This window comes from Muntiacus reevesi, chromosome 6 (genome assembly GCF_963930625.1).
Source record: "Muntiacus reevesi chromosome 6, mMunRee1.1, whole genome shotgun sequence".
In the NCBI taxonomy this organism is placed as follows: domain Eukaryota; kingdom Metazoa; phylum Chordata; class Mammalia; order Artiodactyla; family Cervidae; genus Muntiacus; species Muntiacus reevesi.
Window position 1 is genome coordinate 80,060,986 of NC_089254.1, and position 845,436 is coordinate 80,906,421.

General features: G+C 37.3%; 2 protein-coding genes and 1 pseudogene across 3 annotated transcripts; 2 read left to right on the forward strand and 1 right to left on the reverse strand.

Annotated features, from left to right (window-relative positions):
- Positions 1-127,626: 127,626 nt before the first annotated feature.
- Positions 127,627-672,170, forward strand: KCND2 (potassium voltage-gated channel subfamily D member 2). Its single transcript, XM_065939083.1, has 6 exons — positions 127,627-129,233; positions 650,777-650,939; positions 662,538-662,633; positions 664,028-664,120; positions 667,573-667,820; positions 669,716-672,170. The coding sequence occupies exons 1-6, from the start codon at positions 128,119-128,121 to the stop codon at positions 669,891-669,893; spliced, it is 1,893 nt and encodes a 630-aa protein (XP_065795155.1). The 5' UTR covers positions 127,627-128,118; the 3' UTR covers positions 669,894-672,170.
- Positions 672,171-711,398: 39,228 nt separating this feature from the next.
- TSPAN12 (tetraspanin 12) lies at positions 711,399-777,636 on the reverse strand. 2 transcript variants are annotated; one of them, XM_065938731.1, is made up of 9 exons: positions 777,502-777,636; positions 777,086-777,259; positions 776,010-776,145; positions 761,039-761,121; positions 759,800-759,935; positions 738,347-738,421; positions 734,055-734,162; positions 729,592-729,735; positions 711,399-712,999 (listed from the first exon to the last, which is right to left on the reverse strand). In XM_065938731.1, exons 3-9 carry the CDS (start codon positions 776,073-776,075, stop codon positions 712,694-712,696), a joined length of 918 nt encoding a protein of 305 aa, XP_065794803.1. In that variant the 5' UTR covers positions 776,076-776,145; positions 777,086-777,259; positions 777,502-777,636; the 3' UTR covers positions 711,399-712,693. The 2 variants fall into 2 exon arrangements, with proteins under 2 accessions (XP_065794803.1, XP_065794804.1); XM_065938732.1 differs by lacking the exons at positions 777,086-777,259; positions 777,502-777,636 and adding an exon at positions 776,618-776,707.
- A 49,368-nt stretch (positions 777,637-827,004) lies between these two features.
- Positions 827,005-827,091, forward strand: LOC136171279 (small nucleolar RNA SNORD116; annotated as a pseudogene).
- The last annotated feature ends 18,345 nt before the right edge of the window (positions 827,092-845,436 follow it).

Below are 845,436 nucleotides of genomic sequence, written 5' to 3' on the forward strand. Positions count from 1 at the left end.
GTGTCTGGAATCAGTTTTGAAAACTTCTCACCCATTACTACTTCAAATATTCTTCTGATCTTTTCTCTCCCCTTTGAAATTGTCCCAGAGTTCTTAGATATCCTTTTCTATCTTTCCTCGTCCTGTGTGTTTCACTTTGTTGTGTGATAAATTGTGAGGAGTAAGCATTCTCTAATATTCCAAATAAATCTTTTATTTTGTAGTGGCTCTGGTAGGGAACTATGTTCTGCTAAAGTCCTTTCCCCTGGAAAGTATGCCTTGATTATGGTGAAGGTCTGGACATGTGACATACTGTTACTCCTTCCTATCTTCTCCCTACCAGAGCCAAGAAGCATCTTTCTTGGATCCTCAGTGTGAGAAACTGGTACACTTTCTAGACATATTGGAGTCTCCCAAAACTGATACTAAGGACTCCCTCATTCCCACACTAGTCACATTCAACAATCCATCAAAATTATCTGGTGTTTCTACCACTTTGGGGTTCCAGTGCCATATGCTCCAAGTAAGCAGACGCCAGTCATTAAAGCACTCTGGATACACCTGTTTCTACAGATTACAGGTATTACCACCTCAGTTCTGTGATGTCTTAGAAATCATTGATTTTCTCTTTTCCCTCCTATTTTTTATTTTTTGATATAAGCATGGTGTAATGATTTCCAAGTTCTTTACATGTAATAAATGAGATGTAAAGTATAACTAAGTGCTTTTAGCATAAAATTCTTAACTAGGGGTTCCCAGATGACTGGTCTGTTTTTCTTTTATTGGTATGACTCTATAAGCCCCATTCAGGAAAATTCTTAGAAAAACAGATCTCTATAGAGATTTTGTCAAGTTTGGGATCCAGACACCATTATATTAAAAACAACCCTTGGTGATTAGTTTCTACAACCTGGTTGTACAAAAGAATGTTCTCAAAAATATTATTTTTGGCTAGAACTATCAATATTATTCTCTATTTTCTAACTTTTAAGTGTCTAATATATTTTAAAGCAGTTATTATTATCTTAAATAGTCTATTTTCCATTTTCCTTCAAGAATCTGATCCCACAAATTTCTATAATCAAACTGTTGGTTGTCATCAGTGTCTCAAACTTGACTGAGGTATGGTATCAAGGTATCCATTAAAATTCTAGAAACCCCTTAAAAAATGATACATGGAAGTATTAATCAGTTTTCCTCAAATGATAGAGCAGTCCATTCAAATCATTAGCAGGAAGGAAATACCCAGTGACATATTTTAAATTCTGTAATAGAAAGTGATTAGTTAGGAAGATATAATTGGGGGTCTAGAAAATTTGATATGTAAAATGAAGTTGGAGACCATGTTTATTATTAATACAGGAATTCAGATCCCAGAACACCTTTGACTTGTCTCTCTATAGTGCAAAACTGAACAAATAGAACCTTGGAGTGTTTGATAAATTTGTCTCAAAATTGAGGCTCATAATTTTGATGCAAATTTTATTTATAGATATAAGCAGTATATTTATATGTTGATAAATATATTCTCCCACAAGATTAAAGTTATAGAGGATTAGGGGAGACTGAGTGAACTAGAAAGAAGTCTAGATCTTTATTTTCTTCCAAATAAAGTTTCCTGGAAGACATAAACCTGGAAGATGCTATTCCTTTGAGCTCTGAAGCTTTCATTCCTGCAGAGCATGTTATCTTTCCCAAAAATTTGATATGAATAAGGGAAAATTTTTAAATCAAAGTTCTGTGCTACTAAAATATTAATATCCCAAGATTCAGAAACCTGAGCAAGAGATGATGTCACTGGGCCACAATGTATATATTAAAAAAAAAAAAATCTTAGCCAATGACATATTATTCCAAATAAGAATATAATAGTAGTATCCTTACCTAAAACACTTAGAAACTCATGCCCTACACAGAGTGCCTAAAATGTAAGCAAAGTATACTGATGCTAATACATTGAACCATTTCCTAGGAAATATTCCTCAAATTAGGGAGTTAGGATGAAACATGGTCAAGTGTTAAAAATAGCTAGATAACAGTATTTTTTCCCTTTTCCAAATTTCAGTTCATATTTTTCTGTCCTCATTGATCTTTGATCCCCTCCACCCAAATTAAATGTATTTTGCCACTGCAGGAGAAATGATACAGTAGGCTTTGTGTGGTTTGCTGCCTACCACTTACAGTATTAACCATGAAAGTATAAAATAAACTGTGAATTCAGTGCATGCTTATGTGTAAACTAACTGCATTGAGAAGATGCTTCACTTGGTCCCATAGGGTTAGTACAAGCTCATTTAAAGTCAGCTTAGCTAGCAAGTTGTCTTCTTCAGGTATATAATAAGATTTCTGGTACCCTGGATAAGAATAAGGAGATAAAACTTAAATCATAGTACATGACACTTCAAAAGGTTTTTTATCTCACCTAATTTAAGATTCATAACTAAAGCCAGGCTATGATTTTATTCTGACATTTCATCTGCTTAGCATAAGGAAGAGTCATCATGACCTCAGAATCTGAGCCAGCCACAGCCATCCAGCAATTTAATTTTATACTCAGTAGGCTAGAATACTTTTCATCATTCTGGAAATGTTCTGGTTCATCTAGGAAACACTGGTTCTTATATTTTATCTTCTTAAATAGATAATGGAGTAGTAGTGATCCTCCAGATTAAGTTTATTTAATGGTTTTAAAATGTACATTTTTAAAATCTTGTCAATGAGAATAATCCTCTTTAGGTATTTTGCCAGATGCTTGGTAACAACTGTTCTGTAGTGCAATTTACCCTGAGATACTTGCTTCTTGAAGTTTTCCTGATTAAGTGAATCAAAAGTAAACAGAATGCAGTTTATGCTCCTCTAAGTTTCAGATTGATGTGCAACACAAATTAAATTACTGTTAACTGCTAAAAATGTTCATTCTCATGCTTTATTTTTCAAATTCTTGTGTACTTTCCCATTGTAATTCAGCTTTAATCTGATGCAATTCTATTTAACATATAAAAAACTGGTGACATAAAAATCTATAACTATTTTAAAGAATTATATTTCAAGATTCTGCCTTTTCTGCAGGTAGATGAGTAATACATTTTTGAGTGGTACTATTAATACTACTAAATTCTAAATAAAAATTGAGGCCCATGTATGGTTAATGAAAGCATTAGGATACTTTGAGGGCTTTAGGCAGAAGGTGAAAATCAGCAAATTGTGTGTTTGTGGGTAAGCTTTCTAAGGAAAAGAGAATTGAGAAAATATTTGATTAAATGAGCATGCCTCTAAGAAATACATAGATCTGAAATCCTATCGTCCTTTTTAAAAATATTTTTAAATTCCCCACCACAAATCTCCAAAAAGTAGAATGCTACGACTGAAGTAGAAAATCAAGGGAGGAATACCTTCCTAGCATTATCTGCTCATTTCCCCTTTAAGAAGCCCCAGAAATATCTCCAGATAACCCTAGATTCTGAAAAACTACATTTTTTTTCACATTCCTATAAGCTTATCTGCAGTTTTCCCAAATTATTTTTTTTAGTATTATGTCTCTCAGCAATGCTTTTAGACGTGTCTCTTAAAGATGATGAGGTCAAAGAAAGTTAAGACATTTATTAATAATGTTTAAAAGGTCAAAACCATTGAGCACGTGAAGCATGAAATAAAAGAGCATTCTAGGGGTATATCTATTAATACCTTACAGTTAAGAGCTGAGTTGGCTTGAAGCATGACATCACTGAAAGTACAGGTATAAAAAGACATAGAAGCCAGCTAACAGACATGCCCTGAACAAGATTAATGGTTCTCCAGATGTGATTTACAGGAAACTGACTGTCCTCAAGGACATTGCTGGTTGTCTGCCAGCCCAGGTCTGCTGAATTAATGTTTAAATTATTGAGTTGGCAAAAAAATTGAACATCTTATGGAAAACTCTGAATGAACTTTTTTGGCCAACAGTATTTACCTACATCCTGCCTAATTCTAAAGGTGACTTGGATTTGAAATACATACTAGAAGAAAATTGAGTAAATGAGTAAATTAGCTAAGATTTAAAGTATGACACATCCATGGAGATATCACTCCTTAATACAGGAGGTCCAACATCATTGTCAGAATTGATGTAAAAACTGAAATGAGTTGACAGATGTCTAACATAAGGAAAAATAATTGTTAATTGCAGTGTCTGTGGCATAGTACCTCTCTTCTCAGTACTTACAGTCCAATCTGTGAAACAAATATGCAGTTTCAACCCATTGCCTTATGGAGGCCTATTAGGTCAAAACACAGGGCCCAGTTTAGTACAACAAACGAGGGCGTGACATAGAACAGGAGTTGATGTTCTAGCATCCAGGCAACTAAGAGACGTAGTGGGAATAGAGATATAGAAGAAATAGATATCTGCAATATTCCATGACTGCTCTTATATGGAACATGGAAAAGAGGAGAAACCAAGAAAGAATAGCGCCATATCTTTGGTTGATAGCACCATTGTCTAAGATTAAGAAACAAGAGGAGGAGTGTGTTCTGAGGAAGGAGAGAGGAGTTTCAGTTTGGACATTTGGGGTCTGAGGCTGCTTAGGAGAAATAGATCTCTGAAACTAAGGACAGTGAATTTTTCCCTCTGGGTCTTCAAGAGAAGAACTATAACAGAGGAAGCAACTTCCTCAAAACAACATTTTTATAATAAATAACATACAAATTTCTTAGGCCATTTCTTATGTATTCCTCTCAGTTCAGTTCAGTTGCTCAGTCGTGTCCGACTCTTTGTGACCCCATGTATTCCTCTACAATAGTCCAAAAGTAATATTTAAATATAGTTAACTGAGAGCAAATTTAAAGGTTTTTAAAAGTATATATCATCCAATGGATACATGTATATGTATGGCTGAGTCCCTTCACCGTTCTCCTGAAACTATCAGAACACTGGTAATCAGCTATACCCCAGTATAAAGTAAAAAGTTAAAAGTATTTATCATCCAGGTAGAGACTTTAAAAGGTTAGGCTGTGGATAATTTTCTCCTCAAATTCTTTTAGTTATTATAATGGGAACTTCATCTCTTTGGGGACTGTTGGGAAAACTACTTTTGCCTCTGCCTTCATCCTTGTAACTATTTCTTCCAGGAGGAGTGATTTCTGATTGGTGGAATGACAAGAATCTCACAGCTATTGGTATTCCTTCCTCTTAGTAAGGGTTCAAGTGTTAAAGATGACTGTTTCTATGTTATTTTCACTTTTAGACTAGCTTATAGCAACAAATCATTCCTCATGGAATTCAGGCTTCGTAAAATAAGCATGTCTGGGTACAAGTCTGGGTCTGCCTTTTAGATGCAGGTTTGAATGGGAGCCTAATTTATCCCCAGTCTCAGGACAAGGTGAGTATGAAACTGTTACTTTTTCTTAGGTTGCCTGAGTAACTGTCCAATTGCAGATCAAATCTCCTTTTGCATGGGTCTCAGATCTGGATTTGGAAAAAGTGGCAAATCTTTATTTTTGCAGCTTTTTATCTAATCTACTTTTCCCAGAAAGAAAAAAATATATTTTGATGCCAATTTAATGTTTATGTGTTTCAAGTCTTCAAGAATCTGTAGCAGTTATGGTACAATTATACCCTCAAAAGAATGCACACAGTCTCTCACTGGGATGATTTTTGGAGTATTCAAATACTGAAGAATGGATGGTATACATTGCACTTAAAGTATAGAACAGCATTTTGTTGAGTGTTTCTAAGTGTTTTGATACTTAAGATTTACTGGAGAAATAATTAAAATGCATATTTTCCAACACAAACCAGATTCCAGATAAAATAGATTTGGAGTAGAATCCAGCATGTATTCTGGATGGATCCAGTAGAATCCATTCTTTAACAAGAATATTCTGATTCAAATATTCATGAACCTTACTTGTAAGAGATAGTTATCAGTTTAGGAGCAAAACAGCAAATCTCTCAAGTTTTTGTTGAATGTTATCCATCTTGGAATCTAAAACTTTACAAAAGCTACCTAAAAAATAACTTTACTCATTGTGAGTTGGAACAGTGTTGCTTATCTGACTCAAATTGATGGTGATCCATATTGTAGACTGAATAAAAAATAAATGAAACCATCCTTCCCTTAATAATGAGAACTGTAAAACACAAAACGAGTAAGTATGGTGCAATAGGATCAAAAGCCACAGAGTCATAAATTATCATCTTTCGACTGAGTTTTGAGGAATCAAAAATCAGAAAACATGCATATACTGTTATGAAACTGAGAGAAGGTATTAGACTAGAAAACAAGCCAGTTGGTAATAGGATAGAAAGATCTCATGGAGCAATGGAATCATGCTTATATTCAGTAATATTCAAAGCCGTAGCCAATTTTCACCCTGCAGTTCCTGCTGTAAATCTTTGAGTTTTGTGTGTGTGGTTTGATGCCTATTAATCATTACATTAAATTCCAAGTTGTTGTTGTTGTTTTTCAGCTGATAAATCATGTCTAACTCTTTGTAACCCCATGCACTACAGCACGCCAGGCTCCTCTGTCCTCCTCTATTTTGGGTAAATTGTGTTATGTTTACTTTTTATAAAAAGTGTGAAAATAGATACCTCTCCTGGGCATTGTTTTATATGGTATCTAATCCAGAGGCCATGCACATTATTTTACTCACTCTCCGTTTACCTGCAGTGTGTATGATATATTAACAAGAATACCTTAAAAGCACTCAGAATAACTACCACCTAGTCATTTGTTCTTGTGCATCTGCCTCTGGTGTCTGTCACCGTCTTACCACAACTTTCACCTCAAACTGTGGCTTGTTTCTTTAATTTACCCTATCTGTGGGGTAATTCTGAACCTTTCTAGGGATGTTTTTAGATTACTCTTGGTTTTCTTCCTTTAATAGAAATTGGAAACCACTGTGGTAGCTCAGGTGGTTAAGAATCTGCCTGCAAAGTGGGAGACCCAGGTTCCATCCCTATATGTCAGGAAGATCCCCTGGAGAAGGGAATGGTAACCCACTCCCGTATTCTTGCCTGGAAAATCCCATGGGCAGAGGAGTCTGGTGGGCTACCGTCCATGGGTTGCAAAGAGTCTAGCATGACTGAGCAACTGACAATTTCTCCACTTTCTTCACTTTCTTAGTCATTTCTAACAGGAACTTGGTTACATGGTGGCTGGAAGAGCAAAAATAGGACTTTCTCAGAGAAAATGAAGAATTAATAATTACAGAAGCAGCTACCACTTTTAAGTCTAAGGGAAAAGAGGAACAGATGGAGTTGGTCAGAGTGGGTGCTCAGATCTCTGTAAAGTGAATGTGTCTCGGTGCTTCTGCTACCTGGGGATATACAGTCAGGAGGGCCCTGAAGATGAAAAAAAAAAAAAAATGGAGATTAAGGTTTGTCACTGCTTCTACAGCGACACTAGGGGAAGAGAAGTAGTAAATATGTTCTTTACAACTCCCATACTCCAAGCTTTCTCTGGTTTCTACTGCCTGACCTAAATTCAAGTCAACTCACAGTGAAAAGAATCCCAGTAACAGAATCAGAGCAGAGTACAGAAGGTTTAATTTAGTGCTGAGAAACAATAACTTTCACTGAAATAATTAATCTTTTATATGTGCTTTTTAATGTAACTTATTTTTGTACTTCTCATTATAGTAATTAACTTCCCTGTGTGTAGTAAACATGTTTTCATTTTAAGACTGTGACAACAAATGTATATAAATTATAAATAGAACTAAGATTCTTGCTCAGAGAATTACCATCCTATACACTGAATGAGACTCTCAAACACAGTATTTTATGACTGTTCAACTTGTAGTTTCTTGAAATGTTTCATTCTTTTTTGTCCTGCATATGCATTTAAAGCTGTAAATGTCTCTCAATATAGCTTTGCTTCCACTGCATCTCCTAAGTTTTATAAGCCATGTTATTTTTCAACACAAGTATTTTATAATTGTTATTCCAATTTTTTGACCCATTGGTTTTGACGTTTAAGTCTAATTTCCAAACATTTGAGGATTTTCTAATTATTCTGTTGTTGCTAATTTAATTCCTCTCGGATAAGAAAATATCCTCTGTATTATTTCAACACTTTGAAATTTGTTTATACTTAAGTGCATAGCATATAGATTCATTTTGGAAAAGTGCCGCATTGTTACTAAAAATGATTTACATTTTGCTTCTTTTGAGTGTAGAACTCTGTAAATATCAAACAGGACAGATTGGTTATATATATTCCTTACAGTTTTGTGTCAGCCTTTTCTAACAGTGACTAAGATTTGTGTTCATAAAACCAAGTGTGATTGGTAATTTTCTGTTTATCTTATTTAAAGTTTGGTTTTTTTTGCGTTTTTAAGTAAATTAGGATTGTTGTATCTCCATTTTCATAAAGACCATTTATCCACATAAAATATCTTTCCTTTGCCTCTAATATTTCCTATATCAAAGTTTCTTATATTAGTATAGTTACATCAAATTAATTTGGTTAGTATTTAAATATTTTTACAGTATACTTTTTAAAAGTCACTTTCTATATTCTCATCTAAAATGTGACTTTCATACAGACAGGATGGCAGAGCAGAAAGACATGAGCTCACCTCTTCTTACAGTAACATGAAAAACAATAACTGCCAAACAATCATTGACAAAAAGATACCTTACATACAAAGACAAAGCAAAAGCCACAGTGAGAAGGTAGGAGGAACGCAATCAAGGTAAGATCAAATGCCATACACGCTGGCTGGGCAACTCGCAAACTAGAAAATAATTATGCCTCAAAAGTGCACCCACAGGGGTGAGAGTTCTGCGCCCCATGTCAGGCTGCCCGGCCTCAGGGTCTGGCCACAAGAGGAAGAGCCCCCAGAGAATCTGGCTTTGAAGGCCGGTAAGATTTGATCACTGGACTGAGGGAAACAGACCCTGCTCTTGGACAGCAGCCACAGGGTCTCCTGAGAACCAGGACCCAGGGCAAAAGGCAGTGACCTCGTAAGAGACTGGGCCAGAATTAGCTCCTGTGAAGGAAGGGGCTGCCTGTGGCTCACCGCGGGGGCAGTGGAGCTGGTAGCGGTGGTGCTGGCGAGTACTCCGCGGCGTCAGCTCCTGGAGGCTGCCATTTTCTAACCTAGACCAGGCCCCGCCCGGCAGCCTGTGGGCTCCGGCGTGGGAATGCCTCAGGCCAAACCACCAACAGGGCCGGAAGAGAGCCCCACCACTCGGCAGGCAGGCTGCTTAACGTCTCACTGAGCACATGGCTACCGGATAGACATACCCCCTGACACAGATTCACTAGCAGAATAAATGAGGCAGACTAACAGATAAGTGAGCTCAAAGAGAGAATGGTGGAGATCACTACTATGGAACATAATAAAGAGAAGAAATGAGTACAGCCTAAGAGATATCTGGGACAACTTTAAATGTACCAAAATTCACATTATAGGGGTCCCAGAAGGACGAGAGAGAAACAGCCTGAGAAAATATTTGAAAAGAAAATAGCTGAAAAATTCCCTACCATGGGAAAGAAAAAACTCACCCAAGTCCAGGAAATAGTCCCACACAGGGTGAACTCAAGGATAAACATGGCAAGATAAGACTAACCAAACTGACAAAAACTAAAGATAAAGAAAATAGTAAAAGCAGACCCAGAGATTATTATACTAAGTGAAGTAAGTTAGAGAAAGACGACTATCATATGATGTCACATTTGCAGAATCTAAAAATGATACATATGAACTTATTTACAAAACAGAAATAGACTCATAGAGAACAAAGTTCTAAAGGAAAGGCTGGAGAGAGGGACTGATTGGGAGTATGGATTGACAAATACACTCTATATTTAAATGGTGTGTGGTTTAGTCGCTAAGTCTATATTTAAAATAGACAGCCAACAGGGACCTACTGTACAGCAAAGGGGACTCTGATCCATACTCTGCAATAACCTAAATGGGAATGTATGACTAAATCACTTTGCTATATATCCCTGTAACTAACACAACATTATTAATCATCTATACTACAATATAAAGTTAACATTTTTAGATAAAAATAAAATGTGACTTTCATAAACAGAAAATGGCTCTTTAATGTTTTTAGTCCTTTGACAATTTTTGTCATTTAAATAGATTTCTTTTATGTTTATTCTGATACAGGTAGACTTAGATCACCATCTTGCTATTTATTATCTAATTGTTCCATGTATTTTATTCTTTTCTAACATCCCTTTGAATAATGAATTATCCTTTACTATTTTATTTCTTTCATGCATATGTTATTTATATTGTTATATATTATTCTTTCCGTGGTTAACTGCTAGAGATAATTATTTTACCACATCTCAGGCAACATGAGAACTTTACAACAGTTCAGCTCCATTTATTGCATTCTGAACTTTGTGCTATTATCATAGGTTATTTACTTTAAAAATCAAACAGTTTCTTTTTCTTTTAAATATAAAAATACTTTTCCAGTTTGGCTACATATTTTTCACACATACTGCCACTGTTCGTTCATTTCTGATCATGAAGTTTCCATCAGAATCTTTTCCTTTCCACACTTTCCCTCACAGGTAACTCCCCAAAAGACTGTCTCAAGTGAATTTCTAGAGGAATAGGAAGACCCTGCCCAGAAGTTACCTGCAGATCTTGCCTCTCTGTGTATCCCTGCCCACTCCCCTCCTCATGAAAGATAGGTAGAGTAAAAAAGCATTAACTTGTAGCACCCTCCTAACAAAAAAACTGTGATACAGACCAAAAGAATATTTAATTTAAAAAATCCCAAATGCAAAGAAGGAAGTACAGTCAATACTCAACAAATATATGAGGAAAGACCAAAACATAAACATTTACAGCTGAAAGTGAGCAAGACCCTGCCAAGTCTTCCTAGCACAAGCCCCTCCAGTCTCCCAGCCTCTTGTTTGTGGGACAAGCTTTATCTCCCAGGCATCCCTGAGTTCCAAAAATAGGCTCAAGCAGTTAACCATTTAAGTAGGGACAGGAGTGGGAACAAAGAAGCAACTGAGCAAGGAAGGAGATAATATAGTATAAGCAGTAACTTAAACTGGGAGATGGGTTCAAAGGACCTTAACTCTCCTTTAGCAAAATAGATAAGAATGTGCATCAGAAAGCCTTGTGAAGACTAGTCCCCCCACCAAGTGCAAACTGCTGACCTTAAAATTGTAGACTCTGGACTGGTTGAAGTCAGAAGGTTAATAGTCAAGATTTCTAAAACACCACCCTACTACTTCACCACCAACCAATCAGAAAATTATCCATGAGCTGACGACACATTCTAAGACCCTTTTCCCATAACATTGCTATTAAATACCCTTGCCTGAAAACCACTGGTAGTTTGGGTCTTTTGAGCACTGACTGCTCATTCTCCTTGCCTGGCACCCTGTAGTAAATGTTGTATTGATACTTTCCTTCACCACAGCCTGGTGTGAGTGGATTGGCATTGGCATTGCCACGTGTTGAATCAGCAGACTTAAGTCCCGTTCCATTTGGCACCATAGTAACAGACAGAAGTATTTACAAGTTCATAAACTATTCTATTATGGGCAAACAGTTAAATCAATCCCTACATATTATAATCTCAAAGTTTCGGTTTGGACCTTTTCTGCTGACTCTACCTTAGAACTTTCCAACACTGGCTTTTATTATTTTTCCAAATTATACCTACTTCTGTCTTCCAGAACAGAGGTAGAGAATTAGATAAGTTTTGATTTTTTGTAAGTGTTCATAACTTTAAAATCTGAAATAAAATTGATTTGTGATGTTATAAAATGAATACAGTTTTAAATGAAGTATGACAATAAGAAGAAATAGCTTATCAAAGAAAATATAAACAATGGAAAGTTTTAAATAGTTGTTGAAGTATTTTTTAAATATTAAAAGAGTAGCTGTGCTGTTCTTACAGAGTTAAATAGCATATTACTTTTCTAAAAGATCTGTCCATGGAAATTTATCCTGAGTGTAGCACAGAGGAATTGACAATGAAAAGTATGGGGAGGAGAGACAAGGTAGATAAAAAACAGACATTCTAAATCCTTATAAAGGTGAACAAAGGAGAAAAGAGAAATGGAAGAAAGATTCTCCTTAAAGAAATAGAATACTCCAAATCTGAGGGAGAGTGAGTAGAACAGATTGAAAAGACCAGGAATTGCTGGGAAGAAACATACATGCATACAACAAATATGTGCAGTAGAGTTACTATTAACATAAAAAAAAAAGTCTGAACCATGGCCCTCGTTACAAATTCTACAAATGACAAATGATGGGGATGGTGTAGAGAAAAGGGAATCCTCCGACAATGTTGGTATGAATGTAAGTTGATGCAGCCATTATGGAAAACAGTAAGGGAGTTTCCTCAAAAACCTAAGAATAGAGTTGCCATATGATCCAGCATTATGACTCATGGGCATATATTTGGAGAAAACTATAATTTTAACAAATATATATGCACCCTTATGTTCAGAGCAGCACTTTTCACAATAACCAAGACATGGAAACAACCTGAAAATGTGCATTGATGCATGAATGGATAAAGATGATGTTGTACATACATACAATGGAGTGCCCCTTAGCCATTAAAAAGAAATAATGCCATTTGCAGCGGGATAAATGGACCTAGAGATTAGCATACTAAGTGAAGTAAGTCATAAAGACAAATACCATATGATATCATTTATGTGTGGAATCTAAACTGACACAAACTTAACTATGAAATGGAAATAGAATCATGTAGAGAACAAATTTGTGGTTGCCAGTGGGAAGGGAGTTGGGGAGGGTTGGATTGAGTTTGGAATTAGCCAATGCAAATTATCATATTTATAATGAATAAACAGCAACTTTATGGCTCAGATGCTAAAGAACCTGCCTAGAGTGCAAGAGACCTGGGTTCAATACTGGGTGGCAAACCACTCCAGTATTGTTGCTTGGAGAATTTCATGGACAGTGGAGCCAGGCAGGCTGCAGACCATGGGGTAACAAAGACTTGGACACGACTGAGAGACAAACACTTTTAATACAAACGGCAAGACCCTACTGTATAGAACAGGGACCTATATTCAATACCATCTGATAAACTGCAATGGAAAACAATAGAAGAAAGAAAATATACATAGGTGTAACTGAATCACTTTGCTGAACAGCAGAAATTAACATTGGAAATCAAGTATACTTCAATAAAAAAAAATTCCTAATGTTTTCAGATAAAAGAACATTAAACTTCTAATAAAGCAGAATCAGGGCTAATTGGAAGATGGCCGACTAGAAAGATATGACCTTCTTCCTCTAACGAAAACACCAAAATCACAACTATAGAACAAAACACTGGAATATACAAAAAAAGATATTCTACAACTAAAGACAAAGAAACAGCCACAACGAGATGGTAGGTAAGAAGGGGTGCATGCTAAGTCACTTCAATCATCTTCAACTCTATGTGACTCTATGGACTGTAGCCTGCCAGGCTCCTCTGTCCATGGGATTCTCCAGGCAAGGATACTGGAATGGGTTGCCATTTCCTCCAGAGTATCTTCCCAACCCAGTGACTGAACCCTTGTCTCTTTCCTCTCCTGAACTGGTAGGTGGGTTCTTTACCACTAGCACTACCTGGGAAGCCCAAGTAGTGGGTACAATTGTGTTAAAATCCCATACCAGTGGGCAGTGAATAACCTACAAACTGGAAAATAATTATATCACAGACATTCTCCCACAAGAGTGAGAGTTCTGAACCCCATGTCAGGCTCCCCAGCCTGGGGGTCTGGCATCAGGAGGAAGAGCCCCTACAGCATTTGAATTTGAAGGCCAGTGGGGTGTGATTACAGGAACTCCACAGGACTTGAGGGGGAAGATACTCCACTCTTAGAAGGCATACACAACATCTCATGTGCACCACAACCCAGAGGAAAAGAAGTGACTCAATAAGAGCCTAAGACAGGCCTCCCTGCTGGTCTTGGGGAGGTTGGGTGGTGGAGTGGGGGGACAGCTGTGGCTCCCTGTGGGGACAAATACACTGGTGGTGGTAGTTCTAGGGAGTATTCATTGCTGTGAACCCTCCTGAGGGCCACCATTTGAGACCTGGCCCCACACAATAGTCTGTAGGCTCCAGCGCTGGGACACCTCAGACCAAACAGTTGATAGGATGAGAACACTGTCCCTACCCTCAGCAGACAGGCTGTCTAAATTCTTCCTGAGCCCACAACCACTTGCTAAACACACCCATTTACATAGCCATGCCTACCTGGGAGACAAGATCCAGCTTCACCCACCAGTGGGCAGGTGCCAATTCCTTCCAATAGAAAGCCTATAGAAGCCTTTTAGACCAGCCTCACCCACCAGGGGCAGACTGCAGAAGCAAGAGGAACTACAGTTCTGCATCCTGCTAAATGGAGATTACAAATAGAGAGTTAGACAAAATGAGATAGAAAATGTTCCAGATTAAGGAATAAGATAAAACCTCAAAGAACAACTAAGTAAAGTGGAGATAGGCAACCTTCCCAAAAAAGAATTCAGAGTAATAACAGTAAAGATGATGCAAGATATCAGAAAAAGAATGGAGGAAAAAACCAAAAAAGTCAAAAGCAATGTTTAACAAAGAGCTAGAAGCTCTAAAGAACAAACAGATGAAAAATACACTGGGAAGTATCAATAGAAGAATAAATGACTTAGAAGAAAAGATAACTGAGCTGAAAGAACAGTGGAATCACTGCTGTGGAGCAGAAGAAAAGAAAATGAAAAGGAATGAGGGCAGTCTAAGAGATCTCTAGGAAAACTTTAAAGGCATTAACATTTGCATTATAAGGGTCCCAGAAAGAGGAGGGAGAGAAATAGGGCCTGAGAAACTCCTTAAAGAGACACTAGCTAAAAAAATCTTCCTTAACATGGGAAAGGAAGCAGTCACCCAAGTCCAGGAAACACCAAGAGGCAGGAGATATAGATATAGATATAGATATAGATATAGATATAGATAAAGTGAAAAAGTGAAGTCACTCAGTCGTGTCTGACTGTTTGTGACACCATGGACTGTAGTCTAACAGGCTCCTCTGTCCATGAGATTTTCCAGGCAAGAATACTGGAGTGGGTTGCCATTTCTTTCTCCAGGGGATCTTCCTGACCCAGGGATCAACCCCAAGTTTCCTGCATTACAGGCAGAGAGACTTTACCCTCTAAGCAACGTGTGTGTGTGTGTGTGTGTGTGTGTGTGTGTGTGTGTGTGTGTGTGTGTGTGTGTGTGTGTGTGTGTGTGTGTGTGTGTGTGTGTGTGTGTGTGTGTGTGTGTGTGTGTGTGTGTGTGTGTGTGTGTGTGTGTGTTGCAATAAATAACATACAAGGGAATCCCCATAGGATTATCAGCTGATTTTTCAGCAGAAACTTTGCAAGCCAGAAGGGAATAGCATGATATGTTTGAATTGATAAAAGGGAAGAATGTACAACCAAGAATACTCAGTCCACAAAGGCTCTATTTCAGATTTGATGGAAAAATCAAAATCTTAACAGACAAGAAAAATATAGGAGAATTCACCACCAAACCAGCTTTACAACAAATGTTAACAGAACTTATCTAGGCAGAAAAGGAAAGGCCACAACTAGAAATAAGAAAACTATGAATAGAAAAGTTCACCAGTAACTGCACATATACAATAAGGTAGGAAATCATTCACACATAAATATGATATCAAAACCATCAATTGTGAAATGAGGAGAGGAAAAATGCAGGATATTGGAAATGCATTTGAAATTAAAAGACCAGCAACTTAAAAGTCTTGTTTATATGTAGATGGCTATATTAAAGCCTCACAGTAACTGCAAACAGAAAATCTACAATCAATAAACACAAAAAAAGAAAAAGAAATCCAAACACAACACTAAAGTTATCAAAAGAGAACAAAAAAAGAAAAACACCTACAAAACAAATACAAAAAGATTAACAAAATGACAGTCAGAACATACATATCAATAATTAACTTAAATGCAAGAATTTTAATGCTACAACCAAAAGACATAGACTGACTGAATGGATACAAAAATAAGACTGATATACAGGTTGTCTACAAGAGACTAACTTCAGATCTAGAGATATTTAGAGGCTGAAAGTAAGGGAGTGGAAAAGGATATTTGATACAAATGGAAATCAAAAGAAAACTGGAGTAGCAATACTCATATCAGATAAAATAGACTTTAAAATAAGGACTACAAGAGACAAGCAAGGACACTACATAACGATCAAAGGCTCAGTCCAAGAAGAAGATATAATAATTACAAATATTTATGCATCCAACATTGGAGCACATCATTACATATACAAAGCAAATAATAACAGAGGAAACTGACAGTGACAATAGTCGGGGACTTTAACACCCCACATAATCCAATGGGCAGATCATGCAAACAAAATTGACAAGGAAACACAACTTTTAAATGACACATTGGACTAGATAAACTTGATATTTATAAAGCATTCCATTCAAAAGCATGAGAACACACTTTCTTCTAAAGTGCACATGGAACATTTTCTGTGTGATAGACCACATCTTGGGGCACAAATCAGACCTCAGAAAATTTAAGAAAATTGAAATTATGTTAAGTATCATTTCTAACCACAGTGCTATGAGATTAGAAATCAATTATAGGAATAAAAGCTGTAAACATAAACAAATGCATGGAGGCTCAACAATATACCACTAAATAACAGATCACTGAAGAAATCAAATCATAAGTCAAAATATACATTGGAAAAAATGACAACAAAAATATGACAATCCAAAACCTGTGAAATGCAGCAAAATCAGTTCTAAGAGGGAAGTTTATAGCAATACAATCCTACCTCAAGAAAGCAAAAAAATCCCAAATAAACAACCTAATCCTACACCTAAAGTAACCAGAGAAAGAGCAACAAACAAACCCCGAAGTTAGTGGAAGGAAAGAAATCACAAAAATTAGAGCAGAAATAAAAGAAATAGAAACAAAGGAAACAATAGCAGAGATCAATGAAATGAAAAGCTTGTCCTTTGAGAAGGTTAACAAAATTATTGATAAAGACTTCTCAACAAAAAAAAGGGAGAGGATACAATTAGAAATGAAAAAGGAGGAGATACAATAGACAAGACAGAAATACAAAGGATGATAAGACAATACTTCAAGCAACTATATGCCAATATATATACCAATCACAAGTACTGAAATTGAAACTGAGATTTCAAATCTTCCAATAAACAAAACTCCAGAATGAGATGGCTTCACAGGCAAATTCTGTCAAAGATTTAGAGAAGAGCTAACACACATACTTCTTAAAGCTTCCAAAAATTTGCAGAGGAAGGAACACTCCCAAGCTCATTCTATGAGACCACCATCACCCTGATACCAAAGCCGGACAAAAGTAGCACACAAAAAGAGAAAATTACAGACTAATATCACTGATGAACACAGATGCAAAAATACTCAACAAAATACTAGCAAACAGAATAGAGCAACACATTAAAAGGATCATGCACCTTGATCAAGTGGGATTTATCCCAGGGATGCAAGGATTCCTCAATAAATGCAAATCAGTAAATCTAATATGCCATATTTAAAAACTGAAGAATAAAAACCATATGATCATTTCAATAGAGGCAGAAAAAACTTATGACAACATTCAACACCCATTCATGATAAAAAACCTTTCAGGAAAGTAGGCATAGAGGGAACCTACCTCAACATAATAAAGGCATCATTCTCAATGATGAAAACAACAAAAAGCATTTCCTTTAAGATCGGGAACCAGACGAGGATGTCCACTCTCACTACCATTATTCAACATAGTTACGGAAGTCCTACTAAGTAAGTGTTAGTCAGTCACATCCGTCTCTTTGTGACCCCACGGACTCGAGCCTGCCTGGTTCCTCTGTCCATGGGATTTCCCAGGCAAGAATACTGGAGTGGGTCATAATACCCTTATCCAGGGGAATCTTCCCGACCCAGGGACCAAACCCAGATCTCCTGCGTCACAGGTGGATTCTTTCCTGTCTGAACCACCTAGCCACTACAATTAGAAGGGGAAAAAAGAAATAAAAGGATAAAGTAATCCATATTGGAAAAGAAGCAAAAGTGTCACTGTTTGCAGATGACATGATACTACACATAGAAAATCCTAAAGATGCAACTAGAAAACTACTAGCACTAATCAGTGAATTTGGTAAAGTTTCAGGGCACAAAATTACTATGAAGAAATATTGTGCATGCCTATATACTAGCAATGAGACATCAGAAAGAGAAATTAAGGAAACAGTCCCATTTACCACCAGCAAAAAAAAAGAATACAGTATCGAGAAATAAACCTACCTAGGGAAGCAAAAGACCTGTACACATAAAACTGTAAGATACTGATGAAAGAAATCAAAAAGGACACAAACCAATTGAGAGATCTACCATGTTCTTGAGCTGAAAGAGTTAATATTGTGAAAATGATTATAGTACCCAAAGCAATCTACATTTTCAGTGCAATTCCTATCAAATTATCAATGGCATTTTTCACAGAACTAGAACAAAAATATTTACAATTTGTGTGGAAACACAAAAGACTCGAATAGTCAAAGCAATCTTGAGAAAGTCAAATGGAGCTAAAGGAATGAGGTGCCCTGAGCTGAAACTATACTACAAAGCTATAGTAATCAAGACAGTATGATACTGGCACAAAAACAGAAATATAGATCAATGGAACAGAATAGAAAGACCAGAGAAAAACTCATATACCTGTGGTCACCTACTCTATGACAAAAGAGGCAAGAATACACAATGGAAAAAAGTCCCATTCTTCAGGATGTAATGCTGGGGAAACTGGACAGCTCTGTGTAAAAGAATGAACATTCTTTTTATACATCTGTGTAAAAAATTAGAACATTCCCTACCATCATACTCAAAATTGACTAAAGACCTAAATAATATAAGACCAGACACTATAAAACTCAGAGGAAAACATAGGCAGAACACTCTTACATAAATCACAGCACAATCTTTTTTTACCCAACTCCCAGAGTAATGAAAATAAAAACAAAAATAAATCAGTGTACCTAATTCAAAAGCTTTTGCAAAGGAATTTTGTAAAGGTTTTTTACAAAGGTTTGTAAAAGTTTTTGTAAATTTTGTAAAGGAAAGTTAAGTGAAATCCCTGTTGTATTCAACTCTGTGCAACCCCATGGACTGCAGCTCACCAGGCTCCTCTGTCCATGGGATTCTCCAGGCAAGAATACTGGAGTGGGTTGCCACAGCCTTCTCCAAAAGTAAAGGAAACCATTAAAAAATGAAAAGACAACCCTTAGAATGGAACAAAATATTTGCAATCAAAGCAACTGACAAGGGATTAATCTCCAAATATACAAATAGCACATGCAACTCAATGTAAAAGAAAATAAGTCAATCAAAAACTGGGAAGAAGAACTAAATACACATTTCTCCAAAGAATACATACAGATGGCCAACAGGCACACGAAAAATACTCAACATCACTAATTATTAGAAAAATGCAAACTGAAACCACAGTGAGAATGGCCAGTATCAAAAAATCTACCAACAATAAATGCTGGAGAGGGTGTGGAGAAAAACCAACCTTCTTACACTGTTGGTGTGAATGTAAATTGTTACAGTGATTATGGACAAGAGTATGGAGATGCCTTAAAAACTAAAAATGGAACTACTATATGACCCAACAATCTCACTCCTGGGCATATATCCAAAGAAAAGCATTATTCCAAAAGATACAGGCACCCCAGTATTCATTGCAGCACTATTTACAATAGCCAGGACATGGACACAATGTAAATATCTATCAACAGAGTAATGGATAAAGAAAATATGGTACAAATGTACAATGGGATACAGTCATATACAGGAACAAAACTGTGCCAACTGCAAAGAGATGGATGGACCTAGAGACAGTCATACAGGGTTAGTAATTCAGAAAGAGAAAAATATAGTATAATAATGCATATATGTGGAATTTAGAAAAATGGTACAGATGAATCTATCTGCAGAGCAAAACCGAGACACAGATATACAGAACCAACATATGGACACCAAGGTGGGAAAGGAGGGTGGGATAAATTGAGAGGATGTGATTGACATGTATACACTACTATGTATAAAATAGATAACAAATGAGAATCTATTGTATAGCACAGGGAAGTCTACTCAATGCTCTATGATGACCTAAATGGGAAGGAAATCCAAAATATGGGAATATGTATATACATACAGCTGATTCACTTTGCTGTAAAGCAGAAACTAACACAACATTTTAAAGCAACTATACTCTTACAAAGAATTTTAAAAAGAAAAAAAAAATATTGAAATCACACCAGGCATCTTTTCTGACCAGAACCTTTTGAGACTAGAAATCAACTACAAGAGAAAAACTATAAAAAATCACAGTGCATGGAGGCTAAATAATATGCTACTAAACAACCAATGAATCATTGAAGAAATCAAAGAGTAAATTAAAAAATACCTAAAGACAAATGAAAACAAAAACAGTGACCCCAAACTTATGGGATGCAGCAAAAGCAGTTCTAAGAAGGCGGTTTATAGCAGTACAATCTTACCTCAAGAAACAAGAAAAACCTAAAACAAACAACCTTAGTCTTAACACCTAAAGCAACTAGAAAAAGAAGAACAAACAAAACCCAAAGTTAGTAGAAGGAAAGAAATCAGAAAGATCAGTGCAGAAATAAAAGAAATAAGAGAGAAAACAACAGAAAAGCTCAATAAAACTAAAAGATGGTTCTCTGAAAGATAACCAAGATTGAAAAAACTTTAGCCAGACTCATCAAGAAAAAAATTGAGTGTTCAAAGTAATAAAATTAGAAATGACAAAGGAGAAGTTACAATGGACACCAGAGAAATGCAAGAAATCATGGGGCTACTACATGCCAATAAAATGGACACCCTAGAAGAAATTGGACAAATTCTTAGAAAGGTCCAACTTTCCAAGACTGAACCAGGAAGAAACAGAAAATATGAACAGACCAATCACAAGTAATGAAATTGAAACTGTTATTTAAAAACTCCCAACTGCAACTTAAAAAATCCCCACAAACAGATGGCTTCAGCAGAAAATTCTATCAAACACTTACAGAAGAGTTAACACCTATCCTTCTGAAATTATTCCAAAAATTGCAGAGGAAGGAACCCTCCCAAAATCATTCAAATGAAGCCACCATCATCCTTATACCAAAACCAGACCAGGGTACCATACAAAAAGAAAATTGCAGCCCAATATCACTGTTGAACATTGGAGAATAAAAACCATATGATCATCTCAATAGATGCAGAAAGAGCTTTTTATAAACTTCAGCATTCATTTATGATAAAATCTCTGCAGAAAGTGGGCATAGAGGGAACATACCTCAGTATAATAAAGGCCATATATGACAAACACACAGCTTACATCATACTCAATGGTGAAAAGCTCAAAGCATTTCCTCTAAGATAAAAAATAAAACAAGGATGCCCACCTGTTGCCACTTTTATTGAACACAGTATGGGAAGTCCTACCCATCACAATCAGAGAAGAGAAAAAAATAAAAATATATTCATACCAGAAAGGAAGAAGTAAAACTATCACTGTTTTAAGATGACATAATACTACACATAGAAAATCCTAAAGATGCCACCAGAAAACTACTAGAGCTCATCAATGAATTCAGTAAAGTTGGAGTTGTACCAAATGAATGCATGGAAATCTATTGCCTTCTATACACTAACAACAAAAGAGCAGAAAGAGAAATTAAGGAAACAGTCCCATTTACCATCATGTCAGAAAGAATAAATTACCTAGAAATAAAGAAGGCTACCTAACTTCCACAGTGGTTCAGTAGTAAAGAATCCACCTGCAATACAGGAGACGTGGGAGACACAGATTCTGTCTCTGAGTCAGGAAGATCCCTTGGAGAAGGAAATGGCAACCCACTCCAATATTCTTGCTTGGAAAACCCCATAGACATAGAAGCCTGGCAGGCTACTCTCCATAGGTGCAAACAATCTGACCCAACTGGGCATGCATGCAAACCTAACTAAGGAGGCTTGAGAACTGTACTCTGAAAACTGTACCACACTGATGAAAGCAATCAAAGATGATGTCATAAAAAGGAAGGACATACCATGTTCTTAAATTGGAAAAAATCAACACTGCCAATTGACCACACTACCCATGGCAATCTACACATTCAATGCAATCCCTATCAAATTACCAATGGCATTTTTCACAGAACTAGAACAAAAAATTTTTTTAAATTTGTATGGAGACACAAAAGACTCTGACTAGCCAAAGCAATCTTGAGAAAGAAAAACAGAGGTGGACGTAGCAGGCTCCCTGTCTTCAGACTATACGACAAAGCTATGGTCATCAAAACAATATGGTATTGCACAAAGACAGAAATAAAGATCAGTGGAAGAGGATACAGACCAGAAATAAACCCACGCATCTATGAACTCTGAACTGAACTGATCTATGGTCAATTAATCTACAACAAACGAGGTAAGAATACACAATGTAGAAAAAAATTTCTTCAATATCTGCGGCTGGGAAAACTTGACACTTACATGCATATAAAAGGATGAAATTAGAATATTCTTTAACACCATACACAAAAATAAGCTCAAAATGGATTAGAGACCTAAATGTAAACCTGGGTATTATAAAACTCTTAGAGGAAAGAATAGGCAGAACACTGTTTGACATATATCACAGAAATAACTTTTTGGATCTACCTCCTAGAGCAATGAAAATTTAAAAAAAAAATTGGACCTAATTAAACTCAAAAGCTTTTGCACACAAAGGAAACCATAGACAACCCACAGGATGGGATAAAAAAATTGCAAACAATGCAACCAACAAAGGATACAAAGCATCAAATCAGATCATGCAGCTCAATATTACAAAAAAACAAATGGCAAACAACCCAACCAGAAAATGAGCAAAAGAAAAAAAAGACACTTCTCCAGAGAAGACATCAGGGTCAGATCAGTTCAGTTGCTCTGTATGTGTCCAGCTCTTTGCGACCCCATGGACTATAGCACTCCAGCCTTCCCTGTCCATCACCAACTCCCAAAGCTTGATCAAACTCATGTTATTTGAGTCAGTGATGCCATCCAACCATCTTATCCTCTGTAATCCCCTTCTCCTCCTACCTTCAATCTTTTCCAGCATCAGGGTTTTTCCCAATGAGTCAGTTCTTCCCATCAGGTGTCCAAAGGATTGGAGTTTCAGCTTCAACATCAGTCCTTCCAGTGAACATTCAGGACTGATTTCCTTTAGGATGGGCTGATTGGATCTCCTTGCAGTCCAAGGGACTCTCAAGAGTCTTTTCCAACACCATAGTTCAAAAGCATCAATTCTTCAGTGTTCAGTTGTTTTTATGGTCCAACTCTCACATCCATACATGAATACTGGAAAAACCATAGCTTTGACAAGATGGAATTTGTCAGCAAAGTAATATCTCTGCTTTTTAATAAGCTATCTAGGTTGGTCATAGCTTTTTTTTCAAGGAGCAAGCATCTTTTAATTTCACGGTTGCAGTCACCATCTGCAGTGATTTTGGAGCCCAAGAAAATAAACTCTCTGTTTCCATTGTTTCCCCATCTATTTGCCATGAAGTGATGGGACTGGATGCCATGATCTTCATTTTTTGAATGTTGAGTTTTAAGCCAGCTTTTTCACTCTCCTCTTTCACTTTCATCAAGAGGCTCTTAGGTTTTTCTTCACTTTCTGCCATAAGGGTAGTGTCATCTACATATCTGAGGTTATTGATGTTTGTCCTGGTAATCTTGATTCCAGCTTGTGCTTCTTCCAGCCTGGCATTTCACATGATGTACTCTGCATATAAGTTAAATAAGCAGGGTGACAATACATAGATTTGATGTACTCCTTTTCCTATTTGGAACCAGTCTGTTGTTCCATGTTCGGTTCTAACCATTGCTTCTTGACCTGCATACAGATTTCTCAGGAGGCAGGTAAGATGGTCTGGTATTCCTATCTCTTGAATTTCCCACAGTTTGTTGTGATCTACACAGTGAAAGGCTTTGGCATAATCAATAAAGCAGAAGTAGATGTTTTTCTGGAACTCTCTTGCTTTTTCAGTGATCCAGTGGATGTTGGCAGTTTGATCTCTGGTTTCTCTGCCTTTTCTAAAACCAGCTTGACCATCTGGATGTTCTTGGTTCATGTACTGGTGAAGTCTGGCTTGGAAAATTTTGAGCATTACTTTGCTAGTGTGTGTGATGAGTGCAATTGTGCTCATCACACACACACATGGTTTGAGCATTCTTTTGCATTGCCTTTCTTTGGGACCTTTTCCAGTACTGTGGCCACTGCTGAGTTTTCCAAATTTGCTGGCATATTGAGTACAGCACTTTAACAGCATCATCTTTTAGGATTTCAACTAGCTCAACTGCTATTCCATCATCTCCATTAGCTTTGTTCATTGCAATGCTTCCTAAGGCCCACTTGACTTCATACTCCAAGATGTCTGGCTTTCGGTGAGTGATGACACCATTATGGTTATCTGGATCATGAAGATCTTTTTTGTATAGTTCTTCTGTGTATTCTTGCCACCTTTTCTTAATATCCTCTGCTTCTGTTAGGTTCATACAATTTCTGTCATTTATTGTACCTATCTTTGCATGAAATGCTCCCTTGGTCTCTCTAATTTTCTTGAAGAGATCTCTAGTCTTTCCCATTCTATTGTTTTCTTCTATTTCCTTGCATTGATCACTGAAGAAGACTTTCTTATCTCTCCTTGCTATTCTTTGGAACTCTGCATTCAGATTGGTATATCCTTCCTTTTCTCTTTTGCCTTTAGTTTCTGTTTTGTGAACAAGTTCAAGAGAAGCTAAAAGCAAAGAAGATATACAGATGGCCAGCATGCATGTGAAGAGATACTGAACATTGCTATTTATTAGAAGAATGAAAATCAAAACCACAATGAGATACCAGCTCACATGTGTCTGAATGGCCATCATTAAAAAGTCTACAAACAATAAATACTGGAGAGAGTTTGGAGAAAAGATAACTCTCCTATACTGTTGGTGGGAATATAAATTGGTTTAGCCACTATGAAGAACAGTATGGAAGTTTTCCTAAAGACACTAAAAATAGAGCTACCATGTGATCCAGCAATCCCACTGTTGGGCATATATCTGGAGAAAACTCTAATTCAAAAAGATACATGCACTCCATTGTTCATAGTAGAACTATTAACAATAGCCAAGATATAGTAGCAACTGATGAATGGATCAAGATTTCATACATATATATAATGGAATACTACTGAGTCATAAAAAAGTGAAATTATGCCATTTGCAGCAACATGATTAGACCTAGAGATTATCATACTAAGTGAAGTAAGTTAGACAAATATGATTATTGTTTATATGCAGAATAAAAAAGTGATACAAATGAACTTGTTTACAAAATGGAAACAGATTCATGAATTTAGATAACAAACTTATGGTTAACAAAGGAGAAAGGTGTGGGGGAAGGATAAATTAAGAGCTTGGGATTAATATATACACTATTATATTCAAATAGATAACCAGTGAGGACCCGTTGTAGAGCACAAGGAACTGTACTCAATATTCTCTAATAAATTATATGGGAAAAGAATTTGCAAAGTGATATATGCATATGTATAACTAAATCACTTTGCTTTATACATGGAACTGACACAACATTGTAAATCAACTACTCTAATATAAAATTAAAAATTAAAAAATAAAACTGACAGCATTCTCATCAAAATAAAATCTTTGAGACAATGAATAGCATTTTACAAGAGGAAAAGCAGGTTCTATTTCTAAGTAAATACGAGGTTTGAGTGAAACAAAATTTAAACATGAAAATTCTCAGAAAGTATATATAACACCTATAAATTCCCAATGGAAGAAATTCTAGAGGACATACTTCTTTAATTCAAGAGAAAGAGGATTAGGTTGCAGGAAGCAAATGTGAGCAGTGTGGTTAGGAAAGCTAAATTTTATGTTGGACTTCCCAGGTGGTGCTAGTGGTAAAGAACCTGCCTGCCAACGCAAGAGACATAAGAGATGCGAGTTTGATCCCTGGGTTAGGAAGATGCCCTGGAGAAGGGTAAGGCAACCCACTCCAGTATTCTTGACTGGAGAATCCCATGGACAGAGAAGTCTGGTGGGCTATGGTCCATAGGGTTGCAAAGAATCAGGCATGACTGAAGCAACTTTGCACACAGATTTTATGTATTAATATGCATAATGGGACAAACTATAAATCTAGAAACAAATTTATGTAATCAATAAGGGAAGTGAAGACTGCTGGTAAAGACTGATAAAGACAGACCAAATTTGACAGAAGATAGCTAAGAGAATGAAGAGAATGATTAGTCATTTGTTTTTTGAGACATAGAATATAGATGCTGATTAATTCTACTTGTACTTGGGAAACATAAGTTTAAATATGTGTGCTAAATACTGAATGCAAAGAGACTTCTGATTCCTGGCCATAATGTATATAGAAAGATTCTCCTACTAAAATATAAATAGTCTTGAATTGAAACATACTTTGTAAACCATTTGTGGGCTCATAGGAAAATAAAAATAAAAATTACCAGAAAGAACAAAATAAAAAATAAGCTAAATTCAGACTGGGATAATCACTGCAAGCAATTATTTTACCTTGGTTTAAATGTCAAAAATCAAGCTAAGCTATGAAATTAAAGCCTCGAGTCTGTACCAAGGTGTGAGAATATTAGGGTAGAACTATCAATGATAATAAAGTTGGTCCAGATAAGTAGAATCCTCGTTTCCTGGCAAAAGTAAAAGCAATTTTCATCTAAGTTGAAACTAAACATGTGTCCAACTCAACTCCCCTGGATCCCCAAAAGCCCCAGCAGGCGCTACAATGCCGTTTGACAAGAGGGACAGTCTAAAGAAGTAGAAACTAGACTGCAAAGAGGTAGTTATTAAGGATCATATATCTTTTACTTGAAATATTGACAGAAAGAGCTGATCAGGAAAACACGGCTAAAATTCCCGTTACTAGACAAAACATTTTTTCTGCAGAGCTCCAGTCAGGCTAGGGGTCCTAAAATGTAAGCCTATCTAGCTTCATGGTTGATCTGTTACCCTGCCTTCATTCCTGCTCCTCACATACGCTTTCCATCCATGTACACTTCACGTGAGCCTGGTTAGCCTATCGTTGCAGTGATACTGGAAGGAGACTAAGTGTATTAATCATCAGCTTGTCAGAATATGTACAGAGATATTCCAATTCAGATGATGTTTATTTTATTGTCCATGGCTTGTAATTGCTTTGCCCTCTGAAACAGAATAGCAAGATCAAGCTCTGACAAGAACATAAAATGGTAGCATAAAACCCACACTAGGAAAAAAGGAGGCTTAGGTTCCAATGTCATTCTACATACTAGCTTTCTAAAACAAGTAACTTACCTGACTTTTACTGATTTTTTTTTTTAACAAAGAAAAGATGCAACATTAAGAAACCAAGTATATTTAAAGGGAAAAAAACTCCTATAATGCCAATTCTCTCGGACATGTTACAAAGAGAGTAAAGGAAGCATGTTATAAAGTCAAATGATAAAGTAGCTGATCTAATAAAAAAAAATTAGAAACAGCAAGGAAGAACAGTTATTGCTGAAATCTATATTTTTACTTTAAACACTGAGGAGAAGGACAAAAAGATTAGTGTGATAAGAATGAGATAGTAAGTACAAAGAGACTGATGATCCAACAGAAATGTCTTAAAATGGAGACTACATCAACGGAAATCTTAAAAATGAATTCAGAGAAATGACACAGCAGAATTTCCCTGAAATGAAAAATTGCATAAGTAGATTAAAGATGCCAATTATACCAAAATGAATTAAAAGATAAAAATCAACATTGAGTTCTCTACTGGATGTTAAAAAGGTCATATATTGTAAAAGTATATTTTGTCTAGGTAGAAAAAAGAAAGCCAACCACAAAGGCAAAACCAGACTAGACTCAGAATTATTCATAAAACCAGAAACAGTACAGCAAAATTTTGAAAGCACTGAGGAAATATTGTTACCAAGAAAAATATATTCATACTAATTTTCATTCAAGAATAAAAGCCAAAGGAATATGTTCTCAAATATGAGGAAACTCAAAGACAGCATTCATAAGCCCTTTGGGGAAAATTACTTATTGAAATTTAGCTAACCAAGAGACCATCAAAACATACAATTCAGAAATGAAGAAGCCATTTAGAAGAACTGGTGGTGTTTATTCAAATCATATAAACTAAAATTTGGAAACATAGAGAACTGAAGAGAGACCAGAAGTGTAAGCGCTACAAACTTGGACCAGGTCCAAATGTATTAAAAAAAAAAAAAGTTGTAGAGTGAAAGTATGGTGATAATGACTTCATCTCTGATAGCAGGGAGTTAATAATAAAAAAAATTATTATTAAATAGAAATATATAATAGAATTATTATAAAGAAATAACAATGCATTATTAGAAAATAGAGTTTATAAAGAAATGATTTCAACACCTCCCAAATCCCCTAGAGCACAACTTTAAAAGTGTTTTTTTTTCTCCTGAACCTGATACAATCAGTCCTTCTTTCCTTCTATCACATAGAAACTGCTTTTGCTAACGTCATCAATGACCATGTTGTCATATCCCATGACCACTTCTCAGCCTGCATCTTATCTGCCCAATGTGCAGCATTTGACACTTGAATTACACCCTCCTTCTGACAAGACTTACTTTCTTCAGATAGGATAGCAAAGTATGTCCTGATTTTTCTTTGACCTCATGGCCTACAGCTTTTTAACATTTCAATTAATAATGGCAACCGACTCCAGTACTCTTGTCTGGAAAATCCCATGGACAGAGGAGCCTGGTAGGCTGCAGTCCATGGGGTCGCTAAGAGTCGGGCACGACTGGGCGACTTCCCTTTGACTTTTCACTTTCACGCGTTGGAGAAGGACATGGCAACCAACTCTAGTGTTCTCGCCTGGAGAATCCCAGGGACGGGGGAGCCTGGTGGGCTGTCGTCCATGGGGTCGCACAGAGTCAGACACGACTGAAGCAACTTAGCAGCAGCAGCAGCAGCATCCCAGAAGCTGTAAAAGCTATAGCGTTCCTAGGTTAAGTCCTTAAACAACTTCTCTGTGCATACTGACTTCTTTGGAGACCATGTGGAATTTCCTCAAAACACAATGAATTGACAGCATTTATATACTGTCAACTTTCAATTTTTGTATCTAGCCTAAACCTGTCCCTGAGTTCTAGACTCAAGTATTCAACCACTTTCTTGACATCTAAATGTGGATATCTAATAGATATCTCAAAGTTAACATGTCAACAGTGAAACTCCTGATACCACACCCTACCCCCCACTCCCCTTTGCTTCTCCTATTGCTCATCCAGTCTCCCCCATATTAGTAACTGGTAACATTACCTTTTCCATTGGCTCCTTGTTCTCATATCTCATCTCATATCTCATCAAGCTCTGCATGTTTTATCTTTAAAAGACATCCATCGTCACTGTAGCTAGTACAAGCCCCTACTATCTGCCAGCAGTATCATTCCAATGCCTCCTTACTGGCCTCCCTGCTTTTATCTTTGTTTCTAAAATGTACTCCCAGCGGAGCAGTGTGTGATAGTGGCTCAGTCCTGTCCAACTCTTTGTGACTCCACGGACTGTAGCCCACCAGGCTCCTCTGCCCATGGAATTCTTCAGGCAAGAATCCTGGAGTGGGATGCCATTTCCTTCTGCAGGGGATCTTCCCAACCCAAGGACTGAACCCGAGTCTCCTGCTTGGCAGGCAAACTCTTTACCATCTGAGCCACCAGGGAAGCCCCCAGCAGAGCAGTGAGAAGGAGCCTATTAATATTCAATCATCGTATTTCCTTTTGGGCTCAGAACCAACTGATATATTCTTACCTGTCTCAGAGTAAAATACAACACTTTCTTTGGTTTTTTACCAATGTGAATCTGACCTCCATTACATCTCAGCATCATAGGTAATAACTTTTGGTCAACTGGAAAGAAGGACTTTTGGAAGGAAAGGCTTTAAAAGACCAGTAAAGCCACTATCAGAGAAAAATATGTAATGGGTAATAAGTAAGCTAAGAAAGTGTTAGTTTGCTGGTTGTTTCTAAACATACGAAATTCTTTTAAGAAAATGAATTATAAATTTGAAGTCCAAAATTCTTGGCTCAAAATCTAACTAGATGAGAGATTTCTCTGCTTCTGTGTAAGAATTCAGTGCAGTCATTGCATTTAATCTATATATATATATAGAGAGAGAGATAGTTTTTTTTTTTTAACCAAACTACATGGACTACAAGGAGATCCAACCAGTCCATCCTAAAGGAGATCAGTCCTGGGTGTTCACTGGAAGGACTGATGCTGAAGCTGAAACTCCAGTACTTTGGCCATCTCATGCGAAGATTTGACTCATTGGAAAAGACCCTGATACTGGGAGGGATTGGAGGCAGGAGAAGAAGGGAACGACAGAGGATGAGATGCTGGATGGCATCACTGACTCGATGGACATGTGTTTGAGTAAGCACTGGGAGTTTGTGATGGACAGGGAGGCCTGGTGTGCCGCGATTCATTGGGTCCCAAAGAGTCGGACACGACTGAGTGACTGAACTGGACTGAACAATATCAGCTGAATTCACAGCTTTGAGCAGACACATGTGAAAAGAAAGAGCCTGTAAAGAAAAATAAGAGGGGAATCAGAGTCTCCCTTAGAAATGGAAAAAACTGCTTTATGAGGGTCTTGATACCTTCCCTGAAGACATTGTGATGATGTCTCTAAGGCACTTTACTGGCAAAGGAAAGCACATTTCTTTCTTTATCTACTGCCAAACAACCTCCAGGCTCCTACAGTTAGAGTCCAGCATTCCTCAAAGGACCAATATAAGTTTAAGCTCCCAAAAAAGTATAAACTCAAATCTCAAGATATCTATAACCTTACATAATTACTACTTTTAGTGGTGAGAAACTTTCAAGTATATATTACTTTTGACTATAGTCATCATGATGTACATTAGATCCCCAGATAAGATTCATTTTATAACTTGAAGTTTATACCATTGACTATTGTCGCCCCACTGTGCCTATCCCCCAACCCTTAACAACCACAATTCTTCTCTTGTTTCTATAAGCTGGGCTTTTTTAGATTCCACATATAACAGAGATCATATAATACTTGTCTTTCTCCGACTTATTTCACTTATTATAAAGGTCTCAAGGTCCCTATGTGTCTCAAGGTCCATACATGTCACAAATGATTTCCTTCTTTTTTATGGCTGAATAACAAACATCTGTGTGTATTATATATAGACCACATTTTCGTTATCCATTCATCTGTCAATGGTCACTTAGGCCATTTCCAAGTCTTGGCTATTGTGAATTAATACTATTAATACATTGAACAAGGGTGTATAGATGCCTTTTCAAGATAGTGATTTCATTTTCTTCATATATATATACCCAGATGTGGGACTGTTGGAGTATATGGTATAAATGGTTGTATTTGTTATTTTTTGAGAACTCTCCAAATTGTTTTCCATAGTAGCTGAACCAATTTACATTGCACCAACAGAGTACAAAGATTCCATTTTTTCTACATCCTTGCCAGCATTTGTTATCTCTTTTAATAACACCCATTTTAATAAAAGGTGTGAAATGATGTCATCGTGGTTTTGATTTGCATTTTCTTGATGATTAGTGATGTTGAACATCTTCTCATATGCCTGTAGGTCATTTGAAATATCTTTGGGAAAATGTCTATTCAGTTCCACTGCCAATTTTTCAGATTTTATTTTCTGCTATTGAGTTGTGGTTTGTTTACATGTTTGACAACTCTTATCAGATAAATAATTTGCAAATATTTTTTCTCACTCTGTAGGCTGCCTTTTTATTTTGTTGATTTTTTTTTCCACTATGTAGAAGCTTTTTATTTGATGTAGTCCCACTTACTTATTTTTGCTTTTGTTGCTTGTGCTTTTAGTCTCATATCCAAAAAATTGTTCCTAGGACTGATGTCAAGGAGCTCCTTCTCTATGTTCAAATGGCTGTTTCTGGGAAGGGATGAGTGTTAGAAACTCCTGTATTACCATTTTTCTGATGTCACCCTTACAGTAGTCTTTTTGTTATAAATTGTTAAGCAGTTTCTATAATTAACATGAAAATTCACAGGACATAGGATAGGCAAAATAATCTTGAAAAAGAAGAACAAGTTTTAAGGATTTGCAATATCTGATCTCAGTACTTCCTATAAAACCAAGATAGGGTGGAAACAGTGTAGATATAGACAAATAAATCAATGCCAAGAACAGAATCACTAGAAATAGAGCCACATGTAAACAGTCACTTGCTTTTTGTCTCAAAGCAATTTCATGGGGGGGGGGGGGGAAAGGTCTTTTCAGGATGGTGTTGAAATAGATAAGTGTATAGGAAATAAATGAAACCTTATTCCATAATAAAAATTAATATGAGCAGTACCATAGACCCAAATGTAAAAGTTAAAATAATGCTGAGGAAGAAAGCAAAGGTTATCTGCACCCTGAGTTATGTAAAGAATTCTTAGAGATAGCACAAAGGCACTGACCACATAAGAAGTAACTAATAAATATGACCTTATCAAAATTTAAAATTTCTATCAAAATAAACTTTAAGAAATGAAAAAGCCACAGATTAAGAGAAAATACCACTCATGTGTCTGACGACCAACCTGTATGCAGAGTATATTTAAGTAACCCTAAAACTTAAGGAAAAAAAAGCTAGGTTCTTTTTTCTTCTGTGATGACTTATGATTAATTGTAAGCTGAATCATGATCATTATAGACGTCATAAACATTTCATTACCCTTGGCAATATGACTTTAGAACTCCTCCCGTTAAGGGGGGGCTGGCACTGTGACTCCCATGGACCAATAAAATCCAGGGTAATCATCATGTGCTGTTTCCAAGTTCAGGCACCAGAAAACCTGCCTGGTTCTTCTCTCTTATGTAATTTTGCCTACTTTCCATACGAACAAGCCCAAGCATACAATTGGGGGATTAAGAGACCACAAGAGGAGATGCCCTTTCACACTTAAGGCTCTCCTAGACCAGCCCAACTTCACTTACTCAGCAGCTGACTACAAATGCATGTGTGAGCTCAAGCAAAACCAAAAAGGCAGCTCGAGAGCCCAGCACAAATTGTTTACTCAAAGAATTATAAGCTAAATAAATAATTGTTTTTAACCATCTTTTAAAAATACTGTCTACTTGTAAGATGTCTACTCATATTTTCTGTTCTTCTTCTTAGAATATTTGCTAGAATTCACCAGTGAGGTTATCTGGGCCTAGACTTTTCTTTGTAGGAGCAATCATCCTTATTGACTTGGATCCCCCTACCCCCACCCCCACACCATGGGGCTATATTCACAAGAAATTAAAGTAGAAATAAGCTATTAAAGCAGAGAAAAGCATCACCATTTCCAAGGCAAACTGTTAAATCTCATATTAATCCAAGTCTGCTCTAACCACTAAAGCCAAAGGAGATGAAGCAGAATGGTTCTATGAAGACCTACAAGACTTTCTAGAACTAACAGCAACAAAAGATGTCCTTTTCATCATGAGGGAATGGAATGCTAAAGTGGGAAGAGACACCTAGAGTAACAGGCAAGTTTGGCCTCGGAATACAAAATGAAGCAGGGCAAAGGCTAACAGAATTTTGTCAAGAGAAGACATTGGTCATAGCCATCACCCTCTTCCAACAAGAGGTGACTCCACTCATGGACATCAGCAGATGGTCAACAACGAAATCAGATTAATTATATTCTTTGCAGCTGTACATAAAGAAGCTTTACAGTCAGCAAAAGCAAGACTTGGAGCTGACTGTGGCTCATATCATGAGCTCCTTATTGCAAAATTCAGACTTTTGAAATATCATAACCTCAGATATGCAGATGACACCACCTCGCTGCTGCTGCTGCTGTCGCTTCAGTCATGTCCGACTCTGTGCGACCCCATAGATGGCAGCCCACCAGGCTCCCCCGTCCCTGGGATTCTCCAGGCAAGAACACTGGAGTGGGTTGCCATTTCCTTCTCCAATGTGGGAAAGTGAAAAGTGAAAGTGAAGTCGCTCAGTCGTGTCCGACTCTTAGCGACCCCATGGACTGCAGCCTACCAGGTTCCTCCGTCCATGGGATTTTCCAGGCAAGAGCACTGGAGTGGGGTGCCATTGCCTTCTTCAGACACCACCTTAGGGCAGAAAGCAAAGAGGACCTAAAGAACCTCTTGATGAAGGTGAAAGAAAAGAGCAAAAAACCGGCTTAAAACTCAGTGTGCAAAACCTAAGATCATGCATCTGGTCCCATTGTTGTCACTTCAGTTGTGTCCAACTCATTGCAAACCTATTGACTGTGGAGCCCACCAGGCTCCTCTGTCCATGGGGCTTTCCAGGCAAGAATGCTGGAGTGAGTTGCCATGCCCTTCGCCAGGGGATCTTCCTGACCCAGGGATCGAACCTGTGTCTCCTGTAGCTCCTGCATTGCAGGCAGATTCTTTACCGCTGAGCCACCTGGGAGGCCTTGGTCCCATTACTTCATGGCAAATAGATATCAAAAAAATGGACACTAGGACAAACTTTATTTTCTTGCGTTCCAAAATCATTGTGGACTTTGACTGCAGCCATGAAATTAAAAGGTGCTTGTTCCTTGGAAGAAAAGCTATAAGAAACCTAGACAGCATATTCAAAAACAGAGACATTACTTTGCTAACAAAGGTCCATATAATCAAAGCTATCACTTTTTCCAGTAGTCATGTATGGATGTGAGAGTTGGACCATAAAGAATGCTAACCGCTGAAGAACTGATGCTTTCTAACTGTGATGCTGGAGAACTCTTGAGAGTCCCCTGTAATGCAAGGAGATCAAACCAGTCAATCCTAAAGGAAATCCACCCTGAATATTCATCGGAGGGACTCATGCTGAAGTTAAAGCTCTAATGCTCTGGCCACCTGATGCAAAGAGCCAACTCACTGGAAAAGACCCTGATGCTGGGAAAGATTGAGGACAGGAGAAGAAGGGGATGACAGAGGATGAGATGGTTGGATGGTATCACCGATTCAACAGATATGAGTTTGATCAAACTTTGAGAGATAGTGAAGGACAGAGAAGCCTGGTGTGCTGTAGTCCATGGGGTTTCAAAGAGTCAGACACTACTTAGGGAATGAACAATAAGAAACAATTAAAATACTCTTGGATCAGTTTCTCAGCAGGAATCAGGTGGCACACTCAATTTAGGGTAATTCAAGGACTGTTAAATGAAGGACAAACTTAATATATGTGATCAGGAGAGAGAGATCATAAGGGATATTTGAGTTCCCTGGCTTTAGCAGTACTAATACTCCAACACCAATACCCAAAGGATCAGGGAATAGTGATTATTGAAAACTGGGATAAGAGAGGTGTGCTCTCCTTTTAAGGGATGCCCTCAGCCTAAAGAAACCAGAAAGGGAGCCTCAGTTTTACATCACTCCCTGCCTTAGATCTTTTGTCACATCTCTAAGGTTGAACTCGATTGAAACCAAAGAGTGAGAAGCCCATTCATGTGGTGATCCTCCTGGAGCAAAGAACAAGACACAAAAAAAGGTTATATAATGATCTGGGACAGCAAAATGGTGTTACAGCATGAAGAGCACTCAAGAAAATACACATTTTTAATTTATAGATATATATTTTAATGAATTGATGTATGTATGTATGTTGCTGTGTCAAATTGTGGCAGTCACCCTGAAGGCAATTTGGAGGTATTCACTGGCATTTAAAATACTCAATTTTGTATTTCTGCAGTACTAAAAATGTACAGATGCACCAAGGGTTGAACTCTGGAACAGTAACTAAGAGAAAACTTTGGTTACCATCTGGGATTAGTGTAAGCTTTAAGAGAATCTTTACACCTATCTATTGTTTTCTAAAAATTAAAAGGCTATTTTGTATATGTACTGCTTTGATAACAAAAAAATTTAAATTTTAGAAAAACAAATACACTAATTATACAAGAGTCAAGATAAAATAATTCTTGCCATTAATCATTCCATGTACGTGGCTTTTAGGTTCCTGGTTGCCAAAGGAAAATGAACAAGATTATATAAGATTGTCTAATGAAACATTCCAGTTGAGATGTTTTATTTCTACAAAGCTCCTCCCAGTATTAAACACTGTACCTCTATAAATTCTTCACATAAATTATCATAAATGACAGAAATAACATTCAGGGTACTATCTTATAAGAAGTTTTAATCAAATTGCATAAGTATTTTTCACAAAACCTTTTCTTTTACCAAGTAGTTAAAAATATAAACAGTACTATTTGAAGGCTCAGTGAAAAAATTAATGATGTAATCCAAATACATTATATTCAAGTAGTATAATCTGAATGAAGATAAAGATATCATATTTTCCATTATTTTTATATAATGTATTATTTAAAGTGTTTTCATAATGACAAATATATGAACTTCACCTTTTTAATACAATAATCTCGCCAAAACTATTGGTCGTCCAACAATAAACTCACTAGAAAAGACCCTGATGGGGAAAATATTGAAGGCAGGAGGAGAAGGAGATGACAGAGGACAAGATGGTTGGATGGCAGCACCAACTCAACAGATATGAGTCTGAGCAAGCTCTGAGAGATGGTGAAGGACGGTGCTGCAGCCCCTGGGGTCACAAAAAGTCAGGCACAACAGAGTGACTAAACCAACAAAAATATAGATGATCCGTTGCTGTTTTGCAATTATTCATCTTTCAGGTATGGTTGGAAAAATTAATAAAGTAACACATGGATCACAAAAACATGATTTATAAGAAAATGAGATTATATGATTTTTTAAATATATGCACCTCTTCTCACCTTGATCAGTTCACATTTAAGCACTCTTTAATATAATGCATTTCTCAAATTTATAGAAGAAATATTTTATACTCATTATACATATTTGGTAACCTCACCATGGCCAAACTAGTTTTGGCATAATATACAAAAGCAATTATATTTTGATGCCTTTCAAGGGTTTTATTACTGAAAGCACCAGATGGAATTGTTGTTGTACTTATAATATTACTGAGGCATGACTTTTTAAACAGGGTTGTATTTGATCTGCTTACAGATACCAGAAACACAAGTCAAGTCTAAAAAAACACAAATAGGAAAATCTAAAAGAAAATCTGAATAAAACAGATTAAGATTTAAATATTTAACCCACAACTCGGACTTCCTATAAGAATGAAGAGGATTGATTACATTGACAGCCATTTTGGTCAGAATGATATTTAAAAAAAATACACACACACACATATAGATTAAGGAAAAGAATGACTGGATTAACAAGTTTCCCAAGAAACAATGCAAGTTTTAGTCCAGTAGGTTGTTACTCCAAGGAGACCTACAAGCAATGGTGAGTCATCCATTAGCAATAACTTGCAGTTTCTTTAAAAATCCCTCTCCAGATCACACCATGTCTTTATTCCAGGTAAATAAAAAATGAATACTAACAGCATTATTGATGCTTGATTCACCTCTGGATGATGAGGTCAATCTCAGCAGTGGGGAGTTTTAACAGAGTCTTGACAACCTCAAGTCTTAGGCCAGTGCTTAGGAGAACAAGACTTTTCTGCATGACACTTGTATTCCCACTCTAAAGGCAGAAAATTTTCCTTAAAAATTATTTTACTCATGTAAAATGTGTTATTTGCATTTTCTGCATATGTGAACCCAGTCCAAATAACTTTACAATGCTGCATTATCTTCTCCAACTTGACACAAAAATCACTTCTTAGTCGCTGGGTAGGTTTGTTAGTCTCTCTTCCTTTGGAGATACAGAGAGGACAGAGATGGTACCTATTTGCCACTGCTTGGTTTTAAATGAATCAATGTATCTGACATCACTTCAGTTCTGTTGCTCAGTTGTGTCCGACTCTGCAACCCCATGGACTGCATGCCAGGCTTCCCTGTCCATCACCAACTCCCAGAGCTTATTCAAACTCACATCTGTGGAGTCAGTGATGGCATACAACCATCTCATCCTCTGTTGTCCCCTTCTCCTCCTTGAGATAGTTTTTATCCAGATATTACAAAGGACAGTGGATCACTAACTGGCCCAAGGTCAAAGAGAAGGATGGAGTTTTAACCCAGGTTAAAACTGGTTAAAACTCTGATTCCAAAGTTCTTCCACTAATAAGTTATAATTCCTCCTACAATAAAGCATTGAGTTTAGTACTCCAAGCTATAAATACTGTTTTACTGGATTGAATATGTTCCTATAAAAACCAACATCCACCCAGAATCTCAGAATGTGACCTTCTTTGGAATTAGAGCCTTTGTAATTAGCTATAATTACATCAGATGAGAACACTATGGATCAGTGTTGTTCAGTCACTAACGCATGTCCGATTCTTGTATGTCCCATGAACTGCAGCACACCTGGCTTCCCTGTCCTCACTATCCCCCCGAGTTTATTCAAACTCATGTCCATTGAGCCAGTGTTGCTTGCTCTCCATCTCATCCTCTATCTTCCCCTTCTCCTTTTGCCCCCAGTCTTTCACAGCATCAGGGTGTCTTCTCATGAGTCAGCTCCTTGTATCAGGTGGCCAAAGTATTGGAGCTTCAGCTTCAGTCCATCTAATGAATATTCAGAGTTCTCCTTTAGGATTGACTTGTTTGATCTCCTTGCAGTCCAAGCAACCCTCAAGAGTCTTCTACATCACCACAGTTCTAAAGAATCAGTTCTTCAGTGCTCACCCTTTGTGTTCCAACTCTCACATCTGCACATGACTACTAGAAAAACCACAGCTTTGACTATAGGGACCTTTGTCTGCAAAGTGATGGATCTGTTTTTAAATATGCTGTCTAGATTTGTCACCACTCTCCTTCCAAGGAAATCCTTTAATTTCTTGGCTGCAGTCAGAGTTAGCCCTAAATGCAAATACTGATATCCTTATCAGAAGGTCTTGTGAAGACACAGAGACATAGTCACTTGCCACAGGGGGAAGAAGGTCATATGAAAACAGAGGCAGAAACTGGAGTGACGCAGCTACAATTCAGGTATGCCAGAGTTTCCCAACAGGCCCCAGAAAGTAGGAAGGAGCAAGGAAGGATTCTTCCCTCGAACTTTCAAAGGAAGCATGGCCTGGCCAGTACCTTGGTCATAAGTGAATAAATTCATTATTTTAAGCCACCAAGTTTGGTGTATTTTGTAAGCAACCCTAGGAAACTAAAACAAAGTCCAGTTAACAAAGAAGGTATGACATTCTTGTCACAGTGCTACCATAAATAAATGTTCTTCAATAACTTAGAAGGGGCTTAGAACCTAATATTTCCTCAAAATCATAATTAAAAACAGTAGCCACCAATCACAATTTTCTATTTTTTTGTTTCTTAACTATTGTCTTGTTTGACTACCATGTTCCCCCTGTAGAGCCAAACCCAAGCATTCAATATTCTTAGTGCTCAAGATTTGTTGGAGAAATGGTTTAATGAAAGGTTAGCAGAATTCATCATTGAAATGCTCAGAGTAGATGTATGGAAAAGCTGACTAGTTGAAGGCCTTGATCAAATTTTTGAAAACAGTCACAGCAAATACGGGACTTATGTCATGGACTTTTCCTCTTACATATACAAAAAACGTATAAAGATGATGAAATGGCTAAAGAACTAAACTCCATTTTTGCTCACTGCCACTTGAAAGAATACTTGCCAAAATGGAAGACAACATGAGAATGGAATATATGGTTTGTGAAAAATAATTCAGATTGCCCCATCTTGGTAAAAGAGAAATTACTAGAAATATCTGCACACGGGAGTCATGTCGCCAAAATCCTCAGTAACAATAAAAACTAGAAAACTAAAGTTATTCAATACAAGTTGATAAACTTTCTGCACATTAATATCTAAATTTTAAAGAACTGCAAAAAAAAAAAAATCATTTGCAATGATGAAAATATCCAAGAATCTACCTGGAAAGATATGAACTGATTTCAGCTGGCTTCTTAGTAAAGAAACCAATTTCAAGAAAAAAGGAAAAGGAGCTCTAGACAGGTCCAAGACAGAAGAGGTATCCATTGTCCTAAGTTTGGTAATTAATTTTAACAACCACAACTTTTAGATCTGTATATATGCTGTAATTTTTTTTAACTTTTACATTTATGTTTCAGTCATATGTTTAAACATTGTGTCTTTCACACCATGTCTTTTCTGTGGTCAGTAAAACATTTTTCTCACCAGGCAAGAGGAAATAAAACCTACAACCTTTGAAACAGGGAGAAGAGATCAGCTAAATCTACTTCTTATACTTTTTATTTTCTTGGTTCTGCTGTTTTGTGAAAGAAAGAAAACTCGTCTCCTCCATCCATATGTTGAATTTATGCAGTAGCCATCAGCCCTGCACCATGCAACTGAACACTTTTAATCAAGATTGAACAAAAAGATTGCGACATAACTGGACATATGATCTAAGAGTCTAAATTGTCTTTTGTTTAGCCCTCTTGTTTCCATAGCTTCTCAGAATCCTGGAAGCTGAGTTTGAGAAGTTGCTAAGCATGGCTGACATTTCGCGGGTGTTCAGAGCATCCTTGATATTAACAACACAGGACAAGAGAGATCCACCCTTGTGCACAATGCTGAATTCCACAGAGACAGCTCATTTCCTTTTGTTTTCTAACTTGCCATAAAACACATTTTTTCTACAACTTGCTGTTTAAAAAAAAGATTAAGTTGTCTGCAGTTGAAAATTAACACAAACACTGCTTATAAATTTATTGAACTTGATTAGATCCTCTCAAGAGTCTCAATGTTTTTGACAATTTAAATAAGAATTATTAAGTGGGTGAATTTTCTCATCTGTTTTGGCATACAAGTACTTCCATAATGGAAACAAAGCATTGTATATAGACATTTCCAATAAAATATATCTTTGTATAGAAACCATATTAAACTAGCAACCAAAATCTTAATAGCAATGTATTTAAATAGAATACAAACTCAAAAGATATTATACTTGCAACACTTATGAACATGTAACCTGAGGCAAGTTATTTAACCTCTTTGAGCCTCAAATTCTTATCTGAAAACTCTGAGTAGGAAGATATGCCCTACCAAACTTCATGGGCTAATAACCATGTTCATGGGCTAATAACCATGTTATTAGAATTAAACAGAATTTTTTAAAGCAATATAAAATAAATGTATACTTAAAATGTATAGACTGATACTTTACTTTTAAATTGTTTTATTTTTTTAATAATCAAGCAATCACATAGTTTAAAAAATTCATCAGTGTTAAAAAAAATGTTAAAATAATCTCCTTCTCCACATTTCTTTATCTTACTCTCACTTCCCACATCACCAACCTGCAATACTCTTGAGTATTTTGACTGTTAATTTCTGTATTTCTAATTATGCTTATATAATTTATTTCCACATTTATAGTCATAGAATATTGATATTCTGTTATGAATCACTTAGCTTTTGGGGATTTTCTGCTCCCTAGTTGCTCAGCAGTAAAGAATGCACCTGCAATGCAACAGACACAGGTTCAATCTTTGGGTCAGGAAGATCCCCTGGAGGAGGGCATGGCAACCCACTCCAGTATTCCTGCCTGGAGAATCCCATAGACAGAGGACCTGGCGGGCTACAGTCCATGGGGTGGCAAAGAGTCAGACATGACTGAAGCAAATTAGCACACACACACATGACATAATACACTAGGAGTAAGTTTCCATACTTTTAACATTTTGTCTAGAGTTATTATTCATTTTGTTTATACCCCTGTCAGTCAGTTGAGTTCAATCGCTCAGTCATGTCTGACTCTTTGTGACCCCGTGAATCGCAGCACGCCAGGCCTCCCTGTCCATCACCAACTCCCAGAGTTTACTCAAACCCATGCCCATCGAGTCGGTGATGCCATCCAGCCATCTCATCCTTTGTCCTCCCCTTCTCCTGCCCCCAATCCCTCCCAACATCTGGGTCTTTTCCAATGAGTCAACTCTTCACATGAGGTGGCCAAAGTACAGGAGTTTCAACTTCAGCATCAGTCCTTCCAATGAACACTCAGGACTGATCTCCTTCAGGATGGACTGGTTGGATCTCCTTGCAGTCTAAGGGACTCTCAAGAGTCTTCTCCAACACCACAGTTCAAAAGCATCAATTTTTCGGCACTCAGCTTTCTTCACAGTCCAACTTTCACATCCATACATGACCACTGGAAAAACCATAGCCTTGATCAGACGGACTTTTGTTGGCAAAGTAATGTCTCTGCTTTTTAAAATGCTATCTAGGTTGGTCATAACTTTCCTTCCAAGGAGTAAGCGTCTTTTAATTTCATGGCTGCAATCACCATTTGCAGTGATTTTGGAGCCCCCCAAAATAAAGTCTGACACTGTTTCCACTGTCTCCCCATCTATTTCCTATGACGTGATGGGACCAGATGCCATGATCTTAGTTTTCTGAATGTTGAGCTTTAAGCCAAGTTTTTCACTCTCCTCTTTCACTTTCATCAAGAGGCTTTTTAGTTCCTCTTCACTTTATACCCCTGTAGCTAATATTTAATATGCTCTAATAGATCTGTAAAAGCACAATAATTGTTCCAAATGTCCATGTACCTCAGATTCCTTCCATAGCTGTCTTCCAACTCTAAATTCACCTGGACAGTTGTCAATATTGGAAACTGCTTCCATGATTCACCTTTGGGAATCTCTTGTTTCCTGAATGCCATCTTTTTTATGTTTCTTTTTTAGCATATTTTCCTGTCTCTTCTGAAAGAGGAAATTATAAGAAACATACTGTGTTCTGATTACTTGCATATTTTACAATGTTATAATGCATCCTGTCACTTGAGTGAAGTTGGCTGACTTTAGATCTCTCCTGCTCTCCAACCTCACTGTGTGACCTCTCCTAAGAGGCTATCAGTAACATTAGGCTGTTGAGTGCTACAGTCCTGATTCATCTGATAAGAACACCCAAAGGCATGGATTCTAGTGCCTTCCAGCATAAACCCTGTCCTTGCAGTGATACAGATAATGTAGCAGACAATATGAAATCTGGTAACACTGAAAAACATCATGCTCACCAGACTCCACGCCAGTGAGAAAAAAGAGGTTTACAGTACCCAGAAGTTCCCAAATGCACAGGCTGGAATTTATCTATATAAATCATTCTGTACCAGATTTTGACCTTATCTAACTTTCTATCTAATGTCTCTTTCAGGATAGGACCACAGATACTGCTTACTTCTCTCCCCAAGTCAGCCTGCTCACCTATAATGTCAAAATATACTGAGTGAGCTGGGTTTTTAAGCTATATTTTTCACATCTCATCACTTCTTATTATATTATGTATCTCTTTAAAATCTTAGCAGAGAAAGAGCACATCCTTTTCTTAATATCTTATAGACAACAGTTGGTATTAAATGGAATCCATCTGGTTTTTTTTTTCCTCTATTCTCAATACTTTGGGTTCCATTTTTAAATACAAACCATTTTACCCTCTTCAGATTGTTAGCATACTTCTAAAAGGCTGTTAAGCTGGATTTGCTTAGTAAATTTTATTGTCATATTTACTTCTCTACAATTTCCTCTCCAAGGTAATGAAATATCTTTAAGGATTTGAAGTCATTATTCCACTGATTTCTAGGACCCAATATTGCTATTCCACTCAGATTCTTAATTTGGATGTCTACTTGTTGTATCAGAGTGGACTTCACTGAAGTGCAGACAGTAAGCAGACCTTTTTTTGAGGGTGTTCAGAAGCTTCAAGGTAAAAGGGTGAAATAAACCATTTAGAAGTAGAAATATCTTTGCAAGAAGACCTGGGGTTTCAATTACTTCCCTATTTTTGCAGTTTTACACTTTAATATTTTATAAGTGTACTAGGAAATAAAATTTATAAACCAAACACATTGATACAGAGATGCTTATGAGAAAAAAATCTCTTTGGTAGCTAAAGGATTCTGAACTATAACTTAAATACAGAAATGTGATCCTTAACATAAAACTTACTGTTTATCATTAAAACACAAAATGCCAATCATTTCAGCTAAATTACAACAAATATGATAACAAGGTTTGCATATTGGCATGCTTTCCTTTTCTGCTTCATGGTAATTACCTCTGCTTATCCATTTCCTTTTCTCATGAATCCAACTCAAAGATACAAAGGTATCTTTGAGCCTAAGACTATTTTAAAGAAATGAAGAAAATGTGTAATTGTCAAATTGAGCTAAGTATAAATATGTAATCAAGAAAACTGCCAAATTAAAAAAATACATAAAAGCACATATCCAAAATCATATATTGACCATCTGCCCAGTTTTACCACATCAGACAACAGGTCAGATTTTAACCTCATTTTCCAACATATTTTCATTGAGTAACAGTGAAGATAAAAGAAATTTCCAAGTTCCTGTCCTTACTGACCCATTGAGCTGTTCTATGACCTTCTGTCTTGACACTATCAGACCCCAATTTCACAATCTATAAAACCATTCCTGTTAGATTTACTATTGGACCAATCACTCTAATCTTCAAATACTTTAGAAGAAGAAAAGATGACATATCCATCCTCCCACTTTATAGTATGTCATTCAAAAGAACACATGCTTCTCTATTACTTATGTCACTCTGTAATCTAACTTTCACAGATTATATTTTTAATTATTTTGATATATTTTATAAAATTTCAAAATATTGTGTTAATGGTGATTGAAAAAAGAATCTTCAATCTATAAATTTAATTAAAGCATAATTGGAAAGTTACAGAAAACATGAAATATATAATGGCCAAAATTATATTTTTTTTCAAAATTATATTTCTACAATAAATTTTTCTTCTTTGAAAAAAATTTTTCTTCTAATGGAACTGAAGAAAAAGATAACATCTGGAATTCTCAGTACAAAATACAACATTCATGGACCACTTACATAGACTGGATTCTCTTTGCAGATATGAGCATTTTTAGTTCTCTAATAAAATGTATTATAAATTAGAGAAATTAAAAAGCTTAGTGATAATTAAGATTGGGATTTTACATAAATTTGACATAAAATATATCCCAGTTGAGATGTGCTATCATCTCAAGAATTTTAGTCTTCACGACGCGAGATGGCCTTTGCAAATACTGTTTTGGAGACTGTTAGCATCTTCTCCAAGCCTTCTTTGCTCACCCTTCTTCAAAAAACATTGTTACATGAATATAGCAATATTGTGAGGGGACTTAAAGATTATTTCATGCATATTTCAGGAGTGTTAGTCATTAGATCAGTGTAATTGAATGTTCCAATATTAGCCACTTGATATCGTGATAATGAAAAAGATGCCTTCAATTTTGTTTAAAAAGTGAAAAATTCACCTTTACATTTATTGTACTTATCAAATTTTTTTCTTTGAATATGAGTCAATATAACTGGATGGCAGGATTGTTAAATTAAGAAGGTCAAAAGGAAGCACATACACCCACAATATAACAACCACTCTAAGGGTACTTTTGAGAAAGACTTCCTCACTAACCAGAGAAATAGGATTAAGGCAGGCTGAATTCAAATTTCCTTACCCCACACCTAAGAATCTGAAATCCTTATCGTAAGTGGGAAGGGAGCAACTAATAATATCTCACATGTCTTCTTCAAATAATTATAGGCCATTTATTAAAAACCAGAAAAAAGACTTAAAGTCAAGACAGTTTACTAATGTTAAATATCTTATGTATAACTTAGCAAAAACTGGATTTTATAAAACAGCTGTTGGTTGGGACATTAACTGTACATTAATTTTATAGTTAATGTACAATTAATAAAATATATTTGTATAGAGTATGTTTGTACTAATACAAATACAACATAATCAGTACAACTGAATCAAACAATTGAAATATAGTACAATAAAATATATAACTAATACAATATGTTTAGTAAAAGAAATTTGGGGAGCAAAACTTCACATTGAGGAGAATATCTCAGGGTTTAAAGACCTAGAATTATCTCCTAAAGGGTTCATCTCAAAATATCTAGTTGCAATTTTCTAAGCCTAAGAAATAAAATATGTGTGTAAAAATCAATTTTAATTATGACCTAAATTTGTTTTAAGGGCTTCCCTGGTGGCTAGGTGGTAAAGAATTTGCCTGCTAATGCAAAAACAGGTTCAATCTCTGGGTCAGGAAGATCTCAAAGAAGGAAATGACAACCCATTCCAGTATCCTTGCATGGGAAATCCTATGGGCAGAGGAGGCTGGTGGGCCAAAGTCTACAGGGGTCAAAAAAGAGTCAGACATGACTTAGAGACTAAATAACAACAAACTTTGTTTGACTCTTAAATACTCAGGTGCAGCACCCCAGAATCTATATAAAAAAGCTGTTCAAATGTTTACCAAGAGGAGTGACTATTTCTCTAAAACAGGCATTTTAAGTTGTTTGATATTTGTTTAAAATGTTACTCCTTCAATTCTAATGAGGTGGATGAAACTGGAGCCTATTATACAGAGTGAAGTAAATCAGAAAGAAAAGCACCAATACAGTATATTAATGCATATTTATGGAATTTAGAAAGATGGTAACGATGACCCTATATGTGAGACAGCAAGAGAGACACAGATGTAAAGAACAGACTTTTGGACTCTGTGGGAGAAGGTAAGGGTGGGATGATTTGAGAGAATGGCATTGAAACATATATGTGAATCATATGTGAAACAGATCACCAGCCCAGGTTGGATGCATAAGACAGGGTGCTCAGGGCTGGTGCACTGGGATGACCCTGAGGGATGGGATGGGGAGGGAGGTGGGAGGGGGGATCGGGATGGGGAACACATATAAATTCATGGCTGATTCATGTCAATGTATGGCACAAACCACTACAATATTATAAAGTAATTAGCCTCCAATTAAAATAAATCAATTAATTTAAAAAATAAATTTTATTCTTTATTTTATCAATATTCTACAAATCTCATTTTTTAGATTGACTGGGGATTAAAAGCATTTAGATACAACCATTACACTACCCCACACACACACACACACTCAAAATATATATATGTAAACAACATAAGATTTCATCACAATTCATTGAGCTAAGATTCACAGCCTTTGATTAAATGGTCAAGAATGTCTATCAGTTTAGCAAAATGACTTCTACATCAGGTTATTGATTCCTTTATGTTCAACTCATCCAGGCCAAGAATAGGAGTGAAGAAAAGAAAGTTGTGGATAAATGAAATTCCAATTCCAAATTGTATAGTTTAAGGCTGAAGTATCACTTTGCCTTATTTGACCTTGGTGTCTCAGATGGTAGAGAATCTGCTTGCAATGTGGGAGAGCTGGGCTTAATCCCTGAGTCTGGAAGATCCCCTGGAGAAGGAAATGGCAACCCACTCCAGTATTCTTGCCTAGAGAATCCCATGGACAGACGTGACTGGCAGGCTACAGTCCATGGGGTCGCAAAGAGTCAGATACGACTGAGCAACTAACACTTTCACTTTATTTGACCAAGCAATTAATACATTAAGATACAATACTTTTAATGTGTTGGATGCTTGCCCTCTTGCCATTACATAAAGAATGTCATCAATGCTGCCTATATGGCTTTATCATTTTAATTGTTAACAGCCTCAGAAAAGAGCCTAGCCATCATCTGTCACTGCTATATTGTATTTCTATCCTGACCCTTTGTGCACCCCCAACACGTTTGGGACACTTCTGATGGAGGGAACCGCGCTGTGGCTTTCTTTTCTAGGCATCTCTCTATAAGCAACTTGACTTGCTATTTAGGCTCTAGTATCCTTGTATAGTATATTTAACAAGTACATGAGAGAATGAATTGTCCAGGATTTCTGTGTATTCCTGCTACATAACAGGGCAACAGAAGGCTAAGCAGATTCCAGTTTTATATGATGTACTGCTAAAAATCAAGATTTTTGGAATTGACATGAATCTACATTAGCTCCAGATTGCAAGTCTCATGTCAATTGCATAAGATGGCAATTTTGTTGAAAATTTGGCAATATTTTGTAATTTAATCTTTAATTTTAAGTGTTTTGATTTTGATGAATCTTCATAGATACTTTACAGAGAAAATAAAAACCACAGAAGCAAAAACCTATCATGGTCAACTAGCTTGCCTGGAAAATCCCATGGACGGAGGAGCCTGGTAGGCTGCAGTCCATGGGGTCGCTCAGAGTCAGACACGACTGAGTGACTTCACTTTCATTTTTCACTTTCATGCATTGGAGAAGGAAATGGCAACCCACTCCAGTATTCTTGCCTGGAGAATCCCAGGGACGGCGGAGCCTGGTGGGTTGCAGTCTATGGGGTCGCACAGAGTCAGACACGACTGAAGCGACTTAGCAGCAGCAGCAATCAAAAAGGAGTATGATTAAATCCCTCATCCTTACTGACTGCTGCTGACATCAAGATTAAAGCACTATATTAACATATTCAGTACTATATTAACATAAAATGGGGTTATAATCTTTAACCTGGAAAAATATTGGGATAGAAAGCTATGTGTTGTCTAGAGTATATTTCTTTGAAAACGTTCACATACATACACTCACAACCACACAAAACGTCCTACTTAATACACATTACATCTGAAATCTTCATTGACAATAGTAAATAACAAAAGTTTTACTTGAATCAGCAGCTGTCATGAGGAACAAATTTGTGGATTTCTTCAACATGAAAAGGAAGATGAAAAATAAATGCAAGTATGCCAAAGAAGATCGATCAAACAAAAAGGTTCCAAATAATTATAGATATATCTCAGGAAGAATCATAATAAATCCCTAGAAATATACAACTTATCCAAACTAAATCATGAAGAAATAGAAAATCTGAAAAAGACTAAGGAGACTGGAATAGTAATCAAACACCTCCCAACAAAGAGAAGCCCAGGATCAAAAGACCTCACTGAGGAATTCTAACAATTATTTAAAGAACTGATGTCAATCCTTTTCAAACTCTTCCAAAAACTGAAGGGAGGAAACACACCCAAACTCATTTTAGTAGGCCAGCATTATCCTAATACCAAACACAAAGACACTACCAAAAAAAAAAAAAAAAAAAAAAAAATACAGACCAATATTCCTGTTGAACTTAAATGCAAAAACCTCAAGAAAATATTAGCAGACTGAATTTTCCTTCACATTAAGAGGACCATACACCATGATCAAGTGAGATTTATTCCTGGAATCAAAAATGGTTCAACATTTGCAAATGGACTGACCTAATACAAGATAGCATGGTAAAGTAAGATCCCTAGTTCACCTCATCTCATAGGTACACAAAATTACAATTATTTACAGAAAAACTATTGATAAGGAAAACAGTCTACCAGAAAAGAACTTCTAAAAACTAGAGATATGAAGAAGGAACCGCAAGGAGACAGGTAGGAGGAGCAGATTCACCGTATAATCAAAACCTATACTCTCTATTGGATGACTTGCAAATGGAAGAGTAATTACAATTCCAATAGGTTCTTCTCAAGGAGTAGGGAGACTGAACCCCACATCAGACTCCCCAGTCAGGGTGTCCTGAACCAGTTAGATGAGCTCTGACAATGTTTGGCTTTGAAGGCAGCAGGGCTTGCTCAGGGAAGATTTAGAGGGCTATGGGAAGTAGAGACCCCATTCTTAAAGGACGCATACAAAATCTCAGACACTCCAGCCCCTAGGATAGAAGTAATCTGAAAGGAGTGTGGGTCAAATGAACCTGCTAATATTGCAGAGTCTCCCACAGAGGCAGGAGGCAACTGGAACTCATCTGGGGGCAAATACACTAGTTACTGCCATTTTGGAGAGCTCACTCTACAGTGTGGACACTGGACTAGAAAGCGCCATTTTGGAATCCTCCTTGGAGCTTATTAATCACAGGACACAGGAGTGCATGCTAAGTCACTCAGCTGTGTCCCACTCTTTGTGAAACTATGGACCATAGCCCACCAGGCTCTCCGGTCCATGGAATTCTCCAGGCAAGAATACTGGAGTGGATTGCCATTTCCTCCTCCAGGGGATGTTCCTGACCCAAGGACTGAACACATGCCTCTCATGTCTCCTGCATTGGGAGGAAGATTCTTTACCACTAAAGTCACTTGGGAAGCCAAAGTAAAATAATTAGTCACTCAATTGTTGTCTGACTCTCTGCAACCTCATGGACTATAGCCTACCAGGCTCCTCTGTCCATAGAATTCTCCAGGCAAGAATACAGTAGTGGAGAGCCGTTCTCTTCCCCAGGGAATTTTCCCAACTCAGGAATTGGACCTGGTCTCCTGCACTGCAGGCAGATTCCTTAACATCTGAGCCACCAGGGAAACCCACCCCCTACCAACTAACCTGTAGGTTTGCTACTGGGAGGCATCAGGTGAAGCAACGACTGGGCAGGGACACAGCCCCACTCACCAGCAGGAAGGCTGCCTTAGGACCCCATGAGTCCACAGCCACCCACCAACATGTCCCTATCTACCAGTGACAGCAAAAACAAGACCAGAAGCTGACTGTGCCTCAGATCATGAGCTACTTATTGCAAAATTCAAACTTAAATTGAGAAAAGTAGGGAAAAACACTAAATCATTCAGGTATGACCTAAATCAAATCTTTACAATTATACAGTAGAAATTACAAATAGATTCAAGGGATCTTATCTGATAGACAAAATGCCTGAAGAACAATGGACCAAAGTTTGTAACATTGTACAGAAGATGGTGACAAAAACCATCCCCCCAAAACAGAAAGGCAACAAGACAAATGGCTGTCTGAGGAGGCCTTACAAATAGCTGAGGAAAGGAGAGAAGTGGCAGGCAAAGAGGAAAGGAAAGATATATATCCAACTGCATGCAGAGTTCCAAAGAATAGCAAGAAGAGAGAAGAAAGCTTTCTAAAGTAAATAATGCAAAGAAATAGAGGAAAACAATACAACAGGAAGCACTAGAGATCTCTTCAAGAAAATTAGAGATACCAAGGGAACATTTCGTGCAAAGAGGGGCACAATAAAGGACAAAAACAATATGGACCTAACAGAAGCAAAAAGTATTAAGAAGAGTTGGCAAGAATACACAGAAGAACTATACAAAAAAGATCTTAATAATCCAGATAACCATGATGGTGTGATCACCACCTAGAGCCAGACATCCTGGAGTCAAGTGGGCCTTAGGAAGCATCACTACAAACAAAGCTAGTGGAAGTAATGGAATTCCAGTTGAGCTACTTCAAATCCTAAAAGATGATGCTGTGAAAGTGCTACACTCAATATGCCAGCAAATTTGGAAAACTCAGCAGTGGCCACAAGACTGGAAAAGGTCAGTTTTCATTCCAATCCCAAAGGACAATGCCAAAGAACATTCAAACTACTGCACAACTGCACTCATTTGATATGCTAGCAAAGTAATGCTCAAAATTCTCCAAGCTAGGCTTCAGCAGTACGTGAACTGAGAACTTCCAGATGTTCAAGCTGGATTTAGAAAAGTGACAGAACCAGAGATCAAATTGCCAACATCCACTGGATCACGGAAAACCAAAGGAACTCCAAAAAAGCATCTACTTCTGCTTCATTGACTATGATAAAGCTTTTTACTGCATGGTTCAGAATATACTATAGAAAATTCTGAAAGAGAAGGAGGCACCTTACCTGCCTCCTGAGAAACCTGTATGTAAATCAAGAAGCAATAGTTAGAATGGGACATGGAAAAATGGACAGATTCCAAATTGGGAAAGGAGTACATCAAGCTGTATACTGTCACCCTGCTTGTTTTACTGTTGTAAATATATACACACACACACACACACACACACACACATATATATGTGTGTGTAAGCACTGCATATTGTATTTATATGCAGAGTACATCTTGTGAAATGCCAGGCTGAATAAAGCACAAACTGGAATCAAGATTGCCAAGAGAAATATCAATAACCTCAAATATGCAGATGACACCACCCTCATGACAGAAAGTGAAGAGGAACTAGAGAGCCTCTTGATGAAGGTGAAAGAGGAGAGTGAAAAAGTTGACTTAAAACTCAACATTCAAAAACTAAGATCATGGCATCCAGTCCCATCACTTCATGCAAATAGATGGGGAAACAATGGAAAAAGTGACAGACTTTACTTTCTAGGACTCTGAAATCACTGCTGTTAGTGACTGCAACCACAAAATTAAAAGACACTTGATCCTTGGAAGAAAAGCTATGACAAAGCTAGAGAGCATATTAAAAAGCAGAGATATCAATTTGCTGACAAAGATCCATCTAGTCAAGGCTGTGGTTTTTCCAGTAGTCGTTTATGGATGTGAGAATTGGACCATAAAGAAGGCTCAGCACTGAAGAATTGATGCTTTCAAACTGTAGTGTTGGAGAAGGAGGCTCTTGAGAGTCCCTGGGACTGCAAGGAGATCCAACCAGTCACTCCTAAAGGAAATCAGTCCTGAATATTCACTGGAAGGACTGATGCTGAAGCTCCAATACTCTGGCCATCTGATGTGAAGAGCTGACTCATGAGAAAAGACCATGATGCTGGGAAAGACTGAAGGCAGGAGGAGAGGGAATGACAGAGGATGAGATGGTTGGATGGCATCATCAACTCAATGGATATGAGTTTGAGCAAACTCCAGGATATAGTGAAGAACAGGGAAGCCTTGTGTGCTGCGATCCATGGATGACTTTTTGCCATTCGCAAAAAGTCAGATACAACTGTGTGAACAACAACCACCACCACAACCTACCAGAGGGCCCAGGAGCAGTCCCCCTAAGCAGCATGCAGTTTCCAGACCCAGGGTCCATAGGGTCCTAAAGCCAGAGCCTCTGGGACTCTGTGGCATCCACCAGTGAATAGGCACCAACCACGATACCCCATGGGCCCTGGCTCCGTTCAGCAACAAGTACTCACCAGCTGCAGGACCGCAGCAGCCCTCTAGCCTGCCTTCTCAAGACCCAGTCCACACACCAGCAGGCCAACCAGAGCCCTAGGACTCCCAGACTCCAGCCTGCCCACAAGCATGCCACTTCAGGTCTGAAATACCTCTGATTCACCAGCAGCCAGCCAGCCATCCTGGGATCCAGCCCCACTCGCCAGTGGGCCAGCACAAGCTTTGGGATGCCCCGGAATCCAAAGCCAGCCATGTCAGAAGCCAGCCGCACACAAGAGCACGCCAACAACAGATGTGGGAACACTGCCCCCCTCCCCAATCGCCCACCCCAGAACCCAGCTTTCCCTGCTGGTGAGCCAGTCCTATCCCTAGGAACCCTCAGTTTCCATTCACCTCGTGGTTCAGTCCTACCAAACACTGGTCATCAGCCTCTACACAAAGAAGGGCCTGGCAAGTAACTGGCCAGGAGCCAGTCAAGCCCACCAGAGAACCCATAGTAGCCAGACCACAATGACAGACAGGCTCACTCAGCTCACATAGGGGCGCCACTAGAGAAGAGAGAGTGCTGACTGGACATATAGGGCTTCTTCTATTGAAGGTCATTCCTCCAAGGTCAGGAAATACAACCAACCTACATGGTACATAGAAATAAAAGCAGCAAATTAGAAAAAATGAGGGGACAGAGGAATATGCTCCAATGAATGAATAGGATAAGATACTAGAAGAAAAATTAAGTGAAGTAAAGCTAGGTGATCTACCCAAGAAAGATTTCAAAATAAGAATCATATACGTGATCAAAGTACTTGAGAGAGGAATGGATGCATAAGACTTTAGAAGTTTTCAAGTTAGAAGTTTTCAACAAACAGAAAATATAAACAACCAGAGGGGAATAAAATAACTTAAATGAAGACTACACTAGAAGAAATTTACAGTAGGTTAAGTGGTTAAATGATACAGAGGAATAGAATTAGCTGGAATACAGAGAGTAGTGGGAATCAAAGAAGCTGAACAGAAAAAAAAAAGAATAAAGAATAAAAAGATATGAGGACATTTTAAGAGACCTGTGGGATAATACCAAGCATAATAACATTCTCATTATAGGGTAACCAGCAGTAGAAGAAAGAGAAAGGGACAGAAAACATGCTTGAACATAAAATAGCTGAAAACTTCCCTATCCTGGGAAAGGAAACAAACATCCAGATCCGGGATGTGTCTCAAACAGAATCAACCCAAAGAAGACTATTGTTTGCCCTCTGATGGATGAGGATAAGAGGCTTATGCAAGCTTCCTCATGGGAGGGACAGGCTGTAGGGGAAACTGAGTCTTGTTTTGATGGGCAGGGCCTGCTCAGTAAATCTTTAATCCAATGTTCTGCTAATGGGTGGGGCTGTGTTCCCTCCTTGTTAGTTGTTGGGCCTCAGGCTGCCCAGTCAAAGCCTCTGCAGCCCAAGTACTTATGCCAACACCCCGCACCTCCCAGGACTACTGCAGCCAGTGCCCCTGTTCCAGCAGCAAGCCGCTGCTGACCCAGACCTCTGCAAAAGACCCTGCAACCCTCACAGGCAAGTCTGGCTCAGTCTTTGTGGGGAACACTGCTTCTTTCCCCTGGGTCCTGGTTGCACACAAGATTTTCTTTGTGACATCCAAGGGTCTCTGGCGCCTTTCCTATAGTTTCTCCTTTGTCCTTGGATGTGGGGTATGTTTGTTTTTTTTTTTTTTTTTGGTTGGCTCCAACCTCCTCCTATCAATGGTTGTTCAGCACCTAGCTGTGATTTTGGCGTTCTTACAGAAGATGAGTGCATGGCCCTCTACGCTAGCACCTTTTACAAGTCTCTTATCCTCATCCATCAGGGGGCAGAGAAAAGAAGCAAGAACTACAATCCCATGGCCTCTAAAACAAAAATCACAGTCACAGAAAACTAACAAAAATTATCACATGGATCAAAGCCTTAAGAAAATCAATGAAGCTATAAGCCATGCCGAGCAGGGCCACCCAAGACAGATATGTCATGGTGGAGAGTTCTGACAAAATGCGGTCCCCTGGAGAAGGGAAGTGGCGGTATTCTTGCCATGAAAATCCCATGAACAATATGAAAAGGCAAAAAGATATGAAACTTGAAGATAAGCCCCCCAGGTCAGGAGGTATCCAATATGCTACTGCAGAAGAGCAGAAAAAAATGAAGAGGCCGAGCCAAAGCAGAAATGTCACCCATTGTGGAGAGTCTGGTGGTGAAAGTAAAGTCTGATGCTGTAAAGAACAATATCGCATAAGAACCTGGAATCAAGGCAAACTGGATGTGATTAAGCAGGAAATGGCAACAGTGAACATTAACATTTTAGGAATTAGTGAATGAAAATGGGTGGGAATGGGTGAATTTAATTCATGACCATTGTATCTACTACTACTGTGGACAAAAATCCCTTATAAGGAATGGACTAGCTCTCATAGCCAACAAAAGAGTCCTAAATGCAGTACTTGGGTACAATCTCAAAAATGACATCATGATTTCAGTTTGTACCCAAGGCAAACCATTCAACATCATGTTAATCCAAATCTACACCCCAGTCATGTATGCTGAAGTAGAACAGTTCTATGAAGACCTATAAGACTTCCTAGAACTAACACCAAAAAAAGGTGTCTTTTTCATCATAGGCAACTGGAATGGTAGAGTAGGAAGTCAAGACATACCTGGAGTAACAGGCAAGTTTGGCCTTGCAGTACAAAATGAAGCAGGGCAAAGGATAACAAGAGTTTTGCCAAGACAGTACACTGGCAATAGCAAGCACCCACTTCCAACAACACAAGAGAAGACTCCACACAGACATCACCAGATTGTCAATACCGAAACCAGACTGATTGCATTCTTTGCGGTCCAAGATGGAGAAGCTCTATATAGTCAGCATAAACAAGACCTGGAGCTGACTGTGGCTCAGATCCTGAGTTCCTATTGCAAAATTCAGGCTTAAATTGAAGAAAATTGGGAAAACCACTAGGCCATTCAGGTAATGACCAAAACCAAATCCCTTATGATTATACAGTGGAAGTGACAAATAGATTCAAGGGATTAGATCTGGTAGACAGAGTGCCTGAAGAACTGTGGATGGAGGTTCATAACATTGTACAGGAGGCAGTAACCAAAAAATCCTCAAGAAAAAGAAAAGCAAAAAGGCAAAATGGTTGTCTGAGGAGGCTTTACAAATAACTGAGAAAGGAGAGAAGTGAAAGGCAAAGGAGAAAGGTAATGATATGCCCATTTGAATGCAAGATCCCAGAAACAGCAAGGAGAGATTTAACAAAAGAAAATCAAAACCAAAAAGCCTTCTTAAGTAAACAGTGTAAAGAAATAGAGGAAAACAATAGAACGGGAAGACTAGAGATCTCTCCAAGAAAATTGAAGATATCAAGGGAACATTCAGGCAAAGATAAAGATGAGAACAATAAAGGACAGAAATAGCAAGGACCTTACAGGAGCACAAGTGATTAAGAAGAGATTGCAAGAATACACAGAAAAACTATGTAAAAAAAATCTTAATGACCTGGATAATCACGATGGTGTGGTCACTCACCTAGAGCCAGTCATCCTGGAGTATTAAGTCAAGTGGGCCTTAGGAAGCATTACTATGAACAAAGCTGATGTAGGTGATGGAATTCCAGCTGAGCTATTTCAAATCCTAAAAGATGATGCTTTTAAAGTGCTGCACTCAATATGCCAGCAAATTTGAAAAACTCAGCAATGGCCACAGGCCAGGAAAAGGTCAGTTTTCATTCAAATCCCAAAGAGCCATGCCAAAGAATTTTCAAACTACCATGCAAATGTGGTGATTTCACTTGCTAGCAAAGTAATGCTCAAAATCCTACAAGCTAGGCTTCAACAGTACATGAACTGAGAACTTCCAGATGTACAAGCTAGATTTAGAAAAGGCAGAGGAACCAGAGATCAAATTGCCAACATCTGTTGGATCACAGAAAAATAAGGGAATTCCAAAAAAATCTGTTCTGCTTCATTGACTACACTAAAGCCTTTGACTGTGTGGATCACAACAAACTGTGGAAAATTCTTAAAGAGGGAATACCAAACCACCTTACCAGCCTCCTGAGAAACCTGTATACAAGTCAACAAGCAATAGACAGAACCAGATATGGAACAATGGACTGGTTCAAAATTGAGAAAGGAGTAGTACGTCAGTGCTGTATATTGTTACCCAGTTGTTTTTTTTTTTTTTTTTTAACTTATTTGCAGAATAAATCATGAGAAACCCTGGGCTAAATGAAGCACAAGCTGGACTCAAGATTGCTAGGAGAAGTATCAACAATGTCAGATATGTAGATGATACCACCCTAATGGCAGAAAGCAAAGAGGAGCTAAACAACCTCTTGATAAAGGTGAAAGCTGAGTGACAAAGCTGGTTTAAAACTCATCATTCAAAAAACTAAGATCATGGCATCCAGGCTTATCACTTCGTGGCAAGTCGGTAGGGAAACAATGGAAACAGTTGCAGATTTTATTTTCTTAAGCACCAAAACCGCTATGGATGGTGACTGGAGCCATGAAATTAAAAGACGCTTGCTCCTTGGGGAAAAAAACTGTGACAAACGTAGACATTGTATTAACAAGTAGAGACATCACTTTGCTGACAAAAGTCCATCTAGTCAAATCTCTGGTCCTTCCAGTAGTCATGTATGGATGTGAGAGTTGGACCATAAAGAAGGCTGACTACTAAAGAATTGATGCTTTCAAACTGTGGTGCTAGAGAAGATTCTTGAGAGTCCCTTGAACTACAAGGAGATGAAACCGGTCAATCCGAAAAGAAACCAACCCTGAAAATTCATTGGAAGGACTGATGTTAAAACTGAAGCTCCAATACTTTTGCCACCTGATGCAAAGGGCTGACCCCCTGGAAAAGGCCCTAATGCTGGGAAAGACTGAAGCCAGGAGAAGTGGTGAGAGAGGATGAGATGTTTGGATGCCATCACCGACTTAGTGGATATGAGTTTGAGCAAGCTCTTGCAGATAACAAAGGACAGGGAAGCCTGGTGTGCTGCAGTCCATGATGTCACAACGAGTCACACATGACATAAAGATTGAACAACAACAAAGTGGACTACACCAAGAAACACACACTTTTATTGTAATGGCAAAAATTAGCAATAAAATAATATTAAAAACAGCAAGTAAAATCCATAAGTTACATATATAAGAAAATTCACATAAGGCAATCAGCTGACTTTTCAGCAGAAACTTGCAGTACAGAAGACAGCAGCATGATAATGTTTAAAGTGATGAAAGGGAAAAACCTACAACCAATAATACTCTTCCCAGCAAGTCTTTCATTCAAATTTAATGGAGAGATCAAAGTTTTACTGAGAAGCAAAAGCGAAAATGACTCAGCACCACCAAATCAGCTTTAAATCAGCTTTACAAGAAATACTAAGAGGACTACTCTAAGTGAAAAAGAAAAAGGCACACTAGAAACATGAAAATTAGGAAAGGAAAAACCTCATTCATAAAAGCAAATATACATTCAGTTCAGTTTAGTTCAGTTGCTCAGTCGTATCCAACTCTTTGTGACCCCATGAACTGCAGCATACCAGGCTTCACGGTCCATCACCAACTCCCAGAGCTTACTCAAACTCATGTCCATTGAGTTGGTGATGCCATCCAACCATCTCATCCTCTGTCATCCCTTTTTCCTCCCTCCTTCTATCATTCCCAGCATTGGGGTCTTTTCAAATGAGTCAGTTCTTGGCAGCAGGTGGCCAAAATAAAGACTGATTTCCTTTAGATAGGACTGGTTGGATCTCCTTGTAGTCCAGGGGACTCTCAAGAGTCTTCTCCAACACTACAATTCAAAAGCATCAATTCTTCAGCACTCAGCTTTCTTTATAGTCCAACTCCCACATCCATACATGACTACTGGAAAAACCATAGCCTTGACTAGACAGATCTTGATAGACAAAGTAATGTCTCTGCTTTTTAATATGCTGTCTAGGTTGGTCATAACTTTTCTTCCAAGGAGTAAGCGTCTTTTTATTTCATGGCTGCAGTCACCATCTGCAGTGATTTTGGAGCCCAAAAAATAAAGTCTGCCACTGTTTCCCCATCTATTTGCCATGAAGTGATGGGACCGGATGCCATGATCTTTGTTTTCTGAATGTTGAGTATTCAGCCAACTTCTTCACTCTCCTCGTTCACTTTCATCAAGAGGCTCTTTAGTTCTTCTTCACTTTCAGCCATAAGGGTGATGTCATCTGCATATCTGAGGTTACTGACATTTCTCCCAGCAATCTTGATTCTAGCTTGTGCCTCCTCCAGCCCAGCATTTCTCATGATGTACTCTGCATATAAGTTAAATAAGCAGGGTGACAATATACAGACTTGACGTACTCCTTTTCCTATATGGAACCAGTCTGTTGTTCCATGTCTGGATCTAATTGTTGCTTCCTGACCTGCAAACAGATTTCTCAAGAGGCAGGTCAGGTGGTCTGGTATTCCCATCTCTTTCAGAATTTTCCACAGTTTATTGTGACCCACACAGCTGAAGGCTTTGGCATAGTCAATAAACCAGAAATAGATATTTTTCTGGAACTCTCTTGCTTTTTCAATGATCCATCGGATGTTGGCAATTTGATCTCTGGTTCCTCTGACTTTTCTAAAACCAGCTTGAACATCTGGAAGTTCTCGGTTCACGTATTGCAGAATCCTGGCTTGGAGAATTTTGAGCATTACTTTGCTAGTGTGTGAGATGAGTGCAATTGTGCAGTAGATTGAGCATTCTTTTGCATTGCCTTTCTTTGGGATTGGAATGAAAACTGACCTTTTCCAGTCCTGTGGCCACTGCTGAGTTTTCCGAATTTGCTGGCATATTGAGTGCAGCACTATCACAGCATCGTCTTTTAGGATTTGAAATAGCTCAACTGGAATCCCATCACCTTCACTAGATTTGTTCATAGTGATGCTCCCTAATTCTTGCCACCTCTTCTTAATATCTTCTGCTTCTGTTAGGTCCATACCATTTCTGTCCTTTACTGAGCCCATCTTTGCATGAAAAGTTCCCTTGGTATCTCTAATTTTCTTGAAGAGATGTCTAGTCTTTCCCATTCTATTGTTTTCCTCTATTTCTTTGCTCTGATCATTGAGGAAGGCTTTCTTATCTCTCTTAGCTATTCTTTGGAACTCTGCATTCAAATGGGTATATCTTTCCTTTTCTCCTTTGCTTTTCACTTCTCTTCTTTTCACAGCTATTTGTAAGGCCTCCTCAGGCAGTCATTTTGCTTTTTTACATTTCTTTTTCTTGGGGATGGTCTTGCTCCCTGTCTCCTGTACAGTGTCCTGAACTTCTGTCCATAGTTCATCAGGCACTCTGTCTATCAGATCTAGTACCTTAAATCTATTTCTCACTTCCACTGTATAATCGTTAGGGATTTGATTTAGGTCATACCTGAATGGTCTAGTGGTTTTCCCTACTTTCTTCAATTTAAGTCTGAATTTGGCAATAAGGAGTTCATGATCTGAGCCACAGTAGTGGTAGTAAATAAACTACATACAATGCTAGCTGAAATGTTACAAGACTAAAGTAGGAAATATCTGAAATATATAGTAAGGGATACATGAAGCAAAAATATGCAAAATATGATAACAAAAGCATACATAGGGGTTGGGGGGTAAAAATACAATGTTTTAAAAATGCATTTGAAGTTAAGAGAGGAACAACTTAAAGCAATCACACACACTGCTATATACAAACATCATGGTAACCACAGGCCAAAAGTCTATAAAAGATAAACATATAAAGGAAAAATGAATCCAACATAACACTAAAAGATAGTCAATTAATAACAAGAGAACAGAAGAACTACAAAAACAACTGCAAAATTATAAACAAAATGACGATAAATACATATATATTAATTACATTAATTGTAAACTGACTAAATGCTCCAATCAAAAGACAGAGTGACTGAATAGATAAAAAAGCAAAATCCATATACATGGCGCATACAAGAGATTAACTTCAGATCTAAAGAAAGACCAAGACTGAAAGTGAGGATGGAAAATGGTATTTCATGCAAATAAAAATGAAAGTAAAGCCAAGGAAGAAATTTGTATATAAGACAATTGACTTTAAAACACAGACTGTAACAAGAAACAAAGAAGGACATTACATAATGATTAAGGGATCAATTCAAGAAGATAAACAATTGTAAATATAAATATACCAAAAATAGGAGTACCTAAATACAAAAAGCCTGTCCTAACATCTGGCTCAGTGGTAAAGAATCTGCCTGCCAATGCAGAAGACACAGGCTTAATCCCTGGGTTGGGAGGATGCCCTGGAAGAGGAAATGGCAATCCACTCCAGTCCTCTTGCCTAGACAATCCCATGGACAGAGGAGCCTAGCAAGCTGCAGTCCATGGGGTCACAGAGAGTTGGACATGACTGAGCACGCACGCACACACAATACACGAAGCAAATATTAGCAGACATAAATGGAGATAACAGTAACACAATAAGAAGAAGGAATTTTAAAACCCCTGTTACATCAATGGACAGATCATTCTGACAGAAATAAATATTGGTCTTAAATGATACATTAGATGAAATGAATTTAAGGAGATATATATATAACATTTCAGCTAAAAGCAGTAGAATACACATACTTTTCAAGTGGATATGTAACGTTCTCCAGTACTGTTATATGCTAAGTCACAAAACAAGCACCAATAAAATTTAAGAAAACTGAAATCATATCAAGCGTCTTTGCTGACCACAATGCAATGAGCATCAAAATCAAGTACAAGGAAAAATATGCCACAAACACATACAGCCTTAAAACTATGCTACTATATCAGTATATTACTGAACAGATCAAAAAAAAAAAAAATAAAGTACCTAGAGACAAATTAAAATGAAAACACAAATGAAAATATACGGGATACAGCAAAAGCAGTTCTATGAAGGAAGCTTAGAGCAATCTATGTCTACCTCAGGAAATAAGAAAAAATCTCAGATAAACCTAACCTTACATCAGAAGAACTAGGAAAACAACAGGAAAAACCCAAAATTTGAAGGAAAGAAATCATAAAGATTAGAGCAGAAACAAATGAAATGGGGACAAAAAAAAAAAAACTTAGAAAAGATGAATGAAACGAACAGCTGGTTCTTTGAAAAGATCAAACAAAAACTGATAAGCCTTGAGTCAGACTTACCAAAAGCGGGTTGTGGGCGGGGGGGGGTGTAGATCAATAAAATCAAGAATGAAAAAGAAGTAAAAGAAGTTGCAACTGACAGAGAAATATAGAGTATCATAAGAGATTACTATGAACCAGATGCCAATAAAATGGACAACCTTGAAGAAATGGACAAATTCAGAGAAATGTTCAGTCACCCAAGACTGAACCAAGAAGAGAAAATAAGAACAGACCAATCCTGAGGATGAAAGTGAATCGATAATTTTAAAACTCCTAACAAACAAAAGTCCAGGACAAGATGGTTTCACAGGTGAATTCTACTAAACATGTAGAGAAAGGTAACAACCTATCCTTTTCAAACTATTCCAACACTTTGTAGAGAAAAAAATGCTTCCAAATTCATACTATAAGGCCAACAGTTATACCAAAACCAGACAAGGTATCGCAAAAACAAAGGTATCGCAAAAACAAAAATTACAGGCTAATATCTCTGATGAATGCAGATGCAAAAATCCTCAACAAAACACTAGCAAAATAAATCCACAAGATGTTTAAAGGGTCATACACCATGATCAAGTGGGATTTATCCTAGTTATGCAAGGATGATTCATTATCTGAAAATCAATGTAATATATCACATTAACAAAATGAATAAAAATCATATAATCATCTCAATATGTACAGAAAAGGCTTTTGATAAAATTCAACATTCTGTTATAGTAAGAACTCTCTAAAAAGCTGGTATAGAGGGAACATACCTAAACATAGTAAAGGCCATATATGATAAACCGACAGCTACCATCATATTCAAAGGTGAAAGGCTAAAAGCATTTCTTCTAAGATCAGGAACAAGACAAAAATGCCCACTTTTCATCACTTTTATTCAACACACCCCCAATCACAGCAATCAGATAAGTAAAAGAAAAGGAATGCAAATTGGAAAAGAAAAAATAAAACTGTCACTGTTTGCAGATTACATGATATTATACAAAAAAATCCTAAAGACACCACCAAAAAACTACTACTAGAACTTAAAAATGAATTTGGTAAAATTGCTGGATACAAACTAATACACAAAAATCTGCTGTATTTCTATACATTAACAATGAGATATTAGAAAGTGAACTTAGGGAAACAACCCTATTTGTATAATCTCATCAAAAAGAATAAACTACCTCCTAAGTGTAAATCTAAAGAGATAAAAGACCTGTACTCAGAAAACTCTAAGATGCTGATGAAACTGAAGATAACATAAACAGATAGAAAGACATACCAAGTTTATGGATTAGAAATTATTAAAATAATCACACCGCCCAAGGCAATCTATAGGGTCAATGAAATCCCTATCAAAATAATCAACAGCATTTTTTTAAGAGACATTGAACAGTGATTTTAAAATTTCTGTGGAGCCACAAAAGATTCTGAATAGCAAAAGCAGTCTTGAAAAAGGAAAACAGAGGTGGAAATATTGTGCTCCTTGAGTTTAGGCTATACTAGAAAGCCTCAATAATCAAAACAGTATGGTACTGGAATAAAAGCAGGCATGTAGATGAATGGAACAGTATAGAAAACTCAGAAATAAATCCATGCACTTATGTCTAATTATGACAAAGGAGGAAAGAGAAAGCATAAGGAGAGGTGTTTTTTTTTTTTTTCCCTCCCAATAAGTGGTGCTGGGTAAACTGGGCAGCTATATGTAAAAGAAAGAAAATAGAACATTTTCTCACACCATAAACAAACAAAAAACTCAAAATGGATTAATACCTAAATATAAAACTGGAAACCATAAGACCCTTAGAATAAAATATAGGCAGAACATACTTTGACATAATCATAGAGATTTTTTTATTTTGGATCTGTTTCCTTATGCAAAGGAAACCAGAACAAAAATAAACAAATAGACCTCATTAAACTTAGAAGATTTTGTATCACAAATGAAACCACCAACAAAACAAAACAACAACAAATAGTAGCCAACAGCTATAAACAGTTCCTAAAACTCAACATCAAAAACCAAAAAACCTGATTAAAAACGGGTGGAAGATTTAAATGGACATTTTGCTAAAGACATACAGATGACCAACAGGTATGTGAAAAGATGCTCAACACCACTAATAAGAAAAATGGAAATCAAAAACACAATAAGATACCACCTCATGCATGTCAGAATAACTTCATCAAAAAGACCACAAGTATTTCTGAGGATCGGGAGAAAAGGGAGCCCTTGAATATTGTTGGTAGCAATGCAAATTGGTGCAGCCACTGTGGAAAACAGTATGGCATTTCCTCAAAAAACTGAAAATAGAACTACCATACAATCCAACAATTTCACTTCTGGGCATATATATCTGAAGAAAATTAAAACACAAATTTGAAAAGATATCTGCATCCCAATGTTCATAGAAGCATTATTTACAATATCCAAAATATGGAAGCAATCTTAGTGTCCATCAACAGATGAAAGGATAAAAGTCATGAGATATATATATATATATAATGGAATACTGTTTAACCATAAAAAAGGAATGCAATTTTGCCACTTGCAACAACATGGATGAACCTGAGGGATATTATGCTTAGTGAAATAAATCAAAAACAAAACTCATGTTATCACCTATTTATGGAATCTAAAAAATAAACAAATGAATATAACAAAACAAAAATAGACTCAGATATAGAGAACAAACTCACTGTTACCAGTGGTGAGAGGGAACAGAGGGAGGGAAGGCAAGATAGCAGTAGAGGATTAAAAAGCATAAACTATTGCTTATAAAATAAACCATAAGAACATATTATTCAGCATATGGGATATAACTGATATTTTATAATCACTTCCAAAGGACTATATATGGTAAAAATTATGAATCACTGTTACAAACTTGAAACTAATAATACTGTAAATCAACTATACCTCAATGAAACATAAAAAATTTATTCAATTTATATAAAAAGCATTTGCCAATAAGTATAATCATCACATTAACAAAAGAATAAAAATTACATAATCATCTCAATGTATGCAGAAAAAATTATTTGACAAAACACCACTCCTTTCATGATAAAAATCCTCAACCACTTAGGTATAAATGCAATATATTTCAACATAGTAAAGGTCATATATGACAAAACCATAACTATCATCAATCTAAACAGTGAAAAAAGATCAGGAACAAGATAAGTATGCCACTCTGCCACTCTTTTCAATATACTAGAAGTTCTAGCCTGAGCAAGAAAAAAAACATCCAAATTGAAAAGGGAAAATTAAGATTGCCCATTTTCAGATGAGATGAAATTTCTTATATTTCTTTTTCTCTTATATTTCTTTCTAAATATTTCTTATATTTAGAAAACCATAAAGATTTCACCAAAAACTGTTAAAAGTAATAAATTCAGTAAAGTTGCAGTATACAACTCAATGCAAATCAAAACACAAAAATTTATTACATTTCTACACTTAGGGGATGAAAATGTATCAACCATCAATTAATTTTAATAGCTTTAAATGGGGTGTCATGTTGGAAATTTTAAATGGAAATGACTGAAGTCTATGAAAATTGAAAGATTTAAAACCTATGGGATATTCCAAAGGTGTCATATAGGAAGGGGAAAAAAAAATAAGGAAATTCAACAACACGATAAAAGGCAATTACTGCAGACAAAGAAAACCATTTATTTTTTTTGCAGTCCACTGATTAAATAGTCTAATAATTGTCTAAAGTAATAGTTTGACAAGATGAATAATGAAAAAATAGCCTAACATTAGCACTCATTCCAAAACTCCACATAATTTCTGCTGCAGTCCAAGAAAGGACTATGCTAAGTAATTTCATTCACATAGGCTAACCTAGGTATGGGGTGAAGCGATCTCTAGTCTTTCCCATTCTATTGTTTTCTTCTATTTCATTTTATTGTCCACTTAAGAATGCTTTCTCTTCTCTCCATGCTATTTTTTGAACTCTGAATTCAGATCGGTATATCTTTCCTTTTCTCCTTTGCCTTTCACTTCTCTTTTCTCAGGTAGTTGTAAAGCCTCCTCAGACAACCATTTTGCCTTTTTGCATTTCCTTTTCTTAGGATAGTTTTGGTCACTGCCTTCTGTACAGTGTTATGATCCACTGTCCACAGTTCTTCAAGGCACTCTATCAGATTTAAGACCTTGAATCTATTTGTCACTTCCACTATATAAACATAAGGGATTTGGCTTAGGTCAACCTGATGGCCTAGTGGCTTTCCCTACTTTCTTCAATTTAAATCTGAATTTTGCAATAAGGAGTTCATGAACTGAGCCTAAGTCAGCTCCTAGAAAGACTACAGATCTCTTCAAGAAAATTAGAGATATCAAGGGAACATGTAATGCAAAGAGGGGCACAATAAAGGACAGAAACAATATGGACCTAACATAAGTAAAAGGTATTAAGAAGAGATAGCAAGAATACACAGAAGATCTATACTAAAAAGATCTTCATGACCCAGATAACCACAATTGTGTTGTTAGAGCCAGATATTGGACTTTGCACTTTGGAGTGCAAAGTCAAGTGGACCTTAGAAAGCATCACTAAGAACCAAGGTACTGGAGGTGATGGAATTCCAGCTGAACTATTCTGAATCCTAAAAGATGATGCTGTGAAAGTGCTGCACTCAATATGCCGGCGAATAGGGAAAACTCAGCAGTGGCTATAGGATTGGAAATGATCAGTTTTCATTCCAATCCCAAAGAAGGGCAATGCCAAGGAATGTTCAATCTACTGCACAACTGCACTCATTTCACAGGCTAGCAAGGTAATGCTCAAAATCCATCAAGCTAGGCTTCAACAGTACATGAACTGACAACTTCCAGATGTTCAACCTGAATTTAGAAAAGGCAGAACTAGAGATCAAATTGCCAACATCCATTGGATCATAGAAAAAACTAAAGAGTTCCAGAAAAACATCCACTTCTGTTTAATTGACTATGGCTTTGACTGTATGGATCAGAACAAACTTGAAAATTCTTAGAGACAGGGGAATATTTGACTACCTTACTTGTCTCCTGAGAAACCTATATGCAGGTCAAGAAGCAACAGTTAGACCCAACATGGAATAATGAACTGATTTAAAAATTGGGAAAGGAGTACATCAAGACTGTATATTGTCACCCTGCTTATTTAACTCACATGCAGAGTACATCATGTGAAATGCCAGGCTGAATGAAGCACAAACTGGAATCAAGATTGCCAGGAGAGATATCAATAACCTCTGATATGCAGATGACACCACCCTCATGGCCCAAAGTGAAGAGGAACTAAGGAGCCTTTGATAAAAGTGAAGGAGGAGAGTGATAAAGCTGGCTTAAAACTCCACATTCCAAACACTAAAATCATGGCATCCAGTCCCATCACTTGACAGCAAATAGATGAGGAAAAAATGGAAACAGTGGCAGATTTTATTGTCTTAAGCTCCAGAATCGATGCAGATGGTGACTTCAGTTATGAAATTAAAAGATGCTTGCTCCTTGGAAGAAAACCATGACCAACCTAGAAATTGTATTAAAAAACAGAGACATCACTTTGCCAAGAAAGGTCTGTATAGTTAAAGATATGGTCTTTCCAGTAGTCATGTATGGATGTGAGAGTTGGACCATAAAGAAGGTTGAGTGCTGAAGAATTGATGCTTTCGAACTATGGTGCTGGAGAAGACTCTTGAGAGTCCCTTGGGAGCAAGGAGATCCAACCAGTCAGTCCTAAAGGAAATCAACACTGAATATTCATTGGAAAGACTTACGCTGAAGCTCGAATATTTTGGCCACCTGATGTGAACAGCCAACTCATTAGAAAAGACCCAGATACTGGGAAAGATTAAGGACAGAAGGAGAAGAGGGTGACAGATAATGAGATGGTTGGATGGCATCATCAAGTCAATGGATATGAGTTTGAGCAAACTCCAGGAAGAACAGGGAAGTCTAGCATGCTGCAGTCCATAGGGTTGCAAAGAGTCAGACATGACTGAGTGACTGAATATTAACAATGTGGGTGAAACTTTTTACATCTTATATTTCATGATAGGCCCTAGGTTTAATGCTTAATTGATTTCCATTTCAACTGAGGTTGCTAATATCTAATACTTAGCTTCAGAATTTTAAATATTAAATTATCTATTCAAACTATGACATGAAAATTGATGTTTTTCAATTATCTGAATATATATACAGATACTTCTTAGAATAGTTGTTGACCTAATCTAGAGACCCTCTTGATATCTTTTTTAGGTTTAGATAATTCTTGGAAGTAAATGCAGGGTCATGATTTTATGTCTTAATTTTCTTCATTAAAGTACAGGTATCATCCATTGGTTAGTAACCAGAATATGCATTTACCAATATCCTAATGATCCATGACAGCAGAAAGCACAGAAATCTGAGGCAATGGCCCCAGAGGAAAACCATCCAAGACCAAACTTCAGTTTTGCCTCTTCCTGTTTATGTTACTTTGGGTAAGTTACTTAACAAACCTGTCCCTCAATTTCTTTTTTTTTTTTTTTTTAACATAACTGGCTAATAGCTGTTTTATTTCATAAGATTATTGTAAAAGGGAAAAATCAAATAATGTACAAAAGTCATCAGAACATTAACTAACATACTAATTTTGAGTTTGCTATAAGTGGCTAATGTTAATTCAAATAAGCATTCTTTGGGAATTCCCTTGAGGTCCAGTGGCTAAGACTCCACACTCCCAGTGCAGGGGGCCTGGGTTCAATCCCTGTTCAGGTAACTAAATTCCACATGCCGCAACTAAGAACTGGCACATCCAAATAAACAAATAATTTTAAAATAGCCATCATTTGAGAAAAATAAGGGGAAAAAGGTAGGTAGACATTGTCCTTCATTCCCCTAAATTTTATTGTTCTCATCTTCCTGCCTCAAGCACGTTATGTTAACACCTTGACATTTTTTCTGGATTATATTTTAATATCCACCTTAGAATAAGAAATGGGTAATAAAGATTGCCTAGCCATGCCCTTTTATAAAAAATATACATAAAACGTCTGTAACTAAATAGCAGCAAAATTATTTTCCATATCCAAATTAAAGGGTATATACTGCCTTTTAACAAGCAATATAATTATATCCTTTTTTCAGTTTGATAAGTGGGAAACAAGATGTTTTGATCAGTTCAGGTCAGTCATTCAGTCATGTCTGACTCTTTGCGACCCCATGAATCGCAGCACACCAGGAGTCCCTGTCCATCACCAACTCCCAGAGCTCACTCAAACTCATGTCCATTGAATCGGGGATGCCATCCAACCATCTCATCCTCTGTCATCCCCTTCTCCTCCTGCCGTCAATCTTTCCCAGCATCAGGGTCTTTTCCAATGAGTCAGTTCTTCACATCAGGTGGCCAAGGTACTGGAGTTTCAGCTTCAATATCAGTCCTTCCAACGAACATTCAGGACTGATTTCCTTTAGGATGGACTGGCTGGATCTCCTTGCAGTCCAAGGGACTCTCAAGAGTCTTCTCCAACACCGCAGTTCAAAAGCATCGATTCTTTGGCGCTCCGCTTTCTTTATAGTCCAACTCTCACATCCATATATGACTACTGGAAAAACCATAGCTTTGACTAGACAGACGTTTGTTGGCAAAATAATGTCTCTGCTTTTTAATATGCTGTCTAGGTTGGTCATAGCTTTTCCTCCAAGGAGCAAGCTTCTCTTAATTTCATGGCTGCAGTTGCCATCTGCAGTGTTTTTGGAGCCCCCAAAAGTAAAATCTCTCACTGTTTCCACTGTTTCCCGGTTTATTCACCATGAAGTGATGGGACCAGATGCCATGATCTTAGTTTTCTGAATGTTGAGCTTTAAGCCAACTTTTTCACTCTCCACTTTCACTTTCATCAAGAGGCCCTTTAATTCTTCTTCACTTTCTGCCATAAGGGTGGTATTATCTGCTTATCTGAAGTTATTGATATTTCTCCTGGAAATCTTCATTCCAGCTTGTGCTTCATCCAGCCTGACAACTCACATGATGTACTCTGCATATAAGTTAAATAAGCAGGGTGACAATATGCAGCCTTCACGTACTCCTTTTCTTATTTGGAACCAGTCTCTTGTTCCATGTCCACTTCTACCTGTTGCTTCCTGACCTGCATACAGATTTCTCTGAAGGCCAGTCTGATATTCCCATCTCTTTAATAATTTCCCACAGTTTCTTGTGATCTACACAATCAAAGGCTTTGGCGTAGTCAATAAAGCAAAAGTAGATGTTTTCCTGGAACTCTCTTGCTTTTTTGATGATCCACCAGATGTTGGCAATTTGATCTCTGGTTCCTCTGCTTTTCTAAAACCAATTTAAACATCTGGAAGTTCACGGTTCACGTATTGCTGAAGCCTGGCTTGGAGAATTTTGAGCATTCCTTTGCTAGCATGTGAGATGAGTGCAATTGTGCAGTAGTTTAAACATTCTTTGGCATTACCTTTCTTTGGGATTGGAATGAAAACTGACATTTTCCAGTCCTGTGGCCACTGCTGAGTTTTCCAAATTTGCTGGCATATTGAGTGCAGCCCTTTCACAACATCATCTTTTAGGATTTGGAATAGCTCAACTGGAATTCCATCACCTCCACTAGCTTGGTTCGTAGTGATGCTTTCTGAGGCCCACTTGACTTTGCATTCCTGGATGTCTGGCTCTAGGTGAGTGATTACACCATCATAGTTATCTGGGTCATGAAGATCTTTTTTGTATAGTTCTTCAGTGTATTCTAGACTCCTCTGCTTCTGTTAGGTCCAGGTGAGAAAAGAACAGAAGTTAAAGGCAAAGAAGAAAAGGAAAGATACATCCATCTGAATGCAGAATTCCAAAGAATAGCAAGCAGAGATAAGAAAGCCTTCCTCAATGATCAGTGCAAATAAATAGAGGAAAACAACAGAATGGGAAAGACTAGAGATCTCTTCAAGAAAAGTAGAGATTTCAAGGGAAATTGTTATGCAAAGATGGGCAAAATAAAGGATGTATTCATCAATTGAAATGATATTAAGATTAGAAGTTTTGTAATCTCGCCCTTTCTTCAAATACTTGACATTATTGCAATTATAGAACTTCAGGTTAACTGCCAATGCAGGAGGAATTTAAATTATAAAATTTAGAGAACTATTATTGAGGTAGACTTTTCCATCCTATAGAATTATCATGTCTCCATACAGTGAAATGTAATCAATTAGCATTTACTAGTAATCTATATAAAAGTGTGAGTCAATATCTAATACAATTTGATTATGAAAAGAAGTCCACCTAACTCCTTTTTTGGTGGCCTGAAAGTCAAAAAAAATGAAAGTCCCTCAGTCTCTTTGTGACTCTTTGCAATCCTATGGACTATACAGCCCATGGAATTCTCCAGGCCAGAATACTGGAGTGGGTAGCCTTTCTCTTCTTCAGGGGATCTTCCCAACCCAGGAATCGAACCGAGGTCTCCCACAGTGCAGGCGGATTCTTTACCAGCTGAGCCACAAAGAAGCCCAAGAATACTGGAGAGGGTAGCCTTAACCCTTCTCCAGCGGATCTTCCCAATCCAGGAATCAAACCAGGGTCTCCTGCAATGCAGGCGGACTCTTTTCCACCTGAGCTATCAGGGAAGCCCCACCAGTGACAAAAAAGACAGACTGAGGGAGAGCAGAGAGGGAAAGGGAGCATAGTGAGAAAGGGGACAGGAGTGGGGGTTTAATGATTCTGTGCAAATACCACAGATCACAGCTTTCACAGTCAGTCATGAGCAAGGGGTTAGTGGGAATAGACTATCTTTGTATCTCATTGCAAACTTCCTCAAGAACACAGCCCTTGTGATTGTTTTTAATTGGGAAAATAGCACATGATTAGACATGATTTGCTTTCCATAAGAAAAATGTATTTTTTAAAAGTTAAATACATTAAATATAAGCCCTGAGTGTTATACAACTACTGACTCAATTTCTATTTGTCCTTAGTTGGGAATCAGAAGAATCACAGGATTCAAAATGTACCTAGTTCACATAAATTCAAAGCACACAAATAAAGTAGTATAGCATTCAGCCAGACAGCAACTGCATCCAGAGTTCTTGAAATGTCTCAGGAGTAAATGTTAGGCCCTCTGCCTCAGGAGGATTATTCCATTACAAGAGATGAAGTTGAAGTGCATGGGGACCACTTCAGTTTAGGATGGAGCCTCCATCATCCCTCACTAAACTTTTATACTATTCCAAATAACCCTTGGAGCATGTGCCAATTCATTACAGCTGAAACCTACCAATCAGAGGTTTAACAATGAACACTTTTGATTCCTGAGTACAGTTGGCTGGATACAGCATAAACAAATCAATATATTTATCTTAACACATCATTGACTAGAGACATATTAATATATCTTTTGTTATCTGAATGTGATTGACCAGAGATGTATCAATATGTTTTTACAGAGTGATACAATTAACATCACAATGCAAAGTTATTAAGAGCTTAATGTTCATTATACAACTTACAACTGTCACCAGGTCACGTTTTGCTCTGTAAGTTTTCTGTTCCAACTTTGTGTGTATTATTAATGCAAGTTTATTATCATAATATTTTAAATGATGCACTGTGAAATTTCTATTTTCCACAAGCAAATATGAAAGTGAAAGTCACTCAGTTATGTCTGACTCTATGCAACCCCTTGGACTATACAGTCCATGGAATTCTCCAGGCCAGAATACTGGATTGGGTATCCTTCCCTTCTCCAGGGTATCTTTCCAACCCAAGGATCAAACACAAGTCTCCCGCAAAGCAGGTGGATTCTTTACCACTGAGCCATAAGGGAAGCCAAGCCAATAAAATGGACACCCTGGAAGAAATGGACAAATTCTTAGAAAAATACAACCTTCTGGGACTGAACTAGGAAGAAATAGAAAATATGAACAGATAAATCACAAGTAATGAAATTGAAACTGTGACTAAAAATCTTCCAACAAGCAAAAGTCCAGCACCAGATGGCTTCAAAGGAAAATTCCATCAAACATTTAGAGAAGAGCTAACACCTATCCTTCCAAAAAACTGCAGAGGGAGGAACACTCCCAAACTCACTCTTTGCGGCCACCATCACCCTGATAGCAAAATCAGACAAAGATATCACACAAAAAAGAAAATTACAGGCCAGTACCACTGATGAAAGTGAAAGTGAAGTTGCTCAGTCGTGTCCGACTCTTTGCAACCCCATGAACTGTAGCCTACCATGCTCCTCTGTCTGTGGGATTTTCCAGGCAGAGTGCTGAAGTACGTTGCCATTTCCTTCTCCAGAGCATCTTCCTGACACAAGTATCAAACCTGGGTCTCCCGCATTGTAGGCAGACACTTTAACATCTGAGCTACCAGGGAACATAGATGCAAACATCCTCAACAAAATACTAGCAAACCAAATCCAACTATACATTAAAAGGATCACACACCATGATCAAGGGGGATTTATCCCAGGGATACAAGGATTCTTCAGTATACACAAATCAGTCAGATACACCATATTAACAAACTAAAGAATAAAAACTATGATTATCTTAGTAAATACAGAAAAAGCTTTCAACAGAATTCAACACCAATATATGATTTAAAAAACTCTCCAGAAGGTGGGCATAGAGGGACCCTATCTCAACATAATAAAGGGCATATATGACAAACCCACAGCAAACATTATTTTCAATGAAGAAAAACTAAAAGCATTTCCTCTAAGTTTAGGAATAAGACGAGGGTGTCTACTCTTGCCACTATTATTCAATATAGTTTTGGAAGTCCTACCATGGAAATCAAAGAAAAAAAGAAATAAAAGGAATCCAAATTGGAAAAGAAGTAAAACTGTCAGCTGTTTGCAGGTGACATGATACTATACATAGAAAATCATAAAGATGCCACCAGAAAACTACTGGTGCTAATCAATGAATCTGGTATAGTTCCAAGATACAAAATTAATACACAGAAGTCTCTTGAATTCCTATACACTAACAGCAAAAGATCAGAGAGAGATGTCAAGTTAACAATCCCATTTACCATTGCAACAAAAAAAAAATACCTAGGAATAATCTTACTTAAGAAGGCAAAAGACCTGTACACAGAAAACCATAAGACACAAGTGAAAGAAATCAAACATACAAACAGATGGAAAGATATACCATATTCTTGGATTGGAAGGATCAGTATTGTGAAAATGACTATACTACCCAAAGCAATCTATAGATTGAATACAATCCCTAGAAAATTACCAGTGCTATTTTTCACAGTATTAGAAGAAAAGTTTTTACAATTTGTACAGAAACATAACTGACTCCGAATAGCCAATGCAATCTTGAGAAAGAAAAAGGGAGCTGGAGGAATCTTGAGAAAGAAAAAGGGAGCTGGAGGAATCAGGCTCCCTGACTTAAGACTATACTACAAAGTTACAATAGTTAAGACTATATCAGTGGTCAAGACTATATAATATCAAGACTATAAGATACTCGCACAGAACAGAAATATAGATCAACAGAACAGGATAGAAAGCCCAGAGATAAACCCACACACCTATGGCACTAATTTATGACAAAGGAGGCAAAACATAAATAGACGAAAGACAGTCCCTTCAATAAGTGACACTGGGAAAACTACACAATTTCATATAAGAATGAAATTAGAAACCCCTAATACCGTACACAAAAAATAAACTCAAAATGGATTAAAGACCTAAATGTAAGACCAGACACTATAAAACTCTTGGAGGAAAACATAGGCAGAACATAAATTGCATCTTTGATATAAATTGTATCAAGATCTTTTTGACCCACCTACTAGAATAATGAAAATAAAAATAAACAGGACCTAATTAAACTCAAAAGCTTTTGCACAGCAAAGAAAACCATAAATAAAATGAAATGACAGCTCACAGAATGGGATAAAATATTTGCAAATGAAGCAACTGAGAAAGTATTAATCTCCAATATTTATGAACAGCTTATGCAGTTCAAGATTTAAAAACAAAAATAAAAAAAAAATAAAAAAACAAAAAAACAAAAATAAAAAACTGGGCAGAAGACCTAGATAGACTTTTCTCCAAATAAGACATACAGATGGCCAATAAACACATGAAATGATGCCCAACATCACTAACTATTAGAGAAATGCAAATCAAAACTACATTAAGGTATCACCCACCTCACGCTGGTCAAAATGGTCATCATCAAAGTCTACAGACAATAAATGCTGGAGAGGGTATGGAGGAAAGGGAGCCTTCTTACACTGCTTCTGAGAAGGTAAATTGATACAGTCACTATGGAGAGTAGTATGGAGGTTCCTTAAAAAGCTAAAAATAGAATTATCACATGACCCACCAATGCCACTACTGGCATATACCCAGAGAAAAACATAATTCAAAAATACACATGCACCCCAATGTTTACTGCAGTGCCATTTACAATAGCCAAGCATGGAAGCAACCTAAATGTCCATTAACAGAGGAATGGATAAAGAAGATATGGTACATACACACAGTGGAATATTACTCAGCCATAAAAAGGAACGGCATTGGGTCATTTGAAAAGACATGAGTGGACCTAGAGAGTGGCATATAGAGTGAAGGGAGTCAGAAAGAAGAAAACAAATATCATATATTGATGCATATATGTGGAATATAGGAAAATGGTACAGATGATCTCACATGCAAAGCAGAAAGAGGCATAGAGATGGAGGACACATGGATACAAAAGGGGGCTGGGACAAACTGCGAGATTAGGAATGAGGTATACACACTATTGACACTATGTATAAAATAGAAAACTAATGAGAACCTATTCTGTATCACCAGGGAACTCTACTCAGGGGTCTATAGTGACTAAGGGCTTCCCTACTGGCTCGGAAGGTAAAGAATCTGCCTGCAATGTAGGAGACCCGGGTTTAAGCCCAGGGTTGGGAAGACCCCCTGGAGAAGGGAATGGCAATCCCCTCCAGTATTCTTGCCTGGAGAATCCCATGGACAGAGAAGCCTGGTGGGCTGCAGTCCATGGGCTCCCAAAGAGTTGGACACAACTGAGCAACTAACAGTTTCACTCTCCATGGTGACTAAATGGGAAGGAAATCCAAAAAAGAGGAGATAATGTGTATATGTATAGCTGATTCATAAGCAAAAATTAACACACTATTGTAAAGCAACTATACTCCAATAAAAATTAGTTTAAAATATGAAAGTGCCCCCCTCCTACAAAGGTCCAACTTGTTGACTATCAGGTAAAAGAAAAGAACATATTTTAGAGGAAATAATACCCATAGGACTAAAAAAAGAAAAAAAAAAAAAAAAAAAAAAACGGCCAGTACCTGCAGTCTGCTCTTCCAAGAGAGAGCACAGTGAAATGCAGTGTATTTGTAATAGACCTTCTGTTCCCCTGAACAGAGGTGCCTGCTATACGCCTATCACACTCTAATATTAGAATGCTTCAGCAAAACATGTACAAAGTTTCAAATAAATGCCTTAAGTACAAAAAATAGTTGTTGATATTTACTCAAGCATGGGTGTTTCAATAGTCACTTACATAACAAATCACCAACCACAGGTGTTAATTTCTGCAAAAATCCCCCAGTTAATAATGTGTTAACTCAGTACTTTGCAGAAGACAGTTACAAGAAAGCAGACCCAGTCATATTGCCAGGTCCTCCTGGAGTTCAGACCAAAGGAATGAAACACTGAAAACTAAATTCTTAAGTATTTAAGCACTATCTACAGATTTTTATTAATTTAAAATCCCTAGACAAGTTTAAATTGAATACAAACTTTTTATTCTGAACACTTTTTAACATTTCAAACATCCTAAACAGCAAATAAAACATATTGAATTAACAATACAAAAAAGATTTTAAATATATACTTTACATATAACCATAATGTAAGTATATGTCTTCATTCTATACAAGTAAAGTGAAGTGAAAGTCGCATCCGACTCTTTGTGACCACAAGGACTATACATTCCATGGAATTCTCCAGGCCAGAATACTAGAGTGGGTAGCTGTCCCCTTCTCCAGGGGATCTTCCCAACCAAGGGATCAAACCCAGGTCTCCTGCATTGCAGGCAGATTCTTGACTATCTTAGACACAAGGGAAGCCCAAGAATAGTGGAGTGGGTAACCTATCCCTTCTCCAGTGGATCTTCCTGACCTAGGAATCGAAATGGGGTGTCCAGCATTATAGGCAGATTCTTTACCAACTGAGCTATCAGGGAAGCATATATAATAGTTTATAATTTTGCTTATAGCTTTATTTTAGTATCTTTTATGGTTCTAATAGGGCTTCCCTGGTGGCTTAATGGTAAAGAATCCACCTACCAATGCAGGAGTTGTAGGTTCGATCCCTGGATTATGAAGATCCCCTGGAGAAGGAAATAGTAACCCACTCCAATATTCTCACCTTGGAAATCCCATGGACAGAGGAGCCTAATGGGCTATAATCCATGGGGTCACAAAAAAGTTGGACATGATTTAGCAGCAGTATAGTTCTAGCAAAATGAGTTACATACTTTATAAGATGCTTGCAGTATTCTTACTAGAAGTTAAAAGAATACCAAATCCAATTAGCCAAGGATCTAAATTGTCCATCTACTGATTTTTTGTCGAAATACAGGATTAAGATCCTTTTCCTTTGGAGATTCAAACTGAAGACATCAGGCTGACATTTATTTTAATGTTTAAACCGATTAAAATGTAGGGTGCAGGCACCCATATCCCAAACACAGAGAAGAAAGTCTAAAGATAGTGACTTTTCAATAGCAAGTATTCGCTAAATTGCTATTAAAAATTAGTTTTGTTCAACAAGTTTTGCTTTTTGAAACCTAGTTTGAATCTCAAGATATATCTATCATCCATTCTCAATTTTGTTTTACCTTTATTTCAAAATCATTGCCCTAATATCATGATATGTTGACCTGATCCGCTAGCACTATTAAAATTTTAAGCATACCTTATTAGCATTCTATGATAATTAATAGTATTGAGGCAGGATATAGAAGGCCCCGAAGCTAAGCAGCCAGAATTAGTCCCCCGTGGACAGATACCCCAAAATAGCAGGAGCAAGAGAGGAGCTTAGTCCTGCCCAGATAAGAGATAAAAGACCACATATTCCCTCAAAGTCAAGGAGACCTTCCTGACTACACATGTATAGAAAGGCTCCTGGGAAGTCAAGAGAGGGGGCATCACTTCATAGTAAGTGATGTCAACCTACCATAAGCCTCTTTGCTAGAATCCATCTGGCTAAGAAACGCACATGCACACATAGGAGGACTCAGAGTAATGCCAAATATGAACTCAGAACCAGGCAAAGCAAGATGATTGGCCAAAGGAAACCTGGAAGAAATGCCCCATAAGAGTGATTCAGAGTACCATGAGGGTATGACTCTCTGAGCCCATCCGGGTGTCCATCCACACATATCCTTTTTCCTCCTAATATGTACTTTTCTTGTTTCTCTACTTTCTGTCTCAATGTGGAAATTTATTTCTACACAGCAAATAGGTTCAAGCCTTGTCAATGACTACCGGTCCATCTTGGCTTAGTGGCTAGGACTGAGTGATCTCACTGGCGTGGCTTGACTTCAGTCTCTGGCTAGGAACCGAAATCCTGCTTCAAGCTCTTGCAGGTCAAGGTCACCGCATATCAGTATCATTTAAAAAACTTGTCTCCTAGGAGATGAGGACTTTGTATCTTATCAGTTTTCCTTTTTTTGAAATATTTGACCAAGGAAACACTTTGATCTCAATATTTAAACTTTTTTGTATTTGCTCACTGTGAAAACCAAAGCAATTAACTGTGACTTCAGTATAATTTGCCTTAATTGATATTATCACTACTTAACTGAAACAGTTGTTATTGCTTCTGAAATACTGATACTGTTATACTCAGTTCCCAGTCATTCGTGGCTCCTGCCTACATCCTATGTTTTTTGTATCACAATTGCCTTCTGTAATCACAAGTACTATTACCTCTTTCTAGCTGAGTATTATTAGTCAGGTAAGTAATGTTAGCTGTGTAATCAACAACCCTAAAATCTTGGATGATTGACAATACAAATGTTAATTAGTGGCTGTTGGCTTATGCCAAAGTATAAACTGGTCCCCCAAGTGTGGAAAGAAACGGTTCTAATAAACCTTTTCTTTATAAAGTGTGCAGAATTTCAGAGAACCTATACAACTGACACTTGGCTATTTCTAATCTATAGCTTCAAATTCACATCCAGTCAACAGAACAAGGAAAGAATGAGATTATGGAGCAATTCTTAACTGCCTTTTGCCAGAAGTGACACATCATACCTGCTCACATTTCATTGGTGGCAACCAGCCTTATGACTCCACTTAAAATCCAAAGAGCTAGAAAACAATTTATACTCAAGAAAAAGGAAAAGCCAAATAAACATCCAGCCAATCTCTGACACCAATTTCACATAAACTCACGAATCTTATAGACTCAAATTGTTCCAAATAATTATTTTTTTAATCATGATCATCTTAACACAAAAACTGTCATGACATTTCCAGCGTAAGCTTTCACTTCTTCCTAAAAAGATGTTAAGTCTGAAAAAAATCCTTTTATTGTAGGCAATACAAATACATAAAAGAACCCTACTGATCTTTTCTATACTCAAGACAGGAAGTCAGCTAAGGTACCAATTCCTTTCAAATGGAAAAGAGTAGTAAAATCCAATATAAAGGCACTAGGGCTGGACTGGGGCCAGTTGCTGGCTGAGTTCTAGCAGCAACATAATGGAAAATGTATATGTAAGATTATAAATTGAAATTTATTTTTTAAATATATTATTATATTATTAACATACTATGTCACTGTGCTTTTTTCAATACAACAATGGGATTTTATTGACAAAACTAGGAATTTCTACAACTTTGACTGTAGTTACTTTGTACTTCAGGTAAAACCTCTCCAGGCTCAGTTGGGAGCCGAATCAAAGTATTTCTAGGTGAATGATGCTTTGGGTCCAGTTATTTTTGAAATACACCTTTCTACTTATGACTATAATTGGAAAATTAGTCTGACTTCAATAGCTAATAGACAAACTGTGTCAGAATTTCCTTATAAGATAAATGGTAAGTTGTACTAAAGACATACTACATTCTCTTATAAGAGGAACTCAGCTTACCACGCTATCACAAATTGTTATAAAAATCTTAAAACTTTATGTAACTAAATTTCAGGTTTCCAATTCCCTTCACACTTTGAGCGGAAAAGCATCATCATTTATTTTTATTACTGACTCCTGAAATTCTAAAAGTTATTTTGCGTATTTCATTTGCTGGGCCTTTTCTGTTGCAAAATTCATTCATATGCAGAATTACCCATGATATTCTGAAGAAAACAGGATGTCATTCTCTAAATGAAACACTTGGAAGGAGGGTTATTTCTATTTCAAGCCTCCAGTTTATTTTAATTTATTTGCTGATGGAGCCAAGATCTGCAAGAACAGTCCCACATTCTCATGCTGATTCTAAGTGCAAAAGTCTACATCATGACCTTTGTATCAACAGACACAATATAACTTTAAAAATAGAGTATTCCAGCTGTATGTGCCAGGGCCCTAGTGGCTTCAAACCTAAACAGACAACATCACTACAGAAAAGCTTCAGTCTTGAGAAGAGCGGCTTTTGTACAGTTGAATGAGAGTTTTTGTTTTTTTGTTTTTTTTTTTTTAAAGCAAATGCTGAGCTTAAAATACATTGCCAGAGTACCAGCATCCAAAATAGAGTGAAAATGTATGCCTCAACTTAGCAGTTTTTGTCTGTCACTCACTTCATGGTTTATAATCATTCTCAAGTGAATATTATCAAGAAGGTGCTTTTGTCTCCATCTCCCTTGGGTACCCTTCTGTACCTCCATGAACAACCCTCAGAGGAGTCTTAGAGGGAGACTGAGTTTGCTATTCACATTTGATTGTGCAAGTTCTGGGATGAGGTCAAATCAGTGATTTAGGAGCCTTCCTCTCTGCTCATGCTTTCTCCCTCTTGTAGGACCACAGAAGAAGATAAACAGCCACTAGCACATTTAGATTAAGCTGTATGATGTCAAAATAATCAAATAGCTAATATTTTTTCAGGATATATATTGTCACTGACTCATATGTCCTTGGAGGCCAACATAATTATTGTAAAGGAGAAGGAAATTTTAAAATTGAGAATGTGGTCAATGGGGTCCAGTATGCCCTTAAAGTACCTAGCAGTTTGGATGTTTTACTCAGAAGGTGGGTAAATAGATATCAAATGCAATATCAATTAACACTGTATATAACATTGTAGCATTTTCTATGGCCGATATCGCATTTAATAAATGAACCTTAAAAAAAAAATAAATGAACCTTCTAAGTTTGATGGTATAGGTATTATGTATACTTCTCAGGGGAAGAAAGACTTGGAGAATGTATTAATAAGTGATTTATTCCATCTCCAAGTTAGTATGTGCTAGAGTCAACATTTTATAAAACTGATCCTTTGATTCCAAATCTTATGCATGCTCATTGTACTACATTAGTGATTTTGTTTCAGATTATATTCTGCAGTGATATGGATCTCTAGAAAGGAATTTTGAGGATCACTCACCATAAGGGAAAAGCAGAGAATCGAAGCCAGTGGAAGTGCCAGTAGCATCTTTTCTTACTTCAATCAAAGCAACCCCAATTCTATTGCCTAAACTGGTATTTGATGTTAAGATTAGATTACATTTGAATTTTTTTTAAAAAAACATCCTAATTCCAATAAGTAAACAACACAAACAAGTTTCCAATATGAAACATTGTATATGTCATGTACAAGAACTGCTCAAAGTGATTCCTGAGGTTAAAAGTTCATATATCAAGCTTACCTCCAACTCAAAGACTTCTGACTTCAGATTATGAGATGGATGCAGTGCTGGCTACAACAAGATGGCAGCTCAAGCTTTACCTAGAGAAATAGAAACTATAAGGTTAGAATATTTTTTTAAGGCTACCAAATTTATGTATTTATTATCTCTGCTCATCTTCTGTAAAGATCAAGTTGTATGTGGTTTAAATTATTAGATTTAGCAAGTGTCCTTGGCACCTAGGACACAGGTTTTCTATGAGAAAGGTGACTTATCCTTCTATGACAGGATCCTGAATCCAGGCCACAGCTGACTGAATTAAGGTTGACCTCTAAGCCAAGTTGGGCCAATTTCATTATCGTCTACCAAAACAAACAAAAAATACATAACTACAGGTAGGTATCTCAAGCTAAAGCTGAGTCATATTAATCGTGTAGCTACAAAAACTACAAAATTTTCCACATGCCTTCTCAAACTTTTCTTTAATATTTCCTCTAATTCCTCGACAATTTTTTGTATTGGGGTATAGCCAATTAACAAACAATGTTGTGATACTTTCAGGTGATCAGGGAAGGGACTCAGCAATACATACACATGTATCCACTCTCCCCTACACCTCTGTCCCATTCAGGCCACCATATAACATTGAGCAGATTTCCATTTGCTATTCAGTAGTACCCTGCTGATTATCCATTTTAAATATAGCAGAGTATTCATGCCCATCTCAAACTCCCTAACTATCCCATCCTTGACATTTATTTTTATTGTTTAAGGTAGTTCAAGCCTTTGTATACTTCATGCAAAGATGGGCTCAAAAAGAAATGGTATGGACTAACAGAAGCAGAAGATATTAAGAAGAGGTTCCAAGAATACTCAGGAGAACTATACAAAAAAGATCTTCACGACCCAGATAATCACGATGGTGAGATAACTCACCTAGAACCAGCCATCCTGGAATATGAAATCAAGTGGGTCTTAGGAAGCATCACTATGAACAAAGCTAGTGGAGGTGATAGAATTCAAGTTGAGCTATTCCAAAGCCTAAATGATGATGCTGTGAAAGTGCTGCACTCAATATATCAGCAAATTTGGAAAACTCAGCAGTGGCCCCAGGACTGGAAAAGGTCAGTTTTCATTCCAATTCCGAAGAAAGGCAATGCCAAAGAATGCTCAAACTACCTCACAATTGCACTCAGCTCACACACTAGTAAAGTAAGGCTCAAAATTACCCAAGCCAGACTTTACCAATACAAGAGCCGTGAACTTCCAGATGTTCAAGCTGGATTTAGAAAAGGCAGAGGAACCAGAGATCAAATTGCAAACATCTGTTGGATCATCAAAAAAAGCAAGAGAGTTCCAGAAAAACATTTATTTCTGCTTATGTTGACTATGCCAAAGCCTTTGACTGTGTGGATCACAATAAATTGTGTAAAATTCTAAAAGAGATGGGAATACCAGACCACCTGACCTGCCTCTTGAGAAATCTGCATGTAGGTCAGGAAGCAACAGTTAGAACTTGACATGGAAAAACAAACTGGTTCCAAACCGGGAAAGGAGTACGTCAAGGCTGTATATTGTCACCCTGCTTATTTAACTTATATGCAGAGTACATCATGAGAAACGCTGGGCTGGGTGAAGGGTGGTGTCATCTGCATATCTGAGGTTATTGATATTTCTCCCAGCAATCTTGATTCCAGCATGTGCTTCATCCAGCCCAGCATTTCTCATGATGTACTCCACATATAAGTTAAATAAGCAGGGTGACAATATACAGCCTTGACGTACTTCTTTTCCAAAATTATATCTCTGTAAAGCTTACTAAATAAAATCACAATTAAGTGACAAAGATTTTAGGATATTTCAATTCAGTTTCTCTTTTCTTAATTTCTACCTCTAATCCATAAATCCATTCCTGTATTTTAAGACCCTTCAGTTTTTATGGTTATTACTTTAAAACGTTTGAAAACAGACTAATTTTATAATCTTGCCTCAGATATGATCATGACTGCATATGGGTTTTTATCTAAGTACATACTCTAAGACTTCTTAAATGATCAAATGAAGCAAAACCCCTATTTTACACCACACTCTATTAGCAGAAACGTACTCTACAAAATTAGTAGCCATATATAAAGGAAGATTTCACTGAAGATTAAACTTCTGAAATTGTATTTTGCAGTGCATTATTTTATTAACCTGGGGAAAGAGGACACCTTGCACATCTTTTAGCACCCATCATTATTGATTTAAACAGACTATTTGAAAAATAAAATTCTCATTGTAAACTGCTGAATTGGACCATTCTGAAAGTCTTCTAATCATTTTTATGGTTTGTTCTTAATAGTTGTACATTACTGCCTTATGTTCCCTTGGTTCATGTACCTATCAATTCATAATTCATTACAATAACCTCTCGACTGTCCTCCATATCTCTGGCTCTTTTCTTTACTGTCACCCCAAACCCAATTCGACCTATACTCAACTCATAAATTAATCCTCATAAACACTGCATTCATCTCCCAGCTTGTTAAAATGAGACCAAAGTACTTTTTTTTTTAACTTAACACTTTTTGGGAGACATGCAAAGATCTCCAAGTTGATACTAGCTTGCCAAATAGAAACTACTTTTATGGAGCCAAGCATTCATAATATATTTTCTCTAGTCTTTATAATACACTTGGTTATTCCAGTTTTACAGCTGAAGAAACTTAGGCCTAGAGAATTTAACTGATTTTCCAAAGTGATATAGCTAGTAAGTAGAGTCATCTGTTCTTAGACCCAAGTGTGTCTGAATTTCATAAAATATTTCATTAAAAGTAACTTCCAAGTTTACATAAATTTGGAAAATAATATATAAGATATCCATCTTCCAAAATCAAAGTATTTATTAGTACATTCACATGCCTCTTTTCATGGCTTCACTAGGAATTTTTTCCTTTGAGGGCCACAGCTGTGCTTCAATATCTCCTCTTTCCACTGCAATGTGTATATGCACCACTCACATATGCACCACTCAGGTTTTTCAAATAGGGTATCACATACTGTGGTTACTTCAACACTAGCAAATGACCTAGGCATGGCCAATTCAAATCTTCCCTAAGCATTAGAAAAGTTATGTTTACAGAGACATTTTTAAATGTGTATGCGTGTTAAGGTCACTTCAGTCGTGTCCAACTCCATGTGACTGCCAGGCTCCTCTGTCCATGGGATTCTCCAGGCAAAAATACTGAAGTGGGTTGCCATGCACTCCTCTAGGGGATCTTCTTGACCCAGAGATCGAACCCTCATCTCTTACATCTCCTTCATTGGCAGGTGGGTAATTTACCACTTGCATCACCTGGGAAGCCCCTTAAATGTGTATAGAATAAAGCAAATAAAGCCAAAGGATATAGAAAGTAAGTAACTGAAACCTCTAGGTCCAAATATGTGTAAAGTAAATTTGACCTTTGAATTTCACAGACACAAATGACAATGAATTTTCTTTTGGACTAAGAAAATTTGAATTGAGGTTCTATACTTGCAAATCAAAAGTAGTCCTGACATAAACTGTAAGATTTATATACCATCCAATGTACTTTGGCAAAAACTGCAGTCTATACTAAAAAAATAACACTTTTAGTTTTCTTCATAACACTGTAGACTTCAATAAGCATTTTTTTTCTGGACTGTGTGGTTTCATTTCTCTGATGTGATACATGTTTAACTACATGTCAAGAAGCTGCTAGGATTTTTCTTTGTATCATTATATTTGCCTATAAGCTTAATTCATATTAATATTCAGCTAGTTACTACAACCTTATCTTAGATTCTCAAGAAGCTTAGTCCCTGGATGGGGGTTCCTGAGCCAGTAACGAAGATATTATTCTCAGATGAAACATTTAAGGAGATGAGAAAGACAGAAGAGGGCAAGAAGCCTACAATATGTACATACAGATGAAATCCACCCTCAGCTTAATCTGATGAGGAGTTCTAAACAGAGGAATATGCACAGTGCCATCCTATCCTGAAGCAAGCTGTCTCCTACACTTTAAGGGGAATTCTAGGGACAGTTTACCTTCAACTGTTAGTAGCCAACACTCACAGGACCTGGGAGATGGGTGATCTCAGATTAGGAAAGTGGATTTTAGCAAGGCAACTACAGTCTACCACAACCACCAATTGCCTCCTAAACTGCACAGTATAGTCTAGAAAGAACTCAAGTGTTACAACCAGACTGAATTTTTTTAAGTTGAATTCCAGTTCTGGAATTTCTGGGTTAACTTGAACAAGTTAGCACTCATCTACTGGCCTAGGAAACTCCCTTTGTCATGACTTCACTGTTTTTATTCAGTCCCTAAATCTTGTCCAAATCTTTGCAACCCCATTGACTGCAACATGCCAGGCTTCTCTGCCCTTCACTATCTCCAGGAGTTTGCTCAAACTCATGTCCTTTGAGTCAATGATGCCATCCAACCATCTCATCCTGTTGTCCCCTTCTCCTGTCCTGAATCTTTCTCAGCATCAAGGTCTTTTCCAATGAGTCAGCTCTTCGCATCAGGTGGCCAAAATATTGGAGCTCCAGCATCAATCCTTCCAATGAATATTCAGGACTGATTTCCTTTAGGATTGACTGGTTTGATCTCCTTGCAGTCCAAAGGACTCTCAAGTCTTCTCCAGCACCACAATTAGAAAGCATTCATTCTTCAGTGATCAGCATTTTTTATGGTCCAACTCTTACATCCATACATGACTACTGGAAAAACCATAGCTTTGACTATATGAACCTTTGTCAACAAAGTGATGTCTCTGTCTTTTAATATGCTGTCTAGGTTTGTCATAGCTTTCCTTCCAAAGAGCAAGCATCTTTTAATTTCAAGCGGCAGTTATAATCTGCAGTGATTTTGGAGACCAAGAAAATAAAATCTGTCACTGCTTCCACTTTTTCTCCTTCTATTTGTCATGAAATGATGGGACCAGACGTCATGATCTTAGTTTTTTGAATGCTGAGATTTAAGCCAGCTTTTTCAACTCTGCTCTTTCAAGGCTCTTTAGTTTCTCTTCCCTTCCTGCCATTAGCATGGTATCAAAGTTGTCATGATTAGAAATAATGTATTTGAAATTTTTTCATATGGTAGGTGCTCAATAGCTAGTAACTGTTAATATGTACATTTGAAATCAAGTACTTGGTGCCTTTTTCTAATCTCTACCAGTTCAGAGAACATTTGATGTATAATAATAAAATAATTTAAAATTTTTGCTACAACTTCTCACCCCCAAAAAGGTTAATTGCGGTCATATACATAATAAATGTCAAACTACCTTACAATCTTCATTCTTACACTCTGTCCTAATTCAAACCACAAACAGCTTCCCCTAAGGTTTCAGTCATTCTTCCTTCTATAATACTCCAAGCTACCTCCCAGAAAGCAATCTTTACTTGGCCATTTTGAATTTTTCCTTTTGTATTAGTTTGCAAGGGCTACCATAACAGATTTCCACAAGTTGTGTGGCTTAAAATGTATTCTCTCACAATTCTGGAGTCTGGAAATCTGATATAAGATGACTGTCTTCTATGTTTCTTCTCATGGTCTTCCCTGTGAGATGTCTGTATCCTCATCTCTTATTAGGACACCATTCATGTCACCCTTATTATCTCGTTTTAACTTAATTACCTTCCTAAGTCCCTATCTCCAAATAGGGTCACATTCTGAGGTACCAGCGTTAGGACTTCAACATCTGAATAGGGGGAGGGTACACAAGGGGCCTTAACACATTCACTTGCCTTGTAGCTAACATCTACCAGACACACCGTTCTTTCCAGTGTAAATCCTACTGGCCTTTCTGGCTTCCTGACATTGCTTGTTGCTCTTAATGGTAATGTGTCCAGTAACTATTCTGGCAAAGTACTCTACTGGGTACTTTTCAGGCAGGTGAGAGTAATATGAATGGTCATGAATTAACCTTTATTTCTATCGCATTTATTTAAAAAATTAGAAACAAATTTTACAGTCAAACATCTCATTGATTCATTATTGATAGTAATGTTACAGCGGGCAGTGGTCATCTTACCAGAGATGTGAGGGAAAGTTGAAAGAAAACTTACTTTGTGAACCTAAGAGTATTAGTTGAAGATATTATGATGACTTCACTTTCTCCTCAGTCAAGGTTTTGGTTTTATTTCATTTCAAATTCAGAATAGAAAATAGACTGAACTCTTAGAGAGATGGTATTTACTTTATAAATGTAGAGCTCTTGCAAACAGATATGGTTACTAGAAAGAAAATTACTAGATCAAGATTCTGTTTGCCTATACATCATACATATCACATTAAAGTTCTAGAGAGCTTAGTGCTGTGTTTGCCTGTAACTGCTGCCTGAAGGCAGCGCCAGGGCTGGACAAACACAGGTCAAAGAGAGGATGGCTGACATTTTTGTAGTAGGAAAATCAGCTGGTGGGCTGCCTACCAGGCAAAAGGAGTTACTTGTCTACTGAGAATCACATATCCCCCAACTCAAAGGACTGGAAATCACAGTTGAAATAGCCTTAGGTTCAAATTCAAGAGCCAGATAAAGAGACACTCCCTCTTCCTCATACCAGAGACCAGATGGAAGTTATTTAAAACAGAAAGAGAGAAACTTAAGACCAGTTGAGATTTTTATTTAACTCTCAGTTCTATAAATTCATCATATTTTCTTATTATTTAATAGGTACTTTTCCAAGATCTGCCTGATTATTGATAAATAACCCAAAGCTTCCCATTCCTTTCTTTTGTTCCAGTATGAATTTTTAAAAATGAGCTCAACAGCTCAGAACCTTCAGAGTCATCATTAACTTACCAGTCTTTATTTATTAATGTTCCTTCCTGACATCTTGTGCTCCCTTCTCTCTCAAGTATTTGTAAAATTCTATTCTCTTCAAACCCTTTGGCTACCATGAATTATTTCTGCCTTTTCCTTGTACTGAAGACTACAAATAATGTAACATATCTTTAAGTTTCTCTTTTTTCCTTTCTCCCATTTTGAATATTAGCTTTTATTAAAACAGAACCATATTCAGATTTTTAAAAGATACTAATGCCTAGTAGTAAAATTTGTGATAATATACTTTCAGACAACCTAGAAATACGTAGACATAAGACCTATGTAATTTATGATGGACATATCTGTATATATTTATACATAACGGTACATTCACATGTTGATGACATTATATACTAATACTAGCAATATGCTAATAATATTTGACAAAGTATTTAAGACAGATCCTATTTCAATTTTAAAGTATATTTTCTGTAGGAATTAATCACAGAATATAGGAACTAATCATTATATTTAGTTGGCAATTAAATGTAGCATGGCATTCTGAAAGAATATAGAAAAAGGACATTAGAGAAAAACTAGTGACATCTGATTAAGTACAGCATCTAGTTAATAGAAATGTACAGTGTTGATTCCTTAGTAGTGACAAACATACCATAGTAACGTAAGTTGTAAACAATAAGAACAGGGCAAGGATAAATGGGAACTTCTGCATTACATTTGCTACTTTTCTGTAAGTCTAAAGTTATTTTAAAATACAAATTTTTATTAAAAAAGAAAAATATACATATATTTTCTGCAGTGGTGGTGTGTGCCACCTAGATTCCCCTTCTAGCCTAAATCACACCTTCCTCCAGCTGCTGGAAGGGTTGGCTACTGACAGCTCTTAGCTGATTCCATCTCAGGTAATTGTTCTCAGCTGAGAAGGATATACTTGTCCAAGGTCACATCTCCTCCTGAAGGTCAGCGTGCAGCCAACACCTGGTGGATCCTGGGATATTAATAGCTGGTGCCCTTGCTTCAAGTTCTTTCCCTAGAGCTCCCCGAGGATAGACTGAGACCTATGGGTTTACATCACAGTTCAGTTCTTCTCTATTTAATCTTGTTTTTCTTTACTTTCCCACAGATGTTGACCCTGGGGGTAGTCCCTTATAAATTTTTAGCATAAAAATTTTTGCCTCATAATCTATTTTGCAGGCAAACCACCATAAAACTGTTGTTACCAGGAGTGATCCAAGGAAGCAGGCTCTAAAACAGAATGTTAGAATTGGATCACCGAACAACCAGGTGCACAATACTACCCCCATTGGTTGCAGGCAGTTGAAATGCAACTGTTAAGCTTTGTCAATAGCTAATGTCTTTTTTGTGTGAGATAAGACATATAAACTGGCAGTTATAATATTTAAGTTCCTTGGAAGAGCAAGTTATAAGAACAATCCTACCTTGACAACTCTTACTACGTGCCATTTTATACTGGAGGAAAGCATTAAAAAGTAGGTGACTAATCACTGAATAAAAGTGGGTGTGCAAGGCAGAAGTCCTCTTTGGTAGCATAAAAAGACTCTCATTTCCTATAACCAGAGGCCAGTAAAGGTAAGGAAGAAACTCACGGCTTAATTATGAAAGGTAGTAGAGTTCTAGGGAAGAGAGGAAAAAGAAATCTAACAAATTAGACCAGCAATTCAATGTAATTCAATGTAAGTAGCAAAGTTCAGGAACAGTTAACTCTTAGCCCCAACTACACACCCCATGTTTGCTATACGGAGCATGCCTGGGACAGATGGAGTAAGACGTGGCTTGAGGAGAGTCCACTGAACTCTGTCTGGACCTGCCAAAGTGGCCCGCTCCTTCCCGTTAGAGGGTAGAGCTACTAAAGCTACAGCAGAAGCTCTGGTTTTCAAGACAACATGTGTACCCTTCCACACTTCCCCTCATGGCCAACCACTATTACCAAAGCTACGTCACAACATGCTTGGGAATTGGGGAAGTACCGGGCATCCTCCTAAGATACAAGGTATTATGTTTTGGCAGGAATCTCAGGAAACAATATTAAACATACTGCTCTTCAAGCATGGAGAAAGTAATGGTCCACCCTAAGGTAAACAAATACCTGTGGTAGACACTGAAAAGATCAAAACACTTGGAAATAGGCATGTTAGAGTACATACGCTGTGTAAGGCTGGAAAATCCACTAGTGATGCAAGAACCTGAAGAACCAGAATGGTACAGAATGCACTAGTGAGAGGAACACAAGCATTGCTATAAACCACAAAGGGTGTTGACCCTCATAACAGGCACAATGGTAATACTGTCATAGAATTAAGCTCACTGATAGTAACATGGATTGTTCACTCCCTCTTCCTCATAAATACTTCCAGTGAAGTATTTATGTATTTAACCAGTGAAGCAAACAGAATTACCATTATCTTAATAAGAGATAAAGTTGGCGTAAAAGCCAAGAAAGCTGATTGCAAAGAGGTATGGATATAGTTAATATTCAGTGTCCCTAGGATCAAAGGTGGACAGGCAATGAGGTCACTGTTCAGTTTATATAATAGATGGGAAGAGGGGGGAGAGTGGAGAAGGAGCTGGTGGTTGAGGAGATAGAGGGGAAGAGAGGATCCAGATACCCGTGGCATTTAGCACTGTTGCACTCATGTCTCTACCTTTCACCTTTGGCACATGGGGGTGGAGTGCAGTCTCTATCACCAGGTGACAAAGGAGGCAAAGTAGCAAGCTTTGTTCAAAAGCCATGGTTAAATCATAATTAAAGCTATGGCTTTTCCAATAGTCATGTATGGTTGTGCAAGTTGGACCATAAAGAAAGCTGAGCACTGAAGAATTGATGCGTTTGAACTTCAGTGTTGGAGAAGACTCCTGAAGAGTCCCTTGGACTGCAAGAAGATCAAACCAGTCATTCCTCAAGGAAATCGGTCTTGAATATTCATTGGAAGGACTGAAGTTCCAATACTTTGGCCACCTGATACAAAGAAATGACTCAATGGAAAAGACCTGGTACTGGGAAAGACTGAAGGCAAGGAGGAGAAGGAGATGACAGAGGATGAGATGGTAGAATGGCATCACCGACTCGGTGGATATGAGTTTGAGCAAGCTCCGGGAGTTGGTGATGGACAGGGACGCCTGGCGTGCTGCAGTCCGTGGGGTCACAAATAGTTGGACACGACTGAGCTACTGAGCTGAGGTTGGTTCCACATGTGGAAAGTGCTCATGTGCTCAGTTGTGTCCAACTCTGTGTGACCCCGTGGACTGTAGCCCATCAGCCTCCTCTGTCCATGGAATTTTCCAAGCAAGCATACTGGAGTGGTTGCCATTTCCTTCTCCATGGGATCTTTCCAACTCAGGGACAGAACCAGTATCTCTTGTATCTCCCATACTGGCAGGCAGATTCTTCTACCACTAGCACCACCTGGGAAGCCCCCAAAGACAGAAGGGTTGGTTTGGTTTTGGTGTGTTGCTACACCACAGGGCATGTGGGATCTTAGTTTTCTGACCAGGACTAGAAACTGAGCCCCTGAACTGGAAGGCAGAGTTTTAATCACTGGCCCACCTGGGAAGCCCCCCCACGGGGAGGCAGGCTAAAATGATCTGCCGGTGTACTTCTGCCCCAACCAAGACAGCAGTAAGGGGAGCTCTTCTACAGAACAAAGATTCAGGCAGTATGCTTAGTTGTCATCTTGTGAGGGGACCCAAGGTTAAAATACTTAAAACACACACAGTGACAAAAGACTTGGGTTTTTGGACCATGCCTAGAAAGAGAAAAACCTGAAGACCAGGGATAAGGAGGTGCAAGGAAGAAGCATGTGGAAGGCGCCATTGAAGCGGGCAGGAAGAGTGAGGTTCTTTACATTTCTTATTAACCCCTCCCAGAGAGTATCCACTACAGAAGCGGCACTAACCAACCAAGGGGACAGAATTACTTGATCCGTTATTCTGACCTGATCACCGAGCCCTGGCCTTGTCTGCCCCACAGCAGGCATGTTAGGTCCACAAAGACTCACGGTGGTAAAAATGTGCATGGATCCAACCGCCTAAATTCCTGCTCAACAAAGCTGATTTAGCCACTACAGCTGCGAAACGTCCAACTTTTAGCAAAACATCCACCCTATGTCCTGACGTGGCATCCTACCTAAAGGAGAAAAATCCGCCGCTTGATATTATCAAACCAGGTTCCTCTGGCTTCATTCAGCACGGCAAGCCAGCCGAAATGCCTGGACATCGAGGTTTGCTGCAAAGCGCAAGTTTACTCGCAAGGCAGTCAAGTCAGAAGACTGGAAAACAAACCTTAGTTGGAGAAAGGCGCCACGTGATTATCTTTCTGGGCAGGCGTAACTAGGCTTTTGAAAGGTCAACAAACACCGACACTTGCGCATGCCCAGTTGAAGGGTCGGTGGTCCTATCCTGTCTTACGCAGTTCAGCTGCAACTAAATGCAACTGATTTGAAGTTTCGAGAAAACGACTCAGGCACACATCTTATTATTTAGGCTACCAGCTGTTTGAAAGACGTAAGTCTTCAAAGATGTTTGATTAGTGAAGGCAGGTGAAGTGGATTTAACCCACGGTTTCAGTACACTTTGATTACACTCAACTCCTTCCATCCTGAAAAAGCCAACTGTTACTTTTGAACAGAAAGAATACGGATCTAGGGTATACATTTGCCTTTTTCATACCACTATTTTAAAAGTAAAAAACCGCTTAATCCGCTAATAGACCCAACATGACACTGCCTCGGACTTGGTCTAAGGAACAATTTCATGGCAAACGGGTGCCATAGCACACACATGACCACTGAATTTCCTGGTCTTATCAGGTGTCACGGCCTCCCAGCAGTTCGTGACCTGCTGTGTCCTCAGAGGGTGGAATATATGTATCTAGCAGCCATGCATGGGAGAGACAAAAACAAAAACAAACTATAATCTCAAGCACTTACATTATTATTTTAAGAAAGATTAAGTAAATTCTCAATGTTGAAAACCTATAAAGAAGAGGGGCTTCCCAAGTGCCACTAGTGGTAGAGAACCTGGCTGCCAATGCAGGAGACGTGACAGGTGGGTTTGATCCCTAGGTCTGGAAGATCCCCTGAGTAGGGCATGGCAGTCCACTCCAGTATTCTTGCCCAGAGAATCCCATGGACAGACGAGCCTGCCTGGCTACACTTCCTAAGGTTGCAACGAGTGGGAATCAACTGAAGCACCCTAGCAGCAGCAGAGTGATGTTTTTCAACCTTGAACTCTAACTTAACCATTTGTCTGTCCACCTTCCATCACTAGCCTTCCATATTTGCATCAAAATAAAAGGACTGAACTAAGAGAAGACAGCACAGAAACAGCACATACGTACCGCATAATACGCTGACCATCTTAAACTGGTTTTTCTTCCTTAAAACACGTCATTGCTTAATCAAACCTGGACTGGTTTTAGAGAGACAGCATTGCGCATCTGTGAAATGGGAACCCGTGACTCTAGGTTGACCCAGGAACCAAGAATCTTAAGAATATGAAAGTCAAAGAATACAAATGTTGCCCCATGAGCTCTTCACAAAGCAAGAAGTCCTTCAATAAGGAAAATCTAGCTTCCAGCAACCTGAGTAGCTTGTTTACCACATATGGGTTGATTAGAGACTAGCCAATCAACTTCGGCCAAGTCTGAACTTCCTCTGACTCCTTAAATTTTATCCCAGCCTTGGATGGAGGAGACAGGGTTGATGATCCCTGCCTCCTGTCTCTTTTGTCTATCAACCTCACAATAAAGCTATTTCTTTTCTCAAAAGCAAGCCCCGTAGTATTGGCTTCTAAGGGCTTTAGGCAGCAAGGCCTTACTAGGAATCTGCAGCAGGAAATAGTCTCTTAGGAATAGGTGACTAAGGTTGCACGTTAGAGCCTCATTTATACACAACAATGTTCATATTTGTTTCAGTATTGACAAACTGGAGTCAGCCTAAACATCCATCAATAAGGAATTAGTTATATAGAATATGGTATATATACATGGTGGATGTATTATAAATGTAAATGCAGTCATTTAAAATCTTTTTTTTTCTATTGATTGATTTCCCCAGATTATAGTTACTCGTAGCACCTAGCCTAGAACACAGGATGTTTACTGTCTAATACAACAAGTTATTGTCCATACAGTTTTTGTCTTGATCTCCTTATATAGAACACGCTAGCACCATCACTCTCCCATCACAATCCATTACCTGTCCTTTCAAATTATGTACTTTAGGTTGAAAGATGTAATCAAGTCCTGATTAGCAATCACTGTATGTGCCTATAATTCACAAATATTTAATATACGCCATTGTTAAAAATAAATACATTTTATCTTGTTTTTTTAAATATATAATGGCATAAGATAATTATCACTGCACAACATTTTGTAGAAAATCAGAATAAACATAAAATGTAGCAATAACATTGGGTATTAACCATAATGGGCTTCCCATTATGGCTCAGTGGTAGAGAATCTGCCTGTGATGCAAGAGACCCGGGTTTGATCCCTGGGTCGGGAAGATCCCCTGGAGAAGGAAATGGCTACCCACTCCAGTATTCTTGCCTGGAGAATTCCATGGACACAGTAGCCTTGCAGGCTACAGTCTGTGGGGTTGCAAAGAGTCAGACACGACTGAGCAACTAACACTTTCACTTTCATTAACCATAATATGATAAAATTTGGTGTGTATATTTGTTGGGTACACCCCACAGGCTTTGTAGGGCCCAGCATCAAAACAAGCATCAAGACTGATGAAAGAGTCTGGATTCAGCAAGAGACATCAGTGATTTAATGAATATGGGACCTTACATATCTGAAGCAGGGTCCTGGAACGACACTCCACTGTATGCAGCAGATGACAGGCAGGATATGGTGTCAGTCTTTGCTTGAGGTGGGTGGAGATTACCTGTTATAGGGGAATTGATGTTAAGTGGGTGCATCAGTGGGTTTCCCAGGAGGCACTAGTGGTAAAGAATCTGCCAGCCAATGCAGGAGACACAAGAGACGCAGGTTCCATCTCTGGGTTGGGAAGATCGCCGGGGGATGGCGTGGCAACCTGCTCCAGTATTCTTGCCTGGGGAACCCCATGAAGAGAAGCCTGGCTAGTTACAGTTCACAAGGTCACAAAGAGTCAGATGTGACTGAAGGGACTTAGCACTGAGGCACTCACACAGGGCTCATGAGTTACCAGGGAAACCAGTAGAGGGAGATGCCCGCCCATTACCTCCCCTTGATAAGAACAATCACCAGCTGCGGCCTGGGGCAACCATGAAGGATGGTCAGTCCTTGCTCAGGGTTTAGGTGAAGCAGGTACTCCTCTGCCAGGGGATGTACTGAGGACAGGAGAACAGTCATCCTGAGTAGCCTGACCATACAATATTATTTCCTTCTTATACTTTTCCATATTTTTCAAATAATTTTATAACTTTGTAATCTGAAAATAAGAGCTACATTAAGACAAAAATAAGGAAAAGTAAGCAAGAAAGAATGCAAAAAATAAAAAAGTTAAATGATATAAAGCCCTACCCAAAATCTCTTGTGTACCTGATTTGAAACACTTTAAAGAGGTTTTTGGAAATAGTTTTTCTTTGTTGAGCATATTTCAAAATCTCCAAGTGAATTGAAGTAAATAACATTTAGCCTAAATGAATGCTAGCAACGTTGTTCTCCAGGGAACAAAATTTTCTTGAGGAAAGGCAGGGTCCATTAGGATTTAGAAAGAACACACAAGTTAGTACACTAGGTCAAACGGAGGCAGAAATTGTTTCTAAGGCCTGCTATTGCCTCCTTCGATCTCACTCCTCCTGGTTCTTTGATGTTAATTTACCCATGAAGTGGATATGAATATTTGTCTTTCTCAACACTCTTTCTCAATTAACAAGAATCAAAAGTCTACCTTGATATACATATATATATATATATATATATACATATATATATATATATATGAAAGAAAGGACTTACACTGGGCAATTTATTACTTAGAAAGCCACTTTAGTTAACACTTTTCTGTGTTCTACCCAAGTGATATAGCTACATTAAAGACAAAGCCATTCCCTCCAAATTTGAACAGTTGGCATAAATAAATAATAAATCTATAATTCATTGGACATGATGCATGATAATTATGTGCCTTCTCTTTTTGCTCAGTGATACTTCATAGCAGCCATATCAAAGAGCCCAGGTATTCTGTTTTACCTCACCACTTACATGCAGTAAATTGCTTCAATTTCTTTGCTCATTTATATAGTTAACAAATCTTGATACACTAATAAATACTGTTACCTGAATAGCCACAATAAAGCTCAGAATGGCTTTGAAATTACTACCTATATTAAAATAAGCCAGACAATAAGAAGGCAAGGGAGTGGTTGTTTAGTGTTAGTCACTCGGTCGTGTCCAGCTCTTTGCGATCCCATGGACTGTAGCCCACCAGGCTCCTCTGTCCATGGGATTCTCCAGGCAAGAATACTGGAGGGGACTGCCTTTCCCTTCTCCAGAGGATCTTCCTGACCCAGGGATTGAACCTGGGTTTCCTGCATTGCAGGCAGATTCTTTGCCGTTTGAGCTGCAGGGAAGACCTTGTGGTTGTTTAATGTCTAATATATTTCATTATATTTTAAATGATTATATGCCGAACAGAAAGCCATTAGCACATTCAAAACAGGCTATACTTTAAGGATTATTTATAGAAGGATTATTTACGAAGCGTGGGAGTTAGGGAAGCAAGGATAGTTCAGTAAACCAGTTAGTAGTGAGCTTGGAGATCAAAGGGAGGAGATGACTAGTAACTAGAATCTGGGAGGAAAGTGTCTTACAGAATCAATAGCCTTGGGAGGAATCGTCATCTTCCACTGAGAGGCGCGGCCAACTCAAGACATCCTGGCAGGAGCAAAGCTACGTCAAACTCCCTGATCTCACTCTCCTCCTTCTCTCTGACTTTCTTCTTTGCTTGCCCATGATCAACATCCAATCTGATACAGAAGGTAAGAAAGCTTATAGATACAATCTATAAAGTTCAGCTTGCCAAGACAGAGAGATGGGGAAGAGCATGTAATGTGTACCTGGAGGTCAAAAAGAAAACATTCCACATGATCAGCGAACATTTTCTCCTTCAAATTGAATGTAAAATATAATGATATTAAAAATAACAGCTTATATTTGGGTAGATCTTTAGTTAGTCTAAACATATGTTATCTAAACAGAGAGTTCAGACTTGCTTTTTATGATCTCTTCATGCACTACAATGTGAAATGATATTCAGGATAGAATTTCATTTTCTAGAGGCTCACCAATTCAAAACCTCCTAGATTCCCAAGAATAAAGACAGAAGATAACTTGTTTTATATGTTCAATCATTTAACCAGTGAAGAAAAGTCTACATGTTTTAAGGCTCAGTTTTAATTGCTGTCAAAATTATCCACGTTAATAACTCAGTTTTATAAAGTTTGCTGTGAAAAATAGTGGTTCCCACCTCCACACTCATATTTACAAAAAGTGGGAGTTTTTGTAATTCCCACTCTTTTAGAATTTATTTATCTTCTTTGCTCTACATAACATTCTTGTAATGTGACTTTTTGATCATTTAATTTCAGGTATTCACTCATTAGTTTGCTGGGGTAGCTGTAACAAAATGTCATAGAGCTGGTAGTTTAAACAACAGAAATTTATTTTCTTGTCATCCAAAGGACAGAGCCTGACTGTTGGGATTCTAGGAGACAAGTCAGGGAAATGAGGGGATGATGACTGCAATTTTTTATGCTTTTATTTCCTTAAGTCTCTTGCTTTCTGTACAAAACAATGACCCTCGCTTACCCTCGTTGGCACCTTCCAAAAGTTCTGCTGTTGTACCTGCTCTTCTCAGGGTCTGGGAAGTCACTCCAGCTATGAAGAGTAGAGGAGGGGTCTATGAATCTGACTGCTTGTGAAACAGACTTAAAGGAATTCTCCGTCTTTCAAACTCCTCCCACTTTCAGAGATACCTGGTCATAACAATTTCTGAGATTTTGGGGGGATTATGTGATACAAGTGTGATTATTTCCTGGTATTTCCCATTGCTGGATTAATTCTCACTTTTGACAATATGCTGGGTAATTTACCACTTGACTTTGCATTTCAGCTTTGAAAATTATGCTGCTCAAGGTTTGTTTTTGTTTTTTTTTCCTTTTCTCTTGACTTTGTGAATTTGTGTTAGCCATTACTAAGTATGTTAGCCATTACATACTTTCAACGTTTTAGTGGGTTTTCTGGAGAAAGCAAAATTATATGCCATCAGTCTGCCAACTTTAACTGAATGTCCAATATTTTTTCTTGCTGTTTTCTTAAGAACTAAATAAATTCATAGTTAGCAAAACGCTAAAACAATATTGCACTCCACTCAGCAACCATTATCAGTGTTATATTTTGTTATTAATGTAACTAAGATTTTTTTAAGAGGGTTAAATTGCTCACAAACTCATCCTGCTTCTTTTCCTTACTTCATTTCTAAAATGGAGCAACTCATATTTTCTGATAACATAACCAAATCATTCAGAATTACTGACCTGAAGTTTAGAAAATATAAACTGTGACTCAGTTCTCTTTTCTAATACTTTTTCATTTTCTTTCCTTAAAAATATACTTCTGTTCTGACATTGCTTTCTTGGATCTGTTTTTTTGGCTTTTTTATAGCTCTTTCTTTGAAAACTTGCCACTTCTTTGTGTTTGATTTTCACTTACGTATGGATGATGTCATCATATGTATATCCCTTTTTCTCATTGGTCATTCAACTTTATATTCACAAGGCTTATGTGATGTTGCCGTATTAAAAATAAGCTATTGAATACATAAGCATGTCCATACATTAACTCTTCTTCTCTCCCAGGATATGTATCTTTCCCTATTTCTCAATTTTCCTTTAAGAAACTATCATTCTTCTGATTATTGAGGTTAGACAGTAGGCGTCTTCCTGTCTCCTTCATTGTTTTGTTGCATCTAATATGCCAATCAATCCTACCATATTGTTCTTTAAATAACCTCAAGATTTCTACTTCCTCTGCTTTCTTGGTATTGCTATTCTAGCTCATCTGCATGTCACAGAAATCTCCATTCAGTAAACATGAGGCCATTTAATAAATTTGTATTGTATTGTCCAAATGATTTTGCACATACAATAATCCAAAATGAATGCTGGAAATGTTTCAACCCAAATTAAGGTAAAACCTGCTTCTATTAATTTAATCTACATAAGTATCACAATGTATTGACATCTGAAAGTGAAAGGAGAAAAATAAAAAACCAGGTGAGTAAATAGTGTTTTATTATTATTACTACATCATCGATTTAATTCTTAAGGACTTTGGAAAACACTTTCCCCAATATCTATTAAGGTAAAAGCATATTAATATTTATTCAACATTGATTAGTTTATTTAGTATATACCATGTGTTAGTTACTGGCTGGGTTTTGGTTTTGCTTGGTTAATGATACAAATTTAAATAATGAAATTAGAATGTGACTTCTCAATATTCAAGGCAAGCAGGTTGACAAGGTTTTATACAACAGAATATGATAAGTGCTAAAATAGAGGTAGGGACAAGGCAGATGTGGATTGAAGGGGTGCACTTTTAAACTACATCCAACTAGGTCTTGGACCTCCCACATGACGCTGTGATAAAGAATCTACCTGCCAAGCAGGAGATGCAGGCTCAATCCCTGGGTGGGGAAGACCCCCTGGAGGAGGAAATGGCAACCCACTCTACTATTACTTGCCTGGGAAATCCCGTGGACAGAGGAGCCTGGTGGGCTACAGTCCATGGGATCACAGAGTCAGACACGACTGAGCGACTGAGCACGCACGCAGCTAGGTCCTGCTCTTAAGGAAGTCTTCTCAGAGAAGAAGCACTTTAAATGAGCATGGTTTATTATGAGAGGACATTCCACAAGAAGACATCAAAGAGACAGGATGACATGTTTAGGCAGCTATGTATTAATTATCGTTTTTCCACAATTCATCTTTGTATTAGGATAGATCACAGCTCACACTATGTACTGACTAAAATGATTTTGAAAATTCATTGCTTTTTATTAATTTAAATGGATGTACCAAACATGTTCATTTTAAAAAAACATATACTACGGGGTAACACCCTTGGTTTTTTGATAGGTATAATTTACCATTGCTCTTGGAACTATGCTTTATGTACTGTAGTTCCCTCCTTCTGAATGATAAATATCCCTGTTGAAAATGACTGAGAGTCATGCAAATGGCACATAATAGAACAATCTGTACAGTATGTATGCAAAGTAGGCGGCTTTGTAGAAAGAGCTCTGAACCAGAAACCAAGAAAACTAAGTTCTGTTTCCAGACTTCTCTCTAATTAGCTGTGTGACCTTTTTAGAATCAATTATCATTTCTGTGTCCTATGTTCTTAATTTAAAGAGTGACTTGCACCAGATAATGACTACGATTCTTTTCAGCTAAGTTATATATGTCAGTAAAATGACAAATGGACAATTTCCCTTGCCTCTATTCCTTCATAATTGTGTCTGGCAAGGTTTGACCTTTGTTTCTAAGGTCAGCACAGAAGCCAATTTGTCTCTCTTCTCTACTCCCATAGAATTGTATTTCTAGCTTTCTTAAGATTTAGTGTAGAATACAATTTAGCATATAACTTCAGGGGCCAGACAGCTTGTTTTTTTTAACTCAGTTTTGCCACTTACTAGCTATATGATCTTGGAAGAGTTTTCTTAATCTCTCTGAGAGATTGTTTTTATATCATCTGTGTATTTGTTAATTTGTTTCTTCAACTATTTATGGGGATTCCAATACTACCTACTTCATAAAGTTGTGAGGTTGAAATGGGTTAAGGCTTTAAAAGTGCTTAGAATAGGACTTGGCATAGAGTAACTGCTCAATAGATGATAAATTATTATTACTTAAGATATTGACAGTCTCAATAACACTCAGCCTATGCCCTACAAAAAGAGTTGGTAAGATACAGGACAAATAAAGAGCTGTTCTTTTGCGGGATGAAATAAAATTTTGTCTTCTTTTGCTCTGTAGCCCAGGCTTCCCATATGGTGCTACTGGTAAAAAACCTCACCTGCCAATGCAAGAGGCATAAGAGAGGTGAGTTTGATCCTTGGGTCTGGAAAATTCCCTGGAGAAGCGCATGCAACCCACTCCAGTGTTCTTGCCTGAGAAGCCCATGGACAGAGGAGCCTGGCAGGCTACAGTACACAGGGTCTCAAAGAGTCAGACATGACTGAAGAAGCTTAGTATGCATGCATGCTCTGTAGCACATGTGTTTATTCTATTAGGTGTTTGGTGAAGGAGTGTAGAATCCTTTGCCTCTACCACACGAACACACACACACATACACATGTACATACACAAAGCTGTGAATGGGGCACTAATTTCTTTGTGTCCCTTATAGCATCTAATAAATTGTCTTCATCTCATTCTTCATCCCTGTAAGTGAGGCAAAGCTGGGAAATATGATTAAGTGAACAGAATCAGTGATATAATCTGTGGGCCCTAGTACAAAATGCAAATACAGGACCTTTGTTCAAACACATGAAAAGTTACTAAGCAATAAAACTCTTTCTTCTGCCTACTTCCTCTGTTCATGCATATGCACCACATTGCATCAGATTTCAGTTGAAAAATAAAATGAAGAATTTCAAAACAGTTACCGGGACAGAATTAAAGCAGAGAATCACAATCTGCAAATCCATACAGGTGAGATTCCCAGAAGGATGAGTTTATAGCTGAGAAAGAGGAAGTGAGAGAGACAGAGACAGAGAAAGAGAGAGACCAAGAGATGGAAAGAAAGACAGAGATGAGATGGAATGAAGAGGGAGGGAGCTGATTAAGGTATTCTCTACTCCATAATGTAAAACCACACCTATCAATCTAGTGCTTTAATATTGCCAGAGTTTTGTGTTATCAATGATAATTTACAGGGGAGAAAGATATAAAACTGAACCTAACCTCTAGCATATTAAGTTCGTCATGTAGCTCCTCATTGTTAATGGTTCGCCCAAACACATTTGGGTAAAAATTTAAGTTTCTGAAATGGTTACAGCACCCTGTTGATCTGAACCTGTTCTACTGCTCTCTCCTGCATCCTACCATTTCTTCCTATTTCACTATATCCCAAGCACACTGGCTTCCTTGCTGTTGCTCTAAAATGTCAATCATCCTCTTGTCTCCCTGTTTAACATTTTATCTTATATTGGCCTGGAATATTTTTCCCAAATGTCCATATGATCCATTCTCTTACTTTTCTTTTATTTCTTAATGTACTCTGATTAACTGGCACATATTAGAGTGGTCCTTTTTGATATTCGTAGCCAAAACATCTTTCTCTTTCCCTCTCTGCCTCTTTCTCTGTCACTGTCTGTCTCTCCCCACTCCTTGGTTCATCTCCTTCGTAGCATTTATCACTACCTTTCATGTCTATACTTATTAATTTATCTATTGCATTATCACAGTAGACTATAAGTTCCATGAACCGAGAGACTTTTCATTGTTCATTGCTGTAGCCCTATTACATAGAACCCTGTCCACCATGTAATAGATGGTCAATAAATATTTGGGGGTATGAAAAAAGGTGTGAAGTAATATAGTCTATAGTCACTAGAGCTGTAAAACAAAGAGACAAAGAGGTAAAAAATATTTAGTTAATATTAAGTATCAGGTCCTATGAGTGATATTTATGCCATCTACCTTAATAAAACTTAAAAAAAAAAACAGTATAAGAAAAGAAAACTGAAGATCAATAGCTTTAATGGTCAACGGTACATAAATCTTTATTAAAACATTAGCAAATCTTATCCAGAATAATGTAGCAAGGAAAATAAACCATGAAAAAGTATTTTGGTATGGCATGTTGGTTTAATATTCAAAAATTAAATAGTATATTTTACCATATTATTAGCATGAAGGAGAAAAATATTATTTCAAAAGATACAGAATTTCATTTCAAAAATTGAATATCCATTCATGATAAAAAAAAATTTCCAACCTGTTAAGAATAAAAAGAAATTTCTTCAACCTGGTAATGGTAGTCTAGGAAACATACACTGCTAACTTCATATATAGGGGTAAAAGAGTGAATGGTTTTTCTCTAAGGCCAGTAACATGGCAAGATTATCCGTTTTTACCACGTCAGTTGAACACTGTGTTAGAGACTTAAACCACTGCTGTAAGGTAAGAAAAACAAATAAAAATTTTACAAGTTGGAAAAGAATTACAGTCATTTTTATATGCAGACCACAGCAATATTGAAAACCTAAATCAGTCAGTCAGTCAAATAGCAAGTGATAAAAAGCTAGTATACTGTTAGCTTAGCAAGGTTGCATGACACAGGTCAATGCAAACTAGGTTGTGTTTCTATATACTCGCGAGGAACAACCGGAAATGAAAAAGAATTTTAATAACACTTTACACTAGCATTCCAAGACATAATTAGGCATGAATTCAAAATACTCTGCAACTTACACTGCTGTGAGAAATTAAAGAAAACCTAAGCAACGGAGGGCTGTATCAGGTTCGTTCATCATAAATTGTCAATTTTTGTCAACTAGCTGTATCAGGTTCATTCATCATAAATTGTCAATTTTTGTCAACTGATCTATAAATTCATGGCAGGTTCAACAAAATTTCTATAGTCTTTTAAGTAGAAATTAACAGTTTGATTCTAAAATTTAAATGGATATACAACAGATCTGCTCTAGACAAAAATGTTTTGAAATTATGAACATGGTAGGAGGACTATGACTACCTGCTTTTGAGACTTACAAGATTTCTATTATAAAGCTACTACTGTAGTCAAAGAAGTATAGTATTGATGCAAAGATACAGGTATAGATGAGTGGAATGGGACAGAGAATCCAGAGATGGACTCACATATATGACTAATTAATTTTCAAAAGTTACCAAGGTGCTTCAATGGGAAAAAAGAAGTCTTCAATAAAAGGTCCATGAACTAGCTACATATTCATATAGAAAAGAATAAACTTTGACCCTCATCTCATGTAATACATATAAATTGACTCCAAACGAGCCACAGACCTAAATAAAAAAGCTAAAACTAAAATAAAACTTAGAACAAATATAGGAGAAAAACTGTAAGGTTTGGGAATAGGCCAAAATCTCTTACGACAGGAAAAGCACTAACATGAAAAATAATTGATAAATTGAACTTCAACAAATGACAAACTCTTTGAAAGAGTCTATAAAGAAAATGAAAAGGCAATGAATAGAGTAGCATAAGGTATGTGCAATACATGTATCAAACTGAATATGCATAATGAAAACTTTTTAAAATGTTACGAGTGAAAAATAAGTAGCTAGCCCAAGTAAAATAGGCAAGAGATTTAAATAGAGGTCTTGCAAAAAATTTTATCTAAGTGGACAAAAGGTATATAAAGATAATATATATAATTTGTTATTAGAGAAATGCAAATAAAATCTATAATTAGATACCAATACATACTCATTAAAATGGCTAAACTGTAAAGATTTACCATGCCAACTGATGGTGAGGTTGCAGAGCAACTAGAACTGGATGAAGGAAATATATATTCCACAATCACTTTGTAAAATATTTTTGACAATTTATTAAATAACTAAGCACATATATCATAAGTAAGTGTTAGTCGCTCAGTTGTGTCCAACTCTGTGGATCCATGGACTGTAGCCTACCAGGAGCCTCTGTCCATGGAATTCTCCATGTAAGAATACTGGAGTGAGTAGCCATCCTGGATCAAACCCGGGTTTCCTGCCTTGCAGGCAGAATTTTTACTGTCTGAGCCACAAGGGAAGCCCCCCAAATTATATATATCAGTACATGTGTATGTTTAGATACTCAGTTGTGTCTGACTTTTTGTAACCTTATGGACTGTTGTTCACCGGGTTCCTCTGTCCATGGGATTCTCCAGGCAAGAATACTGGAGTGGGTAGTCACTAAACCTAGCAATTCCAACATTCTAGGTATTTATGCAAGAGAAATGAAGAGGAAATGAAGCTATATGTCCCCAAAATACTTGGAAACGAATCTTCCTAGGACATTTATTCAGACATCAAGTACATGACTTATGACTGCTTTTATACGAAAACTTGAAAATAGAAATATAATTTATAATGAAACGCAGATCAGTGTTTTTCTGGGGTTGATTTTAGGGGTTTGAATTGACTGGGAAAGTACATGGGAAACATTTTGGGTGCTGCAAGTATTCCATAGTTTGATCGTGGTTAATCATTAAAATAAATATTTGTATGGAGAAATTTTATTGTATGTACATCAAACAATTTTATTTCAGAAAAGTTTCAGGACGTGTTTTTTGCATATGATCTTTTAAAAATATTTATTTTTATTTATTTGGTTGCAACCAGTCTGCAACAGGCATGTGGGGTCTAGTTCCCTGACTAGGGATTGAACCCTGGGCCCCCTGCATTGGGAACAGAGAGGTTAGCCACTGAACCTCCAGGGAAGTCCTACTATGGTCTTAAGCAAAGCCAATTAATCATCTCTGAATTTATCACATTCTTTCATATCCTGTCGTGTGAAATCTACCTAGACAAATCCTGAAGCTGAGCTAGTCTTCTGAGCCCTATTCTCAAGCATCCTTCTCTTTACTAAAATTTCAAGATGCTTCATAATGGAAGCCTCCAACTTGTGGAGGAAGAAAATCCTTGTCCTCACATATAGGAGCTTTTCTGCTGTCATTTTCCTCTGGAAATAAATTTGCTGATATCAAAGTTTGTATTTAGAAGATATACTCTGTTTAAGCTATTCATACACGCCACTTTCAATGAGAATTATCTGACTGAATATTTTAAAAATGGAAATGCTTAGAACTCTCAAAATGACCTATGATTATTTTCTATATAACCTGAAAAATATTTCAAGGGGATTTGGAGAGATTTATATGGAAATTCTATCAAAAATATAAATGTAAACTAGAATTATTTTCAAATGTTTGCTCTTTCTTTCTACTCCCAGAAATTATCTCCTTTGCTGGGTCCATAAACATGGTATTAATAATAGGGCAATATAGTCTAAACTAGACAAGCCATATAATTACTAATCAATTTCTTATATAAAACATTAACTTTCACTTTATTTCCATCAAGTTAAAGATATCATAGTATTTTTTTAAATGATCACATTTGCCCTTATTAGAATTGCTTGCACTATAAAAGTCAAAACTTACTTAAGTTTTACTGATACTCCACAAGAAAATGATGTATGGATTAAAGTAGAATATATCCAGTTTTATACCCCATAAAAGTGAGAACCACATGATATGTGATGCTGGCTGACTCTACTCTATAGCATGTTATCTAGACAATTTATTGTGATGTCTAGCTGTATGATACGCATGTTAAAGTGACCTTGTTGGACTCGGTGCCTTACAATCTGCTGTATTTGTTTACACATCCAGTTAAAAATCTTTGGTAAATTAAACATTAATATGATTTTCTTGTCACATATTTTAAAAATTTACATTTATGACTTAGTATAACATCTGTTTGTTCAATTATTCAAACTCCAACATTGCCATTTTGAGTGTTATAAATTGCAGAATTTTAATTTTATTCAAATAAGTATAAAATTGCATGTAGCTAGAGATATCCCCATTGGCTGTACATATGAACAGGCTCAACAGCTTAATATAATCCCACTAAAGACTATAAGACTTTGCCTAGATATAAAAATTCAATAATGAGCATGTTTTATAAACTGAAATTGATGAGATAATAGATCTATGTAGAGTCTAGATACTTTGTAGCTTGTTACTTGAAAGTTAAATCCTTTTCCTTCCATAAAATATATTTCTTGATTACAAGTGTCAATCCACTAACAATATTCATGTATATAAGAATAATGCCACTGGAGTAGTGAGGAAAGAGAAGTACATAACAATCTGATGAATTTGGAAAAGTATAGCATCACCATCCCTAATTCCAATTCCAAGTAATATAGCTAATTATACAGAAGAAATTAATATACAAGGAATGTTTAAAAATTAAGCTGGTAAACTATTTTTATAGTGCCATTTAGTTTCCTCAATCAATTCTGAAATCTTTCATTAATATCTATGCCTATAAACATGTCTTTAAAATGATTGATAAAGTCAAAGTTCTTTTAAGACAGCATTTTATTACCTTTTCCTAACTTAGCTTGTGTTAAATTATGTTTAGTCACTTAATAAATGATTCTCATGTTTTTCTTTTCTCAAGGAGTGATAAGAGGTGGAGAGCAGTAAAAAAAAAGCTCTCTTTATGTGCAGAAGACAGTACCTACTGTGGGTCTATCAAATGAGAGGCAAAAATATTAAATAAATTGAATCCTATTCCATCCTTGAAGAATTTAAAACAGGGTAAATATTATCATAGAGTTAAAAGGTTCTATTGGAATAAAGAGGAGGAAGTTTGCAACTTATGGTTTTGATGACATACCTGAGTAAGAAATTACCAGATAGAAAAGTAGAGGAATGGCACTTAAGGCAGAGGATCCAGAAACAACAAAGAAATACAAAGAAAATCTGGAAATGGCAAACATTCCGACAACATGTGTCTGTGCTGGTGGTCTTCAGGGTTATGGGAAGGGACATGCACAGATGCCAGGAAATGAAATGTAACCATGGCCTAGACTATGGTGACTTTGTGACCTGGATAATGATCTCTTCAAAGTTCAGCAGACAAGTGAAGTCAATGTTTTGTTTCATTTTCTAATTTCCAGTAGACCACTATGCACTGCAGATGTTGTGTGTGCATGTTCAGTCATGTCCGACTCTTTGTGGCCCCATGGACTACAGCACTCCAGGCTCCTCTGTCCGTGGAATTTTCCAGGCGAGAATACTGGAGTAGGTTGTCATTTCCTACTCCAGGGATATTCCCAACTCAGGAATCAAACCTGCGTCTCTTGCATCCTCTGTGTTGGCAGGAAGATTCTTTACCACTGCGCCACCGAGGAAGCCACTGTAGACTTTGGGTGGAGAGAAAATTTGTTGGGATCTCCCTGGCGGTTCAGTGGTTAAAACTCCATGCCTCCATTATAGGGGGCAAGTGTTCTTTAGGCCAGTTAGGAGACCATGGCCTTGGGCCACATGGGAGAGAAGAGTTTATAGAAAGAATAGGAATGAAATGGAATGCATGCAAGGATTTGAGAGTAATTTTATACCTTGTTATAAGCACTCTACATTTACTCACAAAAGTAGCCAGTAAACTTTTTATTGACTTGATACAAAGACACTATAAGTACTTCAGCTCAGATTCTTATTTTCCCTATTCAATTAAATTTTCTCATACAGCCAAGGGCGACATTCTTACTTCAGGAAGAAATGCTTTTTTTTTTTCCCCCCTCATCAAAGTTTTCCACCTCATTATCTAAAAATGACTAATCTTGTTAGGGTTACTCACATGCTAATACATCATTATGCTTGTCTTCATTTTCCCACCTAGAACAGAATTTATTTCTCTTTCTTTGCTCTTTCTTGTATTACTTATACCTTCTGTTCTAGCTTTTATTCTTTTTGCTATGTTTACTATCATATAGAATCCTCCAGGGTCGGGATCATGCTGTGTTTGACCATCTGTGAAACAGATTTCTTTGATCATAAACATGGGATAAATGTATACCGAAAATAACTGACTCAAACTCAACCTTAATTTTTATAGTGTTATCTTTGAGTGATAAACTGCCATGTGATATGTTATAACACAGAATCCCTAGCCTATGATTCGTATGGGCATATTCACCTTTATTCAAGATTATACACAAAAGAGCATACCTTTGAATTCCATCTATATATGTGAGAGTTAATTTTTGTTCTCAAATATTTGCACGCACAAGTTTTCACATTTATTATAATATTATAATGAAGAGTTTTACCATAGCATCTAATTTTAGGTTGATTTATTCAAGTTATCATTACTACTAACAGCAAACTCTTGGTCTCATAGAGTTTTACTATAGTTAAATAACATTATTTCAATGACTAAAATAGAACACTAGAATGAAGTTTACTCTTGATTGGACCATAGTTTATTGATAAGACTTTGAGTTATGAGTCCTCACAAGTTATTCTAACCGTACCTCCATTATGTAGGCTATTTTGACATAAGACCTTGATTTTTTTAAATTGTCTTTAACATGAAGTCATCCATTATTTCATAAACACAATACTTTGTACCTCAAAAATAGGATAATATTTTCCCTTACATTGAAATTACGATAGATTAGACTTTTCAAAAGTGGCTGCAATATTTCTAGCCCCACACAATCTTCTAGAATCTTGCCCTTCTTCCATCAAAGGTTGGAGTCTAGGTCCCATTCCCTTGACCTTGGAAGAGCCTGTTGAGGAAATAATCAAGTAGACAGGCACCGTGTCACAGCCAAGGTTAGACATGACAGCAATAAAGCTTCTGTCTGGCTGTTGTGTTGGATGCCTGCCCTGGGAATCCAGCCATCATGCTAGGAGGAAGACCTGACCACATGGGGAAGTCTGCATGTCTGAGCCCCCACCCAGCAACTAGCACCAACTGTCAGCTAAACGAGTGTATGTCACGTGGCTTAGAGATGAGCCTTCCTTGCCAAGCCCTAGCCACGTTGCAGATTTAGGAGCAAACTAAAATTTTTGTTGTGATTTGAGACTATGCAGGATTGTCAAAAAGGAATAGTCACATGAACAAAGGTAAGCTGAGTGTTTGTAAGCGGTACATTTTGCATTACAGAGCATTTCCTTGGAATGTGAATGTGACCTCCAGAACAGCAATGCTCCCTTGTTTGGTTGGCTTCTGCATTCTTGGTGCTTAGAACAGGACTTGGCTCAGAGTGTTTAGCACATAAAGTAATAATAAATTTTTGATGAGATCTACATAAATCAAAATAATAAAGGCTTTTGGAAAACATATGCAATTTAAAACTTTTGCAAAGTGAAATTTGTCAGAGTGTTTTCCAAATTTATGAAAATGTTACTACACTTAAGAATTAGCAAAAAAACTTTTTTTGGTACATTTAGAGCCATAACAATCTCAAAATATAGCACATACCCCGTTTTCCACATTCAATTCTTATTTTGTTTCAAATATGCACTTATATTGACCCTCAAAGTACAGCTACTTTGGTATACCAATTTTTGATTTAGTTGTGTGTGTTTGTTCATTTAACATTTTACTAATACCAGAGATACAGGAATTTATTTCATATATCAATATGTATTTCATATGTTCTTGCAAATATCAGGTAATACCTGTACTTTTGACTCAAAATGTGCTATTATTTACTCCAACACAACTATGCTTCTGAATTCTTGGTTTGTAATATACATTGGAAGGTAGGTGTGTCTTTCTTAAGGTTTTCTCCTGCAGGAAAAGGTTTCTGCAGACATTATCCAGCCAAAGATCCAGATTCAGCTGTGTATTTTTCACTTTATTGACTTGATGCAAAGCATATCTTCTCTAAGCAACACCAGGCTTCAGGGAAAATTTCCCTAATGTGAAAAAATGTTTTTTATTATTTACTCTACATTGTGATGCAGAACTCATTCCAAGTGTGATCGACAAGGAGGAACATTAACTAAATAGGAAGAAGCACATAAAAATCAGTGTGAGAAAATTACTGAGTAAAAAGTCACTGAGTATAATATTATTAGGCATTTTATATTTCTGTACTGTAAATTTACCTATGATGAATCTTACAAACCTCCCACAAAGATATTCCAGTATGTTCTAAAAAATAGAAAAATTATTCATTGATTCTCATCATTTATAATCATTGGGCTCAGTAAATTCAGGGGAAATTCTGTAATTTAAATATTTTTAAACTGAAATTTATTAAAATATCATAAACCATTATTCTATTTATAGAAATTTTATATTGGACAGAAAGAAATTTTTATGAAATAATGTAAAATCTTATTAAATAGCTTTGGTTTTTACTTTATTCAAATAATTATCTAGATACAGTCAATACCTTAAAATTTGTCAAATGATGAGATTTGTGTTTTAAAAGAACTAGAAATACTCTACAGTAAATGTCAAATTGCAGATTTCATAATGTTTCACTTTGAAACTATGTCCTTTGGGAAGTCTTTGGAATTAAAAATATAAAATAACAACATCAAAAGCCTAACACAAATGGATTTAGTTCTAACCCACTGCTCTTTTATATATTTTCCAAAGGTGGTCCAGCAAAGAATTAAAATGAAGAGCCCTATTTTTCAAAGACAAATATTTAAGAACCTTACTCTACAGACACTGTATTTCATAGATACTATATTTTAAGTTGTTAATAAGAATTTCATATTGCATATAATGCATTAGTGATAAATTTCATTTCATAGATCTATTACAGTTTGAAACACATAGGGTGGGTCTTAAGCTAACAAATACCCCAAAGGATATAAAACAAAATGCTAATATCACTGAGTAAAGAATGACAAATTTATTGCCTCTTCTAATATTTATCTGAATTTATGAAAAAGATAAAAGTAGAAGTCTACCACAGTCTATTGTAAGGGACGATTAAATTGAAGAGAATTTCAATGATTCTCTTTTTGAAAATGTAGAATACCAAATAGCTAATGGGTTAGTAGTTTTCCAGACCAATAATTTATAAATAATAAGTAATATTTTACTCAGAAGTGTGAATAAGAAGGATAAAAACATATCTTATTCTTTCACTTTCCCAAAAGGATTCAACAATTGATTGAATCCTTCAAATTTATTTATTCTCATCTTGAATACTCCCTAAAATATTAATACTAAATAGAAAGGCGTCTGAGATTCACCTTCTGCTTATATTTTCTGACCCTGCTTTCCTTAAACCTTCTGCTTAGGAAACAATGCATGAGTTGTAGATCCCATTTGATTCCCATTTCAATACTTTTCCTTTTTTCCGTTGTATTTTCTGTCCAAAAATCCTCTCAATGCCATCTTCACTTGAACAAATTTGACTCAGAGACCTTAAAACTCAGTTCAAGGGTGTGCTGGGTGTCCCCGGGCCACTGCTGCTATTACAGATTGGCTGGAAAGACTCAGAGGAGACGGCAGATAGAGGTACTCACCGCTAAGATTTATTCGAGCAATGCAGTTAGACTACATGGCTGCACCATATGGGAAAAGGCACAGTGCCTGGAGGAGTCCAGTTTTTTTCTGTCTCTCCGTCCCACGAGGTGACACAGAGTGTGCTCTTCTTCAAATAACAAAATGCCTGAACATTTGTGTGTTGTTTCTACCCGGAGACGCCCATCAGAGATCTAGTTGGGGGGCTGGTCATGCAGGCACACTCTGCCTAGCATGTATTAATATTTAAGACTCTCAGATGGGAACAAATGTGTTCAGCATAAAGCATATGGTTTGCATAGACTAGGCAGAGTGAACTTTCATTTGTTAACTCCCGACTGGGGGCCAAGTTTCCACATGCCACTCAAGGGCCAGTCCTTCCAATCAGGCCTTTCTAAAGATGACCATCTCAGATCTGCTATGATTAGTCTTGTCTGCACATGCAGTAATCCCCTAAAGATTTAATTCTGATTCCTGGAGAGGTAGATGCTGACCTTCAGTGCTCTCACTGGATATCTCAGTATTTCCTACTTTGGAGTACCAGTACATCTAGCCTTCTCACCCACGTTACTCCCGATACCTTTTTACATGAAGCCTAGAAAATGTAAATAATTCCTGTTGGCTCAGATGGTAAAGAATCTGCCTGCAATATAGGAGACCCGGCTTCGATCCCTGGGTCAGAAAGATCCCCAGGAGAAGGGAATGGCTGCCCACTCCAGGATTCTTGCCTGGAGAATCCCATAGACAGAGGAGCCCGTCAGGCTGAAATCCATAGGGTCACAGAGTTGGGCGCGACTGAGCACCTAACCTCACTACTAAGTCCCTTTACTTTAAAGTTAATGTCTGTATAGTTCATCCCCTTTCTCTTCTGAACAATTTATCCCTAATATTAAGTAAGGCTGGATAAATATATGTCCATGCGTCAGGTGGAAAGGAGGCTGGCCGAGCTCTGGTGCCCTCAAGCGGGGAGTTGGAAGTAAGGAAGGATTCCACAGGCTAGGAGAACTTGCACAAGATGTTGGAGCCCAACTATGATGAGTTATTCCTACGGAGAGGTAACCTGACATGTGGCGTCCCAGCCTAGAGGGGTGACTAGGGCAGCCAGGCCGGGGGGGAGCGGTGGGGGTGTGTGTGGGCAGGGTCCACTTGGGGCAGGGGGACCACATTGGGGGGTGGGTAGACAGTGGGAGCAGTGTCTGCTAGAAACTATTGGAAGATAAATGCGGAAGAGTGGTAGAAAAGCATGATCAGCTCCATGAAGGACGATCAATAAAACAAATGAACATACCTAGGATAATGAGAGATAGGACTCATTGTCAGAGAGAGGCACTCCAGCCATGGAAAGGAAGATAACAAGAAAGCTGGGTTAAGAGTTCAGAATGAACTCGTGTTTTTTAAGCTGGAGAGAGACAGAGGGAGAAAGATTTACATGTATATATTTACATGAGAATCTTAAATACTTTTAAATGTTCTTTAACCAAATAGTCCACTGATTATTTTGATAAAAACGCACTCCTCTGTTAGGGAGAGAGAAGTTATTAAGGAAATAGAATATGAGTGTCAGTGAAATGTATTAGGGCTCTTGATCACTAATAGGTTCTTAAAGTGTTTTATTTTCCCTCTTTCAAGAGTAAATCGCTGCATCTAAGAGAACTAGAAGTGAAATTAGAGACTTGGAAGAGATATTAGTGTCCAAATGTTTAATATCAAAAAATAAACTTGTAGAACCAGAACCATAAACTTGGGTGTTCCATTAAGTCACATTATCTTCTGCATATAAAGCTTACTAGGTCATCTCTCTGAACACACCTGTGGGGAGGGTAACTTCTTTCCCTGAATAAGTTTTCCTTCTCTGTTTTTCATATTTATTCTCCCAATCACTGGTCTCAGTTGGCGGCACATATCTTTTTCTCCTTAGTTTTCCATGTTCAACATTCAAATAATCATATATGTACTACAATTTTTTCTCATAATTTGTCTTATGTCCACCCTTCACTTACTTTTTATTTTGTACTTTATTTGGAATAGCTAGGGTATTTTTTTTTCTGTTGGTCTTTTCTAACTTTCTCCTGCATGTAGCTATAATGAAATAAACATGTTATTTTCTCCTTAAAAGAGTCATAGAACTAGACACAGTCAGTAAGTATTGAAAAATCTTTTCAAACTCTTTTCTCCTCTAACTTTGCAATTTCTTTTCCATGCAAGCAATATCTGCGTCCCCCACAGTAACTTCACCTCTCATCATGCATTATCCAAACATTTTCATATTTCATGTTTTAAATGTTTATATGTCATAAAATATGTTTTAAATATTTATGTAATTCTTCATGCCTCCTTCTTACCATGAAATCTTTTGCTAGAGTAGAAAGCTAAGCTTTCCAAAATGCACTATCTGGAGTAGAATTCATATTTCCAAAAAAAAAAAAAATACTGAAAATTAGACACCTATAGACGAAAACATAAAAGGCTATTACTTTATAAAGCATTCCAAGCTTGCCACCCTCCCCAAATCTATATGCACAGAACTCTTTAAAGTCAATAGGAGTTGTGCCCCAAAAAAGGCTTCATGCAAGGGGAAAAAAAAAAAGAATTTAAACATAAATAAGTAGAACAAACTTTAATAAGCTCTCTCAATAAGTGTTTACCTGAGGGACTGGAACAGCTGCAATGTAGAAACCTGTTTAATAACCCTCTGTTAAATAGTCTTCTTTATTTAAATTAAAATCCAATGCAGGCTAGGTTGTAAACAAACAATATTTACATAATATCAATTTCTAAAAGTAGGGTAATATAGGGACCTTCTATTAACCAAATTTTTAAAAATATTGTATTGTTCTGCTTTTCTTTTCATTCTAATATTTTGAATGATTTATTAAAGCCAACTCCATAATTGTATATAGAAATAATGAAGCAAACATACTTTGTGTAGCAAAGTGGCTTGCTGGAGCATATCAAGTAGTTTTAAAGAAAGTAAACAAATTAATTGCCAATTTTCTCACAGAATGTGGTTTCTTAAATGATGAAAACCTTATAAGACTTCTTTAAGATTTTCAACAGCCATGAAATACTGAAGACTAATTTATCTTCTTTGCCAATGTTAGTAACATATGCAAGAATTTACTTTTCTCCAGTTTCAGAAAAATGAGGCTTTTGTTTTTCCAGAAACTTCACTGCTTCTTTCTCATTTGTAGTCACAATTCTCAGTTTATGGCACTGGAATTATTCCATAGCAATTAATCCAAAGATATAAATATGATAATGAGTCCAAGAAGTAAATTTATAGGTTCCTTCTTATATTCCCTCTTTTCCCATCTTTAACAAACAGTTTCTTAGAATAAAATACTTAGGGAAAATATTCTGAAGTGAAACTAACAAGTAAGGTTATGTTTGAATCAAAAGAGATTTCCATGCTCTTCTTTTTCATCCCAGATATCAAACTCCACCTGAAGGCAGGCTGATCTTGAACAGCTTGGGTCATGCTAATGTCCAAGTTGGTGTCTTGCATATCTTAAGTGACCTGTAATAACACCATGTTAAAACTGATTTTCCCCCTCTAATTGTTCTCTGTTTCTTCAATCTTAGGAACAACGTGTGCATCACCATGCATGAGATCATGAATATTTTAACAACAAAAGTATATTCGGTATATTAAAACAACACTGTGTTCCTTCTTAATGATGGGCATCCCATGAGGCAGAATTGAAGCTGTAATATGAGGGTTAGATTTTGTATATCTATGTTCAAAATTTGCTACCTTTTTGGAGTTCCAATCACATGGAATGTGACGGAGTCTCAGGGCAGCACTGCAGGAACTTGGAAAGTCTAGTCCATTTTTATCAGATAAAATATATTTAAGATTTTCCGTATATGAGGAATAAAGCTTCTGACATGGGTTATTTTTAATGGGAGATGTTCAAAGTCTAAAACCTAAAAAGGGGACAATCCTTTGAAAAGGACTTTGAAAAGGACTTTGATGGTACTAAGGGGAATAGAAGTTAAGCTCAGGTTGCCAACTTATCTTTTTAATAGTGTTCCAAAAACAGGCACAGGGTCATTGCCCTTTCCTTGATGACCATATTCTGGGGACACTGTGAGGTATTTGAAATCTCAAGCATGTTTTAGACATTTAACTAGCTTCACCTGTGCTGTGACTTTCTCATGTCCCCTGTATCTTAGCAGTGTGTCAGGTTTTATTTCTCTGAGGAATAAAGGCCAGAGAGAGAGAGAGTTAAAGAGAGACAGTGCTTTTGTATATCTTCCACTGAATCAAGAATTCGAACAAAATCATCACTGGAAAAGTACCTGTGCTAAACACAAAATAATATGGATCCCAGAAAATTAATACAAATCAACTATGTATTTTATATGAAATCATAATTTTTGTGAAATGTTTGTAATTTCTGATCAAATGTTTGCAGGTAAAACATTGATTTTTTTTCTTAATATTTAACACTAAAACAAATGTGTTGCTTTAAGAAAAATAATTGATATGTGAAATTTGACGTTGCTAGACTTTAAGATCTAACTCACAAAATTTCAATTATGGGCTAAAGGTTTTGCTTATTTTTCCTGTTTATTTAATTTCTTTCTTAATTCAGGACTTTTTTCTTTCTAACAGGAGGATACTATATTAAAATAATCTAATACAGGGTTATTTGGAAATGGGTAAAGGTGGTCAGAAGGTACAGACTTCCAGTTATAAGATAAATAAGTCCTGGGATGTAATGTACAGCATGATGACCACAGTTATAATACTGTAACATATATTTAAAAGTTGCAACAACACAAATATTGTATATTTGAGAGTTACCAGAACAAGAAAAAAAAAAAAAACAAAAAACACTAACAACATGTGGTGATGGACACAAACTAAATTTTAAATTTTATTGTGGAGATAATTTTACAATATATACATACAGCATATTATATATATCAATCATGGTGTACATCTAAAACTAATACAATATGTATGTCAATTTTATGTCAACAAAAACACTGCATGCTCAGTCATTTCAGTCACGTCCGACTCTTTGTGACCCTATGGACTGTGGCCCACCAGGCTCCTCTGTCCATGGAATTCTCCAGGCAAAAATACTGGAGTGGGTTGCCATTACCTTCTCCAGAGGATCTTCCTGATGCAGGGATCGAACCCGGGTCTCCTGCATTGCAGACAGATTCTTTACCATTGAACTACCTGGAAACAAAACATTAAAACATACAAACTCTTACAACGGGTTGTCAGAGCAGAGGTTATAAGAATGTAGTTAGATATACTAATCTAGATATTAAAATTTGTGGAACATCTGTGGAAGGTTAGCATAACTGGTTAAAATATGGGATGAACAGATGCAATGCTCCCCTTTTCCATGGTCACAGACAGATTTCCTGCCCTGGCCAGAGACCTCCCAGAGATGTGCCATGGGGGATGAGTAAGGTAGTATGTATCTGTCTGTGCAAATTCATCGTCAGTATGAAAACAACAAACCGGCAAAGAGAATTAATTATTGCAGATATTGTTGTGTTTATAGGCTTAAAGGAATATGTGATTTAGGCTTAGAAGACCTGGAAAGGAAAACTGTGATTCAGATGTAGAATATAATCTTTGAAAATCTTGAGTTTTCTTTCTGGCTAAAATAAATATAAGAATAACAAGCACTTTTAAGAGTCAAATACAGTATGTACATTGAGAAAGCATTTTTTTTTTAAATAGCCATACACATTTGTCTCATTGTTAATTTGTTTTCCATTGTACATCTTGGTATTAGGTCAGCTTGATTCTCTAACACTTTTAGAGAGTTTTAATAATCTATGGGCTTCCCTGATAGCTCAGTTGGTAAAGAATCTGCCTGCAATGCAGGAGACCCCTGTTTGATTCCTGGGTGGGGAAGATCCACTGGAGAAGGGATAGGCTACCCACTCCAGTATTCTTGGGCTTCCCTTGTGGCTTAGCTGGTAAAGAATCCGCCTGCAATGCAGGAGACCTGAGTTCGATCCCTGGGTTGGGAAGATCCCCTGGAGAATGGAAAGGCTACCCACTCCAGTATTCTGACCTGGAGAATTCCATCGGACACAACTGAGCGACTTTCACTTCACTTCATAATAATATATAATGGAAAAAAGTATATATTAACTCTCTACTACTCATTCATTCACTCAATGAACATTCAGTGTATTTCTACTGTATGCCAAGTTCAATGGAAGATACAGAGGATACAGAGATAAAAGACCACTGCCTTCCCTTAAAGAAGTTACAGTCTAATGGCTAAGGACAAAAAGGAAAGATGCAGACCTTAGCTAAGCTATTACTGCCTTTGACGAGCACTTGAGGTGGACCTCATTTTGAAGAGATTAGGAAACAGTTGCTGGAGGATGTGACTCTCAAGGTGAGTACTTGAGACATGGGAAAGAGATTCATGAGTCAAGACGCAAAATCAAGATAAAATACACCCGAGTGTGAAAACTAAAAACAGCTGAGCAAGACCGTGACTAAGCTAATATTAAGATAGCATGAGATGAGGCTTAGCAGTAGAAGAAGTTGAGACCTTGAAGGGTTATATTCTCTGCTAAGATCTGATTACTGAAAAAGATGGAAGACTATTGAAAGGGGTAGTGATATGATTATAAGTGCATTAAAAAAGACACTAAATAGAAGACACGCAGACTGCAAAGGAAGAAATAATATTGACCCCATCTTCAGGTAACATGATTGTCCACATAGAAAACCCATGAACTAATAAGGAAGTGAAACAAAATTGCAGCTATAGATCAATTCACACTAACCAATTGCATTTCTATATACTAACAATGAACATATAGAAACTGAAATTTAAAAAATATACAATGCTATTTACAATTGCTCCAAAGAAAACTAAATATTTAGTTATAAACATAATAAAACATCTACAGGATCTGAAAATGCTGATGAAAGAAACTGAAAATAAGAGACCTAAATAAACAGAGAGCCATAATGTATTCAAAGATTGAAAGACTCAACATGGTAAACATGTCCATTCTATTAAATTGATTTATAGTTATAATGCAACACCTATTAAAATCCCAGAAAAGTGTTCTGTAAACTTAGACAAGTTAATTCTGAAATTTACATAGAAAGACAAGGACCTGGAATAACTAAATCAATTTTGCAAAGGTAGAATTAAGTGGAAGGAATAACCTTACTTGACATTAAGGGTTATGATACAGCTATGGTAATCAGGAAAGGGCGGTGTTAGTGAGGGGATAACACACTTCCAGTGGAACAAAATAGAGAACCTGAAAATGAACCACAAAAATAAACCCAACTGATTTCTGACAAAATAGCAAGAGCAATTTGATGCAGGAAGGATACGTTTTCAGGAAATGGTGTTGAATATGGACCTCTGCTCAATATTATGTGGCAGCCTGGAAGGGAGGGGAGTTTGGGGGAGAATGAACACATGTACATGTGTGGTTGGGTCACTTTGTTGTTCACCTGAAACTGTCACAACATTGTTAATCTGCTATACCCTGAGACAAAATAAAAGGTTAAGAAATTAAAAAAGAAATGTTGAAGCAATCAACTACTCATAGGCAAAAAAAAAAAAAAGAATCTTGCCTTTACACAAAAAATTGACTCAAAAATAGGTGGACTTATATTTAAAGTGTAAGACTATAAAACACTTAGAAATATATGAGAACATCTTTAGAAACCAGGTGTCAGGTTTAACAATAATAATAATTTAAAAACCCATAAAAATAGAAAAAATCATTTATACTGTTCACTCTGTTTTTATGTATATTCACAATTTTCCATAATCAGATTTTGCTTGCTTTATAAAAAGGAAAATTTGATAAATTGGACTTCAATAGAATTAAAAAAAATTTTGCTTTGGAAAACATCTTTGAGGAGGATGAGAAGACAAGCTATGGACTAGGAGAAAATATTTGCTGACAACATATCTGACAAAGAACAATTATTAGAATAGATAAAGAGCTCTCCTAAGTCAATAGAAAAAAAAAAGACACCAAGACAAACAAGCAATCCAATTAAAAAATGGACCAAAAAAAGGAACATACATCTTACTGAAGAATATACAGATGGAAAATATGCACATAAAAATATGTTCAACAAAATTACCCATTAGGGAAATGCAAATTAAAACCACAGTCAGATATCATTACACAATGTCAGAATAGCTAAAAGAAAAACTAGTGATGATGCCAAATAACAGTGAGGATGCTAAGAAACCTTACTGGTGGTGTATAAAATGACACAGTCACTCTGGAAACGATTATGGAAGCTTCTCAGAAAACTAAACACATGCCTATCACAGAACCCAGCAATCGCACTCTTGGTTTCCCAGCGAAATGAAAACTTATGTTCACACAATGACTTGTACATCAATGTTCATAACAGCTTTATTCATAAGAACCAAAACCTAGATGGTGCTAATGGTAAAGAACCTGCCTGCCAATGCAGGAGACTTAAGAGACACGGGTTTGATCCCTGGGTCTGGAAGATCCCCTGGAGAACAGCACGGCAACCCACTCCAGTATTCATGCCTGGAGAATCCTATGGACAGAGGAGCCTGGTTGGCTATAGTTCATGGGGTGGCAAAGACTCAGATGTGACTGAAACAACTCAGCACGCATGTCATTGACCCAAATGTCCTCCAGTAGGTGAATGTTTAATCAAAGTGTGACACTAGTCAGCAATAAAAAGGAATGAGCTATTGATACATGAAGCAACCTGGACGGATCTCAACATAACTGGACTGGGTCAAAAAAGACAATCTCATAAGTTTACATATTGCATGATTTCCTTCATAGAGGATAAAACTGTATGGACTTAACAGAAGCAAAAGATATTTAGAAGAGGTGGCAAGAATACAGAGAACTATTCAGAAAAGATCTTAATGGCCCAGATAACCATGATGGCATGATCACTCACCTAGAGCCAGACATCTTGGAGTGTGAAGTCAAGTTGGCGTTAGGAAGCATCACTATGAACAAAGCTAGTGGAGGTGATGGAATTCCAGTTGAGCTATTTCAAACCCTGAAAGATGATGTTGTGAAAGTGCTGCACTCAATATGCCAGCAAATTTGGAAAACTCAGCTGTGGCCACAGGACTAGAAAAGATGTTTTCATTCTAATTCCAAAGAAAGGCAATGCCAAAGAATGCTCAAACTACTGCACAATTGCACTCATCTCACATGCTAGTAAAGTAATGCTCAAAATTCTCCAAGCTAGGCTTCAACAGTATGTAAACTTTGAACTTCCAGATCTACCAGCTGAATTTAGAAAAGAGATCATATTGCCAACATCCGTTGGATCATAGAAAAAACAAGAGAATTCCAGAAAAACATCTACTTCTGCTTCATTGATTACGCTAAAGCCTTCAACTGTGTGGCTCAAAACAAACTGTGGAAAATTCTTAAAGAGATGGGAATACCAGACCACCTTACCTGCCTCCTGCAAAATCTGCATGCAGGTCAAGAAGCAACTTATAGAACTGGACATGGAACAACGGACTAGTTCCAAATTTGAAAAGGAGTACGTTAAGGCTGTATAATGTCACCCTGCTTCTTTAACTTACATGCAGAGTACATCATGTGAAATGCCAGGCTTAATGACGCACAATATTATTGGGAGAAATGTCAATAACCTCAGATATGCAGATGACACCACCCTTATGGCAGAAAGTGAAGACGAACTACAGACCCTCTTGATATAGGTGAAAGACGAGAGTGAAAAAGCTGGTTTAATTGCTGGATTTCCCCTTGAGGTCTTACCTTGAAAGCTGTGTAGAATCAAAATGCTTCACTCAAACTTTTGATTCAGTATACTTTTTTTCTTAAAAAAGGAAAAAAAGAATTCCTTATACTAGTAATTTTATCAGAGTGAAATGAATTGACCATTTCATTTGGGTTTATTTAAATTACTTTAATCATAATCACCATTTTAAGAAATTGTTTAGATGCTTGGTTTTGTATAATTCATACTGATTCAAAAAATAAAATTTATAGTACTAAAAAAAAAAAAAAAAAAAAAAAAAAAAAAAGCTGGTTTAAAACTCAACATTCTAAAAACTAAGATCATGGCATCTGGTCCCATCACTTCATGGCAAATAGATGGGGATACAATGGAATGAGTGAAAGACTTTATTTTCTTGGGCTCCAAAATCACTGCAGATGGTGACTGCAGCCATAAAATTAAAAGACACATGCTCCTTGGAAGAAAAGCTAAGATAAACCCAGATAGCACATTATAAAGCAGAGACGTTACATTGCTGACAAATGCCATCTAGTCAAAGATACACTTTTTCGAGTAGTCATGAATGAATGTGAGAGTTGGACCATAAAGAAAGCTGAGTACCGAAGAATTGATATTTTTGAACTGTGGTGCTGGAGAAGACTCTTGAGAGTCACTTGGATTGCAAGATCAAACCAGTCAATCCTAAATGTAATCAACCCTGAATATTCATTGGAAGGACTGTTGCTGAAGCTGAAGCTCCAATACTTTGGCCACCTGATGTGAAGTGCTGACTCACTGGAAAAGAGCCTTGATTCTGGGAAAGGTTGAAGGCAGGAGGAGAAGGGGACGACAGAGGGTGAGATGGTTGGATGGTCTCACAGACTCAATGGCCATGAGTTTGAGCAAATTCTGGGAGATGGTGAAGGACAGTGAAGCCTGGCATGCTGCAGTCCATGGGGTTGCAGAGTGGGGCACGACTGAGCGACTAAACAACAACAGAGGATGATAGATTAGTGATTGACAAGAGATACGAATGGGGGGTGAAGGAGATGGTTATGGCTGTGGTTTTGCAGATCCTTGTAGTGAAAATCTTCCATATGTTTATTGTGATGGTGGTCACATAAACTTACACCTGTGGTAAAATTAGACAGAACTAAGTATAAACACATAAAAATGAGTGTATGTAAAGCTGATGAAATCTAATACAGTCCATGAATCCTATCAATGTCAACTTCCTGGTTGTGAAATTGTACTATAATATGCAAGGGGTCAGTTTGGGGAGAAGCTATGTAATAGATATAAGGGAAACCTATCATTTCCTACAGCTGCTTAAAAATCTATGATTATCTCAAAATAGTTTTACAAAATCAGTCAAGGTGAAATATAGGGATAGAATGGTAATGAGGGTGGAATACACAAGGGTCATTGGATGAGCGTGTGTGATTTTAGGAGGGAAGTGCTGAAAAACGACATGAACTATGATGCCTGTCAGGTTTCTTTCTTGGACTTTACTCACCCAAGGAGAGAAAACAGGAGTAGCTGACTCAAGAAGAAAAGTGATGAATTCAATTTTGATTTCGCTGAGTTTATTTTCTGTCAGCCAAGCACAGTATGTAAAATGTAATACAAAAAGGAAAAACAGGAATTTCTGGAGAAGAGAAAAATATACAGTCTTTTGCTGGAATTTTTTATGTATACTCTTCACATAGCATTTCAACACATGAATGAATATTAAAGTATCAGTAACCTGTATATCACAACAGGGGAACTTTTGAACTCAGATGCAAGAGTAAATATATAAAAGTATCTGTGGGGATCTCAAAAGATAGCTGAATAAAATGAACTGCATATCCATTTTGCAATAAAATAAAAAGGAACTGAGTTACCCACTATATGTGCCAAGTTCTCCATCGATGTTCAGAAGTATTATTCTGCTTAATCCTCATGATAGCCCTCAGAAGTTGTTTTGTTATCTATATTTTCTAAGCAGAGAAGTTAAGTCATTTGCCAAATGAAACAAAGACAATGAGTTACTTCTCAGGCTAGAACTTGAATCTAGATGTGTTTGACTTCTAAGCCCATAACTCTCCACTATCTTAAGAAGCTTGTAGACACTGAGTGAGAGTAGACCATAAAACCTTAAAAATTGCAGTTGTGTTTAGTTGCTCAATTGTATACTTCTCTTCACAACCCCATGACTGTAGCCCACCAGGCTCATCTGTCCATGGGATTCTCCAGGCAAGAAAACTGGAGCGGGTTGCCATGCCCTCCTTCTGGGAATCTTCCCAACCCAGGGATTGAACCCAGGTCTCCTGCATTGCAGGAGAAAATTGCAGACTCCATATAATGGCTCATTTAGGGGTTTCGTTGGGTTAAACATATACATTTAGATGTGTAAGTTCAGTTTCCTACAGGGAAATTTTAAAGGTTCTATTTAGGTCACTTGCCTCATCTCTACAGGATGGCATGCTAGTTTGGCATCAATTGGTTATTCATGATTACCCATTCTCTGGATGCACTTGGCATGTCTGTCTTGGAAAGGGGTTAATTTTTGTACTAATCACTAAGTAGTCCTAACAACAACAGCCCCTTCTTTTGATTATTTTCCAGTTAACAGGTCAGATGATTGTTGTTTTTAGGTGTGCAGGCTATATAAAATCCTTAACAATCATCTTTCAGCTCAACTAAGGCAAGCAGAATAACAGCAGAGGTCTTTAGTTCTGTATTCGCAAGTTTACATGCTATGTTAGTTCCGACTTCATTAACTACTAACTAGGGATACCCTAAGCCTCTACAGCCGTAAACAAGAAAACAAAACAAAACAATCTTTGCATCTCTACAGAAAACCCTGTGCACTGTAAGAGTTGTTTTTCGTCTTCTCTGGAGATTTTCTATATACTCTGTTGCTTAGTTCACAACTTTTCTTTGAGGTATTCTATTTCAAAATTTCAAGAATTGACACATCATGCCTAAGATCTCCAGGGCTTGAAAGTTGATTCAATTTAAGACTATACATCACAGTCCAATTTACTTATATCACAAATCAAGAACAGTCAAACCAAATATTGAAAAGGTAATTTTCAGGCAGAGATTGGGCGTCTCTCTTTAATCAACATGTATGAAGCTTCATTGTTTCCAAACACTTTTATTATTGTTATTACTCAGTAATCTAGCTTTAATTTTGAAAGGCATTTCAACGGAATGCCTCCACATTCCATCCCATATCCATCAAAATGCAGGCGCAGACGTGAGTAGTATACCTCCTAGAAATACTAAAAAGGTGGGTGGTGGGTGGATTTGAGGATATTAACGAGATCTGATGCTGTTGGGTCAGTTCATTTTGATTCTTCACCTTTCTAAAGCGTCCAAACCTGAGGTGTGGGTTTAACTTCTCTCTATTCACGCCACCTAGTGGTTCTAAATGTTATACGTTTGGTTTTAAGGAAGATGCCTAAATGACTGGGGGGCGGGGTACACGAAAAACACAACGCTTGGCCGCGACAATTTCCTAGTCTCTCACATCACCTACCCCTCACAGGGACAGCTTTAACTGCTTTAACCATTTCAGATGTGTGCGCAGAGAGGCGCAGAGAGAATGAAGGGGACGCAGACTCACGGAGACGCACGTCCTTTGACGCTGACATTTAGAAAAGGGTTCTAAATCCTTCCTGTCATTTGCAAAGGACGGGAAAAGGAGTTGTAGCGAGACCTGGACCGAGGTGACTGTCTGACTTTTCAGTAAGTTGGACAGATGACATATTAACTCCTGCAACGTTAACGTCTGGAGTGAACAAATAAAGAGGGGAAAAGCACTTAAAAATTCCGCCGCGGGGCTTTGCAGGTCTTGCTACCCAGTAGCCCTCAGAAGACAGCCAATTCCGGCGCGTTCCGCTCTGCTCACTCTCCTTCCCAGCTTCTCTCTCTCTCTCTCTCTTTTTTTTTTCCCACGCTCGCTCGCCTTGAACCAGGACCCAGGCAGGCAGAAGCAAGGCGTCGGTCCCCTTGCTCCTCTCCTCCACCAAACCACCGCAGCCGAGCGCGTGAAGCTTCCCTTTGTTCAACGAGGCTCCGCTCTCCTCCCCAGCAGATCCACCTGGACGCTCTCCCTCGGTGACATTTTGGCGCCGGGGCCGGTGGGTGGCTGGGGTGGAGCGAGAGGAGCCCGAGGGGGCGGGGGCGGAGAAAGGTCAAGCCGAGGGGAAGGCAGGAGACGCCTTTCCTAACCTGCGTGGCGGGGCGGGCGCGCGGTTATTTATGTATTTTCTCCTTATTTATTGATCGCACGAGCAGAGCGGCGCGGGGAGCCCGGGGGAGATGCCGGACCACCCACTGGCGGGGAAGCAGCCAGCCGCCCTCCCGCGCCCCCGCGCTGCCGAGCGCCCCTTGCCTCCGCGCTCCGGCGTTTGCCCGCGCCGGCCCCGGCCCCGCCGCGCCGCCGCCGCCCGCCCGGCCGCCCCGCAGCCCCGCCGCCCCGCCGGCCCGCGCCGCGCCGCTCCGGCCCCGGCCACCGCCGCGGCGCAGTAAGTTGGCAGCACCCAGTCCCCTGCGTTCTTGCCTCCCCCGCACCTTTTGAACTTGTTGCTGCTGCTCGGCTCGCCTGCGCCTGGCTTTTGGAAGGTGAAAAGCAGGAGGGAGGCACGGAGGGATGGGGGAAGGGGAAGAAGAGCTCGCTTGAGCTTTATTTATGCTCCCATCGGCGCGTCGGCTTAGGCTGCTCGCGAGCTGCTTTCTCGGGAGCCCTTTCCGGGTGCACGACGAGGAGAAAGTCTCTATGCAACTCAGCCCCGGCGCGCACTTTGCCAGGTATGTACCGCGGGCGAGGCGCGTTCCGCGCGGAAGCAGACGCTGCTGCCGCGGCAGCGGCGGCGCCTGCCAGCTCCCGGGCGCTGTAACTGTCACACTGTACCTGAGCTGAACTTGAAAAGAGAGTGAAGGGGCGACTGGGCGAGCGCTTTCGGCACAACCCGGGGGGTGCTCGTAGACGCGGGGAAGGAGGATCTATACTAACGCCCCCCCAGCCCGGCCCACCGCCCAGCACCTCCGTCTCTGCAAATACACGGCCCGAGGAGTCGAGGCGGCGACCGGACTCCCCAGGAGACGTGGGGCAGCGGCTGTGACCGCATCTTGGAGGCTACTACAACAGGTCGCCTTCTTGAGTCTCCTTTGGCGGGAAGGGCCACTTGGAAAAGGGAAGGTTTGAAAGAGCTGCAAGGGGGGGTTCCCTGATTCTTCAACGGAATACCACTCAGTGACTGTCCTTGTCTCTATCCTACACAACACATACTGACCCCACGTTATCCAGACTGTGTCGGGGAAGAAATCAGAGACACCTGTTTGAAATCAACGGCAGCATCTAAAGTCACCTGTGTACTTATTTGTGCCAGGGCTGGCCCGGTCCAGCTGCTGGCAAGAGGTTTGGTTAGGTTCTGTTGGGGGTGATTGTTAGGACATTGTATTTTCCCCCTCCTGCTACTCCAAAAATATTACCTGTCTTTGAGGGAACTTGCCCTTCTGCGAACTGTGACTTCATCAGGAGACCTCGGTTGAATAAGGCCAGTAGTGGACCACGTGTCTCGGTAGTGTTTCCTTTGACGGCGGAAGTGGGTGATTGTGGCTACACTGAGGGACCCACAGTAGAGACTTGATTGCCCTTCCGGCCTCTGCTTGAAGGAGCCATGGCGGCGGGGGTGGCAGCCTGGCTGCCCTTTGCAAGGGCAGCGGCCATCGGGTGGATGCCTGTGGCCTCGGGGCCCATGCCAGCTCCCCCGAGGCAGGAGAGGAAAAGGACTCAAGATGCTCTCATTGTGCTGAACGTGAGTGGCACTCGTTTCCAGACGTGGCAGGACACCCTGGAACGTTACCCAGATACTCTGCTGGGCAGTTCAGAGAGGGACTTCTTCTACCATCCGGAGACTCAGCAGTATTTCTTTGACCGTGACCCAGACATCTTTCGCCACATCCTGAATTTCTACCGCACTGGGAAGCTCCACTACCCTCGCCATGAGTGCATCTCCGCTTATGATGAAGAATTGGCCTTCTTTGGCCTCATCCCAGAGATTATTGGCGACTGCTGTTACGAGGAGTACAAGGACCGCCGGCGAGAGAACGCCGAGCGTCTCCAGGACGATGCTGACACGGACAACGCCGGAGAGAGTGCGCTGCCCACCATGACCGCTCGGCAGCGGGTCTGGCGGGCCTTTGAGAACCCCCACACCAGCACCATGGCCCTGGTGTTCTACTATGTTACCGGCTTCTTCATTGCCGTCTCGGTCATCGCCAACGTGGTGGAAACCGTGCCGTGTGGGTCCAGCCCGGGTCACGTTAAAGAGCTGCCCTGTGGGGAGCGGTACGCCGTGGCCTTCTTTTGCCTGGATACGGCCTGTGTCATGATCTTCACAGTGGAGTACTTGCTTCGCCTGGCGGCAGCTCCGAGCCGCTACCGCTTTGTGCGCAGCGTCATGAGCATCATCGACGTGGTGGCCATCCTACCGTATTACATTGGGCTGGTGATGACAGACAATGAGGATGTCAGTGGAGCCTTTGTCACACTGCGCGTCTTCCGGGTCTTCCGGATCTTTAAGTTTTCCCGCCACTCGCAAGGCCTGCGCATCCTGGGATACACGCTGAAGAGCTGTGCCTCCGAGCTGGGCTTCTTGCTCTTCTCGCTCACCATGGCTATCATCATCTTCGCCACAGTTATGTTCTACGCCGAGAAGGGGTCTTCGGCCAGCAAGTTCACCAGCATCCCTGCTGCTTTCTGGTACACCATCGTCACCATGACAACGCTAGGGTAGGTGCCATCAAGGGAAATGGGATGGAGGTTAAATATGTGATTGTTGTGCAGATATTAAGTTTATATACTTATTCAGAGCAAATAATATTTCTCTTTCTTAAATGGTTTTAGGAAAATATTCTTTAAATGGTTTTGAAGAACTCTTTTTGATCTATGAAATGAATATGGTACTGTGATTGAAGTATTGAGGGAGTTGCTGGTCAGTGTTGAATATTAATGCCTGAAAGTGATAAATACATAAAGTTTAGAATTCCTGAGCATAAAGATCATTAATATTATAAGTATGAACACATAAAAATACAATGACAGTGAAAAACACAAAATTCGTGTCCAAGTAAAGGTATGAAAATACAAACTATGTATTGAAATGCCTAGAAAGTGCTTCAGTCATTAAAAAAAAAAAAAAGTGCTTCAGTGTATTGAAATGAAAAGTTTCCATGTATATTTGAAGTATTATTTTCATATGAATACTCTGGCATACACTTTCCCACTAAGAAATATAATTTTCATTTTACAACATTTTAAAACAGATTATAGATATTATCAAAGGATTTTGTGATACATATGCACATATTCATCTATATGCATTTTCATCATGGCTGATAAGTTATGCAGTGCTTTAGAATATCAGAACTGAAACTGATCAACTCAACAAAATGCAGTGGAATGATATTTGCAGCATATTTAAGATTTTAAGTTCATAGTTTCAAATAAAGAAGCAAATGACTTACCCACACATTTTTTAAGAAACTGCAGATCCCATCAGGCAATGGGCCCATGTCCACATAGAGGGCAAAGCAGTAGCTGATGAGATTGATGGTCACCAAGGGCTGGTTGTATTAGGGAATTTGGCGTCTTGATTTCCTTCTTGAATTATTTTCTTCATTATTTTATTTGGCATTAATGGTGCTTTGCAACCAAAGGGACATATTCTGAATTAATATTGTTCTTTAAAATAAAATTTAAGCTAGAATTAAGATTTTTAGATGATTGAAGAAAGATATTACATTATTACTCATGTTAATTAAACTGCAGAAAAGTAGCAGCATTTATATGTTAGAGACTACGGTAAAATAAAATAAGATCCTTTAACTTTTATGAGTTCTTAGATAAGCCAGGTAGTGATGTTAGTGCCATTCTTTCTTCAGCTCTATGCTGCTTTTCTTGCATAATTAATCAGTTCAATAAGGATTTGGTAATGGCTGTAAGAAAAAAAGTTATTCCCAAGGCTGCTTTTTAAATTTTGTGTTTCATCCTAATTTAATTGCCTTCTTTAAATGACAGTGTGGTTAAAGTCAACTTGATTTTATTAGACATAGTGTATTGAACAGAATTTCTCATGTTGTTCTATGGCTAACTAATGGAATATTTTAGATGTGAAGAATTTTTGGCTAAGTTAAGAAATTGTGGTAAAGTAAAATATAGTGACTTATGGTTTTGATTTAGTCTCACATATTTTTGAAGACCTACTGGTGGATTTGTAAAAATGAATCAGTGAAAATTCTATATCCGGTTGTTTGTATTTTCCTTTTATCATGTTGGTAATTTTGGAACACATTTTGAAGAAGATGCAGAATACCTTAGCACTGTAGGTGCTTAGTTCTAACCAAGAGATTTGTTGTGTTTATGTCATTTGAAGTCTTTATTAAGGGCAATTGGATAGTGTAAATTACTAGAAGAACTTCAGATGAGAAGTACACATGAATAAAAAGAAGACTCTATGTTAAGAGGAAATGAAAGAAGAAGTATTAAAAGGAAATATATTTTAAAAAATTAGGTGTCTCTGGAAGTGTTTTTCATGAAGTATCAGTAAGTCATTTTAATATTATATGCCCTCTACCTGATTGAATATAGGCATTATTATAATGAATGTTGATGAGGTGCTAATTTCATCTGGCTGTAAAGTTCTAGTTCAGATATGAGAAGTTAGTGTTATTTTAAAGTTTCTTTCCTGAAATGACTTTCAAATTTTTATTTTATTTTGAAATTTATTTTTGTTTTCAGGAAATGATGAAGAAATGTTAACCATTAATGACAATTTTTGTTATATAAATAAAGTGCTCAGAAACCTCTACTTTTTTGAATGATTTGAGAAACTAAATCATAACACCTGAGTAAAATCTATGTGATTGTTTCAGTTTACAGGTTCTTTATGTTACTACATAAGAAAAGTTAAATAAACACACTTTCTCAGAACTTGGAAGCAAAAAGGGAGTCACTTTTTAGACTTAAGTTCCACTATAGTTGAAATATAGCAGTCTAATTTTTAAGATGTAGAAATGTTGATGCATTCAGATACAATCCATTTATTGGAGAACATATATGAACATTTAACAAAGCATATGGTTTATAATATAGCAGTTTCCTCAAAAAAAGTCTTCTGTTTCTCATCAAAATATATTTATAATGTATTATACTTTCCTGAAAAAATAGATTAAAAAAACCCTGCCTTTTTGGTGTCTTAACTTTGGTTGCATTGTGACTCAACAACTTTACTTAAGAGTAGAAAATATTCAACAAAGCCATTACTCGAATTTAATTTTTATGCTGTAGTCTTGTGTAATGAAGTGTAAGATTCAAACTTTTTGGAAAATATGCAGTAGTTGAAGGTAAAATCAATCTCTGCCTGATAGATGACCAGAAATTTCCCATTACAGTGAATGAGCTCTATTACGTGGCTATTATTTTTAATGGAGCTAATGTTCATCAATTAATGGTAATAGAAGTGAAAGTGGAATCTTAGACAGTGGTTTTCGAATGTTCAGTTCATACAAACATTATCTACAAGAATTTTGTACTTCGGGACTGGCAGAATTATCTGTTACCCTCTCAGGTCATTTTAGGCACTATTTAGGTGGTTTTTTGGTCTGAAGAAATGAGTGGGGTTTACTATTGTGTATTCAGCTAATCATTTTTGTACTCCCTGAAATAACAAATATCTGATTTTTCTATATTTTACCCATACTCATTATATAAGTAGTTAATTAATTTGCCAGTAAAATGGAAACTTTAAAATATAATTTTAAGCCTACCCACTTGCTATTAATTAAAGTTGGAAATATCAAAAACACAGTTTTCAAAGTGAATAAAAGAATGTCAGAAAGTTTTTTTTTGTTTTTTTTTTAAAACAATGTTTAAGTCGAATGGCCCTGTATGTCTCTTCCTCCATTCCATGGAGGAATTCCATTCTCTTTCTGAGCATACTTGGTGACCTCCATGGGGCCTTCATGACCTCTTTACTCTCCTCCCTCCCTCTTTTTCTGTAATGTAATCTTTAGTTACTACCCTAAGCTGCTTTGGGCAAGTAAGAACCTGGAACTCCTCTCTTGTCTTAATGACCTCTGGACAGTAACATACCATTGTTATTTTTCAGCGGGAACCAGGGATGGAACATCTCCTGCTTTGGTAGGTAGATTCTTTACCACTGCACCACCTGAAAAACCACATGCATGAATATTGCTAAGTGAAGGTTACTCAGTCATGTCTGACTATTTGCAACCCCGTGGACTGCAGCATGCCCGGCTCCTTTGTCCATGGGATTCTGCAGGCAAGAATACTGGAGTGGGTAGCCATTTCCTTCTCCAGGGGATTTTCCCAATCCAGGGCTTGAACCCAGGTCTCCTGCTTGCAGGCAGATTCTTTTCCATCTGAGCCACCAGGCGAGCTCCTAATGTGTTAATCAAATATGTCTTTACAAAGTGCAGGGGAGGGTGCCAAAATTTATATCTTTTGGTGAAGAGCCGTGCTGTGAGTAACATCCATTTTTACTTTGGCATACTACAACACAGTTTTACAAAGTTCTTTATAGATCATGCTACTTGAGAATTGAAAATGAATTTATAAAGAAATGTAGAAAATGTAATATATATTCCTCTTTTAGCATTATGGGCAACCAACTCTTAAGTGTGTACATTTTGTTCTAGTCACCATTTGAATTAGAGATAATATTTGACATGAGATATATTTTTAATAAGTGTGTATTTCCCCATCTTTCTGCATTATTTTCTATGAGCATTTTCTTGATTGTTAGACACAGGTATGTCAGGAAGAGATGATATATATATTTTGGGTGCAGCTTCCTAGAAAAGGGATAATTTTCTAATTTTCAGTAGGTCTGATATGATATTCTTTTTTCTTTTCAGGATTTCTTTTTAAAGTACAGATAGACTTGATCTTATATATATTTTATTTGTGTAGTCACTTCATTTAATTTTGATGTCATGCACTTTGTATTTGTGTAAACTTTCCTCCCAATTTTACTCATCTTTGAAAATGAATTAATGAAGTTCAAATTTCTTATTCCCTAATTTCTGAATTATTGGTGGAAGGAAACTTAGATGTTATCTATTTAAAATCCATCATTTCACACATACAAGATTTTTTTTTGCCTGCTCATAATTACAAGTATTAGTGGTACTTTCTGAAATTTCATTTTTAACTCTTTTTATTCTCTTAAGACCTTAAAACATTATCTAGGAATGTGCAATAATAATTATCTGGGGGTTACTGCTGATGCTCAGAGATAAGAAAGGAATAAATTTGTTCTTTACTGCATTATTTTAATGCATTTCTCTCCTAGTGCTACTCTCTATGACTCACGTTTTCCGCATCTCCTCAGTATCACTGCTAACTCTGCATTCATTCATACCATACTGGAATTCATCATGAGGTGCCTAGTTGACACAACACAAGCATGTATTCTTATCTGGTGACCTGTTAGACCATTTGGGGGAAACCTACTTAATGGTGAAATTGTACTTGGCCTGATGGATAAGAAAGTGAATCAGTTATTTTCTCTGAGTTATCTAAAAGAGAGTTGGCCTATGGATTGTTACACACTGTACAATTTAACTTCTGTTTCACTGAAAGAAGGGGAATGGTGAAAAGACCTTCCCTGAAAAGGAGGTATTGTCCTTCTGAGCTGTAAGAATAATTCTGCTCTTTTTTCCCCCTTCTCTCCATATGTCTTATATTGTTTTCTGAGTATGTATGTGTGTATATATATATAAATAGGCATTATTTTCCCACTAACTTCAGCAGCTACATTTGATGGTGTGGGATATGGTCTGGTATTAAAGAGAAACTCAGGGTGAGATGCCATCTTTACACATCTGTGTACATCTGCCTTTCTCCTTGTGTTAATAGATTCCATTGGAATTCTTTGTCCTTTAGTTTTCTCCTTTGAGAGCCAGCTTTTACACTGATCTCCTTGAAGCCTTCTCAGCCTCTCACACTTACCTCATCTGTAGTTGAAATTACACTTGACAGTAGTAAGAGCTATTTTTTTTTTTTTGGATATAATTTATGGTTTTACGTCTTGCCCACCTAACTACGTTGAAAGGCTTTTGAGATTTGGGTCTGTACCTTTTGGAGACTTGTTACCTGTGCACCGTGCTGATGATCATGCTGTAAGAGGATGTGTTGACACCATGGAGAGCTCCTTAGCCATAACTTGCACCTTTGCAGCATTAGCAAGAGTCCACTAATCTGATCTTATGCTTTGTTCTGTGTTAAAAAAAAAAAAAAAACACACCTTGAAATTTGTTATTTGAACACTTTGTCTTTGGATGTCCTACAATCCATCCTTTTTATTTTTCTCTTTTAACTAAGGAGGCTGGAAGTCATTCTTCTCTGCAAAGTTAGAGTTAAAGGCCTTAAATGGCTATTTCCTTAATCAGTTTGCTTTCTGGTGAAAGCTGGGTAAATTGCAGGTGGTCTGGGAAGCATATGGAGATATGTTATAATGTAAGTGAATCTGTGCAGAGATGTACTGTCTTCTCTTTCAGGCTCAATCTCTTTCTAAAGATGAGTAACTCAAGGGACACATGGGTCAAAAAGATACCTGGATGACAGATATTTAGTCACTAGAAAGGTATTCTCTGTCTTAGCCAGTAAACACAAATTGAACTTTTTTCCTTTATTTAGGTTCACTCGTAACATGGAATTGTTTAAAAACAGAGAGCTATTGTCTGTAAATGACATATGAGATAAATATATTCTCTATTCAGGAAGAAGTTCTCATTCTATGTGATTACGAGGTGGGTTTACAGAATGTAAATATACGTGTAGTTACTTATTCTGGCACGGTACAGTCAGTTTTGTGCTGAAAAGTTTGACAAATCTGTTATGTAAAGAAGATCCGAATCATAAAAAGTGTGGGGAGAGTAGAGAGTGAGTTATCAGAAGTTAGTAATGAGAAAAACATATCAGAAAAGAGTAGGATGACAGTTGAAATAATGTCAAATAGAATGGGAAAGTTTTGTTCTAAAAGTAAAAGGTCTTGTCCCTTTTGTTCTTACGTGGGCCTCATTCTTCCATCTTTCTTACTTTCTTCACTTTTTAGAACACCAGGAACAGTGCTTTTGGAAACCCAAAGTCTTACCAGTTATTTATATTCTCAGGAGATAAAAATGTGACTCATAGGGTTGAATTACATTTAATAGACTTCTGTTGATCACTTGCTGCCTGTCTGTGACCACAGCAGTAAGCATAATAGCCAACTTTCAGACCTTAGAATCTGTGTATTCTAGTAGGAGAAGCAGAAAGTGAATACAAATATATAATATAGTTCCAGGCAGTGGTGGGTGCTATAAAGAAAATAAGGGTAGAAAGTGTGCTATTGTGGATAAGGTAGAGTAAAAGCCTTTCCAAGGGTGATGATGACTCTTTGAAGGGATGAAGAGGGTCCTCTGAATATCTAGATGAAGAGTTTAGAAGAGAGAAAAGAAGTACCAAGATGCATGAGACAAGTGCTCGGGGCTGGTGCACTGAGATGACCCAGAGGGATGGGATGGGGAGGGAGGTGGGAGCGGGGTTCAGGATGGGGAACACATGTAAATCCATGGCTGATTCATGTCAATGTATGGCAAAAACTGCTACAATATTGTAATGTAATTAGCCTCCAACTAATAAAAATAAATGGAAAAAAAAAAAAAAAGAAGTGCCAAGACTGCAAGGCAGGAGGAATCTTGGTGTGTTCCCCCTAAGGCTGTAATTGAAGCACAGTGAGGGAGGGTCTTAGTAGCAGATACTATCTGAAATGTAGTTTCGATGATATGACATTGGACATCGTGGACCATAGTAAAGACTTTTTGGGTTTCATTTGAGATATAATCAGGAGACACTGGGCTTCCCAGGTGGCGCTAGAGGTAAAGAACCCACCTGCCCATTCAGGAGACAAGAGATGCAAGTTCTATCCCTCAGTTAGAAAGATTCCCCTAGAGAAGGACATGGCAACCCACTCCAGTACTCTTGTCTGGAGAATCCCCATGGACAGAGGATCCTGGTGGGCTATAGTCCATAGAGTTGCGATGAGTTGGACACAGCTGAAATGACTTAGCACCTACGCATGAGGAGACATAAGAGAGTTGTGAGCAGGGTAGGAATGGGATATGGTTTCTGTAATAAAATGAGCCCAAGCCCTGAAACATTTAAAATCTTAAAATACTCATTTTAACATTAATTTCTTTCCCATGTATAAATTCTCATTCTTTGCTAGATTCATTATACTTACCTTAACTTAAAATTTATATCCAATTATTCATGAGATTTTCCAGAAAAATGGAGTATTTTATGAGTGCATGATTAAATTCTTCCTAGCTGACAAAAATAAATCTAGTTCAAATGAAAAAACTGAAATTCCACATTTTAGCTGAAAAGACAAAACTGGTTCTCAATAGAAATGGAACAATCTGGGAAATGACTGAGGATAATTCTTTATTTTGAATATAGATTTGCAGACTTAGAGTTGTCAATGCTAATGTTAGTGTTTAAGAATATCACCTACACTTTGGATTCTATTTAAAGATTTTTCTTTTTTTTTCCATTCTTGTATAGGTACCAACTTGAAATACATATATCATCTTCAGGTGTTTTTTTTTATTTTTGTGAGTTTGAAAGCAAAAGTGGTTTACGTGTCTTGAAATCTGTGAAAATTGCCAGAGGATATGTATTTTTAACTCAAGTTAAATTGGGACCAGCTTGTAGCAAATGTATAATGAGAACTAACAGAGGCATTGCTTTGTTAAGAAACACTGTGTTAGAGAGTAAAACATAATCATGAATGGATAATTGGAGAGAACTTGAGTTTGGAAGAATAAGAATTGGATTAATGGCATAAAGGTATCTATCTATCCATCTATTTGTCTATCTCCCCAATAAGCAACTTGTGAAAATACTTCCTGTATCTAAGGGAATTCAGTGTGTTATCTCACTTGGACATGTTCTTTTCATTAAAACATCTGCCCTCCAAATAGTTCTGCATCCTACCCAGAAGTTCTATCCAAGAGGTTTGATTCCTGGTGGAACAAACCAGGACTTGTAGGGGTGTCACAAAGGAAAAAGTCCTGGCATATACTTTCCTTTGACTGTGGGGAAGGTGAAATTGACAATCACACTCTCATTTTTACTATCTTTTGTATGTTTTAAATGGAGAACTGGTTTCCTTTCACTGTGCTGCAGAAATTAAGCTTTTTAAACCTATATCAATATTAATGCATTTTGGAGAAAAATCCTTATGCATATTATTTTGGATAACACTTTGGGACTTATGAAAATGTTTCCAGTTCTTACCAAATGTAGTGTTTTGGAAATGAAAAATAGGCATATGTATTTGTATTCTTAAATTAGATGGACCTAGTCATTCACATTAGACATTTTGTTGGTCAGAAAAGAATGTGCTTATGGATTCTCCCTAATGTCTGATTTTTGCTTTAGTAAAAAGGTATTAAAATCATGGAATTTCGAGGTACAGGGCTCTTTAGAAATCATCTTGTAGATAATTCCTAATTTCCTTGAAGAAAACAGGAAAAATTGAACTAATTAGTGGAAGAACATAAGCTAGATTTCTGGGGGAACTTTTGAGGTCTAGTGCTCTTTAGAGTGCAATACACTGGAAGTCTTCTTTCCTTCGTATTTCTTTCTCTTTAAACCAAATATTGCAAACAAAATCAGGTAGTGTGTATGAAGACTTACAAAGACCTTAGATGTTTATGGCATTTCATTGTAATATAAATAAAACTTAAATTACTTTCAATGACTTCATATTATATATATGTATGTATATGTTATATGTATATTTCATAGTCCTCCATTAGATTATAAATTGTTTATGTAATAATACATATGAAATGTATGTTTGTGTCTATATATGAATGGAGGGACTACGAACTGGTAACACAGATAAACAAATTCATGTAATAAGTTTCATTTTATTCTTCTCGTTTATTTGCTAAATTAACAATTTGCTAATCTGTTAAATCTTATTGAAACTAGAAAGAATTCATTATTGAAGTTTCAACTTTGAATTTAGACAGTTATCTAAAGAGTTGATTTTGTTGTTTTTAACATCAACAGATTTGAAAGCAGGCTATGAAATCAGTGTTAAATAATTTGTTTGACTTGTTTTGGTCTAAAGAGCAGAAATTCAAAATTTGAAATATCAGATTTGTTTACATTTTGCTCCAAAAATATTAAGGTATGTTTTATTCATTAAATTAAAATACATATTAAGATTCAAATTAAATAATACTTTAAAATGTTTTTTAGTTCAACATTATATATTTTGAGGTGATGTTCTCAAGCTTATTTAAATAGTACACTTCAATTCTGAAAATCATAATAAAAAATTCTGGTTTTTTCCCTAGAATTATTAAGGGGACAGCAACTCCTTTAATTGCATCAAATTTTTGACAATTCATATTCCAGAAATTTAGTTAATAAGCAGATACTTGTAACACTTTACAGAAAATCTTCAAGATGATGCTAAATTGATAAATTATAACCAAGGATCTTACATTTCAATAGGATATAATGAAGAAAGTTAAATGTTTGATACAAATAGCTTAACGAGCTAGACCAAGATGCAATGCTTTTATTCTACTTTAGGTGCACAGAATTTAACTAATTATTACCCTTTTGCATGACACACTTCTGTCACTCATTCATCATGGTCCTCCTTATCATTTTACTTAATAACTTTTAATAGTGTAATATGCACAGGTGAACATACCACCAAACAAAAGCTATTTCATTGATATTTACCTAAATGTAATCATAATCACCTCTTCTCTCCATTTTGTCCCATTGTCCTTCTGTACTATAGGTAGTCATCATTTGAAATTATTCTGAAAGCTATATTTTTAGTGAAGATTTTATTGACTTTATAAAAGAATATCTTGCTGTGTGCATTCTTTTTGGTTCTTTAATGCAATATTGTGTTACTTAGGTTCATCCATGTTGTTGCCATGCATTATAATTCACTTTTGACTGCTATATAATATTTTATTCCATTGTGTGAATATACTACAATTTATTCAACCACTCTGTTGATGACATTCAGTTTGATTCTTGAGTTTTTCCTAAGAGTGCTCATTTGCAAATTGTTGACATGTACAGTTATCTCTCCTGTGTATATAACTTGGAGTAAAATTGGTAGGTTATAGATATGAATGTACAACTTTGAGGGATAAAGCCAAATTTTCCAAAGTTGCTGCCTTGATTGCTACTTCCACTAGCAAAGAGTAAACAAACAATGTAAATAAGTAAAATTTCCAAAAAGATGATTTCTATGAGGTAGTGTGACCCAGTGAGGAAAGGAAGATATTGGCTAAAATGAAGACAGTAAGAATTTTTTTTCAATTGATAACTGCTTTTACCTTGATCTTTTTAAGATGAGCAATGATTATAGTTGTAGCAATCATAGCTTGCATTTTATTCAGCTCCATGACTTGTGTTTGAATTCTTATTTTTTCAGCATAAGATTTACTCTAATAAACACTACATTCATATTTTCATAATGTAAAATATTAATTTCTATGTGTTTGAACTCAAGACCAACCATATCCAAGTCAATAATATTAAAAACATCAAACCTGAAAATATCTGACTAGGATTTGGTTTACTCATCCTTGTGAAATTAAAAATAAGGACTGAAGTTGATATTCAATTGATTCTTCTGATGTTTCATAGTATTTTATAAAATGTTACATATAACTTTTTACAAATATGTACTGCTAAGAAAGTAGTCAAATCCTCTCTTCACATTGTCCAATTTATCAGAACTTTGCTGTAGTTAGAAAAAATATGCTAATTTCAAGGCTTCTCAGACATTCAGAAGGGGATACATCATTGTGAAATAGGATATAAGAATAAATGTCAAGAGGAAATTACTTCCATTTCAGGAAATTCTTAATTATGGAAATTAAGTGAATATTATTTCCAACCCTTCATAGACAACTTTGCAACTTCTTTCATGTTTTAAATGAAAGACAGTTGTTTTGAAAAGCTTAAAGAATTTACAGTGTATACATGTTGAATTTTTTTTTTAAATATAACATTTGTGTTTTAGGTTTTAAAAATTACATGAATTTGATATCAAATACCAGAAGACATCACTGTAAATATGCTAATAAAAAGAATGTAATTTAAAAAATTACTATAAACTTTTCTTTATGAAAACAGGGTATTTTATTAAGGATTGACATAGTCCTAGAGTAAAGTGCCTATTGATTACTCAAAGAATTTTATTATTTTTGTGTAAAGAGTTCAAATACCTTCAAAATCACCTAAATGAAAAGTAAGATTATTTTATTTCAAAACAGTTAAAAGGAGGTGATTTTTTAAGTCAGGTAGCAAATTTTGGCACTGTATATTGAACTATTTTAAGCCAAACTTTGCATAAATTAAGAAATCACTTTATAGACTATTCTTTTTTTAATTGTCTCCTTGTTATTTCCCACATTATTCAGTGCCCAGTTTCAGGATCTATATCCATTGTTTTAAATATTACTAAAAATATGTGTGAATGCAAAATGCTTATATACATTTAAGAAACACAAACATACGTCAATACAAAATATACAGTTATGTATGTATTATACACATTTGTATATGTTGATGTACACATACCTTCTCCTTTTATTTTTCTGGAAGGACATAAAATGAACTATTGAAAAAAAATGAACTATTGATAATAAAACTTTTAAGAAGTCGACATGTGGGATATAAAAAGAGCCATTTTATATTTCATGGTGTACCATTTTGTATTAAAAACACATTTTTTCATTAGCCTATAGAATTTCTCTTAGAAAAGGGCTTTCTAATAATATTTGGGATCTTTTATTTTCATATGTTTCTATATAAAAACTTTACAAATGTTATTTAAAATTAAATCCCTTCTCTTAAAATAATCATTTGATAATTAACTCAAAAATGGTCTTTCGTATATAGGATAATAGATTCAAGCCAACATGGATTTAAACACAAGCTCAGTGATGTTGATCAAGTTAACTTAAACTCTACCTGAGATTCCCCATCTACAAAAATAGGCTAGTAATACCTACTTGATAGGACTTTTATAAAAATTCAATGTAGATATGTAAAGTTCTTAAAACATTACCTTCTATATAGATACTATATGAGGAATTAGTATTCTATTATTATTAAATATATGATATTAAATTTAATATTAAATATATATATTTTGCAAAAGAAGAAATAGTAAAGGAGCAGGAGGAAATTTGGGGAAGGTATGGTATGTCTCTGGCTTTGATGATAGTAATGGTTTCATTGGTGTATATTTATCCTCCAAATTCATTAATTTGTGTGTATTGAGTATATATAGCTTTAAAGAGAGAGAGAAGGACAGGCCGGAAGAAAAGCAAAGGGAAAAAAAAAACTCTTAATGAAATTAAAGAATAAGTCTCTAGTTGGTTACCCAATAAACAATTAGGCAAGAAATGACTACTGAAGATGAGGAGTTATTAATTGAAGGCACATTCTCAATTAATAGGAGACATTTCCTATTTATAAGCTGGAATTTCACCATATTCATCCATAAGCTGAATTCACCATATAAAACTTTTTGTCATTGAAAACTCAATAATTAATACATTCGATTTACCAGATTATAAAAATACTGTGTCTCTGGTAAACTTGTTTTGAAATTATGTACTTAATTGATCATGCCTTTATTATTTTTTATTCTGCCAATTTTTAAAGAGGATTTGAAACAGTTTGCTCTCAAATGAACCAAAAAGATTAAATAAACAAGTGCCAAGTATTAAAGATGAGGGAGAAATGATGGAGAACAAAAAGTTCTGTTAAATAAAGCTTTACCAAGCATAAATTCAGCTCGGACTCCCTGACAGCCAAAGAAAGGAGGGAAAGTGTATCATATTTCACAGCTCTATTTAGCCAAGAAAGGAAAGTATCTAACTTCATGATCAGTTGTTTTAGAAGAGTAGAGCCCAAGAAAAATTTATCATGTGATCTTTATAAGCAACATAATGAACAGTATCTGCACCAATAACTTAACAAAGTATTTAGAACTATGTTTGAACTGACCATTTATTATACACATCTTTATAAGAAAAGTATATAATAGTATCTTAAGAATATGAAAGTATTTTCAGAGGAAATATAAACTATTAAGTATATTACTTCTAGATAATTACAAGATTCATTTGTAAAGTTTAGAAAATTCTGAGTGATGGAAGACCATAAGAATTAGGACCACCTGGGACACTTTCAGGAGGATCCCCTGAAGAAGGAAATGGCACGCGGCTCCAGTCTTCTTGTCTAGAGAATCCCCATAGACAAGAGGAGGCTCGTGGGCTACAGTCCCTAGGGTCGCAAGGAGTTGGACATGACTGAAGCGACTTAGCGCACATGCATGCGCGGGACGCTTAGAAAAATGTAGCTCCTTAGCAGTCACCTAAAGCAAGTAATGTCTGGGGGTGGGAACTGTGACAACTGCATTTTCACTTCTCTCATGAAATATTAACAATGAGTGATCTGGAAGAATGTATATTGAGGATACTTCTAATAGTCTCATCCACCAATATTATTGACCTTGAGCTGATATTTCGAAAGGGGGTAAAACACACTGTTTAAAACAATGAATCCATGGGTAAATTCAAGTGTATTTCAAATATGCAAGTGGATTTAATCTTTAAATAGTTTTGTAATTTCTCTGTAAATGAGGGAACACTGAAAAATGACACTTTGCTCCTTGTTTGTTCATTGTACTGGCTTGTCAAGCATCAAGTACTTCACATCCTTTATGCATTGTATGCAGACTCTTTCTTTCTTAAGAGAAAACTAGCTTTTCATTGGCCTGAAGAACTTTATTGCATTTCCTTGCTGACAAGTAGGGGACATATTTGTAAGTATGCAAAGTTCATCATATTCAGTTCAGCTTAGTCATGTCCAACTGTTTGTGACCCCATGAACCGCAGCACGCCAGGCCTCCCAGTCCATCACCACCTCCCGGAGTTTACCTAGACTCATGTCCATTGAGTTGATGATGCCATCCAACCATCTCATCCTCTGTCATCCCTTCTCCTCCTGCCCTCAATCTTTCCCAGCATCAGGATCGTTTCAAATGAGTCAGCTCTTCGCATCAGGTGGCCAACGTATTGGAGTTTCAGCTTCAACATCAGTCCTTCCAATGAACACCCGGGACTGATCTTCTTTAGGATGGACTGGTTGGATCTCCTTGCAGTCCAAGGGACTCTCAAGAGTCTTCTCCAACACCACAGTTCAAAACCATCAATTCTTTGGCACTCAGCTTTCTTTATAGTCTCATGTGAACTCTTATTTTCATCTTTTGTCCTTTGTCATTCCTTCTGGTTGGGTATTGGGTTATGGAATTTGCATTAAGAGTAACTTGTAAAAGGACAATAAAAACTAGAGTTGGAGGTGAAAAAATCAAAACAAAACCAAAAAATAGTGATCCAGATAAAGAAGCAAAAACAATAGTTTTCAACATTAACTAAGCTAGTAAAACTCAACATTTAGAAAACTAAGATCATGGCATCCGGTCCCATCACTTCATAGCAAATAGATGGGGAATCAATGGAAACAGTGACAGACTTTATTTTTTTTGGACTCCAAAATCACTGCAGATGGTGACTGCAGCCATGAAATTAAAAGACACTTGCTCCTTGGAAGAAAAGTTATGATCAACCTAGATAGCATATTAAAAAGCAGAGACATTACTTTGCCAACAAAGGTCCATCTAGTCAAAGCTTTGATTTTTCCAGTAGTCATGTATGGATGTGAGAGTTGGACTACAAAGAAATTATATATATATATATTATACATATATATACAATTTTACATATTATATATATTTACATATTATACATATGTATATAATTATACATATATATAATACATAGAAATTCAGTAACCTTCAATGTGGGTGATGAATGGATTTTTTGCCAAAGGTCAAGGCGTTGTGGATGACGGCCTTTAGTCCTAGCGTTCTTCAGAGCAGCCAGAATGAAGACACAACTGCATCTTTTCGGGAGTTTGGGATTGTGAGCTTTTAAAGTTAATGATTTCCTAAACTCTCAGGAGTGGCTGGCCTGATCTTTCCTCAGTGGGGACACAAGTTAACCAACCCGTTGATGGTAATGAACATAAGGAACGTGGAGTCTTAGATCTGGGTCTCTGAAGAAGGGAAGAGCTTATGAGAAGCCAAGATAGCACCCAGTATAAAGTCATTCTAAATCTCATGAGACCAGAATTTTCTTTAGGTACTTTTTTCTCCTTTTTATTCTTTCCTTTTTCTTCTATATAAGCAGAAAATTGGTTCAGAGGATTTACTTTCCAAAGAGGATAATTTTTAATCACATGTTAGGGATTTCAACTGTGGAGGACCTAAAGATAGAAAACAAATTACTAGTGCATTCTTAGATTATAATTGAGCATAAGGAAAGCTTTATGTAAAAATTCAGAGAATGACTGATTTGATGTTGAGCTTTTTAATTAACTTTTCATGGCTGCTGGCCTGTCCAAAATAACTTTATGTTCTTTTCTGGTAAATACAGGAAAGTATGTAATAAACCTTTTCCCATGAGGTGTGGATGCAAAGAGAACATACTTGTGAAAGATTAATTGAAAAATCCTATGACTAAGAACTGAAATTTTCTTTCTGTCTTGGAGGGTACTGTCTGACTGTGGCTACAGGATTTCTGGTTATTAACTTTGGTTAAAAGAGGAAACTTTTGTTCAAACCTTATGATTCAGTGATAAAAGTCTTGATAATTATAATCTCATAGAAACTTGAAAGTCCCTTAGAGTCAAGATTAAGAGACTGGCATGACATTTCAAAATCTTAGTTGGAAGTGAGATTAGTTAGATGGTGCAGGTTTATTACAAGTCAGGTAAATAGGAAAGACAGTCTTATAAGCCCTCCATAATGACATTTTTCCTATACAAAATATTTGTGGAAAGAGAGAGAAAGAGAAGGAGAAGGAGGGAGAATATGAATGAATGAATGAATGAGTGAGTGTGTAAGGAGATAATTTGACTCCTGTAATGGGGCAAGGGAAAGTCTAGATTTATTGACATGAATGATAAATGAAAATAAGTAATTATTTAATAAAATGTGAGAGAGGAAACCAAAATAAGTCCTCTCCTTTAAAAACATGTTTAATTCAAATGGCTAGAACTAGTATCTAAAAAAAATTAAGCAAATTCTTTTAGTTAAAATAGGAAACTGGAACCAAAAACAATAGAACATATTTGAGAAACAAGTCTGAATTTTGATATGAAGTTCTAGGAGAATATCAGAAAATATTCAACAGAAATTCATGTTCCTAATCAGGTATCCCAGTAAAAGAATCTTAGGCTTCTATGAAAGATTTGAGCCAGACATAAATATCAACCAAATATCACACACATCATCCTTCAAAGTTCTGACCTGCTATTGAAATCTGAAATATTTAAAAAAATGGATTCTAAACTTTTAACCCAGAATATATTTTAATCGGGTCTACAATATTTTCACCCTTGTTTTAGTTGATTTAGAAGAATCTGTTTAATTGAAGAGCTACACATGCAATTTATTCTTAATAATTTGTTTCTAACCTCACATTGTATTTCTGTTTATTTGTGGTGTCCCTAGGAACCAATTAAGAAAATACCCAGGGATCTATAATGCTCTACTTGTAGCCTTGTTGTGTTTAAGGTGCTTCAATATGCCTGCTGGCAAAAGTTCTGTCTTCAAAGAGCCTCAGACTTTAGTTGAAATCTCCCCTGCAGCTTTTATAACAATGCCTGGAACATTGCTTTGCGAATTGCAGATGCTGAATAAAGATTTTTATTCCTTTTTACTGTAGAGTTAAGTTTCCAACCCACTTTAAGTACTTGTATCACTCACAATATTTTCTAGCTTCTTCTCTCTCAGCTACGTATTCTCTGACACACAGATATCTGTATACAGAAATAAAAATCCCACAGATGCAAAAGTTCAACATACATTAAAAAATTACACTTGAAATAAATGTCTAGAGTTTTGACACTTGTTAATATTATGATTTATTCCTTTGTAAAACTATTTTCCAAATCCATATTCACTTTCCTTAACCTTCTAAAGTAATCCTTTACATTTCTGTTGTATTTTCTCATCTCTATGCTGTTGACTCCTAGCTATACTTATCTATCCTGGGCCAGTCTTTTGAGCTTCAGACAACAATTTCCAGATTTATGCTATCAGGAGATATTATGGCCTTGGTTTTTATAGACAGCATAAGAACTGGCCATTTAGAGAATATTTCCAACCTAATGGAAAACCATTAGATATAGTATATTGTCTAGCTAGCATATTACTCAACATCCCATATACTAACAGCTATAGAAGTGTGTATATATATATATATACATATTTTTTTTTCTTGTATGCTAACTTGATTAGTGTATAGATGTTTCCTGTGTGACTGATGAGAAGAATTTTCAGGCACATGCAGAATCACCAGTAATGGATGCCATGGCCAATTAGTGACATCAGCCATAGTGGGGAATAGAGGAGCATTTCTTACCTGGCATAAGCAGCCTCAGTGGCAGAAAAATGCAGAGTATATTCTGGGCACAGTGCATAGATTCCTTTGGCACTCAAATATCTGTTGAATGTTGACTGAACAAAAATCTGGAATCACTTGTCACATTTTAAAGCTTAATAAATTCTGCTGTGAATGAATTTGAAAGTAATTATTGTAACACAAATAACAGTCCCTTCACGTATAAGTTTTATTTGTTCTAATATTTGTATTTTTACTTTTCTCATGTGTTTTGACCCTCATAGGTGATAAATAAATATCCTTGGAATAAATGGGAATGAATAAAAAAATGTCTTTATGAATGCATAAAATTCTATTCATATTTGCAAAATTGGAGAAGCAATTCTAGCAGGAGAATGGAATAGAGATTGAATTAGATGGCATCTGAATCTTGTTTTATGGTCGTAACACTTGAGCATCCCAAGTAATCTGTGATACATGACATACAACTTTATCTCTCTGTAACGTTATTCTCTGTAACTATCTCTCACCATCACCTTAGCATTGGTATTTATTAATAATCTATGAAATTGATGTATATCAGATATTGCATACAGTTGAATATGCTGGAAGATTTTTGTGTAACAGAAACAAGTATGGTGCCTAGAAAAACAAATCTGTAGTCATATACAAAGCATAGCAAGTAAGCACAGAATATAGATGTCAGTTCACTCAATTTATTAAGTATCCCTAGGTGCCAGAGAATATACTTGGCACTATGAAGAAAAGATAAGTATGAGAGACTAATTTCTGTGCAGAGCTGGGATTTTAAATCCTGGCTCTTCTCACTGGCTGACTCTACAGAGCCTGGATGCAGTTTAAAGATACATTTGTATTCGCATGGTATAAAATGTATGAAGAACTTTTTGATGCTCTGAAATGAGCGATTGTTTGCCTGGGTTGGAAAGAACAAGAGTCAACCCTCAATTCTTATAGTCAAGTTAGAAACTGTGGAGCATATGAAATTGCAAGGATATTTGAACACAGTTATTCTATCATGGTCTCCTTTCATCCTTTGAGGCCTGTCCTAGTCAATAGGAAATAATGGCTAGGATATATTAACGTAACTTTTGAGTTGGTTTCTATAGCTGTTGTTTTCTTCTTAATGTTTTTGTTGGTAAAACATAATTGGTATTTGCGATCTTAAATCCAAATGGACATAGGATTGCCTATGTCCCTTTTAGTTTTAAATGATGCAAAACATAAATTGATAAATAATTCAGTGTGTGCTTGCTAAGTTGCTTCAGTCATGTCAGACTCTGCAGCCCTATGGACCGCAGCCTGCCAGGCTCCTCTTTCTGTGGGATTCTCCAGTCAAGAATACTAGAGTGGATTGTTGTGCCCTCCTCCAGGAGATCTTCCCAACCCAGGGATCGAACCTGAGTCTGTTCGGTCTCCTGCATTGGCAGGCAGGTTCTTTACTGCTAGTGCCAACTGGGAAGCCACTTAATTCAGTATCACAATGCAAAACACAAATTGATAAATAATTCAGTATCACCATTGAGAATGTTATAATATTTGCTCTCTCTTAAGTATGTTGCTTAAGAGATAAGTACGCTGAAGTATATTAAATGTCTTTAAATGTTCTAGTTATATTTTGAAAGACCCATTTCTATGATAAAGCAATTCATTTAAATATTACTTTTAGATTTTCTTAGTGCTTTTACTCCCTTTGTTCAAGTTAAGTGAGAGGTTTCAAACAGTACTTATTTATGTTCTTATAGAATCTTGAATCTAAAAACTTATTATAGGTCATCTGGCTCTAACTTCTACCAACTGAAAGCCCCTCTTTATAATATATTCTATTTATATGGACTTCTATGAACTTTTTGGAATATTCTGTATATTTGGAAGTTTAAGACAGCCTGATTCTTTGCAGCACAGCTCATATTTTATCAAGTTTTAAAAACTGAGCTGACATGGGACTTCTTTCTTTATCATCCATTTAGTCAAGTTAGGTTTTAGAGATTGAACAGAGTATGTTTTCCTTTTTTCCCCTAATAATTTATATATTTGTGGCTGCCCTTGGTCTTCCTTGCTGCATGTGGTTTTCTCTCGTTGCAGAGAGTGGGGGCTCCCCTCTAGTTGTGCACGAGGCACTCACTGCAGTCAGTGGCTTCTCTTGTGGACACAGACTCTAGGGGCGGGCTCAGTAGTTATGGCATAGATGCTTAGTTGCTCTGCAGCACTTGGAATCTTTCTGGACCAGAGTTACGAACCTGCGCCTCCTGCATTGGCAGTCAGATTCTTATCCACTGCACCATCAGGGAAGTCCCCAGGATATGTTTCTTTTTCACATTCTTTCAGGGACTGTGCTTGATATCACTGAAGAGTGATATCAGTACTTCCATAGGCTTTTCTCTGCTGGGATGAACTTGCTTAAGTCATTCAAACTTTGTCATGTTATGTGATTTCTGGACCCTTTCATTGCCTTGATCTCAAACCCTCTAAAGCTGATCTGACTGGAAGAAAGTACATTGAGTTCATGACCTGCAGTGACACTGATACTGTGTATCTCTGAAGAGGGCCTTAATGCAATGACTTGTATCGATCTTGTGGTAAAGTAACAGTTCTTTTATTTTTACTTGAAATGCTATAAAACCTTTCTTTCTTCTCTTTCCTTATACTATTTACTACTTGAGCATAAATTCTACCAGATTTTTAGAATCCTTGCTAAATTTCATTCTGTGAGCTAATAAAAATGCATTGTTTGAGTGTTACCTAGCTACATGGCTCAAACTTCTCCATGTGTCTGTTTAATTATATTATAAAAATGAAACAGAACACACAATAGACAGTGTTCTTCTGGAAAAGCTATAAAGGAGTCCTCATCCCTGGAAGTGTTTATCCATATCATTGTACCTGAAGGCATTCATCTAGTGCAGATGGATACTTAGAATCCGGTAGGGCCAGGAGAAGAGAAGCAGAGAGTATATTAAAAATCCTAATTGAATTGTTCCAGCACCCACGGGCTATTCTGGTTCTGTTTGACCAGCAGCTAAGGCTCATTCAGGTTTCTGGTGATTTTTCCCTTTACTTCCTGGAGGATCATCAATAATGAACCTATTAAGTCAACTGAGATAGAAAGAAAAGGGTCAGACACATGCAGCTTTCCTTATTTGATCAGATTCATTCCAAGGGATAAAAAATGGAGATCATCATCATTATCATCATGACAGAAGCTCTCATTTAATGAGTCATTACCCCAGGTCAGGCGCTACAATCAGTTCTGTTTTACATACATTGTTTCTCATTACATGTGATTCTACAACATAGGCCTTACTTTTATTTCAGAGGTATACAAAATGTGACTTAGAAAAAATTGATATTAATTCTGCCTCCAGAACATGTACACTAAACACATAGGTCTGGAAATTATTGATATTTTTCAAATAACTAGTAGTAGGAGGTAAACTGCTTTCCTAGAGGTGGAGGTGCTGTAGAAAGGCTTGGTTTAAATTGTGTCAGGACCAGCAATGACAAAACCGCATTTCCTGTTGGAGAAGTGTATTTATGAAGACCGTTAGAGTGTTCCAGGCATGTGGTGTTTGTCATTTGCAGTGTTCCTTATTGGAGTCACTTAGGATGAAACAATCCTTAGACCACAGCCATTCTAAAATAGTTTACTGAAAAGATGGGTAGGTTGTGGAATCTTGTGTATCTTTTAGCCTAAGGAAAAAGCTTCTAAGATGTTTTCTGACATCTTCTGTTTGAAGTTATCATCCAAGCATCTTTGAAATAATACATTCCTGGCTAAAATGTACATTCAGTGCAGCAAAGAGGATTAACTGTGTCACTACTTTAGAAACAGACTTTATGTTGTCTGTAAGAAGTTAGTTGTAGACTCTCATCTGACTTATTGATAGTGTGTCTCTTTACCACTAATGAACATATATTAAGTCAAAAAATGATGTCAGCTGACACTCGATAAATGGACAAACAATATTTTCAATGATCTTCATCTCTTTTTTCCTTCCTGGAATTAATTATTACGTTCTCTCTCATTTATAAAGTCACTAGATTGTTAGTGCCTTATAAAACAAAAAGGTATGATTATAAAGTATATATTTATGAAGACATTTTCATGTGACTTAAAATTTAGAGCAACATACATTTAGGTTATAATGAGATCTTAGCATGGTTTCCTAGTTTACTAAAAATTAATCAGGACTTGATTAAATGCCATTCCTATGATGAAAAATTTATAAAAGTCATAAATGTGGTAAAGAATATTTGCAAGGAAAATATACTTGTTAGGTAAACACTGTGTCCTGTGTTGTGCATTTAACTTCTTTATATTTCTATTTTGTATATTGTATCTATGTACATAGATGTGTACACATGCAGACATATATACAAAACATATTTGAAAGGCATCTATGTTTATTTATCTTATACTTTCTCTTCTGTATTAATCACTTTTAGAGGTCAGAACTTGTATCTAACTCAATTTGATCTAATATGTTCTTTTGCTGATTTTTATGTTGGTTTTGATTAAAATATGCAGTATATTATTTATAGAAGGAAATTATCTCAGTTTGGAGATAATGATTTTCAATATGTAGCACTAAGAATTCATATTGATGCCAAGGAAGTCAACTCAATAAAACATCAGTTTAGTTCAGCGTTGGCTGCAAGAATATTAAAATGTTCTGTTTCAGTAACTATTAGAAAATATCAAGATTCTATTCATTCCTTTATTCAGCAAGTATTTGGATGCCTGCTCTGGGCATGCTCTGACTAAGTGTTAAGGGTACAAAGATGAATGAGGCATAGGTTCTGCTTTGAAGACATATGCTATAGTGTAGTTTGTTTCTCTCACAATACACACACACACACACACACACATGCTTACATTACAGTGTGAAGGGAATAAAGGGAATAACTCTAAAGTTATGCCAAGGAATTATAGGAGACTTGGAGAGGGACACCTAATTTAGCTGGGAGTCTCAGAGAAGGTCACTTATAGTGAGTTTTGAATAAAATGTATAAGAATGAATATGAATTCTTAAATGAGGATGGAGAATGGAAAGATCGTTATAGATGATGGGGATAACAAAAGCAAAAGTCTAAGTAGGGCATTTTAGCAATAATACGAATGTTAGACATCATGTGTTCAGTATTTACAGCGTACTAGTTACTGTGCTAATGGTTTTACATAGATTGTCTAGTTTTTGTCTTACCATAATTCTATAGAAATTTGCAATTGTTATTGCTATTTTGCAGATGAAACGGCACAAACTCAAGAGTTCAAATGTAGGAAAGTTAGGATTCAAGTGCAGGCATCCTGACTTCAAAATTCTTGCTGGCAAGCACCTTTATACAATCTTGACTTTTGGGTTGGAACACTCTCAGTGCTATAGAGTGGCTATAAACTTTTCCTCAAAAAGGATTCACAAGTGAGCTGGACCCTGTACAGTGAGGGTTTATGGAAATTTTTGAGGTAAGCACTGAATACTCAAGTATAAACTAAAACAATTGGACTTTTTCTAATGTGCAATACTTAAGATTTAATTCTGTTTTCCACACATTGAAAAAGTTGGCATAACTCTTCTAGTGCTGGAGAATTTATCTATAGTCATTTAGTCTCCTCTTCGCAGGTCAGGATTATATTCATGTACAGTGTTAAAAAGTGTGTTGCATTTGAAGTTGACTTTTCTTCTAGTTTTGAAAAGCTGTGTTTTACAAGCCATGTTCTTCCAACTTAAGTGTTTAAGGTTTTAGTTCTAATTGTGACTTTTGTCCCATGAAATTTTCAAAAAGATTCAACAAGCTGGATCTCATTAAGGTGAATTTCTAAGACCATGGAGAAAGGAAATCTCTATCTCTATTTAATCTCTTAAAAATGAATTTCTGATTTCAGATAATTCTCCTGAGAAACACTTTGTCCTAATAATTGGATCCATATTATCTTTCACTTTTACAAAAGCAGAACTCAGTATGTGTCTATAGTGTGATCATGTGGGAATATTATTTTTTTTTAATAAGTTTCAAGAAGTCTATAATGAAGTAGTCTAAGAATGAATTCTTTATAAGCATCCTAATTATCTGAGTAGTGCTCATCACATAAATTTGGAAGAATACTTTAAGTGCAATACAGTGCTATACATAGTTACTGAGAGATGCAGTTTTCCAGTAGTTAGAGAAATGAAGACTCACACATTTGAAGTAGTCTTTGGATCTGTTGGCTAAGGTAGAAAAACCCAGAGCTAGGCCTGGAAAAGAGACATTCTTACCAGGAGTCAAGAAAGAGCAATTAGAATTCCCAAACACTAAACCTTTCATCCAGTTAGTAATTATTTTCTAAGAATTTTTTAAGCTGTTAATTTTTTAGAAGTATAATTTTGATATGGTAAGAAGACCTGATTTCATTGTTCTTTTTATTAGTGAAAGCTCTTACTTGACATTTATATTTCCATGATGCCTCTTTTTAAATCAGATTAATTTTAAATAACTTCCCTGCATCAGTGTTATTTTTCAGAGGCTGTTTTTTAAAGTATTTCTATTCATGGCTGTTTTATGAATAGCTATCATTTCCCATGAATTTCAAGCCTCCAGGCCTCTAACTGAAGTGTTTTGGACGTTTTGGGGGATATTTTCTGTTTGTTCTGTTGAGTAAATATTTTACAATTAATACTCTTTTCAAGTGTGTTGATATACAAAATTTTAGTTGAGTATTGTCCAGTAGAATTTTCTGTGATGATGGAAACATTCTATATCGTTTTTGTTTAAAAGAGTAGCCATTCTTTTGAGCACATGCGCTATGGCTAACGTGACCAGCAGTTGCATTTTAGTTGTTGTTGTTCAGTCGCTAAGTTGTGTTAGACTCTTTGCGACCCCATGGACTGCAACACACCAGGCTCCCCCGTCCTTCACTGTCTATATTTAATTATTTAAAATTTTAAAAGTCACATGTGGCTAATAGCTACCCTATGTAGAGCACTTCTAGTTACTATATATTAACTGTATATTTAACTGCGACTAGTACATTTTTGTATTTCTAAATACAAAATATTTGAGATATTAATTTATGTTATTTGAGATATTAATTTAGACAAGCAAATGCATCATAAAAAGATCTATACAAAGGTGTCACAAGCTTCTACAAGGACTATCCTATCCCTGGATAACTTTTCTGTAAAATTAGAATAATAGCCTAAAAGGGAAACTCATTGAAATAGAGTACTCCAGCCATGCCACTGTGCTACAATGTTGTTGAAAACAAAAATAAGTTTTCACACTGAGAACAACCAGAAATATGAACTGTAGCAACCCACTGACTAAATTTTCTGGCCGCTGATACTTTTCAGTCTAGCTATTTAGTGATTGATGAGTTCGTGATGTTAAATTGAATATTCAGTGTGATTCAGATGATAAATGATTGAGAGTACTTCCTCATCCAGCCATACATTTCTGGTTCCTGCTAATAAACTCTAAAAATAAATGTTGAGAGCCAGTACAGAAAAGGACATTGATTTAAGCGTTTCTTTTAATTTCTGCTTTAATGAATTCAAAACAATATATGTTAGAGCAGAGTAGGGGATGTTTCTCTCAAAGCCTAATCTTGGAGAAACCACACAGAGGATTAAGATCCATTTTTATTCTGCTCATGCACGTTAATAATAATTGAGCACTGCTATTAGGAAGTGTAACTCTTAAGCTGTGTTCAATATGGCTACTGGCTCTTGATCCAAGTGAAAGGTTGAGGACAGATTCATGTGTTAATGCAAAATACATCGTCAGCCTTACTTGTATTACTGTTTGGTTCTCTTTCATCTTGTTTCCTTAATAATTCTTTGTGCCATCAGTAAAAGAAACAGGTAAATGCCTTCACAAACATAAATAAATTAGTCAAAATATGTGAGTTAAGAGCTTGATAAAGAGTGAGACTGTCATAACTCTTACACTTTCATCCTTCTCTGTGTGTGTGAGGGAGAGAAACTTGCATATGAATATTCTCCTGGATATGTGAGGCTTTCACTATCTTGTTATGTTATCATTATTCACTCAATTTTAAACACCACACTTAAGTTTAGCTATGAGTAATAGAAAATGAAATGGCTTAAACAAGAGAGACATTTGTTTATTTCTCAAATAAATAAAGTCAGTATTCCATAGCTGTTTTGGCTATTTCTTTATCAGAGACACAGGCTTCTTTTATCAAGTTCTCTATCAAGTTCAATACATGGCTTCTACCTTATGATCAGGTGGCTAGCTGAACTCTAGATATCACATCTGCATTCCAGAGAGTAAGAAGAAAAGGAAAAAAAAAAAAGTCTTTACATTAGATGCCTTTTAAGAAATGTCTTCCTAGTTTCAATAGGCAATTTTTCTTTACAGGCCTGGTATGACCATGCCTTCCTGTGAGGAAGCAGCTTGCTAATCCAGGGGGTTTTGACAGAGGAGATGAAACATTTAGGTTCCAATAATAAGATTTCCTTTTGAAAATTAATGTTGAAGTAGAATGACCCTCCTGCCTAATTGTAGAAATAGACTTATTTTGGCACATACTAGGACTATTTATGATATATACTAACCTCTGCAAATGAAAATCCAGAACTGGCTCTCTGTTGTAGCAAAGTTGGCATTAAGAAAAAGCGACGGTAAAAAGTGGCTCAGATGGTAAGGACTATGCTGGCAATGCAGGAGATCTGGGGATTTGATCCCTGGGTTGGGAAGATCCCCTGAGGAAGGGAATGGTAACCCACTCCAGTATTCTTGTCTGGAGAATTCCATGGACAGAGAAGCATGGTGAGCTACAGTACATGGGGTCACAAAGAGCTGGACTTGACTGAGCAACTAAACATTTTCGGTTTCTTTTTCACACAGTAAAAAGAGTTGATCCCATTGAGGGAAACAAGTCCAGGTCCTAAGCAATACAATTCTTTTAGACAATTTGGGAAAGGTTCACTTCACTAGATTGAATCAACTTAGAATGTACTAAATGGACTAATTCATGTTGGTAGGACATTTATAGGTTTGTAATTCCATTGTATTTTGTCCAGAAAATAAGAGGCAGATGATAAAACTTAAAACTCATGATGAACTCCTCAGAGCCAACACATAAAAGAACTAAATGGTGTTTCCACAAGAAGGAATCATAAATTCATATAATATCCTTGAGTACTGGATTTGCATTCTGATGCTGACTTGGCAGAAAGAGAATAAACTAAGAGCATTTGTATTGCTATTTAATAATACTGGTATAGGTCATTTTCATTTAGAAATTATCTGAAGCATAGTGTTTATCTTTAAAGTATACAATAAACATGAGTATTACTCAAGAAAAAAAATACTAAGTAGTGAACATATACTAAAGATGTATTTTCCTTTTGATCAAATTATTTGTATAGTGACAGATGCACTGTGAATATTCTCATAAATTTAACGAAACAGATTATTATGTTAAATGAAAATCTTAGTTATCATCCAGGAACTTTAACAGCTAAAATCTATTCTCCCCTATATACTTCAAGTTCACTAACCTTATGATACCAAAAGATCAACTTCACATTAAGCACAATAGATGGCCCACATTACTTTCTGAAGGTTCATGGAATGAGTTCACTTACTTTTAAAAGGATAGGGAAAAATGAATTTTAGGTCAAAAATTTTTAATAATTTATATCAATGTATTTATATTTATGCCAGCACAGTTATAAAATACCATTTTTTAATTTTTTAAGGGATAGTGGGGTTATAATGTCCCCTTGGATAGCCAAATAAGAATCTGAAGGAATACCTCCACTTGACATGAAAAATTGCATTTAACAATCATACAACACATAACAAACAATAACCAAAGCTTCTATAATATTAACTATGGAACCAATGCAATTATGTTTTATTAAATTAACTCACTGAATCCTTACAGCAAGCTTCTGAGTCAAGTATTGTTGTTATAGTCATTCTTATTTTATGTGGTTGATGTTACTCTTTCACAAGATTTGGAAATACTGTTTCTGAGCATGTAAACATAAAAACACACAACCACTATGTTATTATCTGCTCAGTAAAGAAATGAAGCAGAAGTAGTCATCAGGTGAATGTTGAATTTCTCCTGCCACATTTACCAAAGATCTCATTTTTTGGGTGTATTACCATCCAAAAGCTTAAAAGAGGCTTTAAAGGTTTTTTTCTGCTGCTGCCGTTGCTTCTGAGCTTAATGAAATGTTAGATTGATTTTTGCCAATTTATTGAATCCTGGAATGATTTTCTTTATAAATAAGTGCTACCAAACTACCACCATGTTGGCTCCAGTTCTGTGGCAGCTCAGTTTCTTCAGAGGAATGCAGTATGGCAGCCTCTGAAATTGGATGATTCCACTGAAATCTTTGCTGGCAACAGAATCTGAGTTTTGTCAACTTAGAGATTTTGCTTGAATTATGCACATAAAGCTAGCATGTGTATAAGCTAAGATTCAAATAGAGATTATATAAATTAAAAATATATTTTTAATTATTTATTTTAATTGAAGGCTAGTTACTTTACAATATTGTAGTGATTTTTGCCATACATTGACACGAATCAGCCATGGGTGCACAGTGTTCCCCATCCTGAACCCCACTCCCACCCCTCTCCCCATCCCATCCCCCAGGGTTGTCCCAGTGCACCAGCTTTGAGTGCCCTGTTTCATGCATCAAACTTGGACTGGTGATCTGTTTCACATATGGTAATATCCGTATTTCAATGCTAGTCTCTCAAATCATCCCACCCTTGCCTTCTCCCACAGAGTCCAAAAGTCTGTTCTTCGTATCTGTGTCTCTTTTGCTGCCTCACGTATAGGGTCACCATTACCATCTTTCGAAATTCCATATATATATGCGTTAATATACTGTGTTGGTATTTTTCTTTCTGATTTACTTCATCCTGTATAATAGGCTCCAGTTTCATCCACCTCATTAGAACTGATTCAAATGTGTTCTTTTTAATAGCTGAGTAATATTCCATTGTGTACATGTACCACAGCTTTCTTATCCATTCATCTGTTGATGGCAATCTAGATTGCTTCCATGTCCTAGCTGCAGTGAACACTGAGGTACATGTGTCTCTTTCAATTCTGGTTTCCTCGGTGTATATGCCCAACAATGGGATTGCTGGGTCATATGGCAGTTCTATTTCCAGTTTTTAAAGGAAACTCCACACTGTTCTCCATAGTGTCTGTACTAGTTTGCATTCCCACTAACAGTGTAAGAAGGTGCCCTTTTCTCCACACCCTCTCCAGCATCTATTGTTTGTAGACTTTTTGATAGCAGCCATTCTGACTGGTGTGAGATGGTACCTCATTGTGGTTTTGATTTGCATTTCTCTGATAATGAGTGATGTTGAGCATCTTTTCATGTGTTTGTTAGCCATCTGTGTGTCTTCTTTGGAGAAATGTCTGTTTAGCTCTTTGGCCCATTTTTTTATTGGTATTGAACTGCATGAGCTGCTTGTATATTTTTGAGATTAATTCTTTGTCAGTTGCTTCATTTGCTATAATTTTCTCCCACTCTGAAGGTTGACTTTTCACCTTGCTTATAGTTTACTTAATTGTGCAAAAGCTTTTAAGTTTAATTAGATCCCATTTGTTTATTTTTCATTTTATTTCCATTACTCTGGGAGGTGGGTCATAGAGGATCCTGCTGTGATTTATGTCAGAGTGTTTTGCTTATGTTTTCCTCTAAGAGTTTTATAGTTTCTGGTCTTACATTTAGATCTTTAACCCATTTTGAGTTTATTTTTATGTATGGTGTCAGAAAGTGTTGTAGTTTCATTCTTTTACAAGTGATTGAACAGTTTTCCCAGCACCACTTGTTAAAGAGATTGTCTTTTCTCCATTGTGTATTCTTGCCTCCTTTGTCAAAGATAAGGTGTCCATAGATACACAGATTTATCTCTGGGCTTTCGATTTTTTCCATTGATCTATATTTCTGTCTTTGTCCCAGTACCATATTGTGTTGATGACTGTAACTTTGTAGCATAGTCTGAAGTCAGGCAGGTTGATTCCTCCAGTTCCATTCTTCTTTCTCAAGGTTGCTTTGGCTATTCGAGGTTTTTTCTATTTCCATTCAAATTGTGAAATTATTTGTTGTAGTTCTGTGAAAATTACCATTGGTAGCTTGATAGGGATTGCATTGAATCTATCGATTGCTTTGGGTAGTATATTCATTTTCACTACATTGATTCTTCTGATCCATAAACATGGTATATTTCTCCATCTTCATCTTTGACTTCTTTCATCAGTGTTTTATAGTGTTTTATAGTTTTCTGCCTGCATATTTACTATATTTGTTGATTAACTCTAGTAATTTTCTGGTGGTGTCTTTAGGGTATTCTATGTAGAGGATCATGTATCTGCAAATAGTGAGAGTTTTACTTCTTCTTTTCCATTTTGTATTCCTTTTATTTCTTTTTCTTCTCTGATTGCTGTGACTAAACCTTCCAAAACTATGTCGAACAGTATTGGTGAGAGTGGGCACCCTTATCTTGTTCCTGACTTGAGGGGAAATGCTTTCAGTTTCTCACCATTGAGGACAATGTTTGCTGTGGGTTTATCATATATGGCTTTTATTATGTTGAGGTATGTTCCTTCTGTATCTGTTTTCTGGAGGGTTTTTGTCGTAAATGGATGTTGAATTTTGTCAAAGGCTTTTTCTGCATCTATTGAGATAATCATATGGTTTTTATCTTTCAATTTGTTAAGGTTGTGTATCACATTTATTTGCAAATATTGAAGAATCCCTGGGATAAAGCCCACTTGGTCATGATGTATGATCTTTTTAATATGTTTTTGGATTCTGTTTGCTAAAATTTCATTGAGGATTTTTACATCTATGTTCTTCAGTGATATTGGCCTATAGTTTTCTTTTTTTGTGGCATATTTGTCTGGTTTTGGTATTAGGGTGATGATGGCCTCATAGAATGAGTTTGGCAGTTTACCTTCCTCTACAATTTTCTGGAAGAGTTTGAGTAGGACAGGTATTAACTCCTCTCTAAATTTTTGGTAAAATTCACCTGGGAAGCCATCTGGTCCTGGGCTTTTGCTTGTTGGAAGACTTTTGATTACAGTTTCAATTTCTGTGCTTGTGATGAGTCTGTTAAGATTTTCTGTTTCTTCCTGGCTCAGTTTTGGAAGGTAATACTTTTCTAGGAATTCGTCCGTTTCTTCCAAGTTGTCCGTTTTATTGTCATATGGTTGCTGATAGTAGTCTCTTACGATCCTTTGTATTTCTGTGCTCTCTGTTGTGATTTCTCCATTTTCATTTCTAATTTTGTTGATTTGATTCTTCTCCCTTTTTTTCTTGATGAATCTGGCTATTTGTTTGTCTATTTTATGTATCTTCTCAAAGAACCAGCTTTTAGTTTTGTTGATTTTTGCTATAGTCTCTTGTTTCTTTTTCATTTATTTCTGCCCTAATTTTTATGATTTATTTCCTTCTACTAACTTTGGGGTTCTTCATTTCTTCTTTTTCTAGTTGCTTTATGTGTAAAGCTAGGTTATTTATTTGATTTTTCTCTTGTTTCTTGAGGTAAGTTTGTATTGCTATGAACCTTCCCCATAGCACTGCTTTTACTGAATCCCATAGGTTTTCGGTTGTCGTGTTTTCATTTCCGTTTATTTCTATGCATATTTTGATTTATTTTTTGATTTCTTCTGTGATTTGTTGGCTTCATTCAGAAGTTGGTTTCATTCACACATTCAGAAGTGTGTTGTTCAGCCTCCATATGTTTTTATTTTTAATAGTTTTTTTCCTGTAGTTGACATCTAATCTTATGGCATTGTAATCAGAAAAGATGCTTGAAATGATTTCAAAGTTTTTGAATTTATCAAGACTAGATTTATGGCCCAGGATGTGATCTATCCTGGAGAATGTTACATTTGCACTAGAGAAAATAGGTGAAATTCATTGTTTTGGGGTGAAATGTCCTATAGATATCAATTGGGTCTAACTGATTCATTGTATCATTTAAAGTTTGTGTTTCCTTGCTCATTTTCTGTTCGGTTGATCTATCCATAGGTGTGAGAGGGGTATTAGAGTCTCCCACTATTATTATTACTGTTAATTACCTCTCTCATACTTGTTAACATTTGCCTTATATATTGTAGTGCTCCTATGTTGGGTGCATATATATTTATAATTGTTATATCTTCTTTTTGGATTGATCCTTTGATCATTATGTAGTGTCCTTCTTTTAATTAATCAACAAAAATAACAGAAATTGTGCTGCCATCATATTCTGCATAACCCCCTGATGCTTCCTTGAATAAGAGAACAGGGCAAATTGAAATAGGTAACTCAGTGATTATTTCTTACTAAAATGCATGTTTGCTAGAATCATGTCTAATTTCTGTATTACTGTATTACTTTTTTCATCTCTAAATACAGCTTTAACTTACTTATTGGAAGTTAGAACAAATTCTGCACGGGTAGTATTTCAACACATTGCTATAAGATTCTTTCTGTATTATACATTTATATACATATTATAAATATATAACACAAAGAACTATTTACCTAGTTAATTTATCTGCAATAACTAGTGTCATTAGTGAAGGCTCCCTGAAAGTTCTAAGCTATTCTCTTACAACTTATCTAGCTGTATTATTACTGTAATAAAATGAATTACTGCATATTCTATGCACTTTAAATAATTTTAATTAATACACTAAACATACTATTAAAAAGGGTCTTAAAATGTTTTATGTATGGCTGAAATGTTTGGATCTAAGAGAGTGATATAAAAACAGCTTATTAATTTTATTCTACCAGAAAATATAATGTCTTCTTGATAGAACTCTTGCCCAAACTGTACTTAAAAGTGTCTTTCTGATATAATCTTTTAACCAGAAACCATCCCAAGACCATAAACCATTTATCAGAATAAATCATACATTTGAAGAGCTTGAGTAGATTTTAGAGGTCATCTCATCTAATGCTCTCATTTTACATATGAGAAAAATGAGATGCATAAAGGTGAAGTGATCTTTACAAGGTCACTCAGTTGTTTAGAGGCAGAGATAGATTAGAAATAAAAACTAACTGTTAGAACCTCAATCTCCTCATTCCCATCCTACCTTTTGTTACCTGTGCTACATGTTGTACAATTCAAAGTTCTTTTTTTAATATACTTTACATTGTTTGACAAATATATGTTATAAGGAAGAGATGAAAGATGGTTATTATGAGTCAAAATGATTTGAAATTTGTTTTTTGGAAATAAAATTTTCATAGACTGAAACAGGGAGAGATGAGGAAATTACTTCATAAAAGAGATATTATAGTTTCAAAAAAGAGTAGATAATGAGGTTTATTCCCAGAGATCAATTGTCAAACCCACCTATAGTTGTAAAAAACACGGCTAGTCTTAACCTCTGTGGATTATGAAACAACAAAATTAGTGATCTTTTCCCACAGAAGTTGAAAATTCATTTTCCAAATAGAGCTACTGTTTACTTATTTGGAACAAGAGGTTTTAGAGGTTAAAGATAAAATCATTAAATACTTGTCCTTGAAAACTCGGAAAAGGCATTTCAATCAAGCTTTCACATCCATGGGTTCCACCACTGACTGTACTACATTATTTTAATATATATAAGGGACTTGAGCATCCTTGGATTTTGGTATCCTCTGGGTTCTGGAACCAAGTCCCCAAAGGTACTGAGTATAAGTTTGCTTATTGCTTCTGGATATTCGGCCAAGAACAAAATTTTGATTTTGGCAGAATTAGGGGAAATGCCTATTATGACTTCAACTTCTTTTTGGAAGTATCAAGATTTAGAATTATTTTGTGGATATTCATCACAGAATATTCATCTGTGGATATTCGTCTGTCTTCCTAAGCATCCTAAGGTGGGTGAAATAGAAAATGTACCTTTCTACTCTCATTCTGAACACACACACACACACACACACACACACACACACACACACACACATGCACACTCATAACTTTCTTCTCTGTGTCAGTGTCTCTTTTAAAATAACGCCTGCACAAATGAATAACTAAAAAATTGATATGTCCAAGAAAGAGCACAGTGGGATCCTTTATTCTCTTAGGGATGTTGGGAGGATTAACTATTGTAATACTTGTAAAATAAAGCACTTAGTCAAATGCCTGGAGCAGAGTAAGTGCTCAATTACTATTATTAATTGTGGTTGTGGTAGTACCTTTAGCTGTTGAGTTAATAAGGCTTTTTTTTGTATAGCACTAAAACGTATTCTGAAACAACTGGGCCAAATTATACTTTCACCAGCCATGAATGAGAATGCTCATTTTATCTGTGTTTACCCTATGAGCATAAATGTGTACTGCTCTCTTTTATTTTTTTTTTTTTTGCACCTCTGATACATAGTTAAATATAAAATAAATCCATTTAATCAAAGCAGAAATATAAGTAATAACGATTCTATCCTAGGAATAGGTAGAAGTTCAGTGTCTTGAAACGAAATAACATGGTACATAGAAAGAATAATGCCTTTTAGAAAGATGGTTATTGAGACAGTTTTTTTTTTTTTTTTTAATAATGTAAGGAGCAAACTGAATGATACCTGTTTTTTCTTGGTAAGATTCCACATAGATGGAGGCCTGTAACAGTATTCTCAAAGTGTAGTACTCAGACTGACAACACTGATGCCATCATCTGGGAACCTTTTAGAAATGCAAACTCAGCAGGGCATAGCCTTTAAAAGAATGAGATAGCCATAGGATATAACAAAAACTAGGACCAACCAGGTCCAAGATGATGGAATATTTGACTTCCAGTTCACCTTGAGCCTCATCAAGTGCTCGATGTAATACATCACCGTAAGCTCTGTGACCCACCACCATGACGTGACAGTTCCAGGGCTGACCATCAGAGACCAAAGACCTGGAAATCTCTGCCTCTTCCCCAAAATAGTTGGAATAATCCTCCCACTCACTGGTGGTGGTGGGGGTGGTTTTTTAGTCTCTAAATTGTGTCCGACTCTTGTGACGCCCACCAGGCTTCAGTGTCCATGGAATTCTCCGCGCAAGAGTACTGGAGTGGGTTGCCATTCCCTTCTCCAGGGACTCTTTCTGACCCAGGGATTGAACCTGGGTCTCCTGCATTGCAGGTGGATTCTTTACCAACTGAGACACTAGGGAAGTCCCACTCATTAGCCTATGAAATTACCTAGCTCATAAAAACTAACTGTGCCATATTTTAGAGCCACTCTCACCTTCTGAGATGGCTCACACTCTGTCTGTGGAGTGTGTTTCTCTCTAAATAAATCCACTTCTTACCTTAAAAAAAAAAGAGAGAGAGAAAAAAGAAAAGAAATGCAAACTCACATGCTGCGCCCCCTCCCTCACCCCCAAGATGATCTACATTAAGAGCTCTGGGGGCAGAACCCATCAATCTATGTTTTAAAAAGCCCTGCATCTTATTCTGATGCTCATTAAAGTGAAGGACCACTACTATATAAAAAAGGCCTCTCTCAACCTTTTTCCTTCCACGTCTCGCTTTCAGTCTCCTTGCTTTTACCGCATCTCTTCTTCTCTCTCTCCACCCATCTCCCTTTTTCTCCCTCCATTCTGACCTTTCTGTTCCTCTGTCCTCCCTCTCCTGTGAATAGGTGGTTGAAAGTAGACAGTGAATTATTCTGAAACTAGAGGAGTAGGCTAATTTGACCTAAATACTCAGCTGATAATTAAACGAGCCTGGATAGAAGTGCCTGTCTCCTTGCATTCAGCCCCACATTCTTTTCAGCGTGCCACAGTCTGCTAATAGGTTGAAATGCTCTTGAAGAAACCTCCTTCTATTGTCAATATTATTGTCCTTGGAGACATCGTCTCCCTGAATATAATAGAATTTCAAAGCTTACTGATTTAATCTTTCATGCTTCAGATCCAGACACTGTGCTATATTCTAGGTGAAAGATTGCTATTTCTTTATTATTAAAGGAGGAATTGTGTCTTCCTAGCTATAATTAGTTACATCAGCCTTCACATCAAAAGGGTAGTAATTTTCTGAACCAGAGCTTTGAAAAGTAGCAAGAAAATAATTTTACAAGTGTCTTTTTCAAGAGCATGAAAATTATGAGGCTGTAGGTTCAAACTGTTCAGTTGAAAATGTGTCCAAGTTAAGTCAGACATAAATTTAAATTCTTTTTTTTCCTAGTGGCCCTATGTTCCTATGACATTTTGTCTTGCCCCAAAGGCTTCATAAGGAGATGACTAGATAAGTAAAAAAGTAGACAACCTGTAATAAAGGAAATTAAGTAGGTGACATCTTCAACCCAGAGACAATAAGGAATTTTTTCTTAAATCTTAATGAAGCAATGATAAAGATGTACTTGATTTACTGCTTCCCACTTTAGTCTCCTTTATTCTCAACCATAAGCTCATTGTTCTCCAAACTGTTCCACTTGCATTTTCCTGCTTGGAATCCTTAGTGGCTTTGCAGAGTCTATGGGTTCATAGCTGTCCTCAACCCTCCAAGTAGTTCTTCCTTTGATTTCTATCTTCAAGTTCACTTGCCCTAAATGAGGCCAGTCTTGTCTGTACCACATTTAGCCAGGTTTTCCTGAAGGCATCCTGTAAAATTAAAGTCATTGTAAGTCCTTAGTAATAAACTTTCTTACTGCCAGCTTAATTTTGATTTTATGAGCAGGATCTTAAATTCTGAATTTGAATGCGTTTTCAGGGCCTAACAACTGATAGCAGATCAGTTTCTGAGACTACTCAAATTCATCTTTAGTAAGGTTCTCAACATATATAAGAATGGTTCAATTCAGTTCCATTCAGTCACTCAGCCATGTCCGACTCTTTGCGATCCCATGAACTGCAGCACACCAGGCCTCCCTGTCCATTACCAACTCCCGGAGTTTACCCAAACTCATGTCCATTGAGTCGGTGATGCCATCTAACCATCTCATCCTCTATCATCCCCTTCTCCTCCTGCCTTCAATCTTTCCCAACATCAGGGTCTTTTCAAATGAGTCAGCGCTTCGCATCAGGTGGCTAAAGGATTGGAGCAGCAGCTTCAACATCAGTCCTTCCAATGAACACCCAGGACTGATCTCCTTTACGATGAATTGGGTATATAAGAATGGTACTAATCTTTAAAAAAAAATAAAAACCTTTTTATTTTGTATTGGAGTATAGCTGATTAACAATGTTGTGATAATTTCAGGTGAACAACAGAGCAATTCAGCCAAACATATACATGTATCCCATTCTCCCCCAATCTCGCCCTCCATCGAGGCTGGTACATAACATTGATCAGAGTTCCATGTGCTATACAATAAGTCTTTTTTGGTTACCTGTTTTAAATATAGCAGTATGTACATATCCATCCCATACTCTCTAACTGTCCCTTCACCCTTTGCTTCTCAGTAACCATAAGTTTATTCTCTGTGAGTCTGTTTCTGTTTTGTTAGTAAGTTCATATGTATTATTTCTTTTTAGATCCCACATATGAGGGATGTTATGTGATATTTCCCCTTCTGTTTCCAACTTACTTCACTCAGTATGACAATCTCTATGTGCATCCAAGAATGGTATTAATATTAATATGTGGATGGAAATGACTTTAGGGTAGAGAACTTGGAGGATTTGATGAAAAGACATATAAAATGACTAGTGTATAATGAACCCAGACTTGTTCCTTCACCAAGAATTTTGTGGCCTTGCCCTTAGTGTCAGAAATCCTCAGTTGCTTTATGGTCTATCTCCAGCACTTCCTCCCTAAAACATCTCTTAGACATTGCCTCACAAAATTTGCAGATATTTTCTGGCTATATTTCTCTCTATTTGTTAATAGTCAACTGTCTTCTTTTCCCAAACCCAAATGTAATTTTGGTTAAAATTAGTATTTTTGAACAGTTGTTTAGTCATTGTTTGAAGCTCTTTATGATGCCCTGTTTATGGAAAATATTCAGTAGTATTTGATGGATTCAGTTTTAAATTTTAAAAAATAAAAATTAAATAGCAAAGTTTAGAAGATAGTGAAACAAAGCAAATCAAAATATAAAATAAACCTCTATAAAGCAACAGGTTTCTGTGTGTGAGAGGGAGTGGTATGTATAGAACTTTTTCAAATATCAACTTATACATCTGTATTTTTCCTCTCTTCTTGCACCCAAATATTTTATATTTTTAGTAAATTAAAGATATGGAGGCATGAAAAATCATCAGGGAGAGTTAGCAACAAGACAAAGAAGAGAAGAAATACATCTAGGAGTAGGATAAAGCAGAAAAATGGAATATTTACACCACTTTTTATATTGGTATCTTAACACTTTACCTTCCAGGACATTGTACTATCATAGAGTAATCTTCAGCTTAATAAAAGTGACTAAAAGTGAAAATGTCCAAGACTGATAAAAATAGTAAGTCACAAATCGTATTTGATTAGCAACTATTAAAATCAGTTGAGTTTAAATCAACTATTTAAAAATCACACATTTCAAATTTTGTGAACTTAGATCTTTATGTCAAATTGTCACTCCAGTAAATGGGGAAGACCAAACTCTCATAATAATAAAACAAAATGTTCATCCTATTTAAGTGCACATGGGAATAGTTTCAGTTGATTTTGGTACTTGGAATACGTCTCAGGTGATTCTACCTTAAACTAAGACCTTATGGCTCTTGATATTTCTATATATCTGAGATAGGGTACACAGAAGAGAATTTTGTAAAACACCAATTTCAAACATATACTTTAAAATGAATTAATGGAATTTATACATGGTTAACTGTCAATTATTTAAATTTACATGGGGACTCTGAAGGACATAATATAATATGTTGTGATATATAAACCATTCTGTATTAAATTGTTAGAGAATCAATTGACTTTTGAAATGAGTTAGGTAAAATGTCACTACAATTCTATGGTAGAAACTATACAGAAATATTAATTACCAGCCTGATGAATGTCTTAGTCAAAGCAGTCTTCATGTTAATGGCTATTAATATATCCAGTGATAAGAAATACATATCTTTACAATTACCTATCCATTTGCGACCCCATGCACTGTAACCTGCCAGGCTCCTCTGTCCATGGGATTGTCCAGGCAAGAATACTGGCGTGGGTTGCCATTTCTTTCTCCAGAGGATTTTCCTGACCCAGGGATCAAACCCAGGTCTCCTGCATTACAGGCAGATTCTTTACCATCTGAGACACCAGAGGAGCTCAAATATATGCTTATTACTATCAAAATAAAATAAAGGTGGTAAATTGCACCATTTAGTTTCTTATATAATCAACTAAAAATATTTCATGGGCTTGAACATTTCCTAATTACATGTTAATACAATTGAATATTTAAGAAAAGTCAAAGTGACTATTATTAGTTCACAAATTTTATTCAGCATCAAAATTACCAAAATGTATATGTACTGAATATCCCCCAGAGTTTTGGACCCTAGTCTTTCATAAAAATTGTGAATCTGAACCAATACTCTACTCCAGCCCTGGCACAAAAAAAAATAGATATTTTTTCTTAGAGGAAATTAAATTTCTCTTTAAAGAGTAAACAGTATTTCAGACCTAAGCATCATTTGGTCACTGTAAGATTTTGATCACAGTCAAAATATGTTCATAGGTTCACTTTTAAAACACCTGCTATGTTTAAGACTAGGAGTAAGTTTTCATATCTTATATGTTTCTTTCTTCCAATAGATTTTTTTTTTCAAAATCTTATGTCATTAGATAAAGAGGCATAGATCCTTTGGAGAGCTTCACTTTTACATGAAAAATAAAATTTCTTAGCAAATAAAGGGAGCATAGATTATTGTAACTACTCTTTTCCTTGTACTTATTCCTTTTAACAGTGGAAATTGTCAGCAAAAGGTGAATGTTCTTCAACAACAGCACACGAGAATTTCTGTGATTCTTCTTTTACAGGGTGGCAAAACTGTGCAAATACGGGGATAGTGATGTACCTACCTACCCTGGTGCATCTCTTACAAGTTTTCTATAACTTATACTGATGCAGTCTTCTCTCTTGAGCATAGTACATTCATGGTGTCCTGGCATCGGGGTTAAAACTACAGCATCATATCTTTCTCTTCTTCATCTTGAAAGTAGTTTTGAGAACTGCCATTCAACATCTACCTTGTTTCTGAAGTGAGACAGTCTTCCCAGTAGTAGAAGAAGGTTGAACAAGTAGAGAGAAGTATTTAAACTTGCCTGTGTGGTCCAGTATCTGTTGTATCACAGCTGCATTAGTCATGTTGCATAATCTATCCTGGAAGCGTGCCTCCGCCATCTGAGTGCAGCATATCAGTGTGTAAAATATTGGAGTCACTCTGGAGAAGAGAAGCAAGCTTTAATAGATGCTGCCCAAGTTTCTAAGACCAGACACCGTGAAGATTCTCTGGGCTATTTCATTAACAAATTGTATCTCTGCAGCCTGCATTTCTCTACTTATTTATTGGACAGATAATAGGAAGTAACTACTTTCTTTGTGAAGTCATAAATAATATGGCAGAAGGATATTAAATGCACTGAGATGTGACAGAAGAGCTAAAACTTGTGGGTTTTAGAATTTTATGATGCGACCCCCCCTTTTTTCCCACGAGAACATGTAAAGTAAACAGATAGATTTGAGTTGTTTACGTGGTCAATTACCAATATAACATTATAGCTGTTGAAATTCAGCTGTCTTAAACCCAGAGCTGCTTATACTTTTTCCTAGAATACCACTTGCCAAAGGACTTTACTAAAGAGAAAAAGAAAGTTATCCTTTAGCATCATCCATAGTCCAGCTTCAAATGGTGTAAAACCTTTTATGATTATAAAGGTGGTTTTATGTCCATGCTTCTCATAATCACTGTATGGCTCCTATAAAGGTGATGGGAGGGCACCGGCTCTTCTGGTCTAACATAGCTTTATCCTGTTTACTGAAATAGTTCCAAGCAGTACCATGCCGGGATGATACATTACCATCCTTACTGCTGTCAGCACGAGAGCTCTTTTGGTTTGTCTTTTGAGGGCTCAGGAGGAATTTACAATTATTTTTTAGCAGTAAGTGAGCCAAAACTCAAAGATAAAATTAGAGAATTAAGAGTTCAGGGAACATAGGCATTATGTTTTTTATTATCAAAATTATCTCAAGTTCTGTTGGTCCATATGATTTGTTGATTCAAGCATTGTTTTCAGTTGTTACTGATTACTGAAACATGTCTCAGTTTCCTTATCAAGAAGTCTTAATTGTTTTGTCTAAAGAATTACAGGGCAAGAGAAAAAAGGCCTCGGAGACAGATACATCTCGAATTAATTTTGTGTTTGACTAGTTATCAGCTGTGTCAATGGCAAATTACTAACTTCTCTGAGACTGTTTCCCTACCTGAATATGACAGATAAAGATTTCTAGTTTACAAATAAACTTGAAAATAATTATCTCTTTTCCTTTCTAAGACCTTACTAAACTGAATACAGACTGGGTGACAACAAATGAATGTTTATCATATGTTTTTAAGGACTGGGAAATGTGTTGTTATTCAGTTGCTAAGTTGTGTCTGACTCTTTGTGGACACTGGTAGATGACCCAGTAGATCAGATATGCTGAAAGCTAAATGTTTTCTACAAAGAACACCAACAGAAAACAAGGAAGTGTGGTGTGCTTCAGGAAGCCATGCAAATTAGGAAGTTGAAAGACTCTGTATTTTTGAAGAAATGAGTGGAGAATGAGTTAAAGGTCTTTCTTGAGAATGATTCTTGAGAATCCTAAAAGATAATGCTGTTAAAGTGCTGCACTCAACATGCCAGCAAATTTGGAAAACTCAGCAGTAGCCACATGACTGGAAAAGGTCAGTTTTCATTGCAATTCCAAAGCAAGACAATGCCAAAGAATGTTCAAACTACTGCACAATTGCACTCATCTCACACTCTAGTAAAATAATGCTCAAAATTCTCCAAGCAAGGCTTCAACAGTACGTGAACCATGAACACCCAGATGTTCGAACTGGATTTAGAAAGGGCAGAGGAACCAGAGATCAAATTGCCAACATCCACTGGATCATCAAAAAAAAAACAAGAGAGTTCCAGAAAAATGTCTGAAGTGAAGTAAAGTGAAGTCGCCCAGTCGTGTCCGACTCTTTGCGACCCCGTGGACCCACCAGCCTCCTCCGTCCATGGGATTCTCCAGGCAAGAATACTGGAGTGGGTTGTCATCTGCTTTATTGACTACACCAAAGCCTTTGACTGTGGGGATCACTACAAACTGTGGGAAATTCTTAAAGAGATGGGAATACCAGACCACCTGACCTGCCTTCTGAGAAATGCAGGTCAAGAAGCAACAGTTAGAACTGGACATGGAACAACAGACTGGTTCCAAATTGGGAAAGGAGGATGTCAAGGATGTATTTTGTCACCGTGCTTATTTAACTCATATGCAGAGTACGTCATGAGAAATGCTGGCCTGAATGAAGCACAAGCTGGAATCAAGATTGCTGGGAGAAATATCAGTAACTTCAGATATGCAGATGGCGCCACCCTTATGGCAGAAAGTGAAGAAGAACTAAAGAGCCTCTTGATGAAAGTGAAAGTGGAGAGTGAAAAAGTTGGCTTAAACCTCAGCATTCAGAAAACTAAGATCATGGCATCCGGTCCCATCATTTCATGGCAAATAGGTGGGGAAACAATGGAAACAGTGACAGACTATATTTTTGGGCTCCAGAATCACTGCAGATGGTGACTGCAGCCATGAAGTTAAAAGATGCTCACTCCTTGGAAGAAAAGCTATGACCCAGCTAAACAGCATATTAAAAAGCAGAGACATTACTTTGCCAACAAAGGTCCATCTAGCCAAAGCTTTGGTTTTTCCAGTGGTCATGTATGAATGTGAGAGTTGGATTATAAAGAAAACTGAGCACTGAAGAATTGATGCTTTTGAACTGTGGTGTTGGAGAAGATTCTTGAGAGTGCGTTGGACTGCTAGGAGATCCAACGAGCCCATCCTAAAGGAAATCAGTCCTGAATATTCATTTAAAGGACTGATGTTGAAGCTGAAACTCCAATACTTTGGCCACCTCATGTGAAGAGCTGACTCGTTGGAAAAGACCCTGATGCTGAGAAAGATTGAAGGCAGAAGGAGAAGGGGACGACAGAGGATGAGATGGTTGGATGGCATCCCTGACTCGATGGACATGAGTTTGAGTAAGCTCCAGGAGTTGATGATGGGCAGTGAGGCCTGGCATGCTGCACTCCGTGGGATCGCAAAGAGTCGGACATGACTGAGCGACTGAACTGAACTGATGTTGGTAATGAAGTATTTAGTACAGAACTACAGACATAATGATCTAGATACTTAGTTTATATTTTAACTATTTACTAGAGAAACTCCTATTCTTATGCATGTTGATTTCTTTTTTCTTTAAGGATCTATCTAGTCTTATATAAAATAATGTGTTGACCTTCCGTAAATGCTCTTATTAATACAGTGTACTGTGTATTAGTTGTTCTGTCATGTCCAGCTCTTTGTGACCCTATAGACTTTAGCCTGCCAGGCTTCTCTGTCCTTGGAATTGTCCAGGTACAAATACTGGACATTCTTGTTGACTTGTTGACTTGGCTGTTCTGACCCAAGGATTGAACCCATGTCTCCTGCATTGCAGACATATTCTTTACCGTCTGAAACACCAGGGAAGTCCTATTAATAAAATGCCTCACCTCTATTCCCTGTTGCACCAAGCTTGTATCTCTATGAAAGATTTCTGGTTGAAATTCCATGAAGAATAATTAAATTCCCTACTGTCAGAGTGAGGGAAGAGCCGGTGTTTGTATGCACAGAAGGAAACACTGGGATCGAGGTCTAACTGTTTGTGTAACCCCCAATTCAGCCATATGAGTTGGTGGTACTGATTGATCTCCTACCCTCAAAGTAACCTAGTCCCTCTATCCAATCTCTGGTCTTGTTATCCTCTAACTTAAACTTTCAGTAACAACTCTCTGTGTACAAATATCCAAACTCTTTATTTTGACCTTCAAGAAAGACTCTTCATTGTCTACACACCAGTCATGGAGAATTCTTTACTATAAGCAGACTTCTCTCGTACATTTTTACCTTTACACTTTTTATCCTTTCTGCTTTTCAGTCTTTAAATTTGTGTGTATTTGAAGGATTTTCTACAATTTCTTCAAATCTTATTTCAGTTGTTACTTGTGTGAGTCCTTTTCTGCTTGCAGAGCATATGAAACATTCAGGGAAAGGGAGAGAGACAAAATGGGGAAGAGAATAACATGAACAACACACAGTGTTAATTTTAGGATTAAAAAGAGCTTTAAAATGTGTACATAAAGGATAAATGATTTATCTGATGCTAAATCACTTGAATTAAGCTAAAATTTTAAAAATTATTTATAATAGCAAATATTTAATAGAACTTATAGTTATCTTTTAGTTAGTAGCACAACATATATTATTTACAATTTCTAAGGACAATGAACAGTTTAACTTGATTTATCCTACATTAATGTTTTCTTTAAAATAAATTTTTCTTATTCATAGATAATTGATGCCTGTCAGTATTATTTGCAAAAAGCTCATTGATATCTGGCTTAAAACATACAGAATGATACAAGCAGAGGATTGAGTTTGTTTCTGTGTCTTTATTTCCCCCTATAGAGTTTACTGCTATTAAATGTAATTGTCTTTAAATAATGTGGTTAAAGAAAAGGTAATGTATATTATAGAAAGTTAAAGTATATTTTGCAGTTTATATTTTGCTTAGTTGATGGGTGCCTTAGACTCATTGTATTCTTACTTTCATAGCATATATGCTTTTTTCTTTTTCCTTTTCTTTATTTAAGTTTCTGGTAAATAGAGCATAGAGGCATACCACATCCTCTTGTTAGCAGAACTGAGCTCTTCGGGAATTTTTGTCAACATATCCATAGTTCTTAGTTGAAGTTTCAAGAAGTTGAATAAGAATGCATATTTTAAAGATATTTTAAGTGTTTTATAGATAATTATTCAAGTGGCCTTTGTTATAAGGCAAAATCACAGAGAGCAATATAAATATTTAAAATATGTCAGAGCTTCCCATTACAATGATAGTGTAATTTTATTAATTATAGAATAAATGGGATAGAATGGGATCTTTTAATTTGAAGAAGACTTGGAAATAAGCCCAAAGTTCTAAACTGCCTTCTTTTAGTAAGAGCAGTGACTGATTTTGGTTGAGCACTACAATATTACAGTAACTATCCTGAATGGATTATCTCCTTATATGCTTAGAGCTCTTTTTTTTTTAAACTGGAGTACAATTGCTGTGCAATGTTGCGATAGTTTCTGCTGAACAACAGGGTGAATCGGCTGTGCTGTGCCGCGCTCAGTCGCTCAGTCGTGTCCAACTCTTTGCGACCCCATGGGCTGTAGCCCACCAGGCTCCTCTGTCCATGGGATTCTCCAGGCAAGAATACTGGAGTCCGTTGCCATGCCCCCCCTCCAGGGGATCTTCCCAAACCAGGATCGAACCCAGGCCTCCCACATTGCAGGCAGATTTGTTACTGTCTGAGCGACCAGGGAAGGATATATGGACACATATATCTTCTCCCTCTTGAGCCTCCCTCCCACCACTGTGCATTGTTATAATATTAAATATGGAAAGCGTAGCAATAATTAATTAAACCTCAACCACATTTTCTATCCCTTCTGTTTTTCCTTTCAATTACAAGACATGGATGGCAAAGATAGGAAAACTTCCTAAGGCTGTAGCAGCTGGGTCTTTGTTGAATGCCTGTTGGCTTCTAAATTGCTTCTAGGTCTGTCCCTGCTGGTGGAGTGCCTAAGTTTAGTTGTTCTTCAGAAAACTCCGCTCAAGATGTCTACAGGGAAGTTTTTGTAAATTTAAAGAACAGTGTCCTTCTTTGGAAACATGCAATATTTTTAGAATCTTGTGATATTATACTGTAAGACATAAGCCAACAGTTTACACATCCCTGTCCAGGAAGCTGAATAATAAGTAATCCTGGGAATTTTAACTTCTATTTTAAGCCTCTGTAAAGATACTCTCATTTCTTTTGTATAAATTCAAAAAAAGGAGAGTCTGATCTTTGACTCATTTCAAAAATATCCCTATACTAGGATAGAAAAATGAACAAGTGCAAGTGGAAAGAGCACTATTCAGATTGAGTGAACTTATTTTCAGTTTTTTGTAATTATTTTTGTGGAAGGTAATGGATAACATGGGACATATATTTATTTATTTTCCAAATACATTTTTTTGTGTGTGCTACTTGTCAAGCAAATAAGAGTGAAGACCATATGGACCTTTTCTTTTTTTCCAACTCTTGGCTTAAAAGGCTAATTAGTAAGATGAATGATTTATAGACAGTATGAAGGAATAAATGCATAATCAAATTATTACTTAGTAATTCTTTGGCATTTCATATATTTTATTCTGATTATTCCACAGCACCATAAAGAAGAAATTATAAATCCCATTTATGCATAGGGAACCAGACTTTAGAGGCTTGACTGGTCATTCATTCAGCTAATGTGTATCAGAGCTGGGATAAGCAATGGATGTATAAACAACATAAAGAATGCCAGAATAGCTACAAATTTGTTTCCTGTATATGTTATAATGCAAACCAGTATATATTATAGCCAATCACCAAGATACATGATTTGTGGCTTGAAATTCATAATAATATCTACATAAAATACAAATAATCTATATTAAATATGAAAAAATAATGAAATGTTATTATAAAAAGTTGAGTGTGTTAAATTAAAACTGCATCTGTCTATTAGCTACATTGGAAGCTTATGTCACAGAGGTCTTTCTTTGCTGAAATTCCTACATTATCATCACCGATAATCACAAGTTTAAGAGAAATACACACACGATCTGATCTGCAGAGAATATGAAAAGTACAATGATTGAAAGATACATAAAAGTAAATTTTCAATTTATTAATCAATCAAAGCTTAGTCCAGTTAATTGCTTTGAAAAGGGGGACAAAAGCTTCAGTAAGATTATTTCAGGCCCATGCAAGCCTTAGAGAACTGAACCTTGCTCAGCATTTCATTAGAGCTTCTGCTGTTTCCTCTTCCTTCCACCACCACAGATATATGCTTAACTCCCACTCACAAAAGCAGAGTTTGAGCATACCCAGCATTTTCTGTGGAAATGGATGAATTCACAGCAAACAGTGTTTGAATTAATAATTATTACACTTTAGTCTGAAAACTCCTGATGATGTGTAGTGTGGGAGGCTTCTCAGGGTCTCTAGAAATTTGGACCTTTACAGGTTACTTTTGGGTGACCCAGCAGAATTAGAAACAGTGGAAACCTGTGGTACTTGAATTTTCTAAAGCAACATGGAATACTCAGAAGCAGAATGGTATCTGAAACTGTCCACTACTACTCCTGCAGTGAAACTCAATGTCCCTTACTTAGCAAGACATAGAAAAGAGCACATTTATCGACTATGAAATATTTGGCACATTTTGGTATCACTCTTCTGTTCTGGAATAGTCCCTGAAGCCCCAGTATGTGGCAGTCACTCTGACTCTGATAGTGACCCCTTGATCACCATGTTGTAAACCACTATTGCAAATGTAGGGAAAGTCAGACAGTGAAATATTGAGGGTCTTGTTTTGTGCTTTTTCCTTGAAAGTATTTGGCCTTTTTAAAAAATACTTAGTATTTTTGAATTAGTGATTAGCTTCAGTTTGGAAGTAAGATCCCAAGTTGGTCATTGTCTTACTAAGATCCAATGGTAGTATACACTTTAGAATAGACAGATTTTTAAGTCAAAGGAAAATACATGTAATAAACTATGGGTCTTTGGTATCTCTTAACTGTTTGGTTTATATGTACATTTGTTATATAAATGTTTATATATATTGTGTTTAATCCTTGAGAGTATTTCTAGACAAGAACATCCAGTTGTAAGATAATTTTGATGATATTTTAAATGGCAATGACTGTATTTAACATAATATTTATAATTCTCTTTTACCTTTATATATTCACATAAATCACCCAGTTAGGTAAATCTTTAGGTAAAATTTAAAATTATATTCACCTTAAACATTAGCTAAATTATTATCTTACTAGGTATAAGTGAATAAACAAATTTAAGCTACAATCTTTGAGTGAATTTCAAAGACTAAATGATCTCATCAATGATTGCTTAGAAATTATGTTTCAATAGTGATTACATAATGAATGAATAGAACCTCAATTTTACTCCAAAGTAATAGTTAAGTTTTATTCTCATAAGTGACATGTGGGTATGACACTGAACAGTTTGGGAAGTATAGCAGTAAGTTCAAAATACTGAATTATGTAACATAGTACTCAACTGGAAAACAAATGTATTAGTCTATTGAAATGAATTTTTAAAAATTTTGTGGACTCTGAGAGTTCACATATCTTATCTTCTTTAAGTTTTTCACCACTGTCAAGTGGCATTTATGACCAACAGTAACCTATTCTAATTTGTGGCTGACTGAGAAACAGCAAATGTTGGTAAAGAGCTACAAAGAAATTCTTACAGCATTCCCCATGACCAATGAATTTCATGGTGCTGTCTCCTGAAACGTTGGGAGAAAAAGTCTTAGAATCGTTTATTGTTATCTGGACTTTCATATCCAAGAAGAATGAACATGGAAATAGGTAATGCTGATACATATTTTCAGATAGGGCTTCACTGGTGGCTCAGATGGTAAAGAATCCACCTACAATGCAGGAGACCTGGGTTCGATCCCTGGGTTGGGAAGATCCTCTGGAGGAGGGCATGGCGACCCACTCCAGTATTCTTGCCTGGAGAATCCCCATGGAGAAAGGAGCCTGGCAGATTACAGTCCATGGGGTCGCAAAGAGTTGGACACAACTGAACTACTAAGCACGCACTTGCTTAGACTTCTTTCCCTAAAAGTACAAATCAAATCACTAGGAGAAAGAAAAGTTATTAGGACAAATACGGTGTTAAAAGTAAAATGCAGATAAGTTGGTTTCTCTAGATGTTACATCATTGTGTTTCTTTATAATGGCGACAATTCTGATCTATTTTTGCCTTTTGATGTTATAAGAACTTTCAATGGGATTACAAAAAGTGTGTCAGACCTCAAGACATTTTAGCTTTAGTATTTAGTTAGAACTACCTAGGTTGAAGAGTAGCAATTCATTACAGAGAAGTGACCATAGCATAGATGAATTTTTGAACTCTCATAGTTGGAGAAAATGAACTTTGTGAATTAGTGCCATGCTTAATAATTTTATATAGCACTTTTCCTCTTAGGGAAACTTTAGCAGTGGTGTTTTCTCAGCTCTGTTTATTAGTAGAGAGTTCTGAGGGATAGTAAATGAGCATATGTTGGGATTTTATTATATTTGGCATGGATTTCTGAAGCTTTCCTCAACATGTTAGAAATTAGATGGTTCAACAAGATCTGTAAAGTTAGTAAGAATTAGGATTACCAAATCATTGGTAGGTGAGGTGAAGAAAGTCAACTAGAGAAGTCAACAGACTACTTGATAGTCAGAGTATGAGAGCACATTAAACATTAAGACTTCCTGACAAGCCGTTAATCAGAAGAGAATGTGTGCACTCACCCAGTTCTGGGCAGGTTCATCGTAGGAAGTGGGACAGACTAAGTACATAGCACACAATCTGCTAAAATCGTTTCCTAGAATAGTTTGGAAGAAATAATAGCAGCACAGTTTTTTTTTCCTAGAACTGTCCAGATTCCTTTCTCCTACTTAAATCTTCTAAGACTCAGTCTTTCAGTTCATCGTGCATGATGCATACGTTCTTGATGGCACAAACCCATCCAATATTTCTAACCAACTACTCTCTGTGTCTATTTTTCTTTTGCACTTTTCACCTAAGCTCCTATGTATGTCAATTTGCATGTCTGTGAACTCAGTTGTGTCCGACTTTTTGCAACCTTGTGGACGGTAGCCGGCCAGAGTTTTCTGTCCATGGGATTCTCCGGGCAATTATGCTGGAGAGGGTTGCCATTTCCTCCCTAGGGGATCTCCCTTGACCCAGGAGGTGAACCCTGCATCCCCGACTTTGACAGGCGGATTCTTAAATACTAAGCCACCAGGGAAGCCCATCTATGACAATACTCGATGCTTATCATTAGCTCTCTTCAACTCAAAGAAACCTACCAGCTGTCACATAGCCTCACTGATGTTTTTGTGCCCCTTTTTCTCCAGTGCTGTCACAGTTATTATAGTTCGTGGAACTTGAGTTCCTATCAGCTGTGCAGCACCAGACCAAGAAATCTAGCCCCTGCAAACTGATGAAAAATGATTAAATAATTTCTAACATTGTCAAAGCAGAGTTTGTACAAATGCATCAAAATTCCAAACATCTGAAAGGAGTTGCTTCTGCTGCTGCTAAGTCGCTTCAGTTGTGTCTGACTCTGTGCAACCCCATGGATGGCAGCCTACCAGGCTCCTCTCTCCATGAGATTCTCCAGGCAAGAACACTGGAGTGGGTTGCCATTTCCTTCTCCAATGCATGAAAATGAAAAGTGAAAGTGAAGTCGCTCAGTTGTGTCCGACTCTTCATGACCCCATGGACTGCAGCCTACCAGGCTCCTCTGTCCATGGAATTTTCCAGGCAGAAATACTGGAGTGGAATATTGCCTTCTCCAGGTAGGCATACCTTGAAACAAAACAAAGTATAAGAAGATAAATGCATAAATACATCAATAATTGGTGTATGTCTTTCTGAGGGGCGAAAAGGTGGAAATGTTATTTGTTTATTCCCAAAGTTGAAATATATCCATGGTTGATAAAGTAATAGTATATTATAAAAGAAAACTAAAAGTGTCTTCAGTTTTAGAAATTTAAAGGTTAAAACCATATCCTTTTTCATCTGCCTTAATGTGTCTTGCAAGATATAGAAATCCATGTGCTCTGGTTTCCATACCATTTTCCTTATACCTATTAAAATTCCAATTTTGCTTTGAGAGAAAGAAAAATGATTCCACTTTTAGGATTATTTAGCTAGCTATGTGATGCAAAGGCAATTTTCAGATTTACATTCTTATCACTGCTTCTGTAAGCTCAATTATTTTAACAAGGTCTTTCCAATTTCCCCTAATGTTTTTCATAACTACCTCAAGCTTATGTTTAAATCAAAATTCATTTTTGAAATAACTTATTTCTCCTATACTTCTGAAGTTTTCAGCATTGTACTTGTATGAAGTTCCTGTTACTACATATGAAGTATGGTATACAGATTTTCTTTTCTCCCAGTTGGTTTATTTGAGCTACAGCCAAAGTCACTAATGTAAATTTTAGGTTTACATTTAACAGAATATTTTCAAATCAAGATGATGTATTGGCTTCTTGTTCTGGTTACTATGAAGAAGAACTAATGAAATTTTAAAACAATAAAATTTCCATTATATGTGATAATATAGCATGTACGGATGTGAGAGTTGGACCATAAAGAAGGCTGAGTGTTGACGAATTAATACTTTCGAACTGTGTTGCTGGAGAAGACTCTTAAGATTTTCTTGGAGAGCAAGGGAATCAAACCAGTCAACCCTAAAGGAAATCAATCCTGAATATTCATTGGAAGGACTGATGCTGATGCTGAAGTTCCAATACTTTGGCCACCTGATGCGAAGAGCCAACTCATTGGAAAAGACTCTGATGCTGGGAGGGATTGAAGGCCAAAGGAGAAGGGACAGCAGAGAATGAGGTGGTTAGATAGCCTCACTGACTCAGTGGACATGAATTTGAGCAAACTCCAGGAATTAGTGAAGGACACTGAAGCCTGGCATGCTGCAGGCTGTAGGGTCGCAGAGTCAGACTCAACTGACTCTTTAGTGACTGAACAACAACAACAGCATGATAAGCAGATTCTAGGGATCTACTTTACAATATAGTATTTACAGTTAATTAACAATACTGTATTGCACACTTCAAAATTTGTCAACAGAGTAAATCTCATGTTAATTGTTCCTAAAAGGAAAAAAAAATAGTCTATGGGTAAAGCTTTATATTTGGCACAGTAATGGTGTAGTTTTTTATTGTACTAAATTATTGTGCCTCATGTCCAAGATTTTAAAAAATAAAATTGTGACTTGCTACTTGCAAATCATTTTTGTAAGTCATTTATATATTCAGTGCTTCATTGAGAAGAAATATTCAGTTCAGTCGCTCAGTCGTGTCTGACTCTTTGCAGCCCCATGGACTGCAGCTCGCCAGGCCTCCCTGTCCATCGCCAGCTCCCAGTTTAGTCAAACTCATGTCCACTGAGTCGGTGATGCCATCCAACCATCTCATCCTCTGTCATCCCCTTCTCCTCCTGCCTTCAATCTTTCCCATCATCAGGGTCTTTTCAAATGAGTCAGCTCTTCGCATCAGGTGGCCAAAGTAGTAGTATATATCTCAAATTTTTGAAAGAAACAGTTAGCACTACTTTTATATCAATCTGTTTAATAATGAATGGCAGCTGTTCTGAGAAAAATAAAGCCATCAATAATGACAACACAACCTCTAAAAATGCATTAATTATAAATTAGATTATTTTTACATTATTATTTCATTAACCTTTAAAATATTTCAACACCGTGTATACATGTGGTACCTGCCTAACACATAGCAAGTTTGTGTCCTTACTTGTAATTACATCCTTCTCCAAAAAAAGGAATGAGTATGTTATGCTTTCAGCATTCAGCTGTGCACAGCCCGGATTATATATTTTCACTGAGAACATTTCACTAATTTAAAAAATACTCTTTTACAGTATTTGGTCCTAATATGACTTATATGTTACAGGTTACCAAAGATTTAAAGTTAGGTTTAGGGTTGTGCAAAGTGAGACAGATTGGTTTTTATCCTTCAACTTCATCTCAATTTGATTTGTGCAAATCTGTCATTTGGCTGAGATTATAGTACATGGCTTAGAAATTAAATTGCCTTTGGAGATTATTGCTACTGTGCATATGTAATTAAGTGTTCTCATTATTGTCTGTAAAGCTGTACAGACCTGCGGTTTTATGGGAAGAGTGTAAAGCCAATGATTTCAAATCAATCAGTTGGAGAATTCTGAGATGTTCCAACCATTAGTTTTGTGAGAAACTGTAAGAAGCACAATCATCCTGCAGTCAGCCTGGAATGGCATAAAGCAGTAAAAACGGTGCCGTATTAATTAAGCCAGTATTCATTAAGCACCTACTCTGTTTTTTTGCCACTGTGTACTCTGAGGTGTGAGGGCTGTCATGAAAGATGTAGGAGAGTTAGGGAATGTTAGATTTGAGAAGCACTTTGGAGAAAGTCTTGGTCCAGTTTTATTACTTTATTGTTGAGCCCTAGAAAATGTGAGTGACTTAAGCTCTCGCATCTAAAATTAGTGTCAGTACTGGAATTAGAACACACAAGAGAAAACAGAATTAAAACAAGTGAACCTAAGAACTCAGAGTAGGTGTTGGGTTGATATAAGGATGTGGTGGTGGTGGTGGTGTGGTAGTGCGTGTTTGACTCTTTCTGATCCCCTGGACTATAGCCAGTCAGGCTCCTCTGTCCATGGAATTCTCCAGGCAGGAATATTGGAGAGGGTTGCCGTTTCCTTCTCCAAGGGATCTTCCAGACCCAGGGATTGAACCTGCGTCTCCTGCATTGGCAAGTGAATTCTTTACCACAGTGCCACTGGGGAAGCACTGACTAAAGATAGTAAAGTGTAACTGTTCAGATTACAGAGTGATCCCATGGAAGGAGTGTCAAGGGGTGATTAAATATAGTATTTTGTTTTATTGTTATATCTAGATCACAGTCCCTATCTTTTTCAGATGCAATCACTATCACTGATTTTGTATGAAAGATGAATTATCTGTTGATTATTTCATAATGATCAAAACATATGCTGAATTAACACTTTGCAGTACTTTACATCTAGTTGTAACAGCAACACAACATTTTCCTGTTTCTGCAGCATACCTGTATGCTCCAATGGCGATGCTTGCTGCTCGTTTGACTTGAAAATACCTTAAAATGACTTCCTGGTGGTCTAAATTCAGAGGTTGTGGACTGAATAAAAGCTGATGAGAAAGTTCTTTCAGTGGTGTATGTAATGTTTTTAGGGCTTCAGGCTCTCTTTCAGGTGTCATTTTTAAGAAAATGGAAACACTATTTGTCAATCTACCAAGTAAAATTCATAGTCAATACTAGCATGCCAGGTTCAAAAGATGACTTTCAAATATTTGTATTGCTCTTTGTGGAAAATGCTTTAAATGCTTATAAACAGATCATCCTTACTGTATCTCTTAGCAACCTGGAAATTAAATGAAATAGCCTTATGTCCACATATGGTAGACTTTAAATTTTGTAACGATTGGTGCTCGCTTCGGCAGCACATATACTAAATTTTGTAATGATCATTGGTATTTTAAATTATTCACCTATAATTTAGAGACATGATGCTGTTGTTCTCATCCCTGTTAGACAGTTTTCCTTTCACCCACTATTTTTTACCCTTCTTGTTCCTTGTAATGTTACTACATGGAAGCGTCAGAGCATTTAGTTTTTTATTTTCTGAGCTATGGTTCCCTTCCATTAACCTAGTTAACAGTGATGATTCTAATACCTTTCTTTCTGAATGAACCTTAAGTTTCTATTTGTTCTTTTTCTTATTTCTTATAGGGCTCTAAATATAATCTCTGGCATTCCTCCAAAATCACCATGGAAAAACGTGGAACAAGCTATAGAGCTGTTTATTTTTAAAGAATAAATTATAGAACATTAATACAGTGTACCAAATTTCACTTTTCTTAAAAATCTAAGCCAAAAATAGGACACAGACCTTAAAACTCACTATGCTATTCCATAAACTTCATACATGATAGTAGACTTTCTTATTAACATCAAAAATAATTGGCATGGGTGTTTACATTTCTTCATAAGATACAAAAGCTTTTCAGAATCTTGGTTATAAAACTGAAGGCAAATGGAATATCGAAGCAAGTTCTTACTCTGCTTCTGAAGGTTTGCTTGCTTGCTAAGTTGCTTCAGTCAGGTTGATCCTTTGCGATCTCGGGGACTGTAGCCCCCCACCAGCCCCTCTGTCCTTGGGATTCTCTAGGCAAGAATAATGGAGTGAGTTGCCATTTCCAATAAATAACACTATAGTTAGTTCATCTAAATTTGTCATGTTTTTATACTTTTTCTTCCTTTAAGCCATTGAAAGAACAAAATCATGTCAAAATCACTTGGGAATTATTTTTAAAATATATTTCAGATAATTGTATTGCTAAATATATACTTTTAATGTTTCAGGAAACTGGAGATAAGATTTAATATAATTATATTCTTTATTCCACGAAGTCTTACAGTATAAATATTTTTGCCCTTCATTTTATATAGAAGTCATATAATCAATATTATAGTTGACATTTCTTGCTATATATTCTAATTAGCATTATATTATCTTTTAAGATATGAAGTATTTTCTTAACATTCAGATTATAGTTGGTCAGAATTAAAATGTCCTGACATCAATTCCAATGTGTGGAGAAGGGTGTTTCCCCCTACTCCGCCCCAGGTACATCAAGCAATGCTCCAGACATCATCAGGGTGGCCTACACACAGATTCCACAGGTTAGGGAGAAATAGTAGAAGACTCTTTCCCCCACTTCTTTTGATGCCAGGTTCATGCTTGGCATCGTCTGTATGAGCAATTGGCTGTAAATCAGAGGTTCCTAAGACCCCCTCTTTAGGTATGATTAATTTGCTGAGCAGCTTGCAGAACTTAGACATTTTTCTTACTCGTTCACCAGTTTATTATCAAAGATTTCAGGAAAAACCATAGAGAATAAAGAGATGCTTAGGACAGGTATGGGGATAGCTACCTGGTTTCCATGCCCTCTCCAGGTACACCCCTCTCTCTACATCTCCACGTGCTAACCAACCCAAAAACTCTTCAAACCTAGTCCTTTTGGAGGTTTTATGGAGGTTTAATTACAAAGACATGATTGTTCAAATCACTGGCCTTTAGTGATTGAAGTCACTTAATCTTCAGCCACTCTCCCCTCCCCAGAATTCAGAGGGTGATACTGTAAGTTTCAACTGTCTGATCACAAGATCACTTTCCAAAAGTCACTTCATTAATATAGCAAATAAAAGACACCTTTATCACTCTCAACACTTAGGAGATTCCAAGGATTTGGGGAGCTGTGAGCTTGGAACCATAGAAGGCCAAATATATATGTATAAGAAATATATTTGGGTCATCTGAATGAACAAATATATATTTTTCTTGTAAGTCACAATATCACAGCATTAAATATTAAAGCACATATGTTGCTTTAGTCTATGAAAATACAAATGTAAGAAAATACTTTTTAAAAATGTTAACAGGAAATACGCTGAAATTCAAGTTTGTTGAGTCAGTCAGTCTGCCTGAGTAATTCTGTCCCACCTAGAGTTCCTTTGTCAGTTGGTACTATCTGCATAATAACAAGCATTGAATAGTTTTAGAACTGTATGTGCCAGTCACTGAATGTACACAGAAGCTGAGTAGCAGACAGACCCATAACATAGTAAGATAGGTGTAATAGTGGCTGACCGCATGGACTGTAACCTACGAGGCTCCTCTATCCATGGGATTTCCCAAGCAAGAACTCTGGAGTGGGTTGCCATTTCCTCCTCCAGGGGATTTTCCTGACCCAAGGATCAAACCCGCATTTTCTATGTCTCCTGCATTGAGGGCAGATTATTTACCCACTTAGCCATTGGATGAAGCCCCTTATATAGAGATACAGGGGTATTGAAAAGAAAAGAGTAATCATATCTGTAGAGAGGACTTAAGGAAAGATTCACATAGGAAATTTCACCTTAGTCTGACCAGGTAGAATGCATATGACCCTGCCAGGTGTTCGAGATTGGAAAGAATATCCAGGGACTAACAGATGCAAAACCCAGAACTGTGAGAATTTGGTATGTCTGTGTGGTTCAGTGTGTGCATGTGAAGCTTATAATGCAGTCAGAGTGAAATCATGTAGCTGCAAATTAGGGAGATGCCTTTCCACTCTACGCAAGGACTTCAAGTCACTCGAGAATTTCAAGTCAAGAAGTGCAGTGTAGCTGCATGTTGGAAAATTGAAGTGGGTTGAAATTGAAAGCAGAAAAGTCAATTAAGAGTTTATTGTAATGGCTGAAAAGGAAGGAAATGAGTGAAGATTGTAGTAAAAGAGAGAGGCACGATTAGAAAGTAGAAGCAAAGGGATGTAGTGACAACCTGAAATTGGGAGTTGGAGGGAGGAAGGTAATTGATCTGCCTCTGACCTGTGGGGGAGAGCAAGACAAAGAATAGCAAGAACAACAGGTTTGCTGAAGATGAGAAGTTCGGTTTTGGGTATGTTAAATGGTTTGTGGAAATGTTTGGTACCTATAACACAATACTTTATGAATGAATGAAGGATTGTTCAGTAAGCCTATGTTGCTATGCTCAGAATCTGTATCTGAAGTGTAGTGTTTGAATGGGGCCAATCCATAGTACCTTCTGTTGATAAGTGCTATCATTTCCATTCACATATGCATACATTAATTAGTTACTTTGTTCAAGAGATAGTCATAGATTTTGCTGGATAGCCATGCTTCTGCTTTATCAAAAGCCACAGTCTAGCCCTCTACTATTTTAACTTAGCAGAAAATACTAACAGGCAAACTAATAATTACAGTGCTGTGTGACTTACTACATTGGGAAATGGTAATTTGTTGTTTAATTTGCATGTATGTGATTATTAGGACAAGTATTGAAATAATTATTACCTAGTGCTGTTTCTGTCTATGGTTTTTCTGTGTGTATCTTTTGACCATCTGTTTGTTGAAAAGCAATGAGCTTAAATATTATTTGACTATGTCCTTAATTTTTTAATATTAATAAGCTTTGTTTATTGAAAATGTTATTGTCCATATTATATATTTGATTATTATTTGTTGATTTTTTCTTTTATTAAGACTACAAGAATGTTTTTGCACTTTGTTTTTATTAATAATTTATTGTTGGTAAGAAAGACTGGTTAATGGTAGATTTCAGTAAAAACCTTTGCAAGACCTTACATCACAAATATACAGACACTATAAAAATTGTGTTGTGGTGGTTTTGGTTCTAAACGATTCTGCAGAAGGTCCTCGTTACACTTTCCAATAATGAAAAATGTTTATAATCAAATATCTCAGAGATGGTGACTACACATGTAACCAGCCTTGCATTGTGCCTCGAGAGAATACGCATGTCCTTTTTCTCTTCCATTCTTTAACTTTTCTTTCTAGTCCATTTCTTTTCATATACCATCTACTGTTATGTCCAACACACTCTGTTTTCCATACTTCTGTAATATGTCATGGAAAGAGGAAACCAAATTTTGGATATCTTTCTGTGCTCCCTATCACAATTAATCACTCACACAGTAAGCATTTATTTGGTATAGCATTCTGGAGATGTTACGATATATAAAATACACTTAAAGTTCATTACGGAAGCTCAGAAGTTCTGTTCAGTTCAGTCGCTCGGTTGTATCCAACTCTGCAACCCCGTGGACTGCAGCATGCCAGCCTTCCCTAACTATCACCAACTCACAGAGTTTACTCAAACTCATGTCCATTGAGTCGGTGGTGCCATCCAACCATCTCATCCTCTGTCATACCCTTCTCCTCCCGCCTTCTTTCCTAGCATCAGGGTCTTTTCCAGTGAGTCAGTTCTTAGCATCAGGTGGCCAAAGTATTGGAGTTTCAGCTTCAGCATCAGTCCTCCCAGTGAGTGCTGAGTTCCAGAGAACAGCAAGGAGAGATAAGAAAGCCTTCCTTAGTGATCAATGCGAAGAAATGGAGAAAAACAATAGGATGGGAAAGACTAGAGATCTCTTCAAGAAATTAGAGATACCAAGGGAACATTTCATGCAAAGATAGGCACAATAAAGGACAGAAATGGTATGAACCTAACAGAAGCGGAAGATAATAAGAGATGGCAAGAATACAGAGAAGAACTATACAAAAAGATCTTCTCAACCCAGATAATCATGATGGTGTGATCACTCACCTAGAGCTAGACATCCAGGAATGTGAAATCAAGTGTGCCTTAGGAAGCATCACTACGAACAAAGCTAGTGGAGGGGATGGAATTCCAGTTGGGCTATTTCAAATCCTGAAAGATGATACTGTGATAGTGCTGCACTCAATATGCCAGCAAATTTGGAAGACTCACCAATGGCCACAGGACTGGAACTGGTCAGTTTTCATTCCAATCCCAAAGAAAGGCAATGCCAAAGAATACTCAAGCTACTGCACAATTGCACTCATCTCACATGCTAGAATGTAATGCTCAAAATTCTCCAAGCCAGATTTCAACAGTATATGGACCATGAACTTTCAGATGTTCAAGCTGATTTTCGAAAAGGCAGAGGAACCAGAGATCAAATCGCCAATATCTGTTGGATCATCAAAAAAGCAAGAGAGTTCCAGAAAAACATCTACTTCTGCTTTATTGACTATGCCAAAGCCTTTGACTGTGTGGATCACAACAAACTGTGGAAAATTCTTAAAGAGATGGGAATACCAGACTACCTTACCTGCCTCCTGAGAAATCTGTATTCAGGTCAGGAAGCAACAGTTAGAACTGGACAAGGAATAGCAGACTTGTTCCAAATTGAAAAAGGAGTACGTCAAGGTTATATTTTGTCACCCTGCTTATTTAATGTATATGCATAGTACATCATGAGAAATGCTGGACTGGATGAAGCACAAGCTAGAATCAAGATTGCTGGGAGAAATATCAATAACCTCAGATATGCAGACAACACTACACTTATGGCAGAAAGTGAAGAAGAACTAAAGAGCCTCTTGGTGAAAGTAAAAGAGGAGAGTGAAAGAGTTGGCTTAAAACTCAACATTCAGAAAACTAAGATCATGGCATCCGGTCCCATCTCTTTATGGCAAATAGATGGGGAAACAGTGGAAACAGTGGCATACTTTACTTTTTGGGGCTCCAAAATCCCTCCAGGTGGTGACTGCAGCCATGAAATTTAAAGACACTTGCTCCTTGGAAGAAATGTTATGACCAACCTAGACAACATATTAAACAGCAAAGACATTACTTTGACAACAAAGGTCCATCTAGTCAAAGTTTTGGTTTTTCCAGTAGTCATGTTTGGATGTGAAAGTTGGACTATAAAGAAAGCTGAGCACTGAAGAATTGATACTTTTGAACTGTGGTGTTGAAGAAGACTCTGGTGGGTCCCTTGGACTTCAAGAGATCCAACCAGTCCATCCTAAAGGAAATCAGTCCTGAAACTCAGAAAAAATGACATTTATAGTAATGAGAAAAGATGAGTAGGAAATTGCCACTAAAGTACCCAGAAAAAACATAAATAAGGATATTACAGGTAGAAAGAATAAGTTCATAGATTCCTGGGCATTTAATGCTAAGTATTGATATATTGCCTGGAGAAGAGAATGGCAACCCAGTCCAGGATTCTTGCCTGAAGAATCCCATGGACAGAGGAGTCCATGGGGTCGCAAAGAGTTGGATTCACCCAAGCAACTAACACTTCACTTCACTGATATTTTGGAGGCAATAGATGATTCTGTTTGGCTGGAGAACTGTACACATAGAAGAATTCATGCAGGGAAAGGAAGGTAACCTAGGTCAGATTGTGAAAGCTTTTTTGTACCTTACTAAGAAACTTTAACGATCTTTTGGATTTCTGTTTATTAGACATTGAGAAATGCCAAGCATTTAAATCAGGAGAATGATATGAATGCATATTAAATGTTGAAAGGTGCCTCCTTTCATGTGAGAGGGGATGACTGAAGAAGAGAGTTGCTGAACATATTAATACATAGTGATTTTACATCTATAAGGAGTTTTTAAACTATCTTATTCATGTTGTATGTTTCTATGTGCTTGTTGTGATCTCTGAAAAATGCATGTTGAGTATGTGTGTTTTGTAGGGAGGGTTAGAGGGTGTATCCTAAAGATGCAGAACTTTTGTAGGAAGTACATCAAACTTAGACAGTTTTAGTACCTGTCTGTGTTGATGAAACATGATTGTTGAGTATTGAGATAGGGCATCTGATGAAGAGGAATAGAAAGATTAGAGTCATTTTTCAGCTTTAGAGTTCTGTTCTTGAGTCCAACAACCATGTTTTATTTATTTGTTTTTTTTTTATTATTATCAGTACTGTCAAAAGATAATTACTAGTAACAGAGAGAAGTTTGTGTAAAAGGAGTTAATGTAGATGCAGTTGCTGAAATGTAGGTTTTACAATGGAAAAAATACTGGAATTAATAAAATGTATGCTAGCTATTGATCTGAAAATTAACAATGACTAAGATTAAAATTGAGCCCATCTTTGCATGAAATGTTCCCTTGGTATCTCTAATTTTCTTGAAGAAATGTCTAGTCTTTCCCATTCTATTGTTTTCCTCTATTTCTTTGCTCTGATCATTGAGGAAGGCTTTCTTATCTCTCCTTGCTATTCTTTGGAACCCTGCATTCAAATGGGTGTATCTTTCCTTTTCTCCTTTGCTTTTCACTTCCCGTCTTTTCACAGATATTTGTAAGGCCTTCTGAGACAGCCGTTTTGCTTTTTTGCATTTCTTTTTCTTGGGGATGGTCTTGATCCCTGTCTCCTGTACAGTGTCACGAACCTCCATGGTTCATGGTTCATCAGACACTCTGTCTATCAGATCTTGCCCCTTAAATCTATTTCTCACTTCCACTGAATAATCATAAGGGATTTGATTTAGGTCATACCTGAATGGTCTAGTGCTTTTCTCCACTTTATTCAATTTCAGTCTGAATTTGGCAATAAGGAGTTCATGATCTGAGCCACAGTCAGCTCCTAGTCTTGCTTTTGTTGACTGTATAGAGCTTCTCCATATTTGGCTGCAAAGAATATAATCAATCTGATTTTGGTGTTGACCATCTGGTGATGTCCATGTGTAGAGTCTTCTCTTGTGTTGTTGGAAGAGGGTGTTTGCTGTGACCAGTGCATTCTCTTGGCAAAATTCTGTTATGCTTTGCCCTGCTTCATTCTGTGCTCCAAGGCCAAATCTGCCTGTTACTCCAGGCGTTTCTTGACTTCCTACTTTTGCATTCCAGTCCCCTATAATGAAAAGGACATCTTTTTGGGGTGTTAGTTCTAGAAGGTCTTGTAGGTCTTCATAGAACTGTTCAACTTAAGCTTCTTTTGTGTTACTGGTCGGGGCATAGACTTGAATTACTGTGATATTGAATGGTTTGCCTTGGAAACAACAAGAGATCATTCTGTCATTTTTGAGATTGCATCCAAGTACTGCATTTTGGACTCTTGTTGACTATGATGGCTACTCCATTTCTTCTAAGGTATTCCTGCCCACAGTAGTAGATATAATGGTCATCTGAGTTAAATTCACCCATTTCAGTCCATCTTAGTTCACTGATTCCTAGACTGTCAATGTTCACTCGTCAAATCCTGTTTGACCACTTCTTATTTGCCTTGATTCATGGACCTAACATTCCAGTTTCCTATGCAATATTGCTCTTTACAACATCAAATCTTGCTGCTTATTTAACTTATGTGCAGAGTACATCATGAGAAATGCTGGGCTGGAGGAAGCATAAGCTGGAATCACGATTGCTGGGAGAAATATCAATAACCTCAGATATGCAGACAACACCACCCTTATGGCAGAAAATGAAGAACTAAAGAGCCTCTTGATGAAAGTGAAAGAGGAGAGTGAAAAAGTTGGCTTAAAACCCAACATTCAGAAAACCAAGATCGTGGCATCCAGTCCCATCACTTCATGGCAGATAGATGGGGAAACAGTGAAACAGTGGCTGACTTTATTTTTCTGGGTCCCAAAATCACTGCAGATGGTGATTGCAGCTATGAAATTAAAAGATGCTTACACCTTGGAAGGAAAGCTATGACCCACCTAAACAGCATATTAAAAAGCAGAGACATCACTTTGCCAAGAAAGGTCCGTCTAGTCAAGGCTATGGTTTTTCCAGTGGTCATGTATCATTGTGAGAGTTGGACTGTGAAGAAAGCTGAGCACTGAAGAATTGATGCTTTTGAACTGTGGTGTTGGAGAAGACTCTTGAGAGTCCCTTGGACTGCAAGGAGATCCAATTAGTCCATCCTGAAGGAGATAAGTCCTGGGTGTTCATTGGAAGGACTGATGTTGAAGCTGAAACTCCAATACTTTGGCCACCTGATGCGAAGAGCTGACTCATTTGAAAAGGCCCTGATACTGGGAAAGATTGAGGGCAGGAGGAGAAGGGGACGACAGAGGATGATGAGATGGTTGGATGGCATCATGAACTCGATGGACATGGGTTTGAGTGGACTCTGGGAGTTGGTGATGGATAGGGAGGCATGTCGTCCTGTGGTTCATGGGGTCACAAAGAGTTGGACACGACTGAGTGACTGAACTGAACTGAACTGAAAGATTAAAATAAGACAACATGGAAAGCAAGTGTTTGTCAAGCAGCACAGTGGTAGGGTTTTGTGTTTTCATTTTGGGCATGCCAACTATGCTTTTTTTGTGAGATTTTATATTTTCAGAAATATAAATGATACATTGAATTTGAACAAATGAATATAAGAACCATTTTAAGAATATCTTTTGAGCTGAGGAAGATAAAGAGATTAAGAAATAGAAAAAGGTGATTTGGACAATAAAATAAGAGAAAAATAAGGCTGATGGATTAGTTTAATCCACACTCTAGAGATTTTGAGATCTAATCTATTATATGGCATTTCTAAAAGGTCTTAATGAGAAACTATCGGACAACATCTTGAATATCTGTGAACTAATCAGTTACAGGAAAAAGGAACTAGAAATGGTAGGAGGCAGTTCATGGTTAAGGTTAATGACTTAAATTAATTGTTCCTGTTTTGTTTATTTGGTCATTCTTAAATTTTTCAACTTAATAATTTGGCAAAGAATATTTACTTTTCTTATAACCAACTCCCAACTTTTATTGTAAGCCTGGATGAGAAGCAATCTAAATTCTCCATTTTTATCATTAATAAGTTTTTGTTGCTAAGTAAAGAAAACTTAATTTTAGGTGAAATGAATCAGTATTGCAGGGAAAATAGTCTTTTAAAAAAGGGTAATTGAAATCAATAAAATATATAAATTAGTCTAGTTTGTAACACTTTTTATGTCAAATATAATCTACCTTATAGGCTTATGAGTTTTAGAACTGTAAGAAAATTCAACACTGAGTCATTCTAGATTATATACTTTGAAGTGGGGAAATTAAGACCAAGGGCTACTAAATACCTCACATAAGGTAGCATTACCAGTCAGTGACAGAATTAGGAGAAAATCCAACTTTCACTGTTTGTGGTTCTTTCTGCCCAACAGCAAGGACATGTATGTTATATGTTAAAGTTTATAGTTTTTAAAGGAAACAGTTCATAAAGCAAACAAAAGTATTTCTGGTTATTATAATGTAACTTTTATCTTGAGATTGTTATGCTAGTTTTGCATAGCTTAAATAAGATGCTATTTATACTTCACATAACTTATCCATTTAAGGAAGAAAATTATTTTTAATTTTGTCACTGACATCATCTAACATTTAGACAATTTCTGTATCTTGTTCTCTGGGTGTTAGGTCACTGTAGAAATGAGAGGTGGGCTCTGTGATGATTTAGACAGGTGGAATGGGGGTGAGTGGGAGGGAGTCTCAAGAGGGAGGGGTTATATGTATACATACAGCTGATTCACACTGTTATATAGCAGAAACTAACACAACATTGTAAAGCAATTGTACTCTAGTTTTAAAAAAGTAAAAATAAAGTTGATCAAACATACTTTAAAAAAAGCAATAAAAGATGGCACTGTTCTCTTGGTTAGCTAGTTAATTGTTGTCTATGATATGACTAGAACTCAATAGTATTATTGGCCCGATATATAATAACTTTCTCTTTTAGTAAGAGGTATTGTGTTCCAGTAAATGACTTTCAGCTGTTGGATCAATGAATACTTGGCTTTTTATCTTGGACTATTAAACTAAAAGTTTTAAACTAAATCCTGGATGTTACAAAAGTAAATTTTTTTTTTTTTTATAAAATTTTTTTTTTTTTATAAAATTTTTTTTTTTATAAAAATAACTTTCCGACTTATAATGCAAAAATAAAACGGTTCTGAAACAAAGTCATTGACCAGCACAATGGCTTTGATTAGTAGGTTCAAATAATGACCTGGAAGAAAAACTGTTAGTATTTAAAAATAGAATCGGCCATTTGAGAATAGCAATGTCAGTGGGTATGAAATCATTGGTGATTAATATTGATATGGCGGCGTTGACATGTGCTACCATGAGGTGTTGACCTTTGGTCATAATGGAGGCCAGTACTCACAGCAGGAAAAGAAAGCTGACATCAAAGGGGAAGTGGGAGAATAATAGTTCAGTTACCAGTGAAATTAGGAACTCTAGGTTCAAACTTTTTCTTAATTGCACAAATTGATTTCTTTGAAGATAGGAGTTCGATAAATGACATGGGATTGGACCCACATAAAAACTTATAAATGAAACCCTCTCTGGTCACATTCTATATTCTTATGTTAATATATTATTAAAATATTATCTGTATAAACATTTAAATATTTATGTTGAATAAATATATGACTGTTTATTCATATGTTGAATATGCACTTCCTTGACTGGGAAAGACGAATACAGACTACATTCATGCACAGCTGCTGCCTTCTATTCTTTTGAACTGCCTGAGAAGAGCACTCTGATAAATTGAATGTAGCCTTTTTAGTACAGTTCATTAATAAATGTTTCATTGCTTTATGACAGAGTGGAATAGAAAAATGACTCTTGTTTTATACTTTGATCATGGACATCTGGTCAAAAAAAAAAAAAGAATGGAAATGTCTGACTTATACCCAAATCACAAGGAAAGTAATTACATAGAATATTTACATTAATCTATTTCTTTAAGTGATTTGTTTAGTCACAACAATATGCATAAATGCACATAAACGTCCATGCATATTTATCAATATGGAAGTAAAATCAAGAATAATTGGTAGCCTACTGTTGTGGGGAAAATGGATTTTTTTTTTTTTTTTGGAAAATGGATTTTATTTTGTCTTTAAAATGGAGAATTGGAAGAACTCTTCAAGAATGTTTTACAGATAATTAAAATCAGATTCTGCCAGACTCAGAATGTAAAATAATGAGTCAGAATAAATATTTATTCATTTTGTTCTTCCACATGTTCTACAAATATGTATTCAGAGCCTATTTGTGTATCTTCTCTCTTGCCTGCAAGAATGTAAACCACAGGAAAACAGTGACATGGTCTGCCTTGATTACTGCGTTATACCCTGCATCCTTAACTGTGCCTCAACAGCAATAGACATTCAGTAAACGTAGACGAATGAATGAGCTCCTGGTACTGAACTCATGATAGGTATATGGTGGTGGTGGTGCTTTAGTCACTAAATTATGTCTGACTTTTGCAATCCCATGGACTGTAGTCTGCCAGTCTCCGTCCATGGGATTTCCCAGGCAAGAATACTGGAGTGGGTTGCCATTTCCTTCTCCAGGGGATTTTCCCAACCTAGGGATTGAACCCGCGTCTCCTACATTGTAGGGGGGTTACTGCTGAGCCACCAGGGAAGCCCTATTATAGGCCTATGCTGATGGTCAAAACAGGTCTATTCGACTGCCTTAATGTCCAGCTGAGGGACTGAGGTGGATGAAAACATCAAATACTTATATCAATAAATATTTAGTGGCAATTGTGTTGAACACTATGAAGGGGAAAAAATTACATTTTTTGTTTCAGTTTTGTAAATGTTTGTTCAGTTGCTAAGTTGTGTCTAAATCTTAGCAACCCCATGGGCTGCAATACACCAGTCTTCCCTGTCCTTCACTAACTCTCCTGGATTTTGTTTAAATTCATGTCCATTTAGTTGGTGATGCTATCTAAACATTTCATCCTTGTCTCCCATTTCTCCTTCTGCCCTACGTCTTTCCCAGCACCAGGATCTTTTTTGATGAGTCGGCTCTTCACATCAGGTGGCAAAGTATTGGAGCTTCAGCTTCATATATCTTCCAATGAATACTCAGGTTTGATTTTCTTTTGGATTGACTGGTTTGTTATCCTTTCTGTCCAAGGGAGTCTCAAGAGTCTTCTCCAGCACCACCAAAAGCATCGTTTCTTCCATGCTCAGCCTTCTTTATGGTCTAACTCTCACATTCATTCATTACTACTGGAAAAGCCATAGCTTTGATTATATAGACCATTGTCAGCAAAGTGATGTCTCTGCTTTTTAATACATTGTCGAAGTTTGTCATAGCTTTCCTCCCAAGGAGCAAGTGTCTTTTAATTTCATGGCTGCAGTCACCTTTACTCAATGGCTTTGGAGCCCAAGAAAATAAAATCTGTCACTGCTTCCACTTTTTCCCTTTCTATTTGCCATGAAGTTATGGGACTGGATGACATGATCTTAGTTTTTGAATGTTGAATTTTAAGCCAGCTTTTTCACTTTCCTCTTTCACCCTGATCAAGAGGCTGTTTTGTTCCTCTTCACTTTCTACCATTAGAATTGCATCATCTGCATGTATGAGGCTGTTGACATTTCTCCTGGCAATCCTGATTCCAGCTTGTGATTCATTCAGCCTGGCATTTTGCATGATGCACTCTGCATATAAGTTAAATAAGGAGGGTGACAATATATAGCCTTCTCATACTCCTTTCCCAATTTTGAGCCAGTCTGTTCTCCCCCATAAGGTTCTAATTGTTGCCTCTTGACCCACCTACTGGTTTTTCAGGAGACAGGTATGGTGGTCTGGTACTCGCATCTCTTTTAAGAATTTTCCAGTTTGTTTTGATCCACACAGTGAAAGGCTTTAGTGTAATCAATTAAGCAGAAATAGATGGTTTTCTGGAATTCCCTTGCTTTCTCTATGATCCAATGAATGCTTGCAATTTGATCTCTGGTTCCTCTACCTTTTCTAAACCCAGCTTGTACATCTCTAAGTTCTTGGTTCATGAACTGCTGAAGCCTAGCTTGAAATATGTCACTTTGTTGATAATTAATTTTTCTTCCACATTCCATAAAATATGCATTCTAAGTTTCTTACATTTAAGCTCAAAAGGAGAGAGATAAAGAATATGAAATCTATGACATTTCTGACAGTTTATACTCTAGAACTAAGGGTGTGAATTGGAATATTGTCACCTGTGGTGACCTATTGGCATAGAAGGTCTTTCTATTTTTTTAATTTATTTTTTAAATTAATTAATTTCTTTATTTTACTTTACAATATTGTATTAGTTTTGCCATACATTGACTTGAATCCATCATGGGTGTACATGTGTTCCCCATCCTGAACCCCCCTTCCCCCTCCCTCCCATCCCATTGCTCTGGGTCATCCCAGTGCACCAGCCCCGAGCACCCTGTCTCATGCATCGAACCTGGACTGGCGATTCGTTTCACATATGATAATATACATGTTTCAGTGCCATTCTCCCAAATCATCCCGCCCTCGCCCTCTTTTGAGATTGCAAGTGGTGTTACATAGGAGCTGCATCAATCCTTTAAGATACAGATGGCCCAACATGAGTTTTCGCACACCTTAAGAGGAAAGGCTAATGATCACTAAATTCAGAATGTGTTTGTAACTGTTTTGATCTCCACATTTATCTAAAATATTTCCTGTATAGACTAGTTAACATTTAGAATTCCATCTACCTCTCTTCTTGTATCAAGAATTACTCTCCCCAAACTGTAAATTGGAAGATTTACTATTTTAAGACTAAACTTTGCTAGAGTAAATCCCAAATTATAGCACCTAAATGAATTTATGAACTAATAAAATTATAGGGAATGATCAGTTTTAATGTGAGGCACAAAATACACTGTTTGACAGCTTTATAGCTTTCCTTGTTATTGACTGAGAAAAAATGCACAACTAAAATTTGAAAATTCTCTTTCATTTGGTAGACTTGGTCAATACTTAAACTGAGGAGATGGCTTTTAGGTAGCTCTAAGGGACTGTTCCAAAAAGGAGAGGGAGGAGCCAGAATATATAGAAATTTCAATAGGAAAAAAAAAAAAAATCCAGATAGTCAGAAGATCAAAAGATTAATTAAAGAAAAGTAAGATATCTCAAGTTAATAAATGTAGCACTTTTCTGCGTATGGGCTCATTGAAATCATTCCTTTGATTTGCATTTTAACTGTCTAGGACGTGTATCCTGTTTTTCTCCATCCTGAATCTCCTCAGGATTCACAGATGGGTGTGGCTGCAATGGCAGATGGCTTGACTGTTGCAACATCCTTTGTTTACTGATATGACAACATTCTTCATCTACATTGCATTTGTTGAACTCTGTTTTATCATTAAAGAATAGAAAATATGCAAACTGAGATTTTTGAAAAGTACTTTATAGAGATGATCACTCTTCCTGTAGAAGTCTGCTTTTGAAAAGTTTTAAACAAAACCTTTAGTTTTTTTTTTTAATTGAAACTTCCTATCCAATAATGTAGTAAAACTCTTATTCAAGTCTTTATTACTCTGAATAAATTTAACAGATTTCATGGAAAAAAAAAAAGCCAAGAGCTAGGCATGTGTTGTTTTTTCCTAGTTATTTATATTTGTTATTATAACCTGTGATTTCTAATTGTCTTGTAACTGGAGATATAACCTTTTAAAAAGCAAACTGTTCCATCACATTTAAGAATTTGGGGGATTTATTTTTTAATTGAATTTATATGAAATTTGTGAAAATATCAGTTATATAACATTGTCAAATTCCCACTGAGTCCTTTCTTCCTTAGGTGAGTTTGAGAGCATGCCTCAACAACTGGGTTCCTAAGTCTTTGGATTCAGTGTTATCTCAGATCTCATGGAGCATTTACTAAGATCTGTAACTAATAATCACTCACTAACAATGGCAACCCACTCCAGTGTTCTTGCCTGAAGAATCCCAGGGATGGGGGAGCCTGGTGGGCTGCCGTCTATGGGGTCGCACAGAGTCGGACACGACTGAAGTGACTTAGCAGCAGCAGCAACACATATATCTTAATTTTTCTCAATTACATCCTCTAATTTTTCTTTCCGCTACAGTTCTTATACTTTATTTGTATTTCAGAGTTTAATCTCATGGCATTCCCAGCTGGACCTCATGGTAACATCTTGCAATAGCTCAGTCTTTATTGATAGAGTCTTCATTGTTTATTTCCATAGAATACTACACAGCTCTTATGAGGTTTTATAAAAATATTTCTTAAGTGCTTCAGTAGTCATAGTCATTATTCATTTTTTAGTCAACATTTGATGATATTTTTCAGTATTAACTTTGTGCTAAGTTCTATACATTATCTCCTTTAATTTTTAGAGCCACTATATTGAGTAGACACTATTATTGTTCTCCCTTTATATGTGAGGAAGCTGGTGCTTAGAGCAATTAATTTGCCAACAGCCACACAGTATGGCACAGTGGAAAGAAGAACAAGGACTGAGGGCCAGCTGCCTGGGTTCAAATCCCAGCTCTGCCTCCTTTCTGTTATTTGAGCTTCCCTGGTAGCTCAGGAGGTAAAGAATCACCTGCAGTGAAAGTGGCCTGGATTCAGTTCCTAGATCAGGAAGATTCCGTAGAGAAGGAAATGGTAACCCACTCCAGTATTCTTGGAGAACCCCATGGACAGAGGAGCCTGGTGGGCTGTAGTCCATGGGATCTCAAAGAGTTGGACATGACTGAGCGACTGACACTTTCACTTTCACACAAGTGGTAAATCGCAAGTTGGGAATCTAGGATTATCTGTTTCCTAAGTAAGTGTGCTTCAGAACTGGGCTGTGAATAGATGGATCTGTTTGATTATAGCATCAATAACAGACATTTTATCTTAAATAATTAATGAATCAATGAATTTACTGATGAATCAATTGATGAATGAATCAGTGAGTGAGAGAATTAGAACATAAAATGCATACTTACTGAAAAGTGTCTCAACAATAAGGAAAGACAGGGAATGTTATCAATAAATGTGGTGAAATTCCAATCTATAGTTTGCTTATCTGTCATTTTCAGATTTTGCTTCTAAACTTCAAAATTAGACAGTAATTTTCTGGGCTTTTGTATAAGATGCATAGGTAAACTATAGTCTTAATTTTCCCTTAAGCATTGAGTCTACATATACATTCAAATTTGTTTTAGTTATATATAAATTTGTTCTTTACATGTAAATTATGTGAATTAACAGATGATATTTCAGTAAGTATACTTTTAATATTTGTGAAACTCAGCTTTCAGTACTTTTTAACACATCATACTTTTATCTCACTAAAGTCATCTGGGAAATACCATAAAAATATCTCACTATAAATTGTTCAATTGGTTACTTATTTGCCCTGTAATAATTCAGTTATGAACCCCCTTAACCTAGCTAATGGGCAGCTACTGCAATCTATTGTCATGGAAATAAAATAATATCATGTGGTAAGACGAAACTACAAGATAATGAAAAAATAACTAACTTAGTATTTATACCCATACATACCTTCTGATTCAGAACCTTAATGTGAATGTTCCTTGACATTTCAAAATTAAACTTTATCTCCCAAGAATTCATTCTGATGCTATTTTCATGAAAATTTCAAAATTTAATGAATTTTAAGGAAAGAATTCTTGCTTTTTCTGATAGAAAATGATGTTTTTTTGTCCAATAAAATGAGAACATATATGTTTTAATCATCATGTTGTCTTTTCTGAACTCATCTCCTGCTTGCTCAGATCCTTCTTGACAATTAGTGAACTATTCTGAGCTCCAGAATTAGCAATGATTTGACAAAAAAAAGTCTTTCAAATTATTCTGGTCACTTTGGGTGCAAAGTAACTGATTCTGTATAGGGAGTGAAGGAAGTTTTCTCTGCTGTTATCCACACAACCAAGAGGTGTTTTGTTTTGTTTGAGTACGGTGAATTTCAGAATTTCCAAAACTGTAAAAATTGCTTGCTGATTGTGCTGCAGATTTGTCCAGGACTCATGTTTCACTATTCATGACTTTCAAATTAGCATAGATTGCAATTTACTTTGCATCCTAAATGATTAAATAGAACTCTCTGTTAATATTCACTACTGAGTACTGGAAAATTTGTTAGTTTCTTTTGTTTTACTATAAATAAATCAAGATCTATTGAAAGAGAATATTGAATATTGATCCAGTATCTAGAACTATATGACCTGGGTTAAAACCCCAGCTCCTAATTCACTAGATAGGTAAACCTTGGGCAGGTTACTTAAACTTTTTATGTGTTAAGTTTCTTCTTTGACATGAGAATCGCAAAATATGTAGAGAGTTGTTGAAAAAAACAGGAGTCCATCTATTTTAAATATGCAAAAGAGTGCCTGGCATATTAAAAAATTCAGTAGGTATTTGCCAATATTACTATTCTTCATATAGACTTCTTTATCAAACGCAAACACGAAAGCTGCTGAAATAAGAAAAAGGCACAAGAAACTGGTCGTTTACTCATATCAAAAATGATAGATGAGTTCCATTTTACAGTGTGAAAAATGATAGAACAATTACACAGGTGCAGATAAATTAATTTATGTAGATATTTGGCTATTTCATTATTTTTATGCTACTCTTTCTAAGTAAAGCATGATACTTTCAACACCTCCAAAAGGATTTTAAAAATAGATTATAAAGCATCAATGTTGTGAACTATGTAAAATCCACATACAAACCTAATTGAAATTAAAATGAGGAATAAAACAGGCTTCAAACTGATCTGAAAATAAAAAAACAAGAATATTAAATTGAAAATAATCTTTTAATGATAATTGCATTGTGTGACTTTGTAATCAGTTTAATCAATTTTCTTTCTTAACCATTTTTTTTAAGATTTCAAAGCAATATAGCTTCCTGTATTTTAGCTTTTCACACTATTAGAGTTAACAGGCATATAGCATGAAACATCTAAGGAAATAACATTTTTCCAGATTTGAATGTTAATCATATGTCTTATTGAACTTCTTTTTAGTATTAGAGGTAGCTAGTAATATCCAAGTAAATTAATGTTCTAATTATAATTTAGTTATTTTTTATGATTCAGATTTGAAGTGAAAAAGGATCAAGGTAAAGAATATTTGCTTTTCTTCTTTTTACCTTATCCTTTTTTAAAAAAATTCTGTTTTTAATAGTTGAATACTTTTATCTTGATAATTTTCAAAATTGTTTTGTCCTTGGCCAGGGATCTGAAGAGTACTTTTTCATTATGAAAAATTTAAAAATATATATAGACAGAAGTATAAAAATATGTGTGTAGTTGAGGGACAGATTAGATAGGCCAGGTAGATTTTACTGGTATTTTCTCTATTAGAGAAATAACAGAAAACTGTTTTTGCTTTGCTTTAGCGTCTATATACCACAAGTTAATTGAATAAATTAACAAAGATTTTAAAGTAGTAGCTACGCTTATATTTATAAAAAACATATAAGAATTTGTCATGTTAAAAGGAAAATGTCACCATAATAAATTATTTTGTGGTTCTTCAGAAGTAAGTGAAAGAACCCACAGAACTCAAGAGCCATGCTAATATTTGCCTGCATTGAAGTACCACATTCAGAGATTTTAGAATACCTTGATTTTATCCCATTCTTTCTAGCCACAGGCATTTCTTTTGCTTTTTGTTTCTCCTTTTAAAATGTCTTTTGTGTCCCATTCTCCTGGTTTATTCAGAGACTTTATTCTAAGCAATACTTGCTGCAGTGTTATTAGGAAAGTATAAAATAGTAAGCAAGTTAATACCAGAGGCAATTATCTTCCACCAAAATAAAACAAGAATAAAATAATGATAAAATAGTAAAACGATAATAAAAAATAATGAAATAATAATTTAAAGTACCAGAGAAAGGCAAATGTGCACTTGTGGAATCATTTAAAAATGTTCCTAACTTTAAGCCAATTATTACAGCTTATCAAAACTGATTTTTCAGCACTTCCTAATGTGAGACATAAGGCAGTTTGCCAAATATATTTTATTCATGCCTAAAAATCAATGATACATTTATGAAGCGAGTTTGAGGGGACTGATTATGTCGAATAAGAAAAAGTAGGTAGATGTGGCTGACATTTCTTGGAAGGTTCTTTATTAAATGTAAGAAACCCAAATGCAGTTAGCTTTTCATTTAATCAAGTAGTGTTTCCAGTATAAATGAATAGCTATTGAAGCCTTTATATCCCGTACTTTTTCTTAAATGCTTCACTGAATGTTTAATACCCTGGCATCCCAGTTTGGAGCTTATTTAAAGGGGTCTTTCATAAAACTTGGGACAGAAACCTGCCTTAGACGACCACATGGAGAGTTGTACAAAAGAGAAACAAGTTATAAAAGCTCAGTGTTACTAGGTGGCTTAAAATTTTTCTCTTCCCTCTTTCTCCCTCTTTCATTTTACAAAAAAAAAAAAATATTGGTATTAATCACTGATCTACTTTAGCTTATGGAGCCTAAATTTGACAATTTTATATAAAGTTTCAAATAAAGTCATTTTATAATAAGTGAAAAGAGAACTTGACAAATCTGAAATTAAGCCATCAGAAATTTGACCAACATAATAAAGATAACTTATTTAGCAGATTCAAAGTCGTTTCACTTCACATGCTATTATAAATTATGTAAATCAATACACACATCCAGATTTGTTGTGAACGGTCTTTGGTGTTTTTGGTATCTTCTAGACTTTATCTTCCCAACAATCATTCCTTATAGTGTTGTCTGATAATTGGAAGAGCATGGGATTGGGGAACAAATACCTGATTCTGATTCTGTTTCAGTCACTTACCATGTTATTCTGATATGTTATGAAAACTGAGGTTCTGTGGGATTATCTTAAATTCTTCATAGGTTTATTGCAGAGTTAATGAAAATAGCGTTTGTTTTCAAATTATGAAGAGGTTATAGTAATCAGAGATTATTATAACTACAGATTAATTGATGTAATTATGTTCAAATGTATTTTCACTACTTTGCTGGGTCTTATGAAGGCTGAGTTTCTTTTTCAAAGAGATCAGCCATCCTGCAGATGGTTGCTGTCACTCATCAGAAGAAAAAGATGATAAAAGATGGACAGATTCTTAGAAATTCAACCCCATTTTTGAAAAGCAACCCAAACTTTAGTCAGACCAACAAACACAGTTTCTATGGAAACACTTTAGAACCTTTGCCTTAATGGCACAGTTGGCAGGGTAAGAATAAGAAAATTTTAAAGTTGTGGAAAGAATTTAAATATACATATTTTTCCAGAATGTAATCCACTCATTGCCTAATTTTGACTGAAATTGAACCAACTACAATTATTCTTTCATTTTGATCAATACAGATATTTTAACTAGCTAATTCCATTCATAATAACACTTTGGTACTGGATTCAGTAGAATAGCTATTAGCGTGAGTAAAAATAAATTATTATTGCCAAAATTATACTTTATTTAATGTATTTGTAGACAGTCTTCAGGGACCATTTTCTAAAGTACTTTTCAAAACATCTCTTGGTACCTTAGATCTTTACAATTTGTTAGTAAGTTTAAAAATTTTTATTTTTAAATTTCATATAAACAATCATTTTTATCTCATGTAAATTAACTACAGCATTAATTAATGTTATATTAATTTTGTCTACAGACAAAATTCCATGCTACGTATAAGAGTAGAAAGAAACTAGATAATAGATCTAGATGACATTTTAAGCTGTTAATACTTTTATTTTGGGATAATAGATCTAGTTGACATTTTAAGCTGATAATAGATCTAGTTGACATTTAAGCTCTTAATACTTTTATTTTGGTCTTCTTTTGCAATGGATAGTTCTTTAGGAGGAACAGAGGAAAACCTAGGTGTAGAAGAAGAAAGAGGAGATCTTGATTCTATATCACAGGAACATCAAAACAGGTAAAACAACCATGGCAGATTAGACTAAATAATAGAATATTTAAGCAACAAAATAGAAAATTTGAAATAGTTGAATGGATGCCATCTTGAAGACTGATGGTAGTTATTCTACCTAGTTGTAAAGGCTAGAACTCATGGCAGTCAGTGGTGGTTATAGGATCATTCATTTCATTTTGTCTCTTTGGAAGAACTTAGAATTTTCTAATCAATTTAGTCACATATCTATAGAATTAGTTGCTTTCTTCTTCTGATCATTCTCATTTGTTTGGGCTAGGTCCACTATGTTTCTGCAATAATGTATGTGTTCTCACTAGTGGGATGATAATTGTTTCTGACTTGAAGAACATACATTTCAATCAAGGCTAGAATAAAAGTTAACCTTCTGAGAACCTGCAAACAAACCAATTGATGATACTCAGTAAAACCTTACTTTCCATAATTTAGTGTTTGTCCTAAGAGTCTGGGCAACTTGGTTCATGTGTAAAAAGGTGTGCAAAGGTTCCACTTTGAGAATTTGCCTCTAATAGGGAAAAAGGATTATGCACCTCACTTCTTCAAATTCTATGTCCTGGAGCTAGCAGTAGAAACACTTTATTCATGTCACTTTGAGGACCTACCATGCTAAAATATTGTGACTTCTTCCTATTATGTAGGTTTTTTAGGCATACAGTTTTAATCTGTGCTTCTGTAAATTAAAATTAGCTTTTCCCTTTTTTCCCAATTCTTTTTGCCAGAGTAAGGATACTGTCACAGTTTAAGAACCTATTCTCCAAGGTGAATGTGCCAAGCACTAGATTGGCAGTGTCTCCTTGAAGACTATAGCCTGACTATGCTAAAGTGAAATGTCAAAGTCGCTCAGTAGTGTTCGACTCTTTGTGACCCCATGAACTTCCCCATCAAGTCACACCCCTCCTCCCCTTGAAGAAGTGAGGGATGGGAGAGTAAGATTCAGTTTCAAGAAGCAATACAGATAGGAGTATTTACAATGACCTTGATAACAAGGCATGGTGTATCTGTGTCTTTTGTATGTTAGTCGCTCAGTTGTGTCTGACTCTTTGCAACCCCATGGATTGTAGCCCACGGGCTCCTCTGTCCATGGGATTCTCCAGGCAAGGATGCTGGAGTGGGTAGCCATTCCCTTCTCCAGGGGATCTTCCCCACCCAGGGATCAAACCTGGATCCCCTGCCCAAATCATTGCAGGCAGATTCTTTACTGTCTGAGCCCCTGCTGCTGCTGCTAAGTTGCTTCAGTCGTGTCTGACTCTGTGTGACCCCATAGACGGCAGCCCACCAGACTCTCCCATCCCTGGGATTCTCCAGACAAGAACACTGGAGTGGGGTGCCATTTCCTTCTCCACTGCGTGAAAGTGAAAAGTGAAAGTAAAGTCACTCAGTCGTGTCCAACTCTTAGTGACCCCATGGACTGCAGCCTACCAGGCTCCTCCATCCATGGGATTTTCCAGGCAAGAGTACTGGAGTGGGTTGCCATTGCCTTCTTCGGTCTGATCCCCTAGGGCAGCGCAAAACATTTGACCTCACCCCAAAGCATGAGGGATCTTATTTCCTCAACCAGGGATTGAAACCACAGCCTCTACTTTGGAAGCTTAAGTCAACCACTGGACTATGAGGTGAGTCCCATGTCTTTATTTTTCTTTAATTTATTTTCCCTTCCCTTCCTTGGCAGCAATAGTGTGAAGATTGCCTTTTAAAGTAAAACTCCCCCAGAGTTACTGCATTAGAAGCACAATTTAATTGCTACATTCATTTTAATCATGGGATTTTTCCTATTTGGCTCAAATACTTAATCAAACTTAGGGAAGCACAAAGAAGCAATATTTCAACCAATATTGCTAAGAGGTAAAAACTTATCCTAATATAAAAACTCAAAGCCATCTATTCTAATTATTTTTTTCCAGCCCTGTTGTTTAAGATGGGGCTTTCCTGCCAATGCAGGAGACATGGGTTCAATCCCTGGGTCAGGAAGATCCCCTAGAGAAGGAAATGGAAACCCATTCCAGCATTCTTGCCAGGGAAATCCAATAGACAGAGGAGCCTTGAAGGCTGTAGATCACGGGGTCACAAAAGAGTGGGACACAGCTTAGCAACTAAACAGCAAATTGTTTAAGACAGGATAAACATAGTTATCCAGTATTTTTGTCTGGGAAATTTCATGGGCAGAGGAGCCTGGCAGGTAGTCCATGGGGTTGCAGAGGGTTGGGCAAGACTGAAGGACTAACACATACACACAGACCACACATAGTTACATTTTTTCTTAAAAAGTTCCCATCTCATTCATTTGTCACAGGAAGTATTTAATCAGAAACCATCAAGGCTTTGTCAAGAATATTATGTAATTTCTTTAAGGACAACAACAAGGGAAACTATATTGAATAATGGCTGTAGCAATTTCCAAATCTGAGAGTGTACAATTGTGTTAATAATAACCCTGCTATCCCATTCCAGATTCCTAACCTAAAACTTCACGTAAATTGTGCATATTGACATCCAAAGTAGTTTCACCTCTTGTGTGTGTGTGTGTGTGTGTGTGTGTGTGTGTGTGTGTGTGTGTGTGTGTGTGTGGTTTATATGTTAGTTTGAGTTCTTTCCAGGTCCCTTAGTATAGTCTGCTACACATGTAAAGACATGTGTAACTTCTTCCCTAAGAAGATGTTCTTTGAAATCAGGTTCTCTGAATGGTAAATATGTTTATATCTATCTCCTACAGTTTAGTAGCATAGGGATATACTTAATGGCAATAATATTATTGTTAAAATGTGCAAGTAATTATACAGATCATTCATATTCTGAGTTTTGATCAAACCAATATATGCCTCTCTATATATAGAGACAGAGTTATTGCAGTTCTCAAATTAAGTGCTTTTGTGAAACAATCAGTTTACTAAAGGTAGAGGGCAGACAGGTGAGGAACTGTTTCCCTTAAATGCACAGTTCACCCAGTGCACTATTATCAGGTATGATGCTTATTAAAATCTCCAAGTAGTGGAGGTTGGAATTGGAATGACAGGAGCTTAGATCTATATTTTTTAAAGGATTACAGGACAATTCTCATGAACACTAAACAGAAAAAATAAGCTCTGATCTAAGAAATTGTTTTCTCTCCAGCAAGGATTTGTTTACAATCCTAAACTCCGTGTTCCCACATGAACAGGCACGATTAACTATGCCTCACAAGTAATTTTGTTAGCACTGTTTGCTCTGCTTTATTGTTATTCTGCTCTTTGTGGAACTTACCTAATAAGGAAGAAAGAAAACTAATAGGTGTCCTCAAGAGTGTACATATTTACCATACTGCAGAGTGTGGCCGTATCTTTAAACTAGTGTCTTATTTAGCTTTGAAATAAGAACAAACATATAATACTATTTTTATTCACCTGACAAATCAATGGTGGTTCTTTTATTTATTTAACCTTTGCAGGCAAATCATATATTTAACCTTTGCAGATAGGTCATTTAAAACATGAAGGATATTGTGAATGAATTTCCATGCAGGTAGTAATTTTTGCTGGATTGGGAAGATCCCCTGGAGAAGGAAATGGCAACCCACTCCAGTATTCTTGTCTGGAGAATCCCCATGGACAGAGGAGCCTGGTAGGCTAGTCCATTGGGTTGCAAAGAGTTGGATATGACTGAGCAACTAAGCACAGAATAGTAATTTTTGCAATTGGAGTTGAAGTTATCTTTTAATCCGTTCAAGCCAAGATCTTCAAGCCTAATATGTATATGAGATAAAACATTAAAATCTATCAAAGATGTGCTTTAATGCTGCTCTCTGCACTTTGTGTACGTAGTGAAACAGTGCAGAGTACTGGGAAGAACACTGCAGGGAAACTCAGGAGATCTGGGTTCTGTTGATGAGTTGGTTTTTGAATGTTCTTCACACTGTTCCTCCATCAGTAAAATCAGGAGATTGAAATACATTCCAAGTAAATTCCCTTTCTGTTCTAAAGTCATATTTCCATTTAACCTTCCAGACCCAAGAAACTAATATGCATTTGTGTATAAATTATATATAAATAAATGCATGTGTATTATATGTACATACACACACACGTATAAAATGACAAAACAAGAACACATGTAGGTATAGAGTTTGGTAGAAAAATATTCCTGAGAATCAGTTTATAAAAATTTTAATGAGGTGTGTTTTTTGTTTTGAAAACAAAATTTTTCAGTTTTCTAACATGGTAACAAGAAGTTGCTCCTTCTGAGAAATGATTTTTAGACACTATGTTCTTTTGAAGTTCCTAGAAGTTTTTATTGAGCTGCGCAGAATAAGGTCTATTTGAACATGATATGCTGTAACATGATGCATCAAAAATGTCAAGCTGTTTTACATTTCAGAGTCTCACAGTAATAAAAAGTGTCCTTTTATGCATTAAATATAACATCTTTACAGAAGAACGCTGATAGGAAGAGCTTTAGAAATTTGAACAGCTTAATGATACCACTGAGCACATTGAGTTTGTTATTCAAGATGACTGTGTTGTCTTTAGGCATCCTAATTGTGACTATTTCATTACCTCTTATACTTTTATTACTGTGTTATTCATTTGTATCATAGTGTATAACAGTGAGCAGAAGTCCAAAACATAATTAAAATATGAAACGCTTGCACAGTTCAGACATAATGTGTGGGTTTTGTTTCTTTTAATACCTCTTTCTACTCACCTTGTAGTAGAATGTATAGTGAAAAGTGATATAGTCAGTCTTTGCTTGAATTATTTTGGGAGGGAAACTTTAAAGGGCTTTGTTTTATCTGCCTTATTTATGTTCTTGCTTTCATTTTTGTCTTCATCTTTCTAATGTAAAGTTGGATTTCTTAGAGTGGCATACAGTGGTGTTTTCAAGTTACCAGTAGAATTATCTACCTCAGATACTTTGTGAATTCTCTTGCCCTAGGCTTAGTATTGCTTGATGGTACTGTTTTATCAACTTCTTTGCCTGATAATGAGAAAACTGACAAAATAAGTTCAATTTTAAAATGTGTGTTTTTCAAGTTTTGTTGTTTTTTTTTTGAGGTGAGGATTGTCTACATATACAAATTCTTCATAGTATTTTTAAATTGACTTCAGTTATATAAATATTTTTAAACTGCCCATTATAAAGAAGCATCTGGTTTATTCAGTAAACATATGTTTAAATGCACTAAAGGCTTTCTATACAGAGTTGAGTGTGATGAAAGGCTCTAGCGTAGTAGGTGAATGACCTGGTTTCAGATTCTGTCATTCCTACCTTCTTTAATTGCTGTAAAATATTAGGCAACATTAACCTTGAATTTCAGTTTTCTCATTGCAAACTATGCAAAAGGTCCGCCATTACTGCAGTATTCAGGAATAGACTAGAAAATTATTATGGGAAGATATGTAGAAGAGACATAAACATCACATGCATGATTGGATTATACCTTTAAGGTTGTTCACAATTTTGAGAGTCTGTTATTCTGTATACAGAATTATTAGTTATCATTTAGATGTATATTAGCATCATATTTCGATTATCAAGGATACATTTCCAATTCTCCTTAGAACTCCATGTGATGTGTGTATGTCTGTGTGTATTTGTGTGTAGAATGTCAGTTTGACTAAGCTTATAGTTCATTATTGGTTCCTTTATAATTTTATATATTTATTGTACACATGCAATGTGTCTACACTATTCTAGGCACTAGGATTTCTTTAGGGGAGCACGTGTACATACAGAAACTCACAAAATATTTAAGTAATTGCAAAGTAGTAAAGCTATGTAAAGCAAAGCAGAGCTAAGGAGAAGGAAGTTGGGATGCATTTTTCACTTAAATGGCCGAAGTTGATGTCATTGAAGAAGTGTTATCTGAAGTGGTTCAGGGGAATAGGCAAGCAAATATCCGGAGAACAACATCTCAAGAGAGAGGAGTACTAGTGCTAACATTTAGAGCATAAGTATACGTCCGGTGTGTTCAGTGAGGAGGTCAGGCGGCTGGAGGTGAGTGAGTGAGGGAGCAATTAGCTCAGAAAGGAAGTGAAGCTGTTTTTGTAGTCACTGTAGTACCTTCTTGATGCTTGTACTGACTTGAGTTTCACTCTAAGAAGAGGAACTATTAGATGGAGCAGAGGAAAGATTTGATCTGATTTAAATTTTACAAGGATCACTGGATGTTGTGTTGAAATCACTAGCACAAAGGTGGAAATGGGAAAACCAGTTGAGAGATGATTTCAGAATCATTGGAATAATAATCATGGCTTGGCATCAGGGTGGTACCACTGAAAATTTTCAGAAGGGTTCTGGATATATTTTAAGATGCTACAACAAGATTTCCTTCAAATTGAATATGAATGTGAGAAGGGAAGAATCTGGAAAGAGGCCAAGATTTTTTTTAGCAATTTAAAGAATGGGTCATCCATTTAAATGAGAGGAAAAAAAAAAAAGCCTGAGTGTAATAGGTTTACAGGGCAAAAGATTGAGAAGTTTAGTTTTGGGCATGTCAGTTGGCCATATCTATTGACAACTCAATTCATCTGACAGGTAGGTAGTTGTATATATGAGTTTGAGGTTCAGAAGACATGTCTGAACAAGAAGTATAAATTTGGGTGCCAAGGACTTATTGCTCTTATTAAAATTTATATGCTGATTGAGGTCATAGTGTAGTGGATGCAGACAGAGAAGAGGAGAGAATAGAAGAATGAAATCTAAGGAACTCTAACATTAAGAGATCTGGAAGAGGAAGAAAAACCAACAAAGATTGAGATGTAAAAATCATATCATTAGACAAGAACCATGGTGGTGTTATCATGGAAACCAAGTGAAAAAAACATGTCAGGGACAATGTACTTGCTGTTGATTAGTATGATAAGAACTGATTAGTGTGATCCTATCTCAAGGTATTTTGCTGCAAAAATGAGATGATAATCAGTTATAGCTGTTAGGTGAAATGGGGTTTAAAGGATGATTCTTTTAAAATGGTACAAATAACCTTTTTGCTGGTGGTGATTTTCTATACTACATAAGAAAAAAGTAATAATGCAGGGAAAATGGAATCAATTCCATTGTGCAGTTATTGGATAGATGATGGAAATTGTATTTAGTGCAGGAGAGAAGCTTTCAGAGAGGAGTAAATACCATTTATTTTTGGAAACTTAAGAGAAATCAAAGTATATGGGTTCAATTGTGGGTGGATCAACCTAGACAGCATATTAAAAAGCAGAGATATTACTTTGCCAACAAAGGTTCATCTAGTCAAGGCTATGATTTTTCCAGTAGTCATGTATGGATGTGAGTTGGACTATAAGGAAAGCTGAGCACCGAAGAATTGATGCTTTTGTTGTTTTTTTAATTAACTTATTTTATTTTTATTAGTTGGAGGCTAATTACTTTACAATATTGTAGTGGTTTTTGCCATACATTGGCATGAATCAGCCACGGATTTACATGTATTCCACGTCCCGATCCCCCCTCCCACCTCCCTCTCTACCCGATCCCTCTGAGCCTTCCCAGTGCACCAGCCCCGAGCACTTGTCTCATGCATACAACCTGGGCTGGTGATCTGTTTCACCCTTGATAATGTACATGTTTCAATGCTATTCTCTCTAAACATCCCACCCTCGCCTTCTCCCACAGAGTCCAAAAGTCTCTTCTGTACATCTGTGTCTCTTTTTCTGTTTTGCATATAGGGTTATCGTTACCATCTTTCTAAATTCCATATGTATGTGTTAGTATACTGTATTGGTCTTTATCTTTCTGGCTTACTTCACTCTGTATAATGGGCTACTGTGGTGTTGGAGAAGACTATTGAGAGTCCCTTGGACTGCAAGGAGATCCAACCAGTCCATTCTAAATGAGATCAGTCCTGGGTGTTTATTGGAGGAACTGATGTTGAAACTGAAACTCCAATATTTTGGTCACCTGATGTGAAGAGTTGACTCATTGGAAAAGACCCTGATGCTGGGAAATATTGAGGGCAGGAGGAGAAGGGGACAACAGAGGATGAGATGGTTGGATGGCATCACTGACTCAATAGACATGAGTTTGGGTAAACTTCGGGAGTTGGTGATGGACAGAGAGGCCTGGAGTGCTGCAGTCCATGGTGTCACAAAGAGTCAGACACGACTGATCAACTGAACTGAACTGAACATGTGACTGTGAGGTTTTCTGGAGCTTCTTTCTGGTCATTTCAGTTTTCTCAGTAGAGGCAAAGCAGAGCTATTAACTAGGAGTATTACGACAGAGGTGCTGGAAATTTAAGAATAAAGAAGAAAGTATGAATTCCTTCATGGGTGGAAAGTACATGTACTAGTGAAATATGGTGTGATTTTGGGCAGCCTTCAGTGTCCTCAAGCACTTTTTCAAACTGAATTTAAAGTGAGATCGTTCAGAATTGCTGTGTGTTTCTGCAGGCATATTTAGCTGCACAAGTGCAGGTGTTGAAGGGGCAGAGAGTTAAATCCAAGTAGGACTGTAATTTTGCCTAGTGAAGGGAGTTGAGGGACATTGAAATGTGTGTCATTCAATTGATTGAAGATCCCAGTGGGCAGATGACTTGAGATACTGGAGCAAATGAGCTGGAAAGAGGAGATGATGGTCAGAGAACTGGATGCATAAAATAGTTTGTGAAAGTATGGGTATTACTTGTAATGAATAGATCTAGAAATGACTGTGGAGTTAATTGGCTGAGATAACAGGGAGGACAAGATATTTAAAAGAAAGAAGATTAAGCAAGCAAGAGGTCACATGTCAGGAAGGATCATATAAGTATATACTGAAGTTGTCAATAATTAAATCAAGAGTCATGTTGGAAAGAGTGACCATTAGGCAGGAGCTAAAATAGTTGGGAGACTTGGAGGAGTTAATTGGAAAGTCATTAAGTGACTGCAACAGTGAAGAAAATGGGCCATATAATCTGATGACAGGAGACTAGAAGCCAGGATTTATAGAGAGGAGATGAGAAAAATGGTATAGAAAGGATCATCATGATGCAAGTGGCCATCTTTCAGTGTGACCTTTCATAAAAGGCAATTTCTTACATGAGTTTTAAACTTTTTTTCTGTCCAGCTTGCGTTGAAGCTCACTGAAATAGTTATAACTGTTTGAACTTTGCTATTTATATTTAGAATAGCGAAGAATAGTATTTCGGACACAAAGTGTCATGAAAAAGTACATAGGTGAGAGAGGGTAGAGAGAATTCTGTGTTGGAAAAGCATGAAAGAAAAAAGCAGGTGTGGGTTCCAGTCAGGCTCTGCCATTTGTGAGCGGCGTGTTCATTAGGTGTTTCACCTCTGCAGTGGGGATAAAAATAACTACCTCACAGAGCCCTTGTGAGGGGTAAGTACAATGATTTATGTAAAGCACCTGGCACAGAATAAACCTTCAATTAATGTGTGTTCCCGTCTTTAAAGTAGAGATTCAAATATTGAACATATTTACAAGGCACTGGAACAAAGATAGGCTTCTGAGGGAAATAATTTCTATTTCTATCACCACTGATAAATGATTCATGAACTCATTCATACACCAACTGTGTGTTATTTCAGTGACTTGAGAATGTGCTCATGGACTCTTAAGAGATTTCCTTTTCAGATTTTCTAGCTTTATATGACTTATTATAACACCTATAGAGAATAACAATCAGAAGCAAATCTGGCCATGATTCTCTTTTCTAGTGAATACTAAAGCAAGTGTCCTTTTTTTGTTTTACTTTATAAAATTATGTGGATATATATACTATATATTATGTGATCATTGAACAGTATGTAAATATATACAGGAAACGTTTGGGGTGTTTTATAATTAAACATTTAGAATATTTTATGAATAATGGAGTGCGTATGACTGATAATTTGTTGTTCAGTTGCTAAGTGACTTTTGTGACCTCATGGACTGTAACATGCCAGGATCCTTTGTCCTCTACTGTCTCCTGAAGTTTGTTCAAATTCATGTCCACTGAGCTGGTGATGCTATCTAACCATCTCATCCTTTGCCACCCCCTTTTCCTTTGGCCTTCAGTGTTTCCCAGTATCGAGATCTTTTCCAATTAGTTGGTTCTTCACAGCAGCTGAATGAGAATAGTATAACTTTAAAGATAATATGAATTTGTGATTAAAAATATGGTTATGTTGAATAAATGCTATTAAATTATTGCAATTGCTTATATACAGAATTTTAAAAAGCTTTGGGATACATTCTCAGTCATTTAAGATCTACAAGGGAAGTAAAATATCACCCACAAAAAACACAGATTCCATAAAAAGTTGTATATTGTGTCAAGAGGGAGGAGCTTCATTCCATGTCTTCATTCATGGAGGTATTTAGAACCTTTGACATCATTCAGGATAGTTTCTTTTTATTGAAATCACTGTATAAGCTGATGAGTATTTATGTTTATTTCCAGGAAAGTCTTTAGCACCTCAACTATCATTTTAGACACTACTAGATCCATAATTTTAGACTTGGAAAGAACTTGTGAAGTAATCTAGTCTTAAAAAGTCAAATGACCTTTCTAAAACATCACAGTTTATCCTAAATCTACATCTGGATATAAGTCTCCTAAAATTCTGCAGTTTAAGATTATTATGAAGGAAATCATATTTTCTGTTGTCTTAATTATAGCAACTGAAGTGTGCATATCTTATGTTGAAAGGGTCTTGACTAGATTGTCCTATTACTTTGAAAAATAGCTTAATTTAGCTGCAGTTTAAGGAAAAATAGAATAACTAATATGGCACACAAGTGGATATACATTAGAAAACAAATTATGGAGAACAGACTATACCGCCTACTCAGAACTGAACCAGACAAGATAAAGCATGCAAGAGCAGATATTGCAGTAATGAGAGCACAGCTGTTTAGGTCGACAGAAATGTGGGAGACATTATTCATGGAACAAAGAAAAGAAACTCAAGAGAACAGCTTTGAAGCAGCACCTTCATATTTAGCCTCATATTGCATATTTTACATATTTAATCATATCTCACTTCCTTCCAAAATAGATTTGAGATAGTTTATAGGAAGATAATGTTACAATAGCTTGACTGCAAGGATAAAAGCAGAGTTTGGGGTATTGCAATAATAATACCAGATTGCTTATACTAGGTTACTAATGCCACGGGTAAACTTTTATTTAGGACAAAATTTTGGCATTTAGCTTCTTGGCATTCAAATCATAAAGGAAAAGCAATTTTTGGTAAAATAAGATATGATTTAGTAAAAAGACGGAGCAGCTGGGCTTTTATCCTCCAATAATTCTGATCTCTAAGAGGAACTTATTTTGTAATTATTTAATAAGGCAGTTTTACAAGAGTTAGCTTCACCATCATCCTGTGAAAGAATACTAAACTTTTATTTTTTGCCTGACTGTTGAATTCTTGGGACACAGATGAACAGGAAGCATCCTTACCCTTAAGGAGCTTACAGATAGTAAATAGGTAGTAAACTCGATCCATGAGTTATTTGTAAGCTATAATGGGAGCCCACAGGAAGGAGTGGTCAGCTCAGCCAAAGGAAGAAGACCCCATGTGGGAAGAAATATTGAGTTGATCTTAAAGTATGAATAGATCAAAGGTTAAAAGAGAAATGAGCAGAACTTTCTCTTATCTGAAAAAATGAATAATTTTGTGCAGCTATTTTTGAGAGAATCTTTGGAGAACCAAAACAGTAATGTTCAGATGCTTAAAATTTAGGAGAACTGGTTGGACAAAATGTACTAAAATTTGAGGAATGGGTGTTTGATTGATACCTTCAACCGTATTTAAACATAACTGGTCATATATTTTTCACCCAGTAGTATTATTTTCTGTTACATAAGTTGTAAGATTGAGACATTTCCTGTTTTTAAAATGAAAGTCTGGATTATTTTTAATTGTGGTAAAATATATATAACGTTGAATTTGCAATTTTAATCACTTTGTGTTATTGTATTATTCAATATAAATTTATATTACTGTGTACCAAATCTCCAGAATTTTTACATCTTGCAAAACAAACTATATCCACCAAAACACAACTCCCGATTTTTAACCTCACCATTCTCTGACAACCACCATGATGCTTTCTATGAATCTGACTACTCTAGATCTCTTGCATAAGTAGAATCATAAAATAGTTTTTGATTGGCTTATTTCACTTAGCATAATGTCCCCAAAGTTCAGCCCTGTGGTCAGAATCTCCTTCCTTTTAAAGGCTGAACAGTATTCTAAGGTATATATATTTGTTGTTGTTGTTGTTGTTGTTGTTGTTTAGTCACCAAGTCATGTCTGACTGTTTGCTGACTCCGTGGATCATAGCCTGGCAGTCTCCCCTGCCCATGGGCTTTCCCAGGCAAGGCTATTGGAGTGGGTTGGGTTTCCATTTCCTTCTCCAGAGGATCTTCCTGACTCATGGCTAGAACCTGCGTGTCCTGCGCTGGCAGGTAGATTCTCTACCACACTGGGAAGCCCATTGTATATACATACCACATTTTATTTTATCACTTATTTATCCATGGATATATCTACCTTTTAACTGTTAGGAATAGTGCTACTGTGAATATGGGCATACAAATATCTCATAGAAACCCTATTTTCAGTTCATTTGGATATATACCTAGAAGTGAAATTATTGAATATATGGTAATTTTAGTTTTAATTTTTTGAAGAATAACTATACTATTTTCCATAGCAACTGCACCACTAATAGTGCAAAGGAATCCCACTTTCTCCACATTCTAACATTGATTATTTCATTTTTTCTGATATTAGCCATCCTGATGAATATAAATGATTTTGTAAGTGGCTTTGATTTGCCTTTTCCCAATAATTAGTGATGTTGAGCATGTTTTCTTATGTGTCTTGGCCATTTGTAATCGTCTATTAAAAAAAAATCTATTCAAGGTCTTTGTCCGTTTTTAATTGAGTTATTTGGTTTTGTTTTATTGAGTTTTGGTTCTCTATATATTCTAAATATTAATAGCTTTTATATATATGATTTACAAATATTTCCCGCATTCTTTATGTTGCCTTCTCATGCTATTGATTGTGTCACTCAGAAATGTTCTTTAAAGCAACTCAAAGGAAATCCAGTAGTTGAGAATATTCATGCATAGGAAGGGAGAACCTTTGCCCTGGCAGGCAAATGAGAATTTAAGATACTAATTAATTCTGTTTTAAAATATGGGTTGTTAATGCTCATCTTGACAAGGATGAGGTTATTGTATTTAAGTCCTTAAATGCAGTACAGATTATGCTGCCCCATGGCATATTTAATAAAAAAAAAAGACAGTTTAAACTGTAAAATTTTAACCTTTCCAAGTATGAGAAAAATGTATACTTACTATGGAAGGAAGTAGTTTCTTCAAAATTTGCTGCTTTTATCTTTCATTTCTCTCTCTTAGTCTCTCTCTTCTTTGTTTCTGTATCTCTCTCTCTGTAAATTTCTTTTTACTGTTCCTGCCTTACTGGTGCCTTGGTCTCTCTCTTATGGAATCTAGAATATGGTCTTAATGAAAATGTAAGAGAAGCTTCCTTTTAAATATGTCACTGACTGCTATGAGCATTATTAGTGATACAAGCTGTCATTTCTGTAGTACATACTCAGAGTGGTCTTATGCTCTGCTCTGAAAAGAAGGAGGATAGAACAGGTTATTACCCAAATAGTTCTTTCTCTCCAAATATTTAGTTCAATGAGGAAATTTGAGGCAATACAACTGGATGAAATATGTTTATGGCCTTCAGTGTTCCCTGAAACTATAAGATGAGTGATGTTATCCAAATAGGTAAGTCCAAATCTTTACATTGTTTTGAATTTTCCCAACCCAGGAATTAAACTGGGGTCTCCTGAAGTTGTTTCTAAGAGGGTTTAAGCTCAAAAATGTTACTAGCATCTTTATGATTTGTTGCTTTGATGATTTCCAAGGTCTCTTTTTTTTTTAACCTTCCAATATATGGTTGTTAAGCTCATAATTTGGGTCTCTAACCCTTAAATACTCAAGTAATCCTAACAGGTTTGGGGCTTTGTATATACAGTTATGAAAACAGAGACCTCATTCTTACCCAGCTTTTTAACATCTATCTCTGGGGCCTTCACTTATATGGATTTGCAGACTCAGTGGCAACTTCATTAAGGAACTGAATAACCTCAAGAAGGAAGCCCTTATGTTTGACACTAGAAGGTGCATTTTCTAGATGGAGATAAATTGGGAATTATTGAACACTATGGTGCTGCCTCTTTGATTTCAAATATGGTGATTTCTCTTATGTATCCCACAAACCACCATTCTACAGGGTGAAGTGATTGTTATAGATGAGTCTGGCCACAGTTTTCCTCCTGTTATGGACTGACTGTTTGTGTCCCCCCAAAGTTTTTTTTATTGAAATCCTAACTCTCACGGGGATTGGTCTTAGGAGACGAGGGCATTTGGGAGGTAATTAGTCCATGATGGCAGAGCCCTTATACAAGGTACACCAAAGAACTAGCTTGCCCCTTCCACCACATGAGGTTATATCTAGAAGGTGCTATTTGTGAACCAGAAAGCAGGCTGTCTCCAGACCACAACTGAACTGTGAGAAATAAATTTTCATTATAATAAGCCACCAGTCCATGGTATTTTATTATAGCAGCCTGAACAGACTGACACCTCCCTAAGAGGGCTAACAGGAAATGGCAGCCTACTTCAGTATTCTTGCTGAGAAGTCCCATGGACAGAGGAGCCTGGCAGGCTACAGTCCATGGGGTTTCAAGAGTCAGACATGACTTAGCAATTAAGCCAGAACCAGAAAAAGGCTAACAGAGGCCTGGCTTCTGGAGATGCTGGTATCATTTGGAAGTCTTTCTGGATTGAACTTTATGAAGCCATTGCTGATCCTGTTACAAAAACCTCTCATGATTATTTTGTTGTTCAAATGATGTTAAAAGATTTAAAAGGCTCTCAGTTTAGAACCAAACAAACTGGGCTCATGTGCCTAAACAAAGATAATATATATCTTGCTAGATATAAGTCCAGTCTTCTTATCTGAGTCAGGAGCTTAGCACTAACCATTTTTGTGCATGTAAAGTAGCTGAGAAATAGTTCCTGTGTTTTGAACAGAGATCAGAAGAGCTAGCCTGCTTGATCCTCCATAAAACTGACCAAAACATACTTGACAACCTTATTGCAAGTAAAAGCAGCCTCCTAGATTCAGCATACTTTCTAACAAAGAATATGAAAGACCAAAGAGAAAGGGTCCTATCCTGCTGCACCTTAATAGATGCTGCTTTACCCATTATTAAATATATGTTTAGACACTTCCTTGTGGTTAACACTCCATGCTTTCAATGCAGGGGAGGCAGCTTTGAACACATGCCATGTGGTATGGACACAATTTTTTAAAAAGGTATGTTTAGGGATTAACCATATCTTTATTTTTTAGATAGAAGATTGTATATTTCTGAGTTTTTGTGTATTTATTTAACTGTTGTTTCTTAGTTCCTATAGCTTACTGGAGTGTCCTTGAGGAGACAAATGTCATGCATTACTCATCAGTACATCACTGGTGGTAGAGTGGGACTTGAACATAAATAACCTACCTAGAGAGTCCATAATAATATACCGAACACTCAATAAATATTTGTTGAAAATGTGAGTGAACATGTTGGCATATAGATTTGTGTTATAGGTTCCAAAGAATAATTTTAATTGACCCACTCTGAAATTGGCATCATTCCACTCTGTTAACATCTCACCATGTGTCCCATTTATGGCAAGTATGCCATAACCTATTTCTCAATTTTCTTAAAAAATTCTGTTTTGTTCTTCTACATCCACCTGAAGATGACTCATCATGCTTTTCTGAAATCTCTCATGGATTAATTAGATGAATATCTCAAAAGGCGTGTGAAATACAAGACCTTCATCATCATCACCACCACCACTACCATTACTACCAGCATCAGTACCACGTAACCATCACCAACACCACCGAACCATCATGTATGATCTACACCCTACACACACACACACACACACACACACACACACACACACACACACACACACACACACACACACACACACGATGCTTTCCTAGGGAATGTGGACATTTTAATGGTGTCTTTCTAAATTTAATCCACCTACCTTCAATGTTTAGGCCAGAGAAGTAAATATGAATAAAATAGCCTTAAGTATAGCCACTCGTCTCAGGTAATATCTTTGGATGGATTTTCATGGTGGAAATACTTGATTTTTTTTATCTTCTTTTTTTTCCGGAGTGCATAGTTGCTATCCTGGCTATGCAAATTTGCCCTGTCACTAAATCTTTTTCATGGAACTTCACTGTCTATAAAGGGGAGCTTTTAAATTTCTATATTATTGAAGATACCATGCAAATTAATTTATTCAACAAATGTTTTTTGAGCGACAATTATAGCCCAGATACTGTTCTATATGCTTTATCACTGAGCAAACCCTGCAAAGACTCTGACCCTTTTGGGGATTTAATTTTAAATTTTATCAGTTATGTTATTGTTTCTCTATCTTTTACTCTTTTTAGTCTGTAGCTCATTATAGACATCATAAAAACAATGATATCCTAATGTTGTATATTATTCCTTCCATCAAGTGCTTTTTTAGTGCCTTAAAAAATGCAATAGACAGTAATTGAATTAATTATATATATGACAGGTAGATACACTATATTGTATATAAATGTCTCTCTGTCATTTAATGGATAAAAAGTTTTGATAACCTGATATAACATTATATAGATAAGATTTTTACAGATTTTGCAGGTATATAAAATAATATTTATGATGTAATTTTATCAGTGTTTATAAAAACTACTAAATTATTAAAGTTTTCATCTGTTACCATTAAGTGAGGTTCTGTAAGTGTTCCATGCAAGAAAACAGGCATCATTTTTATTGTTAGCATAGTTCATTTTCTCAGCCAGTTTATTTTATTAAATTGCAGAATCTCATGCTAATACAGTGTTAAGATTACAGATTTCAACCTTCATAACTCAATAAAATGAAAAGTTAGAGTTTTAATAACAACATTAATTTCCTTACATTTCTTAAGCCTTATAATAAAGTGTACATTTAGAACACTAACCAGCAGTACCGGAATTATATATAATCAATGTTGGACAAGTTAATTTTACTAGGAGGATCTTAACTTTCACATTCTCCAATTTGTTTTTAAATTTACAGCTTTATCAGTGCACTAATGGAAAGATTTTGCATTTAATTTTCTAATTTTTATGAAGCAGACAAGAACAGATAATAAAGGTAGAAAAGTTGATCGTGATCATTTCAGCCTGATGACTATTTTATTAGATAATTTAGAGACAACCCTGTGAATTTTTAATCAGTGTGTTTGATTTCAGAATGCTTATGCTTATAACATGTCCGTGATAGTTCTACCTTGGTTTCTTAGAAAATTTCAACTTAGAGACAGATTTCAATTCACATGATAGCCTGTAGCTGAATACCTGTTATATATTGCAAGTAAAACTGTCAGGTCCTAAATTGTCATTCCATTCATGCTTTCAATTTGACAGGTACTGATTTAAGCAACATACACTCAGTTCCACTATGTGTATTTAATTGCTAAATCACTTATAAACTTCAACAACGTAAAATTGAATCCAAATAAATAGCTACCTGAAGCTGGTACATTCCTACAAAATGTTGTCATAAAGTTATTTGAATGAAGTTATTAAAATAAAAATGGCTTTTAGTTATTGAAGGGGAGTAATGGCTTCAATCAAATGATATTTTTTATAAAAATCTTGTGAATTATCTCCATTAAGTATGCAAATTATTCTATTATGACAGAAAAGCCATAGTTTTTTAGAAAGCATTTCTATGCATTATGATTACATATTGTATAAGCTTTATTTTGTATTGCATATTAGTTTGTATTTTATGTTACATATGTTGTTGTATAGTGTATATTCATGGCATATTGTGTCATATGTTACATATATTATGTATCATAGTTATATATTTTTTTAATTTACTCATTGGTTTAAGTGGGACCACCTAAAAAAGTCTGAGAGAATGCACACACACACACAAAATCCAAGATTACAATCATCAAGGACTCTTTCTAAGCGCCCAGCAGTGTTGGCAGCAGGCAAACACAAAGTACGCTGTAAAGAAAAATTGACAGCGCGATTTAATGTTTTTATTTATTGACTCTTATTCAGAGTTCAGGTGCTTGGCTTCAGGTTTGTGGATTTCATTTTTATTTTCAAAGTTCAGATAAATATAGATCTGGTAGGCAGTTGTCTTTATTGTTTGATTTGACATATTCCAAAAAATTGTATGCTGAAAAATATATCTCCACCTGTCTGCCATGAACACAGCTAACTTCTGGTTCCATATTCTCTTGTCATCTTCTGTAACAATGGTTATTAACCTTATCTGGATCACAGACCTCTTTTGAGGATATGAAGAAAGCAATAGACATTCTTCCCTCCAACATGCATACTTGCTATCCAGTGAAAATGACATATTTATAACTTAATGAGTTTTATACATCCACTTTACCCTTCCTCAAGCCAATCAGTGGACGTGTGATGACTTACTTTTACAAGTTTTTAGAAGGAATATGTTTTTTAAATGGTTTAGGATTTTGCCAGTTGGGGCAATCTGTCAGTAGGTTAATCCTAGTATGTAATTTAGCTTGTATATGTTTATCTATTACAGTATATTTATATCTAGTAATTAGGTAGAATCTTCAAGAATTGAGACATATGACAAAAAATTCAAACTCAAAGTCTACATTTGAAGATAATTCAGAAAACACATTGCAATCATTAACTGGTAATTATTAAGCAGAGTACCTTGGACAACAAGGAGATCCAACCAGTCCATCCTAAACAAAATCAGTCCTGAATATTCACTGAAAGGACTGATGTTGAAGCTGAAACTCCAATACTTTGGCCACCTGATAAGAAGAACTGACTCATTTGAAAAGACTCTGATGCTGGGAAAGAGTGAAGGCGGGAGCAGAAGGGGACAACAGAGGATGAGATGGTTGGATGGCATCACCAATTCAATGGACATGAGTTTGAGTAAACTACGGGCATTGGTGATGGACAGGGAGGCCCATGCTGCAGTCCATGGGGTTGCAGAGTTGGTCATGACTGAGTGATTGAACTGAACTGAACTGAACTGATGTTTCAAGGGCTTCCCAGGTGGTGCAGTGGTAAAGAATCTGCCTTCCAATGCAGGAGATTCAGGTTCAATCCCTGGCTCAGGAAGATTCCCTGGAGAAGGAAATGGTAACCACTCCAGTGTTCTCGCTTGGAAAATTCCACGGATGAAGGAGTCTGGCAGGTTACAGTTCATGGGTTTGCAGAGTCAGACAGGACTGAGCATGGATGCACACATTCTCCCTGTTTCAAATGCAGTTCTACACCTTGGGATAAAGTGACGATTAAGTTTCTGACTTCAAGGAGATCATAATCTAGGAGTGAGAAAGACATGTCAGATAATGTTTACAGTAAAGGAAGGATTTTAAGGAGGAAATTGACAAAATAATCATCCTTATCATTTATTAACAGCTCACTAGATGTCAGGCTGTGTGATAACACTCTCTGTGAACTTACTTAGATAACACCCTATGGGAATTATCTCATTCTGTCTTTGCAACCATATGTGATAAATACTTTTACTAATTTTGTCTTTCATAAAGGTAAAAGTATAACAAAAAGAACCTGAGTAATTTGCCAAGGTCACTCAGCTAGGAGGTGGCAGAGGAAGGAATTGAGCTTGATTTGTTGACACAGAGCCTCTGTGTCTCCATATTGCATCATCAAAATTTGTAACTTCAGTAGGAGAGTAGGGATTGAATAGGAGATTAGGGGAAGAAAACTAGTTTTAGGGCAGGGTTTTTTTTTTTGTTTGTTTTTGTTTTTTGAGATGGTAAAGGCTTGAACTAATTCAATCTTGATAGTGTTAGACAGAAATGATTATATGTAAGACTTTGGACTTGGTGACTGATTATATATAAACAGTGAAAGTGTTAGTCACTCAGTTGTGTCTAACTCATTGTGACGTCATGGACTGTAGCCCACCACGCTCCTCTGTCCTTGGGATTTTCCAGGCAAGAATACTGGAGTGGGTTTCCGTTTCCTTCTCCAATACATGATCAGTTAAGGAGAAAAAAATCAAGAGTTTCTACCAGGTTTTTAGCTTGAGTGACTTGTGTAATGATGGTGTCAGAGATAGGAAATGAAAGATGAATAGCATGAGGAAAAAAGAAGAAATATGACCAATAATCAATTAAGATTCTTGAAATAGCAGTACCAATAAGTCATCTAGTGGACCTTTAAACTTAGGGGTCAGGAGCTCAAGAAAGGGTTTTGAATTTGTGCAGGGTTCTCAAATTATGCTCAACAGCCACCTAAGGGATCTCTAAGATCACTCAGGGAGTCCATGGGGTCAAACATTCTAAATAATGTCTTAAGTCTTTGTCTGTTTTCACCATCTTGATATTTGCATCGATACTGCGATAATAATAATGAGTAGAGGTGCCTTAGCACAAATGAAGGCAGGGACATCAAATTTTCACATTCTTCGTGCCATATTTTCACTGCTTAAAAATAAAGAGCCAGTTTCACTTATGAATGTGGAAGCAGTAATTAGCAATATTAATCTTAGTAAATTTAAACCTTTGAAATTTTTAATATTTAAATATTTTGTGTGATGAAATGGTAAATATTCACAGAGCACTTCTGCTTCAAACAAAATACTCTGCTTGTCTCAAGAAGAAATACTTATGCATGTGCTCAAGTGGCAGATTGAAGTAGCCACTTTTTTCATGTGATACCATTGGGTTTTTTTTGAAAGAACAATTGATATGCCTCCTATGATTACTGAGATGTGTGTATTTGGCAGACATTTCTTCAAATATGAGTGAAGTGAGCCTGTCATAATCACTACCATTAATTTTCCAGCTTTCTAATACTTACGAGACTTTTATGATAGTGTTGGTGGTGATGTTGACTTATTTTTTTTTATATTTGGCATATAATGAAATGTGACAACACTTGAAAAATGAACATAACTCAGGGAACTGTGTTTTACAAATGACAAATGTCCAGTGCAGGATCTTACAAAATTATGCATGGGCAAAAGATGAATTTAAAGCACAAAATACATGAATGGATTTTAATGTAAAAGAATATCAAACGTTCATTGATGGGTTTTCTGATTCCACCTTGGAACTACTTTAAGAAACTGCACTTGTCAAGATTTGGTATGGTATCAAAAAAGAATATCCACACTTATCTGAGAATGCTATTAAAATGCACCACCTTTTCCCAAATAAATATCTTTTTTAGGCAGAATTGTCTTCATATATTTCAACCAAGAGAACATATTAACAGATTGAATACAAAATCAGACAGGAGAATCCAGCTCTCTTCTATTAACCTAGTCAGTAAAGGAATTTGCCGGAATGAAAAACAAAGAACCACTCTTTTAGTTTATTTGAGAAAGTATAGTTATTTTTAATGATAAAGATGTTATTTATGTGAGCAGATAATGAGTTTATTATTGCTTTTTTAAAGTAATAAAAAGTTTAAATTAAAAAGTTAGAGTGTATTGGTTGATTTAGAGGCGGTTTCACTCTCAGTTCTAACAGAAAAGATATAGCTCAGCCACTCGCCATTCCCTGAGGTTTCTTTTAGATAATCTTGTGGCCCTTTGCATATGATTTCCATTTGCAGAAATGTGTCCACACACATACACATAAAAGATCACGTGACTAAGGAAATGCTTATTTGAAATAGGCACATATGCTTTAAGGGAATTTTTATTTTGCTTTAGTAATTTTAATTAGATATATACTAGACAGAACTCATAACATTTTATATATTAGATATAAATTTTGTAAACTGCAATACTCTTTAACTTATATCTGTATCCAAAATATATTCAAATGAATAATATTGAGACATATTTTTGGAAGAAATAAAGAAATCATCAAGTCAGTATCCTGGTAAATTTAATCATTCTTCTTAAACCTTATCCATCTAAACAAGCTCTTCATTGCTTCATTGTGTATTGAAGCTCACATGTGTATTCTAATAAGAAATTTATACAGCAGAAGCCATAGCTTTATCAATTTATATAGTTATTTATAACTTTGAGAAGCATACTTGATAGTATTTCTAAATCCTTCATGAAAATTTCCTTATAATAAATGAAAATATTTCTTATCACTTGAGAAAATCTGCATAATTAATTTGTACTTAGGTACTCGGAGAACTTGTTTTTGTTCTTCCTAAATTATAGTAAGGAGCTTTAAAAATGTTACATTTTAGAGGTAAGAGCAGCTACATATCAAATAACTCACTTAGATGAGGAAAAGTTATGAGAAAGGACAAACTCGTCTCAATGGAAGTATGAATTCTGTGATTCCTGTGTGTTAACCTTGAACTGAGGGAGGGTGCCTAATTCTATATGCCAACTCCAAATCAGTGATACTCTAATGGAAAACTACTGAGATGTTATATGCTCCCTGAGCAGATAGAACGCCATCCCTGGTGATTATATAATTATAACATTTTTTTCCAAAGCCATGAAATAATGTGTGCTCCCAGAGGTATGCCATTAACATCATACAAACTATAATTATACTGCTGAGAGTAGCTGCTTTAAGGATAAGAGCAAATAGTAAGCTCTTTCTTTATAAATATAAAATCTTAATACATTGTAATGGGAATTCTATATCATAGATAAGTAGTTTGAATGACCACAGGTCCTACAGTAGTGAATCATGACAGTAGGTAAGAAATGAGATGATTGTAAAATTGAAATTCTGTTGTCATGATTTAGTTGAAAATAGTTGATCAAAATAGAGGACCCCAGTTTGCCTCACTGTTTGGGTATAACCAAGTGTGGAATGTTGGTAAAATCAAGAAATAACTAAAGTGGAAGGAGGGAAAAAATTCACGATTTTCATTTCTTCCTCCTCCCTTGCTATCAGCTCCTTTTTGGCTTGTCATATTTTATTCTCCAGCGTAGACTAAGAATCTAATATTTCACAGTACTCTCACTGTCTCTGTATCTTCTTTTATTTTGGCCACATTCTCCAGACTGCTCTCAAGCTCCATGTGAATCCAGTCATTCTCTTTTATGTTACTTCCAGGCTAGTTAGCATTGCTGGAAAGAATTACATGCCCCTGTGGATAGATATCTATAAAAAGTTAGGGTAACAGACCACACTGTACTTTTCAGTACTGCTTTGCCCCTAGTAAGCTCTTTATTTATTCATTTATTTTTTGTTATTGTCTCTCAACTTCACCAGCATCTATCAGACTTCTCATAATACATTTATTGCCTTTTGTCATGTTTATTCTTTGCCTAATTTATTCTTTTTCTAATTGTACTATGTAAAATTGTCAAAATAGCCAACATGTATTAAGCAAGTGTCATCAGAAATTAGAGTCAGTGCTTAACAATTTCTTTTAATTCTAACAATAGTGAAAGTTAAGTGTTATTATTATCACCCAATTCTTAAATGATTAAATTGAAGACCACCTACACAGTTGTTAACTAGAGGAGCCAGGATTCAAAGTCAGGGTTTTATGACTCCCAAATCAGAATCATTTCCATTACAGTGCACTCTCCCTGTTTTATACTGGGATTCTTAAGTGATTTTAACACTCCTGGACTAGGAGTAGTTTAAATCTTCCTTAAAGAGTACTTTCCTCTATATGAATCTGAAATTCACTCATTTGTGCATATAAACATTTAATCATCTAACATTATTGCAGTGAATCAAATACCCTGAGCAGTATAAGAGATTTTTTTAAAAATTGGATAATTTTATTTCCTGCCCTGGAGAGCATCCAAGTCAAATAAGGGAGATATGAGAAGTATTCAGGAAGTACAAGTATATGTTAGTTTTCCAGGGCTGCCATAACAAAGTATCCCAACCTGGATATCTTAAAAGAAAGTCCCTCTCGCAGCTCTGTAAACTGTCATCCAAGATCAAGGTGTTTGCAGGTTGGTTTCTCTTGAGGCCTCTCTCCTCAGCTTGCAGACAACTGCCTCCCTGCCCTACCCTCATCTGACCTTTCCTCTGTGTGTGTACTCCTGGTGTCTCTTACTCTTAAAAGAACACCAGTTCTAGGGTTAGAGACCTACGCTTTGACTTCATTTAACTTTAATTACCCCTTTAAATATCCTATCTCTAAATATATTGTTGAGGAGAGAGAAGTTGGACTTCAGCATGTGGATTTGGGGAGGACATAACTCAGTATATAACAGGTGGCAAATATGATAATTGTCACCGATGAGGTTTTATTTATTTATTTTTTTAAATACATACCATGGGTGTTTAGAAAATTGAGAGTTGAGTGTAGTATGGATGGAGATGATTCTGACACATATGCTGGAGTAAAGGAGATCAAAACTAGAACTTAATGGTTGATTATAACCTGAAGAAATTTTGACACAGGAGAAACACTACTTCTTATGATGGAAATTGACTGTAAGAGGAAAGGTTCTATAGGAATTAATGAGGTGTGTATAACTGTTGAGGACCACCAGCTTTGGAAGTTGTGGCAATACAGATGGTGATGGCTTTGAAAAATCCTCGCAAAGTTGGCACTAGGCTAGTCCTTCTTCATCCATAGCAGAATTTAGCAGAGACTTAGGGTGTTTTGTTTTAAATTTCAATATATAATTCAAATTGGATTGATTTAAAGTTAACATGATCTGTTGGTGTTAGATGATGTAAATAATGACCATCGTCAGACTGAGTTCAAACTTTTCATTTTAGAGCTGTAATGCCTCCAATTTAAGGTTTCATTTTGTCTTGGCTATACTCTGTGTTTCTGCTAGCTCAATATAAGCAGTATCCTTGATGCATAGACCTTGTATCTAAATCTATCCTTGTGCATTTGCTCATCAAATTATCTTACCTGAAGCTCTTGACCCAACACCTCTTCATTATTTTAATTGCTTTGTAAAGGCTATCTTTAAGATCAGTTTCCACAGAGGTAAATCTTGCTTGAGGTTTATAATCAGTGAACTCTTAAACTGTATTTAGGGAAGTATCTGATAATATGCTGCCTTGCGTATAACATTGGATTTTCCATGGAGTAAATTTTGTCTCACAAAAGCAAGGATCTCATTTGCTGCCTCTGCATTGCATGTGCCTACAATACATACATTGTAACCCTTTTTGCTACAACAGCAGGGGCTATTCTCTGGCATAGGTAATTAAAAAGAGAGAGAAAAAGTGACCCTCACTAGCCATAGGTGGCATTCATTCATTGTTCCTTAGTGTTTCATCTTTCCCACTGTGTGTCATAAGGGATGGTAGTGGTATTTTACAAACTGGAATAAATCAGGTTATGATACTCAGCGCTTTCTATAATGGAACAGATTGAGCTCTGTCCAAAGCCTACCTTATAAATAGCAACTTTGGAAAAGATTTTATATGCTGTGCTTAAATAATTTCATGAATTTTCTGCCAATAAAGGTGCCTTTCCTCTCTTTGTAACAACACATTCTGTACAAGTAGTTATCTGACAGTATATGGGAGGACGGGAAATTGTTTTATATTCGCCTCTCTGGTGACCTTTTAAACATAGCAGGGCTTGTACCATAATCAGCGTAGGCCACAAAATGTTGGATGTCTCTAAGCATTTCAGATATTGTAAGACTTCATGATATTTTAAGATTTTATGTATCTTCACAATGTTGAGTACCTGTGCAATTAAAAACTATATAATATTAAGTCTATTTTGTACAAATGGCAAGGTAAATTTTCATTCTCATTGTTTCCCCTATCTTTTCCATAAAACTAATGGCCAATATAAATAAGGAACCAACCTAGACAGCATATTAAAAAGCAGAGACATTACTTTGTCAACAAATCTGTCTAGTCAAAGCTGTGGTTTTTCCAGTAGTCATGTGTGGATATGAGAGTTGGACTTATAAAGAAAGTTGAGTGCCAAAGAATTAATGCTTTTGAACTGTGGTACTGGAGAAGACTCTCAAGAGTCCATTGGACTTCAGAGAGATCAAACCAGCTAGTCCTAAAGGAAGTCAGTCCTGAATATTCATTTGAAGGACTGATGCTGAAGCTGAAACTCCAATACTTTGGCCACCTGTTGCAAAGAATGGACTCATTGGAAGAGACTCTGATGCTGGGAAAGATTGAAGGCAGGAGAAGGGAATGACAGAGGATGAGATGTTTGGATGACATCACCGACTTGATGGACATGAGGCTGAGCAAGCTCTGGGAGTTAGTAATGGACAGGGAAGCGTGGCGTGCTGCAGTCCATGGGGTCGCAAAAGAGTCGGACACGACTGAGCTACTTAACTGAACTGATAAATAAGGGAAGTAGACTTTAAGAACCTCTCCTTTGGTAATGAAAATTGCTTAATTTGGGAACAAGTTCTTCTCAGAAAAGTTTTTTAACCTGAGAATGTAAGTGTGGAAATTATGTTAATATGGCCTTTTCCTTGGGGGGCAGTATAACTCCCCATGCAGAATTCTGGTTTAGGCTACTGAGGAAGATGATAATGATTTCTCACACCAGCTAGCTCATTTCCCTGTGTCAATTCAATATAATATATTTTACTGACCTTTATTTTGTATCAGATCTCTGATAGGTCTTGCAGGCAGAGGATAGAGGGGTATTTATCTTGATTTCAAGGAACTATATAAGGTTTTTAGTCTAATAATTTTTCTGACCAAAGATTTCCAAAGACATTCTAGTAGAGATAAAGTTTATCAAAGTCTTCTCCACCCACCCTTTATTTTACTATATCTGCTACACTCTTGTCACATCATATCATACTTTAATCTCTGATATGGAAGCTTTGGAAGGCTATCAATTTAAATGTTACAGAAATTTAACAGAGTATACCCAAGCTCTTTTAAAAGATGATGCCTTTGTGCTAATATTATTTAGCTTTATTTGACATTCACTTTGAAAGTAGACTGAGTGGCTCTAAATAAATTTTTAATTAAGAATCTGATTTAGATAATTTGGGACAGCCTGAAGCTTAATTTCTTCTCCCTGTCTCATTAACCCTTTTTTCTTCATATCCTTTCTTCATTAAAGGAAATGTGGTTTGGTGCTTACCGCTAAATAATGCTATCATTGCATATATTTCAATTTAAACAAGACTTAAATTTTGGATACAAGGAAACAATGAATGGGGCATTTAAGTAAATTCACAATTTTCAAAAAATGAAAATGGGTTTTTATCCATTTTACTTCATGGAAGACTTAAAACAACGTGTTCATTTTGCTTTTCTTTTTCCACTTTGTGTTATTTATGAGCCTAATCTCTGTAAGCAACAGGTAAGATCTATTTAAAACATTTGTGCAGACAATATCATATATCTTTGTTTAAATGAATTAAGTTCAGCTCAAATACCCACTCTTTTTCTAGTGACACACATTTATTGGTGGGCCTTTCACTATTGGACATTCGTTGTGGCAGGAAAATCCATGCTTGTCTGTGTGTCTACGTACAGGTTTCATGGTGCTTACATAATCCCCAGAGTGGTCCCTCTGTTTTGACTGGCACAGTAGCCTTTATCCCTACAGGTTGAAAGTTCCCATGTATCCTAAGTGTACAGTGAACACCTAAATTAAACCTTGAAACTAAGGGCTGCTTAATGAGTTGCCTTTAGCCCACCCTATCCTAAAAATTTTCCTATCTCACTTTGGAAAATGGAATAAAAAAATCTCTTTCTCACCCCTTGACATAGGCAGAGCTCAAGCCCTAGAATTAATTTCTTATTGCATTCTAAAGATGAGACTGCTTCTCTTCTTTTTTTTTCCTTAATGAATATAGCTTAGAAATAAAACATAAGTTAATTTCTCAGTAGATTATCTGCCTACATTAAGTTTTCAATAAATCACCTTCCTGTGCTTAAAAGGACAATTTGTAAAAGCCATTGATTCGGGGCTGGAGACTTGGGATTTGAGGCGTTCAGGACAGATAAGAATGAGAGAGACCAGTGCACAGTGAGTGGGTTGCATGTTAAGTATGTGTGTGAAAAGCAGAGAGCCATGATCGAAGACCAGAAAGCAGAAAAGCAGAATCAGAAGTGCTGGAAAACACAGCTTCGACAGTTGTACATACTGATTTGCTATAATCTCATTAATCCTTATTTGGCTCATTAATGTAACGAGAGAATCTGGTTGAAAGGAAGTGTCAAAGTAAGTTCTAATTCTATTTTAAAGATTTTGTGTGGCTGTTTAATTACCTTGAAGAAGGCTAGTTTATTTCTATACCGTCAGAACTATGTAGAAGGATGTATAGTTCCTGAAAAATCTAGTACCTTCTTTGTGAATCCCATAAACATTATGGCTGTATGAAGATTTCCTAAAAGTGCTATGGGAAGTACAGCAGCAAAATGATAACCTAACCAGTAGACTTCCATTTTATGTAACTGTGTGTGTACATGCAAAATCGCTTCAGTTGTGTCTGACTCTTTGCAACTCTATGGACTGTAACCACCCAGGCTCCTCTGTCCATGGGATTCTCCAGGCAAAAATACTGGAGTGGGTTGCCATGCCCTCCTCCAAGGAATCTTCCCAACCCAGAGATTGAACCCGCCTCTCTTACCTCTCCTGCACTGGCAAACATGTTCTTTACCAGTAGCACCACCTGGGAAGCCCTTCTATAACTATAGGAAAAACTAAAGCTACACAGCGCTGTCTCTCTGGGTGGTATTTAAGATATCATTTATTTTCAATTGATCCTAAATTCTTCCCAATGAAATTATAACTAAACCTGTAGTAGAAGAAAGTTGCTGCTTTAAATTCTTAAGAAATTTTTTTCCTAAATTATGATAGTCCAGCACTTGCTCCATAAATAATTTTTTGGAACTATTGTAATGTCATGGTCTTTATATAGCCCGACTTTACTCATTTAAATGTCTTTAAAAGTTAAAAGTTACTTGTTTTTTTCTGGTTTCAATCTGAGACCATCCTACTAGTACAAATCATTTATTTGCTTGATGGTTTACAATCCATAGCCCTGTTCATCTTGAGGTTAACTCAAGGTCTCAAAAGGCATTTAATTAGAAAAGGAAGGAAAAGAAAAAGTTTTGGTTTCAAGGCCAGCAAAGTGGTGACCCTATGCTAATGGTCTGGTATTTAATTATATTTCCAAATAAAAATATGTAAATAGACTGTGAATGTTGCAGCATATGAGTAATGGCAAAAGCAGGAAAACAACTGAGAGGCCGTGTACTCTAATAGCTTACAGGATCTCTGGGTTCTAGCTCTAACTCTGTAATAACTAGATGGCTGACCTTTTGAAAGTCATTTATCCTCCCTGGGCTTCAGCTTCCTCAAGTATAAAATAAGAGGTTGCTGTAGATTCTGCGTAAGTTTCCTAAAGGTCTTTAATTCTCTAACATAGGCTGTATATATTATGGCTTCCTGTCAGAATCAGTTCAACAAGAAAATACATCTTATCTTTGAAAATTACACACTATATTTTCTGCCTTTTGATTGAATATTTCCATAAGTTGGACCAATGGTGAACAGAATCAGGAAACGTCCCAGTGGAATATTTTCCCAATAAATTATTAATTGGGACATAGAGGGGGGGAGGAGTGAAAGGAGGGAAGAAAGTTGTCTTTTAGGGTGACTCTGGTATAAATCCTTGAGTGCCTAGTAAATTTCTTTAACTTCTTATGCCCAAACTGAAACTTCTGATATTCTGCACAAAATCTCCTTTAGTTGCATCTTAGCTATCTTAGGTGATGGATATCATATCCTTCCAATTTCCAGGTGAAACATCTTGGAGGCATCCTTATTTCCAAGCTTTCTCACATCCCACCGGTTATCTATGACTTTTTGTTCTCAATGTGTCCAGAAAACAACCACTTCACATTGCTACCACACTGGCCAGAGGCATTGTCATCATTTATCTCCATCGTCACACCAGCCACTTAACCAGAATCTCTGCTCAACCCTTGCCCCATTTCAGTGGCCAGAGTTCTCTTGTCAAAACCTGAGTTTGGTTTCAGAGATGTACAGTAGCTTCCCATTTGTAAGAGAGTAAAACCCAAAGTCTGTGTAAGAGTTACCACAGCCCTACATGATCTTCTCCAATTCTGACAGTCTTTCCTGACATCTCTTTGCTTTTCTGCCCTTCTGGTATGTCTCTGCAAGCTGTTCCTTTTGATCACTCTGCGCCAGCCTCATTGGCCTTCTTACTGCCTTTCTTATTCCTGGAGTACATGAGGGACCTTTGTATTAACACTCACTACTCCTTTGCCTGGAACACTTTTTCCCAAATACTAACTGTATCACCTCCTTTAAGATTCTGCATTGTTGTGTTATTGAATCCTGCACCTCAGTCTGGTTTGTTCACTGATGCATCGTGAGCCATCTATTTCTAAAACAGATCCTGGTATAGAATAAGGTACTCGGGAAATGTGTGTTGAATGTACTAATCTTTTTTTTTTTTGAATGTACTAATCTTAACTGCTATATCTCTACCACTGGAATTTGTCTGACTGTCTTAGTTGTTAATCTCATCCACATCCATGGTGTGCCTACTTTGTAAATCAAACCCTGACATCAGGTTTGTACTTTGTTTTGCCTAATTCTCTTGGTGGGGGGTGGGGCACTTCACCATTGCCCAAAGTGCCATCTACAGCTGTGTACTAAGTGTTCTACGGAAGGAAAAAGCTTAGTTTAGTAAATGGAGGCATTTTTGATACTCAGGTTTCTCTGGAGAAACACAGAGAGGAAAAGAGTAGATCAATTTTCAAAATAAAACCATCCTCAGACTAGGAGACACACCTTAAGGCTAGGAAAAGCTGAGATGATGACAGGAGGATAGCAGAGATTGTAAGAAGCAAAATAGAAAAGGTAAAAAGTACACAAAGAACATATTGGAAAACACAGTTGATATTGTCAACAAAGGTAAAAAAAAAAGAGAGAGAGATTTAAAGATGTAACAAGATGGTGATATTATGACAAAGCTAAGGTAAAATTCACAGCTGTTAGTCATCTCTTTGTATTTAGCTTTGAGAGAGCAAGCCAGGAAGGAGGGAAGGAAGGAAAGGAGGTTCTAATTCAGAGTACTAACTGACATAGCCCGCTTTTGAGATGTGTCCTGAACCAAGGAATCACTTTTCAACTTGCGGAGCAAGAAGAGTTCAAGGCTAGGTAGACAAGTGAGGACCAGGTATTGTATCAGACCGGAGTGATCCAGCAGGTTTCAGGACTCAAAGGACAAAGAAAACTGAAAGGCCGTGTACCGCATAGGCCGAAAGTCAGTGTATCCGTTAGAGATCTTGTTCCTTTCTTCTGTCTCTACTCAGAGAGTGCAGAAAATGCAGGTAGGTGTCTGTTGTTATTGTTGCCGTGGGTTTGGTCGATACCCTGGACAATCCTGTCTTCACCTGAGGAAGGAAAGGGCCGCGGTGCTGGGCCTGTAGGGGATGAATGCAGTGATGAGAAAAATACTGACATGTCAGTTGTTCAGTTACTACTTTTTATGCCCTTGGTTAAGGCTGTAGTAAAAGAAGGAAATGGAAAATGCCACCTGCAAGAAAAGAAAAAATGAGTTTTTTTCAAACTGGGTGCACATGTCCTAAACAGAAGCTCTGTGTACATTATAAATACACATTTCCGTATGTAGGGAAAACAGGTGTTTAGGTGAAGAATCATTTGTGTTAAAGACAATTATGAATAAGGCAGCCATGGGGATCCTCACAGTGCTAGGTAACATCCCCTTCTCAAGGACCTCTGGGACAGCCCGGCCCGGCAGGCTTTGCAGACAGAGCATGACTCGACGGCGTGGTGACTGACAAGTCGGGAATCTGTTACTGAGCCTTGGACGTGGCGAACTGCGAAAAGCCGCTTTTGTCTCTATAATCAGTGTGTGTGCATGCGCGCTCAGTTGTGTCCAGCTGTGTGCGGGGACTGTAGCCCACCAGGCTCACCTGTCCAAGGGATTCTCCAGGCAAGAATACTGGAGTGGGCTGCCACGCCCACTGGAGGAGGGATAGAACCTGCATTTCCTCCATCTCCTAAATTGCAGGCATATTCTTTACCCACTGAGCCACCTGGGGAGCCCTTCTGTACCCAGAGCTGAAAAGAAATCAAGCAGCAGATCTGAGAGAGTTCAGCAGTGCGCCTGTTGTTACAAGAGTTACCGCCTGGGCTTCTCCCCTCAGTCTGGTTTGGTCGATTTTCCTGGTGGATAACTGAGTGAAGAGGATGAGTCGCTGAGGGTGGCTCCACCTGCTTCCACTCCACAGACCCACAGCACCTTCTGCAGGATTCTGAACACCATCCCCAGACTAGTGGAACACAGTCCATAAAAACATGTGGACTCTAGAAACTTCCCAGAGTAAACGCTTGTGTACCCAGGCAGGGCCCCTGTGATGGGTTCAATTCGACATTGTGTCTCCATGAAAGAGGAAGAATCGGAGAGTCCAAAATCACCTCCTGGTCTCTCACATCTTTCAGATGCTAAACTGAGTGAGGACCAGCAGGTGGAGGGAGTAACCCTTAGACATATCGGTAGGTTTAGGGCACATATTAGTGCCTGGGCAGAGCTTCATGGGTTTAATTTCCATGCAAACTGGCTGTCAGACACTTTCTATTGAGATGGACAGAAGGAACCCTCATGCAACCTTCCTCCTAGGGCTCCGTGCCTTGACCCATCAACGGCATTCTACCTTGAAGCCCCACTTATTAATAGCTCTTTCTCTCTCTCTCTCTCTCTCTCTCTCTCTCTCTCTCTCTCTCTCTCTCTATATATATATATATATATATATATATATATTCACTATATATAGTGAATCTCATATATATATAGTGGGAGTCTGTCCCACTACCTTGCCAAGAGTCACATATGCTTTCAAAACAAGTATTAAGGCCTTTGATTTTCCTCCCAGTATAACACACTGCACATAGTAGGTGCTCATTAAACATCTGTTGACTGTTGACCTCTTTTGTTTATGTTTTGGGGAGTATTTTGGGATTTGGCATTAACATTCAAAAATGTCACATTGATTTAGTCCCTCATGTGTCAGAAAATTCAGATGTGGTTTGTGGGATGAAGTGATTGCTATTCAGTACAAATTAGAGCTTTTTATTCTAACTCCAGTAAATAGGACTTATGTGTTTAAAAAAATATATGTTTAGTTTGCAATGTGTGATTGCATAATGGAGGCCTAGTAATTTTTTTTCATTAATATTCATTTCACTTAGCAGTTCCTTTTTGTGTCTTTGTTTCTGACTCAAGCTGTGTTTCAGTGTGTTAAAACGACATTCCTTAAAAGGAAGTTCTATAGCAGATTTTTAAATAGGCGATCCCCACCCCTGTACCTCTGACCCGCCTGTGCCTGGGGCTGCTTACTTGTATGGGGTCAATAAATTCATCTCCTGTTTTACAGGTGTGTTAACAAAGCTCTGTTATCAAGCAGAACTCCCCACTACCCCCAGGGGTCAGCCCTTTGTAGAGAGCCAATCCGGTGAAGAGGAATCAACAGCATGGTGAGGTGTCTGTGATGTAGGTGTCCACACCAGAACTCGAGGTGTGAACTCAGATCATTTAACCTCCCTGAGCCTCAGTTTCTTCATCTGTGAAGTGGGGATGCTAAGTCCCAGATTAGAAACTGAGTCTGGCACATGGCAGACCCTCAGTAAATTCTCTTATTCTTCATGGAGCCCATGTGAACGTCATTGGGTGCCAGGCTGCTTCTTCAGCTGACTTCATTCTGAGAGTTATGTCTACCAAAGCCAGGACACTTGAGTTCTGAGCAAAGACAACCCCCTGAAATCTGAGTACAGGGCGACACAGCAGGAGCCAGGGCAGTCGACAGAGAGGGAAATGAAAAGCAGCAAGAAACGCACAAGAGAGACACAGCGCAAAAGATAAAAATGCTAGAAAGAATGCCTGCTGGAGAAATGGTTAATACATTCAGCCGCCATATGTGGCCAGGACAATCACACCCTAGGAATACATTACCTTGTCCTTAGTAAATGTAGAGCCAAGTATAGCAAGGCACCAGGAGGGCAGGGAAAAGCTTAACCAATAATGATCAAGAGCACGAAACGATAGGGTGGCCAGTTTCCTCCTGGCTAGGGAAGGTTTGCCATCTCTCTTCCTGGAGCCATGGCCAAAGCTAAGCTCACACTTTTCTAGTAGATGTGTAATTAGATGAAAAGCTTAATTTAGCAGTTTGATAAATTCCATTAGCAGTTTATCTAGGGCATGCAATTAAGCCGTTTTCAAGAAAATTCTTTTTGGCTAAAAGTCTCCAGTTGAGAATTCTAGTGGAAGATGGTTCATAGAATACATTCCCAAATCCATGAAGATTCTAGAAACCTTCTGGAGCAGACACTGAAGATTCTAGAAACCTTCTAGAGCAGACACTAATGTAAGAGTCTGGGCTGGCTGTACAATATTTTGTATGACATTCTGAACTAGATGAAGTAGGTAAGATCAGAGAGTCCAAAATCAAATCCTGGCTCTGAAATTACTATGACCTTGGGTGTGTTATGTTTCTGATGCTGCTCCCTCATCTTGAAAGAGTGGGTGATAATAACTGCTTTATAGAACCTTTGGGAGAAATGTATGTGGTGCTGTATAAATGCCTTAGCAGAGCACAACCCAGGAGAATGTAGTCTCACAGAAACTCATTGGTCAAAGTAGAGAATTAAACCAGAAAATAACAAGAAAGAGCAGCAGAGAAAACGCCCAAGTGGAGAGGGCATCTGATAGCAAAACCACTGTGCAGAAGAAGGAAATGGAGACACGGGAAGACCATGGGACTCTCTGGAGCCGGGGTTAGTACCAAACCCTGACAGCTGGAAGGATGAAAAAAGTTCTGGTGATGGTGGTGGTGGTTGCACAACACTGTGGATGTTCTTAAAGTGCCATTGAACTGTACATTTAAACACAGTTCAGTTCAGTTGCTCAGTCGTGTCCAACTCTTTGCAACCCCATGGACTATGGCACACCAGGCTTTCCTGTCTATCACCAACTCCCGGAGCTTGCTCAAACTTGTAAATTTTATGCTATGTATATTGTGCTCCAATAAAAAAAAAAAGACCAAGTTAAAGAAACCTTGTAAATATAGTTGAAAAAATAAAATATATCACTTTGTACTAATTTAAATAGGAGTTTAAATGAGTGTCTAATAGAAGTTTAAAATTATTATTCTGGAATTCATTTAAAATGTTCAAATGGAGAAAGAAGGTGATATCTAGGAAAGTTTGTAGGGGTTCACAACCGTGGCCTTACTTGTAAGTGATTTTAGAGAACTGTTAAAGTGGAGATGAGTCCACTTAGCAAACAGCATCACTATGAATCACATAGGTCCATGGAAAAGTAAGCTGTATCTTTGCAGATGAGAAAACCTCGAGTTATATAATGAAACACAAGCAGGGCAATACATTTAAGGAACAACAGGGTAGGAGGGAAGGAGATTTGAGTCCACTACAATTTTTGAGGGAAGAAGGCCAAGGGATGATGATCTAGTAAATGTTATCTCTAGCTAACTGACTTTTACATTTCTTTCCCTTGGAATTTTCTGCATTGAACTCAAACTTCCAAAGCCAAGAAGTCACTTGGTGTCCTGAAGTAAAACTTTGCTACTGAGAATTTACAATGTAAAAACTACAGTGAGACACAGTATTTCAATGCACAGTAGATAACTCCATGCCTTTACGATTTTATCTTTTGAAATCCACTTTCAATGAGGCAGCAAGTCCATCGATCTGGATGTGGTCCTGGGATTGGAAAGGTGGGGAGTCTTAATAGAATCATTGGCAGAAAGTGTGAATGGAACAAATAGTGGGACGAAAGAAAGAAAAGGTATAAGAGAAGGAACTCAACCCTGGCCCCCCACAGTATAGTCAGTGTTCAGGCCGTGAAGATAAATGTGTGGGCTCTGCTGGGTCGCCCAGTTGGCCAACTGCATATGTGATTTGGGCTCCAGTAAAGTTTGAGAAACCTGTATGTAGGTCAGGAAGCAACAGTTAGAACTGGACATGGAACAACAGACTGGTTCCAGATAAGAAAAGGAGTACATCAAGGCTGTATATTGTCACCCTGCATATTTAACTTATATGCAGAGTACATCATGAGAAATGCTGGGCTGGAAGAAGCACAAGCTGGAATCAAGATTGCCGGGAGAAATATCAATAACCTCAGAGATGCAGATGATACCACCCTTATGGCAAAGAGTGAAGAGGAACTAAAAAGCCTCTTGATGAAAGTGAAAGAGGAGAGTGAAAAAGTTGGCTTAAAGTTTAACATTCAGAAAACTAAGATCATGGCATCTGGTCCCATCACTTCATGGGAAATAGATGGGGAGACAGTGGAAACAGTGTCAGACTTCATTTTTTGGGGATCCAAAATCACTGCAGATGGTGACTGCAGCCATGAAATTAAAAGATGCTTACTCCTTGGAAGGAAAGTTATGACCAACCTAGATAGCATATTAAAAAGCAGAGACATTACTTTGCCAACAAAGGTCCGTCTGGTCAAGGCTATGGTTTTTCCAGTGGTCATGTATGGATGTGAGAGTTGGACTGTGAAGAAAGCTGAGCGCCGAAAAATTGATGCTTTTGAACTGTGGTGTTGGAGAAGACTCTTGAGAGTCCCTTGGACTGCAAGGGGATCCAACCAGTCCATCCTAAAGAAGATCAGTCCTGGGTGTTCATTGGAAGGACTGATGCTGAAGCTGAAACTCCAGTACTTTGGCCACCTCATGCGAAGAGTTGACTCATTGGAAAAGACCCTGATGCTGGGAGGGATTGGGGGCAGGAGGAGAAGGGGGCGACAGAGGATGAGATGGCTGGATAGCATCCCTGACTCGATGGACACGAGTTTGAGTAAACTCCCGGAGTTCGTGATGGACAGGGAGGCCTGGCGTGCTCTGATTCATGGTGCCACAAAGAGTCAGACACAACTGAGCGACGACTGAACTGAACTGAACTGAACTGACTGAAAGCTGAGATTACTATTTTAAAAATTAGGTTAACTTCGTATTTAAAATTTCCTGATAAGCATTAAAGCAGTCACCCTGGGTAGAGTTCTAACTGTGTTGGACTTCTTGGCCTAATTTTAGGGCTTAGTACTGTTCTATTATGTTGAATTATATACATTATTACACGTGTGAGTGGTTATTCAATAATCACTTTTTCAATTCTTAGGGCTCCAAATACATTCTTAGGGCTGCTTCTTTCCATGTGGACATGAAATGTAAACAGGGCTTGGGATTTGGGGAGAATCTCGTCACTGTTCCAGAATAATGTTCAGAGCTGTTTTCCCAAGCTCTGGGTGCAGTAGATCCACTCTGCCTCTGCCTCTGTCCCTCCTCTTTGGCTGGAACCCAGCACGTGAGGACACCGTGGGTGTCGTTAGAAGACAGCTCTCCTAGAAAATACTATACCAGTTTGGTTCTAACTTTGTCACTTGAAGTTCTCTGAACTCTTATCTATTCATTTGTTAAAAGGACAGATTGAGCCAAGTTTTATTTCCAGAATCAGAATTCAAAATGTGGAGGACTTCCCTGGTGGTCCAGTGGTTAAGATTTAGTGCTTCCAATGCAGGGTGCGTGGGTTCAATCCCTGATCAGGGAACTAAGGTTCTGCATGCTAAGTGGTGCAGCCAGTTTAAAGAAAAAAAATTTAAAAAATAATTCAAACTGGTATATAACCTCAAGGCATTATTTCGGTTTCTAAGGGAGGATGGGTTGACAGCTATTGAATGCATGTTATGTGGCAAGCATATATTTGTGTTTATAATGCATCTGTTTATAATAGTTGATATTATGATATATAATTTATAAATACTGTTTCATGCATGGTGGTTATTGATTGTATTTTTCTACCTGGGATCCGTGGAAGTAAGGTGATATATTTAAGGCCAAAGCATAAATAGCAGAATTTAGGATTCATACCCTGGTGTGCCTGATGTCATTCTGCCAAACTTGTTTCCTGTGGTTTTTAGAGAAGCAGATTCATGAGGTGAACCAAAGGGCTCAAGGCAGCTGGGGCTTTCCTGTTCTATTCTGACAGAATATAATGGCTACTCTTCTGTTTTCTTTGAAAAAAAAAAGATAAAGGGGGTCTGAATAGCTTCTTCTCTGGGGTAGAGCTGGGAGGTAATTTTGGAAATGGTGTTTCTTTTTCCTGATGATATTAGCATCACTGCAGTATCTCATCACTAGGATCCTGAAGTTTTAATAATTGTTCTAAAGTCAGTGTTAAGGAAGTGCCTCGATGGGGAATTTCAGGACATGAATAATTTTGAAAAGCCCCACAGATGATTCAAACAGACTTTCGTTACAATGAGATTGTCTGTTCAGTGGTTTAAAGCATTTTTTAAAAAGCAGAGGGTGGGGAGAGGACTTGCAAAATTTTAGAAGTGTCATTCTGATTACTAAATAGCTATGGGTTTGCTTTTCAATAGAAAGCCCAGAGACTCAGCTTGTAAGGGTCGATTCATTTCAGAAAACAGTGATCAATTATTTTCATAATAATTTTCAAAGGAACACGTAGCAATGAGGACACAGCTGTTAATAGCTAAATCTTTCTTTCATTGTCCAGTCAAGGTGACCAGGGAAGGGTTCCATCAATCCTGCCAAATACCCACTTTAAAGGTTGAAGTTCCTTTGGGATCTTTGTTGCCAGAGTGTAAAAAGACCTGGGATAGTTGTTTTATTTGATACTAATTCAGCTGGGCAAGCCATAACCAAGAGTGTCACATCTAAATATCTGAACACACTGCTCATCTTCCACCGTGATTGGCCTCAGATTATAGTACTATGTCAAGGTTCATTTAATTCAAAGCATTTCAGCTTTAGCTTTTGCCTTTCACTGGCTCCAATGAAAGAAATCTCTAGAATGTAAAGGTTCAAGATTTCTTAACCTTTAATAATTTGATTATTTTACTCTTTTCTTCTTGCAGATCCAGAGATAATTTTTCATTGTTAGTAGTGAAACTGCTAATTGTTAGTTGAGAATAGGGTAGAGAATTTTTATTTTTAATGTAACTTTATTGGGTATCAAGGTATTGCTTGACAGTTTAAGTATTTTTTTGTGTGAAAGCCTAGTTAACTACACTGAAAGAAACCCAATCATGTATCCTTGATGTAAATTTTAAAAGTCTACTTAAAGTGCTACTTAGTAAATGTGAAAATGACCAATTATAAAGGTTAATTTTGTCTACTAGAGGAATTCTGATTGTAACTTAGGAATATTTGACAGCATTTTTATTTCTAATAAAATTTACAAATTTTTCCCAAAGTGTGTAAGCTCTCTATATGCAATAATCTGAGATGTGCAGATGATACCACCCTTATGGCAGAAGGTGAAGAGGAACTAAAAAGCCTCTTGATGAAAGTTAAAGAGAAGAGTGAAAAAGTTGGCTTAAAGCTTAACATTCAGAAAACTAAGATCATGGCATCTGGTCCCATCATTTCATGGGAAATAGATGGGGAAACAGTGGAAGCAGTGTCAGACTTTATTTTTTTGGGCTCCAAAATCACTGCAGATGGTGATTACAGTCATGAAATTAAAAGACACTTACTCCTTGGAAGGAAAGTTATGACCAACCTAGATAGCATATTAAAAATTAGAGACATTACTTTGCCAACAAAGGTCCGTCTGGTCAAGGCTATGGTTTTTCCAGTGGTCATGTATGGATGTGAGAGTTGGACTGTGAGGAAAGCTGAGCACCGAAAAATTGATGCTTTTGAACTGTGGTGTTGGAGAAGACTCTTGAGAGTCCCTTGGGCTGCAAGGAGATCCAACCAGTCCATCCTAAAGAAGATCAGTCCTGGGTGTTCATTGGAGGGACTGATGCTGAAGTTGAAACTCCAATACTTTGGCCACCTCATGCGAAGAGTTGACTCATTGGAAAAGACCCTGATGCTGGGAGGGATTGGGGGCAGGAGGAGAAGGGGGCGACAGAGGATGAGATGGCTGGATGGCATCACCACTCGATCGATGGACATGAGTTTGAGTAAACTCCGGGAGTTTGTGATGGACAGGGAGGCCTGTCATGCTGCAGTTCATGGGGTTCCAAAGAGTCGGACACGACTGAGCGACTTAGCTGAACTGATAAGCTCTTTATACACTCCATTTAAATTTTCAAGAGCAATCATTTTTGCTAATTCTCATTTATCACTTTTTGTTTGGTAGCTATATGAAGGTGTTTATAGGAAATTTGACTGTAAGTCAGATCTCTTGGATGTAATTATTAATTTCCATTGAAAACTGAAAGGGGAGAAGACTATAATGGAGACAGAGAATACTTTCCTAGAAGATGAAGGACAGAACTAAATTAAAGAAGGCACTGCAGAGAAATTGAACCACTAAGTTTCTCCTCAAATATTTTTGTTGTTGTTGTTTAGTCGCTAAGTTGTGTCACCCTTTTACAACTCCCTGGACTCCAGCCTGCCAGGTTCCTCTGTCCATGGGATTCTCTAGGCAAGAATACAGAGTGGTTTGTCATTTCCTTCTCCAGGGGATCTTCTCAAACCAGGGATCAAACCCAAGTCTCCTGCATTAACAGGCATGTCCTTTACCACTGAGCCACCAGGGAACCCTCAAATATTTTTACTTCATCAGATTTCAGTTATTCATTGTCTTTAAAAAATTACACTGAGGACAACCAACAGCTGCTCATTTCCCAAATAAAACTGGAGTTTCTGACTGGACACACTTAAGTATGTTGACGGGTACTGCAGTGGGGGTCGTGTTTGGTGCTGGCTTTACTATTTTTGCTCCTTCTTTGATCTATGTACATGAGCTAGAGCTTGAGAGTCAACACATTTTGAATGTTGAGGTAAATTGGCTAAAACAGGAAGGAATTTTGAAAAATATAACTTCAAGTTAATATTTCATTAGAATCAGTTCAAACTGTCCAAATGTGCACCAACCCGCTTTGTTGTTGCTTCAAAAACAGAAAAAAATCCACCACAATCAACTTGCAAAGCATGTGGCTAATTAGTTATCTCATATTTTGCTTCAGTTTATTTTCAGCTCTGTGAAGTTAGAAAGATGTCACACCAGTGACTTGTTTTATAAGAAAAAAGGCACTATTTTAATCTTCAAAACACAACAGCTTGCGGGGGTCAATCTTTTAAAGTATATGCTTCACTGGTTGCAATTATTAATCAGTTTCCTTCAGGAAATGTATGAAATTAAATATTAAAGTAGAGATCTAAACAGTGTCCCAGTCTCAAGGCTTCTGAGAGCATGATTTTCTTATTAGCCTGAAATAACTGACCTTTCTCAATCTAAATGTAAAATCTGCATGTATATGAAATTCCTTAATTCTGTGTCTACCTCATCATTTGGCCTTTATTTACCTTGTTATAAGCAAAGTTTCTTAAAAAATTTACTTTCCATGATGGCATAGTTAACTGCTAAATAAAGATTTTGTTTATAAAAAGGAAGGTTTCACGTTATGCTCATTTTGATGTTGGTTCACGCAGCTAACAATATTTATTTACTGCCTGTTCTGGATTTCCCTGGTGGCTCAGATGGTAAAGAACCCGCCTGCAATGCAGGAGACCCAGGTATGATCGGGGTCGGGAAGATCCCCTGGAGAAGGAAACGGCAACCCACTCCAGTATTCTTGCCTGGAGAATCCCATGAGCAGAGAACCCTGGTGCGCTCCAGTCCATAGGGTCACAAAGAGTCTGACAACACTGAATGAGTAACAGACATAACAAACATTTACCGTGCCAGTCGCTACTGGAATTGCTTGGAATCAGTGAACAAAACAAAGGACCCTACCCTCATGAAACTTACATTTTTATGGAAAATAAAATACATTAATATTAATCGTGCATCATAAGCAAATTACATGGTGTGTTAGAAGGTGATAAGTGCTGTGACAATAATAAAAAGAAGATGCAGGCGAGTAAGGGGAGTCACGAGTGCCAAGTGCATGTGGGGATGGAACAGAAAGTTGCAGTTTTAAAAACGGATGATCTGTTTGCCTTATTAGGCAGGTGGCCTTTGGACAAAGACTTGAAGGAAGTGAGGACCTTAGCAGCGAAGATACCTTGAGGAAGAACATTCCAGGCAGAGAGAGAAGCTGGAACAAAGACTTGAGAGCAAAAGCATTTCCTGGAGTGTTTAAGTAGCAGCAGAAGACAGTCTGGCTATAGTAGAGTAAACATGGGAGTGGTCTCAGAAGGTGAAATTAGACAGGGGCCAGAGGGCTGTGGACCTGTGCAGATCCTGGGCATAACTGGTCATGAGAGGAACGCTGAGAAAAATGGGAAGCCACTGCCATGTTTTGAGCACAGAGTGATATCATCTGATTTATTTGCGTTGTGCATACTGTCCGGAAATTGAGTTAACAGGAGTTTCTACTGGATTAGAATTGAGTTCAGAAAGATGCACACTTATATGTTTTAACTGTGAAAACCACAGATATCTTGGTAAATAATATTCATAGCAAATAATAATAGAAATAGCTATAGTCATAGTAAATATTAATATACAAAGCATTGTTCTAGGTCAGATACTTCCTCTGTTTTACATGTGCAAATGCCATAAATTCTCACAACCGTCTCTTGGGTGTAAACTATTATTCCCATTTTATAGAAGAAGAATGTGAGGCATAGAAAATTAAGTTCCTTACCCAAGATCACAGAGCCAAAAAGGGATGGAGTTGAATTTAAATCCAGCTTTACAGAGTGCCTTGCTCATAACCTGAGCTTCTTATATGTTGATGCAAGATTACTTTATAGGAGAAGCCTCAAATAGGAAAAGGTAAATTAATGCTTTCAAATTGTGGTGCTGGCGAAGACTCTTGAGACTCCCTTGGACAGCAAAGATATCAAGTTAGCTGATCCAAAAGGAAGGCAACTCTGAATATATTCATTGGAAAGACTGTTGCTGAAGCTAAAGCTCCAATACTTAGGCCACCCGATGCAAAGAGGTGACTCATCAGGGAAAAGACCCTACTGCTGGAAAGATTGAAGCAAAGGGAGAAGGGGATGACAGAGGACGAGATGGTTAGATGACCTCATCAACTCAATGGACATGAATTTAAGCAAACTCTAGGAGACAGTGGCGGAGAAGGCAATGGCAACCCACTCCAGTACTCTTGCCTGGGAAAATCCCACGGACAGAGGAGCCTGGTGGGCTGCCGTCTGTGGGGTTGCACAGAGTCGGACACGACTGAAGGGACTTAGCAGCAGCAGCAGCAGCAGGAGACAGTGGAGGACAGAGGAGATTGAAGTGATGCAGTCCATGGGCTTGCAAAGAGTTGGACACAACTAAGGGACTGAACAACAACAGTGAATATCTCTTAGTTTAGAATGAATCTTATTTTGCTTCTTTACAAGGAAAAGATTACAAAGCTGAGAAGTATTGACAGGGCTGAAGAGAAGTAATTATATTACTAAAGATAGTAGTATCTTATGTCTGTGTTGTGGGGACAAGTCTGGTGTTGTAAGTCTCAAGAGCCTGCGGCAGTTTTACTCCTTACTGTTATCATCCTAAGGAACGATAGGAATGGCCCTCATTTGGGACATGTCTGTGTTATAAATAATGGCAAAGAGATTGTGCCAGGCCATAGGCTGGCTCTTAAGTCTGTCTGGTAACAGACACGCATGGCCTCTGCCCACCTTTCATTGGCCATTGCAAGCCACGTGGCCACTCCTGGGCTCAACAGAGCTGTGCTGTATGCACGTCCCGCAGGGACAGGTCCCATAGGATGTGACAAGAAATAGTGAGCAGATGGTGATCTACCACAGCGGCACTGACTTGTTTGAATCATGCTTACATACTTTGTAGCTGCTAGCCTGCTGGCATTTTCTAAGGCTGGACCAACCTATATATTAAGTAGTACATAGTACAACTAATGGACTCCTTGGGTTAGGAGATCACTTAGACTATTTAAATCAGTGCCTAGGCAGAAAACCATCGTGAAGAAGAGCGGAAGTTTTCCTGATCAGGGCTTAGTGGGGGAAAGGATGGGAGGCGTGTTCTTCTTGATTTTTCTCAGCAAGTGGATTGTATGATTCCATGAAATCGGTTTCTTCTAAGGAAAATAAAAATAGCATACTCTTAAAAGGTTGAGAGACAGGTAATCTGAATTGCATCCAGCTGTATATATCTCATGAAGGGAGTGAATTTGTTGGACCTAAAATAAACTTTTATTCACTGTCTTATCTCCTGCTTTTATTAGAAGACACATGTAGTATCATAATGTATCAATTTGCACATTTCTCCCATGAAATGTGAGCCCCTTGAAAACAAGGCCTTGGTAGTCATCAGAACTCATGGAATGAAGAAGTGAATGAATGAATGAAATGACTAACTCGAAGTCAGGTGACTTTATTTGATCAAGGTTGTCCTAAAAGCAAGTGATATGCCAGTGGTTCTAATAATTTAATTTTTGCTCTTGATGCTTCACTTCAGAAAATCTTTCTAAGATTTTTTTTTAATAGAATGCAAGATTCTTTAACTTCTGTAGTAGTTTACAATTTTCAAAAATTTCACACATAGGATTTCATATAATTTTATAATAAACCTTTTCATCCTACCCTTGTGTTGCCCCTCCTGCCTTCCTTCTCTTCACTTGTAACCACTAGTTTGCTCTCTGTATCTGTGTCTGCTTCTTTTTTTGTTTTATTCACTAGTTTGTAGTATTTTTTTAGATTCCACATGTAAGTGATTATAGTATTTGTCTTTCTCTGTCTCTACACTTACTATAATGCCTTCCAAGTCTATCCATGTTGCTGCAAATGGCAAAATTCATATATATATATATATACATATATATATATATATATATATGCTACATCTTCTTTATTCATTCATGTGTTGATGGACACTTAGGTTGTCCCCATGTGTTGGCAATTGCAGTTAGTGCTGTTACATACATCGGGCTGCATGTATCTTTTAGAATTTGTGTTTTTGGTATTTTGGGATGTATACCAAGGAGTAGAATTGCTGGGTCATATGGTAGTTCTGGTTTTAGTTTTTTTGAGAAACTTCTATACCGTTTACCACAGGGGTTACACCAGTTTACATGCTCACCAACAGTGTTAGAGGGTTCCATTTTCTCTACTTCCTCATCAACATTTGTCATCTGTGTTCTTTTTGATGATAGCCATTCTGACAGGTGTGAGGTGGTATCTCATTGTGGTTCTGATTTGCATTTCCCTGATAGTTAGTGATATTGAGCATACAACTCAACATCAAACAAACAATACAATTAAAAAATGAGCAGAAGAACTGAATAGACATTTTTTCCAAAGAGGACATGCAGATGGCCTCTCCAGGAAATCGTGAATGGATCGATAGGATTGATTTTTCTCTGCAAAGTTGGACAGTCTACTAGAAGCTCTTTCTTAGGAATGGAACTTCTCAAGGGGAAGTAGCCACTCTGGAATGTCATAAAAAATATGTTCTATGTATCAGAGAACATGTGATTTTTGTTGGTTAGTTTTGTTTTGTCCTCTCTGAGTCTCTGGTATTATTTTAGATATCAGTTATAAGCTGTGTGGTAGAAATTTTCTTGAGAGTTAGGATAATTTTAAGATATTTTTAAGACAGTAATTTACCCTATTTATTTCTTGAATTAATTGTTTTGCTAAAGATTCTCCAGTGTTTAAATATTCTACTAATTTTTCTTCAAACGTCATGCTCCCTATCCCCTCATTTCTTCTAAATCTAGAATTGCTATAAATCAAATTGATCTGAATAGGGAAAAATCTGAAATTTTCTCATGAACAGTTACTTTGAAAATTTAATATCACTATTACTAGTTTACAATGCAATGAATAAAGGGTAATATTTAAACTTCTGAATTCCTTTGTAAAATAACTTACTTCTATATACCTATGTATATGTGTATATATATATATGTATATGAACTACATTGTTTTTTTTTTTTTCTTTCTTTCTTTTTTTTTAAGATGAAAATATCCTCCTAGTTTGTAGATCCAGGAAAAAAAGACACATCATTTGGAATGATCTTCAACTTTTTACAAAGAAAAAACTCACTTATTGAATTGTAAACCCATTTTATAACACCTCTCATTTCTTTTCCTTTTTTAAAATTTTAATTCTAGAACTTTTGCCCACATAGTCCAAACTTTGAGTGGGAATTTATCTTTTTGTTTTACTGATAAACCTCTTTTGTGGTAGGTGTCCTTTTCCATAGAAGAACAGGACTGCTAAGTTTGGCACTGTCAAATACTCTGGAATCAAAGCCCTTTGCTCAGTCTCCAAAATGGAATAGCTGCCACCAGCCTTTCAACTTTAAGCCTTTATGAACTTGGACTTTTGGGACACAAGTTAGAAGTCTGTCAATTGAATTCCCTTTATAAAGTTTTACTCTAGTTAGGTGCCCTTAGCTTCATTTCCCCTCAGGGATCCTGTGACTTCACTAGAATATTCTCTGAAAAAATTGATACCTTTCAGTGACTTCTGCTTGAGTCCTGTTGGAATTTTTAAATTAGTTGCCCGTGCTCTGGCACTTCTTTCCTTCCCCTAGTTAATTATTAAATTCAGGCAGTAATTTACTTGATTTTTATAGAGATTGTTTCTACCCTGGCAGTTTTTCATCTTATTTTTGCCTTCCTCTGATCTCATACTAGGTTTTTTAAAATATAACATTGATTTACTTTACTTCCTTTTTCTCCTATAAAGAAGGTAGAAAAATACAATGATCTGATCCTTTTGCTAGGTAGAGAACAGAACTCACACCTAGGCCCTGCTCTCATTTCTGACTGGTGTTAATTGGCACATTTCAATCCAGAATAACCAGTGTACATGTATCATCTCAAATTAGAAAGCAGGAGATTCTTCTACAAGAAGTGATTCATAATGAAATGTAAAAAGCTCTTTACCTCAGCTTATAATTGACTTAGCTTTCACTTGCTTCTTCATTTTTGAAAGTCATAATGCACTTAATTGTTCTTTAGGCCTATTGGTGCTACTGTAAGGAGGGACCTTTCACAGTTTTTGGGTTTCATCAAGTGCTATCTCCACACTAGGAAGAAGTGTTCATGAGTATAAACACTTCAAGCTTTAAATATCTAAGTGAAAGTAAAGTCGCTCAGTCGTGTCCAACTGTTTGCAACCCCATGGTCTGTAGCCTACCAGGCTCCTCCATCCATGGGAATTTCCAGGCACAAATACTGGAATGGGTTGCCATTTCCTTCTCCAAGGGATCTTCCCGACCCAGGGATTGAACAAGGGTCTCCCACATTGTAGGCAGACGCTTTACCGTCTGAGCCCCCAGTACCTTCTTAACTTTAACCTTTACATCTATGGATAGATTCAGTAATACACAACATTTAAAATCCTATATGTTAACAAAACTTATTTTACTGACTTTTTCTTTAAACATTTCTTTATTTGTGTGGGTATTGTAGGCAAGGATAAACCTCTCTACTCTTATAGGTTCTTGGCTGAGACCACACACTCAGCTCTAAAATACCTTCTCCAACAAAAGACAAGAGAGGATGTTTTGGGACATAGAGAGCCAGTTATAGGAGGTTTTCAGGCAGTAGCACAGTAAACAAAGGTATGATTGTTATTTAGATTTAAGTCTATACCTTCTCCATTGATAAGAGTTTCTGGAGGTTTAGCCTTCTTCTGGTCTAGAAGGGAAGATACCCTACACATGGAAATTTCCCTTATGAATGTAAATGTCTTTTGCAAAAGGGTAACTTTTACTTGGTGTCCTGTGTCTTCTCTCTTAAAAAATAAATGACCAGATCAAGATGATCCCTATCCAAAGAGATATATTTTGAGGTGACAAATTCTGCTCCCCTTCAGTGTCAAGTTTCAGCTCAACAAAATACTGTGGTAAATTTGATGACAAGTTTTCCTGTTCACTATTGAAGAATTTGCTGGTGGCTCAGATGGTAAAGAATCTTATCTGCAGTGTGGGAGACCCAGGTTCAATCCTTGGGGCAGGAGGATCCCCTGGAGAAGGAAATGGCAACCCACTCCAGTATTCTTGCCTGGAGAATCCCATGGACAGAGGAGCCTGGCCAACTACAGTCCATCAGGTCATAAAGAGTTGGACACAACTGAATGACTTAACACTTTTCACAGCATTGAAGAATTAAGGCAGTGTCATTCAAATTAAACAATTCTGTAGTTTCTCTGCCTCAATTATGAAATTTTCAGAGAGATTTGAAATCTCATGGAAATGAAATATAGACAGTGATTTTATATTCTATAGTTCTAAATTTTCTGACTAGTGTAATAGGCCAGAAATATAAACAGTTGAAATAGTTCATTCTACTACTAGCTTATTTGTGGTTAAAAAAGTTGTTTTCATAATTAGCATAGTTTTGTTGAAAGAGCAGATTGAAAGTATTTTTAAAAGTTGTCTACAATTGCCTTTTTGAGTAGGTTTTTTTCCTTTTTCCATCTATCTTGGTGGAGAAGCCTGTCTGTTTTAGCCTGGGATTACATTTTTTTTTTTTTTATTAAATGTAATTTTTGGCAATTCTTCATCATTATCATATAGTTGTTTGACCTGTATATTTGTTTATTATTACTTTAGTGGGTAGTCCTTAGTTTATTCAGGTAACAAATATTTAAACAAAATTTTAGAGGGAACTAAAAGGTAAGTATTTGTGACCAAAGATGTTGTACTGTAAATGAACATTTTATGATTCTGGTTTGGTTATGACCTGGTTTACTTCCTTATACAATACAGTTTAGTGTGTGGGGTGAGAAAGAAGGCAGATTTAGACTAAAGGTTAAGATAATTAATTATATTCCCTATTGCTATTTTAAGATATTCCTTAACTGAATTACTGAAAGTTCCTCCATATAGTTCTCTCTCTGCCTTGCCCTGTGTCAATTTCATCTTCCAAATTGCCAAGAAGTTAAGCTTCTTAATATATACTTTGATCTTAATTAAGAGACTTTCTTTAAAGATCACACATTGCTTTTCAGATAGAATTTAGACTGTGTAATGGGCAACCTGCGTTCTTTCCTATATAGCCTCTCTTTTTCTTTCATCCTCAAAGCCTGTAGGGCATCTTCTAAATTACTAAAGCACTCCTCCCAAAAGCACTTTGCCCTTTGGTATTTCCATACCTTTACACTCTGTGTTTCTTTTGTCCAGATGAACATCTCCCCCTTCAACTACACTACTGTATTCGAACAGTCCTTTAAGATATAAGTCTGCTAGTTGAGTCTGTCTTCCATATCCCCAAATGTGAAACCCACGTATAACTAGGGCCAACTGTACTGTGCCATTTTATATCAGGGAGTGGAGCTTCCATGAATTTTGGTATCTCTGGGGTCCTAGAATACAACATGGAGATCCAGGAGCCAATCCTCTCCCCCAATGTATTTGATGATCTTCACCAATCCTCATCTGTTCAGGCCAAAGTCCTAGCTCTTTGCAGGATTTGCAGACCTTGCACCTTTCTGGGAAAGAAGCATACCCCTGCCTTTTAATCATTTCTCCCATCTGAACCTAAGCTCATTCAGATGAGCAGTCACTTGCCTCATGTCTGACGTTGGCAGAGGGCTGGGAACCTATTAGGTGCACAGTACATGGTTTTGTGTTTTTTTCATTTTTTATTTAGTTGTTTAATGAGTATTCCACAAACTCTGAATTAAAATCTTGAAAGTCTCTTAGACTATAGTATTTATGATTTGTGTAAATACTCTTTGTTTACAGTGAAACATACATTTTTGAAGGAATAAGTAAAACAGCTATATTTTCTTCACCAAACACTATAACAGCTAAGTAAGAATTATTAACTGAGGACTTCGGTCCATACCACTTCTAATCAGAATATCCTTGGTAATTCAGATTCCTTCTGTCTCCTTTATGTAGAAGCTGTGTGGCACATTGCCTATCACACCCCATGCAAAGTCTTTTTAGAAGAATCATTGTTCAGTTCTATTCCTTGTCAGTTTAAATGTACCATAACAATGGAAATATGCCTTTTCAATATGCTACATGAATTTATATCAAGGCTTGATAACTGAACTGTCAGAAATCCTGAATTCATCAGAGACTGCATTATTTTTATGTAGATAAAAAGATAAAGTTCTCCACTCTATTACATAAATTGTCATCATAATATTACAGTTAAAATTAATGAACCATTCTCTAGCATTTGAAAAGCCAGTTATCATAGAGTTTTCCTGATGAAGCTCAAGTTTATAAATGAATTAAGTCTGTGTGGTTGTTGCAACAATCATGAACTTATTTCTCAACATTACAAAGTAACCCCTTTCTGCCCCCAACAAAGGCTGGCATGACCTACAAAAAGTAAGCAAGTTATATTTAATCAAACTAACTTACGTAGGGCTTTAAGGGGAAAATAATCGTATGAGGAATATTAATTGTCATAGCAAATATTTCTTACTTAAATGTGAATATTTGCCTTAAAACAGATTTTGTTTTTTCCTACCCTTAATCAGTCTAAACCAAGCATACACACTACCACATCCTTGGTATATATGACTATATGTCGAATTACATTTGATATACCTTTCATGTCTCTCAAATAAGAAGCTATCTTTTAAAGTATCAAACAATATTCTCAGTGACTTTTATATATATTCTGTTGCCTCCTTTTGAAATTCCATTAATTTTAGATGAACTTCAAGTATCAAAACAAGGCTGTTGACTGGGGTGAAGGTCACACAGCGTATGAGCTAAGAACCCAGTTACAAATAAATAATCTTTGCAAAAATCTTTTATCAGATTTTGAGGAAATACCAGATTTTCTTTGCCTTATTAAGAGAGTATGTTATTGAAAAACCTCATTTATGTTCTCTGAATGATAATTGGCATCTCCCTATTGTTATTTTTAAATATTTCTCTTATTTTTATATAAAAATAAATATATTTAAATACAAAATAATTTATAACAGGAATATAAATATAAAAGAAGATGTTATAATTTGTATATATATTGCTTTATGCACTCTATTAGAATCAATAGATCAGAAATATCAGGAACTCTGAAATATTGAGTTTGAGTCTATTGACATCATTTATTTCAGTTCTTTAGCTAAGTCTGTCTGCCTTTCAAGAATCATGACAAACTTTGGGCTCTATCAGTTTTAGCTTAACTGGATGCTAAAATGACAGCATTAAAAAATTCACCAAAGGTCCTCAGTCTCATAAAAAATTCACCAATACTGTTTTTAAGAAATATCTACATGTTTATTGTTCCTTTTAAATGATTTTGACGACTTACTAAATTTTTTATTTTTGTCCAGCTCTTCTTGTAGTAGGGCAGAAACTAAAGATCAGATATTCTCTCTCACACAGGAGATGGGCTTTTTAGTGTATGTCTTCTGTTCACAGCGTCTCTTAATATTTTGACTTAAGTTGAAGTGACGATGTTTTCAAATTAGAGTTTGATTTTTTGACTAACATCAGATGTGGTATTGAGGAAACTGAACTCTGAAAACTTGGGTTCAAATTCTAGCTGAGTTCATACATCAGCCGCGTGATTTTAGACAGATCACTTACCTTCTGTAAAAGTTAACTTTGTCCTCCTAAAAACCTGAAAGTAATCATCTTAACTTAATTCCCCCTGAGAGGTTTTAGAAGGATCAGAGAAATATGGGGTATAGGTTTAATTTTTGAAGCAAATTATATGTAGAGGAAGCATTTGTCATAGAATATTATAGTTCATTCCTTAATTTGGTGCATGGAAAATATATCCAGAAAAGGCAAACAACTGGAGCCATGATGGACTCAAGATTCTAAAGCCAGGAGGAGTTTATGTTAGGATTGCTAATGTTTGATTTTCCCCATCCCTTGTCTAGCTCTTTATCCTCTTTAATTTCCAAAATCAGTGAGCAATATGTTACTCAGTTTCCTCGACATGATAGTTTTTAAAAATACCAATTTTGTATACCTGGCATTCCCTACTCTCTGACCTTAATAAAGGAAAGAATGTATAGTGTAGGGTCAAGGCAGTGTATCAAGGGGTCAAATGTAAGTTTATATTCAGGCTTGCCACTAAGATTCTTAAACTCCCTGTCTTATTTGTGTTTATGAGTGAGGGCCAGTATATTTGTTTTTTATTATTCTTTAAATGGCACATATTTTAGGACTTTATAGTATTCTATTATATTTTCATGGCTTTGCCTAAGCTATCCTGTCTGAAATGATCTTACCCGATCTGTCCACCTAGAAAACCTGTGTATATCCTTTTCATTTTATCTCAGAAGGTGTGGTGTCCTCAATTTGCCTTCTGTAATGCAGTCAGACAGCTTAGGTGTCCCTCTCCATATGCTACCCTACATATGAAATGTCACCCCTACTAGAGCTGTTGTATTATTGGTTCATTTTTCTTTTTTTTCTTTTTGCTTACCTTTCTCCCAACTAGACTGTATACTTTTAGAGGAAAGAGAATGATGCATAGAAAGTACTAGACAATTACTTAGTAAATGAATGAATATAGGAAACATCTAATATATTCTGTGTCTGTGTGTATATATGTGTGTGTGTGTGTGTATAAAATTTGAATTTTAAAATGACTTTAAAATAGTTTATATATGCAATAGTTAAAAATGTATCTTATTATTACTACATGCAATGATTTCCATTTTTAGGAATAAAAAGAAGACTAGTTAAAAGTGCAGAAATACACCAAAAACCACGTATTACATTGCTTTTTTCAATAAGTATGAATTTTGACAAAGACATTTGGAATAGAAACTTTAGACCAGCAATCACAAGTTTGTGTATCTCTTTTGATTAAACTCATACGGGGGAAAGTTTTTCCCCCGTGGAATATTTTGTGGGAATTAGAAATAAACTGCCTAATTAAGGTATCTCAATAAATGGTATATCTATATTAGAAATTTCTTTAATGGCCTTCTATTATCACAAATATAGATCTTAAGTAAGTGTGTGTATGTGTGTGTGTGTGAGAGAGAGAGAGAGAGTGTTAGTCACTCAGTCATGTCTATTTGTGACCCTGTGAATGCCAGGGTACTTTGCTCATGGGATTTTCCCAGGAAGAACACTGGAATGGGTATCCATTCCCTTCTCTAGGATATCCTCCTGACCCAGGGATTGAACCTGGGTCTCCTATATTGCAGATGGATTATTTACCATCTGAGCCACCAGGGAAGCCCTTTTAAGTAAATATAGTAACTTAACTGAGTACAATATGATGCAGTATAATAATTATATAAGTCTTGCATTAACTGTAAAAGTTGCTTGACATAATAGGTATTTTTATTAGAACAAAACTACATGCAAAGCAGGTTTATAGAAATTTGATTTTTTTACTGCATTCCCTACCCTATAAATCTTTTGGTATAATCTGCTTTCAGCATAATTTTAAGAGCTCACTATTAAGTAATAGCTCAAAAATGCTAACATCTCAAAAATGTGGCAAGAAATAGAGAAAGTTTCCTTGAATGTTTTGCTTTTTTTGTTTGACTCTTATTTCTTAAAGAATATGTAATATCATATACTAGAACTATTCTAAGGATTACAAGAATGATAAAATCTTAGTTGTAATATTGCTTTTCTCAGTAGCAAATGGCTCATATCTTCTGTAATCTAGGCAGGAAATTTATATCCATGTTTAAGAGGAGAACTCATTTGTTACTGAAAATATAATAAAACGGAAATAAGTGGCCAGGAAATTTTAATAGTTATTTAAAAGGAGATAGATTTCTACCCAGGCATATTTTTGATATAAGAAAGGTTTAGTGTGCTTTTTCTTCAAGGTTAACTCTTTCCTAAGAGTGGAAGAAGAAAGATGATTCTGACATATAGCATAGTCAAGGAAAGCAAGACAGTGTATTTTCTATGAACCATTGAATTTCCAATGTCAGTAATGTAACTGAGTTTGAAAATGCCACTGATAATATTTTGGTTCTTGGCATGCAGCCATGGAAGAAGTCCTTCACCCATATATAATAACCTATGTCAGGGAAGTAAAAATGATTACTGAATTATTATTATTACTTTTATTTTGTTGATGAAATACTGGCACAGAAAAATTAGATAAGGTGTCATACTATACGGTCACCATTGATCAATTTTAGCTTAAATTTCATGACCCTAGCTTCCTTGCCAATTGACTATACAGCTTTCAAAAATGATATGTTAAATATTGTTTATTTCAATGAAATAAAATGTATTCAGAAGTCTTTGGGTGACTTCCAAAGAAATTTCAAATTGGCCTTTCTTGAAATCATCCTTAAAATACCTGCACACACAATCCATGACTGTAGTCTGTGGCCTTGAAGTCTTTCTAAAAGATTTGTTTCTTATTCCTCCTTGTTGAGCACACATGAAAGTGGACTTTCCAAATGTCTTGAGTTAGTCAGATTATATAATATTCTGCCCAGTAAAATGTAATTGGGGGAAGTATGTGTGATGTCTGGGCAGGGGCAGAAAACACTACTAGCCAAGCCTCGTGTCCAAATGGGGGATGCACAAAGTCAAGCTGACCTCATGTGTCACAGGTACAGTGGTCCTAGAGTGCTGCAGACATCAGCTCTGTATCAGTGAAGTGTAAATTTTTCATTGACACTAATTATGATGTTATGATACTGAGCTTTCGGATGGTGTTTGTTTGTTCCCAAAACATAATCTACACTATCTTGACATATATCTTTATTTGTGAAGGAAATATGATATATGATAACTGCAATAAATGTGTTTACTATGTGAAAATATGAATTTATGAGAAAAGAAAAATATGGCAAACATCATTGTAGATAGCTTTTAGAAATAATTATTGCACATAGAAAAGGACATCAGTGGTCATAACTATTTTATATAGGAATATTCTAAAATCCTTAGAAGAATTGCTTTACCAACATCATCATATACAGTACTATAAACAGGACCGATAAGTCACATGTAATCATGTGACTAATCTGTGTATTGTGGGACAGTGCTGTCTGTTATTCGTGTATGCCTTTCCTCTACCCATTTATAAAGTACGGTATTTGTTCTAAGGTGAGTAGGACCTTTAGGTCAGGGGAATGTGTGGATGATAAATTGGTGCCTGACAGCTTAAGACCTGTGGTGGCTTCTGGTGCAGCACAGATTCCTTAGTCGTATGACTCTGGGAAACAATAAAAAAAAGCTAAGTGTATAACACTGGATTTTAGAGCTACAGACTTACTACTGATATTACACTAAATATTTTTGTAAAGAATATGCCCAGTTTTATATTGGCATTGACTACTTTAGAGACGAATCGTGGCCACAATGTATATAAAAAGCTGATAAAGAAAAATGGTATAAGTTCTTTCCCCAAACCTAAACTGAGACAGCATTGTGGCCTACAACATATAACCAGATTTGCAGATTTAAGTATGTGTATATATATTATTAAAATTGTTTTAGATTCAGTTATCTCAAAAGCACCGATTTACCAACAATAGTGGTTTAATTAAATGGATTAAATTTGCAAAATGATTTCTTGAGGAATTCTCAAAAGCACCAAAGAGTTAAAGGTGTTAAAGAAAGTTTGAAGATATGAAAAATTCCCAGAATATATTGCTAAAGAAATTAGGTAACAAAATATTACACATAATACAATTCTTATTTCTTGAAGGTAATTATATACTGTAATTGGTTTTTGCTGGTGGGAAATGATTTCAAGTTTCATTGTTAATAATATGATACACAATGAAAATAAGACGTGTCAGATTTATTTGTGGTTACATTCTACCAAATTCTTTATTATCATTTTAATTTGATATAATGGAAGGGATTAAAGAAAGCCTTTTTTAAGTGTTTGATGGAAAAGTAAGTAGTAAATTAATGATGATGGAATAATACTTAGAAATGTTTATAATTTCAGATATAACTGAGAAAGATTCAATTGTGCTCAGAAATAAGATCCTCCCAAATATTAGCCCAAAATATAGGCAAGAATTGGGCCTCCCAGGTGGCGCTAGTGGTAAAGAACAATCCTGCCAATGCAGGAGACCTAAGAGACATGGGTTCAATCCCTGGGTTGGGAAGATCCCCTGAAGGGGATCACGGCAAATTATGAGTAAATGGTTTCTGTGATGTGTAATTATAAGGTTTGATTAGACTGAGATTTTCTTTCTGGTAGAAAGTATTCTTAGGTATGTTAAAAAAATTATATTTAAATATGACTGTGCCATGAAATTTTAAGGAAGAAAAAGGAAAGAATTGGTACTTTCTTGTTTGGTTTACCTGAAAACTAAACAATGATAAAAGTCTAATGCATAATTTTTATATTTATAGAAATAAGACTTTAGTCAGTGGTTTAATGTGATTTATTTACTTGACTTTATAGTTTGCCTAGAATCCAATCAACTTTGTCATGCTGAACACATTTTTATTTTTCCTTAAGTAGTTTGAAGAATGTGTATAGCTAATTATGAAGCATATTCCAACTAGGAGAAAGGTTTATTTTTTTTTTCCTTTCTATTTTAATTCAAGAAAATAGGGAAATATTTTAAGATCTAAAAATATCCAATTTTACTCTCCCGAGATAATCTTCTTATTATCTGAATATGAGTCCAAGACCCTAATTGGTTAAATATTGATTAGGTCATTTAAGAGCACAAATGAAAATTTTATTTAGCTAAATTTCCATGCTGAGTACAAAAACATGGTAAATTTGTTAAGCTACTGGAAGACTGCAAGCATAGAAAAGCATTCTATCCATTTTAGAATATTTATAATGCATTTTTTTGTCCCAAATAAAATAATAATGTTTACCACTAATAAAATTCAAATACAAATATAATAACTTGGTAATTTTTTAAAGTCTAACTGCCACATGTTGTTGAAATTTCACTGTAGAACAGAAATATCTGCTCTGTTATTCCTGTAAACTTCTTACCTTTTGCTACTCTGAGTTAATGACTAAAATTAATATGCAAAGATATACATGAGTATCTTTCCATGAATATATTATTCTCATCCTTTCTTTTTTTCTTCTTCTACTTTTATTGAGATATAATGAACATATAGCATTACATATGAGATATAATGGACATATAGTATAAGTTTAAAGGGGGCGTCCCTCATAGCTCAGTTGGTAAAGAATCCTCCTGCAATGCAGGAGACCCTGGTTTGACTCCTGGGTCGGGACGATCTGCTGGAGAAGGGATAGACTACCCACTCCAATATTCTTGGGCTTCCCCTATGGCTCAGCTGGTAGAGAATCTACCTGCAATGCAGGAGACCTGGGTTTGATTCCTGGGTTGGGAAGACCCCCTGGAGAAGGGAAGGCTACCCACTCCAGTATTCCGACCTGGAGAATTCCATGGACTATGGCAAAGAGTTGGCCATGACTGAGCAACTTTCACTTCACTTCATTTCATAAGTTTAAAGTGTATATGATTTAACTTACAAATATCACAAAGTGATTATAAGATTTGTGAACTTTCACCATCTCACATAGATATAAAATCAAAGAAATAAAAACCTTTCTCCTTGTGATGAGAACTTTTAGGATTTACTCTCAATTTTCATATAGTATAACTTACAGCAGTGTTCATTGTATTACTATTTATCATTGTTGTGTATTACATCCCTGGTACTCATTTATCTTATAACTGGGAGTTTGTACCTTTCAACTACCTTCATCCACTCTCCCCACTCCTGTTCCCCACACACTGACCTCTGATAACTACAAACTTGATCTCTTTTTTATGAGATTGTGTGTTCATTTGTTTTTGAAGTATAATTGACCTATAGCACTATGTTAGTTCTTTGTACACAACATGGTGATTTGAAATTTCTATTCATTTCAAAATGATCACCATGGTAAGTCTAGTTAGCATTCATCTTTACTTTCATGTAATCAAAAAGTAGTGGCTAAGTAATAGTCAAATTGAAGTATATTGTAGTATTGAGACTTTGGGGATATTACTAAAAAAACCCTATGGAAGAATTCCAAGGATTACTCTTTAGTTATGTTTTAGATCATCTGTCTGTGTTCCTCAAGAATACTTGGTTTTGATAAACAGTGTATATTTTCTTTCATTTTTCCCGCATACTCAGAGTTTCAATATTAGCAGGGTCTCTCAACGCACATGTTTGCCAGCCACATCATAGCCATCGTCTCAGATGACATCACCCATCTGACCACTAGTCACATCTAGGTTTTGCATTTTTTTTAATTTTTTGAACTTCGGAGTATAGCCTATTAACAGTGTTGTGATAGTTTAAGGTAAACAGTGAAGGGAGTTAGCCATCCATATACATATATCTATTCTCTCCCAAACTCCCCTCCCATCCAGGCTCCCACATAGCTTTGAGCAGAGTTACATGAAGTCATACCTCAGTTTAAACTCTGGCCTGCATGATTCTAAGGCATACATGTGGCTTTGTTTCTCTTGAAGGAAATATTTTAAGGGTGTAAAGGTTTAGATGTCACAGAATTGTCCTGAAATTTGTTTTGAATAATATCCTACCACTCTTTTTTTCAGTAAAATCATTTTCCCTTGAATTCTTAATGCATTATTCAAGCTTATATTTCATTTTCTTTTCCTTTTCCCTTGTTTTTTTAGCAAGATTTTCTTTTTATCTTGTTACTCTGTGTCAGCCAACAGATCTAGTATGCCAAGTTTGCTTTTATACTCGCATTTATTCCTTATTGAATAAATAAAGAACTTTTCAGCGCATTATGGTTATTTTTTGGAACAGTTTACTTGATAAATGTGAAAATATTAAAGTTGTTTTTTTTTTCTTTTTTGATTATCAAATAGTGATTACTTAAACTGTTAGAGGCTATTTAGTATATATATGAAATCAAATAGTTCTTCATGTATTAAGCATTAATATGCTCTAAAGTTTAGTCAGAAAACATGTATTTGTTAACGTATGATGGCTAAATAAGTGACAGGACTTGACTTTAGCAAAACATTATTGAATATATAAAAACAGACAAGCAACCTTTGGTCCCACATTTGATGTGTCTGTATAGAAAATGTATAAATATATGTATATGTACATACACACACATACACACGGATGTGTGTACCATATTACCCCCGTAAGTCTCATCTCAGAAGAAAAACTAACAATGAAAAGCTTAATTAAAGAGACATTCTCTGGCAGTATTAAATAACCTTTAATTATTAAGAAGACAGTATTTTACCTTTCATCTTATACTCCAAATTGTTGTATATGCTGGCTTATATGTAAATTAAAACATATTAGTAAAACTAGATCTATCTACATTACCAATATGATTAAATTGCATGAGGCAAAATGTAACAAAGTTTGTATATACAGATCTTCTTCGACTTATGTTGGAATTATGCTAATGTTAAGTTGTTTCAGTTGTGTCTGGCTCTTTGCAACCCCGTGGACTGTAGCTGCCAGGCTTCTCTGTCCACGGGAATTCTCCAGGCAGAATACTGGAGTGGGTTGCCACGCCCTTCTCTAGGGGATCCTCTCCACCCAGGGATTGAACCCTCATGCATCCCGTATGTCTCCTACATTGGCAGGTGGGTACTTTACCAGCAGAGACACCTGGGAATCTACTTGTATGTTGTACAAGTATGTTGGAGTTACTACTCAATAAACTCACTGTAAGTTGAAAAATATAAGTAGAAAATGCATTTTAATACACCTAACCTGAACATCATAGCTTAGCCTAGCCTGCCTTGAAAGTACTCAGAATATTTATATAGCCTACAATTGGGCAAAATCATTTAACACAAAGGATGATTCATAATAGAGTGTTGAATAGCTCATGTAATTTATTGGATACTGTTCTGAATGTGAAAAACAGAATGGTTTTTCTGGTTATAGAATGGTTGTGAGTGTATCCGTTGTTTATCCTTACGATTGCCTAGCTGACTTGGAGCTGCAGCTCACTGTTGCTGCCTCGCCTCACAAGAGTATCATACCACATATTGCTAGCCTGGGAAAAGATCAAAATTCAAAATTCGAAGTATGGTTTCTACCTAATTGCTTTCACACCATCATAAAGTTGAAAACTCCCAAGTTAAACCGTCATAAGTCAGGGACCATCTGTATTGCATTCTGCTTCTCAGTTATATATCTATTGATAACTTTTGTAAATCTTATATAAACAGGGAGCAAAAGACCATCAACAAGTTAATATTTAGATAGTGGTACAGTAGTAGGTGCTACTAGGTCTCAGTACAAATTGCTCCCCTTCCCTCCATCCATATGCATAATTTCAGTATGCATCTGATACCCCTGTGGCTGCATAGCATGCTCTGTAGTTTTACAGTGAATTTTAGTGGTACTGTTTTTTGAAACTGGACATGTGTGTCAACTATGTATTGCTGCATAATGAACCACCCCCAAAACTTCATCACTGAAAACAACAAGTCATTCATTTTGCTCATGGGTCTGCTCTTCGGGCAGGATTCAGCAGTTAACATCTGGCCTATGCCATGGTGCTCACCTAGGACATCTGCACTGAAGGAGGGGGCTGAAGGAGCCATGTCCAAGGTGATGCATTCATGTGATTGGTGGGCTGGTTCAAGTATATAGAATACTGCATACCACTGCAAACTATCCACTAGTTGCTGCTGCTGCTAAGTCGCTTCAGTCGTGTCCAACTCTGTGACCCCATAGACGGCAGCCCACCAGGCTCCTCTGTCCCTGGGATTCTCCAGGCAAGAATACTGGAGTGGGTTGCCATTTCCTTTTCCAATGCATGAAAGTGAAAAGGGAAAGTGAAGTCGCTCAGTTGGTTCAACTCCAATAGTTGACTTGACCTAAATCTCTTTTACACAGACATACAAAATCTTTTAAGAACTTTGATTTTCCTGCCTGGAAGATATTAGGCACAATATAGGTAACAGGCTAAGTGAATCTTTGCTTAAAAATAACACTCCTAGCCATTCTGAGAGCAAAATTCAGAACTGGTTCATATCACTGCTATTCATATTCAGGCAGTCAAAACTTAATAACATGGCCTTATCTAGCTTATTAACATGGCCATCTCTACCAGAAAGGCTGGTAGTGTAAGTAGTCTTGAGCAGGGGGTCCTTATCCCTAGCCAGAACTCTATTTTTGTACAAGAAAGAATGAGTATTTAGTGAAAACTAGCAGTCTTTCATAACTTCCCAGACTGATTACTTTTTCTTTTGTTTATATAAAGTAAACAAAGATATTTGTACATAATTTCACTTAAAGCATGGATCCTACCATTTTGTAAGGGTGAGTTTTCTGTGTAAGGATGAGTTTTTTGAGTGCAGAAATTCTGTATTTCTGAATATCTAGATCTGTGCCTTGGAAAAGAAAAAGTGTATGCTTAATAAACATTAGTTAAATGGCTGAATTTTCCAGCTTTCAAAACATCCACATTATCACCAGTTATATTTGTTTACTCCCAACAACAGGAGACTTAGTAAATAGGTGAATACTGAAAAGGGGCAAATTTAACTTCTAATTTGGAATAGAAGACTACTCAATTTTTCCAAATTCTTAGTCAGTAAAAAACAGTTATCAAAGCCAGTAACTCTGGCAGAAAAAAAATGCCCAGTTCCAAGGGATTTGATGTTTTCATATGTAGACTCATTACTGTTCTAGAAATAGCTGAACTGTGAGCAATGCCTAGCCAAAGACAACATTAAAGGTTTTGAGGAGAGAAAAGTTTTCTTGATAGCACGGTTTCATCAGTCCTGTACCAGTATTTTCATATGTTGATCCTTTCCTTTACAATTATAGCTCAGATGACTGATGCACTGGTTTCCAGTCGTTCTGCATTGAGCTATTTTCATTCTAGCACATAGTTATTTTCAGCCTCACCTGGAAATGAGTGCAGTGACCACCTGATGATACTGATTTCATCTAACCTTCTTTGTAATCCAAGAAGGAGCACACGTTATTTTTGGTTTGACACTGCTTTGTATTGATTCTAAGAATTCAGTGCAAGACTTTCCTTTTTTTTTTTTTGTCTAGCCTCAGGAGTCTGTCAGAATGACATAGCCATTAAAATGTAGGTTTGACAGTAGCACAAAGTCAAAAGCGTTTGTACATTGTTTATGCCAGGAGTTGTTGCACTCAGACTTTCAACTTGGAAGATGGCTAGGATAGTTCAGGATATAGAAGTATTTCTCAAGAGTGAAACAGATTTATTTTTATGTTTGTTCCACGTCCATTTGTGAGATGTTTTATATGGTCACATGTAATTAACATATCACAGGTTAATTGTTTCTCTTGCCAACACTTTTCTCCTCTGGCCCTGGCTGCCTTCTTGCCTCTCCTTCCTCAGTGGCTCTTCAGAGCACAGAATGATCTAGGGTTCTTCCAGTATTTCAGGGTTGATTCAAAACCACAGGAGGTGACCCACGCAGTTCCATGAGAAGGGCTCAAGTCGAAAAAGTAAATACAGATCCAAATATTTCTTGGTACTTAGTTAGGAATTCTTCTTAAAAAGGCAAAAGAGTTAAAATTAAGGCACCCCTTTCTTTTATATTTAGGAATTCAGAAATCTTTGTGGGATTTAGAATGTTTTTAAGTCTAAGAAATGCAAACCATTTACATTTATAGTCTACTGACAAATGCTGACATTTCCAGAAATTTCACTGTTGAATGGAGCGGCTGATTATCCTTACCTCCCCATAAAGAAGTGCCTTAACGTTGTTAACATTGTCTTAACATTGCCGTGTTAAGCTGCTTGCTTTCCAGAGATTTCCTTGAAGGAAATGGAGAGGAAGATTTTGAGAAATTATATTCTACTTAACATTTCCATAATCCTCAACCAAAGTATGACAGTAATTAAAGTGTATTTCTGTCCTTACCAACTTCAGTTCTTTATTCAATGTAATTTTTCCAGGGAGGCCATCCTAACTAAGCTAAATTACTATGCCCATTACTATGTGCTTTATTTTTCTTCAGAGCACGGGTCACTGTCTAACATACTATATACTTTATTTGTTGTCCTGTTTGACATCTCCCTTCCCCCACTAGAACACAAGCTCCTTGAAAGTAGTGACTTTTAGTCTGTCTTGACTATTGGCTAGGTTCCCAACAGCTAAAGCAGTGTCCGCCACATAGCAGACTCTCAATGAATAGTTGTTATATGAATAATTGAATGACATGTTGAATAAATATGCATATTTACTTAAAATTCCATGTTATTTATAAGATTTTCCAATTTATTGTCAAAGAATTTTGGTATTGACATTTATGTTACTTTAGTTTGACTCTTGAAGTAAAGATGATGACATGGGAAAATTGGCAAAAATGATAGAAATTATAATTGCTTTATTTTCTAATGGACAATTTAATGAAGAGTTTTAATTTTTTTAATTATCTTTACATTTGAGTAACTTATTTTTTTGCCTGTAGGTCATTGCATAAGCCAAACGGGAACTTTTGCACTAAACTTCTAAGCACGTGGTTCTCCTTATAGCTATACCCCCCTCCCCTGAGTCTTTTCATTATGCAGTCTATTAAGATAGCAGCATGAAATCCAAGTTTTAGTTTATAAATTGATTAGGAAAATAATTCTTCAGAATGTCCTTTTGTGAATGACAAAGATAGGGAGACCTTGATCACAAGAAGCTTGGAGAAAATGAATATTCTCTTTTAACTTGTATCCTTTAACAGTTGAAGATTTACCTTTTCAGTAAGCAGTGAAACTTCTCTTTGTTTTAATATTATAAACCTCTCCCTGAATTAGTGTCTGTCTTTTCTTAATAGGATGCTAGTGATAATAGATTATTATTTTTGCAATTATTATTATTACTAGCACTAATGATAATTTTGTGATGTTTTTGATCATCATTAAAGATAAATACAATCATCAGCATACATTTATATAATAAAAGAAAATATATAGGATTCTTAGGCTAAAACTGGGCTTCTCTTGTGGCTCAGCTGGTAAAGAATCCACCTATAATGTGGGAAACCTGGGTTTAATCCCTGGGTTGGGAAGATCCCCTGGAGAAGAGAAAGGCTACCTACTCCAATATTCTATTCTTGCCTGGAGAATTCCATGGATGGTATTGTCCATGGAGTCACAAAAAGTCAGACACGACTGAGTGACTATCACTTTCACTTTAAGCTAAAGTTCTCAGCTAAAATTCTCAACTAAATTAGTGTTAGTTGGTCATTACCTGTTTTCCATAAAACTGGATTATTGTAAATATGTTTATATTTTTAAAGTTTTGATATATTTAACTTTGATATTTTAATATATAATATATATATATATATATTTGAATTGAACAGGTTATTGTTTACGTGTTTACTAATTATTTCTAGGATAAATGGAAGTTTAAAGCAACCAGTATCTATTTCAAATTATTGATAAAGTAGAAAATTTTATGGTGATATAGAAATTAACCCTTGCCCCTGGGAAAAGCATCTTTATATAATTGAATAAAAGCCAACTTTTAAATTCAGCTATGTAGAGTTTTCTAGGATCAGTGAAATATACCTGCTGATGCAAATGAGATTTTTGTAGCAAGAAATATTTTGGCCTGACGTCATCAGCATAATCCGTCGCCTATGCCTCAGTGCTGACAGGAGGCATTTGTATGCAAAGTAGGTGCCCAATAAGTATATGCTGAATGAATGAATGAGTGTGCGCATGAGTCTCCTTTCCTCAGCAAGATAGAAGCCTGGGTCTGTGACTCAGATTGCGGTAAGAAAGGACTGTGGTAAAGGTGGAAGGTAAAACCTGTTTGTAGTTTTAGGGAGGGGACACAAGGGAACCAAAATTAAAGCCCAAGCCAGGAAATCTGGGAATAAAAGGACAACTGGAAAACTTTAAATCCATGGGAGCTGATTGAGAACAAAAGCCACCCCAGTGAAGGTTCTGCTGTAGACATCAGTCCAGGTGGACTAGAGCAAAGCTGTTTATATGGGCTTCCTTGGGCGTGTTCTCAGAGATGTGAGTTTGCTCTACAGTAATTCTGTTATTGAATGAGTGATAGTTCTTTCTGATTATCTAAAATAAATTAATATAAGCCTCTTTCTTGATGAATATATATATATATATATATTCTAGAGTTTACTAGACTTTACTCCTTGCTTTATAATTTTTATGTACAAAATTTTGCTTCCATGTTGTTTCTATTTAATTATCTGGGGCTACTGAGAAAAGAATATAAGTAGACAACACATAAATAATGCATTTGCAGTAAAGAGAGGCCAAAGACCTTAACCCGCACAGTAGAAAGAAGAATTTACAGTGTCCAGTAAGGAAAGTAAGAAGACAATGTTCTTCACATAACATGTTCAATAGGGTGGGCTTAGTGGACTCAAAGGTTTAGTGGATTCAAAGGGCTTCCCTGGCAGCTCAGTAATAAAGAATCTGCCTGCAGTGCAGGGGACACAGGAGGCGCAGGTTAGATTCCTGGGTCAGGAAGATCCCCTGGAGAAGGAGTGGCAACCCACTCCAGTATTCTTGCCCGGAGAGTTCCATGGACAGCAAGCCTGGCGGGCTTCAGTCCATAGGGTCTCAAAAAGTTGGACACAGTGGAAGTGACTTAGCATACAATACACAGTCGATTCAAAAGGTCTATAAGATAGCAGTTACTTAATTTGCCATGTGCTAAAAATTATTCAGTTCAAAAATCATCCTTTAACCTAACCTGTTAATTTCATTTAGAATTAACTTGTATTTGTATTGGTTTCACAGTTTTGTTGTATTTAAATTGTAGCATTTTAGTTATTTTAGACTTATGACAATTATAAGCAGAAGGATTGTTTAACATAGATTTATATTTATATAGTTGTGCAGTATAGAAACAAACTTCTCCTGGGTTGTTGAAGCATTAAACCAAAGGTATTTCTCAAGTTTCATTTTGAGAAGTGGAGTCATGAGAAATTTCTTCAGTCAGCTATGAAGGAGAGAGAGCTGGTTTGGACTTTCAATCTCATTGTAAAATTCACAACATACATTAATATTATCTCATTATATATTATTGAATCAATGGGTCAAATGATTATTTCCTATTATAATATTTAAGATGGCATTAACCAATAAGGTAAAAAGGAGCACATTAGCAATTTCTCAAACCAAATATATTTTTTTTTATTGGTGTGTAGTTGATCTACAATGTTGTGTTAGTTTCAGGTATATAGCAAAGCAATTCAGTTATATACATACATGTATCCCCTCTCTTTTAGATTCTATTCCCATATAGGTCATTGCAGGGAATGAAGTAGAGTTCCCTGTTCTTCACAGTAGGTCCTTGGTAGTTATCTATTTTGTGTATAGTAGTGTGCATCTGTGTCAATCCCAATTTCCTAGTTTATCCCTCCTCCCAACCAAATACTTTCTGCATTACTTTTCCTTGATTTAATTTCATAAATATGAGGTGTTGTACTATCTACTAATGCAAATATAAAAATGCATGATACAGAGTTTCTAAAAATGGCATATTCCTTGTTCCTAGGGATACATTCCTTGTGATGATCACTCTGATCACAATGATGATGACTGCTATAACTTAAGGGGAATTTACCACCTACTAGTAGTGTGGTTTATGTTATATAATCAGTGCTTACATATTTTACCTAATTTAATCCCCACGGTAGCCTCATGAGAAAGACATAGTTATCATTCCTGTCTTATAGATAAGAAAAACTGAGTTTTTTAGAGCTTAGATAATTGAACTAAGGACACACAGTTGTTGCAAAGTGGAACTGGATGGGATACAATTTATAATCTCTAAGCTACATAATTCCCCTCAAAAGTTATATTAAAGCATCTTTATGTTTAAGATCCAGTATTAAATAATATAATAATGTAATAACTTAAGTAATTAGAAGATAATTATGACTTTTAATTTTCTTCATTTTGTGTATCGATGAATATGCCTTTGTTCATAATTTTTTACTTGTTCAGAAATAGATACAAACGAAGCCTTTTGTCATTCATTATACCCTGGATAATTCACATTTAAAATTTACATAGATTAGAAGTGGATGATATTGCTCTTTCTTTTCCATTCATCTAAATATCAAAAATCCAAAATATCAAATATAAAAAACTTGGTTTTTAGAATGTTTTAAAAGAGGATATCTCTTAAAAGTTAGACCTATTAATATTTTCCAGATTTACTATGTGGATATTATGAGTAATTTTTTCCTTATATTTAATTTGTTCTCCAGGCTTTTTTATGTAAAAAGGTATTTATCACAACAAAGCCAGTGTTAATGACTCTGAGAGTGATTTTCTTTCTGGGATGATCACTTTTGAGATTCTAGAATTGCTCCTCCAGAACTGTCAAAAGTACCCTTATTTCTCTTGTAATGTAATGTTAATATTAGTTTATAGGTCAGAGGTGATGTTGTCATCTCACATAACTACGGTATTTGTTGTTCAGTTGCTAAGTTGTGTCTGACTCTTTTGCAGCCCCATGGACTATAGCCCACCAGGCTCCTCTCCGTTCATGAGATTTCCCACCAAGAATGCTGGAGTGGGCTGTTATTTCCTTCTCCTGGGTGTCTTCCCCACCCAGGGATTGAGCTTGTATCTCCTTCATTGGCAAGTGGATGCTTTACCAGTGAGGCACCAGTGAAGCCCTTTAACTACTGTATAGAGAATACTAAATTGATGTATACAAATATCATAGAATTTAGAGATATTTTATTAATCCTAAACTATTTGCCAGTCTGTCTTATGTGGATTCCAGTGGTGAGAATACATATTTAAAGCAAATATAATTTTTATATTAAATTTATATTCATTACCATACTGTGTTTCATTCACTTTTTTCTTCCAAACACTGTAATGGAGATGTTTGATAGTCATATGAAAAATGAGTTAATAGGGTGAAATTTGATAGTTTTAATTTCTCTTATTTTGTTTTCTGAACTGTCCACAGTACCCAGACTTTTTGAATTAATGGACTTTGAATTAATTTCCCATCTAATGGAACTATGTGACCCTGAAAAATATTTAATTTCTTTGTGCCCTAGGATACATATATATAAAAATTGGAAGATAAGAGAGAATTAAATCAGATACTAGTATGTTAATTGCCTGCCATAATACTAGGCTCATAGAGACTGTGAATATTAGTTACTTTTACCTAATAAGTACTGAAAAAATCATTTAAAATTCTTTACTTTTAATCTTAGATACTGTCACAAGGAGAGATTTCTTAGTATCATCTAGAAATTGACTTTCACATCTCTTTAAGCAGGTAAAATGCACACATGTACTGTTCAAAGTTTTACATAATGTTTGCAGTGTTTAATGTACTTTCTTTCCTCTTTATTTTGTATCAGTATAACCCTGCTAGCCTGTAGTTTGTTTAAACATCACATATCCTATGAGATTTGATTATGGAAATTTGTGAGAATATAAGATTTTGATATTTCAGGCCAATTACTTTGTTTTGGTACTTAGGTTACTTAAATTTTTTTTCATGTGATGATTTTGTCAGCACCTCATTTAAATATTTCCAGATAAAGTCGTTAAATCACAGGGTGATTAAGGTGTATTCTTTTCTATTTTTAATGCTTGCAATTTATTCTTAGAAATTTCTTGCAATTCTATTGTGTTTAGTAATCCACAGATTACTCCAATAATCTCCAAAATTCTCCAATCACCATAAACTTCAAATGATGAAATTTCTCGAAGGGAAGCAACTTTTCCCACTAGTTTTAAAAATGTATGATTTCATAAGGGAGAGAAATGTGATAAATTAATATATGCAGATAATATATTCTGTTTTAGCACATAAATAATCATTCTAAGTATATGCTATAGTGAATTTACAGGAGGAAAAATAACCAAGAATGAAAGAGACTTCTAGTGACTATCTGTTAGATCTTCATGCTGTCAAATCACCACTTAAACCATCTAAATCAAATGAAATGTTCATATACATCTTAAGATTAATGTTGCTTTGACCTGCCTTTGACTGAATGAGAAGAAAAGTAGTTTCTTTTAGCTTTATTGGAAGCAGATAGATTCTTCTTTGGCTACTTGATTGTCAGAAATATGTTGTCTTATGCCATTCAAATTAATGATGCTGTTTAGATTCCCCATTAATGAAACTCTCTTACTTCTAAGTGCTCAAACTTTGGTGCTTAGCTATGTGGGAGTTTATTCCTAAAGATTTCTAGTTTCACATATTACTGCAAGGTCACATTATTTCTGCAAGAATTTGGCTTTGTTTGTATTTTTTAAAAAATCTTCAATATGTTGTGAACTCAAAAAAATTATTCCACATTCCTTAGTTACAGTTTTACATTGTACATAGTAAACATATTTGAGACAGTTTTTAGTAACTGTTCTAATATTTAATTTCACTCTTAAGGTTACTCAATATAAGTAAATGTTGACTAGTAAAATGGCTCCAGTTCTTTGACTTCTTATTTAATATTTAAGGTAGCAACCTTAACATTGGCTTGGATTACTAAATAATTAGATTTTCCAGTGACATAGAAATTGTATTTTTTTCCCCCCTAACCACAGTTGTACAAAATTTTGTACTCTATGTATGTAAGTTGCCTGTTTTACTTGGGTCTACTTTTTATGTTCACTTACAACTTCCAACAGAGCAAATTCCAGAAGTTCAGCCATACATCGTGGTAAATAGATTACCCAAATTTAATAGCTGAACTTCCAAATATAGTCAGATTAATAGGTTCAAATCCATAGTCTGATCTGGCCACATGCAAGCAACTACTTGTTTAATTTGATTCATGTAGATAGCTAAGTTGGTCAGTGTCAAACCCAATATTTACTCTTTGACCTAAATGTACATTCTGTTTTGGTCAAATTAATTTTAAGATCAATTGGTTTTCCTCCTTATTGTTGAGGACATTATGTGAAGCTCTGTTTAGGGCTTCACAGAGTCAATTGGTATGCCTCAGCTAATAGTTTCCTGATTTATATCCTCAGGGTCAAGAAGTGTTTTTTGTGTTAAATGTCCGTGACACTCTGCTGACTTAGCCTGGAACAACTCCAAATGATTTAGTCTTTGGGATGGCTATACCAGTTATATTTTAGCATCAATAATAAGACTTTATTATATGATTTATTTTTCAATAGAAAATTAGTCATCTAACTTGAATTTATATTTTTCACTGAGTTTATATTTTTAACTAACTAGATTATTATTTGTGAGTTTTTATTAACATCAGGAAATGGTGTAACTTCCAGCCAACTCAGTTAATTAGATGGTAAGTATTCAGTATTCCTGAGTTAAATTTAGGTTTTGTGTGTGTGTGTCTTAATAGAATACTCTAAATAATTTTTGTGTGTTTAGCAAGTGTGAGCCATAGGGTGATTCAGTGGTAAGAGCAAGAAACTTTCAGATTCATCTCTGACACCCTATGGAATGCCATGACTATGTTGTAAAACAGACCAGACATTAATGGGATTTTGTTATTATCATTATTTTACTGAATGACCTGTCTTGCTAAATGATTTCACTCTTCTATTTTATTAGTAGCTAGCATGTCCCTCTGAGCTCTGAAAGTCAAGCTATCCACATTTAATTATTTTTCATTTTCTTTTAGTTAATCTTTCTGAGTTGTTCCTATGTTACTTATCTGATTTTCTTCCTTAGTTTATCTGTGGGTTGCTAAGAATGAAGACCCTGTACACATTTTATTCTCCATAAAATAAGTAATGAAGTATTACTTTGACTTTATATTGTTGAGAGGTGATGTAGCAGTCAATATAAAAGTGCTATTTTAACAGCTAAAATTAGCTAAATTCAAGTTCAATTTGAAGTCTTCTTATTAAAGTCATTCACCAAAGTAGAAAAAATCATTTTCATAAGATTCAGAACATACCCAAGAATATTGCTAAAGACCCTGGTATGTATGACAGATTCCCCACTTATTCAGTAAGTAGTTGGTACTTCTTTCCCTTATTACACTGTTATATGTAAGGTTTTTTGACTACAACTACAATATAGAATACAAAGTTAGAAAATTCTAACATACGTGTTTCTTTCTCTTGTATCATGGTCCTGTCAAGTGATGGACTTTAAAGCTTTCAGTTGTAATGCTATAAAAAGTCTCTACGTTTGCTGAGTTTAATGGTGGTCCTCATTTTCTTTAAAATGTGCTAGTTAACAACTAAATCGTGACTTTGGTTAATCTGTTTACTTAGTGACTGAGGTCAAACCTCTAATGAAAGGCAATGGAATGAACATAGTCAAGTTGTAGTTTTAGCATTTCTGTTGGATGGGTTTACTTAAATAATCCTAATATCCTGGTAATTTGTATCTGTGAGAGTTTGAAATGAGTATAAAGTGCTCTGTAGCTATAGCTTCTTTTTTTGTTTATTTTAACTCTATATGAGCAAACTAAGGTCGTTTATAGAAAAATAGAAACAGAAAAAGACATAGACTCAGTCATTTAAAACTGCTTTGAAGGCAGAGAGGTCATTAAGGATAAAATAATAACCAATTTCAATATTAGAGGCAACTCTATTATTAAAACTGAGTGTGAAAACTTTCCACAAAGGGAAAATTTATTTGCAGAAAAAGACATGCATAGCAAATATCATAATAGTGTGTTCGAATAATCATGGCAAGTGACCCAAAGTCTTCAGTATCTTCCAGACAGGCAAAGAAAAAAATAAACATTATTATCTATATATTTGATTGATGTTCATAGTGATTTTCATGGTACTTTTGACCTCTTTGGCTTCATTGCTGTGGTTCATCCTTCTAAATTTCTGATTGTTTTACTTCCCTAGTAGAACTACCAACCAACTAGACAATCACCCAGGAAACCAGCCTACGTACTTTCCTATCTACTGCCTGTTGTATAAAGCAGACAACAAATAAGAACGTTCTGTGGGAAACAGACTAACAAGTGAAAACAGTTTCTAGCTCTTTATTTTACAGGATGAAATGAAAATTTTTTAGTGTGTTTTGTTCACTTTTGCTCATTTTTCTTTTCCAGAGTTATCTCATATAGTTCTTAGGGTCAGTGCAAAACCAAATGCAAAGGACTCTTCACTCCTTCCTCCCAAGGCCTCCATTGTACCTCCGATGCCTCTACCTTTCCAGTTTCTTTTGGTTTTCTTCTCCATCAGCTCAGCTTAATTCATTTTAAAGTCCAGTTCATCTCAGTTCTCTCACCCTTTCCCCTCCTGTGCTGTGTTTAGTCATGTCCAGCTCTTTGCCAACCCCATGGACTGCAGCCTGACAGGCTCCTCTGTCCGTGGGGATTCTCAAGGCAAGAATACTGGAGTGGTTTGCCATGCCCTCCTCCAGGAGACCTTCCCGACCCAGGGATCAAAACTGTGTCTCATTATCTCTTCTGCTTTAGAAGGCAGGTTCTTTATCACTTGCGCCACCTGGAGTGAAGTGAAATGAAAGTTGCTCAGTCATGTCCAACTCTGTGCGACCCCATGGACTATGCAGTCCATGGAATTCTCCAGGCCAGAATACTGGAGTGGGTAGCCGTTCCCTTCTCCAGGAGATCTTCCCAACCCAGGGATTGAACCCAGGTCTCCCGCATTGCAAACAGATTCTTGACCATCTGAGCCACTGGGGAAGCCCAAGAACACAGGAGTGAGTAGCCTATCCCAGGAGATCTTCCAGACTCAGGAATTGAACCAAGATCTCTTATGTTGCACACAGATTCTTCACCAACTGAGCTACCAGGGAAGTCCTTTCCCCTCCTTCTTCCCTACATTTCCACACTACCTTGTAAATACATATGTTTGTTCTTAGGCACTGCTTAGTAGCTAGAATTTGGGATTCATGAGAGCCGTAAAACATCTTGGTCATTGTGAAATTAGCACAGTATTAACACCTATTGGACTCTTAACCATAGGTTATTTAATGAATAAATGTAAAGAATGAAGGAAGGAATAGTATGGTGTGTGACAGTCACTCAATCATATCCAGCTGTGTGACCCCATGGCCTATATAGTCCATGAAATTCTCCAGGCTGGAATACTGAAGTGGGTAGCCTTTCCCTTCTCCAGGGGATCTTCCCAACCCAGGGATTGAACCCAGCTCTTCCACAGTGCAGGCAGATTCTTTACCAACTGAGCCACAAGGGAAGCCCAAGGATGCTGGAGTGGGTAGCCTATCCCTTCTCCAGTAGATCTTCCCAACCCAGGAATCAAAAACCAGGGTCTCCTGCATTCATTGTATTTTTATTAATAATTTAAAGTTACCTGCGAACTCTTTGTTAAAGTTAGCATTTATCATGCATCTATAATTATTTTATGTCATGTGGGGCATATTTTTATTAAAGTTATATACACATACACATTCTATAGTGCTTAGGAAAATAATAACCAATTTTAACTCTCTTACATTAAAAGATATGATTTGCTTTGCAATATATGAAGAAACATATTTTGGCAAAAAGCATGGGGCCCAATTTAACACCTTCTCAGTATGAATTCTGTTTATAGTGTTTCCTAACTGTTTCCCATAGTGCCTCCATTTACAAAGAGCTAAGTATATTTTGACCTTAAAATAGGATGCATCGGAAGGGATAAAATCATTCTTTTACCCTTTATGTTTTTTTTCTTCTACTAAATTATTCATTTGAGATCAGGGGAAAAGTGAAGTGTGACCTGATTTCTAAGAGCATTTTATTTAGTAGAAATTATGTAGTAGATCTTACACTTCTGTAGGTCCTTGCAACATAACATCTACTTTGATGGAAAACTGATTTTATTATTAAGCATGAATGACATTTAACACTTACCATTTTAATTATTTGATATAATGTAACTTTAAAAATTTAATTTTTTCTTTTTAAATTTGTTCTCCAGCGTTTTCTCTTAAATGTCTTCCTGTACAGACTCCACAGTGTATATTTTACGCAAATGTCTTTCAAGCTAGTATCTAGTATCTATTACTGTTTTGTAATTCATTGTCCACCTAAATATATAATAAACACTTTCCCATATGATTAAATATTCTTCTATCTTATGCTGGTTAGAAATTTCAGATATCTCAGTTCAGTTCAGTTCAGTTCAATCACTCAGTCGTGTCCGACTCTTTGTGACCGCATGGACTGCAGCACTCCAGGCTTCCCTGTCTGTCATCTACTCAAACTCATGTCCATTGAGTCAGTGATGCCAGCCAAACATTTCATCCTCTGTCATCCCCTTCTCCTCCCGCCTTCAATCTTTTCTAGCATCAGGGTCTTTTCCAATGAATCAGTTCTTTGTATCAGGTGGCCAAAGTATTGAAGCTTCAGCTTCAACATCAGTCCTTCCAATGAATATTTAGGACAGATTTCTTTTAGGATTGACTGGTTGGATCTCCTTGCCATCCAAGAGACTTTCAGGAGTTTTCTCCAACACCACAGTTCAAAAGCATCAATTGTTCGGTGCTCAGCTTTCTTTATAGTCCAACTCTCACATCCATACGTGACCACTGGAAAAACCAGAGTCTTGACTAGACGGACCTTTGTTGGCAAAGTAATGTCTCTGCTTTTTAATATGCTGTCTGGGTTTGTCATAGCTTTTCTTCCAAGGAGCAAACATCTCTTAGTTTCATGGCTACAGCTACCATCTGCAGTGATTTTTTGGAGCCCAAAAATAAAGCATAGGATTTATTATATATATCTCAAGGTTTTATTTATTTAAAAATATTGTGACCCTAAACAAGATTAGAATTAAATAATTATATATAACTATTTATGGTGAACGGCTTTCTAAAAGCTGAATAACTGCTTTCAAGACCATGAACAACAGTTTTGAAATATAATGCATATACATATATATGTGTATATATTGCTCTTTTGCCTGTCAGATATATTTTAAGTAATTATATATCAACCAGTTCATTGTAAAGTGTCCATTTTCTGAATGTATAGCAGTACTGGGATAAATGCATGTGTGTGTAAAATTTCCTTTAATAATAAAATAATGACAATGTCCTGCTGGAAGTGATAATGGAAAGTAACACTAATAAATTTTGTAAAAGCAAACTAGAAAAAAAAAAACACATTGAGAGCTATCGTGGTAGTAATATGAAACTTTTGTTCAATGATGTTTCATTCATTCATCATTCATTCACTTTTGTAAAAAATTATTTACTTGACACAACGTAGTCACCGTTTTGGATGAATGAGATAGAAAGATAAATGGGCTATAACCTTAGCCTTGGGCTTTCCTGGTGACTCAGTGGTAAAGAATCTGCCTACCAATATAAGAGATGTGGGTTTGATCCCTGGGTCAGGAAGATCCCTTGGAGTAGGAATTGGCGATCCACTTCAGTATTCTTGTCTGGGAAATCCCATATACAGAGGAACCTGGCAGCCTACAGTCCATGAGGTCCTAAAAAGTTGGACATGACTTAGCGACTAAACAACAGCCATCGAAGTCTTACACCTTTGCAGAGTATGCTTGTGTAAAACAAAAATTCATTTCTGTAAAACACAGCTGCAGGAGACACCTGAGCAAAGCGTTCTGTGAGTGAGTGAGTGGGTAGGGAAGTTGGTGGAGGCTTCACTGAGAAGTTATTTGAGCTAGCTCTGGTAGTCTGAGTAGGAGCTTATCGAAAAGTAAAGGAAAAAATAAGAAAAGTAAGCACTTTTTATATAGTTCAAATAATGAATAGATATTTTTTAACTATTTATTTGTTTATTTACTTACTTTTTGGCTTCACTGTGTGGCATGTGGGTTCTTAGTCCCCTGACCAGGGATTAAAGTGGAACCTCCTGCATTGGAAGCATGGAATCTTAACCAGAGGCCACCAGGGAGTTTAAAAAGCAAGCAGAATACTTTTGTTTTATTTTGGTCAGTTCAGTCACTCAGTTGTGTCCAACTCTTTGCAACCCCATGGACTGCAGCACACCAGGCCTCACGGTCCTTCACCAGTTCCCGGAGCTTGCTCAAATTCATGTCCATAGAGTCAGTGATGCCATCCAACCATCTCATCCTCTGTCATCCCCTTCTCCTCCTGCCTTCAGTTTTTCCCAGCATCAGGGGCTTTTCAAGTCGTCAATTCTTTGCATCAGGTGGCCAAAGTATTGGAGCTTCAGCTTCAACATCAGTCCTTCCAATGAATATTTAGGACTGGTTTCTTTTAGGATTGACTGACTGGATCTCCTTGCCATCCAAGAGACTCTCAAGAGTCTTCTCCAATACCAAAATTCAAAAGCATCAATTCTTCGGTGCTCAGTTTTCGTTATGGTCCAACTGTCTCATCCATACGTGCCCACTGGAAAAACCATAGTTTTGACTAAACAGACCTTTGTTGGCAAAATAATGTCTCTGCTTTTTAATATGCTGTCTAGGTTTGTCACAACTTTTCTTCCAAGGAGCAAGTGTCTTTTAATTTCATGGCTACAGTCACCATCTGCAGTAATTTTGGGCCCAAGAAAATAGTCTCTCATTGTTTCCATTGTTTCTCCATCTATTTGCCATGAAGTGATGGGACCGGATGCCATGATCTTAGTTTTCTGAATGTTGAGATTTAAGCCAGATTTTTAACTCTCCTCTTTCACTTTCATCAAGAAGCTCTTTAGTTGTTTTTCGCTTTCTGCCATAAGGGTAGTGTCATCTGCATACCTGAGGTTATTGATATTTCCCCTGGCAATCTTTTTCCAGCTTGTGCTTCATCCAGTCCACCATTTTGCATGATGTACTCTGCATGTAAGTTAAATAAGCAAGGTGACAATATACAGCCTTGACATACTCTTTTCCTGATTTGGAGGCATTCAGTAAGTGATAGCAATAATTAACACTTGTTATTATCATTGCATTTAATCAACAACAGTACTAAAACTCATCTCAGTTCTTTCCCCTCCATAAAGTCTTCATTTATCAGTTCCTCTAAAGCCAACCTCACCTTTCTGAGCTCTTTGCTTATATTTTTCTTGATATCTACTATTCTTTTTACTGAGATTATATATATATATCTTTGTCTCATCCAGTGTGTTGGATATTAGAGCTTTATTCATCTTGTATCCTCTTTAGTGTTGGCTATCATACAGAGTAGAGACACAAAATTTAAATATTTTATATATAACACAACATTTAATATTTTAACAGTATATTTGGTTCAGTGGAAACTATCAGAGCACTTGTCACACTATATAGTCTCTCTGATCACACAGTGGATTCTATGGGCAGAGTCTGTTATATATTCATCATGCTTACAGTGTGTTAGAGGGAAAAAGATTAGATCATGGACTTCTTGCACTTGAAAAAAAATTCAGTCTTAATTTCAATATTTAAAAAATAAATATTAGATGTCCTTTCACTTATGTGATATGATAGAAAACCTTAAATCTTTATATAGCCTTGTAAGTGTTATACTAAAATATCCCATATTTTCTAAAACCTCATGTAACTCAAACATCTGGAAAAACCTATTAACAAATAATGTATAGATAGGTCAAAGGTTTTGTTTTTATACTGTCATTCTTCACATAACAATTTTCGCATATATTTTTCTAATAGGTTATTTGATCCTAAACTGATTATGTAAATTAAAATTTCAGGAAGGCTGTGTCTATGAAACACTAACAACTCAATTATTTTATCTCAGAGCATTATTAAGCACCTCACTGAGTAGGAGCAAAAATAGAGGTCAAGGCATTTTGGTTGTCTTAATGTGGTTCTTCTGTTTTGATTTTTTTTTAAGTTACATCTGAATACAACTGTTTTTTATATTAACAGTGATGCCTTTGAAAAATATCTAAATGCAGAACGGCTATACAAAAGGAAAAACACAGTGATCTCATTGGAAAAGAATTAAAGAAACATTTTATGATTTTTTTAAGTGTATAAAGTAGAAAGAAGACAGCTGGCACCCCAACAAAGGAAACTCATGTTATCAAAACATGCAGCTGTCAAACAGCAACATTCCAGAACATCTAAACCTTCCACATACTTAGAGGGCTCTGTGCTTATTTATCACAGAACCTGTAATGCTCTGTTTCTAGCTTTTATTGACTTCCCCACTGAAAGACATTTCATCCTTCAAACCATCTTTACACTCCCAGAGCCTGTCTAGTACCTGGCACATGGAAGGTAATAAATTGTTGTTTATCGATTCAATTAATGAAGTAAATAATTATTTAATTAATTAAAGGATGTCTGTACTTTCCAAGGATTTTCAGACTTTCAATGTGCAGAAAAATTATCTGCAAATTTAGTTTTAAAATGTAATTTGGTAACTTCTGCACCCGTGGATTCTAATTCTGTATGTTATACAGCCTGAGAGAGCGCATTTTCACAAGGCCACCAGTGTTTCTGACTCAGGAGCAAGGATCGGTCTTTGAAAACATTGATAGAATATCATTCACCTGATTAAGAAGTCTTCTTGATTCAGGTAAGTTTTAGCAAAATCATTGGGCCTTGTTCACTGGTTGAGAGGGCTAGAGTGAGTGATATTGAATATAGTATAAGAAAATGCCTGAGGGCCTCATGGGACACAATGGTGAAAGCCTTTGCTCATACTTTCCCCAATTCCACGTCTGTTAGATTTGTGAGATTTGGATGAATAGTAGGCAAAGCCAGAGACAAACTTGACAGTGTGGGCAGACTGCAGGACATCTCAAGTATCCAGATAAAGTCTAGTATTGCATTTGGGCTGCATTGGGGTCACTATCCAATGGTTCAAACCAAGAAATAAGCAGGGCACAAAATCTAGGCCAGATAACAGACAAGCATCTCATCTCAAGATGCAGATCATACAAGGATATGAGACCAGGAAACTCTGAGTATGACTTCTGATTCCTAGACAGACCCTTTCTTCCTCAGTTGCTATTTTAAGTTCACTTTCTCAATGTTAGCTGATGGGAGCTAGCAAAGTATCTGCTGCTCCCAGCGCTGAGTTTACTTCTTAGGTATTGGCCATTGTGGAAGGATCGATTGTCTAAGTGTTTATACTATCAATTCATCAGAATCTTTGAAAAATATTGGTCAAATTCTTGGACAGTGAATCACAGCTGATACCTCAGTATCTCTGGGGAACACACAGTGGGAGTTGGCTTCTGAGTGTTCTTTAGGTGGTTCAGATGGTTGGCCTGGTGTGGGAGCCATGACTTTGAAAAGCCTTCATAGGCATTTCAGTAGTGAAGAAAATTTATTGTATCTATTACGAGTCATATCTCTCTGCCCCCATCTTTAACCACATATTTCTGCCTCTTGCACACAACTCCTCTCCTCATCTGGCTCTTAGCAGTCTTCTGTTCAAAATTACTTTGTCATGAATCATTCTTTTAGGTATTCTAAACTTCTAACCATAATAACAATTTCCTCTATTCCTTTTCTGGCAATTTTCAGTCTAAAAATTTATTTTTATTTCCTTTTATTTCCTCTGCACAATTTATATCCTAAAGCACTTTCAAATTACATGTCATAATGTCATATACTCTCCCCCCATTCATTTTTTCATGCATACCCACATAGGTAGCACATTAGCTGACTTACATTTCTAAAAATAATCAGGGGCCAGTGACATTGTGTGAACAAATGAGCAAGGTCATTATTAATCTTGAAATGTAAGAATAAAGTTAAAAAATAGGAAAAGTTGCTTAGAAAATGGAAAATGAGTTCAGAATTGAAGCAGGACATCTAATATATTTTACACTCCAACTTGTTTTAACAAGATTCTACTGCTTTGTAATTCATTTATAGGATGGTTATGGCCTCCCATTGGCTCTGTGCTCCCATTTATTCAGCAACTGTAAATAATAGCCATCAGCAAAGCTTTTGAAATCTTCAGATGAAAGGAACTAAATTAAGGAAGCTTCCCGTGTACATCCCTTTCTCACAAAATGGATGCTGACTGGAACACAGAAAGCAAGGAACAGCAAGCACAGAATATGATTTTAGCAACCTAGTGTAGTCCAGCTTTTGAGAGCCATAGATGCTTCTTTCCTATGTATTAACAATTGTCTTTTTTAATAAATACTGTTTTTCTCAACTGGAATGTGGTATAGTGGGTTTTATCTAAAGATGTGAGAGAGATCAGAAAAGGCAATATCAAATCAATTATATTGCGTGGATTAATGTCACAGTAGTTTCTTCAGTTATTGCAAACTGGTTTCTATTTTAAGGTTATTAGTCATGTACTATAGTACCTGAGAGTGAAAGCCTTCATTACCATCCAATGATGCTTCATTTTGTTGTTTAACATGGGAAAATTTGATAAATAAATTCCAGCATAATTTTTTTCTACATTCCTGGGAACTTAAAATGAACCTGTAATTTAAAAAATTGTATACAGATTATCTTTTTTGCATAGTTTACTTTTACAATCTACATATTTTAAATTGTTAGACCATTGAGCTGGTAGTAGATGATGTTATAATGTTAATGAAGTGCTTTGTAAAACCTTCCCTTGGTATTATAGTTGAGTTATGAAACTAGTACTTACTACTCAGGGCAAAGGGTGTCTAATTAGGTCAGTGTGATACATACAGTTGGAAAAGATTGCTTGAAATATCATTTCAGCTCAGTTGTTCAGTTGTGTCCAACTCTGCGACCCCATGGACTGCAACACACCAGGTTTCCCTGTCCATCACCAACTCCTGGAGCTTACTCAAACTCACGTCCATTGAGTCGGTGATGCCATCCAACCATCTCATCTTCTGTTATCCCCTTCTCCTCCTGACTTCAGTCTTGAAGTATAGAATATATTTAATTTAGATAACAATGGATTTGCAGTTAAAAATTGATATTCAAGCTCTTTGTCATTTAATCACTTTATTATATCTGATTATGTCAATATTCAGTACTGCAGAATGCATAGCAAAAAACAATGTTCCCTACTAAGATCAAGTTATTGCTGAACATCATATGGGTTATAAGAAAAGTAGACATGTTCTCAACCTTCCAGGACCTCAAAATGCATTTGAGGGATAGATAGATAAAAGGATAGGTAAGGTATATGCATTTGGTTTCAAAAACACACATCTCACACTCCTTGTTTTTCATACAACTCAGCTGACAATTATTTATATCTTTTAGGCTCTCCTATTCTGTAGCTTTAAATAGTTACTTAAATTCATGAACTTTTGCACCTCAGAGAAGATGCATTTGCTTGGTTTTTTTGTGTTTGTTTTCTAGAACAACTTAGGTATTGTGGATAAAGGAAAACTCTATTAAATGCTAAAGTGTTCATTTTATTCCTCATTATCATTTTGTTATTATAGGATGTAAGCATTTTTAAATGCACTGTTTATTTCCTTGATGTCTTAAAAAAGAATAAATCGAGGTTGTTGGTTTTTTTTTTTCTGTTTAGAGGCATCATTATGCGCATCTGGGTTTGTGATCATTTCAAAGTAAAATTGTCACTGTTGAGTGGATATGATGGAAATCTCTTGATTTCCTGGAAAAATGCATTATTGATCTACCTTTATGTCATTTTTATTTTTTCAACTAAAAATGTGTGAGGCAGTTAGGTGATTTCCTGTGCCTTTTCTACTAAATTACTACTAAATTAATAAGTGAATCAAAGGCTAAAGCATACTCCTTCCAAGGGGTAATTTCATTCTGTAGAAAGCTATCAACTTTATTATTGGTACCAATGATTCTGAGTTTGTCAGTATCTTTGAAATGTCATCTCATAGTTCCTCATCACCAATGTGTAGGATCACCTACAACACTGCAGTATTCACCCTGTCTTCTATAGTGCTTGCTTTGATTTTATTTCTAGTGTAAAAAGGAGCAGTATTTTTAACTTCTGTAGTTTTTGATAGAAAATTATATTTTTAAGAGTGGAGAGCTGGAGTGTGGGCAGAGTTTTTGTGACATATTGAAAGGTTAATAAAATTAGAAATTCTATACTTAATATTATGGGAATAAGAAAATTAATAACTATTTGATAATGTCATGTTATCCTGAAGCTCTTTCATTCCTAAATTACATTTGTTTTTTGAACATTCCAGGAGTTAGATTGTATTAAAAAATGAATTTTCTACAAGATTCGTGAAATTCTTTTAAAGCCTCAAGGTTTTGCTTGCTATCTTTGTTTAAATATCTGATGTAATTATTTCATTTCAAAGGCAAAAGCTTGATTCTGTGACTAATACAACTTAGTAAGCTATATCTACTTGTTTGCAAAATGAGGTTTTAGTGACTGTAGTAGCAATAGCTATGGTCCCCCCAAAGATGCCTACATTCTGATCCTCAGAATCTATGTGTATGTTGTGTTACATGATAAAGGGCTGACCTTAGGATAAGTAGATTATCTGTATTACCCTGTGGGGCCAAGGGTCCTTACAAAAGGAAGAGAGAATCAGTAGAGTCAGAACTAGAGGGGGTGTCCTCAGAAAGGCTCAAATTATTGCTGGTTTTGATGCTAGAAGGGAGTCATGGCCCAAAGAATAGTGGGAGTCTCTAGCACCTGAAAGTGAAAGAAAACGGTTTCTTTCCTAGAGCCCCACGAAGCAATGTTGCCCAGTGAGACCCATTTCAGGTTTCTGACCTCCAAAACTGTAAGATGATAAATTTGTGTTGTTTTAAGCCATTTGTGTGTGTGTGCTTAGCCGTGTCCCACTCTTTGCAACCGCATGGACTGTAGCCTCCCAGGCTCCTCTGCCCAGGAAATTTTCCAAATAGCAATCCAAGGGTAAGTTGCCATTTCCTCTTCCAGGGGATCTTCCCAACCCAGGAACTGAACCTGCATCTCCTGCATCGGCAGGCAGATTCTTTGCTACTGAGCCATCTAGTAAGCCCTCAAGCCGACAGGCTTAGGTAATTTGTTACAGCGGCAATAGGAAGCTAAAACAGAGAGTACTGGAGTCAAAGATAGGAGCATTCTCATGATGTTTCATGGAGAGACAGTCAACTAAAATTGCTGAATTCCCATATTTTGGTGATTGTGTATAAGGGTGGCTTTCTGAAATATTGCCTTATTCAGAATCTTTGTACGGCACAAATAGCTACACATGTTGAGGCCTAATGCAGAAACAGGGTAGATGAACTACCTCTGCACTGATACATCAACATTCTCCTGTATTTCTTTTTAAAAGTAAAATTGTAGAAATTCATCTTATTTCCACTCATATCGACTTTTCAAGTTACTAGACATCAAGTTAGAAGTTTTGTAAACACTCTCTTTCTGTAATATTCCTGTTATGAAATAGTATAGTCACCTTACTTAGTGTTTCTGTTTTGACGTATAATAACACAGGCCACAGTGCCAATTCTGTGTTGTGGCTTACTGTGTCAGGATGGAAATGCTTTAAGCCTTCAAGAACTACAGTACAGACATGGCTTTGAAACAACCAAGGTACAATTAAGTTGGATCTACAAATGCAGGCTAGCCATAGGTTGAGAAAAAATAATATCTAAAAATAACTGCAGTGACTAAAAATGCCAGTTGGGAAGTGGACCTTGACTCAGTTAAGGATAAGCTCCTCTCCCCATAACCCTTCTTTAATATCCAAAACTAATTTATCTCCACAGATGAGAACCAGGAGAACTCTGAACCTGGAGTTTGGAGATTCACCCTGAAGTATCTAAAGATTCCACTTTGAGTCTATATATTGGTGAAGCAAGGTTTTTCAACCTCAGTCCTACTGAAATCCAAGTCAGATAATTATTGTGGGGGGCTGTCCTGGAAGTCAAAGACGTTTAGAATAGCCATGGCTTCTGCCCACTAGATGTCACTAATGAACCCCTGTGTTAGTCGCTCAGTCATGTCCAGCTCTTCGCTATCTCATGGACTGTAGTCAACTGGGCTCCTCCATCCCTGGAATTCTGCAGGCAAGAATACTGGAGTGGGTTGCCATTTCCTTCTCCAGGGGATCTTCCTGATCCAGGGATCAAACCCAAGTCTCTTGGATCTCCTGTATTGGCAGGTGGATTCTTTACCACTCCACCACAAATAAACCCTTATGCTGGTTCTAACAGCCAACATGGTTTCCAGATGTTGCTAGATATCCCCCAGGGGCAGCATCACCTCTGACTGAGAACCATGGGGTTGCAGTGCTTGAGTCGTTAACCTTGTTTTCTGCAGCCAGACTCCATTTCAGTAGCTGGGCTCTGTCTTAACAGCACCTTTCGAGGTACTTGTATTTATAGCCAGAAATGGACAGACCCAAATTTAATATTGTATTCTCCCTGTGTTGTGGAATCCAGAGTCGCAAAACACACCTCGGAGGACACTCAAGACAGTCGAGTGCAGTTTATTACACCAGCAGGTCCATAGAGAATCAGTTCCCAACAAGGACTCTGATGTTCCTGAGAGGCTCAGTTTTACCACCTCCCCTCCACTATGTGACTGATTAATGTTAGCAACCTCTTTGTTGTACATGATTGACTTTTACAACAAGCAGCTGCTAGGAGAACAAATAATTAAGGTTAAAGGAGGGGAACAATGATTATACATCAAGGCGGGGGGGATGTCTCAATGGTAAATCTAACATGGGCAGCCTGACCTCAACTACAGTCTCCATTTGCCATCTGTAGGGAGGGAAGTCTCCAGGAGACCGGGTTTTCACTAGCAATGGTTTCCTCACTCTGGAGCAGGGTTCAGGCCCAGTTCACATCCTGCCTTTAAGATGGATGACAGGCTTCAAGATGGAGTCTCTCCTGCTTTCCTCACCCTGGCCCCAAGACCTGAATCTCAGTCATCATGAAAATCATATTTCCAACTACAGTATCCTCCATTCCTCCTCTCTGCAGATGAACCATGTTTGTGTAAAACCTCTCTGGTAAAATATTCTACCTTACTAGATTTTACACATTGACTTCTGGAGGCATCTTCCCCAACTGAGCCAGCCTGATGGATACCTATAATTTTTTCATCCTGTTGATCTGTAGTTTGTCCCATTCTACCAGAACTATGTGTCTTGCAGTTCAATTTATTTAAAAAAAATTAATCTATCCTCATTTCATTTTCACACAGAGACCACGACCAATAGTTGAGACCAGGGTAACAAATAAGACTATTTACAAGTGAGAGAAACCAAATAGAGAGAGCTTAAGTAGAAAAGCAATACAAAGCCAAACAAGACAAAAATGGGTAACTGATAAAATATCAATTATCTCAGAAAATCAAAGCAGGAAGAATGACCTGAGGATTGCATGCAAGAATTGGAAAGTGGTCAGGCATCCTTCTTCTGTCTCTATCTCCTCCACATCCCCTTGCCTCTCTTTTTCCCAGTAGACTGGGTTTCTCTCATGCACTGTCCTCATGACAGGATGGTGAGCCAAAGCTCCCAAGAGTTTATAAGTCCTCCTTTTTGGAGATTAATCCAAACCATACTCTACATTTGTGACCACAGGTGTGTGACAAACACTTCTCACTGCCTGGTAAGAAGATGGCCCAGAGATGACAGCCACAGGTCGGTTCAGAAATTTACCCAAATTACCTGGTCACCAATGCAGAATAAATTCTCTGTTTTTAAATATAAGGTTTATGATTGAAAACAATTCCTCATGCAGAATTTTAATTGTATGAAAGCAATTAAAAAATGAACATGACATCTTTGGGGAAAAACACACATTAGAATAATTTATGTATCAGCACTCATTTCACAGTTTATTTAATCAAAGAGACATTTTAAAGGCAGTTTTGCCTAGATACAAAAAAATGTTTTCTGTTAGGGAAATAGAAATTTAATTTTCTTCTGCATACAAAGAAATAAAAACATTAAGATATTTGAAAAGAATTTCTAAGGGTTTTTGCTCAGTGTTCAAATTCATGTAAAAACAGAAATCTATTTCTAAGCTAAAAAAGGATAATATAACCTTTGTGTGAAGCTACGATGTTGACTTTTTTTTTTTCTATACAGCTTGTTTGGTCAGACCATGCTTGAAAATTAATGTTTCAGCAGAGAGCATACAGAAAATTTCAATATATTAAGACAAAAACCTGGGAAGTTGGGACATTTATGTTTTCTTAGTAAGGAGGCTCTGCTTTCTTTTCTGACAAGTTCACTGACAGAGTTTTAGAGGTAACATAACAGTATCTGCACTTAACTGTCAGCCAGGAATGAATCATTCTTGAATTTACTAAAAATGACATGATCTACGTGGCATAGTAACGAACGCTGGGGAGGATTTTAAGATGCCATGTGCCACCAGAGCCTCTCATTAGTGCCATGGGTCTTATTACTTATTAGTACATGTCATTTTTCTAACCTCTACAGCATTGCTGGTAGGATACAGCAAATACTGAATCTCTCTACATTTGTGACATGTCTTAATGTCACATCTCTTAATAAAAAAATACCATTTATAGCTTGTTAAATTTTCTAAACATGTTTTAAAGATGATGAAATGGTGTAAAGCAAGGAAAATGAGAAAAATCGATAGATTTTGTGAAAAACAAGTATACTAATACACTGAGTGGAAAGAAGTGCTTATTTCCTGTCAGTCCTTCTAGCCTGGGGAAGCAGCATCCCATAGGGGCAAGAACAGGTGATTCAGGCTAGGATTCTAGACCCAGCTCTGCCGAAAATAACATTTCTCTTAACTTCTCTTAGATACTTTTTTGATGTGTGTGATATAGGAAAAGAGTTATATGATTCTTTTATTATTACACCTGATTTTTTTTAGGGCTTTTTCTGAATGTTTTTTCTTGTATCCCTCTCTCTTCGTTGATAAATCAAATAACGTGTCAGGCGTGGTGATAGGTACCACAGGTAAAATCAGGGACTTCTTTGTATAGATGTAAATATAATATTGTGATACGCCAGTGGATTCATTCAACTCCAAATTCATATTTGACTGTATAAAAACGCTTTGGGGGATGAATTTAACCAAGTTTAAATGCTGTTTATTTGTGGTTAAAAAGATGATGGAGAGAAAGTAATGGATTTGTGATTTAAATGCCTTCACCTGAATTTCATAAGTTAACAGAAGCAAGTGAAGGATCCATGTTTTTTCGTAAGGACCAGAACTAAAAATATCCAGTATAGCTTTAGTATTTTAAAGAGCAAAGCATGTAATAAAAATTGTGCAAAAGTAAGTCCCGTACATTATTTGTTACTTGTACTTCTAAAGTTAACATTTACTATGTACTACTTTGAAAGCCTATCACTGCTGATACCTCATGTGACAAATCCCAGGGGATCCTGGCTGTCTTCTGATATTTCCTCAAGGGTGACTGGTAGTTGGGCAGGTCCAGTAGGCTGAGTGGAGCAGATTAATATGAATATAAGCAAGGATTAGAAACAAGAAAGAGTTATGTAAAATATATTGTACTCAAAAGATGGCATCTTATTCTGATGACTTGCCAAAAATGCAGAATAATTTTTAATTTGCAGTTAAAGAAAAAACACATTCTATGTATATTTACATAAATGTTTCAAGTAAAAGGAGTAAACAAGCACTAAAATAATATCAGTTACATGCATACCACCATTAGGTTATATCTGCCATATTTATAACAATAAATGTCACCTTCAAATCAAAATTAAGAGAACAACAGGCTTTGTTAAAAGTCTGATTTGTCAGGTAGTTACTGAACTACCTGTCTTCATATGACTAATTTGTCTTTCTAAAGGCAGAATCATGACAGATATTAAATGTAGAATGAAGGTAGGAGTATGCAGTACTTTTCGAGGTAGTGGCTTAGACATCAGAAAAGCTCCTGGGGAAATACCATATGCTAGTGTGACTATAAATTGCATTGAGAGTTTATTGGCTTCTGTCATGGTATGGTAGGTATTGGTTAGTGATAAAAGTGAAGGGAAATTCATTTGTTTGTGGCTTTCATTTTTCAGTTGTGTGCTCTCTGGTAGATGTATTTGTCTTGCAGAGTCAGAAAGGTGCTACTTTAGAATTCAGTTCTAATCACATAAAAATATTTTAATGTAATTTATTTGTTCTCCAGTGGAACAGGAGAGATATAAAATATCTGATGAAGTAACTATGACACATCAATAGTTAGTCATAGTTGTAATGGATGAAATTTACCTTTACTTCTTGAATACAGTTATTTTTCCCTGTCAAAGAATAATTATTTCAAATAAAATTCAAAGCTCTAGCTTTAAGATATGCATTATTTCTTCTAGGAATCTTAAAGTCAGCCTAGTTTGCACAACATAAAATATGTAAATTCCCCATCATTTGAAATTCTCTTTCACTGCATTAATATAAAAGCTTGTGATTTTAGTAAATCCCTTCTGCTGGTTTAGAAGCAGCAACAAAAGATGAGTCATTTATTGTGTGCCTGCTATATGCACTTGCTCTGAGTGAATAGGAAGAGAATCCAGGTATAGGTCAGTGTTTAAAGAAATTTCTTGAAAAGCAAAACATATGCATGGTAAACATTTAAATAACTTCTAGTCAACAGCAGAAATATGTGACAAAGTAGTGCATGTTAATTGCAAAAGTAGTGACTTAGGCATTAATTGCTAAGTAGTTCATAGGAAAAGATCACTTCATTGAGAGGTGAGCTGCACATTAAACCAAAGGTAGGAACTGAGCTGAGTAATGAAGGATGGGTCAGGGCCAGAGAGGCCTTCTTGTCTGAAAAAATGTCCAAAGCTCAGGCAGAGAGATGAGAAAGTAACATGATTTTTTAGATAAGAGTGAACATGGATATACGAAGAATTTCTGTATGGAATGGAAAGGCTAGAAAATTAGCTTAGAGTCAGAGAATAATATCTTTTGAATGTCTGGTTAAGTGATTTTGATTTTATCCTTTAAATAAGTATTTTCCTGATCATAGTCATCAAACAGTTTTATGACATGTGATTGTTACTCCTGGGGAGGGAGTAAAGATAGGAATGAAGCTTAGAAGTTCAATGTGTTTGGGAACTTCTCAATTAAAAATAAAATAAGCAACTTTCCATACAACAGATATTCATATAGCCCATAGTATATTAATGTGCATTGTGAAACTGTGATGATACACCCTCAGATATGCTAGAAATTTAAAACAATTTGATATTATTGAACAGTACTATATGAAGACATAAAGGTGAAGGGTGAGGCAAGAAAGTTATACTGAAGAATTTTCACTTGATCATGCAAGTTCTTGATTATGTAGGTGATGGGGAGTCAAGGGAAGGTTATAGGAAGATTATCGTATTCAGATTTATACTTCTGAATGGTCATCCTGGTAACAAGCCAAGAGACTCCTATAATTGCTTATTTAAGTAAGGGAGGCCTGAACCAAGGAAGTAGAAGTAGAAATGGACAAAAAAGGTCAGTTCAAAAATATTTAAGGAATATAATCTTAAACTCCTGATGACTGAAGGAATATGAAGGTTAGAAAGGAGTTAAGAATGAATGTTGAACTTGTAACTCTGGAGATTGAGTGAAAAGCAGTATCAGTAATCAATTCAGGGAACAAAAGAAGAGCTGAGTGGGATGAAAGATAGAAATAATGCAAGGAGACAAACAGTGAGATGTATCTGTGGTGGATGTTGGGTTTGAGGTCCCGGTAGTACAGCCACAGAGTCGGACACGACTGAAGCGACTTAGCAGCAGCAGCAGTCCAGCCAGAGGAATCTATCATTGAGGTAATCAAACTGACATATCTGAAACCCAAATATGGATTCTAATAGGAAGGAAATCTGATTTAGAGATAAAGATTTGCAAATCACTGCATGCTGTGACACATGTGAAGACATGAGAGGTGATGAGAACACTTACGCAGAACAATAGTGAAGACTGAAGGATCACCAAGGATATCATCTGAGAACAAAAGAGATTAAGACTAGAATTACCCCAACACGGCATTGGAAATTGTTTTATATTCTACTGCTGTTCGGTTCAAAATGGGACTTCTTGATAATTTCATCAGTTAGTTGTGATCATTGCCCCCTCTACCTACACACACATGCACACACACACACACAGAGTTTGATGTTCTTATTCACTGAGGAGCATACTCAGATACAGGGCTTCCCTGCTGTCTCAGAGGTTAAAGCGTCTGCCTGCAATGCGGGAGACCTAGGTTCGATCCCTGGGTTGGGAAGATCCCCTGGAGAAGGAAATGGCAACCCACTCCAGTACTCTTGCCTGGAAAATTCCATGGACAGAGGAGCCTGGTAGGCTACAATCCAAGGGGTCGCAAAGAGTCAGACATGACTGAGCGACTTCACTTTATACTCAGATGCAGAATGCTTTTTTTCCCCCTTCTTTCTTTATTTGAATGATACTGTTAACAGTGCTGTTTGTTGAGACAACTATCCTTCCTCATTGAATTACCTTGCTTGTTGCTGAAAATCATCAGACCACATGTGTAAGAGTCAATTTTTAGACACCATATTCTAATCATTTCATTAATGAATATGCCTTCATGCTAATATTATGTTTGTTTCTATAGCACCACACAATAGCATTATACTGAGTCTTTAAATGAAATAGTGTAATTCCTCCAAATATGTTCATTAGAATGCTTTTGGCTATGAAAGGTCCTTTGTAATTCCATGTAAGTTTAGATTAATATTGTCACTTTTTACAAAAATTCCTTCTGAAATTTTGATTGATGTTTCATTAAATGTGTAAATTAATTTGGCAAATATAAATCTTAATAATATTGTGTCATCTATTTTATGAACATGGTATATCCCAACACTTACTTATGTCTCCTTTACTTTCTCTCAGCAGTGTTCTGTAGTTTTCAATGTAAATATCCTGAGCATATTTTTTTATGTGTTTGTTCCTATGTATTTCTTGCTTTTAGATGTGACTATAAATGGCATTTTTAAATTTAAGTTTTTGCTTATCTATTATCCTTGAAGAATGTTGAGACAGTACATGTGGGGAAAAGCACACATCTTTTTACTCTTACTCTACTTTATACCTGGTTATATGTTAACTCATTAAAAAAAAAAAACTATGTTTTTTACTTCTGTATTTTCATAGTGCATGATTAAGCATTATATAATGTACAGGTTATATTACTTATTATTTACAAAAGAAGAAATTGAGGATTGGAAATATGTATCATTCTCAGAACTGTAGAGAAAGTAGTAGCAAATGATGCAGCAGCACTTGGGCCTTGTGAATCCTGTCTCTCTTGATTGTACTATTTTCCTCTCGGGTTACCTAGTTAGAATGTTTGCAACTTGTGTAACTAATTGCATCTTTCAAGAGTTATATATAGACTTAATTATCTCCGCCTGAGTACTATCTAGCAGCCAGTGATCAGTGGGTAAAACTGGATTAATGTATTTTACTTCTAACACTATCTTACTACATTTTATTTTTTATTTATGTTTTTCCTGGTCCAAAAGAATATTAAAAAGAAGCCTTCATTATGATTGCTTAGTCAGGAGTCAGGTAAAAATGGATTGATTTATAATTATTTAATTCCATTATTAGTAGACTTTATAACTGAGTCACTGAGAAGTTACACATTTAAATCAAGCAAATAAATAAAAATTAAATTCAGAATTATTGAATTGGCATGAACATAGTTTTAATATCCTGTCTCTGTCTAGGTAATCAATGATGGTGGTCTTTTGATTGGGTTATTCTCAGTTCTTCTCGTGTGTGTTCAAAGTCTTGATGTGTCACTTCCTTATATGTGTTGTAGGGAGAGCTTAAGAATCTTACTATTCTTTACTAGATTTGTGACTAACCTGTTACCAAGACTTTTTATTTGGATTCACTTTTCTTATTCCTTTTGAAAAATGTATGTTTAGTACCTACACTAAACCACTACTTGTGGTCTCCTACATACTTTCCTTTTCTGTAATTTCTATTTTTCTTTTCTGAGCCTGAAAATAACTGTGGCTGATGTCACTCTATTCTGAGCTCACCACTCTGTGTCATAACCAAAGATCTTTTTATGCTAAGACATATGATTTTCTATGACAATGCATTTCTAAGACAATGCATTCATTTTGGAAATACTTCTTTACACCAGATCGTGTGTTTTTCATTCACATGTTCAATATAAATTCCCTGCTTTCAGTTAGTTCTGTTGAAATCCTAACCTATGAAAAATCTTGGAAATTTCTTGATATTCTATAGATAGAGTAGTAATTGTGACTAGCACCATCCTCCCAATACAGTAATGAAGAAGAATGTTTATTTAAGAAGTAAGATATTTAAAGGAACACTTAACATTCACATCAATATTGACCATGTTGATAGTGGCCAGTATAGAGATCTGCTGAATAATCCAGTGAAATGGTAATATACTCTTTGAGTAAAATAAAAGTTTGAAGAGTTATTGAAGACTGGAATGTTATATACAGCATCATTTAGATAAAATATTTTTTCACCTAGGAAATAACTAGCAGTAGAAGAATTTTCAGGTGCTAAACAAACCATAATTTCTTATAGGTTTGTCCAGATATGTCTGCATTTGCATTTTATTAAAAAAATGTGTGGTTAATTTTTGACATTTCTTTGATATATAATATCAATAATTGTTCATGTGTATTTGTATACACATGTATACATATACATTCATATATCTAGAGAAAGAATAGTCTCAAACTATTCAGTACAACATATTGAAATTATATTTTAGTAGCAATTTGATCCTTTTCATGTAAGTTATCCTTGAAATTCTGAAGAAGCATTGTACTACAGTTTATAATAAAACACCAAGAAAAAGTTCTTAAACTTAATAGGAAAAGAGAAATTCATATTATTGCCTGTTAGTTGGCATTTTCTCTCTGAATATTTTAAATAAATGCTTCATGTTAGGTGATTAACATTAGATAGCTAGGGGTTTTTCTCTGTGGAGGACTTAGATAAATCAATGCTTCCAGGATGATTTTTTGGCATTATAATATATGGTACTGTTTTATTCCTTAAACTGATTTATTATGTTTCAGATATTTCCTAAGGCAATTTCCTTTTTTTCTGAACATGTACAGTAAGTTAATCTATTAGACTGAAGTTCAATTTTTTCCTCTTGTACTAAATCTGATGATGTTATAATTCTCTCCTGCTAGGGGGGAAAAAAAATCTCCTGCTTAAAAAAAAAGGCAATATAGGATGAAGTCCTCTGTTTGGAAAACTTTATCCTTTATCATTCTTGATAATTTTTTAAATTTTGTGTTGGGAACCATCTAATCATGCCAAGCTTTAAAAATAACAATAACAAAGGTTCATTCTAATAGTTCGTTTATATCAAAAATGTGGTTCCAGAGGCAGAAACTTAAGACATTGTATTTTAAAATAGTTTAAACAGATTTTTCTACTTTCACCTAGATCACAAGCCACTTAGGGTTTTTCCAAAAAATTTACTTCCAATAATTACCAGTTTTCTAGTTACCATTACCTCCATTTGAGTGTTTCATCACTGTGGATCTTTTAATTAAATTTATTGAGTCCATTTACTTCAGTTTTCTTCGGCAACCCAGTTAATGCAGTAATGGTGCAGATTGATGTGAATTACCCTCACGATACCCTATTTGGTAGAGTCTAGCGTTGCCTGGAGAATCCCAGGGATGGCAGAGCGTGGTGAGCTGCCGTCTGTGGGGTTGCACAGAGTCAGACACGACTGAAGTGACTTAGCAGCAGTGCCTCATTTTGACCTCTACATCTCCCACAAACTTTTCTGCTATGATTCAGGCAATCAGTCTCACAGCTGTGTTCTATATTTATCCCTCAGAACTGTATCACCTCCATTAATTTAAGCATCTTACTTTGGGAGTATACCTTTAATTATTGAAATAACCTCCATAAAACCTCCATATGTGGAGAAGGAAATGGCAACCCACTCGAGTGTTCTTGCCTGGAGAATCCCAGGGACAGAGGAGCCTGGTGGGCTGCCGTCTGTGGGGTCACACAGAGTCGGACACGACTGAAGTGATTAGCCGCAGCGGCAGCAACCTCCATATGATGATTTTCCACTTCATCATCACTTCAGTTTCCTTAGTGCTACTGTAATTGTCCTTTATTCATTCATCAGCTTGGTTGTTGAAGCACCCTCACTTCATCATTCTTCCACCTTATCAGGACATCCAGTACCTTCTTATCACTATCAAATATCTCTCCTTATTCGTTACCTGCTCCCACTCTTTCCTTCTATTTTCATTTTTCTTCTTAACCAGCTTGAATCACCTGGATCATCATGTGACTATCCCAAATTCCATTGTCCCACTGGCTTTAACATTCTGATCATAAAAATCACAAACCCCGGATGAAGGCAACCATTCGTTTTATGTGGCCTATGTCTGTACGGCTGGGCTCAGCCAGATACAATAACAATGCATGTCAAATCAGTGCATACATTACTTGCACACACGATACGTAGTGTATATGAATTAACCTCAACTGGACTATTATTGGCATAAAATCCTACTACATTTTTTGCTCCCACCTTCTGGAAAGATTACTTCAAGCCTGCTCTATTCCCTACAAATTAAATCTAAATTTATAGGCTCAGTCTAAGGCCTGCCTTTCCTTTCCATTCTATGTTTCATTGTAGGCCAGTTAACCCAGTGAATGGCTTCGGCTCTAAACCAGTTGTTCATGCCAGTGACTCTGATTATATTTCCAACCCATTCCTCTCCTGACCTCCAGAGGAGTGTATCAGCTCTCTTCTAGATATCACCTGTTAGATGTTCAAAAGCACATCAAATTCAGCATGTTTCAGATTACACAGTATTTCATCCCTTTGCTCCTCCTGTGTTCCATCCCTTAATGAAATGGACAGTCCTCTTCCTATTTAGAAAACTAGAAAATTAGAAATGAGAGAGTCATTCTAAACATCTTTCTTTCAGTCATTATTCAAATCATTAGCAAGTCTTGTCAAATGTGTTTGAGTCTCTCACTTTCTGAACATCACCAACATTATCACACTCAGGTACATCTTCTCTTGCCTGGATTGCTTCAGTAGTATCCTGTCTGGCCCACCCGTGTCTTTTCTTAAGTGTCTATCATTTTTTCTGTAACAGCCAGAAATAGTTTAAATTATTAATCTTTCTTAAAACTGTTCTACCCCATTTTGTGCTACATCTACATTAGCTTTTATCAGTTTATTTCATGTGTCAACCCTCTGTCTACCTCAGGGCCTTTGCAAATGTTCTTGTCTCTATTTCAAAGGTACCCTCTCCTTGACCCACTTTTCTACCCCATCCCACCCCTAACTTTGCCTACTTGTTTTTATGCTCTTGGCTCAAATATCACTTCATAGAAATCTCCTTGACACACTAGATAATATTAACTTCTTGCAGTTGACTTTCACAATAACATATAATCATTTTCCATAAAATCTGGTTTAATAAGTCTAAGTGTGTATTAAAATAACAGTCAATTTCATGACAATCAGTTCAATTCAGCAAAAGATTTCTTAGTGTCTACTTTAACACCAGACCAAGTCTGTGCTCTTAAAAATCTCATAATCAGAGAAATCACCCACATTTTAAAAAATAAGCAAAACAACACTTTCAAAGAATAATACAGCCCTTCTTTTGATTGAATGAATGTTTCCTTTGTACCTTACGCCAGGCACAAGGAAAAACACAAACCTGGCACTAAAGGGACTTAGACTATGAGGGAAAACATTTTTTAAAATTATAATATAGTAAACTATATATCATGCAGATATTAAGAAAGCTTTCTGATGAGGGAAAGGTTGAACATGCTGATAAGTATTGTAAAGTAAATACCCTCCTAATAGGATGTCTAGTACCTAAATCCATGTGAATCATAGGAATTCACATAGGAATCACAATCATAGGAATCACAATCATTTTGTGGTCCCCCTCCTCACGCCCCACTCCCCCAGGCAAGAAAAAGTTTAGTCTGTGAGAATCAAATTTCAGAGGGACTTATACAAAGTCATGCATTTGCTTTCCTTGGTCGTTGGAATAAATCTGAGCTAATCATAGCCCATCCCCCTCATCCTTCCGAGTTTTTCATTTTTTCAGATGACTGAAAAGATTTATTGAGACCTTCCGGCTGTTCACTCCCTAATAAAGTTCTCCCTCAGTCATCCTGCTAATTTGGTTGACTGGTCTATTTTTAAAAATTAGCAGTTTTCAGAAACAGCCTCCAGTATTGTGGCTATGAAAAATCTGTTGAGAAGAAATAAAAGGCTAAAACAAAATCTAATATGTAAGCAAGTATAAATTTTTTGGAATGATATACGATGCAGTGTTGTGCCGCTTTAGTCCCTGAGGCAGGAAAAAAAGCAATCTGGTTTCCTGAAACATTCAAATTTCTCACCTAAGCTCAGCTAAGAATACATCATTACGGGAAGCAGAGTGGAAAGTCACATTTTATCCTTTAATTTACAGTGTCTCAGTGGGAACAGCACAACACAGAATCCAAAGTTTAAAGACAGAAGAAGATCTGGCTTATGGTGGATATAAACTTAATTTCTTTGAATCAGGTATCCAGGCCCTGCTGTGTAGATTTAACACTGGGCATTCTAAGACTTCTTTTAATGGCCTTTTATAAATTTCAGAAACATATGTAATAAAATGTTCAGTTAAAAGAAACCAATAAATAGCCACTTGGTAAAAGCTGATCCAAGAAAAGATTTCAGTTGGATTATGAAGTGTTTTTCTTGTTTTAAGATAGAACAACTTTTTTTTAGCTTGTCTTTCCTCTAATACAAAAGGTCAATTCTACTTTCTACCTCAGTTGTGATATTAATCTCTCCTTTTCTTTCTAAATCCTATTAAGAGATCGTAGAAGCTTGACTTTATCATCTTAATGCCAAGATCTTGGCAAGCATTTATCTAGATATAAACAAGGATGCCTTTCAGAAGGTTATATTCACATTGTGATAACGAAGAAAGGGGCTCATACATAAATTACAATGATTTCACAAAATGTAGTGTTTGGTTAAGATTTATAAAGTACCTTTTATTATTTTCCCAACCCAATAAGCAAGAAAAGTTAAGGAGAATTTATTTGTGATAAAAAGATACACCTCAAGAACAGACTACTTTCAGCAACCAAAGTCTACCTTGAACTGGATTTAATTTGTATCCAAAACACCAACTGATCTCTCAACCCATACAGCTTATCAGAATCACCCTGTACAGGAAAGGGGTGGCTTTTAGAAATACCCATTCTCCAGATGCCTGACATGCAGAGATTCTAATGAAATTGGTTTCTAATGAGACTCTGGGAAAAATTGAAGGCAGGAGGAGAATGGGACGACAGAGGATAAGATGGTTGGATGACATCATCAACTCAATGAACATGAGTTTGAGCAAGGTGCAGGAGTTGGTGATGGACAGGGAAGCCTGGTGTGCTGCAGTCTATGGGGTCACAAAGAGTCAGATACAACTGAGTGACTGAACTGATACTGAATGGGACCCTGACATGGGTAATTTTTTATTAGTTTACCACGTGATGCTTCTGTTCATCTAGGCTTGAGAATCGCTGGCTTTGCTTGACCTCAACTCACTACTCTCAACTGAGCAGCAGCATTCAGGTTGAAGAAACAACTTTGAGTAACTGAAACTCAACTCTGAGAATGCTATCTAGCCTCCCACCCATAAGGAGTTATACTCTTTTTTTCACTTAATTGTTCCACCAAACAGATCCATTGCTTTACTATCCTAACCATTGCTAAAATAGGCATTAAATTATTCAGGCAGGCAGGTCATTCAGTGAAAAAAGAAATCATGAGTTAAATCACTTGCTTAGCTAATTGACACTTTCCCTCTGCTGAAAATTTGGTCGGTTGGCCTTCCCTAAATCCTCTGTTGATGAAATAATTTATCATTGTATCACTGAATCCCTCTGCCTTTTAAAAATATAATTGAATATGAGTGACTCCCTGCATTATATTTTCCTCTAAAAAAGTCTTGTTCCTGTTGTCAAATTGGAACATATTGTACTTCCTATATATATCACCCACAAGTCATTTTTAAACCTGGATCACTGTCTATCCTGAAATAAAAGGGCTACTACCAGGGAGGGGCAACTTTTTCCTCCTGCAGCTCTTAAAGCTTCAAGTTCCCATCTGCTGTGCATTGCCGAAGGGGCTGCTAATGAATTTCTCATAGTTTCTGCATTTTTAGGAAGCAAAATTAAAATGACTGGTCAAAGAAAAGAAAGCCCTTTACTTGTAAGTGATGTCTGTTAAATTTTAGCATATTTAGAATGCAGATGAATCCCATTTGTCCTGGCAACGTGTTACAGGCGTTTGTATGTACAAAGGAATCTCCTTTTAATGCAATTGACTAAGCAATAGGATATAATATGAAGCCTCCCTTGGAGCTGAGCCAAAATATGTTCTTGGCTATTGGAGTACCTCAATTGACAAGGCAGGAAATGGCAGTGGTAGGAGGTTTTATACATGCAGTTGACCCTGGAACAACATGGGTTTGAACTGCATGAGTCCATTTATAGGAGGGTTTTTCTTTAAACAGTAAACTCAACAGTACTACATGTCTGCCACTAGTTGAATCTCAGTGCTGAACCTCAGTTACAGAGGAAGCACAGTACATGGATCTTCCTCTGTGCAGGGGATGGCTCCCCTAAACCCTTCATTTCTCAAAGGTCAACGGTAAATGTATGTGTGTGTATGTGTGTGTGTGTGTGTGTGTGTGTGTGTGTGTGTGAGGTTGTGTGTTCCTTTCCTTCAGTGTGGTCTCCTCACAGCAAAGATCTGAAATAATGGACCAGTGTTACAGTTCAGTTACATCTCAAGGTTTTATTAGCAGACCGCAAACATTACACCACAAAGAGGTGAGGACTGGCTGACCCAAAGAAGTGCCCTCAACCCTGCTGGGCTTCCCTTTTTGATACTTTCTGTCTCCTCCCACTGGAGCCTGATTGGTTCTGTGTTATGAAGATAGGGCTTATACTTGCCATCCATCAGGGATATGTTTTTTTCCCACCAGAAGTTACCACTCTAGTCCTGGAGTTTTTCCTGTGTTTTCTTTCTCCAGGGCTTTCTTAACCATCATTTTGGACTCCCCTTTTTTCTACTGACTACCTAAGATACACACACACACACACGTGATACACATGTGTGTGTACACACACGCGCCTGCATTTAAGGGTATAGAAAAAGTTAAAAATACTGTAAAAAACTAATGGCTACAGCTTAGAGTTGGGATCTAAGAGTGAATTCTATTAATCAGTGTTTTGGAACTGATTTAGAAAAAATAAACATGGCTGGCCTAAGTAAATTTCACTGCCAAAAAGAAAATTTTTAGAAAGATACTTTTTTTTCCCCCTTCCCTAACCCTTACTAACTAGACCCTGAGCAAAGAATCAGGAAGTTAAGGTCATTAGTTTTGCATAACGGTAAAAGTACAGTTCTCTGAATTTGAGTTCTGGCTTTGTCAGTTTCTTGCAGTTTGGCCTTAAGGAATTTTCTACGTTAAGTTTCTTTTTTAAAATTTACGTTAGGGTTGTTATGAACACTATATACAATTAATGCATTCAAAGCCTATAGTTAGTGCCTTGCATAGAATAATTTCTGTGTGATTAGTAATGATTAATATTGACCTGCAAGAAAGATATTTTCATAAGTAGACATCATAAGATATTTCATAAGTAGACATAATTTTACTTTTATAATATTCAGAGATTTAAACTTACAGAAAAGAGAAACAAAGAATTTATTGGAACATAGTACCTCTTTGCAGTCAGAAGGTCAGTAGAGGAGCTTCAGTATAAGATTGCGTGGTTGGTTGAACAGGCTCAAGAATTATTTGTAGAATTAATGAAAGTAGGTCTTGTTAGGATGGGAAGGGGAAAGGAAGAGTTTGGCAATGGTGTGTCTCAAAAGAGCAGTTTCCCAGGAACTTAATAAGATGAACTTCACCTAGCTAGTTGCAAGCCAATCATACCTACACTGCGTGCTCAGTAGTCAAGGACAACTTCAGTAGAAGGGATGCATATCCATCTGGAATGGAGACAGAAGTGTCTCAAAAGACGTTTGATCAGCCTGCAAGTAGACAGTGAAACAAACTCCATAATCTTGTCATCTGTCTTTTGATGACTAAGGAAGTGAGATACATATTCATTTTCTCAGTATAGGTAAGAAGGAAAAAATAAGTTCAAATTAAAAAAAACTATTATGAAGACAAAAGGAAGAGAGCACTATCATCAAAATGACTTCTGACATGTGTGTGCCGTTGAAAACTATTAACGTAGGAATCAAGCATTCATTGTATAATTTGCATGTATAAAGTCATGAGCTTTGTGAGACAGAAACATAGAAGAAAACAAATTCAAGTGCTAAGTGATTTTGTTACAGCAATACAATATATTATAATTTTGTTGTAATTATGGTTAATATTGTGACAGGTATTTGATTCTATAAAAAATAAAATATATCAATAAAATACATAGCAGTACAGAATGAGAGATGACTGACGTATGGAAGAATGAGAAATGACTGACGTACATATTATTAAGAGATGATACCTGACACTATTAGATTTCCTAATCGTAGGGTGTGCAATTCAAGGATTTGCCACTTTAGTTAGTGACAGGTATGGCTAACGAAGGGGTGATGCTCAGCCAATGACAATAATGTCAGTGTCCTTTATGTGTGAATTGAGCACTGTTATCATATTGTCATAATTATTGTAAATATAGATAATTATCTCTGTGTTAGAGATGATGAAACTTTGGGTCAGAAAGCTTAGACAATTTATTTTGCATAAAAGTCCAGGACAAAGACCTTGTCTCTTGTCTGTGGCCAGGACACTTCAGCCTTTCCTGTCAAATGACTGCCCACCTGACATCCCGGCTGAAAATCAGGTTTCTATTTTGAATATTGGAAAACTGGACATGTTCATCACAGCACTGATTTGTAAGGAAAGCAATGTGAATGTGTTTAATACATTTACCGTATATTATTGGGTCTGACTGTGATGACACTAGGAGTCTTTTTCCAAAACTCCGCGAATGATTGTTCATTTTTAGCCAGGTTTAGAGCTCACTGTAAATGCTATTTGATGAGAACCTGACATGAGCCACCTTGAACTTAGTTTACAAAGAATTCCTGTTTTTAGTTAGGACCATATGAATACCAGTCATCATTTCAGGCTGCTCCCTCATTATGGAGGTACCACACTTTGAATTGCTAGGCTGGTCTACTTATAGCCTTGATAGCAAGATAGAACTCCTCCATGCACAATCTTGGAACCAGCCAGCCCAGCACAATGCTCCCCAGAAAAGGGGTGGGAGCTCTGGACTTGCCCTCACTTTTTAAGGAGTTGTGTACCGCGAGGGCACCAGCTGTCAGAAGCGGTTTCTGGGAGATTCAGTGTAGGGAAGCAGCAGGATGACTGTGTGGTAGAAGGCTGTTCAGTACATCCGCCTTGCACAATCTTTAGGAAAATTACTAAGTTCAAAGCGCTAAATGTGGAAAAGGAGTGAAGGGGTGGATCCTCTCATCTGGGCCTGGCATATGTACCATGGTTGGAGTTTTGCATACTCTAATGCAGATATGCCAAAATCTGTTCCCTCTTTATGTTCTCAAAGTGATCTAAATATCCTCATGAGCCTTGCCATTCTGGCTGGTTGAAAATAAATACAAGGTTCTCAAGCTTTCCTTATTTAAAACCTTTTGTTGTTGTTCTTCAAAACATTTCGAAACAGTCTCAAGAAAATATGGGATCAATTCAAATCCCAAAAATCCCACTCAATGCTGTTTTCCCCTTTTCTCCCTCCTTCATCAGCGCAGTTATCTGTATGAGATTGGAAAAGGATCTATTTTCCTAGGACTAACTTCTGAGTTTGGACTGGGTCCTTCCTCATGTGTTATGGTGAGTTATGTTGTTGGGGTGCCCTTTTCTGTGGGTCTCTGGCCTTGGTGACTGCTGAGGCTTTTCTTTTCCTCTTTATTACCTGTTAGTAGCCTCTATCGCTAAAACTATCCAGTGGGGATAACCATGATGTTCTCATTCTTCCAAGTTGGTTCTCTGGACTCTGCTTCTTTAACTAATGCTATAAACCTGAGGCTAAGATCCTTCCTCCATCCAGACTCCTGCTTTGGGCTCCCCAGTCTGTAGCATTAGCTTCTTGGTTACTCTGCTTGCTGTGAATGTAGCTACTTGGCAGCCCTCTAGTCTCCAACTCGATTTCTCCCTCCCTGTACCCATTGGGACCCTGTGAGATTTGGGAAATTTTTTCTACTCCAGGAGTCGACATGGAATGCTCAGTTGCTCAGTCATGTCTGACTCTTCTCAGCATCATGGACTGTAGCCCACCAGGCTCCTCTGTCCATGGAATTTTCTAGGCCCGAATACTGGAGTGGGTTGCCATTTCCTCTTCCAGGGGATCTTCCTGACCCAGAATCGAACCTGCATCTCTTTCATAGGCAGGCACGTTCTTTACCACTGTGCCACCTGGGAAGCCCCAAGATAGAATATCAGAGTCAACTCACCTCACTGCTCAGGGATGTCATTTTCCCCAGTACCTGCCACCCAGTCTTAATCAGAGGTGGAAGAACAGGCTCAGAACAGTTTGTCTCAATTGGCTATTGAATTCTAATAGGAAAGGACTGGTTAATGATAACAATGCATCATGAAATCTTCAGAAGGAAAATTTGTGAACCATTTGTTTTGTTGTGTGGCAGTTCTAAATTATTGGCTTTTAAAATCAGTACTTTTCAGTGGAAACAACTTGACCAAAAATTTGTCATAGACTTCAAGACCCACTGAAAGATGTTTAATGGGAAAAACTGCTCAGGGATGTTTGAAAGAGCACCCTGAAGGCATTCTGTCCTAGGACTCATTCTTTGTTTGATGCTTCCCACAGATATTTCTGAATTGTTGCTATGTATGTAGCTTGTGGTCTACTGTATATAGGACTTCTCTCAGAAGCATGCAATCATTGTGGGTTACACCTTTAGAAAAAGATGCAAATCTTTTGCCACGGGATTTTCCCAAACTCATCTGGTTAGTTTTCACCACCTTATAACTTTTAAATGGCGACCTTAGTGTCAGACCTCTGACTTGACTACTCTGCCTCCAACTACCTCCCCTAGACCAGAGGGCACTCGGTTCCTTGACTTCCTATTTTACAGAAGTCTTCCTGTTAGTCTTATTGCCTTGTCTAAAAGTGGTGTGTGCCCTTCTTTCTAACCTGAGATCATACAGTTGGAAGGGTATATGGCGAATATGATTTATTCATTAGCTCAATGCTGTTTAAAAGATTTCCCTAGACTCTGAAGCAGGCAGTTCTTCGGCGATATCAGAAGTCCATTGTCAGACTACACCTTAAACGTAACCCCTAATGTAAGAGCATCCTGCCAACTTAAATACCAGTCTTACAGATCACACCTAAACTGATATTTGAGTTTGTTGTCTTTCTCCCAGAAAGCTGCTTACAGAGTCCCCATGTGTTCTAAGCACAAGAACCCCCATCTAGGATGGAAGACAGTTGAAACTGAACTAACTTGTCTTCCTTTACCCTCCTTGACAGACAGGAAATGTTTCTCACTCTCAAAGAACATATTACCATGTTGGCTGGCTCTTATAACAAAATGATACATTTTATCACCTTGTTTACTAACCCTTCCTGTTCCGGTACTTACTGCTGGCATTTTAAATTTTGGCTTTCTATCAAAAGCAAACTGCTTCTTATGGTGATTTTGCTCTTTATTTTCTATCAGAGCATTTGAGCTCAACTTGAACACAATAAGATATACTAATTTTGGATATATTAATTCCCATATTCTTTTAAGATAAACTTGCTTGTTTCACACTAAGCTTAACTATAAGGCACTTTTCTTAATTCTTCTCATGGATAAGCATATTTAAATGGTGTGTGTGTGCTCAGTCACGTCCGAGTCTTTGTGACCCCCTGAACTATAGCCCACCAGGCTCCTCTGTGGGTAGCCATTCTTTTCTCCAGGGATCTTCCCGACCTAGGAATCGAACCCTGGTCTCCTGCATTGCAGGCAGACTCTTTACCATCTGTGCTACTAGGGAAGCCACCTGGGAAGCCCATTAAAGTGGTAGGTTATCCTATAGGCTTCTGAGAAAATGGTTAATTACTCTGTGTTTCTGAAGTTCTGGCGATATCTATGCCATTGACAAACTGTAATGTCTTCTGTTGATATTGATGCCAAAGGTAATGTTATTTCAATGAAAACTTGACTCTCAAGTCAGTGGAGTGTCATAACTACAAAGCTTCGGGATCAGAACCTTGGGAATTCAAGCCCTAGCACAGCTGCCGTTGGGTTTGTGACTCTGTGCATGTTAATAATGTCTCTAAAGTTGTCATCTCCAAATTGTAGGTGGTGTTAACCTCTTGATGGAACTGAATGAAACCCACATGAAATAAGACATGTGAAGAGTCTGGTTCAACATAAGACCTATATGAAAAGAGTGAATATGTTATCCAGTGGTTTGTCAGATACAATTCAGAGCAACAATTAAGATGATGCTATCAGCATTGTCTTGCAAATCAATCACAAATAATTAAAGTGGTGGGATATTTTGGTCACAATCTCTTCTGTGTGGTTCTGTGGTGGTGAACCTAACTCTGGAAGCTAAGCACAAATGCCATAGGAAGAAAGATGCATTTGATTTGGAGTTGGTTTTTTTTTTTTTTTTTTTTTTTGTAATGTCTCCAGAAATAGATCCTCTCTTTAATAAACAGTCCATCCCTACAGATGGATTTGACTTCATCTTTCATTTCATAAGCAGAGACCAGGAATCAGCCACATATAGGAAATCTGAAACCCAGCTACTAAAGAAAATAATCAGAGGTATCAAAGTAAATGGATTTAAAAATAAATTGTCAGCTTACTTGACAATATTTGTGAAGTCAGGTTTAATCTACCACTTAATCTAAAGGCAAATAAGTGAAGGACATTGTTTTTCTCCACAGCTTTAAGACAGAGCTAACTATTTTGTGCTTTAGTGTGGCATGCATCTTGCTAGTTTACTTCCACAGTTAATATCTGCTGCTATCACAGATTTGTCTTGAAAAAAAGAAAACATTGAAGACAAAGTTTACTCAAAGTGGGGACAATTTGATTCAATTTTTCAAGTAAAACTTCAGAATTGTTTCTCACTCCCTATTGTTTTTCGAAGGTGTATATAATTAGTTTTCTTTGTATTGCATATTTGTATATTGTTTCCTCTTCTTTATGCTCTTCTCTGCTATGTTTATATTTATGTAACAGGTGCAAACTGAGCATATAATGGAGTGAAAAATGCAGTAATAAACAATAATATCTTGGCTCATCCCCTCCATCTAGGTTGCTAGAAATTTATCTTGCCCTATTCACTCTCATTATAAAGAACATTTTGCAATTTTGCAAAGGGATATTGGAGTGAAAACACACACATACACACACACACACAGACAGCATTCCCAAGGTCACAGATTTGTAATACTTGCAGGAGGCAATGTTTCTCAGCATCTATTCAATAAACAACTATCTGTGGGGTAGTTAATATCCAGAGGAATATGGCATACAGTGATGAAAGAGTTGAAGCAAACACTTGAATTCTACCTTCATGTTGACCCCAGTGCCAGCATCGCCTATTTAATGTGCACCTACCACTGCTATATGTTCTAGCTACTTTTATCCTGAAGATATTTTCTATTTTCTGTCACAGTATTGTCTCTGTAACTCAACTCTCCTAAGATTCTTGGTTATTTAGCACAGCAAAATCTCACTGTGAGCGTGCTGCAGAGCCTCATCCTGTGATTCTATACTGCACCATTCACTCAAGTCACATCGTCGTTTTCAGAGATACTGGAAGCACATTAACCCTGATCCTATTGCCTTGCTGTATCGTGTATCCCCCCTGGATTGTGAGGAGCAGGCAAATCAACCTTCTCAATCACTTCATCTGCTACACCATCCTTTTTTATTCTTTTTTAAAATTCCCTACTAAATTTCAGTAAATTTCTTTTACATTCTTCTGTCTTTCCCTTATAGTCTTCCTCCCTTCCTGTTTCATGTCATTTTTTATAACTTGCCACTTTTATTTTGGAAGTAAGAGAATGACCTGAAAATAGTACTGACTTCTCCTGTTCAGTCACTCAGTCGTGTCTGACTCTTTGCAACTCCATGGACTGCAACATGCCAGGCTTCCCTGTCCTTCACTATCTCCCAGAGGTTGCTCAAAGTCATGTCCATTTAGTCAGTAATGCCATCCAACCGTCTCATTCTCTATCAGCCCCTTCTCCTTCTGCCCTCAGTCAGCCTTTTCCCGTGAGTGAGCTCTTCGCATCAGGTGGCCAAAGTATTGGAGCTTCAGCTTCAGCATCAGTCTTTCCAATGAATAATCAAGATTGATTTCCTTTAGAATTAACTGGTTTGATCTCCTTGCTGTCCAAAGGACTCTCAAGAGTTTTCTCCAGCACCACAGTTTGAAAGCATCAATTCTTCGATGTTCAGCCTTTATGGTTCATGTCTCACATCCGTTCATGACTACTAGAAAAACTGACTTATCTATTTATATGTAAATTATCTTAGGTGTATCAATAATGGATTGTATTTTTTTAATTAATAAGAAAGTATCTCCTAGGTCTAAAATGAAAAGAGCACATAATTAGGGTTGTATTCAATCATAATGCTTCAATGAATGAAGGGAAGAAATAAAATAAAAATTAACCTCTATTTCTTAAGCATATAGTATTTACTTAAACTGAAATATGTTCTCTACATGTCAACCTACCCAAAATATAAAATCCTATCCAAATTTCATTTTCATAACACTTGTATGTCATAAAGACAAGGGTATTCATTTAGTAAAAATCAAATGGAAGAAAGAATTTAGAAATTCTTCATGTTCTATGAAACTTCTATAACATTGAAAAGTGATTTACATGTTAGCATTTTCAAGATGCTGATGATTGATTTAATTTTGGGCTTGACTCTTAAAACTGAAATTACCAAGCTAAATTTAAATGTTGTAATCATTTTTCCTGCAGCCGTAGACTACACTACTCTCTTTGGGAAATATTGTAAGGAGCAATGTACTGTTTATTTACATGTCTCCCTTGCATTTATAATATTACTTCTTTTAAGTGGAAATAGCTCCATGGGAGATACCTTCATTGTCAAGTGTACATGATGAATACAGAAAAACCCCAGTTTGGCAATTTAAGCTAGTCGTGTTCCTTCAAGTTTGCTTTGGTGTAGAGAGTGGTCTCTGAGCAAATCCCCCAGTGTCTCCCAGTACTTTTGTCAGAGTTTGTTTCATGTTTATTTTCCCCAAGTCAGTGTCATTGGATGGTTTTGATCATAAACCAGCACCTGCTAATGTTTCACACATATTTAAATTGCATGAGGACCCCAAGTCCCTAGGGGATAGCACATAATTCTTTCTCTCAGTCCTTTTCCCCCACACTCTGCCACAGTTCAGGACTGTCCTGTCGTAAGCAGAGTCTTGTCCCTCTGCCCCCGTGGGCTGCACTGCACACTCAAGCATCATTCAGAGGGCCAGATGTCTTGATGAATTTCAGTCTGAACCTTGGACTGACCGCTTTTTGTCTCCAGATGAGAAAACTCTTCAGACTGTTAACATCCATCCAGAAGCGAGAAGGACTGAGCTGGGCAAATCAACATTTCACCCACTACTCTAGCAAGGCCATGGCTCCAGTATGAAGGCTAGTAAATTGTGAATAATTACTAAAAGCTGGCAATGAATGTGTATTTTTCACATGGGAAAAAAATATGAGAGTCTAAGAATAGGAAAATGTGTGAGAAAATCTTTATCCATTTTTGTAAGGACCTTTGTATGGAGGAATTCTTTGAGTCTGTTAAAAAGAAATACTAATACATTTTAATTTTAAAAATTCAGATTCTCTTTTTGTTTGCTGCTAGAGTAATTTTTACTTCATTGCTGTTGTGGCTCTTTTCTCACATATTTATAGAGAAATATATATATATATATGTATATATTTTATCATATTTCTAGAAATACCAGTTATCTAATAATTGAAAAAGACACCCATATCTCTCTCTCCCCTCTTTTTAGTCTTTGACATGTCTGAAAATCTTTCAAAACTGTACACTTTTGTAGCATGTATCCTTCTGTATGATCATACAATCACCCCTGTTTCTATTTTGTATAACAGTGAGCTGCATTATAAGGTAAATCTGACAAGCTCTAGGTACTTCAGTTGGTTTGCATCTTATTTGAAAATGTTGGAAATGGAAACAGTAAAAATATAAAGCAATACCTATGAAATTCTCAGAGCTATATTTTTCAATTTGAATAATGTACATACTGGAACATAGGGCATTTAAACAAAACACATTTATCATATTCTAATATGGATATCAACCCATTCTTTAAACATCTCTACAATTAAAATTCTATAAAACCAAGTCAACAGGTAACTGTCTTAGTTGATTGTGTAATGACTACTAACAGTACTCAGTCTCATATTGCTTAATAGCTAACAGGGGCTACATTCTGTGGAGTAATCAATACCAATATACTGTAATAAATGCTATGATAAAAGAGGTACAGATGCTACTGAAGCAGAATTGAACAATGATGAAGTGTTGAAACAATAGCTTTAAATGGCAGGAATAGAAAGTGAATATCATGAAGAAAGAAAGAATTTCATTCAAAGAGGATAACATATTTGATGACTAGGAGTCTGGAGAGAAAGAATATGATATTTAAGAAACTGAAGATACGCTTAACTTTATCATAAAGTTTGATGTAGCTGTGGTAAATGACAAAAGAGGAAAAGGTTAAGAGGGTCCAATTAGGAAGAATCAAACTATGAGAAAGCATTTGGAACTTTATATTGAGGGCAATGGAGAACTTCTAAAGAACTATAAGTGAATTAACTCTAGGAGGAATAAATTGGAAGGAGACTGGTTCAGTGCATAACATTCAGGCACATATTGAAATAATTTGATTGAGAGATGTTTTCTGAACTAAAGAAGAGCATTGGTGATGGATTTTCAATCAAAAGAAAAAAATTGAAATTAATTTATAACTTACTTGATTTCTTACCTTTAAATGTAGACTATGAAAAGAGCACAGACACCCCCAAACATTTCTTAAAAGTCCTCTGTTTGCTTCTAAATTTATAACCTCTATTCCTTCTGATTCTCCAACACAACCAAACTCAAAGTGAGGTTCATTGACCTCTAGGGTTCCCCCAGGACATTTCTGGAAATTCACAAGATCAAATCTAATTTCATATTATTAAGATGTTATTTTTTCCCTATTGTGTTGGTCTTTTTACTAATGGTGCAAAAGCAATGTTCGGTAAAACCCTTGATGGTTTTGCTATAGTCACCTGTGGTCATTATATTCCTCACTTGCAAAAGAAACCTTTAAAAGCCAGTAAATTACTAATTTTAATAATTAGTAATTTAATTAGTAATTTCAACCCTTGGGTTCTCATCTTTTTAATAATCTTGTGACCAAATGGGAGGAGTGCAAAAAGAACTTGCACTCCATATAAACTGTCTTAGGGAGGGGAGGTAGAAGGGAAAAAAAACTTGTGTGGCTGTCTTCAGTTGTGAGCTGAACTAGACAATTTTTTCTTAGAGCTTCATCTTTACCTGAAAGAGCAAGATAGACAAACTTGTGATTGTTCGGATTTGGTTGTCTGGCTGGCATATCAAAATATGAATAAAATGAACCCTTCATGTGAAGAAAAACTACTGACAATATTTGTTATCAATAATAAAATTCACATTTTCTGGTGAAAACCGGAAAGTTGGATAACTCGTGTCTGTCACTGTAAGATTGACATCTAATAAAGACATTCTTGATAGGACTGGAATATTTTTTTAAGTATGACTTTTTTATTTAGTATAATGAAATATGTCAACATTTGGAAAATCTGTCTCAGTGAATTAATGTTTTCTAAATGACCTACATATGATTTTACAAACTTTATATGTAGATAACAGATCCATTCAAAGTGAAAGCTGAGCCAGTGGATTTTAATGTTATAGAGTCCCTTTCACTGATGGGTGTGTTCATTTGCTAGGGCTACCATAACGTAAGATCACAGACAGGATGGCTTAAGCCACAGGAATTTGTTTTCTCAAAGTTCTGACCATTGTTTGTCCAACCAAGATCAAGGTGCCAGCAGATTTGATTTCTCCTGAGCCTTCTTTCCTTGACTGGCAGATGGCCATCCTCTTGGTGGGTCCTCACAGAGACTTTTTCATCCCTGTTATCTCTCTCCTTTTTATAAGGCTACCAGTCACTTTATAGCAGAGCTTCACACTTAAAACCCCATTTAATCTTAGTTGCTTCTTTGAAAGCTCTATGTCCAAAAACAATTACACTGGGGTTAGTGCTTCAAACATAAATTTGGAGGGACATGATTCAGTTTATAACAATCTGTTTTCAGATTCCATATTGAAATCAACTTTCAAGCATCTACCACTTCCCAAGTTTTGGTCTAGTATTGAAGCATATCCATAATTATCTGATAAAGCTGTTGAATTACTAATATTCCCTTTCTCAAATATATATATATATATATACACACACACAAATATATATATATATATATATATTTGTGTGTGTGTATGTGAAGCCAGACTTTCTTCACATACTTCAAACAGAACAGAGTATCATAAGAGATTGAATGCATATATCCAGCTGCCTATATTAAGCCACACATTTGCAAAATGTACAACAATGCCTCTCTCCCACTGATTGTTTACTCTCAAAGATATTCATCATAAAAACATGCCTTATAAATATCCAGTGGAATTTTTGCTATTATTTTTAATGAATCAATAATTTTTATCTTAATATCTAGCATGATTAATATCTATAACCACAATGCACATAAACAAAAGTTGTTTTGGGTCCTCATTACTTTTTAAGTGTCTGAAGGGTTATTTGGACCAAAAGTTTAACATCTACAGCTTTAGAATATCAGCATAGATGTTAGCTATGAGACTTTAGAACTTGTGGTTACCCTGAAAATGATTCATCAAAGTCAAAGAACAAGTAAGAAGAAATCAGCAACTGATTTAAAAAAAAAAAATTTGCCTGAGAAATACCTGTATTTAAAGGTCAGGTAGAGAAGAATGAGCTGGTAATGAAAGGAAGACCTACATTTTGTGAGGTGCTATACTGAGATCTAGGTACACTGAAATAAGCTTACAGTTCAGTGGAAAAAGGGGGAAACAATTTTGGGGGGAGAAGGACCAGGAAAACTAGTTTTAATGAGGGAGAGGTGAGTATCAATTACTTCAGAGAATGCATTTAGCTAAGGACAAAAATTCCCATGGAGTCGAGGGCGTTGGTCATGGTGAGCTTGTTGAAAACAGAGTTAGTGGGTGTGGAATGGTTGCACAACCCTGAGGATTCTGCCTTTTTAGCATTCAAAAAATGGGTCATCATCCAGTTCTCTCTCAGATGAGAAAGGAGGATTGTCCAGTCTTTGAGGGAAGGAAAGTTTCTGGGTTAATCCGCCTCATCATCAGTGTTTGGTGCCTATCACCCTACATTTCTCTCACTTTAATCACCACTCCCTCTCTTTTTCATAAACACACACACACACACACACACACACGCACACACAGAGTCCTCCATTCACAACTGTTCCTGAGACCTTAGATTAGGATGCAGTGGTAGGAGGGTTATTACTTCATTCAACAGCATAAGTTGATCAGTTCTAATTCCTAAAGCCCATGGCCTCAGGATGAATCTACATTTAATGCCACTAAATGTATGTTCATTCATCCTAGATGAATCCTGGAAGACATCTCCTGAATCAATCAAAACATTAATATTTTCACTATGACAGATCTTCAAATATTTAAAGACAGTCATTTCTTATCCTTTTAGTATTTTGTTCTCCAATGTAAATAGCACCATTTCTTTCAAGCAGTTCTCAGACAACAAGATTTTTATTATTCCATTCATCCTGATAGCTCCCCTCAAGACATATCTTGGTATGTTAATGCCTCTATAAAGATTGCCCAGATTGCATACTGTGTTTCTTCAGGTGTGTTTACAATTATATATGTACATTGGAACTATTACACCTCTTGACGTATAAACTACAGTTTTTTTTAATAACTTCAAGAAACATCATAAATGTACCTTTACTTGTCTAGCGTGGCAAGGATGATGCTCAGTTTTGTAGAGACATTTAAAATGGAATACTGTTCATACCTTATATATATATATGTGTGTGTGTGTGTGTGTGTGTGTGTGAATATAATATACTTGTATGTGTGTACACTTACCATTTTTAGAGAACAATTTGGAAATAGCTTTTAAGAGAAATGAAAATAGTTGTGACATTTTGCCAAGTAACACCATTCCTGATAATTGATTTTATAGGGATAATTTTAAAAAGAATAACCCTTCTGCCATTGCCTGAGCTTGAACAATTTTGTCTCTGTCCTGGGGAATTGTTCGTTTCATCTAGTCTCTTCCTTGTTAGTCTGTTCACTGCTTCATTCCCAGACATGTTATTCTAAGTCCCAATTTAGTCATTTCACCTTTCTACTTCAAAACCCTCCGTGGTTCCCCATCAATTGCAAAGTCAAATTTCCTAACTCGATTTCCATGGCCTTTCACAGTCTGGATCCTGCCTGTTTCCATATCCATCTCTTAACTACTGCCCAACTACCCCTCCAGGCTTCAGTCATAGGGTGGTGGGTGGGTCTTATACCTCCAGCTCTGACTTTTTAGAGGATGCAGAAAGAGGACTTGTGAAGAGTGAGAGGAGGATCATAATCAGTATTATCTGGAAGTTTTTCAAACTGTACAGGTCCCTCTCCCATTTCTCAGAAATACTTATATCCCCCAACCAGAGGTGGTGACCTCTTGCTGAGCGTCGTGACAGTGATAAGCCATTGTTCACAGAGAGTGTCATGTCCTTTGGTTGAATTAAAATAGATAAAAGATGGAGCAGCACCGCTCTCCCTGTCTGTGTGCCGTGTAAAATCCAAATCTCTTCAGAATTCTGTTCAAATATTACCTTTTCTCTGAAACTGTCTGTCTTTTATCACCAGGGGTTCCATACACATTGTATTCAGTTGAGCTATATCAGACAGCTATTATTTGGTCATTTTTAGCCCTCAGGACACTCAGTGTAATATGGTTCAATCTACTAGCAGATCTCTGAGCACATCTCTCACTGCATTTAATTCCTTGTTTATAAATAAGTCTGTCTCCCACTTTGTTACCTCTGAAGCATAGAAAACACATTGTATTCCTGACAGCCCACACTATTACCTGGTATGTAGTAAATGCCCAGTAAATGAGTATTGGATGAAATGATGATTAATTAAAAAAATATAGCCGAATACTCAATGGTAGAAGTAATATGACATTTTATAATCATCAAAATTAGTTCAGTATTGAGACCATGAGCAAACATGCAGTAATACTTGGATAACAACAAGATTAAAACATAAGAAGATGGTTTATGCAAGTAGACAAAGTTTGAAAAAAGCATGAAATGTTAAGATAAGTGATGAGATTATGATCGATTTTATAATTGAGAAATTATGTTCTTTTAATTTAATATTTTTTTAAAATGCATTTTAAGTTTCAGTTAAATACAGTTGGGGTTTCCCTGGTGCCTCAGATGGTAAAGAATCTGCCTGCAATGTGGGAGACCTGGGTTTGATACCTTGGTTGGGAAGATCTCCTGGAGAAGGGAATGACAGCCCACTTCAGTATTCTTGCCTGGAGAATTCCGTGGACAGAGGAGCCTGTCGGGCTACAGTCCATGGGCAAAGAGTCGGACATGACTGAGCTACTAACACTTTCACTTTTAAATACAGGGTAGGCATGTGTCATGCCATTGCTTACTGTTGAGGGCCTAGAATGTTATGTCTTTACATCTCCTTACATTTTCGTCATGCAGGTGTGGTATAGATGATCAACAACTGTTTGTTAAACAAATGGAAAATTTAAGTGCCCAGAAGTTTAGGTAAGGGAAGAATAGCTAGAAAGTATTTGTTAAGGAATTCCAATGAATCAAAGCTAGACTTGCTTCAGTTGCATTTAGAAGAAGCACTGGTGAAACAATTAAAAATGGTTCCACTGCTGTTGGAGGTCCACTCCCTCAGATCCCCCACCTGTGTCCTAAAGGTGGTGATGAGGTCAAGCTTCCTGGGAGAGTTTAACTAAACCACAGGAGGGATCTACCAGAAAAAAGATAGCACTTTCTTAATAATTTTACTTTTTTCCTTTTCTCCTTTTGTGCAGTGGGTATAACTATCAAAGGAATAAAAGCAGGTGTGTCCATGCCTGGAATGTTCATCTCTTTCACTGCAGTCAGCGTGGAGTTTTCACTGAAGCCCGGGGAGGCTGACAAATCACACTCCTGAGCCGCGGTTATGAGCCCTGTTTCTCATAGCACTTGGGTCTGAGCACAGGCTATGGTTCTAGGAAAAAACATTTCTTCTTCTTTTTCTTTCCTTTCTTGCATTTTACTTATTTTTCTATCCCAGTTTTCTCCTCTGTGAATCATGCAGAAATTCATATGCACTGAACTGGAGGAGAAACTATTCTAAAAGGAGAAATGATTAAGCCAAGAGCTCCTATTCTGGTTTGGAGTTTATTGCTTGTTTGCCTTTGGACAGTGGTCTCTTGTAGGGACACAAACTAGAGAGATTGTTGAAGCTCATGGGTCCCAATGTGATGCTTTGACCTAATTAGTTTATTTTCACTGCTGTGTAAAAAGATCTTAGAGAAAAAAATAGACCTTTCCAGGTGTGAGCTATTACCCTGAAATAGCATTTCCCACCTGCGTTCATCTGCGATCATTGTCCATTAGTAGATGTCAGAGGACACATTGTCTCCTACTTAAAACTCACAGGAGTGGCAGACTTTAAGAAAAAAGAAATGAGATGTATTTGCATCATAGGAAACTATTGATATCAAATCTGTAGGAAGAAAACATGAATAATATAGTGAATGTTGAAATTCATATGTATAGACAATAAATTTTAGACTGTCTACCTTTCCATTCCTTATAGTTTGCATTATGTTTTCCAAAGCTAGTGTTTCTTAAACTTTGTAAGTAACTGGATATACAAGAAGGACATCATCTCATTTTTACAGGAGACAGTATGAAGCACAAGGTAATGGTGGTTGTCACAAATGGAGAACCTTGATAAAAAATGAATTGTTCATTCATATAATTTAGAACCAATCTAACCTTAGACTGAACATTAGTAATGATAATAATATTAATAACAACAACAGAATTCAGGAGAAATCTAAATAATTAAATTGAACTATATAGTTCCTTCTGGAATATATAACCCTTGTGTATATATTATGGCTAGCCTCAATGGAATTCATCATCTCTACCCTTTCCCATTTTTCCCTTTCTCAATGAAGTATGTTGGTTCCACATTTGGGCTATGGAAGTGTTTTCTCAGCTTTCCTTAGCAGACTTTGCTGCCCCATGAAGGTGCTGTGTGCTATATTAAGGAAAATTAAGATCCAGAATTTAGATCCGCAGCCGTGTGATACTTGGTCTAACCAGATGGAAATGTTGGGAAATTGGACTTCGAGTATGAGGGCTTAAATGTTGATCATAATAATTTAAAATATGACTACAGACTTGAGAATTACAGAGCTTAAAAGGAAAAGAGACACACAAATGATAAAAGAAGGGAAGACCGTCAGACTTTATTATACTTCTGAGATGGATAAAGTATTGTTGTTATATATAAGAAGATTACATTATTTCCAGTCAAAATTGGCTGTCATCACCGTTGACAAGCTTAAGGGGAGTACAAAAAAACAAGTAGAGAGGAAACCCAGGGTAGAGTAGACAAATATTCTCATAGTAGATATTAACATGTACAGTGATTCAGGAACAAAGGGCAGTCTATAAATAAAATAATGATGATATGTAGTTTAGTTAGGAAATATAGAGTAGGAGATAATAAAATAATTAGGTAGATCATGTTAATACAATAATTAGAATGCAATATTTGATTAATAAGAGTTGTCCTATGAGTCATTTATTGTTTTGTAACAGAAAGAAATCTCAGTGTATAAGCTCAGGTGCTCAAGTATGCAATAAAGAGTTTTCTGTATTTTTCTCTAGCTGAACTTAATTTGTATTCTGGGCCCCAGTTCCATCAAGTGGCAGAAACTCAATCTCAATCAGCTTTCACCGACTCTCCTCCAGGACTGTGTCTACGAATTGCCAGGTGGGGGGCCATCTGGCCTCCGTGTCATCAGCTATCCCTGCCGGCAGCCGCTGAGATGTCCTTCTTCCAGTCTGCTCTGTGGTCACTGGTCCTTGCAGGTTGTCACTGCAGCCTCCTTGTCCTCATTCCAAGGACACATTCAGTCTGCTGGCTCTCTGTACATTTTTCACTGGAGAAATTTTGCTTCTCCTGTCCTGCCCTAGGCTAAGGACAACTCTGTGAGTTGCTCTTAGCCTACATGCCTACTCAAGTCTTGCTTTTAGAGAGCCCTGATTCATTTGAAGTTTTTGTCATTTTTCTCCCAACACTGGGTTTATTCCATAGACATCAATAAAGCAAACATCCTTTCTCAGCGATGTCTCGGTGATGTTTAGACTCTTCTTTTTTGCGTCTCACTTTCTTTTTCTTCCTAGCCTATGGAGTTTTGCCATGGAGAGGGAGCTAACGTGGGAAGAACAGCTTTTATCTACATATTCTGCATTCTTCCAAATTGTTTGGGTTTTGAAACTCAAAATCCTATAGCTATATTTTATCTCATTTTATTTCTAGCATGTTGGTCACTAATTGATACAATGAGAATGAAATATTCTAACTAACTGAGTTAGGGGAAGGAGCATAAGATTAAAAAAAAAAAGTACCAAAAAGAGAAGTCAAGTTGGTAATATGATAATATTCTAACCTTCTAGAGCTAATTTTCAAGTAATCAGATAAAATTAATTAAACCTGTATTATGTATTTACATATATTCTACTGAACAGTATAGTAATTCGTTTCACTTGTTTCTTATCAGATACTGAATAATACAGAGAATATGTTTCTAGATTTGAAACTGTTGGTTTTCTGTACTAACCATTGGAAACAAACTGAAGCCATCACATTAGACTGCAGGTCTGTGTTGTCAGATTCTGAATGGCTAACAAATGTGATCCAACTTTATCCAGTAATAAAGTTTGGAGTGCCTTTAGGGATACACGCCTCTTAGATAATATTTCCTAAAAATCACTTCTCTGACTTGATGAATTAGAATTTGAAGAGTAGGGATTATGGATTGTGCTATACAGTGAAAGTCTGGAAGATTTGACTTTGACCATAAAAGGTAGGGTATTTATTTTGGAAGTCCGATGAGCAGCTTGGCAAGTTATTATGAAGCTGAAGGGACTTTATAGAGGACAATCCACCTCCAATCAAAAGTGTCCACTAAGGCAGACTCATTTTCTCCAGGAACAATTTAGGATTTGTGGCAGCGGGGGTCAAGTGCTTAATTTAGTACCCACAATCTTATAGATATTAGCAATAAGTGAAAAATTCAATCTAAATGTTATCATGAGTTGGTCATAGTGGTGGAACAATTTCCTTATGCTCTCCTGGAACATCTTATGCTCATTGGTAGTATTCTTAGTATATGCACTTGATAACAATGTGTTCAATTTCAGTCAGTTCAGTTGCTCAGTCATGTACGAATATTTGCGATCCCATGGACTGCAGCACGCCAGGCTTCCCTGTCCATCACCAACTCCAGGAGCTTGCTCAGCCTCAGGTCCATCAAGTTGGTAATGCCATACAACCATCTCATCCTCTGTCGTCCTCTTCTCCTGTCTTCAGTCTTTCCTAGCATTAAGATCTTTTCCAGTGAGTCAGTTCTTCACATCAGGTGGCCAAAGTATTGGAGCTTCAGCTTCAGCATCAGTCCTTTCAATGAATATTCAGGACTGGTTTCTTTTAGGATTGACTGGTTTAATCATCTTGCTGTCTAAGGGACTCTCAAGAGTCTTCTCCAACACCACAGTTCAAAAACATTAATTCTTTGGCACTCAATTTTCCTTAAGGTCCAGCTCTCACATCCATATATGACTACTGGAAAAACCATACCTTTGACTCTATGGACCTTTGCCAGTAAAGTAATGTCTCTGCTTTTTAATATGTTGTCTAGGTTTGTCATAGCTTTTCTTCCAAAGAGCAAGTATCTTTTAATTTCATGGCTGCTGTCACCATCTGCAGTGATTTTGGAGCCCAAAAAAATAAAGTCTGTGACTATTTCCATTGTTTCCCCATCTATTTGCCATGAAGTGATGGGACCAGATGCCATGATCTTTGTTTTTTGAATGTTGAGTTCTAAGCTAGCTTTTTCACTCTCCTCTTTCACTTTCATCAAGAGGCTCCTTAGTTCTTTGTCGCTTTCTACCATAAGGGTAGTGTTATCTACATATCTGAGATTATTGATATTTCTCCCAGAAATCTTGATTTCAGCTTGTGCTTCATCCAGCCTGGCATTTTACATAATGTTCAGTTCAATTCAGTTCAGTCACTCAGTCATGTCTGACTCTTTGCAACCCCATGGACTGCAGCCTTTCCGGTCCATCACCAACTCCCGAAGCTTGCTCAAACACATGTCTATCAAGTCAGTGATGCCATCCAACCATCTCCTCTCTTGTCCCCTTCTCTTCCTGCCTTCAATCTTTCCCAGCACCAGTCTTTTCCAGTGAGTCAGTTCTTCACATCACGTGGCCAAAGTATTGGAGTTTCAGTTTTTGCATCAGTCCTTCTAATGATATACTCTGCATATAAGTTAAATAAGCAGGGTGACAATATGGTCTTGACGTACTCCTTTCCCAATTTGGAACCAGTTCATTGTCCCATGTCTGGTTCTAACTGTTGCTTCTTGACCTGCATACAGATTTCTCAGGAGGCAGGTAAGGTGGTCTGGTCTTCCCACCTCTTGCAGAATTTTCCAGTTTGTTGTGATCCACACTGTCAAAGCCTTTATCATGGTAAATGAAGAAGTAGATGTTTTTCTGGAATTCTCTTGTTTTTTCTATGATCCAACAGATGTTGGCAGTTTGATATCTGGTTTCTATGCCTTTTCTAAATCCACCTTGAACATCTGGAAGTTCACGGTTCATGTACTGTTGAAGCCTCAGCCTAGCTTGGAGAATTTTGAGCATTACTTTGCTAGCTTGTGAGATGAGTACAGCTGTGTGACAGTTTGAACATTCTTTGGCATTGCCTTTCTTTGGAATTGGAATGAAAGCTGACCTTTTTCAGTCCTGTGGCCACTGCTGAGTTTTCCAAATTTGCTGGCATATGAGTACAGCACTTTAACAGGATCATCTTTTAGAATTTGAAATAACTCAGCTGAAATTCCATTACCTCCAATAGCTTTTTTCTTAGTGATGCTTCCTAAGGTCCATTTGACTTCACACTCCAGGATGTCTGGCTCTAGATGAGTGATTACATCATCCTGGTTATCTGGGTCATGAAGCTCTTTTTTGTATAGTTTTTCTGTGTATTCCTGCCACCTCTTCTTAATGTCTTCTGCTTCTGTTAGGTTCATACCATTTCTGTCCTTTATTGTGCCCATCTTTGCATGAAATGTTCTCTTGATATCTCTAATTTTCTTGAAGAAATCTCTGGTCTTTTCCATTCTATTGTTTTCCTCTATTTCTTTGCACTGATCATTTAGGAAGGCTTTCTTAACTCTCTTTGCTAGTCTTTGGATTTCTGCATTCAGATGGGTATATCTTTCCTTTTCTCTTTTGCCTTTTGCTTCTCTTCTTTTCTCAGCTGTTTGTAAGGCCTCCTCAGACAACCATTTTACCTTTTTGCATTTCTTCTTCTTGGGGATAGTTTTGATCACGGCCTCCTGTACAGTGTTACGAACTTCTGTCAATAGTTCTTCAGGCATTCTATCAGGTCTCATTCCTTGAATGTATCTATCACTTCCTCTATAATCGGAAGAGATTTGATTCAGGTCATACCTGAATGGTTAGTGGTTTTCTCTTCTCTCTTCAATTTAATTCTGAATTTTGCAAGAAGGAGTTCATGATATGGGCCACAGACACCTCTGGTCTTATTTTTGCTGACTGTATAGAGCTTCTTCATCTTCTGCTGCAAAGAATATAATCAGTCTGATTTCAGTATTGACCATCGGGTGATGTCCATGTGTAACGCCGTCTATTGTGTTGTTGGAAGAGGACGTTTGCTTTGACCAATGTGTTCTCTTGGCAAACTCTGTCACCCTTTGCTCTGCTTCATTTTGTACTCCAAGGCCAAACTTGCCTGTTAGTCCAGGTATCTCTTGGCCTCCTACTTTTACATTCCAGTCGCCTATGATGAAAAGGATATCTTTTTTTGGTGTTAGTTCTAGAAGTTCTTTTAGGTTTTCATAGAACTGTTCAGCTTCTTCAGCTTTAATGATTGGGGCCTAGACTTGAATTACTGTGATATTGAATGGTTGGCCTTGGAAATGAACAGAGATCATTTTGTTGTATTTGAGACTGTACCCAAGTACTGCATTTCAGACTCTTTTGTTGACTATGACGGCTACTCAATTTCTTCTAAGGGATTTTTGCCCACAGTAGTAGATATAATGGTCATCTGAATTAAATTCACCCATTCTGGTCCATTTAGTTCACTGATTCCTAAAATGTGGATGTTTACTCTTGCCATCTCCTCTTTGACCACTTCCCATTTACCTTGATCCATGGACCTAACACTCCAAGTTCCTATGCAATATTGTTCTTTACAGCATCAGACTTTACTTTCATCACCAGTCACATCCACAACTGGGCATTATTTTTGGTTTATTTGTCTTTAAATAAAATCTTTCATATAGATCAATTCGAATAATGTTTGTCAAAGATAAAGACATTAACACAAGGTATCAGTTCAGTTCAGTTCAGTTCAGTCACTCAGTCTTGTCCGACTCTTTGCGACCCCATGAATCGCAACACACCAGGCCTCCCTGTCCATCACAAACTCCCGGAGTTTACTCAAACTCATGCCCATCGAGTCAGGGATGCCATCCAGCCATCTCATCCTCTGTCATCCCCTTCTCCTCCTGCCCCCAATCCCTCCCAACATCAGGGTCTTTTCCAATGAGTCAACTCTTCGCATGAGGTGGCCAAAGTATTGGAGTTTCAGTTTCAGCATCAGTCCTTCCAATGAACACCCAGGACTGATCTCCTTTAGGATGGACTGGTTGCGTCTCCTTTCAGTCCAAGGGACTCTCAAGAGTCTTCTCCAACACCACAGTTCAAAAGCATCAATTTTTCAGCACTCAGCTTTCTTCACAGTCCAACTCTCACATCCATATATGACCACTGGAAAAACCATAGCCTTGACCAGACAGACCTTTGCTGGCAAAGTAATGTTTCTGCTTTTTAATATGCTATCTAGGTTGGTCATAACTTTCCTTCCAAGGAGTAAGCATCTTTTAATTTCATAATAGATCAATTCAAATAATGTTTGTCAAAGATAAAGACATTAACACAAGGTATAATATTTACATAATACGTAAATAGATAAGGAAGGGAGGCAAGAAATAAAAGACAGGAGAAGGAAGAAAGGAAGTCATGGAGGAGGAAAGAAAGTAGGAAGGAAAAGAAAGAAGGGGTGTGGATGAATGTAGATGAATATTTAGGCCTTTAGGGAAGAATTTAGTAGGTACTAAGTAGGTACCTGTTAAGAATTTAGTAGATATTTTTATCATGGCCACTTCATGATCAAAATAGTAATAAAACCATGTAAGATGCATTTTAAGGATTACCCAAGTCCAATTAAATCTAAAATACCTTGAAATCATAAAGTCCTACATTAAAAAATATACTTTGAGACTAAGAAGTGATCTTGTAGGGTATCTCTCTGTCTGCCTTGATATGTGTATCATTAAAAGTCAGATTTTATTGTGTACATGTAACCTGACATAAATTGTTTTTATTCATTTTCAGTTTATTTATATACAGTTAATGAAATTATAAACCATATTATATTGTTTTAAGGAGATTTTCCCCCATAGTATTCATGCAGTGTTCAATTCACAGATGTTTATTAACCTTCTTATTCAGGTCAGAACCTTGATCTAGAAATTTAAATCTTTTTCATGGTGTCTGGGTCTTAGTTCAATAAGGTCAGTAGCAGAAGAGCCATGCCTGATGCTGCTTTGTTCCGTATATGAACTGTTTGGCTGAAAGAATCAAGTCTCCACTTAATTATGAAAGCAAACATAATGTTTTACAAAACACTGAACTTTGAATTGTCTGTTAAGGGAAATTAGGGTGTACTGCTCTTCAAATATATGTTGTAGGTGCCATATTTAAGGAAATAACTGAAATAGACTTTTCTCGGAATCTAGAGTCAACCAGTTACATAGGATTTAAATTGGTTTTGCGTCAGAGGATCTTCAGATAGTGTTTTACTTTGAAATATGTAATCAAAATAATAGTTTTCAGAAGAATAATTGAGTTCCAAACAGCTGCATCTTGGCTCTATAAAAGTAGATACATTAATGTGAATTCTGAGAAATTCTTGATTTTCCATTCTTCAGCATCAGTTCAATAATCATTTACACTTCATTACCAGGTAAATACTAAATATTAATTGAATCCCTGTTCTGGTTTGGTCAGCGTGCAAGACCTGGGTATAAAATTAATGACAAGGCCTCCTCTTCAGAATTTATAATCTTGGTTTATATATGCACCTATGTTCCCCACAAGCTCTCTCCTGAAGTTATACCATAAAAATTTACCTTCCTCATTGGCTCACCAGGTATTTCCTACATACCAATTTTTAGGGAAAACATAAACCTTCTAATGAGATTTGAATGTACTTAGTTCCTGCATAGCCTCCTCTGTGTTCGCTCTTGCTTGCTACCGTGCCAAGCAGGAATGTGTGTGTGAAGTCAGGGTGTTCTTGTTTCCTTCTTAGAATCTCTACTCAATCCAGAAGTTAGAATGGCACAAATAATATTCATAATTCAAACTCTTTTAAATATAATCCAATCTTCAAAGGTTCAGAAGGCATAGGGATTTTATAGTTACACCTTCATCATTATGAAACATTACTTTTAAATCTCCTGTAGATGTACTGAGTGTCAGATAGTGAGGAATTCCATTTGATATGTCATCAGATAAATCATACCAAATTGTAATTGAATTCTAGGATTCCTGAAATCCTGTTTACTTTCAATATAGAATTATATTCATTGAGTGTAGAAAAAGAAATTCTTAAGCTAGTTCTGTGATTTTGGTCATTCCTCCTTAAAAAATTGTTGAAAACAAAGGTTATACTTTGTACTCATGTTCCAGGGAAGGACGAATAACAGGAATACAATATAATTTAATCTTTGACTTTTAGATGAGGCTGTTTACAAAATTAAAACAGATGGCTAGTGATCTCAGATGAGAGATGATGAGCAGTTTTCAGAAATGCAAGAATTTATTTCATTTTATTCATCCAGGTAGAAAACAAGGTTTTCTCTAGTTACTTGTAGGTTTCTGAATTCACTTTGCTGTACAGAAATTGAGGGAATAAAAACAGGTAACAAAATATTAAGAAAATATTTTGAAAGGAGAGTAGTTAACCTAAAATGTGTACTTAGCATTTTCCCTCTCATTTATTTTCATTCATATTTTTCCCGGAGAGGGACACTTCCAGAGTTTCCTGTAAAACCAGATCCCTACCTGACTTCTGACACCATGAATTGTGCTCATATAAGCCTCATCCTAAAATGAGTGCAGAAATATTTGCTGAATCTCAGGGTTTCTGTGATCCCAGTGAGCTTTAATATATTTCTGGGTTACATCTTTTTAGGATTGTTCTTCTCTGAAGATATGTCTAATTATTCTGTCTTTGCAAGAAAAGAAATATCTTAATGAAGGACAGATTTTCAATTAGCAGGTAACCAAAAATGCTCAAAATTTGAGGGTATCCTTTTCCTATGACTATAGTAATCCTTCAGTTTAGTGAAAAGTAGGCAGAACATTTATGCTATTGATTCATCTTCCAGTACCCACAATGATTGCTACATGGAAATAAAATAATACAAGAGCACCTCACATTATACTACAACTAGTGATTTCATGGAAGACAAGGTACATCAAACCATTTGACTAGTTTTGGGAAGACAGAACTAGTTCGTGAGGAAAAGGATAATTTTATAGATATTTTGAAATTAAACAATGTTCCATAGTACCTGAGAGACCTGCATGTGAATCCTTGAGTCTTTTCTTTGAAATTATGTGAAATTGTGTCCAAGCTATGTAACTTTTCTGTTACACAGGTTACTCACCTATTTTAATAAAATATGCCTAAAACCTGTTAGATGAAATTAGTGTGAAATTTAATATTAGGATTAACATCAAAGGTATGTATGTGGCACACGGTAAAAAATACATATTTCTTTTATTTGTTGCACAACAAGTGGGCACATCCTATTCACTTTGTTCTTCAGGAAATAGCTCTGATTTTTGAGGCTTGTTTATCAAAGTAGTGGTTGACTTTTAATTCTGTGAACAAATGGCAGGATGAGCTTTGTTTACTTTTACTTTATGTAGAGTGAACATGAACTCTATAATAGTCTGTAAAACAATAAATTACTTGTAAAAATAAATGGGTATCTAACAGGAAACCCAGAGAAAATGGAACAGAAAAATTGTCTTTTATACAACATGTAATTATCCTGCCAGGGGTCTTCAACCTCCAGGCTGCAGACCAGTACCTCCAGTCCTAATAGCAATGGCATTAGAGTAGAAATAAAGTGCACAACAAATGTAATGCCCTTGAATCATCCTGAAACCTACCCCCTACCTCCAGTCCATGGAAAAATTGTCTTCCATGAAATCAGTCTCTGGTTCAAAAAAAGCTGGGGACCTAGATGATTTTCCTACACCTAGTTGGAAAATGAAGCTTCTCCATCTTTGACTGCAACCTGTAATCTTAGTTAGACAACAACTAATTGCTGAGTGAGTTTAGTGAGTTTAACAAATGACTAGTTACAGAACTAAAATCAACTAGGGAAATATCATGGTGCTTCAAGGAATAAGTTTATCAGAAAATAATATATGTGCTCAAAATTTATGGTTACCACACTCTGCCATGGCTGTAAATTTCTTTCCGGTTATTCATGTGAATTTGTGTAAACTACCAGCAAGTTGGGGCTTCCCTGGTGGCTCATGGTAAAGATCCACCTGCCCAGAGACTTGGGTTCGAACCCTGGGTCAGGAAGATACCCTGGAGAAGGAAATGGAAACCCACTCCAGTATTCTTGCTGGGAATTCCCATGGACAGAGGAGCCTGGTGGGGGTTCATGGTCACAAAGAGTCGTACATGACTTAGCAACTAAGCATGCACACACGCACACCAGCAGTTTGGCAGTCAGATGATATCCAAGCAAGTTCCTCCTATTTTTCACTTCTTATCTTTTCCCTTTGGTTAACTGAATGGGAAACCCATTTAGAATCAAGGACAAAGCCCAATTCTGGTAAAAAGTACCACCAACACTGGCATATACTTTCTTCTGACCGGAACAGAGGCTGCATACCACAGCTCTTCTGATTCCACAGAAGTTGAGAAGTTCCAGTGTCAAGGGACACTACCTATCAACAAAGAAACTCTTCCATGCACTGTACTATACGGAGCCCCCATTAGCACTAAAAGAATTGAAGGAAGGGAGATCTCAGGCTTGCTGTCCATGAGTTTGCTGCAGCCAGCATTTAAACTGTGTACCTCCAGCATGGTCATGGGTAATAACATTGAATGTGAATGCCTTTAGGCTGGTGTGTCCTCCTAGTCAACTACAGTCCCTTCTGAAACCTGTTATCTTAAATTTGTGGGTTTGTCTTTGCAACTCTTGACACAGAACCAAGTGTTACAAACTCAACTCCTTCTTTAATTGCCTTAAATAATTAAAACTGTCTTTAATTGAGAAGGAAAGTAATAAGTGGAGACATTACAGAATCTAAAATACCAAATGCTATGCAAAAAAAATACACAAGTGGGAACCTAAAAGTCAGCAGAGTGAAAGAAGAAAATAGCAAATCCATTTTGAAGCAACGTGTAATTAACCTATTGCACATCATGGTTTATATAGTTGGAAAGGAATTAATTGCTAGGTGTTTTTAACATGGCACACATCAAGTAATTTTTATAGACATTTGTCTAAGAAGTTGCAGAACATTTTCAAGAACACAAAATGGCTTTGTGACTGGTTCCAGCAGCAGACTGTACATAGCCAGCAGGTCCTCTGTACAGTGCTGGCTGGTGTGGTTGGCCATGCTTGTCCATCATTTCCATCTTTTGTGTTAAAGCAGTCAGGAACAAACCATCTCAAGCTATATGAATTTTTAAAGATTGAAAGTAAAAGAAGTAATTTAAAGTCTATAAATGTTTTCATCGTTATTAACTTGTCGCCATTATTTTGTTCTGGGAAAGAAGGAGTGTGTACAAGCGTCTGTATGCAGAGGTGTGCATGCTTGTGTGTTTATGTGACTCACTCTGTCACATCCAAGTTTTTCTGGGCTAGTAGCTCTTAGTCACGAAGCACCGGAACTGTGTTAGGTCTGACAGACAACCTCAGGTGTGTAGCCCCAGAGCAGCAGCTCCTGTGCTTGCTTTTAACTGCTAATCAGGGTAAGGTGTGCTGCTGAAATTGCATTTCTGACGCTTGCTTTCCCCCTATCTCCCTCAAGGCAATGTTATTGTGACAGGCCAAAGAGTAGGGGAGAAGAAATTCTGGCTTTGAAAGATTGATAGAACTTTCCTTCCCTTTCAGGTCCTAAGCCCTCGGAAAAACTTGAATGTCTCACTGGTTAACGACTTCCAAACGGGGGCGGGGGGAAGAGTTCTCCTACGGAGGAAAAGAATATGAGTAAGATTAGAGCCATAGCCTCTTTCCTTGGAGAAACTGACTTTGCATCATTTCTCTCCCCTACCTGACACTTCCCCATGGGCAATTTTTCCCCAACTCACCTCGCCAACAAGGGCCAAAGTCTTCTTGTTGAAATGTGATATTCCTTATTCTCAGTGGGCTTCCCCAGTGGCTCAGCTGGTAAAGAATCCACCTGCAATGAGGGAGACCTGGGTCAATCCCTGGGTTGGGAAGATCCTCTGGATAAGGGAACGGCTATCCACTCCAGTAATCCAATATTATTTTCAGTACTTCCAAAAGACTCACCATATCTTTTCTCCATTACAAGGCTTTTAAAAACATCCCATTGTCTACCAATTGAGGCACACGTATTTCCATGGCATCTGGTGTCCAGTGTGATGTTGAAGCCTATTTTCCAACTTTGTCTTTTGTTGCTTCTGTTCATAGACTGTATCCTTCAGCTTTTCTCAGATAGACTGCTTTGGTATTCTTATAGGAGTGTTTTGTTGTGGAGCACTAATTAAGGAGCCTTTAACCTCCTTGGGCTTTTAACCTCCTAGGGCTTCCCTGGTAGCTCAGCTGGTAAAGAATCTGCCTGCAATGCAGGAGACCCTGGTTCGATTCCTGGGTTTGGGAAGATGCCCTGGAGATGGGATAGGCTACCCATTCCAGTATTCATGGGCTTCACTGGTGCCTCAGAGGGTAAAGAATCCACCTGCAATGCAGGAGACCTGGGTTCAGTTGCTGGGTTGGGAAGATCCTTTGAAGGAGGGCATGGCAAGCCACACCAGTATTCTTGCCCAGAGAATCCCCATGAACAGAAGAGCCTGGTGGGCTAAAGTTCTTGTGACCACAAACAGTCGGACATGATTGAGCAACTATATATATATATGTATGTATGTGTATATATATATTTATATTTATGTAAACCTGCTTAGCTTTAGTGCTGTTAACACCAACAGCACCTCTCAAGTCATAGTGACAATCAAAAATGCCTCACTTATTTCTGAACCTTTACGATGAGATATGCTCTTGAACTTCACTTGCCTTCATTCCTTATTCATGCTATTTCCTTGACTTGAAATGTCTTCATAGCTAACTCATAATACCTTAATGAAATCACCTCAATTCCTAGTTCAAAGAGATTTCACCTTCCTTTTGAATTCCCAAGGCAATTCATATTCATTGAATGCCTACACATGCCAGGCAGTCTTGCTACTTGCTTTATATGCATTATTTCCCCTTAACTTTGTCCTTCCTGGTTCACAGTGAGTGATATTGAAACTTACTTCACAAAGGCCATCCCTCCTACCTCTTCCATCCTCTTCTCACCAGAGGGCAAGTTAGAACTTAAATCTAAGCTCTCTAATCTTATTAGACGTCTAACATTCAGCAGTTTCTATCCTAGGTATGAAACACCATTTACTAATTTTCATAAAGGCAATATATTGACTTAGTTCTTGCCTAGACTTGCCATTTTCATATCTTACCCTCTGTAAGGATTCCAGCAGAGTATACCAGGATCTCAAAATAGTCTCATAAAAATGCTTGCTATAAAAACCTGGACTCCAAAAAAATGACTAATGAATTCCAATTTCCAGTGCTTATTTTATAACCCAGAGAAGTTCAAAAGAGTCAAAATCCAGGATATCTGATCATTGGTCTAAGATGGGGAAGATTGGGTGAGAACAGCTGAAAAAATTAAAACTAAAGAAACATAATAAAGTTAGCTTTAACTTTTCAAACAAATAGATAATAACAATGTGATACTCTAAAACCAACATAAAATGCCAGGAAAAATTTGATATTTTGAGTATGTTAATGGGTAACAATTCAGAGCACATTAAAAGGGACAATTGCACAATTTCCGTTACCATCAATGAAACTAATATGGTAAAATTCACACATACTGCAGTGGAAGCATGACCTCAACTGTCATTGGACATGTTACTTTTTGTGGTGTGTGATTTTCTCCTCTAATTTGAGGCAATTTAATTTTCTGCCCACTTCACAGAGAAATATCAGGCTGAATGACTGGAGCATTGATGTTGAACATCTATCTTCACACATTGTATTTACAATAAAATTGATTCTGTTATCCTTGATAACACTAAATAAAAAGAAAAAACCACAGTATTCTTTACTATATACTCACCTTTGAAAATTAGAATTTGGACACACATTTTAGTCATACCTGGAAAATATCTTAATAGGAATTTGAAAATTTAAAAACAAAGCTTTTTGTGAACAAAGAAGAAAATTCGTTATTGAAGAACAACAATATATTAATTGTCTTACTGTAAAGTTTTAGGATGAATGATATATTGGAAAAGTTTCAATACTTTGATTCTGTGTTCATTTTAAATTTTTTCATAAATCAAATATAGAATAGCAGTTAAAGGACAGTCTCTGGAACCAAACTATTCACAGATTGATTCTACTGATAATCAACTCTGTAATCGTAGGTGAGTTATGTAACATTTCTGGGCCTCAGTTTCCTTACTGATTAACTGAAAGTGTTAGAATTCCTACTTCTTAAGATCATGAAGTTAAAATGAGTTAATACCTTCAAAGCAGTTAGCTCATGGGGATGTCCAGTAAATGTTCATTATTGATATTATTATCATAAATATGATACATATTATATTGGAAGAAACATAAGACAAATTCTCATATTTGTTTTATTTTTATGCTCTTTCAAAATGTATTTGATATGATTATTCTATTTTACTCTATATTAGGGAAAAGGATATCAATGTAAACATGCTATATAAATAATGATTTTAGCAATGTAAACATGCTACATGTAAGTGAATAACACAGAATGGGACTTATTAACTAATTCATATACTACTTTTTTATCTCCCTCTCCCTCTCTTAATCCAACATAGCCATTCAATCCAATTGCCTGAGTATAGGGACCATTTCTTACTGGATTCTTCATTTTTATCATGTAACTCTGGCTTAGCACATAGTAGGCATTCAGTAAATATTAATCCAGTCCTTTTCAAAATAAATATTCCACTTTATTTGTACATTTATCCAACTAGCCAGTACACCCAACCATCCTTTATCATGGCCTGGAGCCTTTCATCTTTAATCTGTTCCATCCGAGGAGCCATTTGAGCTCTATCACTTCCTGATTCCTATATACTGCTCTTAGTACACCCTAATCTCTGTCTCCTTAACACTCACAATCATATTGAGTGCAGCAGTATTTAGCCCTATTTATTTAGTTTCATGGTAAATTTGACTCTTCAACTAGATCATATGCAATTTAAGAGCAGAGATGAATTTGACACTTTTTTGTGACATCTTATAGTTTCATTAGAGTGTAATTCTTCCAGTCTTAAAGGAAGAATTGCAATATTGTGTATGTATATTATATATCATCATATGAAGTAGAGGAGTTAAGGAAAACGTCTAACTCAGGGATACTAAATGAATATGTATTTCCCTTTCACCCATGAGCCAACTATGAGTTGGTCCTGTGTTCAACTTCTGCTATTATGGGAAATGCAGGATAACCAATAAAATACTTTGAACTTTATTCTGAGTCTAATAAAACTATTAATCAGTTATAGACACCCTTAACATTGAATTAATATAATTTCACATGCCATTCTCATGTGTTCTATATCTCTCAAAATTTGATGTACCTAGCTCTAATTCAGTAAGGATTCAAAGAATTCAAAATTATACTGCAGTTAATCAAGTAATGCAGTGTTTCACTATATAAAGTGTAAGCAAATGTTTTATAAGAAATACCTCTTAGTTAATTAAGGTAGACACTATTTTATCCCCATAAACATGGATGAAGAAATTGAACTGCCCACCAGGCTCCTCTGTCCAGGGATTCTCTAGGCAAGAATACTGGAGTGGTTTGCCATGCCCTCCTCTAGAAGTTCTTTCCAACCCAGGGACTGGACCCGGGTCTACCATATTGCAGGCAGACTCTTTACTGTCTGAGTCACCAAGGAAGCCTGAAACTGCAAGAGGTTAAATAGTCAAAATCACAGTTTGGAAATGGATGAACCAGAATTCAAACCTAGGAATTTTGGCCCCAGAGGGCACATTGTAACTACCTTGCCATATTTCTGGCAAACCCCATGGGTTGCCTACACAAAGCCTCTGCCACCGTTTCTGAGAGCCCTTCTGTGTGATAGTCACTTTCCTGGTCTCCCTGAAGGCAAGGATGGATTATGTAACCTAGTTCTGGCCAACAGGATTAGAAGACATGCCTTCTGGGTCTTTAATTTTCTACACTGGCAAAAAAATAAAAAGATGTGTTAAAAGAGGCCCAGTTTCCTCCCTAATTTTAGATATTGATGTGTGAGGATATAATGCTTAGAGCTTCTGTAGCCATCTCGCAACTGAAAAGAAGGTCAAGAGAATTACAGAGTCACTCTGTGGCTATACATATTTAGGCTTGTGTACTAACCCTGGACCTCCTTTCTTGTGAATGTCTTATACTGTGAGAATAGTAATCCTTTTTTTTTTTTTTTTTTCGCTAAAGCTACTTTTTGTTGAATATTGTTAGCTGCAGTTCAAAACTTCCTAGTGATGAAACTATAAATCACTATGATTTCTTCCACTCTTAGATCTTGTCATAAAATATGACATTTTACTTCTAATCAGCAAGATTAGTATTCCCATATGAGTATTTATGAACATCTTATGTTCGTTCAAGTTTTCATATGGGTGTGATTGTATTTGTAAGACTTTTTTCCTTTATATACCAATTTTTTATTCTTGGCCAAATATGAAACAAATGCAATAATTTAATTTTTTCCAGTTTACTTTTTACTAATTCTAAGATTAGATCAGCACCTTGATTCATGAATTACTAGCTTGAAAACATGTTTTAAATTCCACTGGCAAATTTGACAAAGAAAACCTTAATTTTAAAACTGTGGATTCATTTGAATTATTTGACTTTTTCATATCATGTAATAGTCATAGTTAGCAAAATGAAAGTATAATTCAATTTCATTTCCTTCTTTATATTTAAGTTGAACTTACACTTGTGTTATGTTAGCATCTGTCATATGAACTTCCCCAGGCCCCTCTCACCTAAGCAATCAATCAGACATAAAGAAATATCTTTCCTTCAGATTTAAAAATTTGGTTTTCAAAGGATACCATACATGTCCACTTTGTCCCATTGCCTTTCCCTGATCAGACTGAAGGTAAGAATTAATTACCATAAGTTAGGGTATGAAGACTTAGATTTATTAGCATTAATAGAAGCAGATGCAAAATGTTGTAAACCATTATTAAGAAAAAAAAAAATCATTCCATAGGGAGTATTTCAACTGAAAGAAGCAAAAAAAAAAAAGAGTTTAGAGAAGCCTGCAGTTTACTCTGTAATTTACGTGTAGTGCCTGACAACTATGATGTCAGAGTATATAACACCACAGCTTTTTGGGCTCATTTCAAATCTGAATCTGTAATGACAAAGTGCCATTTTAAGCCGTTTGTGAATAAGACCATTGAGCAAGACTCAGGTTTAGATATATCGCTACAACCGCTCTCTATAATATGAAATTTAAAAAAAAAAAAATCAGAATTCCTACAGTAGGTTGTCATGATAGTGTCCTCTAAAGATTCCATTGCATGTATTACTCAAATACATGTGTTCAATTTAAGTGAAGACAATACCATCCTCCACCTAAGTACATAATTGGAGTTCAATAAAAGTTGGTTGATTCGAATGCATGATCTGATTTTGACATACCAGGAGAAGAGACAGAGGAAACAAAATTGGTCTGAGAGTGAGTATAAAATCACCTAAAGTCATAGGCTTGGGGTCATGTTTGGGCTAGCGCACATTTCCTTCATCTCATATTTTCATAAAGAGGTTAAGACTTCTTATCCACTGCCTAGGAGAGAAGATATTAAAGTGAGGGTTTCTGATACCTCTCGCTGGAGAGGAGATGGAGGGATTTACTTGTTGGCGAGACTGAGGAACCCATCATGCATTGGGCCATGCCCCAAGAATGGGTAAAATTTCCCTTAACTAAAAGTGGAAAGCAACCCTCTGTAAGTCTCACTGTCACTCTTACTCCTCTTCTTTCTCATTCCCTCTTTGTGTCTCTCTCTTGCCTGTTTCTCTAGCAGAACATTTTCCCTCCCCCTTTGCTTCCTATTTGCCTGTATCTCAGGCAGAACTTTTTCGGAGACTACTCGGTTTGAGTAGGAGGCTGTTTTCTATTGTTGTATGTAACGACAGCAAAGCCAGTGCTGTATCAACGTCTCACGTGGCTCTCAGGGTCTGCCCACAGTTGTTTGGAATCTATAGGAGGAAACAGGTCTACTACTTGGCTTACATTAATGTTCAATAAATCACTAAATCCTAGGGAGCATCAGCTGTCAAGAAAAAAATATATTTAGACAAACTCTGTGGTCAGAATCGGAAATTTAAGTGACAGGCACTTTTGTGTAAGATATCAATAAAAGTTTTTTTTTAGCTTATTTAGGTGTTTCTTACAAAAATTAAGCAATAAAAATAATAATAGGTATCATTGATGATTATATTATTATAGGCCAGGTGCTTGCCATGTGTTATACATTTTTGTATCAGTTATTCCCAATTACTTCAAACTATAGATTGACCAACTCCTAATAGTAGATAGTAATGATTAATACTAAATAATAATGACTGCATTATTACAATGTTTCTATAGATTGGTAAAGTCCAAATGACTAACTTAAGAACATTTATATGAAACAGCTAAGCTCATGGCTAAGGTAATATCATTTCCCCTTCCAATACCATTTCAGACTTTGCTGATCAATCACAACATAATCAATATACACTGATACAAAGAGATTGAATCCATTTGCCATCGTCATGCTGTCATAACCCCAAAAGGCTCTAAACTCTTGATTTCCTATGATTAGTTGCCACTTAGAATCCTAGAAATAACAGTGGCTTAGAAGAATTTCCCAAATAGTAAGTCATGGGCGAGGCCTGTGTGTACTGATGAATCAAGAGAATCATTTTCAGTACTCTCTCTGTTTTATGAACTGTTTAGGTAATATCTATATCTGAAATTATCTAAAACTACAACAGACAGACCATTGTGCTCAGTTGTCTGACTCTTTGCAACCCCATGGACTGTAGCCCACCAAGCTCCACTGTCCATGGGATTCTCCAGGCAGGAATAATGGAGTGGGTTGCCATGCCCTCCTCCAGGGGACCATCCCAACCCAAGGATGGATCCTGCATTGGCATGCGGATTTGTTACCATTAGCACCACATGGGAATCCCTGGCATATGGTAAACACTGACAGATATTTTTCAAATACATGATTGACTAAAGATCCCAGTTGAAGGATAGAAACACAGACAGATTTCCCTTTGTGCCATAACTTTTTCTCCTTGTGTCTTTTTATTTTCCTAGTAATTTAACTTTAGAATCTTCTATTTGAGTAAATTTCCATCTCCACCCTTGTGAACTCACAGTCCAAGAATCCTCCTTGTGTCTCAAATAAATACCATCATTTTTTGTCCTCCAAAGAACAGAGATAAAAGGACTAGGAAATGGCTCAATTAATAAACAGGCTGCATCTTCTACTTGCTTCTCTTTCAATGCCTCCTTCCTTTTGCCTCTCTCTGATAATAATTCTCATCCAAGAACTTAATCTAGGCAGAAGAGAATGTTTTCCTTGTTCAAATTTGGGTGAGGGAAATTCTTTTCCTAAGTGTGTCCTAGGCCACCAACTTCCTCTATAAGTAAGCATAACATTATTATCTCTGCGTGTACTTGAAGAAGAAAAGGTAAAATTTTGCATAACCTCCTGCCCCTTCTGCCTCTGTAACCCAGCTTGCTCGTTGCAAAGTCTAGATCATGTAGGTCTCAGAAAGTGAGAACTCACAATACTTGGAACTGGAGCTTAGCTCACTCACCCTTGTCCTGCTCTTTTCAATCGCCCTAGCCCCTGCAAACCCACAAACCTACTTAATCATGCTTGTCTGTGTATAAAAAACTGTGGAACCCCTTTGTTCAGACTCAGAGCTTGGAGTGTTAGCTCCTCTGGGCCCACCGGCATGATAAACCTGAGTTCTCCGGCTCTCCAAGTGTGGTGCTTGGTTTCTCGAGTACCGCCCACCCTGGCCAGGCACCATAGTAACCATTTGCATGAGTTGTTTTACGACAAGAGGTCCTGGTAAGGAACGTGGAACTAATAAGCCTCCACCAACCGGAAGAGTTCGGGAAAGATCAAAAGGAGACACTACCTGTCCAACCACCTCCCAGAATCCCTCTCTCTGTCATCCATCTTGGCTGAACAAGGCATGCATCACTAGGAAGGACTCTGAGTCTGAATAATTGGCTAAAGACAACCTGAAAACTAATCCCATCACCATAAAACCGGCACTGGCAGAGCAGTTCTCCTGGGTTCCCCTGCCCTACTACTCCACCCGGGTGCTCTTTCCCAATAAAATCTCTTGCTTTGTCAGTACATGCATCTCCTTGGACAATTTATTTCTGAGTGTTAGAGAGGAGCCCAGTTTCGGGACCTGGAAGGGGTCCACCTTCCTGCAACAGTTTCTGCAGCAGACTTAGTTGAGCTCTTCTTAGAAAATTTTATTAAATGACAACTATAGACCAGGCACCCTTTAGGAGCTTTCAAAGGTGTTATGTAATTTAATTCCAATAACAATATTAGGACTGTAAATTCTTATCACCATACTACAGTTTAGAAAGATGAAGTTGGACAAAAATAGGCAGCGTACCCACAGTCAGCTATCTAGTGATGGACCTTACATCCAAACTCACATCATCCTGACTCCAGCAATGATTCTTTCTCTACTTTCTTGCAAATATTTTTTTGTGCGTCCCGTAATTCCAGGCATCTCTTCTTTCATCATCAAGTGTCTCCTGTTTCATCATTCCAGTTTTAATTCTCAGTCCCCAAAGACATCTTTAAGTTACTAAACAGCTTAAGAGAATTTGTTTCATCACTAGAACTTGGTTTTGTCTTTTTTTCATTTTAACATTTGTAATTAGAATCTGGAATATAAACCACAGAAGCAATTATCCATTTTGAATACATGAAGGGAGGTAAGTTACCAAAAAAGCTAAAAACAGCCTGTGGAAGTATCAGAGGCATTTATATACTGATTCTGCTTGTATTTTGCATGCTAACAAGACACTAGAAACAATTACCGTAATTTGAGGGTTCAGCCTGCCTTTGACCACTTTCTTTGAATCTAAACAAAAAGCAGCACAAAGAATACAAAAAAAAAAAAAAAAAAAAAGATTTAAGACGCCCGACCATTCTTCTTTATAAATTCAACCAAGACAAGTAATTCTTTTTCTTACAGACTATTGGAAAAAATTAATACCTTCCTGGAGAGTTGAGACTTGTGTGTTTTACTGCTTTGATACATGACTTGGAAAAAAATAGTTCTACTCCTTGCTTTATTGTTAAGCCTGACATCTGACTTTTGTTCTGCAGACACCCAGCACCTTCCTTGTTCCTGGATGCCAGAATACTTAGGAGACAATGTACTGCCTCAAGCCTCCTTGCTGGAGGTTATGGTGTCATTAGCACCTTCTGCTCCAGGCACCCCTGCTTAAAGAATGCCTGCAGCTCCTACAAGGATCTGTACCACTGACAGAGTAGCAGCTAATTAGCTTTGGTGGTTTGTCAGATGCCACTGAGGTCACTCACTTCTGTCCTCTTTGTGGAAAATATTCACAAAAGCAGGTGCCTTTTTCACTATCGGTCCTAGTGTAAATTCTGTTTTTTCTCACATTAAAATAATAATATTTCTTTCATCACTGCTGTTACCTTCAAGCTGCTGGATATTTCAGATATATAGCTACTGTGCCTTCCCCTTTCCCACCCCTCCTGGTTCATTTTTAAGACACACAGACGCTTTCATCAATGCTCTCTTAAAACCTGCTTGACTCTCCTCATCCATGTTATTCTTTTCAACACATGTATGGTTTTAGGTGTTTCGGAAGGTTACTAAATATTTGAGCTGCTGTTTGAAGTTATATAATTGACAGAGACTTTACTGTCAGTTTTCTAAGAGATGTAGGATGCTTTTTCAAAGAAGACTATAAATATGTATGTAGATTAATGGAAACTGTGTTATTTTTGCAATATAGAATGCTATTTTTTGTTTTTTTTTTAAAAAAAAAACAGATTTCTGCCCTCATTTAATTCATCTTTTGTCACCTTTCTAAAATCATAATCTTCCCACTCCAGTACTTGTAGTTTTCCATTGCAAATCTAACAAATAGTGAGTATGCTTAGTAACTTCATGAAATTTTTAAATGTACTTAAGAAAGTTGGATCCTTAACGCTTTCCTTTTTAAAAATAATCAAAAAGACGATTATTTTCATCCATCTACATGGAAGTTAAGGCACTTAGGATATTAAAAATTTCAGAAATAAAATGGTAAGATTAAATTCTTCTTACACTGGAATGGGAGAAGGAACTGGCAACCCACTCCAGTATTCCTGCTGGAGAATCCCATGGACAGAGGAGGAGCCTGGCAGGCTACAGTCCATGGGGTCACAAAAGAATCGGACATGACTTAGCGACTAAACAGCAGTGGAATGGGATATGTAAGAAAGTTCTGATAAATTTTTAGTATTGATTCATCTCTCTAGAAATAATTTCACTAATGTTGTTTCCTTAGAAGACTTCAAAATGTATTGTACAAGAAAAAAATCCCAAGTAAAATGGATTTTTTCTTTTCTTTTTTTTTTTAGTTTGGTATGCAGTGGTCTACAGACTTAAAGCCTTTGGCAGATAACTTAAAATTGGTTATCTGAAGTGAAATCCTATAAACAAGGATTTTAAACCTGATAAAATTAACACAAATATGTATCAACTTTTGAAAAGAGGAAAGTCCAACATGAATACTCACCACTCAACTCTGGTATGAAGTCTAGATTCTGAGATTCATTCAGCTTTGCTTTGTTGAAAATAAATTTGCTGGTAACTGAGCATTTTAGAGCTTAGATAGTGAAAACTCTTAAGTGTAATGAGTCTCTAGCTGGGGAGAAATATCACCATTTCTAATAGTGCTCTTGTAATAGAATAATACTTATGATTATGTAAACTCCTAAAATGCTTTTGCAAATGTATCATTCTACTTAAATAAAAGAGTATACACTTTCTGTCCTGTCTTCTTTCTCTTATTGGCTTAAATAATCGTCTACCTTTTTACTTTATTCTATATTAAGTAATAGCAATCCCTGTTTTATCAGATAATGTGCAGCTCTTTTCCATGAAAAGAAATAACAAGGATATAACCAATAGAAAGGTATAAGAAAGGAAAAAAACCAAACTTTTCAAATGAGCACCACATAAAACCATACCACTGTAATTGATTTTCATGTTTCCAGTGGAGTATATAAATATTGAAAGTAAAAATAAATGAGTATACTAGTTGTTTCTTGCTCTGCTTTAATCCTGTTTTCTGTTTATGTATTCACCCATACTTATTTTCTTACCATCTGTATGACAAACTAAGGTCGTGCTCTAACTAGTTACGAATCACAAAATCTCAAAATTTAGCACAACACAATCTTATTTGTTGTCCTGTGAAGTCTTTTGAAATTCAGTGAAAGTAGCATACTAGTTTTTTCTGGTATCTACTTTTTAAGTAGAATCTTTCCCATACAGGCTCATATAATTAAATCATGATATAATTTTAAATTTTGACAATATATTGTACCCTTCGAGACAGAGGAATTCTGTCTTTTCAACTATAATGATATAATCTGAAAGATTGTATTAATTAAATCTCTCAGAGTAAATGCAGCTGATAATATTATTAAAGGCCTTTTTTAAAAAGTTATTTTAGGATTTTATTTTTTGCATTTGTAATCTCTATAAAGTCAGATCCATAGGTGTGTAAACGAGCAGTTAGGATTTCTTTTTATTCTTCAAATTACTTTGTATTGCAGAGTATTACCGAGAACACAGTGTTATAAGTAGAATTCCTCTGTGCTTTTGGGTCACTCTGTCTGATTCCTTCCTATTTTGATATGACCTAGTCTAAAATGAGAGACACATTCTTTAGAGTGGCTAATTGGTACAGTTTAAACAAAATCATTCAGCTGCCAGTCTTCTCTCTTTACTTCTGGGTTGTAAATTACAGGTTGAATTTACCAGGCGTCACAGTATTTGATTTACAGAAAGAAACAAAGGAGGCCTCTTTGATTGCAACCTCTTTTACCATTTATATCTTGGTTTATTAAAATTGAAGGTGACGTTGCTGATTATATTACTCCAAGAAAGGGGCCGCTGGTCATGAGTTGAACTTTTTTACAAAGCACGTGAAATCTTTGCACATAGAAAATAACGCCAGGCTATTCCTGAAAGGTAAGGATTGAGGCATGGATACTGTAGTGAAATATCCTGACCAAAGCCATTTGGATGTTGCAAAGGTTTTTCATTTCTTTCTCTTGCAGTTGAGCCTGTTTTTTCAAGAAGGGCATGTACAGAGCCACCCCCAAGCATATCACAGCGCTGCCTCGTTTTCCCTTAGCTGTCAATTAGACTACAGTGCTATAGCAAATTGAGTTGTCAGGGGTCCTGGCTCTGGCTGAGTCTGTTCCTCCAAGCTAGTTGGATAGTTTGATTTGCCTAGTTAAGGTTATAAAATGTCCATTTCCACAGAGCCAAACCAATAGTATGACTGTTTGTTACATGAAATTTTTTTATCTCATTTGCTTATTTTTTCTTTACATATTACATGAATAATACACAATGCCTACCTTTAGGAGACTTCAAAGCTACTGGTTGAGGGAGTAGATGCATGTAGTGGTGGGTTAGTAGCTAGATCATGTCCGACCCTTGCGACCCCTTGGACTGAATCTCACCAGGCTCCTCTGTCCATGGGGACTGGACAGAATACTGAGTGGGTTGCCATTTCCTTTTCCATGATACGTGTAAGAATCCTAATAGCTGTTTGAACTATAGCATAGAATAGGAGTGATTCATTCATTGAGACAAGCTGGAGCTTGCTTAGGGTATTAGTTTTGTTTATTGCTGTCTAGCATGTCACAGAAAATTAGCAGGTTAAAACAATAGCCGTTCATTGTTTCACAGTTCTCTGGGCTTGACATTGCAGTGGGTTTGCCTGGATTTCATGTTCTGGGTTTCACAAGACTGGCATCAAGATGTCAGCTAAGTTCAGCTCTTACCTGAAGGATCTGAGGAAGAATCTACTTCCATGCCAACTCAGGCTGTTGGCTGAACCCAGTTCTCTGTGGTCATAGGTCTGAGCTCCTAGTTTCCTGGCTGGCTGTCAGCCTGGGGGCCACTGATTGCTCCAGAGGCCATCTGCCTTCTTCATCATGGGGTCTCCTTCATCTTCAAATCTGGCAATGGCATTTAAAGCCCTTGTGCTTCTTACATCTCTGACTTTTCCCTTTTGCTACCAGCCAGAGGAACTCATTACTTTTTGAGAGCTCATATAATTAGATGAAACCTACCTGCATGCTCTCTTATTTTAAAATGAACTGATTAGTAATCTTAATTATAAGGGCAAAATCCCTTTGGCCAGTTAAAGTAACATAATCACTGGAATAACATCAGGAGGCAAAGGTCATGGGGGCCATTCTGGAATTCTGCACAACTAAGTTCGAGAAGTCTTTTTACAGATCTAAGGTAGAGCCCAGCATTTGAGAGAGGAAGGACAGAGACAACAGGACTTTAAAGCTTAGGTTATATTGTGAAGACAGCTGGGAGAGTCCAGTGTGTTTGTATCCAGAGAGTCAGGTGATACCCATCTTGGATTCTTATGGGGTAATATTGTGCAGTTTTGTAGACTTTGATTCCTGTGCAGGTAAGTGCAAATACCATATGTCACTGTGTAATAGATGTATCAAGAGAAGGACACAATGAGACATAGAGAATGAGCACAGAAAAGGGCATCTGATTCAACTCTCAGCACCTGGAGGTATCCAGAAAGATTTCCATAAAGAAACTTGAACTGAGTTTATAAAAATAGGCCTATCTGCCAGGTAAGTGGGTGGGGATAATGAATGGACCATGAAGAAAAAACCAAAATATCAAAGAGGGGAAGAAAGTGGTATGTGCATGAGAAAGAATATGTTTCAATGTTAAACTGATGAGGTCAGTTTGTATATGTTCAATTGGAGTTGTTTGAAATGAATAGAGAGGCCTAGCAGTCACTTAGACTTCTTTGTCTGAGTTTGGAAGTAGTACTGGCTAAATATAAAGATATGAGCGTCACTTGTATATTGGTAGTATTTAAAGTCAGGGATTTGAAAGAGTCATCCCAAAAGATAGCGTACAGGTAAAGGAGTCAAAATCAACGCACTGTAGTAAAGGATTAATGGGAAGTGATAGAGTAGAAAATATGAGTGTAGACTACTCTTTCAAGAAGCTTGACTTAGAGGAAAATAAGTGCTATAATATTAAAGAATGATGTATCTTCTCAAACAGGGCTTCTCAACAGCCAGTAGACATTTGGGGAGGTATAACTTTTGCTATGGGGGGCTGTTCTGTGCATTATAAGATATTTAACAGCCATTTCTGAGCTCTGCCCACTGGATGCCAGCAGCATATCCCCTGAAATTTGTGACAATCAGAATATCTCCACGCATTGCCAATTACCTGTGAGGGCAAATTTATCACCAGTTGATAACCATTGCTTTAGAAGGCATTCATTTAAAATAAGCAATCAATAAGTATAAATGCAATTAGAAGAGGATGAGACTGAATATTGAGAGATCCATCAGGGAAAGAGAAACAGTCTGTTGATCGTTGGGAATACAAACATTTAAAGATGGAGGAAAATTTGGACAGTAACACTGTTTATAGGATTTGAAGGAAAACTGAGAGAAGCTGCCGGCCAATGATATCATAGCCTGTGATATTCTTATTATCAGATATTTTTTAAATGAAACCAGTTGTCTCTGTTACTAGCTGAAGACAGTCCTCCCACTTGAGTCCTGGATTTCCATTGGTCTGACTTCCTTGAGATCCTTGCTTTAGCAATACTCTCTTACTCTTCCTCAGCAACAAATTGTCCCTTGCTATGGGTTATTTATGTAGTAAAAACAATTCAAGATTCTGTGAAAAGAGCTCTTGAACTCACAGACACAAAAGGTAATGTGCATTACTTTCTTATTGCTGCTGTAACAAATTATCCCAAATTTAGTGTTTAAAACAATGCAAATTTACTTTCTTACAGTTTTCAAGGCCTAAAGTCTGAAATGAGCAATATGCAGTTAAAATCAATGTGCTGTACTCTTCTGAAGGCTCTAGGGCACAATCTGTCTTTTCCAGCTTCCAGAGTAGGCCTACATCTCTTGGCTCATGATTCCTTATCTGTCTTTAAAGTGCATCACTTCACCCTCTGCTTCCATCATCCCATCTCTTTCTTATGACTTTGACTTTTGTGTCTCTGTCTTAGAAGGATCTTTGTGATTACACTGGGTCTAAGTGGATAATTCAGGATAATCTTCTCATCTCAAGGTCTTTAACTTTATCATATCTCCAAATTCCTTTTTGCCATGTAAGGTAACATACTAAGAGTTACCAAGGATTAAAATGTGGACACATTTGGGTGGTCCTACTATTTAGTGACCTTGGGCTTCCCTGGTGCCTCAGTGGTTAAAGCGTCTGCCCACAATGCAGGAGACCCGGGTTTGATCTCTGTGTCGGGAAGATCCCCTGGAGAAGGAAATGGCAACCCACTCCAGTATTCTTGCCTGGAGAATCCCTTGGAGGGATGAGCCTGGTAGGCTACAGTCCATGGGGTTGCAAAGAGTCAGACACGACTGAGCTACTTCACTGTTTAGTGAAAGACAGACTGTGAAGCTATGATAAGAATTATTGTAGGTTAGATACAGGGAATGGAGGAGGAAGAATTACATTTTCTCTGAAAGTAAATCAAACCTTGGTCGTGATATGTGGAGCAAAAGAGATCAGCCTATCTATCTGTTGCTTGAGATTGTTCTAGAATAGGACCCATGTCCTAAAGGAAAGGGTAATACATGGTGGTAGCTAATGTTCACTCCATTTCATTCTCATTCTTATCAATCTACTAGAAAATTTAGCAGTTTGGTTTCTGGTACATTTGGAGGCCATCAGGTATTTTTTAAATGCAGCCTCTCAAGAAAATGAAGTTTCATCAGAACCATCTGCAAGTCTACATTTCCAAGCAAGCTGGTGGCAGACCCAACCTGCTTAGGATACACATTCCATGCAAATGTGTTAGGGCCCAAATGCTACTGATCTGAGATGGTCATGGGGGTTGCATTATGACTGTGCCTTCTATTATTAGCAATATGAAATTTCCAATATGTTTACTTCTTTTTGTCACCTGAGATCATTTTCATAATAAGCTACACAGAACACCTTCTACTAAGCACTGACTCTGGAAAGAAAACAATTGTAACCAGAAGTGGGCGTTGATGCCTAATACATGTAAATATAGCAAAAAAACCATTACAATGAAACTTATCTCCCAGATGGTACTACCATCTGGAACATAAATCCATAAAGGTACTTCTGTAGTATTTTTGTAATGAAAAATCAGGCCTTACTGAGAATTTTTAATGGCCACTTACGAAGTTCACTATTAGCATTAGTGTTGATAAATGACAATTATGCATGTATGTATAAACTTGCATTCATCAAGGTGGGATCTAGAAGCACTGGGACTCTGTTAAAGAAAGAGTGTGTTCTAAACTAATTGGTCTCCGGGAGAATGCATGCAGCTGGTTTAGTAACTGGGGTGTGAAACATTTTAATTCCATCTAAGTGCAGAAAACAGCATTTGTCTATTAGGACTTTTCTCCTTGTTTTTCCATTTAAATCCCTCACAAATATTAACTAAGTACTTTACTTAATTCTCTCTCACATTCTCATTTCACAGCTAGATGAATAAGAGAAAGACAATTAGTGATTTATTTGCAACTTCAAAGTAAATAACAAATGGAGTCTCCTTGCTGTAATATGATTTTCTCTAAAGCAGATAGAAAAATGAAGATGACTTTGTCTGAACACTGTTTAAGAAGTGTCCTTCTTAATGTCATTACCTTATCTGTAATATACATCTGTAACATCCCGACTGTAATAATGGCTTTTTCCACTGATTATTTGCATGAAAACTCCCCAATTTATACTCATAACCTTCCTTTTTGGAAAAAAAAAATCAAGTGACTTCTACATAAAAACTTAACTTTTCTATAGATATTTATAGAAATTGTATTCTTTTATGGATATTTAAAAGGTCACAGCCACAACAAGCCTATCTATATGCTACACTTTATTTACATATTTATGTACTTTTTAACATTGAATTGGTTCCAGTGTTGCTGTTTTCTACAGGATGAAAGTTGAAGAACTTTAGGGCTGAATTTCAATGTGATCTGCCTGAGAAATGAGCAATAAACAGCAGACAGATTGATTTCCTAGAAACCTGTCATAATGAGATTGCACAGGATATAGGCCCAGCTTTAGGCTTATTCTTCATTGATCCCTGACTGAAAGTTAGGATACTGCTGACCATGAAATCCTACTTGTTTGCATATTAGAGCCTACTTAGGAAACATGGACCCTGGATGATAATGACAAATTCTGGAAAGATCTTTATGTTCATGGCATGTATAGATGCACACACACACACACACACACACACACACACACACACACACACACACACACACACAAAATGTGCCTCTTACCCTCAAAGTTTCCCTCCCCACCTTAGGTCCCTATATTTGACAACTAAATTGAAAACTTACTAACTTTTGATCCATTATGCATTTTATTGGTATAAATTCCTCAAATGCCAAGCCTGAGTAATTCACAAAACATAGATGAATTGGATTCTCTCATTTGTGAAGCTCAGCACTTCATCTTTGTCATACCTATAATGGAATAGGTTTAGTTATTAGCTGAATATAATCTTATAAAGATGTGTATTTGAAAGTAAAATGGAATTCCTGTTTTCATCTATGAGTGGCATATTTAAATTCTGTTCACAGTGAAGTGCTACATATAATTTTATTTTGGAATTTTAAATGTCTTTAGTGGATGCTTAGCTTTTTAGCATTAAATATGTCCTGCTTGTTCATTCTTAGCTCCCTGGTGCCAGAAAACTTCAACAAAGGGATATGGGAGAGTCTAACAACACTAATGTTGTTAGGGAAATCAACATTAGTCAGTGCCCTTTCAATAGAAGAGGATTGGGAACTCAAGTCCCATTTCCGTTTCTGTCTGTTTTTAACTGCCAGATGCATAGGATATTTCCCCAGAAAGGTTCAGTGGAATATGACAGAGTCAAAAACCAAATTAGCAGCCCTGGACTGTCTCCATGAACTGGGGTGAAATATAGATCAGCACAAATGTCTCCCCTCTTCTCTGTCAGACCCTCTTCCCTGTTTGTGTTTTTCTGATGAAAACAATTATAAATCTGATATGAGTCTGCTAAACTGAAAACTACCAAAATAACTGCATGCTGCCAGCATTGGTATTACTCAAATCAGAGGCTGAAAATATATATTCTGGTTCATAAAAACCAGAAAGTAAGAACACTGAATTTTTAGGTCCTATTACTAGTATAAAAATATCACACTTGGCATTTTGGTTCATTTTACAGATTAAGAATTTTGGTTGAGAATTGCTCTGAAATCTGAAATTATGACCAGTCACTTATCCTTGATGATAGAGGATATTGTAAAGTCTCACTTCCTATGCTGACTATTGAGCTTAGATTCCTAGAGTGACTTAATATCTGAAATGGTTTCCTTTTAATAATAACAAGATTATAAAATTAAAAAATAATAATAATAGCAAGATTGATACTCCTTCCATAATTGAGTATGATAATTGGTATACATAGTACTTCTCTTCCTAAGAAACACTCATGCAATCACAAAATAATAAAACTCAAACCTTGCTTTGTGCCATTTTACCATTACCACTGTCAGCTATATCTACTCAAAAGAAAGAGATTAAAAATTTATTTGCATTGTTAAGTGAGTTGAACTTTAGCCAACTAAGAATATCTAGAAGTCTGGGACATTTATCCCTGAAGTCTCCAACTTCCTTTTCTACTTAACACTCACGTTAATATAAGTGCATTCCATGTGCCCTGCCAATCTGTCTTTTCTCTAGGTAAGCTAATGCCAACTTTTTAAATACAGATTAAGAAGGTTTATATCCTAGCTCTAAAAACTTAATAATTTAACATAATTTTGTCAAATTTAACCATGCAAAGGCTATTCTTTCCTTCACAGGCTATTCCTTTCACATTTCTCATCAAATTTCCATAAACTTTTAAAATAGAGAATGTGGTTGTTCTTGGTGATGTTGGTTGTTTGCTTTTGCTTTCAGAGTAATGGTAAATAGAAATGAGAAGGAACTAGGTGACCTTTACTTCCCTTCCACAGCCTAGTGAGTTTAGAAGTTTATGATTCTGTAAGAATTAATAAATTTGTCTAGAAAAGGCACACAATGGAACTATCATAGTAGGCAAGATGGAATAGAGAAGGAGGAATGTCATGGTAATTGAATATATCTGTTATATCATAAATGTACTATTATATGACTATGTAATATACTATATAATTAACTGATGTAATGAATTACATACAATGTACTAATTACATACCATATATGTAATGTACAATGTAGTTAAAATGCATCCAACCTTCCTTTTGATTGAATTCATGTGTTGGTAATGCCTCGAAGTTGCTTAAACTTCAAGGCATTACTTCACAATGTGTAAGTTGGTCACAGAGTTTAATAATTCCCTGTATATGTTCCATTAACTTAAACATCAAAACCATTAGAAATTATAAGTGAACCATCAATTAATAGACATGGAAGGCACTGGATTTGGTTAATATGCTGATAAAATTTTCATGTAAATAACTGCCACAATGAAATACAGGCAAACTGTACTTAATGCTACATGTATATATACACATTATATATCAATCATGTAAATAAAGTAGTTTTTTATTGTGCTGCTATATTTTAATATGATAGGAAAGACTATGTTTCTTCATCTATTAGCGGTACTCCGTGAGAATCTACTAGTAAGTTATTATCTTCTTTGCCTACTTATCCTCAAATTAAAGATATAATTCTTTTTCTCATATTATAAATCCTCAAAATAAAGATAAATCACTGTGGCAGATGTACAAATAATAATAATTTATTGTTATCTTGACTGGAATTATACATTCCTCCAAATGTTTAATTGGAGGGAAAATTATTTTTAAAAATCTTCAAATTATGCCTAAATAGAATATACATGCTTGGAATATATTGACACCACAGAAAAGGAATCACATTTGATACTTCAAGGTATACCTTTTTTGACTTGGGTAGCATTCTAATAATGAGTGTCCAGAAATTTGAGCTCTTTGCTGTCACTCTCTGTCCATTTCATTCAGAGTCAAGCTATTTAATCTCTCTGAGACTTTAATTCACTATAACCTCACAATCACCATCCTCAGGGACTATGTCATGAGGAGACTAATGATGACAAGATAACATTATTCTTTCGAAAGTTAACCCTATTGGATAGGATACTGAATTCTGCTCTCAATTATAAAATATCAGAGCCCATGTCAAATATTCTTTGCAGTACTTCTTAAAATTGAGTAATTTAAAGTATTAGAGCGAGTTGTAGTAATATGGTAATATTCAGTAAAACAAAGTGTAGGGAAAGGAATCACATACCTTCACCAGGGTGGACAATCACAAATGGTAAATTCTTCAACAAAGCAACAATTAGACTAGAAGAATAAATATGTCTCATGTGCCGAGTATTACCTCAGTTAGCCCTCACTATATTACTATATTTATTACCCTATTTTAGAAATAAGGAAAACTAAATTCAGACCGGCGATATAGTTTACCTGAGATTTTAGTGCTGCCAAGTGGCAAGTGGGTGGAGGTCTTGCTAAAAGGAGTATGCCAGTCTAGTGTGACCTCAGGGATGAGTGGAAAGCAGCCCAGGGGAAAAGGCCAGAAGAGAGTACCTGGAGTAAAAGTCCATTGTGTCACAGTGGAAAGTACTTGGATTTTACAATAACACTGTGCTTGTAGCAAATCCCTGACATCAGCTTGTGATCATGGGCAGTTTATTCTATCAGGACTCAAGTTCTTGTAAAATAGCGATAATAATATATTTCTCATAGGATAATTGTGAAGCTTGAAATACATATGTGAAGAGACTCACACAGACACTGGTACAGACAGACACACACAGTTTGTTTTTCATTTGTTTATTTGATTTTTTTTCCCTTAACTTTATGGAAGAAGCTTGGAATCTATTGAAAAGTTCAAGCTTTAGAACAACCATAACTAGACTCTGCAAACTAGACTCCTAGAACTTAGGAATCATAAGGATACAGAGTGCTGTGAATAATGGGAAATCCAAAACTGGCTGTAATTTTGTAATTATATTTGTGAAGACAAATGGTGACGCAGGAAAGACACTCAGATAAAGCTACAGCTATGAACCTGGGAATCAACATAAGGCTGAAATCCACAAGGTTGAAATTACAAAATCCTTTGTAAGAGTTGACAAAAGATTTTTAATAAAACTAAGAATCAAAACCTAAGAGAAATCCATATGTGAAAATGTAGATGATGATGGTTAGGAGTTCCCTGATGGCAAGGATGGCTGGATCCTGACCCGGAAAGCCTTCCAATCACAATCAGCCTGGAGCGCAGCCCACATGAGGCCAGCATGCAGCCCCCAGGTTTGCATGGAAGCAGTGCTGAGGTTCAGATGACAGCACCCAGGGATGGAGGAAACTGGGCTCTGAGGTACATGTGAGAGCTGGGTATGGAGCCTGTGATGGAGCTGGCGGTTCATAGAATGTGATCCTAAGCAACAGTGAAGTGAAGTGAAAGTCGCTCAGTCGTGTCCAACTCTTTGGGGCCCCATGGATTATATATACACTCCATGGAATTCTCCAGGTCAGAATACTGGAGTCGGTAGCCTTTCCCTTCTCCAGGGGATCTTCCCAACCCAGGGATCAAACCCAGGTCTCCTGCATTGCAGGTGGATTCTTTACCAGCTGAGCCACAAGGGAAGCCCAAGCAACAATGGGTTGTGCTTAATTTAGAGGACTGAGCTTTCCATGGCTGCTCTTACGGGGAATAATATATCTGTTGACAGCAACGAAAGGCATCATTTTTGGAAGGCATCCATGTCAGTTTCATGACGCAGGGGAGCTGCAGTTTCTCTGGCTGAAAGAGACTCTCCACCATGATGCTTTGGCTGAGTGTTTCTAACCACTTGGCTTGCTGCCCCAGTGCCATTTCCTTTTAAGGGCCTCCTGTGACCACTGTACGTAATAGTTCTTCCTCCACGCTCAGTTATTTTTGCATCAGGATAACAAATGTCACTCAACACCAACTCGTGCTTAGAAGTAATGTAATTTCTGTTTATGTCATAATTACCCTAGCTTCCTTTATGCTTAACCTATGCAGTGGTTAATTAAAAAAAAAAAAAAAAAAACTTTTAATCTAACAAAAAATATTTTTTAAATTTAGTAATTTTAACAATGTGGAGGGATATTCGGCTTTTATGGATAGAAGTGCCTAGTCTTCAACCAACCTTCCCTGACTCTGCTTCCCTTCCCCAGTCCCTGGGTATATTGGGGAAAGGAGGAGGCTTAGTGACCATATCATGAGAAGAAAGATTCAGTATTCCCAGAAGGAGTCCTCAGGTCTTTGGGACCTCAAGGCATTATTCTTTATTTGAGAAGGTGATGCCCATCCTGTGTTTACACTTGACTGAAAGTTGTAGTCATGTAACTGGTGATGTGGCTTAATGATGCTCCTTTGCTGTGTCCCGCTAGTCTCAGTGGTCCCTTCACTATGGCACTCCATGGTTTTGTTGCATCTTATTGTTAACCCTAGCTTGGGTGATGCCCAGTTCCTTCTGTGAAGCCACTGTCCCAGTTATTTTCCGTGGTGTCCTCCACCCACAGATTCACTGGCCACTGCTTCTAGGTGGGTGCCATGAATGCCATATGGGAATGGAGGTCTCCCTGTGCCCAACTATTCTGCTCTGCCAAGTTCACATGAAGGCATCAGAGTGCATTGGGGGTCACTTGGGGGGTGGCTTCTTTTCACAGTCCTTAATGAGGAATAGAAACAAGAGAGTTCTCTGCCCTTGTTGCTTTCCCCAGCTGTCTGACACCCCCTAACCACCATCTCCCCGCCCCAACATTGGTGATCTTTATGTAGTTTCTACAGGGAAGAAGGGCGGGGGTGTCAAGATCATATGCTTCTCTATACATATTCTCATACTAGCCCTTGCCAATCAGGCCCCCTGTCATCTGCTCACCTCTGGACTTTCACTTCTGATCATAAAGGATTTGGCTTTAGCTACCCTAACTGAGCACTGTATATTTCACTCTTTGAGAACTAATGCTATAAGAAATGCCAGTTCCTTGTTGACCTTTTTGCTCAGAAAAATCTTAGGTTCAGAAAGGCAAAGGAGGGAATAAAAAGGATTAAGAATTTCTAAATATTATGCCCTTAAGAAGCAAGAGGTAATTGCATTTCTATTTTCTTCAATTTGGTTTTAAAGTTGTACATAAGTACATAGGATATATCCTAGTGTATCAGGGGAAAAGATAAACTAGCATTTGTCAAGGGACTGATACCCCCAGGGTGCTGCACTGTCGTTTCCTCTTCCCTTAAGTAGAGTCTGTATAAGGATCTCACATACTGCTTGCTACGGAATAGGCTACATGTTCTATTCCTTTCTTTAAAATTTTATCTGTAACTGAAAATTTGAATAACTTTTAAAAATGTCAAAGCCTTTTAATTTACATTTTCCCTATGAGAGCCTCACAGTAGCCCTGTTGGTGTGGGAGAAGCTTGTTGGTAGATCTGTTTTAGAAGTAGAAGCTGAGGTTCCCAGAATTTAAATGACTGGTTCCAATGTCAAATAACAGAGCATGGTGGATGAGAAAGGGAACGTCATCTTGCCCTTCTCTTCCAAGCTTCTTCATGTTCTCATAGCATTAGAGTAAGTGATGGAATATTTAATGTGCCATTAAAGAATCTGCCTGCAATGTGGGAGACCTGGGTTCAATCCCTGGGTTGAGAAAATCCCCTGGAGAAGGGAAAGGCTATCCACTCCAGTATTCTGGCCTGGAGAATTCCATGGACTGTGTAGTCCATGGGGTCGCAAAGAGTCGGACACGACTGAGCAACTTTCACTTTTCACTTTCATTTTCTATCTAAGTTGTATAGTATTGTGGCAATAATGTTGCCTAATGCTAATCTTAGTACATATCTGACCAATTTACTTAAATTTGGTTAAAATTAAGGACAGAAGAGATAAAATATTATAGACTTCCCATCAAATCAAATTCTATTACCTCAAACCATACACTGATAAAGGCCATAAAATGGTTTTAGGAAGATGCAAAATGCAATAAGTTTTCAAAGGTGAACATTTATCATCTTAAGAAGTGCTCCTTAATTCCACTAGAAAAGAATGTAGTTTTCCGAAAACAGTTGCTTTATGAATGTTAATCTTTATTTCTGTGAGGCCTCAGCTGTATAAGTCATTCAGCTAGGGAGAAATTATCTCATCTGTGTTAATAGTTCCTATCTGATGAGGTTGTCATGAGATAACACATAAGCCAACTTGAACAGTGCCTGGCACAGAACTAAACTGTATGCTCTTGAAAGCAGAAATTCTTGTCTGTTTTCTTTACTACTGTAATTCCAGTGTCTATAACAGTCCTTAACCTAGAAAGATACTTTAATATTTTTGTCAATTAATTGAACAATTTTATTTAATCAAATAGGCACTCTAGACAATGTGAAGCTAATCAGCCCATGCCATTGTTTCATACCATGAACGCTTTAAGTCTATTAGCACTTTAGATTTGACCTGCTCTTCCTTACATTAAATTGTTGTTTTTCTGGTGTATGGTGTGCACATGTGTGTCTGGGTGGGAAGGGTGAGGTGGGAAGTTTAAGTATAAAAGCACTAGGAAATAATGCTTTTATACATAACATTACTAATTGCATCGTTACTTCTTTCAAAATATCTATTATACTCTTTCTCTTTTCAAAAGAAATTTGTGCCGACTTACGTTAGAGAACAATACAATGTGATAAAACAGAAGGAGGAAAATTTCATTCAGTAAAAGGAAAGGAAAAAAATAGCTGAACCATACAAGCCATTGCTGTTTGAGCATCACAATGGACTCAACATTTGTTCAGCCCTTAAGCTTTACAAATGCCATCCAGCAGGGCTAGCCTCATTTCATGGCCAAAGAGATAAGTTAGGTAGCCATACACTGGACATTTTTGAGGAGTAGTTAGATTGTTCCATAACACCAACTTATTTCTCCCTCGGTCCTTACACCAGTGTATAAATGCTAAGATACCAATATGTGAGAGAGTAGCTACATGATAGCTTGACTTTGTTTAGAGAGAGAATTGCATGGAAATGTACTAAGGAGGTAGGTCTGAATAAGGTGCTGCCAGCAAGTGTACTGGACACATTGGAGTGGCATTTAGCTGACCGAATTAGACTAATACAGAGCCTACAGAATATTTTAGAAACATTGTTGGATACTCCTTATTTGGGTTCCATACTTGTAGGGTGAGATCCACATAAGTATCTTTAATTATTAGAAGACATATAGATTGAAGCCAGAACTAATAGTAAGAATTGCTTTTTAAAAAAATTCTGGTCACTGTCATCTCCATTTATCTATCATTGCTAGCTTTACTCTTCAAAATGTTCAGAGTGGAATCTATCCCTTTTATACGAATGCTAAGAATATAATGCTGTTTATTATTATAATTATTTTACATTTATTTGTCATGCATTAAACATGAATTCATCAACAATTATTACACATTAATTCATCAACAATTTGTAGCAAAAATAAACAAGAAATAAACTTTATAAAATCAGTTACATTTATAATTGCTGTGTTGTTAGGGTTGCCATTTCCTTCTGCAGGGAAGCCTCTTGACGCAGGGATCACACCCATGTCTCCTGCATTGCAGGTGGATTCTTTACCACTGAGCCACCAGTGAAGCTGTTAAAACATACTACTAGTATAAAAGATACTGTGGTATCATATTAAATATGATACTTTTAATTGTGCTTTTATCAATTATAAATTTTCACTATGTCATATATTGAAATTTACCTTACATCCCCTGTAAATTATCACTTAGTCATACTAGCGACACAATTGATATCAACAATCAGTCTGTTCAGTCACTCAGTCATGTCCAACTCTTTGCGACCCCATGGACTGCAGGACGCCAGGCTTCCTTGCCCATAACCAACTCCCTGAGCCTACTCAAACTCCTGTCCATTGCGTTGGTGATGCCATTCAACCATCTCATCCTCTGTCGTCCCCTTTTCCTCCTGCCTTCTATCATTCCCAGAATGAGGATCTTTGCCAATAAGTCGGTTCTTCACATCAGGTGGCCAAAGTATTGAAGTTTCAGCTTCAGCATCAGCCCTTGCAATGAATATTCAGGACTGATTTCCTTTAGGATGGACTGGTTGGATCTCCTTGCAGCCCAAGGGACTCTCAAGAGTCTTCTCCAACACCACGGTTCAAAAGCATCAATTCTTTGGTGCTCAGCTTTCTTTATAGTCCAACTCTCACATCCATACATGACTATAGGAAAAACCAAAACTTTGACTAGATGGACCTTTGCTGGTAAAGTAATGTCTCTGCTTTTTAATATGCGGTCTAGGTTGGTTATAGCTTTACTTCCAAGGAGAAAGTGACTTTTAATTTCATGACTGCAGCCACCATTTGCAGTGATTTTGGAGCCCCCAAAATAAAGTCTGTCACTGTTTCCACTGTTTCCCCCTCTATTTGCCATGAAGAGATGGGACCAGATGCCATGATCTTAGTTTTCTGAATGTTGAGTTTTAAGCCAACTTTTTCACTCTCCTCGTTCACTTTCATCAAGAGGCTCTTTAGTAGTTTTTCGTTTTCTGCATAAGGGTGGTGTCATCTGCCTATTTGAGCTTGTTGATATTTCTGCCGGCAAACTTGATTCCAGCTTTTGCTTTATCCAGCCCTGCATTTCACATCATATACTCTGCATATTAGTTAAATAAGCAGGGTGACAATATACAACCTTGATGTACTCCTTTCCTGATTTGGAACCAGTCTGTTTTTCCATACCCAGTTCTAACTGTTGCTTCTTGACCTGCATACAGATTTCTCAGGAGGCAGGTCAGGTGGCCTGGTATTCCCATCTTTTAAACAATTTGTTGTGATCCACAGAGTCAAAGGCTTTGAGTTAGTCAATAAAGCAAAAGTAGAAGTTTTTGTGGAACTCTCTTGCTTTTTTAGTGATCCAGTGGATGTTGGCAATTTGATCTCTGGTTCCTCTACCTTTTCTAAAACCAGCTTGAACATCTGGAAGTTCACAGTTCACGTATTGCTGAAGCCTGGCATGGAGAACTTTGAGCATTACTTTGCTAGAGTGTGAGATGAGTGCAATTGTGCGGTAGTTTGAGCATTCTTTGGCATTGCCTTTCTTTGGTTTGGAATGAAAACTTTTCATTCCTGTGGCTACTACTGAGTTTTCCAGATTTGCTGGCATATTGAGTGCAGCACTTTCACAGCATCATCTTTCAGGATTTGAAAAAGCTCAACTGGAATTCCATCACCTCCACTAGCTTTGTTCATAGTGATGCTTCCTAAGGCCCACTTGACTTCACATTCCAGGATGTCTGGTTCCAGGTGAGTGATCACACCATCGTGATTATCTGGGTCATGAAGATCTTTTTTGTACAGTTCTTCTGTGTGTTCTTGCCACCTCTTCTTAATATCTTCTGCTTCTGTTAGGCCCATACCATTTCTTTCCTTTATTGTGCTCATGTTTGCATGAAATGTTCCTTTGGTATCTCTAATCTTCTTGAACAGATCTCTAATCTTTCCCATTCCACTGTTTTCCTCTATTTCTTTGCACAGATCAATGAGGAAGACTTTCTTAGCTCTCTGTGCTATTCTTTGGAACTCTGCATTCAAATGGGTATATCTTTCCTTTTCTACTTTCCCTTTAGCTTCTCTTCTTTTCTTAGCTATTTGTAAGGCCTCGTCAGACAACTGTTTTGCCTTTTTGCATTTCTTTTTCTTGAGGATGGTATCAACAATAAGTTCTGCTCATTTTTATGCAAGGAAAAAAAAACTTTGCAGTGAAGTAACGTTTTCAGTTTACTATAGGAATGTTACTGGAACCAAGTTTTGTTACTGTTTTCATTTTTTCTTAATGCCAGAGACCCATGGAAAAGTGGAAATAATTTATCCTTACCTTGGGTAATGAATCATGAAAAAAGATGTCTCTTTCCTGATGTAATATGAAAAATAAAGAACCTAAAAAAGTTTAAATCTCTGGTGATCTGGATAAAGGTTCACTTAAATATTTTTGAATAGTCTAATTATAGCTCTAAGAAAAAATTGAATTGGAGAAAAAGCCCTACTAACAATTCATATTTCCAACTCTATAACAATTTCTTATACTGGCATCTGGCTATAATGTTTTCTATCAGACTCCAGAAACAGGATATTTTATCTCTTTTTTAGACAATCTAGGAAAATAACCATATGAGGATTTTATAATTATATCCAAATAAAAAAGAAACTTGATCCTCTCTTATTTAATAATGTATTAAATATTAAACCATTAATATTTTTCTCCCTCATTATGCATTTTTATAGGAGGATAGTACCTTAGAGGAGTCTTGATTTGAATGATAATACTCATTTGAATTTAATGCTAACCAGGGAAATAAGTATTTTCTGAATTTTTGCTGTAGGGAACAATTGAAACAAATGTATTGAAATTCATGACTCACACTTGACTACAGGCAATATCAACTTAAGATTCAAGGTTGTATTGTTCCAGATGTGTTGTGAGGCTTCATGCATACAATTTCATCAACAAGAGACAAAGGAAGAGCAAAACCTCATGAATTTTTTCCTAGGAAACTTAAAATACATTCTTTTTGTGTGCAGCTGTATTGGTGTTCGTTTATCAGAAAAATTTTAAATGTATGTTACACATTTCTGTTTGTTTTCATTTCACATGTAAAACAGAATTAAAGCAGTATTTCAATTTTAATTATAGATTTAGTAAAGCACTCTTTTCTATTCACATTTACCATTAAATGTATTTTAGTAGAATATCTATCATATATATCTGTATAACAATAGGTTAAGATAAAAATTATACTAGGTGCTCATAAAATTTCAGTTTTCTTGTGTAGTAAAATATCCTAATATTTTTAAAAGAGATATATTATCAATCTTTCAAATATATTTTTATCAACTCATGCATAAAATGGTATTCTTTTTAGACTAATTTTGAAATACTTTTAATTTAGTGAATTTGTGAATTTTAAAGACAAGAAAGAAGTATAAGTATATAGAGTTACAAAAGAACTAGGAAAAACATATTTAACTACAAATGAGTTTCTACTATGTAAAGCAAACCATAATGATCCTCAAAACATATATCATTATTTTTAAAAGAAGTTACTTTATATATGAGTTATTTCAAAAAAAAATTTTTTTAATTCTGATGTTTTTCATGGGTTTCTAAAATGTTTATTGTGATAATTCTCAGCTTGAATTTTCTATTTGATTTGCATAAACACCATTGTAAAAAGAGAAAGACTCAGAATACAGTACTCAAATACAGAAGGGATAGATAAACCATTATTACATGGTAGTGCTGGCATGTTGATGAAGGCTGATATCTGCCCAAAACATAAATTTCTGTGCCCAGTTGTCAAAAACTTTATTCATAAAAAGACTTTAAGATTCAAACTGATAATATTACCATGTCTTATTGTTGACTATTTTTTTATTAGATCAGTTTTCATGTAGTGATTAAAGGATTACATTTAATATTATAATTAGGTCTGTGCATATGTTAAATTTTCTCTCACCATTCAGAAGGAAGATGCTTTAACACTTAAGATCTGTAGATGACTGCAGTACAAAGTACAGAACAGACTTTTGAACTCTGTGGGAGAAGGTGAGGGTGGGATGTTTCGAAAGAACAGCATGTATATTATCTATGGTGAAACAGATCACCAGCCCAGGTGGGATGCATGAGTCAAGTGCTCGGGCCTGGTGGGCTGGGAGGACCCAGAGGAATCGGGTGGAGAGGGAGGTGGGATGGGGGACCGGGATGGGGAATACGTGTAACTCCATGGCTGATTCACATCAATGTATGACAAAACCCACTGAAAAATGAAAAAATAAAAAAATTTAAAAAAAAAGAAAAATACATAATAGAAATTACAAATCATTTGCAGAGTGTTTTTCCTTTTTGATAAATGTATCATTTGAAAACTTTACAAATATGTTGCCAAAACCCCTAGAAGACACATGGTAGAGACACATTGTCAATTAAGGATTGCCTACTATTTTTGAAAGTTATTGATATCATTTTGGTAATATGATATGCTATAGGAATTTATTTTAAAATACCTCAGGAAAATTATAGAGAGAGTAAAGTGAATGGGGCAAAATCATGAAAACTGTTGAATCTTTTTGATGATTTTGTGAGAATTTGACATTTTTATCTCCACATTTCTATGGTTAATATATTCATGAAGTTTATTAAAAATATCATTTTGACTATTAAAAGTCATAAATTTATATTATATAAGCATTTGTCATTTTTGAAATTAGATTTAATTCTCTTATCTCTGTGCTAATTTTAACACTTCTAACTTTAGAAATACATGGGGAAAATACGTCTTGAGTTCTTTTTGGTCATTAAAATAAACTCTTAGTGGCATTTTTTGGACATCTAAAAAAGCATGTCCAGAAAGCTCTTAAAAAATCCGTAAATTAAAATCCTTTCTTCTTCACTTTTTAAAATTGGAATATAATTGCTTTACAATATCATGTTGGTTTCTGCCATACAATAACATGAATCAGCCATAATTATATATCCCCTCCTTTGTGAGCCTCTGTCCCTGCTCTTTTTACATTTAAAGGCCAAATTGACGTTTTTTCACATTTTCATTCTTTTCCCATTTCAAATAGCATGTAAATTTGCAGTTCATACATTACTAACATTAGTTCTAAATGTGAGTCTAAAGAACACTGAAATAACACTCTCATCATATTTCTTGGGTGTAACCTATAAGAAAGTGTGAAAGTGAAAGTCAGTCAGTTGTGTCTGACTCTTTGCAACCCCATACAGTCCATGGAATTCTCTAGGTCAGAGTACTAGAGTGGGAAGCCTTTCCCTTCTCCAGGGGATCTTCCCAACCTGGGGATCAAACCCAGGTCTCCCACATTGCAGACAGACTCTTTAACCAGATGAGCCACAAGGAAAGCCCAGATATACTGGAGTGGGTAGCCTATCCCTTCTCCAGCAGATCTTCCCAACCCAGGAATCAAACCAGGGTCTCCTGCATTGCAGGCAGATTCTTTATCAACTCAGCTATCAGGGGAGCCTGTAACCTATAAACTTATCTATAAATGCTCTTGTCTTAGGAATAATCACTGGATAACTTAATTGCATTAACTAAGCTACACAGTTGATATAATCAAGTCTCTTTGGCTACTCTTTCTAAACTTGAAACTGCCATAGTCTTGGGGCAGTGATGTTTAGTTGCCTATCTGAAGATCTACTCTTTTTTTTCTCCTTACGGTATTCACAGTTGTCCTCCATTGAACTAAATAAGCTATTTCACAGGCTCTCTTGCAGCTATAGTTTCAGAAACAAAAGTTAGGCAACTTTCAGGAAAACTTTTGAAGAGAGAAAACATACCTTTTTCTGTATTATTTCAATGCTTCTCTAAAGATAGATGATGTTCTCTAACTCAAGCTGCCATTTGGGAGCATATGCTATACTCTAGGGACTGTGTTGTGTTTTTAATAATAATAATAATAATAATTACTGGCATTTATTTGTGTTCTGAGAACAGTGATAAATTGCTATGGTTAACAGTGATAACTGTTTATGATGAACATTACCTAAATTATTATTAATTTACAATGAATATATGATTAATATAACCAATTAGTTATATTAATAATAATTACAACTATTCTGTTATTATCTTCATTTAACATGTTAGAAAACCAAGGCTTAGGAAGGTTAAGTGGTTTAAGAAAGTTCACAGCATTACTATGAGGTATAGCTGAGATTTAAACCCAGGGATATCTAACTTGAAAGTTTAGGTTCTTCAACATTGTGCTGTAGGGATTTTTGAAGTAAAGGCTTTATATTTTATTTAAAAACTGACATTAAAAAAACTTCCAGTAGCCTATTTTACTTACATGATCAGAGACTTTAAGAAGACTGTAGTATTTGCATCAGATCTTGAAAAGTATGTGGCTTTCAGCAAGGGGAATATTGAGGAGAGAAAAAAATACAAGAAAAGGAAATGTGAGTATTTAGAATTTGTGCATTTTGAGTTTGAGATGCCAGAATGACAGAGGAGGACATAACCAGCAGGCAACTGGAATATGAATCTGGATCCCTCAGTTTTTTTAAAAAATCAATGTCAGACTTAAACAGGTCAGAGAGTTACTTGCTTGAAAGTGATAGTTTCAGTAGAAATATCTGGGATTATCTGAAAGGAATAGTAAACAGCTGAAAGAGATGAAAACTGGTGAAGAGTTCTTGAAAACTTCTACATTTAGAGAAAGGGAAATAAAGAAGTTAACAGTGGTAACTGAGAAGATTCAGAGATGTGAGAGGACTACAGTTATGAACTTGCAGTTTCAAATTAGCCAAGGAGGGAAATAGTGAAAGAAAGAAACAGTGGTAGAAAGTGTTATAGATACATTCAGTAGGGCCGGAATTCAAAAGTTGAAAATTAGAAAGATATCTGTAACCTTGAAGAAAGAAATTTCAGTCTAGCAAATGATTGTTACTGATAAGTAAATATTAATTATATAATCAGACACACCAGGTATAGAATATTGTTTCTAGAAGTTTGATAAAATGGAAGAATGGGTATGATCAGGTCTCCGAGTGGGAAGAAGAATCCAGCAAAGATGCTTTTGTTGTTATTGTTATATTTTCTTTTGATAATTTTTTAGCATGGAAAATTTTAATATGTGATAGCTGAAAAAAAATCTTTAAAATGTTGTAATGTACAAGAAAGCTCCCTTTTATCCACATCCTCCCCAGCATTTGTTGTTTGTAGATTTTTGATGATGGGCATTCTGACTGATGTGAGGTAATACCTCTTTGCAGTTTTGATTTGCATTGCTCTAATAATTAGTGATGTTGAGCATCTTTTCATGTATTCATTGGCCAACTGTATGTCTTCTCTGGAAAAGTGTCTGAATAACACAGGGAGCCCAACTTGGTGCTCTGTGATGAGAGAGGTGGGATGGAGAGAGAGGAGGAAGGCTCAAGAGGGAGGTCATATATGTATAATCATGGCTGATTTGCATTGTTGTATGGCAGAAACATTGTAAAGCAATTTTCCTCCAATTAAAAAAATAATACGAAACTGAAAAAAAGTTTTAATGTGAAGACAAAAAAAGACAAAGTAAGTATTTATGAGGTGCAAGGTAATTCTTGGATATGGAAGTGAGGGCAAGGCTAGTGTAGACAAAGGACACTCAGATGTGACTATTATAAATCTTGATTTCTTTTTGAGATTTTATTATCAGTTAATCCTTCATTTCTGCTTCTAGATTTGGAAAGGTCTTACACATATCCTAAGATTTCAGGGAGATGGTTAGCTGTCCCTTGTCCTCTTGAGACCACCAATTGTGGAGTTAATTCCCATAATTCTATAAAGGATTCACACCTGCTTTCTTTTATGCAGATACATAACGTAGTTTATTACATACGAGGAGCAGTTCAGTTCAGTTCAGTTGCTCAGTTGTGTCCGACTCTTTGTGACCCCATGAATCGCAGCATGCGAGGCCTCCCTGTCCATCACCAACTCCTAGAGCTTACTCAAACTCATGTCTATCGAGTCCATGATGCCACTCAGCCATCTCATCCTCTGTCATCCCCTTCTCCTCCTGCCCTCAGTCCCTCCCAGCATCAGGGTCTTTTCCAATGAGTCAGCTCTTTGCATGAGGTGGCCAAAGTACTGGAGTTTAAGCTTCAGCTTCAGTCCTTCCAATGAACACCCAGCACTGATCTCTTTTAGGATGGACTGGTTGGATCTTCTTGCAGTCCAAGGGACTCTCAAGAGTCTTCTCCAACAACATAGTTCAAAAGCATCAATTTTTTGGCTCTCAGCTTTCTTTATAGTCCAACTCTCACATCCATATATGACCACTGGAAAAACCATAGCCTTGACCAGATGGACCTTTGTTGGCAAAGTAATGTCTCTGCTTTTTAATATGCTATCTAGGTTGGTCATAACTTTCCTTCCAAGGAGTAAACGTCTTTTAACTTCGTGGCTGCAGTCACCATCTGCAGTGATTTTGGAGCCCCCAAAAATAAAGTCTGACACTGTTTCCACTGTTTCCCCATCTATTTCCCATGAGGTGATGGGACCAGATGCCATGATCTTAGTTTTCTGAATGTTGAGCTTTAAGCCAACTTTTCACTCTCCTCTTTCACTTTCATCAAGAGGCTTTTTAGTTCCTCTTCACTCTCTGCCATAAGGGTGGTGTCATCTGCATATCTGAGGTTATTGATATATACGTCTCTAAAAAGGAACAGATTTCTAATATGGAATGCATTTCTGTTGAAATACATTCCAACAAATACTTTATTCCCCTAAAATTAAAATGGTCGTTTTTAACATTACCAGTTGAACTTGCTTATTATACTTTTAATACTTTTTCTCATTTTAAGTGGTTTTTTAAAAATTTATTTTATATAACATATAATATGCATAATATAAAGTTCTTGAAGAATCTCCAATTAAAAGATGGAATCTAGCATTTATATGACCATTTTATTTTACAAACTTGTCAAGATTTTATAGTTTTTATAAGAGCTAGCAATATTAGAGTTTTATACCTCTGGGTATTTTTTTCTTTATAGTAAAATGAATTGTACACATACACCCTATTTCTAAGATCCAGGCCTGCCTATATTATATGTGTATATATAAACATTTTCATGTTCATATATGTCTGTTAGTCACTCAGTCACGTCTGACTTTTTGTGGTCCCATGGACACTAACCAGCCAGAGTCATCTGTCTATGGGGTTCTCCCCATAGAGAGTGGAGTGGGTTGCCATTCCCTTCTCCTGCAAATCTCCCAAACCCAGGGATTGAACCTGGGTTTCCTGCCCAGGTGGATTCTTTGCTGGCTGAGCCACCAGGGAAACTCTATACATATATGTATAAAGAAAAATTAAAACAAATTTAAAATGTTTTGGAGGCATTTTAGTAAACATTGTGAAAACTTCTAAAGTTTATGCTTTTAGGTTTTTTTGTTTTTGTTTTGGATGAAATAGAAAATAATCTTTCGTTTCATGTAATACTTGCACCCATTAACACTTGTTATAATAACTGGTCTGTTTAGTATTATATTAATAATGAAATTACTAAGGTTGTATTCTGGATGTTATTTCTCCACCTTATAAAACTTTCATCTAAATCTCAAATCCTAAAATGCCCAGGGGTAATTATCCTAGAGTAACAAAATCTCTGTTGTCCCTTCTAATAATGCCAAGGAGTTGACTCCATGGCAACATGGAATATCAAAGTGTAGAAATGGAAATTTGGCTCCTGAATAGGAATCTGGATAGTGACATGTGACCATAGCTTTTCATAAAGCGCAAAAGAGGAGGACAGTAGTGCTCCATTTGCTCAGACAGAAGAGTGGCCTTAAGGTGTTTCACAGCAGACTTGCCTTGACTGGATTTCCTATGGACAAAAGATGTACTCTATGTGCAGAAGACAGTAGACAGTTTTTTTTAATCAAGTAGAAAATATAGAAAATAAAATTGATAACAATTGCCATCTCATCAAAGATACTGTCTTTGGTACTTCCATTTTTTGTAAAATAGTCACTTAAAGATCCCTCACAGTGTTCTTCCTAGCATTTGGTATGACTACACACTGTTTCTTTATTTTTGTATTTTCCATCTCCCTTCTCTAGAAAATAAGCTACACAAGAGGAGGGGCCTTCTTTGTGTTGTCCGCTGCTTCTTGTGTGTATGAGTGCTCAGTCATTCAGTCGTGTCCAATTTTTTGTGACCCCATGGACTCTAGCCCACCAGGCTCTTCTGTCCATGGAATTTTCCAGTCAAGAATCCTGGAGTGGGTTGCCATTTCCTTCTTCGGGGGATCTTCCTGACCCAGGAATCGAATACACATCTCCCACACTGCAGGTGGATTCTTGACCACTGTACCACCTGGGAAGTCCTCACTGCTTATTTACAGCCCCTAACATACATGATGTGTTCAATAAATAATTTAAATTCATAAATGAATGAAATGAACAGATCTGAATGATTAGAATTCATTCACTCATGAGTTAATGTATTTTGATGTATATTTATATTAGCATAATAATTTGTGAAAACCTGAATAATTATAAGCTATATGATAATGAAAATGAAAACTATACCTAATATGTTTGAATGTTATCATCACAACCTTTGAAATGTATTTCTGGTGAAAAGCTTTTTTTGGAAATTAACACTTAGATATGTTTGTTATTAATGGAAGATTTGTGTTTCACTTTCCCCCCATCGAGGAGGCCTACCATGGTTTTAATAATATAAAATAAAAAGGCATGAAACTAGAGAAGTCAAAGAGAATGTGAAGAACAATGATGAATGAGAAATATCATAGAGATTTTGGAAATTCAAGAGTAGAAGAGAAAAATGGTAGTTAACTCACAAGACCATAATACATGAAACCTAAGGCTTCAGAAGGAAGCCAAGAGGGTAGAAGGTGATTAATGTTGCAGAACTCTAGAAAAAACACTCAAGAATTGCAGGTATCAAATTCTTCTGAAGGTGGAAAGGAAAGGTAAGACTGATTGATTACAAGTTAAACTGGGGAGGAGTTAGCCAGCCAACAAGGGTACCAGGATACAGAGGTTTCCATGCCACAAAGTGGAATCAGAATACCATTAGGTAGATTCATGGTCTCCAGATGGAGGTAGAGCTTTGAAATGAACACAGAGAGAATGAGTTAAAATGTCCATGCTGAGTGGTGAGAAATAGCAGGCTTCTTTCTGTGACTGGTCCACTTCTTTTTTCTAGTTTGGCTAACTCACAAATTATGTGAATCAGTTACAGTAATTGAAACAATTCTAAGGGAAACTGTAAAATGCTACTACCAATGCTGTCCTTTTAAACACACACACACACACACACACACATACATATATAATAAGCTTTAAATATATGGGGCTGGAACTTGAGGAATGCTAGACATTAAAAAGTAAAATCAATGTTAACTTTCAATCCCAATTTAAATGAATTAAACTATTAAAAAATCAGAGCTACAAAGGAAACACGCTACCACGGAACAATTTCAGTGCTCTTGACTGACATAAGCAAATTGGAACTATATGAAGAATCAGTGCTGCAAACGGCTTTGAAAGCCATAAATTGTAAAATCAATACACTAAGCTACTGGAAGCCAATGTGAAAAGCACAGTGCAGGAACACTCTGGTGATCAGCCTCACTCCCACCAATGCCTGGCATCCATTCTATAAATTACATTTCAACAGGTTTGACTTTCTTGCCAAAGAGGCCTTCAGCTCTTACTAGAAATAAGGAATGTTCTTTAAGTAAAGGAGAAAAAAGAAAGATACCCTTAATATTAGAGCAAGAAACAATTTAGCTCTTAATATCAGAAACTGAGCTAAATCACTCTTTTGTGTCAACCAAGTGCCAAAGTCCAAATGGGAGAAAAATGAACAACTTTTTGAAAAGTAGAGTATCAGAAAAAATTAAGGAACTGGAAGACGTGAGCTAGAATAAGAACAAGAGAGAGGGAAGAAAATTGAATGTCTTTATCTATCTCCAGTGTCACTAAATTCCACCAAATCTAAACAATATGTTCGATTGCATGGGTCATGCAGGGTCTCCCTAAGCTCTCTCCATCTATGGGTTCATGTAGAAACTCTCTGGACAGTATCACCATCACTAAACTTGATAGTCTTGAAAAGGCAAGGTAATGAAATACTGAAACCGTATCTCACCTCAACTGCCTAGACTTCACCTCAGTTAAGACCTTTTTCCAAATAATATGGAAAAGGTCTAAAGATTTTACATATCAAATACAAAAACAGAATCAGAATTTGTTATCCATTAAGTAGACAAAGAATGCACAGTTAAATAGGGGCCCAAGATAGTACTACCAATGGCTCTATAGTCATTGAAGGACTAGAAGTATATTGTTTAAAATATTTGTGAATATTTTATTTGAATATTTTATGTAACTATGTATTAATAGTTTAAAAATATTATTTGTAGATGATTATGTTATTTAAATATTAAAATAATATGTGTTAATATAAAATAAAGTTAGTTCCTTTATTTGGAAAAACAAATGTTACCTTCATGCTTTTTACTTCAGTTATTTCATGTTTATTTACTAATTCTGTATTCCTTTCATGAATTATCTTTTCAGTCCATTATTCTATATTTGCAAAAAAATGAACTTAAAAGCATTGTCCTTTAAATAGAGTAATATTAATTGGAAAGTCAAATTAATTACTTGTGACTTATTTTAGATATCTAACATACTAATTAAAGCCAAAGTATATTTTCCAGACTTTTTCAAAAATAAGTACATATTCAGTAAGTGACTGTAAATAATCTGTCCAATTTTCCCCAACCATTTGAAAGTATAGAATGTTAGATCATTAGGATAAATCAACAACTACAGCTAAATGTTAACAAGTATCCTGATTAAAATTACCACTCTGCTAGAAATAAATTTAGCCTTTCTGCATATATATTAATATTCTGTATATTAAACATAAGCCAAAATAATCCTGTATTCCCATCTATAATAGTTTTATATCTAATAAATCATATGTGAAACAGCATAAATAGAAAATTCATATATAATAAAAATTATCTATATATCTTTAGATTATTTTATTTTTGTTATATAAGTTGTGTGTGTGTGTTAGTTGCTCAGTTGTGTCTGACTCTGTGTGACCCCATGGACCACAGCCCACCAGGCTTCTCTGTCCATGGGGATTCTCTAGGCAAGAATACTGGAGTGAATTGCCATTCCCTCCTCCAGGGGATCTTCCCTACCCCCAGGTCTGCTGCATGGCAGGCGTACTCTTTACCATCTGAGCCACCAGTGAAGCCCATAATTATTATGTTAGTCTCTTTAATTAATATATGAATGACTCAGATATGGATATAAATTATATATGTTCATATGTGAATATTTGTATGTCAGATGTATACAGTAGTATACAAATTAAAGATTAATAACCTAAACAGAATAATCTATTATTTTATTAGTGGATTTATTTCTTGTTTTTCTTTTGAAAGATAGACATTTATACAATTAACACAAAGTCATCACATGCTGTAAATAAGTAACTTTCAGAGAAATTCCACATCCACTACAAAGACCTACTCCTTCTATCCCTGATGGATCATCTGACTTGCTGACAGAAGTATATTCCATACAGTTATTTTTTCATGTTGCATTAACAGCGATTTCAATAGAGATGAAAGTGCTTTCATTTTGTTTACTTTTATTCACTTAATCAGTTATTAGAATCAGTGTTAATATGAAAAATGATGGTACTTTATGTAGTTAAAGAAAGCAGTAGGCTTCTTGTCCCATGCTAAAGGGACATAGGAGATTTAAAGCAGTAAACATTATGGATCCTGTAACTTTAAGGAATTAGTAAAAATTACCTAACTATATGTGTGCTCTTTGATACTTTTGGCCTTTTATACAGTTCATGAGGTTCTCACGGCAAGTATACTGGGATGGTTTGCCATTCCCTTTTCCAGCGGATCACGTTTTGTCAGAACTCTGTGCTATGACCCATCCATCTTGGGTGGCCCTGCTCATTATGGCCCATAGCTTCATTGAGTTGTGCAAACCCCTTCACCATGACAAGGTAGTGATCCTTGAAGGTGACTGCAGCCATAATATCAGATGGTTACTACTTAGCAGGAAAGCGATGACAAACCTAGACAGTATATTGAAAAGCAGAGACATTACTCTGCCAACAAAGATCCCTATAGTCAAAGCTATGGTGTTACCATTGGTCATGTACGGTTGTGAGAGCTGGACCGTAAAGAAGGCAGAAGAATTGGTGCCTTCAAACTGTGGTACTGGAGAAGACTCCTGAAAGTACCTTCAACAGAGGGAGATCAAACCGGTCAATCTCATGGGAGATCAACCCTGAATATTCACTGGAAGGACTGATACTGAAGCTGAAGCTCCAGTATTTTGATCATCTGATACGAACAGATGACTCATTGGAAAAGTCCCTGATGCTGGGAAAGATTGAGGGCAGAAGGAGAAGAGGGCATTAGAGGATGAGATGGCTGGACGGTACCACCAATGCAATGAATGCAAACTTGGGCACGTGAATGTGAACATGAACTCCGTGAGATGGTGAGGGACAGGGAGGCCTGGTGTGCTGCAGTGCGTGGGGTCATAAAGAGTCAGACACAACTGGGCGGCTGAACAAAAGCAGTGATAATTTTGTCAGAATATATCTGAAAGCATTGTCAATGGCAACTCCGTTTAACATTCACTGTTGTTGATGGACCAGCCAGATGAGCAAAAACATGAGCAGCCCGGCAGGTCATCCTGTCATCCTATAAACAAAGAAGCACCTTTATTAAATTACACTTAAAACCTAGGCTTTTTCAAGGCACCTGGAAGCCTGAACCCTAGGAAAGCTACCAGAATGCTCTGTCTCCACAGCTTCCCCGGGCAGAGAACGATCGGGCGTAGAGCATATAACTCCCAGGAATCAGAGATTTCAGTAATACTCTAGTGTCTGGAAACTTGGCTGTAAACAAACTTACAATTTCATTTTCCCCCAAATCTCATTGATATTTTGCACTTCTGTCAAATGTAAATTTAAACAGTCTACACGGTAGTGTTGCTATCCTGCTATGTTATCATATTATGTTGCATTATGATAGTTGCACTCATATAGCATTTAAACCCATTTCTACTTTGTGATCTAGGTACTCATTAGAACCCAATCCTAAGATATTATCTTAGCTAATTTGTTGATAACAAAGCATATCATGATTTTAGTTTCTAATACACTTATAACTGAACTTTGGTATTAATGTTTTTGTTTTAATCCTATATATTTATTTTGTGCATTTTAGAACTCTATTCAGAAAAGGAACCCATGTGTTTTATAAAAATTCCAAAGGTGTGTATGGCACGTAAACAGTGAAGATGCTCAAAATGCAGACCACAAGTTAAGTAGCCGCACCAGATCATATCAAGTCTAAGGTGTTGAGTGATTTTATGCCATGCCTCTGTGGCTTTATTCTACATTAAGCACCCCTGGAAGATTGCAAAAGTGCTTAATAGCCACAAAGGGATTTGCAGTGATTGGATGAAAGAATTATTTACAAAAAACAAATATGGATAGCTCAGGAAATAATATTTCTCTCCATATTCAGCATTAGTCATCACCATCTGGCATAAAATTGCTAAAGCAAGTAAATCTGTCATCTTGTTGCTGAAGTTATACTGAGGTTTTGAGAATGATTGGGCAAAGTACATAGGCCACATGTACAAACCAGAATGAGGGACATAGTGAATGCTAAGTTGTTGCTCTTTCGCTAAATAGTGTCCAACTCTTTGTGACCCCATGGACTGCAACTGCAGCCCACCAGGCTCCTCTGTCCTCCACTATCACCTGGAATTTGCTCAAATTCATGTCCATTGAGTCAATGATGCTATCTAACCATTTGAGAGTCCCTTGGACTGCAAGGAGATCAAACCAGTCAGTCCTAAAGGAAATCAACCCTAAATATTATTGGAAGGACTGATGCCATGTTCATCAGAAAAGATTGTGAATCATGTTTAAGAAATACATATCACATGTCAAGTGTTGAGCTCAGTGAGTTGGTGATACCATGGGAAGCTTTGTTATTGGGTAGGGCTATGTTCCCTAGAATGGAAATGTTTCAGTTTATTATAGGATAAGTAGCATTTGGGTGCCCACAATGGAAAGGCAGTAATGTGTCATTCCTACTGCAATAGGACAGACATATGATTACAGACATTCTAGAAACATAAAGAAAGGTTTTCTAGTATTATAGAAAGGTTTTTCTTTCTTTTGAAGAGATAGAATATTGTGGTTGGTAGCATATAATTCACAATTGAAGGTAATTTCCTTTTATGTTTCATGAAACTATAATAAAAAGTCTTATCTAATGCATGTGGGAATAATAATCTAGATTCTTGGTACATAACAGATCAAGTTTTGTGCATATTCACAGTAAATAATGATTATCTTTAAGTGTTAAAGGCCTAGGGGTTATATCAAATCTTAGCAAAATATCTGTGTATTTATTTAAGTCCTATAAACCCTTTAACTGATTAAAAAAATGAATTATCAGAATTCTGTCATCTCTTCATTTTTAATTTTAGTTTTAGTTCTCATTGCATATATTTAAAAATTTAGAAGCAGTTAGGAAATGTTTGAAAACTATTTATGTGATTAGTTCAATTATGTAATTAATATAAATAATTACAACCAGCAAAATCACAGTTTGCTATGTTTTAATAAGTCTTCCCTGATAGCTCCGTTAGTAAAGAATCCACCAGCAATGAAGAAGACTCTGGTTCGATTCCTAGGTTGGGAAGATCCGCTGGAGAAGGGATAGGCTACACACTCCAGTAATCTCAGGCTTCCCTTGTGGCTCAATTGATAAAGAATCTGCCTGCAATGTGGGAGTCCTGGATTCGAACCTGAGTTGGGAAGATCCCCTGGAGAAGGGAAAGACTACCCCCTCCAGTATTCTGGCCTGGAGAATTCAATGGACTGTATAGCCTATGGGGTCACAAAGAGTCGGACACAACTGAGTGACTTTCACCTTATATTTTAATAAAATATCTATAATGCTGAGAAATTTTATGTAACAGTAGAAATTTTATTTTATATCTTTGGCCTTTTAAATCACATCTAATCAATTTTTTAAATCTATGGTTCTGTGCAAAATAGCTGTTGCAATTTCATGTTGTCAAGCAGGAAACTGTCTTCATTATGCCTTACAGAAGTTGCTTCCAGACATCGGTATTTTCTTGACCACATTATTTCATGGCCGTCAATCAAATAAGAAGAAATTCATTTCTCTAGACCTTGGAACATTTCAGTTCCCCACTCCACTTATGAGACTATACTAAAAAGTAAGATATACATGCAGATAGAAAATTATATATTATATATAGTAACTAAATTATAACATAATGTGTGATTTAGAAAGAAAGTCTTAAGGTAGGTGAATTTCTTGAGGTATGTTATAGATAAGCCACATCAAAATTTGATAGCATCTCTCTACATAATAATCTCTCTAAAATAATAAAACATTGTTATAAATACACACATATATATGCATATACACATGTGTATATAAATATACTTAGAAGGAAGCCTGTTTCCTTCCCACAGCTTTCCTATCCCATCATGCTATAAGCATTCTATAGAATGATTAGTATTTTTCTTAATGATTTAAGAAGAAATTTTAGCAAAAGAAACATGTTCCCTGCAAAAGAAATATATATTTGAACCACAATGATGATCATTGGGGATTTAACAATAAAGAAGGAGTAATCCTTCTTTTCAAGGAATTTAAAGTGTAATAGGCAGAGACAGACATCTAAAGAAACAATATGTGATTTCATAAAGAATTAATGCAATACAAGAGAAAGAAGCATATAGAAAAATTGACAAAAGACATAAACAGCCATTTTCTTTTCACAGAAGAACAAACACAGAAACACCATAAACCTATAAAAAGATTCTCAATACTATTAAAAATAGAATATGTATGTATGGAACAGTATAATTTTTTGAAAGTTTAAAAATCAGCGAACAATATACTGTTTAGGGAAACACATATGTGGGGTAAAAACTACATCTTAAAGCACTAAAGTCATAAGATAAAGCTTACCATAGCTCTTTCTTTTGGTGGGAAAGATGGAAGATGCCACTTAGAAGAGTCAAGGAGTGTCAATAAAGCAGTAATGTCGAGATGTTAAGTTAATTGATGAGTTTTCAGGTGTACCTTATCATTATAATGTCCTGTAGTATGCAGTACATATGCTGTTTTTTTTCCTATGTGTTATGACAACATGTTTAAAGGGGAGAATTTAAATAAGGTATTTATGTCACCTTCTGGGGTTGAAGGCAAAAGGAGAAGGGGACAACAGAGGACGAGATGGTTAAATAACATCACCGACTCAATGGACATGAATTTGAGAAAACTCTGGGAGATAGTGGAGAACAGAGGAGCCTGGTGTGCTGCAATCCATAGGGTCACAAAGAGTCCGACATGACTTAGCAACTGAACAATATATGTCACATGAAAATGTGTCTCTCAAAGAGCAATATTTAGAAAGCATGGCAGAAGAGTTGCCATTGTAGAGGAGAGAGAAATCACCTAGAAAAGCTATATTTAGGTCATATGCTATTATAAAAAAATAAAAATCAGATAAGACACAGCTCTTTATAAGAAACATCTCATGGCTTATGAACGGTTTTTGTTTACCTTAAAAGTACATTAATGCTCCAAGGAAATGCCGATTTAGACAATTCTAAAAATATCCAAATTCCCCACTAAATAGCCCTGCTGTGGAAGCCAAATGATATTTTAATCTTCTAAAATATGGTTGGGGATGTATTCTAATGCAATTGAAATTCTGCAGAAATTTGTGTGCCTGGCATGCTATTTTATTTTTCAGTGCTTTAGACTAATGCGTTCTTAAAGGAAATGATTATATCACTGCATGTTAAAGTGGATAACATGTCTGAAAATAGTCAAAATATATGTAAATCAGTATTTCAAGTGGGACCTAATGGAACCATTTATACAGGCTTGTTGGAGTTTGACCCATAATTGTGATTGTACCAGTGTGTTGTCGATTTGACTTCCCACTGCTAGTTGATCACTAGAGGACATAAATAGCCATGGAGTGTATAATTGGTGCTGTGTTGCCACAAGTAGTTATTTAAATTCAGCTTTTCTCTACTCCCCTGAAATCATGTGCCTTAGTAATAATAAGTAGATGCTTTGGAAATATAATCAAATCTTTAAAATACATTTGTTTCATTTTTTCTTCTCCCTAATATATTAACCTGGAAACCCTGCATACTTACATTTTATAAAAGCAGACATTCAAACCTATTCTACAAACAGTGGGAAAATGTGGGTTGTTTTTAAACACACTGTGTTTTGAAAATTAATGAAATCAAACATCCATTTCAAAAACAAAAATATTGGCGACGCACTCTTGGATATTTTAAGACAGGACAGAATGACAGCTGTTTTTTAACCAATTCAATATGACCCAACTCTTTAATGAGACCTGCTTTATTTTGGTGAGATAAGAAACAAGCCTGTCAAACCAATTTGCCCAGGTCACTGTGTCCCTTTCAATCAGGAAAGTTGGGGCTATAATGTTACTGACCCAGAACTAGGCAGATTGTTCATTAGCATAATGGCTGATCACCCTAATGCATTTTAATGCCATTAACTTTTCCCTGTTCCCAGGAAGGAAAAGCAAATGTAGATAGTTACAATTTTAGATTTGTCATGGGTAGATTTTTGGTTGAGATTCTCTTTTCCTTGTATTTTATAGACTTAAAGTCACTCATAAACCTACTTCACTTCTGGCTGAGGTCAAGATTGATAGGTGAATTACTAGAAGGAAAAGTGAAGACAACAGTCCAAAATACTCTGTGTCTGCTTAATTGCCATTAAGCATCGCCATCAGAGCCTACAGCATGGGCTCTGACGTCCTTGCTTCACCCACCTTAGGAGGGATGTCTACCTCAGTTGAGGGAAAAGCAAAGTCTCAAATCAGTAACTCTTTCTTTCAGGCAACAAAAAGAACAAGAGTTTCTTAGGCTTTGAGGAAGTAAAATGTTCTATCTTATTGTTAACAGGCTATGTACCAGGGATAGGCGGGAGAACTGTGACAGAGACAAAGAAATTCTGGAAGGGGATAAATTCACACAAGAGAGGCCAAAATCAAATTACTAAAAGTTCAGTATATACAGGTGGCTTCAGAACTAATTTCAAATAAGAGGAATCATTTCCAAAGGTTGTGGGAATCAAGAAGGCAAAACCCATGGCTTTTAGAAGCAATAATTTAATCAGATGAGGAAAAGGGATCTCGTCTGGTTAGAGAGCTCCTTGGGCAATAGCCATTCTATAAAGCACCTCAGTCTCCCTGAGATGTTTCCTTCGTAGATAGATGTTTGAGGACTCGGATCTCTCATCTCAGACTTAATTGATATTGCCACCGTTGGTCCCAGTTGAGGCTACAGTGGTATCAGATAAGAAGACCACATATTCTAAACTGAATTGCTGCTCTGCAATGTGTTGCTGCCCCCTGCTTCTTGAAGCTTTTCCTAATCCCTGCCCACTGGCTTTGACTTTTCTCGTCTCCAAATCTCTGTTGTACTTGGTAGCAGATTTCATTTCTGGTTTCTGTTTTCATTGTTTTTGTCTTATCTTACCTATAAGATGTTAACCTCTCTAACAGTGGTGGGGAAAAAAGTGAAAGTGTTAACCTCTTAGGCGTGTCCAACTCTTTGTGACCTCATGGACTGTAGTCTTCCAGGTCCTTGTGCATGGAATTCTCCAGGCAGGAATACTGAAGTGGATTGCCATTCTCTTCTCCAGGGGAACTTCCCGACCCAGGGACTGAACCAGGGTCTCTTGCATTACAGGCAGATTCTTTACCGTCTGAGCCACAAGGGAAGCCCTAACAGTGGAATTCTGGGTGTAGTACCTAATGCAATCACTTGTTAACTGGAAGAGAATGCATTACCCAACTTCATGAAAAACTATTAAGGTAGCGTAATGATGTTGATGATGGCATTTGAATTTGCCCTGGTTCTTTTTAAGATAAAGATAATTTACAAGAACTGTCATATATCCGAGACTATAATGATATCCTTTCTCTGTCAATTGTTATGAGTAGCATGTAAAAATACTGATTAATTATTCTCTTTGTTAACCAGACTGAAATGTGAAGTAAAAATAAAGGATGCCGCTAACTTTTAGAGATAAAAATAATAAGCAACAGAAGAGCATCCAGTTCTATCAAGATCTCTTTAATTGCATTATCATTAATTGCTAGCAAGCACCCACAGTTTCTTTCATGTGATGTATATTTTAAGAGATTATCTTGCCCTTAGGGTCCCTTTGAAGAGTCAATATGGCCAAATTGGAAAATGAAATTATTCACAAAGGCAACATACTGCTCAATCTTAGCACATTTTCTGAAAGAAGTGAACTTTCAGAAAGTTTAAAAGATAAGAGCTAACAACTTGTTTTCCATAAGATTAAGTTCATGTGTTTATTTAAGTTGCTGTTCTCTACTCACTGACATGTCTGACTCTTTTGCGACCCCATGGACTGTAAGCTGCAACACTCCTCTGTCCACAGGATTTCCCAGGCAAGTACACCAGAGTGGGTTGCCATTTCCTTCTCCAGAGGATCTTCCTGACCCAGGGACCAAACCCATGTCTCCTGTACTGCAGGCAAAGTCTTTACCACTGAGCCACCAGGTTGTGTTAATAGGTTTTTAAGAGACTGAGATTTTTATTTCCCTTATGTCAGGAGATAAATATGACTCTGCTCCACAAAGTCCTCAGGGATCCAGGCACCTTCTGTTCATCCCAGGTGTAACCATCCTTCTCACATTCCAAGACGGCAGGTGTAGCTGCATCCATTACCCTGTGTCCGTGGACAGTGGGAAGGGTGGCCAAGGTTGTAGCACTGCTGTGTTTTAAGTGAAGGTCCCAGAAGCACAGGACATTTTTCACAACTGCATTTTATTGACCTGAATTCATTGCATAGTCAAACTTAATGCAGAAGACCTGGAGAAAGTAGTTCTACTTCAAATATGTACTCAGGTAAAACTCACGGGTTTGACTTCGGTGGGAGAAGTGATATAGATGTCAGAAGACCCCTCACACCACTGCCACGAAACAGTACCCAGTAAAAAGAAGGTTTTAGAGAAATGAATGAATGAAACGAGTAGAAGTAACAAGGTCTTCATAAATTTTGCAATTTGCCATGAAGCTTCTTATTTAATAATCTCTTTGAGGAGATCTCCATTGACCAACATTTTGTAAGTCTCAGAGAGGTAGGCCTCTTATAAAGCTCAGTAGCTCCCAGGGGCTATTAAAAGAACATTTAATAAACCAAACAAGAACAATATGTTAAAAGGCACCCTGGAAACTCAAGCATGTTAATGTCTACCCACAGGAAATAGATTTTGTCCGAAAGACGTAGGCTGCTCAATGTGTAAATTTTTTGTGTGCTTTTGTTAATTGCTTGTAAAGAGGTCAAGTGGATTGCACTCAATACTGTTTCCTAGCATGGTCACTTGAAGATATGAGTAAAAGTATTAATATATTATACTATTCATTTCCTAGAAAAATTTTTCTTTGGAACTAGCACAAGAAATCTGTGATTTGACTTGAATTCAAAATTATAGGTAGGAAGCGGTTCATTCACATGAGCCATGTATCATAAATTATACTCTAATTGCCTAACCTGTCAAGTTTCTATACTGCTAAATATTCAGCTGAAGCAAAGGGAAGAAAACCTCATTATATGCTGAGCTGTATTTAAATGGATTCTCTGATAAGGGAAATTTTACAAAGCCATTTCCAACAGAGTTATGGAAATTAATGAATGTTCAAAATATATTCATGTATTTCATTATAAGTACATTGTAACTCAATTAAAAACAAATCATAAATAATCTATATTATCCTTTTATTTTTATTTTATATTTAAAGTTCCAAAATAAAGGAGAAAACCATATCCTTATTTTTATCATCAGTAGCAAAAAGATATTTTATTTCTGATTTTATATGCTAAAAAGTGTAGTCTTAATTTTAAGAACTAAAGCCAGTTTCAAGTAATAATTTTCATCACAGAATTTCTTATAAATAGTGTGGCACTTTTAATCATTCTGTTCTCTTTATCTAGAATGTCCTTCAATTTGCTCCACTCCTCTCTGCCAATGTCCCCTCCTTATCACACATCTTTCTGAGAGCAAATCATACTTTTAGGATCCAGTTTACATGCTATCATGAAAATCATGTATGTTGTTTCCACCTAAAAGCCATGCCAACCTCTTTTACCCTCCACAAGTACTTGTCTGGTCTGTCATACAGCACACACTTTTATGGTATAGAATCCTGACTTAATCTTATCCTTTCTATTAAATGACTCATTTTTGAGCACTAGATCCCTATCTGATTAATTCTGGTACCACCACTTATACCCAGATAGCACGGGATACCTGGCACATGTTTAATGCTCAAACAATGTAATAGTTGTGGATGTAAAATATAGCAACACTTACATAGATACTGGATTATACTGTCATTTTCATTACATGATGTTTTCTGCATGGACTTTTTTAGTTCCAGGGAGTTGATTCCTTCTATTTCGTTACCAGTGTTTTACTAGATACTGTTCTCAGAGATCAGAGAAGGTCTCTAACCTGCATTTCCAGAATTTTTTGATGTGAGTTACAAAGGTGGTACTAGTGGTAAAGAATCCGCCTGCCAATGCAGGAGACGCAAGAGACGCAGGTTCAATCCCTGGGTTGGGAAGATCCCCTGGAGGAGGAAATGGCAACCCACTCCAGTATTCTTGCTGGGAATAATCCCATCAACAGAGGAGCCTGACGAGCTACAGTCCATGGGATTGCAAAAAGCTGGACACAACTGAAGCAACTGGGCATGCATGCACAACAAAGTCCAGAGATGGGAAATTATGATTATTTTATAGTTCACCAAATGCTACCAAGGAAGGGCCCTGCTAGGGACAGCCTCTATTTAACCCATCATCTCCACCAACATCTTAAACAAGTCAGTGTTCTTATACTTAAATACTTTGCTTTTCCATAGCTGTATTATCAGCTATAAAACTGATATTATACTGGATTATCAGTTATTAAACAAGCTGTATTACTTGTTATTTCCCTCTCCCATCAAGGAATAAAGTACAGTATGTTTTCTGAAATCTCTGACTTGATGCTAAGTCCTCATTCTAGGATGCTACTCTTGCTGACTCACTCAGTTGTTTGTGACTCTGTGGACTGTAGCCCACGAGGCGCTTCTGTCCATTTAATTTTCCAGGCAAGAATATTGAAACATGCTTGAAAATTCCATGAAGAATATAACAATACCCAAGTGTTAGAAGTTCTCAGTGCTTGTACTTCTTTGAAAGGCTTCCAAAGAAACATTGTTCTAGATTGGAGGTTAAAAAACCTTTAAACATCCTAGGGTGATTCAATAAAAAAATAAACAAAACTGAATAAACCAAAGAGTCTAACAAGCAACAATAACAATAGCAAAATAAAACCAAAACTCAAGGTTCTGTAGCTTTCCAAAGAAGAACAAAATTTCATCATTACATAATTTAAGATTTTGCCTCATTTCATAGATAAAGTTTACTTTTTTTTAAAACATATGCATCTATGAGTTATGATGAATATTCATTTTATATTATTACTAAGAGGGCTTTCCTGGTGGCTCAGTGGTAAAGTATCTGCCTGCAAAACATGAGACATGAGTTCGATCCCTGGTTAAGGAAGATACCCTGGAGAAGGAAATGGCAACTGACTCCAATATTCTTGCCTGGGAAATCCCATGAACAGAGGAGCCTGGTGGGCTACAGTCCATGGGGTTGCAAAAGAGTCAGACACGACTTAGTAACTGCACAACATTATTACTAAGAACATTCCTCCTTTAATGCCAAAGCATGTAAATAATATGACTTGTTTCTCTTTTCGTTCTCTTGCACCAGAAATAATGGTTAAATTTGTATATGACTTCTGCCTAGAATTTGTTCTTTTTGCATCGAAAATGTAATGCTAAACTCACTTTGTTTGGTAAGAACTCATCAAATTTTAGCTTAAAACCTAAAGTCATGTTTTCAGTATATTTTTCAAGTAAGATTAGTTACTCCAGAATCTGTTTCTCCATGTTCTTTATTTCTTAGTTGCACTCATCTTTATGCTTTGACATATGTCATCTAGGGGAACAGACCCACCGCACAGTAATGACCTTGCCAAGGGCCAAGAGGTGTGTCTTAAAGAATTATAATCTCTTGTAAGTCGATTTATGTGATTACTGTGTAAAACTGAACTTGCTCAGCAATGATGGATGGCAATGCTGCAGGTGTTGACTGATCTTTAGAAATATTTATATGACAGGTCCCTTAAGGTTTTGTACATTGTGGGAGCAAATAAGTGCATACAGAGAAGGAATGAGTTGTGATTCAGGTTCTTAAGCAATGCACTTAATTATCATATTTCTTCCATGCCGTCTACAGAGTATTTGCCAGTGTAGTAGAAGCAAGTGGCATGTAAATAAATGCCCTCTGCCCTTTCAGAGCATCATCTTTGTAAAAGCAAATATGATTTTGCAAAAAAAAAACAACAGAATTATTTCTTCATGTATAGATGAAGAATTTATTTAAAGTAAAAATCTACTTGAATTATTTAGCTTCTAAACTCAGCATGCTCTCTGATACATTTCCAGGCTGGGAATTGCGGACAGAGACAGACACACACACCTAAGAAATTCAGTCTATGCTGACAATTCTACTTTGTTTAGGGAATCCAAACTCTAGTATATGAGATCATGTGTATCCTTCTGTCGCTTTTTGTATTTCCCTAGGTGATTCAGATTTTTAAATATCTTCATTTTTAACATTTAATTTTCCATTAAATATTCAGGTGACTAGAAGAAAAGTGTCTTGACAAAGTTTTTCAGAACATATACATTAAAAATATTTCATTGAATCAATTAAACAAAGGATAGTCACAGAAAAACAATCTGTAAAAATTATAAAATGTTTTTAAGCAGGGCTTTGAATGAGCTGGATGAATGTGTTATAATTAAAAAGCATCTTTATTTCTGTACCTACTATACTTTTAAAATTCACTCAGTGTGGGGAAGTCTCTAGCCAGTGGCTGAAATGTAAGATGCCCCTAACTACTATCTTGGTTAGTAGCAAACTCAGTCCCATGTAACAACAGTCAGTTCCATGTGACAGTTCCAACACTGATTTAAGGGTAAGTTGTTTCATCCCCCAAAGCTGAGGCCTGATGATGGTTGACTACTGGATCTGAGAAGGCAATGACAACCCACTCCAGTATTCTTGCCTGGGAAATGCCATGGGCAGAGGAGCCTGGCGGGTTACAGCCCATGGGGTCTCAAGAGTTGGACACAACTGAGCTACTAAACCTACCTACCTATTGGACTGGAGAATATAAGAGATTGCCTTTCCTACTTCCTTCCCCTCTCCCAATCTTTCACTCTTTTTTCCACCATATTGTCAACTAAAATTTCTGACCTCCGCAGAGTCACAGAAGGATGGAGAGAGGCAGGCAGACAGGAAAGGTAGAGCACCCGCTAATGTGACTGCCCCTCCCCTGAGCCTCACAGGTGTTCAGGCTCCCTCATGGGCCACTTAACCTGCAGTCTGCCATCTGAAGTTCCCTCAGTCTGGGTGAAGGTTTCTCTATTCTAGCTGGCTGCTTCCTGCTTCAGCAGCAAATAAGACTTCACCAAACCACTTCCAACTTTGGTTGGCTAGGGTGGTCCTGTCAAAACAGGACTCTATCTTCCATTTCTTGAACAAACCATAGGAACTCAAGGTAACTTGAACACACCAACCATTCTCCTTCAGTCTAGCACCAAAGCAGGGAGCAAGCTTCTTTCCTGTTCGTTCTCCTGGCTGGAAGTTGGACCCTGGTTCTTTGTAATCTCCTGGTAGCTCAGCTGGTAGAGTCTACCTGCAATGCAGGAGACCTGGGTTTGATCCCTGGCTTGGGAAGATCCCCTGGAGAAGGGAAAGGCTACCCACTCCAGTATTCTGGCCTGGAGAATTCCATGGATTCTATAGTCCATGGGGTCATGAAGAGTCGGAAGTGACTTTCATTTTCACTCTGCAGAGAAACATACAAAAGTTTTCCAAATGGTCCATTAAATTATTTCTCTCTTGACATGCACCATCTCTGTCCAGAAAACTCTGCTCTGTAAACATCCCATTTCATTGTCACTTTTCCTAACCATGTTACGTGCTTAAAGTAGGTAAGGCAAAATTGGATTTTCAGTTTTAATTTATCTATTTTGAATTTTTTGCAGGATACGTCCTCTTACTTATCTGCTACTGATTGCCTTAGGGTCTAGGCTGATATCCATTTTAAAATCTTGTAAATGTAATCTTGGGCTTCCCAGGTGTTTGAGTGGTAAATAATCCACCTGCAATTCAGGAGACGCAGGTTCAATCCCTGGGTTCAGAAGATCCCCTGGAGAAGGAAACAGCAATCCACTCCAGTATTTTTGCTTGGGAATTCCCATGGACAGAGGAGCCTGGTGGGCTACAGTCCCTAGGGTCACAAAAGACTTAGATGTGAATTAGTGACTAAACAACAGCAAATGCAATCTCTTGTACTATAGCCACTTAGTAGTTCCTTTGCACGCATCCTAAAATGAATCAAATTCAGATAAGAAAGAGAAAAAGAGGGGGTTGCCATATTCAATGCATATCTTGAGGTTTTTCTCCAATTCATACTTTATGAAGTGGAAATTAAACAGCATATCCATGATTGTTGTTGTTCAGTCGCTAAGTCATATCTGATTCTTTTGTAACCTCATGCTGGAGAGCAGGATCTGCAGCATGCCTAGTTCCTCTGTCTTCCAGTTTCTCCCAGAGTTTGCTCAAATTCATGTCCGCTGAGTCATTGATGTTATCTAACCATCTTATTCTCTGTCGCCCTCTTCTCCTTTTGCCTTCCATCTTTCCCAGCATCAGGGTCTTTTCTGATGAGTTAGCTCTTCACATCAGATGGCCAAAGTATTGGATTCAGCATCAGTACCTCCAATGAATATTCAGGTGGATTTCCGATAGGATTGACTGTGGCTCAGACCATAAACTCCTTATTGCCAAATTCAAAGTTAAATTGAAGAAAGTAGGGGAAAAAACTAGACCATTCAGAGCAGTCACTCAGTTGTGTCCAACTTTTTGTGACCCCTTGGACTGCAGCAAGCCAGGCTTCCCTGTCCATCACTAACTCCTGGAGTTTACTCAAACTCATGTCCACTGAGTTGGTGATAGCATCCAACCATCTCATGCTCTGTCATCCGCTTCTCCTTCCACCTTTAATCTTTCCCAGCATCAGTGTCTTTTCCATTGAGTCATTTCTTCACATCAGGTGGCCAAAGTATTGGAGTTTCAGCTTTAGTCCTTCCAGTGAATATTCAGGACTGATTCCCCTTAGGATGAACTGGTTTGATCTCTTGCAGTCCAAGGGACTCTCAAGAGTTTCCCAACACCACAGTTCAAAAGCATCAATTCTTTGACACTCAGCTTTCTTTATAGTCCAACTCTCACATCCATAGGTAGCTACTGGGAAAACCATAGCTTTGACTAGATGGACTTTTGTTGGCAAAGGAATGTCTCTGCTTTTTAATATGCTGTCAAGATTGGTCATAACTTTTCATCCAACGAGAAAACGTCTTTTAATTTCATGGCTGCAGTCACAATCTGCAGTGATTTTGCAGCCCAAGGAAATAAATTCTCTCACTATTTCCATTGTTACCCCATCTATTTGCCATGAAGTGATGGAACCTGATGCCATGATCTGAGGTTTCTGAATGTTGAGTTTTAAGCCAACGTTTTCACTCTCCTCTTTCACTTTCATCAAGAGGAGCTTTAGTTCTTCTTCACTTTCTGCCATAAGGGTGGTTCCATCTGCATATCTGAGGTTATTGATATTTCTCAAGGCAATCTTGATTCCAAGTTGTGCTTTATCCAGTCCAGCATTTCTCATGATATACTCTGCATATAAGTTAAATAAACAGGGAGACAATATACAGCCTTGACTTCCTCCTTTCCCGATTTGGAACCAGTCAGTTCTTCCAGGTCCAGTTCTAACTGTTGCTTCTTGACCTGCATACAGATATCTCAGGAGGCAGGTCAGGTGGTCTGGTATTCCCATCTCTTTAAGAATTTTTCACAGTTTCCACAGAAGTAGATGTTTTCTGCAACTCTTTTGCTTTTGCGATGATCCACCAGATGTTGGCAATTTGATGTCTGGTTCCTCTGCATTTTCTAAATCGAGTTTGAACATCTGGAAGTTCATGGTTCACATACTGTTGAAGCCTGGCTTGGAGAATTTTGAGCATTACTTTGCTAGCATGTGAGATGAGTGCAAGTTTGTGGTAGTTTGAGCATTCTTTGGCATTGCCTTTCTTTGGAATTGGAATGAAAACTGACATTTTCCAGTCCTGTGGCCACTGCTGAGTTTTCCAAATTTGCTGGCATATTGAATGCACCACTTTCACAGCATCATATTTTATGGATTTGAAATAGCTCAACTGGAATTCCATCATCTCCACTAGTTTTGTTCATAGTGATGCTTCCTAGACCCACTTGACTTCGCATTCCAGCATGTTTGGCTCTAAAAAGTGAGTGATCACACCATTGTGATTATCTGGGTCATGGAAATATTTTTGTATAATTCTTCTGTGTATTCTTGCCACCTCTTCTTAATATCTTCTGCTTCTGCTAGGTCCCTACCATTTCTGTCCTTTATTGTGCCCATTTTGCATGAAATGTTTCCTTGGTATCTCTAATTTTCTTGAAGTGATCTCTAGGCTTTTCCAGTCTACTGTTTTCCTCTGTTTCTTTGCATTGATCACTGAGGAAGGCTTTCTTATCTCTCTTTGCTATTCTTGGAACTCTACATTCAGATGGTAATATCTTTCCTTTTGTCCTTTGCATTTTGCTTCTCTTCTTTTCACAGCTATTTGTAAGACCTCCTCAGACAACCATTTTACCTTTTTGCATTTCTCTTTCTTGGGGATGGTCTTGATCACTGCCTCCTCTACAATGTCACAAACCTTCATCCATAGTTCTTCAGGGACACTGTTTATCTATCTAATCCCTTTTATCTATTTGTCACTTCCACTGTATAATTGTAAGGGATTTGATTCAGATCGTACCTGAATGGTCTAGTGGTTTTCCCTACTTTCTTGAATTTAAGTCTGAATTTGGCCATAAGGAGTTCATGATATGAGCCACAGTCATCTCCCAGTCTTGTTTTTGCTGACTGTATACGGCTTCTCCATCTTTGACTGTAAAGAATATAATCAATCTAACTTTGGTATTGACCATCTGGTGATGTCCAAGTGTAGAGTCTTCTCTTGTGTTGTTGGAAGAAGATGTTGGCTATGACCAGTGCGTTCTCTTGGCAAAACTTTTATTAGCCTTTGCCCTGCTTCATTCTGTACTCCAAGGCCAAATTTGGTTGTTACTCCAGGTATTTCTTAACTTCCTACTTTTGCTTTCAAGTCCCCTATAATGAAAAGCACATCATTTTGGGGTGTTATTTCTAGAAGGTTTTGTAGGCCTTCATAGAACCGTTCAATTTCAACTTCTTCAGCATTACTAGTCGGGGCATAGACTTGCATTACCATGATATTGAACAGTTTGCCTTGCAAACAAACAGAGATCATTCTGTCGTTTTTGAGATTGCACCCAAGTACTGCATTTTGAACTCTTTTGTTGACTATGATGGCTACTCCATTTCTTCTAAGGGATTTTTGCCCACAGTAGTAGGTATAATGGTCATCTGAGTTAAATTCACCCATTCCAGTCCAATTTAGTTTGCTGATTCCTAAAATGTCATTGTTCACTTTTGCCATCTCCTGTTTGACCACTTCCAATTTGCCTTGATTCATGCACCTAACATTCCAGGTTCCTATGCAGTTTTGCTCTTTACAGCATCAGACTTTACTTCCTTCACCAGTCACACCCAGAACTGGGTGTTGTTTTTGCTTTGGCTGTGTTTCGTCATTCTTTCTGGAGTTATTTCTCCACTGATCTCCAGTAGCATATTGGGCACCTACCGACCTAGGGAGTTCATCTTTCAGGTATCACCATTTAGGTATGGAAGTGAAAGTGAAAGTGAAGTCGCTCAGTCATGTTCGATTCTTTGAGACCTCATGGACTGTAGCCCACCAGGCTGCTCCATCCATGGAATTTTCTAGGCAAGAGTACTGTGGTGCGTTGCCATTTTCTTCTCCCGGGGATCTTCCCGACCCAGGGATTGAACCTGGGTCTCCTGCATTGCGGGCAGACGCTTTACCATCTGAGCCACCAAGGAATCCCAATTAGGTATAACCTAAATGAAATCCCTTATGATTATACAGTGGAAGTGACAAGTAGATTCAAGGGACTAAATCTGATAGACAGTCCCTAAAGAGCTATGGATGAAAGTTCGTGACATTGTACAGTAGGTGGTGATCAAGACCATCCAAGAAAAAGAAATGCAAAAAAGCAAAATGGCTGTCTGAGAAGGACTTACAAAGAGCTGTGAAAAGAAGAGAAGTGAAAGGCAAAGGAGAAATGGAAAGATATAACCCTTTGAATGCAGAGTTCCAAAGAATAGCAAAAAGAGATAAGAAAGCCTTCCTCAGTTATCAATGCAAAGAAATAGAGGAAAACAATAGAATGGGAAAGACTAGAGATCTCTTCAGGAAATTATAGACCAAGGGAACATTTAATGCAAAGATGGGCTCAATAAAGGACAGAACAATATGGACCTAACAGAAGCAGAAGATATTAAGAAGAGGTGGCAAGAATACACGGAAGAACTGTACAATAAAAGATCTTCATGACCCAGATAATCACAATGGTGTGATCACTCACCTAGAGCCAAACATACTGGGATGCAAAGTCAAGTGGGCCTTAGGAAGCATCACAATGAACATAGCTAGTGGAGATGATGGAATTCCAGTTGAGCTATTTCAAATCCATAAAATATGATGCTGTGAAAGTGGTGCATTCAATATGCCAGCAAATTTGGAAAACTCAGCAGTGGCCACAGGACTGGAAAATGTCAGTTTTCATTCCAATTCCAAAGAAAGGCAATGCCAAAGAATGCTCAAACTACCACAAACTTGCACTCATCTCACATGCTAGCAAAGTAATGCTCAAAATTCTCCAAGCCAGGCTTCAACAGTATGTGAACCATGAACTTCCAAATGTTCAAGCTGGATTTAGAAAATGCAGAGGAACCAGACATCAAATTGCCAACATCCACTGATTCATTGAAAAGACAAGAGTTCCAGAAAAACATGTACTTCTACTTTATTGACTAACTCAAAGCCTTAACTCTGTGGATCACAAGAAACTGTGAAAATTTCTTAAAGAGATGGGAATACCAGACCACCTGACCTGCCTCCTGAGATATCTGTATGCAGGTCAAGAAGCAACAGTTAGAACTGGACCTGGAAGAACTGACTGGCTCCAAATCGGGAAAGGAGGAAGTCAAGGCTGTATATTGTCTCCCTGCTTATTTAACTTATATGCAGAGTATATCATGAGAAATGCTGGACTGGATAAAGCACAACTTGGAATCAAGATTGCCTTGAGAAATATCAATAACCTCAGATATGCAGATGGCACCACCCTTATGGCAGACAGTGAAGAAGAAGTAAAAAGCCTCTTGATGAAAGTGAAAGAGGAGAGTGAAAATGTTGGCTTAAAGCTCAACATTCAGAAATCTCAGATCATGGCATCAGGTTCCATCACTTCATGGCAAATAGATGGGGTAACAATGGAAACAGTGAGAGATTTTATTTTCTTAGGCTCCAAATCACTGCAGATGGTGACTGCAGTGAAATTAAAAGATGCTTTCTCCTTGAAAGAAAAGCTGTGACCAACCTAGACAGCATATTAAAAAGCAGAGACATTCCTTTGCCAACAAAAGTCCATCTAGTCAAAGCTATGGTTTTTCCAGTAGTCATGTATGGATGTGAGAGTTGGACTATAAAGAAAACTGAGTGTCAAAGAATTGATGCTTTTGAACTGCGGTGTTTGAGAAGACTCTTGAGAGTCCCTTTGATGACAAGGAGATCCAACCAGTCCATCCTAAAGGAAATCAGTCCTGAATATTCATTAGAAGGACTGATGTTGAAGCTGAAACTCAATACTTTGGTCATCTGATGCAAAGAAATGACTCACTGGAAAAGACCCTGGTGCTGGGAAAGATTGAGAGCAGGAGTAGAAGGGGATAACAGAGGATAAAGTGGTTGGATGGCATCACTGATGTGATGGATATGAGTTTGAGTAGGCTCTGGGAGTTGGTGATGGACAGGGAAGGCTGGCATGCTGCAGTCCATGGGTTCACAACGAGTCCAACACGACTGAGTGACTGAAGTGAACTGACCTGAACTGAAGTGAGAATTGACTGATTTGACCTCCTTGCTGTTCAAGAAATTCTCAAGAGTCTTCTCCAGGACCACAGTTCAAAGCATCAGTTCTTCAGTGCTCAGCCTTCTTTATGGTCCAGTTCTTATATCTGTATATGATTCCTGGAAAAACCATAGTTTACACTGATCTTTGAGGTCAGACTGATGTCTCTGCAATATTTGTATGGCTTAGATCCAAGATGAAAGTAACAATAATCCAGACAAATACTACAGAGCTGATGTTTTAAAATTTGAGATTACAGATTCATTTCTGAAGTAGAGGGTGGAAAGCTGTACCAAGAATACACATGAGACTCATGTGTCCTCTTTCAGTCCCTAAGACTCAAGAGGTTTTCTACATATGTTTTTTAACCTTCGGCTCTTTCTTCTACATCCCTTTCTTTTCCTCTACCTTTCTTCCCCTGCTCTTCACCTTTCTGCATGCTGTCCTTTGCTTCTCTTCTTTATTTGCTTCTGAAGATGATGCAAACTTTTCTGCAGTTTGGCTCATAATCCTTCGGTTTCCTCTACATTTAGTCCCTTCTTGATCCTGAGGTCCCCAGCTATTTAAAACTGAAAAGACATTCAGATGTTCATACTTACACACAGGTATGTCCGTTTTGTATGCACGTTTATACAATTCGGGCTGGGGAGCAAACCACAGTAAGCAATAGAAATGAAATACAAAATAAAGAATATAAAATTAAGTTCAAGACCTTGGAAAGGACCCCTGCAAGAGAGGGGCTGTGAAGCTTCATTAGCTTTGCAGCAAGTCCGCCTCTGCATCCATATATAAAAAGCCTTGAAAAATCTTTTGCTCCTTCCTTCTGTCTTTCTAAAACAGTCATAATTAGTTAGCTGCTTCCCTATGTCTTTCCCCTAGGTTATATAAGAATAAATAATGAAGAAACTTGTTCGTTCAGATCGTCAAGATCTGATTCGTACGTGGGTGTTAAATATAAAAGCTACATCACAGTAATTAAGTAACTCTTTTTGGAATGTGCAAATATATTATAGTGTACAAAAACATAATTTTGGCTCATTCAACACCCTCACACTTATATAACTAGTAATGATGCCAAAGTAATATTACTATGTCTCTTAAAATAATTCTTTAGTTCAAAACATGCAATAAATAGAATATTTTTTTGAGTTCTTAGACAGTTCCTTATTATGCTAACAAAAGTATTTCAACATAGTAAAATATGGAAAATGTTAGCTTTCTCTTGTTTCATTATTATTTTGCATAAACCTTAAAATATAACCTCAAGAATATAAACCTATTTTTATCATTCATTGAAAAAAGCCTTTATGTTGCTTCTTATTGTAAATAACTAAATTTACAACGCTTGTCCCTTGTGTTATATTTGATGGCAGTTAATTGTTAGTTGGTTTTAATTATACATCATAGTCTTTGTTCTGGAGACAATCCAAAGAGTAGATCATCTTGGTGTGTAATTTACTGAAACAGTTTCTAGGCAGGCTGCCATACTAAAGACCATGTGGTACAATTGTCATTAAAATTAGAAAAATATTGGTATACATGTTTGAATTAAGGATTAGGGGGTGGTTCTATAAATTATGGAAAACTCAGCAAAGTATTATGAAGGTTTGAGTTCAGCCAAAGGCCTAATTTCTAAGTATCATTACAATACACAGATATACTTTTTGTACTTGTGGTAAGACTTTGATGATCACTGTTTCTGCTGGTAGAATTTTGCATCACTCATGAATATTGATATACTCTTTTTTAGCAGGTGAGTAGGTGGGTAAATATTGTTGGGATCTGGATATTGGGTAAGACACTAAGAAATACTATCCTGTTATAAAATATAGGACACTCTAGCTTTGCCCAAATTCTGGTTAATATTTGTTAAAGGTAACATTTTTCCCAATTTAAAAAATAGTAAAAATGCTCAGGCATTATTTAATGTCATAAATTTATTCTCGCAAAGTATAAAACAGCTACTCTGCTAGCTACCCTTGAATAACATTATTAGATGATATTTTATTGTTATTATTTTATTTTTGAAACTCAGTAAAAATATGTCAGGCAGAGACTAGCATAAGCTAGCTGAAGATAAAAACACTAGACGCTCTTTTGAAATAAAAGACATGTCTGCTCATTCCTTCTTCCTTTTGACATCTATCTTAGGAATCTTCAAAAGCAAATCTCAGAGCAGAAAGCAATAGAAACAAAATAAGACACAAACAGAACTTGGGTTTGCTGAAGTCAAGTACTGAGCTGCAAATACAAATACGAAAGAGTGAGCTACAAAACAGAAAAATATAGAGAAACTTCATGTTTGTAATCAAATAGCAAAAAATGCATTTTGGATTTTTTTTTCCTAAAGTGGAATTTTATCATATCAGTGAAAAATCTAAGTTTCAGTTAAGTCCCTTGCCCCTGACCCTGTGTCAGCTCACATACTCTCAAGCTTTGACAGTTCCTCCACCAGGTCAACCTAGACCTAGGGAGCTATTTGCATGATGTATGAACAGCTAGCAGAGTGGTAAGAATTCTAGACTGAGTCAGTGTAATAGATAAATGAGAAACGCATACTGATGAAGCAGGATCGTAAGGACCAAACTGCTTTCTCATATCTAATTTTACCCACCATTCAGCGTCTGGGTGCTACTCGTCCTTTTAACACATCTAATTACTTGTTTAACCTTGTATGGAAAAAACACATTTGTCATTAAAACCTATTTTCTCATCAAGAAAAGTAAATACCTTATTTCCTTTTGAAGTTTTTATTATTTGAATTTAATAAAAGAATTTTAAAAGTCACTTCCACATTATATTTGCTACCAATACTTTAAGCTGATTTTTTAGATTAATTTTAATTGGAGGATAATTGCTTCACAATATTGTGTTGGTTTTTACCATGCATCAGTATGAATTGGCCTTATGTATGTATGTGTCCCCTCCATCCAAAGAGGGAAAATGACTATCTTGCCTTCTCTTTCAAAATTCTATTTTTTAATTGTTTATTTTCCCCACAAAATTTGGAAGTAAGTAGAAATACATTTTTAAAAAGTATCTATATTTTAAGTGAAAAGTAGGAGCTGTTGTTTTATTCAATAAATATTGAGTGCCATTCATGTGCTGGAACACGTGCTGGATGCTGGGTACACAAAAATAAATACAATTCCTGCCCTTGAACAGCATATAGGCAAGGGCAATGACTGGTTAATTGGATTAGAACAGCATACTAAATAATGCCAAGATCATAGATTCCACTTATGGACCAATTAGCTTGTCTTTGTTCTATGGCCATAGATTGCATACAGATAAGATGCTTTCATAGGTTTGTGCATTTGTACTCCATCTCTTGCCAAAAAGAACTTAAAAGAGCATCCAGGAAAGATATATAGAGTACAGAAACTCAGTGAAAGATAATAGAAAAGATTTTTTGAGACTATTTCGTAAGGCTATTCAAACTTACAAAAAGATGTATTTCAATTTTAGCCTACAAAACACATTGAAACTGAAATGTATTGATTAATTCAGTGATCTGGAAAATAATTAAAAGTGTAAGGTGGTTTTAATAGAGTAAAGAAATTCAACAGTTCCCTTAAGGAGATCAAACCAGCCAGTCATAAAGGAAATAAATCCTGAATATTCACTGGAAGGACTGATGTTGAAGCTGATGCTCTAGTACTTTGGCCACCATTGATGCTAAAGCCACTCATTGGATAAGACCCTGATGCTGGGAAAGATTGAAGGCAAAAGAATAGGGCAGCAGAGGATGAGATGGTTAGATAGTATCACCAACTCAATGGACATGAGTTTGAGCAAACTCTGGGAGACAGTGAAGGACAGAGGAGCCTGGCCTGCTGCAGTCCTTCAGGTCACAGAGTTGGACGTGACTTAGCAACTGAACAACACCAAATTCATTTATTAGAAACCAGGCCTTAAATATAGACTCTAAATTTAGGATAACAGATACAAATATCCAAAGATAATAATTTGAAGAATGAGAGATTTCTTAGTTGTAGCTAGACTATCTATAAACAAGTTTTCCTCACTAGAGTAAAAGTCCTTTTTAATTGTCTTATTTAATTACTATCTTCATTATTTGCATGTCTTTAATTATTGTGAAAATCATAATAATCATAATTTTATGTATTCATTTGCTGAGGAATCCCACAAAGAAGAAACTAAGGATGGAATTTCTGATAAATAATCAGAGGCTGGTATCTCTGCATTTTTTTATATGTTACATATTACATAACTGTTGTTTTATAAAACTAAAATAACAAATTGACTAAATTGGTTCAGTTAAATCAATCTATTTCAAACTGGTTATTCAACAGTATTTAGTAAAACCATATGTGATCACAGACCTTATTTTTTCATCTTTTAATAAAATGCATTAAACATTTAGGAAACTCGTTTTTCTTAGTCTTGTTCTTCCAGAGCAGGAATGTGGAAAGGAGAGGAAGATTTAGATGTCAGATAAATAAGAGATCCTTTTTATGAATAGGATTTCTACATATTCAAATTTGTATTGTATGGTAACATCTGTTGATTTTTCTATACCCACATACATGGCAAAGACTTCTGATTATCCTGCACATCTGAAGTTCTGGCTAATGGGTTGTAATCAGAAGTCTTCAGTGTGCAGTTTTCCTCATGTCCGTTCCCCTTCCTCCTCTGTCTTGATTGAAATGCATTTCTGAAGACTACTTCTTCAAAAGTTATGTGAAATATGAGGTGGCCTTGAGAAGGGGAGCCTACACGTTATAGAATATCAAGGAAGAATGTATCTATATCCTTTTTATCAGGAGCTTCTGTCAGTCCTATATCTCTTAATTGTGGACTTTTAGGTGAAAAAGAAATACATTTTTTTACTAGCATTTCAAGTGGTGCTAGTGGTAAAGAACCTGCCTCCCAACACAGGAGAAGGAGACATGGGTTTGATCCCTGGGTTGGGAAGATCCCCTGGGGGAGAAAGTGGCAACCCACTCTAGTATTCTTGCCTAGAGAATCCCAGGGATAGAGGAGCCTGCAGTCCATGAAGTCATAAAGACACAACTGAAGTGACTTAGCACACAAGCAGGCATGCACTAGCATTTCAAACTAATTATATCTAGCATGTAATAAAAGCATTTTTGATATAACATTGCAGTATTATACGATATGTTTAAGTTGATTTTCATAAAAATAAGATCATTGGGAGTAAATGTCAAATATGTGAAAGTTTATCTTGAAGCTTTGATTTAACAATAAGCTTTTTTCTTTTTAGTTTTAAGAGGCTGAGTCTAGATTGGACTGTAATTATTTTAAAGAAATTCAGAGTTTTGCTTCCTTATTAACCACAATGCAAATCAAGGTACATTTCTAAGATTTTTAGTCTTTTATTTAAGAAAACAAAAATCATAAACAGAATTGTTTACTTTTTTCCTCTTTTTTTTAAAAAAAATCTTAATAGTTTATAGAACAAATAAAAATTGTTTCTCATAATTAAAAAGATCCCTTCTCTTATGATTATTATATCTTTTGCTCATATCCACAGTTTTACATTATATCAGAAAGCTAACTTTAAAAAATCGATTGTAATATATTTCTGTTCTCTGGGGATATGAGATTTCCAATCAGAAATGAGTATTTAACATTATTTGAAACTCTAAACAAGAACTCTAATTTTTTTTTAATAACATCCAAAATGAAGTGATAGATTTTAAAGAGTTCACACTCAAAGGACGTTGCCAGAAAGATAGTTTCAAGGAAGGTAGCAGTGGATATAACTCTTGCATTCATTCTGCCCTCTGACTGCCATATACTACGTATTCACAGTAAGGTAGAAAGAAAGAATGTAATGTTTAAAAGATTAAATTATATCTTTCAAAATGATTACTCTAGCAGTCTTTTCCTAGTGGTCTTTCAGTAATGGTCTAAAAGGAAGTCATGGTGGTGGATGTTATCTACACTCACTGTGGTGATCATTTTACAATGTATACAAATATTGACTCATTATGCTATACACCTGAAATATGTTACATGTTAATTAAACCTCAAAAAAATTAAAAAATAAAAAAAGGAAGCCAAAGTAAAAATCAATATGAAAACACAGATGCATCAAGTTCCATAACTTCCTATTCTATCTGTTTTGTCAATTGCTTTAAAAATTGTTCATGTCAATGTATGACAGAAACCACTACAATATTGTAAAGTAATTAGCCTCCAACTAATAAAAATAAATTTAAAAAAATTAAAAAAATAAAAATTGTTCCCAATGGTCTATAAAATCAGTGATCCAAACTATAGAAAGCGTCTGTGCCACAGGAATTGTATATGTGTTATGCCAACTTTGTGGCATCCAGCAATGCTAACACCAAGCCTAACTAGATGAATCCACTTTTATCATCTTCCAAATACATACTTTCAGGTTGCAAGTTACCATCTATGATTTATTTTTTTCTTCCAATAGTCTCTTCCAAGCTCAAAATGTTTTTCCCCTTCTGTTTCCGGAGAATGGCGCTAATTAACTATTAGATGAAATATAGGATACTGATAAAATACTAAGCATTGATAAAATATTAGAAATAAGACGTGTTTTTGATTTGCATGTGATGTAGTGGGAAAACATGAAAGAGATGTTTCTGTCAAGAAGTTTTCAAATCAGCCCAAGTATGTATCAATTAACTTTTCATTTTACTTGTAATTATATTTATAATGTAAAAATATTATAATCACTGTCACCACCAAAATGAATCCCAAGAAAAATAACTACTAAATGTAATGTGGTATCCTAAATGGGATCCTGGAACAGAAAAGAGCATTAGGTAAAAACTAAGGAAAACTGAATAAATTATGAGCTTTAGTTAATAGCAATGTATGAATAGCTATTTTATTAATTTTAGCAAATATGCCACACTAATGAAAGATACTAATAGGGAAAATTGAGTGTGTGGAATATATGTGGGAACTCTCTATACGCTGCTGTTCTTATGTTAATGTAAAGTGGTTCTAAAAAAGTACATTTTAAAAATACATTAAAATATTATGTTATCTAGAGATAGGCATTCAAAAAGAATCTCTTGTTTAGGGTTGGAATTCTCACTTCAGTTTATAAATCTCCCAAACATTGAACATTTTAGCTCTTTTGGCAACCTAGAGAGGTTATATAGCTTGTTGATGATCAAATGGCATCTTAATTTTATGTTGTTTACTGAAATTTATTATATCTGTGCATGGAATGGCAGGTTCACCCAACATATTACTAAGTTACCGCAATGCCACTTTTTATATTGTGTCAGTGTAATGCCAAACAATTTCCAGCTTCAAAATTACTTGCGAACTTATGTTCATTTACATAATGGATTTTGCCTCTTTCTCAGGAAATAACTCCTATCATTCTTTCAATAAGATATACAATACCTACCTGGGACTTAGTATGTGACACCATCTGGGATGACCTTTGGTTCTTTGTTCTGGCCAAACATTTGCCAAGACCAGGAGCAGTGGGGTAGGTGTGGTGGTGTGAATGCTCTCTCTCTCTTAATCCCTTACATCATTTATGGCCATCTAGTCATAAAGCCCTACAGCCAGCCAGTCACTTTCTCCTCTATCATTCTTTGTGCTTCAGTGTTTGAAGTTTAATGTTTATGTTTTCCTATGTGACAAAAAATTCCCTCCTATACATATCTCTAGCACTAACATTCAGGCTAAACAGCCTTGAGTCTCTCCTGGCTTCAAAGAACCCCCCAGTCAGCAAAATAAGTTGATATTAACATATAAAATACTGCATGTTCTAGCTGTCCCAGACAACCAGGCAGGTCTAAGCACCCCACATGTATTAAAATTCATGTTTAACAAACTCTTTGAGGTTGGCACTATTCTTAATTTTACAAGAAGAGGAAGATGAGGCCAGAAGTTTTTAATTCACTTGCCAAAGATCACGAACCATTAAGTACTGGAACCAGCTTTTCAATCCACAGTACCCTAGATCCTAGGACTGCCCTGGTGGCTCAGACGGTAAAGCATCTGTCTGCAATGAGGGAAACCCGGCTACCATCCCTGGGTCCGGAAGATTATCTGGAGAAGGAAATAGCAACCCACTCCAGTACTCTTACCTGTAAAATCCCAGGACGGAGGAGCCTGTTAGGCTAAAGTCCATGGGGCCGCAAAGAGTCAGACACAACTGAGTGACTTCACTTTCACTTTCACCCTAGATGCAAATTCTCCTCGTACACCACCTTCCAGAATCTTGTCAGTGCATGAAACTATCAAAGGAAGCCTTGTTGGGGAATTTAAAGACATAAATCCAAGCCAAACCTTAGCTGGAAGTTCTTAAAACACTTTATCTCAGTTTATTCATCAATAAATATATGTGATTTAAGTAAATGCCAATTTCTCAAAGGTTGGTTGGAGGAGGGGACTATTTGACATCCCATCTTTTAACAACACTCTCCATGACTTTGGAAAATTCTCTACTCAATAAGCACTAAATTCTTTCCCACATTCAAATTAGTTGACAACTAATTAAATATATTAATTTTTAGAAGATTTTAAGATGTTGGGGATACTGTTCACAAATTACAGATTTAGCCATCCTAAACAGTTTTTCCTATTTTATCCTCTGTCCCCCATAACAGTTATCCACACAACAGCTAGGAAGTCTTTGCAAACCTTAATCACACTCCTATCCACACTTTCCAAAAGCTTCCCAGTTTCAGGAAGAAAAAAAAAAAAACACACCAAAATCCTAAAATGCTCTATAATCCTAAAATGCCTCACAAAATGCATCACCTGCCCCCATCTCACACACATACACACACTCACTTCCCGGAGCTTCTTCTAACTACTGACTCTTTTGCACACTCTTTCCTTACCACTCTTGGTAGTGGTTTAGCAGCTAAGTCCTGTCTGACTCTTGTGACCCCATGGACTGTAGCCTGCCAGGCTCCCCTGTCCATGGGATTCTCCAGGCAAGAATCCTGGAGTGGGTTACCATTTACTTCTCCAGGGGATCTTCCCAGCCTAAGAATCGAACCTGGGTCTCCTGCATTATAGGCAGATTACTGACTGAGCTATGAGGGAAGCTATGAGATAAGCCCTTACCACTCTTATCCCCTCACTATTTTTTGACATGTCAAGAACATTCCAACTCAGGGCATCATATTTCTTCTCTTGGGAGTGTTTCTTCACCTGGAAAGCTCTATGGCTCATTCTCACTTTTTTCACATGTCTTCTCAAAAAATCACCTATATAAAAGAGACTTTCCCAAATCCTACTCACCCCATGCATGCAAATCATTGTTACCATGCTCTGCTCCCCCCCCCAAAGAAAAATTATCACCATCCAACATCCTTATACACAATATTTTATTTTTAATTTATCCTATCCCCCAAGTATGTAATCGTCTTGAGGGCAGAGATTACTTTTGTTTACTGAATATCTCCAGCACTTGGTCCATCATAGGTGTAAAATACATATTTGTTGTGTGAATAAATGAATGAATGAATCTAAAAAGTGTGATATGCCTTATGCAGTGTGTAGTGGGAGACACTTATCAATCTATTTGATTTTCTTCCTTGGCAATTTATGCATCCTAAGAATCACTTCTTCACTATTTGAATACAATAAGCTGTTACTATCTCAATTTCAGCACAAGAGAGACATATGACAAGTTTTTTGACCTTTTTGAGGTTGTGTCTTCAACTGTAATATGGGAATAATAACAGCTATCTTGCAGATTTCAGTGAGGAGATAATACCTAGAAGATACTAATTTAGAGTTTTATGGAAATGTCAGGCTAATATACAGCTGTTCATCATGGAGAACATTTGTGACCATGACAGAAGAGGCGCTCGGACCAACCTATTTGTATTATGATAACAGCCCCACCTCCCCACTGCTTTCCCAAACCTGACACCTACGGAATTTCTTCAATTATGCTTGCTTTTCATTCAGATGATGGGAGCCACCTGAGATAAATTGCCTTCGCCCTAACCTAGGTGTGTGAATTACCAACCACTATTATTTATTCATACCAATGCCTCCCTTCATTGACATTGAATAATTGAGTGTTGATTGTATTTAGGAAGATCAACAATCCCATAATACAGTTCACTTTTCAAAATAGAATTCACAACCTTCAAAAGAATAAAGAAGAATTAATGCATTTCAAAACAATGCAAGTACAAAATTTTTATCTATATTGAGAATTGGTAATATTGATAAAAATTATAGATTAAAGATAAATACTGATAGAAAACTAAGAAAGAGTTTTGATGTATGTAGTTGCTTATTTTGTTATAAATATTAGACACTAGAGATTAAAGTATTAAAATTTTAGTATGTATTATGGTTAGTTTTTAAATTTTTAAAATTTGTTAATAAACAAAAAGTTTGTTGTATCTGTTGGGCTACATTAGCATCATATTAACTTCTTCTAAATTTCAGAAATTAGGAAAAGGTAGCAATTATACTCTTATCAATTCACTTTAGAATCAACCAATTAATCATTCATTGCCCATGGCACTAATAAGTTGTTAGTCTTGTGGGGACTCATTATAAGGAGCAATATGTAGACAGGTTCATTTAGGTAATCTTTTCTGAATGTTGATGAGGTTATTTGTAGATGATACATGCATGTTAGGATCAATTATAACAAATTACTGAAGGTTTTCTTTCTCCTTTTTTAAAAAAGCAGAAAGGACAAAGACTTTCTAAATCAGCTAACAATTACAGTTTTGAGATATCTTTGAAGTTTCTTTAAAGTGAATGAATGGAGCAATTTTCTAGTGAAATCCAGTTTTTGTATCTTAATCTATTAACCTGAGCAACTCACAAAATTCTAATGATTGTGTACACACATTCTGAATCAGGTGTTGTGAGATGCGTATTTGGAAGGTTTTAACTGTAGAAGACTTTGAAGCCAACCAATACAGGTAATCAGTAGAGACACTGCTTTACTATTTTTCTACCCACACACACACTCACACACACATTTATTTTTATTATCTTAATTCATTTCACTTTTAAATTCTCTTTGCCACTTATGACTCAGATTTAGGCTGTATCCATGTGAGGTTAAATAATTTAACATTTTTATAGACTCAGGTACTCCATTCTTAAAAACAAGTTATTGGACTAATTTATTTCACTGAAGTGACCTTCCAGTTTCATTAAGTTAATGGAATTAACTAGTGGCTTTGGTTGATGAATACAAGGTAAGTAGTTCAATATAAAGAGATAGAGAAACCTTATTGTAGTTTAAATAGTTTTAGCACTTGGGAGTTATTTTTTACTAATTGCCAGCTCTTTGTCAATCTGTTTGCACATGTGAATATAGAAAAATGCATCCTTAAGGTAAAAATCACATTTAATGTAGACATTTTTATTTTAAGAAGTCTATAAAGGGATTTAAAATATCCATCCAAAGGTCTTACAAGTTAAACTTACTGTATACTTCAGGAATTGTTTTGAAGACAACTTGATTTAAACCATTACTCTAGCAAAACACCGAGAGTAACATTTAATGCATTGTTACTAACAATTTAAACTCACTAACAAGCATTTAAATGTGAATTCATTAGTAATAATGGCCTAGACTTGTCCTTGAATGCTCACATGTTGCTTCCTTTGAGGTCAGTGGGATATATGCTAGAAGGATTAAACAACTGATAAAAGGATTTATTTTTTCTGTATAGCATACTCATACTTATGGAATAGAACTTCTTAGAAAATACGTTGCAAATATAAACAATCTAAGCTAGATCTGATTTTCACAGCCAAACCTGGTATGATTGATGGTTTTGCTCATGACCGATGACCTGCTCATATTCTTACCTGTCCACACCAAAAACCCAAAAGGCAAAGAATACTTTGTAACTGTCAAAAATATGAAAAAACTGTCATAAGAACATGAAATCAGCTGTGAAGCAAAAGTCGTGGTTCAGTTTTCTCAAAGACAATATATAAATTGCAAATGTCCAAATTATAAGCACTTCACTAATGCATGTCACCCTGTGCCCAGGGAACTGATACCTCACTCATAAGATTTAAATCAAGCATTACTTAAGTCAAGTATATTTGATAGTCCCATCTAATATAACTATTTATTAAGTATGTTTAAATAGGATATTCTAGTATGCAATCATGTAAAAAAAAAATTAACTTACAGTTTACTTTTATTGCAACCAGTTAGATAGTGAATGTGTACGTCCACATAAGTTATTGAAGTCAGGAAGTTCACTTCTTTTTAAACTGTCTTCTTATTTTGCTCCATTTTTAAATCTGTTGTTCTCCTACATTATTTTATAAGCCCAAAAGGCCTCCAACCAGTACTTTGTGTTTTTTGCACATGGAAAGAGACAGGTAGTTGGAGCTGTTCTCCCTCTTTCTATTTGCTGATGCTCTCGCCGCCCCCTCCCTCAACCCGGGCCCAGCCAAAATGACCAGCTCCTTTTCCCCTGATTGGCTCCTCCTGCTGTTCTGTCTGCCACTTCCTCTTCTATCTTCCTGACCATCAATCCCAATTCATGTCAGACTTCTTATTCACAGTGCAGTGGAAATACATGTGTTTTGTGGAGCCTCCCCTGATCACTGCATCTGGAAGTATTTATCCCTTTCTCTAAGTTTTTATTGCTCTGTTAGTCAGGAAAACTATCCATTCCATTTATTTTGCCAGAGAGAATTTAATTAAGAATTTGTTTAGACAGGTATAGGAGGGCAAAAGTAGAAGGGAACCCTGACTTTACAAAGAGACAGTAATTGTAGGAAGAAGATACCACCCCTAGAGCTGGGAGAACCTAGCCCTAGAGGTTATGGTTATGAGAACCTAGAATTTTAGAGGAAGTCCCCCTGGGCCTGGGTCCCACATCTTCCGGAGGGGACATGTTCTGCCACAGCTGGTGCCTCGGAAACTCGGAGGAACTCCCCCCACAGAATGAGGACTGGATTCTGAGAATGAGGTGTCTCAGCTGGCTTCACAGATTGAGAAGAAAAATGGAAGATGGAACAAATGAATGCTCTGAGTCAACTGCTGAGATGATGTTGATGGGTGTCCTCAGCCGCTCAGCTGTGTCTGTCCGATTCTGTGACCCCATGGACGGCAGCCCACCAGGCTCTGCTGTCCATGCGATTCTCCAGGCAAGAATACTGGAGTGGTTTGCCATGCCCTCCTGCAGGGCATCTTCCCAACCCAGGGAACGAACCCAGGTATCCTGCATTGAAAGTGGATTCTTTACTATCTGAGCCACCAGAGAAGCCCATGTCGATGTTGATAGGAAAAGGAAGGAAAAGGGTAAAGTGGCATCTCTCTTCTCCCTTCTTCAATCGTCTACTCTTTTGATTAAAGAAAACTAACAGAGAGCCAGCTGGCAAAGGAGAAGCTAACTTTAGCATAACAAAATAGAGCAGAAGGGCAGATTTGAAACTGAGAGATAGTAACTGAGTAACCAGCACTTTAGCATTTTAATTATACCTCTTTCAAATACTTAGCATTAGCATTCCTTCTAATATAGTGTTCTATATTATCTTATCTCCTCTCAGTGTCTAAGGATCCTTGAGATGGTATGATTTATATCTTGATCTTTCAGATTTCAATTAATAGTGTTGGAAAAGTGAATTCTCCCAAATCAAAGCCTTTTCCTTTTCAATTCTAAGTATTGAATGTTTCTTTATAAAGGAAGATCATAGAAAATTAGTTTTTCTTTTCTTTGACACTTCAAATAATTTTTCTAGGATTTTATTGAGTATTCATATGATAATACATATATCCAAACAAAAGCAGACAAGAGTCTTCCTTTTATAATTAATCTTTTAGTAGTCTATATATAAATTATGCAAATATTGCTTCAATTTCACAAAAGATGTATTGTTTCTCAGTTCAACCTTGCCCCGTTCTCCTGTCTCTACTAAGAGAGAGAGCAGAACCCAAGAAAGAGATACTGATAATATTCCCAAAGCTGAGCCAGATGAAGAAGGAACTGTTAGGATAGGGCGTTAAAAAGTTGGAGAAGAAACTGGGGTTCAAGGTGAAGATCTTTATGCTACTCTCATCCAGAAATGATTTATTGGTGAAAGTGAAAGTCAGTCACACAGTGAGTGAGACTTTTTGTGATCCTATGGACTGTAGCCGACCTGGCTCCTCTGTTCATGGAATTCTGTAGGCAAGAGTACTGGAGTGGGTTGCCATTCCCTCCTCAAGTTTACATATGCATTGCCTGACTCTCCAAGTACTGTACAGCGAGCTCACAAGGGTGAATCAGCTGAACTCTGTTAATATACATGGTCTGTATTTAACTTGACAGAAAATGGGAACTCTGCTGCTGACCCACAAATGCATATCTACTTTTACAAAATACACATACACAGACTCAAACCTATGGATCGTTACATGTTATACTTCAGAGATTCAGAAAGGCTTCTTAATGCATAGAAAGATTTTTACAACGAGATCTTTCCTCATCAACTAAAGAAGTGTTGCATAAAATTCTTCATAAAACTCTAGAGATCCTGATGTTATTCTGAGAGGTATGTAATCAGCCTTATAACTTCTTGTCAAAATTTTATTCACTCAAAAGGAAACCATTTGTTCCAGTGTAACAGTTTTATGTATGGTATGTCAGGTTCTGACCTACAAAACAATGGCAAACTAGGAATTGATTGTTCATCTTGCAAATTATTGACTCTACAATTACTTTTATTAATGGAACCTCATCACATATACAAAAAGCAATTCCATTTATCACATTTGGATTTGCACACAATTTTTCAGATAATGATTTTTTTTGTGAGTTGATCTCTACAGCAGGAGGCACAGTCATACAGTTAAATCTGATGAGAGTTAGACCCTGTTAATGATATACTCAATATTCTTTTTTTGAAGAAAATAAGGAAAATATTATTCTCCATATAGTTGTTGAGTCAGAATTGCATCTTCTAGAACTGTTTCTGTAACTGTTGTTCACAAATACTATCCATAGCAGAAGATCAAGTTATAATTAATGTTAGTATGCTGTGAAGTGTCAGCAAAATCACTGTTTAGTATCTGATTGCTTAAAGAAGCAGTGTAATATAACAGTAAAAAAGTAGAGGATTTGTGTTAAAATACAGCTTCCTTCACTTACTAGCATGTGATCTTAGCAAATTATTTCATTTATTCAAACCTCTCAATGTTTCTTAGGTTTGTTATGCAGATTTAAAAAATTTAGGAGCTCAGGTATTTAGCACATAACTTCAATACAGGGTGGCTATAATGAATACACTGCTATTGTCAAATTTAACCATTTTTTATCCATCTTCATTATGTATTTATGCATGAACAACTTATACTCATTTCAGGAGTGCATTTAAATATAAATCCTCTTGTATTTCATAATCATTTTCAATGTTATTAAGCTCTCCTTACCTGAAACCTTAACGTCCTGGTCAAATAGCTCATTAAAATAAAAATTTGCACTAGTATTGGCTAGGGTTTCCCACATGGCTCAGTGGTAAAGAATCATCTGCCAATGCAGGAGTCGCTAAATTGTGTCTGACTCTTGGCCACCACATGAACTGCAGCAGGCCAGGCTTCCCTGTCCTCCACTCTCTCCCGGAATTTGCTCAAACTCATGTCCGTTGAGTTGGTGATGCCATCCAACCATCTCATCCTCTGTTGTCTCCTTTTCCTCTTCCTCTCAATCTTTGCCAGTATCATAGTCTTTTCCAGTGAGTCAGCTCTTTGCATCAGGTGGCCAAGGATTGGAGCTTCAGCTTCAACATCAGTTCTTCCAATGAACATTCAGTATTGATTTTATGTTGGGTTGACTGGTTGGATCTCCTTGCTGTCCAAGGGACTCTCAAGAGTCTTCTCCAGCACCACAGTTCGAAAGCATCAATTCTTCAGCGCTCAGCCTTCTTTATGGTCCAACTCTAATATCCATACATGACTACTGGAAAAACCATAGCTTTGACTATTAGGCTTCTTTCAAAGATAATATGTTAAATCAGCAATTTCTTATAGTTTTTCTCCTTGTATCATCTGGAGAATTTTTACAGTTCTTAACTTCATTTCAATTCAGTAGATTTCCCCTAAAAATCATCACTACACTAAACCATCTGCTAGAATGAAGTTACATATACAGACTATATTCATTCACTCTACAAACAGGTGGATATGATGTGGGAAAATATCATTATAGTGAGTCTAAATTTTCTGATATTTGTTATATGGGTAAGACATGTGGAATCTGAGGTAAATAAATAAAATCTGAAGAACCAAAATGACACTTTGTTTTCTGTGATAGCACTCTGCCATAGATAGATCATGACTTCCAAAGATTCCTACATCCTAATTTTGGACGTTGTGGATATGATACTTTATGTCACAAAAGAGACTGCAGATGTCATTAAAATTAAGGATATTATGAATTATCCAGGGAGTCCCAACATAATCACATGAGCTTTTAGAAGCAGAGTACTTTCTCTGGCTGGAAGAAGAAGCAATGCCACAAAAGAGGAAGACTGAGAGATTAGAAGCTTGAGACAGATTGGACAAGCTGTTGCTAATCTTTAAAGGGAGGGGCCAATATGGCAAGGAACACAAGTGGCCTTAAGAAGTTCAGAGTGACTCTTGGCTAACAGCTGTCAAGGCAAGAGGGACCTCAGCCCTTCTACAAGGAATTGATATCTGCTCATAACCTGGATGAGCTTGGGAATAGATTCTTCTCCAGAATTATACCTCACCTGGACTTCTAACCTTAGGGAACTGAGATAATAAATTTCTGTTGTTTTAAACCACTAACTTTATGGTAATTTGTTAAAGTAGCAATAGAAAATTAGTATGTTTATTTCCCCAGTTGTCTTTCATATGAAAAGTGTTATTTCTGTTAATAGAGCAATCAGATAAAATAAAGCTTTTTTAAATACTAAAATCTATTCTTATGTACTTGGAGTTTTACCCTCAAGTCTGATTCATTACTTCATATTTATTTAAAATAGTTTCTAAAATCCTTATGTGATTGAAGTTAATGTAATATTTATGCAATCAGAGTTAATGTTAAGACATGTAATGACTTTATCAGGTAAGCCATGAATATAAATTACAAATTATCATAATTATTTAAGATCATAATATTTTCTTGGTGAAAATATTTTTTCAAACGTAATGGTTGGTCTTATTAATTTTGCAAGTATACTTTCACAATGGATTTATTAACAATAGTTCTTTATAATAAATAAGTAATAATAGCCATTTAAGAATAAAAATAATTCCAACATAGGTAGAAAATCCTTGTTTAAATGGTTTAACCTGCCATTTATGCATAATACAAGTTAGCAGAGTATGTAGTATTTAACAAATATTGCCATTTCAGTAACCCCAATTCTAAGACTCTATTTTTTTTCTTTTTTTTTTTTATTAGTTGGAGGTTAATTACTTCACAACATTTCAGTGGGTTTTGTCATACATTGATATGAATCAGCCATAGAGTTACACGTATTCCCCATCCCGATCCCCCCTCCCACCTCCCTCTCCACCCGATTCCTCTGGGTCTTCCCAGTGCACCAGGCCCGAGCACAATGAAATACTTCTAAATATGAAAAAGCTATACATAAGGATATTCATTACAGTGTCATTTATGATAACAAAAATACTTAAGTGAACTAGGTGATAGGGAAATGGTTACCCAAATTCTGGGATATAAATGCAATGAAAAATGATGCACTTATATAAAAGATAGTTATGAGTATATAGAAACTCATAAGATTATGGTTTTAAGTGAAAATATAAAAAACTCATGTTATTAAGATTATAATTAAAACTTTTAATATTTGCAAAGGAAGAGAATATGTACACATATTAATAGTTTTATGAATAATGGAATTATGGTAACTCTTTCATTTGTATTTTCAAACAATTTATGGTTCCATAATTTGTGCAATTTTATTTACATGTGTTAAAAATAAACATCATACTTATTTCTTGAACCCTATGAGTCTGATTGAAGCCTTCTCATATAATTCCATAGCTTGATGGAGTCTGAGCTTGAACAGGAATGAGTATTGCATATCCTTGTAATAAAGTATCACAAAAAATTCTTGAAAATGAAGGAGAGAAAAACTGACCCTTGACACTTTGCTCATAGGAATCAGTAGGAGAGCCATTCTCTCCAGTTCAGCTTCACCAGTCCAGATCCAGGCTACAGCACCAGACACCTTGTCTTCCTTCAGTCCATTTCTCACATCCCAGTGCAGTCAGAATGATGGATTTCAGTAGGAAATCTGCCCACAGTACCTTGCTTAAATTTTCTAATAGCTCTTCTTAGCTCTGAGGTTAAAGGATAAAATTCTTTACTCTGCTAACAAAGTTGAGCGTGGCCTGCCCCCACCAGACTTCCTAGCTGCTTCCCAAGCCCTCACATTCTCACACTCTTCTCTTTGGCTGCATCATCCTTCAGACATTGTCCCATACACCGCAGTGTATGATGTATTGTCCTATACACCATACACTTTACTCAGGCTCTTCCTTCTGCACCACTTTGTAATCTGTTTGTGACATTAATACCAAGTTATCCTTCAGATATCAGCTCTAACATGTGCATTACAGCTCAGAATCTATTGCTGTTGTATATGCCCTTATCTAAGGCTCATTTCTATGGAGTGCTTATTTAATCAGTTTATAATTATACTTTCATTTTTTAAATGATTTGATTACCTATCTCCATTAACATATTGGAATCACTAGGAAGATTAGGTCTGTTCTTGTTACTTTGCTACTTTGGTGCTAAGAACAGCGACATATAATAGGTGCTCAATAAATATTTTTCAGTGAATAAATGAGTGAGTTAGTGAGTGAGTAACGGAAAGTGATATTATAAATTAGTTCACAAATAAAATAAAGGGCACCTTTAAATAAAAATCAAATTACTAGTACAGTATGGCAAATGAAGGTGCCAATGGACTTCAAGAATTATAGTTTCATTGGCAAAGAGCATTAATGCATAAATGAGTCCATCAATCTGGCTTAGTCTAATTCATTAAACATTTGAATCAACAGGTTAAGTCTTCATGTTCTTTTTCAAATAAATCAAAGTAAACCTTTTGATTCCAAGTTGGCTTTTGAAGTGATTAGGTTTACAGGAAAAAATGTGATGGCAATAAAACATGAATTTGCTGGCTCAGTTGTCAGTTGTGCTCATGTAAATCAGTAAGTTAATATTCTGATCTTATATACAATTTTTCATATGTGACCCTGGCCCAAGGAAGTAGGGCTCTTTCAATGTGAGGACACTATTAAGTTTTGGGATTGCTGGATTTCACTCTAATTCTGAACTGGGAAAAGTCTACCTAACAAAGTTACCATATAATTTTTTATTGGATATGGTCAACCAGCCTTTCCCAAACCATGTTTGGTCACTTACAATATATTTTAATTTAATATGCCAATATCCATTGACTTCTGCACAAGATGAGGAAAAAAACATGTATATCTATGTATGTGAAAATAGAAATATTCATTTAACAAACAATTCCTAAAGGTGATAGAGAGATGAAGAGAGTTCTTGCCTTGAGAAAGTTAGAAGCAATGAACATGAATCACTGAAATAAAAGAAAATGCAGTAAAAATCAACGACGACAGTGTATGTGCTCAAGGAAGCACATTCTGAAAAAATAATAGAGAATATATAATTTCTAAATGAAGAAGCGTGGTAGTAACTAGATTATGTGACAAAGATGAAGCTAAAGTTATTTTATTTTACTGGACAAATGATGAACTAAACCAACTACGCATTTAATTTTTTATTGGTGATAAAATGCTAGCAAATGAAGGAAAGATGAAAATGTAGAATTTAGAGCATTCTTTTTTAAAAAGAAGAAGGATGAGAGAGAGAAACAGTTTGGATTTGTATACTAGATAAGATAACTGTAAGTGCTATTACAAATAATCTCCAGTTTTTAATGGATGAACATTATAGAAGTTTATTTGGCCCTCACATGTCAAGGTGGGTGGCTTTCCTCCACGTGGTGATTGAGGAACTCATGTTCCATCCATCATTTAATTTTACCATCCTCTTCTGCATTTAGGTTGCTGAAGAGAAAAGAGAATGGAGAAGGTATGCCCACGTCATGAATACTCTGTCCATATTCCGTTAGTAGAATCTAGTCATTGAATCAAGCTTGGATGCAAGGTAGAATGAGTGGGAGACGTAATCTGCAGATGACACTGTGGAAAGAGGGTGATTAAATGACAGCAGTTTTCTGCCAGTTGAGCTCTGTGAAATTTACACTGATGCACATGAAAGCAAAACTTATAACTCAACACCCTCACTTACAGAATACTATAGAATATATAGAACACATATAGCATATTATAGTCAGTGAAAGGAAAATAAACACATTCTAATGTAAAAAACTGCACCCCAAAATGTGCAATTTTCAGCTTCTAGAAATCATGAAACCTAACAGCTTTACTCTTAGGGTACAATATAAGGTGGTCAATTTCAGGAAATCATTTCTAGGGTTATATTCCAAATGTTGCCTTTAATTTGCCCCTGTAATTATGAATTAGAGAATGACAGAATGATTACTAAAGCAATTGAGCATGCCTCTTTTACCATATCATATTTATTTTATAAGCATGATTAGATAATCTTAAACTTGTAGAATATTTTTATTCTCCTTGGACTTTCAAAAATTTTAATGCATTGTTTTTTATTAAATAGTGTAAGTATTTAGACACTGAATCACATGCAGCAAAGGAATAGGTAAAACTGAATTTTTAAATGTATTTAATTAGTGTTTTGCAACACTGATTTCCCAGTATCTAAATTGAGCATAATAACATATACCTCAGGTACCTCATAGGACTGTTACAAGATTCAAATGAAAAGAACATTAAAAGTACTTTATAAATACAGTATCTAGCTCTACCTGTTTATGTGTGTGTAGGTATGTAGATTGTTTATGTATGCACATATACACATATAGGCACAGCTAAAATGTAATGGGAGATTAGAACAGCAGAATAACCAATTACTTCCAATTAAGTAAATTAGAAGAAAGGCCTATTTTCTTAGATGCATCTTGATATCCCTCTGCCCTGTATCATCAGCCAATTAGCTGCCTGAAGGCAAATATCGCACCCAACAGACTCTTGGGGTGCCACCCACCTCTATTATTTTATGAAAAAGTAAAATCATAAGGATATGGAATTACATTTCACACACAGAGTTACAATTCACCCTTTCCAATCTCAGCTTCCACTTTGGTTTTTCTTTTTTTTTTTTTCCAGCTTTCCTTCTGGGACTCCACCTGTCACTCTTCCTAATCTCTCTCTTCTGTAGCTCTATTTGCCCTTCTTGTTCTCAGCCTGTTGTTAGGAAGTGAAATTATTTTCTGCTGTAGTCCTTTGTGTTGGCTTGCACTTGGACTTTTCTGAAAAGGTCTTGTGTAAGCGCTATTCAAAAATCCAAGTTAATCTACCCGGTTGAACACAGGGTTCAGAATTAGGACAGAATGCACAGACTGACTCCTCCGCCCAGGATTTATGGCATGACCATGAGTGAATCACTTAATCTCATCAGGCTTAGGCTAAAGGAATTACCTTAGTTACTCGCTCCAGGATGGAGAAATTGAAAGATCAATGGGATAAAATATGTAAAGTGGTTTTTGGAAAGAAGCAGAGGGGTAAACAAGAATTCTTTGCATCCTCTCCTGCAATGAATTGCTCTGATGTATTTTGTTATGATTGCCTTGTAGGTGGTTCACTTTCACATACTGCTGCAAATCGTAGGAAAAGTGGTTGTTCAGTGTAAGTTAGAATAACAGTACTAAAAATCACCCCTGCTGGACCAGAGAGGGTAAACAAAAGTCATGAATATTCAGGTTCTCTATGTTCAAAATCCCAATTTGATAGAACTGCTTTGCAAGGTTAGAAAAATCATGTTGTGATAGGTCTCAGGTTCTGTGTCTCTAAAATCTGATAAATTTAGTGCTGGTTTCATAAATAATAAAACAAATCTCTACAAAGTGCTCTTTTATGGAAATACTAATTAATAAAGGGACTCCTTGTATTCTGCTATTTTCAGTAATGCTTCTTGGCTTCAATACTTAGATATACATGTCTTTTTTTATTTTTATTCTGAATTCATACTGTTTTTCAATAGGCTGTGCCTAAATTGGAGCAACTAGAGATAGAAAAACCCCAGATCCTATGTAGGTGAATCATTCAGATGAGGAGGAAAAAAGAGTCTCCAATCCGTTAGATTCTGGAGTACCAGGAAATGCCTTGTAAATGCAGGCTTTTGTATATCAGTTCAGTTCAGTTGCTCAGTCGTGTCTGACTCTTTGCAACCCCATGGACCACAGCACCTAGGCCTCCCTGTCCATCAGCAACTCCCAGAGTTTACCCGAACTCCTGTCCATCGAGTAGGTGATGCCATCCAGCCATCTCATCCTCTATTGTCCCCTTCTCCTGCCTTCAGTCTTTCCCAGCATAGGGGTCTTTTCCCATGAGTCATCTCTTCACATCAGAAGGCCAAAGTATTGGAGTTTCAGCTTTAACATCAGTCCTTCCAATAAATACTCAGGACTGATCTCCTTTAGGATGGACTGGATGGGTCTCCTTGCAGTTCAAGTGACTCTCAAGTGTCTTCTCCAACACCACAGTTCAAAAGCATCAATTTTTCGGCGCTCAACTTTCTTCACAGTCCAACTCTCACATCCATACATGACCACTGGAAAAACCATAGCTTTGACTAGACAGACTTTTGTTAGCAAAGTAATGTCTCTGCTTTTTAATATGCTGTTGAGATTGGTCATAACATTTCATCCAATGAGAAAGCGTCTTTTAATCTCATGGCTGCAGTCACAATCTGCAATGATTTTGCAGCCCAAGGAAATAAATTCTCTCACTATTTCCATTGTTACCCCATCTATTTGCCATGAAGTGATAGGACCTGATGCCATGATCTTAGATTTCTGAATGTTGAGTTTTAAGCCAACGTTTTCACTCTCCTCTTCCACATTCATCAAGAGACTGTTTAGTTGTTCTTCATTTTCTGCATAAGGGTGGTGTCATCTGCATATCTGAGGTTATTGATATTTCTCCCAGCAATCTTGATTCCAGCCTGTGCTTCATCCAGCCCAGCATTTTTCATGATGTACTCTGCATATAAGTTAAATAAGCAGGGTGACAATATACAGCTGTGACGTACTCCTTTCCTGATTTGGAACCATTCTCTTGTTCCATGTCCAGTTCTAACTTTTGCTTCCTGACCTGCACACAGATTTCTCAAGAGGCAGGTCAGGTGGTCTGGTATTCCCATCTCTTTCAGAATTTTACACAGATTTTTGTGATCCATGCCATCAAAGGCTTTGGCATAGTCAATAAAGGAGAAATAGATGTTTCTCTGGAACTCTCTTGTTTTTTGTATCCAGCAGATGTTGGCAATTTGATCTCTGGTTCCTCTGCTTTTCCTAAATCCAGCCTGACATCTGGAAGTTCATGGTTTACGTGTTGCTGAAGCCTGGCTTGGAGAATTTTGAGCATTACTTTACTAGCATGTGAGACGAGTGCAATTGTGCAGTAGTTTAAACATTCTTTGGCATTGCCTTTCTTTGGGATTGGAATGAAAACTGACCCTTTCCAGTCTTGTAGCCACTGCTGAGTTTTCCAAATTTGCTGGCATATCGAATGCAGCTTTCACAGCATCATCTTTTATGGATTTAAAATAGCTCAACTGGAATTCCATCACCTCCACTAGCTTTGTTCATAGTGATGCTTCCTAAGGCCCGCTTGACTTCACATTCCAGGATGTCTGACTCTAGATGAGTGATCACACCATCGTGATTATCTGGGTTGTGAAGATCTTTTTTGTATAGTTCTTCTGTGTGTTCTTGCCACCTCTTCTTAATATCTTCTGCTTCTGTTAGGTCCCTACCATTTCTGTCCTTTACTGAGCCCATCTTTGCATGAAATGTTCCCTTGGTATCTCTAATTTTCTTGAAGAGGTCTCTAGTCTTTCCCATTCTATTATTTTCCTCTATTTCTTTGCACTGATCACTGAGGAAGTCTTTCTTATCTCTCCTTGCTGTTCTTCGGAACTCTGGATCCAAATGGTTATATCTTTCCTTTTCTCCTTTGCTTTTTGCTTCCCTTCTTTTCACAGCTATTTGTAAGGCCTCCTCAAACAGCATTTTGCTTTTTTGCATTTCTTTTTCTTGGGGATAGTCTTGATCCCTGTCCTCTGTACAATGTCATGAATCTCCTCCTGTAGTTCATCAGGCACTCTGTCTATCAGATCTAGTCCCTTAAATCTATTTCTCACTTCCACTGTATAGTCATAAGGGATTTGATTTAGGTCTTACCTGAATGGTCTAGTGGTTTTCCCCACTTTATTCAATTTAAGTCTGAATTTGGCAATAAGGTGCTCATTTTCTGAGCCACAGTCAGCTCCCGGTCTTGTTTTTGCTGACTGTATAAATGGATTTAAAACACAAAGTCAACATAAAAATAAATGAAAAAAAAAAAACAACAAAAAAACCACAAAGCCACATGTAAAGCTGAGGGAAACCAAATAGTCCCTACCCTAAACCAGCAAGGCTTAGAGTCATGGTGTTTCAAACCACCAGCTAGAGCTGACACATTTTCACAAATTACTGTATTAGACTGGACCATAAAAAATAATATATTGTCAGGGACAATTCAATGGGTGTAGAACAACCCTGATTCCCAGGAACACTTGTAAATGTTTCAACAGATACACAGTTCCGGTTTACTGCTGTCTGTTCCCCCTTCTTCATCAGCTAGGTTGGTAGGATCATAAACCTAATCACTGATGTTAATTCACTTTGCCTGCCTGCACAGCTGCATTTTTCTAAGACTTGACACAGGAAGTGATTTGAGTATGTATGAATTTCACCAATCTGCCTGTCTAATCAGGAATCCTATGGCGTAAACTCTAACTTTAAAGTTTCCTTGAATCATCATTTTCAGCACTTACATCTTTAAAGGAACCAATTTATTGTGTGCTTCCTCATATAATACTGGTTTTTAAGTTCTTACAATAGGCTTCCCAGGTGGCACTAGTGATAAAGAACTTGCTGCCAATGCAAAAGATGTTAAGAGACGTGGGTTCAATCCCTAGGTCGGGAAGAGGGAGGAGGGGGCATGGAAGAGGACATGGCAACCCATTCCAGTATTCTTACCTGGAGACTCCCATGGACAGAGGACCTGGCAGGTTCCAGTCCATGGGGTCGCAAACAGTCAGATGTGACCAAAACAACTTAGCACAATAGTTAAGTGTAACTCTTATCGTAGTTAACCAGATTGGTGAATTATTCCTATATGTAAATTTGAGCTGCCTAGACCACTAGATATATTTAAAAAAATGTAGGTCCAGTCCCTAGCTTTCATTCAGGGTCTCCTCAAATGCCACATCTTCCACAGAGTCTTCCTTGGGGGGTGAGAAATAGCTAGCCTGGAATTACCATAGTTCTCCTATGAAGCAAATGACTTCCCATCTCATTTTACAGGTATGGGTACATCTCTTCTACTAGTCTATAAAGTTCTAAAGGTTCAAGACTATGGTTTATTAATTCTTTAGAGAAAACAGAATGTTGCTTCCTACTGCCTATAGGATAACCACCAAACCTTTACTGTCGCTTATAAGTAGAGTGGCCATAGCATACATCTCATCTTTTTAAGTGAAAGGAGGCATTGCTACTAATTACTTCTGTGATAATAAGTATAAACTGCTATCGTCCTGAGAAAATTGGGGTGTATATCTGCTGTACTTCCATGAGTTCTTCATGATTTGGATGGACATTGCCTTGATTTCCAGACTGATCCTCCATCATGCTCTCACATCCACTCTGAAAGACAGCCATGCTAAATTATGTCCAGCACACCACAGGTGCAGTGTTCTCTCTCCTGCCTAAACCTCTGCAGAAGATTCAGCTGAAATGGCAGTTCTTCATATCTTTTCTCAAATCTCAGAAAGCTCATCAGCCTTGTAGGACTGTGTGCAAATTCTGATCATCTTTTTTTTTTAATACTCTAAAATAGTTTTGATTTATTTTAAGTACATCATTAATTATGTGTTTAGAGAATGATTTCTTTTTAAAAATTAATTATAATCCAAGTTGGGCCCAAATAATTACGTTCTGGTCTGAACATAAAACTAGAACATAAAATCACATGGCATCAAATCTGACTTTGAATTTTATATTTCTTAAGTGACAAATGCATGACCTTTATACCCTGACTCACCTATAATGTTTAATACATTGTTAAAAGAGAAGTAGTGAAATATTGGGTTAGCCAAAGTTTGTTTGGATTTTTCCCTACAATCATAAAGAAAAACCCAAATGAACTTTTTGGCCAACTGAATACTTGTAGATGGTCATCATTTGTCCTTTAAATTAAAACCCTAACATTTCAGTTGTGGTAAACTGTGCTTGTTATTGTGTTATTGTGTTACTATCTATATTAGATATTAACTTTGGTTAACAAAAGCTATGGTCTTTAACACTGAGTGCTCAGTCGCTCCGTCGTGTCTGACTCTTTGGGACTCCACGGCCTGTAACCTGCCAGCCCCCTTTGTCCGTGGTGTTTTCCAGGCAATACTGGGGTGGTTTGCCATTTCCTACTCCAGGCGATCTTATCAACCCAGGGGTAGAGCCCACATCTTTTGTGTCTCCTGCACTGATATGTGGATTCTTTACCAACTGCGACAACTGGGAAGCCTTTAATGTTAACTTCGATGTTCCTGCTCTATTATAACTGAGTTTGGTTTCTGCCATTAAAGAGTATTGTGCAGAAATCTAAGGAGACAAAATTTTATATGTGTTTTGAATATTGAAACAGATATCCAGATTTCCAGATATCTTAAAACAAATTAGTCTTACTTTGTTGAGAAAATAAATATTTAAAATGCTAATGACTTTTTCTGGTTAGGTAATAATCTGTATATGTATGTTTATGTATCTTTACATGGACAAACAATTTAAGATATATAGAGATTTTTTTAAGCTGACATGATTTTTACATAAAAATAATCATATGCCAGATTATACCAATTCAACATTCTGAGACATATCAACAGGAAGCAGGCACTGAAATTCTTGGTAAGCCAAAAAGAAAAAAGAAAAAGAGATTGCTGTATCAAGAGCTGTGAAATAGAAAAACTATAGAAATTTAATTAGAAAGTTGTTGAAAATCAATATTTTTGAAATTATAAAAATTTAAGTGTCAGCTAATGTCTAGAAGGGCAAAGTCCGAGGGAACTAACAAAATGTACTAAAACAATAAGACAGTTGGAGCTGAGAAACAGGAGTGCAGTTTGATAGTAAATAATAAAACATGTAAAAATTACGTTGCTTTTTCAGAGTTTTTGTTTCAGTACCATACTAGCTTTTAAAATATTTTCTAAAATGCTTTTACTTTGAAGCTTAGTCTTCAGGCTTTACTAAATATGAATATAACCTCCATTTATTTAGAAATGTAACTTCATTTTCCATAATTACCATCCTAACTGCTATTCCAGTAGGGCTTTGTTAATTCAAACTAATGACAGGGAGACAATTGCTGAATTTTTGCAAATTACTAAGTATATGAACAAATATAATAAAAGTCATGGGTACTTCATCTGAGGATGTACTTTATTCATTTAGCTTGACAAGTTTAGTATAGCTCTTAATTATTCTGATAATACTGTGCATATGCGTGTGTGCTCAGTCCTGTCCAACTCTGCAACCCCATGGACTATATATAGCCACCAGACTCCTCTGTCCGTGGTATTCTCCAGGCAAGAATATCGAAGTGGGTTGCCACTTCCTAATCCAGGGGATATTTTTGACCCAAGGATCAAACCCATGTCTCTTGTGTCTCCTGCACTGGCAGGTGGATCTTTACCACTGCGCCACCTGGAAAGCCCTCTAATAATGCTGGAACCAGCCAATATCCTGATGAGTATTCCTAAAATGTAAGAGATGCTTTCTTGCCAACAAACTGCTTCGGTTTAGCTAGGCTAGGATTTCAAATAATGCTGCTGCTGCTGCTAAGTTGCTTCAGTCGTGTCCGGCTCTGTGTGACCCCATAGATGGCAGCCCACCAGGCTCCGCCGTCCCTGGGATTCTCCAGGCAAGAACACTGGAGTGGGTTGCCATTTCCTTCTCCAAAAATGAAAGTGAAAAGGGAAAGTGAAGTCGCTCAGTCGTGTCCGACTTTTAGCGACCCCATGGACCGCAGCCTACCAGGCTCCTCGGTCCATGGGATGTTCCAGTCAAGAGTACTGGAGTGGGTTGCCATTGCCTTCTCTTCAAATTATGCTAAGAGATAAGTAATAGTATTTTCTTGGGAATGTATTCAACATTAGGATAGCAAAGCTGTTACTTACTAAAACCTGTCTTTGAGGATCTCACACTCTAGTATGACTTAGAACTTGCGTTTTTTAAAAACTACCTAGCACTTCATTTATTTCTGAACCCTTCTTTGATCATTCTAATTTAATGAGGTATTCTTATAATTTATCTTGAACTATGTTTTAGGCTAAAGGGCATTCATCTTTTGTTACTTACTGTTGGTATTACCATTAGTTTTATAGGATAAATTCCCAGAATTTGGGATACTGCCTAAATATTTCCCTAAATGTTTATCTGCTCTTCTGTACAAATTCAAGCTATCACTTGAAGAAAACCTTAAAATTATATCTATAAACTATGATTTGGGAAATAGGTTTTAAAGTTTAGACATCCAGAATGGGAACTGAGATTTTTAGATTCCAAACCTGAGTCATAAAATGTACCCAGGCATGAAACTTACCCCCTTTGAGTCTCCAGAATTTTAATTAGTTTCTGAATCCTTACCTTACTTTCTGGGAATGTTTTTTTCATTTTATTTTTAGGGCGCTAGCTTGTATTTGAATGCTATGACTGTTTAGTCTTAAATCAGCATAATAGAAGCTGGTGTAAGTGGAATAAATTCAAAATTCCTGCTTCCAATTCTGAGGGCACAATTAAGAGTCTGGCAGGAAACCCTAGTCTTTTTCCCAGGGGGGCACACACACACACACACACACACACACACACACACACACACACACTTGGAGAGTTTAAGATTTTGCAAGATTTAAATTGACTTACAAATCTCTCTACACCCTTCATATTAATTATGCAACATTAACATTATACAGTCTTTACTGACGAATACAAGTAAACACCATGGGCCTTGTGTAATGCCATTTATCCATTCAGTAATCATTTTCTAAATTAATGAGTGAAAAAATGAAAACCTATCGTAAGTGCCCTGTTGACCCGTGCTACCTCAGCAAAGCCAAACTGAGACTTCTTATATTCATTTCTGTGCACACGATCCTGTCTGATTTCTCCTTCAGACATGTTTTCAGCTTTCCCATGTTAATAACCTCATTATAACATAATTGTGTTTACTGTGTTATTCTAATACTCATAGTCTAGACAAGCATGTTTGCTTCCTCTTCTCTGTCCTTTCTACTCTCTTAACAAATGATAATCACCTCTAATAATCCTGGGATTTCCCAAGCTCTCTAAAGCCTTCCCTACAGGAAAATAAAAGTCCTTGCCTTTTTCTTGAGCCAGCACACTCTCACTAGATCATTCTTCTTATCATGCTGACATATGAGTGTAATCTATACATTGTTTTTTATGAATGTTTATGAACAATTCAACAAAGGTACTTTCTGATTCTGATCCATTTCAGAATTCAACTAATCAATATTGATTGCATGTTATAGAAACATGGTAGAGTGTAGAACAAGAAATGGATCCCAACTATGAAATTTATGTGGCTTTGAGGGAAAATAATTCCATTAAACTCTCCTGAAGTTGTCTTTCCATGTACAAAAGAAAGGTTATGCTCGAAGGTAAAAATGAAGGATGTAGATGTTACCTTACAATAAAATTTTTAAGGAAGTATCTTGTTCTTTGTTCTGATTGTACCTAACAAAGAACTCTACGTACAGTGCTCATTACCCCCATGCACCTCCAAAGAAAATAGATTTCAATCATTTTAGAAATTTGACAAAATCAGTATCATATTTTGATTTTTTTCAACTTTTGAAAATATCATGTGTCCAATAAACCAATAAAATAAATGACTTAGAAATGAAACATTGTAGGGGGGAAATATTTAATTAAATCCTTAAATATCAAGTTGTGATAATTATCTTTATAGAAAATGGATATTTACATTGATAATTGCCCTGCTTCTTGCCTTTTAAATGCCACCATATTCATACTGTACATGCTGGTGCTTCTTAATTTGTCTTTTTTGGAAAAAATTTTTCCAAATTGTTAAAAATTTTTTAATTTAAATTTTCTTAAATTTTTTTCGCTTCTTTTTTTTCAAAATAGGGATCTGATTTTTTTCAGTCTTCCTATTTCTATTGACATCTTATTGACTCTCAGAAGGACAATAAGCTGAACCCCCAGATAACCCTCCAGAAGCAATTTTGAGAAGGTGACATCTATTTCCTATACCTAAGAGCGCATAAATAGTTGACTTTTATTCAATAATAACAGCAACAGACCATTTTCACTTTCGTAACCAGTAGAGCCCGTGCTAATATAATGAAGTACATCAGATTCATTGAGTAATTATGATGGCACTTTATCAGCTCTGAACAAGGTGCTGGCAGAGGAGTCCCGTCGATATATTTACCCTGATATACATTGTTATGCCGTATGCAATAAATTCTCTATTTTATAGTCTTCTGGGAACTGAGGGAAATGATTCAATTAGCAAGAACACGTGAACTGGGGGAAATTAAATCAACTTTAATAAAAACATCTATAAAACATGTTGCAAGCAAAGTATAGTGGTCATTAGGGGCCTCATTCCTGGAAATCAATAAAACATTTCAAGGGTCATATTTTTATAACTTCTTCTTGCATGTTAGTTGGACTCAGCTCAAGGGCATCCTGAAAATTGCCAAAAACCTGAAGGCTCCTGACTTCAGGGACCCTGCATCTCTAAAGAGGTTGCTAGGTGTGCATTCTCCCTATGCATGGAGCTGAGTCTGAGAGAGCGTCACAGCAAGTGATCTGTGAATTTAACTTAACGTCAGCTGGAAACTCTTGCAAGGAAAGTGAAATTCTTGAGGATTTTTGTTTTTCCCTCAAAACTCAAGGATTCCTTGACCAGAAATGGTTTTCATCTATTTTTACCTATTCAGATCCTACTCCTCTTTCATGATTGTGAGAGTGTCTGTGCTTTCTATGGCCTCCTTATACATTTATATATTTTTGCAACTTTTCTAAAATACCTGTGTATTTGTAATTGCCATTACAAAATAAATAAAATAAAATATATTTGAAAGATAGCAAAAGTTCAAATATGTACATGTCTTCTTCACTGCTTCCTGCTTCCCCCATCTCCATTTTCAACTACTAGCCTCTCTGGTAATTGCTGTTTTCAGCCTAGTATGTATTCTTCTAGAAATAAGTTATACATATATGTATGTATACACACACACACACATACATATGTGTGCTAAGCTGCTTCAGTCGTGTCTGACTCTTTGCGACACCATGGACTGTAGCCCACCAGGTTCCTCCGTCCATGGGATTCTCCAAGCAAGAATAGTGGGGTGGGTTGCCATTTCCCACTGCAGGGGGATCTTTCCTACCCAGGATTGAACCGATGTCCCTTTTGTATCCTGGACTGGTACATGGATTCTTTACCACTAGTGTCATCTGGAAAGCCATGTGTGTGTGTGTGTGTGTGTGTGTGTATTCCATGCCATCACATATATATTCTCTATAACTGATGTAACATTTTATGTATTATTCTTATGTTTTTTCACTAATATATATATACCACATTCTTTTAACAACTCCATTTTATTATCTATAATGTATATACTATTATTTATTTAACCACTATTTTGGGTGAATGATTTGACTTTTTTCTGACCCCAAGACTGTACATATTTCTCTAAAATTCTCTAGTATATTTATATATTATTCTTTTCAGTTGATATTTTTAATAGTCAGACTTTTTTTGTATGTAATGAGATTGCCTTGATATGAGCCTAGTTTATTATTCCAAAACATTCTAATTAATAATTCAGTCAAAAGCCCATGATCCTTTTCCTTTTTGTCTTTCAACTGCCCCCACCTCCTTCCTCCAGGCTATAGACTTTGATCATCGAGATTTCTTCAAGGAAACTGAGTAATGTTGGGAGCCACATCCTGCTTCCATGTTGGGTTGCAGATTTTTAACTCTGGAGGACCTTGTAGTCAGTGTCTTCTGAGCTGAGTGATGTCTTCTAGAAACCCTTCATAGCCTGCTTTGTTGAAGGCACATCCTCCCCATTCTAAGAGAACTGGAAGAAATTGGCTAGCCCAGTGCATATAAACCCAAGCAGTCCTTTCGTAGACAAATTCTTGTATTTCTTCTGCTGCTTCAGATATTTTGAGAGGTAAAATAGTTAATCAACCATCTTAAGCCAGTAGCTTGTATTACCTTTATAATCAATGCCAGTTATAAAAAAATAAATTGAAAGCTCTATGCTTCTTTCAGGGCCAATTCAGGGGGCCACCTGCCCCTAAAGCATTTTTTTTATCCTACTCCTCTTCAGACTGACTTCTTTGTGTGTTTCTAAAGTTCTTTCTTAAACTTCTACTGCAGCATTAATTGTACTCTTTATTGTCTTATGTCTTTCATTTGGGACCCTTGGTTAATTAAAAATCAGGACAATGACTAAAATATCTTTATATTAGCAGCCACACTCATAGAAAATATCAGGATATATTTATTAAATGAATACATGGAGGACCATATGGCATATCTGTGAAATAGGATAAGTAATGGATGCTAAGGAGAAGATAGGTTTGTAGAACAGGGGTATTTATCCATCTTATTTGATCACAGAGAATTGCTGTGACCTAATTTTGGGAAATGATAAAATAAATACCTTTTAAAATGTAGCTGTGGTTTTTATTATTGTGCTACACAATAACATATTACAACAATTCAGATATACTTACTTTTCTCTGTGATTTTATTACTTTTCTGCTACAAAGACAAACATTGTTCCAATACTTTCAGAACCTCAGGGAAGGAAGAATGATTTTCACAGTAGTTTATACAAACATGACTCTTTAAACTGGATCAGGAAAGCTTCTTTATAAATGACAGCAGTCATAGAATTTAGACTCTTCGATTGCAATATAAAATTAAATTTTCAATTTTTCCTAGCTGTGAAGAATGATTTAGAGGTTAGATTGGAAAGGAGAACTTGTTATATATGTAGAAGATATTTTAAAAGTGATTCATTATTAAAAAAATTAATTGATGACATTTTATTGAATAGAAGGTCACTTAGCAATGAGCTCTTCCAGTTTGGGGTCCTTATATCAATCTAAATATACAATTTGGGCAAAACATTAACTCACTGTCATGTAAGGTATTGTATGTCGTTTAAAAAGAAATGAAATTGTGATAGGAGTAAATATCTTCTTTTATTATTCTTTGGACTCTCTCCATCTTAATATACTAAGACTAGCCAGCACCTTCCAGAACACGGAACAGAAATTGGCTCGCCTTAATAAGATAACCCACAACAAGAAAATGAAACAGAAAGATGATGCAAACTTCCCTGAAATGATAGTACTCTTCTATGCAACCATGGCTACAGTATTACAAAATTTTTCCACTCCATACTGTTGTCAGCTCTTTCATACTAATACATAATGATAACCCTTGCTCCAATTTGACTGCCGTTCACAATTTCACTGTTCCTAAGCATTGACCTATGTGGCAAATAAGAGGATAAAGTTGTGGAATTTGGGGAAACCTTCAAATTGACAAACATCTTTATATATTTTAAGATTTTTCTTTATGTGGGCCACTTTTTTAAAGTCTATTGAATTTGTTACAATATTGCTTCTGTTTTATGCTTTGGTCTTTTTAGCTGCAAAGCATGCAGGATCTTAGCTCCCTGACCAGGAATCAAACTCGTACTCCCTGCACTGGATGTTGAAATCTTAATCACTGGACTGCCAGGGAAGCCCAACTAACATCTTTATAAACTTCTGTAACTAATTATCTCATATATATATTTAAATATATATATATTTTATATAAATATAAATTAAATATAATATAATATTAAATATAATATAAAATTAAATATAAATATATATATATTTAAATATATATATATATAAATTTTTTTTTTTTCCTGGAGCAACTAATATCGAGCTCCTAGGTGGGGCAGTGGTAAAGAATCCCCCTGCTACTGGAGGAGACGCGAGAGACATGGGTTCTATCTCTGGGTTGGGAAGATCCCCTGGAGGAGGAAATGGCAACCACTCTAGTATTCTTGCCTGAGAAATCCCATGGACAGAGGAACCTGGCGGACTGTAGTCCCTGGAGTTGCAAAGAGTCGGACGAGGCTGAGCGACTGAGCACCCACAGCAGCTAACACAGAAGTCAGTGCAGTAAAGGTCGACACTTGAGTTGGTGTCTCCCAAAGACAATATTTAGATAGATTCTCTGCTGAGTATTTTTCCTGCTTGGCTGTTGGCAGCTGTCACAAGCAAGGTACTCCAGTGAAGGTGGTGTCCAGCAAATGCTTATCTGGGAGCCCGCGAACCCATTGGGAAACTAAGTCTGGGCCATGCTTTCAGGCTTTTTTCATATCTTCCCTTCTTACCTTCCCACAAGTGTCAGTTGTATTAAAATTTGAGACTAGACAGCGTCTACATGAGAGCTTAAGTGAGCAGGATGTTCTCGTAGTGGCTTATTCAGCAATGAAACTGAGTCTGTGAATTATTGGAATGTAAAAGATGAGGAGCTATTTCACCTTCACCCTGTTCTTCTCTTCTAGAAAGCTTTTCATGGCACCCCTCCAGCTGCTTTTCTTCTAGTGGAATTTGAAATGCTCTATTACCTTGGCTAAGTTTCAACTATGTCAGTAAAATCCCAAAGAGCAAATCAAGCTTAGCAGCTAAAGTGCCTTTCCTAAGTAAATATACCGCTGACCCCCAAATATGAGAGGAAGCACCTAGCGGTAGGATTATTCCACAGTCAGTTTTAATAAAGGCAGCCGTTTTCTTGTGCAGGGCATTCTGTTATTGAGCTCAGTTTCAAGGAGCCGCCAGTCTCCCTAAACTGAACACAGTTCACGGCAATACTTGAGGAGTGTGCTTCTTGAGCTGCCAGTATGACCACCACTTCACCAGTCACCAGTGTAAAATGCCAGAAGCTTGCCTGAAAAGGGAGGCCATCCGTGTTCCCCTAAGAAGCCGTCAGGACCAGTCGGTCCACCGTTTCATACGTCTTGGATAACCTCAGCCTCTGTAAACAGCCCATTCCTTTCTCTTCTGAGACAAACTACTCAAAGCATGTGGCTTCTGATGGTTGCATCCACCACTTTTCTTTGTAGTGCTAAGGAGCACTGTCTTCCCTCTCAAAGTCATCACTGAGATTGCCTGCTTTATATTTCATCACTTTTGGGGATTTCGTGAAGGTCTTCCATCCAACATTCACATCCTTGGTTATCTCTTCTAACAAGCTGTTTTTTAATCCCATCTTATGAGCCCACTTCCAGGGTCTCCCTAGAGCTGGTCAGTGCCAATCATTAGAGGCAACATCTCTAAAATCTCATTTTTAAATATTTCACAGTCTGACCACCACTTATCACCTCTCCACCTCACTTCTATTAGCCCAGCTTTAGCCATTATTCAATCCCATAGGAACCTGCAATTCATTGACACTACTCATGTTTTACTCCCTCACCCCCACTTAACCTTCCTCACTGCCCTTGTACATATCTTAGATTACATGACTCACCATTATAATTGTCATTCCTTTGCCTACCCTCTCTTGTTCTTTGTCTGTTTTTTTTTTTTTTTTTTTTTACCTTATCAAGCTCACCTGTCAGACTTGAGCTTTTGTTAAAGATCCATCTGCCAGCCTACACTGTGCAGTGAACATGGTTGAAGAAAACCGACAGTTGTACTGACAGATGTTAAATTTATGGCCACAGATTTATGACTCAGCATTGCCCAGAAATCCTCCTGCATTTCTCTAGTCAATCCATGCTCCCACACTCTGAAATAACTATTTGATGCCTTCTCTCCTCAAACCTCAAGTGCCTCCTCCCCCATCCGAACTCTTTCAGCTGATTACCTTGATTTTTATATCCTTTGAAGAGAAGCAATCAGATGATAATTTTCTAATTGGTCCACCACAAATCTACCAACCTTCTTTACTTTACCTATATATCAGTACTTCTGTTTACTCCTATTTTAGTGGATGAACTGTCCCTGACACTATTGAAATCCAACAATCTAAGCTGTATACTCCCCTTCTCATGCACTCAAAGTCTTGCTCATATAAATAATTTCACTTTTTTCCTGCACCAGTTAACTGTTTGCTCTCCTCAGCATACAAATGTTCTGAAATATTCCCACCTTAGGGAGAACACTCCTTTGATCAAATATCCCTCTCCAGTTGTCACCCTTTATAGAAAAACTCCTCAAAAGGTTTGTTTCTATTACTTTCTCTCTTGATATTTTTATAGATGTGCTTTTAAGCCCACTTTGCTTCTGAGTTCTCTTTCCTGGCTCACCAGGAGCATCAACCCTGCTTACTTCAGTGGTCAGTTCTCAGGTTTCATTTTATTTGATAGCTGCTTTGACACAGTTAATTGACCCCTCCTTTACAAAAGACTATACTTGTTTTTCATGCCACAACACTTTTCTGGTTTCTCTCCTATTTGACTAACTCCCCTTGTAATCTCATTTCTTGGCTCTTCATTCCCTTCCTAATAAATGGAGTTTTGTAGCTATCTGACCATGTGCCTCATCTCTCTTTAATCCATATTTACTCTCCAGATGATCTTATCCAGTCTTATGGCTTTAAATATTGCAAAACCTCTCAGGCCTCAAGCTTCATATTCTCCAGAGTTCTGCTTGCCTGTCCAACGGGCATATCAAACAGAATCCTTGATGTATGTGATGTGCGGATGAAGTCATATTTTTTTAAGTTTATTTCTAAAAACCAGAGGGAAGACAAAGAATAATGGTGATTCTTGCTAAATCTATGCAATGATTGTATCAATATCAATTATGTTTCTGAAATTTTCTCTGTGGTTTCAATGCATCATTTTTTATTAAAAATAAAAACTATTTTCACATTCTTTAAAAATATCAAATATCAATACCTGTCAACATGTGACATGGCTACAGAAAAAATATATCAAGCAAACAGGCTCACATCTAAGCAAGTTATAAAGTATAGGCAATAAACCTTCAAATCACTTAAACCTGAGCTAGATTGTTATTTTTAATATCCTAATACAATGGATGATATAACTTTAAAATTGTTACAATATTCTGGCTCTAAAATCTTGTATTCTTTTAATTAAAAAAGCAGATGCCACAAAGATAGCTGTGACCTATCAGTTTGAGTAAAGCAGGATTAAGTACTGACAACAAAACATCAAAGTGCCCCCTAGCTGAAATACAAAGATAATGTATTCCTTTCAGATTATTACAAAAACAAAAGATATGCAAGATTACTAAACTTTAGTGGGAGGATGATACAGAAACAAAGCATAAAATAATAGGAAAAGCATGATTAAAATTTGAAATGAAATATATTAATTATGAAAATTTACAAATAAACAAAAGACTCATTAAATGCAAACAAAACTCACACACACATACATGCCCCCTGGAAAGATGTGATGTGCGTGGTTGTAGTAGTTTACAGATGAAAAGTTGATTAATGATATTGCTCTCTTCTTTTTACTACCCTGAATTTTATATTTTTGTTGGTAAATATTCATTATTTTCATATCAGCAAAGGTTAATAACAGTACATTCTTTAAATAAAATACAGCCCATCTAAAGACCTTTAATCTCCACATATTTACAAAGTATTTCACCTCTAATTAAAGGACTTTCAAAGTCTACTGCACTTAGCAACTTTCCAGTCATTTTTATGATTTATAATGTGAAGAATGCTCCAACTAAAGAGGTCTGCCTTCTGATCTTCAGGCATTGTGCAGGTTTTACCTTTAACCAAACTTGTAATCCCTTCAAGGTCCAGCTCACATTTCATTTCCTCCATGAACCCTTTGAGACCATTGTAACCTTTAGAGATTATTCTCACTCTAGAGTCTAAGAGCATTTTCTGTATACTGTTCATCTTGTCAGAAGACAAAGGACTTCTGACAGTTTTTAAAATTTAAGTGATTGTGTTCCCTAAGTATTAGACATTACTAAAGAAGCAAAGTAAGTAACCTGCCTCAGGCTGAGAACTCTACCTACAAAGATCCTTAACAAATGTTGGCATTGTTCTAAAGATGATATGCAAGCTCACATAAATCTGTTACTAATGTTTCAAAATAATTTCTATTAAACCAAGACATGTATTTGTTTAACCGAAGATAAATTAAAATATGTTGGTTTTATGAAAAACTGGGTCATATAACTAGATAAGTGGATTTTCAACATCCCATTGTTACTGCTTCTTGTCCAGATCTATTCATGGTCCCTTCCATCTTGACATATAAATGTTTCCACAGCTCTCTTTGCAATCCTTTATCCACTGTAAGTATGGGGAGTTAATAGCTTGATATCAATTGCATAATATAACTCTTGTTAAATAATAACTGATGAAGAATAATTAATGGTCTTCTTTGAAACTGACTAGTTTGAAAAAGGATTGAAAAATTCCAGTCATAAAAATGGAATGGTAAGGCCAAGAAAAATTCTTCATCCCCTTGATGCATTCTAATTCCTAGCTCAAACATTTTGAAAAAAATTGTTTTGTTTGACAACATTCCACAGTAGTCCAGAAAACAAATATTAAAATGTCTCTTGTATGAATCTCTTATACAGAAGATGTCCAAATAATTTATGTACATACACCCCACTCAAGGAAGTGAAGTATAGTAATTCCTTCCCCTTGAAGGTGGCATTAGGACTTACTTCTTAATAGTAGAATATGGAAGGAGCACGCATAACTTATATTGGAGTAATATGTAAAGCAGTACCTCAGCTATGTGATCAAGGCTCACATCTTCAGTGTTAGACCTATTGATAGCATGTGCCATTATAGGATATATTAAGAAGGGCATTTTACTTTTGTGGTTTTCCTCTCCCAAACCCTAACTTCAGTCTAACCACAAGAAAAACAATAGACAAACCCAAATTGAGGGATCTTACAAAATACCAAATGATATTCCTCAAATTTGTCAAGGTCATCTAAACAAAGAAAATCTGAGAAATCACTCCTGTGTAGAGGAGTCTAAGGATACATTATGGCTAAATGTAAGGTAGTATCTTAGATTGCGTACTGGAACAGAAAAAAAGGGGAAAAAGCAATTAAATCTGAGCATAGTGTGGGCTTTAGTTAATAACAGATAACCAGTGTGGGTTTCTTAATTGTAGCAATGCACTATAGTAATGCAAGATGTTAGCAATAGTCAGAACTGGGATAGGTATAAATGGGGTTTCTATCTTTGCAACTTGTCTATAAATCTAAATCTATTCTAAAAAAATATTATTTAAAATTTAAAATGTCTTTAACTTTAATGTCTTTAAATTTTAAATGTCTTTAAAATGTCTTATAAAATAACATTTAATATTTACAGAAACATACCACATCAAGTAGAGTGATACAAGAAATAATTTTTGATCTTTGGTATATAATATTCTTTAAATGAAAATGGTGGTGGTTAAAGAAGAATAGTTCTAGAAAGTCATTCTATATCTTCAGCAAGATCGTGTTTTTATGTATAGTCTGGTTTTAAAGAGTTATAACTGCTACAAATACAGTTGAAATATATGTCTCAATAAATAAGAGGGAAAGTGGATGAATCCTAGTAAAACCTGACTATTATAGTAATCTTCTGGAGAATTATGGGCCATTCTATATCCTTTGGATGTCTCCATTCTTCTGTAGCTAAAGCATGACTTATTCCATCATTATTTCCCTTCACAAATAAAAATATATACATTCTGTGTGCTTGTCTAATCTGGCGTATGTTATTCAAGAATGAAGACTCATTCTGCTGATTTGTATACTTTGAGCCATAAGGGTTTAATAGTATTTTCTCTCTGCTGTTCCATTCCAGTTTCTGGTTTCTTTGAGAAAAGGTAATTATTGGTAGTCTCTCACAAAAACCTTTACTTAATAGGTGTTTTGTGCAACATTTAGATGAGGCAGTGTTGTTTATTCCTAGTAGTTTATTTTGGAGCTGGGAGGTAACATAGAGTTCACTTGCCATAGAACCTTTATTAAAGGAAGAAACTGTGGCAGAAAGGGGTAAATCATTTACCTAGGGGTACGTAATATATAACACACATACGCATAGTTCATTGCAAAGCATGTACTATACATCTTATTCCTACTATTGGTCTAACATACTTCCCACAAACTAATATTCACAGCAGTTTTTTCCCCAATGTTTTAGATTTTAGTAAAGTTATTTAAATGTGTAGTTATCACAGTTTCTGACAGAATATGTTGATACGTTTCTGACAGGTGAAGTAACCATTCTGAAACTGCACTGTATCATTCATGGATGATAATAGGATATACATTCATTTATATTATATATATTAATCCACAGCAGGATGAAGAATCCAACTGGAGACAGTCTATGATCCTCAGAAGATCTTAAACATGATCCATGATGCTGAATTACTTGGTTTTTTGTGTGTGTGAGTGTGTATGCATGTGTATGTAGCACAACTGAAAGGTAATTGAAAAATGTGCAGTCTAGTAATTTTGTATTTCATTCATTTTTGTGCTAGAGATCCCCAGGCAATGTGGCCACTAGTTAAGCTAGTCACCCTTTGAAATTATTTTGTAATATAGACAATTGTCATATGTAATATAAGTAATGTATATCAATAATATATTTTAAAGGTAAGAAATCCATACATATCTTATAGGTAATAACAAAAGTGAAGATTATTATAAAAGTCAAATATTTAGATTATCAGTTGTTAGCTAGTATTACAGAATGCATATACACATATCTTTAACTTCATTCTTTCTTATAAACAGTTCATTTACATATTTGCCTTAGGCATTCAGCAACATCTGTGGAAACTATCTGGATTTGGTTGCTGAAAGCCTCTAGCCACATGAAACCAAAGTCACCCCTGAAGAAAGCTTTATGGCTTATGACCAGTTTGCTGATTCCGTGTGCTGTACTAAGTAATTTCAGTTGCGTCCAGCTCCTGATGAACCCGTGGGCTGTAGCCCACCGGACTCCTCTCTCTCCATGGGATTCTCCAGGCAAGAATACTGGAGTGGGTTGCCATGCCCTCCTCCAGGGCATCTTCCCAACCCAGGGATTGAACCCACATCTCTTACATCTCCTGCATTAGCAGGCAGGTTCTTTACCACTAGTGCCATCTGGGAGGCCCTACAAAGGTTTGCTGATTCTTTACAAGGGTATTGATGTCTGGGTTCCATTTGGTAGGAATTCCTGCCAAGGAACGGTGACCACAGGGCAGTAGAACCAAGGACGGAAGATGGGGAGATGAGGCTCTTAGAGACACTGACTGGCATCCCCCATACAGTTCCCAAAGCTATGACTCAGGTATCATCCAAAATGCAGCCTGCTGATGGGACCCCAGAAACAAACTCTGGCCATGAAGCCTTGACTTGAGCTGGTGTATAGCATAGTCAGACATCCCTATTAACTCTGAACTTGTAATAGCACAACTCAAAGACATGTGGTACATCCAGAGGTGAAAATAATCAAATGTCTTCAACTAGAAGAACAAGGTTCCACCATAGTGAACCCAATAGAAAGGGACTTAGAAATCAAACTAGTGAAGGAATCAAATGAAATGACATTCTTGTAAAATGTTTCAGCAGTAGATGCTATATAACAAGTAAAATGCTATTTAAACTTACCTTATGATACAAAACTGTCAAAACCTCTTTAAAACTATTTTTATAAATTGTACTGTTTTGATAAGAGTGCATAAGCATTGATAGATCTATGCATTAATGATATAATTTTCATATAAGCTTTAAGCTTCATGCCCTAATATAGTTACTTAAATATTCTCCAGCTGGTGTGAGAAGACCCATTTATAGCAACTTTTTGTCATACCTTGTTGATATATTAGTTTTGTCTGTGTTTTTAAAACATGTCAAAATTTGGGAGTGACATTACATTTTTTTCTTAATTAGAGCCTCAGACATTTGGATGATGCCAAAATCTTAGATAAATATTCATATATGGAGTAATGCTCAAATTTCACACACTTTGTTAGCAGACCAACTACAAGAGAGGTTGTACTCAAGAAAGCTGCTTCCTGGGAGGATGTCTGTGTATACACAGGCAACTTTTGACCACTATTGTAAATAAGTTGATCAAAATATATTCAAATTCATCAAAATAATTTGTTGACTTTTTTGACTGACTTTCTTGAATGGGATTGACTCTGCTTCACTAAATATAGAAATGATAGCAGCTTTCATTGGTCAATGACTGAATTGGTTAGTATCTCTCTATATAGCTAATATATTTCATGAGCAAAATAGTTAACACACTGACTTGATAGTTTCAAAATCATTTGAAATTATTTTATTGTTTTTATAAAAAATCATTCAATATGGTAGAACTCAGAACAATATCGCTCATGTATCCTTTGTCCACCCAGTCTATGCTCTATTTTTACTTTTTCCCAATACTTTTTTCAAATGCAGTTAAAAAGATTAATAGAAAAATAAAGTGCCATAAAATTCTACCTATTATTAGATTCAAAAGTTATACAAGTACTCATCAAATTGCTGTTAAATTTCTAAATCTGTACTCTCAATTTCTGTCCTTATCTCAACTTAAAGTTGGAGGAAGTGGAGAGCCCTAGTTCCTTTGAGTACTTCTGCTTTAGAATAGATCTGTTGTTCCCCAATCTGGCTAATCATTAGAGCTACCACTGGGAAAGCTTTAGAGAGATATCCTCATTGAGTGCCTTTATTCAGATGATGGAGGAGGGGGAGAACTTCCCATTTAGATAGGAGTGTAAAGTGCATCATCTACGTACACAAAAACCAGCTACCACAGAACCTCATGAAATAGAGAAAAACTGGAGAGCTTCCAAGTTCAAATTCCAGAATTCTCAGTCTGGAGGAGGATTTTCTGAGCTCATGCATGAGGCTTGCATGCTGTAAGCACATAAGACCCATCAGTTGGTGGCCACCAGGATAGGCCATAGTCCTATCTCTGGCCTTTCCAGCTGCTCTGGGCCACAAGCCTGGAAGCACCAGATGACCTGAGAGTGGGAAGAGTGTCGTGGCCTCGGTGGTTTGCATAAACATGGTGTGATAATTCTTCTGGTCAGGAGGAAAGAGAAATGGGCCATATTATGTCATTAATCATCAAAATTGTATGTACATGTATATATTTGATGATAAATTCACAGGCATCTAGGGCAATTCATTTGAAAGTATTTTATAACCAATGTCATATTGGCTCTTCTCTTTAGCATTTTTCTTTATGAAGGAGGAATATATCATTATAACATTCTGAATGTTCACCTTAAACACATGTACCATTTTACAATCATTTATTGGTTTAAAGAGATATTTTTTGTGACTTAATCTTTGATTAAATATTTCCAATATTTTGATATCAGGAAAGTGAAAGTCACTCACTTTCGACTCTTTGTGACCCCATGGACTATATAGTCCATGGAATTCTCAAGGCCAGAATACTGGAGTGGGTAGCCTTTCTCTTCTCCATGGGATCTTCCCAAACCTGGGATTGAACCCAGGTCTCCTGCATTGCAGGAGGATTCTTGACCAGCTGAGTCACATAGGAACACGGGTCAGTTGTTTGTTTACTCATGCTGGTGCTGTCGTTTAGTCGTGTCCAACTCTTTGCAACCCTATGGATGTGACCCTAAGGACTATAGCCCACCGGACTCCTCTGCCCATGGATTCTCCAGGCAAAAATACTGGAGTGGGTTGCAGTGTCCTCCTCCAGGGGATCTTCCCCTCCCCGGGACTGAACCCAGGTCTCCTGCATCTCCTGCATTGGCAGGCAGATTATTTACACTAAGCCACCTGGGAAGCCCCTATTTGCTTACTGCTACTTGATAAATTAATGGAGTTAAAAATATAACCTGAAATTTCAGATTCTCAAGACTCAGCGCTCCAATTCAAAAGGCAGTAAATAAATCAAAGACAGTGTCAGCATCAGCCATCAAACAATAATATCAATATATTGGATTACATTCCAATTCATTACAGTAAGCACTTATCATACATTGGGTAATTTTATTTCATTTTCAAATGTCAGCACCTTTTAAGAAATTTTTAGTCAGTTTTATAACTGGTTTTGGGAGAAACAGTCACAACACTTGACACTGTTCACTTGGATAATTATTTTGTATTATGAGAGTGAAGCAGTTTTAAAAGAAGTTGACTCATTTTATTCCTCTCTAAATAGCACAGGATTTCTAATGTATTGATTCTCCATAACTGTGGGAAAAATAATAAAAGTACCCCGATAAGTGTCCTAATTTCTAGCACAGCAACAACATTTTGTTATTAAAACCTAATGTGACATTGTTCTAAGTAAAATGCCCTAACCATCCACCATCTTCTTTGCAGTTAACTTTGACATATTTCATGAAATTTGTCCTCTCAGTGGAATAATTTTATTCCTAAATATAGACAGACATTTACCTTTTCCAGTAATCTGTTGATAGCATCTGATACAATTTGGAGGCCAGAGCACATGGAAAACATGACTAAATGATGAAATGTTGTCTGTTGTAACAACTTTTTGCATTAGGATGCAGTGAATGGCTTCTATTTATTGCTCACTTGCTATGTGTAGGGCAATGTAATAAATAATTCTAGCTGTTATAGCAGTCCAGCAAGGCGAGAATTGTCCCAGTTAACCCAGGCATTTGACCCTACTTTTTCATGACCAAAGTCAATTTTGATAAATTTGCATCCAGAAAAAAATAATACACAGGGGCGCGCGCGCGCACACACACACACACACACACACACACACACACACACGCTGCACTCAAGAATTTAAAGTGGTTAGATTTTTTAAATTTATGGTTTTTTTCACTGCATAGCACTGTTTTTTGTAGAAATTATGTCCAAACGTATGAACTTTAAAAACCAAAGACAGTTGTCTAGTATATAGGATGCATCCTTTATATGCGCTTCCTACTGATTCTCAAAAATCTGCCAGTTCCTTTTATTTTTTCTCTCTTTCTAAGCCAAGGTTGCATAGTCCATTTAAGTGTCTAATTTGAAAAGAAGGCTGGGAATTTTTTCTCAGCCAGCCTGCCTTCTGAATGATAGACATCATCGAATGCAACTGACATTCATTTCTAAGAAGAACCTACATTTTAGACAATTATTATCTCCTAAAAAGGTGTCCCTTTGTATGAACTTTTTGGTGCCATGTGTAGTTGGGATAGACCATCATTCTAACTAACTAATCTGAAAAACTGAGTCAATAGAGAAGGAAGTGATGATCCCATGACATCAAGAAAGCAAATATTGGTGATCGCTGTCTACCTTTATTACCAATTTGAGTTGTGGATTTCTATAGCTAAAAACATTAGCATTCACATGGAAATGTTTACTCCTCTCTGAACTGGCTACCTCCAAAAATAGGTTTTGATTGAGACAGGAGCATATTGTGAAAAATAAATTTCTTAAGGAATAATATTCTATGTTAAGGCAAATTATAATAGGTTAGGATCAGTAGAAAATAGGAAAGCAACAAGAACAAAAAAACCCAAAAAACTGCAATTGAGAAGATTAACAGAAATTCTAAGGAATGGCTCATGCTTGGATGCTATCCCATAATAGACACAGCCTTATCTTTTACACAATTTTGAGCAAGGATGTCATTTAATTTAGATGTACTCTTTAATATTTTCCCAACAATGGAAATACAAAAACACAATATCATCATTAAAATATCTTTTTCATTTTATCCTAAGTTAAATTTTATTTAAGGAACTATTTTTAAATTAATAACCATTATAAATTAAGAATCCCTGTGCAACCACAAGATACTGAAAATATTTTCATAGAGAATAAATATCAATCTAAAATTAGCAGTGGCCTCTTGACCTTGGCTTTGTAATTGGTTAATCCTTAGGAAAAAAAATCTATGAATCATGGCTCCATCTACAACATCATTTTAACTATGTCAGGATCAAATTCTCAGCACAAATTTTGCTCTCCTGCATTTCTATCCTTGATAATAATTACATGTATTCCCACGAACTCATCCTCTATAGCTTTTGCTCATTTCTTAATTCCTCAGTGACTGAAAAAGTTGAAGTTCAAAAATCACCTGATTTTCTCAGGAAGTCAAATGATAAGAGATGATGAGTGCTGTTATGTGTAAGTCTGCTGAGAATTCCCTAAGTTACCTTGGAAATAGGAACAAGTCTGAATATCAAAAAATAGCGATAACTCCTACTTATAGAAAGCCTCTGAGGATATTCAATAGTCTTAGTTCCTTCATGGTTCTGAAAACTACTTTAGAGACCTTTTCATGTTTCTATAAACTTCCCTCTCTCCTATCCAAGCAGACATGGCCATGGATGTAAACTGAATATTTAGAATCCAAACCTAGACACGTCTTTGAAAGGAAAAATGTCTTGCAAAAGTAAGCTGATTCATGCTGTCATTCTGTGCAGAAATTACTTCTGCCGCCCCCCCATCAATCTCTGTATCTCTATGTGCCTACCCTGAAGTAGTCAGGCACCAAGAATGAGAGAGTAGAATTGAGCCACAGGGCAGATATCCACCTTCCTGGTCTGCCCTCATCGAAGTTCAGCCAGAACTGAGAGAAAAGACTGGAGAACTTTGACTTATGCAGAATTGTTTGAACATTTGAGTATTCAATTATGTTTTACAGGTGTTAAGAAATAACAAAATGGGGATTAAATACCCAAAGAAAGATGTTCATTGTGTAAATTACAGGCCAATTTCTTCCCTGATTCTGTAAAGTCTTATTCTTTAAGACAAATTATTTGCCAAGTCAAAGTTAAATAGAAAGAATCAGAATAATTCCTACATAAATTACCTTTAAACAGAAGTATGTATTTCAGTGTGTTGTTTTTTTTTTCCATTGACCTGGTTTAAATTTCAAGTATAATCTGTGTAGAGTCTCTTTGCACCTCCAGTTTGCAGATAGTAGGTCAGCCAGCATAGAACTAATACACTAATAAATGAAATGTAGGGTTTAGCAAGCATGACTTTGAAAACAAGATAAAAGTTATTGGTGTTGAAGCAGTTTAAAAAAGTGCTCAGAGTTATAGAGAAAAATGTCATTCAGAAAATAAATGAGTAGCATGTTCTAACCTCTCATTCTACAACTGCTGTTACCAAGAAAACAATCAAATTTGAAATAAATCGTCCTTTGACTAGCAAACCATTAGAGCTCAAAAATCATTGTTTTTAGAATTCAGCATTATTAGCTTCTTGACTCTCTGAACTGACCATATACTGAAAAATATACTTAAAGTATGGGAAAAAGCATAATATACAAGGAGAGATTGCACAAGAAATTTAAATAAAACATACAAAACTAAAATATACAATAACTTATTCACAATATATATGCATGTTTAATTTTCTTCCCCAAATTTTGGCAAGATAAACATCAAATAGCAGTCTTCTGACCTCTATCTCTGCCTCCCAGTAGAACCTGACAATTCAGGAAAGTGATGATCTCTCCTTTGAAAATCAAATTTGTTAGTAGGCCCCTATACTTGTTTATTGAGTACCATTTAACCCTGTTAATGCAACAGTGCAAATGGGTTGGAAAAAGGACATGAGTAAAATGGGGACATCAGCAGTAAATACTCTTTTTTCCTTGAATTTGGGAGACAGATCTATTGCAACTTAGCAATGTATGTGAGAGAAATCATTTTATATTAATTTTTCAAAGTACCACATCCATTATTTCACTTGATTCTCTTAATAACACTGTGAATTAGGGAAGGCTTACCTATTTCTGTATTTGAAATTGGAAATCCAGGATTCAAAACATTTATTTTCCCCAAATCTCATGACTGCTAAGTCATAGATGCAAAAGTAGAAGTCACCAGGTTCATCTGACTGTAAGTTCAGTCCCTTTCTTTTAAATCCTCTGACACCTGGAAAACATCTCCTTCCACAAGTTCACCCTAACAGTATCAAAATTGGAAGTTGGACAAATAAACTCTTGGGCAATAAATAGTTCATTGAGTACTCAAAAAGATTATTGCCTACATGGATAGGAATGCAATACAGGGTACAGACCTAAGTTACATTTAGCACAGTAAGAGAAGTTATCCACTTTACATCAGTGTGTAGTATAATATGTACTTCATGCTATCTACAATGTAATGTTTTTTTTTGTTTTTTTTGTTTTTTTTGTTTTTTAATTTTATTTTATTAGTTGGAGGCCAATTACTTCACAACATTTCAGTGGGTTTTGTCATACATTGACACGAATCAGCCATTGAGTTACACGTATTCCCCATCCCGATCCCCCCTCCCACCTCCCTCTCCACCCGACTCCTCCGGGTCCTCCCAGTGCACCAGGCCCGAGCACTCGTCTCATGCATCCCACCTGGGCTAGTGATCTGATTCACCATAGATAATATACATGCTGTTCTTTTGAAACATCCCACCCTCACCTTCTCCCACAGAGTTCAAAAGTCTGTTCTGTACTTCTGTGTTTCTTTTTCTGTTTTGCATATAGGGCCATCGTTACCATCTTTCTAAATTCCGTATATATGTGTTAGTATACTGTAATGTTCTTTATCTTTCTGGCTTACTTCACTCTGTATAATGGGCTCCAGTTTCGTCCATAACAATGTAATGTTAAAAACAAATCTTACGTCTTTGAACATTGTTTATGCTCTCATGTTGTGGCTTCTCAGTCAATATGAAATGATATTTGCATTTTTTCCATTTTCATATTCTATTTGACTCTTCCCATGAAATCTAGATCTGTTGTCAAAATCTGAAATGATAGCAGTCATACTATAAGCAATGTTCTTCAGTAATTATAAACTGTAAGCACTGGCACTAGAGTCAGAATTATTATTTGAAAATGAAGTCTGTAATATGCATGAAGTTACAAGAAATTCACTTGAGTGCTCAATAGTTATTTACAATTTAAGTCTTCATTCCATTCACATAAAATGAGAGCTAAAAGGCCCAAGACAGATAGGCAAATTGTGAATCAGTCGATTATAGCCAGCCTGGGAGTTGCCAAAATCCCTCGGGTTTTCACCATGAACTTCAACAAGAGCTCAGTGACTGAAATCATTGTCCATTCTGCTCTAATAGTATCTGAAGAACTTCTGTGTCTGATTTCACTTTCTAAGAAAATGGATTTTTGTGGGTCATGTTGTCCCCGAGCCTCCATTTTCTTTTCAGTTTTTACAGCAAAAGAATCTTCCCTTTCTCTTATTTCTCTGGCAAAATGACAAAGACAGACTCAGAGATATGCTTGTTGCAGTCCTGTAGAAGCTGTTAGAACTCTTCAGTTGCCTCTGCTTTTTCTTTCTGTTGTTGCTATTAAAGAGTCCAGTACATCTAGGGGTGATAGGGATTTCAAAGTCAGCCCGAGGATGTGGATAAATTATTCACTCATCTTAAAAAAGTACTTTACTTAAAATAACTCTAGGCAACTAAGAATTATGCTGTTCCTCTATGTTTAATTTTAAGTGCAAAAAAAGACTAACAGGTGCTTCCTGAATGTTCTTTGTATTGTCAATAGTATAGAATGTCATCACATGATTGATGAAATGTGAATACTGACTTGAGACTTGAGTAATATATTAAGAATGTGAGGCAGTCAGCTTTGTTCACCTTTATGTGTCCTACGGATTTTTAGATACAGCCTTTTCAAGGATGGAAGGAGGCCACAGTATTTCAAACAGAGTTCTGGCCTCAGATTCTGTCACAAACAAGGGTGAGAGTGACCAAAGCCTAAACTCTTGGGGACTCAGTTTCCACATTTCTGTATTGAAGCAGCTGTTCCAATGTTATGACCTTAAAAACGCTTTCCAGCTTCCTCGGGGCTTTAAAGAAAAGATGTCTCCTCTAGTCAGGAACTGGGTGCTTCTGAGAAACTGCTGAGAGAAATAACCGGTAGGATTTCCAATAGAGCTTGTGTTTACCTGGGTAATTGCCCCCCAGTTCAGGAACCAGAGGAGGAGTCTGGAGACTCATTCAGAATAATCAAGCTTTCTCTTCTGTGGAAGTCTACTTTACTTGTGACTTTTTCATAGTGTGAAATTTTGTGTCACAATGAAACTGTCCCAAATCACAGTGTTAGGAGGAGGGAAAGGTGTGGAAGGAGCAAGTAGAAACTTATTCCTGACTGGATGAACTAATTAGAAGCACTACTACTAGGGAGGTGAGCAGGAGCCTTCCTCAGTTTAAAATGGTGTCATCAGTTTCTGTGTGGGGTGAGTTAGGAGAATCTGAAAGCCCAGCGTCCTCCAGAATGGCCCCCCTTCCAACCTGCCTTTATATTCCTACCCAGCACATATTCCCCAGAGAGACTTATTTCTTTGAGATCAAACAAGGGAAGTCTTGCCTCCAGAAAGCTCTTAGTGGGAAAGCAAGGTTCCACATCAGTACCTTAGCAGTACATGCTCATTAAATATTTGTTGAATGAATGAATTAAAAAGAAATGAAGGAATGGGGCTCTTGTAGCTTTCCCTTGGGAAGTATACTGTCAGATTCAGTCATTTCAGCAGAGCCTGCTGAAGGGGAACTGATATAGAAGTTATATTTCAGTGAGAAAGAGGGGGGGTTGTTACTGGTGGTGGTCAAGATCCATGGCCACATGTTGCTAATGAAGACTGTCTAAACGGCTGGGCCAGAGAGGCTGCCAAGAGAGGTGGTGGGCATTGGACAGGAGGCAGTGAGGGACACACCTTGGAGGGCTGACCACAGGTGGACATCTAGCTCGTTGACAGTAGGGCAGATTTTGTTTCAATCACCATTTTTGTTTGGTTATGGCATTCAGATGTCATTTTTTTTTTTTTTAACTAGACTTTGAATTCAAATGAAGCACTCAGTTGCAGGAATTGCATTTTAATCGGGTTGGTATCTCAGGGAAAACTGACCCTATATCCATTAAGATGCCAAAAGCCACAGAGACAAGGCTGACCCTTTTGAAGTGAAAGCAGAAGGGGCATGTCAGCATTAGACATGCAGATCCTGAAGGGAAGGTACTTTCGTACTACATTGTATTCGAGCCATATTGGAAATAAAAGGCATGCCATTTTTAAGAGGACCTCTATCCCAATGATCTGATGTCATAAAACATCTCTCTCTGTTCTATAGATCAGTCATCATTTATAGAAATTAGCCATTTTCTAGTGAGGACACAGGGGGGAATATATTGGAAATTGAATGGGAAGAGGACGGAGAGAAAGCAGACAAATGAGAAGAGTCATTCTCTGAGAGCCTCACAGCACACGCCTGCCACCAAGGCTGTCTTTGCACACTTGGCATTTGTGAGTTGACTAACACTGCTATAGTGTATCTGTTATGACTTAACTGACTTGTTGGTGCCAATTACAGCTAGAGCCCTGTAGTGGGTTACAGATACAAATAACATTTAAAATAATTTCTTTCCTTTTTACCTGGAGGAATTGTGAACTCAACAGCAGGTTTCCCCTTTACTCTAAAAGCATTCATCCTGCTAACTGAGTAAAATAGCTGTTTTTCAGTTCATGCTGAGTTTTAAATGCAATGTGTTATAAGATGTTTATTCTCGCACCAATTAGCTCCCATTATCATTAATGGGAGTTGCCTGATCAAGTGCTCCACGAACAAGTGAAGATATTATCTTCCTAGGCTGCTTTTTAGGGAGATGGTTTCTTTTAGTGAATTCTCTGCTTCACCTCAGCTCTCCTAAGCGTGACATCCTTTGTTGGCCTGTCAGCTTTTGTTTTGTTTTTCTCTGTAGTACTGGCAGATAGCACAGAGAGACCAATAGCAAAAACGATTATAATAAAGGACAGAGAGATAATAAAGGAGAGATGGAAGAGGAGATGGAAGCATGGATAATTCAGCAATCTTCCCCGAGTGCACAGCCAGCCTCACTCGGAGCTGGAATTAGAAGCTGCCTCTGCAGGAGAATGTTTTAGGATTGCAAGATACCTGTCTGCTCATCCCCCACCCCATTACCAATTCTCACAGGTTCTGCCTGTTCTCTTGCCTTTGGGGGGAATGATACTAAAATTGGTGTTACTTTCCTTTTTTTTTTTTTTAAGTTTAAATACCCTAAAAAGCAAAGTATATTATCAGCTGATTTAGTAAGGTAGACACTGAGTAGGATTACTATTCTCATTTTACGAATGGAGAAAAATGAGGTAAACACAAGATTCAATGCTATTTCAGAAGTTGGTCGGAGATGATTATCTCTTAGCAGGATTATCAGAAACAAAATGGTTAAAATTATCCCCATCACTTCATTGCCTATTTTGCTTGAAGCAGAGAGACCCACAAGGTTTGGCCAAATGAAAGCAACAGATTGAATAATACTCAATTGGTCAGATCTCACTGCGGGCTGATGTATTTGCAGATTTGCCAAATGGTATTTGACTGTACTTGATTCCATTTCATGTTAGGAAACAGGAAATGGTTTGCAACCAAGCAGTTTGTAGTCAACCACAGGAAGCACCACTATTTGTATTCACACATGCTCATCAGGGTCTCCAGGGAGCTGTTTCAGGATAAAACATGCCTTGATAACTCTCTGCCTCTAGAGTAGGAACAATTTGCCTTTATGTTTGTGGAATCTCCCTATTAGTCTGAGAGAAAGCAAATTCTGAGGAAGGAGACAAAGTCATAAGTCACTTTCCTATGGACTTTCCCACGCATGAATGGAATTGGAAAGACAGCCTTGAAATAGCACTTCTAAAATGGAAATACTTCAATTTAGAAGATTAAATTGGGGTGTTATGATCAGCAGCAGACCAGCTCTAAGGATGGGTAGTGTTGTGTTAAAAGCCTACAAGGAGCAAAGAATAAAGATAATTTGCAACTATTTATTGTACAGAACTAAAGATTGATAAATGCCAATCAATATTCAAGTACAATAAAAGGTTTTCTATTCATTTAGAAATTTTAATAAACTGGCAGGACTCTAATAAAGTTATTCTTTATGCTATGCTCAAGTCAAAAACTCTAGGAAAGAAAGGAGATGAAATAGTTACTTGGAAATATTTGAATGATTTCCACTATCAGTGGGCATATAACAATTTCTCCTAAAATAAGTCTGTATAATTATGAGCCATTCCTATCTATCAAAAGTAGATCCCTAAGAACCCGTAGTAGTGAAAAGCTCAACACATAGCTTCCTATCTCATCAACTCCTTTTTTTGTTCATATATATTTACTCATTCATTGATCAGTTTTTCCAGGCCCTGAACTAGGTATTGGAGATACAAAATTGAATCACACAAGGTGTGTGGAGAAAATTTGAAATTGAATTCTATCTGGTGGTAAGATTGTACCTGTGAATCAGGGCTTTTTATGGGACAGAACTCATCAGATTTTCTCAGTGCACAGGAAGACACACCATCACATTTGTTTCATTGTAAGTTAGCTTTCACACTTAAAAAAATTGCCACAGAATACTACTGTAAAAGCTGCATGACTTCTCATTAGCTATACTAGTAGAGGTCTAGATTTTTTAAGGCACTCTTGCTTTTCCTCTGATCAAACTGTGTCTGTGGTGTAGAAGATAGGTAGCAGTGAATGATCACCGTGGCCTGTAATCTGTATATCCAGTCATTCATTCATCTAATATTCATTAGATGTTTATTATGTGCCAGGCACTCACTGTACTCAGGTACTGAAGAAATGAAGATGAATGAAGCAAAGTCCTTGCCCTCAAGTAGCCTCTGAGGTCAAAGCATCTCTAAGAGGAAGTTTGATAACCAGGAGACAGAAGTTAGTCCTGGGTACAGTGCATTTCTCTTTGACCTTTTTCAGGCATTGTAACAACTCAGGTTGACACAAGATACAAGAAACCCAATGAGAAAGAAATTCCAAGAAAAAGGAATACAATCACTCTCTACCCTCAAGGGAAATAAAAATCTTATATAAGTATATGCAAATCCTAGAATGCAACATTTCCTTATAATCCTATATATGTGAATTATGGTAAGCTCCAAATGTATTAAAATTTCAGTTTTACTATACTGAAAGAATTCACAGAAGTTACTTTCTGTTAGCTTAAGAGAATGGGCAGTGTTTTTGTTTATTGGATATAAAGGACTAATTGTGAAAGAATTTAAAAATCCACACTTTTTACACCTCATCTTACCTATTCCTGCCATTAGCCACCCCTCTCAACACCTTATCCTTTTGTCTGTCGTTTTTTAAATCTCTGCTTTGCCTTTACAACTGGGCATAGGTTCCTTGACTGTGGCTCTTGTACCTACCACAGTATACTCTATGCAGTGGGTACTCAATATGCTGTTTCTGCTACCGCAGCTGCTGATGAGGTTGATAAATTAACATCTCAATCCATCTCTAAATAGAGAAATGGCCTGCATCTGTTGGAGATGATTTTAGACCATCCTGTAGCACAGAGATTAGATCACTCAGCAAAGGAAAATGATTCTCATAGTACTTATTGACTGAGGGGAGATGTTTAAAGAGATGGGCTGAAATTAAGTACAGGAGAAAAGGAGATTCTAGCAGCTTTTTACACCCACATTATATGGCTCAGAGAATGGTGTGAATGTCAGGTGGGGAGTAGGGAGGGCATCCTCGATGTTGCAAATTTTCTTTCTCTCCCTTAATAAAAGTTTATTATGCAGATTGCTTAAGGGAAAGCTGGAGCTCTTCTGGGTCATCTCCTCTTGTGACTTACTGACCTTGATAAGCAGCTCATACCCTCATGGGCCTTTTCGTTTAATGTGCTTCGGGTGGGAATTACTGGTGTTTTGTTATTACTCCCTACAGAGTTAGCCTACTTTCCTGCTGAGCTGGAGAGGATTCAAAAATTAGTTTTGACCACAAGTACACACCAAAGAGTAAAGAGTGGCTAAGGACCCAAGAGGCAGTAACCGTAGTTCAGAGAATTAACTCAATTATATCTTTTAGAGTAAATACAATATGTCCTTCTGCTTCTGTTATTGAACCAAACTTGGATCCATTCACCCATGCACAGTAAAGCCAATTTGCTGATGCTGTGTTTTGGTAAAGGAAAGTATAGTGTTTGTTGTAGGTACTGAACAAGGAGCATGGGACAACTAATCTCAAAAAATCCAAACTCCTCAGTCGGTATTACAGAAGAGTTTTTAAGGGCAGAATGAGGGAGCGAAGTCTCAGAGTGTGTGATCAGCTTGTATACAAGTCTCTGATTGGTTGATGGTGGGGTAACAGGGCAGTGTGGCAGAGGTTATTATCAATTCTCTGGCTCCAGCTAATCTTGTGGCCATGTATTCATAGTCATTATGTAGTTAACGTCTTACATTTAGTGGGGGATTTAACATCCATAAGCCAACTTGAGAATGAACATTAGATATTATCATCTATGTACTTCAGGAACTAAATATTCTGTGACTGCCACATGACTGATTTACTGTTTAAATTGTTACCAGTTTTTCTGACTCGATTGCTACTTTTGTCACTACATGTTCATATCCTTTCAATCATTAATTCTTGAGCCAAGTTTTTGTGACTTGCGGGAGTCCTGGGAGACTACAGATTTTCTACAAACAATAGGCAGGCAGAGACCGTAGCAGGGGCGGGGTGGTGGGAAGGGTCTGTCTCCAGAAGGCTCCTTAGGTTCCTGCTCAATAACAGTAATCCTGGCCAGTTTCACATCATCTCCAATATCAGTCAGAGCCGTGGTTCTCAAACATTAACTGGCATTGATATCATCTGGAGGGTTTATAAAAGACTGCTGGCATTTATCTCCAGAGCTCCTGGTGTAGTAGTTCTGGAGTGAGGCCAAGAATTTACATTTCTAACGCTCCCAGGAGATGCTAAACCTTCGAGTCTTGAGACACATTGAGAAACCCCCTGCAATACAGAAAGAAGAAAAGACATTCTCATGGATCTTTGGAGTTAGACACAGAATGAAACCTAGCTAGCTGTGCTTACTTACATGACATGTTTTACCCTCTTTTCTTCATTGAAGAAGACTTTCTTCATTTCTCCTAATCTCTTTCCTCCATCCATTTACATGATTAAAAGCACCAGTGGACCTAAGACGGAAACACCAGGAATCGACAAAGTCCTGATTGATACCACACCTAAATATATGGTGCTTTTCTTTCATTATAATATGAATTTAAATGTAAATGTGTGCCAGGGGACCACAGTGTGGTACAGCTGCCCAGAGATCTGCAGGTCCCTGATCCTCCCATTCCCTCACAGGGACAATGATGCCACACGTCGCAGGTGTCTGCTGACCCCTGCTGGTTGCTGATGCCAGCCCCTCTTTCTACATTGACTTTCAGAAAATAAACTAGGGGAGGATTATGGTTCAAGGTCATGATACACCATAATAACATTGACCAGTCATTTTCAATTTGGGGAAGAAACATGGACAGGTTCATTCTTTTTTCCTGCTTTACATTTTCTTAGTAGAAAGTAACAATGATTGCCAAAATCTTCTACTCCATGAAAATCAAATCTGTCAGGTCAACATCTTACAAATGCAAGACAGTGAGTTTTCTACAAAATCCAACTGTTTGCTCAGGATTTAGCTTCTTAAACTGTAGAGATTAAAATCTGAGTGTAAAGGAGGCTTTGTGTGGTTTGAAAGAAATGTAATTTAAAGGCAAATTTAAACAGGTATATAGTGTAAATCAAATGTGAAGATAGTGACACTTGTTTCAGGGAACATTTAAGTTGGATTGTTTCCAACTGAGTTGCTCAATATTCCAAAATATGAGCATATCTGCTAGAAAATTCACCACATTTAGTACATAGTTGTTAAGTGAGTGTACCCATAAACAAAATAAAAAGATGTTCTTTTCTTTAGATAAAGAAAATAGCTTAAAGTACATATAAAATGCCATATTGTTAGCATTAAAGATAATGTTTTAAAGGGGGGAGTTTAAAACTGAAAAGGAGAGCATTTGAAATGACTGACACTTGAGCAATTCTTGAAGTCAAGGCAGACTTGAATGGACACATGAATTACATGAGTGCTTAATCATCCAGTCATGTCCGACTCTTTGGGACCCCATGAACTGGAGCCTGCCAGGCTCTTCTGTTGATAGGATTCTCCAGGCAACAACACCAGAGTGGGTAGCCATTCCTTTCTCCAGGGGATCTTCCCAATCCAGGGATCGAACCTGGATCTCCTGCGTTGCAGGTAGACTTTGCAATCTGAGCCTCCAGGGAAGCCCCATGTGAAGTACAAGAGAGGGCTGATTCCTTATACAAACGCTTTATACCATCATCTTGTATGTGACTTTAAAGAGATCAATATTAAGTAGAAAATATAGTAAGTCCTCTACATACAAACCTTTCATTGTAAGAGGGGGTTTGTAAGTCCAATTTGTTTTAAGTTCTACAAATTTAGCCCAAGGACCCAACTAACACAATTGACTATATAGTCAGTCAGTCAGTCAGTCAGTTCAGTCACTCAGTGTGTCCAATTCTTTGCGATGCCATGGACTGTAGCACGCCAGGCCTCCCTGTCCATCACCGACTCCCAGAGTTTACCTAAACTCATGTCCATTGAGTCAGTGATGCCATCCAACCATCTCATCTTCTGTTGTCCCCTTCTCCTCCCACCTTCAATCTTTCATAGTATCAGGGACTTTTCACATGAGTCAGCTCTTCGCATCAGGTGGCCAAAGTGTTGGAGTTTCAGCTTCAACATCAGTCCTTCCAGTGAATATTCAGGACTGATTTCCTTTAGGATGGACTGGTTTGATCTCCTTGCAGTCCAAGGGACTCTCAAGAGTCTTCTCCAACACCACAGTTCAAAACCATCAATTCTTCAGTGCTCAGCTTTCTTTATGGTCCAACTCTCACATCAATACATGACCACTAGAAAAACCATAGCCTTGGCTAGATGGACCTCTGTTAGCAAAGTAATGTCTCTGCTTTTTAATATGCTGTCTAGATTGGTCATAGCTTTCCTTCCAAGGAATAAGTGACTTAATTTCATGGCTGAGGTCACTATCTGCAGTGATTTTGGAGCCCAAAAATTAAAGTCTGCCACTGTTTCCACTATTTCCCCATCTATTTGCCATGAAGTGATGGGACCGGATGCCGTGATAGTTTTCTGAATGTTGAGCTTTAAGTCAACTTTTTCACTCACCTCTTTCAGTTTCATCAAGAGGCTCTTTAGTTCTTTTTCACTGCCTGCCATAAATGTGGTGTCATCTGCATATCCGAGGTTACTGATACTTCTCCCAGCAATCTTGGTTCCAGCTTGTGCTTCATCCAGCCCAGCATTTCTCATGCTATAGTCAGCATATAAGTTAATATGTAGTACTATACTGTAATAGGTTTATAATACTTTTCACACAAATAATACATAAAAAGCAAACACAAAAAGATTAATAAAACATTTTTAACCTTACAGTATAGTACCTTGAAAAATACAGTATTACAGTACCACCACTGGCACACAGGGGCACATTCGCATCTTTGAAAGTTCGCAACTTGAAGGTTCGTATGTAGGGAACTTACTGTAGTGACCCCCCAAAAAAAATCCTCCAACATATTTGTTGTCCTGCCATTCCTCCGCACCTTAAACGAGGAGGACATAATGAACACTAAAGTGAATTAATTTTCCTGATGAGCCACAGAGTAGGAATCTTCTTTACAATGAATAATCTTTAAATCAAGGACTGGCTTGATGCCCCAGAGCCCACCACACGCAGAGAGCCTCCTATTTCAAGCAGCTTAAGGTGACCCATTATTCTGCTGATAACATTAGGAAGGAGAAAAGAACATAAGCTGTGAGGGGACTTGCCTCAAGGAGCTTGGAGACATGTGCCGGGGGGAACAGAACGGCCTGACTATGTGGACACCATCACCACCTCGAAGGCTGTCCCTTCTTCAGAAAAGCTTAATCCCTAGCTAGGTATTTGATTCTGTTATCTCACTATTTCAAAGCCTTTCTCTGGGCAGGTTCTTTTAAGATCTCATCAGAAACATGGCTATTTTGCTCTATTCACTATGACATTTTACTTTATTGGGATGCAAAATAAAGACTTGCTACTAAAACACAGATTTGTAAGAGAGAAAATTTATTGCACACATGCACAGAGAAATAGTATTACCTGAAAAAATACGTGCTGGCAAATGACCTAGACTTACAATATTAATAAAACAGATTTACCTGTATAATAGACATGAAATATAAATCACTCTAAGGAGTTTGTGGCATATTAACATTGCATAAAACCAAGTTTCCTTGCTTCGAGGTCTATTATCTTCGTCCCAGTTGGAGATTTTGCATTTTTGTTCACTAACATTTTACAGAGGTTACTGTGCATATTGTTAAATTGATGAGTGTGTTGATCTATGTTGTTTCTGTTGTTGTTTAGTTGCTAAGTCCTGTTTGGCTCTTTTGAGACCCCATGCTGTAGAGGGGGCAGGCTCCCCTACAACTCTATAACCCACCAGGCTCCTCTGTCCATGGGATTGCTCAGGCAAGAATATTGGAGTGGGTTGCATTTCCTACTCTAGGGGATCTTCCCAACCCAGGAATCAAAGCCATGTCTCTGGCATTGCAGGTGGATTCTTTACCACAGAACCACCTGGGAAGCCCGTGTTAATCTATAAAAGTCCCCAGTTCTTGAAGTTTGCAACCTAGGATTTCATTTCTGAATCTTGCAAGTTGGTAGCTAGTGTTTCATTTTTCCTGTATATGAGATAGCACATCACTTGTCCCTATCAATGAGAAATACTTTCCAGAATATTTTGTGTCATTTTTAATTGTATATAGATATCTTTAAAGCCATGTGTAAAGTGATGATATAAAACAATTCATATAAGTAATAGCTAAGATTCTCTTCCATGTCTTTAATCATTCTGTTTGTATTGCTTGAAATGCTCCATCATTTCCCTCTTCCAACACAAAAGTCCATGTTCTCCAAAAAATACTCCTAAATCTTTCAGTGCCTACATTTTTCTTGTTTTTATTCCTAATAACCTTCTTATTGTACTAATAGCATACAACTTTCCTACCAAAGTATATCCATATTTTTCATTAATTTGCATGTCTCTCTACCAATAGCCTAGGTTCCTTGAGAGGTTCAGAACTGTGTTTTCTGTTATTCCTGAATTCCAACTCCAGAACATTAACACTTAATAAGTACCCAGTAAAAATCCTTTGCATAAAATTTCAAGTTAACACCCAGAGTAATCTTAGTTTCTATGACAGTTGTAGAGGCAACTGAGAAATAATGAGCAATTAAAAGAGACTAATTCTTATTCTGTGGTGTATAAGTACCACAATCCTGAAGAAATATAAGATTTGAATATCTGCAATTGTCCTAATTGGCTAACTTCCTGTGACCTGGCTTAGAAAATTAACAGTATAGGCCTCTTAAAATTGTTATTAATGTATCCCCCTGATGCTTTTACTACTAATATTTTTCCATAGTGCTAAAAAATATTCAGAGGCCTTTAGAAAATCATCACATAGATCTTCATGGGATGTTTCATTATGTTTTCATATAGTTGGGAACTCAACAAAAGGGTATACATATCCAAAAAATTATGATCTGATTATTATAAGCTAAGATTTTATTCCAGAATTAAATAATAAAATAACCACAAAACTGTGCAAAGGAGAAACTATAAATGGCCCTGATGAGTCACAAAAGGAAGGGTACTGCAATCATAGGTAGGGGGGTAAGACACTGGAAGGACAACTATCACACCCTTAAATTATAGCATGCTTGGTGACATTCACAGCTCTGAAAACCTTTTCCTCCTACACACAGGCACATCCTTAACTGTTCACCCCTAGAATGGAAGGGGACATTAACACCTTATTTTCAGCTCAGAATTAAATGAATTTTATCTATCTGTACGTCACTTGGAATTCTAGGAAAAACTAAACAGGAACTGTAGGATATATGTGAACAACTAATTAGCTGCTTTGTTTCTTATAATATCTTTACTTGAATGATTCTCTCATTGAAAATAATGGTCTATGTCCTATGGTGAAACAGATTGAGTCAGCTGTTCCCTGAGTTTTTCAAGGGATAAACCGATGAATTTGTTCTTTATTTGCAGGATACTTTGGACCTTAAATTTCTATTTTTCTATAGTTGTCTGTTCCCTCAAAAGCTCTACCCTGTTTGTCTATGTAGACTCAGCCTCGTCTGGTGAGAAGCAGAAGCAAATATTACAGAGATCATTATATCCAACAGGGCACAATAAAAGGTGGGAGGTAGCCCAAAATATCATGTCAAGACCTTTGGCTTATAAATTATCTGAATAGATAAATGATTGATAATCAAATTATCTGAATAGATAAATGATTGATAACCAGAGGTCACAGAGGAATTTTTGTTTCTTTGCATTACTAACATGTAGACCGAAATAAGGACTTCCCAGGTGGCACTAGGGGTAAAGAACCTGCCTGCCAAGGCAGAAGATGTAGAGATGTGGGTTTGATCCCTGGGTTGGGAAGATCCCCTGGAGGAGGGCATGGCAACCCTCTCCAGCGTTCTTGCCTGGAGAATGGGACGGAGAGGATCGGCGGACTGCAGTTCATGGGGTCACAGAGTCAGACACAACTGAAGTGACTTAGCAGAGCACAGACCTAAATGTTGGCTAAAAACATTGAAAATGTTGCCACGTTCCTCAGAAGCTGAGTCACAAGAATGCAGTTAGCCTTCAGTGCATAACTTTATTCCTTGATAAAGTGATATTCATTGTGCTATCGTAAACAAAATTATATAAAACAGTTTTTGAATTCCATTTTCTGTGATAACCATATTGGCGTTACAACCACTACTACTACTGATAATTGAATTAGCAGAGAGTGGTGTTGGAGAAGACTCTTGAGAGTCCCTTGGACTACAAGGAGATCCAACCAGTCCATCTTGAAAGAGATCAGTCCTGGGTGTTCACTGGAAGGACTGATGCTGAAGCTGAAACTCCAATACTTTGGCCACCTCATGCGAAGAGCTGACTCATTTGAAAAGCCCCTGATGCTGGGAAAGATTGAAGGCAGGAGGAGAAAGGGATGACAGGGGATGAGATGGCTGGATGGCATCACTGACTCAATGGACATGAGTTTGAGTGAATTCTGGGAGTTAGTGATGGACAGGGGGACCTGGTGTGCTGCGATTCATGGAGTCGCATAGAGTTTGACATGACTGAGCAACTGAACTGAACTGAATTTTCTATATACCAGGCATTGTGCACACACCATCTTACTTTCACTCTGACCATTTCAAGTGGTCAGCGCTACTAAGAGCACTCCACTCTTCCCCTTTTAGAGCTGAGAAACAAAAGGCTCAGACAAACCAGAAAATCTCCTCAAGATGGTACAGGCAAAAAGGAGATCTGACTCACTTGAAATGGTACTGAAGAATTTATTTACAGGGCAACAGTGGAGAAACAGACATAGAGCATAGACTTATGGACATGAGGAGAGCGGAGGAGGGGGTGAGATGTGTGGAAAGAGTGACATGGACACTTACATTTAGTTCAGTTCAATCACTCAGTCGTGTCCAATTCTTTGCAACCCCGTGGACTGCAGCACGCCAGGCCTCCTTTTCCATCACCAACTCCTGGAGTTTACTCAAACTCATGTCCATTATGTTGTTGATGCCATCCAACCATCTCATCCTCTGTCATCCTCTTATCCTCCTGCCTTCAATCTTTCCCAGCATCAGAGTCTTTTCAAATGGGTCAGTTCTTCGCATGAGGTGGCCAAAGTACTGGAGTTTCAGCTTCAGCATCAGTCTTTCCAATGATTATTCCAGACTGATTTCCTTTAGGATGGACTAGGTGTGTGTTCTTGTCATCCAAGGAACTCTCAGGAGTCTTCTCCAACACCACAGTTCAAAAGCACCAATTCTTCAGCGCTCAGCTTTCTTTATAGTCCAACTCTTACATCCATACGTGACTACTGGAAAAACCATAACCTTGACTAGACGGACCTTTGTTAGCAAAGTAATATCTCTGCTTTTTTAATATGCTGTCTAGGTTGTTCATAACTTTTCTCCTAAGGAGCATCCATCTTTTAATTTCATGGCTGCAGTCACCATCTGCAGTGATTTTGGAGCCCAAGCAAATAAAATCAGTCACTGTTTCCCCATCTATTTGCCATGAAGTGACGGGACTGGATGCCATGATCTTTGTTTTCTGAATGTTGAGCTTTAACCCAATGTTTTCATTCTCCTCTTTCACTTTCATCAAGAGGCTGTTCAGTTCTTTTTCACTTTCTGCCATAAGTGTGGTGTCATCTACATATCTGAATTTATTGATATTCCTCCCAGCAGTCCTAATTCCAGCTTGTGCTTCATCCAGCCCAGTGTTTCTCATGATGTACTCTGCATATAAATTAAATAAGCAGGGTAACAATATACAGCCTTGACTTACTTCTTTCCCGATTTGGAACCAGTCTGTTGTTCTATATCCAGTTCTAACTGTTGCTTCGTGACCTGCATACAGATTTCTCAAGAGGCAGGTCAGGTGGCCTGGTATTCCCATCTCTTTCAGAATTTTCCACAATTTATTGTGATCCACACTGTCAAAGGCGTTGGCATAGTCAATAAAGCAGAAGTAGATGTTTTTCTGGAACTCTCTTGCTTTCTTGATGATCCAACAGATATTGGCAATTTGATCTCTGGTTCCTCTGCCTTTTCTAAATCCAGCTTGAACATCTGGAAGTTCACAGGTCACATATTTTTGAAACCTGGCTTGGAGAATTTTGAGCATTACTTTACTAACGTGTGAGATGAGTGCAATTGTGCGGTAGTTTGAGCATTCTTTGGCATTGCCTTTCTTTGGGATTGGAATGAAAACTGACCTTTTCCAGTCCTGTGGCCACTGCTCAGTTTTCCAAGTTTGCTGGCATAACGAGTGTGCACTTTCACAGCATCATCTTACACCATAAGTAAAATAGATAGGCATCAGGAATTTGCTGTATTGCTCAGGAAACTCAAACAGGAACTCTGTATCAACCTAGAGGAGTGGGATGAGGAGGGAAATGGGAGGGAGGTTCAAAACGGAGGGGATATGTGTATACCTATGGCTGATTCATGTTGAGACTTGACAGAAAGCAGTAAAATTCTGTAGAGCAATTATCCTTCAATAAAAAATAAATTAATTTTTTAAAAAAAGGAGAAGACCTGGACTCAGGATTAAATATCAGCCACCATTCTTAAAAAAGATTTACCTTATGGATTACTGTTTTGTTATTTTATCTCTAGTTAATGACAATACTTTCTAAATGAAGAAATTTATGCAAATGGTCTGATAGGAAAGGAAAAGGATCCTTATGAGAAAGTGGGATAATTTGCTTGAAATTGAAACTATGTTGGAGAGTTATGGCTGTGAAATAAGTGTGTTGAGGAGCACAGGGTAGAATCCAACTGTGATATCATGAGTTGCTGTATGCTAGCATTTGATTAGTCGCTTCCCCGCTGGCTCAGATGGTGAAGAATCTGCCTGCAATGCAGGAGATCTGAGTTTGATCCCTGGGTTGGGAAGATCCCCTGGAGAGGGGAATGGCTACCCACTCCAGTCTTCTTGTCTAGAGAATCCAATGGACAGAGGAGCCTGGTGGGTTACAGTTCATGGGGTTGCAAAGAGTCGGACATGGCAAAAAGCATTTGATTTTAGTTAACTGTGGTCCTTGAAACTTGATTTGCTAATCTTCCACATCCAAATTTGAGTTTATGAATTAATTTTCTAATGACATCGATCAGAAGATTAATCAATGCCTTAATACATAGTAACTCTGATCACCTAAGGAGGTATTGCAAAATATCCACAGTCCTTTGGAATAAAAAGTTCTCAAATAAAGGGCGATACTAACATAAAATAAACAATTTAATACTGCATTCAAAAGACTTTTCCATGGACCATAATAGAGCTGGAATGACTTTCCTATTCATCTACTGAAATCATAAGGTGACTGTCTTTCATAAAGAATAATTTTAAGCAAACGGTGCATGTGGGCCAAAATTGTTGAGTCGTTCTCAGTTAAAATTTAGCATTAATATCTCTGACTCATAAATAATTCAACATTGATATAAACACTCCTGATTTTCACAGGAAAGTCTTTTTCCCAGGTTCCCAAAATCATTTTTGCAGTCCATTTTTATTACACAAAACCTTGCCATAGATTAATCAGCAGAAAGAAATTCTAGGTATTCAGTCGTTTTAAAAGGCTACATTTAAAAGACTTGCTACTTGAAGTAGAATGATGAATAAAATTTGATTTAAAATATTTGCTTTTTAAAAAACCTCCAATCAAATAACCAATGGGGAAAGTGACAAGAAAATATTGGAACTAGTCACTTTTTAAAAGCTACTATCATCTTAAATTATAAGAATTCAGTTTCTATAGATTATTTCCTAGGCTCAAGGTCAAAGCAGTGTGGTAAAGGGCTTAAGCTAAAATCTTTTGCCTTTTGGGGAGAGAAGGGTTTTGTGTTAGAAACAGATGCAAATGAATGCTAAGACAGGGGAAATCTTACAGAATTACATTTAAAAAGCTGTCTTTTAGAAAATTCTTTCTGCCGGCCTGTCTCAATGAACAACTAAGCAGCAGGCTGAGAAATCAAGATCATTAGTTTAATATCCCCCTGCCTGAAATTTTCTACATGATGTGTTTCTCTCAATGTCTCATATTTGAAATGTTGAATAATTGCTCAAATCTGTTAAAGCCATAAATGTTAAAAGGATCATTGGATAATTCTTGTCCAACTTACCAATTTTAGTGGAGAAGAAAGTGGATCAGAAAAGCTGTATATGACCTGCCCAAAGCTACAAAAATAATAGGACACATTGTGGTCAGTTATTACACTAAATGTTGATTAGCCTGTAAACCAGCCATGGTGATGGTGGTGGTTTGGTGGTTTAGTTGCTAAGTCATGTCTGACTCTTGCAACCCCATGGAGTGTAACCCGCCAGACTCCTCTGTCCGGTTCTCCAGGCAAGAACACTGGAGTGGGTTGCCATTTCATTCTGCAGGGGGTCTTCAAGACCCAGGAATCTAACAGGGTCTCCTGCACTGCAGGCAGATTCTTTGCCAGCTGAGCTACCAGGGAAGCCAGCCGTAAGTACTGTCAAATTGCAGCAGCTTTACAAAGAGTAAAACTGATTAACAAACACACCAAGACCTCCCTGGTGGTCTAGAGGTTAAGACTTCACCTTTCAGTGCAAGGGGTGTGAGGTTGATCCCTATGCGGAGAGCTAAGATCCCACATGCCTTGCGGCCAAAAAAAAACAAAACATAAATCAGAAGCAATATTGTAACAAACTCAGTAAAAGAGTTAAAAATGGTCCACATCAAAAAATCTTTAAATTAAATAAACAGAAATATACCAACATGCTTGTACACAAATGATCAATCTTTCAAAACAATTACTTTAAGAGGATACACAAACACTCCAATGATTGCACACACAAAAAAGAAGAGTTTTGGAGACCTCATTTAGAGCTAGATCTTCCAACATTTACACATTTGTTTAGCTATTTCTTAACAGTGATTGAGAGCCTACTACATATTGAGTATCTCAAATAAAGAGATAAAAGCCACTATATCCTTGTTCTTAAGGATAGCAGTAGAAGTAAAGAGGGACACAAGGAGAGGTGAGTAGGAAACACTGTCAATAAAATTGGAAGATTGATAGGATTCAAGGCTCACAAGAGGGGTGGAAAGAGTGAAGGTGAATAATAACTTGCATTTGTGGTATTCACTGATTCAAGGATTTATGACAATTAATCCTCAAGCCAACATATGAAGTGTAACTGTTTTCATCTTTATTTTACAGATGAGGAAACCAAAACTCAGATACAAAGAACTTGGAATTTCCTAAAGTCACAGAGCTGGAATATGAACCCAGGCAGTTCAGCTATAGAGCCCACATTCTTCATTACTAAGCTTTTACAGAATGGTTTTGATGGCTCAAGTAGCTAAGCAGATGGAAGTACTTCTAAAGTACACTAGATATGAAGAAGTCCGAACAGGATTATGAGGAGGGGAGAAAGATAATCTTTTTTTTTTTTTTAAACCAAGTTTGGACAGACTCAAAACTGTTAATGGAGTCGGGCATTTTTACACAGTGGTCAGGGCTGCGTTTTTCTCTAGGAGTTATCAGCGCAAAGGTAGCTGCCTGATGGCCAGCATTGTTCAGACAGGTTATACTGAGTGATAAATGAAGTTCTCTGGAGTTCCAACACCCACATTTAAGGAAACAGAGCAGAAAATAAACTAGCAAAATTGATTGAGATGGAAACGTCAGAAAGAAAAAGAATAAAACATGAGAATACTGTATTAAAAATTTAAAGATTAGAACGTGTTCCACAGTGCCAGCTTCAAAGGCAAGTCAAGGAGTTGAAGGATGAAAATATAGCCACTGAAATTGAGAACAGGAGGTATTGAGCAAAAGAGTAAGAAAAACGTTGTGTTGCATGTTGAACCATGAGTTTTCGGTGGTCAGGAATTAGTTGTGAGGTGGACTTCTTGTTGAAAAATATTTATTGTGAAGAGGAGAAAATAGTTGGGGTTGAGGGAAGCAAAAAAGGATTTTTCCCCCTGAATAATAATGTCCTGATTTTTATATAAAAAGATGTAAGTTGTTCTCTCACATAAAAAAGAGGCTTTTAATTATATTCAAAATAAAACAGGCTCTTAAAGAACAATTATTTGGTATCATCTGAGACTTAAAAAAAAATTGCAAACTTGAAGATTAATGGCATAAAATAAAACATAAATTTTACAAATGTACGTAGCAGAAACTGCACTAAAGATCTGTCATTAGCAAAAACAGTCAGAATCAGAAATGATATGAGGAACAAAAGTAAAGATGTCAAATTATTTCAAGATAATGAAAGATACTATATGCCAGTAATAGAGTCCATGAGATGAAGTTCCATTGTGAAAATGTATTTGGGAGCTATACTAATATTCAGGAAAAAACTTCAGCCTATCAGCAACATGAAAAAATCTGAAAAGTCAGTATGAAATGTGTATATTCTTAGTTTACCTGAGACCCCAATCTAGCTGTTTATTATTCACCACCATTAGAGGTTCTAATATTACAAGTGGTTCTCTAAAATAAAACCCTAGCATATCTGTTAGAGGAAAGCTCAATATATTTATTTTCCCTGGTAATCAAAGAATTACCCTTTATGAGAAAATGCTGTCTCTTAAAAGTTGAAAAATGGTACATGAGCCTATTTCTAGGGCAAGAAAAGAGACACAGACGTAAAGAATGGACGTGTGGACACGGGGTCGGAAGGAGAGGGTAGAACAAATTGGAAAGTTAGCATTGACATATATACACTACTGTAAGTAAAATATAGCTAGTGGGAACCTGCCCTATAGCCAAGGAGCTCAGCTTGCTGCCCTGTGATAAGCTAGATAGGGGAGATAGAGTGGCGGTGGGAGGGATGTCCAGGAGGGAGGGGACATATGTTTGCATACAACTGATTCACTTCATTGTACAGCGGAAACTAACAGCAAATGTTCTTGCCTTTCCACTATAAGGAAGGATTTGCACTTAATAAACTTAAAAATAATTTATAAGAAAAATCCTTAAGTAGTTACAGGCTTTTCTCTTAACGGAAAAGCCTTTCCTCCTGAATTTCCTACCTCAGATTACAACACTGTTCCCTCAATTGCCCAGCATGTGAGACATCCTTCTGTACTCTATTTCCCTGTCACCCACATCAATCACTAAATCCTTTCCATTCTATCCCCTTTTTATAGGCTACATCAATCTATCATCTGTTGCTCCAGTGTCCCCACCTAGACTTGAATTATCATTTTTTAAGCCTTCAAGCTGGTCACACTGCCTTCATTTCTGCTCCTTCCCAATCCATTCTCCACATAGGGAGGGATCATTTTAAATGTAAATGTAATTTCTTCAGTGTCTTGCCATCACCAAAAGATTGAAATCCGAATTTGTCAGCAGGATGTACAAAATCTTTAATGATCTGATTCATGTTTTCTTTTACCTCTACATTCAGGCCACACTTAACCACTTGCACACTTTCAAATAGTCCAGACATACTCCTAACTCCACACCTTTGTAGAAACTCTTCCCTCTGCCTGGAATTCCTTAACTATAGCTTTCCCACTTCTTTACCTGGCTAACCCTCTACCCTTTCATTTGTCCACGTAGGTGTGTTCCCTTTCAGGAATCCACCCGCTCCCCCTTATTTCCCAAAGGTGAATTAACTATCTCTTATATACTCTCCATGCAGTCCATACTTAGCCCCTTGGAGCATTTATAAAAATCACATTAAAATTGCCTGTTTATATATTTATGTTTCTACTTGTAGCTAACTTAAGGGTAGACAGCATGTCTTCTATACTTTTAGATGTATATTACCAGGAAAAAAGTGAATAATGAAAATTTTCTAAAACCCTCATTTCTATGTATACTATATGAAAATATGTGAACAAGTAACTTTCTCTCTGTAAGCCTATGTTTTGCTTATCCATAAAAGCACAGGATCACTGAAAAGATCAAAAGGGATACTTAAGCAAGAACTCATTAATAATAATAAGGCAGATATCTAATGTGTGCTATATTGTTGCATTTTTTTTTCTTCTTGTTAATGGTCCTTTGTGAAACTGATGCCTTGGATACAGCTGCTTTTATGATCATCTTGAGACAGCACTCTATATTCTTCTCCATGTTGCAGATCTGGGCTCTCCCATCCACATTTTGACAGCCCATCCATCAAAGGATTCCTCGGAGAAAACCACAACAGTAGCCCATGGATTAATAACTGGTTACTAGGAGTTTGCATCAATAAATTAGAGCTGTTTGATTAATAAAGATGTTATTCAACAAGGATATGAATGTGTATACTTCTGCCATACAGTTCTTAATATAGTATAATAGAATTAGATTTAACCTCAAACTCATGAGAATTAATTTAACTCTTTGGGGTTTTCTCTATAGAATTACTTGTGGTTGGAATTTTTAACTCAGGACGTTTTACATGCATTTAGGAAAACATATGTAAAAATCAAAGGAACAAATGTACTTTTTATAAAGCATGAGAAATGTCAAGCTTATCTCAAGTAGACCTTATGTAGTTGTATAAGGCCTAAAACATCTGATTCTCAATTTTCAGTGTCTAATTATTACCAAACCTAAGACTTATAATAAAATATATAATTAATACTTCTACTGCTAGAAATTCTCATTCAGTACTGTAGTTCAGGGCTGAGGAATTTGCATTTTAATGAGAACCTCAGATGATTTTGATACAGGTTTTAATCTGTTCATCCTTTAGAATCCTATCTACAAAATGTGCCCAACTTCATTCTTATTTTTAATCGTACTTAATATATTATTGAACATGCCTGTTCATGCAGAGTGATGTTTGTAGATGCTTGCGGTGGGAGTGAGTTCTCATTTTCAAGATTCATATTCACTCATACTCAGTTAAATTCCAAGACCAGGTGTCTCAGTGGTAAAGAATCTACCTGCAGGAGCCACAGGAGAAGCAAGTTGGAGCCCTGGTTCAGGAAGACCCCCTGGAGTAGGAAATGGCAAACCACTCCAGTATTCTTGCCAGGATAATCTCATGGACAGAGGAGTGTGGCAGGCTGTAGTCCATAGGGTCACAAAGAGTGGGATGAAATCAAGCTCTCATGCAGTTTAAATAATGCATTTTTCTTACATTTTAATGGGATGCTGTCTATTCTGATACAACTATTATCATGTGACTATTATCCTGTTCCTGGGGTTGTATTAAAAAAATACAGAATGGAAAGGCCTGAACTGAACACAAGAAGATCTGGCTTGTCACTGCTTCTGTGAGCTTGGACGAGGCACCTCATGGCTGTAGACTTCAAAGTCCATATCTGGGCAAAGAGTTTGTACTCAATGCTCCTGATTGCAGGCTATAACATTCTCATTTTAATTTACAAGTAAAAGATGTTTATATCTGACAATAGCTCTTATTCTGAGTTGAGTGAGGAATAAATATGGGATATTTTCAAAAGTGTCATGGAATTATGTATCTTATGTTTCACTTATAGTCTACCCATCACAGAAAAAAAGGAATAAGACTTAATAAAAATAGACATTCTAGGACTGTAACAGCCCCTCTGGTTGCCTCTTCAGTAAAGTGGTTGGTGGCAAGGCCATATTGAATATCCATCCAATGAATAAAATTATCAGCTCATAATATAGTTGTGTTGACAACTTTTCTGTGAAAAGCCTGTTTAGGATCCAGTAAGTTTTAACACAATTGGTTTAGGGACTTTTGTTTGTAAGAATCTTTCTGCCTAGGTATGAAGTCATGGATCATTTTCTAGACAAGAATGAGAGTTCCTGAGATTCCATAATTTTCAAGATGAAATGCATGCTTGTCTGTTAAATCAGGGGGAAAAAAGAGGCCTGGGATTCTCTTCTTATAGCGTTCCCTCTTTGAATAATAAAAATATGACTCTGTATTCTCGCAGAATACCTGAGAAGGAATTTGCAAGATTGCTTCTGTTCTATTTAGAAAATCAGAGTCTGCATTGTTGACAAATATTTTTAACTTTCGGAAGTTCTGTCAAGGTGAGCATGATTAGTCGATTTTCCAGTGATCCACAAGGATTACAGAATTATTCTCTAATTCCTGAGTACACAAGCCATCCTATTCATCAAAGGAAACTTAAGGGTCTTACTATTGAGGGCCCCTGGGAACTTTTAATACTAAAAAGGTTCCTTTTGCTCAGGAACATGTAACTTTTTTTTTCTCTTACTGACATTGTGTATGCTGAGGGTACCACTTTGGCATTTATATTCATCTACTCTGAAATAGCGGAACACTCTATGACTGAGGGGAAAGGAAAAGAATTAATTGGGAAAAAACACATTGTTTTCCTTATTGTCGCTTGTTACCTGGTGCACTGTAACCTAGAAATTTATATGTCTTTTAAAATATTTCTGTCACTTCTTTAGCAAGAATTTCTATTATTATTTTATAAGACCTCCTGAGGCTCAAGGATATTTAACAAATCAACAGAACAGAATATATACATACACACACACATATATAAACACATAAAATTGTGGCTTCCAAACTTCATTTCCATATATTTTTTTTGTTCTTAAGACATTGCTCCTTCTTAATGTTTAAGTTGTTCATTTTTTCCCCACATGATTTTCATAAAGAACTTTATACAAATAAATTTAAATACATTTACATTTATGTCTAAATCTCAAGCACTGGGCTAAGACGTTAGCTCATTTATGAAGCTTATGATTATGTTTTACTAATGAGTGCATTGAAAAACACTAGACAATTTGTTTGTGTATAAGCCTGTTTTGCATTTTTAGAAAAAGGAAATTCTTTTTCATCAGTGCATCTATTATCTGACATGTCTCTGAGGAAAAAATCCTATAAAATATTACCCATGTTCTTGCTTCTGTTGTGCTGCTTGTCTATGTTCAAAGACCATTGAAACCAACCCTTTTATTATCTCTTCAGCAGTCACAGTGATTGCTATCCGTTTACTTAGAATATAAAGGTTCTTCTTTATAAAAGCTCTGTAATAGATATAACCATACTCTGCTACTTGATCTGTGAACAGCCATATATAATTGCATATACTTAATGTAATTCCTTAGTAATCCAAAATTTCAATAGAAATGATATCCAGTTTATCCACTTGATACAAATGACTGCCTCAGATATATATGTTTTGAATTCCATGTATCTGTCATCTGAAAAAATAGCCAGAGATCTAAGAAGAAAATAAATCTGTCACAATTGTGAGCTCAGAAGTTGATTTTCTTTCAGGTATACTTACAAAGCTTGAGCTCCAGTTTTCTCCCTTAGATGGGAATATGGTAGAGCCCTCCCAGAACTTCAGCTACCATGGTGAGGACATCCCATAAACTTCTGCAATCCCTTGTCTTTATATGCAGATATTTTCAGAGAAACACCAATACCGAAAATGAGTAAATGCTTTTCTCCTCTCAGTATAAAGTATCACTTATAATTGCTTCTTGACATAATAATTATGCAGTATAACATTTTCATTAAGATTTATATTGCTGCCTGCAAAGCTGGTTGCAGATATTAAATCTTGCACACCGACATCATGTGCGCCATCATGCTGCTAAAGAAAACCAATGCTTAGGGATTCAAATTAGATATCTATAGGTCAGATCACAATCTGTAGGATCAAACCAGGTTAGCACTCATTTCTTTCATCTTTTCAGTGACACATAGGTTGCATCAATGATGCATGTAGTGCTCCTGGATTTAACAAATGCATGCATATAGGATTAATTTAGTGTTTCCCTATGTATGTTTTTGGTAATAAACCTACATAAAAAATGGTCGATACAGATCAGTTTCCAATGTAATGCATTGCAAAAATATCCAGGAACATTTACATAAGCCTTTTCAACATAAGTGGAGGAGCTAAGTTTAATGACTTTGAGGCAGGAAGCAAATAAACCCTTTTCTAACCCTGAAGATTAATACTGTAGAAAATTCAGTGGGGTTACATGAAGACTGCTCTGTATTAAACTAAAAATCCCAGACTTTAAGCTCCATAAGTATTTTGTGATGAATTAAAAATCATTTGACTCCAGAACTACTGAGTTTCTAAAAAGACTGACCAGATTCCAATCTATCCTTAGCAAAATGTAAATTCCCATTATTAGGATAAAGACTAATCAAGAAAAAAGTCTTATTAAACCTCAGATAATTCAAATGACTGTAAAGGAATTAGAAATTAAGTGATTACAATTTCTTTCAAAACACATTTGTATCTTACTTTGGGGCAAGTGAAAAAAGTGAAAGTTAAAGTCGCTTAGTCCTGTCCAGCCCTTTGTGACCCCCATGGACTATACAGTTCATGGAGTTCTCCAGCCCAGAATACTGGGGTGGCTAGCCTTTCCCTTCTCCAGGGGATCTTCCCAAATCAGGGATCGAACCTAGGTCTGCATTGCGGGCGGATTCTTTACCAACTGAGCTAGCCAAGAAGCCCACTTTTGGGTAAAGGTTTTCTTGAAACCAAACCCCAAGACTTCTGAAGAGTTACTTAAGAAATGTGACAGATGTCCAATCATGGAACTCTGGCTTCAAAGTACAATTAACAATCAAGATTAGAACACCTAGAATGAGTGTTGAGAGGTGAATTAGCACTTGAATTCTGGGCCAGGCTATCTGATCTCTAACATTCCTTTATTTTCTATCTTCAAGTTACTAAGCTTCTCTGTGTCCTCAAGCCCCTTACCAATAAAATGGCAACAATGAGAAGATCTACCTCTTGAAGTTGTTATGAAGATAGTAATATACTGTGTTAGTCGCTCAGTCATGTCCAACTCTTTGTGACCCCATGGACTGTAGTCTGCCAGGCTCCTCTGTCTGTGAAATTCTCCAGGCAAGAACACTGCAGTGGATAGTCATTCCCTTCTCCAGGGGACTGTCCCAACCCAGGGACCAAACCCAGGTATCCTGCATTGCAGGCAGATTCTTTACCATCTGAGCCATGAAACAAGTTAATTTAGTAAGTGCTGTGTAAGTATTTGCTATGGCAAAGATCATGAGGGTTGATGTGAAAGAGTTGATATTTTGGAATTGATTATTCATCCAATATGTTATAAAGGCAGGGCATATCTGGTTTTTCTTAATTTTTTGTGTCCCCTGGAACTTCCTGGATAAATGCTCCATAACTTTGGCTGAGTGAATGAGTGTATCTTTCACTTCTGGTCACTCTATTTCTCACTAGCAGCACCAAAAGATAAAAAGAGCAAGTGAATAGGAATAGAGTAAAAAATAAAATGTTAATTTGAGGGCATAGTTCTGACTTCAAGTTGATCCAGTAGGACATCTGTATTAATAAGTACACGTATTTCTCAATTTATTCATGCTGTGCTCATCTCTTTCATATAAAAATATTTTTAAGGTGACCACACTGTACGCTCTGGTTACCATCTTCTTTATCTATAATATTACTGAAGAGTCTTCACACATAAGAGGAAGCTCTAATTCCAAACTTGATTCCTTGATTAGTTTAGTTCCTGGATTAATGATAAGAGAAGCAGAATACCCTCCAGTGCTGTATTCTACAATTTCTAATTGTTAATTATTGCTTTTGAAAATTATTTATCTAATTATTTCCTGATTGCACCCCCCTTATTTATAAATAAAACTTAATAACCCAAATCACTTACTTCACTTTGGGCAATGTCATTATTAGTACAAATCAAAATTAAGAATCCAGACTAGAGTAATGAAGCCTTGAGTATTCTGCTTGTTTACCACCTTTGGCCAACACCCCCATACACACACACACACACACACACACACGTGCGCACAATGCTCCTGCATCACCATAAAGAAACACAATCCGTATTTTAAAAAGCCAAACTAACTTTGCTTTAGTAAGTACAAAATTCTCCTATAAGGGAAAATTTTCTTGTTTTCCAGTCATATACCTAGCAGTTGTTACTTAAACAAAATTTACTTTGGGGAAGAGAAAAATTTTTTTTTAGCTTAAGTAATCTTCCTGGTAAAACAGTATAATATCTCACTAAGGTGATTTTGTAAACTCTTGTTTATAAATTGAGATTCTGTGATAGAGGACAGTGGAGGTGGATGTGTAATTGGAGAGAGCCTGCACTGGGCCACAAGACTGACAGGTTGATTGAGCTGTAATGGAGACAAGGGGCCTTTCAGCCAGGGGATTGATTTTTATTTGACAAATGCTAATGATGGTTGAAAAAAGATCACTGAAACACTCCCAGCCCTGTCTCTGTCAGGTAATAAATTAAGGATGTTTAGAGACGTGCCAGTCTCCCTCTTTGTGTAAATACTTATTTTAATTGATGTTCTCCCTACCTCTTAACCTTTGTGTAAATAATTTGTAGAATATCTGCATGATATAAGGAAATAAAATTTTTAGAAATCGGCAGTTGAATTTGAGTGATATTTAAGTTTTTCATTTTCTTCAACTTTTCTTTATTTCAGATAATCTTTGTAGGATCTTTTTTCTTGTGTTCTCTCAAAACCATTTATTGCTAAATCCCATAATATCCTCTTCTATACCAGTGTATAAATAATATGTTATTTCTCTCACTGAAGATGCTTCTCAGTTAAAGATTTGACCATTCTCGGATTCATTATAGTTTTATCTCTGTTATAGTTTCCTCACATTGTTACCTTCATCTTCAGATTTCTTACAATTCCAATCACCAAGCAGCATTTCTTTCAAAAATATAACACCACCAGTCCTGTTCTTTTTTTAAAATTTTATTTATTTTAATTGGAGGCTAATTACTTTACAATATTGTAGTTGTTTTTGCCACACATTGACATGAATCAGCCATGGGTGTTCATGTGTTCCCCATCCTGATCCCCCCTCCCATCTCCCTCCCCGTCCCATCCCTCAGTTCTTAACCCCAAGTAACATTTCCTTTCCTGGCTAATATCCAAAGTGGCACAAATAGTTGGTATTTCTTAAATATGTCTTGTGTTAGTAATGTTAAAAAGGGTTTGAAAAATAAAAGTGCCACTGGGAGACAAATACTGCTGCAACTTTGCAGATTCTAAGGACTTACACTCCATTGCTCCTACACCCTGTTGCTCCTGTCTCGGCTTCTTACCATTTCTGGGACCACACTCACTCCCATTCCTCCACCACCCACATCTCACCACACCTCACAGCTTCACCAGAGCAGAGCCTATAGTTTCCTCTCCATTGATACTCACATTCAGATATTTATGATGTAGTTGATTATATGATGTGGTTGGACCGTGTGTCCTCAAGCATCTATGCTTCACTCATCCTTTCCTTTATTTAGCCTTTGTTTGTGACTAATACATCTATCTAGTTTTACAGCTTTGAATTGAAGAGAGAAGCTGAAATATGAATAAAATAGAGAAAAGTATTTAGAAGGACATTGTTAGATTTCATAAATGAATTAAAATTGGAATCAGATAAGTAATATGGAATCCTGCCTCCACTTGGGCACAGTTTTTAAAACTCTGTGCAAGGCATAGAGCAGTGATGCAGTATGGGCTTGAGGGAGGGAAGGAAGAAGATAAGGAAAAGGCAGAAGGTAAGGCAGCTTGGCTGTTCTTTGAATCACTTTCTGGACTGAGGGAAGACCAGCTTTTTATGCCCCTCTCACTCCACCCTAGAAAAATGGACAAGAAACAATTTCGGTTTAGGTTTTAATTTTATGTAAAATATCATAGCAAGAAATGACTCCTTAGGGTTCCTTTGCATGTTCAACATCTGTCTTCTCTTTAGAAGCTACATAACTCTTTCTCAATGAACCATCTTCCACAATATGTAGCACCTAAACATCTGGCTAAGTAAAACCAATTACACTATTAAAAATAAACCAGGATTTGCCAACAGCATGATCCATTAGCCTACCCTTCCTCAAAGGCAGACACTAATACTCCAAGGACAATCATATGAATTTGCTGGTTATGTTTTTCACCTAGAATATTTTTCCTCTTTCTTTTCTCTGATGCCTATGCACTCTTAATCTCTACTCTCAGAAACCTGTTTAGAGTGGTAAAACTAGGGAATAATGACTGAAAGGGAAATAGTAACAGAAATGCTTAGCTTCCTAACCAGGGTTTTCCAGCTATGTCTTCATGACCAGTTCCTTATTGGTGATGTTTTACTACTTTACCTTCATCCATTTGTCCCTTAAGTAAATGAAAATAATAATTTCCCTAGTTCTTAATATACAGGCTTACGCTGAGGATGGATCTGTTGCTTGATTTTTCCCATCAGTACTATGTCTGCTTTTTTTTTTTCAGGGAGATTAAAATACAGTTCATTGATCGCTTAAGAAAAGTACAAAGACCATTTGTTCAAATATATTTTTTAATATGAGAGTGGTTAATGCATAGGTGCATAGGCTGTGGAATTGGACTGGAGAATGGATTTTCAATGCAACCTATTCTACCCTGTCACTACTTGCAAAGACAATGCAGAGGTGTACAGATCCTCTTCAACTTATCATTGTGATTGCATGAGAGCATATGAGAGAAGATCTTATTGCATTTTACTAGCCTGGTCAAAGATCAAAATTCAAAATTCGAAGTTCAGTTACTGCTAAATTTGTATTACTTTTGTACCATTGCAGAGTTGAAAAAAGTCATAAGTGAAAACCTTGTAAGCCTAGGAACATCTTTTTTATTAATTTTTATTGGAGTATAGATGATTTACAATGTTGTGTTAGTTTCTGCTACACAGAAAAGTGAATCAGTTATACATATACATACATGTATCTACTCTTTTTTTATATTATTTTCCTATATAGGTCATTAAAGGATATTGAGTAGCGTTCCCCGTGCTACACAGTAGGTTCATATTAGTTACCTATTTTATATATAGTAGTGTGTATGTGTCAATCAAATCTCTCAATATATCATTCCCCCCTTTCACCTTGGTAACCATAAGCTTGTTTTCTACATCTGTGACTATTTATGTTCTATAAATAGGGTCATTGGTATTAATAGCATTTTTTAGTTTCCCACATAAGCAACATAATATGATATGTGTCTTCCTCTTACTTCACTCAGTATGCAATCCCTAGGTCCATCCATGTTGCTGCAAATGGCATTATTTCATTTTTAATGGCTGAGTAATATTCCATTGTATATGTCTACCACATTTTCCTTATTCATTCCTCTGTTGATGGACATTTAGGACACTTCCATGTCCTGGCTATTGTAAACAGTGCTGCCGTGAACACTGAGGTACCTGCACCTTTTGAAATTATGGTTTTCTCCAGATATATAAGTGGGATTGCTGGATCATACGGTTCCTCTATTTTTAGTTTTTTCTGGACTACCAGAGAAACGAAGCACCCCTGTCTAGGAGTGTGGTTTGCGTGTGTGTATTGGTGTATTTGTGTGTGTGTGGTGTGTATGTGTTTTTATGGTTTGTATGTGGTTTATTACTTGTACAGATGCTTATGTATGCATCAGAGAATGCATTGACTTATTCAGTGCGACAAACTGTGATGGTTTAAATTCTATTTAAAACCTCTGATAAAATAGTAAAACTTGATTACCTTAATCTCTCACAACAGGTAAATTTACATATACAAGAAAACTGTGTCACTCATGTTGCAATACTTAACTTTTCTCACTATTTTTTGTTTTATATTACTTATTTCTAATCAGACTTCAGATGCAATTGTGAAGTGGTCATTGGGAAAGGTAGCCTCAAGTATCCTTTTCAAAGTTAGACTGAAATGTTGGCAGTCTACCAGAAATGCAGAAAGAAACAAACTTCCAATCTTAGCTCATCTGAAGTCCCCATAGCACTGCAAATTTAAGTGAGGACTTTTCCTGAAATAGTTGTTCTGCCACTTGCAATTTTTCCCCCTTAAATTTATTTTACAATTACTGTTCTTACTCACCTAACATGGGCTGCTTCTCCTAGTAGTCCAGCGTACCTAAAGACTTTTTCATAACAAATGAAAGGAAAGGGTTTGGAAAATACATCTTCAGTTTGACATTTGGAGAGAGCTTTCATTCATTAAAAAAAAAAAAAAAAAAGCTTTGGATTCTATCAACTTGAGAGTAATGTAAATGCAAGCCTAGAAGAGTAAATAAATATCACTGTCAGAAAAAGAAAGAGACTTTTGCATAGCTGGTACAATCACAAGGCCAAAACTTTATATATAGTCAAGTGACGTAGCAAACAAACTGAGCAAGATACCAATTCTGTAAAAGTCCACTTTGATAAATTAGTTAGAAGTTGTTCTGAAATTAAATCAAGCAAACAAAATTTAGGATCCTGTGAGAAATCCTTTCTTCATTTTCCTGTATAATGTTATCATTTTAAATAACTTAAATTTGGACATTAAAAATATTTGTACCTTGCACCAATGCTTTGATGTCTGTGATTTTGCCTCTGTGTTAGTCATTTTAAGAGAGATGAAGTGAAAGATCCTCTTAGAATGAGGAAAAAATAAAATGTATTAAAGTAAATCCTAGGAAATACTGAGGTTTAAGATCCTTGACTTTTTCTTGTTCTTTCATGGGGTAGAGAACAATATTTATATTTTTCCATCACAGAATTTAGAAAGTGGACAAAAATAACACTGTTGATAGATGTTTATAATGATGTTAAATGTATTCGGTTTTAAAATCTGAAGGACTCTCTTTTAATTGCCTCCAAAAGAATTGATTTTAGGTGTACATCGACCAAGGTAGCAAGAACTCGATCAGTCAAGTGTGTTGTGACCGTGCAATTGAACACTTGAATACTTGACAGCAGCCAAGTTCTACATATCATAGGTGAAAATAAAAATGAAAGGTGGTTAAAAATAGTAATGGAAATACTTGAGAAGGAATAAATGAGAGCAAAAATGCCACTCAGTAAGGCCTTTGGTTAAAATATCTGATAAATGACCCAACCATTTAAAAGGAAGAGAGAACCTGAGAGTTAAGTAAACAGCTAATGCAGCAAAAGGACAAAGTATCAAGGAACTAAAATCAATTCTCAGAAACTTCTAGACGAATGGCTCTCAAACTTGGCTGCACATTTCAATCACCTGGGGAGTATTAAAAAATACCAACTACCAAAGCCTGGGTCCTTCTCTCAGAGAATTTTATTATGCTGGGATATGGCCTGTGCTTGGGGATTTTTATGGCTTCTAGGTGATTCAGATGTGGCGCCAGACTGCAGTCCACTGCTCTAGCCTGTCTCTCAACTGTGTTCAATCGCTCCCTCTCTCCCTCATTCTTGCTCTTTCTGTTCAAATCAACTTTTGCAATACAAATAATAATAGTTCCATCTTTGAAGGGGCTAGGAATGATGGTTTTCTGGAGCTGTTTTTCTTTGAAGTATCCAAATTTTCCTTATTTAGAGTCAGTCCTTACTATAAGATGGATCCCATTCTTCACTCTTACAAAGAGATATTAGTATCAATAAATAACTCCTTATCAAGAGTCTCCTTACAAAATGATTCTGATGGTTTAAAATCTGTACACCTGGCCATATGGTGCTCAGAGTTTGGGGAACCTTCAATCAGGAGAATATGCTTTTATTCATCCCTGAATCTCAAGCTGCATTTGAACAGAAGCAAGCTGATGACTTGGTATCAACACATTATGGATAAGTATACTCCTAATTCTCATACCCTTGGAAAAATCTTTTCCTATCTCTTACCCCAACTTTCTCATCTCTAAAATAAATGAGTTTGACAGGGTCATCTAAAGTTCTTAATAATTTTCATATTATAGACTTCATTTTTTTTCACATCTTGGTGAATTTCTTTTCCTTTGTATAGACACATGTGTATTGCTATACTACTCAACTAGGATCATGATATATATAAAGTTTTACATCCTAATTCTCTCACAACTTTGTATCATGGCTGGTTAGAATCTGTCATGCTTATTATGGCAAATAGCAAAAGTTTAGAATAAAAATATTTTCAAATATCATGCAGTTTTAAACAGTGTTATGTCTTACAAATGCTGCTGTTAAACATTTAGGTTGACTTCACTGTTTTTGTATTCATAAATAATGTTATGAGGAAAAACTGTGTGCCTTTGATTACCTCTAATTATTTCCTTGGGCTAGGTTCTATGAGATAGCAAGTTCAAAGAGTATGAATACTTTTGGAGTTCTTTATTCAAATTGGTAAACTGCATGTCAAAAAAAATTTGTCTGTAAATGTAAAATCTTCTAGCAGCATGAGAAAAAGCACCAGACACCATACTGTCACAGAAATGAATTATCTTTTTTTGTCAATTGTATAAGTAAAAAGATTTACCTCTAAACCTGTTTTCTTCATTCTCCAAAGAAATAGACCACTCTGTCTCTAGGCCAGTAGTAGAAAGTGAGAAGAATCCACAGAGGATGGCAGCCTGATAAAGACTGATGTGTTTGCTATATAATATCTTACTGTTCAAAAAAAGGGGGATCTTGGTGCCAATATCCAATATATGAAAATACAATGATGACTTTTTTTTAATGTTAACATTTGGAGATTTTAAATGATCTTTTTCATATTTTAAGAGAAGCTAAATGTTAAGTCTGAGAAGAGAGGAAAGAACAATAATAGTATACTTGAAAGGTCATTTTGATTTTTTTCCTTTTAATTTTTGTCCATAATTTATTATAATGTGCAATTGTAAGATATGTTTTTCCTGGGACATAAGTCATTCCTACAATTCTGCAAATTGGCTTTCTCTTGGCTGCAGAAATAAGAATAAAGACCTACTTGCCCTCCATTTCAGCCCATGCTGACCAGCACTTAGTTAACTATGCCTTCCTGGACTCTTAAAAAAACAGTATTTTTAAGAAAAACATCTTTCAAATAAGTTTTATTCATCCAGGAAAAATCCTCTTGTGAAGCAATGAAACACCATCTTAAAATTCAACTCACTTTATATTGCCATAAAAATTGCTAATCCAGCACGTTAAATCTTATCACTTATGGTTGCTTCACAAACCTACAGTTAGCCAATAATTGCTTTGTAATTATTTTCTATCCTCAGCAAGGTGAGATATACCATTCAAGAAATAAACTTTATGAAATCCAAATTTGTTCTTTTAAAATGAAAACTATCCCTAGAGATCCACTACAAAATAAAGATGTTTTTCCAAAGATGTACAGAGTCCATGTATTTCTAATTTTGTTTCGAGTTAAATAAAGAACATTTATTTTAACTATAATAAACCAGAAATAAACTATAGAAAGACTATAGTATAAAATTGGGCAATTTCCCTCTGTGCTAAATATGCTAGAGTGGAAGAAAAGTTAAGCATTGAGAGAATGGCAGAGGGGACCTAGGCTTGAGTTATGGTAACAAATCTGGGAATGCCCTAAGTGGTCCAAGACTGGATATCTTGACTTCATCTTTGAGAAGCATTTGGTTAAGAAAGAGTCTTAGAAGTCCTCAGTGTTCCCTTGATTATACCCATACCCATAGATAGCATTTCACATGACAACCCCACTGTCTCTATCCCATTTCTTACAGATATTAATCAGTCCTTCTGTTACTGTCCGGGTTTGCATATCAGTAGACCATAACCATGATCAGTAAGGCAGTGAAAACCTAAGGAAAAAGAATAAGAGAAGGCTAGGTGGTACAGAAAACAAAGAACTGTCCCTCCTCTTCTCAATTCTCTTCCCTCCTCCTCCTTTGTTTCCTTCCTCCTTCCCAGCTCCCTCCTTCTTCTCCTCCCCAGGCCGACAGATAGCAAAGCAGACCTGAAACTTGAGAACCAGCAGAACCCACTAATCAGAATTAGGACATGGCGTCTTCTAAGTGATCATTATTGAGACAGTCTCTCATTATTTACAAATGCCTGCCCCTGTTCCAAATGTCTAATGTTTTCTTTTGATTCTTGAACACATTTGCAATTCACCTTTTCTTAGAACTTGTATTCTATTAATAAGAAGGACATGGTTTTCTTTTAAATTATAAGAAGCCATATTTTATATTTGACAAGCTACTTTAATATCTTATGCTGTCTGTTTTGTAATTTGCAAACAGAATCTGAAAATAACTTCCATATAACTTCAGTGCATGGGCTTATTTTAATTCTGACACAATGATCAACTTGAAAAGCATGCAAAAGAAGATCAAATGATAAGGATAGCTATGCAAAGAATCCTAAATTCAATAGAAGACAGGCCTAAACAAATTTTATATTACATATCTACTGCAATAATTTATATATTATTTGAGATGACATATAGTAAAATATATACTGTAAGTCTGCTAAATTGGAATTTGAAACTAAAGCTTCCAAGAACTCAAGATAAATGATTCCTAATGTAATACCTTATTAGAAGGTATAATAACAAAGAGTCCTCACAAGGCAGTTTTCTAACCTTATTCATACTGTTCTGAACAAATTTGCTAAGTGTGACAGTGTCAGCAGATCATAGATTTTAGAGTCAGTTTAAGTAAAAGTAAGTTTATAGTTTGTTTCTCACTTGCTTGTAGAAGCCCTATGGAAAATATTTTCTGAGTGTGATAAAGTTTATATCACAGGGGGCCCTCAAAACAGACAGAGACTTGCGCCCAGGTGTACTGATATAAAGATGTTTGGATTGAACAGAAGAGCCTAGGACAGAAAGTTCTTATCCAGTTCTACCTTAAATCATCTTATCTCTCAAGAAAGAGAAATGTATATCCTAATGGGGATATAATTAGAGTATAAAAGAGGAATGAAATACAACAATAAGGAGCCAAAATAGCAACGCTTCAGTTTCTATCCATGGAGAGAGAAGCAATACTCCACCTACATTTTTTTTCCTCACAGAAGAAAAATGTGGCTTGTAACTTTAGTATTCTGTTCAAATAGAAGAGTAGGCATGATGAACAAGCAGGAGGCTATTTGCCTGGAATCCAAAATTGACAGATCTTAACAATTTATGAAAATGGAAAAGCAAAAGAAAAGAAAACTCTGGATTCCCTTAATGTTTAAGGGTAATACATATCACTCTTCATCAAGAAAAGCAGGATAATTGCTCCCTGCTTTTCTCTGTGGACTTTTCAGAATGTGGTCCATGGCCTCTCCCAGCCCCAATTCTGCAGCAAAGTTAATCACTCCCTTCACGCTGCCCCTCCAATATCCAGACGCTCCTGTGCAATTTTTAAACGTTATTTCTAGCAAATTTAACCTTTTCAATGAAGGGTTTTGTTTTGCCATCATATTTACCCTGATCGTTCTAATATTCTGCAGTGAAGATTCTGTCTTCATCCTGTGCTGAGATTGTTCTAAGGATACAGAAATGGTTATCTGCTCCTTAAATTAGTCTGTGTTTTCCTGCACCATTCCATTGCGTTTTCTGTTATTTGCCGCTCCCTGCTTCTGCCACGTGTTTGATTCTGTTACACTGCAAGGACTTGAGTCTGTTCCAGTCCCTCTGACCACTACTCCTCCACCTCTTTTGCTGGTCTTTCTCCACCCATCCTTTCTATAAAATGGGCTTTTCCCTCAAGATATGTACCCTTTTTCTCATTTTTTTTTCTTACATTTTCTTCCTTAGAGATCGTATCCACTCCTAAACTTCCAAGGATTAAGTCAATGTCTCTGAAAATTTTTAAAAGATAATAAAAATATTAACTTAATTAATTAATTAAACCTGAAAAAATCTCTTCATATTCTCATCAATTTGGGGCTTATCCTTGGCCTCAATCTCAGCCCATCGGGAATTTTATTTTTACATAGTTTATTTTCTTTCTTTCTCACCTCACGTTCAGCTCCTATATAACCCATGACTTCAAACAGTTTTCTTAGCTTTTAACCTACTCTCTTGTGTCTTGTTCTCTCTGGTTTTCATTCTGTCTCTCTCTTTGTATGTGAGTCTGTGTTCTGTGTGTGCCTACGTGTTCTTTCCCAACGTCCCTGTAAGCTCTGGAAGGGCAGAAATCATTTTATGTATTTGCAGTATAACCTATAGAACTAGCATATTATTCATGGCTCATATTGAATAGATACTTGTAACCATGATGATAATTGATAAGAATTTAGTCATTGGTGGGGCTTCCCTGACAGCTCAGTTGGTAAAGAATCCACCTGTAATGCAGGCCATGGTTCGATTCCTGAGTCGGGAAGATCCGCTGCAGAAGGGATAGGCTACTCACTCCAGTAATCTTGGACTTCCCTTGTGGTTCAACTGGTAATGAATCCGCCTGCAATGTGGGAGACCTGGGTTCGGTTCCTGGGTTGGGAAGATCCCCTGGAGAAAGGAAGGGCTACACACTCCAGTATTCTGGCCTGGAGAATTCCATGGTCTGTATAGTCCATGGGGTTGCACAGAGTTGGACACGACTGAGCAACTGTCACTTTCATTAGTCATTGTTTAGAGGGTGAATAAGGAATATCCTGTACCCTTTCCTTCCCTACTTCAGATTTCTATTCTGATCAATGTACTCCGCACCATTGGGCCATTCCAAGTTATCACCATTTTCTCTAATTCTTTTTTTTCTTTTTATTTTATTGAAGTATAGTTGATTGACAATGTTGTAATAATTTCAGCTGCACAGCACAATGATTCAGCTATGTGTGTGTGTGTGTGTGTGCATATATATATATATGATTCTTTTTCAGTTTTTTCCCTTATAGGTTGTTACAAAACATTGAGTATAGTTCCCTGTGCTATACAGTAGGACATTTTTGGTTATCTATTTTATATGTAGTAGTGTGTATATGTTAATCCTAACCTCCTAATTTATCCCTCACCCCCTTTCTCCTTTGGTAAACATAAGTTTATTTTCTGTGTCTGTGAATCTGTTTATGTTTTATAAGTAAGTTCAATTGTATTTTTTTTTAATTCCACATAAAGCAATATCATATGATATTTATCTTTCTCTGTCTGGCGTACTTCACTTAGTATGGTAATCTCTAGGTCCATCCATGTTGTTTCAAGTGACATTATTTTATTCTTTTTTATGGCTGAGTTACATTCTGTTGTATACATGCATATAATATATAAATACTTGTTATATATATACACACTGAACATTCATCTGTAAGTGGACATTTAGGTTGCTTCTGTATCTTGGCTATTGTAAATAGTGTCCAGTGAACATTGGGGTGTGTTCTTCTTGATGACTATTTTATTTCCCAAATTTATATTTAAAAATATGATTTTTTTCTAATGTGCTTTATATTATTGATATTGTGTTATTCAGTTTTTCTAAATTAAACTATGAACTGTTTAATTGGAGAAAATATGTGTGTATACACACAGTTATGTTTATACATGCACACACAAAGATATATGTATATGTGTAAATGTGTGTATATTATATTTTGTATCAATATTATTTTGCTAGCACTGCCATAATAAAGAACTATAGACTGAGTGGCTTAAATACCAGAAATTTATTTTCTCCCAGCTGTGGAGGCTAGGCGTCCAAGACCAAGGTGTCAGCAGTTTTGATGGCTTGTAGACGACAGTCTTCTCCGTGCTTTCCAGGGTCTTCCCTCCGTACCTCGTTGTGTTCAAGTTTCCTCTTCCCGTAAGGACAATAGTCATATTAGATTAGGGTCTACCAAAATGACTTCATTTTAACTTAGTTGCCTTTTTAAGGATTCCTATCTCCAAATAGTCACATTCTGAAATACTGGGGATTAGGACTTTAACATGTGAATTTGGGGATAACAAATTTCAGCCAGTATTACCATGTGCGTGTGTGTGGGTGTGTGTGGGTGTGTGTATATATTGACGTACACCCAAATTTTTAAAAAATTGAGACAAGGACGTATCGGAAGACATTAAGCTTTGAAGAAAAAAATTTCATGCAAGAATTTGATTAGCCAACCAGACTGATGTCTAAAGAATTCATCGGGGAAGGTGTCAACCACAGGGCATCAGGGAGGTCATCGGATCCAACAGTCTCATCTCACTGAGAAGGAAGTGACTAATAGATCCAGTGGAATTTCAGAGGGTGTTAATCATTTCAATTTTTATTCCCTTGAGAAATTCTCATGAAACTGAGGTAAATATCTGGAATGCTCAATTGACAGAGACATATGGAGTGCATGCTTTGCTCATATAAATAAGCTTTCTATCCTTTTCGGGGGCACACATTGCATTTTGAATTGCCTCACTGCACACATGCTGCCCTTTGTATCAGCAGCGGAGCCTCCCATGCAGATCCATTTCCTAAAACTGCCCCGGACATGGGTCATTTATTGATTGTGTTCAGTCGTGGCTTTTGCTGATCAGTTGTAGTTTCACATTCATGAGCCTCTCACAGCACATTTGAAAGTTTCCTTGCTGAAATCCCTGTTGTTATTTCTTAGGTGACTCATATGGCAATTTTCCAAACTGAATCTCTTAACAGAAGAAACGCTTTCACTCAGCTATAATGGATTTTATGTTCAATGTCATTCTAAACTATCAGTGAAAAGGTTGAACATGTTAGTATTTGAAATGAGTACGTTGGGAGCAATAGAAAGGGATCCTGTTTGGGAATTAGCTCCCTGAAGAACATCCTTGTGCAGCAAAGACTCCCCCCAATACCCCACAGACTCTCACAGAAACACTGTAGGACTCTCATCATTCCTGCTGGTTATCCTCAAGACCTGAACCCACTTTCTTCCATATCTCCATATAAAGCATTCTGCAGTGCGCAGGCACACTTGGGGTGAAAGGTGAAATATTCGCTAACACAAAATAAAGGCTGAAGCTGTGCCATTGTGTTAAGCTTGTTGAAAATACATTATTAGTTCTCATGGTCAGCACTGAAATAAAGAAAGCAATCGATGACAGAAAAAGAAGGGAACCACAGTTAGGATTTTCTCGGGTATTTGTGTGAGTTAAAGCTGACTTTTTTTCATCTGGCTCAGCATACCCTCTGCATTTAGGTTGGCAGGACTTTTTTCAAACTGTCTACCTCAGTGTCCCTGATACATACATAATGTCCCTGTTCTTCGGAATGAGCAAGTGTCATAGCAGCATTACTAATGATTTTTGTACACATGAAGAGCTGGAAAATTTTAGAGTTATGTAAATTCACCTCAGTGGAGACATGTCTAGCTCTTAGATAACTCACAAGGAAACATGGAGGGAAGAACATAGAGAAAAGGGGGAAAGATGGGGAAAGTAGGGAATGTACCATAGTTGACAAAGGCTTAATGTGGTCCAATTTGAAATTCTTAAAATACATGCGAAAGGGGAGGACTGTGAATGTACTCACTACGCAGGCACAATATGAGCAGACAGAATAAATAGAGGAAAGATGCCAGAGCTTTCTAGAGGAAGCCAGGGTCTGAAATTAAGGTAGAGTGGAAGAGGGTTGGATTGTAACATATATTTAAGGAGGTAAGAGATCATTCTCCAGGCAAGAAGGGGAGAAAGGAAGGTAGGAAAGTAGAAGGCAGGTGTCATTCATATAAGCAAGTAAAAGAATGAATTCCAGGGAGCAAGGCAAGGAATCAAGAAGCTGGGCCTGGCAACTAAAGACAAGACTTGATTAGTGATACTGTAACTGGGAGTGGGGTCTGGCTTGCCTGCCCCTCAAAAGCCAATAAAGATACAAGATTGTTGGAAAGGAAACTTTGCTTTATTTTGGATACCAGCAACTGAGCAAGGGATGGAGGAGGGGAAAGAACCCAAAGGCTGACTCCTGCCCCACTCCTCTGAAAATCATTATGCAAGAGATTTATAGGTGAAGGGAGGGGGGCTACATGTAGAAACAGCACAGTCAGCTCTGACAGTCATCTTTAAGTTGGTTACGTGGTGGTCTGACTAGTGTTTATCTTGATAGCTTTAAGTATAGTTAAGCTTCAGTTTCAGAGTTGGTTTGACTCCATCTCTTCAATACAAATTCTCAGAACTGTGGCAGCTTCTGTTATGGTTATGGCCTGGTCATTATGTAGTTAACTTCTTCCATCCTGTGGGGGTTTTCATATGTATAAGACAGCTCACAGGATATAGTTATCTATAGTTCATGAAGAGGAACCTACAGGTCCTTGACTGAACTATTATTATCCAGTCATGTTGGATTATTTTCTCTTGTTTCTGCATTTTCTCACTTCTCTGATTAAACTTATTCTTTGGCTCACGTTTTTCCACAGACAAAAGGCAGGTGGAGGTTATGGGGTGGGGAGAGAATCATAGGGTCCTGCTCCATTTCAATGCAGGTAAATGCTTAGCTGTTGGAACCAGGGACCTCTACCAAAAGTGATATTTGATAGCAGTGGTAATGAAACTTAATCTCTTACATGTTCATTTCTAGTAAATTAGATGATTTTCCCTGTCTTAGCCATCACTGCCTATTCATGGAGTCCGCATTAATGAGAAAATTCCCAGATTCCGCTGGGTTGAATTGGCAGCTTTTAAAGACTGATTTTTTAATAGTCATATTGCTCAGTCCAGGTCAATGTATAAATTCTGAGCTCATTTGTGTAATCTTTTCTCAAGAAAAATGCCACAGGCTACTCTGCTAGATATCTATATGGACTTTTTTTCCCCATTATAACTATTATATAGTCAGATTCCTAAATATATTAGCTAGCATACAGTGTAAAACACACAGTGATTATAAACTCTCAAATGTGTGCACATAGTAGCTTAGTCTTACGATAGAATGACATTATACCTTCTTCTTATGAAAATCACACTTACATATTCCGAAGTTAAACTAGTGATATTGGCTCTTATTTATATTTTTGCTGAAGACTTTTCCATTATTATTTTCTCTATTTAAATACTGAAATGCTCATCATTATTGTATTTTTTTCTTTGTTTCTGTCAAAGGAAAAAGCAGTTTTTGGTTACACTTAACGCTCACCAAAATCTTTATTCATAATTTTGCTGAAAAGATATGGTGTTGTTATCAAAATTGCTATAAATTGAACCTGTATCAGAAATTGTCAGGTACAAGTAAAAAATGTTCTGTCACTTTTAAGCAGTTGATTCTCTCTTTTCTGTGCTGTTATAAGTCTGTACAACTGTACATTTTGTAGACTGTCAAAGAGCTGAAGATGTATTATTAGCGATTTGCAGTATTTTATTGTTAAGATGTTCACTGCTTTCTCAATGGTTTCCTGACTTTCAGAGGAGTTTTTTCTCTTCTTCTTCTTCTCATTTCCTACCAGAGTAGCATTTAAAGTAGATGTTATAAATCTCTGCCAAAGGCACATTCATAGCCCTGCTTGAATGGTTTCATTTAGGCTAAGACTACCCTTACTTTTCAAGTCTCTTCAAGATCTTTATCATGATGAAATAACACTTTGTTTTCATTCAATAATCAAGCACAACTTCCTAAGCCCCCCAAATAAATATAAATGATTTCTTTGATTTTGGAATAGATCCAATACTATACCACATTATTAAATTAACTTCAAATTTCTACTTGAAATCCATCATGGCTTTTTAGGTTTTTTTTTTTTCTTAAGGCTAGAAGAGCACAATCTCTGAATATATATTTTTAATATGTCCACTATTTAACTCTATAAATCAAATAAACTTGATGCCCCAATGTTGTAAACATTTTTCTGTAAAGGCAAACAGTTCTGGTATCTTGTTTTGCAATTTAAGTCAAACATTTCTAAAAAGCTAGTGATGAGTGTGGCATGCTTTTTTTTTTAAAGCTCCCAACATCTCTAATTCACCCCACAATTATTTCTCTTATTTTATATTAAAGATTTGTATTTATTAGCATTGTGACACAGGGCAAAGAATTTTCAGGTGTTTGCTATTAATACTCAAGGTAGTACACCAAATCTAGCAGAGACGTGTGTTGAATCACAGATTCAAAATGGAAAGTGGGAAATAGAAAAATTTCCCAAATTCTATTTCTAACCTAGCCAGACAGACACCAAGAATACAATTTATTTGAAAGGTGTCATGACTTTTCAAAATTTTAGCCTCAAGACAGTTATATACTATTCTTCTTGATCTAGGTTTTACAATCAGTAAGAATGGTTTATTCATGTGGTCATAAGTGACAGGAAAATGCATATCATAATGAGTTACAGGATTTTTTTTCCAGGTGAATAGAACTTCTAACAGATATATCTATCTTTTGGGAAAGAAAAAAAAAATAAAGTGAATCATAGGTGATATAACCTGTCTCGTCAACGTTTCTTTTGTAACATCAGTCACTCTTTTCTCTCCATATAATGATGAAGAACAACCACTTTCAGGTTTATAAAATCTCCTATCTTCATGATATCTCAGTCTCAGGAAGTATTACTCTGCCTTTATAATAATGGATGATGTCCATATTACAGCTCCTCCTGTGTGCTGTCGCATTTCTTCTTGTAACTTTAACTTTTTAATGTTTCAAACAGATTAAAAAATAGTTTAGTAGTATCACAAATCCTAATCTATAGACAGCTCTGATAGATTTTGCAGTAGACTCAAAGGTTCCCTAAAGTCTGAGACCTGTGTCTAGAAGCCAAGGGTATTTCACATGAACTTCATTGTACTTTGTTTTTAATTAATTTTTATGGGAATATGCATGCTTAGTTGCTCAGTTGCGTCCAACTGTTTGCAACCCCATCAACTGTAGCCACCAGACTCCTCTGTCCATGGGGCTTCCCGGGCAAGAATACTGGAGTGGGTTGCCATTTCCTTCTCCAGGGGATCTTCCTGACCCAGGGATTGAACCCAGGTCTCCTGCTTGGCAAGTGAATTCTTTACCACTGGGCCACCTGGGAAGCCCCTGTTTTATTTATAGTAGTAGTGTTAATCGCTCAGTCATATCCATATGTATATGTCAATTTTATTCTCCCAGTTTACCCCTCCCTCCCTTTCCTCGCTGGTAACCATAAGATTGTTTTCTACATCTGTAATTCTGTTTCTGTTTTGTAAATAAGTTCATTTGTACCAGTTTTTTGGGTTTCAGATATAAGCAGTATTTAAATGGCAACCCACTCCTGTACTCTCGCCTGGAAAATTCCATGAATGGAGGCAGCTGGTAGGCTCCAGTCCATGGGGTCACAACGAGTCAGACACGACTGAGAGACTTCACTTTCTCTTTCTTTCACATGCACTTTAAAAATATGTTTGTATTCATATTCATTTCTGAGTGGTAAAGTATCAGTCAGAGAAAGGATATTCTCTTTGTTTAATATATAACAAATCTGCTTTTATTTTAACATGTGAGCTCCTCTCCTTAGCTGAATGTTTATAGTTATAATTTGTAGGACATGATTCTATGGTCCTTAAATGTAATAAAAACTCACATGAAATTTAATGAGATTTTACCAAAGTAAGGAATTAGTGACATCTCTGATTTTAAGTGCTTTTCTTATTATTTCATTATATATCAAAAGGTGTATGGAAGGTAATTTAGAAGTCCCTGTCTCACTATAACTTGCATTTTGTAATCCTGATTCCAGAATCAAAGTGATGGGAATGATAGTGTGTCCCTTTGAAGGTCATAGACAGTAATCATTGACAAAAATAATAGAGGAAAGTAAGTATGTAAAAATTTATATATATATAAAATGTATAAATATACATAAACCTTAATATATATAATTTATGTGTATATATATATGTATTCTTGGAAGCCCTCCCTAGTGGCTCAGAGGTTAAAGTGTTTGCCTGCAATGCAGGAGACCCGGGTTCAATCCCTGGGTCTGGAAGATCCCCTGGAGAAGGAAATGGCAACCCACTCCAGTACTCTTGCCTGGAGAATCCCATGGAGAGAGGAGCCTGGTGGGCTACAGTCCATGGGATAACAAAGAGTCGGACACGACTGGGTGACTTCACTCACTCACTCACATATGTATGTAATAAATACATACACACACACACACAACCACACGGAGAGCTCATTAACTCTATCAGGTATGTCAAAAGTGAAGTGGTCCAGATGAAGCCATTGGCGGGAGATGGAGTTCTGCCATCAGGAGCAAAGGCCCTCAGGAGCTGGTTTAGCTCTAGGCTATCTCAGGATTTGTATCCAAGGCTCTTGAGGAAACAGTAATGAGCATGTTGTTCCTGAATGGGTCCCTCAAAATAGAATCTGGGTCCCTTAGGCTAGAATCTAGGATCAGAACCTCAGAGACCAGTTAGTTTGGACCCATCATCTTAAAACTGAACCTAATAGGACGTTACCAATAGAAAGCAAAGCAGAACACTGCTCACCCCCCTGTTTACTGGAGAGGACGGTTCTCTTTCACAGCTGCAGTCACTCACCGCCCTCCTCTTGACATCTGTGGGCTTCAGAAACACAAGCTTGTGAAGAAAACTACATTCACTCACCAATTAAAAGGAAAACTTTAAAAGGGGGTGTAGGATGGCATCGCAAAATAGAAACAGGAAGAGGACTGAATTAGTTTTATACCATCATCTAATGTATATTTTTAAATTATCCTTATCTAATTTCTTTAGGTTTGGAACCTAATTATCCATGTGCCTATCTGGCAGTACTTTTTTCAATAATGTTTCACGTAGCAATATTGTGGGGTTTCACAGTATTATCTCTTGCAGCAAGTTTGAAAGACCCAAATTAAAATGTCATAAAACAAAATAAAGTGTGTGTGGTCATAAAGCAAGGCCACAACACATTAATCAAAAACACCTTCTCATCAACCAGCCCAGAAGCATTCTTCAGAGGACATAGGGTGAAACCAGCAAATATTTAACCCTACAATTAAGAGCTGCTGCTGCTGCTAAGTCGCTTCAGTCATGTCCGACTCTGTGCGACCCCATAGACGGCAGCCCACCAGGCTCCGCTGTCCCTGGGATTCTCCAGGCAAGAACACTGGAGTGGGTTGCCATTTCCTTCTCCAATGCATGAAAGTGACAAGTGAAAGTGAAGTTGCTCAGTCATGTCTGACTCTTAGAGACCCCATGGACTGCAGCCTACCAGGCTCCTCTGTCCATGGAATTTTCCAGGCAAGAGTACTGGAGTGGGGTGCCATTGCCTTCTCAGACAATTAAGAGCTAGGCCCTAATTTATTTGGGCCTTTTGTATAGCTTACATTCCTAGGCCCTATTTATTTGCACAATGCAATATTGTGCGCAAAATTGTGCACAATGCCCAATTCAGTCATGCAATAGCTCAAGAATCTTCTTTCCTTCTAAAATGAGAACTTAAGTTAACATAAATGATGGATAATAGATTTTCAGTGTACATTATACTCTGGATTAGGATATGGTAAATTCATGGTGTGAAATAAATATATGAGGTGAATGATGACTATACATAACACAGAATAAATAGAAATTTCGACTTTAAAACTTAACCGTTAATGCTCTTACCAAAACATATGTTTAATATATAATACACACAAACATGCTTTTGAACTGTGGTGTTGGAGAAGACTCTTGAGAGTCCCTTGGACTGCAAGGAGATCCAACCAGTCCATTCTAAAGGAGGTCAGTCCTGGGTATTCATTGGAAGGACTGATGTTGAAACTGAAACTCCAATATTTTGGCCACCTGTTGCAAAGTGCTGACTCATATGAAAAGACCCTGATGCTGGGAAAGATTGAAGGCAGGAGGAGAAGGGGATGACAGAGGATGAGATGGTTAGATGGCATCAAAAGCTCAATGGACATGAGTTTGGGTGGACTTCAGGAGTTGATGATGGACAGGGAGGCCTGGCGTGCTGCAGTTCATGGGGTCGCACAGAGTTGGACACGACTGAGCGACTGAACTGAACTGAACACAAAAACATATTGAAGAATTTAATGGACTATTTTGGGAGGTGACACTGTAGACTTTTTAAGCCATAGAACCAATAACATCTAACAACCATTTTCTACAAGTGAAAGCATTTGCAAGAGGAAAGTGACTATTGAAGTGCTTTCCAGCTCACTAAGCCTAAAATCCTCAAATGCTAGGACAAGGTAGCAGGCAATAAAATAAAGTTTATGATTGTTACTTTTGTATTTTAGCACCCATTTTAATACAAAAACTTTGCCTTTTATGAGTTCAATTTCTTTTAAAATAACTTATTCTCTTGGAAAAACAAAAGTCACCATTTCTACCCGCAGTGGAGAACTGGAAACTTTACAAGTGAATTCTATTAATTCAGCTGTCTTTTCTGGGGTCAGAACTTCGACAAAGTACTTGATCTCACTGTGCCTCAGTTTATTCCTGCGTAGAACGGAGATTGTAATCGTAGTAACTTCCTAGAGTCGACTGGAAGCTTGAGTGGGAGGATCTAAGTACTCAATATATAGTTTTATTATTATTACTATTATTATTATTGCCATTTTATATATTACTTTTAGTCAGTGAGGCCTCTGAAGTTTACCTGTTGGTTGTGTTCCTTAGTTTTCATAAAGGTTCTTAACTTCATCCTCTTCACAATGGATTGTTTCTCTCTTGGATCAGTCACCAAAAATATACAGATTCTTGTCAGAGATTTAAGCCTTCAAACACTTGTTGTTAATTCTTATCAAAAGCCTGATTGTAGTGAATATTAATGGGACATTAAAGCTTTCTGTTCCTTTATTGGAGGGATTCTGAATGTGAGGAATATAGGATGCCACTAGGTCTTTAATTTTACATAGATTTTCACATTACATATATTGCAAATGTGATTTTGTGTCTATATTTTTGGAGGGAGACATTCCAATCAAAGCTTTCATCTGATTCTCAAAAGGACAGGTGGCCTCAAAGACATAATTTTTGTGAGATTTTCTGAATATTCTATCTTTGTATCAATGCAGGTCCTTATAAAATTATATATATAGACTATATAATTAATGGTTTGGTCTTTCATAGAACTTTTTACTGAATTAGACTTTGGTGTTATGTCATTGTCATCTGGTTTCAATGACATTTATTCTGTAGATCTTCATTTTGTTTGACCTTTATAATAACCTTCATGATAATCTTGTTATGGGGACTTGATAAGAGAAATATCACTTATGTCTCAATGTCAGAAAAAAATCTGAAAATCTGTCTGTGTTTATCTTACAAGAAAAGTAAAAATTTTTTTTCTCGGACTGTTAGAAAATCTCCACTGCAATTTGTATACAGGTTTCCCATGTTAAATTAATCATGAATTGATTATTTACCTGCCATTATTCTGCTTCCTCTGACTTTCCTACTCATTTTCTTTGAAAAAGTAAAACATGAGTAGCCCTTTTCCCAGTATATATCACCAACCATGCTCGAGGCCTTTGAGTAAAGTTATGCCTCAGATTTCCACCCATACAGTTATGATTATAAATGAAACCTTTGTTTACAAGTCCAGTGACTGCTCAGAAGATATTTGGGGATTTTAGTTTAAAAACCTGTCAGAATATTAAAGTGTACTCTTTTGTAGCTTGCTTTATTCTGAGTTATTGCTAGATGAATGTCAAAGTAGCAAAAGAATGGATTGGCCTACAAAGGAAGACAGAATGGTTCAGTGGGCAGGGCCTCACTCCTGAAGTTGGAAAACTGATTCTAGTCTAGGCTCTAGGACTTCGGGCAGAAGTTTATCCTCTCCAGGAGTAGAAGACATTACCACTACATCTATACACCTCATGAGATTGTGTTAAGATAAACAAAATAATACAGCAGAACCTGTTGTGGAAAATACTATAAAAATACAAAGTACTGACACAAACTATAATTTGAGGAGGTAGATATATCCAACTTTCTTGCCTAATAAAGAATCACAATCACACCCCACCTTACCTCTTTTTTAAGATTTTTTTTTTTTTAATGTGGACCATTTTTAAAGTCTTTATTGAATTTGTTACAATATTGCTTCTGTTTTATGTTTTGGTTTTTTGGCCCTGAAGGTTGCAGGATCTTAGCTCCCCAATCAGGGATTGAACCTATACCGCCACTGGACCACAGACAAGTTCGTCAACCTTATCTTTGAACCTGTGGTTCAAGAACTCTCAAACAATATCAATTTAGTCAGTCTTTCATTTAGTCTGCCTTCATCATCTATTATTTATCAGATCTTGGGCAATTTTCTGAGCCCGTGTGTCCCTCAGTCTTCTAACAACTTTTTTAGAGGATTAAATGAGATAATGCCCTCTGGAGTAAATGCAACACCCTCTGTGTAGTCGTTTCCTTTGTGGTGAAGTTTGATAAATTTTAGCAATTGTTACTAATACGTAATTCCTTTGCCTTGTCCTTAGAGTTAATAGGCACTACAAAATGAAAGCCCATTTCATTAAGCAGAAATATAATATATACACTTAAGCTAAATGGTTGCCAGTACCAGCAACTGGTGGCAAGATTTTATAAACAATAATTAATGAGATCCTGCTACTGCTACTGCGAAGTCACTTCAGTTGTGTCCAACTCTGTGCGACCCCATCCCTGGGATTCTCCAGGCAAGAACACTGGAGTGGGTTGCCATTTCCTTCTCCAGTGCATAAAAGTAAAAAGTGAAGGTGAAGTCGCTCAGTCATGTCCGACTCTTCGTGACCCCATGGACTGCAGCCTACCAGGCTCCTCCGTCCATGGGATTTTCCAGGCAAGAGTACTGGAGTGGGGTGCCATTGCCTTCTCTGAATGAGATCCTAGGCACTGATTAAAATTTAATGGAAATCCCAGTGCACCAGCCCTGAGCACTTGTCTCATGCATCCAACCTGGACTGGCGATCTGTTTCACACTTGATAATATACATGTTTTGATGCTGTTCTCTCAGATCATTCTACCCTCACCTTCTCCCATAGAGTCCAAATGTCTGTTCTATACCCAGAGGGATGGGATGGGGAGGGAGGTGGGAGAAGGGTTCAGGATGGGGAACACATGTAAATCCATGGCTGATTCATGTCAATGTATGGCAAAAACCACTACAATATTGTAAAGTAATTAGCCTCCGGCTAATAAAAATAACTGGGGGAAAAAGATTTAATGGAAAAAAGTTTTAATTTAAAAATTGCTGTTCAAAGTGTCATAGTCATGCAATTTTATTTTAACAGCAATGGATGCAGCTGAGGGTCTCTAACGGGCAGCTGTTTATGATGTCAGGTGTGCTCACTCACCAGGCACACAGTCCAGGTCTACACACAACTCCAAGAAGGCACAGCCCTGTAACAACAGAGCCATGGTCCCCTTCCTCCATAACAAAGCCAGTGGAGTGGAAGGCTTTATTGTAGTTTTAACTACATACACAGTTTTAGAGAAAGTGATCCAAGTTTCTTGTAAAATCACAAATTATCATCTTCAGTATGCATGCCATAGCCTTTTTTTCACAATCTCTTCATTGCAGCTGTAATATAGTTGGAAACAATTATATAAATTGTAAAGACTAGAAAATATTAGTGTGTCTAGGTCTAATACAAGTAATTTCATTTTGATCTGAAGAAAATTAAGATGCATAGTCATTAAAGTGCTTCTAATGCAACTCAAAATTTCTTCATAGTATTCATTTCTTATAAATGTCTTTTATGAAGATATGGATTTTAAAAGGAGATGGAAAAGACTAGTGAAATTGCAATGTGATCTTGACAAACACTCTTGATACTAGTATTTTCTGGGAGGCCAATGAGTTACCTGTTGTCAATATGCATTGAGAAATATCAAATATTACAAGCAAACATTTTTTGTTAAAGTGTTCACAGGAAACGGCCATTTCAAATACCAGCAAAAACAGTTACTCTATATAGGAATAAATATAAAATGTTTTCAAAAACACTTTGTGCAAACCTTGTTTAGCTTAGCTAAGCAGCAAGATGAAATGAAAAGATCCTACCTATCAAATATTCCTTCCCAGAGCAGTATTGGAACCCAAATAAGATGCACTATGTGTCAGCTGATCCAATTACAAGCTAATTTATCTCTTCATTGTTGCTAAAGAATTCTTGATTTGGAATAGAATAGCCTCTTGATTGATTCTCCAAACAGAATTAACTTCAAAATGCACAAACAAGTAGCTAAGTAAGTTTCTCTACTGGATGAGGTCCATAGGCATTGTCCTTTTATATACTGGAGAAGAATGTCACAGAAGTCTTTCAAATATAGACTCCCAGTCACTTCCCACTGTTATTAAGACCAGGTCAAATGGTTAATTGTGATAGGAAAGCCACTTCCTAGCCACAAATATCCTCAACAATAGTAGCCAAGTGTGAAAAATTCATCCAATTTCATCAACTAGGAACTTACCTATCATAGGACCTATTACTGATATTCTATGACAAGAGATCTATTAAATCACAAAATGGAAGGACATTGTAATATATATATATATTTTTTTTTCTTTTAAACCAGGCATAAATAAGCAAAAGATGTAACCAGACCTTTACCTATACCCAAAGTACAAATGTGACACCACAGAGGCCAAATGTTTCTTCTCCAGTTCTTTCCCCACTTCATTAGAAGGGTAATCAAGACTTTTGCCTGCAGTCTTCCTCTCCACCCAATTATTCTATGAGGAGGCTAAAGGCAGGTTTTCTCGCATATCACAGAGCAGCATCTCTGCTTGAATGCCCACAGACCACTCTTGCTTGCTGCCTGTGGACAGCTGCCCACACTAGAACCTGCCTCCACCAAATGGCCAGCTTTGCCACTCATCTCTGTAACCCATGGGGGTCTGCCACTTTTCATATCCAAGTAATTCAAAGGGCAGAGATTTTGGAACAGTAATACATGTGAGTATTTTCTCAGGGGGTTCCAAACTTCATTGAACATCAGAATCATCTTATATATGCTTTTAAAAATAGATTTGGGAATCTCAACCCCAATCAACCTAACATGAAACTCTAGAAGTAGATCTCATGACAGTGGAATTTGGAACAAGTTCTCCACAATAAAGGCATCTAGTCAGGGTGCAAAAAGTAGTTGTTAATTAATAGGCCTCAGTATACAGATTGGCTTTTGGAAATTAGCAGTTTGTACCACAGCCTGTTTCTTTCTGCAGTGGAACACCTACTTCAAAGCCCCAAACATACAGGGAGAGTTAAAGAAGTCCTCAAACCTTAATAACCATCTGGAGGTTGATGCATCAGAAATCCACGCTCTTCCTCTGAAGAGAGATGTTGCCTAAGACTCCCGAACACCAAGCAGAATAGTCTCACTTCTATTTCCATGAAACCTATAGTAGAAATCAGTAATTTAAAAATCCCCTTTAAAGAAACTGTTATGTCATTGCTAATACCTCAAATATACATTGGGGCTTAGAGATTGCCAAGTCAAAACAATCTCCATGATATTGTTTAGTCCCCTTCTTTAGAGGCCATAGAGTAAAAACAATTGAACTTTAAAATGATCAAGTGAAGCTCCCTTGAAACTTCACTGTGAATTTCTCAAAAGGTAGAGTTTGTACCTGTGAAAGTGAAAGCCACTTAGTCTTGTCAGACTCTTTGCAACCCCATGGACTATACAGGCCAGAATACTGGATTGGGTAGCCTTTCCCTTCTCCAGGGGATCTTCCCAACCCAGGGATCAAACCCAGGTCTTCCACATTGCAGGCAGATTCTTTACCAGCTGAGCCACAAGCAAAGCCCTTGTACCTGTAGCACCCAGCAGATAAAAGACACTGAAATAATATGATCTGAAAGGAAAGAAGGGAGGGAGGAAGGGAGGAAGCAGATAAAAGAAAGGGGGCAAGAGAGAAAGGTAGAGAAACTAAGGGACAGAGTGAGGGGTCACTGAGCGAATGAATGAATGGCTTGTTAATACTGACCTTATGTCTGCCTTTTTGGTAATCTTTATGAAATCAGAAGATAAAGATTCTCACCCTCTTCATTATAATGACACTAAGTGAATTTTTCCAGATAGCCTTTGATAAGTGCGATCTTGTCTCTATTAATTTAGCATCATTGTATTTCTCAACAATGTAAGGCAGGCTGGGTCTAATTTTCCCTGAAGAATTCTTTTATAATTATGTGAACTTTGAGGCTTTTTAATGAATTAAATATTAGCCAAACTATTACCAAATTGTTATTCATGTATGAAAAGTATGGTATCAGTCAATATATGCTTAGAAAGTAACAAAGCAGAGATAAACTGGTTCCAAAAATATAAAGGATCAATATGCATGTTTTATATTAATGGAGAAACTAACACTTTATGTTAGCAAAAATTACACAAATGCTGTGTTTTAGATACTGTCATGCAAGTTTTTCAGGTAAAGAAAGGGTCAGAATCTCCATCAAGTCCAACCCACCAATCACATGTGTCAAAACCCTATTTTGAACTCAGCGTATTTGACTTCAAAGCTTATGTACTTTGGAGGTAAATATTATTAGGAATCTGGATGAGGATTGAAACTGCAAATAATGCTACCCAATAAATATTTATTGCATCACACTCTGTTTGCTATGTGTTAGTTCCTGTGAAATTGCTACCTAATCAAAAACTGGTTAGAGTCTATGTCTACCCTAAAGAATTCTACAGTCGCCACAGAAGGATAAAACGATGCTCATGTGACTAACCTACATTTTGTTCAGCCCTGAGAAGGCAGTAAATGATCAGAGTTAACATATATTTAGAAATTCTGTATGCCAGGACTGTGCTGATGACTCTATCTCATAGGAAACTCAGAAAACTGAGATTTAGAGACAGGAAGTAATTGATCCAAGACTTAGTTCAAACTTAGATAGTCTGTTTCTGGTCCTCTTGCCCTTAACTACTGTATTTCTTCCCAGGTTAGAAAGTAAAGAGACACTGAAATAAGGGAGATCAGTTAGGTTACTGCAATAATCCACATGAAAGATGATGAAGACCTGAACTAGAATGGCAGCCGTGGAACTGGAAAGGAATTAGGTGAGAGACACTTGAGAGAGAGGAATGATGGCACTCGATGCCTAATTGGATGTGAAAGAGGCAATGAGAGGTATTGATAAGAGATAGGGAGGAGTCACAGATCAAGGGCTTTAGACCAAATGGAGAGAAGAATGTTATGTCCTTAACAAAATAGAAAATAAAGAATCAAGAGAGCTTTGGAGGGAGTAGAAATGCGTTTAACTTTTAAAAACTTTTTTGGAATGATTCTTTAAGTTCTGTAGTGCTTCACAGTTTTAAAAAGTTTCACACACATAATTTCATCTAATCCCATAATAACCTTTTTTTTTCCCCCTAGTCCCTCACCCCTGTATTACCCTTCCTCCCTTCCTTCCCCCACAGGTAACCACTAGTTTGTTCTCTGCATCTGTTAATCTGCCTCTTTTTCATTTTATTCACTAGTTTGTTGTATGTATTAGATTCCACACACAAGTGATTCCACACACAGTATCTTTCTCTGGATTTAACTTTTGACATGTTTAGTTTAAATAAAAAACTTATAAAAAGTTTTTCCTAGATGCAATAAGATTTCTAATCTTTTAAGACACAGAAATAAAAATGATCACATATATAGATTGAGCAGGAAAGTCTGCTGCTAAAGATCTGCTATCTATCCTATTGGCAGCGAAGGAATGGAGATGCGGATATAGAGAAAAGACTTGTGGACACAGTGGGGGAGGGAAAGAGTGGGATGGACAGAGAAAGTAACATCTACATATATACACCACTGTGTATAAAATAGATAGCTGGTGAGAAGTTGCTATATAACACAGGGAGGACAGCTTGGCTCTCTGTGATGACCTAAAGGAGTGGGATGGGAGAAGGGGAGGGATACCCAAGAGGGAGGTGACATATGTATAATTATGACTGCTTTGCAATGTTGTATGGCAGAAACCAGCACAATGTTATAAAGTAATTTTCCTCCAATTAAAAAATTTTTAATAGATGCTATATCTATAACATATGAAAGGACACACATATTGTTTAGCTTCCTTTAGTGGAAACAGTGTCAGACTTTATTTTTGGTGGCCCCAAAATCACTGCAGATGGTGATTGCAGCCATGAAATTAAAAGATGCTTACTCCTTGGAGGAAAGTTATGACCAACCTAGATAGCATATTAAAAACCAGAGACACTACTTTGCAAACAAAGGTCCGTCTAGTCAAGGTTATGGTTTTTCCAGTGGTCATGTATGGATGTGAGAGTTGGGCTGTGAGGAAAGCTGAGCACTGAAAAATTGATGCTTTTGAAATGTGGTGTTGGAGAAGACTCTTGAGAGCCCCTTGGACTGCAAGGAGATCCAACCAGTCCATCCTAAAGGAGATCAGTCCTAGGTGTTCATTGGAAGGACTGATGCTGAAGCTGAAACTCCAGTACTTTGGCCACCTCATGGGAAGAGTTGACTCATTGGAAAAGACCCTGATGCTGGGAGGGATTGAGGGCAGGAGGAGAAGGGGACAACAGAGGATGAGATGGCTGGATGGCATCACCGACTCGATGGGCATGAGTTTGAGTAAACTCCGGGAGTTAGTGATGGACAGGGAGGCCTGGCGTGCTGCGATTCATGGGGTCGCAAAGTCGGACACGACTGAGTAACTGAACTGAACTGAATGAAACTCCATCACCAAATAAAGGGTATTCCTCTTTGGAGTCTTACATTTCTGGGAGGTACAGTACTTCCTAGACCTTAACAGTCTCTGCAAGTCTCAGTACATGATGACTGACAAGAACCTCAGTTCAGTTCAGTCACTCAGTTGTGTCCAACTCTTTGTGACCCCATGGACTGCAGCACAACAGGCTTCCCTGTCCATCACCAACTCCTGGAGCTTGCTCAAACTCATGTCTGTCGAGTTGGTGATGCCATTCAACCATCTCATCTTCTGTCATCCCCTTCTCCTCCTGCCTTCAATCTTTTCCAGCATCAGGGTCTTTTCCAGTGAGTCGGTTCTTTGCATCAGGTGGCCAAAGGATTGGAGTTTCAGCTACAGCATCAGTCTTTCCTGGGGACTATCTTTTGGGAAAGTGAGATAAACTGAAACATTTCCACCCTGAAAATCCTAGGAGAGTATCCCCACACTTAACCATTGTTTTTATTTTAAATTCTCATACTAAAGATTATTCGGGAACTATAAATACTTTTCAGTTTGATGAGAGTTGAACTGGTCAGTCTAGCTTCATGAGTTACTGTGCTCTTCTTAGAAGACAGCCTGTACTAAACTGCCAGAAGCTGTGATTTAGATATAGAACATCATCCTCTGTCCCTCAGGGACTCTTCTTTCAGTCAACAGGACCATCTGGGTTTGGTATTGGAGATTTGTTTGCAGATACTAGAAAATGCCTCCCCAAAAGCATGTGGCCTCCTGGGAACAACCTGTATTTTTCTCCAGAGAGAGTGCTTCAATCCCAAACCATTGTCACTTCTGGTTTTGCAGTAAAAGTTTTTATTTATATTTCTTTTTTCTTTATAACTATCTAAATGAAGTAGTTTAATTGAGGGCCAGGAGGAAAGGTTAGTCTTTCCTTTATGACTTAAATTTTAATATGATTGAAGTTTGTGTAAATACTCAGGAACATTGATGGAAATATTTATTAACTCTAACCCTAAAATATATCAGTTGTTTCTTTTATTACTGAATAGTTACCTTTGTACTCGATAAGTTTAATGCATTTGTGTGTTAGCTCCATATTTGTTGTTAAATTACCATTTCATACAGGGAAGATACATGGTTTATGTAGCTTTTTGTATGGGATTGCTAAGTTATTTGGAAGTTGTATGTTTAAGAATCTGACAAACTTTTCCAAAGTTTGTCATGCTGACAGACCACGGATGAGTGTTTCAGTTGATTCACTCCCTGTCAGTACTTTGTATTGTCAGGTTTCTTTCACATGGGTGGGGAGAAAGTGGGGGTTATTTTCATCTTAATTTTATTTTCACCTTCATCAAAAAGTTGTTCAGAACTTTTGCTCATTTTTTACAGTTGGGTTGGGTGTTTTCTAATTATTGAGAATTGAGAGTTCTCTATATGTTCTGGATAAAATTCCTCTATGGTATTATTTTCCTGCAAATATTTTCTCCAAGACTCTTGCTCACCTCTTTCTTTTCTTAAATGTCGTTTAAAGAGAAGAGCTTTTAATTTTTACGAACACCAATTTATGTGTTTTTAATCCATTTATGATCATGCTTTTAGTGTCAAAGTAATGAAATCTTTTATTTACCCAAGGTTATGAAGGTTTTTTTTTTCCTTTGTTTTGTTTTACATATTTTGTTGTTTTATGTTTTAAATTGTAGGTCTCTGACCCATTTGAGTTCATTTTTTACATGACATGAGGTATAGATCGAGGATAATTTTCTTTTAATCTGGTTGTCATTGTTCCAGAAGTTTGTTCAGAAGACTATTACTTTTCTATTAAATTGCCTTTGAATCTCCATAAAAGATAAATTGAAAATGTATGTGTGAGTCTATTTCTAAACTCACTATTTGGTTTTATTGATATATTTGTCTATCCTTTTGCAAATACCACACAGTCTTGATTACTCCTGTAATCAAAACTTCTGTAAATCAAATTACTCCTGTAAATCAAAACAATTGCTGTAGTAGCTTCATAGTAAGTCTTAAAATCAGATAGTGAATCCCCTAAAGTTGCTTTTCTACTTCAAAATTATTTTGACTATTCTGAATTCTTTGCATATCCACATAAATTTTGGAATACACTTATACCTTTCCATAAAAAATATTCTGCAGAAATATTACCAGGATTACACTGAATCTCCAGACAAATTCTGAGAAGAACTAACATTTTAACAATATTGTGTCTTCCTCAGTGTATTTCCCCACTTACTTAGGTCTTGATTTCTTTCATCAATATTTTTTGGTTATTAGCATACAAATCTTGCACATTATGTTAAATTTGCAATTATATACTTCATGCTTTTGAAATAAATGGTTCTTTATTTCAATTTCCAGTTGCTAGTATATAGAAATGAAATTAATTTTTGTATATTGACTTTGCATCTGGCCACACTGCCAAACTCACATATTAGTTCTAGTAGGTTTTATGAAGATCCATTGATATTATCTATATAGATAATCATAACCCTCTGAATAGAAATTTTATCTCTTTGTCTCTGATCTGTGTGCCATTTTTGCTTGCTTCATTCACAGGCCTTCTACAAAATGATGAATTTGAATGATAGGAGCAGACATTTTTACCCTGTTTTTGATTATAGTGGAAAAGCATATAGTCTTTCCCAATTAAGTATGATGTTTCACCTAGATTTTCAGTAGATGCCTTTTCCTAGGTTGAGAAAATTATCTTTTATTTATATGTAAGAATTTTTATTATGGAATGATGTGAATTGTGTCAGTTTTATTTCCTGCATCCATTGAGATTATCATATGGTTTTCATTTTTCTTCTTTAGTCTATTAATACTGTGCTTCTTTACTTAAAGAACTTTGTAAGAGTCCACAGTGGATAATCACAAGATGAATGCATTATGTCAGAGGATGGAATTTCTTTCCTGAAGTTTACACAGTGCATATTTATGAGGTTAAATCAGACTTCAAACATTCAATGCCACTTCACCCTTCTATGTACACTGAACAAATAGATACTGAAAAGCCTTCTTGGTCTCATTAAATCCTAAAGAAATTATCCAAATATTAATTTTTAATAATTCAGTTATCTTTTAAGTTAAAATTTAGAATATCTAAAATTATTATTCTAGCTAAACTTAATAGAATTAAATGTAATTCTGTTAGCTCAGAGTTTCATTGGATGTATAACATATTCAAATTTATCTCATTGAGTGAGTTCTATTGAAACCTTCTGTTAACAGAGTATAGATATTTAAGAATGTCAGCATTTCCAAATGGATCTCAAACTTCATTAGCTTTTAATTTCAGATAATCTACTAACTGTTCATTCAAAAGAAATCTAACAGACTGTGAAAGTAAATTGTAAATTGATTTTTCAAAATAGAAGGGACTAACAATGACGTGTCTAATTACCAGATGAGCATCATTGCTTATATTAAGACATCATCTGCCATTACTTACTAGAGATTTGGGAAAATTGATTGTAAGTTTTCTTTATTCCTAATTCTAGGTAACTTTATATACGATTTTCAAGTTTAGCATAATATGCAGAAATGGGAAATATCTTGATGTGGTTCACGAATTATTTCAATGAAAGTTTGTTAAATTGAACAGTTAGATAAATCAATGAATCATGTATCATTTTACTAAAAAAGGTAAATATTCCATTATGAATAATTCCATAATCTCTGTCCAATTTTAGTTTTAAATTTTTGTATTTGTATATTTTTATTGAGTCACCCTTTATCTGGTAAATCAGGTACATTATTTTAGTACTACATAGTCAGTCAGTAAGTACTTAAGTAGATTTTTTTCCCCATGCAAATTCTTCTTCTAGGTGCTACAAATGCAAAGATAAATGAAGCCGAGCATGTACCTTCTTGGAATGAATTTATGTGCTATTCTACTGGGTGAATCAGATTCATAAGTAATAGTTCCAGTATTGTGAATACTTTCAGAGTAGGGAATGCATTATATTTATACTATACATATTATACATATAATACAAACATATTATGCTATGTTTGTAGCTATTGTGCTAAAACAATGCGTGCTGCATTGCATGCACTCACATGCCTGAAGCTGCAATAGTAGAATGCGAAAAAAATATGGAGGAGACACAGAGGCTCTAATGACCAATTCTTCTCTAAACAAACAACAAAAAAAATCTGTTTAGAGGAGATGATATTTGAACCGAATCCCATGAGTGGGAGAAAGAAAGAAAGTCGAACAGGAGAATGGCATAAGCAAAGGTCTCTTCCTGCTAGTAAAGTAGTGTCCAAGACTCAGCTGACTCTACCGTGTAAGACAGTGGTTGCAGAAACTGGCTTTTAACAAGAGCTAACCTGTGGACAGGGAATGGAGATTTAGTCTTTTTGCTTAGGATCCACTTCTCTGCAGGAAATGCAAATGGAAGTTAAAGAAATCTAACTATATATTAAGTTGTATATTAGAGGACATATTAAGTTAGCAACATATGATTCAAGAGTTGTTTGTTACAACAGATTCTTAGCACTGCAAAGCCACCCTGGTCCATCCTTTCTGCCTCCTTCTCTCAAAAAGCCCCTATAATAGATCACTACTAAAAACATTAAAACTTCTCACCAACAGTGAACCACAGTATCCCTTGGAACACATAACCCCTTCTCACTTAGCTAATTTACAGGCTCACCTGTTCACATGTAAGGCCAGTATAGAAATCCATTTGGTGATTTTTGCAATTTGATCACCTTGAAGAAGTAAATAAGGAAATTTTCCAATATAAAACTGTCTAGTGAAGATAAGAGCATATAATTTAGGACACTCGGCAGCAGACAGTGTTAGTTATTGCTGTTCCCTGTGCATTGAACAAAAGATGCAGACCTCTGCTCCTACTGACAGAATTATGGCCTCCACTTCAAGCTTTTTGTGGTACAGATGTAAATAATGAAGTCATATAAACAGCAATAAGGGAAAATCTCAACATCCTCTACATTTTTTTTTCCAGTGGGTTTTGTCATACATTAACACGAATCAGCCATAGAGTTACACGTATTCCCCATCCCGATCACCCCTCCCACCCCCCCCTCCACCCGACTCCTCTGGGTCCTCCCAGTGCACCAGGCCCGAGCACTCGTCTCATGCATCTCACCCGGGCTAGTGATCTGTTTCACCATAGATAATATACATGCTGTTCTTTTGAAACATCCCACCCTCACCTTCTACCACAGAGTTCAAAAGTCTGTTCTATACTTCTGTGTCTCTTTTTCTGTTTTGCATATTGGGTTATCATTACCATCTTTCTAAATCCCATATATATGTGTTAGTATGCTGTAATGTTCTTTATCTTTCTGGCTTACTTCACTCTGTATAATGGGCTCCAGTTTCATCCATCTCATTAGAACTGATTCAAATGAATTCTTTTTAACAGCTGAGTAATATTCCATGGTGTATATGTACCACAGATTCCTTATCCATTCATCTGCGGATGGGCATCTAGGCTGCTTCCATGTCCTGGCTATTATAAACAGTGCTGCGATGAACATTGGGGTACACGTGTCTCTTTCAGATCTGGTTTCTTCGGTGTGTATGCCCAGAAGTGGTATTGCTGGGTCATATGGCAGTTCTATTTCCAGTTTTTTAAGAAATCTCCACACTGTTTTCCATAGTGGCTGTACTAGTTTGCATTCCCACCAACAGTGTAAGAGGGTTCCCTTTTCTCCACACCCTCTCCAGCATTTATTGCTTGTAGACTTTTGGATAGCAGCCATCCTGACTGGCGTGTAATGGTACCTCATTGTGGTTTTGATTTGCATTTCTCTAATAATGAGTGATGTTGAGCATCTTTTCATGTGTTTGTTAGCCATCTGTATGTCTTCTTTGGAGAAATGTCTGTTCAGTTCTTTGGCCCATTTTTTGATTGGGTCATTTATTTTTCTGGAATTGAGCTTCAGGAGTTGCTTGTATATTTGGGACCTAATGAAACTTAAAAGCTTCTGCACTACAAAGGAAACTATAAGTAAGGTGAAAAGACAGCCCTCAGATTGGGAGAAAATAACAGACAAAGGATTAATCTCAAAAATATACATCCTCTACATTTTTAAATTTTCCTCACTGTAGAGAATTCATGGATGTTAAATGGCTTATCATGGAAAAAGCTTCAACCTCAATGATTCTCTAAATGGGTCAAAATTCCTGGTGCTGGAATTCATCTGTCCATTCTTTTTTCCTTCAAATACACCACTAAGCTTTCATGCACATTTTTCCTATTTGTTTTCTTCTTGGTCCTCCCACTTCAGCTGCATGTCATCTATCCAGTATGCCCGGACCCCATGACCCAACCTCAACATTAGGAAGTTATGGAGATGCTGAGCAGAGAAAAGAATTGATGCACGTAACATAGAGGAGGGTGCCCCTCTTAAACTACAGTAATGGAACTTGAATTCTTTTGCAGTCTTTGAACTGTTTTATTACGTGATAGATTATGAATTTCTAACCTAAAACTCTCAGGGGACATGTGAGGAGAATCCCCTTTAGAAATTTGTTCTGCCCGAAAACAACAACCATCTCAAATCTTCTGAGGAATGAATGTCCAAAATTCAGAAAGACATCCATAAGAATGTTACATAGCTCATCACTTTCTTCTCCAGTGGTTTCTATGGAAACAGTTCAGAGGAATTCTTGAAATAAAGTAGAGCAGATCAAAATAAAGACTCAGATTCTTAAACAGTTTGTGTAAGTATTACTCTAGAAAGCTATTGAAATTCTCCCTTCTACCCCTGAGAGAAAGATGAGCAGAAACTCAACACAAATTATTTGAGGCATTCAATTATTATTAACCTCAAAGTAGTACTTAATAAAGTAAAACACTTCCTGGAAAAAAAATTATGTAGTCTACATATAAGTTTGATGTAATAGAGAGAACATTTCCTACACATGGAACTAGGAGACCTACACTTTCCCACTCACTGACATGTGACCTGCTTGATTTTGTGTAAATTCTTTGAATTACCATCTCTTCATTGTAAAATTAGAACATAATGGAGTATGGATTACTATTTAATAGGTTCATATGAAGTTCAAATATAATAGCAAATGTGGAAACACCATTTACAGCTCCTCAACTCAGAAGGAGCCTATGATAGGTGTTCCTTTTTTAAAGTTTTTTGGTCACACCCCTTGGCACATGGGACCTTAGTTCCCCAACCAGGGATCAAACCTGCACCCCCTTCATTGGAAAACAGAATCTTAACCACTGGACCACCTAGAAAGTCCTGGGTGTTCCTTCTAAGAACAACTTCTCAGATATCCAAGTGAACTGCTCATGTGTCAAACCCCAGACCAGATGATTTCCAGAAATCAGGTTGTCTTCTTTTCTGAGGGTGAATGTGATTCTGCATTCATTAACATACTCTGAGTACACAGTTAAGGTTTTGGGCTGGTGTCCAGTCCTGCATTTGATATATGTTATCTGTTTTGCAGGATTGTGGTAAGTGGCACAATGCTATAGAAAGAGCAGGTGGTCATTAGTGAGACAAGTGTAGGTCCACCCATGACCCCACACCTATTAACCCACTGTGGCGTTCACCTCCTATTCTGACTTTTTTGGTAGAGCCAGACATCATATCCTGACCCTCTCCAGACCCACCACAAATCCCAGTGTTCAAAGTTTCTCTGTTCCTTGTCCTGTGAAAACTTACTTGCAAAATGTTCATCATAGTGAATTTTATCTCTGGTGGCAAAGTTGGAGTTGCAGATTCACCTGCCTGTAATAAATACATGTAAATCCATGGCTGATTCATGTCAGTGTATGACAAAACCCACTACAATATTGTAATTAGCCTCCAACTAATAAAAATAAATGAAAAAAAAAAAGAAATACAATGAATCCTAACATTTAAGAACTTTTAAAAAATTTTAGTGGGAGGTGGTATATTATATGGGTTTTGTAATTAAGTAAGCCTGAATTCAGGACCCTATCCTATCATTTTTTACCCATTTGTCCTGAATCTTAATAAACCTCAGTTTCCATAGCTATAAAATCACTCAAGGGAGTGATCCCTTGAGCCATACCTAATAGGATCAGATAGTTAAATGCAGTTTTAAAATGGGCAGTGTAAGACCTGATGCATTTAATGAATTCTAAAATGTAAACAATTACTATTATTCTGTAAGTATTATGTACTATTATTCTGTTAGTGATTGCTGCTATTCTTATTAAGTGAGCCTTGAAAAGGATGGTTTACATTTTCTGTCTTTTTACTTTGGTATTTTTAAACTAAGGTGGTAATCTCTTCTTTCAGAGGATCCAATTTAGATTCAGTGTTCTCCCTGGCAATTAAAGTAGAAACAGGTGCTCCTTGCATTCTCTTGCCTGGAATATGCAAAAGTTTGATTTATTTTTATTTATATAATTATGCTTTAATCATTGTGGAAAACAGAGTGCATACTTTTCAGTACTGTATTAAATGCAGAATGTAACGGAAAGAATATCCTTTATGGTGCATCATTTTTCATCTAACAATTATAAAATGAATAACATTGATAAATGTGACCTCTTAATCATTCCAGCATACCTTTGACATAGGTAGAACATTGTTACTTATCATACATATAAGAAAATTATTTTGCAAATTTTTCCTACTCTATCCATTTGAAATTTACTCCTCTGCTGAATTGCAGGCAGTTTTTGAAATGGCATCAGCAAATTTTGTTTCTGTTTTTTATTCTTATAATCATTGATTTCTCCACATTGATACATATAGATGTACCTCAGTGGTCTTCAGCAAGGCAACTCTGACCTCAGAGTGACAGTTGTCAATGACTGAAACAGTTGCAAAACCATCATCTAATTCCAGAACATCTTTTTCATCCCAAAGGAAACTGTACCCATTAATCATCACTAAGTCCCTCTCTCAAATCCCTGGCAACCACTCCTCTCTTTTGTCTCTATGGATTTGCCTATTCTGGATATTTCATGTAAAAGGAGTCATACCATATGTGGCCTTTTGTATCTAGTATCTCTCACCTAATGTAATGTTTTCAAGATTTATCCATGTTGCAGCATATATTGGTACATCATTCAGTTTTATGGCTGAATAATATTTCATTATATGGTTATACCACATTTTGTTTATCCATTCATCAATTGAGAGACATTTGGCTTGTTTCCACTTTTTGGATTTTATGATTAATTCTAGTATTAACATTCATATACAGAATTTTCTGTGGGCGTATCTTTTCTGTTCTCCTGGGTATATAATTAAGAGTGGAAATGATGTGTCATATAGTAACTCAATGTCAAAATTTTGAGAGACTGCCAAATTATTTTTCAAACTCTCTGCCACATTTTACATTTCTACCAGTAAGTATAAGGGTTCCAATTCTACAAACTCCACCAACACATTATTTATCATTTTTTAGAGCCATCATACTAGCTCTGAAGTGATGCTGATTTTAATTTTCTTTATGGTTAATGATGTTAAGCATCTTTTCCTGTGCTTATTGGCCATTTGTATATATTCTTTGGAAAAATGACTTTTCAAATCCTTTGCCTATTTTTAATTGAGTTTTTTCTTTTGTCTTTACATTATTGCATTGTGAACATTATTTACATATTTTATATACAAGTTGCTTATCAGACATATGATTTGCAAATATTTTCTTCCAGTCCATAGACTCTCTTTTCACTTCCTTGATAGGGTCTTTTGAAGCGCAAAATTTTTAATTTTGATGAATCCAATTTATCTGTTTTTTTCTTTTGTTGTTTATGATTTTGGTGTTATATCTAAGAAACCATTGCTTGATCCAAGATTGTGAAGATTTTCTATATTTTCTTCAGTGAGTTGTACTGTTTTAATTCATCTATTTAGATATTTGATCCACATTAATTTTTTTATATAATGTGCATAGGAGTCCAGCTTCATTCTTCATCTGCATGTGGATATACAGCCGTCCTGCTACTCACTGAAAAGATCATAATTTCCCAGTTGAATTGACATGGCATTCTTGTGGAAAAATCAATTGACTATAAATGTGAGAGTTTATTTCTGGACTTTTAATTCTGTTCCATTGATCTGCATCTATCTATCTTTATGCCTGTAGCTCGCTGTCTTGATAACTGTAGATTTGTAGTAAGCTTTAAAATCAGAAAGTGTGAGTCTTACAATTTGTTCTTCATTTTCAAGATTGTTTTGATTATCTTAGGTCTCTTGCATTTCTGTATGAATCTTAGGACAGATTGTCAATTTCTACAAAGCAGCCTGCTGGGATTCTGATAGGGATTATGTTGAACCTGTAGATTAGTTTGGAGAATTTTGCCATTTTAGCCATGAAAACACAGGATGTCTTTCCATTCACTAGGTGTTTAATTTCTTTCTATAATGTTTTGGAATTTTCAGGGTATAAGTTGTATGCTTCTTTTGTTAGATCTCTTCCTAAATATTTTATTCTTTTTGAAGCCTCTTATAAATGAAATTGTTTCCCTAGTTTTGTTTTTGGCTTGTTTATTGCTAGTGTATAGAAATACAATTGACTTTCACATGTCAATTTTATTTCCTTCAGTCATCAGAACTCATTTTTGGCTCTTTGTTTATGTGTGTGTCTGTGTATGCATGCCTGTGAGTAATCCTTAGGGTTTTCTATATACAGGATCATGTCATCTGCAAACAGAGATAGGTTTACTTCTTCCTTTCCAATTTAGATATCATTTTTTTTTTCTTATCTAATTGTCCTGATTATAAACTCCAGTAGAATGTCTTTTTCTTGATCTTGGGGAGAAGCATTCAGTATTTCACCATTAAAGACAATGTTAGCTATAGATTTTTCATAGATCCCCATTATTATATTGAACAAGTTCCCTTCTATTCCTAGTTTGAGGCATATTTTTGTCATGAAAGAGTGTTGGATTTTGTCACATAGTTTTCCTCCTCTATTGAGCCAATCATGTGTTCTGCTCCCTTAGTTATTGATGTTTTGTATTACAGTTTTCAAATGTGAAACTAACCATGCATTCTTGTCAAACTGCTGGCTTTCACTGTAATTATAGGGCTAATGGTTTTAAAGACTCCTATGAAACTGGGAAGAACAGACTGGAAATATGTGAATTTAAAACATGTAAAGCCCACCTATGGAGATTCAGCCATTCTTTTCTTAGAATAAATGCTTTCTAGATTGTTACAAGCCTTTGGTTATTTTCCAGACTTTTGTAAAAGTCTATTTTGACAACTTTTGTCAGCATTGTCATTGTTTTTATGAAGGTGAGGTTTTCAGGGGTTCTACCTTATCATTTCCACTTCCATCACTCCAATAATGCAATCTTTTTCAGAAAAGTTTTTTCTTCCAGTTTTATCGAGATATTAATATAATCTTAAGGATAGCATTGAATATTTCTGAATATTCCATTTAAAATATCTGTAGGGTAAGACACCTACAGACTCTCAATTTTACTTTCTGGTCCTATCTACTCTCTCATAAACCATGTTATTACTCATCTCTGCTAGTCCCTTTAGCCCAGGTAAACATTCATCCATTATATTCATTCTTTCATTATTTATTCAGTAAATTCTATGCTTAAGGCACTGTGATAGCCTGTTAGTGTATACAAGATTATTCTCAATGTGATAAATAACACATGTGTAACTAAAATATAAGTCAGACATGATAAATTTTTTAAAGGGATACAGGTAGTGGGATTTAAAATAAGGGTGAAAAGATACTGCTCTCACCTTGGAGAATAAATAGGAGTGGTTCCGCAGAGGCTGTGCTGCTTGTTTTGGACAGTGTGTGAGTAGAGGTGAAATGTGCAAGATGGGGGAAGATGATTTCAGACAAAGGAAGCAGTGGAAACAATGGCGTGGACTTTAAGAAACAGTAGTCCCAACCAGGAAAAGGGAAGTAGGTCTGCTTGAGTGTTGCTTAGAGTCTGAAAGAAAGCAGTGACAATTAAGGTTAAAGAACGATTAAGCCTAGACTAAAGAGTGCATTTAATCAGTCTAAGGAATGTGGATTCTTTTTTCTATAGGAGGCATAGTGCTGTTAAAGATTACATGATTAAAACTGTACTCCAAAAAACTTATTATTTATACATCTGTAATAACTGAGAAATTTAATTGAAGGATACACTATGATCAAATATAATTTAGCATCAAGATAAAAGCAGTATAGAAATATGGAAAATTGTAAAAAAAACAATCTAAAATAGCATAGAATGCAAGATAAAGAGGGGATGGAGACACCAGCTTCCTGATTATTTTATAACTTATTTGTTTTAGATCTGTTTGCTTTACAGAGATTCTTCAAACCAGTAATCTTTCATTACATGTATAAGCACAACTAAAAGTCCCAGAAACAGGATACCACATACAAACAACATTATCCAGGCATTCCTTCCATTTGCAAGTATATGGAAAGGTTTTTAATGGTGTTACCACATTTTCTATTCACAGGGCACTTCTAGTTTTTCCAGCCTAATTTATGATACCTCTGATCCCGGCACAACAGATTATTTGCCGATCATCTTTTGTTTGCCAGAGTCCAAAACAGAGCTCCAGTATAGTCTTCAAAGTCGCTTTTTAAATGTTCTTCTGTCATTTCACTTCTGCTGGTTGGGCTTCCATCAATTTTCTATCCTTTACTCCCAGCCCTTCAGAGTTATGTGGTTTCCAGTAGTTTATTCAATCAGCTACATCATCAGGAAGACTAGTAGTCTTTTAACAGTTAATGTCAAGTATGGCCAGCAACTCCTCCAAATGCCTAGGTTGAAAAGTTTCTTCACTATTTGAGCTAGTAGCTGATACCATGAATATTCCAGACTTACAAAGGCCTGGTCAGCTTTCATGATTAAATTCCTTTGTAAAAACAACAAAAACAAGTAACTGGCTAATTATATAGTGTGCCCTCTGACAAGTTATCTGTACACAGTCTACTTGTCTATTACACAAAGAAAATTTTACTCTTTATTGAAAATTTCCCTACATAGGCTCAGGTATGACCTTGATTTTCAGCAGGTTTTAGTCATCTCAAAACACTATGCTGGTCTTGCAAAGCGATTCATAATATTCTGAATATTTTTCTTACTCAGTTAAGACCGCAGTAGTACAAAAGCTACTGAATCACTGTCTTAAAGATTTTGATAACGTCCATAGAATATTAAGTTGAGGGAAACAGGTTCTATTACAAAGCTTCCATTTCCCTCATGATGTTTTAGAGCATATTAGATTGACTGAAATTGCTAGCCAGCATTTTTCACTTTCATTGATGAGAAGGAGAGGGTTGAACAGCACTCGGTCAACCCTGACATAACTGTGCACACGATCTGGAGTAGCTTTGGGAACTTACTAAATATTTCTTGGCAGTCAGATTTACTGAGACTTTGCCAGAATCTGATGCACGGTCAAATCAATACTGGGAAAGACTAACGCCTACGTTGTATACTGGTAGTATGGATATCTTGATGTCACCCACTATTTTTCTATAATTGCTGTGCAAAAAGAAAAATTGAGTTTGAGTTTTGTGAGCAAAATTTTGAAGCTTAAAGTCACTGAGGATTTTGTAGCACAAGCCATTTCTGAAGAATCCTCCAATCTGTTGTGTTCACAATGGGAAAAGTTAAGGCCAGGACTTCTGATTAAAGTTTAAGGGATCTCCTTACCACTCAATCTCTTCCATACAGGTCCAGCTACATAATTTTCAAAATAAAAATGCCAAGCCTCTTGTACAGAAATTATTTTTGAATTTCAAGACGTTTACCTGAACTTTAAAACAAGTGTGGTGGGGGTGGTGATTTAGTTGCTAAGTCATGTCCGATTCTTACGACCCCATAGACTGTAGCCCACTAGGCTCCTCTGCCCATGCAATTTTCAGGCAAGAATACTGGAGTGGGTAGAGCTGTTCTAATTCCAGGACCCTGTTTGATGGCACAGGTCACATGCTTCTAGAACTGCCCTTCCTCCTTTTGACTATGAATGAAGAGCAATATAAAAACATTCCACCTTGGACTTAAGTTCACATTCTACTCATAGAAATGAGGAATGTTTAAATATACAGTGCTGTTTTGCAGCAATTTGGAAAGAGTATAGTAATTGTCCCACAAATCACACACAGCTATTTGAGTGCCTGGGTTTCAGGTGGCTCAGTGGTAAAGAGTCTGTCTGCCAATACAGGAGACACAGGAGATGTGAATTCGACTGCTGGGTCAGGAAGGTCCCCTGGAGGAGGAAATGGCAATCCACTCCAGTATTCTTGCCTGGATAATCCCATGGGCAGAGGAGCCTGGCAGTCTACAGTCTATGGGGTCACAAAGAGCCAAACATGACTGAGCAACTGAACACACACAGATATGCTATCATACTTACTTAATACATAACCCCAGATACTCAATGGAATGTGTGACTAAACTGCTGAAGATGTCCAACTGTATTACAGAAAAGATAATGAAAGTATGAATCAGGTTTCGATAGCACCTCTTAACTGAATCAGCTATACTTCTTGGTCTCCCTGAGAATTATGGAACCATCTTTGAAAGGTTTGAAGAATAAGAAGCCAGATCCCTCCTCAGAAACTGAAAATATCATACCACTAGAACCAGGTGTCTCATGCAGGGCAGCTGGGTTTAACAAAGTCCATCCCCAAAAGCAAGAGAAATGAATTTCCTGGACTAGTGGTTGTTCCATTCTTATATGCATGTGAATCACTGGGGATATTGATAAGATGCAGAGTCTGAGTTATGGTGAAGGGGGACCCAAGATTCTGAATTTCCTACTAGGTGTCCAGAGATGCCTGTCCTGCTGCTCTGAAGACTGCACTTGAAAGGCAGGGCCCTGGAGGAATCAAACAATCACCTCCCCAGAAATAAACCCAGGACAGCTGTACAACTATGCAGTCACTTTTTGGGAGGAAACTTATTACTTTCAGAGCTTTGTATAGTCATTCTGTGGTTATATCATTTTTAAGGAAGCTGTTTCTCTCTTTTTTAAAAAAATTTGTCTTCATACTAAAGGGGAACATAATAGGATGCTTTTCATCTGCTCATCTTGTTTCTATTGCTTTTTTATGTAGATACATGTGTATTTTCAGGATTGTGAACCAGCCTGCCCTTTTATCCTTTTCAACAACTCAGCTCTTGTTCTTAGAACTCTAAACTGCCATCTATCAAAAGCTTCTTCCAATATCAGTTTCTGAAAAACCCCCATCTTGCTACCCAAAGAAATGACACAAGATTTGTATGCTTAGTTTTAGTTCTATGGTTGTTTTTGTTTCATTGCTAAGTTGTGTTCTACTCTCTGTGACCCCAGGGATGGTAGCCCTCCAGACTCCTCTGTCCATGGGATCTTCCATGGCAAGAATAATGGAATGTGTTGCCATTTCTTTCTCCAGGGCATCTTCTCGACCCAGAGATTGAACCGCCTCTCCTGCATGGCAGGTGGATTCATTACCACTGAGCCACCAGGGAAGCTCATTTCTATCCTTAAGGGAGGATAAGGTCCTGCAGCCATCTGGAAGTAGGGAAAGATGCCATTAAATGAAAGCCAGTGGGAGACAAGATTGCTCTGATGATGAATATCTGGGCTCCACTATGCTTTGTTGGTTTCCCAGGTGATGCAGTTGGTAAAGAATCTGCCTGCCAATGCAGGAGATGCAAGAGATGTGGTTCACCCCCTGGGTCAGAAAGATCCCCTGGAGGAGGAAATGGCCACCCACTCCAGTATCCTTGCCTGGAGAATCCCATGGACAGAGGAGGCTACAGTCCATGGGGTTGCAAAGAGTCGAAAATGACTGACCAACTAAGCATACACACGTGCTTTGTTACTTAATGAAATTTCAAAGTTTTCAGAGGACGTTTCTATATACATAATTTGTCATTGTACCTTTCTGTGCATTTCTACAACATGAGGCTACAAAGAGTTTTTATCATTTCAGAACTTCATGTTAAGAAACAGAATCTTAAAGAAAACAGGGGTGGTCGACCATGACCTTTCAAGGCCATTTGCAATAGTTCATAGACCTCCTCTGGCCCAGTCATGGAAGATTTGTAACTTGGTGCTTCCCTGGAGGCTCAGAGGTTAAAGTGTCTGCCTGCAGTGCGGGAGACCCGGGTTCGGAAATGGCAACCCACTGCAGTATCCTTGCCTGGAGAATCCCATGGACGGAGGAGCCTGGTGGGCTACAGTCCACAGGATCGCAAGGAGTCGGCACGACTGAGCGACTTCACTTCACTTCATCCTATATTTTCAGGGGATGTCAGTTAGCATTGAAATGAGTTTTTACCGAGAGGATGTGAATGGGTTTGGGATATTTATTTGGTTAGAGCTGGGGTGAAAGGCAGTGAGGAGAATTGTTCTTAAAACTCCGTTCTGTGTCCAGAAGACCATCGTTGAATTGTTCAGATTAGAAAGGAACAGATGAATAAAGTTGCAGAGGTTAAAACCTGAGAGAGAGAATTAAAAAAAAAAAAATTAATTTTCTATTCTCCACAATAAAGTGAAAAGCAGACTTTGTTCCAAGATGAGTCACCTGATCAGATGACCTTGTAAGACTTCCTTTTAATGATATTTAAAACATCCCCACAGGTTACAAAACCCTGGACTCATCACAGGGCTCTTGCCTATGGTTGCTTGAGAAAACCACTAACATAAGTTAGAAGAGAAAAGGGCATTTCATAGGGAGAAATCTTTGGCCCATACTGTTTGTTTCTTTTCCTCTTTTAAAATATTTTTATGCAGACCATATTTAAACTCTTTGTTGAATTTGTTACGATACTGTTTCTGTTTTATGTTTTGGTTTTTTGGCCACAAGGCATGTGGGATCTTAGCTTCCCAAGCAGTAATCAAACGCACACCCCCTGCTTTGGAAGGTGAAGTCTTAACTACTGGACCACCAGGGAAATCCTGACCCATGACTTAGACCACACAGGTGGGGCTGTGGACTAACAGCTCTGTTGAATTTTCGCTTACCAAAAAGACAGCACACAACCAATCTGGGTTCTTCAAACACTGAAATGCGCCTGATCCAAAATGAATGCAGCAAGTTGGTTCTTAAAGGTTTCCCAATCCACCCTGTAGAACATTTAGCCGAGAGCTCTCTGTACACAAGATATGTCTTTTGTGAATTGCTGCCTACTAACGAGCAGATAGAGAGCTGTTGTGCCATTGCTAATTTGTCCCTAAATTAGGATATAAAGAATTGATAAACAACTCAGGCTGAATTTAAACAAGCAACTATATCAGAACAAAACACCACAATTCGTCTTTCAAATCCCCTCTGCCCAACACTTAAACTTATAGTTCATGAAATAAAGAGGTAATTTACACTTTAGTTCCATCACCCTGTCTCCTCGCGACACTCATTTTGTGTACACTAGTGTTTTCCATTAAATAAAGTAATTAAGAGTCATTCAGCAGTGAAGGAAATACATAAGATGTGCTGCTAAGGTACTGAATTATGAAGGAATATGTAGAAAAATAAAACAGCCCTGTCTGTTTTACTGCATTGTATGTGGCACACGCATATTTATTTTACAAAGTCTTTCGTACTATTCCTCAAATAATTAAATTTTACCCCTTTTTGAATGTTGCATTGAGTACTCAGTTATTGCATGCACACGTTAAGATCCCAGGTCTTCATGACTCACTGAGTAAAATGTAAGTCCTGAGAAACTTGCATTTCAATCATGGAGGTTAGTTCCAGAAAGAATAAGCCCCTTCTTATTGGATGTGTAATGAGTTTTGGTTACTAGCCTTTATAATTTTTTAATCTATCAGAAACTTGATAAACTCATGAACACTGTAATCACATGTGTCTCATTCAGTTACTTCTTTAGGCATTTGAAGATGGATGTTAAAATTGAATTTCCACTGATAAATTGGAAGAGGGTAGCATGTTATTCTCAGACCTTGTTTCACAAATCATTTCATAAATTCAAATTGTAAAATAAATGAAATTTCAAACAAACTGTTCTTTACAGAATAGTATGCATATGAGTCTAGGAAAAGCACAAAGACAGCCATAGAAATTGAGAGGAAATTCAGTTCTTTGTATAGTAGAAGACTGAATGTTTGCCTTAATTTTCAGTTCTTTTTGGGAGGCCATGATCTGGGTTTGGGGGACATATATGAGCTATTACACAATGATTCAAAGAAAAAAAATGGCACACCACAGTACCACCAAAGGTCTACTCCATGCCTGCAGGTACCCGGAAAATGAAAATCTCAAGAAAGGAAGCTTGCAACCATTTACACAATTAAAGACAGTCACGATTTAGCATTTGTTGCTTTTTATTTTGCCTCCATAATGAACAAATTTCTTTTCCCTGAATTGCTCCTTACATTATACCATGATGTAGGAGGGGAAATTCTGGCTGGGGAGGCAGGTACTTCATTTTTCTTATGAGATGTTTTGTCATTTTCAGGAGTAGAATTGCATCTACATCTTCTTGATTGTTAAAATTCCTAAAAGGCAGCTCCTACTTCACTACAAAGATACTAACCAAAGTTGAATTCCATATTTCATATCCCAATACATTTAAATTACATATACTCCTATTGTTGTTGGAGTCTAAAAGTTATTTGTATATCGCATACTTTTTAGTTAAACAAATCTCTAATAAAGCATTTTAACCTTTGTTGGAGTAATTTTTTAAAGATTGTACTCAAAGCTAAGTGCCTGAAACAGCTGGCACAAACTGTTCCAATAGAGACTCATTTTTAGATTTGCTTGATTTGAAGCTCAGGGCCCTTTAATCTATAATAAAGTCTATAGAAGTAAAAATCCACCTCATCTAGTTTTATTTGCAGTTGTAGACTCTGCTGTTTCACTCAATTCCTTTGCCAGAACTCTTCCAGATTTTACCTCCCAACATCCTTTCCCCATACACACATATTCTTTCCCACTTATATTTATATGTTCCCCAGCTAAACTCAATTAAAATGTGATGAACATTGGATTAAAACTTCATTTAGTAAGCTAATGTGTGCCAGGAGATAGTCAACATCACAGGATAAGTATGGTAAAAGTGTTTTTAGTGTATTGATTTTTTTCTAACATTAAGTAATTATATTCAGCACTTTGTACTAAAATGCACAAGAATACCTTATGGAGAAAATGTTTTAAAAAACATTGGCATAGTTTTTTAAAATAAAACAAGATACTTCAAAGAAACTTCCAGAGGGAGATATTTACCATTTTCTGCCTATGAGAAAATGTGGTGGAAAAGTTCAATAAGTACAATACTAGGCATACTATGTTATACCTTGACCTTTCCTTTTCAAACAATATACACGAACAATTTAACTGCATTTGTCATAGAGTTTATTATAGACTTTACAGTAAGAAGAGATAAGTAAAATCATTTTAATAAGCCTTCATGGACAGATGAAGAAATGAAGTCCCTGAAAACTTGAATGATCTTTTAAATCAAATTCATACAACTAGATATCTACAATAACCACGTGATGATTTATAACCCTGACCCTAGCTCACGTTTTCCCAACTACTCCATAATGCTTCATAGACATGTTTGCTATACTCTGCTATTGCTTCAGAAATCCAGAAAAGAAGGATGACTTGGCCAAGTCATCAGTGACAGAAAGTGGTTTTACCACTGAAGTCCTTCACTGAAATCTGACTCCAGGACAATTTATAAACAGAATTTGGATTGGCAGATAAGTTTGTAAACCCCATTGAGAGGGGCTTCATTTCTGAGGGCCAGTGGTCTAATTATTCTAATGGTGAAGATATTCTCTTGTAGAAAGTGTCTGCTAGGCTAGCCCGGGGAAATAATAATAGTGAAGAAGACCAGTGAATGTTTTATTGTCTAGAGGAGAAATACTCTCCCTGTCAAAGCAGTACGCCCATTGTCTTCCCGGGGGCTGACACTAGCCGCTTTCCTGAATGCGTCCTCATCTGGTAAGGGGCATCTGCATCTCAGCGTGACAGAATGCTCACGTGCTGCTGTTTCTTCCCAATAGCCAAAATCTTCTCAATGTTGTTTATCGTTGTAGCTTTAGCATTTCTCCTGTAAATCCCGCCTGTGGTTACCAGAATTTAGTTCTATCTAAATCACCTTTTTAACTGCTCTGCTATTGTAGTAGGAAATAGGAAAGAGTAAAATGTAGCAAATAATTGCTTCTCCAGGGCCTGGGTTTCCTAGAATCATAGCTTCATAGCATGATCTGAAGTTGTATCAGACTACCTGCGCTCCTTTTCCAAAGGACCATTTCCTTCTCTTGACTGAATCCTTTGCTTTGAAGCTACTTGATGTTCCAGGATGACATGTTACAATGACTGGAATAGACTTGCAAGTTCAGGGAATTCTTACTTTTGGGAATTTGGTTCCACATCAATCATGTAGGTTGAATTTTTCAGTCAGTTGAAGTATATAAATTTTCGGAGATAATGGTGAGAAATACCTGAGGTGTTATTACACTGGCTAGCAAGTCAGTTCAATAGATCACCTTGACTGAAACACAATAAGCTTTATTGTTGAAGAGTTCCGAGAGAACAGAGATATTCCTGTGTAATTTTGGAAGATTTTGAGTGTCATTCTCATCTGAGTCCTTCTGACTTTATTCAGTAGGTTAACGGAAACATAAATAGTTTGGAAGAAATAAAATGAAAATATTCTCTAGTCAGCTTTGGGAAGATAAACCTGGTAACAGAAAGGGATATGAAGGTAGCAATAACCCAGAGTAGGGGGCATTTGTGTTTGTGCTCGTTCTCTCATTTGTGTCTGACTCCTTGTGACCCCATGGATTGGAGCCCGCCAGGCTCCTCTGTCCATGAATTTCCCAGGCAAGAATATTGGAGTGGGTTGTGATTTCCTACTCCAGGAGATCTTCCTGACCCAGGGATCGAATCTGCTCCTCTTGTATCTTCTACATTGGCAGGTAAAGAATTCTTTACCACCTGAGAAAGCCCAGGGAGGCATTTACCCTTTGCAGTAATATAGGTAGGAAACAATGATACTCATTCAACAAATATGTGAGTATTTTCATGTTCCAGATTCTGTGTTTTGGTACTATGATGGTAAAGTAGACTAATATGACTATTGTCTTTATGGAGTTTACTTTCCAGTATCCAGAAATAGACACAAAGAAAATCTAATTAATGCTGGGAAAAATAAACAAATATGCAAAATATAAGGTGACCTAGGACAATATACTATAATATGCTGAAGAATGGGATTTCTAAGAAGTTGGTATGTCAGCTAATGTGATCAGTGGGAATCTCAACACAACCAATGCAAAGAAGATATTCAGAGGAATGAGGGAAAAGTTTCGCTTGTCCAAAGTACATAGAGGGAATCAGGGCAATTGAAACTTAAAAATGATTCTGGAGAGACAAAAAAGTACAGGAGGGAAGTAATCATTAAGAGCCACTGAGGACGTGGCAAAGACAGGATTTCATTCTAAGTGAAATAAGCTGCGATTGAAAGGATAACTGCAAGAGAACCTCATGCTTAGATTTAAGATTTACTTGGTAAAAAGGATCCCTTTGCTGCTGTGTTAATACTGGTTTGTGGGAAGGAGGTAGAAAAGAAGAGGTGAGGTGGTAACTGTTGCAGGGATGTGAAGGAGGCCTGATAAAAATAGACAGGAGAAGAAGTTGTTGGATTTGAGATTGTATTTTGTGGATAAATTGCTGATGATTCAGAGTTGTGTGTTTAGAAAAAGGGAGTAATACCAGATATCTGGCTTCAGCAACTGAATATATTTATTGAGAAAAATGGGAACAATGAGATGAAGGTTGTATTAAGCTTGAGATGTTTGGAAACATCCTCAGAGTGAGAGAAGTGTCATCACTCATGTGATGGCCAAGGGACAAGGAGATGCCATCCCAATTTCAGAGGTTATAGCTCCTCATCAAACCCTACACTCAAACAGTTCTCTCTGTCCCCCTGTTTGTAGGATAAAAACACTCACATGTAGACCCCTGAGATTTAGACACTCTTTTTAAAGTCATATCAACTATGCTGAAATGAACATTATCACAGCTTTAAGAATATATCCCAGTGGAGATGAAGGGCTTTTTTGTCTCATTTGCCTATTGTTAAATGCTTTACAATGCAATGTTGTCATAGAAGAAATTTTATCAACATTATCAGAACTTACATACCAAACAAGTTCTTTCCCTTCAAAGCAACCCCTTTAGGAGGGTGCATGACCTTATTTCTGGAAACTTCCTTTGAATTTGCCTTAAAAGGAAAGAATACTTTTAAATAACAACAGGTTTTCTCCTCTAAAGATTAACTAATTTTCAGAAACAACCAATGTTTCAATAAGCAAAGTATGGTATATAAATTGAGGATCAAAATTAGACAAAGGTTATAAAGAGACTATAAATTAAATAGACGTATTTTCCCACATGGCTAATAACTGACTGAAAAAGACAATTACAAAAGAAGAATTACAGAATAAGTGAAAGTCGTTGCAGCTTCCCATATTGACTCTTGGTTTCTACAAAATTGTTTGACATTTTCTTGAAACCTTAATACTTCAAAATCATACCAAACATTTCAACAGATAACACTAACTAGAGTCTATTCCTGTGAGATGCTTCACCTTCATTCCACATATTCCTAATAATTACAGCCAGCATTAGCCACCATCTATTACAAAGATGTTTTTATTTAAATTTATATGAAATGGAAAAAAGAACGTAAGTGAAATTCGCTCAGTCGTGTCAGACTCTTTGTGACCCCATGAACTATATAGCCCTTGGAATTCTCCAGGTCAGAATACTGGAGAGGGTGGCCATTCCTTCTCCAGGGGATCTGCCCAACCCAGGGATCGAATCCAGGTCTCCTGCATTGCAGGCAGATTCTTTACCAGCTGAGCCACAAGGGAAGCCCAAGAATACTGGAGTGGGTAGCCTATCCTTTCTCCAGGGAACCTTCCCAACCCAGGAATCAAACTGGGGTTTCCTGCATTGCAGGCAGATTCTTTATCAACTGAGTCATCAGGGAAGCCAAGGAATATAAACCCTTAGCTAATAGGTTGAGTTCTGTTAGCCATTGTGAAACAGCAATTTAGCCTTGAGTGACTCTTTGTAAAGAGTTCTCTGTTTGCTGTAATTCTGAATCTTTTGCATACATATTGTCAGGGAAGTTGACAGGCACATTGTGAATTTCATGAATTACACCCAGACCTGGAGAATTTGACCTTTACTAAAATTAGTTTTATGGTAAAGAATTGCTGCTCTGTACCACCTGAGCCTTTTCCCCACAATGAAGACACTGCTAATGACTGTGAAGATTTCTCAATGGGTTGCAGCAACCAGCATTTAATCTCAATACAGCAAACAGCACCCTAGAGTTAACATGTGAACATTCAAGGGAATACATCTTAGTTCAAATCAAGGATTCTCCAGGGTGACCGAGTGTGTAGTAAACCAGTCCACTACTAAGAATTCAAGATGTGAAAGCTGTGGCAGATTCCTAGGTTATAGGTTTTGAACGTGCCAAATCTAGGTTGTTTCCTGCTCAATGGTGAAATTTACAAAAGACTTACTGTCTAAAGATGTTGCCTTAGTTTCAAGGTCAATTTGTATCTATTTTTGTTTCTCTTGTTGTTGTTTTGAAATTTCCCTCAGCCTTGACTTCTGTTTATCCTTCACTGGATTACATAGAGTATCAGGGCAGTCTTTGTTACATGTATGTTCTCAGTGTATGGTAGAGGGCAGATTATAGACAAACATTTTTTGGGGGGGGGGGAGGGGGAGTTAAGTTTACTGGATTTCAGAAACTTGAAAAACATTGTGGCCTGGAACCAAAAGGCCTGTATTAAAAATCCTATTTGCCATTTAAAAACTAAGTAATCTAAGGGAAAAATTATTTTCTCTCATTACACACTAAATTCTGCAACTAAAATTTTTTAATACAGTTTGTACCGATCTGTTGTAAGGATTAAATGAGATAACACATATAAAGTTGTTAGTATAATGTGCTGTGTTTAGTTGATCAGTTGTGTCCAACTCTTTGTGACCCCATGGACTGAAGCCCCTCAGGCTCCTCTGTCCATGGGGATTCTCCAGGGAAGAATACTGGAGTGGGTTGCCATGCCCTCCTCCGGGGGATCTTCCCAACCCAGGGATTAAACCCAGGTCTCCCTCATTGCAGGTGGATTCTTTACCAACTAAGCCACCAGGGAAGCCCTGTTAGTGTAATAACTGTGTGCCATTATAATTGAAAATAGTTCTATATATTTTAGCTTTTATCTTGAGGGAATATTATGAATTCATTCCAGAATCTAATGGTTATGGACCATCTCCTCAAATAATTTTCTGGCTTTAACAAGCTCTTCAAAACTGTCCATGTGTAAGAAATGTTCATTAAAATTTAGTTACTTTTTTCAGCTCTATATCATGACTCTGTCAAGTAAAATCTACCTATTTTATAAGGACCAGTCACATTTTTAAGGAGGAGAATAGAATAAAATATAAAATAGAATGTATCTTACATCTTTTTAAATAGAAAAACAAAGGTAAAAGTTTCATGAAACTTTGTTTCAGGTATTTGTGTGTGTGTTAGTTTTTCTATAACTTGCATTTTTCAAGGTGGGTTACACTTGAGCATCCTTCAGACCCTAATGCCTAATTATATTCTTAGCCCTTCTTGTTCTTAGCTTCTCCCAGTGTCCTTGATTCTCAACCCTTTCCGTTTTTCATTCTACCTTGTCTCTTTGCAAACATTTGAGTGCAATGTGCACATGCAAGTGACCAGAGGGTTAATCATTTAAAAAATGAATTAACTAACTGCAATCATAATTGTATATTAACCCCATCAGCAGCATAAACGCCATGTTCAGAAGATAAGATGTATGATGTAAATTCCAGGGGTGCCACATAGATGATTTATTTTAGAGTTTCACTGTTATCCTGCACTTAGGCTTTGACCTGGGAGCATGTTATACATGAAATGGATATAACAAGATGCTTCTGGCAACCATGTTCTTCTATATAACATCCAAATCACCAATTATATTCCACAGCTTGACATGTTACCGTCAAATTTTGCTATGGCGTGATACCTTATAATGAAACTGTAATGAATGTGCTCTAGATGTTTGTAATGAAATTGCTTTAAGCTGATTTGTCCACTTTCCAATCTTGGAACCAAAATCAAACCATGAGTCAAGTGACTCTTCCGTAAAACATAATTCCATTTCTATAATTAAAATATTTTCTATTTAAATTTTAGACAATCATAGAAGCCTTAAAGTTTTGTAGATGATGTAGACATCATCTAAACTCTTTGTCTCAATGGTCATTAATCTAATTGTCTTCTTCCTAAAAAATTACCTCATAAAAGAAGATAGTTTCTCACTGAGTCTAAACTGAATTATAGCTACATTAACTTTATGGTCCTTAGTTATAAACATGTATTATTTGGTACAGAAGTTTATCAATTATTAACATATCATTTAGTATTTGTAAGAATGTCATTGTTTCATAAGGAAAGACATAAAAATATTTCAGAAGAAAATGCAAGCTTTTGTGTCTTCCTCCTTAGCCTATATTTTCTCTAATTATCACATTAGTCGTTGATTTATAGTGAAGTAGGATTGGCCTTTTTAGTTACAGTTTAATTTAGTCTAAATGAACTTTAGTCAGCAACATTTTGCTGTGTTTCAGGCTAGAGACATCAGTTAAAAAACACATAAAATATTTCTTTCTGATATCCTCTGTGCTCACATTGAAGATTTTAGGAAGATTTGCCAAAAGAATTCCAGAAGTTGAAGGTCATTATTTATTGACTGTCTCTTATCTTAGATGTTTTTCCTATGACTAAAGAATGAAATAGGTGTCATATGATGAAATGAAAACATGACTAAACTTTGTACTGTAACATCACCCACCCTTTGTACTAAGGATATGGATGTGTCTTGAGGGTCAACATCTTCAGTAAGCTTCAAAATGTTAATGTTCCAGATGTGTGGCTTCTTATATTAATACACTATATGAATAGTTGAAATAAAACAGCTGCCTGTTCATACATGAATTCAAGAAATCAGAAAACCAACCAGTGGTGTAATAAATATTATTTTTGCATGCAAACTTAGAAAATATAATTTACAGGCATGAAATAGAATTTGTAGCAATGGCAACAGAAACTAAACAACCAGAATATAGTCACATGAGATGGTTTCTTAAAGAGCATTAACTCAACAGTCAGGAAGCCTTAATTTTATTTTTCTTATTGTCATGACGATTCTTGGCTTGTTATAATCTTTTGAAAACTGAACATCAAATTATGAATTTGTGGAACAGAAATAAAAAAGCAGGATTCATATCGGTTCTATTCAAAATCGTATGTGGGAGCCAAGAGGCTGAAAAGGATTTGCTTTGCAGATAAATAATCTCAAGCTGTGGATTTATTCATAAAACTAGTATTTAGGCCACATAACTATCCTTCTTCTAATATCTTAAAATTGAACAATTTTAATTATATGAAGAAAATTATTAAGTCACCTCAAATGATGAGATTCTTGAAAATATTTTTTTGGGGGACAAAAATAGTAATATGATTTAGGAAAAAAAATGATAATTAAGTAGCCTTTAAAAATTGGTATCTTTAGTTTTTCACTTAAATACTATCATTCATCCTCTCATATGAAAAACTGGCAGAATTCTAACTGCAAAAAAAAAAAGGAAACTCTGTTACTGTTAAGAGGGATTCAGACATTTCCATTTCTTTGCAATCTATAAGACCTCATCCATGAAAGAATATAATCTGAAGATCAGACTCAACATTGAGAGGCGGGACCATGTTTATCTTGCTCACTGCTATGTCTCTAGCACAGTTCCTAGTAGTCAGTTTGGTTAATATATTTTATCCCTGTATTTTGAATAAATGAAAGGAAAATACTAACTCTAGGAAAACTGAACATGATTTTTAAAAAGTGTTTGTGGTTTTAATACAGAAGAAAAACATTTCTCCTTGGTATTTTTCCCCAAAACATTCTATTACAAAAGACAATTTCTTGGGAAAACTAAGTGAATTTGTATCAATTTTAGTCCAGGAATTTGTAAAAACTCATGATTTTAAGAATTAGTCTTCTTCTCTCCTCTGATAGGAAAAGGGATAATTGATATCCTAAATTATAAAGCCTTGATCAAAATAAATTAACCAATACTGAGCAAGAAAACACCATCTTTGCCAAGTTCTAGATCCTGGGCAAAACCAGGCTCATCTTGGGTAAAATTAAAAAAGGAATTTTAACATACCTGCATGGGTTTCCCAGATGCCTCAGTGGTAAAGAATCTGCCTGCAGCGCAGGAGACCTGGGTTCAATCCCTGGGTTGGGAAGATGTGCTGAAGAAGGAAATGGCAGCCCACTCCAGTATTATTGCCTGGGAAATCCCATGGACAGAGGAGCCTGGCAGGCTACAGTCCAGAAGGTTTCAAAAGAGTCGGACACAGCTTAGTGATTAAACAACAACTACAATGGTATCTTGTCACCTTGAGCCTCTCTGATTCTGCTTCATCATCCTTAATCTTTCACTTGTGCTTCTGTTAAACACATTGAAGGATGAAGTGCCAGTTTTTGCAGTGATTCTGGAGACAGTGTACCTGCCTCTTTGCTTAAGCCAGAGACTCTCAAAAACAGGTTAATACATTCTGAAATCTGTGATAAATATTTTTAGTTATCATAGTAGCAAAATTAAATAACATGGACAGTAAATAAACTTTTCATTAAAGTATTTTTTTCTATTTTAAGATCTACTCTTTATTACAAAATACAGTTTCTTTTATAAAATACCAAGAATACTGGAGTGGGTAGCCTATCCCTTCTCCAGGGGATCTTCCCGACACAGGAATCAAACCCGGGTCTCCTGCATTGCAGGCAGATTCTTTACCAACTGCGCTATCAGGGAAGCCATTTATAAAATAATGGTGTTATTAAATGTTAGGATGTTTTTTACTTAAAAAAATTAATAAAGTTGGAAAAATTTGTTGTCACCAAGCACAAATAATTCAAAACATGTAGGCAGCTGGTAATATTCAATAGAAAAACACATTCTGAGACTGAATAAAAAGAAAAAAAGAGAAAATGTTACATACTTTAATGCAAAAAGGAAATAAGATTAAAGGGGTGAATTTCAGTATCTCCAATTATAACTGTCATTTCCTGTTGAAGGCAGAAGGTCTAAAAGTGCTATGAATGCAGTTATTTCCTTTTTTGTTCATCTTTTCTGAAAGTCCTGCTGTCTCTGGTACTTCTGTTATGAATGGAATTCAACTATGTAAAACAATGAAGGAATTTATTTTGGAGAATGAAACTAGCCTTCTTTCTCAAATACTTTTTCTTTATTTGATTAATCCATTTACACCTGACCAAATTATAAAGAAAACTCTTACAGTATACTCTATATGCTGTACTATACTGTAAGAAAAAGAAAATGCCACTTATTCCAAAATAAATAATCCTTTATTTAAGTCAAGGGCTTATTGCCATCTTATATTGGATTTTAAGCAACTTAAAACTGATGTGCCTGAGTTTGTTTTAAGAGCACTCAACATATGTTAAGTCTCTCTAGAAGAATGGTTTAATTATTAAGACAGCAACTTAAAAGTTTAAAGTTCATGTAAACTAATCAATTTACAGTTGCAGGATTCTTTTTTAAGAGAGGGAGCCTGATGCTACTTCAAAATAGATATGACAATTTTTCTATGGGATAATCGAATGGGAGTTTTTACCCAAAGATTATTTACCAAGGATTATTAGGTAATTTAATTAACTAATTAATTAATTCATGTAAAGTCATTATGTATAGTTTATCATTTCCATTAATAAGTAAGCAAATGCATTAATTAAATATATTCTACTTTTCTACTGTATTCAGGAGATTATAGTGGAATCATGTAATACTCAGGCTAATTTAATTATTTTATTCTCTCAGGTTTTCAACTTATCTTAACTAACCTAACTCTTCTATTTCCATGCACACACACACACACACACATGCACACACACTTTAGGCTCCCTTTCTTTATATTGAGATATTTGTGGCTAAACCAAACCAGTGTATGCCTATGTTGTCAAAATTGAGAAAAATAATTTCCTTTGGACATTGTTAATTTTCAGATACTAATGTAATATTTATTTTGTACCTGCAATCAGTCCTAGAGCAGAAACAAAGAGAAATAAATGTAAAAACTTTAAAAGTCTTTGAAATCAAGTTTAAGAAAAATAGAATATTCAAAAGAAAAGTATTGAGTAATGATAGAAATGACAAGCTTAGGGAGGGGAATGTCAAAAGGAAAGAATAGAGAGAATAGACATGGATTTAAATCCTGACCTGGACAATAGCTAGTATTTAATCTTTTTAAATCCCTCCTTTTTTTTTCATGTAGGAAATGAGGATACTAATAACTACAGAGCATGATCATCCTGGTGATTGGAAACAAGGCACCTTAAATGTCTAGCACTGGACCAAGCATATGCACTAGAGTCAGCAAATAAGTGTTTATTATTAGTAATGATACTTCTAAGAATGTGGTTTCCTAGTGGCTCAGTCGTGTCTGACTCTTCTACAGCCCCATAGACCCACCAGGATGCTCTGTCTATGGGGATTCTCCAGGCAAGAGTACTGGAGTGGGTTGCCATGCCCTCCTTCAGGGCATCTTCCCAACACAGGGATGGAACTCAGGTCTCCCACATTGCAGGCAGATTACTCATGAGCCACCAGCGAAGCCAAGGATTCTGAAGTGGGTAGCCTATCCCTTCTCTAGGGTATCTTCCCATCCCAGGCATCAACAAATCGGAGTCTCTTGCATTGCAGGTAGATTCTTGACCAGCTGAGCTACCAGGGAAGCCCACTTTATAGCATAAAGAGTTACATTTGTCTTTAGTTGTGATCTTTCTCCCTTCAACCTACCCCTACTCTGGACACTTTGTTTAACTTCTCTTGTGACCCTTATGTTCACACAGCCTTGATTATTTAATGCTCCATAATTAGTCAGTGATCTGTATGAGGGCAGGTATGATTTGCTCATGTTTGCATCTTCCACTGTGGAGTTCCTCCAACTTTAATCTAGTGAGAGATCTAATTAATCTTGCCATGACGACTCAATCCTGGCTCAGTAGGTCGCGGTGGGATTCTGAGATTCTGCATTGTCAGCAATGCTTCTGGTTCCTGTGACCTCTCTTTGAGTATCATGACCCTACAGCACTTATAACACTACTTTGTATATGGAAGACATTCAATAATGTTTCTTGAAGTAAAGAGATACTTTGAAACACACAATTTAAACTATCAAATTAATTATAGAAACAATCATTTGGAAGATGTTCAGAGGAAGGAACTGCAGGAAATTTTATGAGTATTTGCCCAGGTTGTAAAGAATTACAGAAATGTGAATGGTCAGAGTGAAGAGCAAGCAATTCTAGGCTTGAAGAACATGAGCCAAATCGTGGAGAGGGCAAAGCACGAACAGTTTTCCTAGATTAGCACAGCCAATTTGCCCAAAGTGTAAGGTTTAGTTTAGAGCAAAAATAAGTTGGAGCATGTCAGTTGATGCAAATGTTTGACTAATAAGCAATGAACAAATGTTTTGAGCTGCCTGTAAAGTGATCATTGTGATTTTAGGAAAGTTATTCTTGGTGGTGGTGGTGTGTAAAATGGTTCAAGAGAAAATGGAAGATGGGAGGTTCAACAATTCTTAACTCTAGCTTCTAACTGTAAAATTAAATTAAACATCCACGATTTAAATTTGACATCAAATAAGACATCCTTACATATCATTCCTTTTGCTATGTTAAATCACATTTTAACAAAATTAGAAGAATCAGTATATTTCAGTCTCAAGATAAAATTGTTTCATGAATCCAATAGAACACAACCAAATAGAACACATTAATTATGATGCAACTTTCCTGAATTTGAGCACCTGCAGACTTCTGAGATCTTTAACAGCTTTACCACCAAGAAGAAAAACTACAAAAATAACTTACGGCATTTGATTGGTAGACTCATATTTTGGCACATATTGTTATTATTCTTGTATTTAATAATGTAATTAAACAGCTAATATATGGAATTACTAATAATCCATGGGAGAGTAAGCCAGTCAGATATTTTTCATAAAAATTAAAACATAAAAAGAGAACATGGAATTGTCTAATAAAATATTTAATGAAAGGATTAGTCATGTTCGGGTTAGCAGTTTTATTATATTGTAAAAGAATCAACTCAAATGTTGATCAAATTTATAAAGTTCACAGTTGAGAAAATCACTCATTAATATATATCTAAAAGCATCTAATTTCAATTTTGCCCATTATGTGATTCATTCCCCTGGGGGGGAACTAAAATGAAACTTGGCCTATATTGTATCATTTTAACATCTAACTATAGTATATAGCTGCCATAAAATTAACCAAAAAGTAGCCCTCATAAGTAATGTCTAAGATCAAGTGATTTAGTGTATTGCATCACTTAGAACCAATGAAGCAGAGTAAGTAATTGGCAGAAAAAAAATTTAAAAAACATAGTAAAATAGCGAAGCAAAACTGCTGCCATTAACAGAAAAATGTAATGATCTCATTAAAGACAATGCATGCAGTCTCCATTCCAATTTTCACATCTCTGAATTTTTCTTAAGCTTTGCAAAGATACTATCTACTATCACATAATTTTTAACTTAATGTAAATGTAAAATAAGAATATATTCTAGAACTTTATTATAGGTTTCTTATTTATGTTGCAGTGTTCCATATACAGTATCGATATTTCAATTGATTTCTTGCTCCCCTCTTTCCTAATCTGAGATAGAATCATTCATTTAATTCAGATAGAAAAGCTCTCAAGGTAAGAATCCATTAATTCATACACTATATGAGGGAGAAAAATTTATTTTACTTGTGGAGAGCTCAATAGAAGTCATGAAGAAATGTAAAGACTATTGGAATGAGACATATCCAGAAGCATATCTATGCTTTACAAACTGTGAAATCTGACTGAGAAATTCATGTTAATTACTTTCTTCTAAGAAAGTTGGGGGAACTGTGAATGTGTTAGACAAAAGCAAGAACAAATACAGAAAATGAAAATTTTGGATTCATTGCTGATTTCACTTTTGCATTTTATCACTTATTATGATAAATCCTCAATATTTTGTCCGAACTGCAAATTTAAAAAGAGATGTTTTAAACTACCTTTATAAAATTTCTCTGGGAGAATGTAATTTTAAACATGAAGGAAATGGCAACCTACTCCAATATTCTTGCCTAGAGAATTCCATGGACAGTGGAGCCTGGCAGGCTACAGTCCATGGGGTTGCAAAGAGTCAGACATGACTGAGTGACTAAAAATTTAAAAAAAAAATAAAAAAAGGATATGCTAAGGAACAAAGATACACTTCATATTTTGTGACTTTTTCATCTAAATCAGGAACTTACTTTCAATTTTTGTAACAATGCTTATACGTATAGCTTTGTTTTAAGTTTAATATCACTATTAAGAATGTGTGTTCTACACCAATATTTAATCTTTACTTTTCTTGCATTTTCTGTTTTATTGACTTATAAATAGTTTGTAAATTTGTCTGACCCACTTTTATTTCTACATAAAAAAACAAACTCTAAGAAGAATGTGTGCTAGATAAATAATGAAAAATTTATTGAAACATTCTTTGCCATTAAGCATGATAGTGGGGAATCCATAGAAAAAGGGCATGACCTCTTTTTTTCAACTATCATTTAATCCTTTTGAGATGTAACAAGGATTCATAAAAGTAAATGCCAATTATCATTCTGTGTATTTCTAATGAAATGTAGGTTAAAAGAATAATCATAGCTAGGTGGTACTAACCAAGGTGATCCTGCAGTTAATGAGTTTTGTGAAGAGTTCATGGGTGGATAGTTGTAGTATGAGTACCATTGTCAATCAACACTATTTATTTCCAATGATAGTATCAAAAACTGGCATATCTCTAAATCAGTCCATATTTAATGGCACCACACTTTTGTTTGACTACTGGAATTTATTTAAAAATAAATGTTACTGTAGCTTCCTCTGTACATTAATATATAACTGTCTTTAAGATTCGAAAGCTGATTAATTGTGTGATCTTGGGCAAATCATTGCCTTTCTGTTTGCAAGATTTTCTCCCCATTTTTCAAAAGGAAATTAGAGTTTTTGCCCTATGCAATCCATAATGTTCTTTGAAAGTGCAAATGAAGCTCACAGTAAATGTTTTTAAAAGTGAGGTACACAAAAGAAATATATCACTGTAAGAATCTCTTACAGAAAACCTCATGCTTGTTTGTTCATGATCCCCAAGTTCCCATCTGGTTCTGTGATACATGCTAAACAAAGCCTCTGTCTCTTTGAGTTTGTCTAATATTTTATCCAGAGCTGGTCAACATTGACTCCCATCTGTGCACAGAACAATTTTCATCATATATACCACAAAGCTATTATATTCCGATATAACTTTGAGTAAACATTTGGTACAGTAGGGACCTAAACAGAACTGGAAATTGAACCCACTGTTTCCACAAGTCCTTATTAAGTATCTGCAGTGTGTCCAGCTTCACACTTGTCATGGGGACACAGAAAAGACTATGCCTGTCTTTCTGGGTCTTCTCAACTAGTTGAAGAGAAAAGCAAATGAACATAGGCTAACGTCCTATTTTCAATATGATTATTTAAAAAATGACTAAAGGAGAAATATTTATATATTTTAGCAAAGAGTTATTTGATTTAAAAGGTTATAGTAGGACTCGTGAGGTTGATTTATGTCACTTTTTCAAACAATGTCTATTTTAGAAGTCTAATTCCTATTAAATATTACCCACTATAGTTTATTTCAGCTCTAAAAGAATTGTTCTTTAGTTTGATTCACTTGACTATGCCCTTCTATCAGTCACATTAATAAGCTTTCAGAGAGCTTAACTCTTCTATTGAATTAAGGTAATATGGTTGGTCTGTGCTGTAGTTTAAGGTGGGACATTTATGGCAATGTCCCAAATAGTTTAATCAAAGATTTTCATGCATATAGAATTATACCCAGTGTGCATGTTAGAACTGGACATGGAACAACAGACTGGTTCCAAATAGGAAAAGGAGTCCATCAAGGCTGTATATTGTCACTCTGCTTATTTAACTTATATGCACAGTACCTCATGAGAAACACTGGACTAGAAGAAGCACAAGCTAGAATCAAGATTGCCAGGAGAAATATCAATAACAGATATGCAGATGACACCACCCTTATGGCAGAAAGTGAAGATGAAATAAAAAGCTTCTTGATGAAAGTGAAAGAGGAGAGTGAAAAAGTTGGCTTAAAGCTCAACATTCAGAAAACTAAGATCATGGCATCTGGTCCCATCACTTCATGGGAAATATGGTCAAACAGTGGAAGCAGTGTCAGACTTTATTTTGGGGGGCTCCAAAATCACTGTAGATGGTGCAGTCATGAAATTAAAAGACGCTTACTCCTTGGAAGGAAAGTTATGACCAACCTAGATAGCATATTAAAAAGCAGAGACATTACTTTGCAAACAAAGGTCCATCTAGTCAAGGCTATGGTTTTTCCAGTGGTCATGTATGATTGTGAAGGTTGGACTATAAAGAAAGCTGAGCACCGAAAAACTGGTGCTTCTGAACTGTGGTGTTGGAGAAGACTCTTGAGAGTCCCTTGGACTGCAAGGTGATCCAACCAGTTCATCCTAAAGATCAGTCCTGAGAGTTCATTGGAAGGACTGATGCTGAAGCTGAAACTCCAGTACTTTGGCCACCTGATGTGAAGAGTTGACTCATTGGAAAAGACCCTGATGCTGAGAGGGATTGGGGGCAGGAGGAGAAGGGGAACACAGAGGATGATATGGCTGGATGGCATCACTGACTTGATGGACATAAGTTTGAGTGAACTGCAGGAGTTGGTGATGGACAGGGAGGCCTGGTGTGCTTCAATTCATGGGGTCACAAAGAGTTGGACACAATTGAGTGACTGAACTGAACTGAACTGAGTGTGCATGTACATTTATAACCAATTACATATGATATTAAAACCACCTATAAATGTATTATAAATAGGTGAGGAAACCATCCAGTTATTTGCATATGCCTAATAATTGCTGTTTCCTTTATGCCTTTGGTGAAGAAGTCTTAAGGAATCCAAAGTCAAAACTTGAATCTACAACATTTGGCAATTTGAGAAATTAAAGAAAAATATTTGTTAGTCCTGAAAGTTTGATATAAAAAATACACACTGGTTCCAGAAATCTTTGACCCTGTAGATATAATGGCATATATACATACATACATGTATAAATGTGCTTCCCTGATGGCTCTGCAGGTAAATAATATGCTTGCATTGCAGGAAATACAGGAGACACGTGTTCGATCCCTGGGTCAGGATGATCCCCTGGAGAAGGAAATGGCAGCCCAGTCCAACATTCTTGCCTGGGAAATCCCATGGACAGAGGAGCCTGGCGGGCTACAGTCCAGTGGGTGGCAGAGTCGGACATGACTAAGCTACAGTAACATAAAACTATTTTATCTATATGTCGATATAGATATTTTAATCTAAGAAGCACTGATGGCAATGAATGTTCAAATATATGGAAAGGAGAAAAACCAGATTATAAGACATCAATCCATTATGAAGCAGTAACTACCTTAAATTATTAAGACAGAGGTTTCAATCACTTCTTCTCATGAGTTGAGAACAAGGTGGGGAAGCTAAAGGTGTAAAACCAAACAAATGCGCAAGCCAAAAACCCATGCTACTTTCTGAACACAGAGTGGAGCCCAGGCACTCTTAGAGTTACTGCATCAAACACAAAGAGCGAAAATCAGTGCAGACCTTCCCCAAGCTCAAGCGAATGTGCACGTTGCCAGACACTGAGGCAGTGTTAGCTGTGGTGCTGCCAACCAACTGTGACTGTCCTCACAGGAAATCTCTTCTTAGATAATTTCAAGTTTTTAATGACTAGTTTTCCAGGTGAATAAGTCAGACTTTGAAGCAAGGTGCACCTACAAACTTGTAATTGAAAGGACTAAGAATGCCATTTCCCTTGGCACCTACCTGTCATAAATAGGACTACACTATTGAAATCAGAACTAACAATCTCCCTGTTGGGGAGAAATGTTTCAAACTCCAGTACTTTGGCCACCTGATGCGGAGAGCTGACTCATTTGAAAGGACCCTGATGCTGGGAAAGATTGAGGGCAGGAGGAGAAGGAGGCGACAGAGGATGAGATGGTTGGATGGAATCACCGACACAATGGACATGGGTCTGGGTGGACTCCGGGAGTTGGTGATGGACAGGGAGGCCTGAGGTGCTGCAGTTCAGGGGTCGTAAGGAGTCGGACACGACTGAGCGACTGAACTGAACTGAACTGAATATGCCTAGAAATTCTAGAGGCTGTATAAGAAGCATATTCCACAAGCTCAAGTACCCAGTTGCAGCCCACTACATAAATGGATATCACCCCAAGGAACTTCTATAATTAAATATGTATTTACCACAGTCGCTATACCATCACTCCATGCAACTTTTCTGAATCAAATCAATAAATTTTTGTTGCGCTCCTACTTTGTGCCAGGCATTGTTCTTTTGTGCTGGTAAAACTACAGTAATAAATCAAAGTCTCAGAATTCAGGGACTTATATTCTAGATAATGGGTGAGGATTATGTGTTGAATATGATGAAGCTAATTAAGAAAAATGAGTGGGGTAAGAGGAGAACAAGTGATACAGGAGCTCATGGAAGAGTGTCTGATAAAGTGTTATTTCAGGAATAATTTAAATTAACTAAAAGAAAGAGCCATGTGCATATCTGTGAGAAGAATTTTCAGAACAGTAGTTGTTCAAGGGCCCAGGAGCAAGAAACTGCTCAACCTATATGAATTTGAGAAAGAAGGCTCAGGTTCGTCTAGAGAAAGAAGAGAGGACAGGATGAACTGGGATTGGAGAAGACAATGCAAAGTAAATGATGTAGAACTTGTAAACACCATGCACAGAACTTTTGATTTTACTTTGAGCAAGATTGAAATTAATCAGGTGTATATTTTAAATGAATTACTCTGCTCATTGAATGATAAACAGTATATAAGGAGTCAAGATGGAAGTTGTGCATTCGTTGGAAGACTATTACCATAAACAGTACAGGTGGGAGCTGGATGACTTCCATTGGTATGGTAGCTGACGTGGTTAGACTAAGCAAGATTCTAGATATATTTGAAGACTGTTGGAGGAACTGTGGTATGTGTGTGACAGAGGGACTAAAGAATGATCCTAAAGTTTTTAGTCTGAACAACTGGGATAATGGAGCTATGTTGGAATAGATGGGTGGAAACTAAGTTTGGTTTTCGACATAGGAAGTTTGAGATGTCAGCTGAGCATCTAAATGGAAATGTTGATGAGGCTATTGGATATAGGAGTCTGGAGTTCAGAGAAGTTGGGGCTGAAGTTATAAATGTGGGAGTCATCAGTGTACATAAAATAATGAACAAAGAGGGAGTGCACCAAAGGAAAGAAGTGCCAGCACTGACATTTAAAGAAGGTAAGACAATGGGCCAATGAGCATCTGATCTTGATATTTCCCTCACTGAAGGAGAAGTTCTTAAAGAACAATAAAGCAGTTATTTTGCTGTGTTCAGCATTAGTAGATAAGCATGTAGATAGGCAATTAGCAAGTCACTCTCATAATGACGGGGCAGACCCACACATTATTGATCCCAATACACTGAGACAGTTACTCTTTGGCCAATACAAACTCATTAACATTTGGGAGATGATCAAGGCAGTGTAGTGTCTCATAAAAAGAAACATGATTCAAAATCTTGATGATATAGACAGTGATGTAAAGAGTCACAGTTGCTGTTGCATTTGTTTAATGTACAAAAAGTTTTCTTTTTCTCATGCTATCCAAAATTTTAGATGTCAGTTTCCATTGTTCTAGTTATAGAAATTGATATTTCTGTATTATTCAAACAAGTCTATTTATTCAGACATGAATGGCAGAGAAACTATTTTACCAAAATTTCAGGTCTTTTTATTTCCCAACAACTTGTTTTAAATATTTTTATAAAGGCACTGTTAAGAAGCATAGTAAATAAAAATATCCGTATACTACTAGTCAAATTATTTCTTACTGCTTATATCATTGCTTATATCTTATTGCAATATCATTAGGGAAATCTCAAACCACTTAAAAGAATGAGAATTACAATATCTCTCTTAAAGGCTATTGAATTATACGTACTTTGCACAATATGATCTTCTAGGATAAATGTCATGAGTTTTTAAATATTTAGGTTCAACTTTTGCATTTTCATTTGTTGTTCTGTTAATATGAAAATTATTCTTGCCAGAAGCAGACTACAATGATATTTTAAGGGAGAAATTGAAATGAGGTATGTGTGCCTGCTAATGCTATGAGAATAGTGCTAACTACATCTGCTAACTAAATCTGCAAATTAGAAAATCTTTGGTTTAGTGATCACAGCAGCCTTAAGGATCTGCAGTTTAAAAGAGATTAGATGTATTTCTAACAACTGCTTCCAAAGCTGTTGATAGAAAAGGAAATGAATGCCTATTATCTTGAAAAATGTCTGAAAATTTTTTCATGGTAATATTTTGATCCTTTTTTCATTTGGATGACATTGAATCAAACATAGGGTATCATAAAATATCACTTTTGTAAGCTTAAATAATATATTCTTACAATCTATCAACAGAATCATTATCTATCCAACTCTTTTTTTCCTGAGATGCTGACATACTTGTCTAGAACTAAAACCATGAATATACTAAAAAGTAGCCTGGCATTTAGATAGTTTTAACATTTCTATTTGAGGCCCAGTGATTTTTTAAATCAAAACTAGAGTCTAAAGTTATTGAAGCTCATTACTTTGTAAAGGCTTAAAATAATGTCAATGTGAAAGACCACATTAAAAATGTAAGCTTTTATATTTTTTTCACTTTTTAGGAAGATACACAGAGAAATCAACATTAGAGTTTTCCTCTGGCAGGAAATAAAATTGCATAGTCTACTAGATACAATGATTTCTAAAACACATATTTAACAATTTTTTGCAGTTGGAATTCTGGACAATATTTGAAAGGAATGACTATTGTTTGGACATAGATTACCTTTTATAGCTATAAGTAGAAAATAGAAAAAAGTAACTTTATGTGTGCATAATTCATTTTATCAGTTTCTAACAAAAGCATCAAGTACGAATAAATTAACCTAGAAATGGAGATTATGAATCCTTCATTATACAAATGTATAAATTCTCTTTTGAAAAATTCTTGCAAAGGAACAGAGAAAAATTAAAATGATAGGTACCCTTTGTGGTCAGTATTGTCCTCATTTTATTCATGTCTTAACTATATTGTGGATTCAGAAAATCAAGCCATTAAGGCATCATATCAATTCATGACGTCAGGGCTTCCAATTTGATTGCAGGTTCTTGTCTGTACTCTAAGACCTCCATTTTCTTGGAGGATAAATGGATTTCTATATACTTTTAAAATCTCTCTGGGACATAACGTGGTTTCTATATGATTAGAGAAAAGCAGTTCCAGTAAATTGTTTTCATGATGCAGCATCTAATATTAAAGTCTCCCGATTTTCTATTTCTTAAAAAAAAAAAGGTGCAGAATATCTCATAATTCTGCAATTTGCTATCATTAGGATATAATTTTAGCAATATATATGCACACATGCTGAACAGTGAGAAACAAGGGCATACTTCCAGAAAACAAATAATTCCGTCTTGCATTTGTATATACCTTGCATCTAAGAAACTGAAAGTAGTTAAAATAAATGCAAATTTAAAGCCAGAGATAGCAACCTGTAACTTACAGTTACTGCTTTCTTTAGAGAGGTGAAGTACCTCACATACAGAACAAGTAACTGGCTCTGTCTGGAATTATTTGAAGAGTGAGTTGAACATTATGAATATTTATGTATGGCTTCCCTGGTAGCTCAGTCAGTAAAGAATCTGCCTACAATGCAAGAGACGGGTCCAATTCCTGGGTCCAGAAGATCCCCTTGAGAAGGGAATGGCAGCCCACTCTAGTATTCTTGCCTGGAGAATCCCATGGACAGAGAAGTCTGGTGGGCTACAGTCCATGGGGTCGCAAAGAGTCAGACATGACTGAGCCACTAACACACACACACACACACACACACACACACACACACACATATTTACTACTGATATATGGAGGTGTTTCCCTTTCATTACAAAGTGAGAAAAAAATATTATTTGACCAAAATTTCCCATACCGCCCCTGTTTTATTTATTTGATTTTACTAAATAATGATAACATGAGTTACTTATTACCTTCTTTATATGTCTACATAAATTAACCCACTAAGTCATTACACCATCACTAAGTGTTGTTATATACCGTCTCACAGATAAGGAAATGGGTGTGGAAATTTAGGTTGACGGTGAGGATCTGGGGTTAATATTCTGCTCTGCTACCTTTAGAGGTAGCCTTTGAGCTAAGAAGGACTCTCTTTCTGGGAGTCTGCTGACTAGTTGCCATCTACTGATTGGCTGTCTATAGTCTGTTTGCAAAGAGACACCAGGATTACCTCATCACTGACCAGGACTCACTTTCTTTCACTACATTAATGTGAATCTCCAATCTTTGTATAAGGAGAGACTTTAAAACCTGCAGAGAATCTTAAACTGTTAGTCTAGCTACAAGAAAAATAATTCCATTTGTAACAGCACACTTACAGGCTTGATTATCCAATGTAAATCACACAGATGAAGTTTTTGATTTATTGTCATTTCAAGTATTGAGAGAAATGTCTTCTTTTCCTTCTCAGAGAAAAGAGAAATTGAGAGGCAGTAGGGTTAAGGATATCTCTCTTTCATTTTAAATTAATTGGCAGTTTGCTCTTAGAACCAGTTCTTTCACCTGAGCTGTGGAAAGAAGGGTTATACAATTTCTGTTTTTTGGCAAACTTGGCAGGTAGATCTGAAGAGACTAGTCTGTTAATCTGTTCGACTAGACTAGACTAGACTAGTCTGTTAGAGGAAGCTATTTATCGATGCAGAGAAAATATTTTTCAGGCACATTAAAGCCAAATCTGAATCTGCAATGTATTTATATAAAGAGAGACCAACTCTGATGCTGGAATTTAATGGGTGGTCAAGAAAGAGCAATAATCGTGCTGTTTCCTATGGCAATGCTGTAATATTAGAGTCATTTAACAGGTTTATTGGAATTATCTCATTTAATTCTCCCCTAGAACTCATGAGGGTTATTATTTCTCCTTTTACAGATGAAGAAACCGAAGTTAAGAAAATTTAAGTGCTTTATCAAAATTACCTGAAGACTGTGGGCCCAAGACTGAAACCCAGAGAATTTAATTCTGTAGCCCATTTTCTCAACCATTTTGCTACTCTGAATTTATCATATGGTATAAATGAGAAAACTAAGTAGTCTCTTCTGACAAAATGGCAACTTTCACATTATGGTCAAGAAAATCTGTAGCCTGAACTTATATCAACCTTATATTCTCTAGAGAATATGTTCAGTTTTATATTGAGTAACATAGCAAGGATTTAAAATCTGAGCATTGGGCATGCAATTTGAAGCTATTTAACATAAGGAAAATAAATTATCACAGTTGCATGAAAATATATAGTTATAAAGTCAACTTTCTAAATAGTACCTAATATTGCCATGATCCTTGAAATTTGTAGAATCTTTTTATTTTAGACAATGTAATATTGATCTAATAGATAGACTACAAAATTTAAAGCTACAAATTCTAGACTTGTAGTCCAGCCTTGGGTAAGAAACACTTTTCAACTCTTTGAGCCTCGGTTTCTTTGTTCATAAAAGGTGGGTATTTCACAAGCCATAACAAATATTGATTGAATAACAATACTTATCATAATGCCTTTTTACATCAAGATTTTGTTTGTAAGTTTAAGGGAGAAAACGTGCTGTGAACACACTAAAATTTGATCGAAGGATTGGATAGTATTACTTTTCAATTCTGTCCCTACTCATGTCTCAAACACATCTCTTACTTAGTAAGACCAACACTGAACTGCTCCACTCACCATGCTTCCTGACACAAGGATTGGTGCTATATACACTGGCTACTCAATCCAGAACCCTAGATGTTATGCTCATGAGAGACCTCAATTTATTTGCCACATCCTGTTCTTCACCAGTCTGTTAAATGAACCCCAGAGGGTTCCCAGAGCTATCCACCATAACTTACCATCATTCCTCATCTGACACATCTGGTAACTCCTAAGGGACTCCTCACATTTTTCTCTTGCTCACCTCCTGTCTATTCACTTTGCATCCAAAGTGAAACTTTAAAATTGCAAAAGTGACCATGTTACCACCCTACCTAAAACCCTGGAATAGCTGCCCACCAGCCGTAGGGTGAAGTCCGTCCTTGTTGAGATCTCATGGCTCTCAACGGCCCCCAGTCCATCCTTACCTCAGGCTGCTCCCCAGCCTCCAGATCTGGATGTCAGCAATTTTGGAATTTGCTGCAAAAGTACCTCATAGCACCTATTCCTCACATCTTGGCCACATGATGCTACTGTCTTATCCTGAAATAGACTTACCTCTTCTTTACTTGTATTATCCTTGTTGATCCTCAGAATCTATTTATTGACACCATCCCTTAACAGGGAATTTCCCAACCCCTCAAACCAGGTTAGGTCCTCCTGCTAGCTGGACTCTAATACCTTCTACTTCCCTGCTAAAAATACTCATGACATTCAAGTTTTTTGTTTTGTAAACTTGCCTGTCTTGTTCACATCTGAAGCCCTAGATTCTAGAGCAGATCATTCTTAAATATATTAATATTCAAAAATGTGTGATATAACAGAGAAATGAATGGATAAAATAACACTAAACATTCAGTTGGCTAGGATAAGAATCAGCATATCTCATCTTGAGACTCATTGGAAGGACTAAGTACTGGCTGTGGGTGTTACCTTGACTTGTCAAAATTATTAGTGTCTCATTATAAAGTTTGAGGGTAAAGACAGTATCTTATACTCTTTATCCTGAGAGCCAGAAAGATGTTATGAACATTATAAGAACTACAGAAACACTCATAGATGTAAGGGATGAGGCGAGCTTCTTTGTTAAAATGTGAAAGAATGAAAATGCAACAGAGATTACATAATTAGATGAGTGTTTGTAACTTCCCTCAGAATAGACACCTTGGAGCATATATGCTTATTCCAGGGATGCCTCCATTTTTATGATACTTGAGATTATTATTTTTTATTGTATTTGGGTTAATAAAAATTTTCTTCATAATATCTTCAACAATTTAAGTATTTGAGCTTCAATTATATCTTTGAATTTTTAAACCATGCAAATTTAAGAGCTGTGAATGGTGAGTATAATTGCAAGGGTAAAATATTGTTTTTGAGTTTAAAGAAAAAAGAAAAATAATGAAACTGAATTTCTTGGATGAGTCTTAAACTAGACTCTCCAAGAACAATTCTTAGAGTTTCAAAAACATTTAAAACAATGGAACAGGAAGGCTTCAAATGACAATATTTGTTTGCTTGCCCAGGGATGGGTATGTTTATTTAAAAATCAATTTCTGGACTAAAGGCATTTATTATTAAGCTTGAAAACACAGCTGTGGTCTTTCTATTTCAGAAGTTACTATCTTCTGTTTGAGTAAAGTGGTTTCTGGGCCTCACTTCTAATTTTACAGCTATTCTCTTGATTGATGGGTTTATTTATTTGCTGATATATTTAGCAAATACACAGTGATCAGAAATTTTCTGTTAGAGAAGCGATATGCAACAATGCCCTAAAAAATAATCTTATTTTGGGTAGTGGGAATTAAGACAAAATCCAAGATTATAACCACTGACAACAGAAGTCAAGGCACATAATATCATTATGGAGGTTTAGTGAAAAAGAACTCAAGCTAGCTGCAAAATCTTCATTACTGTTATATAATAAGCACTCTTCCTCGTTATGAAATATTTATGCTTGTGCTAAAGAGTCTAGACCATGTTTCTTTGTATTTTAATAATGCTTCATGGGCTATGTTTGCTGCGGATGCTATTATTTTTTGCATAATTAAGTAATGAAGCAATTAGCACAGCAGGCACATGTCAACTAGATAGTGGTTAAAATTTGTGATTAACTAGATTTTTTTGCTGTGTTTGCCAATATTCTCCTTCTTATCAAATGAAGCTGTAGTTTTCTCACTGTGAAGAGACTGAGTTCCCACACAGTTGAAGCTTTGCCTGGATAAAAATACAGCTAGATGAGATTTAGCAAAATGCCTTGATGACTTGAAAGAGAATATGAAAGAACTGTCTGAACATCTGTGAAGGAAAATACTAAGAACATCATTTAGGTTAAAAAAAAAAAAAAAACATAATAAGCATTTCGCAAGATAGTTCAGTTGGTGGCTGATTCCTCTGTAATCCACCTGGTAGTAACACAGTTCTTCATTTCTTTTACGTGATGCCTAAACACCCTCTGGCAAGTTGACAACCAAATACTCTACTGATAAGGACTTTAGAAAAGGTGGATGAACCAGAGATCAAATTGCCAACATCCACTGGATCATCGAAAAAGCCAGAGAGTTCCAGAAAAAAACATCTATTTCTCCTTTATTGACTATGCCAAAGCCTTTGACTCTATGGATCACAATAAACTGGAGAATTCTGAAAGAGATGGGAATATCAGACCACCTGCCTATTGAGAAATCTGTATGCAGGTCAGGAAGCAACAGTTAGAACTGGACATGGAACAACAGACTGGTTCCAAATGGGAAAAGGAGTATGTCAAGGCTGTGTATTGTCACCCTGCTTGTTTAACTTATATGCAGAGTACATCATGAGAAATGCTGGGCTGGATGAAGCACAAGCTGGAATCAAGATTGCAGGGAGAAATATCAATAACTTGAGATATGCAGATAACACCACCCTTATGGCAAAAAGTGAAGAACAGCTAAAGAGAACAGCTAAAGAGCCTCTTGATGAAAGTGAAAGAGTAGAATGAAAGAGTTGGCTTAAAGTTCAACATTCAGAAACTAAGATCATGGCATCCGGTCCCATCACTTCATGGCAAATAGATGGGAAAAGAGTGGAAACAGTGGCTGACTTTATTTTGGGGGGCTCCAAAATCCCTGCAGATGGTGACTGCAGCCGTGAAATTAAAAGATGTTTATTCCTTTGCAGGAAAGTTATGACCAACCTAGACAGCATGTTAAAAAGCAGAGACATTACTTTGCCAACAAAGGTCTGTCCAGTCAAGGCTATGGTTTATCCAGTGGTCATGTATGGATGTGAGAGTTGGACTATAAAGAAAGCTAACAACCAAAGAATTGATGCTTTTGTACTGTGATGTTGGAGAAGACTCTTGAGAGTCCCTTGGACTGCAAGGAGATCCAACAAGTCCATCCTAAAGGAGATCGGTCCTGAGTGTTCCTTGGAAGGACTGATGTTGAAGCTGAAACTCCAATACTTTGGCCACCTGATGCAAAGTGCTGACTTGTTTGAAAAGACCCTGATGCTGGTAAAGATTGAAGGCGGGAGAAAAAGGGGATGACAGAGGATGAGATGATTGGGTGGCATCACGGACTCAATGGACAAAAGTTTGAGTGGACTTTGGGAGTTGGTGATGGACAGGGAGGCCTGGCATGCTGCAGTCCATGGGGTTGTAGAGTCAGACACGACTGAGCAACTAAACTGAACTGAACTGAAGGACTTGCTGAACTATGAAAAGGAAACCTGATACTTACAAATTCTATTTTTGTGGCTCCTTTATGTAAACTAGCTGGAAAGAGAACACAGTTTATCCAGAATCAAGATCTGCCGTATAATTTCATTCAACAGTCATTCCTTATGAACCATTCCATGCGAGCACTTTACTCTCTGAGCCAAAGATTAGTAAGAAGTTGTATCTGCCCTTGAAGAACATACAGGCTAGGCAAAGGAAGCAATTAGATTTGCTTCAGAGTTAAGTCATGTTTCAAAACACATGTCATAACTGCCAAAACATGTTTGCTAAATTTTGATGAGTCCCAGCTCTCGAATTGGGATGAGATGGTTGGATGGCATCACTGACTCAACGAACATGAGTTTGAGCAAACTCCAGGAGATGGTGAAGGACAGGAAGTCTGGCATGCTGCAGTCCATGGGATTACAAAGAGTCGGACAAGACTGTGCAACTGAACAGCACCACCAAGAGTTTGAATTGAGTCTCCATAACTTGCCATCTGGCTTCTTTTTTCTTTCCAGAGACTTCAAGAGAAGAGTCGAATTAAAGAAGAAATTGGAAAGGATAGTATAAAGAGTTCAGACATGAAGGCTGAAAATCAAGCTCCTCCTCTGCTTCTTACTTGTTGGATTAATCCAAAATTTCAGAGTCCAAAATACATGGATGATAATACTAACTGTGCTGCCAAAGTACAGCGGGTTGTAACCAAACTCAAAATAGATAAAGAATTTAAAATGGATACTGTTTTTCTTCTAGTTTTATTGAGATATAATTGACATGACTGAGTGAGTGTAAGTTGCTTAGTTGTGTCTGACTCTTTGCAACTCCACGGACTATACAGTCCATGGAATTCTCCAGGCCAGAATACTGGTGGGTAGACTTGCCCTTCTCCAGGGGATCTTCCCAACCCAGGAATTGAACCCAGGTATCCCACATTGAGGGATTGTTTACCAGTTGAGTCACAAGGGAAGCCCAAGAATACTGGAGTGGGTAGCCTATCCCTTCCTCAGCGGATCTTCCCAACCCCAGAATCAAACTGGGGTCTCCTGCATAGCAGGCAGATTCTTTACCAACTGAGGCATCAGGGAAGCCCTATAATTGACATAGAGCACTATATAAGTTTAAGGTGTACAACATACTTATTCAACTCACATACATCATGAAATGATGACCACAAGAGGTGAATATCCATCTTCTCATATAGATACAATTTAAAAGAAATAAATTACTTTCCCTTGTGATGAGAACTCTTAGAATTTGCTCTCAATAACTTTCATGTGTAACATATAGCACTGGAAATTATCATGTTGAACATTCATGACTGGTACTTATTTATCTTAAAATTGCAAGTTTGTACTTTTCAATTATCTTCATCTAATCCCCTTTACCCCAAACCCAGCCTATGATAACCACATGTCTGATCTCTTTCTATGATTTTGTCTGTTTCGGAGAGCTTCCCTCAAAGCTCAATTGGTAAAGAATCTGCCTTCAATGCAGGAAACCGCTGTTCAATTCCTGGGTTGGGAAGATCTGCTCCAGAAGGGATAGACCACCAACTCCAGTATTCTTGGGCTTCCCTTGTGGCTCAGCTGGCAAAGAATCCACCTGCATTGCAGAAGACCTGGGTTTGATCCCCGAGTTGGGAAGAGCCCCTGGAGAAGGGAAAGGCTCCCCACTCCAGTATTCTTGCCTGGAGAATTCCATGGACTATATAGTCCATGGGGTCCCAAAGAATCAGATACAACTGAGAGACTTTCACTTGTCTGTTTTTGAAGTGTAATTGACCTACAATACTATGGTAGTTCCTGGTATACAACATAGTGAATTAATATTACTATACATTTCAGAATGATCATCATGATAAATCTAGTTTTCATCTGTCACCATAAAAAGGTTGTTGTTGTTGTTCAATCACTAAGTCATGTCCCAGTCTGCTACCCCATGGACTATAACACACCAGTCTCCTCTGTTCTCCACTATCTCCCAGAGTTTGCTCAAATTTATGTCCACTGAATCAGTGACGCCATCCAACCATCTCATCCTCTGTTGCCCCCTTCTCCTCCTCCCTCAATCTTCCCTAGCATCAGAGTTTTTTCCAGTGAATCATCTCTGCATCAGGTGGCCAAGTATTGGAGCTTCAACTTCAGCAACAATCCTTCCAGTGAATATTCAGAGTTGATTTCCTTTAGGATTGACTGGTTTGATCTCCATGCCATTGAAAGGACTCTTAAGGATCTTCTCCAACACCACAATTCTAAAGCATCCATGCTTCAGCACTCAGCCTTCTCTATGGTCCAACTCTCATATCTGTAATATGGCTACTGGAAAAACCATAGCTTTGACTATATGGACCTTTGTTGGCAAAATGATGTATTTGCCTTTTAATATGCTGTCTAGGTTTGTCATAGCTTTTCTTCCAAGGAGCAAGCATTTTTTTAATTTCATGACTGCAATTACTGTCCGCAGTGATTTCGGAGTCCAAGAAAATAAAATTTGTTGCTGCTTCCACTATTTCCTCTTCTATTTTCCATGAAGTAATGGGACTGGGGGCTTCCCTGGTAGCTCAGCTGTAAAGATTACACCTGCAATGCAGAAAACCCTGGTTCAAATCCTGGGTCACAAAGATCCCCTGGAGAAAGGATAGCCTACCTACTCCAGTATTCTTGGACTCCCCTGGTGGCTCAGATGGTTAAGAATCTGCCTAAAATGCAGGCGACTTGGGGTTCGATCCCTGGAGTGGGAAGATTCTCTGGAGCAGGGCATGCAACCCACTCTGTTATTCTTGCCTGGAGAATCCACATGGACAGAGGAGCTCGGCAGGCTACGGTCCATGGGGTCACAAAGAGTTAGACATGACTGAGCGACTAAGCAAACACACACATACACACACACAATGGGACCAGATGCCATAGTTTTAGTTTTTGAATGTTGAATTTTACGCCAGTTTTTTCACTCTCCTCTTTCACCCTCATCAAGAGGCTCTTTAGTTCTTATTTTCTTTCTGCCACTAGAGTGATATCATCTGCACACCTGAGGTTGCTTGATATTTCTGCCAGTAATCTGGATTCCAGTTTCTGAGTCATCCAGGCTGGCATTTTTCGTGCTGTGTTCTACATGTAAACTGGGTAACAATATGCAGCCTTGAAGTACTCCTTTCCCGTTTTTGAACCAGTCCACTGTTCCATGTCTGGTTCTAACTGTTGCTTCTTGATCCATGTACAGGTTTCTGAGGAGACAGGTAAGGAGGTCTGGTATTCCCATTTCTTTAAGAATTTTCCACAGTTTGTTATGATCCACACTCAAAGGCTTTAGCATAGTCAAGGAAGCAGAAGTAGATGTTCTTCTGGAACCTCTGGCTTTCTCTATAATCCAGTGAATGTTTGCAGTTTTGTATCTGGTTCTTCTGCCTCTTCAAAACCCACACTGTATATTTCACACCTGTGACTTATTTATTTTGTAACTGAAAGTCTTTACCTCTTAATCACCTTCACCTAGGTCTCTTTCTTTAAAAAGTATCAATGTTATTCAAAATTTTTCTTTAATATTTTTGCATTTCTCAACTATCTCTAGGCAACTGTCCACTAAAGGAATAAGAAGCAACTCTGGTCTGATTCTTTCGTTGGGCATCAACAATAGCATACAAACACAGAAAAGGTTTTGTTTTTGTCCATTTCTGACATAAGCATTAACCCAGAACCACAACTTATCTAGCTGTTTCAATGCCTATTTTATAATATGGATAAATAGATTAACTTGATGTAATCACTATTTAGGTGAAAAAGTCTTTACTTTTGGTAACTTGGGGCTTCCAAGATGGCACTAGTGGTAAAGAATCCAGCTGCCAATGCAGGAGACTTAAGAGACATGGGTTTGATCCCTGGATTGGCAAGATCCCTTGGAGGAGGGCATAGCAACCCACTCCGTATTCTTGCCTGGAGAATCCCATAGACAGAGGAGGCTGGCAGGCTACAGTCCATAGGGTCACAAAGAGTTATACTGAAGGACATTTGCAAAGGACACAGCTGAAGCGATTTAGCACACGTAGCACACACTCATGGTGACTTTTTAAAAGTCACAGTTAGAAAATATGTCTCCCAAATTTCTTAAGATAATTAAAATGCTTGAAATGTCTTTATACCTATCAATAGTCTGGAGAGTTTGATAGCCAACACAGAGTACTGGAATCTATTTAGAAGAGATTAGCTCCTGGGTGGCTTTTGCTGAGAGTTTGAAAATGAAAACCCAGTGGAATGCCTGCCTGCCTCAAAGCCAAAATAAGTATAAAGAGGCAGACATTGGAAGATAACCATTCTTTAAAAATATAAAGACAACTGATATAAGAAACAGTAAAACTGAGATATTAGGTCATATTGGCTTAAGTGACAGAGGAGAAATAAGTGGCTGCAGCGAAGTTAAGGTCAGAGCAAAATTTTGACAGGTTCATTTTGGATTAGGGCCTTCTCTCACAATTTCTTGGTTGTGTGCTGCTAAAGAGCCTACATGCTCTCAAGCTTTCTTATTTTGCTGATTAAGTCCAAAAGAAAGCAATGGGGAGCTGTGAAACATCTGCAGTGTGGACTCTCCATGACTGCCTCTCTATCTGAGCTTTCAGAGACTTGGAATCTCTAAGACACACTCAACCACAAGCCAAATGAGGGACAGACATGGTCAGGATAGTAGATTTAAGATGACTCTAGAGCCTCTTGATGAAAGTGAAAGAGGAGAGTGAAAAAGTTGGCTTAAAATTCAATATTCAGGAAACTAAGATCATGGCCTCCAGTCCCATCACTTCATGGCAAATAGATGGGGAAACAATGGAAACAGTGACAGACTGATTTGGGGGACTCCAAAACCACTGCAGATGGTAACTGCAGCCATGAAATTAAAAGACGCTTACTCCTTGGAAGGAAAGTTATGACCAACCTAGACAACATATTAAAAAGCAGGGACATTACTTTGCCAACAAAGGTCCATCTAATCAAAGCTCTGGTTTTTCCAGTAGTCATGTATGGGTGTGAGAGTTGGACTATAAAGAAAGTTGAGTGCCAAAGAATTGATGCTTTTAACTTTGATGTTGGAGAAGACTCTTGAGAGTCCCTTGGACTGCAAGGAGATTCAATCAGTCCATCCTAAAGGAAATCAGTCCTGAATATTCATTGGAGGGACTGATGCTGAAGTTGAAACTTCAATACTTTGGCCACCTGATGTGAAGAACTGACTCATTGGAAAAGACCCTGATGCTGGGAAAGATTGAAGGCGGGAGGAGAAGGGGATGACAGAGGATGAGATGGTTGGATGGCATCACCGACTCAATGGACATGAGTTTGAGTAAGCTCCGAGAGTTGGTGACGGACAAGGAAGCCTGGTGTGCTGCAGTTCATGAGGTCACAAAGAGTTGGACATGACTGAGCGACTGAACTGACTGAACTGAGGGGTATGCCAGTTCCACAATAGATGCAGTTAGGAAACTAATTTGCAGGGAGTTCCCTGGTAGTCCAGTGGATAGGAGTATGTCTTCCAATGAAGGGGAAGCATGTTCTGTCCCTGGTTGGGGCACTAAGGTCTCCCATGCCATGAGGCAACTAAATCCGCAGCTGGAGAGCCCACACACCACAAGTAAGATGATGCAGCCAAAAATAAATAAATATTTAAAAATACTAATTTGCAAAAAGGAGAACTTTCCCTGACATTTGGGGAGAGATGTGGATTCTCTGCATAATTAATAGCTAGACATTTACTTTGTAAACTGTGAAGTTTATTCTCTTGAGTGTTCTATGTCATGTAAATCCTAAAAGGGCCCTTTGGACAGAATATGATATTAGCCCTTAGGAGAGGGGTAGAGATGATGTATGTATAGTTCTCAGTGTGATGACGAATCATTTCCTCCCTGAGATTTTGAGAATAATAGGTCCTATTTGGAAACGGTGCTTTCACACTGAGGAGGCTCATGTACCTCCCTCTACTTCAAAATGAAAAGTGCTGTCTGGATAGCAAAAGAGTCCTTGCACCCAACAGGTGCTTCATACATCCTTTAGACTTGTATAGCAATGAAAGATACCATTAAAAGCGCCAAAGGGGTATAGATTATCTACAGTCATGCCCCACCCCCACCTTGAGAGAGAGGGCTTGTAGTATTCATGTGTGTGCCTGTGTTTGTGTGTGAGTGTCTGGAGTGAAGGGGGAGAGAGAAATGGATTTATGAATATGAAAAACAAAAATATATAGGTTATCACATTGCCAGATTCCTCTCTAGAGATATTCTGCTGCAAATGTTTTTTAAGCTCATTTTCCCAGAATGAATTTTATAGAACAGTTTTCCTTGGGTGCCTCATTTATACTTGAAAGAACTTCACATACTAGCATGCACACAGGATTACTGAATAAGGCCTAGAGAAAGAGATACGGCAGAAACTTTGATGGCATTGATTTGGGGAAGAGATCTTCTTGGCAGCAGAGGACAGAGAAAATTCTATCATTTTTTCTGTCTTTATTCAGAGAACAAATACAAGTGAAAAAGAGTAATTCTGGAACAGCACAGAATCAGGAGGCCTGCTTTTGTGGTGGGATCTTAGGAAACGTCTCCTTTCAGTATGATACATTTTTAAGTAAAAGAGAACAAAGCTTAAAAAACAGTAATGCTGGTCTTTTTATAGTGGATGAAATTATTCCTTCCAAGAAGAGGGAGGGCTATGGACCTCGGTCCCTTTGCATTAAAATACGCTACCATCAGCTCTAGGAAGGAACAGTGCTAGCTGTTAATTCTCGCTTTCTTCTCATGAGTGCTGGTCATTTACAACAGCATGGGCATAGTGGCTTTTTAAGGATACCTGTCTGTAATGCTGAAATACTAGACACATAAATCAGGATAGGAGAGTTATAAGCAAACTTCACTCCAATCTTCAGTAGCAGATACAAGTAAAGAATGTATCTAATTCAACTCACCCATCCTTAAAACTGAACAGTGTGTCTGCCTGCTTTGTTATGTGTTTGAGTTAACAACAGTGAGCATTGAAAACTAAAAAATACTTCACACAAAGAAATTTTTCTACCTCCTGGGTGGAGTTTGTTTCAATAGCTTAGCATCATTAATATCCCATTGTATATTTAAATATATTTTTGTTTACCTAATAATCTTAATTCTAAAAATATAGAAAGGTAAATGTTCCGTGGAATTCTCATGCCCATGTGTATGCATTGCACCACTTCTGCCACATTCATTTTTCAGACTTATGGATATTTTAAATGTAGCTTTTTTAATAACATTGAATGCTTTCAAAGATTGATTATTCAGCAGTATTTCTTCCTTCCCTCTGTGGTTTTAGCCTACCCTGTGGAGTGTGTTGATGAAAAGTCTTGTAATATATTGAGCCTTCACTGGAATTTATTGTCCTTTTTAGATGACACATATAAATATCCTAAATGAAATGTTGGCGCCGCCATCAAAGTACTAAAATATGTCATCATTCCTCTCCAGCAATTTCATATTTTACGTGTATTTGATGTTAATGTGAATGTTATATTCGGGCTTAATAAATATATGGTAAGAAGAAAAGTAAATGTCAATAGGATCCTTGAACCCTTTTCATTAAATGGTTGTGTTGCATAAAAATACATCATAAACATAAGAGGCATCATAAATCTTATTTATCAACAGTTTATAGTTCCATATATTTAAGTGATTTATATTTGTATAAATGTATATTTCCATAGAGAAAAGTCTAAAGTTATAATGCAAATGCATAAAAACATGTCTCACAAGAGAAAAAGTCTTATGTTCGTTGCTTTGTGAATTTGGTTGTTACTAATAGCTCACGGTATAAATCCTTCATTTGGCTTCTTGCTCTGAAAGATATAGCCCAGTCACTGGAGCCATCTAGCTGAGGCCTAGGTTGGTGATATGATTTGCATTTTTTCTGTGTGGGCTGTGTTTCTCATAGGAAGATTACAGAGTGAAGGCAAGGGAAAGAGAGTTGAGAAATGTCCCTTCTACAACCAATATAGAATATCTAATTACCCAGAGAATTCAAATGGAATCTGATTGAGGTCCTCAGGGCTTCGTCTAGGCCAACTGCTTAGTTAACCTGGAAGATCCAATTACCTTGACTCTGTAGATCTGGCATCAGCTCATTATGGGCTGTCATTTAGCAGCCCCCAGCGAATCCTATACTGTTGAACTCAAGTAGGACACATGAGGAAACTAAGATGGTCTTTCTGGGACAGCTGTTCCAAAAGGCCCTGTGCCCTCCCAATTCCCTAGAGCAAGCAGGAAAGATTTATAAGCAAGTTTTTCCCTTTTAGAGACCAAACTAATCTGTGACCTTGTGTAAATCACATTGATCATGGACATCTTTCTCCATGTTATCTGCCTCTCTTTTCCACTGGGTACCTGAGTTCCACTGACTTTAATAGGATTTGTGAGTGGGAGAAAGGACCCAGGAGAAAGGACCACCAGATACAATGGGTTGATAGAAATATCAGTGTCAATGCTTCATATCCATGCAATGACATGAAATGAAAGAAGACATTATTAATGTCATTATTATATCACTGAATTAGATATTCCTTGTAAAATAAATGTTCCACCCAGCCCAGTGACTCAGTAGGTAAAAAGAATCTGCCTGCAATGTAGGAGACCTGGATTTGATCCCTGGGTCAGGAAGGTCCCCTGGAGAAGGAAATGGCAACCCACTCCAGTATTCTTGCCTGGAGAATTCCATGGACAGAGGAGCCTAACTGACTACAGTCCATGGGCTCACAAGGAGTCGGACACAGCTGAACGACTGAGCAAATAATAATGTCATTATTATATTACTGCATTGGATATTCCTTGTAAAATAAAACTTTTATTAAAACTTTCCTGAGCATTTTTTATTAGTTTATCCATTTGATACTTAAAAATCCAATTGCAAATTTTCCTGGAAAGTATGACCAGTGTTCTGCATAATGAAGTGTAAAAATGAAAGATAATGGTGGAGGGGGGGAGAGAAAGTGTTCACCTACTAATATGTAGCCTGAAAAATCAGCCATTGTCATTCACTAAGAAGATTAGTGCTCATAGAACTTCCCTGTCCTAATCGTTGCTGGGATTTTGATGCCTAATTTAACTTCATATAACACAAATATTACTGAATCAGAATTAATTAAAGCACTTCTGAATGTTTGCTCTGGAAAGCATCTTTCTAAGGGACTTCACTTTTTTTTTTTCCCATATCTTTGTGACAATTGACTATTGCCAGGTGTTTTTGGTTTTTTTAGTCCTTTCCCTCTTTGTATCACAAAAAGATACCAGGATCAAAGATACTGATCTTGCCCTCAAAGAGAAATCTGCAACCAGATCTATCCATTCATCTAAAAAAAAATGCAATTTTTACTGTGTAAAATTTTAATATATGGATGTCTCAGTGTTAAACAACCTGCCTGCCAATGCAAGAGATGCAGATTCAATCCCTGGGTCAGGAAGATTCCCTGGAGAAGGAAATGGCAACCCACTTCAGTATTCTTGCCTGGGACATCCCATGGACAGAGAACCCTGGTGGCTACTTTCCATGGGATCACAGAAGAGTTGGGCATGACTTAATGACTCAACAACAGCAACAACATAAAATACACATAATTTGTATACATTATTTTGTACATTAAATGTTTGTATTTTATAAAATATCTTCTTATATAAATTTTATTGTATAAAATACTATGTGGCTTTCATTAAATACTTTCAAGAGAAATAAAGATATTTTGATGCATTTTAACAGCCTTTTTTCTTTTCTGTTAGATATTCCTCCTCTTTAAGTCAGGAACCATGTTTTATTATAATAATGAACATTTACAAACCACCTCAGAATTTACAAAGTATTTTCACATACATTATCTTTTTATATCTAACTATCTGTGTATGAAACAGTCATTGCAGATTAAAAAACTGGTTCTCAAAGAGGATGAGTGTTTTGCCAAGGTTATATACCTAGAAAATAAAATGCTAAGACTTCAAGCATGTTTTGTGATTCCAAAATTGCATGTTTTTTTTTTCCATAATATATGTCAGAAATTCTATAATAAAACCTTCACTCTATGAAAATGATAACTTCCATTGTACAGCATGCTGCAGGTTTCAGAGCACAATATTCCATAGTATCTGTCATAAAAGTCCTTCCAAACACAACTAGCTTAACCTTTGCACAGTAAGAGTGAAACAAAGTTTGATAATTAAAGGAATAATAGATTGAGTAGTATCTATCAGAATTTTTGCTGAATAAGGCATCATCCTCAAAAGCCTTTCTGTATTTCACTTATACCTTTTTGTGCCTAAGTAAGGAACTAAGAATATTAGACATAGGAAATACAGTTTTAATCTCATGAATTATATTAACATAAGAATAAAATGTAAAAGTAGGCTTCATTAGATAGGCTGTGATTTCTGAACATTAACATAGAATAAGAAATATAGTGATTTGTAAACTTAACTTCATCATATAGTATTAAAACTTCCATATATTTATCAAAGCTATTAACTTAAGAAAGCAAGCTCTGTTTCGGTGTGTATGACTTGATCAAAGTAGTATTTATATCTTTAACTGTACAATGTTTTATTTTTTATTTTTTAATTAATTAATTAATTTTTAAATATTGTAGTGGTTTTTGCCATACATTGACATGAATCAGTCATGGATTTACATGCGTTCCCCTTCCCGATCCCCCCTCCCACCTCCCTCTCCATCCCATCCCTCTGGGTCTTCCCAGTGCACCAGCCCTGAGCACTTGTCTCATGCATCCAACCTGGGTTGGTGATCTGTTTCACCCTTGATAGTATACTTGTTTCAGTGCTGTTCTCTCAGAACATCCCACCCTCGCCTTCTCCCACAGAGTCTAAAAGTCTGTTCTGTACATCTGTGTCTCTTTTTCTGTTTTGCATATAGGGTTATTGTTGCCATCTTTTTAAATCCCATATATATGCATTAGTATACTGTATAAGTCTTTATCTTTCTGGCTTACTTCACTCTGTATAATGGACTCCAGTTTCAACAATCTCATTAGAACTTATTCAAATGAATTCTTTTTAATGGCTGAGTAATATTCCATTGTGTGTATGTACCATAGCTTCCTTATCATTTGTCTGCTGATGGACATCTAGGTTGCTTCCATGTCCTGGCAATTATAAACAGTGCTGTGATGAACATTGGGGTACACATGTCTCTTTCAGATCTGGTTTCCTCAGTGTGTATGCCCAGTAGTGGGATTGCTGGGTCATATGGTAGTTCTATTTCCAGTTTTTAAAGAAATCTCCACACTGTTCTCCATAGTGGCTGTACTAGTTTGCATTCCCACCAGAGTGTAAGAGGGTTCCCTTTTCTCCACACCCTCTCCAGCACTTATTGCTTGTAGACTTTTGGAAAGCATCCATTCTGACTGGCGTGTAATGGTACCTCATTGTGGTTTTGATTTGCATTTCTCTGATAATGAGTGATGTTGAGCATCTTTTCATGTGTTTGATAGCCATCTGTATGTCTTCTTTGGAGAAATATCTGTTTAGTTCTTTGGCCCATTTTTGATTGGGTCATTTATTTTTCTGGAATTGAGCTGCAGGAGTTGCTTGTATATTTTTGAGATTAATCCTTTGTCTGTTGCTTCGTTTGCTATTATTTTCTCCCATTCTGAAGGCTGTCTTTTCACCTTGCTTATAGTTTCCTTTGTTGTGCAAAAGCTTTTAAGTTTCATTAGGTCCCATTTGTTTATTTTTGCTTTTATTTACAATATTCTGGGAGGTGGGTCATAGAAGACCCTGCTGTGATTTATGTCAGAGAGTGTTTTGCCTATGTTCTCCTCTAGGCATTTTATAGTTTCTGGTCTTACATTTAGATCTTTAATCCATTTTGAGTTTATTTTTGTATATGGTGTTGAAAGTGTTCTAGTTTCATTCTTTTACAAGTGGTTGACCAATTTTCCCAGCACCACTTGTTAAAGAGGTTGTCTTTTTTCCATTGTATATTCTTGTCTCCCTTGTAGAAGATAAGGTGTCTGTAGGTACGTGGATTTATCTCTGGGCTTTCTGTTCTGTTCCATTGATCTATATTTCTGTCTTTGTGCCAGTAGCATACTGTTTTGATGACTGTAGCTTTGTGGTATAGTCTGAAGTCAGGCAGGTTGATTCCTCCAGTTCCTTTCTTCTTTCTCAAGATTACTTTGGCTATTCGAAGTTTTTTTGTATTTCCATACAAATTGTGAAATTATTTGTTCTAGTTCTGTGAAGAATACTGTTGGTAGCTTGATAGGGATTGCATTGAATCTATACATTGCTTTGGGTAGTATGCTCATTTTCACAAATTGATTCTTCCAATCCATAAACACGGTATATTTCTCCATCTATTTGTGTCCTCTTTGATTTCTTTCATCAATGTTTTATAGTTGTCTATGTATAGGTCTTGTTTCTTTAGGTAGATACACTCCTAAGTATTTTATTCTTTTTGTTGCAATGGTGAATGATATTGTTTCCTTAATTTCTCTTTCTGTTTTCTCATTGTTAGTGGATAGGAATGCCATGGATTTCTGTGTGTTAATTTTATATCCTGCAACTTTACTATATTCATTGATTAGCTCTATTAATTTTCTGGTAGAGTATTTAGAGTTTTCTATGTAGAGGATCATGTCATCTGCAAACAGTGAGAGTTTCACTTCTTCTTTTCCTATCTGGATTCCTTTTATCTCTTTTTCTGCTCTGACTGCTGTGGCCAACACTTCCAAAGCTATGTTGAATAGTAGTGGTGAGAGTGGGCATCCTTGTCTTGTTCCTGACTTTAGGGGAAATGCTTTCAATTTTTCACCATTGAGGGTAATGTTTTCTATGGGTTTGTCATATATAGCTTTTATTATGTTGAGATATGTTCCTTCTATTCCTGCTTTCTAGAGGGTTTTTATCATAAATAGATGTTGAATTTTGTCAAAGGCTTTTTCTGCATCTATTGAGATAATCATATGGTTTTTATCTTTCAATTTGTTAATGTGGTGTATTACATTGATTGATTTGTATCAAAGAATCCTTGGATTCCTGGGATAAAGCCCACTTGGTCATGATGTATGATCTTTTTAATATGTTGTTGGATTCTGTTTGCTAGAATTCTGTTAAGGATTTTTGCATCTATGTTCATCAGTGATATTGGCCTGTAGTTTTCATTTATTGTGGCATCTTTGTCTGATTTTGGAATTAGGGTGATGGTGGCCTCATAGAATGAGTTTGGAAGTTTACCTTCTATTGCAATTTTCTGGAAGAGTTTGAGTAGATAGGTATTAGCTCTTCTGTAAATTTTTGGTAGAATTCTGCTGTGAAGCCATCTGGTCCTGGGCTTTTGTTTGCTGGAAGGTTTCTGATTACAGTTTCAATTTCTGTGCTTATGATGGGTCTGTTAAGATCTTCTATTTCTTCCTGGTTCAGTTTTGGAAAGTTACACTTTTCTAGGAATTTGTCCATTTCTTCCAAGTTGTCCATTTTATTGGCATAGAGTTGCTGTTAGTAATCTCTTATGATCCTTTGTATTTCAGTGTTGTCTGTTGTGATCTCTCCATTTTCATTTCTAATTTTGTTGATATGGTTCTTCTCCCTTTGTTTCTTAATGAGTCTTGCTATCGGTTTGTCAATTTTGTTTATCTTTTCAAATGAAAACACAACCCAAAACCTATGGGACACTGTAAAAGCAATGCTAAGGGGAAGGTTCATAGCATTACAGACTTACCTCAAAAAACATGAAAAAAGTCAAACAAATAACCTAGCTCTACACTTAAAGCAGCTAGAGAAGGAAGAAATGAAGAACCCCAGGGTTAGTAGAAGGAAAGAAATCTTAAAAATTAGGGCAGAAATAAATGCAAAAGAAACAAAAGAGACCATAGCAAAAATCAACAAAGCTACAATGTTTTATTTTAAATGTCTATGAGGGCTATTAGGGAAATAGAACACTACATCAGGGTTTGGGCTTCTCAACAAATGAGAAACCAAAGTCCTTTTTAACACCAAACATAATTGGAAGACTGACAATAAAAATCACAAATTTTTTTTAAAAAAAACTGATGCCAAATATACTTCCTATTTTATATTATGCACATGGGACACTACAAAATAATTGTACAAAATACTTTATAGAAAAATTTTAAATACTTTTAGGAATTTCCTGGTTGTCCAGTGGTTAGGTCTCTGTGCTTTCACTGCTGGATCCCAGATTCAATCCGTGGCCAGGAAATGAAGATCCTGCAAGCTGCACAACATGGCCAAAAAAAACTTAGCCATGAGTGAAACAGAAAAACATTTGCTACCTATTCTCAAAAATAGAGAAAGTTTACATAGCATATTCATTTTTTAGTGATATAAATTCAAGGAATCTTTAAAATAACAATTTTATAATACAATGCCAGTATAATACTGTTAGTTTTCTATGTTATTATGTTATTAGCTATTTTCAGGGCATATTACTGGGAAAAACATAAGTAATCTAGGCTATTTCCTCATATTATCTCACTCAAAATCATCTCAAAATTAACTGGTGAAAGTATATATGTTTCTAAAGTGAGACATATTTAAATGTTAACTAACTCATATCCTAGTTTTTAAGAAACTGAATGAAATCTCCTTAGGGACACAATTTATGATGTTTGAGAGTTTAGAGTAATATTTAAAGGCTAAGACAGGAATTTCAGAATATTATATATTGAGAAAGACAATATGGTAAGTGTTAGATGACTATTATATACGGGAAAACCATTCATTTCAGGGAGATTCCTGTTTTTAGCTCTCCTGGAAAATATATTAGTCACATACAGAACTTAGTTCCATTTCTGAGGCCCAGAGATTCCAGCCAGGCTCTATTAACAAATAAAATTTGAGGATTTGAGAATGGTAGATGCTGTAAATGATAAACCTGTTAGCTTTTCAAAGGAAACTGATAGGATAAATGATTTAAAAATCAATTTCCAAACCCCTAAAAAAGAACAAAGTGCCAGGAAATGCCCGTATTTCATTTCCATAGTACTAAATAATGTTAACGTAATATATGTCAAAGCAAAGAAATCATTAGCAAAGATTTTATTTCTTGTCAAAATGACAGCATCCAGTTTTGTCTCAACTAAATTAAATGTTCCTTGTAGGCAGAAAATGTTTGTCTTTCCCACAAAGATAGAGATATACACATCACAAATACCCACTTCATAATTTCATGATGGCTTTAGGTTTTGTTTACTGGTAAATGCTCATTACTATCTGCCTGGAGAAGCCCATGGACAGAGAAGCCTGGTGGGCTATAGTCCATAGGGTCGCAAAGAGTCAGACATACTGACATGACTTAGCATGCACATGCATGCCTTAGAAGCCAGGTCCTATCTTTGGAGTTAATTAATAGCAATTTTACTTATGAGTAAGAACAACAGAAATTATCTGTGTAGCTAATATATAGCCCCTCTCCTAATACACACAAAACTGCAAATAACTTTCGTTGAGAATTCTTATAAACCCCTTCAGTCAGTTCAGTAGCTCAGTCATGTCCGACTTGCGACCCCATGAAACACAGAACACCAGGCCTCCCTATCCATCCCAACTCCCAGAGTTTACCCAAACTCATGTCGAAAGAGTCGGTGATGCCATCCAACTATCTCATCTTCTGTCATCTCCTTCTCCTCCTGCCTTCAACCTTTCTCAGCATCAGGGTCCTTTCAAATGAGTCAGCTCTTCACATCAAGAGGCCAAAGTGTTGGAGTTTCAGCTTCAACATCAGTCCTTCAAATGAAAACTCAAGACTGATCTCCTTTGGATGGACTGGTTGGATCTTGCAGTTCAAGGGACTCTCAAGAGTCTTCTCCAACACCACAGTTCAAAACCATCAATTCTTTGGCACTCAGCTTTCTTTATAGTCCAACCCTCACATCCATACATGACCACTGGAAAAACCATAGCCTTGACTAGACAGACTTTGTTAGCAAAGTAATGTCTCTGCTTTTTAATATGCTGTCTAGGTTGGTCATAACTTTCCTTCCAAGGAGTAAGCATCTTTTAATTTCATGGCTGCAGTCACCATCTGCAGTGATTTTGGAGCCCAAGAAAATATAGTCTGTAACTATTTCCATTGTTTTCCCATCTTTTTGCCATGAGTGATGGGACCGGATGCCATGATCTTAGATTTCTCAGTGTTGAGCTCTAAGCCAACTTTTTTGCTCTCCTCCTTCATTTTCATCAAGAAGTTCTTTAGTTGTTCTTCACTTTCTGCCATAAGGTGGTGTCATCTGCATGCCTGAGGTTATTGATATTTCTCCCGGCAATCTTGATTCCAGCTTGTGCTTCCTCCAGCCCAGTATTTCTCATGATGTACTCTGAATATAAGTTAAATAAGCAGGGTGACAATATATAGCCTTGACGTACTCCTTTCCATATTTGGAACCAGTCTGTTGTTCCATGTCCAGTTCTAATGTTGCTTCCTGACCTGTATACAGGTTTCTCAGGAGGCAGGTCAGGTGGTCTGGTATTCCCATCTCTTGAAAAATTTTTCACAGTTTATTGTGATCCACACAGTCAAAGGCTTTGACATAGTCAATAAAGCAGAAATAGATGTTTTTTTCTGGAACTCTCTAGCTTTTTGATGATCCAGCCGATGTTGGCAATTTGATCTCTGGTTCCTCTGCCTTTTCTAAAACCAGCTTGACCATCTGGAAATTCACAGTTTATGTATTACTGAAGCCTGGCTTGGAGAATTTTGAGCATTACTTTTCTAGTGTGTGAGATGAGTGCAATTGTGTAGTAGTTTGAACATTCTTTGGGATTGCCATTCTTGGAATTGGAATGAAAACTGACCTTTCCAGTCCTGTGGCCACTGCTGAGTTTTCCAAATTTGCTGACATATTGAGTGCAGCACTTTCACAGCATCATCTTTCAGGATTTGAAATAGCTCAATTGGAATTCCATTACCTTCACTAGCTTTGTTCATAGTGATGCTTCCTAAGGCCCACTTGACTTCACATTCTAGGATGTCTGGCTCTGGTGAGAGATCACATCATCGTGATTAGCTGGGTTGTGAAGACCATTTTTGTACAGTTCTTATGTGTATTCTTTCCACCTCTTCTTAATATCTTCTGTTTCTGTTAGGTCCATACCATTTCTGTCCTATGTTGAGTCCATCTTTGCATGAAATGTTCCCTTGGTATCTCTAATTTCTTAAAGAGATCTCTAGTCTTTCCCATTCTGTTGTTTTCCTCTATTTCTTTGCACTGATCGCTGAGGAAGGCTTTCTTGTCTCTCCTTGCTGTTGTTTGGAACTCTGCATTAAAATGGGTATATCCTTCCTTTTCTCCTTTGCTGTTTGCTTCTCTTCTTTTCTCAGATATTTGTAAGGCCTCCTCAGACAGCCATTTTGCTTTTTTGCATTTCTTTTTCTTGGGGATGGTCTTGATCCCTGTCTCCTGTACAATGTCACGAACCTCCATCCTCAATTCACCAGGCACTCTGTCTATGAGATCTAGTCCCTTAAATCTATTTCTCACTTCCACTGTATAATCGTAAGGGATTTGATTTAGGTCATATCTGAATGGTCTAGTGGTTTTCCTCACTTTCTTCAATTTAAGTCTGAGTTTAGCAATAAGGAGTTCATGATCTGAGCCACAGTCAGCTAACAGTCTTGTTTTTTCTGACTGTATAGAGCTTCTCCATCTTTGGCTGCAAAGAATGTAATCAATCTGATTTTGGTGTTGGCCATCTGGTAATGTCCATGTGTAGAGTCTTCTCTTGTGTTGTTGGAAGAGGGTGTTTGCTATGACCAGTGCATTCTCTTGGAAAAACTCTATTAGCCTTTGCCCTGCTTCATTCTGCACTCCAAGGCCAAATTTGCCTGTTAGTGGTTGTGTTTACTACCTGGGATTTGATCCTAAGTATATAGAGTAGGATCAGAATCTATTTTGGTCACATTTGTTTTGACAGTTGACAGTATCTGGACCATGACAGACAATGAATATTTGTTGAATGGATTTACAGTTATTCTAGTTTATGTGTTTCTGTGTTTGTCTGTGTTAGTCACTCAGTCATGTCTGGCTCTGTGACCCCATGGATTTAGCCTGCCAGCCTTCTCTATCCATGGAATTCTCTAGGCAAGAATACTGGAGTGGATTGCCATTCCCTTCTCCAGATGTTGCTAGTTTGAATTTTTAGGCTTCTCTGGTGGCTCAGTAGTAAAGAACCCACCTGCCAGTGCAAGAGATGTGGTTTCAATCCCTGTGTGGGGAAGATCCCCTAGAGGAGGAAATGGCAACCCACTCCCATATTCTTGCCTGGGAAAATCCCATGGACAGAGCAACCTAGTGGGCTATAGTCTATGGGGTCTCGAAAGAGTCAAACATGACTTAGAGACTAAACAACAGCAACCACAGTTTGCTTTTTTCCTGTGAAGTTGTTCTAATTCTCTGTAAGCTATGTGTCCTATTATCTGCCTTGAATCTCTCTGTGTGCCTACTGCAATGATCTGCATTCAGGAGGGCACTTGTGATATGTTGTTAAATGACTCAGGAAATTGGTTTAGTAAAACAAATATAAGTTCAGAAGTAGTTCCAGTCCTCACAACTAAATGAAGAGATTGAACAGAACTCTAGCCCTGGGCCCCATTGCTGTAAAAGTCTGCCTGTCAGCTGGCCACGTGAAAAAGGTCATGCTGATATATGATTTTGTGTCCCATAGTTGGATACTTTCCATTCATTTGTATAAAGCCATAAACTCAAGGGACACTTAGCAAGGTCCATTTTCCTCCTCTTTTAGGAAGAACTGGAAATCCTCACATTTAGTGAGAAGAAAATAGATCCCATCATGTAAGCATCCACCATCAGGATGTGGCTTCATTATCTTTGTGCAGATCTGGACCATGAGATTACTTCTGTGACAATAAGATATTGAACTGAGATCTGCTGGAATTATTTTGCAATCCAGACATTTCCCTATGACAATCTGACCCAAGATTGTCTTCCTATAACCACATGTGACTTATTTAAAGGAGCCCAGTAAGTGACTTTTTTCAAATGATGAGAAGAAACTTAAAAATCATTCACTCCACAACAACCACCCTATGTCACTGGCATTCTTGATGGTCTGACTCCTGCCTGGTTCCTGCCTGCCACCATGATAGCTCCTGAGTGTGAGTGAGTGATAGTCGCTCAGTCACGTCCAACTCTTTGTGACCCCATGGACTGTAGCCCACCAGGCTGCATTTTCCAGGGAATTCTCCAGGCAAGAATACTGGAGTGGGTTTCCATTTCCTTCTCCAAGGAAGAAGCTCCTTCCTAGTTCCTACTTTTCCCATTTCCCAAGAGCTCAGACTTGTTTACTGTGACATGCAATCATGGCCAAAGACATCTTTTAAAAAATTAGTTCTCTATTAGTGACTTTGTTGATTGTGATTTGAAATTAGACATTTGACTCTTAGTTTTGATTATTGTGATTGCTTTTCTGTCTCTGCTCATCTTTAGATTTGTTTTGTATGAAGTCAGATCTTTCATCAACCGTTCTGACTTCTGTCCATACCAACATACAATAACAGACATTTTTCACCCCAGTACTCTGTGAATAGCTGCATAGCTTCCTTTTTGTGGAGTGGTGGAGGTCGGCGGGGGGTGAGGAAGGAAGAAACTCGAACTCAGTTTCTAAATAAAGAAGCTATTTAAAGCAAAATACAAGGGAAGATACAGATATTCTCCTGGTTGGGGAAAAGAGTTAAATAATTTTGTTTTCATCTCAGTAAAAAATTTAAAACTGAATTACTACAAACCTTTTTCCTTTAGACAACAGTAAAAAAGTGCATATTTTTGCAAATCAAAATATAAGTCTCACTGTGATTTTTGAACTTTCCCTCTTGATCTTATTTACTCGTGTGTGTTCAATCTTATGGAAAGACAGCTCACAGAACCATTTTTTTTATTAAACTTTCAGATTCATTTCTCAGATATACAGAGTTTCAAGAGACAGCCTAAATGATAAAGTATTCACTGAAAATATTAGACCAAGAGTATTGCTTTTATCTGAAACATTTGAAGTAATAATCTCTATACTACCAGGTCTTGAACTTGACTTCCCCTACAAGTTATATGTTTTCCATTTTTAGCTCTACCCTTATACAATGATGTGTCCATTTTATTGAACATATCTGAATTCAAAGGTTTGTGATCTTAATTTGCCTTCAGCTAAACATCATATCAAGCTTTAGGGCTTAGAGTTTGCTTTTGGTGTATCAGCCCTAGGCTGCCTGACTGCTGTGACTACCACTGAACTGAGCTCTCTGTGGCTAGCTACAAAGGTGAGGGTAGTACCTTTAGTTTTCAATACTTAAATCATAACTTCCATGGCTTTTAGGAAAGTAGGATATTATCACCATAGACAGTCCCTGCCTATACTACTATTCCTCAACAACCCATGGACCATGTGCATCATTTTTATTGTACTCCTGATAAAACTGTTTTTCTTCTGTGTGTCCTACACATCAAAATTTCTCTCACCTTTCCCACTCCCTTTACAAACACATTAATAATTTGTTAGGAAAGAAATCTAATTAAATGTTTGTTATTGAAAATAAAGCTCTTTTTATTTCTAGTTGAGTTAAGAAAGCAAGAGTTTGTGGAAACATTTGGGTTTGGGGGGAAAAACCATTAATTATTTTCATTTACATAAATTGTTTACCATTAAATCCTAATTGTTGTTCAGTATAATACTATTGATATACTTCATCAAATATTTGTCAGATTAACTTTGTTGTAAGTTTCCTTTAGTTTTAATATTCAGTTCTGACTATATGTGTGTGTTTGTGTATGTACCATCTGGTTTTATACTTTTATGTTCACCTAGCAAGGAAGACTAGTCCCAACTTTTAATTAATTTAGTGGAAACATTGACCAGAATATATAGCTTTTTATTCACATACGTATGCTACATATAGACTTAGGTATGATCATGAACATGGCTATGGTTCTTTTGTTGTATGTATAGAGATGAATATGGGATTCCTTGGTGGCTCAGACGGTAAAGTGTCTGCCCGCAATGTGGGAGACCCGGGTTTGATCGCTTGATGGGGAAGATCCCCTGGAGAAGGAAATGGCAACCCCCTCCAGCACTCTTAGAAAATTCCATAGATGGAGGAGCCTGGTGGGCTACAGTCCATGGCGTCACAAAGAGTCAGACACGACTGAGCGACTGCATAGAGATGCATACAGAAATATTGCCTTGCTTAAGCAGTCATGTATAAGTACAGGCATATTAGCAATGGCTTATAAACTAGCTAGCCATTAGTTACATTTTATTTTTTATTGAATGCCTAAGTGGGTGAATGATTTCATACTTCTAACAAAAAATATGATTAAAGTATCTTTTTCTTCTCACCTAAATTACTGTCTGTTTATCTAATGTTTTGTCACCAAGGAGAGAGAGAGAAATCCTGATGGCCCATAGTAGAGGCTCAATAGATATTTACAATTAAAATAATGAATAAGTAAAGATACTCCAAGGTAGCACAGTGGTAAAGAATCCACCAGCCAATACAGGAGACGCCAGAGATGCAGGTTTGATCCCTGAGTTGGAGATCTCCTGGAGAAGGGAATGGCAACCCTCTCCAGTATTCTTGCTTGGAGAAGTCCATGAACAGAGGAGCCACACAGGCTATATCCATGAGGTCGCAAGGAGTCAGATGCAACTGGGCATGTGTGTACACACACACACACACAATCACACAGTAATGATCACAGATTGGGAAGAGTTTGTGTAGTGCAGATCAAAAACAAAAAAAGCAGAAAGGGGAGTAAAAAGATAATAAAGAGAAATGGGTGCTAAACTATGGAGTACCATGGAAATGGAAGCAAAAACTAAATGCAGAGTCAAAGTAGAAGGAAGAAAGAGAAAAGTTAAGGAATATATTTTACTAGAAGGACATGGAAATAGAGGAGTGAGGAGACAGACAAGATGTGAAAAAGCAACAGCACAGTTACTGAAGGATGGAGGGAGAAAGAAGAAGGATCTGGAAAGGAGCAGAGAAGGCCCAGCAGCACACAAGAGCAGACACAGCAGAGAGGAATTCAGCCAGTGCAAAAATGCAAAGGATAGCTCGATATAAGACGAAAGGAACTAGGCTGCTGAGTTAACTCTTGTGCCTCCAGTATGTATTTATGACTTTGGGTTGCTTTTAAATTACAAATTTGGTATCTTCCTCATACTTCAAAAATAACAAAAATTGATGAGGATTAAGAAGCCTAAAAGCCCTGAAGAATTAGATTTCCATATGTGCTATGTATACAGTTCACTACAACAACCCTAAGACATAACTTGCCTATGTATTTCAACTGGAATAGCATTTTCTGTTTATGGCTACTGTGTTTTTTATCACTTGACTTTCATCTCTTAGTAATACTACAAAGTTATTGTAAATTGTATTTTAATTTCTTAAAAGCAAATTCTTCCTGGAGATGATATTCATGTAATTAAATATTAATAATCACATTAATGAAGTTTTGCTTAGAAAATTGAAATGCAACTCATAAAAACAAGAAGTCTCATAGATCTGTTGACACTGGAAGAAAAGGTCTTAAAGATAGACTTATCTGAACCCCTCATTTAAATGTTGAGGAAAGTGAGCTACAGTTGTTAAAGGGATACTCCCTGAAGACATGTAACTAATTAGACATAGAATAATTGAGTAGAACTCAAAATTAGACTTCTTTTCTTTGTTGTAATCAAGATACATAGTCTTGTGATTTTTTTATATAGTTCTATATAATGGTGCATAGTAATGCACCATTACTCACGCATTAGCACTGATAAGATTTTTTTAATCCTATTATTCTTTTTTTTGTAATATGGAGACAGTAAAAAATTGGAATTCATTACAGAGAAGAAAACAATCTTCTAAGATAAGTAAGGCATAATGTTCAATGGATTAAACAATAGGATATTCCAAGAATGTTTACTTCATGTAAATAGTTGGAGAAAAACAGAGAGGGCCAGGGAAGAAGAGAGAGACTGAATAAACTATCTTTTCTCAGAAAGGCAAAGGTATTTCATTGAGAAATAAAGGAAATTAATCAACATTGCACTTAGATTGAATTGTCTCATATTTGTGTTCATAAAAATAAAGAAAAATGGATCATCAAAATTCCACTTGACTTAAGGTTTCATATGTGGAGTGTGAACTTTTAAAAGAGTAATGAAAACCACCAGAATTTAGGGGAGGGGGTCATAAATATTTTTAAAACTTTCCTAGTCTATAGAGAGTATTCAGCACTTCTTCTGTGATAGTCTTGTCTAGTTTGCCTAACCGTGTCATACTCTTATGAGGCAAAGGGGAATACCAGTATACTTCATACTGGAGTTGGCCTTTTGGTTATATTGATGGTCACACAGCTGGAGACTGTGAACTAATTGTGTTATCATGGTTTATTAGTATAGATAAGAATTCAGAATTAACAGTTAATTCAAAAATCTCATTGAACTGTGACTTACAGACCTATAATGAATAATACAAAATGAATATCATTTTGTTATTTTAGTATAGCTTGATAGGCTTTATATAGTGCTTCTACATTCACAATTTTTATAACACTATTTAAGACAAGTAGGGAAAATCTCAGTTTGAAAATGAGGTTAGACATAGATGAATTGATTTGAAATGTGGTGTTAGAGAAGACTCTTGATCCCTTGGACTGCAAGGAGATCCAACCAGTTCATCTTAAAGGAAATCAGTCCTGAATATTCATTGGAAGGACTGATGTTGAAGCTGAAACTTCAATGTTTTGGCCACCTGATGCAAAGAACTGACTCATCTGAAAAGACCCTGATGCTGGGAAAGATTGAAGGCAGGTGGAGAAGGGGACGACAGAGGATGAGATGATTGGATGGCATCACCGACTCAATGGACATGAGTTTGAGTAAACCCTGGGAGTTAGTGATGGACAGCGAGGCCTGGTGTGCTGCAGTCCATAGGGTTGCAAAGAGTCAGACATGACTGAGTGACTGAACTGAACTGAACTGAAATTAATATAGGAAGTCTGTTTTGAAGTTAGGATTAGAATCCATTTCACTTAATTCCTAGCTTAGAGCCTCTTCCATCCAGCAGAAGATGAGCCCCAAGAAGGTAGGAATTCTTTTAAGATTTATTTAGTGCTGTATCTCCACCAAACTGCTGGGCACATTGTGGGAATTCAAAAGGTTCATGCTGAATTAATGATAAGTCTACATCATTCTCCTTCTCTTTGGTATCTTGGTTCCTTTTCCTAAATTTTAAGTTTGATGTCATAAATCATTTTAAGACAAATCAATTATTCAAGACACCTTTTCTTCCACCTTAACATTAATATCATTTTTTAGTCTTTACAAAAGGAAAACATTTGGTCCCCATGAACACCTTACACATCTCTGATTTTATCAGTCTTCTAATGAATCTGCTGATTTCTGGTGCAGCATATAGTTCAATTCAGTTTTCAAAGTTGTTGAAAATCTGTTAGTTTTACTGTAAGATACATTATTTCATTACCTCCCAAATTATCCAAAGCCCTCCTATCACAAATAATGTAATATATGAGAAATGGATCAGAGCAGGAAAAAGAAAGAACTAAAAGGGTAGAAAGAATGTTCAGTTCCAGATGCCCTCATGCCTCTTGACTTTAGCTGTCTATATTTCTCAGTGATTACAAAAACAGAACCAAAAATCTTTGGGGAGAAAACCCATTGTTAGCTTATAATTCAGAGACTGTGGTAGTAGAGATAACTAATCAGAAGTCCAGATTCCCTCATGTAGTCCAAGAGAATGGAACTTGAGAACTAAGAAGACCTTTTAGGAAATGATCTTAATTGAATCACATTTGGAATAAATGGAGATGTACTATCTCTATGTGGTTCCATGAAGTGAAGTGAAAGTCGCCCAGTCATGTCTAACTCTTTGTGACCCCATGGATCATACAGTCCATGGAATTCTCCAGATGAGAATACTGGAGTGGGTTGCTGTTTCCTTCTCCAGGGAATCTTCCCAACCCAGGGATCGAACCCAGGTCTCCCACATTGCAGGCAGATTCTTTACCAGCTGAGCCAAAGGGAAGCGCATGTGGTTCCATAAGCTAACTCTTAAGGTTGGTGTTTGGAAGGCTCACCACTTCAAAACCATTCCCATCTCAACACTGATTTCAGTTCTTTCCGCTAAAAGAGGAAACTAGGCATAACTTGAGTTGGAGAGAGGAAAAGACTAAGATACCATACCACAAAAGAAAAACAACTTTGCAGTTTGCCAGAATGTTTTAAATTTCCTCATCTTGTTATAATTTTTACCTCTTCTTCTTTCTCCTACTGATTAACAGGAAAACTTTAGTGTATAAAGATGTATTTTTGGTGACAGCAAGAACAGAGATGATTGGAGAAACTTACTCTCTATACAATCATTGTTCATGGAGAAGAACCACCAGGGACAGTGTAATAGTCAAAACTCAATAAGGGAAAGATTTGAGATCAAATCTCAGCAATTCTGCAGAACCTGGATAAAGGGCCACTTGGTGATCTCAATAGGGCCTGAGAGATGTCCTCCTTAGTTCATTTGTTCCCTTGAAGCAGTATCTTGTCTTTCATCCAAAGCTTGGATTTGGTGTCTGAACGTCTTAAGACATGAACTCTGCCTTTACAACTAACTAGCCATGTGACCTAGAATGAGTTTTCTCTTAAAGATGTCAATTAGTTTATCTAAAATGATAATATTATTTACATCATGTATTTATTGTGAGGATGAAAGGAGATGTTGCTCAGCATATATTAATTCATAATACTCGATTGGTCAAAAGGTTCATTTGGATTTTTCTGGGAGATCTTATGGAAGAACCCAAATGAACTTTTTGCCCAACCCAATACAAGCAATGGTTAACACATTACTATGTAGCAAGTGTTATGCTAACTACTGAGAATACACAAAGTCTTGAGTTCCTGACATGACGGTCTCATAGCTCAGCAAAGTTGCTGAGAGGTCAGTAGATAAACACAATGAGAAGGGCACTCAGTGAGAAGGGGCACAATATAAAGAGGGCACATGGGAATTGTCCGTGGGAAGAGAGAATCATTAACTTTCCTTGGGGAAAGTTAACAAGCGAGAGACTTGAAAAAGGAGTGTTTTTGTGTGTATTCTGTCTACCCAGCTTTAAACAATGCCTTAAAGGTATTCAGAGCTTTTCCAAGTTCTCTGTACTTTAGAGATATATACTTCATATATGGTTTGTGCTCAGAAATGTTTCTGATCAGCAATTACTTTAATGCCCTTTTCCATTAAGTTGTATTGTTTTGTTGCAGAAGAGGCAGGGGTGATTGAAATCTCTCACATGGTTCTATAGCCAGTTTTAATAGCGAGTTGTGCTTGATTCTTTCTTCAAATCCTAGGATGACTATAGAATGTAGTTATTTGCTACTTCCAATGAGAAAAAAAAATTTTAACAAAATGAAAAATATACTCATATTTAATTAAGAAGATGTTGACTAGAGATATAGTACTTTCAACATAGAATACCCTATGAATGTGAAGAATAATAGATACTGTATCCATTGCTGTTTGGCATGTTAGATGGTACAGTTTATATGCAGAGTGACTTGGAAATATCAATCATAATTTAAATTCACAGAATATTTGGTTCAACAATACTAACTCTAAAAGTGTATTATACAGACATATTTGCCATCAGTGAAGTAACATATGTATAAAGATATTTGTTACAGTGGTTTTAACAGCAAAAAATATGAAATCACATAAATGTTCAACTGGTAGTGAACTGAGTTTTTTAATTATTAGATAAATTTTAGTATTATATAAATGTACATTCGAACAGTTACATAGAATGTAATACTATGCAATGGTTAAAAAGAATCAGATGGCACAGTATGTACTGATACAGTGTCAAGCAAAATGCAAAGTGCACAATAGTGTATATAGTGTAAAATAATTAATGCAGAGAGATATAACTATGTTTATAGATATAGCTTTGAATATCACTCCAGATAAACACATTACATTTGTAGATTCTTGTATATTAATAACTATTCCTAAAATGATAGACAAAAAATAGTCACAATGGTTACAGGAGAAGGAGAGAAAACTGGAATATGCATGTATCATTATATATACTTTTGCTCTCTTTGGACATGACGTGTATATATTACCTATTCAAAAAACATTAAATAAGTTAACAAAAGAAATACATAAAACACAGAATGTCTTCCCAACCAAATTTATAAAAATTATCATGGAGGTAACTTTTTCTGTAAATTCATAAGAGTTAAACATGTTAATTCATTGCTATATTTATGTAGAAGAAAGCTTGAACTTTTTTCTAGTGGAAGAATATTTTTAAAATTCTCTGGCTTACTTTCTCCCCCAGGAAGTCAATAAACTTCAATTACTTTACTTCACAACCAGCAGCATCAGCTATAAAAAAAGGAATGAATCCTATATTTGATAGTATAAATGAGGCATAATAATCAAAGGGAAAATACTTCTGAAAAGAAGAATGTGTAAGCTAGTGGATCCTTGGGAAACCAGCAGTAATTTACACATCATTACTTATTCAGGGTTGCATTCCTAATTACTCCTTGGGAAAAAAAAGATAATTATTATACTGTGGTGATTACTGCTTTCATCACATAGGAGAAACAATGCTGATATAGGCACATCTTAAAGAACTATAACTCTACTCTGTTGATAAAATTATTTATGGACAACATTTGAAGGGGAATATGTTAATAGAAAAAAACACATTTCTTAAAGGAGCATTGAGTTTTCAGTAAACTCTTGTGCTCAAGTTTTTCGAGAAAAAGTACATAAAGTCAGTTAAACACTAGATTCTAATCGTTCATGACCTACTAGCTTGCTCACTGACATTTGTTAAAGAAACATTATTGAACCATGTACTTGAAGATTATTAAGATGATAAAACTTATGTTATTTTTTTACCACAATACTGAAAAACAAAATTAGTGTAAGATTGGAAGAATGGAAAAGGAGAGAAAAAATTTGCCTCTTTGTTGTGAATAGTTATCTGTATTCTAGTTAGAAAAAGTCTAAAACACAAAAATTAATATGTGCCTAAAATTATAATTGCAATTTTCTATCTCTATGTCTATATATCTAGTCTAATCAATCTAATTATATAAAACAAAGCTGAAAAAGGAAAGGCTGTTGCCTTGATGGCACACATTCAAATCACAAACTCTTCTCGGGTTTTAGCTGTTTAAAATTACATTTCATTCTTAATTTTACAGAAGTATTTTAATAAAATGGAAGGAATTTAATATTGCATCAACTCTACTTTATTCAGTTACAGATCATCTATAACATGTATTTAATACTAAATGTTCTATACTAGCATGTATTTCTTTTCATGACTGATCTGGCTTTTCTGGTCATCAGTTGGGATATATTTATACATACATTTTTTTTTAAATTGAAAGTTATGTTTTATTCTGCAGGCAAAGAAGTGGAGTATCAGTAAACAAAGTGTGATACTGCCATATCAGTAAACAAAGGATGTCACAGTCACCAAGGATTGCAGCCACCACCGACGGTGAGCTGGTGAGCCCTGAGCAAACTCAGGAAGTAAAGAATACCTGCCATCTAGCAACCATCAGACTGCAGTCACTCCCTACAGTGACTCCCTGAGAAGCTCAGGATGTGAACCAGTATAATGGCCCCAGATAGCCGAGGTACATATCAAAGGAATGATTTCAGTGAGCCCAGACTCTTGCATCTTCCCATACATAGAAAAGCACTAGATTCCTTAACTTGAGCTATCTGGTTTTCCTTTAACTCATAATAATCCTTCGACTTTCAGACTCCCTGCCCCTTATTGTAAAATTTATGTACAACCTGGCTGCCCCCCTTCATGTCCTTGGAACAGTTCTTTCAGGGTTACTTAAGATCCTGCCTCCTGGGCTCAAAGTCCTAAAAATTCCTGCCAAATTAAACATAACTCTCACTTTTTAGGCTATGAATATTTTCAAATTCCACAGACATACTGAGAACTTCAAGACTGGGAAACAGCATCTCGAATAATCCTGAGAAAATTGCTCCAAGGAGGCAAGGGGGGGTGGAACTAGGACATACAGGAGTTTTCTAACAAAGGAAAGGTAGTAAGAACAAAAGATTACTGTTAATAAAAGAAAAGTAGATATCTCAAGCTAAAGTATTTAGCATTTTTCACTGTATGGGAAGATTCAAGAGTCTGGGCTCACTGAAATCATTCCTTTGATATTCACCTTAGCTATCTGGGGCCAGTATCCTGTATTTTCACATCCTGAGTTCCCTCAGAGTTCACCAACTTACCTGATGGCCGGAGGCGGCTGTAGTTGGCTGATAACTGTGACATCCTTTGTTTACTGCTATTGCAAGAAATATTGCATTTCTCAGTTCCCCCTCTTGGTCTGAAATTTGACCAATGCTGGGAGACATTTCATGACCAGTTTTTGTCCCATGTTATAAATACAATTTTTATTAATATCCTAAGCCAAACAAAATTCAGAAGGTGAACATGAGGAAAATACTTACTGTTATATTCTAGAGGCCAAAGAGCATTCGTGCTTTTTAGATTATGCACATCACTGCATCTTTACATTACTGTGGACTAGACTTGACTCATAGATATTTAACCAAATGAACCATAGAAAACTATTTCCTTTCATCATTTGTCACTGTAAAGTGAATGTCTAAATCTGACATGGTAGAAATGGAGCTTTCCTTACATTTTTAAATACACAGGGCTGAGATTAAGTATTTAGAATTCATATCCAAGGGTATCTATGATGTATTTTAATAAGGTCATGAATAATGAAGTAATTTGATACAATGTGAGAAAAGCTGTGAAGTGTAGCATTCAAGTGATATTTATCTATAAGCTGTATCCATTTTATGATTCTCTTTTCATAAATTTTACTTCTACTTGTGGAGTTGTGTGGCACACTGGCTAATTAATATGACTTATCCTGTGGCTAAGCAAGAATGTTTTCCACTTTTCCTTTATCATTTACCTTGTGCAAAATTATTATTCCCCTCAGCACCTCATATATCTCTCCCATTCACCCTAGGGAGTCCCCCGTGCAGAACAACTAGGAGGTGTATACGGAGGAGTAACAATCTGGCAGCCTCATCATAAAATGTGATATGTTAGCTATTTCCCTTTCCAAGGGACCTATCCAGCTGAGACTGTACGAGGCCTCTGGGCCACACATGCAAATACAGCAAACTCACATCCCAAGAAAACTTTTTGACAAAAAGGCAGAGAAATGCCTCTTCAATGCTTTCACAGAGGGGAAAGCATTCTGTGTTCTGGAAGTTTGTCGTGTCAGAGAAATAAACAGCTATAGCCATGTGGCAAGAGGAGATATTTTTACTGGACCAGATATGCATAGAAATGGAATTCAGTTCCATGCATTCTTACTGCTGATTCTGGGAAGATTTTTCATCTCTAATACAGAAAGGCCATTTTGAAAAATTGAATAGGATACTGTCAAAAACAGTAAAAAATAATTTGAGCATATGTTATTAGACATAGATTGTTTTTGCCCATAACAGATGTGAAAACAAGCATTGATATACAACATATCAAATTTCCTCTTTCATGTTATGGTACTGGCCTTCATTTGGGGCCCACAGCTGGTTCTTGGTAGACAGGAGGATTTTACTGTTAGTTTATATTCATTATGCATGTGCTTTGCCTTGTGATTGATTTTTACTATCTGGTAGACTTACATAGGTTTATATAACCTGGTTTTACTCTTGGCCAGTAAAACACGTTCTGAAGGATCTTACTAATATTCATGCTTAAGCTTGTTATAGAACCAAGAGAAGCTAACTGGCCCGGACACTGGTTAACCTAATACCAAATCCATTTTCCACCAGAATTTGATCAGTACCCCTAATAAAGCTCATGTGATATTATAGACAAAAAGCTTTTTTTTTTCAAGGAGAAGAGCTATCAATAGTATTAGTTGTAAGTCCCAGACAAGCAAGAAATTGAATCTGCTCGGTTCCTACTCTATCCCCAATGTCATAAACAGTTCAAATATTTATATTCTTTCATGGTTCAGATGCCAGACCTCTATGCCAAATCATCCCCAAAATATGAAATCATATGAGTGATTTCACTGTTTTAATCAAACAAAATTATTCTGGCAAATATTTATGATATACATAATGTCTACTGGGTGACTTGTCATTTAGGCATAAATGACATCATGTAAGTGATCAGAGTTAGTATTATTTAAAGTAATCAAATCAGTTTTTTATTTTATTCTCCCTTCATTGATCAGTTTTCCCAGGTTTATTTTCAACCATGGCCTCTTCCCTGATATTATGTGAAATTAAGTCATTATCTACATCAGCAGCACCATCCAACTTTCAAACCTTAGGAGAAAAAGGTCCTGACTCTTGACCTTCAAACAACCAGGGATTACTTGACAGAGTTCTCGCCCCAGCACGGCAAGGTGTTTTCTCTGTTCCAGAATTCAGTCTGAATAATTATTATAATCCTCTCCCTGCCTCACATTAAGGGACTATATGAAAGTGAAAGTGTTAGTTGCTCAGTTGTGTTTGACTCATGGACTACAGACCGCCAGGTTCCTCTGTCCATGGATTCTCCAGGCAAGAATACGGCAGTGGGCCCTTCTCCAGGGAATCTTCCCAACCCAGGGATCGAACCTGGGTCTCCTTCATTGAAGGCAGATTCTTTACCACTAGTGCCACTTGGGAAGGTACTATATGACAGCATATTAAAATGCTCTAACTGGAGGTGTGCTCCTTCCACATGCATTCACTCAGCAGTTGTCCAGTGCAGTACATGATAAGCATTGTGGGATGGCTCTACAGCAGCAGAAATGTATTGAGTTGTGAAAAAATACAAAGATGAACAAAACTGAACCCTTGCTTCACACTTAAATACCAGTAAGAGAGGTGAAATATGTGCAGGGATTGGAACCTTCCTGACTTTGAATGAAATAATCCTCAATATATAACTAATGGAATGAGTAATGACTTCACCTGTTTTGACTGATATAATAAAAATACAATAAACTGGGTGGCCTATAAATAAGAAAAATGCATTTCTCATAGTTCTGGAGGCTAAGAAGTCCAAAATCAAGGCACTAACAGATGCGGTGTCTGATGAAGGCTCCTTCCTGGTCATAAATGACCATCATTTCCTTGTGTCCTCACATGGCAGAAGGGGCAAGGGAGCTTGCTGGGACCTCATATAAAGGTACTAATCCCATTCATGAGGGTTCTGTCCACACGACCTAAGCACCCCCTCCCCAAAGCCCCATTTCCAAATACTGTTACATTGGAGATTGTTTCAACATATGAATTTTTTTTAAGAGAGAGCCAACATAAACATTCAGTCAATAAAAGTTATTTTTGCTCAGATTAGGGATTTATAAAAATGGGATACCTAAAGGTAAATGGTGGAAAGGCAGAGGTATTCTACTATGTTTTTTGGAGAGAAGGGAGCAAAGAAGAGCATTAAAACTTGAGAGACTTCCCAGTACTCCTCTGGCCCTACCATGTCTTCATTTATGGAAAAGTATGCAGAAGGTTTGTGTATAGTTCTAGGATGAGGGGATCTGAGCCTCCACACATCCTACAACTGAGCTGATAGGAGACCACTCTCTCTTTCAAATGCTTTACTAACTCAGCTCTGAGTTATAACTACAGCTATAAGATGACACAATCACATGGACTCCCTGATCAGAGACCTTAATCCAACAAGCATGGCAATAAAGGCACCACCTGCAAAGCAGTATTTGTGTGAGGAATTATGTGACATATTTAAATTCTGTCTATGCGAGGGTGGAAAATGACTGCCAAATGCATGGTTGCCTCCTACATTTAAATTGCAATTGTGAAACTTTTCTTTGATTAAGATGTTGCAGTGTTGATTACATACCATGAAGAGAATATAGTAAGTAAATTTGCAACTGTCCTTGTACATCAATCCAATGAGTCATTTAAACAGAAAGCTAATTTCGACAAGGCAAATATAGCAAAAGAAAGATTACTGTTGGATTTTCTTGTTGCTTTGGAGATCTGTAGGAAAGATTATCACCCCCTAGAGATTCTGTAGGTTCCTTGTAGGTGAGATACTATGAGTGGCTGTGGTTGACACAGTATGTTCACAAGGTAAGTAACTTCTTGTTATAGACAATTCCCCCTACTACAACACATGGTCAAGGCATACCTAAAGTCATGTTATTCAGATTCTATTTTTTTTTTTTTTTGAGTTGGTAACTGGTATCCAAGAGGAAAGCACGTTTTGACTCTCACTGGCCCTGAAGTTTTTCTTCCAATTAAAAGCAGTGAGCATTGTACAGAAAGTCTTCTGATTAAAATGCATACATGCTTTTCTTTTAATTTTCAAAAGAGAAACAATGACTGATCATGTGAAGAAATCTTCTTAACCAAGAAGAATGTCTTTTCTCTAAATAAAACAAAATTAGATATGAAAAGGAATCTTCAATTAAGAATGGATCATTTCTTTCCTCTGTGTATCATGGTCTCCTATTTCTTTCCAGTTGGTTGGATTTCAATAGAAATAACTTTTATGTTAAGTTTGCTTAGCCTTAATTTACTATAGAAACTCAAACCATGCCATTATTATTGGTTAGGATAGGGCTGTCAGCATGGCCTTGAAAAACCATTATATGCAAATGTGCAAACACAGATCATTATAATATGAAATGAGGCTTGCTGGCATACAAAAGTATCAATGGTATTAGCATAGCCAAGGATACCTTGTAAAGGTTCTGTAGTTTCTATTAAGAATACAGAACTCTTGGATTCTATTGAATGATGAATTTTTTTTCCTTTATTTTTTATTGGTTGGAGGTTAATTACTTTACAATATTGTAGTGGTTTTTGACAAACATTGACAAGAATCAGTCATGGATTTACATGTGTTCCCCATTCTGAACCCCCATCCCACCTCCTTCCCCATCCATCCCTCTGGGTCATCCCAGTGCACCAGCCCTGACCACTTGTCTCATGCATCCAACCTGGACTGGTGAGCTGTTTCACACTTGATAACATACATGTTTCAATGCTATTCTCTCAGATCATCCCACCCTCACCTTCTCCCTTAGAGTCCAAAAGTCTGTTCTGTACTTCTGTGTCTCTTTTTCTGTTTTGCATATAGGGTTATTGTTACCATCTTTCTAAATTCCATATATATGCGTTAGCATACTGTATTGGTGTTTATCTTTCCGGCTTACTTCACTCTGTATAATGGGCTCCAGTTTCCATCCATCTCATTAGAACTGATTCAAATGTATTCTTTTTAATGGCTGAGTAATATTGCATTGTGTGTATGTACCACAGCTGTCTTATCCATTCATCTGCTGATGGGCATCTAGGTTTCTTCCATGTCCTGGCTATTATAAGCAGTGCTCCGATGAACATTGGGGTGCACATGTCTCTTTCAGATCTGGTTTCTTCAGTGTGTATGCCCAGGAGTGGGATTGCTGGGTCATATGGCAGTTCTACTTCCAGTTTTTAAAGAAATCTCCACACTGTTCTCCATAGTGGCTGTACTAGTTTGCATTCCCACCAACAGTGTAAGAGGGTTCCGTTTTCTCCACACCCTCTCCAGCACTTATTGCTTGTAGACTTTTGGAAAGCATCCATTCTGACTGGCGTGTAATGGTACCTCATTGTGGTTTTGATTTGCATTTCTCTGATAATGAGTGATGTTGAGCATCTTTTCATGTGTTTGATAGCCATCTGTATGTCTTCTTTGGAGAAATGTCTGTTTAGCTCTTTGGCCCATTTTTTGATTGGGTCATTTATTTTTCTGGAATTGAGCTTCAGGAGTTGCTTGTGTATTTTTGAGATTAATCCTTTGTCTATTGCTTCGTTTGCTATTATTTTCTCCCATTCTGAAGGCTGTCTTTTCACCTTGCTTATAGTTTCCTTTGTTGTGTAAAAGCTTTTAAGTTTCATTAGGTCCCATTTGTTTATTTTTGCTTTTATTTCCAATATTCTGGGAGGTGGGTCATAGAGGATCCTGCTGTGATTTATGTCAGAGAGTGTTTTGCCTATGTTCTCCTCTAGGCGTTTTATAGTTTCTGGTCTTACATTTAGATCTTGAATCCATTTTGAGCTTATTTTTGTGTATGGTGTTGAAAGTGTTCTAGTTTCATTCTTTTACAAGTAGTTGACCAGTTTTCCCAGCATCACTTGCTAAAGAGGTTGTCTTTTTTCCATTGTATATTCTTGCCTCCTTTGTCAAAGATAAGGTGTCCATAGGTATGTGGATTTATCTCTGGGCTTTCTATTCTGTTCCATTGATCTATATTTCTGTCTTTGTGCCAGTACCATACTGTCTTGATGACTGTGGCTTTGTAGTAGAGCCTGAAGTCAGGCAGGTTGATTCCTCTAGTTCCTTTCTTCTTTCTCAAGATTGCTTTGACTATTCAAGGTTTGTTGTATTTCCATACAAATTGTGAAATTATTTGTTCTAGTTCTAGCAAACAGAATCCAACAACATATTAAAAAGATCATACATCATGACCAAGTGGGCTTTATCCCAGGAATCCAAGGAATCTTTAATATCCGCAAATCAATGTAATACACCACATTAACAAATTGAAAGATAAAAACCATATGATTATCTCAATAGATGCATAAAAAGCCTTTGACAAAATTCAACATCCATTTATGATAAAAACTCTCCAGAAAGCAGAAATAGAAGGAACATGCCTCAACATAATAAAAGCTATATATGACAAACCCACAGCAAACATTATCCTCAATGGTGAAAAATTGAAAGCATTTCCCCTAAAGTCAGGAACAAGACAAGGATGCCCACTCTCACCACTACTATTCAACATAGTTTTTTAAGTTTTGGCCACAGCAGTCAGAGCAGAAAAAGAAATAAAAGGAATCCAGATAGGAAAAGAAGAATTAAAACTCTCACTGTTTGCAGATGACATGATCCTCTACATGAAAACCCTAAAGAATCTACCAGAAAATTAATAGAACTAATCAATGAATATAGTAAAGTTGCAGGATATAAAATTAACACACAGAAATCCCTTCCATTCCTATACACTAACAATGAGAAAACAGGAAGAGAAATTAAGGAAACAATACCTTTCACCATTGCAGCAACAAAAAAATAAAATACTTAGGAGTATATCTACCTAAAGAAACAAAAGACCTATATATAGAAAACTATAAAACATTGATGAAAGAAATCAAAGAGGACACAAATAGATGGAAAAATATACTGTGTTCATGGATTGGAAGAATCAATATTGTGAAAATGACTATACTACCCAAAGCAATCTCTAGATTCAATGCAATCCCTATCAAGCTACCAACAGTATTTTTCACAGAACTAGAACAAATAATTTCACAATTTGATGAATTTATTTTAAAAATGTGTTCATGCCATATAGCTTCTTTCTACCCACCATATAAAAATGAAACATCCGAGAGATGTTTTTTCTAGAAAATGAGAATGTAAGAGAAAGAGGGTTAAGTATTATTGTCTTTCAATCCTATTTTATATGGGAAACTTTCTCAAATATTTAGATGAGGCTTTTTAAAATCAATACAGTTTATAAAGCAAGTGGACTCAAAAGGTTTGAACCTAAATGATAATTTTGGAGGAGTGGAGAGCAAAGAGGACTGATCCTCCTAACTCTCAGAATGACTGATCTGTACCACTCCTAGAAGCAGAGACAAAAAGCTCTATTTATTTAAAAAATGATCATGAAGAAGCAGGGTGGTGGTGTTGTTTTTTTTAACACAGAACATGCAATGGTGCTTTTAGTCATGAAACTTATGGCCACAGGCTCCTGAGGCTTAAAGTGAGGGTGTGTGCATCCTCAGTCATTAAGTCATGTCCGACTCTGACCCTGTGGACTGTAGCCTGCTATACTCAGGGTACAATTTCTATAATAACTTATTGAAGGAAGGAGGGAAGAAAAATGGGAAGGAAGGAGGGAAGAAAAGACAAGAAGAAAGAGGAAGATGTACATCATAAAAAGTTTACCATCAGCATTTGTAAGTCATCTCTATAGGTTTTCAAGTGGTAGTACAATCATTGTGTGCCAAAGACATTATGTTGATGAGAAAGTGGAACTCATGAACCCCTGTTTCTAGCCCTAAAACTTTGATTCCATTTAATCTATGACTTTTCAGAAGCCTTAGTTATCACATTAGTGGTTCGGTGATTATTCTAAGTCAGGGAACTCTGTAGGAAAGACGATTGGAGGTAGATAAACTCCACAGTGAGATACTAGTGGCTCAGCAGTAAAGAATCTGCCTACAATGCAGGAGATTCAGGTTTGATCCCTGGGTCAGGAAGATTCCCTGAAGAAGGACATGGCAACCCACTCTAGTACTCTTGCCTAAAGAATTCCATGGACAGAGGAGCCTCACAGGCTACAGTCCATAGGTTCACATAGAGTCGGACACAAGTGACATGACTAAGCAGCAACAGCAGCAAACTCTGCAATAATTTTCCAATCAAATAGTAAGAGAATATTTAGCACTTTAAATACCTCATACTCTGGAAAAATATAAGGATATCTATCTTCAGAGATACTGAATATTATATTTAGTTATCATTTATCCCGGATTACTGCTTTCTCTTGAAAAGATCCTTGAAGCTGTTTTAATTAGTCAAAATTTAAAGCTCAGGGACCCCAAATGCTGATGTTTCCGGAAAAGTTGAGTTTTGTGTGGATGGCAGTGACACTCCAGTTCATAAACTTAAATCCTTTTTCCATTCAGATTTTAGAGCAAACAAGTGGATATTTAAGGGGATGATGGAGTGGAAGGAAATAAGCTTTGTGTGTCACCATAATAAAATAATTTATTGAGTAATTACTAAAATAATCTAATTTTTTTTAGTTGGTTAATGAGTTGATATATATTTGTCTTTCTGTAGTCCTACATTAAAAAAAAAAAAAAGAAAACACATTTAGGTTGAACATGACAATGTCTACCTCTCTCCTAGGCAATACCCACACTCAATTTGTTTTACACTTATAACTTTCCTTGATACGTCAATGCACTTTCCATTATCTTAAATTGAGTTAATTCCTCATTAACCATTTTATTGAGTTGCATGCCTGTATAGCACAAAAACAGATTCAAGACCCCTATTTTCTTCCAAATATTGCCAACAGCTTTTATTCCTTCAGGATATGGAGGAAAGGTGTTGTGTTTGTCTGTGGACTTGCTAGCAATAAAGCCAACATAAAATTAGTTAAGGAGGTAGAAGGAAGATTGGGAGGCTTTTCTGTGCTGCTTTTACTAATCTAAAAGGAATCACTGGAGTCATTTACTTTCCATTCTCTTTATGATAATTGACTCACACAGCCCATCTCTTTTTCTTCAAATAGTTCTGAGATGTTCAAACTAGATTAGATGTTTCTGTGGTTGTGTCTTATTTTATAAGCACCATTATTCAAATAACAAATGGGAAAACCATCCAGAAGCTTGCATACCCAATCAAGTATAAAGTTGCAATTGCTCTATTAGTAATTACAGATAGTATTTCAAATATGGTCCATATTTTTGCAAATAACTGAATATGCTAAATATTAGGTTCTTGATTAGACAAATAAAATTTCAAATCAACCAGAAAATAATACTGGAGAGGAGGACAGAATTATTAAGAAAACTATTACAGAGTACAAGAAATTTGAAAGGATTGTATTTTAAAAGATCAAACAGGTTTGACAGTTATTCACAAGTGACTGCATAATGCCAGTCTATCATTACATCACAAAATATTTTTAATAATGGATCAATGTGATAATTGTTAGTCATACATCTAAATATGCCATTTGGGGGAGATGTGGGAAAGGAACATTAAAGAACATTGTGACCTGTGACATTAAAAGGCAGAAATTGTTTAAAAGGACTACGATCAACAAGGGAAAAAATGTGAACTCCTACTATTTAGGATGGAGAACTATAGTTGGTCAATTTTGAATATGCACTATGTGCCAGTACCCAACTAGTGTCTAAAAAGTGCTAAGATTAAAGAGGCAGTTAATTTGCTTGAGGAATGAATGTGCAATCTAGTACTTACTAAAACAGTGCAATTCTGATAAACAGGGCCTCAAAATGTAAATGATACTTTAGGTCACCAGTGGGAATTTCAGATTGGAGTTTTACTTCCCTATTTACTCAAGGGTAAATTAGCATATGTGCAAGTGAGAATGTCCCCATTTTCCTGGTTGTGGTCCAGAGTGACATGTTTGTAAGCTCTTGTGGAATCATATCTAATGCCTCCCATCTGGTCCAACCAAGTCTTGCTAAGCTAGGTCAGCACAGTTAGTCTAATGCTTGACCACTAGGTCCCTCCACTTTGTATAAGAGCAAGCTCCAACAAAGGGTAATGCTTCAATATGTCTGTTTTTATTTACCACTTATATGTAGTTCTCTGGGTATTTAATAATTCAAGACAACAAAAAAGCAACAATACTTAGGAAATTAACAGTAAAGAAATTTTAGGGTCAAATTTACTCAATAGCTCTCTAATGTTCTTTTTAGCTACACAGAGGGAGAGACAAAGAAAAATTGGGGAACGAGTAGGAGGAAGAAAGAAATAGAGAAAAAAGACTGAGTAAATCCTGCAGAAGTCTTCATAAGAAGAAAATATATAACAAGCTGAATTCCCATCAACTATCTTTTACTTAGGCATAAGGTGGCAGGCTTATTTTAAGCTTAGCTTCTTTTTCCCCTAGTAGAATAAGACTTTTACTATAGCAAAGACCATAGGCTTTGATTTCTCATTTTTAATTTGATAAGGAAAACCTGTATGGTGGATAGTTATAGGAATGTGGTCTAGTAACAAAGATGCCTAACTTTGAAGGACTTCTAGATTCTACTAAAAGCCGTGGATCTCCCCAGAAAAGTGCAGATGCACCTCCTATATATCTTCAAAGTGGTCTCAGAATTCTTGCAACCATCAGTGAATATAGTTTATTTATTTTAAGTGCATTTCCAATCAATTAATTTACAGTAATGAGAAAGAAAATAATGAACTTTATTTTGGATAGAGGGGTAGATAGATAATAGATAAATAGATAATGAAATAACATAGTAAATCCTGGGTCAGATGAATGATGCATGTAATAAAAACCCTAAGAAACATCATACTGGATGAGATTAATTGGTCTTCAGCCCCATACTCAGTTTCTAAGAGTGATGTTAAGAAAAAATTGGAGATCATGAGAATTACCTCATGATTCCCAATTTATGTAAAATGTTAAAATCCTCTCTAATCTAAACATCTCTAACCTTTTCACAGTTATCCAATTTCTGTCTCTGGGCTTACCTGGTGACATTTGATAAAGAATCTGCCTGCAATGCGGGAGACCTGGGTTCAGTCCCTGGATTGGGAAGATAGCAACCCACTCCAGTATTCTTGCCTGGAGAATCCCCATGGACAGAGGAGCCTGGCAGGCTAGTCCGTGGGGTTGCAAAGAGTCGGACACGACTGAGCAATGAAGCACAATTTCTGTCTGTACAGGTGTTCATGCAGCAGACGTGAACATGTCTGAGCTTCTCTTTATTGAACTTCAGAAAAAGGAGAAAGACATAAAAAGGGAACAAAGAAACAGCTGGGCCAGACACATCACTCCACTTTGACCTCAGCTTCTTTCCCTGACAAAAAGCACAAATACTATTCTCAGATGTGAGATGATGACACAGAATACCCCAGATGATATGTGATGCCAAAGTAAACTCACTGTACACCGACAGCCCCAAATAGAAGCAGAAAGTGCCTTTAAATATGTCAGTAACTAGGAAGTTGTTTTTTTAACTATGCCCAAATGACTCAGAAGAAGAATATATATATTAAAATATGGGTCTCATATGTCACAAAATAAAATCAAAATTCACTGAAGCACTCTTAGATAATGGCTTACTAAGGGAAAAATGTGTTAAGAATAAATTTTTCATGGGACAAAGTTGCACATTTAACCAGTGTTCCTATATTATCAAAATGAATGGATTTTATTCCTTGAAAAATTTCACACATCAATAGTAACATAGAGTTCAGTAATTATCTTCTGTCTTTTCTCCTTCTAACATGGTGTGGTGCAGTAATTCTTCTTTGTCAAGATGTAAAGCTACTGGGACTAGAACCAAAATTAACATACATTTCACATAGGTCATGATCTGAGATTGTCTTTTTTTGCAAAAGTGAAAAGAACTAGGGGCAGGGGGTGGAGGAGGGAAGAGGAAAAATTTCCTGAGAAAGGAAAGTCATTATTTCAATAGGCCTTTAAAATAATTATCTCTGCATTAAAAAATGCCAAAAAAAATTCTAATGGATTCTGATAGTCCTTTTAGAAAGTGTTTCTGATTTTTAAAATGTTTCTTAACATAAAGCAATCAGGTGCCTGGTTGAATAGTAAAATTACATTGTATCGGTTTCAGGATATTAGTTCAAGTCTAATAAAATTTTAATAGAAATATGTTTGATGACTTTAACTTACTGCTGAATGAATAGCACTCTGCAGGATTTGATAGTATATGACTCGAGAAAAGATTATTAAGAAGATGTATAATGTACTTTTGTAAAAGATATTTGCAGGAAACCATTAGATGATACAGAAAATCAATAATGCCCTAGTGCCAATTTCAGCAACATTAAAATTACAGAGCTCGTTGATATTTATGATGATAGAGCTACCAAATCATTTCATTTTTATCTTTCACTACATTGGCATTTTTCTTTATTATCTAAGACCAGTTGCAAAATTTGATCAGTTCTTTTTAAAAGTGTTTTATAGATGATCCTGTTTCTAAACAGCTCTTCTCAAAGAACATGAGCAGTCCATTCTTTCTAGTTCAGCCTGTAAATAGATTAGTAAAGCTCTTTCCTTTTAGGGAAGCCATAATAATTATAAAATATTAAGACATTCAAAATGGATCTTAGCAGAACCAACTAAATAGAATTTAATAAACATAGTTACTCAGCTTTCTTTATTTCCTAGAGGAAAAAAATAATGAGAGTCTAACATCATTGTCTCCCATGTGTAAAACTGAGGTGATAGTAATAGTAATGAATTTTCCAAGAGGAGAATTCTATATAGGCTACAAATAAATCTTTTGAGTTTCAGCCATGTCCTTCTCTAAGGTCGCTCAAATTATCATACAGACAGGAATAGAGAGCTTCCATTTACTTGGCGTCTGAAGTAACTATGAGTTTCTCTAACCTGCTAGAACGTTATCACCAGTGGAATTTACATAAATTTATAGAACTAGGAGAGAAAATAATGGATATGGTGAAATATTATTTTGGTCATTTGTTAACTTGGTGCTCTGACGGTAGGAAAATAGAAACTATTTGACTTCATATCTCAGTTACTGAACGTCTCCTTAGGTAAGAAGGTTCAAAGAGATAACCCACTGGAAGCCTGTCTTGACTTCCTATCTCTAACTTAAAAAGGACAAGAAACACTTTAATGATTTTCCAAACTTTGAGCCTTTCTAGTTGTAGAATATAGAAATAGCAACTGCCAGAGGCAAAGTCTTCACACAGGTGGCTTTCATGAATTGTGAAGTCCGTGACACTTATAAGAAACTGGGAGAAACCTCTCAGATTTTACCTGTACTAAAATTCTCATGAATCATCCTTTTCCATAGTAACCTATCTGGTATAGTCAAACTAATACAACCTCTTTTTGTTCAACTCCAGATCCACAAACATACAGCATTCCAGTTATCTCAAACTGGTTTCTTATAATTTCTCCAATATCAACATGTTCAAAATTAAATTCACTTTATTTCCCACAAAATCTGCTTCTCTTGTTTTATTCCCATTCTGATGGTAAGTATCTCCATGTAACCAGTTGCCCAGCCAGAACTCTGAGAGTCGTCATGTACACTGAGTTTCTTCACCCACTATTCCTATTTGTGTTATGTCTACAGAGTTCAAAGTCATCCTCCACATCATTATTTCATAGTCAAGTGCTTCAGCAACCTCTGGACCAGTCCCCTGTCATGTCTCACCCTGCTCTAATCAACTCTTTGCTCTGCAGCTGGAAAGGGCTTCAGTTCCAGTTCAGTTGCTCTGTAATGTAGGACTCTTTGTGACCCCATGGACTGCAGCATGCCAAGCCTCCTTGTTCATCACCAACTTCCTGGAGCTTACTCAAATTCTTGTTCCTTGAGTCGGTGATGCCATCTAACCATCTCATCCTCTGTCATCCCCTTCTCCTCCCCACATCAATCTTTACTAGCACCAGGGTCTTTTCAAATGAGTTAGTTCTTCACATTAGGTGGCCAAAATATTGGAGCTACAGCTTTAGCATCAGTCCTTCCAATGAACACCCAGGACTGATCTCTTTTAGGATAGATTGGTTGGATCTCCTTGCTGTCCAAGGGACTCTCAAGAGTCTTCTCCAACACCACAGTTCAAAAGCATCAATTCTTCAGCACTCAGCTTTCTTTATAGTCCAACTCTCACATCCATACATGACTGGAAAAACCATAGCTTTAACTAGATGGACCTTTGTTGGCAAAGTAATGTCTCTGCTTTTTAATATGCTGTTTAGGTTGGAATGGGTTTACCAAAATGCAAATCTTATGATGTCATTCCCTTGCTATAAATCTCTCAATGTTCCTGATAGCCTACAGAATAAAATGCAAGTCTTCATAATGGCATAAAATGCCCTCCACAACCTAGACACGACATCCAACATCATCTGCATTTTCCAATCTATATTCCAGGCAAACTGAATTGCGTGTTTTTGAACATTTCTTTCTCCTTCCTCCTGCCCTTGTACAGTCTTTCCTTCTTTACCTGCCTAACTCTAATTTTTCTTTCAGAACCAACACAGATAGCACATACAAAATGCCTTACTTAAATGACCTGCCATTGGCCAGCCTAATCTAGGTGTCCCTCTGCTGACATCCAAAAGTATTTTATTTGTATTTGTCCTAGAACAGACTCTACCTGCGAATCTAAGGCACTTGATACACAGTCTGAAAAAACCTTGAATTTGTATCCTAGGGTTTCATACGAGTTCAATCAATATAATTTGATAGAATAATAAATCAAGGAATGAGTATATGAATGCAGGTTTAGGCATGTTAAAATTTATCTAGAATTTCCTGAGGGAAAACCATCAGTAGACCTGGTTATAGTTTATGTGTTTGAGAAATTTTTAGACAAATATTTTCAGATAAACAACCTAATCCTTCCAGTTATTAAATTTTCCTTTCTCCTATTAAAAAATACAGCCACATCCTAAAGGTAATTTGTTGGTGTATCTTCCTAGTTCTACAATTGCACAAACTTCTAGCTTCTTGGCCATCCACATGTGCCCACAAGGCTCAAGGCCCCCAAATGCAATGTTAGTGCAGTTTACTTATATTCTACCAGGGGTATGTGTATGGGAGGAGGGCTTTTCTTTTCTCGAAAGAGTAAAATAGTAAAGTGCATCTTTATAATAAATTAAATTCAAAATAAATGCATCTTCAATATACATCACTTTCAAAAGCAATTTCTTGATTTTTATACATGTTCTGATGCCTGTTTACTAACTTGATCTTATTCCAGCCTTGATTAGAATTTCTAAAAAAGAAAACTTTCCCAACCTGCCCCTTTTTTTGGAAATTTGAATTTCTTTCCTCCTTTTCTTACAAGCCTTTCATCAAATCACATTTCATCTATCTAGTTAATTAGAATCAATACAAAATTTTACCTCCGTTCACACTACTGAAGCCTGCTAACTCCTAGAGTTTTTAACCTGATGATTCTTTCTTGAGTTGCTACTATTTTTCTGTAGTGAATGCATGCTTTTGTGCAACATATGTTTGAGTCTCTGGAGTATCAGAATATATATAGGAATGAATCGTAGAGAGTTCCCATATGCCACAGACCTGTTTCCAGCTCAGACCTTTGTGCATGCAGCCAGAACTAGATGTCAGGAATGAGAACAGCCTCAAAGGTCATTGTGCTCTCATAACAATTTGCTTATTCCTTATTCCTGATAAATGATTTCATTTATCATGGTATTATAATGAGCTATATAGCTGCCGTCCTCTTGACTACTTTGTAGATTATCTGAGTGTAGCATCCATTTACTCATTTTTCTATTCTCAGCACCAAAACAACACAGCATTTAGGGATGCTCAATAAGTGGTTGTTGTATTGAATTCTTTTGGCCAGTTGCTTTTTTTTATTGCCAATGTTGAAACGATTTTCTTTTATTTTTTTGTGAAGTCTTGTGTTTAAAAGCTTCCCTCTCTTTTTACCATTAAATGGAATCTTATCAGCTGAAACATAGTTTGGATGTATTTCACTTTGTTTAATTGCAGTTTGGGTATCACTTAGTCTCACCGTGCTCAGCTCTGCATCATTGAATTTAACACATCGACTTAGTTTCTAGACATCTTTAAATTGTATGGATTGTTAGTCTTTCTCAGTAGTAGAGTTACCTGTAGCATTTTCTTCCTTGGCTTAACACTCGGTTCATTCATTTCCGATCATAGCAATTCTAAATACATTGACCACAAACTCATATTTCTTTAATACAAATTTAATATGTCTTGAATATTATAATCAGATTCATTTGAAGATAAATCTTTCAAGATATAACAATGAGTTAAGAAGTGAGCAAAATTCCTGATCAATTATTTACATTTCTCTTGGGAAATACAGTGTATATTCACCACAGTAACCAGACTTATTTTCTAGTTTTCTTCCAACATTTACTTCCCTGTGTCTCTTGCTATTTCAAAATGCAATACTAAAATGCTTATAAAACCAACTGTTTTGTGCTACAGGATAGAAAGCAGAAAAGATATATCTGGATGACCACAATCAACATGAGAATTAAAAATGGTACCTTCTTTTAGTGATGGACAGGGAATCCTGACGTGCTGCATTCCATGGGATCGCAAAGAATCAGACACGACTGAGTGACTGAAAGAAAGTGAACTGAACCTTCTTTTAGAGGACTTATCTGTAGTGATCAAATCTGTTCTATTTTTGAAGGACACACACCTGAAGTTATGAAGTCATAACTAATTGAGTCCTGATTAAATAAGCATTTTGTTAATGCAGTGGGTAATCACTATGGAAAAATCAAGCAATACATGATCAGAGTAAGTTGAAAACTGCTATTCTTATCTTACAGACCCTGACAGTGATCAGGCTGCCAGGATTTAGGAGCACAGCGTGACTACATAGTAGTGTTTGAAACTGAATAAAAGCAGAAATCACAGCTACTGGGCCTAATAAAAAATGTTTTTCAAGACTTGATATTTAGTGACAATAGAGACAGTGCTACCAAGACAACATCTGTGAGTAAATGGAAATATACTTCATTTATTAATACATGTCTGTTATCAGAGGGCAGCCAGTCACCTTGGAAAATATCACTCCCAGGGAAGGATAAGCCAATAAGCCAAGAACTGATAAGATCCAGGAAAGGATGATGAAACAGACCATCTATGAGTCCCAAAGACTCTCTATCCAGGTAGTTGTTGTGAAATAGTTAAGGACAGAGGTGGACCTGCTATTGAGTTTTTATGACCATATATAATCTGTGGTGAAAACTCAAGTACATATAAAGTATCCAATGGTGATCTGAATGTTACTTTAAATTATAAAAATTTGAATAGCCAGAAGATAGAATATAGGAACTCCCACTTCCAGAGACATCAAAACTATAAATGAGATGAGGTCTGTCCATCTTTAGGATATCATCTCCAGTTGTTATATGTGATTTCAGATTTTTCATTTTCATTTTCAAAATGCTAAGTTATTACAAAGACTAGCCTCTGAAGAAAAGATTGCAATATGAATTAAGTCTAAGTTGACTAATATAGACATATTTTAAAAGGAGATTCAAGCTTGTTTCTAGGTGAGTAAGAATATGTATAACAAATGTTATTTTAGCGTTCATGAAACTAATTGATAGTCCATATGGTTTAATCAATGTTCCATCTATATATTTTATCAGAAATATAATCATTAATTGGTAAACCATTTTGTTGAATTGTCAGTGAAATAGATGGCTTTAATGAATTGAGACCAACAATGATCCTTCTCTCCATTTATTGAAAATATGCCTTTTCTGTACATGTACTGAACACATGTACTGTGTTAGCATGGGTTACATTTAAACTTCATTGTGGTTCATGAATATTAAATCCAAGATGGCTAGGGGAATCTGACCTTAGTAAGAACATCACTTACATTTATACCAGCAGCTAAATAAGTATTGTGCATTTCCAATTCCCTGTTCATTCGATTGCATAGGACTTAGTTTTACAGTTTTTAATTCTCTAGAACTCTTCTACCATAGATACATATGATACATAATACAAATATATATGTAGATATATATATGCATTTTAAGATTTTATATTTATAGTCATTAATATGTATATATATTCCCTCTTAATAAGGGCATACTGTGACTATAAAAGTCCAATTGTGTGTGTGTGTGTGTGTGTGTGTGTGTGTGTGTGTGTGTGTTAGTTCAAAACACCTTTTGGGACTTGATCCAGTTGTCCTTGACTTTAGAACTAAACTTGTAAGGTAACAATACTTTCTAAAAGAATTTTAATGCTTTTAAACCTTAAGTCTTTCTAAAGTACTAAATCTTGTAGAGAATATATACAGACGACATGACTAGGCAGTTACAAAGCTTTTACAAACAGTGAAGTTTCCATCCTTGTATGTATTTCCATCCTGTATGTGTTATTCCATCTGGCGGTCTACCCTGAGGCTTTGTTTTATCACCCTACTTGTCCTGTAAAGTTTCTTGAGATTTTTATTGAAAGAAACAATGAAAATGCTAATTAGTTATATTTTTCATCATAATCTTTTTTTTTTTATACTAAAGGAGTCCTCTCCCTTTTCTGTGCCTGCTTCTATACTCTACTTCCAATGAGTTTCACAGCCCCAGAGCTATCATTTTTAGGCTTCTAATATTGTTTTCTGTTCACAGGGCTTAATAACTACTTTTTAATGGATTTTGTTTACCTTAGAGGCAGGCATTTTGGGAAATTCTGCTTACAGTAGGGCAGGATTAAGAACTTCTATGTGGCTTTGGGGGCTTCTTCCCTCAGAAAATTAAAATGGTTTACTCTTTTGACTGAAAGAGGAACAGAAAGAATTCCTTTTAAAATGAGACACTTGTAATTCACAAAAGAAGACAACCATGCATGCATTTAAATACAGAGACAGCATATTTTACGCACATAATTAATTTAGTTCCTTTATTATTATTATTGTTTTACCTGCTAAAAGAGAGAGGCTTCCTTCCTGGCTTGTGATTAAGATTCTGCCTACCTATGCAAGAAATGCAGTTGAATCCCTGGGTCAGGAAAATTCCCTGGAGAAGGAAATGGCAACCCACTCCAGTATTCTTGCCTGGGAAATCCCATGGATAGAGAGCCTGGTGGGCTACAGTCCATGGGGTCTCAAAGAGTTGAACATGATTAGTTCCTTTGTTTTTTTTTCACCTGCTTGAAGTAATTGCAGCCTAACCAAGCTCTAGAAGCAAAAGCTCCATTGTTCCACTGTGAATAACCATGGAGTCCAAGTTGTACATCCTTTTAAAATCTTTTCACTTTAAACTTAAAATTCTCATCATTTCTGTCCTTCATTTTATGGACAACAGTTACTAATCCATAAAAGAAAAACTATTCAGAGGATAATTATCATCTACAGCAAGATTTCATAGTAAAAACAAGGCGAAAACAGGAAAGGCACTGTTAAAGAAAGTTGAAATACAAAGAAAAAAATACATTTCCCCACCTCCTGAATATGTGTTTGGGAAGATAAGATTAATAGAAATGAGCATTGTCTTCATTTTCTTTCCATCCTCTGAACTCCTGGGCACATTACCAATATTTCTCTTCCACATTTACTATCTGCCTTATTTTAGTTACTACTCTGTATACATGTCTTATCTCTGATTCTAGACTGTGAGCCCATGAGGGCAATGGCTTGTGACTATTTCATCCAGGCATGATACCAGGCAGCATGCTTTACAACAAAAGGCACATAGCAAATACTCAATGAATGACTAAAGCAAATTACAAGGCAAAATAGCGCATACTCAGGGCCACACACATGGGATCTCTGACCAAATGTCATATTACAGAGGTCTTCTCTGGCCACCAATCTGTATGATCTCTCTCTCTCTCTAACTATTCAATTTGTAAAGTTATTACTGCTGCATTTCATTCTATTAAATATTAATTTATCTTCAGTTTAATCCAATACTGAGTAAGCTCCTTGGAAGAAAGGAATTTTCTAGCCACTGTTGTGAAAATCCTTTCCTTTTAGAGCATTCAGGAAATATTTGTTGAGTAAAGAAATGTAGAGATAAAGTTATAGGAGAAAATTGTAAGTTTAATTTTAGGTAAAATGGATTTAAGGCACTGACAAATAAACCAGATATTTTTAGAAAACTCTGAAACGTTAGATCAGAAAGAGCAAGTCTCCCCCATGGTCTTGAGGTCTCTGACCATGTCAGTGTTGTACTACTGTTATCAAGTCCAAGTTCACTGTACTCTCAGCACGACATGCAGATGAACCTGAAAGACAAGGTGTTGAGGCAAGGAATGCAACTTTATTGGGAAAGCCAGCTAACAGAGAAGATGGCAAACTAATGTCTCAAAGTAACCATCTTGTCGGGGTCTGGAAGCAAGTTTCTTTTATAGCGGAAAAGAGAGAAGAAAGGAGGAATTAAAGTCAAAAAGCAGAATGAAGAAGGAGAGGCAGTGAGGAAGTAAAGTAAAAACGATCTTCAGTCTTGCAAAACGTCTCCAGGGAGGACCAGTGTTTGGAAGGGATGTGTTAATCTCTTCTTTTTTGTAGCCGTTTATAGGTGAGCTTCCCTGGTGGCTCAGAGGTTAAAGCATCTGCCCGCAATGTGGGAGACCTGGGTTCAATCCCTGGATCGGGAAGATCCCCTGGAGAAGGAAATGGCAACCCACTCCAGTATTCTTGCCTGGGAAATCCCATGGACGGAGGAGTCAGGTGGGCTACAGTCCACGGGGTTGCAAATAGTCGGACATGACTGAGCGACTTTACTTTCACTTTCACAGGTGGGCAGGGTCAGATTATCTCTTTAAGAGCTGAACAGGCACTTTAGTTTAAACAGTCAGGTAAGGCTTCCCTAGTAGCTCAACTTATAAAGAATCCACCTGCAATGCAAGGACACCCCAATTTGTTTCCTGGGTGGGGAAGATCTGATACCCACTTCAGTTTTCTTGGGCTTCCCTGATGGCTCAGCTAGTGAAGAATCCACCTACAATGCAGGAGACTTAGGTTCGATCCCTGGGTTGGGAGGATCCCCTGGAGAAGAGAATGGATACCCACTCCAGAATTCTGGCCTGGAGAATTCTATGGACTGTATAGTCCATGGGATCACAAAGAGTTGGACACCACTGAGTGACTTTCACTTTCGTTGTCAGAGGGTAAAGGTCCTTTGACACAAGCAATCATATGTATAGGATTATAATAACAGCAACGAAAAGCAGGTCAAAGAAACAGTTTCCAACATGGAGTCAGAATTGGTTTTTCTCTGCTACACGATGTGTTGGCATAGCTGTTGGACATCAATAATGGTATACTATGCTGGTTAGTGCTTTAAGGTGAAACACCTAGGTCACATTCAAGGACTGAGATTAGTTTCGCAGTTTGAACGAAGCATCATGGCTAGTGTGTGTGGATCACAACAAACTGGAAAATTCTTCAAGAGGTGGGAACACCAGACCATCTGGCCTGCCTCCTGAGAAATCTGTATGCAGGTCAAGAAGCAACAGTTAGAACTGGACATGAACAACAGACTGGTTCCAAATTGGGAAAGGAATATGTCAAGCCTATATATTGTCACCTTGCTTATTTAACTTCTAGGCAGAGTACATCATGCAAAATGCCAGGCTGGATGAAGCACAAGCTGAAATCAAGATTGCCTGGAGAAGTATCAATAACCTCAGATATGCAGATGACACCACCTTATGGCAGAAAGCAAAAAGGACCTAAACAGCCTCTTGATGAAAATGAAAGAAGAGTGTGAAAAAGCTGGCTTAAAACTCAACTTTCAAAAAACAAATATCATGGCATCTTGTCCCATCACTTTATGGCAAATAGATGGGGAGACAATGGAAACAGTAACAGACTTAGTTTTTTGGGGGCTCCAAAATCACTGAAGATGGTGACTGCAGTCATGAAATTAAAAGACGCTTGCTCCTTGAAAGAAAAGCTATGACCAACCTAGACAGCATTTTAAAAAGCAGAGACATTACTTTGCAAACAAAGGTCTGCCTAGTCAAACTATGATTTTTCCAGTAGTCATGTATGGATGTAAGAGTTGGACCATAAAGAAAGCTGAACGCCAAAGAATTGAAGCTTTTGAACTGTAGTATTGGAGAAGACTCTTGAGAGTCCCTTGGACCCAAAGGAGATCAAGCCAGTCCATTCTAAAGAAAATCAATTCTGAATATTCATTGGAAGCACTGATGCTGAGGGTGAAGCTCCAATATTTTGGCCACCTGATGTGAAGAACTGACTCTGGAAAATACCCTGATGCTGGGAAAGATTGAAGGTGGGAGAAAAAAGGGCCAACAGAGGATAAGATAGTTAGATGGCATCACTGACTCAATGAACATGAATTTGAACAAGCTCCTGGAGTTGGTGATGGACAGGGAAGCCTGGCGTGCTGCAGTCCATGGGGTCGCAAAGAGTTGGACACAGCTGAGCAACTGAATTGAACTGATTTCATGGTTAGTGTATCTCAGGCTATGTAAACAAGCAGTTCCCCCAAAGAGACTTATTTCAAAGTGGCATTTGGATGGCAAGCATGGCCCCTAATGAGTTCACTGCCTAGGACTTATTTCAGAGCACTGGACTGAAATTAGGAGTTCCAGGACCTTCATTGCTACTAAATAATTGTGGAGTCTTAGATTTCTGTGTTTCAGTTCTCTCTTCTCTGGATGGAGGTATGGAGGGTGTAGAGATAGCATACTTGGATTTAAAATTCTTTCCTGTTGTACTGCTTCCAAATTCTTTTCTCATCAAGGAAGGTTTTGATAGAGAAATGGGGAAGATAAGGGGAAAAAGCAGACTGATCATGTTCTTACTAAGCACATTTATTCAGCAACCGCAAGTTTTCACCTGTGCCTATATCTGGTGACATTTCTGTTAGAATGATTTAAAATGCATCAGTAACAAATAATTTCTATATCTGACTCTATAAAATGAAGGCACAAGCATTATAGCTTGTGCCTTCTACTGAATTTTTTTATTAAGAAAGTTACTTCTATTCAATTTTTTAGCAAACTATCCTATGCACATAAATGAGTTTGGGGCTACATAATTCCTCTCTATCTTTTGGGTATCACTGTTTACATTTTTATTGTTGACTGTCAAGAAATGTATTTGTAAGCAGTATTGATTAAAAATAAACAGGTAGGGTATGTAGATGCTGGTTTTATATCAGAGATTGGGGATTATTCCCAATACCATATGTGTAAATACCCTTTACTGAATGTCCATATGAAAGACTTTTATTTATCACAATATCATAATTAGGCTAACTAAGCAACTAATATTAACTTAAAGATAATTAAATGAAACTCCCAAAAGGCACAGTGTAACTTTAGGTAGATAATTGTATAATGGACAAGATACTGTTTTTTAAAAAATGATAAAATCCTACATAATGTAATGAATATAAATTAGCTTTGATTGCAGTTTATGCTCTCATTTTCAAAGATATAGTCTGAAAACCTGCTAGAACATAAGCTATCATAACTGAAACAATTCATTTCATCCATGCATAGTTACCTTTCCCTACTCTCCTTTATCTAAATTATGAAACATAAACATAATTTTACAAGATTTCTAAATGTTTTCTCCAAGTGGAGTTTGTTTTCATTGCTTCAGTTATTTATCTCAGAGATATGTGGAGGAATAAAAGATAATATTAGTAAATATGAGATCCATAATACATATGTTGTTGCAGATAATAAATTAAATTATCAAGACACTTAAAAATTTTAAATTAGCAGTCTTTCAGATACATTTTTAGTAATGGTCACTTTTCCTAATTAATAGAATACAAAGTAAAATAAAATCTAGGACAGTGAATTGGAATAACATATAGGGACTTCCCTGGCTGTCCGGTGGTTAAGACTTTGCCTTCCAATATAGGGAGTGCTGACTCAGTCCCTGGTCAGGGAACTAAGATCCTACATACCTCATGGCCAAAAAACCAGAATGTAAACAACAGAAGCAATATTCAATAAAGACTTAAAGAAAAATGACGTGTAAAATGGGTTAAGATTCCTGTGAGGTGCATTTCCTTCTATAAAGCACGAATGAATATACACAAAAAGCACAAAGATTCCATGGAAGCAACCAAAAATCATCCCACCTATTCACTCATGGTAAAAAAAAAAACTGTTCCTACTGATTAGCCATTTTAATGATTATTGAAAAGATCCAGCACTCTCTTTTATAACAACACCATATACCTAAAGCTGAGAGCAGGCTTCAGGAATGAAGCTGTGGCTCAGAATTATGTGAATGGGAAACATGGTTGTAACTGTATCAGCTAAGATTATTTTTTAGCGATAAGCAACACAATGCCTAGATAAAGTACCTTAAGAAATAGTCAATTATTGTCTCTCTCTCAACAAGAACTCTGGGGTTAGGCTGTTCCATGTTTGACTTAGTAGCTTAATAATGTGTGTTCCACTTTTCTGCTCTGTCTTCATTTGGTGTGCTGGTGATTTCCCTACTTATGGTTTTAAGTTCCCTGATAACTCAGGTGGTAAAGAATCTGCCTGCAATGTGGGAGACCTGCGTTAGATCCCTGGGTTGAGAAGATCCCCTGGAGAAGGGAAAGGCTACCCACTCCAGCATTTTGGCCTAGAGAATTCCATGGAGTGTATAGTCTATGGGGTGGCAAAGAGTCGGACATGACTGAGCGAGTTTCCCTCACTCACTCATAGCAGCTGTAAGCACCATGTCTCCGTAGAACAACTTCCAAATGAATAGAAGGGCCAGTCTTCCCATGTTTTGGAACTTCCGGCAGACTCTCCAACTCTCCTTTTGGCCAAAATTGCTTCTCTTGCCTTGAAGCCAATTATTGGCAGAGACAAGTGGACTTGACATGGCTTAGTTAGACAACCTATTGGTTTATCTCATGAAACCTGGTTGGATGCTTCTTTTTCAAAGAAAAACATCCCAGATGTGAGCAAAATCGGACTTCTTTAAGAAAGAAGAAAGAGATATGGCTGCAGAAAAAGAAAACATCAATGTCTGCCACAAAAATTGAATATGAGTGCAATTTTTCAAATGAAAAATATAATTAAATTCTGACTTTCAGTCAGTCCTGAAAAATAGAGACACTGACGAGATTATTTCCTCCCCTAGCTATTGGAGTCAAGTTTTATATCAAACACCAAGCATGGTGTCTTTTGTTCAGCACACGTTTGATGAATAAATGAAAAAGTCCTATGGTTTGTTGAATTGCTTTCTCTGATGATGACACTGCAAATGGAGATGAACGAGGAACTTTAGTCTACTATCGACATACTAGTTGGCATTTCTTCAACAAGTCAGCAAGAGGACACACTAATAATGATGAGTGTCCTAGAAACTCTGTAGGGTATAGAGTTGAAAGATGTCCATGGAACTCAGAAGTGCTTTATCCTCTGTGCAAAGGGACAACATCAAGAGAACTAATTGGAAAGATACTGGTAGCATTTTTATAGTTGGTGAGAGAAGCAGATGCTCAGATGTGAAAAGTTCTGTTTTCTAAGATACTTCACAAAAGGAATGATGATTTAAATTATTTAAATAATATTATAACTGGCATGCAATATATGCACAATTTGAACATGTATAGCACAATCAGGACATTCTGTACTCAAAGAAAAAAGATGACTGAGGAGATTGAAAATTTGAGGATAGCAGTGCAATCAGTGACAAGATCTGATGAGCAGAGGTATGACAAAAGCAAGTTCTCATACAGAAACTGCAGTAAAATAGAGGACGAGAACTCTGAAAAAAAAGTTAAATCCCTCTGATTTTTGTTTAAGAAGAAAAAGAAATTAGAAGTGGAAATAGCACTTTAGGCATTCAGCTGACTTGAGAGTTGAGACCTTAAATGCAGATGGAGTAGGAATAGTGAAGTAAACACAGATGAGTCCATTGCAGCTCGTATAAAATTATCTTGTCCTTTTTTTTAACGTTTCTATGGCTTCTTACTTGGGCCATTGGGATAATAGGAGCCATTTCCAAATAGAACCTTTATTTAGTAAAACAGTTGTAATAAGAAAATGGAGTACTTTATCATCACCTAAAAGCAAAAGGGATATTGCTCATTAACTAGAAAGCTTCTGTCAAGACAAGGCCTAATTTCGTACAAAGGCTGAACTGTGTGTGCACGCTAGCATGGAGTCATCTTACACCTGGGGCCTTCAAATATAGCAAGTTCTTCTTTGCTAACATATGTCGCATGAAGTTCAAGATAGTACATTGCATTTCAGTGTCTCAGGCCTTGTGGCTTATATAACTCCATATAAGTAGAGGTCATTTTTAAGGGGCTATAGATTAATAGAAAAATTATAAGAAACACTCCTAGAATATCACAATAGAGCATCTGAATTTCCCTCTTAGATGATGAGATCTAATCTAGCAGATTGGTTAGTAGTTTTCGTTCTGTTCCCATTGAGAAATTAGAGGTTTTGCAATTCAAGTCAACTTTCAGCTACACAGGAACATACGTATTCTGTGTAGACTCTGATTAGTTTAATGGGCTTCCCTGGGGGCTCAGTATCAAAGACTCCGCCTGCAATGCAAGAGACGCAGGTTGGATCTGGTCTGGAATATCCCCTGAGAAGGAAACTGCAACCCATTATGGATTTCTTTTCTGGGAAATCCCATGCACAGAGGAGCCTGGCAGGCAACAGTTCCTGGGGTTGCAAAGAGTTGGACATGACTTAGCGACTGAACAACAGCAACAGTTACTTTGGTAAATCTTCTCGTAGATCTTAAGTCTCAGGAGCAATTTACAGTAAGGCCCAGAGGCAGCAACATAGGTGAGGGCTGGGAAGGCGGGAGTCCCTGTGTGTGTCTAAACCAAGATGAGGGCAAAGCTGAGAGTCTGACATTCCACTGTAGGGAATGTCACCTTTAACGATTTGGTTGTTAAAAATTGAGCAGCTGACTCAGCGCTGAGAATGTGTACACTCTGAGGGTTCTTCAGCATCATGAGACCTGTCATGGTCCATACAGACCCTGATGCAAGAGCTTGTCCAAGTTCTCACAAACATTGCTTAACATCAGATTACGCGTCTAGGGACAATTATCTGACAATATGTGTGGAGCACTAGGAAGTAGCTATGATGATATCACATGCCATGGTGTCAGTTGGCAGAATTTGGAGGTCTGAGATAAATGCACAATCATACAGCTGAACACAGAAATTTCCAAATTCAAGGGTTGCCAACTCCTGCTTTACAATCTATATGTCACTGCTGAATCTGGTCTTCATCAGCATTGCAGTGTCGACTCCATATCTGCTGTCACAAAAGCAGCTACAGTTCTACTCCACAGCTTTATTTGAATCCTGATAAAGTATGTTTTGTTCTACATAAGGAAGAGAGCTCTTAGAAAAAGCAGTTTCTGAGGAACATTCTGACAAACCAATTTTTTCTTTTTTTTTTTTTAGATTTCTCTCCTCCTAAGAAAAAGTAAAAAGGGCTGCCTATCTGATTGGAAGAGAACCTTTCTTCCCCACTCCCTTGGTAGTCAGATGTTGTCCTATTAGAACCTGTTTCTACATTTCCTCTGAGTCCTTTATAAGGAAAAGAAGCAGGAATTCCTGTGTCTCTGAGAACATATTCAAGAGACTGCAAAGATTAACCATTTGCCTTCTCATTACACATGCTCTGGTATTCAGCAGAAAGCAGAATTTAAAAACTTTCTCTCTAGCAAAGGTCAAGATATTAGTCTCTGAGGGATAGATCCTAGAGGGTCTTTACATCAAGCATTTTGCATTTCTGGAGCCGCACATAAGAATATCTGGATTTCAAATAAGATTCAATCATAAATCATAATAAACAATATTCTAATCAAGGCACACAAATACATAACCCTTACAGTCAGTGAAGCTGGAATTGAAGTTTAGCTTTTAAGATACTTCACCTTTTTGTAACAGTTTCAGTTCAGTTCAGTTCAATTCAATCACTCAGTCTTGTCCGATTCTTTACAACCCCATGGACTGCAACACACAAGAACAACCATCTCATCCTCTGTCGTCCCCTTCTCCTCCCACCTTCAATCTTTCCCAGCGTCAGGGTCTTTTCAAATGAGTCAGCTCTTCGCATCAGGTGACCAAAGTATTGTAGCTTCAGCTTCAACATCAGTCCTTCCCATGAATATTAAGGACTGATTTCCTTTAGGATGGACTGGTTGGATCTCCTTGCAGTGCAAGGGACTCTCAAGAGTCTTCTCCAACACCACAGTTCAAAAGCTTCAAGTCTTTGGCACTCAGGTGTCTTTATAGTCCAACTCTCACATCCATACATGACTACTGGAAAAACCAAAGCCAGTTGCAACAGTTTACTTCTTTCAAAAGTATCTCTTTTGTTATTGAGGTTCAGCTATTTAATTGTACTTTTAATAATAAAATAAGGGTAGACAAATCAATACTGCAGGTAATAGAAAGCATTTAGCATTTATTTCAGAGTGGGTAGGCTGAATACCTACTGAGACTTGGAAAAAGCATTCTTGAATCTCAGCTTCAGACAAGTACACTGATGAATGTGGCTTTCTCAAAACTTAGGGCTGCAAAAACTAAAGCTTTACCATGTAACAGATATAGTTATCCCTGATTTATATTTAACATAAGAAATTGCATTTGATTCATATGTCATTTTAGGTAAGAGTTGCTTAAAGTATACCAAGAGTTCACGTACTTTTTCTATAAGATCCCAGGGAATAAATACTTCCAATTTTAAAGACCTCACACACTCTGTGGAAACTACTCAACTCTGCTGTAGTAGCATGAAATAAATCACAGAAAACAGGCAAACAATTGAACATGCTTGAGTTCCGGTACACTTTATAGGCCCTGAAATTTGAGTTCCATGCCATTTTCTTGTGAGGTTTTTTTCTTCTTTTTAGCCGTTTAAAATTTTAAGAACCATTTCTAGCTTGCAGGTTGTACAAGAACATGAGGAAATGGAATTCACCCATGGGCTCTAATTTGCCAAACTGTGGCAAATGGAGATCTTCCCAGGCCCTGAAGTTTCGCCATAGAGCAATGAGAATTCATTGCCCTCATCTCTGGGCTTCTGAAAACTTTGTCTTTCTCAGTCTTTGTTTCATTTTGAGACTCCATCTTCATTACATAACATAATCTCTGAAGAAAAAAACTTAAAGAGTACTATTCAAGCCTGGTTATGACTTTTAAAATAGAACTACCTGCACCTCTGTGAACATACTTTGTCTACATCTGCTGATGTTAATACTCTCAAAAAAGAAAGATCTTTTATAAGACAGAGCATGAGGAAGGGAAGTCTTACCTCCTGTATGGCAATAGTCACATCTTGAATATGAAAAAAAAAAAAGCAGGGAAGTGGTTTGCAGATGGGATAGATAACTCAGTGATGTATCCAGAAGCTTCCCTGGATAGTCAATCTTCTCTTCCAACTGGTGCCCTCTCTGCTTTGCCATTCCTCCAGAAACTAGAGAGAGCCTTATTAGGGTTACTATCCATACACAGTGTCATTATATTACAGTCTTATTTTTATGAAAAATGGAACTGTGAATTGAAAAATGCATTGTGGTGAACCTAACTTAGATATTATCATTGCATTTTCCCTTCTGGACAAGAAAAATGCAAGACAGGACACAAAATAAAAAATTCAACAAGTACCATACAGAATACCATGAGACATTGGTATTTTTTTTCTTTGTCACCAATTTTGAGTCATAGTGATAATACTTCAAGAAGTTCAGTTCTTTTTTAAATATTTGCCCCTTAGACACATACATTGAAATAGGTGTTTTGTTTTGTCTCTGAACTAAAATATCCTCAGCTCAATAATCTCATTTTGCAGTTTGCTCTATTTTTGTTTATAAAGAGCGTGAGTCTAAAATCATCATCTGTATAATTTGGACCTAATACTTACCTGAAATATATATAATAAATATCCAGTCATCAAATTTTTGATGCAGGTTGCCCCTCGTTTCATTTTTAGATCAATATTCTGGTTTAGTAATTATGATCTATATGAAAATTTGATCATAAATCATCACTATCCTTCTCTCTAAAATTAACTGAATAATATACTTGAAGATTGCAGTAAGGTGCTTTTTGTAACATGAAATTTATGTAAGTTGACATCATTTTGCAGCCCCCTCCCCCTTTTATTCTCCTTAGAGAAATAAATGAGGGTAGGAGACTAATATCTTTTTTATCTTGGGATTATTCTCCATTAAGTAATTCCCCAGAGCAGCCTTCAGATAAGCAACAGAATTCCTGGTCTTCCACAGAATGGAAGAGTTTGAAGGTTATATACTAGTGGCCAGGTCTTCAACCCTTTTACCATTAGCCAAGGGATATGTAGTAGTTCTATTCAAATCAACAATGCTTCTAGATACTTCCTGATCTTTACCTTCAAAGTACAAATTTTTTATCTAATTCTGACTTTGGAAAATATTTCCTTTTTAATAGTAATTTTTTATCAAAAATGAAAATTATTTCTTTTTAGTGACAGACATCCAGTAGACAAGTATATTCCCTGGTACTTGTCCATGAAGAACTAGTATATTATGCAAGTATGAGACATGCAGAAAAATACCTTCTTTAGAAGGACTTTTAAGTTGCCCTTATTCTTTTTTAAATAAAAAACACTTACATATGAAGGTGATTATATTACCTTTTCATGTAATACTTCTTAAGAAGGAAAGAAATCCATAAATAACTCCCAGTAGGTCTTGATAACATTTAAGTAAAGACCTAAAAGCCTTGAAATCCCATGGACAGAGGAGCCTGATGGGCTATAGTCCTTGGAGTTGCAAAGAGTCGGACACAACTGAGTGACTAACACTTAACTTAAAGGCCTTGAAGAGAATTCCAGGAAAGTACAAAAGCTCAGAAGCAGTAGCGTGTCTGGGACTGGTGAAGAATAACACGGAGGCCAACAGGCAGCACGATACATGGAGTGGGAAGGGCAGAGAATTTAGTGGGTGTCAGATAATGTACGTCTTGTAGACCATCCCGGTGATGGTCTTCCCAGGGATGGTCTTCCCAGGGATGGTCTTCCTGGTGATGATCTTCCCAAGGATGGTCTTCCCAGGGATGGTCTTCCCAGGGATGGTCTTCCCGGGGATGGTCTTCCTGGTGATGGTCTTCCCAAGGATGGTCTTCCCGGGGATGGTCTTCCTGGTGATGGTCTTCCCAAGGATGGTCTTCCCAGGGATGGTCTTCCCAGGGATGGTCTTCCCGGGGATGGTCTTCCTGGTGATGGTCTTCCCAAGGATGGTCTTCCCAATGATGGTCTACCCAGTGATGGTTTGGTCTCAACCTCAGTGAAGCTGGAAGACAATGCAAACACTACTGATACTATGTGTAAAATAGATAACTAACGGGAGCCTACTATACAGCTCAGGGAATCCTACTCAGTCCTCTGCGGTGACCTAAGTGGGAAGGAAACCCCAGGAAGACGGGGTATATATACATGTATAACAACCACTTTGCTGTGCAACAGAAACTAACATAATCCTGTAAAGCAACTATACTCTGGTAAAAATTTGCTTTAAAAAAAGAGACAATGAAGGGTTTTAAGAGCATTAAAAGCCATCAGACATTTCTAATGTCTGCTTAGTCAGGGTATCTCTGGCTACTAGACTAAACTTGACGGTGAGGGGCAAGGTCCAAGCAGAGAGACTGATAAAGAGGCTGTAATGATAATCCTGGAGACAGAAGATGGTGACTTGAACCAGGGTGTTGTCAAAGGACATGTAAAGAAGAGAGTGGGCAGTAAGTATATTTCAGATATTGAGCTGACATGGTTTGCTGGTAGCTTGCACACTGAGTGTAAGAGAAAGAAGTCCAGGATTGCTCTGAGGTTTGGGGTCTGAGCAACTAGAGGAGTGATGCTGCCTTTATACTGAGAGAGACAAGGGGCCATAGAACCAGAGGAGAGAATTAGGAGTGGAGGTTGGGACATGTTCATGTTGAGATGCTTACTGGACATCAGATGGACATGAGGTATGGGAAGTTGGATATGTGAGTCTGGAATGCAAGGACAAGATCTAATTTGGGCATCACCTGAGTATAAATGTTAGAAAGCCACTCATGATCATCAATATAATATGAATATAAAAGATAAGTGCTGCTGGGGCTAAAGCTGGATGACTCCAGTACAAAGTGGTCCATGCAACATGGAGGCTAAGAAGCAGAGCTGTTAGGAGGGAAATCAGCAGAACTTAGGGTCCTGAGCCAAGTGAAGAAAGTGTTTCCAGGAGGAACATGTGTTCACTGTGGGAAATGCTGTGACTGCAACCAGGGAGACCAACACTGTGAATTGACCTTCAGATTTAGCAATTTAGAGGGCATTCAAAGGAGCAATTTGGGTGAAGTAGTGGGGAAGAAAGTCTAATAATGAAAGGAGATGCACGATGGGTGGCAATTCTTTCAAGGAATGTTGCTATAAATGGAAGGAGGCAGCCAGAGAAGGAAGTGGAGTCTAGAGAGGTTTTTCTTTTGTTTGATGATGCAGAATTGGAGGAGAAAGCATGTGTGTGTGTGGTGTATTATTACATGAAAGCCACCTCCTAGTGCAACAAAGATCACCACAGCTCAATAATCTACTCCAGGGACTTCCTTGGCGGTCCTGTGGTTAAGACTTTGTGCTTCCAAGGCAGGGGCATGGGTTTGAGCCCTGGTTGGGGAGCTAAGATCCCACATGCTGTGTGGCATGGCCAAAAAATAAAATTATAAACAACAGCAACAACAGAAAATACTTCCTTAAAAAAGTAATAATCTACTCCAAGGAAGACTTCTGAAATGATGACCCTTGTGATCATTGATGGCCCTATGATGCTTTGTGAATCATTTAACTCCAAATTTTCTATTAAAGATCCTTGGAAGCTAACTTTTCTTTCCTCTCCCAGTTTTGTCCATAAAAATAGTCCCTTACTATAATGAAAGTAAAAGTTATAGTAGATGATGTTTCTGTTAGTGACAGGACCCACATTCCCCAGCCTTGACAGACAATGACAAGTGAGGAAAAGAGATTTCCCAGGTACTGTCCTTTAATAAAAAGTTAATTTTATCCCAGACTGCAAGACCTCCTGCAAGGAACCCATCCCTTCTAGGATTAACTCAAAGAGAATTATTATCCAATAAAAGAGAGCCTTGCTGCTTGGGACTGCTGACTTTTGTCACTTCCTGGCAGGAGTTTTTATGTAGATGGGGACTTTGAGTTCTCTATTCTGTTCAAGCCACAGGGCTTGGGAGAGAATTCAGCCCCTACAGGCATTCCATACTGTGAAGCTGCCTCAGCTCTATTCATTACAATGGAACTCCTAGGAGCGAAGAAGCTTTATTTTCTATTGAGTGGTTGTAATGTGATTGAACACAGAGTTTCTGGGCAGCCAACTGTTTTGAACTCCGAAGTACATTTTCCCCCCAAATGAACAAAGGAATGTCTATTCATTTAATCAAAGGAAGAGTAAACCTATAAAAGTCTACTAAAACAACTACTATCCCAGAAAAATGAACCAAACAAGCTTAAGATACGAACATAGAATAGAAGTGTTTTTGGTTGTAATGTCTCATACATCTTCCTGATTCCACTTCAAAATACCAAAGTATCAACATTCATACATTTTTCAAGATCAGTTCACCAACACAGATGCATTTTACATTTTCTATCAGCTTTTTGGGTTCTATTCTAGCATAGTCTGTTTTTCTGTTTATACTTACAGAAAGGGGAAAAGGAAAAGATACTAGTAGCCCTGTTATTCACTCTCATAATGCCATCCGCCTCTTATACTTAATAGTCATAATTCTTTATGATCACCATGTCCTACTTTGATTTAAGTTTGTCTTTTTGGTTTATTGGGACTTCCCTCATAGCTCAGTTGGTAAAGAATCTGCCTGCAATGCAGGATACCCTGGTTCAATTCCTGTGTCGGGAAGATCCCCTGGAGAAGGGATAGGCTACCCACTCCAGTATTCTTGGACTTCCCCGGTGGCTCAGCTGGTAAAGAATCCGCCTGCAATGCGGAAGACTTGGATTTGATCACTGGGTTGGGAAGATCCCCTGGAGAAGGGAAAGGCTACCCACTCCAATAGTACTGGAGAATTCCATGGACTCTATGGTCCATGGGATTGCAAAGAGTCGGACATGACTGAGTGACCTTCACTTTTTTTCTTTTGGTTTATTAGATAGTAAATAGGTAAGGGCAGGGATCACATTGAGGCACCAACTTATCATCAGTGATAAACATCATGCTTAGCAAATAGGAAGTGGTTTAAAAATATTTTCAATAGATAATGAAAAAAGAATGAGAGAAAGGAGGGAGAGGAAGAAGGAGAGATAAAAAAGGGAAAAGAGAGAAAGGAAAGAAGGAGGAAGTAAAATGTTGGGTTGGCTAAAAAGTTCATTTGGGTTTTTCCATAGCATCTTTTGGAATAGCTTCCAAGAGCTTCCCATGTATGATTATTGCATGTCTAGCTCAGCATTAGCTATTTTATATACACCATCTCAAAAATCAACACTCACAAAAAAGAATTATCATTCCCATTTCACAGAAGAAAAAGCTGAGACTCAGAGCACACAACTGGCAAGTGGCAGCTAGAACAGTGTCCTGTCTACTTCTCCAATGCATCTATCCACCTCTTTCCATTCTACTCTCCTGGGACAATGGGGAAGCAATAAGACAGAGAAAGGTCAGAAAGGAGATGAAACATCAAAACATTTGAAAATGGACAAACATGATCTTCTCTGTCTACTTTCTAGGAATTACACTCAGAACCAACTCTGGGCAACCCACGTTGATGCCTCCTTTCCCAAACCCATTTGCACTGATGCCTCCAGCTTGATGCAATTATCGTCTACATTTCCCCAAACTTTAAAACTTGGTCTCTATGTCCTCTCCACATTTTGGTGGGGCAAGCTCATTCCAACTTGATATTTTAGAGACTGCCCTTCATGTTGGACACCTAGACCTGGGTATGGTCCTCACAGATGGGCTTTACAAAGTATTTTATGTTCATAAGAACAGTATGGTCTGGTGCCTGGAATTCATTAAGTCAGACACAATTTATAAATAAATGATTTCTAAATTGTTTCTATTGGGAATGGCCATATATACACTCAAGCTGGAGGACAACTATCTTTTCTTTTATGAGCCAGGCCAGCGATAATGTCAAGTCCAAATTCAGCTGCCCTCTATTTCAGTAGGCAATAGACAGATTTTCCATAATAATGTCCTCTGGCCTCCAATTACGAAAAAGACTAAGACCAAAATGAGTGAGAAGGACCACTGCAATTCTAGTTCTTGTTGATGTTACTACCCATCATGATGCCTAGGTTGCTCAGATGTTTGCCCTTGTCCTGTGCTGGTTAATATATGCTTAGGAAGTTAAAACCTCAGCATTGGGTAAGTTCAGAAGTCATGACTTATTGTTCCAAGGAAGAAAATCTCTGTAAAATCTCTGTTGTTGTTTGCTGTTGTGTTATATGAGTTCCTTATGCAGTATTGATATTAACCCCTTATCAGAGGTGTGGTTTGCAAATATTTTCTCCCATCCCATAGGTTGCCATTTCATTTTGTTGATTGTTTCTTTTGCTATGTAGAAGTATTTCAATTTGATGTAGTCTCATTTATTCTTTATTTAGGCATCATATCCAAGAAGTTACTGTCAAGACCCATGTCAAGGAGGCTTTTGCCTATGTTTTCTCCTAGAAGTTTTATGGTTTCAGGCCTTACATTTGAGTTCTGAATTCATTTTGTTAGTTTTTGTGAGTGGTAGAAGATAGAGGTCTCATTTCATTCTCTTGCATGAAATATCTGATTTTCCCTATACTGTTTATTGATGAAACTATCTGAATTAGCATTTTTTTAATAATCACCAAGTGTGTATGCCTTCAAGTGAAACTATAATGAAGAAAAACAGGAAGTACCATGTGCATGTGTGAACCTAACAAATGCATTTATTGATGATAATGATAAGAACAGTGAAAATGGAAATTTCATCTTCTTAGGCTTATTCATGGAGCACTGCATTTAAAACCCTTCATTTATTTATTTTTGATAACATTTGAGATCAAAATACATATAAAGTATTTCAAGGTAGAAGTTTACTAGTTTATAAATGGAAGTTGATTGACCACAAGGCCATAAGTTGATTTCAAAAAGAAGTGTAAAATGAAATGCCAAAGTAAATCAAAGAGTCAACTAATCCTCATACAAGAAGTACCACTGACTGGAGTCCCATATCATATCAATCCTTTTACTTAATAGTCTCAGTGGAAACCACTTCTGGGGGGCATCAAACAAGGCAACCAGCCAGAAATGTCATCATCCTAAGCAACGTTTCTATTTCATAAAGCTAGCTAACTCAAACTGTAATTTATGTTTAGAAAAACCTGGTTTTATCTTTCCTAGACAACCCAACATGATACTGTTTTCCATATGAATTGCATACATTCTTGGTTAGAACTGAATAACAGGAAATCATTTCACTACATATATTTTTTTTTCCCTCGGCAGAAAAAATTTTGGCTGGGCTGAAGGATAAATTGCAATTTTATTAAGGGTTCCAGGACCAAGTTTAATCACTCTCATTGCTAATTAGGAGCGGCCGACAAAGACCCCCCCCCCCCAACATGTAATACCTTAATGGAAGTATATGGTGACCTCCTGGGTCATTTTTCCATATTAAATTTGGTCATGTTACAAAACTGTGAACTGAACTGAAACTTTAAATTGTCTTGCTTGATCCATAAGTGAAGTACTCCTAGATTCTCAAGCAAATATAATTACTTAAATATTGGAAAAATACATTTATATTCATTTGCAAATATTGACATTATCCCTTTTTTAAATGTTGAGCATATTTTGTTTTGTAGAGCCTTGAACTGCTGATTCAGGGGAAGTGTTATCATTTTCACATAGGGCGAGAGAGTATTGAGGGGATCAATCTTCCCTAAGTGCTGATAAATGAGTGAGTTTGCATTCTAATTACAGATATAGTTTATGTGTTTCCTCCTTTCAAATCTTCTTTCAGATTACCATGAGGTAAAGTAATCAGAGGAAAACTTTTTATACTGCACCCAATAATTTTTGCATTACTTAACTAAGCATCTTTTCCGTGTTGATTTTGAGAATGCCAGCCTCTAAAAATTAATAATTTTTCCATCTAGATGAATAAAATAATCCCCCTTTAGATTTATCTCTGTGTGAGAGGAATTTTTATTATAATTATTTGTTTTAGAAGCTGCAAAGAGCTCCAGGATATTTTAAAAGAGCACAGAGATACCTCATAATGAAGAGTTCCTAGTCTTATATGCTAAACAGGTTTTAACAGCTTTTGCAGAGTATAAATTTTTCCTATAGACTCTAATATGTAAGTCATGCATGCGGTGATATACAGATTATCCTTTAGAGAGATTTCATAAAAACGTGAGAGCGTGTAAAATGCAAAAGAGTAAGGAAGCAACAGATTTATCCCCGTAGACCAACTCCAAGAGAATGAAAAGTAAAAGCTGAGAGGCTAATGACAGGCTAATGGTAAGAACAACGATCAACAAAGCTGTGAATATAGTTAAAGTGGAAGTAGCCTGCCACTAAACAGTAAAATATAGTCAGCAGGGCCCAAGACTGATGAAATATTTTCAGCATCATGTATCAACTGCTCTCAAATAAAATTACTGGACATTTTATAAAATAATAAAGAGCTTTTGTTTATAGTCCATCCAGTTTTGGTTGTGGGTTTTTAAATATCACTATATTTACAGTCTGAAAACACATTAAGGAGTAATTATTTAGGTTACCCACAACCCTCATATTTTAGGGAAGAATATCTGTCTATGTAAATTGATTTTTAAAATATATTTAGAATCAGTTTGTTTATCACAAAGCAACTATTGCAGGTTACTTGAGACCATGCAGGCTCCAGCTACACCATCCAGGACTTAAGTTTAAGGCCTACTGCCCTGCTAGTGGAAGCAGTGACAGATTTTTCTTGGGCTCCAAAATCACTGCAGATGGTGACTGCAGCCGTGAAATTAAAAGATACTTGCTCCTTGGAAAGAGAGCTGTGACAAACCTAGACAGCGTATTAAAAAGCAAAGACATCACATTGCTGACAAAGGTCTGTGTAGTCAAAGATGTAGTTTTTCCAGTAGTCATATATGGATGTGAGAGTTGGATCATAAAGCAGGCTGTGCACCAAAGAACTGATGCTTTTGAATTGTGGTGCTGGAGAAGATTTCTTGAGAGTTCCTTTGACTCCAGGGGGATCAAACCAATCAACCCTAAAGAAAACCAACCCTGAATATTCATTGGAGGGATCGATGCTGATATTGAAGCTCCATTATTTTGGCCACCTGCTGCAAAGATCTGACTCACTGAAAAAGATCCTGATGCTGGGAAAGACTGAAGACAGAAGAAAAAGGAGGCAGCAGAGAATGAGATGGTTAGATAGCATCACCGACTCAACGGACATAAATCTGAGCAATCTCTGAGAGGTAGTGGAGGACAGAGGAGTCTGGCATGCTGCAGTCCATGAAGTTACAAAGAGTCAGACACAACTCAAGGACTGAAGGACAACAAGTGATGATGTCCTAGACAATTTCCTAAACCTCTCTGTGACTCAGTTTCCCAATTTGTTAAATGATAATCATCATCATTATCTACCTTATAAGGTTGTTATGAGGGTTAAATAAGACTATACATATAAAACCGTAAGTAACAGTGCCTGGCATGCCCTCAGTAAATGTCAGCTATTCATGACCACCATGAGTTATGAACTAGTCCACATGCTATCTCAGCTTGAAATAATGGATGAAGTCATTCATGCAGAAAACCATTCAACAAATATTTAGTGAGTACCTACTGGTACCAGGCGGTAGATTAATTGGCTAACTTTAGAATAAACCCAAATGTCAGACCCAACAAGTGGGCTAGGTTTCTAATCACAGTTACTCTATTAAAGGAATTTGGTATTGGAATTTGGCATGTATTTCTCCCTCCTCATCAGGAAAACAGTTGTGTTTTGGGTTCAAAAGAGAGAGAAACAGGAAAATACTACTATCATTCTTCTGTAGTTCTTTCCTCTGTGTGTGTGTATGTTTAGTTGACGTGGTTGTGTCCAACTCTTTGTGACCCCATGGACTGTAGCCCACTGGGTTCCTCTGTCCATGGGATTTTTCAGGCAAGAATACTGGAGTGGGATGCCATTTCCTCTTCCAGTGAATCATCCCAACCCTATAGAGGCAAAGAACAGCAGCGCAGGAGAAGGAAAATCCCCCAGTAAGGTCAGAAATATTTCCAGGCAGAAATGAAACTTGAAATCAGTCTTAAAGGATGAATGAGTTTTTCAAGGTAAAGAGGGATAGACAAGGAAAACAAGAATGTCATCACCCAAAAGAGAAAACACTGGTGGAGGGAGAGATGGAGGCAACAGCTTGACATTTAGGCGGGTGAGCTGAGTCTTAGATTTGTAGATTTTTTTCGCGATTACAGAAATACAACTCTAAACTTCAGGAAATAGAATGTACAATTATGAGTCATCAGAAAATAGGTAGCATGTGCAGTGACAGAGAAAGAAACTCAAGATAGAATCCTAAGAAAAACAACATTTCAAGCATGGTGGGAGAGAAAAGACACAGCGAATGAAAATAAGGGGTGGCTACTAAATTGGGAGATTCAGGACCAGAACTCCCACAGAAGCTGAGAGTTAAAAGTGCTTCACGGGATGATGTTAAAAAGAGAGGCAAATGCCAAAGGTTGGTCCAGAAAATGTATGTTAGGAAAGTCTCATCAAAGTGAGGATAAAGAGTGAGTTTACACTAATGTTTCATGAAGTTTATCGCCAAAGGAAAAGACAGTAAGGTAGATGGATACTGAGTGGTGAGAAATGGTGTGTTTTGTTTTGTTTATCCATTATGTGTATTTACTGCAAATAAGAAGCCAGCAGAAAGGGAGAAGCTTCACAGGGCTAATTCATATCAGGCTAACTACACTTCAGAAAAGAACACTTTCCTTTAAAAAGAACGCTCAAAGTTATCTGTATCCACAGTAACTCTTTCCCACTGGGTAGCATCATGCCTTGTGGAAATAGTGGGAGACACGATCGCAGAGTGATAGCCTGTTCAATTGACAAAGTTGCATTTTTATTTATGGCCATATGAAATTATGACATGATAAATATGCTACACCTTAGGTTTTTTTTTGCTTGAAAACAATATTCCATTTCGATATGATCTTATAACCATGACATAGATTGTACCACATGATGGCCCCTGTCAACATGCAAACTTTTAAGCACTTAAAAAATTAAAAAAGTAATTTTCCAAAGTTGACAACAATTTTAATTAGATTGGCAAGGTCCTTAATGAATCAAACAAATCAATATTTTCAGTTCTGTAGATGTAGCACAAAACTATCTTAGGATGGTTAAGATTAATTTGCTTATTAAATGTTTACTGAATGCAAAAATACATGGTTCTGCAGAGTCATTAAGGAAAAGACAATACTTAATAAAAGTTAAAAAAATTCAGGTAACATCCATTATGTTATGTATCAAGACAACGTAAACAAGATAAGCATGCAACTTAAACAAGATAGAAGTATTTTTGACACTTACATAAAGGAATAAAAGAAGGATGTAGAAGGCTGATATAGACTCCACAAAGTCTAGAGACAGTCTCCGTCTAGGTCACTGCTCCCCCATCATTAGGATGTTCTCTTATCCTCACAGCCAAAGAAGGCTGCTAGAGTTCCATCTATTACATTTATATTCCAGGCAGTAGAAGGTAGAAAGGGGAAAAATAAAGATATTTCTTTTCCTCTTTAAAGAAAGTTCCCCTGAAGTTCTAACATACCTGCATTTATTTCACTGCTCAGAACTTAGTCACATGATAAAACCTAGCTGAATTATTACCTAGTTGAAAGACTGTAATGCATAGCAAAAAAATTAGAGTCCTGCCCTCCTACATTGTTGGTGGGAATGTAAATTGTTGCAACTAACTATGGAAAACAGTATAGAAATTTCTTAACAAACTAAAAATAGAGTTGGCTTGTAATCCAGCAATTCCACTTGTGGGCATATAGCCAAAGAAAAGTCTAGTTCAAAAAGATACATGCATCTCACTTTTCATAGCAACACTATTTACAATAACCAAGACATGGAAGCAACCTAAATATCCATGGGCAGATGAATGGATAAAAAAGATATATACAGTGAAATACTACTCAGCCATAAAAAAGAATGAAATAGTGTCATTTGTAGCAACATGGGTGGGCTTAGAGATTATCATACTACAGGAATTAAGTCAGAAAGAGAGACAAATATATGATATCATTTATAGGTGTAATCTAAAATATGATACAAATGAACTTATTTCAGAAATGGAAACAGGGTCACAGACATAGAGAACAAATTTACAATTACCAAAGGTAAAAACAACAGGTGGAGGGATAAATTAGGAGTTTGGAATTAGCAGATACAAACTACGGTATATGAAATAGATAAACAAGAAGCACAGGGAACTATATTCAGTATCAAGAAATAAAACATAAATCACTGAATCACTTTGCTGTACATAGAAACAAACACAACATTGTAAATGAACTCTGCATGCGTGCACACGTGCTGAGTTGATTCAGTCATTTCTGACTCTTTGCAACCCTATGGATTATAGCCTACCAGATTCCTCTGTTCATGGGGATTCTCCAGGCAAGAATACTGGAGTGGTTGCGATGGTCTCCTCCAGGGGATCTTCCTGACCTAGCGATAGAACTATCATCTCTTATGTCTCCTGCACTGGCAGACAAGTGCTTTACCACTAGCATCACCTGGGAAGCCCATAAACTATACTTCAATAAATAAAAATAGGGTACTAGTTCTATTAGTGAGTAGCTATATTGGCTCTATAGACATCTCTGCCATACTATTCTAGCCACAGTGAAGCTCCCAAAATCTCCCTCCTGACCCAGCAGGGAATGAGATAAGAAGTGAAGTAGACTCTAGAAGAGTTTAGGGTAGAAATCAGGATGGCTAACAGGCCATGTTCTAAAAGAGAGCTCATATTCCTAAGTCAATTGCCTGGAAAGTTTTGGTAGTCCACTTTGTGATTGTTCTCTGTCTTAGCTCAGTTAATTCTAATATATCCATGAAAAGAATGGAAAACTTGGCCTCAGACATGGAATGGCAAATTTTGATGTCCTAATTGGTCCAATGATTAGGGGGCTAAGTTGGGATTCTTGAGAAACTCTGGAATGGCTGCTATAAAAGAGAAAAAGCATCTGAACATGTAAAAAAACATCTGAAATTTTCACACATGCCACTTTTCACTGGAACGTGAGCTGGATACAACCATCACTGCCATCACCTGCCCATTCAGTGATAGCTGCCTCTGCTGTACATATGGAGAAGGAAATGGCAACCCACTCCAGTATTCTTGCCTGAGAATTCCATGGACAGAGGAGCCTGGCGGGCTACGGTTCATAGGGTCACAAAGAGTGGGACACAACTGAGCGACTAAGCATGCACTGCTCGTTAGCAACTTCCTTCAGGAATTATCCAAGGTCAGTGTTTTTCCATCCTTACTACTGCATGACAGGAGCCAGCATTTAGCCATCAGCATCCAGACGGTGATATTCAGGGCCTTGGCAAATTCCCCTTCAAAGGTTGCGATCCCTAGTGGAGAATAATTAGCTGAATATTGAACTCATTTTCCCCCCACTTTTTACAGTTAAAATTATTTGGAGCAATGTGGCTATGTTGATGGAATGTTTGGCTGCCAATTTTTTCTTTTGGATAACTACAACTGAAAAATGACGTGAGCCCGCTCATTGAATGTAACATTCAGAGGACAGTTATCACACAGCACTAGAACCTAAATGGGGCCCTAAGTTCAAGAAGGAGAAAAGAAAGTGCGTCCTCAGAGTGAGAAATTGGATATTGTTAGAGGTACATGAGACTTGCAGCTGGAAAAGCGCTGATACATTGCGGGTGGCTCTGGCCGCTCTGCGGTGTCAGCAGTGTCACGTCAGCAGGTCAGATCGAACTTGCACGGTAATCGACAAGGGCTCTGGCATGGATGGCAAAAAGCCAGGAGCAAACCACTTCCCAGAAATCCCACCTTGTAGCTACACAAAGTCACTTTATTTCACCACTAGCCTACTTGTCTTATGAAACTTTTGACAAAATACTATGTGCATTCTGGGGAGTCATCCACATCTTTGATGATTTCCCTGGCATCTTTCTGTAGCCAATAATAAAAATAGCAATAGCTAACACTTATTGAGTTTTTACTATATGCCAGGCACTGTGCTAAATTTATATTCATTTCATCTCACGTAATAATGGCTGTTGGCCAAATACTATCCAGTCCTGTCTACTTTCCTTCTAATAGAATCCTGAATGAAAAAGTCTAGGTAAGGAATATTACCTTTCATAACCTCTATTTGTTTATTTGAGAAGAACAAAAATCAATATCAAGTGTAATCAACTATAACATATCCAAGTAGCAATTTTTAGAAAAAGGCACTTCTAAAATATCAGAATTTCATAATAAATTCTGGTTTATTTCTGGATGATGCATTATTCAGGATGATAGAATTCCCAAGATGATCTTTTTCCTAAAGGTTTACATATATCTTATAAATCCTTGAACTTCAGCTTGAAATGCAGAAGTGATTCTTAAATCTTAAAGCCCTGGTATGTTATTTTTCTTATAATGTATCTCTTCTTCAAAGGCTATTCCTGCTCAGTGAGAAATTTCACAGTCTTGAGTATTTACCAAGGTTTCTGTTCAAGGAATATTTAAAAGTTGTTGACCTAGTCATTGATTTCAACGGCAAGCCATAATCATTTCACAGATAGTAAGAAAAGAAGCACATAATGATAAGGGCATAACACAAGCCATGTTTAAATGCCCACATTTTGAATCTTATATATATAAACTTCAACAAAATTCATAGAGAAATTTGCTATTTGTATTAATAGCAATAATAGATCTGTGTTAAGTACTATTTTGTCCCTTATCACTTGAGTGGCCACATGTAAGTTACCTAATTTATCTAAGTTTTATTGTCCCTATGTAATATCATACTACACTATGCATGGATTAGAAATAAAATATGTAAAACACAGCAGGTGCTATTGATAGCAAGTATTACTCTCATTTTCCAGTTTTTAAATAATCTAAATGACATAAAGAGTAAACCCTTTAAAATGAATAAACATGTGGAATAAAATTTAAGACACTTTTTAAAGTAATTTAAATATTCAAATTTCTTTAATACTGCCTGTTGATATTTTCTTTTGGAATAAAACTGTAAAATATTAGATGTGAATTTACCAGAGGTGGATAGTGCCTCTAGTGGTAAAGAGCCCGCCTACCATTGCAAGAGACATAAAAGACATGGGTTCGATCCCTGGAAAGATCTCCTGGAGGAGGAAATGGCAACCCAATTCAATATTTTTGCCTGGAGAGCCCAATGGGCAGAGGAGCTGGTGGGCTTCAGTCCATGAGATTGCAAAGAGTCAGACACAACTGCAGCAACTTAGCATACACAATAGTTTTTATTCAAGGAAAAACAGTACTGAGCTATGACTGGGATTCTTGTACACCATCAGAATAGGTACGGTTTAATAGAAGGAAACCAGGCTCTGCTTCAACACTTACTTAGGAACTTTGAGCTGTACCACTTGTAAGACATCGATGACCTTACTGCAAAAATGAGGGATGGAATTATACAATCTCCATGGCTTCTAACATCCAAACGTCATGTGTTAAAAGCACATAAAATTCCACCAGTAGAAATTAATTCCTTTGACTTTAGACACTGGTAGGTAGTGTGGTATAAGAGCTAGAGGTTAGTTTGAAGTCAGCAAAGCTGAGTTCCAGCCCAGCTTTGCTTTCCAGTTACATGATCTTAGCAAGTTATTATCTACTCTGAGGTTATTTTACTCCTTTTGAAATGTGAATGATAGCTACCTGCTGGGGATGTTGTGAACATTATAAATGATGTCGATATTCAATAATTTACAGTATTGTATAGCTCATGGAATTCTATACAGTCCATGGAATTCTCTAGGCCAGAATACTGGAGTGGGTAGACGTTTCCTTCTCCAGGGGATCTTCCCAACCCAGGGACTGAACCCAGATCTCCCACATTGCAGGCAGATTCTTTACCAGCTGAGCCACCAGGGAAGCCCATTCAATAATTGTAGTGGCAATTCAATTAATAACAGATATTATTTTCCAGAGTCCTCCAGTAAAATGTAAATTCTTTGAGAAGGATGATTTTTTTAGAACTTTTTTTTATCTGCTGGGAAACAAGAAGCCACTGAAGTCCCAATAAATGAGAGATGTGAAGCAGGGGTGTTAGGACGTTTCAGAGAGACCCATGGATCTCAGGGTGGAGTATCTTGGAATGGAAGACTGCAAAGGAATAAAGGCCTTACTCTCTGCCCTTCTTTATCTCTGCTCACATGATATCACCCCTTCTGCTCAATATCTCTCTTCTTTTTTTTGCCCTTTCCAGCCCTAGGATCCACAGCCCCTTGGAGCCCTCTTCTGCCTCTTTCATCCCCAAGTATGTATGTGAGTATTGTGTGCTCGGTCATGTCTGACTCTCTGTGACCCCGTGGACTGTAGCCCTCAGGGCTTCCCTGTCCCTGGGATTTTCCAGGCAAGAATACTAGAGTGGGTTGCCATTTTCTACTCCAGGGAATCTTCCCCACCCAAGGATTGAAACTGCATCTCTTGTGTCTTCTGTATTAGTAGGCAAATTCTTTACCACTGTACCACCTGGGAAGCCCTTTAGCCCCATAAAAGTTTCCTTATTGACTAACCTGTATATCACTTCCAGCTGTGGAACAGAATGTAAAACCAGTAGGGGGTGTTGTGCAGTTCACAGTTCATTCTATGGAGTGTAAGAAGACCCTTTGGAATGGGGATGTAATAGAGGCTAGTACTCCATTATAAAACTAAGAGTAACATTAAATGCTTGTCACTGTAACATTAATTTTCTAAGAAGATGTATAGAATTGAAGTGAGGATGGATATAGCTTGGGGGGTGCTGAAGGAGGTAATTTTGAGGACCCTTTTAAGGCAAACATGCAAAACGAATGAAAAATTTCATAGAAAAATATTTATTTAGAATTATGAAGGTATAGCAAATTATACACTTTAAGAAAGTTGAAAAATAACATAAATATTACAAAATCCAGAAAATATATCTATGAATTAATCTTTTAACACACATCTGTTAATATCTTCCCCCACATTTTTAGGCTGCATACTTACTGCACACTTCCTTGCTTAATAATAGTATTTGTAGTATTTTCTCTTTTTCTTGGCCATGTCTCAGGGCATGGTGTCTGGGATCTTAGTTCCTCAACCAGGATTTGAACCATGCCTGCCATATTGGAAATACTAAGACTTAACCACTGGACCACCAGAGAAGTCCCTGTAGTATTTTCTACAGAGAGAATATAAATAGGATTTAGTTTTTCCTACAGCATGGATAATCAACGGAGAAGGCAATGGCAACCCACTCCTGTACTCTTGCCTGGAAAATCCCAGGGACAGGGAAGCCTGGTGGGCTGCCTTCTATGGGTCGCACAGACTCGGACACGACTGAAGCGACTTGGCAGCAGAAGCAGCATGGATGATCAAAGTTAGGCTTTATTTCATTAATAGGTGGTATGCATAAAAGGCTTCCCTGGTGGCCCAGATGGTAAAGAATCTGTCGGCAATGCAGGAGACTTGGGTTTGATCCCTGGGTCAGGAAGATCCCCTGAAGAAGGGAATGGTTGCCCACTCTAGTATTCTTGCCTGGAGAATTCCATAAACAGAGGAGGCTGGTGGGCTACAGTACATGGGTTCTCAAAGAGTCGGACACGACTGAGTGACTAACACACACACATTTATGCATCAGTTCAGTTTAGCCACTCAGTCATGTCCGACTCTGTGACCCCACGGACTGCAGCACACAGCACAACAGGCCTCCCTGTCCATCACCAACTCCCAGAGCTTACTGAAACTCATGTCCAGCGAGCCAGTGATGCCGTCCAACCGTCTCATCCTCCGTCGGCCCGTTCTCCTCCCGCCTTCAATCTTCCTTAGCATCAGGGCCTTTTCAAATGAGTCAGTTCTTCACATCAGGTAGCCAAAGTACTGGAGTTTCAGCTTTAGCGTCAGTCCTTCCAATGAATATTCAGGACTGATTTCCTTTAGGATGGACTGCTTGGATCTCCTTGCTGTCCAAAGGACTCTCAAGAGTCTTCTCAAATAGCACAGTTCAAAAGCATCAATTCTTCTGCACTCAGCTTTCTTTATAGTCCAACTTTCACAACCATACATGACTATTGGAAAAAAGGTAGCTTTGACTAGACGGACCTTTGCTGGCAAAGTAATGTCTCAGCTTTTTAATATCCTATCTAGGTTAGTCATAGGTTTTCCTCCAAGGTGCAAGTATCTTTTAATTTCATGGCTGTAGTCACCATTTGCAGTGATTTTGGAGCCCCCCAAAATAAAGTCTCTCACTGTTTCCCCATCTGTTTGCCATGAAGTGATGGGACCATATGCCATGGTCTTAGTTTTCTGAATGTTGAGTTTTAAGCCAACTTTTCAATTCTTCTTTCACTTTCATCAAGAGGAGCTTTAGTTCCTCTTCACTTTCTGTTATAAGGGTGGTGTCATCTGCCTATCTGAGGTTAATGATATTTCTCCCAGCAATCTTGATTCCAGCTTGTGTTTCATCCAGCCTGGCATTTCGCATGATGTACCCTGCATATGAATTAAATAAGCAGAGTGACAATATACAGCCTTGGCATACTCCTTTCCCAATTTGGAACCAGTCTGTTGTTCCATGTCCAGTTCTAACTGTTGCTTCCTGACCTGCATAGAGATTTCTCAGGAGGCAGGTCAGGTGGTCTGGTATTCCCATCTCTTGAAGAATTTTCCACAGTATGTTGTGATTCACACAGTCCAAGGCTTTGGCATAGTCAGTAAAGCAGAAATAGATGTTTTTCTGGAACTCTCTTGCTGTTTGGATGATCCAACAGATTTTGGCAATTTTATCTCTGGTTCCTCTGCCTTTTCTAAATCCAGCTTGACATCTGGATATTCACGGTTTATGTACTGTTGAAGCATGACTTGGAGAATTTTGAGCATTACTTTTCTAGCTTGTGAGATGAGTGCAATTGTGTGGTAGTTTGAACATTCTTTGGCATTGCCTTTCTTTGGGATTGGAATGAAAACTGACCTTTTCCAGTCCTGTGGCCACTGCTGAGTTTTCCAAATTTGCTGGCATTTTGAGTGCAGCACTTTCACAGCATCATTATTTAGGATTTTTAGGACACTTATGCATAAAACATATTTATTTCTTATAGTACAGTATAGTTCAAGTAAGTACAGGCTTGCTTCCTAAAAAGGCAAGAATTCTGTCTTTCCAGAAGTGTAGCTGAGTACAATTCTACTTTAAGATTTCTATTAAAAGATTTCTATGATACAATGTACCCTGCATTATCAATTCTATCCCCAGCAGGAGAGAATTTGTCTTTCACTTTGCATTAATGGGAGCTGAATCTTTTTCTTCTTAGTTTACACATTTGATGATTGACAGAATTTTCCTTAGACTAGTTCTGGCTAGTCTAAGAGAAACACACCCATTTCTGTTCCCAGATGGTGCAGAACATATTTCTATATTGATAAAGATTCTAACCTTACACCTGTGGGTAAGGTACCAGGTGATTGATGCAGAGGGTGGCAGGTGTATTCCTGGAAATAATCCCTACACCAAGATGGCTATGACAATAGTAACTATTCATGGGAGTGGCTATGAATCCCATAAATGTAGCCTGCTAAACTCAAACTAAATGTATACCCAATTTGATCCTTTAGTCAGATCCTAAAATACTCCAACACTGTCTGACCATAGGGGAAATATGAAGGCAGGAAAGTAGAAGTGGAAAGAGACAGCAGCACTCGTCTATAGAAATACAATAATTGACTCTATAAAATTAAACAAATATATACTTGACACTATGGACACATTGGTAGTCCCCTTCCCAGAGCCCTGAAGTTCATTTGCCTTTGGTGGGGGTGAGCAAGGGGTTGTCAGGCACCAAGGATGCTACTGAGGGGCAAGGCAGGTTGCAATTGGATACTGGTCCATCAGCCTGAGGGCTCTGGATGATCAAGGGAGGAAACGGTAAGAGAGCTAGTGATGAGGGGCACAGTGACAGTAAAGACCACCTTCCCCATCACAGGATTTTGCCCGGGGACAGTTCTACACTTGCCAGCCTTTCCCAGATGTTTCTGCTTTGGCATGAAGCTAGCTAACTTGACCTCAGACCTGGGATTCCACCAGGGAAGATGACAGGGAAGAGCCTGTTTTCAAATAAAAGGGGCATATGGGAGATGCTAATTCCATGATTGGCAGAAAGGGAGAGACAAAAGTGACAACTCAAAGAGAAGAAAGATGCTTTTTTTTTTTTTCATTTTCTTAACAGTTGCTAAAATCAATGACAAGTAAAGGAAAACTAAAGACAGGAAGGAGACACCTTCACTAGCGTTCTTCAGTTGAAATGCTCACATGCCCAAAGGGAAGCGTACTATCACAATTATAAACAAACAAAACTGAGTCCGACAGCATATAGATTCAGACCATGAACCACAGCCTCCCAAGCAAATTCATAAGAAACTGATATGCATGTATAAGAAAGAGCTTGGACATGAAGACAGAATGAACAAAATGGAATCCTATTCCATACTTAAAGTTCAGCTAAATATCATTACATGAGTGACTATGTCAATAATGAACTTTCTAGAAAAATATTTACGCACATACTGCCTAATATGAATGGATAATGAGGATAAGGCAAAAAAAAATCAAATTTTAGACAAGCTAGTGTCAGCCTTCTAATAATGATAAAGCTCTCATGTGTTCACTTTGGACTATTATCAGGACTGTCCTCATGTTTTTATGTGTATCAGACAGTCTTCATAAATGCCTTATGAGAGAGGTATTCTCATTTCTTCCCTTGATCAATTCTTTTCCCAATTATCTCCTCCTCATGTCTCGACTTAAGTATTTACCACCCAAAATAAATTGGGTCTCAATACCCTCCCCAATTTTCTTTTTCAAAATCTCTTCATCTTTCTTCATAGCCCTTATCAGAATGTGTAATTATGCACTTATTTTTTACCAATTTAATTTCTGTCTTCCTCTCTACCATGTAAGTCCCATGAGGGTAAAGAAAGTCACTTGTGTGCCTCACAGAAGCACAGTATATTCAATAAATATAGGTTAATTAAATAAGCTCGATAAAGGTTAATTAAATAATTAAATGATGAGAAAACTGGAGCTTAGAAAAGTGAGGCCATATCCAAGTGGCAGAACATGATTTAAATCAAGCTCTGGGTGACTTCAACACCTTTGAAATTAACCACTGTGATACCCTGCTCATGCCAGCTAGGCTATATAATTTGCAGAACTGAGAGCAGAATAAAAATCTGAGCCTCTGTTCAAAAAGCAAGGGAAAATAAAAATAAATGGGAGGAAAAAAAGCAAGGGAAAAAGTCCCTTAAAAGCATTAAAATGCAAAGCTTTGTCCCTTCTTCCATAGTTTATCTTCACTTGTAATTCTTTGCTACTTATTGTAATTCTAAATAAAGAAAACTTACAACTTAAAGTTACTACCATGAATTTTATTGTTCATCTTTACACTGGGCAGCATCAGCGTGAAATGCAAATATGAATATTTCCCTTGTATGCAGAAACAGCAAAATTACACAGTTCATATTTCATAATTCAAATACATATACGTATTTTGGTTTTATAAGAATAGTGGAGATGCTAAACAAAATTAACTCAGTTGTTTTTATGTACCTTCATGATTATGTTCTCATTATACCCACATTATCTACCTAGCTTGCTGATGAGTGGGGAAGCCCTGAGGGAGAAGCCTTGGGTTGCTCCGGATTGCCCTGTCTTTCCCCTTTCCTTCTCGTTATTTTCAGCATAAGTGGTCAGCGAAGGAGGAAAAGAACAGGAGTAAAAAGGGATGTGGTGGAGGTCCTTTGCTTGTTCACGTTTCTTAGGATGCCATTTCTTCTTTCTATATTCGAACCACCTTCTGGTTCAAGAGGAAAGCGTGACTCTGCAGGGCTGTGAGCACCCCTGCTTCCTCAGGCGCGGATGTCGCACTCAGAGCAAGATGTACTTGCTCTGTCTGGCTGAACTCCCACATAGGGTGTGTGGGTCCCCCAGGAGCCGATGCCCATGGGATGTGTTCTATGCAAATAGAGCAGCAAGATCATCTGACTCCCAGGCTGTGTGCAGCTCCTCAGCTCTTGCGTGTGCTTCAGCATCCCACAGCATTGCACTTTCAAAACACAAGCTCAAAGATGGAATTAGTAAGAATTTCAAGATGGCGGCAACAAAGCATGAAGCCCAGCAGGGGGCCTTCGCGAGCACGTGACCTTGTGCACAGGCTAGGTCACACCCCTGTGAAGCCGGCCCTGGGCACTCTGCGTGTCGGCTCTGTTTTGCTGCTTAGTACCTGATGGCGCTTTAATCACACTCCAGATTCACAGTAATGAATCATTATAGTAAAGATCCCTAATTTCAATATACTATGAGGACAAGGGAAAATGACAAATATTTCCCAAGCCTCTTTTCAAACTTCTATTGTAACTGATAAGGAAAGCACATGCATATGTTTGCACACCAGGAATAAGGAATTATTTTTATTTGCAGACATTTATAATTGCTTTGCCATTGACTGAGCTATTAAATATTCAAATCTGAGCAGGGAGCAGGTAATTTAGTGCAGCGATATTTTCTCCTCTGTCTCATTATTAAAGCTGAATAAAAGTTAAATTATACAATAGTGCAATTGCAAATATTTTAGCCAGGAGGGCATTGTACACTTCAGTCCCTTTGAAAAGAGAGACAATGGTAAACAAAGTTAATTATCATCTCAGTCCTTTTAACCTGAGTTGATTTTGCATTTTGCCTCCAGTGTCTCCTGACATGAATCCCAGTTTTGAAGGCAAGTGCTCCAAACAACAAGTTTTCTTATTTACCATCATAACTTGTGACTGTCTTGGCTTAAGCAGCCATGCTAAGATTGGTACTCAGACCGTATCAAGAAAATTAACAAACTGAGGTTTTTAACTCTGTTTGACAGGTGAGAAAATTTAGTCTCGTTGAGGTTAATTCACACACGGGCTACATGGCAACAGTAGTATTTGCACTCAGGTCTGGCAAAACAGGCATTCGTACCTGATACATTCTCACTGCACTCACTAAAGCAAGAGATGTGGCAATGCTAATATCTGTATGCTTTTACAAAACTAGAGATATTGTGCACTTTCCCCCCTCAGTCTGAGTTTTTAATTTACATTAGTCAGTTAGCTATGTTCTTAGGGAAGTTTTTTGTCTGTCTACACTGTTTCTCACATACTTTCTGCTTTTCTGCCACTACTTTTCGGAGGATATAAATAAATGGTATATTTTCTTAAAATGAAACTGAAAGTTGCTTAGTCGTGTCAGACTCTTTGCAACCCCATGGCCTATACAGTCCATGGAATTCTCCAGGCCAGAATACTGGGGTGGGTGGCCTTTCCCTTCTCCAGGGGATCTTCCCAACCCAGGGATCCAACCCAGGTCCCCTGCATTACAGGTGGATTCTTTACCAGCTGAGCCACAAGGGAAGCCAAAGAATACTGGAGTGGGTAACCTATCCCTTCTCCAGTGCATCTTCCCAACCCAGGAATCAAACCAGGGTCTCCTGCATTGCGGGAGAATTCTTTACCAATTGAGGTATCAGGGAAGTCCAAATTTCCTTAAACTATACCACAATTAGAAAATTTTGTACTAAACATTTTCCCAGTTCATATATGTGACACAAAAATATAAAATGTAGATTAAATATTATATTTATATACATTTTATATATCGTATGTCTCATTCAATGCTTATGTAAAAATGATAAATTATCAGTTGTCTAAGAGATATCATAACTTCTCATCAAAGATACTGATTTTACCATTTGATAACAGATTCAAAATACTGATCTCATCAATATAGTGCATATGTACATTTAGATCTCTAAGTTTATATTCCACATGTTCTGTAACATTTATTATTTATTCAATAAAACTGAAGGTCAGTATATGTTAAGCAATGAATTTAACATTGGATTTAAATGACTTGCGTATACTTTTCCAGGAAGCCTAAAACAGTTCAATGTCTGTTAGCTATAAAGATATTCTTCTCCAAACTTAATTTAAGAAGCACCAAAGGCCCATACTGAAAGAAATTATATTTTCTTATGAAAACAACTAGAACCAGATAAGCCATGGAGAGGGTCATGCCACCAGCAGGGACCCAGTATGATTCCCTAAATTAAATTACATAAGAAAGTAGGCTTTCTTGTCACTGAGGATTTGACACAACTCCCCTGGATTTCCTTAGGAATAAGTAAAAAATTTTAAATGCTTTTCGTGTTTTATACAAGTTTTGTTCAGATTCAACTAAGGGAATATTCTGGTTCTCATCCTTAAGGATTTAGTTTCTGGGCAAAAGGAGTTCATAACAGATTTTTCAGAATGAGTTCATTTTTTATTTTGGTTCATTTTAATATGAAGGATCACCAAGATCTGTATTTAAAGTTAGGAGCACAATTAGTTTTATTTAGTCTCAGGCCGTACTCAGGCAACACGAGAGACAAAAAATAAAAATATAAAAGCTAAAGTGGACAGTAAAAAAGCTGATTGTGTAACAAAGACTCTAAATGAGGTTAGGGAAAATTAAGAAGACTGAGTGTGTATGCTCCAGAGTTGACAACTGATGTCTCAGGTGCTTCCTCCCAATTGAAATGATTAAAAGTTGATGCGATCAGGCAGAACCGAGGCTTTTTGCTCTACATTTTGTCAGCATGGACGCTAAATGGACTGAGATAAAAAGCACTTACTCTTTGGTTTGTTGTTGTTGTTCAGATGCTAAGTCGTGTCCGACTCTTTGCAACCAAGGGACTGCAGGCTCCTCTGTTCTTCACTATTTCCTGGAATTTGCTCAGACTCATGTCCACTGAGTTGGTGATGCTATCTAACCATCTCATCTTCTGCTGCCCCTTTCTCCTCTTGCCCTCAATCTTTCCCAGCATCATGGTCTTTTCCAATGAGTCAGCTCTTCCCATCAGGTGGCCAAAGTATTGGAGCTTCAGCTTCAGCATCAGTCCTTCCAGTGAATATTCAGGGTTGATTTCCCTTCCTTGCAGTCCAAGAGACTCTAAAGAGTCTTCTCCAACACCACAATTTTAAAGCATCAGTTCTTCTGTGCTCAACCTTCTTTGTGGTCCAGCTCTCACATCTGTACATAATTACTGGGTAAACCATAGGTTTGACTATATGGACCCTTGCCTTGTCAGCAAAGTGATATCTCTGCTTTTAAATACATTGTCTAGGTTTGTCATAGCTTTCCTTCCAAAGAACAAGTGTCTTTTAATTTCATGGCTGCAATCGCCATCCACAGTGATTTTGGAGACCAAGAAAAAAAAATCTGTCATTGTTTCCACTTTTTTCCAGTCTCTTAGTCATTAAGTGATGGGACCAGATGCCTTGATCTTCATTTCTTGAAAGTTGAGTTTTAAGTCAGCTTTTTCACTCTCTTCTTTCACCTTCAAGAGGCTCTTTAGTTGCTCTTCACTTTTTGCCATTACAGTGGTATTATCTGCATATCTGAGATTGTTGATATTTCTCCAGGCAATCTTCATTCCAGCTTGTGCTTCATCAACCCTGGCATTTCTCATGATGTTCTCTGCATATAAGTTAAATAAACAAGATGACAATATACAACCTTTCTGTACCCCCTTTCCAATTTTGAACCAGTCCGTTGTTCCATGTCTGATTCTAACTGTTGCTTCTTAACCCGCCTACTGGTTTCTCAGGAGACAGGTAAGGTGATCTGGCATTCCCATCTCTTTAAGAATTTTCCAGTTTCTTGTGACCCACACAGTCAGAGGCTTTAGCATAATCAATGAAGCAGAAGTCGATGTTTTTTCTGGTATTCCCTTTCTTTATGATCCAGTGAATATCTGAAATTTGATCTCTGGTTCCTCTGCTTTTTCTAAATTCAGCTTATACATCTGGAAATTCTCAGTTCACATGTTGCTAAAGCCTAGCTTGAAGGATTTTGAGCATAACCTTTCTATTGGGCTTCCCTTGTAGCTCGGTTGGTAAAGAATCTGCCTGCAGTGCAGGAAACCTGGGTTTGATCCCTGGGTTGGGAAGATTCCCTGGAGAAGGAAATGGCAACCCACTCCAGTATCCTTTCCTGGAAAATCTCATGGACAGAGGAGCCTGGTGGGCTGCAGTCCATGGGATCTGAGTCAGGCACGACTGAGCCACTAACACTTACTTACTTACTTTCTATTAATAGTATGTGAAATGAGCTCAATTTTGTGGTAGTTTGAACATTCTTTGGCATTGCCCTTCTTTGGGACTGAAATGAAAACTGACCTTTTCCTGTCCTGTGCCCACTGCTGAATTTTCCAAATTTGCTGACATATTGAATGCAGCTCTTTAACAGTATCATCTTTTAGGATTTGAGATAACTCAGCTAGAATTCCATTATCTCCACTAGCTTTGTTCATAGCAGTGCTTTCTAAGGCCCACTTGACTTCACAGACTAGATTGTCTGGCTCTAGGTGAGTGGCAACACCATTGTGGTTATCTGGGTCAATAAGACCTTTTTTGTATAGTTCTTCTATGTATGCTTGCCACCTCTTCTTAATCTGTTCTGCTTCTGATAGGCGCTTACTGCTTCTATCCTTTATCATGCTCATCCTTGCATGAAATGTTCCCTTGATATCTCCAGTTTTCTTGAGATCTCTAATCTTTCCCATTCTATTGTTTTCCTCTATTTCTTTACATTGTTCATTTAAGAAGGCCTTCTTATCTCCCCTTGCTGTTCTCTGGAACTCTGCATTTTCATTCAGTGGTGTATATCTTTTCCTTTCTCCCTTTCCTTTCAGTTCTCTTCTTTCCTCAGCTATTTGTAAAACCTCCTCAGACGACCACTTTGCCTTCTTGCAGTTTTTTTTCTTTGGGATGATTTTTCTTCACTGTCTCCTCTACAGTCTTAGACGGCTCTGTCCATAGTTCCTCAGGCTCTCCATCTACTAGATCAAATCCCTTGAATAAATTCATCACCTGCACTGTATAATCATAAAGGATTTGATTTAGGCCATATCTGAATGGCCTAGTGGTTTTCCCTTAAGCTGAATTTTGCAATAAGGAGCTCATTATCTGAGCCATAGCTTCAGGTCTTGTTTTTGCTAACTGTGTAGAGCTTCTCCATCTTCTGCTGCAAAGTATAATCAATCTGATTTCGGTATTGACCATCTGGTGATGTCCATGTATAGAGTCATCTTGTGTTTTTGGAAAAGATTGTTTGACATGTCCAGAGTGTTCTCTTAAAAAAAAACTCTGTTAGCCTTTGCCCTGCTTCATTTTATACTCCAAGGCCAAACTTTGCTGTTACTCCAGGTATCTCTTGACTTCCTTCTTCTGCATTCCAATCCCCTATGATGAACAGAACATCTGTTTTTTTGTTTGTTTGTTTTTTTGGTGCTAGTTCTAGAAGGTCTTGTAGGTCTTCATAGAACCATTCACTTTCAGCCTCTTTGGGGCTGAGACTTGGGGCATAGACTTGGATTACTGTGATGTTGAATGGTTTGCCTTGGAAATGAACAGAGATCATTCTGTCATTTTTGAAGTTGCACCCAAGTACTGCATTTTGGACTCTTGTTGACTATGAGGGCTACTTCACTGAATCTGATTCATACTTGTATCCATGGATTCTATTTAATTTTTTAAAATATTTGTTTTGTTTTCCTTTGAAGTTTGAATTTCTGAATTGTATTTTTTTTAACTTAGTTTTATAGTCTAGGAAAAATATAAATGAACAAAAGAATATTAGATAAGAATAGCAAACAGAAGACCATAATGAAAAGTGCAAAACATTTTCACCCAAGAAAATAAATTTTATTTGATTTTAAAATAGAAGGAAATCAAAAGAAATGGTTCTCTTAAACTAAAAGCTGAAAAACCAACTACAGGTCCCTGAAGTGATGGCTGAACCTAAATTTCCTGAACAGTACAGATTCAGGATATACCTCCATTTGCTTCTTGAAAGACATTTATTCCACCAGCAAGGTCCAGAGTGCTGGGTTCAGATTTCAGCTCTGCCATTGATAAGCATACATGGCATCTGAATGCAACTGGCATCATTTGTAAAAAGAGTCAAAAGACCACATGTGAGCCCCTTGAAGAGTGTGAGGTCAGGCCCACCTACACCTCGCTTCTCTTGTGATTGTCCCTGCAAATACTTAGCCCTTTTTAATCCTTCTTTCCTTTATCTGCAAAATAAGGGTAGTAATAATACCTCCTCAATGATGAGATTATGTACTTTTTAGAAATATGATTTGTAAAATCCACCAACTCTTCTCCAACAGCAGAGTCCAGCTGGATGAGATGATTTAGAATATAACCCCCATCACAAATTGGAAAGTAGAAAGAGTGAATATGCTTATCCCCACATTTTGCAGAGGAGCAGTCTAAGAGGGGTTAGATTATTCGCTCCATGTCCACAAATCTGGAAGGAGACAGGACTGAACTTGACTACAGGTGTTCTGAACTCCCTATCTTGTCAAGATTAAAATAAAACATCTCACAATCTTGTTGCTTTAAATAAAATGGTGTCAACTGGGAAACACTAATAAGGGACATATTATGCTAGTGTTTGATAATCAGCAACAGTAGATTCTTATTTTTAGCAAAATCTGTGCATATTTCAAACCTCGGCAAATGTATGCTCAGAGATGGCCATGACTCCTGACAAGAGTCACTAGAATAAACCCTTATTCAAATGTTCCTGTCATCTCTAACTAATCTGAAATTTAACTGCATCTATTTTTTTCCTGAAATGAACTAAAGTGCCAGCTGGGACTCAAAGACCTCATTGTCATTGGGAGATTCTGTTATAAGGTTATTAGTTCTGTGAACTGCACAGCTAAACTGTGAGGGAAAGGACTTTAAAAAGCCTGGATAGTGGTGATGTACTCTTCTTGTTTTGGTTAGGTTTAATTTTTCTGGAATGTGTATGTGCTCAGCCATGCGTATGTGCTCAGACATGGGGACTCTGTGACCCCGTGGACTGTAGCCTGCCAGGCTCCTCTGTCCATAAGATTTTCCAGGCAAGAATCCTGCAGTGAGTTTCCAGTTCCCCCTTCAGGGGTCTTCTTGACCCAGGGATCGAACCCATGTCTTCTGCGTCCCCTGCATTGCAACAGATGCTTTACCACTGAGCCACCAGGAAAGTTCTAGTCTGATAACAATATTAGCTTGATAGCAAGCATTTTTCTCTACAATAGCTTATTCCAGGAAAGCTCTAGAATTAAAATAGGTTTTTACTCATATCTGGAGAGTAGCAGATCTTTTACTGTGCTCTCTTGAACATTTTGATTATTATTTAATCTCTAATGCTAAGAGATAGTGAATACAGGAAAATCAAAAAGTTGATATGTAATTCTGAGTCCCATAGTCATAGGACTATAAGCTAAAGGACTTGTAAAGGACTACTAAGCAAGTTCACATGTTTTCTTCCTAAAAATAGTCCTTTCCTTCCTACATGGCTCCCTTGAGAGTGGTACTAATATGTTCAATCCTCGAGAATTTTAATTTACCACCTAAAGTTAATCAAATAAAGCTGCTTTTATATGATGAGGAAGTTCTGACAAAGAAAATAAATTACTATTTCTATCTGATTATGTAAGTAAAAACATGTGTTGTTACAAATACAATGCAATTAATATAAAAAAGATGTTCAGTTATAATTCATAGTTTCATTTGTATTATAACCCAGGATGAGCCAACATTGTGCCCGCAAACAGCTATCCATGGAAACAATTAATCACATTGATTTGGCTTGCCAGTTGCTATTTCTCATCTTTAAACTCTTTTTACCCCCAGAATTGTATACTAATTTATAATCATATATATTTAGCAATATTCAGATGCATTTTGTCTGCTCCTTCTGTATTATCAGTTTTCTCACATTTAATATTTATGGTACTTTCCTTCCCCTACAGAGGTATGTTCTAATATGAAATAGAAGATAAAAATGGAAAATCTCATCACAATAGCCATTTTTAACCTTTGGGAATTGAGATATCTTTCTGTTAAACTTTTGAGTTTATAACAAGCACCCATTTTCAATTAGAGAGCAGAATGCCATATATTAATTTTTCATGTGAATTAAATATAATTTAAATCACAGAAAAACTTTTTGGAAACACCAAATAGCTCTTGAGATAATCAAAAAGACTTACCGGGATACTAGGAATCAATGATTGTAAATGAAGAACTTAGACCATGAAGATGCTACAGACCAAATATACCAAATAAACCTCTCATTCAGCTCTCTGGCTTTCCTTGGCATTCACCTCTGGGGCATTAGAGACAGAGCACTGCCATAACTGAGCAAACGGCTAATTAAGGAGGATCTTGACTGAAAGAGGTGGTTACTGTGGACTCATGTCTCTCTGCTTACTAATAGCAGGGATTTGGCAGAGTGTTTAAAGTAAGATTCTCTCTGTTGTCCCAAAGTTAGTTCTACCTTGCTTTTTGGTTTGGTTTGTTTTGTTGTGTGTGTGTGTGTGTGTGTGTTTAAATATAATTGTTAAGGTTAGCTTAAAAAAAAAAAGAAAATTGGTAGTTGTGCAGCCAGGTAAAGTGAGAAGATTTTTAAGGTTTGTTGTACTGCTTGTTGGAGAAGGCAATGGCACCCCACTCCAGTACTCTTGCCTGGAAAATCCCATGGACGGAGGAGCCTGGTGGGCTGCAGTCCATGGGGTCACTAAGAGTTGGATGTGACTAAGCAACTTCACTTTCACTTTTCACTTTCATGCATCGGAGAAGGAAATGGCAACCCACTCCAGTGTTCTTGCCTGGAGAATCCCCAGGATGGGGGAGCCTGGTGGGCTGCCATCTATGGGGTTGCACAGAGTTGGACACGACCTGTCGTAGCAGCAGCAGCAGTACTGCTCTGTAATTACTTGTACTTTTCACATCCAATTATGAAAGAATAGAAAATATTGCTATACTTAACTCTCTGCTTCCAATTAATAAGTCATAACTGCTGGCTGCTGAACTATTTTTCAAAAGAGATGTAAATAATGTCATTTCGATCCCTGGGTTGGGAAGATCCTCTGGAGAAGGAAATGGCAACCCACTCCAGTATTCTCACCTGGAGAATCCCATGGACAGAGGATCCTAGCAGGCTACAGTCCATGGGGTCGCAAAGAGTTGGACACAACTGAAGCAACTTAGCACATACTTTTGTTTCTTAGTAGAAAAGTTGTTCAGTTCAGTTCAGTCACTCAGTCATGTCTGATTCTTGTGACCCCATGGATCACAGCATGCCAAACCTCCCTGTCCATCACCAACTCCCAGACACATGTCCATTGAGTCAGTGATGCCATCCAACCATCTCATCCTCTGTCATCCCCTTCTCCTCCTGCCTTCAATCTTTCCCAGCATCAGGGTCTTTTCAAATGAGTCAGTTCTTCGCGTTAGGTGGCCAAAGTATTGGAGTTTCAGCTTCAACATCAGTCCTTCCAATGAACACTCAGGACTGATTTCCTTTAGGATGGACTGGTTGGATCTCCTTACAGTCCACAGGACTCTTAAGAGTCTTCTCCAACACCACAGTTCAAAAGCCTCAATTCTTCAGCACTCAACTTTCTTTATAGTCCAACTCCACATCCATACGTGACCACTGGGAAAACCATAGGCTTGACTAGACAGACCTTTGTTGGCGAAGTAATGTCTTTGCTTTTTAATATGCTGTCAAGGTTGGTCATAATTTTCCTTCCAAGGAGCAAGCGTCCTTTAATTTCATGGCTGCAGTGATTTTGGAGCCTCCCAAAATGAAATCTCTCACTAGTTCCATCATTTCCCTATCTGTTTGCCATGAAGTGATGGGACTGGATGCCATGATCTTAGTTTTCTGAATGTTGAGCTCTAAGCCAACTTTTTCACTCTCCTCTTTCACTTTCATCAAGAGGCTTTTTAGTTCCTCTTCACACTCTGACACACTCTGGTGTCATCTGCATATCTGAGGTTATTGATATTTCTCCCGGCAATCTTGGTTCCAGCTTGTGCTTCCTCCAGCTCAGCATTTCTCATGATGTACTCTGCATATAAGTTAAATAAGCAAGGTGACAAAATACAGCCTAGATGTACTCCCTTTCCTATTTGGAACCAATCTGTTGTTCCATGTCCAGTTCTAATGTTGCTTCCTGACCTGCATACAGATTTCTCAAGAGGCAGGTCAAGTGGTCTGGTATTCCCACCTCTTTCAGAATTTTCCACAGTTTGTTGTGATCCACACAGTCAAAGGCTTTGGCATAGTCAATAAAGCAGAAACAGATGTTTTTCTGGAACTCTCTTGCTTTTTCGATGATCCAGTGGATGTTGGCAATTTGATCTCTGATTCCTCTACCTTTTCTAAAACCAGCTTGAACATCTGGCAGTTCATGGTTCACGTATTGCTGAACCGTGGCTTGGAGAATTTTGAGCATTACTTTTCTAGCTTGTGAGATGAGTGCAATTGTGTTGTAGTTTGAGCATTGTTTGGTATTGCCTTTCTTTGGGATTGGAATGAAAACTGACCTTTTCCAGAAAAGCTGAAAGGAGGTTAAAAGAGCACCTCACATGTATCATGAGAAAGATTGTAGAGGTTAACATTAATACATAGTTCCATAGCTCCACATCTTTAGTTAATGGTACGACGTTTTAATGGGGCTTCCCAGGTGTCACTAGTGGTAAAGAACCTGTCTGCCAATGCAAGAGACATAAGAAAACACGGGTTTGATCCCTGGGTCCAGAAGATCCCCTAGAGGAGGTCATGGCAACCCACTCCAATATTCTTACCTCAGGACCCAATGGACAGAGGAGCCTGGCAGACTACAGTCCATGGGGTTGCAAAGAGTCAGACTGGACTGAAGCTACTTAGTATGTACGCATACCATATTTCAGTAGGTATGTAGCGATGACTCTTCATAGGCACCAAAATATTCCCTGACTTTACATTAAAACCAACATGTAGCTTTCTGTAGGTGTTCTCAACTTGCTAGCTTTCCTGAAAGCCACCTATCTTGTGTGAGTTTTGTCATTAATTAATAATTAGGGAGTTAAACTTATATCTTACCTAATCAATTTGGTTTTTAAAAAAACTATTTTGTTTTAAATGTGAAATTTGTTTGATAAATAATTAGCTAAGAGAACTTTCCCACTTCCCTACTCACTTAGTAAGCATAGGCAAAATTCCACACAAAATTATATTTCCAGGCTAGCAGGAGCTCATAATTACCTAGATTAACCCTTATTTCAAATCTTCTGTAACGTCTGGGGTGTTTCAACAAGAAAACCTCATTCAGGTGATAAAAACTTGTTTCCACATCTTATTCCTTCTAAAATATAAAATAATTAGCATCAAACTGTGTATAAACAGTAAATTAAAAACCATGAATAGAGATAGAAAATTATATTAAAACTTGTTTTTTTCTGATTTCATTTAATCAAATTTCATTTAAGAAAAAAATGAAACATGTTGGCCACATTCCCTCTTTGGCTTTCCTACTTTAATTTGCTTATTGGGTTCTTCACTCTCTTCTTTGCACAGAGCAAGGTTTCATAAATGCATATTGACATGCCTACTGTAGGCCTATGCGGAAGGGCAAATTAATCCTCCATTGTGTAGCAGTCAAGTCCTATTTAGTGGTTTGTCTACAAAGATCAATACAGGGCCTCTAAGGCGTAATGGCTGGCTCCATTCACTCCTGCTAGACAAACAAATGCCCTTTTAAAAGTCAGTTCACGAAAAAATCTTTTTCTAGGCACAACCAGCCCTGGGTAAAACTTTCAAACAGTCCAAGTTTGGATTTCAGTGCTGCAGGCTTCATTGCTGGGCCTGATTTCCTTCTTTGAACCATTTTTTCCCCATTACAAATGCCTTTAAGGAGTGTTTGATACATAAATTTAATCCCAAAGAGATACAAATGAGTTCAAAAGCTTAATCTGTTAGCACTCTCAAGAATAGTTGTATTTTAACCAAGAGACGATTTCTTAGGCAGAAGAAGTCTCTATGGTGGAATTCAAGTAATTCAGAGAGCATGAGAGACAGGAAGTAACCAGGAAGGTATCTGAGCATGGTCATAGGCAGGGACTTACTCCACCTGCTCATAAGATCATTCCTGCTGCTAGCACTTGTCCGAAAGCCTCTTATTATTAACATTTTCTTTCTCTTTATTGTTTGGCTCACTCTTTTTCATCCTTCTAGACTCAATTCCAATCGGCCTCCTTTCCAAATACTTGTGGGAGTAGTTCTCAAGTACACTTAACCCCTGATCAGTCCCACAATTATTCCTGTTACAGTGGTAATCTTGTCATCATTATTTCCTATGTAGCCTCTCTCCCTACTAGAAGTCACTTAGAATAAGGTCTCTTGCTTTTAGTCTCCCTCTGCCTTTCCAGGCTTAGCAAAGTGCTTGGAACACAATACATTTTCCTCCTCCCCACTGTGCCCAAAATGATATAAAGAGTATGCTGCCACCAGACAATCAATCCATTTCCCCTTTGATCTGCTGCACACTCATTGACACCAGGCGTCCAGTCGTGGTAGAGTGGGCTATGATGGGAAGGACAGATGAGCTGGGAAAACAGGGGCTCCTCTACTCTTCCCTCCTAGAAGGTACATTTCCTAAAGTCAAGAATTACAAAATGTTTGAAGAAATATGTATGACAGTATTGAGGAAATATTTCCTTGAATGGTTTCAAGCTCTTCTACAGGAAAACAACACTCAATCTTTCCAAAGTGAGTTGATTACACCAGGAATGGCCCCTCTAAGTCAGAGGTTGATAAAATATCACCCACAAGCCCACACACAGCCTATCTCCCGTTTTTATACCACTTGTGATTTTAGAAGACTATTTACTTATTTAAATGGTTGGTGATGGCTTAGTCACTAAGTCGTGTCCGACTCTTTGTGACCCCATGGACTGTAGCCTACCAGGCTCCTCTGTCCATGGAACTTTCCAGGCAAGAATACTGGAGTGGGTTGCCATTTCCTACTACAGGGAATCTTCCCCACCCAGGGATTGAAATGACATTATTTACATCTCTTTTGAAAAATAGTTCAGACACAGTTGCCTATGAGGAAAAGAGATTCTTTAGGGTTGAACATTCCTTCTTAGTGTTAATAGTAGAGGTATAAACAAGATAATTAATGATGTTTCCAGTAGCATTTAGATAAAATAAAACAGTGCAAACAATAACCTCCGGCATCTTGGAGGTAAGAGAAAAAAATACCCAAGTATTTAAGAATTCTGAAATAACAAGGGTTTAATTGTTTGTTTATTACTCTAACTTTCTTCCTCAACTGTAAGATCTTTAGGGAAGAAAAAAGAACCAAGTATTGAATTTATTATCAGTACCTCACTCATTATAGGAACTTTATAAATTTTTCAGTAAGAAATGGAGAAGGAAAAGAAAGGAAGAGAATAGATTTAAGAGGAGTATTTGCTTTTAGCTTTTATCATTCACTTTATTTTTTTCTTTTTTGTATGTGGAAGTTCACTACCTTAAGTGCTTTTATCCAAGCAGACAATTTTATTTGTATGCATAAAACCACTAGCAAATGTATTAAAGAATATTTCAAGGAATGTTACTCATGCTGTTTCAAGTTTCAGCCTCATTTTCTAAAAGTGAAAAATCAAGCACCATCGATCACATAGTGACTGCTCTTAGAGGTTAAGGCCCTGTGTTGTAAGCCTTTAACTCTACAACTGTAAATAGAGTTATCTTAAACACTCATTAGTGGTAGAAACAGCAAGCTGTCAAACAAATTTTAAAAGACTATTCTAGCTATCCATGTTAATGACATCTATAATGGAACCACTATGTTCTTTCTTGTTTTTAATTTAAAGCACACATTGTATATTGTCGTTTTATTGCCAGAACCCTCATCCACAATCTTATATTCACTTTTAAACATAAGAATATTTTTTCTGTACTTAAATTTATAACTAACAGCCAGGCTCTGACATGTTTAGCTATAGACTTTCATTACTATAATAAACAACAACAACAAAAATAACAACAACCAAAGCGGATGCTTCTGCTACAAACAACCTCACAAACAACTAAATTATGGAACTCTCTTCATCTGGGAAGGCAATTTGGTTTTACATCTCTTCACCTACCTTTAAAATATGCTTTAATTCATTACTAATGACATTCCCAATGATCTGTTGAAGGATGCAACTCTGAAATGATTTATTCTAATGAAGAGCCTCTTGTCAGCACTTACTTATCATGAGGCTTGGAAGGCCCAAGAGACCAGCTTTTATTACATACCGTGCCCAGTTTCATACAAGCAGAACATTTTACAATCATCAAATCTAATTGGACATCTTTATAAGATTGCTTTATGTTTGGCAATTTTTTCCCCTCACTCTGTCCAAACGGATATTTTGGTTCTTTAGTTTACAGTGGATTGAAACACACATCTTTGATAGAAACTGAAAAGCCTCAAGCCTGCCCTAGAAGAAGGTCCAACTGCCCCTTACTCCTTAAGGTAGGAAGCCTGATGTGCCTATGACATTTCCAAAAGCAGGATGACATGACACATGGCACTGCTTTGCAGAGAGGTTCTATCAGTCTGACTACCGGGATTCTAATTCTGCTAAAATGCAATTTGCTGCTTTTAGGGGAGTGCTGGAGTCAGTCAACCAAATAACAGCTTTGTGTCTGGGTCATAATAACTTGAAATCAGGATGGACCTTAGCAGTGTGCTATGGTAAATGCACAGAGACCTGTTTGGAGGGGGAAAGCCCTAGCTTCCAGTTGGATTATGCCTTTTATTAGCTAGACCCTGTGTGTGCATGCTAAGTCTCTTCAGCTGTGTCCAACTCTTTGCGACCCTATGGACTGTAGCCCGCCAGGCTCTTCTGTCCATGGGATTCTCCATGCAAGAATACTGGAGTGGATTACCATGCCCTCCTCCAGGGGCTCTTCCTATCCCAGGGATCGAACCTGTATCTCTTCTGTCTCCTGCATTGACAGGAGGGTTCGTTACCACTAGTATCACCTGGGAAGCCCTAGCTAGACCCTGTTGTTCAGTCACCAAGTTGCGTCTGACTCTTCACAACCCCATGGACTGTAGGACACCAGGATCCTTTGTCCCTCACCATCTCCCGGGGTTTGCTCAAGTTCACGTCCAGGGCATTGGTGATGCCATCCAACCATCTCATCCTCTATTGCTCTCTTCTCCTTCTGCCTTCAATCTTTCCCAGAACCTAGTGGACTGCATTTCCCAGGCCGGCTTGTGATCTGATGTTCTGCAGGGTTGTCCAGTGGGAGATTGGAAGGGGATGGGAGAGGAGTCAGGTTTCCTTCTTTGCATCTTCTAAGGCAGCAGCTGACCCTCTTCAGTGACTCTTCTCAGAGGCCCAAACGACCCAGCTTCCATCAGGAATTTGCTCTTGAGGTCAGCAAGCTTTCTCTTCCTTTGCCCCTGGGTCAGGAAGATTCCCTGGAAAAGGAATGCCTTCCAGCTGCTACCACCCCCTGGGTTAACCTCTAGTCCTGTCTCTGCAAATCCACCACCCCACCCCAACCACCTCCATTGTCTGCATCCCCACCATGAAAATAATTCCGTTCATTAAGTCCATTCTCTTGTAAATACTTGAGGTGGTTTGTTTTCCTGCATAGACCTTGAATACAAACAACAGTATATTAAAAGTAAGATATTGTGCCTATAATCTAATCTCATTTCCGGAAAATTAACTAGATAGGAAAATGCAAAGAGATGTAAGAAAAGTATTAACATACTTGGAATGTGAGATATATTCTTTAATTTTTTAAACTTTAATTTCTAGTTTTAACTTATTTTTACATAATTTGTTTCCTCTTTTCCTTAAAATGAAACCTCAGGCCAATAATATTTTATAAAAGTTTCTTCTTAGTTGGTTTATGTTTTAACAGGTGCACCTTTTTGTTTCATTTTAAATTGTTTAAGCTTGATCCTATCAGAATGCAAACACAGGTGAATTTTCATACTGAAATCTGACCAGTTAGGACTACAGAGTTTATTTAAGGACATGTGTTTATTTAAGACCCTTCATTTGTGTTTATTCAGAACAGGCCTTAACTTATGTAAGTAGTCCAAAAAAATGATCATTTATACAAATGAGCTTACATACAAAACAGAAAGACTCACAGACTTAGAGATGAACTTATGATTCCTGAGGGGGAGGGAGGATGGGGTAAAGAAATACAGAGTTTGGGATGGACATGTACACCCTGCTATATTTGAAATGGATAACCAGCAAGGACCTACTGTATAACACATGGAACTCTGCTCAATATTATGCGGCAGCCTAGATGGGAGAGGTGTTCGGGGGGAGTGAACACGTATATGTGTATGGCTGAGTTCCTTCCCTGTTCTCCTGAAACTGTTACCACGTTGTTAATTGCCTATACTCCAATACAAAATTCAAAATTTTAAAAAAAGGTCTAAGTTATATTACTGGATACAAGTTTTTTTCCCCTCTGCCTATTATATAGATAAAACATAAAAAGTTTTAACATGTAGCAGTGTGCCAGTGGACTTGATTAGACTTGAAACATGTCCAATAATTCATTTATAGCAATTTTTCACCATCTGAGTTTTTTAAAAGGATGATTGTGTAGTGAGGGGTGGGTGTTTAGTATTTTTTGGAAACCCATAACTACTATTTCCTTATCAAGGTCATTAAATTACATAAAGTAGAACTTCCTTAAATTTGCTGTATGTACAACTTAGGCAATTAATTATAAATTTAAAAATTTACTGTTAAAAAAAAAAAGAAAAAAAGGATGATTTCATCAATGCTTTACTATCCTAAGAAGAGGTGAAAGAATCTAAACACAAAATGAATATAGTATCTTCATTCAATTGTAGGAAATAACTTTGCCTCACATTGAACAAAATAGAATTGTTCTCCAAAAAGCACCTCTAATGTAAATATAAGTCTTTGGAGTCTCATCAAAAACAAAGTTTGTTTAAGGATATAGAAACTTTCTAGGTTAAATTGAAGACCAGAAATGCCTGGCTGTCTTTCGGAGGTTAAATCACAACTCCTCCAGTCTCACTTCCTTTTGTATTTAAACAGCTGTGACTATTTACATGAGGCATAATTGTATTAAAGCATTTATGCTTAAAGAATATTGAAACTTTTAACAGGAAAGAAGTAGCTTTCCTGGTCAGTGACCAAGCTGAGTGATGCATAGATAGGGAAGTTTTAAAGCAGGCTCTGGACTGTAGGGCTTGGAGAAACTACTCTGTGTTGATGAGCTCCAAACTGAATTCTCACCTTCCCTACAAGACCGGAAAAGCCCAGCCTCTGCCCATGGTCAGCTGAGTGAGGGGTGCCAGGCCATTCCTGGAATTGCCTTTAGATCATAAAGACGGAATGCGCCCCCCCCCCCTCCCCAAATTCACATGTTAAATCCTAACACCCAGTGGGATAGTATTTGGAGGTGGGGCCTTTGAGAGGTGATTAGGTCATGAGGGTGGAGCCCTCATGAATGGGATTAGTGCCCCAAAGAGCTCCTTCCCTCCTGCTGCCTTGTCCTCACAAAAGGCAAAAGAACAGCCATCAGTGACCTAGGAGTTGGGTTCTCTCACCAGACACCAGAGGTGTCAGCATCTTGACCTTGGACTTCCCAGCCTCTAGGGGGCAGAAGTGACACAACTTGGGTTTGCAGCACCACCATTTCCTGAGAAGCTGCAGCTGCCAAAGCAGAACCTAACTCCCTAAACACGTCTTATCTCCAATATAATTAGAACTGTGTGCCTTCTTTTCTATGAAATTTAAGAACTGGATAATATGTGGCAAAATTATTAAGCCTTCCTGGGCAGAATTAGAAACAAGAGATGTGTTAGGTCATTACTGGATAATCCATAAGTAATTTTTAAATTACGGCTCAAAATAAAATAGTAAATACTTGAAGACATCTCAAAGGTACCTTGAGCTAACAGGTCTTAGACTGTAAAGTCAGGTGGAAAAAAATAAAAACTTTCACAATAAACATCTTCACTTAATGCTTTTATTTTACCCAGCTGAATTCTCCTCAAAGACTTATGCTTCAAGCAAACCCTGGAGACCAGCTCCTCCTTCTTCCCATGACAAAGGCACTTAGGAGTCTTTGAATGGATTGTAAATAGTGAATAATTTTGGTGATGTTTGAGATCAGTGGCTGGTTATTAGAAAACAGACTTAACGAGCGGAACTGTCAAAATGGCATTGGGATTTGTCCCCTTGGGTGGCAGCCTGCAGTGTAGCAGCAGTGACTTGGAAACAGGAACAGTGGGGCGCTTCCTCCAACAGATTTAACTTTCAGAGGACAGGAAGAGATGGAAGCAACAGCAGCAGGTAACAAGAAAGTTCCCAGTGTGAGAGTACCTCTGGCAGTGTTAAAGATGAAACCCCTTGGGATGCACAACCAGAACACGCAAAACTATGAAAACTGGTGACATCAGCCCACAGCCAAAATGATCAGATATAGCTGGGACCTTGACTTTGCTTGAAGTACTAACTGTCTTCTGATAGAAGACAAGCCTATCTGCTCCAATATACTCCCAGGGCATAAGTAGATAGACCTTGTTAAGAAAAATGGGCACCAAACAATGACATTTTCAGAGAACTGATAATGCTCACTATCTAAGATTAGCAGCACCCTCAAGTAGAATACAGAGATGTGGAAAGACTCAGCCATCTCCTAGGATGACATGTGAGATTCAGAGAAGCATGAGTCATATTTGTTCAAATTGTTGGGCACTTGAGGATTGCAGAATCTGTCAAATTTGAGGGGGATTGTATTTTGAAATTCTGGCCGGATATATGTTGGTTAAGCATGTGACAATGGAAAGTGGGTAGGAACTGAAAAGTGTCAGGTTTCTTGACTTCTCTGTTCATGTAAAATCATGTAGATTAAAAATAATTCCTCTGGGTATAAAAAGTAAGGTTAATTGACAGGGTAGTACTAGGTTATTCTAGGCATATCATATAAGTATCTGAAGAGGAATTTAGACAAATTGAGGAAATGAATTGGTGCTGGGTCTGGAGAAGAAAAGGAAATCTGGTTAAGTGAAAATAAGAGCAGGAGATGTATACTCGCCTTCACTCCCTCCCATTATTTATTGTTTACCATCAGACTCTCTCTGGAGGATTTATTTAAACCATAAACATTTATTGAGTTTCAACTACTTGCTCAGCTCTTGGACAAGGTCTGTGCTAAACTGGTTTTATAATGATGACATGATCTTTGACCTACTGGACCTCCTAGTTTAGTGGGAGAAAAAAGACCTGTATAAAACTAATTGTGCTTTATTAATTGCAAGCAGCTTGGCAGGCATCTGAGAGAGAGGGTATTACTTTTATTGGACAGAGAGAAACTTGTTCAAGAAATTCTTCAAATAAGAACTGATGCTAAGCTTTATCATTGAAAATTAGGAGTTCACCCAAAGGATTTATGCAAAGGGAGGTATTCTAGAAATAACAATATATACAAAGGATAGAAGAATGGAAGGATTCCTCTAGTACATTCCTAATACATTTCAGTAATACAAAGTTATTTGCTCTGATTACAATATAAGGTTTGTGGGGGTGAGCAGTGGAGGATGGGATGGGAGAGTCATGAAGAGCTGGGTGTATCATGCTAAGAAGCTGGAGCTTTTTCCTGCAGGTGATGGAGAGACAATGAAGGCTTTCATGCAGGAGAATGACATGATCAGACTCTAAGATATGTGAGAGTGAAAGGATAGCTCCAGGCAACAAAGACTAGGCTCCAAAAACAGGGGAAAGTGTTTCCGGTGGTCCCACAGCTGGGCAAGCCAGCTCCAGGTGTTTTTTGTTTTTTTTTCCTATATGCATGCTCACAATAATCAATGATACATATATTTTCATAGCTTTTTAAAAAAGAAAGAATAAAGTGTGAGAAAGTGGGCTCTGACAAGAATTCTTTGAAAGTTTAAAAAAGATGTTCTTTAAATATTTGTAAAGGCTTTTACTAATGATATTCACTTGGGTAACAAATGTTTTATCAGTATATTAGGTCATAATCATATGCTTTATTTGCAGCCTTTAAAGTTTCATTTGATCATGTAGTAGGCTAAAAACAAGAGAAAACAAAAGAAGTCAGAAAAAAAATTGTGTTTGAAAGAGGCACAAGCTGGAGAAAGGGTTAGCAAACCCTGCTGAAATCTCATGTTGAGAGCTTAGTGCATAAACAGGAATAAATCTGCTAAAAGAATCTCCCTCATTTCCTCAATTTTCCCCTTTAATTTCCAAACCTGATCGTTTAATTTCCCCTAATTTTTTCACTAAAAGTCTTGCTTAAAAGGTTTCTTATTGAAAATAATACTTTAGTGCTATCTCACATTACAGAAATTTACTTCTTTCTATAAGAAATAGAACATGTTGTCAGAATTCTGGTCCCTCTTTTGGAAGCACCTTAAAAATAGATAATCAATGAAACTGGTAAGGTTTTTGTCCTGTTCAACTATTTCCAGAGGAATAAAATGCCCAAGATATATCCTAAATATTGAATGTGTGTAGGCAAAGATAAGGAATCGGTACAGGCGATTTACTGGAAATACTTCTCTCTCTTTCCCTCAGTTTGTGAAAACCAAAAACAAAAAAATCCTGGTTTGTTTCCAAACTTTCATTTAGGTTTTTATGCCCCCTAGTGGATATGTGGTATTTCTGCAGCTGTAAAATAATCCTGTGGTTTTTACAGCATTTCTTTTGTGCAGTGTGTGTTCAAATTGCTTACACTGACAATTGATATGCCCTTAAATAATCAAATTATAAATTTTGAACATTATTTGGAACATTCCACTGGTGATAATTCAATAAAAGCTCCAAAAACTTTCAGTAAAATGCCTATGAAGACTGAGACTATCATGGAGTTCCCTGACCAATCTGGAATTTATCCATGAATTCCTTAAGAATCCATGGACTCCTGGCTAGAACCTCTAATAAAGGGATTGTGGGGTTCCTCTAGCTGACCCCTTCACTTAGTATGCTAAGATTATTAATGTTGTAAACAGTAGAAAAAGAAAAAAGAAAGATACAATTTTTAAAAATAGTTCAAAATTTGGCTTCAATTTAAAGAAACAAGAGAGTACACAGATGATTTGAAATAAGTATATATGTTAGATAAGCCAAAAAAATGTCAAACTTTCAACACAGCCAGGACAGTATAATGATTGATCCTACAGGAAGAGAGGTGGGAACAAAATCAAGGCAACTCTTTTTAGGCAAACATTGATTTTAACACGTCAAAGAGAAATCTTTCTATTGTCAAAGTAATACCAGGACCCCTCTGGCAAACAAGTTCTGTACCATAAGCAGGTGTTATATAGTAACACTTTTTTTTAAGCTGTTTGCTATTTGCAAACATTGCAGCTACCATAAAAATTATTCATCAAACAGTGATCCTTCTAGAATAATAAGTTGATGGCAGAAAAATTCATGAATAACATAGCTACTGAGACCCTAAGGGGTTGAATTATTAGTTGAGAAGTGATCCAGCTTCCAGATCAGAAGAAATTATTTCTCAGTCTACTCTGAAGAGCAGTCATATCTAGGACAAAAATTCGGACACAAAATCAGTAATTATAACACACACACACACACACACACACACACACGTATGTGCATACACACACATCAGCTAACTGCTTTCACCAGGATATTGTTATACATATTACTTATATTCCTCTAATTATTTTGTTACACATCTTAATCCATTTGGGCTGTTATAACAAAATATCACAGATTAGGTAGTTTATAAGCAACAAATATGTTTTTCTCAGAGTTCTGGAGGCTGAGAAATCCAAAATTATGGGTCAGCAGATTCTCTCTGATGGTCATTGAGCTCCATTTCCTGGTTCACAGACAGCCCTTCTTTCTGTATCGTCGAAAATCTGGAGCTAAGGAGCTTTGTGGGGTCTCTTTTTATAAAAGTATGAAGCCCATTCATGAGAGCCTCACCCTCATGACCTAATTATCTCTCAAACGCCCCCCTCCTAACATCATCACAGGGGGAATTAGGATGTCAACTTATGAATTGTGTGTGGGGATAAGGAGGCATTCAAATATATCGTAATGGTAGCAGGTATCTATTTTTCAAATGCTTCCCTGATGGCTCACTGGTAAAGAATCTGCCTGCCAGTGCAGGAAATTCAGTCAGGAAGATCCCCTGGAGAAGGAAATGGCAACCCACTCCAATATTCTTGCCAGAGAAATCCCATGGACAGAGGAGCCTGGCGGGCTACAGTGCATGGGGTTGCAAAAGAACTGGACATGACTTAGCAACTAAACAACAACAAAATTTTTCAGATACTTGTACCCCCAAATCCTGATTTATGTCTCATGTGAAATTGTTGGGGTTTTTTACTTTAACATAGTGAAATACAGTCTTTCATGAACTAGCACCTGCCCTATACAACATACAGGATGTCCTGGACTTCAATGCAACTGCACAGAGTCCATTCATCCTGTCTCTGATAACTAGCAATTTAAGACTTTTTCATTATAAAAAAGAAAAAAGGAGAGTGAGAATTTGAATTACAGTAAGCATCAAGGTTTATTTTCAAATCAGCATTTCCTTCCTCTTATACGAAGACCTGTTCTACCTTTATAATTATTCACAAAATTCCTGGGTTTTGTTTTCTTTCTTGATATCCATGGGAAAGAGTTTCACAGATGGAAAGTCATGCCTTTGCTGGGGAGGTTTGCCTTATATAACATTTCTTCTTTATCCAATGAGCCTACATTTATACTTTCCAAATGAAAAGAGAAGAAAAAAATAGAAGCTATATGAATAGGACTAGGAAGCTAGCTGTATTGTGTTCACACTGTGTAAAAAAAAATTCAAGGAAATTGTTCTCCATTTGAGATCTAAATGTATTTAATCATCTGATTTCTGGAGAAATGCCAAAAATGGAAAGTTTGAGTAGATATTAGTAAAATTTGGTTTGCAATGTATTATGCTTAAAAAGTATGCACTTTCCCATCTATTTCAGTATTACTTGATAAATTGGAAAGATAAATGGACAAAGGATAGATGATATATTCATTTGATTGTCTTAGTTAACAAGATTTACCACTATTTGATTGTGTTAACAAGATTTACCACTATTTTGGCATTGAGTGCATTCCAGAATTCAAGTACTTAGCATGAAAGTTTTGGATAATATTTGAGATTAAAATCTTCAAGAACCAATGACTGAAACTATTCTTGAGAAATTGGTCCTCCGCTCAATATGATCTTTCACATATGGCAAAATATTTAATTTTAACCAAGTAGTTTGGGGGGCAGTAAGTACATGTTTAGAATTAACATTTTATGTGAATGATACCCCTATATTGCACCTTTTAACTGATGTGAGGAGGAAGGGGAGCAATAAACATAAAATATGGTGGATGTTCAGTGTGAAAAAGGAGCAGAAAGAACCTACAGTGACTCTGTATGGTAAATGTAGGAGAAAGAAGGGACAGTTAGGAGAGAGGAAAGCAGATGTATGGGGACAGCTTCCCTTCCACTAACAAAGTTCGACTCTGCTCATTTTTCATTGTGTAAAACTTATTGATAGTTTTTCTTTTATATGATGCTATTCTCTCTACTGTTTTCTTCTTTCTTACTTTAGAGGCCTCTTATAGTCTTTGAATCAGTTTTATTTACATATAGAAAAAAATGTCTCTGTGGAAACAAAAACACATCTACATAATGTTCTAATGTAACTGTTTTAGGAAAATGGATTTTTGAAGACTTGAGACCTAATATTAAAATCCAAAGAAGACAAGAAAGAATAGAATATATAATTATGCTGGGCTTAGCATAAATGTAAGCATCAGGAGTTGGGCAAAGTGAGATGTGTTTTTATATGATAAAAAATAAAATACCAACCATTATACAAGTTGCCTAGGATAAGAATAATCATTAAAAGATGGGCAGTATTGTAGGCAATACATAAACTTTAAAATGATCATTTAGCCACAATAAGTGTCACCTCTCATGAGGAAGCTTTCTCTGCTAAGCCTTTCTTCCACTGGATTTCAAAGAGATGACTCCTGAGGTCTGTAATGCTGTTTCGCTCCTTAGTAAGAGTTGGAGTTTGAATACTCCAATACAAATAGGAATAGAACAAAGGAAAGCAGCTGGTTTTGCTAGTGAGCTGTTTCCCATCCCTAGCAGGTTCTATGCCCAGTTACAAGTTTGCAGATAAAAATTACCCGTTTCAATTCTCAAGGTCATTCCCAAGCGAGCGTGTGCACTAAGTCACTTCAGTCATGTCCAACTCTTTGCGACCCTATGGACTGTAGCCCACCTCTGACCATGGGGGTCTCCAGGCAAGAATACCAGAGTGGCTTACCATGCCCTCCTCCAGGGAATCGTCCCAACCCAGGGATTGAACCCAGGACTGTTAGGTCTCCTGAACTGGCAGGTGGGTTCTTTACCAATAACACCACCTGGGAACCCCTTGCCAAGTTAGAAGAGAAACCAAACGGACAATATAAGAACATATACAAATCATACTGTGCCTTTTCCATGATTCTCCAACATAGTCAAGCTAATGAAATGTGCTTTGAATATTAAAAATATCAACAGCAGTTTAATAGTAAAAAGGAGAGAGGGGCAGGGAGTAGAACAGACAAAAAGGTATATTTAGTGCCAAAGGGTGTGTGGAAGGAGGCAGCAGGTGCTCCTTTGGGATCAACCAAGCCTTGGGCTGCCCTTACACACATAATCACAAGGCTGCTTGGTCTTAATATCCTGCCCCTTCTGCTTCCTTGTGCTTTCTCCATCTTCCATGGCCTTGAGGATCATCCTCATTTTCTTTGTTTTTATTTATTTTTGGTTCCACTGCTCGTGGGCTTTCTCTGGTTGTGGTAACTGGGGGCTACTATTTGTTGTGGTGCATGCGCTTCTCATCGTGGTGGCTTTTCTTGGAGCACAGCCTGTTATGCCCTGTTGGGCTCAGTAGTTGAACACATGAGCTTAACTGTCCCTCAATATATGGAATCTTCCCATACCAGGGATTGAACCCATGTCCCCTGCATTGCCAAGCAGATTATTAACCACTGGACCACCAGGGGAGTTCCATCCCAATTTTCTATTATGTGAGAAAGATCTGTCTTTCCACCTAGGAGTAAAATGTTGAGAGGTGTTCCCACCAATGAGGATTTTGTTCTCCCTGCCTCTTCCCACATAATCATAGCACACTGGCCAGCCATCTCAAGCATTCACTTATGCTTTCTTGACTATAAAGTAAATTTGGATTTAAAGACAAATATGACAAAGGTAAATAATAAATATAACTGTATTTGATGCAGATTAGCAGAGCTTTGGAGAAGGCAATGGCAACCCACTCCAGTACTCTTGCCTGGAAAATCATACGGGCAGAGGAGCCTGGTGGGCTGCAGTCCATGGGGTCGTGAAATAAGTCGGACACGACTGAGCAACTTCACTTTCACTTTTCACTTTCATGCTTTGGAGAAGGAAATGGCAACCCACTCCAGTTTTCTCGCCTGGAGAATCCCAGGGACGGCGGAGCCTGGTGGGCTGCCGTCTAAGGGGTCGCACAGAGTCAGACACGACTGCAGCGACTTAGCAGCAGCAGCAGCAGCAGCAACAGAGCTTTTTGGCATTAAACCACCCCTTTTGTGTCTATTACCTCTTTTCCCTTATGCATCCTTCTAGATGGGAATTTGCTAACTTTCAGCAAGCTGGTTCATACTCTTACTTTTCCCCCTTTTGTTATAGTACAAACAAGATATTTCATTTTACCCGTCTTTTCCCTCTGAGTAGCAAGTTCACTTTCTGCTTTATTTTTTCAAATTATAATCTCTATTTATATTCAAAAAGGATTTGCAGTGATTATTTTTCTAGTTGAATCCTAGATACCTCATCAAAAATTTCTTTCCCGTGGAAACCTGCTTTATCAACTGGCCCAGCATCTCTTTGAATCCCAGAGAATCTATTTTCTCCCTTCTTTTAGGTGCAGCCTTTCTGATAGCATGATTACCCCCACCCCTATCACCACCATCAGCTGACAACTGAGTTTACTAATCCCCACTCTTCTTAACGTTTTACTGAGCTTTGGGTTCAGTCAGCCCTTAATTTTTTCTAATAATCGCAAGTATGCCGGCCTTGCCTACAGGATGATATAATGAGCCTAAAATTTTAAAAACTAGTTAAGAAATGGTAATTTAAAAAAATCTCAGAGAGGCAGGGAAAAAGTATATGATGGATTCATTTAGTTATTTTACTTATATTTTTAAAGGTTTACTTTAATTACATGGACTTAATCTGTACCTTCCTTGGCTATAACAAATAGTTGGGTTTTTATTTACTTCCTTTTCTGAGAGACTTTTGAGATCTTAATTGCTAAACATTAAAATCAAATCTCTGTTTTGAAAAGCTGCTTTTATGTATGCATGTACATATGAAGGGGATGTGTGTTAAAGACTTCTTCAGAGCCCACGCGTAGTCAGTGCAAAAGCAAAGAAGATATTTATAAACCATGGCTGGGTACTCAATGTGATCTGTGGCAGTTGTGGTATAAAAAGTTGATCTTCCACTGATATATCCTTATGGCAAGAAAGACCCCAAGCCTTTTATGCTCACCATCTAAATTCATTTAGTTTTGATTGTTTCCTCCCTAACATCATTTTCAGATTCTGATTTAGCTTCCCTGATGGACTATGGAAAGAGGTTCTGTTTCACATGGATGCAGCCTGTTTCAAGTTCTTGGGCTGGGTTTTGTGTTTTGTTTTTTTTTTAAATGTAAATCAATTCTGTCATTTTGATGCCAAAACTGCGTAGGAATTTCAGTTACAGTGAATTAGCTCAGCTACTGATCAAATATGAACAAGAGTGAATCACTGGGCCTCCAAAGCAGAAGACCAGAGCCTGGAATGGGGTCACCAAATGTGCTGCTGGTTAGTACAGCCTGTTGTCACTCTCAGCAGCCTGTCCTGAGCCAGCTCTGCAGTTTCCATCTCCGTGTGTTTATGTGTTAGTTGCTCAGTCATGTCCGACTCTTTGCAATTCATGAACTGTAGCTCCTCAAACTCCTCCATCCATGGAATTCTCCAGGCAAGAATAATGGAATGGGTTGCCATTCCCTTCTCCAGGGTATCTTCCTGGCCAAAGGAATGAACCCAGGTCTCCTGCATTGCAGGCAGATTCTTTACCATCTGAGCCACCGTATTGACATATAAATGTCCAAAAAACAGTGTTAATTAGAATGATGTGTCCTAGATCACTCTTCAAGTTAGAGAATCCCCAAGTACTCCCAAATTCCTTGACTCTGGATTCCAATATCTGTGCCTTGTTTCTAAGGACTAAACTCTCGGTGCACTGAGCACCCCAAAGCCCTGAAGCGAGCAGGGAGCAGTTGGCACATCAAAGGTGCAGCTGGGTAGCTTCTGCAATGCTATAACAGATCTCCTTCTTGAAACTAATAGAATGTTTTGTGTCACTTACATCTCAATAAAACTGCATATATCAAATCGATAGATTGTACATCTGAAACTAATATAGTGTTGCATATCACCTGAAAGTGAAGTCAAAATCACTCAGTCGTGTCTGACTCTTTGCAACCCCATGGACTGTAGCCTGCCAGGCTCCTCCGGCCATGAGCTTTTCCAGGCAAGCATACGGGAGTGGGTTGCCATTTCCTTCTCCAGGGGATCTTCCCAACCCAGGGATTGAACCCGTGTCTCCCTCATTACAGGCAGACTCTTTACCATCTGAGCCACCAGGGAACCTCTAATACCAAGCATATCACCTATATTTCAATAAAGAAAAAAAAACTCCTCATCCCCTTCCCCAGCAATGAACTCTTAGAAGAACTCTATATCAATAAGGTAGTGAAAACATATTCATTTAAGTAATATTTATGAAGAACTTGCTATGTGCCAGTGAGATACAAAATAGAATAACTTCAGTTCATCAAGGTTATATTCTCATGTCAGCAGAGTGTGTGAGGAGCCAAGGAAATTGTTTCACATTAACAAATTAGTTTCATGTGTCAATAAGTCCTTTAAAGGTAATCAAATGGGAAGATGTTTTAGAGAAAGACTTGGGGAAAAGAATAATACCATTCTGGGGAACATGGCCAGAAAACAACTTCTGGAAGGGAGATATTTAAGTCTCAACCTGCATAATGCTGATCTAGGGGCTGCCCATGTGATAGGACGTCAGACGGTCAATGTGACTGGAAGACGGGGAGCTGGATGGAAGACAGTGTGAAATATAGCCAAAAACTAACTGAAGGACGTAGGCCTTTGGAGACAAAAGTAGGAACCTGGGTTTATTCTAGTTTCAAGTTTATTAGAAGGTTTAAATAAAGTAGCAGCAGCCCAAACTCCATTTTTAAAGCCATAACCCTCGCTGCTATGTTGGTGTGAATTGTAACTTGTAACGGGGCAAATATAGAAAAGAGAGTTCAAGTGAGAAGTGGTATCCCTGGCTCTAGTTGAGGAAAGAGACTCAAAATGGAATATAATTTGGTTTGGTCAGAGTCAACAAGGCTAGCTGAGTGGAGATACATGGACTGAGGATAGGGTGGCTTTTTCAGTGTTGATATGAGCAACTGGGTGATTTGTAGTTCCATTTAACTAGAAATAGTGGACTGCAAGAGGAACAGATTTGAAGGGGCTAGAGAAAGCTAGGGAAATAAGAGTTCCTTTTTGGCTAATTTAAGCCTTAATAGACTCTTAAACATCTAGTGGTAGGAATAATCAGAGCAGAAACAACTGAAGAGATGAATCTGATATTCAAAACAAACATCAGGGATATCACTGTAAATTAGTGTCAGTAGCATATAGACAACAAATAAGATTCCAGGAAATCCTGGAATCTGCCTGCAATGCAGGAGACCCGAATTCAATTCCTGGATCAGGAAGATCCACTAGAGAAGGGGTAGGTTACCCACTCAAGTATTCTGGCCTGGAGAATTCCATGGACTGTATAGTCTATGGGGTCACAAAGAGTCGGACCTGACTGAGTGACTTTCACTTTCACTTTCAAAGTGTAGATAATTCAAGCTATGGAATTGGATAAAATCACATAGAAAGAGGGTTTATACTGAGATGATAAGAGCCTGAGATCGACATTACTCCAAGATTTAGAAATCAGACAAGAGAAAAGGAGGAGCCAGAAACGAAGATGGAAAAGTAGCAGCCAATGAGGTAGAAGGTCACTAAGGGAATTTGCTAACCCTAAAGATGACAGAAAGTATTTTAACTAAAGAGAAAACCAATCAAACATAAATAAGAGATTAAATAAGATAATCATGGAAAAATGGCCATCGGATTTCATAAATGAAGATTAATGGGACCTTTGGAGAGTTCAAATTTTTAAGACATTATATCTGATGAAAGGAATGTGATGTACCACTTTTTCTATTTAAATTTCATAACCAGTCCAATGTAGAAAAAAAAATTAAGTGGAAAAGAGTGTTATCTAGACTATAACATTAAGCATGGGAATAGTGACTATAAATAAATGTAAAGAACAATGCCATGTGATATAAAGGACAAATCGAATAGCTCTCATTACATCATCTGACTTAAAATATTTTAAGCAATTAAAATAAATTTCTAATAATTAGAAATTAAAACAATTTCTAAATGTTAGAATCCACTTCTGCAAGGTCAAAAGGTAATTTTTATATTCAGATATTCATAATGTCTGGGTTATTGAAGTCTTAAACCATGTATGTTTTAGCCATGAATTAGAGATGTGTGCATGCCTGCTAAGTCGCTTCATTCTTGTCCGATTCTTTGTGACCTGATGGACTATAATCTGCCAGGCTCCTCTGTCCATGGGATTTCCAGGCAAGCATACTGGAGTGGATTGCCATGTCCTCCTCCAGGGGATCTTCACAACCCAGAATCGAACCCATGTCTCTTATGTGTCCTGCATTGGCAGGCGGGTTCTTTACCACTATTACCACCTAGGAAGTGTGAAGTAGAGATAGATTGGTCCAAAAAATCACTTGAATGGAAGCTAAAAACTATTTGTAGAAGATGGAAATAACTTTCTGTGACTTACAACAATTTTCTTTTTCTATTCCAAGGTATGGTGACATGGTACCAAAAACCATAGCAGGGAAGATTTTTGGTTCCATCTGTTCACTGAGTGGAGTCTTGGTCATTGCTCTACCCGTCCCAGTGATCGTATCCAACTTCAGTCGGATCTACCACCAGAATCAACGGGCAGACAAACGAAGAGCACAAAAGGTGAGTATTCACTTCCGTGCAACCATGATTTAGCATCTCCCACTCCGTAAAGTGAGCTTTAAAATCCCTTACTGGCTATTCAGTGTTCTGGTTTGGGTCGATAGTTGCTTCAGTCAGCACAAGCTAAATTATACTACAGTAAAAAAGAACCTTAATATCTTAGTGACTTAAAAACAAGGAGTATTTCTTAATCATGCTACAGATTACTCTGGTGATAGAAACTCCATCTTAACAATGTACATCTGCAGTTGTGCAAGCAGAGATAAAAGTACATGATGAATCACGGCCTGACTCCTAAAACTTCCTCTTGGAAGTGGGCCAAGTCACTTCCATCTCTATTGCATTAACTCAAGTAAGTCACATAGTCACGTGTGACTTTAGAACTGGCAGAGCAAGATAATCCTACTATGCAACCACAGACAACAAGAAAGAAATATTTGGTGAATAGCACTAATGACAATAGTAAAATCAAAGATAGATTCTTGGCAAATTTTATTAGAATCAGATCTGTAGATCTGATTCATTTAGTCTCTGTCCATCAGAGATCAAGTTGGTTCCAGTAGACTGGGGCTATTAAAGGGCACCAAAATATGTCTCAGATGTCCAACATAGTTGACACAGGAAGTAGGAGAAATCTGATCATTAGTAGCTGAGTTTTATTTTTGGCCCAGCACTTTACTGTTTCTCTGAACTTCACATCAATGACCTCATCCCTCTCAGAGGAAACAGGTTACATATGCATCTGTGAAATGGAGAAAACAACACCTGCCTCACAATAAGATTAAGATTATATGCAAATGTATATAAATCTATATAAGCATAATATAATACTATTTATTAGTGGCTTCCTATGTGCAAGATATTGGCTGGATGTTTTAAAACTCATGTAGTCTTTATAACAAGTCTAGGAGTTACTTACTATCACTATTCGTACTCATAAATGAGAATTCTAAATTACCCAAAATTTGAGAAATTCTAAGATTACACACCTAACAAATAGAAAATCTCCCCTTCAATCCAAGGCACCTGGCTCCCAGGTTTGTACACTTAAACACTATGATAGATGTCTCCCAAAAAAGTTAATTAAAGGTTAGCACATGTCCTCTCCCTATTCTTTGTTAAAATAATCACCTTGAGAGTCAGAGCCCTTGTTGCTTAGAAATAATTATGGAAATCTTTTATAGTTTCCTTAAGGCTGTGGAGCCAGATTTCCAGGATTCTTCATGGATACTGTATCGTGTCCTTTAAGAATAGATTCACTTTTTTTAAATATCCAAAAACTGTGACTAAAGTGGATGCACAATCTAGATAGTGTGGTGTAACTATAAAATATCATGAGAGATTCTGATACAGTTCATAACTGGCTTTGTAGGTAATTCTAGGACAAGGTTTTAAACATGTTTTTAAACAATGTTGATGCCTTTAGTAAAATAAAAAATGATACTTTATACTTCATACATACAATATAAAGTGTTGTTGTTGTTGTTTAGTCACTAAGTCATGTCTGCCTCTTGCAACACCATGGACTGTAGCCTGCCAGGCTCCTCTGTCCATGGCATTTCTCTGAAAAGAATGCTGGAGTGGGTTGCCATTTCCTTCTCCAGGGAATCATCCTGACCCCACAGAATGGAACCTGTGTCTCCTTCATTGGCAGGTGGATTCTTTACTACTGAGTCACCAGGGAAGCCCCATATAAAGTATAAAAATCTCATATAAAGTGACTCTTTGGAAAGTTCAAGTTATCAATCAGTGTGGCCACACAGCAGGTTGTCCAGAGAATTTGTTTATATCCATTGTCAGAGATCTGCCTTCTTTAGCAAGAATTACTTTTTCTGCCTTGTACTTTCTTCCTTTATGCCCCATTTTTGGACAAGTATCTAGTCTTTAATTATTGTAGAGAATGATGATAAATAAAACTGGTAATCCAATAAACAAGGAGGAGTAGAAAAAGGTACCCTCTTGGGCAATTGTAGTCTTCTGCAGAGCACGCTGTTCACAAACAGAGATGGAGAAATTTTGTCCACAATCAGCCTCCATCATGCCTTGTCACATAGCACAGCTTTGTCTCTGCCCGCACACTACAATCCCTCTGCTGGACACACAAGTGCTTTGTTTAAAATAACAGAAGTCTGGGCTTCCCTGGTGGTTCAGTGGTGAAGAGTCCTCCTGCCAATGCAGGAAGGTCCCACATGCTGTGGAGCAGCTAAGCCCGTGCGCCGCAGCTACCGAGCCTGTTCCCTCGAGCCCGGGAGCCGCAGCTGTTGAAGCCCGGGTGTCCTAGAGCCCGTGCGCAGCAACAAGAGAAGCCACCGCAATGAGAGGTCCCAGCACTGCAACCAGACAGTGGCCCCTACTCTCCGCAACTATAGAAAAGCCCACCTGCAGCAACAAAGACCCAGAACAGCTCAAAATAAATGAATAAATAAAAATTAGTTAAAAACAATAACAGAAATCCTGCAAAAGCTTAGCTCTCCAGCATCCATCCATCTCCCTTCTAGAAATTTCTTCTTTAGTATGAGCGAGCTATCATTCATCTTCTGAACATCAAACACAGAGCTACCTGCATGAAAACTGTAGGAAATGCAAATCTGATTTTCAAATAAACCAACCTTCAAAATATATTTTTTTTTTTAACTTTGTTATCTGCAACAAGCAAATCGATAAAGAAAATCTTGGAATGTTTTGAGAAGCTTTTTTATCTAAATAAATTTAAAATACATAAATAAATACGGTGTTTAAAAAGAACACTAAATTGAAAAGTATGTTTTATGAATTTTTTTATCTTTAAAGTGTCTCCGTATTCCAAGTGTCTGCCATAATGAGTGAATTTTACGTACTCTGACTACTAGAATAATTGGCTTAATAAAGTCAAATATAATAACTTATTTTTTTCCATTTATTTTTATTAGTTGGAGACTAATTACTTTACAATATTGTAGTGGTTTTTGCCATACATTGATATGAATCAGCCATGGATTTACATGTGTTCCCCATCCCGATCCCCCCTCCCGCCTCCCTCTCCATCCAATCCCTCTGGGTCATCCCAGTGCACCAGCCCTGAGCACCTGTCTCATGCATCCAACCTGGGCTGGTGAGCTGTTTCACCCTTGATAGTATACTTGTTTCAGTGCTGTTCTCTCTGAACATCCCACCCTCACCTTCTCCCACAGACTCTAAAAGTCTGTTCTGTACATCTGTGTCTCTTTTTCTGTTTTGTATATAGGGCCATCGTTACCATCTTTCTAAATTCCATATATATGTGTTAGTATACTGTAATGTTCTTTATCTTTCTGGCTTACTTCACTCTGTATAATGGGCTCCAGTTTCATCCATCTCATTAGAACTGATTCAAATGAATTCTTTTTAATGGCTGAGTAATATTCCATGGTGTATATGTACCACAGCTTCCTTATCCATTCGTCTGCTGATGGGCATCTAGGTTGCTTCCATGTCCTGGCTATTATAAACAGTAATGCAAATCAAAACCTCAATGAGGTACTATTACACACCAGTCAGAATGGCTGCTATCCAAAAGTCTACAAGCAATGAATGCTGGAGAGGGTAAGGGAACCCTCTTACACTGTTGGTGGGAATGCAAACTAGTACAGCCACTATGGAGAACAGTGTGGAGATTCCTTAAAAAACTGGAAATAGAACTGCCATATGACCCAGCAGTCCCACTCCTGGGCATACACACCGAGGAAACCAGATCTGAAAGAGACACGTGCACCCCAATGTTCATCGCAGCACTGTTTATAAGATACAATAACTTAAAGTGACAAGTTCAGTAAATAGTCTGTGACCAATAAACTGAACATAGTTATCTAAGAAAGAATGAAGAATATGGAACTAAACAAGTCACCAAGGGATATTTTCTATTTTCCTTCCCAAGAAATGTTTTAAAAAATAATAAACATTTACTAGGCTAAAATAATTTAGATTTATCTGAAACTGGGTGATTTGACAAATATCAAAGTTATGCAGAAATAACCTGCTAAATTCAGTCAAGTAAGATGTCCATTCAGTAAAAAGTAACAGTCGAGCTGAATAATAAATAATATGACAAAATGCTTTTGAGGCCAAAATTTTTTGTATGCAATCCCACTGCCAGCACCAAGCTCAAGTGAAAACTTATGCAAAATAAAAATAGGTGTGCAAACAATACTGTAGTCAAAGTTTTAACCACTTTGTGGAGGGTTTAAGTAAAAAATGAGAATCTTGCATACCTGCATTTGCCCTTTTCAATTATAATAACAAATGTTCAGTATCTCAAGAGAAATCCTCTTCTAACACACACACACCAGGATAGAATAACAGAATATGAAGAGACAATCTCTTTTCTTACTCTGTTGAGATTTCTGAATCCTACTGTCCCAAGTCCTGCATTCTCAGTGAAACCTTCCCGTAGCAGTCATTTCTCTCTTTCTCCCAAATCTTATGTCACTTGCTATCTCTAGTCTCCATTTGACAATTCTGTTTGCCTCTATTTTTTTTTAATTTATTTATTTTTTATGGATGGATAATTGCTTTACAGAAGTTGGTTGTTTTCTGTCAAACCTCAACATGAATCAGCCATAGGTATACATATATCTCCTTCCTTTTGAATTTCCCTCCCATCTTGCTCCCCATCCCACCCCTCTAGGTTGATACAGAGGCCCTGTTTGAGTTTCCTTAGCCATACAGCAAATTCCCTTTTGCTGTCTATTTTACATATGTCATTATACGTTTCCATGTTACTCTTTCCATACATCTCACTTTATTTTTGACTTTTATCTTTTTATGAATAGTATCTTCCTAGCCAAAGTTTAATATGTCTTGAGAGCAGGTACCATGTCTTGCTTTGTGATGCTTATTTATACTTATTTCCATTTATCAATCTACTATTTCTGGTCTTCTGGTTGAAGGCTAGCATTCAACAGACATTTATCATGGTGCTCCACAAGACCGAGTCAACCAATTAACTCATAGTATTGTATGTAGTAAACCAAAAGAAAAGTCGTGAATGAAACTGGTTCTTTTCCTAACACAGTACCTGCCTTAGCAAAATGGCTATTCTGTCACTAAAACTCAACTGTTTCTTTTTCCCTCAACTTAGATCTACTTCTGCAGTAGTGGTTTCTGTAATATGTAGGTTTTTATTATGGAAAATATGTCATTTTCCTTTCTCGGAGGGTATCTTTGAGTAGTGTGCATGTCTCATTTATGAAAGAAAGTAATATTTCCTCATACTGAGGCTAAATGCTTGGAGAATGACATAGGTGAGACTAGTAACTGTGATATAATTACACAGTGGCTATATAATTACATTCAGTGGCTGCAAAAAAAGGGTGGGGGAGAGGAAGGTCAAGGGACAAAGGGAACCACAAAAGGCGTTGAACGTTCCAGTGAGACTTTAGGATTGATGTTTCAACCATAGCTCCTTTCTGGAAACCTAATGCATATTTTCTATTACTTATTTCTGAATTATTACATCAATTCTAAATCATTTCCAAACGTGCTTGTCACTTCCTGTTGTTTTATTGTCTGTCCTGAAATCCTGACTGCACACCACAGCTTTTCAAATTAAACATTTTCTACCTTCCAGTTTCATTCTCAAGCATTGTCTCAGTATTTTGACTCATCTAAACACTATCGTGCCAACAAACAGTGAAATTTGTCTAGTTTTCTCATCACTTATAAAATGATCTTTGTACAGAGTATTATTTTAACCTGGAATTGGCACACAGGAGGAAGAAATTCACAAAAGAAGAGGGAAGGGGTGAGGTTGAATCCAGATGCTATCTTAATGCTATTTTGAGAGCTTCGAACATCTCGGTGTTACTGTCAAATTCTGTGGGTGTTGGTAAAAAGGCACCTTGGTACCACTTTGGAGGGAAGTTTGGTAAAACCTAGCAAACAAAACACATGCACGTTTACCCTTTGATCCAGGAATAATTCTACTTCTAGAAATTGCAGATCAGCTCATCATGAGGTTCCAAGAAGGCAACATCGCTGGCAGTAGCAAAAAAAAATGCCTTGAAAATTCATTGTGATTGGTTTGCTACTTAAAGGATGCTTCATTCCTATACCGGTATATTATACAATCATAAATAAATGAGGTGGCTCTATATGTGGAGATATGGGAGGAATCCAACCCATACTAAATGAAAAAAGTTGCATGCAGAAGGCTGTGCAGCAAATCATCCCAAATGAATAAAAATGTATGGATGCATACTTATGAATATATATATATATATACTTTTATTTGTTTAGTATATTTCTGGTAAAAGCCTCTAGAAATTTTGCCAGTAGTTGACTCTGAAGGACAGGAGTAGGTAAACCAAGAGAGACTTGTTTTTCATGTACTTCTGTAGTGTCAAAATTTGTATCATGCGGACATATTCATTTTCCATTTTAAAAACCTAGATCATTAAAATTGTTTTGTTAAAAAGAAGATTCCAGGATTAGGGGCTGAGATAGTCTCCCTCTTGTTGTTTAGAAAAGGCAAAGGAGTCACTGTAGGGTAATTGTACAAGTTCTTACCCAAGTCTTCCCAGTCACTTTCTTAATATACTTGCTAGACATGTTTCATCTGAACAGAATGATCACAAAGTTAGTGCTCCTCAGGGAGCAAAAATCAGACCCTTACCATGAATGTCTGAGGCATGTATAAAACAACAGATTTAAAGTAGAATGGACTATCAAAGTCCAACCAGTAAACAAAGTGGATAAATTTGAGGATTTTTTTTAAGAGAGCCCTTGTTGTTTGGTATGGAGACTTCATTGGCCAATTGAATAAAAATAGTTGCAAAAACAAAATTTGAAATTCAAGGATGCAGATTCAACTGAATAATCTTTTTTTTTTTTTTTTTTTTTTTTTTTTTTTGAGAGAGACTGAAGGAAGGAAGGAGAGAGGGAGGGAGGAAGGTAAGAAACAGAGAGGAGAAGGGAGAGAAGGAGTGGGGAGGAGAGGAAGAAAGAGAATGGCAGTAGGTTCCTGGAACTTAATTACTAATTTTAAAAAGAACATTAGTTTAAATGAAAAGAAGTTGGTGGCTAGTCTGCGGGGTCTTCATTTCACTCATTTCATTTCAGTTCATTCGTTCAATCGTGTCCAACTCTTTGCGACCCCATGAATCACAGCACGCCAGGCCTCCCTGTCCATCACCAAGTCCTGGAGTTTACTCAAACTCATGCCCATCAAGTTGGTGATGCCATCTGGCCATCTCACCCTCTGTCGCCCCCTTCTCCTCCTGCCCCCAATCCCTCCCAGCATCAGGGTCTTTACCAATGTGTCAACTCTTCCCATGAGGTGGCCAAAGTACTGGAGTTTCAGCTTCAGCATCAGTCCTTCCAATGAACACCCAGGACTGATCTCCTTTAGGATGGACTGGTTGGATCTCCTTGCAGTCCAAGGGACTCTCAAGAGTCTTCTCCAACACCATGGTTCAAAAGCATCAATTTTTTGGCGCTCAGCTTTCCTCATAGTCCAACTCTCACATCCATACATGACCACTGGAAAAACCATAGCCTTAACCAGACGGACCTTTGTTGGCAAAGTAATGTCTTTGCGTTTTAATATGCTATCTAGGTTGGTCATAAGATAAGTGAAAATGTAAGTAAGACTGCTATTTTTCTTGGTGCAATTGACCAGAAACAACACTAAAATAACTTGAAATTGAAGTGCAAGTCCCTCAGTCATGTCTGACTCTGCAATCCCATGCACTGTCCATGGAATTCTCCAGGCCAGAATACTGGGATGGGTAGCCTTTCCCCTCTCCAGGAGATCTTCCCAACCCAGGGATTGAACCCAGGTCTCCCACATTGCAAGGAGATTCTTTACCAACTGAGCCACAAGGGAAGCCCAAGAATACTGGGATGGGTATCCTATCCCTTCTGCAGGGGATCTTCCCAACCCAGGGATTGAACCAGGATCTCCTGCATAGCAGGCGGATTCTTTACCAACTGAACTATCAGGGAAGCGCTGAAATAACTTGATCTTACTGTAAAACCTTAGTTACCATTCTTACCTCTAAACTCCAAAATAGGTCATCAATCTCAGTGATCAGTTCATTTCAGTCGCTCAGTTGTGTCCGACTCTTTGTGACCCCATGAATCACAACATGCCAGGCCTCACTGTCCGTCACCAACTCCCAGAGTTTACTCAAACCCATGTCCATCGAGTTGGTGATGCCATCCAACCATCTCATCCTCTGTCATCCCCTTCTCCTCCTGCCTCCAATCCCTCCCAGCATCAGGATCTTTTCCAATGAGTCAGCTCTTCACATGAGGTGGCCAAAGTACTGGAGTTTCAGCTTCAGCATCAGTCCTTCCAATGAACACCCAGGACTGATCTCCTTTAGGATGGACTGGTTGGATCTCCTTGCAGTCCAAGGGACTCTCAAGAGTCTTCTCCAACTCCATGGTTCAAAAGCATCAATTTTTCGGAGCTCAGCTTTCTTCACAGTCCAACTCTCACATCAATACACGACCACTGGAAAAACCATAGCCTTGACCAGACAGACCTTTGTTGGCAAAGTAATGTCTCTACTTTTTAATATGCTATCTAGGTTGGTCCTAACTTTTCTTCCAAGGAGTAAGCGTCTTTTAATTTCATGGTGGCAGTCACCATCTGCAGTGATTTTGGAGCCCAAAAAATATAAAGTCTGGCACTGTTTCCACTGTCTCCCCATCTATTTCCCATGAAGTGATGGGGCCAGATGCCATGATCTTAGTTTTCTGAATGTTGAGCTTTAAGCCAACTTTTTCACTCTCCTCTTTCACTTTCATCAAGAGGCTTTTTAGTTCCTCTTCACTTTCTGCCATAAGGGTGGTGTCATCTGCATATATGAAGTCATTGATATTTCTCCCAGCAATCTTGATTTCAGCTTGTGCTTCTTCCAGCCCAGTGTTTCTCATGATGTACTCTGCATATAAGTTAAATAAGCAGGGTGACAATATACAGCCTTGACATACTCCTTTCCATATTTGGAACCAGTCTGTTGTTCCATGTCCAGTTCTAACTGTTGCTTCCTGACCTGCATACAGGTTTCTCAAGAGGCAGGTCAGGTGGTCTGGTATTCCCATTTCTTTCAGAATTTTGCAGTTTATTGTGATCCACACAGTCAAAGGCTTTGGCGTAGTCAATAAAGCAGAAACAGATGTTTTTCTGAAACTCTCTTGCTTTTTCAATGATCCAGCCAAAGTTGGCAGTTTGATCTCTGGTTCCACTGCCTTTTCTAAAACCAGCTGAACATCTGGAAGATCATGGTTCACGTATTGCTGAAGACTGGCTTGGAGAATTTTGAGCATTAGTTTGCTAGTGTGTGAGATGAGTGTGATTGTGCAGTAGTTAGAGCATTCTTTGGGATTGCCTTTCTTTGTGATTGGAATGAAAACTGACATTTTCCAGTCCTGTGGCCACTGCTGAGTTTTCCAAATTTGCTGACATATTGAGTGCAGCACTTTCACAGCATCATTTTTCAGGATTTGAAATAACTCAACTGGAATTCCATCCCCTCCACTAGCTTTGTTCACAGTGATGCTTTCTAAGGCCCATTTGACTTCACATTCCAGGATGTCTGGCTCTAGGTGAGTGATCATGCCATCATGCTTATCTGGGTCGTGAAGATCTTTTTTGTACAGTTCTTCTGTGTATTCTTGCCACCTCTTCTTAATATCTTCTGCTTCTGCTAGGTTCATACCATTTCTGTCCTTTATCAAACCCATCTTTGCATGAAATATTCCCTTGGTATCTCTAATTTTCTTGAAGAGATCTCTAGTCTTTCCCATTCTGTTGTTTTCCTCTATTTCTTTGCATTGATCACTGAGGAAGGCTTTCTTATCTCTCCTGGTTATTCTTTGGAACTCTGCATTCAAATGGGAATATATTTCCTTTTCTCCTTTGCTTTTTCACTTCTCTTCTTTTCACAGCTATTTGTAAGGCCTCCTCAGACAACCGTTTTGCCTTTTTGCATTTCTTTTCTATGGGGATGGTCTTGATCCCTGTCTCCTGTACAATGTCACAAACCTCCGCCCATAGTTCATCAGACACTCTGTCTATCAGATCTAGTCCCTTAAATCTATTTCTCACTCCCACCGTATAGTCATAGGGGATTTGATTTAGGTCATACCTGAATTGTCTAGTGGTTTCCCGTACTTTCTTCAGTTTAAGTGTGAATTTGGCAATAAGGAGTTCATGATCTGAGCCACAGTCAGCTCCCGGTCTTGTTTTTGCTGACTGTATAGAGCTTCTCCATCTTTGCCTGCAAAGAATATAGTCAATCTGATTTCGGTGTTGACCATCTGGTGATGTCCATGTGTAGAGTCTTCTCTTGTGTTGTTGCAAGAGGGTGTTTGCTATGACCAGTGCATTCTCTTGGCAAAACTCTGACAGAATGTGGTCCACTGGAGAGGGGAACAGCAAACCATTTCAGTATTCTTGCCTTGAGAACCCCATGGACAGTATGAAAGGGCAAAATGATAGGATACTGAAAGAGGAACTCCCCAGGTCGATAGGTGCCCAATATGCTACTGGAGATCAGTGGAGAAATAACTCCAGAAAGAATGAAGAGATGGCACCAAAGCAAAAACAATACCCAGTTGTGGATGTGACTCGTGATAGAAGCAAAGTCCGATGCTGTAAAGAGCAATATTGCATAGAAACCTGGAATGTCAGGTCCATGAATCAAGGCAAATTGGAAGTGGTCAAACAGTGATGGCAAGAGTGAATGTCGACATTCTAGGAATCAGCAAACTAAAATGGACTGGAATGGGTGAATTTAACTCAGATGACCATTATATCTACTATTGTGGGCAGGAATCCCTTAGAAGAAATGGAGTAGCCATCATGGTCAACAAAAGAGTCTGAAATGCAGTACTTGAATGCAATCTCAAAAATGACAGAATGACCTCTGTTCGTTTCCAAGGTAAACCATTCAACATCACGGTAATCCAAGCCTATACCCCAACCAGTAACATTGAAGAAGCTGAAGTTGAATGGTTCTATGAAGACCCAAAAAAGATGTCCTTTTCATTATAGAGACTGGAATGCAAAGTAGGAAGTCAAGAAACACCTGGAGTAATAGGCAAATTTAGCCTTGGAGTCAGAATGAAGCAGGACAAAGGCTAATAGAGTTTTTTGCCAACAGAACACACTGGTCATAGCAAACACCCTCTTCCAAACAACACAAGAACCTCAGTGATAAATGTTAGCTAAAATCAAACACTCAAATGTTGAAAGTTTATTTTTCAATGGTTTAATGTGAAAAGCTGGTATGCTTTTCTTTTTTTTTTTTTTTTTTACATTTATTTTTATTAGTTGGAGACTAATTACTTTACAGTATTGTAGTGGTTTTTGTCATACATTAACATGAATCAGTCATGGATTTACGTGTATTCCCTATCCCGATCCCCCCTCCCACCTCCCTCTCTACCCGATCCCTCTGGGTCTTCCCAGTGCATCAGGCCCGAGCACTTGTCTCATGCATCCAACCTGGGCTGGTGATCTGTTTCTTTTTAAATATGTGTGCTGATAACAGGATTATATAAGCGTGCAATCAGTGTTTTAAGAAAACCAATCATAGATCTTAGGAAGACATTGTTTTTTTGCTCCTATAGAAAGCCAGACTGGCCAGGATCCGAGCAGCCAAAAGCGGAAGTGCAAATGCTTACATGCAGAGCAAACGGAATGGCTTACTCAGTAACCAACTGCAGGTACAGTCAAGAATTTCTCCTCTTTTAATGTTCAACTTACTGGTGCAATATTGATTTAGTTCTACTTAACCATGTAATTTTATTGTGAGTAATTATGAAAATGGCTCTGAAACAACAGAAGTGTCATTTGTTAATGTAACCTCACCCTGTACCATCTTATTGGCTGTAGGCTAGAAGCTGGGATATGTCATACTGCCAGTGAGTCATGATTCCCATTCATGATCAGGCAGTATTTGGCACTATCTCGTGTAAACATGGGGAAAATTCTCAACAGTCCAGATACCTAGGTTTTTTATTTCAAACTAAGTGTGTTCCTTAAAGTTCATTTGGGTGTCGATGCGAGGGGTGATGTGATATCTCGTTTTACAGTAAGTCCCCTACATACCAACAAGCTCTGTACTGAGAATGTGTTCATAAGTCCAATGTATTCATAAGTCCAACAGGGTTAGCCTGGATACCCCACTAACACAATCACCTATATAGTACTGCACTTTAATAGCTTTATAATCCTTTTCACACAAATAATAAAAAACAAACACAAAAAATAAAGAAAACATTTTTAATCTGACAGTATAGCTAGCACCTTGAAAAGTATACTGTACTATACTATATATATACTGCACTATAGTAGTACAGAACCACAGCCGGCACACAGGGACTGCATTGAGTGAATAGGCAAGAGTTATTGACTGGAGGGGGGAGAGGCATAGGAGATGGTAGAGCTAAAGAATCGTCAGTAATAGGAGTTGGAAGGCAAGCTGCAATTTCACTCACACCTGGATTTGATGGCACAAGTTCTGGTTCCTTGCTGGAACCAGATGTACATTTGCATCTTTGAAAGCTCACAACTTGAAGGTTTGTATGTAAGGGACTTACTGTACTTCTTATTGAGAAAGGAACATCATTCAGTGTCATAAAAGTCACATAGTATGAAATGTAATTTGAGAAACTTAATTTTCACCTTAAAACTTTCTTTTAATATTTAGGATCCCAATCATCTTTGCTTATTACATAATGGCTTTTGTGTAGGTGAGCATGATGTGGTTTCAGGATTATCTAAGTACTACGTTAAAAATTATTATCCAAAAATAATGGCTCTCAGACTTTCAAAGGTAGCTGGGAGATGAATGAATAAAAGAGAATTATATTTTTCAATTCAGGGAGGCAAGTCTAAAAGCTGAGACCACTAATTTGATGAAAATGTAAATGATGATTATCAAACTCAAAATGAACTCTACATTTGATCCTTTTCAGTTAAAAAAAACAAAGTAAAAATAAAATACTGCCATTTAATCTCAGAAAATAGGCCAGATCTCTCAGTGGAAATATGTAGCTGAGATTCTCATTGTTTGCAAATAAAATAGAAAGCCCTTCTGTCTTCTCTCTGTTAACAGTCCTCAGAGGATGAGCAGGCCTTTGTTAGCAAATCTGGCTCCAGCTTTGAAACCCAGCACCACCACCTGCTTCACTGCCTAGAAAAAACCACGGTAAGGAAAAGGCAGGACTGCCTGCCCCTGCAACTCAGACAGTAATCCCATTGGTTTCTGTGAATATTTAAGGTTTCCAAGTGTGATTTCACTGTCTGCATTACTGTGCTCCCCTCCCAAAAAAAATCCACAATAATTGAAATTATTTTGAAAGGCTCTAGTGACATTTCAACATAGAAAGTATTTTATAGACTTATTTAAAATGGTATTAACTTTAGGCTAAAATATCAGTTAAATGTAGATAGAAAGTTGTGTTCCAATAGCTAACTGCAAGTTCTATAAAATATCTTTTCCTGCTTCTTAAAATGCTGATTAAACAGAAAAAATAATGAATTTTAAGTGTTCCTGACATCTGGGAAAAGGGAATAGCAATAACAAAATAGAGAATAAATGAAAATAAGTGTTTCTTTCATTCGCAGGTATAATGAACAGAGATAGACAATAAAAACTATCTATTCTCTTAAGAAAAATGACACATTTAATTACTGGTATACCCCTAGGGCCTGAGGATTGAGTCTGCATTTCTTCCCTTATAATCTCCCAGTTGGACCTCCTCTTTAACAAAGGCATCTGTTCCTTAGATAGATTGTCAATAGGGATCACAGTCTGTGACCACAGAGCAGAATAAAATTTTCACTGTATTTGAATCAAATCTGCTTGTCCACTCACCAGAGACACATATTTATAGTCAGTTCTGACATATTGTTCATCCATTTATTCATTTGTCTATATAGTATTTCAACCAATATGTATTTCTTGCCTGTAATGTATCAGACAGTCAACCAGACCCAAGATACACCATGAAGTCAGGTATGACCTCTGGCCTACTTGAGCCTCCAGGTTTGGGACAAAATATGGATGTTACTGGAGAAGGATAATAAGCAGGGAAAAAACAATGAGGCCCCAGTGGACTAGGGGTGAAGAAGGTGCAGCCAGAGGGTACAGGATCAGGGAAGGCTTCCTGGAGAAAATTGAGTTGAGACCCACAGGACAATTATGAGCTAGTTAAGCAAAGAGATGAAGGGGCTAAAAGTAGGTGTAAGCACCTGGAGAAGACTGGAACTTGGCCTCAGAGGAAGGAAAGGAAATTGAGGGTTGTTAGAAAGAAAGAGGGTACTGTGGCGCAAATATTATCGAGTCCAAGCTCACTCTACTCACTACATGACAGGCCTATAAATTGGAGACGAGGTGTTGAGGCAAGAAATAACTTTATTCAGAAAGTCAGCAGACCAAGAAGATGGCAGACTAATGTCTCAAAATAACCATCTTATCAAAGTCTGAACGCCAGGTTCTCTTATAGGACAGAGAGGAGGGACATGAGGTAGTAAAATAAAAGGGCTATTAATCTTGCATATCTCTTGGAATGCTCGGCTTTGGGGAGGGGATATATTAATTTCTCCCTACCTGTACCAGATGGACAGGGTCAGGATGTCTCCCTCAACAAAAGCACATTGGTTTAATATTCAGGCAGAGGGGCAGGGTTCCCCAAGTCAGGCCACTATGTATAGACAGTATCCTTTCAGTAAACAAAAGCAACAGGGAGCAATAGGTTAAATAAGCAGATCCAACATAGAGTCAGCTTTGTCCTTTCCTGTAACACAAAGGAGGAACAGAGAAAGTCAGTGGGCAGATGACCTTGGGTTTTGGAGACACATAAAGAATTTTGATCTTTATCTCATAGTAAATGGAAAAATATTTGAAGGTTTTAAACAAGTGGTTACTGATTATATTAGTATCTTAAATAAGGTTCTATATTAGGATAACTTTGAAAGTTAAATGACTACACTAATCAAATGTATTTATCCCTACCATTTTTTTCCTTTTTATTTTCATTTTTTGACTATTTTACCTTTTGTGAAAGTGTTAGTTGCTCAGTCACGTCCAACACTTTGTGACCCGGTGAACTTGCATTGCAGGCAGATTCTTTACCATCACAGCCAACAGGGAAGCTTTTTAGGGTGATTTTAATAATTAATTATGAACACTAAATTATTATTAACACTAAACTGAGTTACTAATATAGTTTAAATGGAGCTACCTACTCCAGAATATGTGATAATCTGTCACAAAATGGCTTCTTCCCTTCCAATCACTGATTAGATAAATTAGGATGTCATGCCTTATAACTTGTATATTGTGTGTGAAATGTGCATGTAAGAGAAGACAACAGATTGTGACTCCTTTGTAAGCAATGGTTTTTTCTATAGAAATTAATATTTAACATGAAATTCTGTCTTAGATGATCATATTATCCTCTGGACTTTAAATAGAATATTAAATTTCATTTACTGCAAAATGCTTATCTTAGCAAAGAAATGGCAAAATGAATAACTAAAGCAATCTATTTCCTATTAGCCAGCAATTTCCTTCCATTGTTTTACTAATATTTTTGGATGAGAGATGGTTAAGTGAAATTTGGCATGAGCAAAGCCTTCCATTATAAGACTATTCCCACCCACACACAAAAAAATAATAGTAGTTGAAAACATTCTTAGTAGTTCAAACCAAAAATGTTTTCTCTTTTATTTCTGAGGTAAAAGTCTTCCATACGCGGTTTATGAGCCAATTCTTTATTAAATATTTTAAAATTAAATTTTACCCTGTGTTTCTGTATGATGTGCTATGTGAAATGATGTCCACCACTGTTGACTTCTGGGTTATAAGATCAAAGGTACAGATCATGGGTCCAACCAGTAATATACTATAAAATTAGAATGGAGACCTCAGAAGTTCAGTGTTAACCACTTCTAGGTCAAATATAAAGTAATATATCTTGATAAATATATGTTACTTATTTAGTAAGTCATATTTTTCTATACACTGGGAATTTTAGAGCAGCATCGAAAGAAATGGGAAACAGTTATCTCATTTTTCTGATTAAAAAATATTTTCAATCCCATGTGAAAATATTTGCTAATATATAACAGACAATCTAACTTGGAACATTCTATTAAAATAGTCTCTTTATCATAACTTCAGTCTGTCAATTTGTTTAAAAAATAACGTACATGTAAATTTGCACATTCCCTATGGGTATTATCTATACTCATTTTTAAGGGTTTTAATATTTAGTTTATAACTTCCAGATTGTATGTTTAAATTAATAAATGATATTTCAAATAAAGTTAGTCTATAATGGATGCTAAATCAGCCTGTGTATATCAATCTCAGATTCTAACTGGAGAGATATTATTTTCATACAAACGACAACAAGAAAATTTGCTATTCTAATTATTATGAAAATGGTATTTTCTTTACCCATTAGATAGTCTAAATGTACTGTGGGCATATTTGAGTTCTAAAAAAAAAAGCTATTCAAATCTTTTCTTTTTTTTAAGGTAAAATGTGATAATATTGTAAGTCAACTATACTTCACTAAAAATAATAAAGAAATTTTTTTAAAGTTAAACTGTTTCTGTGCTTTCTCCACATTTCTTACCACTACGAAATAGAATCACGAATTTGTGGATGAACAAGTCTTTGAAGAAAGCTGCATGGAAGTTGCAACAGTTAATCGTCCTTCAAGTCACAGTCCCTCTCTTTCTTCACAACAAGGAGTCACCAGCACTTGCTGTTCAAGACGACACAAAAAAACCTTCCGCATTCCAAATGCCAACGTATCTGGAAGCCACCGAGGGAGCGTGCAAGAACTCAGCACGATTCAGATTAGATGTGTGGAGAGAACCCCACTATCTAACAGGTACCTGAGATTAACTTGTGTGCGTCCACACACCTGTGCTATTTTTCAGAGCACATCTGCACCGGCTGTCATGTTGCTACCTCTGTGGCATCTAAATCCTAGCTCCTTGGGTTTAGAATGAGAAAAAACTGATCTGAAACATGTAGGAAAATCGAGCTACTGTAATATTCATGAAGAGGCAAAGGTAGTAGCTAAATCAGTACTAAAAGAGTAGAAAGAAGATAAGAAGGTCAGGTATTCACAAATATATTTCTACCTCTTCAACCTCGCAACTTTTCCTTAAACAGATACCTCTCCACTTAGGAGTCCCCTAAGTAAACATGAATGACCTGAAATTATAGTCAACACAATCACAAGTGACAAATTAACATTGATATGATTGAAAGGTATTCAATACATGCCAAAATATATCAACATAGTCATTGTCACAGTGAAAAATAAAACTATGCCAGAAGGATCTTTTGAATCAGTATACAGTTTTGATTGTGAAGGTATTTTGGGCCTCAACAAACACAAAAACCAATCCAATACCAAAAACAAAGGTAAGTGAAATGTTCAAATTGTTTACCTCTGGTGAGTTTATGGACAATTTAAGGTAATTTTTCTATTGGCATTTTCCCATTGCTTCTGTTTATGTGCCACTTGTTTTGACCATAATCATGCATGTGTAATAATAAGTAGTACATTTCAACCAGGTTAATCATTAAAAATATCAATTTCTGCCCAAATGATTTTCCTTTGCTCTTCGAATTAAAAAGCTTACCTTTACAGATTAACAAACCATTAATTCAGTCCAACTTCTTTGTTGACATCCAATCATCTTTGGAAAGTCTAGACGTGCTTCTGAATTCAGGCTCTGTCGATTTTATGTAATCAGATGTTTCTGGAATCAGAATGTTAAATGTTGGCGCAATGAAGATTTCTGCCTCTAAAATAGTCTACCTGTATGTTGCTTAACATTTATTCCAAAACAAGGTAGGAAATGGAGGAGTGTTCAGGAAAAAAAAAAAAAAAAAATCTTGGGCCACAAAGATCTTAATTAAGTTTCCTATGAAAAAGAATAGTTTAAAGCTCCTATGTCTACACTCCTTATCCCTTTCCCTCTCTCCCCTTCACATAGAGTATATATAACTCATGCAAGAATAACACTGGGGGAAACTTGTAAGTATTGATAATGACTAACCTGAATTCTTAACGTTTACTGTCACTAAGTTGAGAGCTTTAAGGGCATCCTGTATCCCAAAGAGTCAAGATAGTAAAATGATTCTGTGGTCAAAGGAATTAAGATATATCCACAGGGTATCTCCCCTTCATTGTTATTGTTGTTTAATTGCTATGTCATGTCCAACTCTTTTGCAACCCCACAGACTATAGCCCACCAGGTTCCTCTGTCCATGAGATCTTCCAGGCAGGAATACTGGAGTGGGTTGCCATTTCCTTCTCCAGAGGGTCTTCCCAATCCAGGGATCAAACCCACATCTCCTGCATTGGCAGGAGGATTCTTCACCACTAATGGCCACCTGGGAAGCCCATCCCTTTCATTATGGTATCTCAGACCTCTCAGAGATCCTATCTTAAAGAAAACTCTTTTACTTTGCTCAGCCTAGGTTTTTCTGAAACTCATCTGATCCTCTTTTTTGCATTCTCAAAACAGGAAACACTGAGAAATACTAATTGAACCACATTGAGCTGGCTTTTAGACATTTATTTGATGTTAACGCCCTAATGTTCATGTTAATTTACCTTAAGTTTTGGTGTTTCATTTTTCTTAGTCATGGTGATTGTTTTTAACCTTTTAAAATGTTATGATAAACATGAAAATATGTATTCTTTAGTTATAAGAAAAAAAATTTAAGTAAACAACCTTCTTTCTTAAATCTTTTCTTCCCCATCAGCCGATCCAGTTTAAATGCCAAAATGGAAGAGTGCGTTAAACTAAACTGTGAACAACCTTATGTGACTACAGCAATAATAAGCATCCCAACACCTCCAGTCACCACCCCCGAAGGAGATGACAGGCCAGAGTCTCCCGAGTACTCAGGAGGCAACATCGTCAGAGTGTCTGCTCTGTAAGACAATTGGAATCAGGTTCAAGAGAATTTTGAGCCCTGGCTGTGGAAACAGTCCCAATGTGGAAGAAAGAAGAAATAATAAACACTCTGCAGATTAAAATGACAAAGCAAGGAGGTTGATAATGAAACAAACACAAAGCTTCCACACTTGTGGATGGAAATAAAACCACCAAATGGCATTTCTGGACAGTTTGACCTGTTATACAGAGAAATAAAATAGTCTGTGGCCCTTTGACTTTGTGAATGAGCACAAATGAAATGCCGCCTATTGATGCTTCTTATGATCAGAACTCTTTTTTAATAAAATAAATCTTTGAACATAATGTTCCAGTTGAATGCAAAACAAAAAATATGGAAAACATTTTGATAAAAATTTTTCCTGTTAAAACCATGAACATTGGCGATGATGAAGATGATTACACATTGAAAAAACACAAACACACAACACATTTGTATTGACTGAAGGAAACCATCATAATGCATGCTAGAATTCTTTGGAGCCGTTTTCTCAGTTTCCTTATGTTGTCTTCAGAATAGGCATGATAAACTATACTAGTAGAAAGAGGGAATTTCTGTGCACTTGCAACAAGCTGATTGTTCATGTCCATGGTGGGCTGTGCAAATAAACTCCTTTTAGAACTGCAGTATTTCTCATGGGGATGCTCACTAGTACATCTAAAGTGTGCAGATAGTTCAGTATGAATCATTGTTTTACCTTGCACCTAGATACTGTTACAACTGCAATAATTAATTGTACACTTGTTGTATCAGGAATCAGGATATTTTTGTTGTTGTATTTCCAGATCTTCATAGATACACTAAGAGCCACATTCCATAGAAAAACTTCTGGTGTGGCCAGGTTTTAGATAACCTTTGAATCCAAAACCCTTGTGCCATAAACGTTTTTCTGTAATATTGTTTGGTCCACTGTATTCCTGTGACAGTGAATTATTTGTTCCTGTATTTCTATAGCATCTTTCTATTGGGTTTATCATCATCAACTAGACTAACATTTTGTAGTTCAAAGGAATTTCCTACTTTTGTATTCCCCAACAAATTATCTTGTCAGCAGATTACCATCATTCTCTATCCGTTTGTCAAAAATTAGGGAAAAAAAGGAGTTGACATCTGTGAATTATCTCTGACTTTTTGCTGTTATGGAAAAGCCCAGATACTGGATATATCATTGTATGTTTCATGAAACGAATTAGCTGGGACTAATATCACAGAACCAGTGATCCCAGAATCTCACATGATGTATTATTTATTTTGCTTTAGATCTCAAATACGTTTTGAGAATAACTAATGTGAATTGAAATGCAGAGATAAACTGGAGTGCTTTATGTAGCAGTATTTGATGAAAGCACGCTTTCTATGCCATTGAGGAAGGCAGCACAGATTTGTCTCAGAAAGTTTCCTGTTTATTGCAAGGAGCAATTTTTCTCCTCTAAATCAGGAGGACAGGATTTTGATGATGCAAAATTGATCTCTATGTACATTTAAGTGAAAAGTCTTGATATCTTTTCACCTTTAAAATATATCAGCAGACATGTCTGCACGTGACAATGTAAAAAAGTTTTATGTCCAATGAAAAGTTTTGTTCATTCCAAACCACCACTGTAAGGAATAAAGTTTAGCTTCAATACATGGAAAGAGTAAATAATTATCCCTGTACTATAGAGATTTTAAAATGCTTAACCATAATTTATCATGAAAAGGAATTAATCCAACCATTTTCAAGTAAAACCAGAAATTCTTGCTTCCCATTTCTAGACTAGCTTCTAGAACAAAGCTGTGCACACAGTAGATTTATAAACACTTGCTGAGTGAAAGTCGGATAAACTCTACTATCTCTAGGGAAAAACTGGCTTTATACCTAGTATGTCTTTTTAAAAGTCACTAATCTTCCTGAAGTGTGAATATTAACAATTATATTAACACCTGCCTCATGTCACTTTCTGCTTCTAGAGCAAATATATAGTGAAACTTCTTTGATGGCATTTGTTGAAAAACTTTTTTAAAAGTAGGCTAAACAAAACACAATCAGGAATACTTAGGTCTTTATTCCCAATAAAAAGTTCTATTTTCATGGTCTTAATATTACATTTAAAAATGCAGTTAGATTATTTCCGTTGACAATTCTGCCTCCTTTTCAAGTTATCATTTATCCAAAACTATTAATTTCTTTAGACTTTTGGAAAAGAAAAAAACTTTTTGGTGTTTTAGGTGATTTAAAAATATACTGTGTTGGTGGTGAATGACTATTGCTGACTGTGTTAAGTGCATCTGTATTGTAAGTGAAACGTAATTATTTCTGTGTACCATATGGAGTAACCAAGGTCATTGTTTTTGACAATTTTGTTTGAAATTCATATATCTTATTTCAAAGGATAGCATAATATCTGCATTATGCTGGAAAAAATAGACCTTTGGAGAATACTCAAATAAAACATGTGCATGCTCGAACAGGACAACACGGTTGACTGTTGCCCTTTTTTTAAAGACTTCCTTCCTTTCCAAAATCTAGTATGTACTATACTCTTCACACATATTTTGGGAAAGCTATAACGTGGACAAACTCAAAGAACCCATTGATTGTGAGTGAAACAAACCTACTCTAAATGGTGGAGATAATAATTTTCTGCCAGCATTGGGAATTTAGGCAGAGGCTTCAATAGAAAAGTTACTATCATTTAAAGATAAAAGAGTGCCACTGTTTTAAATGGTCATTTTTGGAAATATCTTGGCAATTATACCTCCATAGCTGGAGACGGGAATGGCATCCCACTCCAGGATTCTTGCCTAGAGAATTCCATGGTCTGAGGAGCCTGGTGAACTACAGTCCATGAGATCACAAAGAGTCAGACACAACTGAATGACTCTCTGTCTCTCTCTCTCTCTCACACACACACACACACACACACACACACACACACACTTCTCCATAGCTACTAGCTATGATAATATAAGTGTATTGCAAGGTTTTATTAGTTATTAAGAAAGAAGGTAGTAGGGTCGAAATCAGTTGATATTTTGTATAGGATATTTTCAAGTAGAATGCTTTCTTCAGTGTGTGACCCACAGTTATTAGTCTGTACCCTAAATACCACTTGCCTCTTAGACCGTGTGGACCAGAGAGAAGACTGATGCCTGAACTTTATGTACTTCTTGATCATCACTGCCTGAGTTAAGCAAAGAGAAGCTCTGGGGTAATAACTTTGGTCAGAACCCAAATAGATTTTTTTTTCCAAATATTCATTTTATTTATTTGGCTGCTCCAGCTCTCAATTATGGTACCAGGGAGCTCTGGCTTCATCCCAGCATGTGGAATCTTAATTTGCAGCATACAAACTGTTAGCTTCAGTAGGTGGGATCTAGTTCCCTGACAGAATATCAAGCCCCAAGCCCCTGCATTGGGAGCCTAGGATCTTAGCCACTAGACCACAAAGATCCTTAGTCAAACTCTTTTCTATCTATGGAAAGAGGTGATTTATTTGTATAGTTATATATGTACGTGTTTGTGTATTTATTTATATTTCTACATATACATACAGATTTTTTATTCTCCCTTTAGAAATACACATATACCAATGGTTTCTCTTCCATAGGGGACCAAAAGCAAAAGAGATCATTAGAAGGTGGTGTTGGATGGCATCACCGACTTGATGGACATGAGTTTGAGCAAGCTCCAGGAGTTGGTGAAGGACAGGGAAGCCTGCCATGCTGTAGTCCATGGGGTTGCAGAGAATCAGATACGACTGAGCGACTGAACTGAACTGAACTGAAGTATCTTATAGGGCTTCCAAGATGGTGCAGTGGTAAAGAATTTGCTTGCCAATGTAGAAGACGCAAAAAGATGGGTTCAATTCTTGGATTGGGAAGATCCTCTGGAATAGGAGGGGTCTTCCCTGATAACTCAGTTGGTGAAAAATCTGTCTGCAGTGCAGGAGACCCTAGTTCGATTCCTGGGCCAGAATGATCCACTGGAGGAGGGATAGGTTACTCACTCTAGTATTCTTGCCTGGAGAATTCCATGGACAGAGGAGCCTGGCAGGATGCAGTCTGTGGGGTTGTAAAGAATAGGAAGCAACATATGTTTTATAATTGTCTTAAGCAAATGTGGTATCCAAAAGTCAAAATTCCTTTTAAGTATAAAATCTTGCTTTATGGAGACTGTTTTACCACCCTAAACACAGCCACCTCCAGTGGATAATTTAAACTCTTATTTTTTCAAAAAAATTATAGTGTGCCTACATGATTGTGTTGACATTTCTGATGAAGTTTACACAGTGCTGACCAACAACCATTCTTGAACACATGAGTTAATCAAACAAACACTTTAATAACATGCTAGGGAAGAGGAGTTGCCTTTCTTGTAAAATTCAAGAGGCGTCAATCAAGAACCTTTTTTATTCTTTTAAGCAATGTGGTTGACTGACATTGATATAATTCCCTGGAGGCTGTTTCCAGGCAAACTCTGTAACTAAGTTGAAGGAATAGGGAGGCATGTTAAATCTTTTTAATGAAAGATTAGCCTCTCAATAAATCAAGGGGTGTAAAGGAAAATAATAAGAGAAAAATGGAGATTATCCACCAAGAGAATCACTAGTTGCTCTCTCGGTGATGCCATCCAACCATCTCATCCTCTGTCATCCCCTTCTCCTCCTGCCTTCAATCTTTCCCAGCATCAGGATCTTTTCCAAAGAGTCAGTTCTTCTCATCAGGTGGCCAAAATATTGGAGTTTCAGCTTCAGCATCCGTCCTTCCAATATATAAGATATATATGTAAGCCATATATGCATATATATGCATACATACATATATATATGTATGTGTGTATATATATGTATATGTATGTGTGTGTATATATATATATATATATATATATATATATATATATGAGGAGAAGACCCAGATTCTATTCCTGGGTCAGGATGATTCCCTGAAGAAAAGAATGGCTACCCACTCCAGTCTTCTTGCCTGGAGAATCCCATGGACAGAGAAGCCTGGCAGTCTACAATCCATGGGGTCACAAAGAGTAGAGCACAACTGAGTGACTTTCACTTCACTTTATAATATTAGATAGATAGATAGATAGATAGTGAAAATATTAGATCCATACTGTACCTTCTAATCCTGTGTTCTTTACTGCCTGCCATATCTTTTCCCTTCTTTCTCTTCCCTTCTTTCTCTTCGAGCACTAATCATTCTTTAACTAGATTGTTCTCCCTCTACCCCTAATCACTTTCTTTTCTGGGTTTTCTATGAGAATCCACTATGTAAGTACTATCCATTCTGTTTATCACTCAAGTTATTGGGTACACAGGATGGACTACACATTGTGATAGATGCTGGAGAAATAATGATTAGGAATCCAAACCAAATAAGTATTCTCCTTCCTGCCACATTGACAGTCATTTTCCTACTTAACCTCCTGACAATATCTCTTCAACAGAGTTTACACCAGATAGTGTTCTTTGAAGTATTTTCTAAAATCTTCCCATCACATTATTAAAATCCTTGTTCTGTAGGCCATGGTCCTCTTTCTATGGAGGAAAGGAGGAGCAGAAAAAGAGCACATGTGTATTTCTGAAGAATGGAAAGCAAGACAAGGCAAAGCAAACAGAAAAGGAGGCAAAACTTCACCTTTATGATTTGAGCATTGTAAAAACACAGCCTTTTCCAAGTTTACACTCTGCTCTTCCTTCCATAGTTTCAAAAGATGAGACGAAAACTATTAAATGATATGTAATTTTTAATTAAATCATGGAGTTCTATTTTGAAGAAATATTGAGGCAGCTACCTCTTCTCTTCGAGTGAAACAGAACTTATTTTAAAATGGGGGGTAGAAGGAAGCCTAATTATATCCCTGCTATAATGGCTGCAATGTCATTACCAAAGAGCATCAATGTTTCCTTCCACTTTCTTTGATCTAAATTTTTTTTTATCTTGCAAAATGTGCTATGAATAACTATTCCTGATTGACTATTGGCAAATTAAAATAAAAATGGAACCTAGCTGGGAAATACAGTACTGTCCTAGTTGACAAAGATTTTCTAACAATACCTTAGCAGCACAGCAAACACACTGAGTTAATTTTCCAGGAACAAACAGAATTATGTGTTGGAGAGGGCATCATCTCTCACTCGTTCCCCTTCTTGAACAAGGCCTGCCATCATTCTCAAGGTTGTTGATCAGAGCTGTAGTTACATGTGCGGCAACTAATTGGCCCATAGTCCACATCCTAAAGGCTTATAATAACACAACAGCAACGTTTTGGAACTAAGGTCAAACCCACAATTCCCACCCTTCATTATCTTTTGCAGCTTCTTCAAATTCCTGCAGGCAAAACTTCTGGAGGATGATAATGAAATGCCTATTGGCATTTAGTTCCACATGCAAAATAAGGCACTGAAAGATTCACTCAGATAGGCAAAGTGATGGCATAATTCAGTATTCCAAGTGAGTATAAAACAATTAAAATATTCTTGGATTTTCCATCTTCACAAAGAATTCCAAAATTTTTCTGTAGGTAGTTGATAGCTTTTATTTTCTCCAAATAAAATAGAAAGCTTCAACAAAGGTGTAAACATGGGCATTTGATTTATATGGAACTGTAGAAAATTTAATGTACCTTTTAAAATGGTACTTCGGATATAACTGCTTGTCATAAAACTTCTTTGAGTTTCATCGTTTGCGTGTTTTATGTTCCAAAATAACAGTGGCCTATTAATAATCTCTTTACCTTCCACCTCAATCTTTCCTTCCCTCTTTCTCAAAAGGTGAATGTGTTATTTCTTGGAAGTATTAATATTGTGTCCAAAACTTCCTTTACATGAAAAATTAAAGTGCAATATGATTTAAAAGAAATGTATAGAAAAATTAATATTATATATGGTTGTCATTTTCAAATCCTACCATGATAAATTATAAAAATTTTCTTCAATGAAATAGCAAAACTTCTCCAAATTGTCTTATAGAAGGAGAGAAATTTTCATTTCTGTCTTTTTCCAAAGTAGGAATACACAGTAGATAAAGTCTGATATAAAAATCAAGCTATATTTTGAACAGGAGACATATATAATATCAGACAGCTCTGCTAGTATCTGAAACAAAATGCATTTATTCATCCAAGTGTGCAGGAGCCAACTAATGAGAAACTAAGAAAGAAATGAGGCTATGAGTGACTGGAGGAGCCTGAAACTATACGGAGTTTGGAAGATACAGAGTTTGAAGAAGCCGGGGGATTCAAAATCGTGTCAATTCCTTTTACTATCTTACCTAGAATTCAGGTCATTGTCAAAGATTTTGGGAATTTAGTTCAATCACATTGCAACAGTTTACTATGAGATATAGAGGATCAATTTTGTATGATTATCTGAAATTAATGCCAGGTATTTCACCCACCGTCTATAGCCTCAAGTTGTAATGAGTATCTCAACAGAAATTTAGAATGAATGCTAAAATGATTATAATAAACTCAATTTAGGAGAATAATGTTAAGGCAGTAAGTCAAAAAAGTGAGATTATAAATGCTTCAGTTTTTGGTGTCTGAGTATGTCTGATTCTGACTAAATGTGTTTCTATAATAATCCCTGAATGTAGTCAACATTTAAACATAAATGAACTTTAGCATGACTATTGTTCATTTTTAATTAGCTGTATTTCCCTTCTCTATTCCTTCTCATAATGGAGTAAAATACATTTAATGACCACGATACTTTTAGAACACAACTTTAACAGTTTTTCACAATATAAGAGAAAGTCAAAGGACCAGCAGACGTGGATTTGATCTCTGCTTTGGGAAGTTCCGCCCGAGAAAGACATAGCAACGGACTCCAGTGTTCTTGTCTGGGAAATCCCAGGACAGAGAAGCCTGGCAGGCTATACTCCATGGGGTCGCAAAGGGTCAGACACGACTTAGCAACTAAACAACAAAGAGAAAGTCGAACAAGTAAGTTCCCCTAAGCATCAAGTGCATTTATCATAATAGAAACATGTAAAGCAATATAAAATATTACTATGAAAATATAAGTTCTTAGGACATTTCTTGTATATATATTTCTATTTTTAATCACAGATTACTATAGAATTTATGTAGTAGTTTCCTTATGAAGTCTTTTCTGTCTCAGATAAAACTCAGGAGACAAAATGTGGCAGGGAGAAGACTGAAAACACGCACAAATACACTAACCCTTACGGCAGAAAGTGAAGAAGAACAACGAAAGAGCCTCTTGATGAAAGTGAAAGAGGAGAGTGAAAAAGTTGGCTTAAAGCTCAACATTCAGAAAACTAAGATCATGGCATCCAGTCCCATCATTTCATGGCAAATAGATGGGGAAAGAGAGGAAACAGTGGCTGACTTTATTTTGGGGGGCTCCAAAATCACTGCAGATGGTGCTTGCAGCCATGAAATTAAAAGACACTTACTCCTTGGAAGGAAAGTTATGACCAACCTAGACAGCATATTAAAAAGCAGAGACATTAGTCAGTGAAAGTCCATCTAGTCAAGGCTATGGTTTTTCCAGTAGTCATGTATGGATGTGAGAGTTGGACCATAAAGAAAGCTGAGCACAGAAGAATTGATGTTTTTGAACTGTGGTGTTGGAGAAGACTCTTGAGAGTCCCTTGGACTGCAAGGAGATCTAACCAGTCCATCCTAAGGGAAATCAGTCCTGAATATTCATTGGAAAGGTTGATGTTGAAGCTGAAACTCCAATATTTTGGCCACCTGATGTGAAGAGCTGACTCATTTGAAAAGACCCTGGTGCTGGGAAAGATTGAAGGTGGGAGGAGAAGGGGACAACAGAGGATGAGATGGCTGGATGGCATCACCAACTAAGTGGATATGAGTTTTTGGTAAACTCCGGGAGTTGGACAGGTAGGCCTGGCATGCTGCAGTTCATGGGGTCGCAAAGAGTTGGACACGACTGAGCAACTGAACTGAACTGAACGCACACACACAGAGGCGGAATGCGGAGTTCCATTCATTTTATTGCCTGATATGTTTTAATGAAATGTGAAAGGAAAGTTTTTCTTGCCAGTAGTCATATCTTCGGGGGGTGTGTGTGTGTGTGTGTGTGTGTGTGTGTGTGTGTGTGTTTTATCTTTGTTGATTGTAGAAATTATAATGTGGTAATGTCCAGGCTTTTTAAATGGATCTTCTTGAAAAGAACCGTCACAATTAACATTTTTAGGATTACCAGACAAGATTGTCTTTTTTCTAAACTTCAAAGCTTAGAATGCCTGAAACTGCAGGTTAGCTGGAACAAGGCAAAAATAAAATAGCAACAATTTTTAGTATACACATGTATAGGAGAAACTCATTGCTCATTAACTTGCAAATGTATTGAGAATCTGTCTCTTTCAGGATACTGGGAGGGGTTGGGGGCAGGAGAAGAAGGGGATGACAGAGGATGAGATGGCTGGATGGCATCACCGACTTGATGAACTTGAGTTTGAGTAAACTCCGGGAGTTGGTAATGGACAGGGAGGCCTGGCATGCTGCAATTCATCTGCAAAGAGTCAGATACGACTGAGCAACTGAACTGAACTGAACTGAACTGAAAGTAAAGCAATAGATAGGTTTCCAAAATTTTTAATTCATTTCTTGGCTAAATTTGTTTTCAATTTTAAAGTAATTTTATCTGATATCAAGGTTGTGAAAACCAAGCTACCCTCTATTGTATTACCATGAAGTTAAAAAGGACACTAAGAACTTCACATCCTTGCTTACAAAATGTATCTATGAACTTCTGCCCTATTCTCCCTACTTTTCAAGGGACTAAACCACTTTATTTGGGCTTTATAACTTATAAGGTTCACAGAGGTATACACAAGCCCACATTCTCCAGTCCATGTTAATCATTGTATATGACACTATTGTAGAGAACTGGGGACACCCCAGAGGATGGAAGCAAAGTCCCCTTAGCTCAAAGGACATATTAAATGCATCCCGAATATTAAACAGTGAAGATGCAACTCAAGAAAGTTGTTTTCAGCTCCTTTAATTGATAGTATAATGCAGCTTAAAACTGTGTAAATTTCAAGAGATTTTTCTAAAAAGGAAGTAGATTTTTTTTAAAGGGATGATTCTTGCATTAAACTCCAGCTATGACAAAAACAATTCTGCAGAAGGACATAATGGCTCTCAGGCTATGCAGGTATCCATTCTATTCATTCCTTTTCTTTGTGAGCACATCCTATGTTCCATTCAGTGTGTTAGGAGCTGGGATAAATCAGTAATAAGATCCTACCCTTGTTGGCATTGTAAGGGAGGAAAAATCATTTTCCCTCTACCCTTGTGAATTCTTGGCTCAGATCCTTTGATACAAAGCACAGATTAACAAGAGAAGAAAAATAAAAAAAAAATAAAGAAGTTTATTAACATGTATGTTGTTTTTATCTTTTTGTTCAGTCACTAAGTCGTGTCCAATCTTTGCGACCCCGTGGACTGAAGCATGCCAGTCTCCTCTGTCCATGGAATTCTCCAGGCAAAAATACTGGAGTGGGTTGCCATGTCCTTTTCCAGGAGATCTTCTTGATCCAGGGATCGATCTGTGTCTCCTAGGGCTCCTGCATTGCAGGCAGACTCTTTACACCTGAGCCACCAGGGAAGCTCTGAGGTCTCTTAGGGGAGAGTAAATGATTTTTAGAAAAGGTAATTGGCCCTTAGAAGAACAGATAGAAAGTGTAATTGTTTATGACAAGTGTGTTTGGGTGTGGTGTTAACCGCTAGTCTCCTCTCCTGTAGCAACAGTGAGTCCACCCTGGTTGACAAAATGCCTGGGGAGGAAAGTTGATGACCATGGAGTTGCTTTTGGGGCTCTGTCTTTAGGCAGATGAGGTCAGTTCAGAGGACATCTCTCCCTGCCTTTACTGTTTTTCAGGTGCCTACTTAAAGTTCCCAAAGTCGCTCAGTCATGCTGCACTACATGAGACCCCATGGACTGTAGCCCACCAGGCTCCTCTGTCTATGGACTTCTCCAGGCAAGAATACTGGAGTGGGTTGTTGTTCCCTTCTCCAAAGGATCTTCCAGATCCAGGGATTGAACCCAGGTCTCCTGCATTGCAGGCAGAGTCTTTACTGCCTAAGTCATGGCGGAAGCCCAATCAATATACCATAGCAGCATATTTTGGAGTGGCAACTCCTAAAACTTGTATAGTCATATTTTGGGGTGGTATGCTCTGCTTCTTTTCAGTATTTATCATCTACTTGAATTAAATCCAACAAATGTAGAAATACAATTAAGAGCCTAAGTTCATAGTGACATACATTTTAGGATAAAAGTATAAAGTGTTCATCATGCATCCACGCTAAGTCACTTCAGAAAGAAAGAAAGATAGCGCTAAGTCGTGTCTGACTCACAACCCTATCTACTGTAGCCTGCCAGTCTCCTCTGTCCTTGGGATTTTCCAAGCAAGAATACTGGAGTGGATTGCCATTTCCTCCTCCAGGGGATCTTCATGACCCAGGTGTTGAACCCAGGTCTCCAGCATTGCAGGCAATTTCTTTACCAACTGAGCTATCAGGGAAGCTGAGTGTCCAATTCTTTGTGATCCTATGGACCATAGCCCATCAGGCTCCTCTGTCTACAGGATTCTCCAAGCAAGAATACTGGAGTGGGTTGCCATTTCCTTTTCCAGGGGAGCTTCCTAAACAAGGGGATCAAACCTCTGTTTCCTGCATTGGCAGGTGGGTTCTTTACCACCACTGCCACCTGAGGAGCCCATAAAATGTTCATATCAGTCATGAAATGGTGGGGGGGGAGAAGTTGAGGGAGACTTAACATGGTGTTAAAGAAAAGGCTTCTAGGAAAAAGCATGAGGGACCTGCAGAGGGAAGAACCAGGCACACACAGAACATGCCAGGCCGGGGAAGCCCACATACCTTTGTCTCGGGAATTTTAAGAATCAATCTATTTGATTTCAGTAAAGTTCATAAGTTTTTATTTTTCCCTATTACTATGTGTTGTTTCAGGCCTTTATAGGATCTAAAAGTTGGAGGCCAACTTTTTCTGGATATTTTCAAGAAGTCAACAGTTTATCATTTTTGGTTCCTATTTCTTCCCCTTTTGTATTTAAGTACTAACACAAAGGTCTTCCAGTAAAAATGACAGCTAATATTTATTTATGAAGCAATCAACTTGAGCCATCCATCTTATGTCTCTGCAACAACTCTGGAGTTAGGAAAACCATTTTCCAAGCTAGGAAACTAACTTGACCTGGGTCACAGCACCAGTAAATAATTAAGATATAATTAAACCTGGATCTGCTACAAAACCCATGCACTTCCCCTTCGACCACAGTCTCTCCTTATGTTAATTGTAAAACTGCTGCTGCTGCTGCTGCTGCTAAGTCGCTTCAGTCGTGTCCGACTCTGTGCGACCCCATAGACGGCAGCCTACTAGGCTCCGCCGTCCCTGGGATTCTCCAGGCAAGAACACTACCCAATTCTGAATTTCATCACTTAGAAGCAATAAATCTAGGCACATCTTGTGACTTGCTTATACCTGTACTACTGTGTTAGCAGCAATGAAATGACTAAGCACTTGCACCAACACAGTTCTTCCATTCACTTCATTAGTTCAACAAATGTTCATTAAGCATTACCCTGCTCAATGCTTGAAATAAAACAAGGGACAAGACAAATATGATTTCCATCATCATAGTATTTTCATCTAACTGAAAAGACTATCACTAAGCAAATCAATACACTGGATAGTATATAATTTCAAATTGTTAAGATTCAAGGTCCAGAAAAGTTCTTTTTGAGGAAATGACATTTACTGGGGCTCAAAAGAGGGAAGTGGGAATTACCTCTAAAAGGGGGATAAAAACATTCCAGGCAGCCGCTAGAAGTAAAATTGAAATTCACAAGGTAGAAAAGCTCTTGAAACATTTGAAGCCTGTTAGAATGGCTGTGCGGATGAGCCACAGGGAGTGATGGGGGAGTGAACACAGCTTGGGAAGTAGACATGGCAGAAGATGTCTAAATTTATAGGCCCTTCCACTTAAGGATTTTGAACTTTGTCCTCAGTCCAGTGGGAAATCATGAAGAGTTTTGAGCAGAGGAGTGACAGGGACCAATTTGTCCTTTTTAAAGATCACTCTAGTTGCTGTGTGCTGAAGAATCAGTCAGAGAAGCAGGCAGGAAAGGAAGCAGGAAGTCTAATTAGGAACCCATTTTAGTAACTCAAGTGAGAGATGAGGTGTGGCTGATGTAGAGTGGTGTCTGAGAGAACTGGATGGCTTAAGGAACAGTCTGGAGTTAAAGTCAAGGAGACTCGGTACTGATGAGTGTCAGCATGAGAAGATTCTGAGAAAGCGACCAATTTCTGATTTCAGTAGCTGAGTGGAAATGTCATTTGCTGAGACAATCAGAAATGCTGCTTTGAACATGTCATGAATCATGTAAGGAAAAGGGATAAATAATAAGAAGGAGAATTGATAAATATTTATTAAATGTTTACTATATGTCAGGCACAATTTTTAAGTGCTTTAAATGTATTCATTTAATTGTCATCAGAAAAGCCCTACAAAGCTGTGGAATTAAAACGTATTCACAACCCAAAAGTTGAAAGTTATGTTTTATTTGGTGAGAATTTTCAAGACTTCAAGCCTGGGAGACAGCATCTCAAGTAATCCTGAGAGAACTTTCTGAGGAGGTGAAGAGAGGAGCCAGGTTATAAACAGGGTTTGCAACAAAGGGCGGCAGTCTGAACATTAAAAATTGTTGTTAATTAAAGAAAACCAGATAACCCAAGTTAAGAAATTTAGTGTTCTATGTATGGGAAGTTACATAGAACTCGAGTCTTTCTGACTCAAGGGTCTGGGTTCACTGAAATCGTTTCTTTGATATGCACCTCAGCTATTTGGGGCCAGTATCCTGTGTTTTCATAACCTGAATTTCCTCAGGGCTCATAGTGGGGAGCTGCTACAGTCTGATGGCTGCTAGATGGAAGGTGCTCTTTCCCTCCTGAGTTCGTCATGGCTCACCAGCTCGCCATCCATGGTGGCTGCAATTGCTGGTGACTGTGACATCTTTGTTTACTAATATGGCAGGACTAACATTCCAATTCTCAAAATGCATACTATTAATTTCTTCTAATTTATAGACAAAAAAGCAGAATTGTTGCAAACTTACAGAAAGTCACATAGCTTTTTGACTCTGACTCTGAATCCTGAATACCTAAAAACTCTAAGGTCCATATTATCAAAGCTATGGTTTTTTCCAGTAGTCATGTATGGATGTGAGAGTTGGACCATAAAGAAAGCTGAGCATTGAAAAATTGATGCTTTTGAACTGTGGTATTGGAGAAGACTCTTGAGAGTCCCTTGGACTGCAAGGATATCCAACCAGTCTATCCTAAAGGAAAACAGTCCTGAATATTCATTGGAAGGACTGATGTTGAAGCTGAAACTCCAATACTTTGGCCACCTGATGCAAAGAACTGACTCATTGGAAACGACCCTGATGCTGGGAAAGATTGAAGGTGGGAGGAGAAGGGGACGACAGAGGATGCGATGGTTGGATGGCATCACCGACTCAATGGACATGAGTTTGAGTAAACCCCGGGAGTTGGTAATGGACAGGGAGGCCTGGCATGCTGCAGTCTATGGGGTCACAGAGTCAGACATGACCGAGCTGAGGACTGAACTGAACTGAACTGAACTACTCTAGGGATCTCTCTCTTTGATCTTTAAGTAAACAGTCAGAAACAGGAGGGAAGTTATGGCACAAAGGAGGATTCATTGCAGTTATTCACTGGGGAATCAGCATCACAGAGGAGGTATTTAAATTCAAGGGTATGCAACAAAGTGTAACATAAGAGAAGGATCCCTGCAATGATCTAGGAAGAGCTAGAAAGTAGTCTGAGAAAAAGCAATCAGAGAGTAAGAGGAAGCAGGGTGAGTGTGGAGGACTTAAAGACAAAGAGAAGGGACAACTCAGGGAACACTGCTGTCACAGGTGTTTGGATGATGTGGCACTGGAGTGGGCATTATTCAACTAAACCAAAGCCCATGATGTGACAAGAGGAGAGCAAAAGCTACATTGTATTAGAGACTTGAACTGGAGAAAACATTCTGAACTCCTTCCCTCCAAAGCACAGCTCAAAGATGAAGAGATTTCTAAGAAGAAATGGGGTAAAAGGAAAAGTGGTTTTTTTTTTTTTTTCATTTTCTCAACTTAATAAGATATAAGATGGCATGTTCCAACCTTGGTTAGAAAGATCTAGTAGATAGAAAAATAAAGGTTGAAGTTTCAGGGAAGGGAAGAGAGATATGGAGAGTGAAAAAAGAGTGGTATGGAGTCAGAGTTTAGGAGAAGGACAAGACACTGCAAGGGAGGATGGGGAGGAGGCAGCTTCCCGAGGGGGTACCTCTCTAATGGTGGTGCTCTTGTAATTGTGTTGTAACAGGCACGGAATAGTTGCCGAATGTGCTACATTGCTGTCCTCTGTGCTCCCCAAGGAATTACTGTGTCTCATGGGAACAAGCATGCCCTTACACTGCTCTGAATAAAAGGAGGAGTGACTTTACTCTAAAGAGCACCCAGAAATCTCTGAAGCACAAAGCCATACCAGGCATGGATGGCACTCAGATATACTTGGGGACAACAGACTTTTTCATGTTTCTTTTTCTCCCTTACACTTCTTCTCTGTGCTCTCTTTCATTCCCCAGTGTGGCCCAGTCCTGCAGATGAGAAGGAATTCTTGTGATCCAGGGAGATCATTCAGGAAGTGGCACCTGAGTCAGCAAGCTGCCCACCCTCCCACCCAAGGGGCCGTGGGTCTCCTTTTCTGAGCTCCCTGCACTCAGTCTTATCCCTGGCTGTCTTCAGCAAGTGCTGGGAGGAATAAAATCTAATTATCATAACTCACAAGAAGATACAGATGATGGATGCAACTCCCAGGATATTTGCAATTGAAAAGAAACCACTTAAACTTAATGCATCTCTAGAGAAATATTAATATTGAGAGAGAAGATATCTGTGGTCCCTGAGTTTTCTCAAGGGAGCAGTCTATTCTGCCTAATCTACAGGGTCGATCGAGATGGCTCTGTATATACCAGACACACCAGATACACATGGGAAGGCACACACACACACACACACTCAGACACATTTCCAGACACACACTAGCAACACAGTGAGACACACATACATTATACACACCCACACAGCATGAACACAAACACACATACACACAGATACGAATGCCCACACAGTGTGTGCTGACATATCTAAGTACCGTGTACAGTGACGATCAGTGTCCCTGGTTAGTGAGCAGGGACAAGAAAGTGTAAAAAATTCTAAGTCAGAGCAAAGAGTTTGGGTTTATTATTCTAAGCGGCTTTCTAAGGATAGAAAGTCGTTATGTGTTTTAAATGCAGGTGTGATAAAAACTGAATTTATTTTCAAAATGCCATCATGGCTGGGCTATGGAGAATACTTACAAGGACCAGAGAAGAAACAGGGAAACCTCTTAGGAGACAATTGCTATGCTCCAGGTGACAGGAGCACTGACTTGGACTAGAGTGAGAGCAGCAGAGATGGAGACAGTGGCAGACCCAGGAAAGATGATGAGCAAAGTGCCAACAGAATTTGCTGAGGAAGTAGACAGGAGGTGGGGAAGAGCTTAAACAACTGGGTGGATTTAATGGAAATGGGGAGGCTGGGAGAATACTCTGGAAGCAAGAGTTCTGTGAGCCATGGTACATTTTAAATTCTTGTGATCCTTCTGGAAATGTCAAGGAGCAGCTGGATATATAAAACCAGAACTGCAAGGAGAGATCAAGGCTGAAGACAGAAAGAATTATAAGAAATAGGGGTGGAGTTTGGAGATGGTGTGAGAGGGTATTGGGAAGGTCACTGTGTGCCTAAAGAAGAGCTCTGAGCAGCCAGGGACCCTCTAACATTTCAAGGCAAATGAAGAAGGTGGGACAGCAAAGAACATAGAAGAAGCTGTTTAGTGAAGGATGACAAATACCAAGAGTTTCCCAGTGGCTCAGAGATAAAGAATCTGCCTACAAGGCAGGAGCTGTGAAAGACACAGGTTCGATCCCTGAGTCAGGAAGATCCCCTGGAGGAGGAAATGGAAACTCATTCTGGTATTCTTGCCTGGAGAATCCCATGGACAGAGAAGCCTGGCGGGCTACAGTCCAAGGGGTCACAAAGAGTCAGACACGATTAAAGCAATTTAGCAGCAGCAGAAGTACGTGAACCAGCTGAAAAAGAATCTGTCTACTTTGTGTGCTTTCTCCTGCAAAAGCGATTTGGGCAAGTCAGTGTTGTGATTCTAAAGATATATCCAGGAACTCTTTGATACTCCCTCTTCCAAGAAGTAGAGCTGAATTTCCTCCCCTGTGTGTGTGCTGCTGCTGCCAAGTCACTTCAGTCGTGTCTGACTCTCTGACCCCATAGACTGCAGCCCACCAGGCTCCTCTGTCCCTGGGATTCTCCAGGCAAGAACATTGGAGTGGGTTGCCATTTCCTTCTCCAGTGCATGGAAGGGTAAAGTGAAAGTGAAGTCACTCAGTCGTGTCCGATTCTTAGCAACCCCATGGACTGCAGCCTACCAGGCTCCTCCGTCCATGGGAGTTTCCAGGCAAGAGTACTGGAGTGGGGTGCCATTGCCTTCTCTGGTATGTAAGGTGTATGTAACTTCTAATTGATTGGATCTGGCAATAGTGATGGGCTATGACTTCAAGATCAGATTATAAAAAGATGGCAGTTTTCATTTTGTGTGAGCTTTCTTGCTCCTTCTCACTTTCTCTCTCTCGGATCACTTAATCTGAGGTGTGTGTGTGCTCCGAGGTGACTGACTTACAGAGGACCTGAGAGCTCTGGTGGACAGCTCGTCTCAACTTGCCAGCCGTCTAAGTAAACCCAACTTGGAACTGGATCCTTTGTTCCCAGGCGAACCTCCAGATAACGGTTGCCTCATCCAATGTCTTCATGAGAAACCCTGAGCTAGAGCCATCCGACTGAGCAGCTCTCAGAAGTTATGAGATAATAAGTATTTGTTGTTTTAAGTCATTAAGTGTCTTTTATTAAATTGAGATATAGTTGTTCTACAATCTGGTGTTAGTTTCAGGTGTATAACAAAGTGATTCAGATATATGTCTATAGACATGGATATAGAATTATATGTTTGTTCATGTTCTTTTTCTTTTTGTGTGCATGCTAAGTATCTCTAGTTGTGTCTGACTCTTTGTGACCACATGGACTATATCCTGCCAGGCTCCTCTGTCCATGGGATTCTCCAGGCAAGAATACTGGAGTGGGTTACCATGCCCTCCTCCAGGGGATCTTCCCAACTCGAATGGAACCCACGTCTCTTGAATCTCCTGCCTTGGCAGGTGGGTTCTTTACCACTAGCACCACCTGGGAAGCCCTCTATCCTTATAGGTTATTACAAAATATTGAGCATAGTTCCTTGTGCTATACAGTAGGTCTTTGTTGATTATCTGTTTTATATATAGTAGTGTGTATTTGTTATCCCAAACTCCTAATTTATCCCTATCCTTCTTTCCTCTTTTGTAAATAAGCCATTAAGTTTTAGGCTTAGCATGTTAAAAGCAATAGATGACTAATGACTCAGCATAGAGGACAGAATATGCTGTGTAACAGCTGTGTGTAATAAGCTTCACCTCTACTGCTTTACTCCTAAGAGAGAAAAAAAATCAAATATGCTAAGTGGATTTGGAGAGACCAAAATTGATTGCATTTTTTGTCCGCATAGAAATGAGCCCTTGTGGCATGCATCTATGTGTGGGTAACATCTTCCACCTTCAATTATTTTGATCAAAATACTACCTACCTGAATCAGTATTTCTGGTGATGAAACACTATCCCTTAGAGGTCAATACACTATGTGATTCATAAAGGAGTCCCAAAAGGCATTGCTATAAACATTTCTCAGTCTCCCTAAAACTTGAAAGTCAAGACCAAGAGAACACGGAGAGAGTGAGGAGAATGAAGAGTCAGCGAGATGTAAAGGAAAACCCCAGAAGCCTGGGCTGTACCATCACCCGGCTGTGAGACTGGGAAAATGTATCCAGTCTTGTTCCTCAATGTCTCCATCTCTGAAATGAAGTTCTGCCCATCTCCCAGAGAGATGAGAGGGTTAAATAAAATAAAAGATGTGAAAAGTCCTTTCAAATGACAAGGTTTTAGGATAATCCTATCTACTCCCTCTGCTAGTGGTGTGTGGATAGAAATAGCTGGATAGAGGTCAATGGTTTGTTTGAGGAGGGAAAACGTTTATTCAGGTGACCCTAAATGTTCCTCTTTCAAATTGTTCATATATTGCATGAGCTCAGCACATTTTACTCCAAAGTACACATTTCTCCTCAAGTGTCTCAGTGTAGCTTCATACTCCTGATTCAGCTATTCTTCTATTTCACTTTTAGAAGTGGTTATTAGAAGCTTGCTCTTCCTCCTCTTTGAGAATTCTCAGTCCAAGCTATTTAATTGAATTAAAGACACAGAAAATCTCAGGGAAGAGCTGTCAGTTCTGGTTGGGTTAGCTAGAGTTTTCAGCATCAGTTTCTATTCTCCCTTCTCTGTTAAAATCATTAAAAAGAATCACAGTCATCACAGCAGTCAGTGGTAAGCAGATGATAGTGTTAAAGGCCACTTACACATAAAGCACACACTTTAAGATGAAATGTGTGTAAACAAAATATATGCGCTCTTGCTTGGCTATTGCAATAACTGTGGCATCAGACAAATTTTTCTTTTTTATTAGCTTCTTCCTCTCCTAACCTCTAGTATAAAGGAGAAGGGCATTCCTAGGAGAAGTGCCTGGTCTCCAGGAATGAATGAATAAAACCATCATAATGGCAAGATTAACACATCTAACTACTCAAAGAAACATGCAGAATTATCATCTCTTCATAAAAAAATTTTGAATTAGAGCATCAGTTTCATCTACTTCTGTCTTTGTCTTCTTAGAGGTTAATTTTTTGGTGATCAATTCTTTTTAAGGGCTTTTATGTTGAGAATTACTTTTCCAAACACCTGCAATGTGATCTGTGCTTACAAACATATTTACTTTCAACCGTTGGCTTCATCTTGATTGTTTGAGAGTTTAGAATATTTTTAATATGAAATATTTTGGAAATACTGAAGAATAGAAAGAATAAACAAACAGTTGTGTTCTCACTACTGAGATGCAGCAAATGTTAATGTTTTGCTTTGTTTGATTCAGATATTTTTATTATTTTTAAGAAAAAAGCATTAAAATGGCAGTGAAGATTTTCAGATTCCAGTTTCCTTCTTCGCTTTTCAGATACAAACCTAAGATTTGTATGTTACACTGACCATTTACTTTTCAATAGTTGTTATATCTATATCTATATATGTGCATATGTTTATATAGGTATGTATATTTATATATATGCAATCTAAATAAAGTTGAGATACCAGATATCTTTAGTATATTGTAGAAGGACACATTCAAATATTTAGGAAGTTGGGAATTTGGAGTGAATTTATCATGTGTGTCCCATTCACCAACCCAGGAAGTCTAGTCCAAGGGAGTGTTTAAAAAATACTACATTTACCAATGCATTGAGAAATATACTATCTGCCTGCCAATACAGGAGATGCAGGAGGTACAGGCTTGATTCCTGGGTCAGGAAGATCACCTCGAGGAGGAAATAGCAACCCACTCCAGTGTTCTTACCTGGAAAATCCTGTGGACAGAGGAGTCTGATGGGCTACAGTCCATGGGGTTGCAAAGAGTCCCCCAACACAACCAAGCAACTAAACATCAACAACAACCAAGGAAAGGACAGACCTCCTAAAAAGCTCAGGGTGCTTCAAGCCAGTGTTGATGTTGAGAGACGCTCCCTTTGAATTGGGCTCTCTGATTCACACATTAAGCAACAGCAGGAGCTGATGAAACACATGGACAGCAAGATTCAAGCAGTAATCAAAAGAGTTTAATCCACAGAAATCTTTGTGAGTGGCTCATTGACTATAGTATTCCTAGAACAAATATGATTGAACACTGGATAATATAAGAAAGACATTTTTAATTTTTAACTCTTGTGAACAGAGTCTTGACTTTGACGTCACAACTTGTCACTCAATTTCTAACTTGAGCCTGTTTGTAAACATGGCCTCTAAATGATAGGAGAACCATATTCCCTTAAGGATCTCCCTTGCCACACCACCATGAGAAGGTCATGTAAATCTTCTTCCTTTAGTTTCCTACAGCAACCTGCTGTCATTTACTGTTATGACTGTGCCGTGGAGAAAGAGGAATACTCTTCAGACATTATTGAACTGGCTCAGAACTAACAATAATTCTGGAAGTGTGGCCCTACTCAGAGGAGGGACTTAAGGAAGTCAATGGCCTACATTAAATGGAACTGAGAAGCCAGAAAGTCTTTTTTAATACAGAGAAAGAATGCAAAAATTAGACCCCATGGGTGTGAACTCCTTTGTGCTTACCTATGCAGTTTCTGAATATAAATCATGCTTCAACAACAGAAAATATATCCACCTCAGCTGTTTGATCTATGGAGTAAGGACTATAAAGCAGGAAGGATCAAATGAAAGTGATTGGAATAGCCACTCCCCCCCCTTCAAAAATCACCAGGAATATGTCAGAAACAGGTGCCACTAACAAATATGAAAAGTAAGTGGTGGAGATTTCTGCCCAATCCATTTAATTCACCTATATGGTTTATGCCAAAGACACATGGATCTTGTAGACTTGCATGGACTCTCATAAAAATAATCAGGTAGTGTTGCCTCTTGTACTGTTGGTCAAGATGTGATTAATAGCATGCCACTATAAAATGTACCAAATGCTTTTTCTGTAGACCAATTAGTAAAGACCAGAGAAGCAATTTGCTTTTATGTGGCAGGATAATACTACTAATTCCATTTATTAATTCAGGGCTTTCAAGACTTTGTCTCTTCTGTGGTAATAAAGTTCCAGGGAGCGTGATCATCTGATCATCCCACCAAACATTATGGATGCTATTTTGGTGATCTCAGTCTAACTGACCCTGGGATTCAATGTGTGGGAATAACAATACATGAAACTAAATTCCTGCAAGTTGTCCTTCACCTTAACAAATATGACACCATTTTCTCAGCAAGCAGTCCTCTTTTATTTTTTAACTTTAACAAGTTTTGGGGGGTATAGTTGCTTTACAATGTCATGTTAGTTTCTGCTGTACAGAGAAGTGAATCAGCCATATGTATACATATATTCCCTCCCTCTTGGATCTCCCTCCCACCCTTCCCCATCTCACTCCTCTAGGTCACCACAGAGCAATGAGCTGAGCTCCCTGCAATATGCAAAAGGTTTCTACTAGCTATCTGTTTTATGCATGGTGTGTATATATCTCAGTCCCAATCTCCCAATTCATCCCATATCTCTTTCCTTCCCAGTACCCACACAATCAGCTTTATGTCTGCTTCTCTATTCCTACCCTAAAAACAGGTTCATCTGCACCATGTTTTTAGATTCCACATATATGAGTTAATATATAATATTTGTTTTTCTCTTTCTGACTTACTTCACACCATACGATAGATTCTAGTCTCTACAGATTCTTTATTTTGTCCTTTTACCTGATTTTTTTTTAATGTTTTTCCTCAAAAATCTCCCTTAAGTATCCTCTCTTTAATGAGGTGCTCAGTTTTTTCTTAATTTTCATACCATTTCCTCTGTGTCTTTCACTAGTTGTACCTCTCCAACACACACACACACAATTATCACTCAGTCCTTGTCATTGTTCATCATCTCTTCACAGGGAATGTGTTTTTGTGTCGGAACTCATGAGGAAAGAGGACTCCAGTCTAGAAATTTTGAGTAGAAAGAGATTTAATACAGGGAATTAGAAGCATGCCCAACTTAAGGGCTGAAGGAAGCAAAAGTAAGTCCAGAAGGTGCCCAGAAGTCTAGAAATGCTTGCTCAAATACCATGGGGCCCTCAGTGAGAAGTCAGACCACAGCTGCCTCAGGAACAAATGAAGACTGGGCCTCCTGAAACATCATAACAACGGCTCTTATTGGAATAAGTTACCCTGAAGCCGCATAAGAAGGAAATGTTGAGGAAAGAGCACCATATTTCTTTCCTATGAAAGACAGGAGAAGGAAGAGACAGAGGCACTGCTGAGTTAACAGAAGACAATTCAATTGTTCTCAAGGCTCTAAGCTCATCACTATTAAACATCTTCTCCTTTAAGAGCCTGACTTGAGGGAGGAGCCAAGATGGCGGAGGAGTAGGATGGGGAGACCACTTTCTTTCCTAGAAATTCATCAAAAGAATAACTGAACACAGAGCAAACTTCACAAAACAACTTCTGATCGCTAGCTGAGGTCACCAGGTGCCCAGAAAAGCAGCCCATTGTCTTCGAAAGGAGGTAGGACAAAATATAAAAGATAAAAAGTGAGACAAAAGAGCTAAGGACGGAGATCCGTCCCGGGAAGGGTCTTAATAGAGGACGTTCCCAGACACCGGGAAACCCTCGCACTGGCGGGCCTGGGGGAAGTGTTTGAATCTCAGAGGGCAACCTGATTGGGAGAGAAACAATAAATAAAACCTACAGATTACGAGCCTAAAAGCAACTCCCAGCAGAAAAGTACCCCAAACGCCCGCATCCGCAACCAGCAAGTGGGGGTGGAACGGAGAGGAGCAGGCGGCATTACTTGGGGCAGGGTCCGGGCCTGGGGCAGGGTCCGGGCCTGAGTGCCCTGAGGACAATCGGAGGGAGCTTTTGTGAGTTCCCAGCTTGAACTGTGGGAGAGCAAAAGAGAGAGAAAATTAACCGGCCCGAACACACTGCCAGCCGTTCGCAGAACAAAGGGACCGAGATTCTGGATGGTCGACATCCGCCGGGAGGGTCGCGGCGAGACACAGGGCGCAGGCACCCGACCGGCGCGGGCGGGGACTGGGGCTGGGGTCGTGGAGGGCAGAAGGTGCACGCACCGGACTGGCGCCGGCGGAAACTGAGACTGGGACCAAGGAAGGGAGTGGGCGCGCGCACCCGGGGATAGTGCGACCGCCAAGCCCCTGGCTGCCTGGACCGCTCTGACGGGGAAGGCACAAAGAGCAGGCGCAGCTTTCTGTTCCGACCTTTTGTGGAACACCTGAGTGCGGGCGCACTCCATATAGAGCAGCCGGAGCCTGAGCAGCGCCGGCCTTGCCCCGCAGCGCCAGCCCCGCCCTGCAGCGCGACGGAACTAGCTACCTGAATAAGAGTCTACCTCCGCCCGCCTATGTCAGGGCAGAAATGAGGCCCTGAAGAGACCGGCAAACAGAAGCCAAATAAACAAAGGGAACCGCTGCAGAAGGAACTGGTGCAACAGATTAAAATCCCTGTAGGAAACACTGACCACACCGCAAGGGGCCTGTAGATATCGAGAAGTATAAGCTGGAATGAGGAGCTATCTGAAACTGAGCCGAACCCACACTGACGGCAACAGCTCCAGAGAAATTCCTAGATATATTTTTACTTTTTTTTTTTTTTAAGTAAGAAAAAAAAATTTATTATTTCTCTTTTATTTTCCTTTAAAATTCCCTATTACTCCCCCATTACTCCTTAATTTCATTTTCATAAATTCTTACGATTTTTTTAGTTAGGGAAAAATTTTTTTTTTCTTTCCTCTTTTTTTTTTTTCCTTCTTCTCTCCTATTTTCTATTTTTCTTTTTCTCTTATTTCTTTTAAAGTCCTCTAGTACTCCTCTACTGCTCCTTAATTATTCATTTTCAATACACTATAACCTTAGAAAGAAGAAAGGAAAAAAAAGAAGTCCTATTTTTAAACCGAACCTCATATATATTTCTAAAATTTTTGGGGGGGTGTTTTTGTTTTTGTTTTTGTTTTTAATATAGTATTTTTAAGAGTCTAACCTCTACTCTAGATTTTTAATTTTTGATCTTCAGTATATGATATAAATTGTGAATATTTAAGAATCCAATATTCAGTTTCCATTTTTATTCAGGAGTGAGAGATTATTCTCTCCCAATCTTGACTCTCTGTTTTCTACCTCAGAACACCTCTATTTCCTCCTTTCCTCCTATTTCTGTTTTTGTTTTTAATATAGTATTTTTAAGAGTCTAACCTCTACTCTAGATTTTTAATTTCTGTTCTTCAGTATATGATATAAACTGTGAACATTTAAGAATCCAATATTCAGTTTCCATTTTTATTCAGGAGGAGAGATTATTCTCTCCCAATCTTGACTGTCTGTTTTCTACCTCAGAACACCTCTATTTCCTCCTTTCCCCTTCTCTTCCCAATCCAATTCTGTGAATCTTTGTGGGTGTCTGGGCTACGGAGAACACTCTAGGAACAGACGACTGCGTAGATCTGTCTCTCTCCTCTCGAGTCCCCCTTTTTCTCCTCCTGCTCATCTCTATTTCCCTCCTCCCTGTCCTCTTCTTCATGTAACTCTGTGAACCTCTCTGGGAGTCCCTAACGGGGGAGAATCTTTTCGCCATTAACCTAGAAGTTTTATTATCAGTGCTGTATAGTTGGAGAAGTCCTGAGACTACAGGAAGAATAAAACTGAAATCCAGAGGCAGGAGATTTAAGCCCAAAACCTGAGAACACCAGAAAACTCCTGACTACATGGAACTTTAAGCAATAAGAGACCGTCCAAAAGCCTCCATACCTACACTGAAACCAACCACCACCCAAGAGCCAACAAGTTTTAGAGCAAGACATACCACACAAATTCCCCAGCAACGCAGGAACATAGCCCTGAAAGTCAACATACAGACTGCCCATAGTCACACCTAACACATAGACCCATCTCAAAACTCATTACTGGGCACTCCATTGCTCTTCAAAGAGAAGAAATCAAGTTCCACACTCCAGAACACTTACACAAGCTTCCTTAACCAGGAAACCTTGACAAGCCAACCGTCCGACCCCACCCACCGGGTAAAAACTTCACAATAAAAAGGAACCACAGACCTCCAGAATACAGAAAGCCCATTCCAGACACAGCAATCTAAACAAGATGAAAAGGCAGAGAAATACCCAACAGGTAAAGGAACATGACAAGTGCCCACCAAGTCAAACAAAAGAGGAGGAGATAGGGAATCTATCTGAAAAAGAATTTAGAATAATGATAATAAAAATTCTTGAACACAAAATGGAGTTACAGATAAATAGCCTGGAGACAAAGATTGAAAAGATGCAAGTAATGTTTAATAAAGACCTAGAAGAAATAAAAGAGAGTCAATTAAAAATGAATAATGCAATGAATGAGATCAAAAACATTTTGGAGGGAACCAAGAGTAGAATAACGGAGACAGAAGATAGGATAAGTGAGGTAGAAGATAGAATGGTGGAAATAAATGAAGCAGAGAGGAAAAAAGAAAAAAGGATCAAAAGAAATGAGGACAACCTCAGGGACCTCTGGGACAATGTGAAACACCCCAACATTCGAATCATAGGAGTCCCAGAAGAAGAAGACAAAAAGAAAGGCCATGAGAAAATACTCGAGGAGATAATAGCTGAAAACTTCCCCAAAATGGGGAAGGAAATAGCCACCCAAGTCCAAGAAACCCAGAGAGACCCAAACAGGATAAACCCAAGGCAAAACACTCCAAGACACATTTTAATCAAATTAACAAAGATCAAACACAAAGAACAAATACTAAAAGCAACAAGGGAGAAACAACAAATAACACACAAAGGGATTCCCATAAGGATAACAGCTGATCTATCAATAGAAACCCTCCAGGCCAGAAGGGAATGGCAGGACATACTGAAAGTAATGAAAGAGAATAACCTACAACCTAGATTACTGTACCCAGCAAGGATCTCATTCAGATATGAAGGAGAATTCAAAAGCTTTACAGACAAGCAAAAGCTGAGAGAATTCAGCACCACCAAACCAACTCTTCAACAAATGCTAAAGGATCTTCTCTAGACAGGAAATGCAGAAAGGTTGTATAAACGTGAACCCAAAACAACAAAATAAATGGCAACGGGACCACACCTATCAATAATTACCTTAAATGTAAATGGGTTGAATGCCCCAACCAAAAGACAAAGATTGGCTGAATGGATACAAAAACAAGACCCCTATATATGCTGTCTACAAGAGACCCACCTCAAAACCAGAGACACATACAGACTAAAAGTGAAGGGCTGGAAAAAAATATTTCACACAAATGGAGACCAAAAGAAAGCAGGAGTCGCAATACTCATATCATATAAAATAGACTTTCAAATAAAGGCTGTGAAAAGAGACAAAGAAGGACACTACATAATGATCAAAGGATCAATCCAAGAAGAAGATATAACAATTATAAATATATATGCACCCAAAATAGGAGCACCGCAATATGTACGGCAAATGCTAATGAGTATGAAAGAGGAAATTAACAGTAACACAATAACAGTGGGAGACTTTAATACCCCACTCACAACTATGGATAGATCAACTAAACAGAAAATCAACAAGGAAACACAAACCTTAAATGATACAATGGACCAGCTAGACCTAATTGATATCTATAGGACATTTCACCCCAAAACAATCAATTTCACCTTTTTCTCAAGTGCACATGGAACCTTCTCCAGAATAGATCACATCCTGGGCCATAAATCTGGTCTTGGAAAATTCAGAAAAATTAAAATCATTCCAGTCATCTTTTCTGACCACAGTGCAGTAAGATTAGATCTCAATTACAGGAAAAAAATTGTTAAAAATTCAAACATATGGAGGCTAAATAACACACTTCTGAATAACCAACAAATCATAGAAGAAATCAAAAAAGAAATCAAAATATGTATAGAAATGAATGAAAATGAAAACACAACAACCCAAAACCTATGGGACACTGTAAAAGCAGTGCTAAGGGGAAGGTTCATAGCATTACAGGCTTACATCAAGAAACAAGAAAAAAGCCAAATAAATAACCTAACTCTACACCTAAAGCAATTAGAGAAGGAAGAAATGAAGAATCCCAGGGTCAGCAGAAGAAAAGAAATCTTAAAAATTAGGGCAGAAATAAATGCAAAAGAAACTAAAGAGACCATAGCAAAAATCAGCAAAGCTAAAAGCTGGTTTTTTGAAAAAATAAACAAAATTGACAAACCATTAGCAAGACTCATTAAGAAACAAAGAGAGAAGAACCAAATTAACAAAATAAGAAATGAAAAGGGTGAGATCACAACAGACAACACTGAAATACAAAGGATCTTAAGAGACTACTACCAGCAGCTCTATGCCAATAAAATGGACAACTTGGATGAAATGGACAAATTCTTAGAAAAGTATAACTTTCCAAAACTGAACCAGGAAGAAATAGAAGATCTTAACAGAACCATCACAAGCAAGGAAATCGAAACTGTAATCAAAAATCTTCCAGGAAACAAAAGGACAGGACCAGATGGCTTCACAACTGAATTCTACCAAAAATTCAGAGAAGAGCTAACACCTATATTACTCAAACTCTTCCAGAAAATTGCAGAAGAAGGTAAACTTCCAAACTCATTCTATGAGGCCACCATCACCCTAATTCCAAAACCAGACAAAGATTCCACAAAAAAAGAAAACTACAGGCCAATATCACTGATGAACATAGATGCGAAAATCCTTAACAAAATTCTAGCAAACAGAACTCAACAACATATTAAAAAAATCATACACCATGACCAAGTGGGCTTTATCCCAGGAATGCAAGGATTCTTTAATATCCACAAGTCAATCAATGTAATACACCACATTAACAAATTGAAAGATAAAAACCATATGATTATCTCAATAGATGCAGAGAAAGCCTTTGACAAAATTCAACACTCATTTATGATTAAAACTCTCCAGAAAGCAGGAATAGAGGGAACATACCTCAACATAATAAAAGCTATATATGACAAACCCACAGCAAGCATCACCCTCAATGGTGAAAAATTGAAAGCATTTCCTCTGAAATCAGGAACAAGACAAGGATGCCCACTCTCACCACTACTATTCAACATAGTGTTGGAAGTTTTGGCCACAGCAATCAGAGCAGAAAAAGAAGTAAAAGGAATCCAGATAGGAAAAGAAGAAGTGAAACTCTCGCTGTTTGCAGATGACATGATCCTCTACATAGAAAACCCTAAAGACTCTTCCAGAAAATTACTAGAGCTAATCAATGAATATAGTAAAGTTGCAGGATATAAAATTAACACACAGAAATCCCTTGCATTCCTATATACTAACAATGAAACAACAGAAAGAGAAATTAAGGAAACAATACCATTCACCATTGCAACAAAAAGAATAAAATACTTAGGAGTATATCTACCGAAAGAAACAAAAGACCTGTACATAGAAAACTATAAAACACTGATGAAAGAAATCAAAGAGGACACAAACAGATGGAGAAACATACCGTGTTCATGGATTGGAAGAATCAATGTTGTCAAAATGGCTATTCTACCCAAAGCAATCTATAGATTCAATGCAATCCCTATCAAGCTACCAACGGTATTTTTCACAGAACTAGAACAAATAATTTCACAATTTGTATGGAAATACAAAAAACCTCGAATAGCCAAAGTAATCTTGAGAAAGAAGAATGGAACTGGAGGAATCAACCTGCCTGACTTCAGACTCTACTACAAAGCCACAGTCATCAAGACAGTATGGTACTGGCACAAAGACAGAAATATAGATCAATGGAACAGAATAGAAAGCCCAGAAATAAATCCACGAACCGATGGACACCTTATCTTTGACAAAGGAGGCAAGGATATACAATGGAAAAAAGACAACCTCTTTAACAAGTGGTCCTGGGAAAACTGGTCAACCATTTGTAAAAGAATGAAACTAGAACACTTTCTAACACCATACACAAAAATAAACTCAAAATGGATTAAAGATCTAAATGTAAGACCAGAAACTATAAAACTCCTAGAGGAGAACATAGGCAAAACACTCTCCGACATAAATCTCAGCGGGGTCCTCTATGACCCACCTCCCAGAATATTGGAAATAAAAGCAAAACTAAACAAATGGGACCTAATGAAACTTAAAAGCTTCTGCACTAGAAAGGAAACTATAAGTAAGGTGAAAAGACAACCCTCAGATTGGGAGAAAATAATAGCAAATGAAGAAACAGACAAAGGATTAATCTCAAAAATATACAAGCAACTCCTGAAGCTCAATTCCAGAAAAATAAATGACCCAATCAAAAAATGGGCCAAAGAACTAAACAGACATTTCTCCAAAGAAGACATACAGATGGCTAACAAACACATGAAAAGATGTTCAACATCACTCATTATCAGAGAAATGCAAATCAAAACCACGATGAGGTACCATTACACGCCAGTCAGGATGGCTGCTATCCAAAATTCTACAAGCAATACATGCTGGAGAGGGTGTGGAGAAAAGGGAACCCTCTTACACTGTTGGTGGGAATGCAAACTAGTACAGCCACTATGGAAAACAGTGTGGAGATTTCTTAAAAAACTGGAAATAGAACTGCCATATGACCCAGCAATACCACTTCTGGGCATACACACTGAGGAAACCAGATCTGAAAGAGACACGTGCACCCCAATGTTCATCGCAGCACTGTTTATAATAGCCAGGACATGGAAGCAGCCTAGATGCCCATCAGCAGATGAATGGATAAGGAAGCTGTGGTACATATACACCATGGAATATTACTCAGTCGTTAAAAAGAATTCATTTGAATCAGTTCTAATGAGATGGATGAAACTGGAGCCCATTATACAGAGTGAAGTAAGCCAGAAAGATAAAGAACATTACAGCATACTAACACATATATATGGAATTTAGAAAGATGGTAATGATAACCCTATATGCAAAACAGAAAAAGATACACAGAAGTACAGAACAGACTTTTGAACTCTGTGGGAGAAGGTGAGGGTGGGATGTTTTGAAAGAACAGCATGCATATTATCTATGGTGAAACAGATCACTAGCCCAGGTGAGATGCATGAGACGAGTGCTCAGGCCTGGTGCACTGGGAGGACCCAGAGGAGTCGGGTGGAGAGGGAGGTGGGAGGGGGGATCGGGATGGGGAATACGTGTAACTCTATGGCTGATTCGTGTCAATGTATGACAAAACCCACTGAAATGTTGTGAAGTAATTGGCCTCCAACTAATAAAATAAAATTTTTTAAAAAATGTATAAAAAATAAAAAAAACGAAAACAAAAAAAAGAGCCTGACTTGGCCATGACAATCTCAAACTTGAATCAAAAACAAAATCTCCTTTACAACAGTTCCACTTTTTCTTTTCCTCTTCTGTATCTGGGACTCTATTGTCCTAAATTTTGACTATCAGGAAGTCAAAATTTGTTTGTTCTTCACAATTTGTGTGTTTCATGATTTTCTACTTTCCATAATTGGCTTTTCTTTTCTCAACCATGTTGCAAACATAATACTTCAACTTGTCATTACCCAGTTTCTATTGTCCTACACTCAGGTCTCCTAGCCTTCAGAGTACTTTTCTTTCAGACTACAAATGTAAATTTCAAAAATAGGGCTCTGCTGATAAAAGTACATGTGGGGTTCTCCAATGCCCTCAGAAACCTCAGAATTAAGTCCAAAATTCATATAAGGCCCTCCTTTATCTGACCCAAACCTAGTTCTGTGTTTCCATCTTCTCTAATCATTAAGGGCTTCTCTCTGCAGTAGACACACACGAGGCTGACACTCATCCCTTTGATTTTCATAATGACCCTAACCTGAAATATCCTTCTCATTAAAACTTACTTCACCACAAGTACAATTTTTCCATGATGCTCAAAACTTCAGCCTACTTTGATGTCTTTCTATTTCTGAAATCCTATATCTGTACCACACACATTGCATCTAGCCTTACACTCTATTTCAGGGTTTTTAATCCAATTCACAGATTAATGAGTAGATTCAGTTGCCAGAAACTACCAGGCACCAGTTAACAAGTCCATGTCCATTTGCCTGATCTCTCAATTAAACTGTGAGTTCCTTGAGGCAGGGATTATAACATATATATTTTTTTTCTGATCTTCATAGTGTCCAGCCCAACTTATTCTACATAGCAGATGTTCAATGGGTCTCACTAAATTGAACTGAATTGGTCTCAAACTTGGCAAGAGAAAAATAAGAAGATGAATTCCAAAGAAAATGAGGAAAGATTAGAAGGGAGTTAGGAACCATCATTAGACATCTGATTGTCAGATTGATTCATATTGAACCTCAGCAGAATAATAGCACATTATACCTTCATCACAGCAATTTTCGTCTCCAATTTTGTCAGAGGACAGGTTTCCAGAGGGAAATAGATTTTTAAGCTATGCATGTATGGAGAACTTAACAACACAAGCACAGTTAAATTCTCACACACTTCATCCATAATATATAAAAGGTAATAGCCCAAGGCTTAATTTTTAATTCTATGCAACTATTGTTTCTCCCGTTTAACTGTTCGAGTTACCAGACCTTGCCCTTTGACAAGCATTTAAACAATGGATTCTATAACGGGGAAATTTTCTCCTGCCTCAGTAAGTAAGAGATGCTGTCTGTGTTTCTTTACTAGATCAATCAAAGACCATTATTTATCTTGTTAAATATCTTGGCCTATCTTGTTAAACCTTCTTTTAAGAATAAGGAAAAGAATACATTCTGAGAGCATGGTAGAGATATTCTGGGTTGGAGCAGAATGAAATCCCTGAGGAATGGAAGAGGCTACATCTGATTGCCTAGCTTGTTGCTGAATCATTGCAAGGTCCCAACCTATCAGGCTTAATAGCTGGCTCAGCATTTGATTTGTTCAGTTCTGTTGAGGCAAAATTATCTTAAAGTAAAGCAGGAGAGGGACTTCCTTTGTGGTTGAGTGGTTAAAATGTAACTTCCAATGCAGGGGGTGTGAGTTCAATGCCTGGTCAGGGAGCTAAAATCCCACATGCCCTGCAACCAAAAAAACCAGGACATAAAACAGAAGCAATATTGTAACAAATTCAAAAAAGAACTTTTAAAATCGTCCACGTCAAAAAAATCTAAAAAAAAAAAAAAAAAAAAAATTAAAGCAGGAGAAATTATGCTAAGTTCTAATAAATGGTTAGTGACTAGACACTAGGGTTTATAAACTGTTCAAGTGGCTAATGAAGAAAATGTCAGTGATGCTCAGGGCATGACTGAGAACATACAGTTCAAGTAGGAACAAGTTAGGAAGTGAACCACAGTCCAAACAGGCAAGTAGGGAACTAGCCTATAGGAACTGGGGTTCAAGCACTGTCAGAGCTTGAGATATCTCTTAAATTTCCTAGCATCCCCATGACAGTTTCCTCATGCCCATGTTTTTTCCCTCCATGTCCTCCCCATAGTAACCACTGATCTGCTTTTGTCACTATAGATTAATTTGCATTTTCTAGAGTTTTGTATAAACTGAATCACATAGTATGCACTATATTTATAGTTTGGCCTCTTTCATTCCCCTTAATTCTTGTGATTTTTACTAATGTTTTGAATATCCATAGATACACAAAGGGAAAAGGAATATGTTTTGGTACCATATCTAAGAAATAACCTGATCTGAGGTTACAAATCTTTTCCTGTTTTTATAGAAGTATTGTTTTTCAGTTGTATATTTATGTTTGTCACCAGTTTTCAATTACTTTTGTTTATGGTCTGAGGCATGGAACAAAGTTGGAGGGGAAGTTTTATTTGTTTTTGTGTATGGATAACTAATTTTTCCATTGCTGTTTGTTGAAAGTAAAGATTATCCTTTTACTACTAAATTGTCTTTGTCACTGAATTGTCTTTGCACTTATGCTTGAAATCAGTTGTTCTTATATATGTAGGGTTTATTGCTGGACTTTTTATTCTGTTTCATCACTCTATTTGTCTATTTTGATATCAGTACCACATAGTCTTGATAGCATTATAATATTCTTCAAAATTCCATAGTATTTATCCTTAAAATTTGTTCTTCTGGTACAAATTTTTAAAAATATTTTAGTTCTTTTGCATTTTCATATGAATTTGATTACATGAACACTTTCTGGGATACTGATGGAAATTACATTGAATCAAAAGATCAACTGAGGACAAATTATTATGTTAATAATAATCTTTCTGATTCAGGAACAGTATGATATTGTAAAGTAATTAGCTTCAAAAATAAATATATAAATAAAGTCGGACTAGAAACAAGCAAAAAAAAATCAAACTTGGAAATTTTTTCTAACATTTATTCCAGTCCTTCTTTTGCCCCTTTCCTTTGAGGATACCAGATGCATGTATGTTAGACCATTTGAACTTGTCACAGTTCAGAGATGCACTTTTCAATGTTTCTGATTTTTTTCTATCACTGGTTTCTTTTTGGCATAATTTATATTGCTACATCCTGAAATGCATAGTGACTAGTGTTCTGTTAGTTCTATCCAGCATATCTTTCACATCACACTTTATAGTTTTCATCTCTAAAAATTTCTTTATTAAAAATATCTTCCCATCTCTCTCCTCATTACCCAGTCCTCCAAACTCATAGTGCCCTAGTCTCCCTGTATTCTGAGCTCCATTTCTTCTCATTGTAAGTTCTCTAGGCCATACTTAGATTCGCCATCCTCTCGCCACACCCTGGAAGCTCTCTCAAGGCAATGAGTTGGGAAAACCATAGGACTCACCTCTTTTGTTACCAGCCTTATAGATCACTATCCTTTCTTGCCTGATGTTCAGTGTTTTGAAATCCATGTTTCAAATATTTTGTTATTGTTGTTTATTTCAGGCAGAAGGGTGAATTTGGTTCCTGTTATTCCATCTTGGCTGGAAGCAGAAATCCTATTTTACATTTTCAATGTTGATAGCAATAGACTAAAGAATTTGTTTTCTTATACAAAGACAGTATGTATACCTTCCACACATTTAAACCAATGTAAAGTTTTAATTAAATATATTTAAAGGACTCTAACTTGTCCTTTTGATAATATCTATCAAAAATGAATGTGTCACACACATATGAAACAAATGAATATAACTTTTGAACATACACACAAAATCAGGAAGAAGCACAAGTTAGTAAAACTGAGCAAGATATTAAATTGACAATATGCCATGACCAATAAATTAAAAACAATTTAGGAAATTTGTTTCCACAGTGTACTCAGTTGCTGTCATATCTGACTCTTTGGAATCCCGTGGACTGTAGCCCACAAGCCTCCTTTGTCCATGGAATTTTTCAGGCAAAAATACTGCAAAGGGTTGCCATTTTGTACTCCAGAGGATCTTCCTGACCCAGAGGTCGAACCAGGGATTAAACCTTACATCTTCTACATTGGCAGGTAGATTCTTTACCACTGAGTCACCCAGAAAGGCCCATTCTACAATTGATCTTAGTCAAAACAGCAGGAAGCCATAGCTCTCTTATAAAGCAGTTAAGAGCATGGACCCTGAGTTTTAAAAAGTCTGTTAAAACCCCAACCCTATCATTTACTGGCCATATAATTCTGGGCATGTTTCTTAACATCACTGATCCATACTTACCTTAGCTTTATAAAACTGACCTCATTGGGATTACGAGAAGAATAAATCAAACACTCTGATGTACTCAGCAAAAAATTTTGGATTACCACATTTTTTTTTTAAGTTGCTTTCTGGAATTTACATGGAAATTGCAACATTAGTAGTGATCTGCTCCAACCTCCAGCTCTCCAGAGATTTCTTCAAGGAGGTGCACTCAGCTTTTACTCTGCACACTCCCAGTTAAATAAATGTAGATTTAAAAGTTAAAGGATTGCGAGTTAGGCATAAAAGCATTTTATAAATCTAAGACACTATTATATGATTAGACCACAAATACAATTTGATAGTTCACTCAGACATTAGTAAGACTTGGCTAAGCTCTAAACACATTCTGCAGATCCAATCTACATCCATTTATAGCTAAATAAGTACTTAGCCTTTGATAACCCAGTGTCCCATCTCACTCAAGAATAGACAACGTCCTTTAGAGCAGTTTCTCCTTCTTGGAATCATTTTGGACAATAGCTTTTGATTCATTTAACCAACTCACAGTTCATGCATATATTAATTCACATACATAGTGATTTATAGCATATATAAGAAACAATATCTAGGCTTATGCAAAAGGCTGAGTGGGATACAAAATGGTATAATAATTTCCCTCAAGTGAGATCAGATATATAAAGAAAAAATACTAATACTATCAATGAAAAATAATATTATAAAATGGAAAATGCAAGAAGCAGAGTAGCAACAAATAAATACTGAGCTCAGAGAAGGAAGGATGGCTAAGGGGTGGAGTGGTCAGGGAAAGCTTCAGAGAGGGAGGGGCTGCTGCACTGGGACCTGAAGGTTGAGTGCAAGGTGAACTATGGCGATGATGGACGTCAGGGAAGCACCATAATGTGCAAAGACAAGGAGGCCAGGATGTATGGGATGGTGGAGGCAATGAGGGAACCATGGTTGGCCCATCTGGTGGTATACAGGGGCAAGTGGGAAAGTTTTAGGGGATAGATTTGGAAAAAGAAGTTTAAGTGGAAGATTTTATTCTGCAGACACTGAGGCATGCAGCAGAGATGGCTAATGGACTCAAACACCCACTTGCCTCTCTTTCTATGGTCATCGAGCTTCCTGGCTTAACTGGATACATGCGTCTCCAGAACAAAGACTGTTTCCCACTCACCCCTCCAGCCATGATATGTGAATGAAAGCACTGTGGGCTCTGCGCATGTCCTCAAAGGAAAGAGGCGAGCCTCCTCCCCTTTCACTTTTCCCTTCCCCCAGCCTGCCACCTGAATTGTGGAAGTCGAGCGTGTCATTTGGGACCAGGTGAACAAGGGGAGCACCATGGCATAGCACAGTAGCAGGAGAGGTGTCTGACACTCTGACATCCTCAGGCAGCAAGCCTCGGGCTACTCACACACGTGTGTTTTATGAAATATAAAGTCACTCTACTTTGTGTGAGCCGCTGTATATTACACATATAGTGTGTGCTGAGCTATTGCTTCCCTGTAGTCCTCACTTAGCCAGGCAAGACCTGGGCTGCCAGTCACCTCTGAGGCTCGTTGACCCAGTGTGCTTTAGTATGTATAATATGTATATATGTATATTTCTCAAAACTAATACTTACGTGTGTGTGTGTGTGTGTGTGTGCTTAGTCGCTCAGTCATGTCCGACTCTTTGCGACCCCATGGACTGCAGCACGCCAGGCCTCTGTTCCTCACCATCTCCCGACGTTTGGCCAAGTTCATGTTCATTGCATCAGTGATGCTGTCTAGCCGTCTCATCCTCTGACACCCTCTTCTCCTTCTGCCTTCAATCTTTCCCAGCATCAGGGACTTTTCCAATGAGTCAACTGTTCACATTAGATAACCAAAATACTGGAGTTTCAGCTTCAGCATCAGTCCTTCCAATGAGTATTCAGGGATGATTTCCCTTAAAATTGACTGGTTTGATCTCGTCCTTGAGGATATATAAATATATATATATATATATATACCTTCAGTAAAACTGATTAAAGAAATTAAGTTGGCTGTGTGTGCAAAACACATCAGTGGGAGGAAACAAGGGGTGGGGAGAACAATTTATGACTTCAAACAAAGCTTTAGATCATTTGAACTTGTTCTGGGAATATAGTGGGAAGAAGGAAATTATTAGACAAAAAAGTCGTTTTGAGGGACGAAGTAACAGAATTTGGAGACAAATTGGTCCTGGAGATACTGATTCACATGTGAGAGGATCTGACTTTTCTATGGGAGGCATGAGCTGAACTTCCCCACAGGCTGGTGAAGATGCCACATCACAAAACTGAGAGGGAGGAAGATGGAGGGCCACACTTACCACGTAAATGTATTTTCCAGTCTCTCCTAGTCCTTTTTCATGTGTAAAATGAGGTTAATGATGCTGTAGATTGTGAAAAAGTTGTGAACAGCAGAAAGAAAAAAAATGTGGAAAACGTGTAGCACCTTCTGGCCTGGCAAGCGGTAGGCACCCATGAGTGCATGCGACTAAGAATGGCTGCAATAATCACATATTATAATAGAAAATAAATGAGCTTCCAAGATGATATTGAAGACTGTCCGTATGTGTTTCTAGAAGGTGGGTGGACACTGTCAGTGTTTGCGCACATGAGGAAATAAAACCTCAGCTCTTAGGAGAGACAGTCACTGGTAAATCATGGAAAGATAGGAAGTGGGGTCGGGTAAGGCAACGTGGCAGTTGGCAGTATTGTTTCAAAAGGAGGCGGCTCCATTTGCTACAGAAGATTCAGTGGTGTGTTCATTTCTCTTTTCTTTACCTCCCTTGACTCACACGCAGGTGTTGGAGTTGAAACAAAAAGATCTTGTAGCGTGCTGCTTAAGATTCCCCTCATATAAGATTTGGTTCTCAGCCCATTTTCTGTCAGGCTTCCTGAGATAGGAAAGCAGTGCATAAAAATTCTCAGGCTTGAAGTGAACTCTCCTGAGCTCCAGACGGGAATTTACAGCTGCCTGTAGACACCTCCATCTGCATGTCCTGCAGGCATGTCCAACCCAGCATGTCCCAAACCAAATTAATTACCTTCCCACACACTGGTTCCCCCCTCCAGCGTTCTGTCTAGGTTAATGCCATAGCCAATTTCCCAGGTACGAAATCTAGACATTTCAGTTCTCTCACTTCTCATCTCATACCCCCCAAGATCAGTCTGCTGTCAATCTTTGAGGATTCACCCTTTTGTCATGTGTACTCTGCGCTGCGTTTTCTGACTTCCATTGCCCTAGTGAGGTTTCTGCTGTCTCCTGCGGTAGGACACCAGCAATCAGCCTGGCCCTCTCCAGAGGCTTCATGTCCAACTCTTCGCGGCCCCATGGACTGTAGCCTGCCGGGCTCCTCTGTCCATGGGAGTTTCCAGACAAGAATACTGGAGTGGGTTGCCATTTCCTATTCCAGGGGATCTTCCTGACCCAGGGATCAAAATTGCAACTATTGCATCTCCTGCCTTGGCAGGCAGATTCTTTACCGCTGCTCCATCTGGTGGCAGATGAGTTCTTTTCCACTTCGTGTCACCTGGGAAGCCCTTCAAGAGACTACAGGGTCCTGCAACTCCAAAGCACTCCTTAACGGACACCAGCGAAACGATGGCCCACCCCACAGAGCTGTGTAGTGGGTGTACCTGTGCCCCTGTTCCCAGCTTCTCAAGAGGCTAATCCAGTTAAATTCCCCAAGCACAAATCACTTCTCTTTCTGAAAATACTTCAGTAGCTCACCATTGAGGTCACAGAACGAAGTCCCCAAACCCAAACTTCTCCCATTTCCCTTTCCCATGGACCCCTCGTAGCTCAGTTGGTAAAGAATCTGCCTGTAGTGCAGGAGACCTGGGTTTGATTCAGGATTGCGAAGATCCCCTGGAGAAGGAAATGGCAACCACTCCAGTATTCTTGCCTGGGAAATCCCATGGACAGAGGCGCCTGGCAGGCTACAGTCCATGGGGTCGCAAGAATTGGACACAGCTTAGGAACTAAACCACCACCACCTTTCCCATGGTATCTCTTCAAGCTTGCTAAGCTCCATCTATGTGCCTTGAATGGCAGGCCCTGTCCTCCAAACAGTGTAACCATTTTCCCCCAACACTTGCAGCACCATTTCCACTTCTTAGAATTTTTTATGACCTGAACATCTTTTCTTATCTTTTGTATTGGAGTAGAGCTAATGAACAATGTTGTGATAGTTTCGGGGGCACAGCAAAGGGTTTCAGCCATGCATATACATGTATCCACTCTCCCCCAAACTCACCTCTCATCCAGGCTGTCACGAACATTGAACAGAGTTCCGTGTGCTATATAGTAGGTCCTTGTTTCTTATCTGTTTTCAATATAGCAGTGTGTACATGTTGATTTCAATCTCCCCAACCATCCCTTTATCCCATCCTTCCCCCTGCTCCATAGTTACCATAATTTTGCTAACTCTGTGAGTCCAAATAATGTAATCTTTTAAGCTCAGAGTTAGTGGCTCCAGGAATATTCTGCTTGAGCTAGCTAAGCTCCCCTCTTCTTTCCTGACTCAGGTTGAAAGCTACCTTCTTGATCTCATATTCTTAAACAGGGCCCCATTAGCTGAGTATTCTTGTATTACTCTCATTGGTGGCTAGTACCACCAGATTTTACAATGTAAGGGGACAGATACCATCTTTTATTGTCATCTCTGAATCTCCAGGGCATTTTGAATTGACTATTCACTAGTCTGAAAATAATCTTAATTTCTTACTATAAGAAATACTGATTTTTTTTTTTTTTTACAAAATAAAGATTTTAAAAATAGCAAAGAAACAGCTATTTGTTTTCATTGCGCCCAAACAGTGAATTCCCTCAGCTCCACTGTATTAAATACACTTTTTAAAGTCCCTTGCAGTTTTATTATTCCAGGTGCCCTGCTACCATAAGAAGCCTTTGTTGTCTACTGCTATAAATGTCATTTGGTCCCATTAAGCAGTGTATAAGTGCATGAAGTGATTGTCTAAATTTATGTCGAGTATTCTTGAGAATATTAAGTCAGGTAATACATCAAAAATTTAGAAATTAACTATTTATAATTTTTTTTTTTTTTACTGAGCTCAACATAATGTATGCTTGTTCTGTGACTGTAAGATATGTCAAAAGGGAAGTAGCTAAATTAGACTACTATCCAAATAATTCAAATAATACTCATAGCTGTCTTAATTACTTGGCATTTTAGGTGACATGATAGGAAGTCGAGGGGTTGAAGAAATTAGAAAAAGGGATACTTGCGTTTTTGGGTTTTTTTAATTTTTTTTGACCACACTATGCAATATGTGGGCTTCCCAGGTGGCGCTACTGGTAAAGAATCTGCCAGCTAAAAGACGTAAGAGATGAAGGTTCAATCCCTGTGTTGGTAAGATCCCCTGGAGGAGGACGTGGCAACCCACTCGTGTTCTTGCTTGAAGAATGCCATGGACAGAGGAGCCTGGTGGGCTACAGTCCATGGGATCGCAGAGTCAGACACAACTGAAGTGACTTAGCACATGTGAAGTATGTGTCGTCTTAGTTCCCTGACCTATAGCTCAAACCCATGCCTCCTGCAGCAGAAGTGTGGCGTCTTAACCACTGTACCACAAGGGATCCTGGGGATGCTTATGGTTCTGGTTGAGCAAGTTATCTACTCAATTTTTATTTAAATTATGGTAAAGATGATACTTAGCAGTTGATTTCAAATATTGTATTCCTTAGGCTCATTTTCTTTAGAAAATTACTTTAAGAAACTGGGATATGAAAACAGTGAGAAGAAAATTTGACATAAATGGGCATATTTTGTACTATATCAGACAACTACATTATTTATCATTTTAGCTCAAAAAGAAAAGTTGTAAAGAAAATGGGCATCTTTTTGTCATTTTTCAGTGAAGATACATATTCTTACAGAGTAGCTTTGGGTTTTGGAGATAGTTATTATTACTTTATTCAACCATGTTGTCTCAGATTTTCCCCCTTGCTAATAGTTTGTGAAAGTGATTATAAAGTATAAAAATTAGACACAGGCAAATTTTTACCCTCTAGAAAATATTTATTGACACATTTTAATTTCCTTTCTATTTTCTGAGAAATAAACATAATACACAAAATACAGTAAAATGCACTTTTCCCATTTCAAATAAATATAGTTTACTCTTGTAAAAAATTTAATAATCTGTGTAATTCACCACAGTATCTTAATCAGTGAAATAAGGCAAAAAAAAAAAATCTCTAGCTAAATTGTCACTTACTTTAAGATTCTCTTGGTTTTTTGCTAGAGAAAAGGAAAACTATTCTCTGCAGAATTATAGTGAGACTTGGAGACTGCTGCTTCTGGTTTGGAGAAAGCAAAGATAAGTTCCTTTATAAAGTGTTTAGTGTCAAAATGAGTCTCAGTTTGGCAGAAGGATAACATCCAGGTTTTGGTGAATGAATTAAAGTTACATGTAAACTTTTTTTGTTAATACTTCTTAGAAACTAGACTGCATTCTGAATTATAATGATTCCTTTGTATCACATGAGTAATTTTTCAAAATTAGTGGTTAAGTATTTAAGTTAACAGTTATGTATGTAATATAAACCCAAGACAGAATTTTAAAGCTCTATTAACAGGAAAGGTTAAAATAATGGTGCTATACAGTATGGATTTATCCTTTTCACAATTGTTATTCTTAATAAGAACTGAAATCTACTGAATTATACAGACTTAATATAGACTCATATACACATATATCCCTGATCAGTTTGAGACAATGCTATAGTTTGCTCTTGTAAGTAGTAAGAATATTTTTAGTAACCAGCAAAAATCACATTTAGGTAGTCACCAATCTTCAGAGTGTACTTATATATAATCTATTTCTCCTCAAAAGAATATATCACCAAGTAATAAAAATCATTAGTACTGTCTAACTTCCTATGTTAGCAGTTATTTGGAACTTTATATACTAGTAAGCTTACGGAAATAAATCAAACTTTACTGGAGCTCCAACTCCACCTAGCATGTTTTGGCGCATTTACATGGATGCAGAAATGCTGGTCAAACTCTGCCAAAGCATAAACCTCAAAGCATAACTGTGTTCAGTAAAAATCTTGCACAGGCTATAAAGTGGGTTCAGATCTGTCCTCAGCATTACAAAAGGCATCAACTACTGTCCAGGTGGTGCTTTATAATATATAGAATTTTTCCCACTTCCTTTCAAAGAGTGGAACATTATGTGCTTGGGTATCCTTTTATGGCAACATTTTCATTTCTACACATTTCTGAAACAGTTAAGTGGGTGTTCAAAAAATTCACAAGTCCAGTGAAATAAATTTGTAGTTTCCTTCTTTGACAGTCTCTATAATTCCTCCATCTCAAAATGTGTGTTAAAGCTGTTCGCCATGGATGTGTGTTCAAAGATCCTCGACAGGCTTGGTTTCAGCAGCTCCACTGAGTGGCAAGGCAGGTGCTGAGTGGTGTCGTTCTTCAGAGCCATCATTTGGTCTGTCCCAGGCTCCCGTCTGTCGTAGTAGAGAGCCCAGAGCAGAGTGATGGTGAGAATCATGGCCAGGATCTGTGTCACTCCAATGGAGATCCCCAGAAACCTCAGCACCTGCAGTTGCTTGGTTCCTCTCAAAAAGGAATACATTTTCTTCCCACAACCCTGTAAAAGAAATAATACGGTCAATATTCCTCTGACTGTTACAGAGGATCAAAATAGTGGGAAAAAAAAAATCATCCATCAGTTAGTGGAACCAAACAACTTGAATTACAAACTTTTAAGATAGTGACTCTCGATAGGGAACCCCTGTGAGCAGCTGGATGGGAGATAGAAGTGTGGATTCTTTGAAAATAAATTTTAATTATTAAAATAACTGCCTTCTTGTTTCCTTCCCCAGATTCTATAAATAACTCAACTAAATCAAGGAAACCAAGGCTACTGAATCAGCCTACTGTTAATTTGTGCATTATAGTGGAGAAGAGGAATACATAATACATAACACTTACATTTCCAAAGACACTTATAAATAACTATACCCTAATAAGTCATTAGTCTTAAGAAAAAAAAATCATTTAAAACTAGTCACAGACACATTTCAGTAACTACCTTTTCTGGTATACCATGTAATGCAAATTAACCGCAAAACATTAGCAACATTTTATCAACTTCACCAAAAGTGAAGTTAAAATATTTATAAGTAATGCTATTGATACTTAACACTGCTTTAACAAAATAACTTCTCTAGTCATCTTACCTTGTTAATACACACACACACACACACACACACACACACACACACAGAGTGAGAAACCACAATAAATGACACAAAGACAGTCACCGACATTCAAGTATTTTTCAAAGAGTTCTGCTCAGGTAATTCATCAGAACCCATTTGCACTTATGCTTATACATAATTCTAACAAACATCCTTATATGACATCATATAGATCATGAACTGCAGAGCCAGAATTCTGAATTCAAATCCCTGCTCTGCTATTTATAAGCTTTGTGACTTTGGTCATGTTACTTAATCTGTGATTCAGTTTTCTTGTATGAAAACATGAATGATAATGGGGCCAGCCTGTTTGTGATCTTGGGAAAATAAAATGAATAAGCACAATTAAACACCTAGAATGTGATCTCATATATAGTAAGAGCTCAGTTGGGATCAGATTTATCTGGTATATCAGCCCACAGAAGATTAGAAAGCACAAATTAAAAGAGATGCAGAATCTATGAAAAGCAGGTATTAATGGACAAGTATGAGTACAACACTCTTTTAGAGAATAAAACACCAAAAGCATGGCATTGTGTTCCCACTGAGTACTGACGGAATAATCCTTGCCCACCTGTAACAGCGACGGTGGAGGTCAGTGTTTCTCAAGACAGTGAAGTAACTATCCAAAATGAATGTTTGCCACTGAGGCTTTAGATCAATCTCCTTATGAAGCAAAGAAATCTTTAACATAGTTTGGAAAGAGGCACACCAAAAATACTTAAAAAGGTTTAGCTTCAGACATTTGGAAAATTAGTTTATGTGAACATATCCTTTAGCATCATTGCTAAGTAATGCAGCACAGATCATCATATCCATCTCCAAAGAAATTGATATAAAATGGCTTTGCATGGTTTAGTTGATTCCTCAACTATGTTTTTAGTACTTAGTACAAAAATGGATCTTTAATGAATAAAGAACAATTAAAATAAATTCCACAATTAAAGGTAAACTACTCAAGAAATACATATGCTAATGATACAACCTTATGAAATAAGTCAATTATTATTTGATTTTTACCTTTTCAGCAGTCTCTGGTGCTTAAATTTTACCCATATAGTTCTTCCCATTGGCATGTAAAGATCTCCCATCCTTTTAGACTAGCTCACTCTAAGCTGAATAACTATGCAGAAAAGGTAATATTTTTTAATTTGTTATTAAAACAAAGCAGAAATTGACTGTGCTTCATACTCTGGCATCCAGTAAAGTCTGTTTCAATTTTATTTTAAACAACCACATATACCAAAACAAAGATACAGTAAATTATATCATCTAGGATATTTGGGAATGTGATACATTAGATAACAGTGAATGTTCCAGAGTGGGAGGGGAACTTAGAAGTCAAAAAGTTCAACTTTTTGTTTGTAAAAATATGGCTAAAAAGCACTTCTAGAGTAACATCCACAAAACCGGCAGAAAAAGGACCTCTGAATAGCCTCTCCCCCACATAAGCAATGAAAGCACTAGAGAAAATTGTCAGAATCAACTTTTTTTAGAACTCTGGAAATTAACCAAATGTTTGCAGCAATCTGAGGAGCACTTATTCAAGAGAAGCACCTGAATCTCAGTAAGAACAGCAAGCTTTGTGGCGTTTTAATTTGCTTTACTCCCGTGCCCCTTCCCCCGCTCTGCAGGAGCCTTGAAAATAAACAGCCCACAATTACGGTAAAAATCAGTGGTCTGGCAGCCACCAAAGGCAACAGAAAAGGGTCGGAGCGCCTTCAAAGACCCATAGTCAGAGACCTGTCATTATTTGTCCTATCTGGTGGCTCCCTGAAAGAGCTCACTAGCAAGGCTGTCTTTATTTGACTTGACTTGCAGCTCAACCTGGGCAACAGTCTTTTTCCCTCTGGGGAGTATTTGTCAAAAGCATTCACAGGCAACTGCTCAATATTGCGGCTGCCTGAGGCAGCGGGATAATAATTTCACACAATGGGCTAGTCAGAAGCCAGAGGGGGGAAACTGGAGAAAGTGAAGTCCTTTGTGGTTTTGGCAAAGTTCTGACATATTTGTGGGGATCTAGAAAGTTACACATGTGAGTAAGGCTATGCTCAAGCCCAGGACTGAGCACATGCTCAAGAAAGAACTACGAAGGCCCTAAGATCTCACCACTGGCTAATGTTGAGGCTCTATGCTTCCTCAGCAAAGTCTGGGAGACTTACTGGTTCTGGGAATCTAAGGAAAGCTCAGTGGCCACACAAGAAAATGCAATAAAATATTAAGACAATCCAGGCTGTCATGAATGGATTTGGACCCCAGTGAAAAAAGCTTTTCAGTTCCCCCAGAAGAGGGGACATAGGTTTGTATCATTATGGCTCATAGTCAGAACCTGGCCTCCTTAGAGATCACTGGACTGGAAAATTATCTCCATGTCAAAGAGGGTAAAGGTGGTTTATTCAAAGCAAAGGTCCTAGTTAGACTCCTCAATTTTTAATAAATAAATCAGCCCTATTACTTCCTCATTTAGTTTACAAAGATAACTCCCAAACTAGACAGAATGTATGTATTTAGTTTAGGACTAAGTTTGTCATCAGAATTCATTATATTTTGTCCTTCTCTATCAAAAACCCCTCAGAAAGAGATGTTATCTATAGACTCTTTAAAATAATATCAATTGCCATCTCTAGGTACTTCAACTTATATCTAAATATCACACCAGACTACCAAATTCTGCCATGCTGCAATATATTAACCTGTGCCCTTACATATTATTTTCCACTGAAGTGTACTTTAATGATATTGAAGAACATCATAAGAAATTACTCTATAAAATTTTTGAAAAATAATATTGAAGGTGTTTACCTAGGTATTTTAGAGTGGTAGATATAAAACTGCACTTGAGCAAATACTTTAGAATTTTGCTCCCTTTGAAAAACTAGAATACATGCTCTCTAAACGTTAAAATGATCCAGACGATTATGTGTCATTTCACCTGGGCTTTCAGAAAGCTCAAGGACAAATATGAAATCAACCACAGTAATCCCATTTGCCTTCACATCAAGCATGTCCAATTACTCTTTCTTTAATCCTGGCTTTCCACTGCTATTTACGTATTTTTCCCTTCCAGTTTTATTGAGTTATAATTCACACAGCACTGTGTAAGTTTGGGGCATACAACATAATAGTTTGACTTACATATATCATGAAATGATTATCACAATAAGTTTACTTAATATCCATCATCTCATATAGATATAAAAGAAAAGAAAAAGAAGAAACATTTTTACCTTGTAATGAGAACTCTTAGGATTTACTCTCTTAACAATTTTTATAGATAACATTTTATATATAATATTTCATATATAATGTTAATTATATTAATCATGTTCTACATTACTTCTCTAGGACTTATTTAGCTTTATCCAATAAATAGATCTTATTTTTATTATTCATCCATTGTGCCTTTTTGATGTATGTTGCATTAAATCATTTAATAAAAAAGATACAAGGTGTAAACACATAAATAAAGCACAAATCTCTCTACACTGCATATAATTTAATATTTCTTTGGTAATTCAGGAGACACTGTAAAAACTTGCAGCCTATTAGGGATCATGCTGAATTTCAGAGAATTGCTTACACAATTACTTAAAGTTAAGGATTAACTTTCCAAATGAATATTCTTCTTCTTGAAAAGAGAGTATGTTTTTTCAGATTTCTGTGTACAATATGATTGTCTGCCGTAGCCACTCTCTGAGTTCTTCATAGAAACAGCTTCAGGGTTTATGGCCTATTCTGCAACACCCTCTTCAAAGCAGTTCAGTCTGAATACAAATTGTGAGCTTATTCTGAACCAGTAAAATAATCATGAATAACGTTTACACTTTTCAGTGTAAACTTGGATTTTTGGTTGAAAAGCAAGACACTAAGTCTAGAGAAGAAAAAATATAAATGTGTCTCTATATAATCTATTGTACTATTCACAGATATTTAGTTGCACAAACACTGTTGAGTGTTTGCTGTTGAGTGAGACAAGAAAGGAAACAGAAATGTTAGAGTTCAAAACTGCATTCCATTTCACAAAGACTCTTACTCACAATAGGAAAGAACTAAATTGCATTTATTTGCTTTTCTCAAAATAAAATACTGAGTTGATTTACCTTGAATATGTTTTCTTCCTAAATAAAGCCATGTTAGCACTGCATTAATAACCTCAGATAATTCAAAGGTATGGAATAAGACAAGTTGGCTAACCTACTTTGCTTGCTGCAATGTTAAAATTCTGGTCAACTGTAAATAACAACACTACTTTTTTATCTGAGAGAAATCACTAATCCCTCTATTTCCTGGAATCTATCTGAAGGCATGTCAAGATGCCTTACTTCACTTGAGGAAATTATACACTTGAAATTATTCTCTGATCAAGCTCCAAAATGAGTTTCTAAAATTAGAAGAACTCCTGTGGCTTTTCAGTACTCAATATTCACAGGCCACATCAAAAAATTAGGCAGACTTCTAATGTGCTTATGAAGATAAAGTATAAATAAAATCTAGGTGCCAATACATGCCAGTATTGATATCTTCATAACTGATTTTTCATAATAAACATAACTCCCAAGTTTGAGATGACAGTGTTAATTATCAGGTACAAATAAATAACATTCAGTCCTATTTATTTTAAAACTGAAAAACGGAGTGATAGCATTTCATGAGTTCATGAGCTTTAAAGAGGTGAGAGCAAAAGTTCTCCACTGAAAATCATAAGCCCTGCAGGAAAATAAACCCGTCCTTAAAAAAATTAAACAGCAAGTAACAAAATTTACTCCAGGATTTTCTGTTCTGTTAAGAGTAAAGTTACTCAAACCCATACACAGGAAATGCAGTAGAAAAAGTCTTCATGTATCTCAAAAAAACCCACAGGCCCTTGAATCTCATTTCATCTTCGCAAACTCCCCATTAGAGATACAGAATCCTAAGTTTAAAAGACTACATTTATTGAACATCTGTCATTTTTACCAAAAATACGAGGGTGAAAGAGGAGAGTGAAAAAGCTGTCTTAAAGCTCAACATTATAAAAACTTAGATGATGGCATCCAGTCCCATCACTTCATGGCTAATAGAAGGGAGAAAAAGTGAAAACAGTGACAGATTTTATTTTCTTGGGCTCCAAAATCACCATTGATGGTGACTGCAGCCATGAAATTAAAAGATGCTTGCTCTTTGGAAGGAAAGCTATGACAAAGCTAGACAGCATGTTAAAAAGCACAGACATCACTTTGTTACAAAGATCAGTATAGTCAAAGTTATGGTTTTTCCAATAGTCATGTACAGATGTGAGAGTTGAACCATAAAAACGGCTGAGTGCCGAAGAATGGATGCTTTTGGAATTGTGGTACTGGAGAAGACTCTTGAGAGTCCCTTGGACAGCAAGGAGATCAAACCAGTCAATGCTAAAGGAAATCAACTCTGAATATTCATTGGAAAGACTGATGCTGAAGCTGAAGTTCCAGTACTTTGGCCACCTGATGTGAAGAACCATCACTGGAAAAAGACCTGATGCTGGGAAAGGCTGAAGACAAAAGGGAAGGGGAACGGCAGAGGATGAGATGGGTAGACAGCATCACTGACTCAATGCACATGGTTCTGAGCAAACTCCAGGAGACAGTGAAGGACAGAGGAGCCTGTGTGCTATAGCCTATGGGGTTGCAAAGAGTCAGACACGACTTAGCGACTAAGCAACAAGTGTCAGAAAACACAGAAGGTGGTATTCTCCCCAGGAAGGTGAGGGGCAGGGGCAGATGTTCACTGTCTGGGCAGAAAATGCATAAATACAAACTGCTCATTAGATGTCATCTCTCGCTGGGCCCTTTTGTCCACCTAAATGTTTGTCCTTAAGAACTGGAAAGATGTGAAAACAAAATGATAAACCACATGAAGTCCCCAAAACCTTGATCTAAAATCTACCTTCAGCCAACACAAACAGAACTAGAAAATGCATATTTTCCTGCCATTACTAGCAAAATTTAGGGCAATTTGGTTAGTTAAAAATCTAATCATAGGTCATTATTTTTCTATTTACCCTAATAAGTGTTAATAAATTCCTGTTATTATTGTCATTAGCTACCACCATGCATTGAAGATTCGTGTTTATTTTGTGCCAAGTGATTTGCTAAGGGTTTCTTATTAAGTAGCCCAATTTACTTTTTTAAATTATAATGAGGCAGATACTACTATTACCTCATTTAACGGATAAGGAAATTGAGGTTTAGAAGTGAAAAAAATCTATGAACACTTAGCTTGCTCCTCACCATGTACTCCACATCTTGAAATTTTAGTGACTAATACAAGTATGAGCTTTGGAATCAAATATATCTGAGTTCAGTCACTAACTAGCTCTGTGAAACTGGACTAGGGCACTGAACCTCTTTGTGCCTCACCTTTCTTATCTGTAAAATGGGGATAATGATACAGCACCTTCAAATAAATGTTATAGGGCTTATATATACATTTATATAATGTATATAAAATGCTTGCTCAGAGTTCTATATGTGACTCTATTTGAAAAATCCTATGTGTATTTTTCAACCCCTAATTTACTTTAACTCTCAGCTATTACTATAGCATATATTACAAACAGGCACTATTTGAAGGGTTGTAAACATGCTAATTCACTCACATGAGATGGGTATTCTGGTTATCTTCAATTTAAAGGTAATAAAAATGAAGTACAGAGAGGTTTAAAACTTGCCCAAGGTCACACAGCTAGCAAGAAGTAGAGGGAAGATTTAACCCAAAGAGTCTAGTTTGGAGCCTAGCCTTAACCTCTGAACCAAGCTTCCTCTCTAAGGAAAACTCATTCCTAGAATCCTCTCCTTCCTCGGCTTTCAGGACACTGCTTTCCATTTCTTCTCTACCTACAACAGGTGTCTTCTCTGCCCTTAAGTATTGCCATTCCCCAACTTCTGTCCTTTGCTGCATATATTACGCAGGATATAGTTTTACCTCCTCCCATGCATTTATTGCCACCTACATATTGATAACACCTGGAACCTGTTAAGACATCCCACTTGCCCTAGTCTGTTCTCCGCTCTTTCTAGCATAGCATTTTCTACAGGAACATAGCCTCCTATCCAGAGACCACACTTACCAGCCTCCCTTGCTGCTAAGCACAGCCTCGTAAGCCAAGGGAATGTGTGCAGAGGTGCGGAGGGCAGAGCTTCATGCACTGGATGTTCCCCTTCCTACTTCCTCCTCCTCCCCACTACTGCAACTTAAGGAAAACAGGAGCAATTGCGGAAGAAAAATGTTTAAAAAAACACTGTCTAACCACCCAAGACCCCTGGGCAAACTTGTACAATAGGGCTGCCTGGCAGCCTGGACCAGCTGACTGATCTATGAGAGACAAACAGAATTCTTCCTCATCCAAGCCATTGTATTTGGAGCTTGCACTTTCCTAAATAGGGCACACAAAACCCAGATCTCTGGCTGAGTTCTGTCTCCTGAGCTTCATACTTCCTACTGGGTTTCTGCACATGGAGACCTGACAGGAACCTTAAACTCAGCATTTCCAAAATGGAGTTAATCAAATCCTACTGCTCCCCACAACAAATGACTTCTTCATCTCTCCAGAGTCCAGGTCAATGTCAAGCATCCCTGTGCTTGCAGCTTCCCTGTCACTCACCCCCCACACCCACCCCAGTCATCATTCTATTCATTCTCCCCCTTTAAATGTCTTTCACACTCGTTCTCTCCTTGCCGTCCTCAATGGCACACCTGAATTCAAGCCCTTATAATCACTCACGTGAATTACCTGCACAGTTCCCTACCTGATTCCCTTCTCACCCCATCAAGACACAATTCTCACCTCCACTCAGACTCTACAAAGCCAACCTAATGATGTTTTTTAAAGCATAAATTTAAAATTGTTACTTTGTGAGGTACTTTCTCAGGTCAAAATATTATCATGGCTTTCTATATCGGTACCTTCTAAAGGCAAAATTTGCAAGTCTCTCCTAATAAAGCACAGAAGGAAAAATAAGTTGTTTGAATAGTGAATAGGTAACAGGAAACTCACCATTGAACTACATCGAGACAGAGAGAAAAAGGAAAGAAGGCATTTGTATAACAGAAGCAAAACCGGCAGAATAGTACAAGACCTGATTAGATCAAGCAAAGCTTGAAGATAAAAGGGATTCCGCCCCCCCCCCCACCAAGCCCAAACTGGTCCTGCAAGGCTTGGATTATAAAACAGCTATCACCCCAGGTCCCAGTCAACCCGATCCCTGCCGGCAGTTAACGGAGGAGATAATGAAGTCAGCAGACGGGCACGAGGGAGTGTTTTTGACTTTATATAAAGGAGCCCTGAGAATGAAACTTCTTGGGGATATTCTATCTAAATAACCATGGAACTTGAAAAGCTTCCTACTGTTCACCGTTCAGGCGATTCTATGTGTGTTTATCTGAAAATGGCACATCATCATTAATAAATCAGCATCCCATAACTACTCTGTCCTCAGCTTTACTTTCTTAACAATGCCTCAAATTGGTGAACTTGTCTTTTCATCTGGCAACTACTCACAGACTTCAGGATAAAATGCACGCATTAGCAGGACATACAGGGCTGTTCATAAGTCAGCGCCTGCCCTGTCCAGACCTCCCCATTCCCCCTGCGCCCACTGGGCTGTCCTGCTTCTAGCTCTAATTCTGCACCATTGCCTCTGTCTGAAAAATCCTTTAGGGACCCAAGCCACCCAGATGTTTTTCGGCAACTGGCTAACATCCACTTAGCCTTTAAGAAGACTGGAGAGCCGGTACCCACTGCCCAGTATCCACCACTGGCTGTATGCGTTCTCACTGCACAACTCCATTATAAAGACAGTGGCAGTGAAGAACCGCCCACCCAGTGTCAGGCTTCTCCCCATGCCCCAGGTCAGGATCATCTCCTTCCCACCTCTTTTTCTAGCCACTGAAGGGACGATCATTCCTTCACAGATTTAACCAATTTCACAGTAGTGCAACTGGATGGTACCTGGCCAGGGGCCAGAGCTGTTACCTCTTCTTTCCTGGCTCCTTTTTGCAACACTTGCCCCTAATTTTGTTTGTGTGGGGCATGGCAATTTATGTGGTCCCGAGAAGAGTCCCACTAGCAGCATAAGAGCAGGATGACATGGGAAAAAAATAATCCGTCCCATACCTTGGTAGAGCTTGCCAGAAGGCCACACCCCTATCCCCCACCCTGTCCTTCTGTACCCACAACACTCTGTCATCGTTCTTCCTCTGGTTCAGAAGTGCTGACATAATATTTATGTGTGTAGGATGTTGGGTGTGAAAATCATAAAATTAAACTTCTATTAGTCAAAGCAGACACATAGTACTGACTCACCTTTCTAATTCTAATGAAGATGTTGACAGGAGAAGAGTATTAGCAAAAAGAGTTGAGAGCTAAGAGTACTGCCCCTCCCCACAAAAAATGCACATAGATCATAAAATGAATATCATTTTCAAGGACAGCAGGGTGCAAAGAAGATGGGTGGGGCCAGGACCTCCAATCCCAGTGAAGGCTGAATTCCTGACGCTCAGCTCACCGAAGGTTAGCACTCAACTGAGAGAAAAACCTCAAAACAAGCCATCTCACATGATCACCATGGCTGCCCCTCTTTAACTTAGGGGAGCATCTCTGCACGTCCACTTACTTTCTGAGAGGACTGCAGACCTAGACACACCATCATAATCTCGGTTCTTCTTCCTGCAAGTCTGGACTCAGAGAGAAAGACGCATCCCCTTCATATCCACACCCCCCAGGCTCCGGCTTAGTCGTGTCTGACTCTGCAACCCCATGAACTGTAACCCAGTCAGACTCTTCTGTCCATGGGATTCTCCAGGCCAGAATACTGGAGTAGATTGCCATTTCCTCCTCCAGGGGATCTTTCTGACCCAGGGATCGAACCCAAGACTCCTGCATCTCCTGCATTGCAGGCCAATTCTCTTACCGCTGAGCCACCGGGGAAGTCCTGCCCTCCTCTATCTCTTTGTTTATACATAGATGTTTTCTGTCACTCAGAAAAGAAACAAACAACCATCTAAAGAGGAAGAAATGGTTGAGGGCAAAATTATTTGCCATAAAGGAAAGTATTAAGAATATTTGTTATTCAAACCAAGTACCACAGGGAACTTGTCAAGATTAAAGGTCTAAAGAAAAAGTGTCTTAAGGGCACACAGCTTCGTGGAAACCAGCTCACTGTCTGGCCCTTACATAACCTCTGTGAATAACTACATTTCTGAAGAAGCAGTCCATCCCTGAACAGTAGTCTTTCTCCTAACTACAAAACAAAGGATTGTGTCTTGGGATGTATACTTTACTTGACTGTCTCTCCCTTTTGCTTGTACATTTGAGTTGGTCCTTTTGAAGTAGGGCCTGTTGTGAGCTTGTTTACATCCATTTCTTTTCCTTGAGGTGGCATGCAGAGGACAAAAATGCTTTTTCAATTTTTTTTGAGGGGATGTTTTTGCTTCATTTTCTCTCTGAGATAGCAAACACTGTAACTATTCCCTACAACTGTGTTTATTCACACTTTTAGGTATACTGTCTTTTCCCAAGAAAAGCTGATGAAAGGTATGGATCCTGGTCACTGAAAAATGCATGCAAAATATCAAAAACAATTACAACAGTATCACTTTTCTCTTGAAGCCCATCCAAGAGTTGGGCTTGGAGTAAGGCCCATGGGAAAGGAGTAAGAAGCCCCTATTCTACCCAAACTTTTAACTCTACCAGCCTTCTTTAGTCTTCTTTCTCTCTTATTATTCTCCATCAAGTCTAGAGCTCTAGTAGCTGACAGGATGGAAAACTTGGCAGGGGACAGAAGAAAGAGATGCATCTTAGTCCTGTGTTTTACCAACTTAAACTCTGATGTTTCATTGAAGCCAAGTCTCACACCTAGTATTTAGAGAGTGTGATTACATTAAAAATCAAATTAGAGGGTAGGAAGTAGTCAGGAATCCATGGTCCAGCCACCTCCAGGTTGAAGGAGGGGTAGCTTTTACACTTGCAGTTTTTTGGATAAAAAGATACTCTTCAAAAGATCTTTGCCAGGCTGAATCCCTGTTACCAACTGGGCTAGGTTCAAATGCCATCTCCTAAGAGAACCCATTCCTAAACAGCCTATCTTAAGTAATTCTGTCATAGGGCTTCCCTGATAGTTCAGTTGGTAAAGAATCCACCTGCAATGCAGGGGACCCTGGTTTAATTCCTGGGTCGGGAAGATCCACTGGAGAAGGGATAGGCTGCCCACTCCAGTATTCTTGGGCTTCCCTTGTGGCTCAGCTGGTAAAGAATCTGCCTGCATTGCGGGCAGCTGGGTTCAATCCCTGGGTTGGGGAGAGCCCTTGGAGAAGGGAAAGGCTGCCCATTCCACTACAGTCCTTGGGGTCACGAAGAGTTGGACATGACTGAGTGACTTTCACTTCACTTTCACTTTCACCAAGAAAGTCTTTCTTTAGCACATGGCCCTGTTCAGAGTCTTCAAAGTGATTTTCACCACTTGAAATGATCTTTTATTGCTATTTTTTTCTTGTTGAATGTCTAACTAGAATATAAGTTATACTGCAAGAGAACTTTTTGTCTGCAACATTCTCCACTATATCTTCAGCATTCACAAGAGCACTTGGAAACCAGTAAGTAAAACTTTTGAATGAATGAATGGGACAGAACCAAATTGATGGTCAGAGATATTTTCACCTGTGAATTTTTGAATGTGTACTTTTATACAAGTGGTTAGCTCATTACGGATATTTGAGGAGCTGTGTGCCAAACCAAACAATACCTCTGATAAAAATGTTTTTAAAATGTGTGATTACTGCTCTATTTCCACTCTGTCATTTTTCACAGATTTCAAATATGTCATAAAATATTATTGGGTCAGGGACCATGCAGGCCACCAGATGGTTCAGAATGATTTATTTCCTTGATTTCAGACTGCTGAAGAAAGACTGCAGGAAGAAAGTCAGTTCTTATCTCTAAGCTTACAGAATATGAAAGATAAAAGGGACCTTGAAGTTCATCTAGTCCAGATTCACTCTTAATTTAAAAATCCATTCTACCCACCAATGACATAGTTATCTGACCTTGACTTTAATATTTTTAGTGATGAGACACTCACTGTTTTACAAGAGAACCTTTATCACAATTGGACGGATTTTGATGAGCAAGGTCTTCCTTCCATTGATTCAAAATTTCCTTCCTGTAACTTCTGGACCTTGGAGCAACAATGAATAAGTCTAGTTCCTGTTCGGAATGATGAACTTTGAAATATTAGGAGACATCAAAATATCTCTTTTTAGTACTTACTATTACAGAATAAATTTCCTGAATACCAATAGCTGTTTCTCACTTGTTTACATTTTTAGACCCCTCATAGTTCAGGTGGATAATCTCTGGGCACACTGCAATTAGGAAACATGTTCTCCAGGGCAGAGAGGAATTAACTCTTATTTTTAATGATGGATTTAATTGTATTTGTGCCATAAAGCTACTAAGTGATCCACTTTTGTAAGTCAGCTATACATATAATTATGTGCTGTATCATTACCAATATCAGCATCTGTTATTAATTATAAAATGCAAAAGCAGATTACTCTGATATAATGAACCTCTATATCTGTTGGAAGTCTGTCTATAGAACATCCCAGAACTGATACTGTCAGCTTGCTATTGAAAGTCTTTGATGAAAATACGAAAAAAACTTTTAAAATAATATGGATCATCAATTTGCCCATGCACAATAGTGTAGCTCTTTTTAATCTTAAAATTCATGTAACAGCAATTATAGACATTCTGAAGTAAAGCACCTCATTAAAATACTACCAGCAAAAGTGAATTGCATTTTTAAAGCAAAAAATTTCATTAAATATTTGATTAACTGCTTCTCAACTAAGTAACAAAACTGAAGTGAATCTGTCCATATTCAGATTTTGTAGGAAGATGTAAATTCATCCATGTTTTGTCATTCTCAAGGATCAGTATTGGTTATAATCATGTTAATAGTATTAATCACCAAAGAAGGTAGAAATTATTATTAATGTAGCCCAATAATTTCCCATATTGACTTCCTACTCCTAAGAATTAACAAATGGATTAGATTAAGTTCACACTAGGAACACTGATAGGTTTCAATTCATATGTCTACATTCACATCTATTCTGTAATCATCTGGGGCTTTTTATGGATTTTGGCTTTGGATTTTATTCTGCAATTTTTTTTTTTTAATCCCAGTAGGCAGCACTCCCCGGGGCTCACATTCCAATAAGTAAATGTCTGTCTGTAATCATCTGTTTTGCTTTTTTTAAAAGCCTAGTGGTGAGTTATAATGTATTGGAACATCCACAACTATGTCTGCATTTACTATTATCTTAGAAATATTTAGCACAACCTCCTGTTTTATGAAATCAACAAGACTTTAACTATTGAACTTATTAGGTGACTATCCCTACTATAGATACCAACCAATATTCAGATTTCACCCCCCAAAAAAGATGCAGCATATCACTAAGGAACTCAACAGACACTGAACAAATAATTCTTTGTTCAATATATCTTGTATATTCCTTTTCATTCAAAGTCAAAATGATACTAAGCACAATATGCTTAAAATGATAACATCCAAACACAATATTTCCCAGTAGTGTGGGGCATGACTACAAGTATTTTGATTACCCTTTAAAATAAACAACCTGAGTTATTCAGCTGCTTCAACAATTCTCGGCCCCTCCAAATTCACATGTTAAGGCCCTAACCCCCAGAACCTCAGAATGTGATCTTATTTGAAAAGAGAGTCCCTGCAGATAGAGTTAGTTAAGATGATGTCATAGCGGAGAAGGATGGGCCCCTGGTCCAATGTGACTGGTGTCCTTATGAAAAAGGGAAACTTGGAGACAGATGCAAACAGGGAGACTGCCATGTAAAGACAAAGGCAGAGACATGGGTGATGCTTCTACAAGCTAAGGAATGCCAGTGATGGACAGCAAACCACCAGAAACTGGGGGAGAGGCACAGAACAGATGTTTCCTCAGAGGCATCAGAAGGAACCAACCTTGCTGATACCTTCATCTCAGACATACAGCCTTTAGAACTGTGGCTCAATTAATATGTTTTGTTTAAGCTACTCACACTGTGGTGCTTTACTACCTTAGGAAGACTAATACAATTCTGAATCTCTTAAAAATATTTGGCACTTCTCTCTGTGGCATGTCTTCAGAGCCCAAAGAGCTTTATTTTGGATATCTTAAATGTGACATAGCCTTGTCCTCTCAGATGAATTTTTTAACAGCCAAAAGTTACTCACATTTAAGATATGTATGAGATGAAGCAATTGTGTGGGTAATCCAGCATCTTTTTCAAATTTGTTAATTTACACTATAAATTAATAAAACTGATTTTCTCTTTGTGTATCTTTACAACTGACTTTAGCAGATGGCCTAAAAGATGTTTGGAACAATAATAGTATTTCCAGGGAAAAACAGATACGTGTTGTGTGTGTATATCATATTATGAATGGTGTCAATTGTTATTTTTATGTTAAGATGATTTGTGGTACCCAGATGCTTGACTGGTGAGGTATCTGGGAAATGATTCCAGCTTCCCTTCCATCTGATTTACATTTTGAGCCTCCATTCTAGATCATCAAGACTACAAAACCTTCTATAAAGATGTTTATATCTGTGTGATCCTACACAGGAACTGCTAGTCCCAAGTAGCTGTGGAGCACTTAAAATGTGGCTAATGCAACTGAGCAAATGCAATTTTTATTTGATTTAATTTTAACTGAAATAGGAACATGTAGCTATTGACTGGTAAAGAATCCAACTGCAATGCAGGAGACCTGGGTTCGATTCCTGGGTCGGGAAAATCCCCTGGAGAAGGAATAGACTACCCACTCCAGTATCCTTGGGCTTCCTAGGTGGCTCAGATGGTAAAGAATCCACCTGCAATGTGGGAGACCTGGATTCAATCCCTAGGTTGGGAATATCCCCTGGAGGAGGGCATGAAAGCCCACCTCAGTCTTCTTGCCTGGAGAATCCCCATGGACAAAGAGCCTGGCGGGCTACAGTCCATGGGGCCTGGAAGATTCAGACACGACTCAGCGACTACGCACAGCACAGCTATACTGGAATGATGTAGTTCTAGATTTTAATTTGAATAGGATTCCCCTAACAAAGTTTGAAAGTCACCATTAAAAATGAAGGAATAGGAAAGCTTCTGCTAACAAATGAATAACTGATGATTCTGACAAATTCTCCCAGAAAACGTAACTATGAAAGTTTCTTGGCCACTTGACAACTGATTTGAATCCTAGTGAGCATGTCATTAAACCAGCTAAAACTAACATCACTGATCATTAACCAGCAGGGGGACCTGAAGACTTGAGGACAGCATTTTCTCTGGGGAGTGGAGAGAAACACAGAGGTGTGTGTGTGTGTGTGTGTGTGTGTGTGTGTGTGTGTGTGTGTGTGTGTGTGTGTGTGTGTGTGTGTGTGTGTGTGTCTGTGTGTGTGTGTGTGTCTGTGTGTGTGTGTGTGTGTGTGTGTGTGTGTGTGTGTGTGTGTGTTTTGTCATTTTTGTTTTGTTTTCTTCCTTTCCCCCCCTCCCATGTTTTAGTATATATGGAAGCCCTAAATACCTATTCTCCTCAGGAACTCTAAACCTTGTCTTCCTGAAAATCCAGAGCTAGTCACACACTCTGCATGTCTATTTTAAAAGTACCCTTAGGAGGTGGCGATGGAGGTTGGTTCTAGATGATTCAGTTCAAATTCCAATTAATTCTAAAACCTAATCTTTCCCAATTTTCTTTGTTAAAATGTGATCAGTATTCAGACTTTCATATTTATTTTTAGCTTGGTTCCCTTTCTTCACATTTCAGAGGAAAAAATATTTCAAGTTCTTTATATTTACAAAGAAGAGGAAAATTGCATTGGCCTGTTGTTGGTTCTTTACTTCCATGGTAAGTAAGTTGGTTCTTTACATTCCACGAATGACACAAGGCCTTACCTCTTGATAGAGGTCACTGAGATCTTCCTGGTGGGCCTGTTTGGAACACCCTGGGAATTCCCTAACACAACAGGAATCCGGGGGCCAGTCCATCTCTGTCATTTCCAGCCAGTCGGTGAAATAGACGACTCCACAGCACTTGAACTGCAAAAGAATGACTGGTCAGGCTCAGAAACAACAAAAATATTTTCTTAACTTTTGGGAGATTAAACGTTAGATTTCTTAAATTTTTGCACCCAGAGCTAAAGTCACTTCTGTCATCACCTAATGATATGTGCACATTCTATGTTGACAACAAAAATGTAGGAGAGGACTTCATAACGGAACAATTCTGAACAATAATGCCCATAATGCATGAAGACAGATCAGGCATGATTGAGACTCACTCCCCAAGTGTAAGCTCCTCTACAAGTGATCATAGAGCAATAGTATTAATACATATACTAACAAAACAAATAGCTGAAATCTTGCATTTAATATTAAGCCTCTAGCTACTAGGGAATAGTTGATCAATCTATTTGCATATTGCCTAGTTACCAACTTAACTGCTTCACAAATTCAAATATTATACTAAATGTTTCTGCAATCTCTGTAGAAAGATTTTTGGCCAACAGCCCGCATCACAAAGATTACCCAACTTGAGTTCATTAACCACTAAATTTCCAAAATTTTCTGAGATATAAACATAGGTTTGGCTGACAAATTTTTATTCAATTGAGTGAGAATCTTGAAAAAAGCTGTCATATCCTATCACCATAATCTCAGAAAAAATGATGTGCTTTTAGCTTGAATAAAGTTGGGTTTAAGACAAATTAAAGGTTTTTTTTTTTTTTTTTTTTTTAGTCTCATTTCACCAAGTATTAACAAAAACTTTCTCTGGCCAAGGTTTAGAAACACTGCTTAAGGACATATTTAGATTAGATTCAGAGTAATTAACTATGAAAACTTTCTGCCCTTGGGTAGAGGAGGATTACTCTTCCATACAGTCAGAAAGAAGGACTATCTATGCCTGGGCAGTCACTGAGAAGAATTCTGCCAAGAGCAGCTGGCTTTGCAAATTATATAGACCAATTGATCAATCTGTGTTCAGGATTAACACTGCATCATAAAATATCACAACCCACCATTTCAAAATTTATCTAAAATAAACTTTAAAGAATTCTGAACTTCTTTTGTGAAATGAAACGAGATGATTTAACATGTTTTCAGTTGTTTAAACATCTAATTTTGAACGAGAAAAAAAAATCATCTTGAATACTATAAATGATGAATCACTGATGCTATGAGTAATATTAAGTTTTCCAAGAAACTTAAGAAATAATTTTAGTATTTTCCTTTTATGTATTTTTGTCTAAAAGATACAAGCATCACAAATTAAGGCAAACATAATTTAATACCACATATTTCACCTGTCATTAAGTATCCATAAAAAAACACATATAGTAAAAATGACTACTTTCCCAAAATCACAAACTACTACATTTCCAAGTTAGTCTTTTTAAATCCCTGCATGCAGAGGAAACCTACTTCTCATTTCCTAACCTCGTGCGTTTTTCTGTGTTGAGGACAGGAGGACAGTTCTGGGAACACTCTTACTCCATCCACAATACAACAGTCCACTTGTCTGGCCTTGTCACGAAGTGAGGCAGCACAGAAATGACTTTTCCAAATAACTTAAGCATTTCACGTTCTAGGCCAAACACTTTTTTATTTTAATAAGTCACTGAGATATTGTTTCTTTTTACATAATTGTTTTTCTTCATCAATAGAAGATACTGAATTGATACTGAAATTCTTCCTGAAAACTGCCTTATGACGCAAACCCATTCTTAAGCCATACATGACTATGGACTACATCTCTTTAGGCTATTCCTGCCTCCTGTAGTCACATTGTGAGATGGAATCACTCCTCTAACAGGTTGTCAAACTGGAAAATCCCACCACCATTTCACGTAAGCAGAACCACAGGCTCTGATGAACAGGTCAAGTAAGTTACCAAGATCACCAATCAGTGAGTGATGGAGCCTACTCATTCCCAAGCCTAAATTCCTACCTCAATGTTTAAAAAAAAAAAACACATTTTTAGCATCAGCTTTTTTTTTTTTAAGTAGTGAATAAACTAGGGCTCAAGTGAGGGTCTGCTAAAGTGAGGTGCATGCCTAAACCACACCGAATGAAAAACCAGGAAAACTACTGCCTGACAAGGTTGCTTTCAGCTCTACAATTTATTTTGGAAGAAGAGTGTTATCAACTGAACTGTGTCCTCCCGACCCTACCAGCAAAATTCATGGGGTGAGGTTCTAACCTCCAGAATGTGACCATATTTGAGAAGAAAAATCTTTACAGAAGTAATTTAATTAATCTAAGGTCATAAAGGTGGTGGAGAAGGCAATGGCACCCCACTCCAGTACTCTTGCCTGGAAAATCCCATGGACGGAGGAGCCTGGTAGGCTGCAGTTCATGGGGTCGCTAAGAGTCGGACACAACTGAGTGACTTCACTTCCACTTTTCACTTTCATGCATTGGAGAAGGAAATGGCAACCCACTCCAGTGTTCTTGCCTGGAGAATCCCAGGGACGGGGGAGCCTGGTGGGCTGCCATCTATGGGGTCGCACAGAGTCGGACACGACTGAAGCGACTTAGCAGCAGCAGGGAGGGCCCTAGTTCCACATGCTGCTGTTTAGTCGCTCAGTCGTGTCCAGCTCTTCGTAACTCCATGGACTGTAGCCCGCCAGGCTCCTCTGTCCATGGGATTCTTCAGGCAAGAATACTGGACTGGGTTGCCATTTCCTTCTCCAGGGAATCCCATATGACTGATGTCTTTATAAGAAGGGGAAATTTAAACACAGAGGGAATGGCACAAAAGAAGCCACAGGGAGAAGATGACTTTGGCCGTCCACAAGCCCAGAACAGAGGTCTCAGAAAAAAAGCAATCCTGCTGATGCCTTGATCTCAGACTTCCAGCCTCCAGAATTGTGAGACGATAAATTTCTGATGTTTAAGCCATCCAGTCTGTGGTACTTTGTTATGAATGCAGCACTAGTGAATTAATACAAGTGCCTTTCAAAAAGTCTTCCAGGAGGCCCAGAGATCTTCCCCACCTCCCTTTGGGTGAAATAGGCCTACACGATGGAGGAGAGAACTTACTATACAACAAATCCAAAACCAGGCGTGCTATCACTTGCAGTGCTATACAGTCTCCCTAAGTTGGATCCCTCTTTGTGCCATTAGGGGAAAAAAAAAAACTCACTTTATTTTTTGACTTGAAATATCATGGTCTACATCACAAATCTCAGAAAATAAAGAGCTCTGGGAAGCTCCGATTCAGGGCAGTAGCTGAACACAGCTTACTATAAATTCCCCACATGCTTCATTTATTTTCCCTTCACATTGCTTTTAGTACAGATGAAAAGTAAACAAACAAAGTCAGGAAGCATTTACATAAACAGGAAATCTGTGCTGCAATGATAATTTTCACCATCTCAACAACTGTAACACAAAGAGCCAGATTTGGAGATTACCCTGGACTTGAACCTCTGCCCATATCCAAGCCAGAGTGACTGAGCAGAGAGCAGGACATCTATTGTGCAAGACACTGATCCTCAAACACTCGGAGCCCAGGCTTAAATGACATGAACAGAAAGAAATATATTTGGTCACCTGAGAATCTCACTCCAATCACAAGGAAACTGCCTGGGAGAAGAACTTTGCTTGAATCAACGGTTAAAGTAACCAGATTTTAAGCATCTAAATATAGTCCTTGTTTGAGAAGATAATGGGATGAGGTGCTATATGCAGGGTAAGTACGAAAATCTAAAAGCACCTAACTTTGTAATGTTATTGTTAACAACGATAAGCTAAATGAGATCAAAGTCAGGATCCCATTTAATTTTCTCAACACCCAGAAGAGACAGGGGCTTTTATTATCCCCATTTTGCAGATGAGGAGACTGAGGCTTAAAGAAATTAAGAAAATTACAGAAGCTCATGTAATAGTAAGCAGCAGAGCTGGAATTTGAAGGAAGGTCTTTCTTTCTAAAAAGCTATGCTTTTAATGATATACTGAGTCCTAATTCCCCAATGAGACCCATTATTTTAAATTTCTTAATGGTGTTTAAATTATAGAGAGCTCTAAAAATCATGAAAAATGATCCATTCAAATAGAGCTTGGGTAATTATCAAGGAATTCTCATTAAAAAAGAAAATTTACAGTAGTTTAGCAAAAGAGCTTTTAAAAACTCTATATGTGAACCATGTGAAATGAAGGGGAAATGATGTATATGGAAAGAAAAGCAGGGCATAGAGCTACTTCAAGTATTTCTTGATAAAGAACTACACCAGTGGTAACTAAATCATGGGCTTAACTGTTCAACACAGAGAAAATGACCAAAGCCAAAGCTCTGCACACTCATGAAAATGTGGCATTTATTCCATAACCCTTACCTTAGAAAATGCAGCACTTACCTCTCTCTGAAAAAAATTCCAAGCATGAGTAAGCCACCGGTATCTCGGTAAGCCATAATTTGTCATTCTGGCTTTCAAAGTGACCATGTCTGACCACTGAACTGGAACCTAAAGATTAAAAGAAACAAAATATCAACAACTATAACATTCAAACAGCTACATTCAGACACATATATGTTTACATATTAACAAACAAATCACTGATAGACTCATCCACATATACTTATTGGAATATACTGCAATTGACAAATACTATCTTAAATTTATATTTGTTTGTGGTTTAAATTAACTCAGGGTTATTAAATACTTAGTGAATAATCTCTACATGTGCTAAGTAGAGGTACTTCATACTAAGCAGAATAATGTGAAATCACTTAATGCCAATATCAAGTTTAAGGAAATCACAAACAAATAAGCTATGTGTTCTATGGGCTTCCCTGCTGGCACAAACAGTAAAGAATCTGCCTGCAATGTGTTCCATAGATACACCTGAAGAGCTCTTAATAACAAATGATCCCTGCTGAAAAATGCCCTTTGATTTGAGTACATAATGCTATGAAATTGTTCTTTGAGAACAAGAAATCTAGTTTCAGTGTATCATGCTGTGATTTTCTTGTAGCTGAAATATGATTTATTAAAACATTGTTTTGAATTTTTACATCTGTCATGAGGGACATTAATCTATAGTTTTCTTTTAATCTCTTTGTCTAGTTTTGGCATCATGATAATCCTGGCTACATAGAAAGAGTTGGAAGGTATTCCCTCCTCTTCAACCTTTTTTTAAGGGTTTGTATAGATTTATCTATAGTGCCACAGGAGAAATGGGGTCACACAAATCCTAGTCTCTCCACACCTGTGGCATTAAAGTAACTCTTAGGAGACTAGACAGACGTCCTCATCTGATCTATGGAGCAATATGAACTGGGCTTAGTCAAGCAAATTTGACACTAATTCAAGATTCATATCTTTCTGAAATTTTATTTTTAACAATAGTAATATCAACAGTAGTTTAAAAATTCCTGGCCACAAAAAATCTTCATTTTGTTCCTTTGTTAAATTTAATTTTTATTATTTGGAAATGCACAATACAAAAGAAAACACCCCAACATCTAGGCACACAACTTTGTTCCCTAAATAAGAGCTGATTGGGAATACCTTGTGTTCATGTGGTTTCAACAAAGTTCAGAGAACTAACCAAAGTTCAAGCTACTTCCTATAAATTCTTATTATCTCATATCCTTTGAACATAAAATAAATGGAAGTGAAATAAATTCTCTAGAAATGTATAATCTGAAGCAGTTAATATTATTGACAGATTTTATCTAGAGAAGGAATGATGAATGGGAGGTGAATATGTATAAAAAACAGAAATAATGGGGAAATAGGCTGTCTGATGCCAAATATCTTGATTTGGTTATTGTTGTTGTTCAGTCACTAAGTTGTGTCTGAATCTTTGCAACCCCATGGACTGCAGCACACCAGGCTTCCCTGTCCTTCATTACCTCCCAGAGTTTGCTCAAACTCATGTTCATCGTGTCGATGATGCCATCAACCATCTCATCCTCTATTGCCCCCCTTCTCCTCTCGCCCTCAATCTTTCCCAGCATCAGGACCTTTTTGGTTATTAGATCTGGTTATTAGAACAGTCTTATTTTTAATTTATTTTCCAAAATAAATATAAGTCATTTCCCTCTTGTGACCACAATCCATCTGAGACTAAATATAGTAAGAAACAGAGGAGGTCATTGAGATTCTGGCACAAAATACAGTGATCTGGCCATGAAGGAAAACACACATGTATATTGGCTTCTTGCATGGAACAGCTAAGAGCACAAAGCCCATTCTATGTAAAGGCTGGGTTCTGCAAAATTTGGCAGCTAATAAACCTTAATGGCACTTTTCATTCACACTGCTATTAGTGCAAAAGCAATAAAAAAAATTCTGACAAACTTTTTTCCTAAAGGACTACTTTCCACATTTCTCTTTTAAACAGCCCTTATTTTATCCTGGTGACTTAATGGGGGGGTGGGGGATTTACACAAGCAAAACAGTGATGTATGCTTCAGCTGGCATAGCAGTGTACACCCATGTAGCACCACTGTGATACTAAGAAAATATTTGCCCATCACCCCTTCGTAGACTAGAAGAAAGTACTTAAAATACATACATTCCAAAAAAAAATACATACATTCCTTTCTGTCTCCTCAAGTTCCTTACAATTACATTAGAGTCCAAAGATTTCCTTTCAAATACTTAAATTAATTCATTTCAAACTTGTTATAACTTAAGAAATTAATCAAATATTAGTATGACATATACACTATACAAACCATTTTTAAAATCCATTAGAAAGTAGACTTATTTTGAAAAACCTTTTAATTACCAAAAAAAAGAACACAAAAGTTGAGATGAGGCCATCAAGAATTATATAGCTCATTCACTCAGTCATGTCCAACTCTTTGCAACCCCATGGACCGCAGCACACCAGGCTTCCCTGTCCATCACCAACTCCTGGAGTTTGCTCAAACTCATGACCATCGAGTTGGTAATGCAATCCAACCATGTCATCCTCTGTCTTCCCCTTCTCCTCCTGCCTTCAATCTTTCCCAGCACCAATTTGCTGTATAATTACTGTATAATTTATGAGAATTATACAATTTACTATCTATTTTTGAATGTTAAGGAGATCCATGTGTTTTTTGAAATCAGAAACAATTAATGACACCAGAACTGAGTCCCTGGACCCAATTAGCACTTCACTTCCTTAACATACCAAGTTTCTAGGGACAGTGTGAAAATATGATTCTCAAAGACAGCAAGAGCCTTTCTATTTTAATGGGACATTTTGTTTTGAAGATAGTGCTTAACTTTATATTAAACTAGCTAGAACCTGCCCTGACTTTTCAATTTTTAACAAAGAAGAAAATAACCATAAATTCTCTCTTCTTCCTGAGAGTTGTCACATATTGAAAGCATGAGTGTTTTCAGAGGGGTTCAGGGGCGTGGCAGTGTCAAAGGGTAGTCTACATGTAAGCTGAAGTATGTAGAGTAGCCACTAGCCTATAATTATCACTTAGTATTGAAACAGAGTCAGAGTACAGTAGCAGATTCAACATAGAATCTTTAAAAACTGCACCAGTACCAGAAATGTCTTCAATTTTCTTACACAGCTCTCAAAATGCCTCTCAGAAACAGGTGTAAAAGAATCTCCTCTTCTTAAGAGCTCTTGGGGGCTTCCCTGGTGATCTAGAGGTTAAGACTCCATGCTTCCACTGCAGTGGGCAAGGGTTTGATCCCTGGTCAAGGAACTAAGATCTCATATGCCATGCAGACAAATAAATACATAGTAAAAAATCAATCAAACAAACAAAAAACCTTCTCTATTGCAAAAAAAAAAAAAAGAGTGCTGTTAAGTTTTGAAATGTTGAAGACTAATCTGGAGAACTTGCCACAAATACAAACACTCAGTCCCGGCATTTCCCTCTATTTCAATTTAGCAGGTCTGGCCTAGAGCCTTATACTGTGCATTTTAATGAATCACTCTGATGGACTCCTGCTGTACACAACTCAAGACTACATGTTGGAAAAAACATCATCTTCCTCAAATAGAATTCTTCTATGAGGCTCAGAGTAGCCAGCCTTCACAGACATGCAAAGGTGCTCAACCTCACTGATAATCAATGCACCAATATTTCCAATGGAGTGAGCAAAGAATAAAGAAGTAATAATGCCCAGGAGAGCAAAGGTGTGAGTGGTAAACCAAACATGGCTGGTAAAACCTTAAGGTTAAGAAACTCTCATTCTCATTCATTCTAACACATACTTCTTAATTTGGCAGAAGACACTTCAGCTTGCTGTAAACAGGAGGGCATGTTTCCTAGACATCAGCCTACAGCTGAAGGCAGCATTTTATAAGGTTTTCAAGTATATTTTCAAGATTTCTCAAGTCCTGTTGCAAATGTGAACATTTCATATTATTCACTCAAAAGTTCATAAAATTATTCAAGAACATATATTACTTTTGGTTTATTAGATCCATGTTTAAGCAATCTGTGGAATTAAAGACATGTATTGGAGTAGAGGAAATGAAATATTACAAATTATACTTTGGAACTATGATGTAGAGACAGGAGAGAAAACACTGCATTTTAGAAGCATTGGGAGTATGCATTGTGACAGAAAGCATAAACATTCCAATTAATAATCATGTGCCTAACGACTCCAGAGTATCGGATTTAAAAGGCTGAACGAATACTGTTTCAGATTATGGTTATATTCCATTTTGAACTCACCATTATTTCTTGTTCATATGTCCAAACACCACAAGCCAGTTCTACACAGAAAATGACAAGTAAACTTCCAAAATACTGTAGGAGAACAGAAAATGAATGCTGTTAGGATAGAATCAAAGTAAAATACGGTCATCAGAGACAAGCTAAGTATTATTCAGTGTTGCTCACCCAAAAGACAAGAAAGCAGAGGCATATATTCAAGAAGCTCCCTCCCTTGGGAGCAGATGGGGAAAATTTCAGCAAATTTTGAGGCATTGACAGGCAACATTCAATACTTACCTAAGTGGGTCATTTGGATAGTGTTCCATTTATCAAATGCTTTTATAATTATCTCTCAACAGATAACACTACCTTATTTTACAAATGAAGAAATTAATGAGAAAAGTATACAGTATGACTTGCTCGAGAATGTGCATAATAAATTTTAGAGACCTAGACCACTGCAGCATGTTCTATGTACTGTTCCTTGCCAGTTCTCCAGTCATCCAGGTCACTTTACAGAAGTAAATAGTAAAAGGGTGAGAAAGAATGCGCTTTCTGAAAGTTCACTAATTCCAGCAGAACTAAAACAACTCCACTGGACTTTCCTAGTGGTGCAGTGGATAAGGATCCGCCTGCCACTGCAGGGGACATAGGTTCAATCCCTGGTCTGGGAAGATTCCACATGCCGTGGAGCACCTAAGCCCGTGTGCCCCAACTACTGAGTTCAAGCTCCAAAGCCTGCGAGCCACAACTACTGAGCCTGAGTGCTGCAACTACTGAGCCCACAAACCCTACAGCCAGCGAGCCACAACTACTGAGCCTGAGTGCTGCAACTACTGAGCCCACAAACCCTACAGCCTGCGAGCCACAACTACTGAGCCTGTGTGCTGCAACTACTGAGCCCACAAACCCTACAGCCTGCGAGCCACAACTACTGAGCCTGAGTGCTGCAACTACTGAGCCCACAAACCCTACAGCCAGCGAGCCACAACTACTGAGCCTGTGTGCTGCAACTAGAGAAGCTCGTGCGCCTAGAGTTTGTGCTCTGCAAGCAGAGAAGCCAGGCCAGTCATGGAAAATTTGTCTTCTCTGGTGCGGAAAAGGTTGGGGACCATTGCTATACAAAAGATAAAGTAATATTTTCTTAAAGAGATTCCATTTTATAAGCCCTTTTATTTTCAGCCTATGTAGTATTTCTGGTCAGTTTCAATCTACTCAGATCTCATTTCCAAGTACTGCCTTACTTTGAAGATTTTAGCTTTAAAGTAATTAGAAGAAAATTCATGAACACAGTACTCCAAGTCAGTTTTTCTCCAAATTCACCTTAATACTTAAGAAATGTCTAGACATGAACAATACCATATCTGCACTTTATATTACAAAAAAAACAATAAATGTTCAATAACTATATGCTAGGTAAATGCTCTTATCTTTGATAAGACCCTAGGAGAAATTGAGACTCCAGAAAAAAAAAAATTACACTATGATATACTTTTGCTTTCTCAGATCTCCAACCTAAGTTTTGTCCAAAACTGACTTCCGGTTAGGGTTAGGATGAGATAAAGTCATCCTCATATTGATCATTGCACAGAGAATCACTAGTCACTTTTAGTTTAAGGGCTGGATCTAAGAGCAGCATTTATAAAACCTGGTGTTAATCCATAGTTTACACAGAACAAAACCAGCAAAGAATTCAGCAACAGCTCCCACTGAGCTCTGTTATGGTAGGAAGTGTACATACGTATCACATTTCACTACAAAACCGTCTGTTGTCCTCAACATCATTGAAGCATTACTGGATCTCTCCTAATGATGTCAGCATGTGTCTCTCAAGCTCTTACTCTTTCCTACACACATGGTGTGCTGAGATGACCTGTACCAATCACACTTGCTTCCTTGGTGGCTCAGACAGTAAAGAATCTGCCTGTGATGTGGGACATCTGGGTTCAATCCCTGGGTCGAGAGGATCCCCTGGAGAAGGGCATGGCAATCGACTCCATTATTTTTGCCTGGAAAATCCCCATGGACAGAGGAGCCTGGAGAACTACAGTCCATGGTGTCACAAAGAGCTGGACACGACTATGCGACTAACCACACATTCGCATTTGCAGAGCAACTCTTCCCCTCTTCCTCCACAAATGCTGTCCTAGAACAGTGGGAAAGCTCTGAATTTGGAGTCAGCCGATAGCAGTTCAAACTCAGCTCTGAAACACTCTGATCTCTGGAAAATCATTAAACTGCCCTGAGTTCAGTCTGCTCATCTGTCTGATGAAGATAGAAAGAAAGTCTTCTTCACTGTTATGATCTGAGTTGACACACGGGAAAGTGGTTTGGAAAATTTAAAATTTTGAGTTTGTAAAGCATTATACAAATGCTATTCTGAAGTAGTTTTTGAAATACAATCCCATATGGACCTGTCCTTTCCTCCTGTATTTGCCATTAATTCCCTGCAGTGTGCTGCAGTTTCTTCCTCATCATTGTTTTCCAGTATTTCATCTCTTGTTCTTTATCATTTTACGTTTCTCCTCCCCCTTGTGTAGCAGAGCTCCTGTACATCAGCTCTCAGCGGCTTCAGCTTTTAAACCAGTTGGTTGCCTCACCCACAAGTCACTGTGCTCACTAACCTGCCAGATCATCAGTTCTGGCTGGCAGGGATCTTGTTCATAAACATTATTTTATCCTCAGTATCTAAGGAGCACCTGTCACACAGCAGGTATTTAATAAATGTCGGTGCAAATAATGATCAGCTTACTAACTGAAAAAAAAAAAATTTTTTTCAGATTTCCTTGAATTTCTCTGGCTAATTTAAGCTCTGAGTTTCTTGTCAACATTTGACTCCCCTTGACTTCTGCTTACACATTTCTATTCTAAATATTGTCTCTCTGTTTTACTACATGTCTTTTTGGAGGATTATCCTATGATAGTTCAGTACTCCTTTAAACAATTTACATAGTTAAAGAAAAGGAACCATATGCAAACTCTCCTCATCTTTCCTGAGCGTCTATCAACTGAATATTTTAAATAAATAAAGTCTGAGAGAGTGTATTTATACAGGGGACTTAGAATACAATTATTTGCATTAACAAACTATTTTATTTGCTTTAAAAATGATTTGATATGACTTTCTTAAAACAGCTAAGTTCTACTGTAAGCTAAAATTATGTTCTATGAATAAGTTTTATATCTAAACGTATGTTCATGAAAAAACTGCATCAAATAAAGCAAACTGATAATAAGATACACCTTCAAAATTACTCAACTAATTAATGATTTTTTTTCACTAAATCTCTCAAGCTGAGACTAACTACCTTTCAGTTAAAAAATGAGCATCCTCAACTGGGTTAGATAATAGAAGATTAGATAAAACACTGTAGGTGAAATTGCTTTATTGACTTTTTTCAACTATACAAATGTAAGAACATGAGCTTTGAGATAAAATAGACCTGGCTTCAGATTCTGGCTCGTTTACATACCAGTTGGATGACCTTGGGCAAACCACTAAGCCTCAATTTCCTCATCTGGAAAATAAGAATATTAAAATTACCTTGCAGGGCTGCACTGAGGATTTGGCCAGGTAAAGAACTGTCCCATAGGAATCATTACTTAAAGGGTAGCTGTTATTAACCATATCCTGGTATCTATTAGAAAATAAACTCCAGGAGTACAAGAAGTACCGTTATGTTTTATATACTTAACACACTGCCTGGCACAGAACACATACTCCATGAATATTTCTTTAATAGATGTAACTATGATTGGAGGATGACAGCAAATAAAACTGCTCATTTCATCCTAAAGACAACCAGCCACTTCCACTAGAGAACAGCTAATCCCCCAAGTTATTTGGTGAAATCTTTAGCAAAAATCCCTGTCCACTGAGAATATAACTGGTATTTTACAAAACATCTTTATTAGGAAACTAAAGAAGGAAGGGTGTGGAGGGTGGGGAACTTGACTTCTTTTTTCAAAATACTGAAATCAATTTTTCTGTTATTTTAAACAAAGGTTGGCCACAGAAGGGCAAGAATGGCACAGTTTACTAGTCCCTTTGTCCCCTGGATGTATTTGAGGAGGAAGGTAAAGGCATGGAATCCTGCCTTCCTATTTAACCCTTCATGACTTGTAAATAAACACATCCTCCAAGAGAAATAAAGGGGATTCATTTTCCTTATTAAAGATTATTTCATCTTATTATATGTGTACAGACAAGAGAGCAAAATCTCAAGGAGGTCTTTTCTTAAACAAATATTTATTTATAAAAATAAGCTGGTTCCCTGACACTTCCCCCACTCCCCAGAATTTCCCCCTAAAGAAAGTAGGTTAAGTACATGCCTTTATCCCTTTTCCCTCTTGAAACTTCACTACAACAACAGTAAAGGGATATTTTTAAAAGACCTAAACCCAGAGGTAAAGGAAAAGAAGACAATAGCAAGTATATTTTGGAAGGTACAAAGCAAATAGATGAATAGCAAGTTTCTCAACAGTCCCCCAAAGCTGAATGCTTAATCAGCAGTGGAGAAAGCTGGGAATAACCTGATTCATATACAGAGCCCCCCAGATGTTCAGGTACTGGCAGCCCTGGTATGAGCATCCACTTGTGGAAGTGGATGAAAGTAGAGCTAAAAAGAGGATGATGTGTTGAAAAACTGTTTAGGAAGAAGTCAGAGACCTCTGGTCCCCTTCTCTACTATGTAGCTGAGTGACTACCCACCCCTACCAGTACAGAAGTGAAGGGATGGGGTGCTGTTCTGTGGAAACAGTAAAACAGAATCTCAAAACTGGGGACATGAAGTAGAGTCGAGGATAAAGGAGAATACTAGAAACAGAATAGCTCAAACTTAAATACTTTTCCCACAAAAGTTCAAAACCAAAATAGCATTGGACTTCTCAATAAAATACTGGAAGCTCGAGGCAGCAGAAGACTGTCTTCAAAATTCAGAGGGAAAAATTATTTCCAACCTATAATTCTATAGCCGTCAGAATTAACATGTAAGGGCAGCAACAGGGATGGACATGGAGATTATTGTACTAAGTGAAGTAAGTCAGACAGAGAAAGACATACATGTTATCATTCATATCCGGAATCTAATTTTTAAAAATGATACAAGTGAACTTATTTACTAAACAAAAACAGACTTACAGATATCGAAAACAGACTTACAGTTTACCAAAGGGAAAACATGGGGAGGAAGGATAAATCAGGAGCTTGAGATTAATACACACATACTCCTATATACGACAGACAAGCAACAAGGACCTACTGCCCAGGGAACTCTACTCAATATTCTGTGATAACCAATATGAGAAAAGATCTAAAAAAGAATGAATATATGTGTATGCATAACTGAATCACACTTTGTTGTGCACCTGAAACTAACACAGCATTATAAATCAACTATACTCCAACAAAAAAAAAAAAATTTTTTTTTTTTTAATGAACACGTAAGGGTGTATAAAGCCACTTTTTAGGCAGGCAGTTTTTTAAAAAATGTATTTCCTATGTATGTTTTTTCAGGAAACTACTGGAAGGTATGCTCCCTAAAATGAGAGACTAAACAGAGTGGGACAATGACTTGGATTCCAGGAAACAAGGGATGTAAAACAAAAGCGAGGCAGAGGAAATCTCCGAATGGTGGTCAAGGGATATCCCATGACGGCAATAGCTTCGACAGTCTAGACTGGGCCCAGGACACACTGAGATGGTTATTTTAAAAATAATCATCGATAGAATACCCCAAATATTTTACCATACAAGGAGAAAACATGCACCAGTGGAAGTTTAGAGTTAATTTGGACAGAAATATTAATACATGAAAAACAAAGAAAGTTATTAATCCCCCCCCCAAAATCCAAAGGATTATTCCAGAAAGAAAAGGTAAACCCAGTAATTTACCTTGCCCAACTGTAAATAACATTTACATAGTCATGACCATGCAAACACTGTTCTAACCAAAATGATACATCTGTGTGGAGGTGAGACAGGAAGCAAGAGTGGTGGGGGATGGGGTTTGCTGAGGGGCAGGAAAGGATTCCAGTTTCTCCTATTCCACAGATGTCAGTGGATAGACCTTAAAGCTAGAAGAATGAGAACAGTTTCATTAAAATGTGATGTAAAGACATGGACGAAAATTTCAAGGGAATCTGCTAAAACAAAAATTGAAAGTGGTTGCTTCTTTCTTTGGAGTGTAAAATGATAAAGGTGGAGGACTATTTTTCATAAGCAGCATTTTAGAATTAAATTTACATTTTGTGTATGAAGCATTCTGATAAAAGTAAAAAGAAAATTAAACAATAGCCCTGCCCCTGACAACTTGGCAATCAAGATAAAAAGGCTGGTAGCTGGAGTATTTTATATGTTTTGTACAGAAAAGGTTATTAAAAAAGGCTGAAAATTTTAAGTAGCTCAATTATACTTCATGGTTATTGGGAGTAAAAGGAATGAATGACAGAAACTTGTGCTCAGGTGATGAAATACCTTTTGCTAAATGTACCTTCACTAACTGAAAATAGGAATGCTATACAAAACACAAAAGGTGTATATTTAAATGTGATTTGGGCTTCCCAGGTGGTACCAGTGGTAAAGAACCCATCTTCCAATGCAGGAGACATAAGAGATGCAGGTTCCATCCCTGGGTCGGGAAGATCCCTTGAAGGAGGACATGGCAACCCACTCTAGTATTCTTGCCTATGAAATTCCATGGACAGAGGGGCCTGGCAGGCTACGGTCCACAGTGTCGCAAAGAATCAGACACTACTGAAATGACTTAGCATGCACGCACACAAATATGATTTACAACCTCCCAGACGTCTCTTTCACTAGACCCTATTTGGAAATTTGAATCTCTCCTGTGATACTGCTTATTAAAATCACACATTCAGTCTATTTAAATCCATGTGAGCTGGATTATTTTCTAACTTGGAGAATTCACTTTAGTCACAACATTTTGAAGCTTAGAACTCTAAGTCAGGGGCAATTTTGTTCCATGAGAGAGGTTTGGATTTAGTTTATTTGCTCAAGAAACATCTATGTTTGTACATATAATCAAGTACTGTAAATATATATAATTTAAAGTATATAAAAGCATATAAAAATCAAGTATTCTTATACATATATATGCATATATACAAATGTATGTGTGTTTATTATGCCAAGGATGTATGTCCATTATATGTTATTCTTCAATAAATATTGCAAAAATATGATTAGCTGTATCTTTGAAAGAGAGAATGGAACTAGATTCACTGAGAGACAACAGAATGCTACTAGCACAGTTACTGCAGCCAAGCATCCTGAATTCAGACACCAACTTGACCCCTTAATAGTTGGGCACATCACTTAACTTTTCTGGGTTTCTGTGTCCCCGTATATAAAAAGGATACAACAATGGCAAACCTATAGTATAGTTGAGAGAATTCAATGAGCTGACACATGTAAAGCACGTACAATAGTGGTTGGCAAATAGCACATGTTATATCAGGCATGTTGATGGTGATATTAACAATACCTTACAACCCATCACCTATAGATCCCAACTACTGAACAGACACGCATACAAGTACATGTTCACATGGGTATTTACAAAAGCTTTCTTGTCTCTGAACTAAAACACCTTATTCTCATCTTTGAACTTTTCCAGTAGGAAAAAAAAAAGACTACCAAGAATATCAAAATTTTAAGGACAGCAAAAATATTCCTTTTTCCCTCCACCTAATAATGACTAGTTAAAAGCAAAATGCTGCCTTAACTGCTATGTCAAGTTCCTGGACAAGTTACATCAAAAATTCCACCTCCTCTTTTCATGTTTTTGAACTTACATTAAGTCAGTTAGATCAGCTTTTTTTAAATTAATAGTAAAATTAATTATTGTTCTTTTTCATATTTTGCAATTTTTATAATGAAATATAATGCCATATGGCCAATGAGTGCTTAACAGTTCATTCACTGAACTTTCATAAAAACACTAATAAATGAAATAAACATTAGTTATTTACTGTTATTAATTGATTTAATAAAATTTCTAAGAAAATAATACAAAAGTAAGCTTTTATATAAAATACTCCAAATACTTTTTACTTTGAAGAAAACAGATTCATTTAAATTTTTTCATTTCTAACTTCTATCAATCTAATGAAAACAAGAAAGCAATGTGCCTTAACAAAGCCAATCAATTTATTGAGTGCTAATATTTATTGAGGATATTAAACTTTATAAGCAGTTGAGAAATATAGGAGAAGATACGTTGAATTACGAAGAGGCTTTTTATAAGAAATATGTTCTATTAATATAAAACTTGGCCTCATCTTATCCAGTTTTATGGACAGACTCTGAGATATATACTATCTAAAGGAATCAAAGAATCCTATATCCAATGTACCACAAATAGTGTGTGCATGTGTGTGTGTGTGTGCACTCAGTCATGTCTGACTATTTGCAACCCCATAGACTGTGGCCCACAGGCTCTTGTGTCCACAGAATTTCCCAGTCAAGAATACTGGAGCCTAATCAGTAAGAATACCATTTCCTACTCCAGAGGATCTTCCCCACCCAGGAAGTGAAACTGTGTCTCTTGCATCCCCAGCACTGGCAGGCAATTCTTTATCACTAATGCCACCTTGGAAGCCCTACCATAAATAGACAAAGTAGTTATTCTCCAAACTGTTTTTCTGGAAAAGAATTTTTACATTAAAGCAAAACTGTATGTCTTTCTTGTAAGTTTTTCTGTGCCAGCAAGCAGATATCAACTACATATCACAGAACCTCCTCAGTGAGGATATATTTCACTGAGCGAAAAGTAAAAATTATAAACATTGTAAAAGTTACTTTAATCTGCTAGTCTCTTAATTTATAAGTAAAGACTCAGGTTTTCTTCTTAAGTAACATTCAACACAATTTAAAACCACCAAAGTCAGATTTGCTTATCTTGGAAAATGAATACAACCTGAGACTCACCTCTCTGCAAATAAAAACTATTTCAAAATATAACATACTTGACCAGACATTTGAATATTTTAAAAACACGGTGCCTTTTGACTCCTACTTACATACTACGTAACCAACACTTTTAATAAACAAAAAGTTTGATGAAAGCCTGAATTCACTAAATGATAAATGATAAACTCCAGTCTCTACCCTGTCAAATGCTAAACTCTGCAAACTTTCAGCGTTAAGTATCTCTGTGTCAGTTGTTTATTTTTCCTTTCCCAGTGATTGGAGGTTTAAAAATATTATATTACTTGTAGTTAGTAAATAAGAGAATTCCACTGCCAAATATTTGTACAAGATAATGGAACGGCCGACATTCTGTTAAGAATCCACCCGGATGAAACTACTAACAGTCCAAGAGCACTTGTGCTTAGAACACATCCCTACACAAAGTCTTTGTTTTAGCCAAGTCTCGAAACGATGTCATAGCAAACATAGGCTTGGTACTTTCTGAAGGCCAATTATTCACCACGCTTCATGTGTCTTTACAAAAATTTCCAAGAAAAGGCAACATTAAATTTCTGTTCTTTAAAGAATCATAAATGAGTTCAGTTCAATCTAGTTAAGAAAAAGCTAGAACCATACATCAGGTCTTGTCATTCTTGAGCCCATGCAGAAAAGCGAGCTAAAGTAAGAAAGTGATTGGTAAGCTGTGGTCCTTTGTTCATGTTTACATTTGAGTAAAAATATAGAAAACTTTTGTAATAATGTATCTTAATTTACCCTCCTTTCCATCTTACTGACACTGGTAATTGTTGAGCTAGTTTCTCTATCAGAGATGCTAGTGAAGTTCAGATTAGTAGGTGTTTGCTTCACATGCAGTTCCAACTATGAGACAGAGAAATGTGTTATGCCAGGATCAGAGGGACTCGGCCAAGGGCTATGGGTTTTCAGGGTCAGTGATGTATATCGTGACAGGTAAACCATTAAGGGTGAGACAATAAAGCAACTAACTGGTCATGCTAGACGGGTCACCACATATATAGTTTCTGTTGCTTTGTAAGCCAGGTCAGCTAACGTCTACAAGCTCGGCCCCATTGCAAAAGATTTACAGAGTGTTACTGGTCTTAGAAGAGGCTGTCTCTATGTATTACTGGGCTATTCCTCAAAATGTGAGACAGGGGTGTCCACCACCAGAACCTGGGTAGGCAAGTACAGAGGGAGTATCCTAAGTAACACAGTCAAAGGACACTAGGCTCGATCCGATCCAAATCGTGCCTCTCAGTCAGACCCAAATGTGGCCAGATTCCTTGCAAACACCAGAGGGGCAGCAGTCATTACCAAAGGCATCTTTAGGACAACATCAGTTACAGCAGGCTAGGAAATTGGAAATTTTAAGAGACTTATTAGATAAAAAGAGAATTATATTTTACTATCTATAATAACTTTTGAATTGATCTATATTTGCGAAATTATATTCTAAATCACATTCTTTTGTTTTACCTTTATTTTCAGACAAGATATACATTTTAACTTATCTTTGTACATTTTTTTTTACAAATCTACTCGAGTAAAAATACTTTCTTTCTGAACCAAAAATATGTATTTTCTTTTTTAAAATAATAAAATGTAAGAACACAAGCCTGTCCACAGTCATGCTTAAAGTTCAGGGAAAGAAAGTCATATGTGAATAATGATATAATTACAAAATTGTCACCAAAGTGCCCAAACATCAGTAATAGAATCTAATCGGTGGAAGACACACTTTAATCGCACAAATTACAGATGAATTTTTCTAAATGCATGTTTGTTACAACTAATATTTTAGTTATAAGAATGTGGAAAAGTTGAGATCCTTGAAGACCTGCTTTTATAGACAGATTAATAACAATTTGAAAGGTCCATATCTATTATCATTAGATAAATGCTTCTAACGTACTTAAAAATTTTGTTCTCAAACAAGTTAAGCAGTTCTATAACAATCCTTTGCTACTAGTCAACTGTTTATGGAACGTTTTTTCCCCTGAGCCTGGGAAACTGTGGCAGCATTCCAAAGAACTACTGTTCTGACCATTCCACAAGAGCCCTTGTCTGGCTGGTCTCCCTGAGGGCACCCTGCCCCACACCCAGTTTCCTGGTGCCTACTTTAGCTTGATATGACTATAATTCTGCTATTAAACCTGAACTCAAAACATCCAGAGTAATAAAATTTTTATGTCTGATGTACATCTGTGAAAAATTTCTAAAACCTTAGCTAGACTGCCCCACCTGAAAACCTTTATTCCTTCATTAGTAAAGGCACATTGGTAGAAGAAAAGTACATCTTCCATTCTCTCTTCTATCATTAAAAAAGTTTCTCTAAATGTGAAGTCTGCTTAGGCCAGAGCGGCAGGATTGGGTAGCGATCCTCTGCCGGGTAAATGAGATAAGAGCCCAGAAGAAAGTAAGAAGGGATAGTGCTTCAGGGTTATGTGGCAAAAGATAGAGCAGATCACATCACTCTTCAGCTCCCAAAACTTCACACTGCAGAGTATATGCACAGGATATTCAAGACATCTCCAAAACCTGGCTTAAGTCACACAGCCAAGTCTTAGCCCTGCATGCCTGGCACACATCTCCCCAATGACCTACACATGCCCTTCGCCAAGCACTCCATGGGCTTCTGAATCTTATCACAATTACTGTCCCCAGTAGCCTTTCAGTTCCTCAAAGTCCCTTGCTTCCCCAGCAAAGGTCTTTCCATCAACCTTCGCCCACCTCTGCCCATGATTCACTGGAATTCTGTGTCCCCCCTCAGATCTCAGCTCAAACTCTTCCTCTTGTCACGTTATTAAATACTTCCAGTAGAAGAGAATATCTATCCTTCCTTATAGATGTTTTTTTTAAGTACTTTAACAACACAAAAAAGAGCTTTACGAATTAAAGTATTTTAATTACAAAAGGAAGACTCCTCAGGGTCTCCTTAAAAGTATCAGTCCCTGTCTTCAACTCAGCTGTGTAACCTCTTCACAGAAACTTGAAAATTTATATTTTAAATGCTTGTTTCCTAGAAGAGTCACTGAACAGATTCATATTTTCACTTAATTAGAAACAATTCTGACATTGGATATATAATCTAATAAAATTCCAATATTCTAAAAGATGTTTCTAAAATGTCTTCACAGCTGTGACCATATTGAGGAAATGCATAGCTTCCAAATTATAAAGTTTTACAGGGAAGCCTGGCATGCTGCAGTCCATGGGCTTGCAAAGAGGCGGACACGACTTAGCGACAGAACAACAGCATGAAAAACTGAAATAATATGGTAATCTAAAGAAAATTCAGGGATAATCGCTTATTTCTGAGTAATTCAAATATATTGCTTAAGAGGAATACTAAGTGATACAACTGCAGTGCTAATATACTTAAACTAAAATTAGCGCTTCTGTCATGTGCGCTGAGAAGATTCATCTTAATTTGAGCACATCATCGGAGCCTGTTATCACCCTGTATCCGAATAAAGGAGGAAATGGGCCCCTCCCTGGTGATTCCCAGTGGGTAAGACTCCAAGCTACCACTGCAGGGGGCACGAGTTCCACACATGGTCAGGGGACTTCCCTGGTAGCTCAGCGGTAAAGTATTCGCCTGCCAATGCAGGAGACGCAGGTTCGATCCCTGGGTTGGGAAGATTCCCTAAAGAAGGAAATGGCAACCCACTCCAGTATTTTTGCCTTGGAAATCCCATGGACAGAAGAGCCTGACGGGCTACAATCCATGGGGTCACAAAAGAGTCAGATGAAACTAAGTGACGTTAAACCACCATCACCTACTGGAAGCTAAGCCCCAGCATGCCACGCAGCATGGCCAAAAAGAAAAAAAAAAAGAAAGAAAAGAAAAGAAAAATTCACATTCTTCAGATATTGCATACAAGTAAATAATAAACTCCATTTTTCCAGAAAGTCTTTCTAAAATTTATTTTCCTCATTATAGTTTAAACAATTAATTCTTAATTCTCTCATATTTTGTGTCATTTGCTTCACTATTGATTTAACTCTATTTCCTAAGTCTTCTAGACACTGATATGATTTCAAATGAATAGTTACTGCTTCACCTAGGCCAAAGGAAGTCAATAGCAAACACGAAAGCAAAAACTCCACACAGTTGCTGAATTAGCCTCAAGGTAGCATTTGCTGAAATCACCCTTTCAAGAGTCTGTGTGGCCAGAGAAATATCTGTCACTGAACTCCACACAGACTGGGGACATTCACCAAATCAATGGGGATAGATTTATATGGCTTACATTTAGCCAAAGCTATCGCAAATGTATATATGAAGAAACAATATATAACAAAGCTTAAAATGCTTACTATGACAGAGCATACCTAAATTATACCAAAGTCAGAAATACAAAACCTTAAGCCATTCCTACTTCAAACCCTAAAGTAAGCAAAAAGTCCAAAGAACACTCCAGATCCTGTCACAAAGACCCACCACTAAGGGCAGGAATATCACAACACCTTTCAAATACATTTGCTTATGTGCTTTCCTGGGGTGTAATTAGAGGCAATCCGGCCAGCAAAGAAACCAAGATGTGCAAACTCAGCCTCTGGATGCAGAAATGTCTACATCATCTTTGGTTTCCTCTGACTGAAATTTTTGTGAGTTTAACAACTAAATTTTAAAACTACAACTTTAAAAGAATTCTAGTTAACGTGTCAAATTAAAATGCCTATATTGAATGGGGTATGTTTCTATTAGATGAGAAACACATAAATACTGAATAATATCCTGTTTCCTGATGTCAAGGAATACAAACATTACTATCATGTGCAAAAATACTATCTCAGCAAGGTATGCTGAATTCAGCTGTCTTCCATCCAGTCCCCAAAGTCTTGGTCCAGACCCCACCATGCTTCCAAGGACTAGGGCTATGTGCTCAGTCGATCAGTCATGTCCAACTCTTTTGTGATCCCATGGACTGCAGCCTGCCAGGCTCCTCTGTCCATGGGATTTCCCAGGCAAGAACATTGGAGTGGGTTGCCATTTCCTTCTCCAGGGGATCTTCCTGACCCAGGGATGGAATCCGGGTCTCCTACTTGTGTAAAACCGCTAACCAGCCTTCCCAAAGCCTCCACTCCTAAATGTTATCATTTCATCATTGACCATAGTCCAAGGGAAAACATCAGACTCTCCTACAAAGATCTTCATGGTCTGCGGACTACTTCAATCGCTTTTCACTGACACCACAGCCACAAGAATTTCTAAGTTTTGCCTAAATTTGTCATGTTCTTTTATGGTTCTTTTTTTTTTTTTTTTAAATAAGAAATGCTTGTTTAATGTGGTTTGTTTTCTTCTTTTTTAAATTAATTTATTTATTTAATTGGAGGCTAATTACTTTACAATATTGTAGTGGTTTTTGCCATACACTGGCATGAATCAGCTGACCCTGAGGGATGGGATGGGGAGCGATGTGGGAGGAGGTTTAGGATGGGGAACACATGTACACGGTTCTGTACCTTTGCACACATTCTGCATGTAACTTCTCTCCTCCACCAGAAAACTCTTATACACTTTCAACATCCAGCTCAAACAAAGACTCCCCTGCAAAATCTACTGGAGACCTCCAGCTGCTGCTTATCCAGGGTTCCCACACTAATTTATTTATAACTTTAATGCTCTAGTTTGCTTTTTTATTTTCTTTGCAGTCTCCCATTTCATCTCTGTATCTCATGTTTATCACAGACTGGGTACTCAACATATATTTACAGAGGGGAAAAGGAAAGAGAGGGGCAGAAAAAAGGCGAGAAAGGAAAAGAGAGGCGGTCTGATTCTTGGACAGGATAAGGGAGAACTAAGGTTGGGTTTTTAGAATTCCTTTTGTAATAAGGACATCAAAAGACTATATACCTTTAAAAGTTGAATGACTACTGAATACACTGGAATTATAGATGAAGCATATTTAAGTCTTACAGAAATTTTGCCAGCAATTAATTAAATGTATTCTAGTCATTGAGTGGTGGAGTGAAACATGTACAGACTTTCAATGCAATTTGTATCTAAATGCTGATGAAAGCAACTAGCAGCTGTGTATCTGTGGGCATCTTACTTTCCCCTCAGTTATAAAATACATGTAACCATATAAAGTTGCTATAAGTATTTTCTGAGAAAACAGGGTGAAACTCTGGACAGATGCTGAACATGTAATCAATGATATGATGGACCTTGACTTAGAAATAAAGGTGCTAGGCTATCAACCAAAACTATTAGCAGATAATAAAGATATTTAATTTAATAGCTTAATTTTAACTTAATAGGTTATCAGTAGCTATATCACTATTAACTGTGTAACTACTTGAAAGAAGAACTTTGAGTCTGTAGGAAATTAACTCCAATTTAAAGATATTCCAGTTTTGCATTATGATTTTAAACAACAGAACACTGAGGATGGTTTATTTCTCCATGGCCATTAAAAATGTACTTGATTTCCATCAAGAGAATCATTTCAAATCTGGTTCAACCACTGGATATTTTAAGAAAGTTTAAAAGTGCTTCCACATAATCACTAGCTATGTGAAAATTCTCTGGAATAATAAGCGTGAAAAAAATAAATAAAACCTTTCCATTTATATATAAGGTACTGATTTTACACATGTAAGATGCACGCAACTTAATTTCTGACAAGGGCCTGACAAGTTGTGATTTGCTGGCAGTTGAGTATATATTAACATCGCACTCTGACAAATGACGATCTCCTGATGGTGACATTCAGCTGCTGTCGATATTGTAAACACGTCTGTTCAACCTGTTTACATTTCCCCTGAGCTGGCACCGTTTTCCTAATGCCTATGTTAATAGCAAGGTAGAACTGCAATAACAAATGAATTTCATTTAGTCTACAGCTAAAAGCCTTGGGAAGTACCCATCTAAAGCTTTAAACCAATTTCCATTTAGCTTCGATTTCTTTTTTAAAGAGAAAGGAAGTTCTGCTACTGAAATTACTTTGAAAGTCATGGCACATTCAAGTTTATCTTCTTAGTCATTTTGGCTTGTCTTCCCAATATAATTAGGATTTAATTACTCATAATCTCTTCCTACAAATACATCGAAGTTTCTGTTCTGTGACAGTTTCACATTTATAAGAACAAATCTGGTTACAGTAGGGTTGCTAACTTCAGGAAATAAAAATACAAGGTGCTCATTTAAATTTGAGTTTCAGATAAGAAAATAATGTTTTAGTAGATGTATATCTTAAGTGTTGCATGGGAAATACTTACATGAAAATATTATTTGTTGTCTAGTTGAAATCCAAATTTAATTAATGCTCAGGAAACTTAAATTAGGGTGTTTTAACAATTTGCATCTATAATTCAATAGAAGTGTCAAATTCTTGATTATGATTCTCCATAAATGTTTTCCTACAGATGACCTCTTAGCCTGCAGTTGCTTCTTTGGGGATTGGGGGTAGGAATCGGGTAGGAGAGAAGGAGAGTTGTAAAGCTAGGTTTTGAGCCTCCCTCACTTTTTCTCGACCAGTCAGATGAATAATGGCATTTTGACTTTGACTTATGCTTAAGCAGCACCATCACCCAGTTGTCAGCTCTTTTTTTAGTAATCATTCAAGAGATATGGCAGCTCTCAGAGATACGAGTTGTCTTTAAAAAAAGAAAAATGTTTCCTCCTCTAAGCTGGTTTATAGGTCTTAAAAGTGAAGCATGATTTTGAATACAAGGAAGTGCACAAGGTGGATTGAATGCATTGGGCTTTCTTAAAATTTACAACTACAATTAAGAAACCTTCCAAATTTTTCTTTTAATTAGTATAAAAAGCTAAAGGACACAAAGGAAGAAACCATGAGAGCTGCCTTGCAAATATTTGCCAAAGACCTAATAACCCATCATAACCTGCATGAGGGCTGCCCCACTTTAACAAGCCACTGTTGTCTGAACCTAACAGCCAAATTCCTGCCTGAAAATCTCACCCATCATTGTCTTCCAGACACCATCCTTCATCTGATGTGCTGACCACTTCTACTCACACCGTTCTAATTTTCTGGTTACTATTTGAGTTCATAAAAAAATTATTAAAGCAATATGCAAGATGAATGGTTCATATTATCAAGCTGTTTGTAGTCTGATAATTTGGGCTGGTTATGAAAAAGGGAATTTATAATAAAAGAAAAGCATTGAACTTCAAAAGTTGAAACATGTCTGTTGGAGACACTGGTAAAAACCCATAGAGAATGGACTTGGCAGTCAGATACATGGAGGTCTGAATCAAAGCTTTACCGGCTACTGCTGAGTGACCTTGGACATATTAATAAACCTCTCTGAACTTCATTTGTAATTATCTATCTTAGATGATTGTTGAGTTTACAATGAAAGATTATAGAAAAAAATTTTATGCAATGTAAGATACATAATCCATATTAAACTAAGATACTGAAGCATTTAGGAAAAGGCAGCAATTAAAGAGTAAAATCCCTGGAGAAGGAAATGGCAACCCACTCCAGTATTTCTGCCTGGAGAATCCCATGGACAGAGAAGCCTGGCAGGCTACAGTTCAAGGGTTCAAAAAGAATCTGACACAACTGAGGGACTAACACACACACACAGAGTGAAACAGTGTAGTGAAGGTGTTACAAACATGTTGTTAGAACTAGACCATGATGGTCTGAATACCATATACTCCATTTATTGGCTATGCAAACTAGGCAAATTATTAAACCAAGCAGTGCCTCATTCCGTCACCTACAATATGGAAATAATAATAGTATCTATCTCAGGCTCAGACGGTAAAGAATCCATCTGCAGTGCAGGAGACCTGGGTTCGATCCCTGGGTTGGGAAGACCCGCTGGAGGAGGTCATGGCAACCCACTCCAGCGTTCTTACCTGAAGAATCCCCATGGACACAGGGGCCTGGTGGGCTACAGTCCATGGGGTCGAAAAGAGTCAGACATGACTGAGTGACTAAGCACACTACATCTCATTAGACTCGTGGAGAGGACAAAACTGTTTAATTAATATAAAACTCTTTATAGGCTTACAGCCTGTAAGCCTTACATTTTGTCAGTACCTGAGAAAGGTTAACTACTTTTGATTATCATCATCACCTTCATCATTATTACAATTTCAGGAGGCACTATTTCAGACAAACTGTAACAGGCTGTTAGTACTGAAACAGAAGTATTAGAAGAAATCCCTAGCTAAGAGAAGAACAAGAATAAAGGCAGGAAAGAACACAGCCAGAAAAGCTCGTTCACGGGTCAGAAAATCCAGTTTGACCAGAAAATAATGAAGTAAGAAAGCTAGAAGTGACAGATGAAGGTTTGATTGCAGAAGAGCTTGATGCAAGATTAAGGTGTCTCTAAACACGTCATTACCCCACCAAGAGTCTTTCAAGGTTTTGGAAAACAGGAGTAATGTGATCACTGTAGCATTATATTAACCTGGCAGCACTGGCTTGGGGTATGTTAGAGACAACAGAGGCAGGAAGTGTAGTTAGGGGGCTATGCAATGTTTCAGTACGAAGTCAGAAGAACCTGATCCTGGGCATTCCAAATGAGAACAGAAAAGAAGGCACAGGACCTGAAGCTTGTAGAACTAGAACCTTATGGGACTTGGCAACTGTTTAGAGAAAGAGGCTGTGGAAAGAAAGCCAAAGGGGGGAAAAAAACTGAGAAGCAGATTAGTTATGAGTGACAGGTAACTGGGACCTAAGACTGCAGATCATTCTCCAAGCAAAGGTTAGGTTGTGCTGGGTCTAGACAGGAAACTTGCTAGGAGGAGAGAGGCAGCCTGGTGTGAATGGGGGAAAAACTGCCACAGACAGTCAAGGGGAAGAAATGACCAACAGCGGACGGCAGCTATGGACATGGGGAACAGCGATGCACCAAAGGCTGCTTTATGGAAAAGAGTACATCCACTTTTGAACTGTGGTGCTAGAGAAGAGTCCTGTGGGCAGCAAGGAGATCAAACCTGTCAATTCTAAAGGAAATCAACCCTAAATATTCATTGGAAGAACTGATGCTGAAGCTGAAGCTCCAATACTTTGGCCACCTGTGAGAAGGGCCGACTCATTGGAAAAGATCCTGATACTGGGAAAGACTGAGGACAGGAGGAGATGGGGGCGACAGGTGGTGAGATGGTTGGGTAGCATCATCGACTCAATGGACATGATAGAGTCATGTCAATGGACACTATCTTCTTCTCCAGAAGATAGCGAAGGGCACGGAAGCCTGGCGTGTTGCAGTCCGTGGGGCTGCAAAGAGTCAGACACGACTGAGCGACTGAACAGCCAGGCAAAAGGGGCGGGGATGGGCTACAGCATCACCAAACCATTCCAGTCATCCTCCCGAAGAATGGGCTGACCCCTTGGGATTGACTTTGGAGCTCTTCTCTAGCCTCAGTACTCATAGTAAATCTTACTAGAGGTCTCTTCAGGCAGTAGTGAAACTGTCTATCCACTGTGTATAACCTGGTCTGAAGGCAAAGGTTAGTAGTGCCTATATTGTCCAAAGTGTTTGAAGAATGAATAAATCAACAAATTACTAGCCCTTAGAACCTCAGCCCTCCATGCCACCTTTGAATCATAAGGTTCTTTCAGCATTACAAACTAGCTCCTATGCACAAGTCTCTATGATCCATCCTGCCCCAAGGAGAGCCCAAATTACCTTATTTGACAAATTGTTTTACTTGCATTCAAATAACCTAAAGGAATGCATAAATGATTTTCAAAATATGTTCCTAAAAGTCTTTGAGATTCTATGAAATATGTTATCCTACCCCTCCCCATCCCACAGTCCAGGAATCATCCAGAATCATACAAGTTGGAAGAAGGAAGAATCATATTAATAGCAGCCAGACCTAAATTGACTGTATACATGGGACATCATTGTAAGATTGTGGTTTTAGAGAAGGATTCTAAAATTTTAAGTTTCAATACCTTATCCATCCTTTAAACTATGTTTTTTATAATGTAAATCCTTTAGTTTATGTTTAAATTATTATCCAAATTTCTTAAATTGCAACATAAGATTCCAAACCCTTCCACCTCCTTTCCCCTGAAAGAAGAACAGTGACATATTACAAATAAAATATAATCAAGATCATTATATACCAAAGTGGACAGAAGTGAGGAAATGGGCATGTCCCCCTTCTCTGAGGGTGGTTTATTTTCTGCAGCATTTTCTGTTTTCCAGTCACGCGACCTGAAGAGTCATCATCTATTAAGCCAAGTAATACATTAACACAGGTTGTTCCTGTGAAATGCAAAGCTTTAGTTTAGCTTCACGCTAAGATTCTGTTTTAATGGGCTTGGGATGGAAGCCAGGCGAGCCTTGGTGTGCAGAAGCTGGCTCCGGAATGAGAATTTGTGCTCATCTCTCCCCAGCTCTGCATTCAGCGACGCTGTGTTGGTAACCTGAAATTGACCATGCTGGGAGTATTTACAGCACAGAAATATTCAAACGCTACAAATCAGGGCTTTTTTCTGCTCAGGTATCCAGGATATCAGCACACCATTAAAAAAAATTTTTTTTAAGTTCCCTATAATAAATGAGTGCACAGATACCATTGAGAACTACAGCAAAGAAAGGGATATACTCAATAAATTGCTTTTTTAGGAGCCTGAAATGTCCGCAATTACATGTTAGTAGTCTCAACTACCTGGTGTCACTAACATATTTTATACATTCAATGAGCTTCAAAAATCTATTTGTAAACTGTATTTTCAATTGGCTCAAATGTTTAATATTAAAGGAGGGTTTGCTCATTTCTAAGCTAAAAATCTAATCAATAGATTTTGGAATTACAGAAATGAAGTACTAAAGGGAATTTAAGAAGTAGTTTAGTCCAATTCTTCCCAAATTAAAAAAAAAACAAAACTGGTATTATGGAAACTGAGGCTCACTTCTTTTCATTAACCTATGTAAAGGTGCTTGGTGCTTAGTCACTCGTGTCCGACTCTTTGTGACCCCATGGACTGGGGTCAATGGAGCCAGCAGGCCCCAGTCCATGGGGTCTCGCCAGGCAAGAAAACTGGAGTGGGTTGCCATATATAAAGGTAGCACTAGGATTATGATACCTTTCTTTCTGTTACCTCACCACCTGAATTCCATATGGGTTTAAGTGGTGGGTTTGTTTCTGTTACCTCACCACCTAAATTCCATATGGGTTTAAGTGGTGGGTTTGTTTACAACAAGAAAGGAGAGAAAGAAACAGAATTCCATGATGACATCTCAGTTCAAGTCCCAAGAGGTTTATTGGAGTGGTAATAAGGTCCCTGACACTAGAAAAAACTCACTTTCAAATGAAAATGTCAACACGTGGCCTGAGTGAAATAATTAAACATATTTCTACACCTCACCTTCTGAGTACAGCAAACACTTGTACTGACATCATTTCTCATGGAAAGAACACTTCCCTTCTCACAGGATGTTGAACAATGACCACAGATTAGGGAACTGTTATCACAGTTCCCTAGGCATATAATCCCCTGCACTGATGAACCAATAATACAACAGTGGTTGGTCTCTTTAACCACAACAAAGATGAGATGTAAACACCATACCCAGGCAAGAAGTAACAGATTTCTTTTCACTGTTCCACAGTATCCTAACATCCCCACGATGATTAGGAAACAGCAAACAGCGATCATGACTGGATGAACCACAGGAAAGTAAGTCAAAATGACAGCCTCCTCTACCCTGAAAGAAGAACAGAAAAGACTGTCAAATAGCAATATATCATCTTGCTTTCTGCATACATAGCAGATATTCTTCTATGATACTTTCATTAAGTCTTTATATTATAAATAGAATAAAAAGGCACCCAAGACATAGCACAAGACACAACTGACGTGCACTCTGCCATCACCAACTTGCTTGTTTGTTTTTTTATCTTGTTTGATTTAGTTTTTTATACAAGTGGTACAAAAAAAAAAAAAAAAAAAAACTTCCTATCTCAGCTCATTTAAAATGTATTATAAGATAGGGATTCCCAGTTTTAAAAGTCTATCTAACATTAGCATTGAAGCCTTAACTTTCATGAGGAAACCACATGAAACTTTTCACTATTTCCCAGCTGAGAAGACTCTCTACTTGTCTCTGATCTGGGACTCTGCAGGCAGTGTGCACTTTTCCAAAGATGTGAAACACTGCTATGGAAAGGGAAATTGGTCTGTATTATAAGGAGGGGAGGGAGACGCCTTCTCTGCTCAAAAACCATGAAAAATGATTAACTAGAGCCTTAACAGAAAGAATAATAACTAAGATAACAAAAAACGACCATGACTGAGTGCTTACTAAGCTCCATCATGTTAAGGACTTTACAGAAATCCTTACAAAATTCAAAGAGGTATATAATTCCCATTCAGAGATGAAGAAAATGAGGCTCAGAGACATTAAGTAGTTTGCCATTTGTGATGTTAGGGGATCAATCCTTGAAATCGGGTAAGAAAATGACATGTGGGGTTTGGTTTTCATTAGCTCAGGAATATGAAGGCAAGAAAAAGTTGGCAATTATTTTCTTAAGGAAAAGTAGTTGTGTTGTCCATTGTAACAAATATGGCATGGTTCAAACATTTCCAGGACAGGTAAGTGGTATTACCATAACTAGAGATGTCCTCTACAAACAGCAGTATACCTTAATGAAAATTCTAGAAAATGCAAGTGTTACCATGGGCAGGAAAAACTTTCCAAATGATCGGGGGTGAGCACTACCATCTAAACAGCTGAGGGCAAAGTTACTTAGAAACTAGTGTCTGAGGAAACCCTGATGAAATAATTCAATCATTAATTATAAAACCTACCTTGTTTCTGCAGTTAAAGTCAGAACATTATTTAGGTAGTCCCTCATCCAAGCAGACACAGCCAACACGCTGATGGACATTAACTGCGGGTAAAAAATTACAAATTGGTGACCAAGCATTTATTCATCATGCTCTGCAGGACTCATAACAAAATATTGAGGATTTTCTTTACATAATTATTATGATTTTTCCTAATGACCATTTACCACCTGTTGAAATTTACTTTTACTATAAATATCTGCCATTCTCTTTTGTAATCACATCATAGCCACTAAATAGAATGTCACTAAATAGGACACAGAGAGCTGAATTATTAGAAAGTCAAGGACAGGAATTGCACAGAACAACTAAATTATCAAAGTACAAGATGAGCCTAAAACACGTCATATGTAAAAGCAAGGAAGCAATAAAATAATACTGATGTCCAAAAAGTCACAAGCACTAACTTCAAAGGACTTCCACTGGCTAAAGTTAAACAATTTGGCCATCAAAATAATACATAATAATAACTGCAATGGTAAAAACATCCAATATACTAAAAATCTATGAATTCACAGAAATATTTAAACAAAACTCACTAACCAGCTTTGGAGGATATTAGATATTCAACTCATCATTCAGAAAACTGATAAGAATCCAATGTTTATTCAGTTTTTCCCAGACGAACTAGAGAAAGAACCAAAGACTTAATGAAAGTTTTTATAGAAGAATATCAGCTAATATGTACAGAAAGCAAGATAGAATATCACTATTTGACAATCTTCTCTGAAATAATGGCTCTCTTGGCAAAGATCCTCAATGACTGCCAAAATTATCAGGTCAGTGACTCTCAGTTCTGTCTGTATATCAGAATCACCCAGGACACTTAAAAAATTCGCTCAGCCCAAGTCCACCCTGAATCAATTCTTGGAAGTGGAGCCTGTACATCAGAACTGTGTAAAGGCTGCACAGACATTCTAATAGGTAGTACAGGCCTGAGAGTTACTGCATTAATTGAAAGGGGACTGATGGGGACTTTAAAATAAATATTTATTGAATTTATTTATTGGTTGCTCCAGGTCTTAGTTGTGGCACACAAGATCTTTAGTTGTGGCTTGTGGGATCTAGTTCCCTGACCACATATGGAACTCCAACCCTCTGTGTTAGTCTTAGCCGCTGGACCACCAGCCTTGATGGGGACTTTTAGAATGGAGACATAAAATACCAGATGCTTTGATCAATCTTAACATCACAAACAGAGAAAACCGAGATAGTATCTCCCAATGTGATGCCATCAGAAGTACTCAAAGATACTTTTGAGGTATTTTTACCAAAAAGTCAAACGTGAATCTAATCAAGCCTCAAGCTCTAACTATCAGTTTACAGGAAACACAGGGAACAGATTTAAACTTGTTAATCGCCACCAGGGGCATGCAATCGACAAAATCAAAAATGTAAGAAATTTTACATAACAAATGATCTAGTTTCTTTAATTGAAAAAGTTGGGTCCTTTGAAGAGATGTGGACAGACCTTGAGTCTGTCATACAGAGTGAAATAAGTCAGAAAGAGAAAAATAAATATCATATATGAATACATGTATATAAAAAACAGTACAGTTGAACCTAGTTCCAGGGCAGGAATAGAGACATAGAAGTAGAGAATGGACACGTGGACATAAGGGAAGGGGAGGGCAGGATGAATTGGGAGATCAGGTTTGACATAAGTACACCACCATGTGTAAAGCAGATAGCTAATGGGAAGTTGCTATATAGCATCCGGAGCTCAGCTCGGGTCTCTGTGATGACCTAGAGGGCTGGGATGCTGGGGTGTGGAACGGAGGCTCAGGAGGGAGGGGATACATATATACTTACAGCTGATTCACTTTCTTGTACAGCAGAAACTAATACAATATTGTAAAGCAATTATACTCCAAAAAAAAAAAAAAAGCCGGCAAGTGGAATAAAAAGATGGAAGGTGAAACTGTTTTAACTTAAAAGAGGTTGTCCAAGGCTACGTTGACCTGGTTTGGATCCTGATTTAAATGAACCAACCACAAAGAACCATTTATGAGATGATGGGGGATATTTTAACATGACTGGGTATTTGAAAATATTAGGAAATTGTTATTTATTATTGTAGATATGACAATGGTATTACTTTTTTTAAAGAATCTTTACCTTTTAGAGATACACGCTGAATGGTTTAATAAGTAATCATGATGCATGGGAGTTAAGTGGGAAGAGGCGGTTGTGTGGGTAACTGGGGATTAATTATACTGTGCTCTCTACTTCTGTGTGTTTTAAATTGTCCATAATTAAAAAAACAAAATTAAACAGCTACTATCTAGAATATGTTCAAAATGAGTCTTCCTGGGAGGTTTTTCTAAAAGCTGAAGGTTAAGCCTAAGTTCTAAAGGTCTTTCAGAAATTTTTCGCAAATGTGCCTTATCTTAAGTGCAATACAGTGAATTTAAGCTTAATTTGATTTTTAATAGTTTCTGGCATCTTAATGAACATTAACTACCATTAGGTTAGAAGTTTTCTTTAAATGCTGAAATAATGAACATACAAGACAGGAATGAATCTTTACTGACTCAAAGAGTGGCTATAAAACATGGTCCCAGGTAAGCACAACACCTCTGACCTCTTGTACAGTGAAACATGGTCACCTGCCTGGAAAATCAACTAGTAACCTTATGGAGCCTTCATCTAGCTGAAAATACAGTAGATCCCCCCTTATCCAAAGAGGATATCTTCTAAGAAACCCAGTGGATGCCTGAAACCACAGAGTGTCTCAAATCCTGTATGTACTAATGGGTGAGTAGCATCTACAGCACGGCTACAGTGGACAAAGGGATGAGCCGCATCCTAGGCCTGACAGTGGGAGTTTTCATCCTGCTCCTCAGAACCACATAAAACTTGTGAATTGTTGATTTCTAGAATTTTCCAGCTAATATTTTAGGACCACGGTTGACCGTGTCTGACTGAAACGACAGAAAATGAAACCGAGGGAAAGGGGAACTACTTCGTTTACTCAACACCAACCATCTGCCTTGTATTCTCTGTATTAGAGTCCCAGACCCCAAAAATGCCTGAAAGCAGCAAGATCTCAGCCTCTGTGGAGCTTCTAGATAATAACAGTGTAAAAGGTGACATGGAAACCTGTTCAAGGTCTTGCAGATTCTGAATGGTAGAGCTGGATTCAAATCCAGGCCTTCATCTCTGAAGCTTCAGTTAGTCACTAACTACCTTCCAAACTTAGAAAGAAGCATTATGTTCCACAAACAGCAGAGGAGCTTAAGTAGCGTGGAGGGCTTCTTTTTCAAAGGGGGTGGGGAGCAGGGAGTAGCACGAGGATCATCTGTCTGTCTGTCTGTCGTGGTCAGGCTCAGTCTGAGCATCCGAACAACATTCTTTGCTGAATGAAGGTTCAGGGCTCAATGGCCTAACACAGGTTAAGAACTCCTAGACCATAGCTCAGAGGAGAATTAGGCCAGTTATTACCATCCTAAAAAATACTTTCTATGGGTTTCCCAGGTAGCTCAGTGGTAAAGAATCCACGTGCCAATGCAAGAGACACAAGAGACCCAAGTTCAAGCCCTGCATTGGGAAGATCCCCTGGAGTAGGAAATGGCAACCCACTCAAGTATGCTTGTCTGGAGGAGCCTGGCAGGCTACAGTCCAGGCTGTCGAAATGAGTGGGACATGACTGAGTCAGCACACACAGGCACATTTGTGAGCACACACACGTTACCATCCTCATTCCTGTTGGGAGTGAAGAACAGATTGTAAACCTAATAAAAGTTCCCCAGGGGCTCTGTCACAGTGTATTAACCGTGCTTCTAGCTTCTGTAAACTTGATGCTTTAACATCTGTTCTACATGCTCATGCTGGACACATCTTGGTCTGAACAAACCGATAATATGCCTGAGTCACCTTGCCTTGGCCACCTTCTACCTGCCCTTAGGAGGAGTCCTTCTCCAAGGGACATAGTTCTCATTTTTAAATACAAACCAACCAAACCAGAGCCCACACTCCCAACCACTCTTTCATCAAGCTTTTTCATCCCAGGCCACTCTACACCTGCCCAAATCACCGCAAGGTCCATGGCCAGGCAACTAGGGAGAGAGGCTGCTGAAGGTATTCAAATTAGCCAATCCGAAACCTACTTACCCTGCCTTGCCAGTTCTTCCTGAAGAAGCCCCAGTAAAAGTATTTGCCCAGTGCCCTTCTCTCCCTGCCTCGTGATGGACCTCGTGCTTCCCCTCTTGACCCACCATGATGAGAACTATACTCTGTCACTTGGGATCTTCAAGTATAACACACGACGTTTTCAATGACAGTTATCTTCTGATCTGTTGACCTTGAAGTGAAGTGAAGTGAAAGTCTCTCAGTCATTTCTGACTCTTTGCAACCTCATGGACTGTAGCCTGCCAGGCTCCACTGTCCATGAAATTCTCCAGGCCAGAATACTGGAGTGGGTGAAGTGAAGTGAAGTGAAGTGAAGTCGCTTAGTCATGTCTGACTCTTTGTGACCCTGTGAACTATAGCCTACTAGGCTCCTCCATCCATGGGATTTTCCAGGCAAGAGTACTGGAGTGGGTTGCCATTTCCTTCTCCAGTGGATCTTCCCAACCCAGGAATCAAACCAGGGTCTCCAGCATTGTAGGTGGATTCTTTACCAGCTGAGCTACCAGAGGAGCCATTTTCAATGACAGTTATCTTCTGATCTGTTGGCCTTACCAGTCCTCAATAATCACAGAACCTATTACAACACACAGAGCTAGCAGGGGACCGTAGACCATTTGATTAAATCTGAGGCTAAATGGTCTTCCTCTACTTGGCTATATGTGGGTGTTCAAATAACTTATATGTTTAAGGAGATCAGGAAATTCTACCATTGTGCTATTTTATTTATTTACCCTAATTCTTTGGCAGTTATCAATAATCCTCTCTTCTACCATTCTTCAGAATAATAACTGATGTTGATTTTTCCAAGTTTTAATTTCTCACAGGCTGTTGAGCCAATTTTCAATTATCATAGCTCTAAGACAGGTATTGGGGCTTGTGGCTCAGAGAGTAAAGAATCTGCCTGCAATGTGAGAGACCTGGGGTTGATCCCTGGTCAGGAAATTCCCCTGGAGAAGGGAATGGCTACCCACTCTAGTATTCTTGCCTGGAGAATTCCATGGACAGAGGCCACAGTCCATGGGGTCACGAAGAGTAGGACATGACTGAGCAACTAACACTCACTTTCAAGACAGGTAGCAATAAATAATCAGATTCTTCATTTTGTATGATATAGTATCAGTGGTTGTCATTATATAAACAGTATTTCCATTCATAACAAAAAAGTTTTTTCTAAAAACAGCATATTCAAAAACATTTCTAAATGGTAGAATGGTTAAAAGCATGGTTCTGAAGTGATTCTTTCTTTCAAAAAATATATATTGGTCAGCTGCTCTCTGTCAGGGACTGTGCAATGAACTGGAGATATACTGATTGGCAATAACAGGCACCCTCTCAAATCTATGTTGAAATTTTATACTAAGTGAAGAGGTCACATGTTAGCCAACTCATCAGAGACATAAACGTGTAACTGTAAACTGTAATTAAGTACGAGGAAGGAATAATAAGAGTTACTGTAGGAACTCATTTTAGGGTGACTGACCTAGTCCATGGGGTCAAAGGGCCTTCTCCAGACAGCTAAGATCTAAAGGATAATTATCAAGTTCATTAGGGAAAGGGAGGTTGAAAAGAACATTCCACTCAGAAAGAACAGCAAAAGTCCCAGAGTGGAAGGCGGCAGGATATGTTCAAGGAAGGGAAACCAGCGCAGGGCAGGCATGAAAAGCCAGACAGGGGCTAGATCACGGGTCCTAGAGGTCACTGTTTGTAAGTCAAGTGGTCTTGATGACAATGACCACGAGATGCCATTGAATCCAAAAGCCTTGGTTTGAATTTGAGTTCAGTTCTGCTTCTTTCCATCTGTATGACTTTGGGTGTGTCACTTAACCTTTCCTAAGCTTCAGTTTCCTCCCATATAAAACATTATAATAGCAAGTCCACCTTCACAGAGGATTCCAGGGATGAAAAAAGAGCAGGATTCTTTTACATACTACCTATTATTATCTCAAGTCACTTTTGACCTCAGGGCTTTCTCTTAATCTTTCTCAGTTTAGGAGACAGTTCCTAAATCAGTTCAAAAATGGAATCTTCCGCTATGTGAAGGTCTAACAAATGGAGGGAAAAGGCAGCCTTGCAATAGAACCATCTACTGAACTTCCACAGCCATTCTTGGTTCTGACATCTCTAAAACTGAACTCATCTTCATTCTTCTGGAAACCTGTATACCCCTCCCACCATTCTTCCTTTCTCAGTAATTGGTATAATCAACGCTTCAATCACATTCACTGGCACCTTGGCAGGCAGCCTGAACCTCTCCCTCTTCCTCAGTCTACATCTCATTACTTTCAAGTCCTACAGATTATTCCTGCAACACGTCTGGTGAATTCCTCCCCCTTTCCTGCCACTTCCGGCTAGTCCAGGCCCTCAACCTCTTGCCAGGCAATTATAATCATCTTATAATAGGACTCTCCAGTTCACGGATCTCACCTCAAATTCACCCTTCAGTTAGCTTTATAAAACACAAACCAAGTTCTTCTGCTTACAAAGCTCTAATAGCTGTCCCTTATGGCTCCTTGCCATCTCTCACTTCTACTTCCTTCAGCTCTCTCCTAGAGAATAAGTTTAAATTCTGCAGCAGACACACAGGGCCCTCTCCAGTTACTCTTTGACCTCTTTCTTCAACTTCTTTCCTGCCAGCTCCTTCCTACACACATTCTGTCCTCGGATGACCAAAGTCCAGCTTCTGCTTCTCTGACATGTACCGCTGCAGACCTCCTGAACCTATCTTTGGCCCTACAGTTCCCTCTGCCTGAAATGCAATTCTGCCCCAGCCTGTCCATCTCAGGAGCAGAGCAACCGTATCCTTAAAGACCAGCTCAAATATGAAGCTTTTCTCCCAGCTCCCTCCCTACCCAGAGTCAGTGTTCTTGTCTAGACTTCAGAGCACTGATCTATTGTTGCCTTACCCACCCATCTCATCCACTAGAGGTCACAGACCACTGCCTCTAGCTCCCTCTCACAATAGCATACTAGGCCCAGTAGTGAGACCTGCTACATGTTAGATGAATGAATGAGAACATAATTAAAAGATGATGATTTCAACTTATCAGATAAGCTAACTAAATGGAGAAGCTCAGCAAATTCAGAAGATGTTTTAAGTAGAACCGAGCTTTCTATCACTGGAAGTTTTCCAGTAGAGAGACGCTTGCCACATTACATGATCAAAGATTTATATATCAGATCAGAAGCTGGCTTAAGCGTTCTCAAAAGTCCTTTAAACTACAAACACTGTATTCTACTTGGTCCAACAGCTTTTTTTCACTGTAGTTATCCAAGTGTCACAATTGTGCATAGAGTTATCAGGCAAAATAAATAATACCAACACAAGCTTGATCTCATAGCAAACAAGCAATTCTGAAAAGAAGCTGCTTTTTATTATGACATTATTTCCAGCCACATTAAGTCTACGAGAACAGGTCAATTCTCGGAACGATTTTACTCACCAGGGTTGAGAAAATAATAATGGTAACAATGAATACAGTACATACTATAACAAGAAACCAAGCTAAAATGAGATTGAAGTGAAGTGAAGTGAAGTCGCTCAGTCGTTTCCGACTCTCTGAGACCCCGTGGACTGGTAGCCTACCAGGCTCCTCCGTCCATGAGATTCTCCAAGCAAGAATACTGGAGGGGGTTGCCATTTCCTTCTCCAGAGGATCTTCCCGACCCAGGGATCAAACTCGGGTCTCCCGCATTGTAGGCAGACGCTTTAACCTCTGAGCCACCAGGGAAGCCAAAATGATTAGGTCACCTCAATATCTAATCCTGATGCTATTAAATCCAGAAGGACAAATTATGCAAGTAATTTAGGACTCCTTACTAATAATGCTATTGTCCACTAATTTTCCAACTGATAATAATTCTTCAACTGTCATTCATGATGACTAAATTATTAGTGCATTGTAGTTATCACATGTAGCAAGGTTCATAGCTCCTTACATCTTCTCCAATATAGAAAATTATTAACTGTAGTTCAAGGAATATCTAGAAAATAACACAAATATTACTTTTTTAAGTTTTTTTTTATGTGAACCATTTTCACAGTCTTTATTGAATTTGTTTACCATATTGTTTCTGTTTTCTGTTTTGGTTTTTTTGGCCACAATGCATGTGGGAACTTAGCTCCCTGACCAGGGATCCAGCCTGCACCCTGTATACTGAAGGCAAAGTCTTAACCATTGGACCGCCAGGAAAGTCCTCCCAAATATTACTCTAAAGAAATATATTTAATGTACTACTTGGCAGGTCCTTTGCCACCTTCTTTCTTGCAAAAACATTTAGAAAATATGAGCTCTCAACAAATATTTATGAAAATGAAATGTGCTATGTTGCTGAAACATTCTGGCTTTGCTTGAATCTAATCATGTAAAGAATGAAAATCAAGTTTTCTAAATCAGAATGTATTATGAAATGTATATGAATAGTTTCCACCAAATAGTAAGGTCACAGTCAAAAAAACAGCCATTTACATCCTTCAGCTGTCTGACACACATAATATATAATCTCATATAAAGTGACAGTAACACCAGTCATTTCTGCTCAAGGCTGACACATGTCTAAAGCCACCTACCTAACTTCTCTTTTTATGTCAAATCTGTTAGCAGGGAGTAGAATGGGGAACAGAGACTGGGAACTTAGTTACATTTCTGTCTCTACAGAGAACTTGGACAAGTCATTCAATCTTTTAGAAACTCTGTTCGCTCATGCTGAAAACGAAGAAATTGAACTAGCTGCTCTTAAAATTCCCTTTTTTCTTAAAAAATAAAAAGACTCTAACTGTTACTTATTAAAATGCAAAGGTAAGTCAATTTTTGATAATTTGGAAGCTGGTAGCCCAAGGCAAGGACGTCCCAGGAACACGCCCATTTCATGTTTCCAGGCCTGCTCCCCTCTGCCTTTTAATCAGTTCCCTTCTAGCACTGTGGGCAGCAGCAGAAAAGGGCAAACAGATAGGACCGTTGGTAAATGCAGTGAAAGAGCAGGCATTGTAAATGATGGCTAAAACGAGTTCCGGAGATTACTTGTGGGTATCATTTAAGCATGAACATCTGCTAATTAGGCCTGAATAAATCAATAGCATCTTGGAACTGTGCTGACTAAAAGTTTCTATAGATCATGTTGCCCTGCAGACAGGTGACCATACATCCTGCTCTGACCAGGATGGCTCTGCTTTGAACCCCTGTTATCCTGGTCTGGCATCATTATCAAGAGAGACGATCCCTTTAACTTAACTATCAAACTTGGCCTGATTTCCACAATAAATGATCCGGTTACCCTATAGACACTGCAGGCCAAAGAAGGGGGAATGGCCTGTTTCTACACCATGGTTTCTTTGGAGCCATGACTGTGACTGTTCTGAGTGGAGATGATGAGTGAGGGGCCTACGAGTCCAGTTGGCAGCAAGACTGTGCCCCAAAGAAACCTCCACGCCCTTCTCCTTGAAACACTTCCTTAAGAAGCATGCAGTGGCCTGTCTTTGCTCAGCTGAGCCAACTGCATTAAAAAAAAAATTGTATTAGCTTTGCCCCTGAGACTAAAGTTTATTTAATGTTTATTTTTAAAAAGCACTGACATTTCTTGGAGGGCTCCCCACTATTCCTTAGGAAGAGTTAAAGTAAACTGGAATGCCTTTCATAGTATAAAGCTGGGTGGGGAGGATGGCATCAATTTTAAAAGTAGTATTTTCACATGACTATATAAATGCTGTGTGGATGCAAACACCCACTTGCCAAGAACCTCTTTAGGGTCTTCATGGGTCAAACACCTAAGATTCACTAGAGAGAGCTGGAGAAAAAGAAACCAAACCTAGAGCCTTTTGTTTTTTTCATCTAGCTTGTATGGATCCCAAAAGTGTGAACCAGATCTCCTGTCTACTTTTTAGGCTTTCTTTTATAAACTTTTTTTCATATTTCACCGAGAGTAGATCCTCTCTCTTGCTACTATCTTTGGTAATAGTAACAATGGCTCCTATCTGCTGGTGAGAAAAGAGACTTTAAAACTACAGATGGGATATTATACTTATAGAAAATAATAAACAAACACATGTGAGGAATGTTGTGTTCACCAATTTCAGGAATTTCCAAAAAGAACATATGCATTCATATTTCCAATAGTAGAAAATTATCATCTAAGAATGGCAAACACTCATACGATAAAGCCACAGAAGTTGTCTTTAAGGTGGAGGAAAGCTTTCATTTATGAAATAATATGTCATTTAGAAAGGAAAAGTGTGATACATCTGAGGTAAAAATAACCACTTTCCTTGCTCCATCGTGGCCAGAACGTGAATCATGGTCTCAAAAGAGCTCTTCAGGCAGTTTGTTCACGTTCCCTCTGTCTCGTGTGCCCTTCCCCGTTACAAACCCACAAAACTCATAACAAACCTCAGAGGTCCAGATCTTTCTGCCAACCCCAATACAGCTGAACCAGTCTCATGCTTCTTTAAGTAAAACAGTAACTCAACAGATGGCAAATCAAGGTGACCGAATACACAGCAATGAATGAATGTGGTGCAATTGTGATCCTGAATACTCTGTGAATCGTTTCCTCTTAGATGAGTCTATCTATGCTGCTGCTACTGCTAAGCCACTTCAGTCATGTCCGATTCTGTGCGACCCCATAGATGGCAGCCCACCAGGCTCCCCCATCCCTGGGATTCTCCAGGCAGGAACACTGGAGTGGGTTGCCATTTCCTTCTCCAATGCATGAAAGTGAAAAGTGAGAGTGAAGTCGCTCAGTCAAGCCCAACTCTTAGCGACCCCATGGACTACAGCCTACCAGGCTCCTCCGTCCATGGGATTTTCCAGGCAAGAATACTGGAGTGGGGTGCCATTGCCTTCTCCGAAGTCTATCTAAACCTCCCGCTTAAAAATTAAATATGAAAGATATAATTTTACTGAAAAGAATCAGCTTGATATCCAACTCCCAGAACACATAACCAAAATTGTATAGGTCCTCGGTGTTTTTCCAAATAAAATTTATTTTTCTTTCCTTAAAATTTTTGTTTGGTAGAGAAGGGGAGAAGATATCAGTATAGCAGAAGTGAATAGCAGAAAAGTCTACATTAAATGCTAGTCTATGTTTAATGCTTCCCTGGTAGCTCAGCAGTAAAGAATCTGCCTGCCAACGCAGGAAACACGGGTTTGATGCCTGAGTCGGGAAGATCCTCTGGAGAAGGAAATGTCAACCCACTCCAGTATTCTTGCCTGGGAGAGCCCATGGACAGAGGAGCCTCGTGGGCTATAGTCCACAGGGTCGCAAAGAGCCGGGCGCAACTTGGTGACTGAAATAACAAGAAATGCTAGGCCAAAAGTAAAAGGATACAGCTTTTGATCCCAAAGGTAACAAGAGCAGTTGTCTCAATCCCACAAAACCGACACCAGAACACGCATTCTCTCTATCCTCATGTTAAACTCAAGTTCATGCCACACTGGTTTGTTCTGCTTCTAATTCCAAAAGAACTAGCAAAGATTAAAGCCTTGCTCCTCCAAGTTCAGCACTCAGACCAGAGGCAATAGCATCACAGAGGGGCTTTCAGGATTGCAGGCTCTCAGACCCAACCCCAGAGGTACCAAATCAGAATCTGCATTTTAATAAGATGCCCAGGTGATTTGTAGGCATGTGGAGGTTTGAGAAGCACTGCTGTGGAGGACTTGGAATGAGCAGGTGGACAGTTAATCCCTTCCTACTGAAGATGTTTACTTCTCTGCTGCAAATAAATTCACCACCAATCCCAACAGTAAAACTTCTGCTGCGCTTAGAGGAAAATTTAAAAAAAAGACTTTGAATCTGTTCTGCTAACTTACTAACAAGTGAATGAACTTCTCTGAATAACATCTCTTTACTACTCCCTCCACTCCCATTTTTCATGGCTATTATGAGAATTAGATGAGAAATTCGTCTCAGGATGTCCAGGAATGTGCCTGGCACAAGAAAGAAAACTGCTTCTCATTCAATAAAGAAATATAGGATCTGCAAACATTGCTTTACCATTGAAAGAATAACATCAATGTTCCCAAAGTTAGTGTATATGTTTCATACAGCTCCAACAAAACTCCCAACAGATATTTTTAATTATACAAAACAATCTTAAAGTTCATATGGAAGAAGAAACCTTAACCAAGATAAGAAAGGCAGGTGCTTTAAGAGAACACAAGAACTATATATATATACATATAATTCAAGAGAAAAATTCTACTGAAAACATACAAAAATCTGTTTATATAAAATGATTTGTTTATACAAAGTGATGCTCAAGCTTACTGCTAGTGGGGGGGAGGGAAATAATGTAACAGTGAATAACATTTTAAACTTTTCAGATTGGTGGAAGTCAAAAGGTGTCGTAATACCAACAAGATGGCAGCAAATAGTTGTGTACCTATAACGGAGTATATTGGTGCTTTTATTTCTAGGAGATGGATTCCCAGGACAGGAATACTAGATCACAGGAATGGAGGAGTGGTAGCAATAGTAGTAATAGTAATCATAACAGTAACAGTTAACTATTATACTACAACGACTATTACTAATACAATGACTCCTTTGACTCAACTGGTAATCTACTCGTTACAGTAGACTATTACTGAGCATCACTATGCAATAGTAGCAACAACTGCAGGCACTACAGTTATTACTGCTTCTGCTACTACATCCATGGCTCTTATTAAGTAGCACCGTCCAAAGCACTTTACGTATATCAACTCTAATCCTTCCAACAACTCTAAAATATAGGAACTACCATTTCTATTTCACCGACTAGGAAACTGAGACACTAAATGTGCCTGGCAACCATTGTAAGAACTACATAAATATCAGCTATTTAGTTGTCATCATTACATAGCCTCTCACATAGCAATCCCACTCCTGCAACTCTAGCCAAATGAGAAAAACAGCCTAATAAAAAATAGCAAAAATGTGTGGATGAATGTACCTGAATGGGTATATGTGGACAGGTAACAGAAAAGATATTTTCTCAAGAAATAAAAGAAAAATACAGAGGGATGCACACTAGGCAGTTAACACATATTATTTTGGTGACAGAGAGAAGATATTTGGAGAAGAGAAGGGCTAGAGAAAGGGTGAAGCAATTTCAATAAATCAGAACAAGCACATGGAAAGTGAGAGTGTTGAAGTGCCAGATAACAACAAAGAAATAACATTCTACATTCTTTGGGGACACAAAGAGCTGTGGAGGAGTTTAAGGAATAGGTGTTTTAAGTTTCATTACTCAGAAGGGCAATATTTTTGTTAAATGATTTGAATCTCCCCAACACATACACATGATACAAATTGAGAAAATTTCCAAAAAAATTATTCTTTGTCAAATAAAAAACGGCCTAGTAACTCCAAGGTTCAAACACAGTAATCATCCAAGTAAAGGCCCTGTCTAGGGGCAAGAAAGCCAAGTTCTGCTCCTGGCACTGTCACCAATGGGCTATTTGACCTTTGGCAAGTCACTAACCTACATTTAATTTTCTCATACCCAAAGTAAGGAAGTTCAACCAGATCATCTTTAAATTCCCTTTTAGTTATAAAAATGTGATGATTCTGTAATTAAAAACCATGAAGTAGAAAAGTGAAAAACCAGTAAACAGGAGTAACCATTATTACACATTTTAGAGACACCGTGTTAGAGATCTTAATACTTTATAGGTAAGCAGATAATTTAATGACACATTTAAATAGGTACATTTTTAGAATTAAAAACTGCAAAAAAATCAGTTAGGTATTTTACATTTCCAAGTGGCAAATATGCTTTAATTTTCATGCTGAGAAAAAAATGTTGCCTGTTTTGATATCTTTCTGATTACTTGCAGAATTAATGCTTAATTTGTCACCTTAAAATGGAACCATCCATAAGTTCAACCAAAATGTCATCCTCTAGAGACCATATGTCGTAACTGAATGCAAAAAAGCTGTTCAAGGCCAGCCGGTCAGCCAAATAAATACATTACTCATTAAAAATTCTAACAGAACATTCCAAATATAAATTATTAATAGAATACAAATTTGGCAAAAAAAAAAAAGTATCTGCTTAAGCATGACAGCTTCTGAAAGCAACACTTTTAATTTTTATAGTTTCCTCATAAGTTTTGTAAATAACAATGTGATTATTAATAACACTTAATGAACATTTATGCCTGGCTGCAAAGCATAAAAAGTCACTAACTCACAAGGCATAAAGATTTCCATGAGCTTGTTAAATTTTATGTATTTTATTTCCTTAAATGGTTATGGGATTTTCCAAAAGCATACACAAAATTCCTTAAAACTTTGCCAACTTAGAAATAGTTACATGAAAACCACCTTTTCAGACTATAAGGAATCTCCTAGAAAACTCTGGGCAGTCTCTTAATAGGATATCTGGGTATGAATTCCTACAACAGAAAAAAATAGTAAGACTTCTTGCCCCAACCAAATTTTATAGGATGACGTAAGGAAACAATTTATGGCTTGCACGGTTATCTGAAATTCCTGAAAACAAGCAGTTCCCTAAGTAGTATGTCAAAATTTTCTTATCTACAAGCACAAGCACGTGCATTTATTTATATCCCTAGATTAACTTCAAGTCTAATTTTACTGCCACTAGTATCCAGGGGTGGATTTCTTTTTTCTAATTACAAATGGAACTTGAGCTAGATCAAAGGCATTTAAAGGTCAAAATACACTTCTGCGAAAAATACAGGGTGTGATCGCATGTAATTAATTAATGCTTAGCCATGCCCTTTGGCGCTTTATGTGGTGGCTGCAGGAAACCGACTCCAGCCGTGCCCACCTGTTGGTGCAAGTGGGCTGCTTGACTTACCCAGAAGAGCAGATTGAGCGCGTAGAGCAGGCAGCGCAAGCACTTCACAGAATCTTCTCTGGCCATCGTGAGCCCCAAGAGAGAGAAGCCCCATCCTTTCAACACATCCTACCCCCACGGACAAAACAGCAGCGATCTGCAGAGGGCGGGGGAGAACAGGAGACTCCTGACCACCGCGCTTCCCACCCCCCGCCCATCTCTCCTCGGTCGGCCCTCAGCCCGGTCCAGGGTCTGGTCCGAAGCCTATTTCATTCTAGACATCGCTTCATCGCAAATCACTTGTTAAAGTGACAATAGTAACCTAAACTTCCCAAAGTTCCAAAGCGGCTTCAGATAACACCTGCTGGGAAGAGAAAAGATCTTCTCCCCAGATGAATGAATGCGCGCAGTAGATTTGCGTTCTCAGGAGACACGCGGCGGTGTCCTCTGCATTCTGATGAGACGCTCTTTAAAACCTCCCTCAATCCACGCCGCTCCTCCGGGACAGCTCTGCTCCGAGCGGTCCCGAAGGTTGAAAGCACACCACCCCCCGGAGATGTCACAGATGCCGCCCGCCACACCGAAGGTGCGAGTGTCCCTCTCACTGGGGCAGTTCCTGCGCCCCCCACCTCCGCAGCCCCTTCCGCATCCCGCAGCTCCGGTGTGAACGCGGGCCACTGGAGGGGGCGCAGCGCTGAGCTGGGATTCCGCCCGGCGACTAGGGTTTCTCTGGGAGAATGTGAGAAATGATGTTTCGGCCCCGGAATGATGGATTAGCCGGGGGCGGGGGGCGGGGAGGGGCGCAGGGGAATTCGGGCCGGTGCAGCTGTGCAGACGCCGGCTTAGTCATTCATGTCCCCCCCTCCCCCGGCCGCGAGCCGGGTCCCGGCCGCGACCCCGCGCTCCCAGCCGCCCGAGGAGCACAAAGCCCCGCGCGGTCAGCGGCCCCGCCACCCCGGCGCGCGCCCCCGGCAGGGCGCGCGGGGAAGCGCGGGCGGCGGGGAGCCCCGGAGCCAGCCTCTAAGAAGTTTAGCACACAGAACCGGCGGGCTGGCGGGACAGCGGGCAGGAAGGACGAGAGACGCGCGGCCACTCACCGTCCGCGCTGGGCTCCGCGCCCCGATCCCGCCGGGGCACCGTCAGGGAAGCGCGGCGGGGGCTCATCGGGGCAGGGGCGCTCCTCCCGGACAGCCGCAGGGCTGCATTGGCTCAAGCTGGAGACGCTTCCTTCTCTCCCTCTCCTCCCGCCCCCCCGCCGCCGTCGCCGCCTCCTGGGAAAAAGGAAAAAAAGAAAAAGTCCTGGGCAGCAGTTGCTGGAAAGTCTCTGCTAAGCCACCTCCCAGCGCCGCTGTCCCTCCCAAGTCCACGCCAAGTCCGGACGAGGCAGCGGCGGCGGCCGGGGCCAGCTGCACGCACTCTCGGCGCATGCTCGGGCCGCCGGCCGCGGGCCGCGAGCCTGGGGGCTGCTGCTTGTCCCCGAGCGAGCCGCGAGCCCACCGAAGGCACGCCTCACCTTGCTGCGGGCCGGAGAAGGCTAAAGCCTAGGCGCTTCGGAAACGTCCGCGCAGCAGACCCCTTTAAAATGGTGGTGTCGGAGGAGGGGAGGCTGGGTTATAGCCATAGGGAAACAGGCTTTTATTATATGAAAATATTTGTGTTTGAGAAGGGGGGTGAAGGAGTGGCCCAGCCTAGTTCCTGCAATGAGAAACCAGTTTTCACAACCTTTCGAGAGCCACCTCCTGTGATTTGTCACTGAGGTGGTGCCCTCTGCTCCTTCTTATTGCTTTGTTGCCCTCCCTGAGTTTAAAAAAAAAAAAACACAAAAAACCCAGTTCTTTCCCACTTGCATAATGCACTCAGCGCATTTACTTACACCCCAGGGTAGCATGTGGAGGTCTGACCCCCAGAATAGGAAGAATGCCTCTAACTCTTTCACAAGTCCAAATTTTCCAAAGGTTTCTCGCAATAGGATTGAGTTTTAACTGGGTGGTTTATCTTGAATTGTGTACCGTAGTGATGGGTTTTGAATTTTTTTTTAACTAGAAATTTAGGAAATCTTCCTAGGGGAAACTGTACTACTTCCAAATGTGCCTTCTCCTTTGAAAGTTAAGAAATTTCCCAGGTAAAATGCCATCTAATTGTGATGTTTTATGCCTCGTGGTAGCTCACATTTCTGATGACTTCTGTGCACATTGTGTGGCAAATGAAGTTTCACTAACAAATATGAATTACCTAAAAATATAAACAGTATCTTTGAGGAAACCTAATAACAGGAGTCCTCCTTAAATTTTCTCCGGATTAGACAGGGAGTAAATGGAGTCTTACTTCCATCATTGCCTGTCTAGCATCAATTGCTACATGACCAGGGTAATGAAGAGGCACACACTGTCATTTGGATAGAAGTAAAATTAAGACCTAAGGAGAATTTGAGTGTCCTGGGTTATGGGAGGAAAAGTCTTGGCAAGCAGGTGGCTAAGCTGTGTGTAAGGAAGCAAGCTCCAAAGAGCACCAAGACAGCCATACAGGCCAAACACCAAGAAAATGTCCAGTCACCCATCAGATGAGGCTAAGTCTGGCAACAAAGTATCTTCTAGAATCACAGAGCGGAGCAAAGCAACCCTCTTTGATCCTCAGTTACTGCTCAAATTGGGGTGTATACAAGTTCCAAGCAGAGGGCTTGGAACCACCGACTATCTGAATGCTGTTGATGCCACACATTCCTCTGAGTGACAGAAATATCCCCCTCATGAGGGGACTCTCTGACTGCCATTAAAAATGATAGCAAGAGTGCCAGTCATTCCCAGGTCCCTGAACAGAGATATTCTTCTCTTTCTAGAAAGCAGGAAAGTATCCTTTAAATTTATCAATCTGGGCTTCCCTGGTGGTCCAGTGGTTAAGAATCTGCCTGCCAATGCAGGGGACAGAGGTTCGATCCCTGGTTTTGGATCTAAGATCCCACATGCCCCAGAGCAACTAAGCCTAAGTGCTACAGTTACTGAGGCTGCTGTCTGGAGCCCACAAACCAGAGCTAGAGAGTAGCCCCCCTTTTCCTCAACTAGAGAAAGGTGGCTCAGATGGTCAAAGCGTCTGCCTACAATGCAGGGGACCTGGCTTCGATCTGATCCCTGGGTTGGGAAGATCCCCTGGAGAAGGAGATGGCAACCCACTCCAGTACTCTTGCCTGGAAAATCCCATGGAAGGAGGAGCCTGGTAGGCTTCAGTCCATGGGGTCGCAAAGAGTCGGACACGACTGAGCAACTTCACTTTCTACGTGCAGAAACAAAGACCCACCACAACCAAAAAAATACAATAAATAAAATCTTTTTTTAAAAATTCTTAAACCTATAAGGGCTCAAGAATGATAAAATTTTAGGAGAAGATGATTTGGAAGTACATATCCCACCCTCACCCCCACCTGCTTTTAGAAAATGAAGAATATAGAACCACGAGAAACTTTAAAAGTTACACCTCTATTGAAATCAGATTCCAAGCTAAAATCCAGAAAAATACTCCCTAAGTAGCTCAGTGATTCTTAAAATCACTATGTATTAGAACCACTGAGGTACTTTTGGATGAACCTGAATACTCAGACTGTAACCCACACCAGTTAATTTGGAATCTCTGCAGATGTGGCCTGGTCATCCTGATTTTTCAAAGTTTGCAAGGTAATTCTAATATGTAGCAAAGTTTGAAAACCCCTGAAGCTGACACTCTACAGATGCCTAAAAACTAGCAAAGGAGTTTCTTCAAGTTCAGCTGGATCAAATCCCTAACCATGAATTGATACCTGGGATTATTTCTATAAATTAAGAAGAAGGGAGAGCTGCAATTCCTGTTCTAATATTCCTGAAGAATGGTTTACACAAGTATGTGGATCAACATCTCAGCAGAGGAGCCCTCACCACATTTGAGGCATTGCAGAATTGGTTAGTTCCAATAGCTTAAGTCTGACCATATCTGCCTATAATTGGTACCCCTCAACTCTCATTCTGCCTTTTGGAATCCACAGCAGAAGCAATCCTTCTCGCATCTGACAGCCCTTCAACTCCTGGAGGGCAGCTGCTAGTCCCTCCCACTCCACGGATTCTCTTCTCTGGGATCATAGAAGCACAGTAAGACTTGACATCACAGCTGTCATCATGTCAGCTCTACATTTTTCACTGTGAGAATAGCTACAAGGGTAGAAGTGAAAAATCCCCAAAGGGCATGATGGTTTGAACATAGAATAACATGTGAAGAAAGTGGTATGATCTGTTCCTTGCCCACCTGTGAAGTAGGAACCCAGTTCTATAGGTGTGTACTCTTCACTAAGTACCTGTGAGTGAAGGTACATATGGCACTTACTGTGCCATATGCTTAAGAGACTGAGGATAAGATGGGTCCCTGCACTTCCCCCGGTAGCTGAGATGGTAAAGAACTCTCCTGTAATGCAGGAGACGCAAGTTTGATCCCCTAGAGAAGGAAAGGGCCACCCTCTCCAGTATTCTTGCCTGGAGAACTCTATGGACAGAGGAAGCTGGTGGGCCACAGTCTATGGGGTCACAAAGAGTCAGACACAAATGAGTGACTAACTGTTTCACTTACTATCCTTTGAGAAAAGGCAAAACTCTTCAGTTTAGAAAGCAATAGCAGTCCCTATTTACAAGCAATCATATGTGTGTTACTCCTAGTTCAGTTCAGTTCAGTTTAGTTGCTCAGTAGTGTCAACACTTTTGCGACACCATGGACTGCAGCATACCAGGCTTCCCTGTCCATCATCAACTACCGGAGCTTGCTTGAACTCATGTCCATAGAACTGGTGATGCCATCCAACCATCTCATCCTCCGTCATCTCCTTCTCCTCCTGCCTTCAGTCTTTCCCAGCATCGGGGTCTTTTCCAATGAGTCAGTTCTTTGCATTAGGTGACCAAAGTATTGGAGCTTCAGAATCAGTTCTTCCAATGAATATTCAGGACTGATTTCCTTTAGGATTGACTGGTTTGATCTCCTTGCAGTCCAAGGGACTCTCAAGAATCTTCTCCAACAACACAGTTAAAAACCATCAATTCTTCAGCGCTCAACTTTCTTTATGGCCCAACTCTCACATCCATCCATGACTACTGGAAAAACCATAGCTTTGACTAGATGAACCTTTGCCGGCAAAGTAATGGCTCTGCTTTTTAATATGCTATCTAGGTTTGTCATAGCTTTTCTTCTAAGGAGCAAGTGTCTTTTAATTTCATGGCTGCAGTCACCATCTGCAGTAATTTTGGAGCCCAAGAAAATAAAATCTGTCACTGTTTCCATTGTTTTCCCATCTATTTGCCATGAAATGATGGGACCAGGTGCAGTGATCTTGAGTCCTAGAATTTTCTTAACAGTGCAAGAATTTCTTTGGTATAATTGTTCTGCAGTTTGTGGGTCGTCTGCTTGGCAGCTCTCTGGTGGGGGTAACCTCTTCCAAGAGGGTTTTTGCCACATGCTCCGTGGGTCCTGGTGTACACAATGTTCTGTTTGAGCCCTCCAAGCATCTCTGGCAGGAATGGGATTTGATTCTAAACGCGATTTCGCCCCTCCTACCATATTGCTGGGACTTCTTCTGTACCCTTGGGTGTGGATTTCCATTATTTGGTGGGATCCAACATTCTCCTATTGGTGGTTGTTCAGCAGCGAGTTGCAATTTTGGAGTTCTCACAGGAGAAAATGAGCACATGTTCTTCTATTCTACCATCTTGGTTACCTCTTATGTTGCTTCTAGAACTGAAGCAAAACTCAGCTAGCTAAGCAATAAGGTAATACAAGTTCTTCACTCCACAAGGCAACTCATTTGCCCATATCTTATTATACTTTTTCTACTCAGGTTGTGCAGAGGGAAGGAACTGCATAGGTATTTTGGTAGGGTGAGTGAGTTTCTAATGCTTCTTGGTATAAAACCCTCACAGTGTTCCTTGGATGGTTCTTCACAATTAATACAGGAAAGAGACCTAATATGTTTTGAGAAGTATTATGTGCCTGACGGGCTCCCAGGTGGCTCAAAGGTAAAGGATCTGCCTGCCAGTGTGGGAGACACAAGAGATGCAAGTTTGATCCCTGTGTCAGGAAGATCCCCTGGAGCAGAAAATGGAAACCCACTCCAGTATTCTTACCTGGAAAATTCCATGGACAGGGAAGCCTGGTGGGCCACAGTCCATGGGGTCACAAAGAGTCAGACACAACTGAGCGTGCACATGAATGTGCGCGCGCACACACACACATGCTTGACATAAGTGCTTCTCATAAACTATCTTATTAACGCCTCATAATGACACAGTTGGATACTGAGACTCTGAGAGCCGATTTCTCCAGGGCCATACAGGCAGTAAGAAAAGAAAGTGAGATTCTAAGATGGGTCTGATTCTTCCCAGTGTTACCCTGCATTACAATACTATTTCAAATCTGGGTGGAAATTCACTGATGATCCACAAGAAGAAAAATATTCTAGACATTTTATTAGTTCTTGAGCATATGAAGCTGTTTCAAATATGTATACTCAAACTAGGACTGGAGAATCTACTTTCACTGTTTACTTCTGAAAGAGTATACTCAGTAAGACCTGAGAATAGCCTTTCAGCACTGAATTAAGTAGACCACTCAACTACAAGCTTGACAAATAAAATGCAGGATTTGCATTTCAGATCAACAATAAAAAAAATTTTGGCGTAAAGATGTCCCAAATATTACATGGGCCAAATGTAACATTGGACATACACATACTAAAAAATTATTCATTGCCTATCTGAAATTCAAAATTTTTTTTTTGAAATTCAAATTTAACTGTGCATCCTGAATCTTTATTTTCTAATTCTGGCAATCCTATGCAAACTAAAATATTCAATCCAAAATACCACAACAATAAGGATATACATAAATATATTATTTCACACAAGTCCAAAAATAGCCATCCATCACATTAGCAATGACATCAAGGAATCAACTGTTTCACCACCTAACTCTTCTGATATACACAGTGTGTTCGCTAATATCCTTGGGCTTCAACTTCTCATACTCACAAGATAACTGTGCAAATCCAGGCATTATATACAGGTATCACTTTTACAGAGGGCATAAACTATTCCCACCTATGGCTCTCCCTTATGATCAAGGAGCTCTCTCACAGAAGTTTTACAACAAGTTATTCCTTATGATTCATTAACTAGAACCCTGTCACATATTGATGCATGCACAGATTATTGGTGAGAATATGGGTCTTGACTTGTTTAAAGAAATCTAGATGTCTTTCCTCTGCCTGGGGCAACTCTCTGAAGCACATGGTCAAACGCAAGAGGGTAGATAATTGAAAATAATCAGATTTTTGAACTGCAAGGAGGAGAAAAAAATGAGTGCTGCCATTTTTTTCTCCTGTTCACTGCTGAAATCCCAGCTTTCAGCCAAAAATTTCTGTGGTCCTACTCAGCAAAGACGCTTAGTTCCTAAAGCAGGAACATCCTGGCAACAGCAAGGAACCCTAAGAAAACTCAGATCACATCATTTCCATCCCATGCCATCAGTTTCTATCCTGTATCCACATTTACCTTTGTAAACCATATGACTGGATAAAGAATGGTCCAAATTATTACCCTGGTATAAATTTCTAGAAGAATTTCCTCTTAAAGTTTATCCAAACCCCATCCTCTGTACACAGTTCAGAGATTTGGACTCATTTCACCAGCTGACATCGGTACAAATAATCCAATCTTATTCAATAAATATTTATTTAATTGTTAGTACAAACTCAGAATTGTGTCAGGAGATACCAAAAGTTCTAACATAATTTTGAGTCTCAAAGAACTTGTAACCATTATTAACCTACTTTCTCTTCAGAAGGTCAGACTTACAGAACTTAAGAATTCTTTCCCTTTGTAAAAAATCTTAATTGACAGTTCTTTAAAACAAGCTATAAAGAAAAGGAAAGAATGTAGGTTCCATTTACAAACAGCCACCAAGCACTATTTTTCTTAGAAAGATTCCTAAGGAATCATTCCATTATCTTATGACATCAGTTTCTTGTCACATCCACAATACAACAACTAGAAGAAAGATAAACAAATATTTATCATGAATACTAGATATCTGTCTTCATCTGCTACCCCTTCAATTCACTTACTGTTTTTAAAACATTTAGTTTCCTCCAACAGTATATTCATAAAACATTTACTTATTTACACCAGATACAAATATTTAAGTTTTAAAATTATTTTCAGTTAGCTAATCCAAACTCTTGAATGTCCTCAGCTTTCACATATAAACTATTTTATGTAACAAAAACAATTGTGATTTTGTGATTATAATTCAGCCTTTATGAAAGCTTTATCATCGAAACTTAGACTTTCTATTTTTATGTTATTATTTGTGTGCATGTGTATTAGCCATAACCATGTGTGGCAAATTAGAGATGTAGTAAATTTTCATTTCATATTTCATGGTATGAATGTGTGAATGATTGACTGATGAATAAGGGGGGAAAAGTGCATTCCTGCTTTATTTCAATGATGATACTCCTTTTTTTTCATTGCCAAGAACTAACAATTGCCATTTTGTTTTACTATCTTTGTATCGTTTGTATTCTTTCTTAGAAAGTAGTCTCAAATGATTGCTATTCATTGTAATAAAGGAAAAGATATCATGCCAGAGACATAAGTCATCCATACATAACTCATATAGGTAGTTTTAATAAATTAAAAGAGTTTTTACTATCAATATATTTCTTAGCTTTATCAGGAACATTACTCACTAAAGCTGGGGAAAAAAAGACTTAGGATGTAATATGTTTGTTTTAGAAAACTCATTCCAGAATGACTACTAGGAATTAAATTCTGTGTTTTCTATTATGAGTTTTATATTGATGGTGTTTTATAAGTCTCTGCCACCTTAGCACTGGGTCATAGAGAGGAACCTTGTAAGTCTGCCAGTGTGACGATGAGTTGGTTCTCCCTTCAGAGAAAGTGGCTTCAAATGTAGCAGCAGCCAGCTTGGGCTGCAAGGCTGACCAATATTTTAATTTAATTAATCAATATGTTAATTTAACTAACCTTCCTTAGATGGAGCATGAAAATGAGACTGTAACAACCAAAAACTTATGCTATTTAAGTTTACTCTCTGTCTTGAAGCTTCCCTGGTATCTCGGTTGGTAAAGAATCCACCCGCAATGCAGGAGACCTGGGTTCAATTCCTGGGCTGGGAAGATCCCCTGGAGAAGGGAACTCAATCCAGTATTCTTGCCTGGAGAATTCCATGGACAGAGAAATCTGGCAGGCTATACAGTCCATGGAATCATGAAGAGTTGGACATGACTTCGTCTTGCACTTTTCTTTCTTTTATGGTCCCAACTTGCACTAAGAACACTAGAAATCATTTCTCATCTTCCTTCCTCCACACCCCTCACTGTATTCAGGCCAGCGTTGCCAGCGCTCCCATGAATGGATCCCGTTTGCTGCTCATCCAGAGTTTCACAGCTCCTTGTTCAGTTATGGGAGCGGACGGGGATGGCCAGAACCTAAAAAGTAGACCAATCAATTAGGGTGTGACTAGAACTGGAGTGAAGACCCATCAAAGGGCAATGTGAATTCAGGCAGCCAAGCGGAACCAAGTATGAAGGGAATGTGTTGGCGGGGCGAAGTGGAAATCTCAGCAGGAAGACAGATGGCAGCATCAGAGAGGCTCAGCAAATGGTCCCAGGCAGGTGCCCTGGCAGACAGACAGAACTCAGTGGCACAGGAGTTGGGCAACAAAAACATGGAAATGTTCCCCAAAGGCAGGAAGAGGACCCTCCACTCCCACCCCACGTATGTCAAGGTGATAGCGCCCCTCTCTGCCAAGACTCTGTCAGGTGAGCCTGGCCCACGGAGATGAACACAGTTTCCTAGAAAAGCATGATTCAAGCACAAGAACCACAGTCCCAGAGAAATTCCTCTAGTTTCTACTTTCAAGAGTCACAACGTTAAGATTAGAAAAGCTTGTGGTTTCCGGATTAAGAGCTGAGGAGTTGGTCCATTATTCAGAGGCAATGACAGCCACTCAAGTGTTCCACGTTATCAGAAGAATTAACATAACCAACAACAGCAGGGGTTTAAAATCAGACCCGGATCAGAATGCTGGCTTCTCTCTTGCTGGTAATGTGATAATGAGCAAATGACCTCACCTTCATAAGCCTCGGTTTGCTTATCTGTATACCTACCTCCTGAAGTGGCCATGAGTATTATGTCATAAGTGAGGGGCCTAAATTTAGCTGGGGTCGCACTGTCCTTTGAGGTTTAAATAGAATAGGCTGAGTCTCTTTCCTGCAAGCAGTGGGTAAACTTGTTTTCCCTTTGCCATTTCTTGGGAGATTCTTGGGATGGGAGAAGAAGGGAAAACAATCCTTTCAAAGTTCTGTCTCTAAGAAGGTTACCTTCTAGAAGGTTCTGAAGGTCATCTTCTCAGCGTGTGCCTGCTCCTGTCTTCTCTAAAGGGCAATAATCTTCAGAAAAAGAGCCTTTCCCCCTCTGTTCATAGCGCTCTTTGACTGAAGTCCCAAAGAATCCGGGAGGACTTCTGCAGCAGCATCACATAGATGGCAAAAACAAATATTAGAAATCTTGTGCTATTCTGGTACTGCTTATTTTTTCCTGGTTGTCTTTACCTGGAGTTTCCATGTTGACTGACCTCCTCTTCTCTGTTCTGCTCTCCCACTGTTTATACTCCAACTCCAAATTCCTGGTCACTTCTCATGCAGATGACATAGCTATCTTTTTTATTTTATTGTCTTCCGTCACATATGGTTTTAAGAACTGGACCATAAAGAAGGCAGAATGCTGAAGAATTGGTGCTTTCCAACTGTGGTGCTGGAGAAGACTCTTGAGAATCCCTTGGGCTGGAAGGAGATCAAACCAGTCAATATTAAAGGAAATCAACCCTGAATACTCTTTGGAAGGAGTGATGCTAAAGCTGAAGCTCCAATACTTTGGCCACCTGATGTGACAAGCTGACTCACTGGAAAAGACCCAGATACTAGGAAAGGTTGAAGGCAAGAGCAGAAGAGGGTGACAGAGGATGAGGTGGTTAGATGGCATCACTGATGCAATGGATATGAACTTTGGCAAACTCCAGGAGATGGGGAGGGACAGGGAAGCCTGGCGTGCTGCAGTTCATGGGGACCTGAAAAGTCAGACAGGACCTGAAAAACAGTCTTCTGTCAAACTATGCTCTAGAGATCTCAGCTTTCAGACAGTTTTCTTCCTAAGGGACATTCTGGTGCAAGGCAATCAGCAAGAGATTCACAGCCCATGTAGCAGGTAGATAGCTTTCATAAGAGAACATGGAATTAAGATAACTGGGAGGAGTCACTCTGGGATCAGAAAAAAAAGCAAACCCTGACCCTGGAAACTTCCTTCCAAGAAGCCACATTTTGATTGGATTAGGTTGTAGAGGAATATATACTTGGTCATTGTTGTTCTTCAATCGCTCAGTCGTGTCCAACTCTTTGCAACCCCATGGACTGCAGCACACCAGGCATCCCTGTCCTTCACTATCTCCTAGAGTTTGCTCAAGCTCATGTCCATGACTCAGTGATGCCATCCAACCATCTCATCCTGGGATTCTTCAAGCAAAAATACTGGAGTGAGTTGCCATGCCCTCCTCCAGGGAATCTTCTCGACCCAGGGAGGGAACCAGGGTCTCCTACATTGGCAGGCAGGTTCTTTACCGCTAGCCACCTGGGAAACCCGCATATGCCTGGTGGCATTATTGAAAACCATATAAGAAGCAGTAAGGTGGTCCAGTGGTTAAGACTTCTCCTCCCAATACAGGGCTTGCAGGTTCTAACCCTGTCTAGAGAGCTAAGATCTCACATGCTTCATGGTCAAAAATCCAAAACATAAAACAGAAAACAGTTTTATAACAAATTCAATGAAGAATTTTTTTTAAATGGTCTACATCAAAAAAAAAAAAGAAAGAAAGAAAGGAAAGCAACAGCAACCCAGTTTTCCAGCTGGTGGTCTCAAGAACAACGTAGAAGGGAGCCCAACCAGCCCCACTATCACTCCAGGCTGGTGGGGGCACCCAGAGCTGTGTCTCCCCAAACAGCAATATTAGAGGCTTCACACCATGGAGGAAGACAGACTTCTCTCAAATAAATGATCCAGTCACTCAACAAACAAACAAGCAAGTAACAATCACAAGCCCCAAAGTGGGAGGACGTGACCAGTACCTAGAGTTGTTACAGTGAATTATTTAAAATACCTAGTTTCCAACAAAAAATGTGGAGGCCTGAAAAGAAACAGGAAATTGTGACTCATAACCAGGGTGGGGGAGCAGACAACAGAAACAGCCTGTGACACTGACCTGAGGCTGGGGCTGACAAAAAAGGTGTCAAAGCAGCCGTTATAAATATGTTCACAGTTTCCTTTGTTGTGCAAAAGCTTTTAAGTTTCATTAGGTCCCATTTGTTTATTTTTGCTTTTATTTCCAATCTTCTGGGAGGTGGGTCATAGAGGATCTTGCAAGTAAGGTGAAAAGACAGCCCTCAGATTGGGAGAAAATAATAGCAAATGAAGAAACAGACAAAGGATTAATCTCAAAAATATACAAGCAACTCCTGAAGCTCAATTCCAGAAAAATAAATGAACCAATCAAAAAATGGGCGAAAGAACGAAACAGACATTTCTCCAAAGAAGACATACATATGGCTAACAAACACATGAAAAGATGCTCCACATCACTCATTATCAGAGAAATGCAAATCAAAACCACAATGAGGTACCATTACACGCCAGTCAGGATGGCTGCTATCCAAAAGTCTACAAGCAATAAATGCTGGAGAGGGTGTGGAGAAAAGGGAACCCTCTTACGCTGTTGGTGGGAATGCAAACTAGTACAGCTGCTATGGAAAACAGTGTGGAGATTTCTTAAAAAACTGGAAATAGAACTGCCATATGACCCAGCAATCCCACTTCTGGGCATACACACTGAGGAATCCAGATCTGAAAGAGACACGTGCACCCCAATGTTCATCACAGCACTGTTTATAATAGCCAGGACATGGAAGCAGCCTAGATGTCCATCAGCAGATGAATGGATAAGGAAGCTGTTGTACATATACACCATGGAATATTACTCAGCTGTTAAAAAGAATTCATTTGAATCAGTTCTAATGAGATGGATGAAACTGGAGTCCATTATACAGAGTGAAGTAAGCCAGAAAGATAAAGAATATTACAGCATACTAACACATATATATGGAATTTAGAAAGATAGTAACAATAACCCTATATGCAAAACAGAAAAAGAGACACAGAAGTACAGAACAGACTTTTGGACTCTGAGGGAGAAGGCGAGGGTGGGATGTTTCGAAAGAACAGCATGTATATTATCTATAGTGAAACAGATCACCAGCCCAGGTGGGATGCATGAGTCAAGTGCTCGGGCCTGGTGCACTGGGAGGACCCAGAGGAGTCGGGTGGAGAGGGAGGTGGGAGGGGGGATCGGGATGGGGAATACATGTAACTCCATGGCTGATTCATGTCAATGTATGACAAAACCCACTGAAATGTTGTGAAGTAATTAGCTTCCAACTAAAAAAAAAAAAAAAACTTAAAAAAAAAATATATGTTCACAGCACAGAAGGAAGTATGACTAGAGAAGCACAGGAAGGCGTGACGGCAATGTCACATCATGGAGATAATATCAATAAAAAATAACCAAATGCTAAGTGTTCTAGACTCAACGGCACGTTTTATATTTATACATATAAATAGATCATTCATAAACAAAATATGTATAAACAATACATGATATCCATGAAATGTGTCCTATTGCATATAGAAATATAATTGTAAAAATTGCCAATAATAGCACAAAAAAGGTGGGTAGGAGCAAAGCTATAACGGGCTAGGCAAAAGACTGTGGTGATAAGGTAATAATTTTTAAAAAAATAATTTTATTGGAATAAAGTTGCTTTACAATGTTGTTTTATTTTCTGTTGCACAGCAAAGTGAATCAACCCTACGTATAAATATATCCCTTCTCTTTTGGATTTCCTTCCCATTTAGGTCACTATAGAGCCCCAGATAGGGTTTCCTGTGTTATACAGTAGGTTCTCATTAGCTGTCTTTATACACAGCAGTATATACATGTCAATCCCAGTCTCCCAATTCATCTCACCCTCACTTTTCCCCTCCTTGGAATCCATTCGTTTGTTCTCTATGCCTGAGTCTCTATTTCTGCTTTGCAAATAGGTTCATCTGTACCATTTTTCTCGAAGAAGGCAATGGCAACTCACTCCAGTACTCTTGCCTGGAAAATCCCATGGACGGAGGAGCCTGGTAGGCTGCATTCCATGGGGTCGCTAAGAGTTGGACACAATAGAGCGACTTCATTTCACTTTCACTTTCATGCTTTGGAGAAGGAAATGGCCACCCACTCTAGTGTTCTTGCTTGGAGAATCCCAGGGATGGGGGAGCCTGGTGGGCTGCCAGGGATGGGGTAGCACAGAGTCGGACACGACTAAAGCGACTTAGCAGCAGCAGTACCATTTTTCTAGATTCCACATACAAATGATATTATTTGATACTTTTATTTCTGTTTCCGTCTTCATTCTGTATAACAGTCACTAGGTTCATCCATGTCTCTGCAAATGGCACCATTTCATTCCTTCTTATGGCTGAATAATATTCCATTATATATATATATGCCACATCTTCTTTATCCTTGCTGGACATTTACATTGTTTCCATGTCCTGGCTATTATAAATACTGCTGCAATGAACATTGGGGTGTGTGTATCTTTTGGAATTATGGTTTTTCTGGGTATATACCCAGGAGTATGATTGCTGGATCATAGATAAAGTAATAATTTTTAAAAAATAGAAAGGAAAGATGGAAGGATGGGAAGAAGAGCAGTAGGGAAGAAGGGATTCCTCTGTTCTGCCTCATCAGAGATCTCGACACCAGCCCCTATCTTCCTTAGCAGTTACTTGTTAAGTTCCTGATCCCCACTCTGGTGCTGAAACAAGCTTGAAGGAAGGCCAAGCCTATTTGTTACCACAGCTTCTGAGCTTCCCTTTGACCGTAGCTGTGGCCTATCTCTATTGGCCTGACACTTGAACCAGAGCTAATTATGGGCCCTTGCCTTCTTTCCCTACCTGACATTCCAATTTCAATTCTTAGTTAGAATCAGAAATTCTCCCCTAAAGCCTGTCTTCTTGCCTAGGCCCTAATACTATTCTTAATCTCTTTCTCTAGAGGCTAGATCTAGCTCCCTATATTTCATTTGCATTCTTACATTTCTAGGTCCCTTTGAGAATGGACCCTTAAACTACTACAGTGCTCTGACTTATTCAATTTGGAATTTTCTTGATGTTCTTCAAGTCCCTCCAACCCTATCAGCCCCCCATGACTCTAACCACACTCCAAGCACATGCATACACACATTTACTCATACACATTACTGGACTTTCTTGGATACTAAAACCTGCAAGAAGCAAGTCTGGGTCTGCCTTGACCATTCAGACATCTACCTCAAACCCCATTTTAAAGTCTCTTTTCAGGGTGGCTCTCACAGCTTTTAGAAATGAGCAGGTTATTAACTTAACTGCTGAGTGAGTCTGTGACATAACCATCTTCTTATGGCCAGGCTGTTTTTGTTGGTTTGTTTGTTATTTTAGACAGTCACAGTGAGCCTGCAACATAGCTCTCCTCTTACCTGTATCTTGGTCTCTGTACTGTCAGAAGCAAAAGAAGAATCTTCTACTCTACTCTGGGCAGAAAAATCAGAAGAAGCAAGATGACAGAATGGAACTCAAAGTAAGAGGAAATACACCCTAAAGAGAGTCTAGAATAATGCACAAGCTTTAGTGTAAGGATTTCATGATGTCTATGTACATGTGTGTGTATGTACATGTGTGAGCTTTTATCCATTTATGTTCTGTGTCATTAAGGTTCTGAGATCAGTAACTCCAGTCATGGAAGTATTACTGAACTAACCTTTTGAAAAAAGTCTGTGAGAAAATATTTGAAGGAAAATTTGCTTCTTACAGATTATAATATTTCCAAATCTTCAAGCCTATCTGGTGAGTGAAATGACCAGTGCACTAGGAAACCCAAGACTGAGGTTCTCATCCAGATATTTCCTGAGCCAGGAAGCCTGGGGCTGTTTAATGGCTCTCTGTCTGGAGAGACAGAGTTTTTCACCCCTAGCATTCTATCAACTTCTTTCATTTTAATATTATAGTTCCAACATTGAACAACTGGATCACATATTTTAAAATTCTGTCCTTTTGAGTTTTGACAAAAATTACTATCTATGGTAGGTTTTTTAGAAGCAAAATATTCATAACCTGTCATCTTTTACTTAAGTTTAAACATTGAGTGCTGATATGGAGAGTCCTTCAACTCTGTTAATAACAATAGTTTGGTGTTTGGGTATTATAACAAACCACTTATTGGTCCATTTTGGACCAATTATTGGACTTATTTGTTTAAGTCCAAAGTTAGGTATATAATATTAATTTACATGTTATCTTTGGGCTTCCCTGGTGGCTCAGATGGTAAAAAGTCTGCCTACAGTGTCGGAGACCCCAGCTCGACCCCTGGGTCAGGAAGGTCCCCTGGAGAAGGAAATGGCAATCCACTCCAGTATTCTTGTCTGAAAACTCCCATGGATGGAGGAGTCTGGCAGGCTACAGTCCATGAGGTTGCAAAGAGTCAGACATGACTGAGCGACTTTATTTGCTTTCTATTGGTTAAAAAACAATCTCCTTGCTTCTAAGAGGGTTTAGAAATGGTGCTTGTGTTACATAACTCAAATATTTATATTTCCTCTAGGTTTATTTGGCATTATAAGTGTTAAATTTGCTTTCTTTCTTATTCTTGTTTTGTCTTTCAAGTCTGAAGATGGCTGTGAATTAAAACATGCAATTGTATTATGCATCCTCATTCATACTTAGTGTTACAATTTTTTAACTTTGGACATTCATATAAGGTAAAATTGTAGTTTATTAATCTGTGCTAATTAATAGTAATCTTCTCTGTTCATTCAGATTCAAGACTATAAGTCATAATGCATTTAACCCACTATTGTTCAAGATAAAAATGGCAATATTATATGATTTTTGTGATTTAACAGTCATCACAAATAATTAGTGCATCAGTAATCATTCATAGGTCAGTATAAGTACTTTTGAAATTCTCAGTTGAAGAGAATGAGAGAAAGTTCTAATTTTCAAAAGATATGTTTTCTGCTAAAACAAATGGTAGTACCAAGTGTTTTGGATTTTTTTTTTACCACACAGATAATAAAATGCAATTATTGGAACTAAAAACATCAAGCTCATTTCAATAACTGGTTCATTAAGACACACTTCCCACTTTGCATGTTGCATCCTCTACTTGAATACTGAAAAAGAAACAAAACGCACCCTGATGAAAATAACAATTATAATACAAAAGAAATCAGTAATGCATCAGAACAGAAAAACATGGTTAAAAGTAGGCTTTGGCTGCAATTATCCTCCATTTGAGAAATTTTCTTAATGTAAAAATGATAAAGCAAATAATGAGTATTCACTTAATTAGTTAGCAGCACTAAGGAACACTTAATTTAATCTGTACCCTTTTTATATACCCTAGTCTAATGATCTTAACTATAGAAGGTCTGAATATTTTACCACTTTAAACCTTTTACAGTATCCACAGCATAAAATCTTTCTTATACACCCTGAGCTCGAAACCCCACAAAACTCCTCTGGACCAGTTTCCCAGATTATGCTTGGTTGTTTGTGCTGAAACTTTACAAGAGGAGGAAAGCATTAAAGAAACATTGTGTGACCGGAGTTGGAACAGAAAAGGAATGAGGGAGGGAAGGAAACAGGGAAAAGGAGCAGAGGAAGAGATCTCAGGGAACAAAGGGGAGGAGGTTGAAATAAGAAAGAAAGAAGAACCAGAAAAGGAAGAGTTAAGGAGATGGCTGAACAGGAGAGAAGCAGGAATCCAAAGATGGTTTTACACTCATATCACTCATTGCTGAGCCAAGCCTATTTTTACCTATATATTTATGATCCTGGCATTAGATTTTTTTTTAAATCATCCTTTTCCCTCTGGGATAAAGCATCTGAAGATAGGACTATAATTCTCCAAAACAGAAAATTTTCCAAGTTCCCTAATAATTTTCTTCCATCCTCCCATAACCAGGGAAATTCTGAACAACCCAACAAGACTGAGAGTCTATTTCGCCCAGGATCCTGAGTTCTTGTTTCCCTCTGGAAAGTGTATGCATAATCACTCAGTCATGTCCAACTCGTTGAAACCCAATGTAGCCTGCCAGGCTCTTCTATCCACGGGGATTCTCCAGGCAAGAATACTGGAGTGGGTTGCCATGCCCTCCTCCAGGGGATCTTCCCAATCCAGGGATTGAACCCAGGTCTCCCACATTGCAGGTGGATTCTTTACCATCTGAGTCACCAGGGAAGCCCATAAATATTGGAATGGGCAGCTTATCCCTTCTCCAGGGAATCTTCCTGACCCAGGAATCGAACTGGGGTTTCCTGCATTTCAGGCAGAATCTTTACCAGCTGAGCTACCAGTAAAGCCTGGTAATGTGGCCCTTAATCAACAGAGAGCTAAAGGATCATAAGAATAGCCAGGGCTGGAAAGCAACTTAATGTGTGTATTCTTTTGGATGGTCAAGACATACACTCTATTTAGACATGCTAGCACAATTGATTTGCCTCTGAATCAGTTTCTTCCCCTATTTGCATCAATGGCAAAAAAAAAAAAAAAAAAAAAAAATCAATCTTTCTTATTAGTACCTTTAAAAATAATTTATGATCAGTAGTTTATTTGCTATTCTGATTAGCTTTTTAAAAACCATGCTTAGCAAGACTGTGCTAAATGAGTTCTTCCCAAATCTTTATGTATAAAGATCCAGAGATATTTCAAGTGCATCTGTACATTAAAACATTGTTTATATATATGAATGAAATCATGATTTGTGACCTGTAAAAGCCATTTGATAATAATTCAATTTTGGTAAGAGATCTGAAGTAGAAATTCTCAAAAGAAGTTGTTTTAAAAGCTTGTCTATCACCAAAATTAATGTGTAATAAAATAAATGTGTGAGGAATGATCGAGGAAGCATGCTCAGATATTCATTATTGAACCAAAATATTAAAAAAAATATGCTGCACACCACAGATTCAAGTTTTCAAGAGTGAGAGAACATGTGGGAACTCATGTATAATTTCATCAGAGTTTATATTCATCTGGCAAGCATGGATATAGCTCTACTGGTCATTAAAATATTAAATGCTCCTGAAGTCACTGCTTCTCTGAGTTTTGACTCCCCAGCCATCCAGCCCACTCTCCCACAAGTTTGGCACTATCTAGAAAATAAAGCATTAAATTTGGGGCAGCACTTGTCTGCCAGGATCTATGGAACATCCGTTCTAATTTGTTGCTGTCTGGACCATAATGGTATTAAGTATTTCAAGTGCAATCTCTGAATGCGTGCTTTCATCAATATGAAAGAATATATTTCAGGGGGAAGGAATGATAACCATAGTCTTCTGTTTGTTTTTAAACGGCAAGCTTTTATACACTTCTTTCTTTTCAGTGAGGTCCAGCCTATCTCACCTCGGTCCCTGGTGAGAATTTGTTCTATATACAGGCTTCAATGTGGTGACTCAACTTCCATTGTCAATTTTGTGCAGCATTTAGGTCAGCTGCTGCTCCTGATGATGTCAGCATGACTGCACTGTCCTCGTGTCTCCCTTCTTCTTATGTTTTTTTTCCCTCTCCTCTCTTTCTTGAAGTAGAAGAACGTGTGCATGTGGAGGTTTGAGCTAGTCCTCCTCCAGCCACTATAACAATGTATTTACTAGGTTCATGATCAGAGCGATTTGTGACCACTATTTTCCTGTGCAAATTTTCATGTGAATTTTTGAGTTAGTTTCCTGGGGCAAGCTTCCTTTGGATATGGATTGAAGATAGTACTTCTAACAGAGATCATCTCTCCTCGCTAATAATTACATGGACAAGTCTAAAATGAAACAACTTTTGGTTTCCCTGATGGCTCAATGGTAAAGAATCTGCCTGTCAATGCAGAAGACCCAGGTTCTATCCCTGGTCCAGGAAGACCCCACATGCCACAGAGCACCGAAGCCTGTGTGCCACAGCTATGTTTTTTTTTAGTTGGAGGCTAATTACTTTACAATATTGTAGTGGTTTTTGTCATACATTGACATGAATCAGCCATGGAGTTACATGTATTCCCCATCCCGATCCCCCCTCCCACCTCCCTCTCTACCCGATCCCTCTGGTTCTTCCCAGTGCATCAGGCCCGAGCACTTGTCTCATGCATCCCACCTGGGCTGGTGATCTGTTTCACCATAGATAATATACATGTTTCGATGCTGTTCTCTCAAAACATCCCACCCTCACCTTCTCCCTCAGAGTCCAAAAGTCTGTTCTGTACATCTGTGTCTCTTTTTCTGTTTTGCATATAGGGTTATCGTTACCATCTTTCTAAATTCCATATATATGTGTTAGTATGCTGTACTGGTCTTTATCTTTCTGGCCTACTTCACTCTGTATAATGGACTCCAGTTTCATCCATCTCATTAGAACTGATTCAAATGAATTCTTTTTAACAGCTGAGTAATATTCCATGGCGCATATGTACAACAGCTTCCTTATCCATTCGTCTGCTGATGGGCATCTAGGTTGCTTCCATGACCTGGCTATTATAAACAGTGCTGCAATGAACATTGGGGTGCACGTGTCTCTTTCAGATCTGGATTCCTCAGTGTGTATGCCCAGAAGTGGGATTGCTGAGTCATATGGCAGTTCTATTTCCAGTTTTTTAAGAAATCTCCACACTGTTCTCCATAGCGGCTGTACTAGTTTGCATTCCCACCAACAGCGTAAGAGGGTTCCCTTTTCTCCACACCCTCTCCAGCATTTATTGCTTGTAGACTTTTGGATAGCAGCCATCCTGACTGGTGTGTAATGGTACCTCATTGTGGTTTTGATTTGCATTTTTCTGATAATGAGTGATGTGGAGCATCTTTTCATGTGTTTGTTAGCCATCTGTATGTCTTCTTTGGAGAAATGTCTGTTTAGTTCACAGCTATTGAGCCTGTGCTCTAGGGCCCAGGAATCACAACTACTGAGCCCGCGTGCTGCAACTACTGAAGCCCAAGGGCCTTAAAGCCCGTGCTGCATAACAAGAGAAGCCACAGCAGTGAGAAAGAAGCCTTTGCACTGCAACAGAGAGCAATCTTCTCTTGCAGCAACTAGAGAAAAGCCCTCAAAGCAACGAAAATCCAGCATAGCCAAAAATAAATATAGAAATAAAAATTTTTTAAAATAAAATAAAATGAAACATCTTTCTCTCCCTTTTTCACACTGAGTTCTCTGGGATGAGGACCACTGTGGAGAGAAACCCCTTCCTCCTCCAGAGACATATCTTCAAGGCCTTGGTTAAGTTGCATTGTGTCCGGGTGTATCACCTCACTTCTAGAAGTTAAATAAAGCCTTCTTGGCACCATCTAGATTTGAGATGGTGTTCATTTTGATCCCCATCACATACACACAATGTAAAATGTTAGTCGCTCAGTCATATCGGACTCTTTGCAGCCCCATGGGCTGTGGCCTGCCAGGCTCCTCTCTCTGTACATGGGGGTTCGCCAGGCAAGAGTACTGGAGTGGGTTGCCAGGCCCTCCTACAGGGGTTCCCTGGGATCTTCCCAACCCAGGGATCAAACCCAGGTCTCCTGTATTGCAGGCAGATTCTTTACCTTCTGAGCACCAGGGAGGCCCCATACACACAGTTGGATGGGCTATGGGAACCTACTTCCTTTCTCTATCTTCCTTACTACAGTGAGTATCTTCTCAGTTATTCTTAGTTGTTCCATTCTAATAAAAAATCTAGCCCCCCACTAAATTGAGTTTCTAATTTAACTGAAAAAGCCCTGAGGTACTGAATAAAATAGTACCATTTCTTCTTTCTGCATTTAGTGGATAAGTTTTTTTTTTTTTTTTTTGGCTGATGTAAACTCTCATTTCTAATTCCTCATTTTGTTTTCTCCCTCTTCTCTGAGGTAAAAGGTGAGAAGCGACTGAACACTGAAGTGTCACATGAAACTTTCCCTCTTCCACTCAGCACTAATGAAAATATTTGCCTTCTACTTAACTAACAGGTCTTTTCTTTAAAACTTGCCGAACTTGTTTTTTAACTTCCTGACTTCAGTGCAGACTGTAATGGGGATGCTTTAGATTTTCATCTCTTTCATTCTTGAGAGAAGAAAGAAAGGGGGAAAAAGTTCCCAAACTTACCGGCCAAATCAAAAGATTGAAAAAAATTTCTTAGTTCATAAAATAATCATTCAAAACTCTCACTGGCTTATGAAATTATTGCTTTCCAATATTTACCAAGCAAAAAAAGCACTTACTATCACAGACATAATAGATGCAAATTGCCAAGATAGCTTTCTTTTATTTTATAATAATATGGAAAGCACGAATAGGAATGATCATTCATCATGAACATAAATATAGCACTTTAGAATATTAACAGAAATATTTAATTGAACATATAGGATACCCAAGATTTTTTACTCTAAAATGCCCTTCTATAAATCTAGCCATGCAGTTGTAAAATATTGGTAAGACATAAAGGCATATATAGTCAGCATAAGATTATTTTAAACTGTTTCATCTATTCCACAAAATTATTCTGCTAAAGCTAAATAAATAGTCATCAAATTACTACTCAGAAGAGTCAGCAGCTGCTTCTATTTAAGACTTTCATATATGTCTCTACCGTCCCCTCCTTACTCTGCTACATTAACCCTGGAAAGAGACAGTGGGATTAGTTTCAAGAGTTCTTTCTCCCTGCAGTGCACTGGGGGGGTATGATGGAATGGGGAGCAGCTGCATTTCCTGAGCCCACTCTGGTCCTTCTCGTTACTTTTCTTCTTTTTCTTTTCCTCCAGTCTCCCCACCACACCCTTGTACCATCTCAATGAGTTCTCAACTTTAAACTGCGTTGATGTCTTGATGACTCCTATAAGTACATCTCTAGCCCAGAACACCTCTACTGGGAACTCTAGTTTCTAGCATCCAGGTTATGTCAAATTATATGTGCAAAATGGAGCTCTTAGCAATGGAAACTTACATCACTTCTGAACAAACAGTAAGTGGGATCACCATTCATTTCCACTCTAATGGAAAGTTCTGTCAATTCTACTGTAAAACATACTGCAAATCTGTCTTATTTCCTGCCCCCAATGCTACCCACCTAATCAAAAAAATTGCAGTTTCTCTACTGGGCTACTTCCTCAGCCTTTGGCACACTGATATTTGCTCCATTCAATCTACTCTCCAGAAAATAATAGTAGAAATTACTGTCTTATTATCACAGAGAAGGGAAGTGAGGTTCCTGATGGTGAATAAATTTGTTCAAGGCTACATGGCAATAAAGGATAGAGCTAGAATTTTAAGCTAGGTGAATCACCTCAGAGGTTCGACAATTTATCCCATTTCATAAACTACAAAACTGGTCCAGCTAGTTCAAATTTTGAGTTCTTTTTGCTAAACTATACTGCTATTCTATATTTAAAGGAATAGAGACCAGAGGAATACATTTTTTGTCTTCAAAATTAAAATAGACCAGAAAACTCATACATGCATACTCTGTGTCTATGTTTATATGTATACATTTCTGTTGTTCCATTTAAAGGTGACTTTAGGGACTCCCCTGGCTGTCCAGTGGTTGAGTCTCTGTGCTCCCAAAGCAGGGGGCACAGTTCCATCCCTGGTCAGGAAAGTAGGATCCTGCAGGCACACCTTGCAATCTGAAAAAAAATTTCCTAATAAAAGGTGCCTTTAGACAAAGACTTAATTGAAAAATGGTGGATTTCAGTAAGATTGTTCATGGAAGAGCTCTTTTCCCTTTCACATAGCTTGCTTTAAAAACCTTGATTTTTTTGCATCCAAATATTCTCAGCAGCTTTGATCTCTCTCTCTCTCTGTCTCCTGGATCATTCTATTTGATTCTTTTTACAGTTGGAGATTGATATAAAATGCCTCTTTCAGAATTTCAGCAACCACAACAGTATGTAGAAGACAACATTTTTTATGATTTCCATAAGAGTTTTAAAGTATGACATTTTGCCTGGAATGATCATGGTTGGGGGCAGGATTTAAAAAAAAACAAAATACAAACATCAACTGGTTGTAAGAAAAAAACTAACACTAGGGCATGTGACTGGTGAATGAAGGAGACCTTAAGGAATTAAGTAGGCAGCCAAAAATCTATAGGGACAATTGCTAGGCTTAGGGATTTTTCTCACTCCGATGGTGTATGGGATATGTGATCTCTGGGAGATTGTATGAGACCAGAACTCCAACCCCATGAAGTCTGAAGTTCGAGTTTTTGCAGGGTATCATTTACACTCTGCAGATCATCGCCTAACATTGCACAAGGGTCTTTGGAGCCTCTGTTTGGCAGCCAGCCATGATTCACTGCAGCAGCATATTGTCAAGGCAGCTGGCCCTTCATCTACACACACACAACACACACACATACTCAACCCACTGCAGAAATTAACCCTTTCTCACCTAACAACACATACACTCCCTCGCTTTTACACTACCTATAAAAATCACATGTATTATTCCATTGAAGACCAGTTGTGTACTGACTCTTTTCACATAATATCTCTAAGCTTTCTAACAACCCTCTAAGGTATATATTATCATTTTCAATTTACAGATGAGAAAACTAAGAGGTTGAATACCTGGTCCAAGATCTCAGACCTAGTATGCAGATGAACTGTAATTCAAACTAACACCTATCTTGTTCCAAAACTCTCTTACCATTGATAACCAGTAGTCCATTCATGCTTCACACAGCAAGACCTAGAGAAGAGGCAAAAGCTCTTTTGAAGTGCAAACTCATGAAACTCAATAGGAAGTTAGGTAAATTACATTATTAAAGTTTCAAGTCTGTCTCCATTATTACCAGAGCTGACTTGCTTGAGAACCATAAGAATCAATGATTACGCAAAGTGTGTGCTTTAATCATTAGGATATGTCATACTTTAAATACTCAATACTTCAAAGAAACAACTTATTTTAATAAGGCACTAAAAAATGTTGTAGAAGTTCCAGAAAAGGAAAGGAATTGGCCATAATGTGGTCAGAATGTAGTAGATTCAAAGTCAGCTGACTAACTTTCAAAGAGCCATCATAAATTGGCATCCTCTAGTGAATTTACCTAATCTAGACATTGACCTCAACTTTTTGATAGCAGGATTTTGATCTGTGTCTCACACTAAAAATGATCCCTACTGAATGAGAATCTGGGTTCTTCCAGATTGGTTCCCAGGTGGAAAAAAATCATTAATAGACTGTCAGTTAAAAAATAATCAATTTAGTATAGTTAAGTGTAAAAAGGGGCTTCCCTGGTGACTCAGATGGTAAAGAATCTGCCTGCAATGTAGGAGACCTAAGTTCAGCCCCTGGGTAGGGAAGATCCCCTGGAGAAAGGAATAGCTACTCACTCTAATATTCTTGCCTGGAGAATGCTATGGACAGAGGAGCCTGGCAGGCTACAATCCATGGGGTTGCAAAGAGTCAGACACAACTGAGCAACTAACTTTATATGTAAAAAGGGATTTGTTCTTCTTTGCAGTTTTCAGTTCATTTTATAAAACTTATTATCCCATGTAGAAAGATAACACATTTTCACAGTCCCTTTAAAGGAGGTCTTTAGTTGCTCTCTGGACCAGTTATAAATCTTGTTAATTTAACTCCTTTTAAACATTTTAAGCTGCCCTAGTGTATTTAATATGCTCATTTTTTTCCTATGCATACATAAATTATCTAACAAACTTGCTCAAGTATTTAAGCAATACTTAGAAAATTAATGAATGAATGTTAAAACTGGTTTCAAGTTTCTTAAATCTTCAAATACTCTTATAAAATCAGTTATATTCAGTCTAGACACATGATCCTCTATCACTTCTCAGGCATTTTTAATCAATGTTACAAGGTTGACCTGTTTTTCTAACAGGTTAAAGCCTCTTATGCATTACATGTAGTTAATATAGCAAATATGCACAGTTTAATTAATGTAAAAGTATTAATATTACATTTTGGTTCTTTTCAACATCTCTACAGTTAATTCTACACCGCCCAGATATGAAAACTTTACCACAAAGGAAACATAGCATCTCACAAAATTTTGAGGGTTGCATCCCCATACCATTTTTGGAGCTGCCTTCTCATCTGCTCAGTGACCTCAAATAAGTCCTGGGATAAACCTGGATCCTGTCTGTGACAGGGCTAAAATGTACTGAATCCAGTAGATTACAGAAGTTTATAATAAGGACTTCCAGAGTGAAAGAAAAAAACTTCATGTGGCTCATATCCATTAGAAGCGAATCACACTCAAGTCAGGTTAGAGTCTCTAACTTCTGCCCGGTGGCCTTCTTCTCAGTTGGATTTTACTTTCCTGGGTTCTGAGACACGTAAAGGTATTCACATCTAGGTATAAAAACATTGGATTGTGAGAAAGAGACGAGGGCTAAGAAAGACATCTCTCTCTTCCATCTTCTCTTACTAGATAAGACGTTTCTCCTCCTGTGGGAAGTAGGAAACAAGGAAAAGAAACAACAACAGGGTATCTCTTCAGGAATCCTTCTCAGTTCTACCTACACAATAGGGAATAAGTGCCCCGTGAGCCCTAGCAACAACCATCTCTACATGAGGAATTGCTCTGCTCTGTGAAAGGGCTGGAAGGGGTTAGATCAGGACAGCATCTACCCCGATGAAGTCAGGATGGCACAGCCCATGACAAAGATTCTCATTTTCCCACATTTCTATTGAAGATCAATCACTTTTATCATCTGTAGTTTTTTTTTTAATGTTCCGTTAACATAAAAAATCAAGTCGATGTCAAGTCTCATGGGCCTGAAAGCTTTCTGCCTTTCAAAACACTCTACATGTCTCTGCTCTCATCCATTATTATATCTCAATCTTAATTCCCTCAATTCCAAATTCATGAAGGATAACACAGTCCCACCAGAATCATAAGAGAAGTACCGAATAGACTCCGTGGAGATAAAACTCCACCACAAGGCAGAGAGGTTCTTTTCCGTTACATTCTCCTAGGAATCTTCATTTAATAGTAGTAATTGCTTTCTTTTTATAGATAAGTCTAGCTTGCTGCTTAACTTTTTAAAATTAAAAAAATAATTGTTTAGGAATAAATACATGAGTGCTGAGCTTATTTTTTATGTAGTTCAGATCAGTCACTCAGTCGTGTCCAACTCTTTGTGACCCTGTGGACTACAGCATGCCAGGTTTCCCTGTCCATCAAGGAAAGATTAAAATAAAAGTCAAAAAAGTGGTTACTTCTGGGAGTAGAGGAGAGGAAATGAAACTGGTAAGGAGTGCAGGGGACTTCCCAAGTACACTTAATCTGTGTTGTTGGGTACAGAGGTGTTTCTTGTTATTATGCATATACTAGTTATATTTTAATATACTATATATGAATAGTACATTTCAAAAATAAAAAAATAACACTTATGATACAAATGGCAAGTGTGAGGATTCCATTTATGTAAAATTTTATGTATGAGAGCTTATGTATAAAAATAGAGATGTGTAAAATAGCAGCCATCAAAAAATCAATAGATTATCTCTCCAGATGGGGAGAATTCAGATGGGTATTGGTTTGTTTATATTTGGAAGCTTTTTCCTGAATTGTTCTCATAGTATTCATATAATTAGAAAAATCAATAAAGTACCATTTTCATTGTGAACCAAAAAGAAGCATGTCTTACACACAAAAAGTTATTCAATAAAATTGTACATGTAGCATTGCCTTTTCACATTTATTATTAAATTGTATTCTGAAACATTTCTTTTTCTCCAGTTGAAGAAACAGTAATATCTGGTATATTGTGTGTTACTTGGGTTCAAATCTCACTTCTGGTACTAAAAGCTGTATTATTTTTCTATTGCTGCTGTAACAAATGACTGTGAACTAAATGACATTGAATAGCACCAATTTATTATCTTACAATTCTGGAACTCTAGCACAGGTCTCCTAGGTTGCAATCAGGATGTTTGCAGGGCTGCATGCCTTTCTACAAGATCATCCATTTCTTTGTGTTTTTCAGCTTCTAAAGACTATCCATGCTTGGTGGTTTATAGCTCACTTCCTCCATCTCTCTAACCATTCTTCCTTCTAATTCTCTCCTCAGCCTGAGAGGTTCTTAAAAGGACTCAGATGATTGGGTTGGACCCACTTGGATAATCCAGTTGTCCCCATCTCAAGGTCCTTAAGATTAACTTATCTTCAAAGTAGCTTTATCCATGTAAGATAACACAGATGGTAACAGGCTCCAAGAATTTGACCAGGAACATCTTTGGGTGGCCATTATTCTGCCTACAGTAGTTGGCTTGCAGATACAGAAATATAATTCTACTAATTCTCTGTTTATCCATATATAATTTCCCTCTAATTTTGAAAAGATACATAGAGAAATTCTTTTAACCTTCAGAAAACACATAATTAAATGTGAGCATAATTGAATTTATTCAAAATAACTTCTAAACGAAAAATGGAAACAATTGTTTACGCTTAAGAGTATGAAAGTGTTAGTCACTCAGTCGTGTCTGACTCTTTGTAACCCCACGGACTGGAGGTCACCAGGCTCCTCTTTCCAGGGAATTCTCCTGGCAAGACTACTGGAGTGGGTAGCCATTTCCCTCTCCAGGGGATCTTCCCACTCCAGGGATTGAAGCTGGGTCTTCTGCACCGCAGACAGTTTCTTTACCATCTGAGCCACGTTATGACAGTCAAAAACTAGGTCATTTTTTAAAATGTCAAATAAAATACAATCACATAAATCCTGAAAGCCCATAACTTTATAGATAATTTAGGGATTTAATAAAATAAATTTTATTCAATAAACTTTTAAAAAGACAGTATAATCAGACTGCCACAAAACCAGAGTAAGAATTATTGTATATATTATATATACTTCAATTTCAACCAGGGTTAGCTTTCCAAACGGTAACTGGAATGCCAGTGGGAGCTCATCACTGCAACCTATTCAGACCACCCCTTACACTCCATCTATCACTTGTGTTGAAAATTCCTCCAAGAGAGATTCATTCCTTTGGGTTCAAAACCTCTATTAAAATGCCAGTACTTAGAATATAAGCTAAATATTAGCAAAAACCCTGGCCTGGATTTGTTAAAAACTAGCATAAAACTTGACTTTTGAGAAGAGAAGTGCACCAGAGAAAATCTACCAGAAGCTTTAAGTGGTATATTAAAATGGAAACTACAACCATCTAATTTTCCTTATTTTCCTATTTTCCCTTATTTCCTACAGAAATATAGAAATTTTTATTAAATTAAAAAATAGAATTAAAATTTTATATATATAGATATTTTTATTAAATTAAAAAATAGAATTAAAATTTTTATATACAAAGAAATTTTTATTAAATAAAAAAAATAATTGTCCTGACCAGAAAGGAGAGTGATAAGGGATTCTTGATGAGACAATATGAAAGCTCGATGCTACTTTGAAGAAATGGAAACAAATATATATGCAACCTTTCATAAATCATTGATCATATTTATGCCTAATGTTCTGTAACATTTTCCCTGTAGTGTCAGTTGTTTATTCATTTTAATAAGAAAATAACTGAAATTAATGCCAAACGCCCTATGAATATACTGCAAACAAGGACATTACAAGATTACTTCTGCTCCTGCTCAAGAGTTTGAAAGCTTTATATCACTCAGTAGCATATTTCATTTTAAACAGCCTTGTCTAACTTTCATCTCTGTGCTATGTATAGCACTCAGGACTATCTTCATAAGATCAAAGGGAAACTCACTGTACTCTGTTTACGCAGGCAAATTTAATGGGTAACCAAGGTACTTATTTTACTAAACTGACTAGTCCCTTTGAACTACTATCTTCACTGATCCTTAGACCATGCTCAAATGTGGAGAAGGCTTCCTTGAATCTGGAAAATGTTCTTAGCCTAATTGGTGCACTTTCTTTGAACTGCATGCCATGGATCTTACTAGGCTGTAAGTGCACAAGAGAGGTTCCTTCAGGACACACAAGTGCTAAAATCCTTTCAAAAACAAAAACCAAAACAAATAAAATACACAGAGACACTGCAAGATCGAAACTTTTTGATCTCAGTATCAATAGCAGATAAGAATAACTCCTTCCAAAGTCCATGATTATGATATTAGTAGTTCTCACAATAATTGGCACAGTTCTCTGTGTGATTTAGCTATGGGATAACTTATAATGCTTACTTTTACATTGATTAAGTAGAAAATATGTTTGTTCTGTGTGTAACATTGATATCAATGTAATAGTGAATATATGTCAAACAAAACATCACAATGGAAAATAATATAGATTTAGGAGTTTTACATTCCAATACACCAAACAGAAAGAGTGATTTTGCCTAAGTTGCGAGTGTCTGAATATCAGATTTCTTACCTTCACAATAGGAAGTCCCTTTTTTTGATACACATCTATCCACTCACCAGAATTTCTGAGTCTCCTGCTTTGGGGCACATGAAGAAATTGCATTCTGTTCCCCATTGAAGTGACACAAGCTGATGTAATTCACTTTGGCCAATGAAATGTGAGTGTAAGTGTAGTATGTCATTTCTGGGAAGATGCATTAAGTGGCATTATGAAACTTTACAAAGTATCTTTCTTTTCAATTTAGATGGATGTATCGATATGATGTGGAATTGCAAATATGAGCCATCATGTGGAAAATACTGCCTTTCAGAATTACCAAACCTAGACTCTTGCTGCATTTAAGCCGCTGAGAGCTGTTATCACAGAATAACCTACCCTATCCTGACTAAGCATCTTTGTGAGATTAATGAAATGATGAAGTCAATGTTATATGTATATACAAACCACCTACCTGAGTGCTTAGCACATTTTAGTTGATTAACAAGCACTCCTTCTTTTCCTTCACTTTTTCTTCAATCTTGGGCATTTTTTTTTAATGAGACTGCTTTTATAAGCTTACAATAATACAAAATTAATAGTTTCCCTCTCACCTTTTACTTTCTTTTTTTTTCCTTTTACCTTTTCACCTCTCTTGCATCTTTTTGATGATTCACATCAATCAGCTATTAGGGGCAGAGGTAAAAAAGTACTTTGTAAAACCACTTTCTCACTCCTCATAGTGGCAGTTTCAAGAAAGAAAATTTGAAAATTGGTTAAAATCACCTGCAACTGCTATTTCTGTCTTCCAGAAGCTTCAAGCAGAGCCCTCTCTGGTTATTTTCCTTTGATACTCTCTCCTTTGACTGCTTCTTAAGAACCATGGCAGTTCAGAAGCACATTTTCCATTAAGTCTTCAGAATCATAAGTTCTCTTGGTCTAATTGGTCTGAGACTTAGCTATACTTTTGTTTAAATTATCTTGGTCTTAAATTGATTTTATTGAATGTGGACCTTGAAAATTAAAGCAAAAAAAAAAAAAACAGAATAAAACAATTTTCCTAGCTCAGTGAATTCAAAAAATGAGCTTGAACATATTTTATGTCATTAATGGTCAACACATGCAGACCACTGACTTTGTGCCAGGCCCTTTGCTGAGTACGCTGCAAGCCACCCTTTATGTAATCTCCTTCACAACCCTATGAAATAGGCACCACAATCAAGAATGATGAAGCTGAGCTTACAGAAACTAACTCATCAACGTCTCTTTATAGAATGAGAGGAGAAGAGAGAGGTGTCCCTGTGATTAGAGTTTCCCATCAGGCCATTCTGTAAGTCACCAGAGCCTATGGCTGCAGACATACAGAAACAGATCTTCCTAAATTGGTTGCTTACATACCAAGCATCACTTGATAACTGCATCACATCCCACCTTCTTCCATAATAAATCGAATGCCTACATTTATATATAGGAATATCACATACAGAGAATATTTGTATCTCTAAATTTCCTGGAAAGCAAGGGAAGGAAGAAGACAAGGTACTTTTATTTTCTCTTTGTCACCCAAGGTTGCAGTAGCAATTATTTGTTTATTATACTTGGGTTATTTACAGAAAACATTTACAAGGAGATTTTTAAATCCACATCTATCGAATTACTGAATATGGTTAGATAGATGATATTTTTGAATGAAAATTTATGAATTTGTGAAGATCATGAATATTTATGAAACATGGACGTCTGATCCTTGTCTCTCAAAGTTCAGTTTCAGAAAGGAAAATCTTTGAAATATATACTAGATTTTATTGTAATTGCGTAGTTGTGGTCACTTGGTGTGATGAGGAAGAGAATAACACAGCTCTACTTTTCTTTGCAAAATACTTCCATTTCATTCCATGGTTAATTTAAAATGCTATAGAAAATCATCTCTAGTGCCTTCTACTTCCTAACTTCAACCTTCATTTTTACTGTAGTAAAGGTGGCTTACAGCACTTCAAAAGTTTTGAGATAGGAAGAAAACATTACATGTAACAAACCAAACAAAAATCAAGAACCAATTGAAAAGCTATAAATGTAATTTTCAGATTAGCAAACAGTATTGCCTTCAAAATGACAACTAGCTTCTTTATTTTCTCATATCATCTTTATATCTATTGAAATTTGTAAATATATGTTTCTACTATTTGTATGTATGTGTATGCAGAATGAAGGATTCTCAATTTGTGCATATATATATGTATATAAATGTATATGTATATTTGTGCATATATATATATATTGGAAAAGGAAATGGCAACCCACTCCAGTTTTCTTGCCTGAAGAATCCCATGGACAGAGGAGCCTGGTGAGCTGCAGTTCATGGAGTCACAGAGTCAGACACGACTGAAAGTGACTTAGCACTAGCAGCATATATATATATATTCATGGAAATTTTCTAGATTTAAACTTCTTGAAAGCCCACCATTCACTTGATTCAATTTAAAAATACTAATTCTACAGAGATCAACAGATTAAATGGGAGAAAAATATTTGGGGCTAAAATGTGCCATATAGTTTCATATCACTTAATATAGATGAATAAATGTTCTTAAGAATATAAGTTTATGTGCCAAATCAGAAGGTACTTGGGAGGACATCTTGTTCAGCCTCTAGGCAGGGGAGTCTTTAAATTACCAAAAGCAGATAGTTATTAAGAACTCTTGCTTGATTAGCCATAAATTTGCTGTAGGGAAAAGAGGTCTAGATGAAATGAGGAGGAAGCTGCTGTTTGCTCAAATAGCAATTTTAAATTTTAATTTTGCTAACTGTCGGTAAATTATAACAGGAACACGTGCTTATGGTAACAACTGAGCCAAGCAAAAGTTATACAAAAATAGAGGAAGATACACTACCTCATGCTTTAAGTACCTTTCTGCCCACATACCTTCTGCAGAGGTAACCTGCATTTCCACATGACCACACAAACCAGTGCAAAATCACAGACACTCTCTCCTTCTCTTCTCTTTCTCTGTCTCTCTCTCTCTGTTTCTGTCTTTCTCCTCTCTCTCTCATGGACACACACTCACAGATTTTGTGAATTGTTTCAAAAAAATAGAATAACTATATTCATTAAATGCAATCAGATATTTTCCTTTAGAAATGCATCACATACAGCAAAGAAAACAATAAACAGAATGAAAAGACAACCCACAGATTGGGAGAAAATACTTGCAAATGATGTGACCAATAAGAGATTAGTCTCCAAAAGTTATAAACACCTTATGACGCTTAACAGCATCAAAACAAACAACCCACTCAAAATATGGGTAGAAGACCTGAATAGACATTTCTCTAAAAAGGGCATACATAGAGCCAATAAACATGAAAAGATGTTCAACATCATTGGTTATAAGAGAAATGCAAATCAAAACTACAATGGGATATCACCTCACAGCGGTCAGAATGTCTATCACCAAAAAATCCATAAACAACAAAAGCTGGAGAGGGCGTCGAGAGAAGGGAACCCTCCTACACTGCTGGTGGGAATGTAAATTGGTACAGCCACTATGGAGAACAGTATGGCGGTTCCTTAAAAAACTGAAAATAGAATTACCATACGACCCTGCAATCCTACTTCTGGGCATATAGCCAGAGGGAAACATGATCCAAAATGATATATGCACCCCAATGATCATTGCAGCACTGTCCACAATAGCCAAGTCATGGAACCAACCTAAGTGCCCACCTAAAGAGGAATTGATAAAGAAGATGTGGTGCATATAAACGATGGAATATTACTTAGCCATTAAAAAGAATGAAATAGCACCATTTGCAGCAATATGGATGAACCTAGAGAGTGTCATACTGAATGAAGTAAGTCAGACAGAGAAGGGGAAATATTGTATAATGTCCCTTATATGTGGAATGTAAAAGGAATGATATAAATGAACTTACAGAAAGAGACACACAGACTTTGAAAACAAACTTACGGTTGTCAAGGAGAAGGGATAGTTAGGGACTCTGGGAAAGTCATAGACACACTGCTGTATTTAAAACGGATAATCAGCAAGGACCTATTGTATAGTACATGGAGTCCTGCTCAGTGCTGTGTGCCAGCCTGGATGAGAGGGGGCTTGGGGAGAGAATGGATACATGTATGTGTATGACTGAGTCTCTTCCCTGTTCACCTGCTGCCGCTGCTGCTGCTAAGTCAGTTCAGCTGAAACCACCACAACACTGTTAATTGGCTATACCCCAATGCAAAATAAAAAGTTTAAAGTTTGAAAAAAATACATCACATATGTGCCTCTGAGTCAACAGATACAAATAGAATTCATACTTCTGAGTAGCTGTGTTGTGTGGAAGTACTGAAATTAATTACTCATTCTTCTAGTAATAACACTCAAATGTGTATAGTTTTAGACCATTAAAATCTTCCAATAAATATTCTCATGTGCAAATATTTATAAACTAATAATATTTATTTCTATATAATAGGTTCTTCAAAGTGATTTCAGCCTAATAGCTATTTTTTGCAATAAAGATTTCAGGTATTAATCCCAGATCTGTGAAATCCATGGCTTTCTAAGCAGCTCACCTACAGCTAGTTTGGTTATGAGTATTTCCCTTAATGATCAGTTTGTCTAAAAAAATTCCTGATAAACCAAGTAAGCTCTTCATTTTACTCCCTTTCTTTAAATATATACTCAATATTAACTTCTTGGGAGAAAATAGTTTTCAACTAATAATAAATAAAACCAACTTTAGCTTCAAAAGAAAGAATTTATATTATATATCCTGCATATCACAAAACATCCTAATTTTTTGTAATTGTCTTTCATTTATAAATCCCATTCCCATAATTTAAAAATTATATATATTTTTCACCATGAAAGAATTTTTCCAAAACAACTCATCAGGAGGCATGTAGAAAGTTTGTAAGCTTAGTTAATAAAATACATCCTTTTCTTTTCCTGGACTTGCTATGTGTCTGTAAAGTTAGAGCATGAAGATTTAAAACAGAAAGAAGAAGATAGAAAAGTATTTAGCAAGTCAAAAAGTGTGATTTCTTAATGTGGGAAATGAAGTAGAGTGAAGTATAATATGGTATATTGATGTTTCTTCCTTGGGGTCTCAATATATATGTACACATATTGATGCATTATTTTTTTCATTTATTGAAACCGTTATGCACAAAGCACTGGATGATATGGTATAGTACACAGCTGAGAAGACATAGACCCCATCCCATAAACACATAATCTTTCCTATTCCCCTCCATTGCCTCATATAGAGCTGATTTAATTTGGTCTTGGTCAACTGCTGTTAGAAAAAGCATACACTAACCTTCTTTTATTTTATGTATCTTGATCACTTTTTTATTAAGTTGTTTTTCACCTAGCTAAAGATCTTCTGATTCTTATTGTATTATTTGATTTTTTTTAAGAGCAAAGATAGAATGATCTTAATAAATTATATACATATTATGTAATCTAAGGGCAACTGAGTTCCAAATGGATCAGACCTAAGTCATCGTGGTAAAGAATTCTTAGATGACAAAGATATCAGACAAGAAATATTTACCTATACCTTATCACAGGTAATATATTGCATGTTGAGGAAAATATCTCCAAGGAAACTATACTGTAGTGCATTGATAGGAGTTTCTTGTTATACCATTGTCATTTCTATGAATTCATCCTCACTCAATCTGATATTTAAGAAGACAAGAAGAATAAGCTAACAGTTTAGAGCAGTTATCTATAATTACCAAAAATTGGAAACAAGCGACATCACCTTCAGCTGAGGAATGAGTTAACAAGCCGTGGTACACCCATCAATGGAATATCACTCAGCTATTCAAAGGAATACACTTCTGATAAACACAAAAACATCAATGAATCTAAATCTATTATGATAAGTAAAAAACAGATCTGACTCAAAAAGCTGCATAATGTCTGATTCTATTTACATGGCATTCTGAAAATGGCAAAACTACAGGGACAGAAAACAAATTAGTCATGGGTTTATATACCAGGGACTCAGTATGAGACAAAAGGATAATGACATAAGATACATAAGTGAATTTGGAATGAGGGTAGAACTGTACTCTATCTTGATTGTGGTGCATTTTTCAAAATGAAAAAAAAAAAAAGATTTGCACTATATGCAAATTATACCTCAATATAAACCAAATACCACCACCATCAAAAAAAAAAAAAATATTTTCTAGTAACTGCAAAATATTCTCTCATTAAGTGGGACATACTAACTCTACAAAAACCTAATGTATTAATTTTTATGGATTGCCCTAAGGTGAAAGATATAGTTTGAGACAGAACATTTTTTGAATATAATTCACAAATCCCTACATAAACATGATCTAAAGCCCATATGTCTGCCTGTTTAAAATTGTATGTTTTGTACAGCATAAGCAGAAAGTTGATGGCTTGGCAGCTGTTAGCATTTGTTCAGTTTTCAAATTTTAATAATGGTATTTAAATCAAACATATATGACAAATTTAGTAACAGAAAAATAGACTCTTTCAGGAGAAACTAATATAAAATATATATAATTTCTATGTGATACAAAAGACATGTACCAAAAAGGTACTTGTTTTATAAATCTGTTAGGAAAATAAAAATATCACTTTAGAAAGAATTATGTCACTCAAATGACTCATCAATGCCATGTTAACCACAGAGGAGAGAAGCAGTCTCTTACTCAGTGTGACTGAAATAACCCGGGTACCTCATAGACCCCTTATACTGGTGGACTCTGGAAGGTCTCATTCTCTCAGGGCTCGCTAGTTCTCATTCTGCATTGAGAATCTAAAGACCTTTACCTCAGAATGGGAGCTGAGAAGATGCCCACGCAGCAGATTAAACCCTCATACTCAAACCTCTCTTAGCTTAAATAGAATGTCACAGTCTCATATCCTTGCAAGAGGTGGAAAATGCTGATATAAGCCAGAAAAATTCAGCGTAAGGAAATACGATGGATTTCAGAATGGTCTGGCTCCCTACTGAATAGAAGTATAGAGGTCATAATCAAATGTCATGGTGGCATTTATTCTTTCCAGAAAAATCATGTACAGAAGGAAATTGGAAATGGGAGAAACAGAAAGACTAACAGAAAAGTAAGTTGCCTTGGAAAGCAAAACTAGAGAGACATACAGACACAGTCTTAGTAAAAGAATGACCAGAGTGAGAGATTAGGCTTCTAGTTCAGTTAAACAAAGGTGTCTCCTACCCACAAGTGTTCTGTTTGGAGAACCTAAAGCCTCTGGGGTTTGCACTGTTTGCTCTCAGGAATAAAAGGATAATTTGTGACTATATCTCTCCCTTACCAAGTGTTCCTAAAGTCGTGATGGTGCTGTAGGGGTACCTTAACCAAAAGGCAGGGGTCAGAGCTCTGCACCTGCCCAAGACTGAGAAAAGACCAAGAATTCTTCTCTCTAAAGCTATTCCACAAATTCTTAATTGTCAAGGTAGAAAATCATCTTGCTGAAGTGATTTTTAATTAAAATCAAGACTAAAGCAAACAATTGTATTTTTGAAGGTGTGTGATGAGTAACTTGTGGAGCATACCTCAGGGAAAATTTCTGATGGGCCCACTGTGGGACTTCCCAGGAGAATCAGGAATTTGAGTGGAAAGAAACTTTTGTCAGAGAGAGTAGTTGACTAGTTGGGTTGACTAGTCTACAATTGTGAAAAAGCAAAAACTTGGGGGAACGCAGTTTTTTGTTTTTTAGTATTTCTCATATGCAGATAAATTGGTCTTACCATCTTCAGAAGGGTTTAGTTGTGTCAGAGAATTGAAGGGAGAAAAAATTTCCAATAACAAATTATGTGTTTATAAAATACATTACAGACAAGATTGGAGGAAATTTTATATCCATTATCAAAAGCCCAAAGAAAACAATAGAGGTAGACTTTGTTAGGAACTAGTGGAAAGGGCAAACTCATGAACAGCTCGATGGTACCCTTTGGAACCAGACAATTAGATCACAGAACATGGGCGCAGATAACTTGTCCAATTTTTGCTGACAAAGATTCCCTCCATGACTGAAATTTGTCAGGCTCTTTTTCACCTAGATCTCGAGTTTTGGGCTTCAGTGTTCATCCTTTAATTTCTGATTTTAGCAAGAATCCTGCTAAATGGGTTTAGGCAGAATTCCCCTTCCTCCATATCTGATCACCCTTAACATCGAGTCAAGTTCTTCACCCTTCACCATTCCCCAAGTTCTGTCAGATCACTCTGGCCTGACTTTTCCCAAGAATCCTATTAAATCAGTGTAGCTAGAATTCCCCCTTACTCCTGATAGTTCCCCTCAGTAAGTTCCCATCCACCAATCCCCAGCCTGCTCCCTGGAAAAAAATTCTCATTTTTCCAGGTTATATTCAGAATTCAGCCAGCTCTGTGCTAAGGTCTCTTTCACCAATTGCAACTGCTTTTTCTTTTTTTAATAAAATCTGTTTTTATAGCCTTAACTACCAGCCAGCTCTGGTTTTTCTTTGGCACCTAGCTAATGGGAAGGCTACTCTACACTAGATGTTGCTCTTGCAGAACAGAGCTTCCAAAACTCTCTGGGCTGGGCCTGAGCAGGCATTTCTCTGAATAGCTGCTTCTCCAGCAGGGCTCACCTGATAGCTATTCAGTGCTGTGGTTCCCCTGCAGCACTTACGGCATTAAAAGTCATTACAAATTTGAGATTAGCGTAGTGGTAAAGAATTCACCTGCCAAAGCAGAAGATGCAAGAGGGGCTCAGAAAGATCCCCTGGAGGAAATGGCACTGAACCCACTTCAGTATTCTTGACTGGAAAATCCCATGGACAGAGGAGCCTGATGGGCTACAGTCCATGGGATTGCAAAGAGTCAGACATGACAGAGCATGCAGACATACATAGATACATACTATTATACTAAGCCATAAATACAGACATTGGAACCTAGGCTCTTTCACTATAGCTAGATCTCTTATCAAACTGACTCAGTTCAGACTGTGGCAGTATTCAAGGTACATTTTGCTTGAGCATCCAGGCCTTCGCTAATTGTTTTTAAATCACAGGATCTTTTCATACAGTTTCAGACTGAAACTGCAAGGCTCAAATAGGAAGTGCCATCAACTCTTTGTCTTTAGCAGAGGGAAATGTGTTATAAAAGTCTCTTATTGCCACCTTTTTCGTTATGCCATTAAGAGTGTGTGTGTGTGTGTGTGTGTGTGTGTGTGTGTGTGTAATAGAAAGAGAAAAACAGAGATGGGGGTAGAGAGAAAAGAACACAGGACAGGTAGTCACATCTTCATACAGGTCTGGTTAATTGAAGGTTGATGTGTCTGTGTGTCTGAAATCTAGGTGTGGAAGGAGAGACCAAACTCCGGTTGAGATGAACAATAAAATTTATGAAAAATAAAATTTTCAAAAACTACGAAGTAGCTCCCTATCTGTAGAGGCCATGTCTTTGAAAATTCCTGTCTAGAAGAATGTAGGGTTGAGAAAAATAGAGTAAGTGGAGTCAGACATTAACCAATTAAAGCTGTTAGACTTTTATGTTCAAGACACAAAGCAGAAAAGAAACTAGTATCACGAAAGATATGATCAATGGCAATTAATGAAAACAAGTTAATAATTTGATCTGTACTGTACTTTCTTACTCACAACCCAAACCTCTCTGAAGACTCCATCTCTTCACTGCAGCTTCAGCAAGATACATGCACAGCTGTTGGATTAAACTGAGGACTTTTGCACAGGAGAATGCACTGTTTATAGAGTCATAGTCCACAAGGTCCAGACCCAGATCAGTAATGGAGTCACAACCAAAAAGATCATTTTAAAGTAATTTAAACCCTTCACATATATTTCTTAAAGTCCATGAAGGCGGCATATTTCTACTGCAATGCTTAAAATTCTCCTTCCCCACTTCATCAGCGTCATTCTCATATCGTAGTTTCCATGCCCCTTCTTCCAAAATTCCTCTGAAAGCCCTCCATGAAAGTTTTAATCCTCAAGCCACTCTAGTATTCATTGTTCTCTTTGGGCCCACATTTCTTCTTTTAATAGTTCATCATGAAAGCTCCAAAGACAAGAGGAACAAGACAGGACCGTTTTTGGAGATCAGTAGAATTGTGGTGGTGGGACCAGAGGGGTAGGGAACTGACTAGATAAAGCTAGAATTTATGTTCATAGATAAGAGGGGTGGGGGGAAAGGCCAGAATCATCCATTGTTTAAGAAATTAGCCATATTTGAACTTCCCTGGCAGTCCAGAGGTTAAGACTTCACCTTCCAATGCAAGTGGTTCGCATTTGATACCTGACTGGGGAGGTAAGACCCCACATGTCCTGTGGCTAAAAAACCAAAACATAACACAGAAGCAATATTGTAACAAATTCAATGAAGACTTAAAAAAATTTGCCATCTCACATTGAGAAAGCTTTTTTGGTTTGTTTTCTTATCCAAATGTTTAATGATTTCTTGGCTTAGGGATGTTGTCATTTACATGCCAATCTCTGGCTGATGCTTCCTTGTCCCGGTATGGTATCTCTGATTCATTTCCACCAGCTTCTTCTTGTATATGACCCAGTTCACTCACACCTCTTCTAAGGACTAAGTTTTCTTTTCTTTAACATTCAGTATCTTTTCCATGCCTGAATTGCGAAAGAAAGTGCACTTACTCTTCTATTTGACCTCTTTTTCGCTTCCTTAATTTATTCTCTATTCTTTTTTATTCTCCATTTTTATTGAAGTACAGTTGATTTATAAAATTATATTAGTTGCAAGTGTGCAACCTAGTAATTCCATGTTTTTAAAGATTACACTCCATTTAAAATTGCTTCAAAATAGTTAATCCATTTACCTGTGCTGTACAATATATCCTTGTTGCTTATTTATTTTATGCATAGCAGTCCATGTCTCTTAATCCTAAAGCCTTATCTTCCCCTTCCCTGCTTCCATCTCCACTAACCACTAGTTTGTTCTTTATATCTGTGAGTCTGTTTCTGTTTTGTCATATGCATGCATTTGTTTTCTTTTTTAGATGCTACATATAAGTGAAAACAGAGTGTTTGTTTTTGTCTGACTTATTTCAATAACATGATACACTCAATATAATGAAATATTACTCAGCCTAAAAGCTTATTCTTTAATTATCAAAAGAGTAATTTGAAAAATCTCATATTGGTTAATTTACATGAATACATAAATAAATTTTAAATGCTTAAGTTTTGCCGAAGGAGAATTTTTACTGGGAAATGACTGCTATATTTCTGAGTTTGCCTTCATTTATTCAAGTAAACTCTCAACCAAGAAGATCATGATTTGTTCAAGGCATTATTGCATGACTTGACCTTGGCTTGTACGATTTGCTATGTTTCTTCTGCTCACTGATTGCAAACGCCCCCTTTGAGCTTACTGCAACAGCTGCTTCAACATCCTGTTCACAGCGGTGTTAGATTGCATCAAGGATCACTGAAATGCCAGGGGCTGGCTGTGGTCCAGAATCTCAGTAGTGGGGATATTATCTGGTCATTTTAGATAAAGTATGGCTTCAATTGATGGTGATGAAATGTATTAAGTAAAAGATACAGTAATTATGACAAATGAGATCTTAAAAAAATGCAACAAGTCACAATCCGCTACTGTTCTTTGGGCCTTTAGTTTGGTTAGGAATCGGAAGCCAGTATCATAGATTACACTGCCGTCCAGCCCAGCTGATTTTGATGAACTCTTTGACTTAGTGTATCAATTAACGTTCTGTTGGAGTCTGTATGTAGTGATAGCCTTAACTCTAATTTGGCTGATACAAATGTCCAATGCATGCAAGGTAGCAGTGATCCAATGCATGCTACATTAACCCTTCAAAGTGGTTGTTTAATGCTCAATAAAATATCCTGAACCAGTTTTTCCATAATTGCTTCCATGCTTTGTATCATATGCCCCTGGAAACCTGACCAAAACATTGCATTTTGTACTTATCAATGCCTGGCCCAGCAACTTCTAAGAACTCTGCCAGTCAGAGAAGCCATAGTTTGGATAGACACTAATTGTGATCATCTGACTCCTGTTTTGAGAATGTGAATGCAACAAGAAGGCTGCAGTTAGTTAAAAAAAAAAACAAAAGAAAGAAAGAAAGCAAGCAATAGAAGTAGACATTGGTACGATAGAAGCAGTGGAGACAAAGCTTTGGGAGAATGGGACCGCACAGTCCACATCCAAATAGACTGTCATTTACTAATGCTACATGTAGGAAGGAATAAGGAGGCAGCCGAAAACTGAAGTTCCTTGACTGGCCTTCCTAGGGATTATGATTTGTGGTTTGTTTATATGGTTTACATATTACGGTTTATATGATGAATTTTCTTTTACAAAGCCCCTTGATCACAGCAATATCTGTGATGCTGACTTTTGAAAACCTTTTTCCAAATAGTAAAGAAGTTGGGAAAATGTCTAAAACATTGTAAATGAAATAGTTACATATTTGTTAATTTTTGTGGTAAATGCACATAACCTAAATTTACCTTTTTAAACATTTTTAAGTGTACAATTAACTAGCATTAAATGCCTCAAGAATGTTGAGCAAACTAAGGAGGAGCAGGGCAGAGATGGGTAAGGTTGGTTTGAATAACTTCCTGCCCACAATTTTTATTGTTTTACAATCAGGACTTTTGTTACTAAGCAAGACCTAAAACTCAGCAACCTCAGACATGCCGACGATACCATTCAAATGGCTGAAAGTGAAGAGGAACTAGAGAGCCTCTTGATGAGAGTGAAAAGAGGAGAGTGAAAAAGCTGGCTTGAAACTCAGCATTCAAAAAACTAAGACCATGGCATCCAATCCCATTACTTCATGGCAAATAGAAGGGGGGAAAAACTGAAAGCAGTGACAGATTTTATTTCCTTGGGCTCAAAAACCACTGTGGACTCTGACTGCAGCTATGAAATTAAAAGACACTTGCTCCTTAGAAGAAAAGCTATGACAACCCTAGACAGCATATTAAAAAGCAGAGATATCACTGTGCCAACAAAGGTCCATATAATCAAAACTATGGTTTTTCCAGTAGTCACGTACAGATGTGAGGGTTGGGCCATAAAGACGGCTGGAGCACCAAAGAATTGATACTTTCGAACTGTGGGACTGGGGAAGACTGGAGAATCTCTTGGGCTGAAAGGAGATCAAACCAGTCAATCCTAAAGAAATCAACCCTGAATATTCATTGGAAGGACTGATGCTAAAATTGAAGCTCCAATACTTTGGCCACCTCATGCGAAGAGTCATCTCATTAGAAAAGACCCTGATGCTGGGGAAGATTGAAGGAGAAAGGAGAAGGGGTTACAGAGGGTGAGATGGTTAGATAGCATCACCAACTCAATGGACATGAATTTGAGCGAACTCCAGGCTATAGTGAAGGACAGAGGAGCCTGGCATGTTGCAGTTCATGGGATCTCAAAGAGCTGGACACACTTAGTGACTGAAAAACAACAGCAAAGACTTAAAACTGCCATTTAAGAAATGCACTTGTAATCTATAGATTCAATGCAATCCCTATCAAGCTACCAACGGTATTTTTCACAGAACTAGAACAAATAATTTCACAATTTGTATGGAAATACAAAAAACCTCGAATAGCCAAAGTAATCTTGAGAAAGAAGAAAGGAACTGGAGGAATCAACCTGCCTGACTTCAGACTCTACTACAAAGCCACAGTCATCAAGACCGTATGGTACTGGCACAAAGACAGAAATATAGATCAATGGAACAGAATAGAAAGCCCAGAGATAAATCCACGAACCTATGGACACCTCATCTTTGACAAAGGAGGCAAGGATATACAATGGAAAAAAGACAATCTCTTTAACAAGTGGTGCTGGGAAAACTGGTCAACCACTTGTAAAAGAATGAAACTAGAACACTTTCTAACACCATACACAAAAATAAACTCAAAATGGATTAAAGATCTAAATGTAAGACCAGAAACTATAAAACTCCTAGAGGAGAACATAGGCAAAACACTCTCCGACATAAATCACAGCAAGATCTTCTATGACCCACCTCCCAGAATATTGGAAATAAAAGCAAAAATAAACAAATGGGACCTAATGAAAATTAAAAGCTTTTGCACAACAAAGGAAACTATAAGTAAGGTGAAAAGACAGCCCTCAGATTGGGAGAAAATAATAACAAATGAGGAAACAGACAAAGGATTAATCTCAAAAATATACAAGCAACTCCTGAAGCTCAATTCCAGAAAAATAAACGACCCAATCAAAAAATGGGCCAAAGAACTAAACAGACATTTCTCCAAAGAAGACATACAGATGGCTAACAAACACATGAAAAGATGCTCAACATCACTCATCATCAGAGAAATGCAAATCAAAACCACAATGAGGTACCATTACACGCCAGTCAGGATGGCTGCTATCCAAAAGTCTACAAGCAATAAATGCTGGAGAGGGTGTGGAGAAAAGGGAACCCTCTTACACTGTTGGTGGGAATGCAAACTAGTACAGCCACTATGGAAAACAGTGTGGAGATTTCTTAAAAAACTGGAAATAGAACTGCCATATGACCCAGCAATACCACTTCTAGGCATACACACTGAGGAATCCAGATCTGAAAGAGACACGTGCACCCCAATGTTCATCGCAGCACTGTTTATAATAGCCAGGACATGGAAGCAACCCAGATGCCCATCAGCAGATGAATGGATAAGGAAGCTGTGGTACATATACACCATGGAATATTACTCAGCCGTTAAAAAGAATTCATTTGAATCAGTTCTAATGAGATGGATGAAACTGGAGCCCATTATACAGAGTGAAGTAAGCCAGAAAGATAAAGAACATTACAGTATACTAACACATATATACGGAATTTAGATAGATGGTGGCGACAACCCTATATGCAAAACAGAAAAAGAGACACAGAAGTACAGAACAGACTTTTGAACTCTGGGGGAGAACGTGAGGGTGGGATGTTTTGAAAGAACAGCATGTATATTATCTATGGTGAAACGGACCACCAGCCCAGGTGGGATGCATGAGTCAGGTGCTCTTGCCTGGTGCACTGGGAGGACCCTGAGGAGTCGGGTGGGGAGGGAGGTGGGAGGGGGGATCGGGATGGGGAATACGTGTAACTATATGGCTGATTCATGTCAATGTATGACAAAACCCACTGAAATGTTGTAAAGTGATTGGCCTCCAACTAATAAAATAATATTTAAAAAAAAAAAAAAAAAAAAAAAAAAAGAAATGCACTTGTGATAATTAAACTACTTATTTATTACTTGACTTGTGGCCTGTTCTTATCAAACTAAAGACTAAATGTAATTTTGAGTCTAAGAGTGTGCTGGAATATATAGTTCTTGATCAAACCCACTTGATTCATATATATTTTAACTACATGTAAATGCATATATTAGCCATTCATGAAAAAAATCAAACAAATATTTTCTATTTTTAACAATAAGTGCTTCATTTTGTAAAATCAAGTGCTTTTTATTTGTTTGATTGGAAAGCACTTATTCAAACAATCATAACTAGGGAATTAGATATTTTTTAATATCCTTTTAATTGTAAAAATTATGTTTTTATGAGTCATAATGCTAGAGGGTTCTTTTGAGAGAATAAATCCTGCATCCATAAAGCAAAGATAACTCCCTGTATTAGAACTGTGAACATTTATACATATTCAAATTTCATGTCTATTCAACATATCTTTAGGGGTGGGTGATACTGAAGCATTTACAGTTTTGAGGCTTAGTCTTCCTTTAATCTGAAATAGAGCCTCTGCAGTTTTTGTTTAGTCGTGTTTTGTTTTGTCTTGCATGATCCTGACAATTTTTGAAGACTCTAGGTAACTTACTTTGTAGAATATTTTCCGTTTGGGCTTGTCTGATGTTCTTCCACAGTTAGATTCAGGTTCTACATTTTTGGCACAAATACTACAGAAGCAATGTTGGGTTTTTCCAAAGCATCATGTCAGGAGGCATATGCTATTAATTTGACTCATTTCTCTTAATATTAGCATCAGTTATGAGCTTAGGTAGTATCTTCCAGATTTCTCATAATTATTTCTCTTTTGACAAATACCAAAGTATTTGAGGGGAGATACTTTGAGACTACTTAGATGTCCTATTCTCATCACACTGGTATCCATTTGTTTTTGTATCCACTCATGATTTTTGCCTGAACCGATTGTTGCCAAATGGTTACTTTCAAACTTTACTATTGCTTCAGCATTTCACAGTTGACATTTCTAGTTAAGTTTTGCCTCCTCAGTCTTTTATCATTCCCAGATTTGGTTAGTTGGAGCCCCTTTAAACTGGTTCCTAAGAACAACTTAACTTTTTATTGTGTCTAATAAGGAAGACATGAGATGGATAGATGTGGTATAATAAAAAATATATTTGATCTTTGTCCTTAGTTCCTGGCACAGAGATTTTAAAACTCTTGGACTGAGTGATATGTGTATCTTTTGTTATTTATAGCAAACTTTTTTCCATTATACCTGTCTTCTGTTGAGGTGACTTGGCAGGCCCATAGATGGCTTCCAAATAAAGACTAATCACAAGAAAATGCAAACAGGTAATGAGAGAGTAGGGCTTCCCTTGCTTCCTTTGTGGTTTAGCTGGTAAAGAATCCGCCTGCAATGTGGGAGACCTGGGTTCAGTCCCTGGGTTGGGAAGATCGTCTGGAGAAGGGAAAAGTTACCTACTTCAGTATTCTGGCCTAGAGAATTCCATGGACTGCATAGTCTGTGGAGTTGCAATGAGTAGGACACAACTGAGCGCTTTTCACTTCCACTTTCAATGAGAAGATAAAGACCTTCAGCATCACCCTTCAACTTCCAGGCAAGGGAGAGGGGCTGGAGACTGAGTTTAATCATCAATGGCCAATAATTTAATCAGTCACATTTATGTAATTAAATCTCAACTATTAAAGAAAAACAACTAAACAACAGAGTTTGGAGAGCTTCCAGGTTGGTGAACAAATTGAGGTGCTGGGAGTGAGATGCGCCTGAGAAGGCATGGCCACGCCCTGCCACCTCTAACTCTTGCATCTTGCCTAATGGATCCCTTCCACGTGGATGTTCTTGTGTCATATCACTTACAATAAGCCTTTAAGTGTAAAAGATGTCTATTCTTGAATTTTGAGAGTCATTCTAGTGAATTCTTGAGCCTGAATGAGGTGAGCAGTTGTGACAATTTCACCATTTGCAGCCATGTGAGACAAAATTGTAGCTAGCCTGGGTCCCTGAGACTTGGGACTGGTGTCCAAAGTGAGAGCAGTCTTGTGGAAATCAATCCTCATATCTGTAGCATGCTAGGTATTCTAAGTCACTTCAGTTAGGTCCAGTTCTTTGCAATACTATGGACTATAGCCTGGCAGGCTCCTCTGTCCACAGGATTCTCCAGGCCAGGATAAGGAGTGGGTTGCCATGGTAGCTTAAACTGTAAAAAGTCTGCCTGCAATGCAGGAGACCTGGGTTCTATCCCTGGGTTGGGAAGATCCCCTGGAGAAGGCAATGTCAACCCACTCCAGTATTCTTGCTTGGGAAATCCCATGGACAGAGGAGCCTGGTGTGCTATAGTTTATGGGGTCGCAAAGATCAAACACAGCTGAGTGACTAAATCTGTAGAGTCTGATGGTAACTCTGGGTAGTTAACATGAGAATAGGATTGAATTGTAAGACACCCAGTTGGTGTCAGAGAATTGCAGAATTGCTTGATGTCTGAAAGACCATGGAATAGGGACTACCTGGTGTCTTAAGAGCTGGATACATAGCATTATTTCTAATATTTAGCTTAAATAACAAAACCTCTGGATAAAAAACAGGTCTGGGATGAAAATAACCTCATTACTTTCATTTCTTTCATTACTGTTCAGGGAGGAACAGTAACAGGGAATCGAAGAGAAACAAATGAAAGGAAGACAGTAGGGAGCTTCACTTTTCACATCTGGTCCTCTGATGTCCTGATGTCTCTTCGGCTGTTCTCAGGATCTGATGATCCTCCCACGTCTTCACCAAATTGTCATGGAAAATAAGATGACAGACTCCAATTTTATAGCTGGATTTCGTCAATCACAAGGATGTAAAAATGAGAGAGACACTGACAAGCTGGATGTGACTCCTGGCCAAACCTCATTTCCTTAATTGGACTTGCTAGAAGTGCAATTTATATTCAAAAGTGAGTCAAGGGATTTTCTTTAGGTACATTAAGTCATAAAGCAAACTGTTCATGGCATTTAGGCTAACTTATGATAGGTTAGCAAACTTGGAGAGTTACTTCAAAGAGCGCTGATAGTGCATTTTAAAAGTGGCCACAGTGTGTTTGTCCAGGGGAAATGAAATGCAAGGATTTCATCAGTTCATTGAGCTCATAACTACATACATGATTATGTAGTTTTGACTATTATGGAGATTGATTTCTTTTTCTAGAGAAGAGAGGAGGCTGAATCCTACAATGAACAAGACATTATACAAAACAGAGCTACTTTTAAGGGGAGGGTAAAATTGCTGTGGCTGTTATTGAAACATAATGGCCTCTAAAGAAAGCATCCTGGAATGGAAAGGACAGAGTTTCCCTAACCACCCCCAAATTTTCTGCTCCTGGAGTGATAGTCGCACCCTTGCTACATTTACAAAAAGCTGTTGGATTAGCAGAAGATTAAATGGTGCCACTTTGGTTAAATTAAATTTAAGTATATGTGATTGGTTTTCCATACCAAGATCCTCTTGTTCCCATAACACACCAGACAAGCTCTTGCCCAGGACTTTTTACTCTCTGTCCCAGAGAGTAAAGTACATTCTTCCCAGAGGTATCTGCCTAGATTAGTCAGCTTGGGCTGCTATACATGTAAAATGCCATATACCGGGGGGCTTAAGCAACAGATAGTTTTATTTCTCACAGTTCTGGAATCTGGGAGGTCTGATATCAGATGCAGATTTGGTGTCTGCTTGAACTGTACATGGAACAACAGACTGGTTCCAAATAGGAAAAGGAGTACGTCAAGGCTGTATATTGTCACCCTACTTATTTAACTTATATGCAGAGTACATCATGAGAAACGCTGGGCTGGAAGAAGCACGAGCTGGAATCAAGATTGCCGGAAGAAATATCAATAACCTCAGATATGCAGATGACGCCACCCTTATGGCTGAGAGTGAAGAGGAACTAAAAAGCCTCTTGATGAAACTGAAAGAAGAGAGTGAAAAAGTTGGCTTAAAGCTTAACATTCAGAAAACTAAGATCATGGCATCTGGTCCCATCACTTCATGGGAAATAGATGGGGAGACAGTGGAAACAGTGTCAGACTTTATTTTTTTGGGCTCCAAAATCACTGCAGATGGTGACTGCAGTCATGAAGTTAAAAGACACTTACTCCTTGGAAGGAAAGTTATGACCAACCTAGATAGCATATTAAAAAGCAGAGACATTACTTTGCCAACAAAGGTCCATCTGGTCAAGGCTATGGTTTTTCCAGTGGTCATGTATGGATGTGAGAGTTGGACTGTGAAGAAAGCTGAGCGCCGAAGAATTGATGCTTTTGAACTGTGGTGTTGGAGAAGACTCTTGAGAGTCCCTTGGACTGCAAGGAGATCCAACCAGTCCATCCTGAAGGAGATCAGTCCTGGGTGTTCATTGGAAGGACTGATGCTGAAGCTGAAACTCCAATACTTTGGCCACCTCATGTGAAGGGTTGACTCATTGGAAAAAACCCTGATGCTGGGAGGGATTGAGGGCAGGAGGAGAAGGGGATGACAGAGGATGAGATGGCTGGATGGCATCACCGACTCTATGGGCATGAGTTTGAGTCAACTCCGGGAGTTGGTGATGGACAGGGAGGCCTGGCGTGCTGTGATTCATGGGGTCACAAAGTGTCGGACACGACTGAGCGACTGAACTGAACTGAACTGATGAATCCTTTTCCGGATATGCACATAGCTACTTTCTCACTGAATTCTCATGTTGGGAGAGAGAGAGAAAGAGAGGTCTTTGATCTCCTCTTCTTTTATAAAGGCACTAATCCCAACATGCAATCTCCACCCTCATGACTTCATTTTAACCTAATTAACTTCCCCAAAACCCTACCTTCAAATCCCATCACACTGGGGATTAGGGGCTTCAACATAAGAAGCCCCATTTGGGAGGACATATTCAGTCTATGGCATAATTTCTAAGCAAGTTTTAATTGCTCCAGGTGAGACTACTTCCTTCTTCTTCTTCACTTCTTATTGTCCACATCTTCAAATGATCTTTCTTTGAGTATCCTTTCTTAACTCTAAAAGGCAAATGGGTAAAAGACCAGCTGGATTCAGACTGTGAGCTTAGGACTAATGGAAAGGAAAGGAAAAATATTTGAGTTCCTTTCCCCCAGCCTTTTCAATTTTTAATTCTATGAGCTTTGAGAACACTGCACTAGAAATTACCAGAAGTAAACTTATATAGCTTGCCCAATGAGTTGTTACAGGAATTTTTAATGAGAAATGTTATCTCCTGTGAATTCCACTGAGTCACTGAAATATAGTCTTAAAATATCTTCTACATTCCTTGGAAAATCTGAACAACATGAGTGAGAACTCACTACCGTCTCCTCATCGAAACTGAGGTCCAGCACGTTGAAAAAAAAAAAAAAAAAGAAGAAAAAAAAAAAAAAAAAAAAAAATATCTTCTAAGGATACTAACTTTAAAGCATGGAACTACTTCTTAAGAAAATATCTTTTGCTATATTTTAATGTATATTAATATATAATATGTTTAACATACTTAATGTATGTTAATGCAATTTAAATTACAGCAAATAAAATTAGTCACAAGAATCAATTAATTTACACTACCTATTGTCCATTTATTCTAAAATATGCATTTAGGACAATTTTAGGTCATTAATTATTGTTTATTCAGGTTTTGAAATTTAATATCTGCTCAATAATTCTGCAAATCAACATACAACATAGTTCATTTGCATAATCTGCCTTTTATTTGTAATTTCTGTTTTAGAGAATTAATAAACAATGTTTTGTTCTAAAAACAGCAGATGAATGACCATATTCCTTGTATATCTGCTTATAAAATTCTGTCATTAATCATGACACTCTGGTTCAATCAGTTATACAATTATTATTTTTCCACATTCTTGTATAAGTACCCTGGCTTACAGATTTCTGTGCCATTGATTATTTCACTGTTATATAAATTTCTTTGTAGCAAGGAAAACCCATACTTCAATAAATAAGAGTATGAGAAATCCATACTTCAATAAACTATGAGTACTTATTTTAACAAATGCAAATAATAACCTCCTACATGTAAAACTTTTCCGTTAAAGTAAACCTGGAGTAGAGAGTCCCAATCTATGGCTCAAGTAAATAATAATCTTAAGGAAAACAAGTGGAAAAGTACAGCTTAGAAAAACAAGAAGTTTCATCATTATTGTTAACCATATAATATACATTTCCACGAAGTTAATATTTTTCTCCTATTTCCACACATATTTTATCCAAGAGAAGTGTATAAAACTCCTACTGACTTTGAAAAGGCTTACACGGACAAGTGTAATGTTATTAAATTTCAAAGTGAAAGTCGCTCAGTTGTGTCCAACTCTTTGTGATCCCATGGAATTCTCCAGGCCAGGATACTGGAGTGGGTAGGCTTTCCCTTCTCCAGGGGACCTTCCCAACCCAGGGGTTGAACCCAGGTCTCCCGCATTGCAGGCAGATTCTTTACCAGCTGAGTCACAAGGGAAGCCCAAGAATACTGGAGTGGGTAGCCTATCCCTTCTCCAGTGGATCTTCCCAATCCAGGAATTGAACCGGGGTCTCCTGCATTGCAGGTGGATTCTTTACCAACTGATCTATGTGGGAAGCCCCTATTAAACTTCAAAAGGGGCAAGCAATCCTCTAAGTTCACCAACTATTCACTGAGAATAAAACTGTTTACTAATTCCTTGATGATTTAATTGAGAAGTATATTTTACTTGTACTTGCATCTTTTGGGCTCAAGTATCACTGAATGGTGAAGACTAGGAGTAGCCAGAAACAGGATTTACAATAAATCACTAAAGTCAAAAAGACAGGCACAGGCTCATCTACTCATTGGAAAATAGAGAAGCCCAGTTCAGGAGACGTAAAATAGTGTCTAGTTTTGGACAACAGATCATATCCTTTTACTGTGTGGTAGGCAGACCCCAGAGCTTCCCAGGTGGCACAGTGGTAAAGAATCCGCTTGCCAATGCTAGAGATGTAAGAGATGGAAGTTCAATCCTTGGGTCAGGAATATCCCCTGGAGAAGGAAATGGCAACCTGCTCGTGTATTCTTGCCTGAAAAATCCCATGGACAGAGCAGACTGGTGGAGCAACGGAGCACATATACCCCCAAGGAGTATCATCTCCTGATAGTTCCTTGTATATTCTATTCCCACACTGAATCAGGGCTGCTCTGAATGGCAAGCAGAGGAGGACAGAGATGAGAGTGTGGGACTTCTGAGGGTGGTTTATACAGGGCCCTGTGGCTTCTGTTTTGTTCTCTTGGATTGCTTGTGCTGAGGATAACCAGCCATTATGCAGTTAGGAGCACTCAATATCCACGGATCTTGGAAAGGTCCATTTGGAGCAAAACCAAGATTTGCTACCAAAAATTGGTACCAATTTACCATCCACGTGAGACAACCTTCTTGGAAGCAGGTCTCCCAGCCTCAAACAAGCCTTCAGATGACTGAAGACCCAGCAGATATTCTGACAACCTCCTGAGAGACCCTGAAACAGAATTGCTGCCTGTCAAGAGTCCCTTGGACTGCAAGGAGATCTAACCAGTCCATCCTGGAAAGGAAATCAGTCCTGAATATTCATTGGAAGGACTGATGTTGAAGCTGAAACTCCAATATTTTGGCCACATGATGCAAAGAGCTGACTCATTTGAAAAGACTGATGCTGGGAAAGATTGAAGCCGGGAGGAGAAGGAGACGACAGAGGATGAGATGGTTGGATGGCATCACCGACTCAGTGGGCATGAGTTTGAGTCAACTCTGGGAGTTGGTGATGGACAGGGAGGCCTGGTGTGTTGCAGTCCATGGGGTCGCAAAGAGTTGGACATAACTAAGTGACTGAACTAAACTGAACTGAACTGAACTGAACTGAGGCAACTCTTCAATTCCTGACAAAGAAACTGTGAGAGATAGCAACTATTTACCAGTGTTTGAATTGATGCTTTTGAACTGTGATGTTGGAGAAGACTTTTGAGAGTCTCTTGGATTGCAAGGCAACCAATCCAGTCAATCCTAAGGAAATCAGTCCTGAATATTCATTGGAAGGACTAATGCTGAAGTTAAAGCTCCAATACTTTGGCCACCTGATGCAAAGAACTGACTCACTGGAAAAGACCCTGATGTTGGGAGAAAATAATAGCAAATGAAGAAACAGACAAAGGATTAATCTCAAAAATATACAAGCAACTCCTGAAGCTCAATTCCAGAAAAATAAATGACCCAATCAAAAAATGGGCCAAAGAACTAAACAGACATTTCTCCAAAGAAGACATACAGATGGCTAACAAACACATGAAAAGATGCTCCACATCACTCATTATCAGAGAAATGCAAATCAAAACCACAATGAGGTACCATTACACGCCAGTCAGGATGGCTGCTATCCAAAAGTCTACAAGCAATAAATGCTGGAGAGGGTGTGGAGAAAAGGGAACCCTCTTACGCTGTTGGTGGGAATGCAAACTAGTACAGCCATTATGGAAAACAGTGTGGAGATTTCTTAAAAAACTGGAAATAGAACTGCCATATGACCCAGCAATCCCACTTCTGGGCATACACACTGAGGAATCCAGATCTGAAAGAGACACATGCACCCCAATGTTCATCGCAGCACTGTTTATAATAGCCAGGACATGGAAGCAACCTAGATGCCCATCAGCAGATGAATGGATAAGGAAGCTGTGGTACATATACACCATGGAATATTACTCAGCCGTTAAAAAGAATTCATTTGAATCAGTTCTAATGAGATGGATGAAACTGGAGCCCATTATACAGAGTGAGGTGAGCCAGAAAGATAAAGAACATTACAGCATACTAACACATATATATGGAATTTAGAAAGATGGTAACAATGGCCCTATATGCAGGGCAGAAGAAGAGACGCAGAAGTACAGAACAGACTTTTGAACTCTGTGGGAGAAGGGGAGGGTGGGATGTTTCGAAAGAACAGCATGTATATTATCTGTGGTGAAACAGACCACCAGCCCAGGTGGGAGGCATGAGTCAAGTCTCGGGCCTGTTGGGCTGGGAAGATCCAGAGGAATCAGGTGGAGAGGGAGGTGGGATGGGAGACCGGGATGGGGAATTCATGTAACTCTATGGCTGATTCATATCAATGTATGACAAAACCCACTGAAAAATAAAAATTAAAAAAATAAATAAACAAAAATAAAGGCAGGAAGAGAAGGGGATGACAGAGGATGTGATGTTTGGATGGCATCACTGACTCGATGGACATGAGTTTGAGCATGCTCTGGGAGTTGATGATGGACAGGGAAGCCTGGCATGCTATATAGTCCATGGGGTTGCAGTCAGACACGACTGAGCGACTGAACCGAACTGAACTCACTAAGTTTTAATTTGTTGTTAAACAATAAATAATGCATATTCTAATCATTATTAAGACAGTAAAGAGGCAAACAGAACAGTAACAGTCAATTAACAGTATTCAACATTGAAAGCACAAGGTTCACTGTGGCACAAACTCAGAGTTATATTAGCAGCAAGGACTTTAAGAAAGAAATGCCTAAATACATCCTATTGAAAATGTGCCTTGACCACAGTATTATTGGGGAGGGAGACTGCAGATGAGGGACTAGCAATTTTTGGAGAGAAAGATAAGCCTAAGGCTCTGAATTAGTCATAATCATAAAAGAACTTTTCTAACATGTGTATAGTACAAATATAAATAAAAATTACTCCACTTGCTGTTTCAGATGGAGCTTTAATACAATTTCTATGAGTCATGCTCCTCTTTGTCCTGACCTCTAGTCCTGAGTTTGGGTGTTTTTTCCAAGAGTTTATTTTAAGTTATTGTAAAACAGGAACTATTTTAAAGTTGCAATTTCTTGATCTGTAAATTAACAAACATTTACAATAAGGGTGTTTGATTCTTTTAATTCCTGCTGTGTTTATAAAATAGAAGTATTTACAAAAACAATATATTCCTTTTGTGTTTTAAATTTCAAGGAAATTGGTTGTTACTTTCTGAGCTTCCCAGGACCTGCTAAATGTATTGCACTCTCCAAAAATCACCTGGATTTTTAAAATACTCTTTACTCTGTTTCTCATTCAAACTTCATAGTGTCCTATTCTCACTTAGCTGTTAAGAAATAATGAATAAATCCATTCTCAAAATACACTCATTTTTAACATTTCCCAAGGGTTAGGCATTTTTATAAGTATAAGAACACATTTAATGGTGGTTTGTTTATGAAAAAACAACTTTTGGAAGGAAAGCCTTCCCACGTAGACATTTTCCAACCCTGCATGAACTCAGGCCTGGGTATAAGTAAGAATCAGCAGGGAATTAATATTTGGACAAATAAAGACATTTAGACCAGTTAAGCTTTGGAATAAGGAAAGAGTGACACAGAGTTGTGTTAATTCAAGTCATAGAAATTTTCATTCCTGCCTACCTTTCTCCACAGACCAGCACTTAAGGAAATTATACTCTTTATACACCTAAAAATACAATGGAATATAAACTAACTTCCTCCTCTCTCCCTTCCTTCCTCTTTCTTTGTCTCTTTCTTTCTTCCAGTTTTTTGCCTACCTTCACTTTAATGTACAAACTTGCTCTTTGATTTCTGTCAAAAAATATTTAAAAGGCTGTTTAAAACATATTTGGAGTTTCTGGTTACCATTAATTGAGTGAGTGCCACATGGTAGGTATTATGCTAAACTTTTCATCTAAGGTAGTCAAGTATGTATTATCACCCTCACTTAACAAATAGAGAAATAGGAGTTTGGAGGGGAGAGCAAAGAAATGACTTGTGAGTGTCACCGTGACAGTGTAAGTTAGCCCTGGGATTGGTTCCCGGGTCTGCCCAGTTCCAATGTCCGCGATTTTCAAGACTACACTATAAGCTGGGGGAAATGTAGCTATTGCAGTGCTTGCAGATGTCAGGCCTTCCTCTGATATTTAGCTACTCTTTTATTCTTCACAATAGTCTTATGAAGTAGGAACTATTAACCCCATTTTACAGACAAATAAACTGAGGTAAAGAGAGACTAGCAGTAGTCAATCAGTTGTGGAGAAGACATTTGATTCCATGCTGTACAATTGTTAAGCACATACTGCAAATCAATACATCAACAAAAGTTAAAAGATAAAAAAAAAAAAGCACAGTATATTTTGAAGACACTTCAATACAAAAAAATTTAAGAAAAATTAAAGTAAAAATTTGTCTCTAAATTTATTGTCATAGCAATAAAAGCAATAAACGATGTCTTGTCAACAGCTTCGAATAAGAATCAGAAGGGACTTCAGTTCTTTAGAGGGACTTTCCTGGGGGTTCAGTGACTAAGACTCCCTTTGTACTCTCAATGCAGAGTGCCTGTGTTTGAAACCAGGTCAAGGAACTAGAGTTTGCATGCTGCAACAAAGACTGATGATTGCTTATGGCACAACTAAGACCCAGTGCAGCCAAATAAATTTTAAAACAAGGCAAAAGAATCAGGCCTTGGGGACATTTCATTATTTTAATAATTCAAAAGTAAGCTTTCAAAATTGCATTATATTTTTTGAAAGATTCAAATGCTTTTTATTTTTTAAGATTTTATTTATTTTTATTTTATATTGGAATATAGTTGATTAACAGTTTTGTCTTAGTTTCAGATGTACTGCAAAGTAATTCAGTTGTGCATAGACATGCATCTATTCTTTTTCAAAATCTTTTCTCATTTTAGGTTACTAGAGAGTGTTAATGGAGAAGGCAATGGCAAACCACTTCAGTCCTCTTGCCTGGAAAGTCCCATGGACGGAGGAGCCTGGTAGGCTGCAGTCCATGGGGTCGGGAAGAGTCAGACATGACTGAGTGACTTCACTTTCACTTTTCACTTTCATGCATTGGAGAAGGAAATGGCAACCCACTCCAGTGTTCTTGCCTGGAGAATCCCAGGGATGGCGGGGCCTGGTGGGCTCCCGTCTATGGGGTCACACGGAGTTGGACATGACTGAAGTGACTTAGCAGCAGCAGCAGCAGCAGAGTGTTAAGCAGAGTCCCCTGTGCTATTCATAGGTACTTACTGGTTATCTCCTTTAAGCATAGCAGTGTATACATGTCAATCCCAAACTCTCAATCTGACCCTCTCCTCCATCCTTCCCTCTGGTAATCATAAATGTGTTCTCTAAGTCAAATCTGTAAGTCTGTTTCTGTTTTGTATATAAATTCTCTATCATTTTTTAGATTTCACATACAAGTGATAGCATATATTTGCCTTTCTTTGACTTACTTCACTTAGTATGGTAGCCTCCAGGTTCATTCACGTTGCTGCAAGTGGCATTATTTCATTCTTTTTTAATGGCTGACATTGTATATATGTGCTACACTTCTATCCATTCATCTGTTGATAGACATTTAGATTGCTTCCATGTCTTGTCTATTGTAAATAGTGCTGCAGTGAACCTTGGGGTACATGTATCCTTTCAACCAGATTTTTCTCCACATATATACATTGGAGTGGGATTAAAAATTGCATTGTATTTTAATTCATTTAAAACAATTGCAAAGATGAGTCTTCAAGACTTGTCTCTTTCACTGCACATACAAATAAAACATTAAGTTAAAACTGATCTTTTCAACTTTCACTTGTCTAAGAGTTGATCATTGTTAAAGACCTTTATGCTAACAAGAGTAGATAATGATAATGTAAGTTAATTCAAACAAATTTTTGAAAAAATGGAAATTAAATGGTTAATAGCTGATAACAGTTTGCAGACTATAAGAAAACAAAAAGGAAATTATGACTAATTCAGCTGTAAATTAAATGAACTAAAAGAGAAGGTCTGTATTTCTCTAAATCTGGGCTAAGAGTCAAGTTTGAAGATACACAGAAATTCCATTTTCCTGTTGGTGAACCAAGTAATGAATAATTTTGATTTTGAAATAGATAAGTTGACACCCACAATTTATTCCTTTGCTTAAAAGTATATGCATTGTTTAAAGTAAATTTTTCCATAAGAATGATATATTCATGATAAAGAACTACTTATTCAATATTAATCATCATCAAATTGCAGATATTGACATAGCTGCCTTTAAGAGTCTGCAATGAAGATGGTTAACATGCTTACTGTTGAGAAAAGAATGTATGACTGAATAATGCTAAAAAGCAGATTGTGTGTCATTGTGTGTTTATAATGTAGGCAGGGAAGGGAAGGAAGGAGGAGAGAGGAGAGGCACGGGTCCTACTGGAGCTAAGTTTATGTAGCTGGTTAAGATTTTAAGAGAAGTTAAAAGATTTTCTTTAATAATTTAATGACCTTGATTTTAAAGCTCTGAGTTTTAAAGGAATGAGAAGGAGAATCCATTTGAACAAATAACTCTTCAAGAAAGAAAAAAAGAAGAACTCAGAAAATATAACTTTAAACGTTGTGGACACACATAAGTCATCATGAACTCTTATTCTACCAGATTATACTTCATGGTGTTAAAATGGAAAGCACTGTGAATGGGAGAGAGAAAGAAAGCAGTTCCTTCCATGCAGAAAAGTTAATCGGGAGCACTCATAAGGGAAAATAATGTCTTATGTTTGATATATCAGCTGAAATATATCCAAAATACTAAATCAAGAGCCGGAGTTAAGAAACCAGAGAGATTATACTTGACTCTGGGGATTTGAAACTAAGAAAGGTTCATGGTCAGAGATCTCCTTTCATGTAAATGAGAAAGAGTTAAATAAGAATTATTGCAGCTAGGGAGAAAACAATTTTTTCATACCTTGTGCTTCTAAAAATTATGCTCTAAGTCTAGCTTTCTTGGCAAATCATTTAAAAAAAAAGGAAAACATAAAATCAGAAAACAAAAATATGATCAGAACTAAATGTCAGCATGCTTTTCAAATCATGAGTGAAGTAGAATACATCAGTCTATTAGATTAGCTATAAAATAATAATCAACCAGATACAGGAGGCATAGTTAAAATGATTCAAGAAAGGCTGAAAGAAAAAAAGTAAACAAATACTAATCAAGTGGGGGAAAAGTGAGTTTTGTGATATTAATAGTAGGCAATTACTAAGTCAAAGCAAAAAGCATTAAAGAAAAAGATACCTTAAAATAATAAAAAAAAACACAATTATAGTAAATATCTCTCAAAGATCTTTATGCACCAAATAACAGCTTCAAAATTTAAAAAGTCAAAGCTGTAGGAAATACCACAAGTTTTCAAAAATTCCTTTAAGCATTTATAAAAATTTACCATTTGTTAAGCTACAAAAATTCAGTAAATTCTAAAGTGTAGAAACAAACACGGGGCAAATTGTTGTTGTTCAGTCACTTAAGTCGTGTCCGACTCCCTGTGATGCCATGGACTGCAGCATGCCAGGTTTCCTCATCCTTTACCATCTCCCAGAGTTTGCTCAAACTCATATCCATTGAGTCAGTGATGCCTTCCAACCATCTCATCCTCTGTTGTCCCCCTTTCCTCCTGCCTTCAGTCTTCCCCAACACCAGGGTCTTTTCCCATAAGTCAGCTCTTCACATCGGGTGGCCAAAGTATTGGAGCTTCAGCTTCAGCATCTGTCCTTCCAATGAATATTCAGGGTTGATTTCCTTTAGGATTGACTGGTTTGATATCCTTGCACAAATTATATGATCACAAAGTAGTAAAATTAAAAAGTCAACAAAAGTAGAAAACAATAGCAACATAAAATCCTCACAACCATCCGGAAATTCAAAATCCTTTGGTAAAACAATATAAAAATCAAAATTTTTTAATGTTTGCAATGTATAGTAATAACAATGAAAAGTAAAGCACTGCTTAAAGGAAATGCTAGCATTATGCACATTCATTGAAATACAAGAATGAATAAAAATAAATGTTTTAACCTTGAGAATTTGGAAAGGAGCAATCAAATACAATGAAAAAGAAAAATTGTTTCAGTAAGATTTTTGGTTGAAACCAATATATATGAGGTCTGATAAATTTAGGTAATTATTGAATTTTTCAGAGGAAACCTTAAGTAGTTCACCAATTCTCTGGCAGGACCTATGAACCAAGCTTAGAAGCTAAGACCAATATATAACATCACAGCACTGAACTGAACATACAGTCACCACTGCTATGGGTAGTGGAGATTGTACCACCGGCTCTGCAAGTTGCAGACATTGGATGTAGACATCACCACCCTTATCAGAATGAATTCCTCATAGAGTTGGCTTCATCATTAACTTCTAATTTCTGATTTGGTCCACCATGGGTTCACCTTATGGGCAGAGCTGAGATCACATGCTGAAAGGAAATCTGGGAAAACAATCATCTACATGGCTTTTAATCTCGTAAGATAAAGAGTTCCCCAAACAAAGGCAATACATTCAAGACAACTAAAAAATATGACAAATATCACCACAGCTCAATGCATTAGCTTCCCAACATTACACACTCTTTTTCCAAAGCTGAACTTCTGAAAATAACATCAATAAGAGCAACCCAGGGCTTTCCTGGTGGCTCAGTGGTAAAGAATCCGCTTGCCAATTCGGATTGGATCCTTGGGTCAGAGAGATCCCCTGGAGCAGGAAATGGCAAACAGCTCCAGTATTTCTTGCTTGGGAAATTCCTTGGACAGAGGAGCCTGGCAGGCTACAGTCCATGGGGTCACAAAAGAGTCAGACACAAATTAGCGACTAAACAACAAACAAAAAAGAGCACCCTAAGATAATGCAACTTGATTACACTATCCTCTCATATCAGTGAAAACAAATTCACCCTCTACTTAAAAAGGGACTCTCTAAAATCTTATAAATGACTATATCTAAATCAGCAGATGGGCTTCCCTAGTGGCTCAGATGGTAAAGAGTCTGCCTGCAATGTGGGAGATTTGGGTTTAATCCTGAGTCAGGAAGATATCCTAGAAAAGGGAAGGGCTACCCACTCCAGTATTCTTGCCTGGAGAATTCCATGGACAGAGGGGCCTGGCTGGGCACAGTCCATGTTGTCACAGAATCAGACTCAACAATGCAACTACCACTTGTACTTTTCAAGCCAGCAGAGTCAGGCTAGAAGTAAAACATTTGGGAAGAGGGTCACTCCCACTTGAATTACATTCCAGGGCTCACATATTGGAGAAGCAGCAATATATATGGGCCCCTAGTTTAGAGCAAATTGTGTACCCTGTAAGATAGTACAAGAGATCTGAATCTTCAACTGGCCATTCTCCTAATCCATAGGGACAGATTCTTTTAGGATTGTTCTTAAGACTTGTGAATCCCATGAATCAAAACTGACTTTATTCTCTAAGGAAAAACTCACTACCATTCTAACTTGGAAGATGTCCAGTATACTCACTCTATCACAAAGTTAGCTGTTGCTGCCAAATTTGACACATAGTTGTGGCAGTGACCAACTCAGTCTTGATGAGAAAAGTTTTTGTGGTTGAGCCCAGGCAAAATCTCTGTCCTTGCCACAGTGCCCACTGATCTCCACAGAACTGAGTATCTTGCTCATCTAATTATGGAAAGTTTACTTTGCTATGGAGTTCTTTTGTGAACATTCATACGAGACACAAGTATTCTCACATGTTGGATCATTACCCCAAACCCTTTGTTACCAACCTCCTCAACCGTCTTTTTCTGAGTTCCAGATCATTTAGTCAAACCATTAGGCATATCCATGAACTGACATATCTAATTCCTTACCTTCAGTGCTCCCAAGCCACAGCTTTTTAATTAGCATTGCTTCCATTCTGTTCAGTCTCCCCAGCCACAGCCTGTCACATGTTTCATCTTTCGTTTGACTTTTTCACAGGAGGAATTCTCAGTAGCATGATGATACTCCATATAGGTTTAACACCACCCCACTTATCACTCTCTGACCAGTCAATAACCAATTTCAAAATTCTATTTTAAGATGTTCTTTAGGGTTGCTTCAGGTACCAAGAGTTTCAACTTGGATTTTCCAGAAAGCAGAGCCTATGGTTAAATGGAATTACACTATTCCTATACCATTAAGAAATTAACGTGTGTGCTATGTCGCTTCAGTCATGTCCAACTCTTTGCAACCCTATGAACTGTAGCCCGCCAGGCTCCTTTGTGCATGGAATTCTCCAAGCAAGTATACTGGAGTGGGTTGTCACGCCCTCCTCCTGGGAATCTTATTGACCGAAGGACTGAACACATGTCTCTTACAACTCCTGCATTAGCAGTTGGATTCTTTATTACTAGTGCCACCAGGGAAGCCCATTAAGGAATTATACTGTTATACTATTCTGTTTATTAAGGAATAAAATCTGAGGGAGCAGAGATAAAAGAAAAAAGGCAATGTGGGAAGGAAGGAGAGGAGATAGGAGAATGAAATTTTTGACCTGGCCACTGCTTGTAGTCAAGAAGTGTAAAAAAGTGCATTCCCAGATAATCATTTGGTGGTTGGGAGGTGAAAAAATCCATTAGTTGCTGTCTTTCAGTGGTCAAAGATTTTCCCCATAGTTCATCAGGTGCTCTGAAATTCCAGGGTGTGCATACAGAGGCGTGATCACAGGACAGAAGCAGAAACTAAGAGACATGCGGCATGGGCTGGAGGTAAGAACTGCGCAGTATAGGTGAAGGGGAAGAAGCACATTGTGTGAGTGCCTTGCACAACCACCTGTCTGGATGTGCAGTGGTGAGGTCAGCCAATGTTCAGGCAGCTTACAACAGATGAGGCCAGGGGCTCTGAGGTTGTTTATACACGGTGTCTGATACACAAGGACTCTAAAATATCTGTAAGTTCTTGATATTCAGGTCTTGGCAATGAAGCGTTAGCCTCTCAAAAGTGTCCAACTCTTTGCGACCCCATGCACTGTAGCCCGCCATTCTCCTCTTTCCATGGGCTTCTCCAGGCAAGAATACTGGTAGATAGCCATTCTCTTCTCCAGAGGATCTTCCCGATCCAGGGATTGAACTTGGGTCTCCTGCATTACCATTTCTTTACCATCTGAGCCCACCAGGGAAGCCTGTCTTGGCAATACTATTTCACTAATATAGTGAGCCAACATAATTTCTAGTAAGATGTTGAGATAATCACTGTCTCTATGGATCATATTGTGGCATGGAGCTAAAGTAAGAAAGTAAGGTGCACTGTTATCCCTTCTAGATGAAAGGTAACTTGTGATGTTCTCACTTGAGATACAGAAAAAAGCATTCACAGATTCAGTAGCTGCATACCAGGTGCTGAGAGATGGACTGATTGTCTCCCAGAAACAGACCACATCTGAAACAACAGTAGCAATTAGTATTACCATGGAATTAAACTTACCCAAATCTGTTTTCATTATTGCAAACAAACTTGTCTTTGGCTAAGTGACAGTATGACAAGAATCACAAGCACTAAGCATCTAACTACTCTTTAATAAATAATTATGAAACTATTACTAGGTGCCAGGTATTTTTTTTGAGCAATGGGAATAAGACAGTGAGAAAAACAGGCAAAAACCTTGACTTCCCAGAGTCTATGTACTTGAGAGAATGAAGGCAGAAATCAAAATGAATAAATAAAATAATGTACTTCATATATAAGATTGTATATTTCATGTATACATATATGAACAAAAGAGAGGGAGAGCTTGGTTTGGGAAGGGATTGGAAGAGGGGGTAACATTTTATATCCAGTGGCCAAAAAAAAAAATCTCCCTGAGAGGGATATAATTTGACTGGCGTTCACAGAGTTGGAAGAAAGAGTAAATAGAAAGGCCGTTAGATAGACTGGTATGTGTAAAGAACAGTAAGGAAGCCTTCATGACTGCAGTGTAGTGAGTGAAGTGAGAAGAAAGAGCAAAATGACAATGGAAACCTAACAGGATCAATCACTTTGGACCTTGTGGACCATTGTTAAGACCTGTCTCATTGGAGGCTTCTGAGCAGAGGAGGAAAATCATTTGCCTTATCTTAAAGATAATTCTGCCAGTCACAAAGAGAATGGACCCTAGAGAGGAAGGGGGTGGGGAGAAGCATGGAGCCAGTTAGCATTCTATTACAGTCACACAGAGAGATGATGGTAAATTTTCCCAGACAGACATCTTTCCACTTTTAATGGTAGATTTCTCTGACATTCCTGAAATGTGTATAATTTTTGATAACTGTAAGTTTTAGGGGGAGAGATAAAGTTTCCACTTGACCCTTCCTACTACTGTTACAAAATGGAGATCTTCCCAGTTGCTCAATAGATCTATTTCAACACTATATTATGGAACAAGGGTAATTATCCTAGACTGAGTTCAGAGTACCACTGGGCCCACTGGGAGGCAAAGTCAGTTGAAAACTCTACTAATTACATGAGTTCTAAAAGCACTTACTTTCACTTGTGGATCATGAAAATTCTTTGTACTCAAGAATTAATGATTAGTTGAGAAAACTGTCCAATAGTCTCATAATAGTTAAGTGTATTTCCTTAAGCGCCTGTTGTTTCTTTGGAAAGATTAGTAAGAAAAGTGATGTCACTGGTTCACAGTTATGTGAGGTCCCTTCTCCACTGTTCCAGCCTCTTCTTCACTAAAGGGGTTCTAGGTATTCTAAACTGACTGAGGTCTTGGAACCTAATGCATGCCTGCTAAGTCTCTTTAGTTGTATCCAACTCTTTGAGACCCTATAGACTATAGACCACCAGGTTCCTCTGTCCATGGGGTTCTCCAGGCAATAATACTGGAGTGGGTTGCCAGGCTCTTCTCCAGGGGATCTTCCCAACCCAGAGATCGAACCCAGGTCTCATTATGTCTCCTGCATTGCAGGTAGGTTCTTTACCACTAGTGCCACCCAGAAAGCCCCTTGGAATGTAATACAGGGGTTCCAATCAAGCTCCTGTTCTCTACACCTTGAGTTTAGGGTTATAGAGAATAAAAAGTACCTTTGAGTGGGTGCTGCCCATTTATTTCATATACCAGGACCTAATCAACAATTAGCTATCACCAAAGATCTTTGCAGGTTAGATCATCCAGATTACCATTCAAGCCCTGGTGGTTATTAACATCAAACCCATTCTGCCCCTGGTAGTTAAATGCCCTATTTGAATACTCATGCTGCTTTGGATTCCAGCATCCCCACTGTAATCAAAGAACTCGGGTCAACTGCATCATATTATATATATATATAAGGCCAACAGCATTCCGGCTTACAGAATAATTTTCTAGAGTATTTTTCTTTTTTTTTTTTTCCTTTTTTTCATTTATTTTTATTAGTTGGAGGCTAATTACTTTACAATATTGTAGTGGTTTTTGCTATACATTGACATGAATCAGCCATGGATTTACAGTATTTTTCAAAGTTAGTGGTGCTCTCCTCATAAATATGTTTCTCTGTGTCTTGGTAAAATGGAGATCTTCTGGTCCACAAAGCAGACGAGATTAAGGGGACAAAATCACATTTAGTAAATCCATTCCAGCTTTCCTGTTTAGATTCTTCTCATCAAGGAATAGTAGCATTTCTACTTCATTAAATTTAGGTTACTGTTGAATACATAGTTAACCAGTCAGAGAACTACTCCCAACTGCTTACCTACATGAGCCCATATACAGAAAAGCAGCCTTACCTAAAATTGTTTCTCCCTTCCTACTTTAGTATCTTCACAATCTCTTTCAAATTCTATTCTCCTGTTTTCCTATATAAATTAGCACAATGCTGCAAATGTGGACAAGTTAGCCTTTTTTTCAGTTTGACTTGATTTAGTCTCTGAGTCAGGCTGGAATTTGATCCTACATGTCCTTTTGAAGACAATCAGAGGAAATACCAGTGAGAGATGAGCCGACTAGCTTCCCTTGAGAGGTAACTGTCTCAGGAATGGTCAGTAAGGGATTTTCAACTAAGGCAGGAATGTCCTCACTTTACCACAAAAGGAGGATTTGTTTTTTCTGGCAGTGGAAGCTGAGAAAGATTCAGGAATTGAGGACCTCTGAGTCATCAAAAACTTCCCACAAGACCCCATTCTTATTCTTCATACCCTACTCATTTTTAAACAACAACAAAAAAAATCATTTTACTCACGCAAGATCTGGTAGGATTGTGAATTTCCCTGATGTCACAATCCTATAATTTGTAGAATCATATTTGGAGTTTATTGATTACAAAAATAAAGTAAGTTATTTTATCACAGTCATAAATTCATTAGAATTCCTTGAGAAAATAATTTAGGAGTTTTCTATTTTTTTTAACTTCTTCAGCACAGTGGTGAAGCAAAAAGCATACTATTTTAGAATTCCTCATGACTTCCAGGTTGGAGACCAACATAATCCTAATATCAAAATATACACACAAAAGACTAGAAAAGAAAACTACAAACCAATAATCCTCATGATCTGAGACACAAAAGGTCTTCAAAATATTAACAAATCAATTCCATCAAAATATAGAAAATATTTCTGTACTATAATCAGGTACAGTTTATCCCAGGGAGGCAAAGTTGTTTTAATCTTCAAAAATCAATAAATGAGGGAATTCCATGGTTGTCCAGGAATTAGGATCCCATGCTTCCCTTGCAGGGGGCATGGGTTGGATCCCTGGTTGAGAAATTAAGATACTGCAAAAAAAAAAAAAAAAAGAGCGAGAGAGATAAAACTCAATTAATGACATTCACTATGTTATCATAGCAAAGGGGGAAATCATATATAATATGACTGGATTTAGGGAAAGTATTTGGCAAAATTCAACACCAATTCATGGTTTTGTAAAACAATTGGCAACACACTAGGAATAGAAGGGAAGAACTTCTTCCATTGGATAAATGCTACCTTCAAAACTCCTACTATCAGATAATTGCCATCATATTTGGGCTTTCCTGGTGGTTCAGATGGTAAAGAATCCACCTGCAAAGTGGAGACCTTGGTTCAATCTCTGGGTTGGGAAGATGCCCTGGAGGAGGGCATGGCAATCCACTTCAGTATTCTTGCCTGGATAATCTCCATGGACAGAGGAGCCTGGTGGGCTACAGTCCATGGGATCCCAAAGAATCGGAAACTACTGAGTGACTAAGCACAGCACAGCACCATCATGTTTAATGATGAGCTACTGATCACATAGAGAATGGCAAACTACTTCAGTATTCTTGCCTTTAGAACCACATGAGCAGTGTGAAAAGGCAAAAAGATAGGACACTGAAAGGTTAACTCCCCAGGTCGGTAGGTGCCCAATATGCTACTGGAGATCAGTGGAGAAATAACTCCGGAAAGATTGAAGAGATGGTGCCAAAGTAAAACAAAATCCAGTCTTGGATGTGACTGTTGATGGAAGTAAAGTCTGATGCTGTAAAAAGCAACCTTTCATAGGAACCTGGAATGTTAGGTTCATGAATCAAGGCAAATTGGAAGTGGTCAAACAGGAGATGGCAAGAGTGAACATTGACATTTTAGGAATCAGCAAATTTAAATGGACTGGAATGTGTGAATTTAACTCAGATGACCATTATATCTACTACTGTGGGAAAGAATCCCTTAGAAGAAACGGAGTAGCCATCATAGTCAACAAAAGAGTCCAGAATGCAGTACTTGACTGCAATCTCAAAAATGACAGAATGACCTTGGTTTGTTTCCAAGGGAAACCGTTCAATATCATGGAAAGTCTATATGCCCTGACCAGTAATGCTGAAGAAGCTGAAGTTGAACATAGAAGTTGAACAGTTCTATGAAGACCTACAAGACCTTCTAGAACTAACACCCCAAAAAGATGTCCTTTTCATTATAGGGGACTAGAATGCAAAAAGTAGGAAGTCAGGAAACACCTGGAGTAACAGGCAAATTTGGCCTTGGAGTATGGAATGAAGCAGGGCAAAGGCTAATAGAGTTTTGCCAACAGAATGCCCTAGTCATAGCAAACACCCTCTTCCAACAACATAAGAGAAAACTCTACCATGGACATCACCAGATGGTCAATACCGAAATCAGATTGATTATATTCTTTGCAGTCAAAGATGGAGAAGCTCTATGCAGTCAGCAAAAACAAAATGGGAGCTGACTGTGGCTCAGATCATGAACTCCTTATTGCCAAATTCAGACTTAAATTGAAGAAAGAAGGGAAAACCACTAGACCATTCAGGTATGACCTAAACCAAATCCCTAACGATTATAGACGGGGAGTGAGAAATGGATTCAAGGTATTAGACCTGATAGACAGAGTGCCTGGTAAACTATGGACAGAGGTTTGTGACATTGTACAGGAGGCAGGGATCAAGACCATCCCCAAGAAAATGGAATGCAAAAAGGCAAAATGGTTGTCTGAGGAGGCCTTACAAATAGCTGTGAAAAGAAGAGAAGTCAAAGGCAAAGGAGAAAAGGAAACATATACACATTTGAATGCAGAGTTCCAAAGAATAACTAAGGGGGATTAAAAAAAAAAAAGCCTTCCTCCGTGATCAATGCAAAGAAACACAGGAAAATAATAGAATGGGAAAGACTAGATCTCGTCAAGAAGACTAGAAATACCAAGGGAATATTTCATGCAAAAGCAGGCACTATAAAGGATAGAAATGATATGGACCTAACAGAAGCAGAAGATATTACAAAGAGGTGGCAAGAATACACAGAAGAACTATACAAAAAAGATCTTCATGACCAGATAATCATGATGGTGTGATCAACTCACCTAGAGCCAGACATTCTGGAATGTGAAGGCAAGTGGGCCTTAGGAATCATCACTACAAACAAAGCTAGTGGAGGTGATGGAATTCCTGTTAAGCTATTTCAAATTCTAAGGATGATGCTGTGAAAGTGCTGCACTCAATAAGCCAGCAAATTGGA

Bases quoted from the DNA above. Each gene is read 5' to 3' on its own strand.
- KCND2 (XM_065939083.1), top strand. From the start codon at position 128,119: ATGGCGGCGGGGGTGGCAGCCTGGCTGCCCTTTGCAAGGGCAGCGGCC. The intron at 129,234-650,776 runs GTAGGTGCCATC...TTCTATTCCAAG, and splicing joins GTCACCATGACAACGCTAGG to GTATGGTGACATGGTACCAA. The intron at 664,121-667,572 runs GTAAGGAAAAGG...ACTACGAAATAG, and splicing joins ACTGCCTAGAAAAAACCACG to AATCACGAATTTGTGGATGA.
- TSPAN12 (XM_065938731.1), bottom strand. From the start codon at position 776,075: ATGGCCAGAGAAGATTCTGTGAAGTGCTTGCGCTGCCTGCTCTACGCG. The intron at 759,936-761,038 runs GTAGGTTTTATA...TTCTTCTTTCAG, and splicing joins ACTTTAACTGCAGAAACAAG to GGTAGAGGAGGCTGTCATTT. The intron at 734,163-738,346 runs GTGAGTTCAAAA...TTTAATCTTTAG, and splicing joins CATATGAACAAGAAATAATG to GTTCCAGTTCAGTGGTCAGA.